Consider the following 1,153,433-nt stretch of genomic DNA (forward strand, 5'->3'; position numbering starts at 1 on the left):
GGGTTTAATAACCAGACACATTTAATTGATTAGGATGAGTCTGCATAAACATTTTTGTAATATTATTTTGAACTTAAATTAGCGGCAAATTGTATTGCATTTCTTAGACGAAAAGTCGTCACTAGCAGAAAAAAATGAGAAATATGGTACAACTGTAATTGCAACATGCAGCCAATGTATAACCTAGCAATCTGGTTGAAATATAGAAGGTACTGAGTATTGAGGATCATTGTTTTGAAAAGGCAATGTTTCTGTACTTTAGAATTGTGCTGAAATGCTTGAAAGCATGCTCGTACTGGCTTTGTTTGGATGTAATAATAAACTATGGTTTACTGTTACATCAATGTTCCTGTGCAAACCTCAGGCTCACAACTTCCCTGTTCTGCTTTGCATTGCCATGAGAAGCACTGCCAGCCTGCTGCTAGGCAGAGTAAGGGAATTATCTCAGGTGCAGATGCTAGAGGAGGTTGCAGTGGTCCTTTTCAATTCCTCCTGAGGCCTCTGTTCCTCAACAATTCTCCTCTATTGGAGATTAGAAATATGTGTGCAATATGCCTAAAATAGCCTGCTGTTCTCAGGTGCACAGAGACATACGTACAGACAGATGCTATCACATTGTATGTGTTAAAGGAAGACTTAACTGCTAGTTAGTTTCTGTACATGAAAGGGGGTGTGTGGAGCTTGTTGCTATTTGTTTTAGACAACAAGATGCCTTGGGTCAGTCCTGGAGGAAAATGGGAAGCTTTCACTTCCACTTTTTGATTAATGGCCGATTAGTGTTATGTCATAAGCTGGACAAACTGTTGATAGTTTTAACTCTGATTTGCTGAATGCAAACCTCACTTTATGAAGCTGACTTGTGTCCATACACCTTAGTTTGGATTAGCTACAGTTTAGGATTCGGATGTAAAATTAAACTGTGGTCAGTTGGAGGTGAAATCTTCCAATCTCCTCACTGTACTTGTGCAAAAGAAAAGACAGGAAGGCGGCCACTCAAACCCAAGGCTTGCACCATCTCATTTATGTTTTGAAAAATAACAGTTCGTCATTATATTTGAATGAGGCCACTGTCTGCAAAAAGTTGAGAAAATGAACAGCCTGCACTCAATGTCCTATGCTGAGAAGCAGCACTTGATGGGCCACGTTTGAATACTGAACCTGGATTATAGAAGTGGGTAAATACATTGAAATGGCTTTATGTCCCTGTTCTCTATTCCCCAAAACTACAGTAGGATGAGTTGCCTACTAGTGGTTTTTTATTGCTATATTTTAATCTATTGAAAGCTGCCTAGATTGGCTGGGGTAATCTAGTTCAATGGGTGGCATATAAATAAATTATTATTATTATTAGCAGTAGTAGTATATACGGTAAATATGGCCACCACCTAAGGATTCCTCATCTGTAAAACTGAGTCTAAGCAAATTTGTACTGCAAATCCTACTTATGGCACTCTTGATTCTATGTTTTCAAAACCACCTTTCTGCCCTGCCATAACTCATATTCCTGTGCCAACTTCCTGCCTTTCCCCCTTCTCCTTGACTCCCAAACAGCTTCTGGTTTTGCTTTCACTGCTTTCTTGGCTTGAATAAGACCCTGGCCTAAACTTCTTGAAAACTTGGGACTGCCTGCTTGCTATGAAAGCAGAATCTGCTAAGGTTGCATATAGCCTAATGCAAATTCCCTTTCCCATGGCATCCCATTTGCATTACCAACTTAATGCTTCCTGCATCCTTTCATCACTTGCTGCAACCACAAAAAAAAGTACAATTTCTGTAGGAATTCCAAATGTTGCCGTTGCATAAAAAACAAGCAAACAGCAACCTGGAGTTTCCTGGCTGCAGAAATCGAGACAGCACTGCTGAGCCTAATAAATCCTCATTTTTTTGTTTTATAGTGAAGTTTGAGGAGAAAGCTGATGAGGAGTAACTTTTAATATATTATGGATGTTGATGATTGTTGCTGCAGTATCTTTTTAAAAAAAAATTATGACTGCAATATTTTGAAATTCTAGCTGTGTATAATATGAGTCATTAGAAGAGCTTGGGAAGGCAGTTTTCTTATTTTCCTTGCTGCAGTTTATAACCCAGAACAGATCTGAAATTCTTTGCAGCCTGTCTAAAGCATCTATACCTCCAGCACCCTGCCATGTATACTGCTGGAAAATGCACATGTAGGCGTGATTACCAAGCAGGCTTGGCTATAATGTAATCCAATAAATTTTAACAGCAGACATGAGAGAAAGCGTGTGATCTTCATTTTGATCTGTATGGACGTCTTAAAATGAACCTAGAAAGGGAGCCAGGAACAAATAAATTTTGTTCTGATAAATCTAACAGAGAGCATATCATTTATGATTTCTGAAACATGACACCACCAGGGGCACACAGCGGGTGGAATTGAACATTGTGCATTGTGTAGGAACATGGCCATTCCATCTGCACAAGCACTGCACCTGGTGGAATGGAACTGTTTAAACTATGGATTAAATATGAGCATGCAGTATGCTGGTGTACACTGTTGACGTTACAGGCACTTCACTCCTTCCCCACTCGTGCTCTACTGTATATGTGCTGCCAGGAAACAGTCCATGGTCTGACTTAGTCTGAACTCAGGCTTGTAGATGGTTTTCTCCCAACAAACCATAATTGGTAAGCCAATAACAACCCTTGGTTTCAATTCATGGTTTGTTGGGAAAGCAGCAAACCCAGATTGGGATGTAGTGTCGGACCCAGACTCTGGCCTGACTCCCAGCAGCGCAACAGCAGAAGTTGCTCGTGAGAAGTGAATCGCCCACTATTTTGCATCATTCACCAGCACATAATATAAACCATAGTTTAGTTTAACTGTGGTTTAAAATGATGCGCAAACCAGGCCATTGTTGTTCCCTGTTGTCCCATTCTTCTTGCTGGTTTTATAATTACGTCTGTTTAATAATGCAAACCATATCAAATTTCAGTTGCGAGAAATCAAACAATGTGAACTATTACTCTACACTTTAAAAGGTCTGCCATCAGTATGATTTCATTCACTCTATTAAGTTCAAATTTTCATTCACTCTATTAAGTTCAAATACAATTCAATACATGGGGGCTTAGCCACTGGCTTCAAATTTAGGAAAACCACTTCTTATTCACTAACCTGTGGCACACACAAAGCCTTCACATCTAACTGTATTCCTGCAAGGTCTGTTTGTAACGCAGTCTTCAGTTTCTTTGTCAGAGTAATCACACGGGTCACCGCCAAACTGAGAAGGCCGTTCCACATGGACAAATCTGTACTGTAACAGAATAGAGATTATGAATTCCAGGTCTCCTAAATTAAAAAAGGCATGTATCCCAGATATCCCTAGATCTCTGCTAGTGGCAGCACCAAGCATCAATGGCAAATATCAGATTTCTTCCTATTCCATCTCTGTGGTTAAGAAGAAGGCATCTGATGGCAATATATATATATATATATATATATATATATATATATATATATATGCAGGTTTTGGTGTCCTCGGGTGTCTTCCCGTGTAAAAGTTGGGGTGTCTAGGCGACGTTTCGACGAGGTCTCACTCGTCATCTTCAGGCTGGTGCTTTCGGCTTCTTGTTACTGGAACAGAGCAGGATCTCAGTGTTTGAGTTCCTATAAATACTGTTGAGGGGGTGTGGTGTATAGCCTCCAATGTTCTGGGCAGAGAGGAAGTTCCCAGGCTAGTGTGCCTTTTCTTCTTTTGTTCCTTAATTACTTGAGGGATATCTTGAGTGATTTCTTGAGTGATATCCTGAGTACCACTTAGGTGGGTCATTAGGTGTGGATTAGTTGCTAAAGTCTTTGTGTCTTGACCTCTTGAACTTTGTGAAGAGTTTTTCTGAGAAGATGGCTGTACTGCACTTAGTTGTGCTCTGGCTTGGCTTCGTGTATAGGGGCGAGCTGTGGTTTTGTGGCCTGTGTCAGCCAGATCTGTGTAGGGATTGCACAGATCTGGCTGACACAGGCCACTGGCTGACACAGGCCACAAAACCACAGCTCGCCCCTATACACGAAGCCAAGCCAGAGCACAACTAAGTGCAGTACAGCCATCTTCTCAGAAAAACTCTTCACAAAGTTCAAGAGGTCAAGACACAAAGACTTTAGCAACTAATCCACACCTAATGACCCACCTAAGTGGTACTCAGGATATCACTCAAGAAATCACTCAAGATATCCCTCAAGTAATTAAGGAACAAAAGAAGAAAAGGCACACTAGCCTGGGAACTTCCTCTCTGCCCAGAACATTGGAGGCTATACACCACACCCCCTCAACAGTATTTATAGGAACTCAAACACTGAGATCCTGCTCTGTTCCAGTAACAAGAAGCCGAAAGCACCAGCCTGAAGATGACGAGTGAGACCTCGTCGAAACGTCGCCTAGACACCCCAACTTTTACACGGGAAGACACCCGAGGACACCAAAACCTGCATTCCTGTACCCGTGAAAATCTACGAAAGCATATATATATATATATATATATATATATATATAACAATTACTAAGCCAACCTTGATTAAATGATCTCAGAATCAAAGCAGAGCCCAGTTCCCGATATATACTGGTACCAACTACCAAAACAATCAATCCACAAATCAATTTACAAAAGAGAAGGTAAAAATAAAGTACTAGTGTTAAAATTTATATCACAACATAGTGCAAGCGGTTTAACACTGGCTGGCCACTGCGAGAATAGGATGCTAGGCCTGATCCAGTAGCCTCATCTTATGTCATATATACGCATTAATATCCTGTTAATGCCCAAGCAAATGTATAGAACATATATTTCCAAGTTGCTTTCAGAATGACAGTCAGGGAGGTGTGTATGTTGTGGATTTTTGTTTTTGCTGGTTTTTATTAAGGGCTATGTTCAAATTAAGGAGTTCTCAAGGCTAGATCTCCCATGATTATGTGTGTTCTATAGTGATTAGGATGGCAGAGAGATGTCACCAGGCAGAATGAAGTCTTGCACCTTCATGACAGTCTATGCGATCTCTAATATACCGGTATGTGTGGGATGTACCTCCTTTGTGGGTTGAGGGGAAGACCAAACTAGTACTGCTCTAAGTATGTAGAATGTTCTCTTTTTGTTGCCATACTGATTGGCAGATAGCTACCCATTTTGCTGTTTGAGGGAATGGTTTCCCCTGACTTCTTCATTACCCACCCCCCGGTCCTTGCACCTTCGGAGGTAGGGACAAAAAGAGTGATTTGGGACACTTTGGTGGCCTGCCTGTGAAACTCCTTCCTCAGGAAGACCTGTCTGACTGCTGTTCTGTTGTTCTTCCAAAGTTGGGGAAAACTTATTCCCTTTTTAATGAGTATTCTACGTGGGGCTACCCTTGAGACTGACCCAGAAACTCCAGCGGGTGCAGAATGCAGCGGCAAGGCTCCTTACGGGGTCCTCGCCACGGGATCACATTCACCCGGTGCTATACCAGCTGCACTGGCTCCCGGTGGAGTATAGGATCAGTTTTAAGGTGCTGGTTTTAACCTTTAAAGCACTATACAGCAGTGGCGTAGTGTGGGGGGTGCAGGGGGGGCCGGCCGCACTGGGCGCAACATCTGGGGGTTAGAGTTAGGGGGCGCAAATCCATGGGTTAGGGGGCGCAAATCCACGGGTTAGGGGGCACAAATTACTTGCCTTGCCCCGGGTGCTGACAACCCATGCTACGCCACTGCTATACGGCCTAGGACCCTCGTACCTATGGGACCGCCTCTTGGGGTATGTCCCATGGAGGACCCTACAGTCTTCAAATAAAAACATCTTGGAGATCCCCGGCCACAGGGAGGTTAGACTGGCCTCAACCAGAGCCAGAGCTTTTTCAGCCATGGCCCCGATCTGGTGGAACGCTCTGTCGCAAGAGACCAGGGCCCTGCGGGACTTGACATCTTTCCACAAGGCATGCAAGACGGAGCTGTTCCACCAGGCCTTTGGTCAAGGCACAGTCTGACCCCCTCTATCCATCTGTAATCCTAATAGAACTCTAGCCCAATGGTTGCCATTAATTTGATTCTGAATTGATTTTAGAATGTATTTTAATTGACTGTGATTTTATGTAAATTGTGCTATTTTTACTGTTGTAGCTGCTCTGAGCCCGGCTTTGGCCGGGGAGGGCGGGATATAAATAAACATTTCTTCTTCTTCTTCTTCTTCTTCTTCTTCTTCTTCTTCTTCTTCTTCTTCTTCAACACAGCATTGATTCTGAGAGGTCTAATTCTGATTAAAGCCCAGTTTTCTCCCCACTAACACAGAATAGTGGCTTGCCTACATGTTCCTTCTTGTATCAGACAAAACCATGCAGGCTGTAGGCCACTTAAGCTCTTAGCCCATAAGCAAAGCTGGCCAGGGATAGGATGTGGGCAAGAAGTTCATCACTGTTGATAGGATTTGCACAGAACTCATGTACCCTGCAGCTGGGAGCATTGCTTCGATGAGAGGATTGAGGTGGGAAGTCAAGGCTCTAATTTAATGCTTTGAAGTAGCATGCTGGCAAGTCCTGTCACTGCAGGCATCACTCCCTTGCCTTCACATCCCCCTTTGCCCCTGGACTGGCAATTGGGGAATTAGGAGAAAGTACCCCTGAAGAAGCCAGATCTGGCTAAGAGACTTCCAGGTACTGACATTTCCTCTAGGAACTGCAGCAGTTTTTGGATCAGCTGTTGTCGCTGAATTGGTCCTCTGCTCTTGGTGGATGACTCCTGCCTTTCTGCTTATCTGGCTGCTCTTCTGCCAACCATGAACTCACCTCCCATGCTCCACCAAACTGCAGATGGTTTCCTCTCCTTGGGACCACTCTACTTTTTAAAAAATGTTCCCAGCATCCTTTCCTTCTGCCATGGTCTCCAGAAGCCCTTCTTGCTAGCAAAGGTCCAATCCTGCCCAAAAATAAATACTAAGTGCCTGACAGGGTCCCAATTTTAATTACCTCTGACACCCTCCAAAATCCTCCATCCAGAAACACTGTGAGCAGGTCTGTGGAAATCTCTGGGGTTTGCTTAGTACCAGATACACGTATCTTTCGTCCTGCCTTGTCATACCATTAGGGCACATTTCAGAGATCAGATGTGCTCATGCAACTCTTTTCTATGATTTCATATTTGCTGTGGGCTTTAACCTATGCTGCCCCTGTTCATTGTTGACAGGGTGACTAGGAGGCCCATATGCAATGTATCACCAGTGCTGTCAGTTTCATTGTGATGCTGTGAAAGATGTCATGGGAGAAAGGTCTCAAACTTTTACTGGCTTTTGTGTACTTTCAGTCACATGCTATAGTGCCGATAAGCTCTATACCTCTAGATGCAACAGCCAGCATGCAATAAAACCTTCTCAGTTACAAGTTCAATATTATCTGTGCTCTCCTCGGTTTCCTATATCCACTTTTCTTAGCATCTAATACAATAGGGCTTTCAGCTGCTATTCCAATAACAAAAGTAATGATGATAAATAATCATATGTAAGCTGTGGCTTTGAGCAAGGCCAAAGAATGACTACTCAAAAAATGAGTAGCCTTAGCATAGTGACAAGATGATATTATACGGCACTTTTGAAGATAATGGGAATCTTACCACTAATGTCTGTAACAATCAAAGCCTTAGTCTGAAGACACTTTGTAGGTGGAAAATGCTCAAGGATGAAAAATGAGCGGCTGTGGGCCATAATCTCCCAGCCAAAAGCAAGTATATTGAGGGCGCTCCACACAAATGGGCTCTACATCAGGAGTGCTCTAGCATAGCTAGTAAAGTGTGGCAGCTCCCCAGTCACTTTCTGTACAAGAAAAACAATAAAATGCTTGCTCCCCCACTGCTGTGCAAAGTGCTTTGCTGACCCCATGCTCTATGGTTAGCTCTAAGGGCTAGCAAAGCACATTGTGCTGCCCTCCCAAATGCCACACAGCCAGCTGGTTGCTGGGCGTTTTTGTGAAATGCTGCACAAGGGACTGACAGGTGTCATTGACCTGACATCAGAAAATTTGAAAGGAGGGTTGTCCTGCCAACCTGTCAAAGGTGGCCTGTGGGGGTGGGGGAGAATAGGAAATTGACCCACTGGAGCAAGAGAAAACATATCCGCTCCATCTTTGCAGTGGGACTGCAAGCAGGCTGTTTAAGTGGATACAAAACTGGATTGCCAATAAATACTGAAGTTGGGATTATGATACCTCTGTTGAAAATAAGTGGAGGTAAGAGAAGACAATGGGTGGTGGACATGCTCATTTTTATATCATCACTTTCTCCAGACAGCACTTGTTTTTTGTTTTTTTTAAAATTTACCATTATGAAATGTGGACAACCAAACAGGTATGTGCAGCTGAACAGGTACAATGAGGTCTGAAAATCAGACCAGGTATTTGGGCCCCATAAATTGAACTGAACTGATTAATCTGCAGATTCACACCACCTGGGAATATTGGAAGAGGAAGTGGTGTCTATGTTGTGCTTGTGTAAGTGCAACCTCTAGTACCTGTGGGCTGAGCTGGTATGATGGCATTGGATGCTCATGAACTTTCCTACTGTTTAGGGAATAGAGCTTGTCAAAATGATTGTAATCCAACTTTTGAAGGAAGGGAAAGTTGCTGGTTTGACAAGGATTGCAGCACAGTCCCTTGGGATGAGAGTATGCTTGAGGGACAGGCTGGAGACTAGAAGTGCATGGAAGCTAAAGGCCCCAAAGGAAATGGGGGTGAATGAAGTAAAAAGAAATTTGGGGCAAGATAAATAATGGCTTGAGGGAAGGGAGCAAAGGAAATGAGGACAAACTAAGTTTATTTTCTCATCCGCATTTTTTAAAAACTTTATTTCAAAACAAAATTTTATATTGTTGCTTTTAAGGAAGGGACTCTTTGGGGGGAAAACCACATAGATCAGTATGGCTTTGTATGCTCTGTGGAATGTCTATGTATAGATATGAGAACACAAAAGGCCACCCACAAGACACAAGTGGGCATTTTCAGTGCTCTGCTCTGAAAAATGAGGACCCAAGGAAACGATGTGTAATAGAGACATGGAGTTGAAAGGGAGCCATTTTGATTTGAATTAATCAGCCACTTTGCAAGCTTCTCATTGCAACATAGGCGCCGACTCCATGGGGCCTGTGGGGGCCCGAGCCCCCTCAAAAAATCGTTTGGGGGGGCTCGGCCCCCCCAATAATTTAAGAAAATTATTACCGTAAATTTCGCTCTGTGCGTGTTATTGAGCGAATGTGTGGTCCCTGGAGCTGACTCGCCGGAGCGCAGGGGCAAAAATAGGCAAAAATCAGGCAAAAATAAGATCGGGCAGTCGGGCGGAGGGAAGGCAGAAGCTTTCCTCAGGGTCTTACTGCCCACCCTCTTCTGTTGCTGCGTTTGCTCAAACTCAACAAAGAGCAGGGAATCCCCTGCCCTCCTGGCAAGCAGAGGGTTAAGGAAAGGATCGAGTCCTTCCTTCTAATTCTTTCCTAGTCACACTGCGTGCAGGCTCCAGGTGGGAGAGAGAGAGAGAGAGGGCTGGCTTGGGGGGGGGACTTTTGCCTTCCTTTCCTCCCCCCCACCCCGTTAAACTCCTCGCCTGCATTCTTAGCCAGCTGCTTCTCCGCACACCCCTCTTGTGCTTCTTGTCCCTTCTGTGTTTTTCCTTCCCTCCCCATTTAAAACGTGGTGACAAAGCACGGATCCACATGGATCCTCAGGATTTTTGCATTGGGTCACCCCAAATTCACCATCAGATAACATAGCATGTCCATGGCTACAGCCTGCACCAAAAAAATCACGCACCCACTGTTGCCTAGGGTCACAGTGGTGCAAAAACGTGGTTACAAAGCACGGATCCACATGGATCCTCAGGATTTTTGCATTGGGCTACTCCAAACTCACTGTCAGATATTAAAAATCTTTATAAAATAGAGAATTAAATACATACAGAATGTTAAATTTTCAGTTTCGAAATATTAGTACTAGTTTAGTGCTATTACCGTGCGACAGCAATATTTTATGTTTTATTCTTTTAATGATAGTCTAGGATTTATTTAAATATCATTTCAGTCTTTTCAGAGCTATATATTCACTGCTCTGTAATAGTCTATAAGCATAATTGTTACTGTAAATTAAATTAGCTTTTTACGAAAATACCGTGCGTGTTTATGTTTTGTTTCTTTTTTCATAGCCAAAAAGTGTTTCAGGCTTGTCGAGTTTCCCGGAGTGTGGAGTTATAGAGAGTCGAGTTTTCGGGGTTCTAATGTTGATCATATGATTCTAAAATACTTTTAAAAAACTTTAAAACTCACTAATTTTCATCTAAAATTTAGAAAACTTCCCGGGGCAGGACCCTGGTATGGGCCCTCCCAATATTTTTTATAAGTTGGCGCCCCTGCATTGCAATACATTAAAATACCACACAAACAGATGACCACAAAGACACTCACCCTTTTCCTCTGGCAAGGATCGCAAGTGCTCCATGATGACCAGCTGGAAAGCGTACAATCGATGGGCTGTGGTGGGTTGCTGGGAGACCGGCGCCATCTGCCTTTGGTCACATTGGTATCAGCTCCATATAGTTGAAGAGAACTGTCTTTTTCTCCACTGCATTTTAATAGAGGGAAAGCTATTTTTTCATTAGGGCGCATGTCAATCTGCCTCCTATTTCTTAATGCCAGCACCCACCTGGGCACCAGTTTAGAGCACTTCCCATTTGCAGAAAGAGAAACGAGGTGTTCAATTAAAGTACACAACAGTTTTGCCACTCTGCCTTGTGCAAAATTCAAGTTGCACAACCAACTCAAGTATTGTAATTGCTGCACGAGCGAAATCCCACATAATTGAATTCTTGTGTGATTACTAAGGATGTGTGATGCAGAACTCTGCGTGGACCACTGCATGCCCATCAGCATACCACTGAGAGGCATTTATTGTTGAAAACAGTCAACATACAACCTCCATCCCCAGTACTAATGGGTGTATAGATAGTATCCAGAGTTGATGTTGCATCTCAGCTTGAGGTGATGCCAATTGACCAAAACTCACTGAAAATCAGTAAATGGTGATACAAAATCTAATAATCCCAGGCTGAATTTAACCTGCCACTTTGAAGTCCCTTCCTAGCTATTGGCTGAATTGCTATGATGTCACAGAAGCTTGATATTCAGAGCTTATTCACTGTATTGAATTAGTAGTCCTCCCTCCACCCTTCCTGCTCTCTCCACAAGTATATGGTTCTCACTGGATTAGGTAACTGATAGGTGGATTTGTAGCTGGTTGACTGACCAAACCCAAAGAGTGCTCATTAATGGTTCCTCATCATTCTGGAAAAAAGTGACAACAAGTAGGGTGCTACAGGGTTCTTTCTGTCCTGGGCAGGGGTGCTGACATGGAACCCAGGTTATGGATACCCAGTGGAGCCCATGATGTAACGTGCCGTCATGACGTTGTGACATCATGATGCCACGTTGTGTCGGTGGCTCAGCTGCACTTCTGAGGCCTCGCAGGGTTTCGAAGGGCCTCGCAAGACCTCTGATGTGACTTCCGGTTTCTACTGGAAGTCACATTCGGAGGCCTCTGACATTGCTTTTAAGACCTTGCAGGGCCTTGGAGGTCACATCTGAGGCCTCGCAAGTCCTTTGATGTGACTTCCGGTTTGTATTGGAAATCAGGTTCGGAGGCCTGGGAGGTCGCATCAGGTCTCTAGTAGAAACGGGAAGTCGTGTCGGAACCCCATGTTGTGAGAGCTAAGTAAAAATAAAAAATAAAAATTGTGAGTGCCCTGGAATCCAAGGCCCCTAGACCTGACATCTATGGTCCTGGCCTATAGCTGTTCAGCATCTTTATCAACAACTTGAGAGCATGTTCATCAAATTTGCAGATGACATCAAACTGGTATTCAGAAATATTAATGCTTGAGACTGTGGAAGTTGGTGGGGATCAGTGGCTAGCCTGTGACCTTCAAATGCTGCTGGCCTACAACTCCCACCACCCTCAGCCAGCATGGCCAGTGATTAGGGATGATGAGTATTATAGTTTGGCAACATCAGGAGGGCAACAGGTCAACCATGCCTGCCTTATAGCCTGGTTGCAGCTTGAACATGGATAATTTATGGGAATCTTTCATGCCTTCACTCTGACATGCATATGAGACAGAGATGAGACACAGAGGAGTCGCAAATGGCTGGGTTTCCATTCTGCCTCAGAATGGGTTTCCATTCTGCCTCTTTAACATATGGAGGGATTTTATAGGTTTTAAGTAAAGGTAAAGGTACTCCTGCCCATACGGGCCAGTCTTGTCCGACTCTAGGGTTGTGCGCTCATCTCACTTAAGAGGCCGGGAGCCAGCGCTGTCCGCAGACACTTCCGGGTCACGTGGCCAGCGTGATGAAGCTGCTCTGGCGAGCCAGCACCAGCGCAGCATACGGAAACGCCGTTTACCTTCCCGCTATAAAGCGGTACCCATTTATCTACTTGCACTTGGGGGTGCTTTCGAACTGCTAGGTGAGCAGGAGCTGGGACCGAAAGACGGGAGCTCACCCCGCCGTGGGGATTCGAACCGCCGACCATACGATCGGCAAGTCCTAGGCACTGAGGTTTTACCCACAGCGCCACCCGCGTCCCCTTTATAAGTTTTAATCTATATGTATTAGTACAAATGGAGGAAGGTAAAACAAATGTATACACACAACCAATTCACTTTCTGTAACTAATACAATACCTGATAGGAATCTATTCTTTTCCTTGTATATTATACAACCCATCAACGGTTTCCCACGAAACAGAGAGAATACTTCATATTTCAATTTGACACACTGACGATTGTTACCTCCATGTAAAACATTATGAGTCAAATGTTAAGCCCTTTTTTCTCAGACAAGGCTATTAATAAAAACCTGATAAGTCTCTCTGTGTGCATGTGGTGTAAAGCCTTTGACTGCACAAATGACATGAAATAATACTAGAAAACCTCCTGATATCGCCAGCAAAAAGAAATCTATTTAGTGATCATTTTCAGGGTTGAGTATGCCTCTTCAGATGTTCTATATCAGAAACATACGGAAACAAAACATAATAATAATAATATATAGAAAAGAAGAGGCAGTAAGGATTTGCGCACTAGCTGTGCCCCCGCCACTCAATCATCCTCCATAAGTTGATCTTCTGAACCTGGGAGACTCTGCATGAACTCCTAAGTGTCTCCTCATGCATTTTAGAATTGGAGTCCTAAAAGACTGCCCTCCAAGTTATGCTTGCTAGCACACTTATCGCTGCCCTCTTCTTCTCCTCCTCCTCCTACGTTTTCCAGAACGACATATAACGTATTTTAATGTTAGTCTGAAAACTGTGTGGTCCACCAAACCATATTCAGTCCCAAGGATTGTTAAGCCTGTTCTACTGCTGCCTTCTAGGGTTGGAAAAATGGGAGGGGGAGTGTCAACTGCTTGGCAGAAGGATGCAGCATTTGGCTTGGGGGGCCTGCAAATTGTGCAGTCCTGTTTTAATGAGCTCCCTTAGGACTAGGCAGGCAAGATGTGCCTGTTTCAAAGACACCTTCAAATAGGTCTCATTGTATTTTCCAAGGAATACAAAACATGGCGGGGAGCGGCAGTGTTTTGCCATCCTTAACACACAGATCCATGAGTCTTATTTATAAATTTTTCTGGAGCAATAAGCATGCCTTGTTGTCGCAACTATTACTTCTTACAATCAATTTTCTGAAAGTCTTTGGGAATGTAATCAAACTTTAATTACAAAAGAAATTAAAATGATAATTAATTTTTCACTGGCAGTTAATAAAAGCTTCCATCCACCTTGATTATGGTGGGTTAAACACCCAGAGCAGGGTGTAAATTCTGCTTCGAGGAGTAATTTGAAAAACAACAACAGCAAGCCAGAAATAGAGAACAAAGACAAATGCTATTTTCTAGCGAGATGAAGAGAAATAAACAATGCAGAAATAATTAAGATGGGAATGCCACTGGCTTCAGCAATTTCTTTTAGCAGAAGCAGGTTTGCAACAAGTAGATTTACATGACGTAAGTGTACATTTTCCACCGCCATGATATATTCCAATTGCTTGCCCAGTTAAGAAAATAATTGATACTTCTCTTAATTGTACTGCTTACAACTTAATAAGGCATTGAAGGGTCTGATCGAAAGTGAAACACAATATACCTACCTGACATCTGCTTAACACTTTTTGTCATATTAAAATAAATGAGTGCTATTATTATTAATATTAGGAACAAAAAGCAGCTAAGTAGCGAGAGGTGGCTGTTCCTGGCATAGAATGTAATTCTGCAGAATAAGATGACGAAAGGGGTTGATGAGAGAAGAGATTATACATAATGAAGGTCTGACGAAGTTACAACGGGGCAGCAGTGTAGGAGAGGTGGAGGGCTTTAAAAGTAAGGATGAAGTGCCTGAGGTTAACATGTAGGGAAACAGAATTACATGATCAAACAATAGGTGAAAAATGTGAATTTAGTGTGCGTGTGTTTTTTAAAAAGGGAAGATTTTGCAGAAGAGGGAGTTAGTAGGAAAGAAGTTATAGTCGTCTTCCAGATGTACTTCCTGATAGTAGATGTACAGGAAAAGGCAACTCTGGGAGATGTAGTAAAGGATGCACAGTTTGCTTGTCTGGTAGAGGAGAAGGACAGGAAGAAATCAAAGGTGGCTCTTTGGTGGCATGCCTCTGAGATGGGCAGGCGACAATACCTAAGAAACCCAGAGTGAAGATTCTTTAAGTATTACGCTAGCATTGTGGAAGAATCATGTCCATGTGTTTATCCTATGGGCATCAGTGTGATATTTAAAGGCCTACAGCCACATGGACCTTTCCCATAGAATCAGCTCTAGTGTTGCAGGCCTTTAAATGTTATATAAGAACAGTGGGATAAACAGCAGTACAGCTCCTGTAATGGAAGGTGAAGGATTAATGGTTGCAGACCTTCCAAGTGTCCCTATTTTCCAGGCGCAGTCCCGGATTTGCAGAAGCTGTCCTGGTTTCTGATTTGAACCCAGAATGTCCTGGGAGAAATGCTGTAGGGTATGGAATAGGACATCCCTATGTCATTGGATAAGTGTTGGAAGGTATGTGGTTGACAGCATGGAAACAGAAGGTATCACCCATATGAAGTGGAGTATATGAAAAAGTGGAAGTGACAAGTTGGCATATACAATATTCACTCCCTCCACCCCCATATCTTAAATTTTAGACTCGACTAGGCAAGACAGCCACAGGGAGAAAGATGTTACTGAATATCAGAGCACCATTTCACATACTTTGGAGTCTCCAAGCGATCAGGCTTGTTCAAATGCATGTCACTTTGCAACATGTTCAGTTCAATATGGTCCTCCTTTGGTAAAACTTTGCTACTAATCCAGAAATAGCTCAAGAGGCACTTTCTGTGTACCGCACAAATATCAGAACAGAAGGTTACCATTAAACGTCACTATCTATCACGTTACCATACTGATATTGGTTTGAAAAACAATATTCACTTACCTGGAGCAATGCAAATTTAAGAAGCTTATGCTTGCAGAGATCATGAAAACTCTGACCAGCCACGAACAAAAGACTATAGATGCTGCACTCATGTTTTAAAGTACTGTGGGAAATCTATAGCAGGTTTCTTTACTAATTCCGTTTGCTACTGTGTTTGAAAACAGCGGGGCCAGCAAGGTAGATTAGTAGCTGTTTCCCAGCAGGCAAACAGAAGATAAGCTACCCTCCGACAAATTTAACAAAGTTTACTGGTTGGACAGAGCCTTCTACTGGGCTGCTGGAAAACTGTTGGAGAAAGTCGGAGACATCAAGCACAGCTCAGGACCTGTTTACTGGCCTATCTTACATAAATCTAAGGCTGTAATCCTATAGCCAGTTATGGAGATTTAAAATTGGAACTCTGTGCATAGTAACCTGGGTGTAACATGCCTTATTGGACACACAGTGGGACTTACTACAGAATAAGGAGGCACAGCAGGGGACTGCAACCCCTGTTAACTTCTACCTCTAATTGGCTTCCCATTTGCGGATTAACATTACAATTCTTTGTATTTAATGGTGCTTAGTCTCAGGTAAGTATAGGATTTCACTAGTAAAGTATTTAAAATCTTAATTTAGAAAAGATTTGAATAGGAAATCATTATCGCCCTCAAAGCCCAGTTCCTACTTTTCTGTTTTCATCCTGAAATAATCAATCACAATGAGTTAAAACACAGAGACTTCCTTGATTTTGGAGGAAAACTAAACCATCTGCTAAAAGTATAGGAGATCCTGGTCAAGAGCAATAAATACTTTAGGGTCTCTCACACACACACACACACACACACACACACACACACACACACTTATTTTTAATTGTATCTTTTTATCTCATGGCAGCCACATCTTGAATAATACACTGCAGATCATATTCTGGAGCTATAACCACTCCCCATCAGAATAAAAACAAGGGTCATGAAAAGAAAAGCCAGTGTCTACAACTAGACACAACTGCTTACAGTCCGATGCTTGGTTAAAGGAATATTTTCACTACCCGTGATGTGGATCTGGCAGTCATAAGCAGGTGGGAATTCCACAGATAACAAGGACTGTACCGATTTAACTGTAGTTGAATGCTTGTGCCAGACCTCAACCACCAGCAATTGCTTCTTTTTCCTACCAATTATAAATAGAGTCATGGGCTCCTTTAAATAATGAGTTGAGCACAATCTTATCTTCGATGGCCATTAGTACATCAAATTTCTAAGGAGGCTATGTTGATTTATGTGTAAATATATTTGTAAGTTTTTACAAACTTTCAAGGCAGCTAACAATCTGATACAATACGCCATTAAAAAACCCCAGAAGAATTGATAAAACAAGCCATAAGCCAATTGAAAAAACAAAACCAGAAAACAAAAATGGGGGGATAACGTTATAGAATTCTGTTTGCAGTGCTACCACTAAAAGGGCCCTGTTTTCAGACATTCTCCTTGAGGAGACCTGGAGGGCAGCTTTTACACACTTTAACTTGCCTGGCACAAGTTATTCAGGTACAGTCATACCTCAGGCTAAAGTAGCTTTGGGTTGAGCGTTTTCGGGTTGCGCTCCATGGCAACCCGGAAGTAACGGAATGCATTACTTCTGGGTTTCGCTGCTCACGCAGATGCTCAAAATGACATCATGCGCATGTGCAGCAAATCGTGGCACGTGTAGATGCACAGACACGGGTTGCGTTCACTTCAGGATGTGAACGGGGCTCCGGAACGGATCCCATTTGCATCCAGAGGTACCACTGTATTCTAATTACTATCATGAAATCTAAAAGACATGAATTACTACAACATACATCCCTTATACATTTATAAGTCCCATTCAAACACAAAGCTAAAAAAATAGAATTGTTTTATTGCAACATCATTTCTTTACAACAAGCAACTTAGCAACAACCATTTAACAGAGAACTTGTGCCATATCAGCCGACTTATTATGGGAAGTGCTCAGGAAAGCCTGAGTTTTGCCAACTGGATTCTCAGCAGATGGCCTAACCGATAACCTTTCCCCTTCATCGGTATTCAATGAAGACTAACAATTAAGAAAGATGGTTCAGGCTGTCCAAAGGTTTTGTCAGCTTCAAGTCCCATTGGTCCCATGACTAACAAAGATGTTTCTAGCAGTGGCTTGACCTTTGATGTGATCAATTTCACTGTTAATCATTAGTGCACAGATAAAATGCCATTTACTGGAAAGTTTGTGGATCACTGTTTGCACAGAAGGCAAACAGTATCACCTGAGATTATAGATACAGAAAATGTTGTATATTTTGTAAAAAGACAATGCAGAACAGAATCTGATGACCTACAGTGAGTGTAGTTTAGAAACAACAATAGCACCCAATTACTAAATAGGGAAATATAATTTATAATCTGTTGTTTTTCCAAAATACTTTTATTTATTGTTCTGCAGTGTTAACCAGATATATGTTAGAATGAAAATTTACACAGAAAGTTAGCAATCGTATTAGATACAGTGGTACCTTGGTTTGCAACCTCTTTTTGGATTACAACCTTTTTTTTTTTTTGGATTACGAACAAATTTTTTGGGAGGCCCCATTGGCGAAAGCACACCTTGGGTTACAACTGGTTTTGGTTTACAAACGGACCTCCAGAATGGATTATGGTTGTAAACCAAGGTACCACTGTATTTTGGTTCAAAAGTATCGTAGATGAGACACCTAGCAGACATAACTGGGTACATCTTTGTACATACAAGAGTGGCAACCAGACTGTGAAGACTAATATATTAGTCTTGATTCAAATTAATGGTCAGAAAAGAAAGTCTTAATATTAACTTGCATACCAGATCACAGAACAGGTAATATCAAACTTTCAGAGATATTTGCTATAATCCAGTACAGAATTAGCAATGCTAATTTGTTAACATCCACTGTTGTCATGCTGTCCTGAGAAGGTTGGCCACGGGTGAATGTAGTCCTCGAGTCAAAAAATGGTTAGCCACTCCTACACTAGACCCCTGGTGGTTTATTCCATCAAGTAGTATGAAATATTCGAGTACAGTGGTACCTCATGTTACGTACCGCCCCCCCCCCCTTATGAATGCTGCGGGTTACGTGCTCTGCTAACCCGGAAGTGGATGCTCCCTTGTTGTGACCTTTGCCCTGGGATGCGAGCGGAAGTCACGCTCTGGAGGTGCCCTTAGCGAAAGCACACCTCATGTTACGAACGGTTTCCAGTTACAAACGGACCTCCAGAATGGATTATATACGTAACACGAGGTATCACTGTATTTGAAATTTCAGTTGCTATTAAAGTTTATGCTGGCTTCAACCACTGGCAAAATTGCTTTGTATATTTTCATACCGACCATAGTAGGTCATTATTCTTATTTCACATAAAGGAACTTAGATAAAGGACTCATTCAACACCACCTAGAGATCCAGGATTGATGCAGAACCGACACTTACCGTACTAACCGTTCACCACAGTACCACATTGTCTTAATTGTTACGAACATACTCAGTATGAACATTGTTCTTTCCGCCAACTGTTTACAGGCTTTCCCCTCCTTTTAAAACTTTTGACTGGGGTTCCCTTTTGGAAACATGAATGCACTGAAATGTTGCTGGGTCTAAGAGAGCTATGAAATCGGATTATGGAGATAGCAATTTATAAAAAGAGATATTTTGCTGCTAATAATGCCTCAAAGAGGCATGGCTTTTGAGTACATCATTTGTTTTATTAGCTTTCTGATAAAACTTTTTGAGCTTGATAGATGGGCTGCAAGGCAAACATTTCCATGGAGATAAGACTATTTGGAACTGGGAAAAGCTAATTGCTGGACAGTTGTTTCATTAATGAGCCTGATATCCCTTTCCTGCAGCAGAATAATTTCAAAAGGAGATAGGTAATGCTCCTGCAGGGAATCAGGAAATCTCAACAGGGTATCTTGTGTTATTTCTCACTGCCTCACAGATAAGAGAGAGGCCATATGATGTATATATTTCTGTTTATAACCAATTCTGTTTACAACCAGAGGGGGTAAAGTTGCATCTTCCTGAACACACATTTATTTTAAACCTACAGGCCCCATTGAGATATAATCTCAGAATTACCTAGTTACTTCTAAGCAAGAAGAGGCAAAAATTAGAAGTAAAAATATATCAAAACTTAGGCCCAATCGGATGCCTTTGTTCTTTGCATGTTGTTTTAGGCAAGCCCAATTGTTTTTAAAACTATGGCTTGCACAGATAGCCTATGCTGGAGGTAGCCAACAGGTTGGCTGGGGCTGATGGACGTTGTAGTCCAACAGCATCTGGAGGGCACCTGACTATCTCTGACCTACATTGTCTCAGGACAGTGATCATCAGCAGAATTAGAGGAACAAAGGAAGTTGTCTTATAGAAAGTCAGACCATTGGCCCATCTAGGTCAATATTGTTGACACTGACAGGTGGCTCTCTGGGGTTTCAGGCAGAATCCTATTTTATTTTTTTAAGTATATGAATGTGTCTTTACTCATTGAAAAAGGCTTGTGAACACAGTGCATTGCATATGAGTGGTTAATGATCAGTTCTGTTGGGAATGCTTAGTTATGCCTTACCTTTTGATGGGAATTTGTTATATTAAAAAGTAATAAATAAGTAAATAAGATTCAAGTGGAAGAACACAACATACTAACAGTTCACCACAACCTGCAAATGTTATCATATTTACAAAAGTACAATTTTATGGTACTGGGGCTATAGTCAGGAATGGACAAGTGGTCAACTTTATATTTTGTCTATCACATTCAGCCTGCAAAAGAATGAGAGCAAATAATGCTTATGATTTTAAATGTTTTTATTTGTAACAGTATTACATGGTGTGTTACAGAAATTAATGGAAAATTTCTAAAAATTTGTTGGTTTTTTTCCTGCTGAATGCATTACACATAAAGTTAAGGGTGAAAAAAAGATGTTCAACAAATGGTTTTCCTCTGAGGTAAAGTTAAAGTAGATCTAGAAATGTACTGCAAAAAACAGTCATTTTTATCTTTCTTTTCTTTATTAAAAAAATACGTGTCAGAATGCAGAAATCAAAATGAATAAAGGTAGAGAGTAAACATCTTTGCAACGAAGGTGCCCAGTACATTATTTGATCATAGGTTTTGTCAGACAGTTGAATGACTACGATCTATCAAAATATTTTTTTAATGACATGGTTGGAATCAAGAAACTACTGGAGACAGTACAGGATGGTGAGTGGGATTCCCTGGTTTAAAATTTAAAGTGACAAATTTAGTGCTAGTGAAGAGCAGGAAGGGGAAAGCTTGTTGACTCCCCTGAACCTATTATGTATCTATCAAATGGTACAGTGTAGGCTCCGATATTATCTCGCTTCTAGGCTGTGGCAAAAAATGAATCTTCTGATGGTGGAACAGGGTAGCTATGGAGTCTCTTGTTTCAACCCCACCCCCAAAAAACCCACAACCAAATGTTTACATGGAGCAAATTTCTTTGTGAGTTCTGATTTTGATATCCTAACTTGATTCTCTTTTATAGCTACTGTGTAGTATTGGTTACATAAACTTTTCCCATCCTGGGAAGGTTCTTCAGAGTCGTATGGTTACAGAAATCTTCAAACTATGATGTGAATGCTTTGGTCATTAACTGAAAAGCTAATGAGACCACAGCCTACTCCAAAGTTTTATGAAGAACTGAAATGTCACCTTCTTCTAATCCAATATCCCAACACAAAAATGGTAAATAGTAGGGTTGCCCTATTTATGGAAGCAAAATTCAGTATACAAAAGTTGAACTTTTTTTAGGCAATCACCCTCAATCTTGGGCATTTTACCAATTCCCCGTAATTCCCCCCCCCATGCTATTTTTACTGGGGAATTCCAGATGTTTGGCAACCCTGTAAATAGCTTTGCTAAGGAAGAATGTAGCATTTCCTATTAAAATCAATAATTGGAAGATTATCTAGTAAGAAAATGTTTTCATTCACTTGGTTGAACTGAAAATATACAATCCCACACATTTTAAATCCTACTGGGAATATATTTTTTGCATCTTTTCTTTGATGTGAGTTTGCCACAGATATCCTGACAATTAGAATAGAGAGGAGAAATGACAGGAACAGTGCATCAAATCTCACTTCTTTGATACTGAGCCTATCAACATCTAGTGTATCATTCACTCACTGGTAAAGCACACGTTCAGTATATATTTCACAGGTACTGGCTGGAATTAGGAAATTTAGTTGCCAGCACCACCAAATCACCATCCTGTTCAGCTTTCAGCTGTGTGTGTAAAATGTTTTCATTAAACCATTCAAACATATGGAAATATACAACTCCAGGCCTACACAAATCAATGGAAAATAGACAGAAACCTTGGTGTTATGATCTAAAAACAAAAATCTGCATAACCCATTAAGCAATTCCTCATTTGGGTTCATTAACTTTTTTTTTTTTAGTGCTAAACCACTAAAATTCAATATATTGTGATCTGCATAGGAACTTCAGGAAAACACATTTGACCTGTATAACAATTCTCTGTAGGCCAAAAATATATAGATTCTTTATGCAAATTATGTGCTAAGGATAGGAACCAAACACTGCACTTTTCTTACATAAATGTTTAAAAAAGAGAATTTTTAAAAAGTTGTTTCTGATTTGTGTGTAAACAGTTTTGAATTTTTATTTTCTAGCTATGAAATGGCTATGGAATGTACTTTTTTCCCTTGAAAATGTACAGTATGTAGTAATATTTGTGTCATAAAAGCAAGAAAATAAATCATGTGTTACCCATCAACTTTACTAGTTGCTGACAACCTAATTGCTGCTGGGAAATGCACTTTATTATAAGCATGTGGGGGGGGGGGAACCATACGAGATGCAAGAGCCACAGACTGGGGGTTTCCACACTTCCAAAGTACTGCCATTTGCTACCTTCTCTACAGTGTCATGGCATTATTAAAAGAATTCTCATAACATTTTATATTTACAAAAAAAAAAAAAAAACCTGGCAAATTTCTTTCAAACTCCTTAAAGCCATTTTCCCCTTAAACATTTAAAGAGTTTTATGGTAAGTTTTTTTTTCCTTTTTAATTTCAAGTTATAAAATAAAAATCCCATTTGAATTTTTCTGATGTACAAAAAGTGATAAAGATGAACAATTTGATCACAGAATCAGTTTCAAAATTCATGCCATCTTCATCTTGGTTAATAAAGTCCATCCCAATCAAATCCAGAAAGCATACTGGAAGTATTTGGCAAACAATTTTTTTTCTCTCTCTCTCTTCAAAAATGGCACACAGAGAAGAAAAACACTTGTCTGCATAGCATTACAGCAGCAAGATATCAAAGAAATAAAAAATATTCCTTTACTGATCTTTGTTTTAAGAGTCCCCTAGGAAATAACACTGTTAAGTCTTTTTCTTCTTTTTTTTCATCAAAATATTTGATGTCCTTTTCTACCCACAGCAGAAGTATTCAAAACAAAAAAGCAGCATTTCATCTCTTTGATGTACTGTAATTTCAAAAGGTCCATTTGGCAACGTTTCCCAATCAAGATGGATAATCAGCAGAATGGCAAACCATGGTTTCAAGTTAAGGATAATTTTCACAGGAGGCGTTTTGCTGCTAGAGTCTGTCACCTGTCTGTAAGAAAAGGGGATAGAATGGAACACTCAAATACTTTGTCCCCCACCTTCAAATATGCCATTATGGAGTAGTATTGGGTGGTGGAGGTGGGGAATACAGCCAGATCAGTCTAATATGGTGATAAAAAAGTCACCATATCATCAAAATGTGCAGCCACAGAGCTCAATGGCTGTAGAATTCATGATTTTTTTCCTGCGTTTTTTATATTATTAAATGATTAGCAGTCCTTTAACAGATTTGAACTGATTACTTCCATAATGTGGTGCACTGGAAAAGGCAAAAAAGTGACAAGGCGTGGTGGGAAATGCTGGATAGTTTAAAGGTTTTGCTTGGATATCAGGACTGTGGAACAAAACAAAAGTGTCATGTTCTGCCATAGAGAGTTGCCGCTGGTTGCCAAAACATTTTGCTTGTTGAACTGATGCAGTGAGGTGATTATCCTTTTATTAGATGAGATCAACTGCAAGAAAATGTGGGAGCCAAAGGCCTGTCAAGGCTGTAGTTTTCTGTTTGAGTCTTGAAGCACCACAAGCGTGGGTCAACGCTATTTCTTAGGTCTGTTGATCTGGGCATAGAGAGGCTCTCTTTCCTGGGAACAATAGAAATAAATGTGAATAGAGACAATTCTAGTCATTTGTATCTAAGCAGCAGATTTCAGGGAAGTAGGTGAGTAGAATAAAAATGCTAAAGAAATAGCATTTTTATTATTTTGAATTATGATGGTGTTTGAAAAGGCAGTAATAATATAAAAGGATTCAGCAATTCCACATTGTTTATTAAGAACCAAATTCGTTGTTTAAGTTGAAATAATTATAATGAAATAGAATTCATGTACATCTCACAGTACAGTTGAGACCAGAAGAGGCTAAGTTTGCAATTATTGTTTTTAAACACACAGAGCAAATCGGCCCATTGCCCCCACACCCTGGAAGACGATTCAAGACAGCTGACTAAATGGTAAAAATATTATATTTATTAAAATGTAGCAAAATTAGAGGGTCTACCAGTTAAGCAAATAATTAAGTGTAGGCAGGTGGAATCGATGAATGCATATGAGAGAAGCAACCCATTATCTCATGGGAATGTAAGCCATTGCATTGTGAGTCCCAGGACTGGGAGTCAAGGACTGGGAGAAAAATCTCCCTTTTTGCTGAGCAAGCCTTGGGTATGTGAAACCCAACCTGCACACCTGACTCTTCCTGCGGGGCATTCATCATGATGTGCAAACCATATCCTTAGCATTCTTTCAAGTACCAACAAACCTCAGACTATGGATGATGACTCACAAGTGCCTATTACCACCACAATGCCTCAGGGTGGCAGTGACATCTTATCTCTTCTTACCTGCCAGCACTGAATGCCAAACAGCCAAGTTAACCAAAGCACCACAAGATACCCTACAGTGCAAAGTAGATAAAAACAGGGAGTCCTAAGTCCCAACCAGGGGCTCCCTCTAAACTCCTTCTCAACACCCCCCCCCCAAAAGTGGCTAGGCAAAGCCCACTATAGAGGAGCAAGACAAAAGGAAGGAAAAGGGGGTGGCAGTGTAACTTTAAATACTGGACTGGACTGTCCCCTCCCATTACACACTCCTGCTCATATGGCTAGCTGTCCTCTCCCCCTGGGAGAAACCAGCTTGAGTCTCTATCAAGTCCAAGAAGGTGGGTGGATGAGGCAAATTCACCCCCGCTGAAAGCAAGGACATCATTCAGCTTATAAACATGCAGTTTTAGTTCAGAGAAATAATGACAATTTTTTTCCCTGTACTCCAGTTAAATATTTCACATCTTATACTATGAACCTTTCTGTTGGCGCATTCTAGCTATTAGATGCAGGAAGGCTTCACTCCAAAGTCAGTGTAGGTTTGATTAAAATACTAATGGCTAAAATAGCAAAACAATGGATGGTGGTGAAGCCCAATGCGCCATATGTCACCTTAGCATTCCATGATATACAAATTCAAAATCCAAATAAATGTTAAGTCAGCGATACCAGATATATCAGTAGAACTACCATGTAATAAACACATGGCAAGTTTGGCTATAGAGCTTCCTAAAGGATCTAAACATTTCTATAAATTGCCCTAGTAAATTGACATCAGGATCTTGCCCCTCTATGAAATCCTGGTGTGGAGCAGTGCTGTAGGACCTATGCTCCCTCCTTGTCGAGTCCAGCAATGGGCGCATGCAAGTGATAAAAATTCTGGAGAACTTGAAAGCTTGCTCACAACTTTGTGACATTTGGATTGGTCTTGACAAAAGTATACTGTGCGGGTTATTTCCAAATGGAGTGGTGGTGGTCTAAAAAAATGCAGGTTATTTTTCTTTGTACATGACTAATTTAAAATTCTGAATTATATTATGGAACTCTGTTTGCAGGGCTCATAAGTAAAAAATGAATGAGTTGGAGCATGTAACAGTAGCATATTTTGCATTCCAATCCACAAAGTATTCGCTTCTCAAGAAGAAGGGTAAAGGTAAGCATACCATATCTTGTCTTTATGGGTGATATCCAACAAGGTCAGTCCACTTGGGCAATGGATTTCTGCTCAGGCAAATTTCTACTTCCTCTCCCCCTCCCCCAAGCTCCCACCACCCCTAAATAATCTGCTGTGGAGGCTAGGGGACCCTCAACAGGGCACAAAGTTGGGGGTGGAGGGGGCCTCAGAAGGGAGTAAAGGGAAGTCCCATCACATCTACTATTGTGATGTTCCCATCACATCTACTATTGTGATGTTTGATCTTGGCCCATGAATCTGTAGCACCTATGCAGAGAATCTAAGCATTTCAAATCAGGTCTTATTGCACACATAATGAACATTATGTCCATCATATTTACCCCAGTATGCAAGAAATAATAACAATTCTATTCCAAATTTGGGGACACTTCAAAGATTATGCTTACATAGATTGCTGCTGCATAGACCACAGACAGACACAATTCTGGCTAGTTTACAATACAATAGTACTTGAAAGAAAGACAATTTGGCCTCTAGGCTTCATAAATTTTGATGGGACCTTTCACTCTGCTCTAGTGTAATCCTCACTTTATCCTTAGAATAATGGCCTTGAAGTTTCAGAAAGGATCCAGCTATCTGTTGCCAGTGCACTTTGGGTCATATCTTTAGCAGTGAATAGCAAATGCACATGGTTGAACAAAGTAAATTAAAAAGCCGTTTATCACCTTATAGTACCAGAGGTGCATGAGAAGTAAATTAGAAGGGACAGGAAGGAATATGTACCGTATTTTTTGCACCATAACACTCACTTTTTTCCTCCTAGAAAGTAAGGGGAAATGTCTGTGCGTGTTATGGAGCGAATGCCTGCGGGTGGCGGGGGGGATCTGCTGCAGTTGTGAGCAGAGGATCCATGGTTCCCCTTCCTTCCCTCCTCTGTGGTTACAAAGCATGGATCCACATGGATCCTCAGGATTTTTGCATTGGGCTACTCCAAACTCACTGTCAGATCACATGTCTGTGGCCACAGCATGAACCACAAAAATCATATATCCACTATTTCGTTTAGAATATTTTTTTCTGGTTTTCCTCCTCTAAAAACTACGTGCGTGTTATGGTCCGGTGCGTGTTATAGAGCGAAAAATACGGTAAATAATAAATAATGCCAAGATAAGAGAGAGGGCCCTTTCCTGGGTCAATTGTCATAAACTGGACACTGAAAAGCAGTACGAAGATAGCCAGCAAATTATACCACAAAGGTAAATAAATATATAAATCTCTCCACCCCACAAAATGACACTTAATATTAAATCTGTAAGACCCTTTAATGTTAACCAACTCAATGTAGCTTTGTCCTACAGACACTAGTTAACAGGGTATAGATACATTTTTTTTAATGACCTTCAAAAATTATTCCATAGAACTGGCTTTTTTATCTTCTTTATAGCCTTTGCAAAAAAACACATTTTTAACAAGATTGTTGCACCCAAATTCCCATTTCTTAGCTATCAAAATTATCCTCTAATTCAGAAAGTCACTGCTAAGGCTTCAGCTTAAAAATGATCACAAATAGCCAGGGCCGGATTTCGGCTTGATGAGGCCCTAAGCTACTGAAGGTAATATGTCCAGCTGTCCTTTGTCAACAACAAATTGTCGTGGTTTTTTCTGTTGAATATATGCTATATGGTAATTTATGGACCTAATAGGTATCTAAAGCCATTTGCACATAACAAAATATGTATTTTATCAAAGTAATTGTTGAAATGAAATACAATTAAGAAGAAGTATATTAGTAGTGAAATAATTATTAAGCTCTAACTGTATGTAGGTTTTATTTTATTTGTTTTTATCTTATATTTTGGAAATGAACATACAGGGTTTTTTCCCTTTAAATTTTTTGGGGGTCCCCCAGAGAGTGGGGCCCTAAGCTAGTTTAGCTTATATGTAAATCCAGCACTGCAAATAGCCTTTATGTAGCTTAGCTTTACAACTAATAGTACTGTTTGCTCCCATTATTATTTTTCTTAGAGAACTACCATTCTGGACCTTTTCTTCAAGCTAAAAGTATTACCAAACACCTTATATTCATTACTATTGTCCCTGTATTCTTTATTATCTTAACAGAGACCATCCCTTTTTGCTAGTGGAAGCCAACCAGACAAGGTGATGGGCAGAATTTTTCTTACTGATGTATGTAAGGCTGGCATAAAAGATGCATTATGAACTTAAACTTGCAATTCTCCCAAGGCTGCTTTGACCTCTGCGCTCCTATGTAGATTTTAAGCAGAGTGTTTTCCTTCTGGCTGGCTGAACAGAAAGTAGAATCTCAGCTGATGCATTTCAGAAAATAAGTCTTCTGCTTCCTGATCATCCAGTCAGAAGGAAAGCCCTGTGTTGAGACTCTGCTGCAGAGAAAGAAGGTCAAGGAAACCCAAAGGAGTAGCACCTCAGTCAAGACTGTAATGTATCTTTTATACTACAAGCTAGGCTTCTTTAGAGCAGTGTTTCCCAACCTTTTTTGGGCAAAGGCACACTTGTTTCATGAAAAAAATCTCGAGGCACACCACCATTAGAAAATGTTAAAAAATTTAACTCTGTGCCTATATTGACTACCATATTTTTCGCCCCATAGGACGCACCGCCCCATAAGACGCACCTAATTTTTTGGGGGGAGAATAAAGAAGAAAAAAAATTTCCCCTCCCCAGGCACGGGGCAGGCGCGGGGGAAGCCCAAGCTTCCCCCGACCCCAGCCCCCAGAACAGCCTGATATCCGCAAGCCTAGGGAGCCACACTGGTCTCCCCAGGCTTGCGGAGAGGTGCGTGAAGCCCGGGGGCGCTCTTCAGCGCGCACCAGGCTTCGGGATGCAGGCAGCTCTGCGCTACCCTCCAGAGCCCCGTGCGGCTTCGCGCTGGGATCCGGGGGGTGGCGCGGAGCTGCAAGAAGCCCTGGAGCGCAGGCAGCTCCGCACCACCCTCCGCAGCCCCGCGCGGCTTCGCGCCGGGATCCGGGGGGTGGCGCGGAGCTGCAAGAAGCCCTGGAGCGCAGGCAGCTTCGCACCACCCTCCGGAGCCCCGCGCGGCTTCGCGCCAGGATCCAGAGGGTGGTGCAGAGCTGCAGGAAGCCCTGGAGCCCAGGTAGCTCCGCGCCACCCTCCGGAGCCCCGCGCGGCTTCGCGCCGGGATCCGGGGGGTGGCGCGGAGCTGCAAGAAGCCCTGGAGCGCAGGCAGCTCCGCACCACCCTCCGCAGCCCCGCGCGGCTTCGCGCCGGGATCCGGGGGGTGGCGCGGAGCTGCAAGAAGCCCTGGAGCGCAGGCAGCTTCGCACCACCCTCCGGAGCCCCGCGCGGCTTCGCGCCAGGATCCAGAGGGTGGTGCAGAGCTGCAGGAAGCCCTGGAGCCCAGGTAGCTCCGCGCCACCCTCCGGAGCCCCGCGCGGCTTCGCGCCGGGATCCGGGGGGTGGCGCGGAGCTGCAAGAAGCCCTGGAGCCCAGGCAGCTCCGCACCACCCTCCGCAGCCCCGCGCGGCTTCGCGCCGGGATCCGGGGGGGTGGCGCGGAGCTGCAAGAAGCCCTGGAGCGCAGGCAGCTCCGTGCAACCCTCCGCAGCCTCCTCCAAAGGGCGCCCCGCGCTCCGCGCTGCAGGCTGCCGCCCGCAAGCCTTGCGCGCCGGGGGGGGAGTTCCCCCAGGCGCCCAAGGCTTGCGGACAGCTGCGCGAAGCACGGGGCGTCTTCCAAAGGGTGCCCCGCGCTCCGCGCTGCAGGCTGCCGCCCGCAAGCCTTGCGCGCGGGGGGGGAGTTCCCTCTCCCGCCTCCCTCCCGCGGCACACCAGGCAAGGTCTCACGGCACACTGGTGTGCCGCGGAACACCGGTTGGGAAACACTGCTTTAGAGAGCCAGATCCAACAGTGGAGGGGTAGGCGCAGAGCTGTTCTGCTTCCTTATGGTGAAGGGACCCTTGCCTTATGTACTCATTAATAACAGCTGCTATGTATAAAAACACTTTATGTTTCTAAAGTTCTCCTTTGCACTGGGCTTCATGTTGAAAAACAAGCCTCTAATTGTGCTTTTCTTGGTTATCCCGTCCCTATGATGAGCTCATTTACAGTACTCAGCATAGCAGGACATAGTATTATTTTTATATATAGAACCCCATAACTTGAATATCAGTAGTTATTAACTTGTATAACTAAATAACATGTATTGTTTCATGTTAACCACTTGGCAAAATGGTTATGGGGCTGAATTTAGCTGGATCAGTTTGACCTACAGTAAGTAGGTTGTCTCTGGCCACTCTTATCCTGTGAGGCAAAAGCACACTTGGCCCAGGGATTGGGGGAAATGTGCTCATTTCACATTATAATGCAGACCTATCTAATGTGCCCTCTGTGAATGAATATATAAACTGGAAAAACGAGAAAACAAAATAGACAAAAGCAGACAAATTTGACCATTCATAGTTCAGCTTAGCAGCCCAGGACTAGCTCTGAGTGTTCACAGAGAATCATAGTGCTTGTGCGTGTTGGCAACATTTCTGAAAATGGGGCCTAGGAGGATAAGCAGCACCTGAATTGGGTCCCCCCCCCCAGGTACTTTTCAAAATATAAAGATCTTTACTGTAATAGTGAAGCTAATTCATTTATGCATAATTATGTCCCATGTTATTTGAAGGTAGACCATTGACTATAGTTAATATATGCAGCTCCTCCAAGTACAGGTCCAAATGTGTTAAATGACAATAGGCTCACCTACAGGAAAGACAGGAAACTAAGCACCATTGTTCTCCTATCTCAGTCCAGTTCTCCTCAAATTGAAGGTTCTGCGCTATAGGTGGCAACCTTTAAGGCAGCAGCCAAAAGGAATGCACCAGAGGGTAAATGCTGCATGTGGCTGCTCACTGCTACAGGGGGATCAGCCCTTTATGCTGACAATCTGTTGGGTTCTGACAAGTGGGATCTTCATTAAGAATGGTCCTGGTTGCGGGCAGGCCCCCAGGCCTGTTCCTCCCTCCCCCCCCTAGCATGGGCGGAGTAATGCCGTCATGCCAGGGTGGCACCACAATAACCCCAGCTTCTTGGCCAACCACTTTTGTGGGGGGGGGGTATAAAAGTGGCATCATGACACATGTCAGGCATCTGCTTCACGCTGCTGAACACCCACCCTTTATTTTAGATGTCCTCTGGCCTTGCTTTGGCCTTTGGTTGGTCACCTGTCTTGGGATGGGGGCCAGGTAGGATTTTTTCCATTTGGCAGATTGGCAATGGTCACTTGGTTTGCGCCTACCTCTTAGCCTACCTCGTCACAACTTTGTAAGGTTTGGCGGTTAGGCACTGGCTCACTGATTTGGGGGGAGGGGTCCATTGACCAAGGGTATTCCGTTAAAGGAATGCAGGGCCTGGATCCTGTCCGATGTCCGCTTGAAGGGCTAGGGCCATGACAGGCCTCTGGAGACACCGAGGAGAGCTACAGGTAGGTTCCCCCGATGTGGCTTCCTCTTTGGGTGGTTTACCCTTACTGACTTCCTGCAAAGGAGGCAGGAGTCCGATATAGTCCTTTGCCAATACTGCTCACATTTCCGTAATCAATAAAGTTGTGGCCTAAAATTTTGCCCAATAACCAAAATTCTGTGTCAGTGTGAATTTTATTCTAACGAGGAGCTGGTTTGGGGGCCTTGCCACACAAACCGCCTTCCTGTAAAAAATCCTGCTATGCCTTGATGGATAAAAAAATAAAGATTGTAATACTTTTGAGCAAGTGCTGCCTTTTCTTCACAACACTAGCCAAGTCTTTGAAGAAATATAAATAAATGTATTATTGCTGTTTGCTGCCTTTGTCTTGTGATCCACAAATCTACATTCTCTGAATTGAAACAACGTGCTGCTGCTTAAGAATAGTGCTGCACTCTTTCTTTTTTGCAATTTCAGTGAATGTATTAAGACATCTGTCCTGGCTTTTGATTTAAAAAACCACAGCAAGGCAAACATTTTGCTTATCAGTAGATTGCAGATTTGACTACTAACAGCACGGTTGTCATTTCTTTAAAGGTTAGTTGTGAATTCCAAGTTTGAAAGCTTCAGTTTAAGATTGCAGGTAGATGCAAAGTGCAACGTAGTTCAAGATATAGGAACTGATAAGACACTTGGTTATTCAAATACAAAGACTTTAAGATACTACAGAAAAGAAGTGCTAACAACACAGAAAGCAAAATGACATTAAAAAAACCAAGTGGGAGAGTGCACTTGAACACCATATTTACTAGAATCTAATGCTCACCTTTTCTGGCCAAATTATGTTATGAAAATTAAGGTGTGCATTAGATTCGATGGCACATTAGACTTGAGTAAATATGGTTTATACAGAGGCAGCCTAAACAAGATCATTGAGTGAAGATAACATAGCTTCCAAGTGCATCATTGAGTGCAACAGAACCCTGTGTTCATGCCAAGTTCACTTCCAAATTCTAAAGCCCTCTATAAATATGAAGACCTCTCTCTCTCCCTCTTACTGGGAGAAGATGCTTAGCATTAATAAAGTAGGACTGAAGATATTGGGCCTTGTCACAGTTTTAACTATTGATCATACAGAACAAACTTGGACTATTCGCCCTCTAAATATTGTGGTAGCTTCAAGGGAAAAGAACAGGTCCATTCAATTCCTTAATGTAGCAGTAGCCAACATGGTGCCCTCTAGATAATTTAGGCCTCCAAGTTCCATTGGCCTAATGGTAGAGCGTCATTGGAGTTGTAGTCTAAATCATTTGGAGGGCACCATTTTGGCCATCCCTGTCTTAAATAATAGACTATCTGAAAAAGCATTAACTGTAGATTTCCCCTACCTGATGAAAGTGCAGGAGAGCCAAAACGGAACACCTGCTCATCCCTCCCTTTAAATTGCCATAATGCTGATATGGAGCCATACAATGTGCAAACATTAAAAAGCAAAGCACAATAGTATAGTTCAAACTGATGGGGAAAGTGGGATAAAGGAACATTTTTAAAGAGACAAAGTAGTTATTGAAGAGTCTGACACCCCCTTAGTTGTATACTGCTTAGAAATCTAAAGCCACAAATGACAAAACAAACATTTCAAATTTACCTCTTCTTTTTTTCTTTTTTTTTTAAAAAGTAACTGAGGAAGTGAGACTGCACAGACTTCAGGGATGACAGTGGTTTCAGGTGAGGGCAGAAATGGTTTTAGGCTCGTGGGAAAGGGACTATTGGGTAGCAGCTAGTACATTCAGATATCTGTGGTTGGAAGCACATTCTTAAAAGCCTGGAAACCAATGCACATTATGCACTAAAAATAAATCCACCATTTCCATTAATTTGTTTCATATGCTCCATACACAGAAAGATGAGCAATAAATCACATAGTGCTTGAACTGTTTCAAATCACAGCGCAGTGTAATAAAAGAAACATTTTTCATATGGCAGCATTGGAATACATTGAGATGAGATGGGGATGTTCAACACTCACAGGCACTGTAGCATCACAATCTTTCTGACAAAACACAGATGCCAGAATAAAAATAGCCACGGTCAACCTCATAAAACATCTATCAACACCCACAGCATGCAGCGTGCAGTTAACGATTAAAGCAATTGTGTTGCCTTAGTATTTTGTCATGGAAAATATATATTTAAAATGATAGGGTTATATGTTCTCTGTATCAATGGGTTGTTAACCCATAGACATCAACATTGTAATTTAATATTTTCATTAGACCCTTTAACTAATAGGTTTTCCAATTGACCATTATTGTGGCCACAGAGTGGGAAGGCACATCTTAATTTATTGATGGTGCTTAATTCATTCTCTTAGAAAATATGTTGCACTGCTGATGTCATTTCAGTCCTGGATGAACATTGCCTGCCACTTTGCAATTTCTATCAGAAAAAGATAAAATGCACAATATACAAATATCTTAAATGCTAATCATGAATACTAGAAACTGCAGAGCGTCAATATTCTGTAAGAAAAACAACAACTATGGACCTGTTGTTGATAATCTCTCATTTCACAGTTGCTGTAATATATATTTCCCCTAGGGTTGTATTATTTTATTATTATTATTCTGACAACACAAAAGTGCACCACCTAGAAATGGAATTATCAACCAGTGATGCATCAATGGTGTGAGAAGTAGTGAAATGAAGATATGAAATATTCCATATTGTATATGTGGAATATATTATGTTTGTGGCTAGCATCGATGTAAATGAAGGCAGGCAATGGTGAATATGAATAGCTCAAAAGTGACAGAGAGAAAAGGACAGATACCTACCCCAACCTGCGCTATCTAGCTATCGCCCTGTGGACTTACAGTATCACCAATGGGCTCACCAAATGGATCACTGTTGGATGAGGCCTGAGATCCATCAGGCTAGAATACAAGAACATAACACCTTTTTTTCTCAACAACAGAAAGGAAAACAAAGTCAGCAGTTATTTTCATGCAGTGGGTGCATTTTAACATGAATACCTATTGTGGATGAAAATAATTTAAAAGCCATAAACTACAGCTGATATTTCCTAGGACCAACTGCTGCCAGTGGGCCAGCCCTGGATAGGATAGTAAACTGATTTGAGCTCACAGAAACAGTCTTTTAGGTTAGTGCATTTTGGCCAAAGTTAACTTTACTTTCAAGACTTGGTCAAGAAGCAGCCAAATGCCTAGTGCATTGCTTCTGCTTTAAGCCTGCCTCATTAGTGGTTCTAGTTTGTGATGAGCCATTCATGTGAAGCAGTTGCCATGGCCACGTCTGACTATTTTTGCACCGCAACTCAAACCCAGCCAAATATGAGTTTTCAGCAATGTGAGAAGCAATCTGGATCTGTGTATGGTGCCCATAACTAGTTTGTGGTCATCACAAGCAAATTTGGACACCACAGATCTGAGACCAGGTTGCCATTATCAATGTGAGGTCATGCTTCTGCTGTCTCCTTGCAAGTGGGGCAGGCACAGAGTCATGCGTTAGCTATTGTATTCACCACTCGTGCTATTCAACTTAAGCCAAGCCATGTGATTGTACTGACAGCAAAACTTATCCATATTGTCACCTACCCAAGCCACTACACCTGCAAAGGGTTGTCCATTCCCAATATTAAGGTGTATACTTATATCATTTTCAGATGTCACAGATTCCCCCCTCCCCCTGGGAAATCAAGTGAGTTGTGCTATTTTTACAATGTCTGAAGAAATCTGCCAGCTCCTCCCCCTGAAAACAATCTGGTCATATAAAGCATTCCTGTTGAATGCTAGAAAATTAATAGCATGGATTCCCTCTTCCCTGCCAATCATCCTCCCTGGCTTGCCCTGGAGAAAGCAGAGGGAAGAACTCACTACTCCGTAAGATCCTTCCCAGGTTGAGTTCAGCCTGAAGGGGGCAAAAGTCGACTCAGACACTATGAGTGCCAGGGGCTGCATTTTGAACTCCCCCCCCATTGCATCACACCAAAGTCTCTGAACTCCTTTGTCTTTCTGCCCCAATATCTTTTTGTGTTTCTAAGGCAGAGTTGCCAATTTATATTGGCTACAATGGTGCCATCACATAAAGCTTTGATGGCACACTGCTTCCGGTTCTTGAAATCTAATTCACAGTTGCTCCTCCTGAATTCTGTCTCTTCGAAGAGCTGGCAGGAGGAGGTAGATACAGACTAATAAATCATGAGAGAACAATCCAGCAGAAATGTATAACAAGTAGGAACACTTAAATAGACTGCATAAGCTGACATGTAGATAAAAATGTTAAGTTAATCTGTGCAATCTTCCATTTTGACTTACACATTTTTGCTTCAGCAGTATACGTGCTAGTCTAGCACATATTGGTGCTGATGGGGAAACTGGAAGAGTGAAGTGGGAGCACTGATCAACACTCTGTCCTCTGTCATTTACATTAGTTGTGAGCAGTCAGGAAAAAATCAGAAGAGTTTGAAGGGTGGGGGGAAGAGGGCTGGGTTCATTATTTCTCCTTCCATTTGATTAAACATTGCATCAAATAGGGAGAAAAATTGAGGCAACATTTGGGTGCATATCCTAACTTTTTTGTAGGGCAACCTTCATTGCCCAAAGTCAATGTTAAGTGTCTATAATTAGACTAGGAAACTCTCCTCTATTTTCTTCTACAGTCCAATTTTCTTGATTGAATACTGCCTTTAATGTGATCTACAGCAAATGTTTTAGTACTCATGCAAAGTAGAATTTGACTAGAATTTTCAAAATTTTCAGAACTGTGAACCATGTACATAGTAACTGAGCAGTTTATGGGTTAATGATTTGCAGTTGCCCCACTTACCGCTTCCTGTTCTTCACTTTTACTTGGACTTTCAAAGCCCTCTTCAAAGAGGTCATCTGCAGCAGGGTCACTGGTATGAGATGCTGAGGATTTGGATGGAGAACTTTGTCTAGGAGCAGGAGTTGGAGCTGAATAAAGACAATAGAGATAATTTGAATTGAATGGATGACTGACTCCTAAATATCACCAGAGAACCTGCTGGCAGGTGTCTGGGTGGGCTATGAGCCTAGTGCCACTGTGTGGTTTGGCAATCTCCCCCCCCCCCAAGATTAAAAATAAATGGATCTGAGAAACTTGTCTTAATTGCTCTTAGGAAAGTGTTTGGGAACCATTGAGTTTGACAGTTTTGAAAGATTCAAAATATTTTAATTTTAGTTTGCAAAATTCAGCAACCTCTTATCATTCATATGACAACAAACAATGTCCTGGGTTTACTTTGTTTTTAATTTATGCAGCAGTACCAATGCGTTTATCTTAAAATCTTTAACAAAAATTAGATAAAAATAAATAAATAAATAAACAAATAATAGAAGCTTTCTATCACTGGAAGATGTCCATCTTTTAAAAAACTACAGATGCCTACTGTCATTTCTTCTAACTACACTGTGAAACAAATGTAGTATAAAATTAGCAGTAGTCCACTGAAATCACTTGCAATGCAATTGTTGCAGTACCATCAGAAATACACATTAAGCACACTAAAGGAATGTTGCTTCAGTGCAGTGATGATCCATCACCACACCTGCTTAAATCCAACTCCTCCATCCAATTTTATTGTGTTTAAGCACGGGAATCATCTCATCAGCAATTCTTAATTTAGGGTTGATTCACACAAAATGTTTTTGCAACAATGTAATCACAATGCTCAAGTAAGGCTGGTAATTATGAATCCAAAATCAGTAAGCCACCATTGCATCAAGCACAGCTTCCATTGGAGGAGGGAAGCAGAAACCCTCACCAAATTTCTGGATTTCCTTAGCTCATGAAGATAGCAAACAGAATCCCAGCTTTGGGAACTTCCAAAGCCAATTGTGCAAGCCAGTTTTTATGCATATTTAAGATGACACTGTCTTTCAACAACTAAATTACACTGTCTTTCAAAAATGAAATTCATTAAAAGTAATGTGTGTAATTAATTACGGACATCCATGAACTCCATGCGATTATCCTCGATTTCATGTCTTCCCAACTTCAAAGACGCCCAATTTATTTAATTTTTAATTACATTCATGGATACTTCTGACAGCTCCATCTCAGAAAAGGGAAACAATGTGTGGAAGGTTGCGGCAGAAAAACGGGGAATACTCACGTGAGTTTGTCGATGGCGTTGTAGAAGTCACAGGAGTCAAATTTAACTGAGAGATGTCAAAGTCATCACAATCATCTGCTTCCTGTGCCATCCCAACTTTGTTAAAGTAACTGGAGAAGGCCTCTGAGGTACAACTGAGGGAAGGCTGATCTGGTTTTCGTGATGGCACTGGCGGAGGCTGAGCCATCTGGAAATCTTTGAACATTTCTTTTCCTGCTTGCTGCCTAGGCCTATCTGTCTGCGGACTGGATCTGGTGGAATCGCTTGTAGGTGGAACGGTAGCAATGGGAGCAACGGTACCTTGAAACATGGCTGCTTGTAAAGGCAATACAGTTTGTGTTGGCATGAAGGCAGCAGGCTGAAACTGACCAGCTACAGATGGCCATGGTTGCTGGGTGGGAGAAAATATCCCAGGTTGTCCCCATGCAATTGACTGTCCTCCCTGCATCACCTGAGCAACTGGAGGCTGAGCACCCATGGCCAGTTGTTGTTGAACAAGAGGTTGTTGTCCCCAGAAGGAGGGCAGGACAGCTCCCATTGCAACATAACCTTCGGGGGGAAAGAGAGCGGGGACAGTTTCAGAACAGGAAGAGCAAAAAAAAGAACAGGGCAGCCAAGGAAGAAAAGTTGGTCAGATATACAAATGAGGAATCACAGGGAGTTTGGGTGACTTCTGTTGCTCCACTGAAGGTGTTGTTGGACAGAGGCATGGGGCAGATTCAGAAGCTGTTACTAGACTACATGCAAAACTAAATCTATTTTAATGAGACGGCATTTTCCAATAAATAAGAGGAAAAAGGGAGTGTTCTGAATGATGTTTTCTCTGCCCTTTCTTCTGAACGGAAATCTTCTATATTAGAGTATTTGTTTTGCTCACTCACCCAGCCTATCATGGACCAGTACTTAGTTGTACCAGTACTTTGCTTCCAGTATTTTTAGCATGACATAAGCTTCCTTTATTCTTGCATTTTCAGTAAGTAGGTTAACAAAGGGTATTGTCTTCACCTATTCCATACCATAGTTTACACCTAAACCCTTTTCTTTCCATGTTGTCCGTTGCCCATTTATTACCCACAAATTAATCAAGCTAATTGCCCAAGGTGCAATTATGTTTCTGAAATGACCAGCTGTGTAGACTTCTGATTTCCCCTCTATTTATACTGGACACTAGCTCCTTACTCACTGGATTTCAGCAGCTGCAGTTATCACACAAGAGCAGAAAAGGTATCTAGATATGGAGAATGTCAATCATATATCCGAGATTTTGAGTAACACGCAGAAGTTGGGCAAACTCACACAAACTGTATGCAGAAAGGTGAAAGTAGTATGGAAAAAACATTCGCACTCACCCTGCCCCAGTGTATTCATACAACCCCTACCCCCTGTCCTGGCATCTCTAGTCAAACAGGTATTGCAAGTCTTTGGAGCACGGCAGATAGCCTACAAGACCTATTTGATCTGACTGATTAAAATAGAGCATGCACATCATTTAGAACTATATTTCTGACCCTCTGTGAGAGTAAAGGTCAGCAGCCAAGCCCACACTACTGCTTTAGAGGAGTAGGGGACAGCTATATAAAGCAAGACTGCCTCCCCTCCTCAGTTGTGTTTTGTCCTCCACCCAGCCACCTGCCCCTTTGGTGCAATGCCAAAACATTCCAGTTGCTAAAGATTTGTGGTGTTTTTCTCAAAGATGGGCCTAGAGCTTAATGGTCTCCTCCTACCTTTGTGAATTTGGTACCAAGGGTAGGTAAATATAATGAATATCCATACACAAGTGCAATGTAGATTATATGAAGAAATGCACAAAAAGCAACAGTCTGGTGAGTGCTCTGAAGCACTTGTAGAAGATAAAATGAGTATCCTCATACATAACCATTAAAATCGCAAAACAGGTAGGATTGTTAGGGGTTCTGAATAAATGTCTCATATCCACAAGGATGGGTGTGTGCTACACAGGCAGAACTCCCTCGGCACAATGAAGCGACCATGAAGTAGGGAGGTGACTGCTCCTCAGACCATTTGGGACTGGAGGTGATGGGAGGGAGTTTTGTCACCAGCATTTTTAGAACCCATTGCAAAGACTTTAATGTTATAGTTGATAAAAGTCTTTCCCCACTAAAAACCTAATCTGGTGTTCCATCTCATTAGCGCGGGGGTCGTGGTGCTATGATAGCTCCACCATCTCTATGAAACCCACTCACCCACCCCAATTATTATCATCTGTTCCCACTCTCCATGAAGCACACATGTAATTGGCCTCATTAACCAACATTAATAGGAAAGAGCAGCCATGTGTGCTTAGCCTTCAGGTTTAGTTTTAGGTTTGGATAAGGTAGGACAGTGTTTGAATGTTCGTAGTCCAGGCTGCACTCCAAATGAAAGATGCCACTTCTTTTCTAAGAGATTTTCTTAAAATGTAGCCATAAGATCCATTAGCTTGCAAAAACATTTTGTATGAAGGCCTAGTTTCAACATTTTACATACATCACTTCTAATTCTTCTATGTTTCAGCTTCTTTTTTTGTCCATCCAGCACACCTTAACATGGGAAATTTCATTTAGCTTCTTAATTAGTAGCTCCCTCTCCTTAATCATGACCTGGCTGAGTATACTAAAGCAGCATTCAAATGTTATTCCCTTTTCTCATTTTAATGTTTACTCTACCTAGATTTTGATTATTATTATTTTTGCTATACGGAGATTAAACAAGTTTTGCTGATGAGGCATGTACAGAATAAGGTAGTCTTTATATCGCGAAAAAACCCTACACATTTATTTTGCTATGGAAAGAAGCAGTTTTCTTGCTTTATATTTCAAAGCCAGCTGTTAGCATGTCCACAGCTCTGACTAGATAAAGCCAGGCTCATTTTGAATTTTTGTATGAGAGTGTTCCAAAACTTCAACCTATTTCATTTTCTGGACAATGGGGTGTGTACGGTAACAAAATAAAAATAACACACAGAAGCGGAAAATGGGATAAGATTAAAACCACACCTGCAATTTGTTAGCAAATTGTTATACAAGTAAATGTGCAAGTATGCAGATATAGCCTAATTTAACATCAAAGGAGCTGTGGGTTGTCCAGGCACAAATGGCTGGCAGGGTGATGCTGCCCTGTATCTCTGGCCATGGTGTTGCTACTGCTTACTGGGACAGTGCAGGGCAAAGATCAGGGCTGCACAAGCATGTTCAAACTCCTACACTGTCCCAGTAAACAGCAGAAATATCACCAGTACACTGCACCAGCTACTTCTGCTAGCAATCAGGGGACAGGCTTCATAAGTCTGTATGTCTTTACACTCTTCTTCCTAGCAAAATCATGTAATATATGCATGCACATGCGTATGCACTTGCTTTGCACAATTTATTCCAATCACAAAGTTTAATTTACTTGAAAGCAGAAACTAGAAATTTAGTGCAGACCACACACAGTTCTGGCTAATTCACACCTAACATTACAGTGGATTTCCGGTATTTTAAAGAGACAAACATACATTTTCATTTGTGTTATTTCTTCCCAGTAAATAACTGCATAAGCAAAAGAGGATTTAAGCAAAAGCAACTGCTCAACAAATCAGAAGTAGTAATGGGGAACAAATGTATTGACTGTGTATTATTCCAAGCTTCAGAAATGAGGTTAAGCTATTGTTGTTTGCATTTTGGACACCAAAGAACAGTGAAAAACATGGCTACCGGAACTCCAGGAAAATCAAAAGAGAAAAGAAAGTGGCCTTGAGGAAAGAGACCTTAAGCAGTTTGAGAAAGAGATTGCCCAAATGCCTTCAGAAGAATATGGAAGGATTTAGGAGCTGTTCACTGAATGAATCACAAATGGATTGCCAAACTCTTAAGGTGTAAACTGTATCTACTGGGTTGGGGGACGTAAATAAGATGCCTGATGTGAGGTGTTCATTTTATCTGTGATTTTATATCTGTAATGGGTCATTCACTGCAGTCATTGATTAATGAGCAGGTATGCGGGAACTAGCACTAACTAAATTTACTAATTCATCAAGGGTCTAGATGTTCTGATGTACAACAGAAGAGCTCCCATTAAAAGCCACATATGCTCAGACTGGCCTTTAAGTTCTCAAGTTATATAGCATGATGTGAAAAACTCACCTGAGGGTACAGCAGCAGTGCTGTAAGGTACAGAACTAAATACATCTGCACCAGCAGGAAGTGACTGGGATGAAGATGGGATAAAGGCATCACCTGGAGTTGCGGGGGTCTGTAAAACACAGCAAGATTAGAACGTGCTGATTAAACATACATGGGTGGCATCTCAGTTGTGGCTTCTGCTGCCAAGAACTGGCTCTACACCCTTTTTCCTAATTAAAAAAAGCGACAGAGAGGAAAGCATGGGCTGGGGGGGTTATAAGAGAGGAGATGCAGAAGGGAGAGAGCAGCAGGAAAGGGAAAACAGCAGCAACTAGAAAACATAATGGGAAACTACATCAGGAAAATCTCTTATGATTTGTAATGTATTAAATAAACCCGAAAGTGTTCTTCCCCAGCTCCTAGGATATATGCAAATTCCTACAGCACCTGTTCTCTCCCACCCCCCATGAAAGGTCTAAGGCTGTGTGATATTAATAGCTTCACAGGGGATCAGTGTAAGCAATTAGTGCAGAAAAAGAAGTAGAAAGGTAATGAGCAATTTTACATAGGGAAAAATTCAAACTGGGTAAAATGATTGCAAACCTTTTTGAAATTCTTTCAGCTTCAGTATGGGGCATTGTTAGTCATGAATATCTAAATGCATTATGCTGCTACAATAAGCCTGCTGAAAGTGGCATGTGAGAAAGAGGCAGGGCATTTCTCTCCGGTACTTACAGGGGGAGAGGTTACATCAGGAGGAGTGGACATGTCCCCAAACAGCTCTAGTTGGGTAACAGCCTGCAAAGAATTGCAAAAAGAAAGAAAAAAGATTTAGGCATGTCTCATCTCTTATCCACTGAGCAACACAGAAGCCAGTTTTGTAATGGAAAGCAAGAGTAACTTCTCAAAACAATGTTTTAGTCGCAATTTTTGGGGGCAAACCTGAACAAATGTCTGTCATTCCATTAATATCTCATTGGCACTCTGGATATTAAAGGATTTAAAAAATAAATAAATCCACAGGTGGTGTGAAGAGGGAAATCTTTACACAGAACCACCTCCTGATCAGAAGACAGGATCAATTTCTCCCTCCTGCCCTTCGTAGAAATTTCCTCCTCATAGAGGAAGAAATTTATCCAAAGGTTGCAATGGCTTCAATTCTACTAACCTTGTCAATGAGTACCCAGACAATGACCTTTACAAACCTCCCACAAAAGATGCTATGTCCATAACATCCTCTCACCAAGTGAGCCATCAAATGGAACAGTTCCCACTGTCCTATAGGTATCTTCTATTGACTCCTTCTGTCACCTAAACCATTCTGTTGTAGATGCATTTCTTCCCAAGGCAGGCTGTTTAAAGGCACCAACAAGTGTGTTTTTCACTAATAATTTACATCCTTCAGACATTTAACTTGCATCAATCCCAGTCTCTGGAATGAACTCTTGGGACAAATGTGGCAGAACCTGTTTCTGAAAACCTATGAGAAATGAGTTGCATTTGGCAAGGGAGGAAACAATATATATTTTTTGCAGAGTGCCAATAAGGAAGATTGTCCCTGAGGAAGGTATTTCTTGTTCCTGAACACATTATGCAATAATAAAATATTTTGGTCATTTTGATACATTTTTCTGATTTTCTCTGCATTCGGTCTCTCCATCCCCCCCCCTTTTTTGGCAGCCTGCCTCCATCATCAAAAATGCCTGTCCCACTTCAGGCTGCCATCAGCAAATCATGGATGGGTGCACTGAATATCCATTAAAAAATCCTAGTTGCAAGATTTGGACTTTATGGGTATTGGATTTGAGCGTGGAGGTCTTCCCAAATAAGACAGCCATTTATGGATACCCAGCAACTCCAGAGGCAGAATCGGCCAGTCTTCTGAAGCCAATCTTATGATTAACCATTAAATAATGTATGCTGTACTACTCTGTTATTTCATTACTGGGACTCTCATGAACTTCACAGAGCCTTACATTCAAATCAGCATTCAGGCAGAGCTTTAGAGGTGTTCAGTGTGCAAGCTAACTATAATGCTCAAGAAATTCCAGCCTCTAACAGTATGCCTTCCAAGCTTGCAGCTCTCTGTCTACTTATGAACAAATTCTACAAAAAGGATGTTAACTACCTGAGCTTGAAGGAACTCCAATTAAAGGCCCTCAAAACTGAAAGTGAACTGGATGCTTTTAAAAAAATGGAATTTGACACCTGCGTTGTCTTAATATGAAGGAAAAGGGATTAGCTATTCCACATGTAAACGCAAGAAAGGCAGATGCTTGCTTTGAAGGCATTTGGCCCTGTAAAATTTAATCATTTAATCATTTAATAAGATGTCATTTTAAAGGTTGTGTCCCTATTGTTGCAAAAAAAGGTGTAAACTAATCCATTCCTTTAAAAGATACTTCCAGAAGGAAATTTCTTACCTAATTATCACTGGTAGATATTATTTTTTAGCTTCTGCAAGACAAAGGGGCTCTAATAAAACTGTGCTTCTTGGTAATCTTTAATTTTATGACAGCTTGGGAGCTAGAGAATTATTTTGGGGTGGACAGGTACACCCACCCACCCTACAATCAAGTAGGTTTATAAGAAAATGATGGAAGAGAAGCATTGATGGTAAACATTCCCATTGTATAATGTACATTGGAAATACTTCACAGATTTTGAATTAAGTTATTCCTGGTCATTACAAGAACGTCTACCAATAATTTTGAAAGCAAAACAGATTAGGTGAAACTCAGTTTTCTGTGTTTTTGAGTTGCATACTGTTGTCTCACAGTGTCCTAGCGTACTCAACTTTCAACTGGGCTTGCGAATAAGGCACAGCATTTGAGACTGTCACTGTAATTGCAAAGTGAATTATTGGACATTCACAGAATGATGCCAGGAAAGAAAGATATGATAAACTGATGAACAATTTGAGGAGGTGCATTAGCATGCAAACAGTGAAGCTGATCAAAATTAATTTGGCTAATATAAATAAATGATCTCTTTAGAAGCTAATAAAAAAGAGCATATTTGAATTTGATTTACTAGAACATTTTCCGTGATGGCTGCATATTGAAAAAGTGCCTCTACAACTATGGGAATTAGGACAGCTGTTTAGAGGAAGTGTTTTTAAAATAAATGCTTTTAAGTGATCCTGACCAGGCTAACAGGCCCATCTGCTTTCGGAGGCAATTGTGTGGGGGATGTTGCACATATGAACTGGTCAACAGATACCCAAAGCAGCAGGTGCAGATCTACAAACTGACCTTATGACTACATCATCCAGCCTTATCTTTCTTCTTTTATTTTCCCTTGCTCCCCCACTCTATTTTGTGTAATATCTTTTCTGATGAACAGTTCTGGAGAACTTTAAGGCTTGAAAAACCTTTGTGTCATTTTGGTTGGTTCTACTAAAGATACTGTTCAACTGTGGATATGGGAGTTAAAAATTCAAAACATTCAAGTGTTTTCTCAAGTCTAGGCTAACCATACCCATTTCCGTGGGTTTTCCCTCAGATGACTTCACCTCTGGATGTTCCACCCTCATGGTGCTGCACAAAAATCTGTTTTTTATTTGGCAACAGCTTTTTAAATTTTAGTGAGCAGAAACAAAGCAGTGCAAATAAGGTTGCAATACAGCGAAAGGAGCGTAGGAGGATAACTGATTAGCATACAGCCCCATCCCCACCGTGCAATCATTCATCACAGTGCATAATTTTAGTTTTAGCTGATTCAAGCACTATAACTCCTTCACTCACACACTCTGCAATGGAAACATACTCTGTGAGTAAAGAGCATCACAGATGCAGGGTTTTTCTACATCTGCCAGAATCCTAAGTGTATTTCTGTTGGTAATTAAATATTTAATGATATTTAATTATTAAAGCATTTGTGTCTCACCCTTCAGGTGTACATGCACCACTCAGGGCAGCTAACAACATGTAACATCATGCTGCCTGTAGAATGGAAACATTTGCATTTGCACTCTGTCACCATACCTTACATGCTGCTGCTGCTGCTACTACTGCAAACCGCTTAAGCATTTGCTTGTTAAATGTGGATCTTGCTAGATGCAATTTGTATAGGAAAATTAGCTTAGATTTCATATTTTAGAAATTTAAATATCTAATGTACAAAAGAAACTCTGAGAAAGAAAATATGGGACTAGCTAGAGGTTATTTTACCCTGTTATATATTTGCTGGGATGGAAAGGCAGCCGATGTATGACACACATATGAATGAGTTGTGCTTTTTTAAGATTTTTGTTGTCATTGCTTTGTGCAGATGGTAAGTGGCAGAAATTCTGGAGAGATCGTTCACCACTATGGAGGTGCTAGAAGGTGACTGTAATTTTACCTCATATCTCTAACTTTTGACTTGCTTTGTCTTTGGGACTATGTCTGGGGCTTGCCTTGGATGAAAGGCATTACTAGGGAAAGACCCTGTCCATTTTCTGTTTTAGAACTACAGGTTAGACTCAAACAGCTTCTTCTCAGGGTTTCTGAAATTTCAGCATGTTCAAATTTCACAAGCTGTTTGAGTAACACTGTGTGAAAGACAGATAAAGTGTTAAATATATGGACTATAATCAAATATTTGTGCTTTCTGCCAACATCTTAAAAGCTTGTAGTAAGTGGCACTAATCTCTGTTTAGTCATACTCTGCTAACTAGTTTGGTGAGTTCATCTATTTCTACTGAGAATTCTCTTACCTGAGTGACTCTACCAAGATTTTCATCTATGTCCAACAACAGGCTTCCATTCTCCAGCTGTAATGCATGATTGATGAAAATGAAAGTGAATGATTTATGAAAATGACATGTTCTGCTGAGCACAACAATGATGACTTCAACAATTATTGATTTTACTTCTGAACAAGATCTATTTTATAGTTTCCTGGTCAGATGCTTTTTCTTGCCTCAGTGATTATATACATACTATAAGTTTTCATGGTTATATTGTACAAAGAAACAGAACCCAGCATGGGGAAGTGAAAATGAAGGGTTGGGAATATCTATTTAAGAAAAACCCTTGAGTTCTCTGGGTTGTGTAAGTGGACTATAATATGGGACACTGAGGCAAGAGGGAAGAGCACAGAAGTCCCCATACATAGGGGTCCTTAGGGTGAGGATGACTTCCATCTCTACTGTGTCCTACATATATTTCCTCATATATGAAAATGGTCAACATTCACTCATAAGAGAAAAATAAAACCTTGCGGCTGAACACATTACAATGGACAGAAACACCACCCATTGCCTATAGTTATAGGGATGCCATGGGAACCACACTAACCATTGGATTTCACCATTATTTTCTCTGAGCAAAATCACTTCTCTATCAGGGAAGGAAAAATAAAGTTCCAGAATGAATCAGAAAGTCCCTTCAAAATGAACCAGGCAGCCCTTTTGTATTTTCTGAATCTGGAAAAAAAGCTCTACAACAGACTTCCACAATCTGGTGCCCTCCCAGCATTTTGAACAGCAACTTCCACCATCCCTAGTCATTGGCCAAATCCTAGAGAAGAGACTTCCTAGTTTATTTTTAAGATGTTCTGGGGTGTCCCAGGGCTTTCATGAATGTAGATTTTTCTCACAACTTTGGCTTCCCCCATAGGCTAACAATACTGAAAGACAGGGAGAGGCTCATATCTTTCAAAGCAATTACATTGATTTGTGGCTTCAGATTTTGCTTAATAACTTTCATTCTAATGGGGCTAGAGAGATTTACTTTAAAAAATAATAATTCCAGGGTCCCCTTGTTGCTTGTGGGCCCAGTACAGATAGCCCCTGAACTCCACCTCCCATCTCAATGGCCCCAGTCAGCATGTGTGCATCTATAAGCTATCAGTTGGCCCAATGCACCATTTAGGATTAATTTTCCTTTTGTTCTCCTGCCAGCAGGAGAATATGTAGTCACTACTTATGGACTCGCTTTAAGAAAGGCCTACAAAGGTTAACCAGCACATGATTTCAGAGAAGCATGAAGGCAGAGATGCAGTAATAGATTACTTTGCTACAAGTCAGGTACGTTTTCAGAATCTAAAACAAATTATCTTTTTTCTTGGGACAGGATTTATCTTGTTTCTCCTCCTCCTGAGCATCACTCCAGCTGTCCTAAAAATTCTTCACTGCTGTCACGCTGAGTCACGCTGTGCCCTCAGCTGCCTTGCTGAACCAACACTGATTGCTCTTATGAAGCTGTCTGGAGAAACAGCAACAGCGTAACACTGGAGAAACATGTGTGCGGCGTTCAACAGACCATTAGCAACAACCTGATTGCGCTATGGCAGGACCTCCCAGAAAATAGTTGCCTGCCATGTCACTGCATGTCCCAAGTGCCCAATTATCATGGAGCACTTGGGCTGTATCCTCCATCAGTTCTTGTTCTGCATCACTTGCCGCTGAGGAGATGCTTCCTAAGGGTGAGCCATTAGTGTCTATTAGACCGTGGAAAAGTCTTCAGCGGAGACTTCACAGGACTACACTGCTCTAACTGGGGGCAAATATTTGGCACCGTTTGTCTGTCTTTCCTTAGACGTTTCAATACAAAAGGTTTCTCCAATTAGAGCAAACCCTCCTGCACCCCCCTCCTGCTTCTTCCTAGCGTGCTGCAGAAACAACCGGCAGCATAGCAAGACGTTAGATTGCTTGATCTTTCTGTATAATTGCAGCCTTTGTGGATTTCTCTCTGTGTGTTAAAATGTAAAGGCTGCTTCTAATTACTTGAAAATCTGTCTCATCACAGATCAAAACATACACACACATACCCCACAGCTCAGTCAGTGAGGAACACACAAGCAAGTTGCCTGAAGGGGTAGGGGGAATAGCAAAAACCCTCCTGCCAGGAAGGTATTAAGCCTTTCAACAACTTGTATCTCCTCCTGTTGGCATACAGAAAGAGAGGTTGCAAATGTTTCAACCTGATGTTTAAATTAAAAGGCACCTGTTTGGGTTTTGTAAGCCTCTCTATTGCCACGGCATTTGTCACTTGGTGGAAGGGAAAAGACAAAATCATATTTGCTTTTTAAAATAAAAATTTGTAGGAGGGTAGTGAAACAACAGGATACAATGTAGAGTCTACCTGAGCTATGTTCATTGAGAAACGGACACACACACAGAAAGGAGTGGAGGGAGGAAGAGGTGAGGTTGTATCCCATGCTAATCCTACTCATCTAATAGACCAACTGAAGTTAATGGATACAACTAACTTAAGTTCAATGGGTCTAAGCAGGGCTAGCATTAGATAAAATCCCGGGTCTTGGATTCTTCACCTTCATATTTGACAGACAAAGCAAACAGTTTAGGCAATTGGTACATTTCAATTCCAAATAGCCATTCTCTTTTTGAATTCCTCCTGCTGCTAATCTGGCGCTTGTTTTTCCATGATATTCTATCATGTTTGTGCCTTATTTTACAATCTGCCTTTTGAGCACATCTCAGTCTAAGGGAGCTTGTATAGAATTGATTTCTAATGAATTTTCCCCAATATATTTAGGTCTGCAAACCCCCTAGGAATGTATTCTCAGGAATCATTTATTCCTGGCATTAAGTCTCCTTTGTGCACCCACTGTTAATATTAGCAAATGCTCTGTGGGAGGCCTCCAAGCCTTAGAATAGTTTATTAAGCAATTAATGAAGTTTTTAATTCTTAAAATCTTTGCAGCAGGAAACGTTTGAGCAAATCATAAAAAATATCACTGTCTTGACCTAATGGATAGAGATGCTGCTTCAAAAATCTAATAAAGTAGTTAATTGCTTTGTCTCTCATCTCCATAATGCATTATTAAAAAGCCTTCTCAAAACTGACACATCTCAAAAATGCAAGCTCTGGAAGCTGAGAACAAGGCTGTCTGGTCTCTATTGTAAATCATTCCTGAGCTGCCAGGGGACTCCCACATTGGTGTGTGTGTTTGATTTGAAGAAGTGCTCTGCTAGCTAAGGCCAGTGGCTCATTTAGTCCAGCATTGTCTTCTCACAGCTTCTTACTAGATGCCTAGGAGAAGCCCACAAGCAGGACATGAGCCCAACAGCATTCCCAGCAACTAATATCCAGAGGTATGCTCCCATCAACAATGGACGTGGAACACAGCCAGTAGCCTTATTTTCCAATAATTTGTCTAATCCTTTTTTAAGCCATTGAATTTTGGTGGCTATGCGCTGCATGAAGAAATACAGTGGTGCCTCGCAAGACGAAATTAATCCGTTCGGTGAGGCTCTTCGTATAGCGGTTTTTTCGTCTTGCGAAGCAAGCCCATTGACAGTTTAGCGGATTAGCGCTACAGCTGTCAAGCGGCTTCCAGCGATCAGCTGTTAAGCGGCTTATCAGCGGAACAGCTGATAAGCGGCTTAGCGGCTTAAGAAAAGGGTGAAAAAAGCGGAAAAAACCCACGGGGGGGATGCAAGATTTTTTTCGTCTTGCGAAGCAACCCCATAGGGGAATTCGTTTTACGAAGCGCCTCCAAAACGGAAAACCCTTTCGTCTAGCGGGTTTTTCGTCTTGCGAGGCGTTCGTCTTGTGGGGCACCACTGTACCTCCTCTTGTCTGTTCCGAATCTTCCAACATTTAGCTTCATTAGATGACCCTGGGTTCTAATATTATGACAGAAAAATTTTCTCTAGCCACTTTCTTCACACAAGGCATAATTTTCTACACCTCTATCTTGTTTCCCCCTTACCTTTTCTCTAAATAGCCCCAAATGTTGTAAGGCTTTTGAAAATACAAGTACACTGTGACTACTGGATCTCCCCTATCCATATGCTTAGTGACACTCTCAACAACAAATCCTACAAGGATAGTTAGACTTGCAGAAACCATGCTGGTTGTTCTTCAGCAAGGCTTCTTCATCGGCTTGCTTGGTAATTCTAGCATTAATAATGCTTTCCACCAGCTTTCCTGGAACAGACGTTAATCTAACCAGATTGTAATTTCCCAGAAAACCCCATCACCACCTGACCTCTTTGTAAAAATTGGTCTTACATTGGCTACTTTCTCCGGCACAGATGAGTTTAGGGACAAGTTGCACTTTTTCCCTTTTCTTCATTGAAGGTCAGCAATTTCACATTCAAGTGAAATTAGTCTTGGGTGTCCTCTGGACCCAATTTCATTATATATTGTAAATATTACTTTTTAATTTTTGTTTAGAATATTTAAGATGTTTATTATGGATTAACTTTTGCTTGTGTTAATGGCTAAACCCAAACAGTATCACTATGCTTTGCTTCAAGGCCCACAAAGTAGGAACTGAATCCATAGTTTGGAGCTGGTTTATGAATCTTGGCTTGCTTTAACCACAGTTTGTTGTTACTTCTGAACATAGGTTGGTGAGGACTGCTTAGAAAGTTCTCATTAGTGCAATGAGTGTTATGAGTGAAGCGTGTTATCTTGTTCTTAGTTTCCTTTGTATTCCTCACACAGTTTTCAAATTCATCACTTCCAGATGAATGTCTAGGTTAGGTCAGCTAGCCACTGCTAATTATTTTCAAATTGTAGCTTAATGTATTTATAAGCAAGTGTTCACATTAAAATCTTTCGACGTTGAACACAATTCATTCAAGGAACATTAAGCATTCCACCTCACTTGTTGACTAGCTTAAAAAGAAGAACTTCCTCAGATAATCAAAATGTGTATTGAGCCATTTAAGTTTATTTTACTCAACTTGATTTTTGTAGTCAAGTTAATTCAAAACTCCTCTGTGAGTTTATTTATTTATTTACTCCTTTATTTACCTTTAAATAGGTATCTCATTAAATAGTATGATTTACAACAACACAACAAACACCCAGAAATCTTTGTAATGTCTTTCCTGACTTAATTCCCTAAGGCTCTTTGACTCATCTAGGCATTTATGTGCACCTCATGAAATGCTACCTTATCATAATTTTATATAGCTTATTTGTTTTTTTAAATAAAAGTGGCTATAGGATTGTTAGGCTACAGTCCTACCATTATAAATTTTAGCAGCACTTAGGCATGGCATAACTTTTGACTTGGTTGTAGCCAATTTATCTGTATTTGGCCCGATAATGTGAGTGAATAAGGTAGCAAGCTTATTTAAATGGGCAAAATACAAATGCAGGCTAAGCTACAAGGTAAGGTGGGGATAATACTCCGAAATCAACGGAAAACATGTTAAAATGCAGGCATTTTAGAGGAAACACACTCTGGTTTTTATGAAAGATATTTGGAAATAAGCAAGAACAAACTTCCAGGCTGCAAGCCTATAGTCCCTTGGGGGATGCCCAAGGAATATAGGATTTGTCAGATCTTCCTTTCCAATGGTGGAAACACCCTCTGTTGTGGAAAGGCATCTGCAGCCAGTGCCCTTCCAATGTTGGAGGTGTGTCATGAGATGCTTCAGAATCCTCACAATCCTGTCACATCTTTAAAACAGGAAACATAGTAGCATAGCATAGGAAAAACACATCTCTTCCTTCTTCTGCCTTGCTGGAATAAGCCCAGCATGCGCACGCACGCACGCACGCACACACACACACCTTTGCCTACCCTTTATACCACCTTTAGTCAAGAGGTGGCCTGCTTAAGCACAATACTTGATTCTTGACCCCTAGTTCTATGAATCTCATTACACAGAACTTTATGCAAATATGAAAAAACTCAAATCCAAAACAAAAGAGTAATGCTTCCTGTAAATGTTCACAGTTATATGGTATTGTTAATTATCTGTTTAGAGATTTCAAGAATGGAAGCTTGTTTTTTCCTCCTCCTAGAAACAGCTCCTTGGTTAATGAGAAAGGGTAAGGTAAAGGTAAAGGTACCCCTGCCCATATGGGCCAGTCGTGTCCGACTCTAGGGTTGTGCGCCCATCTCACTCAAGAGGCCGGGGGCCAGTGCTGTTCCGAGACACTTCCGGGTCACATGGCCAGCATGACGAAGCTGCTCTGGCGAGCCAGCACCAGCGCAGCACACGGAAACGCTGTTTACCTTCCCGCTATAAAGCGGTACCTATTTATCTACTTGCACTTAGGGGTGCTTTCGAACTGCTAGGTGGGCAGGAGCTGAGACCGAAAGACGGGAGCTCACCCCGCCGCGGGGATTCAAACCGCCGACCATACGATCGGCAAGTCCTAGGCGCTGAGGTTTTACCCACAGCGCCACCCGCGTCCCTTAATGAGAAAGAGTAGTCATACTGCAAATACATAGATATAAATATGCAAGCATAGACATGCCTCTTACAAGGTTTAGCCACATGATTCATGTCCATGAGAGCAGACACAGCATGTTTGCCAGTATAATTTATATTCATCATGGACTAGTAGACCCCAGGATTTATGTTATGGAGAATGAATATGTCCTCTCACTTTACAGGTTACACCCACAGTAAAACTTGCCCTTCTTTGGTAATGCTGCTGGGAAGGATCCATTTTTGTTTTGCAAGACCTTAGAAGTTGATGAGAGAGGGAGCAGGGAACCCTTTGCCCATTTACCTAAGGTGGGATTTGATGAGAGAGGGGACCAGTGAATGTGGGTTGGGTTACTGGTGCCTGAGGTAAGGAGAAAATATTGAGGAATAAGACAATTGTGCTGCTTTCAGACACTTTACTGAGGTGAAATAATTAATTATCACCATCATTATCACCATCATTATCTTTCTCTTTTGTTTACCTTCTGCTAAATGCCCTGGAGCAGAGTCATTTCTATAGGTTAATAGAGATTCCTCCTGAGTTTCCACTATGAGGTATGGTAAATAACTCAGCTTCCTCAGGTACAGGCTGGCAGGAGCTAGACATTTTACTAATAAAAAGTAATATTTTTGCTCTACTTTGATATGACCTGAATAGCATAACTGCAGTCTTTTGCTATGCCACTACAAAAATCAACAGATCTAGGTCATTTGAGCTCCTTCCAGTGCCATATTTTTTTTCCTGAGCAATGCTAGCATGGGAACAAGTCATGCCATGGCCTCCTCCATGTGGCCAACATCTTTTGTGGCATCAAAGCTAACATCAAAAGAGGTGCTTCCAATATATTCAATAATGTAAGGGGGGGGGGGGACTTCAACTATTTTGTTTGAAAGCATTAAAATTTAAAAATGATTCCCGAAGCATTTCCTCCGGGTTCCTATAGACTGTTCATTACAGGAATCAACTTGCTTACAGTACTTATTTTCCCATTATAGTGGCATGATCCAAAATCCAACATGCAGAACCTTTCCGTCCTCATCAATGAAAGAAACAAAAAACAAAACAACCAAGTCTTTGTGCATATTGGTGATTGTGATGGTGCATGTAGATCATTTCTGTAGTCAAGGAAAATTTTCCCTGCACAAACTGAGATCTCCATGTCCATTGCATTTGCTCCATCACATCCCAAATCTGTATATGTTGTGTAGTCTGGGATAAAATTGTTGTGTAATCTATTAACACATTTTCAATGGGTAAGTTAAGCATTTTTTTTTGTTGTGGGCTTCCTCAAATATTTGAGAAGGTATAAGTAAGATAAAAGGGGACTGTAACCATTCAATGGTTACATTCAAATGGATGACCATTCAAATGGATCATCTTGTCAAACCTAGCCAAAGAGTGCAATTACATTAGAACACACTTCCAGTTACAGATAGGTAGCCGTGTTGGTCTGCCATAGTCAAAACAAAAAAAAATTCCTTCCAGTAGCACCTTAAAGACCAACTAAGTTAGTTCTTGGTATGAGCTTTCGTGTGCATCCGAGTGTATCTGAAGAAGAGTGCATGCACACGAAAGAACACACTATCTGTTAGAACACACTATCTGTCAGTGAGTCTTATGCAGAGAACCATGTGCCCTTTGGGACAGCAAATAATATGTAGGTAGGGTTCTCACCAACAACTGCTCCCATCCACCCACGTTACACAGACAGGCTTCTCTGATCTACAGCTTTCATTGGTGGCAGAAACAATAGGTGCCATTTAATAGGAAGTTCTCCAGCAAAATCCCCACTGAATAGGAATTATTCAAGACCAGAACAACACACTTACATACAAGTAAATTTGCATGGGAGAACGTCATGATAGGATGTGGCAATCATATACGTGGCAGATCCCAGTTCTAGGACATACCTATATAGGGTAACTACTATATTCATATCTGGTGATCTAAAAATTTTATTTTAAAGGCAGCTAGAATTTGTATCTGACAAATTAGCTCAAGTTCAGAAGAAGCTAACAGCTTGCAGATTATTATTTTTTTCAATTTTCAGAAAGAAAGAAAGAAAATATTCTAAAGAGCTGGAGTTAAAACAAGCAGAATACCACTTTGAGATTCAGAAATGCCATATTCAAATTGAGAGGATGTATTACATTTTTATGAAACATTGGCATAACATTTTCCTCACATTTAGGATTTTGCCAGACCTTGTTATCTTATGCTTTTTCAGGATAAAATAAAGGGGAATACTCTATTTAATTCTTTAGACTTAACTTAATAAGAATGCATTTTATCTTGCATTAAACTAACAAATGTTTCCCTAAACAGGCAGGAAAACTCTTTTTCAAAACCTGTAATAGTTTGCAACTCACTAGAACAAGAGAGGCTATTTAAGAAAGTACCATTGTTCTCTACTGAAGAGCTGAAGGTATAAAATTTCTGAGTGAACATGCTTGGTGGGATGGGAAATCATGTGAATTATAGCTAAACACATTGATTTTAAAAAAAAAGAAAAAAGGAAGAAAGAAAAGGCTCTCGGTAATGTTTTTTTTTCTAGAACCCCCTCAACAAAAGGAGACAAAAACTATTCCATCAGTGTCGGGCCAATATGTGAAGGCAGTAACAGGCTCTCCCCACTCTCTGTGATATCAGCAATGTTTCAGGCCATGTGCAGACAGTGGGAGCAATGTTTGCTTCCCTGTAATGTGGCATCTGTTAGTTTTAAAGGAGTTTATGCACACGGCAGTACATGGTTTTCCAAGTGGGAAATGCATACTTGCTCTGCTACAGATGCTCTGCATCACATCCCTACACCTCTATTTGCAACATGCTTTTGAGCTAGCTATTTGAGATGGCTAGAAAGCACCCTTCATCATTTTTCTGGTGGTATGGCAACTGGTGGAAACAAATTAGCATAAAAAACAAACTGTACATTTTCAAGGAGAATTTTGATAAAGTTACAACTTTTATTATGTTTTTGGAATATTAATAGAGGAAAGATGCTTGCTTTCAGAGACAGGTGCAGGTGCTCTATGAATTAGAGGCAGGAGCAGTAATTTGAGAATAAAATGAATTAATTTAAAGAGAATAATGTAACAGCAACAGACATAATTTTCTTAATTTAAAATGTCAGAAAAAGTCTTACTGACAAAGTGTCTTTTTTCAATTATGTTTTTTCCCCTGGTCTGGGGGCCTCTTCTTTTTGACTTCTTTGCTAGTGGTAGTGTTGCACTTCTCAACAATTGCAACATAGCTGGGATTTTGCAGTACCTTTGTTTTCTCCCTTGGTGTAAAAGCAGGCTTCCCTGGATTGTTATATGATGTTTGGACATGTGCCCTCTTCACACACCCCAAATTGGTGAGGATTAGAGGACAGGAATTCATTCATAACCAGGAGAGGAATTACTGGTGGATCATTCCAATAGGAAACATTACACTAATCAGTAATATAATTGCTCCAGGAGATGTGACTATGCATCTTGATAATTGATGTCAACATTTTTCATTTTTTAGTTTGCAGTATTGTGGCATTTGTAGCCTTGATATTCCTGCACTTTGCAAAAGTATCAAGTGAGGGAGAAGGATTTATTGTTGAAACACACCGACAGCATATTGATGTCCCAAGCAGAAAGTTAAAGAGAATTTGCACATCACAATAAACACAGGACAGCAGTGATGAGTTCTCCTGTTCTGAAACATACATTCAGATTTACCCTATGCACCAATGTATTCATGCTATATTTGTCCCTACCCCAATCTACACTATTTGTTCTTATTGGTAAGATAGAAATGTGAAGACAAAGGTAATTTTTGCTTTGAAGGAGCAAAACTTGAAAATCAAAACTTAATGTGACCTAGAAATTAAGTGAAGGAACATATTATGTAAGAAATATTAATGTTTCCAGTGCAATTTATATAGCTGAGAAGTATTTCATTCATGGGACGTGGGTGGCGCTGTGGGTAAAACCTCAGTGCCTAGGGCTTGCTGATCGCATGGTCGGCGGTTCGAATCCCCGTGGCGGGGTGCGCTCCCGTCATTCGGTCCCAGCCCTGAAAACCTAGCAGTTCGAAAGCACCTCCGGGTGCAAGTAGATAAATAGGGACCGCTTACCAGCGGGAAGGTAAACAGCATTCCGTGTGCTGCGCTGGCTCACCAGATGCAGCTTGTCACGCTGGCCACATGACCCGGAAGTGTCTGCGGACAGCGCTGGCTCCCGGCCTATAGAGTGAGATGAGCGCACAACCCTAGAGTCTGGCAAGACTGGCCCGAACGGGCAGGGGTACCTTTACCTTTTATTTCATTCATAAAGACAACTTCATCTCACAACTGCCATCTAGCAAATACTATATATGCTCAAGGAAAAAATAAATGCAACATTACTGTGATTATAAATGTCTAGATGGAATTGTGGAAATAGGTCTCCTGCCTTGCTTAAGCAAGCTGCACACATTGCTTGAGGGCAGTGCCTGCAGATGCTCCCCCGAATGCCATCTGGATACTACTTTTGAATCCAAGGTACAAGGAAAACATACCACGGTACATTTAATAATACGACAGGGCAGGAAGGCTCGTCAAATGCACACAACATACAGTGATATGTGCATTGCTAGATACAACCTAACAACATTCCATGAAAACATATAGAGCATGACACAAAGTTGATAACATAGGTTACAAAGAAGACAGCAGCAGCTGCATGTTGACTGCTTACAAACCCTTCAGCTACAATGGTGCAATTTCTGCACTGAGACAAACACTTTTCACCTTTGCTACTCAAGCTGTGCCATTAATGATCACCAGAATTCCCCTGACAAATGGTACTAATATCAAGACAAATAAATAAACTATGATTCTAGCCCTACAAGTGCATCTGTAACATGGGGTTCATTCTGTGTCTCCTGATGGGTGACACGTCTACCGCCCCCCCAAACACCATCTTTATTTTAAATAAACTAATAAAAGAAATCCTTTACAAGTAGATCACTTTCTTTTTTTGCTTGGCAAAACCAAATTCTCCTGGTCTGTTAAAACCCTCTTTAGTTTTGCACTTACAAACTACTGGCATTTTCAGTCAGTTTCTTATTTGAAAACATGGATTTAAGAGTTGAACATCCAGTGAATACAGAAATCTAGACCTGGATAAGTTTTCAGAACTATGGTTTAAACTTAAATTTCACTGGTTAAATCTACTTAAACATTTTGTAGGCCATGATCCAGCAGAAGCTTCCATTCATTAATTTCAATGGTGCTTGTGCAAGTAAGCTTCGGTTGGATTTTGACCCAAATGCTAAGAGAGTAGTTAAGGGTTAGTCTTACTTACTAAAAGCAGGTATGAGATTAAATTGATCTGCTTTGAATTATACATATAGGGGAAATCTCAAAATAGTGTGAGTAGTGCCTGCTCATGCAACAGGGTGTCTGCTTTTCCTTCTTCATCCTGCAGTCCTATGCATGCCCCCCAGTGGCGTAGCGTGGGGGGTGCAGGGGGGGCCGGCCACACTGGGCGCAACATCTGGGGGTTAGGGTTAGGGGGCGCAAATCCACGGGTTAGGGGGTGCAAATTACTTGCCTTGCCCCGGGTGCTGACAACCCACGCTACGCCACTGATGCCCCCCCCCCATCCTCCAAAAGAACTGTCCTGGAAACTCTGGATGGGGACCCACTGTTGCCCAGACGAATTTCCAATGCACAAGTGAGAAGACATCACTGGATCTAAGCGCATCTTTGTGTGTAAGCAATTCTGACTAGTCTTTTGCAACCAAGCAAACAAATGCAACATTAAAATTTGGGATGCTTAGAAGTTAAACATGAACAGATTGTTGTTATTGGTCCCGATTTAAGCTCAAAATTTGTGAAACTCATGTGTTAACCATGACCAGATTATCATTAGTGTGCTGAGCACTACTATTTCTTGCTGAGCTTCTAATAGGAGATACAAAGAGATTCACTATATTTCATTGCCAACCTTGACATTCACAAACCTTCATCTGATTATTGTGAGTCGTCGGATACTAAGGAGAATTCATGGAATTACTGACTTGCTAGCCATAGTGAGTTTTCATCCAGGATCTTTAGTATCCAAATTGGCTTTCATATTTGCATTAGTAAAAATATTTTTGTGACTTGTAGCTCAGAGTAACCACTTGTACATCTACATACATCCATGCACATATATTTGTATATTTCAACAAATGTGAATAACTACTATTACTTCTACTACTGCTATATAAGAATGCGACAGAAACACAGCTTAAGTGGAATAAATCTTTCCAAAAACCTACACCCATTCAAATCATAACTGATGTGGGTTGAGTCCTAATATCCTGATTTGCAAACAGATGACACCTACTCTGCCCAGGGATACATGACTAATCAATGGCAGGCAATGGGGGATTGTGGAAATGCGGTAGGGATACATCTTTATATAGCACTGTGATGAGTTGTTTGAAAGCCTTCATAAAATTGTAAACAGATAGTTTGGACATGTTGATGGGAAGATTAGGTTTTATTGTGACTTGAGTGACAGGCTTAGTGAAGGGTATTTACGGTTTGCCTCCTGTTGCTAAAAACACCATGACAAGCAGAACCTGACATGTGTGCATAATGGGAAGGCTTTGGGGGAAAAAATTATAAGAAAAAGAGCTCATTAAGAAGCTTGTATTTCAGCAAGCTTCATTTTCCCATGCTGAGAAAACTGCAGCATTGGGGAGCCACACAAGGCACGGAAGATCTGCAATTTGGCAAAGGCTGCTTTACTTTGACTTTGCTCACACACATTCCCAAAAGACTAAGTGGGAAGCTCTGTCCAAAAGTGGCAGGGAGGACTGGTCAACATCAATATCAAAATAGGAAGGAAGGAAGGAAGGAAAGGCATAATGTGGTCCAGCATTCATACTCAGCAGAGACACCAAATTAATTTTGCAGAATACAAATGTGTGTAGCTGTTATACACAATTTATTTTCACTCTCCAATTTCTACCCAGCAGATTAATTATGATGTCCATATGCAGCAGGAGAACAGGAAAATAGCCTTGCCAAGGCTGCTTTCCCCAAAATGAAAATGAACTGTCTTACATCAGCCGCAATGTTATAAAGTACAGTGAATTAGAAAGAGGAGAGAATAAGGAAACACTTCTCTGTTGTTAAAGTCATTTAGCCAAAGTCATTTAGACATTCATGTGAGCAAGGTTTACTATTAATAAAGTAAGTGTCCATGGATATCTAAATCAGATAGAGGCAACACTGGGTAATACAGGCACAGAAATTGAATTTTAGAGCGCTGTCTAATAGAGAAAGCAATAAATTGGAGGGGGGTGAAGGCAACTGTCTTAAAGACAAAGAGGGCTGTGTATAAAAGAGAGAACATTAAAACCAATGAGTGGTTGAATAAGATATTGGTTTTAATGTGTGCTTTATTTATTTTTAATTTGTTGAATTGCTGGATACCTGCCTACTCTTTTTTTGTGCCTCTTGTACAAGGAGAGGAGAGCAAAATCCTGTTCTTTGCACACTAATGGAGAATTACTGATCTGTTTTGCTTCTCAGCAATGCTGTAGCTAAGTCCTTGTTCCCAGGATATGGAGCCAGCCTTGGAGTAGACCTGACTGGGGGCATTCTCCCTCTGGGGTATTTTTAGGTTTGGCTCTTGGCTTTGTGATCTGTTATCGACTTCACCCCCCATTTTTCCTATGTTTAGTGTTTGTTACAATGTAGTATATAAAGTAGCAGAGGACAATGTGGAATTTTAGTGTATGGATATGTAAATTGTCTTTGTTTTCCCTAGAGTGTGATGCATTAGAAAATCTGCTATGGTAACTCTGCCACACGAGGACCTGCATTACTCTGCTCGCCAACCTCCCTGTGATTCCCCACACAGCAAACCATAGAGCTTTTTCTTCCCACCCCATGAAACTGCAAAAGCTCACTTTCCCTTGGGCCTCTTGGGTTTTTATTCATGGAAACCCAGCACTTTGATACAGCACTACAAAACCTGCAATGGAGGCTGCACAATGACAGCCTTACATTTTTATGTATATAGGAAGACAAACAAGTGAGTGTTGAAGAACTATTGAAAACTTGTTACTCCTGCTTTGAATGGCACATACTTACACTTACAGGTTGACTTTTTGGCACATCATAAACACCTTCCTTCTTTTGGCTAGTAGGAACCTGTAGTAATAAATAAAAATGTAGTTAGGATGAAGGTAAACATACAAATATTGAGAGATGTAGTTGGTAGCTTGCAGAGTGCTATGCATGATCCTACACTTGTGCAAAACTGATACTTTCTTATTGTAGTGAAAGAGACAGATCACCATAGCCAGAGACAGTCCTCAGAACCCAGGTACGCCATAATCCCCATTTCTGAGATCATGGTCATATGGGTTTCCCCAACAGGTCCAGCTCTCTGGAAAGATGCCCATTTATCAACTGGCACTCCTGCCAAACAGCCAATTGAAGTAAACAAAACCATCAAAATATATATTCCTCAGAAATGAGCTAAAACTTCTACAAGCAGTTAATTTTAATTTACAGCATAGATCTAGGCTTTGAGCATCTACTGGTTAAAATATCAGCTTCAGATCCACATTTGTAACAGTTGATCAATTTCACCTTTTAAAACAGTAATTTAGTGCTTCCCAATGCTCATGCTAATGGTCTTGTACATTTTGGAAGGTAATGAGTGATCTAGACACAACATCTCACCAAGCAACACCCTGCACCATATCAGAAGCAGCAAGGGGTAGTTTATAGTTGTTAGTCACAATACAAGTCAAAGCTTGGTTTTCAGCCAATTACTGTGCTTCTTTGAGAGGGCTGACAATGAGCTACTTTATACCACTCAAATATAGGTTTGTTAATGGGGAGAATACTTAGTTTAGAGCTGAAAAGTATGTAGTCTATATATGATAAGTTAACACCAATGTGTCCAACAGAAATCAAACTAAAACTTTTTTCTATGTTATACACAATATTCAGGGTAAAGCTTTCAAGGCAATATAAATAATATATACCAACATAAAAAAGGCTGAGGGGGATAAAAAAGAAACAAGTTATTAGAGAAATCACACCATACAAATTATATCTGTACTTGCATGAGTATGAAATGGTACACATGTCATTGGGATAAATGAAAATGCTTAAAAGGAACTTTGGTCTATGGAATGTGCTTGACTGACTGCTGGAGGCAATGAGAACACAGATGGAGCAATTCTATACCTGATAAATGTTTTCTTCTGTTTCAGGCTCACGGATTGGCTCATGTCCAGCCTCAAACACAATGTACTATTACATCAGCAGCAAAGGAGGAAAGGTCAAAGATGAATCAGAAAAGAAAAAAGGCAATTTGGAACTTCAGAAGAAATAACCATAGACAAGCAGTAAAGAAGCAGGTTCAAAGTACAGGCTGGCTTAGGAGCAATTGACTTTTGCTGAAAGGCATATCATGCAACCTTCTTTTATGGAAGAGAAATAAAGGAGAAATGGAACTTTGCTAATTGTCATTTGACAAGTTTCCTGCTGTTTTCCCAACGGAGATACAACCAAAGGCTCAATTCTGTTCCCACAGCAGCTACTGGGAATTTTTACTGTGGACTTCTGTGGGATCATAAAGAAGCCCCTGGGCTGCTGAGGGCACTTCTAATCTGTTTGAGGGAAGGAGGGAGAATTAGCAAGTGCAATGAGTTAAATTTCAGCTTCAAGTTTCCAATAGGGGGCTAATTTTTACACTATATTTGAGTACATAACATTATTATTATCACTGAATTTATATGCCATCCTATACCTGGGCGGTTCCATAGTCAACAAGATCAGTTGTGAACAAGTGTTTATTTTTGACGGTGAAATTTATTAAAGGAAATGCAATTTGCATGAAACAAAAAGTTGACTATCATTGTCGCCTTCTTAAATTAGTGGCAGGGAAATCTGGCTCAGAGCACTGGTCTCAGTGTGGCTATGCCCCGCAACCCACGGCCACCTGCCCCACACAGGTGTCGTAAGGTCACAACAGAACAATGGGAAGTTTAAAGTGAGCATCTGGGTTTTTCTTTTTGCAAGTGGGGCTCCTTGTCATGGCTTATCAGCTAAGCAGCACTGAAAAGAAGCCCCAGTAGAATCGGCTGCAGCTGAGGAGTCTTGCTTGTACCTTTTTGAAGCAGTTTGCATTCAAACCGCTTCATAAAATGCAGCTCGCCTATTTGCAAGGGCACTCCCAGCACCAGTGGCTCTGCTTCAAATGGCTTCCTAAAATGAAACTGTTTTATGAAGCAGCCTGAAAAGCAGCGCCAAAGGCATAGCCTTTTCCTATGGCCTTCTTGGCTCATTGATTTTTTCCCCTTTATTCTCCCCATGTGTATCCTATTTATTCTGATGGAAGAGAATGAAATGCACAACTTTCAGGGCTAGCATAGTTTCTCTCCCATTCCTGGGGTGTTTTTTGAGGATTGGAGGGCTTGATCCACTGCTGCTTGCAGCATGCCACCCCCAGTGCCCCAGTTCTACTGTCAGTGGGACAACTGCTACAGACCCTTCCATAGCTTCACTGAAGACACATATAAGTTTGATTGCCTTCTCCAAGAAGGCAGATCTTAAAAATCCCATGGCCTCAGAATGTCCTCCCAGGTACTAAAAGATTGCAGCATTACTATAATACATTCAGAATTTAGTATTAAGAATACTACCTATAAATCAGTGTTTTGAAGATATTTTATAATTTTTATAGCTGACTTATTAGACACCTAAATTATATTTCTTTTTTTAGCACTGTCACTCAGCTTAAAAGCTTAATCACATCCTTAACTATTTCTGAAACTCTGTTTTTTATAAAGCTTCAGAAATTACCTGGTAAACAGGATCTTCTACATCTTCCTCCAAAATTGTCTATCGCAAAGAAAGTAGAAGAGACAAAAAGGAAAGAAAATGAACAGCAGGTGTACAAGAGCCAAATATTGAGGAAAGATATTGCACATTGTTCAGTAAAGGAGGGCTAGATGTCTACTCAACCTTGCATTGCATATATGAAGGCGCACATTAAGAAGGAATACTCTGAAATTCTTCCAGTTTTAAATATCACAAATTAAATATTCATGCAACCATTTCGTATGTCTACTGTGCTCACCTTTGTTATTCTCAATCACTGCCAAATTGTATTATGGCACTACTGATAACAGCAATATTCACAGACAGCAGTGGAACCTGTAAACCTTCTATCCACTGAAACTAGTAACCAGTTACCAGTGCTCAGCAGCATAAGACCCACCCATTTAATGGTACAGGTAAGAGCATAAGTTTGCATGATTCAAACTTCCTGATTTCTGTGGCAAAGGATCAGTTTTATTCTTTGTTCCTAGGATGTCTTAGCACAACAGTCCCAAATTCTCAGTAGTTGCTTTGTCACTTCATCAGTGTACACTTCTATCAAAAAATAATTAGATACCTGATACACTGCTTGTTCACACTGTTTATCTTTTTGTGCCTTTTTTTCCAGCTCTTCCCTTTGTTTCAATTCATAAATGAGTTGAAAGAGGTCTCGTAAATCCAGAATTACAGGCTCCGCCTACATAAAACAAATTAAGAGTATTTCAATAATATGGGAAAGAAGACTAGCAAACAAAATGTGACCTTTCCTAATGAAACAGATGGTCTTAAAAACAATTTTATTTAGTAACGGTATAATGGATTCATTTAGATGCATTGATGGATTCTTATACTCTTACTTGTGAGTAAACCATTTAAATTATTACATTGAAATTAGTGTTAGTACTGAAGTATGAAATCATCTGATCCATATAATGAATTTGTATAGTTTGTAATGTTTGGCTGTAATGCACACTTGGCAACATTTCTGCTGGAAGTTCTTCTCTGGCTTCAAACATTAAGAGGTTCTGCTCTTGCTTTGTTAATGATCATTAGGCCATGTCAAGACAAGACCAGCTGATTTGTAAGCACCTGGGCAGAAGTCCTTTAACGTTAGCTCTTTATTCTCAGTGTCATTGTCATTGATCAAAGCCAGCTGCTTTGTTGATGCATGCGCATGTTATCTAATTTTAATTTCCTCACTGCTAATGAAACTATCATTGTTTCCTGGAATTACATGACCGGTCAACCCAACTGAAGTGAGGTCAATTCTCTTGATGGCTTCTTGAGAATGCGTTATGTGATTGTTGCTCCCTATCTATATCCAAATCCCTCTCTTGTTCCTATGTGCATGTATTTGGGTGCACAGAGTGAGTGAACTTCAAAGCAACTCTCTGTCATGGCTAGTGCTGTGGGAAAACTGCTGGAGGATTGGACCAAGGTGCAGTTGCTAAGTGACAGGGGAACAATATCATAATGTGCATGTAGCAACATTATGAGATGAAAGAGAGTTCTCAGGTGAGCTTTTTCCAAATGCTTGCCAACAAATCTCATACCAGCCAAACGAATTCCAAAATGAACCACAGGTTCATCTCAGGTTCCATCTCAGGGTGGAAATTGTATATTTAAGTCCATTTGTTCCTACTTAATGGCAGACACCAATTAAAGTTTTGTGGAAATGAGTTAAATCCTGGGTTAAATCTACAAGTCAAAAGTTACTGAAGATAGGCTTCCACAGCCATATTGGAACTTTCATAACAATGTCTAGCCTGTGCCTGAAGTCAATGTGACTAAATCTACACTACTCTAGCTTAACTTGGTTATTCAAATTGAGTTCTTAGGATGGCAGCCTTAGGCATTTTAAAACACTCCAAAACACACCCTTTCTCATTGAATTAAATACCTTGTTTATATTGGTCTAGGCGCAAACTTTAACTAGGCAAAGGTTCATTTCTATATAAGCTAATTATATTTGCAGATTAATGGTAATTATAATTATGAGCATAAAAGGCATTGCTTATATTTATTAGTAGTTTCTAATACAATGAAATGAGAGTAGACTATGCTAAGTAGCTATTTGTTTTCCATCGTTTTCTATCTAAATGAGTCTAGGACCCTAAGTAAACTTATTTGTATTCAGCTAGTGTTTCCAGTTTAATTAGAAAGGAAAATAATTACTAATTAGAAGGAATACATCAAGAAAAAAATTGAGAAGGGTGAATTGTATTTCGTTCTTTCCAGGACTGGTATTGCTAAACTGCCATCTCAGAACATTTATGCATGCACTTCTGACAGCATTATATACTGCATAAACAATGCTTACAGGCTGCCCTTTCAAAGCAGCACTGTTCTAGACAGAGCTATCAAACTGAGTTAAACTGCAGAAAATGACAATAATCTTGATACTTACTGCCTGGGCTGTTTTTATTGCCACAAATCTATGATTCCCTTCCTTTCCGCACACATATCCGAAGGCCCGATGGTCTGTGATATCCTTTGCGATGTATGAAATTTCATGAACTGCATGATGGTGCTGTAGTAGCTGTTCATAAACAAAAAGCAAAGAAGCACAGGGCATATTTTACCAAAGTTCACATTTTTTACTGAGGCATGTAATTTACCTCTGTGAGGATACACCTGAATGACAATGATGTTTCAATAAAAAGCAAGCTATAGATTCTTCAAAGCTATTTTTATTGATTTGATATTACACTTACAACCAGTTTCATGTTTTGTATGCATTTCATCCAGTGATTAGTGTTCAGTCAGATTACCCCCAAAGGCGCACACTTTCAGTGTCTCCCAAGACAGACAGATGCCAACAACAACAACAAACCTTCCCTGTCTGTCACCACAGGTTCCTTCACTGCTACCTCACAGTTCAGGACTTTCAATGTAGAGTGCTCACTGATGGTTACTCATCCGCTCAGGGTTCTGTCCTGGGCACATCAACAGTATAGTGTCCCAGTCAAGGGAAGTAATAGTACCACTCTATTCTGCCTTGGTCAGACCACACCTGGAGTACTGCATCCAGTTCTGGGCACCACAATCGTGATATTGACAAGCTGGAACATGTGCAGAGGAAGGTGACCAAGATAATCAAGGGTTTGGAAACTAACACTTAAGTTCAATGATTGAAGGAGCTGGGTATGTTAAGCCTGGTAAAGAAGAGACTGAGAGGAGATATGATAGCAATCTTTAAATATCTAAAGGGCTGTCAGGTGGAAGATGGAGCAAACTTGTTTTCTCCTACTCTAGAAGCTAGGACCTGAACCAATAGATTCAAGTTACCATAAAGGAAATTGAGACTAACCATCAGAAAGAACTTTCTGACAGTAAGAGCTGTGTGACAGTGGGAAAGACTTCCATGGGAGGTGGTGGACTCTGCTTCCTTGAAGGTTCTTAAGCAGAGGCTGGATGTACATGTACAATTAAGTTGAGATTCCTGCATTATAGGAGGTTGGGCTGGATGACCCTGGGGGTCTCTTCCAATTCTACAGTTCTGTGAATCTGTGGCTATTTTCTCATGTGCACTAGGACAGCTTGTGCTGTTAACAGCTCCTTTAGCAATCTTTTGTGCCTTGCAGACTGTCACAGACTGTGTGTGTGGTCAGCAGGTGGTCAGCAGCCTCCAATTACAACCTGCAAGCAAATACACTTAGCCTAGAAATGTGAACAAACATGTGTAGGTCTGCGCAGAACATGCTAGTACAATAGTAACTTGTCAACGTGTTTGTTGTACCCCAACTGAAAGGGCTTTTCACTGTTTCCAGAAACGGAAGGCCATCTATTAGTGCAAACAGTAGCAGGGTTATCACTTCCAGATAGTGGTAACTTTTCAGTTTTCGTCACCCAGCTAAGTAACAGTTCTTCTTACTTTTCAACATGTGAAAGACTTTTGTCTGGCACAGAGGAGAGTTCAGCTCTGCAATTTCACTGCTCAATATAGCCTCCTGCTTACTGCACTGACACATACATGTTTATTTGTGCCCTTTCTGCCCAGATTTGCCTTCCATAAAAAGAAGCATCACTTTATGTTTAATTAGTAATATTTAATTAGAATTGGGGGGGGGATTCCTCTCAGCATTTTTGTGTGTCTCAGATGTTGCACATTGCTTTGTATGCAAAGAGACAGCAGATGTGAACTTTAGGTGCTTGGATTTTATATTGTGAAGCTCTACAAAATGCAGTAAAAAACAAATCCAGAAAATATTCTTACAAAACCCTTCTGCATCATTGGTGCATCCTAATAAAACTGAACTGATAAAAATCTACCTCCAGTCAAAGGCAGTATCAGGGCAAGATATTTACAGATGCAAACAAACCAAATCCTCAGACATTGCTTTAAAATGATCAATATCACTGGTAATATTAATCTTCTAGTTATCTGCACTTTTTATCCAGCAATAGATTTCTATGGGCCACATGTTATGATGAACATTTGAACATCTGTATAAACTAGCTGCTGACCCATTAATCAAAGTGGGTTTACTGAGTGGTGATTTCTGTGAAGAGAGAGGGAAATCAATATTCATGTCAACTCAGGCAGACCTCTTAGTGTTCTTGTCCTTCAGTAATGGGAACCACATTGGCCAAGAAATATCTATCGCTAGATTGATATTGGCTGACATGTAAGTTTTTGCTTTTACAGAGGTCCTCTTCCTTTCTGAAAGAAAGGTAAACCATGCCTGGTAAAAAAAGCAAACCTAGAACTAGAATTTCTTACTATGGATGATTTTCAATGCAGGCAGGACAGACTTTTACTCACCCAAAGGACTTCCCCTTCCTGTCCTCCTCCCTGCAGCTCATTGTGTACCCCACAATGTATTTGCTAGGGCTGCAAGGGAGAAAATGGATGTCTGCACACATGACATGGGATTTCAGATAATTTTGGAAGGGGACAGTTCACAGATCTCTAGTACAGCCTTCCTCAGCCTAGGCCCTCCATATATTTTGAGACCTCAGTTCCCATCATCACTGACCACTGGTCCTGCTAGCTAGGGATCATGGGAGTTGTAGGCCAAAAACATCTGGAGGGCCGAGGTTGAGGAAGCCTGCTCTAGTATGTTGCTTGGACCTATCAACAGAAAATACTTGTGCTAGTCACCACAGAAAATATACCAACTGGAAGCTCCCAATCATCTAAGCAGTCTAGACTGGTTATTATTTAGGAGACCATGAGTATGTACAAACTTACATAGAAAGTGTAACAAGCAAGGCTTTCTAATTTTATTTTTTTAAAATGTATTATAGCATCATGGCTTCCATTTATTTCTGTGCCACCACATATCTTATAGCTTCTCCTTGTAGTGTTTTATTCTAGTCCTCTCACAGGCATGATATACTAAAGATTGTAATCAGTGAGTTTCTTTATTACTTTATTGTATTGTCACAGCTAATATCAGTTATGTACCTGCAGGGACAATGTTCAAAGTTGCTAGGTTTCTGCCCCCGCCCCCATTAAAAATGTCTTCCACTTCACAAAAAGATAAGAATGTACAAAAAGGTTACATGTGCATTCACTCTTAGAGTCATTCTGATTCCTAAGCAAACCATTTCATTGCAATGCATAGACAAGTAAAACAGAAAGAAAGCAGTTTCTATATTCCAATAGAAAGGGTGAAATGCAAAATTCAGTGGACAATAACTGCATACAAAAGTATGTTATTGTTCCAGGCTGTGATTTAGCCACTAAGCAGCAGGGCAGCAGTATGGATGCTATACAAGCCACTGTGAGCACAAGCAAATCACCTGTATATGAACACTTATCACTCATATATCCTACATTACTATAAAAGAACACTATGCAAAGAATACTATGTAAAGAACACTATTATCAAATATCTGAAAGGAATGGATGCACTGTTCTTATTGGAGACATGAAGGTGGTGTCCCTAAAAGTTAGCATTTATCTACTAATCATACAGACTGTAAACCAACACAAAAATATTCAGAGGAAGGATAGGAATCCTGAGGGGTGGGGAACCTGGACAACTTCCATCAGTTCTAACCACTAGCCATTCTGGCAAGGGCTGATGGGAGTTGGGAATCCAATAACTTCCAGAAGGCCCTGGCCATAGACTCTCACATGCATCCTACTAAATATATATTATGCCATATTGCCAATAACTTCAGACATAATAAGTTAATTATAGGGTGTAGTATAACCATTCTTCATGAGAATTGCATGTTCCCCAGCGTATTAATGATGCAATCTTATTTACATAATATAATTGTATTGATTTATTAGAATTTCTTTTCCTGTGCTCAATTTGCAGGCTTTCTTCTGAATCATGAAATTAAATATCTTCCCCTCCTCAATTGCATATTATGGAGAATGTTATCTCAAGCTCCTGTTCAATCAAAGTTCTTTGACACCGCTTTATTGATTGCCAAGCAATGTTTGCAGAGAAATTAAACTATGATCAGACTCCTTACTTGTGGAATTAGACATAAAGATTATTCTGCCATGGAAAAATATCACCTACAATGCTGAGATGGCAGATGGAAACATTTATTTGGGAACCCTCATTAACTATCGGAAAATCATTACATCTCTAATGGCTGATGATGCCAAAGTGTTACCTTGCAAACTGTACCAGGCTATTAAGAAGTAAGTTAAGCATGCCTACAGCAATAGCTTTGTCTGTATTTAATTTACGGAGTATTTAGAAAGATGACTGTCAAGAGATTAAAAAAAAATCTATGAAGTTTTACTTTATCTTGGCACAGGAGATATGAAATATTATACTGCAGACTCTGATATGACAAAACGCTGGTGCATGTTGATTAGAAACATCAAACTGTTAGACATCAATTAAATCAGATAAACTTTTTAATTGTACATATTTATGTGAAATGTTGACAGATAACAAATACACCTCTTTCCCCTTACAACTGTATGTTTAGTACTTTTAGTATTTTAGTTTTTTTCTGGGGAGCTGAATTGGTTCCTGTTTAACACAACACACCAGCAAACCCTATTGAAAAGACTCACCAGCAAATCCTTCTCACGACAGTAATTCAGAGTCAAATTAGCTTTACAATGAGGAAGAGACAGGAGACCCACAAGCTAAAAACATCAGTATTTATTGATGTTTCTAATGGTGTTTTTATGAATGCCTTTTGCTGGTTTTATTCTTATATGCTGTATGAGAACTTGATACAGAGGGAGGTAAGGAGGAAAGAAAACAGAAAGATGAAAAAGTGCCTTATCTGATTAATAAAGTGTTGCTTATTGCACCCATATTATAATATATGGATAACTTTGAGAAAAACAGTAATTTTAGAATATATTTTTGGAAATCCAGTTATGAAACTCTGAATGGACCTATCATTGCAAAATGGCTCATTAATTTCAGCTTTTTCATGCCCTTGCTTGCACATGGGATTTGATAGGCTACAATTAAATTGCAAAACAGATAAAATGAAAATTACTCCTTGACTTTCGTGAAATATAGTTTAAGTACTAGCCCAGGCATAGGCAAACTCGACCCCCTCCAGACGTTTTGGGACTACAACTCCCATCATCCCTAGCTAGCAGGACCAGTGGTCAGGGATGATGAGAGTTGTAGTCCCAAAGCATCTGGAGGGCTGAGTTTGCCTATGCCTGTACTAGCCTTTGCATTAACAACAACTTTATTATTTGCACCCCACCCATCTGGTACAAAACCCATTTCCTAAGCCACTCTGTGCAGTTCTAGTACATATGAAAGCATAGTAAAATGTCAGACATTTAAAACTTCCCGATACAGGGATGTCTTCTAAAAGTTGTGTAGTTCTTTATCTCCTTGACATCTGATGGAAGGATGTTCTACAGGGAGAGCACCATTAAAATGTTGAGGGTTTCTTACAAACTATCATCTCTTTTTCCTCCTCTCTTCCTCTCTCTCTCTCTCTCTCTCTCTCTCTCTCTCTCTCTCTCTCTCACACACACACACACACAGAAGCCAGCCTCATAATGTTCACATGTTGAATTTTCACAGTCTCTTTCCTAAATTTGTCCCCAAGCCCATTATCAATTTTTAAGTGAAGTACAAATTACCGTATTTTTCGCTCTATAACACACACCCGACCATAACACACACGTAGTTTTTAGAGGAGGAAAATCCGTAGGCATGCCACCCGTAGGCATTCCCTCCATAACACGCACAGACATTTCCCCTTACTTTCTAGGAGGAAAAAAGTGAGTGTTGTGGTGCAAAAAATACTGTACTTGGAGGGCTAAAGGATGAGAGAACATGGAGATAATACAGCTCTGGGAGGAGTGCTGGATTGGCTCTTCTGGAGTGTTTGTATTTCACTGACATCCACACTACCCCCTTCCACAGCCCCCTCCCCATATTGGTAAGCAACAGTGACCCATCCAGCTAGTAAATTAGCATACAGTGGTGCCTCGCAAGACGAAATTAATCCGTTCCGCGAGTCTCTTCGTCTTGCGGTTTTTTCGTCTTGCGAAGCACGGCTATTAGCAGCTTAAAGAAAAAGGAAACAAACTTGCAAGAACTCGCAAGACATTTCGTCTTGGGAAGCAAGCCCATAGGGAAATTCGTCTTGCGGAACGACTCAAAAAACGGAAAACTCTTTCGTCTTGCGCATTATTTGTCTTGCGAGGCATTCGTCTTGCGAGGTACCACTGTAGTTACTTTGCTCCACTTGGTGAGCTGCTTCTGCTAAGTAGTACTAGAAGAGATTTGTTTGTTTAATGTACTGCGCTTCATCTGTAGGTCTCAAAGCGGCTCAGAACATAAAAATGCAGGATAAAAGCAGTTATTCACTAACCACCTGTCCACAATGTTCTTCAACTGGACAGTGTTGTCATTTTTAAAAAAGGAAACCAAAAACAAAAACTAAACTAAGCAATGAAATCACTACAAATAAACACATAAAAGCCAACAGAAACCACATGAAATCCTTCTAATATAGGTTTTAAAACCCAGCACAGACACTCGAAGTTCTAAAACACCCCTAACATAGTTCAGTCTGGACTTGAGTGTTGCTGGGGCAGAGGAAGATCAAAAAAGGCCCCTCCCTCAAAAAAAAAATTAACTGATTTTGACTGGTTGTGTTTTATATTGTTAAGTCACTTAGTGATTTTTTTTTTTTGTAGAAAGCAATTAAGAAATGTAATAAAAATAAACGAATAAGCACAGTATCAAACATCACTGGCGAGGTGCCATCATTAATTTGAATACCACTTTCAAGAATGTCCTCTCCCTAGAAAGTGCCTGTCTCAGCTCATTATGCATGGAGAAAGGGCTGTTATGTAGATATGTACAGGAGAGGATGCTCCTTCAGGTAACCTGGCTAGAAGACATTTGCAGCTTCAAAGATTAATGCTAACACTTTGCACTCGGCTGGGAAATCTTCCCGGTTATCAATTAAACTTTGTTATATCTTTCCCATGCAATCTGAAATTTTGTTCCACTGCACCACTACTTTTACAGAGGTTTCTGCTCATGGATCCACTTAGCTATTAATTTTATATTCTCTGTCTCCATTTATACCTGAGTATATTGGCAAAATTGAATGGATCTAGCTACTTCAAAAATCTCTTGATTTTCCCATTTCTCTCCAGCTTCTAGAAGTCTGTCATAAAGCCATTCATCCCTTTCCTCACGCTGCCCCCTTCTTTCTTTTTCTGTGGCCTTCAAGTCATGGTGAAATCAATCAAGTTGATCAATTAAGCACTTAGAATGGCCAGGAATCACTTCCAATAAGAGAGTTAGCTTCTGTGACAAAGAAACAACAATACCACAGCTACCCTGTTTTTAATGAGGGAATTTATTTATTGAAAGACCACAGTATTAAGGTTGCAATTAATACTAAAGGAAACCAGTTAAAGCAGCCAATCTCCCAGTAAAGCTACATAAAGAAAGGTCCATGCCAAAACCAAACAGAACACAAATATCAATAAAATATGCAGGGGAAGAATTCACAGGCATTATAGGCACAGACCATTTTGCGTTAACATGCTCTCATAGCTTGCCACAGAATGTGAATAATTCAGATCTTATTTATGAATCGCTGTGGCCCATGCACATTTTCTCAATACTCTGAAAAGACTGACAGACTGCCCATCACCTTTTGTTTGAGCTGGCTGAAGCCTATTATTTGTGTCTTATAATCTATGGGTGATATATAACATTAATCAGAGAATGGCCACTGAAATCAATAAAATTCTAAGTCCATTGATTTTAATGGATCTGCTTCAAGTATGACTTAGTTGGCTATCATCCTATTTCTATTAATAGCATCTTCTATAAACATATTCTTCCTTTAGAAAGAAAGAGGGGGGGACCTTCCATAAATGCAGTTCTATGAATGAAACAACATCTACCTATCCATGCAGCATATAAGGGAAAATGGAACACTGGTTATGCAGATTGCTTAGCATGGACTGGAGAATTACAGTGGTGCCCCACAAGACGAATGCCTCGCAAAACGAAAAACGCGCAAGACGAAAGGGTTTTTCGGTTTTTGCGTTGCTTCGCTAGACGAATTTCCCTATGGGCTTGCTTCGCAAGATGAAACGTCTTGCGAGTTCTTGTGAGTTTTTTTCCTTTTTCTTAAAGCCGCTAAGCCGTTAATAGCCACTAAGCCGCTAATAGCCGCTAAGCCGCTAATAGCCGTGCTTCGCAAGATGAAAAATATTTGAAATTACCTAAGCTGCAATTATCAAAAGCTTCCTTCACATATTAATCATATGAAGAGGGTCCATGCATTGAAAGTAGGATCTTTGTCAACAACTGTTTTTTGTGTTGAATATATGGTATATGGAAATTTATGGACCTAATAGGTATCTAAACCCATTTGCACATGCAGAATGTAGGCACTCTCTATATAGAAATGAGCAAACTAGTGATATTTTAGGGAGCAGGCGGTGCCCATTACTTACATCATAGGAGCCTACACAACATAAAACACTGTTGCTATATGTAGGTTTTATTTTATTTGTTTTTTATCTTATATTTTGGAAATGCACATCCAGGTTTTCTTTTACTTTAATTTTTTGGGGGGCTCCCAAGAGAGTGGGGCCCTAAGCTATAGCTTGTTTAGCTTATACGTAAATCCAGCACTGGTAATACCGAATGCTGTCCATTCGTTTGTCTGCGGTATGGAAAAAAAATGCTGAAAGTCAAAGGCTTTGCTGAGGATATGCAATACCTTAGGCCCCTTCCAAATAACCATGCCAGTGACATTTTTATTATTGTTATTACTGCTGCCATTTTCATTACATTGCATTTTGGCCTGTTTTTGTAATTGATAATAAAACATCCTGGAACTATGAAATGAAGGTCAGGCTTTATTATTTTTAATCAATGAATTAAAAAATTGTCTTTGGCCAAGGACTAAATCCAAGATTCTATAACCATCACTAACACTGATGTTGCAGATGTGCTCCAAAGAAATGACTGTGCAGTTGCTAGTAGGATCCCATTTTTTAAAAAAAATCTAAATCCAGATTTTTAAAAATAAAATGTAATGTCAAACCAGGCCCCAGGCACAATCCAGCCATTCAGTTTCACTGTATGCCATGCATTGTCAAAAGAACTGCAGTGGTTGGAGCCTCAGAAAGAAATGCCCCGTGGCTTTTCAGAGTTATTCAAATAGCTCATATAAGACTTTCAATGCATATTGCAATATATGACAATGATCCAGTCTTGCACATGCCAGTGGCACTTTTGCACTGTTAGCTAGAGGACATGGAACTCCATCTGCCACAGTGACTGGTGGCAGCCCTCTGTAAATATGAGACTGTAAAATAAGAATGCAAGAATAGCTCTTCTGCAGAAGACGAAATGCCTACACTGAATTTAGATTGTTCAGTACCAATGTGAGGCAGATCACTATTGCTTCCATTGTTGCTTTTTTTTTACAAGGGAAACTGAGGCTTAAAAGATTTTCCTAATGCTAACCACAAAAAGTATGGCTTAACCAAAAAAGCTTAACTTTTTCTGAAGGGAAAGGGGAGGTCACATTATTATTAACTCATTCTTCTATAAGACTATCATATTTGACTCTAAGCCATTAGGCAACTGTGTGAAATCTTGGTGATAAAGTATGGGAGAAATTTTTAAAGGTGTTTCCCCCCTCCACACACACACTAGTGTTCTCTATGTATCATATAGAAACAATGTCCTAGCGCACTAAAATGGATCTGAGCGTTTGGATTTTCGGCTCAAATGAAACTCAGAAGAGGTGGAGAAGTTTGATCTGTTCTTCAGCTAGAGGTGAGACTTTGATGTAAAGAGTCATGCAGCTGTATTACATACAAAGTCACTCCCTTAATAGTGAAGATTGTGTAGTCTCCTAGATTTTCAAAGTTTAAATGGAGAAGCAGACACAGTTTGTACCATCCTGTCCTGTTTATGAAGCACAAAGAGCAACTACAGATTTCAAATCCTTAAGATTTGAAGCTACTTTATTGAAAAATGAAGAGTTTTCAACAAGTGAAGTTTACTTCAAAAGAGACAAGTGTCACCTTATCTCTGTGGACATTACAGAAATATCACACACTTTAAGTTACCTCCTAAAAGTCATTTCATGGAGACAATGTATTAGACATGGCCCCAGTAGAATGTATTGTATACTTAGGGTCATATTCAACGAGGTCCTACTCAGAGTAGACCCTTTGAAATTATTGGACCTAAGTTAGTCATGTCCATTAACTTCAACGGGTCAAAACTGAGAAACATTAGCACTGAATACCACCCAGAATATACACGAAACAATGCTCCTACTTCCATTATTACCATTTTCAATATAAATCATTTTTTCTACCCTGTTTATATTTCATTCAACTGCAAGGGGTTCAAACTGGTTTCTAATCATATAGCACTCTAAATTTGAAGCATTAATAAATAATAAGGGAAGACTCACAGCCATAAATGTTGAAACATGCACTGCCCTATATAATTTATAGAAGATTCTGGTTAGAAACTACTTCATTTTCAAAAGTCATAAAGGCTCAAGATTTTCCTGGGAGAGAATTCCATAAGTGTGATCCAATATAGTAGTTTCAGTCAATACAATAAAATACAGGAAAAGAAATGACTAGGGTTCATTATAAAGCAATAGTGGCATTTTTTTATCTCTGCATTACAAGACAGACAATGCACAGGCCATTATGAGCAGAAGAAATGCCAGATTAAGAGTTCATATTTTCCTAGTGGCACATTGATTGAATATTTAATTTCTATACTGCTCAATATATTTTAAATACTTCTAAGCAATGTACAAAAAAACTAAGGCAACAACAGACAATATTATAAAAATACAGCTACATATACAAATGTTACATTAATACAAAGTTACTTACATATATAAATGAATTTCAGTTCATTTTCCTTCGAACACACTCTTTACTCTCAACCTCAGGCTTCTCACTCAGAATCCAAACAAACCTTCAGCTCACCCACAAAAGTCTCACAACAAGAGGAGTTCATGGAAACAGCCTAGTCTCTCCCTCTAGACTTGTTAATTATGGACAGGCCCAAGGTAGCTGGTACTTCCTCAGGCTGCCTACAGCTGTGTCCTATTCAGCTACACTCACACAGGTGCAGCAGGTTTGTTGAGTGTCCCAGGAGGTGCAAAGGATGGGAAGTGACTTCCCTCCACTCACAGCCCTTTCTGTCCTGTCATCCTCCTCATCCACCAGCTGGAATCTGCTAGAAGCTTCTACACAATTTTATTAAAATGGCAACCACCATTTGTTACTAGATCCATTCCTAGATGCATCCACTACTTAAGTCCACAGCATCTGTCTCACCAACAGAAAAAGAGCCATATATTCCATATTCCATTTGGGGTGACAGCTATTATCTAGAAGTACAGAAAAATGTTAAATTCTCAAAGGCATCAATTTCCTTAAGTAAGAAGAAGCCTCTTTTTAAACCAGCCCTAAGTTCACAAAAGGATTTCACAAAAAATCCTGCCAACCTAGCAGTTCAAAAGCATGTCAAAGTGCAAGTAGGTAAATAGGTACTGCTCCGGCGGGAAGGTAAACGGCGTTTCCGTGCGCTGCTCTGGTTTGCCAGAAGCAGCTTAGTCATGCTGGCCACATGACCCCGAAGCTGTACGCCAGCTCCCTCAGCCAATAAAGCGAGATGAATGCCGCAACTCCAGAGTCGGTCACGACTGGACCATTAGGTCAGGGGTCCCCTTTACCTTTACCTTTAAGTTCACAAAATGTACTAGCTAATATGCATTTCTACTTGCCATCTTCCCTGTGCACACATCTGTTAATACTGGTGTGGTTAATAGCCTTAAAGTCTTCTCTACTAAGACTCCTGGAGGCTCTACTTACTTGCCAGAGGAGGCTGGCCAAGGCATGTAGGCTCCTCTGGGCAACTCTTTACCAAGGCTGCAAGAGAACCGAGGTACATCTCAGATCAGAGATAGCCAACACTGTCCCCTCCAGATGTTGCTGGACTACAACTTCCATCATCAAGCTGACTGGGGCTGATGGGAGTTGGGAATCTAAATCTGGAGACTACATGTTGGCTCCTTCTGCTTTACACATTTACATGGACGTAAGTCCCACTGAACTCAGTCAGGTTTACTTCTCAGTAGGCATTTGTAGGGTTGCACTGTTAAAAGAATAAACCAGGTGGCTCAATTATGCATGCTTTTTGGGTGTTACAACAGATTGTATAATGCTGATAATGCATGGAAATTATTTCAGAACAACTAAAGCTGATTAAAACACAGCAGCTAATTATATTTCAGCAGCTTTCCCTGTGTCTATGAAATAAAACAAAAGATGGTATTTATTCAGAATATTAATGGCAGCACTCTCTGGCAGGTAAGAGGCAAACCCTGCAGAAACAATGCAGCTCAACAAAGCATAATGCATGGGATATGGAACACAACCCAGGACAAATGAGTGAGCGGTACTAATCCTACATTGAATAATGCTAATTGCAGGTGAAAATCTCGTTCAGAAAACCACCTTCATGATATCCTTATACATGATCTAGGAACTTGTCTGTCTTGTCTAATGACATGCACACAGCACAACTGAGCAGTCTACACAACAAACTTTCATCAAAACAGGAGTTATGTCTACCCACATGCTGCAATACATGGTAAAGATCTGATTTGGTCAAATTTCAAATCCCAAATAGAAATGCCTTGAAAGGATTCTGGGCTCGCAGAGCTGAAATGGAACTCTGTAAGATGGCTTGTATTGAAGCAGGGACCCACCTTGGCAATCCAGCCATGAAAAGAATAAGAAGAAGCTATATCCATGTGCTGAAAGTGAAAGGTAATAGCATCTCTAAGCCTGCCATAATGTCAGGGTGGAAAGATGAGGAAAGAGAGAAGAAACATCATGGTCAGAGTGAGTAGAGGGTACAGAGGGAAATCGCTACTGTTACTTACAAGCCAAGCTTGTAATCAGATGGAATTATTGTAACTATAAATTTAACCCCTTCATATTCTGCACCCCCAATTTTTGTTAAAAGTCTGTGTGTCTGTTTTTCTGTGATATGGCATGTTTCAATAGGCAATATGGATATTTTTTGATGAATAGCTTATAGAAAGTTATTCTAATCCTAAAATTTGCAGAAAAGCCACTGCACCCATCCAGTTGAAATTTAGCAGGATACTCCAGTTCTGTTAAAAAGTATGGAATAAATTATTGCATTCTGTGTGCGCAACTGTTCAGCATTTCACTTTGGCCAACTGTAGGTCTTATCCAGGTTTAACTAAGACATCTGCCAGTTTCACCATGATAACCACCACAAATATGCAACATGTCATCCCATTCAATCTGGTATGTATATGGCAGACCAAGATTAAATGTCCATGCAGTACACAAAGAAAGCATTAGCCTTCTGACTCTGAAGAGGGAAAAGCAACTTGAAAGCAAATGACTGTATATGCTGTTGTACATTTGGTATGAACTTTCTGAATGCTACATCATCTGTGGCATGGAAAACTTTTACTAATAATTTCAGAATAATTTTGTGCAATGTTTTGCACAAACGTGGATTTTATGTATGGAAAATGTTGCCCTTGTGACACTTCATTGACATACTGTTTGTGAAGAGTTTTACAACATGCCAAGTGGAAATTATTTTATCTCACATGCGTTTATCTAATTTGCTCATTTTGACCATAGATGGGTACAAAGATAAGTAATACATAAAGGTTTTAAATTCTAACTGCTAGGTGTTGTGTTGGTTTTTTTTAATGCAGCCAGCAGAGGAAAAGATCCTGCAGTTTAAACGTGAAAGGCAAAGCTAACTTGGCGCTTTCATTCCAATGAACATAGTAGTTTATTATTTTAGGCACAGACCCTGGCCGAGACCACAATGACTCCACGGCTCGTGAGCAAATAAAAGAGGACAAATTGAATGTGATAGCATGGAGAGAGAAAGAAAAAGTGAACAAAGAGCAGGATGCCAATTTGTGGTTTGATAGAAGAACTGACTACAAAATGGGCCAGGAAGCAGGACTTCTGAGCGTGAACATGATTGAACTCTTTCCTCAGAAGGGGCTGTTTATTCTCTCGAAAATTAGCAAAACACTATGTGGCTGCAAATGAATGGTCCACCACTGAATCTGTGTGACCTGGAGCCTTTAATTCAGTTGTGTCACACAATAGGCGACAGAATTTCTCACTCCTGGAAGGCAAGTATAGAAGAGAAAGGAAGTCGTAACCTTGGAACATTCTCCAAATATGAATGGGCTTCTCTTCAGATAACCAGCCTCTTAAACATGGCTTAACTATAAATGGAAAATAAATCTGCAATCCCAGTACACCTTCCATAAGGAGTGACTCTACTGATAAACCAAGGAAATGTTTTTTGTGAGCTTCTCCACAAGGAATTTCTAGAGCGTTTTCTCCAGCCCAATAGCATACTGGAAATGGCACAGCCAGAAAACACTTTCAAATAAAATGGAATAATTATATACCATAAACAACCAGGTAGATAGATTTGACATCCTCATCATCAAAAAAACATTTTATACAGAAACGATCAAGGATCTAAATGAGTAAGGTATCTAGAAATGTGTTTACACTAAAATCATTGATATAAATTTCATATTGCAGGCATTCTTATTGTCTAGATTAAAAATCCATTCAATATGGTTAAGAATTCAGGCTGGGTTTTCACTGGTTTATTGCATGTAACTGAAAGAGTGGAGTTATGCGTTACGCATTATCAGTTAGCATTAAATTGTGCAGCCTGTAAAATACAGTCGTACCTCGGAGGTCAAACAGAATCCATTCTGGAAGTCCGTTAGACTTCCAAAACGTTCAGAAACCAAGGTGTGGCTTGTGATTGGCTACAGGAGTTTTGTGCACTCAATTGGAAGCCGTGTTGGACGTTCGGCTTCCGAAAAACATTTGCAAACCAGAACACTCACTTCTGGGTTTGTGGCGTTCAGAAGCCGAATTGTTCGACAACTAATCTGAATCCTAGGAGCTTGTCACATTGGGTTATAATAATTCTTTTTTTCAATTAAAGCAAGATGGCATATTGGAAAGCCCTGCTGGGGAAGTGTTCGCACAGGACAAAGATCCAAGGACTTCATGGGCAGGATAAAATGCAAAAGCTGATTTTGGCCCCTTCTCATTTTCATGTAGATTAGGTTTAGCATTCAACTTCCTTTTTTCCCCTCTCTCATCTGAATCTCAAAGCAGAAATTACAATTAAATACTCAGTACACCAGCTTAGTTCAAAACAGGCATAACTCCTTTGAGTTGCTTTTACTTATCCCTTTTTCTGGCTTTTTGCTGCAAAATCAGAGGATGTCTTTGAATGGGTCTCTAACACTGTGCTGCTCTCACCTTGTATTTAAATGCATGCAATGATTCTTTCATGGCTTTGAAGCAGTGTCTCTTGTTCCCTGGGTACATTTATTTATTTTAGGAAGAAATATAGTGTGTCCCCCCCCCCCCCCGCTTTAGCAACTGTGCACAGCATGATTTCAGGGTTGTTGTTTTTCTGTTCTCTTAATCAAAATTATCACTTAATTCATTTGATTGTTGAACAGTTCTCATATATTCCCCCCCCTCAAGCTTTCCAGTGCATCATTGAATATCTGTTCATTCCAAGTTCATAGGCACATATAACAAAAGTAAGGAACAAAAATATGAAAACAGCAAAATAATCATGTTTTCTATCCCACCCCCACCCCCCCACCCCTGGAATCTGAATGACTACCTACTTCAGCCAGGAAACATAAGGTTATATTTAGTCCACCAGACATCTTGGATCTACACAGTGGCAGAGCTTCATGCTCCAGCACCAGGGGGGAGAGCAGGCGGGAGTGGGGCTGGTGTGGCCCCCGGGGGTGTGTCGCACTGCCCACAGGGGCATGGTGCACATCCTGGGGGCATGGCACACTGCCTGCGGGGGTGTGGCACCCAGCACAGGTGGGGGGGAGCCGTGATGGCACCCCACCAGGATTGTGCTGCTGGGGGCAGTGAGCTCCCCCCACACTCCTCTTCCTCTGCCAGTGAATCTGCGTCACGAATCAATTTTGGTATTTGATTCCAGTATTTAAAACAGAGAAATCTTGACTGATACAGCATCAGTAATCTTGAATTACACCAAATGAAGAGCCATAATAGCTACCATATCCCAACATTATAAGATTTACAGTGGTTGGTTTTTCTTTTGTTTTTTAAATGGTTTATTTCTACTTCCAAGCACTAGTATCAGAATCTCCTGCATTTTGTGTAAAAGAATAAAATGAAAGTTCAATAAAAATAATTGAACTTGGGTTCTTTGCATCTGGCAAGCCAACACAATGCATCAACAGCACCAGTATTGCTGGGAAATGTCAGAAATGATACTAATACAACTGCTAACAGCAGAGCAAACAAAAAAACTGCACAGCAATTGGTGAGATATAGCACACTGCATCGAGAGAAAAATATCGGCTACAAGTGGGAGTAACTTTGCAGACATACAGGAGAAGAAGATATCAAAGACAAATAGACACAAGACTTTAAACAGGGACATCACTCTTTGCTGTGGCGTTTTCACCACTTGTGACAAAACATTTCAGTGGTTCTGAGATGGACTCCTTTATTATTATGTCAAGAGTTCTCTTGTCAAGCACTTTCTCTTAGGCTGGAATGTCACCCGCAAAATTCTGCTAGAAAGGGCTTTCAGCTATACATAAATTAAGGGCAGGGCTGAATGTTGGTGTGCACGTATAGGATAGTAGCTATGTATAATAAAAATCAACTGAACAAGTTAGTTCTGATTAAACTAATTCATTGGTTTCAATGGGACAATTGTGAATAATTTAGTTGCACTGAGGGCCAGGTCTTGATTACTCTGAACACTGGACATTTTAAATCATTTATATCAACATTTTATATCAGACAGAAATCAAAGTCCATCCTGAGCACCTTCTGGCTATAGCAGAAAAATTAAGTCCTTGTTAAACTTAAAATAGTCCATGTATTGCTATGTGAGCATTATTATTGATGCTATTATTGTGTGGATAATATCATGCTAGGTATACTCCTATGAATTTTGCTCACTCTAAAAGCCTGATTCGAATCTAGCGCTGGCAGCAAAAAAAAGCTCACCTTGAATTAACCGTAGAGAACAGAATAGATGCCTAGCAGTTAAGGCAAACACTTTCATGGATAGGACTTGCATGATATGGATGTACACGAGTTGAAAAATATTAACCCTAGATGAGTTTTTGGGCCTCAACAGATTGAGACACCCAAGTTAAGCCAGTTAAAAATGTCCTGCATCATGCTCCATTCATTCATGTACCTGTTTCCTGGCAATATTTTCTTCCTATAAAAACCTCTGTTTCCTGAGGGCATTTATTACATTACACTTCAGAATTTTTCATACATTGGGGGTGGGATCCTTTAATAATCATCTAGCTCTTCTTGCTCTAGATACCATCAGCAATACTTTTAGTCTGACAACCATGAAAATACAAATTATTTTCATTCCTCCCCCCCCCCCCAATTTTAATGCTGTTGACCTTCCAGTCCAAACACACTAAGAAAGGAAATGAGAGATATCTTCAGAACTTAAATAAAATGTAAGACATAACGTGAAATAACATTTAAGGATTTTTTTTTATTGTTGGCTGCTTTGAGGGTATTTTTTGGGCAGCAAAGCAGCCTGCATATTTCAACATACTGATATTTACAAAAAATTGCAAATCCGAATTCTGCAGGTGCCGACAGTTTAAGATGCTGAAGATTTTCAAAGAATCTTGGGGGAAAAAATATCCATGGGATTCCCCACCCCCCAGAACAGACACCCCCTATCTTGCGCCCATCTCTCAGTTCTTAGGGCTTTCCTCTGCAAGCTGATCCTGCAACATAGCAAGAATCACCTGAAATTTGACTTGTGCAGGTTTATATGGTGCCAAATTTGTGAGGCTGGCAGGTGCTGCATTCGGTGATTGGCACTGTCCCACTGCTCCTGAGGCAAGATGCTACCATCCTACCAAAATGTCCACCATTAAAAATGCATAGCTATATTATCTTGATATTTGCTGCCAGCTAAATTGGTGGAAAAGCTTGTGACGGTTTCAGAAGTCAATTTATCACATGAAAAACTTGCTGTAACAGAAATTAGGTCATAACAGCAACATTGGCTTCAAAACTGGGTCAGCCATTAAGAGAAACTTTATGACTGTGCACAATTGAAAGATCTAATCAATGGATTATGACTAATATACCATGTTTATTGCTCTTATTTCTATGCGCGTATTGCCTTGCCTTGCTCTTTTACACATGGCAAAATATGAAATTAAAATTAAAGGATTACAGTGGTACCTCGGGTTGAGAACTCAATTCGTTTTAGAGGTCTGTTCTTAACCTGAAACCGTTCTTAACCTGAGGTACCACTTTAGCTAATGGGGCCTCCCGCTGCCGCTGCACCGCCAGCGCGCGATTTCTGTTCCTATCCTGAAGCAGAGTTCTTAACCCAAGGTACTATTTCTGGGTTAGAGTCTGTAACCTGAAGCGTCTGTAACCTGAAGCGTCTGTAACCTAAGGTACCACTGTATAACTGGCTGCTGCAGATATGGGACTCCTGCAGTAGTAGTAGTAGTAAATTATTTGTACCCCACCCATCTGATTGGGTTCCTCCAGCAACTCTGAGCGACTTCTAGTCTTTTGCTATCTAAAACATCTGGGGGGCACCAGGTTGGGGGATGCTGTCCTAGCCAAAAAAAAAGTTATCAACACTACTTCAACCAGCAAAATGTCACCCTGAGTTCTGCTTCCTGACCATGCTTGTGTGTCACAGAATGCTTTGAACGGGCATAGATTAACTGGAGGCTGGAGGCACTATATTATGAAATCATTATTCCATGGTACCTACCTATCATTGGGGCATATTGCAGCCTCTTGAAAATCACAGAAAACTTGTGCCACCCAACAGAATTTAATCAGTCCATGAGAGATTATTCATAACAAATCTGTCAGCTTCTGAGATGTCACAGAACTATCTGTTCCTTCTTGCTGAAGCAGAGTATCATATAAAATATCAGGCAATATTTTATATTATTAACAGGATGCCCTGTTCACAAGCTTCATAGAGCACTGGCTACATGGAACTTTGGTCCAAGTTAGCATTAGGCCTCTTGGGTCCTCATGTGGGAGTTTGTTGCCAATGTTTTTTTTATACATCCATACTGGTTGTAGCGTTAATGTTTTTGATTTTTTCTTTTTACTGGAGTCCACATTTTTACTGGTATTTTTATTTATGTTCAATATATGTATTCTTAACCTCAAAATATGTCTTTATATGTATATATCAAAACATGACAAAACCATTAAATTAGGAACCAGGTTTACAGTCTTAAAATAATCCTGAAAATGTCAAAAATCTATAGGCTGTTCCCGAGTTATAAATTCTGCATATCGATCTCAGCGATATCATTTTGAGGAGACTCAAGAGGGCTAATTATACCAGCAAGTGAGCGAATAGAATAAATAGCACTTGGCATATTTGCTTGGGATATACATATTACACACTTTAAATGTCAGAATAATAAGGAAAGGAAATGTTTTTTTTAAAAAACCCTTCTATCCTGATTGGCCAAACTTTGCCCTGCTTGACATACCCTCATAAGTTAAATGTACCCACATATTTGACCTGTTCCACTTCTGGGAGATTGCTAAAAAAACAAATACTGAAGAATTTTTGGTATATTGCAAGTCCTTGTACGCATCAGAAACTAATGATTTTGGGGGGGTTTAAGACAGCTATATTTTCACTCAATAATCTTGAGGTAAGAAAGACGGTGCTGTCCTGCACAGCTGTCAAATACTGTCATACCTCAGGTTGAAGTTGCTTCAGGTTGAGCACTTTTGGGTTGCGCTATGCGGCGACCCGGAACCAATGACACCACGCGCATGCGCAGAAGCGGCAAATTGTGACCCATACATGCGCAGACACGGGTTGCGTTCGCTTCAGGATGCGAACAGGGTTCTGGAACGGATCCCATTCATATCCAGAGGTACTACTGTAGGTAGTTGGCTCTCAGGGGAGCCAGGAGCTGCTGGAAGATCAGAGGGAAGACTCCCCTGTCGCTGGGCTACTCACAGACTATTTAAGGAAGCCCCGCTCCCTGAGCCCACCATGGGACTTATCCACTCATCCACCATTTATTTCGTAAGTTCTTGGTTTTGATGTGGTTCTGCTTCACCCCCTATTCTTTTTTTTTTGTTCCATGCAGTCACTTTGCTGCAAACATCAGTCAGTTGCTCTATGATGGGGCTGGGAAGGGTATGGAGGGTATTACAAATCTAAGACGTGTGGGATGTGAAACTTATAGCAGTCAAGTACAACATTCCTACAGTGGACATGTTAGGGGATATTTTTGTACCACTCAGGATAAAACCTCCTGTATCCTCCTGAGCTGGGACAGACTTCCACTGCATGTGACTTGATGTGGGTGTGGCCTGTTGTTGGTAGAGGAGCACATGGCCTCCATATTCTGCTCTCTGTGTTCTCCATTTTTGTTTTCCTATGTGTTAGGAGAAGTGACTGCTCAGTCGCGGTCACTTCGGACTAATTCCCTTATGGGACAGTTCATGTAGATCAGACATAGGCAACCTCGGCCCTCCAGATGTTTTGGGACTACAATTCCCATCATCCCTGACCACTGGTCCTGTTAGCTAGGGATCATGGGAGTTGTAGTCCCAAAACATCTGGAGGGCTGAGGTTGCCTATGCCTGATGTAGATATATAGTTATGTAACCTAAGCCTGCCTTCAGGGATCTATCTGTGAACCTGAATGAATGTGTGAGTAGACTAGGTAAAGGTAAAGGGACCCCTGACCGTTAGGTCCAGTCGTGGCCGACTCTGGGGCTGTGGCGCTCATCTCGCTTTATTGGCCGAGGGAGCTGGCGTACACCTTCCGGGTCATGTGGCCGGCATGACTAAGCCATTTTTGGTGAACCAGAACAGCACACGGAAACGCTGTTTACCTTCCCGCCGGAGCGGTACCTATTTATCTACTTTGATGTGCTTTTGAACTGCTAGGTTGGCAGGAGCAGGGACCAAGCAACGGGAGCTCACCCCGTCTCGGGGATTCGAACCGCCAACCTTCTGATCAGCAAGTCCTAAGCTCTGTGGTTTAACCCACAGTGCCACCCGCGTCCCTCTGTGAGTAAACTACTTTTATATTAAATTTAATCAGATTCTCATGTCTATTCTTTTTAAGAGGGATTAGAATCTTAAATCGTGAGGCTTAGACGAGCTAGCAACAAGCTAACTGCTGTATAATTTAAAAAGGGGAATGTTTGGAACTGGGCTAGGATATGGAACTTGCTAGTGCAAGTTAGGAAGGGTATCATTAATTAATATATCCTCTCCTGCCTCCCTAATCATCCTCACAAGATGGAATCCAAAAATCCATGCATGCATTTTGGACACACTTCCCCCTCCTCAAAACAAAGCCCTCCTCCCACAAATAGCAAAAAGAATTACAAACAGTAAAATTAAATCATCCCACGTTAGTAAGAGGGACAGTATATTTTCTTTCTCCAGTGTTTTAGTGGATTAAAGTGTTAAGTGGAGTGAAACCTCACCAACAATTGTTCTAATTCTTAGTGACAGTATTTGCCTTGAGTGACACTTTCCATCAGAAAGTGCAAGTACATCAAGCACACCCATCAAGACTTCAAGTACAAAGACAGCTAAAATATTAATTAAAATGTATATTTTTTCATGAATATTACATTCGCAGTGCATGCAAGTACGCTATAAATGCAAAGGAAAAAGTCACAGGCAAGATTTCTGACAGTAACCCAAATACATTATTTTAAGCTCTAATTATGGAGCAGTTTCTTTAAAACCATCCATCTAAAGTCAGGCCTGCCAATGCCAATTTTTAGAGAATTTGCTGGTTTAGGGCTACACATTGATTTTTTTATTGTGATAAATTAAAATCCAATGTTAGCCAACAAGATACAAAGCGCACAAAAATCAACATTTGTCTCTTTTAAATTAGGTCAGACGTATGTGCATGAGTAACGCAGACAAATGAGAGAAATCAGACATGGGCATTTTGTGAAATAAGTAATAATTTGGCAAATGATTACATGACAATGAACTTATCCAAACTAAGGCAGTGTGGCAGCGCCGGAGGACAGGAGGATTATAGTCCACACAGGGATGCAGCAACTATCCATGATTTTCAGTTCCAGCAATGAAATTATTTGTTTGAAGATGTGAAGTACGCTAAATAGTCAGAAGCTGCTGTAAATCCATGTGTGGTTGCCCCATGTAGAGAATCAATGAACTGCAGGTGGCAACCTTCTCAGTGAACTACCTTCCTGATTGACCGCCAAGACTGATCACTGGATCCTTCTATGCAGAAAGGAGTAGGAGGAACTACCCTTTATCCAGCTGATCCTTGCTTGAGAAACAAGGTCTTCCTGAATCCTAGGTTATTATTTGGACCAGCTTCCAATTTGACCTCAAGAATTCACTTGCTCTTTGGTTTGAACTCCTGGCTTGCCCCTTGGTCCTGTTCTTGACCCCTACTCTGTCTTGTGGCTCGTAGTTCCTGACTCACCTCAGACTGCTTTCCATGGCCCAGTCTCAATGGGAATATTGCAACTGTAGTAACTGCAGCTAATTAACTACTTAATTTTCTTTACTGTGTTCTGTGGAACATCTGGCATGATGAGGAAAAGTCAGAATCAGCAGAATAAAGTGATTGTAGGAAGAAGGGCCTGTAACTGGGATTTCTCCTCATTTTATGACATTGACAGTAGCAGGTTCTCAAGTGAGAACTGGAATGAGAGCACACCAGTTGCAGGCCTATATCCTGTAGTGCATGGTGTGTGGTGCCACAACTCACAGAATCTCTGGTCAGTCACATTGTTGTTGCTTACTGGAAGATTTAACAGGGTGGGAGAGATGGTGGTGCAGTGCAAACGCACCAGCAGAACTAATCCTGCTGGTGCTTTTGCCACTTCCCCTCTACCTCCCGGTCAGCAGCAGCAGCAGTGTAACCAACTGGAAATGTCACACTGTGTCACACTATCCACTACTGGAATGACAACAGCAGACTTCACTTTCTTATAGCTTTAGAAATTATATTATCATTCTGGCCAGTGAAGCTAAAAATCTTCTTTTTCAGGTTCTAGCATCTTTGTGGATGCTTCCTCTGACTCATACTCATTTTTTTCTCATTCTAGAAGTCTGGAGAAGACAATTTCCCTATGGACACAGGAACTGCTGTAACTTGGAAATGTCCTAGTAAATCCCAGATACTGCCATAATGCCTCACAGATTTCACATCCCACTTCAGATACACTGGGAAGGATGAGCTTGGCGGACAAGTTCATGAAACATTGGCAACTCTTCCTTGGCATCACTTGTAAATTACAAGAAGCAGAATGCAACACTTGCATAAGGTTATAAGCTTAGATAATCAAACAGTGCATCATACTTTGAATATATAGTACCCAGTACTATCCCAATAACTCTTCATAATTGACACTGCATTATTTACTTGTAAGTTTAATGATCTTGGTTATCCAATAACATAATATTAATTAGGAAAGCTAATTCTATCTGCCATCAGTCTGGTTTTATTTCTAGGATCATGCTAAATAGTTAATTTATATAAAAATTTAATTGAGATCCTTTTTAAAATTCAAGAGAGGGCATAAGCCACGGTGAAGATAATTATAGTTAAGATAAAAGCTGTTTTTCAGTGTGTTCTGATTTTATTTTAATGTTTGACTTAAGCCCCTGTTAATCCAAAATAAAATTGTTTAAGTGATGAAAATATAATGACTTGACTATGAGATAAGTTCAAACCATTCTTTAGCCTCTGTGTTATGAGATTTTAATATAACAACAACAACAATAACAACAAGCAGCCACTACCCTTGTAGTACATACTTTCAGCACTTTACATATGAACACAAAACCCTCCTCTCTCCCCTCCCCCCATTAACAGAGACCAGGAGTGCCAGCTTGGTCCCGCGACCATGGGTGCCTGGGGCCCTGGCACTGAAATTTGTGGCTGACCAGCCTCTTCATGAGGAATTTTGTGGGTGCTCAGACACCCAAGGCCTCAGGGAGTTGGCACCTATGACAGAGACAGTTTAGGCTTCCTTGCAGCCACAATCTGAATAACAATAATACACATGATAATTGCATCCCCGCAATTAAGATCATGTGTAGTTTGACACAAAATACCAGTTCAAATGTTTGCCTTTCACATGGAAATGGACAGAAATGAGTCCTTAATATGTCCTACATCACCTTATGTATTCTATCACAAAAGCCCCTGGCCCTAGTTTTAACAACTTCAAGGTATGTGGATAAAATCATATCAGACAAAGAAGTAGCTTCATTGAGTTACTGTGTCAAACGAACAAACAAAACAATAACTACGCCTTAATTATTGAAGGCTGTTGCTTTGATCTACAGCAGGTGTCAGAATACTTTTTCAGCAGGGGAGCAGTCCGCTGTTCCTCAGACCTTGTGGGGGGCCGGACTATATTTTTGGGGGGGGGAAATGAATGAATTCCTATGCTCCACAAATAACTCATAGATGCATTTTAAATAAAAGGGCACATTCTACTCATGTAAAAACACCAGGCAGGCCCCACAATTAATCCAGAGATGCATTTTAAATAAAAGGGTACATTCTACTCATGTAACAACACGCTGATTCCCAGAGAGTCCGCGGGCCGGATTTAGAAGGCAATTAGGCCGGATCCGGCCCCCGGGCCTTAGTTTGCCTACCCATGATCTACAATAAGCAATTTATGAAGCATGTCATCTGTTTTGTGTGACTTTATATTGATCAAAAATTACTGCCCAGCCACAGGAAGCTTTCAAGGATACAAGTACCAAGAGATTCAATTGTGTTGTCTGGTGTCATTATTTTACTTACTCCTGTCTTCTCATCAAAGATTTTGATTCCTCCAAATGAGATAGTTAAAAATATTTTCTGCTTGTGTTCCCCTTTTGAACGAGTTGCAGCAACAATTCCCTGTTGGGAGAAAACAGAATGGTTCCGATTTAAAATAATTTGACATTTTGTCTCTGCCCATTGTCTGCAGACGTTAGTGAGCAGTGGCAGTGTGTTATTCCTTAAAGAACTGAACCCTTTCAGCTTTCCGTTGGTTTGGGGCAATATATTCTCTTTTATCGATACTTGTTATTAAGTAAGGCCCACTGAATTAATTGGTACTGACTTCTGTATAAATGTACTGAGGACTGTGTTGGACACTGGCTTCCATAGGCAGATCCACTTTACATATCAATTTTCAAAACACCCTCCTGCTATGAACTGTGTTATTCATTTTTCATCTGAAACCATGTAGTTTTGCCACAATCAAAATCTTACTGTACTGATAATTTCCCTGTACATTCTTCTTTTTTTCTGCTGCCTTGGAACACAGTAGAAATGTTTTATTTCTAGGTAGGTGAAGCTGATGAAATTTCCATTTTGGGAAGTAGGTAGAAAATTCTTAGTATCCACATTCTTTGCCTCTTTCTTTTCTGATTTGAGTTCTGCCCCCTCCCCCGCCTTTACACAAATATTATTTTTCTTTTTCTTTTTAATTTCTAGATTCATAAAGAATTATATAATCACAGAAGTCGAACAACCAGAGGACTAGTCCACTTTTCCCTCAACAAATAAGGACTGTGACTGTTCATACAAAAAGCCAAAATATGGTGTTTTATTTTTGATGCATTAATTAGAACCCCTTAGACAAACCACACCCACAGTCTTTCTCTTTGCCACATTAGGAAATGCATTTATTATTTAGAAAATAACACTGTTGCTAGAAGCAGCTGTATAAGTTCTTCTGTTCCAATTCATTATTTTTAAAGCTAGTGTAAATAGTATCATCAATACTCTTTCCAATAGCGATTTCTGGTGCTGAGTATGAACAGGATTGTAGACAAAATGGGATCTCTGAGAAACAACATGGCAGTAGCAGATGGAATCCTGAATAGAGAACAGTAACTTCTGCAAGCGTTTGTTACAGGTCTCATTTGTGGCAAAAAAACATCATCAGACTGTATAACTTTGGGCTACACATGGGGAAATAACATGCTTTAACGCATGTTAACAAAAACATATATGAAACATATATGAAAAAGGTATCCGGAAGAAATATTATAGCCCAGCTTTCTTGCAGACATGCTAGTTTCCCATACAGATGGATTTATTTTTTCTCTTGAGGACACATTCAAGCATGTGGCATCACAATCTCTAATCTTGGGCAATACAGTTTAGAAAGTATCCCCACCTAATCTGCTGTATGCATACAATCCATTAGTCTTAATGCCCTACTTCAGCATCTATCAAATTTAAAATGTTACAGATCCCCTTTTATGGTATCTAGTTATGGTGGAGCATTATGCTTAGTTGTATAACACTGTTCTTGAAACAGTCAAACTTGTGACAGCACGGATGAGCTAGTGTGGTGATAGAGTATTCATGAACACCCCTAAAAGGTAAAGGTAAAGGGATCCCTGACCATTAGGTCCAGTCGTGGCCAACTCTGGGGTTGCGGCGCTCATCTCGCTTTATTGACCGAGGGAGCCGGCGTACAGTTTCCGGGTCATGTGGCCAGCAAACCAGAGCAGCGCACGGAAATGCCGTTTACTGCTCAGCAAACAGAATGTTTGTAGTCCAGCTTCTGCAAAGGAAGTGAGAGCTGACCAACTCACTCAGATTAAATCTTGCACATGCCTTCAGAAAAGAGCAGCTGTGTGGGGCAGGGTGGCGACTGGGAAGAAGTCTCAGAAACTAGAGTATCTAAGGTGAGTGAAGGAAGGAAAAGGAAGAGGCATTCAACTGAGATAAGAATAGGTAGAAACTTGGAGAAAATAAAAGGAAAGGAACTGCAGATATCGAGTACAAAATTTACTAATACTATTACGATGATTTGCTTCCACATATAGTCATTCTATATGTCATTATTGTTTGTTTCTGTTTAATAAATTAGATTTACTACTTAGAAGTCCTTGCATGGATATTCTACAGGTGGAAGCTGTATTTTCTACATATATTGTACTTGGTGCCATGGAAACGAATATATATTTGGAGTATCTACTTTCAGTAATGCTTTGTAATGTGAAACTGACAAAAGCATGCTATTTGGATGTACACTTTTAAAAAATTCATCAATATTTCTGGTGTCTATTCACAGCAGTAATATTTTCAGACTCTGGTATGTGGTGCTTACAAATTACTAATCCCAGAACTGAAAGCAGCTCTCCAGCACACAACCCTAAATCAGGCTGTTTGCACATCCATTCAGTTGTGCTAACTACCCTGAGACATTCAATCAGTCCTGTGTTATTTTCAAGCTCAAGGCAACAAGAGTAATGTATACTCTCCGATCAGTGTTAGAGACCAAGATATGAAAGCTAGGAGCTAAATGCTGCCTTAAACCTAGGTTATGGACGCAACAACAGAATGTCTAGGCACACTTTTTTTATAACAAGAGCATAGTGCTGAAAATGAATGAACTGCAGCTAAAGTATGATGTTCATTTTTCACCCACTGAGTACAAAAATTTTGCATTCCAAATTATTGTAACATGACAATGCTAGTTTATTTTTTGTTGGGGCAGCGATTTTTGCTTTCTGGAGATTTATTGTGAGAGATCACAAATATTCCTATAATAATATGCAACCACTACTCATGTTTCTGAACTGTTCTGTACGCACAAGTTAGCATTCACTGCATCCCTAGGAATTTTAAATTTAAATCTTTATTGTGATCCAAACACCCATCAAAAATTTCAGAACAAAATACAATTAAGACAGCCAACCACAAAAGAGAGAGGAACCAGGGCGGCCATTTTGTTTTATCTCAAGCATTATGATACTTGTTTCTTTTAACTTCCAAGAGAAACTTTGCCACGGCCAGTGTAATATCATTAGAACTGTCATCCAAAAGATATTTAATATGGGAGGCTTCAGATTTTCCCAGCAGATTCGCCAGTATGTGTTTGATCAGTTGGTTCCTTGCTTGCTCGTACTGCCCACAATGCAATAAAATATGTTTCATGCAATCAACGTCCTGAGAACATAAACAAAACCTATTCTGATAAGGGATGTCTCTCAGTCTACCATTTAGCGCTTCCAATGGAAATACATTTAATCTGGTTATGGTAAATAAATGCCGTTATATTGGTACAGACAGGTTCCTAAGATATGAGGGCATCTGAAAGTCATACCCATATCAGATTCCTTCTGCTACCAGGCCACAAATTACTTGAGATCAAGATTGCAGGTCGCTATGTGAAATGTCCCAAAGCCTTTGCCTCAGGGATTCCAGGGCGGTGTCATAGCCCCGTTGATACAAGAGGGCATCCCTATCAAATGATGCAAGCTTATGGAAAGAATCTGGCACAAATGGTGACTTGTCCCAGAGTCCAAATGCAAGTGGCCAGGTTCTATGCCCTTCATGTAGGCCATTAAATAAGGCTGCCTTTAGTAGAAACAAATTAATATGCTGCAGGTAAATTTTCAGCAGAAGGACATGAATATTTAAAAAGAAATAAATAATACCATCCCAGTACATGGTAAAAACCAATAGAGCAGGAGCAAACAGCAATCTGAATTTGTGACACCACCTGTTTCTTTTGGTTCTAGTAACCTCTCAACATTACACAGGCAAGTCTCTCAATTATGCTAACAGGAATCAAACATTTTGGAGGAGAGATGGAAATTGAGACCCTCTGGGATGGAGACAAAAGGGCCAGCCTAGCCTTGTTAACAGCCAGAAGCTCCCAAACCACTTGTTGGCAGATGGAACCAAGGAATGAATGAGAAAGAAACTACAAACAGTTTAATCTTATGCATGTGCTGTGGTACATGCTGCTTAGACACAAAAAGAGCCAGCCTTTCAAATTGGGTTCATCCTTAATTACCAAGTACTTAAAATCCCTTTCCAACTTTTTCTTTTTTAAAAATTGGACAAAAATATTGTAGAAACACAAGATGTGTGTGTAGTAAATGTTGGCATATAAACTATAAATACGTACATCATATTCCACTGCATGTTTATGTGGCTTCGTTTTATGTCCCTTATCCTTACCCCATTTGCATGGACAATGTTGTTTCTCAGATCAGAGATTTTGTTGTGAATACATATAAGTTTACTGGAAACATTTGCTTCTGTACCATCTAAAACAGGGGAACCCGTGGCCCTCCAGATGTTCTGGGACTCCAACTCCTGTCAGTCCCATCCAACATGACAAACAGCCTGGGATGATGAGAACTGCAGTCCAGCAACATTAGGAAGGGTAGGGGTTTCCCATCCCTGATCTAAAATAAGAAATGACCTCCAAAAGGCATGGATCTTTGAATCCAAAGTCTCTTCATGTATTTCCCTCCCCTTTAAAATGCGCTTGGTCTTCCCCATGCCATTATCACCACAGTCAATGTGATGATGTCACTGAGGGCAAGCAAAGCGGATTTTCCTCCATTTCTTTGCATTGATACAGCCATGTGACTAAATCTGATTGGCCTTGTCATGACTTTTAATAGGAAGAAGGGCTTTACAAAATTTGACAATGAAGCAGTCTATCAGGGCTCCAAACACCAGGGAATCGGTGCAAGAACATTGTTGGAAGTGATGTTTCAGGTAGCTCTTTGACTCCTCAAATCCCCTTTTCACATAAAAATGGCTCAGTCCAAATAAGTAATACTTTGATCAATAACATATTTGGGGAGGGGGGGAGAGTTTCACAACACCTTTAATTTCATCATGGAATCTTGACATAACTTGTCGCCTCGTGCCGCAGAAACTTCGTCTATCCCAATGAGTTTTGCTTTGTATCGAACACCGTCGCCTTTAAACCTTTTTATTAAAGTGGCTTCGCTGCGATCCTGACCTGAAAAGAGAGAGGTGCAGTTTTGAAATGCATGTAATTTTATGAAAGCAGTAGAAAAGCTAAAGGTCTACAGGCCAGTTAGATGTGTTAATCTGTTTTGTTGTCTATATGTTTTACAAGTCCAAGTTTTTGAACCATTTTTATTCAGACTGCAACCGTGTGTGTGTGTGTTGGTAGTGTGCTTTTCTACTCCTTAACTGTAATGAATTGAATTTTTAAATATTGTTTTAGTGCATACCAGTCAAGTCAACTTTCAAAGCCACAATCCATGTTACAGATGTTATCTCCCAACACCGCCACCACCAAAACTGAAGTGTGACCAGCAGCAATCTGCTTAAACAACTTAGTTGATGGCTCCTACACACCAGAGGGCAGTGGAAATGAGGAGGATTGATGCAGGTCCTTCAGTACGTATCTTGATATATGTTTCAAAAAAATGTACTAGCAAATTTACAATCACCTATGTTCTTCCACACACTTTTTGGGTGGGTTTTTTAGAACAACAGCAAGTTGTATGTATAGGATATCTGCCTACATGCCCTGTCAGTATGTAACTGGCAGAATTGAATCAATAAATTAGAAGGCGGGAACAAACACAACAGCAAACAACTAATGGCATAAACCGGAAAGGTGAAAGTTGCTCCTCATATACAGATTCCAGTTAGATTATTCTGGTTTAATTCAAATGGGGAAAATGTGGATTAACAGCTGAAAAAATGCTTCAGTGTGTACAAGCTCTCAGACTATCCCCAATGGAAGTCGCCAGCAAGAGCATCATTTGCCTTCCATGTGGAATGTTGCAGCTGCTACCAAATTTTCTACTACGCAACATGTTTTGCAATCATTATTCCACATGCCTTCACAATTAGCCCTGCATGATAAGCGAGGATGAAAGAGAGAGAAGAACTGGCCCAACTCCAGCCATCCCGGAACACTCAAGTTTGGCTGAGATTTGAACTTTTGATATCCCAGGTCAAAATCTAGCAATCAATCCACCAAGTAACGTGTATGATACCTTCAACTCAAATTAACAATGCTACCAGTTCCCCACAACTTTTAACATCTGAGAACCACAACCTCCAACATTCCACTTTAAAAAAATAATCACATTTATTATTTTTAGAAGACATGTGAAGGCAACCCTGTATCAGGAAATATTTAATGTCTAATGTTTTACAATTCTTTTATATGTTGTAAGCCATCCAGAGTTTAATATTTGTTGTTGTTGTTGTTTATTGCCCTACAACCAAACGGTTCCAAGGACAGGGCACAATAACTACAATTACAGCAACAACTTCAGCAAAGTGCAGTAAATGTAAAACATTATGCATCATAAAACAATACACATCATTCTAAGAAAATTATAATATTTCCAAATTTTGTTTTTCCTCCTGTCCCATCCCCACAAATGGTTTTGAAAATAATACAATAAAATTCATTAGGACCCCTGCATGCTTTCCTCCTGGGAGATGCCAGCTTGTAAATTCTGTGGTTGATTGATTACTTTCAAACATGTAAGCAAACTGGTGAGATGCCAACAAAACCTCACAGTTTTCCACCCACATCATCTCCTTATTACACCAAGTTCTCGTCTGAATTTCCAGACAGTATTTATCAAATGGTTGTGTCCTCATGCTCTTAAACAACATTTTATAAAAGACTAATGGCACATGGATGATGAGTCAGAAACTGTAAGTAATTTTTAAATTATGCTGGAGGGAAATGCTGAGGCAGATGTTACTACTGAGTGCTAAGAGCAATAAAGTAACATTTGCGACACTAAGCTCTGAGGGGGGGAAATCACATCTGGATGCACAACAATGCTTAACATCACCATCAGGCTATTCTACATGCCGTTCATGTGTGTAAACATTCTTGTCTCAATTATTTTGTTTTGCAGTAAATAAAATCTAATTTGCAAACTCTTTTTGTCAACAATCTTCATTATATCTAACAAGTTAGGCACTGCCACTGTCCTTTCTTCTGTGTGCTTGTGTGATGTGGCACAACAGTTCTCACTCACTGTTGGAACACTTAAATTCTAGCTGGCTTCTGATTATCTAGTCACATGGTCATCACAGCACACTCCAGATGTTGTGGACTACAACTTTCATAGTCTCTTGACCACTGTCCATGAGAGCTCTAGACCACAACATCTGGAAGGCACGATGCTGTCTACCTCTGAACCAGGCAGAGCCTGGACTTCCCATACCAACAACCTGGTGATATTCAGTTCTATGAACTTACATGAATTTCCTCTACTGTTTGTGCATATTCAGCATTTATTTTAAAAACCATATAATGAGAAATAAAGTGCTTTGATACAATTGAAAGGCTGATCAGTAAACTGCGGAGGTGGCACATATTTATAAAGTAGATGAAAATAGAATAAATGAATGCTAAAACCAAACAAATGGATTAAAAAATCCTTGAAAAGAGTGAATGCAGATATAAGGGCTGCCATCTGTTTAGTTAATCATTTGCTTTGATTTTAACCCATTAGTCAACTGATTAAAATAAGCATTTCTGTGGTTCAATGTAAGTATAATTTTGATTATGCATAGTCCATGTTGTGCTTTTTATACAAGCCCTTTCCACCAGCTCTGCATGGAGATCCTTAGGAATATAAAGTGGAAGCAGGAAAGTATAAATGAAATAAAAGTAGCAGTGTCTGTAGGGGGAAAAACTTATTTGGGGGTTTCCCATTCTAAATTTAAGGTAATGTTACACGCAGTTCTGTTCAGATACTATTTTCACCTCCAAAGCTGTAAACACAATGGAGTTGGGACTTTTTTGGATTTGCACACCTCTACATCTTCACATTAAAAAAACAGATTCTGTGTTGCAGGGTCATATTCACAGGATCTCTCCTGTGAAAGGCTTTATGTCATACCTGAGACCTGTGACCATTCTTTATCGCACACAGGGATGTATGGAAATAGTAACATTTGAAGAGGCCCCTTGCCAAGGCATATTCTCATTACACATGACAGCATTTAAAGGGAACATATTGAACAAGATCCCTGGGTTTGATTTAAAGCAGCATAAATAATACATTTCTGAATTATAATATATTGTAATACTGCATGGGATGGTGAAAGAATGGAAGCATCATTAAGCTGAACAACAAATTTGGAATGCTGCATGGAAAGCCCAGAGCAGAATTAATTGACCAGCTTTCAATTCCCTAAAGATACGCCCAGCCTTATTCAGCTTTTCTGCCCTGTGATGTATATTCTTTTCTTGCTTATACATATCCCTTCTTTCCTCTTCACTGTTCTCTTACTCATATAGGTAATTTACCCTTGTGGCTGTTTACCTCCAGAGGTATTTTACCGAATGATGCATATCTTTGAAAGTTTTCAGAGGAAAGTGAAATATCTTTCAGATCTCAAATTACTACTTACCCATGTAACATATGTATGTTACCAGAACTCAATCACAGCAATGTGCTTCTTGCTGAATCCAGGTGTCTAAACTGGTACTGATGCTGCTATAAGTGACTCAGCAGATATTGCACACTGTGCTCATACAATGGCATACTTAAGCCTAGCTAATTAAAATGGGTAATTGTACAGGTGTTTGCAAAGACCTTGTATGTGAAGCATTTTAAGGGGTCTTGCCACTAACATTTAATTTGTGTAAGTGCTGTTCTCCTTTAAGACATGCATGTGCCATATGGAAACATTCCTCCTCTGTGACTAGCAGTGATGTCGCTTGCTGTCGAATTAGAACATCACACCTGGTTGTCTTTATCCTTTTCAGTCAACCGATAAATCTTCAGAGCTCTTCAATGCAATTGCAATTTTTGAATTTGCAATTCAAGCAAAGGCAGTCCTGTTACCACTGGCTGTTTTACATAGCTCAAAAAACTAGCAAAAACTTCCCACCCTCGCACACACAACAACGAAACAATTACATTTACACAAAACAATAAAAACTGAACTAAGACCATAGAACCTATTTTGGAAATTAAAGCTGGGGTTTGAATAGTTTTGAGGTTACTTATTCTCACCAACAGATCACCAGAAGTGATCATGAAAGATGTCTTATAAATCACTGATTTATATCATATCTTATGTGAAAACCTCACCTTGCATTCAGGTAATGGTCCATAACCCTTTCCAGAGCTTTTAATGTATGCTGGTATTCAACCAGACTCAGGCCTGGGAACTGTCTTCCACACCAGGGCTGAGCCATGGAATATGGAAAGGAACAATAAAAGGAAGCACATCTGAGCATTCAGAGTTTCTTTCTCACTAGGCAACCTGTATCCAACATATATTCAAGCTTAAGAAGCAGGGCATTCATAATAGATGGGCATAGCTTCCAGACAGGTAGATAACAAATTCTGTTCTGTCCCTGTATGGAGGGGGGTGGGTTGCATTTGCTATCGGAGCCAGAGTGGGCCTGTTAGGTGCATTTGGGTGAATATTGGCCAACAGGGCCATGGTATCAATGTCAGGTTCATATTCCAAAGGAGTATGCGGTGAGGGGGAAAGAGTTTTCTCAGGCCCTGCTGTGTGATCACAGCATGTGTCTGGCAGCTGGCTCAGGAGATGGGAGTTGAAACCCTGCTAACAGTACACCTCACTTCCCACACTTCATTGTTTTTTGTTAATTTGGTCGAATTATTCTGATTGCAGATCCTATAGTTGTTATAGTTTAATAAACCAGTCACCCATCTTTCTTGTCTCGAATCTTCATGGGGGCGCTGACAGATTATGAGTATTAGAGGCATGGTGTTGAACGAAAGAAGTATCAAGTAAAAAAACAAAAACCTGAGGCTGAGACCAAGTTCTGCGGACACAAGCTATGGAGAATGGGGGTTTTGTGGATCAGGGAGGCTAAGGCTTCAAACCAGGGAGAGTTCATTGCAAAACTGGTGAATTAATGTCTGTTACAGCTCTACTCATAAGGGGCTTTGAAAAGCATAACAGGCTTCTCTATTGTCCACTGTCCTTTTAGCTCAGGGTCCACTAAGAAGCCTTGGCCTGGATGAGACTCAGGGTAAATAGAATAGCTCGAAATTAAAAAAGATCAGACTTCCAATTTTGTTTCTTTTTCTTTCTTTTTTCTTTTAAAAAGGCAAAACATTTCTTAGCAGCATCCCATAACCTAGAGTAAATGATTATATTCTTTTATTTAAATCTAAATGCCCCTCAGGGCATAGTGTGAATTATCTGGTTCTTGAACTTTTAATGTATAATGATATTATCAGCAAAAACAATAGCATGCCTTAAGCAGAAGGCTCTATAGTATGACACTGCCCTGTCTTTTGCACTAATAAACTGCCCACACACTATCTGTCATACATTCATATTATAAACTAGAGGTCACATGTTTTTCAAACCTCAAAGGGATCTGATCCAGTAGCACACACAGCCACGCTGTAAACACTCTATGTTTTCGTGGAGGCAATTAGCATTTTTATAGCGCAGACATGGTGAGAATACAAAACACTGCAGTCAGGAATGACCTCTAAGGTGCTACAACACCTTAGAAAAAGATTAACCCTCAATCAGGAAAGGACTTGCATTTGATTCCCCCATCTTTTACCTAATGGGGAATACTTCGAAATCTCTCTCTTCCTCCCCACACTATGCAACAGAATTTTATTCAAATCTACCTCTTTATTATATGGTCATAGACCCAACAATTTAAAACCAAGAACCATGCATGTAAAATACATGTCCTAAATACATTAAAATAGGCTGTAATACATATGTGATATAAGATGTCAGGAAGATATAAAATATGTCTAAAATAAGCTATACAACACAATACACAATGTGGACACTAAGACTAAGTTTTGTTAAAAGGGCATAAGTAAATAACATAATCAGATTATGTGGTCAGATTAGTGGTCAGATTTTTGCAGCCAGAAATCTAGCCACAATCTCTGTTAATAATCTGTTCATAACTGTCAAAAGGTAGGCCAGATACCATTCAGAATCCCTGGAAATTTTGAGAGAATAGTAGTCACCAGTTATTCAAATCAAGAAAGTTATAGAAAACAACTCTGTCCTGGAGGCCAGAACCTGTAAATTTAGAAGCTCCCCTGCCATTGTATCTAGTCCAACCCGCTTCCCCTAAAGTCAGCCTCATACCTAAAGCACTTTTAACAAACATATATCTAGCTTTCTTTTCTTGTCAGCCTCCAAGGTCATAAATGAGGCTGCATACATAGCATAGATTTAAAAGCACTTTCAAGCACACACACCCTAAAAATAATCCAGGGAAGTATAGTTTATCCCTCACCCAGCTACAATTCCCAGCACCCTTAACAAACCACAGTTCCAAGAATTTTTTGAGGGGGGGGAGTGGAGAGGATGTGTTCTAAATGCACAGCATGCATAATTTTCTGGGATGTTCTTCATGCAGCGCAAATGCTCTACCACTGAGCTTGTGGCCCTTCCCATCGCTACCACCTCACCACCACAGATAACTACCCAAGGGTTGTTAAAAAGAATCTCTAATCACATGCTATAGTGTCAAAAAGCCATCTGCTAAAACTGAATGGGTCTGTCATTAACTTAAGTTCCGTGGACATTTTCATACATTGATTTAAGCCTTTCTGCCATCCTAGCTGGCTTCTTCAAAGGCTCCTTCCCGTGGGACCTGCCCAGGAACATAGCCTATCCACTCCTTTTAGAAGGTGCTTGACACCTGCTTCAAATTCAAGGTGAACTCACAGCAGCCCTTCCTGTCTCCAGATGTCAACAAAGATCAACCTGCTCCTCCCAGCAGACTTCTTTTAACACCTGCTTACTAAGAGAATGGTGGGAAATTTCTTCCTATTGAGATAGCAGCATGCACATGTGTTTGTGTGTGTGTTTATATTTTTGTGCAACATTTTTATTTGTTTGTTTGTTTGTTTGTTTGGAAGCGAATATTGCAACTGACACTGCTCCCATTTTTGGTTTTTAAAAAAATTGCTGCTAAACTCCCACTGGTTTCAAGAGGATGAGAATTTTGTACCCAATAGGACTATACTTATGAAGATTATTCCAGAGCTTAGGTGAATTTCCATTAGAGTTGCATTTCAAAAAATTACCCATAATTGTATGTGGAAATACAGTGATACCTTAACTACACCATCACGTTATTTAGATTATCATCTCAGCAGCGCTTTCATTTTGTTTAGCATTGTCATTCATGGTAAACTCCAGTTGAGAGCTTTTTACAGCACTTTGCATGATTAGTACTTGAATAGCATTACTATATTCAAATGCCTCTGTACATCTCAATTCCTAGCACCAAGGGTATAATAAAGGGCTATTTTCTGTGTTTATTTGCAATCTGCCATTTTATACCATCCCTCCCACAATATTAGACATGACTTTGAAATGGAAGTCAATTGTGTATATCAAGGTGTGCTGCTTTTTCATTCTTTTCATTGTTTTGTTTGGTTTTAAGGGTTTCCCTCTCCACCCAAGCCTCAGCAAACAACAGTAGATATCTGAGGTGTGCATTTCATCATTTTTGTGAGATAAACTAATGGCAGATTGAATTATTTCTTAATAGCACAAAGCGGAATTTGTGATTGAGACAAGAGGGCAAAATTACCGTGATGACCTCTATATAAATTACATTTGATTAAACTTTTAGATAAATCTCAGTGGGATTGTTTAGTGGAAGCCTACTGCAGGAGACACTGACTGAGTACATGTTTTCCAGGGTAATGGAAGCAAAGAAAGATGATCAATTTCACACTCTAGTTCTAAAGAGCTGACTGATGAATTTTAATTTTGAATTTAGGACTTTCAAGATAAAGTTATATTATTATTTCTAGAAAGACCATAACAGCCGGGAGCAATTATGTTTCAATTCTGCTCCCCCCCCCCTATAAATGTTTGTTAATATTAGTGGAGATTTCATTAGAGTGCCTGTGGTATAGAAGAGCATTTGCACTGCAAAAGTCTAGCTTTGGAGCCCACTTATGTAGAAAATCAAAGAACATGCAGCCTGCTCCTATGCAAGCTTTCTGAGTGGTAAATCCTACTGTGTTTGATGGGCTCAATCCTGCCCAATGTTTGAACTTGCTCATGAGGACAAGAGGAGTTTAAGAAGGTAGCACAAGCAAAATTTGATGAACGTCAACTGTTCATCATGGCAACGGAGAAAATGAAAAGAGGAAATCAATTTAAGTTGCTGCAGGCTGAATATGAGCTCTAAGGCCCTTACCTCTGAATATCTCATTGGTAGAGCTTGAGCAGACTGTGGGTTAATGAGTCATGAGAGAAATAAAATTCTTACATATTTAGAGACGAGCTGTTCTTTATTACTGCTTCACATTTTCAAGGACTAAGTCACATAATTAAAAAAAACAACAGGTTCAGTGCTAAGTCCTGATGGGCTTTGGCTCAAATATAGGGACAAACTAGATGTGACATACAGAATGGTATTTCGCCCCATTCTCTCTCACTGAAAAGCAGCAGCAAAAGCTGCCCTCAACAGCTGGATTGTGACTGGAGAATGTGTGCTCAAAATGGCACCCACCAAGCTGTTCACCAAGTTGATTTCCCACATGCAGGTAAAAAGCAGCATGTGGAAAACAATTACCAAACTGCAAAGGATATAGTTAAGCAGTCCCTCCCTGCCTATTCTTTTAGTTGGTGAACTTGTTGAAACTGTTTTTGGTTCAAAGGGAAAACAACATGGAACTTTGCATAATGTAGCCTAATGGTACTTACTTGGGAGTAAGCCCCATTGAATTGAATAAGAATTGCCTCTGAAAATGCTGCAGTCCGTTCTTAAACCAAATCTGTTCTTAAACTGAGGCGCGCTTTCCCTAATGAGGCCTCCCACCGCCGGTGCCCTTCCACTGTTTGGCTTCCGTTTGTAGACCAAGGTGAAGTTCGCAAACCGGAACACTACTTCCTATTCTGAGGAGTTCATAAACAGAATAGTTCATTAACAGGGCTCTTCATAAACCAAGGTACCACTGCATTTGAATATATTGCTCACCAGTTGTATATTTTTATGAAGAAGTGGTCTATACATTTTTATGTAAATAAAAATAACTTGCTTATGCATTGTTCAAAGGGAGTTTCCACCTTGATCCTGAAGTCAGGTGTCTTACTGATTTTAAATGAGACCTTGTTGTGTCTCAGTCTTTGGGGAAATCATTCAGTGACACGAAAGCAGAGGAGGCCTATACAGATGAGGGTCAGAAGGGGTCTGCCTCAGGGATTCCATGAGCCTGCCTAAGGGCACAACAAGACATTACGAAGGGAAGAGACAGGAGCTTTGGCAGTTGATGAGGCAAACACAATGTCTTTTGTGTTTTGCAAAGATTCTAGCAAGGGCAGTAGAATACTGAGAAAGAACCCCCCCCCTTTCCCCCCTCACATCCTATGCATTTCTCATTCTCCCTGTTTTAGTATTACTGGATTGCTATTGCTTGAACAAGCATGCTGAGCCTCCATACTATGGCTCTGCTAAACACACTGCAACATAACGTTGGTTGTGTTCACAGCTTGAAGCGACTTAGGTTGATCTCAACCAAGGACAGTCACTATTTGTCCCAGGCAAGCAGCAAATTGAATGGTTAGATTAAAATAAGTCAAAATAAATTGAATGTTTATACTCTGTCAGTGAATTCAGTAGTATTCTACCACCCACCCACCCACAACAAACAGTAAGATGTCAATAGTCATAATATAATAATAATAATAATAATAATAATAATAATAATAATAATAATAGTTTGCGTGATCAAAGACCGTATGGAACCAGTAGTATTTAAGAGGGGAAATGAATTCAGTTAATAAAATTGATCCTCAAGAAAGGCCTTAAAATTATGTACCAACTTTTTATTGCCAACGGGGGAGCAGAAAACTTGTCCCAGAGGCAAGCAAAATCACTGCTTTCCTTTTGCAATCCAACGTTTTTGAAGAAGAAATTATTTTCATTTGGCCTCCCACTGCCTCCTCAACATCACAGAATGTCTTTCCCTGCTAGGGAAGCAATAGGAGGCCAAGAGGAAAGTTGCATTTTCCTTGAGACTTTGGACTAAAAAAATGCTGTCAATTTCAAAATTACAACAGTGGCAAAGTGCTTCTTTCAATTGGTTCCTTTCATTTTTGCTCCCTACTGTCATTCCTATTGTCAAAGTGGCAGCAGGAGACAGTTAAACAAAACAAAGCACAAAAAATATATAAAATTACTGCCGGCGCTCACCCTTGGACAGAACATTAACAAGAAGAAAAACATCCATACATCATACAGCATTCCCAAGGCCAAAAGATGAGTGTCACGCACCCCTTTCTTAATGCAGCACTATAATTATTTTGATTTTGTTGCTTTGTTTTTAAAGTTATATCAGCAAACATTCAGGGTAGAAGGAAATCCTAAAATACATTACAAAAACTAAAAAGAAAGGTTTCCACAAGCAAACTGTAAGCCATCTTTGAGGAGAGGGCTTTAAAAGAAAACTTAGAATTATTCAATAGCAGCATTACTTGGCTGTTGTAGAGACTTGAGATACAGAAACCGAGAGCATTGGTAGATCAAGGGACCCAGGTAGATATCATGGGGATATATTTAGGAATCGAGGAATAAATAATGTATAGGGACAACTGATTATTTAAGAAGTCAACTATATATGAATGCTCATGCTAGCAAGCATAACATGCAGTGTCTCTAATTCAAAAGAATAAACATAATTTGGGACTCTGGGAATCTGCATTACCAACTGCAGCTCAGATTAGAATGTGAGGTTCTGTCTTTATTTCTGCAGTACAAAATATGGTACTAAGCACTATATAAAAATAGTCAAAGAAATCAGTTCCCTGTACAAAGTACTTACAAACAACCCAAACTAGTGTGGAAAACCAGCAGAAAATGAACCGGAGGTTGGAAGAAGGAACAAGAAACACATTAATATTAAGGTTAAGGTAAAAGTAAAGGTACCCCTGCCCGTACGGGCCAGTCGTGTCTGACTCTAGGGTTGCACGCTCATCTCGCTTAAGAGGCTGGGAGCCGGCGCCGTCCAAGGACACTTCCAGGTCACGTGGCCAGCGTGATGAGCTGCAGCTGGCGAGCCAGCACCAGCGCAGCACACGGAAACACTGTTTACCTTCCCACTATAAAGCGGTACCTATTTATCTACTTGCACTTAGGGGTGCTTTCGAACTGCTAGGTGGGCAGGAGCTGGGACCGATCGACAGGAGCTCACCCCTCCACGGGGATTTGAACCACCGACCTTACGATCAGCAAGTCCTAGGCACTGAGGTTTTACCCACAGCGCCACACGCGTCCCACATTAATATTATATGATGACAAAATCAAACTTATAACGGTAAATTATAAACCACTCAAACAGTGTAGTCCTGGGATTTGTGTTGTAGGCCTAAATCATAAGTCTGATTCACGCATCACAGTACACCATAGGCTGGATCTAGACACGTCAAAGAAGCGATTCAGTTAAACGCACTGCAAACACATACAGGGAAATCTGGTAGGGGAAGACGGGACTCCACAGCACCCTCTGGTGTCACAGTGTTATATCACATATATAACACAAATAAAACACTTTTTCTTTACCAGTCTAGCTGAGTCCATAGTCTAAAGCAAACTATAGTTTATTGTGAATGAGCAGCATTATGGGGCATTCTGCTTAAATCATGCCCACAATGCTCCTTCCTTAGCTAAACCAGGAGGAAACAAACCAAAGCATTGACTTAGTGTTATGTGTGAACCAGTGCTCGCGGTTAGTTTCCATCCAAACAAACCACAAGAGGAAGCCAAGATTAAATCTTGGGTTCCTCTCATGGTTTTTGTTAAGTTGTGGGTTGACATAGCAGACGACACAGCAATTTCTCCAAAGCAGCTCTTTATTTTGTAAGTTGGAACAGAACTAAGCTGAGGAGCTCAGTCAGCCTGCTTATATAGAGCTCCAGAACAATGTAACTGTTGCTATTTTCTAAAACTATCCAATCACTGAATGTCACTTTTCGATCCTTCATTTGCATAACTATCTACAGTATCCCCCTGCTGGCCCAGGGTGAGAACTTCAGTACATAACAGTTTTCTTTGAAGTTAACCATGAGCACTTCTCCACATGTCCTAGTTCAGCAAAGGGAGGAGCAGAGTAGATTGGATCTGAACAAGATACACCCGGTCTCTGCTAATTCACAGTAAGCCATGTTGGTTTCTGATTTTGGTTTACCATTAGGAGAATATTGTTCGAACAAGTAATGATGATTTATCAGAAGTCTAGAATTAAGGAAAGAAACTGCAAGAGATAAGAGGGATATATCATCATAAGATGTGTTCACATAGTGTCAATCCATGGTTTGGTGCTATATCTAAACTATCCTACATACATAAGTATGTTAAATATGTTACTGCAGCCATATGGAATCTAGAAAGAAGCATCTTCCAGTAGTAGTTTGATGTGTATCATAATACACATAGCAATCCTTAGAAACTGACCTAAATCTAGCCACCTTTTGGAGGATAGAAATTCAACTATACATATAAATTCAGCTCAAATCACATATCAGACAGGCACCTCCTCTACTGCCTTTTTGGTGGCTGCTTAAGTCTTTCTTTTGAGTGGCAATCTTTATCTGTACTGGATTTCGAAATGGGTTTTACGTGTGACATGGTTTTAATTGGTTTTACATATGGGATTGTTTTTAATTGTTAGTTTTCTCTATAAAATATTTTTGAGGTATTTTAGGAGAAGCAATTTATAAATGGAATCAAATAGTAAATAAATAAAATAAAAAACATGTGCATCATTTGGAAGATCAGAACAAAGAATGGGTACGCAGATGTTATGTTTGCACCACATCTTAATAGATACTTTATGCTTTGCGTTTAATCTGTTCTGAGTCTTAGCACAGGATACAATTAGACATGTCAAAGAAATACAACGAAATCAGAATAAAATAAAATACGCAAAAAGACAGTGAATGTCAGTCTCAAGGTTGCCTCCCAGCTCAACCATTATTATTCATTTAGTGCTATTGCAAGGAATTCCATACAAAATAATATCATAACCTAGACAGAATGTGATTAGTGCTTGCTTACTGAAGAAACATGCATATAAATCCTCTGAACACTTTCACTTATGACCTTTGTTTTTCATGGGGAAAATCCCAAAATAATAATGCAGGGGAATAAGACAAGAAGTAAAAACACCAGCAGAGTTTGGCTCTTTGTGCAGCTGGTCTTTTCTGGGTAGCAACAGCCTGGTAATTAGGACTCAGCTATACAGTGGCAAATATAACATTTTAAGTGTGTTTTAGGTGCAATATACAATGAGACACTAGATGGCAATGGTTAGTTATGGAAAATTCAATGTATTTTTAAAAACGCTTAAAAAAAAAACATTTTCAGCACAGTTCTTATATGTATGTTGATTCCACCTTAGAGCCCAGCTGTGGGGCCATCTGTTCTCCATAAAAGGGAGGCAAGTTTGTGACTTTGAGGTTATTAGCCAAATGCTATTACATTTGGAGGGGCTCCAGTTACACAGCTCTTACAGTAGACTATATTCCAACTATGCAAGATGGTTTCTGTAGGCACACATATCTCCAAACAGACAAGGACACAGTTCAAGGTCACATTCTAGCCAGGAAGGAACATCAAGGAGAGCACAAAGCAGGACCCGTGAAGGGCCTAACGTGGGGAGGGCAAATGACCTGGTCTACGTTCTAAGGGTCAGTCTGAGAGGTCTGTGGGCTACATCACCCTCCCACAGAATGAGGTTCCCCATTCTTGCTGTATATATTTATGGTATACAGTCAGATATTCCCCCCCCCCATGTGCTTTGATGAGAAGAAAACATCCCCTTTGGAAGATCAAAAAATATGAATTTGTTATATTAAAGAAATAATTGCCATCTCAGCTAAAACCAGGATGAAGCAAAACCAGCCTTACACCTAAGACATGAATAGAATTGTTGTGTTATTTTCTTTAAAAGACACCTGCTAACATTTTAATACAGAGTTTAGGGAATGAAGACATGTCCAGCTCAGAGATGAAGACTAGTAAAATTTGTTTATTCCTCCATGAAGTCCAGGGAGTACAAGTGATAGGTGAACCTGAGAGAAGTCTCCCAATAAGCTGTATATTATTATTATTATTATTATTATTATTATTATTATTATTATTATTCTGTATGGCTCAAGCACGGATTCAAATCTACCCCCATGTATTTTGGGGGGTTCCAAATTAAGAAAACACCCCTCAGCACTACCTGTGTATAAGATGAAATTTCAAACCTATTTTTTTTTTGTAACCCCGCCCCCCCAGTCTTATACAGTGGTACCTCAGGTTAAGTACTTAATTTGTTCCGGAGGTCCGTTCTTAACCTGAAACTATTCTTAACCTGAAGCACCACTTTAGCTAATGGGGCCTCCTGCTGCTGCTGCGCCGCCGGAGCAGAATTTCTGTTCTCATCCTGAAGCAAAGTTCTTAACCTGAAGCAATATTTCTGGGTTAGCAGAGTCTGTAACCTGAAGCATATGTAACCTGAAGCGTATGTAACCTGAGGTACCACTGTACAGGGAAAAATAATTCTAAATGGTCCATGTCCAGTACAGTACTATAAATATAACCACACTGGCACTCTGAATCCTGAAACCCTCTATTAAAAATGCAGAACAACATAAACTTGCAAAATATTAGCTTATGGAGAGGCAGAAAGAGAGTTTAGACAATTTAATGCCAAGAAATTCCCACTGCAGTTCAACATGTGCCAACTTAATACGAACAACAACGATGCTAACAATAAAAATAATATTCACAAATGAACAGCGACAATGCTAAATGTTGTCACGGTGAAATCTGGACTCAGGTTTGCAGAGTAACAGTGCTGCTTCAAGGCAGGAAACTGACCATATGCAAAGGACGACCATATTAGAAGGCATATTTGTGTCAGTGTGTATCTGCTTGTTTCTCATGGAGATTTTGCTGAGCTCCAAGAGAAAAAAGAAACTGTGTGCTTCACAGGCTATTTCACTATACCCGTGCCAATGCGCTTTTCATGTTTCCCTGTAATGAAATGTGCATTCACTACCAGCACTATTTATAGGAGCAACACTGCAGCCTTTGATATGATGACAACATGATGGCATGGTTTTCTTCCTGGGAGCCCCACCTGAGCCATCAACAGAAAGAATCTTCTTATTGCTGGCTTTTTCCACATGCCTGCCTCCCCTCATCTTTGAACAAAATTGACCGCATCTAATCTTTTGTGCGAAAACAGCCTAATAATTTAACATTTGCATGCAGATTAGTGGACTGTAAGATGGAGCATCACTATGCTAGGTTAGTGTGCTATTAACTAGGGGATTCACAGGCGTATTGCATGCTAAGTAGGTCAATTTCTAGTCAGATAATTCTGGTTATTGCCAAGTATTTATTCATGAATTTCCTAATTCAACATACAGTATTTAAAATAAGCCATATTTATGTTTTACTGTTATATTTAAATCATGGCTCCCTGTGTCCAGTTTTATCCACCTCCACATTTGCTGGTGTCACTAACCATATATTATTTTTTCCCCCTTGCCTTATTTATGTCCTCCCTAATAAAATAATCATACTCCTGTTTGCTCTTGTTTTGTAAAAGTGAGAACAGGAAAGGGAAAGAGTCTTTAGCCACCAGGAATATGATTAAGAGACATTTTGCATACTTATTTGTTTTTATTACAAGTGCCTACTCTGTAAATGTGCACCAAATTTAGGATTTGCATTTGTGTGCGTTTTATTTTTATTAGCAATAAAAGCAGCAACCACAAAACAATAAAATGTCCACAGTTGCACATCACATATACTAGGTAGGATGCTTGAGAAATTCAGCTGCCATCATTTCTGATATGAATGGATCTTATTTCCACCTCTTAGACAAAATGTACAGATTTGGACTCCATTATCCATTGGCTTCTGCATTTCCCAAACGTTCTGAATCAGTTTTTGGCTCTGAAAACATATAAATGCAGTGGGAGGGATTTGACCAATGAGTCGTGCAGGCGGAAGCCCGTGCAAACACTTTTGCTGGTGCAATTAAATTGGCCGGGTGGAAGGTCAGTAGAACCCCCAGAACAGCATGCAGAGGAGGGAACATTGTTCTGTCTGGCAAGCTGAGATGCTTATACAGATGGAACATTTGTAATAGCGCAATGTAGACTTCCGCCCATAATATGTATTGATATATGGCTATAGCTATAGCTAGAGAGATAAAATTGCTTTGGGTTTGTTTGTTTTTTTGGGGGGGGGGGATGGTGCTGATACTCACCATGAAGTTGTCACAGTAAGTGTCACACTTTAAACATGGGGGGAGGGGAGTGTCAGTACTGGGTACCCTTAAGTACCCACAGCAAAAATATTGTGTGTGTATGTGTGTATGTGTAGATAGATCTGCATATAAGTCAGGGAGAATTACTGGGGGGTTTAAAATTAAAAATGTTATTGATTAATATTCATAAATGATTACCTGTTACTGAATAGTTGAGAGGAATTCAGTCATCCATACTCAAAAATCAAGGATTTAAAACTCACACTGCATAGATGAGTGGTGAAATTTCATACAAGTAAAGCTGCGGTAGCAAAGCTATTACAGTGGTACCTCGGGTTACATATGCTTCAGGTTACATACGCTTCAGGTTACAGACTCCGCTAACCCAGAAATAGTGCTTCACGTTAAGAACTTTGCTTCAGGATGAGAACAGAAATCACGCTCCGGCGGCGCGGCGGCAGCAGCAGGAGGCCCCATTAGCTAAAGTAGTGCTTCAGGTTAAGAACAGTTTCAGGTTAAGAACAGACCTCCAGAACAAATTAAGTACTTAACCCGAGGTACCACTGTACTGGGAAGAACTAGACAAATGACTTAGTAAGGAATGGGGTGCTCTGCAGCTCTTCAAAAGCACCTAGAATCAGCCATAGTCAGATACCAGGTTGGACGAACCACTAGCCTGACCCAAAAGGAACAGGTTCCTTCACAGTTTCAGAATTTTAATGCAGACCCAGATTTACTGAAGCCATCCCCGTTTCTTATTTGATCCCAGAATGTTCCACTTTTCCTTAGGACGTCCCTATTTTCACTGGAGAAATGTTGGAGTTATGCAACACCTAAGCCAAGGAGATAAGTAACTATACAACCTTTAGGAGATATCTGAAGGCAGACCTGTATAGGGAAGTTTTCTAAACGTTTTATATGTTTTTATATATGATGGAAGCCACCCAAAGTGGCTGGGGCAACCCAGTCAGAAGAGTGGGGTATAAATAATATAATTTTATTATTATTATTATTATTATTATTATTATTATTATTATTAATTAAATAGGACATCTCTATTTTCATCAGAGAAATGTTGGAGGATATGTTAATGTATGTTGGAGCCTGCAACATACTGGACGTCAGAGTGCATGGAAACGCCGTATACCATCCCATTGCAGTAGCACCTATCTACTAGCTCTGGTGTGCTTTTGAACTGCTAGGTAGGCAGAAGCTGGAAGAGAGCAATGGGAGCTCACCCCGTTGCGGGGATTTGAACCACTGACCTTCTGATCAGCAAGCCCACAAGGTTCAGTGGTTTAGACCACAGCTCCACCCACGTCCCGCTATTAATATCATTAGAACATTAGACTATTAATATCACTGGAACGTATCTATCCAAAATGCATGAAAGGCTGTAATAATGCATGAAAGCTAAAATACATGCAACAAATAGAGGCTAGTACCAACTGGGCTAAATATGCAAGGGCTACATAATCACAGCTGCTGGGGGGAAAAGTGCAGCTGTGATCACAAAAATAACTCCCTACAGCCCTGTTTGGAGAATTCTGACAGTATGAACTGGTCCCTAGTAAATAAACAGCTAAATATAACTTTGGAGCTTGTGGAAAAACTGAGCCACAATGTATTTTGCCCTTAATATCACAGTTTGGCTCTGTTTCACATCAGCATGAATTTCTTAGGGTAAGAGGACGATATGCACCATCTCCATGTTTGTCCCAGTAGACTTGAATGCAAAATGAATGCAATACCTTGGTTTGCCAGTGACCTTTTTAATCAATGAAAAATAGAGACTGCAGTTATTTTTAAATACTTTCAATTACCAGGGTCCTAATGTGAACTTCCTAAGTGCTCTTTCTGCTATACTAATCAACTGCAATCATTATCCCTTTTTGTCTAGTTAGTCCTCCTGCTACGATTTAAATGGTATGTTTTGCCTCATTTTTAATCATTTTCCTAAGACCTTTATGCTAGTGTCTGTAGGCATTCAATGGAATCTAATTGTTGATTATACACATAGTCATTATTTAACAGCCTAATGTAATGGTTTTTTATATATATATATATATATATATATATATATATACACACACACACACACACACACACACACACACACACACACACACACACCATTCGCAGGGATGCCTAATAAAGGCAGTCTTGGAATCACTATTGAAGTAATGCTATTTTAAACTGGATGTCAATCCTTTCCTCCAACCTGTCATTTATTACACCGTTGTATAAGGATACAGTATTATTCAATATTTATATTATCATAATCTAACAGCAGTATCCAACTATTTAAATTTATTTTCTATCTTTGTGTTAAAATGAACTAATCTGAATTAAATATAATTATATCAGAATTTAAGAGTTTATGGCAAGGATAGAGAATAGTTGTGGTCAATCAATATTGGCTTTCAGGGTCATATGGTAGGCTAATGATAAATGATACAGAAACTGTCTGGTTTCCCCTTGTAGGATTCTCCAAGTGCAGAAGACCTCTATATATTCTGATATATTCTGAGGTTGTCCAAGTATGATTCTTCATATACATTTTTTCCACAGACAAAGGAGGGCCAATCACACAAGGTTAAGTTAATGTGAGATAGTCTGGTATCTGATATTTTATTTTTTAAATGGTCATATTTTGCTATTTTAATTTTGTATTTTTAATATTGTCACATAAGACCAGCTCCATAAGTGCAGATACTATTTCAGTTAGCTAATCATAATTCAACTATATGGAGGGATACCCGTGTGTTGGTAGGGATGTGGGGGCGGGATTCAGTTTTGTTGGCATTTTAATGTGAAGTTGTGATTCGAGAACCCGATCCCCGCTTGGGGGAGTAAAGACATGTGGACACAGTGTATAAGGTTAATGGGCAAGAAAAGGCCACAACTTTTTGATTACAGCATGTGAGAAGGTATTGGCTTAGGCATTGGACCACGGAAGATTTGACTCCACCCCCTTGGAGAGGGGGTGAGCCCGAAGGGGGTTTATTCACCAGAAGGTGGAGCCTGTTGATGCTAATACAACTATAAGCTCTCCCCTGATGTCACTGAGGGTCGTGCCATGGCCCCCCACCACACAGGCATCAGACAGGATCCACGACTGCCGGATTCCTTTAACGGAATACCCAAAATTGAAGGAGTAGGCGATGGCCACACCTTGCCCTTCCACACACCAACAACAGCGGAAAGGTGAGCGCAATGGGCAGAATGACTGGCGCGGCTGCATTTGAACAGCAAACCATGCCGCCGCCAAACCTCCCGGTTGGGTGTGCAACCAGGGGCGTGGCGCGCCACCCATGAGAATGGGGCAGGGGGCAGAACGTTCCCTGTGTGATGCGGGAATCGTCTCCCGCTCAGAACACCTCCCCTCCGGAAGGAGGAGAGGCCTTACCTAATTGGCAACATGCAAACTGAAGCACAGCTATCCTTCGAAATTCAAACGAGATATAAATAAAAAAATTATTATGAACAGGGTGTCCCTGTTTTCATCAGAGAAATGTTGGAGACTATGCACATACAGCATGTGAGATTTTAGTCCCAGTGTCAAATTTACTTTTACTTCCCTCAATAACTGATCAGCCACAAAACACCTCCTAACTCTAGGCATTGCTGGTTACAACCAGCACTCAGAACATCTGTGAAAATCTCAAGATATCACAGCGACTTAGCAACTGGTGGCAGAAGCTTCACAATCTCCACCACCAAAATCTATTAGAACAGTACGGTGTAGGTGTTTGCTTTTGAGACCTCTCCACCCCTTAGCTTCTGCTTCTAAAATAATGCCAACAACATCTTCTGTGTTTGTTTGTTCTTACTACGATGTATGAAGGAGGACAATACAATTTTATTTGTCAGGTGTCTGTTCATTTCCAATGTATATCAAATTTTGGGCTGTCAATTTTTCAGGAAAGAGCAGAAGTGGAAAAGAACATGGCAGAGTAATGGAGGGATCATGATTAAATATCTAATCCATAATTCAATAGCAAGGTTCTGCTGACATCATCAACACTGAGAAAGGTTTATTAAAATGCTTATGAACTCCAGAGGCAGTCTAAGTTTGTATTTCTAAATTATAGTTCACTATACCGGCATACCTGTCATTTGCTATGTGGACAAATATATCCATATGTATAAAGCAGATCACCTGGCAATCCTGAGATCAATGGATGATATAACATTTTCAACTTTAACTGTTTTTATAAACAGAAGAAATGGGTGCAAATACATAGCATTTGCAGAAGTGTTCAGAATTTAGATGCTTTGTTTGGAACTTGGGTTTTATGAAAAATGAAATATAGATTATTGGTGCGGTAATAATTTTGTGCAGTGGCAGGAAGAAAAAGGCAGGAATGTTGTTTGGTTGTAATGAAGCAATTAGAAGCCATGAAGCACAGGCAAAGAAGCATTTACAGGCGTGGGAGTTGCGTTTTGGGTCATTAAGCGCATTGGTAGAGCATACATAAGCCCAATATACCCCATTATTCTCCATTCCACCCCGCACCACCTCACCTCACCGTTCTGCTCCATGCCACCCTCCTCTACGTCCAAAAATGGCCCGTGCATGAACGGTCGTGCATTCTTAGAACACATACAAAACAGGGGTTGACCGCACAGTACTTATTTTACTTATACTCTAGTTTTCTAATACCACAACGGCCTGGATGCTGTTTTCTTTGCTTGTTAAAAAGACAAGCATACCTGAAGGAGTGTCTTCACCCCCATCGTTCAGCCCGGACACTGAGATCCAGCGCCGAGGGCCTTCTGGCGGTTCCCTCATTGTGAGAAGTGAGGTTACAGGGAACCAGACAGAGGGCCTTCTTGGGAGTGGCGCCTGCCCTGTGGAACGCCCTCCCTTCAGATGTGAAGGAAATAAGCAGCTATCCTATCTTAAAAAGACATCTGAAGGCAGCCCTGTTTAGGGAAGTTTTAAATATTTAATGCTGTGTTGTTTTTAACACTTGGTTGGAAGCCGCCCAGAGTGGTTGGGGAAACTCAGCCAGGGGGGTGGGGTATAAATAATAAATTATTATTATATTACAAGATACTTTGGGCTATGCACCACTTCAAAGTGTCTTTTTAAAAGTCTGTATCAGTTACAGGACCATAGAGCAAACCCCAAATTCTCTGCATAGAGGATTGCCAATTTTGCATACACTTAGGTGGACAAACATGTCAATTTCAGCTTCTCTCATGTTTCTGTTTTCATTTTTTCAAGATCTCTGCATCTCCCCCCCCCCCAAAAAAAAAAATTGTTAAAAGTTCTCATTAAAGCTCTTGGCTTTTAATTTTTTTTTCTCCTTTTTGTTTTTGTGGCAGACCATAACACATGGCTAGTGAGTTGTGCTCCGCTTCCTGGATCACAAACTGTGCAGACCTGAGTTAGAAGGCTGGGCTTCAGAAACCCATATCCTTCATCAGCTATGAGGTTCACTGTGTCGTCTTTGGCAAATCGCTACTTCTAAGATTGGATAACTCCATGCGTATAACCTTTAGGTCCTTATATAAAAAGGTAAATATATAAATGGTATAAATATAATGTGATCTTGAGAAAAGAACTTTTATATAGAGGGAGGGCTCAATTTCAGCACAAAATGGATTTAACAGTAAGGTTGGGAATGCTCACAAAACTGAATGGAGAACTATTATCCTTAGCCTGTTTTGTTGTTAATATACTTATGGAATGAAGTATTCTTTTTAGATATATGTGTGTCTTAAATGATAAGTTCGAAAAAGCAAGGCGATGCCGATTCTCCTAATGGGTGATTTTCATCATTTATTCAACAGTCTGCTTATTAATTATTTGCACTGATATTACATTTTCTTACAGTATCTTCCTGTATATGGCATTTCCCCCCTCCCCCTCTCAAAAGGAAATAGAAGGATGCTGAAAGGAGAGAGAAAAAGAAGCAGCAAGAATACATTTAACATAACATTTGATTTCACTTCACCAAACTAGAATTACTGACCTAGGAAAAACAAAACCATCTCTAGAAATAAATCAAAATCCTGTCTACATTAATCTAATTGCACCAGTGGCAGCTAAGTAGTCCCTTAAGCAATTTAAGCTTCCTTCTTTGGGAGGGAGGAAACCCCCATCAACACCCCTGTGGGAACACAAGTTGGAGAACAAGTCAGTTATGATCTATTTCTCTGTAATAACAGCTTTCCCCCCTTCTCATAAAAAATAGGTGTCAGTTCCCTGCAATTAAAAAGCAAAACAAAATGCCTTGCTTTGTACTAAGAGTAGATAAACCAACTGCAGCTAAATGACCTCACTAAGCTTCACCTTCCTTCATGTTTATTTTTAACAAGCCCAAGAACCAAAATTACTATACTGGCAAGATGACAGAATTCATGATACACTGTTGTTATAGTTCAAGTGAATAAATTATGCTTTCAGCCACCCCATGCCTCCTATCTGCCTAGTTGTTTTAATAAATCATTGGGCGAAATAAAAACAGAAGATGGATATCCATGATGCACAGTATCAATGAGCTCCCCTACTAAACGTGAGTAATGATCTGGTCTGCCACTGAGGGCAATTCAGTATGTTCAGGGCCATGCTTCCACAGGATAAACAAGCAACTATATTTATTATTATTATTATTATTATTATTATTATTATTATTATTATTATTATTATTATTATCATCAAGTGTACAATTTCAGCATAAATTACAATGCAAAGCAGGTATGAGAAACCTCCAGCCTGTGGGCCTACCGTATTTTTTTGCTCCATAAGGCGCACCTGACCATAAGGCTCCTCTAGTTATTAGAGGAGGAATTCAAGAAAAATAAATAATATTTAAAGGGAGCGCTGAGCAGAGCCTGTATGCATCCCAGGCTCTGCTCAGCGCTCCCTTTCATGAGCCATGTGGAGTGTGTGTGCGGCGCTTGCAAGCTTTTCCTCCCTCCTCGGGGAAAATCCTCCAAGAGCCACACACACACGCACTGCGTGCCTCTTTAAAAGGAGCACAGCTCTTGGGGGCTTTTGTGGGAGGTGGGGGAAGTGAGAAAGCCTCGCTCTGTCCCTTCCCCCACCTCCTGCAAAAGCCAGGGACAGCCGTGCGAAGGCTCCGCAGGGTAGCGGGATGAAGGCTCCCCGCTGCCCTGCGGAGGCTTCGCGGGCTACCCCAGAGCTGATCAGGAGCTTGGCGGGGCTGGTGGGGGAAGCCCGAGTCCCCCCCCAGCCCCCAAAAGCAGCTCGGGGAACAGCGGACAGGCTGCGCAGCCTTCCCGCTGCTCCCGGAGCTTGCGGGGCTGGCAGGGGAAGCCCGGGTTCCCCCCCAGCCCCAGGGGCCACACATTCGCTACATAAGATGCACAGACATTTCCCCTTAGTTTTTAAGAGGAAAAAAAGTGTGTCTTATGGAGTGAAAAATACAGTAATTAGCCCCAGTAAGGATCCTAATTTGTCCGGCAAGTGCCTTTGCCCCCAAACCATGGCCACCTGTACCACCTTTGGCACCTTTTATGATTTCAGGTATGAGGCAGCTAAAGGCATGGGTGCCATCACTTGGTTCATTTCCAAGTGCATTATATTGCTAATTAAAGTGCTACTTTGTACTTGACCTTCATTTGCAATATTTTATTCTGATGCTTTGTAATGCTCCGTTTAATGTTTTAAAGTAGGTTGTAAACCCCTTTAGAGTAGGTTTTTAAATCCATAAAGGGGTATATAAATGAGTCAAATACAGAAAAAAACAAACCATAATCCATTACTGTCACACAAAATTAGCAATGCTTATCATTTACATAGCACATCCGAAGTGTTGCATGTGCAATATCTCAAACTTGAAACAGCTTTGTAAAGTGGACCAGTCTTGTCACCCGCATATTGCAGAAGCAGGGAGGCTCAGAACAGTCTGACTGGGTCTTACTCTGCACAGCCAATGCATTGGCCTAATGCTACCCATTGCAAAGCTTCACCTTACACATGCCTGTCTATCTTCCTTCATTATTCTCTCTGTGCTCAAAAGATAGGTATCTACTCATTTATGTGACACCATGCATCTGTCAATGTGAGCTCTGGCCCACCAAAGATTAAGCTGGAATAAATTCACTATTCTTTTAAGGTGTCATAAAATTCTGTCATTTTTTGCCATACACAAGAATAACCTAGCGAGTTGATGGCTTAGGTGGAATTAGAAAAGGGGATTTCCCAGCTCATAAGTGAAGAAGCAACTACACTACAGTAGTTCTCAGAAAAGCTTCTTTTTTCCTGCTTGCTTAATTAGTGAAGTTGCTCCTTCCAAGAAACCAAAAACAGGGTATTCAAGGAATCATCACAACAACCTACATGGCCTGTTAGAAGAGAAAACTATATTGACTGATGAACAAGCAGGGTTTAGGCAGCGTAGAGGCAGTATAGATCATTTGAAGAAATTGTGCATGACCATGTAGAAACAGTAATACTGGCTCATGTATTTCTATTTTGCTATTTTTACGGAGTTTTGTGTAAAGAGTTAATCACCACTACCATTATTATCTCATCCATGGTGGTTGACGGATTATGACATGACTTTTCTCCTTGCAAACCAAGATAAGCTAATGACAGCAAAGGATGCAATTTTTAAAAAAGTGGCTGTCATTAAAAGAAGGGCCATTATGAAATTCCCTATTATAATTCATATAATTTTAAATTTAATTTGGCAATTTTATCTGCTTAGTTGCATTCATAGATGTTTGTGTTTTGCATGCAAATTGCAAATATCTATCGTAGTCATTGCAACAAAAGATCACTTGCCTGTTATTAAGCTGCCAGAAGTTTATAGCAGCACATATGAATGTTTTAGTCCAAATATGCAAGACTGAATATTTGACTATACAATGCTGTTTTATACAGACTCCTTCGATTGGTAATGGCAATCCAATGTAATAGGCACATGCCTTCTAGCCCTGATAACTGAGATCATTTGTTGTTGTTATTTTTTGATGATGATGATGATGATGATAAAAAAGAAGTTGAACCTGGAACCTTATGCATGCAAACTATGAACTCAGCAAGCATACATACAACCCATCTAACCCAAAATCCAACATTCCAGATCGATTACCATGTGTAAGATGAAGGTCATTCTGCAAAACGTAGTGCCTTAACAGAACTAAAGAATTTAATAGGGCTTGTAATATCCTGTGAATCCCTTTTCCTGAGACAATATTGTCTCTACAAATAGCCCTTGTATGGAGTAATTATTTGGGGATTAGGAAAAGCTAATAAAAACTGTATTGGAAGAGAATTTGAGATAACAAGGTTGTGATGTGCCCAAGGGAGCAGATGCATCTGATAGCAGTTTAATCAAACCTGATTAGGAGAAACATTTACCTATACTTGACCAATATATTTTGATAAAAATCTACATTAGGAAGGCTCAGCTATACATCTACCAAGTCTGGTGGTAAATATTTACTTTAACCTTCTCACTTCATTAGAACGAAAGACAATTTAAATGGCACTTGTGTCTAGAGAGTTTGTGTGAACCCCTAGTATGATGGTGGTAAAGAAAGCAGAAAATTAAACATTCAGGTTCAGAGCTGGGAGCCAGAACCAATGCCCTCTAATGCTTTACAGCACAGCGGTGGGAGGCCTTATAGTAGAGGGAAGGTCAAAAGTAAAAGCGTGTACCTCATCCCCTTCCCTTGCCTGAAATGTCCCCTGCTCTGAGAGACGTGGACAGGAGCGTTTCTCTTTTAACAGTGGGACACACTTCAGCACTGTAAGCCTCACTTGCAGAATTTAAAGAGGAACCACATTTCTACACAGGAATCCTAGGAGCCAATTCCTAGCGGCCGAGGGTTATTTGCCCCCCAATAAAACAAAGCAGAGACATCACCTTGCCAACAAAGGTCCGTATAGTTAAAGATATGGTTTTCCCAGTAGGGATGTATGGAAGTGAGAGCTGGACCATAAAGAAGGCTGATCGTTGAAGAATTGATGCTTTTGAGTTATGGTGCTGGAGGAGACTCTTGAGAGTCCCATGGACTGAAAGAAGATCAAAGCTATCCATTCTTAAGGAAATCAGCCCTGAGTGCTCACTGGAAGGACAGATCCTGAAGCTGAGGCTCCAGTACTTTGGCCACCTCATGAGAAGAGAAGACTCCCTGAAAAAGACCCTGATGTTGGGAAAGATGGAGGGCACAAGGAGAAGGGGATGACAGAGGATGAGATGGTTGGACAGTGTTGTCGAAGCTACCAGCATGCGTTTGACCAAACTGCGGGAGGCAGTGGAAGACAGGAGTGCCTGGCGTGCTCTGGTCAATGGGGTCACGAAGAGTCAGACACAACTAAATGACTAAACAACAACAACAACAAAACATTTGAGGGGATGGGCCCCCCAGAGATTGATGGGCATTGCCATTCAAATAGTGTGTGCATGCTGCATCATGTGATTGATTATGCAGGACGGGGCTTACCTGTTCCCCCAATATTTTATTCAAGCTGGCACCACTGACACTTTACACAGGAAAATAGCCAGAGCTTTGAATCATAGCTACAAATCTTTTGGATCATTGCCAATATCTGTATAATTTTTGTGTGGAGAGCTTAAGGTTATAAAAATGAGGGCATGTTTATATTAGGAGCACCCAAACCAGAAACTGCAAGTGTTTATACCAGGCGGTTTTGTCTTAAGTTATAACAAGAAATTCTGTTGATAGAAACATTCCAGAAAACACGGAAGTGAATTAAATAAACGAATTACTGTATATATACCAGTGTTTAAAGCCAATGCTGGTTTTGCCAGAAATAAATTATAAAAGATCTGCGTATTAGAAATGTATTTTGTGCATAAAACAGTGATAGTATGCTACATGCAATGACCATAAACCATAGTAAAGTGAAACAGAAAAAAATAAAGTTTTAACAGTGTATAATTATTATTGACCTAAATTCAGCTTACTTCCTTTTATCTTATTTAGGCATTCCATCAGCAAGAGCATTCCACATTAAAAGAAATGTGCAGCTTGTCTTTCTTTTCAACTCCCTCTGATAGGGAATTTGCTTTGCACTTCTCAGGAAGTTATCAGTACTGTGCAGGATCAGGAACTTCATTCTTAACAGAAAAGGAAACCTCTTTAGGGAGTTGATTCTATCCTGTTATCTTCAAAAGAATTAACTTTAAAAGTAGGTGTTTCATTTTGGTTAATATATGCTTCATTTGAAATCATGCAATTTTTTTATAATTAAATTCAGCTATGTGTAGTAGCTTAAAGCTGCAACCAAGCACAGTTCTGCATTCATAAAATTTACCTCTACACTTTGGATCCAGCATTTCCTAAATTCTTAAGGGCAGTTCAGAGTTGTGGCTGTGGTTCAGCACTTCTAGATCTGCCCATGTGCACTGAAACATAGTGAAGGGTACAGCACTTGCATAGTTTTATCTATTGTGATGTTTAATAAAGAAAGGGGAATCTCAAATGAGTATTTATGCAGAGAGGCTGAATGACTGTATAATCTGGTAATTGTAGGAAGAAAAATAAGTGCTTTGAAGGTACACCCTACAAATATCATATGCAACTAGGAGCTGCATTTTAATAGCAGAAAGCACTTTAATCAATGAAAACACAATGGATATATTAAAAACAAAACAAAACAAAACATCCCACAGAGTGATGATGCAAAGTTTAATATGTGACTTTAAAGCACATGTTTATAAAGAACATACCAGTATTTAAAATGTTTTCCATTTTATCCCCCGACATTAGAGAAATCAGCCATTTTTAGCTGTGTCACCTCCAAAGTAATTTGCTAATCTAAAGTGCTACTGTTGTGCCCAATGTAAAGCGTGTTGACACATTTTATTTGATGGTTCGTGTAGCTTAGCTGAAGCATGCTTAAAGAGTAAAACATATCAGTTTGAAGTAATAGCTACTAATAGCCTGATATGATACTGATAAAAAAGAACAAGAAGTCAAATTTTACACCTCAGTGCACTTCATTTTGTCTCCTGTTCAGTGACAGAATTCAATATGGTCTAGCTTAGAGTGACAGCATCATGCAGGAGCTGTCACCTAAGGGAGCTTATACATCTTGAAATTTTTCACAAAAGTGAAACTGAGTGACAGCAAAATAAAATGATGCTTTTAACTCAAGTTGGTAGATCAGAAAAGTCAATGAAAACATTCAGAGTTAGTTTAGGCCCTTTGGTGATGGATCTTTCCAGGAGAACAGCTGCAGTTTCTAAAGTACTGAAATGCTTGAAGCAGGCATCTCGACACATCAAACCAGAGAGCTATATCTCCATTGAGGATTAAATGGTTCGAAAGCAATACAGGCTCTGTTGGCATCATTTAATAAAGCTATATGACACTTTTTTTCTTGGAATTATGTTTCTGACTGTAACAGTGACATCGTATATCTACTCTTCCCTCACTTACACATAAATATATGGGCAGGAAGGTATATAATCAACAGAACCTACCAAGAGAGGTTCTTGTCGGTGAAAAACTCATCTAAATTGAATTATTTCTTGTCTTTTTGAGTCAGAAGGTTGTTGGGTATATAGATATATCTGTATATAGATATATATCCTTAAATCTGATTCTTATCTCCTAGTGCCACAGCCTGCAAGTTTCTACACTTTGTCATAGACCAGGAAAAATGCAAACCTCTTTCAAACAAAACATTTTAAAACCATGAAAGCACTGTGCGTTGCTCTCGTCTTATTCTCTTTTCTTCCAATGTGGCAAAAACACTTCAGCAAATTACAAATTGAGAAAGAAAAGTAATTATTCACTCTGTCCAAGATGTGTCATCACGTTTTATCAATCCCAGTTGTACCATCAACACCGAGACAATGTCCTTCTGTGCTCACTCTTTCAATAAATTTCAGATTATTAGGGTTCCCTCCCATTACTGCATGGACTCCTGACAGGGCATGAATAATACTCTCTTTTATGTATGCTTATTTTGCATATATGCAAAATATATTGGCCCTTAATTCTTCTATACCATTTTCTTCTGGACATCTTTTATCACAATCAAAGAGACTTTAACTATTACGTACTATCTTTTGGTTCCAGGAAGCTTACTCTTGTACAAATGATACTATCCCTCTTCTATATTATACCTAGAAATAGTGGTTTTTCAGTAGTTTGGACATTTTCTCGCATGATACATTAGACAAATTTTCTATAAAAGAAAAAGCTGCATTGACTCAAATGTATTTTGGATTTAGAAATGTCTTTCTTACATTTTTATTATTATTCAGCTTTAACTATCACAAGCGATGGAGAGTCTTCTTAGCATCACTTGTGAAGCCACTCATGAGCTCCTGCCATGAACAGTGTATCCCTAGGATATTTACTCAGAAGTATGTCTCACTGTGTTCAGTAACTCTTAGGGCACAATCCTATGGTCTCTACAGGCAAAGAGGGAGAGAGGTCCACACACAAAGCAGGAGGGCTGCCCTTCAAAGCTCCCTCCCAATTACTGTGGAAGGCACCACTCTCAATGCCCAACCCAACCCCACTTTCCAAGACTAGCAGGGTTTTGGATATGGACATTCTTCCACCACAGATTCTCTGCCCCCTTCCCCTCATGGGATTGCACTGCTAATAAGAAATAAGTATAATCTATAAAAATCAGTGATATTGCTATCATACTCTTCCCCCCAAATAAACACTATTAAAAAGCAGCATGAACAGTGCTCAAGTATGCCAGCTATGAGAGTGAAAACAGCAGCAAAGGTCTTTAGCCTAATGACAGTAAATACTAGAAGCTCAAGCAATTAAAAAAGAGGACCAAGAATAAACAATACAAAATAATTAACACAGCATTTAAGTCTGTGTAGGTGTAGTTACAAAATCGAAATCTTCTTAAAATAAACAAAGTTGTAAGCACTTTGTGTAACAGACCTGTCAAACCTCTTCTTTTTAGAGTTCTGTATGCATGAATGGTTCTCTCTCTCTCTCTCTCTCTCTCTCTCTCTCTCTCTCTTTTTCTGTGTGTGTGTGTGTGTGTGTGTGAGAGAGAGAGAGAGAGAGAGAGAGAGAGAGAGAGAGAGAGAGAGAGAGAGAGAGAGAGAGCTTATCCAAAGTCTGCTAGGCTGGTTCTACTGCCTTGCAGAGCTTGGAAATTTTTTAAAAATTAATTTCACTCTTGCGGTTTTTAAAAATAAGGCAAAAGTAATATTGATGCAATCACACTATTACATCAGAATACTTTCCCCCCTCAGTTTTAATTCGTGTAAAAAGAGTCATCGTCATAACACTGAATCCCTGAAACATGCAGCAAACCGTACACATGTTTCAGTCTAAACAATTTAAAAATGGGAGGATGATGGATCACTGACACGTTGCCATTGGTTCATAAACAAAATCAGGCAATGGAGAGCCCTAAAATTCCTGAAGTAATTCAGAATGGAGAATTTCAGAAACATTTTTACAATTCCTATGGAATGAGAAAAGTATTTAACCATTAATATGACAATAAGTATGGTATACAAGTAGAGATGGAGCAATCCTTCTATTTCAGTTTCTCATTTTTCCATTCCTAAGTTCAGTTTTCCACATTCCACATCTGTCTGCAATACTTTTTTTTAAAGAAAGTCATCATCAAAACTGATTTCATCAGCATTTTAGTGTGAATTTCTCTTAATCTACACATTTGTATGCTATGTTGCCTAATAAACACATTGTAGCAAAGCAGTCTCCCTAATGCATTTTGTGATGTTATTTTAATTAATATATGAGTGCTGGGTACTTCTGTATATGGAAATCAACTGGAGAGTACTCTGAAGAGTGGCTTTGGGTGTTATGGGAAGGAGATAGAACTGGATGTGTGAGTGGCCCAGATGCAAGCCAGGCACAATATTAGCATATATGTTCATATAAACATGGATCTGCTTCAATCAAGTGCTTGAACTTGTTCTGGAAAGGGAATACCTATATTACTCCAATGTGTGCACACACCAGTTCCAAGTATATTGAATATTAAGTGTAGACTGCTTAAAAACCCCCAACAAAGTGAATATTTTCAAATAATTATTCATCTTGAGAAGCATCTGGACATCCTTGAAACACATCAACTACACTTGCAAATAGTTCAGTGCATACCAGAACTTCCAAAATATGTAGTTCGGCCAATTTAAATTCAGCATGTCAACAACTGTTGCTCTTGGGAAATCAAGTGGTAAACGTGAAATGATTGCCCGGTTCTTAAAGTTCAAATGCCCGGTATCAGCCCAGGTCTCCCCTTTGCCACACACTTAAATCACATAACATTTCTAAATAGAGTCTCAATTTAGAACCTGTACATTCCCCCCCCCCCAACTGCAAGATGTGAAGAAATGTGAGAAAGCCATTTCCCGTTCCTGGAGGAGATGACGTTGCGGGCTGGGAGCAAGCCCTCCCCACGCGCATGGGGTGGTATAGCCCCTGTGCCAGTGGACGGTCCTCGACCATGTCATCCTTAGGCCATCCAATCCGGATGGTCCTGGGGCATGGCATGGGCTATTTAAACTGCCCACGGCTGAGGACCTGCCCTTGTTGTTTCCCTGCTTGGTCAGTTCTCTCACCCTCCATCCCTTAGGTTAGGCTCTTTTATTTCTTGAACTTGCTATGGACCTCGGTTGGTCACCTTGGTTGTCCAAGGGGCCTGGTAGGAATTTTTCCACTTGGCAAATTGGCACCGGCCATTTGGTTTTTCACCTACGTCGTAGCAAATCGTCACAACTTTGTAAGGTTTGGCAGTAAGGCATTGGAGTATTTGGTCGAAGGGGAGGGGAGGTGGTGGGCATCACCTACGCCTCCTAATTCAAGGGTATTCCGTTAAAGGAATCTAGGGGGCATGGTCTCCATCCGAAGCCCCAGATGGGGGGCTAGGGCCATGGCACGACCCCTAGCAGTGACCCTGGGGGAGTTCCTAGTTGATGTGCATCAGCAAGGCTCCCCCTATTGGTGGTTAACCCTTCCAAGAATTCCTGCAGACGGGCAGGAGTCAGATATAGTCATGTGGTGTCCAATGCCTAAGCCAATATCACTCACAATCAATACCACTCACAATCAATAAAGCTGTGGCCTTTTTCACCTATTAACCTACAATACTGTTTCATGTGTCTTTATTCCACTCCCTGGGAGGGTTTGGGACCTTGCCACGCAAGTTGCATTTACAAACTCACAAGAACTGCAACTAGGAATGTGAGTGCATGTGAAACTTGCCACTTCATACGTGCCTGAATGTCTTTTAAAACACCACCCCACAGTAAATGATCTGATCCAGGGCTTTTTTTTCAGCTGGAACTCACCAGAAATTAGTTAAGGCATCTTTCAGGTCGGGGCCATTCCTACTATAAGAGAACAAGGGATGTATTTGTGGTGATGCACTCCTTTTTCTAGAAAAATTGCATGGAATTCTGATCTAATTATTTTGTGCATCTGAAACCGCAAGCATGCTGCACCGGTAAACCTTGTGACTCAAAGAGAATGATGCAGAAAACCAACTGCATGTTTAGTTCTATTGCATTCACATAAGAACTGACCTCATTCGGACAAACCACCGTTAATTTATATGCAAAGGCATATAAGGTCTCTAGAACTTTACTGCATGCAGCCCTTATACTCCTATAAGCAGCAGAACAACTGTGGGCTTATTAATAATTGAGTGTGACAATTCAGAGTGTGATTTAACTACATCCAGTCTGACCTGCCATGGTTAGGATATAGCTTATACAAGAAATCTTTACCCTTCTCGCTCTAGCTGCAGAGGTCAAGAGTGAGGATGCTTGTAATTCACTTGGGCTTTACTTAGGGAGTCCCCTTTCCACTCTGCCATCTCACTAAATGTTTGCAATTTGCAGGTTACCTTTTCCACTTAACTAGCAAAACAAATGGAAGCTGTCAAGGACAACTCTCAGAACAATATGTCAATGTGTCCCTTCCCAATGACCTCTGTTATTATATTAGTAACTTTTATTCCTGGGGGTAAGCTGCAATGGTTATTCAAATTACCCACAGCCACATTCACACTGCTTTCCCGCTACTACTGATAAATCCACAGAGCTACTTTTAAGGATTACTGGAGTATTAAAGAAAGAGGCTGAACCCAATGGCACAGAAGAGGTAATACTTGATGTGGAATTGTTTAGTAGTAGGAATCACTTATAGGTAAATTCCAGGAATTCAGGAGTGCATCATGTCTGAGCCAAAAACCTCAGTCCCTAGATATGCATAGAATCTTGGTTTTTTCCTTGCTCTTCCAGGGCACAGCTACCATCATAGTCTGCCCAATTACAAAATAATCTACTCTGTAAAAAGAAAAAGAACACTATAGTACTCCATGAGGAAATGTTCAAGGTTACCAAATATTCATGGCTGAATGAGAGATTTGAATCTTGGTAGACTGGCTCCTAGTCTGGCAATGTCTTCAGTTAGGCTTTATTTATTCCTGGTTGTATTTGGTTACTTTTAATATACTGTTTATAAATTATTATGGATGAGGTATATCATTATTGTTACTTTGTGCTTTTTAAATCTTTATAAACCACCTGGTGGAAACAGTTCGTTCTTAAAGGGAGACTAAAAAGAAATGAGTTTGAATTAAGAATTCACATGCATTTCTGCATGTAAAATGTCAACACAGAGAGACTGACCCTACACTATAGTGTGCACTAATTTATACATCTGCACTTGTGTGTTTGTGTGTTATTTTTAAATGTGCATAAATTGTTCAGAGAAGCAAGGACACTCTGCAGGTTTTCCACTCATGCAGAAGTATATAGGGCATAAATGCAGAAAACTCTACAGGGGCAGAAGGACTGGTTGTACACATCCCTATCTGAGCTCTCTTTCCTCCTTCACTTCCTCAATGTTCTTCCTTCCTCTAAATTTGATTACTTGGAAATCTTATATCCAACCCCCTGTGATAATAAATTGCTAATTTCTATGTTAAATCAAATCTAGAGCACAAAAGGTTACCCGATGCTGACAGACTGGCAGCCCTGGATTCAAGATGAGACTTCCAGCACATGCAGATAAGCATATGCATACAAGCAGCACAGCACTTTCAGAATACTTCATTCCCCCCACTTCCCTTTCTCTTTCTGCTTTCACCAGCTGTAATAATCCTAGGATTATCTACATCTGTACCAGATCACATTTACACCATCATTTCACTGTAAATCAGATCAATACAGTGGTACCGCGGGTTAAGTACTTAATTCGTTACGGAGGTCTGTTCTTAACCTGAAACTGTTCTTAACCTGAAGCACCACTTTAGCTAATGGGGCCTCCTGCTGCCATTGCGCCGCCGAAGCACGATTTCTGTTCTCATCCTGAAGCAAAGTGCTTAACCTGAAGCACTATTTCTGAGTTAGCAGAGTCTGTAACCTGAAGCGTATGTAACCTGAGGCATATGTAACCCGAGGTACCACTGTATCCCAGCTTTCTTCTTTCATTATACAGCCTTTCCCCTATTTTCAGTGTGTGTGTGTGTGTGTGACCACACACCATACAGTAGATTACAAATATGTATATTTAGACAAAAATGCATACAAATGTGTATATATATCTAAGGAGAAATGTGCATGAAACCATACATTTTCTGGAGGATTTCTGTTTTTAAAATTGCAAATTGATTCAGTAATGGGGCAAACCACAGCTAAAGTTGTAAAAATGACAAACTGAGAGAAACTGAAATGGATGGATTTGCCCATCCATGTTTGGGCCTCCAAAGCCTGTCATATCCTGTATCCAAGTTGAATACGGTACAAGGAAGAGCATTTGGTTTCACCAACTTCCACAATGAGCATCCAGTGAAATAAGCAGATGTAGTCAATTCACATATTCACAGGGTTATATGCTACCACTAAAAATACAGTGAACACATGGCATGCTAATTTCTTCTCTAATGTAAAAAATGCTGCCAAAGTAGAAACCAATTTCAAAACTTGGTTGCGACATGGAAGAAAGGGTGTGCCCATGTTCCATACAGTCTGAAACTAAACATGTTGGCACAGTCTGCTTTGTAAGATAATTATAGTTCCACTTCATAAAGATAATAGAAGAGCATTCCACCTAATGATTCTGCTTAATTACAATATTACATATTCTTTTAAAAAAAAGCACGTTAAGTATATAGGTTCAGCTATCATTAAGGTTAAACAAATCTTATTATAAGCAACATGATATATATATATATATATATATATATATATATATATATATATATATATTTACTTAGGAAAGTACACAAAGGTTCCTGATACTGTAATTATAAGCATGTGAGACTGATGAACAGAGGCACATTTCAAAATTCAACTCAAATACATGCACTCCAGGGAGCTAGAAATGTCAAATGTTTTTCCTGAAGCCTTGTCACAGAAAAGACATGTATTAGATGGGCTAGTGCTTTGATTCTATCATTTATATAGGTTTCACAGAGATATGTTGCTGCTATCTAATTTTTCCCCTTATATCCAACGACATGAAAAGGGAGGGGGGAATCTCATGGGTACAGCAGCTTGATACAGTCAAACAATTATGTGAGATTTTCTCTGCTTTAATGGTGTTCTAAGGCTGAACTTTGCTGAAGCACTGTGAAAAATAAATGCTATGAAACATTTTTTCCCCATCTCAGACTAAAAAATAATAAGTATTCTACAAACCCAGTGCTTTTATTATATAATGGAAATATAATACAGCTCTTTAATGTGATGCAACATGATGAATAGTGAGGGGTGGAAAGGGACAAATCTTCCTCTCTCCCTGCATCACTGAAACTAAACAAGTAAAGAGAAGGGGAAGTGTGTTTTCAGAGTTGCGGAAGACAGAAAGGTATGTGTGGTTGGTGGGGGAATATTGACAAATTCTTGACCTTGTTGCATTGTAATTCAAGCCAGAGGCTTGTAAAGCTTGTCTCCTGTGAGCCCGCAAAGTTCTCTCTAAGCCCAGCTGACAAACTTCACTGGCATGCCTAATTCCAGCCTCAGCAGAATATTGTTACATGCCACCTCCAGTCTGCCAAGTGGAGCAAGATTCCGGGGAGGTTCCAGGCGCTCCCCCAGGGTTGTGTTTTCATTGGGAAATCAAGAAACAGCAGAGACTAGAAGAAATATGGTTTCCACAGGCACCTTTTCCTATGGTGACATCAAACCCATTGTAATCCTTGTCTGATGCTGAATGTCTCACCTTTTGTGAGGGTAAAGACTCTGCTAGTCCAACCTGCTGCAATGCAGGAATCTTAGCTAAAGCATCCATGACAGATGGCCATCCAATCTTTGCTTAAAAACCTCCACTACACTGTTGAACAGCTCTTACTATCAGAAAGTTTTTTTCTGATGTTTAGTCAGAATCTCCTTTCTTATAACTTGAAGCCACTGGTTTGGGTTTTACCCTCCAAAGCAGGAGAAAACAAGCTTGTGCCATCTTCCATATGACAGCCCTTAAGATATCTGAAGGTGACTATCATATCTCCTCTCAGTCTCCTCTTTTCCAGGCTAATCATACCCAACTCCTTCAACCTTTCCTCGTAAGGTTTGGTTTCCAGACTCTTGATAATCTCGGTTGCCCTCCTCTGCACATGTTCCAGCTTGTCAACATCCTTCTTTAACTGTGATGCCCAGAATTGGACAAAGTATTCCAGATTAACAGAAATTTGGCTTATCCAACACTGATTAAAAGATTTGTCCACATTCGTTTGACAAATTGTTTATATCAAGCCATTCAATATATTTAATTCCCTTATAAAGATGTGTGGATTTCAGATACTATTACCTTAAAAGAGTGCTACTGACAATACAGAATTCTTTATGGTCTATTCTATTGAGATCACTGCCACTTAATAGCAACTTTTTTGAAAACAGCATCTATTACATATTAAGAATGTATGACATATGTGATGGAAATTCCTAGCCTCACCTTTCAGAGAGCCTCCTTCTTACAAACCCAGATTTTTAAACCTTTCAGATTGTCAATCTTAAATAATTTTGCAGCAAAGGAGGCATTTAAAGGGTTTAGAGTTTAATGCAGGGCAATAACCTTGAATATTTTAAAGCAAGCAAGAAAGAAGCTTAACCGCATTTCTGAGTAGTCTAAAGAGGCATAATTTGAACAGTGCTTACAGCTACTGCCTCTTTATTTTCAGATTTCAGGCTTTTAGAACCTATGGTTTAAACCTAAGGGGGAATTTCCCCCCTTTGAACAAAATTACTTGAAATGGAAATTTCATTACTGACCTTGGACAATCTCCCAAAGATAAAATACTTTGAAAATTTCACCCTTTCTTTGAATATAGCTAGCCTTCTAACAGCAAAAGAGACAAAATATGTCCCACAGTAGGAATACAGCAGTTTATAAAAGATTAAAACTATTATATATTTAGTATCATCAAGGGAAAGAAAGCCAAATGGTGGACACCAGGAGCAATCTCAAAATATGTAATCCTGAGGCATCAACTTGCAGGTTTGCTTCACAGTGAGCATACTCATATGAAAATGTTAATGTAATGTTTCTGTGGTTTGCATAAGTACTTCTGGAAGCAGCATGCCAAGGAAGCTGCCCCTAATGTCTTTGCTTATTCCTTTTAAAAATAATACTAATATATATCTTCTTCTTCTTCTTCTTCTTTGGCGATCATTCGTAGCTGAGTAAGATTGTCTTCCATAAACACGGTTTTAACAATGAGTCTGTAAGTGACCGTGGAGGCCAGTTTTGGACCCACACGTCCTTCCACAGCAGGGACATTGGTTCCCGGGCAGGAGTTGATCACGGTGTGGATTTGCCAAGTGTGCCTTCCTCTTAGCACGTTTCTCTCTTGCGTCCTGAGTTCAAGTGTCTTCAAAGCCCATGACACCTTTGGTAAAGGCTGTTCTCCAACTGGAGCGTTCGCAGGCCAGTGTTTCCCAGTTGTCAGTGTTTATACATTTTTTTAGATTTGCCTTGAAACAGTCCTTAAACCTCTTTTGTTGACCACCAGCATTATGCTTTCCATTTTTAAGTTTGGAATAGAGTAGTTGCTTTGGAAGATGGTCATCAGGCATCCGCACAACATGACCAGTCCAACGGAGTATATGTTGAAGAATCATTGCTTCAACACTGGTGATCTTTGCTTCATCCAGTACACTGATATTAGTTCGCCTAATCTAGAGATAACAAGGCACCCAGTGACATTCACTCATAAACCCTTCTCAACCATTCTGAATAGGGCAATGCAAAATTCCAAGAAGAAGAGTCTGGGATGGGTTCAGACATGGGTTTTTTTTTCAGGGTTGCCATTGATCCGAAATTTCCCAGACATTGCCAGGAAACAGTGTCCAAGTGGAAATCCTTTTAAAGCCCTGGAAAATCTGTACATATGGCAAACCATGTAGGAAGTTTAGTTTTTGGCAAGTTCCATTCAAAATAGCTCAAAAACAAAACAATTTTTTTTTGGGAGGGGAGAGCTTGCAAAAAAGACATCAACAACTTTTGTGTCCAGATTTTCACTTTTTGAAATATGGCAATCCTAATTACATGAATTTGACTGTCTATGGTACTAGTGCTATCATTCCCTTTTGCATTGTAGTACCTGTTATGGTATGGAACTGTGGCTATTTGATCAATAGACTGCCATGCCATGCTAAATTTTAAACTGTGGCAAAGAATTGCATGCTGCACTAGTGTCCCAAATTTCATCATGTCGGGGGGAGGGATGGTATGCCACGAAAACTGCAGACATATTACAACACAAAGCTCCCATGATTTTCAAAGCTTATGGGGTAGAATTATTTTTTTCCCTGGAAACACAAAAGTGACTATTAATCTTCTGTTAGATTCCACCGTATTTCCAGAAGTGGCTTTATAATGTGTGAATGTCCACAGAAAACATGAAAAGAAACAGGTAAGGAAATGTTCAGAAGATGGAATAAAGTGCTATCTGAATGCAATATAGGCAGGCAAGTGTGCACTCATTATTAGATCACCAAACTCTTCCTGAAACTCTTTTGTGTGTCCCCCACCGCCGGCCCACCAAAAACAACAACAGCAAGTTTTCTTCATGTGTGCAATGTATCAGTCTAGGAGCAATGGAGCAGCAGGTGTTATCTTGAAAAATGCACAGTAGAGGCCCAAACAATGTTAAATGACTGTTATCATATCTTTTTGTGCATTTTTATTTGTTTTCTTTCTTTGCAGTCGTGGCAGAGAAGGTAATTTGGATTAGAGATGCAGCATTGAAAGAGCAAGGAACTGAACACTTTCACAGCATTCTATTCGGTCATTTAAATGCCCCTCCTGAAGCACCTAATAATTATTGGAGGGGGGGCAGGGGAAGAGACATCACCTTGCAGTAAAAAGTAGAGACATCACCTTGCCAACAAAGGTCTGTATAGCTATGGTTTTCCCAGTAGTGATGTATGGAAGTGAGAGTTGGACCATAAAGAAGGCTGATCGCCGAAGAATTGATGCTTTTGAGTTATGCTGCTGGAGGAGACTCTTGAGAGTCCCATGGACTGCAAGAAGATCAAACCTATCAAACCTTAAGGAAATCAGCCCTGAGTGCTCACTGGAAGGACAGATAGTGAAGCTGAGGCTCCAATACTTTGGCCGCCTCACGAGAAGTAAAGACTCCCTGGAAAAGACCCTGATGTTGGGAAAGATGGAGGGCACAAGGAGAAGGGGACGACAGAGGGCGAGATAGTTGGATAGTGTTCTCGAAGCTACCAGCATGAGTTTGACCAAACTGCGGGAGGCAGTGGAAGACAGGAGTGCCTGGCGTGCTCTGGTCCATGGGGTCACGAAGAGTTGGACATGAACGACTAAACAACAACAACAACAAGGGGAAGAGACAAATAGAATACAGGTATCTGTCTTTGCAGCCTTGGGGGACAATTTAAAACAATTGATCAATGCATTAGAGATCACTGAAATGTATAACAGACTCACTAGAAAAATGGAACAGAAGTCTGCACTAGATCTGGGAGCAAAAGAAACTCCTACTATACATTAAACTGGGACAATAACTGTAATCATGAAAGAAAATAAATTATTTTGGGAAATTATTTTGGGAAAATAAATTATTTTGGGAAATTTTATTGATGGTGACCAACCCTTCTTTTGGGAAATCGGAATCACTGACTCAATAGTGGAAGATAGTGAAATGTGTTGCTTCTTGTGCCGTCATAAAACTTTTGCATAGTTTCAACATCACTGATATAACATTTCAAAAGAACATATAACATGGCTCTGTGAGGTTTTTTCTGAACACAAAATACTTTGGGAATTAGTAAATATTCTGAAATCAATTTAAGTATGTTAAACATATGCTGAATTTACTTCATTAGGCAGTGGCTCAATGGCTGGAATTAGATGTGACAGGGGACACATGTCTGTGGCTGAAAACAGCAGCTCAGCATCATGTCCTTTCCTCACCACACAGTAACGTTAAGTACTATAAACATCTCCTTTTGTTCTCCATCTGTGCTCCACTTGGTTGGCTTCTGTTTGTGGAGAACATGTTTTAAAGTACTAGAGCAGGAGTATGGAACCTTCTTTCTCAGTCTGAGGGCCACATTCTATTCTGAGCAACATTCTGAGGACTACTTGTCAGTGGTAAGTGGAGCCAGAGGCAGATGTGAACAGAACAGCAAATGTCAATTTTACCACTGTACACACACGCACACACACACACACACAAACACACACCCCTCTACCCTGCATCCAAACATGCAGGAGGCATTATGAGAGTTCAGGTACATATTCTAGTCAGGCAATACTTTGTGTGTGAAGCAGGGTCAGGGAGGGGTGGGGAAACAGTTCTAAAAGGCGAGACAGAGAGGCATGGAAGGCAACATTCTGAGTCTGAGGCTCTCCAATTTTGTACAAGAGTGAGTAACTCTGGTGTGCAGCTTTCAACAGCAGCCAGTATGACACATCGTGTCCCATTGCAGCCTTAGATCACATTCTAAGCTTATTTCTTCCCAAGTTACGCTCTTTTCAATGTTGTTCCACTGTAATATCCACATTGTTTTAAGTGGTTTCCACCACTTTCAAAGTATGATGGGAAATCTGATCAACTACAGCTTCATATTTGATCAACAGGTTCCAATCACCTGTTTGTTCAGAGAGGGAACAGGGTGGTTGCTCTTACTGCACCTTTATCCTCCCCCCAAAATTATGTTGATCTTATAAGCATTACTTGTCTTTTCCAGCATGTCATCATCACTCTCTTTGTAAAGGCTTTAATATATTACAAAAATACTAAGAAATCTGCCATAGCTATATTTGAACAACTTCAATCTCTTTGGAGATTTTTAGTCACAATTGTTGGTGCAAAATATATCTGTTACATTCATAATCCCTTAGCATGTTGACAGTTGATGTACCGAATATCATATGAGGAATTATTTTATTCTGCAATAAATATATGTATTTTTTCAATGTACAATATGTGTAGGATTTGGCCTGTTCTTATTTGCTGAAGCATCCATGCTCATGAAAGCCACTTTGGGATTATTTGAGGGAGACGTAATGAAATCACCTCTTACTACTGAAGTTTCATTGTTCTCCAGATACCCTTGTGCAGAATAAAAATGACATAAATTCCATTCTTCCATTCTATAATCCAACATTATAGTGCCGCTGATGGATATTTTCAATTTGCCATAGAATTTGAAGGATACTTTCAATTTGGTGTAGAAAATTGTTTTCGTTTGGAGGCCATGTCTATGCTGTTGTCCATATAAACTATCTTCTAGGGCAGACATGCATCTAAAAGTAACTCGGCAGGAAAGAGCTGCTCAGAATAGGACAGGACCAGATCGCCCGGGATCAGCATCTGGGTGCAAGTGAAAAAAGTTTCTGAATAAGACTAGCACTCATCCTGCAGTTATCTTTAAAGGTATGCTGACTTCATCTCTCTGATAAATGGAAAGGGCAACTCAAATTTCAGTTAGTCAACAGTGTCAAAAATGTGTGTGCACAGACAGGTTCTGTGTGCCATCGTCATTGGTAGGCAAGTTATACACATTATGCTAGTGGAGCCAACCACAAGTCTTTGTTTTCTCCTCTTGCAGAAGTCTGTCTCAGGTCTTGTTTCCCTTACCAACTTCCCTCATGACAAATCTGTAATTCTTAACATTTATTTAATAGAGCGGTGTAGTTGGGACACCTTCCCACATGTTGAAGGAACATGTGACAGGTTTCATGAGCTAGCCACACCACACCCCTACTGCCAATGTGCCCACAGTCATGACCCCAGTCATGCATACCAATGCGCATGAATAGGGGTCATCCATGCAAGTCAGGATACTGTCCCAATCATAATCCCTCCTCACATGGAAGATCTCGAAGTGTATTAATTTATTTGTGCAAGATCTGCTTCTCATGCACACGGAATGCACACATATTTCAGTCATAGCCGTTGAGTGGCTTGGTTGTGGGATTGAGGATTAGCCTCACTACCTGCTCACATATATGAAGGAGAATCATCTCACTCTCCCCCCACTCCAGATTTGCAAAGACTTAAGAACTGGATTTGTCAATGACTCAAAAATATCACTTTACAATTTAAAAGTTTAAATATGCAATGGATCAGTTAGGTAACTCCAGCAATTGAAAAAAGGGCTTACTTTTGACTCTTATGTGCCTCTGTTGTTTTTAAAGACAATGGCTTCGATCACGAGTTGCCTTTCATTATTATGCTGTTTCTACCTTCCCAGCCAACAAATTCCAAATAAGCCTGATGGGATGCAAACAAGGGCAGGAACCTGCCAAACCCTCCATTCTGTCTCTATCCATTCTCACACTAGAACAATAGAATAATCTTTGTAAGGAATCTCTAACTCAAGAAGAACAGTTATCATTTTGCCGTTATTTTGGATACCTTTGCTCTACTAATGAAAGCTGAACTAGCATTAGCTCTTTTCTTTTGTAAAACTTCCCACTGGTGCCTCACATTCAGTTTTTGATGTACTATAACTATCACTCTGTAACCTCTCACTAAGTGGTGTTGCCTTCCAAGATTACTCTGTCACATTTCTTGCCAGCAAATTTTTCTTCACCTGAACTCTATTTTACCTCTTGTCCTCTGACTTTACTTTTGCAATTAATCTCTACTATGGAACCATGAAAAACTGGTACCCGGTGAAAATCAAACCACAGCCATGGTGTTTTTCTTTATCTATTTGGGCAGCAACAGCTTCAAAGAACCACAGACAACTAGTGAAGCATGAGCCTTCCCTTCTAGAACTTGAGCACTAACAACCATTTTATCACTATTTCAGGGATGTGGATAGCAACTCACCTTCATCATCAAGAGTTTAACAGGCACAACTAGGAGGCAAGATGCTTAACAAAATTCTTTCCCTCTGGATTTGGGATTTCAAATGATCTTTTTTTGTGGAACAGCACTGATGCATTAGCAAGCTGCCATTCCTAGTTTTGATTCCTGGATTTCAGCTGGGCATGTGCATTATGGCACAGTTTTCAGTCCCCCCCTGAACCACAGCTTCTGATTCTGAAGACATTTGGCAATATCTTGATGTGATCACACAAACGTGAGATTCCTTCTTGCACTGTGATTTATTCAAAGCAAATGTGCACTGTTGGAAGTTGCAGCAGGGAGGAAAAGAGGAAGCAATTTTGGTGTTGAAATGCAGCTGTGTCATTGTTCCTTTCCCCCAGCATTTTAACCAATGCACTTGTGAACATGTGCAATGATAACCTGAGAAACACAGGACTAAATTTGAAAACTTCAGCAAGCTCTGTGTTGCACCAATCATGAAATTAATGTTCAAAATTCTCCAAGTTAAACTGAAAGGCACACTGAGTGGGAAATGGAGCACAACAAATCCATCAATGAAATAATGGAATGGAACAGGTGACACACAATCATCCCTATATACACAAGTAACAAAATGCCTTTGGCAGGTGGGAAAATACCTGATGCTAGGCCAGGGTGGGAAAATTTTATCACAAAGTTTCACTGCCAGCACACCAGAAAGAAGAGTCAAGACAACCAGATGTGAATACAAAAGAATCAAACTAGGCAGATTTGACCAACATAACCAGATCAAATTAAGTCTGGGAAAGTGTTCATTAATAGATGGGGGAAATTTCTTCTCCCATCACCTGGGCAAGTTAACAGCCGCACACTGTGTGCATACAGCAAGGTATCCTAAGATTCATCCATTCTTAAAAGGTAAAGGTAAAGGTACCCCTGCCCGTACGGGCCAGTCTTGACAGACTCTGGGGTTGTGCGCCCATCTCACTTAAGAGTCCAGGGGCCAGCGCTGTCCGGAGACACTTCCGGGTCACATGGCCAGTGTGACATCGCTGCTCTGGCGAGCCAGAGCTGCACACGGAAACGCCGTTTACCTTCCCGCTGGTAAGCGGTCCCTATTTATCTACTTGCACCCGGAGGTGCTTTCGAACTGCTAGGTTGGCAGGCGCTGGGACCAAGCAGCGGGAGCGCACCCCGCAGCAAGGATTCGAACCGCCGACCTTTCGATCAGCAAGTCCTAGGCGCTGAGGCTTTAACCCACAGCGCCACCTGTGTCCCATTTATTCTTGCTGCGCTTAAAAGAGCCTGACATGCACACCATGGCCCCATTGGCCAATGTTCACCCCAATGAGTCCATCAGGCCAAAGTGCACCCCCAGCACCCCCAGGCCATGCCTAACAACAGTGACTAATGAATGTCCACAACCGAACACTGCCTCCGGTAAATCTTGTCACCTGCACGGACTACATGCCAATTAGCCAAATTGAAGGAACAGCATTCCAGCAGACAAACATCACCCAACAACGTGGAGTTGACTCAAAACAGAAGATCCAATGCCAGTTTGGGTCTCCCAAAAAAGTCCTACTCAGCACCTGGAAAACAGATGACTAATCAGGAGGTTCACACTGCAAAAGGGTGACAGGGGGGGTGCCGTATAAAGAAAAAGAGGGGGGCAGAGCAGGCTTAAATAGCTGGCCACCACCTCTCCCCATTGGGCACAATAAGCCTCAGGCCACACCTCTCCTCTTTCTCTAGGGGAGGAAGGGTTTGACAAATTCACCCCACCACCCATAAAGGGTGGGAACACCAATGTGAAACAATGTGTTGATCCTCTCTAAATGTCAGGTTTTTAATTCTGTAGCATAAATTGGCTGTATGGTAGTTTCAATGGCTTGAAGATGTTGTTGTTGTTGTTACAATGCTAACAGAGAATCCACAGCATGCCAAAGTAAAGGAAGAGTAACCTCAGGGCTATCAAATTCAACATATATGTAACTGGGCAATTATCAAGAAAGTCCAACACAGTCACATTTCACTTCAATGAAGGAAATTTATGAAAATGAGGGGACTGGTTAAAACGATGCTTAAAAAATAGCTCTAAACTGGAAAAATGAGCATTAAAATGGCAATTCCCATTCAACATAAAGAAATGTAAAGTGATGCAAAGCTTTTTATGTACAATATCACTTCATACTGCAGGTGGGGAATTGGATGTTTTAATTCTTTTGTCGGGGGAAATGCTCCCTCCACATAGAAAAAAATAGTGTGTTGGAGCATGCAAGACTAGAAACTTTTTTAAAAAACACATTCCAGCTTTCTGCAGGCAGAGAGTTTCTGATGGGAGGGTGTCTTAAGTGGTACTGTCCTGTGATATTGCACTACGTTATCTCTACTGACTGACTGTTCATCTATTTGTATTATATATTTAGTTGGGGAAAAGAACAGCCTTTACCTTTCCAAATCAGTTGTTATTTATTATTATTCTCTTTTCCATTCTAAGGCCAACCAGTGGATTTTTATTTATTTATTAAGTATTTTGCTCTCCCCTATATTATTCTGTTATTATATCAGTTTTTGTATGTCAGAAAAGCCTTGGCCTGCAATCAATACCAAAGCCTGAAATATTGTTCCTGTAGATCTCCATGGAGACAGAAGTAAATTCACTGTTGTTGCAATGTGTTAGGACTACATTTATCAATATGTAGGTCATGCACATAACCCGCAAGGAGATCACTGAAGCTATTTATTTAAAAGGTTAATGTGCTGACTGTCTCCGTATCCATAAGAACTCCAGTAAACCCTCTTAGCCCTGTGTCAATACCCTCTCGAAGTGGTAATAGCTTGACTCAAAATGTGAATTTCATTGTGACATCAAAATAAAACCCAAAGATGAGCCTTATGTCCTCAAGTGCCTCTGCATCCCATTAATCTGTAATAAAAGCTGTTGTCTTCATGTAACAGAGGGGAACTCTGAAATTCAAGGCTATGGATGTCTGCAAAAGGAGACAAGCTGCAGCACTTTACCACCACCCTTATACTTCCTCTGTGGAAGAGCTAAACATTTAGCTTTGGGCAACCTTTTATTCAAATTATCCTAGCTCCATGTTTGGCTCATGTTAGGAAGGGATTTAAGTTATTGGAAAGCAACCCAACACCTCTAGGTATGTGCACCAATGTTTAGTTATGTAGGAATTACAATTTGTTTATCAATTTTATACTGTTTCAATGCTCTACTGTATATTTATTGTGTTTTTCTTCTTTGGCGATCACTTGTAGCCAAGTAAGATTGTCTTCCATAAACACAGTTTTAACAATGAGTCCATAAGTGACTGTGGAGGCCAATTCTGGATCCACACATCCTTCCACAGTGGGGACATTGGTTCCCGGGCAGGAGTTGATCACGGTGTGGCTTTGCCAAGCCTGCCTTCCTCCTAGCACGTTTCTCCCTTGCATCCTGAGTTTGAGTGTCTTCAAAGCCCATGACACCTTTCGTAAAGGCTGTTCTCCAACTGGAGTGCTCGTAGGCCAGTGTTTCCCAGTTGTCAGTGTTTATACTACATTTTTTTTAGATTTGCCTTGAGACAGTCTTTAAAACTCTTTTGTTGACCACCAGCATTACGCTTTCCATTTTTAAGTTGCTTTGGAAGACGATCATCAGGCATCGGCACAACATGACCAGTCCAACGAAGTTGATGTTGAAGAATCATTGCATCAACACTGGTGATCTTTGCTTCTTCCAGTACCTGATATAGCTATTTTGTTATATATTTTGTAAAAAAAAAAAAAAAAAAAAAAGGAAGGAAGGAAGGAAGGAAGGAAGGAAGGAAGGAAGGAAGGAAGGAAGGAAGGAAGGGGACCCCTGAACAGTTAAGTCCAGTCAAAGGCGACTATGCGGTTGCGGCACTTATCTTGCTTTCAGGCTGAGGGAGCCGGGTCCTGTGGCCAGCATGACTAAACCACTACTGGCACAACGAACACTGTGTGATGGAAACCATAGCACATGGAAACATTGTTTATCTTCCTGCCACAGCATTATCTATTTATCTACTTGCAGTGGCATGCTTTCAAACTGCTAGGAAGGCAGGAGCTAGGACAGAGCAACAGGAGCTCATCCCATCACAGGGATGCGAACTGCTGACCTTCCAATCACCAAGCTCAAGAGGCTCAGTGGTTGAGACGACAGTGCCACCTGCGTCCCTAGATATATTATGTAACCCATTCTGGGATCACATTGTGGTTAGGGGTGGGGAACAAATGAAGTGAAGGGGGGGAATAGTACTATGTGAATCACAGAGAATTTTGATAGCCAAAATGATGTGCAAAGTGGGTATGAAATGCACAGAGGAGAGATCAATAAGTCGTACCATTCATGAATGTTTTACATTCCCTTACTGCTTCTTTAGGATTTTGTTTCCCTTTCATGCTTTCTGTGTTGGAATGAGCTTTTATTTAGGTGCAACATTTGAATTAAAAATTACGAACGAGGCTCACTGATGTTATTAGCGGAGATCAGGAACCCATGCTGGCTGGGGCTGGAGGGAACTGGGGAGCCACAGGTTTCCCCATCCCTGCTATTGTTGTTATTTAGTCGTTTAGTCGTGTTCAACTCTTTGTGAACCCATGGACCAGAGCACGCCAGGCACTCCTGTCTTCCACTGCCTCCTGCAAACTCATGCTGATAGCTCATGCTGATAGCTTCCCTGCTATTAGTGTAGAAATTTTCTACTCAACTTCTTAGCAAATACAGATTTTTCATAGCAACACTTTTCACTCAACTAAAACAGAGAGAGGAAGAGACTTGATTTATGACTTCATTGTTTGCTGAAGCAGCCAGCAGATTCTAAACAATTGTTGGTGTTGTTGTGCCTATTTATAGTGCTGTCAGGCCCATGAACTACTTGCTGATCTATTCACTCTTATTGGTTGAGCACTCTAGCTCATTGTTCAACATCTTGGGAGGGCATCCCAAGCAACCAGCATCAGCAAGTGTGCATGTGTTAGGAAAGGAGACATTTTCTCTTTCCTGTGCCATAGTTTTCTGTCTCATTCTCTGTGTGAATGCAGTTGTGCATATGTGTGTGATGTAAAAAACCCCCAAAACCCTGTGTGCATTTGTTGCTGTCATGGAAGAGAATGATTTCTATACTTACAGGTATGAGTTGGACTGATTTTCTACTCCCCTCATAGACAATTATTTGTTTCCATCTATGTGTGGTGGAGTGAAGTAGATAAACTCACTGTAGCTGATGACTACTGTGAGTTCCACAGACAAGACTGGGACATTTAGCATTTCCTGGTAATAAGCTCACAGTTCAAAAATGTGTAATTTCAAAAGCCTTAAGCCTATAAATGATTGCTTTGAGAAGCTCAGAGGGCACTGCCAAACAACACTGCCTGTTTGGCATCCATTTAGTGCCTGCATGGCCTCTGATTGGGATAGAAGCTCAATCCATCTAGTCCTCCACACAATGAATAGAATCCTAATTTTGGGGTTCTGGCCTTTTTGCTCAACTGTATTAGTCAGTGTTCCATTGGCTGCATTTGGGGTATTGTTTCTTGCCTCCTTGTTTTGTTTTGTTCTTTCATCCCAAAAGAGACATTACTCCTCCCGCTTTTAAGGTATCATTTTTGTAAACTGAGCCTAACAGCTTGGAGAAACTGTACGAATACCTTGTGGTGAGATTTATTGTGCAAAATGGTTCCAGTCATTTGCATGTAACACAAAAGAGCTTTGCGGCAGAGATGCTTCTGAGAGGGCCAAAGTGGAGGCTCCCGTTGAGGCCCAGATGGAGTGGAACTACTTAATCTATTTTTTCTTATCCTTTTATTGAGGTCAGTTGCTATTGGGGAAGGGAACACCTATAGAACCAAATCTAAGTGTGATAAGAGAAGGCCACCTACATGCGGTCGTCCTCACAGAGTGTCCTTCCCCCTATTTTTCCTGCCCTTAGAAATTAGTGGAACCATTAGTTCTGATAGAGGTGGGAACCAGCCTTCTCAAGGCACAGCCTAGGAAATGTGTTGATAATTCAAACCTTCTGAAATACACATTGTGGCGATCACGCAGGGCCCCCGGACGTTTCACGGTCTATTGACCCTGTGCCACCACTGTGGTTGCTTTCTTCGCTGCCACCACTCTGCTTCTCACGGGGACACACGGAGTCCAGACAGTTGTAAACATAAACAAATAATCAAGTTTATTTTTAAGTGCAGGAATAAGCGTATGGTTTCAGTTTATTTTCCTCTTGTCAGTTTCTTAAATCTTAGTTCCTACAACTTCAAACTGATTATTACAACTAACTATCTGACTCAAACTAACAATTCCTCTCACTTTCTCACAATACAACTCGACCAATCCACTGCCAATTCTACCCTCTTCTTTCTCCAACACCCAAGCCTCAACTCCGAACTGACAACCGAACTCCCAGACCTCAACTGTCTTTTCAGAACCTCCTACTCTATCTTTTATTCCCCCCTGGCATTCTCACTGGCCAATCACATCACACCCATTTTTAACTCTTTCCTTGACGCATCCTAGGGGAAAACGCCACACACACATACTAATTAAATGGTTGTGGGGAGGGTACTTAACCCTTCCCATTCCCATCAATTCTTCCCATCAGATCCTCCTTTCCAGGTAACACCGCACCACCAATGTAGGGTAGTATCAGGAGAGCAGAGGACAACCCTGTCAAAAATTCTCCCTGGCAAGTACCCTCCATGATCCACCTACATACTCCTGTTATCTCCCAAACATCTACTTACACCCTGTGTCAATATCTATAGAATGCAGTGAACTGCCTTCAAGCTCTGTTCCAAGCAAACAGCCCATACAATTCCAAGTCCAATACATGATCCTGGATTTAGAAATCATTGCCTTCAAACCCTTAGGCTTTCAGCTCATGCTAGTTTCACAAATTGAGCAAGAGTGTAGCACCCAGAGCCAGTAGCTGTTAGAGTTGTTGCAACAGAATTATTTATCTAGTCCTTCTGCAGAGTAGAAATTAATGCTTTCTACCACAAGAATGAGTTTCAAAACTTTACTGCGAAGTGTCTTAAACTAGTTACATAATAAACACTGGCAAAAATACAAAGTAAAACATTGCTCTTTAACAAACTAGCAATGTCGTCTCATCTCCTTTTTAGTTCAGTAACTTTCCTCTCTCTGGTCCCAAATAGAGATCCAGAGCAACTTGACTGTTCATCATCATGGAACTTAGCTTCGACCGCTGCTGCCACTGTTTGGCTGGCTAAAAACCAGTGAGTTATCAGGTTTCACCTCCCTGAGGTGAGAGATCTGCTGCTCATGTTTCCCAGGTGCATTATCAATTAGCCTAAAGACTGAAATGGAAATATCCATTTTTTCTGCCATCTCTTTCTGCCTATTGCTAACTTCTCTACTTTGCAAATGCAAACCTTTACATACGTTTTTAAACTTCACTGCATACAAACATTACATTTTATGTATATTAAACTCATTTCTGTAACAGTAGGTATTTGACAGACATACCACTCCTACAAAAGGCAGGAATGGGAAAATAAATGGCTTTCTCCATTGTGACTCAGTTGAGAAATGTTTTTGTAGCTTGTGCTACTACTCAAAACATCTCCAATTAATGCTGTCAGTAACTGTTTCACACAAGAGATTTATTTAGAAAAGCATTTGAACTCAATTAAGTTTTGCTGCACATGGATCTATGAATGAATTTTTTAAAAAACCATGTTGTTACTGTGGGAAATGCATTAAATATGCCTACTCCACATAAAAAAAACAGTTCTTTACAGTGATCTCCACCAATTTAACACTAGCAAAAATTATTATTTTGCTACATGTCAGGAAGTGTCACTCTTGAAACAGAAATGCTACAACTAAAAATTATTATTAAATGAAATGGACTGCATGAAATCTAGATTATATTTTCCCAGAAGGGCCCAACTGTTATATGGGTATAATCTCTTGAGCACCCTTCCCAACCTGTCACTCTTCAGATATTCTGGACTACCATATTTGACTATGAGTTATGCTGGCTAGGGCTGATGGGAATTGTAGTCCAGAACATCTGGAGGGCCCCAGATTGGGAAAAGCTACACTGGTGTTTAATCATCTTGAGCCATTCTTCAGATCCCTCTCTCTGAGGAAGGATCAAAGAGTGATGACAAGGAAGAGCGCCTTTTGAGTTGTGGCTCCCAAACTGTGCAATGTTCTCCCTACCAAGGTAAACCTGACACCTTCAGTAACATTTTTTTCAGTGCTGCATAAAGACTTACCTTTTCCCCCAGGCTTCTGATGGACTGAGTGGATGTTGTTTCATTGTTAAGTGTGTTGCCAAAACTTCCAATGGCTGTTGGATAAGTGGGGTGGAGGTGGGAGTGGGAATGTTTTCAATGAACTGTAGGTGTTTCATATGGATTTATTAATGTTTCACATAATTTAGTAATGACATTATCTATTTGTATTTATGTTTCTTAATGTGTTGCAAGTCACTTGGAGACCTTTGGGCAGCAAGTGGCTAACAAGTCTAACAAATCATCACCATCGATCTTGCTAACTAGCACAATAGATGGTTCTCTCTTTCGTTAGGAAACCACTCATCACTCCTAAAATTGCCCAGGCCAGATAGGTAGGCAAACCCAACCCAAATCTTCCTCCTCTTCACTGAACATCTTAGCATGCATCTGCTTAATGGAAGTGAAAACAAATGAGTGCGCAAATCAACATGCCTGCTGCAAGATGTGCCACAATGTGGTTCACTGGAGCTTGAGTCCACAAGCAGGCACCTCTCCAAGAGGTCAAAAACAAGTATTCTTCAAACCTGCAGTGCATGACAAATGTAAGATGAAAAGTAGACCACCAACCAGAAAAGAGGAGAGATGACTAACCTACAGTATATTATCAGAACACATCTTTTCCCAGTATAGTCAAAGTCTCAAAAGAACTTGGGAAATCATTTTAAATTTCAAGAGGCTGAAGTAAATCTTTAATATTTGATTCAGATTCCATAAATATTTACACAAATGGGCCTTCTCTATGTATTACAAGCACACCAGAGGTTACACATTTTTAGAAAGTATGGCTAATAAAACCTTACAATTCCCTGTCCCAAGGCTACTAACAGCCAGCTCCTTATCTACTCTCTCAGTAGACTCATCGCTGTGAATAGACAGGCAGCCAACTCATGAGTAGATTCATTAATAATTTGTCACCCTCTTGTGGTAGGATGCCTAATTTGTGGGGAAATGACCAAGAGTGTATGAGAGAGAAATTAATTAAGTCCCTGAGAACACTCCTTCAATCCCTCTCTCTGCTTCTGCTAATAATTTTAGGAAAGGGTGGTGTAGGAACAGACTTATGCCAGGTTTTAGGATTACAGGCCATTTGCTATTAGGAACATAAGAAGCTGCCTTCTACTAGACAGGCCAGTGGCCCATCTACCTCAATACTGTCTACACTGAGTGGCAGGAGATCTCAGACAAGAGACACTCCCAAGCCCTACCTGGGAGCTTATGCATGCAAAGCAGATGCTCCATCCCTGAGCTACAGCCCTTCTACATTTTAATTAGTGGTGTCAAATATCTCCAGGATGCCAGTTAGAGTTCCAGAGAAGCCTATCAAGGTGTTTGCAACTCGGGATTCACTTATAATACAGCTAATGGCTAGGATAAAGGTAGCATTAAGAAGCTTCCGGTCGGCGCCAGCGTTAATGGCGGTCCTTGCTTCAAGCTCTGAAGCAGGACTGCTCCGTAAGTTCGGGTCTGTCCCGCTACGGCGAGCGGGGGACCCCTAAAATCACAGGCGCTGAAGCCTGTGGACAAGGAGATTCGGTGGGCACCTTTGCGCCCCCCGGTATCGTGAAAGAGCCTTTTTAAAGGCTCCGGAACGGCACCGGGTGTGAGCGCGGTGCTGAGGATCGTAACCCAGCTTGCGGAGCGAAGCCGCGTCGCCATTAACGGAGAGCGCCGATTCCTTCCTGAAACGACTAATTGGCAACAACAACCCGTGAGTAAGAACGGCAAATATAAAGTTAACGGACTCAGTAAATTAAGAAGATTTGGCTGAAAACGGGAAGGCGAAAAAGTAAGGAAGTCAGCCTCCCGGAACTGCACGACTTAAGTAGCAATGAAAGGAACTAGCTATATTTAAAAGGAACCCTTATTTTGAAAACTGTTAAGCCTGACATCTGAGGTGATCTCCCCCCCTTTTTTTTGAGCGGGAGAGGGGGGGAAGAAGATTGACTGAATTTAACCTGCTAACTGAAGAGAGTTTAGAAAGGAAAACTCTCCGCTGTCGATACCCCTGGCCGGGCTGCCTGAGAGGTGAGCGCCTGGAGAGAACTGTCAAAAGAAAGCGGCGCTACAAAGTAAGATCTCTTTTGAAACAAAAGTATAGGGACTTTAGAGGGCAAAATTTGTAACTTTTCAGTAGCAACAAAGTAAGACTGTTGGATAAACTTTTTCTTTTGGGACTTTGCATGGCTTTTGGCTCCCCTGTCTCTTTGTTACAGTTATTTGGATACAACTTCTCCCTCTAGAGGACTAAAACAGAAAATCAAGGCAGGAAAGTGGGACTTTCCATTTACAACTTTCCTGTGTGAATGACCTTGAGATGAGCACTCCACTGGAAGAGATATCAACAAGAAGCAAAACAAAACAAGCTCAAAAGCAAGCTCAAAAAAGAGGCTCCTTAACAGGAGCTACAGCTGCACAGGAAAAAGGCACATCGGCATCAATGGATTCTATGACACAGGCTCTGCTTAGAATAAATCAATCCTTAGAAGCACTTACCAAGCAATCAACAGAGAACTCTAAGAAACTGACGGAGCTGACAACAAGACTTGACCTGAACACAACGGCAATATCTTCAAATACTGACTCTATTAACCGTTTAATTCAGGAAAGTACTGAGACAAGGAGAATAGCTGAGACCGCTAGGAGCACTGCCGAGGAAACCAGGGGAAAATTTGCACCTATTGCAAAGAAAGTACATGAACACGATGCTACTTTGGCACTTTTGGAATTGGAGAGAAAAAGCAAGAATCTGAAATTAAGATTGGTACCAGAGGAGGAAGAGGACAACCTTGGGGAATTTCTCACAGACAAATTCCAAGAATTCTGGACGGATGAGTTGGAAGGAGAGGAAGATGAATTTGCAATAACCACAGCCTTCCGGATTGGCAGGAAACAAGGCAAGAAACCAAGGGACTGTTTAATCACGTTGAGATCCAAAGAAGAAAGGGATAAATTATTGAACCTTCACTTCCAGAAGGCTTTGATCATCAAAAATTCCCAAATACAGATCTTCAAAGATATCCCTAAACACTTTTTGGAAGTTAGGGCCCAATTTAAAGACCTAGTGGACCTACTGAAAGCAAATAACATCCGATTCAGGTGGGAGTTCCCACAGGGGTTGTCCTTTAACTTCAAAGGGAAGAAAATTAAAATCAAAACAATCCATGAGAAAGATCAATTCCTCGAAAGAAACGCTGAGGATTTCCAAAAAGGAACCGTGACTGAGAGGGAGGTATTGGATATAACAAACTTATCATTTGGCCTGACCCCAGCACCGACAGATGAGGAGCAAGCACTTGGAGCAGTCGGTGGAAAAGAAGCCCAGTAACAAAATGTCTCTGCAACTTCTGAGTTGGAATTGTAATGGTCTGAACCAACCCCGAAAAAGAGGTCAAGTATTTCACATATTAAAGAAAGAACATCTAGATGTAATATGTCTGCAAGAAACCCACATTGCCAGGATACATAGAAAATTACTGATAAACAAGAGATTAGGATTGGAATTCATTTCGTCAGACAAAGTTAAGAAAAGAGGGGTAGCGATGTATGTTAAAGAAAGATTAGAACCAAAAATGATCTTTAAGGATGAACAAGGAAGATATCTGGCAGTGGAAATTCAAATACATGGAGAAAAGATCTTGATTGTAGGAGTTTATGCACCTAACGAGGGGAAGGCAGAGTTCTTTAAGAAGTTGCATGAGACTTTAATGGACTATATGGACTTTAAAATCATAATGATGGGCGATATGAACGGAGTCGTCTCCACAAACATGGACAAAGCGCAAAGACAAATAATTTCTAAAGATGGGAGATTACCAAAGACCTTTTTCGAGCTGACTGATACCATGGACTTGATTGATATTTGGAGAACAAGGAATCCCCTGGAAAGAGAGGGGACCTTCTTCTCTGAAGCAAAGATGACCTGGACCAGGATTGACCAAATTTGGATCTCTAGCAATCTGGCACCAAGGGTTAAAAAGACAGAAATCTGCCCAAAAACCTGCTCCGATCATAACGCAATAAGGATGGACATGAAACTGACAACAGCTGGAAACTTCAGATGGAGAATGAATGACACCCTATTTGGAGATGATGCTATTTACAAAAAGGCCCAAAAGACATTGAAAGACTACTTCGAGGTGAATTTAAGATCAGATGTGGAAAGAAGAATAGTGTGGGATGCTAGTAAGGCCGTGATGCGTGGTTTCCTAATCCAACAAAATTCTATAAAAAGGAAAAAACAGAATGAGAGAAAAGAAAAAATTTGGGAACAGATGAAAGAAGGAGAAAAGAAATTGAGATCTAAACCCAAGTCTCAAGAGATTTTAAGAGAAATAAAGTACCAACAAACCCAGTATATGGAACTGATAAATCAAGAAATAGAATGGAAAATAAAACAAATGAGGCAAAAGACTTTTGAGTCAGCAGATAAATGTGGGAAACTGCTGTCATGGCAATTGAAAAAGAGGCAAAAGCTGAACACGGTAACATCCCTCGAGGTAGAGGGGAAACTTATCAGTAAACCAAATGAGATCAGTAATTGTTTTCAAAGTTTTTTTAAGAAATTATATGCACAAGGGCCAAAGAATGAACAAGAGATAGAAGATTTTATTAAAAAATATGGACTTTCAAAGATTAGTGAAAATAATAAAAGGATTTTGAATGAGAAAATTACAGACCAAGAAATAGAGGGTGCCATTCAGGGTATGCAATTGGGGAAATCACCAGGACCAGATGGATTGACCGCGAGGTACTACAAAGCACTTAAGGAATGGCTAATACAACCGTTGAAAGAAGTGTGTAATCAAATCATGGAGGGGAAAAAGGCTCCTGAATCGTGGAAGCAAGCATTTATCTCACTCATACCGAAAACAGAAACTGAGAAGCACCAAGTTAAGAACTACCGCCCTATCTCACTATTAAATGTGGATTATAAAATCTTTGCAGACATTTTAGCAAAAAGATTGAAAAAAGTGTTATTGGATGAGATTCATAAAGACCAAACAGGCTTTCTCCCAGGGAGATATATGTCAGACAATGTGAGGAACATTATAGACATTTTGGAGCTTTTAGAGACGAACATAAACAGAAAAGCAGTTTTGATCTTTGTGGACGCGGAGAAAGCCTTTGACAACGTTAGTTGGAGTTTTATGAAGAAGAATCTGCAAGGGATGGGGGTAGGCCAAAAATTTGAAAATGGTATAGGTGCAATATACTCTGAGCAAAAGGCTAAATTAATTGTGAATGGTATGGTGATGGATGAGATCCCGATAGAAAAAGGGACACGACAGGGATGCCCAATATCCCCCCTATTGTTTATATCGGTCCTGGAGGTACTGTTAAACATGATTAGAAGAGACCAGCTGGTGGAAGGGATACAGCTCGGAGCTAAACATTATAAGTTAAGAGCATTTGCAGATGACTTAGTTTTGACCTTGCAAAAACCAGAAGCCAGTACAAAAAGGGTATTGGAACTTATTGAAAAATTTGGTCAAGTGGCAGGTTTTAAATTAAACAAACAGAAGACAAAGGTGTTGGGAAAAAATTTAACAATGGAGGAAAAAGATAGCTTCCAAAGGGAAACGGGTTTGGAAATAACAAAAAAAGTGAAATATCTGGGGGTGAATTTAACATCTAAGAATATGAATCTGTTTAAGGACAATTATGAGAAATGTTGGTTGGAAGTGAAGAAAGATCTTGACATTTGGTCTAGACTAAGACTCTCCTTGTTAGGCCGAATTGCTGTTATTAAGATGAACGTATTGCCGAGAGTGTTGTTTCTGTTCCAGACACTACAAATTTTGGACAAGATGGACTGTTTCAAGAAGTGGCAGAAAGATATATCTAAATTTGTCTGGCAGGGCAAAAAACCCAGAATAAAATTTAAGATTTTAACTGACTCAAAGGATAGAGGGGGCTTTGCTCTGCCGGACTTAAGACTTTACTATGAGGCAGCAGCATTTTGCTGGCTGAAACAATGGCTACTTCTTGAGAATACAGATGTCTTGGATTTGGAGGGATATGATAATAACTTCGGCTGGCATGCATACTTGTGGTATGACAAGGTAAAGGTTCATAGAGGCTTTAAAAACCACATTGTCAGAAAAGCATTATATAATGTATGGATTCGTTATAAGGATTTGTTGGAAAATAAAACCCCCAGGTGGTTGTCACCCATGGAAGCCAAGGCGGTAAAAAAACTTAATATGGAATCAGATTGGCCAAAATATTATGAAATTATAGAATACGATGGTGAAAAGCCTAAACTACAGAGCTTTGAGAAATTAAAATCTAAAGTTCGAGACTGGTTACATTATCATCAAATTAATGAGACATTTAAGCAAGACAGGAGACTAGGATTTCAGAAGGAGAGGTCAAAGTTAGAAACAGAGCTATTGGAATCCAATACTAAGAATTTGTCTAAAATGTATAATTTGTTGCTGAAATGGAACACTCAAGATGAAACAGTAAAGTCAGCAATGATTAAGTGGGCACAGGATATCGGACATGATATTATGTTTGCAGACTGGGAACAGTTATGGACCACAGGCATCAAATTTACGGCATGTAGTGCCTTAAAAGAGAACATAATGAAAATGATCTATAGGTGGTACATGACCCCAGTCAAGCTTGCAAAGATATATCATCTGCCCAATAACAAGTGCTGGAAGTGTAATGAATGTGAAGGAACCTTTTATCATCTTTGGTGGACCTGTCCAAGAATTAAGGCCTACTGGGAAATGATCTATAATGAAATTAAGAAGGTCCTAAAGTGGACATTTGCAAAGAAGCCGGAGGCCTTTCTCCTGGGCATGGTCGATCAAACGATTCCAAAGAAAGATAGAACTTTTTTCATGTACGCAACCACGGCAGCAAGAATTCTTCTAGCAAAGTATTGGAAGACTCAAGAGCTACCTACTCTGGAAGAATGGCAGATCAAGGTGATTGAATATATGGGACTAGCAGAGATGACCGGCAGAATCCGCGACCAGAGGAGAGAGACGGTGGAAGAGGACTGGAAAAAATTTAAAGTGTATCTTAAGAATTTTTGTAAAATTTTGGAATGAGAAGATGTCAAGGGCTATGAAATTAGAGAATTTATAGCTGTTAAAATCTAAACTTAAGAAAATTTAAAGAAAGTTGTTCTTTTAAAATTGAAAGAAGGATTGCTTAAAGCTAATTTAAAAAATAAGGGTGCAGTGATGGGAAGGTTTGGGGAAGTCATGTATGTTTGTTTGTATGTTTTTCTTTTTCTTTTTCTATTTTATTGTCTATTTTGTTTTCTATACTGTTTAAAATGAATAAAAAATTTTATAAAAAAAAAAGAAAAAAAAAAAAGGATAAAGGTAGCATTAAACTGAAGCCTCATTATTGAGTTTTCATAGCCAGCTCAAGAAACACATGCTCACCCTGGCCTTTGGGTGATAGTGATGATTTGGTTGAGCCTTCTATATTGGTATCTGCTGGGCTGATATGAATAAGTTTTAAACTCATTTTATTTATGTTTTATGGGAGGTATTTTTAATGGGGTGGTGGGTTATTGTCTTGTGAACAACCCTGTGTGTCTAATCAGATGAAAGCAGGGATCCAAAAACGAATCAAATAAAATCAAATCTCTTGGAAGAGACACTGGTTTTGCTAAAAAAAAAATTATTCCCATCCCAGACAAAATCTCTTTTGAATGTTTTTATTGGTTTGAGCATACACTGTGCCAATTCTACAGGCACAGCTCTGGTTGGTTCTGCCAAGCACTGCAGAGCTTGGGAGTAAATTACACTGCAGGATTCAAAATAAACCTGAAAGATGCCTTTGAATATTCCCTGTGTGCAGTTATAGATGAGTAGCAGCGGAAAGTTAAACTTCAGAAGGGAGAAAATAGGGCAACAGAGTATAGCACAAGCAATTGGGCCCATGTTACTTTAAAAGCTTTATATACACACATTAATAATTCACATAGTACCTCACATGTGCCACTTATTTACAGCCATAAATTTCATTAGGACATTGTAGTGGCTCTATAGGGCAAAGGAGTGAGCACTGCACTGTCTGAACAATGAAATCTCTGTCAGGTGAAAGCCCTTGATAAAGATTTAACCATATACACTCCTCTGAGAGTGGACTTTGCTCACATTTTTTAAATGCTCCTTTGCTCTTACACATCCCTGACCCTTTTTATCTTGGATCACTTTAGGCCAAGTCTTTGTTACAGTCCCTGAATGTTATTACACAGCCGAGTGAGAACAGAAAAATAAGAAATACGTTGCACTCCACTTTTCCTTCATGGCATCACGGTGTTATATTGCATATACAATGCATATAAAACACTTTTTCTTTCCCAATCTAGCTGAGTCCATGGAAGAGCAGAAAAACTGCAGGTGTAAGTAGCCACATTTTTTCCTGGTTGAGCTGGTCATGGGTTCAGAAGAGTGCAAGTGCAGTTCACAAGCTGCCAATGTGGCAGAAGGGAAAAGTCCAGTGACAGGAGGGAAGGCAAAAGCAAGAATTCTGGGAGGAAACTCCACTCAATCTTATGAACCAGCACCAGGGCTTAAGCAGTTTAAAAACATCAACACGGCAAACAAGGAAGGAAAAGGGCTCTTGTTTCCAGACTCACCTAGTCATTTCCCCCAACTCTTTCTGTTAAGTACTCAAGGCCAAACAAGACATGGTGCTAGTTATACTAACATAAATTGTGTGTAATCGGACAAGTCCAAATTAATGAACAAATAAATCAATGCAAGAAGTATTCAATATTGTTCAACAAATCACTGGGTATCAAATTACTTTAAGAAAACCCTGAAGGTATCTTTTATCCAGTATCTAACAAGAGAAATAGGGAAAAGCCAATTTACAACTACTGTGGAGCCTTTTAATTAAAACCAGACTTTGTATTGGGCAGCACTGGAAATCACCAGAACCCCCCATTATAACAGAATGGTTAAGAGATTTGTCTTACTATCTAAACTTTTAGGGTTAGCCAGAATACACAACTGACACAAGATGACAGATTTATCAAAATATATTTATTTGCCAATTATTAGAATAAGGCACAATACAAGACATAGCCATCTATTTTTTCCTCTGTTCTTTAATGGACTTTAAAAAATTAAACCATTGTTATGATTAATATATTGAAATATTTATGGGTAACAAATTAACTCAGACCACCTCCATGCTTGCCTTGTTTGTATTTCTACTCTTTTTCTGTGGTGATATATAAGTTGAAACGTTCTTATCTTATTTCAGATAGCCTTTTAAAGTAAATCGCAGGCAGAGGGTTGATCCTGAACAACACTGGGGAAGTGTGTGGATTTTGTTTTCCAGGGTACCAGATATAGGGGGAAGGCATCATATTTTCCTCACAGTAGGAATCTGAAACACAAAGGTTACTATTTCACACTGTCTACTTCTTTTAAAACACACTGAAATGGGATGTGCTACAATTCCAATCAATAAATGAGTTAAAGTTCCCAATTATGAGGAACATACATAAACTGTTACTCTCCTGCTCACGATTAATTTTGCCACGGTTATTTTGAGCTGAATAGGCTCCCTGTTCCATCTATGCAATTTGCTGGAAGAGCCGAAACCTCTTTATCTCCAAATCAAAGGCCTTATTTATTGGGAATAAAAAATTCCATTGAGTAACAAACTAGGTGATCACCAATACAACTTCAGGTGCCTTGCTTGCTAGATCCCATTGATGGCAGTTAATGAACCTGAAAAATAGACATTTTTTCAAAATGTCAATTGTGTCACACTGCACTAGGCTAGGGTTCATTTGTTGATGTATACATGATGTGACATAATCCAATGAAAAATAAATGGGGGAGGGGAAGAATCAACTTTTCTTTTCGCTTTTACTGCATAGCATGCTTTGGAATTTTATATATACCCCGGTTTTCAAAAAAAACACACACCTCCTTCTGTAGCCTATACTATCTGAATGAACACAATTCAAGACACTGATACTAGCACTTTCAGTGATGAACATGATTAATTTGGAGGCATCCTACTCCCATATATAGTGGGTGGTGTGCATTTTACAATTCTATTTTCATGATGGGAAGTGATTGATAGCAGGAGCCAAAGTTTTCCATGAATGGGTGCATGGAGTGTCACAGTACTGGGAAACTCTGAGAGAAAACTGCAGGCTAGAAAAGCATTAACGCTGAGATCTGTTTGTTCTAATAAGAATTGCACAGTATTAAGTTTTTCTGTTTATGGCACACTTCAATTTCCTGTGACATTATTTTATGAAGTTTACTGGAGTAAATATTACAAGACGTGAATGGAACATTTTACTGCCAATAGAAATAAAGTCTGAAACAGCTTCTCTCTATATGCTTCATTTTATTCTTATTTGCAATTATACACAAATAATACTCAAAAAGAGCAATTGTACACTTCTTAGCACATGTGATTTTTTTTCTTTCATGCTGTTTCATTCATGTTTGCATACCAAAGAAAACCCCAAAAGGATGACTACATATAATTTATTTTGCAAAACAACAACAACAAAAAAACCAGGTGCAAATATAAAATATAGTATGGTATGCTGTCTGATTTGGTTGTCAATCACATAGCAGAACTGGTGCTTGATCCCAGCATCTCTATGGCCACATTCCAATAAGGGCTCAGGTTGATAATGTGTGTCCAAAAACAGAAAGCATAACAATAAACGGTAAACATAATTGATATTATTTGGATGGAATAATTTCAAAAGCCTCATTTGTAAATATAATAAGGCAAAGAGTCTCTATGATTTATATCTGTTGCCCCATGCATTCACTGAATATTGATCCTGATAATATTGATACTGGCACCTGATAATCAAAGTGCATTTATTTCTTTTCAGTTGTGCGGTCAGAAGAAGCTGGACTGCAGGATGTGTTTATCTGCATGTTCTCCCACATTTTCTGGCTCTCTATTTCTTGTGTATTCAGAATTATGGACAGTGACAATTCTCACCCCCCACCCCGAAAAAAAATATCCTGTTAAATTAAGTGGCCTGTAGGCCACAGGCAGGCAGGCAAGAGCTTTCTGTTACTATATTTGAATGGAAACTTTCTGTGTACAATTCTTCCTTGTGCATGAATAGCATTGCACTAATTACTGAGCAGAATCTGGAGCATCTTGCATACACAGAGTTCCATGTGCAAACTGTAGCTCCTGAATTGCAAGCCAAGGTCCTAATGTACTATGTGCACATAATACATCGAAAACATGTTTCACAAAAACTTTACTAAACCACGTGTATGCCTCATACAAAATTAATGATATTCTTTACCTGTAATAATATGTTGTCAACCACTGCCTCACATTGAAAGGAACACTTTATTAAGTTGAAGCATCACAGAATTTTTTTTGGGGGGGGGGATTTTCTCTAATTTCCAGTTACCCAAACAAAACAGAAGAATTGCTATGAAAGCTTGTTTTCCTACAAAGCTGGCAGTCCTGCATCTTTAACTTGAAGCCACATGGCTGGGCTGGCCATGAGTCCTACATGTAGAAGTGAATTTCCAGGGTGGTAGCCAATGCTGTGCTAAGGTAAAGTCATTTAATGCTTGTTCTGCTGGCAAAATGTTTTGCACTAGCAGAATGCTGTTGCACAAGAGAATACACAAACAATTTGCCAATAACTTTGTTGCAGAACAGATTGTGCAATCACAGACCTTTTTACATGGGGAGACTGTTTACATGATTAAAGCATGAAGGAGGCTTTAGAGACACATTCATGTGAAATGCATACTAAAAATATTTGTCCTTTGCCTTGTACTATTATTTTTCCACAGTTTGAATGTTTAAATTTCAAGAAGGCCTGTAAACATATTAAAGGTGAAGCTAAAGGTAGAGTTTGAAAGAAGAGTACAGCAGAATGAGGAGCAATAGATGGAAATGTTATATATGAATTAATAGCAACATGTCAACAAGCATTCCTTAAGTGCACATAAGTAAACAAGAGAGTCTTTAATGTAATCTGAAACATATTGATTCATTCATTCAAGTAGTCTCATGAGTCTGAAATAACCACTCATATGAGTTTGCCATGATTTAAAACAATTGTTCCATGAATTTTAATTACAAACTATAACTATCATTCTATAACCATTCTGGCTTAGATCCTATGCTGCTGCTCTGCTCACTTTAAGGGAAGAGGAGATTTCCACCAACTTCACCCTCCATTTGCAGTTCCCTACATATCTCATGGGACGCAGGTGAGGCTGTGGTCTAAACCACAGAGTCTAGGGCTTGCTGATCAGAAGGTCAGCAGTTCGAATCCCTGCAATGGGGTGAGTTCCCTTTGCTCGGTCCCTGCTCCTGCCCACCTAGCAGTTCGAAAGCACGTCAAGTGCAAATAGATAAATAGGTACCGATCCAGTGGGAAGGTAAACAGTGTTTCTGTGCGCTTCTCTGGTTCACCAGAAGCAGCTTAGTCATGCTGGCCACATGACCCGGAACCTGTCTGTGGACAAACGCCGGCTCCCTCGGCCAGTAAAGCAAGATGAGCGCCACAACCCCAGAGTAGTCCGTGACTGGACTTAACGGTCAAGGGTCCCTTTACATGATATCTCATTCCATTCCCAAAGGTCTCCGACCACACACAGGCAGATTGAGGGCATAAAAGCTCCATTCTGCTCCATGAACATGAACTTTATTCTATTCATAAAAGGGGAGTTGGGATCCAATTTCTGTTTATATAATTTTATTTCAGAATTTTGAACCTTTCAGAATTCATTCTCTTATGCTAACCTAAAGATGTGGACCAAATTGCTGCTGCTTGTTTCTCAGGAACATCCCAACTGGCTTATTGCCACTGCCAAACACCCATTTCGTTTTGAGAAGTCCACTTAACAATAAAAGTTTCTATGTTGTTTTGATAAGGATTTTGTGATCAAAAGCATCTCTGGTTCTAAGTCCAGTATGCCTCTCTCTACCATCATTAGAGTCACGACTTTATTGTGGTAATTCCATCCACCAGCTCACTATCAAAACAGCACTCAGCAAGAGTGGGAGCAAGCAAGCATACATTTTCAGTAGAATAGCAGTAGCTCCGAACCTGGAGCAATGTGGTACCAGAAAGGACAGGCAAACCATAGAAGGGATTGAAACACAGCCATCTCCATTGCTACAGCCAAACACCTTGGACTCGTCACAACTTCCAGCATTCTGAGCTAGGGGAACTCTAACCTAAGTCCACAAACCACCAAGAGAAAAGAAAGCATCTCAACAAGCCAGAAAAAAAATCTCTGCTAGAGTCTGTACTGATGCTATGAAGACAAAAAGACAGAATCCCAGATCTGGAAGTCAAAACAATGAGGGGACAACAGCAACAGTCCAGCTATTACATCAATTGGACCCAATAGGTCGACCTGCGATTCTCCCTCCACTCCATTTCCTGCATTTTTCATAGATGAGGAGCTTAATGCTACCATCCCAGATATGGGTATGGCAGCCTCCTGCACTGAATTCAAAGACTGAAACTTGGGAGATGGATGAGTGCTGAAGCCTTGACAGCTAAAATAGGTGGAGGAGCCGCCAAATGAAAGAAGGTAACAATGAAGACCTAGTACAACCCACAGGAGGCTTGGCCATAATTTCTGAGCTCCCATTTTGGGGAAAGTTTAGTCAGAACACCAACACATGTACATATGAAGTATTACTTCTAAAATGACACATCTTTCCTTGTCTTCCCCTTATGCAAGAGGCATTTCTCCCATTTTATCCAGAGATTCAGTGTCTATAGATGGGAAAGCTTTTGTTGTCAGCTTCTCTGAGTGACCTTGCAGGAACAGACATGACACACTGTTCTAAGGAAGATTATTATACGTTTTATACTTTGAAGATCCAAGGTTAACACTGAAAACATAATATCTGACAAACAGAGAAGATTTTAGTTAACTGTCATTAACCTAGTTCTTTCAACAATAGTTGTGCTTTGTATAATAAAGGAGCATGCGTAAAAATACAAATTAAAGGACAAAGTATTTTCCCTGAATGCTTGCATCAGCTGTGAATAGTGTGTCCTTTCACCATTTTGTAGAGGAGGGAGATTGGAGCAAAAGTGTTTGTCATTCAGTATAAGGTTATTACTTACATGCCATCCATATATACCCAAATCTGTTTACCTACGTTGCAGTCCAACAGGAATTTCATATCAATAGCACTTAGCAGAATCAGATTGGCTACATGACACTGCAACTTCATCATGTTCATTATGTGATTCCTGATTGGCAGGGATCAGTCAGGAAAGAATAAAGCCAAGGGAAAACGTGAAAAGCTGAAAACCACGAAGGATCTAATTATAAATAGAACACAATCTTTACCAAACTGCAAAGTATGGGAAGTTCCTACCTTTCTTCTTTGAGTCTTTCTTTGTGCTGGTTTTAACAGCCACTTGAAGTTCTGTCTCAGTTGACATCCTATTATATCCTTAGTCCTCTTCACACAGATCCAGTATCTTGGCCAGGCTCATTTAGAACAACTCTCCAAGAGAATAACTCAGCTCCTCAGATACTAGAATGCAGACAGTTCATTTCATTCACCCTTTTGGAGTGCTGCAAGAAAAAGCAACATAAGGGTGGGTCATCTTCTGTAGAATCAGGTTATCCAAGAAAGATTAAACCTATGACAAACCATCTGTGGAGGTGTAGTTATTAACACTCAGCTGAAACTGCTTATCCACTTTTGTGCTAATTTCCAAGGGTGCTGAAAAGTAGCTCCTGTATTCTGTGACCTTCAGCACTCAAGAACTCCTTTGAAGTTTCAGCACTCCTTTGTCCCCATGATTCCTGCTTCTGTTCTGTGCCAGCAGCTATGGTTCACTTCACATTTTGGTTTGAAAAGTGTGAATTAGGTAGGTTTTCATTCTCCCCTATCCCTACCTTGGAATATCAAGCAATGCCTTCACTAGTATCTGTTTTCTTGCTTCTCTGACAGTCTCCATCATTCCTGCACTCTCAACCCAAACTTCTCTGGGTAAACTGACTATAGTTTGCTTGACCTCATTTTTATTTCTGTTTCTGATGGCGTCCTCAGTAAGACCCAGTATTGCTAACCAGTTGTGTGCCCCAAAGTCCTATTCCTATTAGGATTCAATACAACTTGCAACTGAATCCTGACAAGACTCCCCACAGTTCTGCTCCTGACAATGATTTAGGAAACCCAGTTCTTTACAATTTAGGAGATTAAAGCTTCTCAACACTAGAGAATGATTTGACAATTTGAATCACTTATTGAAGCTAAGTCTATAAAACCACTTGCCCTTTTCAAATCCAGGCTCTTTCAACATTTTGAAATGCTTCAATAACACTACATGGCTATGCACAATTTGAATTGATTTAATATTCCTTTAGTGTGTCAGGGTTTATGTATGGTTCTTCTTAATGAGCTCTTCAGATCTGTATGTGAATTATGCAACTTTCAAGGACAGATCTTCAAAGTGTGCTCAATTGATTTAAAAGTATAAAGTTTCTGCCTCCTCTCCCAGAAACCCAAATAAATAAATCAGACTTCCAAAATAACACATAAACAACCCAAAATCAAACCGATCAATTTCTAAAATAGTTGATGCTTCAGATGAGCTGTAAATTACCTTTCTGAATGGAAAAATTGAAATTTAATCTATGAAATGAAGAAAGGCTCTAACTGCTTATGAAAACCTTTACGAGAACAGCATTTCCAATTAGTCAAAACTATTTAGAAGCAATAAAAAAGTTTGGTCTGGATAAGATGAAGGCTTAAAATTTTGTCTATATGTATGGAGGAAAGGGTTGGGATGGGGAAGAACATTCCAATCTATGTGGATGAAGGAAGCTGAACAAAAGCAATACTAGCTCCCAGAAAACATTTGGAAGCAAATTTCTGCCAAAACATGTAAGTGGAATATTTAGGGATCATTCTTGAACTAAAGTTCTTACTCCATCACAGCTTTCGCTCCCTGACATGAGCAGCAGAACATGGAATTACTAGGCAAGAAATAACATGCTGAAAAGACAACTGTAGAAAAGCTGCAAAAATTGTATGTCAGCAAATAGCTCCCTTTCAAGGAATCAGGCCATAACCATGTTATTTATCTAAATAAATATTTTGTGCAGGAAGAGAAACCAAGGAAGATCCAATGTGCAAGCAGCACTTGATATTAGTCTTGATACTTGTTAAGGATGTCACATGAAATGATGAAACTGACATATTGTCAAACTTTTTCATGACTTTGTACAAGGTCCTGAGTTGGGACAAATCAGAAAAACATGTCTGAAGGACAGACAACCTTTTAGAATTTAGATGCAAGATTACAATAACAAAGTTGCCCAAGAAGTTGTCCTAAACTTGAAGGGTATGCCCATGATTACATATAGGGTGCCTGTAACATTAAGTCCTCAGAATCTGAGCAACAAATATTGTTTAGAAGGGAAATGAAAGCTAAAGCAAACCGCACGTGCAGATTATGCTGTGTAAATTTAAGGGTTGTTGGGTTATTTATTTTTAACAGAACAATGGAGAATTCAGCTTCAGAAAACCAAGATGAGAAAACACGGAACTCCAATAATAAATTTGGGCAAGGGGAATTTTGAGCACATTCTTAGTTTACCAGAACATATTTCTCAAATGAAATTGAGAAGGTACACCCCAGGAACGTATTATGAGAAAAAGCTGTTCACATCAGAATGGTTTAAGTCCTTTCACTGCCAAGGATTGTAGGCAACATTAGGGAACTTGCCTCAAACACTCAGCCCTAAAATGGGTATAATACTAACCAATTTTAATACTAACTCATCCAATTAATATTATGTGTGTGAAAACAATCAGGATTGCAAAAGTGTAATGAAAATTTAGAACACCTACATAAAATAGTTGTACTAGTGTATTCCTATAAAATTATAAAATTCAGACTTGTTACTGAAAGTAGCATTTTTATTACTGGTTTTCTTAAGGGAAAGTGACATTGACAATCATAGTTTATCTTGAGCTTGGGTGGAGAAGGCCTTTTTCCTTTTGATTAAGTCCTGTCTATGCTTTATTAAGCTGTACAACAAGATTGACAAGGGGAAGGATGCTTTCAACAACCTCCCAGCCTGGATCCAATGCTTTGTCTTTCAAGTTCTTTCAACAGAAGTGGAAGGAAGCTTTTCCCCTTTAATTATCATGGCATATTATTTCTTTTTAAGGAGCTGTCAGCTACACAGCATTCACTTAATGGGTCTCTCATTCAGATAATGACAATGGAACTGTTTCACAGGAGTAGCTGTTTAAACACAATATAAATAACCTCAATTTCTGGGGGCTGGGGTGCGGGGAGAAAGGTTGATTAAAACAAAAATATACTGATCAGGATTACTTTGTAGAACACGTATAGCCCTAGCCTAAAGCAAAAAGAAGTGTTGTCAAAAAGCAGGGGAGGAAAATGACAACTACTGAAACACCACTGGAGTTCAACATACTTTTAAGGGTTTATATCAAAGACAGCAATACAACTGTGATGCTCTGATATTGTTTGCCATTTAGAAAATATGCTTAAGAGATGTTATGGCAAAACATACTTCCACTGGGTTCTTTCAAATAATAAAATCTTGAAAACAAATATAGACACACTCCAAGAACTTTTGCACTATCTCCATTGAAATATGGTAAATGCTGGCAATGTGAGATCATGTGTCCTCATTTGTATCTATCTGCCATGAAGTTCAGATATATACAGAACCAAAGCTCACAATAACTTGACTCAGAATATGAACTTGTTCATCTTACAGTGCTTGACTGAATTACAAACTGATCAGCAATCCCTCTGTGCGCACACACACCCCTGCAAACAATTTTCCTCTTCAGCTCAAAATTTAAAACTTCCCATGATGTCTGGAATGGTACAGTGGGAACACCCCAGCCACCAAGAACTATGACCAATGTAGTTTTTCATGCTTCCCTCGTCCTTATTAGACACCCTGGAATCTACATTTCCAAACTATCCTTGCAAGTGAGATACTGTGATGAGCATAGGTACCAGCATCTTAGGTACAAGTAGACTGGACGTGGGATAAAGACGTGGGTGGCACTGTGGTCTAAACCACTGAGCCTCTTGAGCTTGCCAATCAGGTTTTTAGTTCGAATCCCCGCAATGGGGTGAGCTCCCGTTGCTCGGTCCCAGCTGCTGCCAACCTAGCAGTTCGAAAGCACATCAAAGTGCAAGTAAATAAATAGGTACAGCTCCAGCGGGAAGGTAAATGGCGTTTCCGTGCACTGCTTTGTTTTCGGTGTTTCGTTGCACCAGAAGCAGCTTAGTAATGCTGGCCACATGACCCAGAAAAACTGTCTGCGGACAAACGCCGGCTCCCTCGGCCTGTAAAGTGAGATGAGCGCAGCAACCACAGAGTCGTCTGAGACTGGACTTAACTGTCAGGGGTCCTTTACCTTTACCTGCAATATATTTAGCATCCAAAGCATTGTAACCAGCTGTGATCAGCAGGATGGCATTGCACACCTGGTTTTCTGACCCGAAGCCAGGACAAAATAAACTTCCAGGCATTTGAGGAATTTTAGACATGCTTCTTGGCAACCCTGATATCAGTGGATGAGAGAGCTTAACTGTAACTGTTTTTACAATTGCTTTTAAATTGTTTCATTGCGGACATGTTTGATAATGGTGGTGATGTTACTACAAACACCACCTAATTAGTAAAAAACAAAGGAGAAGAGTATGTGGGGTGTGGTCCAGGGACCAGTGTGGGTGCCATGGGTAATGTCACTATCACCAAAGCAATAAAATCTAAATTCTGAAACTGAGAATTGAAGGGGCAAACCTATTCGGAGTGGATTTAGGGTTCAAAATCAAGCCGGGGTAGCTCATCTTTCACGAACCTCAATGAAACATGCATAGAAGAACTTCCTGTGAACTGGTTTACAATTCTTATGGACATGCTCCCACACAAATTTATTTAAAAGCCAATGTCACGCCCTATTATCCTCTAAACAGTGCATATGAAAACAAGGTCTTGACATCTGTAAAGCGGGGGTCAGAATAAGGTCGTGCAACAATGCTTTTTTTCCTTCCAACTGTAGGTCTTTGCATGGGTCATGATAGAAAAACGCTTACATATTTTCCACATTTCATCTGTTTTGATATCCAAATCAGAATGGCAAGCAGGCTGCTATTCAGAGCCACAGCTTTCATTGTCTCTGCCAATCTAGGTCATTGTTTAATTTCTTTTCCAAAGGGGGGAGGAAGGAGCACATTTTATCAATGAGATGCCATTTCTGCTCTTCTGTTATTCTCACTGTAGTTTAAGAACCACAATCACATAATTAGTTTTAAAATGTTGTTTCTCCTCCATAACATTTCAGCTCTTGTGTTACACCACACTATTATTTATTACAAAAGTGTCCCCATGACTTAGATTTTCCTGCAGATTATATGCAATCTTCTTATTTTAACAAACATGAGAAGATTTCCATTCTCTTTCTGAGTGCACAAAGGAGCAATGCAAACAATTTCTGAATTAATTGGCTTTTAATTCTAAGAGAAGTACAGAGCTTATACCCTGAATGCATCTTATGATGATATAATACCTAGGAATTAATGAAGTAAACATTCGAAAACCCAATTAAATACAGTTAAAGTACTAGCAGCAGTTGTATTACTATTTGCTCTGCACAACTGATTAAAGGCTTCAAGTTTATTTTTCCACCACATTTCTAGAAATATTTTTATTTTATGAATCAGTTGGCATTTGCACTAAATAAGCATTTTACAGTTTTCATAGCTTGGGCTACAAGACGCACTTTTGATTTTATTTGAACAAAAGCAGACTAGACAGGAGAAAGTAGTTTTGTGGCCTGTAATGTTTTGAGCATTAATGAGCTAACACACAGCTATCACTTGGGTTAAGAAGAGTTAGTAAACTAGAAATACATTTATACCTCGTTGCCCAAAATGCATCAATAGTGACCCCCACCTAAACTCTCCTGGCTAGAAAATAACACAACACAAGGAAAATATTGTATGTCCTATATCACACATGTACAATAGGACTTTTCTATCAACTGGTGCCCCAGGTAGAACTGGTGCAAATATAGAAAATTCAGTTTATATGTTTTCTCTGGGAACAAGGAGAAAGAAGAAGCACACAAACAATTGAAAAGAAGCCAGTCAAGGAACAAAGTTGTGTTTGGTGAGTCAATTAAATGCTAGAGTTGAAGTGCTCAACGCTCAATGGCAAGAATCAAAACAGCTTGCTGCTTTTGACCTGGTGCATCAACAGTTCTAATTACTGTACTGCAGGAAAATTGGGGGGGACGGACCTTACAGTTCCTGCAGAAACAGTCTATTTTGGAGAGTTCCACGTACTGTACACTTAAAAGTGTGGTTAGTTTAAAGGGGGGGTAGGGCTGGTTTACACAGCACTTCACCAGCACCACACAAACATGTGAGTTCCTGGGGAATAGTTTACTGTTGCTTTGCCTCTCCCCAGTCTATTTTATTCCTGCACCATACTGAGGTGAGCAAAAATTTGATTTGGATGTTGTTCAAACTCATGCCCATGATGAAAGTCTATCCTCACACATCCCAAGCTGCACCAAATAACAAGGTGAGAGCTTAATCCAGGTTGAGCCCAGGTTGGAACAGCATGCTAAGCCAAACCCTGGCTCAGATCAGCAACACAGTGTCAGTGAAAAGGACATGGAAGGAGCAAAGCAGCCATAACCTCCTCTCTGGGAGCCCACTGTTTGCACAGTCCCATTAATGCATAGTGCAAATACATTGGTGGATACAATCTGCTGTTCCCGACCAGGGTCTTTGTATGGCATCAATCTCTCCCCTCCCCACTACCTCCTGATAAGCAGCAGCAATGTGACCCACTGGAGGTCAGGGGAGCAGTGGTGTCCCATCATTTCATCCACTACAGATGTACAGTGGTATCTCGGGTTACATACGCTTCAGGTTACATACGCTTCAGGTTACAGACTCTGCTAACCCAGAAATAGTACCTCGGGTTAAGAACTTTGCTTCAGGATGAGAACAGAAATCGTGGTCTGGCGGCGCGGCGGCAGCAGGAGGCCTCATCAGATAAAGTGGTGCTTCAGGTTAAGAACAGTTTCAGGTTAAGAATGGTCCTCTGGAACAAATTAAATACTTAACCTGAGGTAACACTGTAACTGTAGACATAGATCCCAATAAAGAGATGGCTACATTCAATGAAGTGTTGCAGTACATGACTGCTTACAAACAGATAAAAACTGCATGTACTGGCCCTAAATAAAAAATAAATACTGACTGTCATTCACAGCACAAAACAAATTTACACAGACACACTCTATGCACAGTATACAATGCAATGCACGTGCATGCTCAGATGCACACCTCCGTTTGATCTATGTGCATCAGGTGCCTCCTGGCACAGCATTTGACATCCACACAACAGAATGCAGTAGTATGTGATGATTTGAGCCCAGCTTCAATGTGTGGACCTCCCTTTCTGGACTGGGACAACAGTCAAAATTATGATGGGGCCCAGAAATAGGAGGAGAGAGGCTCTGAAAAGAAGAGCCTGGGTACAAATTCTGGGTCAATCTATTTATTTGTTTATTTGGTTTATATACCACCTTTATCAAGAGATCCCAGGGCAGTGTACAATTTTAAGAACACATTTTACAGAGCATCAGTAATAAAAACGCATTGAAAGCTCAATAGAAAGCTTAACAACAGACACTGCGATAATAAAATAATCATGATAACAGTCCATTATTGTCGTACCCTACCCCCCGCTTTAACAGGCCATAGATTATTGAAGGGCCATAGACCTTAATAAAGAAGAATGGTTTTGCTTGGTGCCTAAAGGCATGACATGATGGTGCCTAGCAAGCCTCTTTGGGGAAAGCGTTCCACTGTTGGGAAGTCACCAGAGAAATGGCCCCTTCTCTTGCTGCCACCCATCGAACCTCTTGAGGAGAGAGGACATAAAGAAGGGCCTCAGATGACAAGTACAGGGTCCAGTTTGGTTTTTATGGGGAGAGGCGGTCCTTGAGGTACTGAGACATCTTTATAGGTTAACACCAGCACTTTAACTTAGGCCTGGAAACTAATTGGCAGTCAGTGCAGTCAGGCCAGGATTGGCATTATATGCTCAGACAGTCTTGTTCTGGGGAGCAATCTGGCCATTGCTCCGTCGGAAGTTTCCAACCCATCTTCAGAGGCAGCCCCACGTATAAAGCATGACAGTAATCCAATCAGTAATCTATGTGCTTATAAGTACACAACACTGTCTCATTCCCAACACAGTGTATTAAGCAGATAAAGTATGATTATGATGCACTTATACATGTCACTGTCCTCATAAAGGTAAAGGGTAAAGGGACCCCTGACCATTAGGTCCAGTCGTGGCTGACTCTGGGGTTGCGGTGCTCATCTCGCTCTATAGCCGAGGGAGCCGGCGTTTGTCCACAGACAGCTTCCGGGTCATGTGGCCAGCATGACTAAGCCGCTCCTGGCAAACCAGAGCAGTGCGCAGAAATGCCATTTACCTTCCCGCCGGAGCGGTACCTATTTATCTACTTGCACTTTGACGTGCTTTTGAACTGCTAGGTTGGCAGGAGCAGGGACCAAGCAACGGGAGCTCACCCCGTCTCGGAGATTCAAACCGCCAACCTTCTGATCGGCAAATCCTAGGCTCTGTGGTTTAACCCACAGCGCCACCCACGTCTCTATACTGTCCTCATAATCACAGTTAAATTAAACTGAGGTCCTAGTCTTCCAGAATATGTCCTTATTCTTCCCCACCTAATTCCTCTAAAATACATCAATATTATTTCTGTGGGAAAAAATCCTTCACAGATGGACCATTTTCAGTTTTCCAATGTCACAGTAACTCTCTTAGCAATCAGCAAGCATAAGAAAAAAAATTCACTTCCCATGGCCTCTTGGGATTCTGTGTACTTCAGGCACATCTGCTATGTATTTCTTTCCTTCTACATAGAAAAAAAGTCATCTGACCTAAGCTCTGGGAATATGCATAGTTACTCATTTTTTAAAAAGAAAAACAATTAAATGAAGATGAGAGTACAGTCCACCAAGAGCATCTGACCTATTTATTGTAATTTGTAATATGTGTGATTATCTTAATTCCACACAGATTGTCAGTCATGTAACCTAGATCTGCAGACAGGCTTAACTAGCCATACTATGTGATCAGGGAGAGAAATACCATTAATAATAGCACTTTTCAGTATACATACAAAGTGCTTTCAATTCTTAATTCATTTATCATCACAGCAAGCCTGTGAACAGGTATAGATTTAATCTCTGAAGAGGTTATGTTTGGAGATATCTCACAGGCCCCCTTTCATAACCAAATACATCAAACCCTCAACTGCATTGCATTGGCCCAATGCGGAAAACAATGAAACATTTGGGAACCTGAAGTAAATCGATTTGCTCTCTAACTCTAAAATACTGCTATGTGCAAATGTAGTCATAGTTTTATACACATGAGGAAATAAACTACTTGTAATTTATAAATGGTGCTGGTGCTGGTACAATTGCTCATTTGTTTTCTTCTTCTTTGGCCAATTCTGTCTTTTAACATAGTGTGACCACAACTGACACAAGGGTTATGTTCCCAGATGGTTGCACATAAATGCAAAATTGTGCAAAGTCAGAATGACCCCCCAGAACCACTCCCATCATCTGAGATCTTGCAAGTTCTTGGACAGTCCCACAAGAGCCTCCAGAGCAAGAATATCCTGCTTTCATCTATTCATTTATTGGTGATCCACATAAAGATGTGATCACATAAGCAAAATCAGCATGTTGGGATCCTACTGTATATTTACTTACTATTGTTATATAATTGGAAATGACCAAATTACTTGGATCATTTATCTGTCATGCCTGTTGGATATTAAACATAATATCAGAGGAAGAGAACTTTCTACCATTTTCTTACACTCTATTCTTTGACAAACTGCAACGCGACAGAGCAAGATGCACCAAGTTATATTTTAGCTGAGACGTATAATTTATTTATACACACCAGAATTATTCTTCATAGATTTTTGTCATGTATTTGATGATACAATGAAGTCCAGCTGCTACTGTGATTTAAAATCCCCAAATCCTATCTATCTTTTTGAAAGGAGCTTCTTAAAAAAACACACAATTTTTACAGATTTCTACAACAGTAACATACAAAAGCAAAAACACATCAATAATAACAAAAAACAAAAAATGATTATATTATGATGAAAAACAAAAGTACACGAAGTCTTCTCTAACTTTGTAGAGTAGAAAACAACAAATCAAGTCCTCCCTAAAAGAGGGCATGTGTTGCAGTGAGACCTGGAGACTGACCCCTGTGTTGTGGGCGGGTTTTGATTGGTTAGCCACAACATCCAATTGGTAGGTGCCTTGATGTTGGGTCCAATCTGACCAATGGGGCGCAGTCCAAACAGATCGAGGGATCAATATATACCCATGCATGTGACCCAGAGCTTCCTCTTTGGCTCATGCATTCGGAACAAGCTAACAGCGTGTCCTCTGTGCAGCTGAGAGACTTACCTTTGAGGGATCGTCTGGGTGATTTCTTTCTGTTTTTTATTCCCCCTTTTTTGTTATTGCTTTTTATTCTTCCTTTTGAGTTGTCCTCTCCCCCTTTCCTTCCCTTTCCCTTCCTAACGGGACTTTGCCCCTCTGGTGCTCCAGCTCCCAGGCGCTCCCGTTGTGGGGCTTGCCGCTGCTCTCCCCTTTCATTTTGTTGATTGGTTTTTCTGGCTGCAGTAGCAGCCTTGTGCCTAATACACGACTTTGGGCAAGTGCGTTTGTCGCTCCTTTAGCCATGCCATTAAGTCCTTTGATTGGTTTCATAGCAGCGAGAGTTCCCTCTCCCTGCCTTTATTGTGCTCCCTTTCATTTTAGCTGGGTCGTGTATTTGTTAAGGGCAGGAAAAACCTCTGTTTTGTTCTGGCCGCCATTTTAGGTTACAGGGTCTGGTTCTTCCTGAAGAGTTTTGGTGGGAGCGCCATTTTGCATTGGTGGGAGTGCCATCTTTTTGAGGCGGGAGTGCCATTTTAAAGGCCTGGGTCTTTCTGTGTATTTGTAATTAGCATTCCCTACACAAGACAAAAGGACCGTGATGCCTATTAAAAGGAATCCCAGTCCTGCTCTCCCTTCTAAGAGGGTCATTAGGGGTCCCTCTCAGTCATTGCGTTCTATTCCAGCCCCTGTGGTTCATCAGCCTATGCTGGATCGCTTGAGTGCAATTATGGCCAATATTGGCTCAGACCCTGCTGCCATGACTCGCTTTAATACAGAACTTGAGTCACTGGCTCAGCAGTTTGGGAGGCAGCCTGATGCTCAGCCTGGCCCCTCCACGTCCTCTACTGTTTTTGAGGCTCACGGTCCTTCGGATGTGAGCGAAGGGAGTGAGGTTTATGATCCTTCTGAGGCTTTGCTGTCTCAATTTCAGCCTTCCAGAGTACCAGTCCCAGCTAGTCCTAGGGGTTGTCCTAGGAGCAGGGGTGCTATGGTGCAGCAGGCCTTTCGATCAGGGCTGCCTCGTTCGCAGTCGGCACCCCCAGGTTCGGGGAGTTCAGGGCTTCAGCCTGCACAGCATGTGGGAAGGGGAATTTTCTCCCAGCCAAGCTCCTCACATGTTTTTAGTTCTGTGCACGTCCGGTCTGTTTTTTAGTCACAGCTGTTGCAGCGACGTGTGTGGTGTGGTAGCCGATGCCCAGCTGCCACTGAGAGGGCCAGGAGGCGTGTGCAGAGAGCAGTGGCCAAGAAGGTTCTGGCCTTGGGTGGGACGGTGATCCATCACCCGGGCATTACGTTCCGTGATGCGTCCCTTTACAGGCTTGATGGGGTTCATCTGTCTGTGATTGGGAATGATTTGTGGCTGACCTCTGTGTCAGCAGGGTTAAGGGATTGGTTGCAGGTGTGAGTGGTTGGCGGCAAGCGCAGTGTTCGTGTGGCGGATAGGCGATAGGGATGGGGGAGCGGTCTCACCATCCCTATGTGAAGGGTATTCCATTAAAGGAATCCACAGACTCAACTGGTTTGGTCAACCCCTGAAAGGGGCTTGTGCCCATACCTGAGTCCGGGGGTGGGGGCATCTGGGTGGACAACAGAGTCTGTACCTGGCTTTTCACCTTCCCAGGTGTTCACCCTTGGCTGACCTATGCTGGTGCCCTGGGTCAGCGCTGCCTGCAAGAGTGCAGGGAACTAGTTGAACTAGAGCCTATGCAACCACTCACCTTCTGTAATCAATAAAGATGTGGCCTAAATTCTGCCAAAAACCAAAACTAAAATTTGAGTCATGTGTGAATTTATTTAGTGGGGACGTCTCTGGGTCTGAACACGCAACAACAAATGAGCTCAAAAGAGCTAATTCTGCTTTAAACATTGGATGTAACTACCTAGCCTCTTATATATTGATGATTATTTTCCAGTTCTTTAATATCTGCATGATTCTCAAAATGTAACTTAGACCTTCTTATGAAGACACAAACTATACTGGGTGAGGGTACTCTTCCAAGGAAGCTTTACAACTGAGCTTTGCTCCTGTTGCCAAATTATCTCTGCATTCCCTGTCTGTCTACCTCTTTGAGGCTGCCCAGATATCATCCTGCAAGGTTGCTTCCAATGTAGCTTGCCAGCTTCTGCTACCTGCACTTACTGTACTACTCACCCTCCAAATGCACCCAGCTAGGCAATTGTCTATATAACAATTTAAAAAGCCTTGTTCATGAGCACATCCACCACAAACCAAAACCATGCACCCTATGCGTACACTGCATTATCTACAAACCTGGTTTAGTCCTGAAGTAGCTCTGTGAACTTTAGCATGCTTTCAGTAAGATAATTATTAGAATACATAGTCTTTGAAACACTGTCTTAAAGTACAGGTATTATGCTTGGTAAATGAAAACTCCCATTTTCCAACCTCCTGTACACTGAAATAACTAACAAAGGAACAGTAAATTTGTACGTTACCAATGCTACGCTGTTGCGACTTATTGTGACAAGCTGAAGGGATTTTCTCCCCTCTTTCGAAGCTCTGGATTCTGTTTTTACAAAGCGAAATAGAGACTAAGGAATGAGAGGGGGCAAAGTACACAGCTAAGATCAGAGTATGTTGTAATTAAGTCTGTTAAATGTCTACTAAAGTGAAGCTGTGCTGGGGAGAAGTGAAACTTACCCAGTCACAAAGAGTCATTTCCAGAGAGAACCAGGGGAGGAGGAATAAATACCAAGAGGTAGTTTTTTTTACATGTATTTGAACATACTCAAAGTCAGAGCTTTCAAACCCACTGAAGACATAGATGCCAGCTTTCTAAGCTGGTACAAACATTATGTGGAGCTAGTTAGGGTTGCCACATTTCAAGAAGTAAAAATCTGGACCCCCTTCTTTTTTTTAAAGGAAAACCCCAAAGTTATTACGAGAATGCAAAAAAAGGAAAAAGGGGGGGAAGAGATTCTGGTTTACTTGCCAAAGATCCAGGACAACTCAGAGACAATGGGGGCGTCTCCACCCCCATCGTTCACAGAAGTCCAGTGCCAAAGGCCTTCTGGTGGTTCCCTCACTGCGAGAAGCAAAGTTACAGGGGACCAGGCAGAGGGCCTTCTCAGTAGTGGCACCCACCCTTTGGAACACCCTCCCACCAGATGTCAAGGAAATAAACAACTGACTTTTAGAAGATATCTGAAGGCAGCCCTGTTTGGGGAAGTTATTTAATGTTTGATGTTTTATCGTATTTTTAATATTCTGTTGGGAGCTGCCTACAGTCGCTGGGGAGGCCCGGCCAGATGGGGGGGTATAAATAATATATTTATTATTATTATTATTATTATTATTATTATTATTATTATTATTCCCAAGCCTTATAGCCTTATAAATATGCAGTGGGCCTGATTTTCCTCAGGATGCCAACAGACTATGGTTCTGATGACAATCTCCCACCCACCCCACCATATAAGCCGAAATTAAATACTGCAATGAAAGAGCACAGCCATGACTGCATGCTACACATGCAGCATAAAGTTTAGTTTGGCCTTCAGCTGCTTAAATCAGGAAGTCAAATCTTCACAAAATTAATTTCATTCCCAAAGGTTCCAAGTGATGTACAGGGTACATTTGAGTCAGCTATTAAAAAAAATGTGCTTGACTTAAAAGTTAATAAATTGAACATCTGTTGAAATTAACTCATCAAAACTTTTGTGAACAGCTTTTAGAAATTAGTATCAGATATTTTTGGATAATTATTCTGAGTAAAGTTATTTTGCAATACCTTTAGTGTGATCACAGAACTGTTATGAACAGAAAATGAAGCACTATTCACAGAGTTTTAAATAATTTTTGAGCACATGAAACATTCAAGCTGCAAATTCATTTACTAACATGACAGCCAGAATGTAGGCCTAGTGCAACCCCCCCCCCGCAAAAAACACCTTATCTTTTAAAATGGTAAAAAACAACAACAAATCAAAACTGATTAATATGGAATATGTAGTTCTAAAGTTTAGAATCTAAACCTTGGCATGCTGGAACATATATGACAATCATTATTTTTTTTCTCTATGTGTGCATGCAATAAGTTTATTGTAGGCTCTGGCCACACAACCCATGCATCCTAACAACAATCACAACTCCCCTTTCTTCCATGGAAGCCCCCTGTCCCAACACAGACAAAAAGAATAGGTGTGCAGTGGTAAATCATCAACAGAGATCACCATTGCAGTAGAGATCAAAAACTAGACAGCTCGGGTAGAATGAAGGATGGAGCAGATGGATAACATGCCACAAAAAGGCATACACATTTTCAGGTCACCCAGGTAGTTTACAGTGAGGAGCCATTCACCTTCTCCTGTCATGCTATAGTTTATTTTCTCCTGGAAAGCAATTACAGGACAAATGCCAAGCTACAGTAGGTATTTTTTTTTTCAGTAGCAGCAGCAGCATCTGGTCTCTTGGCAGACTCCATGGGCAATTTTACTGGCAGTTTAAGTATTGCCTTTGGGTCAGTCACAGTGATATTGTTCATGAGCTGTCTGGCAACAGCTTCTTCCTAGATGTCATAATCCTTTTGATTTACTTTCAAGGAATTATAATGTTTTATCTGCTTCAGAAAGTGTTGACCTTAAAGGCCTCTGGAGGACATGTAAGGAAACATGGCGGGGGGGGGGGGAATACAGGCAGCAGCAGCAGCAACAGCAGCACTCTCACTCAATAACAGTAACCAAATGCAAAACATATTGGTCTGATGTTATTCATTAATCTATTTGGTTATTTCCCATATAGCCAATGATCCACATTCAACCCCTGGACTGAACCATTATGGCTTCTGGATCAGCTCCTTGAGACATACATAATATATTCCACTGCTCCAAAAATCATAGTAGTAGCACTCACTGATTCAAGCTATTTTTCCCAAGTCCTGAACCTGAGCAGAGAAAATTGCAGAATACCAAGCTAGATTAATGGGAATGCTATATGGTTAGATTGAAAGTTAAATGACGGTAGAGAGAAAAATGCTAATGCGAGGCAGAATAGCAGGATATGCATAGTTTAGATAAGCTGTGCACACGTCTAATGCAAACATCACATCCTGGTTCACCTTTGAAGTCTGTCTCAGTTCAAAGGCAAAGTCTGACTATCTCAACTCTTGAATGTGGGACATCTCTTTTAATGAACGGACACTACGTTGCTAGTTTGTAAGAGTGAGTGAAGAAAGAAAGAAAGAAAGAAAGAAAGAAAGAAAGAAAGAAAGAAAGAAAGAAAGACCCAACCAAAAACCTTGAGTTTATTGACCCAAACACTCAGGTAGCTCTTGGCTGCATGACTAAGGCAGAACTAACAGCTTAATTTGTTCCCATTTTAAACGATATACAAAAGAAAAAAAAATCTTTTTCAAAGAATATACATTAAGTTTGAGGTAATATAAATAAGTGTCTGCGGACAGCGCTGGCCCCCGGCCTCTTAAGTGAGATGGGCGCACAACCCTAGAGTCAGACACGATTGGCCCGTACGGCCTTTACCTTTACCTTTAATATAAAGAAAAATGGCTTAATTTGTATGTCATGGTAAACCATACTTAATGGTTTATTGCGAATGCTGTTTTCTGGGCAGTCCTCTCACCAGCAAACATTGGTTACAGTTTATACTTTTCAGGGAGTGAAACAAATCACAATCCCTGCTTCAGACATAAAGCTTAAGACACAGACCACAGATTGTTTCCTCTCAGTATGAGTGGGGTGAAGTCAGGTGGTCAACACTGGTGCATTCACAGCAGTCCTCTAACTATGGTTTACTAACATGTTGTTGTTTAGTCGTGTCCGACTCTTTGTGACCCCATGGACCAGAGCACGCCAGGCACTCCTGTCTTCCACTGCCTCCCGCAGTTTGGTCAGACTCATGTTTGTAGCTTCGAGAACACTGTCCAACCAACTAACTGTGTCTTACTAACATATGCAAGCACGTATGCCTAGGAATGCCTAGAGGTTTTTGCTTTGTAACTATGACTTTTGAAAAAGATTTTATTGAAGGTGAAGGCCAACCAATTAACAAACAATATAAAAAGAAAATATGAACTAAGAATTACAGAAGCAGTACGGAGTTTATATTTCTAGCTGAATGGAATGGGTGCCATACAGAGATGCATTTGGATAATCCAATTCCATTCTGCTACTCAGATATGCCTCTTGCTTTTTCCATACTAAAATAGTAACTAATTATCCCTGGTTTGATTATCTCCCCCTAATGCTTTTGCAGAAAATCATCAGCTGTTCTGCTCTTCATCATACTTAGATATAAGAAAACTAATATGAATCACATTCATTAATTCCAAGACGATCTGCAATATTTCACCTTGTGAAACACATCTCCATTGGATTTCATCTTTTGAATCACTTCTATAAAAAATGTAGATGATATAGTTGCTTGAAGACTGCCAAATGTTCTTGATAAAGAAAGGCGCATAGCACAATAAAGTCTAATCAATAAATGAAACCCTAAATAACAGATGGCCATATAGCAGCCGAAAAGAGATCGTGCTCATCATACAAGATACATTTGATTCATTAGTGTGTGTTTTAGAGCTTTATAAAATGGACAGCTTCTAGCTTGAATGAGATTACCAGTAAACAGGGAGGCAGACCAGGGCCTTTCATAGATACCCTGTCCCTTCTTAGTGACAGGCAGAAGCAAAAATAAATTATAGAAACCAGGCAAAAAAGTGCCTATAAGCAAGATCTGTCTCCTGCTTTTAGTTTTTTGTAATGCGGCCAGATCATTACAGTGGCTCAATAAATAAATAAATAAATTTTGGCTCAGAAGTATAATGTCCTTGGCATAAAATAAAAAATCAGTTGATAATTTAAGTATCCCACACCTAATTCACAGTAATGAATAAAATGCCACTGAACTTCAAAATAATAATAATAATAATAATAATAATAATAATAATAATAATAATAATAATTGAAGCCTAGTAATACAACAAAATGAGGATTTGTCTCACACCTTGAATAATTTATTTTGAGTAAAGGAGAAATATAGCATGTCCTCATTACTACCCTTGGTATAGTTTATTGAGATCTAAGTGTAACTGTCATCAAACAGTACTTCTAATTAGAACAATGCTTTGTAAACTGGGGGCCTCAGACTTTTTTTTTTTTAAAAAAAGGGTTTCTGAAACAACACATTTCTTCTAAACCATCTAGAATTGTTGGGCACTGGGCCTGGTGGAATTTTGGGATGTTGACTGGAATGCTGACTGGAGCCATGTATTTTAAATTCCTCACATGATGGCAGAGAGTATGGACTTGGGCATAAATCTTCCTTGAGCACTGCTGCCCTCCACAAGATGGAGGAATAAATTCTGAAGCAGGGAGCCTGTCCAACACATACAGCCTCCTCTTGGAATATCAGGGTTCTAAATCAAGCAGGGACACTTCACAAGTAGAAATGATTCCCTGCTGCAGAAGTGACCCCTCCAATTTGCAGAGTCTGGGAGGGGTGGGGTGTCAGGGGACAGAGCTAGCACACTTGTGGTTGTTCTCCTTCATCGAATGAGGCTTTAGAACACTATTGATAAAGCTTCTTGGCAGTCTCAGGAGCTAAAATATACCGGTACTCTACATCAAGGCAAGGTCAGGTATGTGAATATAGAAAGCCAGGTCAGGATGGTGGGTACACAATGTTCAACTTAGCGACACTTCAGATGTTTTCAACTGTGCAGCCTTAAGTCATATCACAAGAAACTGACCATGGAGCAATGCTGACGAGGTAAAAGTGAAATTGTCAAAATGCAACAACACAAGAGTGTAGCCAAGATCATACTCCTGAGCCTAGGTAGCACTGGAATTAAATATCTATCTTATTTATTGATGCAGCAAAGCAGGATCCTGCTCAAAGTCAAGAGCATGGGTAGGCAAACTAAGGCCCGTGGGCTGGATCCAGTCCAATCGCCTTCTAAATCTGGCCCGCAGACGGTCCAGGAATCAGTGTGTTTTTACATGAGTAGAACGTGTCCTTTTATTTAAAAGCATCTCTGGGTTATTTGTGGGGCCTGCCTAGTGTTTTTACATGGGTATGATGTGTGCTTTTATTTAAAATGCATCTCTGGGTTATTTGTGGGGCATAGGAATTTGTTCATTTATTTATTTTTTCAAAATATAGTCCGACCCCCCACAAGGTCTGAAGGACATTGGACCAGCTGAAAAAGTTTGCTAACCCCTGTTCAAGAGAGTAGCACCAATAAGAACAGCACTTGGATGAAGCATGGTCGAAAGGGCTGGGACTGGGCTTGGCCGATTCAGACTCTTCCTTATCTAGAAATGCCTATTCCAGCCAACTTGGAGAAAGTATGACGTCCAATCAGTCTTTGTCTGAGATATAGATGCTCCTGTGCCTAGTCCATCAGCCTCTAATATTGCACAGGTTATGAGAAACTCCCTACTTCCCTAGCATTTACCAAGTAGGAAGGTCTAGACTTTAAGTGAGTTTATGATGATGATGATGATGAAGAACAGTTTGGATTTGATATCTCGCCTTTCACTCCCTTTAAGGAGTCTCAAAGCGGCTAACATTCTCCTTTCCCTTCCTCCCCCACAACAAACACTCTGTGAGGTGAGTGGGGCTGAGAGACTTCAGAGAAGTGTGACTGGCCCAAGGTCACCCAGCAGCTGCATGTGGAGGAGCGGAGACGCGAACCCGGTTCCCCAGATTACGAGTCTACCGCTCTTAACCACTACACCACACTGGCTCTCAATGATGGTGGCAATCCCAATTCAAGAAGTAAGATAAGGCCCCCAGAGACCCTATAAATGAACAACATGCTAAGAGTTCAGGTATTTTCTTTTGCAATGCATTTTATTATTACTGGGAGTGGGTGGAGGAGAGAGACCACATCCTCTGGATGCAAGGTTAAAAAAAAAGACATTGGGACTTAATGTTCTGCTTAGTTAAGGGATAAGTAAGCAGCAAGCACCAGTGTGCCTCTAGCTGTGCAGTCTGCAGGGACTGAACTTGCAGTTTGTGATGCTGGAGAGAACAGGATGATGAAGGGGAACCGTGTTTGGACCCAATAAAGCACTGGAAAGCATTATTATAATATAATTCACCTGAACTCCCTATTAACATTGTAAAAATCCTGGAGGAGGAAGTGGGGGAAAGAACTATGATTAAGGAAAAAATGGATTCAGGTGTTTTACAAGATGGCTCACTGATTATGCACGATTCTGATATGTAGTAAATTTGACTGCAACATATTCAGAGGTTTCAGGATACATATCAGCACCGTATTTCTAGGAAAGCTGTAGTCTTCTGCTTGTTTACGCTCCAAATCTTGCCACCACCATTCCCCCCAAATCTGTAGCCATTGCAACAGAAGGAAGTCATGTGTCACTTGTGCTGACTGAGTGACTACTTGATGCGATTGGAATGATCTTTGATAGCCAATTCATTCTTGTTTGGTCTGTGTCACAGCTGGTGTTGCTTTCCCCCACCACACCCCAATTTGGTGAAGCTTTAGATGTCAAAGTTTGAAAACCCTGTCATAAATTCTTATTTATTTCTGAAATGCTTTTTCTTTTTAAACCTCCTGACACTTAGAGTAGTCCATCTTAGGGGGTGGGATAAGAAAAGGCATTGCAGAAATCATGTGATCGGAGACAAATTACCTATAGCCTCTTCTTTGCAAATGAAGTAGCTACCTAATACTTCTCAGAATGCATGTGTTTGAGCTTAAATTAACAGACACAGATTTACTATTTTACTACCTATTGGCACCTTCTGGCAGGATGATGCAGACAATTTGCTTACAAATATTATGTCAAAGACAAAAGCCACAAAATAGCCCCAGAAGCTACCACTTGGTAAATGCTTATCTTGATCTATTCTGTCATATATTGCAATAGGCTGGGCTACACTAAGACTGGACAAAATCCAAAATCCAGTTCAACAGTTGTACTTTGTTAATTTTGACACAGGAGAGCAATAACAGAGGCAAACCCCCAAAATGGTACTGAAACAAATCTTCTGACACAGCACAACTGTGAAAGGTAGAGTTGGGTGAATCTGCCATTCTTGGTTTCTCATCCAGCTAGTCTTAAATTCATTTCTTTGCAAATTTTTTTTTTTTAAAATAAGAGTCCTCATAAAAATTCATCAGCATTTCAGTGTTACTTTCTCCTAAAATACACATTTTCTGTGCAATTTTGCTTATTGTTGACATTTTTGCAAAGCAATTTCACATAATATATTTCACAACATTATTCTGTGTTATTTTCATTAATATATAGTTCACGCCAGCAAATGCATTTTTTTACACATTGCTAACTATTGCAAAAATTTGGAGAAGTGTGCATTTTGAAGGATGACTATGTTTCAGTTCCTATATGGTTTTGGAAACTACAGATCAGGTAGTTTCACACTTAAATGTGAACTGAACTGGTTTTCTCCTCCATCCCTAGGAAGGATATATGCCCACTTGTTGAAGTTAGGGAGAATGCGCAGGACAATTATGACACCTTCAAGTTCATATGGGTTTGTGTGCCTTTTGAGGCCCTCGGAGCTGTGGAGATTGATACAGCTTGTACCACTTTCAGATTAAGAATAAGGTTCTCAAGGGAAAGCTTCATTTGGAGAGATAGAGACAGCTATATCACAGCTGAGACAGACAAAAAGCCACCCTGACCACACTGGCATAATTCACAAATTTGCTTCCACAGATCAGGATTACTGCACTGCCAAATAGTTTACAGTGGTGTCCCCATAAGCTGATGAACAATAGTGCAGAGTTACAGTACATTTCTTTGGATATTTGTGAATATATATGCATACACAAATATAACTAACCAAGAACATACTGTTATGCGTTTGGCCATCTCAATCATTGTGAATGAGCAGCTGATGAATAACAAGGCAGGAATTTGCTAATGATTTTCCAAACCTATTTTCAAGCAGAGCAGGGAGAAGAAAGGTATAAATATTCAATGAAAGAAATGACTAAAGAACGGGAATGCCTGAACAATGTTTTTAAAAAGTCTAGGAACCAACTACAACATTTTACACAGACTATTTGTAAAATAAGTTGACTTAGATTTAAAGGTCAGTTTTTTCTAGTGTAGAGTGCTTGCATCTCTGTAGTGCCCTTAAACTCACTTGCACACACTTGCAACCTTGGTGTTAGTTTATCAGTGCAATCATTAAGCTTTGGCACTTTGAGGCTGATGAGTATTACCTACGCCAGCACTCTTTGGAGCTAATCGTGTACAATTTAACATTATCAAAGCACAGACAGTCCTCATTCAAGCCAAGTGTGAAAGTTTTTAAATTAGCTTTCACAGTTTGATTCACAGACAGCAAATGTAAACTGGCACTGGATTAATTTTTTCTCCCTGACGACAATCTGGAACAGAATAGCCCAAAGGCTATTGTAGGCCATTTGCTTTAACTATTACTGAAGATTCACAATACAAGCTGAGTTCCAACTGGGACTGAAGCTCTAGGAGAAAAGGGAAGCTTAATATTATCCTCATTAAGCAAACCACTGTGTGTTTTGAAAATAAGTCCTTTAATTTTGTCACTTTCAAGTAGGTCTAGATCTCTCTTTCAGTTTTAGGTTTCTAAGGACAGGAATGGACATCATTATCAACAAACAACTTCCATAACTCAAGAACCTGCACATGGGGCAGTTACAATGATAATAAAGGTGCTCAGGTACTGGAAGCAAGAGGAAGGAGCAAAGTTAACTGGGCAGGAAGTGAGCATAAAGATCACGAACTGGGGATTTCATACCAATACAGGTAGGAATATGTGTACATCAGGATGATAGACTGGATGAAACTTAACATGAAAATGCAATATTCTCCACAGGGAGCAGATCCTAGGTAAATAAGAGTCAATAAAAAGAAATGAGGCCCAGGTAGGGGCAGACAGAAAGGCATGGGAGCAGAATACCCAGGCAAGGCAGAATGAAGAAAATGTCAACTCTATATAGGGCAGCTATAAAGTGATTTTCCATGTTTCTTCATCAAAAGGGATACATAGATCTGGGAAAGGTGCTAGTAAAGGAAAACTAACATAATGAGGGAGATGGAGCAATGTCCCTCTAAGAAAAGGTTACAGAAACAGTGGAGTTTTAGTTTAAAGGGGGAGGGGAAGCAAGCATGGAGAGACAGGACAAAGATATGTAAGATTTATGCACGGTGTGTTCAAGGATGACAGAAATAAGTTTTTCTCTCTAATTCTAGAACCCAAAGTCATCCAATGAAGCTCATGGGTTGGAGATTCAGGACAGACAAAGGGAAAGACTTCTTCAGACAGTGCATAGTTAAACTATGGAATTCACTACTACAAGATGTGGTGATGGAAGATATGGAAGATATGGCTAGCAATGGTTCATAAGGGCTCCATACTACCTCCAAACTCACAAGCAACATGCTTCTTAAATGCAGCTGCTGATGAACAATAACAGTAGGACAGTCTATTGCATTTATGCCCTGCATTTGGACTTCCCATACATATCTGGTCATCCAGTGTGGGAAAAGTATGCCTAACTGGATAGACCCTTGATGTGATCCAGCAGGGACCAGGTTAAGTTCTTACATAGGATGAGACAACATTGGCCCTAGAGTCTTCACGAGTAGGAATAAATACTTATCTATTTGGAATCGAGAAAGAAATCTGCATGTGATTGACAGGAAATGTGCCAGGGTGACTGATGTAGTGGAAGTGTGGGTGAGAATATGCACTTTATAAATGATGGTGGATAAATTGACTTTTAGATGGGTGCAGGGCTGACAGAGGAGAAGGAAACATCTGCTTCACTAATACAGAGGCACAGATGTCACTGCTGATGTTGTTGCTCTCTAGTTAGGGGGTAGAGCTACTAAGGGTCAGACGGCAACAGTCCAATTCCTGCGACACAAATATCTGAGTCCCAGTCCAATATATAATCTTAGCTCTGTGTGGAAGTCTTCATCAGTGTTTACTGATATATTATGCATGCAGTAATAATTAGGCCCAGTGAGCTGGTTCAAGTATCTTAGAGCCATCTAATTGCTAGATGGTGTTATTTATTTAGCAACAGTGTTCCAGCCACTGTTCTATGCTCACTGGCCTTCAGCAGATACTTGTTGTAATATCTCAGGCTACTTAAACTCATAGGCAAAGTATCAATAACTTGGGCAAAATACTGTTCGATATTAGATTTAAGTCTGGTTTACACATGTTGGAGAAAGGGTTAGGAATAAATTAGTAGAGTTCTGAAGAGGTGAAATAAAGTATTCCATCTGAGAATGCAGTGTTTGCCAGGCATTTCTTGCATGAGGAAGCTTTCAAACTAATACCCCACACCTGCAGTATCAGTGGTACAATGCATTATACTGCCTCAAAACTTCATTCTGCTGCTTCATTCATCATCATCATCATTACTATTATCAGCTTGACACATAAGATGTTTCAAAGCAACTGACAAAAAGCATAAAGGTTTGCATAAAATCATGGGGAAAGATGAACCAGGAGTGGAATAATAATAATAATAAATATGAGGTACATTCTTGTGCATAGTAGTCCATGCTCAACAGCAACACAAACACAAACCAGAATTGTTTATATATTGTTTATATATAATGTACGACACAATAGGCTGCACTAAGTTCCTAACAAGTTCAAAGTTATTAGGCACTGGTATTACCGTATTTTTTGCACCATAACACTCACTTTTTTCCTCCTAGAAAGTAAGGGGAAATGTCTGTGTGTGTTATGGAGCGAATGCCTGCGGGTGGTGGGGGGGATCTGCTGCAGTCGTGAGCAGAGGATCCATGGTTCCCCTTCCTTCCCTCCTCTGTAGTTACAAAGCATGGATCCACATGGATCCTCAGGATTTTTGCATTGGGCTACTCCAAACTCACTGTCAGATCACATGTCTGTGGCCACAGCATGAACCACAAAAATCATATATCCACTATTTCATTTAGATTTTTTTTTTCTTGTTTTCCTCCTCTAAAAACTACGTGCGTGTTATGGTCTGGTGCGTGTTATAGAGTGAAAAATACGGTATTTACAATGATGCTTCATAATAAACTTCAAGGCTATTGGCCTACACTTTGTCACATCAGTTTCTTTTTAAAGAAAAAATGTTTACTTAAAGACATGTAAGTTTGAAAAATATGCTATTTATTTATTTAAGCAAACAATTTATATACCCCTTAACTACCTATGACTGTGATCAAGCACAGTAGCATTACTTAAATATCACTGAAGTAAAATACAAAATACAAAATACAAATTTACTCTTCACATTTGTATTCCCTGTCCACATAGAAGGGCAGCTTGCAACAATAAAGCTAAATGCAGGACACAATATATAACAATTTTTTTTTAATGAACAGGACAGATAGAAACAGGTCAACAAACAATGACCAGGCTAGGCTATTTGAGGGCCAAATGTTACATTGTGCTTAATGTGTAGCTATGTTTTTAATTCTTGGTGTCAGGGTAATGACTAGTATCCAGATTACAGCATATAGGGATGGAAGATTTCTCTTCCACATTCAGCCATGATCAAAATGACAATATTTCCCAAGGCACAGCTACAAGAATTAGAAAAATGTTCCCACCGGCACCAGTAGGAATTCCCCCCCCCCCCCAGCATTGATACATGGGGAGATAACCAATTTTCATTCTGATTGTGGCTTTGCTTGCTGTGATCCCAATAACACTTGAGGACCCTATGCATGTAATTAAAGAAACAGCAGAGATACAGCTGCATGTCACATGTGTAGCATAGGATGTGGTTTGGCCCTCTGAAGGGCCTCAATTGAGTACATATATACTCAGACCATTTTTGATGTAATTCTCTGACACAGCGATTCTGAGTTCGTTGCATATCATTTAGAATAGCCTACTGATTCATCATGTATTGCATGCCGGAAACGCCAAATAAAGGTATATACTTTTGTTTACACTGCACAGATCACAGAGAGCTTCCACACCAGTTTGTAAACAACATGCTGCATTTTAATGAGTTGAGACCTTTTGTTACTGAAACCAAAAAAGGTGCACAAAATGCACTGGACCTAAAGTTCTAGTGTGGGGAAAAACAAAAGCACAGCTTTTGATGGAAATGAGTGGTCGGGCTATTTGTAATGAGATCCAGGACCTTTCACTCTAGGTCACCAATTACAATCCCTCTAGACTAACAGTCACTCAGAAGCTGTGACCACCTAAGAACTGTTCAATGCCTGTAAAGTGTCAGCAGTCTCATTTCCATTTATAATGTGCCAATGTCCACTTGCATCAAATTAATTCTAGGCCAAGTATCGAACTGGGAAAGGAGGCAGGAAGAGGCCTTATTCCTGGGAGAAGCAACGCGAAATGAAAAGAGCAGAGCACCACAGAGTTAAACAAGCACAGGCAAACGTGTGTGGGGGGGGGAGTTTATAGAAGACAGCTCCCTCACAGAATTAACAGCAATATGCCTTATAACAGGGACGGGGAGCCTGAGGCCTAGGGGCCCAATATTATCCTCCAGGCCTCCCTAATCTGACCCTTGTGACCATCTCCAAGCTACCTCCTCAGTTCTACTCCACACATTCCTCAAGAGCTTCTGAAGAATGATATTGCCTCTCGTTTGCTGGATGGGGGTTGGAGAGATCGTATGTAGAAACATCTTGAGTTTTGCATACTTCTATTTCTGTATTTAATCTCCACTGACAGACTGGCACGTCTCCTGAGTTGTGTGGGGGGCAGCAAAGTGGTTGAGGAACCCATAATGCAGGATTCAGGAGGCCTTAGTCACTTCATGGCTGCTGGTTGCTACTCTCAGCACCATATACTGAACAAAATCAGAAAACCATTTCCCAGAGACCAAACAGTACTGAAGGGGCCATTAGAATATTCTGTATATGATCCCAAAAAACTGTTTAAGGCATTTTCTCCTCTCTCATATGTTATCCCAAAGGGGGGAGGTTTTGAAGGTTTTTCACCAGCCAGAAGAACAAGGCTTTTTCTTGACAGTGAAAATAGGCCTATCTCAGGAATGTCTGGCTTGGGCAAGTAAAAGATAAAGAGCAAGGATGAATAGGTTGAATGGATTATTGGTTATTGTAACCCCAGAGGGAGGGACTGGACATATGTAAAACAAGGAAGTCCAAATATGGAGAAACGAAAGCTAAATTCTATACCATTTCCCATAAATCACATGTTTTCTTGTAAATCAGATGATAGACCGTCACAGGGGATATAAAAAGGGCTGGCAAGCCTAGAGAGGGCGAGCAGGCAATGAATTTTACCCTGTCTGTACCATTATTTTGTCATGATAAAATAAAAATGATTTTACTGCTGTCAAATTGACTTTTTGAAGCGAATTCTGATACTCCAAAGGGAAGGAACTAAGAAAAGGTCTTTCAGTATTACTTATATCATTTATATCACTTATATCATTACTTATAAAGAAGTTACCATTCATACGCATATTGGGATTCAACCCCAATTTATTCAGATTAGACAGGGTAAAATTTCCATGCCCATGTTCTAGTGAGGGTCTATTAGAAATCATCACATCAGTAAAACATATTTGTTTACAAATCCCCCCTCCCCCCAAAAAAGTTTAAGTATTGTTGCTCTTACCAGTAAACTAAGGTTTTGAGGAAACTGGCAGTAAAAGTAGGGCAGCTTATGGCTTAGTGACATTATAATGTGTCAAGCAAGTGATAAAATGGTAGTTTAAAAATGGGTCAGGAGAGCAAACAAAAAGATAAATGGAAAATGAAGACCACAAATCTTGCAAAGATGCTACATAGCTCATATAAAAATAGTAGACAATCTAATGAAGAAGCAAGGGCTTTGGTTAAGAGGGGAAACTCTGGGCTTTTACTCAAGACCTCTTAATGTGTATTAGTTACCCTTTAACCATCTGTTGTACTCATAATCAGGATGCTTAGACTGGATTTTCCTCTACTCTTCTAATGCATGCTTATGGATGAAGCAGGAATTCTAATCTGCTATACAGCTGATTCACATTCACATATGAGAAAGCTCCTACACGGAAAACGCTTCCTTCAGATAAATGAGCTGAAACTTGCATGTAGAGCAGCATGTGATCAATGCACTTTTCATTAACTCATGGTAGCCTTCCAGGTAGGGATTGTGTTATACATAAGGAGACCATTGAGCACTGTAATTATGGAACCAGTACATGACACATACACACCCAAAAAATGAAGATTAAATATTTGAAAGTACAAGGGCATGATCATATGAATGCTGCAATCAAAAAAAGGAAGATCTATTAAAGTGATACACAGCTTCCCATCTTAGTTTCCCAAGATATTTTTACAGATGAGTTTACACATCCATATTACATGATAACAGTGTTAGTGTGGCTTCCATGGTTAAGATAATGCCAAATGAGATAAAATTTATAATTTGTAAGAACAGAAGGCTATAATCACAGTTTTGTATGTTCCAGCTAGCAGAGCTGACTGCACACACTCTTCTTACTCAAGCAAACAATCAGCACATGAGTGTGTTGTGGCTATATTGAACAGTAAGCACTAAAAAAGAAATTTACCTTTGGCTGTATGTGCTTCTCTTTCTTCCCCACCCCCATGGGCTTGCTTCCTATAGTGCACCTACTAAAAACATGATTGCAACATGTACCCACCTCTGCTAAATATTGTGGGCTACGGCAAAGACATGCAATTTCTAGCCACTAGCTCATTCACAACCAGCTGCCTCATATATACAAGCCCAGTTGAATACAGGAAGCTCTGACTTTTCTGAAATGCAGTCCAGTCTCTTCTCATCTTTTCAAAAGAATTGCTAAACATCTTTGGGAGCAAACAAGAGAGAGAAGAAAGGGGATTGGGCTGAGTTTGACACCGCCTCAAATGTTGTTCCTGCAGCTAAATGCTTTACTCCGCTTTTATGGCTCTATTATCACTTCACAATGAACCTTTTTAGAAGACAGGAGCAGGTGAGACATGTGCTCTTTCTGCCTTTGGCAAAAGCTCTAAATTAAGTGGAATATCTCTTGCTATGTCTTCTGCAATGACAAGAAAACTCATGGTGATGGCTATCTCTATGGGGCATCTGGAGTAAGGCTAGTCAACCTAGGGTAGACAACCCAGCAAATGAATCTGTGGACCCCTTCATTTTATCCTTAAAGGCACCACATTTATGTTGTCCATACAGAAACACAAGAACATATTGATGTTAGTGACTCCATCTAGGTAAACAACCTAAATTTCTATTTTGGATTGCTACTGCCTGCATTCCAGAACAATGCTAGTATTTTCTATATAACCAATTAAAATCCCACAATAACGCAAATCAAAGAGGGAAAATTCTTACTACCTTTTAGAGCTTTTTATTATTGCAAGTTACAGCAAAGTTGCAGCAGGTATATCTGTTTCTAGGATTTCACTCAACACTCTTTAAAGTACTTTGTAGAAAGAAAATACAGCCTCAATAAAATTTGTTTTCTATAACAGCATGTTGCCCCATCTTCTTTTTTAAAAAAACTTCTGTTAATACTTTTTTTCTTATTGTATTTTAAGGCTGCCTTCCAAAAACCATAATATAAACTTTAGATGATGTTACTTCAAACCACTGTCAACTCATCGGTGCAAATTCATTTATTACAAGGCACTGTAGTACAGTACAGCTCTGATGTCTTTGAACATGCCTGTTTTTACTTTTGTTTTGATTCAGCATTTGAAAATTGTTCCTATTGATCTACCTTCTCAGCCAAAATGCATTTGCTTTTGTCACCAAGACAAATAAAAAAAACCCCAAGCAAATAAAAAAGCAACCTGTGAATGTAGTAAGGTGGTTCTCATCTCACAGTCAAAGGGTGCAAAGAAAATCTCCACGGAGATCAAAACCAATTAACCCGCAGTCCTTTCGGTTCTTATGACTCCTCTGAAAGTCAAAAGGATTGAATGTACTACATGCAGTTTGAGGAGGAATTCTTCGACAGTTTGGATTTTTGAAAGGACATCACCTTCTAGGAGTAGCTTGCACTGATTGTGATCAATGTTTTATTCTGCACTGGTAGCTGATGAGGGAAGAACAGGCCATATACTTACATTCCCCACAATGCATCATTTTTGCTGCGTCTCAAAACTGGCAGCAAGCGGGCACATCCAATAGTGTATTACTTCCTTCTCTCATTCATGATGGTGTCACACACAGGCTCTGTGATTCTGAAAAAGAAGCATTTCCCAGGTTCTGAGGACAGAGGTTTCCCAATCAATCCATCATGCTTTGTGTGCTAATGATAGATTCATGCATAAGAGACACCATAAACAGTGCAAGGCAGCAGGCATGAAAAGGAGTGAATCAACTGTCAACGGTTGCGATCTGAAGGACTGCAAGGCTGTGATTAGAATTTTCAATCACAGCTTCCACAATTCATCATGTTATTCAGGAAAGGATGAAGGGCTCTCCTCTCACCCCCCCCCCTTTTTAAAAAAAGCACACACCAGAAATCTTCCTTCATTGTTTCTCTTACCCAACCCCCAACCTCAGTATTAGCATAATAAGTTTCTAGGACACGGGATTGGGGGTGGGGTGGGGTGGAGAATACAAAACTTGCTGGTTTACATGAGCTTGAGAATGTATTGGCTACTTGTTGTTTGCAGGAATAAAAACCGCTGTAATAATCTCTTTAGGCACACTGATGAATTTTGGCAGAAATCAAGAAGCAAGAGTCTCCCACTTCTCTCCCTTGAGCTTCAGGTCATGTACCACATACATGCAAAATTCCAGCCCAATGACCCTGGGAGGGTAGCATGAGGCATAAAGAAACATATCCTCAGAATTTGCTTACAGTCCTCCCACAGATAATTTTGTTTTACGGTCTTTAAACAAAGTTACACATTATTTTTGACATCTGACCTAATTTATAAGGAGGTATTTAATTTATCAGGCATACTGCAGATAACACAGAATGAGCATATACTCTGCAGTTACAGTAACCAGGATTGTATACATTATATGATTCTGCTGCTCAGCAATGGAGATTGATTTGGGGCACATGTCACACTGCAGTGACATCCACAACCTTTGCAAATAGGGCAAGCAATAGCATACCGAAATCCTTGTGCCATCAGAGTCTAAAGAGCCAGAACCAGTTTCACGGGTGAGTGGTATTGTAGCACTAGGAAGAACTTTCTGCCAGTAAGAGCTGTTTCACAGTAGAACAGACTCTCTCCGAAGATGGGGAAGGGGAAGTGAGTTGGACTGGACAGCCTACAAGGTTCCATCCAACTCAATTATTCTACCTGCTCTTTGGGCACGAAGCCTGGAAGTTACATCCACCTACTAGTTGGCTTTTGCCTCAGTGCCTGCTCTTCCTCTTGAAGAAATAGAATCTGCCCAATCTAAGGAACCTAAATGATTTTCCTAATTTAAAAGCAATATAGAAAATACACAATTAGTGTATATATGCGAATGTACACAGACAATGACTAAGGGAAGGATGCTATCAGTTGTGTCAGCAGATCACAGTAAAGACATGACTCTTAGACAGACAAAACCTGAGGTCTCGCTCAAGGCAATATTTTTTGACAAATCCCCAGGCTGGATTTTATGACATTCCTGTGGAGTACAAAACACCATGATGCATGGCACACATGTTAAGATTTTTCAAACAACTATTCTTGAGGTAAGCTGACATTACTGTACAATTCATAAGCTGCTAAAACTTTGGAGGCATATTACAGAACATGGTTGAGAATTACTTCAACCTGCATTCTTCCTTCAAATCTCATAGCTAATCTCTGCTTTAGTGCCCAAACAAATGTAAAAATAGCCTAGAAATGGAATATCTATTTCTGTTCCCTAGAAAATATCACTTGCAGGAAAAGCATACTACAGATACACAAATCCTCTCCTTTCAAATAATCCTTCAGTCTAATCTTCCAGGGACCTATTTTGATCTTTCCCTTGGCAAGCAACATCCCTCAGCATTTGCTAACTGTTCCAGATCTTTTGAGCAAGAGGTCAGCTGTAATTCTGACAGCTAGCAAGCAAAACATGTGTGGATAACTACAAAGGGGGTTGGATATTAACATATTTTAACCCAGATTGACAGTTGAGTTGGTGAGATTATCATTTCGCTGCTCTGCCATAGGCCCTGATATTTAGTGAACCATTTCAACACTCTGCCAGGGGTGAAAAAGCCATTGTATTTGGCAGCAAACCTCTCTTGTTATTGGGAGGAAAGAGGGGGAGAGTTCTCACATAGGGCTACTGTAATCAACAGAAATAGAAAACTAATGTAAAACATGGAAGAAAAAACAGAATTAGAAATCTTAACCAGTATAAACAATTGCTAATTTAAAAAAAGGAAGGAAGGAAGGAAGTCACAAACAATTGTTCCTGTGTGGACCCTTTTCAGAGATTTGTGGAGTAGGTTGCGCTTTACTTTCATACCTGCCCAGGCACTTACTGAATATTTTTGCTCAGGCAAGTCAAAACACACTAACAAAGTCAGCTGCAGGGGACCATGTATGGACTGGCACCTACTGCTGAAAGAAGATACTAAACCCAATTTAATAATAATAATAATAATAATAATAATAATAATAATTTATTTATACCCCGCCCATCTGGCTGGGTTTCCACAGCCACTCTGGGCAGCTTCCAACAAAATATTAAAATACAATACAAAGCAAAATCTGGCAAAATTCCAAAATGTGCTCTGAGATTGAGGCAGAAAAATGGAAGCTTCTTCCAGAAGGGAAGAGAAGCATTTGAGAAATTGGATAATTTATTTCAGCACAGCAGTAATCCAGCTCTACAGTAGCCACACCAGACTCTCGGAAAAAGCACAAGGTTTCCAATCTGCTCCTCAAAGAAACCTGACAGTTATTGATTATGCATGAAAAAATAGTAACGCTGGCACTGTACACCAACTTCATGGGGCACACAGTTGGGGTTGCTCAACAAACTTCTTCTGATGGGAATAAATTTTAAAACCTCTTGGTCATCCTTACATTACATATCATCACCACATTAGAAAATATGTCTTCTGTTGGTTTTAGCAGTTATGATGAAGGTTATATCCCTACATGTTCTCACATGCAAGGCCAAACTACACATTAAAAATGTCTTTGCAATGTATGGTTTCTTAAAACATTTTACATCAGCTTTAATCATTGCAGCTAGCATAGAGGTAGAATTTAACCCTTTTCTTCCATGCTGTAGTCCTGGGGAAAATCCTTCTTCTGCAGCTGGTATTTGCTTTGAGGAAAAATCCTCTGTTGAGGCCAAAAAGCAGAACAGGAAGCTACCTTAGACCAGGCACCCCCAAACTCGGCCCTCCAGACGTTTTGGGACTACAACTCCCATCATTCCTAGCTAACAGGACCAGTGGTCAGGGATGATGGGAACTGTAGTCCCAAAACATCTGGGGGGCTGAGTTTGGGGGTGCCTGCCTTAGACTAAGTCAGATTTTGGCCCACCTAGCTCAGCATTTCCTACACTGATTGGCAGCTGCTCTCCATGGTTTCAAGAAGGAGTCTCACACAGTCCTCTTTGAATAAGTCAGTGGTTGACCCTGAGGCCATGTGAATGCAAAGCATGTGCTGGTGAGGAAGGTTCAAATTTCACTTCCGCACCAGTTGCAAACTTCATAAACTAATACCTTTTACCCTCTCAAGTAATGCTATTTTTATTTTTTAAACATTGAGGATTGCATATGAAAATTCACTTGACATCATGTCTCGTTTGGCCAACAAACTCACTGCCTGAAGCGGCTGCTTTGATTCTTCGAGGAAGGAGGGGGCATTCAATTTAGCCAGACTCTAGCAGCCCAGTTTAATCAGAAAAAAACTAGTAAAAGTAGGTTGGTAAAAATACAATTTCGAGCCAAATTACAAGTCAAATCCTATCATGTTGTGCTCCCATGAGAGCGCGATAGAGTCTGAACTCTCAGTTCCATCCCACTGTGTCATCCAAGTCCTACTACTTCCTTCCACATTTTTAAAGCATCTACTGGAAATTGTCTTGTAAGATAATTATGATTCACTAATTTATCTATTCACTGATGTTATCTACTGCAGTAGCAGTAGCTGTAGTATTTTCCCAACAAGTATGCATTTCTTAATGATACTAAGATATTAGTGATATTTTTTTTAAAAAAACCCTGAGCTTAACCTCTTCTGATCTTGCACTTGATAGAGAGAATATGTTGAAATAATGGTTACAGCAGTAACAGAAGACGGTGGGCAAGACAGGATCTTCAGAGATACAACGAATCACAAATGACCGAATGCTTTCCTAGTCCTGTCAGCTGATTCATAGGAAACAGAATATATAGATTTTGATTCACCATTTTGTTACTGAAAATGCTGTTCCAAATGCAGTTCACAAAGAGGAGAGTGTCTTAAATATATATTTGGCTAGATTGGCATGGCTTTTTGCCAGGTCTGACTAACTGGGCACATTTAATTGACTCTGGCTGATTGGCTTTGATGCATAACTCTTCAAGTTTCTGAATACAGGGTGGAATCCTATTGGTGTCCTCCACTAACAGAAGCCATCTGTCAGCAGAACAGGGAGGAAAGCATATTTTGGAAAATCCCTGCACTACCAGGTGGTGCAAAGGGATGCGGCTGGAGGAGGAGAGTATGCTACCAGTGGGATGGAACCAAAGAGACTAACACTCTGCTGCTCAAGGGTTCGCAGACATCTGCAAATGGCTTTGTAGACAAAGTGAAATAAAATATCGCAAACTATTTTTTCTCTAAGTATTAAATTTAAAACCAAACAAAATGGTATCCAATGGTAGTTATCAGTTCTTACTCAAGACTTCCAAGTAATTGACAGCTTGGATGAGGCCAGAGATAGTCGCCTGGTTCACATGCCAAAGCACACCATAGTGCAAAAGTGTAATTCTGTGGGCTCTGAGGGAGGAGATTTGGGACTCAGCTACATTAATAAAAAAAAAACCAAAAACAGCAGTCTCAATGTGTTATAAACATGCAACACCAGTTGGCGCTGTAAAGCACAAAATGTTTCTATGCGGTTTTACACAGTGGTATATATATATATATATATATATATATATATATATATATATATATATATATATATATAATTTATGACTTATTTATAGCGAGGTTTTTCCCCTCTGTGTATATCCACCCCATGTCTGCTTCACTATTCCTGCTTATTTTGCAGCTGTGGTGCACTGAGCAAAGCCATGGCTTGATAGTGTACCATACTGAGCCATGATTTGATTTAATATGAACCAGGGCTCAAGGTTTGTGTCTTCTGAACATGAGCTGCAAATCAAAAAACAAATGTACACAAAAATTGGTTACAGATTGTGCAGAGCTAAACCACAAATCCAGGAAGCCAAGTCAAGCAATGACTTAGCTCAGCACAGTGTGGTAGCAAAATGACTGGGGCAGAGCAAAACAGTCACAATCTTCTCCCCACGACCCACCCACCCTCCACACACACACATCTATGCTAAGCCATGGTTTCACTTGGCATAATGCGTGAACCAGGCTAATGTTAAGCAGTACGCACATCCCTCTCTAAACTAGGTACAAGCCTACACAAACAGATGGAAAATAGGCTAGAAAGGCAGACATATGTAAATCCCTGTTGGATTTACAAACATAGCAAAACATGACTTTTAGTAGGGGAGACAATAAGTAACTTTGTCTTTATTCTTGGTCAAAAAGGGGGTCACATCCCTGACCATGAGGTCATTTCCCCCCTTATGTGATACAGTTACCAACAACCACTGACACAACCAGGCAAGTCCTACACTGCCTGATCCAACCTATTGAAAAAAGCCAAACCCATGCTCCAAGGCAACAATAAAAATTTTGTCTTCAAAAAATTAATGTATGAATATTAAAGAGTGCTTGCTACCTTTTGTTGCATTTCTTGTGGGGAAAACCCCCATCATGAAAGTGTGGAAAGAGTTCGCCTTGCCTATGTGTCTTGGTAAACGGCTGTAAGACAGTTCATACTGCCAGTTCAATTGATTGTCTGCAGTGTGTAAAAATGGGACAATTTAGACTGTTGTTATTATGCACGATTATTGTGATGTACAGCTCTGACCTTTCTGGATAATATCTTGACTGTTCCCTGCAGCTTACCTGCAAGAAAACAGCCAAACTCATTCTCCCTCAGGTCCCTCCTTAAACAAATAAATCAGTGTGCTCACTGATTGAAATATTTCACTACCCATCAAGTTTGCTCTCTCCTTCCATTCTCTCAGACCAGCCTCCCTGACCTCAGTGTCACAGAGCAGTGATTAAATTTTAATGACATATAGCATCCAGCGGTAAGTCTAAGTGAGTAGTTATGCACAAATAATGCAGTTCTGTATAAAATTCAGCTAAATGGCTGATATGACTTTGTGTATATTTTTAGCACAGCCAGTCAAAGTACTGGCAGTCCCCCTGTCCCCAACTCCTTTAACCTTTTTCTTTTTGCAACCCTCCCAACCTAATTGCAAGGCATTAATTTTTGATGTCAGAAGACACTGGGTAGAAATTTGGATCCGACAAAGAAGAGTAAAAACCTTAAAAATCAGAAAAATGCATGTTTATCTTCCTCGTGATTTATGTAGCTAGTGCATCATAGAAGATTTTTTGTTTTTCTTTCTTCAAATTAGATCACAGAATCATAGTAGAGTTGTAAGGCAAAGGTCATCAAGTCCAACCCCCTACAATGCAGAAATCTCAGCTAAAGCATCCATGACAGAGGGCCATACAACCTGTATGCATTTCTTCAAATGAAATAAAAATGGAATGCATCAGTGTAATACAAGTCTAATGCAACAACAAGGCAGAGATATTTCAAAAGCATAAGGCTTAGATCCATAGAAAACTACATAAATGCTTCTCAAGGCATATAGTATAGAGACAGAGCAATTTTAATGTAAAGATTACAGGTAGGTTTTGTTAGCATTCTAGATTTTGCTTCAGACATACCCTAAGAGGCACAGGCTATGTGGGCTTAAGGTAAAGGTAAAGGTACCCCTGACCATTAGGTCCAGTTGTGGATGACTCTGGGGTTGTGGTGCTCATCTTGCTCTATAGGCTGAGGGAGCCAGCGTTTGTCCAAAGACAGCTTCTGGGTCATGTGGCCAGCATGACTAAGCTGCTTCTGGCGAACCAGAGCAACGCACGGAAACACTGTTTACCTTCCTGCTGGAGCGGTACCTATTTATCTACTTGTACTTTGATGTGCTTTCAAACTGCTATGTTGGCAGGAGGAGGGACCGAACAACAACAACAATGCAATGTGACATTTTTGTTTCCCTTAACAGACATCAGGTACACAAACACAAACGGGACATGTCTCTGAAACTCTCCATAATATATAAAAATCTGATAAAAACTGGTACATATTTAGCTATGGTTTGGGACATTTGCTGGAAGGATAAAATGGGATGGTGGAGATAACCACATATGCCACCTTGAACTCCTTGCAGGAAATACAGGATATAAATTTAATTATGATATATATAAAAGTAAGGAAAGAAAACACAACAATAAGTGTGTAATATATTCTTTGCTTCCAACTTTTATAAACCATTTTCTTTTTCTTTAAGAGTGTTTAGGGGGGAGAGGTGGAATTACTACATACTGATTAAATTTTGATACAGTATTGGAGTTAAATAGAACAGCAGGCCACCAGTTGGCCATTATTATTATTATTTTTCATAATAATAATAATAAAATGCAAAGCAGGAAAAATCTTTCAGAAGAGAATTAAACCACTAGTAAGCACTTTAGGAAATCCTACTGCTAGTGTTTTAAAGGGTTTATCCAGCTGAGTTAGTCGATTAGCAGACTGTTAAATCATTGTGGAGATGTGTTTGGAATTATAAACATCCTTGTGTATACTCAGGAAATCTTGGAAGAACATACATAACCTCACTTATCTGTAAGGCCTGCATAATATCAAAATGTTTAGAAAATCAGCTGTTTAATAAACAGAAATTATTTGTAAATTATACACACACATTTATACAGGGTTATACGGGCACACATTGTGGATTTAAATAGCCATGGTTTATGGATACCAGAAGTTTAATCAAAGGCTATTTCACTGCAATAAAAAACAAAACAAAACAAATATGATGATATCCTACTACACCCATGGTGAATATAATTTTACACTTGTCATTTTCCTGATACTGTAGGCTGCTTTTCTTCTTTCTAGATTTTCTGTGTTGTGCTTTTTGAAATATGCTGTGACATATAGGGAAAAAATGATAAGAAATGGAAAGACGAAATAGGCTCCATTTACTTTAAGTGGGTAATTTTCTCTTGTGCAAATTTTCCAGGATGCCAACATGAAAATATTTATTTGCAAATACCACTTATGAGGCTATGAAACCATACAGTGGTTCCTCACACAATTTCTCCAGTGACTCTACGCAAACTCCTATTTATTTATTTATTAAAATTTAAACACTATAAAACTAAATAAAATCATATTTGGGTGGAAGAGGTAGATAATATATTCCCAAAAGGTTTATTTTTACACCATTCAGCAACCGTACGTCATGATGCCAGCAAGAATGAAGCTTTGTCCCATGCTGAAATTAAACCTCCATTCAAATCTATCATCATTACAGTTAGTGATTACAATTTGCAAATCACTAGTTTAAAAGCCAGGTCCATGGGGAATTTTAATTTTGTAGCAAAGTGTGATAATACTAAGAGACCCATGTAAATCTTGAGATTCTGGGAAGATTAGCTTGCATTCATAACAACCCTTGGGCAAGAGATGGTGAAGCAGATGTATGTCTGCAATATTTTGATATTCAGCATCAATGTTTTAAGCCTTAAGATGCCCCCAAAATAGCAGGTATGAAGAGAACTCAGAACCAAAACAGCACATTGCATAGTGAAAACCATGCCACACACGCCGTCTAAACAATTAACCCACTAATCCGTACATTAACCCGATAAATATCAGAGATCACAATGAGCTAAATACCATATACAACCTGGCTTGCAACGATAGCTCAGTCAGTAGAGTGGTAGAGTGGGTCTGAGCCCCACGTTGGGCAAAAAGATTCTTGCATTGCAGGAGGTAGGACTAGATGACCCTCATGGTCCCTTACAACCCAACAATTTTACGATAGGTAGTGCTGAACGTGAGATGGAACTCTGACAAAAGTGCCCTATACAGGTTTTGAAGAACTTGTATGGAAACCGAACAACATTGAATGGACACAACCCAAATTTCTTGAGATTCAAGGTTCTTCCTCCCTCCCCGCCCCCCCCAATAAGTTTCTTAATTACATTACATTACAAAAGTGAAGAACAAGACGCAAGACTTCATAGGGCATACCTGTTCCACCGGCTTTGCCTTATTGACCTTCCTTTCCTGCCTAATACGAAACTGTAAGCCTGCAGACAAAGCCAGTGCTATTTTTCATTTCTTCACAGCAATGTTAGGTGCTTTATAAATAAACACCGTATTTATTCTGGAGTAGCCAATCCACTGCAGAGCATCTATTGAAAATGCCAGGACCTCAAGCATCAGCAGATGACAGAACCAAAGGAAAATTGTTAGCAGGCCTCCTTCAATAAAGAGGCTTTAAAGTTGTGGATGTGATAAATAGCCGCATGCTTACTTTCTCTGCTTTAAACTTGGATTACACCAGGTATCCTTTGTAACTGGCTGCTGTACCGTAAACTTACAAGACGTTGAACTTTTGAACCGTGGCACAATGGCTTGCTCTCAAATGGTTTGCTATCAAAGATTGCATTAGGGTAAAATGCTCCTTTTCTTCAAAAACTGTCAAACAAACTCACTATATATAATTGCTTCACATTCCTCATGGCATGAATAGCAGGGGTCTCACTAGACGGTAATGTTCTATCAGCATTATTATTACACAATCATTCAAACCCTGGAACTCAGCAATTAGGACTTACCATTAGGATTCAATTGGAAACATACACCAAAAAAATAAACTCTAGATTTTAGGGGACCCTACAAACACTGAAGTAAATACTACTGGAGATTTAGACAGCAATTCTCCACACAACTGCATAGGCATAGGTCTCACTTGAATTCAGGGGGGTTTACTTCTGAGAAGACTGAAAGGAGATATGATAGCCATCTTCAAATACCTAAGGGCTGTCTCATGGAAGATGAAGGAAGCTTGTTTTCTCCTGCTCCAGAGGGTAGGACTCAAACCGATGTATCCAAGTTACAAGAAAGGAGATTCCAATTAAACACAAGGAAGAACTTTCTTAAAGTCAGAGCCGTTCGACAGTGGAATGGACTCCCTTGAGAGATTGAGGACTTTACTCCCTTGGAGGTTTCAAAGCAGAGGTTGGATGGCCATCTGAAATGGATGCTTTAGTTGAGATTTCTGCATTGCAGGGGTTGGACTAGATGACCCTCAGGGTCCCTTCCAGCTCTATGATTCTATGATTCTATATACATCTATCATTGTGCACACATATTGGTAGATTTTTTGGTCCCCAACCTGCCTTCCTTTACAATCAGCTGCCATGATTGTATTGCAGTGGACTCACTCCATGCCTGGGAAAGCTTAAGGCCAATTGTGGTTTTATGGTCTTCCTAATCATCATCTTAGTTTTCCAAAAATGCAAAAGCTCCATCACCGAGGTATCTGAAGAAGTGTGCATACACACGAAAGCTCATACCAAGAACTAACTTAGTTGGTCTTTAAGGTGCTACTGGAAGGAATTTTGTTTATCCATCACTGAGGGATGCTGTGGGTAATAATAATAAAAAAGCAAAAAAAAACCCTAAACCAACAATTATGGTAGCTTCCCCAATAACACTGGAACTGCTTTAAAAACACACACACACACAAAAAAAAACAATTTAACGGACAGGTAGGATTTCCAGAGTATTGCATTTTGGAGAAACTAAGATGACTGTTGGCAGCCAGAACAGCTGCCTCAGTAGCCATTACAATGGGCAGTGGGCTGTGACCACTCTTGAAAGGCCTGTTTTACTGGTGTGGTGCTGATGATGTAGCTTGGGAAAATACAAGCTAATTTTACATCGCATCATGTCACACTGATGTAATAAGCACCCAGCTCACAACTCTCTCCACATCTACAGTTTCACCACCAACACACTCTTGGGAGCTGGAAAACAAGGAAAATAAAAAGTGAAGAAATACAGTTGTTAGTGCCAAACCCTAAGTCATTGCCTAATTTCCAGTTTAGCAGAAAGCCATGAGAGTTATTGCCAGGGGAAACTAATATTAAAAAAAATGTGCACCTGAAATAAGGATTCACATTTGGATTTTGAATACATTTGCATGAAGTTTTCTTTCACCTTAGTGTGAAATACAGTAGTACCTCGGGTTACAGATGCTTCAGGTTACAGACCCCACTAACCCAGAAATAGTACCTCGGGTTAAGAACTTTACTTCAGGATTACTACAGAAATTGCATGGTGGCGGTGCGGCGGCAGCGGGAGGCCCCATTAGCTAAAGTGGTACCTCAGGTCAAGAACAGTTTCAGATTAAGAACATAATTCCAGAATGAATTAAGTTCTTAACCTGAAGTACCACTGTACATGTTTTTCTCACTGCATGTATCAATAATTTTCATATCACAAATATGTGGTAATTTGGCACTCAAAAATATGTTTATGACATTAATGTTTCATTTACAATCATTCCAGAACTGCCTCAAACTTTATAACTTGAATGTTCTATCCTTAATAAAGCTATCATTGGAGATGTAATTTATCATTCGTGAAGACTAAGATTAATCAATGAACTGGAGGTTAACCTATCAGACAACATCAACCCAACATACTGAAATGAATATGCTACTCAAAAGGAAGCTCCTCATGTAATTCAGTTCATTTGATTTTCAGGTGATAATATATTGCTAGGAAGAAAGAGATCAGAAAAATAAGACTTTTCTGCAGCATGTTAAAATTTGTGCTTTGTAATTTACCAAAAGGAAGAAAATGAATCATGTGGAATCATTCCATACTTATTATAGAACTAGAACTAAAGAGAACATTTTCTTTCGAAACTGTCTCACCTATAAAGCAAATATCACTAAGCACATTCATCTACCTGATTTAGAGGGTTGTGCACTAACTAGCCTCGACCAAATCCTGAATCCTGAACCAAAATGGGTCAGTTTGGGTCAACCCAAGATTTCTTGACAGCTTTTTCTTTGTAGCCCCCCTTGATTTCTTGAGGCCATCCCTTTTGTACATAGACGTTCCTAGTTTTTTGAAAATGCTAACTTGGAGTCTAAGGCTATACATCTTTACGTGATTCTGACTTGAACTGTTTGCAAGCACAGGAGCGAAGCTATGCAGTACAATCCTATGCATGTCTATTCAGAAATAAGCCTCATCGACTTTAATGACACCTACTCCTACCTAAGTGTTCACTGGACTGCAGCCTCAATGCATTCGAAAGCAATTCATTTTCAACTTAAAAACCAAGGATGCAGCCTTGCAACAACAAACATGGAAAGACCAAGAGGAAAGAACACAAGGAGCTGGAAATGTGTGCAGCATTTCTATACAGGCACAAGATACATTAGGTCTCCATTTGTTTAGAATGTTTGAGATTCGAAGATATAAGAATATGTACAGTGAGGGGGGAAAGTATTTGATCCCCTGCTAAATTTGCCCATTTGCCCTCTGAGGAAGAAATGACCAGTCCATAATTTTAATGGTAGGTTTATTGTAGCTGTGAGAGACAGAATAACAACAGGAAAAAACCCCAGAAACCCAGAAGACAAAAGTCAGAGATTGATGTGCATTATAATGAGTGAAATAAATATTTGATCCCTTTGCAAAAGATGACTTAGTACTTGGTGGCAAAACCCTTGTTGGCAATTACAGAGGTCAGACGTTTCTTGTAGGTGGCCACCAGGTTTGCACACATCTCAGACAGTATTTTGTCCCACTCCTCTTTGCAGATCCTCTCCAAATCAGTAAGATTTCAAGGCTGATGTGTAGCTACTTGAACCTTCAGCTCCCTCCACAGATTTTCGATGGGATTAAGGTCTGGAGACTGGCTAGGCCACTACAGGACCTTAAAGTGCTTCTTCTTGAGCCACTCCTTCGTTGCCTTGGCCGTGTGTTTTGGGTCATTGTCATGCTGGAATACCCATCCTTGACCCATCTTCTGGGTTTCTGGGGGTTTTCCTGTTGTTATTCTGTCTCTCACAGCTACAGTAAACCTACCATTAAAATTATGGACTGGTCATTTCTTCATCAGAGGGAAAACAGGCAAATTTAGCAGGGGATCAAATACTTTTCTCCCTCACTGTATGTGCAGAAGAATCATACCATATTTCATTGACTCATTACACTCCCTATATGAGTGCAAAATATTTGTCAAAAATCAAAGACCTAACAGATGTTTAACCTATCCCATGCACTGAGATGGAGAAAGGAAATTGGTTTTGTGTGTGCTGTGTCTGTCACCACATCGGGCTGCCTTTGACTTCCTTTTTGGCATGTGGCTCTCTTGTTTTGTGGCAGGTTGTACTTTATGAAGAAAAGAAACCTTGCACTGTTGCTGTAAGTAATACAACAATCCCTTTAAAATATTACAGTATGTAATCCTCTGCAAGTTAACTACATGCCGAGTGAAGAAGAATCGCTTTTGATCGTTCCAAATTTATCTGGCACTAATTAGAGCTTAATAAAAAGGGGGGGAAATGCAGGCAGCAATTAATTCCCAGGTGCACTAACAAGGTACAGGAAAGTAGGATTCTTGCATGACATTGCCAGTGTCATTGTAAAACAGGAAATGACTAGCTGAAAATCCACCAGCAAATGAGGGTGACACTCTCACTGAAGAAAAGTCATCCATGCTACATTTTCCACAACGAAAAGGGAGGGAAATAGATTCTGGAAAGGTCCCTAATTTCATGGTTTGGCAGATGCATAGTTAGGACACAATATGAAGTCATGCCTATCAGGTGAATCTCATTTTGCAGTGAAGTATTAATCTGCTGCTAATACACTTTATACCTCATAGTTTGAAGGAGAATAATGGCATACATGGAAGATGTCAGGATTCAGCCCCAGCTGCACACTGGAGCAAGGACAGGAAGAAAGGATATAATTTAACTGCATATTTTATTTTGTAAAAGTGAACTGAAAATTGAAATATTAATAAAATATTTGCCACAATGGCTGTTGATGAACTAAACAGCAGTTCGCTTTTATGAAGACAAGGTGGCTCACATTAAAGTTTAAAAGGAAGTGTGAGTTTTTCATTAATTACCCTGATGCTAGATTGCATTAAAGGCACAGCTGAAAGCTTAAAGGGGGGAAAACACAAGGTACTAACTTGCCCCAAATAATACATTATTATTATTATTATTATTATTATTATTATTATTATTATTATTATTATTCGATTGGCTGGAAATAAAATCATTTGTCCATTACAAGTGATCTGTTTCTAATTGGTACATAAGCCAATTCCAATTACTTAATAGTAGCTCTATTAATATATGGGACTACTTGGAATCAAGAAGGCTGTGGTTTTGATTTTTACTGAAATCTGGGTAATGGCAACTGGCATGTAGATTGGTCTCCTAGGTATGTTCTTTTGACTGCCATTTATCCCAAGTAGAACTTGAAGGACATTTTGCATATGACATTGAATAGCCTTATTATCTTGCTAAGTACCATAAGTAAAGCCACAAATCATCAACTTTAAATGTGTATTAACACTTCTGCTGCTGGCTTTGCTTTCCAAGTGTGATCACATTACTCAAATAATGTTTATTTTGCCACAGACATTTCTAAAACCATAATTGACTGATGGTATATATTCATATTTAATCTTAGAAGTAAACTAGAAAGGCTTCCTACAGGTCTCTCAAAACCGTAGCTTACTGCAGAAAAGAGGAAATGTCTAGCATTGCTATTTAATTACTTGCTGAAATAACATGCAACCTCTTGCTGTTTTTAATGTGATGTACTTTTCTTCAACTGTATTTAACAATATATTGAATAACCCTTATTACCCTAAGCAAATGATTTTTTTCATACAAACCTGTACTGCAGAAAATGAAAAAAGTTTAATTGTCTATGTTCACCTTTTAAGGAAATTCCATAACTGTGTGGCAGTTTTCTACAACTTTAAAAAAAAACACGTGGTTTATCATGGTTTCAAAAATTACTAAATTTTCCTTCCAGCAGCACCTTAAAGTCCAACTAAGTTAGTTCTTGGTATGAGCTTTCGTGTGCATGCACACTTCTTCAGATACACACTTCTTCAGATACACTGTGTATCTGAAGAAGTGTGCATGCACACGAAAGCTCATACCAAGAACTAACTTAGTTGGTCTTTAAGGTGCTACTGGAAGGAAAAAATTTTTTTGTTTTGACTATGGCAGACCAACACGGCTACCTATCTGTAATCAAAAATTACTGTGTCCCTAAAGTACAGCAGGCGCTTAAAAAGAAATACCACTGGTTTCCATCGATAATGCTCATCAAATTTCAGTTTAAATGTGACACTGACATGTTGAAAACACTTATGTGGGTAGGTGTTTTACAGAATTTCTCTGTCATTTAGCTGCTATCCAACATGAGCTTCCTTGGTTTGCCAGCTTTCAACCTCCCTCCCAATGAAGCCTTTCTTTTTTTCTTCTTTCTGCTAACAGCATATATTGAGCCCATCCTGTACGAAAGACTTGTAGCAAGGCTTTATCCCATTCCTTCTGTCCACTAGTGACTTCCTAATTCCCTGCCTCTGCTAAGCCTCTATTCTTCATGTTGTGCCTCATCCACATAACCTACCCATAGTCCTGTTTCTAAGCCAATGGCATGACCTCACTTTAGCCACTCTGCCTCTGGGGTCTCCACTCTCTAGCTTTCTTACCTTGTGGGTTTTCTTCCATTCAGCCTCCAACCACTACACACTTCTGTTCCCAAACCTCATGTAAAGAGCCAAATAAATGATAATAATTTTATTATTTATATGTCTCCAATCTGACTGGGTTGCCACAGCCACTTCTACTTCCATCACAGAAAATAATCACTGTGTGGTACAACTCCACAGGACAAGCCATATGTGTGATCAGCTCCCTAGTTTTTGCCCAGTTGCAACCACAACAACGTACTTCCACATGGATTGTAGAGATCTCAGAGGCCCTGTTGTAAGTGTGCACAAAGGAAAAAAATAATTTTCTGCAGAGTTGCATTGGGTCCTGTTTCAACATGTGACTCAAATGTTGACAGGCTTTCAACATCTGGTTAGTTTTGCTTCAGTGTGGCTTGTTCTACTTGCTTATTATATATAGCATTGGAATTGCTTGCTGTTAACGAGATTGATTCATTCAAATTGTATTTTAGGACTGTATCTATGTTTACTCCATTGTGAGCCTTTCTGAGCATTACTGTAGAAGAGCAGGATGCAAATGATAAAGTCAACCCCTCTTGCAACAGTGTGCCTAAAATTTCTCCAGCTATATGAAGAGCCACTCAATAAGATAGTTTGCCACCTGCAGCTGTGCCACACAGACAAGAAGTCTTGATAGAAAACAACCTTTATGTGGAGTAGTTTGAAGCATAAGAACGACTGGCATACAAACAATTTCCAAATATGAGGTGGGTCCATACAAATAAGATTATATAGTATGAAGTGATTTTTTTTTAAAGAAAACTTCTTGCACAAACTTTCTATTTGAAGGGAAAAGAAAGCTATTATTTTCCAGTGAGACAGAGAAGGCAGGGAGCAGGACACTGTGGTTATAGAAAGGCGCCTAGGCTGGGACTGCTCTGACACTGGAGGGAACGGGGAGGGGAAAGGGAAGGCAGCCAGGTGGCGGATGCCAACTCTCCTCATCTTCTTGCCACCTCCAGCAAGCGCTGCGTTGCTCCTCAATACATGTAGAAATGATGACACACACACATTGTGATTCACAATACATTGCCAGATCAAATATTATGAAATTGCTATCGCAATGTGGCCTTTGAACCGTTTTTGGATGGTGTACCAATTCATCGCCCATCCCTACCCCATGATGCTTAACCATCTTCTACATGAAGCCACTAGTAGGTTTGGGCTGCAGTACCATCAGTGTGCTGACAACACTCAGCTCTATCTATCCTTTCCTTTCTATTCTCAGATCCCAGGGAAACTGCTGAAATCCTAAACAGGTGATTAGAAGCATTTTCGGGATGGATACTATCAAGCAAGCTGATGTTGAATCCAAGTTGTAGGTGGAGAGATTCCCAGCTCTGGAAAGACCAAGTATGCAGTCAGGAGCACAGTGGGTTCAGCACAGATGGAAGAAGAGTGCTTTCTACTAGCTTTGGCTGCTACATCAAATGAACCCCTATCTGGACAGGGCTGACCTTGCCACAGTGATCCATGCTCTGGTTCTGTCAATCCTGTAATTTGATCTATGTGAGACTGCCTTTAAAATGGTTCAGAAACTTCAGCTGGTCAAAGTCCTATTGAGGGTGAGGCAGTCACATCTGTGACACCTTTACTATTTCAACTGTGTTGGTTACTGGTGCGCTTCCAAGCCCAATTTAAAGTGCTGTTTTTTATATTTAAAGCTCTAACTGTTTTGGACCTATTTATTAGACCACCTACCCTCAAAACATTCTCTGTGTGTTTTAATATCTGCTTTGGAGGCTCACCTGGTGTGTCCACCCACTTAAGTTGGTAAGAGTTGTGGTCATAAAGGAGAGATGCTTATCTGCTGCAGCCCCATAATTATGGCATTACTTTCCTTTGGACCTGCATCAAACTTATGCATTGCATGATTTTTGAAAGGCCCTGAAGACGCCGCCTGCAAATTGGTCTTCCAGGCAATATGTTTTAATAGCTCGGTGACTAACTGATTGTTGTTGTTTTCTGACTCTGTGGCTACATTTTCTTATGTAGAGTGTTGTCAAGTTGTAGTTTTAAGTTCTGATATTTTGTATTATTGTTCTTTTCCCTTTCTATTGTTTTTATTGTGAGCCACTTTGGATGAGCATCTGGTCAGCAAAGTGGCCTAAACATATTTAAAAGTTAACAAACAAACAAATGTAATCAGAGCAGTATTATTTCTTTGAACTCTGGTTACATAATTTATTTAACTTTTTTCTATAGTAGTTTCAATTATTACTTGAAAGGGTATATGTTTTGCTATGTTGGCTGCTGGAGTATTGTTGTTTTATTATCCCCTTATAAATATATTGGAATATTTGTGCTGTAAGGGTTTATTGATTTAATGGTTATAAATTCTGTATTGCTTATTAATTGAAGTGTTTGTGGGACAGCCTTCTCATATGTTTAGTAGAAATTTATTGATAATTATTGTAGAATTTTTATTGTTAGGTATTTTTTCATGTGGTTTGACTGCTTGTGGCTGAAAAGTGTGAGAAACGTATTTGTGCTCTTCATATTCCGTAGTTCATTCGAGTAAAGCCAGCACTTTCAAATGCACATATTTAAAATCTTCATGAAAGAGTTGAAGATTCTCTTATCTTAGTTTGCTGGTAAAATCTTCGCTGCACTATATTTTTAGATTGGCATATACTGTGCAAAAATAGTCAACTATCATGAGATTTGTCTTCCTACAGAAAAAAAGATGAGAGGGCAATTCTAGAAGCACTTACAAAATTATAATCCCATTCATTTCTGAGGGACTGCAGCAGAATACAGTGAAGTGGTACTTGGATCGCTCTTGAGGTATTACTGCCAGCATTACTATATGAATGACCGTCTGAGACAAAACAAAGGAAACACAGATTTAAGCAATAAAAGATTTCTTCATACCCAGCAAATAGCAAAATTGAAAAATCAATAGCAATTTGGCAACATTTGTGCGTGTGAAGACTGATCAGGTTTAAACAATCCTGCACAGTCAGGATTACTCTTCTGTCTGTGAGAAGGGACTGCATAGGACCTTCAGAAATAAACTCAGCAAACGCCATGCCTTCCTCAGTAGATATGTGACTGCTATTTCTTGCCTCTATAATTCCCCTTCACACCACTATAAAACAAGAGAGTGATTACTCTCAAGTCATAAAGGATCTCGAGGAGACACTGCCATTCAGAGCAGACAGCATTGGGCTACATGGAACCATGATCACACCTGCACAAGTTAGTGTCATAGGTTGATGTGATTATCCACAAACCAAATTCCTTTTTGTTTATCACTTTTTCCTCTACAAAATACACATAAATAATGGAGTTCCTTTAGTCCAACATAAATTAGGCAAATGATACCATGTTAAATAAATTTATGAAACAGCAGTGAAAGTTAAAGAGTTCCTGATGTGGAATGCCTTCAATTCACCAAACTTGAACTTTTCACACAAGATCTTCCTGGAAGATCTTTCCCAAGATAGTAGACAAAGCATTTTGCTTCTCCATTCTATTGTTTTTGAGCCATCTGGCAACACAAAAACATGAAACTAGGTATTCCTGTACTCATTATTTTTATCATAATTTAAAACAAAAGGTTTTGCTCTATGAAAACTTTAATAACTTTGCCACTCCACTGCAAAAGCAAAAGCCATTCAGTCTTACACAGCCAAGCCAAAGGAAGAGCAACTTTTTATATATATTTTACCAGCAGCACACCAAGTCTGGACAGCAAAACACAGAGGCAGGGATTGTTGGTCGCTTCATTTTAAAACTCCCTATCCCTGGAGTATCCTGTTCTAGTCCAATACCCCTTCCAAAAGTACTCATATAGAACAATCCTAAACACTGCTTTTCAGACCAGCCAGCACAGAAGATGGGGTGTGAGGTGGTTTCTTCTTTTTGCTGTGCCAGTTCCAGGGCACCTGTGGACTGGATCCAAAGACAATGGTGCCAAACCATTGCCACACCCTGTTTCAAATCTTTTACGCAGGCTACTTTTACACAGTAGCTTCCTATTCCCTGGATGCAACAGGGGACTCTGACCCAGCAGCAGAGGCAAACAGAACCCAGCAGATGGTCCTTTCTATCTTACCCTATGCCCTCCAGTGGCACGGATCGGGGATTAGGATTTCCCTGCAATGCTTTGTTGTTTGGGGGTTGCCTTTAATAGGTTACACATGTATGTGGCAATGTTAAACAGAAACAGAAAAAAACATAACACTATTTTTATTTAACCTGTTATTGTCTATTTATCTTCAGCACTAGGGAAAAAAGCAATATATTTAGTTTTGTATCTGGCTTGTGTTATGTTAACATGCATAATAAAGTAACCTTTTATTTTCCAGGAACATATATGAACTTAGAAGCAGAGGTTTTAGTGAGAAACAGCCTTCATCCTAATTGGCCCTGGCTTTTTTCGCTCAGTTCTACATGCTGATAGCTATGGCTTGCAAATGCAGTCAAGGACGCTTACTGCCTCGACAAAGTCTGCTTATGTTGTGGCGCTTGCTCTTGATGCGCTACAGCTTCTATCTCAAATGATAATCTCCACTTTTGGTGTCACTTCATCATATGGGGCCACCGGTCAAAGGGCACCCACTGGATCTTTCACCAGCTGAGATAAAAAGAAAAATCAATTTCAATCATCATAAGATGAAGCCACTGGTATGTGCACTCACAGAAGACAGATCCCACTAAGAAGCATGAGAGCCAATGTCCTCCTCCCTTGCTGTCCTGAAATGGTCTTAAATCATCGCACAAGCGCACAGAAACGCAGGCCACAGATACCGCCCTTTCTCACCATTATAAGCAATCCACTCTGAGCTCAAGCAATATAGGGAAACATGCAGAAAGGCATCCACATTCATTTTCCTCCTAAGTATAAAGAACACATTGCATGTAATTAAACAAACCGGGGAGTGGGGATCATATTCAGTTTGTCTTCAAAAATCTACAGATATCCCTGTTAGCTACATTATAAAATATTAATAGAGGAAAAATATTTGTTTCCAGCGCAATTCATAGAATCATAGAGTTGCAAAGGATCCCGAGAGTCATCTAGTCCAACCGCTGCAATAATAATAATAATAATAATAATAATAATAATAATAATAATAATAATAATAATTTATTTATACCCTGCCCATCTGGCTGGGTTTCCCCAGCCACTCTGGGTGGCTTTCAACAGAATATTAAAATACAATAGTCTATTAAACATTGAAAGCTTCCCTAAACAGGGCTGCCTTCAGATGTCTTCTAAAAGTCTGGTAGTTATTTTTCATGAATCTCAAGCATGAATCTCAAGCAAAGCGTCTATGACGGAGGACCATCCAATTTCGGCTTACAAACCTCCAATGAATAAGTCCACCACCTCCCGAGGGAGTCCATTCCACTGCCCTAATGTATACACATCTACTCAGTAGTTAAGTCCCATGGAGTTCAGAGAGGCTTATTTCCAGGTAAGTATTGTAGAATTGCAGCCTCAATTTAAAGCATTTCTCCAAAACTATATATTAAAGGCAGATGTTAAAATACCATATACTGCAGGTAGAAGTCCAAGATATTGATCAAAACATTTAGCAATAACTTCCTGTTATTATTTTTCTTTAAATAAACACAGCAGCAAGGAGCAGATTGATATTGGGGGAGGGGAGTTAAAAAAAGATTTGATATATTCTCTGCAGTTTCCACAGTTCTGCATCCAGCAATAGAAACATACTGTGCAACAGCTTGAGAGATGAGCTTCATCAACAATAAGTAATTTTTATTCTGTTTGAATGGCCGAAAACAATGAAGGTGATTAAGTACTGCAGATATAGTCAGAATTTAGGAAACTGGCAAAATAATTATAGTAATAAAAATAGTTCCCTGTGAAATAAAGATTTAGTTTGGGAACTATTTTGTGTGGAAGAAACTGTTTGCTAATTTTTACTGATAGGTCAGGAAATGATAAACACTCTAACAGGCTTTTGGAGTTTGTTGTGTAGGTTTACTATTAATCTTCCTTTCTTCTCTCCCTAAAGTCTTTTCCATTCAATCAGCCACTGACATGACTAACACATGTTGTCCCTGAACACATGACCTTCATTTTTGCAAGGCACAGTCCATGAGTTTGGAGTCTACTCATGGAGGTCTCTGCACAAAAGTTACAATCAATACTTGGATATCAGAGAGAGGACTGGCAGGTGTGATCCAAATCCCTTGTCACTCACATACATTTCTGCACTTTGACACTCTGCATGGGGCTACAATGTACGCTGCAGTTATTTTCAGAAATATCCATTGCCTTCAATGGGAAGACTGCCTCAAAGAGTGATCTGTTCTTAAAACGGAAATATAATAACCTTTACAGCCCCTCTCTCTTTTATGAAGCTATATGTCAATCCGTCAAAAATACACCACTGGTTTTCAGCACCTGGGTTGGGGAAGCTCTAGCCCACAGGTTAATATTGGCCTGTTAGGGGGTCCAGTTTGGCTCACATGATCATTTCCCACAAAACAATGTCCGCCTGTCAATCAGCTGATATCCTTGGTTGGCATCAGCTGATGGGGGCGGGGTTCAGTCCTGCTGGGTGGTGTTTTGCCAAATCATTCCCTGAAGGGAACATGCTGGCAAAGCAGACCACTGCAGACCAGGACTGAACTCTCCGCCTATCAGCTGATCATGAGTACAGAAGGCTCATCATCACAGAATTGTAGAGTTGGAAGGGATCCTGGGAGTCATCTAGTGGAACCCCCTGAAATGCATGAATCTTGTAATCTTTTGCCCAGCTGGGGTTCAAACCTGTGACCCCTGAGATGAAGAGCCTCATGCTCTACTTGCTGAGAGATCAGGAAAAACGCTGGCATAGCAGACCCATCTCCTTCCCCCCACGGACTAACTTTGACAAGTGGATGCCACTACACACTTATCACTCACCTGCTGTTACGTTTTAATCACAGTGAGTTATTTTCCACGGCCACTACTGTATCAGAAATGAAGGGGGATGTTGAAATACACTCAGTTGCTTTTCCTATGGGCCATCATTCACCTCCAAGTTTTAGCCATGAGAGCAGGGTGTAAGTGGCAAAGTTAAGACTATAGGGGTGGCCCGCTTCTTTCCCAAGCACAGTTTTCTCTAATAAACTATTAAAAACTGTAGTGCGCTCTCTCTCTCTCTCTCTCTCTCTCTCTCTCTCTCTCTCTCACACACACACACACACACACACAGTGTGAGAAAGACAGTGTGGCAAGACAAACTGTGACTTTTCCCCAGTTTTTTTTATAACTAAGGTAAAATCACCAGCTCAATAGCCCCTGAAAGCATCTGTCTGAACTTCTTCAGGCTTCTTACTCAGGAGTACTTCCTTTATGTCCCAATTTTCAAAATGATTGCCTCTAGAAAACTAGGGGTGCTCATGGGATTTCTTTTTCCCCACTCCAAAATGGCCAAGTCTGCTCTTGTAGGAGAACTGCTACACTCTTCTTTCCTAAATTTAGCAGGCTTCATCACCTCACAAGTGACAAACCTGCCTGCAAGTTGCATTCAACAGTAGCAAAATATTAAACTATTTATTTATTTATTTATTTTAAAAAGTTAAGATTCTCTGCATGAAAAAGCCAGAACGTATCTACCTGTAACTTTGTAGACTTAGTACACACTGGAGGGGCTCCTCTGTCTGCAAATGTCACCCACTTATGTGAAAAGAGTTATCACCAGTTTTAGATTCCCCATTATAATCAATGGAGCAAAGCAGACTTTGGATTTAAAAGATCAGATTGGCCTCAAATAACAAATTGAACCTGATACACAGTAGATCCAAAAAGAGAGTGGGCTGCTTCCAAACTCTACAGATACAGATACAGTACTTGGAGAATCTTGTGATAGCAGAACACCTCTAACAACAACAACAAATTTCTATTTGTATCCCGCTCTCTCCAGCCCAAGCCAGGCTCAGAGTGGCTAACAACAAATACCATCATATTTACATGCAAATGCCACTACAGTGTTGAAATGTTTTTCATCAAATCATACCCGACACAATTTCCATCAACAAATTCATCTTTAGTTTAACATTATGTGAGTCTCTGGAGTTGTTTCAAAGCCTGCTGAGAAACCAGGATTCCCAGACTACATCCAGATAAGGGGCCTAGTTCCTCCACAGCCACCATTGTGAAGGGATGCCTTTTTACACATGAGAAGGTCTAAGAGTCTATCACCCACCCCCACCTTCAATCTCTTCACTTATACAGAGTCATCTAGAGGTCTGCACAGATAAACTCTCAAATACCCTCAGTATTTGTACCTTTGCAATTCATTAGATGTGTTCTGAACAAGAGAAAGTTTTAAATGGGGCAAAGCATGCTCTGCCATCTCCTCAGTAAGCTTTCTTTCCACGCAATAATTACTCTGGTAACTCGAGGATGCATACAGCATGTACATCTCTACAATGACTATGAAGCTTGTGTCCTAAAGTAGCAGACATCCTTCTCTGACTTGCTACATTGTATCTCTGGTTATAACAGTTTTTTGTGTTCCTTTCACAAGGGAGGGGGAAGAAGCTGAACTCCTAATATATCATATAAAAGAAAACCCCCGACAAACACACGAATGAGTAGTGCTTTTAAAAATATGAGACTCTAATAATACACCTTTTTTAAATGGACAGTAGAGAGCAGCACAATGATGTTCAGGAGATGCATTATGAAAATGACAGATTGCAAACCAAGATCATCCCTAAGTATATATCGGTTTAGGCTCAGAGCTGAGCACAGTTGCAAACAATAAAAGCTCTGTGTTTTCCCCCCCTGATTTGGACTTAGAATTCCTTCTGCGTACTATTGAAATCAGAAAAATTGCTTGACTATCTGATGTGCAATTACCTTATGAACAGCCCCAGGGAACTACCAAAGCATCTGCAACATTGCTGTGCATAATAGTAAACACAGAAGAAGAAACATATTTTTGTGGGCTGTCACAATAACATGACATTGTGTATAGCTATAATGGAACGATGGGAACTATTACTCAGTCACAAAACAAACTCCATTTCCATCACACATGCAGCTTTCCACCAGGAACGCTGAATCCTGGTTGCTATTATTTTTTAAGCACACAATCATATATTCTCCCCCCACCTCTCTCCTGTGCTTTTTAGTGGGGAGCAGAAGTAATTATAAGGACAAAGCTGATCTTCATAGGGGTTTATAAGCAAGAGCACAGGAAAAGGAAGCCTGTCTTATAAAAGAATGCAAACTGTCTAATAAAGAATGCATGTCAGAAAGCTGGAAGGAAGCTTTTTCACTGTTGGGTTTAAAGAGATGAGCAGCGAAACTTCCTTCTTTATGTATCAGGAGGGAGTATGGAGAACGCAAGACAAGTTGGAGATGAGTGCGGGATGAATGCCGCTGTCAATGCCTGGAGAATCTGTGCCTTGTAATGAAGTGGGAAAATAATGAGGAGCTTGAAGCATTTTTCCTCACCAGAGCAATTACAGGGGACCCTTCCCCCCCCATCATGCCTACACGGAGGAGCCAGCAGTCCAAGGAGGCAGAAATAGAGCATCCACCGCCTCCTCTCTCTCCACAACTCCCAGTTGCTACCTCCTGACAGACAAGGGGGGGGGGGGGGAGACTATTATTCCTGCACGGTTCTTTGCCAATTTGTAGGATGGGTCCCCTGCAGAAAACTTCCCTCGCCACTCCGCAGGGCTGCACGTGGGGGCCACCCGCCGCCTTGAGCAAAGCAGGAATAGGAAAGGGGAGGCAGCTTTCGCGTTGGAGAGGTGAGGAACCCACCAGCATTCAGCGAATGGAGCAAACCCAAATGCCATCCCATAGGGGGCGGGGGGGGGGGAGAAGAGGTTCCTTTGCTCTAACATTGCCTCCCCGCGCGCGCACCATGGAGCCCCCACGCGCGCACGTGTCCCACTTTGTTTTCATCCGGAAGGGTCGGAAAGAGGACGGCACCTGTTCTCGGGACGAGCGGAGCCCGGCTGGGTCGAGAACACGCGCTCCGCGGAAGCTGCGCGCGGAAGGGGGAGCGGGGCTCTCGACTTCGACGAGGCGCCCCCCGAGGCGCGCGCAAGGGAAGCCCCGGCGCCTCCGAGGGCGCTGCTCCCCGCGCCAAGGCGCACGCGCAGCCTTCGCCCCCGGCTGCCCCACCCCCTTTGGCGCCCGCCGCCTCGCACCCGACTCACCTCGCCCGGCCGAGCCCTCCCGCCCGCGCATGGTCGGAGACTGAGGCGGCTGCTGCCCGCCCGCCCGTCCGCTCGCCTCTCTCTTTCTCTCCTCGCTCTCCGTCCCCAGCTCAGCCCGCGCGCGGCTCCGCCAGCTCCTCCATCCCCCTCCGCTGCTCGCTGGGTGCATCCGCCCCCTGCCGCCTTTGCCCTCTCAGGCCCCCGACGACGCGGTTAAGCTGAGGCCAGCCGGAGAGAGCGAGAAAGCGAGGGAAGGAGGGAGGGGGAGGCCAAGGAGGAGAGGAAGGGTCGCTGGCTGCCGCCGCCGTCGCTACTGCTGCTGCTAACGCCGCCTCCTCCCCCTCGGAGAGACGCGAGGGAGACGCGGGGTGGGGGGTGGGGAGAGGATTTAGCGCCTGGATGATGGTGATGATGAGGAGGAGGATTTCTGAAGCGGCGTGAGGGTGTCCTCGGCGTGTAAGAAAAACAAGATGGGGGCGGGGAGAGAGAAAGCCACGCTGGGTTCTCCTCACGCGACTCGCAGGCTCCCTGGTCCAGGGAAGGAGGCATCCCTGGCACGGCTAGAAACGAGGCTCCCCTCGCGCGCCCCTCTTTCCGCTCCACGCCCCTCCATCTCCGCGCGCCAGCCGGGAGACTTCGCGCGCTCGGGGAGGAAAGCACCTAGCGAAGTGGAAGAGAAACTTTGCGACGACGAGGCTCGCTCGTTACCATGTTACCACCCCCCCCCCGCGCACTTTCCCATAGGAACAGGGCGCGCGGGGTGAAAGAAAGAAAGGGGGTGTCCTGAGGAAAGCCTCGAGACCCAGTTCAGACTTTTCGCCAATATGCCCGGGCATCTGCTTATAGCCAAATACTGTCACATCCCTCCTCACAAACGTTTGCACTTCTGTATCTTCTTTTTTCTTTTTTGATTGCAGGAGGAGAGCTGTTATAATTACACCGAGGGAGGGGGGGAAACCCCACTTTAATTTGCCAATTTCATTAAATGATGGTGTTCAAGAGAGATGCGGGGAAATTATATATAGTTACAGGCATTCTGCGCCTCAGAAAGAACCAGCCGTGTACTGTAAATCCAGAGTTTCCTTGCAATTAGATTATTCAAATGCACACATACACGCAGGGAGAGCGCGTGCCTGCAATTCACTGCTTCCTCTCTCGCAAAGGCTCGCTCTGACAGGGTCTGGAATAGAAACCTCCCTCAAGAAATCTGGTTGGACCCTGAAGTTCTGGCATCCCGTTTTAGGGCACTAAATCCCCAACCAAGGATGCACAGGGTTGTTGCTTTTTCACACTTCGTTCCATCCATTTCATGCCCCTGCACCTTTTGCATGCTCCTTAATAGCATGTCAGCCATTTTTCATTAATAAGTCATTGTGAGGAAGGATAAATCTCGAGTGGAATGGTGCACTGTCTAAAAGTGAGGTTTTTTGCTCCTGCTCATGTTCAGGTTGCTGGCTTCTCTCTCTCTCTCTCTCTCTCTCTCTCTCTCTCTCTCTCTCTCTCTCTCTCTCTCTTCCTTCCCTAGAAAACACCATCATCATAATAACAAATAATGTGATGGGGCGGTTGCTGGTGTGCCCCCCCCTCCTCCTCGTGGCTTCTCTCAGTCACCCATGAAAATTTAATGAGGCATTTAGGGCTGCTACCTCCAGAGTCAATGAGCTGAGCATATGTAGTCTAATGCACTTGCTGCTGAGGCAATAGGTCTACTGCAAGCAGCTCAGAAGTCATCCAGACGCTATCTTCTCGACACAAAATTCATGACCCATTAAACCTATTCTGTGATAGCAGCTTCTCTCCACAAATATCACCATGTCCATAATAGAGATGGAGGCATTCCACACAGCTTCCTGATGAAAGAGCCGGTATTAAAACCAAAGAAAGCATAGTTGTAGAAGAAGAGGCTGTTTCACAGAGAAGCTTGCCTCTGGAAATGTTATAGAAAGTTTGCTTATGTGCTGTTCTTCCTTGCAAGAGGCAGGTTAGGGTGCAGTCCAAAGTAAATTTCTGATGCACTGCACTGGGAATCTTCCCCTTGAGTGAATGCTAGCAGAGCTCCTCATTCTGCCTGCTAAACTGCGGGAAGCTGGATTTACTATACGTGGACTTCCTGGTAGTGGCAGTCTGTGAATGACCTATGATGCAGACAGTGGCTGAGTTAGCCCCACTGCCATCATCTGATGGTACCAGGCCTGATTTGAGCCCAGTCTCTATGTCAGCTCCAGGCTAGTAGGTTTCTGTCTGCCCCATCACCTGCCTTCCACCCCAGCAAGTATGAGCAACTGTGGCTCCACCATTTCTTCACATCCCAGATGCCGCTACCTGGCTGGGATACAAATTGCTCTGCCGTCTGGGAAAGAATGACATAGCCTAAGCACCAAGTGAGTTTCATGGCTCTAACCACTACCATCCCACCCTGCTCTAGCCACTGTGATCCATGTGATGGTCACCTCCAGGCTTGATTATTGTAACTCGCTCTATGCAGGGCTGCTCATGAAGCTGACCCATAAACTCCAGTGGGTGCAGAATGCTGTGGTGAGGCTACTTACAGGGTCCGCACTGCAGCACCACATCCATCCAGTGCTACACCAGCTGCGCTGGCTGCCGGTGGAGTACAGGGTCAGGTTTAAGGTGCTGGTTTTAACCTTTAAAGCCATATACGACCTCGTATATTATGGGACTTATGGGACCACCTCTCCTGCTACACCCCGCAGAGGACCTTATGGTCTGCAAACAATAACATATTGGAGTTCCTGGGCCTCAAGGAGGTTAGACTGGCCTTTTCGGCCCTGGCCCCTGTCTGGTGGAACGCTCTGTCGCAAGAGACCAGGGCCCTGCGGGACTTGACATCTTTCTGCAGGACCTGCAAGATGGAGCTGTTCCGTCAGACCTTTAGTCAGGACCCAGTCTGACCCCCCCCCCTTTACAAGACCCTGCATATAAGTGGCCTCTCTAACTCTTCTCACTGGCTCATACAAATATTCGAGCCTCGTGAGTACTTAGGGTTTCCAATTGCTATAGTTATAATTTGTGGGTAGCCATCTGATCTTAACTTTGATTTTAATCCGATTTTAAGCTGTATTTCAGTCGATTGCTGAACTTTATGTTTTAATGTATTATATATTTTGATGTTAGCCACCCTGAGCCTGGCTCTGGCCAGGAGGAGGCCACATAACAATAACAATAATAAACAATAATAATTATTAAATTATTATTCTTCATCATCACAATAGCTTTTTCTTAAGCCTATTCATTGGATTGTGTTGGGTTGTGAGCATGAACTGTAAGCTTTACGTTTTAACAAAGGCTTTGGACAGCCTTCCAAGTTTGCACCCCACGTTATGTCTTCTGCATAGGTAACAGCCTCATGCAATCGTGTGGATACACAATGAAGATTTATGAAATTTATAAAATTCAAATTTATGAAAGGGTTTTTAAAAAACCCACACAAAACTTTGAATGAGAAGTGTCAATTTGATATTCATTGCTGGAATTTATTGATTCAAGTCACACTTCTAAAATATTTTTTTAAAAGTATAAAAGAGCAAAATTGCTCGCAAGGCTTCAATATGAATGCAAATGAATATGCTGTAATTATACTGTGCAATTTTCTATTAAAAAAAATTAAAAAATTGAACAGACCTGAAAAGTAATTTGAATTGCAATTCTTCATTGTACCCTTTCATTATGCAAGAGTTACCATAAGCAATCTGTTCCAATTTAATGCAAAATATTTTTAGTTCATAACTTTACATTGAAGGTAATTGAATGAGGACATTTATATGCTCATGGATCTTTCTCAAGCAAGTAGAATCAAGCAGGCACTACTCTTGTGCAAACCCTATGAATCTGACAGCGCAAGCATATGAATGTCTATTCAGAAGCCTGTCATATTTCATCCAGATGATGTACTTTCAAGTAAACTGAACAGCCACAGTGTACCTTTGGTAGGAGAACCACATGGTGGATTGTGAGGTAAGTGATCAATATTTACCAAAGTGACAGAATCACAGAACTCTAAAGCTGGAAGGGACCCCAAGGGTCATCTAGTTCAAACCCTGCAATGCAGAAATCTCAACTAACAGCCATCCAAACTCTGCTTAAAACCTCCATGGAAGGAGAGTCCACAATCTCCTGAGGGAAACTGTTCCATGGACATTGCCGGGGGAGGGGGCAGCTGCTCCCCTAAATTGATAAAAATCAATACCCATCTGAGGTTTTACCCCACCCCCCAACAAAAGCCTGCCCACCCCCCAACAAAAACCCTGGCTACACTCATGGACTGTTCCCCTGTCAAACAGCTCTTATTGTCAGAAAGTTCTTCTTGGTGTTTAGTTGGAATCACCTTTCCTGTAACTTGAAGCCACTGGTTCGAGTCCTATTCTCCAGGCAGGAGAAAACAAGCTTGCTCCATATGACAGCCCTTAGATATTTGAAGATATCTCCTCAGTCTCCTCTTTTCCAGGCTAAACGTACCCAACTCCTTTAATTGTTGCTCATAAGGCTTGGTTTCCAGACCCTTTATCATCTTGGTTCCCCTCCTCTGCACACGTTTCAGCTTGTCAACATCCTTCTTAAATTGTGGTGCTCAGAACTGGACACAGTACTCCAGGTGCAGTCTGACCAAGGCAGATTACAGTGGGACTATTACATTCCTTGATTGGGACACTATACTTCTATTGATACAGCCTAGAATAGAATTAGCTTTTTTTGTTGCTGCATCACACTGTAGCTTGTGCTCTACTAATACCCCTAGATCCTTTTGCGTGTCAAGACCCCGAGGCCACCGCCCATTGATGAATAAGACACAGGGACACAGATATTAGGTTAATGGTTAGTGGGAAAAATTAGGCCATAACTTTATTGGTTACAGAATGTCAGCAGTATTGGCTTAGGCATTGGAATTGACCTGACTATATCTGACTCCGGCCCGCCGTGCAGTGAGTAATGTAAGGGTCAACCACCAGTAGGAGGAGCACTGTCAATGCAAATCAACTCACACTCACCCCTGGGTTCCCGATAGTGTTGTGGCATAGCCCTACCCCCTCCACAGGCTGCGGACAAGATCCACACCCCCGGATTCCTTTAACAGAATACCCTTAATATTGGAGGGGCAGGTGATGGCCACACCTCCTCTCCCCCAACATAAGTTCAACCAATGCCTAATCACAAAACCTTACAAAGTTGTGACGATTGCTACGAGGTAGGCGAAAACCAAATGGCCCAGGCTAATTTGCCAAGTGGAAAAATTCCTACCATGCCCCTTAACGGGGACAACCGAGGTCCATAGCAAGGCCAGTGTCGGTACCTGAAAATAGGGAGGTCAGGGCGGGAGATCGGCAAACCGAGCCAGAAGGGAGCTCCCTGGCTCGTGCCGAGGCTTAAATGGTCGTGGCCATGCCCTCCGACCAGCCGGATTGCCTATTGGAGCTATGACGCAGCTGGGACACCAAATGATGCTGGATGCAGTCCCACCAACCCCAGAAAGGATTGGGTGGCCGCGTAGACCGACCGCAACTTCTCCCCACCCGGAAGTACTCACATGTACTACTGGCAAGCCAGGTGTCCCCCATCTATCATATATTTGTGCATCTGGTTCTTCCTGCATAAGTGCAGAACTTTACATTTGTCCCTATTGATATTCATTTTGTTAGTTTTGGCCCAGTTCTCCATTTGGTTACGGTACGGTAATCTTGTACAGTGGTACCTCAGAAATCGAACAAAATCCATTCTGGAAGTCCATTTGACTTTCAAAACGTTTGGAAGCAGCATAAGCTGCATCAGACGTTTGGGTTCCAAAGAACGTTGGCAAACCGGAACACTCACTTCTGGATTTTCGGCATTTGGGAGCCAAAACCGACTCACAAGGCATTTGTCAACCAAGATATGACTGTATTATTATTATTATTATTATTATTATTATTATTATTATTATTATATTTCATATACTGCCCTATACCCACAGGTCTGTCTTCTGTGGCATTAGCTATCCCTCTCAGTTTGGTGTCATCAGCCACTAACATGTACACACTAAGGATTCTTCATTTCCTCTCACCCTGTGTGAACAGCAACAGAGTTATTTCACAGAGCACTCCTGCTTGCCTTAAGTACCTCACCTGCTTACCTTGATTTGCCAGTGTCACAACTTGCACACAGCAATGGGCAACGAAGGTGCATAGAGAACTTTTGCTGTTTACATCGAGAAAGAAACAGTTAAGAATCTATTCTGTCCCTTTGCCTCTGACTCTGCTTAGCAAACATCAACTGAGGTATATAAATGTGTTTGTGAGCATGGAAGGGAGAGGTTCTTAGGATCAGGTCAGGGCAGTTGGATATGCTTTGGGTGGCTGGTTTTGGTCCCTCCACGCTTAGTCTATCCCTTCCGTCTATAGAGACATTTTTATTTCAGCAAGCGGTTGATTTATTGGTCCCTTAATCTTTATATATTGTTCTTATATTGTGTTTTTATTAATGACTGTTTTGGTGGCTTTCTGACAGCATTTTATTTGATGTATTTTGATGGCTTCCAGTGCTTTAAGCCATTGTGATTTTAATCTTCAAGGAAGAATAGAACTGTATTAAATATTTAAACCAACAAAAATGCACTAGATGCACCAGGGGAAAAGTGGCGATATAGACTGGCTAAGTAAAGAGCATCCTTTGATGCTTGAAACTACTCTACTGTGTTACACACACACACACACACACACAGAGAGAGAGAGAGAGAGAGAGAGAGAGAGAGAGAGAGAGAGAGAGAGAGACTTAGAAAAGTGCAATAGAGCTATTAGCAGCTTCACGATTCCATATCTTGTCTTTCATTCCCAAACTCCCAATTTATCTCCACTCAGAAAGGAGCCTAGCATTTTTCTCAGGCTTTGTGTCAACTAGGCTCAACTGTCGCAGATTCACTGAGGTGTAAATGAAAACTCAAGATTTCCCTAGTGGTGGTGGTAGGCCAGGTAGTGCTGTGTTTTAAAGCTGCAATCCTAAACACACATCCTTCGAGATGCATTCAGGTGACATTAAGTATGCAGATCTTAACTGCAGGTGTATGGTATGCAACAGTGTGGACATTTGATGGGTGCAATAGTGTTGCACTTCCAGAATTAAAACCAAACTTTAGAATGGTGGCTAATGTGAGTCAAAGTAGATTCATTGGGATTAATGGTCATAGTAGAATCATAGAACTGTAGAATTGCAAGGGACCACAAGGGTCATCTAGTCAAACCCCCTGCAATGCAGGAACCTTTTGCCCCACATGGGTCTTGAACCACAAACCTGAGATTAAGAGTCTCATGATTTACCAACTGAGCTATTCATGACTAACATAGGTGCAGTAATTTCAATGGGTCTACTCTTGAGTGCCACTTAGTTGGCTGCAACCCTTAGAATTCATAATTGATTGATTGATTGAGCTAGCACTTAATCAGGACTTTTTTTAACATGAAGCTTTAAATATTTGAATCATCAGTGGAAATCTGGGCTGAGTGGTAACTAATCACACATTTCCTGTTCAGGGTTTACAACAATCTTGAAAACTGCCTAGAAATGTGCAAATGATTGAGTATCTCATGCCCCACTCCAGGGCACTTTGAAGCCAACTTAAATAAGTTGTTGTTGTTGTTGTTTAGTCGTTTAGTCGTGTCCGACTCATTGTGACCCCATGGACCAGAGCACGCCAGGCACTCCTGTCTTCTACTGCCTCCCGCAGTTTGGTCAAACTCATGTTGGTAGCTTCGAGAACACTCTCCAACCATCTCGTCCTCTGTCGTCCCCTTCTCCTTGTGCCCTCCATCTTTCCCAACATCAGGGTCTTTTCCAGGGAGTCTTCTCTTCTCATGAGGTGGCCAAAGTATTGGAGCCTCAGCTTCAAAATCTGAACTTAAATAAGTAATCATTTGTAAAGATTTCATTGTGGAAGCAGTTAAACTGCAAGTGTATTCCCACTTCCCATATTTAAGGTATGGAGTACTAGCAGCTGGTGGTTCAGCTTCTCATGTTGTGAGCTTACTGTGACCTTGAAAAACCCAACCATAGTCAAAGTTGATGCATTCCTAGTGACACAAAAACTTAACACTCACTCTGTTGAGTGTTGCTATTGTAAGATCACTTTGGAGAAAGTTATTTGAAGAATGAGGCTTTTTCTTTCAGTATTATATAATGCAACATTTTCCAAAGATGCCTGGCATCACAATCCTATTGGTTTTTTTACTGCATTCTATCTTAAGCCCTTATAAATAAGCAGAACAATCATTGCAGGGCTGAATTGGCAGCCTGGCTGAAGGCAGGGGTCAAGAAAAGCTTCAACATGTTTCTTTCCTGTCGACAAATTTAATATATGTTCATTTTCTTTTCATTTTCGTGCCTTTGTCTATTTAACTGTAGCTCTTTTTTGAGCTGGATCTCTCTAAGATTTAAGGTTTCTGCAGTGGGTGGCACAAGAAGCCTACTGTGAATCTGGACTGTCTGTAACACAAAGACTAAACAATCCAAAGTGCAGCGGTAGCATTTTTCAAATTATTCCAGAGCATTAACTCTGGCTTGCTTTACCTTTTACCTTACCCAAACACTATACATGGAGCATTTCATATCAAAATGGTGAGTTATAGGTAAGGTAAAGGTTCCTTGGATGTTTAAGTCCAGTTAAATTCCACTATGGGGTGCAGCACTCATTTCTGCTTTCAGGCCGAGGGAACCAGCATTTATCCACAGACTGCTTTCCAGATCATGTGGCCAGCATGACTAAACCACTTCTGGTGCACGGAATACCATGATGAGTGCCAGAGTACACAGAAACACTGTTTAGTTTCCCACATCAGCAGTACCTATTTATCTACTTGTGTTGGTATGCTTTTGAATTGCTAGATTGGCAAGAGCTGGGACAAAGCAATGGAAGCTCACCGCATCATACAGATTTGAACTGCCAACCTTACGATTGACAAGCCCAAGAGGCTCAGTGGTTTAGACCACAGAGAATATGAACAGCACTCAGCACTTCAACTGCACTTTATTGTTTGTTAGCTATTTATTTATTTATTATGAATTTAATCCTAAGTAGGCTTCTGCTAAATGGATATTTATGGATAGGACAAAGATCCAAAAGAGGATTCCACAGACTAAAGGTAGGTAACCCCCTAGAACAGATTTTTGGGGGAGGAGGGTACAAGGGGTTGTGGGAAGTAGAGGGAATAGGTGAAAATCCCCTTGTCCATTTTTGGCTGGTGAGAACTTCAAGGTAAGCTTTAATCCTGACAAGACAGTGGCACTGTGACTGAGTAGTTCCTGTGTTTGAGAAACCCACTGACCATGTTGACTGGGGCTCATTGGGAATCACAGTCATTCAACATCTGGGGGGCATTAGGTTGGGGAAGTTATGCTGTCTGATGGCCTTATTTATTTAATGGATGCCTCATCAAAGCATTTTAGGCATCTTACAAAAAAAAAAAGAAAAGTCTAAAAAAGTAGCAATAAAAGTATACTACAATGAAACTACAATAAATTTTAGGCACAACCAGTAGAACTTTTTATTAAGGAAAAGACTGCTATGGCAGGACTTGAGGCATGACATCCCTGCCATTATCCCTACTGGGATGTCAACCCTACTATGAGGTTAAAATACCACCTACTGAATAACCAAGAAAACTTCTTGAGCTTTTCAGTGCTCCTCTGAGATCTCCCATCCAATTACTGACCAGATCCAAACATGGTTAGCTTATCAGATCTGACAAGAGCAGAGCCCAGGGTAGAATGGCTACTTAAACATTTATTTGTGTCAATGACACATTTAAAACCCGCTACTCTGTCTAAATATTTTAAAGCAAAATATGAAGAGGGAAAATTGCATATGACACAAGTGGAAGGAGAAGCCAATCTATTGCTAAAGGAGAACAATTGTCAGTTTGAATGATTGTGTCTTTCATGGGCACAAAACGAGAGGACTGCTATTCTTCATAAGACTTGTGTCATTATGCACCTTGTTTTTGTTTTAGAAAGCTTTGCCCAAGGCATTTTACTTAGATCTCTCTAACTCCCAGTCCCAAAGGTTTAGGGGGAGATCCATCCATCCATACGTCTATCCATCTATCTTCACAATACATATAAGTTAATAACATTGGGTTGGATCCGGAATATGTAAATTGGTTTCCACTAAAATCAATCCAGCCCAAGCCAATTGCTAGCAGGGCCAGTTATATTTTAAGCATTGTATAAGTAAAAAAAGGATTCTGAGGTGTCACTCAGCTTACAGTACTTCTTCTGCCAGCACAATGAGGAGACAATAAATCTTTGGAGAATCCTGCTCTCCCCACCACACACAACTCCCTTACACTTCCCTAAATCTGCTCCAGAGGGGAAGGAGAACCACCAAAGATTACTTCCCTCTCTGCTTGCTAACAGATGCTTTACAGTCAGCTGAGTGACACTGTTGGAAACATACACACCCTCTTTACACATGATTGCAGAGCGCAGTTACAGTTATTTATTAAAAATATTCTGCAGCATCCCTTATAGGTTTATAATGAAAAATGCATGCATGTAAAAGAACAGCTTTCATATAAATGCATCCTGTCTTTTCAAACTGTCTGCTCTGTAAGGATGCACATAACTACAAAGATTTTTTCTTTGCAGTGTTTATGACCCTTGCATGTGACTGACACACATGCCCCTCTTCCAGAAATAAATGTCAAATGTTTCATAACCCTACTTTGTTCTTCTCTCGAGTTTGATAGGGGAAGGAAATGGACCTAGCAAGTCACTGACATTGTCTCTTCTTATTTTAATCTGGGATTATTTTTGAGAGCTTGTGTTAGTGTGTTTGCTGAGTCCTAAGATGATGATCAAACAAAGGGATGAGCATTTGATCAATATATTTCAGCTCTCAAGCATCATAATTTAATTGTATTACATATTTTACTGTTTCATACTTTGAATTATATTCTTAGGCTTAATACTGTCTTCCTGCTCACGTCAGAGAAAATATTATGATGATGGACATTAGCTGGAACATTTAATCAACTTCCTAGCTAATACTATCATAAATAGGCAAGGATCTATTGCAGAGTTTCATAACCCAGTGCCCTCCAGATATTACTGCACTACAACTTCCATCACCACTGACCCTTGGCCATGCTGACTGGGAGGTGGTGGGAGTTACAGTCTAAAACACGGAGGGGATAAAAGGCTGGGAAAGACAACATGCATCTTTTATACCTCTGCAATTTACATTCATGTGATTGAAGGCACATCTTTATTGTGCTTAACTTTGCATTTTCTTTTGAGATTTATTAACTGCCAAATTACAACTGAATGCCAAAGTAGACACGGTGTCATTGATGCATTTGGAAATTACATGAATAGCTTTTTTAAAAAAGCAAAATGCAGGCATGGGGACTCAGTTCCACATTGTTTTAGGTGACTTTAATCCTTTACCCCCCCCAACTGCTGCCCTGATCTGGATTGGGCATCCTATGCTACTACTTCCATTTTGCCAAAAGATCCAATTGCAGGTGGGGCGTGGGGCTGATCTAAGTTGGGCCCATAGTGGGAAGAGAGCAAAAAGTTAAAGTTCTCTACCTTGACAACAGGTTCCAAACCCAGAATCAACCTGGAAGCCTGCAATTTACCTTTCAAAAGCCATTTGTGAAACTGCCAATTGTGTGAATGGTACCTCATCCTAACCTAACCTAATCCACCCCCCCCACCCCAGTGACTTAACTACATTCACAATTAAATTTAGCTGGATGGCTAAATCTGCTACCATTTCATTGCAGACTTCCTGACAAGGAACAGCTCTAGGATTTTCAGAAATGAAATAAACACAAATCAGTATTTGTCAGAAGCCTATAGAGCTCTGTCACTTAAACAGAACTTTCTTTAAAAAGCAGAAATGTAAATGCAACTTGGGAGTGACTGGTGTGGGTACCAAACCATGCAGCTCGACATAAGAGTCTCGGTGTCAGGCATTTGCTTACCAAACTCTTGTTGGAATCCTATTAGCTTGTTTATCCTACCAAATTCCAGAATGGTAGCTGTCAATGCACTGTCGTAAAAATAGCAGTTCTGTGGGCCTTTTGGGGGCTACAATTTATTTTGTGAGATGGATGAAATAGTCTCTGAAATCAGTAGTCAGGTGTGTACATCTGTGTTTGTACCTACCTACCTACCTACATGTCATGAACATAGGTAAAAAAAGGGAGGAAACAACATTTACATAATGGATATTGAAGAAAAATAAAGCACAAGAATAAGCAGAGATATGTTACTATTCTACCCAGACCACAAGTTGATTTATGAAATTCCGTTTACTGGAAGGGATTTACATCCCTCGCTAACACATTTTTCTGCCACCAACACCCTTGTTCGCTTTTGCATGGATCGTGCAAACAAGTGAAGTGTGCACAATGAAGAGTTGACATGGATTCCTCAAGTGCAACTGTGTAACTTTCCCTATAGATACCACTTACTGCTTACACCTCCAGTTTAGACCTAAAGAGTAGAAATCCCGCCCTCCCATCAGAAATACAAATATTAGCACTGTACTGTACTTGATTTATAAGTCTGGCTTCTGCAAGGGTTATCAAGGCCATGTGTGTGCAATGACCTTCATGGCTAAATGTTTTGTTCTTTTGCTAAGGGACTGTTGTGGTTTTGATGCATCTGCTCCTCCTAATTTGGCTTGCTTTGGTAACAGCGCTCCCAGTGATCATCTAAACCTCATTTGGAGCACCTGTGAACAATTCGTTATATTAATATAACAGCAGGGGAGGAGTACAGCAACTAATAAATAGGTTGTTGAGCAAGTTTGCCTGCCAAGGTTGCTTTGTGTGGGTAGTGTGATGTACCTTCCACCCCCAAAATTGTACTCACTGGGGAGCTGCTCAGGGAACTGTTGTAGAGGAACCTGTCAGTGCTCACATCTGGCACGAGATAAGCACATAAATTAATTGTCCCTTCCAAGCAGTCATTTGGATTTGTGCTCAGTACATCTGAGAGACTCAAGCACGATTTGAAACAATTTGTTCTTGGTTAAAATAGAATGAATGTGTTTCTGTTAGAGATGGCTTTGAAAGGCATTTCACAACCATTTGCACCAGCTGGGCCTCTCATTATTCAAACTAGATTTGTATAAATCAGCACATGAAAATAAAGCAATTGGTCAATGCCTTTTATTGTGGTTGTACATGGTGTAAAGCAACCAGAGTTATATTGGAACGCTCCACTTTTTCTTGCTCTGCATTTCAAGAAAATATGGGTTTTGTTTGTAGAGGGTGGTGAACAATGCTGAAAGTTATTTCTGAAGCATCTTGCTTTAAAATGAATTTTAATCAGGTGCATTTTGCAAATGTCAATGGGAATCAGAGGTCAATTAGTTAAAAGTGGCACTTAGCTGATCAAAGCAGTTATGCAACAAAATTTTCTGCAAGTGTCAGTGCACCCCACATAGGAAACATGCATTCTCATGCATGAAGTATGTAGTACCTAGGATATTAGTGACATGTATTGATTTTGCCACATAATGTTCCTAAGTTCTTAAGAATCAGCTGTATCGTGCATTGCAAAAGATGGCTGAGATGCTGTGCAGAGGTTCTGCTCCTTTCAACAAAACTTCAGTGCAATAAGTAATGCAGGACTGCAATAAACATGGGGAAGTCAAATGAAACAAATGACTATATATGGTAATAGGAATATGCTACAAAAAAGTTATCATAGTATTTAAAACCATCATTCAGAGGCTTTGTCCTCCCAGTTCAGGCTGTTTCATCAAAACCACAGCAAACAATTTTTGTGCAAAAGGGATGGCATAAGTCATGTCCATTGTTTGGGCTCCCCTCTGCTAAGCGGTAAGGAGTTCCACACAGCCTTTATGTGTGTTTTAAGACACAAAGTGATGAGAATTATCATGTCCGAGAGAAGATCCAGTGCCAGCACTTGTCAATGCCAGTGGTTCTGGTGTATGAAGATCTTTCTCCCAACAAATTATCTAATCCTTTAAAAGGTATTGCGAGAAGCAGATTCTTGTAGCATAGCTCCTTCCACTGATGTACAAATAGGGAGTGACGAGGAGGCCATTGTTCTAACTCAGGCTTCCTCAACTTTGGCCCTCCAGATGTTTTGAGACTACAATTCCCATCATCCCTGACCACTGGTCCTGCTAGCTAGGGATCATGGGAGTTGTAGGCCATAAACATCTGGAGGGCCAAGGTTGAGGAAACCTGGTCTAACTACAAAGGTTCTTACGTAGCCATGCCAGCGCCAATAGTGACGGGCCTGCCCAGCCATAGAGTCATCAAGACTAGGCACCTGCTTGAGCAGCCAGCATTCTGCCAGCTGAACCTCAGTGACATTGTAAGAATCACAGGCATAACTAGGGATAGGTGAATGTGTCAAAGCTGCTTTCTCTGAGTTACTCATTTTCTGTCTTTCCCCTCTAAAATTTTATTAAAGCTTTTTCATAATACAATAAAGTAAAAATAACTAATCTAAATAGAAAGAGAAAGAGAAAGAGAAAATGCAGCATCCTCTCTTAAAGGGAGCTCTTAACCCTTGTCTCACACAGAAAGAGGTGGACCTTCCCAGCTCTCACCAGGGAGATCTTCCCTTCCCTGCCTCTCACTCACCTTTAAACAGAGTGGGAAAACTATGGCCCCCCCATATGTCGATGGACTACAGCTCCCATCACCATTTACGACTGACCATTTTGTCTGATAGTGATTGTGAAGTCGAGCCCAACGATATCTGGTAAGTCACCTTTAACATGTTTTACTTTACTTCTTGTGTGTATTATACCTACAAATTAGTCACCCAAGTTATTATTTTGTATGACACAGTTTGACAGTATTTTATGCTGCTGGAGAGATAAGACATAATTCTGTCCATGTTATAGTAGCAGCAAGCTGATAATGCACTTTAAGAGCATGCTTATTGTAATCTCAACACATGGATTCATGAAAGACACAGTAAAGACTCCATTTGCTAAAATATTAATAAAAATTATCTTGGCACAAGAGGAGGAATCATTAGGTGGTTTCATCTTTTCTGACACAGGAACAAAGTCATTTCTTTATTTTCCCTACCCCCAAAAAATATTCTAGCTTTTAGGTAGGCATTGTAGGTTATCCACAAGGAATTCACAGTTCACATGAAAGTGCAATGATGAAAAATGCAGGTGATGTGAAACATTTATAAAGCAAAAGTCCAAGGAAATATGTAGTCCAGAATCTGAAATGACATTTTGGTATAGAACAGATCTCCCACAGGGCAGTTTTGAAACCGCTAGAAATTCTTAAAATGACATCTTTCAAAATGAACAATCATCAAATATGCCCAAGTCATTACCTTAAAGTGCTTTGTTGATAAGACAGATGGAGAACATGCTAAAAATAAGTTACCTAGTTGTGAAGGTTTTCAGGTCAAATTCTGCAATCTTTATTCACACAAACATATCTTTAATTTATCTAATTAGTCATATCACCACACACAAGCCTAGTCTTATGTGTAAAGACTAACAATAATGATGCAATGGCAAAAGAAGTCACATAAAAGGTGTGCAAATTTGCATACACTAAATATCAACAGTTGTCAGATTTCTGCAAATTTATTTGCTTAATTGTGAAATTTTTAATTTGCATTTTTTTATGCCCAGATGTCAGTCTAAAACAACCTTTAGAGTCTTAACTTTAAAGTCTTAACTTTAAAGGTGGGTTTGCATGAGGGTGGGCAAAGCTAGATATACCCTGACCAAATGGTTTAGAGCTTTAGTTAGTTAGTTAGTTAGTTAGTTAGTTAGTTAGTTAGTTAGTTATCCCACCCTTCCTCCCAAAGTGGCTCAGTAGGGATGCAGACCCAACTTGTCCAAACTGCAAATTATGAACTGAATCATCAGGGAAATTTGTTCCAGATTGAGTTGAACAGAGCAAAACTCAAAGCAGTCTTTGAAAAGGGCAGACATATTACAGTATCTTCAAACTGTAAACTTCAGAAGTTACTATGTCTCCAAATTTCATTTACTTTGTGGGGGAAAACCCAAAATACTGGAGACATTTTGGTTTCACAATGCACATCAATGAGATTCCTATAGAATTGGGCCACACTGGGTCTAGATCATTCTGTGCCTACTCAGAGCCAGTCTGAATTGCCAAACTGGGCCCTGAATTGGATGTGTGTGTACACACTTAATATCCAGCTCTTTAAACTGGGTGTAGAACCTGAGAATCTAGTGGTGCTGTATCTCCATGAACCCTGCATCAATCAACTGCATGACATCAATCAACTGGTTCTGAACCAGTTGTGATTTCCAGACACTATTCAAGTCAGTCCCATACAGTGCATTACAACTGTCCAGTCTGAATGTAAGCAAGGCATGAATCACTGTGGTTAGGTCTTCCCTTTTCAGGAAAGTGCAAAGCTGGCAAGTCAGCTAATGTACTCCTGGCTACTATCACCCTCAAAGCACTAGATCTAGGAATGGAAGGTATGAGTTTTCAGAATGAATCAAGATTCCTATCCTTGAATTGGACACACACTGAATAAGGAGCACTTACACTTTGTCTGGATAAAAGCTTCAGGGGTTTTTTTAACTCTTCCCCTGACCCTCAATGGCTCCAAGCACTGGTTCATGTCTCCAGATGCCTTCTTAGGAATTTGCTTCCATGCAACAGTTCTGATTCTAAACCAGAGCTGTGCAAACTTGCAATATAATACTTGATTTGTATAGAAAAACTATCCCGGGTAGATCAAAAATAAGCACACTACTATAACAGGTCCTGGTTCACAATGAGGAAGTGAGAAGTGAAATGAGTGGCTTATTTCCCAAGCTTGAATTTCCCAAGATGTGACACATTAAAGTTCAAAGGGGACAAGAGGTTTAGATACCACAAAATGGAAACAATCCATCACTGCTACATTGTCTGTTCAATCCACTGTGACACAGTCTGAAAATGCACCCAATAATCACACACATCGTCCCTCCCATGTTCAAAACATCCTAAGTCATGTGCATCTTAGCATACCTCATTCCTAAGTAAGTCAACAAATAAGTTCAGTATTACCCTCTGCATTTGCATAATGAGATATGTAATCTTCCACTTTGCGATATATTTAATGAGATACATAATCTTTCCCCAACATCAGTAGTCATGACGAAGCAATGCACCGTAAGCATTGATGCTGCAGTGGCAGGTTATGTTCATTAATTATATTTTCGAAGTGACCTAATGCCACTGGCTTTCTTGGACCTCTTCTAGCAAAGAAATCCTCCAGAATTTCAAATATCCTCATTGCACCCATAGCCTGACTTTTGGTACAAAAGCAAATACCACATGTATAGCTATTCGGAAATATTTATTGAGATCTCACCAAAATCTCATGAGATTTCAATGAGATCTCAACAGAACCTGCTGCCGCCACCGCTGAATCATAGGTACCACTTTGCAAACCAGGTAATAGAAGCTTTGGCAGCGCAGCAGTTCAGGGCTGCATCTCAAGTGGTGAAGCGGGATGTCCTGCTCCTTCTGAGCAGTGGTGATGAATGACAGTGATAGTGACAGAGCTGCCACCACATCCACAGTCATGCTGCTCATGTTGCCAAAGTAGGAAGGCAGGGGAAGGCAAATTGCTGCATCAGCCTGGAGCTGTCTCAACAATTGAGCATGAATTAAGCCCAATGCCATTAAGGAATAGCAGTGGAGTCAACCTAGGAGCCAGAAAATCTCTGGCCAGCTCAGCATCCCCTTGCCCTCCAAATACCACATTTTGCAGCTTTCAATGGGCCACTGTTGTCAGGGACCCCACCATTGGTACTTCCATCTTCCCACATGTTTGGTGGATGAAATGGGGAGCTCAGCACTGATGGAATGACACTGGCATCACTCTATACCCTCAGGTGGCCAGAGGCAGACAGCACTGACTTGGAGGGACACCTCTGCCCAATTGACTCCCCATACAAGCCAGGCACATAGGGGCTTGGATTGCAGCTAGGAATTTCCTCAAGGAAAGGGGAAAAATGTACCTACAACACCATGAAAGCCTGATAAACCTGATGTATTTGTATCTAGGAATGGTTGTTTTCGTTTTTGTTTTTTTAAAAAAGTCCTGTGGCAGTGTTATAATATACTTTTCTACTCAGAATTAAGTCCTACTGAGTTCAATTGGGTGCAAGCAGGTATAGGATTGGAACAAACATCACATGAACACTTAATACAGGGCATTTCAGCTAGAAAAACAAACATCTCTTTGTTTCATCTCATGGACACTGGATGTCATAGAAACACATCCAAGTCTTAGAGCTGTTCTTCAATTAAAACTGAAAGATCTTTGAAATGCCCTCTCTCAGTGATGAAAAGTTGATTACTTGTTTTTCTGCTCTTCATAGAACTATAAACTCTGGGTTGTATCCAAATGTTCCTTTCACCAAACGGAAGAAATCTTCCTCCTAGGGGAAAAAAGTCTTCTTCTGACAGAAGGGTTCTTTCCACTGACAGAAGACTCCTTCTGTTGCAAGAAGCTCCTTGTATCAGGCAAAGGGACACATTTGGATCCAGACCCAAACCATCACTTTGATTAAATGCATTTCTGAAATTATCTAAGATCCTGCTACTATTAGACTGTGAATATGCTTGTTCCTGCCTGGTTACTTTTGCCTCTAGTTCCACTGCAGAAATTCTGCTTGGTGTGAGGTAAACAATGCTAGGCCATGTGGGCTAACACCTCTTCTAATTCCACTCTATTTATAGGTCAACTATTTTATTTGGGGGCACAAGAGATTTACTAGGGAAATTCATTATTGCCGCTCGCGCTCATTTTCTTTCTTAACATAATTAAGCTGTGCTAATTGTCTATCATGATTAAAATCATGCCAATAACAACCTTGTTTCCTCTTCTGGCTGGCCTCCAAACTCTTAATAGCTTGTTGTTTGAGGGAAGTCCATGCTGGATGTTATATTAAATGAAATCTCTTGTATTGTGGAAGAAGGAATTCACAAAAAAAGCAGTCCTCACAACTACAATGTGGGCACATTTTAAAACAGAATTTTGTTATTAGTTGAGACCTACACATATATTGATTCCAGGCTGTCACCTCAAAATGAAACACTTTCATCCTATAGCCTACATTGTCCTTCCCTGAATTATTGGAGGGCCCTATAGTTTTTACGTTTCTTGAAAAATATCAAGTAATTAAGATTTTACAAAGATTAAGCTGCTTACCATATCCTGGCGGTTATAAAACAAGAAAACCAGTTGAGGCACTACATTATGAGCAGGAAAAATGTAGGAGCAAAGAAGGAAGGTAGGTCAAAGGAGGTAACAAGAACACAACAGGAAGGGCTCTATATACACCCATAGCAATGTGCTATTTGATTTCTTTTTCACACACAGTGTTGTCATACAGAACAGTATTGATATACAGTGGAAAAATCTGCTTCTGCTGCTTTTTCAAGACCCTGACAGTGAACTGCTTCTCAACAGAGACCCCCTATTTAGAGCACAATCTTAACACTGGACACTGTGCAACAGGACTGAATGGAGCAGGGGGAGAACCATTGAACTTGGAGCCCAGCTGCACATGGCAGCTGGGGTGGAAAGTGAGGAGACACATTGCTGCTGTAGCCTGGAGCACTCAAGTGACAGCCGTGGCACTGGATCAGGATCCAGCAGACACTGAGCTGGCGCAGCTCCACCATGCCCCTGGAACACCCCATTAGAGGGTTTTCCACTGGCTGCCACCAGCACTTCTGCCTGCTTCCATGTTCACAGGGCAGAAGGTATGAGGCTTGCGCTGATGGAGTGATGCTTGTAGCACTGCAGCATTGACTTTTGCATTCTGTTGAGTTCAGACTGCAACACAACTCACTGAAAGATACATGTTGCCTGTGAGGAATTAACCTTTCTCCTAACCACGCTGACAAAAATGCGAAACGCATCCAGCAAAATTGCCAGGAAACAGTCAAAGTGTAGAATTGTCACAAACTCTAGAATACACTAAAGAGTTATTGTGTGAATGCATTCTGCTTGAGCATCACTTGTTTGCTTTTGACATTTTGTGTGAGGAAGTGAAGAGTGGACATTTAAGTGTTCAGTTGTGGTTCAAGGGCCCGACCCCCGGGACAACGATGAGGAATGAGGCCAGGGAAAGGCTGGCGCTGCAGCAAAAGGCTGCTGAACACGCCCCCACCACGGCACCTGGTTGGGTGGCCACCGGGGGGGGGGGCGTGAGCACCAGCCAGGTGAGCTGGAGGCAGGGGGCAACGCCCCCTGCTGGGAGGTGCTCGGGCTCCCGCCCACAACCACTCCCCTCTCTTTCAGGGAGGAGAGTCTTTCTCCAACGAGCTATAACTCCCATGGAAGTTTTTAAAAGGAAGTCTCTTCCAGTCTAAAAGTGAGAATGTTTGCTGTCTCTTTTCATGTATGTTAGAAAATGAATTGAAATCTTGTAGATTTACACACCCACCCCCACATACACACCCACCCCACTGCACTCTATGACTTACATTTCATGTTATTGTTAGAATTTCATTTCCTCCTCTTTCCTTAAAAGTATAAAGCATAAGTGAGCTGCAATGACATTTTAAGACGACAAAGAAATGTTTTCAGACAGAAACAAAGCAGATCATATTTTCAAAGAACAGTGGTGATCCCGACTCCTTCCTAACATCAGCTGACAGCAATGCCAACGTGGAACAGAATGTGCTGAAGTATAGCAATGTTTTACCTATTCTTGAAACAAAAAGGGAGATGCTTTATATGTCTTTTTTTGGAGCACAAAATAGTAGCTTCCTTTCTCTCATATCCTTCAAAGATAACTATTCCGCAAAGCTTTCAACATGAAATCTCTCGCCCACCCTTCTCTTTCCCCGTTCTTCCCTATACACGCACCCCTGCATATAGCCCATTGCAATAGATTAAATATTGATACCCATGTGGTGCAGTAATGCTTAGCATGTCTGTGTCAATAAATCTATATGGATAAGTGATACAACATGCATTCTTCCTTTCAAAGCATTGAAAGACTGGGCTATTCCTATTTCTTTCTAACTTTCCCCCACCCAGTGGCATCATTTTTATTTATTTATTTGGCTTGTGTTTTGTAAGGGAAACTGCAATTAAAGGCACATGTATAGTTTGGTTTAGTCTAGAGTTTGTTTCAGAAAGTGTGTGAAATGTATATTTGCCTTTAAAATTGAACTGAATTGTATAGCTTCCTCATCTATCCCTTCTTCATAATTGTCAGAGTCATTGCATGGATTGCTTTATGCCTTCTCAATTCTTTCTTTGTGACTCATCTGCCACACACAAACAACAAAACCATTGTTTTTCCTGTTTCAATAATTTGTGAAACATTCACCTTTCCAATTTGCTGCCTTTCCTCCTATGACATTTTTATTTGTGATAAGGATGACATTGTGCCAATCATATTCCCCCGCCCTATGGGCTATTCACATATTGCAAAGCAAGCAACAAATCTAGAATCACCAACATTCAACTGGGACTCTCTTTCCAGGTTATTAATTATTATTTTTAAAGAAAGGACCCATGTAAGCTGGCAGGGGGTGGAGGACACAGCATCATGGGTGAGGCTCTAACCAATGGCCCCATCCATGACATCACTTGCTCCACCTAGCTCTTTCCCCTCTGGCTGCATGTACAACACAAACATCTGCAAGGAGGTGGCCTTCACCCATACAGCTGTACACCCAAAAGCTTCTAGGGAATCTTTAACCCTAAATGATAAGGGACAGGCTATTCAGTGCAATTCTGTTAATTACTTCTGTGTACAGGACAGCTAATACCTGAGGGGGCCTTAAAACTCTCATTGTATATAACTAACAGTCTTGAATGCTTCCAAGGTAACGGAACAGTCAGTTGTTGTGAGATATGAGCCAAACCAATCCCTTCCTTGGTTGATGTTGGTTGACCCTGTATTTGTGCTACACAGTAGCAGAAGCAGGATATCGAGGTTGCCAACTCTAGCAGCTGGGAAAAACAGAGAGTGTATTAACTGTGTCCATTAGGGCAAAGCTCCTAGCAGGCCATTATTTTCTTTTCTTATTCTGTGGCCAAAATCAAGTGGATTTTTAATTATGGGATTCATTGGTGGAAGCCAAGACAATTACTGAAGTTTTCAGAGAGGTTACAGAACACATTCTTTATTCCTTTTGCTTTAATTGATTTATCTGTACACATATTGCCTCACGGCAGCATTTAAAATTAAAGTCAGAGCAATATATCTGAAATAAAAAGCACAGATAACCCAAAGTTCAAGTTGCAATCCAGATCCAATTTAAGTCTAGCTATTAAATTAGGGGTGTGCAACAGCACAAGATTCAGTTGGGCTCCCAGTTCAATGCTTTGTAATGCAGCCTGATTTGAATAAAACTAGTCTGAGGGATTCTCAGTTTGGCTTTGGGCTCAATCTCCACTTTATTTGCCCCATACCTTCACTATCTGAATTAATTTTGTTGTTGTTGTTACAATAACTTCTTTTTCTGTTGACTGGATGAAATTTGCACACAAAGTAGCCCTTCCAAAGTGAATAATGCCTATCAAAATACTGACTATAGACTGACTATAGTATTTTTAATTTTGGGCAGAACTGAATGAAATTTGCAGGCAATATTGTCTCTTCTGGCAGCGGGAAAATGTCAAATTTCAGAAGGATAGCTGAAGTGGCTTTCCCACAGTGGCAGCTGTTATAGTTTTGGTGTGAGTGAAAAGGGAATCAATATCCCCTAATGTTTTGTGGGCAACTGTTCTGAAAATTGCTAACATGAGAGAGGCATTCGTAAGTAAGAAAGCTCCCAGATGGCAGAAAAATAGGCCCAGGGGCTCAGCAACTTGGAAGTTGATTTTGGGGCAGGAAGAACCAAAGGATTCATTTCAACAAATCTGTTGAAACTGATTACAAGCTGGACCTGCCAGCCATGAAGAATCTGTCTTCACCACCACCCCCGGCCTTCTTTATGTTTCAAGACAAAAGTTTCACTCTTGCATAGGTGCTCTGTCTCCAAAAGCACTGGGATTGGAAAGTGATGGCAAAATATATTTTATATATATATATAAAATTAAAGATGCAAAATAACTTGATTAGAAGCTAGACCAGTCACAGTGGAACTCTTCCTTCATGTTGTTTCTCCACCCTGGTGTTTGGTTTTCCTTCTCCCATCAACCTGACCTGGTGCTCTGGCCAAGTTGTTTAGGGCAGCTCTTTCCATTGCTGCACCAAGTGGGGTAGCTCCCCAGGGTACTATGGCTCCAGTCACCATCTCCCTGTGGGTAGTTTTTAATTTTTAAAGAAAATACAATAAGATTGCTAATCACACTGTTAATGTAGCATAGACCCTCAACCTGGGACCTTCAGCATAAAATGCATATGCATAGCTACTGGTCTACAATCCCTTGCCCCCATCTCCATGCTAGGAAATAGTTTATATACCTGCCTTTCATGTAGCTGATAAAGATGCAGGGAATTATTAGAGGGGGAAATCACTGTAAGCAACACTTTTCAGTTTACAGATGGACAAAATAAGAAGGATGCTTCTAGCTGAACACAGTGGTTGCAAAAAGACATAGGAATAAGGTAACTATATGAGGACACTTCCAGATGGCTGCTTTCTCCAGTGATACTAATGCCTTTGCTCACTAACATCCTTTCAAATTTTCTTCATAATGAGGAATGCCCCAGTTTTTCCTGAGTCTCATCTGTTTCCAGAATCTCAACAGAGCAAGGAATATTATTAGCTAGGACTGTGCCAATCATGAAAGGCAATACAGTGTTTTCATGAAAAGGCCTGGCTTGTTGGTTTGCAGTAATTGTTCTTTTGGCCCTAGGTTCATTTCCCCAGATACACCCAGGGAAATCTCACTAACTCCCTCCTTTCAGGAAAAAGGAGGTTGGGCACCTTAATGAGAGAGCAAATGTGCTGCATGCAGAAGATTCCATGCCCAGTCATTAGCAATGTCATGTACAGGGTTTTTACTAGCAGGGCAGGAAAAGGCTCCTGCTTGAGAACGTGGAAAGCTGCTGCCATTTACAATGGGCTAGACGGACTGATAGACTGATTTAGTGTAAGCAGCAGCAGACAGCATGGTGTGGCTGTGCTGCTCACCTCCATCTGGTTGAGTTGCTACGACATACTAGAATGGAGAGGAAGACAGGTACAGTGGTAAGGTGCAAATGCACAGCCAGAAGTGCTGGATTGACTCTGCTCATGTGTTTGCACTGCGCTGACTTCACTGCTGCTGCACCCTTATCCCTCTCTGTCTCAGCTGGATGGAGGTCAGGTGAGCATTCCAGGTAAGTGGTACTCACCGCTGCTGAGCATCAGGCAACTCCTTATGCACTGCACTGTTTCTTGCAGCAAGGGAAAGTAAAACATATAGACTTCAGTTATGGTTGGGAATGCGCTTGCTTTCCAAGTTTACTCATACCTGTGCCCCACTACTCATGATTCTTGTATTTCTGTGCAAGTAGCTCTTCATTCAAATTATTGATTATTCAGTTCTGTTGAATGCCCTCCCAGGACATTCAGAATAATTCTAGCTGTGCTCTGCATGCTTTCCTTGGCAAAGATACCCAAAATGCAAGACACAAAAGCTCCATAGAATATATAACCTACACATCTGGAAATACAAAAGTAGCATGCATATGATTTGATAAGAAAAAAGTTGGACAGGAGTTAAATGAGCAAAATGTATGTATTTGAATGCACTCCATTCATTCAAATGTTCTTCCCAAATAAAGAGGGCAAGAGGAATTGGAGAATGATTAGGAATATGTTACTGTGTCATACGTATGAAGGAACAAATATATGTTAAGCTTCTGGTACAATGATGGAAAAAGAATCTGAATTTTATATATTCTCTTGACACTCATACCTGAGATAAACAATTTGTCAACACCAAGTCCTGAACTAGTTTTTTATCAGATGCAAGAATAGTTAACTGGCTACACTGTATGTAACCTTGGGGGGAAAATATCAGCTGTTATTTTGTCTTTTTTGTTAATACAATTGATTTTTAGCTGCCATGAATATAAGCAAATCAGCAACATACTAGAACATGGAGGCTTATTATTTATCCCCTATATCCCTTAAATTCTATATTTCCCACTCTTTGAGACACCCAACAGCATCACAGAGACTTTACATCATTGTCCTTTTGGGAACAGTGTACACAGAAGAGGGTCCTACTCCCTACTAGCCTGCATCCATAATGCCAGTATCAGATAAGATGTGTGTTGGAGTCATTAGTTAATTTACATCATGTGTGCTGGTGGACAACTATGCCCTACTATGCACACACCATTTACTATTGCCAACCATGTTAACCTGCCTGTACAAAATTCATTGCATAAATAAATATCAGTGCAAATATGTACTAGGGTTGTGAATCTACACACACACAATTCCTGGCTTGTGTTCTACTTAAGTGGCACCCAAACTCATAGAAACTAAGTGCAAGTTGAATTTGAAAGGCTTTGAATGGCCATCATTTTCCATGCAAGCACAACCAGCAGAACTAGGAAACAGTACAGAACCAACAAGCTTCACATCATTTCAATGTCCCTCTCCCAAACCACTGTGATTGGAGATCCCTGATAAAACCACTCCCTGGGATTAGAAGCTAGACCTGTCAGTTACAAAAGGCCTCTCCTCCCCATCTTGGCATTTTCTTTATTGCAAGCTTAGGGAGAAATGTTTCAATGGCTACAGACACACTGCTTGCACAGTTTTTTAAGCATCACAATTTCTGAACCACTCAGTTCTGGCATCTCACAGGTGGGTGCTCAGCTACGAGTGATCACCAAAGAAGAAGAAGAAGAAGAAGAAGAAGAAGAAGAAGAAGAAGAAGAAGAAGAAGAAGAAGAAGAATTGCCAATATAAGAGAAGAAGGAAGGCATTCATGGTGAGTTCCAGCATATCTTTTTTTCTAGAAAAATAGCACTGTGGATCACTCCAAATAGCTTCAGAGGCCTTTGATACAGTTCAGAGTGATTTGGCTGGATCCAACTTCAGTTTGGACATGCACATCCCCAACTTTCCTTATCAGCTCAATTCACCTTACTCATAGTATGTAGAAATCTGACTGAGCTACATATTGATTTGCAAAGGTAAATTATATATATTTTTTAAAGTTTAATGTCCAAATATCCACCACCCTCATACAGATGAACCACTCCCCAGTTCTTCCTAGAACATCTCCTGCTTTTTGAGCCTTGAATATCCCTTGAGAAGGGATACTGCAACCACGGAGAGTACTCTGGGACACTGGGTGGGATTGGGGAATGGATTCATCATGCACACACTTCCATTAGAGCTCTCAATACAACTCCAGGCTCAGTTTTCGTATTATCTGCAGCCACTTAATTGAAATCATCCTTAGGGCTTTTGGTTGCTCTTGTTTAAATCTCATGGCATTTTCTTATCCCGGGAGACAGTTGCTGTTCAGCATAATCTCATTTACTTGAATTGCTCAGGGGTATCCGAAAAAGTTTGGATAATGAGAATTTTAGATAAACAAGACAGTTGTTTGAGGATATATTTATTCACAGAGATATAAAGTAAAAATTAAACTTAGATAATCAAGAGATTTGGATAACTAAGTTGTGGCCCCAAAATATATGAAGGGAAGTCCACCTGAACCCGACTCCAAGGCACAACGCAACGCAAAATGTTCTGGGGCAGGGAAGCAATGGAATTAGATATGATGTATAAAAGCTATACAGTTACTCTAATGTTATCTTATTAATGTTTTAATTACAACTGTAGCACCATAATTCTGTTATTAAGATTGATAAAACTTAATTTTATTTTCTGGTGGTTTTTAAATTGGATTTTATGCCCATTTGGAAGTCATTTGAAAGGTTCTTGATAAAGCAGAGTGTGTGTGTGTGTGTATATATATATATATATATATATATATATATATATATATACACATTCTGTCAAAATATATGGGTAATGTCCACCCTGGATGCACTTTTTGCATAGAAGTTGATCTACAACATAGTCCCTTTTAGGGAAATGGTAAACAATTGTACACAAATTTCAGTCACAGCTTATTTTTCCTGATCAAAAAGTATGTCAGACAAAAAATATCCACAAACTTCCTTTTGAATTCTTCTATGCATGTATTTAATTATGATAATTTGTATACTGCTTAAAGGCAAATATAGCTTATACATTAAAATTATCAATAAAAGTCTCAAAACTCAAACTCAAAAAAGCAGTTAAGATAAAATTACAGACTAAACACATGACAGCTTTTACATATCTGGGAAGGCCTGCTTAAACAAAACATGATTTTTTAGCAGGAGCCAAAATAGTGTAAAGGCACTTGCCTGATGTATGTGGGGTATTTAGACTTTATCCCAGCTAGTGTAGAATACTGGGGTTAAACAACAACAACAACAACAACAACAACAACAACAACGCAGTAAACTGATCTAGGAAAGGAGGTGTAAATCTTCATACAGAGTTTTCATTCTGAAAACCAAAAGAGCCTTGGATCAAACATGTTCCAATGAATTCCCTTCCGATTCCTGTATTTGGAGTATTTTTTATCCCAGCTAGTGAAAAGTTTTGGGACACTGAATGCCCCATGGAGTTCTTCAAATGGCATCATATCAAAGGAAGCAAAATTAAATTTCCTTCTTCTCACACATTCACACCTACCATGTTTGGGGTCATTTTAATTTCCCAATATAAATTGGAATATCGCTGAGGGTAATAAAATGTCCAGAAAACCCATCTATGCAAGTTTCTTGTGTTCCTCTGAAGAGTGCAATTCTATGCCATCTTACTGAGAAGATAGTCTCACTGTATTCAGTTTAGTTCCCTCCTGTGTGTACAAGATTGCAGCTTTAAGAGTGCAATCTTGTACATGTCTCCTCAAGAGTAAGCCCAAGTGAGTTCAGCAATACTTACTCCTATACAAGTGAGTATTGAATTGCAGCCTACTAAAGCATAAGAGCACTCATAAGTTATGCTGCATTTTCCTCTTCGTACGCTGAAAAAATGTGTTTAGGGACATCACAAGCACACACAACCCATGTCTAAAGCAGTGGTGGGAAACTTGTGGCCACCCAGATGTTGTTGGGCTCCATCATCTCTGAACATTGATCATGCTGATGGGAGCTGAAGTCCAGCAATATTTGACAGGCTATGAGTTTCTCACCCCTGATCTGGAGCAGAAAGAGACATCAAGTCAGAAGGCAAATGCTTTTTACTTGAATCCCAACTCTAAACAGCATAACCTCACCCTCTAATAACAAACTTTAATAGTGACTGTAGACCAGACAGGATTGGAGGAGGGAAGGGGGGGTTGCTAAAAACCAAGAGGGAGGTATCTATGTTCAGAGGAAGCTGGAAGTTTGTATGTCAGGGTGGAAAACCTTCTGAGTGGAGTATTACAAGGCTGTCAGCTTTATAACACAAGTGATTTGAAAGCTAAAATGTGTAGGAGAAAGAGACATGGAAAAACATGGTGCAAATCAAAAGTGCAGCAGCAGCAAATGAAATCCTAACCCGAAGTCTAGGATAGGCTAGCAACTTCAAAAGGAGGCTGCCCATTGGGGCTCCTGGTCCCTTTAAATTGCTCAAAGTTTCCCCAGACTTCATGAAGCCTTAAGGAACAGGATCCCTTAGGAATCAAGGACATTAACTGGGCCTGTATTTTACCAGGCTGCACTATGCAGATCAGAATGGGAGCTCTGCTCAAGCTACCCAAGGAAGTGCAGATTTCCTCTGTTACGAAGTTGCACAAGTACAAAAATGTAGCAAATTTCGGCATGACACCAAGAGAGAAATAGCTTCCCCATGAGCATGAGATACATGTATATTTGTAAATCTGCTCCATTCCCTTCCAAAACTCAGAGTAATTTAATGGAATTTAGCTGAATAACAGATATAAGTTGGGGCTCATGCATTAAAAAGCATGAGAATAGTACTTTTAGATCAAGGCACAACAGAAGCAGAAACGGGCTCCCACAATATCAAGGACTGTTAAAATCTGGCCTGAAGGTGCTATTCACCAGCTGCAGGACTGTTTTGAGAGAACCAATTGGGATATTTTCGATCGTTCAGACCTGGAGGAGCACACGGCGGCAGTTCTGTGCTATATCAATCACTGCACAGACACTGTCACAGTAAATAAATCCATCCGGTTTTACCCCAATCAGAAACCCTGGATGAATAGAGAGGTCCAGTGCCTGTTGCGGGAAAGGAACAGGGCTTTCAGGTCGGGCGAGGTGCAGCTTTACAGTGTGGCAAGAGCAAACTTGAAGAGGGGTATTCGACGGGCAAAACTGGATTATAGGCAGAGGATTGAGGATAATTTAAGGAGCAACAACACAAGACAGATGTGGCAGGGGATTCAGCATATTACCAACTACAAACCTAACCTTGGTGCTGTCGACGGTGACCCTTTGCTGGCGGAGGAGCTTAACCTCTTCTTTGCTCGCTTCGAGAAGGAGCCACCTGAGACGCCGGTATTACAGCCACCAGCCCATAGGGGCCCCTCATTCACTGTAGAGGAGCACGAGGTGAGACAGGTATTGAGGATGGTGAATCCGAGGAAGGCTGCTGGACCTGATGGCATCACTGGAAAGGTGTTGAAGGGCTGTGCGGATCAGCTGGCGAGGGTCTTTACTAAGATCTTCAACAAGTCCTTACACCAGTCTATTGTCCCACCCTGCCTGAAGTCGTCAACTATTGTTCCTCTGCCTAAAAAACCCACAATCAGTAGTTTGAATGACTACAGACCAGTTGCACTGACTCCAATCATCATGAAGTGTTTTGAGAAACTGGTGCGCCGTCACATTATTTCCTGTCTTCCATCAACTTTTGACAACTACCAGTTTGCATACAGGGCAAATAGATCCACAGAAGACGCTATCACCACCACTCTCCATGCTGCTCTGTCCCATCTGGAGCAGCCGGGGAGTTATGTGAGGCTGCTGTTTGTGGATTTTAGCTCTGCTTTTAACACTATCCTCCCCCATAGACTGGTGTCCAAGCTAGAGGCGATTGGACTCTCCAACTCCACCTGTCTCTGGGTTTTGGATTTTTTGTCAGAACGTTCTCAGAGGGTTAGAGTAGGGTCACATATGTCCAAAGCCCTTAGCCGTAACACCGGCTCACCACAGGGTTGTGTGTTGAGTCCCCTGCTCTATACTCTCTATACGTATGACTGTACAGCCATCTATTCCAGCAACAAAATCATCAAGTTTGCTGATGACACTACGGTGGTGGGGCTCATTTCAGGAGGGGATGAGTCCGCCTATCGGGACGAGGTGGAGCGGCTCTGTGTTTGGTGTGGAGAGAACAATCTGGCTCTTAATACGGCTAAGACCAAGGAATTGGTGGTGGATTACAGGAAAAAAAAGGCGGACATTCAGCCCTTGTATATCAACGGGGAACGGGTGGAGAGGGTGGCGGAATTCAGGTTTTTGGGAGTGACTATCGATCAGGGCATGACTTGGAGCGCAAATACCACTGCTCTGGTGAAGAAGGCCCAGCAGAGAATTTATTTCCTCAGACTTTTAAAGAAGAACAATCTGAGTGAGAGACTGCTGGTGTCCTTCTACCGAGGCTCCATAGAGAGCATTCTCACATACTGTATTTGTGCTTGGTTCTCCAGTTGTACAGCTAGGGAGAAGAAGGTGCTCCAGAAGGTCATAACCACAGCCCAAAGGATTATTGGTCATCCTCTCCCATCTTTGGAAGAACTGTACGGTTCCCGTTGTCTTAGGAAAGCAAACAACATCCTGCAGGATTCATCTCACCCGGGATACAGTCTGTTTGCACTACTGCCTTCTGGCAGGAGATATAGAAACATCAAGTCAAGGACAAATAGACTGAAAAATAGTTTCTATCCAAGAGCTGTGGCCTTTTTGAATGCTGTAACTCGATAGTGTGACCTGGGAGTTTGATGGGTGTGGGTGTGGGTGTGGCTGGAATGTGGTTTGTTTGGTTGTTGTTGTTGTTTTGCTTTTGTTGTTTTTTAAGGGATGGCATCCAATTTCGTTGCACTTGTGCAATGTTGCACTTGTGTAATGACAATAAAGAATCTATCTATCTATCTATCTATCTAGAAGTGGCAGCTGTCCACTGTCCTCCTATCATGTTGTCTAACAGGACTGGAATGCATGCAACAAGGATCTCATGAATTATATATCCAGGAAATGCTCTGAGCACTATGCACAATAGATGGACGTGACCATTGTAGTAGCCATATGTTAAGAAACTATTTTAAAAACCAATGCTGGATTTTGTAAGTGGTACTCCCGATTTGCAATCCACCCGAGGCAGACCCAGACTTAGTTAAATATGTATTTGAAGCAAGTTTTCCTGACAAAAATTGTTGGCAACAAAACAAGTCACCAATTAAAAGAATGCCCTCAATTCTTGTCTTTGTGCTAGCTTTAGTCCTGCAATCCCCAAGGGCCTGCTCAGATGCTGTGCTTTCAAAATTGTGGAATTCTCTCTGTGTGTGCAATGGACATGGGCATTTATTTTTCCTGCGGCATGATTTCAACAATCACAGTATTCCCTAAGTTTCCCTAATTCCTCAGAAAGTAGTTGCAGAAAGCGACAACATCTCCAGAAGCAGAACTAGCACTTCTGTGGGTTGGATAGCAGAGGGTTAATGGACCTCAGAGTACAGTACTGCTATGGACTGAGGGACCCACCAGCCAGGTTGTATACTGGCAGGTGTATTCTGCAACACGTCACTGATGAAGTAAGAGTGTGTTATTGGGGGATTTGTACTGAATCGTCCCTATAGCATTCCTCACATAGCATAGCCCTATTCTGCAGGGCTTCAACAGTTCTTTATTTGTTGTTCTGCAGGGCTTTCCCGCTTGTTCCTACATGATTGGGGTCTGTGGTCCTCTTGTGCTATAGCATAAGAAAAAAAGCATGGGCTGTTGTTGTTAGCAAAAGTTGCATGTTCTCAGCAGGAAGTTCCTAGAATGAATGTCCACTCTGAAAGCAGGGTCACATATATCCACCCTAATACCATCATGACTACAAATAATCATGAAAGCACAATAAAAGTCTATCTAGAGAGGGGGCAACATTATTTTATTTTTCAAATACAACTCAAAATTGTGGTGGCAAAAAAGCACAAGGAATCTTATTTCATCCACAAGCCCTGGCAAAGTTGCCAAGTACCTCCCTTTTGTTAAGGATTGGTTGGGTAGTGGATGAAAGTATTTGTATATCACCATCTCATACAATATCAGGGCAGTATGTATGAATATATAAACAGTAAAACATGAAAAAACAGTAAAAACAGCACAAAGCAGGTTGGCTGACTGCTCTCAACAGTTGGCCTTCTGTAACCCTGCTTAGGAGTTCAGGAAGTATAACTGTATGGCTCTATAGTTGCAAGCATTACTTTTATGTATGCTCTGTAGCTGCAGTACTGAAGCTGAAGCGGGACTAGAACCATGGTAGGTTGCCTATGTAAAAGACAAGATTTCATATAAATAAATGCTTTATAGAGGAAACACTTCGGCTCCAGGGGGTAGATGAAAAGATTCATCATCCCCAGTTTCATCTTTGGCCCTGCTCTGAAATCTGTCGATTTGCAGTCACTTTAACTGCAGTCAAATCATCACCACAGCTTGGTTCTTTAGGTTTAATTGAGAGTTTTCTTAGGACTCTAAAAAAACGACAAGTGCCTTGGCGAGGGAGCATCTTTTACTGCACATATAAATACTTTACCCTTTTATTGTGCTGGTTTGTCATTCACTACGGCGCTCTCTCTCTCTCTCTCTCTCTCTCTCTCTCTCTCTCTCTCTCTCTCTCTCTCTCTCTCCTTTTCTTTTCTTCCTGTTAATGATGTGCATTAAAACACTTACATATGCAATTAAAGGCAAAAAGATGATAGGAGTAGATCCTTCAAAAAAAGCACAAAAAAAGAATATACACTCTGAAGCGTGAATAGATAAAGATAACCAAATTCAAACAAAATTGAAATTAACAGCCTATCAACCAAGTGACACTATTAATAAATGTCCACAACAAACAAGGACAGAAGGGACTTGGGAGAAAAAGAATGTAATTTAATTAAACAAAGGGGAACACAGGAAGGCACCCATAGTTGGTAGTTGCATGAAGAACTGAACAAGGATTTTGACAATAATTGAGTTTGTATTACTCATTGTATAATGTGATCCATATCAGATTTGCTTTTCTATTGATTCAGGAGGAAACAGTCTAGGTGTATGGGATGGATTTTAATTGCTATCGCTTGCAGTTAAAGGTTTTGGAAATGATGTGGTGTGCAATTTCCTCCTTAATACTGATAATTGAAGTTTTATTACCATTGGATAGAAATCATTTAAAGGGGTGGGGGGAAATTCTTTGGGAAAATTCAACCAAAGTTGACAGAATATCTTCAGGCAAACTATAAGACCACTTTAAGATTATTTATTTGGCATCCTTCCACTACATATTTTGCACAATGGTATCTTTGGACAGCTTACAATAAATAAATAAATAAATAAATAAAAATGTAAATTAGAACAAATAACAATAAAGAGACCAGATTACACAATAAAGATAATTCAATAAAACCAGCAGGCAAAATGATTAATAAATAAATAAATACAACAGATAAAATGCAAGTAACTGAGACTTCAAATGTCACTAAACTTATTAAAGGTATTTTAAACCCAAATGGACTTCACCTACAAGCTAGCAGGACACTTCTGGAAGGGGAGTTCAAAACTCTGGGCACGAGCACTGAAAGTCCCATCAGTGAAAGTCCACCAGGAACAGAAAGGATGAAAGAGAAAGGTTGAGGACCAAAGAAGCACAGGGGCACTACTTTGTTGAAACTAAGCAGGTCTGAGTTTGGTCACTGCCTGAATGCAAGAGCACCTGGGAACCGTGTATGTGCTGCCTTGGTTCCATGATGGAACAAAGATGTGATATAAATATATAAAGCTTACAGAAAACTAAGCCGAAAAGACAGGCCACAATTTAATCCAAAGCCAGGAAATCAGTAAGCTGAAGTGTGCCCAATTTTGTTCCGAATTGTGACCAGATCTTTCTGGGGTGCTTCATTAACTGCACAATCCTGTTCCCATTGATACAACCATTGATTCCCATATAGTCTGTGGCTGCAGCTAAAGTGATTTAAGAAGACCAAGGAACAGATAATATGAAGAAGACAAAGCTTATGGGAAGTGACAGAGTTGTATGAAAAAGTAGCAAAGGTAGGATAGGGTTAACAGGCAACAGAAATGCAGAAAATATTGAGTTTATAGCTGAAAAATGCCAGATCCTATGGGAACTGGATTTCCTTTATATTTCTTTCTCCTTGATATTATTTTAGTCATCTCTTCAATTCATTAACCCCCCTTGCCTATACAGATAAAATGAAATCTATTTCTGCATCTGGCCACAACTATTTTCTTTTGGTTATCAGGGCTAACATCTGTTTTCCTTTGAGTTCTATTCAGCTATGGAATAACTAGACTTTTCCACAGCTCAAATGTGCTTGTGTTCTCTACACTTTTCTTCTGGTCAGATGAGCTACACATTTGAATAAAACTTTAAGACATGGGTAGGCAAACTAAGGCCCAGGGGCCGGATCCAGCCCAATCGCCTTCTAAATCCAGCCCATGGATGGTCCGGGAATCAGAGTATTTTTACATGAGTAGAATGTGTGCTTTTATTTAAAATGCATCTCTGAGTTATTTGTGGGGCATAGGAATTCGTTCATTTCCCCCTGCAACATATAGTCCAGCCCCCAACAAGGTCTGAGAAACAGTGGACCAGCCCCTGCTGAAAAAAAATTCTGACCCCTGCTTTAAGAGTTGGAATCCTTGTTGAACTATTATGGAAAAGCAATGGGGTGGGCAATTAATGTTACATACACTTTTAGGGTGTTTCCCCTATGACACTTCCCCTACACAAAAAAATAGAAAAATTGATAGTAACACAACCACATTCCACAAAGTAATCACAATAGCAGGCATAGGCAAACTCGGCCCTCCAGATGTTTTCAGACTACAACTCTCATCATCCTTAGCTAACAGGACCAGTGGTCAGGGATGATGGGAACTGTAGTCCCAAAACATCTGGAGGGCTGAGTTTGCCTATGCCTGCACTATAGCAACAACTGCAATAGTTCCCCTGGGACAGTGGCATTGAATCACATTTTCCCAAGCAAAAACGTATTACTGGCTGTTGGAGTGGAAATGCAGTTTTTCCATGACAGATTCTTTCAGCTTAAGGTAACTAAGACATTTTGAATCATTGCAATGCTTCTCGATGCTGACTGTCTTCAGGCACCCAGATATGTAAGTGATAAACATAAGAACATAAGGAGAGCCTGCTGGATCAGGCCAATGGCTCATCTAGTCTAGCATCCTGTTTTCACAGTGGCTGAAAAGTTGCCTCAAGGAAACCAGCAAGAAGGATTTGAGCCCTTTCCTGTCCTGTGGTTTCCAGCAACTGGTATTCAGAAGTGTTGCTGCCTCTAGCTGTGGAGGAAGACCATAGCTATTGTCTCCAGTAGCATTTGGGGGAGGAATGGGTGTGAGGAGGCAGAGCCTTCAGGCATTTCGTACTGTGTGCCAGTCCCTAGATAGTCCACCCCTCAAAATGTATGTTCTATACAGTGGCACCTCAGGTTAAGTACTTAATTCGTTCCAGAGGTCCGTTCTTAACCTGAAACTGTTCTTAACCTGAAGCACCACTTTGGCTAATGGGGCCTCCTGCTGCCGTCGCACCGCCATAGCATGATTTCTGTTCTCATCCTGAAGCAAAGTTCTTAACCTGAAGCACTATTTCTGGGTTAGTGGAGTCTGTAACCTGAAGCATATGTAACCTGAAGCGTATGTAACCCGAGGTACCACTGTATATACATTCAAACTGTATGCATGGAGGCTCTATGTATACAGCTGGGAACCCTGTACAAAGTAGGATTCCTGAAAATGCAGAGGAGTCAATTGTGTCTTAGTCTGTACAAGCAACCTGATGAGATGCAAGTATAATCAAACTGAATTCTTAGAGAATTGGCAGCAATATAATAACTTTATCCTTACTATCTGTAGCCTGATCTATCACAAGGAGATAGGATGTATCCTCCTCACCCCCAATTTCCTCATTCAACTCCAGCACCTGCCATTGACTGTCATTGACGGACTAATCGTGCATTTGACTTGCGGGGGAACCTATTCAGCCACCCTGGCCCCTTTGGCTCAGAAACCAAGAGCATTCCATCAACACAATCCCCAAAGCTGGGGAACAATGTGAAGGAAGTTGGTTAAATGCCCATCTCCCATAGGCTGCCTCTGAATGCTCAGCTAGGCTAAAACCCCCCTACCAGCACATATCACATACCTGGTAAATTTGTAGCAGGAAAAGACAATTAGCAATACTGAACAAGACCATGTCCAACAGTAAAGATCCGTGTGGAGCAGGTGAAAAGAAGATGCTCCAATCATGGGATACCCCCCAAAATCCTACCTTGGCGACCCAAAAGCAGCAACAAGGTTTCACCACGCTACTCAAAGAGCAGCTGGGCAGGCTGTTGTGCTGGTCTGCCACTCTTGTGGCAGCAATGCATTAACTCCTCTGCTTGGTCAAATATTGGCCAAGTAAAATCTCAGCCACTCCCTACTTGTGGCAGGAAGTCTTACAGACTGCTTTCATGATGGGGTGGGGCAAAGTGTTGGTGAGTAGCAGTGTCCCGTGCACAGCGGAAGGATGAGGAGTACGTACTACATACTCTATATTGCTTTATTTACACTTCAAAGCTGGTATGTTACAGAAAAACATCTTGCCTCTGCCGGAGCAGAAAATGCATCCTCTCTCCTCTAAAGCACGGAGAGAATACCAAACTGAAACTGCAAAGAACAGTGAAAAAACAGGAAACCAGTGTACGTCACATCCAGTCTCCTTTCCCGTGAGAAACTCCAACAGCAATTGACTGTGGAATGTAAACACCTGTCTTGTGACAAGCCCTTTCGCTGCACAGTGAAAGAGAGCAGAAACCAACACAAAGTTGCACCTATTTTATTGGGGAACAGCCCCATCTTTCCATGCCACTACACTCATCCCCCCATCTGTGATTATCTGAGGAGGACTAAAGTTTCAATAGTTGCAGTACGTGAATGGAAGCGGGAACATATGTATCTATACATACACATACATAAATACAGAGCTTGGGTAATGCTATTTCTCTGCAACAGCTGTAACTCTGCAACTGAGGAGCAAGTTATTATCTAGCACAACAGTTTTCTGAAAATGCCCTAGGTAGCCATACAAATGATGCTTGTTTCTCTATGGTGCTAATTAATGAGAGTCTTGCACAGAAACCAATGGGCATGCTCTTTGCAGGTGCTGTTTGGACTCTTGCTGCCAAACAGGGATAAGAGCCTAGTGAAAACAGAGGAGGAAACAAATCTAATCAGGATTTCAGAGGCAGGAATAAAAACCTTAATTAAATGATGATTAAACATATGATCCATTTTGTGTAACAAATCTATAACCACAAAGGAAATGTTCCACATGTTTATCTTTCTATTATGCATGTGTCTAAGTGAGAACTGAAGAGATACTGGGAAGCATGGGCAATGGAAGCAAATGGACCACAGGGCAGCCAGAGCCACCTGCTTAAAAACAACCCAACACCTGACATTTCATCTTACATCACTAGGAGGTTAGATCAAAGGCTGTGGCAATGCATGATGCAATGACTGAAAACCAAATCATGATCCAATGACTTTAATTACATGATCCAATGACTTTAATTACATGATCCAATGGCTTTAAATCCTGATGGTGAAGGGACGGTGGTAATAATAATAATGGTGGTGGCGGTGGCGGTGGCAGCTGGAGAAGGATTGCTAACATATCTTTGTTGTTGTTGTTGTTGTTGTTTAGTCATTAGTCGTGTCCGACTCTTGTTGACCCCATGGACCAGAGCACACCAGGCACTCCTGTCTTCCACTGTCTCCCGCAGTTTGGTCAAACTCATGCTGGTAGCTTCGAGAACAACATATCTTTAGGAGCATATTTAACTTATTTGTTCATTTCAAAGTAGAAGCCACTAGCTTTCACCTATGAGAATGGAACAAGAACTCTAAAACAGAGCCTTTTTTGCTCTTCATCGTTATTGTTTCCATAAAGGCAACCTGTAAATCAGGTATTGCAAACTTCTGGCTGTCTAGGTATTGATGGATTCCCAACTCCCATCAGCCCCAGCCAGCATGGCCAAGAGCTAGGGATGCTGAGAGTTGTAGTCTGGCAACATATGGAGGGCCATAGATGTTCCATCCCTGCTCTAAATAATGTCGTTTGTACATTATTGCTCCACCAGATCAGAAATCATGGTTGGCTGATGCATATATACCAGCTACTTTTATTCTGCATCCATCCCTGTATTTGAGCTGTCTTTACGTTTCTGCTTCATTTCTACCTAAAACCTGAAAAGTGCTCTTCTGCTTACAATCCTAATCTGACTCAGTTCTAAATTAGCACGATTCCTCAGCACTGACCAAGCACTGATGTCTGGCTTGACCTCCACTTTTTTCTTCTGGGCCCCCACAGAGAAACACACTGACTTCCCTAATCTTGGCTTTCATTGCTTTCCTGCTTTGCTCACGTAATCATCTAGAAGTTCACTTGACTTGGAAAGCGTAGTATTTACTTTTGTGCTGTTTGTGATTTTAAATCTTTATCTCGTACACTGCATTGAGATTATTATTTTCTTTGCATTCTAAATAAAGAAATATTTGTCCAGCCACAGCTTGGCAAACTTCTCAGTTTAAATTAATGGTAAATCAAAGCATGCAAATGCTCATCATGGTTTTTAGATTACTGCCCACAATTAACCATTTGCTACTCTGCCCTACATACAAAACATGACCCACACCATGAAATTAATGTCACATTGCAATCCCATACATGTTTACTGAGCTCAATAGGGGTTCTCAATAAGAATGCATAGGACTGCATCACCAGAGCCCTGAAATAAGACTTGACTCAGTGAAGACTACATGTTGTGTGGAGGTCCCCAAATATTCTCTCAGTTCTTGAATGACAATCAACATCTGATCTGGCTCCTTCTTTGGCTCTATGACAGAATCTTGTCTGGCTTTCTAAATGAACATGGATCTGATGCCAAATGTTCATTTTGTTGCTCATGCTAACCCAGCACACTTTTGGCCGATGCTCAAATCACAGCTAATAAAACAATGTAAAGCTATCCTACAAACCCCAGGATTCTCTCTTTAGATAGCAATGGTTGTTATTATGACAATAGGCATCGAGAACTCATTAAGTTGGCTTCCAGTTGTACCATGTTGCAAATATTACATACTGTAGAAGAGTACGGAATGTAATTCATCTTTGTTGCATAATACACTCAAAGTGAGTACCCATTAGTGAGGCCGATTACGCTCCAGAGCACCTCATTAAATCTTTGACTCTCTGGCATTCATCTAATCAAGACAATTGTGCATCATTGTAATGCTTTTCAACTATGACACCACCAACCACACTTGGAGGAGGTCAGTTCTTGAAAACCTGAGAAAGTATTGATCTTTGCATAGCAGGGCTTTAAAAAGAGGGTAAATAATCCATATTTTAAATGTCTTTAAAGGAAGGCTGTTTTAAAAACCATGACAATTAAGGCATGCCTTATTGCCTAATTTGTGAAGGACAAAAGCACACATGGCTCTTTCAAAAACAACAGAGCCTTTGAGAAATCTGTTTGTTCCCCTTTGTATACATTTCTAAATCATTAATCTTAATGTGTTCCATGCATGCAGCAAAAGAGATCTTTTGAGAATTGAAAGTAAGAATTCTTGCAGATGAACGTACTGTTTCAAGTCTTTCTATTTAATAATGAGACATTTAATCAGGGGGGAACAACTTTTATATTTGGATATTGCAATGTTTAGTTGCACAAAGAAGGAGTCCCCTGAAGAACTGAACACCGCCAAGCAACTGTGAGGCAAACTTTTTATCTGGATTTGTAAAGAAGAGGACAACACACTGCAAACATTAATCACAACTATGCATATATGAATCTGATAACCAACTTCAAACATATATTTATGACACTTTAGTTTAAAAGGCAATATGAATATTGAAGACAAGATGAATATTAACTTTACATGTGTGAAGTATTCTAAATTTACACTCAAAATGCACAGTTGCTCCTGTTTAGAGCAGTGACGTTTATGATCAGCCTACAAAGTATAAGAAATAAATATTCTTTATTTCACTACATTAATTATCCAGACTCCCAAGATATCAAATTATCACATTTAGACTTGTTTAATCAGTTTCTGCAAATGAGTGATAGAGCACCGTTGACATCCTTTTTTCGATGAATTTATAAACATGCAAAGTCCATGCAAAAACATATTTGTAAAGAGGAGAGCTCCTTTGTTTATTTGGAATCTCATGTGCTTGTTGACACCCTTTTTTCAGTGAATTTATAAATATATAAGGTCCATGCAAAAGCCAATTAATAAATGGGAGATATTCTTTGTTTATTTGGAATCCTATGCACCTGGAACTTGTTAGGTTAATGAAAGATTTTCACTCTGTTGAAACAAGTCCTCAGAGTCAGTGGGCATTTGGTTATCTGTCTACAGTGAAGAAAAAAAGGAGTCTTGCCTTTTTATTACAACTAATTACCCATATCCTCAACTTATGAATTCTGAATATGTCAAGTACTTGTAATGCACTAAAAGGAAAGTATTATGTTGTGAGGACTGTCGATCCAGATACTGATAACATGGAGGATGGGGAAGAATGGGGGGGGGATCACACCCAGTCAGAACCCCAGAAATTCCCACCTTGCCAGAGACCCCTGCAAAAGGACAGTCTACAGAGCCAGCATGATCCAAATCTACATCACCTGATAAAGTAGTTCCATTCCAACAGACTTTGAGGATGACTCCACCTCAGAATTTTCCACAGTGAGAGAGGCATCCCACTGCTACTACTCAACAGCCAAGGGAAGCAGGAGACTCCCAAGTCCCATTGAACTGTAGGCCCGAGGTATTACTCAGGATACCTTCAAGTAACAACAGACAATGAGATCTAACAAAGTAACCTCATTTGTGCAAGACTTGTGCAACGGATTTCCCCCCTCCCATTCCTTTTCCTGCGACCCCTGCAAATCTGTTTTGAGTTCTGGAGCAGACTGGGGTGGGTGGGCATGCAGGGACAGGAGAGGGAGAGAACTTGCTCCCTCTGTTCCTACTAAAGATCAACATTGGCTGCAGACAATTGCTTTGTGCAACTCTCCTACTTTGTTGATCTGTGCTGCTTTATAATCTCCAATGTCTACTCCACAGGGAGCTGGCCAAGGTCCTGATCATTTGCAGCTGCATGGCCCTCTCACCAAGTGTTGTCATTACCCCCTGGAACCAGACACGTAAGATAGGGATACGGTGGGTTAAATGGCCAATAGACACCTTGATGCGCCATCTCACTTTAACTCTGCCTCAGAGTCCTGCCAGCTCCCTTGGTTGAGAAGTGTGAAGAAGGGCAAAAGAGCCTCACTCTCTCACCCTCAGTAAAGTCCAGCTGAGCAACAGCTTCTCCCAGGCAGGCCATGGCGTTAAGAATAACAGAGTGACTGTGAAAATAAGAGGAGTTAGGTGTATGTTTGGGGGGGGGTTCTTTTAATAATTTTAAAAGTGATGTGACCTTGTACCTCAATTCAGTCTTTTCACGTGGGTTTCTTTAATGTAGTATAACATTTTATGTATGGTAATTTTGCTGTTATTTTTATTGATTATAATTTAATAATTATTTATTGTAATTGCTGAGAGTGAATTTCTGTTTAATTGTGATTTGAGTTTTTTTCTGTACTATTCTAATGAGTTATTGAATATTACTTTGATATAAGTTCTTTATTTTAAACCATACTTTTAATGTGATTTATTTTATTTGATCAGATTGTTATGAGATGGTGATCGTGCATATTTTGTTGTTTTTTTCAGCTTGCAAACTGCCTTGTGCATTGAAAGGCGATATACAAATGAAAAATGAAATGAAAATAAACATAGCAACCAGCTATTATGCACATTTACCATTCCTTGAGGGGAATGCGCACATAATCTGGCCATAAATATGGCCAAAAAATGCTGTTGTGGTATGCACATTTCTTCGCAAGGCTTGCTGCAAAGTGTATAAAATGACCTGGAAATGTGCACAGTGGTCAGATATTGTGCATTCAGCTAACATTACCCTTCAAAAATACAGTTAATAGGTTCTAGTGTTAGCTGATGGCCTTGAAACCCATTCCTTATCCACCGACTTGTTCTATGTTCCAAGCTCTTCCTATTTCTTCCTGCCTCCCTTTCCAGGATGCCATTGGCTGTCACAGTGGCAGACAGCAGGCATAGTTACCATGGTTTCTCTAGTTGACACTGGCTTTGTTGTTCTGATGTCATATTGATATTAGGAAACAGAGAGTCAGGTAACTGGTGCTATGTGGCCCTTTGTATTTCAAGGTCCATGAGTTACTTCTGTTCATTTGCATTGCATTATTATTGCCTAGATATGATTGGCTTTTTAATAATGCTTTGTTGGTGTGAATTGGCTGAGTAGTTTCAAAGCCTTTTGATGAAAACAGAACGTTTGCTGCATGTGATTTTCTTAATTGCTGAAAACCCTCCAGTTGAAACTTGAAACAAAAAAATATCCTTACTTCAAAAGGAACCACTTCATTAAAAAGGTCAGGGGTATCATATTTTTTAACTAAGCTAACGTTCTGCAGAACATGACTATTCAATTATAGTGCATCATTGAAACAAATAGCTGTACTTTAAAAGAATATGGATGTGGGTGTGAACAACGTGATCAGTATTAATCCATATTCTGATATAGATCTCACTCTATTTTCTCCATTAAAACATACACCAGATTCAAAGTAATTGCATTTTATCCAATCATAGAGTATTATGCTGGACAATTGTGCAATGATAACTATATTGATTTCAGCCTGACCTCAGACGTACCAGTTTATATTCTTAAGCATTAAATGGGATTCTCTAAATCTAAATGATATTTTCAACAAAATGTATTTTAAGAAATAAATATCAGGCCAGCAGTTCCCAGTGTTTCTGTCACTGTTTTTTAAAAAAATACAATTTTAGAAAAAAAAGATAATGAGATAGCTTTCTGGTTCTCAATGGAGTATGCTGGCTAGCAGAGGCTTGCAATGTTCTGGGACCTCTTAGTTGTACCTGTGGCCATGAAAGAAGATGCTGCAGCTGCAGTTATACCCATGGATCCACAAATCTATTGCATAAGCCACAAGCACAGTAAACTGTATGATTCAGGCTTCTTCATTTGGAACAGTTTCTGTAGATGGAACTTGATGGCTATGCATTGATTCAAAATAAAATATTTATTTACAGCACAATCTATGAAGTTAGCTTCATTTAGTTCAATGAGAGTTGATTGCATGTAACTATGTATTGGATTTCAGCCTAGGCCTGCAAATGCAACTATACACAATTAAATACAGTGGTACCTCGGGTTACAGATGCTTCAGGTTATAGATGCTTCAGGTTACAGATTCCGCTAACCCAGAAATAGTACCTCAGGTTTAGAACTTTGCTTCAGGATGAGAACAGAAATCGTGTGGTGGCGGTGCAATGGCAGCGGGAGGCCCTATTAGCTAAAGTGGTACATCGGGTTAAGAACAGTTTCAGGTTAAGAACAGACCTCCAGAATGAATTAAGTTCTTAACCTGAGGTACCACTGTACTAAGCCCTATTGGACACAACAAAATCTGCTTCAAAATAAATATGCATAGGATCATACTGTCAATACCACACCCCTTCCCTTTCAGTTTACAATTAGGACTGTACAAAAGAGCACCATGATCATATCCATGTTCTACTGAAGTCAACAGAATTTTCTTCCGAGTACACATGTATAGATTTGCACGGTTACATAGGAGACCAGCAAACAAAACTCTGTTAAGAAGCAGAATTAAGGACTTAAGTAAGTAAAAGATACTAAAGGACCTTGAGCAGGAAGGAGTCTTCACCTGGTGCTAAATATACATACGCTGATAATTCACGGTAGTTGTACTTAGGACTTGTACATTGACTTGAATGTGACCATGTGGGGTATCACCCATAAGATTTGGTACCAGGCAAAATTTCCCCAGGATAATGTTTCATATATGAGGTGACAAGGCTGAAAAAGCCCTTTCCCTGGTAGCTGTCTTCCTAACTTATTAAGGGTCTGAAAAGCTGGACTTATTTGAGCAGGTCCGTGTGAATAGCTGGCCATTTAGACTGGGACTGAAATGATAAAGAATAAGAATAAGCTTCTCTTACAATAAAGCTAGGTTACTAGATATGAAAGTAAAATGCAACAGTGGATGTTTCTTTAAGAAATAAATGCAATAAACATAGAATAGTAAGAGAGCTCCTCAAACTCATATTCTTACATCCGTCATTAGACTGTTAAATTCATTTCATGACAGACACAACACAATGACTGTCTTGTGGATCAACTGTCTATTTTTTTAAAAAATGAATAATTTCCAGGCTAGTTTGAAAGGTGCACAGCAGGAATAGCTCAAAAGTTTCAGAAGCACAATAAACTACCATATGCTCAAAAATGAAATTAGGAGACAAATCTATATCTGAGTTTCCTCACAGAAGGGAGTTGAGTTGGTTTCATACCACATAATTAAATGCCAGTCATACCTTTTCCGAGGTGCAGAAGTTTGATCTATTTTTATATTAAAGCAGTAAGGGAAAATCTTTTAAGAGCACACGGCTGATTCATCACTCAGGCTGTAGAATGACAGCACCATTCACTCTGTGAGAAGGTATTAGCATCATCAGACAAAACAAAGATGAACCTTTGCCATCCAAATTTGATTTACCCAAACTTTTATTCACCTGTTCACTGTGTCACTTAAGCTGGCCTGTGTCAATTCCTACGTGAAAAGCAGTCTGGAGGTTTTATTATACCCATGTTTTGGTCCTTTATCAAACCATTGGATAAAATATGTTGAACAGTACAATGTAATTGGTTGTAAAGTATTTTAATAAAGTGGGACTCGGCACTCTCTGTGAAAGATGAAATAATGTCCATTCATATGGAATTTCTTAGAAAAGGGGTAAGCCTGAGAATCATTCTGAAAAGGATTTCCTCCCAGATGGTGGTGGATTTCAGATACTGAAAATATTACAAACCACAAGTTTTTTTCCAACTGCTGGTTAGTAAACCGGTAAAGACAAACTTTACAAGTGACAAGGAAGAGTAAGTGTTGGGACTTACCAGTCCTTCTGCAGCTTAACCTTTTAACCAAATGAAACCTTTGGACTGCAGACAATAAAGCTTCAATTACAAGGAGGGCGGGATTCCATTCCTTTTTTTATTTCTGAAATATCCCCACGTAGATTAGCATTCGTTCAAGAAGAGTCATTATATTACAATGTACACATTACATTCTGTTACAACATATCCATCAGCCACCTGCTATGTGCTGGTTGCTGTAGAAACCAACAGTGCCAGCTTTAGATGCTTATTTTGGGGGTATGATTATCTGACATGGTCACAGCTCATTAAACCCAAGATGTGATCGTGCGGATACATTCACAGTAGCTGCTACTCTCTCCTCACCTAGTGGTACCTGAGGTACTGTCTTCAGCTGTTGTCTTAGACCTCTTTACACATATTCTGAGTGGCTTGTTTGCTGCTGTCTGGGTGGCTTGTTTGCTGCTGTTATCCTGCAACTCCAGCACCAGCTAAAGTCTGTATCTGTGTTTCCCAAACTTGGGTCTTCAGCTGTTTTTAGACTACAACTCCCATCATCCCTAACTAGCAGGACCAGTGGTCAGGGATGATGGGAATTGTAGTCCAAAACAGCTATAGACCCAAGTTTGGGAAACACTGGTCTATATGAAATGAAGGTTCCCAGCTGCATTGTTGGTCCGTCCAGTAGCATATTTATCATACTATGCAAGCACCGGGTAGGCCACTGAAAAGTGTTAGACTTGCATTATATTCTAAACCACATATATGTTTCTACAGCAGGGATGGCAACCTTCTTCAGAATGAGGGCTGCGTTTCCTCCTGGGCAAGCTTCTAGGGGCCACATGTCAATGGCCAGCAGGGCCAGCGGCAAGACTGGGTGGAGCAATAACTATAATTTTAACCTTTCTACAGTAGGTGAATCTCTACATCCACCCCTCTCTATCCTTCATCCAGGCAAGAGCCATTAACAGAGTTGAAGGAAACATTAGGTAAAGGTAAAGGGACCCCTGACCATTAGGTCCAGTCGTGACCGACTCTGGGGTTGCGGCGCTCATCTCGCTTTAATGGCCGAGGGAGCCGGTGTACAGCTTCCAGGTCATGTGGCCAGCATGACTAAGCCGCTTCTGGCGAACCAGAGCAGCGCACGGAAACGCTGTTTACCTTCCCACCGTAGCGGTACCTATTTATCTACTTGCACTTTGACGTGCTTTCGAACTGCTAGGTTGGCAGGAAACATTACAGCCAGGCAAAACCACTGCAGGAGGATGTGAGAGGTGTAGCCTTAGAAAATAGGGTTTGACTGGGAAGCAGGTATGGCCTGGAGGGAGTTCTAAGGGAGGCCTGATGAGCTGCAATTGATCCCTAGTGCTGAGGTTTCTTACCCTTACTCCACAGGAACCACCTGGACAGAAGTCCTGGCCAGCATAGGAGCAATTGTGGGCACACCAGTATCCATGTTGCTTGGGGTGACCATATTCACAAGACAGCCAAGAGTTCTACTTGCAATATTGTGCCAAGAGAAGGAACAGTGAAATACTTCCCCCCCACACACCCTTTTTGAATATAAGCATTTATTTCCAGAGGACTTGCGGCTGCCAAACTTAATAATGGAAAATTGAAAGTCAAATAGCCCATATTAGCCTGTCAGAGGTTGATGGAATTCACATCCCATTTTCTTCTTGCAAGCGGAGTCTACTAGATCTCTGTAACAACCTTACAGCTGAGGGAAATCTCTGCAGACTCCTTGCGGGAGCCATTTAAACTGACCTATGATAATGTTGTACAGGAGCACAAATCATTTATGATCTTTGAGAGATCATGGCAGACAATTTTTATACAACAAAGAAACATTGCAGAAATGCAGCTTTGAGGGGAGTATGAGCGATACCTGCACAGATATGATCTAGATTATCTTTTCCCCTGAGACACTGAAATTCATATATAACAAAGTGCTAGCAGCATCCTTTTTTAAGAGTAGAACTGTTCATAAATGCTTCAAATGTGCCTTTCCTCTCATTCTTATCAGCCATGCCTCATAACGCCTAAATGCAAGTGATAACAGAATATTCTGAAGCCTCATGAATGAAAAAAGCAAGTTGACTTTGCGGAACAAAGCAAAAAGAAAAGAAGAAAAGGCAAAAGGCTTAAGAATATTTTCAATAATGGCATTCGTATAGCACTTCAGAGCGTTCAAAGAGCTTCACATACATTATCTTGGTAATCCTTACAGCAGCACTGTAAGGTAGGTCTGGGCTATTATTTCTGCGTTGCAGATGGAGGTTGAGATGGAAAGATACTAGCTTTTCTAAGGCCATTTGGAATGTTCATGGTAGGTGCAAGGTTTGAATCAGAAATGGTTTCGCTCCAGTTTCATAACTACGAGGCTATTCTTGTTCACAGATTTAACATGACTGTATGCTAAACAACCAGTTTGTCTCACCTGACACTTATGTTGTTGTCTTTTAGGAACACAGAAAGCTGTCCTAGACTGAATCAGGTGACTGACAGGTCTGCCCTCTGATCAGCTTACAAGATTAATTTTACTGGCAATCATTTTATTTTAAGAGTAACAGCAATGCAGCCCTAAAAGACAAGCTGAAAGATACAATATGAGTTCTCTCAAACACTGCAGAGGCCACTATATTCTAAAGCTGAATGAACGTACAAGCCATATTTTCATTTTATAAAAATAATATATTTTTATTTTTAACTTGCACTTTAATAATTTCTTGCAGGACCAAATAAAGGTTTTCCTTAGCAGTGCCTTCTTGAGATCCTCCACCAACTCATTCTGATCAGTTTCCTGCTCTCTCAGAAAGCAACTGCTGCTGTTAATCACAGTGGCTGCAGCCTGAAAAATCAGTTACTCAAGGACTGGTCACAGTGAAGTCAAGTGTAGCCCAATCAATCTAAAAGTGCTAAGGGCCAGCATAATCTCATTTATTGGCGGTGGTGGGAGGCATGAACCAATATTGGTTAAATCTGAAGCTATTTACTATTTGCTTTGACAGGAAGCTAGTGAATTCTGATAAGAATCATATATATACTAACTGCAAACTCAGTTGTCCGAGGACCAGGCCACAATAACACCATGCACACACAAAAGGCAGGTATCTATGAGTTTGGGGGAGTTCTAAGGCTTGCAGAAATACAAAAAAAAAATTATTTAGGGGAAAACCCTTAGAGGTGGGGGACCCAACACTTTGGTCATGGAATGTTGACTGTTATGGGAGGAAAGTGAAAAAGTGGCACAGAGGAAATGCATGGCATGGCTAGAAACCTGAGCAGGAACATTCCACACTGCAACATTTCATTGCAAATTCAATCTGTGAGTTACTATACAACCTAGTTTGGGGATTGCATGCAATATCTCACACTTTGCTTGGCTGAATTGGCTGGCCATCACCTTTGTTAATTGAGTAGTCATTACAGACTATCCTCTGCCAACACATTTAAGCTTAAAATAATGAAATCTTAACTCACATGGATTTAAAATGTAATATTAGCCTCAAAGCCAGGATTTCAATAATAATCCGAGCCGAAAGATTTGCTGATTCAGGCTCCTATTTATCAGGACAATGGACTTCATCCATTTTTTTTCTGGAGTAAGACTAAAATAAAGACAAGCAATTTAAAATGTATATGTAATGTGTATGTAATAGACACAATGAGATGACAGCTGATGCCTTCTTTTTGTTAAGTAAGAAGATTTCTGCTATCATGTTTGTCTGTAACAACTTTGATGGTGATTAATGATTTTAGCATGCAATGTTGTATTTGATTAAAGGTCTGAAAACTATTTTGTTCATTACTTACTATTTTTTTTTAAAAAATTAACCACCTACTAGGAAAGAAGATGGAAGAAGCTAATTGTAATACTGGGGGAGTGGGGGGGGGACCTGACATACGGAAATAATGAAGATGCAATGCTCACATAATGAATATTTTAATGATAGTTTTTGATGGCTATAGATATATGTGGGTTTTCATGGAAAGAGAATCCTTCTGGGCAGAAATGAATAGATCACATGTAGGGAGCCTCATTAACTACAGAGTGTCCTTCCACCCTGCTCTGATGACAGAACTGTTGTTTGATCTGCTGCCCAGTGAAGTCAATGGGAATCTAGCCTAAGCAGATTCTTTCTCAAAGCACTTTGCATACATGAGGGCTGTTGAATTGGCTGGGACACACTCTGGCAAAGTGCTTTTGGGATTGGGCTGAGGGTTGGCAAGACATGAAATATCAGATGCAGATTAGTGCACATCTAATTAATTATGAAAGCATTACATTTTGTTCAGCAATGATATTCACTGGGAGGGCTTCCTTTTATCCTCTTCCTGCAAAAACTGGAGGGGGACTTTTGGATGAAAATGCAGGAAATAAGAGTGGTACCAAAAATGGCTGGATTCTACATGGGTCCACAGCACCCCCCAAAAAAAACCACTGTGAGTAGCAGAGGACCCTAAACAGATGAAGAAGAGGCAGAAAGAAGAAATCAGTATGACAATCTGCATCAGGAGGCTTCACCCAGTGTATCAGATGGTCCATTCTTGGTATTGCAGTGAACCCTTGTGCCCAAAGCCCCTTCCCCTTGAACAGTGAGTGATGTGGTCTGGAGCAGACTCGCTTCAACATTGGGAACTATAAGCCATGTGAACTTATGAGTCATTGCCTAGATCAGGCATGAGGAACCTCCAGTCTGTAGGCCAAATTACACCTGGCAGGGCCCCCAATTTGGTCCACAAGGATATTCTCCCTGCTATGGCCAATTGCCCCAGATGATGTCAGATGGGGAATGCCATGTCTACAAAGAGAACTATCAGGAGTCTTAAATTGCACATCATTTCCCCTCTGCAAGCATTTGGGGACTTTTACATTTGGCATCAAATGCAAATCCCACTGGGATTGACTTCACTTGGAAGATCTTAACTGGAGCTCCTGGGTGGACTTGATTCCTGCTGCACACAGGCCTTGCATTTGGTGTTGAATTTAAGTTCAGGGTTGAATGCAAGTCCACCGGCATTGGCACCAGTTGTGAGCAACTCAGTAGAACCTATCTGTGCAAAGGAACTTTTTTTTTTCCTTTACAAACTTGGCTGAACTGAATAAAAAAGACCTGAAATCAAACCACAGAGTAAAAGGAATTTCTTTTGCAAACTGACTTGGATTAATAGTGATGCCAGGTGCCTGACAGGTGAGTGACTCTGCCCACCTATCAAAGTAGCCCATGGGGCATGTGGGACATGAGGATCTAGCCTACTAGGAGCTGCTAGAGGCTTCTGAGATTAATTGTTTGACCACTATGTTGGCCTGATGCACACAAGTAGAAGCCTTTGAACAGTTGTGTAGATAAGGGAATCTCAGTTGTACCTTGCACAACAATAAAAGGTCTAGAAATCCTGTCCTCTTTTTTCTGCTGACTATTCTGTTGTGCGCATACCAATACACCACACATAGCAGCAGCATACACAGGACAGCAGTGGCTCACCAGAAGCTGAGAAAACTACACTAGACTTCTCCAGGACCACCTCTACACCCTATAGCTGATGATACATGGCAAATGGCAGGTTGTAGTGTTTGTTTATGTCAGGGGTCAGCAACCTTTTTCAGCTGTGGGCCGGTCCACTGTCCCTCAGACCATCTGGTGGGGCGGACTATATTTTGAAGAAAAAAATATGAACGAATTCCTATGCCCCACAAATAACCCAGAGAGCACACATTCTACTCATGTAAAAACACCAGGCAGGCCCCACAAATAACCCAGAGATGTATTTTAAATAAAAGGACACATTCTACTCATGTAAAAACATGCTGATTCCCGGACCATCCACGGGCCGGATTGAGAAGGCAATTGGGCTGCATCCAGCCACCAGGCCTTAGGTTGTCTACCCCTGGTTTATGTACCGGCTCTTTGATGTGCTTTCAAACTACTAGGTTGGAGGAGCTGGGACTGAAAAACAGGAGCTCACCCCATTGCGGGGATTCGAACCATCAACCTTCAGATCAGCAAGCCCAAGACTCAGTGGTTTACACCACAATGCCTCCCACATCCATATTTACATTACTGCTATTATTTTAAAAGTTGCTTTTGTACATGTAAATTAAACTGCCAAATCTTTTTGGTGATGAACTGCTTTTTGGGGAGGGGCAAGGTGTAAGTGGCCACCCTAATTCACTTGCGGAGGAAGAGGAGTGCAGGGGGAGCACCCCACCCCTGGCAGTGCAGTCCCAGTGTGGTGCCATCGCGGCTACCCCCCGCTCCCGCCTGCACCGGGCGCCCTGCCCCCGCAGGCAGTGCGCCCTGCCCCCAGGAAGCACATCCCGCGCCTGCGGGTGGCATGTCCCGCCCCAGAATGTGACCAGCCCTGCCCCACCTGCTCTCTGCCCCCCGGTGCCAGAACATGAAGCTCCGCCACTGCCCTAACTATAACTCCCACCATCACTGACCCTTGACCTTATTGACCACAGTTGATGGAGAATGGCATCCAACAACATATGGCCAGGTTTTCCATCCCTGCAGTTAAGAGTCTCAGTTCAATTCCATTTTTAAAGAGCTTGCACAAAAGCATCTTTCAGACCTTGGTATGACAGGTTTGCTAATCATGTTCAGAAAAGTTATTTACTGATACTTATAAAATTTAACTAGTTTATTTATTTGGTCTCATACGACATTCACTCAAGAAGAACATTCTGACTTTAAATCAGTTGAAAAAGCACATGGAGTTATATTCAGAATATAAAAGGTTATACAGAAAATTATCATTGAAGATATTTGCTCATACTCAATGCGGCAGGATTTTGTCACCTCTAAGATAGCTCATTAAATGTCAAAGCTTGGTCTATTACTTTACTTTATGCCCTAGCACTGAGCCTATAAATGTGACACGGGAAGATGTGAATGGCTAGTTTGTGGTTTTAATAATAAAAAGAGATGCAATAAGCTTATATTGGATCTTTGCAAAGGAGGGAAGTTGTATTTCCTTCTGCAGTCTCAGGAGATTAACCCACACAGGGACTGAGTCACACAGTACGATTTCATGGTATGGAAATGCAAAGGGGAGATAAAAATTCCAGACACAAATTACCACAACTGCCAATATGCTGTTTATCGGCTCACATTGAGCACTTACGCTCACATGATTTCCATTGTGCCGTGAGTTGCAGTTCAGTTAATTCATTATGAATAGCAATATTTTTTGGATTATATTCAGTTTCTAAAGAGCACATAGCATTTCCACATGAATCCCGACTTTGTTAGCATGGAAATAGTCAGATTTCAGAGCTACAGCTTGGTTCACATTTATAAATTATTTTTCTTTGCAAAACCTCTAACTACTACTAGACCCCCCAAGGGATATATGCAAACTATCTTATTCCATATTATACTCTGCCCCCGCCCCTGCCCTCATTCAGCTGTCTAGTTAAGGTTTTTTTTTTGGCCTTCCATCCCTGTTTTCTCATTGTCTACACACTTTCATCATCATATTTTTAGCAGAAGCAAGAGAAACGATGGAATGGCATTACTCCTGTTGTACCTGATTTAGCTTCCAAATATCCATGGCATGAATGAGGCTATCCAAGTACATACTGAACATATGTAGGATCTCTCTTTAGGGATAAATGTGAAAGTACCTTTTAGGGCACCTCATTTTCTAGTTTAGGACATTAGGTCCAAGCAGGAGCAGAGGTGGATTTAGGGCTGTCTGAGCAGTGTGCACCCACTCAATGCTGAGCCAAGGAGGTGCCATCTCAAAGCCCAATACGGATCCTAGACCCTCATGCTGCCTTCCAAACCTGGGAAAGCACTAACTGGGATTTGGGAAGGAGGTGTGAGGCTCTGATAGGGTCCTAGAATCCTCTTTCCTCCTTCTGAAAGCCTAGTTAGTGTTTTCCTAGCACTCGAAGGCAGTATGGGGGCCTTCCAGAGCCCCTACGCTTCCTCCCCAAGGCTGGGTGCCTCCTTACCCAACTTTGGGAAGACAACAAGAGGAGGGGGTGTCAGAATCCCAGACACAACACCAGAAATGATACTTGAGGTGAGGTCACATCTCATTACTTTTGTGCCTCACAACTGTAACTACTACCAAGATAGCCGCGATTGAGGCCTTAGGTTTTGCATTTTTCTCTTTTATGCTTTCTTACACTCTTCTTTATGAGATGCAGGTGGCGCTGTGGGTTAAACCACAGAGCCTAGTACTTGCTGATCAGAAGGTCTGCGGTTCGAATCCCCGAGACGGGGTGAGCTCCCGTTGCTCCGTCCCTGCCCCTGCCAACCTAGCAGTTTGAAACCACATCAAAGTGCAAGTAGATAAATAGGTACCACTCCGGCGGGAAGGTAAACGGCGCTTCCGTGCACTGCTCTGGTTCTCCAGAAGTGGCTTAGTCCTGCTGGCCACATGACCCGGAAGCTGTACGCCGGGTCCCTCGGCCAGTAAAGCGAGATGAGCGCTGCAACCCAAGAGTCGTCCGTGACTAGACCCAATGGTCAGGGGTCCCTTTACCTTTACCTTTACACTCTTCTTTAAAACATCCCTGAATTTTTTTCTCTACACACACTGGGCAAGATGGATTTTCAGTCATGTTGAGTCTGGTAATTCTTAGATCCTTTCACCTACCCTGAATGGCTACCTATCATTTAAACTCTGAAGTGGTAAGTATTGATGATTTAGTTATGACTGCTCCAGTAATTGAAGGTCATAAGGAATTACAGCTATCAGGCAAAAAAAGAAGAAAGAAAATAAAAGAAAGGAAAAAGGATAGTCACTATATGACACAGAGGCTATCAAGGACACACTTCCAGAGACTGATAAATCAAGTTAAAGAGCACCTTAAAATGTTCAGCTAGTTGCATCACTTGAATGGCTAAATAGTTTCATACATCTCTTGAGAAAAGATATTGGCTTGCTCAATGAAACAGATAATGGGCTATTTGGTAGAAACTGCTAAGGCTTTCTGCTTGGAGCCCAATTCTTTCCATGTCTTGGTAAACTCATTTGTGTGCCTGTTTATTTTTTCATGAGTTCCCTTTTCCTTCAGGAGGCATTGCCTAAGCAAGACAAGAGTGGTTCTTCTCAGATTGGAGCCAAACTCAAAGATGAAAACAGCTTTCAGTTTTAGATGAAATAAACTCCATAAACTGCCTAATGAGGCATTATTTTGACCCAAAGATCACAGAAAAATAATCTGAACATGCATACTGAATGCATTTCAATTCTGTTCTTATGGCAGAGGTTCAATCTAAGTCAGGCATCTCCAGAGAATAATAGCTTCTCCCCTATATTGTGTAAGTAAATTCTTACATCCAAAAACTGCCAACAAGAGCTAGGAAGATAAGTCCTGCAGTTTAAAATTCGGATTTTCTGTCACTTTAAATTCACAGGTATAAAACTCCATCCTGAGATTTACCATATAGATTCACAGGGCTGTTTTGCAAATCCCTAGTCCATCAGAAATAAATGTGGGCCCTCTATTATCTCTCTCTATGTACAAGGGATGGGAGAAAGACCAATCGTCTACATTGCCTCATCACCCTTTCATTGAAGTGAGATGCCCTTAGTCTTAAAAGGCTAGATTGGAATACAACAGTTGTCTTTCTGTGTTATGGCTTTAAAAAATCAGCTGCACTTTGATTTTTTTTGGGGGGGTGGGAATCAGTGCAAAGAGACATTTAAAAAGAGGTTCGAGATTTTGGTGCTGGCAGCTTTGGAGGTGGAATTCTCCCAAACTGCTTGCTGAAAGCCTGTTTGCCTGTTACCTGCTTAACCTGAACATTTGTAATTTAATGGAGATTTTTACAAAGCCATGACTAGTCTCTACTGCTCTCAGACTCCAAAAGGTGTCTGGGTCTGATTTTCCTGCTTACGAAAGAAAGAGGGTAAATCCATGTTGTTGTTAATTCCAACAGGTTGCTTCCACCCTGATTGGAACAACATATTAATGAGCCCCTATGAAGAAAATACTCATCATATCCACTATGGACTGATCCATACAAATATTCCCCAAGATACCCTACTATTTTGAGGTCAGTCAATGGTGAAGACCCCAGTTCTAGTCTTGTGAAATATTTAATACAGATTCAGGTTGCAGGTTACTGAGGACTAGGGCAACATTCTGAACATGCCAACTAGTTAGCATAAAAATGTCACATCACAACCAGAAGATCCTCATTTGAATCCAACCTGTATATCAGCTTCCCAATAAGGATTTTGTCTTATTAGTAGATTACTAATTGGCTAAGAATTGGCTCCTTCTTTAACAGCTTTCCATCAAAGTTTCAAAAGACACCACATTTCAAGACAACCTTTCCAGTGCACAATTTGAGCATATCAGTTTATCAGCACTTCACATTTATAGCTCTTTTTAAGGCATGAGTTGCTTTTCTAACAACAGCCTGGCAAGAAGAAAACGATCATCACAGAAAAAGTGTAAATAATATATACTCACATTATTAACCAAAGTTGTTTTCATTCTGTGCCCTGCAGTCATCATTAGTAAAAATTAAACATGCATAAATCAGTCTCTCACAAAGGGCTGAATGTCATCAAAAGTCACCTTGTTTTAATGAAACATTTTGATATCCCATATTTATTTTCCCTCTGAAATCCTGTGGGTTAAATAATGAACTCATTCTCCAAATGTGGCTACTTACAGAGCCAAAATGCCATCATCCACACCCAAGAACAATTAGAGGGCTCAAGGGAACCCCTAGGTTTGTGGTACAAAAAAATCAGCCAAAATGAAAAAAAAAAAGCCCTAAGAAGGGTTTTTCTGGAAAAGGTGAGAAGCAGAAAACCAATTAGAGAGGGAATAACATGAAAAAAGGCACAGTTGGCTAGAATTTTGGACAGGAGAGCCCCACTCTGAAACATGTTGCATATTCAAAAACCTGATAAAAAGACATTATTGGATCATATTGGAAGCAACTCTGGGGACTGGTCACCCTCTGCCATAAAACAGTTTTCTGCTGCAGCTAAATCATCCTCAGCAAAGGTCACTTTGCAGATGTCCGCCTTTTCAGCAAGCTAATCACCAACCAGGTCAAATAGCCCATTGAGACAGCAGACCCTTGGATGGTATTCTAATATGCAACCTATAAAAGTTAGATTTTAGAAGTTTCGACTTGTGTGAAAACATATACTGATGTGCACTGAAAGGACCCCTTTTCTGTTAACACACAGTTACCTTAACCTGTACATACTTTCGCAGAGGGCATCTTCTGTGAACAGTCTGGGAGCTATGTTTTAATCCCTTGTCAGCAGTATTTCCCCCCTCACGGTGAGCAAAACACACACACAAAGAATAAAGAACTGACTTTCTCTTTCTGGCAAATGTTGCCTCTAGCAGTTGCAAAAGGGAACACTTTCTTTCTGCTTAAACAGCTGACCTCAAAGATTGAGGATATGGAGTTTTACTGCTCAGATAAAAAAGAAAGGAAAAAAGAGTATGCTATCACCTTATTCTTGGAGGTATTGAAAAACAAGCCCTAGGTGGGCTAAAATCTTTCTCCTAAAAAACATCACCACCATCACCCCATGTTTGCACTCAAGTGCTTTAAAGCAACTTACGCAGGGGGAAAAACAACACCCACAAAGTAACAAAGATGTTAAAAAACAGCAATAGGCAAAAACTAAAGCATGAACTTTTTAACAAGGGCAAGTTTATTGGTATCCATTTGCAAGATACAAGGTTAGATCCAGATTTGCTCCCATTGGCAGAGGGAGGATGTGACTTTTTCTTATTCTTCCCACCCCCTTCAGCCCAAGACTCATGGGAATCCTTGGGTTGAAGAATCCTCTGTAACATTATGGAACCGAGTTGTAGGGACTACAGTGAAAACTGGGACATGTGACTTTTGGGACTGTGCTCTTGCAGGAGTCAGCTGACTAGCACACCAGTGTAAAATAGGGTCAGGAAAATATAGCCTGCAGGAGGGCAGGTGACTGAGAGAGTCCTGAGCACCACATTCGACCTGCAGGTTCCCCATCTCTGGCCTACATAATTCCTTGGCAAATTCCCTGCCCCAGTATCTTACAAGCCAAATTCTGCAATTCTTGGGTTGCAGTGATATCCTTTACCTTTTATATATATATATATACTGTACAGTAAAACACACGTATCTCTAGTTATGACCCCCTAAAACAGGCAGCAGGTAATGGAGAGAGCAGATATCAGCAGTTGTTAAGGTGGGTTGCGTGCTTAACCTGACCCGAAGCAAAGGACTTGAGAAATTGACTTTGAACTGCTCAGGATTCCATCTTAAATTGTTTTATAGCAGCTTTTTAAAAGACCTTTGAGAATAAGAAGCCAGACCTCTCCCCCCACATTTCTGCAGAGCTTATTATTTTATCAGAAAGCTGGGGGTTTATTTTCAGCTCTTTGAAGCACACAAATATTCATCTCTGCCTTTTCCCTTTCAATCCTAATCACCTTGGAATGCTATTGCCCATTTGCTCACACCTTTTTTGCGTATTCCCATTTCTTTGCAGGCATTTACATATCAGAAGGAGCCTAATCAAAACCTTCTTGATTTCCACATCAGACACCTAGTGCGGATATTTGAGTAATCAGCAAGGCATACATAAAATCAAAATGTATTTGTTTCCTTACATGAACTTATACAATACAATCTTCTAAGAAGAAGAAACATGGTTTTGCATCTAAATTGACACGCACAAGCCGGGAATTGTTGGAACTGCAGTTGTGGAAGCTGCATATTCTAAGGCAGGGCACATAATCTATGTTGCCCCAATCTACATAAGGAGCAGACAGCTCATTAGGAATGAAAAACTTGGTAAAAACAAATGGGAGCAACCTTCAAGGACTTTGGTTTAAAACATGGGGATTGGGGAAGTGACTAATGTTGGGAGGAAAACAATAATAACAGCCTTTTCCATGGAGATCTGCTTTGGCTCAATTCAAGGGACATCAAATTAATTTTGCCCTTGTTTGCACCTGCCATTTTCAGTTATAATATTAGGTTTGCCTTTGCTCAGGAGATGTCTAGAAAACAGAGTTCTTTAAGGAAAGGGTCGTAGATTCGTAAGAGCTTCTGCACTGTAAGCAGGACCCAAGTTCAAACCTCAACATTTCCAGGTAGGGGTGAGAGGCAAACCTGTCTGAAATCGTGGAGAGTGTAGACAATACTTAGCTATCTATATCAGGGGTAGGCAACCTAAGGCCTGGGGGCCAGATGCAGCCCAATCACCTTTTCAATCCGGCCCACGGATGGACTGGGAATCAGCATGTTTTTACATGAGTAGAATGTGCCCTTTTATTTAAAATGCATCTCTGGGTTATTTGTGGAGCATAGGAATTTGTTCACATTTTTTTTCCAAAATATAGTCCGGCCTGATCCCCTGATCTATATGATCCGTATTTTCACAGCCAACAGTTCTAACCACCTTTTGAATGAACAATTCCTTGCGCTGCCTGCCATGATCTCTACGATCAGAGTAAATGAGCATAATTCACTGAGAATTTTTCTATGCTATCTTTATTGAGCCACCAGCATTTTGCACAGCAGTTCCTTCATTGTTTAACAGATTTTTTTTAAAAAAATCCAATACCTAGAGCAGATCGATTTGTTGCTTTGTATTCTTATAAACCAGGCTCTTTAGAATTACTTGTTGAATTTCAACATTACAAAAATGAGAAGCATTGTAAAAGCACAAAGCCAGTAAATGCTCTATAAAGGAACTCTGAAAAAGTAGACTTGGTTTAATTTGAGGATCTGGTCATTTCCGATTATTCAGCGTTACTTCATTATGGAAATGCCATGTTTTCCAAATGCAGAGGGACTGCAAAGTTTCTCAACCAGAAAAACATGTTCTCTAACAAGAACCAGGATAGTGACAATGATTTTGCCTCTGCCAAATCAACTAAAAGAATATCTACCACCTCTAACAATACAAAATGCCTGTTCAGCAGTTTGAACTTCATGCCAGTACAGTTGCATCTCTATGACAACAAATCTACTGTATTTGGCATGGTCTTTTTAGTTTTTTCCATTGCTTGTTTGAACTCAGAAGAAACAACACAACCCGGGTGGTATACAATGTGGAATATCCTATTTACATGTTTACAATTCGACACATCACAATTTGCCTCTTGATTTGGCACATATTTATTCAATGTTTGAGTAGATGTCGCAAGAATGGCTATAATCCAAGAAAATCATTTTGGACTACCAAGATTCTTTGAGGCGTGTGCTGCTGAGAGCCTATGCATGTCCATTAAAAAGTAAAACCCACTGAATTAAATTACACTTAAGGCATTGTCAAAAGAATGTCACACGTGTTCTCTCAATAAGTGAGGGCAGAGTGGGGTCATGCCCACAACTCCCATCCCACATTACTGCATGCACTGAATACCCCTCCTCTGCTCAAGGGTATTTGCACAATCAGCTGCATGCATGAAGGCCTCTTTCCTGTGGATGTTTACTTCATATGCACAGATGCCAGAGGAAAGGGTAGGAGTGATGAGGTGAGGTTACTTGGCTACAGCCCTGCTCCCCGTCGCACGGTATGAAAACATGTACATCATTCTTTACTCTCAGCAGATGTTCATACAATTGCAGACTTTAACAGCCATTTCAATTAGGCTGGAAAAAATGTTTTAAAAAGCTGATTAGGAACTGGCAAGTCGATTACTTTGCCTTTTAGGATTTTGTAGCTCACCTGTGAATGTTTATTCCTCCTGAGGAAAGTTGAGTTTCAGAACTATAGTTTTGTTGTTTCTCATATATATATATATATATGCCTGATTCAGCAGCTTTTCACTGAAAATAATGGATGAGCGAAGTCCCCAAGGGTTTCAAATGCTTGCCTTGTACAGCTCAATATACTTGGTATAAGTGAGAGGCCATTATATGCTCAGCTCACACTGGGGAACTCCATGTATGTGATTACAAGTGGAGAGAGGAAGACACAGCCAAAAAGAGACTGTCTCCATCCAGATGTGGCCTGCACTGTGGGAAAGGTTGAGCCCCACAGCTGCAGTCCGCTGTAGCTGTGATATTTCACTTTCAAATTGTGCCTTTCTAAATGCAAGGCCTCCATTTCTGAAGCCAAATTCACCTTTGCGCACAAAAGGTCAGAATGAGACTTACAAGCTGTAACATCTCAGCCCCTGAGCACTTAACAAGTTGCCCAAACTTTGACTGTTAACAATTCCATCCAATTCTGAAGTAGTTGATTCACATGGAGCTGTGACTGATATCCTTGTGGCCACTGTGACCTGCATTGTGAAGCTAATTGTACCTATTTTTAAATCTCATTTCAGTCGCTGAAATTCAGCAGCATTCCTGCTGTCTGTGCACAGCTGAGATGCTACTTGTGTGACTGTCTAGCCTTTGCATATTATGTAACAGCAAACATGAGGAGCCACAGACAATCTTGGATCTCTGGTAGGCATCCCTGTAAAATCTACACAGCTGCAAACTTGCGCTTGTTGCTTGTGTGGCCTTTCTCTTTATGCACAACACGTGAAAATCATAATATGTGAAGGGCTGTTTACATTTATGTGGTTATATAAAAGATACATAGGCTTTTAAAAATCAGGGAATATTTGAGAAGTCTAACATGAGTTTGACCAAACTGTGGGAAGCAGTGGAAGACAGGAGTGCCTGATGTGCTCTGGTCCATGGGGTCATGAAGAGTCAGATATGACTAAACGACTAAACAACAAAATAGACTTTTAGTAGAAAAAAATCCTGCATGCTGTGATACTTTCCTTTCTTCCTCTTCCTCAAAACTCAAGCTGGCAGTTTCCATGCTCAGTGCTCTGAAAAGTCCTGGCCAGCTGTTGCTGTAACCAACTGATCACCACCAGAGAGCTAGTTAACCCAATACTACCATATCCTCTTCCTCCTCCAATATGAAGGTTGACCAATGCCATTTTCCTTCCTTTTTCTATGCAAAGGCTCCCAAAGGTATGGATGGCATAATATCTATGCTGTTCATATCTGTGATTTGTGAATCACACCAGAGCTAAGCAGATTTATTTACTATTGCTTGGCTTGGAGAGTTGGAGAGTTGGGGCTGCCTCCATGTGCTACTCTGGCTAAGGGCTGAATTACCAGTAGTTCCCCAGGGGTGGGAAGGAATGAAGAATTGTTTCTGAGACACTACTGGTTTTAGACACAGATGAAGTAAATAAAAATTATTCACTTGATAATCAGAGTATGCTGTGTAATCTTTGGCAACAGGCTTGCACACTGCACAGACTATAGTATCTGAGGCAACACTCCAACTGTAGCTGCTGCTGCTTCACATTTCTAGTATCTCCAAAATGTTGCTGTGCTGCCGCTCTCCACTCCAGGATTGCTTCAGCCTGCCTACATGCCGTCCCTCATCACAAAGAAGTTATAGGGAGTAAAGAGCAAAGCAAAACAGGGCTTTTTTCAGATTTAGACAGGGCTTTTTTCAGCTGGAACTGAACTCAGTTCTGGCATCTCTTAGGTGAGCGCCATTGCCCTGATAAGAGAACAAGGGAGGTATTCATGGTGAGTTCCAGCACCTCTTTTTATAGAGAAATAGCACTGGATTTAGATATGTGCTCATACACACTTTCCAGGGTAACAGGGTGTTCTTCAGATCAGATTCTAGAATTCCACCAAACCAGGGTTTGCCAATTTTGGGGAGGCCTGCAAGCCTATTTGCAAACTAGAGATACTATCACCAGCACTTCTCCCTTCCTCAGTTGTCACCTCCATCCCAAAATAGGCTTTTTTCAAGCCTAATTTCAGCAGAGGAGGCAGGACCATGAAAGCACCAGCGAAGGTCTTTCTGGACACATGAGTGGGTACCATGTTGGCATGCCGTGCCTCCAACTGTCCCCTGAGATATACAAGATACTCTGACAGGCAGAGTAAAAAATAAATAAATCAGAAATATGCATCTTTGAACCTGATTTTCATTTGCCAGTGACATTGCTTACACAAACATAAATCACTTTTTAAATAAGTTTGTTTTAGTTCAGTTGGGGCCCTCCCCAAGGATTGTATCAATAAGCAGCTCTGCCACTAAGAATGACTTTTCTTCTAAGGATGCTTTGTAATATTCTCTGTCAATGTGAAAAGGGGCTTTAATATCCAAATAAAAATTAACCACACAAAAAGGCTCTTCCATCTGTACTGCAATGGTGTTGTAAGAAGCTCTTTACTGTAAATAATACCTGAGTCCTTGGCTAATGCAATAGTTACTGGGCATCATGGAAAAACTCAGAAAAAGTTTTCCACTTAAATATCATTTTGCTGATAGCATCATCTGGATACTCCACTACCTAGATGCATATATATAGATATAGACTGCATAGGATATTTTCTCTAAAATATACTCTTTGTTGCTTAGGAATCTCTCTCTTCCTGCTGTGTCTCCCTCACTTGAAGGTCACAATGCACAGTTTGTGAAATCACAATTATCTCCCTTTCTCAAGTAGTCATGATGTCACAAATGGAGGATTAGGACAGCTTCAAGGAAAAGAGAAGCAGCAGGAGCTCATGAACTCAGAAGCAACCTAGAGCTGCAGAGCTAGATCCAAGAAAAAGAAAACAGATATGTAAAATTACATCCAAATAGGCTATTTTATCAGGGCTTCTGTCAGGAATGCTGACTTGATTTGGCCAGATAATTAACTGCATACTTTCAACATGATCCCAGCTCCTTGTACAGCTTTCATTTAATATTACAGGAGAGTCTAGTCTCTGGTGTTAAGGATTGATTAGACATGTAAAGTGAGATGTTATTCCCCACAAGCCCTACTGAAATTAACAAGAAGGCTGCTGGGGAAGCTCTATATCTACAAAACCAAATGATCTAGCACAGCACTAGCCAATGTTCTTGATGTTCTTGGACTCAACTCATCAGCTTCAGCCAGCTCAGTAAGTGGTCAGAGATGGTGGGAGTTGTAGTCCACAAAGTTTGGAGGGCACCACATTGGCTACGCCTGATCTTGCTAGCTATTAGCTTGCTAGATAATCAAATGAACTAAGAGGCTACAGGGGGAAGTATGAAAAAATAGCATGCAATTTAATAAACAAGCTCTGCATGCTAAACCAGAATATCAATACTCAATGAATTTTGGACAAAGATAACTTGGCCACAGTATTCTGTGCTCTGGTAACTTCTAGACTGGATTATTTCAATGCACTTTATGTGGGGCTGCTCGTGAATACAACTGGTCCAAAACACAGCAGCCAAATTGCCGGCTGTGGTTCCCTTTTGAATTCATATAACCTACCTGTCAGTCATCTGATAATAAAATGAGGCCAGGTGACTGACACCAGCAAAGTTCAAAGGAGGTCACTATAGAACAAACATCTTCAAAGAGATGCTCCCAGTGTACCTCAAAGAGGTTCCCTTTAACCTGCAATCAGCTAATTGCTGGCTAGAATGAATCTCCTAAATGCTCTGCAGTGGGGAAAGTGCTCCTCAAACTGCAGCATGTTTCCCTCTGTGAAGAAAGCTGTTTTTCCTCAAAGCACTGCGGGAGCATTTTTTCTTTTCCAAAGCATGAGCAAAACCCTGCTGGATCTGGCCAAAGGTTGATCTAGTCCAACATCCTGTTCTTAAAGTGGCCAACCAGAGGCCTGTAGGAAGTCCGCAAGCAGGACAGGAGTGTCACTGTGATTCCCAACAACTGGTGCTCAGAAGTATGAGGCCTCCAACACTAGAAGCAGAACCCAGTCATCATTGCTGATAAAGATCAACAGCCTCATCCTCTACAAATTTATCTCATTTTCATTTAAAGTCACCAAAGTTGGTGACCATCACTACATCTTGTGAAAATGAGCTGTTGTGCTGTGTGCTGTGTGTTTCTTTTGTCTAATGCCATTTCAGATATACTGTACAGTACAGTATATTTCAATTGGTAATCGAATGCACATCAGCAGACTTCTTTCCTTTTCCAGAAGCACAAAATGAATCTGCTCAGATTTCCGATCAGTACTGTTGCCTGACATCATTACCTGTACAATATGGCAACAATTCAGTGTGCACTAGGCTATAGCAATCACATCCTCACCCAAGTGCTATATTTCTAAAACTGTATCACATCAGCCATAGCTTAAACTTCCTGGCTACAGACAGCAGCAGCAGCCAAGAGGAAAATGAAACAAGGAATAAAAGGGATAACAGCTGCATTGCCACAGGCACCTGGCCCTAGAAATATGCTGGGAGAGTGACAGACACACCCACCAGCCTAAGTCATTAGACACAACATATGGCAGGCTGTTGTTTGTGTTGTCGTGCTGCGACTGGATAGTTTTCACCATAGGTATAACTAAATTAAGACAGAGAGTCACTTTGTTGATGTGTCCCAGCCATCATGCAACACAGAACTGGCTACATGGAGCTTGAAAAGGCCATGAAGCCTTGATGAGAAATATTAAAAACATCCCCACCTCCTTCTTTCCCTATCATGTTTTCTGCCTGCCACTCAATAGATTCAGCATTATCAGTTCTTCATGCATAGAAAATATATACCTAGATACAGTAGATATAGTAAGATGTATGAATAGGTGGCATAATAGGATGATATAACAACAACATGTACATCTCAACGGAAAAGTTGCCATAATGGGAATATGATCATCATGAGCATCATCAATACAAGCCAAGAATGAAGTTGCAGACTTGAGTGTAAGTAAGGAAAGGGGCAAAGAGCACTTAGACCTTGTGCTAATTTCCAGCTTCATAAACCCCAGTTTATGAAACTGGGAAATAAACCATAGTTTATGAGACTGAGAAAGATTAACTGAACCTCAGCAGGGAATTCAAATAGGGGATTCAGATAAAAAAATGTTCAAATAAGCTCACTTTTAAAGAAAAAGATACTGGAAAGTTAATAAGGTAGAATCTAAATGTGGAGCAGCAGAGGGGAACCCTCTGGTTTCCACTGAAGATATGTTAACTGACAACCTCTTAATTTGTGAAAGTTTTTGGAAACAATGTGTAGAGTTGCCCTGAGCAGTGCAGGCTGGTCCATTAGGGCAAATGGGTGACTGCCCCACCAACCTCAGTCTGCCCTCAATCCCCAACTGTCTACCTCCTTACATACAACCAGCCAGGGGGTGGCTTTGCCTGTCGTTGGCTCTGGCTGCACTCACCGTTGGTCTACCAGTACCAATGGGCACCAGGCATCACTGGCCTTGACATCTACCACAAACTAAAATAGCAATAGGTAAAACCTATGATTCCATAGCCTCTCCATTATTTGTCTCACATTTTCTAGCATTCATTCCAGTCTTCGCATCGCCAGAACAAATTATCCTGTAATATAAGGACGAGAACCCAGAGCATTACCGTCGTAATGACTCGTCATTCAGTTGCCTAAGAAATGATGCCAGAGTTGGTGTCATGACTGCAAAGTTAACCTCTGCCACCTGTGTATTTAGATGACTGAATGCCTTCCTTAATGAGGTAGTATGATTTATGTAGGGCTCATTTGCGTTCATAATAAATTTATTAAGTGATTGTCTCCTCCCTTCCCTCTCTAAAGCTGCAGCTTGAATTACAGTAATTGGTGTTTAATCCTGCACTGACAAGGCATCAGATGAGTTCAAGCAATGTTAGATGCTCTTTCTCATCCTATTAAACAAAGCAGGGTTGTCAGCAATGAGGAAAAGTAGAGATTAGTAAGGTGCTGCTGAAGGCAGAGGTGATCTCTCCAAATGAAAAGACAAAACCAACACGACAATATTAAATAGTGCTAATGCAATTCAGTGTGCTGCATTGGCGCATTTGGGGCCATAAAGTATTGCCATTATGCCATGTGCCCCTGGAACATGTAAAAATATATATATAATGCAAATAGAAGATACTGAGGGGGAATGGTGACACCTATAAGTACAGTTTATGCAACTTTGAAATTGCATGGTTACAATTAGCATGTCTAGTTTTTAAAGAGCAGCCATGAAGATCAGTATCAGCATAGGAGAAGCAGTGTTCCCAATGAAAATAGTTTATTTATCCAAGATTGCAGTTCACCTTGGGACTGAGTCTGATTCTCCTTTGGCAGGTATTTGCATGCCACTTTGAGCTCCTTTGAGAAAAGGTGGGGAATAAACACATTTTAATGGTGTTTGTTGTGGGGAAAGATGCAAACAGAATGTGTTTTCTGTTACCTACAATATATTTTGGAAAATTATTTGTTCACTCTGCATTTGGACACCTCTTGAGATATTGTAACCAGATTTTGCAAGATGGTTCCCAAGAATAGGTTTACATCTGTATTCTGATACAATTGGCCATCATTCTGAATCAAGATGGTGGACTGAACCTTTCAAAACTGCACTCATTTTAACCACCGATTTCAAAACTCTGTGGATTTTGGGATTAAGTTCCTGAGTAATACTAGGCTCCTAGTTTTCTCGCAAGCCAGAAACCATGGTTAAATCACATAAAACATCCATAACTGATGTTAAGATGTCAGCACCCATTTGTTGCATTTCTGTGAGCTGACTTTTATATCTCACAAGTCATGTTACCATGCTTCTGGGCTATACAGCCTGATCACAATAGCTAGCAGAAACTCGGTATTTCCTTTCTAAGTTGCTTGGAGACAAAGCAATATAAGCAACATGTGTCAGTGCCAAGAGTCTCAACAAAGGGCTTTGTTCAAAGAAGCTTTATTCCTAACAAGCCTCTTCAAAATCAATAAACACCTTTATACCTGCTTCTTCTTCTTTTTTGTCATCTAGGTACAGCATACAAATACCACCCAGGGTGACTGTGGTGCTTTTATCTAGGTTTCCTACAGACTCATCCTTACTTGCATTTTGCAAACATGTGAAGGACTACCAGCAGGTGTTACTTTAACCGCTGGCTGTTTTATAAATGCTAAGATGATGCACATGATTCAATAGGAACTGGTGCCTGGAAAGCATAGCCCTCCACATGCTCATCACTGATATATCCACCTTTCTTCCATGTCACAATAATAAGGCAGAACAAATTGTTCGTCCTCATAAAATGACTTCTATATACATTAAAGGCTAATTGACACCAAACATGTTGCATGCAGGGAGAACCCTAGGAAATGGGGCAAAACATTTTGGATCGCCACCCACACAGACCAATGCAGCACTTTATGCTTCTCTTTTGGGTTGGGGAATAAATAATTCTCCATGATTAGGGATGGGTGAATTTATCAATATGGGTTTTTCCCAGTTTCTCATTTTCCCAGGCTTAAATTCGGTTCTCTACATTGGCACATCAGTTTGATAAAAATAAAATTAAAAATCCTCATGAAAAGCTATCTGCATTCTAATGCAGACTTCTAATATATTTTTATCCAACTTTGGTTAGTATACATTTCTTTTTGTAAAACTATTTCCCTTAATGCAATGTGCCAAGAAATGCATTTTAAAATACATTTTACTCTCCCGTATTCATTTTTGTGCACATTACTTAGCTGGAAAACTGCATGGCAAAAGTCAGAGTTGTTGTGCTTCATTTTCCATGTGGTTCAGGAAATGTGAACTGAATTGAAGAATTTCTACCAGCTGAAAATCAGGCCTTTTTTTAAGGTAAGGGCATACCCTCCTATTGCTATGTAGTGCTGCCCAAATTTGTTTTGTTTTTTTAAATAATATTTATTAAAGATTTTCAAATATAACAAAGAAAAGAAAAACATCCAAAATTAAAACCTTATTTTCATTAGCATCTTTCCAGGACTTCCCCTCCCCTCCCCCTCTTGTATTCCAATTCTTTCAAATAAATTCAACAAATTATTACCCCAAATTTTAAAATTATTATCATTGACCCAATTTAAAAAAAAATATTTTCCCATCCCCTAAAATCGACCTGATCCCTTCCACGAGTTCCCCTCTTTAATATGCAATACAGATTAAAATAGAAAAGATAGAAGAAAGAATAAAGTGTAGTTTAACACCCTTTGGATTCCAAGTTTCCCTCCCCCCTTTCCCGGTTGCGTTCCCAATGTCCATCAATGTCTACTGTCGTCCTGGAGCTCCCACATCTAAGCCATAGTTCTTTACCAGTCTGCTTTGCCGTCTTTTTAATAGTCTTTACCGTCTTTTAGTCATCTTTAATATCGAATGTCCAATCTTGGAAGGAGTCTGACTCAAAAAGGTCCATTTTTTCCATCCAGATCTTTGTATTTAAGAGTAAAAACTCCATTTTTATTTCTTTAGACCTTTCAAATCTGGATGTCCCAAATGTTCCCACTTCCAACTTTGTCCAGTTCTTGTTATTCTTGTTGTTCTTGTTGATCTCTCTCCTCCTTTTTTTCCTGCTCTCCTGCACAAATGTTCTAATTCCAAAAGCTTCTAATTCCTCTGCAGAGGCTTTGTTATTCAGGAACAAAACATTACGTCAAGTCCCTTCCATTCTTCAATAGATAAATCTATTGTCTCCTTTAGTATATAGACCTCTGTAGACAAAATAGTGTTCCACTTCTGCAGTTTCCCAGGAGATAAAAAGTCCTATTCCAATTCCATACCAGCAATACTTGTAGTGTCCCACAGCTCCTCTAGAGGGATTATAGTAACTCTGTTTCCTTCCAGATCACACCCAACAGTCAAAGTAACTTGTTATTCCTTGTTTTAAACAATTTATATCCAATTTGTAGCAAATGTAACCGGCAAAGTCCCCATAACAAAGTTCTCTTTTTGTTCTTCCGCTTTGACAGCTCCTTTGACAGCTGTCAAAACCTCTCTTTCTCCTCTCCCGGCACTCTCACGGATCGCTCCCGGGGTTCCCGGGGGGGGGGGTGCATTTTAATTCACATTCCACTTTTCTCCTCCAGCCCAGTCTTATAATTTTCCATCGCGAAATTCAATAACTTTATCAAAATAAGGTTGCACTCGATCTTAGTTGTCAAATCCTTTGCTTTAACTCCTCTACAACAGGGGGAGGCTGACTTCCTTTTTGCACCTCCCCCGCTCGCTCCGAATTTTTTAAAAAAATAAAATTCCCTTTTTAATCCGAGTTCCAATTACTCACAGGTTATTCTTTTAAGTCCAAATTTTCAATGGAAGAAGTCAGCGCTCTCCGTCGAATGGCATGCAGCTTCGCTCGGCAGGGGAAGTGGAGGACTCATAGCACCACCCCCCCGTCACCCGCTCCGCAGCCTTTAAAAAGGCTCCTTCGCGGGTCGGGGGGGCGCAAACGGTGCCCGCCGAGTCACCATGTCCATGGGTTTCAGCGCCCATGGTTTTTGAGGGTCCCCGCGTCACCGACGCGGTAGAACCCAGCCCCTGCCGAGCAGGCTCCCTGCGAAGCTCGGAGGGAGTCCGCCATTTGGCGATGGCACCAACCCGGAAGTCAGTGCTGCCCAAATTTGGCTCCTATTGGCCTTTTAGTTAGTGTAGAACCTAAAATCAATCTGTAGATTTGCTAATGTAAAAATTATCTAATTTCTCTTCTCTGACTCATAAAAAACAGATGTGTTTCTTCCTCCTATTTCTGGAGGAACTGCTACAGCGGTGCTATGGTTTTAATGTTGATGTTCTTATGGTATCTTTACTATACTGTTCATACACTGCCTTAAGTACATGGTGGAAGGCCAATAAAAAATGTAAATAATAATAACAATTCAAAATGTAGTAAGTCTATCCCCTGCTGTGTTTGATCACTGTTGAAAGGGGAAATGGACCTCTGCCCTCAAATGTCCTGGCCTGAGAGCACTTCTATACAAGCCCAGGATGTCTGCCCACCTTTGTGCCCTATATTAAGGCCCAGAAGGGCCTTTATTTCTCTTCCTTTCTCCTTTAGAAACCTAAGTAGCGGTAATGAGAATCAAAGGACTAGCATCAACACAACACAACCTTTTAAAGAGTGGCCAACCAGGAATGTAAACCCAAACATGATCATCATCTTTTTAGAGGTGGAAATTATTATTTGGTGGGGGGGCCAGGGGAAGTAAACCAGAATGTGACATCTCAAGAAAGATGCAATGTTGCCATTCGGCTTATTTTACTAGGGTATATTACTTATTTAAAACCTTCTGCTCTGGAAAGAGTTCTTAATTGCTGGCTTTAGCCCTGAGTTCTGCAAACCAACATGTCTCATTTTGAAGCCAGAAATGCCTCTGCACCCCGGTTTTTTTTTTTTTTGCCCTTGCTTTTGAGACACAATCCTGAACATGAGCCTTCACAGGTGTAAATATATCTAGAATGTATTTTTGCTGCCTCTTGTTCCAATATAACCATCTGGCCGTGACGTATCTCTGAGCAAAGGCGTAATTCCCACTCAAGAAAGTTGGAACAGCTCTTTGCCTAAAGCTATTTTCACTTATGAAAATGACACATCATCACCAATCCAACTTCTGAAATCAAAATAGTACTTTTGCAATCCAGAAATACTTAAGTCTTAAATGGCCTTGTTGACCTCAGAAAGAGATGGAAATAATTCTGTAGATCTACTCTGGGATAAACAGTCTGAGGATGGAAGAGCCTTACGGACAGTTAGGCAGAATGATGTGTGCTTGAACGATATAAAGGAGGCTTTCTTCCTTCCACTCTTCCCCCCACACCCTGGGAGATATTTTTACTGAACAAGATCAAATGCGAACATAGTTGAAGTTTCTATGAATAGATCAGGAGGATGCTGGAAAAGCCATCCCACATGATAACCAGGCCATTGCTGTGTCTTCATTACAAAGGGAAAGCCTAAAATACTTTGCTCTCTGATCAGTTTTGGATCTAGATTGCGACTGAGGGTTGAAATAATGATGCTGACATCAGTAGCTGAGTTGAACTACAGGCCACTTTATTAAACATAACTATCAAAACCTGCAGACTGAAACCATTGGTACGGAAATTGCTACCCAGTATCAGGCAGATGCCTTCAAATGTAAAAGCAGTCAGACTCTGCTTGGGGTCAAGGAGAGGCCATTTTACCTGTCCCCAACCATCCTGAACATCCTGTCTCGGAAGGCCTTCCTGTGTCACCATCCTTCTGAACAGATGAGGCAAGTTGGCCCCCAAAGAAGAAAAACGGAAAAGTCTTTAGACCAGCTCATAACTGTAAACTGACTATTTCTCCCCTTCCTCTTATAAATTTATGTTTCCTGCCAAAAATCTCCAAAAGAGTTTTCTCCCACCCATCCAGAAACATTCAGAATTTGGGTGGGCCAAACATTCAGCCCAGCCCCCCCCAAAAAAAAACCAGTTTTCTGTGATGATAGGTATAGTTCTGTCAGGTTTATCTTCAGGTAGTGTTTTACTGATGCATGTGTTTCTTACTATATTTATATCCCATCGTTCTCCCATCAAGGAGGCATAGCTGCTTAGCTTCAGTAAGGCAGCTGCCTTGGGTTATCTCAGATCATGGCCTGAGGTATTTGATCCTGTGCACTGTTAAACAGTCACACATAAAAGCTTTGTCGATATAATTGCATGTGCAATCACATCAAGATGGTTGTCCTTTGCTGTGATTTATCAATGCCCATGGGGCAGGGGAAGGAAAGACCCAAATAAAAGCTGCAGCAAACTGTGCAAGCACAGAACTCTGTATAATACTTGGAAAAAAATGTGGGGATTCCTATTCATTCCACTTCAGAAACAAGACTAGGCAATTCAGAACTCCCCCAAAATTAGGGTCAAAAATTCAGACGACTCAGATTTCAGAAGCACTTCTAGTTTTCACATGGAGGAGTTCCACTTAACATATCAAAAGCTTCATACTGCACAATTTTATGGAGGCTCACAGTTAACAATTTAAAGCTCACAGCTTCAAATTCTAGCTAGCTAGTCAACCTGAACATTTCCCTCAAAATAACCCAGGCTCACAGCCTTTATTCTTGAGAAACAAAAGGGCTTTTGATCCAGCCCTTAGCCATTGCCTTGATGACATGTGGGATCCTTTTTCAATCTGAGGACCACATTCCCTTCTGGCCAACCTTGCCATGGTCACATGTCAGTGGTAGGTGGGGCCAGCTAGAACAATGGATGTAAATTTCACCTTTTTACAATAGGCTGGTTTGTATACACACTCACATGTCCCACTCAAACCTCCAACCAGACAAACAAGAGGCGTTATCAGAGTTCAATGACACATTCCACCAAGCAGAAACACTGCTTGGGAGGGAGGGAAAGCAGGGCCAGTGATGGGTGTAGCCTGAGAAGAGTTTGAAGGGTCTGATGTTCCTCAACCCTGGCCTAAACCTTCTTCTGGCTAAAATGACCAGAACATTTTATGGATTACTACATGCAGAATTAAACAGGGATTTGTGCAGGATCTCATCATGGCAGCTCCTATAGCCACACACCCCAAGGATGTGGGGAAGCTGTGTTGATCTATCATTAGGGGAGAGTCACTGAAAAGAATCTGGCCTAATTCTCTACTTCCCTTTTATCACAAACTCAAAAGCCTCATTAGCTCCCTATTCACTTACCAGAGCAAGCAGAGCCAGTCAATTATCTTGCCATGCAAGACTCTGCATTCTGGGTGGAAGTCCCTGTAGTGCTAAGTGCAGTATGCATGCTGGGAATTTTCATGCAGAGGGGCTTCCCCCCACATTCCCACTGGATGCCCCCACATCCCCCAATCTGCTCTGGATGTTTGGGCAAACCCCCAGAATATGTTTATGGGGACATGGAGTGACTTAGGTGCATGGAAGAGGGGGGAAGGAAGCCCCTCTGCATAAGTGGACATCATTCGCCACATGTGTACCCCACGTAACAATATGTTGAATTCCACCCAGAGTTAGAAGTAGGAGCTTTGGGCAGCTTCATCAATTTTGACACTTGGATTGCTTTTCCTCTCAACGTGCAATCCAATGCAGACCTTTAAATAAAACCTGCTAGCTCCGTCCAAAAAAAAATTCACTCCCAGCAGGCAGTTCAGAATTGCTGTGTTTTATTAAAGGACCAAGTAACATTCTTAAAGCACAGCTTTCACTGGTTTGTTTTAAGGACTTAAGAGGGATGAATAGCAGCACAGCATAACCACAGGATGATAAATTTCAGTGTGCTGGAACTAATTTGTGAGACAACCCCACAAATTATCTTCATTGGGATGCCAAACAATTGAGTTTCCAGCTGTAGTTCCGCAGCCTGTGTTGAACTGAGTTCATTTTTGTGCTTAGCTCAGCACAGGATTGCTGGTAACCTGTGGATGTGATGAATCAGTTCAGATGACCACTTCACCAACAGCATGACTTAAAGGTAAAGGGACCCCTGACCATTAGGTCCAGTCATGACCGACTCTGGGGTTGCGGCACTCATCTCACTTTATTGGCCGAGTCATGTGGCCAGCTTCCGAGTCATGTGGCCAGCATGACTAAGCTGCTTCTGGCGAACCAGAGCAGTGCACAGAAACACCGTTTACCCTCCCGCCGGTGTGGTACCTACTTATCTACTTGCACTTTGACATGCTTTTGAACTGCTAGGTTGGCCGGAGATGGGACCGAGCAACGGGAGCTCACCCCGTCATGGGGATTCAAACCGCTGACCTTCTGATTGGCAAGTCCTAGGCTCTGTGGTTTCTGCTAATCATAACTATGGTTGTGCTACAGCAAGACTGATCTGTGCATTGACACCAAGATTATGCATAACATTCAGAGCATTTACAAGCTCTTGACACTCATCCCCCTCGCCCGTTGATTACCATTACAGAAAGGGGGCAGCAAGAATGAGCCTGTCACTCCCATTCCACCCCCATTTCTGCAACACTTAGTTGAATAACTGCAGTAGGGAGCCTATAGTGCTTTAATAAGTGCCCTACGTGATGTAAGGCCCTGATCTTCCAATGAGTAATTAACATTCATTTAAACTGTTCTGAAATAATTAAAACTAAAATAACAATCTCTTGAGCCATACTGGACACAATGGAGGAGATCCATGATTAGAATCTCCTGACGTTTTTCATGGGAACTTCCCAAAATGCTATCAGGAGAAACTCTCCATGCTGTTTTCCTGATTAAAATTAAAATGCACCTGTAAATTTATATTTGCTTCTTGGGGGAAAACTTTGAGGCAGCAATTATAAAAAACAGAGGTAGAGTGGGTGGAGTTGGATTAAAAGAATACTTTGAAAGGCCTCTGTTAAAATTGCCAAAGTCTGCACAATCCCTTCACAAAATTTTGAAGGTTGCAATCCAGGTGATCTCATATAACAATTGGAGGAACTTGGAGATCACTGCTTGAGGGTTTTGGATATATTGTTCTACTGTAACTGAGTGGCTATCATGCATGCTTACATATACAGTTGTACCTTGGAAGTCGAACGGAATCTATTCTGGAAGTCCATTCAACTTCCAAAACATTTGGAAACTAAATCATGGCTTCTGATTGGTTTTAGGAAGCTCCTATAGCCAATTGGAAGCCACAGAATGTTGGATGTTCGGCTTCCAAAAATAGTTCACAAACCGGAACAGTTACCTCCAGGTTTGTGACGTTCAGAATGTTTGAGAACTAAGCTGTTCAAAAAACCAAGGTACGGCTGTATTCTTATTTCACGTGTGGTCTTGGGTTTTCATAAAACATTTTAATGTGATTTTCATTGGGCTTTGGGTTCCTTCAAGCTTGTCTGTTTTGTTTTGCATAATTCTAGGCCCATCATCTACTTTCATGTTGTTTTAAGTGGTTTAAAGGGGCTGGTGGCATTAAGTGTCATGAAGAGGAGACCATCAGCAACTGGTGGCAGTTTTCCTTAACAGCAAGGGGCTTACAGGAAAAAACCAACAACTAGCAGTTCACTGGCTGCTCGCCCTATGTTTAAGTATGAAAGTCTGGCATTTCCTGGTATGGCAAGCGAGGAAGATCAACAGGTGGCTCCCAATAATCAGCTGATAGAAAGAAAATGTCACACACTTGTGTGCTCTTCCTTTCCATTTATTTTTTTCATGATCTAATCCCTATTCCAGGCCAGTTTCTAATTAGTAACTATACTTACTCCATGCTGCATCCTCTGTTCCTTGTCACCTGTGTTGCAGGACTGAAATGGGACTTTGTAGAGTGCTTTTTAGGGACGCGGGTGGCGCTGTGGGTTAAACCACAGAGCCTAGGACATGCCGATCAGAAGGTTGGCGGTTCGAATCCCCATGATGGGGTGAGCTCCCGTTGTTTGGTCCCAGCTTCTGCCAACCTAGCAGTTCGAAAGCACATCAAAGTGCAAGTAGATAAATAGGTACCGCTCCAGTGGGAAGGTAAACGGCATTTCCGTGTGCTGCTCTGGTTTTCCAGAAGCGGCTTAGTCATGCTGGCCACATGACCTGGAAGCTGTCTGCAGACAGTCACTGGCTCCCTTGGCATATAGAGCGAGATGAGCGCCGCAACCCCAGAGTTGGTCACAACGGGACCTAATGGTCAGGGGTCCCTTTACCTTTACCTTTAGAGTGCTTTTTAGGTCCTTCTCCTCGGTATTTTCATGTCACCAAATCCTTGCTTAGAACCTGTTTTAAATCTCTTCAATTCTCATTCTCTCACTTCTAAGTGTGGCTTACAACCCCACATGCGACCCCTCATCTATTGAACGCTCCAGCTGTGTTTTGCTTTTCATTCTGCTAACTCAGGCATACACATTTCATACAGAGAATCCAGAGAAATACCTGAGTATTTTGTGCACTGTGAAGATAATTTTGGCACACCTCTTACTTTACCACACATGAACAGAATATGCACACTAATTTAAGCTGAAATCATGGCTGTGATAAACCCTAATGGAAACCAATGTTAATTCCTGCATTTATGATACAAACTTAATTTCTAACTCAAGGACAGGAAGACAAACAAACCTCTGTCGTTACCTAGAAGGAGAGGCTGCCCCCAGTGGTGAAAGAAGGCTCCTCTGGCACCACAGTGCATGTGTGGCACCGATACAGATGGTGCATGTGCGCGTTGATACCGCTGGTGCCACTCAAGCGCCGTACGGATGACACTCGAGCGGCTCCCATAACAACGGCGTGCGCACACTCGGCTGCCCTACAGTGAGTGTAGACGCCTGCCATTTTGTCACCACCCCCCTCAGGGTGACACCCGGGGCAGACCACCCCACGCCCCCCTTCCTACGCCCCAGCTGCCCCAAGGATGTCATTTCAGGTGTCACTGAAGGGGAGAAAATGGTTGATTTTGCGTTTTTATAATAAATAAATAAATAAATAAATAAATAAAGTGAAATATATCAATGAAAGTCAGAGTTGAAAACAAGTTAACCTAAAAAAATTCAAAATAAAACCATATATAAATTACACACACACACACACACACACACACACATACACACACACATATAGTTATACCTTGGGTTGAAGTAGCTTCAGGTTAAGCATTCTTGGGTTGTGCTCTGCAGCGAACAAGAAGTAACGGAGTGTGTTACTTCCGGGTTTTGCCACATGCGCAGATGCTCAAAATGACGTCGTGCATGCGCAGAAGTGGGGAATCGCAATCCACTTCCGCAGGTTGCGTTTGCTTCAGGATGCGAACGGGGCTCGAGAATGGATCCTGTTTGCATCCAGAGGTACCACTGTGTGTGTGTGTGTGTGTGTGTGTGTGTACAGTGATACCTCGGATTAAGTATTTAATTCATTCTGGAGGTCCATTCTTAACTTGAAACTGTTCTTAACCTGAAGCACCACTTTAGCTAATGGGGCCTCCTGCTGCCGCTGCGCTGCTGCTGCACGATTTCTGTTCTCATCCTGAAGCAAAGTTCTTAACCCGAGGTAATATTTCTGGGTTAGCGGAGTCTGTAACCTGAAGCGTATGTAACCCGAGGTACCACTGTACACACACACACACACACACACACCTACCTCAAAGTGGAGAAGACAAATAGATTTTTCGGTCTACATTAAAACACGTATTTCAGTAGTCTTACCGAAACAAAAAAGTTTTTAGTTTTGCTATTTATTTTATTGTATTTTTTACACACAGAGAGAGGCACTTTGGGGGTTTTCTGCTGCAAGGGACAAAATAACTTGGCTAGCTATAGGTATTTTATGCACCTGGGAAGGCACCATTTGTTGGCATCCCCTACCTGGACAAAGTCTTAAAAGTGGCACAGTAATCTTTCTTCTTTCCTTTTCTCACACAACACAATGTGGTTACGGAGGCAGATGCTGTTCCGTCAACATGCAGACTGGTGTGTGTGTGCTTGCATGCTGAGACAGCTGTATGTGATTTCTACCAGCAAGTTGCAAAGTGTTACAGAAAGAGCCAGGAACCCTTCCATTATTCACATTTCTTCTTTCAATTTGATGTGATGGGTTTTATTCTGAGTACGCAAACTTTCTATCAAATCAGTAGACTTTTATAGCCAAATCTACTATGAAACAAACAGCAGGCCACAAATCTGTCTCATTTCGTTTCTACAGACCCACATTCTCAAATACTTATGCACCCCAGGCCATTCTCCTGACTCCAGTTCTCCCTTCCCAAGCAGTGCAGTTGGAAATCTCATTTTTTTTAAAAGGAATACCCATATCATCCTGAAAAATCTATTTGGCTTTTCCTGTTTTCTCCCTGCTCCCCTGCTCCATTTTCATCAACTCTTAAGCTTCCTCCTTTGGACAGAACTGCTTATTCTGCTATCTGTTAATAATAATAATGCTAATAATTTTATTGTTTATACCCCATCCATCTGGCTAGGTTTCTCCAGCCACTCTTGGGCGGCTTCCAGCAAAATACAAAAAATAATAAAATGTCAGACATTAAAAGCTTCCCTAAACAGGGCTGCCTTCAGATGTCTTCTGAAAGTCGGATAGTTGTTTATTTCCTTGACATCAAATAGGAGGGCGTTCCACAGGGCAGGCACCACTACCAAGAAGGCCCTCTGCCTGGTTCCCTGTAACCTCACTTCTCGCAGTGAGGGAACCTCCTGAAGGCCTTCGGAGGTGGATCTCAGTGTCTGGGCTGAATAATGAAGGTGGAGATGTTCCTTCAGATATACTGGGCTGAGGCCATTTAGGGCTTTAAAGGTCAGTACTAGCACTTGCTGTTTCGATACAGTGGAAGAGTATGTGGATGTAGTATGTTCATCTAATTGCATTCATTATATTACTTTCTTGTGAGCTATTTTAGGATATTTTAGAGGAAAGGCAAGCATGACATTATGGAAGAAATCAGAGCCTGCTTTTCACCACTCCTACTTCCACCACCTAGCTTTGCATTTTAAATAAAAATACTAAACACCAGTGAATTGAATGCTGGTTTAGCCTAGGGGTTATTTACTCAGTGAATATATAGTGACACTTCCATTTCCCAGTTGAGCAAGGCCTTATGTGTGGCTGCTTCATTCTCAGTGATGATCCCACCACACATACACCAGTGATCACTTGGAAGTACAAGGTAGCTTCATTGCCTCCTTTGTGCAAATAATTCCTGGGGATCCAGAGCAGTAGTTGTATGCAGTCATTGGCTTGATATAACAAAAAATACCCCAGTGGCTCCTCCTGCTGGTTTCTTCAGGACTCAATATTGGAGTGGGAGAGGTATCTCTGTATTAAAAAACTGGACCCACAACACAATAAAAGTTACAGTGGTACCTCGGGTTACATATGCTTCTGAGGCATATGATCAAGGCCTGTATTTTAAAATAGGCTTAAAGATATATTTGCAAATGTTTTTATGCCAGGCAGAAGACCAGCTGGCTAAGGATTTTGACACATGTTTATCCTCCTGGACAAGGGCCCCCCTGATTTATAGCAGGAGCCAAAATTCTCAAAGTTGTAAAAGGGAATTATAGGCTGGGAACAAAAAGGTTACACTGACCCCACATATTACAGAATACAATCAAGCTGCAAAAACACTAATTAAGAGTTAGTAAATAGTAGGATTTATTGTTTAACAGAAAATAATACTAGGTGCCTCCCATTAGACTTGAGCCATATTTTCATAAGGTTAAAGGGCAGGAGCTAATAGAAACAGCAGCTGGCTTGAAAGGAGGGGTGTAAATTTAAGGGGTTGCTTTTGGAAAGTGTTTTTACTAAGTTCCTTTTTACTTTGAAAAGGCCTTTGCTTCTAAAAATCTATATATGTTATGTACGAAATATATTGGCTTAAATGTAATTATGCAAAGGATTTAGAAAGTAAGAAATGTTAGATTCTTATGTTAGATTCTTATTTCATTGATGGTGTGTGAGAAGGTGAACCCAAGATCTCTGTTTAAGATAAAAATTTAAAACCATTAGCCATCTGTTTTGGAGTGAATAGGGCAATAGGGCAAAGATGATCTGATAATTAAGGTGCCTTGTCGAGGCAAATGTAAGATATATGGCTACTTGTCTGCCATTTATGGATAGAAGGAAATATAGCTCTTTGTCTCCCATAAAAGGTAATGGGAAATGGGTGTATCTTTTATGATTGGTTCTAGCAAACAGCCAATAGGAATTTCAACCAGGCTGATTGGACAGAGGCAGCCAAAAGAGGAGCAAGGGGGCTGGGCTGAGGAAATATAAGTGCTGGCCATCAGGGCTGGAGTGGGCAGAGCTTCGGTAACCATATACCACTGTGTCTCTCATTTATTTGTCTGACAAATAAATTATTATTTTAATTTCTCTATTGCTGCGTTGAATATTTCATTCCAGCTAAGCGTTAACCACAAGCAGGGTGCTACACTTCAGGTTACATACGCTTCAGGTTACAGACTCCGCTAACCCAGAAATAGTACCTCGGGTTAAGAACTCAGGATGAGAACGGAAATCATGCGGCAGCAGTGGGAGGCCGCATTAGCTAAAGTGGTACCTCAGGTTAAGAACAGTTTCAGGTTAAGAACGGACCTCCAGAATGAATTAAGTTCTTAACCCGAGGTACCACTGTATCTCTGTCCTAGTAGAATCCTATGTGAGCATGTCCACAGGTTTGCCCAGCATTTAGATCAGGGTGTGGCACCTGTGGCCCTCCAGATGTTTTTGGACTCCAATTTCCATCTGCCCCAGTCAGCATAGGCAATTATCACTGATGATGGGAGTTGCAGTCCAGGAACATTAGGAGTATCACAAGTGTCATCTAGATATAATATATCAATGGCACCCCCCCCTTATGTATTACACCAATTATTCTAGCATAAATGCAGTTAGAATCATCAGGCAAACTGTTCAATATTTATACATTTACAAGTTAGGTTTTTTATGGACATTCACCTAATCATAACATGCAGAAAAGAGGTCTTCAGTAAAAACTAACATAAAATAAAACATGAATAGGCAATTGATGATCATTAGCATATTTGACAGAAAAAAATACAGTACTATGGTGTAGAGGAAATGTAGAACTGTCTTGATACTTGCCACTATGGCCTCCCTCCCTTTTGATCCCAGTTCTCCGACAGGTATGCCTGAGACACTGTGTGCCAAGTAGCATATTGCAGAACACCCATGCTTCCTAGCAGCTACATCTTCTACTCAGAAGCAGTGCAAAGGAAGCCAGATGGAGTTCGCTGTGGGTGCACAGTGGGAGATCAACTAAAGAACATGTCGCACTCCCTGAACCTGGAGAGGCACACCTGTTACTTCCTTGTCTTTGATCTCTGGGAAAGCGGAACAACTCTCCAAAGGAGGTAAGGAGAAGATGAGTGCGTTATTTCCAGCAATATTCTACACTGGATCACATACAGAAGCAGGTACCAATTAAAGATTGCACAGCATGAAGCAGATCAGATGGTAGTTGCAATTGAACGGTATAATTCAACACCACAGAGTCACAATTCTTGATGGAAGTTATGACACCAGAGTAGGTTAGTTAACAATATTGCCAAATGGAAGCAACAGTTTGTGATGAATATTGCTAGTAGTAAAATGTGGCATTGTGAAAATGAATGCTTCCTACTGACTAATGTGCCATGCATCCTAGCAGTTATTTCAAAAGGGTTCTCATGAATGCATTTGCAGAAGTTCTGAAAATCCCGCTTTATTTCAGACACCGAAATCTGATGACTATGCTATAACTGCCCCTGCAACCCAGAAATATTGCCAATAATACTCTAGTGATGTTGGCATTAGATGCTCATGCACTTAAGGACTAATGACTATTCGTGGAATTTTATACTGTTCTCTCCTCCACTGCATGGTATCCAAAGGGAACAATTCAGGACTAGGAAGCAGAGCAAATAACTCAACCAAGGATTTGGTTCGCACACTTCTGCTGTGCCCCCAAGTCAAGAATCCATCACCCAATGACAGCTGAAATGAAAACATGGCTGCTTGGGTGAAACTGATGTATAATTCTGAGGAATCTGCGCCCAGGAAATGTGGTGCAAATCATCCTTAACTGCTTACCTTGCTGAATTCCATATGTATTTGCAAGTCTGGATCAAGCATTTGTATCAACAGAAACGCTTTTTAAAATTATTCTAGAAAATAGATAGATGCAAAAGGACTATATTGGTTGTCTCCAAGTGGATTTTTGAGGTTAGAAGGGAGACTACTGTACGAGATTCCTGTTAGGGTATCCACAGGAATAATTACATACAGAAACTTCCTATGGAGGCAATTCCCCCAGAAGACAGTTAAAGAGGTCAAAATGATAGTCTCTGTCTGCTCCACTGGGATGATCATAATTAACCTGAGCAAAAACTAATGGATTTGTTTCTACAATGTCTTGCAACCAGTTTGCAGGAGTGCACAGCAGAAGTAGCAAGCTCAAGATGGGCAAAATGGGGGATTTAGTTCAAGGCACATAAGCCCTAAGTCATTTCCCAAGAAACATCCATCTAACCCACTTTAACCTTTAAAGTAAACCCCAATGTTCCAATGACATTTGTTAAGTATATATGCTATTTCACCTCTCTCCGAAGGAAGTCTCCCCTTTTCTCAAAGCTTCGGCAAAAGACAGTGTTCCATTTGTTTTCTATACAACATGAGCCACAGAAGATAAATAATTTACCAACAATTCTAAATCAAGCATGGTATATTTGCTACAGACTAAAGGATAGAGGGGATTACTTTAAGCAGAATTGTGTGAGTGTATGTGCCTATCCATCCATCCATCCATCATCCAGAACAGAAAACCTAGGCACTTTTCAGATGGAGGATAAGATTAAATATGCTATATATAGGCTTACAAATGTATCCTGTCATAGGGCTGCCAAGAGCTTCACAACATTTCAGCTATTAAGGATTAAAAGCTAATTATGCATGCAAACTTCCCCTTTTCTCCTGTGAAACAGGGAAGTCACAGCATTTTTAGTTTAATATGGCTTCATTCTGGCAACTAATGTTGCATTTGCTGTGATTTACCTGATTTTATTTTATTTCCATCACAAGCCACTTTAAATTCCAAAGCTGTAGAGCAGAAAATAATAATAATAATAATAATAATAATAATAATAATAATAATAATAATAATAATAATAATAATAATAATATCATCATGGCCAGCTGCCCAGCTCCTAAAATGACTTGATGGTCTTTTACTAGAGTTTCAGCATTCAAATTCAAACAGGTCTCACTCTACTCATTTCCTAGATGGAAAGATGGAATCCTTTCTTCATATATGCTACTTCAAGCTATTTGTGAAACAGTCATATACAAATGCACATACAAAGAATGCTTCAAAAAGCCTGCAACCAGCTGCCCAGATATTGAAGCAAATCCATTCTTCTAGCTCTTTTTTACATACAATTTTATTCATTTACACAGAGATCTTCCCACCTCCATCAACTCCTTCAATCACATTATTGGCATATTAGCAATCCTTTTATTGTGCTGTGTGCATTAAATTCATTGTCATGATACATTCAGCATTATTTGTACCTGTTAGCTTTGCTGAGCTGTAATAAAAGGACATATTCCTCACATACCCTTTTCTGACACAGCATGAGAGTGCCAAATGCATTATTGTGAAGGCAGGTCAAGGCTGACAACAAAGAACTGCTACATACAAGCTGAACTTCCTTAAACCCAAGCTGAAATTCTAGGAACTGTTACCTGGGAATAAGTCCCATTGAACACAATAGGACTCATTTCTGAGCACACATCTATAGGATTAGATTAAACATCATTTCATGTCAGAAACTGCATTGTTTCTTGTGTGCACGCGCAAGATAAAATATATGATTACACACACACTGTACATACTGAGTGTGCCATCCTAAGTCCCTAAGGTGACACTCCAGGAGCTAAAGGGAGGTCCACTGTGAAGATCATCCTTTGACCGGCAGTGGAAAGCTCCACCACTGTAGCTCCTCTGAGCAGAAAGGGCAAAATAGAGTCATTTCCAACTGATGCAGCCTCATAATGCAGTCCAAGCTAGCCAGTGTGGTGGCCAGATGTGTCCAGCATGGTATGAATGCATCGTCTGCTGATTTTAATGCGTTTTGGAAGCACTGTACAAACTGCTTCACAATTCCTGTGCTCACTGCTTCCTAAGTGCCAGCTGTTTGTTGAGCAATTTGAAAGCATTGCACAAATTGGCTGTGCCTGTAAAGCCCCTTTTGACCAAGCCATGCCCTTACTTACCTCCCTCCCACTCCCCGATGTCATATATGATTTCATGTGCAAGGCAAGTAAGGGCAAGGTTTCACTCAAATGGCCTCAGGGGCCAAATAGGGAGTCATGGTAGGCCAAATTTGTCCCATGAGGCAGAGGTTCCCGGCTCCTTTTCCTGGATCTAGGGATACAGCAAATGCATTTTTACTTTGGTCTCCTCAAAACACCTGTTTCCATGTTATGGAGAACCAGCAAGTGAAGAAGCTTGAGTGAGTGATGTTCCCTCTTTGTACACTTCTATCGCAATGTGTAAAAATAAGACTTGTGATCTTGCTCATATTGACAGTTATAAGCCTCAGTAGCTTGGTGGTGTTCATCTTCTTCACTGATCTACAAGTTTCATTTCGTATGTTGCAGCAGAATAGACAGATGAAATGCAGCTCACTTACATTTCCTCTTTTTCTGCTGTTTATAGCATAGTAAATAACCAGGAACCTACAAGCCTCATTGCTCATTATACTGAAGGACTTCAGTTTACCTTGTTTATAAAAGAAACAAAAACAACAAAAAGAAAAGCCAAGCAAAATGTATATCTCTTCTTCTGGAAAGAGGTACAGAAAGCATGGACTCACTAAGAGCTAGAGCTAGGAGCTCTAAGTGAGCTCTAAGCAGAGGAAGTTGCAAAACATGTGTGCTAAGATGTTTTACGCCCACATTGTATACCTCAATAAAACACCTGTCAAATAAATGTCAGTCTTCACTTTCATAATATATTGGGGCCACCAGGTCCTATCACACACAAATACCAAAGACTAAATCTGTACACTGCACAATATCCTTGAGCACAACAGATAACTGTTTTATAATAGTTGTTTCATGTAACTAAGCGATCGTAGATTGAGAAAGATCAACCCAACAGTTCTCTGTATAAAATATTTCTTTTGTCTGAATTAAAAAGGACTTACTAATTCATGTCTATACTTGAAAACATACTTTTACTGTCTGCCAGTGCTAAATGCTAATTTAAAATGAAATACAGTCTGTCCTCCTGACCTTTGATTGTCTACTGCCCTTAGAAGTCATGTTTGATAGTTGAAACAAACATAGTTCTTTTGACCAGTAATAATAAAAAAGCATCAAATTACCTCAGTAATCTGTTTCCGGTCATGAAGCCTAGATCCACTTAGCAGTCACCATGCCTTGGCCACTGTTTAAAAGAAATAAATATCAATTAGGGAACTGGATTTACAAATACAGATAGCTCAGCCAGCAGAGCATGAGACTCTTAATTTCAGGAGAGTGGGTTCAAGTCCCATGTTGGACAGAAGATTCCTGCATTGCTGGGAGGTTGGACTAGCATCACCTTGTGGTCCCTTCCAACTCTACAATTTTATGATTCAATCTGTCATCAGTTTGGTTGACTGAGCTTTTATCAAGCAGATCCATGGAGGAATATAGAATAAAGAACATCTGGGGAAAACCAAACCAGATTAAGGGTAATTCACACGATCACTTGGGACCAGTAATTATCAAGGAATAAAATTATCATCTTTTGATAAAGTATCCTCCATCTAACATTTTGTTCACATGGTAAATAAAGGCCTATTGGTGGCAGTGACCGGTGAGCAATCAACTTGAGACAGACACAATAATCACATGACCAACATGGACATGCTTATTGCTTCTCAGTCATCCCATTATTCTTAATATTACATTTTAAGGTCACCTTTCACAGAAATGACCAAAGATGTTGCAAAAATGGTCCACAATGCTGGTTTAAGAAGGGTGGAGTAATTTAGCACTTCAGATTTGTCAAGAACCCTGCAGCTCTTCTTTGTATAACTATACAGATATGTGAGGGCCTTCGTTTTGTTTTTCCGTTGCTAACAACCCCCCCCCCCAAATGGCTTTAATCTCCACCTTTTCTTCTGCACACATAAAAGTCATACACTTGGTGTGTTCAATGAGTCTTTCGGAATAATAGAGTCAATCCTTTAAGAACCAATATACTGTGGTGGGCATTTCAAGGAGAGAAAAAGAGCAGATATATTAAAACAATTTCAGCAATTTCCTTTGGTATTGAAAGTTGTGACCCTTTGAATAGCAGCTCCAATGCATTTCTATTTAATGGCACAGATCTACATATAAAGCCCTAAGGCTTGGAATACACACAGAAGCCTCATGTATTTATTTTATGAAGAGTAACATTAACTTAGGAATACTTTGATGAATGTTGAGTAGGACTTTGCCGCTGTGTGTGTGTGTGTCAAAAGAAGTCTGCAGCATTTTGAAAGAGCATACTGTGATACACACACTGGTTTTCAAAAAAATTTCTGCAAATATAATACTAAAATAAATCCTCATGTCACATACAGCCATACCTTGGAAGTCGAACACAATCTGTTCTGGAAGTCCGTTTGACTTCCAAAATGTTTGGAAACCAAAGTGCGGCTTCTGATTGGCTGCAGGAAACACCTACAGCCAATTGGAGGCTGTGGAAGCCCCATCAGATGTTTGGCTTCCAAAAGAACATTTGAAAACCAGAACAATCACTTCCGGGTTTCGATCGTCCTGGAGCCGATTTGTTCGGGAGCCAAGGCATTTGAGATCCAAGGTACAAATGTACTACTTTCCAGTTTGACCTTGACATCTTTCCTACTAATATTTAATAGGATTTTTAACCCAAAACAAGATCCAAGAAGTTTACACCACAAAATATGTTCTGAAAGTATTCTGATTTCATCTCCCACCCCCAAAGAAACCTGTCCAAATGTGGAATGATGTTCCAGGTCTAGATTGCTGCCCTGGTGTTGCTGGAGTACATCTGTCGCTGGACAATTATCCCAGACCATTGGCAATGCTGACTGAGACTGATAAGGGATAGAGTCCAACAGCATCTGGGGAACCACAAATTTCCATCCTCTCTTTTATGGAGAAATCGGGTTCCTATATGATTCCCACAAACCATGCAGGCTTTCAGCACTTGTTTTGTTTCAAGAGTCTGTAAATTGAAATTAATTTATTAATTCATAAAAAGCTTTAATGCAAGTTTCTTGCATCTTTGTTCCCTGAATATCTGTCCCATTTCCAGTCCATAACTCCATTAGGAGCAGATGGGAAAGGAAGGAAAATTCAGGACCTTGGATAAGGACTAAAGTACAAGTTCAGGACCATGGTTAGAGATCCTGCAGCTGAGTCAGAAAACACAAGCTATCTCAGAAGTATCTTGGAACAACTGGCAGAGCCTTATATTGTGGGCTAGGTAGTCAAGATGGAACCCTACCTGCTAAGTGTCCATCTGCAGCCAGTTGCTTTTTAAGGAGTGGGTTTTCTAGCAGTGGGGACTGTTTCAGAGAAAAATCCTGGGAGTTCTCCCAATCCTCTGAGATATCTGTGGTCCAGACTTGGGTGTTTTAGAGTTGAGATGCCAGTGGACACACTGTGGAAGGGCCAGGAAGTTGAGGCATCTCCTCCTCAGGGCTGCTGCTGTAGGAGGATTCTTGGCCTGGGGCCATGACAATAGGGAAGGCTTTAAACTGCTCACTACTGTTAGGGATTTCAACGCAGCCAAGATCAATGTTCCTGCACTGCAGCATTGTCCCTGCACTTGAGTATTGCTGTGTTTTGTTTTGTTTTAAAAAAGTCTATTTGGGACATAATTTTTGCATATAATGAGTCAAATACCCACTGCATTGAGGTACATCTTAAGGAGGAAGAAAAGGCTAAGTAGTAACCCCTACACAAATCTGGAGTGGAGTCCCTAAAACAGTTGGATAGTGTCCTGTATGCCTCCTTCCAGCAATTCCTTGGCAAAGTTGGTGCCAAATATATTGCTCTCCTTTCCTTTAGATCAAATCAGAGAGACCAGCAAGGTCTTGTCATCTGGGCAGCCCAGGACCTCCATACATACTACTCAGGCTTGTGCCCCAGAGAGGTCACTTTGGTGCTGCCAACACAGCAAGAACAACATGGGAAAAAGCAGTTACAAGTTACCAGTCTCTGCAGTCACAGCAGGTGATCTGATTCTCCAGCAATTTGACTTCACCCCTGGTGGTGCACTCCATTGTCTCACAAGACAAAAACAACAACCACCACCCAAAATAATACACAACCCCCATATCTTATGCTAAATATAAGAGAGTCAAATTGTGGGCTGTACCATATTTATGGAGCATAATTTGCCTATATCTATATATCTATCTATATCTATCTATATATCATACAGCTATATACATTGTTGTATGCATCTGTTTATGTGCTCCTTACTTAGGGGATCTGGAGTGTATACTGCATGTATGCAATATATTATGCTTATAATAAATATAATAATGTGAATGAGGTGTGATAACTTCATTCTTTGCAGAACTGAGTGTTTTTGCTTCTGTTAAGGAGTGAGATAGTTTTTTTAAAAAAATCAACCCTGTGTAGATAAGCTTGACATCAAGATTTTCAGACAATTCCATTCTGAGTTTGGGGAGTGTGTGTGTGCGTGCACACGCTGTAAAAATGCTTCTTATGTCTGTATTATTTTTGCTTTGAGTACTTATTTACTGTTTATTATCTTATTGTATGGTTTTGCTTTGATTGCCTGTCTTCTATTGTCACCAGCTGTCTTCTACAAGGACACTTGCAGGTGGAATAGCAGAACAAAATAAATTTGTGTCTGCAGTGTGCAGGGAAGGAGAAAGCAAGATCTTGAAGAGGTTGGCTCTGTTCTGTGTAGCTTTGTAGATCCTGCTTCCATGCAAGAGGCTAGACAAGGACTTCAGACTATTCATCCCTTCCTCAGTGCACGCACACACACTTTATGACTTTCATGACTCCATGCAGCAGGCATAACACACTCCAGACAACCCATTTTCAGGGGATTATATGGCTCTTCTCAGGTAGTTAAAGTCACTCAACCTTTTGACCTTGTGTCCCCTAACACTCCTAGAAGCATAATCACCCAGGAATGCACCACTTGTCATGTGTGTCTTATTACTGAAATAAAAAGATCAGCCATTCAGCAACCTGAGCTGTAGCATCGGGTTCATTTGGTGTATACATTATGATGAGAAAATAACATAAACTTAATAAGCTACACTGTTAATTAGCACATTGTCTCACTAGGGAGATGAGATACATAAATAAAATTAAGAATGATTAAGTGGAGAGGAGGCAGAGAAGTCAAACTGGAATAAACAGCATTTCTCAGGTCATTGGCTTAAATACTGATATTGCATGCTAGGATAATGCTTACATAAGAAAAGTAAATCTATGAACGCTAGACATCCGCAGGCACTCAAGCTGAACGTCACAGCCAATGGGCTCCTGGTTTGCTTTTGCTGAATGAGACTATAAGAACCAGGCTAGGTCAATGGTCCATCCCCTGCCTGGCTCTTAATTGTACATTGATAACATAATTTATATGAACAAAGTGGATTTCAGGTTAGCATGGTGGGCAACCTGTGTGCTTCCAAACAATTCTCTCTGTTACCTGGGCATTCCTGTGAATAGCCCCCCCCCCAGCAGCCACAGGAACTAGAAACTTGTGTGTATGTGTCTGTGTCTGTGTATGTGTATGTGATTATTATTATTATTGCCACTCAGGTCCTGCTTTTAGGCTTCCCATAGACACCTGATATGATTATCTCAGTAAGAACAGGATGCTGGACTATATAGGCCTTTCATGGGGCTCTATTTATGTCATTATTCTCAGGAGGGGAGGAGATTCATCATCACAATTATTGTACAGAGTCATTTCTCCAAACTTTTCTAAAAGCCTTGCCCTACATTAGTATTTAGGTTGGCTGGGGGAAGCATTACTGTCCATTGCGCTGCTATAATAACTAAATAATAAGTTCATATTCATTACATGGGAAAGGCCCCTGAAAGCTGACTTACTAAAGCACCACAGAGAAAACCGTAGTACAGTTAAATGCCATAACAAAACAGTACATGACTAATCTACCCCCCCCAAAAAAAAACCTTTAGGCAGAAATCCTTTTCTCCCTAATTCCCGAGAATCCAACCCCCCACTTTTTAGAAAGAGACCTCTAGTGGCTAGCTTCTGCCTGATTTAGATGCATAGTAGTATTTTTTCAAAAAAACCACACACACCCAGATGGTCAAGATGCATGTTTACATAGCCACATAGCATCTTATAATGAATTCAAAGCCTACCCAAACAGTATTTTGTTGTTTAGTCATTTAGTCGTGTCTGACTCTTCGTGACCCAATGGACCAGAGCACTCCAGGCACTCCTGTCTTCCACTGCCTCCCACAGCTTGGTCAAACTCATGCTGGTAGCTTCGAGAACACTGTCCAACCATCTCGTCCTCTGTCGTCCCCTTCTCCTTGTGCCCTCAATCTTTCCCAACATCAGGGTCTTTTCCAGGGAGTCTTCTCTTCTCATGAGGTGGCCAAAGTATTGGAGCCTCTGCTTCAGGATCTGTCCTTCCAGTGAGCACTCAGGGCTGATTTCCTTAAGAATGGATAGGTTTGATCTTCTTGCAGTCCATGGGACTCTCAAGAGTCTCCTCCAGCAACATAATTCAAAAGCATCAATTCTTTGGTGATCAGCTGTCAGGGAACTGACATCTAAAGCGCCGGAGGCGCAAAGGCTCACTGAGGGTGAGAGAGCAGTAGCAGCGGAAGAGGGAACCAGTAGAGGGCGAGCAAGAACTCCAAGGGAAAGTGAGTCGGAGGGATGGCTCAGAGACGCTTCAAGTGAAACCAGTGGGGAGGTCTCAGGACCTCCTATAGGGACACCCACACCTCGACGGAAACTGTCACGCCGAGAGGCCAGACGACGTGTTTCCGTTAAGGAGCTTTTATGTTGGAAACGTTTCCGAAAGCAGCCACTTTCGGATTCTACTAGTGATTGACGCAGCCATGCTGGAGGGGCTCCGTCACAGGCAGAGGTTTGAAAGCCTGATCAAACTCTGAGGGACTTGCATTTTACGCACAAGCAGCTCATCGTCCCATCACAGCAATCCGAAAGTCTCCGAAAGCCAGCTTGTGCAGGGAGAAGCATCATGAGCAATCCAGCCGGAACTGGGGAAGCAGGAGCAGCTGGAGGAGGTCCAAGCCTGGAAGAAAGGTACAGGGCGTTGGAGATCCAGTTGGCGCTGCAAACGGCGAGGCTTGAGGAGAGGAGGGCTCAGGATGCAGAAAAGGGAAAGGAGAAAACCACCCCGCTCGCCAGAAAGGTGCCAGGATTGGTGCAGAAATTCGGGGGGGATCCCAGGAACTATCATGCCTTTAGAACAGAGATGCAATACGCTCTAAACTTGCAGTTTGATGACTTCCCCGATGAGGAATCGCGAGTGGCGTATGTGATTGGCCATCTCGAATCCGGGGCGAAAGATTGGGTTAGACCCCTGATGGCAGCGAATAATGAGATCTTAAAGGACACGAGGAAGTTTTTTCGTGCCATGGACCTGATGTTTTCCAGCGATATTGAGCAGGGGGTGGTGCGAAGGCAGTTAATGGCTTGCCAGCAAGGAAGCAGATCTGTCCGTGAGTACTGGACTGAATTTACCATGTTGATTCACAAATTGGGGTGGGACCTATCGGCGGAGCCCATCCAAATGCTTTTCGAAGAGGGGCTTTCTTCAACCGTCAAAGATGAGCTTTCCCGGGGCCCCAGGGCGGAGTCTATGGACCAGTTAACCAAATCTGCGCTGGCCATAGGAGCGCGCCAGGAGGCGAGGGCTATGGAAAAGCGGGAAGGGAAAGGAGACCGTTGGAGGGAGTTCCGCATTCCAGACATTCCAGAGCCACCTTTCCCGCCGGCAGAGCCGATGGAAGTTGGAACAGCGTGGGCGCGCGCAGTTTCAAATCCCAGTGAAGGGCGGAAAAAGGAGGGAAAGAGCGCCAAGAGATGTTATCTCTGCCAACAGCCAGGGCACTTTGCCAGAGTTTGCCCACAAAGAAAGGAATGGCAAGGGATGGCAGGAGCTGTTGGGGGAAAGGAAGAGGAAGGCAAGGAGCAAGTAAAAGCCAACGCCTGGCTGCCACCGTTGGGGCACAGCAGCCAGGCCAAAGAGCAATGAAAGTGCCCATGCCAGAACCCCCCAGACCCGCTTTAGTGATAGAGGTGTTACTAGAACTGCCAAACGGACATCCACTAAAGGTCAAGGCGCTTTTGGATTCAGGCAGCTCCTGTAATTTCATGAGTAAGGAGTTTGCAGCTGAGCACCAGATACAGACTATCCCTTTAAGTAACCCCTTGCAGGTGACTACGATTGACGGCAGAGAGCTGTTGGGGGGAGAAGTTAGCCAACAGACTGTCCCGATGATAATGAGAGTGGCAAGGCACACCGAACAGATAGCGTTTAATGTGGCCATCCTGGGAGGAGCGCCCATCATTTTGGGGATGAGCTGGCTGGCGCTACACGATCCGCTAGTGGGCTGGCATCAGAGGGTGGTCTCCTTTGGGTCAGCGCATTGCCTAGAACACTGCAAGGAGGGGAAGGTTTCGGGAGGAGACAGAGTCACCCTAGCGGGGATGGAAGTGATGGACAAAGGGAAGGTGCCCCCGCAATACGCAGATCTGAGCAACGTATTCAGCGAAAGGGAAGCAGACAAACTGCCACCGCATAGACCCTTTGACTGTCAAATCAACCTACTCCCAGGGGCCCAACTCCCAGTAGGCAAGCTGTACGCCATGTCAGACAGGGAGATGCAGGAGCTGAGGGAGTTCATTGACAAAAACTTGAAGCGAGGTTTCATCAGAGAGTCCCGAGCGGTGGGGGGCAGCCCAGTGTTCTTTGTGGACAAAAAGAACACAGACAAACCGAGACTGGTGTGTGACTTCAGGGCCCTCAATGCAGTGTCGGAGCCCCTGGCTTTCCCTATGCCCCGAATTGATGACATTTTGACCAGAGTAAGGAAGGGAAAGATTTTTACAAAACTGGACCTGCGGGGGGCGTACAATCTGATACGCATAAGGAAGGGAGATGAATGGAAGACCACCATGTTTACCCCGTTGGGAGCCTTTGAATACCTCGTTATGCCCTTCGGTCTACAAGGGGGCTCCGCGTGTTTTCAAGCTTTTATAAACCACGTTCTGGGACCTTTGCTCTACAAGAATTGTGTGGCCTTTTTAGACGACGTGTTGGTGTATTCGGAAAATGAGGAACAGCATGTGAGGGACGTTCGAGAAGTGTTGGGCAGGCTGCAAGCCAACCAGCTGTGGGTGAAACTGGAGAAGTGCCAGTTTCATACCAAGGAGGTGGAATTCCTGGGGTACCGCTTGTCAGACAAGGGATTGGCCATGGATCCAGGCAAGGTCCAAGCGGTACTGGAATGGAAGACACCGAAGACCAAGAAGGACGTGCAAAGATTCTTGGGATTTGGGAACTTTTATCGGAAGTTCATCAAGAACTTTGCCCACTTGACGGCGCCCATCACCGACTGTCTCAGCAGCAAGAAGAAATTTGTTTGGACGGCAGAGGCGGATCGAGCCTTTGAAGAACTGAAAAGGGCTTTCGCCTCGGAAGAACAACTTCTGCATGTGGATTTACGAAAACCCATGAGAGTGGAAACAGATGCATCCGACCGGGCGGTAGGGGCGGTCCTTCTTCAACCGGGGAGGAGTGCGTCGGAGTGGAGACCGTGTGCCTTCTTCTCGCGGAAGCTGAATAAGTCCGAGAGGAATTACACGGTGTATGACAGGGAACTACTTGCCATTCACGAAGCATTCCGGAGGTGGAGACATTTATTAATTGGGGCACAACACAAGGTGCAAGTGTGCACCGACCACAAAAATTTAGAGTATTGGAGAACAGCTCGAGTGCTCAACCAACGACAAGTGAGATGGGCACAGGAATTCTCCAAATTTAACTTTGAGATTTGTTATGTGCCAGGCCCAGAAAACGTCAGGGCGGACGCGCTCTCACGCAAACCAGAATATTGGGAAGGGGAGGGGGTGATCGAAGAGAGACATGTCATCCCGGAGGACCGCTGGGTGTGTGGGGCGGCGATGGTGGGGCAACGAGAACTGGTGGAGGAAACGGAAAATGATGAATATGCCCAGGATAAGCTCAGAGGTCTCAGGGGGGAGGGCGAGAGCCCCGGAGGTTTTGAGGAAAGAAATGGGGCATTGTATTACAAAGGGGCACTGTATATACCCGAAGGTGAATTGAGGGGGAGAGTACTCAAGCAGTTGCATGCTAGCCCCACGGCGGGACATTTTGGGCAACACAAGACCATGTGGTTGGTTACCAGGGAATTTTGGTGGCCTAAGGTGAGGGAAGATGTAAGGGAGTATGTAAGAGGGTGTGACCAATGTCAGCGAGCCAAAGGGGAAAGAAGGGCGCCGGCAGGGTTATTAGAACCTTTACCCACACCAGAACGGCCTTGGGAAGCGATATCAATAGATTTTATGACGGATCTGCCAAGGTCCAAGGGGAAAACAGCCATCATGGTAGTAGTAGACCTGTTAACTAAGATGTGCCACTTTGTAGCATGCTCACATGCAGTCACAGCGGAAGAAACGGCGAAGTTGTTTGTGGAACATATCTTTAGGTTGCACGGGGCTCCCTCGAGGGTGATCTCAGATCGAGGCAAACAATTTACTTCCAGGTTCTGGAGGAAGCTCATGAGCTTGTTACACGTGGAAGTCAATTTTTCAACTGCCCGGCACCCTGAAACCAACGGGCAGGCGGAAAGGGCAAATGGCATTCTTCAACAATATCTTAGGTGTTATGTCAATGACAGAGAGAACGATTGGGTCGAAAAGTTGGCGTTGGCAGAATTTGCCTACAATAATGCGGAGAATGTGTCCACAGGGATGAGTCCCTTTTTGGCTAATTACGGGTGTCACCCCAGGGCATTTCCAGGGGAAGGAGGGGAGAGATGGAGCGTCCCAGCGGCTGAACATTTTGTAGAAGAGATGGAAGCCATCCATCAGCAGCTCCAGCTCAACTTAGAAAGGGCTAAGGCACAATATAAGAAGCAGGCAGACAAGAACAGAAGGGAAGGTGAAACCATAAGGGTGGGGGATCAAGTGTGGTTGTCAACCCAAGGGTTGCCGTTCAAAGGGGGTTGTAAGAAACTGAGGCCCAGAAGATTGGGACCCTTTGAGGTGATTCAGCAGGTCAACCCGGTAGCTTTCAAACTCCGATTACCCAATCACATGAAATTGCACCCAGTGTTCCACAGGTCGTTACTGTCACCATACAGGGGAGGAGGTGAAGGGGAGCACGTCAGGGGACCAGCCTTGGAAGAGAGGGAACGCCGCAACCATGTAGCGGAAATCCTCGATTCCAGGTGGAAGGGAAATCAGGTGGAGTATTTAGTGGCGTGGGAAGGGGAACCGGAGTCAGAAAACACCTGGGTAAGTGCGCAGGAAGTCAATGACGAGGTTTTAACAGAAACGTTCCATCAAAGGTTCCCGAGGAAACCTCAGCCGATAGCAAGGTTTAGGAGGGAGTATTTCGGCACCACCGATGAGGAAGAGGAAATGGAAGGGTTCGCGGAGTCGGAGTTGGAAGAGGGAGTGGACTCTGATGACGAAGAGTACCTAGAGAGTAGGAACAGCAACAAGTGGAAGGAAGTGTTCGCGACGTCGGAAGATGAGGGAGGTTCTTTCAAGGGTTTTACCTCCTCACCGCCAGTAGGAGAGGAGACGGGAGGGGGTGAAGGGGGCCCTGGAGGGGAGGTGGATGTCAGGGAACTGACATCTAAAGCGCCGGAGGCGCAAAGGCTCACTGAGGGTGAGAGAGCAGTAGCAGCGGAAGAGGGAACCAGTAGAGGGCGAGCAAGAACTCCAAGGGAAAGTGAGTCGGAGGGATGGCTCAGAGACGCTTCAAGTGAAACCAGTGGGGAGGTCTCAGGACCTCCTATAGGGACACCCACACCTCGACGGAAACTGTCACGCCGAGAGGCCAGACGACATGTTTCCGTTAAGGAGCTTTTATGTTGGAAACGTTTCCGAAAGCAGCCACTTTCGGATTCTACTAGTGATTGACGCAGCCATGCTGGAGGGGCTCCGTCACAGGCAGAGGTTTGAAAGCCTGATCAAACTCTGAGGGACTTGCATTTTACGCACAAGCAGCTCATCGTCCCATCACATCAGCCTTCTTTATGGTCCAGCTCTCACTTCCATACATCACTACTGGGAAAACCATATCTTTAACTATACGGACCTTTGTCAGCAAGGTGATGTCTCTGCTTTTTAAGATGCTTCATGGATCATTGCCTTGCCATGGTGAAGGGGCCTGAATAACTCAGAGAAGCTATGACCTATGCTGTGCATGGCCACCCAAGATGGACAGGTCATAGTGGAGAGTTTTGACCAAACGTGATCCACCTGGAGTAGGAACCCTGCCAAGAAAGTACCGGCAAGCACCCCTGCCAAGAAAACTCCATGGACCCAAACAGTATATTTAACCACAAATGCCAAGGATAATAAAATAGCACTTTCTCATCTTGTCTTTGATATTATTGTTCTTTTGTAGCACAAATTAAAAAAAAAAACCAGTATGTTAGAAATGGACAGAAGCAATAATGCAGCTTCCTGTAGCGAAGTACCCTTTGGATGTTTTTGGCTACAGCTCCCGTCTTTCCTGACAACTGATCATGGGAGCTAGAACTCATTGGAATTGTAGTCCAAAACACCTGGAGAATACCTGTATGGAAAGGGCTCCAATAAAGTATAGTGGATGAAGTGTGTTCTGCTCAGTCTTTGCACATCTGCATCCCGAGTGAAGTGAAGGCACAGGGTATAGGCCTACAGCTATTTCAAAACAGTATGTGGATCTGAACACACCAAAGAAGGAGTGGCATATAAGCAGAACTTTTTGCCCAGTGACTTTGCTGACTCTACAGACTGTTTCATTAGCAAACGGATTAAGCATGTTTGCACAGATGAACATTGTATGGGGAAGGAGAAAGAATTGAAACAGTTGCTGCCCTTCCCCCATGACAATCAAAACTTGACCCATTGTGCTTTGGTCATCATCACTAATGCTGGGGTACTTGAGCAACAGAAGACTCAGAAACAATACTGCAACAGCATTTGCATGACACTCCCATCAATTTACTGGGGTGGGGCATGGGGGGAGAGTGTGCATCCTGGATTAGCATCTTAAATAGGTTTGCTCCACCACCTCCAGAATTTGACGATTTTGATTTCTTTCAATTTCACATTCCCCCACCCCCAATGTTAAGTTCAGTTCAATTCTGCATCAATTTGTTATTTTTTCTTATAGTCCTCATAAAAATCATCAGTTGTTTTAGTATACATTATTTTAGCTACTGGCCGCCCCTCTTGTTTATTATTAAATTAGCAATATTATTAGATTAGCAAAAACAAACAAAAATCTTTTCAATAGGCCGTTGGGATGGTGAGGGGAAAAGACACGTTACTTGCTTGTATGTATTATGCTTTCTGGTATAGCCCCCACCACCAACTGTGGTTTACACGCACAGTTTTAAAACCATTATTGATTTTCTAATCTTGTTTTTATTGTACTTTATGTAGTTGACTACCATTAGGGCTTTGTGAAACAACATTTGCTAAGATAGAAATCTAGAGGAAACCAGGAAATAAACATATAAATGTACTCTTTCTTTACTATGCAGTTACTCGCATTATTTTTGGCAACGTGCTTTGCAAATTACAATTAGATTTATATGCTTTTTCAGAGGTTTTTTTTTTAAAAAATCTTTAGTAAGTAGTAAGAGCAGCCATTCTGGGAAAAGAGGATTCTAATGTGGAATTACAATAGGAAGTCCTTCAGGACACACATATTGTGATTGATGAATATACCCAACAGTAATCTAAGGACTACTACAGATACTCCATCTACTGAATTTCCAGTGATCTCCCGGTAAATAAGGGCCACGAGAATTAACCCTTAGGATCACAGGAAAGTAGAATGAACAACTTTCATTAACTAACTAATGGCTCCTATTTTCAACCATCAGCAGTTTCAAAAGAGGCATTTCTGTGCCCAGTGTTAACACTTAGGAAATTGCCTTTCCCACTGTCTTTTATTGCAATGCAAAATATAAGGGAAAACTTAGTCTAGTTTCTCAATGGACCACAGAGAACTATAATGAGTGACTGAATCAAAGTCAGTTGTCTTACAGACGCAAGAGATTCATCATTAGCAGTGCTTGTTTCTATTTGTGTCCAAGGGACAGTAGACATAACACTGCTGGATTGATTTGTATCTTCCCAAGTTAGTCATGAAATGTGCCAGAATGCTTAAAAGGAAGCCAAACGTGGAAATGAAGAGTGTAGGAGCAAACAGTTGGAGCTATCCCGCTTCAGGGAAGGAAAGAATAACGAAGTTAGATATATTTTGGAAAGAATAACGTCATTTAAATGAAACAACGCATTTTCTCTCCGGAAATGGTTGAAGGATCTCAATGAACATGCTCCAGTCAGAGTTAAGTATGTTCAAGTTTCACTGGCTGCAAATGGATTGGACCAAATGTTCCACAAGCTGTTCACATTACAGATCTGTTCTGTCTCCTTTCCCTCCCGCCACCCTGGTCTCTGCCTGATGTGGGGCATTTCCCTCTTCCTTCTACAGTCTCCCCATGGCACAGCCAGTGCTGCTCATGGAGGGTCCCCAGACCTTCTGCTGAGGCCGTTTGGGGGCAGCAAGTGAGGAGAAAGGGACAGGAAAGCTCCTTCCACTTTCACAAGTTCAGCTCCAGCTGTGTGGGAAAGAGCCAGCGTGGCATAGTTGTTAGAGTGGCAGACTACGACCTGGGAGGCCAGGGTTTAAATCCCCTTTCAGCCATGAATTCACTGTGTGACCTTCACCCAGTCATTGTCCCTCAGACTAACCTACTACCTCACAGGTTTGCTGTAGGGATTAAATGAAGAGGGGGAGAACCATTTACTCCACTTTGAGCTCCTTGGAGAGAAAGGGAGGATATAAATGCAACAAACAAATATAATTTTAAAATGTGTGCTTAATCTGATAGGACCAATTCATAGCCCCTGAAACTGGACTGGATCATGATCAATATTTCTAACTTCTAATGCATTTTTAATAAATTGCTTTAAAATGAATTTATATTAATCAGAACTCAATTCCTGTACTCCATTAATACCACCTAGAATATCTTCATTGGAGAAAGCAAAATGACCATTCCAATTTGCTTTAGTTGCTGCTGTTGTTAAAAACAACTTCCTAATCCTCGTTAAGTGGAGCATTCTATAAACATAATCACACTGTTTATGCTCTGGTCCAGGGATGGGGAACTTGTGACTCTCCAGATGTTTCTGGTCTATACCTCTCATCAGCCCCCAAGAGCATCCCACATTGGGAGAATGGGAGATGTAGTTCAGCAATATGTGGAGTGTCACAGGTTGCCCATCCCAGCTCTAGCCAAGAGCTGTTGCCAAGGATATTTTACCATGTTTTTTAGAGGCTTAGATTCAGCTTTATACTAAGCATAACATTAGATTACTAACACTGTCAGCACTTTTAAAGTGAAAACTAGCCAGTTTGTTGACAACTGTATACTGACAGAAGAGCAAGGTGACATTTCACCAGCCAAGGAGTGAAATAAATATTGTAAAACACTGTATAAATGATTAATCAAAATATAATAAAACACCTTATCCGTTATTCATGTTCTAGTTTGGCACCTAAGGCACAGATATCTGAATGGAACCAGTATGATTTTTCTTTTCTTTTTTGAGAGGAAGGTAGGGAAAGCTCTTAATTGTTCTCCTTATTTAGGTACTAATGTATTGGGATAGTTGGTTGCAGGGCAAGCACAAACCATAGTTTTCTGGTTTGGGTGGAACAGCAAACTATGACTCAAACCAGAATGTGGGGGATGGAAAGAATTTCAGCACACAAAGGGAAGAGGAAGAAGGGCAGGGGGTGCAAAAGTCCAAGAGTCTTTAAAGCTTCCTTGTTTTTAGTATTACACCTGGATCAGCCCAAAAGGTATACTGGTTAGTGAGCTGCCAAAAGAACAGGACACAGAAATATTCAATTAAAGGCAGGGTGGTATATGGAAAAGGACTTCTATGGGTATATGACAGATATTTTATTCCAGCAGATCTGCCTGAAGGAAGATGCACTGTGCAGTTAGAAAGGGGTGATCCAGTACAGATCATGCACATGGACTTTTGATAAAGTCTCTTACTTAAGATTCTTGGATAAGCTTATTAGTCATGGGATAAGAGAAGAGGTATTCTTATTGAACAGTAGCAGGTTAAAGAACAGGAAGCAGAGAGATCTTACAGCTGTAAGAAGTGGGTTCCCCCCAAGAATAGTTATTGTGATCTGTGCTTTTTAAATTGTTCATAATGGCAAGCAGTGAGGTGACCAGGTTTGCTGATAACAGAGGAAATTCAAAGGGATCTCTCGAAAGAGGGTGAATGCCATTAAAATAGCAAATGCAATTTGATGTAAGCAAGAGTAAAGTGATGCATCCTGGGACAAAAAAATAATCAAATAAATCCTGACTTCACATATATGCTAATGGGGTCTAAACTGGCAGGGACTGGCCAGGAAAGACATCTTGGAGTCATGACAAATAGCTTGATGAGAACGTTGCCCCAGTGTGCAGCAGCTGTGAAAAAGGTGGATTCCATGTTGAGGATCATTAGGAAAGGGATTGAAAATAAAACTGTCAATATCATAAGGCTGTTATTGAAACTATGGTACACCTGGAATACTGTGATCAGGCATGGTTTCCACACTTGCAGACCTGGAAAACATTATGAAAAGAGCAATGGCCACCAGCTTGGATGGCTTTAAAATGGGGTTAGGTGAATTCATGGAAGAAACGGCTACCAGTAGCTACTAGCCATGATGCCTATAAATTGCCTCCAGATTTGGTGGTGGTATGCCTCTGAACACCAATTTCTGGGCAGCACAAGTAAGGAGAGGGCTGTTGTGCTCATGTCTTGCTTGCAGGCTTCTCAAAGGTTTTTGGTTGTGACAGTGAGAGCAGGATGCTGAACTAGGTAAGACTTTGATCTGATCCAGTGGGGCTCTTCTTATGTTCTTATGCCCACTTATTCAGTATATTTTACCACCTCTCTGAATTTGTATCAAACATGTTTATTTTAAAAGGTTAACTATATAAAAAATGAGATTTCAGGAGTAAATGAGCAGGGTGGGTAAATGTGGATTTTGTGAAGAAATCTACTGAAAATAATGCAATTTTTTGCAGAGTTTGAAAATACGTGTGTGCATATTTATGCCTGTGTGTGTGTGTAATCAATGCATAAATAGAATGAAACAGACTTATGAATGGAAACACACAAAAATGACAGGGCGACTGGAAATTGACCGATTTGTCCATTCCTAATCTGAGCTTCCCAATCAGCACAGCCATGGCAATAAAGAGATTTGCATTACTATTCATATGTAAAAGCATGTCACCAGTTTCCACCAACATTGAGTGTGTTGGAAGTAAAATGGCTCCTCCTTTGCTTGGGATAGATGCTCTTGGAGCTCTACAGGAAAAGAATTCCATGCATATGTTGACCATAATCATATCAGGAAAGATTTCCAGTATCTCTGCCGAAAACATACAGGTGGGGAACCTTTTTTCTTTGTGCTTCCATGATCCCCACCATTCACAAAAAAATTTTTAGAAATGGCCCCAGGTATTTCCAACCTGAAAAGGGCCAACTAAGGAATCAATATTCTCAGTAAAGAGGCCTGGCATCTATTCATTTCCCACAGATTGCTCTGTGACCTTAAGGAGGAATGTTGAGGCTTCATACTTGTTAAGTGCTCATAAACGATCCATAGAGGTTACAAAGAGGATGTTACAGAACTGCAAAGTATCCTTCCTAGTATCACTCACTGCACTGCATTCACACTCTTTCCGGTAGCAGAATGGCACACACCTTCATTTCTCAGGAAAAGCGAAGCAGCATATTGAGCTTCAAGGGTGACATGCATTAATGGTACCATTATTAGAAGATAATGTGCTTCCATTAGCACATGAAGTTCTGGAAAGGGCACTGCTTGGTATCTCCTTTGGAAGGAAAAACCCACATGCAAGGCACATTTTCTTTACTTCTCATTTGCACTCGTTGTTTCAGCAAAAGTTACTGGTGGCTCGTAAATGAGAAAAGGCTTCCGGCCCAACTGACATACAGTATGAAGGAAGCCAAACACAGAATGTATTAACATTTTCAGGTCATTCCTCTGGTCCGTTTCTCTTTGTTACATACAGACTAGCTTGAAATAATTGTTCATTTTAAAAATGGAAGGCTTTAGATTTCTCTCTCATTATTGTAAATGGGGAAGATCTTCACCAAGATCGTGATAAATGTGGCATATATTCATGTTGCCTCCAGAGCTCTTCAAGACTCATTCGGAATGGTGGTTACCTATTTTGGCCTGGCTATTTACACAAATAAATAACTCAGCCCAAATTTCTCCCAGATGGAAGATAAAGATCATTGTTCCAATCGTCAAGAAAGGGGACAGGTCTCTGCCACAAAATTACCGCCCCATCAGCCTGCTAGATCGCCCTTCAAAGTTATACATTCACCATTTACAAATGAAGTTAACTGACTGGCTACATACAAATAACATTCTGCATGGAGAACAAGCAGGGTTTAGAGAAGGATTCAGCACCATCGACCAATGTTTCTGGGTTTGTGCTTGGTAATGCTGTCAAATTCAGCTGCCACTCAGTTCTCCAACAAAGGGCGATGGAGGAAAATCAGTGTGCACTGAAACTCTACTTAGGCTAAACTAGCTAAATCCTACTATGGTGCTTTAACTCAGCCTCTGAAAAGCATGGGTGTGCAGTCCAAAACATCTGGAGGGCACCAGGTTGGCAAAGGCTGCTTTAACTGTAAACCAAGCTTTTAAAAGTTTTAATTTACCTACTGCAAATATACCCAATGTGATTTCAAATGGAAAGTCATAAAAGACTGCATTATTCTGGCTAATTATACACTTGATTCATTTCTAATTTGATTATTTTATATTGACATTTCTGCTGAGCAAATATTTTTATATTGGTTTCATCTTAACTCTGAATGACAGCAGTCACAATTATATTATAATTTAAACACAGTGGATTTGTTCAAGAAAAATCCCAGTGAATGTCATAATTGCACACTCTGTATCTGTTTCTCTGCATGCTTCCATGTATCAGCGAAGACAATACCCAACTGGATAGACCAGTGCTCTGATTTTTTATAAGGCAGATTCCTGTCTCATACATATATCTCTGTGGAGCATCTTTGAAGATGACATTCATGTGACTTGTATATGTCTTGAAGACTAAGAGTTGCACAACAGAGGCTTGCATCTGAACTCAACTTTCTGTTTAGTGGCACAGATTGGTTTTCTTGTACCGGACAATGCACCTGGAAACACCATCATCATTAGATTTTTACCCACCCTTCACCATAAGTTCCCATAAGTTGCAACAATATAAAAATACAATACTAAAATCAGCTAAAACAATTGGCAGTCAAAAGAATAGAGTGAATCTATATCAAAGGCCAGGGAAAGAGGTACATCTTGAGCAACAGTGTAAAGTTATGGAGTGAAGTTGTGGGACACATCACAAGGGATGAGCTCAGGGCTATCAGTGTGGGACAGATTTTGCTGCTTAAGTGGGCCTCTGTTTATCTACCATTGTTTAGATTCTACTTAAGGAAGGAAGGAAGGAAGGAAGGAAGGAAGGAAGGAAGGAAGGAAGAGCCTAATTCACCGGGATGCCTTAGTTATGATATTTATTTGTGCCTATCATTTGAAATTAAAATGCATTATTTTATTATTTCAATGCATATGCTATTTTTTTAAAAATGCACCACACTATTAGAGAGCTAAGTATTCTTATTAGCGTAGGCTTTGATAGTTTAAAAATTAATTCTTTCCCTGCCATTTTATTTCTGCAACATCTGTAACTGGCTTTCGATATGACTTCAAACCCCTGCTAGAAAAATAAACATCAAAATAATGAGCTTTCCTTATTGAATTCACCAAATTGGCACAATACACTAATGTTTAAACAAAAAATAAAAAATGGGGGGGGGAAATGAAAGGGGAACTTGCTGCAGTGCCAGAATGGCAGCACGATCAATTTTAATTAGCATTGCTCATTGTAGGAAATGATAAGGTATCAGTCATAGTAATTGGTGGTGTTGACAATTAGTCAAAGTCATTAACATTGCAAAATCTAGAACAAAAAAAGGGGCTTGCAAAAATTATACAGATCTAGAGAGAGAAAGGCTTAGTACAGAATAATTTGATTTTTGCATAGTGTAGTGCACATAGTTTGGATTTACCCACACTTCTCACAGCTATGATTTCTGTATAATTGAATGCATACACTGGATCCATTTTGGCTAGTTGTAACTGGACAACAATTTTATTTGGATGCTGAACCAGATAAGAAACAATGGCAATTTCAATAGTGGATTTAATAAGTGGAAAATGCTTTCACCTAATTTCTGATAGGGAATGTTTGACTTCTGGCTTGCCTGGAAGTTTCTTGACATTAAAATTTCTCCATTTCCTACCCCAGTCTCAGTGGAAGTCATTTTTTAAGTCAGGGAATGGGATTGTATCCTTCAAATATAACACAGGAGGAGAGGATGTTTGCCATTGTGGCCAATTCCAGCACCATAGAGCACATGCATTTGCTAAGGTACACACTAGGGACTGATAAAAAGGGTGAGGTTTGATTTCTAATTTTTCTAATTTTAAATTCAGTTCTCCACATTTCCACAGCAATTTGTCTTTTTTTAAAAAAAGTCATGAAAATTCAATGGTATTTTAGTATGAAAAAGAAGAAGAAGAAGAAGAGTTTGGATTTGATATCCCGCCTTTCACTCCCCTTCAGGAGTCTCAAAGCGGCTAACATTCTCCTTTCCCTTCCTCCCCCACAACAAACACTCTGTGAGGTGAGTGGGGCTGAGAGACTTCAAAGAAGTGTGACTGGCCCAAGGTCACCCAGCAGCTGCATGTGGAGGAGTGGAGACGCGAACCCGGTTCCCCAGATTATGAGACTACCGCTCTTAACCACTACACCACACTGGCTCTGTATGAGTACAGTTTTGACTGAGATACACATTTTTGCATGAAATTTCTTCTAATATAATGGATTTCTGTTTGTTGTTTTCATTAGAATATGCAAACATAGGCACACTTTGTCTTAATATGTGCATTTTTGCACACATTGTTTGGATGAAGAACTGCATCACAAAATTCAGAAGAGTACAAATTTCAAAGGACAACTGTGTTTCAATCTGAGGATTGGTTCAGAAAGTGTGAGTTAGGTAGTTGACATTAAAATGCAAACAATATCAAATTTATTTTGCATCCCTGGTGCACACATTTTTAAAAAGTTATGCTTGAACCAATCCTTAGTTTATAATCCCACATGAGAAACAAAAAACAGGAATTTTCAGTAAGTATTCAGCTTAAACATCATCTGATTATTTCCACAGCCTTCATGCTAGCCAGTGCCAGCACAAGAGAATGGGATGAAAAACACAACTACCTATGTTTTCATTGATAGCCACAATTTTGGGAAGCTTGCCTTTTGAGGGCTTCATCCAAGTGCTTGTTGTTTCGGAATCTAGGTTTATCATTCCAGCTGAGGGAGATACTGACTTTTTGGTAAAAACAAGGGAGGCCCGGAAATGGAGGAAAAACATTATCTTTATGTTTTGTGCCGTGGTAGACTCTCCAAAGAGCAGTGAGAGCCAAGAGTTGAGCAGTTCTCCACATTAAAAAAATATTCTGTGGAGAACTGTAAATTTTGACTGTAACAATGACAAGAGGACACTCCATCCATATGCATCATTCTAATATAAAATAACACATCATTATGTAGCACATGACTCAAAGAAGCTTAATTTGAGCCAGGAATGATCAGCATTTAGTTCTAAAGAACTATTTTGAATGGCATGTGAGTCTTTAAAATATTTTAGTAAAAAGGGAAGAGAAGGAGTGTTTGAGTATGTACAAAAGGTCTTTCACTTCTATTCAGCAATATAATTTGGAATTATGAGGAAAATGAATTTAATTTAAAAGACTAAGTGATGCTCTACTTCAGGCATAGGCAAACTCTGGCCCTTCAGATGTTTTGGAACTACAATGCCCATCATCCCTAGCTAACAGGACCAATGGTCAGGGATGACCTCAAACATCTCAAAACATCTGGAGGGCCAGAGTTTGCCTATGCCTGCTCTACTTTAATTGTGTGACTAGCAGTCATTTCAAGGGATGTAAACCTAGGGTGGGTGATTTCATCAGATCACCATGTGCGAGGAGAGAACGTTTGAACTTCCCACCAATGGCACTGCTTACCTCAGAGACAAAACTCCCACGGGCGACATGGGACACTACCAGCCAGCTCAGTACTGCCTACACTGACTGGTCTTATCTGGCTTTGTATCCATTAAGGCAAATTGCTGTATGTTTATACAGTGGTACCTCGGGTTACATACGCTTCAGGTTACATACGCTTCAGGTTACAGACTCCGCTAACCCAGAAATAATGCCTCGGGTTAAGATCTTTGCTTCAGGATGAGAACAGAAATTGTGCTCCGGCGGCACAGCAGAAGCAGGAGGCCCCATTAGCTAAAGTGGTGCTTCAGGTTAAGAACAGTTTCAGGTTAAGAACGGACCTCCAGAACGGATTAAGTACTTAACCCGAGGTACCACTGTACTCAGCTTCAAGCAAGCAACTCACTAAGTAACTATTACATTGTATTTCAGTGGTAGCCCTTTATTTCACCAACGCATCGAAATATCTCTTTAGTTAGGAATCTACCACCCATAAGTAGCAGAATCTCGACCACAAGCCTGCAAAGCAGGTTAAGTTCAAGACAGGGAATTTGGGAATAGCCTTAGATATTTGTCCTGCCCCTACACTTAACAGATCATTGCTTTTGTCTCCAATCCCTGTGCACTAGACTCATTTTCCTGACCAAGCCAGATCTAGTTAGGCACTTGCTGGGCTGAGTGGATCAGGAATTGCTCCCAGCTGAAAGAAATGCATTCAGTTACTGAGCTGGAACAAGTCCAAATCCAATCTGCTCCCCCACTGGAAAATAAGCTTTCATGTGCACAGACCTTGAGGTGGAAGTCATCCGTGTAACTGAATGAGCATCAGTAACTACAGCACTCAGATATGGCCTAGGCCACTTCTCATGGCTGACATTGGAAATTCCTCCATATTAATAGGAGCTCTGATGCTATTCAAAGCCAAATGATAACATTCAGGGCATAAAGATTAGACATATTTTGTTTTACGTTCCTCGCCATTATTTATCTCAGTTTATGATGACACAAACCAACTAGTTTCAGTAACAGCATTAGGTATCTAACACAGGGATTGAAAGGATAAAATAAAAGTTAGAGTAAACAACATGTTCGCACAGCAGACTTAAACACTTGTGGTTAACCTGTGGGAATATGAACCAAATATACCTCCGGTCTTTTCTCTAAGAAGCTCCAATGGTTTCTCCCACATTTTATCTTCACAACAACCCTCTAAGAAGGTGTGGGATTTGAACAAAGCTACTCAGTGAACTGTACAACTTAGTGGTGATTTGAATTATTTCATCCGGCACACTGCATCTCTGCCAACCCAAGAGGGCCACTGCTGCATTTTCCTTCATTTTTGAAGGCTTTAATGTGTTTAAAGGATTGTCTTTGTTTTACTTTCTTTTCTTCAATGCCTTGGAAGGCTACGTGAAATTCAGAAATTAGCCACATACCTACAGCAAATACCTAAAGAATGAGCTATCTGTTATTAAAATCTGGTATATGTGCTATGGGTAGCCATCTGCTGGCAAAATTCCATTGTTGGCAGCCACCAGTTGCAAAAGCAGCGGCTAAAATTCATAATGCCGTTGTGTTATATACTGCAAAAGGTTACGAGCTGTGTGAGATGGTGATTAAGGACATAAGAAAAGTCCTGTTGAATAAGGCCAATGGGCTATCTAGTTCAGCTTTCTATTCCCAGAGTTGCCAACCAGATGACTATAGGGAGCCCAAGCATAGCACACGAGTATGACAACATTCTCCACCTACTGGCATTCAGAGTCATGATACCTCTGATACTAGAAGTAAGATACAGTCATTATGACCAGTAGCCATTGATAGCTTTATCCTGCATGATTTTTCTAGTCGCCTTTCAGAGCCATCCGAGTTGGCATTCAGCACTGCATCTCATGATAGGAAACTTCATATTTCAACTATGCACTATGTGAAAAAGTAATTCCTTTTGTACTTTGAGTTTAAGGCAGAAAAAAGGAGGAAGTAAATGAGTTTTCTATCCTGCTGCAATGTTCACTTACTATAATCTATCTCATCTGTGAAGAACTTTGACCCACTAATAGGCTGCTGTGCATTAGGCTCAGCTCAGCAAGTGTCACAGCAGCTCTGAGTATGACATGTCTTTCAATTAGATTAATCAAGTTCTAATTTGCACTGGAAGGGCATGCTAAATAAAGGGAGGTTCCAGCCAACTTATCTCCATGACAAAGAAATGTGTCATTAAAACCAATTCTAAATACTAAATTTCAGAAAATTTAATTATGTTTAATTTCTATTTCTCTTGCACTTTCAGGCCTTTGAACAAGTAACCATATAAATATAGAATACAATTGTAATTTCCACATGCACACAGTTTTAGGGGGGGGGATAACAGAACACAAGTTGGTCTCTATGCCCCCTAAGCAGAATACAATACCTAGTTTTAAATATTATATTATGAAAACACTGAATAAAATTACATTTACAATTGTAGGCTTAGAGTCTGCCAATTTCTAAGGGAAATAATTCCCCAACTAAGGAACACCAACCTACCTCTCCATGTGTTATCATAATCCAGTGTTCAGTGAAGGCAGCTTTCTCATATGGTGGAACGTGAAAGAAGAGGCAGTGTCTAATCCATTTCCTTCTATTTTGCCAAGGAGAAAATGGAAAGCCAGTGCCCATGATGCAGTGCAGATGTCAGATGCTCATGGAGACCTATCATTATCAGTGTCATGATTCTTATCCCAAGGTCTTGCAGTGGATGGCAGAGGACCCTAATGAAGACCAGGTTCAGACTACTTCTTTGGCAAGTACCTTATTTGGAAGGTCTTCTAGTTGAAGGATATACTCTAGCCATGTACCTCTGCATCCTCTAATTATGAATCCAAAGACTGCAAAATAAGTATAAGGGCCCTTTAAGGTGGGGGGGGGCAGCAGCACATGTGTTACCATTCTCAGATGTTGGCAACCAGCTTTGAAAGCAAGCCAAGAAGACTGGACAGTGAATGCTGGAGGGAGGACAATGGAGATGGAAGTGTGCTTTAACCAGAGGAAGGTAAAAGTGGTGTGGGTTCACTTGTTGGGTTGTGTCCCAGAGTACACCAAGATGGAGAGAGAATAGTGGAAAGTGGGGAAAGAGAGAGCAAACCAAAGCTGAGTGAAGGTGAGAGAGCAGAAACAGAGCTGGAGAAAGTGAAAGCTGGTGCCTGTATGTGTGGAACAGAGAATGAGGATGTGAGAGGCAGGGAGGCAGCTAGCATAAGTATGTATGTCAGAAGGAATGTGTGTGGAGGGGATTGATGCAAGACTGCAGCAAAGAGGACTGGAGAACAGAAACCGCTGTAAGGGAACAGAAATAATTTACAGAAGACAAAAAATCTACAGGTGGTGGATGGGGTGAGAACATAAAGGAGCTCTCAAAAGAAAGTCTGGTCCATGAAAGGGTCGACTGGGCAATTTGGCTTCAGTGGGAACATGGAGACAGGCATAAGGGGATACTGAGGATTTCTGGACCAGCTGACACAGTGGCAGTCTGCAATGTGTTATTATTTTACTTTTAAATTGTATTTTAAATCATAGAGTAAGAAAGGCATATAAGTTAAATAAATATATAAAGGTGGGGTTCAAATCCCGTGATTAGAAGGGTCAAGCCGAACCTTATCATGGGAACGTTCCTCGCACTTTTAAGAATTATGGCCTGAGTGCAAAGCAGTTTGGTCAACTTTTACAAGCCATTACATCTTTGATCTTCCCTCCATATGCATCTATTTATTTTCTGCCTGGTCCAGTTCTTCCAGCATGTTTTGCTTGTCTTGCACAAGTAGTCACATCTCTTTCCATGTCAAACCACAAGTCCTTGAAAGAAATCCCCAGGATAACTACCTCTAACTCCAAGCAAAGGAACTCCGACTTCAATCTTTACCTCCAACCGGCGCCTCAGGCAAAATCTTGAATAAGTAAGAAAGACTCAGAGATGTTTCTCAGAGATCAACACATTTTCAAGGTCAATTTCTTAAGACTGCGCCTTTCATTGCTCATCACTTTCTGCCCGATTTCATGTGTTATCATTATGCATTGATTTATTCTTTCCTTTTTATGCCATTCTTTTGTGCTTCATTTGAAAGCGTGAGATACCGGGGGGGGGGGGGCTCCACACCATGAATTATAAGGAGAGGATCAGGCTCGGCTGGGGTTCAATTGAGTAAATTGACTGCTCAATAAGCAGAATGTCAGGAACTAAATACAACCTGGAAGCTTCTCACACCCTGTTTTCCCTCTTCCCAGTCACTTTCAGTCACTTTCACATACAGCTCAAGCTTTTTGCAGCTTATAGTTAATTAGTTTGCTTTAAACAGTTGTTTAAACAATTTCTGCTAGGGGAAAAAAACACAAAACCCAGAAGTTGCATTTGGTACTCTACTTTTCCGAGACTGGCGATTCCTCTCACACACTCATTTGTAGATCAGATTAAAGCTGACAGAGATGAAACTCGGCTGGCCCACATCCTTGAGATTGCTCCGGGGCCTCAAATATGCATTTCATCATGATGTGAGCACATGTTCCCATCATTGCTACATCCATCTGTATCACTCTGGATGTTAATTGTATGCAAACCCTATTTCCTTCAAGAATCTGTTCATTAAAGTTCACCAAACCTGACAAGAGCCCCAAATAAGCATAACATCCTCATACAGTTCATAGCTATGTGGCACCTCAGGTTTGGGAATATAAGCCTCAGGGTCTAGTACTTTAAATATGTAGATCATAATCCTACAAGGTATCTATCAGAGGTGCATCAAAAAGGCTGTTTCAACAGAGAATGCAAATGTATTAAATATGTATTCTTTAGAAATGCTGATCAGCAAGTTTGATTCCTTCAATGTGCAACTGTTCAAATGCATGCTTCAGTGAACTGACAAACTCTCTATATACTAAAAGATAAAGCAGGAGTGCTTGCTCTCCCAAACAGTTTTGCCTCTTTTAATAGTATAAGCCAAACTTTTGGGAGCCCCTGCCTTCTTGGTTCCATAAGCTCATCCCCAGTGCACTACAGAAAGCATCAAGCCCATTGTATTTATGTGGTACGGCAACCATTTATTTCATCTATGCATCAGAAGAAGGCCACCTCCAACTCATGGAAACTGGTGGAGAGACCTGGTGGATTCAGGACTCAAGTTACTACTGTGTCTGCTTTTCACATTCCTATGCAGATGCCAAGTTGCCTATTGTAATTTTCTCAATAGAATGAAGAATTATTCACTTTTGAATTGACTTGCTGTGATTTTTTTTAAAGCATTATTCAGAATAGTGGTTTGCACCATTCACTAAGGAACATAAAGGTAAAGGTAGCCCTGACTGTTAGGTCCAGTCATGGACAACTCTGGGGTTGTGCGCTCATCTCGCTCTATAGGTCGAAGGAGCCAGCGTTTGTCCACAGACAGCTTTCTGCGTCATGTGGCCAGCATGACGAAGCCACTTCTGGCAAACCAGAGCAGCACACGGAAACGCCGTTTACCTTCCCACCGGAGTGCTACCTATTTATCCACTTGCACTTGATGTGCTTTTGAACTGCTAGGTTGGCAGGAGCAGGGACTGAACAATGGGAGCTCACCCGGTCAAGGGGATTCGAACTGCCGACCTTCCAATCGGCAAGCCCTAGGCTCTGTGGTTTAGCACAATAAAATTCAAAACAGTAATTGCACTTTTATTCAAAATGTGGTTAAAACTATTTAGCTTAATTAATTCAACAAAAAAGATGTATTTGATCCAGTGATACAAGCCTTACAAAGTATGAAAGTCATTTACACCTCCAGGGCACCCCATTTCCCCTTTGCCTCTTAGAGCCCCACTAGGCAATCCCTTGCAGGGGACAGTGCCAACCACTTTGGGAACCATTGGTATAAGCTATAGTATTTAAACCATCAGATTCATGAGAAGGACGTGGAAATTGCAAGAAAATTCACATGTTATTTCCTGTATGTGTATGCATGGGGATGGGGACTGAAGGCACTTGTAAAAGTAAATGTTTCCATAAGCAGCACAGAGTAAAATTATCTCACTGGTTATTTTGGAAACACTTGTTTTTTGCTGCTTGAAAAAGCCTAAGGCGTTCAAATCAGCAGTGGGCAGATTGGTGGCACAGAATTATGGAGTCACTCTCCAATCACTGGTGAAGCTGCAGATACATGGGATGCTGCTGGGGTTGGGGCAGGATTGAGGCTGTGCAAACCCACCAGTGAGAGTGCTGAATTGGCTTTGCTGGTGCACCTGCATAGACACAACCTCACCAACACTGTGCCCCAACTCAGCCCCATTCAGATAAGCAGCAGTGACGCCGCTGTCAGAAGGGTGGCTCTGCCCTACCCCACTGGCTGCTACGGGTTCAAATATAATGGGAAATGATTTAGAATAAACATTAGGAAGAATTTCCTGACAGTAGGCATTTTTCCAACAGTGGAGTCTCCCAGGAAGTGCTGGTCACCCCTTCAGTAGCTGTTTCTAAGCTGCATGCCCAGCTAGAGAGGGTGCCGTGGCAGCAAGTTTCCTGCATTTTCAGGAGTTTGGACAAAGTGACCTTTGTTAAGCTATTTTCCAATGATCTTCCTGCACTCCCTGTTAAAAGAGTTCCTTTAGATTGTCCTCACTTGCTCCACTCTCAGGGAGCTTCCACACAGCGGTCTGTAGTGGACTCAGTGCTGCTCAAGCATGAAAGCTTTGAACGGTATCCAGGGACGCGGACTTATAAAAAATATTGGGGGGGCCCGGGAAAGCTCATGAATAATAAATAAGCTCATGAATATGTAAATAAAGTGGCGCCGCCTCCTCGTGAGCGAATAGGGGAGAGCGTGCTGCGCCTATTAATCAGCTCCAAAGGAAATTGGGTGGAGCTTTTGCTCGGGAGGGAGGGCAGGAGGCATGCAGCCCGCCCCTCCCTGTGCATTTTGGGCTGGGGGAGGGGCGGCCCAGTCAAGTATCGAACCTCAGAGGAACCTCCGAAAACGTGGGGGCTAGCCGGAGAAGAGAGGGCGAGCCCCCTCTGCTCCGGCCCTAAATAGGGAAAGCCACGCCCCCCAGCCAGCCGATTGGCTGGCTCGGAGGCGTGGCCGGTCGGGATTCCCCTGTTCTCGCGGGGGCTGAAACCACCAGGAGGAAGGAAATTCCCCCCGGCAGTGGTGCTGCGAAGCGGCGAAACAGCGAGGATTCCCTAATCTCGCGGGGGACAGCCGGGGCTCTCCGGTTAGGGCGCGCGGCTGGCTGGCTGGCTGGCGAGGGAGCAGGTGGGGAGGAGGCAGGGGACGGCGGCGGCGCTCTGCTGGAGGGGCGCCCGAGATTATTGGGGGGGCTGAGCCCCCCAAAAAAAATTATTGAGGGGGCTCGGGCCCCCTCAGGCCCCATGGAGTCGGCGCCTATGACGGTATCCACACAGCGTCCTCATCAAAATGCCATCCCATGCTATCTTCCCATTTCAGGCAAATATCTGCTAAGTAAACAAACAAACCCCACGCCCCATCCCACCTCCACTGTGCAAAAATGGTAAATTGGGATTAAATCAGGGGGAACAAAAAGGATGGCATTTTGATGAAGATGCCACCATGCGGATGCGTGCATGAGCAAGCCCTGGATCCACAACAGACCGCTGTGTAGAAGTACTCCCCTTTGTCCTTAGTGTCATCATGATGCAGGCAACACTGATTCAATGCATATTGCTGTGATGCCATCCCAATCGTTATGTGATCCCTGATTGGGAGGAATAGCTGCATGAGGAGGAGGAAGAAATGACAGCAACGATGCAGCAGCCAGGGTGAAAAATAGCACCAAGCAGGAGTGGAAAAGCTGAAAATTCGCGCAATTTCAATGAGATGAAATTGCTGTATATATAAAAAAATCTAAATATTCGAAGTGGAAAATATTTAACACAGACCTAGACATAACTGTCTTGTTTATTCACTATGACCCTTGTCAATGCTTCTGCCCACCCTAGTATGTGAGTAATCAGATAAGCAAATATGCTTTAATTTGCACACATTTCCACATACATGCGCGCACACACAAAACAGTGCTCAAATGTGTCCCTTCTCTTCCACCGCCTCAGATTCTGCATGCCCAAAATGATTAACTATATTAGGAACATGTTGTTGTTGTTGTTGTTGTTAATTCATCCACAATCTGGCACTTTCAGCACAGAGACCCCTGTTGATTGAAAATAGCATTTCTAAATAGTTTTTATAAGCCGTTGGCTGAGAAAAAGCTAGAGTGGCAAGATCATGGTTTCAAAAAGAAATGAAGGAAAACTGAGGTTCTGTCTTCTGAAACAAGGATTCCTGTTACATTCTTTAGGGTCTTTTTTTGGGGGGGGGAGGTCCATCATTTACACGAAGACATCTGGAAACCCTAATTATTGCCCAGTCAGAGTGAGTCTATGTGTAAAGTTTTCCATAGAATACGAAGACTTCAGAGAAAGCTTGACAGGGCCCAACAGAGTATTTAAGCATATTTTCTATTCGTTTAAGTTCACAAGCAGCCCCAGAGGAGAGAACAGAACTGCTCATGTGCTTAAATGTAAGTGCCTGATTAACAGACTTACTCAATCACAGCCTAAATACAGTTCCAGTTGATTTTATCACTTTGAAAGGAAGCAGCCTAATTCTTTCCAATCAATGGTTAAAACAAACATTAGTGTCTAGATTTCTAATGAACTCTATGCATTCCCACCTGCACCTCCCCCCAAATCTTCTGACTTTCTAGCTGATCTGATGATTGAAATATTGTTTAGCATCAAAACAAAAACTTATTGGTAGTGGTGGGGAGACTGTGTTGTCTTCATAGAGGATAAAATGTTTTTTGCAGATTGTCGTGGGGGGGGGACAGCAGAAAATAATATTTTGCTCATGCCAAAAATAGGAACATCCCCACACACCAGAAGCTGACACCTGTTGGAAGCTGAATTCCAATCTGAAGTCTGCTTCTGGGCTGAAAATTATGCATCAAGATAACTATAAATAGGATTTTTTTTCACAGCTGTCTACAACGGGGGGAAAAATCTGTTAAGAAGAGAAATTACAGATGTCTATTATCCTTTATTTAAATGGATTCAAGCTGGAATTACAAATTTGCTATCTTCAAAAATATCAATTTGCATGTTGGAGCTGATGGACAAATAATATAATAATGGAAGGAAGGAAAGATGCTCTGGCGGCTTGTGGTCCAGTCATGGGAGCTGATGCATGTACATCACAGCCCAGAGATTGCATTGGTATGATTATCCTGACACTAGTCTAACATTATGACCAGGCCCATGATGCTGGTGTAGTAGCAAAGCATCATATCAACACCACTTTGGTGTTTGCCTCCCCACTTTGCTCAGAAAGAAAAGTGCCCAAGGGGGGGGCACTTGAAGAGCAGCAGAGATAGGTTACATGCACATAGGATATAGATACAGAATACTGCCATTATATCATTCCCACATCCAACCCCTGCCCTATATGCTTCCTAGAAGCAACAGAAGACTGGTATCTCACCTTCAAACAGTTCTCCATGGCGTAGCCCTCTAGGTTAGGTGCTGATTTGATGGGAAAGTTCAACACACCATTGATCCCCTTCACAACACACCCAAACAGCATGGGATTGCACCACAGGGAAGTGACCCCACGTTGTGTGCGTGCATGTGTGTGTGTGTAGGTGTAGGTGTAGGGATGGAGGGAGTTCCCAGAGAATGAATTCCACCTTGCAGCCATGCCCAAATAATCATTTTTCTTTTGCTAGTTGTAGTGTGATAGCTGGTTCAGTACAAAATTGCCTTCATTGCTACAGATACTGTGGACAGTGGTACCTCGGGTTATATACACTTCAGGTTACATACGCTTCAGGTTATAGACTCCGCTAACCCAGAAATATTGCTTCAGGTTAAGAACTTTGCTTCAGGATGAGAACAGAAATTGTGCTCTGGCGGCGCGGCAGCAGCAGGAGGCCCCATTAGCTAAAGTGGTGCTTCAGGTTAAGAACAGTTTCAGGTTAAGTATGGACCTCCGGAACGAATTAAGTACTTAACCCGAGGTACCACGGTATTAATGTGATCAGGATAATGATCCTTAGTATGAGGCTATCATCTCACAGGGCATTGCTTTGTATCTGTTTGATACATTTGTTTACAATCTGTTCTCAGAAAGCAATGTGAAAGGAGGAAAAGGGCCAGTGTGTGCTTTAGTGGTTACAGTGGTTTGAGTTTGGAAATGCAGGTTCAAATCCTTGCTCAGTCATGAAGCTCATTGGGTGACCTTGAGCAAATCGTTCTCTCTCAGCTTAACCTAGGCCACAGGCATACAGTGAGAATAAAAGAGATAACTCTATGTGTGCCACAATGCACTACCTGGAAGACGAGTGGAATACAAATATACAAGATTCACATAAAACTGGGTGTGCTGATACATTTTTAACTGTAATTCATTATACTGTAGTTTATATTGTTGTGACCCACCTTGGATGATGAGAGGAGGGATACCAATCTCATAAACAAACAAGTAAGTAAACTCAATTGTCTATTAAGACTGCAAAACTATGCAAACTTATTTGAGAGGAAGGTTCATTGAACTCAGAGGAAAGTACATCCCAGCAAATATGCACAGGATTGAGATACCTTGTAAAATTGTCTGTGCTGAGCTTGCTAAATCATAGCATAAAAAAGATCATCTGCTGTGCATACTTTGCTGCTTGTTTGCATACTAATTAAAATAACTGTACTAATGAGCTGCTAAATTGCTCAGATAAACAATCTTGCAAGCAGACCCTTCAAGACCTTAAAGCTAAGCTACGTCACTCATCAAGTTTAGCAAAGTTTCTTAATTACTTCTTACTTAGCCCCTTTGTCATTGGGCTGAGTGGCAGTTGCAGCTAAAATGAATTGATGATAAACCCATTTAGGAATATGATCTGAACCGATGCCCCTTATTTTCTTGGTTTTAATATAGGGCTGTGCACAGTGCTCACTGGAAGGAAGGAAGGAAGGAAGGAAGGAAGGAAGGAAGGAAGGAAGGAAGGAAGGAAAGAAAGAAAGAAAGAAAGAAAGAAAGAAAGAAAGAAAGAAAGAAAGAAAGAAAGAAAGAAAGAAAGAACACTTTGGGGTGAAATGGGGCTTTGGGAACCAAAATCTCATTCACCTTTTTGGTATTCCCAAACTGTCTATTCTGCTATTTCAGTGCTCCCCACTCTAGCTACCTCCCTTTCCCAACTGATCAAAGCCAACCAGAAATCATAGAAATAGAATGGCTTCACAATACAACATAGCCAATAATTGCTGTGTCGGATCAAGAAGACCATACAGAGTGAGGGCAATGTTTCCTAGCTACACTCGGAACAGGTAAATGCTCAGTAAAAAGGGGAAATAAGTTCAGTCGGTAGAGCATGAGCCTCTTAACCTCAAGCCTCATGTTGGGGAAAAGATTCCTGCATTGCAGGGGTGTGGACTCCAGCTGTACAATTTTATGAGTCCATGTTTCTATGAAATGCACTGCCTACTTTCCCCCACCTCTTATTTTAGATGAAATACTGGGGACTTCCTAGACAAAATTCAACAAGGAAGCTGTCCAGCGTATGTCTATGGCCTTGCGCAGTTTCCATTCATTTCAACTGGAGAATTTGTAGCAGGAGAATTTTCCAGTGAATTGTTCCCTAGATGTGTTTTTTTTGGGGGGGGGGGATTTTCCAAATTGGCAGGAATGCCAATTTGGCCTTGGGTGAACAAACATCACAAAATGAATGCACTAGGGAAAATGATTTCCTTTGAAGAAAGAAAATGAAATCACGGTGAAAGAAGGCTTCACTCTGTAATAATATTTGCCACTTAGGAAAAGAAGAAAATCTCTCAATTAATAAGATTCAACTCTAGAAGGCATTTTCCCCTGAAAGTGTTCTCACTGCTAGCAAGACAAATCCCAAAGCTTAACTCAATGAGTCAGTACAAAAGTAGTTTATTTTACTTCAGCTTTGCCTACTGGGTCTGTATCTCACACTACTTAACGTTTGTCCTAAAATTACAGGGGATGACTACATTTGGCAAGCTCGGTCTTTGAATTTATTGTTTCCAATGCTGTTTCTGAGAAGCTGACTATCAAAGTATTTCTCAATCAGACCTTCAGAATTACAACAGCACAGGAGGAGGCATTATGGTGTACAAAAATGTGTATATTAGGAGAACTGTCCACAAATATGTGTATTTTTTGGTGGAATTAACACACACATGAACCTCAGTTGTGGTTCATATTACAAATGCAGCAAGCTGGCCATGCTCAGGTGTATTTTGCATTATGTGTTGTTCTCCAGCTTAAAATGTATCCTGCACAAGCAGAATCAAGCTCTTTATTTTCAATGAACCACTCACTGATGGCTTTGAACTGCCTGTCCATCCTTTGGGTCGATTCTCTTTATTGTTCTTCACCAGCCTTTCATGTGGTAGCTTTTTCTATCTACTCTTGTTCCTGGGCATGTTTCTTTTGGGGGCAGGAGATGCCTAAATTTCCTTTATAGCTGCTAGTAGGAACAAGCCATTCTTAGGGGGCAGCAGAATAAGGTGTATGTGCAGAAGACCACCAATATAGTAAGTTAGAAAATAATGAGGCTCTGATTCAGCTTGGGGCACTTAATAAAGCAGTTCAACTGGGGGAGCGATAAAAACCAAAAGCAGGTTCTGAACTGAACTGAGGAGGTCTACCTATCACTGGAGTACATCAGATATTTCTACTGCTTCCAGTTTTCCACTCTGCATGCATTTTACATGCTTTGGTTGTCCCTTTAACATTTTCTTTGAATTAATTCCCTGGCCTGCTGGCATGCAATCTATGCACTTGCATAGGGCACTTGGTAGGGCAGTCATGTACAGCTAGCTGGGTTCATGTTCAATGCTTACTGTGCGCTCAGTAACTCACTGTGAATCATCCTTAACTTTGATAATTGTAGAATATTAACATATTCTTCAGCAGTGAATTTGTAGATGCAAAATACTATATACAATACTTGTTCAACATCAGTATCCTACTGACTGGATTAACTATTTAGATTAGATATAAAACAACCTAAATCTCTGAATGCTATAAGGGAAAATGAGAAATTGTGCTCTATTGGGAGTTGATATTTTGATCATGAAACTCTTCTAAATTGCCAGTTTAAGATCCTTAACAAATATTACCTTTTGAGAGATTACAGAAACATCTGGAGCATCAGGAAGGACTAGCAAATGGATTACCAAATAAACAGAGCTCAAGTAGCAAAACAACAATAACATCTCCTGAGCTTTCCTCAGCTAAGAAATTTATGCAAACTGAGAAGAATGAAGTCCTTTAAGGAGACAACTTAAATATTCAATGCAAACAGAAACTAGAGTAGAATTCAGTCAGAGTTGAACGCAAGTCCTAGTGATTTCAGTAATGGAGTTCAGCATGCTGCTTCCCTCTGAAATCAATAGATGCAAAAGCCCAGGAACAATCACTAGCTTATTTGCTTTCCTCTTTGGCTCATTATAATGAGAACTTCCGAGTCCTCTTTCAATGCTAGCACTTAGTTCTGGAGTAGTAGTAGTAATGGAAGTAGTAACAGAGGTAGTAAAAAGAAGAGAGGCTGCAACAATTGGCAGACTTCCATGATTTCCAGACAGATTGAGCCTGGACAATTGTGAGAATCCTTCACCAATTAATATGGTAAACTAAGTTGAGACAGACAATTTGAAGGCAAACCAGTGGTTAGCCACAGTTTCACAAATTTGAAGGCTCTGGGCAAAACTTCACAAGCATGTGTTAAGTGTGCTTGAGGAAAGAAGATCTTCCTAAAACAGAGGAGCACTGAAATAACTTATGCCTAATCCTTCTGGGAGAAAGCATTGTCACACCTTCTTGCTGGACAGAGGCGAGTGAAACAGCAAAGATCCTTGTTACCTGCCGTTGCTTTTCTTATTTCTTTCTGTTGAGAGAAATCTGTGAAGTTTTATGGTCAGGATGTGTATGAATTTGTCAGCATCACTTCCTTTCCCTTCCTAGGAAAAGATGCTGTTATAGGGATAACTTTTGGTATATTGGGTGAGATACTAAAGAAGTGGGTGATATTAATGTTTATAATAATTTTTACTCCTATTATTGTTAAAGAATTGAGGAAAATAGGGGAGATTTTATTGCCTGAACTATTAGAAAATTGGAAAAAGTGTTTTGTATACCATCTTGTTATGTCAGGTGTCGGCAAACTAAGGTCTGCAGGTCGGATCAGGCTCAATAGCCTTCAGGATCCGGCCCACAGACTGTCCATGGATCGGCATGTGGATTCTGTTTGTTCGGGCTGCGCCATTTCCGCCCCTGTGCCATTCAATTCCCTTCCTCCCTCACAAAGGAGGTGGCACCTCCTCCCTCCGTCTTCCTGACTTCTCACCACTCTGCCTAGGGGAGGAAGGGGGCTGGGCTGAGATGGCTGAGCGCCATTTTAAGCAGCCCTTCTCCTGAGCCAGCCCTTTTGCGCCGCACATCTTCCCTCCGCCGCCGCCGCCCTGGTGCTCCTGTGGGCCAAAGAGCGGAGCTGGCAAGCTCGCTCTGCCTACCCATGAGAAGCAGCAGTGGCAGTGGCAGGGACGGTGGCGGTCGGCAGTGGCAGCCCCTGGGAAGGTAAGCGCAGCAGCTGGGGCTGGGGGTGGGGAGGATTACTTGCCCCCCTCGCCTCGTCTTCCAGCTCCCCCCCCCCCGTGCCACTTCTCAGGCCTGCCACAAGGCCTGAGGGACTAAAAATATTTGCCAACCCCTGTATTATGGGAAAAGGAGAGAAAAAATTATGGCTATTTTCAAATCCCCATTTTAGTCAACTGGAGCAAAGCTAAGCTTTAGATTTAACTATTTAAATTTGAATCCTATTTAGAATTTACTCGAGTCTAAAGGGTTAAACCACAGAGCCTAGGACTTGCTGATCAGAAGGTCGGCGGTTCGAATCCCCATGATGGGGTGAGCTCCCATTGCTCGGTCCCTGCTCTTGCCAACCTAGCAGTTCAAAAGCACATCAAGTGCAAGTAGATAAATAGGTACCACTCCAGCGGGAAGGTAAACGGCGTTTCCGTGCGCTGCTCTGGTTCACCAGAAGCAGCTTAGTCATGCTGGCCACATGACCCGGAAGCTGTATGCCGGATCCCTCGGCCAATAAAGTGAGATGAGCTCCGCAACCCCAGACTCGGTCATGACTGGACCTAATGGTCAGGGGTCCCTTTACCTTTACCTAATGCACCATCAAATCTATTGTGCACCCAATTTTTCACAGCACAAGTTGGCAAAAAAAGGGTGCACATTAGACTAAAGTAAATACGGTAATAAATTGAATTGGAACGACACAATTAGGATCCAAAACAGACTGGGCTGCTTCCAGATACTACTGATATGTAGCAAATCTTGTGGTGCCCTAAGAAGTACATATGGCTAAAGAAATAACACATTCAGAGAGAAAGACATGTGGATGAGGCCAAGAGAGAAAATGGAAGGAAATAGTGCTAATGTGAAAAGAGTTATTGACACAATTCACATGAATGCTACTGAAACAAGAACGAGTTTAAGCCTCAAGTGTGAAAATGGCCTTTTAAAGATTTTTCTCTGCCATTTGAATTTTTTATGCCTGTTGCCCTTATGAATAATGCCTTATTAATATTGTTTTATTGATTTGCTGTTAGTGTTTGTACATTGTAACATGTTGTTTTGTTTTAATGGAAGCCACTCTTGAGTGCTTTTGAGGGTAGAAGAAGGGCAGAGTTTAAGCTTTGAAATAAATAAATAATGAGCTTTAGACACTTTTTTTATTAAAAAAAATACCACCTGAAAGGTGAACTTCAAAGAGTTTAAACCACTTGAATGTCAGATTTAACAGGTTGCCAACAACTGGCTTTCAATATACTAAGGGCTGGTGATGTTTCAAGATATTCTGTAGGATAAAACATCTCGGACATCTATAAAACTCATTCTGAACAAGATGACAGAAGTAAAATCTGATGGGGCAGTGCTGCAATGAGAAGATTATGGTGAATTTCTAACCAATGGTGGGGAAGTGGTGTCCTCCTGACAGGCATGGGGCAGGTCGAAGTAGTTTGTGGAAAAGGCCTTGCATGGGCCACAGATTCCCCACCATTGCTCTGCACTTTTGTTCTCACATATCTAGGCTGAATGCCTAAAGAGGGCTAGCATCTCAAGGCCATGATAGAACACAACAGGATACACTATCAAATTGGTGATCAGATAGAACTTTGGCCAGAGCAGGAGGCAGGGCTGTTCTGTGTATGAAGGAAGCCCTATTAGGCCAACACAGAAAGAGGAGAACAGAAAGCACAAGGAATGGTTTAGGAAGGATGCTGAAAGGTATTGGGGAGATTATTGGGAGGGCAGAGCTGCCTCAGCTCAAGAGAGAAGCTGAGGCTCTCAGACAATCCCATAGCCCAGGGATGGAGTAGCTATGGACCTTCAGACATTGTTGAACTATAACTTCCATCAGCCCCAGCCAGCATTGTCAATGGCCAGGGATGATGGTAGTTTGCAACATCTGGATGGCCACAGGTTGCCCAGCCTTGGCACAGCAAGATGGAGAAAAGGAGTGTGTGGTTCTGCTCTAACCTCAGCAAATGGTCTTGGTCCACAGTAAAGGATACCTCAAACCCTACTTGATAAATAACTGGTTTGTAGAGCTCCAATAGAGTTCATATAGTGATAGGCAGATTGGTTCCTAGACACGCAGAATAAGTAGTATAATCCCCAGAGACCTAACGGGATTCAAGTAATCATCTCCTATCCCAGATCTACCCTTGTCATTAGAGACCTAAGTAACCTCTGTGGCGTGAAGCATTCACTACCAATTTTTGTTGGTCTGCCAGCTATGCCCACTCCTGGCCAGGGATACCCTATGCACTGGTAACTTCATACTTAGATTACTGCAATGTGTTGTATGTGGGACTGCCATTGTGGTTTGCTCAGATGCAGCGACTAATGCAGAATGCTACAGCTAGAGTAGCGAATGATACATCTCATGTGCACATTATACCAACATTTAAGGACCTGCACCGGCTGCCTATATGCTATTCATATAAACAATTTGGGATTAGAATCCCTAGCAGACTGCTTTCCCTGCTACAAGTCAAATCAGCTTTTTCAATCTGCAGGGCAAGCCCTACCAACCATACCGAGAGACAGTAAATTGTCATCTGGAAATCTCAAGGAAACAGACCTTCTTAGCTGTATCACCAGCCCTCTGCAATGCCCTCTCAAATGAGATTCAGGCAGCCTCATCAATTGGATGTTTTAAATGCCTGTTAAAAGCCCATCTGTTTGTTCAAGCCTATTCTGATTTTTAGAAGGGTTATCCTGTTCAGTTGTTGATTCCGTTTTTTTTTAAAAAAACAATTGGGTTGTATAATGTACCGTATTTCTTGTATTTAGATTTTTGTACGTAATATTGTGATATGCTGTAAACCACTGAGTGATACTGGGTTGTATGCAACATAACAGTAAGCAAACCATTCCTTCAACACAAAGATTTCTTCTTGTGCAATGGAATTTTCTCCTTGCTCCTCCTCTAAATCTGTTCCAGGGATTCCCTCAACCTTGCAGAGCTGATCTGAGGGTGGCCTGGGGTGCATGCAGGAGGAGGAGAGGGGGAAATCCTGTTGCACTAATGCTAATCCTTGTACCAGCACAACTATTTAGCTGAATAACTCCCTTAGTTTTAAAATAATGTTAAGCCATACATAAATTCCCTAAGTAATAAATGCAGTGCACCTGAAACTTACACAAATTCAACCTTACACAGCCCATTCATAGCAGGTTTTTGTGTTACAGAAGAAGCTTCTTAAGCCCTCCACCTCGCTTACCATGCTCTGGGAAGATTATGAGAGGGCCTGGGACACTCCCAAAGCCCTCGTGCCTTCTTCCCAGAGACTGGAACGGAAGGTGCCACCTCTCCCAGCACCTGGTATGCAGCTCTTCACCTTGCATGTGGACCCCCAGAACCAAACCCTCATGTAAGTGGTGGGCACACTGTAAATCATAGTCTCATAGAATTGCAGAGTTGGAAGGGATCCCAAGGCTCATTTAGTCCAACCCCATGCAATGCAGAAATCTCAACTAAATCAGGCATGGCAGATGGCAGTCTAACCTCTGTGTAAAAAAACCTCCAAGGAAGGAGAGTCCACCACCTCTCACAGGAGTCCATTCCATTGTCGAAGAGCTCCTATTGTCAGAAAATTATTCCCAATGTTTTGTCGGAATCTCCTTTCTTGTAACTTGAAGCCATTGGATCAGGACTTAGCCTCTGGAGCAGCAGAAAACAAGCTTGCTTCAGTTTCCATGTGACAGCCCTTTAGATATTTGAAGATGGCTATTATATCTCCTTTCGGTCTCCTCTTTACCAGGCTAAACATAAGTAAACCCTGACTCTCCTGAATCATCTGGCAACAGATTAATTTCCTTCCCATAGGAGTCTGTTCCAAAGTTTCAAAACGAACAAACTAACCTAGTGATGGCCAAACTTGGCCCTCCAGCTGTTTTGGGACTACAGTTCTCATCATCCCTGACCACAGGTCCTGTTAGCTAGGGATGATGGGAGTTGTAGTCCCAAAACAGATGGAGGGCCAAGTTTGGTCATCACTGGTACTAACCCATGCTTGGACCAAATATTCTGCAATATCTGAATGCAAGGCTGTGAAACAGTTTTGAGTGAACAAGGGGGGGCAGGAGGAACATATCTTTTAAAAGCAGCCATAAGTAAAGCTCTGCCTCCTGCTTTTCCTTGCCTGTGTTATGATCAGTGGGTACTTGCATTATTTCTTTGTAAAGTTATTCACTCAGGAGGGCCCAAGCACTGGCTTCTCACACTGATAACAAACTCTAGCGAAGACCACAGCTGAATGTCGGCCCTTTCATGAAAGGTCATACGGTATCTATTGAGAGATGCTAACAAGATGTTGCCCAAACAAATCAAAAGCACAGCTTACAGGAGGAAAGGGAGATCACAGTGGAAGGGCATGCATTGTATGCAATCTCTGTGGCAGCTTTACCCCAGCTCCCAAGGGCCTTTCCAACATATAAATGAGCCCTTCAGAATATTTAAGTACAATTGGATCTTCATGCCTAAGATTCACATTTCAAAAAACAGTGCCATGACTGACACAATCAATGGTCTCCATTCCAAAATAACACCTGCATGACTAGCATCCTTGTCTCTAAAGCTTAAGGGAGGGGCCCTGGGACCTAGGCTGCCAGCATCACCACCACTCTGTATCAATCACGGGTCTTGCAAATGATCCCTGTGCTCCAAGGGAAACACCTAAATTGTAGCAACAGCCCCGTCTGAGTACTTCATCAGTTGATCTTCAAGACCCAGGCTCTGACCACCAGGTCCCATAAAGTCCTGGAACTTGATCATCAGAGAGCACTTTGCCAGACTAGGCTTCTGTATCTTTCTCCTGAACTGCTACTCATTTCACAACTCAACACTATGCCCGTTTGTGTTGGTTGGACTGCACAACCTGCCTCAGGCCCTTGAATCTTCAATTGCAACTTGACACCTCTTGTCTGCCTCTGGGTAAAGGGATTCAATTCATTTCTCATTTAAAAGGGCAGAGCACCAAATGGGAAGAAGAATAAGGTAGACATCTCATGGATGTGAAGTTCCATATGTTTATTAGCCCCACATAACACCTCAAAAATAAACCAAAGACTTTTGTACATCAGATATTAATATCTAATAATGAAATGATTATTATTATGTTTGCCCCTGTCATTGTTTATGAGAGTCATAACAATATGTTATGGTAGCCCCACCACTAACAAAATAAGGCTGTTTTGCAATGCTCAGGTGAATAGGCTACCAACAGAGTGTTGTTATTGGAAGATGTCCAATAACCAGCCTGGACTTAGGCTATTCACATCATCATCATCATCATCATCATCATCATTTTATTCTTATGCTGCCTTTCCATAGTTGAAACTATGCTCAGGGCGGCTTACAACATGACAAGATTTACATAATTACAAACATAACAGAAGTCATAAACACATCAAAAAGTACACAACCAAATGGAAACAATTTCCACATAAATCTAAAACTAAAGATACAAAAATAATCTCAATAACAGCAACAGCTCTCTCAACACCCCATAAACAATACTCCAGCCCAATAATCTGTTCAACAGCTTCAGCTTTTGTAGCTGGAGTCAGTCAGCACTCTACTCTCCCAGGCCAGATGGGAAAGGGCCAGCAAGGAGGGTTCAGGTCTTCCTGGGCTCACGGCCAATATGGTCTCATTTAAAACAACACAGATAAAAATTAAAACAATTTAAAAGCAGCTGCAGTCCTTGTAAAGCCAGGTGGAAAGAGGCAAGGGCAGGGTCCTTCAGGCCCTCAGCAGGCAGTCCTCCTGGGCAGCAACAGCAGCAGCAGCCCTTAAGAGCCTGTCAGGCCGCTCAAACTGCACTTAGAAACTAACTAGGAGCTGATGAAGTTTCTAGGGCACAGATGAAGACTGTTCATTGCCTAACTACCGTATTTTTCGCCCTATAGGACACACCGGCCCATAGGACGCACCTAGTGTTTTTTTGGGGGGGGGATAATGGGGGGGAATTATTTTTTCCCCCACGCTCCGGGCAGCAGGCTGCAATCCGCAGCCTAGGGAGCCCTGCAGGAACTCCCGCACACCGACCCTTCTCACTCTCCAAGCTTCAGCGAAAGCCTGCATTCGCCCCATAGGACGCACACAGATGTCCCCTTTATTTTTGGAGGGGGAAAAGTGCGTCCTATAGGGTGAAAAATACGATAGTTCCAGTCTAAAACCTGGACTCAGAATTTTGCTCTGCTTGTATGCTGCCTCTGTGCCTACTCCATTATTAAGATGATGGAACTTTAATGAATAAATAAATTATATTTATACAAATTATTGACTCTTGATCCATCCCTAATTTGGGCCCATCCTATGTTATTAATATGCAAGAAAATATATTTTATAATGAAATATATGAATATATGAAATGAGAACGGGCCCTGTTCTTCATTGTATAAGTGGCCCACTTGAAGTGATGGTTCCCATTAGCCTTAGGAATCTGGAAGCTATTCCTCAGCTAGGATTGGCTTCTGACAAGGGCAGTTCCATCCAGTAAGCAGTCCACATCAGCTGAGTGTGTGACTATGATTGCTGAGACACAGTCTTGGCCAGTGAGGCCAATGGAGCACTGCCTGGTCCAGAAAAACCGTCATTCTATCCCATTCAGAATCTTGGGGTTCTTTCTAAACAATAGTATGCTGAAAGCAGTATTAGGATGAATGTATTTGTTCAGTGATCCCGTATTATTATTATTATTATTATTATTATTATTATTATTATTATTATTATTTATACCCGGCTCCCCAGCCAAAACCAGGCTCAGAGCAGCTAGCATCAATTATATAACACATCAAGATAAAATCAAGCAATCAATTAAAATACACCCTAGAATCAAATCAGAATCAGACTACGATATTTAAAGACGAACCATGATTAATCAACTCCTTCAGACATTCAAGCCTTATTGTGTAAGCAAGGTAGTGCATATCCAACCTCAAGCCTTTAAGGGAAGTGAGCAGCAATGATCCTGATAAATTGTATTCTGTCCACATCACTAGGGTGCCAATAACGTTTCAAAATGCTTGGAGGATCAAGAGAAGTACTTTCATGACTCTCTATAGAAAAAAAACCTCATTGTGATTCTCTGGAGACATTCACTCTCTAATGGAGTGAGCTTGCAGGGAATTGATTTAATTTATGCATTTAACTCTTGATCTCCTCTACTTCAGACTTTTTCTGTGCTAACTGAAAGCCATTGATGCCATTAAGAAATAAGACTAAGAAGCAGTGAGTCTAAGAACATGTTTGCTGTAATTCTAAAGGCCTTGCTTGGAAGTAAATAAAACTGAAATTAATAGGACCTGACTCAGAGTAAACATGGTTAGGATCAGGCTGTTAGCTGGAAAATAATCACCAATGAATAGCAAAAAACCAACATGTTTTTTATTAAGTTGCTAAGAGTGGTCACTTCATCCCCACATATAACGCATCTCTTGTGGTTCTGTGTATATATTATCTCAATAGAGAAAGCTACAGAATCAGCATCATCATTATTATTATCTGAATTTCTATCCCACACCTCAGCTATGTCATTATCCTATGAAACAAACAAACAAACAAACAAATATGACTTACAATGCAAAATACAGCAATAATATACTAAAAAGAAAGCAGCTTCTCACCAACCAGTCTGCAGTTCACAGATCAGGACAAAAAAAAATTGTCCATTTTTTGTCCAGCACTGAGGGGCACCATTAAGAAGGCTCTACCAACTGAGCTTTACCTATTGGCAGGAGTGCAAGAAGAATCTCTCAGGCTGATTTAATTCATGGGAACATTGGGATGGGTACAGGCCCTCCTTCAAATGAACTTATTTTGGGGAGGGGAAATAGTTTCATTCACTTTAAGGTAGATATAAGCTGGGGGGGGGGCTTGCCCATCTCTACAGATAACAAATAGGCTATTTACTCCTTCTATATTAGATAAAGGTAAAGGTACCCCTGCCCGTACGGGCCAGTCTTGACAGACTCTGGGGTTGTGCGCCCATCTCACTTAAGAGGCCAGGGGCCAGCGCTGTCCGGAGACACTTCCGGGTCACATGGCCAGCGTGACATCGCTGCTCTGGCGAGCCAGAGCTGCACACGGAAATGCCGTTTACCTTCCCGCTGGTAAGCGGTCCCTATTTATCTACTTGCACCCGGAGGTGCTTTCGAACTGCTAGGTTGGCAGGCGCTGGGACCGAGCAGCGGGAGCGCACCCCGCCGCAGGGATTCGAACCGCCGACCTTTCGATCGGCAAGTCCTAGGCGCTGAGGCTTTAACCCACAGCGCCACCTGTGTCCCTTCTATATTACACATTATTTATTTTTAAAAGATTCATTTTCTGCCATTCTACTCATCAGGGCAATCAGGATTTGTTTTTACATGAGCCCCACAATCCCAAATGCTCGCCAGAACAGAAATGTTTTAAGTCCTATAACTGTTGAAAGTGTAGGCTTAGCTGTGCCTCCTAGGGAGGAAGGAACAACTAGACCTCAATAGTCAACAGGCTTGCCTTTGAAGGCAAAGGTATCTGGATGGCACAAGGCCTCCTTTTAGGAAGACAGCGCTGCAAAATGGTGGCAATTCACATGTGAGGAGACATTTTCTGTGGTACCAATTTTGGTTTTAAAAGCCATAAACAGCATCTCAATGGTGTTCAGAAACTCATGGGCAGCCTGTGACACACACTGAAGAGTGGAATAATGTCCTTTCAGCCACTAAGTCCACTGAATAGCCTCATCACAATATCATGGTCCATTTTAATAGTAGAATAAGTCTTGATACAGTTTTTAAAAATCTGTTTCCCATACACACGCAAACAGCAAATGTGCACACGCACAAGGAAGACACACAAAGGAGGGTGGAAGGGTATGACAGGCGCATGCGAGTAAGTTACAAATAGTCTGCTAGCTTGAAACTTTGAAAAATGTCAGTTATCAAGGAGCATATGTTAGCACTGCCCTTGGGCAGTCACAGAACACTACATTTACAAACAGAGAAAAACCAATTTAAATCACTCAGTACATTTGCATGCATTGTCTGAAAAGAAGGGTCTTAAAATCAAGATTAATATGCACATTTTTACCTCAGAGCCTCAGTGACAGGCAGAGGGAGGGCAGACTGCATTCAATGAGCTGTGCAGAAGAGACGCACAAAACAAGAAGCACTGGAGCTTCATGCCTCATGCAGGAAAGATAAGGATGTAGGATGTATTCTCCATTCTTAAATGGGAAGGAGTAAAGTTCAGTAGGAAGAAACCTAAGGGGAACAGGATATGTCTCTCCTGAACACATAGAGATCACTTTAGTAACCCGCTGTGGGATGTACATTCCTATTAAGCTATTCTGTAGTGTACTCTAAAATTGCCTGCACCTATATTAGCCTCTCCCAAGCAGATACCTTCCACTTGTTGCTGAGTCCTATTATCCCTGACCACAGGCCATTCTGGCTGGGGCTAATGGGAGCCCTAGTCTAAAGTATCTGGAAGTCATTGGAAAGAGGATCAGTGAACTAAATTCTTCTTTACAAAAACATGAATACAACTACAGTATTAGGCAAATAAATACATAGGTGACGATGCGGCCTTCCTCTCAGGGTCTGAGCTGGACTAACCTAATAAAATACAGAAAGTTTAATATAGCTGTCATTTTCTTCCCCCAAGAATGTCACTGGAAGATGCTATTTAGCTGCTCTGGTAACCAGGAAAAGCAATACATGAAGAGTTGGTGCCATTCCCATTGCACTTGGTGAGTTGGAGGGTGACTCACTCATGCAGAGACCTGCTTCTACTCATTTGGGCTTCTCAAACAATGCTGAACTCAAATTTTTTAGGGTTCTACATTGTGTGGGAAGCTTCCATAAGCCCTGGAAGTTCCCTGATTCAGGCACTCATCCTCTAACTTGGATGGCTTCAAAAAGAGCATCAGTCAAACTGATGGAGGATAATGCTATCCATGGCTACTAGCCATGATGAATATGTTCTACCTCCACTGTCAGAGGCAGCATGCCTCTGAATACCAGTTGCTGAGAATCACAAGTGAGCAGATCGCTCTTGTGCTCAGGTACTGCTTTTGGGATTCCCAAAGGCATCTGGCTGGCCATGCCTTATTCTTACAAGGTGTGTTCCGATTCCAAGCTGGCTCTTAAGAGCTAAAAAAATGATGCTGATTTCTATGCACTTTAGACTTGTCATTTTTCTAGCAAATGTGCTGACAGTTTTCTCTGACCTCACTGCTTTCTCCATCATTCAAATCAGTTTAAAACACTCAGTGCCAAACTAGTATTGCTTCATAGGACTGTCCTCAATGTTATTATATAGACAGAGCTATTACAAATAGTCACTTCCAAAATGTCACTTTGTAAACACTAAAAGTGTCCTAAAATAATAGAATTGCCATTGATCTTTTGGTGTCCTTAATTCAATAAAACACTCAAGTGGAATAGGCTTTCTGATTAAAGAGTAATTTAAATGCAATTAATTTTATAAAGGTCATTCTTATTTTACTATCTTGATTCTAATATAAGGAACTTTAGGGTCTCATGTTTCTCTGGTTTTTCATATTCTTGATTTTGCAGCTTAGAGATGACCTTTTGTCAACATATAATCTTGCATGTCATTGTATTATTATGTAACATAAGCCTGTAGTTTTGTTGTGACCTCACAGTTGGTTTGTTTGAGAAATATGAAAGTCCTGTGCATATGCTTTAGCACCCTTCTCCTTTTTTTCTATCTAGAATGGCTCCCAAATTTATCTCCAATCCAAAAACATGAAGAAACCCTAAGTACTGGCTAAGGTGAAGGCCTTTTTGGAATTGGAACAGGATCCCCCCTCACACCCACAGACAAAGTCCAAAAATGCTTGCACATATGTAATGTAACAAGTGGGAACTAATTTTAACCACCTTCTGGCTAAAATGAGAAGCAAAATTGCCTTCTAGAGCATCCTCAGACATTTCCAGGAAACTCTAAGAGACTTTGTCAATTTTTGGATTTCCACAGAAGGGAACATGGTGGATTGAACGTCTTTTGTCGGCAGTCTGCCAACAGTAGATTGTTGGTGGAAGGACTCTGAGTGAGAGACAGAGAACTGAATATCTCCCAGGGTGAGAGACTGGGAGAAGAAAAGTAAGTTCCCAGATGAGAGCTGGGAGGGTCTGCCACTTTTTGTGTGAGACAAGGATTAAGAGCTATCTTTGAGAGAGAGGAGTCTATGTTTTCTTTTTCTCTTTCTGTTTTTATTTTGATTTAGATTAGTTTTTTATTGTATTATGAAAAGTCTTTAATAAAATCTTATGAAAAAAGAAAGAGACTGTGTCCATTTTTATGAGTTTTGGTCTTTGCAGTGAAATCTGTATGTATTTCACCTAAGCACCATTATGGCATAGAAATCAAAATTGTTGGGCTAAGATCTGGAGCTTGTGAGATATCTTAGTGTACACCAAGATGTTGCCTTACATATCCCAATTGTACCTGGCACAGTCAGGAAAAATGCCACCTGTTCACTATGCCAGAACTTTAAAGCATGCAAGGCACCTTTACTTTGTCTGGGACTAAACAGGGGATGTGCAAGGAAGCCAGCAGTGCATTTTTGTGCTGCATGTCCGGAATGAGTTGTGATAGCTATTCTGCTTCCTACACGTCAATCCATCATTTCTGTAGAGAAGAACTGATGCATCCCACCAAAACATTACAGAGTGGAAACACTGATTATCCCTAATGTTTTTGGCTTTCAGAAAATGTGTTAATACAGCCAGAAGCTGCTGTGACATGTAGACACAGTCATTGTATTTTGTGAACTCAGATGGTGAGTCAGAGGCAGAGTGTGTGAAAGGCAAAGAGTATCTTTCGAATATCTTATATTTGTAAAATGGCGATATGGTCATATCACAGGGCAAAGAAATTGAGATCCCTGCCCTTTTCTACAGAGTGAACTTTCGAACTTCTGAAATCTACCCATTAATCCAAAAAAGAAGCAGCAATAATATTTTGGGTAGACATGGCTCTTAAGACACCAAACCTTTGTGGCACAGACCTTAAATGAAAGTACACACTCTGTAAACGTTAAGAAAAATAGGACACTGGGCAAAATATATCCCAGCAGTCCAGGAAAGGCCAAATGTTCCTTTGGAGGTTATAACAATTTCAGTGTATTTGTGCTGATAGTAGTCTTGAGTCATCTTGACAAAAGTACAGACTTTGGTTGAAATGTCAGGTCTCCCAGAGCCAAAGGTTAAGCTTTCAGAATGAGATAATCTTTGCTCTGCAATGTGTACAGAACCATTTGCACTTGGCACTTCCTTTATCATCCTATTCATTTAGTGTTTCTGGCAGGCAGGGCTCTGCTGGGAAACCTGTGGATTGAACCTCTCCAGTTCCTCCTCCCCTGGTTCACAGCTGGGAACAAATCAACGGATGATGATTACATTGTCAATGTACATGGTGTCATGCAGAGTAACATGAACAAAACAGACAGGTCTCTGCCTTGAGGAGCATTCAATTTCAACTCTTCAGTTGGGAAAATGGCAAAGGAGAAGTGAGTGAGGAAAGCTATAATAAAGAAGCAGATTTCCAGAATATAAGAATCATCTTAAGCATGTACTCTTCCCTCTTCCGTGAGAGACTTTTGAAATCCTCTGTTGAATTTCCTCATTATTTTAGGGCTGTGTATCATAATTACTGTAATCCGGGCTGAATAATCTTTCTGCTTGCCCTCCTTCTCAGACCCACCCATCACCCATTTACCTCCTCCTCTACCCTGCCTAGATCATGGTTCTGCCAGAAAAAGTGGCAAGTAGATTCCTTCCATTCTTGACATATAGCTCACTGCTATGGAAGCAACTCAGGTGCCAAGGACCTTGGAAAGAGTAGGTTTCCTAGGGAATTTGACACTGAATAGGTGTACAATGGAGATTATATCTCACACGGTTGCTGAAAAGTCAGTTGCTTCTATAGCAGCAAGTGTGGGTAGGAAAAGATGGAGGTCACGTTAGATTAGACAAGACCCTGGAGGCACTTGGAGGGTGAAGAGCAGTTCCCAACCTACCCTTACTGCAGGCTGAGTTACAGGGATTTTGAAAGGGAGCTGCCCATGGGTGGACCTACCCCACTGAATGCTAGCCAGAGGGGATGAAGTAGAGTATGGGGCTCAGTTGGCACTGAATCCAATTATCACCTCAGCTCCAGAACTGAGAAGACTTCTTCACATGTAACACTGAACACAACCTCTGCACGTGTACAAATGTTTGTGTGAAAAAATATACACTTGTTATCTGGTACAGCTCAACTATTGCATACTCAAACTTTACACACATTGAACATTGTATGTGATGAACTGTACATGTGTGTACTTCAACTGCTTGTGTACATAGGTACACAGACACACACTCATTGCAAACAACATGTGAATACCCCTAGGGTGGTTGTCTATTGAGTGGATGCCCGGAAGGATCTGTGAATTGGGGCAGAGTTCTTGTTTCCTATGAATACCAGAAACTCTCTCTAATTGTGTCTGTGCAGCATTTAAGCAGTACACTGTACAGTTGAATACTTTGTTTAAATGGTTTGTGTCCCCATTGGATAATCTCTTATGTGAGCTCCTTTATATCAATAACAGTAAGAAATTATTGATTTTTTTCTAAAGCCATTAAGTTCAATTAGCTTTACAATTCAAATGGAAAAAGATGGCAAATTACCTTCACTGGATGGTTTAAAAAGTACAGAAAATAAAAAACAACCCTAATTTGTGAAGGATGAGATTAAAGTGGTAAAGGTAAAACAAATAAATGCATATTAACATAATGGTTCTAATCAGCATCATCTGGCATTTAAAACTACCATCATTATGCTTACTGGACTGTGGAGCAATAAGAAATTCTGAAGCTGTTTACCCATTTAATGCTAAGAGTATATTAAAGTAGGATAAATAATAAGCAATGGGAATAAACAGGAGGAAGAGAGAGAAACTATGCTGCCAAGGCATGAAGTACCGTATATTGTAGATTTAGATAAAATGAAGTATTTGACAGAGAGACCTAGTGTGGTGGTATTAAATCCCACCACCACCCACACTTAATACATTCTCCCCGCCCCCCTCTCATGTGTGTGTGTGTATCAAATCTTTAACTAAATATAATTTATTTATTTATTAGTTGGTAAATCAATACCCCATCTTTCCCCCAAGGGTACTGTACATATTTTCCTCATTGCTTTATTCACAACAATCCTGTGAAAGTAGATTAGGCTAAGAGTTTGGGGGCGGGGTAGGCTGAGGTCACCCAGCAAGTTTCAGAAATAGTTATAGTTAACATGCAAGGCTGATCCAAGCATTTTTATACAGAGCACAGCCTCTCTTCTGAAGTTGTGGGGACTTAACTCAATTGTCAATACAAGTGCAGGACTAGAAAGTTTGGTAAGTACGCAGTCAAGGATAGTTCAACAAGGGATGTGTGAAAATAGGGCATTTATACAACTGTTCCTCAGGCAGGGGGACCCACAACATGCCTTGTTCCAGGGTCTTTCATTCTATACAAGAAACAGGAATTTGATACATATATAGCTCAAAGCATGCTAATTGTTCGGAAAGCCTAGAAGGTTTAGCATTTGTTCATGTTTCGTGAAACATACGCCAGTGTAATCAAGGTACATTTCACGCATAACTTCCCAGGGGTCTTTGATATTTATGTACCAAACTTCAACATATGAGAAAAAGTCAGGAAATGGGACATACCTTTGACTGTCAGAAAACCCAATGCCTGTAATTTCTATTTCTCCCCTTTGTGGTAAGAAGCAATTGTATGGATTGTCTGCGTTGGGGTTGCAATGTGAGGGAGGTGCAAGAGTTAAATCCCTCCCCTAGTGCTGCAGCTGAACAGAAATGCATTTCATTGTGTCTGTTTCAATGAATGAAAAAGAAGTTTGAAGAGCCAGCCATGGATTTCCTGTATTGTGATGTGTTTGGGCTTGGCTTTCAAAACTAGGCCTTAGATGAAATGTCTTGCAAAGGATTTCCCTTGCCTTTTTATGAAGCAATCTTTTTAGCTAATGTTCAACACCATATAAAATCTTAAATTAGAGAGACGAAAAACGGCGTCCTGTAAATAACAGCAAATATGTTGTACAAAACCGCAGTCCCCTTCTCAATTAGATTTGTCACTGTGTTCACAAATCTGCATTTTTTAAAGATTACTGGAAATCATGCGGAGTTCTTAACGTTTATTTTCAATTACTATTCCCATGGGAAAATAAAGCTACAGCTTTTAATTCATCTTCCAATAACATACAAAAAAAAGAGCAAGAGCAAGAGAGCAGAATTTATGCTTTTTTATTTCCCCCCAACAGATTTGGAGAAACCTCTGCAATGAAATCTCCCTCTCAAAGTTAGATTTCATCACAAGCCACTTACCTTCATACAAGTTTCACAGGCAGCACTCATTGCCTGGCTAATTGGGCTTATCTGTCTTATATTAAGACATTCAAAAAGAAATGGCATATGCCACACCTTGGAAGGTCCTTCATGATGCCCCTAAATGTGATATATACAGTATTGCCATAAACTGTTCGGTTTTGTGCAGGATTGTGAGAAGTGAATTCCTTGCTTTCAAGAAAGTGCATCTATTCGGAAGGCCTTGCTATCCTGTCATTTCAGTTCCCAATTGAATTCATGCTATTGATTTCCTCTGAGGCAGTGATCAGACACAATGAGTGAACAAAGCAACCATCCAGCCAGACCCAAACCTACAATCAAGTAGAATTGGAACTCCTGTGTTAATTTAATTTCTAGTGATCCAGCGGCTAGGTTGGTTTCTATTAGAAGTGAATCTATCTTCTCTAATCCATTGTGCACGAATCACTGATATGAATGTTTCATGTATGAGGGAACCCCAGTCACTGAAGCTTTCACCCCAGATGCTTCAGCAATGGGATATCAGCTTTCATCAGGGGTTCCCTGGCAACACATACATGCCTAAAAGGAGCTGGAAAGTATCATTTCCCCTATAAAATGGGAGCTCCACCGAATGGGTAGATGTTTTTCTTGGAGAGCCAAACAAGCTACAAGGCAGGAGAAAGGTTGCACTTGTTTATGGCACAGAAACAAGTCCTTGGTATTTTATTTTTTAAAAAGCTCTAAAAAAACAGCCTTGAAAATTATGGGTGATATTTGGGAATACAAATTTCTAGAAATTGGTTTAACTATGATTTGTGTGACAAAATTGTGCATACCTATGGCAGCCATGGAATGACTGGGGAGTTGGCCTGTTTCTGTACAGATCCATGATCAAATTTGTACCAAGCTTCTGCCAAAATTGTAGTGTCTCCTTCTGAACAATGCGTAATCCAGAACTTGGGAAGACTAAAGTCCTCTTCAGATGTTCCTTTCTCCACCTGATTAACATAGAATTGATGGGACTTTCCACAATGGAGTGTCTGTTCTACTTGTGCTGCAGTCAGCCTCCCCCAACCTGATGCTAGCTGGGACTCATGGGAGCTGTAATCCAAAACATCTAGAGGGCACCAGATATGGAGCGGGGGCTGCTCTAACTCATGGAGGGTAATGGGGATAGTTATTCCCACTTCTTCATCTAGGAGTTAATCACATAGATAAAGGGACAACCAAGGAAGACTTAATAATTCTGAGGCCATAGCAAATAAGATTCTAATTATATAACACAGAGATGAAAGCACTCTTCCAGACCACTCCTAAAGATATTTGCTGAAAGTAAAATGACCTGAGTTTAATGGGGCTTACTCCAAAGTAAAAGTACATAGGACTGAGATATATAATTTGGCATTTATATTTGGCTTTTTTGATTGTATTGTAATTTGGAATGTTTTGACGTTTTTATTGGATTATTAAAATGGAAAACTCAATAACTATTTTTTTTAAAAAAGACTACATAGGATGGCAGCCTTTGTCAGGCTGACACATAATGGTTGTTATTTCACACAGTCCCGTGTACAGTATTCTGTTTTGGTGGGGCTGGGAGGAGAAAGTAGTGATTACCAGACAATAAGGCAAAATCAGGACCCTGGTCAGCTCCCATTGGGCCCTGTAGACTGATATAAAGGCTTTGTCTCAGCAGATGGCTAGAGCAGTGTTTCCCAACCTTGGGCCTCCAGCTGTTTTTGAACTACAATTCCCATCATCCCTAGCTAGCAAGACCAGTGGTCAGGGATGATGGGAGTTGTAGGCCAAAAACATCTGGAGGCCCAAGGTTGGGAAACACTGGGCTAGAGTTATCTGAAGGCTTCCAGGAGACTGGAATGAGTTTCCCCTCCATTGGTTCTACCTCCTTGGGAAAGCTGTATGCAATTTAAAGGGTCTGTGGTGCATACTCCTATGTGCAGTGGATCAGGATTAGCTGCAGGGGAGTCAGACTTTGAGGAAGCCAGGAGAGCTACATGCTTAGGCCATTCAGTATTGAAGGGAGTGTTGAGGGTGCCTCCTCAAGTTGGGAAACTGGTGCATCATCATCTCAGTCCAAGTCCTCCTCAGACCTGCTCTAGGAATCTGATATAGAGGACACAAAAGTGGCTGTTCTATATGCGATGGCCAGTTAACCATGTGGTTCACTGAATGGCTTACTTCCGCCCCATAATATGTGCCATGTGGAGTACTTTCAATTTAGAGTTGCCCTGTTGTGGCAGCCATAAATTTGTAGATAGGCATTTTAGCTATGCTCTTTCTTGATGGTTCATTCTGGTAAGTAAAACAAAACAAAAACTCCCAAGTATGAATTTGATACATGGCAAATTTCCTCACCACAGTTCCATCCAATGCAAAGGAAACTATCTACAGAGTGTGGGGAAAATTGCCTTTCCTTTACAAATGCTTTTCCAGTTAGCTGTTCCTCCAAGGAGCTCATTATCACCTCCTTTCCTCCTCACACCAAACGTATGAGGTAGATTAGGCTATCAAATAGTGACTGGTCCAATATTGCCTGGTAAGTTTCATGGCTAAGTAGGGATTCAAACCCACGTCTTCCTAGTTTAAGTACTGCATTGTGCTGTACATGTTGCACAGTCTCAGAGTGCTGCACAAGTTCGCATAACTCATTATCTACAGAGGTTTGGTTACGTCCTCTCTTTTATGCTTCAGGTGAGCAGACAGAAGACCTTTTTATTTCACCAAGGTTTTTCTGCAGGTCAGGGTTTTGTCTACCTATTTTTACACCAAATTGATTTATCCTGCTCTTTGGCTTTAATGTATGAAATTGATTCTAGTAATTCAGACTATTTTTATTGCAGCCTGGGCTGTTTTTATTGTGGTTGTTTGGCTTATGCATAGAGGGGGGAGAGACTTCCATTTTATAAAGAATTGTGGGGTGTACTTTTATATATATAGAAGCACATGCCCCCTCCCATAAATGGGACTCCTCTTTTTAATGTGTATACTATAAATACATGTTAAACTAGGACACTCTTGTATCTGGGCTTTTTGTCACTGTTGTTTGTTTCATCATTTTATTTCACTTCCCTATGTTGGTCACATTGATTTTTTCCCTTCCTTTCTTCCTTAGCCGAAATCATTCATAATGGGTGGGTAACAAGCATCCATCCCAGATTTCAAACCCACAATGAGATATCATCTAGAGGTTCAGTATTGATTTAATTTCCAAGAAACATAGCCAATTTTAATGGGGTAAACTGTTGCTTCCATAGGTGTCAGAGGAGCACTTCCAATCTAATACTTTGAGAGAAATTGTGTGTAAGAATTGATTTCCAGATGTTAAGTTGCTCTCAGTGCCAATGCAAAATCTATTTCTGAAGGCAGCAAGTGTGAAATTCAAATGTGCAGTGGAAAATACCTGAGTTAGAGGTTATCCCCCTCCCTTTCCAGATTCAGCTTCTCTAACTTTTGCACATTTTTTCAAACATTAAATCCATGGATATGAGTGATTCATTCCAGTATATATTTATTACACTTTCAGGTATGTGTTTTGTAGTAGTAGTAGTTTTTAAAAAAGAAAAATACCCCCCATCCTTTCATTGCAGACTTTGCCAGCAATGGATGACATTCTTATTAGTACACATCTTGGACACTAGTCAAAACCAAAGAAGGCTACACACACACTTACACTTTTGCAGGATCATAAATCCCCTGAAAAAGGGAGGTAGTATTCAGCAACTTTCAAGAGAAGGGTGAATTTAAATAAATATTAGGCATTATGTTTAAATTGCTCACTTGTTCATTTGTTACAGTTAGATACTACTCATCCAACCAGGTTCTCTAGACAGGTCACACAGCCAATGAAATACAAAATGCAATTCACAATAAAATCCCTTCACAATACCCACCCCCCTTGCAAAGTCACAAAGCAGAAAACAATGTGATTGGGTTTTTCTCTCTCATTATCATTTAACAAAAGGAACAAGAGTAGCCATCTTTACACACACAGTCCCCCAACATGTTTCTGGGAATGGCACTACATCATGAGGTAGGGCATTCTACTCAGGGAACAAGGTGATGCTGCTGAGAGCTGGCATGCTAACCCTCTAAAGGTAGCAGCAAGATTGTTGTAAATGTTTTGTTCAAAGAAAAGGGGAGTGGAACCTTGGCCACCTTGTATTTAAGACAATACAAAAATTTTGTGACCAACAGAATTGATCCAAGGAATGGAGAACACCTCCTATCACCAAAAATATTGCCCTAGAACCACCCAATTTGAGTCATCACTGAACACCATTCACAATTGTCTAGCAAGTTCAAGGACTAGAAACATGGGGTTGATAAAGTAAATGGAACCTAGAATTCCAATGCCCTGGTCAAACAATTGCATGTGTGGGTCGGTTCAGAAGAACAGGCCAGCTCACCTCCCATAGGCAATACCCAGGATTCTTAACATTGATTGGGAAGGGCTGTAGCTCAGTAGGGCATCTGCTTTGTATGCAGAAGGTTCCCGGTTAAATTCTTGGCATCTCTAAGTAGGCCTGGGAATGGTCTTCTATCAGAAACCCTAAGGAACAACAGTTAGTCAGAGCAAACAATAATATGTAGCTAGATGGACCAATGGTTTGACTCAGTAAAGGGCAGCTATATGTGTCTGGGTGTGTGTGTGTGTGTGTAAGAGAGAGAGAGAGAGAGAGAGAGAGAGAGAGAGAGAGAGAGAGAGAGAGAGCGCACATGGGGCAGAACCAGACATAGGAAATCTGGTCAATTGGTAGTCTCTTTCCAAGCAATTCAACTTCCTCTTCATCTTTAAGCCTTTTCATGGTAACAAGGGCTACAATTACAGTACAAAATGGTTTAATGGAAATATACCTTCAACCTAGCAGGAAAAAATTATATCCCTATAATACAACACTGCAAATAGGACAGTTCTGCAGTGTTCATACAAGCCCTTATACCTACATACTCACTAAGTACACTGATGGCTCCCAGCAGGTATAGATTTACTGCCTAGTGTTCATTCCCCCTTAGTAATAATATCAATTTGGCTGTTAGTTTTTGTTTTGACTTGGTCTTTAGGAACCAGCAGGGCAGTAAAGCTATTTAAATGGAAATCCCATTCAAATGTACAGTTCTCTGACTGGACAATGAGCAGCTCCTGATCCTTAACGTTTCTTATATAATAGTTGGCTCCTTTGTCCAGATTAAATGTTGAGATGTGATTAACATTTAGCACTCATATGCCATACTTGCAACATTTAAGAATAGAAAATAAAAATGAAGTTTTGTTAAATGTGATAGTTTTTTACAGTGAAAAGAACAAAGTATTGCTGCAATTTTGAGTTGCAGTCCTTTCTTGCTGCCTTAGTAATATTCTGTCTGCCAAGAGAAAACCATAACCATTAAATAAAATTTATGGGCATGAATGTGAAAAGCATAGGATGGGATCTATGCACTAAGAACGAAGCAGGGTGGACTTTTTGAAAACAGTTGGGTTAAGGTAATTCATGACTACTTAAATCCACTGATTTCCATGCAAGCGTATTGTCAGGGAACTGCCATCGGAGCTAGAAGCGGAGGCAAGGCTCCAAAGCGATGCTGGAGAAGGGCCCAGCAGGGAGAGAGGCAGCTCATCGGCTGGGGAAGGAAATCAGCGTAACACCAGGGATAAAGGGAGGCAGATGGGGGAATCGGCGAGGGGGCTCCAGGACTCCTCGCCAGAGACCAGCGGGGAGAGCACGGGTCCTCCGCTGCCCACACCCACCCTGCGCAGAAGACTTCTGCGCAGGGAGAGTAGGCGGAGACTTGGCGTCAAAGAACTTCTTTGCTGGAAGAGGTTCAAGAAATGCGCACTGATGGATTCTGCTAGCGACTGAAACAGCCACGAAGTCCAGCCACGAAGTCCAGACAGAAAAGGTTTAACCAGGCAACCTAGCCAGGAGTGGCGGCAACTTACGCACGAGCAACCCCTATAACCATTATACGTATCATAATTGGGTATCACCAATCACATTTCACTAGCTTCATAAACTGTGGGCAGAGCTATTGGTTTCACAGGGGGCTACCACCAAAACGGTATCCAATCTCATGCATAGATTTTATGTTGAGTGTGCTCCCCACTCTGTAACATGTCAATGATCACCACAGCATGATGTTGCAAGATAGCCCCTTCCTGTGGTGACACAGCACTCCAAACAAATATGCTGTTTACAGGGGATTCTCAATATTGCATGGTTCCATATTGAAAGATTCTATTGGGAACAAAATGGTGTGATATTTTGCATTCTTTTTTTTTAAAGAAAAAATGCAAGTACTACAAAATATTTAATATGATATTGGTGCTGTAATAATGAAAATATTAATGAAAGCAAGTTGGAATGATGGTAAATGACCTGTGGACATGGGATGTTGCTGGAGTGGGGTGTTGCTGTACATACAGGGGCTGATAGAAAAAAGTCATTGGGTTGTATTCAACATAGCCCTAATGTAAACATACTGTCAGACAAGAATTTTTCCTTGTGAGAAAGAATTTTCTCGTCTACCCCACCCCCGCTACATGCCCCCTAAATCTATTCCAGTGGTTCTTTCAACTCTCCATAGCAGTTTTGGGGACAGCTCAGTGTGCACATGGGGGGAAGAGAGGAGGGAAATACACTTGTGCCAGTGCCAATCCTTGTTGTTGTTGTTTAGTTGTTTAGTCATGTCTGACTTCGTAACCCCATGGACCAGAGCACGCCAGGCACTCCTGTCTTCCACTGCCTCCCGCAGTTTGGTCAAAAATGCCAATCCTTACCCTAGCACAAAAAAGTTTGTTAATACCACCATGTATGCATCAGATACCTTCGTACTGAAAAGCAGCCATATTTTTGTCCAAATGTGTTATGTTTATACTTTATCAGCTTATGCTTCTGAGATCTAGAGCAGCTCATCAACCAAAAAAGGTGTCATTTAGCATTACATACAAATGAGTGGCTTCAGTTTAATTCTCTCAAAAAATATGATCACAGTGACTAGGATCTTGAGCTTCTCTCCAACGATGAGAGCATATGGTGAACAGAATTCTACTGATGGAATGTTCCTACTGTCAGTGTGTGTGTGTGTGTGTGTGTGTGTGTGTGTGTGTGTAATTACTTTTAACTGCTCCCCTCTCTGTCCTGGCTCCCATTCCAAACCAACAACAGGTGCACTTACCGGAAGGGAAAGCAGCAAACTTATAGCAGTCTATTGGTACAAACTCGGCAGTTAGGCAAGAGCAAATTCTAGTTTCAGCCATTCTTACAAGGCAAAGGAGTAGCAACAATAAGTCTGGTCTGAGAGCAAGAGCCAACGTTCAGGAGCCCGGATTAGTAGCAAAGGTTCCAAAAGTTCCAAGACTGCATTGAAGCTGCAACATTGTTCCAATGAGCTTCCCTGCCTACCCACCGAGCTTTTTAAACACAGTTTCCCACCAGGATGTTTCACTGGATTGCAAGCCCTTCCTTTCACTGAAGGGTGATCAGGATCCAAGCCAACATATTTTTCATGTTGGAATGCCCCAAGTGTCAAGTCTCCTCAAAGATTGCAATCAGCAGTAGCAGCAGCAGTTGCAAATGACCAGACATTCCCAGCAGTACCAGGACTGGAAGTAGGCAGTCTGGACACTAGTCAAGTTCCCAAGGCACCATTCCTGAGGCACATGAATGTGCTAAATAAATGTATAAATAAAACATACAAATGTCATAAGACTACATTGTGATGACTATACAGGATGCCCTTTCTACAGTAAGAACTACAGTAAAAAGAACAGATGGTTCTATGTAATACAGTGAGAAAAAATTATTGACTGTTGTGGGATCAATCTGCAAGTGGCCAGTGTGAATCAGGGCCACTGGGTCTGGATCCCTGACTGCTTTGTAAATGTTATGTTCAGCCACATTTGTAGTGATCGACATTTTAGCAATAACAGAGATGGATCCATTTTTCAGACTTTGCTTCCCAATTAAGTGGCACAGCAAAGCAATGCCACCGGGAACTGGTGAGTGATGTAGCTAACAAATTGTCTGAAGCAGGTTCCTCATGAAAATACGGCATCTTAGAGCTAACGCTTCTGCTCACTTTGTGACTCTAGGTGCAAACTGGTACCCACAAAGCTAAGGATTTAACTCTCCTTAGCCTCTTTGGATTGGGTCCCACAAAGCAGCACTCACATTAATTGCTGAAGCTGCTTGGAAATAAGGGTGGCCCCGCAGTCTAATAAGTGGTTTTTGTGAGCCCTTTGAAGAAGCAGCCTCACTAGAAGGCTCTTCAAAATCAATAGGCTCTCATAGTAATTTTCTGTAGCAATAGGACATCACATGATAAATGATTCCCTTCAGTGGAACAGATGACTCTCTTACAGCTACGTCCAATTTATCATTTGATATTTCCTAGAGGACTGATCAGAAAACAACACATCAATGTTGGAGAGCTGCTTGGCTGTACTAACCCTTCTATGCACTTTCCCTCTTAGGGCGGGCAAAAGTTAAAGGTTTATCTTCATGGGTGTTTCCCGTTTTCTCATTTGGGACCCCTGGAGGTGGCAGCAGCTGGAGAAACTACAACAGCATCTGGAATTATTACTTCTGGCCACAGGTTTTAGAAATCCCTTTGTGAAACGACTTAGGCAGCCAAATCATATTTCAAGCTGAAGCCCCCATTTAGCTACCATTTTAGTTATTCTGAAGTTTTCTTTTAAGGATTTTTCAACACAAATGACAGCAGTGCTGGAGAAGCTCTGTGAACCTGCTTCAAAAGCCCATGTATGATGACTTCACATAAGGGAGATAGTGGGGATGAGCCTATTGGCTCCACCCCTCAATTGCATCCCCGCAGCTTGCTTCCCTCCATCTCCCATGTGCCAGGAAGGTGAAGCTCTTCTTGTGGAGCCTTGCTGCATGAATTAGAACCCTGTTGCTTTAGCATTACTCAGAGTAGAGCAGGCTCCCTGCTGTACCTCAGTTCTCCAGCTTGCAAAGGGCAACAGGACCAGTCACAGAGGAGTAGAGCTAACATGACCACCTAAGTATTATTCTAGCTTAGGGGTAGGCAACCTAAGGCCCAGGGGCCAGATCCGGCCCAATTGCCTTCTAAATCCAGCCTGCGGACAGTCCGGGAATCAGCGTGTTTTTACATGAGTAGAATGTGTACTTTTATTTAAAATGCATCTCTGGGTTATTTGTGGGGCATAGGAATTCGTTCATCCCCCCCCCAAAAAATAGTCCAGCCCACCACACAGTCTGAGGGACAGTAGACCGGTCCACGGTTGAAAAATGTTGCTGACCCCTGTTCTAGCTGGAAGGAGTGAGGGCAGCGTAAGTAGTATATCATTTCCTGAACCCTGCACCAACACTATTCCAGGGATGGGGAACCTATGTTGTTGTTGGACTTCAACTCCCATCATCTCTGAGCAATTGCCATGCTGGCTGGGAATGATGGGAGTTGCAGTCTAACATCACTGGGTGGGGACCTCACAAGTACTCCATTCCTGATCTATACATATGAATGTATGTATATGTATGAACGTGGTATGGATTCATTCACACGAACAGCAAAGCAAGTGGTAAATTTAGCCTCCAGTTCCCACTGTTTGGCAGTTGTGGAGTATCTGCAAAACTCACTAAAAATGTATGAACTCCACGTTCGTTATAAGTAGCATACAATTCACTTTATGTATCCTAGAATCCAAAATAATTAAATGTCTCACACTGCAATCCTATGCATGCCTACTTAGAAGTAGGTTCCATTGTATTCAGCAGGTGTTCTCCCCAAGTGAGTGAGTTTAGGGTTGCAGCCACATTTTCCTTCAAGACCCTTCTTGTTTCTTTCTTCATGGGTAGAATACAAGCTACTAAAATATTCACAAATAGGGAAAATAGAAATTCCCCACCCTGCTTCCACTCTGAGATGATGATACAAATAAAGACATTTTTCAGGGTTGTGGGTTTTTTTAGGTGTACTTCTTGAAAGCTGAAGTCAAGAGACTTGTTTCTGAGCTGTTTTCACACTTTACATTTTTAGTGAGTTTTGCAGATACTCCACAACTGCCAAACAGTGGGAACTGGAGGCTAAATTTACCACTTGCTTTGCTGTTCATGTGAATGAATCCATAGCCAAAGCAAGTCATTTCAAATGCCATTTTCTTTCTGAGATATAAATAAGTAGAGAAAATAACGGACTTTCACTATATGTGTACCTTTCCCAGGAAAGTTTCGAGTTCAATTCTTGTTTGTTTGTTCCATTTCTATCCTACCCATCCTCTCAAAGGAGTCCAGGCAGCCAACATCAAAGTGGAAAAACAATACAACTACATACTACACAATTTCTGAAAACCCCAAACTGGGGTGTTCATCTTCCACGATGGGCTCCTGAGCAAGTCACGTGACTCATGCCTTGCTTTTGCCAGGAAACACACTTTTTTGAAGCGAGAACTTGCATGGACCCTAAACAGGAATTGGGGGGGGGGGCACCGCGCAACAATGAGGCCCCACAAAAAGCACTTTTTCCAGAGTGAGAGTGTGCGAGATTGCGGTACCCAAAATGGCCACTGCGATCTTGGGGGGGGGAAGGATGCCCCTTTTTCCAGGGCACTTGACGGGTATGCAATCAAAAAGAAAGAAGAACATACTTAAAACATTTCAAAACAGTTAAAAGCATCCAAAAAACAAGCAAAATAGTCACAGACTCTCATGACTAATAACTTCAAGGTTGCCAGGAACAGTGTATTTGGGTCATCAAATGCACAAATGTTTTAAAGTCCTCCTAGGAAGTTCATTAAGTGGAAGACAGATGCACTTCACCAGGAAGGCCATTCCCTAAACTGGGAAACCACCACATCAAGGCCCAATCACATGCCTTTGACAACTGGTTATATCCAGCAGCAGCGGCAACACCAACACTACCAATAAGGCTTCCCGTTATTAAACCCTCCCTACATGGGCAGACCTTGGTTGCCATCCTGGGCGATTCCACTTATTATTCCACTTATTATATGGGGAAACGTGATCAGAAGGTGCATTTGCCAAACATACAGTACATGTTGGGATTTTGCTACGTGCTTTGATCCAGCTTTTTCACAGAACAATTAGTGAGTTGGCCGAAGTCCAGGAAGATTGAGCAGAGGGAGTTTTCTGCCTGGTGAAATGGGAACCTTGGATACAGGTCTGCTATTGGCGGAGGTCACCCATATAGACATAATGACACATGACCTCTCTGTTGGTTGGTCTGTTTGTAGGAAAGTCTTGGAGTTAGCTGAAGTTTGTTCAGAGAGAGACTTAAGATCCGTGTCTGTATCTTGTGTGTGTGTGTGTGTATATATATATATATATATATATATATATATATATATATATATATATAGTAACTTGTGAGTCTGCTGTAAATAAGAAACCTCTAAGTAACCAGGTTACTAATGAGTAGCATTTTGTTCCTGTTCATCCAGTCTGCTTGCAACCAAATACTTCCAGAAAGTCTGTATATTCAACAGCACATACCTCAAGTCACAATAAGAATTAGTAGTTTACTAAGTTTAAGAAATTAAGGTCAGTGGAGGGCTCCAAAGGGCACTAGCTTTATCAATGCCATGTTATCTGTGATTCCGCCTGAGCTCAACAAGGATGAAACATGGTAGGACTATGGTTCTGATGTAGCATCTGCTTTGGGAGTCCATAGATCCACTGAATTACATACAGTGGGAGTTTTCTGGCAGTGATGAGGTGATAGCAATGATGTGACTCTTGCAATCGAAACATTTGATTTACGTGTAAGACGACACAACTTTGGGGAGGCGGGGAGAATGAGACGCTCCCTAAATATTGGTTTGTTAAACAGGCTTTACTGGAATAGTTTGCTACTATGATGACATGACAATAAAATTTATTATCCACTCTTCATCAGCAGGTCCCAGGGTGGGCTACAACAACTGAAAATTAAGAATTAAAAGCAGTTAAAACAGATTATAATCACAGATTTATGGTGGGTCCTGAAAACACACTTCTCAAGTATTAAAGGTCATGGGGGGAGTGTATCTTTAGCATTTGCTGAAAACTTCATCACACAGATGGCACTGTGGGAAGGGAATTCCACAGCCTAGGGGCTGCCATGGAGACTGACCTCTCCTGGGCCTCCCCACCCCACATCTTTTGAGGAATGTGGAACTACCAAGAGGGCCCCCTCTGCTGAGGGTGTGTAGGGAAGGAGGCGGTCTCTCAGATAGCTAGGACCTAATTCATTTAGAGCTTCAAACAATCACACAAATAACTTGAACTAGGCCAAGAAACAAGCTGGCAGCCAATGTAACTGTTTTATAACAATAGTTATATGTGTTCCAAGGGCAACTCCAGTCAGTAATCTGATAGCTGCAGTTTGGAAGAGTTGGAGTTTCTGAGTGATCTTCGTTCCATACTGTGGATGAATCATCTCAGTCCAACAGGCGCTCCTAGACACTGAGGTCAACCGGGCCTCAAGTGTCAGTGTAAGCATTAGTGCAATCCTTACACTAAGAAAAGTGTAAGGATTTTTTAAAAATATCATTGAAGATTTGATTCTCTTTGTTTTTCTCCAAACTGCCAGTCAGAATCCAAGTAGTAAACTAACTACTGCTAGGACTGTACCATATACCGTACTTTACCAAAAAAAACCACACACACACACACATTAAATCAAGATTTATTACATGAATCTCTTTATTTTAGTTCCTGCTGAGACACCTGATCAGGTACATGGAATTTAAAAGGGAAATAAATGTTGCAGAGAAAATCAATTCTCCAGTATCTAAAATTTCTGCATGTCAGATTCTCCTTGGTGACAGTCAATCATTCACAAGAAGATATATTACTCTGACTGGGAGAAAGGATAGGGGCCAAGAAATGTTTGAAGGGTTTTAGCCAATTATTCTAAGAAAATGTAACTATGATCTTTTTCTTCCTACCTCTAGCAAAACTGTAACAGAAAATGCGCAAGCTGAATTTATTAAATGTATAGATCACCTCTCTGCCCCAAAGCACTCAAGATTGCTATTATATTTTAACCCAAACAACACAATTAAAACAACATTAAAACCCTTAAAGCAATATCTTATTGGGGAAACGTTGTAACGCAGACTATAGCTCCGAAGCAAAACATATTTTTTGCACATAGAAAGTCCCAAGTCCTGGCAAGATTCCTAACTGGAAATCTGTTCCTTGTTAGTAAAGACAGTTTTGAACTACATGGCCTGTCTAGTAGAAGCACAATATGTCCTTACCTTTTTATTAAAATGCCTACACAACATTCTCAAATGAGCCTTTTTAAGCAGAGTTAGGTTGACAGCCCAAAGAGCTTGTTAAATAATTGAGCAAACTATGCAAGCATTGGTTTATTATTTCTATATAGGCCTGGCCTAGGCAGAGTGAGGTTGGTGCTCCAGGCAGCAATTATTTAATTATTTAATTTTTATTTATTTAAATATTTTTACTGCCAGGGAGGCACCTGTGGGATTTTCCATCTCAGACTTTTTGCATCTTTACATGGGGGACTGAAACACTGTTTGCTGCTTCACCTCGGGCAAAAAAGAAAATGTCTTGCCTTCTGTAAGAATTGTGAAAGTTCCATCATAGGGACAGTTTACTTTGCCTCCTCCCCACGCAGCACAGTCAAGTGCGAGTGGATGATTAGTCAGACCATATTTGAACTAGAAAATATTTCAGATGCCATCTGGATCTGTCCTGTGGGCTGAAGCAGATGTCAAGCTTACATGGTTACATACTAGATTTACCCATAAAGTTTGATTAAGTGCAGATCAGGTGCTCTCTATGAGTTGATGCCTTAAGACAACATTTTATAGGATTGGGGACTGGGGCAATACTCTTCAAATGGTAGGAGGGGCATTCATCATTCATGCCAGAAAAATGGACCAAACCTTCTCCTTCCTTTGGTTCCTTGGTTCCTGAATGCCCCACATATGCTGCATTGATCTTTGCCTGCGCTGTGAGGACAACCCTACAAAAATACAGCTTGTTCCTCAGCCAAGCAGTCAGAGGCAACCCTGAGGAATCTGATCTGCATGAAAAGTATGTTTAGAAATGTCTGTTTTGAGCATAAAAATAGGTTTAGAAATGTGCATCAAAGTGAGAATATGCTTTCAAAAAATGTTGTTTAAAAATGAATTTAAAAATCTATTTTTATTTAAAAATCCAGATTATACAGAAGTGGGACAACACATATTAATGAATGGGCACAAACAAAAGTGATACAGACCCCAAATACACCAATGCATCCATCCCTGGCAGAGATATGAACATTTACTGCTGCTCTCTAGCAATAATAGTAAGAAATGGTGTTTATTATTATTATGGCAAACAGCCAGCATAGGTAAAAAATGGTAAATAAAGCAAAAGGATGCAGCCAAGTACTAGTATTTCTGCTGCGACAGCTTCTGTGCAATCAAGTTATATTCACTTAGAAAACAGTCCACAACTAGAAGATCTTACAGAGAAACAGTCTGAGGACTGTACCATTTCATACAGATCAAAGCGTTTTTCTATGTAAAACAAATCCCCCCCCCCAAACCCAACACACAGTTGTCAAGAGAAATAGGGTGTTGCAGTGAGACAGGGAACGCAAGACAATTCAGTGGGGCAGTCTTGCAGAACTGCCTTTCCATTCAGGTGAGACATATCTAGATACAAGCCTGTAACTGTGGTCACCAGTTGCTGTTAGCAACTACTGTGTTATTTTCCTAGTCGTCTTTTCCCAGAAATCCTTTCTGATGCTAAAAGGTGCTGCCAGCTGTTAAGGAGTGGGATACTACAACATGCAGCTGTAGTAATACCCTAAAAAATAGCAAGCTTTGCCTTGATGAAAAACTTCGTTTTACAAAGAGCAGGAAGGGCACTCTTGAGATTATTCCTTGCAGATTGTGACAGCATTTATCCCATCATTAAAGAGATATATTGAATCTTCATTTTCCTTTCAGCTGGATAATCTTTATAACAAATTATACACTTTTTATTACCACTAAACACAAGAAGACTTTTAAAAGCTGAGCTATCCGCTATGACTGCACTAATTCTCTACACCTGGCATTTGGAAATTAAAATACTTCATAGGCCTGCAAGTGTATCTGTGGTGTGATGAAGGTGGAATTAACTCTAGATTAAATAGGCTTCTTTCCAGAATGCTATATAAATATATTCAAACCCGATTAGTCTTATTAAGACAGGGCAGGGATTAAAGGATCCCCTTTCTGTGCATAAGTTGATTCAGAAACTACTATATAGATTCACAGGAAAACTAAGGCTAACAAATATGCAAAACCACTATGTTCACATCCCTCTGTTAAGTGTGTTAATCTGAAGGTGATCTGCAGGAACCAGTAGTCTATGTGTCCTTCCCTGCCCTAGACTAAACAAACTGATCTATAATTATGTTGAATCATCTATGGGGGGAGAGAGAGAAGTAGCTTGCAGGCATTGTATCTCATACAGTATTTGTAACATGCTTAACAGTCCTTCGAAATCTGCTCTTATAATAACCCTTTGAGGTGGCTTGCTAATATTCACATACATGCAGCATTTTCAGATATTTATTTTATTAAGATATGTCCCTTACAAAAATGCCTGGTACTCCATTTTCTGCAGATAGCTTTGATGTTAAAACCAAATTATCCACATTGATGAAGGCCTTGCAAAGCTAAATACATTTTTAATTTAAAAAGGAAACAAAGAATTGAACTGTATGACTACTAGATTTTACATTTTCAATAATGGGGAAACATCTATTTTTTATTGTTGTTGTTGTTTTACCATGGAGTAGCTTTAATGCCTTAGGAACCAGCTGACCAGAACAACCATTAGGTCATCACTGAAAGGAAACAAAGGAGCCATCTTACCACCTACCTTAAGAGTCACTCGTTTGCCTGAAACACCACCCACAAAATCAGAACCCCCAATTTCAAGATTCCAGCCTAGAATATGACCTGTTTAATAAAAGACTCCATTCCTTATCAAGGGAACAGAGCTTATGGTAGTCACCAGGATCTGTGCCACCATATAAAACTATCTACCTCTATCTGTCTTGCCTCACTAGCTGGACATCCATGTCCTCTAGCGCAAACCTTTGGCTGCAAAACACTGAGCTGCCTCTGAGTACTTCCACCTGAGCAGGTTCCTGAGGGTTCCACCTTGCTCTGCAGGATTTGCCCAAGACAGGACATTTTCTGAAGCTGTATAATGATGCCTTCACTGCCAAGCTGTTAAATCAAATGAGCACAAAGCAGGCGCCATACCTTGTCTTCTCCAACACTATTTGAAGACAGGACCTACTCTAAAATGGGGCAAATTCATTTTAACAAATGAAACCAGTATGGAGTTCCACAGGGAGGGTGTGCATATTAACAGTGAGAAACTGGCTGCTCTATCTTCACCTCCTCTAATTCTGTATTATGAGAATAATAAAACTGTTTGTATTGCAAATGCAGCTTCCTAGTCTTTTGTGCAAGGCCAGGGTGATTTAGTCTGATTCATATTTGATTCTCATCGCTGTGCATTGCATTTAATGGATTGTTTGCTTTAATGTTTTGTTAAAAAATTGTGCTGGGTGAAAGTTCTCATCTACCAGCTACCATCCCCATTAGTCCTTCTCGCTGTTAGAAGCAGACAATCAGGGAAGCTATTTTCCAAGAACTTTAATTTTTCCCCTTTTGTGTCCACGAGCTTATCTTATATTAACAAAAATTCTATGGCTTTCTTATCTGGACTCTGTCGATCCAGTGTATTCATAGGAGTAGTGCATTTCTCATCTGCTCAAACCTATCACAACTCAGTTCTACATCATTAGCTTGCTGCGTTGCGACACAACACAATTTTTATTCTTTAATATTCATACATAAGGTTGTAAAGCCATTGTTCTCCAATTTCTAAGCATTAATAGTCACAGATCTACAGTTGTATTTTCTTCAGAAGATGATTTATTTTTATAAGTAATTAACTTGAATTATAGCTTTCAGCAATACGGTATAGTTTCACATTCATTTACTAGTGTTACTTTGACTCTTTAAGCCTAACTTTCCTTGATTAGGAAAACTTCAGGGCCCATATTGTGGCTACTTTTAGTCGCAAAAGTCAGTGGCATGTTTGCTCTTGGTCAAATTCATATACTCACTACTTGAGAAAATGTCAAAATATGCATAGGTACTGGTAGTGCAGGCAGAATGGGTTTGCTACATGCATGCCCAGACAGGGACAGGAAGGTCCTGCTAAACCTAGAGTCAGGCCTACACCCATGTCTGTTTCACCATCTAGCCTGCTTCCTAGCTCAGCATATCCATGGCTGACCCAAGGTCGGTCAGTGAGCTTCATGGCTGACTGGGGATTTCAACCCAGCACCCACTGCAATATTATAATCACCATACCACACCACACTGGTTCTCATCCCACTGTACAATTTGCCTCCCCTCCTCTCCCCATGTAGACACTTCTGTTGACTCTATCCAGAGACAATAGTCACCTCATCTGAGTTCAACACCCCATCAGAAGGATGGAAAAGAAGTAGGAATGAGAGAAGCTCAAAAGCATGAGAGAAAGAAAAATCAATAAGAGGGGCTGTCAGAAATAAAACGAGAACCACAAAATGCTATTAAGTGGTACTTCTTCATTTATTGGGGTGTCTTTCCTATTGTTAAATATCCATATTTGGGATGCTGTTTCTGGAGGAGTAGGTCAGGAAACATTTGGTCCTGAATTCAAAATTAGCAAGGGAGGGTATGTAGTAGTTTCTAATAAACTGTCATATGTTTTCTGCTCTAATTATCCAGATACTAGTCCATGTCCCATATTATCCTGGTGGTATGGTTACATCAAGGAACCCCAACTGTATAGTAATATTCAATTCTCAACAGGATTATAGGGGGAAGAAAATGAAAATTGCTCACACAAACACACAAAATCATTGTTTAAATCAGCCGAAAGTGAGCACCACTCAACATAGGCTATTAACTTCACAGAAAGGTGCCCATGCAATTTGGGTTGTCAGCTGCAATCACAGCAACAGGATAACATGCCAGGCAGTTCTGAGTTCTTAATATGGGGTGCAGTTTATTGCTAGAGAATCAGCAAAAAGCAGAATCTGCACTGGAACCCCAAGGGCTAACATAGAAAGCAGATGCTATAAAACTTGTCTCAGCCACAGGGTCAACAATGATGAATACTAGTTTTTGGCAGAACATAAAAACAAATTGTATTGCCATCTTCTTTGTTGATAAAGGAAACCAATGTTATATCTGATGATGAATATTTACCTTTATAATAAGGCTTTCATATTGCATTGTTATAAGTTCAAAGCCACATTTACTGACTTTCTGGGTTCACTTTCAGGACTGCCTAAAAGCATTACAGAATTTTATGGGGGTTTTTATTGTGAATATAGTCCCAAATGTCTCTAGGTTACCTGAGGTCATGAAAGGCAGGTAAAGATCCCTTTCAGGAAACAAGTTCCATCTTCAGTGCAACTCAGCCTCTTAGAAGGTTACTACCAAAAATAAGGGCTCCCAATCTTCATGCTCAAAGGCATAAATTAAATGGATCACCAGCTAAGGTCAGAAGAAATATTTCTCGCTGGTTTAGTTTTATGCTTCAATCTGAACGATGAATTCTTAAAGCAAATGTTAGCCCTGATGTTTCTTTTTCTGTTTATAAAGCTTATTAATTTTACAAGTGGATACCTAACAGACACACAGTGCAAAACTATTATTGTCCATGGACTGTTTTATGACAATGAGTGGTCCCATGAAAACATCCGGCCATTTTGTTTCAGAAGCCAATAATGAGTTGCCTTTTGAAACAAAAAAAGGAATCCCTTGGGCTTCCAATGCAGCTCCAGATATTAATGTCATTTCAGAATTTGGCCTCACTCACCCCTGTGATAAAGCTGTGATAAAGCTGTGTGCACCCCACAGGTTCTGTGTTGAAGTGCTCTTGCAGCCCACTTGGCATGAAAAGTTGTGCCAGAGCATACTTCAAATGGGAAAGTGTTCCACAACTAGGGCACAAGTGAGAAGGCAGTGGACAATTTGAAGGCAACTTTCAGCAGCTTGTTATGAACAAAAGTCACAATTCCGCATGACAAAGGTCAACTCAAGGGCCAAATAGGGCTGCCCTAGAATATCTGAGCACAGAGGGGGTTCATTTATTGCAGGGGGTTGTTCTTGATTACTTTTGAATTCACTTAGTGTTAGCATTTGCCCAGTTTCTATTTTAAATTGCATGATCCATAAGGTCAACAGTTGATTGTATTTTTGTCCTTCAATACTTCTTAACAAGTTGGAAGAGTTTAATAGAAATTAAATAATTCATATCCCGTGTATGCATGGCTCTTCTGATAATGCTATTTCCAGGGTTATATATAACACAACCTAACCCACAATAGCAGAGGCCCATTTGTATCCTTTGCACATGAATGTGCTTACATGTGAGCCACACTGACCTCACCTGCCTTCCTAATGTAAATTTAGGATTTGTCTTCTATGGAGTGTACATCGGGCACATATATTTTAACTGACTTGTTGACTGATGGACATGTGGACATTTCATGATTCCTGCTATTTGCTGATTATATGGCAGGCAAATGGGACCTGCAACAAAATGTTATAGAGTGGAGAGCTCCTGTTCAGAGTACCAGTCAGTCAGCCATGTCCTTTTCTGGGATACTCCAGTTGCATCCTGACTCCACCTCAGTCACCATTCTGTGGCCATCAAGCACTCTCAGTCTTCATTTAGCTGCTTTTGATTCTGCCTCCCTCCTGATTTTTTTTTTCTCATGAAGATTTTTTGTACATCTGCGAACTTTTGGGCTTTCAGAACCTGCTGATACTTCTCTCTTGTGCCTGGATGGTGTTGTTTTGGCTACATAAAAATCCACATTTGGATAATGGGTTTGCTATTAGGCAGGGATAGCCAACATGGTGCCCTCCATCATCCCTGGCTGTTGGTCATGCTGACTGAAGCTTAAGTATGTTATAGTCCAACAACATCTGGAAGGCAACATATTGGCTACCTCCGGTATAGTGTAATCAGTTTCCATTTCAGATACCAGTATATTACTTTAGGGACAGTTTTGACCATATAAAAGTACTCCCACTCTCTGCTTTCTGCTACTTAACCTATTCCTGATCCACAAGAGGACCTCTCCTTTTATTCCATGACTGCTAAGCTTACTCGGGAGTCTATTCAAGGTACCTTGTCAAATGCTCTTTGTAAGTCCAGGCACACTATGTCAACAGGATCATTTCTATTTTTATTGCTTGTTGACACTCTCAAAGAACTCTGCATCAGCAAGGCTTGTTCTTCTTGATGCATGGTTATTTTATCCTGAACATTTCCCACCAGTTTTCCAGGGACAGATGTTAAGCTAGCCAGCCTGTAGTTTCCAGGACCCTCCCAGATCACTGTTTTAAAAATTGTGTTACAGTGGCTATTTTCCAATAATGCATCTCCATAGAGCTTAAATAACACATAAACAGAGCAACCCCCCCCCCCTTGGCAGCTTTCCAGCAGTAATGAAGCCCAGAGATTATTCACCACTCTAGTAAAGGAAGACACACAAAGCAAATTATAGAAAAAGAAGTGCCCCACCATCACATAATTTATGTGGTATATAGAGACGGTGTCTGTAACCCACACACACAAAAAGACTCCCAGGCAATTAGAGATGTTTGCATAATTAGATGTCAATGTGTGTAGGCCATTCCCTCTTCCGGCCCTTTCTTTATCTTGCTGCTTGGCTGCAGGGGCCATCCAGCCTGACAGTGCTGATATTTAATGTCAGGTCAATTCATAATAAGATCCCACTTATCCATGATTTGATCATGGACAAGGTAGCCAACCTGGTTTGTATTAATTACCAAGACTTAAGTGGGTAAGCTGGGTGGACTGAATTTGACCCAGCTGTGCCTGAGAGGGCCTTATCTATTTAAGGATGGTGCAACAGTGTGCAATCCTTAGTGGTGGAGCTTCAGGGGCTTATGTTGTTTCTTTTTGCCCTCTTTATAACCATGTTTTGCATTTCTTCAAATATGGCAGCACTACTTCTGCATATTTATATTCTGTTAATCATGACATCATGAGTGGAAACAGGGCAAGCCAAACAGTGCTGAAGGGCAACAAAATCAATCCAAGCTTCTCATTAAAAGGTAAAAGCGTCAATAATCTTTGTCAGGCCTTTTTATCTTGTGGTTTAGCACACTGTGATCCCTTAGGCAACAACTGTTATTGAGATTTTAAAATGATCTTGATTTCACATCTCCACCAGATTAACTCTTTGGCTACCTGATGAACATTAACATTGCCACTTCCAGCACCTAAGGGCAGCCATGCAATAAAGCAGCAGCTTCCTGAAATCTGAGATCAGAAATGATCTGTGGCAGGTATCTAATACCAGTTGCAGTACAGTGAGAGTCAGCAAACACAAACTATGGCTCCTACCATCCCTCACCATTGCCCATGCTTGTGAGTTTCAGTCCAGCAACATCTGCAAGGGCCAAAGGTTCTCAACCCCTGCTGTAATGAAACAATTTACGTTTTGGAAAATAATTATTTTAGGTAATCCCTTCATTTTCACTTATTTTTCCTATTAATCACAAAGTTTTAAACTTGTTTCCCAGCTCTTTCCAAGGCTTACCCTTTTATGTAAATTTCTATTCTTTCCATCCATTTGTATCCTTAAAGGATGTACAGCCTGGTTCAACCACACAACCTTTTGCAGACAATTATCATGCTCAATATCCTCTTTCTAAATTAAAAACAGCAACCCTGTGATTTATTTCCCTGTTCTTTCCAAGTTCTGGGAGTGTGCCAAGCCACTGCAGTGGGTAAAAGAGGGGAAAAGATACTCAGGTGTACTGCAGGGGAGCCAGATGTCACGATTGAAAACCTCGCTTCTTGCACCTTTCTAAATCCCAATTGATGTCCTGCATGAATGGGACCATCCAAACACATTTAGAATTTTGTACTAGGTGAAATTCAGTGGCAACTATTCTATGATTGAGTGAGTTGCAGGACTGCTAGCCAGTGATGTCTGTCAAGCCCGGATACTGCACATCTGACCCCAAATATAGCAGAGTAATACTACTGCTAGGTAGCATTTTGCAATTACGGAATAGCTGGCTTAAACTCTACAGTCTGACTCTCTCATACACAGAAGACAATGAAATGGATGACTGTTTTCCACTGCCATGTCAGATTCTTTATTTCATTCACAGAAGCAAAACTTCAGGAATTGCAGTAGTGAAAATGATTCTAAATTGTCACATTTTTCAATACTGCATTACACTGAAACCTGTGTTTTTATCAGCCTTCCACAGACACACTTTATTTTAGCTGTGATGTGACTCCCTCCTGTATAGGATTAAAAATAAATACAGTTTCCTAAAAGTAGAACCTAGCCTCCTCATCTAAAAGTGAAGAAATTGTGTTGAGAAAAAGAGAGAAACAAACAGCAACAGAATACAGTTTATAGGAAATCTTATAAAAACTAGCATTCATTTATTAGACAACTCCCCTCTTGCAGGAAAACAGCATCTATCTACCAATGCACAGGCACTTAACTTAATCAACAGCCTTCTTCTAGCAGTAGAGTATGAATGCAGAATTGCAGAATAAACATTCTGATTTATTACACTTGCTACAACTGGATAACATTTTATGATAATTATATACACTGTACTTATATCATTGAAAGGGTTTTTGAAAATTCCCCTCTCCCCCTTAAATGTTGATATTGGGTCACAAAAGCCTATATATAGAAAATAATTTGTATTTGAAAACATTTAATTTGAGAAATTAATTATAAAACACTTCCTATACTTGTGCTTTTTCATTCATCCTTACCAGGACCTTGTGAGGTCACTGTGGTTTATTTATAGAAGAAAAACTGAGACAGATGATTAGATCAGCCAGTGAAGTTATGGCTGAGATGCATTTGGAGCTAAAGTTTACACAAAAGCCATGTATTTTGCATAGTCCAGTCAGGTGTTCACTGAACAACCAAAAAAGTAGGCTGTGCTCCAGGGAAATGGAATATGTTTTCTAGGGTAGGATGGGGGGTGCTAGCTTATCCAATTAGGAAACCAAGCCATTTGAATTGCATAGCCAAGACTTGTCCCTGTCCACCACATAGCCAGCAGTAGGGATTATTGTAGGTTGAAGGCTCCTGCAGTTCTAGACCATGAGGAATGGTGCCTCCAAACCCCAGAGTGGGAGCTAAATTTGGTGCCAACAAAGATGGTAGTAGCAAAATATTCCATGGGAAATGCTTCTGAATACCAGTTGCTGGAAACCACAGGAGAAGAGAGTGCTCTTGTGCTCAGGTCTTGTTTATGGGGTTCCAACAGGCGTTTCACTGACCACCATGAGAAGAGAACACTGAACTGGATGGGACATTGGTCTGATCCAGCAAGCTCTTGTGTTCTTATGCTCTTACATTTAAAAAGCCCCTGTCATTGGACTGTGCCACCTGACAATCTGGTCACCACTATTGATATATATTTGGAGGAAGTATCTGGTTCTCCAGAAACTCTATAGACACTTCTGACTTTTGTGCAGCTGGAGTTTAGCCTGCTAAACAGCACTGCACCCACTTTGCCTCTGGTCCAGTACTACCATGTGGTCTTCAGACAGTTGTCTGGGAGGTAATGTGGCTCTAGGGCTGAAAAGAGTTTCCCACCCCTTTTCTACCACATTCCACATTGATGGGACCCACTGGGAGTTCCTTGCCCTCCAAAGCCTAGAGGTGGCATTGCAGCCCATACCAGCTCCCAAACAAAGTCAGTCTGCAAATACAGCAGCTAATGCCTGCATAAAAGGGCATGGCAATAAGCTCTAAGATTTTCCTAATAGCAGGTATTGCATTCAAGATAATACAGAAAAAGGGCAAAACATATATATATATATATATATATATATATATATATATATATATATATATGAAGAATTATAGCCTATGCAAATGAACAAAAGAGGCTTCCAGTCTTGTTTCAGCCACCCCAATGCTGCCTTTTTTTGCCAGCACTATGCAACCCTCTTATGGAAAGGGTCACACTGCTTTTCTTGATGTGGTCGGCTGGTGCATTACAAACATTCATTTCAGGACTAAAAGGCTAATGAAAGCATATAAATTTGTATCTATTAGTCTTTAGTCAGCATTCTGTCTCTGTCGAGGCTAAGCAAATGAATATTTTAACTGTGGCATTTAGATTAATTTTATGCTGTAAATTGCCTATATTCACATATGAGATTTCTGGAGCTGTTCTTTAACAAAAATTAACTCAAATAGAAGGCCACAGATATCTAGCAGACTTCGCTGAGATTTTTTTAAAAAAAATTGCCACTGAGCCTATTTATGTAAATAAAACAGAACAGCTGAGCGACCAAATGCACAGCAGCATTAGTCTTCAAATGTGGCATTTGAATAGACATCTGTAAAAAAACATCTATGGATGCAACTCTGAGGGACTTGCATCAAAACTGTATCCAGAAAACAGGTAATGTGAGATTTTTGAAAACATTTTATTATGGGCATGATGAATAGTTCAGGACTAGATTCATATTACTGATTTGTCTCACGTCAAAATGCATGACCCTGTATTCACTCCTACACACAAATGTGCACACCTACAAATGTGCACAATAATTTCCATCACTTTATCTCTCCAAGGCTCACATGTTTCCATGTACATCTAGTTTGTTTCTGATACATACCCTTTCCTTTTGGTACACAGGAGCAATTTCCCATCAAGTGGTAACAGTGGAATAGTGCAAAGAGAGAACCCTCTGATATTTTTCCATATTCAATTAAAAATAAAGATGTGGAGAAAGAAGTCTGCTTTGTACCCCATCTCTTCTCCTGCTTTCAGCAATCATGGCTTCCAGCGTGGAACAAGATCCTCAGAAAAGAGCTCAGCATCTATTGAAACTGTTTTGGTGGGCAGGACCAGTTCAGGAAATTTTTCTGGCCAAGGCAAAGCCCACATCCAGGTCATACAAGGAGTGGACCTGACCAGCATCTGACTCTAGTTTCAACACTCATGATGCTGCAATGTCCTCCAGAGGACCTGAGCATAGGTGACTGGCTTTGGAGGTGCATGGCAAGACAAGTGGCATCAACAGCTCTGTCCTCCAAACCGCTTTGCTGCTTCCAAGCATCAGTCACCTGGGATGGCCATTTCATCCTGCCTAATGATAGTGTTGGCCTTGCTGATAGGATTGCTTTCAATATCTAGACCAATCTGTGCTAATTAAAGGACATTTCTCTCTTTGAGATAGGCTTTCCTGACCCAATGCCCTCAATGGTCAGTCATCACTGATCATTGTCCATGGTGGCTGGGATAATTGAAGTTGTAGTTCTGGAACAGCTGGAAGCACTTGATATACCTTTATCTTCAGCCAAGCCTTTGGCCTGATCTCCTGTTTCCCTAGCCTCCTACAGCCTGATTTCCTATCATTCCTGACTGTCCCTATCCCTCTATCTAAGAGTGACTATGAATGCCCTGTGCAAAATGCAGACTGTGCCACTTCTACATTCTGCAGAAGGCAGATATTAAACAGAAGAAGCAATGGCATATATTTTTCTGTTTTTTAAAAAAGCTAGCCTACCATAAATAATCTTTGTAATACCTTCTGAAATGCTGATGTTGATAAAAGTGTGAAGAGCTTACATCCCTCTTTTTCACTGATAACCATAAACAGTTACATTTTCCTAGCCTGTGTGTTTCAGTTGTACACCAAGCAATATTTTCTTGGGTGACTCGTGTGCAATGTAGAAACTAGTCAGAAGGCTTGAGAATGATGTTCATTTGCTTCCTTGCCTTTGGCAAGCAGGGAGAAGTCAAGACTAACTGGAGAGATACCGTTCTACTATTACAAATTTATTTTCCATAACAAGAAGCTGTCATTGTCCTGAGGATCCTGTATTTCTAAGATAAAGATGAAAAGATGCTCTTATCATCATGACAACCATATTTACTTCCAGCTTCCACAGCCATGTACAATATGTAGAACCATGTATTGTCACCGTACATTGAAAAACAGAGTAATGTGTTTATACATTAGAGAGAGAGAGAGAGAGAGAGAGAGAGAAACAGAAAATAAAAGGCACCACTGGGAAAATAACGTAGCATAATCATTTGAGTACCCCAGGAAAGTATTTGACCCATATAGGCTGACTCCAATATCTGATGGATGCATTTGCAACACTACTGCTTTTGAGGACCCATCTTTGACTGACTAGACATTTGGTGTGAAAAAGAGATCATTTGCAATTCATCGTATGTCAGGCTTCAACTTTGCTTCATGTGTTAAGTGCAACGAATGTCTAATGCCCTATGAAAAGGCAGGCAACTGCTCAAACTTGTGTGCATGAGTATTCTATATGGGTGACGACTTGCATAAAAAGCATTTTCATTGATCAGGACTGGGTCTATCATGTACAGCAAGTGAACGTTGCTCGGAAAAAACTTGAATGTTCAGATCCTAGCAGCTAATCTGGAGTTTTGTCAGAACAGGCAAATAATTCAGGATAACCTCCTCTAGTAAACAGCTTAATCACATTTGTTATAAAACACAGAAAAGCTGGGTTGGAGGCAATTTCCTTCACTTTTATATCATTATATATATGTCACATAACATTATGTTTAATGGCTTAACTTCCCCTTGTTTGAAGCTTCACTGGGGTGCTCTCCGTACCTTATTTTTAAAAATATATTTCAAAGTGTCGGTGTCACTGCTTCAAACTATGGAGTAACGGCATCAGCCAAAAGGATAGCTGACATTTTTGTTGCCATAGAAACTACTCATGATGTTCCTTGGGCTTGCCTGGCTCCCTGTTTACCATACATCTTAGCCAGCTATTGAGCACACTCCCCTTTTGTTTCGCGAGGAATTACATTAAAATATAATTCCATCTTAGTGTAGTCCCCTTTTGTTGCAAAGAGGATTACAGAATGTTAAGATACATACCAAGGAAAGTGCAAAGTGTTGATAATATTGCTGTATGGTTTTTGTGCATTGTTTTTGGATTTTTTTTGAAAAAGGAGAGGAAGAAGCAGATAACATTACTTATATTTTCTCTAAAAGATTTCAAGTTATTTGTCAATAAAGCACTCCTCAACTTCAACAGAGCAGTCAAAGAAGAGGCACTTGTGTGAATAACTAAAACCAAAAAGGAAAAAAAGAAAGGGCTCCATAGTTTTGTAATTCATCACCAGGATTTAACAAGGTGATATGGAAACTCCTTAGCACTGCTATCAAGTATCTTCATACAGAGAGGTCCCACTGACCGTGGAGAAATTTTCTCAGAGTTAAGATGAGAAGTCTCACAAGACAGATGTGTATTGTAACACAAGTTGTCTTATATTCCAATCCAAAGAGCTGACACATTGACATAGACTCTTGCAATAGATCCCAAGCACTGACACAATGGAATACTTCATCCCCTTGCTCCATTACGGATGCCTGGCCTTCTGTTAGCGCAGCAGCCAACTACTGTGCCACCACTTTCCTGAGACTGCTGCATGTTACTGCTACTGACCAGTGGGCCACGGACAGGCTACATGTTACTTACAGTACAGCAGCCATGTTGATATCTTTGAGCAAGTGCCAGCCAACAGGAAAGTGTGATACTTGTGTGGAGAGATACAGGAACTCTGTGTGGTGAACTTTTCTATGTTGCATCCCCTTTTTTGTAGTGGCTGCCATTTGGTCTATATAAAATTTCACCTTCCACCTCTATGATTAGAAGACTTGGGAGAATAGACAGAATCCCCTGCTGCCAGCTCTGAGAATCCTGAGGGGAACCTCGCCAGGGCTGCCTCTTGAAGAAACTCTTTTATGAGCCCTCAGGCTGAGCTCCAGGCAGCAGATTGGTCAGGGATAGGTCAAGTCACCTTACAGTCCTCAGGTGTGCAGGCATCTAAAGATTCAAACCTTGGCTGCAGGCCTACAACAAGGTGCATGCCTGAAGAACTCAAAGTCATTGTAATGGAGGTGTAAAGAGCTGCTTGAGAGAATGGGTACATTTCAAGAAGAAGGGCTATCAGAACACATCAGTGGCAGATAGGATTAGGGATCCCCCTGGGAGGCCTTTGAGCAGGCATAGGCAAACTCGGCCCTCCAGATGTTTTGGAACTACAACTCCCATCATCCCTGACCACTGGTCCTGTTACCTAGGGATGATGGGAGTTGTAGTCCCCAAACATCTGGAGGGCCAAGTTTGCCTATGGCTGCCTTTGAGCTTCTGAGTTGCTGGAACAGCACGTGTACTCTGTACAACTTAGCTGCTTGTTTTGGCTTTCTAGCCTGCCTGATCTTGTGCTATTGGCCCCTGGATCCCTGATGATGGAACGCTGCCTACTTTTGGACTGTCTATGTTGTCTTTGTTGTATGACTCTGCTATTGGACCATGCCTGCTCTTGGACGGCCTCACTGTACTTAATATCGGCTTTGCAAGACAATGCATTTCTTAGTTGCCCCGATATCTGACTGCTACCAGAACAAGGCAGGGCATTCACATACCAGCCAAATCGTGGGGATGTGGCTGTGAGGCACACTGTGCTAGCCCATGTGGTGATCATCTGAACCACTCGTGTAATGAGACCATACATATGACAGTATATTGATATAGAGTAGTCATGAGCTATGTTGATTCATACAAAAATTGTGTGTGTGTGTGTGTTTTATATTCATAAGAATATTATACAATACTACTTTTTAAGAAACACACCATTTAAAAATAAATAAAATAATGAATATATATTGAAATGTTCTGCAAAATGCTCAGTGTGAATAGCCTCCCTGCTCCTCTGGGCTGGACGAAGCTCTGCCTGGGCTGGACGAAAATGGAACTGAGTTTCTCAAAGCAGTTACTCGCTACCACAGCTAGTGGAACCAGAGAAATTTGAATGCCACACCATGCAGAGAGCGTAGTAAATTGTTTTCCAAACAAAACCAGGCGACACAAAGAGGCACGTTTTCAAACAATGCAAGTTTCAGCAAAAGCTGCATGTTGGTCTGAATTTCCTGGGTTTGACTAGCAGGTTAATTTAGCATGCTCTGTTGCATCAGTTTGTTGAGTTATGCTATGTAGCAAGCTGTCACACTGTAGAAAGCATGACGTATCATCCCAGTGAGGCATGAAATTAGAAAGATGTGCCTTGCTGGGTGAACCCTGGATCAACCAAACTTGATTTTCACTCAAACCACGGTTTTCGTATTCTTCAAGTTTTACGAAGCAAAAACAAATACTGTAGAGAAACGCCCCTAGCTCAGCAGTGCCAAGACCCTGGCTCCACACTGGCATGTTCCCCATCAAGTATATACTGGTACATCTATTTGGATACCAGGAACTACAGAGGAAGCAGTAGGGAAAAGAAGGGCCTGAGTTGTTGCATAAGCTCTACCAAATAACCCTCATCTGGCTCAGAAACTGACAATTCCTATTGTTTGCTTTGGGAATCCATGGCTGTTAAACAGATTTCAATACAGTACACGTTATTATTTTTATCATGTGGACTATTTGTTTTATTATATGAAATTTTATATAGACCAATCCCCAATCAACCCACTTAATGGGGGGGGGGATACAAATGAAGTAAACAATCACAATACCAGTTTGGATCCAAAGATGCCCTTTTATGAATAGAAGAGCTGCTTCTATGTGCAGGAGAATGGGCAGTCCTTTGGAGGCAGCCATAGACCAAAAAGTGGAGTAGCAATTTCCCCCAGCAGTTTTATGTGCTATTTCCAGTGCTGTTTCAGAGGTTCTCCAACATGTTCAGGGGGCTCAGGAGAAAGGGACAAAAGGCAAAAATCTCAGACAAGCATCCATCTGCGAATGGAATGCTTGATCATGGGATCTCTGGATCCAACCATGTGCAGAGACATGCCTCAGGTTTATATGCAACTCTGGCCTGCTTAGTTTTGTATTCCTATGTCACCCCATGCTTCTTATAATTTGAACTGAGTATATAATTGCTGGCACAGTATTTTAAAGGCAGGGGGACAAATTTCCCTTTCAGCCTATTTGACTACTAATTAAAGCAAGATATATATAGGCTGCAGGTGAGAACTGCAAATGTTTTTTTCTAAAAAAATGACACAGGTCTCCAAATGTGAGAAATTCCCAACACAGAAAATTGGGGGGTGGCGGCTTTTGATTCACTGTGTTGGACAAGTACAGGGAGAAATTGGTTTAGTATGCCTGACATGGGAACTCAGAAGGCAGACCTGCTGAGTTCAATGGTGCCAGGTACATGGGCCTAGTCCTGCAACCTAATTGTAGAAATGCAACAAAGGAAAAGATATTTTGCTTTATCCATCTCTGACAATTGAGAGAAATGGATGAATGTATCCAAGAATAATCCAAATCAATAAAACATGTGGGAACTCATTAATATCCATTATTCAAATTATGAATCAGAAACATATGCATTGTTAAAAAATATTTTAAAGTGTTTAAATTTCAATAAAACACAGAAGCACCATTTAATATAATGCACTATCTGCAATATTATTACGTGAATCTTTGTCTTCCACAAAATTCCTTCATAATGTAGCATTTCTCATTTTAATAATTTTTTTAAAGATAAAAAATAAACCATCATACTGAATATGCGCTTTAAGCAAACCTAATAAAACTGTATTTCAAACAACCTTTGCTGAGCCTGTCACTGATAGAAATGTTGTCCTTCAGTTGGTATTGCATCCCTCATTTCCTTTCATTTATAAAGTTGAGCTGACATTAAGTTTGGTTAATTTCATATATGTGCCTCTAGTTTCTTCAGTCTGGCTTTACAGTTTCCATGCACATTTGAGGATTTAGAGTGAATTACTGGGCAGAGCTTGACTTCTGACTAGGAATCTTATTAAAGCATTGCCTCAGGGAAGGGTTTTTAATGCAGCATAAATTATCGTGTCAGTTTTCAGCGACAGCATGGTATTTGCCTTCTTTTTTTGTCTTCTTTCCTCTGTTAACTTTTGAATAACACAGTGTGCAAGCTGTCAGATGAGTAGGGAAGAGATGGGGGGGTTCTGTAAAGCAAAGAGGTTGATATGTGCAAATGCACACACGAACACACATAGCTGAATGAAGAATGCATTGCCAATTTACTTAGAATGGACCTGCCAAAAATGGGCATTATACTTACCTTCCTGGTCTTTAAAATTATTTGGCTGAGGTACATAAGAAGAACTCTCTACAGATTATAAACCTAAAAATGTTTTTCTTCAAGGCCTATGCATGTGCATTTAGGATACAACTTTATAGATCAAATACACACTGGTTTATTTTTTTGTGGGGGGGGGAATAAAAATCTAGAATTAGGCATTACCTGTATGAGGTCCAATTAAAATACCACACAGTACTAAGCAAGCTTTTCAGTTGTCTAGAACTTTTAATCAGACTGGATTCAACTAAAACAAACTAGGACAATAGAGAAAGCTGGCTGAATGCTGAAGCCAGAAAGTCCATGGAACTTTGTGGGACTCACTCCAGCTAAAATCAGGTTGCATTAGGAGGAACATACTCTGTATATAAAGGTGTCAAGACATATCCAAAGTGCAGTAACTGGACTATCTCTTATTGGGAGGATTCTCACATAATGCTAAAGTACGATATAGCATTAAGAGTTCCTTATTGAACCTAAGTCTACTGCTCTCCCCCTCCCATCTTCTCCTCCGAGATGGTCAAAAGCAGGGCTTTTTTTTCAGCCGAAGTTACCAGTGCCTCTCAGGTTAGTGCCACTGCTGTTATAAGAAAACAAGGGAGGTGGTTCATTTTCAAATCTTCACGGATTGAAGTCCCCACTTCTTAATATTGTAGAAGACCCTTAGGTGTGTTCTAAGTTGAATGGTCAGTTTACATGGCTGGCTGGCTAGGCCTACTGGGCTTTTACATTACCTTGTATGAACACTGCTGCAGCTGTATATTGCAGAGGAAGATTAGGAGCAAGTCATATTTCAGAAAAACCTGACTGCCATTTTTGATCCTTCTATTGAGGAACCCCTAGTGAACTTCCAAAGAAGCCCAGGGTTCATTCCTGGAACAAGAATGTTTGAAAAATTTGTATGTATTGAGTTGACATGGATACTGTTTTGAATGACAATTAAGGCACTGACTGAGCACTTTGAGGTTTAGGATAACCATTAGTCCCCAGCATAGTGTGTAGGAGGAGGGGTAATGCACAAGGGCTGTAAACCCAAACACAAAACCCATGGGGTCTTCAAAAGGCCCCCATGCTATTTTTCATAATGGAGTGCTAATTAGAACTGAGTGACTAATTCACAGAGAAAATAATGTATTAAATGTGTTCTCAGCCCATTTTGCCATTTGTAAATTGTCTGCCAGTAGCTCGTGGGCATTATTCTTTCTTACTTACTGACTTAACTTTGTGAGTAAATCATGGCCTGTTGAATCAACTGAAGTAGTTAATCATGAATCCAAGTAGTCAAGCTGTGTCAGCTAAATAGATCATATATTTTATTTTTGTTCACTGATTATAAAAGCATAACTCAATGAATCAAGTTCTCATTGCTCTCGCTGCATAATTCACTTTGTGCAAACATTTTCTCTTGTTTGCATAACCTTTCCCTTTATGACGCATATAAAATATAAATAAAGAAAAAAATAGGGTTTCCCGGATTTGAAGAATATTTTGCTTTTGGTTTATCTGAGAAGTGGCATAGCCAAATTCTTAGAGCAGGGGCCTCCGATATCACTGGGAATTGAGGCCTTCCACTCTTAACATTATTATTATTAGTGGTGGTGGTAGTACAGTAATAACAATCATAACAATAACTTGTACAGGGCTATTTGCATATGTGGTGCTTTATAAAGAACAATTTCACAGGTTACTTTCCCAAGGGGGCTTGCCATTTAATATAGACACAGGAGAACAAGAGCAGAGGTAATCAAAACAGGTCTAAGCATGAGAAATAACAGAGTGTTATTTTAAACTACACAATTTTGGCTGTGATACACTTGGATTTTGGAGTGGGGGGCGTTATTCATGTTACATAATCACAACTTATAGAACTACCACCAGGATACAATTTTCATGACAGACGTTTGGTGTAGAACAGGGGTGGGGAACTTCAGGGCCAAGGGCCGAATGTGGTCCCCAGGCCTCTCAGTCTGATCCTTGGGACTCTCTCCAAACCACACCCCTTCTCCAGACACACTCACTCACTATAGACCAAACCTGTCACCAGCCCTACTTATCCCCTTCTTGAATGCATTTGCCTGGCTGGAATGTACTCCTGAGCTCTGATAATGCCTCTTACTTGCCTGGACGGAGGACAGAGAGCGGTATGCATAGAAACTAGCCCATTGTACAGAAGTACCATTTGTATTCATTGCCCCACCACCCATTTCTGCGTATGCCCCTGCCCAGTGGTGGAGAAACCCTCTCCGGCACCTGGGGCGGGATGCCAAGGGATGGGGCGAACCGCCCAGTGACGCACATGTGGCAGTCCGTACGATTGCCGTGCGAGAGGCAGCCTGAATGGACACCCATACAGCCTTATTCCAGTATACCTGAAGGAGCATCTCCACCCCCATCATTCAGCCCAGACACTGAGGTCTAGCACTGAGGGCCTTCTGGCAGTTCCCTCACTGAGAGAAGCCAAGTTACAGGGAACCAGGCAGAGGGCCTTCTCGGTAGTGGCATCCGCCCTGTGGAACGCCCTCCCACCAGATGTCAAAGAGAAAAACAATTACCAGACTTTTAGAAGACATCTGAAGGCAGCCCTGTTTAGGGAAGCTTTTAATGCTTAACAGACCCCTGTATTTTAATACTCTGTTGGAAGCCGCCCAGAGTGGCTGGGGAAATTCTATTCTATTCTATGGACAGTAAATGAGACTGTGCGCGCCCTTGGCTGCTCTACAGGTGGGGGAGGCAGGGGCCACCTCCCCCTCCAGAGTGGCACCCAGGTCAGACCACCCCCTCCACCCTCCACTTTGTACGCCCCTGCCCCTGCCTACTACCAACATGTGTCCCCCAGAAGGGTGCCCAGAAGAAACTGCGACCCTTGGGCTGAGAAAGGTTCCCTAGTCCTGCAGCAGAAATAAAAAAGAAGTACTATTTTCATACAGTGTGCAGAATATGCAAGTTACAAGAATTTTAGCAAGCAAAGGAAGTGGTGTTTAAAAACATTCCAAAAGAAAGTAATAGAAAATTACAATTTAAATGCAGGGTTCAAGCATGGGCCTTTTCTCAGTTTCCTTATTTTGTCATCAGACCAATTAGGATCATTTAAACATATCAGATATAGAATCAATTATAACCCAGCCAGCCATTATGGAAAGTTTTCAGAAGGGCAGCTTCACCCTGCTCCCATATGATGATAATCATGGCCACAAACACTATACAATAATAACAATTTTTGAGGCTATTTGTTTCTTCTTGGATATTTGCATCAAATGTAAGAAGATGCTACAGTGTTTTTTGTACCACATGAAGCTTCTTGCAATACCAAAATAGCACAAATCCAAATTATGATCTTATGTGTTATAATGTATTTCATTGAAGCTCAACACAAAGCAGTAAAGAAATCTATTCAGCACAGTAATAAACCAAAATTGAAAGAGATTCCCATTCTGTATAATTGTTGTCTTTAAAACAAAACCTCTGCTCATTAGTTTGTCTCATTTTTAACTCTTTTCAATAAAGTGTGCTGCATTTATGGCTGGTAGTGTTACAGACTGCAATTATCCACATACAATGTATAATATGATGTTCTTTACCCAAGCAGCTTTCAATGAGTTGCAACCCTGACTATACAGAACTGGTTTAAATAAACAATGTGGTAAATGTTGACTACAAGGTCTTGTTTGTCCAGCATTTCCTGGGAGACTTAGATCTGCTACTTCAATACACTCGGTCCTGGAAAAGCTCAAAGTCTATGGCACACACAGACCATTGTGTTCGCCTGGCAATCTGTTTGGCAGTCTGGGACACCCTTTGTTAGTGTAGATGGTACCATCCACATAGAGAAAAGGAACACAACCCCATGTGCAGGGTGGTACATGTACCACATTTGCATTTTTATGGTAACATGTCAAACCAAGAAAAAAGAAAGCTCCTTGCAGGCAGTTAAGAAGACATGGCTTCCTTCTGCTTTTGTGGGTGCTAAGAGGTTCAATAAAAGCTAATAAGGCAGCAAAGACCAATGACCTCTTGATCAGCAGAGAGACGAGTTCTGGAATAGGGATTCAACCTTATTTGAACTAGGATCATACTCTTCTTGGAGAATGAGGTTTGTCGTTTGGAGGTGGCTCCTGGTTTCAACTTTATCTCTGGATGCCCTGGTGGCCAGGAATGCCTTTACCCAGCTTAGGCTGGTGGACCAACTGCACCTCTTCCAATGGTAGAACGTCTTAGTTGGATTACTGTGATGTGCTCTACATTTTGAATTCTACCTTTGAAGAGACTTTGGAAGCTTAAGTTGGTATAGAATGTGGCAGTAAAGGCAGCTATATTATGGTGGGCTGCAATTATGTATGTAATACAGAAGAAATGGCCTGCCAGGCAGCCAATGGTGGCTGGTGCCCCTTTGGATTGGTAAAGGCAGAAGGCAAAGAGAACTTCATAGGTTTCATAGGAAACCACAGTGATAACAGAAAAGAGCTTATCACCCTAGTGTGTTGAGCATCCGCAGGGCTGTATCTGATATAAAGGACCAGATGTCTGGATTAATAAGATACTAGTACTGCAGCAAATAAACACAAGAAGAAGCACTTCAGAGGAACAGACATTTTTAGCATGCTTTAGAAAAATTGAATACTTTTCTCAATTTGTACTCTACTTGCTCAGAATGTATTCCCTAAGCAATGTACAATTACATGTAAAACGTGACTTTGGCATTGTGGTAACTGAAAGTGGCAGGGTGTTGGGGCAGAAAACCAGGGCCCCACTCAGTAGCATGAGCAAGAAGGCCCTGGAAGACACCAGGGCTGTAACATTTGGAAGAAATACACATTGCCATCTAACAATTGGGGGTGGGGATCAGCCCATTAAATCCAGAATCAAAAAATTAAGTAATTGGGTCTATACAACATAGAATGTGTGTGCAACCAAACTGCTCAGTCCTCCGAGTGCTTCAGATTCTGAAGCATGACTTCCCAATGAGAGTCAGACAGGAAGTATAATAATAAAAGCTGCAGTGTGCACTGATATGCACCTGGGGCGCACAGAAAGAGTGTGCCATGTGGTCATCAGGTCCTCACATGGCTATATGCTTAGATGCCAGGTTTTTAATTAGCAGGTTTGTCATCTGATGTTCACTAGTCTTGTAGTTAATTATTTGATAAAAGCAGTTTATTATTCTCGATATATTATAAATTTATTATGGCTCATTGCTTTAAAATATTTAATCCTTTGCAGGTCCTTAAACACAAATATGGCAGCTATTAGCAACCTCTTCAGTGAGCCGTAAAATTGTACCCAAAGGCCTCATAAACAAGGAATGCTTGGGAAAGATTAAATCAGTGTATACAGCTGTAGAGGAGACCATTAGGAAATGCATTATCATTATGCTTTAGTGTTGTTTTGTTTGCCACTCCACTCCTGTCAGATCTGTCAGCTACCTATATTCTCACTCTCTCTACCCGCCAATAAATAAGAGATGTTACACCACCTGATTAGGTGGAAATCATTTATCAGGACATACTTCAGCTAAGGCAGGATTAGCTCCATCAATCTCCTGGGCCATCCCTATCTCCAGGCCATCTAAACCCTAAAGATGATGTCACCCAAAGGATATGCAAAAAAAGGGACCACAAGCAAGTGAGGCTCCTTCTGCAATGTTCATCATAGGGGTTAGCAGAGCCCAAGAGAAAAGCCACACCATTCCTTTAGATTACAATGAAAAATTTCCTCAGCTACAAGATGCATGTTCTACCCAAGCAGGTCTTTCATAACTTCCAGAAGATTTTCCAGCTTTGATTGGACATAATAAACCTTTAATTCTAGATGTAAAGAGACTTTTCACAACAGAAGTTTCATATATTAAAGGAAAGATCAAAAATCTAGTATTGGTTTTCCAGAGAGAGTTTAGTAGGGTGCATGCACGCATGCGCGCGCACACACACACACACGCGCACACACACACACACGCACACACACACACACACACACACACACACACACATATCTATATATATGCCAGTAAAGGTTTCTTGGCACACTTACATTTTTTAATGCTGTGTGCAATTCACCTCGGCTTCCCCCCCCCCTCCTTCCCCAACAAACTTTAGAAAATAATTCTAGCCTCAGCAGTTTGGAGGAACAATAAACACCAACTTCAGTATTTGTTATGCTCCAGTGAATTTCTATGGATTTTCCCTAGCAATCCGATCTACCAGATTATTCCTACATAAAACTATAATCCCTCAGAAAATCATCAGGTAAGCCACTTTTCCATTTTATTCCTTATTCAAAACTACAGCAAACTCCCTACAGAGTTAAAGCTGATTGACAGAAACATCCACTGTGGTGCCTGGCAAATAAAGAAATTAGCTTGCATTAGAAGAAGGCAGTGCAAGATATTATACCACAATGAACATGTGCCCTTTTTTGTGATAATCTCCTAAAAGGACTCAGTAAATTGTACAACTTGTTCACTTTTGCTTAGCTGACATAGCACGGGCGGGCATCCCAAAATACACCCCTTTGCCTCCCTTGGCATCACTCCCCAACAAACTTTCTGGACCCTCTCCCACCCCAACCAGAGAATGCAACTGCTGATGGGGAGAAGATGGCCTCCAGGCAAGGATTACTGGACATGAGTGGGACAGGTACAGAATACGAGAGATTAGTAGTCTACGCTTTCATCTCTTGCCAACAATCCCATCAAACCAGTCTAGTTGATAAGAATGCTGGTTTTGACAACAAAGTGAAAAACTTGTAACTACGCCATTCAATACAATTTCCTTAAAAGCATGTCTAACTTTTTGGGCGTTTGCAAGAACACCGACTTCTAAAAATTCTGAAAATCAACATTTTTATTAATTTTTTAACAACTGACTGTATTAATCACTAGAAAAACACATAATTATAATTATTCTGCATTTCATGGGAACATTGTGCTGGCTGGGGGCTTGTTGGTCAAGTCAAATAACTTGGATTTCATACATTTTTTAAAAAAAGATTTTTTAAAAAAGTCTATAATTGGATGACTAATATCTGAAAATCAAGTACCTAAAACCAACTGCAGATAATTTGTAGTAGGTTTTACCAGGTAAATTACACCTAAGAGCAAATTAAGCTTCAATTAGCAAGTATTTAAGACAGACTTTCAAAGACAGACAATGGCATTTCCGTTTGTTTGAAGGTGAAAACCATGGAGAAGCTCCTCTGAGAACAAAAGACAGACACAAATGGAACAACACACCTCAGCACTTAAGGACACATGATAACAATCATTGTGAACAGGTACATAATTGCAATAGCATAGCGGAAGAAAGGCAAGGGGTGAATCATCAAATCCTATCCCAACTAGTGCTCCAACAAACAATTAAGTGAAGGGAAAAGAATGTTCTACTAACAGATGGAAGGAGAATTACAGCTGCAGAGTTGAGATGGATAAATTACCTTCTTTTAAGGCAAGAAGCAGTATCATTTCTTTCTGGCCAGACCAAGATAAGTTGAGAGCCACATTATTTGCTACTGCAGATGGCCTGCTTAGAAAGATAACAGCTACAGCTATTACTAGGTTTGTCTAGGAGTGGTAGTAGATGTGGGTATGTAGTACTGCAATATGCAGTATTGCACAGTGCCAGTCTGGATACTGGATACTGCAGTAAGTTTGATGCTTTCAGCATTTATGTCCTGGCTTCACCCCTTGGACACAGTACTCAGACTCTCAGCTCAAGGAAACCTAGCAGCTTTGTTTAAGAAACCAATACAATCTCAGCATTTGCTTGAAATACAGGATATACTTGACATACCCCTCCCGCTCTGCTTTTAAGGAGCAGGGTGGAACCAGGCAGTTGTACAGTTCTCATTACAAGCAGGGCAGCTGAGCATGGGGTAGCCTTGGTCTCTTCACTTGTGCAGATGGTGTTACATCCTTGGCAACAGGACCTAAGTCAGTCCTTTTTGCTTCTGGTTCACCTGGCCCTGCTAATTGGCCACCTACCTCTTTTACTAACATGGACACCTGACTCTCTGAAGAAAGGGTGGACCCCAGCCCACATGGTTCTCCATTCCCTTCTGTGACATCCTGAAATATTGGGGCAGAGACCTCTCACAACTTGCTACATAGGCTCCTGGAAGACAGGGGTGCCTGGTGTGCTCTGGTCCATGGGGTCACGAAGAGTCGGACATGGCTAAACAAAGAAACAACAACATGTAATAGATGGGCTTAGATTGGGGAGGTCCAAGTTCAAACTGACTTATAAAGCTCATATGGTAAACCTGGCTAAAATACTATCTCTCAGATAAGCCTATCTGAGAGAGTTGTTGTAGGTATTAAGTAAGATAACTCAGTATATTGCACAAACTTTAATTGAAGGAAAGGTGATATCCAAACACAAGTGGTTTGTTAGTACACTGCACTATTAAATACTTCCTCTATTCCTCTATCAATAATTCTTGGGCAGACCTAATAAAACAGCATCTAAAACTTCAGCAGCAAAAGTATATATAATCAATAAGCAGCAAAGCCATCATACTCCATCAAATTCTTGGAAAGAGAGATACGGTTTTACCTGGCACCAGTGGTGTAGCGTGGGTTGTCAGCACCCGGGGCAAGGCAAGTAATTTGCGCCCCCTAACCCAGTAGGGGCAGAGAGCTGCGAGTGCGCCCCCCCCCATGTTGCGCCCGGTGCAGCCGGCCCCCCTTGCACCCCCCACGCTACGCCACTGCCTGGCACCAAAACAATGTTAACAATGCTGCCAGGCAGACCTCACTGAGGAGAACACTAAAAGGAAGCTACAATTAAAAACCTCTGAAACTCCCTCAGTGGATAAAGCCTAGAAAAGTGTCACAGATCAAAACTTAAAGGTCCAGAAAAGACAATAGTATGTGAATGGACTCCACAAGTAGAACCTTAAGGAAGTCTCACCTCTTGGTGCTTTGCTCTCATGTCACATTTTAATCTGGACCCAAGCCTTGATGTCCACACTCAATGAGTGCACGTTAAGAGGAGAGGCCAGCCTAGTGCTTGACATCAGAGAGGAAGCCAGAAATCACAGGAGTCATGATCTCACTTCCTTTTAACCATGTGAAGCGTCTTCATGCAATACAGAAAACTATTCTTTCATAATTAATATTAATGCATTTTCATGATCAATATTAATACACGAAGAAGGCTTATGTCAACTATATTGCCATCTTTTTAAAATTTCTGTAATATTAAGGGCTTACTCTCCTTTCGGGAGGAGTGCAGTGTTTTCAAGCAGTTATCTGCCAAGACTGATGTTGACAACTTAAAATACCAGGAGACAACAACAACAACATCAGTTTGGAACTCCTGGACTCTCTGATGTTTTAGAAATAAATCTTTAAAGAGAAAGCTCATAATTACACAAATAAATTCTGAATCAAAAGGAGATTCATCATCATTGCATTAACTTGATATTTTTCTTTCGAAGCCTGCGCATCAAATGCTAAAATTCCCATAAGACTGTATTTTGATACTATGAGCCATAAAATCTGAACTATATAAAAAGAAATGGGAAAATACTAAGCTCTTTTAATTAGTTTGGTTGGATGCACCCATGATTTAGAGTTGGATTAATATTACTGAAAAGTAAGGGCACAACTATTCAAGAGCTTCTCCAAAAGTCCATGGCAAACAGGAATACTGAATTGTAAATGCAATCTCTGACATCCAGTGTGCTGGCAACTATAAACCTGTCATTCTTCTGGACTTCCAAAACAAACAGTCTGTATGCCAAGAGAAAAAGGACACATTCCATCTGGTAGCTCAATCTATCACTGCTTTCATCAAACAGAAGAAATAGCAGCTCTTGAAAAGGCTGTTACACTCCACTTCACTGACAGGGTGGGCTTTGTTCTTTGACTCTGATAAGCTGTGTCCAGAAAGCAGCTTTCCCCCATGTCAGATTTAGCACTGCAACAGAAATGGGGAGAAGGGCAACCTAAAGAGGTGACAAGCTGTATAGAGATTTGGTGCCACAGCTGTTATTTTGAGCTGTGCCACCCATGGTGATCCGGTGTGTACACACACACACACACACACACACACACACAGCCCACTGTTCTGATCTAGCTCAGGTTTTCCTACATCAATCAGGGGTGTAGGCTAAATGGCAAGACTCTAACCCTATGATTCAAAGGATCTCAAGGTCTGGTGCTTGATCAAGCTCCCTGTTTTTGTGCACACTAAATTAAGAGGTGTAATACCCCTCTAGTTTGCTGTATATGACCTGCAGGCGAAGAATTAAGCTAGCCCTCCATAAACTAGAAATTCTAAATTTTGGAGCCAAAAGCCTGTAAACCATTTATAAATTCTTCAGGGTCTTCTGCAAAGCACATCACTCTTGCCAGAATCTCAACAGTAGACCTGTCTTTGCTTTTATTGTCCCCACAAAGAAAAACTGCTCTAAAATAAATTTTGACTTGTATTTTATCTTGGAAGCTCTTATTTCTGGAAAGAAGTTCACCACTGCCAATCCTCTGTAATATTCTCTCCCCCCCCCCCCCCCCGGTCTCATCTTCTCTGCTTCCATTCTCCAAGCCTTTTCTCCTCCTCCTTTTGGTTAATGTGTGTGTTGATAAGGTGATAGGAAGTGCCTCAGTAGGCACTTTTCTTTCTGCTAGTGAGGGCTGGGGTGGCACTTTCTTATATACAAGGAGAAATTTCTCTAGCTTTTAGGAAAGTATTTGAAATAACTATCCTGGTCTAATCCTGAGACTGACCAACTTGAAAGGGTTGAAGATGCCAACATTTATGTGGAGAGGTAACAGGAAGATGCTAAGTGGGGTTTTGCTGCTGATCTATAGAGAGGACCAGGGGTAGACTTTGGTAATCTTATGTAACATGGACCCTATGTGAGGCCAAAAGGTGGTGCCCCCAAATGGATCTTCTTAGTTACGGATCTTCTCAATTTTGCACCCCCTCAGCTCAGCACCTTGTGCAGGGAAACCACCCACTTCCCTAAATCTGGTACTCCACAAGGCATTGGTTCACAGAATGTGTGTGTGTGTGTGTGTGTGTGTGTGTATGGAAGTGATATATGAAATGCCAGTCAAATATATGCAGAACTAGACTTGTATTACTGCAATGCTATAAATAAATGCCACAGTGGAGGTATAATACTACAGATTTGACCTTCCGTATCCCAGATGTTTCGTTTAAAGCAGCTATAAATCAAATCAGAACTGATTAGATAAAGCACATTTGTTCCACCCATGCCTCTGACCCCAGAACTAACAACTGACTTTGCATTATATGTATTTGGAAAATTAAAACATACATAGCTGGAAACGAGGTTACGTTTTAAACTGACACACACACACACACACACACACACATATATATATATATGTGTGTGTGTGTGTGTGTGTGTGTGTGTCAGTTTAAAACGTTTAGAAAACAAGAGAGGAAAGAGGGCCACTGCATAATCTTACCAGCATTAGACTCCACTTAACTCTCCCCACCCTTTTCCTTTGTGCAATTGGGCTGAGCTTTTCTTGTTCATATTTTTTTTTACCATCCGCAGAAGAAAACGGAGAAAGTTCTTATTTCCTCGCCTGCAGAGTAAAGCCACTTACTTGAGAGAAATCAAATTGAAGCGCTTTATTTCCCAGAGCACACAGCTGGGGCCATTTCACAACTCAGTTCTTAAGAGAAGGCTAATGAAAGAATTACCACTTATGTTCTGAAAGACAGAATTTACCTACTGTAATTGCCAGAGACCATATCCTTGCTGAGGACAATGCAGCATACGTAGTGCTCCCATGAAGTGAGATGAATTGAACTCTCTGTTGGTAACAGACCCATAAGGAGAGTCATTAATCACCTGAACAGTCTCAAGCGCATCCACTGCCAGTAATGGACTTCATACTGGAAAAAAACTGACTTGTAGTGCCACAAGGCTAAAGGAGGGGATATTCTTTATGAATATGTTATCTGCCCCTCAGGAATTACCTGCTGCCTCAGAAACACACTTCTTAACTGAAAGGTTTTTTTAAAAAACAAAAAACAAAACACTTCCCTCTTTCTTTTCTTTTCTTTTCTTTTCTTTACCTAGACACTAAAGGAAGACCACACAAAACTGCTGTAAACTAATGAAAGCTGTTTGTGTTTCATACCACTTAGTTAGACCTTATATACAATGGTAATATCAGTATAACTTCTCATTTTCAAAACCTACTGTGAAGACTTAAGTGCCACAAAATTACACAGTTATGCTTCATTTGAGCATGGAAACCTGATAGTTGGTATTAGGATTTTAATGACCTACTTACTGAAAATAATCTTGAAGGGTGGGGGTGGGGAGGAGTTGCTTTTGAAGTAAAATAGGTTAGTTGTTAATCAGAGTGTTTAAACTCTTGGCAATGCCTCGTTAAGCCACTTTGCTCACTTTATCATATTTGAATATAGCAAGACTTGGGATTCTCTTTCTTGTCCTGAAATCTACAATTAGCTAGGTCCATTTCACCTTGCTCACTCATCCTGTGCTCTGAAACACAGTGACTTGTAATAAATTGCCAATGTGGTTTTCTTCAGAAGTGACAAATTGTTTACTTAATTCAATATAAAAATTGTCACTCTTGTGGAATGTATAACCATAGAGAACACAGATGGGAGCAAGTGTTATGTACAAAGGGAACAAGATCCGAAGCAAAATAACCGTGTTCCATCAGATGACTTTACTTTTGTGTATTAGGTTTTCTCATCTTTGTTCATGTCCATGTGAGAACTACTGAGATTCTGTGTTCTGGACTTAAGTGCAAAGCAGGAAGTGTAGGAAATAATGCTGGGGGCGACGGGGACCATGTACAATCTGACATAGAAGCTATACGTTTTGTCCTATGTGTTGACTGTGCCATTTGTGCATGGCCTGAACTTCTTATTGTCTACCTTTAGGGCAAACTAGGCTATGCACGAGTGTTCTGTGGCTTCTTCCAAATAAGCACATTCAAGACATGAAAAAGCTCCCAGGTGGGCAGCGGCAGAGCATATGCCCATGCTGCCCAGGGCAGTGCACTCCCAAGGGGTGTGGCATGGAGGGTGCCCTCCCAGGCATGGAATAGCTGTTTGGGCGCCTGGAGCAGCACGTGCGCCCTGCATCCGGGGGCGGAGCAAGCCGCTCATGGGGGCAGAGCAAGCTGCCCATGACAGACATTTAGTGCACTGTCCACCCACAACTCCCAAGCCTCCCCCAAGCTGTCCAAACAAAGGGGGAAGGAGGGGGATGTTGCTGGCAAAGCTGCACAGCTCCTCCCTTACCCCAACAGCTTGGGAGTCATGGGTGGGTAGCACACTGAATGTCACCACCCTCAGTGAGGGCACCCGGGGCAGTTTGCCCCCCCCTTCCTATGTCCCTGAATGTGGGTGAGTCTTTTAGGATATGACTTCTTTAACTCCACTGTGAATTAGTAATTTTAATAGTAGTTTGAAAAGCATGTCTTAATACAGTGGTGGGGCATCTCCAGCCCACAAGCCTAAATTAGGCCCACCACCTTTCCCATACTGGTGGCATTAGGCACAGGAAAGGTCAAACTCATAGCTGTCAACATTTCTCTTTTTTTAAGGGAAATTCCCTTATTCCGAATAGGATTCCTCGCAAGAAAAGGGAAAAGTTGACAGCTATGGTCAAACTGCAGTTGCAAAGGAAGAATTGGAAGTGCACTCTGTTGGCCAACATGGGTACACACACATACAAAAAAAAGTTACAAATATTTTAGGGTCAAATTCAAGTCACAGTACTTCCAATATTTCCAAATTATTCTTTATATTAGCTTTTTAGCCCAAATTATCTTCAAACAGGTATGAAAAGAAAAATGGCTAAAAGCATCCCTATGGAGGTGGAGTGCACATACTGTTAAGTTTTTTACGTTTGTTGAAAACATTCTTTTCTCAAATAATAATATTATATTTACTACTCACCCTTACTTTTGGCACGAAAATTCGGAAGCAATTTTGGAATTTCGAGGGCCACTCTATTGAACATTGTTCAGCATTCAAGTATTTGGGTATCACTTTTCAGCATGGGCTTAGCTGGTCAGCTCACCTAAATATGACCATCCTGGCTGCCCGTAGAACCATCAAAGCCTTGGAGAAATTCTTCTATGCAAAAGGCGGCCAGTTGGTTCCACCAATCAGAAAAGCATTTATCAGCAAAGTCCTCCCGATGTTACTGTATGGGGTTGAAATCTGGGGGTGGAATTTAAAAACACTACAACGGCTCGAGATTCTACAAAACACTTTTGCACGGAAGTTACTGGGTCTCCCCAAGGGCTCGGTTGCTGCACAGTTAAGAACAGAACTGGGCCTCCCCTCCATTGTTGCGAGAGCCCACATTAGAATTATCAGTTTTTATTGTAAATTAATCAAAGCCCCAGATTCCCTACTAGCCAGGCAAGCCTTTTTAATTTGTTCTCATACCAACAAATGGTCCAAGGCCATGGAGACTATCACTGCACGCTACTCCCTCCCAGATCTTGACACGCTGTCATCTTGGGACCAACATAAAATCCGGGCCTGGATTCTTACAAGAGACGAGGCCATGGACCAGGCACAGTCCACCACAGCTCGCCTCTCCATGTGGCTCCCTAAAGTGAAAGTGGTAAGATCACTTGCCAACTACTTGATAGACCTGACGGAGCCCAATTTGAGAAGAGCGTTTACCATGGCCCGTTTCCATTCTATACCCACGGCCTTCTTGCAGGGGATTTATTCTAAGACCCCTATTACTCAGCGTTTATGTCCATGCACAATGAATGAAGTAGAGGACTTCATACATTTCTTTTTCTACTGCCCTATTTATGAGCTAATAAGAACTAAGCTCCTCCTCTTGATCCCGTCCACCATCACATCTAAGGAAGACTGTTTGAAATCGCTTCTTGTGGACGCAAATCCCCAAATTTCACGTGGGGTGGCAATCTTTATAGTGCAGGCTTTGAAACTCAGGGCTACCCTGGCTGGGTAGTGTGTCCTAGACCTGGACCTGTTTTAATCCTTTTTATTGCCTTTTTTTAACTTAATGTGCCGAGCCTATTCTGGGGCCACTGTATGCTTTGTATATGTCCGCATTTTGGACTCCCGGCGCCGGCAACTGAATCTTTCCATTGTTGTCTTGGGGTAGTTTGAATGTCATGACGCCAGTGTTGTCGCTTTGAGTCTTGTTTGGTTGCTTGTCTCTAGCACTTTTTTTTTTTATTTTGTCTTATCCTGCTATGGCTTTTGCTGATGCAATAAAGTTTTGATTGATACTACTCACCCTTCACCAGGAGGACCCAGTGCAGGTTATAGTAACATACACCATCAAAAACAGTTTTAAATAAATTATAATCATAAGAAAATTAGTCTGTTATCTCTGCAGAAGTGCAATTTTACCATCCTCTCTGACTATTTAAAAGAACCCAGTTTCCCGCCCCCCCCCCCGACCAGCCTTCTGTAACCAAATAACACCGTCAGCCACCAACAGATACTTGGTATTTCAAATGCAACCCTTCACATGATCCCCACATAGACATACATTGTATCTAAACCAAACCTTGTACTAGTGGAGGCACTTTAAAAGGTGGGCTCTCCACACCCTGCTAGGGGAAATGAATGTGTACAACCTGTCTACATACGTAATGGCGCAAAACAGTAGCTCAGGGACAGGATTGTCGTAGGTGCTGGGGAAAGGATTGAACTTTATGATCCTAACTTGAATTGGAAGCCCTGTGGCTGTTACCACTAAAATGTAAAGCAACACAAGATCTGATGAGGAATATTAGTTTGTCTAGTTGGCCCCTATATTTCAAGTGAAGGTGAGTGATGTACAGCAATTCCTTCTGCCACTAGTACCTGTTAGAAGAAAAAGATGTTGTGAAATGGCCAAGATACTTCTCTTTTCTTCTCAGTCTGGGCTGAAAGCATTTCTTTTCCCCTGGGAATGTGGAATGTATGCAACTGCCCAATATATTTTCCCAGTCATTTATTACATTTCCAGATTTCTGTTTTTAAGGGAAGAGCAAAGGAGCTGTATGTATGAGCATAAGTTTCACACCTATCTCAGCTTATTAAGTCAAGGTATCATTGCCTACACTGGACCACACTGGGAATTCAGAATGTACTGCATTGATCTTCATATATTTTAGATATGAGACCCAGCATTCAAAACAGCTTCTCTAGTAATTGGAAACTCTAAATCAAATTTAGCTCTGCAGAGGACACACAATTTCACTTGTCTAGGATAACACTTTTGGAGTGATAAACCTTCCCACGAGATCTGTGTGAGAGATTCACACTGCTTTTCTATAGAACATTTAAGGAAAGTTACACCAAACATTATAGTGTGTTTTGGATCCTATGATGGTCTGAATTTAAATTCCATTAATTTAATCTGAACCACCACAGAGCAGCATCATTTGTTAAAATCAAAAGTACCAGAGCGGGGGGTGGGGGTGGGGAGGTCACTCAACTGACAAGATAGCAGTCTGAAATATTTATTGTCTACTTATGTATAATGCTGAATTTTAAAAGCTTTATGTGGTTCCTTCTATCTTGCAAATATCAGTCCTTATATTTTGCCAATAACCTGAAAAAAAATATCAGGCAAGTTTCCAACTCTGATTACTCTGATAAATGCATTTCTACTCTGTGATCCTTAAACTGTTTATTTTATAATGGTGTGCCTTTTTAATCACAAGAAAGCATCTACCCATCTTAAAATCTTCTCACCCCCATATTATTGTGCTACTTACAGCTACCTACACTGGAGTTAAGAAGATGCAGAAGCCAAGACAAGCTTATAATAGATGAGAAGCGACTGTGAAAAGGTGGAAGGGAAATGGAGAGAGATATGAGTGCCACAATGAATATGGAATTTGTGCATGTCAGGGAGGGTGGGTGGGGGGAAGACAAACAAAAGATTAAGGGGAAGCGGAGCCCATTACAAAAGCCATGAAGGAAACCAAAGTTTAAAACAATACCAAGATGAGAAAGGGGGAAAGTGCAAAATTTCTGCTGTGTCAGGAAAAAACAGAAATAGAATACGTAATAGAGTGTGAATAGTAAGCTGTGCTGTAGCTTGACTTGCCCATTCTCTTCTCACAGCCTGATGCCAGAACAAGGCATTTTCATAATAGGAAATGGAAACCCTGAAAAATCAAGAACGGAATAGGATGCCGGTCTGCCAAATCTAAAAGAGTTAAGGGTTGGTTTGAAAAGCTGTTTAGAATTTAGAAGAAAGCAAAATTTCATTAGAAATAGGAGAGTGAAGTATAATGAGAAATGCATTCCATTAAATCTTTCTGGAAGCATCAGCATATTCCTGTGCTCTTCCCACTCCCTGTCTAACTCATGATGTTTACAAATTTATTGTACCTAAGGTGTTGCCTTAAACAAGTTCAGGATAGTTATTCAGCTGTCTTAGCGGAATCAACCATCATAACAGTTCTGTAAGTCTTAAGCAAAGATTTAGTTTATTTAAAACATTTTAAGGCTGCTCTTCATTGCAAAGAATTTCAGGGCGGGTTACTGAAATTGTGCAACATGTACACAAAATAACTCAACATATTAAAAGGTGATACATTATAAGCACAGCAAAAGCATAACAAACCAGTCTGGCATACTCCAACAACAGCTGGTGCAAAATCTTTCCATTTGCCATTAAGCATCCCATGTGCTCTAGAGTGCTATAGAAATATGATACAGAATCCTCATCTCTGTAACACACATTCTGACCCAAAAGTAGTTGCATATCCTAAATGTGTGGTGTCACCCAGTTGATGAAACTCCCCTTCCTCTGCCCTGAACTTCCTTGTAAAGAGACAGAAATGGAAGACAGAATAACAAAACTCTTCAAGCTGTGAATCAGCTAGTAGATTTGGTTTCCCTTTGTTCTAGAAATGTGTGACCTGAAGTTAAGTGTTCACTTCTACCTAAGTAAACCACTGAGTACTGTACATTTTGTTGGTTTTTGTTTTTGACTTAAAGAAAAAGAAAAAGTTATGGTATATATCAAAAGGAGAATTCCCTGGATGCCAAGTGCCAGGTTTGAGGCAAATACTCTTTGTGAGAGAACCCCAGCAGAGATTTAATATCACAAAATATTCACCAAGAATATTTATATAGTAATTTATATATTTATATACAAGATTTATATATTTATATACAAGTATATAATAAGTATAATTTATATATTTATATACAAGTAATTTATATATTTATATAATTTATATATTTATATACAAGAATATTAATATAGGCTGTTAGACCTTAAAATACCCACTTCTAAGTTGCTTTCAAAGTTTCCCTCCTCACTTAACATAAAAGAGACCATACTTTGGCTAAGCTAAAAATGGTTTACTTACCAGTTCTTCAAAGGTCAGATTCATGTGCTTTTCCGGTAAAAAAAACATAGACAGTAAAACTTAGGTTCCAAAGTGGTAAATGTTTCTAAATTATTTCTACAGAAACACAAATGCAGCTTGCTTAAGCCACACAGCCTGGGCTTGGAGCAAGCAACCCAGACCTCCTTTCTAGTAAGATTCAAATGGTGGAATGGGGGCGCTTGATACCACTCCCTTCCAAGGTGAGAGCAGGAAGGGACAGCTTACTCTATAGTCTTAACCCCTTCAGGCATTAATTAGCATATTGGTTATATGAGGCTGCTTATCCAACAAATTTTAGTGCTGCTTAATGTGTGATGTTTAGCTGGGGATAATCATACCTTTCTATCCTTAGAACTGTGACTGACTTATCACTGCTCGCATGTTATGAAAGCCAAAACACGTATTGATGTTGATTCCCAAATCATTTTCAGATAAATAGATAGAGATAGATAGATGATAGATAGATAGATGATAGATAGATGATAGATAGATGATAGATAGATAGATAGATAGATAGATAGATGATATAGATGATAGATAGATATAGACAGACAGATAGTGTATGTATGTGAAACACATATATTGATGGGGAAAATGAATTGTAGACAGAGGACTTACCAATAAGTTACAATTAATTACATATGCATACTAATTGCATCCGTTTAGTTTGGGCACACAATTAGGCAAGTAATTATAGTGCATCTGCAACTGCATACCTAAATGAATGCACTTGCCTCCAGGTCCACCCAATTGTTTCTGCCTTTTGATTTAGATGCACCTGAGTTTCTTTGCTATTAAGCACCACCTGTTGGAAATTTGAGAGCCACTGCAATTGCATGCCTAATTAACTGCATAATTGCCATCATTTTGTAGAAACTTTTCTTTTTTGCTTTGCTTTGAAAATTTTGCTTTCATAAAGCTTTGTTTGCAGAAGAAGGAGAGGAGTAATTTGATTTAGTAAAGCAAAGACTTTGCATCAGAATGTTGCTTCTCAGCACAGTTATCTGTATGTTTGAGCTTATTTGTGCCATAGCTATGACAACTGGACAGAATCCAGGTCAGCCAATATCTATAGATATCTAGGAAGCTTTTAAAGCTCAACATTTTTGAATAGGTGCTCTTTCATCATAGTTCATTACTGACAAGTTTGTAAAAGGTTATCATTATTCTAAAAATGTACTTTACAAACCAAGAATACAACATAATATACTCATGAAGCTTGCTACATGTGTCAGGAATTATTAGCAGGCATTCAAGTGTTCCATGTTGCCTCAGGCTCTTTTAAATGGACCTGGCCAGGGATAGAGAACCTTTGCCCTTCCAGGTGTTGTTGGACTAAATTCCCATCATCCATAATGCTGATGCTGGCCTAGACTGGCTTAGACTGAGGATCAGTGAGGCCCATCACTAAACTGGGCCATCAACTGATGGGGTGGAAAAGCAGAAGAGCTTCTCATTTGACACTGAGAAACCTCTATAAACAGCTAACACTTCAGGTGCAATATGAGTTCCAAGTCACATGGCTGAATGTGTCCACATGTGTGTGTGTGTGTGTGTGTGTGTGTGTGTGTACACGCGCGCGTGTGTGTAGCCATACAGGTGGATGCTCTGTTGCTATGGGACAGGGCTACCTGGCACACCTCTACTTCTGTGTTGAGTAACATAGGAGTGTAATGCTCAAAGAGGTGTCATAAATTTCATCTTCCATTCACATGAACAAATGTAAACAGTTCTTTATGTAAATTTTATGCATTGGTGGGATTACTTTTATCCAGAGGCAGATGATGTGTATGTACAGAATGTGCCCAATAGCTTAGTTCCCCTTTAAGAATAAGGGTCAGAGAGAGGATGTGAGGTGTGGTTGCACATATTTGTAGAGGAAGATCAACAAAACTGGAAAACACAGTGAGCCTTCCTGAGGTAATTTTGCTGACAGGCGATAGCTGGTGGCACTCTATTAATTAGACACTGAATTACTGGAACAGTATGATGCTAAAAATGTTGTAAGGGGATGTTTAATTTGAATTTAAATAGCAAGAGTGATTGTGTGTGCATGTGTGTGAAGGGATATAATTTGTGGAGATTGTGTACTGTCATATATTTCATCATTCTGTCGCAGGGTATCAAATCTTGAGATTTTTAAGGAATCATAATCTTTGGGATTTTGCAAGTGCCTACAGTTTCATTGCTTCAAATGGAACACTTATCACAATCAAATATATTGATGGATAAGGCCTGGGGTGGGAGGTAGGAAAGCAGCTTGTAAAGCCCATTAGACATAGCGAAAGCCCTTTGATTGTGACAGCAGCATATGGTAGGACAAAAGGATAGACTAAACTGCTAAAGGTCTTTCAGCACAATCCATCCTCTACACATTTACCTGGAAGGACATATTCATTGGGCTTACTCCCTGTTTAGGACTGCATCCCTATCTATCTAAATACAGATGAATGTGATAGCAAAACTGTCCATAAAGCCCAACATAACTCAAATTACAATTATAGAATAATTGTACACTGCATATTCAAGACAGCTGCTTAACTTAAGCGGTTTCTTTAGTACCAAGATATGCTCAGTGCAAGTGATATAAGGGGGGGGGGGCTTTCAAGCATTCCACAAACAAATATATTGTCTTGGCTGTGTCTTTTCAGTTTACATACATAATAAAAAAATTATATTTACCACAGAAAGTGTTTGGTTTGCTCCCTGGCTAGTTAGAGCTTTTGTGCTACTTTTTCAGGCATTATTGGGTGGTGGGGGGAGGAACAGAGTTTATCAAACCATTACCCTGTCTGTTCCTTTCAGGGTTTTCCAGAAATGTGTGATTACAAGTCTGAGTGCCATCAACCTGAATTCAACCAGCTCCTTAATTTTAAGATTTTTCATACAGTACATCTCAGGCATTTATCAAAGCTATGGTGAGAATAGACAAAATGAGTTGTTTGGTAATTGTGTTAATTTTTTTTTAATGCTTTTAATCAAGGTGGGCATTCCCACTAAAGATGGCAATATGTTCCCTGATGTACTCTGCAGAGCCAGCAAATTGGAGGAAGGAGATTGATGTTAACTGTTCACTAGCTCAAACGCAAATTTCCTGCTGGAGGTCTTGTCCCCAAATTTCCTTCAGAGCCTGCAAGTTTCCAGTATCATTTCCCAACAACAGTTTATACAACCTGGAAATTGATCCCTTCGATCTCACTTTTTGTGTCAATACTAACTATCTGAATGTTACAAGCACCCTAGTGCTTATTTTTTATAGTAGTGCATTAATACTTTACAGTGCATTATTTCTTATCTTGGAATAAAGGAACAAACTTGCTTGACATAGAGCCAAGGTATGTTCAAACCTTGTATATATTTTTAATAATGCAAAGACCCCCATTGGATGACCATGGTAAAAAGGCCTTTCCCTTCCCATCCCACATAATACCTAGCTTTATATTCACTTGAGAACTGTGGATAAGGTAACAAAGGAGTGTGGGAGAGCCCCAAAAGGGCTAGCACTTTTATTCAGGTCTTCCAAACCAAAAATGTCTCCTTCAAAGATAGATTCCCTCCCAGGTATGATGCTTGAGATAAACCCAGACAAAGGAGGTAATTATTCAATGATGTCATATATATGGGAGCTGGGCCTGTTTAGCCTGGAGAAGAGGAGGTTAAGGGGTGATATGATAGCCATGTTCAAATATATAAAAGGATGTCACATAGAGGAGGGAGAAAGGTTGTTTTCTGCTGCTCCAGAGAAGCGGACACGGAGCAATGGATCCAAACTACAAGAAAGAAGATTCCACCTAAACATTAGGAAGAACTTCCTGACAGTAAGAGCTGTTCGACAGTGGAATTTGCTGCCAAGGAGTGTGGTGGAGTCTCCTTCTTTGGAGGTCTTTAAGCAGAGGCTTGACAACCATATGTCAGGAGTGCTCTGATGGTGTTTCCTGCTTGGCAGGGGGTTGGAGTCGATGGCCCTTGTGGTCTCTTCCAACTCTATGATTCTATGATTAAAGAGGTTTCCTCTAGAGTCACCCATACTTAACTGAGTCTGGCATTAGGAGCAATTTTGGTTGCCTTAGTTAATTTACCTAATATTATAAGCATGGATTTGGGACTCTTCAAAACCTAATCTGGTTTTCTCAGAACAGATTTTCTGCTTGATTCTGGTGGTGGTGGGGTTTGGGGGGGTTGCATTGAAAACAAACTCTCATGCATCAAATAGTACTTATTGAAGGTTTGGAGGTGGAATTGCGAATTGGTAACGTGTGGAATAGGGACGCGGGTGGCGCTGTGGTATAAACCACTGAGCCTAGGGCTTGCCAATCAGAAGGTTGGCGGTTTGAATCCCTGTGACGGGGTGAGATCCCGTTGCTTGTTCCCAGCTCCTGCCAACCTAAAAGTTCAAAAGCACATCAAAGTGCAAGTAGATAAATAAGTACCGCTCTGGCGGGAAGGTAAACGGCATTTCCGTGAGCTGCTCTGGTTTGCCAGAAGCCCAGAAGCAGCTTAGTCATGCTGGCCACATGACCTGGAAAGCTGTCTGTGGACAAAACGCCGGCTTCCTCGGCCAGTAAAGCAAGATGAGCCCTGCAAACCCAGAGTCGTCCACGACTGGACATAACAGTCAGGGGTCCCTTTACCTTTACCTAACATGTGAAATAAATAATTTACTTTGGGTGTACTTGACAGTTTCATGGTCACTACTTGTCTAATTATTATCAATGCTATTTTTTCCATTTTCAAAATTTGTTTATTGCAAAAGTTAATGTAAAATAGGCATATATTGTAGTAAAATGAGACTTCTAATATTTTTTGTACCTGGTCCTGAATTTTAGGTCCAAGAATTATTAAACCTCCTAATTTATTAGGTTCTTAAAAATAAATAGTGAATGTTATTCCTCACTGTTCAGGGGAGCAGAGGAAAGTATATGTCCCATATTTACTCATTCCATCATTTCATAGATTATATATGTCAAAGACCACCCTAGCACTGCTTTTTGACAGTGAAAATACTTTTAGATTCCACAGTGTACACTGCAAGTAGACTAGCTTCAAACCTTTTAACAGTATTGAGAGCTTAAAGCTAACTCTGTAACAGCTCTGATTAATCCATTGCATATAGCAATAGTCAGAATTGTTCAGATACCCATATTCAGAGCTTTGAAGGTTCTAAGAATATTATTTGTGATAAAGCAGCTTTTAGAACGAAACTGACATCTGGGACTGAGATATAAAAACAATAATCATCATCACCATTCTTTGGCAGACAGGCTTGCTTTCTATTTATTTAGCAAAACTCTGGTGTCAGTGGACTCCACGTTTTACTCTTAGGATGCAATTTAATGAACAATTACCCAGGAGTCAGCCCTATTGAACAAAGCAAGAATTACTCCAGAATGCATGTAGATAAGAATGGAGCTGTTAAACCAGGCATAGGCAAACTCGGCCCTCCAGATGTTTTGAGACTACCTCCCATCATAACTAGCTAACAGGACCAGTGGTCAGAGATGATGGGAGTTGTAGTCCCAAAACATCTGGAGGGCTGAGTTTGCCTATGCCTATGTTAAACTCTAGAAAGAGGTTGAGGGAAAAACAGTACTGCCTAGGAGGTCAAATGCTTCTTCAGAACAGAGAGTTAAGGGAGGTTCTATGTGCAAAACACCTCAGCTTTTTAAAAAGTGTCTATATAGGGCTCTATATAGGATCTATATAGTGTACATAAAGTATAGACGATGATCTATAGCACAGGTGGGCAACCTGCGGCCTCCAACCTCATTTTACGTAGCCCTCAACACCTGCTAAAGCAACCTCATTCTTTTATCCCATTATATTTCCTTACTCTGTCCTGGCATTTCATGACAGCTGTTCTTATTTTAAGTTTTTGGATACTGATGGTGTTATATTTCTTTGTTTCAGTGTATTGTATATCTATATTTTTCTATAGATACCTTTTACATGATTTATTTTTATTCTTATTTATAAACTAAAAAATACTTCCTGTTCATTTGTCCCCCCCCCCACTTTGTAAAAGTATCCCCCTCCCTTTTCTATGTAGATTTAGAACAACTGGAAGAGGCAATATTTTATTTGATACAAATACATTGACCTATGGGGAGACAATTCACTACCACCCCAGCTGCCTGTGAACAAACTGAGAGGCTTCTGTGATAAATGTATGTGTTTGTATAGCATACTAAAGTAAAAAAAGAATTACATCCACATACATTACAAAACAAAAACTGTATTGGTATGTTGTACTGTTGTACCAGAAGCAGTTTAGTCATGCTGGCCACATGACCTGGAAAGCTGTCTGTGGACAAACGCCAGCTCCGTTGGCCTGAAAGCGAGATGAGCGCTGCAACCCCATAGTCGTCTTTGACTGGACTTAACTGCCCAGGGGTTCTTTACCTTTACCTTTACTACTTTTTAATACATATGTATGTCTATTTGCGAGTAACCCCATCAAGCCCAGTGGGTTTTACTTTTTACCTGTATATGACTGGTAATTTTAATCTGAAAAAGCCCTAGTGAAACTTGAAGCAGGGAAGTCTTTATTCCAAAATCCAAAACAATTGTATCTGTAGCCCTGTTCCTCGTCAGTTCTGACTACATGAATCAGTGACAGATAATTCTCTCTCCTGCTTGTGGTTTTTATTTTTATGTTTCCAGTACACATCACAGGGGTGGGGTGCAGGCAGCGGATACTGTTATAAGATGGGGGTTAGTTGCCCATCCTTGCCTTAGAAACAAATTGGAATGAAAGGGGAGGCTTTCTTGAGAATTTCTCAAAGCAGCAGGGAAGATTTTTCAGGTCAGTTTCAGGGGATGCTACTAGACATCAGTTCCTGAAAAGCTCTAGCTGATCGGGGTGACAGTGCTATACCGAACAATGCTTATGATCAGGAAGTAGGCAACAGTTTGAATTTGCATCTATGTACATCTAGTTTAGCTGGACACAGTCAAGAAATATGCTTTCCTTTCAGCAGATGTACCCTTATTTGCAATCTCCATTTGTCATGACAGCCCAGCAATGGTTCTGTCCTCAGTGTCATTTGGTATATGTGCATTGTCTTTATTGGGGTTAGCTGAAATCCAAGCCATACAGGATCAGATAAGTAAACTGTTCAGTATAACAGGCAAAGGATATGGACAGAAGATCAGAGAATAATAGGAATGTTGGGAAAGAGAAAGGAGAAACAAGAACATGGACATTCAGAGAACTCTATAAAAAATTCAGTGTAGTTCGCTAGGGCAACAATAATAAAACAAACCAGGCAGAGCCTTGGATTTTTAATTTTTTTTAATGCACCTTAAAACCGATCACATACTGCAATTATTAAGTCCACAGAGAGGTGCCCAAACCCAAGTTGGTGGCATAGCAAGAAATAATGTAATTCAATTATCTGAATGCATTGAGATGGCTTTAGTTCTTATGTTGCTGTTCAGCTATCAAAAGCATATATATCTGTTAGATGGGGGGGGGGAAATTGGATTTTAGATGGGGACCGTTTATAAAGCCAAAACATATTATTTTCATAAAAGGAGACTCCAAACTAGCCGCAGCATGAATTTCCATAAATACAATTCAGCAAGCCTTTAAGTGGCAAAGATGTGCAAAATTTTCATGTGATTGTAATCCTTTAATCCTTACATCTGCTGATGCAGAGAACAACAGTGAACCACCCCCATCCCAAATGCTGATAGCGGCCATTTGCTTTATGCAGGGAATATGGCAAAAAAAGTTCTCTCTTCCTCAGGTCCTAATATGGTAGGTGCCAGATTTGTACCCAAACTATTTGCTCCCAAATGAAAAGAACACATATCCAAGAGCTATCTAATATTTTAGTTTCTTCCTAAGTGATGATCATCCAATTGATTGACTGGTTTTTATTTCAAACCAGCAGTACATAAGTGTCCTCTAGGTAGCTCACAACAACAACAACAACAATTACCAGTACCATTCACATTTTAAAAATCACAAAACAATAGAAACAGGATAAAAGCAGCAGATAAAATTCAGTTAGTATAACAAAGCAGAAAAAGCACAGCTCCAAGTTTGTTGAAGAATGCTTGCAGGAGAAAAGAAAGGTATTTGCCCTACATCACAATGGTCCTTAAATCTTTGCTATGAACTTGCAAGGTGAAGCCCCCAAACAGTCCCTTACTCCAGAGTTTGCCTAGGTTGTTCCTGATGCTCCAGGGAGATAGTTGTTGTCATGCGCCACCAGAATGAAGTCATACCACCAGAGAATCACAGCACCTGCTGTGGCTGCAGAGACCAATAACTTGTAACTGCTGTCTCCCACACTGTTTCTGCTGAATTAGCAGTATAGAAGTGACCTCTCCAGAGCACAAGACTGGGCAGTGTGGATGGTCCTGGGCTTCCCAGAAGACAAGATCCCAACAAGGCCTGTTGAAGATTAAGTATATTGACTAGGAAGTGTAAACAATTTTCACTTCGTGGAAGGATTACGTACACATTCTCTATGGGCCCTGGAGAGTGTGCACAATGGCTGGTTTTTGTGTACATTAACCACTCAACATTCCTCATAACATATATTCACACACCATGTGAAGTGCCAAGATGTCATCTCTAGCTCTGTGTGTGGTTCTTCCTCAAGTTCACTCACTCCTCCTTTTGACTGTAAATTTGCACATGTTTCATTATTGTCTCTTTTATTGAGAGAAAAGCAGGCATTTCATGGTTAACGCTGATTCAAAATGTTTTTCTCCACCAGGGCTTACATGAATTTCTTTTGTACATTAGGATGGGGAAAGTTTATGGTGGGTGACTGGCTCTAAGGCTGATTTAACATTTTCATCAGATAGAGAAGTACATTCACATATACAATGAGACTAGTAAATTATTCCTTATTTTCTATTCCCAAGTCTTCTGTCTGTAGGAAAACTATTTGCATTGCCATCAGACTGATATACAAAGTAGTAGTAAACAGACCATGATTCCTTACATTGAATTTCCCAAAGTACCTTCCATATGGGAAGTCATTAATATTGGTGTTGGGGGTGCAGATTTATCAAAAGAGACATTTTACTACAAGCTTTAGTTTTTGCTGTTGGGCCTACAAATTCTCCTCCAGCAAAAAAAAGCTTTCCGAACACCTACAGTACTGGAAGGACTTCTTGACTAACCAGCAGGATATTATGTCTCCTATGGTGACAACATGGTCCATAAAGCAAATAAAATATGAGTGGCAACATGGTCCATGAAGCAAGTTACACTCCCATGCACAGGGTAATAGTGAGCGGAATTCAACATTGTGCTCTCTCAACTGGTCCATCTGTGTAATAGGGCTGGGTGATATCTGATTTTCAACACCACAATATATCACCAGCTAAATATCACGATATCTTGATATATCACAATATGTATCTGCAGTGGCAGGGGACCTTTCTGGGTCTCCCCACGAGGGCACAGTCCCACCATACCTCCCTGCAGCAGCAGAGAGCGTGCCACACTTCCCCACAGCAGCAGATGCCCTTGTCAGGCCTGCATGCGGTGGGGGACAATCTATAATTCAGTCCTACATTTAACTTTGTCTTCTTAAGGTTTGCCACCATTTTTACCCTCTTCATTTATTTCACAAAGATCACAGGCTTCTTTGGAACTTCAGAGACAGTTTACTAATACAATTCAATGTGAAATTCAGGAAACCAAACATGGTTATTCTAAAAACAAAACATAAAACCTTTCCACTTGTTCAAATATGATAGGGCTTCTTTCACTATCATATCATCCCATTTCCACTGGTTCCGTTGAACACTGAGCTGCTAAAAATTTAAACACAAAGAATATTTCTTCAAATCTTTGCTTTTAGCAGCTCACTTATAGAACGCTCTGTCCAGCCTCCCCAGGCAATGCAGTTCAATTTCAAACGAAGTTTGGAAAGCAGGTCAGAAAATTGAGATGGAAGGAGAAGCACACTCTACTAACCAAGAGTTGGCAAATACAGGAAAGTGCATGAAAGAACAAATGAATGACATACCAGGCAGAACATTGCAGGGCAGCAGCTATGCTAACTGCAGATTAGAGCCACAATAGCCCATTTGGGGGGGGTGTCCTAGCTGGAGCAGATATTTCTTACTGGTACACAAAAGTATGGGAATCAGTCTGTTTGGTTCCTCAGCCTCAGTAGAATAATAATAATATTAATAATAATAATCCTAAGAATTGTTGTTGGTATGTTTATATTTATGTTTTTACCCCGCCCATCAGGCTGGGTTCCACCAGCCACTCTGGGCAACTTACAGCATATCTAAAAACATCAAGTGTTAAAAACCTCCCGATACAGGGTTGCATTCAGATGTCTTCTAAAAGTTGTATAATTCTTTGTCTCCTTGACATCTGAAGGGAGGGCGTTCCACAGGGATGGCGCCACCACCAAGAAGGCCCTCTGCCTGGTTCCCTGTAACTTCACTTCCCGCAGTGAGGGAACCAGCAGAAACCTTCAGAGGAGGACCTCAGTGTTTGAGATGAGCGATGGGGATGGAGACACTCCTTCAGGTAGTCTGGGCCAAGGCTGTCTAGGGTAAAAGGTCAGCACCAACACTGAATTCTAATCAGAAATGTAGTGAGAGCCAGAGAAGATCCTTTAGGACTGGTGTTATATGGCCCTGGTGGCCATTCCCAGTCACCGGTCTAGCTGCTTCATTCTGGATTAGTTATAGTTTCCAAGCCACCTTCAAAGGTAGCCCCAAGTAGAGAGCATTGCAGTAGTCCAAGCAGGAGATAACCAGGGCATCACTCTGGTGAGACAGTCTGTGGGCAGATAGGGTCTCAGCCTGCATACCAGTTGACCTGTGCCTCCATAGGCAGCCCTGAGTCCAAAATGACTTCCAGACTGCACACCTGGTCTTTCAGGGGCATGGTTACCCCATTCAGGACTAGGGAGTCCCCCACACCTGCCTGCCCCCTGTCCCCCAAGAACACTACTTCTGTCTTGTCAGGTTTCAAATTCAATCTGTTAGCTGCCCTCCCTCCCTTCATCCAGAATACCCATGAGGTTCCTGGCTCTTGCCTGACAGGCCCCGGTAGTATGGGAGGTTATTCTGGGTGCTTCTGTCTGTCACAGCCTCAAGAACATTGGTCTCTTGATCTCCACCGGCAGCAAGCTAAGAGCCCTAAACTTCATTGGCTCCTTGTCCAACTTCTTAGCTGGAGACTATGCCTTCCCTTGCTGTTCCATACATGCCGAGAATCCCATCTGTTGAAGCTGTTCAGGGTGCTGTAGGGGAGAAATTTACCAGAGTCCAACTGACCACATGTGCCTCTGACTCTTGTCTCTAGGGTCACAAAATTCTTTATCACATACTGAATATTAATGAATATTTCAGTAATGATAACAAATATGTTAGGCTACTTCAAGTTTTGCATTTCTCATCTAATTGCCAGTCTTGTTCTTCCATAGTTCTGTCCTGATTGCTTTTGAAACAGTCAACGAGTAAGCTTAAAGCAGCCTTAAAAGTCTCACTGTGGGAACATGTTGTAATGTGTTAAAAACTAGCAGCCACACATTCTTCACCAGAAGTAAAAAGGATCATATAAACTTTTAATTCTTGTGTTATATCAGTGGAAAGATTACCCCAAAGCAATTGCCTTCTGCTTTCCTGTTTCTCTTCATTTCAATATCTGAATATATGCCATCAGTACGGTTACATTATGGGATTTTGGGCCATATACCTATGGCTGTGCAAAACAAGAAGCCCTGAGGACATTATATAGAGATGCATCTTTTTCAAGCATCCAGCAAAGCAAACTCTAGTCTACAAAAGCTTATTCCACCAACCTGTAATATTTCATGTACCTCAGGTAAGTATGTTACCTGTTTCCACAGCGCCACCCGCTGCATTACAGGCTTGTTCATAACAACAGCATTTGTGGAGACAAATGCAAACTGATCTAGATGATACTTTAATAGGAGGACTAAGCAACTCCCATAAACAAATATGATCACATGTGGGAGTTTTTAAAGATAATGTTCACCATGGGAGCCAGCTCCTAGGGGCCAAGGTCCCTTTGGCACCACCCCATAAAATATTTGAGGGGCTCCCAAAGTTGATGGGCATTGCCATTCAAATGGTGTGCGCATGCCATGTCCTGTTATTGATTATGTGGGGCAGGGCTTACCTGCCCCACACCACCAATATTTTTATTTAGTCTGGCAGCTCTGATGTTCACTTACCAATTATTATGAAAAAAGTATTTTGCCATGGTTGAACAACTTAGAAATGGAAATTTCAGCTCTTTCTGGTTGGTCTGATTTACTAATAATTATTTTATTTTGAATACTATTCCCTTCACATTCACTACAAGAATAGAGCAGTAAACAAGCTGAGATTGGAAATCACAAAGCAAGACTCCATTTCTGAAGCATAAAAAATACATTTGAGGTGCAAATACCACTGGCTCTTTTCACTGGTCAATATGAGCAAAGCTGCTAGCTAGAAAGGGGAATGAAGAAGCTAGACCAGACAACTATTAGGCACAGCTACTAGATTATGCCATTGGGGATCTCTTTTATGGAGCCTATCAGATTTCCTGGAATGATCATTCTCAGAACTAAATCACAAGACCCAAGGAGTCTATTTAAACACTGCCTGAAAGCCACTATTAACCAAAGATTTTACAGTATGGCATTAGGGACGACATTGTGTTTTTAACACACACAAAATAAACCTGAATGGCATATGGCACAACAATCTGACACATTCAAAAGTTTTACATTGTATTTGGTCAAAAGTTAATCTCTAGCTTTGCCCCTCAAAAGCGATAATTCTAACTGCTTTATTTTTACATTATGTTTATGTTTATTTTTTACATACCATTTCATTTGTTTTGAGATATACCATTCCAGAGCAACATGGGGGAATCATAGCTCAGTGAGAGAGCCCTTGTTTTGCTTGCAGAAAGTCCTGGGTTAAATCCATAGCATTTGGGGAAATGGTTGGGAAAGACTCCTGCCTGAAACCCTGAAGAACTATTACCAATCAGCAAGGGCCACAGTGCCTTCAGCTGGTTGACTGGGACCCACTACCAGGTAATGGCCTGATTCAAGGTGGGCTACAGCAGCACTACCACCATACAAATATATGGCTTAAAACAAATACAGTAAATAGGAAATGGGTCCCCAGATGCATGTTTGGGTTAAAGGCGGGTCCCAGATCTGAAAAAGGAAGGAAGGAAGGAAGGAAGGAAGGAAGGAAGGAAGGAAGGAAGGGGAAGACTACTGGTGCAGACAAAAGTGCTTTGAGGTTTTTCCTACAATCAAGCAGTACATACCCTTCAACATTTCTCCAATGAAAATAGGAACATCCCATTCCATAATGATAATTTTACTCTTTATACCCCACACAGGAGTGCCTGGTGTGTCTGGTGTACTCTGGTCCATGGGGTCACAAAGAGTTGGACACGACTAGACAACTAAACAACAACATACACCACACATTTTATTGGGTTGCCCCAGTCACTCTGGGCAGCTCCCAACATATATAAAAACATTATAAAATATTAAACATTTTAAAAAACCCTTCCCTGTACAGGATTGCCTTCAGACGACTCAGGGGTTGGGTAACTCCACACCCTCCAACATTTCTCCGGTGAAAATAGGACACCCTAAGGAAAAGCAGAATATTCTGGGGTCAAATCAGAAACTGGGACAGCTTCTCTAAATCAGGGACGTCCCTAGAAAATAGGGACACTTGGAGCATCTGGCAGTATATAAATTTTATGAAATAAAAAATGCTGAGCTAGATGACCAGTGGCCTGACTCAACAGAGGTTCCTGTGTTCCTAAATCAAGTAATTCTTTCCTGATGGGACAAACATCATTATTTCTTATTTTACCTTCTACAGAAAGCACCAGGAGAATAAGACAAGGGTACAGCCCTGGAAACAGCTGTACTCTGCTTAGCTCTATGCCTTTGCATTTTCATAGGAGGGGGGGGGAATAGCATTGATTTTCCCACCACCACCTCTTTGATCAATTGATTCCACAAAATCTTCAGTTTAGCAGTATAAAGTGTATCCAATTACATAAGGATTGTGGCTCCGTTGTCTGGGGGAACCTACGATTTCCTATCACACATAAGCAAATCAAAATGTAAATCTACATGTAAACCAGCCGCTGAAGAACTTGGGCTTGTCAGTTTGATGCTGGTTTGAACAGACGAGGGCATCCAGTGGCAGCTGCCTTTCAACCTACATGTGGAATGTAATTGGCCGAAAGGCAAATAGAATAGACAATGTGGTTCAAAGCACCCAGGGCCTGCCGACCTTTATGAAGAAGAGATACTAGCATATATTGATGCTGCCAGAAACACAGGATGCAGGCATTGCCACAATAGATGAGAGCAGCAGTCTGTCTTGTACAGCAACATGCCTCTGACAGCAGCCAGTACAAGATGCTTCGTTGGAAGAGCACAGCTATGGAATGACGTGATCAGAACGGAAGTTTCTCTCCATCATTTAGGGCTCATTTTATGGAATGCCGCATACGAGTTTTCTCTTTTTCTAAGCCAGTGAAAACTTTTCATTGCCTACATTGGTAGCTTTTAAAATTTGTTTCCATTTACAGATATAAGAAGCAAACAATTGCATACAGTCAGTTCTATATTTTAAGAAAGTGGCCATTCTATTGATAGACATGACACATGTACAAGATGAGCATGCCAAAATCCTGTGGAAACCAGTGCTACTTTATCCTACAATTGTATAAATGCAGCAGAAATAAGTGGCAAAATGGACTGTGTCATCAGGTTGCAGGTTGCTGTTTGGTAATGCTCCTCTATTTTAAAACAACTCTCTGTGTCTAAAAACAAACAAACCAACAAACCTACAAGCGCAGCGAAGAGAAATGTTCTAGTTCAGCCTACGCACCATTCATTTTCTGCAGTGTGATTTTCATGTAGGAGTACTGAAAGATGAGTTCTGTTTATCCTACAATTTGAAGGGGTAGTATTAGCTATTGCCAGGTTCTAAGCTTAAGGTCCAGTGTTGCGCCAGCAGATATGATGGGACTTCCCCTTCCTCCCCTCTCCCTGTAGCTTTCATGTTCACCACTTCTACCGCCAGTGCTCCAGGGAGTGTCCCAGAACTCCAGAAAAGTTTTAGGAGGCCTGGAGAAGAGGAGGTTAAGGGGTGATATGATAGCCATGTTCAAATATATAAAAGGATGTCACATAGAGGAGGGAGAAAGGTTGTTTTCTGCTGCTCCAGAGAAGCGGACACAGAGCAATGGATCCAAACTACAAGAAAGAAGATTCCACCTAAACATTAGGAGGAACTTCCTGACAGTAAGAGCTGTTCGACAGTGGAATTTGCTGCCAAGGAGTGTGGTGGAGTCTCCTTCTTTGGAGGTCTTTAAGCAGAGGCTTGACAACCATATGTCAGGAGTGCTCTGATGGTGTTTCCTGCTTGGCAGGGGGTTGGACTCGATGGCCCTTGTGGTCTCTTCCAACTCTATGATTCTATGATTCTATGAGGCATGTTGGGGACTGCAGTGGGAAAGGAGTGGAAGGAAAACTCAAGACATCTGCTGTGCATGCAGGCCGCTACAGCTGGATGTCACTTTAAGACTATATTTTTTGCAACTGTAGACCAGTCTTATAATGGCATTCCTAGCACCAGCCCATAGGTGACAAAACCTCTTATCCCATGCTTGCTAAATTTTCCAAAGTTCCTGACTTTGTCAACACTATTGGTTGGTGACTTTGAGTATCTATTGTGCACCAAATGACCAGTGTTTTTTCTCGGGGGTACTCAAGGGTACACAGTACAGGGACTTTTTTTGTTATTGTTGTTGTTGCTGCTGCTAAAATGTGTGACACTGTCATTACTTCATGGTGAGTAAAGGTAATAAACCCCTGACCATTAGGTCCAATTGCGGATGACTCTGGGGTTTATTGGCCGAGGGAGCCAGCGTACAGCTTCCGAGTCATGTGGCAAGCATGACTAAGCCGCTTCTGGCAAACCAGAGCAGTGCACGGAAATGGCATTTACCTTCCTGCCAGAGCGGTACCTATTTATCTACTTGCACTTTGATGTGCTTTCGAACTGCTAGGTTGGCAGGAGCAGGGACTGAACAAAGGGAGCTCACCCCGTCGCAGGTATTCGAACCGCTGACCTTCTGATCGGCAAGCCCTAGGCTCAGTGGTTTAACCCACAGCGCCACCTGCCATGGTGAGTACTGGCACCTATTTTTCTAGGAAAAAAGCACTGCAAATGACACCCACCAGCATCACTTGGTGTTGATATCCATACTGAACTACTGATTCATATTTGCTACGGATACTGACAGTGAGAAGTGTCTGGCACTTCATTGGAGCAGTAGTTGTAAAAAAATGCATCGATTCCAAGATAAAGTATGCAAAGATGTTAGCATATTGGACTCCTCTCATAATCCAGTTTCACTTAGATCTCAAAGTGACAAGATTATATTTGTAAACTAAGCTAAAGGGATATAACAGGAGAGTTAAAATACAGAGAGAGTGAGATGTGTGGCACTGAGGCCTTTAATTGGTCACTCCATGGGGTCCTTCAGAAGGCCCACCAGCTACTTCTAGCAAGCCTATATTCTAATGTTTAGTACTTGAAATGGTGGGATTTAAAGACATCTGCATGACTGTGCATACATCTGGAAATGAATAATTTTATGGAATGTTGAATGTATTCTCTGCTATGATTCTTTGAGACTTCATGAACTGTGCAACTTAGCCTAATGCAACCCTACCCAAAGGTGATAGGGGGATTACAACAAAATCTGGTCTGATCTCATCTCCCTTGCCTAGGACCCATGGCATAAAAACAGTTCAGAATCTTACCTACCCACCCATTTCATCAACACACATTGGCAGGGGATCTTCTCTTTTAAAGTCATATTCTCCTTCAATCTTTCACCAGCACAGCTAAAGCACAAGTTTTCTCTTTCCTCTCAAAACGCCTTGTCTTGTTATCCCAAGACTTTGTAGACACTTCAGAGCCCTTTCATGAAAGGGGCTGTGAAAAAGCAAAGCATCTGAAGTGTTTGCCATTGTTTCTCAGCTCAGTGAAATCGGTGTGTTCATTAGCACGAGACCCTAGAATTGTGTTCTCTTGCTCTCACCATCTGTGACTGGGGGGCGAAAATTCTTTGGCCCTTTGATGTTCAGCCTGCACACAAAATCATTCTGAACAAATCTTTCATTTTTTATCTTTATCCTTCTCTTCCCAAGATAAAAAAGATTTTCTTTGTCAAACTTTTCCCAGCATAAGCCAATCTTAATGAGGCGCCTGTTTCACAAAACCTGTACAGTCCATGATTTATTTCAAAAGAAGAAAAACAACTGTTCCATTGTTTTTTAAATCTCTATCCGTACACATTTTGAAGTGGTTTTTGCCATTTCTGCCTCGCTAGTCCCACATCTTTCAGATGCTACAATACAATGCTTGTCAATCCCAACAGTTGTATGGATAAAGTTGACAGTAAACATTCAACTGAGGGAGTGGGGAATCTACAGTGGGGGAAAATACATGTTTTTCTTACTCCTCTGCCTTTATGTGTGCCTCTGCCTGTCTGTCTGTCTATTCTCTCTCTCTCTCTCTCTCTCTCTCTCTCTCTCTCTCTCTCTCTCTCTCTCTCTCTACCTCCCCCCGCCCCCACTTTCTCCCTATGTTTGTCTGTCTCTAAAATGAATTACTGATCTGTATAATTTAGGGTTGTTGTTGTCTAGCTTACTTTGTCCTTTACAGAAGTGCTTTTAGGAACCAAAGGTTGCATTCCCTCACAAGCAACACCATGCAGCCTGTGTGCTTGGGCAGAGCTAGTCTCAACTGCTGTGAATCTTGCATTCCAGACATTTTTATACACATTGCCCTTCACCCAGACAAACAAGGGGCATTATAACAGCTCTAGAATGGAAAGACACTCAAGGAGTCAGCCAAGCAGGGCCACTGCTCTGGAGGGATGATGCAAGGCTTGGCCAAACAAAGGCCAAGCAGACAGGTCTGAGACGCTCTGTGGTCTTGGGTGCTCTGGGAAAGCTGCCATACATATGCCTTTAAAAACAAAACCAAGGTGACTGGTGGAAAATGCCCTGGACAGGTGAGCAGAGGAAGATTTAGGGCAGCGCAATTGGTTCCGCCATCTGGGATGCTGAGCCTGGGGAGTGCTGCAGGGCACTGCAACTATGGCATAGCAAACTGAGCAGAAAGGAAAGGTGAGAGGTGGGGGGCACTGAGCTTTTGACTCACACACATCACCGCTGAAATTTGTAGGATCAAAGTCCACCCCTGAGTTGGGAACCTCTTTCAATTGGATGAACCAGGCTAGGTTTAAATATAATGAACTATTTTCCCAGGATGCTGGGGAGGGAATGTTAAAGTCAAGTAAAACATTTGTTTCTCATGTGGTCTGTCATTCTCCTCTGAATTTTGGCTGAGAGGAAGGGTTTTTTTAAGAGCAGTGGACTTAAGACTTCCTTCCTAATTGTGTTTTGTCTCCTAACAATTAAAAAGCATCAAGAACTTCAATCAATTTGTTTTCATTCCATCGTTTTCCCTTCCCTTTCCCCCCACCTCCAGTTTTCACTTGCATCTTATTTTTCAAACTTTTAGGAGAACTCACTTTCCCTATCCTTTGGTTCAGTTGTAGGGCTTTGGAGGCTATTTAAGCATGCTTTACATTATAATCTCTTTCTGCTTTCAAAACAAGCATCACCTACATTTTGTTTATGTTATATTGTTTTTCCTTAAGTTTCTTAAAACTTCTCAGAGTTCTCATCCTGCTTCTGCTGCACATGTGTCTTTGTTCATTGCTTTTATTCTTTTCCATTTTTCTCTGCCAGTTTATGCTTGCTTGTTCAAAGTGTCATCCTCTTCTTTTGAGTTGTAGGGTACCTTGAATTCATTACATTGAATTCTTGCTGCTCAATATTAATAATATTTTCTTAACATTTCCCCCCTCAGATAAAGCTGCTTGTCCTTTAGGTAAGCTCTCAGCTGTGTTGCTCATTGCCACCCTATTATTATCTACTTACCTAGAGCCTTCTTTCTCACATCACCAGTTTTCATACTGATTTCCCACAAAACAAAAGGTGGTATCTATTTTGCCCACCCCAAAGTGGTAATGCTTCCCTTAAGTACAACTGCTGCACCTATCCTTCAGAAAGTTGTCTCACAAATTGCATCAAATCGTGACAGATAATAAAAAATAGATCATGTTCTTGTTTTTAAAATTAAGTTCAATGTACAAAAAAACTGGATAATCTACTGTGGGTGGGCTCCTTTGTCTGCAAATTCCATCCACTTCTATGAAAAGCTAAGTTAGAGCCGCTTTTAGATTCCCTGTTATATTCAACAGAGCATAGATTTACGAGTCAGATTTTGACCTGAATAATGAATTGAATTGACTCAGAAGAGCCAGAAGAGATTGGGCTGTTTCCCAAATCTTGTGAACAGTCTACATGCATGTTTAAACCTAAAGATGACCATAGTATGTTAAAACACTGTTTTTTAAAAAAATATTATTAAGTTGCCTTTCCCCCTAAAATTGAAAGAGCTTCACTTCCAATCTAGAAACTTCACCAAGCATAATTGCCTGATCTACACTACTTTCTCATAAGCACTGTGACATTTCTCCACCTTGCTTTCATATGCCCCCTATCCTTATACTATCTTCTTTCATCTCCCACCTTTTCATTTCTGTAAACCCAGTGGAGTTGTGACTCCCAATTTATGATGCCCTAAATCTTGTCTGTTTATGTAGCTGCTTTTTTTTTTAACCAATAAAGCAAGCAATATTGTTTGTGACTCCCAGTTCGAAACCATATCCTATTCTTCATGAATGTATTTCCTTCTTTAAAAACTACCTCAGTAAAATAGTGTTAACAAAACGCACCATCTATTTATGTTAATGACATTTCCTCTGCATATAGATTCTCTCCGAGTTCCTTCTTGTTCTGTTTTCCTCTGATGGAATCTAATTTTGAAAGTGATTCTCGGTGTCCTTAGTTCTCTTTCTCTAACATTAATGGCTTTTGCTGTCTGTCCTTATCTTTCCCCTGTGAGCTTTACCTGACTGTCTATTCTTGTCTCACTGCCTTCCCTATCTGTTTCTTAACCCCAGGCCTTTGAACAGTTTCTGCTTAAAACCACATTGGCTGCTTTTTTTCTGCCTTGAACGCTTCCTTGCATTGTACCTCACTAAATTCCTTATTGCCCCCAAATAGGACTTCCTAAACACTAGTATTGCTACATTCTGTGATCCCGTCCCCCGCTATGCTGCATTCATGGAGCTTTTATCTCTGGTTTTCATTTCCCTCTTTTCTTCGTGGTTGAGCAAGCCACGTCCTGTACAATTTCCCCAGTTGTATCTACAAAGGCACTGAACTTGATACAGATACGGTACATTCTGCTGTAGTTATCAATCCATTATCCAGTAAGTGGCTCTTCTATTGCTCGCTTCAGGATTCTATCTCAACACTCCACTGAGCCTTCACCTCCCTCCCCCCCTCAACCCACATACCCCATCCCTACTTAGACTAACAAATTAGTTAAAAGGTACAATACATTCAAGAAGCATTCTTTATACAAGACTGGGCAAGCCTAGAGCCCAGTGCCTACCAGTTAAATGAACTCAGAGTGGGCTCATACAAACCCAAAGGAGCAGAAGACAAATATGTCAAAACTGAGGCTAAGAAGTGAAGCTTGGCAACAGTAGCATTTATATGAGATAGCAATAAAGCATATGATTCATGTACTGGGAGGTCTCTTGGCCACTGTCCCCAATAATGATAAACGTGACAGTTAAAAGCGTGTTTTAACCCATCATTCCCCAATTGCCATTTCCAAAAGGGAACTACCAACATTTCTTGTTTTCTTTTAAAGGTTTTTGTAGGATTCAGGTCTGTGTAACACGTTCCTTTGAATTGACAGAACTGCACTTCCAGGAGAAATTCACATCCTGAAGATGCATGCTGAACTCAGGGACAGAACCAAAAGCAGCTATAGGGATTGAGAATGCTTGCAGCATATCTGCCCTCTTCATTCTACCTACCTAGGCACTATCACTATGATCAAGCTCCCCTATTAAGGACACAACTATACTAACCTTCTTGGTAAGGTGAAGATCTGTAGAGGGGTCCTTCTTGGTAGTTCTGCCAACCTCAAAAGTGTGGTGAATGGCAGCCCAGGAGAGAGCTTTCTCTGTGGCAGCTCCCTAAATTGTGGGATTTCCTCTGCATCAATGTGCATCTAACATCTTCATCATACAGCTTTCACTGAAGACTGCTTCTAAACCTGGCCATGGACAGTTAAGCTGTTTTGTTTTGAAGGACCCACCTCTTTTGCAAAATTTATACTGTTCTACTCCATTTGGAACCATTTTATTTGTGCTATAATTGGAATGGTATTATTTGCTTTTATAGGATCATTGTAACCTGCCCAGGGACCCTCCAGTGAAGGCCTGGCCAGAAATGTTATAAATAAAGCAAAATAAATGGGAATACCAGCATGTTAAACCCTGCACACCAATCAGGAGCTCTGCTGAGCTGATTGGTTGGTGTTGATTGGTGCTTACCCTGATGAGCGGTAATAGCTTCATCACCCTGAAGAAGTTACTGCGTCCTTCCCTCCCACTTGCTTCTGATTCAGTGCTACCAACTCTGCTAGAAATGGCATCTGAAGGTGTGTGCCATTCTGCAAAATTTCGAAGCGCAAAATTTCACACTGAATGTGCAAATGTTGGGAGAGGGGTAAGTATACATGGGGACATTGGAGTGGATCTGTACACATACAGACTCTCCCGCACCATGCTCCCTTTATAGCTTGAATCCTCAAGCATTATTTTGAATAGGGCCTACATTACTTAAATAATAATAATCAAGCATTTGTTCCTGTTATTTCTAGGATTATTTCAGTGCATGCACTACCCTCTGTTTGAACAAAGCCTGATTTTCCAGTCCCAGTTCTGTGACTCCCATAGATACCCTCATCTCGTCAAAGACAGTTGGGGAACATCCCTTTGATAATGGCTTCACTCTCTGTCTTAGGTTCATATGATGTGACAACATAACCTTAACCCTTCCCTTTCTCTGTATATAATAAATATGTAAGATCATCACTGCACAGCTCCTGTTGGAAGATTTGTAATGCTGCATCACAATCCAGGATCTGCATGAAGTCAGAGTGGGATAGGGGAGCAAAAGTAAAGGAAGGTTCCACAACAGCAGTGCCCATAGCATTGGAGTGAGAAGGGAGGAACACTAAGAGGGGGAAATTGTGGTTTTAAACAATGGGACAAGTTTGAATACAACAAGAAGGAAGGGTGCTGAAAGAGGGGGGAGTGGCTGTTTTAAACAATGGCAGATGTTTGAGTAGAGTGAGCAGGGAATAACACCGGAGAGGGGAAGTAGCAGTTTTCAGCTTATGAGGGGCATTCATTAAAGATTTCCCCTGACATACTTCCTGTGGACTGAGACAAATGAAACTGGGCACAGTTATTAGTCCTTCTCTACATAGCTGCCAGCAAGAGCAGTTGTGGATACCTCATCTGCAGAAGTCAGCTGGTTGTGACAGAAGCCATGACTTGACCTCAGAAATCAGCATTTCATCATCTGGAAAAAACTTGCCCTTCAAAAATAACTTCATGGTTGGAAAGAGGTGGAAGTCCAATGGTGTGAGGTCAGCAGGATAAGAGGGGTGAGGAAGGATTTCATAGCCACAGGGCTGTGCTTCCATCTGAGCAACATGTGAGTTGTGAACCGGGCGTTATCCTGCAGGAGGCGGACACCTTTGGTCGGCATACCACGCCTCTCGATTTTGATGGCCTTCCGCAATTTCTGCAGCAGTGAAGCATAGTATGTCCCAGGAATGGTGGTACCCTTTGCCAGGAAATCCACCATCACTACTCTGCGCTGGTCCCAAAAGATTGTGAGCATGACCTTGCCCACTGACAGTTGGACATGTGCCTACTTTGGAGGTGGTATGACAGAGTACAGTACTTCCATTGTTTGGACTGGGATTTAGTCTCTGAGTCATAATGATGGACCCATGTTTTGTCCTGAGTACAGTGGTACCTCGGGTTAAGTACTTAATTCATTCCGGAGGTCCGTACTTAACCTGAAACTGTTCTTAACCTGAAACACCACTTTACCTAATGGGGCCTCCTGCTGCTGCCACCCCGCCGGAGCACGATTTCTGTTCTCATCCTGAAGCAAAGTTCTTAACCTGAAGCACTATTTCTGGGTTAGCGAAGTTTGTAACCTGAAGCATATGTAACCTGAAGCGTATGTAACCCGAGGTACCACTGTAATTAGTCTGGCAAAGAAGTCATCATGGTTTTCATGACACGTGGCCAAAAGAGCCTGTGAGAATGTGATTCATTCCTGCTTCTGGAAAGGCATCAGCAGCCGGGGAACCCATGGTGTGGACACTTTTCCCATGTGCAAATGGCCATGGATGTTTTTTTCTACAGAGCCCACACTGATCTTGACATCTGCAACTAGTTGGTGAACAGTTATGTGCTGATCCTCCAAAATGGTAGCCTCCACTTGCCAGATGATGTCTTCATCAATGGTGGACTGTGGTCACCCAGGAATGGGAGCTATTCCACTGAAGTCCGACCACACTTGAACTGATAATGCCAGTGCTTGACTATGTCGTACTATGGGGCATCCTCCCCATAAGCCCCTTTTATCTCATCGTACGTCTCCCGTTCAACCCTTTCAAGGGTGTGCTGTTTCAAGTACAGGAACCTGATAACTGCTCTGCATTCAACTGGTTCCATTATCAGAGGTTACTCCACATTAGCACCCACTAAGAGTTCAGAGCTACAAATTAACATGTTACCTATGGAGAGATGTATCATTATACATGTGCAATTTTATCCTTCTACGAGAACCGGAAGTGGGTCAGGGGAAATCTTTAATGATCGACCCTGGTAGCAGTTGCAATGTGTGGGAGGAGGAAGATGCAGGTGGTTACCACTGGTTTGTGGGCATGTGGGGATGCACAAAAGGAGTGGCAGGGGAGACATGGACATGTGGGTGAAGTGAAAATGGGCACAAAGCAGAACTACAAAATAGAGAAGAGTTGTGGCTTCAGAAATGGTGTTGGGAAGGTGGAAAGTGACCTAAACAGCTGCATGGAGTGAGAGGGAAAAGCTCTAGTGCAGCATTTGGAACCTTGCGTCCTCAGATGTTGTTGGACTACAACTCCCATTACCCACTTGTCCTACTAGCTAGGGATGATGGGAGTTGTAGTCCAACAATATCTGGGGCTCTAAGGTTGAGAAATGCTGTGACAAGAAGTTAGGGTTCCAGGTGGAGAAATCGAAGTTGGAAACAGAATTATTAGAACCTAAGACTAAGGTACTTTCAAGAATGTATAACTTGCTGCTGAAATGGAATACACAAGACGAAATGGTTAAGTCGGCTATGATAAAATGGGCACAGGACATTGGGCATAACATTATGTTTGAGGACTGGGAAAGGTTGTGGACCACTGGGCTGAGCTTTACTGCATGTAATGCTTTGAAAGAAAATGTAATGAAAATGATATACAGATGGTACATGACCCCAGTTAAACTTGCCAAAATATACCATTTGTCTGATAATAAATGTTGGAAATGTAAAGAAAATGAAGGAACATTCTTTCACGTCTGGTGGACCTGCCCTAAAGTGAAGGCCTTCTGGGAAATGATATATAATGAGCTGAAAAAGGTACTTAAGTATACCTTCACCAAGAAACCAGAGGCCTTTCTTCTGGGCATTGTCGACCAGAAGGTGTTAAAGAAAGATAGAACATTTTTCATGTATGCAACAACAGCAGCAAGGATACTACTCGCTAAGAACTGGAAAACTCAAGATCTACCCACACTGGAAGAATGGCAGATGCAACTGATGGACTATATGCAATTGGCGGAGATGACTGGCAGAATCCGAGACCTGGGAGAAGAAAGGATTGAAGAAGATTGGAAGAAATTCAAGATTTATCTACAAAAACATTGTGATTTAGTGGAATGTTAAGAAGGATGCTTGGTTACAAATAATTGGCCATCACTAAAATAGATCAGAATTTGATGATAAGAGAGATTAAGAGAAACAAAATTTGTAGGAGAATCTTTTTATTGTATTTAAATAAGTGGGTATAAATTTGGAAATAAGATGATAATTTGCTTGACAAAAATTTATTAATGATGCAAGTGGGAGCGGGAGATGTGAGGAAGTCTAAGGATGTTATGAAATTTTGTAAAAACAAAGCAACACTGTTTACTTTTATTGTATTGTATTTCTTTTCTAAAAAATCCAATAAATATCTATAAAAAAAAAATAAGGTTGAGAAATGCTGCTCTAGGGGATTAATCTGAGTGGGGTAGCAGGGAAGGGTGAGCAGCATGGGCATGAGTGCAGTCCCTAGCCTTACACAGTTATATTAATATAGCCTGTATTTTATAATGGTCACTAGAGCATATGATAGGAGCCTTTTAGTTAACTTGATCTGCATTGCATACGTCACAAAAAAATCCAGTACAGAAAGTTTAACCGTTATAGATTTATTTCCTAAAGATGGCAGGAGTCCTGACCGGTACTGGTCTACCCTCCAGCAATTACTGACACTAATTATCATTGACAGAGCAAGAGATTGTAACAATATAATCAATTGGCATTCCCTCTATCAAGCTCTTGGCTTAGTGGGAGTCATTTCTTATCAGAGAATTTGCCTTCCAGACCAGTCACAGACAATTATTTTACATTAAACACTCTTAACAACTATGGTCCATGTTGGCTGAAAGCAGGACTACTATTATGTCAGCTGGTCCCAGGTCCCCAGTTTGCAATGAATCTGAATGGCCACTTTACAGAAAACATTTGTCTTACATCCCCTGCTCCAATACTTATATGCTGAACTGGGCAAAAATAAATTAAAACACAATCTTTCATTTCATATCAGCATGGAGTGTGTGTGTGTAAATCTCTCAGAAGATTTATATTCCACCCTTACAATGCATTGTCTCTGCTCAGAGTGGCTTAACAACAATTAAAATAAAACCCCATAACAAATCATTGTAAAGTAGTTAGCATTATGTTACCTACTAGGTAAGCAGCTCTTCCAGCCATAGCATCCACTGGTATATACATTATGAATATTCCAGGTATAATATCACTCCTAATAGTAAACTCTCGCATTGAGTGCCAACAGGATTGCAGCCAAAATAAGGTTGTTGAGAAACATGCTCAGGGAAACCCGAAGGTTTGCAGAAATATAAACACATTTAAACAAAACAAAATTAAACACCCTGAAGAGAACTAGGCAAGTTGAGTAGCCATGGTTTGTAGTAGCATTTGGAAAAAGGAACACAGGTGGGGTTCCCATGAAAAGGATCACTGCTGCCAAGACATCTCTCCCCAATATTCCACATTGTTTCATGCTGCTATAGCATATATTCATTTATCCTTCAGTGGCCAGCCCTCCACTGACTGAAGAGCAAAGACTGCTTTTTCTTGTTCTATGGGCTGCATACACACAGCATTTTATTCTAGAATCAACAGAGACCAATTCCTTGTGTTTTTCTCTCTATACATAAGCCAAAGACATTCTTGGTGTTTTGCATATTTTTTGCCCCCTTAAAAGTATTTCTTTAGAAACTGGTTTCATTCCAAAAAGGAAAGCTCATTGCAGGTTGATTCTGCACAATATGTCCAAAGTTGTACCATAGTTTCAGTTATGGGGGTGTAGCCACACCTGCACCCAATGACATTATGGGGGTGGGGACATATACCAAGATCGCAATCATAACTTCCTTCTTCACTCACCTGGGGCATCTACAGGGAAGAAAAGGCATGGATAACCCAATCAAGCCAAGGGCTTCTCAAATGTGTATCAAGCTACCACAACCTTCCTTGAGGACAGCAGTGTCTAAAATTTATCCAGATTGAAAGCAGCATGTTGAGGACAAACATGAACAATTGCAGATGGGAGCTGGGGAGCCTACGTTTTTATGCTACAAATGGATTAGTGTATATACAGCTTCAATTAAAGATATATTAGACAGAACATCATTGCCTGACAATGTGTTATCAATGGCTCAAAATACATCACGGCAGCTGTCATGTGTGAAATGGCAGGCTGCACACTGCACGGTGCCTTAGAACATGAATTGACCAAAGACAGTATGTGTCTGTTTCTAGTCCACACAAAGATAGAACTTCCAGAGACCCAGCAGGGTGGGAAGCTCAATCCAGGCTACTTTAGGAACTAACACTATTGAAGCTGAGACCCTGAGAAATCTATCAGATTTGTTGGGGGAAAGTTCAGATTGTTAAGTAGGAAGAGTTGAAGCTTGTACAGTGGTACCTCGGGTTAAGTACTTAATTCGTTCCGAAGGTCCATTCTTAACCTGAAACTGTTCTTAACCTCAAGCACCACTTTAGCTAATGGGGCCTCCCGCTGCCGCTGCGCTGCCGGAGCACGATCCTGTTCTCATCCTGAAGCAAAGTTCTTAACCTGAAGCACTATTTCTGGGTTAGCGAAGTCTGTAACCTGAAGCGTCTGTAACCCGAGGTACCACTGTACAAATGTACACTACATCCTAATTTGATTAATCCTGTCCAACAGAAGACCGGGTTCATTCTTTGGTGAATATATTGGAGTAGAGAATGCTAGAACAGAAGAGCAGTCACACACAAAATGCCTCTTAGGGTCATATGTTTCCCAGTGGTGTAGTTGCTACTGAGAAGCCAAATCATGATGATACCCAGCTGCATATTTAGGTGTTTTGTACAATGAGCTGCCCAAGTGCTTCAGGCAGACAGTAACCACCACACCAGGAGAAGCCTTCATTAAGTAAGTTAAAAAATAGACTATCTTGATCTTAACTAAAGCTCTGCAACTGTGAAGCTATAGTAGAGTGTCTGTTTAGTGATTATTCAGCTGTCGGTTGTTGCAGCTATACTGGGGAGCTTCATTCAATACCAATAGTCCCTCTGAGCTTTTTGGCTTTATCCTTTTCTGCCCCTAATAGTCCCCAGGATATTTTAAAAAGAATAGGAAGTGGAATCAACCATTCGTCCTTTCATTTAGGGGTGTTGCAACTCAGCCTCTAGTCCTCCTGAGACTCAAAAGGGCAGAACACAGGTAAGTCTCAGCAAACAACACATCACACAAATCCTCTCTTTCGTTTCTTCCTGTCATTTGCAGAAAACTCATCCCTTTTGGTATACCATATCACTACCTCTCTGCAACTGGACTAGCAGTTTGCAGCCACTCAAACCATTTCAGGTTCCCTAAAAGCCTCTATAAGGTTCATGGAAAGTTGCTTTTTATTAGGTCAGGTTATTTGTCCATCTTGCCCAGATTGCCAGCGCTGACTGGCAACTGCGCTTCGACATCTCAAGGAGAGATGTTTCTCATTGCTTACTGCTTTGATCCCTTTAGGTGCAGATGTCAGGCACTGCACCTGGGACACTCTGCACGCAAAGCATGGCTCTGTCAGTGTGCTGCAGTCCCTACCCAGGCAAGGGGGAAATGAGTGTAACTTCTTATGCCATAAAGCTGCATGCAGGTCATTTGCTGAATTCCTCCCTGGAATGTTGTGCTTTAAAAGCATGTGAACATGCATCTATGCCAGGACAGCGAAGCTTCTCTGAGTAGCAGGAAACTTGAGATTAACTATGCATCCTGCGCAATGACATCACGATGAAAGGCTGAGAAGTTAGAAGACAAGAGCTGCAGTTTTGTTACAACTGCAGAGGCTACAGGTATAAAAGCCCAAAGCAGTAGAGGCTCACAGATGGCCTGGTACTGCAGCAGGAACTTTTTCAAGCTGTTAGAAAAAAACAAGTAAAGACTTTGGCTTGACAGATGTGCCATAAGCAGTTTCTACGTTCCCTGAAGGACTTCAACAAAGCAAGAATCCCAAGTCCTTTCCAGGTAATGCAGTGTACTTGTAAGGAGGCCCAGTCTTCTTAGACAACCAAGTTCTCACAAAGGGAAGACTTTTCTGGTCTATTTCACCAGCTTTATACTGAATGCTACAGCTGAGTTATCTATTTTCAGCACCTCCTGGCTATCTCCTAGAAAAAAAGATGGATCACAGCCAGCCTAATGGACACAGGATAATTATATAACATGGGGCGGGGGGAATCTGAATAAATTTAGAAGACCTTCTAGGAGACAAAATAAGGAACATTATATATATATATATATTTCCTCTAATTGTGTGACCCTCGTACATGCCTGAATATAGCATATTCTGAAAACAGGCAAGATAAAAAAAAACTATTGAAGTCAGTGGGTTAACAGCCGAGATAAAAGTCATGAAGAGCAATTGTCATTTCCTCTTGCAGTTATGTCTCAGCTAATAAATTCTACAGCATTATTTAAAATATTGCAGAAACACATACACACACACACACAATGTACAGCTTTACTATCTTGACTATCTAGATTTTTCACCAGCACACATACACACACCCCATTAGCCCATGCCCATTATCTCAAACACAAATGTTAATTAAAACTCTATTTTGACCATATGACTAGTTTGCATGATGTCCTGAATGTCTAAGATTAAATGGCATGAATTAGCTACAATCAGTCCTCAGGGTGCCAGCTCAGGCCACTGTCGTGATTTATGCTAAAGCAACAGGAATCCAGATAGACTGGTGGAAAAATAAGGTGGGGTAGACATTTAAAAAACCCAAATGAATCACATAAATAGATGAGCAGCATGAGACTTTAATCAGTGTGTTTAGTCTCTTCATCTCTTCCTTCTTAATCCCCCAGTCTCCTGGCTTTTAACTATCATACCAAACCCTTCAGAAAATTAACTTTGATTTCTATACTTGAATTCATATGGGGAACCAGCAGTTCAGAGATAACACACCTGACCACTTACTCAACTACTCCAAGATGTGCACTTTATTCAGAAACCAAGTATAACTATAGTTTATGAGTGCTGCACATTTAATGCTAAAATATCAGGGGTTGTTGAAAGGTCAAGACAGAGATCTTGCATGCAGGTCAAAAAGCATCTCCTGCATTTTAATTGCAGACCTGTCAATCATTCTCATGCACTATGGTGTAGCCTTAGGGTCATTTTTCTGTGGATAGTAGCATAAGAAATACCAACAAACTCCATTGAGGGTTGAACTTTGTTCTACATGCCATTGAACACATGCCCTCCTTTTCAGTTGCCCAAACAGCATTTTAAACACATCTGCTGCTAGGCTTAAAGCCCAAGTGAAACTAGCTTTACAAAAACAAAAAAACCCTCTGTTTATCCAACTGCACTAATCTCCTTATTAACTGTGTGACAAAGCAGGTTAGATTGAAAGCTAAGGCTACCCCTGGGCTTATATGCAAAATAAAGTCAATAATGATTGCAAATGCCCTAGTCATTTTCAAATATCAAATCGCTTTTAACAAGAGAGCAAAAAGAAAGTGGCATACTTTAAAATCATCACTTTAAAAGTCCAGAAAAGTTACAGGTGCTAACTTAGTAACTATTACTTTACAAGTATGAACACTTTGTAAGTTACATATATTCATTTTCAAGCAAAAGCTCAGATAAGATTATAGGGTCCAAAACTATATACTTCATATGACAAACAGTCCACATTTTTTCCTGTGCATATTCATCTAGATTCTCAACATTTATTTAGTATAATCCACATAGGAAGAAGCACGCATGTCATGAACTGTGCAATGCATATTCTTACTGCAAATGACTGGTACTGTATATGTAAATAATTCACATTTTTTTATTATGTGAGTAGCACTAAGCAGTGTGATAATTTCATTTCTCTTTTAGCTAAAAATAGTTCAGTAAATGACAAAATGCTTACACACAGGCAGCTGAAGCAAACTGATAGTAACCCTTTGCTTTCTTCATATGTCTGTCACAGATGCATGTCATAGCAGCAACAATAAAATTATCTGAGCAATGGATTTTCATTCCTTTCACCACTCCCAAGACAGCATCAGATTTGGGAGACAATGAATGCAAGTAGATAGGAAAAAATGCACACAAAGTAGGTTAGATTTTCTTTTCCATAGACATTGTTGCACTCAACAAAAATGGCAACTTTCACTGTGAAATTCAGCGTAACACTAAAATAACAGAATGTGGAAACAAAGCAGCAATATTATATATATATAAAATCACAATACCTCATGTTACATAATTGCCTACCTGCTGCAATTCCGTGTGATGCTGGCTACCACAGTTGATGTTACCAAACATTCAGAGCTCTTCCAAATTCTAGAAGTATAGCCCAAAGTCAACCGAAAGAACATCAGTTATGAAGCGATGACCAAAATCCTATGATGTCTGCAACCAGAGTGTCTTCAAACATATGGATATTCTGCAAAGAAAAGGGAAGTGGGCAGTGGAGGGGAGAAAATGAAGAAAAAGGACATGTTCACATATTTTGTCTGGAACCAAAAAGAGCAGGTTTAAACTTAGTAGACAAATAGCTCTATTCTGACATTTGATCTGTGTAGAACGCACATATGAGTTTTGCCTTGCAATGGCAGGCTCCAGCTCATGCACATCTTATATGCATGGGGCTCTCTCTCAATATTGTCAGGAATCTTTGAAGATCAGGCTGGGTGATTATGTGGAGAGTCAGGTAGGTGTGCTTGTGTATTCAAATGAGTGTGCATAGGCTAAGGCACAGCCTGGCACTGTGATGGTGATTCACCCTCATGAATACTCATTCTATAGAGCAAAGCTGTCTATGCTAAGGCAGCCATGCCCCCCAGATGTTTTATTGTCAGGGAAGATGAGATTTATCATCCAAAACATCTGGAGGGCCACAGGTGGGGAAGGCTGGTCTGGAGCACCCATGAAAGACCTTGTTCCTGGACCAGATATTGGGAACTTGTGCTACTCCCAATGTCATTGGGCTACAGCTTCCATAATCCCTGACCAGTGACCATACCAGCTGAGCTTGATTCTAACAACACCTGGAAGGCACAGTTTCCCCACCCCTGACCTTCATTTGCACACTGTCCCTGGGTTCATTAGGAATGTACAGTCTGACTTTATGAATGAAACATTTCCAATTCCAGCACTAGGAATGCTTAAGAAATTGCTTTTCATATGGCCCAATGAGTGCTATTTCAATTGCCACCCACCAGACAAATGGTTGTTGGTAACAAATAAATCACCCCAGGGCAGAAGGAAATAGATACCAATTGAGCTAACAGGCATAAGTTGAATAATTAAGTATTAACAATTCATATTCATATTTAATATGGCTTCATTCTTGGGCACAGGCTCTTATCATGCTTAAGCACTAGTTAATAACTCAGTAAATTAAATTCTGGGCTACTTCAGGCCTGGAGTGTGTGTATTCAAATAACTGCTTTTAAAACAACAACACGATGACCACAAAAGAGGATAGAAAATATTGTTTTCCAGCCCACCTCAATTTCCTTGTATCATTGATCTGAAACATTTAGCTGTTGTTTTGAATGTTCTGTGTTTCAGAAGGTTCATTCAATACATCACAAGATAGTATCTATTTTATTATACAATGCCTTAAAAGCTGTCTAGAAAAAGGCCAGTGGGGGGAGAGTTTAGTCACTAGCTGGCTATTGGAATTACATTCTTTATTAGATCAAAGCACAAATGAGGGCTTTCAACTTTCTCCACTTTATCATCAAAAGAGAGGTTTTAAACAGCTAGCAAATGCCAAAATTCCAATCTTTCTTGATTATAGGTCAGTGTTGAGGCAGACATATCCTACAAAGATGCTGCTGATAAATTTGTCTTTAGCGTTTTACATGTCGGGCGGCAAAACTAATGAAATGGTTCCTACCCTGAATGTTGGCAAGACATGACCTAAGAATACGGAGGAATTTAACTTACAGAGCCTCTCTTGAAGGCGTTTTGTTGTGCAATGTTACTTAAATGCACACATAGATTAAAACTGTTATCATACACTGGAGGGGGGCAGCTTGAATGTAGGTTAGTCCACTGACAATTTAAAACAAATGCTCACATATTCCAAGCCACCTGCTGCAAAGACAGTGTTTGAGAATCTACTGCCAATTGTCAAATCAGCACTATGTTCCTAGTGTTGAGATGCTGGTTTTTCCCCTGAATACACCGTGTTGACATTTGCTCCTTGTGGCAGGTGAAAACAATCCAGGCTATTCCCATTAGACTAAAAAACAGAAATACCATGTAGTGTCGCAGCCATACACTTAGCCAAGTCAAACAACCAACATAAAAGCCTGCAGTTTTACAAGGTCTGACATTCCAGTGTGTACAGTTCATCATTGTTATAGACCACAGGGTAGTGCAGTGGAAGTCGGGACTTAAGAACACTGTAAATGACCCATCTGAAGAAATAAGTTTGCAAAATAACTTCAAAATATCAAATCCCATTTCTTCATCCTTATAACTGGATATAAAACGTATGAAATACTTGAATGTGAACATGGCCCCTTGGGGTGCTTAATTAGTTATGCATTAATACCAATTTTTGGCACATAAACCTTCAGTGTTAATTCTTTGTACAGGTCAATTTTTTATACACACTGGTACAGGTAAAGGTAAAGGACCCCTGGACGATTAAGTCCAGTCAAAGATGACTATGGGGCTGTGGTGCTCATCTTGCTTTCAGGCAAAGGGAGCCGGTGTTTGTCCACAGACAGCTTTCCGAGTCATATGGCCAGCATGACTAAACTGCTTCTGGCGCAACAGAACACCGTGACGGAAACCAGAACGCACGGAAATGCCATTTACCTTCCCACCGCATTTATCTACTTGCCTGTTTATCTACTTGCACTGGCATGCTTTCGAACTGCTAGGTTGGCAGGAGCTGGGACAGAGCAACGGGAGCTCACCCTGTTGCAGGGATTTGAACTGCTGACCTTCTGATTGGCAAGCCCAAGAGGCTCAGTGGTTTAGACCACAGTGCCACCCTCAATCGCCATTCTCAGTCCTCACATAGCCACCGATGCAAACTGCAGCATGACATTAGAACACAAATAAATCTTCCAGGACAGAAAGAGAAAGAATCACAAAGCAGGCCATAGATTTGCGATAAAGCAGATGGAAGCAGATGTGCCAAGCACAAGTGCCTTTTTCCTTTGTAGCGCACACAATGCAGGCTACATTTTTTCCTCTGGAATCTAGTCAATAGTATGCATTAAACATGGTGCCTAAATATATCAATAGGTTCTTCAGCCCAAAGAAATTGTGCTTTTTTGCAAATCAAAATTGCAGTGTTATCTAGCTTCCTGCAGGAGGCATTCAGAAATCACAACAGGATTTTTCCATGAGAACTAACAGCACTCTGGTACTCTTAGAACCCAAATTTCATGTTCATCTCACATAAAGTGTGGGGGATGAAGGTGAAACATATTAGATTAGATGCAAGTTTGGAATATGAAATATATAAATATATAGCTTTGTTTCTCTCTCTGTGGGGGGTATATGGGTGTGTGGGTGTGTAATTTTTACATTCATTTTATACTTTAATTAATTTTGTTTTCCATGTTATGGAATTGAATTTATGCATTAGTTCATTTGTCCTTTAGGTTCTTTCTCAATAGCGCATCCAGCCAATCTCCTGCAGCTTGTAACTTCTGTATTATTTATGCAAACTGCAATATCAGCTACTTTACTACCAAACCAAAAGTTACCAAACCTTCCAAATTTCATACATGTTAGACAAAGGATCTTCATTTTATAGGCAAAAATAATGAATGGATTTTTATTTGTTATTTGTTCAGATTTTCATTCATCATTTTCTGTAACAAGAAATGAATGAATGAGGCTCATTCATTCATTTTTAAAATGAATGCACACCTCTAATAAGAATGCCCACCCACAGAATAGAAAGAAGCAAAGGGCGGTCAAAACCCAAAGTATTTATTATCTAATTTTTGATAATATTAATGAATATATTAACTGTAAGGAATTTGCAACATCCAGACTGATTATTTCACAACAATGGTAAACTACAGCTGCCTTGAACCTAGAGTTCTAGTATTAAAAATTATGCTCTGCGACCACTGTGGAAAAGTTCCCCCAGCAAATTCATTTATCAATAGGGCAATCAAAAGTAGATTCTTTTTCTTTCAGTGTCTTTATTCTTTAGACAAATAAAAAAGATTCTGCACACACTACCCACATCACAGTATTATTTACATATTTGGAATAATGACTAATAAAGACAGAACAGGAACAAGTATTTTTAACTAGAAACAAAATAAACTCTCACCAAGTAAACGTTCACAAAAATACTGTAAAGAAAATGATGGCTGTTAGCTTTATGCCAATATCTTCAGGGTTTCTGCAGTACATGCGTACAAAAATATTTGTTTTTCAGTGCCATTGTTTTTGCTATTCAGTTTTTTTAAAAAAAACCCAAAAAACCCCAAAACCAAAGCCAATCCCACAGACAGAGCAGAATGTTGTTCCCAGGAACTGAAGGCTTTGAACTATGAGCTCTCAGAGCCCCACTGCAGGCCACCTGGATTGCCTAAGGAGTTCGGTCTACTAATAAGGAGCAGCTTTTTCCAGAGTAGTCCCTTACTCCCAAGGGCACTCTGGCAACTGACTGGACTGGCACCTTTATGCTCCACATTTCCCAGGCTCACAATTGACATCTGATTCTGTACAAGGGCCCTTTGTGTCTTGCAGAGGTGGCTGTGAGCGCTGAAGGCTCCAACTCCCCTTGCCCTGTCACACAGTCCACTGAAGCAGCCTTATCCTCTGTAACATCTACTTTGAGGAGTGACAAGTCATCCTCTGAGGAAGATTCCTCTGGTGGGGGCATGACTGTTACAATATCTTAAAAGGTGTCCAGTTCAGAAATACTAAAGTTGGCCATCTTGATTCAAAATAGACTCCCGTTGTAGGCAAACATAGGTCATAACCTGCTCCTTGATCTTGGGAACCACCATGCCAAATTTTGTGATGGTTTATTAACAGGTCCAAATCACTGCAGCTTTTAAGGCACGGTGCGCCATCCTGATTCAAAATGGTATCCAGTGCTACATACCCTCCAACATTTCTCCAGTGGAAATAGGGACGTCCCATTCCATAATGTTAATTTTACTATTTATACCCCCCCACATCTTACTGGGTTGCCCCAGCCACTCTGGGCAGCTTCCAACATACATAAAAACATAATAATATAATTAAACATTTTTTAAAAAAAACAAAAAACTTTCCTATGCATGATTGCCTTCTGAGGTCTTGGGGGTCAGATAACTCCATATCCTCCAACATTTCTCCAATCAAAATAGGAGCATCCCAGGGACATTCTGGGATCAAATCAGAAACCGGGATGGCTTCTCTAAATGAGGGATGTCCCTGGAAAATAGGGACACATAGAGGGTCTGGTGGTATCAAAACATAGGCAGAAACTTGCTCGGCAGTCTCAGGAACCATTGTGCCCAATTTCATGACTATATCTTAAGAGGTGTCCAAACATATAGAGCACTGATGGATAAACTACCTTCCAAAATGAACAGCAGATGTAACCTGGGAATAGTAGCTATAAGGATCACACATGAAGATAGAGACTGGACATCCATCAGTTGGTTAGAAGATGCGGAAAACTTGAGACAGTATCTGTAGGCAAGTACTTTCCTGTTATATGGTCAGGTTTTTCCTGTGTATGCAGCTCCTACATCAGAAAAAAGTGAAGCTCAGTGAGCATAACAGAGGGCAGAGGCTTTGCCACAAGTGTAATGCGCTGCTACAGTTCAGCTAGATTGGGGTCATTTTATCAAAGAATGATTGGTTTCATTCTATCAAGGAATCAGTCTGTCAAGGGTTTAGTGAATGGCAGTTTTAAGAGTAGCAGATAAAACATAGGAATAGTAGTGGGTGGAATGGGAGTCTGGAATAACAACAACATTTGATAAATGATTGTATCTGTGATTTATTATAAGAACATAATGTTCAAAGTATAAAAGACAGGAATGGGCTTTCAGCTTACACCTGTCCGTGGTTTCAGCCCAAGCTCATCACACCCCTCTCCCCGTTAGTATCACCACCAGCAACTGTTGGGCCAGTTATACATAGTCTCTGATTGGTCCAATGCATACAGGCAGTATCTCTGCTTTGTCTCTTTTCCAATGCCATGGAGATGCACAAAAGGAAAATCTTTAGCACACTGAAGCTTTTGAAATTTAAATATAGTAGCAAATGAAAGCAGATTTTGAAAGCTTTTCATGCAACAATAAAAGAGGCTTGTGCTGCTATAATTTGCATTAAATGTAAACACACACACACAAAACATCTTCCTGTTGATTCTGACACAATCTTCTGAAAATAGCACATGTTTTCACACCAAATGCATTTCTCCGAGACCACAAATTCCCAGCCCTATAAGCAGGCAAAATTGGGCAAAATGTGTAGCTGTCACCTGGCGCCCTGATATCCAGATGCATTGTGACACAGTGCTTCTATGCTGTTTGTTGTGTGGTCATTCAAGCAGGAGAACTTTCTATTATTTATTGGGCAAGGCTGGTTAAACCCAACAATGTAGCTGGCTAAATGGGGGATATGGGGATAACCAGGTCAGATGGAAAAGTGTGAACAAAGCCAAGTGGGATGGGGAGAGGGAAGGATGCCAGATTTATGCTAATAATAAACACAGATTTTGCTTCTATTTTTGATTAATAACTGGTGAGAAAGAAATGGTCCACTTCTTTCATATGTAAGCATAATTACAGGAAATGTAATCCCATATAAGGTTTCCCTCCCTACTTTCAGTATATCCAGTGCTGAGCCAAAATTTTCAGCTCAGATGTTGTCTACCAGTCTTGGGGCATGGGATGAAAAAAGCGGCCCCAAAACTGAAGGAGCTGGGATATATTTTCCCCAAATCCTTGGGCTAATGGTGTGAGAAGACTGTTTCTTCTTGCTTCTTTAGCAAGAAGGGGCTGTGCCAAAATGCATCTTGGCACCATGCTACATGAGAATGTCACACAGTCTCATTCAAAGCACTCACTCTGTTGCTTTAAGAAGAGGCAGTTCACATAGGCCAAAAACTGGTCCAACACTCTTTCAAAGTACTCTGCTATTCCAGCTTGGGTGAGGGAGCGGCTGTCTCTTGCCACCTGAGCTAGGAGAGTGCTTTGAAAGGTCCCATCGTGGAGACTGGCAGGTGGGGCAATGAATGCCCCCCCCAAAGTACTGTGTAAGCTGCTTACCAAGTTACTGTGTCACGAGTGTCTCAGAATTTTAAAGCACAAATCTCGATCCTAATGCAGGCAGCAGCACTCTATGTAGGAACAGAATATGGAAGCCCTTAAAACAGACTCCCATGTAGCATAACCTTCCTGTATCTTTGTGACTATACATGGTGTTGCATCGCCTCAGCTTTTCTTCCCTAATCCTAGTACAACTGATGTTGAAAGACCTGAAGCAGCAAATGACTCCTCAAAGCACTATACACCACTTTCAGGAGCATGGCTGAAGAAAATGAAGAAATAAATACACAGGGCTGGATTCAACTAATGAGTCCTATTCATGGAAGCCAGTGCAAGTAGTTCCCCTAGACAAATTGGGCTTTCCCCCCTTGCGTCCCCCTGTATGCCTTCCAAACTGGCTTAGGCGAGGGGGTCAGGAGACCACTTCCCAGAACAGCACATGGTAGGAGGACCATTTTGTTTAGAAAGCTGCATTCCCCTCATTGCCGGAGTGATTGCCAGAGTGCTATGTTGAAATCCTTCCAATTCATTGACTCGGAGGCATCAGCTCAGAGAAGCCGACTTCCAAGAAAACATGCAAGGGATTCTGCTGTAAGTATCATAAGATGCCACTCATTTATTCACAAAAGAACTGAATATAAGACAATTTGTGTTGAAATTGTAGTATAGGTTTAAGTATATCAGCAGGTGAAATATTTTATGCAACATCTGACAGAAGGAGGAATGTTCAGCTTGACCTAGTTGGACATTTCCATGTTTAATTCCACTAATTTTTTACACTGAGCAGGCTGCTTAAATAATTTAGTTCCTGTTGGCCTGCAGGTTACCAAGGATCTGATATTACAGATTCCATTTTGATCTCGTTCAAGGCACCAGATGTAACATCTTTAGCATGCTCTCCCCACCTTCTGCCCGCCTCCATCCTCCCTTCTTTTTCACCCTCCTTTCACATTCCATTGCTGTTTGCTCCTCACTTAACTAATGAGACAGCCGTTCTATTTATAGCGTACCCTTCTTGGGTTACAAGTCAGTTTACAGTGTCTACAACTAGATTCGAATCAATAACCTGACAGATATTTCACTTCCTCTGAATTGCAAGAGCTCATTTTGTCTGGTGCTTCACTTTGGCTTTTAGAAAGAGAAATGGTTAGAAATTAGCCTCCCCATCATCCTTGAGACAGGTGAGATAATATTAATTTCTTTTGAAATTATTTTTTGTGTGTTTTTTGTTTGCTTGTTTGTTTGTGCTCCATTTTTCTGTGCACATGGGTCTGCTAAGGTAAAAGCAAAGACAATTTGAAATGCCAAATGAGCTACTTTCCAGCACTTCTCTCATCTCATAGCCTTATCCTTTCAGGCTGATTCCTTCCACAGGAGAGTCAATAGCCTTGCAAACTGGTTAGGGAAATACGCAGCACATAACTTTTGTGCTTTAATTAGTCCCATGTTTTAAAAGCACCAAAAAAATTCAAAGTCAGCAACAACTGCAACAGAAAGAATCACATGCCACCACCTTCTCTGAGTAATCTTCGTTATTTCATGGTACAGTCTGTGTCATAGAGAAGGAGAGACTAATCCCTGGCCCAGAGGCTTGATCACGCCCCTAAGCCATTTTTTTTCTGTCCCTCTAGGACTCCACTGATTTTGGCAGCAGCAGCAAAAATTAAATTAATTAAATTAAAGCAGATGCAATACGGGGAGTGGGAAACCCTGATGAGGCTGCAACATGCGTCATCCCTGGTCATTATATTAATCATCTGACAAGTGGGGAGGGGGCAGTAACCCCTTTCCTCAGCTGATATGACAATGGTTTAGTGTTACGCCCTAATTCAGCCATTATCTCCATTGTACAAAATTGCACTCAGTATGACTGTGCCTGGTAAAAGTGGTTTGTAATAGATTGTTTTATAAAAATGGAGAATCACACATTACATGGATTCCAAATAGCTGAGAAGAAAGGATGCATCTGGTGTGCAGTGGTAAATTAAAAACTAAAGTATTGTATGCTGTGAAAAGCCAAAGAACAAACCATAGTTTTCCACATGTCTCTGTTTGCTGCATCCCAAGTCTCTGTTTAGATATGGCCAAGCCCCACCAGACAATGGAGAGCTTGGCCTCAATGAAATAATTTTAAAATCACCAGTGGGTGCTGTCTTTGAGCTGAGTTATTAGTAGTCAGGCCACTATTGCAGACAGTCTTTGCACTATCTTGAAAGTGAATATGACCCTAGATAAACGGACAGCTAACAAAAAACCAGCCATTTCCCCCCAATCATAGCAGCATTATCAGCACCCGAGAGTGATTCTGCTTTCCTTGCATTCAACATTTTACAAAACATATTGTTAACAGAGAGGGGAAGTAATTCCTGGACAAATAGGAGGTTTATTGGTAAAGTATGAAAAGCATTTGAATGAAGCCAGGCCACAGAAATCTGCAACTCTTGCCTTTCTCTGTTGTTATTCATGTTGCTTGCACTCTTCCCCTGCTCTAAGTAAGATGGCCATCCCAGAATTCCCTGCAGCATTTTCCTGATGTAATGTATTCTTATTCATCCCTACATGCATTACGTTATCAGACAGTTGCAGCCTCCTGTGTCATTCCAGAGTGTCCTGAGCTAGCAACTCTACGCTGACATGATGTAGTCTATGAATATAAAACATTGGTAGAGAATTAAGCTATATCTGAAAGGGAGCTCTAGCATACCAATTATGAGGGCAAACGATTTCTTTCCTTCTCAAAGAGGGTACTTGCTTGATAGTCCCTGGACTATATTGGAGACTGGCCATTCTCACGCAGCAGCTTGTACTCTTAAGCTGAGTTCTGCACCACTGCTTCTAATTGTACATTTTGCTCTTGCTGTATTTGGGTTTCTCCCTTGTCACTTCCCATTCTTTGTTCCTCTGCTGCCCTGTGAATGTTTGCAAGGCACATGCAGAAAGTTCAGCACAGGAGTATTTAAGGTTCAAGAAGCCCAAGGCCCAAAGGTCAGGAATGGAATGGGGTAGATTTCTCACACATAGATTTCTTTGTAGGCATTGGGGATTGGCAAATCTGTTCATTTCAGTTCCTATCAGGGGGTTTTTTATTTTTCCAATCATAAGTTCAGTTTTCTACATTTCAACATCTGTTTTCACATGAAATTTCCCATAATAATAAATGCATTTCTGCAAGCTATTTTCCCCAATATAATGCATTTTGTATATTATTTTCACCAATATATGCCTTTGTACACATACTTTCCCTTAGTATATACATTTTTGTATGCATTATGGCTGTGTTTCAGTTTACATATTGTTTTGTAAAGTGCAAAATAGGTATATTCACATTTAAAAGTGAACTAAGGGCTTGTTCAGACTTTTGTCCTGCACTCTCCTGGCACAGGTCCAAGTTATCTTTTTTTCCTCCCTGGAGATTTCCCCGTGAAAATCTGCTCTTTAAAGCTAAAGCACAACAAATAGAAATTGGGGTTTTCGGCCGATTGCCATTTGCTCTGTTTCAGGGGCGAAGAATGGGTTTTCATGGCAAAAGCTCCAGATCAAAAGAGAGAAAGAAAAGCATTGTTTGGACTTGCAGCTTTAAAACGTGGACAGTGCCTGGAAAGCACAGAGGAAAGGTAAGTGTGAATAAGCCCTGAATGAACTTCTCCTTCATGCATAGTTGCCATTCCAGTTTGCCTTTTCAATAAGCAAACTGAAGGAGGGCATTTTTCTCATTTGCATCTCATCTTTCTTCCATCCTTGAACTCCCCAATGTGTGCATAGTCTATTCAGCAGCCGAACAATCTAAGACCCACTTAGCTTCGGCAAGGTTCACATGCCTTTATGAAATCTGTTCAGGCTTTGCAAGTGACAAGGTGGGAAACTTAGTCTGCCTTAAATATGACACTGCCTTTCCCCATAATGCACCTCAAAGTAGAACCACTTTCTGATAATAGATAATGGTAAGCACAAAGAGCTTTAGGAGAAAGTTTGGATGTGTAAGTACTGAGTAACTCTGTGCATGATAATGGTTAATGAGACTCAATCAATGTGAAGTGAAGTAATAGTGTTTCCTCTCTATTCCAGGTGGTAGGGAACTGTTTTCAGTCCAAGGACTGAATTCCCTCCTGTGGAAATGCCATGGAGGGTAGGACCAGAGGCAAAAGTGTGTAGATCAATGAATGTGACTCTTACATCTTAATGTACTGCATGGTATGTTGCAGCCATGCAAAAGCCTTAGGTTTCTATACCCTTTCCCCAACATCACACACACACACACACACACTTCCACAACCTCCTTCCAGGCAAGCAAGAGACATTATCACAGTTCAATGGCATATTTCAACCAAGTAAAAGAGATAGAGGAGGACATGAAGGAGTGTTGATGAGGGTTACAGCCTAGGGAGAGGAGAGACCTAGGGAAAGTCTGAAACACTAGAGATGGCCACATTCAGCTCCTGGTCCTGAGCTCCCTTCGTCCTGCTCTATACAAAATACATCAGCATCCCCAAGTGATGTATGCAATGACTTTCTGCAGGTAGTCAGCTAGGTGGGCCACAAAACCTACTCTGATTCTGTGCTAAACATAACCCTATTTGGCTGAACATGGTTAAATGTCCCATTGGGGATATTGAAATGGGGAATGAGGCTTGCACCCGTCACGTTCACTTTCAGCAGCTGAAAAGCGCTATAGTCAGCCATGTGAGCAACCAACATAGGCTGTAGAAGTGTGCCCATGAGTAGTTGCATCAGATACACCAAAATAAGGCATTTCCTCCGTTTGAATCAGCTGGACATGTCCTCAGATTACAGGATGCTATCAACTGCACCAGCTACTAAACCAATCTAATCAATAGTCCCTTGCCATTCTCTAATTTCCATATTCATGTCCCTCAAGGAAACTTTCCATGCATAACTGAGAGGTACACCATTTACTCCCCCTAACAAGGGCAACATTCCTTTACTAATGCAATCAAAACATGTTAACAGAGAAGAAATTGTAGATCCTATCATATTAGTGTAACACTACACTAGTAGTGTTTTCAGCTGTGACTTCTATATCCACTAATGTGACAAGGAATGTGCTAGAAAGCTCTCCTCTTTTGTATGTGTGTTTAGTAATTTCAATGAATATGGAACAAAGCTAGAAGCTTTGTTTATTATCACAATATAATGTGATAATAGCCTGAACCAAGTACAATTAAGAACAGTATCGGGTTTTTCAGTTCAGCTTGTGCAAATGAGGAGATTCAGACATTAAGAAATGAAGGTATACTGTGGTGATAATATTTTTGAGCATCTCAGAAGCTGAACGTTTCGATTTTCGAACACCGAAAACCCGGAAGTAATTGCTTCTGTTTTTGAACGCGCCTCAGAAGTCAAACGCCTTCCACTGCATGTACGTGTTATTTTTTTCAGTTTTCTGCAGACTGTCCTATGTGCCTCAGTTTTCGAACGTTTCGGAAGTCGAACAGTCTTCCGGAACGGATTACGTTCGAAAACCAAGGTACCACCGTAATTCATGTTCATACCACAGATTCCTTAGGTGTGTAGTGGAAGGAGATTCATCCAGAACACACTTTCATCATGTGAAACCAGTCACTGATACCAAATAATTCAAATGAGAATTTGGAATCTATTAAATCAGGAGTAGTGGCATTTTGAGATATGGACAGAACATGCTTGGGAAGATTGTATAAGATAACAGACATCTCACTTTTTCAGAAAATATGGAGCACTGAAGGAGTAGAGAAAGAGGAAGGCAACATCCTAGTATAATGGTACAGCTATATAGTACTAAATATATCCAATAAAGGCCTCACATGTCACGTTAAGCCACAGTTATGCTTAACTATGGTTTAAAGGTGAACACTCATTGTGGTTGTGCAAAGAGTGACAACTGAAGCCGCTTTGTTCCTGCCCTGTTCTACTGCCCTGCTGAGAGCTAAGCCATGGGTTTGGATGATCTATTCCCCAAACAAACCATGAGTGGTAACCCATAAAGAACCTTGCTTATAAGTCATGGTTGGTTTGGACTGACAAACCATGGATACAGTGCTCAGGCAAACCATAGCTTCACTTTTGGTAGCACAGCACAAGCAGGGGTGGAGCAAAGTGGCCACAATTTTCTTCCCACTGTGCATTTATCTTTGAACATTAATCTTAACTCTGGTTTAAAGGGATACATGAACTTGGCCACTGACTCTTCTTTGTAGTGGAATTTAATCTTTGGATTGCGTACTCACAGTATTAAGTACTGCTTCCAATATTGTCTCCCTGTCTCCAGCAAGATGGCTATTTTTATATATTAGCTCTAAAGATATAAACATTTTTCCTTTGGGAATATGTTGTGCAACACTTTATGAAGCAGGGAGTGCTGGCTTCCTTCTTCTCTGTACTACGTTGGTTGGTATCTTGAATTATGTGCCTCTGGTGGGGCATTGCAGGGGCCAAAGAGCATTCGAATTTAGAAGGCAAAATATTGTATCACAGGAGGCTAGAGAAAGAAGCCTATTGAGTGACTCTTTGGGTCGACACGATAGAAGGAATGCTGGTGTAAATGTAATTACATCCCTGTAGCATTAGATTGTCTTTAAAACCAGGGTGTAAAGAGTGAGGGTGACTATCATGGGGCAAACAAGAGAACAGGAAAAAATGAAGTTAAAATAAAATAAGGGCAGCACACATCCCCTCATCTCTCTCCTCTCCATATTTAAGCTAGTTGATTATTAACATACATGGATAGATATAGATATAGATATAGATATAGATATAGATATAGATATAGATATAGAACTATTTTGGTAAAAGCCATTTGAGCAATAGTGAAATGATGGTTCTGCCACAGGATAACATATTGGAAATATCATGTGTTTTCCTCATTTCTGATCTGCATTGCTTTTCTCTTACTAATACCCATATCTACCCATACTGGTGAAGCAATTCTCACAGTAATAACAGTGCTTGCACCAGGGGGACCTCTGTGCTGAACATTATCATTCTTCACAACTGTGGGAGGCATGTCATCATTTCTGTCATTTTCTTACAGATGCTGGCATGGAGCCCCAAAACAGTATCTCCTATAAGACCACTCAATGTTCAAGGCAGAAATACTCTTCAACATGTTGGGGGGGGGTGGAGCGGCTCTCACCTCCCTGTTGACTTCCACTGCACCCGTTCTCTGGAGAGTGAGAGATACGAGCATAATTTCATGGATGACACTTTCCAATTTTCAATGCCATAGGCACCCACCCACCCAGCTTATTCTGTATCCTATTTATTTCACAGAGCCATGTTCAACCTTTGTACGAGAAAATCCCACACCAGGAACACGAGAACTAGCTGGAGATGCTTTTGTTACACCAAACAGAAATAAGAATGAACGGAAAGTTTAAAAGGGGGGTGGAAAGGAAAGTAGTTTTGTGGATTCTGGGCAAACCTTAAGCTTGCATCTTGAAGAAATGTTAACACTTCAATTTACACTGCCTGATAATTCTTTAAAGATAGGATACTTGGGCTGTCATGAGAAAAATGAGTTGGAATTCTGCATGTTTCATATTGGTGTCTACCTCTCCAGAGAGAGATTGGGACCACAATACACTGCAATATTTCTTCTTGAAGCACCTCCCAAATTTCTCTTCAAGATAAATTAGAGGGGCATGTACAGGGAGTGCCTCCCTCTTTGCCTCCTCTGCCCCTGCCTCTGGCATATAAAAGGAAAACCTAATCTATAAAACACACCAGGAGACTGATAAGAGGAGAAATTTATTACACATGTCCACAGTCTTAGAGCAACTATATGTTTGTGCATAATTTATTGGATACTGCCACCAAGTTTGTTGTTATATGCTGAATGTCTATTTAATGGTTACAGATATGCTCAGAGTTTTCTCTTCTGCTTCATTTTTCCAAAGAGGAAAATAACATAAAAAGAAATAAGTTCCTGAGGAGCAGAATAAAAGACATTGCCTAATGGTAGGGGCATCTCTCGCTCTATGCTTCCTATAGCCAGACTGCAGAAGATCAGAGGGTAAAGGTAAAGGACCCCTGGATAGTTAAGTCCAGTCAAAGGCAACTATGGGGTGCGGCACTCATCACACTTCAGGCTGAGGGAGCCAGCATTTGTCTGCAGACAGCTTTCCGGGTCATGTGGCCAGCATGCATAAACTGCTTCTGGCACAACAGGACACTGTGACAAGTGCCAGAGCGCACAGAAATGCCATTTACCTTCCCACCACAGCAGTACCTATTTATCTACTTGCACTGATATGCTTTTGAAATGCTAGGTTGGCAGGAGCTGGGAGAGAGCAATGGGAGCTCACCCCGTCTCGCAGATTCGAACCGCCAACCTTCTGATCAGCAAGCCCAAGAGGCTCAGTGGTTTAGACGGCAGCGCCACCCACTCCCTTTAGTTCGGAGGAACCCCTGCTAAGAGGTATATAGACAACAATACCTAAGACAATATGTCAGGTTCCCAATACTAAGGATAGCTGGCCTTGATTGATTGATTGATTGATTGATTGATTGATTCAAAAGCTTTCGTTTTCTTTGCCTGCCAACTGATTCTGTCAACTGATTTTGGAATTCTGTGCTGGGGAACAATTGCCCTCCAATCATCTGGAGCTTAAAAGAAGCAGTAAGCTTCTTCTACCCACCCCCAGCCTGGGACGTGGGTGGCGCTGTGGGTAAAACCTCAGTGCCTAGAACTTGCCGATCGTATGGTCGGCAGTTCGAATCCCCGCAGCGGGGTGAGCTCCTGTCGTTCGGTCCCAGCTCTTGCCCACCTAGCAGTTCGAAAGCACTCTTAAGTGCAAGTAGATAAATAGGGACCGCCTTCTAGTGGGAAAGTAAACGGCATTTCCATGTGCTGTGCTGGTGCTGGCTCGCCAACTGCAGCTTTGTCACGCTGGCCACATGACCCGGAAGTGTCTTCGGACAGCGCCGGCTCACGGCCTCTAGAGCGAGATGAGCGTGCAACCCTAGAGTCGGACACGACTGGCCCGTACGGGCAGGGGTACCTTTACCTTTTTTTACCCACCCCCAGCACTATGCATACCTGTAGTAGCTAAAAGATGAAGGTTTGGAATAGGCATTTGAAAGGGATTGCCACCCGCACTCATATAGAAACATGCATATGCTTGGAAGTGGATTAATATAAAATGGGAGCAGTGGCCTCATAATGGTACAATGCAATATTGTAAGTGTACACACATATGCATGTATGTACATGGAAATGGCTTGACTTAATTCACTGCTTTTGTCATTTGGAAGGCAGGGGTATGCCTGAATAGTTTCTTTAAAAAAAGAAGTATTGAAGACAATAGAAACACAGAAACATCTTTCATTGTCAGATTCCCTGCACTCTAGAAATGTTTTAGCATAGAGTTTGACCATAGGGATGTTACTGCTTTCCAAAACACCTTCCCCTTCCTGACTATGTGAGTGTGTTAGAGATTCTTGTTCCCTGTATTTGAAATCTGACCGAAACATCAGATAGGGAGCAACCCGAAAATCACACATAATGATGAACACACGTCACTAAATTAGTGGGACGTGTAAAGGCTCTTTAAGGCTTCCTTCCTTTTCTTTTCTTCCTTCCTTCCTTCCTTCCTTCCTTCCTTCCTTCCTTCCTTCCTTCCTTCCTTCCTTCCTTCCTTCCTTTCTCTCTCTTTCTCTCTCTCTTTCTTTCTTTCTGATTTTACCTTCCACTTCTACATCAAACTTAAGGTTTTCCCTGTGTCTTAAAATAAGCAACAAGGTATGGCCATGACAGGGGAAACAGTTGAGGAAGAGTTGGCAATTAGATTATTTTTTTTTAATGCATAAAATGACTCAAGGAAAAGGTCGGGGGAGAGAATTATCTGTGTTGTAGGAAGGGACAGTTAATATTAGTGGTTGTGTGCTCTCTCTCTCTTAAAAAAAATGAAGTTGGGTGAACATTTAATATATATTCATTAAATATTAAAGCTGAATGTTTCTGCTTATTCTACCAGTACTTAGAAAAAGGAGTGCATGATGGCACACAGCATGGCACATGTGCAGTGCAATCCTACCAGTGAGTTACAGCTATTGAACAGGATTAGATCACTCAGCCTTCCTGCTGGACAAACCCTTACATGATGAAGCACTACTGGGCTAGTTAGTGCAAGGTCCAAAAGTGGATGGAGCAGGGAAGTTGTGAGGGAGGAGAAGAATTTAGGATACAGTGTTCATTTAAGACTCATTGTCTGACACCCACCTGTGACATGGTAACATTACACCTATGAAAGAAGTGGTACAATAAATTTAAATCATCCCACTGAAGTCAATGACTTTGGGGACTAAGCCCCATTTTATACTTCTTTAGTGTCACAGTGGATAACAGGATTCCCACAAGCCTGCAGCCAATCATGGCAAATCAACATGGGGCTATGTAAGATCCTGCCAGGAAAGAGCATGCTTGGTGACATCACTCTGTCCTCATGTCTACAGAACCTAAACCATACAAGTGGGAATTGGGTGATGGGTACTTCATGGAATGGATTTACTGCATTACAAAAAAACTAAGGTGGTTACAACAAAGTATTCAAAGAATCATAGAAGCATAGAGTTGGAACAGACCCATGGATCATCTCGTCCAGCCCCCTGCAATGCAGGAATATGCACCCATATTGTCAACACTTATTGCTGCCACTCGTATGCTCGCAATCTTTACAGGGACCCAGCCTCAGAACTCCACTGCTGCATCTAGGGTGCAGGTGTTGGGATGCAGCCAAGGGATTGGGGCAATTGGCAGGCCCCCAGCTGGCCCCAGCCCACCGGCCAGTGTGCCGAGCGATCTCCAGTCCTTGGATCAGCATGAAACTGCAACCCGAGCTTCAGAAGCCTTCAGAAGCTGGGCATGCACACTCAGCAGAGTAAAATGCACAACAGAAGTGGCAGGAGAGGCATGTATGAGCATATTTACAAGCAGTTTATTCAGCATAGATCAGGACAAAAGGAAAAACATGTCCTCTCCCCTTCATGTCCAAAGCAAGGCAGCAAAAGCAAAAGCTATACACAAACAGAAGTTCCCAGCAAGATGGGCTGGGGTGTAAACAGGCATGTGACACACAACAGTCACACCTGTACTTAAGGTGGAATGGAATATCCTAACATCGGGGACAAGACACCCACACAGGCCAGGCAGGAAGTGAGATCCCATATTTCAAAGTGGCACTCCTAAATCTCACATCCTGAGGTTTTTTGGGGGGTTTTTTTTTGGGGGGGGGGTTGGAAACCACTTTGAGGTCTTTTTTTAAAAAAACAAACCATAAAGCAGTATTTAAATTTCATGAAATAAATCAATAAAATAACACCAGGATGTGGAGAATACCATGACCACAGCTCTTTCCCTGCCCCACTATCCATCATTTGTAGCATTTGCCAGGTTGGGGGGTGTGTGCACTGTATCCTTCTCTTAATGCCAAATAATGCAGGACTAGGGAACGTTTGGCCCTCCATATGTTGTTGGACTTCAGTTACCATCATCCTCTGCCAGAGTGGCCAATGATCGAAGACAATGACAGCTGTAGTCCAGTAACACCTGGAATGCCAAGGGTTCCCATCCCTGCATAATGATTCTCTCCAACTACCCATTTCACAGTCACACATTTGGCCATCCATCTAGCCTGGCAGTAGCCCTATAGGGTTTCAGACTGGAGTCTCTCCAAGGAGATCTGGCATCCTAGAGATGCCAGAGATTGAATCTGGGACCTTCTCCATTCAAGGTAGATGCTCACTGAGCTATGACCCTTTCCCACTTTACTCCACATAGATATATTGTATATGAACAATGCATTATTATTTTTCCAGGAGGATCATAAACTGTATCATAAAACATTAAGTGGAGCCAAAAGATACCTGGATTTTAGAGCTCCTTTTTTAAAAAAGTTGCATTATGTTGTATTTCCCATCCTCTTCCAAGGAGAGATACAACTTGTGGAAAAACCGTATCTGCTGTTTGCTTCACACGCTCTACCACAAATTTAGGGGGGAAAGCATAGTTAGGTATTTAATTCCTGTTAGCATTCATGGGTGCTATGAGACCAATAACAAATATGTCTGAGTTAAGGATATGTCCCAGTTGTCCCACCACCTGTTGTTTTATGGCTACAGATAACGATCTTAACTACGTTTGAGTAATGATTTCTTTCCTAGTGTGCATCCTGTTGGATATAAAAACTTAACAAACTCCAGGCGTAGTCACAGAATTATTAGGATAAAATGGATAAAATAGGAAGTCAGAGACAGCAGCCCCACCACCCTGATACATGGAAGGATTTACAGGGGTTGTGAGACCCCTTCTCATGTATTTTTGTGTTGTGAGAACAGTTGCAATAGTCTTCCTTTCCTTACCATTAGCATAGCATGAGATGTCTCATGCCATGTGGGAGAGGTCCATGCTTTAGCTCATCTCAGAAGTGAAATAGGTTTGTGTGGCTTTCTGTGTGGCTTTATATACCCACTTATTTTAAAACGAAAGGTGGTAAGAACCTACCATTTAACTAGGAGTTTCAGTTTTTAACTTTTTATCCATGGCATTTTAACAAAGAAGAAAAAAAAAGAATTTAGAACATTTGTTGTCAAGTTTATTCCAAAAATTAATTTAATGGGAAAAAATATACACACATACTGTATACACTTAAATAGGCTTTAGAATGTCTCAAGTTTCTGTTGCCTGTCTCCTTGAATTACCTCTTGACTTAGATCAGAAGTGACTAACTCACAGCCCATTGGGTTTTTTGTGAGGTGTCAAGACCCTCCCCACAATTTCTTTAAATTGTCATGTTGATCCAATTTTTTCTGGGGCCCCAAGGCTCCCCCCAAATTTTCCAACTTTAGTTTAAAATATATGGACTATTCCTATAGGTCAAATGCTGCAACACTGCAATGGAAGAAAGTTTCTTTGTGGTCCTCCAAGCACACCCTCTCCCCATTTGTCCATTTAAATAAATAAATAAATAAACTTGCTATCTTAATTTTTTTACTGATTGCTTCCATAAGGTGCCTCACAGTAATGCAAAACTTTGCCCTTTGAAAGTTAAATATTAAAATTAGACACACCTATGGTCTAATTGACCAAGGGTCATGTGGCTGCTAGGCAGAAAAAGGATGACCTAAGTCCTTAATACTGAATTATGGCCCACAAACAACCATATCTTGACAAAATAATCTCATATAATCTGTGAGGCCCACCTTCTTCCTGAGATACAATTCCACCACTGGTTCATCCCCACACCAGGATTCGCCTCCTTAAAAGCGGAAGAAAGATCCCCAACTATATTCACCACTGTACCATCAAAGCAATGTAAGAAGGAGCTCCAGCATCCACTATGTACCACTTTCCATGCTTAATCACATGCACAGATAACAGAAGGCAGCAAGAGCGGGTGTTCCTGCTTTCAATTTTCTTTGCTTATCTCATTTAAAACTATGTTCAGTGGACAGTGGATGTAGTATTGTTTGGAGAAAACAATAGGACAGGCAAAGCATGTAAAAAAACCAAAACCTTCAGTGTAAGCATATGCCAGCTTTTTTTTTTTTTTTAAATAATTTTTATTAAGGTTTTCCAAATTAAAACAAATAAAATCCAATTCATAAACTTTTTCCAATATCCAGGACTTCCCCTCCCCACCCCCTCTTGTGTTCCAAATCTTCCAAAAAAGCAATAATATTCAACAAATTCTTATTCCCAAAATACACTCATCATCAATAACTCAATTTATCCAAATTTCCATCCCCTAAGGTCGACCTCTTCCCTTCCACGAGTTCCCCCCTTTCAAATATAGTACAGATGAAAATAGAATAAAAACAAACAATAATTTTACAACCTTTGGATTCCAAATTTCCCTCCCCTCTTTCCCTGTTGCGTTCCTCCTATCCCTCCACTTCTAATGTCTTCCTGATGAACCCACATTTCACTAAACCCACATCCCTCTGGTTCTTTACCGGTCTTTTTTTTTTTTAAATTACAGATGTCCAATCATAGAAGGAGTCTATCAAAGGGGGCCCATTTCTTCTATCCAGATTTTTATATCCAGGAGTATAAACTCCAATTTTATATCCATAAGCTTGTCAAATCTGGATATCCCAAATGTTCCCACTCCAGCTCTGTCCAGTTCTTGTTGTTTCCTTGTTCTTGTCAATCACTCTCCTCCTTTTTACTTCCCTGTTCCCTCACAGAAATGTTCTTTTTCCAAAGGCTTCTAGTGTCTCTACAGAGGCTTGTTATTCAGGAGCAAAACATAATCCATTGTTTCCAGTGAAGTGTAGGCCTCTGTAGACAAAATAATGTTCCATTTCTGCAGTTTCCCAGGAGATTAAAAGTTCTATCCAACTGTTCAAGTTTCCCGTCGAAAACACATGCAATGTCCCTCAGCTCCTCTAGGTGGATTACAATAACAAAGTTCCCTTCCAGATCACATCCGCCAGTCCAAATAACTTATAAATCCTTATTTGAAACAATTTATCTCCAATTTATAACAAATGTAACCGGCAAAGCCCTCATAACAAAGTCTCAATTTCATTCTTCCGTTTTGACAGCTCTTTGACAGCTGTCAAAACCTCCGTTATTCTTCTCCAGGCATTTTCACGAATCGCTCCAGGGATTCCGGGGGGGTTGCTTTTTAATACGAATTCCACTTTTCTCCTCCAGCTCAATCTTATAAATTTCCCTCGCGAAGTTGCTAGTTCGGCAAGATAAGGTTCCTCTCGATCTTAGTTATCCAGTCCTTTGTTTTGGCTCTTCTACAATTTGGGGGGGGGCTGACTTCCTTTTTTCCACCTCCCCCGTTCGCTCCAAATTCTAAAAATTTATCCCTCTTTTTAGTCCATATTCCAATTACTCACGGGTTCTTCTTTTGGGTCCAAATTTTCAATAGAAGAAGTCAGCGCTCTCCGCCGGATGGCATGCGGCTGCGCTCGGCAGGGATAGCAGAGGACTCAAAGCACCACGCTCCTCCCCGGCACCCGATCCGTAGCCTTTAAAAAGGCTCCTTCACGAATCGAGAGGGCGCTGACGGTGCCAGCCGAGTCTCCATGTCCACGGCCTCCGTGGCCGTGGTTTTTAAGGGTCCCCGCATCGCCGGTGCGGTAGGACCCAGCCCCTGCCGAGCAGGCTCCCTCCGGAGCTCGGAGGGAGCCCGCCATTCGGCGATGGCGCCGACCCGGAAGTCCAGCTTTTAAGTTTAACAAACAGAAAATTGTGTAGAAATTCACATATAAAGAGAGCAAACTTGAATAACAGATGCATGTAGCTGATAAGGGGTGTGATGTTATGTGGCCAGAGAAATACAATAATCACTAAGTAAGTTGAATGTCAGAGGCATTGCCACTCCTAATTTAAACACTCACACCACTTTCCTTCATCTCCAATTTGATAGGCTTTGCAGGTTTTAAGGAGTTCAAAACCTGCCAAGAAAAGTGGGGCTGGTATGCGCACTGTCATCAAGGATGCCATTATCAAAACTTAAAATGCTTCAAAATAGTGAATAGGAAGAGTCCTTGAAAGGGACAAATGTCCAGAAGACACTGTGTTCATGGTGTTTTTCCAACCCAATTAAATCCAGAACATCCAGGAATCCAAAACCAATTTAATTACATCTTCTTGAAAGGTGCCTCAGCAGGAAAATGTTGGATGATCTTGTTATAGACTGTGGCCATCGGACGCCCACAATTGTAAGTCTTTTGGGGGACACGTATACATCTTTTGATTATGTTAGTCTGAAAAATATCATGTACCTTGATGACATAATGGTAGTAGGAAATGGCAAGGTACTGAAAAATATATAAGATATAATGATGGGCTGGAATAACTTTGGCACATCTAAAATTGCCTTACAGCAATTCAGACGATGGGTCTACTTAGTTCAGTGCTGTTTGCAGTGGCTCAGCATAGCAAAATGCGGTTATGAACATTTAGCAACTTTCTATGAATGTATCATTAGATCAGTCTGGCTGACCGTGGGTGATATTCTTAAGGGAAAATGTCGCAAGATTCCACTGCCAAGGCAAAAGAGGAATGCATTTTCTATCATGTTGTTTTTATCCATAAAAAGGAATCATCAACATGTTTGCAAGCAAATCTACATGCAAGTGTTAGAAATGTGATAATGGAGAAGTCTGAAGGGGAAAATAATTGGGGTGGGCTAATTTTAAAACTATATATGGTGGCTGGGGGTCATGCAGAATGTGAACGGCTGAGCAATGAGTGACCTTTATTAAAAACTTTGTTAGCACATCTGCTTTGGATGAATGCCGCATCTTTTGCAATTCAATAATGAAAGATGTGAAGGATTAATCAGTCTCTCAAAATCTTCCAAGCAGAGCAGGCAAAAAGACCTTCTGATATTCATTCAAATCAAACTGTGGCATCTCTTTGATGGTATTTGCTGCCCTTCAGGTTTGCCTTTTTAATAATACTGCAGCAGCAGGTTTCTGTCCCCCCCCCCCACAGATCTTTAGGGGTTACGAAAGCCCCTCAGACTCTAAGCGTAAAATTGTATACAAGATGGAATTCAGACCACTGATACCTGCAACCAAATCATGTTTTTGTTTTTTCTAAACACACACACACATAAACACAGGAACTTTGGAGTGTTCAAGATTGAAGCTTCAGACTCTATCAGATAATGACATTTTATTTTTAATGCCAGTGGCAGACAGACATTACCAAAAAAAAGGGGGAAAGAAACCCTAAAGTGAAAAATCAAATATATTTCCCCATGTCGTTTCTAAATAACACTGTTACATCTTTCTTTACAGGTTTGTGTATTCGTTAGGGTGGCCAAGCACACTGCCATCCCTCCAGTTTTGTCTCAAAACACATTTCCCCTCCCCTTTGCCCCATGGATCTCTTCCTCTATCCTTGATCATTATGATCTATTAGCCCAAGAATTAGAATTGTGACTTTAAAAGTAGGGGTGTTTTTTTTCAGCTAGAACATATGATGTCACAACAAATACCTTAGATTGATAGCTCTAGTTTCCTAGTGACTACAGAGAATTTTATAAATGAGAAGAAACTTGCCTACAACTCCCCTTGAATAAATTTGCATCAGGGATATAATTTGTAAAAATTTATATCTGTTTATGGATTATTCACAGTGCAGAACGGTTCTGGGGTACAGTAGGTTTTTCAAATCGCAACAGGGAGCTGGGAATGGAAGCCTAATTCATTATCAATGGGATTCGGTGCTCCTCAATCTCATAGGTGCTTTTGGAAGATCTCCCTAGAACCATAAAATGGTATTTATTTTTAATAGCTCTGCTCCTGAAGTTAAGGGAAGGATATACTAGCTACATGTACAGTTGTGCTATGGGCTTTTACATCCATTTCTTTTTTTGTGGTTTCTGAATCTGGTGGTTCTTTAAAATTCCAGCTCCACAATTTGTTCTGATTTGTGTATAGGGAGTCCTGGTTTCATGCATTATTTAGAATGTCTGAGCTTTTTTCCAATAGACTTCAGTACAAACTCCTAAATATGTTATATCTATTATTCACCTGACGCCAGCCCTACCCTGTGGCTACCACCACAGGCAGCAGTTGCTAGGGGGCAATAGTGGTAGCTGCCCCATCTGCTCTTCCTGAGCCCCCTACTACACAGCCTGTCCCTCATCTGCACAACTACCCTGAAGCCTCTGATGCAGTGGAAGACACAATCCCTTGCTGGCTTTGACACAAGATTCATCTGCCATACCACTTGGCTTGTGTACATAGAATGAGGTGTGACAATACCTTGTCTTTTGCTTTGAACAGCAAAATGTCTTGGGGTGGCCCTATGCACACCACTCGAAATGAAAAGGAAAGAGTGCATTATATACATCACAACTGCAAACATGTTGATTCATGTGCAAAAAAACACAGTGACACAATCCATTGTCTCCTCATCATGAGAGAGAGAAAGCGAGAGACCCCACAAGCCTAGGAATGTCAACTCATAAGTAAGACCCACTAAATTCAACAGGACTTACCCCCAGGCAAGTCAGGGGAAAACAGGACTGCAACCTTAGTTTGTTGAGTTTGGTGGACATGCTATACTTTTGTGTTGAATTGTGGGCGTTAAGTGCTCTGCATACAACAAGCAAGTCTCAATTTTGTTTACATGGTTCCTTCAAGGCGCAAAGGATGCCATTTGCTTTTTGCTAGCTAATCCACTTTGACGGGAAGATCACATATCTTTGACTTTCAAAAGAATAACTACCCTTCCGTGAGGAAGAGAGATTGCTATGGCTGTCATTGCTGCTCTAAGTGTATGTACCTTAAATTCACAATTTCCCCCAAATTCGAAGTTTCAGTAGTGACACAACACACCACCTGAAAGAGTGAAATGGTACAACTGACTATTTGCTTATTAGTTTCCTTTCAGTCCTATTGAAAAGAAGCATTGAAAGGAAGCAGCAAGTGGATAAAAGAGCAAAATAAAGAAGGTACACTTTGTGTGCACTAATAATACACATTTCATCGTATTTGCCATGGCAACTAACAACAGAGAAGGCTCCCTACTGCAAATTGTAAAAATTACCCAGAAACACAAACAAAATGGCTGCACAAGCATGTGATGTGCCTACTATATTATGAACACCATAAGATCATAGATGCCTTCTGGAAGCCATGCAAGCACATGTATTCAAATATGCTTTTGGTGGCATATCCTGCTTTTGCTCTTCTTCCAGCCCCACCTTACTTCAGTACACCTGGGTGTAATTCCCAACAGTGAGTGCAGGTGGGAAGAAAAGCAGCTCCTCCAGTGTCATCATACAGTCATGGAAAGCTAAAACAAGAGGCATTGTGTATGAAATGTCAAGGATGGCTCTGGGTTGGGCAAAGTGCCCTCTGCTCAACCTCTCCTGAACAGATTGATTCTGATGGGCTTCTTCATCAGCAGTGGGGAACAGTCAGCAGGGGATGACTGGCTCCAGACAACACTAGAATTTCCCACCCTGTAACATCACTCTGGGCCACTGGGGGAGATTCAACCCCATTGTTTCTTAGAGCACACTGCAGCTTAGAGCTGCACACTGCTGTTCACAACTGACCAGTAAACTACCTAGCACTGCTCAGGATGCTGGTCTAGCAAAAAAGAATCACAGGGAAACCGAGGTGTCACAAGTAGTACCAGCCAGGAACCCAGACTCCCACCAGTCTTGTTTTGTTGTGAGGCTATCATCCTATTTTCTGTGGTTATGGGTATGTTTAATAAACATTAGCATTTCCATTTGGTTTTCATCCATGTTGCACGGTACAGAAAGAATTAATACTGCAGCTCTGCAGCATCTACTAAAAAATGTAAGTAATTGGATGAATACAATTGTAAGGTCATTTATTTCAGCTCTGATATACACGCAGTGTTCGAGCATGAAAGCAGGGTTTGCTTCCAATGCTACATTAGTCAGACAAATTCATTATGAAGATAGCTACTAGCAGCCAGCCGTACATTGGTAAACGAGAGGACAGCGTTTTCTGCTTCTTTGCATTCAGAGTGGGCCTATGTGGTAGTCTGAATAGCCATAGAAAATGCTGATCTCTTCAGAATTTTACTTTGTAAAAAGCAGCATTAAACAATGCTTTTGGAAGACCATGTGGCTTATCAGCCAGAAATGTGTACTGTCTAGGACCATCTGTGTGATCCTGAGCTACTGAGTAAAGATTTCAGAGATAAGCTTTAGACCCTCCAACATTCCTCAGATGAAAACAGGGTCATTTCTCACTGCCCTCCAACTGACCCTCCTCAACCCCCATTTTGTGTCATCCCCCCCCCACAGAGTATTTATTATCAGAAGAAGATTGAGTGCCACCAAAACTACACCAACAGGGCACAGCATACACAACCTTTACCACACTGAGAAAACCCCTTAATCCCTATTTAATTATTTTCTTTGGAAGATTTACAGAAAAAGAAAAAAGAAAAAAACACACCAATAAATAAATTTTAGAAAGGGCCAAGAAAGAGCCCATTTCTTTCCGCTCAGGGTGGCTCTGCCCACTGCCTACACCTCAGAGCATGTACATGGGGCTGGGCCTAGGGGGAGGGATCTTCTCTTCCTCCTCACCTACTCTCCAGAAGCCACTACAAGCTGCCCAAGGGAGGAGGCTGGCAGCAGCAGCCACGCAGAGGCCATGGAGAAGCAATGGAAAGCTCCCTTGCAGCTGCCACGGCTGCTACCGTGCTTGCTCAGGAGAAGGGCTGGCTCATCCTGCTCCCCAAGCTCAGTACTGGTGGCACCAGTGAGGAAAATAGGGGCATTCTGGGGTCAAATCAAAAGTTGGATTGGCTTTCATCGTTCTGGAAAATCAGGACACTTGGAGGGTATGTAAGCTGAAGGAGGGCTGGCCTTCTTACATGGCAACCCTAAATGAGAGGTGGGAAATCTGTGGCCCTTCAAATGTTGTTGGACTCCAGCCCCTTTCACCCATAGTCAAGGTTGATGGGCAATGTAGGCAAACAACCCTGGAGGGCCAAATATCCCTCACCCCTGTCCTAGACAGAGACACTCAGGCAATGCTTGTAAGAGGTGGAAGCTTCAGCAGATCCAATATTCTCTTCCCTGATACAACTTGATCCCTTGCTGGTGCAGCATAGGAGAAGCAGGGGGAAATAATTGAAAGGCATAATGCTATAGGCAACAAGGAAAACTGAGAAACAGATCACAATGGGGAAACAGGCAACATCAATGGGATGGTGAGTGATAGATCTAATGGGGGTCAAAACTGCAGCAGCTAGTGGCCAGGCCTCAATGAGAAGAGAAGGCAGGCTAGCAAAGTACTAATTTCTCATGGGCTGGTAGTTAAGATATCCAAAAGAGAAAGGGCATAAAGGGTGCTGTGGAGGGAGAGTATTGCAGGATGTGGATGCACACTGAGAAATAAGGAATCTTGCCAGTATTTAACATCTGGCTTAGAAAAGAAAAGTTGTTGATGGAGTAGGTTCAATCCAATGCACATTTTCCACAATCCACACACAGAAGAACAAACCTATATACATGATAATACACTAAGCAAAACAACAACCCAGTAGAATAAATAGTGAGTCTCAGTGGGCAATTCTTAGATGAATGGAGGGATGCAGAGATACTGGCCATGTTCAGACAATCAAATCCTGACCTAACAAGTACAGATGCACATGAGCTCCACCCATCTGCACACAGCCGCTTTGCAGAAGCAAGGAAACAAGTTAGGAGATCACAATTAACCATAGCTTCCCATTATGAGCAAACAGTCAAAGCAGGGTAAATGGCTTCCAAACAAGCCACAGTATGAAGTCATGATTCAAAGTTGGCTCATGAGCACTGAATTATTTGGATGTCATTACCAATAGCTTCCTGGTTTCCAAGTAACATGAAACTATGGTTAGCTTCAGTTTCCTGGCTAATTACCCTATTTGTGTGAATGGAAGAGTGAAGCAGGAGGCACACATAGATGCAAGGAGCTTGTGCATATCCTGGATTATTAAACCAGGATTTGATCATGTGAATCAAGTCACTGAAACCCATCAGACATTTTAGTAATCTTGTTTAAAGAAACAAATATGTTATATAGAAATGTTTTCAGAATTGAAAAGGTGTACTTTGTGATGATGTTATTCCCCCCCCCCAGGTTCTTTCCAGATCCATTGCAATGTTTTCCAACCGCCTCCCCCCTGTTTAGCTTCACTGTTGCTTTCAAAATCACACTAGTGGGATATTAATCATAAACAATAGAAGCACAGGAATGTTGCACATCCCAGTGTGTCCTGGAAGTGCTTTCACTGTATTCTTACTATGAGAGAGAAAGAAAGTGGCTCTCTGAGAAACAAATCATGCGATTCAACATCAAAGCAGCATGGGTAGCAAGAATAACTTGGTAACAGCAGCAAGCCCTTCAGTACACATAAAGGCACAATACCACTGAAAAGGACAGCTGTTTACAGGAGCTAGAAACACATGCTGCATGCAGCTATAAAGGTCACACATATGTGCTTCTGCTTCAGCCACCTCGAGATCAAAATTCCTCATTAAAAATTGAAGTTCTTTAGGCAGCCAGACTGTTTATAATTCAGTAATTACTGATCCAGAAATGCAATCTTAAGAGACCTGCTTTATCATGTGCTTGTGATGACTAGGAGAAGGGGGGAAAACACAAAGCAAGAGTAGGAGGCAATCAAAGGCTGCCTAGATTTTGGGGCTTGCTCCCAGACTTCTGTCAATGTAGCACTTGTTTTGGATAAATAGCTAACAACTTAGTACCTGCACAGGGAAGGAGATGAATTCACAAAAAGTGGGGTGCCTAGTGTCACTGTCAAAATGAGAAAGCTCATGCTCCATCAACTATATGACGTTTTCAAATATCTCCCTGTTTCATCTTCTTGCCCAGAAAGTCAAGGCAAAGTGTTATCCACCAATAACATTCAACTCAGCCCTGACCCAAACGCTGCTCCATTCCTTCTCCCTTCCTATCAGGGTGCATACAAGAGCACCAGTAACAGTACTATACAGTGGTACCTCGGGTTACAGACGCTTCAGGTTACAGATGCTTCAGGTTACAGACTCCGCTAACCCAGAAATACTACCTCCAGTTAAGAACTTTGCTTCAGGATGAGAACAAAAATTGTGTGGTGGGGGTGGGAGGCCCCATTAGCTAAAGTGGTACCTCAGGTTAAGAACAGTTTCAGGTTAAGAACTGACCTCCAGAACGAATTAAGTTCTTAACCTGAGGTACCACTGTAGTGCAATTCTACAGCTGCTTACACATGAACCCATTTGCAGCACAAGAATAGTGGGTGCTTGTCTTCAACATACAGCTTTCAATCTAAATTGAGGCAAGGGTAGGTCTGGTTACTTGATACATGTTTGAAAACCTTCCCCATGGTTAGGCTATCCATGTTTTTTCTTCCATGCACATGTCCCAGGTGAATGAAGAAGCGAGTGGCCATTGCAATCTTGGTACACAACAACAACATTGGGCAGGTGTGGATATACCCTGCCCCCCATTGCTGGGACTACCTACAAGTGCTTTCAAATGGACAACAAAGGCTGGGTAATGCAGTACCAATCTGTGATGAGTTTCTGTTTTTGGAATGAAACCAGTTTCTCAAGAAGCAGTTTTTAGGGGCAAAAAAATAATGCAACAGATCAAGATTGTGTTTGGACTACGTGGGAAAAAGCGCAGGTAGTCTGTTAATTCTAGGATAAAAGGACATTGTACACAGCCAACGTTAACATGTCTTTCACTCCTTTTCTCTAGAATTATTTGATGCTGCTATTCATTGTTTCTTTCTTTTTGGTAAAGAATGAGGTGAAAGAAGTGCCATGAGTCCCAGCATAAAATTGGTGCCATGACCCCCCCAAAAAATAAGTGCTGGTGCTACATACTGGTGATTATTGTCACACAAATTTTCTCTAATGACAGTTTCCTCCTTGTGTGCATGCCTCCTCTTCAGAAGCAACTACATACTCCTAGTTGAGGGAGAATTGTGACAGCAAATCGTCCTAAGACATTAACAAGGGCCAAATTTAGATTCCCCCCCCCCCCTTTGTACTGCTGATCAGAGCAGGAATTATGAGAGCCCAAAGCGGCACACTCCCGAGCTCAAGGAAACAGATGAGTGGAGGTGTGTTTTGAAGACCTCATTTCCCAAAGAGAAAAAGGGAAGAGGAGGAGACGAGAGGAGAGAAAACAAAGCAGAAGGAGAAATGAAGTGGACTTTGATGGTGGAGCTGAGTTGAGAGGCTCACGAGACTGGGACTCGAGGGAGACAACCCTGATTGATACACCGAGGGGGTTAAGAAGAACAAGTCTTTAAGGCTTAAGCAGGAAAAATAACAAGCACAGTTGTAGGGAAGGATGTCATGAGTTCTCTCCTCAAACAAAAAAAAATGGGGGGAGGGAATCACTGAGCACCAACTTTTGAATTGTCTGCAATAGTATCATTGCCAGACATCATCAGTGGCATGTTAGTGCAGAACTTTGCTTTTGTGTCTATCAAGACAGCTGCAGCTTGGCTTTCAACTCAAGCGGGTTCCTAGAGGAATGTCATAATGCCCTTGGTACACAGCTGAGCTGAAAGCCATCTTGTCAGTTTTCCTACCCATTGTGGGCCCCATACATTTGAGGCATATTTAAAACACTTTAAACTTCTGCCGGGAACTGCAGTTCATTAAGGGCAAATTTCAATTACCTATTTTTTCAGACATTTGGGAGCAGAATAGGTTTTTCCAGTGGTAGCTGCCACTCACAGAAAGGAGGAGACAATCCTTTCTCCGTGGAGCTTTCTGTACCATGCCCAACACTTTTCTAACCCTCCAGAACAGATTTCTAGGAGGGAGAGAGCAGAGGGGGGGAAATCAGCTCCATTTCCTTTCATGACTTTGTTTTTTTGACTGATTTCAGCTGCAGTGATTTATTGTTTTATTGATGTATTAATTTTATATACTGCCCTATACTTGGAGGTCTCAGAGTGGTTCGCAGAATAAAATCACAATATAAAACAACAAAATATGCAATCAAAACAAAAACAACCCAATAACACCCCCCCCCAAAAAGGGCATAGGATGTCAATCAAATCAACCAAAGGTTAAAAAGGAATGTTTTTGCCTGGTGCCTAAAGGTGTATAATGAAGGCGCCAGGTGAACTTCCCAGGGGAGAGTGTTCCACAGATGGGGAGCTACTGTAGAGAAGGCCTGTTTTTGTGTTGCCACACTCTGGACCTCTTGAGGAGGAGACACACGAAGAAAGGCCTCAGAAGGTGATCTCAGGGTCCAGGTAGGTTCATATGGAAAGAGGCGGTTCTTGAGGTATCACCATCAGCAGCATCTGAAGTTGCTCCATGCATATACTGATGTACATATGTAGAGCACTTTCACACACTCATTAAACACATGAGCTGCAAGGAAATGTGGCTGGTGTGCACATCAGTGGGGTGGAGTTAGCCTGCACAGCCATACAACACCCTCCTGCCCTGCTTTCAACACATGACTCCTCCACTATATAGATTTCAATGTGTCCTCTGATATAAACAACATGGGGTACCTGAGAATGTGAATTTTCCCATTCATCTCAGTGCAGCCCTTAGGAAGCAGCCTCCTCTAGTGAAGTATTCAAGGAATCACCTGCAGGTGACTCCTCCAATCACATCACATCACTGGGTAGACATGTTGATAAGCGGCAGTAGCACCACCCTGGAAGCCATAAATGCATAGATGCCTTAATAGATAAGGAAAGCATTGACAGATAAGGTGTAGGCATGTCTATGAGTGGGTTATAAATCATGACAGCAATGGGGGTGGTGCAAATGGGACACTGCTGCACCAACGTCAGCCTGCCCTTAACCAACCTTAACTTGTCTGCCTTCTTACTTGCAACTAGTCCAGGAGGTGGCACTGCCTGATAGGTTCCTCCTCCTGAGTCTCAGCGTTGTTCCTGAAGAATTTACCAAGGAGGATGGGGAGAGACAGTGGCGTAGCGTGGGGGGTGCAGGGGGGGCCAGCCGCACCGGGTGCAACATCTGGGGGTTAGGGTTAGGGGGCGCAAATCCACGGGTTGGAGGCGCAAATCCACGGGTTAGGGGGTGCAAATTACTTGCCTTGCCCCGGGTGCTGACAACCCACGCTACGCCACTGGGGAGAGAAATCTAAGATTGATTCCGCCTGTCATTTTCTCTGACTCCACCTACTGGTGGCTTCCTTGCTTTCTGTCCTACCAGTTCATGGGCATCAATGGAAAACAGATTCCTTACAACTGGGGTTTTTTTGTACAGATACATATGTGAAAGACTGTTAAACAAATAGAAAAGGATCATTGGCATGAACTGAACAATCACACTGCTCCCTTTTGCAGTGGGGAAGCAAAAAAAAATGACAACTTTCACTAATATCCTTTTGGAAATGCACATAATTTGGGGTTAATCCTGCACATTTAGGTTTAACCCTATTTTCTTTTTAGCACAGTAGCACTAACATTTGAATCTTTCAGCAATCTGTTCCAACCCCAGGCCCATGCATAGGCAGTTAGGAGAGACCATCTCCTTCATCTGAATGGAAAGCTTCCCTCAGGCACAAACACAACTTCAGATTGATTTGATTTAATATTTCAGGCTGCTCTATGCAGCTCAGCTTCCGTCTGCCATCTGCTTTAGCGGTCTGCGGTGACATAGAGCACAGTATTATTGTGTTTGCTGAAGCAAGGCCATTGGTTAAAATATTAATTTTCAGAGTTTTATGAGATTTGTATGAATAGCATATTTATCAGGGCAATCAAAATTAACCATTTACTATGTTCAGAACAGTGCTGCAATGCCATTTACATACACGTTACAGAGCTGAAGTGAGGGTTCACTCTAATGTTCTTTGCTGCAACAGCTGCCCAAGAAACAAAATGCGCTTTAAACTAAATAATTGCTTGTCCCTTTGGGGGTGCCAATGCTGTTAGGAAAGTGTCTAAGTTTGCCAACGTCCTTTTCTCATGTAGACCCATTGTGGTATGCTGGATAGTGTGACATTACAACAGGTTGCCTCTCTTTAAAACAAATTGTGCTTTAGGCTTTACTAGCACAGTAGACAAATTCTACATACTGTATTTGATGTTCTGATAATGCTGGACCAGTCAGCTTTACGGGTTTTATTTTTGGTTAAACTTCTACAGCTTAAGATAAACTTTGCTAGGGACTGGTTCTCAAACTGAAAAAGTTTAGACTTTAGAAACAAATATATTATTTGACGTGCCACTGACTCCGCTACCTTGCAAGGCATCCCAATACATGGCAATTCAGAGGAAGGCCATATTGAGTTCAATAGGACTTAGTCCTAGGTAAGTAGGTACAGGATTGCAGCCTAAAGCAACAATCCTGCACACATTTACCTGGGGGTCCTATTGAGCACAGCAAGCCATACTTCACAGCAGACATATATATGATTGTGCTGTCAGCTTTTCAGCTGAAACATCCCTTCCCCAATGAGATTCCTGGTAAACAAATTCCATCCGATTAGAGACTAGAGACCTGTCAGTCACAGAATAGCTCTCCTTCTCCCTTTTCCCTACCCTGGCATTTTCCCTACCCTGGCATGTTTCAGTTTTGCAGACGTGCTGTCTGCAGCATTCATTTAACCATCCAGATCTCTGAAGCATTTGATTGAGAGTGCTTTGGATGCTAGAATAATAGAATAATAGAATTGTGGAGTTGCAAGGGAGCCTGAGGGTCATCTAGTCTAACCCTCTGCAATCCAGGAATCTCAACATGCATGATCTCTGACAAGTCCCACATCTGTCTGAAGAGGCTCCGCTTTGGTTCTTGAGTTGGGATTTCTCCCCCACCATCCCTATTACTATCCTGAGCATTGGGAGATATATGATTCTTCCCCTTTCTGCCATTGAAACAGCAGAATCAGTAAGGTAAGTGGCCAGGTAGATGGATGGGGGGGGGCTGCAAGCAAATGGACAAGTGGAAAGATCACTGGGTTTGCAGTAGGTCAGTTGGGAAAGAGTGCAGTTCTTCCCCAGATTGGACTAAAATCTAAACTGGAAAACCTCCCTCTCCCTCCCTCATCCCCTCTCTCATGCTGTACATTTGTGTGTGTGTGTGTGTGTGTGTGTGTGTGTGTAATGTATACCTGACACTTGAGGCAAACATGATAAATCACAAAGTTTATATTCCAAGCCCAGGAATTACAGAGCCTGGCAACAACTCTAAGTGGTACAGAGAGCAATGTAAATCCACATCTAATCCTGCCAAATGAGACAAGGCCAGATGTCCTACCCTAAGCAGGCACAATATTGTACAGACCTCAGTAATTCCAATAGGCCACAATGGCTGGACGAATAAGACATAAAAGGATGGTGCCATCCCCCTCCATCTTGTTCATTTGACTTAATAAGCTTTTACAGAGTTACCACATTTTTCAACTCAAAGGTAGTAGTGTTCCTTTGGGGAGTGAAGCTATTGTATAAATATAGCAGTTTGCAGAGTGCTTCAGGATTCTCATGGGTAATAAGCCCTATTTAATCCTTTCATTAGTATCTTAAAATCCCTGACAACTTGAGTTAGATTTGAGTGTTCTCTTATTATTACTAATTATTTAAAGCACCAACAGTGTCTGTATGCACATGCAAGACACGGGTGAGTTTCTAGGACAAGTTTGGAAACAGGACAAAAAAAGAAAAAACACTCTGGAGGAAAATCCAAAGACATAATTTTATATTTTTATAGTCTGAGTAGGAGGACAGATGAGGGATTTCACTCTTACTAAATGGCCTAGTTCCGTATAAATAACAAGAGGCCTGCACATGATCTGTGTCCAATTCCGCAAGGCAACTCACCCATGGACCAAAAGGAAAAGATGGTAGTATTGGTCAACTTTTCAATGTGCCCCAATTTTAGGTGTTATACTATTTTAAATTTGTATATAATATCTTCTGGAACAGCTTCACAAAACAGGATTGGACTTCCCATTGTACAGAAGTTCTAGTCCACTAAGGTCCATCTTATCTCCAAGGCTGTTTAACACTTGCATCAGGGTTGGAGAAGCCCACGAGTCTCCAGATTTTACTGGACTACAACTCTTACCATTCTTGGTCATTAGGCTTGTTTGTTGAGACTGATGGGAGTAGGATCCAGGTTTCTTGTGGGGAGGGGGGCTTTACACAAGACACATGGGTCACCTCCCTCAGTCAGTCTAGCTCCTCACTACAGAAGCTCCAGCAGGGGGCTCTCAGCAATGCAGCCCTGCTGGAGTTGAGGTTTTTCATAGATTCTGGTCACAGCCACCCATGACACTGGCCTAGTATCCCTCTATCATTAGCAGTGGTGAGTTGAAAGTTCAAACAAGAACTTTTGGCTTGGAGTTGGGGTAAAAATGAGAGTAAGAGCACTCTCCTTTCTTTTTGCTGCTGCTACTACACAAGCTTTGTAGCACCGAGAGTGGTATAAAAAGCTCCTCTTAGCATCCCCCCGCCACAGAAGTAATCTAGAAATAACACGTAGTATTGCTCTAAAGAGACTTCCAGAGGGGAATTGGCAGGTGCCAGGAACAGTTCTTATTGCCTCCATTATCAGTTAGTTCCTTCCTCCATTTACTTCACTATTTCATCCACAAATTGGACAATGAAACATGAGGTCCGTTTCGACTCTGCAGGTCCAATGGTTTGCGTGTGCATATCTCTACAATCCTCTGAACCCTGGGAGAGTGCTCCAGAGGACATAGGAAGCTTTGGATCTCCTCCTCCAAGAGCAGAGAGAGAGCATAAGTCCCTTCCTTTTCACCACAGAAACCCCATGTAGCCTTTGTTAGTTTCTGTTTGCCACTGAGCAGTGCTTTGGAGTCACAAGACTCTGTTTACATTCCAGAGACATTCCATACTGTTGGAAGTCTCACGGGAGACGGATGTGACGTACTGGTTTCCTGTTCCTTTGTTCCTCACTTGCTCTCTGCTCTCACAGAGAGGGGATGAGTTTTTTGTCTGCGTAGTTAGCAATAGTTGGCCATGTAGCCATAAATCTCATCACTTCCGTGTGTTGCTTTGATTATCTGCTGAATGGGGTGTGTGCCCAGAGCCTTATCAGAGGCTCAGGTTGTCAATCACGTCGAGGTCTTGGCCGGAAGATGAGCTTTATCAGCTCGGTCGAACGGAGATCCCAACAGCCCTTGCCATATTGGGTGCCTTCAGCACTGTGAACCGACGGGGGGGGGCATGCCTGGGGCAGATCACTCCCCAGCCCCTGCTTCCAAAATGGTGGGAATGTAAGGCAGCCCTGGCTCTGCTGTATATATATTTTTTTCTCCCTTTGGAAACAACAAGTGAAATCCAGCATTAGTCACACTCAAAGATGAGCCATGAAAATCAATGGCCTCTGAGTATGACTAATGTTGGCTACCACCCAATGGCAGGGAAATTGTGTCCCCTGAAAAACCTCAGAAAGGAGAAAAGAAAACCAGCAATCCACCTTTGGTTTTGCCCTTCTGACAGAGCACTAAAAAGGGCAAATCCAGCTTTTATTCTCCCACCCTGCTCAGTAAATGTATTTTATGAAAATGAGAAAGCACCTCCCTCTTTTCTTTCTGAAATTGCTGGCAATCCTTGTCAGTTGCACAAAGCCCCCACCTTATGGACAAGGACCCTGTTTTGTGTCATTTCAGTTTAAATCTTTGACTAAAACAACAATGATGAGGTATTGTCAAGGAGACCACTCCAAAGGACTGTCCAAGGGGGAGAAATCCCAGAGATGCCTTAAAAACAGATTCCTACTGTCAGGTTTTCCCTGGGCTCCAGAGCTGATGTGACACAGATGTTGTGAATGGTGTCAGACAGCATTCAAAGTGATGTGCCTGGAAGGATGATTTTTAATATATGTTTAAATTGCCTATCAGGCTACAAGAGACTGGAATGATGCAGCCGGGATTTTTCTTTGGTAGAGAATGGCAAAGAAAATCCAGAGAATAAAAGGGCTCACTCTACATAAACTGATGGGAAGAAGAAAGCAAGGTTTTCATTCTCGCTCCCCAAGCCCCTAAAAAAGAAGAATCAGATTTCCAAAAGAAAGGCAAAGAACTTGTAGTGATCAGCAATCAAAAGGGCTTTATAATCAAAAAAGTGATTTCTGCATTCTATGTCTCCATTGGCCTTGCTTATAAATCGCTGTGAAAATCATGCTCAGCTTTGGCAAACAGACAGCAAATCTGTTACATACATCTGTAGCATATATACCAGCATGATTAAGTGCCAACAATTTCCCCTAAACAGCACTCTTTGGGGGGCCCACCCCCTCTAGAGTTTTTTTCTAGAGATTTATTTATGCTCCTGGAAACCTCAGGTCCTCTCAAGCCTGCTGATATTTTCCTCTTGTACATGAATAGCAGCATTTGGGAGACTAGAGATCTACACGTAGATAATGACTTCATCCATTTACATATATAGGGGTGGAGAGACCAGATCCAGCCAGTGTGCAAGAATTTCTCACACCACCACCCCAGACCAACCTTGGCAGGTGTGTGGGGCAGTTTGCCTGTAAAAGTTGGGAGTAGTTCATTATAATCACTAATCAGAGATTACAGAGAGTCACATGAATTAAGCTCCTGAATGTTTGTTTGTAGCCATGTCTTTACCTGCACCTCACCTGAAATCACTTAGGGGTGTTAGATGGATGTGGTTGATGAAAATGGTCTCACGGGTCAAACTGAGAATCTGTGTTGGGCCTAATTAGGTTTGCATGCCAGAGGTTTCCCATCCCTAGTATATATCAAGATGCTATTTAGATTTCTGACTTTTCGCTGTGCTGAGATTGAGGATACGGAGGGAGGAGCCTTTCTTCCTCTGTAATGCATTTGGGCATGGAAGCATCTGGTTCTGTACAAGTTGACAATGTGTTTCCATGATGATAACAACTGCTGGTAAAGTGGATACATGTTCCATGTAAATTGGCAGGCCCCGTTTGTCATGGAAGATACAACTGGAGTATTTAAACCAGAATCTTCCACACACAAAAATAATTAAACTCCATTAGCTAATAGGGAGGACAGCAGCAGCTGCCAGAGTGGTTAATAAAACTAAATCCTTTCAACTAGTCTCTTTGAAGACAGCAAGTGTTTGAAGTGAAAGTCACAGGTAAGACGGGCTGATATTGTTGCATGCAGATTTAATGTTTGATTGGGGATAAGAAGGAGGGAGGGACAAAATGCTAGCAATTTGTGCCACATGAAATGTTGTCTCTCTTTCAGTGCTGGTAATGTCTGTGCTGTGGGCGGGGGGGCGGAAGGGTAAGGAGGAATAGCTGCAGAGCAGTCTTAAGCATTTTTCAGCTGTGCACCCCGTTAAAATAAATAGATGCAGGATGAAACTACCGGTAACTGCTGGATTTCTTTGTGTTAAAGAAACAAGATACCACTTTGGAGAGGGGGAGATGGCAAATTGTTTCCTTGGCAAGTAGGTTGTCTGAGTCATGCAACCTTTTCTGCCTGCGGGATGGTTTTGGGAACTGTTTTATTGCAGCTGCAATAAGAGGAGCTGGCGGCATAGAGTGGCACTGTGGACCTAGTCTGGCAGTGGCATCATCACTGTGTACTAGGTCCCGGAAGGGGTGGGATGCTGGCAGCATCTCAATGACTCAGGTGCATGGGTGGGAGTGCCAGTTTGGCTCTGCCAGTGTGCCCAGACTGCCCTGACCACCCCCTCACTGTTAATCACTTGGTAGTGATGCAGCTGCCAAAATATAAAATATTTCTTAACTGCCCTTCATCTTTTTTTTTTTAAAAAAAAAACAACCCTCCAAGGTGGTGTACAAAATTATGATTCATGTTTTCTCCCCTTGTTTCTGAAATCTAACAGATTTTGCTCTTACTTTTTTTTGTATTTAGTCACAAAGACTAGACGCTCATGGCGGGGGGGGGGGGAGCCAGCTCAGGCCCATTCTTTCTTCCAGGACTGTCCTGAGGTCTGAATTAAATTGTTGTCTCTTCTCTCAGGCCTAAAAATGAGATGTGTAATTTGAGACCCATTTGTGGGCCAATCCAGACATCTACAGATGCTCCACCTACAGAGCCCAATTCAGGTGTGAATACCAGAAGAACCCTCTTGAAGCATGGACATTTGGGATTAATTTAATAGGTAAAATGGGCGGGATTGCCAGAATGAGCATATTCTGCCCACCCCACTTGTTCTTATAGCCCACCAATTTTTTGGAGGAAAAGTGTGGAGCTTTCTGTGACATGTTTAATAACTCTGATTTCCCAGGGTTCTAAAACCTGCAGGGAACCTTCATGAATTCAGAAGGCTCACTGCTTCAGACAGTCATCCTCCACAAGATGTCCATCACATATTTTATAAGCCCTGAATTTGCACACCTGAGGAGGGATAAAGTTAGCCAGTTATCATGCATACATACACGATAGTTTCATGTTGTCTTTTTTAACATGCTCCTTCCTATCCTCTCATCCCTGTCCTGTCATAACCTGGATAAAACCTGAAGCCCTTTGACATCATAAGTAATTGGCATACTCAGGTCCTTCTGATTTCAAATTAAGCACATATCACTTACTTCTTTTTTGCATTCCCTTGTCAGAATCTAAAAGTTCCTGCACAACAACTGCAGAAGTTAAATGAGAAAAAATGAAGTGAGAGATGCAATGTGACATCTTTGGTGTCACGGGACAGGTATTTGTCAGACTTTGGAACAGAATATTTTACATCCTACCGCCCAGCCTGCTCTCTGGGCCATGCTGCCTGACATCTGTTACATTAAAAAAAATACCTTACCCATTATTTGGCTGCAGAATACCACGGGGGAAGCATTTCGACTCAGAACTACAGACCTCTGCAGAAATGTGCACACATTAGTTTGCATACAGAAGAAATTAATTTGTGCTGAAACATTACGCATGCATTTTATAGATAGGTGGTATGCAAAGTTTTTGAGGCATCACAAATGGCCTAGACAAGATAATGTGTGTTCCGCAAAGTATTCAGACTCAACATAAAGATGTGTGCAATATAAAAACCTGACAGCCATGCATTTACTATTATTAATATTTCATTCAGAACAGATTGCTTCAGTTGTGTATTCAGTACCCAGCGGCCTCGAGTGCTAATGGTTTTTCTTATTGTTCTGGAAGGGTCAGTAAAGTATTCCACTCATGTCTGAATATGCAACCCCTTTCTGGGGCAAAGTGTGTGAATAACACCCCCAGATCCATATGGTGATTCTTCTGTGATAGGCAAACCTACCTCGTCTCTGCATTTCAATTTGCAACAGACTAGACACAAAGGAATTGTTTTCCCCTTCCCACTCCAAAAAATACTCAGAAAATAAATGGTATTGTTTCTGAGCTCATTCAAAAGTCCATCTTCCCAGTGCCTTATCAAGCACTTCACTGCCACTGCCCACCCCACATTCAGCACCTTTCCACCTCCCCCATCCCTTTTCAGGAAATTGACCTGCTTGTGGCAACAGCAGCAAGGAGGATTCAGAGTCCAAAGGTGCATTCCAGGAGTCCTAGTGCTTGTAATGCTGCTGTAACATAAGCCCCCTTCACTCATTACTTGTGTTTACAGCAATAGCATGCCCTGCTATTGACTTGGGTTTCGGGTCATTATTTTCAAGCCCTTCATGTTGCCTTCTTTCAACACCTGTGTGTTGGAAAACCCTGCTTGTGAGCTGCAGCTCACATGAAGATGCTCTACACGCCTGGGGCACCTGCATGACCCGGTGTCACAATCACACAAATCTCCTATACATGAGCTCATGTGCTCAAATTTCCTTCCAGACAACCATGGCACAATTCTTCATGGAAGCTTATGCACCATGGGAGGAGGGCCCACCCCCAAGGCAGCGCAACATTGCATGAATTGCACTAGAGTATTCAGACTCCATTGCTGCTGTTACGACTCAGTATATTTTAGTGGCAAAGGGAAAGGGGTGTGTGCTGTGGTAAGAGGTGGCTTTCCCTCCACAAGAGAGCTTAATATGAGTTGGGCCTAAACTTTGAAGGAGCTTTCGGCCAAGCTCATTGTCATTTCGTCATCACTGAAGTAGTTCACCTCTGTCATACCTGTCTGACGTTCACCAGTAGATTGTAACAAGAAGCATTGAGTTGGATTCTTCTCTTTCTCCACTTAAACTTTCCTTCATTCTTTTTGTTCTATGGTTCTCTTTGTGCCACTAAATATATTTCTGGTGAGATGGGGAGTCAAATTGCACCCACAACACCATTGCATAGTTCTGATATCCAAAGTTTGCTGCTTTATCATGGAGATGAAAGGAGGACCAAACTTACTGCTGGTTAGCTTAGCACCATTTTATTAATTTATTTGCCCACAAGGTTCCAGAGAGGAGGCAAAGAGCACTGACCTCGGGCTGAGGGCTCCAGGCAGCTAGACACATCTTTGCCCCATTAAGACAGGCTTCCCCAACCTCATCATTCCCAGCCTGTGTTGGTGAAGGCTTAAAGGGTTCACATAAATATACAATATCACCGTGTAAATATTTCAGATGCTCAACATTCTAACATTGGTTGTGTGTAGCATTATCTTAGGTAAAGGTAAAGGTACCCCTGCCCGTACGGGCCAGTCTTGACAGACTCTGGGGTTGTGTGCCCATCTCACTTAAGAGGCCAGGGGCCAGCGCTGTCCGGAGACACTTCCGGGTCATGTGGCCAGCATGACATCGCTGCTCTGGCGAGCCAGAGCTGCACACGGAAACGCCGTTTACCTTCCCGCTGTTAAGCGGTCCCTATTTATCTACTTGCACCCGGAGGTGCTTTCGAACTGCTAGGTTGGCAGGCGCTGGGACCGAGCAGCGGGAGCGCACCCCGCCGCAGGGATTCGAACCGCCGACCTTTCGATCGGCGAGTCCTAGGCGCTGAGGCTTTAACCCATAGCGCCACCTGCGTCCCTTGATAGCATTATCTTACATGGCCTATTTATTACTTTCCTTCAACAATCTTTGCTTGTGTTTTATCAGGTATAGATTCCTTATGCAAATCCTGACTGCTATTTTACTTATTTCCCAAATCATATTGTGCTCACACATTTAATAGTATGAGAGCAAAAGAAAACCCAGAGGTGGAAAGCCCAGGGGGCAGGGAGGGGGGAGCAGTGGGAGGGTGGGTGTTGCAAAGGGATTGCCAAGAAACAGAAGAATGCAGTTCCTCCATCCATCGAAATGATACAGTTAAGGGAAGAAAAGCTGAAGCAGTACTTTTCAATGCCAGCAAAAGATTCCCCAGTACAAATGACTCAGCCATTAAAGAAAGGAAGTAAATGTGTTACCATTACATTTTTAGTAACTGTTGAGACCTTCTAGAACTGTAGCTTCTAAAACAGGATATCAAATGGAGGGGGGTGGAGAGAGAGAGCTTTTCCTTCTCTAAATTCTCCTTGCAAATAAAGAAAAGGCCTGTTTGTTCTCCTCATAATCACTTCAAAGCAATCCCCAACCTTGCAATAAAGTAAATTCAAAGCAATTAGAGAGCAGTTCTGAGCAGAAAGACCAAACTGTGTTTAGAGCTCCTTCCCCCCACCCCAAACCTCTGTAAATTGGTTCCGCATACATTTTCCTTGAAAGGATGTTATTCCTCTTCTTTAAAAAAAGAAAGGAAGAAATGGAGGCAGGAAGCAGGATGTGTGTGTCCCCCCCCCCTCCCCGTTTTCTTTAAAAGGAGTAAATTTGCAACGACAAATAGAGATATGTTGTGTCTCTGGAGTGAGATATTATATTGCTGTTTGCAGGCAAACCAATTCAGCATTGCCCTGGTAAACTCTTATAAATTGTAGCAAACAATAACAGCGAGTTTGGTGGGGGGCGGGAGCGGAGAGAAACAGAGTAATCTGCAGTGCGCTATGATAATAATAAGAGCCATACTACAATATTCTGTTACTTTGCCATCTTTACAATTCTTGCTCCCTAGAGGTCTTGGGGGAGTTTTCCTTTGTTTTTTCCTCCCCCTAGCTTGCCAGACGACATTTCCATGAAATGTAAAACTGATGCTTGCCATGCCCCCACAATGCTTGTAGCTATGAGAGCAACAGAGCCCCACCAAACCGAGATGTGGTTTAATTTCATTGTGATACAAATAAATGTAACAATTAAGAATATAATTTCAGGAGATGTCAGCGGCATAATTACTTGTATGGCTTGCGGCCAATTAAGCGGTAGGTGAACCAGCTCACGTAATTGAAGCACAGAGGTTTGAAGCAAGGTGTTCGTGCTCTGGATTCTGTCAACGTTTTGCTGAACTCTGCACTTCTCATTCTGACCACCCCAGATGTTGTTTGCAAAACAAATTTGGTCCCCAGCATAGGTAACCGTAATCTAAACAGTAGCATGCTGCAAGTGGCAGTGGTGGTAGGGACCCACAGTGGGAGACCTACCAACAGATGGACTTGCATTAAAAATTCTGTACAAGGAAGACAAATTTGTTGCTGATTCAGGATTCCAACCCCCCCCCCTCCCCAAACTCTCATGGCTAAAGATGCCATTTTTTCACAGAACAGCGTGGATCGTTCAAAAAGTTTATGACATTAAGCTTTACTTCTAGCTAATGTGCTTCCCACATTGCTAATTTGCTTCAAAGGGAAATTCCATGGAAGAAGAAAAAGGTGGACACTTGTGCAACATTGCCAGGGCAAATATATCACTGCATGCTCATCAACACTGGGAAGCTGTAATTAGTGATGACGATTGTGTGCACGTGCTCGGTAGATACAGCATGAGACACTTAATCTCAGGGTCACGGGGTTCAAATCCCACGTCGTGCAAAAGATTCCTGCACTGTAAGGGGTTGGACTAGATGGCCCTAGTGGTTCCTTCCGACTCTACAGTTCTGTGATTCTATGTACACATACAATTGTTTCATGTGACAGTCTACATCCATATTGTACTCTACTCCGTACACTAGATGGTGTGGCGTAGTGGGGACAATGTTACACCCAAACCAAAGAGACCTTAAGTCATGACTCTCATGGAGGCCCTTAAGTGAGGCACTACAGAAGGGTTCACTCAAACGCCTTCATGTGCCGAAAGAATGTATCAAGGGGGTGCACTGAGTAGTGCTGCCCCCCTGTAAATGCTATATAGTATGTTAGAAGAAGCTCTTTGTACATAGGGTTCCTTCATGTGAGGGATGGTCCTACTTAGCTCAGGATTCCCCCATCACTTGGTGAAGCTCAACACACACAAATCGGTATGCATGTATGACTACTTCTCTTAGGTGCCCAGTTTGCGGCTGTCAGTGGCAGAGTGTGTGGCAAACCCACATGTATTTTAACACTTACGTAGGTGTGTCTCACCCTCATCCATACTCTCTGTCAACTTCACCTACTTCTGTGGCAATCCTGAACACAGTTACTGGAAAATAATTTCATTGAACTCTGAGACGATTGTGCTGCACAAGGGTAGCCTGCTTCGTTGCTCTCCATTCTTATGGTTCTTTATCTTTAAACTGGGTGTTGGCTGGACAGCCCTTCATACAGGAGACTCCTTCAAAATAGAGGGCCATCCTTCTACAGCCTGCAAAGCAGAGAACTCCTGGAAACAGAGGAGTGACAATCCTAAATTCATCATTAGCCTAATCTACCAGGAGATAAGTGCCATAAGCATCATTTTCAATGCACCTTTCTTCCACATGTGATTTTCTAATTGTGAAGATGCCCAGTCCTAAGCATGCTTTATATAAATCTATTCATTTCATTCTTTGAGGAGAGAGTAAATATAGGAGAACTGAAAGCATGCAGAATCTGGGAGAGTCAAGGCTCTGTCCTCTACAACTTCAGTTCCCTGTGGGTAAACTGGGAGTAAAAGCAAGCAACCACATAGTCTGGTCACATGCACTTATTGAGGAAAAGTACTGTCCCCTAAAATAGCATGCAAGTAAAGCAAAGCACAAGTTGTAAAATGCTTTGAATATTAAATTTCTTATGTATGAATAATATGATAATAACCCTTCAATTCAGAAACATCTTGTATGTTTTAATAGTCATTTTATTCCACCCACCCCAGAACGCCATCCGATAATGAGTATAGTTTTTCCTTTCAATTACATAGCAAGTGTGGATTCCACAATTTGGATGGCTTTAATTGCTTTAAGTTTCTGCAATTAATAATCTATTTCTGTCATTAGGTGAAAATGAAAAAGATTATCACGTGTGTGTGTGTGTGTGTGTTTAACAATAGGCTGTGATTGCTCTCAGTCGAAAGTGATGAAAGTGCCGTGCTTGTGGTGCTCAAGTGGAACTGCAAGCATCCCTTTGTAGATGCTGCTGAACCAGATAATCTCAGCCATTAGCACCTGATCACAGGAAAACATTTACTCTGGATTAAGAGGAGAATTGTGGGCATGCTTAGAGGAAAGAGATGATGGCTTGGTGGGCTGCCGTCTATGCAGGCAAAGTCCCAAGATATGCCCTACATTTCAGAGATAAAAATAAATAAATAGGCATGCTTGTGAAACACAACATTTGAGCCTCACTCTGCTCATAGTTATGTACTGTAGAAGACTCTTCACCACCTGGCTTTCTCTTATGTTCACTTGCCCCTGCAACAGCCTGGCTTGCACTGACCTAAAAGCCCAGAGAGTAGTGATTATTTTGCCAATCACAATTGGCCTACAAACCATAATTCAAAATATACTTCAGCAGCAGCTGTAGTTGTGTAAAATGTTGGCATGTGCACTGCGTGGTATGCCTCGGTATTCATTTTGGTTGGGACATGAACCACTGGTGAGTTATTGTACTTATTTCCACACAGTCTCTTTTCATAATCAATTAGTTGCAGCCCTGTTTGAATACCACAGAACCAAAAGTAGGTTACTGGAGTTTCATTGCTATGAACACTCACCTGAAAATAAGTCCCATTGAACTGTATTTGGCTTACTCATCTATAGAATTGCACTGCATATCTCTCATTTGGCATGTGGCCTTAAGATGATGTCTCAGAGATGGTTCCCCTGGTTCCACCCGTTCTCTCCACAGGACATAACGGTCTCTGGCAGGACACTTAGGAGGCTACAGAGATTCCAGTTGTGATGGCAGCAATAATAGCTCCTATGGTCAGTCCAGCTCTGGAATTTTATAGTACGGGTTATGTCCTATTGAATTCATATTTTAAGGGCCATGAGAGACTCTTAGATATAATTATAATTTATTTAAATGGGCTTGGTATTATTGCTGCATGTAGTGAACATGATGTATTTTATATTATTAACACAGAGCATTAACATTGGATAGTTGTGGTCTTTTCCATTTTCCAGATACTTTACAACAATAAATGCCATTTTCTGATAGAGTACCCCTTCTTTCTATTTTGCTCTTTTTATTTCCATGAAGCAGTAGCAGGGCGGGAAAGTGGATGAGCTCAAACCAATTTTGCTTCTGATTTTCTTTTTCTTCTTGGTTTGCAGGAAGCATGTTTATAATTTTTCACAGTGATAGAGACCTACTTTGACAAATTTACCTCAGGGTCCTATGTGAAGAGAGCTCTGTGGGTAGGAGGACTCTTTAAAAACTGCTTCACTGAGGCAGTTTTCTATAGGTTTCTCACTGTCCCTAATGCCTCTATACTAGCTCTGGGCTGAAATTATTAGATGTTGCTGTGAGGGTGTATGCAAGCTTTCAAAATGTCTCAGCAGTTTGTGAAATAGGTATGGAGATGTAAAAACACAATTTCTTCCTTCTCGGCCAGGAATTCATTCCAGCAGCAACATTTCTAGCCCACTTTTAAAACCCTCATTGGATGGTACTCATCCAAGGAAAAGTGCTATTCAGAATGCTGTCAATGCTGCAGTCATACTTAAACGTTACAGTGAAATGCCCAAAATGCAGAAATTACCAACAACCATGAAAAATGCTGAGAGTCATATACAATCTGATGAATGTCCTAAATGATAAAGTTATGTTAATGAATGCTGATGCTGACAACAACCATTAGTTGATTTTCCACATTCATTTATCCTTCTTTCTGCATTATTTTTTTTTACATTCAGTAGATGTGTATGGATAGTGATATATATTGCTGTCTATCGTGTATGACAGTCACCTGCATATAAGTCCTGTTCTCACCTTCTACCCCTTCCCCCACATGCTACCAACACTATTGACTACCTTTCAGATTTACACAACAACTTCACATACCCATCTTGCCTTATGCTTTTTAGTCACAGAATTGGAAGGGACCACAAGGGTTATCTAGGCCAGCCCCCTGCAGTGCAAGAATCTTTTGCTTAATGTGGGGCTTCAACCCATGACCCTGAGACCCTCTACCGAATGAGCAATTTGAGACAAAGAGTCTTGCGTGCTATGAAAAATCATTGAGATTCCCTCAAAAAACAACCTGTGGTGTTTTGATTCATATATTTTAACGGCAAATCCCTTTATGAAACAAAAACTAACCTGCTATATAGTACAACTGTGACATGTGGAAGAAGCCAGAGGTTCCTTGGCAGCAACATCATATTTTGAGGAGGTGGCAAAGTAGGGCCATTTTAAGGCTCTGAAATCCTCAAAAGGAAGGAAAGACAGGTCACAGGACTATTTGTTGGCCTGTGAGTATTCTCCTCTTTTGCCAGATATTCAGCTACGAAGGTCTGTTGTATGGGTGTGACACCGTAGAATGCAATTGCCCTTCAAGATATAATGTCAAGCAGCACTAAAGAAGCAGCATTTTAAATTACTTCTAAAAGGGACTGTCTTAGCTGCCAGCATAAGAGAAGTGATTCAAAGAAAACAAAGGGGCTACTGTTTGGAGCCATAGACTGGCTGTGATCATCTCTGTTGCTTTTGGTCTCAGAAGTCCATATGCTATGACTACAAGAAAGCATGGCTGATGATTTGTGTGCTAGGCAGAGACAACAAGCAACCATTGCAAAAAGGTGCCTTGGACTGGTGAGATCCTCCATGAGTGGAGGGTTCCCTTCTATTCACAGAAAGTCGAGTTAAGCTCTAAGCCAAGAATAACAACACTCAGAGAAGGTCGCCCCTAGGCCTGAGGTTACCCACCTCTGGTGTGGAGAGCTTCAGTCATCACCACTATGCTACACCAATGCTCCAAATGCACAGGGCTGTTTCTGCTGCAAGCAGCCTCTATGGTGATAGCCTGGAGAAGCAGGGAACAAGGTGGCTCAGGAAACCTTTTGTTTGATGTGTTTAAAATAACAAACCAAAGGCAGTGTTATTCATGGCTTCAAAAACTAATGCTTTTAGAAACAACATGCCAACTTATTGTAGTGAATGCATGATTTAGTCCAGTTAATATGCTTTTTTTTAAAAAAGCCTATTTTACTGGGGGAAAGATCACTACCTATGGAAATTCTATCCAACGTTTTTCTCTTCCAGTTGAGATGAAGGCACAACCGTCGTTAGTTGTACATGGCCCTTGAGGTAAGAGCACATGAATGCTTTATTCTGTTCTATTTAAGTGTCCAAAGATTAGCATATTTCTCCACCTTTATAAATAATACAGTTTTCCAGCTTCTCTTTCACTCAACCAAAACATATATTGCCTTTGATTCCCAGCAAAATGAATGGCTGACTGAATCCCAAGGTATATCAAGAACATGGTGTAATATACTGTCCAGAAGAACAGATTGCGTAGCTGAGACCTTAAGTTGAGACCTGAACTGGCATCACTATCTCCTACATATAATTCAATTTACTGCCCTGGGTAAAAAAATCCACAATAATATAGCGATAATACATTGCACTAGCCTAGTCCTCCGGGAAGTGAATCTACTCCAGTCTCCCCTAACTGGTTGATAACATATTTAAATGCCAGTCACTAATCCACTGCTGCTTCATCCTTTGAGAGCTGCTTTATTGAACACTGTAATTGCCTAGATGTTGTTTTTCATTTCTGTAGCTGTTGCTGTTAATTAAATATTCCACGAAAAGCTCCCCGTGACATTTCTTTCTGCTTTCTTGAAATCTGATACGATAGACAGTCTGTACATTTCTTCCTGCTGCTTTCTGCTGATATTCTTGTCCCACAATTCAAATTCTCAGGAAAACATGCAAGAAACTCTATGCACTCAATTGGGAAAATAGGTTTGCTGCTGCTGCAGGGTGTTAAGGGGAGTCTGGTGAAACGAGACACCTTTTCCGATCCTGATTTTCACCCGTACTACCACAGCTGAGCCTGTTTATAGGAAAGCTTCCTGTCACTTAGGCATCCAATACTGGGGATCATGAAAGGACAGCACATAGCTAGATATTTTATCTTTACTTTCAGAGAAGGGAAAAGGTGTTTGAAGATTGTATTATTTCACATGCAAAAATATCTGGCAGGCCTTTGTTACAAGGCACCATGACTGATGGAAGTGGAGAAAAGGCACCATTTTCTGCCCCGCTTCAGACTGCAAAATGTCTGTCCTTGGCCTTCCCTCTTATGAAGCAAAACTCTACATGTGTATGATCTATATGCTGAACCTGAGTTTCTGACTGCAACTGCAGGTCTGGTGCATGCACTGAGCCTGTTATGATAACCAGCCTAATATATGGAGATGGAGACAAATCAGCCAGCTTAATCCTGCTTCTTCTCCATGTTGACTGAACAGGTAGAACTGAGATCAAGTCTTAGCTCCAGAGATGAGTTTTAGCATTCAAAAGTGGCCTTTGTAATCAGACTTTGTTTATCTGGGGAAAGGGGAGGTATCCAGAACAGGTCTATAGATAACAGTTTTATGTCTAACGTCAAATATTTCCTGCTAAGCTCAGAGGCAGTTTTAGAGTGCCACAACTGGTGGGGCTGTACTCACTGCAGGGGGCGCCACAACAATGCTGTAGAACCGAGTGAGAGAGGCGGGGATACGCCAGCTTTTAGCGTCACACAGGGTATGACTAAAATTTGAGAGCCAAAAGCCCACCACTGCTAAGCTGCCCATATATGGCATATCTCACGAACAAATGGGGAAATAAATGTTTGGGATGTAAACTCAAATCTGCAGTTGATTTCCGAAGAGCCATTGCATGCTCTCCCCCTGCTTCACCTTTCCTACCAATCTGCTTTCACCCCATAATGCCAAGTGGGGGGGAACAAAAGCTTGTTTGTTTTCTTGTAAGAGCCATTAAACGGGTTATAAAGCACAAGAATGGATGCTGAAATGGTTGTGTATATATCTATGATTGCATTGCATTAATATAGCTTTTAACAATACTTTGAGCCATGAAGCTTTAAAAATTCTGTCCTACCTCAAAGATACTCACTAAAGATATCATTGTTTGCTTGCTTGCTTGCTTGCTTGTTTTACCCCAAGGTACCACAGTGGGTTGCAACATTAAAGTACAATATTAAAGACAGTTCAAAACAACTTAAAATCACAAAAATAAGGCAGATCCTAAAAATATACATGTAGAAGCAGTCTCTCCCGAGTTGATAAAGCTTGCCAAATTACAGAACATAGGTCTTTGAGCTTTTGTTCTAATCCCCTTTCTTATTTATTTTTAAAGAATTTTCTAAAACTTTTGTTTTTATGTTGGGCTCCTATGTAAGAAACCTGTCTATTTCAGAAGGGTCGATGAAGGAGCTTTTGTGCTAGCCACCTTTAAAATGGCTTATGGACGGCAGAATTTAAAGTGATTCATTTCACACACACCCAGTACTTTTGTGGGCAACAATCTTATTATGGAATGGTCTTGCATTATAGAAGTTATCTTAGGGATGGTGTGTCCCGTTTTGCCACCTGAGGCAAAATGGGAAGGTGCTGCCCCGCTGCCCAAACCTCACATACCTGGTCACATGGTGCTGCCTGTGAAGTGACAACAGCAGCAGCTTCAGGGGAGATCTGGTGAGATTATGTTGAGATCTCACTGGAACCTGCCTCTGCTGCTGCTTCTCCAGAGGCAGTGGTGGTGGGATTCTGCTTCCTGAGGCGGCTGCCTCAGTCCACTTCATAGGCAGGCTGGCCTGCCTTATGAAAGTAATCTGATAAGGATGTGGGCAGGGGGGTAGAAAGTTAAGATGAATGAAAATGGATTGAGGTTGAATCCTGACAAGACAGAAGTACTGTTCTTGGCAGTGGCGTAGCGTGGGGGTGCAGGGGGGCCGGCCGCATCGGGCGCAACATCTGGGTGGGGGGGCGCGCTCGCACTCGCAGCTCTCTGCCCCTACCTGGCTCACTCACTCTCTCTCACTGCAGTGCTGGCTGTGCAAATCCGATCCAAGCCGCCGGGTCGCCACCCACTGTGGAGGGAGGGTGCCAGGCATGCGGTGCGGAGAGAGAGCGAGGGTTAGGGGGTGCAAATTACCTGCCTTGCCCCGGGTGCTGACAACCCACGCTACGCCACTGGTTCTTGGGGGACAGGGAGTGGGCTGGTGTGGAGGACTCCCTAGTCCTGAATGGGGTAACTGTGCCCATGAAGGACCAGGTGTGAAGCATGGGAGTCATTCTGGAGGCACAGGTCAATTCTGTGTCCAGGGCAGCTGTTTACCAGCTTCATCTGGTACACAGGCTGAGACCCTACCTGCCCACGGACTGTCTCGCCAGAGTGGTGCATGCTCTAGTTATCTCCCGCTTGGACTACTGCAATGTGCTCTATGTGGGGCTACCTTTGAAGGTGACTCGGAAACTACAATTAATCCAGAATGCAGCAGCTAGACTGGTGACTGGGGGCGGCCGCCAAGACCACATAACACCGGTCTTGAAAGACCTACATTGGCTCCCGGTGCGTTTCCGAGCACAATTCAAAGTGCTGGTGTTGACCTTTAAAGCCCTAAATGGCCTCGGCCCAGTATACCTGAAGGAGCATCTCCACACCCTTCACTCTGCCTGGAAACTGAAGTCCAGCACGGAGGGCCTTCTGGCAGTTCCCTCATTGCGAGAAGCAAAGCTATAGGGAACCAGGCAGAGGGCCTTCTCAGTAATGGTGCCCGCCCTGTGGAACCCCCTCCCATCAGATGTCAAAGAGATAAACAACTACCTGACATTCAGAAGACATCTGAAGGCAGCCCTGTTCAGGGAAGTTTTTAATGTGTGACATTTTAGTGTATTTTTGGTCTTTGTTGGAAGCCGCCCAGAGTGGCTGGGGAAACCCAGCCAGATGGGCAGGGTACAAATAATAAATTATTATTATTATCAATGTCCAATGTGCCCCCAAATTGTTTTGGAATACCTTGCTTCATTTTAGGATGCTTCAGAAATATCCTGCTTCAACTCTGAGAAGCTCTGCATTTGCCCAAAGGGACCTGCTTCTCTGGAGGATTTGTCATCCCGCCCTTCAGGAAAGAAAAACGGGGACTGTCGAAATTGCATTGTGAGCCCCACTCACATGGTAGGCTTTCTTCAAAGTGTGACTGGGAGAACTGCCATGCCTCAGTGACTCCCATGACACAGCTGGCAATATAGGAACCAGATCAAACTGAATACATTATCTTAAATGAGTCATATTTTCCCAGTATCAGTGCACCAGATACAAAATAATGGGGACGTTCAGAAGAAGCTAGAAGAAAGCTATGTGGACAGGCATGCAAAAGGTGTCTTTCTTATGAATTATAAACTGATTGTATGGACAAGGCCCCATGCCTGAAGAGATGAAAAAGGGAAGGAGCTATCTCACACCTTCTCTCCTTCTTGCCTCAATGCTACAAATTAAATGTGGAGCACTCTTAACCTCGGGGAGCTCTTCAAACTTCTACTCTGTCAGCATTTTTCTTTCCTGGGGAAAAGTCAAATGAGATATAAGTCTTAATTTAGATCATATCGGTGACTGCGAAGTAGAGAAAAGAACATTTTTATTTATACCCATTTCTTAATAATTGAATGCCTCATTTTATTCTGCTTTTTTTGGGGGGGATTTGCTAGCTTTTTCCTGTGATGTGCTTACTTGGGTCGTGGTTTTTTCTAATCTATCTGAAGAAAATCCAATGTTTTGAATTTGTAAACTACAAATATTACAAACAGAAAGCTTATTCCTCTGCATTATAGATGAAAGAGTCCAACTATAAGGCAATACATCCCAGTGATGTTATTGTGCGAGAGGAGTCTTTCTTCTTGTTGCTCAAACTGGAGTGCCACAGGCAACTCACTGTGTTTCATTCTGTAATGTGAGAAAGAGTCCTCACAGTTGTCACAAATTGCAGATACCTGGAAAAAAAGACTCAGATCCATAGCTTGAAAGCAAGTTGCCTCAATGGCTAGAGGGTTGGTCTAGACTCAGGAACAACGAGCATTTGAGTTCCAGTTTCGTCAGAAGCTCGCAGGGTGGCCTTTTGGGGCAATGGACTCTCTTTCAGATTTGTATCTTCATATGGAGAATGGAAATAATAAAGACAGAACCACACATGGATGATAGAAAAGTAGGTGAGTGTAATCCAGTTCTATTAAAATCACCAGGAGCTTTTGCTCTGATTTCAATGGAATGAATGTATTTAAAGTGCTATGAAAATAATAAGTCTTAAAAAAAAAAAGTTTTAACTGCAAGGTTGCAGACTGATAATGAATTACAATGCAATCCAATGCACGCCTACTCAGAAATAAGAGTCACTGAGTTCAATAGGTCTTATTCCAATATAAGTGTTTATAGTCTTTGCTAGGACTCCACAGGTTTATTTTGACTCTTTTTGCTAGAATATATACAATATATAAGGGCCACTGAAAAATGAATTTTGCAAAGGCAGAGATGTTCTACCAACTACCAACATCATTGGCCATTTATTGGATAGGTGAGTAAGGAGTGGTGGCCTGCTGCCTTGGAAGAAAGAGTACGGTAAGTGGGTCAAATCCGTCCGTGGCACACTGTCTTCTGCCAGAGATGTGACTAATTTAAAGGAAGGAATTAATTTCCAGAAAGATGATTCATTCGTCTGATCTAATGGAAACTGCTGGGCCAGCAAGGGCATGTGTTTCACTCTCTTGCCCTTTTCTCATCAAAAATAATGCAAAAGCTGGGCACCAAAATGCATATATCACACAAACTTTAGGAGTCATAGGATGCTGCCTTATATTAAGTAAGAACATTGCCCAGAATTGTTTAAGCTGACTGGTTCTCCGGGGTTTTAGACAGGGGTCTTACAAGGCCCTGGATTTGAGATGCCAAGAGCCAAACTGAGCACCTTCCACGCAGACCTATCCATGCAATTGAAAAAACCTTTAGAGGACACGGTTCTCTGAGATGTATGGTATCTAAATCTAACTCAGCAGAACATAGCACAACCAGTGTGTTGTTGTGGGGCATGCCAAACAGGTATAAAGCATAGAAGGAAAGTGTCACTCCATAGGAGGAGTTTTTGAATCCTCTACATGTTTCTGCCCAGGTAGCCCCAAACCACTTCTCTCAGCTGTTCTCCCTTCCAGTGGGACTAAGTTCCAATTCTGATGCCCTGTTTGGACACGAGTTTCACCTTTTCACTCTTTTACTCTTTCCCCTTCAAAATGTTTCCCACCACTCCACCCACCACTTCATACCTCATAGGTGGGGATTCAGATATCTAAACCAGGAGTCTAAAACCACCATGTCACTGGAGCCTGTAACATGGGCAACATGAGACAGCTACATGCTTCCATTTACTCTGCTACCACAGCTAACATTTGAAACAACCAAAAAAAAAAAAAATTAGGCACTTACACGACACCCCTCTTGAGGCAGTGCATGAAGCGTTTTCCACAGATGTACAGATTTAGTAATTATAGCTGTTCTCTCTTTTTCTCCTTGTTTAGTACTTTAATCTCTGTAATTAAAGCATCTAGCTGCCACAGTGATACGCACCACAGAAATATGCACTGTATAATCTAACTAGTTATTAACACTCCAAATAATGAGTGAGGAACTAGACACAAGACCTTTGCTATACTAGAAAGGAGAGCAAAATACCCCTCAAGCACCGGGTGAAGTCCAGAAGCCAAAAACTATGTGTTGAATGTCTAAAAGTCTCCCCCACCCTCCATCCACTAGGATACAAGGGTTGGTTACCAAACCAGATGGTATCTTTCATGGGAAGTTTCTAGATGATGGCTCAACGTGGGTCAGTCTGCATAGCTTTGAAAGAAAGCCAAGTTGCAGCTCAGTCAGAATGGGAAACTGCTTGAACCAGGGATGCTGGAGGAATGGTATTTCTATGAATTCTGAGGGAAGCTCACATGATCCACACTTCCCAGGCCAATGTTCATATTGGAACATTATTCTCTATTGGATTTTGCTCTTTCTGAATTTTGTGATGCTGTCCTCAGCTAAAAAAAAAAAAGAAGCTTTAAATGCTTCTGAAATGATAAAATTCAGTTTAGAAATGTGTTCCCTGATATGAAGTATGGAATTAAATTCATATTGTGTTATAAAGTATGCATTTCAATGTAGATTTTCATGAATTGTTTGTTTTTTTAAGTACACCCCAGATTAATGGATAAATAGGACAGAATGGATTTAAGGGAAACTGACATGGACTGGATATAGACTGTTCCATCCATCCATCTCTACCCTGTAAGGAATCTACGATAAAAATGCTAACACCTTGCAATTATAAAACACTATCTAGTGTTAAGTAGTGTTACATTCCAGATATGATACACTAGTGATGCTCAGACTATTTTCTGGGGAATCCTGAATTCTTTAAAAGTGTGTCGGAGATTCCTCAATAAGAAGTGTTCACAGATAATTTGTCCATCACTTAATGCCTTTCCTCTTCAATGTCCAGTCACAGGTAGTGTTGGGTATGTTCTGGGTCAAACTTGGCAAATATGATGCTGAGACCTGTTGGGATTTCATTCCTCCCATTGCAGGATGTGTGATTGTTTTCATCACATGTCTGTGCTGACATTCCATACTGCTGGAGTCATGAGAATGGAAGTTCAGTTACACTGTTCCGCTATGTTGTACTATTGCTTTTTCCTGTTCTCTCTCAGAGAAGAAGAGAGGAGCCATGTTCTGTTGTTCTGTCGCTTAAATTCCCCACCTCAAATGCCTAGCTTCTGTTTGGACTCTGCTATCGTATTGTGTGCATATATCTTTGGACATATGTCACAGAAGTGCATCGGGAAAGAAGAGTGATGAATCATCCCAAGGGTCGCTAGTGGGGGAGAACACAGCTGCCAGGCATTTTCCAAGTTGGTTCAGAAACCCAGTGAGGTTTGATATGTACTAACAGGACCCAAAACTAGAATCTATTATGGTCCCTCAAGAAGAAATGGGACTCTGTGGAAGATGCACAGGTGCCATTGGAAGATGCCATTGCGAAACGTTTTCCTTGAAGGTAGAAAGTTTGAAAAATTACTGTGATATCCTATTGCATATCACTGTTCACTACAGACAAAATCTAATTCTGCTGCTTGTTGAAATATCAACTGCCATGTCAAACACTAAAATCTAATATTACTGGGGGTCAAAGATGGAAATAGGATAAGACTGTAGCTAGGTAATATTTGTTATCCAAAATGAGCAAAGGATGGTTTGTTTGGGAGGCAAATTCATGTCAGCTGTAGTTTATTTATTTGATAAAATTTATACGCCACTGGATTGTGACGTTTGAAAAATGCTGACAGAGAAAGGATGATCAGCAAATATGGAGCAGTTCAAGGAAGAAGCTTCAAAGAGGCTGCAGATTTACCTAGGTGATAGAGGGGGAGGGAATACAATGCATAAAGACAGCACATCCAATGTACTGTATCTTTATTTCCTTCAATGGTCCATATGACACATTCCAGCCAATTCCTAATGCACATACTAATCTGGCAGACTTGATTTGGTTTGCTCGTTTATGGGGAATGGAAAGGATGCTGAAGTGAGAAATACATATGAAAAAAAAGCATATCTGTTAAATCTGTATTATTTGGTAAGGCCTCAGGAAATAGGTAACCTGGATAGACTCTCAAGTGCTCTGAATATCAGATTGATATATTTTGGGAAATAGCTCCTCTTCCCTGTAAGCACAACTTTTCATTATTTCAATGATATTCAGGCTTCTTTCACATAAAGGTAGCTCCTTTGTTTATCCCAGGATATTCTAGCCTCCCCCACCCCTTGTGCCTTTCTCAGGAAGGCGAGAGAAGGTTCGTAGGCATTTTTCCCAATTAAAACACGACTGTGTCAGATTCCAGAGCTATGGGGGAGGGGAATAAAGGCAGATTAGAAAGAAAATCTATTACATGTAAGAGATTTTAGCAGAGTCCCTCGGGCCCTAGGAGCAGGGCTTAAGACAGCAATGTCTGAAATTTATTCTAAATATATAGGCTTGCTAATTAGAAATCATTTGGATATTACAGAGTCTTCAGAAGCAAAGGAAGAGGAGACAATCCTTGCTTATTATTAAATCCCTTTGAGGAGCATATATATATATATGCTTTTTTGACTGCATGTTTTCCCCTTTGCAGGTACATATAGGGCATACATGGCATTATAGGGTCACAGTCTATTTAATTTATGTTTAGCTTTTTATTTAGTTTATGTTTGCTTTTAATAAAATGCCTGCTCCGTACCTAAATAAAAAAGTACCCTACCTATTTTATATGTTGGTGCTTTGCTTTTTCTTCTGGTTTATGGTTCCCACATAGGCATACTCAATGACCAAATTATTTCAGTAATACCATTTTTTTTCAGACATGGGGAGAGCTAGCCTGGTGATTAGATGCCAAGGGCATAGCTAGCAGTCCAGCCCCATGCCATACCAGTGAATAATACATGAATAGCACCAATTCCATATCCAATCTGAGCAATTTCAAAGCTTTTTTGCTATTGTTGTTTATGTTGGCATGGGGTGACTTGCCACATGGAGATATTATCAGATTATTGTGTTTCAATAAATTACCAAAGAGCAATTTGGCCATATGAATCAAGCCTGACTTCTAAGTAAACAAAGCTAGGACCTAGCGCTTGACAGAAAAAAACCAAACTCATCACATAGTTTTCTGTTTCTGCTTCAAATGCAAAATAATGTAACTAACAATAAAGGACCCCCAATTTATCAGCTCTAAATTTTTTCACTAGGATATCATACCTGCTTAGCTAGTTGTAGACTAAATTCATTCAGTTAAGGCTGAAAGTGCTCTATATTAAATTATATTATATTGAAGACTCCGACAGATATGCAATATAATAAAGATCTTCATACAGAGCAATCCTATCTATACATGTTTACTCAGAAGTAAGTTCCACAGTGTTCAATGGACCTTACTTCCTCCTGTGTGTTTAGGATTGCAATCCTAATCAAGTTGCTATCCCCACTATGATAGAATGTGATAAAGATGTGCAATGCAACCCTATGTATACCTGCTCAGAATTTAATGTAATGGAAATTTCCAGGTAAATTGGCATAGAGTTATAGTGTTGGACTGCAAGTACATGCAATTGACTTCCAACAACATTCTTTCATCTGTCTTGGAAAACTTGGAATGCAATGGCAACAATCTTTGCAGAAATAAATCCCACTTTTGGAAAGAAAAGCAAAAAGTTGCTAACAATAATCTACTGCTGATTATCCAAGGATCACAGAGCTCTTGGCATATATGCAGGAAACCCTGTGAGATGCTAAGTCTATCCAATTTCATGGCATGTGAACTTAAAAGAGGATTAAGGCTCAACAGTTTGAAATTTGGGCAACTAAATATTTTTAAGGAAGACATCAGAACGTGACAACGGACTCTTGTCTGTGGTCACTTGCAGATGACCTGTTTATTGAGCATTCATCCTGCTTCATTGGCACAAAGTTTGCAAGGAGGTTAGACTACATTTGGCTATTTAATGCTGATTGATTCTTATTTGTTTCCGGGAAGGCTGTATGGTAGTATGCTAAGCCATTGTTATCCCACACTCTCTAGTGCGTTTCCTTGTTGCATCCTTTATTACAAAAAAAGGGGAAAGGTGGGTGGTGAGCTTGAGCTTGTAGCACAAGAGTGCCAGGTTGATTTTAATTGCACAACTTGAATTTGCCAGTATCTAATTGAATACCTCCCAGAAACAGTGGCAGTCTGGAAGTGTTCTGTGTAGGCTACAAGCATGTACATTCACTTTTTTTTTTTTTTTTTTGAGAGAGAGAGAGAGAGAGAGAGAGAGAGAGAGAGAGAGAGAGAGAGAGAGAGAGAAGGACTGTGTTGAAACTATAAAAGGATTAAGTTGTCAATTTTAGTTCTCCCCAGTTTCTCATTTTTTCCAGTTGCAAGTTTAGTTTTCCATATTTTTATAAAAGCTTGCATTTAAAAATAAAAATAAAGTCTTGATAAAGATTAATCGGCATTTCAGGGAGAAATTCTCTTAATGCACACATTTTTGTGTTGTAGTCTTGCACATTTTTGTAAAGCAAGCTTCTCTTAAACAATTCATTTTCATGCAATTTTAAGTAATATATACATGCATATACACCTTTTACACAGTATATCTACATAAATGAAATAGGTTCACCATTAAACGTGTACTTAAATCAAATCCCCCCCCCCCCAGCCCTAGTTGCTATCCTAGAACAAGAGAGCTGGATTACACATTCCAACTTTCTTTGAATGGCAAACACATTGGGAAGATCCAGGGTTTGTACAGCATTATCCATCTCTCTAGAAGGCCAAAATGTAACTAAGTGACATTGATGCCCAGGATAGATATGTGTTCTATAACCTCCAAAAATTCCAAAGAAGTGACAAAAGCAAAAACCGTATCAGCGCTACAGATTACCTCAGCCACCTCTCGCACACAAGGATGCAGTTTAGGTCTTTATGCACAGAAAATAAAAGTGATAATAGACATTGGCTCCCAGCTCTATTTTGAGTTAAGGTAATTAATACATGTGAGATACTGGAACTGGTGCTAACTGAGAAGCAGGACCCAAGTCCATTGCATTACAATGGAGGTTTAGGAGCTTACAGCAGAAAGCTAAGCAATTTTACTTCATTCAGTAGGACTTACTCCCCTTACACTGAGTATAAATGTACACAGTATTGTTGCCTTAATAGCCTAGAAGCACTTTTAGAAATGGATGGAGCATAAATATCCCGTTAAGAGAGCACTGTTGTTTTAGTTGATGAACTAAAAAGTTAAGTGGGACATTAGAAATGCATTTTAATTGTAGATAACTGCTATTCGGTCTTCATACTCAAGTCATCAATGCTTTTCAGAACACTTCCAACATTCATGCCTTTTGTCTTCTTTGCTATAAGTCGACTCTTGAACTATTTGTGTTGTGAACATAAGAACTGCCTTACTAGGAGATAAGGTCCTGTCTGATGCCTTCAGAAGTGCATAAGCAGGGTCAAAGTTGCAGCTAGGTAATTTTAGACTGCTCACTCTGCTGAACTTCTATTCAAGTTCTGACCTGATAGCATTACTGAGCAGACGCTGAAGGTCATGGCCATTCTCTCTTGGATGTAGTACTCAAATGCATTCCGCCTCAGGCATCAGTGATATTGTCTGAAGAGGGAATACTGCTAGGGTGGAAGTGCAAGGATGGGCCCATAGTCCTACCCAAGGAGCAGTGTGACTCCTCTGAATCTGCACAGGTTTACAGTGGGCCATTACTTGTATATTCATGGAGACTAGACATATGAGTGGGAATGCTAAGTATGCCTAACAGACATTGCAAAATGTATCCATCATGAACTTCAGTTATCCTTTTTAAATCATCCCACCATATAACAGAAAAATGCAAAACTGAAAATCTTGTGCATAGGTAATCAGAAGTAAATCCCACTGAGTTCAGTGCAAGTTACTCTTAGATAAAGGTGTATAAAAGATGGGCAGCTTTTTTGGACTGAGGGCTGCATTACAAGAGTGGGCAGAGCCAGATTCAGAAATAACACAACATTATCTTGTTTGTTTGTTTGTTTGTTTGTTTGTTTGCTTGCTTGCTTGCTTGCTTGCTTCCTTGTTTGCTTGTTTTTAACTCCACTCAACTTCCATCTTCAATTTTCTTCTTTGACTTTTCTTTTTTATGGAAGATGAGGTCCTTTTAATTGCCTTGACTGTGCAAAGAGTCAAAAACCCAATAATCTCAGCAAAAGAATGCAAATTACATTGATGCACAACAGAACTAAAAGCCCTATCCTACAAAATATGGTAACTGCAAGATGCATGGATGATTTGTGTATTTGCAGGGAGCACAAGTCTACCACTCTGCTGATACATTTTCTTCTCTGCTTTGATCTTTCTGCAGAGGGACAGCAGTTGCACACTTTCCACAAACATCAGAGCTCTTCTCCTTCTCAGTGCCTCCCTATTGAACGCTTGATGGGTGCAAGGTGACCCATGCTGGCTGGAACTGACAGGAATTGGAGTTCAACAACATTTGGACAGCACTATGTTTGCTATCTCTCTTCTGGCCAATGCAGGGATCAGTTTGCAAAGGACTGGATGCAATTAAGACAACATAGTACAATATATTCATATCTCTATATGATGTCATGTCTTATTGATGATAGGTTCATCCTAAGCAGCCAAGGCACAGAGCACTCCCAGCCTGTGGGTCATTGCCATTCTAAAGTCACAGGAAGTAGAAGGAGCAGGTCTAAAGAAGGATCCAAAATCTGTCTCCTTGGGATCATCAAAAGTCGGCAGCAATGAAAAGGAAAACCTCAAAACTCACTGAGTCTTGCTGTGTGAGCAATAACAATTTTCCAGCCTAGTAAATGTTGAAATAATCTTCTTTCTAGTGTGTATAGATTTTTAAAAGATGACAGCTGGAACAATGTTACAACCATGGGTAGTTGACAGAACAGTTTGCTGAACACAGTGCCATGAAAGTATTTTCATTTTCTGGCTGCAGATATTTGCTTCCCTCGTATATTCATGAACAACATGCATTCGTTTATTTCACTTTGCATTTAATGTTTTATGCATATTTGATTATTTTTACCTTCAGAAAAGAATCAATAATGCAGAATAGCTACCCAATTTCAGCGGAGAACAGTTAAATAGATGCTGCAATGCAATTAGCTCCACACTGCCAGGGCTGCTTTACCTACATGCACCATTCATCTGAGTGGCAAAATGGAAAATTACTACAAGGGTAAGATCTATAAGGAAAGCTATCACACGGATGATAAGTGGTGAGGATTTATGAAAAACCGTTTACAGCGCTGCAGTGCACAGATCCATAAACTTGAAACTTTGCAGTTTAGAGGCAGTATTTATACTCTCTAATTCCCTTATCAGCAACAACTATGGCATCTGTGTTGCTTAAGTATCCTTAGGGCGGGTGGAGGGAAATGTTTCCAAGCAGCATGACCGTAATCAGTCTCCATAAAGTGACCACACACATTCCTATAAGTCTCTTAGAAATATATAAAAGCACACGTTTATTTTGTACAGTCAGATGTAATGCTCCAACAGTCTCTCTCTCAACCTGGTGCCCTCCTGATGTTTTGCACTCCAACCAGCACAGCCGAACTGACTGAGGCTAATGGGAATTATATTCCAAAACATCAGGAGGGCACCAGGTTGGGGAAGGCTGAGCTAACAAATTTTGACTCATGAGAGGCAAGAAAATAAAATCTGAGACAAAAATAAACCCACTAATAAAATGTCTGGGGTGGTTTGTTTTTTTAACTAAAAGCCTTAGGGCTAAAGTAGATCGTGGATTCAGATAGCTCTGTTGATTAGAGCATGGTGTTGATAACGCCAAGGTAGAAGGTTTGATCCCTGTATGAGACAGCTGCACATTCCTGCATTGTAGGGAGTTGGACAAGATGATCCTATAGTCCTCTCCAACTCTACATTTCTATGATTCTATATATTAAATAAGTGATTATATTTGTGTATCTTCAGTGCTATTTTCCTAGAAAGAGAGGTGCCAGAACTCACCATGAATGCCTCCCTTGTTTTATTATAATGGCAATGGTGCCCACCTGAGAGGTGATAGAACTGAGTTCTGGCTGAAAAAAAGCCCTGTGCCTCGATCAATTGATTGATTGATTGATTGATTGATCAATCTATCACAAGGAGGCATGTGATTCCTAATTTGGATTTGGGCAGCACTGTGGAGAAAGAAGGGAAGGATGGGTTTAAAACCTCTTCCCAATGAAAATCTACTCAGAAGATATAATTTACTTGATTGCTAGATACCTTGATATCCCACCTCTTCTCCAAAGAGACTGATTGTGGTCATGCTATCTGTCAAAATGGCCTCAAGGCCCACTGGCCAGATCCAGTTCCCGACCCCTGGTATATAGGAAACAAGTGGCTAAGTAGAATGTGGGCATGGAATCTCTTGTTTTTTAATTAATTTCTCTTATCAAAACTAGCAGGAGCCCATATTTGAAAAGACATGTAGTAAAAGAACTGCAGCGACCGTAATTTGCCACAGAGATGTTTGACGGATATGAAAAGCAGTTCTACCAATATTTTTGAAGCACTATATGCTTAATGAGTGAGAGGCCTTAAACCCAGAGGCACTGTGTTAATTACAAAGGGATGTTTAATGAAGAAGGTCGTAATTATCTAACCTTGTCATCTATAGAATTAACAAGCCATGATAATGAAGGGAACTCACAAAGCAAAGAAGGGACTTCCAAGTCAAATGTGCACGTGCGGCTTCAAAACATAAAATATACCTAACTGTGTGTGTGTGCATACACATTATAAATGCTGTTTAATTTTGTGTACGTGTAAGTAGAGCAGCAAACATAAGCTAGGGGCTGAGTTTAAGAACATCTAAAATGCCAGCTGTTCACACATTTTGATTATTACTGTTAATGCAATAATTAATGGGAGGTGAGATGGAAAGTTAATCAATTTAATCCGGGGAAACTAAGCAGAGAGCTTACAAAAAATGGAAAGACACAGATGAGAAAGACATCATATCATTTGAACATCTCTGCCTATGCACTAAATCCCATATGGCAAATGCTTCATATGCCAGTGTTAACAGTTTCAAACTAAGGTGCTCCTATCCCAATGTACGCCTTAGCACAGCAGCTGCAGAGATAGATATATACTGTATATCAACTTTACTGACTTTCCTTCATGTTATAGTTTTCCTAGCCTTTGTTAAAACATCTTAGTTGGCAACAAAGTACTAGAGATACTTTAAATTCAGCACAGCATCAAAATATATAAGGCGCCATTTCAGCAGCTCATCTTCTTGAAAATATATGCAAATGTGTATGTATAACAAAGCAATTTACATGTACCCAAAGTCTCAAAGAGAGAGTATCTGCTTTGATCAAAACTTATAATGGGGGTTTATCTGTAGGACATAAAAACAATGTCTGCCTTCGAGAAAACAGCAGTGGCTTTAGATTGCTTTATCTATAGTTGCATTAGTTTTTGCAAAGTAGCGAGGGCTGTGTAAACACTTCCATAACAATCCTTTATTTTTTCCTAGGGTTGTACACTCACTGGTAAGAAATATGTCTGTAGATTATAAAATAGCATGCAAGACCTATGAGAGAACATAAATTTCACTACTAGAATACTGTCTTCAAGATATATACCGTATTTTCTGTGTATAAGATGCCCCCATGTATAAGGTGCCCCTATTTTTGGGGACTCCAAATTAAGAAAACACCCCTTTTATAAGACAAGACCCAATTTTAAACCAATTTTTTGGTTAAAAAAACCCCTAGTCTTATACACAGAAAAAATACGGTATATATATATATATTTTAAAGAAAACATTTATTTTAAATTTATGCAGTATATATTTAGAAACTAAAATAAAGGGAAATGAAATTTCCAGAGGCAGTCATTTTGTGCTGGTATCCATGCTAATGTTATCAATATATGAATGTTGGCACTTTATTTGTTAAAAAAAGAAGAAATCTATAGAGTAAGATTCCAAGAGTAGGGATAACTGACTCATTGTAAAATCACATATTTTACAAACAGATAACATTCCTGTTATAAAACTTCCATTTGTGAACCTTATCAGCTTTGTTAACAATTAAAATCAGTAATGCAGCAAATGACAGCTTTTTAAAATAAATTCAAATATCCTGTATATGTGGACAATGTAGGAAACATTTGAAATCAAGCTGGGAGCTGGGAGACAAGTCACAAGGTGAAGTTAATTCCTTATTCAAAGAAACAAAAGCAGGCCATGCCTAATATGCACAGCAACTCTCTTGCCAGGACGTCTTGCCCCAATGGGGCAGCTGTGAGCACTGAAGTTCCCTGCCTTCCCACAGTTCCCTAACTCACCTTCCTCCCCTGGGTCCTTCCCAAGCAACCTGAGACTTCTTCGCCTTGTCTGTCTTTGCTTCACTCTCTTCATGCCTCTGCAGGTTCTGGGCAACCAGAGAGGAGGGGAGCTGGTTGCAGCAGGAGGGGGAGACACCCTGGCATCTTCAGCAGCCTGCCTGATCTCTGCCTCTTGGCCCACCTCCAATTCTGCCTCTGATTCTGGACTGCTCTCTTCCCCAGTATCTTCCTGCTTACCAAATCCTGTTACCTCCAGCTTCTGACACCTCCTCCTCCCAGTCTGTTCCCTCTTCTCCCTCTGACCACTCATTGTCATCCCACCACCAATCCCCTGGCTCTGAGCCATCTCCCTTAGGGGTTCCCCAGCTGGTGCTTCCCACCACACCTCTGCATCTAGCCAGCCCATGACATGTGAGGAGACAGATGAGGGCTACACTAAAAGAAGTCCCACACAATCCTATGTACGCTTTCTCAGAAACCAATCCCTCTGTACTCAGTGGGTTTTATTCCCTAGTATAAGCGTGCTTAGAATTGCAGCCTTAAGAACCTCTGGACATGTGTTTCAGATAGGCTTAGCATCTAAATTTTATCAAAATGAAGATGGGACTGTGCCACTCGCCTGACCTCCCTCCAACTAAATGACTGCTGCATGTCAGAGGGGGAAGGTAGCCGTAAGGTCAGTGCAGTGTGAATGCACAAGCAGGGAATTTTATATACTTAAGAAAATATATACTGTCTTTCATAACAGGGTGCTCCCATTGGTTCAACTGAATTCAGATTGGCTCTCTATATATGCAAATTTGGTGGTAGGGGAACTACTCTTCCATTTTAGACATTGGGGTATGGAAAACATGAGGGCAGCTTCTCTGATGTTACTGTAACCTACATGAATTCTCTTCTTACCTCTGGGTGGTAGAACTATGAGACAGTGCAAGCAGCATTTTTAACAATAACTGGTATATCAACCTTTTTCTGGTGTCATTTAAATCTATATATCTATTTCACATGTGTGCCAGAAGAGAGCATCAGAGACAGGAGCTAATAATTGCATATGCATAACTACCTTGCCACACAGTTAATTGCAGTATGATAAAATAGAGGTAATGAATAGAAATAACTTTCATTTTAATAATGTATGCGACCGAAGCATACTACTCAATATGTATGTGTGCACATTATATCAGCTGTGCACAGCTCTCAGCTATATACTACCCGTGCAAGCCATTAAATGAAAGTAAAATCAAGACTTAGAAGTCCTTTTGACTTATCAGATCACTTCACCTATTGTCATTGCAGCTGCACTCATCCTGGAATTTTACTAGCAATAAGGACAGAGATGTTGGCATATTATTTGCCGTCTTCAAGGATACACAGCAGTGCTGTCATTCTGCCCTCAATAAGGCACTCCAGAAATTCAGCTATAGCCTACTTATGGATGAATCTTCTGACAGCTTTGACACTTCCATTTTCACTTCCTCAAGTTTTGATGCTCCTTATCATTAACACGGCTCCACTCTATAATTTGTATTAAATGACTACCATTGATGAAGCTGAAGGAAATGGCTCCCAAACTTTTATTTTGACCTTATAAAGTAATCTAATTGGTACAGAGTCTACAGACACGTTTAGTTTTCTACTGGAATGGAAGCTATCATCTGAATTACAAGGCAGTGCTAAGGGATATTTTATATTCTTCATGCAAATGGTTCATATGCCCACTGTGACTTACCACAAGATACAGTGTTAAAAAAAAAGACTTTGCACATTCATGAGTATTAAAGCTTTGGAACACAGCTGTTAGGCTGTGATGCCATTGTGATGCTGAATACATTTAAGGAGGTCCCCAAAATTGAATTCACTGGTGGAAACACATGAATGGCAAATGCATAGAAAAGACAGAGAAACAGCTAAGGGAGAGCATCCAGTTTCGAGGCATATATCCTACCTTAGTGAATTGTAAATCCAACAGGTCCTGTCTGAATTCAGATCCCAAGCACACAGCTCAAAATCCATGCTGGCCTATAAGTCATTACTATTAGCTATCCTTAACATTGCCATGCTCAATGATCCTGCCTACATGTGAGGGTCAGGCAGTGCTGGTGTAGGAGGAGGAGGATGCCTAGTGGATGGGGAGTAGTCCATACCAGATTTGGGGTTGTGGCTGTTACCAGGGAAGTTCTTAGAATCAGGCCCCATGGCAGGAGCTGAAAGGAGACAGAGGTGAGTAAGTGGAATGGCCAGACCCAAGTGGCATCCTGAGACATGGCCGTTATTCTGATTGCTGGAACCAGACAGCCATCTTGGAAGTCTCAAGCAGTTACTTGCTACCATGTTTCAGTTTTCAAAAGCTTTGAAGGACTACCTGTTCCAGGTGGCCTTTAGCTGAAAATGAGGATGGAGGAGGAATATGATTTATACAGGGAATTTGGTAGTTCTGATCCAATTTAGCACTGCCAGCATCACGCTGCCCCTTGCATTTAGTATCCACTTAAGTCTGATCTGCTTTAAAAACAACAACACCTATATGCAAAATGTATATTATATATACAATATGTATGAAAGAACCAAGCCTCATGCTTTACTATATTTCTCTGCTGTGCTCAGGACCTGCTAGCTCAGGTCCCACAAGCATCAAGTTGGCCACAGGATGCTGGACTAGATGGACCACTGGCCTGATCCAGCAAAGCTTGTCTTATGTTCTGCAGAATAATTTTATAAGCTTTAGTATGCAAGTATTTCTGGAGAGTTATGTGCATTGTTGTATGTTATCTGTTTATGTGCTGGTTGCTTTAGGAAGCCTGGAGTGTATATGTGCATAATATTACAGTATAGTAATGCATATAATACTGCACATAATAATGACTATAATAATGCAGTGAAAACTTTGAGAACTGTTCATATTTTTAGCAGAACCAGGGGGGTGGAAATAACTTGTTGAGATCAGTGAGTATAGCAAGAGCTGGGGGTGGGGCAGACTGTGTTCTACAATGAGATTACCAGGAAATTCTACTCATACTTTGGCAACATGGGGTTCTGAGGGAGAGGTGTCTTTTGTTCTCTCTTAACTGTTGGTCTTATGGAAACTATGCTTGTATTATGGAATAAGTGTTTTGTTACTGCTAATTTTTTAATTGCAGGTGGGGTTGGAAGTGTTCTATTCTGAGACCTGGTATTTCTTATTAACCAAGCCACCTTGAAAAATCTATTCAGAAAGCTGGCCTAGAAATACTTTATAATAAATAGCAATCTTCTCTACCACCTTCTCGGCCCATAGGATCTAGTTGCCTAACAGACATGGATCCCCCTTAATGAACTTGTAGGGCTGCTGGAATTCAGCTGTGAGGGCCTACACTATATGCTGCAACTGCACATAATGGATTCATGAGGACAGGTAGGGAATGGGACCAGTAGTTGCCTGGATAGTCAGTGGGGCTTGCCTTGTTCTGCTGTGTCTATAACCTTACAAACTGGTGATACAGCGTATCAGGGATTCTCAACAACACACTGTTCCCAGGAGTTGAATTCCACAGTGCCTGTGTCCACATCTTGATGTGCTTATTTGTGCATAACTCCTTGCCCTTTGTTCTGCATACCAATAGGATTGGTACTAACCCCAGAGCTAGCACATACAAGATGTGATTCTAAGGAGGGGGAAAGGCTAGCCACCAGACATGGCTTCTGTGTCTTAAAAAACACTGTTTACTTTCTAACCCTTTTGGACACGTATGTTCTAACAAAGTCAATTACATGCCTTTAAAATAAGAGTAAAAATAGCAATAAAAGCATGCCTATTTGCTGCAGGGAAAATAATTCCACACCAGCCTTCTGGTGATAACACAGACCCTGAGAGTGTAATGGTTTCAAATAAGAGTTTTGCCTGCATTATATAATATAGCCTTAAATTTGGTTTCAAAGAGGATTAAGAATGAAAAAAACAAGGCCAAGTAGCAACTTGAAAATGAAAGAGAACTTGGTTTGCTCAACAGCTTTAAAATGATGGGAGGGGGGATAAACATATAAAAATAGAGCACCATAGGCAAACTCAGCCCTCCAGGTGTTTTGGGACTACAACTCCCATCATCCCTGAGCACGTGTCCTATTAGCTGGGAATGATGGGAGTTGTAGTCCCAAAACATCTGGTGGGGTGAGATTGCCTATGCCTGAAATAAAGGGTTGTCTCCAAAGCAGTGTCAGTGGAGTTTGGCTGGTGCAGTGGCAGTTCCTTCTATGTGCCCCTCCAATCTTCTCCAGAAGGCCCCCCACCCCAGAGGTGAAGGTGTGCAGGGGGCTTCAGGGAAGAGGAGGGGAAAGTTCTGTTCCACTAGCTCACAGCCCTTGCACTAGCAGAATGGGAGCGCTGGATTCCACCGATTATCTGTAGAAATTGCTGGTTTCATATTTTCTATAGTAATGCTTACTGTTTCTATAGGACTTGCAAATATCCAAAGCACTTCATATACATTATTTAGTTGCAATTGTTAAATCAATCCTCCAAGGTTGTTGTAAGCATCATTACAGGCTTGCATAATGCCACCTTGTGAATTAATGTCAGAAACAAAACTTGAACCAGAAATGTCCAGATCCTTAGCACAGCTTTTTATTCTGTTGTGAATGCTGTGGTGGTAGTACTAAGAGCAGAAGATGAGCCTGCTGTATCAGGCCAATGGCTAGAGTCCTGCATCCTGTTCTCACAGTGGCCTGTGAGAAGGCCAAAGGCAGGATCTGAGGACAACAGCAGTCTCCTTGCTTGTGGTTCCCAGCAGCTGGTATTCAGAAGCATCATACAAAGCCTCTGGCACTGATTGCATTAAAATCAAAGGGGTAGAGAAATCCCCAGCTACCATTGTATTGGCTACTCAGATAATACAGAGGAGGCAGGATGGGTCTAGGGAAGGAAAACAGAAACATTGGACAGAAGTGAGCTGGGACCTGAAAGCACCCAGGCAGAAAAGAGCCAGGAGCCTAAGAGAAGCAATAAATCTCAGGTGGGAGACTGATGAGGGTTATGGTGATGATGCTTTTGTTTGTGTAAAATATTTTGATTTTTAGTATGCAGTGGTGCTGTTCGATATTCATCTCATACTGACATAATGATTTCCTTCTTGTTATTTCAACTTCTACTGCGGGGAAATGAGACCACGTCATAGTGACTTGAGCAATGTCACCTCTCCTAATGACTTAGCTGAGCTTTCAGCTGCAGCCCTCTGGTCCCAAATTTAATGCTCCGTATTCTGGAACAGAACAGCTGTGTGCCAAGAAAGCTTCCCATTGACTTCAGCGCAGCTGTAGACTCATCCCCGTGTGTCGACTTCCAAGTATAAATTCAGCTACGCCTTAAACTCATTTATGATACCACTTCATCATCCAGTAAGCTTTTCCATGTTCCAATAACTCTCTTTCCTTGGCTCCTAACATTTTCAGAGTAATCAAAGAGACAATTCATTCAAGGCATTAATATTTGCTCACTACAAAGAGGAACTTGCAGGATCATAATTCACCTGGCTTCCACGTGGCTGAGTGTGTTCAGTATGATACTGTTGGTTACTCATGCATGGACTTGGGTGTAATAATACAAAACCGACTGTGCTTGGGTAAGCAAAACTTCATCAAAATAAGATTTCTTCCTGACTGCTACTGGTTTTCAGACATTTACAAATGAGAGGGCATACCTGGATTTGTTTCCTATAGAAGAAGCTCAACTGTGTTTGCATTCTCTGCTTTATTAAAGAAAAGAAAAATCTCTAGTGCAACAATATAGCTTGTCTCTCAGTATAAATTACTGGCTAATGTGTATCTTCAGCTGAAGATGCACAAGCAGACAGCGTGTCACATCAACATGCACAAACTGTTGCTTTCATAAATCGGCCTGTATTTTTGCCCACCAAACCTCTTGAGCACTGCAGAATTTTGGAATGGTAACTAGTCCTACGAATCACTGGCATTTTCAATACACAACCAAGCTGAGAGCTATGGCTATTTTAAGGCAGAATGAATAGGGCAGCCTTGTGACTAAGAGGTCTAGGAGAGTGAGAAATTGCCTTTGTGAAGCCTATGCCTTTCATTCTAAAAACTAAAGGCATAGGCTAGGATAAGAAATTTGATTCTAGTAGAGGCAGCATTAATGAAGCAGAATTAAGGGTCTTGCCAGCAACGGGAGTGCTACTCTCTCTGATACCCTCTTCCTCCTCCTGCTTGTTGTCCTTATCAAAAACTGATTTGGGAGATTGGGGAATCCTGTGGAGAAGCATCGTGGGATACAGGGTTTATCAATGAAAATTTCATCCCCCACCTTCCACTGGTAAATTGTTCTCCTGGATCTCAGTCCCATCAGCAGCCAGGAGGCTCCCTTCCATTCATGAAACTCTAGTTATGATCCAAGCCATAGTCTCCAAGCTTGAACTTGGCAACTCTGTTCCTCTAAAACAACTAAATCATAAATTAATGCCTCTATTCTTTTTGCAAAACATTCAGAAACACCAATACTTAACCATTCTGATGATCCTTATCTATTTGGTGAGGATGCTTTAGTCATGTGACATCTTACACTACACTACATGAATGTGAAGTGAAACATTGTGTATCACATGACTGTATAACAAAAATGGCTGTTGATTGAATCATCAGTGGTTAAGAAGAAAACTGACCCTGAAAGCCTGTCTAGTACAGTGGTACCTCAGGTTACATACGCTTCAGGTTACACACTCCGCTAACCCAGAAATAGTGCTTCAGGTTAAGAACTTTGCTTCAGGATAAGAACAGAAATTGGGATCTGGCGGTGCGGCAGTAGCAGGAGGCCCCATTAGCTAAAGTGGTGCTTCAGGTTAAGAACAGTTTCAGGTTAAGAACGGACCTCCTGAACGAATTAAGTTCTTAACCCGAGGTACCATTGTACATTCAAATGAATTATTTGTATAAAAGAGGAAACCAAAAATTTAAACAAAAACAAATAAGTGATGCGACATGGCTTTTACACATTCATTTTAGTTCTACTTATGTTAAAATGGCAGCGGACTCTTCATGTCCAGTTTTCTAGAGTAGGCAGATTTGCTAACTGCCTTATTTCACAGTTCTGCAGTAGGGTCTTCATGCAAGCCCTTGAGCGTTCACTTCTGCAAGAGAGAGAAAAGCAGTGACTTCCTAGCTGTGAAGAGGCCTATGGTGCAGCTCTCCAACCTCCAGGGATGCAAAAAATACTACATTCCCTAGTGTTTTTCTTTCTGCATCACTGAGAAATGTGCAGTCCGCAATAATTTAAGAGTGAATTTTCAATTAGATACATTATTTATGGGGTACCTAGGAAACATATAATTTCTTGCTACCTTGTGGGAGAACTCCATTTGAAACACATGCGCTATGGGGCTGCAGGGCCCAATCTTGTCGCAAAGCCAGTGATAAATAATCAGCTGCACATAGAAAATGAATGCACAGCTACTGAAGTATTAATATTCATTAGAGTTTCGTGGAAAAGCCCTTGTGAATATTAGGGAGATGGTTAGCTAGCAATGCTGTTTAGGATGCAGGTTCAATAATCTGATGTCTGAAATAGAGTATGGCAGACCACAGGAATGGGTTAGAGGCAAAGACCTGACTTTCCCATTATTTCACTCCCCAAGCAGCAGCGATGTCAAAGCTAATCTAAAGGTTACTTTCCTGCCAAAAGGAATGTGAAAATGACAACCTCAGTTCTATAAAAAAAACGGGCAGTTCTGAGCCATCTCTGGAAGAAGCTATCCAACTGTTAGACAAACACCTGAGATTAGCTTTCATGGTAGCTCACCTAGTTTCATTCTCAAAGTAACATTGGTTTCTATAGTAGGACATCTGGTCCCACAGTGGGAAAGTGATGGATTCTAACCATGGGACGGCAGTAGTTTGAGGAAAATTGCCAGCACGGAGTCCTGTTTCACTTTCCATTGTTGTTATTTTGAAGGGACTTGTAGGAAATTAAGTGCCGGGCATTTTGCCATCCAGAACCGTATTTGACGTGAAAAATTGTTCCTTGTCACCTATCGCTCTGTGCAATTAATCATCACTAGGAAAAGATAGGGCACTAGTTCCTTTCAAAGTGACACAAATGCATAACTATTTAAAGACCACTGGACAAATTGGTGCCCTGGTCTAATATGGTCTTCTCTTCCAATTCATACCCAGGAACAAAATCAACACATAGTGAACAGCTAATCTGTCATCCATGAAGAAGTCACATGGGGCTTAGCAGTGAGTAAAGTGATACACAATGACGATACCTTCACCAAATTGTTGTTATTGTTGTTGTTGTTACCTGTTAGTCTCTTGTTACACAACAAGTTTTCCATGCAACTGACAACATATTTAAATGTAAAAGCAAAAAATGCATGAACACATGATAATAAAAAACAAATGTACATGTAACACATTTACACGAAAACAACATCATTGTAGTCTATCAAAAGCTTGGCGAGAAGGAGTTAAATTATTACCTAGCACCAAAAAGATTTAAGCACCAGACAGAGCTCACTAGGAGACTAGTTCTATTAAGAGAGCTATTCTTGGCCAGGACTAACATCAGTTATAAATGAAACACCCTTTAAAAAAAAAACCTAGAAAAACCCAACTAGTGTGCTGAAAATATTTAGATTATTTAATTATATTTTTATCCCATTTTGTTAGAGAGCAAAAGAGCAACATTCTAAATGTCATGGCAGTATTAAAAAGAAACATGAAAAAGTGAAAGTTATTTTCAATAAGCTTAGAAAACAGAAGTGGAGTTGAATCTGTACAGTTCTTATTTCTTGATTTCTTCTGGCTTCCATGCTGTCTAACTGAACAGAGGACACAATCAAGGTTTGAGAAGACCTTTTGCACAAGGTGCTCTTGTGGGCCTCTTCCCCCTGTCCCTACTTCTGCTTCTTAGCTCTAGTGAGCTTACCTGGTGGTTAGATCATTGGGTCCATCTAGCTTAGCATTTTCTCTGGGGTTTTAGACTGGAATCTTTCCCAATGCTACCTGGAGATGGAAGGCATTGAACCTGGGGTCTTCCGCATCCAAAGCATTGGGCTGTCACTGAGTGACATAGCTCCTCTTTTGTGTAATGTGGAACTGCTCTGGGGCATTATGGGAATGTCTTTTTTTTAAAAAAAAGCAGGAGCTGCCATGTTAATTTCCCCAAATGCCCTAGAATTATAGTACTTCAGAGCATTTTAGGAAATTTGAATAGCAGATCTAAGCCACCCTTTGCTGATTTCCTTAAGGGAGACATTTTCTCCCTCTCTTCTTATTATTGGAACTCAGGGACATCCAGTCAATCCAAATGCTGAAAGATTTAGGGCAAACAAGAGGACATATTTCTCCACACAGTATTAATTAAACTCTGGAATTTGTTCCTACAAGATGTAATGATAGCCACCAACTTGGACACCGATAAATGGACATGCCCACAGCATACAAGAGTCAGCATCAGTGAATATAGTACTATTCTCTCAGTATGCAAGGATTTTTATTCACGGAACTGTTCTCTCATGCACTACAGTTAGCAATGCTCCTTATGTATTAGCAGTAGGTTATAACTGCTGCTAATAATTATTGCATTCCCTGGGGCAAATCATGTGCATGTTCTGCACAGGAATTAACAGCACCAGTATTATACCACTAGCACCCCAAGTATTGACAAAAAGTGTCCATATGTGTAAGGTCTTTGAGACACTGTTCCGCTGGTCCACATCAATCATCAGTTTGGCACCAAGTTCTCTGTAAATGCTCCAGTGCACTTTGCCAGCCTGAAGGATACATAAAAGAAACAGCAAAGTTTCTGGAAAGAAGCCGCTAAAGCTGTTAGCTAAAATTGATTATGTTTGATGTAAGAGGGGGAAGGCTGCAAAATGTGTTTCGTTTGTTTATACAGCAAAAATTCTCGCCATCCTGTGATCAGTACTCAGTTTATAAAAACACAAATCCTCTAATCTGTTATAAATGGGAGACAAAGGCCCTCACTAATCCAGGTGTTAAAACAGATTGCATTGCTGCCAATTAGATTGGACTCTATGACACAAGGTATATAAGAAGATGGGAGCTGTACCTCGGGTAATAAACCTCCACCCAGCTGTCAACACTAGAAGCAAACAAAAAAACCCCTTCTGCGATCTGTTGGAAAGTGCTAAGAAGCTTGCCATGGTATTAGTGGATGAATTTGCAACCAGTGGATTGGAATAACAGCTTAAATGGTTTCCAAAATAAAGAATACAGTGGCTTAATAGTGTTCTAGGTTATTGGTTTTTTTAATTTTAAAAATGCACATTTCTTTTTGATAATATATTCATAGCACACCGATTTAAGGTTTGATTATTTAAAAGCATTAATAAACCACAGTAAAAACAGGATTATAAATACCAAAAGAAACAGTGGGGAGACAATGTCTATTTGGGAAATGAGAGTAGCACTTTTCAATCAACGAACACAAACATGGTGGGGAGAAGCAACATTGCAGTGCTAGGCTCTACTTAAGTCCAGACATGTTAAATCCACTCTATAGGAATCAAACCCTATAGAGGTACAAATGGGGTATGTGGGGTTTTAGGGGAGGGGTAGTACTTCTGGTGCAGGACACAACGTGATCCTTCTGGGGTAGTTTGTCCACCTTTGGCCCCCACCCTGCACTCAGCTCTCACCTGTGGCTCCTAGAAGTTGTCAGCATGTGACAGCAGCCACACCCTGGGACATGACTTTAACTGGCTGGCTAAACCAGGTGAGGGTAGCCGAGGGGACACAAACCCTTGGTGACTTAAGGACTTCCCCTGCATGTAAAATAGGCTCTGGTTGATTGAGCAGACAAGACCAACTGTGGGCTCAACAGTCAAGAAGGCAGTTTCTGCATGCCCCATAGAGGGAAGTGAGGGGCAGATGGGGCTCATCAACCTGAGAAAGAAGGTCATCTAGGACTTCACCCCTGGAGGTGCACTCCATTGTCTCTCAGGACAGATGGATGCCAACAACAGGTACAAAATGCAAAGGCACGGAGTTGTCCCTGCAACTGTAAACTCTTATTTTGGGAAGGGTTTGTGACTGTATGTGTACAGAGCCTACACACATACAGTTGATATATGCCAATGCTCCATTCCCACAGTAGGCTGAATACACAAGTTGGTGAAGGGTCAGGCCTGCAAACCTGCTCTGACTTCCCACCACCACCACCTCTATCCTACTTGTTCAGTTATCTGAAGAGCCCTTTAATAACCTCTCAACAATAGATCACTTTCAACCATGAATGTGTACACATTCATAGGAATAGCCATATATCAGATATAATGCAGTCAGGTTAAGCACCTTTTTTTTTTTTTGCATAACTGAGCTTAGTTGTTGAGAGGCTGCAATCAAAATCACCATGCTGGGGGGGAGTGATCCTGGCAACAGTCTTCCAGCACGGAGTTCTGTGTTCCACCTGCTGAACATGAGAGTGGGCAGAAGTACCACTGGTGATTCCCACTGGTGATAAGCTATGGGAATCCAGAAAATGGAGCGTTCAGGGGAGAGGCTCAGCCATCCTGGGATCCACTGACGCCAACATCAAACAGCAAAATTTATTTAGTAAGTAAAAAGTACTATGGGTGACTTTCTATGAAAAACTGAAAGCACTCTTCCTGGTGGCTTTTTCTTTGCCAACGTCCTTGGCAAATTAAATCTTTCATTTTGTGTTTATCACACTTCTTTTATCTTTATTTATGGAGACTTCTGGAAAGGGAAGGAGCCAAAACTTCACTTTGGTGAGAACAGAGATCATGAAATTTTAGAAGAGTCAGTTCAGGAGAGGAGTGGGGGGAGGAATGCTTTCAGCTTCTACTGTAAATTCTAGGCTATAAATTACTTCAAACTCTTTTTCAGTAATCTGTCTGTGCTATATTAAAGGTTTATATTTTAAAACCAGACAAAATGGAAGAAATGTCAAGATCCCCACATAAACAAACAAGCCCAAGAAACTACCCTAGAAATTTAATGAAAAAGTCTAAAGGACTCTGTCTTTATTTATGTATCCTGGCACTGCGGAGACACCAAGAATTACTACATAGCAGCATTGGGAAGAGATCAAGAAATTGGATACTGAAGGTATTAAGTTTATCCTCCTTCATGCACATTCTGTGATACCTTGTGTCACAATGACCACAATTCAGCAGAGAACTTCAGCATACAGTGGTACCTCTGGTTACAAACTTAATTCGTTCCGGAGGTCCGTTCTTAACCTGAAACCGATTTTAACCTGAGGTACCACTTTAGCTAATGGAGCCTCCCGCTGCCGCCACACCGCTGCCATGCAATTTCTGTTCCCATCCTGAGGTAAAGTTCTTAACTCGAGGTACTACTTCTGGATTAGTGGAGTCTGTAACCTGAAGTGTTTGTAACCAGAGGTGTTTGTTACCCGAGGTACCACTGTACATGAAACCTGAAGGCCTTATTAATACTCAGGAATCACATGATGTGGGTGCTAATGAATGGACAACAAAAGTTGTACTGCGAGCCCTTAAGGTTGCAAGAAGACTTATACTTCAAGGCTTGAAAGATAAGCACCCACCATCTGCTACTCAGTGGTCTTTAAGATCTCAGTGTCCTTTCTATGTTTAAACATATACCTTATAATCATCAATCTCTTTCACATACTTATTTGGGTATACAGATTGCTTGTATTAGTATATGTGTGTAAGTCGGGATTGATGAATTAAAATAAAAAGTATAGATACAAGGCAAATCTTGGGACCTGTGCACACCTCTACTGTGCATATGAGACTTAATAGGTTCTAGGCACATAAAAAGCTCTGTGTGCAGGCTATGGTCACGTGGCATCTCCTCACATTTTATCTAGGAAACTGGCTGCTCAAAATGGACCTCTGCACATTGAATTTATGCATAGGCCCTATTCAAATGTTACATCCTCAAGTGAAGGGCAGATACAAAGATGTAAGACAGTCTTCCTTTCCCTCCTCATTCCTGTTATCCATTCTCTTCTAGAGATTTGTTTGGGGAAGTTCTACACAACCCCTCATTGTCCAAGTTTTCTATGCAGCTTGGTTATTTAACAATCTAGGCATCATAATCCATCCCAAAGAAGTATAACACAGGAGGATACATAAATCTGCACTGGCTGTGCTGATACACTCTGCATAAAATACAGAAACAATAAGTAGATCTTTGCCATGAGACAACACTGTGTCAAGCCTCCTCATGGTAGAAAAAGGTCATCGACCCTAAGCTTTTTTTCTTTAAAAAAAAAGTAATAATGAAATGAATCAGTTCAGTTTGCTAATCCTATCCATTGCTTTCTGTTTCCACTGTCAGAATGGCTTCCATCAAAGCTATTCTTTCTTTTAAAATAAATCAATTGATTTTAACCGGAGTTCACCAGTTCAAACTGTTTTCATATTCATTGGTGAATTAGCTCAATAGGTTTTGAGCATGACATTTGCAGACTCTTCACATTTTTATTGGCAACATTTCTGCAGCTAAAAGAAGAGGTATGAGGAAGATTCCATGGAGATAATGCATCTCTTTCCAGAGTAAAACAGAGACTGACAAATGGCAAGTTCAATTAAGTGAGCCTGACAACAACCATGGTATTACCAAATCTCAACTCTTTTCCTTTTCTTCCCTCCACCCAATATCTCTCATGCAGAGGAGTGAAAAGTGAAAAGAAATGAGAACTGTTCCAAATGTCATATTTTGTACTCATTGATTGACCTTTTAAAGGGATTATATGAGCATCTACGCATGGGAATGGTTTATGGGTATTGTTCTTCCATGTAGTTTCTCTAGGGATGAATCTCCTGAACAGGAGACAAATCTATGATCCAGGTCACAGCTGTGTTCAGGAAATGTAGTAGCCTTTCATAATGTTTCTACATATAAAACACCTTATACAGACTGCTACCTGCTGTCCTCATGTTCACATGCACATATGTGACATTTCCATGTGTGTAAAACCTGCACACAAGAACGGAACTATGTGCAATCTAGGACAATCACAGTCCCATTCATTGTATAGCTTCATAGGGAATAAAAGAGATATCCATTCAGTTTGCATTTTAATGTGAACCTATCAAATTTGCACTTCCTGAATCATTGTATGAGTCAAAATGCAGCTATTCTTCAAAATCCACTCTTCTCTAAATTTTGCACTGCAATTCTCCAGGCTAAAATGTATATAAAAATGTACATTAGAGGAAAGTGCACACAAATGTGAAGTGGTGAAAATAATGAACAATAATGCAATGTATTGGGGAAAATTGCTTGCACAAATTTAAGTACCAATTGTGTGTGTACACACATTTTAATGGACTTGCTTTAAAAACAAAAAAAGGCAAGCTGACGCAGAAATGAGGTGAACTGGAAAATGAGAACATGTGAGGAACTGAAATGGACAGAAACTTTCATCCCTAGTATACAGGCCTAGGTGTGGACATGCATATGCCAGTTCCAGAGAAACATACATGTGACAAGACAGAGTTGGGCCATGTGTGTTGCAGTATTGATGCTATGACCTCTGGAAGGAAATGGTGATTGAAAATCTCATTGGCTTGGCCTTGAGTATAGGTACACCAGTTATCCTGTGTCTTTTCCTATTAACATAAGAGCTCCTTACTTCTGAGAAGAAGAAACTTCAGGTGGTATAGAAAATATTTACCAGATCTCTAACCTCATACCAGAGTGCTCATTTCAAAATGCTTCAACATAGTTATGGTCACATACAAAGATGAGTCCTCATGTTCAAGGAAATCACAGTGGATCTGAATCTATGGAGTGCTAGGACATGTCTCTATATAATGCTTACTCTTATCCTCTAGTTTCACCCAGGACTGCCATGTTTTTCAAAGCTCTGTCCATAAGAATACAGATATCTCTCTCTCTCTCTCTCTCTCTCTCTCTCTCTCTCTCTCTCTGTGTGTGTGTGTGTGTGCCTGCCTGCCTGCCTGCCTGCCTACCTGCCTGCCTGCCTGCCTGTCTCTTCTTACCTCTTATTTCTTCAATGTTCTTAAGAATTCTGGCTGTGAAATCAAATTATTTGGCTAGGCAGTTATTGCTATGTCTCAGAGTTCCTTAACTGCAAAATGGAACCAAAGTCCTCCACCTGGTATACATGCAGTATGCTTGTCTGATATGTATTTTGGCTTCCCATGTAGTGTAGGATATGCCTCAGTGCCTTTGCATATGGACCCATCTGCTTACATGTAGATTTAGTTTTGCTTTATCCTTGAGGCACAGTGTACTGATCTACCTTTGTCTACCAGGCCATAATGCTGGGCCCACTTGCTGGTTTCTGTCCCTAGTGCCTCATTCTGATGCGCAGAAACATCCCCATTTTCATCTGTGAAATATCAAAGGGCATGGCATTTGCGTATGTGAGCCAGCTCTTACTGTAGATAGCCTTGAGTTAAGCAACTTGTTTGAGATTATTTTTCTATCTCTACCAAGTGCCAGTTCACTTCCCACTCTAAAAAAACAGAGAGGACACAAGCCTGGGGTCAGAATATTTCTTCCTTCTCATTTCTGTTGACCGCTGAAACCTATAGTATGGTCTTCCTAATTAGTTTCAAAACTTAAAATAAAAATAAAAATAGCGGGGAGACAGAGGGAAATGCATTATGCTGCTCAGAATCCCCTGCTTCAGTTTCTAGGAAACATCAAGAAGTTTTGCAAAAAGGTTTCTGTAGGACAAAGCTGCCCCAGGGCAGCTGTGACACATTATCAGGCTGTTTATTCAGTTGTTCTAGCACACTTGAGATGCTACACAGCATGAGGTGACATGTCTGCTACCTATGAAAAACAAAGAACCTTCTCTATTCTAGCTGTCACCTATCTCTTGATGAGGGGGAAAAATAGCACCTTGTAGCATTACAGTTCTTCTCAAAAGGCAGAGGTTTCAAGTAAGTGTTTGCAGGCACACCAGCTCTATTTAAACATTCATCTTGGTGGCATGGTGTCTATATATTTCCTTGCTTCTTATTTTGTCTTTTACTGTACAAGTATGGTAGATCTGTGACATAGCTGACCTTGCTAAAACAACTAAAATCTCCACCGCCTCACATGAACAGAAACAGCCTGTATTTTATTAATCTGAAAAAATGGGCAGAACATTAGTCGATATTTACTCTCTGTGTGGGTGAGAACTGTGGCAGTAATGACCATGATAGACCCAAAATGCTAGTAAAAGATAAATATAGATGAATTGCTAACTGATGGACAAGTGGGAACTGCTAGATTGTTGTGCTTGGAATGAGACTGGGTGGGATGCATCATTTGATGGAGGAATGGAGCACATCCAGTCAGGGGTGCCTGTGAGAAAACAGCAGGATTGATAGGGTTTTGAAAGCCCCTCCCTAACTAGGACCAGCACATCAAGCATATGCTGTTCTCCTGAGGTCTGGTCCCACCTATGCAACTATAGGTCATGATGTCCATTATGACCAAGCCATGCCTCTACAGAAGGTGCCACAAGCTAAAAGTGCTTGATGTACTGCTGGTTTGGGGAGGGAAAGGGTGGGAGGCAAAAGACACAGCCCAAACATTTAAGCAATCTTACACCAGCAAGCAAGGACCAATCTTTTGTTAGGACAATCAACTACTTTCAAGTCTTGTCATATGTTTTCTGATGTTTGGCCATGGAAAGCAGGCATGCTTGTTGTAAGGAAACACATTAGATTTTCAGTTTGGTGCACAAGCCAAATGAGCAACAAATTCTGCCTGTCTCTCTTTCTCCACAACTTAGAAAGCTTGTTTGCATATTGCCAGGTGTTTTTATCCTATTCCTTAAACTGCTAACATTTTCAAAATTCAGTATGAACTATCAAAGTTGTAAGATTAAAGTTATCTTGGTACGCAGACAGTTTTGGGCCAGTGGAATATATACAGCTGGCAGCAAAGCTCGAGTCTGATGATATCACCTGCCCCCCGCCCCCCAAGGCTGGCTCTGGAAAGAACATACAGGTATGTATTTGCACTTAGGGTGGGAGTGTCACCCAGTGACATCTTTTGGGGAGATGGGAGTTCCTTAGACTATGGCCACCCTGCCCATGAGCCAAACTGAGGTGACTGTATTAAGTTGTGGGATCCAACAGGAATGGCAAGGTTGTGGTGTCAAGGCTGTGGTGCCACGTGCTCTTACAGAGTAGGGGGAGACCATCACCAAGGCCTGCTTTTTGCCAAGAGGCTGCTGTGTGGTGATGTCATACAGGACCTTCACCACCTTCACTGGTTCTGTTTTAAACAAGAGGTAGAGCTGATGAGTACTCAGCCAAGACCTCCTAATGATCTTTCCCAGCGGTTTCATATAGATGTTAAAATACTTGGGGGAGAGAACAGAGCCCTGAGGCTTTCCACAAGTGAGTACCCAGGGCTCCGAATACTTATCCCCTGACACCACTTTCTGGACGTAGCCCAGGAGAAAGGAGCAGAATCACTGCATAACACTGTTCCCAACTCACAGCCCCACATATGTTCCAGAAGTAGACCACGGTCGATGGTATCAAAAGCTGCTGGGAGATGCAGCAGAACCAGGAAACTGCTTTCACCTCTGCCCATAGCCTGCCACAGATCATTGACCAGTGCAACCAGGGAAATTTCAATCCCATAGTCAAATCTGGTCCATAGCTATTTCTGAAAAATGAACTCAAAATATAAGGTGTATTAGAGGCCAAACAAGTCATTTTCAATTACCTGGCATATATTAATGATGATAACAATGTTCAAACACCTCCTGTGAAATATGTTATTAGAAATGCTTAGAAACTTAATAAATAGGGTTGCCATACATCCAGAATTTGTGGTTCGAGGACCCGACCCCCGCAATGTGAAATGAATACACAAGGACACGTGATATAAGGTGAATGGGCAAGGAAAGGCCACAACTTTATTGATTACAGCAGTGAAAAGGTATTGGCTTAGGCATTGGATCTCTAAAACAAGTGGGTTTATTCACCAGTAGGTAGAGCCTGTTGATGCTAATCCAACTATAGGCTCTCCCCTGATGTCACCGAGGGTCGTGCCATGGCCTCCTGCCAAGCAGGCATCGGACAGAATACACGAACACCAGATTCCTTTAACGGAATACCCAAAAATTGAAGGCATAGGCGATGGCCACACCTAGCCCTTTGACACACCACAACACATTATTCCAATGCCTAACCTACCCACCAATACCACAAAAGTTGTGACGATTGCTACGAGGTAGGTGAAAAAACCAAAAAGCCTAATGCCAAATGGAAAAACTCCTACCAGGCCCCCTGGACAACCAGGGCAACCAACCTAAGGTCCATAGCAAGGCCAATGGCCTAAGCCCTAACTTAAAGGGAGTGGAGGGTGTGTGACTCGTGGCGAGACAACGACGAAGAATGAGGCCGGGGAGAGGCTGGCGCCACAGCAAAAGGCTGCTGAACACGCCCCCTCGGAGGCACCTGGTTGGATGCCTGCCGAGGGGCGTGGGCACCAGCCAGGTGAGGCGGAGGCTCCCGCCCACAACCACTCCCCTCTCTTCCAGGGAGGAGAGTCTTTCCTGGACATATCCAGAATAAAATCTGGATGCAGTATAGTTTTTGCCTTGGCCAAAAAACTCAACAACTTTTCTGTCTGGATTTTCACTGTTTGAAATATGGCAACCCTGTTATAAGACCTTGAAGAGACCATTCTAATATTAATAAATAAATCTAATCTGTAAAAAGATGTTTTTATATTCCCAACACTAGCAGTTATTTTTTTCAAGAGATGATGAACAAAACAATTCAAATTTGTTTGTGCATATGCAAGTTGAACATTAATTGTAATTCAGTTGACAATTGTGAGAAAATTGGTGAAGTACCCATTGTGTTACTGTAGTTAGAGTTTATGCAATGCAGCAAGAGAAGTCCCACTGCTAACAATTGGCCTACTGATTAATTACACAGTAAAAAGCAAAATCTTGTTACCAGGAAGAAATAGGCAAGATCAATGCAAATAAGTTCAGTGAATACTGAGATGCTATTAAGTGATATAAAACCAGGTGGGGGTGGGGTGGGAATAACCTTAGCAGGTTTTCATATGAGATTACAGAAGTGACCAGAATATCCTTAATCAAACACACACACCCCCAAAAAAAGTTAGCTTTCAATGCCATCTTGCATTAAGCAGTTTTATCATGTGCATTATTGCGTATTTTTAACAGTAAATCTTATTGGAAACTCTCATTAGACAGATGCTTGGATTGAAAATAGACTTATTTGATTCAGCGATTCCTTGTTTCCAAAAATCATGCTTGCAATGGAAAACATTATATTAAAGCCTCTAAGGAGGCCATTTAGTTTCTAAACATTTAGATGCCATTTGGTGCTTTAAGGTCACTTATGCAATTCCCGTTAGAACAGTTATTTTGGATGGCATCTGGAACCAAACATTAAAAAACATCTGAGGATGTTCCTGCATCAAAGATCCTCTTGATATCAATAAATCAAATAACAGTCAGATCCTATGCTGAATTGTTTTCCCAAACAGATTTGCTGAAGGTTAAAAGTGTATGGTATACAGTTAAATCACCAGCTAAAGTGTTGGTAAGAGCAGTGAGCAATTGTCTTCCAGTGCACTGTTGCTGTTGTTGTTTTTATTCATCAGGTTATTAATTTGTTTCTATTGCTCTGAAGTGCTGCATTTAAAAAAAAGCATATTGTCCTGAAACTGACTGCGATGAAGGGCAGTTCTTTTCTTTTTTTACTTCATTCAATATATACCACCTAGAAGTTGCTAAAGCCTACACTGAGCTGTGCTCTCCCTCTTTCTCCTCCCCACACATAATATTTGGGCGTTACAGACATAGAACTGGTCAAGCAAATGAACTAACAAGATTGTAGGTATTGTGCATGCAAAAGGTGATCAGTATGTTGGTCTCTGGACAAGACTGGAGCTCACATATCCTAAAACATGAATCAGGCATACCCTCCAACATTTCTCAGATGAAAATAAGGGTGTCCTATTCTATAATAATACTAAGAATAATATTCCGCTTTATACCCCCACCAATCTTACTGGGTTGCTCCAGACTCTGGGCATCTTCCAACAAATAATAATAATAAACATTAAACATCTTCCCTATACATGGCTGCCTTCAGATGGCTTGGGGGGTCATATAACTCAGCACTCTCCAACATTTCTCCAGTGAAAATAGGAACATCCTAAGGGAATGTGGGACATTCTGGGATCAAATCAGAAACTGGGGCTTCTTTACAGAAACTTCTGAAAATCCAGGAATGACCCTGGAGGGTCTGATCAGGTTATGCCACATATTGTTCTCTCTGATATGAACCTGAGCGTCAGGCATTTGCCCACATGGTTTCAGGTCAAACCAAGCTGGCAAAAGAGAGTCATTGTGGACATCAGCTGAGAGGGACCAATGGTCTGATTCAGAAAAAGCCATCTTTGTATGTTCCTATTTATAATAATTAATAATAGTTTTATTATTGTTCACAGATCATCTGAGGGGTTGCCCCCAGCCACGCTGGGTGGCTTATTTAATAAACCAATTTCTTCTATAGGACTTTGCTGTCATCTGAGGTTCAGCAAAAGGCTACAGTGGGAAAAGGCCTACTTGGTGGAGGCACCCCAACTGGATGCTGTTTCCATGGAGGCTCACCTGACTGATATTATATCAGATCCAATAAAATACCTCCCTGTTCCCTACCCCCAGGTATTTTAACCTTCTGTGAGTTGCTTTTATATTGTTTGGGGTTTGTTAGTTTGTTTGCTTTTCATCCCGTTGACTGTTTTTATACTGCAGTATTTTAATGTGCTTTTGTTTTGTTTTAAAGACAAGTAATTTAATGTCTTACAAAGACAGTGATTTAGTGTCTTTGTTTTAAATTACTTACAGTAAGTTTAACTTTCTGTAAGCTGCACAAGGGACCTGTGGAAGCTTGGAGTACATAGCAGACAAGCTTCACCCCCTCCCCTGGAGACAAATGTAGATCCTTACTCAATGTATAGTTGAAGCTCCTCTTAGTCCTTTGCAACAAATGGGAAACTGCCTTGGTACAACCACTTTATATTGGATAATGGCCAAGCACTGCAGCTAGTGAGTCCTCAGAGTCCTTCCCAAAAGAGGGCCTGAAAAGATATTATTTTCAAGGACTGTGTTTTTCAGTGTATCCAGCCTAGGAGCTTATCATTAAAATGAAGAAGTATGGCCAAATATGACCAGCTCCGACATTGCTGGCATCTCCTGGGACTGTTTACTGTGAATGGTGGACTCAGCAGTACTCCTCATAGAAACTCTCATTAAGCGCAAAGCAGCCTTAGGGAAGGGCTGTAGCTCAGTGGCAGAGCATCTGCTTCCATGCAGAGCATCCCTGGTCAAATTCTTGGCATCTCTAGCCACGGCTGGGAATGTCCCTTCCCTGGAAGCTGGGAGAGCCATTGGTCTATAGTCAGTGCAGTCAGTACTAAGCTATGCAGACCAATGGTCTGACTTGCTAAAAGGCAGAGAGTTTAGAAACTAAGGTAGCCAGGTATCCCGCTTTACAGAGCACAGCCCTCTGTCTTAATGGCTGTTCAGTCCTAGTCCCATTTTAAGATTAAGACAAATAAGAAGAAAGAGCCTTGAAGTTGCCTATCCATTTATCACCCCGACAGCAGGTGGAGCTGGCGTAGTAACCTGGTGACAGTCCTTCCCACTGTGGTGAGATTCCCCCCACCTCATTTAAATTATAGTAATTATATCTCAATATATGTGTGTAAGCATATGCAAATCTTCTTTTGTCCTTTTTGGAGGCAATGCGTAAGTGGCCACTCTATTAGGGACAGCGTCTTTGCATCTAATGTGCAGGTTTTTAAGCATAAAAATAGTATCAGCCAGGGTCCGCTGAGGATGAATGGAATCACAGCAGGTGCTGCTGAGAGAAGAAGTGGAATATCTCCTCCAGATGCAAATACTTGCTTCAAAAAAACTGATTTTTCTTCAGGGCAGGAGCAAGGCAGGAAAGGCATATTTAAAGCATATTTAAGGCATATGCCTTCCCCCAAAGAATCTTGGGAACTTTAGTTTACCACTCAGAGCTACTGTTCCCAGCACATTTAACAAACTACAGTTCCCATAATTCTTTGGGGAAGCCATGTGTTTTAAATATATGGTGTAAATGTGTAAAACTAAGCAAATTAGGCTTCCATTCAATACCGTTCAATGAGTTTTATTGAACTCATCTAGGCTTGCTTCTGAGCAGACATGTATAGGATTGTGCTGTTAGTTAATTGAGACTATTGTCATATGAAGTGGTATAATTATACAGCAGGAAGATGAAAGGGAAAGGAAAGCTGTCAAGATTTGCTAAGTGACACTGAAAAGTGCTTGATACCGGTAGACAGAAGTGCATATATGAGAGTATCTAAGCATTCAGCCACTGGATAAGTCCTCTATTTTGGGAAACTTTAAAAATACATTTCTATCCTTCCTTTCTGTCCTTAAACAAACAAAAAGCCTCCAAGGTGGCTGATAATTCTCAGTTAAAAACATTTCTCTATAATGAAATACATCAAGAGCTGTCAGACATCTAGTATAAAATGTACAGCAATTTTTTTGCTCCATGTTTTCTAGGGAAAGGTCTGGGGTTTTGAGGTCCTTCTCTGAGCAGTTCTCTTTTTTGTCCCAGTGCTTTCCCTGGAAAACCTTGTGTTTTACTGCTTAATTGGAGCAACCAGCAATCGGGTATTCTGTGGATTACCATTTGCTCTGATTCAGTGGTAAAAAGCTGGTTTTCTGGAGAAAGCACTGGGAGGAGGGGGAAAAACTGCTCGAACACAGACCAGGAAAGTCCAGACCTCTGCCTGGAAAGCATGGTGTAAAGGTACACGAGCCCTAAATTACAAACACAAACCAAGTGGGTGGCCCAAAGAATCCTAAAGACTCTAGAGGTCCAAAATTCATATAAATGGAAATTCTGTTTGTGCAGGTTCACAATAGTCATGTGAAGAACAAATGGTGCATAGCCAGAAATACCCTTGGACAACTCCCACTGAAATGAATGGAAGTTGTGCAGGGGACTGCAGAGTGAGTTCTCATGATAAGGAGGTTTGGATAATTTTGCAAGTCCTGTTAGCTATGTAAGAGATGAGACAAACACCAAATTTTATTTACTGGAGAGTCAATTCTTGCCATAGATCATATAGTTAATTAGTATCGTTTGCATGTCCATGTTCCTGTGTGTAGCAGGATAAACAGTGGGGAGAAGAATCAATGCTGAACCAATGGGCACTACATCATGTCCTTAGTACTGACAGTACAGATTAAGAGCTGTGTATAAGCAGCAATTTACAATGGACAGTAACAGGTGTATTGCGCAAAATCAAGAAAGGAGCAGGAGGAGAGGAGAGCAGTAACTAAAAATCCACACAGCTCCAAAGAAGTATGGCAAAAGTATGACCAGCTTTCATCCATGAGTGTTAGATGACCCTAAGCAGCATGAGTAACAATTACCACATTGACATGAAATCCAGTCCCCTTGCTACATTTCAGGTTATAATTTGTGTTGCACACCTCATTGCCATGAAGTGTTTGTTATCAAAGTGCTGATATACAAGTGGAAAGCATTCTGCCTAATGAGGATGTGTATATTTGCTAGGATCCCCAGGAGGTTCCCCTAAATGAGGTGCTCACTTCAATGAAACTATTATGGTAATTAATACAAGCACTAAATAGAGCCTGCTACCGAAAGAAAAATAAACAGAACTCAGGGAGACGCAGACATGATGGGAGAATTTCCCCCCTGCAAATAATGGAGGAATGCAAAGTACGTTCAGGGGCAGATGCATCAAAACAAAACAGGAGGGAAATGGGTGAGAGAAACAAATAAATGGTGCACTTTTCAGTTCAGACAAATCAAAGCAGAGCAAACGTTGGAAGCATCTCTCTCTCTCTTGTGTTTGCGTGTGTGAGAGAGAGAGTAAACATGAGGCACGTTTTCAGCTGTCTTTTGCAAAAAAAAGTATGTAGGAATTATATGATGCTGCCTTTGACAATGAATATTCCTAGTCCTACCAGGGGACCTTGCAGAGCTTAGCAGGACCTACACTGGATTGCTCTTCATCTCTCTCTCTCTCTCTCTCTCTCTCTCTCTCTCTCTCACACACACACACACACACACACACACACACACACACACACACCTGGCTGTACTACTCCAGAAAAAAATGGAAGGAAGGAGACCACCAGAAGCAAGAGCAGGGCAAAAAGTGAAGGGGAAGGAAGAGAAAACAGGAACAAAGCAAAAAGGAAAGGGCAAGCAGAAGGAAAAGAAATGGATTGAGATGGGGGAGAGGGGGTAAAGAGGTAAACAAGCAGAAAGAAATGGAAAGGGGGGGAAATAAAGTCGTCCCCCCCCCCGGCTGAAAAAAATGGAAAGGGGAGGCAAACAAAACAAAGGTTTTCTATTACTGCACTTAGAGGGTGCAAGAGTGTAACAAGTGGAATACTGCTGGCCAAGGAAAAGTACCCTACAGACTCCTCTGTTGTTGGCCAACGACTGCTTGGCAGGGGAAGATGGGAAAGACTGTTGTCACCATACCCACAATGTGTCACCTGACCAAACTGGCTTACTTTGCCTGCTCGTGGTACCAGCCATCTTTGTCCTTAAACTGAGGGAAATTGTTGGATTGGTGCAAGTTACGGAACCCAAGTCTCATAAGAAATCTACACACACATTTGCAAGGTGCAACAAACCAAAACAGCACAAGCCTTTCTTTTGTTTAATGCCCATGTTAGCCTGTTTAAAAACCTCAAAAACTGACTCAGTGCTTATTATAGCTTACCCTGCTGTGAAATAAGGTTCTCTTCCCATTAATTTTATTAGCCATTCTTGGACTTTGTCAAACAGTAGCTTTTTATTACAGCTTTGTCAATAAATTGGAGTTTCAAAATTATATACAGCATTATTATACCTTCTTTTCCCTGGCATTATTTTAAAATAATGACCCAACAGCAACTATTGAAAAAAACAATTCAGTATTACTAAGGTACTTCACTTTATCACAGCATGAACAATCCTTTTTAAAGAGATGAACTGCCCCCTCCCTTTTACAATGTAGTAAAGAAAATGCACTCGTTATCCAAGGTGATAATGCACTAGAGTTGTGATATTCTACCCCTTCTAATGCCGGAGCAAGGGGCTCTAATCCGCATGTTATCCAAATTCCTTGTTATTTATGGAAATCACTTAGTAGGTTGTAAAAAAAGGTAATGTTCTCCATTTCCCATTCCAAATAATTCCCTTCAGACTTTCTTTTTAGCAAGGAATTGGAGATTAGATTTTCTTAGACACTTCTGCATTTGATGTGCATTTGAACTATCAAAGGCTAAAATAAATTGAGAAAATTATATATTAGAAGTATTCTAAGCCTGCAATTCTTTGCATACTTTCCAAAGAGTAAACCCTATTGAACACAGTGGGCTCACTTCTGATTAAACAGGTATAAGATTCTACTCTTAATCTAAAAGTAACCCTTAACTGACTTGGAAAAGTTGCAATATTCATAATCACCTGTCCTTTCCTTTCACTTTTTTCAAATTAACCACAGGTTTTTTTTATGAATGATAGCAAAATGCACCTATTTTATGATTGAGTACCCTAGTTTACATATATTACCATGTTACTTGAAGAGTTGAAACAACAAATGGCACACTGCTTAGGAATTTTGAAATCTTGGGAGCAATTTACCAACCAATTTACCAACCTATAGACAATTCTCTCAGAGGCTAATTGGGACCTGCATCAGAGGCACCACATCCGTATGTAAAACATTTACTAAGAGAGAAGTCGAATTTACTTGCAGAAGAGGCAATATGTTCAGAAAACTATGGAAACTGTTTATACAGAATGTGTGAGGGGACAGCAGCTTTGTGTGACATGTGGCGTATGTCTCTGTGAAAAGGGAAAAAAGTGACATACTCAGGCTCTCCAGCCAAAGCATGGCAGATTGGAATATTGCTTTCAGCTGAACACCAGACAAGGTGCCACAGATTGTTCAACCAAATGAGCCTATGGAATATTACTATTATCTGACATAGATTGGGTGAACACGGCAAAGCCAACAATTTATGCTGCAAACTTTGTTTTCAAATGGCTGCAGACTTCCTTTTCAAATATTCTGGTACCCTTTCAGACCAGAAATTGACTGCCTGGTAAGAAATTAGGGGGTTAATTTGGCACTCCATGCCAAAGATAAAGACTACTCATTCTAAATTAGCTGAATGGGAAATACTAAAAAAAAGGGGGGGGAATCAGGAACAGACAGTTCTACAACAGAAGCTAAAGTTTTAAAAGTTGTCAATTCTTCCTACAGATTGTACCAAACTAAAAACAGCACAAGGTCACCTCCTGAGTTCTTCACTATTCAAGATAGACATAACAACATCATGCATCAGGAAGATGGCATCACATGACAGGACAGAGTTTCAAATAAATATGTGCTTTCCCAAACCCACATTGCCAGCATGTCCACACTCCTATCTCAGCGACGCATTTGCCAGCTTGGTCATGTGCACAGAATGGAACTCTGATTTGCAAAGATGTCTGCAAATGTGACATGAAGCCTGGCAATATCAACCCCGCCCTGTGGGAATCTCTTGCAGATGACCACAGTGACTGGAGACAGGCAGTCAGGTCATGCACCCACAACAGTGACCAGAGGAAGAATGACTGCTAGGAGGAGCAGAGAGAGAAGAAGCGCCAGGGTGCAGCAGCAACAGCACAACAACTAGATGCCTCCATCTGCCCTAGCTGCAACAAAACATGTCTCTCCTTTATCCCTATAACTCTCCAACGGTTTGACTTCACCCCCAAAGGTGCACTCCTCCATTGTCTACCGAGACAAGACGGATACCAACAACTGTATTCTGCAACAGGTCATTGACACAATAGTGAATTAATGGTAGATTCATATTGGCACATCAGTCTGCTTTTTTATTAGTTGTGTTGCAATATTTCCCCAATTGCCATCATGTGATTATAGAGCAGCAAAACAGGGATATTAGCCCCCCTCCCAACATTTCTGGTGTAAAAATTTACAGGATTTCAGCAGGACGTTACTGGATACACATCAACTGGGAATGAAGTAGACTGTCTGTCTTGAAAACTTTGCAGGTGCAAACAGTACTGAAATCCGGATCACTTAGAACTGCCCTGATCCCATCATGAGCACAAATCATCGTGGTTAGGCAATCCAATGAATCTCTGGGGAGTTCTATGAACTTGCCTCCTTACATGCAGCACATCATTCCTGAACAAATGCCGGTGGCTCTTCCCCCATATCCATTATCCATTTTTTGTCCATTTACATATAGTGATATGAGTTAGTGTAGGGTTGCTTACAAGTACTAAAAATAATGGAGTGAGGAAGAAGCATGTATTTAATTCTTTTACAAGTGATAGCATATGCCTCTGAAAGGAGCGAGGGACATAGGGGAATAGGGAGAGAGCACATATGAGACTCACAGGCGGACGTGGCTCTGAGCTACATTCTTTATGGCAGGAGAGAAACAATGAGGGATTCAAATCTCACTTGCACTGCCCATGTTTCTTTTCATCAGCTTTGGTTTCCTTTTTCAATTCATTATTGTCTCTCAGAATCATCAACATGCTATCGTTCTTTCAGGCTGCCTGACAAGTGTCAGAAGGAACAGTCCATCCAGCTTGTTAGCAGTCTGAAGTGGGTATTCATTAGGCGGCTTATGATAGCTTTGCTTGCAGCCTTTCATCCCCCCTCAGCACCTTTAACCATCCTATGGACCTAACTTAAATTGGCCCTGCTTGCTGAGCTACAGAGCGAATGAACAGTGGAGAGGAAGAAGGGGCAGTGTCATCTGCATAAAGGGACAACAAGAAAGGTGTCATTAAGTAAATGGGAAGCAGAAGCAGCCTGTGAGAGAATGGTTTTGATATGCATTATTGTATCTGCCATTTTTTTAAAAAAAACAAAAACATTTCTTGCAACCTTGTTAACAATTTTTTGCTTCCCTTTTCAATTTCCACTGGCAAAAACTGCACCACTGCCATGCCCGTTTCTGTAACTCTCTCCTCAGAGGGACCCATGAAAGCCCAACATTAGTATTCTGGAAGCCATTTCTATTTAAACAACACTTTGGAGAATTTTAGTGGCTGTTTCTGTGTTTTATTGTACCAGTTTAATTGTTCTGGTGAGTTTAAATTAGATTGTATGTTATTTTTATCCTGTTAGCCATCTTGGTGGGGGATTTTCATTCTTCATTTGTAAAACAAATATAAATAGTAGAAATAAACACACACAATAAAAGGTCATTTCTCTCACCCCACTTCCCTTAAACATTCTCTTTTCTCAATTTAACTGGATAATGGCTATAGTTTAGTATAGCTGATTGCCTAAATATTCCTATTCACGTGAGTAGCAAAGACTCATGAAGCCATTTTCTAAATCAAACTTATCCAGTCTTTGACTTTATTCTCTTTTCCAATCCAATATAAATAGTTTCACTCTGGACCCAGTGCATAACTGGAAATGTACAAACAGGAGCCGGATGAGAAAGCATACCTCCTGTATATCAGCAAACTAAAAGAACAAACACACTTGGCATTTTTACCACAGCATGGGATGGGCCTGAAAGCGCAGCATGAAATCAGAGCATGGGGAGTGAAAATCTCAAAATGCCTACATTTTGGGTCACTGAAAGTCCATATATCTGTGGGGAAAATAATCTACACACAACATGAAAAGCCTTTGGAAAACCTTTATGCACTCTCTCTAGACAGATTGGAAAAAGCTGTCACCACACAGCATATTTTTCAAAGCTTTTCCTTTCCATGAAGCACTGAGGTGAGTCTTTATCTAATGTGTCTATTTACAGTAGCAAGAGATTCTGTCCGTTAGAAGCTAAATAAAGGATGAACTTGAAACACAGGGGAGAAATTCCCCCGTCAAATGCAGTTTGCTGGGCAGTAGATTTCTGGTAAGTAGGTCACAAAAGTAGAATCTAGTGAGACCTTTGTTTTCAGAACCAACAAGATGAATTAAAAGTTGGGTAGATGTCTCTCTTTGTATTAGGAAATCCCCAGTTAAAAACACAACAGCTTCTTCAGGGGCAGGCTGTGTCACTGAAACTTGCTCCTTATCAGAATTTTGTTTTGCTGTGTTTCTCCCTCAGGATGAATTGCTGACAATTTCTCGTGCTTCTCTGCTTACATCATGTCCAGGCACTCCTTCTAGGTTATTACAAATGCAACACTCTTGGTAGTGTGAAGATACTGACTTTGGCTTAGAGCTGCTTCAGTTATGTGGCCCAGCAATCCCTCTCAGCACCAATTTTTACCTCAGGGCATGCTTATATTAATGTTGGATTCTGATGTCTTACCCCCATGTGATTGTTCAAAATGAGATGCAGGAAGTGTTCAGCCTAGTGCCTTACCTGGTAGTACCCTCGGACATAATACACTGGCTTTCCTCAGGTTCTTTCATTCTTCTTCCTATATTCCAGAAGCAACATTGTGCATGGACTGGGAAGCAACAAAAGGACCTCTTACTATTTCTATTTCAAATATGGGTGGCCTACCAAGACATATGTTGATGCAACAAGCTTGAAGCATGTAACCTCTGTGGACCCTGCCTTGTGTTTCCTGTCTATCCACACCTGCTTTTATGACCTACTAACTGTAGCTTCGTGGGTGGCGCTGTGGGTAAAATCTCAGTGCCTAGGACTTGCCGATCAAAAGGTTGGCGGTTCGAATCCCCGCAGCGGGGTGCGCTCCCGTTGCTCGGTCCCAGCGCCTGCCAACCTAGCAGTTCGAAAGCACCCCCGGGTGCAAGTAGATAAATAGGGACCGCTTACTGGTGGGAAGGTAAACAGCGTTTCCGTGTGCTGCGCTGGCTCGCCAGATGCAGCTTTGTCATGCTGGCCACGTGACCCGGAAGTGTCTCCGGACAGCAGTGGCCCCCGGCCTCTTAAGTGAGATGGGCGCACAACCCTAGAGTCGGACACGACTGGCCCGAAACAGGCAGGGGTACCTTTAACTGTAGCTTAATTCAAAATTCTTCAGATTTGATTTGGCTACTGCAAAGTGCCTTGGAATGTGATGTTTGGTTTTTCTTTTAACTAATGTTGAGTTGAGTGTTTAATAGTACTAGTACTATACTCAAGAACTGCATATTTAAAATGAAAGCTAAGTATGACTGGGGAATGCGGGGAGCACAATAATATCCAAAAATGTTCTGGCACAACTTTGCAGACTCGGGAATATGTCATGCCCAACAGAGGTTGTCCATCTTACTCACCCCATGGTCACATTTACAACAAAAACGGTTGTATACAACACCCCCCCATACACACAACTAAGCATATTGCAACCTGTTATGTTGGCTACAACAAAATGCTTATTTCACACTCAATTTCAGCATGGGATGGTGAGATCCTGTGGATGCCACAGAAGGCCTCTGCAGGCATATGTGCACCCATGGTCCCACAGTGGCAACCCCTATATAGCTTGAAGAGCTTTCCATTCTAACTCAGTTTCCATTCGTTATACGAGACGCAGAATCCATTTATAGCTGGTGGTTAGATTGCTTTCTCAAAGAACTTATCAGTTTTCAGAAGCTCTTTCCTGAGCCATAACATTACAAATGAGTGATGACGCAAGCACCTTATTGCATTAGCCCCTTGGAATTGTAATTTCCAACACTGTCCACTTGGAAGGAAATTCAACCACTGCAAAACCAAGCACATGAGAGCAAGAGAGTGTTTTAGATCTGGATAGGGAGCAGGAACTGTGTGCTGTAAAGCATTTGCAAAGAAACAACCAAGAGAAATGAGCAGTGTGCACAAACAAAAGGCAACGTACATAGTTGGGTGGTTTGGTCATGTAGTTCACAGCAAACAACTACGCTAAAACTGAATATTAAATAACCTTCTTGTTCTACAACGCATCTGTCCTTGTATATTTCATATAGTTTCACAGTAGTCAACAACATTTTCAGTGAAACTAAGGATTTCAACATTAACAACAACAAAAATGTGTCTACGCCTACAAAGCAGCTGGTCTTCGGTGCCTGGCCTGCTGAATGCTGACAGTGTATGCATACAGCATTTCACAAAATAATGTTTTAGTATCCAAGCCAGAGAAGAAACTTTGGGGAGAAATGCAGCTCATTCCATGACACAGTCCAAGATAATGAGTAAGAAAAACTTGGTATTTCAAACCAATTTATTAAAGAATTCAGCAATATCACTTGCTTCAATGACCCACCTGCCACCCCACTCACCAGCAAGTATCAGCAGTTATTCTAGGGGTGTTAATCTTTGTGCTATGCCACCATGTTATTTTCAGTATAAGAGTAATACAAAAAAACATTTAATCTGTTTATCTTTTCTGGCACAAATGTGACTTTCAGAAATACATTTTGAAATGCACTGCCCTAGAAAGGAGTTTTGTTATATGAGTGTATGTCAATTATAACACATCAGGGTATGGAAGAAGTGAAAGCTATGGGGAAGGGCCATAGCTCAGTGTTAAGAGTGCATGGTTTCTGTGGAAAATGTCTCACATTCAACCCCTAAGATTTCCAGGTAGAGTGGTGGGAGACTCCTATATGAATCCTACAAACTAAAGCTACTACCAGTCAGCTAGATGGGCCAATGGCATCTCCCTATGTCCTCTACAGGAGAAACAGTACTGTACTTGCACCATCAGACATTCCGATTTCCCTTCTTGTCTAACTGATCCTTTGGTTGAACATCTAACCACCTACACAGAAAGGAAGTGGTATATTATAACTGGTTTTTATTACATAATATAAGCACTTAACATAAACTAGGTTCAGTTAATGGGCATTGTACCCTAAGTGAAGTGTCACTAAATACAGAATAGACAGTTAGGGATTTCCTGTCATTTGTCTACTAGTTAATTCAATTTATTTAAATGCAGAAAAGTTAGGAACAGAGGAAGCTGCCTTATACCTGATCAGACTATTCGTCATCCAGCCTAGTACAGTACTGTCTACTGAGAGATGACTGGCAGCAACAGTCTAGGGTTTCAGGCAGAGGTTCTTCACATTGTCTGCTACATGACCCATTAAGCCTGAGGTACCAAGGAGTCAACCAGGGACAGTATGCATGCAAAACATAGGCTCTGCCAATGAGCCGTGGCCCCTCTTTGTAGTTCATCACATTTGGTGCCTACAGATGGAAGTTAGGCTGTTGGACCATGAGAAATATATTCAGAACAAACGCCAGTGCCATCAAAAATAGTACAAGAAGACTAACCCTTTGTTGTTTTTACTACCTATATAATATTAAAAGTGCAGATAGATGCATATACTCTCCTCTAAGCCTTAGAAAGACAGAAGTGAAATTGCTGCCCATTTAATTCTTCAAATGTGGTGTTTATTATTCAGATGGATCGAGCTGGGACCCAAAACTGAATGTTGCAGACTGTTTTGACTTATGTCTGTAGCTAGGGTGGCCATGTATTCTACTTTACAGAGAAGAGTCTTTCAGCCCTGCACAGTCTTTCATGGGGGTGGGGTGGAGAGAACTCCCTCCGTAGAAGCATGAGTACAGCATGCTTTGCACAGTGTTCAGGTGCTACATTAAAAATAAAGTGCCACATTTTGGAAGGCTAATTTTGACAGGTAGGCGGTTTTGCAAATTTCAGGGTCTCTACAGGAATGAAGAAACCTCTTCCTTTGGGTTTTTATGCTCCCATTTTGCTTTTTAAACTGATTGGCATAGAAGCACCAAATTTACAATTAGCAGGAATGATGTGAAGTATCTATGGAACATTTAGTCTGTACTGCTGACAGCATGTCAGTTTCTAGCTGCACTTTCTTGAAATAATGGAGAAGAATTGCAGAAGAACTAATTTGGCAAGATCAGAAGTATTTAAATAGATGATTTAGAGAGTCAGGATTTAACAACAAACTCAGATTTGACATAGTACTGGATTCTTCTTTTCACTAAGCTGGCTACCTAAATATTTGCCTTTTCTTTGTAGCGAAGACCCAGCAGTAGGCCATACCTGCTGATCCACTCCTAATGTACCCACAGAGCACTCTCAATAGCTTGGATCATTGTCAGATTTTAAGTGACTACATGGCAGTGAGCAAAGCGGTTTCTATGGCTTTGTATCTCATCTACAGTACTGTGAAAGATACCATAGTATATTTTGTGGAGGGAAATAAGTTTTTTTTTTGTTTTTATTTAAGTGTTCCATTTGCTAGAAGATCCATGTAAATGCCAAAAATACATTGAGGCACCTCTAGCTTTGTACTATTTCTATAGCATACTCCCTTGAAGGACTGAATTTAATCCATTATCTAATGGGTTAGCTATGGTTTCTGCTCCCTGCTTCAGTTTTAAATATTTGTTGGACAGAAAGCAGAGTGCCAAGAAAAGGCATCATTCTCATTGTTGCTACCACCACGCTTGATTAGGTCGATCTGTGCAGAAAATGTGTGACACAGGGACAAATGTAAGAAAGGCATATGGTATTCAGAACTTACGATATCTGAATAATGTAGCCACACATGAATTTGGAGGGTTTAGCAAGCCACATATTTAAAATCATTCTGTAAGAACTACTAAAACAGAATGAACAGCTATTCAGTCACAAAGCATCAGCTTTAATCAGCCTGCAATGGAAATACATGGGTGGCATATTATTAAGTGGGCAGCCCGGCTCTGAAGAGTCTATTATTAATGCTCCCTGATATATCTCTACTGAGGCCTGTGAAGGCAGCCACTGTCACTCTACAAACTCAGTATCAGTGCTTCAGAAAAGGGAGTGGGCTGGAAAAGCAGCACAGAAGAGACCAGTTTGTTTCCCATGTACCATCTTGTTTCCAGAAAGCTAGAGCAATCTGTCTGTAAAGCCAACAGAAACTTAAAGTCATTTAAGTCCTTGGGGTCTCGGTATGATGCAATGTGTGGCTATTTGAGACTGCTTTTCCCCCTGTAATCAGATGAGCTCCTGACTGAAGCCCTCTTAATGTGTACACTAAACACATGGAGTTGAGTGCCAGACTGTGCCTGCTGGGCCCACTACATGTGTACAGTTGTACCTGCATACGTACCCTGTTGTCCAACTACTTTCCTTTTGTCTCCATGCTTCCATATTGTCCATTTATTGCTGCTAGCAGATAAGGCTGACAGGGCTTGATTGTGGGTCAGGATCAGCTTCTACCACCCTCCATGGAAATGGAAAAGAGAGTGTCCCTGAAAGTCTCAGGCTAAAGAACACAAAACCAATGTCCTCCCTGCATGCTACGGTAATCAATACAACACTCCCCATCCCTTCCCTTTGGGGATAGCCTTCAGTAACTCAGTATTCTTCAACTATGGTAATTTTGCTTCTTATTATAGTTTAATACACTTCTTATCTGGATTAAGTCCCCCAGTGTTGACTCTGATTTTCCTTTAAGCAACTCTGTCCGGACAATCCACTATCTAGACTAGCTACCGATCCTGTAAACTTGGAAGATGTGCTAGTTTCTGAGCCAGCTCTACCAGTAGGCAGCAGATCCTGTCCTGCCCTTCCATACATTTAATATATGAAGAAGGTTGGCATGGACACTTGAATCCTGTCAGCTCTATGTCAGGAAGATATAGGCACCAGTGTTCTCGGCATTCAGAACTGAGATTAAAGGGGAACTATTTTGCCCCAGTTCCACTTTCCTTAACTTCATGTTTCCGCCAGCTTGTTTCCTCACTATGTGTTTATGTGTTGTATTAGGCACTAAAATATAAAGGAAAGTCTTTATCAATGGCATACGCTAGGAGCACTTACAACATAAAAGGAGGTACAAAACAATATTCCATAGCACAGAGGAGTCTCTTATGCAGACAGAGTTCAAGAACAATTTATCTTTTTTTTTTTTTGCCGATTCACTGACTTGAAAAGCTGCCAAAAATGAATGAGACCTTAGATTGTCTTGTGTATAAGTTAGAGACGCACAAGATAATGCAGACCTTTAGCTCTTGACACTTTGACTTTAAACATCACTCCACTGAAAGAAAGGGAAAATGCTCCAGGGTTTATCTATAATCCCATGCAACTGATCCTTCCTTTGTGTGTTCAGCCTTTCACATATAAAGTGAATCCTGCAATGCATCACCAGCAGGGTCTTTGCACCTTTCAGCACTGCAAATGCTAAAGAGAAAAAAAATAGCTGGGTTTTCTGAATTATCTATTTCAAAGGCTCCAATGTCTATATTATCAAAGAACTAAAAGCATCTGTTTCTTTTCTTCTAGAGCACAGATGGGGAATATGTCTGTCCCCCCCCCCATGAAAGGACCACCCTCCCCAACACCCCTCCTAACCCCACCATTCTATCCTGGTCCAAAAAGTGGAAGAGCATAATCTGAGGACCAGGAGAAGTTAGCAGATGATGGCTCCTTGGAAGATGTATAGGCCATACTGTGCCCCATGCCTATATTTCCCCCTCAAATTGCAGGAGATGCTTATAGTGTTATTACACTGCTAACATCTCTCTGTCTGAAATTAAGACCAATGATTTCACCCTTCATGGAAAATGACGTTGGATCTTGGGAGTTTTTCCCCAGCCTCCATTTTCTGAGATTGAAGGAGATGCTCACAGCATAGTTATGCTGCTGTAGTTTATGGTAGGGGGGGATGCAGCAAGGAAAAGGCCCACTGGACCCCTCTGACTGTCACCTCCTACCCTGTTCTGACCCCCAAGCTAAGCTTTCCCCCACTGACTGGATCAAGGGAAAGGGAAGTTATCTGATCCCTTTGAACATTTGGTTGAATAACAGTTCTGAAGTCACAAGTGGTTTCAACACTCAAGCGGGCTGCTTGATTCATTTTCAGGATGAACAGTTTTTTCCTCACTCATCCTTAGGAAAGAGCCCAACGCACTCTCAAATTCTAGGTCGAAGGTATCAGAAATTAATCACGTTACCTGTTGCCTTAAAAGAAAACTTTATTCTTACTTTTCCTTCTCTCACAGATGTAAGGAATCACAAAATCACCGGAAGGGTGGATTATTGCATTCAATGTATAGTCAAGGTTCACTCGCCTTAACGGTGCCAGCTGCACTTCTGAATAGAGAGGTTTAGCTCACTTATCTGGAAAGAGCTGGACGGATGGACAGATACTATATGGCAAAAGGAAAGGACGAAAGAATTTAACTTCCAGCTGCTCAGTACAGAAGCATTTCCTTTTCATCGAACTCTTACAGCTATTAGTGTTCCGCCTGGGTAAGCAAGAAATAAAATTGAATAAACTTGAAGAGACTTAAGGCATCCCTGCTTGATTTTAAAGATACTTCATTTTAAAATACTAGGAGGACAAAACTCTACTTTCTCTGTAGCTAGTTATGTTGCATTGCCATTCTTTTGTCCTGTTCTCACATTCCCTTCTAATTTATTTTTAAACTTCTTCAAAAAACAATGATTTTCACCTTTGTCTCAATGATCATCTTATTATTTAGGAAAGAACAATTTGAGGATGTGTGTTTTGATATTATAGAAAGGGTCTGTGCTGCCATGGAAACAAGAAAGCAAAAACTAAGCCTTAAAAAAAATATGGTGGGAAATATCCACATTCCGTTTAAAAACATTAGCAGCCGTATGCCATGTGTACTATATTTTTCTCCTATTTCAACAAGGAAAAGCATAATCCATACATTTTAAATGAATTTATAATAGACCCTAAGTCATTCAGGTTTTTTTTTGTTTTATTTTAAGCCAAAGAGGTGTGAAAATTTCAGTTTTTAAATCAGGACAATTTACATATTGTAGAGACATGAAGTGGGACTTTCCACCATGAGGACACTCTACAGCAGGGGTAGCTACCCTGTGGCCCTCCAGGTGTTGTTGGACTACAGGAATATTCAGCTCCAATCAGCATGGCCAGTGGTCAGGGTTAAAGGGAACTGGGGTCCAACAACCTCTAGAAAGCCACAGAATCTCTGTCTCTGATCTATCAGGAGCTGTAACCATTCACATTCCCTTTCCCACTCCCCCTATTTAACAATGTTACCTTTTACCAGAATTGTCTTGAATTGTGGTGCCTGGAAGTCTAGTGCAGTGCCACACAGAATGTCATACTGTTATCCCTTATCTATCTATCATCTATCATCTATCCATCCATCCATCCACATACATACATACCCAGTCTTTCAGCCCTGACAAAGGTCCACAAGGCACGAGTACACAAAAAAGTAAGCATTAAAACCAATTTTTAACAATAAGCAAGATATAAAAACAACAGCAATAACCTAGGTTACAAACAGAGCAGGAAATATCCTCAAACTAGGGAGAGCAGAATCAAACCGTCACACATTGGAAGCAATTAAAAAGCTGTGCTTTTCTGAAAGTGAGCAGTGATGGAGCCAGTCTAACAGAGTTAGAACAGCAATACTGTATTTGGACTTCAAATTAGCAGCCCTCGGTTTCTGGAAAGTGTAATATAAAGCCCACGAAAGACATGTCAGCTCTAAACATCACAACAGTCGGGCACTGAAGCCTGAGTATCCTATATGGCAGCTGAGAAATAAAGAAGATTCAAAACTGACTGCTACAGTCAGGTGTGAAAAAGCACACTGCCTTCGCAGTCAGCTCCTATTGAGAGTCTTCTGATAATTTAGAGAAAAGATGCCTCTGGCACACACTCAGACTTGTTTTGTTTTGCATGTTTTCGGTTATTCTGTCATATTGCCTTTCCAGGACGCCACTCTACTGCTGCTGCTGCCCTTCTGTTGCCTTCTGTAGTTGCCTGGAAATATACTCCATATTTCCATTAGAACAAATCCACAGCATTCCATTTTGTTACTTTGCAGACAATGATGGATCTGACTTTTGCATTTATTTTTGGCCAACGACATAATGGGCAGCAGGAGGATCTTAGGGTCAAGATCACTGAAAGTACGGGAGGATTTGTTCAATAAGTCCTTCCTAATTAAACAGGCCTCATTTTCCTAAAAGTTGGCCATCTTCCACCTCTTGTCAAGAACTCTACCGCTTCACTATCCCAAGCACAAACATGAGTGCACACGCAGATAGTTTAAGCAAAATGGAAGTCTAAAAGTCATGACCTCAACAGCTGTTGCAAGAAACTTAGCATTCATGAATCATAATTAGGCACCAAAGGTGTCCAGCAAGAGAGAACCTGCAAAGCCTCCACAGCTGGTATCCATAAGACTCATGTTCCACAACTCTTCAGTAGATCACACAATTAGCATGTGAAAGGTCTTCAAGTTCAATCCATGGAATCTCTAGGTAGAGCTAGAAAAGACTTCTCTCTGAAAGCCTTGCTATGAGGTGATGCTGATTCATATGAACCAATGGTCTGATTCAGCACAGCTTCCTCTGTTCATTCCTAGAGAGCCTATCATAATTTGTTGTTGTTGTTTAGTCGTGTCCGACTCTTCGTGACCCCCTGGACCAGAGCACGCCAGGCACTCCTGTCTTCCACTACCTCCCGCAGTTTGGTCAAACTCATGCTGGTAGCTTCGAGAACACTATCCAACCATCTCGTCCTCTGTCGTCCCCTTCTCCTTGTGCCCTCTATCTTTCCCAACATCAGGCTGGCCTAAACCAACCATACTGCTCCTCTACCTTAAACAGTAGAATTCCAGGCTGCATCCGGATGGGTGGCTCCTAGTGCTAATAATCATTGCTTTTTCACAGTGTAGGCTACAAGTGGAATTGCAATTAACACTGTACACTATTTGGGATACTGCACTCTCTTTCTGCATGTTCATCTTGCTATTTTCCATCCCAACGGACGTAACATAACCGCTATGCATGACAAAGTTTGAATTCACCTGAAAAGCCTTTTGACCACCTGAAAGCCATTAGACTGGAAAACAGGTTTTAAAATATTTCTTACGAAAAGAATGCTAATGTTATGCCCGCTGAAAGCTATAGTGGTTATGTGCTGGGCAGGTTCACCTTTTAAAATATTCGCCTTTTAAAATGCTGTGCAAGTAGTGCTTAGTGCATCTATACCAGTCGAGATTGTGCTGTGTTGTTGTGTTTTGGGAGATATCAGGCTTTCTTGCAATTTGAGAAAAAATACAGAAGAATCACAGGGAAAATTCAGGCTGACAATGACCACATATAAATATAATGTGGATGCCCGTAAAGTGTGTGTGAATGAAGCATGGCAATTCCATGCTAAATGCCTAGTGTGGAAGCAGTTGTACAAGGAAAATGGCACAATCTAATTAATGCACAATATCTATGCATTCAAGGTACTTTACAATCCGTGCTCATTTGTTCCATACTTGTGTAGCCCATCTTTGTCCCTTCAAAGATGGATGTCAAATAGAGTTTGCTACTGCTCCAATGCTTTTTGTGTACTTGAGCTGCCAGATGAACCACATCTTTTCCTAATCTTGTTCTTATGCTCCCTGAAATCAAGTAGTCAGTTTTACCCTTCTTGATCACCTGCATGTGGGAAGTTTCAATAGGCCAGAAAAAGCTCAAGTGCCCAGTTCACCCAGCATATAAAAAAGTGGCATCAGATCTTATTTCTTCTGTCCACTTTCAAAGAGCAGTGTAGTAGACAACTCATCATTCCTTGGGTGTGGCTAAGAATCACTTACTTAGAGACCCTCAGAGAGAAGGACATGGACAGTCTCAGTCTCTCTCTCTCTCTCTCTCTCTCTCTCTCTCTCTGTGTGTGTGTGTGTGTGTGTGTGTGTGTGTGTGTGTGGCCACTGCAATGAGGTTGTGAATTTGCAAGGACCAGCTAGCTATGTAGAAAAGCTATTCATATAGCAACAGCAATGATCTTCCCTCATTTTTTACTCACAATACTGGTATTAACAGTAAATCTGGATACTTTTTTTGGACAATATGGAAGCTCCTCTATTTTTAGATTGAAATTCAAAATCCACTAACTTTGCTTTGAACTTTTAAATAAGTGGTGCCATGCAGGGGCTTAGCTAGCTGCTCCGGCACCTGGAGCAGTGGGGGCAAGGCGAGCCGCCCACAGGGGTGCTGCATGGGGGTGCTGCGGCAATCCGCTGATGGGGGCGCTGCAGGGATCCATGCACAGGGCACCGCCAAGGATGCCATGGCAATCCATGCATAGGGGTGCAGCACAGGGACGCTGCGGCAATCCACCCAAGGGGCACCGCAGCAAGCTGCCCACATAGTCCGCCTGGTAGCTGGAAGCCCCACACTGCCATTTTGGGCAGCACGGGGCCCCGAGCCACTGTGTCATTCCCAGGAGAGACACGTGGCTTGGGCACGCTTTAGGCCAGGCAAGTGCCGACCCTCGTGGTCTGCCATTTTGTCACACCCCCCATCAAGGATGACACCCGGGGAGAGTCGTGCCCCCCTACAACCCTTCCTACGCCCCTGGTACCATGGGCTGGGAAAATCCTGGTGGTTATTTTCTCCAACCCATTATACAAAAGCAACACCTTTTTTTTACTGTTTCGATTCCCCTTCAAATGAGCAAAAAATAATTATAATCCTGTGCCGCAACTAAGAGAAACAGCACCAAATATGTATATTACCATTTGGCTTCCTAACTTTCTGCTTAATGTTGCAAGAGCCTTTTCCTTCTAATACGAAATTCAACTTGTACTTTTTGAAAGGCTTCATATATGCAATCATTCACCATAGAAGCCAAAGGTTTTATTATTATTATTATTAAAAGTATCATGGGATAAAACTCAATTACCATCTATGACAGTGTCTTACATTCTCACTGCACCACTCAAACTAGTCAATTACCCCCAAAGAGTTGGAAGTGATTTCAGGCACTGCCTCTGAGTCTCTGTGCTAATTAATGTCATTTTGCAGAATCTTATGAAAGAAAGAAAAAGAGGAAGAACCATTTCCCTTTTCTCTTGTTGCTCTGCGATAGAACCATACTGACAGTAAGAGAAACTGAGAGACAACACAGGGATATAGACTCAAGAATAATAATATAGCCATTAGATCCACACAGCAAAATGTGTTTAAAAGGTATAATTAGTACAGTGGTACCTCTGATTAAGAACTTAATTCATTCTGGAGGTCCGTTCTTACCCTGAAACTGTTCTTAACCTGAGGTACCACTTTAGCTAATGGGGCCTCCTGCTGCTGCTGCACCGCCGTCGTGCGATTTCTGTTCTCATCCTGAAGCAAAGTTCTTAGCCTGAGGTACTATTTCTGGGTTAGCGGAGTCTGTAACCTGAAGCATCTGTAACCCGAAGCATCTGTAACCCGAGGTACCACTGTACCTTTAGATTGATAGTGTTGCACAGAAGCCAAACTCTAGCCCTGTGTAGGTGTTAGGTCAACTCACAATTCAAAGAGGGGAAGTGGAAATGTGCACTACTCTGCCCCACTCCCTTCACACCTAGATTTTGTGCATTTAGTGTGATGGTCTGAACACACTTACAATCCTTCCCACAACTGGGAAACTTGATTGTGCACATTCAGTTGAATACAATCAGAATTTCCCTTCGGACCTTTGCACTGAAAATGTGAAGGTCAGGAGTACAGAAGACAGGGATGTTGGGGCAGGGCTGGTACATACAGGACCACGTCCCTCCCTCCACAATTTCTTTGAGAGTGAATAAATCTAGCACCTGAATAGGATGCACTATCTTCCATAGAAGCTGTATTCCAAAATACTGGTAGGCACCAGGTTGGGAAAAGCTGAGCAAAACATACTATAGCAAGAAATGAGCACCTCTTCAGACAGTGCTGCCCACCATAAGCCGTGTGTGCTTTTGTCTTCTTCCTTATATCTGAGATCTAGGGGCTACCGTGACTTCATTTATTTGCTATGGTTTTCTTTTTAAAAAGCTATTCTTCATTTCTACAGAATAATAACCTGTGCACCAGAAAACAAGGGCCACATTACCTATAAATGTCCAGCTAAAGCACTAATACATCCTTTTCTGTCAGAGACATATTTCTCCACGTTTAGCTCATTTTCTCCTTAAACCCTGCAAATAAAACACTTTGAAAGCCAAAGTGGGGAAAAAATGCTCCAGAATGAGAACAATGGTGGGAAATAACCAGCATAATATATTTCATGAGCCAATGCAAGAATTACTAAAGGGACAGAACAGTGATATATGTACTACATGTTCTGAATTCAGGACTAAAGGAGGCTGTATGTAGCCAAACATAAAAATACACACTGTTTTAAGCATATTTTTTCCCCTATTGGGAACCTCAGACAATGGTTTCAAAAGAGTAAATATTTTTGCTCAAACTTTAAAAGAGATTGAAGAGAGATGAGATGGAATATGAAATAAATTGTAAGACATCACCATTATGGAATCTGTGACAGACAGTGCTGACAAACTAGTCAGAGCACAAGGAACCCCTGTCAGCACTGCTTTAGAGCTTTTGACCAAGTTTCATAGAGCTGATTTAAACATTATTAAACACCTAATGATAGGTGTGAATAATGGTGTGTCAGGAGGGTCTACTCACATGAGCAGTGCAGTGTCAGAGAAGGTGTTCACGTGCAGTAGATTGAAGCAGATATTGATGTTACTGGGGATCTCATTGCATTGCAGGATTAGACCAAAGGTCCATTTAGTGCAGCTTCCTTCCTTCCATAGTGGTCCAAAATCAGTGTCCAGGAAACCCAAAAGCAGGGAATGGAGGTGACAGGCCTTTCTGTGCTTGAATTTTGTTTGCTCGTGAATGGGGCATACTGTCTCTGAACACTGAGATTCCACAAGTGGGGCTTGCAGCAAAATGTTGCTGTGTGGGCTACTGCTGTTCAGGACTCCACTCATTTCATTCCAGCTACCACTGCCCCATTTTCCATCCTTCCTGTCCGTCAGTATTCTGTGCCCACAGAGCACACTATATGGGGGTCTCTCCCCTGCCCCCTCCCAATAGTTTGCTTTATATTTGTGGGGAAATTAATATTTAATACCCTTGATGGCCATTCAACAAATGATGTGCATGCAAGCAATCATGAATGGTTCTGATTGGATCCATACATGCACATTTGTTGTCTTACTTCACAGGAATACATCATGCAAATTGGGCATTAAATGGGCTATAAATGAAATATTAAAAAGCCCAAGATATTCAAAAGTTGAACAAATGCAAGGGATATGCCTGCTCACTCTAGGTGCTGTTTTTAATGGAAGTGGCATTATCTGCTCTTTCACTGCATTGACTTTTATACTATTCTAATGTGTAATTGTGGTTTCAAGGGTGCTTATGGTATTTATGAAGGTTTATTTATTTATAAGAGCATTACTGTCGTATCATAAAATATGTTTAAACATAAGACACAATTAAAAAATTAAAAACCAAGATAATTATAAAGCAATTAGCTAATCAAAAATAAAAAAAAGATTGCAAAGTCCTGTGTAGACATAAAAGAAATCTTGAAGAGACATCTGAAAGGCAAAAGCAAGGGTGTCTGATGGATTTCTGCTGGAAAAGCACTCCACAGCATGGGACCAATGACATTAGATGCTTGGTGACATTAAATACTGTACCTAACTTCCAGTTGAGGCCAGTTGGGCCTATGTAACAACGAACATCCCTTCTCTAGATGTCATCAGTGATCCAGCTGAGATATAAGGGTCTTAAGGTTTCATGGTCCCAAGTTGTTCAGGGCTTCATAAAGCGACACATGATGTCCCCCATGACGTGGCCTGCAGGTGTTTTAGATGCACTTTTATTTAGAAGAGCAATTATTAAACCCATGAGGTTGGTTCAGCTCCAGAATTCTGTAGTTACTGTCCTCTGGATACTAGTATAGCTGTCTTAGATGCGCTTCATATCTGCAAAGTGTACATTTAACACAGCAGCAGCACAGAGAAAATGGTGGTGTGGTTCTAAACAGTGTGGTTCGGGGGAGAGGAACTGTAGGTGCAGCATTAAGAGTGGTAAAAAGATAAAGGTAAAGGACCCCTGACAGTTAAGTCCAGTTGCAGACTACTCTGGGGTTGCGGCGCTCATCTCGCTTTACTGGCCGAGGGAGCCGACGTTTGTCCACAGATAGTTTTTCTGGGTCATGTGGCCAGCATGACTAACCCGCTTCTGGTGAAACCAGAGCAGCACACAGAAACACCGTTTACCTTCCCGCTGGAGCGGTACCTATTTATCTACTTGCACGTTGACGTGCTTTCGAACTGCTAGGTTGGCAGGAGCTGGGACCAAGCAGCGGGAGCTCACCCCATCGCGGAGATTCAAACTGCTGACTTTCCGATCAGCAAACCCTAGGCTCTGTGGTTTAGACCACAGTGCCACTCACATCCCTATTAAGAGTGGTATATATAGCCAAATCTCATACCAAAACATTTAAACAATAGGACCCAAATCATAGCATGAATATGTAAATTAATTTGTAAAAAAGATTATACATTGAGGTTAGGCATTGGACTGGATTATCTTTGATTGCATTTCAAAGCAGAATTCCCTCATTTTGACCTCCAGGTCCTCGTTCATATATTTTAATGTACGTTTTCACATGAAATCATTTAGTTATCCTGGAAGAAGCAGCCAACTTTGATCATGAATATGATTTGCTGTTCTGCCATAACAATGTGATTATACATTTCAGGGGCTGCTTTCCCCCTAATCGCTGGAAGCAGACAGTTCCCCTGGCTGAAGAAATTACTGGAGTAGCCTTCAATAGTCAGCCTGGGTGGTATAGCATAGAGAGCTTACACAGATCAAGAAAACAAACAACACAGGGAAATATTGAAAGATGTCGATGTGTGTGCAGGAGACAAGGAGAAAGAATGGAAGGAGTTAGACTAAATCGCTATTTACCACAAATCTCTTCTCTTTTTTGCCAGGCTTTGACTGATAAATATCAGCTTAATCCTAACACCGGAAGCTTCAATTACAGGATTAACGTCAGCCAATATAGAGCATAGGAAAAAGGGAAACGGCTGTCCTTGTGGAGGTGCTATATCAGCTCCTTGCTGCCAGTTTATAGTAGCATCAAGACAAATTAACTGCCTCCCTTCAGGAAAACAGAAGAATCTGCTTTTGCTGTTAAAGGGAAAATAACTTCCCAAGCAATAAACACACAAAATTAAATGGTGTGCAGTGTTTTGAAAAGAGCAAGAATGCAAGTTTACTGTGAACTATTTCAATGTGTGCCAGTTTGGTTGCTAGCAGAAAGGCACCTCTGTCTGGCAAGAACTGACGGCATTTATTTGGGTGCTTATCATGCAACCTGGCTAACCCTTTTGGGAAGCCAGTTAAGGGCGTATAGCTATGGATGGAGAAGAAATCCAGTTTGGTCCATATTTTAATACAAAGCACAGCTGTTCTTCAAAATCCACACTTGTCTGAATTTTGTGGTGCACTTCTCCATCCAAATCATGTGTGCAAAAAAATGGCATCTATTAAGTAAAATAATTCACAAGACCCTTTATCCCCTTTATCCCTTGCTTCCAATCCTATGTGCTTTTTAAAAAAAGGAAAAAAAGACCTTTTGGAACTCTGTTAGAAATTTGATTTATTGTCTCTTGCAGATACTATGAAATGAAAACTTTAGGGAAATTTTCTTTCAAATCCTGAGGTTAGAAAGTTGTCACTTATTTTGAAAATGATTTTGTTTTACATCTCAGTTCTTACAGCCAAAGTGCCTGTGATCTCACTAAAACTCAGCCTGATTGATAAGATTATAATTTTGTTTATATTGTGCTAAAAGGCACCACATTGAGTACCACACAAAGGAAATGGTAACTGATGGTGTGACACATAAGGCAGATTTAAACTTGAGGTTTCCTTTCTATCTCATTTGCACTTCTAATATTTCTGTTTTGGCTCCTCCTGAATGCCAAAGCTCAATGCAGTGTATCATTTCACTTAGTTGTGTTGCAGCAAAACTTCAAATGGTCTATCCGGCATCGATACAAATATGCAATGGTGGAAAATAACATTCTTTTAAAATCAATACTAGGAACATAAAGTACCTTCTATATGCAGCAAAACAAAGTCAGGGATTAAAGTTCTCTTCTGCTTAGAAAGCATTTCTACCTGAAGATCCATAATAAATCCACAGAATTTATGGAGGAGAGAGAGAGAGAGAGAGAGAGAGAGAGAGAGAGAGAGAGAGAGAGAGAGAGAGAGAGAGAGAGAGAGAGACTTGTCAGGCAATAAAGGAGAGGAAGCCATTGTGGTGTTCTCCAAGTTTTTTTGGAGTCCAACTCCCATCAATTTCAGCCAGCATGGCCAGTGTTGGGAACCATAGTCCACACATTGGTTACACCACTAACAGAGTGTAGAATGGGCATATCATTCTCTCTAGAGTACTGAAAGGATCTGAGGGGGTCAGGTTAGTAACAACAAACAGGGACAGAAATCACAAAATGGGACAAATAACACATATGCAGGATTTCATTTTAAAAATTCACCTATTTGGAGAAGAGGTGACTTCTTGTGACAGATAAGTGCATAATTATGCTTGCATACAGATTCACCAGCTTCTTTAGCTGATGGGGGGGGGAGCAATATGACATCGCGAGGAGCCAGGGAGCAGGTCCGAAAGCCCTCTGAAAATTAAGGGGGCCTGGCCCCCTCAAAAAATACATCAGGCCCCTAGCAGTTGGCACCTGTGCTTGCATACCATGTAAACTATTTTGCTCGCGAAATTTAAAATCTGGAAACAAAGCAAGAATGCTGCTGTTGAACCAGCCCAACAGATACATGTGGAATATACCATTGATGTGTCCATGTGGAAGGGAGCATGTTCAGCCGCATAAAGTGGATTAAAGCCTCTTTTATCTATAACAATATAGACCTAAAAGGATAATTGCAGATCATTGCTTTCAATGGCTATGTGCCACTGCTGAGGTTTTACAGTCCGGAAGGTTGCACAAGCATTGACCACCTGCCTTTCAAGCTAGTACTTCACTCAAAGATTTTCAAAACAGATAAAAGCTGTATGCTGCTTGTGGTGGGTTTTAATCCACAGCTGCCACAGCTTTCTCTCTCTCCTGCTGGTGGATGTTAATTCTAAACAAGAAGAAAAATAACCATAGAAATATGAACTTCATGGTCCATTTCCAAAGTGCTATATGTGGCATAAATGCACAGATTCCATTACGCTAGCTAGCCTGAAACCACTGTGTGCAGCCACCCACACCAACCCACTTTTGTGTGAGCTAACTGAAGTCTGAACTGGCCAGCATGACAGAAAAAGTCCATTTTGCTGGGTGACATGACAAATTATGAAATTTAAAAAGCCACAGACAGGGACTGGTCTCAGTGTAATGGGAAAAAAGCACACACTCTACCAGTGGGTTGTGGGGAGGGGAGCTCTATTTTTAGAGCATTATATATTTCATTCCCTACTTCCTTGCAGCCATACATCAATTTGCTAAGTGGGAGGAAAAAGCATCACAATTTAGGCTCAGGAAGCCTCAATTCATGCAGTAGTGACCCAGAAGATAGCTGCTGCTGTGAATGGACTCCTTAAGCACAGCCAGAGGCTGAAGCTACAGAGCCTGTGACCATCAAAGAAATAATACAAGCAAGACACACTGCTCTTTTACATTTCTAGATATAAAACAGAGATATGAATGGGGAAGAAATTCAGTTGCCTTTGCATTTTAATGAGGAACTACCTAATTTGCACTTCTCAAACCAAGACATGAACTGAAACACAGCTATCCTTTGAAATTTGCACTTCTCTGAATGATGCAGCTCTCCAAGTATATAAAATGCATTATATTAAGGAAAATATGCATAGAAATGCATATATCAGAGAAAATAACAAGACAAAACTACATTATATTAGGGGGAACTGTTTGCAAAAATGGATTTATTAGGGGAATTTTTCATGAGAATGTTTTAAAAAAAATTAAAATGTGCAAATTGTAGTGGAAATGTGGAGAACTGAGCTTATGACTGGAAAACTATGAAACCAAAATTGATAGATTCATCCATCCCCAATCAAAGACAACTTTTGTTATTCAGGAAAGTTAGCTACTCAACATGACATTGGTGTTTTTATAGTTGGAAATGGTATAAAGGACTAGGAACTGCACATGGTAGTATTATTTGCTCATTTAAAGCTTCAGAGACAGATGCTGCCTTTCTTTAAAGGTCACTGCTTTAGGAATATATCTGTGATGCTCATTTAAGAGTACATTTGCAATTTACTAGAGATAGGTTTCATTTAATTCCATTGGTTAAAGAATCAAGCCAGGCAATACTGCAAGAGGGAAATTCTTATGCTTTTATTCTCCCATTTAAGCATTCCTCACAGTTGCTCAAATAAGACATGCCAGAATAAAACCTGTCTGCAGACACTGACTGGTTCCATATCATACTAAAAAGAAGGAGACAGATTTAAAGATTCCCAGCAGCAATCTGTGCAGCAGCAAAATGAATATTATATTTAAATATTTCCAGGTCCATTTTGGAAAGCAAGCCAGGAAGATATTGGAATCAGCAATTTTCTGTATGTCAGCAAAGAATGCCACAGCCTCGTGGCTGGAAATGTAGCCGTTCATAATCCTCGCTTGCTTCTGCATTGAAAAATAATAATGGCATATAATAATGGCACTCTTAGTCTCTGAGTTGGACTACTTTGCTTTCTATCACACACTAGCCTGAATGTGTGGCATTTTTAGCATAGGCCAAACATTAAGTGATGATGATGATTTGCATTTCAGGCTGTTAGTAGCCTATAAGAAACTTCATTCCCAAACCCTCTCATTATGTCTTCCAGGTTGCACATCATCAACAAGGTGGACAAGTCTGCCAAATAAAAAGGCACCAACGTCAAGCAAAGCAGATATTTGCCCTCTGGGAGTCAAGGAAGCATGGGACAAGGAAAGAGACTGAGAATGCAATTCTATGCAAGCCATCTCAGATCTAAGCCCTATTGTGTAAGCCCATTTGACTTCTGTGGGGATTACTTTTGAGGAGGCAGGTGCAGGAGTGCACTGTAAAAACAAATAAATTGTTTTTTTCACTAGAATGATATACTTTTGAACTGGGCTTGACAAAATAAGTAAACCAATTCACATTCAGCATACCAGCAGTGTAGAACCTTCAGCCTGAAAGCTAAATGTGGTTCTTTGGACCTCTGTACCTAACCCCCAGGACTCTCCCTGGCTGCGATCCATATCTCCAGACCATGTTTCTCCTTAGCCCTGCCCTTGGCTAACTTTACCCAGCTGGGATGTGCCCTTGATCTGTGACAATGCCTCCAGCTTGCTGGTATGAGTGGGTGGGAGGACTTTTGCATGGCAAAAGCACAACCAAGAGTCGCATCCATTACTCCATTGACTGTTGGTTCTAGGCCTGCACACATTTATTTGCCTTTCATCCCACCAATCATGGAAAGTATGTTGGTCAAGACTGCTATATTAGAGGTAAATGAGTGGTAGAAAGCATAAGAATAACTGGGATTGAGGCTGATACGAAAAATCCTGCTATCTGACCCCTGATGCAAAATTCCTTCTAAGGTCTAAATCTTTGAAATATCAGTCAGTAGCGCATGAGACTCTTAATCTCAGGGTTGTGGGTTTGAGCCCCACATTAGGCAAAAGATTCCTGCCTTGCAGGAGATTGGACTAGTCTCATGCTCTACCAACTGATCTATCCCATAAACATAAAGAACAGGGGCCTTGAAGTCACCCACCAACTGTTAGTCTCTGGATAGCAGACTGAGCAGACACACAGGACATGTGGTCACAGTCTTCCCAACTATAGTAAGATGTACTGTATTTCCATTTAAATAACAATAGTAATTATTTCCACATTTATATCTAGGCACAAATTACCGAAAGCAAATTTCGTGCGAATCTGTGCACTCTCTTTGGTGGGGCATTACATAAGAGGCACTCTGTGCCCACTGTCAATCCTACTGCTATGTTCACAAAAGAGAAATCCTTCAGATCACCCCAAGACCATGCCAGGACAAAAAGTGGCAAGTGATAACAAGACATCTGTTTCACTTGCTCTTCAAAATGGTAAATTGAATTTCCTAGAGGGTGAGAAAGAGGAGGAAGCATTGTAGAGCTGCGATAACATGCTAAGGTGGATAAATAAGGACTGCTGGCATCAGACCAGGCAGATGTGCCATCAGTATAGTTGGCCTTACAAATTCAGTGACACTTGCTAGAAGGTTCATTACAAACGACAAGAAAAGCAAAGTAATATTTGACTAGTGTGAAACTATCTCGGTCTTTTTTTTCTTTTTTCAAATAACATCAGTGCAATTAGGCTTGGCTCAATTAAGTCTGTTGGGAAGCAGTAGGATAGATAGCTCAGTTGGAGAGAGTCTGTTGCTGATAAAGCCAAGGTTGCAGGTTTGATCCCTGTATGGGACAGCTGCATATTCCTGCATTGCAGGGAGCTGCTCCAACTCTATGTTTTTTAGGTCTTCCTGGAGAGAAGTAAGATGGCATCCCACCCTACTCTAAGTTTTTAGCTCAGTCTCCATGTTTGGTGATGGGCAATTTTTAAGCATGCTTTATGAAAATGACCCTAATATATGGTTGGTTTTTACACACACGCATACACACCTGCTATCTGATTACAAGTCAGCAAAATTCAGTTCTTGAAGATAAAGCACATCCCATGGAAAACGCAAGCTCACTATCCAGTAATCATGCCACAGACCTAATACAATGTAAAAAGCTACAGAAATAACACATGTCTGACTGGCTGGCTGCACTTGTTGCCCAAGATGCGCAACACATTTAATCAAGCTAATCACTACTAGCCAGGCCAATAGATTTTGGAGAATTAGAGGGCAAACTATCTGAAAGGTAATTGCACACAAATATGCACAGAAGGACCCTGCTATTTGTTGGCACAGTCAAATAGAGGCATGTGAATGCAAAGCAGCGACAAAAAGGAGTAGTCACAGTAGTTGTGGCCATTTCCATGTACCACATGGCACGGCAGGAACAATCGGCAGATGGCTTGCCACAAAAACAGACAATTTCCCCAGTGAAAAATCCCCATGCAAGCCCATTCTTCTCCTGAATGGGGCAGATACTCACAAAGCGATGTCCTAGAAGCCAGTTGGCATTCCCATTTGGATGCAAATGTCACCAGGAACTTTGGACACGCAGAACTGTGATTGCATCTGGGGTGTGTTTGGCAGGAGGAGGAAGTGGAAGTAGATGGGGAGAACTTACATAGGGCTTCATGAAAAATAAAAATAAAAAGAGGTAGGGAAGAAAGGAAGGGGTGGTTTTGGGGAAAGAAAACAGCACCATAAGAAGGCATGGAATGTTCAGTGTACCAACAGGCAAGATATGGGGGTTTAAATAGCAGAAAACAACATAGACCAGATAATGTCATTGTAGAGGTCAGACATGCATTAGTTTGTAAATGACATTTGAAAAGGCCAAATGTCATTTTCCAAATAAGAACAGAACAGCTTTTATGAAAGCCCAGGTGTCAACCTGCAGAATATGCTGCAATGAATCCCCTGGTGGGCCAATGACAAAGTGAAAAACTATGCACAGACCAAACTTTGTGGAGGCCCCTGTGAATTCAGTAATGGAATGTCCTCAGGGCCTTTCCTGGCATAGCATGGTGCCACTATAGGGCAGCAGAGACAGACTCCCAGAATTGCTGGGTTGGCTCTGCCAGTGCAGCAATGTCTTCTCAACCTCATTTCTACCCCTGCCCCACCTTATCTGGTAAACAGTAGTGATGCTGCTACCAGGGAAGCCAAATCTGGAGTGGTGCCCTCCCCAACTGGCCACTCCTGAATGTCCTCAATCAGGAAAGAAGTTAAAACAAGCAAATTCTCATATATATTTTTGCAAAATATTGTGCTAAAATGAAAGGCAACACATTGTTCCTAACAGATTCCCCCACCCCCAGAAATTGCTATTCTGAGCAAGGTTGGCAATGCTCTTTTACATGTTCTGGTTAAAGGAACATGAGGGCATTACAAGTGCAGTTTCTCCACAATTTTCACTTAACCAATACGGAAGGAGTCAAAACTGCTTGAAACCTTTGAGATTTTGGAGTGTGCTATGTTGGAATGGGTGGAGCTGAAGCACTATGGGAACCAAAATGCTTCCCATGTGCTCTAGGCACTACCCTTGGCATTAACCAATGGGGCAGAGTTGTTGAACCACTGGAAACACAGGAAAACCTAAGTGGGAAGATGTCTGGCAATCTTTCTCATACACATTAAAATGTGAACTGAATTTCTTATTCACCCCAGTACCAAGTGCTACAATAATGGGCAGAGAAATAATATTAATCACAAATGGAACAAAGAATAGATATCTATTTTTCCCCTCTTACTCCTTCCACATCCAGTTCCTACTCAGCTTCTGCCTAGTATAGCAATGAATCTAGAAATTGCTATCAGAAGAGACGAGCTCATTTTAAGAACTGTGCTTGTTAATCAGTTCAGATGTTCCTTTGACAGACCATCACAGCAGTCAGGTGCAATGGAATTTTCCCATAATCCAATTTGATGCTCATTCTGACTGGTTAGGCAGCCATCATGCCCCATAAAGTCACCATGTATAGCTGATAGGTATTGGGGCGAATGTTTCAGAAGATATTGCAAAGACCATACTCCCTCACAGCAGGAGATATTTTGTGCATTGACATTTAGAGGCAAGTCAAAGCTGTCCTTTGTAGTTATGAGTAAGTTGTTTACTAAAAACCATATGCCTTGGTTTTCCTGCCATGCCATCCAAATTTACTGTTGTTGCTTTATTTACCGATCAAATTCTGGGTGAATATAATTTAGAGAAGACTTGGGAACTTTTGTGAACAAAAAAATAAAGCCTTGTTGAAATATGTAGCTTTGTGTACTGATAATTTATTTTATGTTTGTGTGTGGGTTTTAGAGGAAGAAAGAGAGGAAGGAAAGGGCAATGATTTAAAAGCCAGCGGTTTTATCTAGAAGGTTGAAATTTGTAATCTGAAAAGAAATGAGATGCAGTACTTAAACACACACAGACACACACACACACACAGTTTGGCCTACAGTAGTAGATCATCCCTAGAAGGAAGCTTGGTAACCAATGTGTGCCCTTCTGAACCATAGCACTATGGAACAGGGTGAAATATGCACACAAAAATGGGAGACCTTCTTGGTGAAACGTAAGGGGATGCTCTGAAAGCCTTTTCAGAACTGCTGTGAGTCTCTCCAGATTTCTCATATTTAGATCATGGCATGCCAAGATAGAGAACTGAGATTGTGGCCACAAAACTGGAAACAAAGGAGAGGGACAGGGGGCCATTGTCTCGGTGCTCCTCTGCCTCCATTCATGTAACTAATCTGTGCACTGGTACAGTTTGTGAATCAGCCCTCAGTGCCTGTGGTTCACTTAGAAGCAATTCAATGTGTTTTTACAGTGGCTAAGCCCTCTAGGCCATATCAATTTAATGCAGGGATGGTTAATCTCTTCTTCTTCTTCTTTGGCCAAAGGGTCACATTTACCCCCTCTGCCACCGCACATTCTCGCACACAACCACTCCTTATTGACCAACTGGACACCTAGCCTTCATGGTGAAATGTGATCCTGAATACATAGACAATGCCTTGTATGGTATGACAGGGAAGGTGAAGACAGAACTAGGACCAAAGGACACTTATAAGATCTGCATAAGTGAGCTTGTTATGACTGTTGTATCGTCACTTTTAGGCAGATTGTGAATCACTCAGTCTCTGGCATTCATTAAGCAACCTACCTTCCGGTGGCCAGAAGGGCCAGAAAAATGTAGGGTTAATCACCCCTCATTTTAAACAAGAGACTTTTAAAGTATTGCCTACATGTGCAAAGCAAAACCTAGGAGAGGCATTCATGAGGAATGCATTTCTTTCTTTGGACTAATCCCACTCTCTGCCTAAGAATCTGCAGGAAACCAAAGAGAAAAATGGAGAAATAGTTGTTTCTAAAAGGCTAAAAAAAAAGACATACAAAAGTCAAACTTCTTAATAAATCTGTGATATGTCAATTTAATCCAACCTACATTTAGTATTTCCCCCCGCCCCGCCCCCCACTGGTCTTATCTGCAAGAACATTGTTCAGTTATGCTTCTTTAGATAATGTGCTGTCCAAAACTAGTAAAAAACAGTTGTTATGTTTTCTTTGTCCCTTATTGCTAAGTGCTAAAAGAGGCGAAGCATTCTTGCAATAGTATTCACACAATTATTTTCAATGCCATCGAGCGCAACTGTCTGTGCTTGGGAGCTTGGGCCAGTTATCTTCCCTCCCACCCCAAAAAGGGAGGGCACGTACCAACATAAAGGCAAATATCAAGATGAAACACCAAACATAAATGCTGCTGGTCTATGAGAAAATATTCAACTGTGTATGGATAATAAATTCTAAGCAGTGTAAATCATGGCTCCAAACCTTGATTATTTTAGTAACTACTGTGCAGTTCTTGAAGTTTTCTTTACAGCAGGTATTAATTTAAGTTATGAGGTAACAGCAGGAGCCGGGATAAAATTAATGGCAAACTTGAAGCAAATAGTATTTTTAATAGAATTCTAATAAATCTACATTTTAAAATAGACCTCACTCAACATCAAGTCGGGGACACTGAAAAAATGAATATTTAGGTCAGGAATTGACTCCAATGCTTCATCTGCATCATAGTACCATGGTAACCATAGATAACAGCAAAAGAAAGAGACCCATTGAGAATCATGTGGTGAAGTGTGTGTTTTTTGAAACAAAGACTTACTACAGTGTAATTAAAAGTATCACTTGCTTTAAACCTAGTATCAGATTGAGCGGCAGGCAGCTGTCTGAGTGGAGTCAGGAGCTATGCCAAAAGAATTAGCACCATGGGGAAAAGCCCAGAGTCTGGACAAACCATACCCAGTAGGGTTCAGAGGAATGTCCCATCCCAAATAGACGCAGCAACTGGGAAGGGTCCAGTGGCTGGCCTGGGTAGGTGAGGCCAGGCCAGAACCTCATATGTTCCTTCCCAGGAAGACATTCTGGTATGGAGTGCCGGTGCTCACCAGCATGTAGCTGGCACACAGAGCTCTAGCTAGCCCAAGTGCCTTCTGCCACCTAGTGATAATCATAGTTCACAAATGTAGAAATATGCCTGCTGCAGTGTCTTCATTATCCCCCCCCCTCTCTTCAGACTCTCACACTTCAGGGAAATACGTTTTTCATTGTATAGAATGTCACCTGAAACGGCTGAGTAACAAGGCAGCTAAAACTGGAGTGAGAAGATGAGGTAGCATGCCACCATTTTGCCCACAAAGGTGATGCAATTTAAGCTTAGTAAAGATCTGAGCTATAACAGAACTGTATTGTTTGTATTATATAAGTGGTAGGCCTAAAATGTGGGCAAGCGGTGGCAAAAAGGGAATTGAGAACATAAGAGGAAGCTGCTAGGTCAGGCCAAAAGTCCATCTAGTGAGAGCATCCCGTAGACAACCAGAGGCCCGTGGGAATCCCACAACAGAACCTGAGCACAACAGCACCCTCCCCACCTGCAACGGATAGCAACTGGTATTCAGAGGCATACTACTAACAGAAGTAGGGAAGAAGGTCTAGGAAGAAATGCAAAACCATTGTTGTGACAGTCGGCATACTGATTTTACACCGTATCTAACTGCCTTTACATTGTAATGCAGCATGTAATGAAGTAGTCAAGGAAAGGCAGCTATGATTAGGGGAAGGGAGAGTTTTTCATACAGCAAATATGTACTAAAGATAGGTTAACAAGATTAGAGAGATAGAGAGGTGATATGTCTGTGTATATGTATGCATATTTTTGGCCATCCAATCCAACTGGGTGATCAGCTACTGGAACCCTACATTCCACTTGGGAATGCCTCTCCTTACTTACATTGTAAATGCCATCTCTTGACTGAACCACGAACAGGCACCAGTTCCAAGGTGAAAACTTTACATACTGCTGCTGGCATGTTTCTTGCTTCAGACCACCCTCCCCCACCCTTTGATTGTCCAGAAAAAAAGCCATTGCATATTGGCTATCTGCAACATTGGCCATGCCTGTCATCATGCCATTGATTTGTGGTCCACAGCATGCAGCACCATATCACTTGTCTCATTTTCTTGGTCACAGTCTGCCTGACATGCCTACCGGCTGTTGAGTACAGACTTGTGATTATGGCTCTTAAGAAGTCAAACTGCATATCTATTGTGCAGTGTTGGTTGTTTGTTTGCTTGTTTTGAGAAAAAGGAGTGGGGAAGGAGTGCTGCATTAACAATAACATATAAAAAGAAAGCATTAGCATCACTGAAAACAAGAGGGAACGCATACTTTGCTAATGTGCTATTGTCTCAATATTGATTCCAATGTCATTTCTTAATAGAAAGTAATAGCAGCTAAAAAATATATTAATGCACTATATATAGCAAAAGAGAAAGAGGATATCAAGGGATGGAGAGAGAGAGAGAGAGAGAGAGAGAGAGAGAGAGAGAGAGAGAGAGAGAGAGAGAGAGAGAGAGAGAGAGAGAGACTGACTCATCTTCAGTATCATCATTCCATTTAAAAGAAAATTTTACTTCCAGGCTTTTGCACCGGGCTTGAACATAATTCAAGAGAGCTATTCACATCTCAGATGGCAGATAACCATATTTGAAGAGACCGAGTCCATTGCTAAAACCGAGTGTTTAAACACTTCTGAGCAAAAGGGTGCTCTATGGCATTCAAATTCTGTTTCATGTTGTCCCTGCAAGGCTGGAATAGACAGGGAATTTAAGTGACATTTAATTCACACCTTCAAGCCATTTAATCAGACCTAGCAGCCGGACCAAGTGCTGTCAGAAGCAATGGAAGATGGGAATGAAAGGAACAGTAGCAGCTGGGAATGCTCTGCTTAAGGAAAGGGGATGGGCTGCCCAGATGTTGTTCGCTGAAGAGCAGCAGAAGTGACATGATGAGAGAAGGCCTTTAACAGAATCTAGCTTGCAGATGATGCAAGCAGAGTAGGCTGGAAAACAGAGGACATAAAGGGGATAAGGAAGTGGGTCTTCTAAGCCCACTGTGCATTTCACTTCCAAGCAAGAAAAGCATGAAACCTGCACTCAGATTGGGCATGTAAGTGTGGGGGGGGGGTGTCACTGAAAATCATGTCCTCCATCAGGGAGAGCACATGTTGCAGTGAGATCACCTAAACTGCCTCCATGTTGTTGGGGCGGGACCGTTTGGATAGCCACAACCCCTCATTGGTTGCCCCTTGGTTGCCGGGGCAGAATTTTGGCCCTTTTGCTTGGCTACTGGCTACTGAGGGGCTATTTAAGCTGCTGCACGTTGCAAGGAGCTTTCTCTTTCTCGCGATGTGCATCGGATCTCCCTCCCTCCCTCCCTCCCTATATTTAGGGCTGCTCTCCTGGCCTTGCTATGCCTGTCTTGGGGTCGTCTGTTTTGGAGCAGGGGCCCGGTAGGAATTTTGCCATTTGGCTTGGCTGATTGGCTGTTGCCATTTGGTTTTTGCCTACCGTGTAGCAAATCATCACAACTTTGTAAGGTTGGCGGTTAGGCATTGGTTCAATGTTTTGTGGAGGGGAAGTGGTTGGCTGTGCCTGCCCCTCCATTGCTGCTGCTAGGGAATTCAGTTAAAGCAGGGGTGGCCAACTCCCAAGAGTCTACTCACAGAGTTAAAAGCTGGCAGTGATCTACCCCTGTTTTCGGGGGGAGGGGGGTTTCAGGTCAAGTTGTTGAGCTTTTTTTTTAGGAAGATGGCCCATCTTTTAGGGGTGCAGGCAAAGATGTTAAGCTTCTTTGAGGGGAGCCTGTGATCTACCAGTGATCTGTTGGACATGCATGCGTTAAAGAAATCCAGAGGCTCGCCTTGCTTTTGTCTGAACCCCATCAAGGGGCTAGGGCCACGCCAGAGTCCCTGGGAGCATCTGGGGTGAGCTGGGAGGCTGAATGTAGCTTCATGCTCCCCCCAGTTTTCCCTTACTGGCCTCTGGTGGAGCCCAGTTCTCAGTCCTGTTTCTGCCACAGTGCAGTTTCAGGTAGCCGGGAACCAATGCCTAGGCAACCACTCGCATGCTGTAATCAATAAAGTTGTGGCCAAATTATTACCAAAAAACCTTAAACAAAATTCCGTGTCTATTGTGTCTTTATTTTGGGGAGTGGTTTTGGGGGTCTTCACACACAAATATATCTTGCACTGTGCACTTACACAGAGAAGCTGATTGGTCCTAATTTCCAAGCATTATGTATATTCCATGCATTTAGCAGGAAAATACATATACCACACATGAAAGAACTATACGCATCCTACCATTTTCCCTACATCAAAGTAGGAAGAAGCATTAGCATATGAAATAGCCTGAAGAAGTTAGCCTTAAAGGAGTGTGTGCTTCTGTACAAATAGGAAGAATCTGAGTATTCTACCCAGCTAGCAGCAGGAATCTTTTTCACGGTGCTCTGCAAGAGAGGACCTCCTGCAGGTACCATCTCATCAGGAGGTCTGTTCTACACAATGCAGGAAACAAGCCATTGGTACTCCGGGCCATTACATAGCCAGTGCCATCTAGATTGTCTTTTCTTCATCACCTTCTGAAGACCTTCCTTTTTTAAAACAATCCTTTTAAGTGGGGAACTTTATCCCAGTCTGTATGGGATTTGAATATATATACACTTTTTTTAAAGCAATAAAATTTAAAAAAGCAAAATTTGGTTTCTCACCTTGGCTATAGTGAACAGAAACTGCAGAACCAAATAGTTGGACTGATACTGATTTTCACACTTGCCTCATTTCCTTAATGAGAAGCGGCACTGCTATTTTACATCAGGGGTGTGGAACCTGCAGAACTGTAGAAGTTGGACTTCCAACTCACAGCCAGCATGGAGATGCAGTCCAACAATATTGGGAAGGCCAAAGGTTTGCCATTGCCGTTTTACATCAAGAGAAAACAACTCTCTAGAGTGGGCTAGCATGCTTGTAACATGAGGAAGTATTAAAATTATAAAGTTTACATATGCAAATATTGCCATTTTCAATTTCATTTTTTGCTAGCAAAGTTGCTTTTATTCTATCCATTCATGCAGCCTTTCAGAAAGCATGGCTCCTAAGGCAGTTTACAATTAAAGGAAACCGCAAAATTAAAAATCATTCACAATTAAACTAATCCCAACCTTAAAAAAAATGTTTAAAAGCTTAACCTAATAGTAGCAATAGCGGGAAGATCAATACAGAGTCAAAATGACCTTCCCTCCCACACACACTATGGATGAGAGAATCTGTCAATTTCAGCTTCTCTCAACTTCTCATTTTTCCAAAGTTTAGCTCTCCACATTTCTACATCAGCTTGCATTTTTTTAAAAAAAAAGTCACAATGAAAATTCATCAGCATTTTGGTGCACATGCTTTATGTATAGGTTTTTTTTAATTTCCCTTGATATAATGCATTTTTGTATGTTAGGCTACCAATACTTTCATTTTAATACACACTTTACCCTAGTGTGTGCATTTTTTGTACACATTACTTGACTGGAGAACTGCTTTGCACAATTCAAATAAATGTGAATTTCAACAGATTGCTATGTTTCAGCTCTCATAATTTCAGAAAGTGTGAATTAGGGAGAATTCACCTTTAAATGTGAACTGAATCAATTTCCCCATCTCTATCCCCGACCCAAACTCAGCAAGAATAGTTTTCTTAATCTAACTGGTGGAGGCACAGCAGCAAAAGGTAAATTTTCATTCTGAAAATGAGAGGAAAGAGAATTGGGGGTATTTAAGTCATACTCAGAGCAGACTCAATGAAATCAATGGGCCAACAGTTTGACTCCACCCGCAAAGGCATACTCCTCCACTGTCTCCCGAGACAGACAGATGCCAATAAGTCCATTGATTTCAACAGCTTTATCCTAAGTATGGCATTGTAGTTGCAAATCACCCTGTGTCTCTTCCCCTCTTGTTATAACGCATTGTAAAGAAGAAGAAATGGTATTTTACCAGCTTAATACAGTGGCACCTCGGGTTACAAACACCTTGGGTTACAAACACTTCGGGTTACAGACTCCGCTAACCCGGAAGTAGTACGTCGGGTTAATAACTTTACCTCAGGTTGAGAACAGAAATTGCACGGCGGCGGTGCAGCAGCAGCAGGAGGCTCCGTTAGCTAAAGTGGTACCTCAGATTAAGAACAGTTTCAGGTTGAGAACGGACCTCTGGAACGAATTAAGTACGTAACCAGAGGTACCACTGTAGATACATTTGAGATACTTTGAATTGTTGCCAATACAAAAAAGGACCTATCTCAGCACACTGAGCTGGTTTACCTAACATGGTAAGCCAAAATATGGCTTGCAGAGATTGCGCAAACATGTGGACTCCCAGAGAGGAGCTCACAACTGCATTACTCCTCCCCGTTCCAAACTAAACCAAGGTTTGACTTCATGTGCCTTCCAAGTGGAGACTTGTGGTTACACTGTCTCCTCACGAACCATGAACTGCAACCGAAGTTTGTTCCAAAAGATCCGTCTTTGAAACAACGTGGAACCTTGGGTCAAAATAGACCCCTTTAAAAAGAACAGACCTCTCAACAATACTGATATTCAGGCAACACCGTGAAGAGAGATATTCAACCTATCACAGGGATTGTGAGATTCCAGCATTGCAGAGGGTTGGACTAAATGTCCCTTGGGATCCCTACAATTCTGTGAGTCTATGATTCAATCCTCTTGAAGAGCTGATTACATACAATTGAGCATCTCTCCTAGTAGAACTTCTTATATTTTCAGATTGTGTTGTTATTTTAACATTAATAAGAGCTAATAAAAATGCAGTGTCATTTATTTCTATTGTGTCCTCCCAAAGCATCCCAGGGCAGAAATTGAAGTGTCCACATGAAGTTGCTTATCCATATGGATGGATACGTATACTGATTTCACTGAGACCATTTCTTTCTCTGGTGCTCTTGAGCTGTGCAGTAAAATAATCAAAATGAGTGGCAGCACAAAAGCAGTTTGCTGGGTGGGAAGGATAGCCAGTCACCACACAGTTTGGGTTTTGCAGCTCCTTCTTTCTTTGTGAATGGAATCTGACTTGAGGCATCAAAGGGTGCTCCAAAGGCTATAATTCCATCAAGTCAGAAAGGCTTCAAAATCAAGAGTTGGAAAACAAATCCCCATGGGTAGCTTTCACATTACACAATGTGGGAGTTAACAGTAATAATTTAGAGCACTTAGTACATTCTATATGTTTTCAACATGTTGCATAAACATTAATCTTCTCACCACCCTTGTAAAGTAAGATTATTATCCCAATCTTGAAACATGGGAATGAAGTACTTAAGCATGGTAAATACGTTCTTAACATTTCCTATATAATTTCTGTTTTGCACGATGCCATCATGGAAGTAATCATGTGCTTAGGGAGACACACTTCCAGATGTCTGCAAAACAAACAAAAAAAGGCAAATAGGTTTTAAAGAGTATTTCTATTTGTTTCTCTTTATTTCTAGCACAGGCTTATTTCAGATGCTGTGACAGTTTTAGCGCTAATCGGGATTCTTGTCTCCAGAGAGACCGCAGAGGATCTCTCTGCAGCATTTGTAAATTAAACTCGGGTTAGTAATAGCTATACTTCCTCAGTGCTTTGCAAGGAGGTTTGAAATTATAGACCTTTTCTACAGAACTACATGAATATGTAGTTTGGGACTCATAAGGACATAAGAAGAGCCTTCTGGATCAGACCAATGGCCCATCGAGCCCAGGATCCCTTTCCCACAGTGGCCAACCAGATGCCTGTGGCAAACCAGCAAGCGGGATTCGAGCAGAAGATCCTTCTCCCCTCCTGTGGTTTCCAGCAACTGGTATTCAGAAGCATTGCTGCCTCCAGCTGTGAAGGCAGAGCACAGCCATCATGGCTAGTAGCCACTGCAAGCCCTCTCCTCCATGAATGATCTAATCCTCCTCATCCAAGTTGGTGGCCATCACTTCTTCCTGTGGGGACAAGTCTAACATATGCTGCATGAAGAACTTTCTTTTATCTGACTTGAATCCTTTAACATTCGGTTTCATTGGGTATCCATGAGTTCTAGGATTGTGACAGAGGGGGAGAAAAACTATCCTGTATCCACTGTCTCCATGCCATGCATAATATTATTAACTTCTATCATGTCATTTTACTCATTTTTTCTCTAAACAAAAAAGTACCAGATGCTGCAACCTTTCTTCATAGGGGAGTCACTTGATCATTTGGCTTCCTTCTTCTGAACCTTTTCCAACTCTACAATATCCTTTTGCTGGTGAGGTGGCCAGAACTGTATACAGTATTCCAAATGCAGTCACACACCAAATTTGTATAACAGCATTATGATACTGGAAATTTTATTTTCAGTTCCTCTCCTAATGATCCCTAGCATTGAATTTGCACTTTGCATGGCTGCTGCACACTGGGTCAAAATCTTCATTGAGCTATCTATTAAGACCCTGAGGTCTTGTTCCTGGTCCATCACCTCTAGTTCAGACCCCATGAGGGTATAAGTGAAATTAATATTTTTTCTGCCCCAACATGCATCAGTTTAAACTTGTTTTCATTGAATTTCAGTAGACATTTTATTACACATTCAATCAGTTTGGAAAGGTCCTTTTGGAGCTCATACGATCCCTTTTGGTTTTAACGACCCTGAACAATTTAGTATCATCAGCAAACCTGGCCATCTCACAGAGCACTCCTAACTCTAGGTTGTTTATGAACAAGTTAAAAAGCACAAGTCCTGATACTGATCCTTGGGAGACTCCACTTTCTACTTCTCTCCATTCAGAGAACAGTCCATTTATTCAGATACAGGGCAGTAATTTAGTGGCACTCAGCAGGGTCCCATCTGCACCTTACATTTAAAGTAGCCTCATAACACTTTCAAAGGACCTTGGGTGCTGTAGTTTTAAAGGGTGCTGAAAGTTGGTAGGAAACCCCAATTCCCCTTACAGAGTTGTAATTCTCACAGTGGTTTAACAGCCAATCCCACACTGAATGTTGGCCTCTGCTCCACAGCAATGAATGCTGTCCAAAGGGGGCAATGTACACATGCACAAACAGGAACACACTTTAAAAATATGATACGAGGGCGGGGTTGGTGCCATTATGATTTTGCACATTCCACAATATTATTCCAACATTATTGTTGAGTTTTATTGTAAGCGACTTTGGACACAGCGCACTGTGCAAAAGCATCATGTAAATAAACTAATGTATACTTTAGTTATGCTTTCAAGTTTCTTCTTAGCAACAACAAAAACCCGGAGCACCATTAACTTAAAAACAACCATAGGGAAAAGAGAGAACTGCAACCTTCCCAATGGCATGCAAAGGCTTCAAGAACAGTCACTTTGTCCGCAATGAAATAGAAAACCTATCTTCATTGAACCAGGCTCCTTCTCCCCCACCCCTTAAGCACAGTCTGTTCTCTGCACAGTTGGGTGGCCAGATGGAGAGGGGGGGGAGTTAAGAGGACAGGGCTTGCCATACATGCTACCCCCCTCTCTTCTGCAGTACAGTACTATTAAAAGGTGCAGGATTTCTGCCCTCTCTTTTTAATCCAGCCATTGCACTGCCCTACCTCCCTGCCCAGGCATTTCTATGAGCTTTTAGCTGGTGTGACACAATTGGTGGGGGTCTTACATTCTGGCAGAGGCCTTAGTGCCGCAGAGGGAGATTAGTATCAAGGATGCTTTGTTTATAGCTGATACAACAGCATGTCTCTTCAAGGAGAAAATAATTTATCTCATCTGTAGCTTTTCAGATGCCCAGATTCAGTGTTCTGGGCTTCTAAGGCCTTTTGTTTGTTTTTCTTAAGGGTTTTTAACTGTTTCCAAAGAAGCTGCTCTATAAACATAGTTTTTGAGGTCAGGGTAGATCCTCTCTTTCTTGGTAGTGGAAACACTACAGCGAAGCCTACTGCAGCATCTTCCCATTATGCAAGTACAGAACTTGCCCTAAGATATGTGTTAATAGTGTACATCTGTTTGCTCCACTAAACAGATAAAGAGCACCCATTTAGTTTGCAATGCTCTTTTCCTTTGTTTATTCATCACTCTGTTTCTTTGCTCAGTCTTTGTGAATTACTTAGATCAGGTGCTCCACCAAAGCTGAAACGCTCATCAAGTCACTTGCAAAATGGTATGTTAATGCCATAGAGAGTTTATACACGAAACATCTAATCTAAGAATAGCAGAGTTAAAAGTTATTACGAATGCAGAGGTTTGCAATTTCATCACTTATCCTGAAGGAACACTCTGCCTTTCACAGTTGTAGTTATGGCATGGATTTTGACACAGCCTTTCCTTGATTCAAGGTCATCCAATAATAGGTACTATCTTCTTTTCTAACAGTGAACTCAGGTAGAAAGTACTGACGGCTATGTCACCAAGATGGGTTGCACAGAGGACCCAGTGGAAGGTATCTGCATGCTTCAAAGAATGCATACATACACACACACAGGGGAGGGGAATACCAAAACAACACTACACATGCTCAGTGGAAAACCCTGAGCAAGAACATTCCTGCTAGGAGAGATGATCCAAGTGTAACATTTTACTGCAGGTCCCATTTGTCACATCTAATCTATTTGCCATCTCTCATTCACCAGAAGGACACCTAGGCTGGTATCCTACATTAAGATGCCTCATTATGTTAGCCTGTGCCAAGAAAAATGAGCTTCATTTCACACTGATAATTTGTGTACGAAAGCATTATACATGTATGGAACTGGTGGAAGTAATTCTAACCACAAGTAATCTCAGTGGCCCGGTGGAGAAAGAAAAGGAGGACTTTTCAAAAGCACTGCAGAGGATGGAATTTGAATAGTAGTAGCTTGTATGACAAGCAACACCAGATGAAACTCCCTCTGTTTTGTTTTTCATCTGCCTATCCAACAAGTTACAGCCACTGAAAAGTGATGTCAGATTCTCAAGCTGTACAATTTCACTTGCAACATATTCTGTTTTATTTCATAGACATTGTTATATACTGTTTGCATCTAAAATACCACCAAGTGATTTCCACATTGCAAAAAGTAGCAACAAAACAATGCACAAATCAAACAACCATAACAACCAAGCTCTCCATGACAGTGTATGCAAACATTGCCCTCTTCCCTGACATTCAGATTATCTCTGTGTGGGAAATGTCATTTGCAATGCAGCCTTTGGTAGGGGAAGTATTTGCACCTGAAAGGCAAATGCATGGGTAGGCAAACTAAGGCCCGGGGGCCAGATCCAGCCCAATCACTTTCTAAATCCAGCCCATGGATGGTCCGGGAATCAGCATGTTTTTACATGAGTAGAATGTGTGCTTTTATTTAAAATGCATCTCTGGGTTATTTGTGGGGCCTGCCTGGTGTTTTTACATGAGTAGAATGTGTGCTTTTATTTAAAATGCATCTCTGGGTTATTTGTGGGGCATAGGAATTCGTTCATTTTCTCCCCCCCCCAAAAAAAAAATATATAGTCTGGCCACCCACAAGGTCTGAGGGACAGTGGACCGGCCCCCTGCTGAAAAAGTTTGCTGACCCCTAGGCAAATGCAACCTACCATATAGTGTTCAACAGTATTTGCAATGGTGATTGCGGCTTGGAACAAGAATAGCATAACAGATCTTTATCGCCACTTTGAAGCAACAGTAATGGATTCAGTTTTTGTTCCAAGCAAAGATAAGATGCAACCCGTGCTACAAATATGATTATGCAAGCTTCATAAACAAAATAGTATGTGCCCCATGCATTCTTTTTAACAATGGAAAACTGAGCAAGATTTATTGATTATTGTAGCCCTATTTGCACACCCTGTGTTCAACATGGTTGCTTCTAGCTTCTCCAGATTGTTGTTTATAAAAACTAAACACAACCCAACATAAGAACCAACAACCCTTCCCGTTTGTTCTGTCCAAGCCTGTTAAGTTGATGAGACCGCATCAGAAACTTTGTGAGGGTTTTTTTGGGGGGGGGGGAATTACCTCAGTTCATGAAATTTGGAGAAAAATGCCCAGTGTTGTGAGGGTTTTTTTGGAGCGGGGTGGGAGTGGGGGGTAGTCTATATGCCTGAGTCCCTTCTAATCCCTGGATCCAGCAAGCATTCAACTGCTGGAACAGCTATGCCAGGTTCTTGGTAATGGCCCTAAGTATAGATCCTTAAGGTAACAAAGGAAGTGACTCTGTGCCTGAGGACAAATGAGTACCCCCTCTCCCTTAACTAGCTAGTAGTTAGAAGGACAAAAGCAGGAGGTGAGGTGTGTGAGAGCTGGGCTAGAAGCAGGAGGCAGGCAGAAGCCTGAGAGGCAGAGACATGCTTGATTTCTGCTTGAATCCAAGGCTGAGGCTATGGGAAAGACCTTATGAGGTGTTAATGCTGTGAGTCCTCCATTGTAGGTTCAGGTTGTATATGTTCATAAAGTCACCACTATCTCCGCTGTCCCTCATTCTGAGAAAACAAAACCCCAGGTAAGTGCCTGGAAGCTCACACTGCTCATAGATTGGGGCAACGTGCAACATCCAGAAACACTTTAAATGTATGGTGATACTTGGGCTACTTAGCCAGTTTTCTATCATCTCCACTGAATTGTTGCATTTGAGCTTCTCTTTATAAGCTCAGATTCAATGCACATCAATCATAATTTTGAAATTTGCATAATTTAAATAATTATATGCCAAGGAGTCATGCTTACCTTTACTCCACTTTAGAATTTAGACTCCATGGGATGCCTCTGACTTCCAGGCCATACATAACATAAGTCAGGCTCTTCCCCAACCTGGTGCCCTCCAGATGTGTCAGACTGCACCTCCTAAGCCTTTCTTGCAGTCCAAAACATCTGGAGGGCACCAGGTTGGGGAAGAGCCTGACTTCTCCTAAATGAGCAGAAGTAGTCCTCACTATTTAAAACACAATCCCGCAATTTCTACCTAGATGAGAATACAATCTATTGCAAGCAAAGGAAGCCACCAGGTACTGAATATCTTGCAGTCCATGAATTATGAGACTCCAGCATTTCCTCCTTCCAGTTTCTGACACCTGGAAGTTTCTGCTTGGTTCAGAATAATTCAATGCATCACATACGGTAATTCTTCACCACGTCTGTGACCTACTGCACTCTCTGGTTTACGGAAAGCAACGCAGAATCAAGTATAATGGGTTCTTAGGGGCAGGGGAAGCCCACTCCTTTCTAGGGAGAAAAATATTAATTAGCCACAAAGCTAGCAATTTGTATTCCAGTCTTTTAGCCACCATAATATAAACCAAGTATAATAGAAACTCCAAGAGCTTTAACTATAGCCATGGCACCACTGGGTAACTCTTTAATAAGTTTTTAATCTGCTGGAGAAAAGCTGCATCTCATTTCTAAGTAAGCTGTTTTAATTTGAAAGGGGAGGTGGGAAATCATGCAGAACTTCATCTGTTGTTTTTAAAAAGCTTCAAACAGCTAAAGACACATTTTATTCAAAGTCACAAATAAGAGTATATAAGACTAGGTATGAGACACTTTAGACTAATTTCATTTGCCATAAATCAGATTTGGAAGCACATCTGGGTGATATTAAGAGCTGTTTTCTCTCCTTTGCCTATATAAGAAACAGGACAAACTTAATAAAAACAGAGCTTTAATCTCAATTGCTTCTAATTTCACGTTGCTTAAGGTATATTCCAGTAGAGGATATCTTTGGAAAATAAGGTTTTTAAAAGTAAAAACGTGGGCAATAGATACTGCACCAGCAGTCCAATTTTAGGATGGAGTCAATAAAACATCTAGGGCATAATCCCATGTAGAATTAGTTGTTGTTTTCACTAGACCTCAGGGAGGATTACAACAATTTTAGATTCAATATTAAAATGAGTTAGAACAAATTACAGCCACAAGAATAGGGTGGGTCATGAAAACGCATATCTCAGGTGTCAAAAAGCTAGAAAGAGGTGCATCTTCAGCATATACAGTGGTACCTCGGGTTACATATGCTTAAGTTTACATACGCTTCAGGTTACAGACTCCGCTAACCCAGAAAGATTACCTCAGGTTAAGAACTTTGCTTCAGGATAAGATTAGAAATCGTGCTCCGCAGCGGCGGCGCAGCAACAGCGGGAGGCCCCATTAGCTAAAGTGGTGCTTCAGGTTAAGAACAGTTTCAGGTTAAGAACAGACCTCTGGAACTAATTAAGTACGTAACCTGGGGTTCCACTGTATTATAAACTATGTAATGAAGGTGCCAGACACACCTCTGTGAGGAGGGAAATGCCACAGAGAATACCAGAGAGTGGTACCTCCAGGTCCACCACTACCCCAAATTTCTAAGCACAGTAGAATTACCAAGAGAGCCTTCTCTGCTCATCTTAACACCCAAGAAGGTCTATGGGAAAAGAGGCAGTCTTTCAGGTATTTAGGGCCTAAGGCCTTTAGGGGTTGAAACATTAAGGTAAGAACCTTGAATTGGGTCTGGAAATAAACTGTCAACCCATGCAAATTTAAAAATTTTTACTCTAATTCAAACAAAGATATAATACATCTCATCATAGTGGGGAAGACTGTGACCAGGTGAGATGTGTTCCTGCTCAGTCGAATAACCAGGTAGTACCTGTTGTTGGGCAACTTCAAAGCCCCTGCTCTCTCTTTTTATGGTTCTTTATCATTAAATCAAGGTCAAACTAGGCAGCCCTCGTTTTTGCTGCAATCTAATGCTCTTCAGGTGTGAAGCCCCAAACAGGCACACCTTTAGTCAAGACCACTGGTCTATCAACCTGTAGCTGCCATTGGATTCTTCTTCAGTATGTGACTAAAGAGAAAACAGTACCCCAAAGTGGCACATCACAGAGAGAAATGCATGCTTGATCACTTGCAATAATCAGGACACCAAACCTTGGAAATCTCAAACTTAAGTAGCTCCGGGGAAATTTAAGATGCGCATTGCTCCATGGTGGTTCACCTCCTAAAGAACTCCCCAGGAGCACCATCTAGGGTTTTTGAAACTAATCTATGGCAGACTTTCCTGAAGCAGTTCTCAATGCAAAATCCTTTGCTGTGGAGTCAGGGCATCCCTAGGGGAAGAGTCAATCATGGTAGACAGATGATGTTAACTTACTATGTGTGATCAGCAGATATACTGCTCAGTGTTTGCAAACAGATCTGCAAAAGCATCACTGGAAATACAAAATGTTTCCAAGTCCTTCAAGTGTCATGATTGTTTCAGAAGATAAACTATTCTGAATGAGAACATGGAGGCAGTTTTGATTTGTGACATCTTATAATTGATAGTTCTACCTGCAAGATTCACCTTTAAAAAATAAATAAATCTTGAGCACTGCAGTAGCACTACCATTTCCAAAACATAAAGGAACTGCAGATAAACTCCCTCACCACCAGGCCATGAATATGAGAATAAATGCATCTTGGTAGTTAATAATAATATCAAAATGCAATTAAAGCTTGATTATTTAAATAGCAAAAGTGGGAGGGGGGATAATGGTTTTCAACAGCCAACAACCTGAGAACAAACATAAGAACTGTTAAGCTGAAAGAAAAACTTGACTTGAGGGTCGGAGTTGTTTCAAAGAGCTTTCAGCATGGATCGTGTTGCCAAGGAAACGACATCATACCCATTGCTAGGGAAACAGTGACGTTTGTGTTTAGAGCAGGGGTCTCACTTGGACTTGGTTCTGAGAAAAGTTTGGCATAGGAAGGCAGGTTAAGCATGGAGAATGGCAACTAACTTGGACTTCTTCATGTCTAACTTGGCATAAGACTGAACTTTCAGCATCCTGGCATGCAAATGAAGCTACATAAAATTTATTTTACCAGCCCTCGAAATATATGCACACGAAGTTGTGCACACAAAGCTTAAGAGTTTCACATCTATTTCTTCATGCTAAGTATGGTGTTAAGAAATTGTTCTCATGCTACTACAATCCTCCTTCCATTGTTTGATGCTTCTTAAACTTGGGATGTATACATTACAATATTGAAGCAAAGGTCGGTCTTTCTTTTTCTCAATTCAGCTCAAAGCTGGATTGGGGACAAACACATCAAAATGCAGTATTTCTTAAGAAACAATGGACTGTGATACAAACTGTGGCTAACATTGTGTGTACACTGCTTCCCAAACCATTGTTGGGAGTGTACTGGTTGCAGAGTAAACAGGAGTGTGTACACAGCCCTTATCAAAGCACTGCTTTCCTTTTGGGAGAAAACAGAGGGAAAGTACTCCCTGGAAAGGAACCTGATGTTGGGAAAGATGGAGGGCACAAGGAGAAGGGGACAACAGAGAACGAGGTGGTTGGATAGTGTTCTCGAAACTACCAGCATGAGTTTGACCCAACTGCGGGAGGCAGTGGAAGACAGGAGTACCTGGTGTACTCTGGTCCATGGGGTCACGAAGAGTCGGACACAACTAAATAACAACAACAACAAGGAAAAGTGGAACATTCTGAGATCTAATCAGAAACTGGGACGCCTTCTCTAAGTCAAGGACACCGCTGGAAAATAGGGACACTTGGAGGGTCTGGATCTTCGAGCACTGATAAGAGGAACCCCATTTGGGGATTTCATACAACACACACAGTCCCTCAATTTACCGTACTTGTGCTTTGTTCTGCTTTGTTCCAAAGGAATAACATTGACAAATGAATACATGCCACTCAGCTATTTCCCCCGCAAAGATCTTGAATATCCTTAAAAGAGGGGGAGGAATATCCGTCACCAGAAAATAGCTCTTAAAAGGAATGTGTTTCCTAAATGATCCTTGAATAGCAGATTGGCAAACACACACTGCACCCTTCTTCTGAGTTTTCCATTATGTTGTGAAGCATCATGTCAGGCTGGATCAGCTACGGCTGACTGTTTTATCTGACAATAAATGTAAATAGTTTTAAATGTGGGTTTTCTACCCACCCACAAAGCAATGGCAGAAATACAGAATAGTCAAGCCATCTACATTTCTCAGACTAGCAACAGGGTCTTTGAAGAGATTAACTGCAGACTAATCCTAAATAAAATTCACCCTCCGTTCCCTATGATCACTCATCAATTTGAAATATCATACTCACTCAATACACTGCTTTTCCAACATATGCCAAAATGAAGGTTCCAAAATATGGAACACTGCAAGCATATGATACTACTGCAGGCACACATCCATGTAAAATGAGGAAGAACTGACTTACTGCTGCAAGGTTGAAAACCTGCCTGGATACTCAGGGCAGCACCAGACCAGATTGGTGTGGTGGGAGAAGAGATGTGGATGTTGGCGTAATCCATCCATCCATCAGGAACCCAGAGATGGGAGTGGACTGCAACCCCACCTATGCCCCTATCTCCTATGATGACCTGTCCTGCTGCCTAAACCAAAGCCATTACAAAAGCCACGTCCCCTAACACTGTTTCACCCAGACACATCCTGACACAACCATACCACTGACACGTACACGTACTGTACCCCACTGACCCTATTCCTGCATTGTAGGGATTGGACTAAATGACCCTTGGGGTCCCTTCCAACTCTACAATTCTATGATTCCCAAATTTTGCACCCCCAGTCACACTAATACAGACTACCTAGCACCCGTTATTCACTGTCAGATTTACAACTCTCAGCTAAACAAAAGTTGCAAAGACATTAGGAATAGCAGTTAACTCAGAAGAACAACAAGAAGATCAGCCATGCTACCTCACCTAGCATAAGCACATTTGTTTCTTGTCTTTCACCCAGTAAGGCAGGTTCCATTAACAGATGCTCAGCCTAGGGCAGAAACCACTTCCTCTCTCCCACTGCAGCCAACCGGTCAGTGAACAAAATACTAATTAACCCCAGATTATAATAACCAAAGCCTGGAGGAAATGCTACAAACTTGACACAAAAGCCCACTTCAGTCTCATCATATGCACCAGGATAGTCTGATACACTAAAACAACGCAAAGACTCGTGGCACCTTAAATACTAACAAATTTAGTATGGCATAAGGTTTTGTGGCTCCTGCCAACCTAGCAGTTCAAAAGCATGTCAAAGTGCAAGTAGATAAATAGGTACTGCTCCAGCAGAAAGGTAAACAGCATTTCCTTGTGCTGCTCTGGTTCGCCAGAAGTGGCTTAGTCATGCTGGCCACATGACCCAGAAGCTGTATGCCGGCTCCCTCAGCCAATAAAGCAAGATGAGCGCTGCAACCCCAGAGTCATCCATGACTGGACCTAATTGTCAGGGATCCCTTTACCTCTACCTAAGGTTTTGTGGACCATGCTTCTTCATCAGATGCACCAAAGATGCTTCTCAGATCCTTCAGAAGTTCTTCAAATCTAAAAGCTAAAACTACCGGTACTTTATAATCCCTTCACTATTACAACTTTCATTCCGTACAGCAGATTTAATAGTAGCCCTACATTTGGTCTTATTTACTGTGGATCTCTACACTGCACACAAAGACTATTTTATATTTACAGTTCACAAAAGAGCCAATTATACCATTTACCGTGGTAAAATAAGTGTGCACAAAATAATTTTTATCAGTGCATGAACATTAGCTTTTTGAAGAAGAGGGAAAGGTATGAATCAATGTCTGTCACTCAGAAAGATATGTTCAGCTTGTCCTTCTAAGAAAATGTCAGCCACTCATGTTGCAACACTATTCCTAAGGGATGGTATCTGGAAGGGGGGTGGAAATAAAAGCCTTGGAGATCAGCCAGTTACTTAGTATGGAGAGAGAAAATCTTTCCGTAAATTTCAGCATTGCCTTTTGAAGGGGTGGTAGACAGAATGGTCTAAGAGGCAAAAGCTGCACTGTCAGTTGATCTGTGCTACTTTTTATTTATACAGCGTGTCTGCACTTTTTGCTAAATAAAAAGGGGGCTAGGGGAAAGAAATACATTTAGTATTCCAATTACTATTTTTACATGCCTCCTTTGCATCTGTAATACATATGAGGAATAAGCATTGGAATTTAGGGGCAATTCTTTTCTGCTATTATGCTGTAGGTGGCGTCTAGAACACTTCACGTTTTAATCATTAATAGAAAAATAACACTAGGCAGACCATGTAAACTGCTGCTGAGTCAAATATTTCCCTGAGTGCAAAGGCTCCGCATTTCTCTGATATTAATTGCAAAGTTCCTAAATGTGTTTATTTATAATGCAGAACCCTGAACCCCAGTCCCTAAATTCAGGACATGGTAACATTTAAACCTACAGAGAGATTTATGACATATGCCAATATTCTAAACCCTTGAAAGCTTAACCTTGGCTACCAAAAGGCAGTCTGAACAAAATTAATTAACTATTTTTATTATTGAAGGCTGCAATCCTATATACTCACCTGGGAATAAAACTAAAAGGGGCTTACTTCTGAAGATATGTGTAGGGTTGCACTGTAACAATATTGGGGTTTTTTTAAAAAGGAAAATGCTTAAATTTAGTCTCATGTAAGTGCAGCGCAAACTTTGCACACACAACAGTGTTATGCCAGAAAGGAAATGAGTTATAACCCATTTATGGTTTTGTTTGTTTTTGAATGCTTTGGATATGACTGTTTCTTTTATGGTTTTGTTGTGATTTTCATTGCTTATTTATCACTCTTGTACTGCCATTTTTCTATGCTGTGATCCAACTTAGCTACCAATTCAGATAAGAAGGCAGAATCCAAGTTCTAAAAATAAATAGTCAAGAGGGAATTCTGCGCTGATCTGAGAGGCTTTGCTGGGCCACAGGCAAGGAAGGAGCATCAAAGGCATTTACTAAACTAAATTACCACCTGAGGGAATCTTCATCAGTTGCTGCCTCTCAATATCCACAAAAATGGGAGCAGCCAGAGAGCCAAGTGGAGAAAAGGTCCTCAATCATCTGCCGTGGAGAAAGTATTCAGGGAGAGGGTTGACCTCCGAGGAGAAAGGAAGAGGCTGTCATGTATTACCTGAAGGTCTTACAAGGTATCAGACCAAGCTTAGGATTCATGAGACTTTCTCTGAGATTAGGGTCAGGGCACATAAATGCCAGCTTCTGTCTACCTCCAATGTTGCTGGTTGTGCCAGCTCTGGAAGAACAGTGGCCATCCCATATGAGGGAATAGGATGCAACACCCTGAACTCTAGCTACTGCTCTTTACAACGGCTGGGGAATATTTATGTTAACCCAGATTGGTCTGGCATGTTGCTTCACTTTCCTTTTGAAATGGTCATTGGGTTATTTGCATGCTTTGTTACTTTCCAGCACAGCTTTTGCAAATGGACCAGTATGGGTGTGGGAAACACCAGCAGCATTATGGAAAGGGCTGCTTCTGTTCCGGAACTGCAGGATATGACTGTTGGGTCCTGCAGGACATGCACAAGGCTGATAAGACACTGAGTGGAAAGGCTCTTTGTGGTAGTACATCTATGATACAACCAGTAGGAGCTCCAGTTACCTCAGATGGGATACCTCAGGTGGGAATCAGGTGGTCACATCTGGGAGGCATGGAGTTAAAAGGAAAGCAGTATAGTCAGTCAGGGTGCAGCTGGCGGATGGGCTGGGGGACATTATATAAAAGGCCCTGATAACCACTAAACAAAAGGATTAGGCTTAGGAAGAAATGGGTGCATTCTATACTAGATTTGAGATTGTGCATGAGCTGTGAATGCCACACTCTTTCTACCAAGTGGAAACTGCCATCACACACCTACACACAGCACCCCTCAATCAAGAATGGGGAAACTGTGGCTCTCCAGGTGTGGTTTGACTCCAACTCCCATTAGCCCACTCAACATCTGGAGGGCACAGATTCACTGTCCCTGATCTAGAATGATGCTGTCAATACAATGACGTAACAAAACTCCCTTTGGGCCCTTAGCAGGTGGGAGCTGGCTGCTAGGAAGAAGCTGCCTACCTCAACCTGGGAAGCTGGAAGAGAGAAAGAAAAAGACTACTACCAGCATTGCTACCTGGTAAGCCCCTGCTCCTGTGAATTATGTAGAATTTTACATTTACACACACCCCATTTGCAAGAGGGGTTCAAGACCCCCTTTGCCCACTTCCAACCCCACCATTCACATCACAGTGTGTTTTGGATTGGCATTCATTATAAGAAACAGCTCCAGCTGCCACAGTCACTGCTTTGTATTACAGATGATTCTACAGTCTGATGGGCGCCTTTGGCGTCTTGATGCAAGGCTGGAAGCACACTGACTGAGCAGCAATGGAGCAACAACTTTCTTGGGCTTCGAATGAAGCCAGCTGTTTCCATTCCTGCAAAAGATGCTGCTTATCATATGCCTGTGAGGCTACAGAAGGAACAGGAGGGTTTTCAAGACCGCAAAGGCAATTAGAGGATGGGAAAAAGAAGACGCCAGACTGATGGGCTCTGTTGAGATCTTAATTTACCAGAGGGGTTGTCCTCCTTTCCCTAGTAAACTAACAGAAAGCATTATGACCAATGACTGCAGTTTCCAAATATATGCCTTAGACCTGAGACAATGTAGTGCACACAGTGCAGAAAATGTGAACACATATCACATATATGGATAGTTTGGGGAGAACTATTATTCTATTCTCCAAAGTGAATTCTAGAGCAGGATAAAGCTGCTGTGCTTTGTGCAAGCCTTGCTGAAATCCAGACTATCTATCTAATATGGAAGCACCTTAAAATTTACAGAGGGTGGATACTTGCAGTTCATTGCTCCTCAACATCAAGCACCCTAAAAATCTTTAAGGTGATCTTCTGATCTGGACAGCATTTTATTAATTTCCTCTGATAATGGTATAAAATGCTTATGTTAATGTATGTGAATGTATTTTAATGTAATTTTAATGCAAGCGACTAACAAGTGTAATTAATAACAATGATGATGATGATGATGATGATGATTCATATATATATCCCACAGCCTTTTAGGTACACATCTAATAAAATACAACATCAGTGCAGCAATCATCCAATTAAAACAGCATTACATGCCTTTAAAATTGAACACTAGCAGCTAAAATGGCAGCAATTAGTAAAAACAACAGCATTTAATCCAAAGCTGAACCAAAGATGTTTTAAGTTGCTTGTTAAAAGTTTTGAAAGATGGGGTCACTTAAATTTCCACAAGTATGGGGTCTTGTTTCTAATCTACTTTTGGAGGAAGTACCAGAAGCTCCTGACATATTTTAACTACAATTGTTTCTTTTCTTAAAACAAGCTGTCATTCTTTAAATGCAAGCTCACATCATCATGACACAAATTAAAAAGCCAATCTTAAACCCAGACACACCCCTAGTTGGGATGGTGGACCCACTGGCCCCATCCTGGCTACAGGGCTGTGGGGCTACCATTGAAAAGGCTCTGCCCCTGCATTTTTGTCGAAAGTCGCTGTTTACAAATGTTGGTAAGAGTCTGATGGATTAAGAGTGTTTTTAATCAGATAGTAGCTTCCCTGCAGGATTGCTCAGTCAGTAGAACATTAGACTCTTAATCTCAGGGTTGTGGGTTTGAGTCCCAGGTTGGACAAAAAGATTCCTGCATTCCTGTGTTGGCCCCCTATCCACTATGTAGCAGCCAGAGGTCAAGGTGAAGTCATATGGAAAGTAGACACTAGAACTTCTTACTACAGAGACTTGCAAGTGATATAAAGCAGGTCCTGCATCAACACCTGGAACCTCAGGCAGCTTCCAGGGGCCAAGATACATTTGCAAGAATGAGATCATGAGTTCTATATCCTGGAGAAAACATCAGGGGGTCTGAAGGGCTTCTGGAGAGTTCCAAAGATTCATTGGCATTGCCTGCCTCTATTGTCAGTCCAAAACACACCAAATTTACACCCCAATATTTGTATGTCATGAAGTTGCAACACTAGAGCAATCCTTTTATGTGCTGATATTCCAAGCCAATAATTTATTGAATATGAAAACTATACAAATGATTGGAACAGGATTGCTGGTTTTCTGCATCTCAGCTGTACTCCTAGTGTCATTAAACCACTAGAATTATTACAAGATCAGAAGCAAGTTTGGGGAATCAAACCTTCACTTGCAGTGCAAACTCAGGAAATAACCTGACCATCAAATATTCAGATTAGAGACACTTACCTTGGAAATGGCTTCATGGGCTCCAAAGATTGATTGTGATGAATGTCAGGTTCTATTTAAATGCTTTTTCTGTTCTGCAAACTGCCAGACGTTTATTCCTTGCTAGCTCTAGTCAGAAGAAAATATCTCAGCAACTGGTTTTGCAGTGTGAATGAATCCTAAAGAAATCCCCTTTATTTGTCAGTGTGAAGCGGAGCACACAAGATCAGATAAGGGATATTAAATAGCCGTCTGAGTCAGACAGAAAAGCACAACTCTAATAGAAGTCCCAGATGCTGCCATTGGTAATATACTATACTTATAGAACACTAACATCAAGACACCAGGACGGTGCCATGACCTATATTTCTCACAAACCAATTTTCTTCTTTGTGGGCTATGTGGAGAGTCCAACTGCTTTTCAAGTTCCATTTCTGTCAGCTAGAGCTTCTCCTTATCACACATGTACCTTTTGCTTTTCCTTCCCTCCAATCTCGCCTTGAATGATCTTCAGTTTGTGCCTTTTGGTTTAAGCCCCATGATCTATGGAAGCCACAATGAATTGCAGTTGCCATCTACCAGGACCATCCTCGTGTCTTTCACGTCTTTGATGTTAAGAAAAATATTACCTGAGATTAGAGGCAAGAGACATTCTGTGTTTTGAGGGATTGCAACTGATCCAACACTGATGGTGAATCAGATTGTTTAATGCCACCTTGCAGCTGGAGCCAGCCTGTCCTGTGTTTGTGGCACTGTTATGATCATAGCAAAAGGTGAGGAATAACCAACTGGTCAGTCAATCACCAAATGATTCATGGTGCTATGGGTAACCCATAATGTGATCAGTTGCAATCTTCAAGTGGCTTGCTCAGAAGAGCAAATGAGATGAAAAAGTAGGATCAGAAAGTGGGACTGACAGAAAAGACAAATGACTGAGCACTAGAGAAGGCTGGTTGTGGACTGGACAGAAATATGTTTTCCTGCGTAACATTTTTAAGCACAGTAAAGCTGTGTCCCAGGAATTTTGGTGAGTGAACTGATAAAATTACAAATATGTCATAGCTTTGAAGAACTGGTTGGAAGGGATGTTATCTACGCTATTTGAACCAGAATGGGATATCCAGACATTACTGAATTACAACTCCCATCACTCCTGACCATTGACCATGCTGGCTGGGGCTAATGGAAAACCAACGGCACCTGGGAGTGAGCACTGATACATATCACAGATTTAAACTATGACTTATACTTGCACTTACTGGATCACTGGCAATTCCTGGCTGACATGCAGCACAATCCTAGACACGTTTACAACTGGACTCATAGAATCATAGAATTATAGAGTTGGAAGGGACCACGAGGGTCATCTAGTCCAACTCCTACAATGCAGGAATCTTTTGCCCAACATGAGGCTCAAACCCATGATCCTAAGATTAAGAGTTCCGTGCTCTACTGACTGAGCTATCCCATCTTTAGTAAGTGCATTTTGGAGGCCAAGATTTCAATAGTCCCTCCCCTCTCCATTGTTTTCTATCCTTTGTGCTAAGGCTCATGTCTGGAGCAATATGACCCACTGTGGTTTTGCCCCCATGTCTTCAGAGGGCTGAACAAGAGCCAAGGCTAACAAAGGAAACCATTTTGCAGAGGGGCAAAATGTAAAGTGTGCTTGAACACCACTTTAACATAGTTTCCCACAAAGTATCCTGGAAATTGTAGTTTGCTAAGGGTGCTGGGTTTTCCCAGGAGGAAGCAGTGGGGCAAGTGGAAGTGTGGACAAGCCCAATGTTAGAAACTGAGATATGAAAGCTAGGAGCTAAATGGCACCTTAAACCTAGGTTAAGGGCACAACAACGGAATGTCTAGGCATGCTTTTTAAATAACAAGAATACAAAGCTGAAAATGAATGAACTGCAGTTAAAATATTATGTTCGTTTTTCACATGGTCTAGTCCTTTCCCTGCCCACCCCCCTAATATTCTTAAGAGGATCTATTTTTCAGTCTTCAGAGAGTAGCTGGAAGTGGGGAGGCAGAAAAAGTTCTTCCTTTCCTTCCACTCTGCAGTTTTAACCTGAAATCTTAGGCACAGTACTGCGCCCAGAGCTCAGAGACTGCTTGCACTAAAGAAATTCCCTGTCTCAGAATGTGCCTAGAACAATGGGAGTTTCAAACACTGGACATTCCCTTTGTAACTTCGTGGAATATTTGGCATTTTGTAGACACTTGTCAGCAAACCAGGCATGGGTGAAGTGGTGTGTATTGTATGTTATTCAGCAACTCTGTTGCATCAAAAGCAACAAAAAGTCTTGTGCAGTAGGTTAATGGTGAATTTCGAAGTACAGGCACTCATTATGACAGCCCGCTTAGCTATATCACCAAGAAGAAGAATCCATAGGTATGCCTTGAAAAAGAGTCTGTTCCATACACACAGTAGTAGCACGTAACATAGTGCCCATTTTATTAAGATCTGCCTGACTGTAATTGTATGCAGGTTTCTTAAAGTATTTACAATTGCTTAATTCTGATTGCATGTGTTCAGCTTGTAAAGCACATTGAGCAAAAGATCTTTAGGCACCTAAAATGCAATGGGGCCCGCCTCTCTGTGTGGCGGGCCCCATTGCATTTTAGGTGCCTAAAGATCTTTTGCTCAATGTGCAAACCTAGGAGGGGGAATAAAATGTGGTATCATGGAAGGGGGCATCCAGCTGGTTTTGTTGCAGATTTCACTTGCAGAAACCGATGGTCAAAATATTCCTGAAGAACAGTGAGTTTGGCTGCATCCATTATATGCATTAAAAGAAAAAACAGGGGTGTTTGGGTTCAATAATTTCTGTTCAACCCTGCTTGGTGTTACATGGGTTTGAAATTTCCCTGTTGGCAGCTGATCAATTGAACCAAAGAAATTAAAATGGTAAAACATGATACTGGCATTCTCTAGTGCCCTATAACTCAGGAAATGGTTTGCCTTAACCAAGTTGCTCAGGCCTTGAATGATAGCAATGCAGCTATTGCATTGTTCTGCCAGTTTAAATCTATCCCAGAGTAACCATGACTGAAAGCTGTATCACCTGTGAAATGAATTTGGCTTTCATAATTCCTAAGTGGAAGCCTGCATGATACTCACTGGAACAAACTACTTTGGTTACACATGAAGAGGCAAGGCATGGGAAGAATACTCCAAATACTTCAGAAAGTAATAACATAAAGGAGAGGTCAATAGGGCTGAGCCGAAATGGGTATGGGTGTTTCATAAGGATTTTCTCTCCAGGCAGCAAAAGGCAATTAACTTGTTTCATGGATACCTGCTTTCACAAAGTGCTGAACATTTTGAGCCAACACATATTTAAGAGGCTTGCAAAACACACATGCATACAAACATACATACATATAAGCACACCAGACATTCAGGTGCGCTCACTTCACTGCAATCTTCTCTGTCGTCCCAGTTCCAGCAGCAATTTTTGTTTTAAAAAATGACCTGCTTCATAATGCCAGTTCTAGGTCTTACTGACAAATTTTGTCAGTAAGCAATGTGAAATTTTTGAACTTATAAGACAAAATATATAACTTGTCCCCAAGACCAGACCATTGCGGAAGACTGGAAAATGTTCAGTCTAACACCAATTATACAAAAGGGATCCATTCGGACCCTGGAAACTACAGGCCAGTTTTGTTCTGGGAAAACTCATGAAATGCATTGTTAAAGATAGAATTATCCAGCATATAGAAGAACAACGCTTGCTGAAGCAGAACCAGCATGGCTCCCGCAAGAGCAAGTCCTGTCTTTTAGGGTTCTTTGAGAATGTAGACACGCACATAGATAGAAGTGATTAAGTTGGCATTGTGTACGATGTATATTGTTATTATTATTATGCACTCATCACTTATTAAAATGTTTCGAAGTTACTTACAACATATTTAAAATACCAACCAATTCACCAACCATTTAAAAACGAGATACATAGAATAAGCATATAGTTTAAAAATAAAAATAATAAATCTAAACATCTGTTTAGGTCTACTTCTGATAAATGTTTACTTAGCTTTTGATAATATATTTCATCAAAGGCTCCTAAGTAAGATTAAAAGTCATAAACTAAGAGGGTAGATCCTCTTATGGATCAGTAACCAGTTAAGGAAGCAGATAGTTCATATTCTGCAGTGGAAGGACATAGAAAGTAGAGTCCCCCTAGGACTGGTACTAGGAATTGTGCTTTTTAATTTGTTCATAAAAGTTCGAGACTTAGGGTTGAGGCAGTGAGGTAGCCAAGTTTGCTCGTGATACCAAACTGTTTGTGGTGTTTAAAACAAAAATAGATTCTGAAGAGCTCCAATGGTCAGGAAAATGGCAAATGCCATTCAGTGTGATGCACACTACAACGACGACAACGAAAGCTAATTCTACATACACATTCATGGGTCTGAACAGGCAGCAACTAGCCAGAAATAAGGGCTTTGGGATTGTAGTGGATAGCTGAATCAGAATGTTGACCCTGTGTGTAGCAGCTATGGAAAAGGTGGGTTCCATGTTAGGATCATTGGAAGAGGGAGTGAAAATAAAACTGCCAATATCACAATGCCATTAAACAAATCTATGGTATATGACTGCACTGGGACTGCACTTGGCTCATCTACTCCAGCATCTTGTTCTCACAGTGGTCATGCAGCAGGACTCTTCTTGGGTATTTTAATTGTAACTGATGCTCACAGTTGTGATAATTAAATGCCAAGAAGGTTTAATACTGCTGTTTATTGGTGTTTTAGTATGGTGGTACTATTTCAATTCACTGGCTTCTTTGAACTTTTGTTTTGTTGTATGCATTGTTCTTGTAAGCTCTGTTGATTTTCCTTAAATTGAAAATAGGGACATAAATAATAAAGTAGCTAGGTTTTTAGAAGCTTCCCCCAGAGCCGCTTTTGTGTGCTGAAAAGATGTTATCTTTGGAAAACATTCAGCTCTGTCCTAAAATGAGGATATTTCAGAATTCAGTACTAACACAGAGTAAAGTCAGGTCCACCGTCTTAAGCATATAGGACATGAAGGAACCTGAAAGAGTTTTAACAATATGCAGGATGATCCCAACTGTTGTAATCAGGGGTGGGCAGGGCTGAGATCAGCTGGGAGATAGCTAAGTGATCTGACTCCCAATTGATACAACAATAAAATGCTGCTTGTTGAATTGAAGAATGCTAACCAGTGGTTGGTTTTTATGTGAAAGGTCTGTGAACACAGTTGTTTTGCTATTGAAAAATAATCCCTGGTTAAGAATCTGCTAATGGGGACCCTGCTATTTTAATTGGGGGGGTTTTTGTACTTGGGGTTCTAATAAGTAATAAAGCAGATCCAACAAGCCTCAAGTCTACACCTGGATTAGTCCATATGTCCAGGTTTGGGCTGTGCTAGAAGGTGAGGTCATGAAGTACCCAAACATGCTGCACCAAAAGGTTGCTCGGAAATAAATCCCAGTGTTCAATAAGGCTTACTCCCAGGTTGGTGTGTATAGGATTGCAGTCTTAATATATTTAGCAAAATTAATGATTCTAGAAAGCCATGCCACACAAGAGAAGAGAAAACAAATAATACCCACAGGATCAATGTGATAAGTGGGAAAGTTCACTCTGGCACATGATAAAGCCATTAATTTTGATATGAGCCTCACTTCTCCTGGATATTGAAGTCACAATAAAAAAAAAAGTCACAGCATTTAAGATTACCATGGAACAACCTATAAATGCCTCTGAAAATCCCCTTGGCCTCAAGAAAAAAAAGCTTTTCCCCTCCACCATACTTCTTATTGTACAAGTGGGAAATTAATTCCAGGGCAAAGAGACATTTTAGTTTGTCCTATGATAGTCTGGACCAGGTCTTTCCATGCAGGTTCAGGTGGAATATGCTGCTCATTGAAGTCATACCAGTACAAACACTAAAAAGCCTTTCTGTTTCTCTAGGTTTTCCCAGAAGTCCAAGTTTACTTCATAGAATCATAGAGTTGGAAGGGACCCCACGGGTCATCTAGTCCAACCCCCTGAAATGCAGGATTTTGTGAGCAGCTCTGGGTTTATTTTATTTTTTTAGAATTGTGCTATTTGTTTTATTTGTGTTTATTCTTACTGTATGGTATTATTTTAATGTTTCAGTGGTTAATAAATCCCTCGCATGATAAATAAATCTGTCCCTCCCCATTGAAATAGTTATATTTCGCTTGTGAGTGAGAATGGGGAGGAAAGTACAGAAGAGTCTTACAGTGGTACCTTGGTTTAAGTACTTAATTCGTTCCGGAGGTCCGTTCTTAACCTGAAACTGTTCTTAACCTGAAGCACCACTTTATCTAATGGGGCCTCCTGCTGCCGCCACGCCGCCGGAACACAATTTCTGTTCTCATCCTGAAGCAAAGTTCTTAACCCGAGGTACTATTTCTGGGTTAGCAGAGTCTGTAACCTGAAGCGTATGTAACCTGAAGCGTATGTAACCTCAGGTACCACTGTATTTGCACAGACACACACACACACACACACAAATGAACATCAATTTCACCTCAAACAAAATGCCTGTTGATACAGCTTTGATTCCAACAGCCTTTAAAACATGGACTCTCAAAAGTTATAAATTATCAAGCATCAGTCACTACTACATGCTATCTGTCGATATATTGTTCCTCAGTCATCAGAGGAGCTTCTAACTCTCCTCATCTGAGTTGTTAATGTTTTGATGTAATTCTGCTTCTCTTTAACTTGCTTTTTTTGCCTTTTCTTTTCACAAATTGTTTTCATGGGGCCAAAAGTTTGTATAAAACATTTTAATAAATAAAGGTTGAGTGTCTGAGATTGTTCTGCTGTTCTCACAACACAATAAGGTCATTTGAAGTTCCATCTTGCTGCAGAATGAGCTTCCCTTGTGCCTGGAGCAAGCTATTCAGTTTTCATGTGAGTGGGAAGGAAGCCAAGTCAGCAAAGAAATCACTGAGCCAAGCATAGCAAAAGGAGATAGCAGTTCACACAGCACACATAAACTATGGCCACCAATTTAGATGGTTTAACAGGGCATTAGTCAAATTCATAGAAAATAAGGCTACTAGCAATATACTACCCCCAGGGTCAGAATGTTAGCCTCTGGGTCACAACAGCAGGAGAGGGCTTTTGCTTATGAGTTCCTCATAAGCAACTGCTTGGCTCTGATGAAGATGAAGAAGAAACCAAAACCTACTTCTCTGAAGGGCTCACTCCTGTCCAATGGAAGAGTGTACCAATGCTTTAACGAGGATGCTGATGGTTGACTTCTGGAAGCCTTCATTGTATAATATACCGTATTATTCCGTATATAAGACTAGGTTTTTTCCCTAAAAAATCATGTCTAAAATTTGGGGGCATCTTATACATGGGGGCCATCTCCCCCCATCTTCTTAAATCGGAGTCCCCAAAAATAGGGGTCGTCTTATACATGGGGGCATCTTATAGATGGGGAAATATGGTACTTTTAAAAGCCTTGCCTGCTAATGAGCTCTTTAGCCTAAGTTTCTGATCTAACCTCCATAATTAAAATTAGGATAAGCTGAGTAGCTATAATTAGATTAACAAGTTGTTGTGTGCCTTGGTTTAAACAAAAAACAACAACCCAGGGTTAGTCACAATATCTTTCTTTGGTTAATACCAAGAAAATGTTATATTTCCAAAGTGAACAGAGGTTGTGTCTCCCCTACGCACACACTTTCCTCACACTGTTCAGCAGTGAGAATCCAAATGCAGCTCTCTCCCACTCTCTACTGCTTTTTCAGCATTCCTCAAACATAATCTGCTTCAGCAGCTGGCAAAAAAACACTTTAAAAATATTTATTTGTAACAAAATTCACTCTGTTTTTTGCTGACTTCACCATCCTCTTGCAAACACTCTCACTGAGGCAGTAAATTTGCATTCTGAATATCCCAAATAAGTATTCCCTCGAAAAGACGTATTACTCAAAGTGAAACATACAAGTGCACAAACTAAAAAGCATTAGGACACAGCCGTCACTTAAGAATCAGAATGATTGGCATGAAGTATCCAGAATAGCTTGAATAGGTTCCTAACCTTTTCACTTTCCCTTCTCTTGTCCCTTTTCTGTTTGTTCTGATTAGCTTTGCCTTGGGTGTCTAGTAGAGATAGCACCAAGAAAATTGCATCATTACTAAATGTTCTCCTGCCATGGAGTGGTGCCAGAAGACTCACCTCCTTCAAAATGAGAACAAGGTCACTGTATTCTATTCATCAGCCAACAAAGGCTATTTGAAGCTTTAAAGCCTGTACATAAAGGGCAACCATAACCCTAAGCCAGACCAATAAAATAATGAACACACGTCTCCAATGTATGGCATTTAGTTCTAGAGCACTGGAAAAGGCCGAAACCTCATGGAAATTTAAACAGTTGTACCAGACTAATTGGTTTAATTAGACACTTGAAGGATTGGCTGACCAGCTGGGAAAACAGGTGGAGAAGGCTTGAAACAGAATATAACCCCTATTTCCTAACCAATGACACCAGTCATCATCAGTTTCTTTGCCATTTTCTTTGGTGCCACTTCATCACTCTCTCTATACTTCCTCTCTCCCTCCATATCTTTTTCTATTCACTCCACCATCACAATCACCTTGCAATTTTCCAGTCATTAACAGAGGCAGAACTGACTGCTCACACCATGTGTCCTGATCCCACAACCAGCAGTGATGAAGACATTAAGTCAGAGGCTGCAAAGTCACTGGCTAAGGAGCCAGACTCTGAACCAAATGCAGGTGACAAGGCGGCACTAAACCCAAGTCTGGCAGGCAGGAGCCCCATGGATAAGATCCCACAGTGCTAGGGTCCATAGCAGCAGCAGGGTGAAGCTCGTGGCCCCCTTTCCTTAGACCTGAGTGCTGGTCTACCTACATCACTGGCTGAATGGTGTGAGGAGGGTATCAGACAGGAAGCAAGAGAACGTAGATGTCCTCATTCATTCTCAGAGTGGAGAATGGAGACAGATGTGATCCGAGGTGAGTTAACAAGTGACTGGCCCTATGTCACCCAATGAGATTCCTGGTCTCCCAGGCCCTAGCCTAATCATTACACCACAAAAGTAATATATGTGCATGACTACTGATATCAAACAGATGTCTGCAGCAACTCTAAAATGTTGGGCTCCACAGTAAAATTTCTCAGTGCATGCTTATTTTCTCCTTTACCAACAATTATGAATGCAGTTACACACCTAGTCCATTTGATATCTTTTCCTTTTGCTCTTTTTTAGTTATTGCAATAACTGAATATAAGAAAATGTTACATTTCCACTCACTACAGCATTAAAGCTTCATCTGCCTACAAATGCATTAGCACTAAATTATTGCTTTATTGCATCCAACTGAAGTCGAACTACAAACCAAGTTGCCTGGTATATGGTTAGCTTTCAAGATAAATACAGTGGAACAAGACACACAAACTAAACTCTGAGATCACTTGCTTTAACATTTTGAAAAAATAATGGAATGCTATATTCACCCACATTCTGGACATCTGTTAGTAGATCCTAATTTATTTACTGCCCCACCCTGTGCTACTAACAAGATACTCTTAAGTGACCAAAAAAGGAATTGAATAAATACACTCATGATTTCCTATTGGAGTGCAATCTATTATCTGAAGCATACTGTAGCTACTTGGTTCCACTGAAATCAATAGAAAATTCCAAGGAAATGTGGTCAGGATTAGGATGTTCACTATTCTCTGCATACGAGACTTATTTGGAAACTCTGGATTTAACTGCTTTCTTATGGATCCTCAATCCCATTGACTTTTTTATAGCTGCACATAAAATCTGCTTTCTAATGAGGATATGAGATCACATATGCAGATAGATAAACAGCCCATGGTAAGCACAACTCTTTACTGAGATCAAGCAATTCTTTCCCGGCAACAAGGAAAATGTTAACACTGGTCATCAAACAAGCAGCAGGGGGAGGATTTGTGTCATGTAAAATGATGCACAGATCATCTCTCATTCTTAAACACAGCATCTTCTCCCAGTTTGAAACAAGTTTTTCTTGTCAAGATATCCCCGCATTACACAAATGTAAGTCAGTCAATGCACAAATATCAAAGACAGTTAACCCAGAACCACTGTTATTATACACTTGAAATTATATATTACCCATGTCCATAAATTGTGTGCATGCCAAAACCTCATCTAGACTCCCCTTTATGCCATAGTGTTAAAGTAATTATCTGTTTATATATGTATATCAGTGCAGCTTATCCTGGTGTAAAAACTAAAAGACATGGCATGTGAGAGCAATTGTCCTCTCCCATTGTTGTGCCCCAGTGACTGGTATTCAAAGGTAGGGATGTTATAGAATTCCAACAAAATAAAAAATGGGAAAGGAAATTGCCAATGTTTACTTATTTATCCCATGATGGTGCTGGAGGAGACTCTTGAGAGTCCCATGGACTGCAAGAAGATCAAACCTATCCATTCTTAAGGAAATCAGCCCTGGGTGCTCACTGGAAGGACAGATCCTGAAGCTGAGGCTCCAATACTTTGGCCACCTCATGAGAAGAGAAGACTCCCTGGAAAAGACCCTGATGTTGGGAAAGATTGAGGGCACAAGGAGAAGAGGACGACAGAGGACGAGATGGTTGGACAGTGTTCTCGAAGCTACGAACATGAGTTTGACCAAACTGTGGGAGGCAGTGAAAGACAGGAGTGCCTGGCGTGCTCTGGTCCATGGGGTCACGAAGAGTCAGACAACAACAATCCAGTGAATACAATCTGTATTTGCTGTAGTTGTTTCTTTCAGCCTGCAATATGCAATTGATTACATTCCACCACCACAACCCAATTTCCATTGTGTTTCCTTTGCATCAAAATTAATTGGGTGGAATAATAAAATTACAACATAATTTAGGCATTTTTTTTGCAAGTTATGAACGCCACATAAGTTATGTAATTTTGTTACAGTGGGCAGAGGGACAAATAACATAGTTTTTTGTGGAAGTTGAGCTGCAGTGTAATGGAAACAGCACTGCATTGTGAAGAATACAGGGTGGAACAGAAAATTATGCCTTCTTACATCCCAAAACATAATGCTACTGCTAGATGTGGCTATCCTCCACAATTGATTCCTGTCTAGCTAGTAGCCACACAGGACACCAGGACTATCCCAGTAACCACAGTCAGTATACATAAGTTACTTGCAGGCAAGTTGGGGAGGGTTTTCCAGTTTCAAGTTGTGAGGAACCACCACTATGAAATCACATCCCCAGCCTCCGTTGGGTGCCATGTTAGAAATAAAATGGGAGCTTTCACACATGAGGCATATATTGATTTGATGTCCTCTCACTCCATATGCCAGCAATGAGGAACTTGTGGCATTCCAGGCATTGTTTTGATAATTTATTAATCTCCTTCTATACAATTTGTCAAGGTGCTATACTATAATAAACAGCAAAAAAAAACCACACCCACAAAACCCCCAGCCAATACATTCTGAATTAAAATAAAGCAATGCAGAATAGAATTATTTGAATTATTTGAAAGCTTTAATTATTCGACTCTAACTCCCATACTTCCTGGCCATCAGCTATGCTTGCTGGGGCTGATGGGAGTTAGAGTCCACCAACATGTGGAGGTCTGCAGGCTGCCTATTCCTTTTATCTGTTATTGTCTGGTTGTTGTACATGTGGAAGAAAAAGTGGAGGAGTGGCATTGGCAATAGAAATAAATATATAGCCAGTGAACAGTTCACATTTGCTGTACAAACCCAATTGATGCTGAAGCCACTCTAAGCCTCATGTGTGAATTTCCAACTCCATAGCAGCAAAAGCCAACCTTAGGAGCTGCTCACAGGACCACATCAGCAAATTGTGGCCATGGGCAGAAGTCCTGCATATATTGCTGTAAAACGTGCATCCCAAAAGATGGCTATGGCTTTGGATACACTGCCATAAATGCTCCAATGCAGTAATTTTAAAAAATAACAACTCAGTCTTCTACATAGCCATGAAACAAAAAAGGAATGAAATATAAAATATGTAAAGCAATGTGAGTGGTTGGATTCCCTTTCAGATAAGTAGGGCAGGATGTGGAAAGCCCTGAGCACACACTGAAGCATGCCATGTATGTGTCAAGAGAGCCACAGACCCTTAGGGTGAAATGCACACTGATCAAAGTAATCTACTCTGAAGGAAAGCAAAGCACTCATTTAATCCTTAATTCAATCTCTCACATAAAATGCTAAACCCATTTCTGACTATTAGTTCCCCATGCTAATCTTCCAACAATTTTTTCCCTTGAAGACGTAAAAAAAAAAAAACCAACCCAAAAAACCCTTAGCTAAAAATATTAATCAATATTTAACCCAGCCAGGGCACCAACTTGGATTATTCCATTATTTTCCCCACAATTCCTTTCGGCAACAATTGAATTACGTTCACTTCATTTTCTTTCATAACAAAAGAATTTAGCTCTTGTGATACGACTTTGGATTTAGCTATTCTACCATGGTGAAGATTTGTTAGGATAAGCATTCCTTATGATAAGCTTCCCCCATATTCACAATTCCCACAGCCTGTCCCTTACAAACAAAGGTACTAATATGATTGCCCCATAAGTTATCAAAGGAATCCTCGCCTTTTAAACAGCTTAGAAACCATTATTCAACTTTAAAAGGAGGACACCAAGCCTGTCTAATCACATATGCAACACAAAAGTAGACAGTCTGCACCACACATGTCCCATGTCTAAATTGGGGACTTTGTCCTATTGCATAGTGGAATTATTCAGGGCCACACTCAATGAGCTGTTTAGGTTGGCCAGTGTTGGTTTTTTGTTTACAAAATTGCTATGCAGGATGGGGGGGGTGACCCAGATTTAGAGCGCAGCATAGGGAAGAAGAGTTAATCCTTTGCTATTTGGGGCTGCTAATCCAGGACAAAACCTCCCCTTGGTGCACGTGCAACTTCTCCTGTGACCAATTGGGTTTGTATGTATAGAATCTGGATCAGAATCATAGCAGAGGCAAAGAGTTAAATCTCTTCTCTCTCCTCACTCCCCCTATTGTGGTCTTCATCTGGACCAGGTGCTCCTGCAGCTACTAATTCATAAACAAAGCTAAGCATGCAAGGGCCAAAGCGTCATGGCTAGTTTGCTCCTCAAAATATATCCTATATCAATGAAGTTACAGTACATGGACATATACTTTAGATCACCTAGATGGACCAATGGTCTCAGTAGAAGGCTGTGTCCTTTGTTCCTATATCCTTTCCTACATTTCCTCTCAAATTCTGTTCTATCCGGTTAGCACTGTGCATCTCTCACCCTGACGCCCACTTCAGATGTTATCTAAGTGGCCCAGTTGTCCTTGGCGCAAGGAGATGTATTGGTACCATTCCACATTTCAACCGCACCACTTAATCCTCCCTTTTTCTCGGTCTATTTTCTAAGCCTGATCAATGGCAAAATGCAATATCCAAAATGGTTCCTGCTGCACATTTTGAGCATGAATGGTAGCCATTATGTGTACTTTGTACATGGGTGGGACCTACAGAAAGCCTGGCTGACACTTTCAGTATTTCTTCATCATTTGAAAACTATGGTAGACAAGACACATGGCCTGCTTTAGCTGTCAACAGGAATTCATGTTGTATGTGGTCAAAACTCTGGAGCTTGACTGGTGCCCTTCTTCAAATTGGCAGGTGGGGGGGGGAGATGTCTGCTCCACAGGAGTTAGCAACACAAGATACTTCCTCCTATCTGGTTACACTGTCCCTTCAATACAGTATTTGTTTAGTTATTGATTTTTTAAAAATATTTCAGAGCCAAGAGGAGCAAAGCAGATGCAATTTGTCCATGCACAGTAAACCAATCTGCCAAGCAAACCTTTTTAGTATCGTAGTTAGTGCTAAACCTAGATTTGAAACTATGGGCAGCTTAGAAACAGTACTTTTTAGCCAGCTATACCTAGCAACTAGAATGGTGACTGGGAGCGGCTGCCGAGACCACATAACACTGGTCTTGAAAGATCTATATTGGCTCCCAGTACGTTTCCAAGCACAAGTCAAAGTGTTGGTGCTGACCTTTAAAGCCCTAAACGGCCTCGGTCCAGTATACCTGAAGGAGTGTCTACACCCTCCAGCATTCTGCCCGGACACTGAGGTCCAGCACCAAGGGCCTTCTGGCAGTTCCCTCACTGCGAGAAGCCAAGTTACAGGGAACCAGGCAGAGGGCCTTCTCGGTAGTGGCACCCGCCCTGTGGAACGCCCTCCCACCAGATCTCAAAGAGAAGAACAACTTCCAGACTTTTAGAAGACATCTGAAGACAGCCCTGTTTAGGGAAGCTTTTAATGGTTAACAGACCACTGTATTTTAATACTTTGTTGGAAGCTACCCAGCGTGGCTGGGAAAACCATTACTATAGATCCCCAGACACAAAAACAAAAACCCACACACAATTCAAAATTGTCCTAATAACGCCAATATAACTCTGCCTGATTACCAGGTCAAAGGTAGTGTTACACTGGGTCATTCGCTTGCCGGTTCCTTTCTGTCCAGAATTTTGAACTCTGCTTGGCAGAAGCTCTCCACAGTGTCCAGCACAGGTCATCTTTCCCATCATTGTCTGACATTTTTTAAGCAGAGATACTTCAACTTGGGACCTTCTGCACCCAAGGCATGTTTCACACAATTGAACTTCGACAGGTCTTAGATCACCTTTTCCAGTGATATTAATTCTTTGCAAAAGGTATATCCAAAGGGTTGGTGTGGACTTATCTTTGCAATCAACACTGTGCCCAAAATTTCCATGTCAAGTGTAATGCAGAATTAGCCCTGCTTCCTGGTATCTGCAAGATGGATATCATCTCCAACCTTCTGAAATCATGACATGCATCTGTTTTTGAATAATCCATTTGAAAAACACTGTAACAGTATTTTATTTTTTTTGAAAGACTGAAGACTAGAATTCAGAACTGCAAAACAAGTCACTTCATCTGTGCTAGTCATCAATAGGAATCGCCTGGTATATATAGTTAAAGGTCTGGAGCTCAAAGACTAGCCTTAAGCATCAAACCATCAAAGGGTTAAGGGGTTGACATGTGAATAGAGAAGAGCTTTGCATTTGGAATCTGTTCCTTTGCCTCTCAAGAATGAAATTGTGGATTTGGTGTCAGACAACTGTCATATATATTGCTGCATCTTCACTGACTGAATTGAATTTGATGTCTCAATGCAATCATGTACAATTTAAAAATAAGAGGATATTTCAGAACAAGCCTTAATATCTTAGAAATTGCCAGCTCAGTAATCCTTCAGGAATATCTTCTTCCTTTCATCCCGACTTTCCCTTTGTACTTATTGTTATTTAGTCCTTTTTCATATATTCAGGGGAGATATGGTAGCGAACTGTTCAGCTAAGAGTAATGTTCAGCATGCACCCTCTCTCCTCATCAAAGGACTACAGAAACGAGACCTCCACTCAAATAAATAAACACAAATCAAGGAGGATACTATCCTAAGGATTCATTTGAAAAACCAGATGACCTGTTGCCAAAATTATGTATAGGTATTTGAAGTATGCTAGACAGGTTACATTTACGTTTGCCCCTGGTAAATGTAAGAAACTTTAAAGAAACAAAAACCATCAATTTAGCCTAGATTGTTTAAATCCATTGCTATTGTTTTCTAGAAAATTACTTAAGTCTACTGAAGATGAGGCATGAGGGGGCTATTTGCTCCAAGGACCTTTTTAATATGGCTGTATTGTAATGCTGCAGTGCCAGAACCTCTGTAGCAATAAAGAGGAATTCCTCTCTGAACACAACTTAGGAACCACCATTCTATGTGTCCTCTTTTAATAATGCATTTATTTAACAATATTGGTAAAAATAATGGTTCTCATCAGATGTAACACTTTAGCCTCATCTCCTTTGGTGCTGCAGGATTTTAAACACACACACAAGCACACATACACCCATAAAGCAACCACACACACAAAATTACAAACAAAATATATAAATGAGTAAGATACTTGGTGACCAATAGTCCCATTGGCCTCTTTCCCTATTTTTTGCTTCAGAAAGTACTGGTAAAATATGTTTTACTGCTGCTATTGAAGATGTGAAACCCTTGGGGTATATCTATAGTTGATGCACTTTGATGCTTGTTAGAAAAGCCACTGAACAGAATATATGTACTAAGGCAGAGCTTTAATATCTGGGTGTATACTGTACTACATTGCCAGTCAAATCCCCACACGCCCATACCTAATTATTTTCTTACAAGGTTATGCCTAATTGGCCACTAGCCTAATTGATTAATCATCTGCATTTTGGAGAGACATCGAGAAGCAGTGTGAAGGGCAGGAAAATATTTATTCAGGTACAAATGTTAAAACCAATCAGAGATGCCTAGTAACACACACACACACACACACACACGAGAGAGAGAGAGAGAGAGAGAGAGAGAGAGAGAGAGAGAGAGAGAGAGAAGCTTGACTGGGGAAGGGGGACCTAACAGTGTAAAATCAGGAAGTCAATAACTCCATGCATTTATCCGTACCATTTTCAGAAAGGTGACCAGAATGTTAAGTAAGTTGCTTTGGGTCAGACATGCAGGAGTTAAAGGATCCCGAGCTTGTATGGGGGAAAGATCCCACCAGACACACTCTGGATTCCCATCTCCACATTTGCATAATAAAATGTACCTTTCCTTGTGATTTAGCCCTTGTGGCAAAGGCAAAGGATAAATGCCATGCTGTCAGACTCCAGCCCCTTCCCTGGAATCTCTGCCTTTGCGTAGAACTTACTCCAGTCACATACAGCTAGGCTGACAGGTTTTGGACAGTCTTGAGAGTGAAAAGGCAAAAAACATGAACTTCAACTGAAATTAAGGGCTATCTATGCAATCCCACAACACCCTTCCAGCCCCACCTCTGCAAAAAAAGGAGAAAAGTTAATAGGAATCCTCGACCAATTCTCAATGCCACTTGTACCCCGCAGGATACTGCATGCCTGGTACATATTGCAAAGCCTCTTTGAGGCATTTCTGCATTTTTTCATCCCATCACCAGCAGTGTAGATGAGCCCCGATCATTTCCAAATTGCTAATCATAACCATCCTAAAGGGATTGTATCAAGAAAAGGCAGAAGAGGCTAATTTAAAAAGAGGGTTGTACAGGTACATGAAGCAAGGATGCCAAACAGCAACATGACATTTAATCAAAACCACAAACTCGACAAAAATCATCTTTCCCCCTCAGCCCTTTACTTATTTCATCTTCAAAGCAATCAGAGGAATATAACTTCTCTCCTACCTTCAGACAGGCTTGCTTCCTCATCTGCCCCCCTACACATCCTCTTGTTGCAGGGGGAAAATGCTCCCCCCGGTCTTCTGTTCCTAAAACAATATGGACAGTTCTTTATTTTCTTCTGGGAGATAACCCCTGTGTGTATGTATATGTATCAGCCAGTCTTCATGCAGTAGAATCCGTAGATCCTGAAAGCAGAAGCACTCAGAAACGGGTATCCTAGTGAGAAAATCCTCAGCAGTTTCAGTTCAGTGAGAGCATCTCCTTCTCAGCAGCAGAAGCAACAGCAGCAAAGGCAGTGCTTCTGGTACTCTGCAGGCCACATCGTTCATACCTTATACATCACTACCACATTCCTTCTAATAGGAGAGCACAATACAGCTTCTCATCACCGGCTGCCCCTGAGCTTTCGCTGTGCAGTTGCATTTCTGCATCTGAACTGTTCTTAATCATTCCTGCAGTCTACAGCTCATCAGCAGGCTATTTGTGTCTCAGCAGGAGTAGCAAAACAAGCATGTCATCACCTGGAGGTTAGGCTCACCCTGCTCATTAGGTCTGCCTCTAAAAAAGAGAGAGAAAGAAATCTTTGTGCATGGGAAAAGAGCAAACAGGCTCAGTGAAATCCATTCTCCACACCGGGGCAAATTCTGCACACACATTATTCCCACAGTGCCGGTTGATAAAGGAATGTCAGAAGAAGGGCTTAAAAGATCTGCTTTGAAAAACTCCAGATCTTTGTGGCAGGCTTCTCATATGGGGGGCGGGGGGAGGCAGAAGAGCTCTCTAGATGCACACACAAAAATGTTTATTGGTGCACAGAAATCTGTTTATTGAAACCAATGTATTGCAACATCTACTGTGCGACACTCTGTGGTCTAGATGTACTTCTTGTCATGTAGTTGATTTAGGAAAATAAAAAAAACTGGCTTGCAGGGATATGAGTTGAATTAACCCCAGGGAGGCTTCAAACCTTCAATGTTCCTGATCAGAAACACACAATAACACACACACACACACATACACACACACACACAATGCCTGTGATTTCTAGCAAGAGGAAATCTCCATTTAGCACGAGTGGGCACTTTCCTCCCATCCTGAATTGCAGGTGTGAAGGACCCTGGATTGGGACTGTGATGGGATCAACAGGTTAGCCCACAAACAGGCTACAGTCCAAATCTAGCTTGAACCCGACACCCACAGCTGCCAGCTATTTGTCAAAAACAACAACAACGGGGGGGGGGGGGACTACATGAAGCATGTAATGCACAGCCAAGTTTCAGGCTTTGAGGCCAAAGATGAAGGAACCAGAAACATCACACAATCAGAACTGTGCAAGGGGAAAGGGTGTGTGGGTGTGTTTCTAGCTGCCTTTGCCCTTTCTTTGGAGGACGAAGGTCTGTAGTGAGGAAATTGCTATACTAATCATATGGGGTTCTAAATCGCAAAAGAAACCAACAGCAGACTGCACACTGCAGACCACCTTGTCCAACATAAAGAGCTTGGTGGAACCAGGCGGCCAGAATGCAAAGGAGGAGACATGACAGAGGGGATAAGCACACCTCCACTTTCACCCTTACTGCACAAGGACAAGAAAGACTGAATAAGGCTTAAGAAGGAAATACAGTGGTAACTTGCGTTAAGTACTTAATTCGTTCCGGAGATCCGTTCTTAACCTGAAACTGTTCTTAACCTGAAGCACCACTTTAGCTAATGGGGCCTCCTGCTGCCGCCGCACCGCCGGAACAAGATTTCTGTTCTCATCCTGAAGCAAAGTTCTTAACCTGAGGTACTATTTCTGGGTTAGTGGAGTCTGTAACCTGAAGCGTATGTAACCTGAAGCGTATGTAACCCGAGGTACCACTGTATTCAAAACACTCCTGAAGGAGTTATTTGAAATATATTTGAGTCAATACACTCATTTCTGCACACTTGGAAGTTTAACCTCCCCCCCCCCCCCCATTCCTGGATTTTGTGACATTTTCCCCTCTCCCCTGCCCTCCCCCTCCCCATCGCTGCTGCTCTTCCCCCTCCACCTCTGTCCATCTGTTTACCAACTCTATTGTGTATAGCAGATATAAGGGAACCTGTGACTCTCCATATGTTGCTGGACTTCCATCAGCCCCAGCCAGCATGGCCCGTGGTCAGGGATATATGAGAGCTGTAGTTCTGCAATATCCTGAGGGCCTCAGGTTCCCCACCTCTGGTGTTATATATCTCAGTAAAAATATGCTTTTAGCAGTCAGAGCCAAGCAGAAGTGAGGCCCGGTCACTGAATTTCATTCTGGGATATTTGATTCCTGTCACCTCTTGCCACTTCCCTTTGTGCCTAAGTAGCATATCTGACTGAAAAACCAGAGAGAGAAATGAGTCACTTTGAATCGCATGGTCTCTCCATTACAATCATATAACGATAATGCCTTATTTAGCTAGAGCTCAACACTGCTGTTAACTGAGAGAACCTAGTGGGGTGGGGAAGAGGTGCTAACTTGAATAAAATATGGGGGGGCAGGTAAGCCCCGCCCCACATAATCGATAACAAGATGCAGCACACACATAAACACAGTTTGAATGGCAGTGCCCAACAACTGGCATGTTTGTCGCAGGGGACCTCAGCCCTTAGGGCTCCTGTGGTGGTGGGGAGGGGAGGGGAGGGGAACAGAACAAGCAAGGCTGACCCAATGCGTTTGAGGGTCTGAGGCAGAAGAAGAAACATGTGTCCCCTCCCACCCCCACCCAGTCAAGTTACATAGTATCAGGCTAGTAAAGTTGCTTTAGCAACTGAGCCAGAAAATCTCACAACTTCCTCTCTGCTGTTTGGCAATAACAATACAATAATAAACACAATGACTGATCTTTTTTTTGCCCTTTCATGACACCCAAAATGAACTGCCAGCCTCAGGCCTCTACCTCATAGGAAACAAGAAACAGAATAACAGCAAAATGGAAGGAAGTGTTTCCCTCAGTGCTTCCTTCTTCAGACAGGACATTGCTGTAGGAAAAGGAAATGCCTTTTGAGCCCATACAAACAAACTTTCTGCCACACATTCTACCCAGTCCTGAGAGGAACTCCTTTCCATTGCGCCTTAGCATTTGCTCTCTCTTATTTATGTTGTATTAAAACGACTGGAAAACTTACAGCTTCTCTTAGCCATTCTCCTCTCCGCAGACCCTGTTGTTTTACCCTTTACTCATTTGAGTAGCCAACAACTGAGCACAATGGATATATATACCATAAATCAAAGTGTCATACTGGAATGTTCCTGTTATGTATGCGGGCATTGTAGGCCGAAGCCAGGCTGTATGCATGACACTGCAGACCTAGGCCTTGATGCCTCCTGGAGCTCAGGAGCTTTATCTGCATAACAAAAGACAGAGAGGATTCTCAAACCTCTAATGACATTTGCTGGTAGCTGGCAGGCAGCCATTCCCTGCTGCAATAAGGCCAGTGTTATGATTCGCTAGTCATGGCATAAAGTGACCTATCACATGCAGGGAGGCATATTACCCTGGGCTGGCTTAAGGTGTATATATATACTGGGCTGAGTTCCCCTGTTTGCCGTTCTTGTTCCTAATATTCCAATAACTCATTTTTGAGCTAAATCTTGGTCTTGAGTCGTGCCTGAACCCACCCACATTTCAGTTCCATCACATGAGACTTTTAGCATGTGCAGAAGTGGTGTAGGGGTTTCTCAACTGACTCTCAATCCCAAACTCCCAAACCTTGGATCCCAAACACAAACTATCACCTGACTACCTGGACACATTGCATTGTTGGAAAAATGACACCCACTATGTTCCACCCTTCCCTCTAGCTAGATGCATAGCACAGAAGTCAATTTGTGTGACTTTTAATAGCAAGGACACATGAAACCTGACCTCTCCTACTCCCCACCCACATGCACACACACTGTCGTGGGACCTCTTCAGTTTATCAGTTTGCCTCCAGAACAAAGGTCTTACACTACTGCATTGCCATTAGTGCAGGTGGTGATAATGGAGGAAAGGGTGCCTTTAGTGAATATTCTCTCCTCCATTGATGTACATAATAGATTTTTACAAACATGTACTGTGGGGCTGAGGAAGATGTTGGGCCAGCTACAGGCTTGAGGGAACCTTAACAGAGTGCCTTCTAAGAAGCACTTATAGAAATGCAGTTATCAATCTATAGCTGATAGCAAGCTTTATGGGAAATTAAAATGGCATCTCCTAGAAACTATTATGAGCGTATATAGATAAATAGCCCATAAGATAAGTCTGTTTTTCATCAATAGAGTGAGATATTTGGCTATACTACTTACACTTTTGAAGGGAAAAAATACTAGGCCATAGGCAGCAGAGCACACAGAGGTATGAAATATGAGACTCCAGCAAGATTGGATCTCGTATTGAGGTGGACCTCTGGGGTAGAACTCACGAGAGACAAAGCAGAACTGAGAAAGAAAGGGCATATAAACCTAGCATAGGAAAGTCAGTTTGGAGGTAGAATTCATTGTAGGCTGGGCTTTCAGTGAAATCTATCCAGAGAAGGCAGCAGCAGGATATAGGACAAAATTAAGTAGAATGCCATGAACTGGCAGGACGATAGGGAGGCAGAAGTGAATCCCTGTGAGGGGTGTAGCCAGGATTGGGATACACTGAGGCAAGCTGGGGATAGGGAAGGAGAGAATGGTGTAGGAAGTACTCACGACTTGATGGAGGAGGATGAGGGGATGGGGCAAGTCAGTGCACAGGAACTAAAGAAGCAGGACCCATCACCAGAGCCAGACGGGCCCCTGTCTCCATAAACACAGCAAGCTCTGAGGTGTAGGGAGCAGCAGGAGGGACATTCTAGGAGGCTGAGGCTGGCAAGGGACTACAGCCCAACCCACTAGCTGAGCCAGGTGGGGCTCGTTAGCTCTGGGAAGAGAGGTATGATTCCTCAGCTGGAGCAGGCTCAGAACAGGTGAGGGTCATATGCCTCATCAAGCCCAGCATCAGCAGAACTGAGGTGCTGCGTTTGCTCAACTCCCCATGTTGGTTGGACCATGCCTTGAATATTCCAGGGTGCTATTCCAGTATTTTTAGCCAGGCCAATAGATTATTGAATAGGAGAAGGGGACCAGGGTGGACTTCTCCTTTCTCTGCTCTGTAGCTTTGATTATTCAACACAATAGGCACCAATGTGCCAACTGGATAACTTCAGTTCAAGTAGCATATTACATGCCCCAGGGCAGACTAACTGTAATAGCCATAGCTGACCAAGAAACTATGGAATATCTGTGCTATGCTTTTGGGCCTGCAATCCATTTCGTGGTAGTTTTCATGTAGAAAATGCCGATCAGATCTCTGTGCAATCTCATATTTGCCATGGCCTTCAAATTGTGCTGTTAAAATGGAGAAACTCTGATAAAAGAATAATACAGTGTGTGGAATGTTTGATTAAAAAGAGGCAATGGAACATTTTTCAATGTGTATTCAGTGTGATGAAGAACAGAAGGCGTAGAAGTTGAATTCTGTAAATAAATTTAACACAGTAAATAAAAATTATCTTGCAAATACAATTTGCTATTGTTTTTCTTTTCTGTTTAACTTGCAAAGACCCATGTTAGTGTGGTATGGAAGAGAACTTAAGGCTTGGGTCAAAACAAAATAAAAAAATTCCTTCCGGTAGCACCTTATAGACCAACTACGTTTTTTATTGGTACATATGAGCTTTTGTGTGCATGCACACTTCTTCAGAGGCTTGGGTGTCACTACTCTTAAGAATTCTAGAAAGGATGGTGCTGACATCTCAGACAATGGGGCTGCCAATTGTTGCAGGTCAAATGGTCCTTTAGGAGCCAGTTCATAAGCTGGCAAACATAACCAATCCTTATGGAAATATTTGTACATATTGACTATGTGATCATGGCAATGGGTTGGATGCTGATTAAGGCTGCAGTCCTAATGCCTCTTACCTGGGAGTAAGTCCAATAGAATTCAGTAGGAGTTTTCTCTGAGAAGACATGGCTAGGATTGCTCAGTAATTAAGCTGAAATCAATAGGACTTAAGTGAAGTTGTGATAAATTTGTCTCAATGGTTTTAGTAGGATCTAAGGTCAACTAACTCAGTCTAGATCCAACTTATATTTCCATGCGCTATGTGTGTGTGCGTGTGCACACATGTGCAGAGCATTGTTAAGGGAGGTATTCTACATATAACAGTAAACACAGAATAAGTTGTTATATTTTTTCTACGTTATTAATAAAGAAATACAGTCTAATCAATGGTGTAGATAGATACAGTATGATCTCTGGTGTTATGCTGGTATTGTTAAGACAGCTCAGAAGGTAGATAAACTTAGAGCAGATTCCCACACACCTTGTACGTTCAATAGAAGCTTGAGCAATAGTGGCACATAAGGAAATGCAGAGTGATAGCAGAAGCATCCTAGAGCTCACCAGAACGAGGGTGGGCAGGGGCCCCAGTCCCCAACCCAGAGCTCCCTGACCTCATACCACCCACCCCATCTGTCATGGACTGGCTGGATACAGAGGTGGCAGGCACCAGCTGGGGAATCCCCAGGGGAAGAAGCTCAGAGCCGGGGGACTAGTGTTGGGGTGAGGATGAGTAATCAGAGGGAAAAGAGGTGGCATTCTGAACCCTGCAACATGAAGCCCCTGGAACCCCTCGAGTCTTAAACTGTTCAGAAATTTGAGGGATGTGCAACATTATGTAACTTAATATTGTAGGCTCCATTGAGCATGGTTTTAACCAGGCATAGGCAAACCCGGCCCTCCAGGTGTTCTGGGAATACAATTCCCATCATTCCAGACCGCTGGTCCTGTTAGCTAGGGATCATGGGAGTTGTAGGCCAAAAACATGTGGAGGACCGAGTTTGCCTATGCCTGGTTTTAACTATGGAAAGGTAGGAAACAAAAAAAGATGCATGTATGTAAATGTTTAAAATAAATACAGTAAAGCCCCAATGAACCTAAAAGCTTGTTCTTACTAACCAATGACTATGCATTCTGTCACACTAATTAGAATTAGAACATTAACTTTATCTAAGCATAGACTAGAGTTATTTTAGTTATTCTTTTAAGCTCCACCTGGTTGTGGAGGCCAGAAAGTAGAAGAGACATACCTTTCAACTAGTGCAATGTTGCTTTAGATGTTTTTTTGCAGTGTGACCTGTGTTATCTGACACTGGATTCCTGCTCTTAAGGAACAAAGGATAAATAAAGCTGTCAAGTGCCTTATTGATTACATGTGATTAAGGTATACTTTGCTGCCCTTCTTGTCTTTTGTCTTTTCCATTCGGTTTCTTTTTGGTGCTTTGGGTTCAAATAGGGCAGTGGCAACTTTGCCCATGAGATACCATATTATGCTATCACATTTTTGGAAGATTTCTGTAAGTCTATGGAACTATTGCTAGAGTCAGGTGGACTTCCAATCCGTCGCTTCCTCCTTCTTTTTTTAGAAAGAAAATAAACCATCAGTATATACATATGGAAGTAACATGTTTCCTCCATTATCTCCAATCTGTGTCTTAAACCTGTTGAGCTACCCAAGACCAAATCAGTCTACCTACCCAGCACTAAAGAATTTGCTGTAAGTTACAAGATCATACAGTAAAGTTTACTAAAGTGTGTGTACACATACACACTGACATTCTGTTGGTTCATACAGAAGAGTGAACATCTATTTAATTGTTAGATCAGCACCTGCCATTTTAAAAAGATACCAAGAGAAGTGAAGAATGGTGATGATCAAAGTGTGACTCCTGAATCAGATTTAGTTTCCTGTAAATTTTAAGCACTGACGAACTGGGTGTGTACATGAGAGAGAGAGAGAGAGAGAGAGAGAGAGAGAGAGAGAGAGAGAGAGAGAGAGAGAGAGAGAGATACCTCACTATGCCTAGTTCTCTTGCTGTTTGCTCCACCCAGTCCTCGCTGTGTGAAATGTGAGGGCATGAGATAGTTTATATTGCAGGCCTGAAGACCACACACGAGGGAGCTCAAAGCAACCTCCTAATCTTGCTGTACCTCTGTAACCTCTAACAGTGCCTCTCTGAGCCTGTTGGGAGCTGCCCAGTGTCACAAACAGCTGGGCAGACAAAGGGGAGAAGCCTCAAGAGGAGATGCTGCAGCAGTAGCAGAGCTGCAGTGCATGGCTGCGGTGATGAACTGATTACACTCCTCGCAAAGCAGGCCAACTCTGAAATGGAAATAAGCGAGAGGCGTCTTGTCTCATCCAGCAGCTAGGGTCAGCATCACTTCTAGAGAAGGAAATGTGAGAGATGCATACTGGCTGTTATCTGCAAGTATTATACTGCTCTCCTCTAAAGCCCATTTCATTGCTTCTGCAAAAAGGTGGTGGCTGTTCAGAGAACATTCAAGCATTTTGTATATAAACTTCACACATCCTTTTCCTTCCCCATCTCAGGTGCCCATCTGCAAAGGTGCTTTCATGCCTATGTTTTCAAATGTCAGTAGCTTATGCTGAAGTTCAGCAGTAAAATGCTTCACATCTCCACTTTCCTCACTGCCACTTCTACAGTAAACAAATCTGGTCTTCCTTGATTTGTCTCCCGGCAAAGAATGAAAGTGCTTGATCACTGTTCCATATTCGCTTGCTTAGATTAAAGCAGTGTGGCTGACACCATTTTCGATAAGGACACACTACCCAGTTACTTCTGACAAGGGGGCATAAGTAGTTACATTCTACTTCCAAGTCATTCACAATGATTTTCCAGCCAGCCTAAGGGACATAGCAGTAAACAAACTGCTGGATCTTACAGCAGAAAGTGAACTCTCAATTACCCCTGGTCAAGGGTAAACCTATAGCATTGAGAGCGCATTTAGTATTTGTACACAGCCCTGGGAACTTTGGATGAAGGTTGGTATATAAATTGAATAAAAAATAATACCAACATTTATTAATATAGTTATTGTCATTATATTTAAAGCTGAACTTCCTCCCACTCAGACCATGACAAAGACATTTACTTGAGAGTAAGGAAGATTTTTTTTGTTGACAGAGAGAATACTTACAGGCTCAGCAACAGCTAATGACTCACAAAAGCATCTCTATTGGGGCTAGGTGACAGGAAAGGCAAGGCTAGTCAGGTTGGGAGCTGCAGCCCAAGTTTAAAAAGTCCAAGATCAGTGCAAGAACTCCATGGAAGCAATGGAGATGTTGCAATAGGTTGGCATGCCCACTTACCAAGCTTTTTAAGTTAGAGGAAGGTGCGCTTATTCACAAGAGTGTTGTGCCTGGAGAGATTTCCAAACCTGCAGACATGCACTGCATCAGGGAAGATGGTGTCTATTCCCACTGCCAGGAATGCTGCCAGGTCCTCAGTGACCAGGCTTTCTCCTCCTCTTCTGACTGCAGTTCTTCCAACCCTAGTGGTGGGCTGAGGCCCTCCCTCAATTCCATGGCTGCACTCCTCTTCCCAAGAGGGAAGAAAGGAAAGAGGAGACATGCATCCTCAGCTGGGGCAGACATCTCCTGGAAGGGGAAAGCCTCTGTTCCCCAGCCTCAGCCCCCTGGCATCTCATTCTCCTCCTGCTCCTCTTCCTCCATCTCAACCAGCCACTCTACTGCTGAGCCCAGTGGTGCTTTGGGACTCATAACAATAGTCCCTTCATGATCACTAGTCAAAAATAAAGAATTATCAGTACTGTATATACTTGTAGACTGCCATGTTAAGTGGTAAAAACATATGCAAAACAAAACAGCATCAAAAGTCAGAGAAACCTCCAAGGGAGGTGAGCTTCAATGCCAGACATAGAGTAAACAAATGGAATTATTTACAGTATAATATTATCATGTGAAATGATATTTTATTCATTATTTAATCACACACTGAGCCTGCCCCATTGATTGTACTAGGAGGTGTAGCCATTTTGTTTTGCTTTTAATCTGCAGTGTACATATGCAAATACTTTGGGTTTATTTAAAATTATTTGTATAGAGCCAGAATGTTAGCTGTCTCCACAGGACATTTTACCCAACACACCTTTACACTTTACAGAAGGGCAAGGATTTATAGGTTGCAAATATCATTTTGTAATGAAATGATCTAGCAGGCATGGGTGCATTCCATCTGAATGTCCTCTTAATAGCAGGCAGGCCTCCCTCCCACTTCCTTAGCTATACTGTACACAAATAAATCCATTTAAATAAGCTCAGTCCGTTCAGTGGCACGGCATACATTAATTCCTGCACAAACATTTACTGACCAGATCCGAGCTCAATGAGAAATGGAACAAAAAGCAAAAAGCAAATTTACCAGCAAGGGTACTATAAAAACTTGCCACAAAAATAACCACAAAGAACCATTTAAATATCCAACCACTTTTTATAACCATTCTGCTTATGTTGCAAGTTTTGTAAACAATAGCAAGATAGGCAGTGAGAAGGAAGACTTTGGCCAGCAGGAAACATTTTTGCATGTGGAAGAACTCATATTGCCATGCCAAAAAAATGCATGGATAGAGCAATGTCAGAAAGGCATTGCAGTTCAACGTTCTGATCCTGACAACTTCACACATCAGCTTGCCAGCATGTGTGTCTTCCTTTCTATATCCTTATTTTTGTACAGGAGATGTTGCCAGAAAACAATAATAAAGTAAGAACTTCCATCAGTGCCAGACCTATTGTTTGGATTTGATATCCCGCTTTATCACTACCCGAAGGAGTCTCAAAGCGGCTAACATTCTCCTTTCCCTTCCTCCCCCACAACAAACACTCTGTGAGGTGAGTGGGGCTGAGAGACTTCAAAGAAGTGTGACTAGCCCAAGGTCACCCAGCAGCTGCATGTGGAGGAGCGGGGAATAGAACCCGGTTCACCAGATTACGAGTCTACCGCTCTTAACCACTAAACCACAGGCATCCAAAGCCCTGACTAGGAACAGTGGGATGGAATGGAGTCACCACTGCATCTGAAGCCCTACTGCATGTGCCAGCCAGGAAGGAAGAGTTGGTGGTCATTTGATTCCCTTTCTGGCTGCATCAGCTGCATGCTGATGTAGTAGATGGCCTCAAATTAGGTCCAACACCAGTAAATGGACCAATCTTGGATCCGTATGATCCAATGGCAGCCTTCCTCCACCCCCATCCTTCCCCTGTAGTGCCCCATTTACAGTCCTGATGATGGCTATTGCCTGTGGGAGCACCATCAGTGGTAGTGTGTGTTCCACCACACTTTCAGCACTACAGCAAGGGCCGTCACCAGTGTTTAGTCCCACTGCAGAGGAGCCCAGAGGGGCTCAGAGGAGGGACATCTCTGCTTCATCCTATCCTCCCCAAAACAGTGCAGATAAGGGTTTAGGATTGCTCTGCACCAGTGAATGGTAAGTGGGTATGGGTAGTCCATACTGAAGTCTTTGCTCAGTCAGGATGTCAATTTAGGCTAATTGGATTGCTTTGGAATATTTTGTTTGTTTATAGCCTAATCGTGCAAGCATAATTCAGGAAAAGCTACTCCTGGCTGTGTCCCATTGAAATCAATGGAATGCTAAATCAAACATGACTGCATGTTTATGTGTGATGGACTAGTCTGACTGAGCTGCACCTCTTGACTTGGGAGTTTTGACAGGACTTGCTTCCATGTGGTTGCTTGTCACTCAAACTGAATGGCACTGATAAGACTCAAACCCTAAGACAAATATGGTCTATGAAATGTCATTGGAGGTCTATCACAAATCTGGAATGCTAAATCAGGCTTTGCCACCTGGTAATTCCAAACCTACTGTTACTCTTTTCCCATGTTAAGAGAGTAGGATTGTCACAAAGATTTACCTTTCTTGGAAGTGGCAAAGATGAAGGATGTTTCAGCCTAATTAATTAAGGTGGGGGTGGGGGGGGAGAGTCCTAAAGAAATTGTAGTGCATTGAAATCCTTGGAAGTTAAGGACTAGTGAGACCTTGCAGAACTTCATAACAGGTGCTCAGAAAACATACAGCATTTCTAAGTCCTAGGCTAGTTGACCACACAGTCATTTTCTCCAACTGGTGGTGAGGCCTTTGGGGTAAAGGAACACTTCTAAGGAAATATATGGGGTATGGTGTTTCCTGTGCTATTCTTCGGCACATTTCCATCTGTAGAGAGGCATGCCAGGTGAAGCAGTTTTGTTGCTGATTCCTATCTCTATTTCTGCTGATGGCATATTTTGCTGTAACATCCCCACTGGAACAATTACATGCATGATCTCCTTCCCACTCTACTCTATTGCCCTCCTCTAATAAAAATGTTTGTAAATATTAATTGTCTCAGAATGAACAAAGATTTTCAGTTGGCACTTGTGAAGAGTAAGCTTTGTTGTCCCCCACCCCCATTTTGTTTTCCGTTGGAAGAATGAGCAGATCATCTTAAATACCTGTAAGTCTACAAGTTATACTCAAATAGCCATATTTTTGCACATTATGGGAAAGTAAATCCTCAGCAGATAATATTCTAACCCTCTTTGATCCCATGTCGCCATCTTTGCCTGCAGGAAAATGAAAACAATATTAGCTTCATTTACTGTAGATGCTTCTTCCCGTGACCATTTAGATTTGCCTAATTACTCGCTCCTCCCTTCCATCTTCCTGGGCAGGTGGAGCAACATCTGTGAACATAAGATGGATGCTGTCAGTAACAAATGACTCCTTGTGATCAGTTCACGTTTTCCTTAGTGCTCCTTGCACAGATCAGAACTGAATACAAAGTAAGAGAAACATTAATTAGTGCCCATCCAACAGCAACTTGACAGGGCTATGATTTAGCTATAAATACGTCTGTTGAATTGCAATTCAATATTTGAGTTCCTTACTTTTCTTTCATTGTACCAAATTGATTGGGGAGAATAATAAAGTCTCGTCGAAGGATGCGGAGAGCAGGGGGAATAATGAAGCCTCTTTTCCTGTCACTCCTACATTTTAAAAAAAGAAAAGAAATCTCTTGACTGTGGCTGTCATGACATCATCTACTGACATACAAATTGCTTAGTGATTTGAAAAGAAAGACATATTTGTAAACAAGCCACCTACTTGATACTTCGATTCATAAAGATAAGACATAGGGAAAATGTTTATTTAGATTTTTTCAAGGAAAATGAATAGCCTATGTCAGCTCTCCTGTAATGTTAGAATATTAGAACAATCCTTATACAGTATATATGCATGAATGCGGGTATATACTACCATGAAGACACATGGCACTTTGCACAGGTTTAATAGCAAGAAAAAAACAAAACCCCAAAACCCAACCACAATAAAAATGAACAATTTCCTACTCGAGGAACTTGGGAAACTTGTCTGCTGTTGAAAACCCTATAGCTTGGCTAAGCCTTTAGCAACAGATTCACCCTAGTTTCACCCTAGTAAACAACAAATAAGTGTTGTGCAAAGAAGAAGAGAGGGAGAGTGGTTTCCATCTTCCATACTAGGGCTGACCAGCTGATGAGATGAGGTAAGGCAGTTTGCCACAGGTGGCAGACCCAGCCTCCTCCATGCCTGCCCATGGCCTCCTCATCTACGCTTGCCTGACACCTTAGCCTCCTCCAAACCGCCCATTACCACCATGTCTTCAGTGTTGGGGGAGGCTATGGGGGCAGAGGCAGGGATGGGCTGTGGAAGAACAGGAGTTGACAGCCAGCGGTGGAGGAAGCCGCTCGGGCACCTGGGGTGGTGTGCCCAGGGGTGGGGCGAGCAGCCCATAGGGGTGGGGCGCACTGTAGGGCCTCCAGAGTCTGCCCGGCTGCCTCCCACTCAGTCTCCCTACAGCTTGGGGAGAAGCAGCAGGAGGGCAGCACAGAGTCTACATGCGCCCAAGCCACCATGTCTCTCCCAGGAGAGACGCGTGGCTCAGGTGCGCTGCAGGCCCTGTGGTGAGTGCCACCCGGCATTTTGTCACCCCCCTCAGTGGTGACACCCAGGGCGGACCACACACACCACACACCCCGTCCTCCGTCCCTGTCAACAGCATAGGGGGCAACATTTTCTGTTTTGCCTGAAGTGGCTAAACATCCTGGGCTGGCCCTGTTCTGCACTATTGAAAGCAAGGACACAAACAAACATAACATTTAAGTGTAGTAGAAGTGCTTTCAAACATACATCCATAAGATGCTAATGCATTCATTTTCAGAGCAGAGAATGTCACTTCGTTTTTTAAAATGTATAGACCGTTTTTCAAACAAAATGCTTCCCACAGCATTTTACAGAAATAGACACCAAGAAATAAAGCATAATAAACTTTTAAAACCAATAGAAGCCTCCTGATGCTGCTGGCATGGAGCAGACACTGTCACCATCTTTAAGTCTCTTTTACTTAAGGGCCAGAATGACGGACAACCTTGATTCGAAACATTCCTTAGCATGGCTACATCTTTATGAAATATACATTAAATTGAGCTCCTACTGTTCATTCAAGCACATAAGTTCATCTCTAACTTCACTGCTGATTATGCCCACTGCTTAAGTGTCATGCTGAATGTTTTCTGCCCGCTTTGAAGCCATGTAGAACCCCATTTTGCACCACTTTGGGCTTCCAGGCTGAAAGTAGGCAACTAGAGTGAGAACACTTGTACAGCAGCAAAGCTCATTAAGTTTTTGTCAGTTTTGTCACTTGAGAAAAAGTGCTTTAGACCTTTGGTTTGCTTGAAACCTCCTAGATCTCAGATTACTTTTTTCTGCTTAGAAGAGATGGCGGGGCTGCACAAGATAGCTTCCTATTCTAACTGCAGTAAAGGAATTTCCCTCTGTTTGACAGGCAAGATGTTGTTTTACACTTGGAAAGAAACACAACACAGTAACATGAGAAGCTCTGTATTTCCCCTGTTTCTTGTGCACATGCAACCTTATCTGTAAGTTAAAACTTTGTTAACTCTCTTGGCTAACAACACAAGATGCTAATTACGTCACTTGCTATGTTTTGTTTTCTTTTCAGTTACAGCCATGACCACAACAATGTTCACAGTGCATCAGAAGGGGAGGTTACACACAAACACACACAGAAGTTGAGATCAAGGTTAAACCTTATTTTCCCAATGAACATTGCCCCTTATGCTTGTAATTAAGGTGGAGGAGCACAATACCACATTTGCAAGTGATACCATTAATATAATGTGTAGCTAGACCTATGGAATAAAACATGTTGAAATGGCAATTGTAAATGCATTCAATTAGAACGAATTATGGATAATGGGCTTGATATGAAGAATAATGGGCACATCTCATCCTGAGTGGAACAGGACATTTTAGATGTTGCTGCACACAGATTTTACACTGTTGCACCTTAAAATGATTTTCCAGTACCTCACACCCTGTATGGTGAATATTGTCAAGCTGAAAGAAAGTTCACCGGGATAAACATGTGTTCACAACAGATAATGTTTTATTAGAAGCAACCAAAAAGCAACTCAGGGAGTTGTCCTTGTGTCTAGCTGTTTACAGGCATACAATGTAAATTCTTAAACTGCCTTTTGGAATATGCCACCTTTAAACTTCAAACACGTTTATTAATATTTTAAAGCCCAATGAAGCTTAACTTTGAAATTCTGTGAGATCAAAATGGCTGGTGGTGAAGGAGTACTTTGCTCTATATTTATATAACTTTTCTTTTATCTTTTGGAGTTTATGGTAGCCACCGATTTTCCCTGCATCTTTTATCTAAATTAAAAATGGTTTGACAAAGATAATCATTCACTTTTTCAGTGAAAGCTTGCCTGAATATATGCAAAATACCTGGGATTGGATAATAAATGTTTGCCCTATTCTAACAATGGCCCATTGCATGATCAAAAGACACTACTAGAATCTCCATGTTGGATATTCTTATCTAGCGTCCATGCTTTCAATGCAACAATCTTTGTCAATAGAGATGGTAACAGATATCTCCATCTGGGGGTCCCAATACATTTTCAGGAGAGTTACACTTTAGAAGGCAAAACCAACCTGGTGTCTTATTTTTAGGGTCCCTAGCTTTGTTTTTCAGTTATATGACAATGAGAAAAGATAACAATAGCAGAATATCTTCATTGTGATGCTCTTCACAGTGCCATTTAGAATTCTTAGAGTGGATGGGAGTGATCCAACAGACATTGTGTGCTTGGACTGGAAAAGAACAAAAAGCAGAAAGTAGAAATAAATCAACAGTTCTCAAGGCTGAGGCACGTAAGAAGTGGGATGTGTACAAGGACTGGGGCTTTTAAACTTGTTCATAAATAATCTAGAGTTAGAGATAAACAGTGAGATGATCAAGTTTGCTGAAGACCCCCCAAATTGTTCAGCATGGTAAAAACCAAGAAGAATCACAAGGAGCTCCAAAAGGTTCTTTCCAAAGTGATGGAATGGCAATTATTCTTTGAAAATTATTTAGTGACTGCAGTTAGTGCAGAACAGTTTCCAGAATAATGTAAACCAGATAATGGGACCATAGACCACCTATTCTGGCCCAGGGGCACTGGTTGCTCATATAGTTACAGGCCCAATTCAAAAATTTGGTCTTAACTTATAAAGCCTTACACTGAGCCTCTTGGGCTTGCTGATCAGGAGGTTGGCAGTTCGAATCTGCGTGACAGGGTGAGCTCCCGTTGCTCTGTCCCAGCTTCTGCCAACCTAGCAGTTCAAAAACACACCAGAGCAAGTAGATAAACAGGTACCCTTGTGGTGGGAAGGTAAACGGCATTTCCGTGTGCTCTGGTTCCATCACTGTGTTGGAATAGAAGAAGTTTAGCCTGAAATAGAAGAAGTTTAGTCACATAACCCAGAAAGCTGTCTGTGAATGAATGGCAGCTCCCTCAGCCTGAAGTGAGATGAGCGCCTCACCCCATAGCCACCTGTGACTGGACTTAACCATCCAGGCATCATTTACCTTTTACCTTTACCTACCTGACAGAACGTCTCTCCCACCTTCAACCTCCTCAATTGTGTTTCAATTTTTTGTGTACTTCATATTTTCTGTAAGTCGCCTCGGGCCTTTATTGAAAAAGGCGCCTAAGAAATTTAATAAGGAATGATATATGTTCACACACAAAACCTGCTGACTCCTACTGGAAGCATTAAAAGGAAACACACACAGTGTCTGAAACTTTCAGTGAAAATTCATTTCTTTGTGCCAAGCAAGCAGCAACGAGAATTCTCTTGGGGGAGCTAAACCAATCCGACTGCAAGCACTTTGTTTCTGGCTCCATCACGCCTAATGTCCATAAAAGATCAAGGTTTGCCTTCAGAAGAAAAGCACGTTCGGATTCTGTCCTTGTTACTATGGCAGCTTCACAAAACCAGTTGCACATGGAACATTGTGCTGAATTGTTCTCTTTACTCAAATCGTATTTGGAATAAGGTTAAGAATCAACAGTTATAGGGGCAATTAAGCTGTCAATTAGTGGAGTTTCTTTTCTTTTGCAGAGCATTAAGGGGAGGGGGAGAGAAGAGAACTGTTTAAGTTTCCTCCGAGTCTCAACTGTGTGAACACTAAATTATGTGCAGTCTATAAAGACCTTTTAGAACAAAGACTCGAAGCGGCCCTTATAAATAATTTAAATGATTTAGATAATTAGATTAGAATGCAATATACTTGTTATCTTTTTTCAATAATTTCAGACATGACTGCATGCTGTAATGCTGCAGTTAATGTCATTTCTTTTTTTAAGCTGGAATGGAGCTGTAGTCTAAGCATTGCTAGCACTGAGGTGATGAAAGCCTGTAGTAACAAAGTTATCTGAATTTCTCTGTTGTCCAAATATAGCATTCAGATCTCCTTGCCCAGCCTTCCCACTGTGAGCCACCATGGCAACAGCATGGGGTAGGGGCTTCGAACACCACCACCCAGACATTGAAGGAATGTGTGAGGGATGTCTTAGGGGTATTCAGGCTAACCCTATTTCCTCCATATCCAGCAGGCACACCCCACCTCACTGCATCAACACATTCAGAATACAAAGTAAGAGGCTCTATTGTACTCCCAAAGTATGCATGCAGCGTTCATAAGAAGACCCCTGCTAGATAACACCAAATGCCTATTTTTTTCAACATCCATTTCCCCCAGTTACCAACCAGGTGGCTATGAGAACCCCACAACCAGAAAATGTGAGGGCAATCCCTCTCTTCTGTTTTTCCCTAGCAGCAAGTATTATTCAGGGGCATACTGAGGACTAGATGAGGTATATTGGGAAGGTTCTGCTTTGGGGTGATTAAGTTGTTTTCCCATACCTGTTGCTATGCAATTCTCCTAGCTTCGCATAGGGTCAACTGCCTTCCATCACCTAGTCTATCATCAATTCCTTTCAACACCAAGACTTCCAACCATGACAGCGTGCTAAGATGTGTGGCTCTTTTGTACTGCTAGCATCCATCCACGAATTACCCAGATCATTTTATTTGTGACCCTAAGCCAGAGTGAAGCTTACATTTCCAGAGATGAAGGATGATAGAGGCAATCTGCTGCACCACATAGTCATTTTCTGAGGGAGAAAAATGCACAAAAACCATTTGAAAAGTCACCACATGTAAAGTGATTTAGACACATTCCTGAGTCGGAACAGGAATCCTTTGTGCGCAATAGTTGGCTGGGTGCTCCCTTCTCGAAAACCTCCAGAGAAGCTTGCAGTAATACAGCTGGGATGTTGCAAATACATGGATAAGCCATCCAACATCCATTTGCGAGAGGTGCTAATGCAGCGTTACACTGTTCTGAGGTAATCAAATGTCAGCCTGGCAAAAGCTCTGATGTGATCATTAAAAGATGGGCAATGTTCCACAAGTACTCCCAGGATCTCTATCCCTTGGAACTGGGAATAAGTGCATATTGGTTGGAAAGAAAAGACCAAATAAACTTGCATTTTTAAATCTCTCTGGTCCCCATGGTCTTTAGGAAGGAAGAGTTGGATTCAGCCTTGTTTATACACACCTCATAACAGTTTTGATCAGAAGGTTTGTACATTCAAGGTCACTTCGCAAATGAGTTCCTAGGCATTGTTTTAAATTGCTTATGCTGTTTCAGTGGTTTACTTAGATGGTTGGGCTGGTATAGGAAGCATTAAGAAGCATTTCAGCTCTAAAAACATTAGATATTGGCTTTATTTTGGTGTGGGTTTTGTGTGTCTGTGATAATGATTGTAAGCAGCCTCGAGAAAACTTATGTTTTGAAAGGTGACATTTAGAAATAAATAAAATGCTGTTATAAGAAACACAAAAGATAATGTCAACCATAAATGGCCTGCTTCTGATCCCTACAAATTCTGTATTGATACTTTTTTGTAATTGATTCATGAGCTGGATAATGTCATGATTTTAATTGGTGGGTTTACGCTGTATTTTAATGTGTTTTTATATACCACCCTGAGAACTTTTGTTGAAGGACAGTCTGAAAATATTAATGATGAAGATAATAACAATAATTAAACAAGTTATCATAAATTGTTGCACACATAGGCAAAATAAGCACTTGCCCAGACATAACTTTGAATATATTAGTCTAGCGAAAGTATACATGTGAATGATTTCTGATAATATTGGTTGCATAGAGGCAAAACAGATAAATGAAAAAACATCAGTGTAGTAACTTACATAATAACTACCTAAAATGGAACCATCAGTTTCAATGGGACCATCCATGGGTTCATTCATTTCAGCAGAGGGATAACCAGGAACTGCCTCTACTTATGTGGTATAGACTTAACATTTTCAGTTGCTTATTTTTAAATATATATATTTGTAAACCAAGATTTTCTTGGTTTACAAAAGTACAGGCATTGTCTCTTTTCTCAGGTTGTAAAGTCTTTTCTATATATCAGTTACATATGATGTGAGACATTAGTGTTGTATACAGAAGAAGGTCAGGGAAGGAGAAGAGGGAAGGCAAGAAGGGGGAGAAGTGGTAAACATATTATTAGTGTGTATGTGGGGTTTTTATATTATCGTCATTTGGGTATGTTCTCTTTCTGTTTGTCTATTATATTCCCTTGGTAGTGAGAGAGGTTGAGTGGGAACCCCCAGAGTGGGCTGGTTGTTTTTAGTTGGTTGCCGTGAGATTGAGTGGTGTTTTTTTTTTGGGGGGGGGGGAGTTCCAGTTCCTTATGTGACAAGGAAACAGTTGATTATTTGTCCAAAGATGGAAATGACTAATGGAGCTCTTTATTCCATCAGCATCTTCCACGAGGCAAAATGACTTTTACTCTGCTATATCCAGAATAAGAGACACGCACTATCATGAGCCATTTCTCATAGCTTACATTAATGCTTTCATATAGCTCAGCATTTGCACTTAATCAGCTGTGTAGCAGGACTAGATACTAAGAGCTCCCTTATACTAAGCACATAGGTGCAAATTGATTTCCCGTTAGTCATTGCCACCCGTGGAAAATTGTTACCAATTTTTGTTCATAATCAACACATATAACATAGGAGAAATCCCTTCTCCTTTGAAAAATTTGAAGAACAATGACAATTCCCTGCCAATTAGTGCAAGGTAAGAAGAAAGACCTCAGGAAAGCAAGAGACAGGTGCTATTATGGTAGATACACTTCCAGTTAATATTTGTCAGGTATTGGACAATCTGTTCTGCAACTCGACTTTACCAGCGAGCATCGCTCAGCTACAGTAGCTCAAATGGGAATGGGAATGGTAATAAGTGCTAAATGAAACCTGACACCACATCATCAGACAATAGCACTTCCCTTAGCATGTTTCCATTATGTTTCAAACCCTGATGACCTATTCTGCAAGAAGGTCAGAGCCTAGACAAAAGATGGCAAGGCAGAGCCTCAGGAACTATTATTTTCCAGTAAGGCTTCTTTGAAAATTATTGAGAGTTGCTGATGGAGTGACAGAAGGTGCTGGCTGGACCAAAGGTGGCCACATAGCCAGCAAATCTCACTTGAGCAATAGCATCAACAAGGGCACAGGAGCACGAAAAGTGAAAATTAGAGAGAAAGCAAGAAAGAGAGCATCTAAATCAACAATGCCTTGCAAAAGAGAGTTCAACAATAAATAGATTGAGGCGAAGAGAAGACACCTAACACAACAACAGACATTTTCCCCTTCCCTCATAAATCCAGGCGCTAAAATCTAAAAGAGCCCATGGTATGAACCACTTCTTGGTGACTCAGGAAGGAAAAACTGATATATAGAAGCTTTGCAGCTCCCAAGAAGATGGTAGAAGATACAGGTAGACCTTTTGAAAAATGGTGAGATGGCTGGTTTTATGACTGATATAAGCTCCAAATTGTAAGTGTCAAGGAACAGTGACACCCAGTAGAGTGACACCCAGTAACCTGTCATCAATTTTCAGGAGTCATATTTCTAAATTTCTGCAAGGTGCTCTTCTCTTGCTCAGACTGACTTAAGCAAGGCTTGCAGCTGCTGGGATCTGTTATTCCCTGCTGTAAACAAAGAGAAAAGGAATTAGCAGTTCACTGCAGCGTCCAACAATCTGTTCCAAGGAAAGATCTGTTGAAACTCAACTAATGCCTCCCACTGCTCCACTGAGATGACCCACCATAGCAGTTAAAGGCTTAAATCCACATCTAAAAACTGTGTGAATAAGGGAAGACTGCATACTGCAGAGTTTTCCACAGCTTCCAGCCTATAATCTTGCCTTCAAAAATATTATCCATAGAGCAACAGAAGACTCAGAAATACAACACATTGAAGCAGGTCTATAAACCCCCCCAGATGGCAAGCAATAGTTAACAGCCACAAGAAAGAAAAAACTTACCTTAGGGAAAAGGTAAAGCTTACGTAGCCATAGTTAAACCCACAAAATGAAATAGAAGTGACTAGCTAGCCATACATATGAAACTGGAACAATATGGAGCAAATCCCAGGTTGGTATTTTGGCATGTACCGTATTTTTCCGTGTATAAGACTAGGGGTTTTTTACCAAAAAATTAGATTTAAAATTGGGGCTCGTCTTATACACAGGTAGTGCTGAGGCATATTTTCTCAATTTGGAGTCCCCAAAAATAGGGGGCATCTTATACATGGGGGTGTCTTATAGACGGAAAAATATGGTACATTCACAGAAATAAGGTGTGTGTTTTTCTACAATGAAAGCAACAACATTATCTACACCCAAGTAGTCACAACCATCCTTGAGCATGCAGTCACATAGACTTAATAGTTTATACTTGTATGTTTAGCATTCACGAATAAACATCTCTGTGCCAGATTTTCAACAATAAGCATCTTTATGTCTCATTTACACGACCTTTTCCCAATCACAGACCAGGGATCCTGCAAAGTACCAGAAAACAGTCACAAACACACAGTCTGCACACTTAAGAACTTGGTTAATTATATATTTAAATTGTTCCCTTTTATCATTACCACCAATGGCCAGGTTTGCTCATTTGTAGAGCAAGGTGTCTTTTCAGACTTTTTAGAGAATTGATTCAATGGTCATTTATTCTCTGTCTTCTGGGTTGATACTTTTATGATGTTTCAGTGATTGCATTATATACCACCATTATATATATTTTTAATAATATACCACCATTATATATATATTTAATAATAAACATCTTGTATGGTATATCCAAAGTACAAACAAATAGCATGGCTTCCTTTCAAAAGGAAAAACTAGATTCAGAATTATTAGATGCTTTGGGAGACAGGCTTTCAGGCATTAATGTGTGTGTGCCTATGTGCTAATTCATGCTGCGTAGTCCAGCTACAAACAAGACACAGACACACACAAACAAATTGTTCAATTAAGGTCAAAAAGGAAAGAGCCTGAAATGGCTCCATGGCAAAGCGCCCAAAAAATCTGGCACACACATCATTTTGTAGGATGCCTTTTTTATTATCAGACATTTTGGTGCCTGAAGTAGAAAATCCAAATCGCAGTCCCATGGTGCTAAATTTGATAGATAGCTGCATTCCTTAACACTCTGGCACAAGCAGGAATGCCTCATAACTGAAAACAGTTGCCTATTTTATTGGTTTCAAGTTGTAATGCAAATAAAACCACACTTACAGCCATAGACCCGCTTCTGTTATGTGCCAGAAGGTTTGTCAAGAGTCAATGTGGCCCTCAGGCCATGCACCCATAGTTTGTACCCTCCTTCTAGCTGCTCATAAGAATATTCCCTCTCCCTTCCCATAATCCTCCACACACCCCACTCTCTTTTAGAGGATGGAGAGCAGGGATTGTGGGGAAATTGTCCCCTTTCATTCCACCTTCAGATCTTTTCCATCAGCAGAGCAACACCAACTGGATTCCACCCTATACTTTGTATTCTTTTTCACCTTCCTCACGACTGAGGAATTACCTCTTCTCTTTCTACTGTATTTCCTTCATCTGGTTTTGTAAACAGCTGAATTCCTTAACACTCTGTAATGAGTAGGAATATCTCGTAGCTGAAAACAGTAATTTATTTTATTGATTTCATGCGGTAATGCAGTGTTTGTAAAATTGTTCTTTGCTTATACACAGCACTACAGGCTATTTTTGAGGGAACAAAGGCAGAGCCCTTCCAGTGAGTCAGAGTGTCTTGATTAAATTATAAGGAGTTTCCTCTCAGGTTCCAGTAATAGAAGAACTAACTTCTCACAAGAGGGCACTCCTGCTAAAAAGAATTGTTCTTCTTCTGCTTCACTGGGCAAATTGAAGTGGCTACCTGAGGCAGCAGAGGCAGCAATAAGATGTTGGAGGACAGAGACATGGGGCTTGGCCTGCATCTCATACGGTCACATCTACACAATACATTTAAAACAGTTTTATGCCACTTTAACAGGAATGGCTCCTCCCCCCCCCAAATAATAATAATAATCTTGGAACTGTAATTTATTAAGGGTGCTGGGAGAGCTACAAAGCGGTAGAAGACTACTTTAACTGTATGGTGTGGATGTGAGCTGCTCATAGGTTTGGTATAAGGCACTGGGTTGTATCCAAAGTAGTGCTAAGCGACTCATTCCACCAACAAAAGGATTTCTGCTTGTGCAGTGGAACTTTCCTCCCTCTCCACCTCTGTGTCTCCTCTAAATCTATTCTTAGGGGTTCCCCCAATTCTCTGTAGCAGACTTCATGAGGATGCAGGGTAAACAGGGAGAGGAGAAAGGATGGGAAGTACCATTGTGCAAGTGTAAATTCATGAAATAAGGGAATAAATGCATGGGGTACATTCCATTGTCCCCTCACCACCACTGAAGCAGCATTCCAGTCTGGCCAGCACCTTTACATGGAATGGGAGAGGCTGCCATTTTTTCTAACACTTCAGGCAGCAATCTGTCTTGAGCTGGCTTTATATAGCAGAGCCACTCTGTGCTCCTTCCCCCATACAGCAAGATAACAAGCTATTATTTGAAGGTGGAGAAATGTGCAGTCATGGGAGTGATGCAAAAGCGATTCTATAAATATTTGGAAATTTTTATTCTCCACAACTGTTATTTTTTGCCATCCCTGAATTCTTTTTAACGTAAGAAATGAACCTGTGTTGGCATTGTTCCGGTATATGTAGGAGGGAGTAAATAAATACAAGAAAAACATAAAACGGAGTGGGGCCTGAAACACACACTACTATTCTGAGTATTATAAACAGGGACATGTTTCTATGAATGTGGAGAACAGGGAGAAATCATATTTAATATCTATGTGGACTGCCTGCCATCCATCTGCTTTGGCAGGTGCATTATTTCTAGTTCCAGGGCTCATCGTGATGAATTCTGGTTCTTGTTTTCCTTTTGTTGTTGCTCCTGGGAGACACACACACCCTGCAAAAGAAATTTGCTGTACCCAACCAACTAGCATTCCTAATGCAAAAAAGGCTCGAGTTGGAACGCTCCATCCTGAATTCAAACCTTTTACTTTCCATTCAACTCAGTTGGAAAACACAACAACAAACAAGTCTTCAAGGTATTTTAGAACAGATTTCTTAAACAATGTTGACTTCTCCAATGTGGTAAAGGAAATCCAATTTGTATTTAGATTGCTAAAAGCATGGCTCATAACTGAAAAAAAGTATTTAATGTCTGTAGTAGCCATATACCTGGGGTCCTCAACATAGCGCCCATGGGCACCATAGCACCTCCAGAAAACCCTCTTGGCATCTGCAAAAGCCTCCTGCCACTCCTAATTTCTTCTGGGAGACTGCCTTCTTTTGTTATTTCACCAGTTTCTTTTCTGAAGCAGGTCTATTATGGTGCCCATGACAGCTTCTTGGATTTCCAGATCTGCCCCAGCACCAAAACCATTGGGAACCCTACTGTAAACAATACCTTTCAGTGCAAATCTGTGGGGCTGCACATGTTTCTAATCACCACCAGCAATCCCCAAAAATGGGCTGTGTGTGCATTTATAGGGCTGTAAACTGGCTGAATAATTTCTAGATCTATAGCCCTGTTAGCTGCCTACCAAGTAGGTCCCCCCCAAAAAAAACTAACTTTAGTGATTGGCCATGGAATAAATCATCACTTGAGCAGCAGCAACATAATTGGATTGGAATAAAAAGGATGTACAAGAGGAACATATGGGTTGTAAACATCAATTTACTATTGATGTTGTAATCTTGAATAAAGCACAAGTGACAGAAGTCCCACTGAGTTCAATGGGACTTAGTCCCAGGTAAGTGTGCATAGGAGGATTGCAGTATAACTTCCTGCTGTGAAAGATATATTGTGCCTAATATGTGTTCCAAATGTTAATTCCTTGCCATGTTTTCGAGAGCTTGGTATATTAAAAGGATAGAGCCTTGCTACATCCTATTCCTCAAAACAGATTACACTTCCATACACCCTTCCTGTTAAAATCATTGCAAATCAGTTTTTCAGCAAGTGATACAGTGCATCATTTTAGTGCCGGTGGGCTGACCCACATGTCCTATAACAGATCTGAAGTGGTTTTCAGGCACGGAATGATCTTTGATCATTCTTCCGCTTATCTTAAATTGGCTGCAAGACACCAATTTAACAAAGGAGAAATAATATAGCAGAAAACTGAGAGCAGCATGAAACATCAACCACAACCATCTGCTTTTCAACTTTCTTCAGAATGCTTTTAATTCTATTTGCTATTAGATGAGTATATGTGGCAGGGGGACAGGGAACCTGCAGCTCAACGGATGTTGCTGGGCTACATCTTCCATCATTCCTGACCACTAGCCATGCTGGCTGCAGCTGATGGAAATATTAGTCAGGTCACTGAATGCCACCCTTTCCCCATTATTCTAAATATACAGCTCAGTGCACAGATATAAAATGCTAGAAATTAATTTTCAAAAGGTTATTCTGATGTACACTTTTGATACTTTCTTTGTTTAACTTAATTTTGAATCCTTACAAACCAATCAACAGAACAGTAAGCAGAATACACAACCAATCTGAGGTCCTAAGCAACTTCCTTGTGTTTATAGACATTGAATAATAAACAGCAAATACATAAACAAATTTTCCACTGTCTATTATACAGCGTTTTCTAGTGGTTTTCCTGAATGGGCAGCCCTTACAGTTTGGGAGGGGTTAAAACAAGATTCACTTCTTCTCCCCAACTGTTTTGTGGACAATTGCATGAAGACACATGAGAAAGGTGTTCCTAGCCAAATTACAGATAAATAGCTCTGAAATCAAAGGTCCCTGTTTCAGTTTGGAGTGCTTCACAGAGTCTGCTTGGCTTGGATATGCCTGGAGTCTGTCTGGAGCAGCCTGGATCAGGCTTCCATAAAATTTGAGGGACCGTTGCTTTCCAGAGAAAATGTATTCTGTTATACATGTTGGGAGCTGGGGAAGTGCAGACAGAGACCTCTGTCATGACCTCAGAAGCTGGACATTCATACTCCCCAAAGCAACAAAATGAGGAGGAAACTTAGGTTGGTCCACTCAGGGGAGACTATACTCTTGACCTCCTGCAAGGTTCTCCCAGCCTGAGAACAAAGCTGTCCCACCTTCCTCAGTGTGATGGCCTGGGATTCGGATTCAGATGCTGAACCTGAGGAATCCCAGCCTGCACAGGATCCCCCCGCCTCCAGAACCAGCTGAGCCGGGGTTGGGGCATGAGCCTGACGGGTCCTCACCTGTGCTGGATCCTCAGGTGCAGGCACCAGCTGAGTCTGCTCTGACTCCTGAGGCGATGGAGGACCAATTGCTTGCAGGTGCTCCACTCTCAGCCCCGTCAGAGGAAGCTGGGGTTGCATCTGGGTCCAGTAACCCTCCTGCCTCTCCTGAGCTGCAGAGGCTCAGGGCAGAGAGGCGGAGGGAACTAAGTTCCCGCAGGAGGAGTGCTTGCCTCCAGGCCAGGAGAAGTGAGTCACCTGAGGATCGGGGCCGCCCTATGCCTTGGGGCAGATAAAAGCCAGCCAGCCCCAGTCCCAAGTTGTGGGGGCAACATTGGTGGCTGTCAGTTCCTGCCTGAACCCTGCCCTGCACCCAGCTTTGACTTTTATGGACTGCCTTCATATTGCTTTATCGACCACGGACTGGACTTGGACCTTGCCTCTTTTTTAACCCCTGGGACCAGCACACTCAGGCTCAGAGGACAAGTCCTGAAATAACTTCCCCATCCTTTTCCCAGCATAGAAGTTTACACTGGCAGATTCAAAGGGCCCTTTAAATAAACTTGGCCATTTCTGCAAACAGGTGGGGCCAATTGCTGGATAGACCATGCAAACTCTACATAAGGCCTCAGGTGTCCCTAGCTCTCGGCAGTGACATTAAGAAGAATTTAATGTAGCTTTGTCAGCACACACTTGCCTGATAGAATAATATCTCCTAAAGCTCAGCCAGCAGGGACAGCTAGGAGCTGCCCAAGGTCTTGACCTGCTTAGAGAGACTGTACTTTGATTGGACTTGACCTGTTCATTGCTTCAACATTCCCTGCAAGTCCCGAGCCCCAGCAGAACAGCATAGCCTCTTTGAGCTCACCACAGAAAGATGACAAATCGTGATAACATCCCATATCCTACAGCCATAACAACACCTCGTTTTCCCATTCTGATTAAAATGTATGCTTAGACCAAGTTGTGGATTTCAACAGGCTCTCACATATATTAAGACTGCTAGTGAGCAAACAAGGTAGGACTTAACATGGTGAAGAAAATTCGAAGCTTAATCTGTTCTGTGTGGGTGTATATAGTGTAATGGTGCCCACTAATGCTGCTGTCAGTTTATTTCTCTGCTCTAACTGCCCACACTTCTAAAGAAGCTAGATTTATTTATATTTTGGGATGCATCTTGGCCTACCTCCAAAAGCACATTTTGCAGATGAAATCCCATCAAATCTGTTCACACTCCTGTTAGTCAGTGACAAAGATGAATGCTTATTTTGGGGCTGCGTTGGATGCTCTTTTCTTCACTTTTACACAGGAAATTTGTTTAGTCATCCACCATCGTGTCAGGGCTCCAGTCACTGTATATTAAAAATATACACAGATCAATTCAGCTTCCTTTAAAAAAAAACATATTTATTTTCTTTAGTACTAAATCCTTCTCATCTCAGCTAAAAAAATATGGCCAACTTCCAATGGTGTCTGCTTGCTTGTGCAACAGGGCTTTCAATTTCTCTTCTTCCCCATCCAAGTCCCTCACCCCAAAATCTCCTCCAAAGGGCTCCTCAACCCCCTGGATCAGATTTGGGGGGGGGTAAGCAGGGGGCTGTAAGAAGGGGGAGAAATAGAAATCTTGTTGTATAATCAGCTGCTTGTTCATGCTACATTGGATCTTATCCTATAAACTGTATAAAATGGGCAAAAAAGGAGAGGCTTAGTTCTCTGGAGGGGCTGCTATAGGTCTGTCCACAAGAGCCCACCTCCTCCTTCTGTAGGTTAGTGTTAGAATATGAGAAAGCTGACAATTGTGTATCTCAGCCTCATTTCATTCATTCATAGCCTGCTTTTCTACCACCAGGTAATCAAAAACAAAAACCACCACCCACTCATAAGGTGAAAATTGGCCTCCTATATGCAGCCTTCTAGTATAAATCACCATTTGGAATCTGTAAAATGGAGTATGCAAACATCTCATGTGTCAGATTGGTGGTCACAGGAGGACAAAACCCTCCCAAGAGTAGACAAAGGCAATTTCTCTTTGGGGGCAATTTGGACACAGTTTCTATTACATATTCTATTAATGTTACAAACATTAGTAAATTCCATTAGAAAGCATCAGTAAATCCCTCGGCAGCAGCCTTCCACTGATGCAAAAATAAAAATAAAAATTACTCCTGAAAGAAGCAAAATGCTCATCAGAGCATGAGATAGCTATCTCTTACAGCAGCTTCCTCCATTGCTATGTTTTCTATCAGAGGACAGACATCCTTCATGTGAAGTGACAGTACGGTCATCATAACTCAGCAACTGGAATTGCTCCAGCTTCTAGTCACTCTCCCACTTCCCACCCAATTGTCAATCAACAATGCAAACCACAGCGTGGGTAATCTGTGCTGTCAATCATGGCCAAGAGAATCCGGAAGCAAGAGGCAGTCCCTTCTGAGTTGGGACTGCTGCACAGCATATATCTTTAGCTGACACAGGGAGAGCTAGATTTGGGCAATGGAAAAATTCTTCAGGGCTGAATTTAAATATTAGGAAAGTAAAGACTTTGACACATTAGATGTTTCATGGATAAAGTATTGCAGAATATGTACTCTGTCCTTTTCAAAGACAGGGTGTTGATGGCAGTGGGTGGGGTGCGAAGATAGATGTCCCACAATAGTGGAGGCTTTTCATAAATTATCAAATGCATAATGCTTTAGTTACCTTATATTGGGGGGGAACTGAGCTGTCATCTATGCCATTGCAAAATTAGTTTATTGGTATTATTAGAATTTATAACATGTTTATTTTTTAATTTTTTGCAGCACGCAAGCATTTAAATTATTTAGAAAAATAATAATCTCCTTTCCTTAAAATTCACTTTTGATATACAGTTAGTATTTTGAATACATTTTGTATTGTGTGTTTTAAACAAGAAACAAATTCACAGTAACTCTTGCTCTGCAGAAATGCAAACAATCCTTTGACTGCAGTGATTTGAACTCAAAATGTTTTGGCAGAAATTCAGCTTTTCCATGAACTTGTAAAATAACCCACACTCGCTTTCACAAAAGAGTAGAAAAATTAAGCCAGCTTTAATGATGCTACTTATAAACCGTAACAGGGATATTGTGAGGCTTAACGTCTGTAAAGTACTTTGCCATCTTCATCCAGAAGGTACTATAAAGTCTGAAACTCTATGAATAATAATAGAACAATGGCATTTGAAACATGAAGCAACCAACCAAATATCATGAACGTCCTACAGAGAATGTAAAATTCATTGTGGCATCTATACTGAAACTGGGTGTGAAAAAGACAGCCATCGATCACAGTGACACCTGAAGGAGCTAAAGAAACTTTTTACTATGTCTCTATAATGAAATACCTTGATGGTTCAAGATCCTGTCTGAAGAAGTATAAAAACAGTCTTGGAAGAGGTACAGGCAGTGTCAAATAGCATTGAAAAGAAGTGGAATAAGTGACTAACAACCCTCTTGCTAAGATTTCTACATCCTCAACTCTCCTCTGTTATGGGGTGGGTATCCTAGATCCAAGAGCAGAGATCAGGAGTGGCTGCAAGCCCTGTCCTCTGGCAGAAGAGCAGGCAGGAGACACTGAATTTGGGGGGTGCAAAAAGTCAAAAGTGCAAAATCATGCACTTGGAAACCGAAGAAGCTTTTAAATGCTTGGTGTTCTGTTATGTTTTTTGTATATTCTATTGAAAGCTGCCCAGAGTGGGTAGTCAGATGGGTGTGGTACAAAGAAAAGATTATGATGGTGATGGTGGTGATGATGATGATGATGATGAAGAAGAAGAAAATGTTGTCAGATGATAATTTGTTGCCTGGAATCAACAAAGAAGAGCAGTAGATCTTGTGGTCTTGGTCCATCACTTGGTGTCTATAACTTGGTGTCTATAACGTACACATTATCAAGTGCTCACCCCGGACTCCATTCCAATTTTTGGAACACCTGGTTACACCAGAGTCCCAGTGATGCATACGTCTATGTGTAAGTAGCTACTAACATGTTGGCTTCTTTACTGCAGTGGCGTGGATGTCCAGAGGTGGTGCTAGCAGCATGCCCAAAGTATGTCCCTACTTCCGAGCAATTGTGTAATGGGGGTAATTATAATTACACAATGATGAGGGCTAAGGCTGGGTCATTTTGCAGAATCAGGCTTTTTCTGCAAATGTTAATATGCAACTGATTTAAAATGCTTTGTTATGCTAATTCATTCATGCAGACATGTTACATTGTTTCAGTATTCTATTTTATTGAGTTCCCTTAAAAAGAGAGAACATATCCTCAATTAACAGCATTTTTTAAAATAAAAAGGTTTGCCTGATTCTGATTTTTCTTTTGTCCTTTGTTTCCTTAAACTTGCATTCCAGGCAGCAAATCTTATCAAGGCTCACACAGTGCTCAGATTAAAGAATCATTTATGACATAGATCATGTAGTGACCTAGATTTCAAGTCTGCACACCTGCAATGTGCTCGGGGAAATGTTACAGCTACTACACAGATTTCACATTGGGTGGGTGGAGATTATGTGATACTGCTGGACGTAGCATGAACATTGTAAAGGTGTTGTAAAATACTGCATGCAAAATATCTTTCCAGGATTTAGTCTCTAGAAATAAGGTGCAAATGACTTAAGTTTATATCACAGTAGGGAAGACAGAGAGCTGCCTTAAACTAACTCAGACAATTTTGCCCAGTAGTGTTTGCTCTTGGGGGCAGGGGGTGTTTCCTAAATCCCAGGAAGAGGGTATTCCTTGTTCTCCTACCTGAGAAAGGGGCAATCAAAATTATCAATGGGTGGAAGAAGCGTCTTTATGAGGGAAAGTTACAATGTTTCAGTATGGGGGCTTGGTTTTTCAAAAAGGCAAGAGATGGGAAACATGATAGAGGTGGATTAAATGATGGGTGGTTTAGAGACCTCTTGTATTCTGAGAGGTAGAAAAACTCCACCTAGCTCACCTTTGGTTGACACTGGATTAGTGCATCACTCTGTTGGTGCCAATTTCCCCCTTGCAGCCACTAAATTTGTGGGTGGGCAAAAATGCAAATCCCCAAACATGTTGTGTTCCAGTTCAGAAGAGGCTGAACTGGCCAGGTGACAGCACTGGGCTTGATCCAGGCCCAGTTACTGCACCAGCTCCAGGTTGCCCTTTTCTACATGCATATTCCATTCGGCCCTGCCAGACAGTGGCCAGAGGATTGTACACTAAAACCTCAGTGTTGTATTTTGTAGACAAGCAGCAATGCAGGTGTTCCCCCAGTTTCTCATGGATTTTTAAAATGGTTGGACCTTAAAAATGCAGCTAAATGTGTTCCACACCAGAGGGAATTGTAAGCAAGCAAACACATTTTTATATATTGTACAAAATAAAAATGCACAGAAACAATATAGTAGCCTGGGAACTAATAGAAAAACAAAAAATTCCAATACCATAGTAAGAAGTTGTTTGGGTAGAAATCAGAATGAATTTATTGAAATGGAGTAGTGTTTTCCCAAGATGTTTCTGATAAACCCAAATCTGAGCAATGTGTGTTGCCTATTATTATATGGGATTTGCAAGAACAAAAGATCTAGTCACTAAAAAAGGTTAGTTTCAGTGCAGATTGTCAGAGACAGAGATTTATGAGGGCAAGATGGGGAAAAGACTGAAAGGTTTAGTAGAAATATTTCATAAGAAAGAGGAGTTTTTGTTCTTATTCATTGACTCAATTATAGAAATGAATTCTCAGTGGAAACTTTGTCAAGCCTCAACCAGTGTGGCAGCACTATATTAAAATGTATTATTGGCATTCCAGTTGAGAGGCAAGTGAAGCATATATATATATATATATATATATATATATATATATATATATATGCAGGTTTTGGTGTCCTCGGGTGTCTTCCCGTGTAAAAGTTGGGGTGTCTAGGCGACGTTTCGACGAGGTCTCACTCGTCATCTTCAGGCTGGTGCTTTCGGCTTCTTGTTACTGGAACAGAGCAGGATCTCAGTGTTTGAGTTCCTATAAATACTGTTGAGGGGGTGTGGTGTATAGCCTCCAATGTTCTGGGCAGAGAGGAAGTTCCCAGGCTAGTCTGCCCAGAACATTGGAGGCTATACACCACACCCCCTCAACAGTATTTATAGGAACTCAAACACTGAGATCCTGCTCTGTTCCAGTAACAAGAAGCCGAAAGCACCAGCCTGAAGATGACGAGTGAGACCTCGTCGAAACGTCGCCTAGACACCCCAACTTTTACACGGGAAGACACCCGAGGACACCAAAACCTGCATTCCTGTACCCGTGAAAATCTACGAAAGCATATATATATATATATACACACACACAGAGAGAGAGAGAGAGAGAGAGAGAGAGAGAGAGAGAGAGAGAGAGAGAGAGAAAGAGTGTCATACCTCAGGTTACAGAGACTTCAGGTTGCGTTTTTTCAGGTTATGGACCACAGAAACCTGGGAGTACCTGGATGGGTTACTTCCGGGTTTCGGCAGTCGTGCATAATAATAATAATAATAATAATAATTTATTATTTATACCCCGCCCATCTGGCTGGGCCTCCCCAGCCACTCTGGGCGGCTTCCATAGAAACCAAAAATACAGTAAAATCACACGTTAAAAACTTCCCTGAACAGGGCTGCCTTAAGATGTCTTCTGAATGTCAGGTAGTTTTTTATTGCTTTGACATCTGCTGGAAAGGCGTTCCACAGGGTGGGCGCTACTACCGAGAAGGCCTTCTGCCTGGTTCCCTGTAGCTTTGCTTCTCGCAATGAGGGAACCGCCAAAAGGCCCTCGGCGCTGGACCTCAGCGTCCAGGCAGAATGATGGGGGTGGAGACGCTCCTTCAGGTATACTGGACCGAGGCCGTTTAGGGCTTTAAAGGTCAGCACCAACACTTTGAATTGTGCTCGGAAACATACTGGGAGCCAATGTAGGTCTTTCAAGACCGGTGTTATATGGTCTCGGCGGCCGCTCCCAGTCACCAGTCTAGCTGCCGCATTCTGGAATTAGTTGTAGTTTCCGAGTCACCTTCAAAGGTAGCCCCACGTAGAGTGCATTGCAGTAGTCCAAGCGGGAGATAACCAGAGCATGCAGCACTCTGGCGAGACAGTCCGCAGGCAGATAGGGTCTCAGCCTACGTACCAGATGGAGCTGGTAAACAGCTGCCCTGGACACAGATTTGACCTGTGCCTCCATGGACAGCTGTGAGTCCAAAATGACTCCCAGGCTGTGCACCTGGTCCTTCAGGGGCACAGTTACCCCATTCAGGACCAGGGAATCCTCCACACCTGCCCGCCTCCTGTCCCCCAGAAACAGTACTTCTGTCTTGTCAGGATTCAACCTCAATCTGTTAGCCACCATCCATCCTCCAACCGCCTCCAGACACTCACACAGGACCTTCACTGCCCTCACTGGTTCTGATTTAAAAGAGAGGTAGAGCTGGGTATCATCTGCATACTGATGAACACCCAGCCCAAACCTCCTGATGATCTCTCCCAGTGGCTGCATGTAGATGTTGAAAAGCATGGGGGAGAGGACAGAACCCTGAGGCACTCCACAAGTGAGAGCCCAGGGGTCTGAACACTCATCCCCCACCACCACTTTCTGAACACGGCCCAGGAGGAAGGAGCGGAAGCACTAAATTGTGCTTTGTGCATGTGCAGAAGCACCGAATCACAACCTGCGCGTGCACAGATGCGCCGCTGTGGGTTGCGGACACTGCGGGTTGCGAACGTGCATCCCACACGGATCGCATTCGCAACCCGTGCATCCACTGTATAGGCAAAAAGAAGGGTTTAAAACACACACATGACACACACTCACAACTGCATCACTTTGGCTCTCAAGGTAAATATGCACTGAGCATATGAGTTCCATACCTGAGGTGCATAGGCTAGAGGGCTCTGAATTGTGCTCATAGATTAGCTATTCACTACATGCACAGTCGCGGGGACACGGGTGGCGCTGTGGGTTAAAGCCTCAGCGCCTAGGGCTTGCCGATCAAAAGGTCGGCAGTTCGAATCCCCGCGGCGGGGTGTGCTCCCGCTGCTCGGTCCCAGCGCCTGCCAACCTAGCAGTTCGAAAGCACCCTCGGGTGCAAGTAGATAAATAGGGACCGCTTTCTAGCGGGAAGGTAAACGGCGTTTCCGTGTGCAGCTCTGACTCGACAGAGCAGCGATGTCACGCTGGCCACGTGACCCGGAAGTGTCTTCGGACAGCGCTGGCCCCTGGCCTCTTGAGTGAGATGGGCGCACAACCCCAGAGTCTGGCAAGACTGGCCCGTACGGGCAGGGGTACCTTTACCTTTACCTTTACATGCACAGTCAAATGCAGCCCGAGAGAGAAAGTGGAGTGCTTGGCTATGTCCTTCATCCAGCGAGAACACCATCTGTCCATGTACCTCCACAAACACATTATATCAAGAAACCAGGTGATTTGTGATGAACTGTGCACATAATCTCCCCCTTCTCTCTTGCCCATAAGTTTTTGAGCTATTTCATTTCAAGGTCATCTGATCTTATGCCTCAATTTGTAAAATAACTAAATAGGAGTGAATTCAAATGCTTTGAAAAAGCACTTGCTCTTTTCCATGTACTGAATGAAGTCCCAATTTAGCTCTTACCTTCAGGTGGTGTTTTTCTCCTCCAAAAGCATATCCCACCCCACCCTGAATCACTAGCCAGAGGAAGGAGGAGGACGTAGGGGAAGGGAGTTTGCCTCATCACTTTCCCTTCTCAGGTGGTGACAACGTCTAATATGAACAAGCCCTTGGAGAAATTCACAAATGTATTCTTTAGTGTTCAAGGTAATTGCTTGGTTTTGTTGCTGGAGAGCTGTTATACGTTAACGTGCTCTGCTGGCTGGGGTTCTCATCCCACAAATTAAAACACCCATTTACAACCAAGCAGCATTTGTAACGGAATAAGATTGGAATGTTCCTCAAGTGCAATAGAGTTAAGCAGACTAAGGGATTCCTGAGACAGGATTTTGATTATGCAAGGAAGAAAGAAATTCGATGCTTTCTTGATTTCTTATTGCCCTTTCTAATTTCTCCCCGTAAAATGCATTGTCTGTTAAATGCTACGGTAATGTCTGTATCTCTAGCATAAGAAAAGAAGGTTCCAAGGGAGCTGGTTTTACTGTGAGTAGTTTTGAATTGGGAGACTCCTTGCTATTTAATGATAATGAAAGGTAATTATTTCACACATGGCAGTGAAAGAAATTCTTCAGTTGCTTTATAAGACAGCGATGACGTATGGCTGTATTCACACTAACGCAACTAGGACACAACTTCATGTTCACTTAGGCTGCATATACACCACACTTCCAATGCACACCGAAAGCACATTGTTTTCCCTCAAATAATCCTGAGAACTGTTGTTTACAAAGCTACAATTCCCAGCATCCTTACCAAACTACAGTTCTCAGGATGCTTTGGAGGAAAATAATGTGCTTAAAATGTATGGTGTATACATCAGCTCTGTTGTCCTCAACCTTTTCTCAGACATACTTGTACAGCAAGATGGTATAGCACCCTGCCCATCTGCATCGAAAATTGGTGTTGCTATACTACCTGCCCTGCATTAACCTATCCATATTTTGGTGCTCGTAAAAGGATGTCATATATTGATCCTCATTACTTGCACATATCATGGTCTTATTTCTGAGAACAGATAAATGGCATGTGTCAGTCAGTGGTGCTCAGGCAGTTTCTCCTTCCTGCCCTTGTGGAAAAGCTTAGCATGCCACACCCAACTCCACATGTTGCACCAGCTAGCAAGTGCAGAGGTGTTCCTTTGTAGATGCAGCTGCTGCTGCTGTCACTACTTAGAGTATATCTCAGGTGCCCATGGCCTGCCAACCTCACCGACACCAGAAAAAGACATTGATATCATAATGAGAGGGTACAGTAATTGGCACATCTGCAGGAGGAGAAAGAGGAAGCAGGACAGGCTTATACAACATCAGCTGCACCGTCCTCAGATCCAAGATGGTAGATGAAGAGGGGGAAAGAGCAGGCAGTGTTGAGCTTACCCTTATTTTGTACTACAGGCTGATCCAGCAATCATTATTGACATAGTGGAGAAATTCCGCAGAGCTTTCCAGGCTCAGTTCCTTCTATCAGGAACTGTACATGCTGAGATCAAAACAGTGATGTAGTGGTGACTGCATCACAGTGGTGAAGGCAACGTCAGAGATAAATGAGCTATAATCAAGGGACACCTGGTACTAAAGACAAACCCCATAGGTCTACCCAAGAGAAACATATTGAGAGCTATTGTTCTAGCGGTTTTCAGGCAAGTACACCCAGCTCCACCTTTTCCTATTTTAGGCAACTACAGACAGATCCTCAATTTCCTGTTCATAAGGTAAGCTACCAGATACACTTAGTGCCACCTTTACATCCTGACAAAGCCTATACTTCTGAGTATAGTTATGATCCTGGAGCCTCCTTACAGTCAAATAAGCACTCCACCACTCATTCTGTATCTCCCACCAGATCCAGCTTTGTCTTAGCTCCTGGGGCCAGAGGTGAAATTGACATGCCTATATTTATGGTACAATATATGAGCTTCTGCTGGGTGACTGGGTAAGTCAGCATGCTTGATGAGTTCTTCAGGTGTGCTAGGGCTTTTTTTCAGGTTCCCAAGCCCTGTCCTCAAGTGAGATTCCTGGGGAGTTTAAATCAGACTTGTTCCTAACAAGAACATTCTGGAAATGTGTTGCATCCATAAGTCACTGTCATGGCTGTCAGGTAACTCGGCCCATAACTGCAAAGGTCTCCCTCCATAGGCAGAAGCTGTCCAGCTCTAGGCAGCCTCCTTGTCTGAGAAGGGACTGGATGTGGGGGCTGCCAGTAGACCCAGTCAGTGCCTTCAAAGTCCTGCATTCTCAAAGATATCTGAGATCCACTGAAAGTGCAGATCATGTCAGCCAGCCAGATGCACACTTTTAAAGCCCCTCCTCTTCAGGTAGAAGGCTGCCCAGAACAGAAAAACATTCCATTATCTAACTTCCTTATTTTCCTCATTCAAATGAGCTTAGAGGCCAAGAGGTTGCTACCTGAGAACTCTAGGGTCAGTTCCTTCTCATTGCATGCCTGGGCCCTAAACTTCTCACTCATTACCTTTCCCCCTACTCAGCATGGAATAGGTTGGTAGAAGGATAAACTTTCACAACAGAGTGAGGGGCTTGGGAATCAATACGTAACCTTCATGGTCACATTCTCTCCTCCATCCACTTGGCACATAGTCCTGCCTTGATTCCATATATTACATTCTCTCCTAGGATGGCCATGTGTCCTACTGCACATGAAAAAGTCCTCTACTGGAAGGTCTCTTTGGTCCAAGTCTGGTTCAAAGAAACACAAGAAGGGAGGGGAGGGGCCTTGAAGTTGCCAGTCAACAGTTAGCACCTGGCAATCAAGCATACACAGGAGGTCACCTGTTAAGATGTATTGTCTTTCCATTTAAGTTAAGGCAATCTTTTCTACATTTACATCTATACTTATAAATCAACACAAGCAGATGGGATGCAAATCTGTGCTCTCCATTTTACTCTCTTTTGGCAACATCACCCTGATCTTTCCCTTTCCCTAACACAATCCTTAACAGAGCACAGGAAACACAAGAAAGAAATGCTATCTTCTCTAGATCCAGAGCCATTTTGTCTGCACCAGGCATCAAAAATTATAACTCCCGGAGGTGCATTTGTTAGGACAGACATTGGAAGTGTCTTCGGCATACAAACACGGACAAGACTGGAATGTGGCTGGTGTGCAAAAATAGCAAAGGGTATAATTAGCAAGACTTGAGCTGAATTAGATTTTCGCTACACTTCTGCTTTCAGCTGATTGAATTAATGGAGATAATGTTTCACAAAGTTTGCATAGAAAGAAGTGCCACTGTGGAGAAAATCAAGTGGGGGCTCTGGGGATGGGAAAAAGCACAGGAAAGTCAGTTTTCCAGGGTTTCTAGTTATCACATTTACACATACATCCCACACACCGTATGAAGTTTATGTAATTCTATGTTAGTAGTATCCAGCCATCTACCCTTTGCCAAGATGGCTTTAAATATCCATCCACGGCTAGACACTGCTATGGTCTAAGGACTAATGTAATAAAAGTTGTTCACACAGCTAGGCTGAAGTCAGTCATTCAGTGCAAGAGCATAGAAAAATACAATGTTAAGACTTCAGTAATCTAGTCAATGAATTATGGTACTGCAGGAGACTCTTGAGGGTCCCATGGACTGCAAGAAGATCAGACCTATCCATTCTTAAGAAAATCAGCCCTGAGTGCTCACTGGAAGGACAGATCCTGAAGCTGGGGCTCCAATACTTGGGCTACCTCATGAGAAGAGAAGACTCCCTGGAAAAGAACCTGATGTTGGGAAAGATGGAGGGCACAAGGAGAAGGGGACGACAGAGGATGAGATGGTTGGATAGTGTTCTCCAAGCTACCAGCATGAGTTTGACCAAACTGTGGGAGGCAGTGGAAGACAGGAGTGCCTGGCGTGTTCTGGTCCATGGGGTCACGAAGAGTCGGATATGACTAAACGACTAAACAACAACAACAACAAATCTAGTCAAGTCCTTAACCCACAGTATCAAACAGACACTTGATCCAAAAGGTATATATGTACTTGATCAATAGGTACCATATTAAGTTTTCTATTTGTCTCTCATTGTTTCACCAACTCCTACAATCGTTCTTCCTGCATCGTATTTACAGAAGATTTTCTTGGCCCTGAGATTTTAGGGTAACAAATGTTGTGATGGTCCAGGAGAAACAGCTGGACAAATGCCAGGGTGAAAGGTAGGCCAGGATGTTTGTTTTGATGAACACCAAAATTAAAACAAGAGAGAGTCTTGTGGCATCTTAGAAACTAAAACATTTCTCATGGCATAAGCTTTTGGCTTGTTTTTCTTGCAATACACTAACATGGAAACCTCTCTGGAAATCAGGGCAGTTCAGTACTACTCAGAGACAAGCCCCAAAGTGCTCAATGGGGCTTGCTCCCATAGTTTCAGACTATGTTCAGTTATGTTCCCGGGGCATCTATAGGTCTTGTTATTGTGAGATATCTAAACACATACATACAAATGATCCAACAATATGCAACTCTTTTCTTTTTACAGCTTGTGACTCATCAGGAGTAAGTCCCATTGTGTTCAACGAAGCTGATACCACTGGAGTATATCCAAGGGTGGCTTTTTAATATCCTGACTTTGCCATACCAAAAATCTCCTTTCTTTCCCTTAATGAACCCTGAAATGGCATTTCTGCATAGAACACAAAACAAGCCCCAGGGCAGACTATCACTCATGTTTTAAAGGCATCATTCAACCACGCATGACTACATAGGTATTTTGCTCAATATTAATTACCTGGAAGGGACGGGGGGGGGGGGAGACCAAAACTGTACACAACCCCAAAGCTTTATGCAAGTCTATCAGATTTTGTCCAGTGCAGGCTCCTTAGAATTTAAAGAGCAGAATCCTTACAATTACAATTTCTCTAACAGCATCTTCCTCACCTCAGTTTATGTGACCAGCATCAAATGAAACCTTTGTGTTAAGTATTTAATTGAAGCCGAACTAGGACCAGTAAATCCAGCAGCTCACTCACCCATTCGACTTATACCCTTGCTTTCTTTTTTAAAAAAAATTGAAATGAAAAAGGAATTGAGATGCTGCAAACATCCTGCACTAGAAGAATCTCCTTTTGTGAGATGTCAGCAGGAGACAATATATTCCGCTTGATAATTATGTACTTCTGCACAATCACGTAGCATTATATACAAAATCATCACACTGCAGAGATGAAAACAGCCTGAAATGCTAATTAGTTCCAAAATTAACAGTGATTTGATTTAATGTTGAATAAAGGTTTGCAGCGTTAATTTAGCTCAAAATGGTCACATGCTGGCGTTTTAAATAACTCAGCATGTCTTGTTCTGGATGCACAGAACTTCCATCTATTTTAAAAAAGTAACAGAACATGCTCTGTTTGACTGAGCACCCAAACTCAATGGCTAAATCATCCAGCAACACATACCCAGTGCCCCTTTAGAAGTATGGCTGGGAAACGTTGCAACGCCCCAGTCACCCTTAGGAAATATAGGCCATACTGGCGTTATGCAAAGTGGCAGAGGGAATAAACAATGAGGTAAGTCTGGTTATTAATTCAAGGCAGAGAAGCTGCCAGTTTGCAGATGTGGCACTATGAAGAGCACATTTCCAAGCTTTAGCCATAGTGGGCCCAGCAGATACACAGCCCCAACTGGAACACTGGTTCAGTCCTACTTAAGTGCATGTGTGTGTTTATATATTTACACATATACATATAAACACACACACACACACACACACACACACACACATTTTAATATGCAATGTGATTCCACTAAAGAATAAAACGTTGGTTCCAGAATAGAAGTTTCAATGAATCAGCTTCTGATTCTAAAAATAACAATTCATTTCAATTTATACATTTCTGATGCTAACAGTTCATAGACACGAATATATACATAAGCACTTAGGTGGCGATAGGCATATAGAATTTCCTGTTAGCCTTCAGGAAATTACTCATTTCCTGTTCGTCTGAAACCTCAGCTAGAAACATGGCAGTCTCCCCGTAGGGATGCAGGGAAAAAATGTTAAGTGAATCAAACCAATTCACATCTCCTGGATTAATACATGTATCAGAATGCAATTATCATTTGGATTTTGCACTTCCTTGAATTTTGCAACACAGTTCTCAGATCAAAAAAGTGCCAAAATATATAAAATGCATATATTAGGGGGGAAATGCATTTATAAATATGTATAAGTTTTTTATATGATATGCAATTTCTGTGCAGATTTCTGTAATGCAGCAACAAGATGATAGGACTTATTAATGAACAGATGCAGAATTGACATGGACCGGGCATTGACTGAACTGTACATCCCTTGTCTTACCTGGTGGAGAAGATGGGCTTTGGGGAAGTCAACTATACTAGGGGGAAAGATATACTGATTTGAAAAACCATATTCAGCCCTATATAAGCTACAGAGTCGGAGAAACATTTTTTCTCTGTGTCATTCTGGGATATAGGCAGTAGAACTATATGAGTATCTCCCATGTGTGGTCTTATACACAAAATATAATCTGTTCATAGTCATGAATATGGCCTAATGAACAATTCCTGGAAATCCCAGCCAGGTATTCCAGTTAAACAAATCCAATAACCTTTTTTTTTTTTTTTTTGCTTTTAAACAGAATACTAAAAATGTGTTGCACTTGTTTTTAACTCTTCTGTAGGACAGAACTCTATTCTTTCTGCAGTTTCTAACAGCGCAATCCTATACATACCTACTCAAAAGTAAGTCGCATTGAGTTCAATGGGGCTTCCTCCCAATCAAGCGAGTACAGTATATGATTGCAACCTTAGGTAAGTACATTCAGACAGCTAACCAGTCCCTTGTTAAAAATGTCATCTTGAACATTGGATTAATGTCACAGCTGCAGAAATTCAAAAACTGAAATATTGTAAATAATATTTCCAGACATTGGTATAAAAACAAAAACACCATGTCAAGATATAATGGTTGGTGTTTTAATGGCAATGTATTTATTTTTAAAAAAACTAGCTACAAAAAATATGTCTTTTCCCCTCTATTTATGTTAATTTGACATTTATTAATGTGCACAGAAATAAACCTATATTTGGCTCAATGCAGCAAATGTTGAAATTATGACAACAGAATTTAATGATAAATTGATATTTGCTGAGGTGAAAAACGAAATGCAAAACCGGTCTGCCATTTCCACTAGTCATCGTTGAGATTAAACATTCCCGCAGTTTTCTGGTTCAGTGAGTGTGGAGAAGGTGATATATATATATATATATATATATATATATATATATATATATGACAAGAAGCAGCCTGTGTCTGGCAAGCTCACACCACTCCATTTCCTGCAGCTTCAGCATTCCAAGAGCACTTGGACTGTGCTACACTTATTTTATTGTATAGTTCAGATGCACTTGGTCCAACCTCATCTGCATTTGCTTGGCTCGGTGAACCATTCAGTTCAATTATAGCATATTACGCATGAGGTAATTGTTTAACTTTATGAATTAACGTACAGGAGGATACTAGGGGGAATGAGACACAGAGCAGAAAATTATCACTGGGGAAACTTCAGGTGACACTTTTGGGAGCAGCCAGCAGCCAATTCAGGTCATCAAGTGCAGGAGTATTTGTAACCCGGCAGAAGAAAAAAGTTCGGAAACAGTTGGAACATGTCCACTTAACAACACCCCTCTTAACATCTCTAGAAAAACAGGAGGTGTGTGAATGGGTAACATCTTCTTGTACCCTCAACCCCAGCGAGAGAGGCAACGTATTGGAACACAAGACCTAATTGCAGTCATCTCCTCTATTTCTGTTATGGATAAATGGGACAGACAAATGGCAAGCAAGTTTCCTACATTCACTGCGTATGTGGGTAGCACCTGAAGCACCTGAATTACATCTAACACAATAAGAGTTTACTTAATTTTCTTAGACACCTGATCTCCTCAGGCCTATGCCTGTCTTTGGGACAGGCTTTTACTGCAACAAGATATCTGTAGGATATAGTATATATCATTTCTGTCTCTTTAAGGCCAGCTGTACTGGATCAACAGGTGAGGGCTACGTTGTCAGGGTTGGGCCAGATGGCAAGCAGATTCTTCCGCCAGCAGGATTAGACAAGCTATCTCATTTAGAAATATTGGCTGGCACCCAAACAACAAGTTAGACTTGGCCACGGTTGGCAGCTTTAAGATCTTATTGGTTCTTTGTGTCACATGATCTTTGCTGCCTTTGATTTGATCCCTGGCATCTAAAAAAGCAGGGTCTCAGGTAGCACCTGAGATGAAAGTCCTCTACCTGAGACACTGGAAAGCTGTTAGAAGAGACAAGAAAAGACAACATGAAGCCCTCCAGATATCAATGGACTGTAACCTTCATAATCTTTGACCACTGCTCAAGTTGTCTGGGGGTGATGAGAATTTGGAGTCCAATAACATCTGAAGTATGCTAGATTGACTACCCCTGAGGCAGCCAGTCTGATAAGGCAGCCTCCTGTGGTCCTATTCACATCAAACAATTGATTAGAACTTTTGGTCCTCCAGATGTTGCTGAACTACAGCTCCCATCATCCCTGGTCACTGACCGTGCTTGCTGGGTCTGATGGGACTTGTCATTCAACAACCACTGGCCAAAGGTTCTCCACACCTGCTTAGATTATCACCTTGGTTCTACTCTGTAACCACCATGGCTTGCTTTATTTATTTATTTATTTATTTATTTATTTTTAATTTGTTTATTGAATTTATATACTGCCCTATACCCGGAGGTGTCAGGATGGTTCACAAAACTTAAACCATGGTTCTACCATGATAGGATAGCTAAATAATAACTAATCTGTATCCAATGATCTTGTACATGTGTCATCTCTTTGTTCCTTCATGGCAAACCCTGTTGTTTCCCTTTGCCTTTATCCTGTCTGTGTAATATGAATTTCAAGTCTCTTCTGAGACTGTAGCGCTTTGGGGTCCTGCACAGCACCTGGCACACATCTGACACCCAACCTGCACAGGTAAGAAGCATAGATGACCCATTATCACAAACAGGGATGTATTGTTGCGACCTACAATTTTCCATAGGTTGGATGTGATTGTGTGCTGTACAGAATTATAGATGCCTCCCAACTAATAAGAATAAATCACTGCTTCTCTTCTCAGTAAATGCTCGGAAGAAATCACTCTTCCTCAGACATATGCCATGAGGTGCCAGTTATCATAGGCAGGCAAGTGAGGAGAAGAAGATCTGACATCTTAATGGGTTTGCCCTTCAGACCCTTGTAGGGAAGAAGGAGAGAGAAAAGTGGAAGGAAAGCCGTTTATCCTCCAGAGAAAGACCCCTGATTTGGATTTAGCTTGTGAGCCCGGGGTAAGTGGAATACATTAAGCAATTTTATTTGAATTATGGGTGGGTGGCAATCTGTGTTAGTGCACTCTGCTTAAGAGAAGCAACACTGAACAAGGAAGGAGCTTTCAATTCCCATGGAAGAGACCATACTCAAGTCCGATGAGGGGTTCAATTATGGGACGACGAACAAGAAAGAGATTGTCTTGACTGAGGCTGCCACCTTCTGAGAATACTAGAACTTTAAGTTTTGCTGGTTCCAGAAGTTAGAAAATGCTGGGTGACTAAGCACACACACTCAGTTATGTCTACAGCAGAGGTGGCTAAGGTGGTGTTCTTCAGATGTTGTAGGGTGCCAGCTTCCATCAGCCCCAGAAAGGATAGCTAATGGTCTGAGATTATGGGAGTTGTAGCTGATAACATCTGGATGGCATATTGGCTACCCCTAGAAATGGGCCCTGACCAAAGCTCTGCTTGTACATAACAACTAGAAGACCCAAAAAGGGGTGCACACCCTTATTCACATCAAAATATGCATTCAGCAAGTATAGCTATGCCAACTTATGGTGGCAATGCATAGGTTTCAGCTGCAGCTGCTACATGAAGATATTCCTTGCCAGAGATTCTAACCACCTCATTCCAGATGGGATTTATTATATGCAACATAGTCTTTAGGGCGAAAGAGAAAGAATAAAATTCTTTTATTCAACTGTGAAATTAAATGTGGATTAGATCTGAACTGATCTGTCAGCGGATTCGAGGCGTCATGTGAATTGCTCTTATTGCTTAAGCTATCTGACGCTTGCATATACGAAATCTGTCCTAAGAGTAAAAAGAAGGGCACTTTTTAAAGCGGGTTAAAAAATCATAATGCCAGATTATTTCTGTGTCTCCCAGGTAGCTGTGGAATTCAGGGGGAAAACAACAGAACACGTATTGCCAGAGACAGTTATTTCCCTCCCCCCCCATGACTCACCGAGTATAATCCATTGCAGAGTTTAGGAGTACATTGGGGCCCCTTTAGAAAGGATGATTATGACAATGATTGCCAAGAGGTCCCTGAGAAGTGTAAAAAAAATCATGCTGATTAGCTTCCAGCAGTGCCATCCAGCCTTTGCAAAAGAGCCTGAAGTGAAATGAGAGGGATTGTCCATTGCTGTGTGTTAAGGGGAAGAATTCAAATTGAGCATCACGCTGGGCAAGCACATCGAAAACAAATACCTGTGACAAAGGCTCCCTGCAGAGTGGTTGCATACATCAGATGCAGTGCTTCCCTGTACACAAACTCTGAGATGGAGTTAAGGTCCATTTTGAAACTGGTTTTAATTGTGAGTATCAATGTGTTTGTTTTGCAACAATGGCAGCAGACTCCGCTGGTGGAGCAGCTGCAGAGAGCAAAATGCCAAAGGAAATAACAATTTAGCCTGTGATCCTTTAGGTTGGAGCCCTTGTGCCGAGACAGATGCAGGATTTTTTTCTGTTTGAAGAGCAAGCAAAAACATACTGCTGTGGTCTTATTAATTAAACTCAGAAATATCAGCAAAGCCAGTTTGGTCACGTGACCTTCAGCTGTTCCCATAAGTTTCTGATATTGAGGCAACTGAGAGAGACAACCCTCTTCTCAGTCAGTTGGAGGAGTTGATTTCTTCCCTCTGAATCCTGGCATTGCACCGAGGAGCTCAGGAAGGTGCTTTGTGCAAGACACAGAAGCCCTGTACAGGCATTATTGCTCCTGTGTTCATCCGGACAGGAACAGGAAGTCATCTAGTTGCCCTGGCCTCTAGTCTTCACATGGAGCATTACCATTTGTTATGGTGGAGCCTTCAAGCACACAACTGTACGCATGAAGTCTCTATAGCGACAGTCATGCTGTTCACATGAAGACAAAAAGGTGGCACTGCCTGCACATCCGCACTCCCATGCTGATGAGCATAGGAGCACAAATGCATGGTTTGGGCTAGTGGCAGACCTGAATTTGTTACCAAGTGTACACTCAACATGGAGCTTTAGCCAGTTATAATCACAAAAAGTGTTTACTTTGCAAATGTGCCTTTGTGGCGTCTGTACTTTACAGCTTTAGTGTACACTTCAAACATCCTTTGTAAGCAAGAATTGTCCTGAAAGGCAGTTAAAACTGAACAGATTGGTATGAAAAGAAGTAGTGGCATGTGAACTGCACCCATTCAGAATACAGAGAAGTGATATTTGAAATCACTGCAACTGAAACAGCAAAATATCAGGGACAGGGATGAATACCATGTGTTACGGTAATTGTCTACCAGCAGGGAACACAAGTTGTAGTAGTTTATACAACTGATTACAGCCCCACTCCCAATTTGCCTTGAAATGACTGGGGTGGAATAGCATGACTATGTGATTTGCATAATTAGTTACATAAATGACACAAGTTTCATAATTTTACCACAGCAGACAGTGAGACAAATAATGTAGGTTTTGGTGGAAGACAAACTGCAGCAGAAGGTAAACAGTGCCGCACGATGCCTTCGTACATCCCTAGTTCCAAACATACGCTTAAAAATCTATACACTATTTCTGATCTCGCCGCTGTTTTTCCAAAGGAATACCAGAAATGTACCAAGACACCTAGTATTAAGTTTTCATAAACAGAAAAGTGTGTAAACAGGTAATCAGAAAAAGGAAAGACGAAAGACAAATGTACTATATGAAATTCTAAGCACAGTGATGACTGACAGCAGGCTGTACTCTGGGTACCACATTGTACTACATTTTTTGTTTCATTATATGTTGGATAGCTCAATGAAAACATCAGTGTGGTGTGCAGCCAGCAGTAAGTCTATGTTAGGGATTATAAAGTAGAAGGCTAAAAATAAAAGTAGCCTGAAGGGTAAAATGCCTTTCTATAAATCTATGGTGCAGTTATATTTGGAATGCTATGTACAGTTCTGGTCACCCCATCTATAAAAGGGCATCTTAAGAGGCGGAAAAGACAGAAAAAGGCAACCAGATCATCAAGGTCTTGTGGCACATTCCTTAAGAGACAGGAATGGCTTACCCCCAGGATGTGGACCTGATTCTACACACACACACACACACACACACACACACACACACATTTCTGGTTTCCATAACCTACCAGTTTTGCTAGCAGCATCAGCAAAACTAAAAATATAGTATAACAGGCATGCATACCTCTCCACTCACCCCTGCCCCATGATACAGATGGGTTGATCATTTGCTTAAGGGGGAGTGATAATCCCCTTCCTCATCTGATCATTCTGATCTGTAGGATGAGACTGTGTGCTTGTTTTTTGGGCCGGGGGGGGGGGGGGTATGTAAGAGTGTGCAATAGTTTCAGGTGGCCACACACGGAACTAGCATTGGTTGGCCAAGGGTGTCTACAACTTTCAGGCAAAAAACAAACAAACACGGTTAGCCACCCCTAGTGGGGTGTATGTGTTTTAAACATGCTTTCAATGCATGGTGTGTACATAGTTTATGAGAGAAGCCAACCACATATTCTCAAGTGTGATAAAACTGGAATAACTTAGCCCTGAAAACAAACGGTACTGCTCAGCCTTGAAAACAAATGCTTCCAAATCCAGAAAAATGTGCCTTGATGCCCTTTCAGCCGCACCTTAAAACAGCCTTCCAATTTCCGCCAGTGCCCTCCTGATGAGTTTTCACTACAATTTCTATCAATCAACACATCCAGCACTTAGAAATTTTGGGAGTTATAGTCCAAAATGTTGGGAAGACACAAGGTTGGGGAAACCTGCCTTAAATTGCCTAAGGTTCTAATTGCCTAAGGTTCTTCCTAATTGCCTAAGGTTCTTCCAATAAAAGTAAACTATCAGAGGGAAATGGCATCCACGTCTACGGGTGATAGGCTGAGTTGAAAAACTGTGATGCTGTTGGTTTGTCAAGCTTCCTAGAACAGCTCTGAGGTGCTTTACAAAATTGCATGGCTGAAGTTAATCTGAATGTTCTGTGTAGGAAGACCCTATAAATACGAATGAATGTACCTTCCTTTTTCAAGCAGGCTGATAACCTCCATGTGCCTCGGATATTAACTGGTCCTCTTACACACCCTTCCAAGGACAGAAAGCTACGCCATATAGGCTATGCATGTATGTGAGCTTGTTGCCCCCTAGTGGCTCTGCTACAGAAGTTGCAAACAGAACTACTCTCGGTGGTTCCTGAAGTCTGGGGCCAAAAAGAGTCTCTTTCATTTTGAGGGCTTTTCCACACCAAGGAGGCTAATTGTAACCATCTTGGTCATCAATCCCACCTGGAAGCCATTTTCCATTGTGAAAACAACCATCATTGTGCAGCTTTCCAGTATTTCTTATGGTTATTTTTCTTTTTTAAAAAGGTGAATATTTGCCACTATATGGCTTCCTCAAGACTGTTCAGCTATCCATAGCCTTTCATTCCTTAACTGGAAGAATATCATTGGTTTACAGTGGCAAGTAGAAAATAATGCTTCTCATCGTTAGTTAGATAATTATACCTTTCTTTCTTCTACTTTGGAACTCAAGATGGCCTACATGGGATTCCAAGGTAGGCTTCCATCAAGTCAGTTCCCAGGTCTGTTTAGTTTTAGCAAAGTAGCTGTGTGCCCTTAGACCATGGTCTGGGGCTGAGCTGGGACTCTCTCAAGAGTCTCTGTGCCATAATGACCAAAGGCACAAGTCATTCTTATAGTATAACAATGTGGAGGCTAGCAATTTAGATCTTAAGTGTGTTAGATCAGTGGTTCCCAATTACTGAGGACCCCCTATTTTTCAAAAGCCAAGCCATGGACCCCCTACTTTTGAAAATTTTGATAACTCTATGGTAGTTACCTCTGCAAACCAATTTTTTGAATTGGCTTTGAATAAGCAAATGATTTTAGGTATACTAAAAGACCAGGCCATAAAATATGTGATTTTACCATGCAAAAATGACAAAAAAATAGTTGGGGGAAGGCAAGGGATGGGGCCACGGACCCCCTGGGTGCATTCTGTGGACTCCCGGCGGACCCCGGACCCCTAATTGGGAACCACTGTGTTAGGTGTTTTCATTGTTCTCAGACACGGGCAAATGTTTTAATGCTCTGAGTAGCTGTGCAGGGCAGTAGAGAATACTTGTACTATGAGCTCTAAAGAGTGTAGTGCAAGCAATGATGCAGTATTAACAGTGCCAGTCTCTGAGCAGGTAAATCGGGATTAAAATCCTTGCTGACCTGGGCTCAGTAACACTCTCTCATTTATAGGCTTGCTGCGAGTATAAATTTAGAGCAACCTCTCTAAATGCTGCCCTGAGAGCTTTGCAGCATACAAAGGGGGAAAATATTTCTCTTGCTTAAAATATTTTTCCATTGTAAAGTGGAAAATGAAAATTTGTTCCATTAGAAATGTATATTTCTCCCTCCAAACCATGTCAGGTTTACATGGTCACCTACTGATTATTTACAGGACTGTCTTTTTATGCACGCACCTCCTGCTATATCTTTTTTTCATTACTCTGGTCCACACTGATAACTAATTTCATTCATTTGTACATTTCTGATGCCTGTTTGTTATATACATTCCTTGCCTACAGCAAAGCTTGCTCATGAATTCATCTGCAACTTCATACACTTCTGTGCTAATCAGAGAAAGTGTTCGTTTCCTAGGCTAGGAAAAGGGATCTCAAATTACATATTTAAAGATGCGTCTCAGCTCAGGGAGAATTAAAATCCCTCATTACCTTTAAAGGAGGCCAACACAACAACTAATAGCTACAACTAAATTCATTCACATCGTTAGTATTCAAGACTGTCCTTTGAACTCCCGTCCTTTTGCTTACCAGGCTCACAGCTTGACCTTCCCAAGTCATTGGAATGGATGGATTTTATGGCTTTAGAAACAGCTTTTCATTCTTCTGTGTTCCTGTTGATAACAACCAAGTACAAGATTGGATTTCTCAACCCACAGGTGAAATATTGAAAAGAAATAATCATTTTAACCACCACTGTTTACGGGTGTTAAATAGACAATATTGTTTCTCCATAAGTCAGGGCCCAATGCAGACCTTTAGATGTATTGGCTTAAACAAAAAAAACTTTTATCAGATTTAACTATAAGAATGATAATTGCATACATCTACTTCTAATTATTATTTAGGGAAATCAATGATCAAGCAATTGCAATCTGGTAAAAATCTACATCTTTGCTCACAAAATCTTTCAGAAGAAAATAAATATTTACAGCATCCTCTAATATTCAAATCTCAGCATTTCAGATCTGTTGTTTTCATTAAGTGCTTCATCGTTTCACAGTTCAATAACATCTTTTGCAGCTTTATCCAGGCAATCAATGCTAACTGACTGTTTTTGCAGTATTCAAGTCCAAAAAATTTGGATCAGCTACAATCCTCAGGCTACAATGCAAACTCTCTTTGCACCAGACTGGGCAGGTGGAGGGAGCTGGGTTGGGTGGATGTATCCCTTCACTGGCTGCCACTGGTGATGAGCTCCCCTTCCACCCACCAAGAGGTCCAGAAGAAGTACTGCTTGACAGGATACCTGCTAACAGTAGCCCACAGACGAATCTAAAACAGGGAATTCTGGGGGCTTAAGGGAGAAGGAGTAAGCCAGAAGGCAAGGGGCCTTATCAGGAGTTGCACTCACCCTATGGAACGCCCTCCCATCAGATGACAAGGAAATAAACAACTATCTGACTTTTAGAAGACATCTGAAGGCAGCCCTGTACTGGGAAGTTTTTAGTGTTTGATATTTTGCTATGCTTGAATGCAATGCAGCTGCTGGTCAGGCAGTGGCTTAGCTGCTCTGTCACCCTCTGCCAGCAGCTGGCCAGAGTTTGGACATTAGAAAGCAGTAGGACTCTTGCATTTACCAATAAAATGTTGCACACAACAATCTATTTTGTGAATATCCAGGCTTGCCTTCTCTTCCTTGAAGGATCTCTCTTTGACAGCAGTTTTAACATCCTGGTACAACCGCCTGCAATGCAGGAATCTCGGCTAGCTAAAGCATCCATGGCAGATGACCACCTGACCTCCACTTTAAAAGCTCCAAGGAAGGAGAGTCCACAGCCTCCCAAGGGGAACCGTTCCACTGTTGAACAGTTCTTACTGTCAGAAAGTTCTTCCTGATGTTTAGTTGGACTCTCCTTTCTTGTAACTGAATTCCATTGGTTTGGATCCTACCCTGCAGAGCAGGAGAAAACAAGCTTGCTCCATGTGCCATGTGCCAGCCCTTGCGGTATTTGTAAATGGCTTTCATATCTCCTCTCAGTCTCCTCTTTTCCAGGCTAAACATACTAAACATCGTTTAATAGCTCTGCAATACAACAGCACACAACCAAAAAGTATCACACTGGCTGTTCATGTTATGTCAGACTGCTAAATCAAATATCCAAATTCATGGATATTTGGATTCATGAGTGAGCTCACAGATGCCAACATTGAGTTTTGGGTGAAGAACATTAGAAGGCAGGAAGGTTTGGTCACTGGGGTAAGAGAATCAGCTGATAACTCCAAGGCAACAACAGCATTTTATTGGTGGCTTCTGCACAGTTAAATGTGCAAAAAGCACTGGTCTATGGCATATGAAAGAATAAAATGTTTAATGAGTTCTCACTATGCCAAATTACTTTAGTCTTGTCCTGTCCAGTTCATCCGGTTGCACCTAAGTGGATCTGATTTCCAATCAGAAAGCAAATGAGCACTTGACCTATATATTTCCTTTCATATTTATCCACACCCCGACTTCTGTTTTCAGTGACTGCACAAGAACAATTCCTGTGGGGGTCTCCATTCATTTCAAAGAAACATAACTAGCAACAAACTCAGTGTAACATGGAATGGAGAGTTCTGCTCTTCCGTTGTAAAGGATGGAGAAATAATACACACGTGAGCTTCAGGGTTCAGAAATATTGGTTTGGAAAAGTATTTTAAATAATAGGTTTACCTGGAGAAAGTAAATTGATGTAATTGCCATGTTAGCTTCCCCTCATGCAATATTCTGAGAATCTATAAATATACCAGCATAAATTCTGATCTGACACAGACCAGAGTAACACTACTCATATCAGTGGAGGTCTCCTGGATTTACACCACTTTCAGAAAGTAGCTTTTCTGTATTTAGCTTTAATTTAAAAATAAATGAATTTTCCACAACACTGACAGTATTGACCTTGCATATTATCCAAATAGAAATTTTTAATGAAACAAGAATAACACAAGAGTACATTTATAATAGATATGCAAATATTGGTCTTTTCTTAAAGGTCTCCCCATCTACACTCATGGGGCTTGCTTGCCTTACGTGGGAGGTGAACCCAGTGTGCATTTATTAAAGTGACAGCAAAAAAAAGGAGTTCATAGCTACAGTCAGAACATCAATTAGATTTTTTTTTATAAAAAGGAAACAAAACATTACAGAAGAATTCTGCTTCTGGAGCTATCTGTCTAAGAGATATCATATATTAATTTGTCTCCTTCCTCCTCAGCCCAGTTTTAACTGCTGTCTTTCCAAAGCAAATCCCTACCTTGGATGGACAGATTAAAAAACAACAACATATAGCTCTTCTACATTCTATGAGAATCATTCTACAGTGGTACTTCGGGGTACAAACTTAATTCATTCCAGAGGTCCATTCTTAACCTGAAACTTTTCTTAACTTGAGGTACTACTTTAGCTAATGGGGCCTCCTGCTGCTGCCGAGCTGCCACCGCATGATTTCCGTTCTCACCTTGTGGCAAAGGTCATAACCCAAGGTACTACTTCCGGGTTAGCGGACTTTGTAACCTGAAGCGTCTGTAACCCGAGGTGTTTGTATCCCAAGGTACCACTGTATGTGTCTTGATCTTCTTTTGTCAAGCATAATTAACATTCTATGTGCATGAGTAGGCTGGATCATAAAGAAGGCTGATCACCGATGCTTTTGAATTGATGCTTTTGAATTATGTTGCTGGAGGAGACTCTTGAGAGTCCCATGGACTGCAAGAAGATCAAACGTATCCATTCTTAAGAAAATCAGCCCTGAGTGCTCACTGGAAGGACAGATCATGAAGCTGAGGCTTCAATACTTTGGCCACCTCATGAGAAGAGAAGACTCCTTGGAAAAGACCCTGATGTTGGGAAAGATTGAGGGCACAAGGAGAAGGGGACGACAGAGGACGAGATGGCTGGACAGTGTTCTCAAAGCTACCAGCAGGAGTTTGACCAGACTGCGGAAGGCAGTGGAAGACAGGAGTGCCTGGCGTGCTCTGGTCCATGGGGTCACGAAGAGTCGGGCACGGCTAAATGACTAAACAATAAGAACAGGCTGGTTTACCAGGGATTCACGGGTGGGGGGGGGGTGGCAGTGCAAGCATAAATAAATAAATATTCTAACTTCCCATGTAAGCTTTGTGGTAGCAAATTAGGATGAATGTTCAATAAACAGGTCCTCTGGAGGAGCCTTTTCTATTTAAAAGTGAATTTGTTGTGCTAGGGCAGCAAGCAAAGCCCTTTAAGCTACTTTCCTTGCACAGATCTAAATTATCAACATGCTTTTGACTCCCTCCTGCAAAATACTTTGTTTCTGGGGGCACCCTTGGGAGAAATGCTAGGGTACAATTAGCAACAGTTCTCTCCAAATGTTCAAATGCAAGGGATGTATTTGCTTCTGACTTGTTTTCCAACACCTACATTCCACCCCCCCCCCAAGAAGTAACCATCAGGGTCATCAGGGGTTAGCATTGTGAGGTATCTCCAGAGGCCCACACCCTAGCCCTACCCACTGCTGATCACTACTATCTCAACCTTGATGGCAACCGTCAGGCCCAGACAAACAGGGGAAAGGACATGGTGCTTTTTAAATTGCAGGCGTGTGCCTAGAAACACGACACAAAAGGTAATCCAGATGTGCCCTAAATTACTCATGATGACCACATATTTTCTTAGGGGAGGGGATGCAGCTCAATGTCAGAGCACCTGCCTTGAATGCAGAAAGTGCCAGGTTCAATCTCTAACACCTCCACATGAGACTGGAAGCGTCCCCAGTCTGTGACCTCAGAGAGCTTCTGCCAATCAGTGTAAACAATACTGAGCTCCATGGACCAATGATATAAAGGCAGCTCCCCATGTTCCTTAGCCCCACCAGCTTTCCTGACTGGTTGCCTTTGGTGACTAATTCCATTCTTTCTTTTCTCTTATACCTCTGCTTTGCTGTGTCTGTGTGCGTACACACTTAGATGTGCTCAAGCGATTAGCCTTGGGAAAATTATGGTTTATATATTGAGTGGACATAATTGATTTGTTCTCAGATTATTTAATGGCAGCAGGTGGCAGCTCCCTAGCAAAGAACGGTACGCCAGCGACAAATTACTTTCTCATATGTTATGCTTGTTTCCTTCATTATGGAATGTACTTAAATGCAGCAAGGCAAAGTCAGATGAGGAAGCCGCAATTGATTTCATATACATTTGCCATGACCCTGTGGCAGATTTTGTGAGCTGGTCTAGAGAATGGCCCATGACCAGCAAGGATGATTGTTGTAGTCTAAGAATACCAGGAGGGCCTCATTTCTCCAACCTGAATTTAGGATGTTGATTCGACACCCTCACCACACAGACACATCTTCTTACCTGCCTGACATTAGTAAGGCTCTGTGCTGGCTGAAGCTGACGGGAACTGGAGTCTAACAATATTTGGAGGTCTACAGGTTCCCCATCCGTGCTGTAGATTATGTGTATTAGCATACCCCTTGACTGTCCTGGGGAAAAGGGGCATCCTGTTTTTCCCTGCAAGAGCATGATGGCCATTTTGGACACCATGCTCCCACACAGTTTGGAGACATGATATTGCCCTGAAAAATAGCTTTTTGGGAAGCCATCATCTTGTGTGCCACCTCCAAATGCACATTTTGGGGCTGCCATGCTTGGGGGAAAAAACATTTTTCTCCAGGGCCACAATCTCGCACAGGTCAAGTGATTCACATGGAAGTGCAGCCCCAGAAGATGGTTTTTCCATTCATCGCATTGGAGGGTATGTATCAGGTATTATCTGCAAATATTAGAAGAAGTTAGTGTACCATGCCAATGGGTTAGGTATGGGGAAAGCACAAGTAGATTCAGAAAGAGGGGTCAGTATCCTGCACCCACTAATCACTAATCCAAACAGTAGCTAGAAAAGAGTTAAATTCATTCTCAAGTCTTCCTTCCTCTGAGCTCTCTCTGGCATTTCCAAATCTGCTTCAGGCAGTTGGGGAGGTAGGGATTGCTGTAAAACAATTGCAGCAAACAGCATCGAAAAAAGGAGAGCATTTGCACATTTAAGGAGCTTGGGGAAATACCGTTCCTTGCTCCTGTGAAAATACAACATTTGATCCAAACATCGAAATGAGTGAATGTTCTGTACATCTCTGAATGTTGCCGCTTGTATTTCATAATCATTCTTCTGTGGTTCTCCTAGTTTAAGTCGTGAAACCAATATGAAGACATTTTCACACAGACAGGTGCAGTCTCAGCCTCAATCAATCATTCTGTAATTAGGAGCCTGTCAAGAAGGGCTAAATATATGTTCTGGGATTTCAGCACTGCTGCAAGCTTTGTGGATGCAAAAGTTTGCCAGGGAGGAAACTATGGAACAGCAGCATCTATAGACATCAGAGACAGAAATGCTAATTTGGCTTCTGCCTATTGTTGCATAGTAATTAAGTGCCAATCCTCACAACTTTCTGGGATGGCAGAAAATGGGCTGAAAATGATACTGACCATTGTTTAGCTAATGTCCTCACTCAATACGCTTTTGGGAAATATGCATAGATGTACCAACTCATGACCTGCACTTGTGGTTAGGTGCACAAACTATTGCTTCACCACAAGGCAACCAATATGCTGGTTTGCTTCAAATCAACTTTCTGAGAATATTCATCAGGCTACCACACACTCCTTTCAGCAGATTCCATACCTCCACCCCTTCCTTCTGAGTGGTCAAACAACAGTTTGAGGGAAGAACAGCTGAGGGTGGGAGAGAGCAGCGACTGTAAAGCAAGAAGTTGTGAGCTTGGCCCATCACGCAGAGATCCAGAACTGGTGGTGCTGATGCTCATTGGCACCAGTAGGGCAGAAGACAGTGAGGCCAACAGTAGATGGGAGCCGGAGCCAATGACAAGCAGAGTGAATGGCAGTTTTGCCTCATCCTCCATCCTACTGAGTTCTATGATGGCAACATTCAGGAAGAGGAAGCTGGCAGCCAATATCAACCCCCTGGGCTGGATGTAAGCATGATGGTAGGCAGGTGGGAGTTGTGCGAGGCAGACGGAGGCTGGTGGGACATTGCACCATTTGCCCTAATGCCTGGGATCCACAAGTGAAACAGTTCACTGGAGAAATCAGATGAGATGACACCCAGAGCCCTAATACAGAATAGGAAGTGCCACATAAGAAAGTACAGGGCTCAGGGGAAAGAAACAGGTGCCTTGAGAGAATCAGTCATCCAAGCCAGGAATAGCAAACATTTGGCCATCCAGACATTCTTGTGCCCAGTAATCCCCAGCCAGAATGGACAGTGGCCAAGGATGATGGGAGTTTTAGTCCAGCAACACCTGCACTACATTGGGAGGGCCACAGCTTTTAACCCAGGCTTCCCACACAACCCTCCAGATTTTCAAGGGGCACATGGAACCGTGTAGGATAAATTGGTTAAAATCACTCCCCTCTCCACTTCCAACAGTGGAGAAATCCCATGAGCAGAGTTCCACTTGTGGAATCTCTGGATCCAAGCCACTGGCTTTGAATGGATTTGTGAATGTTAACCATCCATTGTACATGGCTTTCCTTTGTTGTGTCTAAGTGAGCAGCAAAATAAACTTCTCTTTCTGTAAGAAAACTTACAATAGATCTGTGGCGGTGATTGGATTCTAGCAAAAGGGTCTCCCTTCAGTAATCAGCACCTCTTTTGTTGAATGCACAGGATGAAAGTTGGTTAAGGCTATAGCCAGAAAAGGAAATGTAAAGAATACAATTGAATTAAGAGTGCTATTAAATACAGGGGAAAGTTATCTAACATCTGCTTAATTGTAACTCCTCTTAGCAGGTAATATCAATGATCCATCAATCAGAGAAAGCGGGGCTTGGAGGAAAGCATGGGAGAGGGGATAAGAAAATCAATATGCAGTAGATGCGGTGGACTAATAGAAAATCAGTATCTGTGGTGCTGCTGCTCACTCACTTGAGATGCCAACACTTTCTAACAAGAGTTTCTGCAAGTGAGTGCCAGGCTGCTCCTGTGCTGGGGCAGACAGCAATAAATGGCCACCGTTCCTGACCAGTAATGGAGAAGAAGTTCAGGTAAGGAACAGTCCAGCTCTCTGATTCTATGGCCATGGTGCTCAACACACTTCCCCAAGAGGCATTATATTCCACCATGCAATATTTTGGAAATATGAAAACAGGAGAAGTGTGGCATGATAAGGAAAAGAACAGGAGACTTTGTTTTCTTAATGCAAGAAAGCTGTTATACTTGCACACAAACAAGAGGTGCAATGGTTACAGGGCCTGATGAAATGCAGCTTATGCCTTCAGCAGCCCTAGGGTAAATGGCTGTTTTTCGGAAAGACATGGTTCAGTGGCAGAGCACATGCTCTGCATGCCAAACATGGTGGCTTCATTCCCTGGTATCTTCAGACAGACTGGGAAAGAAGGCAGTTCTCTGAAGGTGGAGAGCCATTTCCAGTCAGTATGAAGCTAGATGGACTAATGGCATGACTTGATTTGAAGGCAACTTCCTGCATTTCCAGTTATATACACTCTTAAGACAAAGTCACGTGTCACCTATAGTTGAGCACAATTAGGCTCAAGCAACGCTACAGTAATAAACTGCTTGTGTGGGAAATGGCTTTGCCAATGATAGAAGATGTGATAGGTTATTATAAGGTGGCCTTCCCCAGTAAGGTGCACTCCAGACCCTGACTGCATGGTCAATGGTCAGGGCTTGTGAGAGCAGTGCTGCTCAACATCTAGAGGGCACAAGTTCAGGAAGGCTGTTCTATAGCAGGCTGTTGGCCTTTTAGCACCCGTGATTCTCTATACTTGTTGAAATCCTTCCAACAATCTACCGGCTCCTAATAATGGTTTATAAGTAACACCTTTATAGGAAATATGTCCTTCATACACTGAAAATAATGAATATGCATTTTCCTTTCTTTTCCCAGCTCCCATCTGCAGGGAACATATGCCACGCACAGCCATTCCAAAAGATCAGAAGAAGGTCTAAAGTACACAAGCTATAAAATATGCAGACTACGTCCTCACACAGAAAAATCACATTCCTAAATGGGAGGGGAGAGGGGGTGAGGAGCCACTTTGCTGTTAATGAGGGTTTAATTAATTGTCAGCTTGGCTCAGTCATTGAGGGCTTTCACCTCTGTCCCAGAATGTCATGGTTGCCAGGCCTACATTGGGGTCTGAATTCATTGCCAGTGCTGACACTGCAGTCTTACATTAGAGGTCCCAACCTTCCTATAAAGTGCTTCAGCTGTAAGGGTCTTCTGGTCTCCAATGGCAACTCCAGCTGGTAGGTGAAATGATGCTGGCTGGCACTTTTCAGACAGAGTACAGATGGAGCCACTTCCTCTCCCTCCCTCTCTCAACACAAAAACCCTGTCCAGTGTGAATAAACTAGGTTCTAAAAGGAGCCACAGCTGTGTGCTAGCACATCATAATAGGGTGCATGAGTGAGGTGGGGCAATGGACAGGGAATTGTGTTTGATCAAAGAAGGTTCAACTCCCCACTGCTCAGCCATGGGTGGCCCTGAAGCAACTCAATGTCTGTCCAACGGTGCTTCATATGTTACCAATCAGCTCCAAGTTGCATGAAGGCATCGGCTTGTGAGAGTCACCACAAGAATGAAAATCAGTGGAAACTGTGGTGTCTTTAGGATATATATACAACCTTTGCACAAAAAGCCTGAACACAGGATAGAAGGGCTTGCAGCATTAACACTCCAATATATCTTGCCTATCCAAGCCACAGCCCAGAGCAAGACAAGCCTTTGTGTTTCCAGCTTCCAGTAGCAACCAAAACTCTCTCTTTTACACAAACACACAGACCACCTCCTACCTGTTCTCCACCCTAGGATGATATGTCAAGCCAGGTGAGGGGGCAATGCATACCACATTAAGACCAATACCTTACAAACAGACTGCTTTGACTTTTAAAACAGATTCTTCTACTAGATTCTGTAACTTCACTAGATACAGAATCACAGGCCAGGAAATCATGCAGAGTGACACACACCCCCAATAACATATACAGTGGTACCTCGGGTTACTAACTTAATTCGTTCCAGAGGTCCGTTATTAACCTGAAATTGTTCTTAACCTGAGGTATCATTTTAGCTAATGGGGTCTCCCACTGCCGCCACGCCGCCGCCGCGTGATTTCTGTTCTCATCCTGAGGTAAAGTCCTTAACCCAAGGTACTACTTTCAGGTGAACAGAGTCTGTAACCTGAATTGTTTGTAACCCAAGGTACCACTGTAGCAGTATTATTTCCATAGTTCCATCATGCCCCATTGCTGCATTTTCCATGTGTATGCTTCTCTGCTATGATGAGGCACCAACAAAAAAAAAAGGCTTCCTATTCAATATCCCCTAATTTAGTATCCTAGTTCAGTATCTCCTAGTTAAGATTCTCCCTGCCCCCATGGCTTTGATAAGAGGAAGTATGACTGACACACTTGCACAAGACTGACATCATGTCTTATTTTACTTGTGAGAGCAACTTTTAACTTCAGCCTCTAAAAATGAATTACAATCTTATTCCAAGATCATTTTTTTCGACAATATTGGTTGCTAGCAAGGTCTTGCTGCTTCTTTTGCATTGGCTTCCCTTTCACCAGCCTAGTTTAGAGCCAGTTCATACATCTATTTAAAACTGTTGTATCCAGCAAACAGATGCATGATGGGTGAGCTACCAAATAGCAGCAGCCATTCCATCAGCCCATAGTAGGCAGGGTGCACAAGGTCTACTGGGCCACTTCACCTGCTCAGCTAAGAGGCCAGCAACTTTTAGCTCCTCCTCTCATTGAACTCTTTCCAATTCAGCTGGTTGTTACAAGAAGTCTTAACTAAGAGCTAGTAGTTGAGTTTGCCCCCCCACTTCCTCCTTCTCAATTCCTTTTCCTTTGTTGTCATGTCTTTCAGAGAGCCAGTGTGGTGTAGTGGTTAAAAGCGGTAGTCTCGTAATCTGGGGAACTGGGTTTGATTCCCCGCTCCTCCACATGCAGCTGTTGGGTGACCTTGGGCCAGTCACACCTCCTTGAAGTCTCTCAGCCCCGCTCACCTCACAGAGTGTTTGTTGTGGGGGAGGAAGGGAAAGGAGAATGTTAGCCGCTTTGAGACTCCTTTGGGTAGTGATAAAGCAAGATATCAAATCCAAACTCTTCTATAAGGCTGAGGGTTGTGGCTACCTTTTCCCTGATTCCTGCAAATTGAGCTGCAAACTTTTTGTGGGATGAAGAGCAGGGCAAAAATATTGAAATAAATAAGTAAGTAACCAGAGACAGAACATATGCACAATACTTTTTCACTGATATTTTTCACACATTTGACTGAGAGTTGTCAAGTACTGAATAATCAAGTTATTGGAGATCGAGAAATTTGTGAACCTGGGGAACTGAGTGTGTTGTTGTATGCTGTTTACATAGAAATTCAGTACAAGGGGAGTTAATGGCAGAATTAAACTTCATTCCTGGGACTCAGCTACATTAATAAAGAAACAACGATTTGAATGCACTAGAAACATACACCAGCAGATTGCACCAGAAAGCAGGATTTTTTTATACACAGTTTCCCATAGGGGTTTCCCTCCCTTTTGTTATAACGATCTAATTTCTGACTTATTTATAGCATTTTTTCTTATGTGTAGATCCACCTTGGATGAGGTCTCGGAGCTTACATATCAGTAATAACTTCTCCAGACAAGTCACACCACCAAGGTGACCTCCTGGGTTATAGTTGTTTCTCTTAAAGGATATTTAGTTGATAATGTATACATTGCATTGAGCATCATCCCTGGAGAAGTGAGCATCATACTGATAGCGGGGGGGGGGGTCACACAGTTCACTCTCTTTCGTACGGATTTTTAGGGGCCCAGGACAAGCTAAAGCCAATCCCAAAACCACCTGACCCACAAAGGGAAGTAGTGGACATATTTATCTGCTGGTAGATTTATGCCCAAAATGTCATGGTTTGTTGTTTTAAAGTTCACTCTGATACAAATGAATGATGGTCTATCATGCTGATTTGTAGAGCAAGGTAGTCCTAACATCACTACATTCAACATTAGCTTCCTACACTTAGTGAAGCTTAGCAGGGGAAAGAGCTGTATAAAATGGATGGCTACATAACATTTAGTACAGAAGATGCTTCTGGATGACAGCTTTAAGAGTATAGTACCACAGGAGGGAGGAAAAAGCTCTTTGTTTGGTCTCCTGTTAATATTGGTGTAAATAAAATGCCTTGCATTCCTCTATATAAATTTAATTAGATTTATTTCTGAGATATTGTGTTCCCTTTTTATTTAGTGTGCTGGACTTAGTGCTCTGCTACCATAAAGATATTGAAAAGATGCCATCCAGATTATGAAATAACACGTAAGAAATTTAAGAAAGCTAGCTTCACTGAGGTAGATTTTTATTTTTCAATAAATCACCACAAATCTTTAGATAACAATTTTTACAGGCTAAAAGGGCTGGAGAGATAAATTTAAGTCACTGTGAAATGTCTCCCCATTTCCCTGACAGCACAACTTTTTAACAGGAAAAAGTAGGCATACCTCCACCAAAGGTACACAGTGCTCAGCTCTTGACTGCACTGTAATAAGATATGGAGGTTTTACAGTGCACCTAAGGTACGAGCTATTATTTCCTGAATCTGCAGTCCAAAAGAATTTTTTCAGTGACTTTCTCTCACCTCCTGCTCTGTAAGGGATACTTAACCTCACCCATTATGTTTTTTCAGGGGGGGTGCCTAACATTTTAAAGGTACAAATTGTAACTAAGACAAATGTGTGTCAAAACATGTGGTGCCTGCAAGTCTACCAAATCACAGACTGAGGGAGGCCACACTTACCTTTCCTCTGTGCTTTCAGTCGGAGAAAATGGAGAAAACTGAAAGTGCCGTTTGCTTCGACCTGCAGGGTAAACTACAGAGCAGAATAAGTGGGTGCACTCGAACACAGAGCTTTATAGTATGGACCTGTGGGGCTGGAAAGAGTGGGGCAAAAGGTGAGGATAAGCCCTGAACACCCGTGAAGCTGAATTAGAGCACTGGTCCATCTAGGTCACAATTGTCTACCACCAGGGATGGGGAAACCTGTGATCCTCCAGTTGTTGTTGGACTACAGCTCTCATCACCCTCCACCTGCAAGGCCAGTTGTTAGGGATCATGCAAGTTGCAGTCCAACAACATCTTGGAGGCCACATGTTTCCCATCCCTGGCCTACACTGACTGGCAGTGGCTCCTGGAGGCATCACTCTCGAGGCTTTCTCAACTCTGCCTAGCAATCATTGGGGACTAAACCAACAGCTTGACATGACTTGCTCTGTGGAGAGATGGAGGCAAGGAGTGTTACCATTGCATACAAGGAGGGAAAGGGACATTAGGGTTCCGGCAGGCTGCAATGGAAGCCTAAGTGCAATGAAGTACTCACCTGTTTCAAAGTGGGCAAGATCTCAGATATTTGCAGTGACTCGAGAGCCTAAGGTTCAGGGTGGGCTGCAGACCAAGTTTCTTCAAAGGTTCTTCAAATTTTCTGCATTGTCAGATGCCCTCAGATTTCTAGAGGATAAGAATGCCTCTTGTCAACAACCAGGAGAAATGTGATGATGGCGGGATCATAAAATGCTGCCTCATACTGAGTCAGATCATTGGTCCATCTAGCTGCATATTGTTTATACTGACTGGCTGCAGCTCTCAGGACTTCAGACAGGAGACGTTTCCAGTTCTTTTGAAATGCTGAGGATGGAACCTGAGTCCTTCTGTATGCAGCTCAGATGCTCTACCACTGAACTACAGCCCTCCCCCTATACGTTCAGAGAATAAGCAGATCTGTCTGGGTAGTTAGTATGCAAGGTAGTTACATACAAAATGAATGTAGCTATGAAGGATGCGTTCCCTTGCAATGAGGGAGAAGTTTGGATGTTTGTCAGTACAGCCTTTTAGATAGGAGGTTAACTTTCATGGACTGTTCAGATTCCACTGAGGACAAGGAAGCCTAGAAATGCCCTTAAATCATGTCTTGAATTAAGATGCTTTCTTGACCCAGAGGCTGGTTTTTAGTGTTTGTAACATGGCATCTGCTTAGTATGAAACATGCAACACCTGTTTAATGAGACGAGTATGGAGTTGCATTGCCTCATGAATTCTAACTGTTTTCAACTTGCAATTATGCAAGGGAAATTTCCATAGCAACTTAGTTTCTTGACCTCCTGGACTGAATTCATAGGAGTGCGATCAACAGTAGCTTTGTCAGAAAATAGATTGGGAGACCATCTGTTGAAGCAACTGACTACCCCATCTGGCCAGCGGCTGCCTTACTACCCTTTCAATTCCCTCAGGCTAGAGACCTGGAAAAGGAAGGATGTATACATTTGGCTCCTTTGAACCACCTGATGACAGCAAAAACTAGAGTGGACATTTAACGGCTCTGGAGGATGAAGTGAGCATGTTCTCCCTCAGGCTTGCATTAATGAGATAAGGCAGGGAGTGAAATTAGAAAATATAATCATGCATTGCCTCATAGTTTGCAATTACAGCTACAAGATTCAGCAGCGTAACATATTCAAATGATAAATAAAAATTCTGGAGGGTGTAAAGATGCTGTGTGTACACAGAACCATATATTCCTTAGTGGGTCAGTTAGCAGGACTGGGGTGATGGTCATTACCTTGCTTCTGTTATTATGATGAAGAAGCTGTCCAGCAATGCTATATCTTGTTATGAGGTGCACAAGCCAGAACTCCTTGGATTTCCAAAAGCTTTTATACCCTTTACTGTAACCATCAATCCTCTCTATTCTCAGAATTAGATGGCTTTGTTGGATATATCCAAGTTATAAGCTCAACCACGGCCATACAATAGCCCCTTTACAGGCAACCACTTCAAAAGATGAAGAAGGATTGTCAGATCGACATCCCCAGATATAAGGGCCACTGCAAAGTATAACCCTGGAGCTTCAGCCTCTGCTTGATGTAGTGCTGAGGAGTTGGTTTGTTCAATAATAAAGGCTATCCATTACTTCTATGGAGCCGTAATGTTTAGGAAAGGGGGGCATTCCTTTAAAACAAAGGGTTGTCTGGTAATAGGCAGTAAAAGTAATGTCCAGGCTTATACTGCAGAAAATAAAAAGCTATACGAAAGAAAAGAATGGCATTTAAATGCATCCAAGAGCTATTGTGTTTTTGCTTGTGTGTTGCTGTGCTCCCCGCCCCATAGCCATCTGTCTTAACTTTCTGTATATTTTCACCTGCTCATCATTAAGCCTGAGACCTTAGAGTGTTTTCTGTAGTGAAAGGCAACACCCACACCACACCACCTTGTTTCCCAGTCGCTATCAGAAATAATTAAGGGAATTAATATCAAATCAGGGAAGCCATCTTATGTAGCTGAAGAAATAATCCAGCCCCTAAATTAGGTCTGGTGTGGATCAGCCTCCGGACTCGCTTTTTTCCATTCCCAAAGTTACCTGAATAAAACATGAGTGAGGGAAAGGTGGTAGGAGGTTCCACAGTGAAACCTTTGTTAGGTTCTAAATGTCAATATGATGCAATGTACCATATCTATTTTCTGTGGTTGGCTGACTGCTTTTGGGACTGAAGTGGTTTGCTGTGAAGTACCCAGCACATTGGTGGATTGAATAGAAGTTTGAACTGGGTGACTACAAAGTTTGCAAGCAGCAATTTTCTAATTTTTTCTTTGGATTCAGAAATTTGCATTGTTCATACATAAAAACCAAGTACTTATGCATTTTGTTCTTTGTGGGCAATTGCTGTGCTGCTTTACATTAAGTATAGTTCAAGAAAATTTGTTCATTTTAACTATTTGCAGGTTGTTACTATTATTTATTTAACTTATTAGTCACTTTGCATTAGCTTCTCAAGGCAACTTATAAATAAACTATAACGTGCAAAAAACAAAATAATTCAAAGCAAAGCACAATATGAGACAATTAAACTATAAAATGTCTTCACCTAGCACTGAAAAAATATCCCTGGAGAGAGCCTTCCGTAGAGGAAATGGTTTAGAACTCAAACATACCAATAAAAACATGAGGTGGAGATGAGTGCTGCAGAAAAGCATCTCATAGAATCATAGAATTGCAGAGCTGGAAGGGAGCCCAACCTACAATGCAGGATTCTCAACTAAGGCATCCAAGACAGATAGCCATACAACCTGTGCTTTAAATCCTCCAACGAAGGAGAGTTCACTGCCTTCCAAGGAAGTCTGTTCCACTGTTGAACAGCTCTTATTGTCAGAAAGTTCTTCCTGATGTTTAGTTTTATTATGTGTTTATATTCTGCTGGAAGCCGCCCAGAGCTGCTGGGGAAACCCATCCAGATAGGCAGGGTATAAAACAACAACAACACTTATGAATATCCTTTCTTGTAACATAATTCTCTTAGTTTGGGTCCTATCCTGTAAAGGTAAAAGTAAAGGGACCCCTGACTGTTAAGTCCAGTTGTGGATGACTCTGGGGTTGCAGTGCTCATCTCGCTTTACAGGCCGAGGGAGCTGGCATTTGTCCACAGACAGCTTCCAGTTCATGTGGCCAGCATGACTAAGCCACTTCTGGCGAACCAGAGCAGCGCACGGAGCAGGAAAAAACAAGCTTCCTCCATCTGCCATGTGGCAGCTTTTTAGATATTTAGAGGTGGCTATCATATCTCCTCTCTGTCTCCTCTTTTCCTGGCTACACTTAGCCAACATCCTTAACCGTTCCTCATCAGACTTGTTTTCCAAATCATGTTGGTTGCCTTTCTCTGCACACATTCTAGCTTGTCAATATCCTTCTTAAATAGTAGTGCCCAGAACTAGACATAGTACTCCAGGTGTGGTCTGACCAAGGCAGAATAGAGTGAGACTATTACTTCCCTTGATCAGGACACTATACTTCTGTTGATGCAGCCTAGCATTAGGGGTTTTTTCCTGCTGCGTCACAATGGTAAGCTTGTGGTCTATGAAGACCCTTAAATCCTTTTCTGGCAAGCCCAACTTATATTTGGACAGCTGGTTCTTCCTCCCTAAGTATAGAACCTTACATATGTAACAGCTACAGTTTAAGACCATTTAATGAGAGGAAGCCAACTGAAATGCTCAGCACTCTGTTAAGGCACTCAGAAGTAGAGGAGGAGGAGCAGTGTTCTCATGACAACATTCTCAAAATGAGCAGATTGCTGTTCCCATGCACTCCAGTCTGACTTCCAGATTGCAGTGTTCCCAGCCTCAACAAGGTGCAAAGAAGGTCCTTTTCTCAGATGGCTCCCATAGTGCATACCAACAAGGCACTGAAATTGCCAAAGCTATCAAGATTTCTTTACGGTAGCCAGTTATTGTACAGAAAGTTTGCTAAGATGCATTTCCACTAGAACAGCAAAGAAAATGTTTTCCGCTCAGAATTGCTTTGCACATTTCTGTTCCTGACAAGTATTAATAGAACCGCATGTGAATGTCTGTTTTGTTTTAGAATTAAATGTGCCAGAAAGTCAGTATTAGCTTCCCAGCAAGTCTCCACCCCCTCATCTATATAATAAAGTTTATTATAAATTAAAATTTAACCAAGCTGATAAAATATATGTAAATTTATATAAAGCTATATCGTAATTCATTGATCCTATATCTAAAACAAGTCAATAAAATAGTACAGTAAGTGAAGTGAGGTGTAAATATACAATCATACCACAGAAAACTCTTAGACATGAAAATATCCATACCTCACTTTCATAAAATAAATAAATGGTAAGCTTGAAAAAAAAATCTCACTTTTCATCTACCACCCCTCTATCACAGGTGTGGAAACTGTAGTTTGGAACAGATACTGTAGATTGGAAAAGATACTAAGAGTTTTCTATTAGGAATTCTATTCCAATTCTCTCCCCAGCAAAGACTCTTGCACCATATATAAGTGAGCTACCATTAAGCCAGTTAAAGCTTAGAGCCAAAAACAAAGAAGTGTCGCGGCCATGGATGGGTGGGTGACACAGGGATAGGCTGTTGTGCTCCATGACCAATGTTGTTCAGACAGACTAAAAGGAAAGCAGTAGATCTGCTGAATTTATTGCAGACAGGAGTGGCTGCCTGGTATCACCTGACTGCCAGGTCCAGAAGATACTGGGAACTGTCTATATCCTCTCCTGAACTGTCTGCTACAGTTCTTTCCTCTGAGCAGCAGTCACATTGGTACAGGAAATAAGAAATCAGTCCCTAATGCCACCATGCTTGGCAATACTAGCACTATTCATTTGGCAGTCTACTGCATCTTGGCAGTGCTATGGCTGCTGCTTATATTTCTATGCATCAATAAATGCCAAGACGTTCAGGATATGACAACTGCAGTGCTGCAGTTGCTTTGTCCTAGATGTCTTGGCATAATTTCATTTATGGTAGTGTAGGAAATGAACAATATAAGCAGCAGACATAGTCAAATACATGTGCACAGCATGGTCAGTGCTTTTAATTTGAAATAATCAGCTGCCCGTTATAACCACACACAAGATGCTACTTAATGCTATACTATGTACTATTTAAAAAACAGCAGCTCAACATGACCTAGAGTCCCCTGGAACTCTTAAGTGCTTACCACCCCATCACAAACAAAGCCATACTGTCTGCCATTGCTTTTATTACTGCATAAACCCATTAGTTCCAAATATGTGGCTCCAGTAATGACAGGATACCGCCATGGATGCTGCAATACAATTGGGTTAAAATATTCATTACAATAAGTATTAAGCAACCTAAATTTAGTGCATCAAATAAGATTGGCAATTAGGGCTAATTTGAATGAAATACTTAATATACTGTGATTAATGTGTTCTCTGCATTTTTATTCAGTTAAAGTTAATGGAAATTACTTATGCTGATAAATAATTCCATCGAAGTGCTCTTAAACGTGGAGCATAACAGGTGTCGTCCATGTTCTTGCCACTGCTGTTGTCCTGGGGATGTGCTGTTAATTTGCCATTAGTAATTTATGCTGCATCTTCTTATCTTTGTATTATTCATTTTCTGCTTAAACATCAGGCAAGCAGTCCCTGCAGGGAAGAGATTAAAGACAGATACAAGTGAGGAAATATTTTTTTCTTGCCCCACCTTGCAGAACTCAACAAGAGAGCATGAAAGGGCACTTAATGCTGATTGACAGCAGCAAAGAGGGACTTCAGCCACTTCCTAAACATACTGTGCATTCATTAGCAGAGCCTAATTCAGAGCTGCTTCTCTGAATGGTTTTACCTCATATGATACAGACTTGTGCGCTTAAGTTCCTAGGTGGTCACAAAAGTCAGCAATTTTGAGCCACTCCAAAAGTTGCCATTTTTTGTGCCAGTGGGCACATCTGGGATTTTAAACAACTGCGCTGGCTGCCAGTCACAAAATGGCGGCCATGTGGGTGGGCCACATGCCATAATACAACATGGCTGCTGTGGGGAGTGCCATGACACAAAATGGCTGCCACTAGCAAAAGAGCCCAAAAAAGAGATAAGGTTCCAAAATAGTCCAGACATGCCCCCTCCCCCACCATCAGCTACCCCATCAAGGGTGGGGAGAGGTAACTACACCACTACACTCATCCACAGCTGAGAGGGTGGGGTCCAATGCTTGCATCCAACAATATAAGAAAATGTTTAAGGGGTTTGTTTAGGGTAAGGGTAGCTGAGCCAGTGCAAATAGGAACTGGGCAGGAAAAGATAAGAGTCTCTCTCATGCATTGTGGATTTTTGAGGGAATATTTACCTGTCATAGTCAATGCATGTTGTGGAGGGTGGGGTGCTTTTTTAAAAAAAAAAAAATCAATCCTCCTGTCAGACTGGGAATATCCCCTCCCTCACCCAGTTTAGGATATTCCACCATTCTTCAGCAGAGTTTCTTTTCTTTCAGCAAAGTAAGCCCATGTCAAACAAAGCTTTAATAATACAAATTTTAACACAGTATCATACTGTCTGAGAGAAACTAAAACAACATCATGAGGCAAGAATGACAGTTGGCCTCTCTAACTGAATGCTCGAAGGGAGGGGCTGATTCCAGAGCACAACACAAAAGCCCCGCCCACCAGATGCCAGACGTTTTACTATTCAAATAAGGCCCTAGTGTTTTTCTTACAATGCAGGAGGTACTACTGGCAGAGGTGGATTTAGGGCAGCACAACTGTTTCTGCTGCACTCGGTGCCATGCTTAGGGGGCTGCATGGTATCACAACTATGCCATTGTGAATTGAGCAGAATGGAGGGTGGGGGGTGCCAAACTTTGGGCTTACATAGGATGCTGCTGAAATTTGAAAGACCGAAATCTGCCCCTTCTACTGGGCACACTGGCACCCACAGAAGCTATTGCCGTGACACCTGAATTACAATAAGAGTAACCAATTTTCTATGTAAAACAGTTTCATATGTCTGCAGAGAAATTGAGTGATCATGATAAAATTTGAGGAAGAAATGGCTAAAGATCTTTAGACCATCAGGGAAAAAACAGTTTAGACATAAATGTAAGATGCCTGTCTTACCCAAGATTCTTCTGACTCTGCAGATTTCAGACATATTGTACTCAAGATGAGCCCTTCTAGCCACATATAGTTGGCCGATTTCTTGCTTCCAAAATGAAATACGAACAGGGAACTCTGAGATAAGCACACAGACACAAAGTCAAGACAGCCAAGTGAATGCAATTTTTTAAATGACTGCTTGAGGTAAAAGCAGAACTTCTAGGTTTAAAAATAGTTAACACATCACAGTTGCCATAAATATGATGCTGGGTGGGAACAGAGAAGCCATTAGCCTGATAGTGTCCTTCAAGGCTAGGCAGCAGATGGTTGGAAGAATCCTCTGGATTATCAAGTCTAGCTTTAGGGCTTTCTTTTCTCCTGAGATTCATTTAAGCCTTTTAAAAATATATTCACAGGATGTTTGACAGTCGATGACAGAATATGCTTTAATGTGGACAAATATCTAGGTTAAGAGACAGGTCTTCTTGTTACATAAAACAGCTGGGCAGATATTTTATACACACACACATACTGAGAACAATATTAACACCATGACACTCATGTAAATCCCGCAAATATGAAAAGAGGTTGTCTACCAAATTATTTTTGACTTATCAGTTTGTAGTCTGAAGGGAGCCCTTTTTATAACCTTTGCTATGAGACAGTGATGCAACACCCAATAGTCTTTGCTTTCCGCAGGGCAAAGACCAATTAACCATTACCAAGTATGAGGTGGCCATTTTGCGAACAACCAAGCTAAAAAAAAAGTGATTTTTTTAAAAAGCCAATGTGCAAGAATTCTCAAGGAAAATGTACAAGAACAATCCAAACATTTTAAAAAATGCATTTTCTTCTGAGAAGCAGGATGTAAATTAACTACCATTGCCTGGTAGACCGTTAGGAGTCATTTTTTTCTCCCAAAGTCAGCAGTTTTCAATGTACTAGCCATGCAAAGGTTTTCAGTGGAGCTAAGCATGCTGGGACTGCAGGGAACCTTTTAAAAATATAATCTGACTCCACATGACCATTTTGAAGAATAACCAGAAAACATGCCTTAGACGCTGACAGACCAAATGAACAGAGCAGCGCACACTCAAGGTGCACAGTAGGGGAAATGCTTCTCACGCACTCCTACGTAAGTCACATAAAACAAATCCCATAATTTTGGGGAAATCACGAAAATGATTAAAATAAAAATGATTTTCAAATACAACTAAATTATGTCAATCTTAAATTTGTTCATTGATTTCCCTGGCCCCCTAGGTAGAAGGTGAATATATCCAAGTTGTTTATTTATCAAATGTTTGTTAAAACAAGCCAGCAAAAAGTCTACCTGCTACAGATCTTTACACTCCAAGTTTTTGCTGGCAAGTCAGTGCACTATAGTGAAACCTGCAGAACAATGGCCGCATCTGCACTATAAATTTAAGCAGACCCGGCCCACCCATGAGGCAAGCTGAAGCAGCTGCCTCGGGCACTGAAAGCCTCCGAGGCGATGCCCCCACGGGCGCCACCTCTGCCATTGGTGGAGGAGTGGCACTGGCACAAGCACTGACTTCAAGTGAAATCTCACTGAAATCTCACAAGGTCTCATGGAGTGTGTGAGAGATCTCAAGAGAAATCAGTACCGATGACTGTGTCACTTCTCTGCTGGTAGCACAGGCAGCGGAGCAGGCAGCAAAATGCAGGGTGGCAGTGGCAAGGCAGAGCAGGGCAGTACTTCCCATTTTGCCTCAAGTAGCAAAATGGGATGAGCTAGCCCTACATTTAAAGCAGTATCATATCACTTTAAACAGACATAGGCTCACCCCAAGGAATCTGGCAACTGTGGTTTGTCAAGGGTGCTGAGAGTTTTTAAGAGACCTCCTATTCCCCTCAAAATGGCTTAACTATCAATCCCTTTTCTTCCGATGGAACTCTGTGAGCTGTAGCTCTATGAGGGGAATAGCAGTATCCTAACAACTCACAGCATCCTTAACTAATTATAGTTCATGAGGTTCTTTGGGAGAAGCCACAACTGTTACATTACCTACCTATCTGTTTCCAGGCCCAATCTAAGGTGCTGATGTTATTAACCTTTAAAGCCATAAACCATAATTTAACATTACAAGGATGAGCTACTGTAAGTCACAGGCTTCACTATTTCTCCCCTCCTCCTCTGGCACTACATGTTCGCTTATGTTTTAGATTAATCACAGCTTGTTGTAAAGTTTGCACCTTGATAAACTTAACTATAGTTTTTTTTAAAACCAACTAACTGCAAACCATGGGTTATGAAGCTGACTTGCTTCAAGAAAACATAGGCAAAACTAACCACAGTTTAGGGTTTAGATATAACACTGAACTGAGGCTAATGTAAGGCAGAAGCAGATGCTTCCAATGCCTTGTGAAGGAAGGAGCATGGAAGCCCAAGGCTTGCTGCAGGTAAACCACAAAATGCTAAGCCATGGTTGAGAGATATGGACAGTGCCCTGTCATTTTGGCCCAGAATTCTGTTAAATAATATTCCATTTCATGCCACTGTGTGTGGAGGGGGTGGGGAGAAGACATATGGAAGGAATCTGGAAAATCCAGGTGTAAACTCCCCCCCCCCCCCATTGTTGATGGGTCATGTCATTTCACAGACAATAGCAATAATAGTGATGATGTTCTAGCTTCCTATCTGGGACCTTTTGTATTTTCCCAGCATGTTCTACCAGGGGCATGAGCCTGCTGGGTGACCTTCCTCAGAAGAAATTGACAAGGACAGATCCCACAATTATTAACCTTTCCACTTGTTTCCATAGTTTATTGTGACAAGACAATGCAATAAGCTTGAAGGTAATCAAAAAGCAATTTTGTAGTAGTGAGCTCAAAATGACAAACCTTCCCTTTTCTAAATAAATCACCATTATTCCCACATGGCTCATGCTTGACAAGTTTGTTTCCTTAGTAACAGAGTACTTAAACAGGGGCTAGGTACATCTGCATTATCTCTTTAACCGTAGATGTGGAAAAGGAGGCAATTGGTCAATCTCTCTCCCTCCCTCCCTTTCTCTTTTCTTGGAACTGTAACGAATGAATCTGTCAGCCTTGCAAGACAATGGGATGGTTTTTAGCAAGACAAGTGCAACAGTCCCCAGATAGCCACTTGAGTGTTGAACAGTATTCATGTACTCCAAGGGCTTCTGCAAGAACACTGGCTAAACGGAGTTTAATACTCTCCAGTGTTTGCTCAATAGCTTGGCTGATGCTAAGGTCAGCTGCCTTATAAATTATGGAACAGATTAAGGCGGTTGGGGCTTACAGGAGGAAACTATGAGGCTATGCAGTAGGCAAAATGAAACACGGGGCATGTCTTGTTCAGATTCAGTGGGGAAAGGTAGGTATGTGTCTGCGGTGCTGATTTTGAACCTTCAACTACATCACTGAAAGCGTGGATTTACTTTCACTGTCATAGCACAGAGCATCGCCTCTTGTCGATACTACATGATCATTTTGGATGGTACTTGAAACATGGTGCTTGACCATATCAATAGCTCGTATGCTATAGCATACCCTCAAAGTGGTCAAACAACATTATAAAACAAAAGCTTTTGCAGATGGTATTGTCTTAACCATGGAACAACCTTTAGAAGGTATACTAGAAATATTAAAGGAAATAAATGAATTTGGAAAATTGGCAGGTTTTAAAATAAATAAAGATAAAACCAAATTGTTAGTTAAAAACATAGATAACCAACTTAAAATGAAATCAGGGGACATTACTGGCTGGAAAATAGAGAAAAGAGTGATTTAGGAGTGTGGGTATCAACAAACAATCATAACATCTATAAATATAACTATGTGAAAATGTGGGGGGGAATAAAGATATTTAGATATATAATAATAATAATAATAATAATAATCTTATAATAATTTATTATTTATACCCCACCCATCTAGCTGGAGTCCCCACTCTTCCATGGGGCTTTTTTTGGGGGGGTGCCTAGCCCTTGCACTCACCCCCAAAGCCCTGGCAGCCTGGACCATGTCATCTTTTAATCAGACGACATGGAGCATGCCTTCATTCCCTTCGCAGCAGACCGGAACTGCCAGAAGGCCCTTGGCGCTGGACCTCAGTGTCCAGGCAGAACGATGGGGGTGGACACGCTCCTTCAGGTATACTGAACCAAGGCCATTTAGGGCTTTAAAGGTCAGCACCAACACTCTGAATTGTGCTTGGAAACGTACTGGAAGCCAGTGTAGGTCTTTCAAGACTGGTGTTATGTGGTCTCGACGGCTGCTCCCAGTCACCAGTCTAGCTGCCACATTCTGAATTAGTTGTAGTTCCGGGTCACCTTCAAAGGTAGGCCCACATAGAGCGCATTGCAGTAGTCCAAGCGAGAGATAGCCAGAGCATGCACCACTTTGGCGAGACAGTCTGCGGGCAGGTAGGGTCTCAGCCTGCGTACCAGATGGATCCAGCTGCCCTGGACACAGAATTGACCTGTGCCTCCATGGACAGCTGTGAGTCCAGAATGACTCCCAGGCTGCACACCTGGTCCTTCAGGGGCACAGTTACCCCATTCAGGACCAGGGAGTCCTCCACACCTGCCCACATCCTGTCACCCAAAAACAGTACTTCTGTCTTGTCAGGATGGGGCAGAATGCAATTATCATTAATGGGGAGAATCTCAGTAATAAAAATTAATATTCTCCCAAAAATGCTATTTTTATTCCAAACAATCCCAATCCTTAATGATACACAATGTCTAAAAGAGAAAAGACCTGTCTAAGTTTATCTGGAGGGGAAAGAAACCTAAGATAAAACATAGGATTCTTATTGATATAAAAGACAGAGGAGGTTTTGCACTCCCAGATTTGGAATTGTACTGTATTTTGAAGCTGCCTGCCTGTGTTGGATAAAAGACTGGATATTACTAGAAAACACACAGTTGCTTGATTTGGAGGGTCTTGATGCCAAACACAGCTGGCATGCCTATATTTGGTATGGTAAAGTGGGAATACATAAAAGCTTCTGCAACCATGTTATTAGAAAAAACTTAATTAGGGTGTGGGAAAATACAAAAATTTATTAGAAAACAAAACACGATGATGGTTATCCCCAAGAGAAGCTGAGACAAGGAAAAATAGTAATATGAGTGATAACTGGGGTACCTATAATTATTTGTTAGACTTTTCAGAAGGAGAACCAGAAATGGGGGTCTGGGGGAATGAAGAGATTAAAGAACATGGCTAAACTATCATCAAATCAATTCAAAATTTAAGGTAGATAAGAAATTGGGATTTGCAGAAAAACCATCATAATTCAAAAAAGAAATATTAAGATCTGGAGTTAAAAATTTATCTAAAATGTATAGGATTGGGAAACTAAAGAACTCATTAAATCATCTATGATCAAATGGGCACAAGATGTAGGTCATAATATTGATCTGAACCTGTGGGGATATTTGTGGAAAATAAATTTAAAATTTGCTGTTAGTTATGCGTTAAAAGAGAACCATTTAAAAATGATCCACAGGTGGTACTTGATGCCAAGTAAACTAGCTAAAATGTTTAGAACTAAAAATGACCCTTGCTGGAAATGTAAAGAAACAATTGGTACATTTGATCACTCATGGTGGTCTTGCAGAATAATAAAAGTATTCTGGGAGAAGGTCTATAACCAACTTAAGAAAATGTTTAAAAGAACATTTCCTAAAAACGAAGAAGCTTTCCTTATGGGAATAACAACAAATTGGTTCCACTTCCGAGTGGAACCGGGTTGCACTCAGACCACCAGGTCCCACCCCCACCTCAGTGTGATGCAGGATAGCATCACTGTAAAAACAATATCAAACAGTATAGCCCTTGCCTTTTCAGAAAGGAATGGTGAGTTCTGTAAAGTGTAAAGTGCAAACCAACAAAATAAATGCTGGACATGGATTTGCATGGAAATGCATAGGGCACAGTTGGCCTTTGTTGCAACTTTGTGGGTTATATGTAAAAAGACAAGTTATGGTATGTTTGCTTAAGAAAATATCGTGCTTCTTTCATACCTAGGGATGCTCTCAGTTATTCCATTTCAGGCATGTCCTGTCTTCTCCCACTGACTAGATCTTGTGCCTAGATATGAGAGTCAGTGCTTGCCGAATGGTCAGTTCCGAACAAGTGCTTCCCCCTGTCTCCCTGCAGTCTCCAGTGTCTCCTGAAAAAGCTGCTCTAGAGGATTGGGGTAACCTCCTGCAGAACATGGAAGGCAGCACTGCTGCCTGTAGGAGGATCAGATCAACTCTCCTCTCCTCTCCTGCCAGTGGGAGTCCAGATAAACTTTTACAATGTTATGATGCTATTGCAAATAACTGGATGAAAAGATTAACAAAATGCTGCTTTCAGAACAAAAGATAGAGGTTTCTGGCAGGAAAAGTGCTGACTCAGTAAACCATGCATGTCTGCCAGAGTCTGACTCAACCTGGTATTATTGTTTTTTATGGGCTAAAAATTCCTGTTGGAGACCCGCAGAGGGTCTAAGCCAGAACTCATTGACCTGGGGAGCAATTTCTACACTTCCAACAACCCTGGACAGTTGCTTGCAAGTCTGGATGAAAGTGTAAAGTGCTTGGTTCCAAACATCCCTTGAGATGTCTGCAAAACTAGTTTAGCAAAGCACGCTCTGATTTTTCAACAGCAGCTAAGGAGGGGTTGCAGAGATGAGAAGAAGGTGGCTTAAATTCAAAGAAGACATCTGGGCTACAGCTTGTGGTCATTGCTTTGCCATGAGGCTCTGGTTCGGACAATACACTAAGGGTCAGAATCGTAGAACTGTAGAGCTGGAAGAGTCAGCTAGTCCAATGCATGAATCACAGCTATCCAGCTAAGCTCTACTCAGACAAGATCTATTGAAATTAATAATGCTAAATTAGTTATGCTTATTAACCCCAATGAGTCTACTCTGAGCACTGGATACAACCCATAGTCAGACCTTGGCTTAGGGCAATGTGACAGTAAAAAGGACCATTGAGGATCCAAGTTACTATACAGCATACATAGTTTGACTTACCATATCATGTGAACCAGCCCACTTACAGCACAGTGGCAACTGCGGTGTCGCCCCCATTCCCCTGCCACTGTGGATCATACCCCCTACATCTTAGGTGTGCCTTACACAGCCTGAAAGAAGGCAGGCATATTATACTGTCTCTTTGACCCAGTGGGAAGCTCCCCTCCTCTTGGAGGACGGGAGCAGGATATCTATAGTCAGAGGAAACAAAAATTTAAAAAATCCTTCCAGTAGCACCTAAAAGACCAACTAAGTTTGTTATTGGTATGAGCTTTCGTGTTCATGCACACTTCTTCAGATACAGTGGTACCTCGGATTAAGTACTTAATTCGTTCCGGAGGTCCGTACTTAACCTGAAACTGGTCTTAACCTGAAGCACCACTTTAGCTAATGGGGCCTCCTGCTGCTGCCGCACCACCAGAGCACAATTTCTGTTCTCATCCTGAAGCAAAGTTCTTAACCTGAAGCACTATTTCTGGGTTAGCAGAGTCTGTAACCTGAAGCGTATGTAACCCGAGGTACCACTGTACACTGAAACAGAAGTCACCAGACCCTTATATATAGTGAGAGGGTGGGGAGGGGTATAACTCAGAAGGGTGGTGGGAATGGGTGATTGGCTGATAGGTGTGGTAAACCTGTTGACGACTGTTAACGACTGCAATTGGTCTTACAGGAAATAGCAAGGGGTGAGGTGGCTAAAAATAGCTTTAACATGTATAATGAGATAAGAATCCAATGTCTCTATTCAGACCAGGTCTCTCCATGGTTTTAAGTTTGGTAACAAGTTGCAATTGCTCACATTGGATCTGGTGACTTCTGTTTCAGTGTATCTGAAGAAGTGTGCATGCACACAAAAGCTCATATCAATAACAAACTTAGTTGGTCTCTGAGGTGCTACTGGAGGGATTTTTTTATTTTGTTTCGACGATGGCAGACCAACACAGCTACCTACCTATAACTAGAGTCAGAGGGCTAGGGAATAAGCAAGTAGGACCCAGGTTGGGGTAGCTAGCTGTGCATACTTGCTTCAATATCCCTACTTGGGGATTTTAACTTTTTCTAATGCTCTACGAAATACCTTTGAGTGTTGTGAGACAGTTGGTCATCACCATTGACTGAACGCTGAGTATAAAGAGGTCAAATCAGCTTGAGGAATCTGAGTCTGAATTAGAAATAAAGCTTATACACATGTCCTAATCCCATGCCCTCTTCGTTTATCCTCTATCAATGCCATCTGATTAACTTGCATTGTTCATATTCATCCATGGCCATAATATGACCCTAGTTAGTGTTCACATCTGACTGTTTTATTATTTTGATCCATAATTTCTTTTTCACATCATGCAATAATACTCTCCAGGCAGCTCATTTGAAAGTGATTACTGTACTCTGTGGGCTATAAAACCCACCTGGCCTTATTACACAACCGAAGGTATGCTGGGTTAGCAATTGCCCATAAATGCAATGCCTATTGTGTCTAAACGCTTAATTATATTTTCCGTTTTAATTCTGCAGCTCAGGTAGCATGGGCAAACCATTCTCCCCAGGAACATACTTTGGATTTTCTCTCTCCCCCTCCCACCTTTTTTATGGCAAGTGCTTCTTTCTAGTTTGTCAGCCAACTTGTCCATTGGCTTGTCTGAAGATAGGAAAATGCTGGATGCCACATGATCCAGAGTAGGACTGGTTAGTATGGTCTTGTATTGGTGGGAGGAATTTTTGTCAATGTGCTAGTTCTTTTTAAAATGTTTATACCCAGTGCTTTTTTCTGGGGGGGGGTGCAGGGGTACACATACCCCTAAACATTTTGTGAATCTAAGTTTGACCTCATTGAGGGGCAGTATTTCAATATGAGTAGGAAAGTGAGAGTACCCCTAAACATTTTTTTAGAAAAAAAGCACCTTTATACCAGCTAATTGCTAGCATTGGATTTTAATGTACACTGGTACTTCAGGTTAAGAACTTAATTCGTTCTGGAGATCCATTCTTAACCTGAAACTGTTTTTAACCTGAGGTAACACTTTAGCTAATGGGGCCTCCTGCTCCCACTGCACCGCCGCTGCGCGATTTCTGTTCTCATCCTAAAGCAAAGTTCTTAACGTGAGGTACTATTTCTGGGTTAGCGGAGTCTGTAACCTGAAGCGTATGTAACCTGAAGCATCTGTAACCCAAGGTACCACTGTATCTTTACTCCGTAGCACATGAAAATTAGCAATGCAGGCAAGATGACCGCCCTGGAACACATCTGGAAGTAAAGTTGCAAACTCTTATTTCCAAAGACCCTCTTTTATTTTCTCCTTCCACATCATGAAGCCCCTCCCTTTCACATACACTCCTGTGAAATTCAAGATCCTATTTAAGATCATTTTTTTCCATGGGTTCAGAAGCATATTTGGTTCCAATGACTTCTCATAGTCCTTAACTCCACCACTCTCAAGGACACTGGGTATTGGGGTTCGTAAGATCTGATTTAGAAGGAGAGAGCTTACTGTTTTCAGGCATAGAAACCTCAAGCCCGCTTTTGGTGTCTAGATCTAAATCCAACTGTCCAACCATAGACTGTTCTATAGGGAGCTGGGACTTTATAATATTCTCTTAGAAGCTACCCAGAGTAGCTGGGGTACAAGTAAGAAATGATTATTCTGTTACATTCTCTATTTTATAGAGATATCATATTGTAATGCTATGCTCACCCGCTTTATTTCCTCTCTCAGACTAGGTTCATATCTTAAGGTATGGATGTATTAAGTTAAAGGTGCCCATGATTCCTACCAATGCCCATATGCTGTTCTGCATTAACTATTGGAATAATTAGTCAATATAAGCTTTCATTCTCATAATAAACTTTTGGAGCAAGTCTGTATGAGAATGGTTCTTGTATAAGATAAGGGACACAGTGAGAACAGTATCTCCAAGGGAAATATCTCACTGCTCAGGGTAGTGTGTTCAAGGTATAAATATGCAATAATTGATTGTGACCCATTGGTTACAATGTCCCACTGATTTAATTGGAATTCAGCTTGGCATTCTCTGGAGTGCAATAATAGAGTTGGTTTAGCAAACAACCGGCCAGAATGAAAGCACTATCCTCCTACCTGGCCCTTTCCAAGGTACTGCTAGTGGACAGAGGGGAGAATGAAGGGTTAACAAATCTATACTTTGTTTGCTTTGGTCCATTTGTGTCCATTTGTCATCCCAGTGTCAGCTTATACTCGGGTGTCTGTTTTCGAGCAAATGTAATTACAAAAGGAAAATAGGCTTGCCCATGTGAAGAATGACACAACAAAGAAACGAATTAAGTTCCAGTAATTGTACTACATGATGATTTCAATGTGTTCATTCAGAGGCTAAATACCATAACCATAAAGATTTTTCCCTCTCTTCCCATGGCCATCAAGGATGATTTCTTCTTTAATACCACTGTTGTCTCTCTACCAAACAGTTCCTTGGCACATGGACATTGCTTATTTATCTATACATCACCTTGCACCTCGTCAACACACCATCAATATTCATCAGACTGATCCCAGGCTGCTCTGCTTCTCTTTGTTTGCAGATCTTCCTTGGGACAGAGATCCTATAATCTATATCTCCTCCGGTAGCTTTCCCACCATTGCCTGCATAATTGAAAAGTCAATAACATACAATTTAGAAACCCATTTCGCTTAATCTACTAGAGGTTTGTGCTGGCAGATTGTGAATGTCACACTAATGGTGAGAAAAGGATTTTGCATAATTGTGAGCTCCAAAGCAAACAACATATTCCAAGCTTCCAAGACCTCATATGTGGCTTTTTATGGTGCTTAAAACATCTCTAGTATAACCTCTGTTGCTAATTTCTTTCCAGACTCCTTATACAATTGAGCATCACCTTAACTGTTAGTAGTAACTAAGCTATAGCTTTTCTGCTACATAGGAGAGTGGTACTATGATGAATGATACTAACACACCCTTGGTGTTAAGAAAAGAGTACCTCTTTAAACTCAGCCAAAAAAGACTTAAATTTCCTCTGGTGATACATTGCCTCACCAGATCCATTCAGATGAATCTTAAGACTTTCTTGTTTGGACAGGCCTTTGCAACATTAATTTCCCTTCTAATCTGGTCAGAATTTATTGTGTCTTTTAGGGAAGCCTTTGTTGGTTTTGATTTTATATGCTGTATTCAGCCTTGTTATTTATTTATTTTATGACAGTGTGGCTTCTAAAACCATTTAAAAATAATAATAAAATGGAAGAATTGTTATTTCCATTTTTACCATTTTGTGAAAGCAAAAATTCAATACCTTGCAAGCGTTTTCACAGCCAACCATTTTTACTGTTCATGCCTCTTCCACACCAAAGATGGGTCTGTTGCACACAACATCTGGAGGACTTTCCTTAAGACAGTTCATGGCCTGACCCTGCTATAGTCAATGAAATGTCCTCCAGTGATTTTCTCCACTTCTCCAACTGCTAAAGCTACAAAGATTATCTTGTGTGAATGGAGTGGACTCTGCCGTTCATTTGTAACAGGGCTCCTGCGATCCTGGTGGATCACATCGTATGAGTGAAATCCATTATGACTGTGTCAATTCCAGAGTTGTCCCATGGAAATAGCATGCCCTTTGCCTTTATGTGCCTTCTTCTCCTTAACAAGAGAAAATAACTTCATTCCCCTCCCCCCCCCAGTGGAGTGCTTCTTTTCATATGCATTATTTAATGTGTATTTGGCCAATTCATAATGCCCTGGTCATATCTCAGGTCAGCACTAAGAGAAGCATTAATGTTCACGCAGTAGCTGCTTCTCTATCCCCAAAAGCTCTGGGTACTTACATTTTATAGCCCAATTAATTATTTTAGTTTAGAACAACTCCAATATTGTCTACGATGCTCCCCCCAGAAGAAAAAGACAAATAAAATTCCCAATTACCCAGGATAGTGTAGCACCTCTGACTATATATCATTATGAAGCCTTTAATACAAATGCTAGATTTTCATTAGCTAAAAGCCTATTTGTCCTTAATGAGCTGTTAAAGACCAAGGGCAACTTTCTCTTTTGACTTGCACCAGCATCGTCTCATTATCCAAGGGCCTGCAAGATTAGAGGAGAGCAAGAAATGAGAGCAGCCCCAGCCCTCAAAGTTAGCACTTGTGAAGCAGTAGGATTTCCAGGTCCAGACCTTATGGCCCTGTGCTCCTGGAAAACATAAATGCTCTTGAGGGATGCGCATCTGAGCAGCATAGAAAATGATGAACATGGCATTACAGTATAGCATCATTGTTAGTACATGTATCGGCTTACACACCTTGTGGGGATTAGTACCAGTGACATCATAGTACTGCCGCTCATCATTAAGTTAAACCATTTTCTTGTGAACACAAGGGACTGTCTTATACTTGATCAGGCAGGTCATTTATCCGTCAAGATCCCAGTTTCATTTAACCATTTCTACTTTTCTTTAACCATTCTGCATCAATTAATGCAGAAATAAATTGCATTGAAAATCATCAAAGGGGATAGAAAAAAATCAGTAGGGCATGCTTTATTGTAAATTTACTTTTACAGTTGCCAAGTGTTGTTTGAAAGTGCCCTTTCTATTATTCTACTGCTGGATAGCTCAGTTGGTTAGAGTGTGGTGTTGGTAGCGCCAAGGTCGCAGGTTCAATCCTCATACGGGACAGCTGCTTATTCCTGCATTGCAGGGGGTTGAAATAGATGATCCTCAGGATCCCTTCCATCTCTATGATTCTACAGTGATACCTTGGGTTACATACGCTTCAGGTTACATACGCTTCAGGTTACAGACTCTGCTAACCCAGAAATAGTGCTTCAGGTTAAGAAATTTGCTTCAGCATAAGAACAGAAATCGGGCTCCGGTGGTGCAGCAGCAGCAGGAGGCCCCATTAGCTAAAGTGGTGCTTCAGGTTAAGAACAGTTTCAGGTTAAGAACGGACCTCCGGAACAAATTAAGTACTTAACCCGAGTTACCACTGTATATCTCTAGCGGTCTGCACTCTGCAGCCTTTCCAGGTGCTCAGATCTCTCTCTCTCTCTCTCTCTCTCTCTGTGTGTGTGTGTGTGTTAGTTTTAAATAAACAAATAGAGAAGTGTTTTATTGAATGGTAAAATGAAGTATTACCCTTAAAAGCAAAACCAATGACTGCACTGATCTTGGGTGCTGAGTAGCTACCCTCCTTGGCTTTCCACACTTCATTTAAAACCATCCTGAGGTAACTCGTTCCATGGGTTCCCTGCCCCCCACAACTCAGAAGTACAGCCAGCTGAGGAGGCTGTCAAGCATCAAGGAAATGTTAAATGGGAAGAAGAACACACACATACCATACTGAGTCACACAATGGGTTCATCTAGCTCGGTTTTATCTACACTGATGCAGATGGCACTGTGGTCTAAACCACTGAGCCTCTTGGGCTTGCTGTTGACAATTCAAATCCCTGCAATGGAGTGAGCTCCCATTACACTGTCCCAGCTCCTGGCAACCTAGCAGTTCGAAAGCACGCCAGTGCAAGTAGATAAATAGGTACCGCTGCAGCGGGAAGGTGAACGGCATTGCCATGCGCTCTGGTTTCCGTCACGGTGTTCCGTTGCGTCAGAAGTGGTTTAGTCATGCTGGCTACTTGACACAGAAAGCTGTCTGTGGACAAACGCCGGCTCCCTCAGCCTGATAGCAAGATGAGCACTGCACCCCATAGTCGCCTTTGGCTGGACTTAACCATCCAGGGGTCCTTTATCTTTTTGCCTTTGCACTGATTGGCAGCACTTTTCTAGTTTTCAGACAGGGGCATTCCCAGCCCTACCTAGAGATGGCAGGGATTGTACCTGGGACCTGCTGCATACAAGGAAGATGCTTTAACATTGAGCTGTAGCTATGCATGAGCAGCTGCTCAGGTGATGCCTGCCAGGTGTGGAATTTGTCTTCCATTGGCCCCAACCAGCATAAGAAAGAACTGCGGGATTTGTAGGCTACAGCATGTGGAGTGTTCCAGGTGTGCTACCTCTGGTTTGTAGATATATATATTTTCCTGGTTTATCATTCCAAAAGCAATGCAGTAATATTAATCATACAGGAGGCCCTTTGTAGAAGAAGAAAGATGCAGATGGGAAATTAAGAAAGAGTGCCTGTGCCCTATCTTTATTCACGTCTCCCACATCACTTACAACAGCCAATCTAGGTGACATCTGCTTTCCCTATTATCATTCCTGTTTGCCATCCTGACATGAAAAATAACAGAGAACGATACAAGTACATGCAAGGTCAGACACACAAGTTATATTTTAGAAAATGTACCAGTAACCTTCTCTGCACAGTAATTAGCTTTTTGTAACCTTTAATATAAGACAAAAATGCACATGGCTGAAAGGAAGGCTAATCAAAGGCGCAGGATTGAAAGCAAAGAGAATGAAGGCAGGCAGGTGAGTTTGTCTTACCACTCTTCAATCCTGACTCACACAGCAACAATTAATAATGATAATAAAACGTGCCCACGCAGGGCTTGTCAAATAATTCCACCAGGGACTTAAGCTATCAGATCTTGTTAAAAGCAGCATTAAACACTCACCTTTTCCAACACTGACTTAGCCATGGAAGCCACGCAATATGTATGGAACATGCAAGGCAATACAAATAAACCAAGATACTTGCAAGCAGACAAATATGAATAAATGGAGAGAGGAACAAGTTTAGCAGTGGATTAGAAAGCAGTTCAAGGGATATCTATCAATATATCTAGGATCAAAAGGTTTCACTTTAAGAAAAGAGTTAAGGCGCTTAAAAATTCACTCATGCTCCAAAAAGCACGTAAATTGATTTTGAAAAACTAAGCAAAAAGGCATGCACTGGCTGAACACATGAAACACATTTACTTCTCACTAGGTATTAGGGAGCAATTCTACGCAGTTTTCATTTTAAGGCAAACCTATGTAATTCGTACGTTCTGAAACAATGCATAAACTAAAATGCAGCCGTTCTTCAAGATTCACACTTCTCTAAATCTTCCACTGCAGTTTATCAGGCAAATAATATGTATAAAAATCCACATACTAAATTCTGCAAAAATGCATATATTAATGAAAACAACATACAAAAAAATAGCACCCTTGTGCTACTACGGGCCATGTGGCAACCAACATGTGGTTTCAGCACAACAGAAGACTTGTCACCCTTGGAAAATGAGAGAAGGCATAAAGATGGACCCATGTGTACAGTGTTACCATAATAGCAGCATTAATAATAATAATAATAATAATAATAATAATAATAATAATATTTATATATAAACCTATACCCACAGATGTCAGGCCGGTTATAGCTGCCCAGAAGGTATTAACTATTGGGCATGCCTTCCAGAGGAGACAGCAGGTTCCTAGAGCCCCACAAAAAACCCCAATGTTTTTAATTCAAATAGTGCAGATTGCTTTAGGAACACAATAACACAACGCTCCTAGGTTTACAGAGATATGATTTGAAAGCCATGGAACTAGCCCAGCATTTGGGAGGGGGTTCACCAGTCTCACATCCATATTTTGATATAGCTCACTTTGAAAAAATGCAGACAGGATGGCAGGGAACTATAATTTCTTTGTGAAAGCTCCTAAATCTTCATGGCTTGCTGTTACAGGGCTGACATTTACTGTTTTGGAAGTGCTTGCTGTTTCCATGGCATTATAGATGCTGCAGGGCACTGCAAGAGCTATGTATCCCACATACATATACAAGGAAGCTGGAGGCAATCCTTTGTTGAAATCTGGGCATTTTCTGGGACCCAGCAGAGTAAAACTCAGGCTTTCTCTGTCAACTGCATCCCAAGGTCTGTTTTACCTTGCTTGTTTCTCCTTTGATTCCCCTTGCCACACTGGGCAATTTTAATCAATGCCAAACATTGCACAGAAGGCTGCTAAGTGAATATTGTCTCCCTGCTCCCCCTCCACAACCAGCATGCGTTGACTACAAGCAGTTTGGTGTGCCTTAGTAATCTGCCGTGAACCCATAAATAAGTCTTTTAAGTATTCTGTAACCAATTAATCCAAATCGACTGTACCAGGCTTTGCTATCAAGGTACACAAAAGGAAGGTTTACCTACTTCAGTTTGTTATAATATAACACATTCTGTTCCCAAGATTCAGGTTTCGAATTTATTGGTGTTATTCTTGCTGTCCGAGAAATGGAGTATCAGAGGAGAACATACAAACCGGTGGCAAGATCAAAAAGCACAAAACAAGAGCCACAAGAATGAGGGAGCTGCGTCTGACAAGCCTGGATTTACAGAAGCCATCCTGGTTTCTGATTTGAACCTGGAATGTCCCACTTTTCCTTAGGATGTCCCTATTTTCATCAGAGAAATGTTGGAGGGTGTTGAGTTATGCAACCCTTGGGCCAAAAAGGTAAGTAACTATACAGCCTTTAGAAGACAGCTGGAGGCACCCCTATATGTTTTTTTAATGTTTCATTATGTTTTTATATACGTTGGAAGCCATCCAGAGCGCTGGAACAATCCAGTCAGATGGGTGGGGGGGGGTTTGTTTATTATTATTATTATTATTATTATTATTATTAAATAGGACATCCTTATTTTCATCAGAGAAATGTTGGGGAGCATGTTTTCAATAGGATCCCATGACACTCCATCACTGCATTCCTCATGCCCATCACTATAGCAATGAAACTTGTAACCAGAAGACAGCTCCGTGTTGTTCCTCCAAGCACAAAAATACCGCACATGTTACTCTGGGGGAAAACGATCTTTTTGAAAATGAAGTGCAACCTGGGTGGACTCAGAACAAAAACTGTGCATTTAATGCATTAGAAACTGATCATTCAGAAAGCCCCCCCCCCCAATTTTCCGCGAAGCAGCACACAGCAGCAGCCCCAGCCAACAAGCTCTCCCAAGAACGCAGCGCTTTCGATTTTCCATTATGACTTGTGACATCGCTAAATTTTCAGGACAGTCAGATGGTGCCTCTCCTGAGAAGATGTCACTGCATCAAAAGGAAATGAGACTATTTAAATGCAAGGCTGTACACACACTGGTAAAATGTGAAAATGAAACTAAGTCAATGCATCTTCACAGAGAACACGGCATGACGTGCAAGAAGAATAAAAACAGTGTGACTGCATGTTACACTGGACTTAAACAGCCCACCGTGTCGGCAATGTGTGAGAGGCATAACATACACCTTGAAGGTAATTCATTTCTTCCAGCTAGATAGCTATTAGCTAAAATTAGCATGCAAAAAAGTATGCCAATGGATCATTTAGGATTTGAGAAGTGCAGAGATATTCAGCGTTAATGCAGGTAGAATGCTACGGATATTAATTTATGGATTATATGGATTCCATTATTTGAGGTAGAGACCCTGTAACCCTCTCTCTTGGCCTCCAACTTGATGCTTGAAATTGGCACCATCCAGTGTTCAGGACATCCTATGCACGTCTGAGAAACTGCATACATATAATTATAAGAAGGAGCAATAGGGTGGTGGAGGAGGAGGCTCCTTTGCCTCGGAAACACATTTCCGCTGTCACTGAAAGATGTGGAGGAGTGGACTGGGAATTCGGGCAAGAGCAAAAGTAGAGCTATTAATGAGCCAAAAGGGTTGACATGAGGGAAGATAACAAGTGGTATTGGAGTGCATGATAACCACCTCTCATGCGTTTGAGGGGCACCAGGGAAGAGCTGGTTTGTTTAAGAAGAATCTAATTAGGAGCAGTAAGATGGAAATGGAGGGGTATAATTAGCCATTTTGTTAAAGAGAGAGAGAGAACAAGAACAGCTTTGTATTTATCAAATCGTGATATGATTGCCAAGCAGAGGGTATACTCTTTGTTGAGTTGCTTCAAGCTAAGTGAATAAAACCCTCCATAGATGTCACATGTTAGGTTAATGGGATGTTTACAGTGGATCATGCTGCTTGGTCATTGACATAGGAGCTCAGAAAAATACAGAAGTGTTGGAAGTTTGGGTTCCTGCTTTTGGAAAAATACTGTTTATTAAGGGAACTGTATCACTAATCATGCAAGTATTGTGCAAAGGTATCCTTAAAACCAGCACCTGTAAGCAGACCATCTTAGCATTTGCAAAACACAACCAATTGACCTGCACCAAGTTCCAAATGGTTGAGATAACATCCCTGGGTGTCTCATGTGACAGAAAACAATTAACTGAATCCTGGGGCCCAATGGAGACATTGCTATTCCAATATGTGCAGTGCAATAGATCATTGCACTGACGGGCTGCAGGGACTCCAAAAGGAGCATTCACAGCATTAGGGATGTCTTAAGGTGTATTGATAAAACTGAGCAACTATCAATATATGCTTAAAGAGCTTTCAGTCTGCAATAAGCAGCCTAAATGGAAAATCCCCAGTAATTTCTGTTTGGAAGTCCAGTGGCTTCTTGCTGAGCAAACACACTTCAGTAAGCAGAGCTGGTTAGTTCTCCCCCATGCAGAAAGAGAAAGAGAAAGAGAAAGCAAAACTGGGAGAAGCAAGAGAAGTGGCTTAAGGTGCAACTCAGAGCATATTATGCTGCGATGTCAAAAACGAGCATTTCAGTCAAGGGGTGATGGTTCAAGTAGGGTAATAGTCAGAGACAGATCCTGAAGCTGAGGCTCCAATACTTTGGCCACCTGATGAGAAGAGAAGACTCCCTGGAAAAGACCCTGATGCTGGGAAAGATTGAGGGCACAAGGAGAAGGGGACGACAGAGGATGAGATGGTTGGACAGTGTTCTCAAAGCTACCAGCATGAGTTTGACCAAAATGCGGGAGGCAGTGGAAGACAGGAGTGCCTGGCGTGCTCTCATCCATAGGGTCATGAAGAGTCGGACACGACTACAACTAAACAACAACAAATATCAGTCGGCCACATGGCAGAATGGGAAAATAACAAGAAAAGTGCAGACTACTGTATTTAAACAACTCATGTCAGGTTATACTGACATTTCCAGTGTTTACATATTTATTTGATGGGGGGAATGCTTTCCTATTCCTATAGTCTATTAAGCAGAGGCACATCAGATGAAAGAAAGACAAATGACTGAGGAAGTTAAGACTACACTATTCCATCTTAGAAAAGCAATAATGAAACCATATTGTTAAAATATAATGTATTAGAAGCATTTGCCTCCAAAAATCACCGCTGAATTACTGAATATTGACTACTACCGTATAATACACTATATGTAGGGCTCACCCTTGAATACAGTTTGGAAATTTCAGCTTGCCCAGAATGCGGCTTTTATTTGAAGCTAGTTGTTCACTATATATAGCAGCAATTCCTTTACTATCGCACAGTCTATATCTGAGTTAAATTCAAGTTTCTGGATTAGACCTTTTCTGCCAAGTCTTCTGTAACCTTTACAGGGGTGCCAACATGAATAAAATACTGGGGGGGCAGGTAAGCCCCACCCCACAAGATGCGACACACATGCACAATTTGAATGGCGCTATCTGTCCATCAAATTTGGGGAAGTCTGGCTCCATCAAATATTTTTTGGGGGGTGATGGTACATTGGCCTCTAGGAATTGGGTCCTATGAACATTTAAGTTTGTCAGCTTTAATGCACTGCTCGTATTAATGTTTAATAATGGTATTTGATTCCTTTCTTATATGGCACAATGTTATTGTTTTATTCTGTAAATCACTTTGAGGGACTTACGGAGACCTGAATGGCTAAATCTATATAAATAAGAACGAACATCTGCGTAAATAAAATTCCAGCCCAAGTCAAAATCAACTTTTATCAATGGGCATCCAGTAATCATAGAATTGTAGAGAGTTGGAAGGGAGCCAAAGGGTCATCTAGTTCAAAACCTTACAATGAAGGAGCAGATCAGGTATGTGCATTTTCTTCCACATGATGTATCCCAACTACCTCCAGGGACACAGTCACAAGGTGAACCAGTATATTTCATGACCCCCATCATAGATACAGCCACAGCCTCTCAGAAGCAAGTTACATTCCAGCTTCTGTGATTACACGCCATTTCAATCATTCTGGAGGCCAAACCTGTTCCTACTGAAACGTTGGTATTGAATTAGGTTTTTCCCGGAAACAGCCAAGATGCATTATGCAGAGCAAATTTTAAACGACAGAATAGGTTGCAAAACTGAAATTAAATCAAGCTTATCCAACCCCATTTTTGGCCCGACTCCTGCAGGATTTCAGGCTTCGCATTTTCTATTCTCATGCACAAGATTTTCCTAGTCATTCTATTTCCAAGCCATCAAAGGATAAGAAGCTCTGGGAAGATTCTGATCTCTGGATACCTGACAGTAATAAATGATATGCGTAGCTTCTATGACAGCCTGCTCACTTGGTAACTGATGAGCTGGGGTCGCAGAGAGCTGAGCCCATGTATTTAGCAAATGACAAACCAGCTATGGTGATCGAATCTGTACGGATAGAAAGAAAAGCAAATATAGGTTTTTACACTAAACATGTATGATGGATAGATTCATCTTACTGTGCGCTACTCAGAGTCAAACATGTATTCATCCAGAATACATATGTAATTTGAGTTTTCCTCAGAGATTGTTCCTTAAAACACTCGCTCAGATCTCATCTTCAAGAATGCCAGCAAACAGTGAAGGATTATACCCAAAGCCAGGAAAATATTTTAGTTCACATCCCAAATTAAATCCATAGTACAAAGTTTGGTTACTGTCATAAATAAGAGGAAGACTTCTACTCAGCCAAGCAGTGGTGTAAATCAAAATGGCAGGGGAGGCGGGAGAGACAACAGCCACAACCAGACTGCATTTATGAAAGGAACAGTAACTGCCACAACTGTTCTACAGAAGGTTTTGTTCTGTGGGTTTTTTATTTTTAAAAAAATAAAGTATAAGGGAGTACTTTCTTAAGGGTAGTTCATTTAAAGGACCATCAGTCCTTTGAGGCCGCAAGTTATAAATTTCCACCTGTGTCTTGGTGCCTTCCCTTCCACATTTGTCACTGGAATTATCATCACATTGAAAATATAGGGGGAAAGCTACAGGCATGAAAGAAACCATCCCAGCAGTATTTCAGTGTATTTCTTGAATTACTCCTTTTGTTTGCTTTTTTCCTTCATCAAGAACCCGTGTCAAAATTGTGTCTTCTATATTCTGCGCTTGCCAAGTTAGCTAAGGAAGCTAAGGTTTTTAAAGTGTACTGCTGCTTGTACAGTTTTCAGTGTCAGATGTTTTGGTGGGTTTTTTTGTCATTGCTTTAATATTGCATTGGAATTTGATTTTTAAGAACAGGGCACTAGAATCCATTCTGGATGAAGGAACAGTTTAGAAATTTTCAAAATACTTAAATAAATAGGCTAATAATCTCTCTATAAAACACACACACATATGGTGGACAAGAAAAACCTAATACCTGTCTGCTGAACTACTGTCATTTCCAAATGATGGGATTTCTGAACCTTTAAGTTTCAAGAGGCATTTGGTAGAGTAAATCACTCTGAGTGAATAAATAGCATAGGCAGGTTCCCTGTGCCTGGCTTTTATAACACTTTAGTTTCCCTTCAAGGTCTCTCCTTCTTTTGTTCTGAAGCAAGCAGCTAACACTAGAACGTGTCTTGAGTGCCATTTCTTTTTTAACCAAAGTAGTAACAGTTAAACAAACAAAAAGCACCCATGACACGTCCTAGTCTGAGCCACTTGTTTGAGAGCATTTTTGATCTCATGGTCAGGATAGGAATAATGCTAGCCCTAACCCAATGACAGCAGCTTGATACAGCATCCCAATGTATTAGATGACCTTGGAAGACTTGCTACAAAATGGTTGCACTCAACTTCCTCACTTTATTGGGTGGGAGAGGAGAACAGGGGAGTTGACGAAAAGAGCCTAGTTCCTATGCTGGAAAGGGGAGTATTTTCTTTAGAGAAAATAAGACCAGCATCCAACACAATCCTACGGAAACAAGACCCACTGAGTTTCATTCAGAGTAGACCCACTGAAAATAATGGGCATAAGTTTGCCATGCCCATTAATATGAATGGGCCTACTCTGAGTAAGTCCAACACGGGCTAAAATCCACTGTATACCATGGTGCTTACTCTCATTTATGCTTGTTTTAATATATTATCTTTTAACTACAATGCCCTGGAATACTTAAAAAAGATACTTATAATAACCCTACTGTTATTAGCACATCTCTTGAGATATGTGAATCCAAGGCAGTTATTCTATGTTCCTAATCTTCTATTAAATGGCAGATGTAATTCTGCACAAACAGATCACCTACAGACATTTCACAGTTGATGAAGCAAGAGCGGATCTGAAAAGTTCCCGGAAATATACAGGCCATCAGAAATATACTATGTCCCATACAATGCATTCCCCAAGAACACGGCAGCCTTAATACTGAAGGCCAAGTCTCACTTTTCAAACCATTTAAAAGCCCCAAAGGAAGATGCTCAGGATCCTCTGCCAAAGCCAGACTAAAATCTGAGGCTGCTTCGATGCATCAATTACAAAAGTCTAGCCGAGGCAGTCAAACTGCCATCTTGTGGTTAACAAATCTTGCTGCTATGACTCCAGTACATTAGTCCTTCCTCATTTATTCCATGCACGTAGGGAATAAATCTGAGGGCAACATATTCCAGGCAGGAATAAAGAGCTTTGATTCTCTGGAGTCTAAATATCCAATATAGATCAATGTTGCTAGAGGGAAAAAGAGAGAAATTTAATTACCTCAAGCTTTAAACCAAATGCAGAAGACAGTGGGGGAGGAAGTGTTTGAGGAGGGCAGAGGCCACCTAAGTGCTACATTGTTCGCAGCAACTACCCGATAATGGGGTAAACAGGCTACAACATGAGTAGGAAAGAGTGATTTGGAGGAATCGCAGGAGGATCACACTGGCAGGCAGAGAGCTGAATGGAATCTGACAGAGATGTCCTAGAAATTAAGCCGTCAAAGGCACAGAAATATTCATTGTGACCAACTTTCGTTTGATATTTGGGATAGAAATCACGGCTTTCTGCGGGCTTTCTGGAGCTGCCTCTTGCTGCTTCAGAAACAGAAGTCAAAAACGTACTGGACCTCTCAAAATGGATGCAAGGATGCTGGGATCTTGCTGGGTGTATCTCAGGCTTGTCAGGCACTCAGCACATTTAACAACTGTCAGTTGCTCTTGCTGCTACCATATGGCGCTCGAATCCTCCCTTCTCATTAACCTGATGGTGCTGTAACATCACATTGCTTGTCCTTACCTTCTAGAAAACGGGTGTTTCTCATGAGACTGTAGAGGGAAATGGAGATACATGGGTGGGGGCAGAATATGGATAAAATCCTCACTCTGTGCTATTTAGATTCCAGGCTTTATCTATACCCAAGCCTTTCCTCATCTTACCTGAGCTCCCACTCTCCTATTATTTTGTCCTCTACACATTCAACTGCCCCAATGTCTTGTGGTAACTTGTGTTAAATTTGGTGATTTAATACAGGTTCACATTTCCAGATTAGCAACCCAGTGGTTCAGGGAGTAAAGTATAACCAGTGATTAAAGAGCACAGACTCAAGGCTGTAACTGAAACAAATCCATTGGTGTAATGCTGTACACATGTTATTACCTTCCCATGGAAGATATTATGACCTTTGAAGCAAAACAGGCACATAAAGAGGTATAAGATAGCTATATGGTACATAGAAAATCATATAAGAATAGTGTTATAGTAAGAACAGCATTATAACTGCATTGACAAATCAACTGGAGTCATTTGAATAAATATATTTGGCTTTCTGTTTGCCACACTGAGTGAAGAGTTGGTCTCTTCTTCTAGCCTGCCTAGTTATGAAACAGAATTTCTAAGTTTCCTAGAATACCTGCATATTGGAATAAAATTCATAATCATCCAGCCAGATCTAGGGATGGAGGGAGCACATGAAGAAGAGTTGAAAAGGCAGTAACAAGGAAAGAAACAAGGGGGAATGATTTTCTGTAGACATTTTCTATTGATCAGGAACTAGCACAGAATTTTCCACCTTTTCATAGAATCATAGAATTGTAAAGTTGGAAGAGACCATGAGAGTTATCTAGTCCAACCCTCTGCAATGCAGGAATCTTGAAATACATTAAAATTGAATAAAATAAACATTAAGAACAACAACCACACAGGAATTGTTTATCAGGAATTGGTAGCAACCATCAGGAGACAACTGGCTGAGCAGAAAAGCTCTCATCATCAGAGCTCACCCATTTAATCTCAACATGGTGGGCACTACAATGGAAGATTTCATTTCATGCATAATTTCATTCAACTAATTTCATTTAATTAGGTAATTCATTTATCATATTTAATTCAGGTAACTTCGTTGCATAAACAGGCAAAACCCCCACAAAATGCAGACTACAGGTGTGTCCAAAATTTAACTGGGACCCCTGATTTTCTGACATGTTCAAAAGTCATGGTCATGTTGCCATATTCCAATATTTTTCTTCAAAACAAAACAGTATTGATAATTCCACATCCATTATAATGCCCTTGTTGTTATCTTTGGCATTTTTTTTAGGTATAATGTTTTCTTTAACCTTGCCATTGAGTTCTTATCAACCATCGAGTTCTTATCAATCATGTCTCACGTGATTCCGTCATTCATTCAAGGTTCCAAGCAGTTTGCCAAAAGGAGCACAGAGTTGCCATCTTCCATTCTTGTCATCCATTTCCCACCACGGCTGTTCTGTTGCTTGTTGAAATTCATGATGGCTCGTATATACCAGGCTCAGAATGCCTTGGTTCAGATCTCATTGTCTAATTCTGAGATGGAAAACATTTGGCCCTCCAGAATGAGCCATGGTCAAGAATGATGGGAGTTGTAGTCCAGCTTGTCCCTCCACTTGCCCCTCTACTCTTCTTCTAAAGTTTTTAGGAACACCGGACAATGAGTGAACAATGCAAGTTTTACAGACAGTTCTCTAATACAATGAGTTTTTATTTTAAAGAAAGCCAATAATAGGCTTTGGTAATCTCCTTATTGTGGGCCATTCATTAGCAAGTGGCAATGGTACTGCTTTATTGCAGGGCTATTTTTATATGGGGAGGCCACTATTGTGCTATTAGACCTCTTGTGGTATTGCTAAACTTCCTATAGCCCCTGGTAAAATGATTCTTACATTGTTATACAACAAATAAAACAAATTTCTAAAACTCAGCACTGCACAGAAAAGCCAGCGAAGGAGGAAAACCTCACCAATGCACTCTGCCAGCACATCTAAGAAAATTGTTTAAAAGAGTAGGTATTGAAATTGAAGTGGGCTGACTGGCCACCAAGCAGTGATGGCCAAGGATGTAAAAGGAGTTCAAAATCTTCATTATTTTTCACTGCACTTAAGCTGGGTTTTGTAAAGTGGTGCGTTATTTTACAAGGTATTCTGTTGCACAACAATTTCCTTCTTCCTTTTTGGATGCACAGAAAATCCTTTATCCCTTCCACCTGCAACTGAATACAAAAAGGTCACATAACCAAGTACTACTAAGATCTTATACAGGAACAAAGAGAAAGTAATTCAGCAAGGCTTCAAATTTAATGGCTACTTTACACTTTCTGGTCTATCGTTGTTGTTGTTGTTTAGTCATTTAGTCGTGTCCAACTCTTCGTGACCTCATGGACCAGAGTGCACCAGGCACTCCTGCCTTCCACTGCCTCCCACAGTTTGGTCAAACTCATGTTAGTAGCTTCAAGAACACTGTCCAACCATCTCATCCTCTGTTGTCACCTTCTCCTTGTGCCCTCAATCTTTCCCAACATCAGGGTCTTTACCAGGGAGTCTTCTCTTCTCAAAACTTTCTGGTTATGTTGGTTAATCTTGCAAGCAACTGTGGGTGTCCTGTGTAGACCAAATATTGTAAGATACAGGATTCTTGGGGATGCACACACACACACCACTCCCCTAGTGTGTGATTGATCCCTATAACACCTTGGATACTCCTATTGAATTTGCAGTCTTCATGTCGGAAGTGAGCCTAAACATCGAGCCTTTTTATTATTATTTTCTTGCTTTTTATTTTTCCTCATTCATTCCACTTCCTAATATTTCACCTGATGAATTCCAGAGAACTAAAGAGCTTTGCTACTATTTTTGTGGCACTTTAGTGGATCCTATGCAAAGTAACGGAGGGTTTTGTTTTGTTTTCTTATGGGCCAACATGGCAACTCTTGCTTTTATTGTGCCTTGGAGATGCATTGCAATAAATCAAGGTGATTGTCCCTTAGCGGGGATTTTAGAAGTGATTCCATTAAGGGTCAAAATGATAGTTTCTAGCTTTTGCTAAAGGCTTTTTCATGCTTTCGGAACATAACAAGGCTCTTAAATTATTTTGGCAAGAAGACAGAAGTAGCAAAGGTACTTAAGGAAAGTTGATTTTACAGGTCAAATGGCCTCGAAAACATCGTCACCAAAGCCCGGTGGGGACAAGCCCTAGGGAAAGTGTAGGGGAAGGTCAAAGATTGAGATTGGGGACCAGGAAAGGGGTTAACTTTGTCATTTGTTTCATTTTCTCAACAAGCACTGCCTGACACAAATACCTTTGGGACAAAAAGAGCAATTTCTGGTGGGAAAGCAGCATAGCCACTTCTGCTGCCTCCACATGTTCTTTGACCCATTAGCGGGGGCGGGGGCGGGGGCAGACCCTGGGCAAGAGGGTCCTGCATTGCAGGGGGCTGCACTAGATGATCCTACAATTATTCCAGTCTGCTCCCAGCAAACAAATACTCAAAGGCTGCACAGGATATGCAGGCAACTGTGAAATGCTAAACCTTGTAATAAGGCTATGGTCAACTTGCCTATTGCTTCTTTCTTTGTAGGGTGATTTCCTTCTTCTAAGCCAGGGGTAGGCAACCTATGGCCCATGGGCCACAAGCGGCCCACGGGGGTTTTTTAACCGGCCCCCGAACCAAACTGCCCACTCAACGAGTCCCTCCGCGCTGTGCTAAACTGGCTCAGCGCAATGCAGTGCGGGGACTCGCTTCCACATTGCCGGAAATCACATCTGTGCATGCTCAGATGCTGGAAATCATGGCCGTGCATGCTCACGCACGCACACGATCCAGCCTACGGAGGGATCTCCACTGGAGTGAACCGGCCCAGGCGAGGTAAACCTTGCCAACCCCTGTTCTAAGCTGAAACAGTAATGGCTCATTCACACGAGTTACAATTCAATCCTACCACAGAGGGCAGAAAAGACTGGAATTACTCTGAGGACACAGAGTAACACATATTGCAGAAATGCAAAGTCCTTTTTTAAATAAAATATATACCTGGAAGCCTGCCTAGAGGCACTAAAAGCCTTTGAAAATGGGAAGAGCACACATAAGAACACACATTATTTAGAAGTTTAATGTTATGTATAGGCACTTCAACCTCCCTCATCCATTTAAGATGGTACCTTCACACAGCTCTCACCACCAGCCATGTCTTTCCCTGGAAAGGCCAGACCTAGCCAGTTATTCATGCTTAACTAACTTCCTCACTAGACTCCTGTAGCAGAGTTTACCTGGGGAAGCCCACAAAAATGCCCAGAAACCTCAATTGGACCAAAATGCAGCTATCCAATTGTTGGAAAAGACTGAGCACATTATTTTGGCACTGTCCAGTCTGCATTATGTGAGGCGTTTTCCATGCTCCCTTTTAGGAGGTGCTGGGTGTCACCTTTACAACTGTAAACAGCTTGGAGCCTAGGCACTTTAAACACTAGCCTCCTCAGTATGTAGCTGACAACACAATAAATTTCAAGAACTGACTTTCGCACGTGCCATACTAGGAACAAGGCATTCTTGGTAGTGCCACCAGCTTTCTGGGATGCTGAGTGACTTTAAAAACCAAGTAAAAACTCTGCACATTCGCAAAGGCCTTTGCAATTAGTTGCCTTATGTGCTCTACAGCAATTCACCTGCAACATGTTCCTCAGTGAGATAAGAAGTTGTACAAATCTGGGGGTGAGGAGAACTATCGTAGTGTGTTTTTTTCTGTTTACTTTATGTGACAGTGGCCAAATTTCCGAGCTTTTCTGTTTAAAAAACAAACATCTCCTGTCACTACAAATGAAAAGAATGAAGTGGCATGAGATGTTCAAGGTGAGCTTTTACCTGTTGCCGGCATCTTGCATACTGATCTATACATGGCTTAGGAGCAGTATGCACTAAATCAAGACACAAAGAATCAGGTCTGGCAATCAGAGGCAGAGCCAACCTTGAAAATACCTCCTACAAATAAAGATAAATTAGGTAGGTGTTGGCACTGCTCAGAGAGCTGGTGTTCTTCAGCTGAAGTCAGTAAACAAACTACAACTTACGAGCTTGTTAGTTCACACTTGTCCAGTCGATACAGGATGCTTTCTTTTAGTGAAATCAAAACAAAGAGGCAATTTAAAAGCAAAAATATGGTGTTGTGCTGTCTCACAAGACAAGGCAGCTCTGCCCTTAACAAGGGGACTGCTTCGGATTCCATCTCTATGTCTAATAAAACACTGCAGTCTTATTGGTTCTGCGACTGAAGGTTCATGTTGATCGTTTCAGGGTTTTTTCTCTCTGAAGCAGTATATGAAAGATCCAAAGCTGCCAATTCTGAATTTCATGGAAGTCTTCGCAATAATTAAAAGCAACTTTTCATCTCCTTCAGTTTGTTCCACAAGTATGGGAGAAACCCAACCAAGTCAGACTCAGAGAAGACCCACTGAAATTAGTGGGCACGACTATGGCTGCAATCTAATGGTAGATGGCAGAGAGACTGACCTCCTGAAGGCTTGTTGGGTAGCAGAAGGGGTGAGAGGGGGCAACCCCTAGCTTTCTTAAGTAATGGAAGATAGTCTTCCTCCCTTAAAAGTTGAGATCGATCTGAAGCCTCATCTGGCCCTCTTCACTATGCTATTAGGATCTGAGCTGGCATCTATGGGATCTGAGCTGGCATCTATTTGCAGATTTTGTGACTATAAGAGTTGTGGCACTGCGGTGCTCTACAATTAGTGGGGACATGGAACCAGGGACCCCTATTTGAGGAACTATTGTGCAAAAATATTGTGTATGTGGCATTTTTCATGTTTTTACATTTTCATTGTGTTGGGGGGGGGGGAATAAAGCTTCCGTCATCCCACATTCCCCCAGGTTTTCATATAAGAACATATAAATAATTTTTAAATGTTATGGGACCATGCTGTTAACCAAAGGTGGAAAGCCATGGGCCTTTCTCTGATGTACTGTGTCAAGTAATTCTTATTTAATATTTGTTCTACAGTATGAAGCGGAGGAATTTCAGTTTTCCAGAGTAAGCAAACGTGGGGGGGGGTGTATATTTCCCAATAGTTTGCAGTCCATAGAAAGGATAGAACTCAGAGAACTGTTTCAGTGTTGGATAGCAGCAAAATGCAGTCTAGCAACCATGGCTGAAGCTTTAATGCAGGCATATGCAGGAGAACAGGAACATGTGGTGAAAATGAGGAACTCTGCAAGGACAACAAGGAGCAAAGGAGTATTATGGTCCAGTAAGAGACATCAGTGAAGTTATGCCTCAAAACATTTACCCAAGGAAACGCGGGGGGGGGGGGGGGATCACCGAGTCTGGACTATGTGGCTTTAGTGGTATGCCTTGCTGCTTTATAAATCACTAGCAGGCACTTCACAGCACATCATCCAACTCCAGGGAGTTTCCTTGAGCATCAATCACTGGGTTTTCAAGCACTGATCTGACCAGGACAAAGTCTACTGTAACTAATTTAACCTTTCCAAGTGGTATTCTGTTTACTTAAATGACACCGACAAATAATCTACCGCACTCCTTAGTGCAGTATGTCAGATTTTATCCAATAAAATTTTGTCTTGTGCCTTACAAACATGTTTACATTGTAAGGTTAACTCCACAGTCCTTTGGGATTGCTTCAAAGTGAAATGTTGACTCAATCTGTCTTTTAGAGAGTACAAAAGAGAGGGAATTCCCAACAGCAGGTCAACCAATTAGGTGATATTCGAACCAGACCACTGGTCAGTTTATTGCATCTTGATCCTTGTAAAAGGCAGCGAATTCTTACCAATATTTTATAAATATCATTGGACAAAACTAACTGAGCTTGCAACAAAGTCAAAAGGATTTACACAGGTAAGGGATACTATTTCATTATTTGCGACAAAGGGACAGATTTGTATCCAACTTGAGCCTGGGGATACAACTTAAAACTGCATTGCAAGAACTGCCCTTGGATAGACATTTTAGACAGATGCAATGTTTCCATTTTTCCAATATGCAGCCCTCCCTGCCCTCCCCACCACACTCAGCTGGACATCCCTTTGAGACATCCATTGGGAAACGGGGGTGAGGGGATGGAGAAGATTATAACATGATTGGGAAAAGACATAGTTCTGACAGTCAGGCTAACATTTCGGTGTACAAGAGGATTTGCTGTTGCAGCCTGGTTATACATGCAGTATGTATACGAGTGCCATATGGGGCACTGCTGAATACCCCCACCCCACTCCCATGCAGACAAAGGTTTCCTGTTCTCTTCCATCATGGAAACTGCTCCTCATGTTCCTTGTGCATATGAAACATTCTTCTGCAAATCCATTCAAGAGCCGAGTTCCAGAGGCACATCACTGTCAAAAATTGTGGCCATAAATTAATAGCACTGCCTGTCAGTCTGGCCATTTCAAATTTCTGAAGCAGTTTCCTGAAAAGCACAGTACTTGCCTTGAGAATTTGGATAACGTTAATCCAGGAAGCATTTCTGCCTTCACCTGCAGAGTTATTTCCCAGCTACTATGTCCACGTGTGTCTTCTCCTTTGTTCTGTAAAGGGCATCGTGAGTGAAGTTTGAGCCTCCCTCGTTTTTAGACGACTGCAGAATTTGTTGCTTGGCCAGTTTGAAAGCAAAGCGTGGATCCTGTCCAGGCAAAGCTGGGCAATTGCAGTGCTCCCTGATTTTAATTACCTGCAGTAGCAACAACAAAAAGACCAAAGAAAGAAAGTTACCACGCGGGAGAACAAACTCCAGGTTTTTTAAAATGGAAATGACCAGCTTCTTCCCAGGATTGCTGCAATGCAAAGACTAATGACATATAGAGCAATTTAATGAGTGGTCAGGGTTTGGGCACTTGGGAGATCACTGGAACCTTTTGGCTGCATAAAGTTTAATACTGGTTGCTTAAACATACTGCCTCAGTCTGATTTTGAAGACTGCCTCCCTTCCTGCCCAGGCTACCTTCCAATTCAGCAGGACTCCCAACCCTTAGGGGAGACTTTGTGGAGAGCTAGGGATGGCGGGGTGGGGAGGAAGAAGGGGCAGGGAAGTCAGCTTTCTTTGGCTCCCTAATGCCCCATTTTCTCTGGATCCAATCCACTGTGTCCACTGAAACAGAGGCCTCCGAGGGAAACAATGTCATTAATATGTAATCACATCATGGACCAAAAAATACTTCTCTGACCCAGAAGAAACCCACTGGTTTGATGCCAGTGTTAAATTACAAAACTTTATTTGAATAGCTTTAATAATTTATAATCAGCTAATTAAAATATAAAAATACAGGCATACATATATAGCAGACGACTCTATAGCAGTGGTTTTTAACATTTTTTGGAGGCGGTCACAGACCCCCTTTGAGAATCTGATGAAAGCTGATGGAAACCCTTGCCAGGAAAATGCATCCACGCACGCACACAATTTTGCATGATTTTATTGCATTGGGGAAATCATTTTTTGTGCCCAGTCCTCCCACACCATCCATGGAACCCCTGGGGGGCACAGCAGGTTTGTTGAGTTTCCCATGGGGTTGGAAGGATGGGAAAAGTCCACCCTCCACTCACAGCTCTTTCTTCACCCTCTGTCCTCTCCTTGTCCTCCAGCTGAGTTCAAGCAATTCCTTTTTTGGCTTCGCATGAAAGCATGCTGAATGTTTTAAGAGTAAAAAAAAGAGAGAAATGCTTCCAATAAGTTGGTTCCTTAAAAGTCAAGCTGGTCATGAAATTCTTATCACGATATCCCATATTGTTCTAAATGGCACTGACATGATGGGCAAACTGGAATTGTCCAGACTGGCATGCTGTTGGCACAGTGTATCTGTGCAGAGTTAAAAATAAGGATCTGAATGTTTCATCATCTGCTCAAGCATCAAACCGTATTTGCATCACTGCAACATTACTCAAAGTTGATTCAGCTATGGTGCTGCAAAAGTGGCTTAAATACATGCTGTGCAATCAAGCTTTTTTTTAAAAAAATATAAACCCATTCAAAACATTTCTTACCCAACTTCACTGCACAGCGACTTCAGAAGGGTTACTTACTAAAAGAGTTTCAAATTCACAACACAGTTATTAAAAGCCAGGCAGGTAAGTCACAACCAGTCAACCAAAAATAATTCATATCGGTGCCAGATATTACTGAAAGCCAAGACACATAACCAAGTCTTTAGGTGGTGGCTTTTTTTAAAAAAAAAATGTTAAATTTCTTACTGCCCTTCATCCAAGGATCACATTTTACAATATAAAAACACAAAATACTTAACATAGCAACAAACCAAAACAATTAAAAAAAACCTACACACAGTTTAAAAGGCAATAGATGGGAATGTTTTTGCCTATCACTTCAATATATGTAATATATGTAATGAAGGCACCAGGTGAGCCTCCCTGGGGAGAGCATTCCACAAGCGGGGAGCCACTGCAGAAAAGGGTAGGTGCCAGCCATATTACAGAGCAGTGAGAGTTGCAAAAGTGGAGCGCCTTTATCAAGCAAATGCTATAAAGACCCACTCGCCCCACCTTCACAATAGATTCATGGTCAAGCTTAGGTAGCTTCTGCTGGCATTTTGCAGAAACCCTCACTGTAGTTTAGACATCACCTGTTTACACAAACCAATCATGCTCTCAATGCCACAGCCTACCCCTCATGTAATACACATCACTGGAACACAAAGAGACCATCTCCTGTTGCCATAGTTAAGTACACAGACAATTCTGGCTGGTATGAGGAAGCAATTTTTATTTTAAGTTTAAATTCTAGAATCATTTTGTGTCTGTGTGACTAGATACAGAGGAATAAAAAGCTTCCCTCACACAGCTGGCTATTGAAGCCATATTTCTCCTCACAAAAAAAATGCCTTTTTTTTAGTATGTAAATAAATGCTATTTTCTAAAACTAGCCAAGAAACAAACACCAGCTTTTGAAAACAAGTTCCAGCCAAACAACTTTTAATTTATTTATTTGCACAATCCAAAGGTGGAAAAAGAATAGTTGACTCATCACCAAAACCACTCTGAGCTGAGGGTCTCACATACCCCTCTGACATCGTTTATTTATTTTTACTATGCTCCCATCTCCTCCCTCCCCTGCTGCGAGGACATTTTTCTTCTAAAAAATGTAACTTTGTTTTCCAGATGGCCCTCCAAATATCGCCCATAGAAATTCACAAGATGTATATCAAGCCGTTTCCACTTCAGCAACCAATCAATTCCTTAACAGATATTCGCAATGGCAGAGTTTCCTCTTGTTCTTCTTGCTGAACAGAAGCCACTGCAAGACTGCATTAATGTCAAACAGCATTATTCAAGCCAAGTAGAAATCTAAAGATTTAGGTTGTATCTTGAAAAGGGCAATGTGATCCGCTTTTAAACTAATTTAGCATTTTTAAATCTCTACGCTTCTCCCCCTCCTCTCTCTTTTAACTATATAGTGTCTATCTCCCCTTTCTCTGCTTTAAGTTATCTAAAACACTGGTGCATGTAGAAGGAAAACCATCAAGAGCCACAAGACGGTTCAGAGAAAACATTTGTACCCCGTGGAGGTGGATTCCCCTCCTTTTGCTTTCTTATTCCACATCAAGCAGTTAGAGGGGGCGAAAGGTGGCTGATTAAACACCCGCCACACTGATTCATACTCCATTAAATACAAGATGAAGACTACAGGCACGGCTGAGGGAGGGGTGAGCTCAGCACGGCCCCTCCTGCAGCCACACTCCAGACAGAGTGATATTTGCAGCAATTTCCAACCACTATGGGAAAAGTTAAGTCTCATTAAGGGAGTGCCCTTCCTTGGCTACTGGTGTTTTGCTTAAGGCCAGCAGTGCGCAGGCATTACTGGCAACATATGCCACTGCTTTGCAACTGGTGGGGTCAGGACCTGCTAATAGGTAGCAGCATGACCTAAGGTGTGCCGCAACAGCAGAGATCCCCTCATATGAATATATGGCAGAAATAACAATAGCAATTCAATCCCATGCATGTTTACTTGGTTCTGTTTAGTTCAATGGGGGTTACTCACTAAGTGTAGCCTAAGGCCATACCCTGGGGGAAAATGTGCTTTAGATAGCGTGAAAACACATTAATTTATTGTATGTTTAAGTATACTAAAGTAGTGACCTATAAGTCAATATTTTTCAGTTTAATTCTTTAGCCACGGGAGCTCATGGCAGAATATTCTTTATGTAGCTTGTTCCTATTATGTGATGGTGAACTTCTCTTTCTCACTCATGTAAAATATCCACATCTTTCCCCCTGAGGCAAAGACTGGATATTATTTAGAAAACACAGCCAAATGACTTGTGCATGGCAATATACTTAGAATGCACCACGGAAGATCATCTGGGCGTTTGCTCTATCATGTCTCACTCATAGCAAGAAAGCACTAGAACTCGTGGGGAAAGTGTGCATTCTGTCCTCAAAGTAATCTACTTTATCAGATTTTTTTAAACAAAAACAAGAAAATACTATGGAAAGGCAAGCTGCTTTAAAATTATGCAGCTTTGAGAGGGTTTGCCAGGTAATTTAGAACAAGAATGCTTTAGAAGTAGAAATAAAAGTGGCCACATTCTCTTCTAACAGGTTTCCTGAGAAAATACATATTCTCACAAATGCAATCTTTAGTTGACAGCCTGTTCGTTACTGTACAGCAGGTACACATCGTATAATCCAAGAAAAGGGGTGTTTTTTTCTTCCAATTCTGAAAATGTTAGGTTTTCTAGCCCCGTGCAGTTTCAAGGCCAATTCAATTATACCAGCTAGTAAAATATTTACCTTTGAGTTTGTCTGTGTCACAAGCAACGTGAAATCTGGACTGAGAATGAGTGATGTTTGTACAGAGCAAGCAGCTTCTCCATAAATTATCTAAAACCTGGAGCATACTTTATAGCCAATACTTGTGCTTCAGAACATTGGACAATTATACTGTGTTGTTTTGTTTTACGATTACTTTTATGTCCTACTCCTGTCAAACAGGGACAGTCTATTTACACCACTGGCCCCTAAATAAAGAAGTGCCTTTGAGTTTAACATGCAGGTTTTTTAACAGGCAGATAGCATTTGGGTATGTGTGATTATTTTAGGGATCACACCAATACAGAGGGGGTATTTAACACTTCCCTCTCCTTTTGTGGTCTTGAGGAAAATCTCTCCTCTAAAGGTACAATCTGCATTTCTTTTATTCTTCCATGTTGTCCAAAATTATTCACATGTTTCCTACCAAGAAATCAGACACTGACTTGCAGCATATTCTAAACAAGTCATATTCAAACCAGGGTGTGTGAAGCTGCCTTAACTGATAGCTCTTTATTTAAAACTAAAATCCCTAGTTTGCACATAATGCTAAACTGAGAGTAGTTTTAAATTCTAAAGTTTTAAACTGTGTCATAACACAGGCAATCTCATTAAAGCACATATTAATTCAGCCAAGTAGAAGCTATGCACCTTTCATCCCAACCAAGTGCTCCTGGAACCAGACCCCAACATCCTACTCAAGGTTAACACCAGTTTCCATAGACATCAAGACATAGTCCTGCCCAACGTCTGCATGGTCAGGGCCTCAGAGCCAAAGCTAAGACCTCACACTTGCAGATCCCTGCCAACTCAGTTGGGGGGGTGGCAACCACAGCTGCATTCCACAAGAGCACCCCCTGGAAAAAATCTACAGGGCAGCCACTTGAGCTCATATCTCCACATCCAAGGGGGATACGTAGGCCTCAGCAGCGATGGCCTTTAGCAAGTGGGTAGGCGCTCCATAAAGTTATCCTTGCTACCCTAGGATGGAATGACCACTGCTTTGGAACAAGCCCTGACTGTATGCTGTAACCATTACGCTAAATGCCAGATAAGCTGCTGAGCAGGATTTTGTCACGTTTGTTGAATACCTATGGAAGAGGTTTGGAAAACCAGATTGCCCACCAGGGGCTGCTGTCGCTGGGAGCCCTTGCAATGAAAGCAGCCAGACAAAAGGTAAAGAGGCCTGCTAGGAAAAGCTGCTCTGGATGAATTTCTGCCTGTACTGGTATGTTCAAGGAGGCATGCCAGAAAAAAGAGAGTCAGTCCTCGAAGGGCACAATTCAAAACAGAGCAAGTGGTCCCTGGTCACAAGACAGAGAGGCCTCAGCTGTGTTTCCAGTGGCAAAATGATTTTATCAACATGTAACTTGAAAACATGATCAGGCTGTACTGCTTGATCAAGAACACAGTATTGCTTGTGTTGCAGAGGATTTAAGGGGAAAGACATGACTGGGCTCAGGCTCTGTGCGTCTTTATCCCTGCCTCTGTAACAAAGCCCTAATATGGTTCAGCACAGCGCCTTCATGACCTTTAATCTGGATGGGCATGCAAAGGGACACAGCAATGTGATTTGCCTGAAATGCCTAGAACTATCCTGAGATAAGGGTTAGCAAATACCAGGTAGAGCAGCATTTTTGTTAGGGACCAGGCAACGATTTCTTTCCCACTGGTAAGTCCCCAATCACATGCATACACAATCTGAGCTTCTCAGCAGAAAGAGCTGTGGCATTTGAGAGAACTTCTAAAATGACAGATGCAAGTCCTACCATGTAAATCATGCCTATGGAAAGTTCAACTGTCTAGTATCTCGTGGCAGCAGCCCCACAGAATCAGTATATTGTGTTCTGTGACATATTCTTATGACCCCCAATGCAGATGCCACTATTGCATTAATTATGGATGTAGGGGGAAAGTCACCACAACTACTTAGGGATTTGGTAGCCAGGAAGTACAATTACCTTTTAAAAGGCCGGCATGTGAATGAAACCCAAGGGACAGCTTTTCCCAGGCAACGACAAAGCGCGACATAGCCATATTCAATGAGATGTAAATGCCACTTTTTGCTTTTGAAAATCTTTCCCCAAACACTGAACACTTAGTTTAGAATGGAATTCACAAAGTGATATCAAATGAAAGAGAACAGTAAATAAAAATATGCTTTGTTTGTGTTTTAAAGCTCACAACAGAATATTTCCTAGACTTCAGTATCAACTATAGCTGCTTCAACATTCCACTCATCATAATTTAAGTAGCTATAATCCACAGTTTGGAAAATCTTCATCTTACCACTGAGAGATACAAAACTGAAATATATCTCTGCTATTCCCTCTGTCTATCTCTCTCATGCACACACGTGTAGCAGCACAGACAGTTATGCATGCATTCCTCTGGATTTTCAATTAATTTCTTTTTAAATGGCACATTTTGCATTATCAACTCTAAGGAGGAAATGGTCATGCACCCAACACACATATGTTTCCTTGAAAGCTGCAGTGAAATTATGTGATATATACTATTTGGACAAATCTGAAATTAATGCAATGAGCATTCAATGAACGTCTTCATAGGAACCCCTCCCTAACACCATTAATGCAGCTGCTTAACCAGGGGGCTTTTTACTCATGGGTCCGACAGCAACCTAAAGTCATCCCAAAAAGAGCATTTAAAATTATTGGTTCTCTGCATTTTCTACCTTTGACTATCCATGTGTTAAATTTCCCATCTGACTTCCTTCTCATCCTAAATCTCTGAAACCTAACTTTACATTTTAAAATATCTCCCCAACCACCCTGAAAACCAATGTTCCTCCCTTCCCATGCCCAATTTAAAGCCCCTTTCCACTTCCTGCTGCACAGCTCAAGGTAAGCCAGGAATGGCTTTTCTTTACATAAATGTGTCAGCGCTTTGAAAACAGTCAGCCTTGCAGGAAGAATGGATCACACAGCTTTTCAATAAGAGTCAGCACTTGCTTTTAATCCTGGAAGGCTCCAATACCACAGGCTTGAAAACAGCTGGGATTTCCCCCTCTCATATATGGGGGGTTGGGGGGGAGAAATCTTTAGGTCATCTCTAGGAAATTCTGTATTTCCTCTTCTCACGCTATATAGTTTGATCAGTAGATTTGTAGAAAGAAGGCACAGTACTTAAGATGATGAAGGTATCACATGCCTTGTGGTTCAAGTATAAAAGTAAGCAGAGGGCTATGGTCTGCTGCTCCCACTTGCTAGAGAGAAAGAATGAAGCGAAAACAATTGGCACACTCTCAGCAAGCCATTAACCATGGTTTACTGGGATGTGCATATGCAGCAACTGTGGCCCTACTAAATCTCTCTCTCTCTCTCTCTCTCTCTCTCTCTGTTTTCCCCCAGACTCACTCCACCCCCAGCATTAAAAAACAAATCAACAAAAATACAAAACAGCATCAAGAGAGAAAACTTAACAGCCACTTAAGAACCAAGAAAAGCTGGCAAAATAAAAAGGTCCTGACTGCCTGCTTAAAAGCCATCAAAGGCAAGACCAACTGAACTACAAAGAGAGAGTCCCACAACCAGGGTACTGTCACGGAAAAAGCCCTGGTTACGTGTCATTGACAAGTGTACTCCCTTGGCAACAGAACACAAGGGCAGGCCTTTTGGTGACAATCACAACTTCTTCTTCTTATGTGACAAAAGTTGCATACCACTTGATTGTAGCAAAACCTCTAAGCAGTTTACTGTTAAAAACAAATAATTAAAAACTAGGGTAGACTTGCCTAAACAAAAATGTTTTAAGCTCATGCTAAAAAATAAGGCATCTGCCTAATATCAATGGCAACTGTTGGGCCAGTTCTTGTGGGAGGTGTTGGTACTTCAGGAAGAGGTGCAGCTTGTGCACCAGCTGAAGCTGGGCAAAGGCATTCCCAGCCGCAACAGCCACTTGGATATCAAGGAGCTATGCCAGCTCCTGAACCCACTGGGACTTCGGATGGAGTACAAAGCAATCCATAGCAGGCTGCATTTCTATTCCAGTCAGCTTCTCTACTGATCATCTCAACTTCTTCATCGACCGCCTCCTTAGAATCAAATGCCTGACCCTTAGCATACTATACCAGACATGTTATGAACCACCTGAGAACCAGTCTTGGATGAACGCTAGTATACACACCATCATCATCATCAAAAATTGCCTAATCATAATTTCTGACATCCTAAAGAGTTTGTAAGAATTGTAAGCTATACTGAGCGGTTTCGCGCAAACACTAAGCCGTAGTTTGTTTGGCCTACGTATGGTTTGAACATTCAATCCAGCCCAAAGGCTAATGAGAGTTGCCAACAAAACATGAAGTGAAGCTGTGGTTTGTTGTTGATACAGAACCATGGTTTGTTTTAACTATGTTTTGGCATTATGTCCAAATCCATAAAATTTGCTTAACCATGGTTTGATCAGCCACCCCACCCCAGACATTCATTAAGCTTGAAAACAAAGCAAGCTGAGGGAGGGGGTGGGGAGTCATGGTGTGTTTTCTCATCTGTGAGACAGCTTATGATTTGTGGAACAAAGACTGGTTAAAGCAAATCTATATGTAAACACGCAACATTATGGAATAAAACAAAAACGAAGTATGTCTCCAAATAAAGCAGAGCAACCTTCAGTTTAACTAACTGTCAGCGAACAAAACACACAATATACAAGCCATTTCTAAAGGAGAACAACATGCAAACCACAACTCTCTTCCTAAATCCAAGGACAACAAAAACGGTTAATGAACTTTCCAGATACTGCTAGCTAGGAGAGTGAGCAGAGCGAGAAGATCCTTCATGTCACACTTCTAGTGATCCACTTACTATTCCTGTCACAGAAATATTTGACTGAAGAGGAGACTGGAAGATAACCAATATAAATTATCTTCTTGCCCTCTAAGATTATGTCTGTACTGGCCAATTTGTATATAAATTTGTTTCATTATATATCACCATTATTTTGCAGACTCTGCATCTAATATGTGTATTTGCAATTTGCACTCTATTTTCAGATTTGGTAGTTGTTCTCATTAAAAAAAAAGAAGAAAACACTAAGCATGTCAACTGATGCCTTTCAAAACAGCATATTTAGAAACATATAAAAAGGAGTACATAACTTGCTCTGTATAAATTGGTTTTCATCTCATCCCTAAACAGTAAACCAATTTATGATGAGAAAAGTTGCTATTACAGAACAAACAAGACATAGCATACAAGGTTCAGGAAATGTTTGCTGCAAAAGACTGGGGACCACAGCACTAATAAGTATTATACTGCACCAGGGATTCACTGGTATGGACTCAAGCCAAGAGTACCATGAAATCAGAAACAGAATGTGAAGAGAAAACATTACTCCTAAAATATTTTAACCTATAGTTTAACCTATAGTTTAATGCAAACAGGTGTTTGCTTTGCTCTTTCCCAACTCCTGCTTTATTGACGCTCCTTTAGTACAGCGCACATTCAGATGAAGATATGACATTTTTCGTAATTTGGGTATATCAAGGTCCTGTAGAACGAGCAAAGAAAATTCTTATGCAGAAAGAAACTAGATTTATTTTCCTACCTGATTCTTTGCATCCCTCAGGTTTGAATACTGAAACTGATTATAGTTGCTTTCTATGAGTCATTACTAATGCTTGTATGTATAACACCTGTGTATGGATAAAGTTTGTTTTACATTTGTTATTTTAAAGGGGTCACTTTAAGAAGAAAACCTTACAGCTGCAGGTTGCTGTCTCCTGTAACTAAAATCAATGCTGCGCCTGTCTATATAATCTTACATTGTAACAGTTGTTCACTGTAGAAACCACTATGTTATAAGTTCTATTATCTTGATACTTCATATATGGTATGTACTTCTCTAGCACAATTGTTTATATAATTTTAATTTGTTAAAATATGTTGAATCATGACATTATATTCATTTATATTACTTAGAATATGTACCACTGATGAAGCCCATGAGAGCGAAACAAGGCATTATTCCGGAAATACTTGTCAACACTGTGGAACTGTAGTAGGCTCCAATTTGGACTTTATGAACAAATGTGGAACAGAAACCAGCAGATATTTGGTCTTTATGAATGAACTGCTTTATTGGGACTTTTGTCTATGTTATTGCACTTTATGTGTTGTTTATGTGCAAGATAAACATTTGATATTGTGATAAGAATATATAGAAGAGTATTGTTTATGTGAATGCACAGCCGGTTACGTCTTGTGTGTTTGTCGAATGTATTTCATGTAACGCAAGGTTTGATGTTGTTTTGCAAGTTGTTACATGGCGGTGCAACAGCAGCAGGAATGGAGGAGGGGTGAAGTTTGCACTTTATTAGCTGCATGTGTCATGATGCTCTGCATTAACCAGTAAAGGTAAAGGGACCCCTGAACATTAGGTCCAGTCGTTGTCAACTCTGGGGTTATGGCGCTCATCTCGCTTTAGTGGCCAAGCGAGCTGGCATACAGCTTCTGGGTCATGTGGTCAGCATGACTAAGCCGCTTCTGGCGAACCAGAGCAGCGCACGGAAACGCCGTTTACCTTCCTGCCAGAGTGGTACCTATTTATCTACTTGCACTTTGATGTGCTTTTGAACTGCTAGGTTGGCAGGAGCAGGGACCGAGCAACGGGAGCTCACCCCGTCGCGGGGATTCGAACCACCGACCTTCTGATCTTGCAAGTCCTAGACTCTGTGGTTTAACCCACAGCGCCACCCGCGTCCCTTCTACATTAGTTTCTGTTTAAATATGGTTTAACATTGCATGCAAGCCAGTTATTAGTTAGTGCCTGTGAGTTAGGGCCCAAGAGACAAGCAGTTGCACTTGAGCTCAAATCCTATGAAATGGCAGATTTGACAGAAGCTTAGGAACAGCTTGTTCATAATTGCCTGGACTGGCGTCCACTGCTAAAAATCCAAAAGCATTGAGATTGAAGCACTCCAGTAAGATTACTTACAGACAAACTTGTGCTCCAATACTAGGTAACATTTAGCCTGGACTAAGAGGTCTGGTTTCAAATTTCACCTTTGCCATAGGATTATTGTATGGCCCTAGACATGACTGAAATATGAACAATGACAGGATCATTTGAGGGCAAAGATTACAAAGCAGTTTGCAAATGTATAAATGATACATAGGAAATGGGAACAGGATAAGAGTTGCTGAAGAGAGAGGCACATTTGTTCCTGCGAGAAAGCTGAAGGTCTGCAGCTTGGGGGGACCAAGATAGATTTCAGTAAATCTAAGCAATATACAGCAAGTATTTCGACAGTATCTTTGTCTTAGAAAATTGCCAGCTAAGAAAGCAACCCGTAATGACCATTAGATTTGGAGTGTGTGAGTGTGCAAAATCCATCCTATATATACATTGCCCTTGGCAACTCAAAGAAGGATGGGACAGACACGTGAAAAATGATACTCAGTTTAAACACACCAAAAATCCCAAACCACCTCACCTCTGGAATAAGTCTGTCCAAGTGCTCAGCTCGATTCTCATGGGAGGGGTGTGTAGAAAACCATTCTGGCACTCTTGGTTGCCCTGTAAGAGTCTCAGCTAGCTCCATTTTCTGCCAGAATACAGAACTTGCTCTTACATCCATACAAGCCTAGAAAGAAAGAGAAGGTGATATTTCAGAAAGATACTGAACTGCAATCTTAAGATGCTTGTAAACATCAGTGGCCGTTTCCTTCACATCAAAAGCAGAGAAAAAGCACAGTTAGATAAGTAGGTTTCTCTACGTCTTCAGTGCTCTGAAACTCTTGGGAGCAACAGGCATAGCCTTAACAAAATAAAATCAAGTTGTTAATTTCTGGGCCGAGCAAAAAAGTGCTTCGCAGGTGAGCTGTTTCAAATGCAACTCTAAACAATGTGTGAAACCTGAGATGATAATAGTCAGAGCTGGCAGCAGAAAAATACATTTTCTAGAAGAGAAATGTAAGTGGCAAAGTATCATAAATGTTATGATATCAATGATCAAGGGAAACTGTTTTACATCCATGGTTAAAGAAGAAAACCATGGGAAAGAGAAAAAAGTAAAATAAATGAGCATTTATATCAAATGAAAGGCTGGAGCTTGCCAATGGTATTAAAATTAAAATTACGGAACTACTGGGTTCCGTAGCATATGCTAAATGCTAAAGGAAAAGTAAAAGGAAGAACTGCTTAACATTAACAAACTAACACTGGGAAATTGTTTTTTTAAACAACAACAACCTATACTGATTTTTTATTTTTTAACAAATAAAGGTATTGAAGACTGGAACTCGAGTCATGGGGAAACTGCACAGTGCCTGCAAATGCAAACAACTCTTGAAACGGAACAGGTGGCATTTCTGCACATATGCCAATGCAAGAGGAGGAGATACCAATTATGCTAATAGAAGCAAAACCATCTGGGTTAAGTTCTTGACCTTTACAGGCAAAGAAGGAGCTGCTGTAGCAAAATGGATGAAATGGAAACAGACTTATAAAGTGCTCGAGACAAATAAACACGCCACGGAAGAAAAGAAGGGAAGAGCTTATTTTTAAATAAATAAATCTGTATTTGGCTTGAAACCCAATACTTCTCTGAATTAATGCACACACACAGAGAGAAACAAAGAAAGAGAGAGAGAGAGAGTTGTTTTTAAAGACTTTGGTTAACAATCAAAGCATTTGTAGCAGCAGTGATTCCACAGATCTGAGTCTCTCCAGCAACCAAAACATTTACATGGTCCCTGTATGGCTCACTGTGACATGTGAACCAGGCTGTCCTCTGTTTCAATTGGTGTTGTTACAAGTTCAAGTTGATAACTGCAACACAGGTCTCCAGTGCTTTCATTCTTTCTCCCTTTTCAAACAAGTAGTTCTGTATTACAACTACAAAGCGTCTCTTTCTCATAGACTGAAATTTCTCATCTTACATTTCTTTTCAAATATTTTTCTCAGCGACTACACTTTTGCAATAAAGATCTGATTAACCCTTTCCCTTGTTTTGGCTTAGTACTCAGATAGCTTCCTAGGCTGAGATGGTCTGGCACCCACAACTCTCCAGGGCAAATTAGAGGTCTCCATAGCTGTGGACGCAGAACTGAGAGATACACACACACACCAGGTTAAAGATGCTCCAGGCATTTGGATAATAAATATTACTGTGTGCTGGGGTGATGTGGGCCCTTATCAGAGGCACCAGCTTCTCCAGGTGATTGAGGAGATGTTGTGCAACATCCTGACATCGTGCATGCAGCCCTCTAAACATCGAGGGCTCCTGGTCCACTCCAAAAACACAAAGCACATGGGGGGGGGGAGGAAGTGTCTCAGCCCTCAGAAGCCAACGCCTATGGCTAATAAAGCAGCTGCACTGTGGTATCTATTATAAGGGAGTAATTTGTTATTTATGTTTTATATTTCATTGAAGAGGGTAGTTTAAACAATTTGTTATATGAAGCTGCCCTTTGTTGCAGAATGGAGGAAAGTGAGGTGAAAAAGCAAACAAGCAAATAAATATGATAAAGGCCGTTTTCCCTCATCCAGACACCCTTTAAGTACATGCTGAAGCATCATTCTCTCCTTTGGGCGTAAATGCTTCCTACTTTTCTGTATCCTCAAAGGCCAAATATAAATAATTGTAACAAACCAATAAGCATTGGCAATATTGTCAACCCTAGAAAGAAGCTTGATGGATTTTCACCCAGAGGAATAAAAGTTATTGTGAACAGCACTGTTTGCAAAAATGCCTGTGAAAATAAGTGGTCCACTAACTTTGTTCCTCTCCCAGCAGTCAAGCTAACTAGTTTGTGTGTGTTCTAATAATAAATTCTAATAATAATACTAACACTAGGTGGCGGTGGTGGTGCAGTTATCCCATTCCTGTACATATGAAATGGTAAGGATTTTTTGTATTTTGATGAGCCTCATACTGAAATCCCAGATTATTATTCATAATATCATTTTTCTTAATCACATTCCAAGCAACCATCTCATGGCGGTTTACACACAAGAAAATCAAAAACATTTAAAAACACAAAATCAGCAAATACATTTAAAAGACTAAAACCCTAATACAGCAGACGGCAAGGGAAAGACCCATTTATTTAAGGTGTTATAACTATACACAGAAAACCATTTGTGAAAAACACTGTCTGCTTAAAATGAAGCAAAGGAACTTTTTCTATCCTGTTGTCAAAAACTATTATTACCTTAGCAGCAAACCAAAGCCCGATTTTGTCAGCTTCCGCTTCCAATGTCCTGCTATATGGCCTATTGAACAGCAACTAGAAGGGAAAAGAAAGAGACATCAGAACTTTGTTCTTGCCTGTTTCTGAAACCAAAGTAAGCATTTTCCTAACTTACATGCAACAGACAAGTTTCAGAAGAAGTGTTCCTCCTCTTACTCTTTCTGCAAAGGGCTTAGAGAAGAGGCTGTAGTACATTTTTCCTGTGGAATTTAGGAAGCAGCTAAATCAGCAGTTGCATTAGCAGCCTGGCTGAGGACCTGCTGCATTCTAGAGTTTGGTTCCAATAAAAGCCATGCATGCCAGTGGTGCTTCTTCACTTTTCTCTCTCTCTCTGGTCTACAGTAGACAGAATGATAGGATGTGCTCCAGCATTTTATAGATTGAAGTAGTGGATGCCGCTAAGTGGGGAGTATTTGCATGGCCTGGCAAATAATGACAAGAGGCCAGAGCTAGCCACAGGTGAAAAATAAAACTAAAATGCATGCAGCCAGATGGGTTTTGATAATAAAAGCAGTGAAGTATTCTGCAGACACATCAGATACAGATAAAGAGACATCTATGTGCTTTATTGCATTTAGACCATTTAGTTGTCATTGGTCCCATTTTACAGGTGGTTACAAAAAACACTGAGGCACCGCAATATGTGTGTTCACCTTTAAATCCATGGCGGAGGTCTTAAGGAAAAAAGCACCTCGGAGCATATGCAGAGTGCTTTCTCCCTCATATTAAAGCTTTTCAATGCAAAATGTAATGCAAATATCAATGAATTATAATAAAGTATAAACCAATGACTGGCGGTGACAGCAGAGCACAGAGATCGAAGTCAGAGAGAGCAGTGATGAGGGCGGATGGTAACAACTTAGGATGACTGTAGAAGAGGCACTGTCTCGCCCCAAGGAAAGCCCTGCCCAGCTCCAATCTACCTGCCGCCCAGTTCCCAAAATGTCATGGGAAATTACCCACATATTGTAAGGCCTCACACTGCAATTATGACAGCAAAAAAACTTGGATAGCAGGTTTTCTGTGTAGTAGCCAAGCTGAAAGTAAATTGTGGATATGAAAGATGGACATGCCTTATTACAGCCTCAAGACTCTCCTCAGCTGTAATAGAGTTTATTCAGTTTCCATGTTTGTTCCCTTTAAAAACAAACAAACAAAAAACCTGATATTTTCCGCCTGATATTTGACAATACTGCCAAATTTCGTTTCATTTTAACCCTACAGGCATGGGGTGCACATGGGGCCTACAGATGTGGATAGACTCCAACTCCCATCCGCCCCAGTCTGCATGCCCAGTGGTCAGGAACCACCTGCAGGGCCACAGTGGCCCTTGCCCTAGTTCTGTAATGGACCAAAGTCCATTTGAATTGATACCATATTTCCAGCTGCATTTGAAATACCTCATATTTTGCACGGACCACAGGTTTCATAAACTTACTCCCCTTCCAGAGTGTCTCAGTGACACTGACAATGGTAGAATTGGGACCTTTTTAATTTGGTGCTCTGAGGATGCAGTTTTTCAAACAAATCATGTATTAATCTTGCAGTAACACATTTTCACCAGTTGGTAAAAAAAACTACCTGGCCACACGGTTATTCCAAGGCACCAACTATGTTATATTGTTACTTTACCGTAGAGGTTTTATTTTGTAAACCGCCTTATTTTTCACAACGAAAGGTGGTTTATGAACACTACCAAATGAAATAAAAAATTTTAATTTGAGAAGCCAATCTTTTCAAAGAGGTACCACAAAATGCTCTTGCTCAGTGCCTTGTGGGTCACCAGAGATCACATTTAATTGTGTGACTTATTGACTTCCGGTTGTCAGAGTGATAATACAAAGTTACAACATTGACTTGAGAGGATAATATGGAATATTGCTAGAGGGAGCAGCACCGTACTCAGCCCAGACAGCTGTGGAAACCAAGAAACAGCAAGAATAAAATCACGTTTCTGCAACCTCAGAAGTTTTCCTGGCACCTCCCTTTTTAAAAAGAAAAGAGCTACCACAGGCATTTTACACTTCTGGAACGTGAAGGGAAAGAAACTGCCAAATGTGACAGAGAGCGAAGAACTGGGTTTGGCAACTTGTGTACTATAAAGCAAGCCTGGTGCTGAAGTATCATTGATCATCCTGACAGTTCTCTCAGCCATTTTAGGTTAGGTTACTGAACTGCCTTTTCCTACATCTCTGATTTTATTCCTGACTGGCAGGAAGTTCAAGTGTAATAAGAAACTTTGCAGGGAGAGCAGGACCATTTATTCTCTTCTCAGTTCCTGGTTAATGAGCCTTGTAGCATGGAGCAAAAGAAAAAGAAAGAAAGAAAGAAAGAAAGAAAGAAAGAAAGAAAGAAAGAAAGAAAGAAAGAAAGAAAGAAAGCCAAGTGGAAGGATCTCAGGGCATCCGAGGTTCTCGGATCACTTGGGGAGATCTGTGGATTTCACCCAAGGATATTAAAATAGCACAATATTAGCTCAACAGATGTACAAAGAACAATATTGCATTTTAAATCGTTTTCCGGGTGATCAAGCTAACCTTTAAAAATGCAAAGGTATAAAAGGAGAAGGAAGTTCTATTGCAAAATGCATGCCATCCTCCAGAGATTGAACATTGTGGGTGATGAATGCTACAGTAGAATTTAAATTATTGATTCTAGGTAAGTATGCCCCACTCAGTAGTATGTCCAGGGCCAGCAGAACGAGTTTATAAGAAAAATGTTTACTGGCTCAGAGCAGCGGCCAGGGAAATAACAAAGTACTTCCATTTCCTAGCGTTCATTCCCGGCTCACAACAGTCTGAAGTTTACAAACTAGAAGGCAATATATGTGTCTTTCGTGAATCAATCCAATGGTGTTTTTTAAAAACAAACAAACAAACCACACCTATGACAGTGTGCATAATACACCCACAAAATGACCTACCTTTGTTGCAACTCCGTCTTATTTTTAAAACAGTGAGATCAAGACCTGCTTCCCATGGCGAAAAGGCAAGCCCGGGCTTGTAATCAGCTACTCACCCAGGCTGAACTGCAGTTTCTTTCCCCTTCTTAGAGCCAACACGCAAGCTGACTTAAGACCATAAGTTTACTGCTAGATCAGATCCATAGTCTATTAAATGAAGCATTGTGTCCTGTAATACAGAGACCTCCCCCCACAAAGAACACCCCCGATGCAGGAGCTAGACGAATGCTCTGTAGAAAGGTGATCATCTTACCTCTTGAAACCAAGCTTGGAGCCAGTGGCCTACGATTGCTAAGCTGTCTACAGGGCAAACAGCCCAAATCATTATGAGAAGAATGAGGAGCACGAAATCCACAAAATGCATCAGGCTCGCCTTCTCTGCCTTAAAACAAGGAAAACAGTATTTAAAAACCACCTATTTATGTCCTAATCTTGCGCATGGATATTTAAGGTTTTCTGAATTCAAAACGATGCGCTGTCTACCGACCCCTTTTACAAAACGTGAAGACGCAGAAGTTGCTGTTACTTCTCCAACTTGGTTCGCCAGCTGTTGCTGGACTACAACTCCCATCACATCCTGCTAGCTAAAGATTATGGGAGTTGTAGTCCAACTGGAGATCCAATTGGAGAAACACTGTATGAAGCCACAATGCTGGCAGAAGAAGCACTGGATGCTGGAAAGCACCAACGCTGGGTAAGGAAGGCCTATAAAGAGCTATTCAGTTGTACGACACACCCCTAACTTCTGACTATGTCAGTTCAATTAACATCACAGATGCAGAGTTTGGAGCAAAGCTTACTAGCCCTAAGAGGCAGGCTGTGAGCATTGCTGGATAATTCCAGTCAAATATGGTGGTCTCCACATTGGTCACTTATGGCTACAAGCATGTGTTTCGTTTCAGAGGGCTTTGGCAACATCACTATTTAAAACAGGATACATACCCCGTGTCCCAGAACAGCATGAGCAAGTTCATGTCCCAGAATGAAAGACAGCTCATTGATATCTGACACAGCAGATAGCATACCAGTGAAAACAAACAGTTGTCCATTCTGCAGGCAAAGAGAGGAAAAATAATACTGCAAACAAATTGTTTCACAGAGCAATCCAAAGTGGGGGTGGGGGTGAACCCAGAGCTCAGCCAGGCCAGCACCAGCAGAGCAGAAAAATTGGGAGAGGGGGTGAGAGACAGAAAGGAGGAAAAAAGAGAAGTTGTGTTTCTTCTTTATTCCTCCTTTTCGTCAGCACACTTCTTTGGGGGGGGGGCGAGGTGAGGAAGGGAGAATTTCCTGCACGTTGGTCAGAAAAGGAGGGAAAATCAGCACGCAAACTTCAGGACATGTTTTCTCTCAACCCATGTATGTGGATTGGGGGAGGCTGGATCCCAGAAGCTCCTCTTCTCCCCAACACCTTTTTGCCCTCTCTACTGTGAAAGCAATAAGGGCAGAGAAAGGACAGCGGTACCAAGTCTGCACTGACTGGCAGAGGCTCCCCAGGGATTCAGATTTGGTGAAATTCCCAGCCCCGCCTGCAGAAGCCAGGGACTGAATCTGGAAGAGCAAGGGAGATGCTCTGCCTCTGAGCTAAGACCCCCCCACCCCCACCCTCACTGCCAAGAGGGAGATGCACAAAATCCTTCAGCCTCTAGGACGTCCTGCCAAGGACAACAGGAATGCGCTGTTAGTAGCTTTTTTCCAAATTATTACATCTCACCTTTGGTGTTTGATTTTTACTTACTGGAAGCACAACAGCATTAATGTCTGGCCCCTCCACCACATGGATAGTCCACTTGAACTCAGAGAATCCTGGAAATTCCTTGTTGCTGTCAACCAAATGCAAAAAGACTTTTTTGACCTCCTGGTAACGGGGGTCTGTTTCAGGCAACATTCTGCTTTTAAACTCTTCAACCCACTGGAAGAAAAAGAAGATGCAGCATACTGACCGATTCAAGGCAAGTAAAATTGCAATTAAGAGATACAATATGCATGAATATCCATGGAAGAGAGGTCAGTATAAATAAAAAAACATATGACGCAATCTAATTCAGAGCAGGGAGGAGACATCCACCATACTATTAGAGCATGATGAATTTTTCAACTCCCCAATTCCCCAAATTAAGGGTGCTAAAAAGTTATAGAATGACTTGGGAATTCAAAAGATATTTTGGTTACATTAATCTAATTTTGTTTGGTAAATAAAATGTGTGTAATATTGCATAGAAATAATTTTAAAATGATTGCCAAGCACTTATATTTTAATATTATTCTTGTTTACTTATATTATGTATATTTATGATTTTACCTGACACTTTCAGAAGGCAAAATTAAAATTCTTTGGCTTTCCAAAAGCAGTTTATTTGCTTCTTAAGCAAACGTAGTCTTAGCAAGCTAAATGTTGTCCAATCGCAAATATAATAGCAGATTTGAATCCCTCGCACCCAAAAATGTATTTTTAAGACCCCCTCATGGAAGAATTTTGCAAAAATTAAATTTCACCGCCTAAAATGACATGCCCTGCTGTATGATATCCATTTAGGGAATAAAATTGAAAGATGTGCTTGAGCAAAATATTTAACTCAGGAAAGGTGACCTAATGACATGGAATACATCAGCAATTATATATACATATATTATTTACTAACAAGCAATATTCATCTTCCTCGTGTAACAAGCAGTAAAACAGATATTCTCAATCCTTGCACTGCCAATACTCCTTAAATGGAAGAAAAATTCCCTCAGCTATATGGGAAGGCCAGAAAACAGGATATATGCTTCATATAAGTTCCCATCTTCAATCACCAGCATTGTGCATTAATAAGGGTCTCAAGTAATTGTTTGCTTTTTTGAACAGCTACCCACCATGGCATACTCCATCTGGGACAATTCAGCAAAATGGTCTTTCCGAAACACCAGAAGTCGAGAACGTCCAGTGATTGGTGTCTCTTCCAAGTGAGTAAAATAAAACAGGATAAATACAAGTCCTAAAGTGCTCAGGCCCAGGGCTATCTTCCATTTATTTCTTCTTGCAGCTTCTTTAAACAGCTCCTTCTTGTTTGGAGGAAGTGCCCGCCACCATTTTCTTATGCTCCTGTAAGACACAAGTATAGCAAAGTTCGAGGAAGCCAGAGCGAATCGCAAGTGTCCCCGACTGCTGCACCCTCATCAGTGCTACCAGCATGTGTTATAAATGTCAAAACTTAACAGACAAGCTTCTCTGCTTAATGCAAACAAAGAGTGTGCTAGTGCATGATGCTCCAAAGTTCTTTCGCCTGCTGTGCCACCAGGAAACAAACCATGGTCTGGCTTGTTTTGAGTGCCCAACCTGAGGCTCATGGTGTGTCAACCACAAGTGGCATGCCAAGAACAAACCTTGATTGCCACATGGTTTATTTGGAAAGAAAGAAACCATAGGCCTGGGTCTGGACGTAACAACAAGCCAGGCTCTCTTTCCTGTAAGTTTAGCAGCAGCAGAAACAGAAAAAGAGCAGAACAAAACCTTTTCAGTGGCATATACTAACATGCGGAGTGCTCACATTAAACCACAGTTAACATCGTTAGTAGTCTTTAGCTATGGTTTAATGTGACACAGCTACAACAAGCTATGAGGCTGCAGCAATGTTCACTTTGATACCTCACTCTACAAGAGTAAAACGGATATGCTGCACATTCTTGTACACATGAGAGAAATGGAGAATTAGGGAGGTTTTCTGGTTAACCTGGTGTCAGGCTCCGAGGACTTGGCTTCCTCCCCCCCTTTGGCCGTAGATAAACAGGACAAAGTGAAGAGTCCCTTACCATTTAAAGAGTCTTTAATCATCACAGCAAAAGAACAAAGCATTCATTATTAGAATTGAAGGTGTTCCCAATTAAGGCTTCCCCCCACTTCCCCCCAATCACTTCCATCTCGCAACCACCATGCTTTTTGTGTAGCCATCTTATCTGCTCTACGTGACCTTGGACTGATATGCTGAATACTTTCCAGCAAAAAAGAGTCTGTTAGCTCTCTCTCTTCCTGTTCTTCTTCGCTTTGCTGTTCACCCTCCAGTTCTTCCCAATGTTCCTCGTCAGAACTATGCCCCTCTGCAAACCACTGTTCCAAATCTTTACTGCTCCAGGGCAGCTTCAGGATCCTGATCAGGAGCAGGGGGAGGGTCCCACCACTCCTCATCAGAGCAGTACTCCTCAGCTTGGTCTCTGACACCTAGAGAGTGTGGGGCCTCCCAAACTAAGGAGATTGGTTAACTGTGCGTTATGAGGAGTCTGAGAGATGAGGAAAGGCAGCTGAGGGCATAAGCACAACAAGAAGGGGTGGGGGAGAGAGCTGGTGCAGAGAAGGAGGAAAGCTGAATGAGAAGTAAACAGGAGGAAGATATGGCAAACAGTGAGTGTGGAACCACCATCACTCTCATCAAATAAATGGGCAGCATCGTATTTGGGATTAAAAGGTTATGTGCACATATCTACAGCTGGACAGGAACCCAGGACCCATTTCTGCATACAGCTGCCCACAAAGCTAGGGATCTACACAAAGTCTTGCTTCTGTACATAGGTGGATCAGGCAGCTTTTAAGCTGTCCAGGTTAAGGCGAGTCATAGGCTGAGAAGGTGAGTTTAAAAAGAAGATGGATTTCAAGAACAAATAAATAAATAGGGAGAGATGGCGCAGTACCTACGTAGCATGCACATGTTTGTACAGAAAGAACTTCCATTTCAAATGAAGAGGAAGCAAAAGTGAGGTAATATAATGCCAGGCAAGTGGCAAGATATTACAGTCGTACCTCCAGTTACTAGCTTAATTTGTCCCAGAGGTCCGTTCTTAACCAGAAACTGTTCTTAACCTGAGGTGCGCTTTCGCTAATGGGGCCTCCCTCTTGCGCCATGCTGCCACCACGCGACTTCCATTCGCATCCCGGGGCAAAGTTCGCTACCAGGAGACCTACTTCCGGGTTAGTGGAGCTCATTACCTGAAGTGTTCGTAAGCAGGACGGTACATAACCTGAGGTTGCACTGTATACAAAAAAAAAGTGGGAGATTGCTCAATTGAAATTTGAGGAACCAAACAGCAGTTTAAATAATCTAATGCTATTCTCCTTCTAAACTTTTTTTTTTTTTAAAGTTAATTTCTACAGATCTAAAATCTGGCTACAATGAAGCCTTTGAGAATGGAAAAGGGAAGCCAAAACAAAAATCTAATGAATATTTAAAGGCTGAGAAAACATTAACTATTATATTCTATTTTAAAAAAACAACATTCTGCTCTGGAGAATAATAAGAAAAAGAACCAAGTTTCAAAACACTGAGACACCTTATTTACAGTAAGAAAAATGTGTTCATTTAATAACAAAGAAAAGGTTTAATAAGGGGTGGGATTTACCACATATACCACGATGGTTTTCCACAGGGTCCAACTTGTATATACAATTTAAATTTAATAGATGGTTCCTTGAGCAGCAACAGAACATCCATATTGCAAAAGCACAAGTGGAGCATCATTTGCTGCTTTGGCCTGCATAGTGAATATGTAAAGTTTATGGCCAGAATCCAGAGCACTGTAAAAGCAGCTCCAAGGGAGATTTTATACTTGTTTTCCTCAAACAGAAGTCCTCCCTCTATGCCACAAGGCAAACCTGAGGACTTCCAAAACTGAGGATGATTTTCAAAAGTGATTTGTTATGTGGCATGGGGAAGTAAAGGAGTCAGCTCTTCAAAGTCAAAATTTCTACTGCACTAATATATATATATATATAAACACACACACACACACACACACACAGTGGTACCTCGGGTTACAAACTCTTCAGGTTACAGCCTCCGCTAACCCGGAAGTAGTACCTCAGGTTAAGAACTTTGCCCCAGGATGAGAATAGAAATCGCGCATTGGCAGCGCGGCAGCAGCGGGAGGCCCCATTAGCTAAAGTGGTACCTCAGGTTAAGAACCAATTAAGTCCGTAACTAGAGGTACCACTGTACTAGAAAACTAGATGCATGCTTTGTGATTGACCTATTCTTAAGCCCAAATTACTCAACCTCCAATCCAGAAAAACAGCTTACAAGGTGAAGCATCAGACACATGCCCTTACCACCGCTCATAAATCCAAGGGCGATGCAGGCCTATATATGCAGTGCCCCAGATTCTGAGAACCTTCCACTCCTTTCCCAGGAAGTTTGCAAAGGTGTGGCTTCCTCAGCAGGATAGTACATGCATGGAGACAGTGCTGCAGCAGCCCTCTGATGTGCACATGATATCTAGATTGGAGATTAGTAGCCAAATTACCTTTTAAAAGGTGACTAGAGATGAGGATGTGCTCCTAATATTAGAAGTGCATTACCAAGATCCAAATTTCGTTAACTGATTGGTCTGCAAGCTAGGAACGAAACTCACTGCGCTGAGTCACTGTTAAAAACTTGAGAGACGCAACTACTTCCTCGGTGGAAATTACACAACAAGGTGTGTCTTGGCAACACAGTTAAAAACATTCTAAATTTTATTTTATTATAAAGAGGAAATGTTTTTAAAGGATAATAAAGTGGCTAACTGCTGGTGGCATTTAAGAGAAAAAGGCACTGCTCAGACAGTATAGAACTAAAAGCACAGGAAGAACACTCTGCTCCTAAGCCACCAAGTTTATGCCATTTCAAACTAAGCATATTTAAAGCATGTTTATTTCTTCTGCTTCTTTCCCACCTTCCCACCAAAGTGATGAAAAGAGTTGCATACTCCACTTCAGAGGTGTTTGAGAGCTTCACAGATTTCAAATCAAGGAAGCAGTTGGCCTTTCAAGTAATTAAAACTTGACTAAGGTAAATGAAAATCAATAAAAACAAAACATATCCCCAAAGCAGGGGCTGCTTTCATGGGAAAGCACAGAAACAGAGGTGCGATCTATCATGGTTCCAGGCCAAGACTGGACAATGCTCACTCTCTCCTTCCTACAGCCCCTGCCCCATCCTCTTTACAAGAATCAAAAGTGGTACCGTACTATCAACCTAGTGCCTAGAGCCAGGAGGCATTATCCCTCAGTACTGGGAGGGAGGGCAAGGGACCAGAAAGTACCTCAGTGCTATTCTAGCATCATTTGCTGAAGGATAGAGGTAGAATATTCACATAGTTTGGGGGACAGTTTGGGAAACAGCATAGGAATGTACTTTACCCTTTTTTTCCAAGTTACACATGTTCTTCCAAGCTACCTCACCAGGCTTTAAAGCAGGTGAGAGGACGAGGTGAGCAGAGACACAAAATCAGCAGTCATTCTCGCAAAAAGTGAGCTTTCACCATCTACAATGGTACCTCAGGTTACATACGCTTCAGGTTAAAGACTCCGCTAACCCAGAAATAGTGCTTCAGGTTAAGAACTTTGCTTCAGGATAAAAACAGAAATTGGGCTCCGGCAGGAGGCCCCATTAGCTAAAGTGGTGCTTCAGGTTAAGAACAGCTTCAGGTTAAGTACGGACCTCCGGAACGAATTAAGTACTTAACCTGAGGTACCATTGTATTTGCAAGGCTCCTCTGCAACATTATGAGCATGCCAGACAGTCTCATGTGAAGTTTGCAAAGTATCCTATTAACCTTGCATCTAAATTTACATTGCAACAATGTAGTATACTCTATACTGCTATAGCGTGTAGCAGAGCAATATTAATGTTTACCTCCCAAGGATGACAGCAAATAGTTTCTGAACAGGCTTCAATAGAATCCACAAGATTGGAACAGGAGCCGCCTTCAGTGCTGAAGATCTGTGAAAAGGCCTGTGAATCTGGACATTGTGAGAAGCAGTCAAGTGTCGAGATTTTTGAAAAGAAAGTCCTCTTGCCCTTTGCTCAGAGAGAATACAAGGCCTCCTAGAACAGCTGTGTGCAACGTTGAAAATTCCTGCATTCTTAGGGTTCAAAAGCCGCACTTGACTTTTATTAATGAGGTTACTGTAGGTGTTGGAACTTTCAGTCATTAAGTAGCACCTTCTGTTTTTACTTTTGTTCCATGATTGGCACTTAGTCACTTGATGCTGGTGTCTGTTCAATGCTTCACTGGAAAACTTGTAAGGATTAATGCACTTTCCCCAACAGGCCAAAGATGTAAATCTAGTTAAAAGACAGTTTCTTGAGCCACTAAGAGCAGCCATCTCTCTCTCTCACATGTTACACCTAGAAATGTAAATCAAGAGTATATATTTTTAAATGATGCAATAGCAAATGATAACGCTGTAAGACACTATGCTCTTTAAGGGTGTGTATTCACTAGAACTCAGTACTGGGTACTGGGAAAACCTCAGCATGGTTCTCCCAAAGTGCTGGGAGCTGTTGCTGGGTACAATGGCCTAGTTCAGATAATTGTTCCAGGTTTCAAAAACTATGGTTTATTAAATTAGGAGCAGGAGCCAGGGTCAAATACCTACACCCTTTCCACTGTTCTGCTTCATTTCTGATTTACAAAAAGCCAGAGTTGTGGGTCCAAAACTGTGTGAATCTGTCAGTTAGCAACCAGGATAATATCTGACAATAAGCCAAAATTCTCCAGATATAATAGGGAACTCAAGCTTAGTAAAAGTCAGAAATGAAGTGCTGAATAGACACACTATTAAACATAAAAAAATTCCACACTGAAGAGGAAAAGAGGGTCAAAATGAATACAGTTCCCCCTATCCCATTGCTATTACCCAAGTTCACAAACTATTAAGATAGACTTCCCCCACTTTGGGCCGAACCACAGTTTCGGAAGCCCAGAAAAATAGTCCAAATGAAGCCAATGGGTCACACAGAATCTTTACATCCATGAGCTACATCACACATAGTTCAGGTAACCAGTTAGTACACGGCAATGTGTGGGAGTGAGCCTTGCACTCTTTTCTCCCAACAGGACACACCTGTATGAGTAGGACTTATATAATACATCCACCCCATTTTTTAAACTTGCATGAATTGTATGCAAACCCCATTTACACATAGAGTGGGAGAGAATATGTGGTCCCTATAAGAACATCAAGGGTTGGAACCAATGTAAGAATCCTGACCACAGCCACTGGCATTTATTTTCCATATGTGACACCTTGGTTTCCAACCAAAATTTGGGATACAATGAAGTGATTGCAGAGTTGAAAAAGTTGATTTGGGTGTAATATCCCACTGCAGTAAATGCAGGTCCCACTTCTGATCTTTAGCTGACCATTTCTCTGGCTGATTACTTCAAATCACTGGGTTGCTGTCAACTACTGTTTACTCAGAGTAATTAACTTGTACTCACTTAAATTACTGGACCTAAGTTAATTGCAGCCATTAATTTAAAGATGCCTACTCTGAATAAAAGATAGTTGAATACAACCCACCACATGAAATTCAGCACACACACAACTTCCTTGGCACCCATAGCCCATGGCCCTCTGTCCACCCTTTTTACCTTGTTCTCTGTTCAGTGTCAGCAGCAAACTCCTTCCCTCAGGCCAACAGTCAGCCCCTTCCCTTAACTCTCTGATTTGGCTTCCCTTTCAAAGTTTCCAAATATCACCTCCATCACTAAATCACTAGGTGTCTTTATGCAAGCCACAATCTCTCATCTTCACCCCCTATTCTCCATCTGCAAGATGGAGATAGTAATATTGATCTACCTGGCAGAGTTGTTGTAAGGATTATTGAGAGATTCCAAGTAAAATGCTTGGAGCTCTCTGAAGCGCTATATAAGCACGAAGTAGTATACTAGCAGCTACCCCCCTGCTTTGTTTACCAACTAGCCCAGCCTCCCCCAACCTGGTGCCCTCCATAAGTTCTGGGCTACAATTCCCATCTGCAACACTGCCAGCACAGCTGTGGTAGCTGGGACTGATGGGAGTTACAGTCCAAATCTACAGGGCACCAGGTTAATCTAGCCTGAGAAGTCAAACGTCTGGCACTATCCAGTCCAGGACAGATCCATTAACAATGCACTTGTGCCCCATGGAAAACACCCTCATGAAAGTTCATGTACTGACTGTACTACCTTCAATACCAGGAGCCAACTCCCTGTGAGGGAATATCTGGCCGTCATATTCAAACCCAGAGACAATTGCATGGAGAGAATGACACAACGAAATAGGTGAGGCTTTAACTAAGGCTGACTATCCAAATGTCAAAAAGGGGGCACGCAAAATGAGGAGCAGGCAGGTGTTTTTCCCCGGAAGTAGAGCCATTCTTCTTTCCCTCATAGAATAGATATTTCTCACTTAAATTTCAAGTCAAATTTCCATTGCTAATTAAAACCAGCAATGAACGGCTGGATTAGGTGGGAATCCTAAACCATATTATCTGCTATATGAGTACATATCAGAGGAAATGCGGGTTCGCCTTGTGACTTGGGTGGCTTTGTCCCACAGAAGCAGTCACAATGTGGAGGCCTGAGGGACCAGAGAGACGATGCAACGTATTGCTTGGCTAAATAAATTTCGCACGCTTTTAACTTCCAAGATCTTTCCAGCTACAGGCCCCTGTGGCTCCAGAAGCACCCATCGCAACTGGTGCCCCAGGGTCTCCTTCAGCTCCTAGGCTCGAGGGCGAGGAAGGACACGCACACCCTCTCTCCTGCGCCTCAAGCCATGCGAGAGAACCCAGGTTTCCCTTGGCGCAGAAGAGCCGCGGGGGGGGGGGGACTGACCCGCCGCCTCCCTGCGCCACCTGAGCCTCTTTGGCCAACGTCAACAGGAGACGCTGCGAGGGCAGGAAGGCGAAACGCCTTCCGAAGAAGACACAGCAGCAGGGAAACCGGAGCCAATAGAGAGCAAGCGGGACGCCTCCTTATAACTGCCTTTCCCCCGCCATCGCCACTCCCGTCACCTACCAGCCGCAACAGAACAAACTGGTTCCAGGAGGAGGAGGAGAGGTTGCCAAAAGCTCAAGTCGGAGACGAGGCGCGGAGGGGGGGGGGGGAGAGGAGCAAGATCCCCTGCTCCGGCGATCCCTCCAGCAAGTAAAGACGTAATGGGGGGGGGGGCTTGAGATACCAGCGCTTTACCCTTACTAGCCGTCCGCCCAGCCCTGGAGAGAAGAAGGGGCGCTGCGCGTAAAGACGCAATGGCGACCTCTGGGACCCTTTGGCCGCGGAGAGGCGCGCCCTCCCGTGCACCAGGCCTCTTCCCCCTGCGCTCTACGGCTGGGGCGGCCGCTTGCCTTTCCTTCCGGGCTGGGGAGGGAGCCAATCGGTGGCAGAGTTTCCCTGTTTCGCGACCGCGAGAAGGCCGCCTCCAGCCGCTGTGTTTACTGTCAGCGAGTTGAGCGTGGAGGAGATTCTGAGCTGTGATTCTGCACCTATCTACCGGCAGTCCGGAGTGATGGAATGCAGTCATAGAATTGTAACGAAGGGATCCCGAGCGTCATCCAGTCGAACCCCCTGCAATGCAGAAATGTGCCATATTCGGTGGCATGTGTAGAACCAGGTTTTTAAATGTGCTTGTCCGCATGGGCGTAGCCAAGGGGGTGCAGCTATGCCGCCCAGATCAAATAAAGCAATAGAAATACTTAACTAACTGACCAATCTCGTCGGTATTGCGCCCCCTTCCCCAGCAAAAGCCCTGGCTACGCCCATGCTTGCCAGATGCGGATCTGCCGATATTTCCATTAGTACACCAGCGATGGGTGGTTCAGAAGTGTGTTGGGGCACTTACACTACCCTCAAATGGGCACACACATATTGCAAGTGCATTTACATGCAACTAAGTAAGACTGGGAAATAAATGTCCACGTGTGGTGGCTTTCCCATAGCCCAGGGGTACTGGAGAAATCAAATGGAAGAAACCTTTAAATGGTGGCTCATCAACAGCCTTTCCTGTTGCAAGGGAAGACAGAGATTTTTCTCCTCCTGGACATCTGGATTTCAAAATTAGGGGAAGACAGACAAGTGGTTGGCCAAATTATGCCATAATGGACCATTGTGTGAAGAGGGTACTTTTCAGTGGCTGCAGGGTCCAGAGCATACTCTAATTAGAGATGCACTAGGCTCACTCAGCTCAGGGGTGGGAAACCTCTGACCTGCAGGACTAATTTGGCTCAGCATGGGTTCCAGTTTGGGACAAAAAGTCATTTCCCCCAAACCATGCCCACCTGCCCCACAGCTGCAACATGAGGAGTGGGGCTGGTAGAAACACAGCTGCCTTTGCACAATCAGGAGCCTTAAAGTGCCCCGGCAAGGGAGGCTTCTTGTCAGTGGCAATGAGAGTGATCCTGTCGGGTTCAGCTGTGCTACTAAGTTCCCCATGGAGAACTTGGCAGTGCAGCCAACCCCTGCCCAAAGCGGCTCATGAAAGCAGATCACTCTGCTTTCCACAGTCCCCCACCAACCTGGGAGCAAACTCAAAATGCCACCTTGTGATCTTTCATTGGAAAGTATGGTTTATAAATATGTAAACAAAATAAATGATGCAAGCACTAAATTCCCTTTTGCAGCCGTATTACACCCTCTTCTGTAACTTCACAACAGGCATTATGACGTAGGTTAGGCTGAGAGTTGGTGAATAGCCTAAGGTAGGAAGTGAGCAAAAACAAGGACAGGTTAAGTGAGTTTAAAATGTGAAACTACACATGCTCATGGTGTTTTCTTTTTGTTTATCAGGGTTGGGGAAATGCTTTTCATTTGTGGTTTGCTGATGATTGTGCAGCTGAACAGACTCACAAGTACTTTTTCTAGCCCATGAAAGCTTTTGTGATAATAAACCACAAGACTTATTTTGTGAGACTTTATTCCATTTGTTCCTTTTGGGAGGAAGGGGGGGGGCTTTTTTGGGAACTGAACTAGGGCCCTGAAATCACCTTAAAAGGACTGTGGTGGGTTTAATTCTCCTGTGCCTTATTCAGAAATATGAAGCCGTGATAGTTATTCTAGGGAATCTTGGAAACAGCAAACAACACTATCTCCATTGTCAAGTCATGTTTGCATCCTGTCAGCCCTTCAGCCAGACGGATGGCATAACCTTACAAGTCATTAGCTCCTCTATTTTCAAAAAAATGCTTATCTTTCATTAAGTATTCATAAAATAATAAGAATGTTAAACCACTGTGAAATATTTATAGAGCAGTAAGGAACAGGTTTACTCTACAGATTTGGAACTGAGATTTTGAATATTTAGAGATATATTTATGCATTGCTTTTGAAGATGACATTTGCAAACAAGAAAGGAGATATTGCCCATGAACCTGAAATAAGTAGCTCTGGGAGCTGAGTTTCTTAAAAAATAATTGTGGCATAAAATTATGAGGCTTGCAATAAAATATTAGCTGCAGCTGTCAAGCTGCCAGTCCTGACACTAAAACTCCCTGGTTCATTTAGCACCTGCTACTCAGGCTGAATCTTATACGCTCCTTTCTGGGGAAAAGTTCCACTGAACTCAATGGGGCATACTCCAGGGCAAACAAGTATAGGCTCGCATCCACACCATATATTAAAGCCTATTGCTTCTCCCAAAGAATCCTGGGAACTCTTGTTTGTTCAGGGTGCTGGGAAATTGTAGCTGCAGGGGTTAAATGACAGTTCCCAGGTTTCTTTAGGGGAAGCCATTTTTTAAAATGTGCTTTCAAATGCACCTAGGATTACAGTCCACACCTTCACACTTGCAGACTGGCCTGGTTCAGATACCAGAGTTCTCACCAGAGACAACTGAAAATTACTGAGACCCACTGTTTTGGCTCCCACTCCTAGACACAGTACTTGAACTTTCAACTTTATTGCCAAAGGCTTTATTCCAAAATTCTGTGCAGGGTCTAAAAATAGGTCTGGTTACAGGTACACAGGTCAGGAGTTCAAAGGCGCTCTAAGACGAATGGCTAAGATGTCTCAACACTTGACACACATGCTTGACCCACCTTTTGAAGAGCAGGGCAGGTGCGGTAATTTGTGTTTGTTCTCTTACCAAAGACTGGGCAGGCAAGCAGGTGCTCCTGCAAGTAGACTGGCTCTGCTGGTGCTGACATGGCCAATGGAATGTCCTTAGAGATGGAGCAGTGCATCCATCTCATGGTCCGACCTAGGCTCAGAAACCTTCCTTGAGGTGGGAAAAGCTTCACGGCAGGGTGGAGACTGGATCAGATGGCTCTCTCACAGCTGGAACATCCAATGCCACTGGGGTGGTGCTTTCTCCCAACAGACCACTTGGCCCATCCCCGATGCCAGGCACTCTTCCCATTCGTCATCCCCCTTGGACCAGCCCTGCCAAGATGTCTCCACAGGGCGTATGACACCCACCCTGAGAGACTTCTTGTTCTCATGTCTTCCTTTAAGGCTTTCCCATAGCTGGCCAGTGTGAGAACAGGAAGCTGGACTAGATGAGCCATTGACCTGATCAACCAGGCTCTTCCTGTGTTCTTAAAATAGGGCAGAGCCAGATTCAAAATGGCAGCAAGGACAGTTTGGCATAATCACCTGGCAATTGCCGATATTGATACCGAATCCTTCTTTGGAAATTGCTAAACCAGAACGAGCCACAGTGAGCCTCAGGCTTGCCCCTCTTCCAGCCTGGCTATGAGGAATTCACATCCATTTGGCCTTAGCTCCAGCTTCTCATATTGTGAGAAACAACAAACAACTGTGTTTGCTGTTAATAATGGTTTGTTTGAAACAAGGCACCTTAAAACCATGGGCTATGAAGTTGACTTGTTTAAACAACCACAGTTAAAATGAACAACAATTTGGTTTAGGGAAACACACTAAACTGTGGTTAATGGAAGAGTGAAAGGTTCTGACATGCCATTTCAAACATGCCAGAGGCTCAGCTTGCTGTGACTCATTCTTGTCACACTAAACTATGGTTTAGCTTGCCATCCGAATGTGGCTGCTGCACAGATACTCTGTCAATTGTGGGTGTATGAAGCTTATGTTATGGTACTAAATTCACATTATGCACCCTGCTTTTCTAAAACACCCCTGACTGGCAATCCTACATAATAATATTCTGAAGTCGTCACCAAATGTAGCATGAGTAATTACAGGATAGCTTCATTGAAATCCAACAGTGAATACCTCTTAATATAAAAATGTAACATGTATAGTCATACAATTAGAAATGTGTAAGTGCTGGTTTTCTTTAAATAGGCAGCTAGATCTACAGACATAAGTAGTTATTAAAGCTGTGGCTGTTCGTGAATTTTAATGAAGACATAGCACCTTTTATTTTGAGGAAAGGATCAAAAAGAGCTTTTTAAAATAAAGTTCCCAAGAGACTCTGGCCTTAGGTCAACCTTTGGACAATTGAACTAACATTATTTTCTATACAAAAAACCCGACACCTTATATTGTACATAGACCTTGGCTGCTACGGGTTTTACCAAGGGCAAGCTCTGAGGTATATCCAGGAATATAGCAGCCCTTTAAAATATGCTTTGAGCATTTCGCTACTGAGATAAAGAGAAAAGAAAATAGAAAAACACCATCTGCATTTCATTAACAGGAGGCCTGCTTTGCCTATCAAACACCGTGTCTAGAAAAGGCAGAAAAAAGCAGGAGGAGCTGAAATTGTATTTTGCTGAAATGCGTAGGAATTCCAAATTTAAAATTTCATAGGATTATGGATGTCAAAATGCGGATTTGGAGAGTATGTGTGAAAAACCCTGAAATGGCTGAATAAAATGTTGCTAAAACAACTGCAGTCCCTTTGTATGACAGATACATGGCTTTTGTAAATGCAAGCCCAAATGGAATTTACCTTACCTCCAAGGAGTGCTGTTTATACAATACACCTAAAATGCAAAGTTTTCCTGGCTGCCAGGTCCCTCAGTGTGATAGCTTACTAAAAGATTACAGGTGAAAACTTATTGTTTTTTTCTCTACCTTTTTATGCTTGCAGATATTGTTCAATAGTCCCCAGAAAGAATTAACAGATTTTAACATTCTTGTACAAAGAAACTGTACTGTATCTGTGTAAATATTCAGGGAATGACAGAGGTTAGAGAGAGAATTAGAACTAGGATTCCCCTCCCCCCACCCTTTGTGCACTGGAGACCCCATTCAAATAGGCCATTTACTAGAAAGATCCAATTATTATACTGTTGTTCAGCATATTTCCTCCGGTGAGAAAAAAGACATTTTTTTTTTTACACACACACATACAAGTCTAGTGGGGACAGACGTTTATTCCAAATAAAAATTGCCTGAGAAATAATGGGAGCAAATGTCACCGGTTCTTTTGGGGTCCATCTCTAAAACCTCAGAGGAGGATTACAAATCCATTCTCATTCTGCCTCTCATTTAGATAACAACCATGTGTCTCCCCATAATTGTTTCCTAGGTAGTGAAGTGTACTGGAGTAGGATTCTAAGTGTATTGTCCCTCAGGGAGCAAAGACCTTCATGAAAATAAAATGAGGATCTTGTCAGCTTATTCAGCGTGTGCAAAATTTTAACGAGGCAAAACTGTGGCATAAGGAATAGTGCTCTGGCTGCCAAACAATATATATAAATATATATAAAACCTGGGAAAGTCAAGTCTTCCTGCTCTGATAGGCAATTGTAACATCTCAAGATTAATTTTAGCATTAAAATGAAGTAATTGCGGCACTTAGAAATTTATCAAAACCCTGAAACAGATCAATGGGAAGGCTTTGAAAAGGGTAATTGTACCTGCATGGGAAAGATTATTGCTGTAATAGTATTAACCATCCCAATTAAGGAATAGGGAATTGAGGGGGCAATTTGTTAATATTACAACCCATTCTCTGAAGAAGTGGTTAAAACCCTAAGATATAAATTATGTAGTGTTTATCAGTATTTTATCACGATTATTTAATTACTTAAACTGTTCCAACTGTCATGTACCTAGCTTTTTTGTAAAGCACTTGTGATTAGATATATCTATATATTTCCTAAGCATGTCAAAGGACAAGAAAACCATTTCCAGTGTGGTGAGATCACTTTACATTATATACAGTATGATTGCACTGGTAACAACAGTGTTTTCTTACACCTCAACAACTATTACATTTATTGTCACCCAAACTTCTGTGTGCCAGATTCCAATTCATCAGAAAGCATGAATATGTTTATTAAATTTCCACAAATTTCACATGTAATTCCAATACATAATAATTTTTTTCTTTTGTTTTATCAACTTACCCTTTTTTTATTTCGGCCCCTTGCTGCACCCTATCTTCTGTCTCTTATATTCACAATGCAATAATTTCTAATTATTCCTTTTGCTCATAGTTCAAATCCTGCTCATGGGCTCTTAATATTATAATGTTTCTTTAAATAATAAAAAAGAGGCTTTCATTCTTCAATAAAACAATCATCACTATTTTTTCTTATTACTGAAACTGGGTGCAAAACCTATTACTATGTGCTGATTAAAGTGAAATATTTTTTGTTGGCTGGTTTCAGCTCTAGCGACAACTAGATCATGTTTAATGAGGCAACCATTTTGACTGTCCACATTCATAGAGCAAGTGAATGTTGCCCACTGGGTAAGCATGGACAAAGCAGCTTTTGGGTGACATAGATCAGAGAAGTAGAACATGACCCACTGGATGTATAGTAGCCACAGGAAAAGCATTTGAGAACCCTCTGCACTGCATCCTGGCCTGTGATCAGCCAATTGTGTGAACCCATGGCCTAGCATCAAGTTCAGTTTTTGACACCCACAGCCAATGTTCAAAAGGCAGGTGGTACACCAAAAGCTGAATCGTGTGTGTGTTCTGGTAAATCTCCCCAACTGAATGACAGGCTAGAAACTGTCACGCCCAGGAGTTCCATTGATGGTGTCTAGTGCTTATTGGAACTGGTGGGATATAAAGTTGGGAGCCAACAGAAGGCTCAGTCATAGTCAACTAATTCTACTTTTGTCCCCCTTCTCCTCCTTCCTGCTGAGTTCTACAGGGGCAAAGCTGAGGCTAAAGAAGAGGCAGCTAACAGCTCCGGTCACCCCCTGGACTGTAGGGATGCAGGCAGTGGCGTAGTGTGGGGGGTGCAGGGGGGCCGGCCACACTGGGCGAAACATCTGGGGGGGCGCTCGCACTCACAGCTCTCTGCCCCCTGCTAAAATCCATGGGTTAGGGGGCGCAAATTACTTGCCTTGCCCCGGGTGCTGACAACCACGCTACGCCACTGGATGCAGGTGAAGAGGGCTGGCTGAGGGCAGTGCCCCATGCCCCCTAGTCAACCAACCTCCAATGATGTCCTGGTAAGAGCTGTTTCCACTCACACAAATGACTACACCAGATTACAGTAGAAGCAGAACAGAGAGGCTTTAACCATGAATTCAGTGGAAAAAAATAAACAATTTCAAGGAGTGTGAACTGTGGCCGGCTATTAAAGCAAGAGTTGCTAGTACACAAAAGTTGTTAAGGCTAAAGACCGAGGAGAGAGCTTCTAGGATTCTCCTGTAGGGTTATTTTCAGTTTTTGGGTCTAATAACATACAATAAAAGTGGTTTTCCCCAAACCCACCTCTAGCCAGCCCTTTCAGCTATCCATCAGCATGCCTGCCTCAGTAAATTGTTTGGCTTTTCCAATGCCTATTATGGATTAATTTATCATAGAGCAAGTTGCGGGTTGATTTCATTGCACACTGGAATGGGTCTGTGCTAAGACCTCTAATGACCTTGATCTGGGTGTGTGGGTGATGTAATTGGATAGCTTCTTCGTCCTATGAGTACTCACTCAAGTATGGATTGAAGTCGGTCTACAACTCAGCATATTGAAAGGGTAAGTTGAATTTTCTCACAGTCTAAGGTTCCCTTTCATGCACTTCCCATGAAATTAAAAGATCTCTGTGAACATTATTGGTAAAACACTGGTAGTCATCACAAGGTCCCAGTTAAAAATGAATGTGATAATAACAGCCACAGGTAGGTAAAGGAGGAAAAGTAGGAGTGGTGAGAAGGTTGAAATTGCAAGAAAGGAATGCAACCTGACTCAGAAAGGACGTGGAGTTTGTCAAAGTCAGTTTCTTCCTGCGTCTTTATGCCAGCTAGAATGGCATATGGCCAGAGATGTTCTCTGCATGTCTTGCTGCAATTAATCTTTCTGTTCTTTTGATTAATTGCTGGCATATACTGTATCCCTCCCCATTTATGACCTCTGAGCTTTCTCTATCCCTTAGCAGCATATACAACTGAGTCTTGACGGCATACACAGAAATACCAAAGCCCATCCACTTTTAGATGGGGTTAATTAATTATAGAAACTTTGATACATCTGTAGCTATGCATGGCCTAGTCTACTCTCTCACACAGAAACAAAAGTCTTCTCCTAACCCATCAAATCTCAATTATTTTTTCTGCTTTTTTGAAACAATTATGAATACTTGCACTTGTTTTCTTACTCATTAGTTTTCTTACTCATTGGATACATTGGCTACATTTACAATTCATAGTAAGTCACATGGCCAATAGTTTACCATGAACATTGATTACTTTAGTCCTCCCTGCTAGCAGCAGAAGCAACAAACCACAATCCTTTTTTAACGTTATGTCCAATCCAGGGATTGTGGTTTGTTTCGTGTATCAGGTGTGTTATTTGATCTTATCCGGAGATGCATACAAAGAATATATTTTAAAACAAACATAAAATTCTGAACAAAATTCTGAACAAAATAAAATTCTGAACAAAACTTATAAACCGCAATTGGTGAGTAAATAGCAAACCTTCGCTTCAAATCATGGTCATGGTTTGTTTGGAACAAAACAAACCACAATCCCTGGTTTGGACATAACACTAAACCAAGGTTTGTTGCTCCCACTTGCTTGTTGGGGGAGTGAAATAGGAGCATTCTGTATGTTCGCAACATTGCCACCCACATTATGAAAACCGTGGGCCCGAGGCATTGTTAGCTTATTTGATAACTGTGTCCCTGGTCAAAATAGCCTTGATATCTGTTGTCAGAAAAAATAAAAAATTAAGAGCAGGACCAAGTACAGATGTTCTCAACTATTCTGCAACCTTTCTGCAGAACATCTTAAAGAAGCTCTAAGATCACTTGGGTACCTCTTACTTGACAGCCTCTACAACGAAGGAACATTGTGCTTACAGCTATATGTGACTCACAGCTATATGGAGGAGTGCTTGTTCATTCAGCAGCAGTGGTTACAGATTATGGTGCAAAGATTGTGGTGGCCTGTAACGACTACCATAGTTTGTAATGACAATTTTAATAGCTTGTAGTGACTTACTGCTTTGGGGGAGAGGCTTTGTGGCTAAGATGACCTATCTATAGTGTCACAATAGCATGAAAGATCCTATTTTGCATGGACAAGATAGTTAACAAGAGGAGTACACTCTATAGCATATGCAACTATGTTGTACTGAGTCATTTTAGGTCTATTAAAACAGTAGAGAGGTTTTCGGGGGTTTCTTGCCAGCTAGACTGTGATGGCAAAGATTAGATAGCAAGCAGTGCACTTATTACCAGCAGCTGCTGTCACCAGATGAAAACGGGTGATACTTTCCAAGAAATGGCAATGGCTGGCAATGGTTTGATTATATTACACCACCCAGTACATGACTGGCAAGTAGTTTTCCCAGAGCTGGAATTCAGCAAGGACAGAAAAAGCTTACCCCTACAGTAAAACACCAGGAGATAGTTAAGGACCACAGGCAGCCTGATCTATGCTGGGAGGAAAAATCCTTTAGAATCACAGCATGAAACTTAGCAACAGTTTAAAGTTAAGAAAATTTATTTCAATGAAGATTACATTATAAACACACACACAAACACACAGACACACATCAGTTCCATGGTAAACGCTGACATTTGTTCACAGAAGGTATTACTATTTTACAAAAGAAATATTTTAGATCAGAGACAAAAAACAATCAGGTTTAAATGGAAGAAGGGAACCTTTCCAACACTTTTAATAATAGAAAGTCTGTCTCAAATGCACAGACAGAACACACACACCTTAGCAGCATGGGCCAAAGAGAACAGGGCGGGGGATTGGGGGATAGCTACACATAAACACACCCCAAAAAGATGTAGAAATGCAGTTAAAATAAATTAAACTAACCGTGTAGCTACAGAACATTGTTTTCTTAAAAAAACTACAGATCTGGAAAAGTTCAGGAGCGGGTACAGTACAGGGATTTTGTCCCTAACACATTGCTATTCATCTCAAATTATTATTTTTATCACATAGTACACTATAGTTAAAGGGAAATGCTAACTATAGCCCAATATTTTCCAACCTGGAATTGTAGACGTTTTACAAAGCTGTTTCTTTTATCTTTGATTAAACATTAATTTAAAAAAGAAAACCAAGTGCCCTCCCCACCTTCAAAAGACATGGTAGCAATCTTGTCATCTTCTTTCCATTCCGCCCATGTCATCTTAGTTCTACAGTCAAATTAAGGCACTTAGGCATGTTGTCCTTTTCGCATTTCTCCCATCTCTTTAATCTCAACCTTCTCATACTTGCCCGTCTTCCGCCTCCTGGTAACCACGAGCACAGTTATCCCAATAACAATGGCCAGGACTACCACCACCACAACTGCAATGATGCCCGCTGTCAGGCGCTGCATAGAGAACTCTGGTGGTTTGTCATCAACGTAGTATACTAGGATTTCTTCAATATCTAGAGGTTCGTCATTGACATAGAGACCAAACATATTATCGGGTGGGAAAATGGGTTTACCCTGGATGTCTTTTTCAAAGTAGTAAGCTACATCTGCAATGTCTACATCTTTGTAAGACTTGTCCGAAATGTTCTGCTTTAGGTCGATATGGATTAATGGCTCCTTGTACTCAACAGCTGTGATGAACTTCGGATGGAGCATATAGCGGTTTTCAATGAGCTGCCGGAAGCTGGTTGCCACTTCTGATTCAGACAAGGGAGTTTTTCGCTCTTTGTGCTTCATCTCAATGTAGATCCAGCTTGTTCTGACCAGCTCGTTGCACCTCATGTTGAGATCCCCCTTGTCCGTCCTCCTTACCCCAGCGCTGTTCACACACCAACAAGTATCTGTTTGGTTGCACTGCCTGGCTTTGAAGAAGCCCATGGCATCACATTCTGGGTTATAAAGTCCATCGTTGTCCACAAACCCATGTTCGGGCCTGGTAAAACTTCTGCCTCTTTTGGTTTTTATTTCCGCCTTCATCAGCAGACATTTTGGAGTCAGCGTTGAACAGTCCAGCCTCTGGTTCGAAACGCGTGCCGTACAGATGCAGCTGCCGGACTCCGAACTGCAAGACGCCAGGTTATTCGTTGGGCAAAAGCAGTCGTTCTGGGCAGCCGACGTGGCCACAAGCATCAACACCAGGGCAGCCCCAAAAGCAGACTCCATGGAGGATGAGCAAAAGAGGTCTTTAGGGAGAGACAGGGCAACACAGCAGCCTGAAGACAAGACACATCCACAACAAGAGCCTCCCGGTTTCTGAGTGATAGGGCGGGACAGCTGCCTCTCTTTCTACCATCGGACCTGCCCAACCAGTCTGGCTGGTGACGCTCAAACAAAGCAGGTGTGTGGTGACACAGAAAACCCACAGACCAAGAGAGCTGCGCCTTCTTCAGTAGGGAGTGGCAGCAACTCTCTGCCTTCTCATACTTCCCTACCCTCAGCCTCGCCTCCTGGTAATCACAAGTGAGGTAATTCCAGAAATAATGGCCAAGACTTCCACCACCTGCTTTTCTTTCCTCCCACTGAAGGAGGAAGCACATCATGCCAGAAACACAGAAACCAATACTACATTAAGTTCTTGCAAATAGAAACGTGCCTACCCCATGGGCCAAACTCTGCATAAGTGCTGGGTTAAAGGCTACTGTGAGGCCAAGCCCAGTCAGCCTCCGTTCTGTTCAGCCCAGGAGACCTACTAAACAGGGAAGACAAACAGTAGCTCCAGTGGTCAGTACTCATAGTAGACAGGATGTAAAGTGGAAAAGATCACAGCCTCCAGAAAACCCTCTTTTCTTTTCTTTTCTTTTCTTTTCTTTTCTTTTCTTTTCTCTGTCTTTTTTTTTTTTTTTAGAATCCTCATTATGTGTCAAGTGATTCAAGATGTAAGGCTGAGCCATTTCCATGGATATTCCACCAGACTATGGTAAGAAAGTCAGAGGGGGTGAGCAGACAATAGGACAGTTCTGGAAGCAGTGTTATACCTAAAATTTTTGGAATGCCCAAAGCAGCCAATCCCAACCTGGTCCTCTGTAGATTTTTTTGGGATGACAACTCCCATCACCAGCCACGGTAACTGCCTTCCTCTAATGTGGGTTTCACTGCCTTCTATCACTTTTTAAAAGTGTATACCTAATAAAATTCAACCGTACAGTACACCAAAAGTGTGGATTGGGGTAGCTATGACTGGCCATAGCTCCCTATTTTAAGTGTGCCCTGCGAGTGTCATATTGGGCTTTCCCTGTGTGTAATGTGTGAAGTGGCCCTCATTTCACAATCATCTCTTAGGAAATGCTGTTCTCCATACCATGGATCTCTGTTGCCTTGACCCTCATGGAGAGGCCCTGTCCAGTCCTGAAATTACATCAGGGGAGCGGGATTCAGATTGAAAACAACAGCACAAATAACCCTATGATATCAGTGAGGGGCATTCAGCCTTTGTTGACCAGGGTGCTCTCCAAGTGTTTTGGCCTACAACTCCCATCATCTCTGGGCAGCATGGCTGTACTCACTGGGGCTAATGGGAGTTGTAGTTTCAACGGCTGGAGGGCACCATATTGGCACAAGCTGTTTTAACACAATAACACCAATTACAGTTTCTTTTTCTATTAGGTTTCAGGATTCTTTACCATTGTCCTCTGCTATGACCATCCAAACCTGCCCTCTGTACACAGAAAACACATTACTCCAGGGGTCCATAGGTCCATTATTGTGTCAAACCACGAGGGCATACGGCTTAAGCTAGTCTTTCCTGTAGGGTTCTTGTTATCCAATACGATCTTCAAAATTGGTGTTATTGCACATCCTTGATGGGTTGGCTATTTATCTCATTTTAAAACAAAACATGTTTCTGCTCCTTGTGGATGGTCACTACATAACCTGCTCCATTTGAAATGTTCCAAGCTTAGACAATAAAAGACACAGCAACTTTCACTTGAGCTTTGCAAAGTTAAAAATACAATGATTAATATCATCAGGGAAGTTTCAGGAGGCATTTTGCAATCAAAACTCTGAGTAATTACTTCATAGGTGGCATTCTAGCAGACCGAGAGGCTAAGATCCAAGCAGCAGGCATGTCTGGTTAAATAGTCATCCTCCCCCCAAAGGAACCATGGAGACAGCAGCTTGGGTGGGGGCTACAGATCTCAAAGTGGTCAAAAAAACACAATGAAAACTGCCACCCTTTGACTGCTGGGATCTCAGATGTGGGGCATGATTCAAAGAGCTGCATATGGACCTCCATACATGCACCTTGGTTTTAAGCAGTTCCCTCCCATTCAGTTCTTCAGGGTCCTCCAAACTGCTCCACACAAAGTTGGAGAAGCTCCTGCCTTTGGATTGGTCCCTACTGAACTTCCAATAGGGCCGGCCAGTCAAAGTTCCCACTTGCTCATATGTTAGGGATCAGCTGACAGGCACTTATCTTCCTTGCTCCCTGCGGGCCAAATTTGACATGGCGAGATGACAAGGTGATAACTATAGGCTGCATACACACTAAGCCGTTTATGGCGGAAAAATGCAGGTTTTTCTCAATCCAGAATTATTCACACTTATCCTCAACATGCTGTTTTCCACTTAGTTTAAGTCCAAATTATTCTAGATCTTACCTCCCACAAGGATGGGCATGGTTACTTGATAAGCATCTCAAACCCTCCCCTTGGTTGGGTTATTCATGCCTTTTCCTCCATGCACATGCCCCAGATGAAGAAGGAAGTGGTGATTGGCATCCTGGCATACGCCCACCCACAATGTCATTGGGCAGGTGTAGACGTGGGCGCACACACCCCATTGCCAGGACTGCTGATGTCTGTTTTCACCTCTTTTCAAATGGACAAACTGCAGAACCAACCTGGAATGAGCTTTTATTTTTTTGAAAGAAACCAGTTTCTCAGGAAGCCCCTTTCTAGGGGACAGAAATATGCAGTAGATCTGGACTGTGTGTGGACTGCATAGGGGAAAAAGTACTCAGGCTCCATTGATTCTAGAATAAAATAGTGCATGTACACAGGATTAAACACACACATGCACTCTTTAAGGCTGCAATGCCACTTATTTGGGAATGAACCCCCACTGAACTCAATGGGATTCTGATTTCTAAGGGGTTTTTGCACTGTAAGAAAACCGCTTACCACTGTCACAAGTCACCCAAGACCAAGTTTACACAACCTCTGCAGAGGTGGTGGATGTGTGCTAAAGGTTGCTCTAACATGTTTTCTGTTGTGCACTGAGAAATCGCTAACAAAAGACTCTTCTTTTTTAAAGGCTCAGGGTAAAGTACATATCCAGTTAATTCATAGAACTGACTCTGGCATATATTGGTTTGGGACGAAATATATCCAAAACCAGCTCTTGAATATCCTTCCATTTATCTTCCCCAACTGTGTGCTCTCCAGAAATTTGGACCACAATTCTCATCAACCCCAGTGAATATACCCTCCAAAATGTACGGAGGGCACCACCTGCCCTACTCATAGTTGCTGGAGCCATGGAAATCTTTCCACAGGAGACGACTCTTTCTATGATCCGTCTGGGTGTGTTTTTACATCACAGATACCAACATTCTCTGGAGAGTAGGTAGAAAATAGGGGTGGGGCCAGGAAATGCTAGGGGAATACCAGGCAAAGTTATTAGGGTTCTTCTGCTGATGAAAGGTGTCTAGGGAGTGACAGTAAAAAAAGAGGAGTAACCGGAAACAGCAGCCAGAGAGCTGAGAAGCAGGACAACAGGATCATCTCATACTTCATCAGAGATTTATTGCCATCAAAATGAGCCCCTGGACACAGGCCTGGTGTACTCACATAGCAGGATAAAGTGACAAACTGCTAAAGTGGCAGAACTGACTGCACCACTGCAAGCAAAAGGTCCTCTGTCTTCTTTAAAATAAAATAAAAAGCCCTCCCTGCAAACAGAAACCTAGCACGTCATGGAGGAAAATTCGACCACGGTACTGGTTTTCTATTTTGCACGGCGCCCCCATCCACCAAGCATCTGTCCCACCAGATATATAGGAGGAATATGAGAAGGTACTTGTCTATTCTGCCAGTTTGGCACTATAGCATGGTAATTAAATGACTGACTGCCATCAGGAAGTCCCCGGTTTGAGGAAGTCAATAGGTGGCCTTTAGCAGGCCACTCACTCAGTCATCAGCAGTTCCCTCACCTGTAGTATGGGGAAATAATTATGATGACTTACTTTTCAAGTTTGTTTCACCGATTGCAGGTTCATAATGCTTATGAAGTACCTTGAAAGCATTATGCAAATGTTGAGTATTATTATTTCTGAAGTACATATGGAGGCAAACAAGCCAAAGTCTAGAAATATACCAACAGTACATCGCCAGCAGAAGAAAACAGATGGAAAGGGGTGGAGAGATCAGTCTTATTTCTTCCACAAATTTACCATGCAAAACACCAAGTGCTCTCAATGTCCAGGGCCTGTTAACATCTACTCCGGGGAGTTTTAGACCCTTCAGAAGCCCGCTGTGATCTGTTTATAAGGTACTCAGGGTAAAGTTACTCGCCTTCATAGCAATCCTGATGCCACATTTACATCTTCAGTGAGATGTCCAGTGCAAGGTCTGCAGAACCATCGTGGGACCAGTTTCAGCTGCTGGGGGTCAGATGACATGATGACGGAGCAAACAATGTGTTTCCTTGATTCTTGCCCCTCTTGGTTTATCAAATCTTCCCAAGGGGGGTGGCCAGGGGGATCTAGGGGGTGGTCAATGCAACTTTGCAGGAGATAGTAGCCCTGGTCATCTTGAAACCCAGGTACTCCTGAAAAAGCACTGCCTGGACCTCTCGGTTTCTGAGAAGAACTACCTGATCTTAAATACCGACACTGGAGGAAAGCTGATTGAGAGAGCTATGGTGCAACAATGGCAAATGATGTTTCATCTAAGAGTAGATTGGCCTACTCCAATTTGGGTTCAGGCCTGACTGTGGAACTGAATCAGCCCTGGCCAGATGGTTGGCCTTTATTGGAAGAAAGTGAGGGTGAGTGTCACACTGTTATTCTTACTCACTATCTTAGTGATATTTGATGCCATTGCTCCTGGTATCCTTATGAGCCAGCTAAGGGCTACTCCACACTTCTACTTGTCCTGTTCCTAGAAAGCACAGGTCCAAGCTGTTTTATGTTTGACTTGCACTTTCTAGGCACAAATCCAAGTGGTTTTGTCTTTGCCCCACCACTTCCCCCTGGGAAACTCACTCTTTAGTGCTAAATTGGAACAAACAGCAATCCACAGAAAACCTGATTGCTGTTTATTCCGATTCTGCGCTAAAGATCGGGTTCGCCCAGGGAAAAGCAATGGGGCAAACAGAGGTGTGGATAAGCCCTAGTGAGATGAGTATAGGAGGCAGTTTTACAGTGGTTCTGATCCTATCACCAGGATCAGAGAATAGCATTGGCTGTCTGTCTTTTGGCACCATCTTTACAGCGCCTGCTGGAGATCTTCTTTCAACAAACCTTTAAGTGGAAATATGTATGCCAGCTTGCATCTGCATTCAAACTATTTTTAAGCACTTTATATATGAAATTAAATGTTTGGGTTGCTAGTCCCACTCAGAGTAGGCCTATTGAAATTCATGAATCTAAGGCAGCCACGTTCATTAACTTCAATGAGTCTCCAAAGACCAGCATTGGAAACAAACCTTCCTTCCTTTTTATATGTGGAACTATTTTTAATAGCTTTTACACTTTTCTTGTGGTGTTTTGTTTTATAATGGTGTATTTTATTGTTGTAACCCTTCCTGGGCCTTTATGGTGCAGAGTGGATAAGAATTCATATAAATAAGTAAAGTATTTGCAACAAGATCACGCTGTTCTTTCTATGGGGTTTCCCCAGGGTGTGCTCTTAACTGAATCCACACATGGCAAGGCTCACTGTAAACGCCTTCCAAATTGTTTTAACCATGCAGCTTGTCAGTATGTGTGCAATTTATCTTATTCTGGCTTAACAAGTCCAGATCCATATATCTACTTTTACAAGAGTGGGTGAAGTCGAGAAGTGAATGAGATGGCTTGGTCTCCATTCTGCTTCCTTTTTACAAGTCATTCAGCAACTAGTGAGAACCATAATTAATTGGAAGATGCAATTGGCTTGGTAAATACATCTCATTCTACATGAATCCTGGATAATACTATACTTTGGACTCAATCCAATCCTGAACTATGATTAGGCAAGCCTAATTCGTTTTTACAAACTCCCCTTCTGTTCCCATGAAAGAATAATCCATGGAAGACACTACCATTTAAGAGCCCATTATAATACAGGGGGCTTGCAGATGGGTGTTTACTGCAGGCTTGGCACATCCATACATCATCTGAATCAAAATGCCAACTCATATTTTCTCAAATATTAAGCTTCTGTCTGGAAACAACCACAGTGGTCAAGAACATGCGGCTCAGTGGTGCAAATCTCACCTAGGACACACTAAGGGTGGAGTTTAATCAGACACATAGAATTCAATGAACAGCTTAAGTTAGGTTCATTAATTCTAAGCAACACTTCAGTGAAAGATCACCCTAAGTATTAAAAAACTTGGCACACCTGGGTCTTGCTTTAGCCCTTAGAAAGAACTGGTAGAATTTTGCCCTACAGACAACACCATTTTATCTCCAGAAAGCTCCTTTTCAAAATAAATTTCTGCTAAAAAACATAGAGACTTTTCTCAATTACATTATCTGATGGAGAACACATCAGGAATATTTCTAATAGCTGAATCCCATCCATCAGAAGGCTTTGCCACTGAGTTCTGTGGGATTTCCTCCCAGGTAACTGTGCACTGGCTTGCAGCCTAAATAACTCTGAAGCATTGGTCCAGCACAGGCACCCCCAACCTGCAGCCCTCCAGATGTTTTGGCCTACAACTCCCATGATCCCTAGCTAACAGGACCAGTGGTCAGGGATGATGGGAATTGTAGTCCAAAACGTCTGGAGGGCCAAAGGTTGGGAATGTCTGGTCCAGTAGCTGGCTACAAACTGCTAATCACCCTTAAACTCTGTATCCTTGACTTTTCCACCTTTCTTTAATGCTATTTTGAAACCCAAGACAGTTCCTGTCCCAAACAAGCTCTGGATGCATGTGTGAGTGGCATACCATGCCACACACTAGCATCAAGCTGCTGGAAAATGCAAGGGGAAGCACCTTCACACAGAAGGTCTCTTGGCCTTTTTGTGCTGCCATGTTAAGTGCAGGATGAAGCTGCAGTGCTGTGGCTTCCAGCCTGGCAGAGGAACAGAAGAACCCATCTCACTAGTCACCACCACCCCACAAACACACCTATTTAGATTTAATGCAACCAGTTACCACTCCTCATTAAGCCTACTACCCAGGATTTGAGTAAATGTTACTACACATCTGATCATTTGCTTGTTGTTACTGCACTTCTGATCTAATATTCAGCTGCATGTCCAAAAAGCGACAGCCACTGAACCACTTTTCTTGCCTCCCATCTTCCTGCGTCTCACCTCCATTAGGTCAGAGGCTTATAAAATGAGTCATGACGGTTTGGATGACTTCCTGCTTATTACACGCCTTATCTTTTCCGGCCTCTTTATCTTTTGACACACTGATGCCAAGCTTATGTAAGCCTTTTATTACTGAGTTAAGAGACTAGTGCTGTGAATTTTGACCAGCTTAATTACTGTGAGTGAGCAAGCCTATTACTGGGCAACAGAGTGGACGAAAAACAAAAACACCTATGTCCCCTGATGGCTGGGAATCTCTCCCCAGTCTTTGGATGGCGACCTCCTTCTAAGGGGAGGGTCAGCGAAACAGTTTGAAGCTCATTTTTCATCCTGAATTTTAGTTAGAACCTAACAGAACTCAGGTGCGGCCTTGAATTTGCTTAGGTCCAAATTCTCTGGTTTGGAGATACAGCTGTGGAACGCCCTCCCATCAGATGTCAAACAGATAAACAACTGCAGTGGTACCTCAGGTTACAGACGCTTCAGGTTACAGACTCTGCTAACCTAGAAATAGTACCTCGGGTTAAGAACTTTACTTCAGGATGAGAACAGAAATCGCACGCCAGTGGCGGCACGGCGGCAGCGGGAGGCTCCATTAGCGAAAGTGGTGCTTCAGGTTAAGAACAGTTTCAGGTTAAGAACAGACCTCTAGAACAAATTAAGTTCTTAACCCGAGGTACCACTGTATTTGACTTTTAGAAGACATCTAAAGGCAGTCCTATTCAGGGAACTGTTTAATGGTTGATTTTTTTTGTGTGTTTTTAATATTTTGCTGGGTGACACCGAGTCAGATGGGTGGTTGTTGTTTTTTTATTATTATTATTATTAGCAGAAATCAGAGGGTTAGAATCAAGTAGCTGCAATCACTGGTAAAATGCTAACTACTTCAGCACTTTACTGCTGTGGTTCTAGAAAGAGCATTTCTGTCCACAGCCTCCACAGTGGGTGAAAGGTTCCTGAATTGCAAGAGTTTGGACTATATACCACCTTCCAACTATGATTCTATGTAGGTACTAGTAATTGCAAAGACAAAAGTATTTCAATGTGTTTGAGATAACTAGGACATTACTATAAATTAAGGAGTCACTCCTTTAAATCAGTTGTCACATAGCTCCCTCTGCTGGCTTCATTCAGGTTTCAACCACAGCTAAAATTTAACCCCCCCCCCCCGGAAGAAGAAATTAGTAGGAAAATAAAAATAGCCTGAACTTGCTCACTGGTGCCAGAATGTATGGTTCTAAGAAGTGATAATTCTCATCTTCAGATGTTGTAAAATAAAGATGTCATATGGTTTATTTTGCTTTGCAAAATAAAGCCCTCGCAAAGAGATACTGCAAACAGCCTGCTCATAATTGTTTAGAAACTGATTCTTTTCCTATGTCAGAGAGGGCTAAATGCTGTAACGTCGGAATATTTACTAGGGGTGTGCAAACAATTCAGGTAACTCCCAAATGAAGAACCAAAGTGGGGCTGCTTCAGGAAGATTCTGGGCTTGTCTGAACCAAAGGGGCATCTCTTCAGTGTATCCTGAACAGAGGACTGATGAAACATGTCAGAGATTGAGATGCATTGTGTCTCCAGAAATTGAAGCATTTTCTCCAAGGGTTGACATAACACCAGGATGTGGAGAGCTCTTTTGTGAGACACGCCTAACTTGAAATCAGAGGGAATTATTATACCAAGGCTCTCCAAGTACTGTACAGTGCTTTGGTGAAGGGATGTCAAATTTATCTCCTTGCTCCTTTCTGTCCTGTGCTCTTTGCTTGAAATTTTTCAGGTTACTTTCCATGGGGCACTTTTTTGATGTGTGCTGGTTCCATTAAAAACCATTGCACACCAAACCAAGTGGCTGCAATGTATAGTTCTCCACAAAAATCAACTTTACCGCAAAGTCCCCTGGCACTATTTGTCTGCGACTGGGCAGGTTTCTTACCTGAGGGGCACCTTTCCCAAACTGTAAAATGGTTTCCCCTTTCAGAAAAACCACTGGAGTGATCCTTATGCAATTTAGCAGCATACATTGCTTCAGAAGAGTCTCTCATACCTGTAGATTTCATCCAATTCTCCCCCCCCAAAAAAAACTATAGATGTTTCTCTTTTTTAAAGAATATATCAAATTGTAAAGGTGCCCAGCACAATAAATTCCTGACCAATTTGTCTGATTTGGCAGGCTATATGCACTCTGGAGGGGCTACTTTGCCTAAAGTTATTATCTAATTCTGTCAAAAGAAAAGGAGAAAAAAATCCTCAGTCACTTTTGATTAACGATAGGGGGACTTAGCTTCATTTTTCTAAAGCAACTTTGGACCCAGAACTGACTCAGACAAACTATGAAACAGTCCAATTTCCAAATAAATGCCAAATCAGGATGAAAACCAAATCTTGTGGCCGGTGCAAAACCTTAATATTTACACACAATGAACAAGCAACAAAGTCTGCCTGGCTTTTTGACCCAAAGTTTGAAATATGTGCAATTAGAAATTGAAATTGATCTTGTACTGTTTAGCTGAACCCCAGGACATTTAGCACTTAATGGTTTGATACAAAAGGATGCTCCTAAATGCAAATCTATGAGAGAAAAACAAATAAATCTGCAATGTTTGTGGGATTTTTTTCAATTTTTTTATGTACAGAAATACTAATTTGAAGCCAAACAACATTGAAATCATCTTCACACAATTTATTGAAGGGGCAATGTGAGCAAGAAGAGTTCTTTGCATTGTTTTAATGATAAAATCCTTCTCAATTCCTGATAAAGACATCACGGGCAAATATACCTGTATTGTGCTTTTATATGAGGGTCAAATAGTCCAGTAATTCTCTTCTGTACAAATATACAATATTTACATTGCTGTCATATGGCAATATGCAGATTTACAATAAGGATGTAAACAATAAAATTTAGAAGCTGCAATATGATTATCACATAACTCTGTAAAACATAAACTATGGTTTTGGATATTCCAATCCAGAGGAATTCCCAGATATTATTTAGCAATAATGCTAGAATTTCAATGGGGAAGATGAGGCATTGGATCACATGCAACTTGGAAGTCGTAATGGTCTAAGGAGTCAAGTAACAGGTAATATTTCAAAAGCAATGCGAATACACCTAGTGCACTATGATACAGGGTCCCTTGCATGCAGATGATTACTGAGTCAAATATATTCTAATACTGAACTAAAGGGGCTAAAGTGGAACATGTTGCACATCCATCCATAACTTTCACAGGGTAAAAATAATAAAAAAGTCCACCTGGGATTCAAGAATAAAGTTATATAATCCTTCAGAAAATGTATTACTCCTTTGTACGTCTTTCATATTTAGTACACAGTCTGAGTTGTGATACCCAAGGGTCAAGGGAATGTTTTAAGCACAATTCTTGATTCTATTTGGAAAGTCTCAGCCTTCTTTCCCTAGTTCTTGAGAAATGAACAAGGCCACCCAAACTCTGCAAAGCTATACAATTAATCTGGATAGAAGAATTTGATATGAAGGATTTATTAGTCCAATATTGTTTTGCTACTGCAGACTTCTGTTGCAAGCAGTAAGCCTCTTGAATGGGCTGGGCACGCATCAAGTGAGAAACTCAAGGCTGAGATGCTCAATGAGAAATCATATCCTTGTTGTCTTGTGGTTTTCCATCCATTCCCGATTTCAGCAATATGCAATACAACTCAGTTTATCCACTGGACAAAATGTGCTTGCAGATACATTAGACATTGAAATGTATAACACAGGGGTGTTCCCTAAAATGGCACAAGGTAGGCAATATAACTAATTTATGTTAACATCAAATTTCTAATAGCTCTTGGTCCAAGCAGAACACTATCACTTCAGCTATTTGGGGCAACAAATGGCGCAACTGTTTTATCCAAGTGGTGGACTGCCAAGTAGTTCATTCATCTCTTTGAAACAACCATAATTTCAGAAGATTAGAAGTTATGTCAGAGATCAGATAGTTTGTCATGATTGTTTCACACTGTCTTTCAGTAACAGTCATTTTCTTGACCCACAGTGGATGCTGTCACGTTCAAGAATGGACACATAATAAAGTGAGCATTTATTCTTTTCAGCACTATCATATTGGCAGGTCATTTGGACACATGCTATTTTCTTCAGCAGTATCATTCCATTTCTCACTATTGTATGTTGAAAGGAATAAGTTTTCTAGCTGTGCCAGGAATTCTTCAGCGATGAAACTATTTGCCACATTGCCTAGAGTCTTCCTCATACACTCCAACAACTAGTTTCAGATCAAAGAAAAAACAAACAAACCAGCATTGAAGCAACATTTAGGAAGAAAAGCCATCACAAATCTATTGGTATTCCTTAATCCGAATACCCTGAGGACTTGCTTTATATATGTTAGCACTAATTGAACTGTATCTGACCATTTACACAGATCTTTCATTCATTCAACAGCTGGCTTCTGTTCAAAGAACTGTCAAAGCAGTGAATAATCCTACAGTGTGTTAACACATTTGAATTTTAAAACTTACTAACATGTACTATTATATGTGCAACTTGTCACGAACGTTCATAACTCTCTAAGTATCTGTAATGGTTCTAGGGGTTGCTCGTGTGTAAGTTGTCGCCACTCCTGGCTAGGTTACCTGGGTGAACCCTTTCTGTCTGGACAGCCTTTCACCCGTGGCTGTCTCAATCACTGGCAGAATCCGTCAGTGGGCGTTTCTTGAACTTCTTCCAGCAAAGAAGTTCTTTGACGCCTAGTCTCCTCCTACTCTCCCTGCGCGGAAGTCTTCTGCGCAGGGAGGGTGTGGGCAGTGGAGGACCTGTGCTCTCCCCGCTGGTCTCCGGTGAGGAGTCCTGTAGCCCCCTCGCCAATTCCCCCATCTGCCCCCCTTCTCCACTGGTGCTCCGCTGATTTCCTTCCCCAGCAGAAGGGCTGCCTGTCTTCCTACTGGGACCCTCTCCGGCATCCCTCTGGAGCCTTCCCTCTGCCTCTGGCTCCGATGGCAGCTCCCTGACAGTATCCTTTACCAAAATCCATGCAAAAGTGACCAAAGCAAAAGAACCCCTCTAATATGTGGATATCTCTATCTAACAGTCCAAGAAAAACAATTCCGCACAGCACCATCTAAAATTTGTTTTTCACTGCCTATGTAAGACACCTGTCAGGGAACTGCCATCAGAGCAAGAAACGGAGGAAGGGCTCCTGAGCGATGCCGGAGAGGGGACTAGCAGGGGGGAAGGATTTCAGCGTAACACCCATAGAGAAGAGAGGGAGATGGAGGAATTGGTGACAGGGCTCCAAGACCCTTCACCCGAAACTAGTGGAGAGAGCGCTGGGACGCCCCTGCCTTCCCCTTACTTGCGCAGACACGTTCCACGCAGAGAACATAGGAGGAGACTCGGGGTCAAACAGCTTTTATGCTGGAAGAGGTTCAAGAGACGCCCACTCTCGGATTCTGCAAGTGACTAACAGGTCACGGAGGGCGAGCTCTGACCCTAAGCATGGTTGGGCAAGCAAACTAACTAAACTGAAGGCAATTTACGCACAAGTAACCCCTCACAACCATTACAACACCCATTCCACTATTAAGAGACAGGCACCTAAAATGATGCCCATGACAGGAAAACATCCTACTTTGTAGCCCATCCTCAAATGTAACAATTAAATCAAAAGACATTTTTATGAAAACATTTTGAAATCCATTTGCAAAAACCAAAACAAGCTACCCTGAAGGAAAACACAAAACATTAGTAGCCAACAAACATTAGTTACATTTGGGTATAGCTTTTGCATATGCCTGTTGCTTCCAACCCAGTTCCACGAATATTTAAGATTTCTATTATAACTAGACAAGATTAGACTTCTTTAGGTATTTATAGGCAAGAAGCAAATGTATTTACAATTATTACCTTCTGCAGACAGGTCAAATCTGAATCTCTATGGAATATTTTATCCATGGGCACCCAGCTGTTGGAAAAATATGACAACACTGTATCAGTCAATATATAAAAACATTCTCTATTGAAATGCAAATACAGTAATTTGGAACTGGCTTACTACAAGATTCTGAAATGCAAGCAGCCACACACCTATGAGACATCCTGTATTTTCCAATTATCCATCGTGTTTTTTCCAGTACTAATTCCCATTTAGGTTCTTCCAACATCTGTGCCACTTCAAACTTGTATGGCAGGCCTGCAAGCCATTAAAACATATTATGCATGGAATATTACACTTCCTACTTTTTGACATGCGTATCTTACATCCCTGGGAGGAGCAAAAATATATGCACATAAAACAGCAATGTACCATCAAGAGTGAGCCCATTTAGCCTAGTTGTAGCCTGAAGTAGCTTCAATCCCAGAATTAGGTTTAACAGCAATATTTTGTAAAGTAGAAATATTTGTTTGAATGCAAAGTAAGACTCTGATCTGAAGCACGGGCCAACTCCTGTTCATTCAAAGTGCTCTGGACTTCTATTTCTGGTCCTGTATCACACGACAAATGTCTGTTTAAGCCAGGCTCCCCCAACTGGGTGCCCTTCATATGTTTTGTACTATAAATTCCATTACCCCAGGGCTGATAGGAGTTGTAGTTCAACGTATCTGGAGAGCACTAGGCTGTTTCTCTCTCTCTCTTATATGCACAACATTCTGCACATGTAAACCTTTAATGGCTTAAATTCACAATACTTCCCCCCCCCATCCCTCTTTCCACTGCAAGATAAATCTGCATTTTCATTTATTCAAACTGCAATTGTCCTCATGCTCAGGATATCTGCTAAGGAAAGTATTAATGATAATATCAAAAGAGGGATTTCAAGACCGGCTTTGTCACCAAGAGATTAAAGACTAACTTCAGCACTTTTAGATTTTCACCCTATTCCATATGATCAGATTTCTATTTTTAAAAGATTTTTTCCTCACATTTATCAAAATTGCTTTGTAAATAATATTATTTTCTAAGATTCAGGTTTAACTAGATTATTCAAATTCAGAAAAAAGTGCTTCCTATACTTACAGACCCTCAGACATTTCATGGATACTGATGAGGTTCCCCCCCTCCCCACTTATAGGATAAGCAATAATTTGCAGCATAGAGGGAAGTTGTATACAAGTAGAAATGAGGAGCACAAGGTTAAACAGTTGGGCCAGATTAATTGTAACAGGACCTAGTGTTCAGGGAATAGTCTCAAATCTACGTGCTGCCTCCACCCCCGCCCCATGTGCATGAATTTCCTTCCCTACCTGACCCTTCTATCTACAGGTTATCATTATTAACTCTAGTTAAAACAAACTCAGAAGTGTTCTTAATTTACCTTTCAGCATCTGGGTAGACGGGGGTTGGGGAATTTGCATGCATGAGGTGGGTGCGAGGAATTTGTGCTATCTGAACCCCTAAATCCTGACTCCATGGTTCCATCCCAACCAGGCCATGGACTGCTACACACAGAAGGCAATATCCATCTACTGCAGAGTAGATTCACTGCAGTCAGTCAACATAAATTACTTAGATTCACTAATCTCAACAATTTCATTCTAACTAATGTTGGGTATCGCCCAAAAACATTTCTCTTCTTAACAGAGTGATTCAAATGAATCCTTGATTTCTGATCATCTTGTGCTATTGCTATTTTCATTTATTAAAAGACACCCTTACCACAACCCCCTAAAACATGCAGTGATTGCTCTCCGTGAGGATTAACCTTATGGTCTCCGTTCCAGTAAAACACCCCCATATTATTTACAGTGCAAATCTTATATTCCAAAAGTTTCTAATCCTAACCATGTATGCACAGAAGGAAGCCCTACTGGATCCAATGGGACTTACTTGGAAGTAACCAGGGTTAGGGCTGCAGCCTATTGTATTATATTTATTCTTTCTTTAAAATTATATATATTATTTCCCTTGTCTTACCAGTCACCGAATTTTTTCTCTTTCAAAATGTAACTTAAATGATGAGGATAGGAAGCAGATAGGCATTAGGAAATTTTTTTTAAAAGCACTTACGATAGGATCCATCAGGACTGGTCTCATCACTGATTACCAGACAAGTAATCTGGGAATGCGGAAGAGGGTTATTTCGATTATAAGGACTTATGATCACACCAACAAACATTGACCCACCTCTGGAGAAATAGCTCTGTATGGAAAAATATAAAAGGGCAATAATTTTATTTTTTTAAAGTTTGTGTTTATGAAAATAATCAAGAATGCAATGCAAACTTGCTTTCTGAAAAAAACCCCGTCTTACAATTAGAAGCAGTCACTTTAAAGGGTCGATAAATTATTTGGATAGTACTTTGAAATATTACCATTTACATAATTTCTAGTTTTCCTTTTCTCAACATTATTAAATTAAACATCAACAAAGCAGTCCCCTTGTATACACACACACACCAGGGGGTAGTGGTTGTTACCTGGTATTTTGCCTGCGTATCAATATCTCGTATTGAAGGATTAGGGTCAAAGGCAGGGTGAGAATGATACCACCCAATAATACTGTAACCTCTAGCAGCAAGTGTCTCCGATGCCTGTGTTTGAGATACTGGGTCCATCTCACACTGCAATCCTGTACTGAGGCTATTGCACGGTTCTGCTGCGCAAATCTGTAATGAACCAATCAGATTGGAGGCCTTACAATTCAGTGGTGGTGTAGTGTTTGATTCTAGAGGACAATACACATGGGGAGCAATCTGATAGAGCAAGATCTGCTTGGATGAACAGGGCTAGGATCCAGCGTAACGTCTCAGGGTAGTCAAGGGTACCCTCATCCACAACTCCTCATCCTTGTGGTCCAGCAAGAGATAGGCTGGCATCTTCCCCCCAGAGCCTGGCTGAACTTAAACTGGCATGGCAAGAGATTACAGTTAAGAGAGCAAAAAGGGTGATATAACTCAAACACTATCTTAAAGGCTTGTTTCCCCTCTGCTACACTTAAGCCAAGTCAGCCATATGTAGCCCTGCTCCTGAAGAGAGTTTAAATCTGGTATACTTTTCACCAGCTTCACTCACACCTTGCTTCGAACCAGCTTCTTGGGTGTAGGATTGCTCCATTGTTCAAAAAACTAGCAGCTTCCTGGATTCCATACTGACTACAGGAAAGGTATTACAAGGATATAGTAAGATGCTTAAAGGATGCTTATATATGGATGCTGCAAAAGCCTCTGGGGTTAATCCAGTCTACTCAAAGATGCTCCCATAAATCATAAGAAAATCCTGTTTCCCTCTAATCCCTCTGGGAGATTAGGTACGTGAGCAGGTACTAAGATCTGTTCCTCGTAATAGGCTGGTTTAATGCCTATTGCACTAGACTAGATTAAGGCTGTTTTGTGTTTATGTTTATTACTGCAGGTTACAAACATATTAAACCATAAATATTATAATAATGTCCCAAAGGAGCAGATAAAACCAGATAATAATAATAATAAAGTTTTTAAAAATACTGTAGTTTCAAAAAATATATATCCATAAAACTTTGGAAAAGTAGATTGGTCTTAGCTAGTGCTGAAAGGGCAATACAGTGAGCACCAGCCATTCCTCGGAGGTGAAGGGCATTCCACATTCTGGGAGCCATGTTACTGAATTTTAAACATGCATGATACTTACTTCAACTATTCCATCAGTTTCAGAGTATCTTCCACCTAGCAGTCCTATTACTTCTGCCATTGAAACATGGGCATGCTAAAGACATAAGAAAAAATCATTTGGATATCTTAAAGAGTTCGGTAGTGAAACCATGTATGATAACCCCACCCACCCACACCCTGAAAGCTCTTCATACCTCTGCTTTATCACCATTAATTACACAGATGCTGCACTTAGATCCAACCCTAAACTGTGGTTTAGTGCTATGTGAATGAGCTTTATGTACTCCCTCCCTTTTCCTGGGGCTAAACCAGGTCATTACCTGGGCATTTTTGCCAGTGCTGATAAAAATCAAGCCAGTTGCTCCCATAAGGGACTTTGAAGATCAAAAATTACACAGCCATCTTTACTTAGTTAGTAGGATAAACACTAAATAGTGCCCTTGAGGCTCCAACAGTTACTTATGGATCAACAACAGATGAAAAAAGCAAAAGTACAAATATTCCCCCATTTCAGCAAGAAAGGTATTAAAAGATAGAATTTACTTTTCCCTTGCAGGTGATTATATTAACATTCTGAGTTTCTCTTCTGGCATGACTAATCACCCATGCTCATAAGAAGCATTATACTGTTGTGCAGCAGCATCACATTTATGACATCACATTTATTCCCATACCTAGTTACGAGATTTTCTCAGGGTTATCATCTTCTACAGAAACAAGAAATTATGGGCTGTTACTGCCATCACCCATGCCTTAGGTAAGCCAGGGGGGGAAAAAGCTTGGCCAGTTAAAGGGTGCAGATGGTATAGCAGTAGTCTCAACAGCAGGAATATGGAGGGTAATTGTGGTTTTGGTATAGATCAAGCCTTCCCTTTGTGCTTTGAAGTGAACCAAACAAATCGGGAAAATGGGTATAAAGTATAGTTCTTACCAAATCCATGATGAGAAGTGCCTCTGCAGCTACCGTTACTTGGAATGGCTCCTGAAAAGATAAAAATGATAAGGAAAGCCTGCTTAAGTAAACAAAGGTGTGCTCTTGCTTATTTATTAACTCATACTTACTGGTTTTTCTTCTGTGAAGGAACAGCAAGGGATCAGCTGAAAGGGATCAAATGAACTATAAAATGAAAGAAAATTGCTCTGAAAATATAGAATTAATAAAGGGGAAAACTCATTTTTTAAAAATCACATTTATTCTATTGTAGTTTTAATTACTATACACAAAAGTAGCAAATTGTTTGAACTTGTAGACTTATGTGGTAGTTTTTAAGAGTCACAGGAGTATCTCTGTGCTTTAGGCTCAGTGAAGTAGTACAATGTAAGTGTGCTGCTAAGCAGAAATTATACTGAAAGTAACATAAGCTACCTTTGCTAAAATATATTGTAGGCATATACAAAAATGTAAACCTTTTGGGCTGCCTTTGTCCTTTAGATGCTTTCGGTGGTTTCAGCTTCTCCTCTTCTCTCCTCTTAGCTAGATCCTCAGCAGAAAGGTGCTAAAAACAAAACATCTTGATTAGTTAAAACAGCCTGAAGCTCCATCAGTGGGCTTAAGCACACTGAACCTCAGTTGTCCTGAATTTAGTAGGTGCCCACAGCTGCTGTCACTGTTAAGATGGGCCTCAGGGAACCAAGACCAAAAGTAGCTCTTTTGTTTGTTTTTATAGAAAGCTGGAAGAACTTCCTTCACTTTCCCATTTACTGTTCCAAGTTCAAGCAAACTATGAAACAGCATACGATTTTGTCACTCCACCTCTAGGCAAGGGCCTTCCTTCCTACCTGCTACATGGTGCTTCTGTTAAGACCATTGTATAGCTATAGTATGTCAAACTGAAAGGTTCACCTACTTCAGCACTCAGAGTAGCCAACTAGATGTTCTAGGGAAGCTCATGAAACAGGAAAGATGGCTTCTCAGTGATATTTGATGTTAAGAAGTATGCTGGTTCAAAACACAGAAGTCCCAAACCCAAGTATTTTATCTCCTATTTACATGAAGACCTTTCATTCACGAACCTTAGATCTATTTACTTATGCTACTGCTGCAACAGTTTACTCCACACATTACATGAAGCACATCATGCTTCTGTCTGTTTTAAACCTACAGCATATAAATTTCATGGATGACCTCTGGTTCTGAACTTTAGGTCAATGGCTCTTGAATCATGTTTTAGGACACAATAACAAAATGATCAAGGAGCTGGAGCAACTTCCCTAAGAGGAAAGGCTACAAAATGTGGAACTTTTTAGTTTTATTTTGCAATACTTTAGTATTTTTACTTAAGTTTAAATTTTTCTAAGTCGCCCTGAAACCTCAAAGGGTGGGTTACAGTCACAGCTCACATAATTAAATAAAAGCGCTTCACTGCAGGAACAACTTGACTTTCGCGAGGAGTTGAAAAATATCAGAAAAATTTAAAAGTGATGTTACCTCAAAAGTCTGTCCTTCCAAATCTTTGGCATCACACCAGTTTCCCCAGGGGTCTCTGACGCGCCGTCTCCTTGTCCGCTGTGGCAAACAGAAACACATGTGCAGGTCTGTTCAAGGGCATAAACTCAGCAGTATTTGTATAAGCAATTCACATATTGTTGTGGAGTAGCAGAATGTGGATGGGCATGCTCACAATAAGCTTCTGAATACAGATCACTGGTCTACTTGGACTGGTCTGAACCTACTTTTTGAACTTGTGTCAAGGTTAAGCCATCAGCCACCTGGGCCCATAGTGAACATTGCATTACTATACACCAAAATGATGTGGGTCAATTCCAAGTTGGCAATAGATAGTGTAGAAACGTGCTTTATAAAAATTAAAGAACCAGCACTACCATTTATTCACTCCATAAAGCACAGCATCCAATACTTCTGCTTCTATGCACCAATCATTTGTAAGGTTTCTACTTATGGTAGAGATACTCAGTACACATAAACACACACCTTGCATATACATTTCTTTCCTATTCACTTGATTTCTTAAAAGACGGTTTATTTGGTTTCAGTCAATGAAGTGAAATGCACTGGATCCAAAGAGCCACTTTTTATGTATTTGACAAACATTCTTTCCTGAAAGCAATGTATAATTTAAAAAGCCCCATACAAAAATAGTAGTATGAGCAGAACTTCAATACATAATTTATTTAGCCCAGAAAGATCTAAGCAATGTTTGTGAGAAAAGGTACTCTATTTGGCTTCCCAATCAGCAATACTATAGTCACACACTGCAGGAATGTGATCAAAAGGCAGTAAAAGAAGAAATGTGGCACATAAATTACATTTCCATCGTACCATAGACTGTAGACGCTGCACAAGCTGATATGCTTCTATAGTGTCTTTGCCTTCTCTGGGTCGAATTTTGTCAACTTGCTGTGGTCTATTATATATCGCCTGCTCTGTAGAAATGAGCAAGAGAACTAATTCAGATGCGTAAGAAGTGAGGTACCTGGTTGTCACAACCAAATGATGGCTTTACTCTTGAATGTCTTTAGATTCTAACCACCAAGAGTTAAAGATAAATCATTTAAATTGTTCTTCACAAAATGAAAGTCATGACATGGCTAAGTAAGTGTCTCACAAACAAAACAATAATGCCACCTAATGTTTAGCCACCTGAGCCAACCAAGCCAAGGGGGCTACACAGACAACACTAGAAGGAAAATTAAGAGAAAAAAACATGAATGATATCAGGTGGTAGTGGCATTTAGGCCATATTGAACAGTACACTATTTCAGCAGGTGTCTCTTAGCTTCTATTCACTGAATATATAGTACCGGTCCAATTATTTCTCAAAGCTTTAAAAGAAAAGAAAGAAAAGAAAGGACAAAGAGTTGTCCTTTTTTAATGTGAAAAAATATTGAATGGCTTTATACAAAAATGAAGCTAGGCCCAAATGGTGCAGATCCCCCTTAGGGACGTTTAGTAAGTCTTTTACTGCTTGTTCAAAGTATTCAAACCAGTTTGTTTAGAAGCATTACTTAATGTGACAAGCAAACTGGGTCACATAATGGCAGAGCTTCCCCTTGCCATTCAACTATGTTCCATTCAGCTATGTTCAGTTCTTAGCTGACCCAGTACAACTTCTTTCTGTGGTTCTTGGGGGGATCCATTTGACCATGACTGGAGGATAGGTTTGAGCTTAAAGCTTTGCTTTTTGTTCTAGCTTTCCCACAGACAAGGAACTTGAGTAAGAAAAGAGGGAAAGGAAGGGTTTCTGAAGCCTATCAGAGAGGAATGGACGCAAAAACAAAGCTACATGTAGATTCTGAGCATCTATGCAGGCAGTCAAAGGAGGTTAGCTGGCCACAGTCTGCAGCCATGGCAACAGATCTAACACTTAGGAGGACTAATCATCACCTGTCCAAGAAAGTCACGTTTCTAGACACCACTACAGCCATGGTAACCATAAGAGACTCAAAAGAACAGGAATATTAAACAGTATTCCTCCCCCCCTTCTTTTTTTACATAAGCACATTTTTTAAATCTGGTGTATAGGCTACAACGTAGAAGGACAATATTTGGGGTAAAGTGAAGTGAAGGATTGCCACAGGGCACCTTCTGGACTAACTTCTGCCTCAACCAATAACCACACTGGTCATGTTTTCCATCTCTTTCTGTTCAGAATTTTAAAATATATGTTTCTAAATGTACCCCCATATGCTTCCCATGGCCCATTTATTTTCTGATTTTAGTTTCTATATAGTAAATGTGTTACAATAGAACTGATGAACATTACAAGCAATTTTGGAGACTCTTGTGAAAAAGCAAAATAAAAATATAAAACTAAATGAACAGACTGAAGTTTTCTTCCTACCACAACCAAAGTTAATTGCTCCTATTAGCTCCAGGTATGTGTGTATCCGTCCTATACAGTTAACATCCCCACAGTTCTTCAGCCCTGGGCGTACTGAAGTCTTGTTCAGATATTTTGGTTTGATTCTTTCCCTATAATAAAAGACCACCACAAATGATAAAATAAAGCATTACCTGGGCAATTAAGTTAGCAGCATTTGATATTTCTTGATGTATCCCATTAGTGGGAGTAGAAGGAGTCCATTAAACATGAACCATTCCACTCATGCAGAGATTTGCCCACCTGGGTCAGAAGTAGTCTATCATGGGCTAGGCCAGAGCCTTATCTCCCAACCCCCCATGGGCCAAGTATTAACAAGTGGGCACAGCTGCCCACCTATCCATCACCTCATGTCACATGTCCCATTTTTGACCACATGCTTTGAAATCAAACAATGAAGGTAAAGGCAATGCATTATGTGAGCCCCGACAATCAGCTACTTTCCTTGTCTTGCTGTGTGCAGGACTCCGTTTTGGTTGAATCACATTTTTTTCATGCCTCATAAAGGTAAAGGTACCCCTGCCCGTACGGGCCAGTCTTGACAGACTCTGGGGTTGTGCGCCCATCTCACTCAAGAGGCCAGGGGCCAGCGCTGTCCGGAGACACTTCCGGGTCACGTGGCCAGCGTGACATTGCTGCTCTGGCGAGCCAGAGCCGCACACGAAAACGCCGTTTACCTTCCCGCTGGTAAGCGGTCCCTATTTATCTACTTGCACCCGGAGGTGCTTTCGAACTGCTAGGTTGGCAGGCGCTGGGACCGAGCAGCGGGAGCGCACCCCGCCGCAGGGATTCGAACCGCCGACCTTTCGATCGGCAAGTCCTAGGCGCTGAGGCTTTAACCCACAGCGCCACCTGCGTCCCTTTCATGCCTCATACATGACATCATATATGACATCAGGTGTAGGACATGTGGATGTGGCTTGGCCAACACAGCCTTATGGGCTAAATGACAAGGGTCTGGCAGGTTCCCTACTTTGGGGGCTAAGCAACCAACACACATGTGTAATTTTGAGCTAACCAATGACCCACCCTGGTCAAGCTCCAAAGGAGGAAGATACAATCAACCAGCTGCAATCAGTAAAGGAACTGGCTATCACTTGTCTGGAAAATGGATTGCGTAAAGGAAGGATATTAAATATCCACACTGTTGCTTTGCATACATTCCCCTTACTGTATAATTTTCCAACAGGCTTATATTGCTTACCACTGATCCAAAATATAGTTTCTAATTTTCAGGTAGCGCTCAGGTGTTTTGGCTTGTCGTCCCACAAAAAATTCTGGTATTGCCTGCTTTTCTTCTTCTAGTACTGTTTGTCTATCTATTTCTACTTCTTGATCTGGTGGCTTGAGCTCCTCTGCATCTATCTGATTCTCCTCTTCCAGTTGGTTGGAAGGATGGAAAAGAAGACTGTTTTCAGTGAAGTCTGTCTGTTCTCTGCAATTCTCTGGATTAGGAAACCAATCGGTATCATCAGAAATTCCTTTCCCATCACATTTCTGATTTTCTGAAACCATGGTTCCATGACCACTGTTCTCAGAGCATGACATTGCAGTCTCTAGACTCTCAACTGTGCTCTGCTCTGGCTTTGGAATTAATCTTGATGTTAACAGAACTGAAGGCATGTGTCCAGCAGAATCCAAGATAGGCTCTGTCCAGCTGTTCTCTCCTGATGGACTTTTTGGAATATCTAATAAATCAGACTTTCCAGCTTCTTGTTGTGGTACATTGCAAAGTAGCTCATCCACCTCATCTGTAATATCTACTTCCTCATCATCTGATAATTTTTCAATTTTCACTGCATTTAGATTAGGGTCTGCCCGACCTCTTAAGAGTGCCCATGACACCTCCTTCCCTTCATCATCCTGATTGACGCTGGGAAGAGGAACATTGACATACTGCTGCAGTTCCACTTTTTCTGAGCCATCCGTTTTTGCCTTAACAGAAAAGTACATTAAAACGAGTTAAGGATGACAAAGTAAGAAAGTCTAGATGAATAACAGTGGTTAAAAAGAGACATTTATTAATTTTAAGTCATGTTTGTTTGTTGTTTCCTTAAATTTCTTAATAAAAACTGGGCCCTCTTGCAAAAGACCTTTAATTTTGCCAATTTTGGTGAATGGCATTCACCAGATAACGACATTCACAAGGGAAACACACAGCTTATCAAACCAAATAATAATATGAATTTCTATCACAGCTCAGCATTTGCCAGCTAAAAACTTATCCAGCTGTTTTTGACTGTGGAAAAGAAAAATATGTGCTTCTTGCTTCAGACTTTTAGAAGCCTCTATTTAGTAAATTTAGCAGTACAGTGTGGTGATGTAGAGTAAGAGTCCTCCTCTTATGGACCTCAGCTGCTCATGTCTGAGCAAGGTTGATAGGGGATAACCCTGTTGATCTTTGTCGACAGTGGACAAAGAACGGTAGAGTTATCCCTTAACGTTTAATCAAATTTAAAAGCCCTTTTTGAAAAAATGCAGGCGGTCAATATTACAGGAAATTAAAAATGAATGCAAAAATCATTTGCTGTGGGAGACTAACGAAGAAAGCTTCAAACGAAGTAATCCTTTTTTAGTAATCTGTTGGCAAGGTTTGCTACCAAGTCATTCTGTCAACTGAAAGTTGTTATATCAAGTTTACCTTGTTCTTAAAGTACTGCCTGGCAAAGCTCTTTACTTGGAGAACATTGCGACTTCCAATCATCATGGCAATTTTTGTCCATCTTCTGCCAAATTTAGCCTAATGGAAAATAAACATGACTTCAGCTCTTAAGTCAAAACAAATCAATTTAATATAGCATCTGAAGCTTCCACTGCTTTGTTTTTACCCCATCTAAGTTACTTGTTCACTAAAAACCTCTTTCTCTCCCACTCTGGGGCAGCTTTTTACCAAGAGAAGTGTGTTAAGATAGCAGGTAAGAGTTTTGAGAAAGTGAAGGAAAAGGAAAAGTACTTGAGCCCATGGCTTAAAAAATCCCATTAAATAGCTAGGCACATATATCATACATAAGTAATCCACTTCATCTAAAAATTCATGTTGGCTGCATAGGAATCTCATCCAGCATGAAACTATTTTAGTATTAAAATTCTTCACTAAAGGTACACTGTATAACACTTTGTTACATTTTAAAACAAATAACATGCCATGCTGTACAAATGTACCTTAAACACTTTTAATTACCTGAAGAACATTGAGATTTCCACTTCTAATGGCATTTACTACTAAAAACATTAACCACAGGAAATATTTACCAGTCCTTGTTCAAATAGTTCTTTTTCTTTCACTGTCCACTTTAGCGATCCACTAGCTGATTTTGTAGGTGAGCGTATCCTTACATAAAAATAAAGCAAAATGCCTTTGTGTAAAACAAAAAGATGCCAGGAAACGGTATCTAAACATACATTTTTAAATAGAATTTAATCACTAGAAATAACATGTACATAAATATACTTCGAAACTGGGTGTAGGCATTTTAGTCAACTGCCTAAATAGAAAACTAGATTTTTTAAAAGAAGCAGGAGGTAGCGTCAGGGTATGCAACAAAGAAACCAGCGTAAAAAATGCAATTTTTGCAGGGTTTTTTTTTTTTAAAAAAAGCATCAACATGAGTCCTAAAGGTATTCAGATATTCAGTACAATCACTTAATACTTAGCCGTGACATTAGAAGTACATACGTTGCTTTTGCTTCTTTCTTGTGGCTGTAAAGTGCAAAACAAGACAAAGGCAAGTTTGTAAAGATGGCGAGTCTTTTTAACACAAATTCCCCCCTCTTTGAAATATTACACACCACATTACCTTTTTGTGCACTTTTTATCACTTTCCTTCAGTTCATGCCAAATTTTTTCTGGAAGGGATTTGCTAGATAGATAATATCTGGAATTCATTAAGGATTTTCTAAAGTACTGTTAATGAAGTTCTTTGCATGCTACTGTTTTCATAATTAATAATTTATCATACCAAAAAATCTGTAACTGCAGTCCAATGGATTGTAAATTGTAGTACATGGATTAGCTATAAACTAACAGCAAACACCAGTAGAACAGTATTTAATGCAGAGAAATACAAAGGTCAGAAGTCAAACTACGTCCAATGAGTCTTACTCCCTATTAAGCATGTCTACGATTACAGTTTAAAGCCAGAAAATTGATCCCAACTGTGCAACTTTCAGTAACAGGTTGGAGGAAGAACAAAGAGAGAGAAATAGCAAGCACTCACCACAGTAACCTTGAAAATGATCTTTCAAAAGTTACAAGCCCAATAATAACATGAGAATTTAAAAGCTGTTTCTTGAAATAAGTCACTGTTCTTAAATTAATATAAGCTAAGCTCAGCTGTTTTGGCATTACAAAATTACAAACAAACAAAAGAAAAACCAAAAGAAAAACCAAAAGGGGCAAATTTCCTGAAACTTATTTTAGACATTTGTCTTGGGATAACTTCAAAGAAATAAACACATGAAAAGGTTTTTTTGGGCTTCCGCGCTCTGCCTTAATGAAGGCAGCCCCCATGACATCAGGATATTGTTGGCAAAGGAAAAACAAGGATGATTACGGGTAATCATCCTTGCAAATTCTGCCCAGGGATGAGGGGAATGGGCTTCACTTGCAGTTCGTCTCGGTACCTGGCTCTCGCTCTGGCATGGAATGCGGGGGGCAGGGAGGCGGTGAGAACAAAAGCACTTTGCCTGCAGAAAACCCTCTAATGTCTTTATTATTTACAAAGTGAACTGAATAACGCTATGAGGGCTTGGAATTTAATTGGACGTATAGTTGCTCATATATCTTCAGTTGAAAGGAAGGGTGAAAGGAGTCTGCAAACTGCCAAGGAACTGATAAGGTTCTTTATTGAGTCATCTGCAGATCGACAGACCACTCTTCTTCCCAGGCTCAGAGGAAAAATGGTGACAACAGTCTTTACTGGGACAGAGCAACTTTTGCAGCAGTTGTTAAAGCTCTTCGTGCAAAACAAAGAAGCACGGGATGGAGGGATGCAGACATTTATGGAACAACACTGGGATATCAGCTCCACCCAAGGCATGATGGATAACAGCAACAATTGGGGAAAAGAAAGACATAATATCTTACAAGGACAGGAAGAAGAACCATGGACAGAATAACTGCCATACACAGGAAGAACAAGGATATAGTTTTGAGTTCCTCACTTGCAGTTTTATAAATCATTTAATGTGTCAACACAAATAGAAGTTATTAATATTGCAGTTGCTGTATAAGGGATTATTATTACGACTGGAATGTTGCTTAAACTAATAAGATTTTGGATTGCAGAAATAAAGAAAATCATCAAATTTAGCATGCGGAGGGCCACTTTATCTAAATTATATAATTTGGTATTTGAATGATTGGTATTAATAACTGTATTATAAATTGGTATTGTTATAATGAGGCTATTATTGGACTGTAATTGAAAACGAATAAAAAACAAAGGACTACTCAAAGGGCACAAAAACCTGCTGACTGAGCCATGTTAATTCACCAGACCTTAATTATTAATCAGACACAAGTAGAAGGATAGAAACAGCAAGGCTCTCTTGTTAAAGAAGCCAGAGATGTCTGGCACCTTGGTGATTAATGAGAGTTTCCATCAGGTAGTCAGGGAGCAATTTCTAATCACAAAGTGTAGCCTATTGATTATAATCCTGCACTACAGCTTAATTTCTTACTTGGGTGAGGATTCTATTTTGTCATGCTGATTAATAAGTAAAGGATACTCTTCTTCCAACAACATCTTCTCAATGGCAGTCCTGTTTTCTTCACTAATTGTGCTATCAAGACTCCATGGCTAGGAGAAAAACATAAGTTATGGAACACTTGTTTTATATATTAATTCCAACCCCAACCCCAGAAAAGAGGCTAATACTTCTCACTTTCAGATGCAGAGCTGAACTGAAGAAGTAAATTTTCAAAATCTCCCAGGGAATTTGTGACAATTAATGAATTTAAAAGATTAACAGAAATCTCAAGTGCACCAAAAATCCAATACCTTTCTTAAAAACTGTGATAAAAGAACACGGAAAAGAATTTCAATAAGCACATTGTAAAGAACACAGGAATGACACCTCTTTATATTTCATGGCTGAAATCTGGAGGTCCCTTGTCATGTACAGATCAGCAATACCCCTTGTGCAAGCACTTGAAGATCTGTGTATAGAAAATCCAGGTTCCAATCAGCTGTTTTACACAGCTAGCTGGGAACACAGATCGTTCAAAGACTTCAGTATGTTTCCATGGAACAGCACAAGTTGTATTTTTATTATGCCCTTCAAATCCCAACTTATTTTTTGAAGTGATTATGATAGAAAGACCTCTTAAGATGTCTTCAAAAAGTTGGTCATTCTCTCAGTTAACAGCCCATTTCATAGGACACTTACAAGACCCATATCAGTTCGCCAAGTTGAATCAAGGTAATGATCTTGGAGTAAGCTGGATGAAGGATTTTCATAGCTTCTGAAATGAAATAAAAAAGCCATATACAGTACTTTAAAAACTGATCCTCTCAGAAGCTGAAATTATACAGCATTTTAATGCTTGGTAAATGTCACATGTTGCAATGCTTCAAAGCTTTGCACCCAATCCTATACTCCCCTTTTGCTAGTACAAGAAATATTAAATTTGAGGTGTAAAGCATTTAAGCAGAGACAATTTTTACGCTATTATATGATGTATCCATATGATGCTTTACCTCACAATTCTCACAAGTAGGAAACCAAATCCTGAGACTCAGGAAGTGTTTATTTTTTATTTATTTTTTAAGTCCTCCCTTTGTCAAATATATGGGAGGGGAAGTAGAGGAACTAATGTAGAAAGTTCATACTTATTCTTGTGGCACCTGCGCTACAGACAGAACCATCTACAGTAAACTGAAAGGAAGGATACTGATTTAAACATTTTTGACAGTGCTGTGACTATGCATTGGTGTGTGTCAAAATTAGGAAGGAATTAATCTAAGTCAGCAGTGGCTAACCCACGACTGTGCTTACACACACTGAAACCCTAACTGACATTGCATTTCATATTCCTCTGATCTTGCTGCTTTAGAAGGCCCCCTCCCATGAAGTATGAATGCAAGCAACTGATGGCACTCAACGCATCTAATGAAGTGAGACTGAAGTCCGTAAGAACTTCTGCTATAATAAATCCATTAAATGTCTTCAAGGTGTCAGAACTCTTGTTTCATTTCTCCTCCAGAAGATTTCCAGGAGAGAAAACCACCCACCAGCTGTTAGGTAGGTCAGGTCAGAAATTACTCCTGTGGAGCTCATACATGTCATTCTCCTGGACCACCTGCATCACAGACCCTACAAGTGTCCCTATTTTCCAGGGACAGTCCTGGAATTACAGAAACCATCCCGGTTTCTGATTTGATCCCAGAATGTCTCGCTTTTCCTTAGGACATCCTTGTTTTAACGGGAGAAATGTTGGAGGACCTGGAATAGGATGTCCCTGTTTTAATCGGAGAAATGTCGGGAGGGTATGACACTTCCTCGCGTGAGGGTGCCAAGCAGACCACTCTCTGTCTTGGCTCCAGAAGAACGGGGAGGCATGCCTTGCTCACACGAGGAAGACACTCGGGTGTAGGATACACGTTCTCTTCCTCCTTTAGGCTGACTTAAGGGCCGCGGCTGTGAGGCCAGAGCGAGATCTGAGCACTTCCATAAAGATGCGGGAGGAAAAAGAAACCTCCCTCCCACCGCGAAAGGCCCCTGCCAGAGGCCCAGCCCAGGCGCTGAGGCGACAGAAGCCCCCGGTCAGAGCCATGGCCCGCCTGAGGCAGCCGCCGCCAACGAAGGGGCTGCCGTTGGGAGCCTGGCATGAAGCGCGCGGGGCCCGGGCTGAAGGCCGAAGCCTGTCTCTCCCCGCACTCACCCCGCCTCCGCTTCCCCGGCGCCCCCCGCCGTTGCGTCCCCCTCGACGTCCACGTCGAGCTCCTCCACGGCCTCCATGCCGACACCCGCCCGCCGACGCCGCAGCCGCCGACACCGGAAGTCGCGGGAACAAAACAGGAAACGGGGAGTCCAAGGCCGGCCCAGGGAATGCGGTTCAACCATAGAGAGTTGTGAGCATGCGCCGCACGAAGATGCGAAGCTGCGGGCGCCCTTCCTTTTGCCCTCAAGCTCTAACGGGGAATCGGCGGGCTTGGCGGTGGGGGGGGGGGTGCGCGCGGTGGGAATAGGAAGAGAGCTTGATAGGAAGCGGACCGCGATGGGAAGAGAGAAGAAGCAGGGTAGGAAGAATAGAATAGGGTATGTTCTTGTCTCCACACACACACACACACACAGCTGGATGACAAGGGGAAGCTTCCAAAATGGAAACGTAAAAGCGCGACGTAACCATACAAAAAGCAGAATTTTGCAGGGAAAGTGGGAGTCCTCAGGGAGAAATTAAAACGGGATAAAATGACCTCTTCTGGTTGCAAGCCATGGATGGTGATCAAAAGCAAAGGATAGAAGTTGAAGGAGAGCTCTCACTCGGGAGAAAAGTAACATTCCGGTCCTACTTAGAATTCAGTTAAAAATACCTTCCTTCAACGCCAGTAGCCACTGCCTATGTTAGATTACAATGGCATCTCGGGTTAAATACGCTTCAGGTTAAATACGCTTCAGGTTACAGACTCCACTTACCCAGAAATATTACCTCGGGTTAAGAACTTTGCTTCAGGATGAGAACAGAAATCGCGCGGCAGCAACAGGAGGCCCCATTAGCTAAAGTGGTACCTCAGGCTAAGAATGGTTTCAGGTTAAGAACAGACCTCCGGAACGAATTACTACTGTAAGTTCTTAACCCGAGGTACCACTGTATTGCCCTATTGCTCAGGTATAGGAGATTTGTAAAATGGACGCATTTCGCAGATCCTTAACGAGAATTTTCACATTTACGACTAAACAGAGGACTGAAATCATAAATGTGGGAGTATTTTTTCAGATTATTAAGTATAAAGTTGTTGAGGCACCAAGAATTGTGTGAGAGCAGACAGCACGTCAACTGCCTTAAATGGTGTCAGCATGACTCAGCTTTATCCTGATGTAAGCTAATCTTCTGAGCTTGTTGAAGGAATAATGGGAACCAAAATCTATAAATAAACAATATAGCAGGAAGAACAGGTACAGGGACGCGGACTTATAAAAAATATTGGGGGGGCCCGGGAAAGCTCATGAATAATAAATAAGCTCATGAATATGCAAATAAAGTGGCGCCGCCTCCTCGTGAGCGAATAGGGGAGAGCGTGCTGCACCTATTAATCAGCTCCAAAGGAAATTGGGTGGAGCTTTTGCTCGGGAGGGAGGGCAGGAGGCATGCAGCCCGCCCCTCCCTGTGCATTTTGGGCTGGGGGAGGGGCGGCTCAGTCAAGTATCGAACCTCAGAGGAACCTCCGAAAACGTGGGGGCTAGCCGGAGAAGAGAGGGCGAGCCCCCTCTGCTCCGGCCCTAAATAGGGAAAGCCACGCCCCCCAGCCAGCCGATTGGCTGGCTCGGAGGCGTGGCCGGTCGGGATTCCCCTGTTCTTGCGGGGGCTGAAACCACCAGGAGGAAGGAAATTCCCCCGGCAGTGGTGCTGCGAAACAGCGAGGATTCCCTAATCTCGCGGGGGACAGCCGGGGCTCTCCGGTTAGGGCGCGCGGCTGGCTGGCTGGCTGGCGAGGGAGCAGGTGGGGAGGAGGCAGGGGACGGCGGCGGCGCTCTGCTGGAGGGGCGCCCGAGATTATTGGGGGGGCTGAGCCCCCCAAAAAAAATTATTGAGGGGGCTCGGGCCCCCTCAGGCCCCATGGAGTCGGCGCCTATGAACAGGTACAACCATCAAGTACAAATTTGGTTTTATCTTTTTTTTGTAAATTGTTTTGAAGGTTTTTGTTTTTACAATCAAGCAGTGTACTGTAGAAATTTTATGAAATAAGTAATACTCTCGGTGTTTCTACATCCTTGCTTTGTTCAAACTTCTGCCATTGCTTAAAACAGTCACTTTCCCCCTTTCAGAGCCCCCACTTCTTCACTTACTTTCATTCTTCTACTCCTCAGCTACCCTATATGAGACAGATAATGGATGTGGATCCCACAAATTTTTCATAGTATGTTCCCATAGAGTGTTTCACTCTTGCCATGTATTGCCTTCGACATGAAGTTCCAGATTCAATGCAGTAATTCAGATATTTTATTATCAAGCAAACACCCATATATAAACAACAACAATAAACTTAAGCTTCTCTAACTGAACAAGCTAACTGACATAACTTCTCTTAAAATTTTATTTTTTTAAAAGATAAAGTAAAGGGACCCCTGACCGTTAGGTCGTCGTGGATGACTTTGGGGTTGCGGTGCTCATCTTGCTTTTCTGGCCGAGGGAGCCTGCATTTGTCTGTAGACAGCTTTCCGGGTCATGCGGCCAGCATGACTAAGCCACTTCTGGTGAACCAGAGCAGCACATGGGAATGCCATTTACCTTCCCGCTGGAGTGGTACCTGTTTATCTACTTGCACTTTGATGTGCTTTCAAACTGCTAGGTTGGCAGGAGCAGGGACTGAGCAACGGGAGCTCACCATCGACCTTCTGATCAACAAGCCCTAGGCTCTGTGGGTTAGACTACAGCGCCACCCGTGCCCCAGGTTTTAAAGATACAATAACACATATAACATATAATCACAAGGGTATGTGTGCAAATGGGACTACAGAATAGGAGAGGAAAGGAGACATGGAGCAGGGGCTGTGTGAATGGGGGTGCCAAAATGGAGGGGGAAGCATGGACATAGGGGGAAACGGGTGAAAAGTTGGGCTGCAGAACAGAACAGAGTAGCTGCTTCAGAAATATAGTTGGGAAAGTGAAATGGAGGTTTAGCAATTGCATGAGGTGAAAAAGGAAAGAAAAAGGGGTTAATGTGGGGGCATTGGGGGTTGCCAAATGGAATGAGCAGGGGGGGCTGAACCATGGGCGTAGCCAAGAGGAGGCAGCTCCCCCCTTCCCCCTTCCCCCGATCAAGTAAAACAATATAAATACTTAACTAACTGACCAATCACGTCAGTTCTGCCCCTCCAACAATGTCCTATCCTCCCTAACAAAAATCCTGGCTACACCCATGGGCAGAACCCTCCTAGTACAGTAATATCTGTAATCCCAACCACACCCCGACAAGCTTATGTCCAAAGCAGCTAATATCAATTGTAATAAAACAGCACACAACAATAAAACATCAAAACAAATCAGGAACAATAAGAGATAGGCAGGCAATCTAAAACTAAAATTTAATGCTAAGCGGTAATCCAACCAAATAATTTTGAAGAGCAAACCAAAACAACACTGGCAAGAAGGGAGATAGCTTAGTCCCTCCATGGAATGGCATTCCGTGTGCTGGGTGCCATTACAGGAAAAGGTTAACCTTTCCATGACTGTATTTAAGGACTAGCCTAGTACTTGTAGGCAGCATGGAATTGCATGCAGGCAAGTGAGTAGGCTTGAGGAGAAGGAGGGATGAGGGCCCCATTCCTCCTCTGTGCTCAGAATAGAAACCAAGTGCGCTGGCAGGTGAGGGAAGCCCTGCCTCTGTAGGAATGCAGAGAGGCTTGCTTCGGGAGGAATGAAACACTTCTGCCAACCTCCTCCAGTGGACGGACTAGTTGTTTTCTTAAGGCTAAGGCCTTTTGTGGGCTTGTTTATAGGAACCCTCCCTCCTTTAAGATTTTGATTTAAAATAATAATGAAGAGTTCCAACCACTGATTTCCTGCATTGACCCTGAAATAGGGCAGCCCAGACACAGGTGAGAACAAGGCACTAGACACCAATAAGAAACAACTTGTGCTTCTTAAGTAGTTTCTTCTTAGCACATTTATCTTATCAATAACATTTTCTTTTTCAAAAGAGTAACAATTTGAGCCTGGCTTTCAGTTGGGCTGGATTCTGCTACTTGAAGTGGAGTCTTCTTCAGGCTATTTGTGGCTTGTAGATTTGCTTTACCCCCCTCAGACCAGCTGACCAGTGCGCTCACACAGTAGAAATGACCGGCTCTGCAAGCACAATGCAATGGTGTGTCCTTATTGTTGTCCAGAGCATTAATGGCTGAACCGTTGCTCAAGAAGAAATGTATTAGGTTGCTGTGTCCGTGTTCTGCTGCAAGATGTAGTGGTGTCTTCCTCCAAATATTTTTGTCATCGATATTTTTATTCTTGCCAGCAGCCAGAAGGGCCTGTAGTATCTCCACATTCCCATTGATGGTGGCATAGTGCATAGATGTGCATCCGTCCATGTCTTTGGCACCAAACCTGGACTTCTTCGCTAACAGTGCTTTCACTGCGTTAAGATGACCTCCCATGGCTGCAAGATGAAGCGGGGTCTTTTTCTCCTTGTCTGTTGCATTGGAGTCAGCATTGTAGTTCAGCAGCAGTTCTACCATAGCAGGGTTTCCTGCTTCAGCAGCAAGATGCAGAGCTGTCTTTGCCTGCTTATCCTTAACGTTGACATTAGCCTTTCGCCGCAGCAGCTTTTGCGCAACTTCCACATGACCCTTATAACTTGCAATGTGCAAGGGAGTGAGCAGTTCTTTAGTGACCGAATCAGTTTTTGCACCTCCGTCAATTAATAAGTCAACTAGCCCTCCCTTATTGTGCAATGCGGCCACGTGGAGGGGGGTCTGATCTCCCTGCCCGGCAATGTTGGCATCCAATCCTTTGCTCAGGAGCATCTTTGCAATGGAGGAAGCTCCAGCTTGAACTGCCAGGTGTAAAGCACTGCTTGAGTTTGGGGTCTTGTCCGTCAGGCTCGCTCCCTTTTCAATGAGAACTTTTGCTGACTCGGTCTTGCCCATCTCGCACGCCACAAGCAGTGGTGTGTACTGCGCTTCGTCGAGGGCGTTTTTGTCGGTACCTTTGTCAATTAAAGCTGCTACGATTCCATGCAGGTCCTTTTGAACGGCTTTAAAGAGAGCTGACACCATCGTAGCCGGCGACATGCCTTTGGAATAGTCCAGCAATAACTTGAAGAGAGATTGACTGTTGCTGTTAAAGGCTACATCGATGATGCTGGAATCAGTGTTGGCTCCAGCTTCTAGGAGAACCCGGACAGTCTTCTCAAACCCTCGAGACACGGCATAGCCCAAAGCGGTCTGTCCTCTCTCATCCTTGGCATCCTTCAAAGCGCCATTCTTTAGGATGGCTTGCACCAGCTCACTGTCATCTCTGAGAGCAGCCATGTGCAGGAAGTTGTGTTGGTTCTTGTGTCGCCTCGCCTCTTCTTTCAGGATGCTATTCAGAACATGGGTGTGGTGGTTCTGATGGGCCAAATGAAGGGGGCTCTTGCCTTCCTGATCCAAGGTGTACATGTTGGCACCCGATTGGAGCAGCATTTTCACAGCTTCGCCGTGACCTCTCTCAGCAGCTCTGTGTAGCGGGGTTCTTCCTTTCTTATCCTTAACTTCCAGCTTAGCCCCTCTGTCGATTAAATAGTCAATTATTTCTGTATGCCCGTGAGCTGCTGCAATGTGTAGGAGGGTTTCATCTTCAGAGTTTACTGCGTTAATATCATTCTCTTTTAAGATCTTTTCTAAATAGGAAAGATTACCTTTAGCCACAGAATCAAAGACGGAAAGAGAATTGAAAGAATTGTCTTGGGATTTCACAGCAGCTGAATCCTGTTTTACTTTACGTTTGATCTGAGTCAGCTTTTCTGGCTTAGCTAAAACATGTCTGGGGCTATCCTTCTTTTCTTGGTGAGGATCTTTACCCTTTTGAACCCACCCTTTATCTTTCTCCAGTAGATACCCTATCAGTTGCCTTCTGGCATCACCAATTCTTTCATTCACATTGCTGACATAACTCCTCATGTTGTTATATAGCTGTGGCTCAATCTGTTTCAGACATGGATAAAAAAAGAGCCTGCAAGCTCGCTCACCTTGAGAAACTAATATATCCAGGACCCGGGAGTTCTTTGCAGTTCTTGTTCTGTAGTAGGATAAGACCATTTTTTTCTCGGGTGTAAAAATGCCATGTTCTATCAGCCAGTTCAGAAGCTGATCAGGGTTCCTTATGCCATCTACAAGTTCGTTCTTTTTAGTTCTCAATACTTCTGTGGCATAGGGATTTGTGAACATGCCAGCTGAATACATGATGTGTTTAGATTATGCACCCGCGATACATTAAACATGCCTTTGAAGTTCGGCATTTAGCATGAGAAAGTGCAGATTGTTACATAAGTTTGCTCCAGTTTCTGCCAACAAATATTCTGATGATCCAACTGGAAATCTCAGCGACAACCACACACATGGGGGGGGGGGAAAGGGAGAGCATAAACTTTTCACCTTTCGTTGTGCAACGCTGTTGCCTTCCAATTCTCTTTTCTTTTCCTTAACAACAGACTGGAGTTGACGAATTGAAACAAAACAAAACTCAGTAAAAATATTCCAGTAAAAATGGTTACATTGCAAGAACTTGCAATATAAAATCGAGAGGAAGTTTTCAAAGTTGGTAGCTAAGCTGTTGATGGATAGAAACTTTAAAAAAAAATGTATTTGGCATGTGTGACCCATCTGTCAAACATGTCAGAAGAAAAGCAGCAGGCTAGTAACTGTTGCTATGTAATTAGCCTTTGTGTAACATTAAGATAAAATTGTATACCCGTCAGTTAGTTACACAGCGGCATATCACACAGTGATCAAAAGCTGCAGGGCAAGTAGCTAAGAATGAGTTTAATGTTTCAAAAAAAGTAGATCCCACATTTATTTTATTTATTTAGAAAAATGCATTAGCCACTTTTTTTAAAAAAAGACTATCCTAAGCAATGTACATACAACAATAAAACTTTTCAGACAGCAACATAATGGCATGCTATGAAAGGGCCATATAGGTGAAACATGAAAGAAAATCAAGAAAGAAGACATTTATTTTGCCTTTCGCAACATGTAATAATTTAATCAGTGCTGTGAGCTCATGGTGTTTCGATAAAGGCAAATTCTCATTGAAAACACATCTGTCCTCGAGGTGGAATATTTTAACAACTGAGGAATTTTCATTAAAGCGATATGGGCAAATTATAATGACGGCTTCTAATAAACAGAAGATTAGCAGAACAATCTTACATAGCAATTGCACCAGGAGTAAAGTTGCATCACTTCTATTTTATATTTATGGACATATTCATAGTCTGCCCTCTCACAAAATATCAGGGCAGTGCACAGCAATATAACAAAAAAAAATTTAAAAGCAGTATGGAATAATCATTAAAATAACTGGCTACTAAATAAATAAATAAATGCATAGGTCTGTCAGCAGCATTCTGCTAAGCAGGTAGGATGGCTATACATGCTCAGCCCAGGAGTAGAAGAGAAAACACACAAAACAGAAAATTCAATAATAGCATAAAAGCAGAAGATAGGCCCCTGCATCCGTGAACACATAGCCAAAATCCACCATACACAGAGGAAGCCAGTGAACTCACAGTGAAAAGGACATGCTTTTGGGCACTGTGCCATTCTTTTGCATGCTGCGCAGGGGTATATTCTGATACACCCCCACACAACGTATGAAAGAATGCCACTGCACCCAAAACTAAGGTAACCAGACATCCCCATTTCCTAGGGACAGTCCTCAGATTTACAAATCAGTCCCCATACAAAATCCATTGAAGTTTAAAAGTGTCCCCGGATTCATTGGAAAAACATCTGGTAACCTTACCCAAAACCATCAGGCAGCAACAACTTTCCTCCTTCTACCAGCATCCCTCCAGGCAGGGGCTCCATTTTTCTTATGCTGCTCACAAGCAGTGCTGGGGTGGGGGTGGGAACGCCACAGAATGGGATGGCACAACACAGAGTGTCAAGCTTGGAAAGTCCTCCCCTTACAGATAAGAATTAACAAGCAGTTGATAGATTTATAGTCTTTTTATTACAGCTTCATGTTGCGGTCACAAAATAGGCAGCTCTCCGCAAGGAGGGCAGTTCCTCATTTGTGGAGGAAGTTCCTCAAAAAAAGTGGGATATATATTTTAAAAGAAATGTTCACATAGAACAAATGGGTCACAATTGTCACACTTTGCAGCCAGTGTTTCCCACTTCCTTTACTTGCCTGTGTGCGATGTGGTTGTTGGATCGGAGTGGGGGTTATTGTCGGGTGTGGGGGTTCCCCCCTAGAAGTGAGGTACTCAAGTTCCCCTATATGTTCTGGAAGCCGGTTCTCTGTGGACGCTTCCAGACTGCCATCACTTTTGGCTCTCTCACCCATTTGAATAGATGCCAATTATGCTCCTTCGTGAAATAACATGGCCCTTCTTCTTAACCCACCTCCAAGAAGATGGGTACATCGTGGTAAACAGCAACAGCACTACAGGCTTCTCACGCTTAAAAAGTAGGCTTTTTGCAGTAAGAAATGTGATGGGGGGGAAGCAGTAGAAAGTGTGGGATAATTCCCACTTGATGGCAGTGTTGTATAACCTCTGCAGAAATGCCGTACAAACCAATGAGACCAAATGCCCAACAAACAGGTCTCTGGAAACCACTCCTGTGTCTGCAAATCCCCCCACCTCTTTCCCGGTTTCCCCATCTGGCCTTTGGGAGCTCTAGGAATGGGGCAAGTGGGGACGTGCCTTCAGCTGCAGTCTCCCTATGTAGGATTTATTTACCTGGTGTGCTGCGATTGGGTGATATCCTATGCCTGGCCCAGCGAAGTGAGCAGGATGGTCATTGACACAAGGAGGTTTTCTTTTCCCCTTTTATCTTTTTTAAGAAGTTTCTCTCCCACTGGCGTCAGCAGGAGGAAACTCTTTGCATCTTTGACTGTTTATGACATGGTCACTGGAGCCTAGAGGAGTATAGCATATCATGTAACTCTGCGCTTCTCTGGGCCACCCCATCCTGACTCCCATCCCATCCCATCCACAGGCAGATCTTCACTGGCAGAAAACCTACACAAGCCCCACTATTCTACTGATGTCAGATTTCATCAGCATATCTGTCATGGCTGCACCATCCCTGGCATTCTGCTTATGGTGCTGAGTTTCTGTCAAATCCTCACCCAGCAGGGCTGTGTCCTGAATATAGTTTTTCCTAGAACAATCATAGGCAGATAGTAGAAAATTGGTGGGGTTTTTTGAAAAATGGATTGAATAACTAAAAGAGAGTAAGTGGCTAACTGGGATCCAGAACAATCTTAGAGCATTTTTGTATTTCTTCCTATAGAGCCAGTGTAGCATAGTGGTTAGAGCATTGGGCTATGACCTGGAAGACCAGGGTTTGAACTCCCACAGGGATGAATAAAGATAGGCTATAAATGGAATAATAAATACATACAAATAAATAAAAATGTCTTTTGGTCTGGAATGTTCGGTTTGTGTTAAAGTAGGATTGAAACCGGAACGAATGCTTTGATAATTTCTAGCCAAAGAAAGTTTTGCATATTAATTAAGAGAGTTGGGAAATGCAAAGCAAAATAAAACAGAACAGTGCAAATGCTGTTGGGATCAGGTAGGATCTGTATTCCTGGAATCTTAGGGATTTGCAGTAAGCAGCACCTTTAAGGGAAAAGTGTGTGTGTGCGCGTGTGTGTGTGTGTGTGATTTTTGGCTGGGAAAGTGCTTGGAGAGGAAAGTAGTAACATCTCTGTCAATGGGCCCAAATGGCTGTTGTAGTTTTTGAAAAGGAAATGCCCAGTTTTGTCCACACTATAGAAGAATGCATACATAACGTAATGTGTCGTTTGAGCTGAAGATGTGGTGGCCCATCTATAGGTGGTGAATTGAACAAGTTAAATGTGGTAGATAAAGCAGAGAGGTCCAGTGGGGTAGATTTTCATGCTCAGAGAAGGAGCATTTGCTTTGTATGCAGAAGGTCCCAGTTTCAATACCTAGCATCTCCAGGAGGGCTGGGAATGTCTCCTGTCTGAACCTCTGGGGAACCACTGGCAGTCATTGTAGAGCTATATTGTATTGAGCTATATTGACCAATGATGTGATTCAGGGTAAGTCTAATTCCTGTACTCCTAATCTTCTGGCTTTAGTGGTCATTGCAATGATGGAATCAAGGCACTTTGCATAATCTGCCCCAACCATGTTATAAGTTTTATGGCTTCCCTGTGAACCACTAGCATAAGGGAGCATGGGGGGGGGAGTCAGAGCTTTGGTGATGCTCACATTAACATTTAACATTTGAATGCACTCTCTATTTCGTCCTTTGTATTGGAGTGAAATGTAACCACCAAACCATGCCAAGGCATTTTGTTTGTATAATCTAGCAATTCTGGTCCAATAACTGGGCCAGTAAGTCAAGTTAATCTTCACTTGAAAGAGGGAGATGAGTGTTTTTCAACTAATTGTTTAGTCTTTATATCTGGCTTTGAAGCTCTGCATGCTTTGAAGCTGTATGGTTTCCTGGCTTTCCCAAGATGAAGATGTTTCTTAATTAATAAAAGAGTCAGTTTTCAAAAACAACATCCTTTGTCAACATGAAATGTGTTTGACATCCTTTATTTACATTTTTCTCCCATAGAGGAGAGCAAATAAAACTCTCCTCTTAGATTAATATTATATCAGACGCTTGCCAAATACAATTTTGACTTCTTTACAAAATCCAGAAGAGGTCACTGTTTCTCTTTTGAGTGTTTTCAGCAGCCGCAGTTGGCAGAAGGTCCTCTTTAAACTAATTAAGAGACCTGGAACCTGTTAAAACGGGTTGAATGTAACTGAATGGTTTCCAATGCCTTCTTTACATTCTCTAGGGTGTTTGGCCTGACATAACAGCTGGAATAAATGAACATAAATATATCAGTAGTGAGTGAAGTTGTGTTATTAATGTTTCCCAGCATGCATTTTAATTTCAGATTCAGCCATTGAAGCACAGCGCTTATCTATAATGCAACCAAGCTCTTTATTGAAAACATTCAATAACTTTATTTTTCCTCTTCTTTTTTACAAGCTAGGCAGTGGCTTGTTCTGGAACGACGATGTCAAATGTTTTCATTTTACTTGGTGGCATTATGAACAAGTGCTTTGCCTCAACATAGTGACCCAAACTATTGCAGAAAATGACATTAAGAGTTTTATGAAGGAGTTTAACAAAGACTATCAGGGTGGCGCTATGGTCTAAACCACTGTGCCTCTTGGGCTTGCCAATTGGAAGGTCGGCCATTTGAATCCGCCCAATGGGGTGAGCTCCTGTTGCTCTGTCCCAACGTCTGCCAACCTAGCAGTTTGAAAGCATGCCAGTGCAAGTAGATAAATATGTACCACAGTGACGGGAAGGTAAACGGCATTTCTGTGTGCTCTGGTTTCCATCACAGTGTCCCGTTGCACCAGAAGTGGTTTAGTCATGCTGGCCACATGACCCGGAAAGCACCAGCTCCCTTGGCTGGAAAGGGAGATGAGCGCCACACCCCTTAGTAGAATTTGTCTGGAATTAACCGTCTAGGAGGGACGCAGGTGGCGCTGTGGGTTGTGCAGGTCAGCGGTTCGAATCCAGGGGTGAGCAACCGTTGCTCGGTCCCTGTTCCTGCCAACCTAGCAGTTCGAAAGCATGCCAGTGCAAGTAGATAAATAGGTACCACTCCGGTGGGAAGGTAAACGGCATTTCCGTGTGCTGCTCTGGTTCGCCAGAAGCGGCTTAGTCATGCTGGCCACATGACCTGGAAGCTGTATGCCAACTCCCTCGGCCAATAAAGCGAGATGAGTGCCGCAACCCCAGAGTCGGTCACAACTGGACCTAATAGTCAGGGGTCCCTTTACCTTTAACCATCTAGGGGTTCTTTACGTTTACCTTGATCAGGGTTTGGTCAGCTAAAGAAAAGTCAGTCTACAACCTTTTCAAAGTTAGAAAAGAGGGGGCAGCTATGAAAATGTGTGTTGCGGGCTTGCCCAAGACATGATTTTGAAAATCCCACATGCTCCTCTGCCCCTTCCTGGCAGGAAAAAAAATACAACCACCAAATTACTAAGAGCTGTCTGCTGTCTCATGACACCCAGAAATAGCTGCCTAAGGAGGCCATCTCATTCTGTCTAATGGTAGAGCCAGCCCAAAACAGTGTCTATGTGTCTTCTATTCGAAGGGCTAGCTAATCCAAACACATTTTAAAAAGAACGAATCCTAAGAAGGAAGAGCAGTAGGAGTATTGAATTGCTTGTATACAATTAGTACATGGGCAGCAGATTGAGCAGGCCTACAGGTCACTTGGCTAGTTTTTTGTACCCTGGTGAAATGTGTTGGGCAGGATTCACTTCCTGAGCCCTGCTTAAGAACTTCCACGCGTGCAATGGGGCTTCCTTCTGCACGCCCCCTGAAATTGACTGGGGTGGGTTGGGGGAACCCCCAGAAGAGTGCACAGGGGGAAGCAGCTGAAATTCCTGTGCAGGTGGAACATTCACAATAGTGGGATGTTGAATCCCACCCATTGCATTTCTATCTAAAGGATAGTGATTGTTTCTAACTAGCAGCTTTGTATCCAGTATTTCCTCAGGAGTGCTAAGAAACCAAAAGTTCAGTGCAGTTTTGAAAGGTTTGGTCTGCCATCTTGATTCCAAATGGTGTCCAGCTGTGTCCAAACATACAATGAAAACCTGCTCTTTATTCTTGGGAACCATCATGCAAAATGCGTTCATGATAACTTAAGAGACATCCAAATTCTGAGCAAACAAAAACTTTCCAAGATATATAGTAGTTTGTGAATGTATACATATAAATTCGTACATGCACATTTTATCACAGAATCTTAGAGTTGGAAGGCATCCCAGGGGGCAATCTAGTCCACCCGCTGCAATGCAGGAATCTCAGCTAAAGTGTCCATGACAGATGGCCATCCAACCTCTGCTTAAAGACCTCCAAGGAAGGAGAGTTCACCACTTCCCGAGGGAGACTGTTCCACTTTCAAACAAGTGTGTCTTTTGGTGATGCATTTCCTGTTTGGTCTCCCCCCCCCCCCCGGCAATGCATAAGTGGCCTCCCTATGTGTATTTATAGAATTGGGCCATCCATGCTAATCAGCTTTATACAGAAGTACACTTTGCAAATTCTAGTGGAATCCACTTCCAACTACGGCAGCAGTCCTACCAACTTATACCTTTGATTAAGCCCTGTTGCATTATATAGTGTAACCGATCTCAGAAAACCGGCATAGAGTTTACTGTATTTAGGGTGACAACTTTCCATAGGACTCCATGAGCAGAAAGCTGCTCTTCCTTAGAGTTGCCCTGAATGTTTACAGATTGCTTTGACCATAACGGTTTGCCAGAACAAATCGCAAGGCAATGCTGGGGTCTCAAATACTTACTACATTTTAAATTGTAAAACGTCATTGCATAAATGTATTCATAATTGAATCCTCATGTGGATTTTGCTACTTAAGGCCATAATCCTAACTTTGCCTGTTTGGAGGTTAACCCCATTGAAATCAACAGGACTTCTGATTAAACATGGTGAATATTGAGTTGCCAGCAAGTCTTTGTTATTTATCACTTTCCTTCCTATGCAACTCTATGTCAAAGTAACCCAGTGTAAATATAGCTCTCGCAGCTGATTATCCAAATGTTTTATATGTCCCTTGCAGTGTTACTGTAACCTTCACCTCGCTCTTAGTGTTTACTTATTTGGAAGAAAGCTGCTTAAAACCAACAGGACTTATTTCCACATAAATGTGTTTTAAGAGTGAATGTTAAGATTTAAAACATATTTATGTGGAAAAATGTCCTGTACTTTAGAAGACCTTTCTTCAAAGTGTACTAGGACTGCGGTCTAAAGTTGTGCTGCATGGAAAAAATGGTATATTTATATTACTTCAAGTTGAACTTAATTAAAGCAACCTAGAAGCCCTCCTGCCCCAACAAGGACACATTATGGGGCAAGTGATCCAGATAACACCAAGGGAGGTAGGCTTAGAGGTCACTGCGATCAGGAGATGCCTTGCCACCAGCTCTCTGTCCAACTAACCACTGAACTGTTGAAACGAATTGTACAAGGAGTTCGTCTTTACTTCTACAGATGGTGATTCTGATCTGCATGACCAGCGTTTTACTATTAGGGTGAGGAAGTGGGGGCAGGGTTTAACATGAGAAAAACTATAACACCAGTGCCATTCAACAAATGGTGCACATGTGAGCTATTGTAACCCATGGAATCCAAATCCATATTGTCCTATGCCACAGGGGTAAATCATGCATGCAGATTTTGCATCAAAATCATTATCTTATTTGACGTCATAATGATTCAGATGAGTGACACCAGTCAAAGAGCTTGTTGCACATTTGGGAAGCACTGCACTTTTATTTTGTTTTGTTTCTACAATCCCTGTACGCAGCACTTCCCAAGCACAGGGATTGCATAGCCCTTTTGGCAGCACTTCCAAAAGGCCAACGATCAGCTAGTTATCTGCTGCTTGGGAAGTACTGCACAAAGTGCTTTGCAGGCACCCCCAATTGACAGTGCCTGCAAAGCCCCCTTTGGCCCTTCCCTACCCCATGTCAGACTTCATCAACAACATCAGATATAAAGCAAGTGGTTGTGGCTTGCCTGAAACAGATACATGACGTGGGCCAAATGGGGAGCCCAGGAGGGCCAAATTTAGCCAGCAGGCCAGACTCCACTTGTTTTAAGTCTGAATTCTGTGGGGGGCCTCTCTAGACACTTGTGTGCCTGCAGCTGCCGTGTTGGTATATGGTATATGGTTAGGAGTTTTTGCTCCAATATATATACTTGCTTACATTGAACAGCATTCACCATTTGAATGCCCATTCGCCCAGCCTGGAGAGATCCTTTTGGAGCTCCTCACAACCCCTTGTTGTTCTTACCAACCTGAACAATTGAGCGTAATCAGTTCACTCCAAGTCATTTATGAACAAGTTAAAAAGGAGCAGTCCCAAGAGTGACCACTGGGGGACTTCAGTGCCACCAAAAGGCAAGAGTGGTGTGTCCTGTCCACCCCTTGAGGCTTCATCCTGCTTAATGGCTGGCTTGGCCCTGTATTTAGGAATATAGGAAGCTGCTTTATACCGAGTCGGACCTTTGGTCCATCTTCCTCAGCATTATTTACACTGACTGGCAGCAGCTCTCCAAGGCTTCAGGCAGAAGCATCTCCCAACACTACCTGAAGATGCTGGGGATTGAACTTGAGACATCCTGGCTCTACCACTGAGCTGACCTGTTGTCCTTCCTTGATGCCTTCTGACCATAGAAGGTGATATGGTAAAACCGGGATGGGGAGCCTGTTGGATCCCAACTCCTCTCAACCCCAGCCAGCATGGCCAATGGCCAGGAGTGATGGGAACTGGAGTCCAAAAACATCTAGAAGTCCCTCACCCTTGTGTCAAAGCTGTGGCAAAATGGCACCAAGGGAGTGGAGCAAAGCCAATGGGCTATTGAGGGCTGGGGAAGACATGAGACAAGTACTGATGTCCTGGAACAGCTGTCTGGAAATCAAGTGGCCGGCCCTAGAAGCCAAGAGCATAGGCACCTTGCAGAACATAAAGGGGTTGGGAAGCAGAGGCACAAGCAGAAGGGAGCTGGAGTGGGCAATGGAAAAGTTTCAATCTGTGTGGTGGATATTCCTGTGGTCTCCTGGTGCCCAGAGTTGAGGTGCTACTGGGGGCTGGTGAAGGACTGGGTTGCAGCCAATCATCTTTCCTCTTTTCTCAGGTTAGAGTGATGAGCAACCACTTCCTCCAGGAAGCTCGGTGGCTTGGCCCCCCGTAGGAGCTTTCACACAGCCACTTTCTCGGCAGCGCATCCTGTGAAATCTCGAAGAGCAACAGAGCGCCATAGGCAGCCAGTGGGTTTTGGCAGCCTCCCTCTGGCTGCCGTCTCCACGCCGCTGCCACTGCAGGGGAGCAGCTTGGATTTGAGGAGAACTGGGCTTGTTCACAAATAACAGTTGCCATCTGTCTTCTTAAAATAATAATAATAATAATACATGACAACTTGTACTTTCCTGTGGGCAAGGCTTAATGTAAAGCAGTTGCACAAAAGCCTTTCATTAGCATAATGTTTAAGCGATGCCGAGATATTAGGTTACCAAATGCTGAGGCAGCTTCAAGAATCAGCAAAATGAGACAGCTCCTCAAGTTCCTTGCAAAATGGCCATTTTCAACACAAATGGCCTCCTGTGGTTTTCAGTCAGGATGAGGCACTGTCAGTAAATTTTTGCAGAAAGTAAGATGTTTCCTGCTTTAACCTCTTAAAGGAAGGTTCTTCCTGCTGTTTATAGATTTATTAATTTTCTAGGCTGACACTTTCACTGATGTTGATTGGTGCTAGGGGAGGACACAACGAAACTTTCCAATTTGTCTTGGGGTTATTCTGCGGTGAGTTTAAATAGCCTGCAGTGCTAGTCTGGGCAGCCTTCCTGTGAGGCAGAGTGAAGGAGCCGCCTCAGGTAGATGATTTGGGGTGCTATAAAAGGACAGCAAATTGTTAATTATTTAATTCATTGTTGTGTTTTTACTGACTGGGAGCAGGAGAGTCATTTGGGTGATTTATCTGCTTCAGGTGCCAAAACAACTTGACTGACCTAGGGTACTATGGCTAATCACCTTGAAACAAGGGTAGGGCAGGCATTTGCTGTTCCATATCTCAAGCATATCTTGAGCCAGCTCTCTTAACATCTGGAATTTGTCATCGTAGCCTCCTGTGACATCCAGATGTTGCTGGACTACAATTCCCATGACCCACAACCACTGGTCATTCCGGCTGGGCTTGATGGGGAATGTAGTCCAAAGCAGTTGGATGGCATCAGGTTGGGAAAGTCTGATCTAAAGGAACTTTCTTGGTGGATACTGTCCTGTGCCATACACAGTCCCAAGCAGGTGTTCCTGCAAGTGATGGTTGAAGGATGGGTGGCTGCATTCTTTCCAGGTGTAACTTGCCTATGAAGCCAGCCGCTGACTTGGTTTAAAGCTTGTTGAATATACAATATGAATGGAAGCCAATATTTGGTTGTGCTCAACACGGCCTGAGCTATTGTTTATTGGGTTTTATATCCCCAAATGTCCAAGTAATATATAGCTAAAATAAATTTACATACAAAAAATAAAACAGCAGCAGACATGACAAATAAAAGCTATTGGATAAGTCAGACAACAACAACAACAACACTTCATTTTCAATTTATTTACATGACCTTTTTTCTCAGCAAGGTGAAAGAAATTCCTTACCTCATTATCATGTACATTTTATGAGTAGAAAGTAGATCTGAGGTTGAAAGATGCATTTTTAACATCTGCACTACCCTACTGTCCTACAACACCCTAGGCACCATGTTTCCCTAACTCACAAGCCTGCACACCACAGCAGCACTCAAGGAAGTTAAGCCCTTCTAGCTGGTGTGTCACATTAATCCATTTCGATTGCAACCCTATGCCAGCTTCACTGGGACCACACCTTCTGAAAACCACTGGCCTTTTTTCTGAGTAGACACGTATACATATGATTGCACTGTTAATGGTCTCAGCATACAAGCTTATGCACCTTTACCTGGGACTAAGCGCCAGTGAATCCAATGCAGCTTGCTTCAGAATAAGCGGAACATAGGATTGCACTGTGAAGGAGTAACTGGAATGGTTACTAACTGCCGTTTTACATTAATTATATAAAAAAGGAGTTTGCTGTGAAATCAAGGGTGGTCCCCCCCCCCTTTTTCCTTGTAGCATCTGTCACTTTTCTCTGCTCCAGGTTCTGCTACATTTTAGATAGCTCCAACCAGAGAATGTAATTGCAGCTTAATGATAATGTACCCTTTTGCTTTTACCTATCTATCAATCTGCCCTCCTCAATGCTGGCAGATTACTTGGACAACACTGATATTTAGTTAATTTATTACTCATGCCCAGTACATTTTCAAGTGTACCTGCCTGGTGTAATAAAAGAAAAAGAGGAGGTTACATGATTTGTTCTAGTTCACAGCACTTCTGAACTTGCACAAGCCTTCTGCTTATAGCCGTGCTATCTTATATCTCTTAGCCTTTATTTTTTAAAAGGCCAAGCACCCATAAAAAATACAGAACAGCGTTTGCAAGTCATGCTCACCTTCCATACTGTCTCATAAGAACACAAGAGGCTGCAAAAAGAAGAAGAAGATTTTGAGCAATTTTAAACAGAAATTGCCCCAAACGACACGGCCAACATGGGTTGCCACACATCCGGATTTTCCCAGACTTTTTGTTGTTGTTTGCAATTTTCGCCCAGACACTGCTTCAAACTGCAGTATTCCAGATATGTCTGGGAAATTCCGGACACATGGCAAGCCTAGGACTGGCAGGTGAAACTTACTTCAGCACTGGTAATGGGACAGAGCCTCCACCACACCTGAGGCCAGCAGGCAAGCTTAAGAGGCACAGGGCAAGCTGTTTAATTCACACAGTATCTGTTCTCTATCCATCCGCATCTGCCACCTAAGGAGGCTGCTTTCTCTGCCTAATAGCAGGGCTGGCCGAGCTTACACTAAGTCAATTGAGTGGTTCGGCCAATATTCAGCATTGTCTCTACATTGACTGTTGGGGTTTCTCTCCAGAGTTTCATATGGGATTCTTCCCTAGCTCTCCCTGCAAACAATGGTAACATTTGTGTCGAAAGCATATGCACTGAGCTACAAACCTCCTCCCACTGACAAGGATAGGAACTGGGTTGCCAGCAAAGCAACACCAAAAGTGAGGCACAAACTGTAGAGATGTAATGAGCACAAAATGGAGTGCAGAGTGGACTTGGGGGGCTGGGGGGGGGGTTGGTTGATCGTAAGAACCATGGGAATTGTCCAGTGGCATCCTATGTGGTTTCATCTTTTCCACCATGCTATTTAACATTTACAGTGGTACCTCAGGTTAAGTACTTAATTTGTTCCGGAGGTCCGTTCTTAACCTGAAACTGTTCTTAACCTGAAGCACCACTTTAGCTAATGGGGCCTCCTGCTGCTGCCACGCCACCAGAGCATGATTTCTGTTCTCATCCTGAAGCAAAGTTCTTAACCCAAGGTAATATTTCTGGGTTAGCGGAGTCTGTAACCTGAAGCATCTGTAACCCGAGGTACCACTGTATCTGGAACTGCTGAGTGCTGTCAGCAGGGAATTTGGAATGAAGTGTCACCATCTCTCTCCCCCCACCCCCATCTCTCCTCTGAATCAGGAGAGGCACATCAGGTGCCAGACCAGCTTGGAGGCTGCAGTGGGCTGGATGTGGGCCAATGCAGTGAAGGACAGGTAAGAAATTTGATACACAAACTTCCAGAAGGTACTTTAACTTCAGCAAAGCACCCAGCAGCCACAGGTGTCTTTCAGATCCTCCATCACTTACATGCTTTGAAAGTCTCAATTAGAAAGGAAAGGACTTTCTCCTAATCTATGCGATAGGGGCAAACTGGGTGGTGGCAGTCTCTTGGGAACATCATCACAACCAGCCAAGCATGTATACCGAATCAGAATATTGATGCAACTAGACGGGGAACTGTGGAGCCTCCCTATCTAGCTTATACTGTTCACCTCCTTCCCTTCCTTTGCTGAGAATTAGGCTCGAGGGGAAAATTGTTGGAGCTAATAGGAAGCTTTTGTTCAGTGCCATATTTCTTTTTGGGGGGGAGGTAGGCTTGCAGTGGGAAAGTGAAGGAGTCCCTTGCATAACATCAGGCATGGACAAGCAGTTTCCCTAGGATTTCATATAGCCCTTAGCTTAATTTCAAATGATTTGCCCCTTCCTTGGCAGCCTGCTGAGTGGAGAAAAAGAAAGAAAGAAGCGGTGTTAGCATAATGCAGAAAAGGGAAGAAAAGAGTATGGCCTCCAGCAGAAGATGTTTACTAACCCATTTCACCCCATTCCTTTGGCCTACTAACTTGAGGTTTGCTTTTTGTGTGTGTTTTTGTATGTGGCTTTGTAACATGGGCATAGCCAGCACTTTTGTTAGAGGGGAGCAGGATTGGTCAGTTAGTTAAGTATTTCTATTGTTTTACTTGATCTGGGGGGGGGCAGCTGTCCCTTCTGCCCCCTCTTGGCTACGCTTATGCTTGGTAAGAAGTATATGCCTATGATGCTGCTTATATTATTGATGCCAATGTGATTTTTTTCAAGCGCAGCCTGGCATTCTATCCAAGAAAAGCTTTCATAAATCGGGGAGGAAGAGGCCTTTCTGTACACACTTCCTGTGCTTCCGATCCAAACATGAACAGTTGTATAAAGAAGGCGAAGGAGAAAACTGGCACAAATGAGCCACTTAGGCAGTTGTCCTACTTATTTGATGCTGTGAAAACTAAATTAAGTAGATCGGAAACCAGAATCCCATTTTTACGCGAGATATAGCCAGCACGGCCACGTGTCCTACTTTCCAGAGCGCTGCCCTCTGTTTGGAGGCATTCTCCACTTGAATGGCTGTCTGGTAGACGGATAAAGAACAATAAGATTGGAGAGCAAGGACCTTGAAGTTGCTTAACCAACCAGGGAATCTCAGGTTTGTGGCTCGTGGATTTTGTAGGAATGGCACATGATGCTCAAGAGTGTTGGGTGAAAACAAGTCCAGCTTTATTGATTATATGGCAGGTCAGTGGGGCTGGCATGGCACGAGGGCAAAGGGAAATTCTTCATTCCAGCCAGCCCTTGCTATTGGAGTGGCATTTTGTTTGATGGTTGGGAAGCACTCAACCAGCCCATCAGACCCTGCTGTGGGGCAAGCCAAGCACCCGGGATCCCACTGGGCATCTGGGGGAGAGGTCCACTCTCAGCCAGGCAGGGCCCCATCCGAGCTAGGACCATGCCCTGAACCGATCATCCCCTCCAGGCCCTTTATGGGACATCCTTGCTAGTCTGATCCTGCCCAATGCTGTTTGTGCACAAAGTAGTGGCAGAAGATTGAGAACGCCTAGCATGATGAAGTGCTCACTAAGGGAAAGCGGTGGGAAACCCAGAGCCAACTGAGGTTGGGGGGGGGGGGGAATCATTTCTGGACCTGTTAGCCAGTGACCCAAAGAGCACAGACAGGCCCTAACAAGGCCTCATTAAACGAGTGGGAAAGCTAGCAGGGCAAAATGGCCCCAACCTCTTTGTGGCTGAGGCTTTTAAGCACTTGACCAGGGGTCAGCAAACTTATCGCGCCTCGGGCCGGTGTCTCCAGCGCCACTCGCGTGGAGGGCAGGGGAGCACGTGCCCATCCGCGTGCGCACACGCTATTTCCGGCACACTTCCAGGTCGGAGGAGCACCGGAAATAGCTTGTGTGCATGTGCACGGGCCTCCTCCAACCCGGATGTGCACCGGAAATAACACATGCGCATGCGCACAAGCTATTTCCGATGGTCCTCCAACCCAGAAGTGGGCAGCCGCGCAGCGCCGGTAAAAGCGGCCAGTGGCACTGGGCGGCGGGGGTTGCTGCAGGCTGGGTAAACGAGTCCCTCGGGCCTTATCCAGCCCACGGGCCTTAGTTTGGGGACCCCTGCACTTGACCCTCTACTACCCCCATTGCATGGGATGCTACACTTTCCCACAGGATCTCATGAGGCTGCTGCAGGACTGGCTGAAGCCCTGCCTCTCCCCACTGCCTCGGGCTGCCTCCCCACGGGCCAAAAGTGCCCCATTCACTTTGCATGCAGAGCAGAACTTTCCAAAAATTCGAAATGTCAGTGGGTCACAGCCTATGGAAGAGCTTGAGTTTAGAAGTCATTTGCTTCCCTGTGTATAAATCAGCATGTCAACCTGCATGGGAGTGAAGCTAGACAGAGGTCCTTCTTGGAAGGCAACCACCTTCAGAAATCAAGTGGCTGGCAGTAAGAGAGCAGAAGGCTTTGTGGAGGGGGGGGAGTTGTGCTGCTCTATTTATATAATCCCCCCCCGCCCCCCGGGAAGTTTGTATGGTGTGTGTTCTGTTGTCTTTTAAGCATCTGGTTAAGAATGTAAGAAGAGCCTGCTGGATCAGGTCTCTATGGCCCATCTGGTCCAGCATCCTGTTTTTACAGCGGCCAATCAGATGTCTATGAGAAGCCTGCAAGAAGGACCAGAATGCAACATCACTCTTCTCACTTCCCAGCACCTGGCATTCAGAGGTATCCTGCCTCCAAGAACGGAGGTACAATGTAAACATCACAGCTAGTTGATTTTTAAAGTGAAATGCTTTTTTAAATGTTCTGATGGGAAAGGAAACTTATACATTAAATGCTGTAACCGAGTCAACGAAGTTGGTTTTGAAGGCATAATTAATTTGGGAAGTGCCTTTAATTGTTTGGGGAGGGCATCAACAGCATTTTTATTGTGTAATTGTATGATGTTAAAAAAATATTACTGTGAATTGCCTAGGATATATTTGCAAGGAGGGCATTAAATAAAAAAATAAAATGACAGTCCTCAGTATTCAAAACATAAGGCAATCCTCTCTGCATCCAACTCATTACAATTGAGGTACATTCTGGATTTTATATTATTTTTAGACTAAGTGTCATCTTTGTTAATTAAGGCGTTTTGGTGCATCATGCGTGAGAACAAGACTGGGAAAATAATTCTAAATTTCATTAATAAACAATAAAAACCTAGACACAGGGATTTTTCAGGTTTCTGGCCATTCACAAAAGAGTCTAGGTAGCTCAGTTAGTTAGAGCGTGGTGCTGATAATGTCAAGGTTGCAGGTTCTATCCCTGTATGGGACAGTTGCATAGTCCTGCATTGCAGGGGGTTGGACTAGATGATTCTGTGGGTCCCTTCCAACTCTGCAATTCTATGATTGGTGCAAGAGGTGCATGTGAAGTGATATGCTTGTGATATAGCCACATGCTAAGACGGTTGCATGCACAGAGTTCCGTGCAGATCAGTTTAACCTTTCAACATGCCGCTGCTGCCGCCACCACCAACAAAATAGGCTTTGTGCTGGTGTGCTAAACATCCCAGGTGCACACTGAGCATTTTCTAGACACAGCCACAAAGAGTGGGGATTGTGCGAGAGGGCTCTGATCTTCTATCCGCATGCTGAAGCACTGTTGGCAAAACCAACTGTGCAAGCCTGTACATGCTTTCTTAGAAGCCCTACCAGGTTTGGTGGGGTTTATTCCCCAGTAATGGGAGTTTAGGATTGCAGGCTTGGGTTGCGTCTGCGTGTAATGGCTGAAGGTGCCTTGTGATTTGGCTCTGGTAGTGCGGCACATGGCTCTCAAGCATCTAACATTTCTGTGACATTGCTGTTTGCACAAGCCGTGACAGAAAGCGTTCGGGAGAGGTTGTTTCCTTTTGATGTCTCACAGCAAGTCGTCCTTTCGTACTGGTGGCCGGAATCAAAAGCCCTGTGGCTCAATAAAGTGACCCTTTTGACACCCGCCTTTTGTGTGCTTCCACCCGCACCGCACCCCTCCCCAAGAGTTTGTATTTCATCAACCGTTTCCAAGGATTGTGAGTGCGCCCCACACATCTTCACTGCTGCTGGTGTGTTCAGAGCCAACAAACAAAACACAACACACCATTATTTGATTTGAATGGCTGCTGGGCTATATAATGGGGAACAGAGGAAACGGGGAGAATAAGGCCTTGCTATTCAGACAAGAAAAATCCCCAGCACCGTGTCAAAAGACTATGAAAGCGCTTTCTGGCTTTTTGCCATGGTGGCCTTTAACATGATAAGAACAGGGCAACACAACCTGCCAGTCATGAACTTGCATGTAAAGAGGAGGAAATTAAAGGTGGGCTCAGCATTTTAATCCAGCGTACAATGTCATTTCGGTGGCAATTAAAAAAAAAGATGCAATTTTAATTTCTCTTCAGAAAGAAAGGAGAATGTCTGGATAGGGATGTAGATAGCTTTTAACTTTTCACCAGTTTCAGATTCTCTTTATCATTCCCAGCCTCAGTGCCCCTGCTCCAGTTTTCACCTCTTGTTATTGCCAGGTTGAAACTTGCCAGGTTAAAAAAGCATGGCAGATCAGCTTCTTCTGGTTAAAATATTTGGAGGTGATCCAGGCACCTGATGTCATTCTTAAAAAACCTCATTGACAAAATGTAGCTTGGCCCAATTCAGAGGTGGGAAGCCTTCTACAGCCTGGGGGACGCAGGCCACCTTGGCTTTCGCTTCATGAAGACCCAAGTGAGCCTGAGCTTCCACAGCCATTGCCCACCATGAACCACCATGAGCAGGATTGGTTGCAACAACAGCAGATATGCTTGAGATAATATTTTATTCTCTTGTTAATTATTTGTATTTTATATTTCCTTTAGTCATGTTTTATTTTGAAATGTTTAAGGAATTTTTCTTTTCATTTTTGGTAACTTTGCTGTGTTAAATGCGCATTCCGTGGTTGTAATTCTCCTTTGTCATTTTCTTTATTTGGAAATCTTTCCTGCTAATTTTGTTGCTTTGAATGTATACTTTACGTTTGACTTTCTTCAGTAATGTTTTATTCTGGATTGTTTCATTCGGATTTTATGTTTTAATGTATTATATACTGTACTTTGATGTTAGCCTCCCTGAGCCCAGTTTGGCCGGGGAGGGTGGGATATAAATATAATAATAATAATAATAATAATAATAATAATAATAATAATAACAACAACAACAACAACAACAATAATAAAATATTTTAATTTATTGTGAGATTATTATTATTTCCTTAAAAAATATAAAGTGTTATAGAAATGAAATGAAAAGTTATAAAAATAAAAATATATATATTTCCCTTCTCCACAAGCTTCTGGGGACCACATGCAGCTGGTGGGCATGGCCAGAGGAAAAAGAAGGTGGAACAATGACTAAATTTGTTTCTGCAAGCATTCTCACACCCCACGCCATCCTCTGTGATAGCTCAGTTGGTAGAGTATGAGACTCTCAGTCTCAGGATTGTGGGTTCAAGCCCCACATTGGGCAAAATATTCCTTCATTTCGGGGGGTTGGATGATCCTTATGGTCCCTTCCAAGTCTACAATTCTATGATTCTATTATTCTTATCCAGGGAAGCAAGAGGGATTGTCAGAGTTGAAGGACATGTTCCAGCCAGGCAAAAGCACTGGAGGATGGTGTGTAGCAGGGCCAGTAAAGCGTGTGGCTGGGGCCAGATAGAGAGGTGTGCAGGGCCACATTTAGCCACCCAGGCCTGAGGTCCCCCACCCCAAGTTCTTCAGGTGCTCCTGAATGTCAGCATCTTTGGTGCATTTGTACATGTGGCATTTCTGGGTGCAATTGGGACTTCCTCCAATTCAGCCTGCCCAAACTGGCCTCTCCACCAGTTGCATTTGTATTGTTGAGGCTTCCTTATCTCAGCCTCCATCATCAACTACAGGTGGTTGCATTCAGCTTAGTGACCTGGGCTAATATTTAACCATTTAAAACAACAACAACAGGTTTCGGCTTGTTTTCCTGTTGTAGCATTCCATCTAGTGAACCGGGACACTTCTTCCTTTGGGACTGCTAGTTCGGCTTTTGAAACCCATACCTGCATTAGCAGAAGATCAGGAGCAGAAGATGGTGTTCTGCAAACAGTGCTCTGTGGAATTCTTAATCTCCACCTGGACAGCCACCAGAACAGAGATCAGTTCAATATCTCATCTGAAGGTCATCACCTTTAACAGTTGCTGCTCTCCCGTGTCCATTCCTTCACTATTGCACTATGTCAATTTGTTTCTTGCTGTGGCCTTAAAGGCATCTTCCTTCGCATTGAAATCTACTGATTTCTGGTATGTCTTGGATACTCAAGAAGAGGCCCCGAGACCCCAATATACTCCTAAGATACAGTGCACTGGCAGACTATTTGTCCATCCAGCTTAGTGTTGCTCACTACAGGCCTTTACGGTGCTTTCCAGATAATGTGGGACTCTTCATTCCCATTATCCCTCACCAATGACTAATACATGTTGAGACTGATGGGGTCCACAACAGTTAGAGGAAACTACATTGGTGCATTTGGACTGCCAGCAGTTCTCCTAGTATCTTCAGAATGCAAAGCATATGCTCTTGTCACTGAACCAGGGGTGCCAACTTAAATAAAATATTGAGGAGGCCCAGGTAAGCCCAATGTCACATAACTGATCACAAGATGCAGCACACATGCACACTATTTGAATGGCAAAGCCCATCTATTGGGGGGGCTCAGTCCTCTCAAATATTTTATTGGAGGGGGGCGAAGGGACCTCAGCCCCTAGGAGTTGGCTCCTATGCACTGAGCTAAGGTTTTCCCCACCCTATTCATGGCTACCAGGACCAGCTCAAGGCACAGGCATAGCCAGGGGGCAGCTGTGCCCCCCATCAAGTAAAACAATAGAAATACTTAATTAACTGACCAATCATGTGGGTTCTGCCCCCCCCCCAAGTCCTGCCCTCCCTAACAAAAATCCTGGCTACATCCATGGCTCAAGGCCTCTTCTTTCTCAGGGAAGCTTTGTGCTATCGCAATCATTGATCAATGACTACAGTACCAAATTATTACTTTGCTCACCCCCAGATTTAACACCGCAGGTAGAATGTTTGTTTCACCAGTTTTCAATGGTGAAACAAACCATTTCACCATACAGGACTGCCACTCGCATATTCAAATGTTGAATGAATCCATCAAACGTCGCATGTATATGTGTGAACCAACCTTCAGTTATCAAACTGGGGTATATCTCAACGTGCCTGTGAGAACACAGGATGAGGTGTGCATCAGGTGAACAACCGGCTCCCATTCTCCCATACTGCAGCACTCTTCACCCTACTGTCGTTCCTTGACCAGCCTAGAGGTTGAGACTCTACGTTGAACGGTGTGAAACTTCTGCTTGCCTGGGGACTATTTCTCACACCCCTCACTAAAGAAGCTGCCCCTCACTAAAGAAGGTTCCTGCTTGGTGATGGTTTGATGCTTTATTGATCAGCTTATTATTCAACAAAAAGCCCTTGCTAATAAGTAAAGCACAAAATCCTGTCCATTGGGCTCGTTGAAAAATGTGGAGGAACCGACCAGGGCAAGTGAATATTTTTAGATGTTACTATTTCAGGTCAGAGCTTCTGCTTTGGAGGAGAAGCATAACTTGAGAGGGCTGATTTCAACACATTGGAAAACATTGCTTGGGAGGGTCACTTGGACATGACAGGAAAACATCTGCACAATTTGGGGGAGGGTGCAAAGGGCAGTCCTCCTTGATGCAGCTGTGTTTCTGAGTGAAGAGCAACTTAGGAGCCACCTTGCTATGAGATACCCTTTGGTGGCATATTTGAGACACTGTTAAAGGGGAGCAGATAATTGTTTAGTGTGTGTGTGTGTGTGTGTGTGTGTGTGTGTGTGAGAGAGAGAGAGAGAGAGAGAGAGAGAGAGAGAGAGAGAGAGAGAGATGGGGGGGGGGATATTTTGATTTTCCAGTCACAAGTGACAAAACCTTTGGTTTTCCTGATTTTGCAACTGATGGGAAGTGATCCCTGAGTGGCCAGCTCCTTACCTCTCACCCTTCCTCTTAAGCAGCATTTCTCAAAGTGGGTGATACCACCTCCTGGGGGGACACTGGAATGATTCACGGTGGCAGTAGTAACCTCCACTGCAACTGGAGGGACATTGAATAAAAATAAGAGGGGTGGAAGCATAAATAAAGAAAGAAGAGAAGACAAATAAACAACTCAAATTTGTCTGCAGCTTTCTGTTTGTTTGCTTAAAGAAGGTAGATCTCCAGGGGGTGCTGAGTATTCCCCCCCAAAAAGGGGGCCAGTAGGCCAAATAAGTTTGAGAATCTCTGTAAGCATACCCTTCCCCTAGTATAATTCTCAGTGCTTTTAGCAGTTTACTGCAAAATGCTCAAGAATCGCTACATGAAAGGAGAAGGCATTGCATCCATTTCAAATGCCTGAAGCCACTTGCTCACCTGTTGGTGGCCCTAAGCAGCAACTTGAAATAACATCAACAGCCCTGTTTTCCAGTGACTCCTTGGTATCCATTCTTAATAGGAAATTAAACTTATTTTGCTTTGGAGAATGTAACGACAAGATCTTAAGGCCATATCTCAGAACAGGTCAAAAGTGAGAGCGATACGGCAGTACTTTAACACTGGAATTTGAGCACAACTGCTTTGTACATAGAGCTACCTCTTATCATACTTTTCTGTCTGGGTAAAGAGATTCTCTCTCTCTCTCTCTCTCTCTCTCTCTCTCACACACACACACACACACACACACACACACATCAAAAAAAGAGAAATCATTTTGGAGGAAACCTCTGCTTTGGCAGATAGCTGCAGCGCAACTTAGTTATCAGCATGTTGGGTTGAGCTAAGCTGATTTTTTTTGGCTCCCAGTTGTCAGTGAGTTCAGTGCTGATGCTTGGAAATCAATCAAAAGGACAAACTGGATCCGGTTGCTTTTCTCCACTCCCACCCCCACCAAAAGGATGTCAGACCTGTTATTTCAGTTTAGTTAAAGACAGAACACAGAATCAACATCCTCCAGAGAAGATGCATTGAAATCAGTTGGCTTGTTATCTTCTCTTACTCTCCCAGGAGCACGGACATGTCTCCTAGGCATCTTGGATTCTTAGCCTAGAGCAGTTAGGACTTGCTCTCAAGATGAGAACCATTCATAGCAGTCTGCAAAAATGCTGACCCACACTGACTTCTCCATGTGGCATTGGCCTGCACACAGCTGCCCTCAGCATGTGGTGTTTGTGGCTGGAAGGGTGTTCAAATAAGTCCCTGGTTAGAACCTTCCTGTTGCTTTATTTAAGCTTCAGAATGCTATTGTGTAGAGGTTAAAAAAAGGGAAGGCACTGTAGTAGTTCTGTGGTGATGGGAGGAAACCCTGAAGCATTTGCTCTAAAAAAAAATACCAGACGTACGGTTGATTGAGTAAACATACCAGGAAGAAAAGTGGACAGCTTGACCGAAGCAGGAGGGTCAAGAGGCAACCAGGAGTCAATCTGCAAGCTGTGTGCATGTCTTTTCAAGAGCAAAGGTGGAAGGGTAAAACCAGAGTCACCCTGCTCCCCATCTCCTCCTGTTCATGGGTATGTGTTATGGGTTGCTCCAGACTATTTTGTGGTAGGGATCCAAGTGCACACCTGGAGCAGTTAAAGCCAATTAAATTATTATTATTTTTTAGAAGACATCTGAAGGCAGTCCTGTTTAGGGAAGCTTTTAATAGCTGATGAATTCGTGTATTTTAATGTTTTGTTGGAAGCCGCCCAGAGTGGCTGGGGAAACCCAGCCAGATGGGCGGGGTATAAATAATAAATTATTATTATTAAATTAGTATTATAAAGGGCTCTGTCAACCTCATGCAACAAATCCATGTTGAAGAAGAATCAGACTTTTTGCAGTTTGAAGTGCACTGGGGAAATGCATCAAAAAGTGTGACATGAACAAATGGCTAACAGGAAGCCATTTGGTATCTGAAGAAGTGTGCATGCACACGAAAGCTCATACCAAGAACTAACTTAGTTGGTCTTTAAGGTGCTACTGGAAGGAATTTTTTTGTTTTGACTATGGCAGACCAACACGGCTACCTATCTGTAACAGGAAGATGTATGAATGCCCCACAAGTGAATGCAGGACAAATGTTTGTTGTTGTATAACTGCCCTGCAAGCAAACTCAGCTACACATAAGTGTTGTGCAAACCAGTTAGGAAGGATGCTCAATAAACATGTCATCTGGAGGAGCCCCCTGCCTTTATCCCATTCCTTCTTTAAAGAGTAGGGGGAAGATGTACCTTTGGTATTCAGCCATTTAAAAATTCACATAGTAAATACATACCATGTACATTTCAGTGTCACAATGGGTAGAGCAGAGGTTCCTTGCATGAGCCAAGGGAGTGGCTTGACTTTGAGAGCTCTGCATTTCTGCACGTAGGAACGAATTGGCCCTAGACAAAAAGTGCCAGAGAGCTCTTGAAAGCAATTAAGGGTGTGCTAGGCATACTTTGAAAAGATATTTAACAGGCATTCATGCCAAACACCAGGGCTATTTTTATAGGTAGCAGGCTTTGTTTGTGTGTGTGGTTTTTTTTTTTACAGGTAACTTTGAAATGAAGGTGTGCCTCAAGTCAACCGCAACCTAAGTGAGGCCTCATTGCAGTGGCTGAGCTGTCTTCGAAAACAATGCCACCCTTTAAGGTGTTGTGAACTTGGAGCTCGTCAAATTCTTCTGGTGAGGACAGAGAAAGGTAATGAGTGTTTCCCAAAGGCAGAAAAGATTACGCATACAACTTGGAGACTATAGGAGAATGAATCTATGGGGCTTGAGGAGAACTAAAAGCAACTGCAAAAGATATCCTTAGGCCTATTGAGTGGCAGGGTACATTAACCTAGGACCTTGGTTGGGTTTATGAATATACATAAGACTGTCTTCTAAAGAGACAAACCAAGCTTTCCTAGCTTAATGAAAAGGTCTCTGACTTCATGTTGTCTTGTTTTGAAACCCATTTTCAGTTGTTTCTGTACTGTTTTTAAAAACTATTTTAGCTGGGTTTTTATTAGCTTCTTTCAAGGGGTTTAAGCCAACCAGAAGTGCCCAGGAGCAAACCTGAGTGTCTATATGCAAGGTATGTGCACTACCACCTACCCATACCCTCCAACATTTTCCCAGTGAAAATAGGGATGTCCTGTTCCATAATAATAATTTTACTATTTATACCCTGCCCATCTGACTGGGTTGTCCCAGTCACTCTGGGTGGCTTCCAACATATATAACAAACATAATAAAACATTAAACAACTTCCCTATACAGGGCTGTCTTCAGACGACTCAGGAGTTGGATAACTCCATACCCTCCAACATTTCTTCTTTAAAAAAAGGGATGTCCTAAGCTAAGGAAAAGCGAGACATTCTAGGATGAAATTAGAAACCAGGATAGCTTCTGTAAATCAGTGACTGTCCCTGGAAAACAGGGACACTTGGAGGGTCTGCATCCCTTGAAGCCTCATTGTGCCGATTCCCACTAGCACAAGTATTTAGTTGAATCCAGCCCTCTGTGTGAACTCGTTGTGAAAAAGTTTAGAACTGTGGCATCAGTAATATGTCCTCCCCCCCCCCCAATTAATAAATATATAACCAGTGGCGTAGCGTGGGGGGTGCAGGGGGGGCCGGCCGCACCGGGCACAACATCTGGGGGTTAGGGGGCGCAAATCCACGGGTTAGGGGGCACAAATTACTTGCCTTGCCCCGGGTGCTGACAACCCACGCTACGCCACTGTATATAACTTATTGATTTGCCAACTCTCTTATTCCATACAATAGTGCTCTGTTAATAAAACTTTCCATCACTTTGAGAAATTCTGTTTCTGGTGTAAAAAACCTTTCCTAGTTTGTATGTCTTAAAACCTTTCCTCGTTTGTATTAAAACAATTATGGGTGGAAAACATGTATGGCAGCAAAGAAAACAAAACAAAAAACACCCTCCACACACACACGCCCAACCACACCACATTTAGAAATATCTGAACTTTTTATAGGCTTCTGAAGGCAATTCTCAAAACAAAGAGGAAACAGGCAAGGGCACATTCTGCCTTGGGGCTCTCTTCCCTACCCCCTTATTGGCAGTGCAGAGGACTCTGTGCTGATATCTTCCCAGACACTCATTCCTTGATCAGATTGACCTGAAGTGATAGGGACCCAGCTTCCTATTTCAGGCTCCAGGTACCAACAGTGTGCATGTAATACATCACAACACACTGTTTTGTTGTTGTACATTTGGTTTATTTTGTATATTTGGTTGATTTCTCAGAAAGCAAAGGCCACAATTCAGCACAGTGTACTGTGGGCTTTCAAGTGAGAGATGTTGTTCATTCCTAGGCACACTTTCTTATAAATACATCCCACTATGTTCAGTGGAGCTTGTTCTCAGGAAAGTATGGTTAGGATTGCAGCCTTGGGCTTAAACTACATACATGTGTATGTGTGTTAGGATCAGGATTTTGCCTTTCCACCCAGGAGCTCAAAGCAGCATCCTCATAACAACCTTGTTAGTTAGTTAGTTAGTTAGTTAGGTAGGTAAGTACTTACCTTAATTAAAGAAGAAAAACACACACAGCTGCACTAAAGGACTGGTGGAAATCTCGCCTCTTTCATTCACACAGTGGGCATAGGTTTAGGCCAGAGATAGGGAACCTGTGGCTGTCCAGATGTTGTTGGAATCCACCTCTCATCAACCCCAGCCAGCATCGGATGAGGGGAACTGGATTCCAATAACATCTGGAGGACCACAGTTTCATTACCCCTGCCTGAGACAAAGGCTCTCTTTGCTTGAGAATCTCATCTCTAGTGTGAGAATAGTAATGGTCACATAAATGAACACATACTGAATCCTACCCACTTTGATCCAAGGTCTGAGGGATGGATTTTTCCGCTCCTAGCTTTGCCGATTGCCTTTTAACTGAAAATGCCGTGTAGGGATCCTTCAATCTTCTTGCCTTCAAAGCATATTTACTGCCACTGAACTACAGGACCTCCCCTCAATTTTTTGTTACTGAGTTTTCATTAGTTTTACTACAATAATTTATGTAGACCACTTGGAACACTCTATTAATGAAAAGGTAGAAAGGTCTGATAATATAGTTTATTTTCCATTTTAATTGATTTGTTGTATTTTAGATTGTGGTGATCTGCTCTGAGATCGCTTCTGATGAGGGTCGGACATCGGTCTCTAGATAGATAAATAATGATGATGATGATACAAGTAATGACAAGTAATTATCATTACTGTATTAATGTGAAGAGATTATATTCTTAGCATTATTCAGGTGGTCGCTGCATGAGTTTTTGCCAAAACTTGCTTGGAATTTATCTTGCAGTGTGGGTGATGGGAGAATATTGCTGCTTTAATCACAAGGCAGTTGTTTGGCAGTAAGCAGCTGTTTAACAGCAAATCACTCTGGCAGCCAAACAGCTGATCAACAGTGACAGCAGCACCAGCACCATTTATTCCTCAAGCTGAAGGAAAGTTCAGACCTAAGACTGGAGCAATGTTTGTGCAGTAAGGGACCATAGGCAGGCATCTGGATTCAAAGCAGCTGCTCTGCTCCTGCTTAAATATGTTATTGGTTCCAATACTCTGAGTAATATTAGGTTTCATTTTTAAAGTTTCCTACCTGGACGCAGGTGGCGCTGTGAGTTAAACCACAGAGCCCAGGGCTTGCCGATCAGAAGGTCAGCAGTTCGAATCCCTGTGACGGGGTGAGCTCCCATTGCTCGGTCCCTGCTCCTGCCAACCTAGCAGTTCGAAAGCACGTCAGAGTGCAAGTAGATAAATAGGTACCGCTCTGACGGGAAGGTAAACGGCGTTTCCGTGCGCTGCTCTGGTTCACCAGAAGTAGCTTAGTCATGCTGGCCACATGACCCGGAAGCTGTATGCCGGCTCCTTCGGCCAATAAAGCAAGATGAGTGCTGCAACCCCAGAGTCGGCCACGACTGGACCTAATGGTCAGGGGTCCCTTTATCTTTTACCTGGATGTAGAGCCTGTTGTGTCCATACTCCTGTTTTCTTCCAATTTCAGTTCCTGAATCTAATGACAACACTCAGGTTCCAACAAAATACATAGTCACCATGTGCTTATTTGCAAAATGGTCCCTAGCTGCCAGCTAGAACAGTGACTCCTTAAAAAAAAAAGTTCAATTCCAGACATTCGGAAATGGATGTATAAAATGCATATGCTTTACTTAAATGTGTGGCTTCTGTTCATTATCAGTTCTGACTGATTGTTGACTGTCATTGCAGACATCTGATTGTTTCATGAAATGATGGTTAGTTAATGAATGTAAAAATAAGCATCAAATATGGGTGACAGAGAACAAAACAGCAAGGATGGGAAGAAGCACAAAAAATCCTGCCTGGGCAGCCCTGCCCTCATTGTGGAGATATGCAGTGTCACTTTAAACGTTCAACATCAGGCAGAAGCTGAATCCAGACACGCCAGAGAGGCAGTGTGGTGTAGTGGTTAGAGTGTTGGATTAAGACCTGGGAGACCAGGGCTTAGCCATGAGGTTCACTGGGTGACCTTAGGCCAGCCATTGGCTCTCAGCCTAACCTACCTCACAGGGTTGTTGTGGGGATAAAATGCAGAGGTGGAGAACTATACATGCCACCTCGAGCTCCATAGAGGAAAGGTGGGATAAAAATGCAATAAATAAATAAATGTCACTGCTGCCACAACTTTCGAGGTGGGGGTAATGGTTAAGTGCAACATAGTATATCTAGCAGATTTATCCATTTCTTCAAATATATACCTTTAAAGGAACCTTTCTCACTCTGTTGGTTTCAATTCTGGCTGTTAAATCTCTACGTTACTTCATTCCACAAGCGAGGGGCTACAACCGAAAAGGCCATCCTGGTGGTGCCATATCCTGAAGAATTCCCTCTGGTGGTAACCAGGGTGTCATGAACTGGGAGGAGAAGGAAAATCCCAGCAAGGGGTGTCACTGGGATTGGGAATGGGGAAGCTGAGGTTGGTGTAGGAAGTACTCACTGGGTGATGGAGAATGGTGAGGGGCTGGAGGTCAATGCACAGGAACCAGATCAGCAGGACCCATTACCAGAGCCAGAAGGGCCCCTGTCTCCACAAACAAGGCAGACTGAAGCGTAGGGAGCAGCAGAAGAGACTCTCTAGGTAGGAGGCTGGGGCAGGCAATAACCCACAGCCCAGCTCCCTAGCTGGCCAGGCTCACTATGTGATTCCTCAGCTGGAGCAGGCTCAGAACAGGTGAGGATCACATGCCTCGTTAAGCCCAGATGCTGCAATCAGCATGTAGAATACAAAGATGGAAGCAGAGCTGAGGTGCTGTGTCTGCTCAACTGTCCATGTTGAGGGACTTGGGTGCTTCAGAGCCTCTATGGGATTGTGCTTCGGGTTTGGCCTGTATCCTCACTCCTGGACTTCAGATTTGGCGACTTGGACTGACCCTGAACTTCAGTTTCTGACCTTTGGACTCTGCGCTTCATGTGTGTGGATTGGCCCTCGGACTTTCAACTTTGGACACGGCACACTGACTTGCTGCCAGGTAGGCCAGGGTTTCAGGACACAGGCAGGGCCTTTTCTAGTTTGTGGAACAATTTCTGGAGCATTGAAATGAGTTCACCCAGGCCTATTCTGGTCACTGATACCAATGCCATTTTGAATTGTCTGGTTACTGTGGATGTTGCTGTTTCAACTGCATTTCTTAGGTTTTAATGGACTGGTTTTATTGTCAAATGTTAACAACGCACTCTGGGGTTTTTAAAAGGGTGGTATAAAAATGTTTCAAATAAATAAGGTAAACGCCAGTGCCCGGTTATGGTGGCCTCTGATAAAAATCACGTCTTGAGTGGCTGATGGAACAGAGCCATCATGTGGAAATTTCCACTGATATGCTGCAAGTGTAAACAGAACAGCCCATGTGCTTCAGTGCTGGCTTTCACATCATGTCCAGATGGCAGCTGCCTACATTCCTGGTTAAAGCGAAAATTACAAAACAAAATAAGGAGTTGCCTTGTGCTAGCTTAGCCAGCCTGGTGCTTTCTGGTTGTTTTGGACTACAACTCCCATCAGCAGCAGTGCATTCTGGGACTGGTGGGAGCCCTAGACCAGGCACCCCCCAAACAACCCTCCAGATGTTTTGAGACTACAATTCCCAATATCCCTGACCACTGGCTCAGTTAGCTAGGGATGATGGGAGTTGTAGTCCCAAAACAGCTGGAGGGCCGAGTTTGCCTATGCCTGCCCTTAAGAGCACCAGGTTGGCCAAGACTTTCTTGTACTGGGACTAACCCATAGTCCCCCTAGCCTACTATCATCCATTCTAATGACAATGGTTCTCCCTAACCCAGAACCAATATTGAGATGTGGCATTGAACTAGAGTCAGGGGGACATCGTTTCAGATCCCCACTCAGCACTGGAGCTTTCTGGATGACTTTGGATGTGCTATTCTTTGCTAGCGTAATCTACACTGCAGGGCTGCTGTTTAGAATAAAGCAAGGTGTGCCCATACAAATTCTTCCAGGTGGAGTTTATCAAGGATCGGGCATTAGGGACTTTGAAAATATTCATTGCACCATTAAGCTGTGACCACTGTCCCGCTTGGAAACACAAGGGTTGTCTTCTGGAAGAACAGGTGCTTTTCTTTCTAAAACCTGACCACTTTCAGTATGTGAAGGCAACACTATGGACTGCACAGCAAACTAGAAGTCATGTAGCATAATGGGCCAAGGAGAAGTCAGTTTCCTGGAATCTTAGGTAGAAACTCCCTGTAGGATATGAAGGATTTCTCTAGAAAGCACCCCTGGGTGCAGGAGTTGGCTAAAGAAACTCCCTTCGGCAAATACAGTAGGTCTCAAAATATGGAACCACGGAGGGGGGGGGGCGGAGAATAGTCTTTTACTGGAGAAGGTAGAAACCTGCCCCTGATCCTTTCATATATCAGTCTTTGTGCATGGATTGGGTTGGAAGCAAAAGCCTACTTCCCAGCCTAGCGTTCCAAATTTATAGATGTGTATGGGATAAACATTTGGAGCAGTTTTCTGCTTTGGGTTATATAATAGCAATACAGGCATCTAAGTATTGTGGACTTTGAGAGCTAGATTGAAAAGCAATTCAGATGTGTGATAACTAAATACAAAATACTTTCTGACTGATAGGGACTGTACAGTTGACATTAAGCCAGAATGGTGTACAACTATCACGGGATCCCAGTGGCATTTTTCTCAATGCCTGCTTACAGTTCCACTTGTCTGATGTGCTACTTAACATTTTATTTATAAAACGAGGATTACCTGTCTTCTTCGGATGATTATTAGACACGTTGCTGTGTTGACTGACTGGCTGTGTTGGGTTCACACGAGACACCTACATTTTAGGGGGCTCTTGCCACATGGCTACCCCATGTAAAGTACTTAATTTCATGTGCATTCATTAGTTCTGTGCTGTTTCCATGTTAACAATGTTGTTTCAGGCCACTCAAATTCCTATACAATGATGCTAAAGGTGGGATTTTTAAATGTCTGGTCTAATCTCACCTATCCCACTGGCTTTAAAATGGAATCGGACAAATTTCATTGAGGATAAAGCTATCCATGACTAATACTTTTTGGCTTAGCCCCGGCCTGGTGGAACGCTATCTCACAAGGGACCAGGGGCCTGCAGGATTTGACATCCTTCCACAGGGCCTGCAAGACAGAGCTGTTCTGTCAGGCATTTGGTCGGGGTTCAGTCTGATTCTTCTTTCTGTACAAGAACAAGCATTAAAGAGGCCTCCTAGCCTGCTCACAGGTCCTTTATAAGACCAGTGGTAACAGTTGGCCTTAGAGAATATTTTGAGATGTATTTTAATTGATTGCCTGTTCTTATGTTCTTTGTATACTGTGTTAGTTTTTCTGTAAGACCAATTGTAGTTGTTAACAGTCAACAGGTTTTCCACACCTATCATCCAATCACCCATTCTTACCACCCTTCTGAGTAGTACCCCTCCCCATCCTCTCACTATATAGAAGGGTCTGGTGACTTCTGTTCCAGTGTATCTGAAGAGGTGTGCGTGCACATGAAAGCTCATACCAATAACTAACTTAGTTAGTCTCTAAGGTGCTACTGGAAGGATTTTTTTTATTTTGTTTCGACTACGGCAGACCAACATGGCTACCTACCCGTAATTAGTTTTATGATGTTAGCCGCCCTGAGCCTGACTCCAGCTGGGGAGGATGGAGTACAAATAAAAATTATTATTACTAACCACTCTTTATTTAAGCTATACTAACCATTGGGATGCGGGTGGCGCTGTGGGTTAAACCACAGAGCCTAGGACTTGCCGATCACAAGGTCGGCGATTCGAATCCCTGCGACAGGGTGAGCTCCTGTTGCTTGGTCCCTGCTCCTGCCAACCTAGCAGTTTGAAAGCATGTCAAAGTGCAAGTAGATAAATAGGTACTGCTCCAGTGGGAAGGTACCATATTTTTCGTCCCATAGGACGCACCGGCCCATAAGGCGCACCTAGTTTTTTGGGGGGGAAATAAAGGGGGGGAAATTATTTTGCCCCCAGAACAGGCAGCTCTCCGCAAGCCGTGGGAGCCCAGCACCAGGCTCCCACGGCTTGCGGAGAGCTGCGCAAAGCCTGGAGAGTGAGAGGGGTCAGTGCGCACCGACCCCTCTCGCTCTCCAGGCTTCAGTGAAAGCCTGCATTTGCCCCATAGGACACACACACATTTCCCCTTCATTTTTGGAGGGGGAAAAATGCGTCCTATAGGGCGAAAAATACAGTAAATGGCATTTCCGTGCTCTGCTCTGGTTCGCCAGAAGCGGCTTAGTCATGCTGGCCACACGACCTGGAAGCTGTACGCCGGCTCCCTCGGCCAGTAAAGTGAGATGAGCACCGCAACCCCAGAGTCGGCCACGACTGGACCTAATGGTCAGGGGTCCCTTTACCTTTACTTTAACCATTGCTGGCAGGGTAACTGTGACACAAACAGCTGCAAGGCAGGCAGAAATTCAACCCATAAAGATTTGCAATCACTGCCGGGACTTTATCTACTGGATTTCTGTTCTGTCATACAGTCAAAGTCTTGCTAGAAATAAAGCCCTTCCCTGCCAAACGGGTCTCTCTTGTTCCTGGACTTCAAGACCACTAAGTGGGCTGGCACATTATTAGTTGCTACATTTGGAGACACTCTAGCAATGTTTTTTTTTTTTTTGGCGGGGGTGGTTAGAGAAGATTGTGGTACGTTTAGGAATTCCTTCTTTATATTTGTGTGGAGATTGTTTTTTTCACATGGGTAAGGCTGTTAAAAACCGACTGCAGCAACACTAAGAGTCCAAAAGCCTGCAAAATGGGGGTGTTATGGCAAGAAGATGCTCAACTTCTGGGTGTGCCAAATGTATACAGAGCGGTTCCAGAGCAGCATGAAAGCTTTAGAACGCTCTTTCACAATAGATCTCTGCGGTGAGACTTGCACCTTTTACCTCCCCAGGTAGCTGGACTTATTTTGCTAGCTGGCTCTTGCTAAGTAGCTGCAAAGCCACACCCAGCCATGCTGTGCAACTCCCCTGCTGCCTGCTTCCACATATGGTCAAAATCATCTACCTTCCGGGTTGCCTATGTCAGCAGTATGTACACTCAGCAAAACAGTCTGTGATCCTCCCAGTAACTCTTTGTTTGGTAACTATTGATACAAACGTATACATCTACTTAGCAGTAAGCAAATAATACGCCCCAACATTATACCTGCCAGTATGTACGAGTTGGAAACAGAAAGGCAAAGTCTCTATCCACTATTAATATATTCTATTTCATGCAAGGATGGCAGAATATAGAATCTGAACAAGATCAAACCCACCCACCCCAAAACATTATTGTTTCATTATGCCACTTAGGGGCACTGGGCTCCTAAGAGTAGGAGGAAAATTGCTTCGAACTCTTCAGAACTTTGACAGCAAGCTTCTTTTCTAGCTGTTGCACAACAGGCAGAAATCCATCGGGCGAAGCCTATATGATATAACAAAGTTGATTTGCTCTCCCCCCTCATCCCAATGCTGAAGGCATTGCAGAATTATAGTGGGGATAAAGGTAAAGGGACCCCTGACTGTTAGGTCCAGTTGCGGATGACCCTGGGGTTGTGGCGCTCATCTCGCTTTACTGGCCGAGGGAGCCGGCGTTTGTCCGCAGATAGCTTTCTGGGTCGTGCGACCAGCATGACTAAGCAGCTTCTGGCTAACCAGAGCAGCGCATGGAAACGCCGTTTACCTTCCCGCCGGAGTGGTACCTATTGATCTACTTGCACTTCGACATGCTTTTGAACTGCTAGGTTGGCAGGAGCAGGGACCGAGCAACGGGAGCTCACCCCTTCATGGGGATTTGAACCGCCAACCCTCTGATCAGCAAGCCCGACTCTGTGTTTTAGACCACAGCGCCACCTGTATCCTTATAGTGGGGTTAGAGAGCTGAAAATAATGTGAATAGATTTTACATCTGGCAACCAATGCACTCCTTGGGTTTCGGATAGTACATGGGTAGAGTCTAAAAAGCCCGGGACACAAGTTTTCATGGCCTTCTAGTGACTATGATGGCTCATTTACCAGAAGTAATGTCTTTAGCATTAACTCTGGAAGTGTAAACTCGATCCTGACCAAACTAAGCCTCCTGGTGTATGTTTTGCTCTAAGAGGCTTAGTTTGGTCAGAATTGAATATATACATCCAGAGTTAACGCTATATACATTACTTCTGGTAAATGAGCCATCATAGCCACTATAAGGCCATGAAAACCTGCGTCCCGGGCTTCTTAGACTTGTCCACCGATGTACTATCTGAAACCAAAGAGGCGCATTCGTTGCCAGGTGTTGTTGTTTTTTTCCAGCTCTCCTATCCCACTAGTAGGTTTGAGGTAAACATCATTTATTTCTAAGTGAACCCCTTGTGAGTTACAGATAGCTGTGTTGGTCTGCCATAGTCAAAACAAAAAAAATTCCTTCCAGTAGCACCTTAAAGACCAACTAAGTTAGTTCTTGGTATGAGCTTTCGTGTGCATGCACACTTCTTCAGATACACAACCCTTGTGAGTTGTGATTCATTGAGGAAACTTTTTAAAGAAGATAATTTCGATTTTTGTAGGCCATATTGTTTCAGCTAGAGCTGTCCCCTTTTGTTCTTAAGGACCTTCTATACATTGAACAGCTGACGGACAGGCAAGGATATATTTCTACTTTCAAGGAAGAGTTACACCCATTGAACTTCTGTTTGTCAGGAAGTAAAATCAAACAAATCTTGTCCCCACCTTCTAAAAAACAAAAAAAAGGTTGCAACTCTAATACAGGCCTGGTTGGTTCCATTCATCAGACAGACATAACCTGCTTCTTTTCTTCAGTAGTCAAGAATCGGTTAACTCCCAAGACTCAGTCTCTGGCATTGCTGGAATTATGTTTTAATGGACCAATACCTCTTACCTGCTAATGTCTTGAGTTTTAAAGAGGGGCGGGGGGGTTAATAAGATCAAAAGTAATTGAATTCAAAAAAGCTTTAGAATTTTGAAAGTGTAAGTTACACAGATCAGTATTGAGGAAAGTTAGGAATATAGGAAACTGCCTTTCAGACAAGAGATCTTGTTCACTAGGCTTATGCTGAGATTTAATACAGGACCTATGGCATGCAAGGGATGTTCTCCTCAGCCGAGGTAAAGGTTCTCTTGCAAATCTGAAGAACCTAAGAAAACATTTTGCCTTTTGAGTTTTCTAAGTCCCAAAAAATGCAGTAACACTTGGTCTCAGCTAAATATTTTTGACAGCCCAATCTTATGTTTACTTGGAGAGGTCCTATCACATTTAATGGTACTATTAAGTAATTGTGCATAAAGGTGCATTTTAAGATTACAATCCCATGCTTACTACATAGGATGCCCCATTGTATTAAATGGGACTGCCTTCCAAATAAATGTCTTTAGAATTACACTGAACCTGTGCATTACTCAAATGTCTTGTTAAACAGACTTCATGTACCTAAACATGTTTACTTAGAAACAAGCTCCAAGTTTGAAAACCCTTGCTCTCTAGCAAGTTTCCATAGGACTGCAACTTGGGTGGGACTTGCTTCCAAATAAACCTAGCTAGAGGACACTGTTCTTTGTATTCCCCGGAGAAACAACTGGGACGTGCAGCCTGACCTAAATGTGTTCACTCAGAAGTAAATCCCACTAAGTTAAAACGCAGTTCGATCATAGGATAGCAACCTTAAGATACATTCTTAGGCATATATGTTCAAAAGTAAGTCTCATTCATTTCAGCAGACTGAGGATCACATTAGTCCTCTTTTTGCTGCATATGAAGATCTTCTATTGAAAAACAAAAGAGCAATAATCTTAATGTCTTTCTGCCCAAAATGCAAGTGCATTTTATGGCTCAAAGTTTCAAAACACACCAACCAGTTTAAGTTGCATCCCCACCCCCCACCCCTTTCTGGTGAAACAAAGTCATAAGCGGGAAAAGGAATTCAAATCTGTTGAAAGAGTAATAGAATGACTTTATTGGACAACAGGCATAGCAATAAATACTCATGAACAGAGACTCTTTTAGATAACAAAAACAGGAAGGTGACAAATTGCCAGATGAACGTTCCCTTTTTGAAAACTTTTTCTTGTCTTCAGGCAAAGAATATTTGCTTAACTTGGACACATAAATTGGGAATGACCAGTTACATTTGATAACTCACGGTGCAGAGCAGTGGATGCAACAGACCTCTACTCTTGCCCATCCCATTTTACTTCAGTTAGTTTTTAAAACTATGTCACTAGTTCCTTGTAGACCATACAGACTGCAAGTTCAATTGATCAGACAGGCAGGTTCTATGTTTCTTTCCAACACAGGGGGTCATTTATGTGCCCTCCAGTTAATAGAGGATAGAAGAAAGTCTTATGGCACCTTAAAATCAGGAATGCCAAAAGACATTTTTGTTGTTGCTAAAGCTGCAATCCTGTTATGGATGTAGCTCTGAGAACAAGTCCCACTGGACTCAATGGGACTTACTTCTGAGTAGGCATGGGCAGGTTTGCACTGTTACAGAAGTGTTGGGCTTCCCCCTCCCCCCTTTACAGCACTAGTTAACAATAGTTTAACATCTAACCACAAGTTCATTCTGTATATGCCTGTCTTAATGGTACTAATCAAAGAAAGTGGGTGACTTATTATTGTTTTTTTTAAGAAAACATACCAACCCTTTATGCATTTCTTGTTCAGAACAAAAAAAAAACATTAAAAAAATTATATACTTTATTACAAATGGAAAAAACTCAAAGGTTGCTAAAAAAAAATCTCTTATTTACAAACAATACTGGGCAGAACCCAAATGAACATAAAAATAACTTACAAAGTCATGAAGTAGTTTTATTGACATTAATCAGCTGTCATAAAATAAAAAATATATATGTACATACACAACTCGACTTGAAGGCAGGCAGTATAGTTCAGCTTCTGTTGTTAGCCTCCCACAAACTCCCTCCCCATTTTTATTTGTATTTAAGGAGTACTAGAGAAAGCAAATCTACAGTGTCTACTGCAGTTTAACCTTTAATACTGAATGATCGTTGAATGTTAGGTCCATGCAGGTCTTGGTCAATGTTAAAAGAAAAAGGTAACACAAGGCTTCTTCATGCCTCGTCTGAATAGAACAGCCCTCTTGCGGAGCTGGACTGTCAACTGGTTTGCCACCACCTCAAACCAAAAGGCACACCAGTCTCTCTCCACGCATGCTTTGGGGGAAGAGGGGGGCACTCTCCGGAATCAATGCCTTTCAGCCTTTTCTTCCCGCCCGCCCCCCAAGTGAAGCTTTCCACCTCCCAACTTCCTTCTTTTTTTGCTTAGTTTTGCCCCATCACACAAGTTACTTTCCAGTCTCTTCAAAAAGTTTGCAACTGCTGTGTGAGCATTAGCTGGCACCCACTGTTGACGTGATTCATGACCTTCTGCTTCAGCTGTGCAACCTGCTCTCGCAGCATATTGGCAGTGGATGCCAGCTCCGAGTTCTGGGCTTTCAAAGTTTTGACTTTTTCCTCCAACCTGGCAATGCGCTCCAACTTCCTTTTCCGGCACTTGGAGGCCGCAATTCGGTTTCTCATGCGCTTCCTCTCAGCCTTGATCCTCTCCTGGGATTCCATGTCGATGGGCGACAGGGGAGGAGTCTCCCCGGGCATTTCTGGGACAGTCTGAGGCTCTTCTTTCAGAGCCTGAAGCCGAGGATGCTGCACAGGCATCTGGGGGTTCAGGTGATGTTGCGGAGGGTAGCTCAAGCTGCTAGCATTGTAGCTCGGCGCCGTGTTGAGTGCGTTGGGGTTGAAGTTGCTGAGGTTGGCGTAGACCGGAGGCTCACTGTGCAAGTTGGCACTGAAGCTGTTGTTTCCAGCCATGGAAGAGACGGGGGTCATGCCGGTGTTTGAAGGCTGGGCAGCGGAGGTGACGCTGGGGGGCATGGTGTTCTGGTTGTGCAGCTCCGCCAGCGCCCTGACAAACCCTTCGGCAAACCCTTCTTGCTCGTCGGTGACATTTTTTGGGCAGAGGAACTGGGTTGGGGTCGGCGTGGTGGTGATCAGCCCGTTGCCAGACTGGATGATCAGCCTTTCCAGTTCAGGAGAGGCCAGCTTGAGAAGGCCCACATCTGGGGAAGTCAGGATATCAGCATTCTTGTTCCTCAGGTGGGGCTTCAGGTTACTGGAAGGGTCAGCCAGGTTGAGAGTCATGTTCTGCTTCAGCACCTTGGGGTTATTATATCCATAAGTACCACTCTCTGGCTGCACAAACGTCGTATTGATGGCATCATCGTAGAATGTAGGTTCCATCTTTGCAGTCATAGAATACAGTCCACAAGTTGGTCCTACTTAGGACAAACAAACAAACAAACAAACAAGGAGAGGAAGCTGTGCCACAGCGTACACCACCCTTTCCCCCCTCTAAAAAAAAACTTTTCAAACAGCTTTTCCGAGAGGAGAAGAACCCAGAGAGGTGATGAATTAAAGTCTGGCTTTTTTACCACAAGTCATTGGCTCGCTTGTCCCCGTTTTCCGCCCCCAAACTCCAAAAAGGAGGTCTGGATTTGACAAGCGGAGGCTTCCTCAGCTAAGAACAAGGTTCAGCGCAGTCATCAACAGTGCGGAGCTCCAGAAAAACAACTCGCCCAAATAGAGAGGAATAAAGTTCTTTATCGAAGTGCGGAATTCCCACTCCCGGCCAAGGAATCCCAGGAGTTAAAACGTGGCTTCTTATCGCTCCGAATTGGAGGGGGGGGGATGAAGGTTCGCGAGTCCCACAACTTTGGAAAAGTCCTCCTTTCCCCCCCGCGACTCCTCGATGGCTCCCTCCTCCTCGTGGGAGGGTCCTATGCTGCGCCGGAGTGTTCGCGAGTTTTCAAACACACTTGTTTCGCGTCCTCTCCGCTTTTCCAGTCTCTCTTCCCCACCAACACCGGAGTGGTTCTCAGTCACTGACTCGCCCCGAACGAAGAGTTTTCTTTTTCAGTGGGGGGGGGGGGAAGTTGCTGCAACTTCGGTCGCTCCTCACTTCGGGCTCCGATCCACAAGTTGCGGCGAGAAGTTGCGTCCCCGGACTCCGCGCGACCGGCTCTCCTCCGGGGACCCAGGCTCCGGAAACCTGTCGCTCCGCTGGCGGCGGCGGCGGCGGCCGATCAAACACGTCCGGGCAAGATCCCAGCCAGGCGATCCCAGCCGCGCAGCCCAAGCGAGGCTCTGTCCGCTCGCCCTTCCCTTGGGGAGCAACGGGAGGGTCTCTCGAGCGCTCCGCGTCGCCAACCGGCCCGGTCTCTGCTGGCGCTGCCGCTTTCGCGGGTGTCTTTCCCGGTGCCGCTTTGCTGGGCGCGCTGCCGCTTTAAGCCGCCACCTCCTCCTCCTCCTCCTCTGCCGCGCACTCAGCCCCACTCTGAGCTCTTTCCCAGCGTGGAGCCCAACACTTATCAGCGAGCAGTAACCCACTAAAAATAGCCCATGATGTCACCCCGGGGCCTTCCCATTGGCTGCAGCCGCCTCTCACGCGGGGAGGGGGAGGGAGGGCGGCCGGGCCCAGCCTGTTGCAGAGCAGCCCATCTCCATGGCCACCCCACCCCCTTCAGAAGCTTCCCAGCCCTCTTTCTTTTTTTTCTCTCCTTCTTTGGTTCGCGGGGCATTGTGGGATGAGGTAATGCCTGGGCTCCGGTGCAGGGCATTGTGGGCTGACGTATTGTTTTTGAATATCTGGTTACCCGCTTAAGAGCTCTGGCCGGGTTGGAAGAACCGGGCAGGGATAGATACGCGCGCACGGGGGGGGGGGGGGGAGACGCGGCTGGAGATACCAAGTGGGAAATGTGAGAGGAGGGGGCGCTGGTGATACCAAGTAGGAAGTAGAAGGGGGGACAACGACACGCGCAAAGTTCGAAAGGGGCAACTTTAGGCAAAAGGTAATGGGGTAGAAATAATAATAATCCATCGTTTTCATCATCAAGCGCAGAATTCCAAAGGGGTAACTTTACGCAGAGTGCTGCGGAGGCAATTTCATAAAATATTAATTTATTTATTAATTGATTATCTCTTTCCGTAGGAAATAGGGGCAGTTTGTCCCAGGCTTGATGCCACCTGATTTCAGTGGATTTGGCTGAATAGGATTTCAGTCCTGTCCTAAGTAGCTTTCTGAGAAATCCCTCCCGCCTCTGCCATGCCCGGCAATCGCGTTCTTTAAGGAGGACTCCGGGGCTGCTGCTGTTTCACGGCACATGGATCCGGGGGAGGAGGTGCGATGGGCTGATTCTCACGTGATTTTCCTTCCTCCGCCTCGCCGGGCTCTCCCCCCCCCCTCCGGCGTCCTTCCCCAGCAGCCTAAGAGCTTCCAGGCAGGGGACAAGAGGGAGGCGGCGAGAGAGAAAGAGAGAGGCTGCCTACTTATTTGGAAGTGCATCCCGCTGGCACCGGCTTCCTTCCGAGGAAGCTTGCGCCGGGATCGGGATGTCCTGCGCTCACCGGCTGGAGAGAGGGGCAGTCCCGTGGAACTCGCTGCCTCTTGCTTCTGAGCCCGCACATTAGGCTGGAGGAGATCGGGGTCAGGGGGCTCAAAACCTCGCTTCCTTAACACACCTACCGCCGCTGCCCCGAAGGATCTTTCTCTTTAGCAAACTTCCCGGGATGGGGTGTGGGCACTTTGGGCAGAGCCGGGCCGTCTGCTTTGCCGCTTTACGATCCTCTTGGAGCGCGATGGTCTCCTTCGAGGTGGGGAGGCGGTCCGGTGTGTGTGCTTGTTTTTGAATCAGTGACATTATTTTTTAAAAGGAAAACTCGCGTGCAGCCGAAAAGGCTTCCTTCGTAGCCCACTGGTGCGATAGACCTTTCCGAGAGATCTTAAAAATCTCCGGCTTGTTTGCAATTCCGCCCCGCTCCCTTTACGTTCAAAAATCGTCATGTTTTGGCCAGCTCCCGCCAATAACTTGTTAACACTTTGTCTGCGCGATCCCTGCTAGTTTTCCCTTCACTCCTTTATTTTTCTCCCTCTTTGGTTCAGATCGGTGTGCTTAGTTTCAAATGCTGGGGACAGCGGGAAGAGAAGCGTCGGCTTCAACCCAGTCGTGACGGCGCATGAAAGGTGACTTCACCTGGCCAGTTTTGGCTACCGAGCCACATAGCTTAACCCTTTCTATCCCAGGGTCAGAAGCTGCCTTAAATCTCAGAATACTCTGCAAGCAGACGAAGAATGACGGGGATGTTAACAAAGCAAAAGCAAAACCCACAATAAGCTCCAGAGGCAACTGCAGACACACTTACTTGGGTGCAAGTCCTGTGGAATAGCTTTCCCCATTTCCCTGCCTTTAAATCGTGAATTTTTGACTCCGATGAACTTTAGATTGCTTTTATAGGTTAATTGGCTCTGATTATTTCTCTGTGGGGTTTGACTCAAATGCAGAATTTTTAATGCTGGGGTTTGTTTATTGGTTTTATTGTGTAGTGCTGTAATTTCTTGTTGTACTTTAGTGTTTGATTTATGAACAACCCACAGAACACTGTTGTTGGGTGGCATTTGAACAATATTAATAAAGGCAGTGACACTTACTTCAGAGGAAATGTACATAGGATTGTACTCACAGTCCAACAGATGCTTAATTTATGCATAAGCTACATCAGCATCAAAGGAACTTTTAGGCAAAGGTGCATAGGATTTGGATTCCTGAGGCTTCTTTATTTCATAGCTGATGTTTTAGAAAGCTTAAGTGGCACATTATTGGTAAGAAACTTCTCTGCAACCATGAGAAATGAAAATGTTTTCATTTTAGCTTGGAAGAGATCCTACTAGTCAGGATCTGCAACTAGTGCCCATTTCTGAAACAGAGTCTACCTTCAGCTTGGATGGAGCTGTTAATAACAACACAGCACAATCCTATCCATCTTTACTTGCAAACAAGTTACACTGCTCAGTGGGGTTTACTCTCCTAGAAGTGTGCATAGGTGCGCAAAGTGCCATAGCTCTGTTGTAGAGCAACTGCATTGTAAGCAGAAGGGCCCAGATTCAATCCTGAAACCCAAAATGGTTTTTGACCTTCTAGTGGGACGGTGGACATGATTTTCACTGCTTGACAGCTTCAAGAAAAATGCAGAGACCAAAATCAACCCCTGTATATGGTGTTTATTGACCTGACTAAGGCCTTCAACACTGTAAATCGTACGTAATGCCCTGTGGAATTGGCTCTAAGAATTGGCTGCCCAGATACATTTGTGAACATCCTTTGGCTCCTCCACGATAACATGACAGCAACAATGGCAGATAACAGCGGCTCTCAAAGCAAACCATTTACAGTGGGATACATTTATAAATCACAGTTTCATACAAAAAATAACAAGGTGGTATACAACAACAACCCCAGTCTTATGATAAAAGCATCAGGACACATAATTTGGTTGGCAGAAAATCTCAGGTTTGAAAGACTAGTTTGCATTTGAAGGCATCTACTCCCAAGCACACAAGCATTTCTTTGGGAAGCTTATGTTCTGTGGGATACATTTGCTTGAATGCCCAAGGGTCCCAAGCCTGTAAAACTGGAGGAAAGGGTAAAGGAAGAGTCAAAAGTTCAACTTTGCAAACCTTTCAAAATGGTATGGTTAGCCTGGGCCCATGGGTATAGCAAGGGGGGGCAGCTGCTCCTATCTCCTAAATCAAGCAAGTAAATAAAAATACCTGTGACATAATTGGTCAGTTTGTTAACTTGGTTCTGCCCCCTCCCCTTGAATCCTGGTTATGCCCATGCTTGGGCCTAGCAGTGATGTGAGGTGCAAGTACAGCATTCTGACTGCTGTCCTCAGCAGGCAACCCACACAGCCATGCTTACAAGGAAGAGAGCTGTTCTTTCTCAGCCGCTGCCTTGGAGGCTTGGTGGATGGGAAACAGAACAGGACTAAAGCGACCTGGACTTTTTCAGGATGTCTACCTGGGTGAAGGCCTGGATAGGATCTTTCTCAGTCAATTGCCCAATTGTTCTAGCAATTAGTTCACTTTCTAGCTCCATCTGCAAGTTCTGTTACGTCAACTTTATGAATTTGTTGTTTTTTCCATCCCCCAGCTTCGTCATTAACATGAAGATTCAAACATCTAGTTTGCTATGTAGAAATGGTTACTGATCCTTCAGTTTCTAACTGTACAATGCTGCCATCAATGAAATGGTATCTGTTGGGCTTGTTAGACCTCAGGAGTAAGCTATCCATTTATTCACCACCCACTGCTTTCCTTTTGTAAGCACTTAATGTAACAGAGACAGATTTCCTCTCTCATATACAAATGTGACGTTTAAGGGTTGACTGTGTGACCAAAGCAGGTCATTCCAAGTCTTCTGAGGACAAGATGTAGGCCTGTACCTTTGGCAGATGATATTTCAAAGCATTAATTGTGCTCTTAATTATTTGGAAGCTATGTGGTCAGTTGAAAGTACTGGTCTCTTGCATGCTACTGTGGCAATCTATAGGAGGCAAAAGGTAACACGGCCAAGTAATTCATGTCCAATTAAGGTGTAATACTATCAATCATCATATGGGTGCAGACCTGTTAATCAGTAGTATCCTGTTTGAGACATGTAGGTTTGGGCCAACATGGCTTCTTCTGCAGTGGCTCTTAAGGAGGGCATATAGGAGTCCTGCCCTTAGGCCTATTCCAGCATGCCCCTTCTGTACCCACATATCTCCTAACTGTGGCTTTTGCACATCATCACCCCTTCAATATCTAGCTGAAGAAAGGCATTCACTGAAACAGTGTTGACCCGATACCAGGACCACAGAGCACCATGAGGCAATTGGCTCTGTTGCAACTCCACACCTGATATTATTGTGCTATTGTTTCGGCATATCAAAGGGTGTTATTTCCATGCAAAAGTTGAAAAATGGGACGTGGGGCATGAATGGGATCATGTGCTAATATGGCATGCAGCCATGTACAAGGTTATCGTGTTCTGAAATATCAGGTAGTGTTGGCTTTGGAAAGTCTTGGAAATCTCAGCTTTCCACTCAGCAGATCCCCTCTGTTCCCTTTGCTATAACGCAGGCATAGGTGAACTTGGCCCTCCAGATGTTTTGGGACTACAACTCCCATCATCCCTAGCTAACAGGACCAGTGGTCAGGGATGGTGGGAATTGTAGTCTCAAAACATCTGGAGGGCTGAGTTTGCCTATGCCTGCTATAATACAAAAGTAGTTCGAGGAAAGTAAAATTTAAAGACATAAATATCAAGAAATTGTGGCCTGCTGCCATGCAACTCAGTTTTTTAAAAGCACCATAAAAATCTACATGATTAATCTATTCCTTTAGGTATGTTTTTGCCAATTGCTAAAGAAAATATTCTTTTTATTGAAATGGAGCATAAACTCAGTCTTTTGCAGACGGCCTCCAATTGCATGTCTGAGTAAGCCTGTGAGTGGGCAGCTGTGCATCCTTCTGTAGAGAACACAACCACCATCACCTGTTTATTTGTAACAACAAGAAATATAACCATCCTAAAAATGTATTATAAATCATAATATCAATAAGTATTAAAAAAATCAATATAACATTGTCTATGACAATACTAATAAGCTACCCTGATTTAACAGCTTAAAGCTAAACAGAGATAATAATGCTGAGCACAGAAATAAAAAACTACATATATTCCTTCATAATATACAAATATACCATTTTTCGTATACGAAGTGAAATAAGTGTGCTTCTGCCATCTCTCAGCCAAACCTACCTTACAGGGTTGTAGTGAGGATAAAATGCAGAGAGGGAGATGTGTGTGCTCCACCTGGAGCTCTTTGGAGGAAAGGCAGGATATAAGGATAATAATGCATTAATAATTCTGTATAAGCAGAAGATAATTTATGTGTAGCAAGTGTTTTGTTTTCTGTTGTCTTTTTTTGCTTTTCTTTCTGTTTCTGTTGCAGCAAACTAAAGAATTTCTATGCTACTTAGGATGGAAAGTAAAAGTTAAATAATAATAATAATAATCTTATAAATATTATTATTATTTTCCAAGTATGTGAAGACCATAGTGTTCCCAATGTGACTTACATTAATAGCAAACATATTAAAAGCATTAAAGTATACCATTAAAATTGCAGTAAGACTGTTGTTTAAGTAAACCAGACACAGTAAAATTCAATAATCATCAACAAAAAAATGGCACCAGGCAAAAACATTCCTATTTACCCCGGTCTTTAGCCATTAAATCATATAAGGCTTGTTAAAGTGGGGGGGGCTGTTATTTTATCATTATGCTGTCTTATTATTGTGATTTTTATTTTGTATTTATTAGTGTGCTCCCTAATGGAGAATCAGCTTTATCTATTGCAAAGTTTTAAGTTTATCTGGTTTACCAACAGATAAAGTTCAATAGTGAAAGATCCTGTCAGTTTTCAGATTAGTTAGCCAGCGGCCCAAAAAGATTCCCGAATGCTTAAATTCTTTTTTTTTTCAACAGAATTTGGCATCCTGTCCAGATTGACACCTCATACTGTTGCAGCAGCTGTCAGAGCAATAGGACTCTTGACAACCAGGAAGGAAGCACTGTGCCTAGCCAAAAACAGGGAAGGAAGTAAATCTCTGTGAGATCAGAGGATGCAGTTGTAGATTGCAGCCTGAGGGATTCCTAAGCAAAACTGTCTGTCATTGTTGTGAACCTTTTGACTTCACTGAACAAAGGAAGTTAACCTTGCTCCCAGTCATCTAGTTCAGCTGGGTCTATAGAGGGTTTCCCTAGCTCTTTCTGGAAAAACCAGCAGTGACTGAACTTGCCACCTCCTCCACACATAGATGAAGCTTGACACCTGAGCTTCAGGTTCAAATGTGGGCTCATATAATTGTTTAAAAGCCATTGTTCACTTGGAAATGTGGTGGGGCCTCTGCAGAGTGGGTTTCTCCACCTACTTGCACTTGGCTGGCTCTTCAGGAAACCTATAATCATGTGCTGCACTTGGCTGATCTCTTGATTATACCTTCATTACCTGATGCTGACACAAGGACACTGAAAAGCACGCACGTTCTCAAGGTGGGCACTCAGGATTACCTCACATGGATTATAGTTACCTGCCAAAACAGTTTCAGTAGCCTGCCCTACACCTGGCGACAAAAGATTGTGAAAATGGCAGATAACATTTCTTCCTACCCTTTGGGTATAGTGTAATTTCACTAACCAGGAATATTCAACAGGTCCGGGTGTGGTCTAAAGTAGGGGTGGCAAAACCTGAGGGCTGCACAACCTTCTGAGGGCAACATGACAGTGTTGGGCAGGGGCAGAGGCAAATGTGAGTGGAGTAATGAATGTAAACTGTTAAGTTGTGGGTGAACATATCAGACGACACAGCGATTCTTCAAACGGCTCTTGTTTATTCACAGGCCAGAACAGAACTGAACTATATCAGCCAGCCTGCTTATATAGAGCTCCACTACAACGCAACAGTAACCACTTTCTGTAACTATCCAGACACTGAATGTCACTTTCAATTCCTTATTTGCATATGTGGACCTGAGTGAAAACTATCTACAGTATCCCCCTGCTGGCCCAGGGTGAGAACTTCAGTACATAACATATACTTTACCTGCGCACAGCACTCAACACTCACTCACACAGCCCTCCTGTCTTCCATTCAAGCAAGTAAGAGTCACCATCAGAGTTCAAGCATTCCATCTAGGAAAAACAGTGGGATGTACATAAGGAGCCCTTTTTGCAGTGCTATTTTTCTCACCATGAATGCCTCCCTCTTTATAGCAATGACACCCAACTGAGAGGTTCTGGAACTGCGTTCTGTTGAGTTTCCCCTGAAAAAAGCCCTGATGCTGACCTAAAGACGACATTGTGGCAGCTTTGCTCCTGCTCTGGTCCTGCTGCTGGTGTCAGTGAAACCATGGTTTGACTTAGCTCAACCTGGGCTCAAGGTTTGTCTTCTTCCTTTGCTCCACCTGCAGCAAAGTTTTGTTCTTGAGTTTACAACTTGATGGAGGAGACAAGCTAAGCCAAACCATGGCTTAGAAGCAGAAGACTCTGGGGAGGAGTGCAGGAACCTCCATCTTTTCCAGGAGCCCTCACACTTAATGTAAACACATTAAGTCATGGTTTGGCATTGTGTTATGTGCAAGCCAGCTTATAGGAAAAAGCATAATACTCTTGATAATGTGGGAAGTCGATTGCCATTTCACTTGCCTTTCCGCACCTGGATACAGCCTAAATCTCTGCCTGTATTTAAGGTGGAACCAGTGGCGTAGCGTGAGTTGTCAGCACCCGGGGCAAGGCAAGTAATTTGCGCCCCCTAACCAGTGGATTTGCGCCCCCTAACCCGTGGATTTGCCCCCCTAACCCCCAGATGTTGCGCCCGGTGCGGCCGGGCCCCCCTGCACCCCCCACGCTATGCCACTGGGTGGAACTAAGCAGTACAAGAAGAGACACCTAAAAATGGTCTGTCTAATTTTTAAGGACAGTGACTTGGAGACAACATTCTGAAAAAGGAACAAAGTACAACAGATATCTGGGCATCATTTGTAAGGTGCCACTCTTCATTGGTTCTTTAATTCAGCTTTAGGCTAGCCTAAGCTAGCTAAACCAAAGAGAAGGGTAAATGTCTGTGGGGAAAATAATAGAAGGGCTCATCTTTCTCCCATTTTAAGACATGTTCGGTTTTTGTTTTCTCTTTTCCTAATCCCTTACATTAAGCATGGAGTGTGAGGTGATGTTTGGCCAGCCAATCCAGCATAAATGTCCAGGGCACAGGTGTTCAGTTTATTGCCAGTTGTTTTCAGGTAGACATCATCAAGGAAGTCACAAGGCCAGTTCCATGGTTGAAGCCTGCAGGCAATGCCGGATTTACATATAAACTAAACAAGCTATAGCTTAGGGTCCCACTCTCTTGGGGGTGGGGCAAAAAAACAAACAAAAAAAAAACACCACTGGATGTACATTTTCAAAGTATAAGATAAAAAACAAATAAAATAAAACCTACATACAGCAACAGTGTTTTGTGTTGTGTAGGCTCCTATTTATGTACAAATGGCTTTAGATACCTATTAGGTCCATAAATCACCATATAGCATATATTCAACACAAAAAACAGCAACAATTTGTTGTTGACAAAGGACAGCTGGACATATAAAGGGCCCTATTACCTTCAGTATCTTAGGGCCTCATCAAACCTAAATCCAGTCCTGCCTGCAGGAAATAAACCTGTGGACCTCCAAATGCTGGATTCCAACTCCTATTAGACCCTGCCAGCATGGTCAATGGTCAGGGATGATGGGAACTGTCATTGAAGAACATAGGGAGGGCCAATGTTTTCCCATCCTGAATGCAGTCAGTAACACAAACTTCTTGAACGGCTTGAGCAAATGGGATTACCAATTGAGAACCTGCATGGTCAAGGTTAGGATAATGGGAGTAACATGAAAGGCAAAGAAAATGGTGTGCAAAAGAGAGTCCACAGGACTTTTTTGTTCCCTGCAGTGCACACCTTTTAAACTTGGTAGTCAATGATGCCTGTTAAGTGTTGTCTGGAAGCAAATGGTCTCTTCAGTTTGGTTCAACAGATCTATAATTATTTCTTTGCACTGGCCACGTGTCAGACTTAGGCATAACTGTTAAGCCATTAAATGAAACAAGTTGGGAGAGTCACATTCATGCTTTGAAACCACTGAGCTATCATCTTGGAAGTATATATGATGCTTTAATAGAGATGCTTGATGACACAAGCCTAAACGGTTTATCTGGAAATACTTCCTGAACTGAAGCTAAGGCCCTTGCTGATGCAGATTATAAGTTCAAATTTGTGGTATCCCTTGTTGCATGGTACAACATCCTTCTTGAAGTCAATCTTACAACTGAGCTTCTATAAAACAAGGAAGCTGGTTTAAATTAAGCTACAAGCCAATTGCAAGTAACCAAGAATTGCCTTGTGGGCTGCAGGTGTGATGATGGGTGCTACTGAGCAAGTTTTGGTAGATGCTCCTGTTCAAACCTCCAGTCAATCATGAAGCTTACTAGGTGACCTTTGTCCTGTTACTGTCAGATAGGCCTACCTTGCAGGGTCGCAGTGAGGATAAAATGAAGAGGGAAAGAAGCATGTGTATCTCATTGCTCATAAGATTTTGATAGTCTTATTAAAAATAATAAACAATGTTAACCTTGTATGTTGGCTTAGATTGGCAGCCACTGAGCTCTAGGGCTGGAAATGGTGATTTGTAGGTTATTAATCAATGAAGAGACTGAGCCCCATATTTGCTATTTACTGTTGCCTCACAGAGCTGTATACAGATTTCAGCCCTCTCCTCTAGCCTTCGGGGAGAAACACACACACACACACACACACAATTTCTGGGAACCAGATGTTGTCAGGGCCTGCTTTTGTGCTCCTTGTTGTAATGTTGTTGTGTCTGGGAGCAGAAGTGTCGACAGGTTCATGCTGGAAACTGAATTGTTGCTATGCTCCATTATTTGGCTAGAGGCTGTTGTGTCTCTAGACAAACCAGTTTTGCAGGGTTTTTAGGCTGGATGCCGGAGAATCTAAAATTGCCCCCATAAACACGGCTGGCGCTGCAGTTTTGGTTGGAGTGACAGTAGCAGACACTTATTGGAATAATGCCCATGACCAGTAAAGCAAGAGCAAGGTTTGCAGCACCTTACAAGCACCTTTACTATGACATAAACTTTCATGGTCTAGTGCCCACTTTGTCTGAATGAGGCAGGAAATGTAATCCTCGGTTGTTGGTGTATATAGACCATGGTGTGTGTGCGTGGGTGTGGAAGCAGTGCAATCAAGGGAAAATGAAATGTAAAAAAGTACGGATGGTGACAATTCAATTAGGACCAGAATGCATGTAAAATAAGCATCGCAACCCTTTCCTAAATAAGCGAAAGGTGATAAAAACACTCAACTTATTAATGCGGTGGAACACTGTATGCTTTCTTTGCATACATTCCTTCTATACATTGGGATTGTCACATTTCATTTTCCTCTGACCTCGTTGCTCGGTACTTGCAGCTGAGGGTGTCACTCCATGCCTCTGATGAAGCGAGCAACAAATTCGTTGTTACTGTTTCCCCTGCAACACAGGCGACTCTTCTGTAAAACATGACCAGAGAATAAGAAGAGCCCAGCTGGATGAAGCCAAAGACCCATCTAGCCAAAGACCCATCTAGCCAAAGACCCTAAGGTCCTGTTTGCACATCGGCCAGTCACATGCCTATGAGAAAGATGCAAGCAGAACCTCAGTGCAACAGACATGATCAGAAAACGATATTTGGAGGCTTACTGCCTCCTGTAGCCATAGTGGCTAGTATCTCCTCACAGTCTTATCCTCCATGAATTTGTCTTTTAAAGCCATCCAAGTTCGTAGCCATCACTACCTCTACTTCGTGAGGACCGACAATAACCCATTCCCCCTGCAATGTCCAGAGGAATTCATAGGAGCCAACTCCAAGGGGGCAAGGGGTCATCAGTCCCCCATAAACTATTTGAAGGGGCATTGCCATTCAACTGGTGTGCATGCACTGTGTCATGTGATCGATTATGGGGGGGGGGCTTACCTGCTCCCCCAATATTTTATTCAAGTTGGCACCCCTGTATCGGATACATTTTTAAATAAATAAATATTCACCCAGGTATTCATTTTTAAAAGAAAAGAGAGTAGGAAACCATTCAAACCGCCCCTTGGATGTGAAATTGATCAAGAAGGAGTTGCTTGCTAGTTACCCCAGGCCAGTAGTGCCTGTTATTGGGAGGGGGAGAGGGAGAGGGAATCCAGAGGAGCCAGAGTCCTTCTCACACATCAGCAGTTCTCTCCTCTGCATCCCCTATGATGTTTGAATAACTTGCATCCTGCCAGTGCCACTACAGCACTCTGGGTGACAGTCTCTTCCATTCCCCCACAGAAATAACTGTCTGCAATACAATCCCCGAGGTCCTAGCTTCCTGGGCCGCCACCCATTCCCTACCGAATTGCTGCGGCATCACCGGGCTTGTGATCATCTTCATCCCTCCTGCCTACCACCTGTTCTGCCCTTTCATTGTTTATTCAGCATCTTGGCTAGCAGCAGCAGCATTCTGTCAATGTGTTAGCTAAACAAAAGCCCTTCTCAAGACTTTGGTGCTGTGTCAATAAATCGGGTGTTGCATTCAGAGGTGCCACAGATTGACGTTTAGAAGAGAAGAGGCTCCCTCCAAAGACGAGGGCGTGTGAGTAAGCGTGCCGGGCTTAACAGCTTTTCCTTCTCCCCAGTGGCGATTGCAACAGGATTGCAACAGCCCAGCCTAGCTGAGCCACTGCACGTAGTACGGATGTGTCTGCAGTGCTAACTTCGAGAGAAGACACGAGGCAGGGATTCTCACAATGGTTTCCTGAGCTCTGATAGCAGCCTGGTTTTCACTGGAAGAATTCCTTCCCCTGCTCATTGTACTCTTAAGGCTTTGTGGAGTTTGCTCAAGTTCGAGAAAGAGGACAACCTACCTGAGTGGTTTATCACAAGCAGCCCTGGCTTGAAGGTGTGCTTGTCCCTTCCTTATTTAGTTTGCATTTCCTGCCTCTGCCATGCATGGTAAAATTCAACATAATAATTTTAAAGTATTTCTCCCAATATTGGTTCCACAATAATAACACAAGACTGTTGCTGAGTCACAAGAGTGATTCAAAGGCACCTGAATCCCAATGTATGTCCGCTCAGAAATAAATCCCATGCTGTTCAGTGAGGCTTACTCCCAGGTAAGTGTGTATAAGGCATCAAATACACTCAGTTGCCTGAGACATCTTTCCGAGCCCCAGTAGCTAAGGGCCATGACAGAAAGCAATCTCCAACAAAGTATTGTTTACTGGATGGAACTTGGTTATTGGCATCTCTCCCCCCCCCCCCAATTACAGTGGTACCTCAGGTTACATATGCTTAAGGTTACATACGCTTCAAGTTGGACTCCACTAACCCAGAAATAGTGCTTCAGGTTAAGAACTTTGCTTCAGGATGAGAACAGAAATCTGACTCCGGTGGCACGGCGGCAGCAGGAGGCCCCATTAGCTAAAGTGGTGCTTCAGGTTAAGAACAGTTTCAGGTTAAGAACGGACCTCCGGAACAAATTAAGTACTTAACCTGAGGTACCACTGTAGTTGTTCAACTTCCCTTTTCTGATAGCTACTTGGTAAATTTTATCTTAGTTACAGAGGTTGGAAGCTGCCTTATACTGAATTGCTGGGGCAGCCCTAGACATTTTGCTGCCTGAAGCAAAATGTCCTCCTAAACTTCCTCCTAAAAACCTCCTAAAACTTCCTCCTAAAGTCAATAATGACAGAGACAGACACAACTCGCCAGGGAGGGCATGCCACAAATGGGGAACCACCACTGAAAAGGCACTGTCAAGAGTCAATGACAACCAAAAATAGAAGCCACCTATTTTTGACAACACAGGAAGTGTTACAGGCAGCAGTTGTGGGGAAGTGAAATTGAAGATGCTGGGGTGTCAGGGTTTCTAGAAGGATGCTCTGAGTGCAATGAGCTTCCCAATATAATTGCTGCAAATTCATTTTAATGTGACTATATATTCATGAGTAAAACTCTAATGTGATGGCATCATAACTGGCATGTCTACATTCACTCATCTTTTTGGATTGATCTCATTTCCTTGCTGCTTACCGGAAGCAGAAGCACAACTCGGACCTACTGTCTTTTTTCAGCCTAACCCACCTCAAGGACCATGTTTGGTATGAGTGAACAGTGTCCTCTGGGTAGACAGCTTGTGGCAATGGCCCAGTTAATATGTCCCAAGTGGAGCAGTCACATACCACCCCGCCCCCTGCCTCTGGCCCTGTGTGGAGCAGTTCCATAGTCACAGAGCATATCAGCCAATAGAACCATGCCACAAGTTAATATCCACATCATAAGGAATACCCTAATGTTAGAAGAAGAAAGGAGGAAGGCATTGGTGAAACTCAGCATGAGTTCCATCATGATACTCATTTGCATTAAGTCAATAGGTGAGGGACACGTTCTGGGTCACCGCCTCAAAGGGTGTGCACTTAAGATAACACAGTCGGATTCCAAGATATCTACATGGTCTATTGGTTGCGTAGCATGAAGATAAGATGCACATTTGTGCTACATATATGGTAGTGCTTTCCGTTTGAGAAATGGTTTTGTGTATGGACCTTTGACCACCATTACCAGTGTGTCATGCCTTCAGCTCTGTTTGCTTTTGAAAACTTCATTTATACTGCCCTGACCTATTTTAAATAAATGGGCTCTTGGAAAGGCTTAAAAGAAATAGCAAGGCAAAGTTCCATGCCTTTTACCAGAATGTAGAGCATGACCTCTCCCCACCACTGTAATCCAGAACAAAACTCCTGAGGTTGCACAAGGTCAACCAAAACCCAGCAAAAGGAAATGCTTATTAGACAAATGCATGGTTTCATCTGTGGAACTGCCCTAGGATGTATTCTGCCCACCTAACATATATGGTTATAATCCATGACTGCCAAAAATGCAGTCTTCATTTCCAGAGATAGGCTATCTTTGACTGCTGCTTCCTAGAATTCCTCCATCTCATCCTCATTGTTGATAGAAAGCTAACATTGAGCAAGAACCGGTCTGACTCAACACAGCAGTCCTTGTCTTTTTGAACAGCTTCCTTCCTCCTATAGGGTCATAATGACAGTTTGAGGATCCACACTGAAGTTCATTCTTACAATCCAGCCAATTAAATGAGGTGGTTGTCCTAACGAAAGGCATAGTTTGAACTAATGAATTTTTCCACTACATTATTTTATCATCCCAATCTACATACACAGGACACACACACACTCCAAAGCCTTAGTTTTCTCTAAGGCTAGAATCCCAAAGTTGGCTCAAAAACCTTTCCAAGCGAGTGAGAGGAAGCTGGGGGGCGGGAATGAGGCTGTTTGTGAAATGGCAGATTCTCTGTCACTTCCAGGTATGAAACAGCAGCAGACAAATCTGGCAAGACAGAAATCAGTCACCCACAGATTGGATTTCTCCCAAGAGCTGCCTGTTGCTTCCTGCTGGTTGTATGAGGAGGAAACGAATGAATATTGTGTTGGAGATGTTATTGTAGTGCCAAGAGATGCTTAGGAAATCTTGGTATGAAGCAGAAAATGTCAGTATTATTGGCAGAGGCCAACAAAACGTTTCTTTGCATGTTCTTCCTTTACATGGTACCATCATAGTGGAATGTAACACCTCAAAGGTGCAAGCTTTCCTAGGAGTGAAGTTAGTTAAAAATGTAAGGCAGTCAAGATTATAGTTTTTTATTCTCCTTTCACACCTTGGAGTGGGGGGGGGGACTGATTGGACTCAACATGTAGCATCTGTTCCAAATCAGTTAGTAAAGATTCAGTTTCAGCTTACCTTTTTGTCTTTTTTATTTTTTAATTAAACCTGGTGAGAATTGGAGGTGACAATTTAGTTTTAGCAAATTAAAAATGCTGACCACAATCGGCAACTGCTGATGCCAACTGCTCAAGGGACATGATCAGGTGCATTGTCTCTCTCACGCCTCACAATTATATCCTGAACAGTAGTGAGGGCTACTTGGCAGGCTAGGCAAACACACAAAGCAATATATCCACTGGAATTTTGCACACTGCTTCCAGTGAAAGAGCAATGACAAGGTGGCACTAGAGGTCTCCATTCTGGGAGCACCGCCTGACCCCACCATCACACATGCTAGCATATCTCCATAATCATTGGGACTCCATGTTTCTGAAACGTCTTCTCAGCCCCACTCACCTCACAGAGTGTTTGTTGTGGGGGAGGAAGGGAAAGGAGAATGTTAGCCGCTTTGAGACTCCTTAAAGGGAGTGAAAGGCGGGATATCAAATCCAAACTCCTCCTCCTCCTCCTCCTCCTCCTCTTCTTCTTCTTCTTCTTCTTCTTCTTCTTCTTCTTCTTCTTCTTCTTCTTCTTCTTCTCCTCCTCCTCCTCCTCCTCCTCCTCCTCCTCCTCCTCCTCCTCCTCCTCCTCCTCTAGTATTATGCTATAATACACAGGCCTCTGGATTGCTGTCAACCATCACTACACTTTCGGCAGGTGAGGGACTATCTTTTGCAATCTCACAAATTAAGTTTTTAAACAACAGATCAGTGCTGCTCGTTGCAATTCGACATTTCACAAATCAAAAGAGATGCAGGCAACATTCTGGAGAAAACAATAAATGACACAGACAATATAATAAGCCATTATATGCTCTGCTCAGACCACAATCCAAACAATATCTGATTATTATTTACAGAACTGTGTTAAAAATCTGGTCTCTTTGGGATAATAGATGACTTGGGTCACTGCAATGTATAAAATAGTTTGCAATATTCAGCATTTATAATTTGTTTCCTTTCCATTCTTTATTTCTGGAAGTCAAAAGGAAATTGGTCAGATAGCTAACTGATATTAAGAACAGTTTGTCTCTTTGCTGCTTCAGATTCTTAAATCTGCAGCCTCTAAGGTTTTTTGTTTGTTTGTTATCACTGTAATCATTGTAATCTAAAATACTAAGAGGTGTTGTTTCATTTCTTCACTTCAGGATTAGTATGCACACAGAGGGACTAACCTGTTGTGCGTTTTCTAAACTAGAACCACTTTTGCATTTAGAGAACAATAAATTAACTATACAATAGCCTGCTCCCAGAATCACTGAAGGGCTCTCTCGTCCAATCTAAGCCTGCCCAGTCACACTGATTTTTGCTCCATGTTTTCCTGACCACACAGGAAACAGCCTTCTCAGAATTTGGAATTCTTTCCCCTGGGAAGCCTGTTTGTCGTCTTCCTGCTGTTCTGATGTAAAGGATGTTTGAAAATCATTCTTCCAAATGACACTTGGAAGCATAGTACTGGCTGCCACTGTATTTGCAGTGTCTGCTGCTCCTCGTTGCTTTAAATAATTTTACTGCTTTTTATGCTTTTTAGGTTTGTGTTAGCATTTGTTTTGGCTTTGTACCAGGTGGAATAGAAATGCTAATTATTAACAGCAACTACTACAATACAAAACTGAAAAATATGGATGACTGTGTGGTAATGAACTCTGATCCATAATACCAAGGTAGAGTTGTGGCCTGCTTCTCCAAGGCTTGGTTCCAAATCAAAAAGAAGTAACCTTGATTAGTACGTTTTGCTTGGTTTCTTGTAGCTGTGATATTGAAGTTAATCTCTGTTAGTGGGTAGCATACCCTCCAGTTGGGTCCCAAAACTGGGGTGCATGTCTTCCTGTCTGAGCTCCCACACGAGTCATGTGACCCACACAAGACCTCAGAGCCCCAAATACATGCTTTTTAGGGCAGTGCTCTCACAGCACCCCAAAACACACATTTTTGGGGCCGTGTGTGAGATTGCGCCCCCCAAAGTGTTTTTTCTGGGGTGAGATCTTGGCACAAAATTGCACAAGATCATGGTGCCCAAAATGGCTGCCATGCTCTCACAGGAAATAATGGGATGTGCCATGGTTTTCCGGGACACTTGTGGGGTTTGGGGTAATAGGCAGGCTGTTTATGTATCAGGCCTGTCTTCCCACAGGCAGAATTGGCGTAGAAAGCTAGAAACAATGGTAGCCCATGGTGCTAAGAGCTGGAGTCAGGATCCATTTGGAACTTGAGGAACAGGTGAGGCAGTAGGGGAGTCTGGGCTGAGAAAAATAGTTTAAGCAGCAGAGCCATCCCGACTTGCTTGCCTACATCACCAAAAGTATATATTTTTAAAATGCGCAGTACTGGAACATAGGAAACTGCCTTATATTGAGTTGGATCATCTTTTCCTGCTTCTAGTTCACTACTGCCTGCACTGATTAGCAGTAGCTCTCCAGGGTTTCAAACAGAAGTATTTTCCAGCCCTATCTAGAGATGCCAGAGATTGAATCAGGGACCTTTTGCCTACAAAGCTCGTGTTGAACCGCTACAAAGCTGTGGCCCTTCCCTGACTGGAATTTGATCTATCCTACACAGGGCTATACACGGCTGCCAGCCAATCAGGAGTCAAAAAGGAACTGAGTCATAAGGACGACCCAGATAAATTTGCGTAGAACTTTGAACACTTGAAATAAGCCATACGAATGCCGAGTATGATGATCTTCCTACTTGCTAGGCTTTCTACAGTAGCTGTTAGTAAGGCCTTCAAGTCTAGGAAATTCCAGATGAAAGTCCCACAGGGGCCTATAATCTGGACCGAGGCTATCACAGGCCTGAAGTCTCACCAACTCGTTGTTGAGAAGTGGAAGTCCCGCTCCAAGAGAACAGAAGGGGATGTCCCACAGTGCACAACACACAGCTACAGTTACCTTGCTGAAGCCCTTTCCACTGACCCTACACCGCCAACAACCTGGCGATTTGACCACAAGGCTCCCATGAGCCGGCTGTGAGTCTTGACCCACCATTTGGGGATCGCTGACACATGCAACGTTCAGAAACGAGAGAGTTTCACTGAAAGCTGTACCCTGGAAATGAACTCCACTAATCAACTGTTCATGATTCCAACAGATGTTTCTGTTTATCAGACAATTGGATCCTCATGTTCAACCCCTGTGTTCTCTCCCCCCCTTCCTCTTTTAAGACAAGAAGCAAATGCCACTACACATCTGAAGCTTCAGGAACTTGCCATATGATACGAGGAACAAATTGCTAAGCCAGTCAGTAATGCTAAGGTTTGAAGTGGTGGTCCATCAAAGCTGCAGCAGGGGAAAAAAGGAGTGCTTGGGATGGAGGGTGTGTGTGTGTGTGTGCTGTACTACATCTCTGCGGTTTTGTTCATAGTGTGTCTGGAATTTTGAAACATCAAATGGACTCTGAGTAAACTTTCTTTTTTCTTTTTCAGAAGTATTGTTTTAGGATGCAGAGATAATGTTCTGTGATTATTATTATTATTCTAAAAAACGGAAATGAGTCTTGGTTTGGTCAAAACCACAACTACAAAAGGAGGTTATTGTTTCTCATGATCCTCTACAATCTCACATCTCATGAGAAAGTACTCACTTGGGTGACCAGAACACCAAGAAATATTGAAGCAAAACTTTTGCTTTGTTTGTTTGCAGAGACCTCGTAAAAATTGGGGCTTTCTTGTAAGCTTCTCTTCTATTTAGGAATGACTAATCAGTGTGCAGGATCAACTTCTGTCACATCACTCCGAAGAGGAGCGAAATGTCTGATGGCTCAAAAGGATGTGGTTTAACCGCATGCCACCAAAACCAAAGATGAAGAGCGAAGACTAAACACCTGTTGGGCCCAACACAACAAAGTGATTCAGTTCTGCAGGCACTGGAGACAGAATTTCCTTGGAAATATAATCCTTGGAAATAAGTTAGCTCTTGCACAAACAGCTTTCAGTGACTAATGCCAAAGGTACTCCACTCTCTGCCCCCGCTTTCACTTCTGATCCGTCATCAATTGTTTCCTGAGTTTATCTTGGCGGAGTAGCTCAGTTCAGGAACGTATTACTATTCACAGTGCACAACTGAACAACTTAAAGGTAGGGTTCCCCACCCCTAGCACTGAGTTGGAATAACTGGCAGCACCTTCAGACCATCGGGGCCTGTCCTAATAGGTTTTTGATGCCTAAGGCAGAAAATCTGAATAGAGACCTCAGGCCGTGATTTATTTATTTATCCCAATTTATATGCTGCTTGATTAAAAAGCATGCCACAAGCTCCAAGCAGTTTACATAAAATAATATAAAAATAGTCATCAGAAAAGACCGATAAAACCTTATTGAGAAAAGAAGACATAATAAAATTATCAAAATATAGATACGATCAACAAATATATATATAACAAATATATATATTTCATATCTGGGTAGGCTTGCCTAAACAGAAAGGTTTTTAGCAGTCAATAGACATAGTACAAAAAAAGGTACCTGCCTGGTTTTAATAGGCAGTGATGCATACCTTCTCTTGTGTGACAAAAGACAGTATTAAAGTCATTTGTTTAATTGCAAGCTCACTTTTTAGAAGACCTGAGTACAGGAACGGAAGTGAGAGCTGGACCATAAAGAAGGCTGATGGCCGAAGAATTGATGCTTTTGAATTATGGTGCTGGAGGAGACTCTTGAGAGTCCCATGGACTGCAAGAAGATCAAACCTAACCATTCTTAAGGAAATCAGCCCTGAGTGCTCACTGGAAGGACAGATCGTGAAGCTGAGGCTCCAGTACTTTGGCCACCTCATGAGAAGAGAAGACTCCCTGGAAAAGACCCTGATGTTGGGAAAGATTGAGGGCACAAGGAGAAGGGGACGACAGAGGACGAGATGGTTGGACAGTGCTCTCGAAGCTACAAACATGAGTTTGACCAAACTGCGGGAGGCAGTGGAAGACAGGGGTGCCTGGTATGCTCTGGTCCACGGGGTCACGAAGAGTCGGACACAACTAAACGACTAAACAACAACAAAGTACAAGAACAAAAAAAACCAACATGTTTTGTCAAGTGAAAAGCAAAAGAAAACACATATAAATTTTTAAGTGTTGCTTGCCTGGGGTGGCACTTGCCCCCTACCCATCCCTGGCATCGCCATGACTACCCAAAGGCATGTCAACTCTCCAGCAGAGAAGCAGAATACCTGAAGGTCAGCCAGTGACATTGGAAATGCATAGCTCCAAGCCAAGGATTTCTTGCTAGCACTCAGATGAGGGACAGGGTTCAGGCTCTGAACAGGCCTGCTTTTTTGTTTCTTTTTTTTTTCTTTTGCTTCTTCAGGCACATCAAAGCTCAGGCCAGAGTCAAAGCAGCACCTGTCTTCCTTGGGAGTTATCCTAGGTCCTGAAGGACCTGCCCTTGGTTTCTGGAGCCTGTACTAGCTAATTGTTGTTGTGTGACTTCCAGCTCAGTCCCCTGTGGGATGGCAGCCTGGTTGAAACAGGATACATGGTGCATGTGAATTCTCCCTTGGTAGGCCAGCCACACTAATATAATAGCTTTGCTCCTGATATGCTAAGAGGCTCCTGAATCCTTGTGACAAGGCAAGGCTACGCTCTTTTAGCTGATTTCTCTTTTTTGGGATAAGATATACTACAGGATATTCTAAAGAAACAGTCAAATCAAATGGTTCTTTAAAACCAACAACCGTAGCATTTCCCTAAAGGATAAAAGAGAGGGGGCCATCCAGAAGCAAGGCTCATTGTGTTCAGTGGGATCTAGTTCCATGGAAGTGTGCATGATTCTAGCTAAGGTCCCGTACCCCATGAAAAACATTTTCATTTACCCAGTCATTTTTTTTTTTACTGAATGATATTCCCAACAACCTGAAATTATTAGCTGTGGGGCAGATGTGATCGTTTTTAGATGTTCTTAATTGTTCTTAAATGTTTTAAATAAGTTTTTATTTTATCTTCAGTTGTATTGTTTTACTACTCTGACGCCTTGCCTGGGCTCCTAGGGAGAAAAGGCGGGAGAGACACTTAATTGAAGAAATAAAATAAACGAAAGTTGAAACAATTCACTTTCTTTCTTTTTTTAATTTTAAATTTTTATTGGAATTTTATTTACAACATAACACAACTCCCCTACCCTCCAATACACATTAAATATGAACATAACATAACATACAGTGAACATAACATACAACAATACAAACAACCAAATAAAAGACTTCCTTTATCCTGTATCTGGCCTCCTTATTTACTTCCTATAAACTGTGTCCTTTATGAATAATAATTAAGATTTTTAAAATTATAACTTAAATATCCACAAAGTCTCCTGCAGTCATTAATCGAAACAAGTCCGGGTATGTATTTTAGGGCACTGTTTTGTGAAGCATTCTCTGCATTTCCCCCATGCTTTTTGTAACTCTTGTCTAGTGTGATCTCTAATTGCCTCTGTTAATCTAGCCAGTTCAATATACTCTTAACATTTTATCTTGCCATTCCTTTTTGAAACAATTCGCTTTCTACTGTCTCTCCGACTGCTGTTTGAAATATTTGGGATGGGAAGTGCTGCTCTTGTTCCTCTACTAGAAAAAGCCCCAAGAGCCGGGTGACTTATACTTGGTGCTGTGGAGATCGAAGGCATCTTTTGTGACTCATGCTGAACTGCCAAGATCATCCAGCAGCAGCCTCTGTTTAGTGGGCCAGGCGTCCACTCACTGCTGAACGTGTGCCAGCAGTTGGCATGAGGACTGGGAGCCCTGAGAGGCTGTTTCATTGCTCAGGCCACTGGCACTTCCTCTTGGTGGATGCCTTCCTGCCGGAAGGCTTGGTTCTTCGGCTGTGTTTTACTTTTTCTTTTGCACATTTGGATCCTGAAAGTTTGATTCAGACTTTTCTGTTTCCTGTTCAATTTATGGCTCTGTTTTTGCTGATGATTAGGCCCCAGAACCAGCTGTTCTGCTGATGAAGATGTCCTCAATTAATTCTAGCCTGTCTGGTTTTCCAGGAAGTCCGTTTGTCTCCCCCAGCCCCCTTCTCTTGTCATCCCTGACTGAAATTTATCAGAGCCGCAGCAGGCAGGAAATTTGCTTCTTTTACAAAAACATACTCCTCTGCTTCTTATTTTTATTGTTTTAATATTTTCCAGTGGTGGGGCTGGGAGACAAAACCTGCTTCCTCTTTAGAAAGCTCGGTTAACCTCTGAAGTGCTTGTTTCATTCATCACGGGTTGCTGCAGCTCCTGGTCACTTGCAATGGAATTTGTTTCCAGAGTAATCTGAAATTTGTGTTAGTGTTCAAACACACACACACAATGTGATCCTTCAAAGGCTTCCGCTGCCTCCAACTTCACGAAGTTCCCTTTGTTTCGTAGTCAGATTACTGTACACATCCTTCCAGACTGATGGGCCTAAAACCCAATCTTTCAGTGTTCAGGGAATAAAGTTAGGTTTATCAGTTCCAGATATGTGTCCTGGGAGATAGGCAGGGGCAATTAAAACTGGAATAATACAGTGGTACCTCGGGTTAAGAACTTAATTCGTTCTGGAGGTCCGTTCTTAACCTGAAACTGTTCTTAACCTGAGGTACCACTTTAGCTAATGGGGCCTCCTGCTGTCACCACGCCACTGCTGTGCAATTTCTGTTCTCATCCTGAAGTACTATTTCTGGGTTAGTGGAGTCTGTAACCTAAAGCGTCTGTAACCCGAGGTACCACTGTACTTCTGTGACAGACAGAAAATTGAAATTTGCTACAGATGTGCTCTAAGTGGGGAAAAGGCTGTCACTCAGCATATAGAGCATCTGCTTTGCATGCAGAAGGTCCTGGTTTCACTCCCTGGCATTTCTAGGGAGGGCTGGGAGAGAACTCTGCCTGAAACCCTGGATACCTCCTTTGTATCATTCCCATTTCAGTATATATGCTGTCAAAGCGAGCATGATACCTCCTGCCTGTCAGTATAATACAACTCCCCTCCCATGTTCCTAAGGTACACTGAATGTCAGAAAGTCAGATATTATTTTTGTTGGCATCTTTCTGTCTCGAGAGACAATGGAGTGCGCTTCTAGGGGTGAAGTCAAACCACTGTGTTAGCAGTACGGAAGTGACCTGCCTGGGGCACAAGCCTCCTCATGGTCTCACTGATGTGGTCTAAAGGAGAGCAGAACAATACATTTGGCATTTGCTTGGCTGCAGGAATTGCTGGAAGGAGGCATACAAGGCATCATCGAGCCATCTTAGGGAGTCCATATTTGTGTAGGGTTTACTCCTTCGCCTTTTCTCCTCCCAAAGATATCCCACAAGGCAGCAGAGGTTTAGGATCAGAGTTTTCCTTCTCCTAGATAGGCTACCTTCCCAGGTTGATGAGCCCCATCTGCCCCTCACTTCCCTATAAAGCACATGCAGAAACCACCTTCTTGACCATTAGACCCAGTATTGGTCTCATCCAGTCAATCCACTGGAAGCTGGATGCAGGGGAAGTCCCAAACTTACTGAGGACTTGAGATCCATCAGCTACCCTCACCTGGTTCAGCCAGCCAATCAAAGCTGTTCCTGGGGTGTGGCTGCTGTGTGGACAGCTTCTAGGAGCCACAGATTAGAGCTGAGTGTAGGGTGGGGACCAGTTGGGGGCGGGGACCTCATCCATTTGTCCTCTGGCACACAGCCACTTCCTTCGTTACCCTAAGGATCCATACTTAGGAGGCCATTACCAAGAAGCTGTCCTGGGTATTCCAGCAATTGAATCCTTGCTGAATGCAGGAATTACAAAGGACTCAAACCACACACAAACCCGCAAACTCACAACAATATAGAGGGCAAGGTTGGCATCAACATTAGAGGAATGGACATTTAAGGATCACTTATATGCAAATAGATTTTGTTAGGTGACCGGCCATGACAATGGTGTACAGGAGCCACTTTTGCTGAGATTTAATCCCATATGACTGGAGCTTATCTGTGTATGACATAGCCATATGTAGGGGCTGACTTTGGTAATATAGTGCCTTGAGTGAGGACAAAACTGCCCCCCCCAATCTTATTTTCACAATAATTCCTTTTGGTACAGTTGCTTTTTATGCACTTTCTCAATAGGTACCTCTATAAATACTGGTGTTATTGTTGTTTTGCACGCCTTGGCTTGGTGCCCTGTGCAGGGTAACTGCCCATGCCCCACTAAATCTGGCACTGCCATACAGACAGGGCAGATTGGAAGGTTCTTTCTACTCAAACCATTGGTGCCAAGGAGAAAGAAAACCATGTAGGAGCGCAAAACAGAAAAGCAGTTCCCATGTGGCTATAACAAAAATGGCACAGTCCTTTCCCTCTTGAACACATCCATAACGCCCACATGTGCCCTAAGTCTGTGGATCTGAATCTAGAACGTTTCCCCGGGTGGCTATTTCTCCTGCAAGACATAATGCAAAGCAAAGTGGAAAGTAGAAGCAAATTTCAGTCTTTTCTGCTTCTTTTAAACTGCCTGAACTGAAGCCTGTATTATTTATGATATTTTGTGGCCAACCGTATCCCTTAGTAATAGCAATGGGGAGGTTTGGCTTGCACAATGGAGTCCCCCCCCCCCATATCTGAGGCTGAAGGGAATGGTTTAATGGCTTCCTTCTATTGTCTTATCTCTTGCTATCTTCTCCGCCACTAATGGTCTTTGTTAGAAATTTTATCGACAGTGTGTTTTTTGTTCCCGGAGAACAATAAAGTGAATACTGCTTAGCCAATCAGTTTGGAAAGTACATATGGAAATCTTTAGGATTGCAAAACAGCTCCAAAGGATATTAGTGTGCTGGTTGCTCCCAGCATAGCAAATATTTGGTTTGCGATAGAAACCAAATATACAGGATTAGGCCAAATAAGATTCCATCTGGGTGGAAATTCACATAGATTTATGCTGGCCTCATCGGATATCAGCCAGATAAGAGAATACTTCTCAAACATAGTCCTGTCCTGATCTGTCCTTTAAAGGAGGAAAAAGTTGCTATTTTCAGCACATAATACAAGGCCTATGTCCACATTATAGATTTAAAGAGTCATGGCTTTCCCCCCAAATAAATCCAGGGAATCGTTGTTTGTTTAGGACGCTGAGAGTTATTAGGAGCCGCCTATTCTTCTCACAGTTACAATTTCCAAGGTTCCCTGGAGACGGGGATTGATGGCTAAACCACACTGGGAACTATAGCTCTGTGAGTGGAACTGGGATCTCCGAACAGCTCTCAGCAGCCTTAGCAAGCTATGGTTATCCCATGATTCTTGGGAGGAAGCTGTGATTGTTTAAAGTGGTGTGATGCAGCTTTCAATGTACGATGGCCTAAGGCTCAAGCTATACTTTATGTTGACAGCCATATATAAAAGTGGATGGGGCGATTTTAGAGCATAAGGAGTGAATTGGTGGGGGTTGCTAAACCTTCCTCTCCCACCTTCCACAACTTAAGGCCTAGGACCCTTGTACCTATGGGACCGTCTCTCCTGGTATGTCCCACGGAGGACCTTACAGTCTGCAAATAACACCCTGAAGATTCCAGGCCCCAGGGAGATTAGACTGGCCTTTACCAGAGCCAGGGCCTTTTCGGCTATGGCCCCGGCCTGGTGGAATGCTCTCTCAAAAGAGACCAAGGCCCTGCGAGATTTGACATCCTTCCGCAGGGCCTGCAAGACGGAACTGTTCTGCCAGGCCTTTGGTCAGGGTTCAATCTGACTCATTTTCTCTTTGTATAAAAACAAGCATGAAGGAGGTTTCCCAGCTCGCTCACAGGACCTTATAATATCAGTGGAAACAGTTGGTCCTGGCGACTATTAACCGCTTTCAATTTTAACCTGAGGATTCTCATTTGTCCAGTTTTAACTTTAATTTTAATTCATTTGAATTACTTTTGGGATGCATTTTAATCGATTGATTGCTTATTTTTATGCATATTATATTATTTATATGATGTTAGCTGCTCTTCTGGCCGGGGAGGGTGAGGTACAAATAAATTATATCCTCCTCCTCATCATCATCATTCAATTTCCTGAAATTTCCCTTCTAGTGGATTCTGAGCGTAGAAAAGGTCCAGGCATGGAGAAAAGACCTCCCAACACTTAGTCACTGCTGCTTACTGAGGAGGATAGGGAAGGGCAAGGTGGTGGTGGGAGATCAGTGCAGTGCAAGTGCATCAGCAGGACTGGACTGGCACTGTTGGCGCATTTGCACCGCATTGTCTTCCCTGACGCCTTGCCCCCCTCCCAGTAAACAGCAGCGACTCAGCTGTGAGGAGGTCAGCTGAGTGCTGTCGCCACACCACTCCATCCACTACTGGGTTAACCTCCTTCATCCCCTAGTGCTGTGATTCTGATATGAATTCCCTCCTCCCCATCCCCAAGTCTGCTATTAAAACTAGTTTGGCTCTCATTGCATCATAAGCTCACTTCCACTTAATGTAAGCAATTAGATTTCAAGTGGCATTATTAATGAGGTGCAGACATTGATTTGCACCTACCCCCTATGTGAGTGAGATAAACCACAGGCATTAACAGAAACCAGCTGGTAGCCACATTACTTTTCTATGACTTAATGTGCTTCTGTAATGATATTTTCCTTCTCCATCAACATTTTCCTGTGCCTTCATCTGTATATGTTTATGGGAAAGCAAGAAAAGTGTTGACATAGGATGAAAAGGCAGTTTGGGATCTGCTGTACATGGAAAAATAATAAATATTGTTTCTTAACACTCTCTTTTAAAAATGGTGACAGTTTAGTTTTTTAAATACAACTTACGGCATTCATCCAAGATTGTTGGTAGGGGGGGAAATACCAGAAATCAGAAAATTATCACATTCATTTAATTCAGATTCTGACCAGTATAAGCAACCTGTGGCTTAGTAGAAGCTTATACATTTTCATTACGATTTGGAGCAGGAGGGGAAATTTTATCTAGGGGTGATTTTAACATGCAAGTCCCAAGTCATGTTAGTCACCAGTGAACTTCAGGGGTCTTGGCAGGAAGATAAGGACCCCTTTTCATTGGTATTCTCCCCCCCCCCCAAGCAAATTCACATATGAAAAGAGGCTTTGTAGGTTTCCAAGGTCCTGACTTCACATTGTTTTCAGGTGGGGAGTGCTCCCCCAACCTTTGAATGACACAGTCCTTTTTTCAATTGGTGTTTCCAACTCATAGGGATACCCTCAGATGAAAAAGAAAACCAACAAGTTAAAGAGAAGGGGGTTTGGAATTCCTTAATTACACTATGCCACAACTGTTAACAACTACAGTAGTACCTCTGGTTACATACTTAATTCGTTCTGGAGGTCCGTTCTTAACCTGAAACTGTTCTTAACCTGAAGTACCACTTTAGCTAATGGGGCCTCCTGCTGCCGCTGCGCCACCGGAGCACGATTTTTGTTCTCATCCTGAAGCAAGTTCTTAACCCGAGGTAATATTTCTGGGTTAGCAGAGTCTGTAACCTGAAGTGTATGTAACCCGAGGTACCACTGTATTTTGTTGCTGTGCTTTGCTCAAGCATCATGAACACGCTTTGGAATGTTCTCTCACCTTAAGGACTTCTGGGAGGAAAAACACAGTGTAGGAATGTAAAAGTGGCTTGTTTTCAACCACTCATAGCTGTCTGCTTCTCTTCTTCACTGTGCTTCAGGGCAGACATTGGCTTTGTAGTACAAAGTGTGCCAGCCAGGACTACTGAAAGGACACGCGGTTCCCAGAAACACACATGAATGTCATCTGTCCTCTCAGTTTGGCTGCTGACTACCAGAGTTGCTAGCATCTTGTCTGACACAGACCTGCACCTAGCACCTGCCCCTTCAGTTTGCCAGCCACTGACTTGCACACTTCATTTCTGGTCATCTTCTAGGGGTGGAGGAGAAATTCAGTACACATTTAAAGTCGAATCTATAAAATTTGCACTTTCCAAAACAATATACTCACTCAAAACACAGCTAATCTTTGATAGTCGCACTTAATTTTGCACTGTGGCTCTCCAACCAACATTTACAAAAATGCATATATTTTGGGAAGTGTGCAAATAATAATAATAATAATAATAATAATAATAATAATAATAATAATAATAATAATAGAGACAATAGTGAATATGACATACAAACGTGCATTATGGTAAGGAAAATTGCTTGCCAAAATTTACCCTCTCAGATGAAAAAGAAAAAGACTAATAGTCAAAACTGCATCTAAAATTGTGTTTATTAGAACTTCACACTAAAATTCTGATTAATTTCCACAATGATTTGTTAAAAATTAAGAGCAAAGAAGGTGTTTTATTTTCTTATTCAAGATAAGCAAATGTTATGAATTGCTCAATATATTGTTCCATAGTTCTGTGCCCAGGTTGCATTTTATATCCATATGCACTAGAGCCCCAATGCATCCACCACCCCCCAGTCTGAGATTAGGGATAAAAAGGGGGGGGGGATAGCAACCATTTCTGGTAAATAGGAGGCATGAAATTGCACGTGGGATTGATACATAGGGGAATGTCCCTGTCTTTCACTCATTTTTTAAAAGAAAAGCCAAGTCCAGAGTGTCTTCAGTTGGCCAGCTGCTTGCAGGCTGGGGAACGGCTTGTTGTTGTCAGGCACGTTTCCATAGATCTTCAGTTTTATTGCTCTGCTGGGGCTACCTGGATGTGGGAAATTGGAATAAATACTCAAAGAGGATGTCTTTAGCTGGTATTTTCAGCCAAATTGATATGAGTCCAAGATTTAATACTTCCTCGCTTTCCACTAACCACATGTTATTACGAATAACATGTTTTCAGGAAATTGGAAACCACTACAAATGCCGTACACTTTGAACTGGAACATCACCTCTTAATGTGGGAATCAAAAGGCACCTGAAGCCTCATTATGTCCCGTTTTCATCACAAGAGTGAGCTCCATTTATCAAACAGGAAAACTGAAGTGCGGAAAGGATACATTGTTCTGTGTTAATACTGTTGGTTGTGGAGTGCTGTCACAAGACTCCCACCCAGTGCCTTGGCTACAGCCTAGCTGCAAGGGCTCCTTTATTCCTTTAGAATTTACTACTTGATCATATATATATATATATATTCTTAATTTGAAAGCACATTCTTATTGGAAAGCCACATCCTTAACTTCAAACATGTAATAATTGTTAGAGAATGACTTAATAGGAAGTACAACCACTGATGTGCTATGAGAAGAAATCTTGAATAGTTGGAGCCCTGGGGTGCAGTTGGTGGGAGCTGCAGGGCATCTATGCTTAAAGGCTGTGGTTTTTAGTGGGCTTTGTAGAAGGTGAAAGACTCTGAGGTTCATTATCAAGGCTTGAAAAAGGCTCGCATATTTATAAATGAGAGCAAAATCCTATGCATGTCTAATCTTATTAATAACAATTAACATTCACAAATAAGTCCCATTATGTTCAAAGCACTTCCTTCCAGGTAAGTGAGTCCAGGGTGGAAGTTTTAGTGCTCTAAGCAAATGGCTTTCGCCCAGTAAATCAGATCATCTACCACCAACCACCCTGAATAGATCAGAGGATCATCAGTGTACACTGTACAAAACAACTCCCAAGTATTTACTCAACAGACCATGGGTATTTATTGACATTATTCATCTTACATAATTATTCCCTGCTTTTTCAGGCAAGCCTTCACAAAGCAGCATACAATAGCATAACAAAAACCAAGCAACCAAAACCAACCAACCAATAATAGCAGCATTCTAATATGTCACAAATAAATACATACATATTATTTAAGAACATAAGAAGAGCCTGCAGGATCAAGGCAACGGACCAGCACTTTAGTCACACAGTTGCCTTTTGGAAGGCCAGAGGCAGGATCTGAGAACAACAGCTGTACTCTCCCCACCTGTGAATTCAGCCACTGGTATTGAGAGTCATTCTGCCTCTGATTGTGGGTGTATCATGTGGCACAGCAAGAAAGCCTCGGAGCACATGAGAATCTATTGTCATCTTCTGAGTATTTATGGTGCCCTATAACAATGCCTAAACATGCCTGCCATATTTTGAAATTTATTTTACATGCCAATCCCCAGTAGCTTTGCTTGCAACCTCTGTTGTGAACCAAGCACCAATTTATGTAACACCTGCAGGCATTTTAAACAGCTTTACTGTACATATAGTGAGCTGTTCATTCTCCCCCCCCTTAAACAAATTTTGTTTTTGAAGAAGGACCTATAACGTCTCTGAACATAAAAGTATGCTCATAACCTAAGAGTAAGCTTCGATTAGCTTGTTCCAGATGTGGGGAGAGGGAAAAAGCTGTTAGAAATCTCCAGATCTTAATATTTAATAAGTATGCTCAGTGGCTAAAGAAAGGAGAATAGAGAGTCATGGCAAGAGTAACTGAAATTAAAGTTGCAGCCATATGCACACTTATGCATACCATATTCAAAAGCCTTGGACGAGGCAAGAATGTGAGACAGATTACCTCACTTTGGAGGTATTTGGACTGCTTCTGAAGCAACTTGGGTCTGAAGTAGTCTGAGGTGATTGGATCTCTCTGGAAGCAGCAGCAGCAGCGATGCTCAAGGCTCCCAAAGAAATGGCTTTGAAGCCACCACTGCTTGGGACATGGTGTCCCACTGCTCAGTGGGTGGCTAACAGGATTCATCCACCCGCAAGGGGCTACTAATGCCTGCAAATTTCAGCCAGTTCTGCCAAACAATTAAAAAGATGCAGGTGTTTGTTGATGTCTCATCTTAGTGGGAATAACAAATGAGAATTCAGAAAACAATATGAGACTCCATTTCATTTCTAAGGTGAAGCATGAAGTCAGCCCTACTGTTCTAGCCTCCCAGGCAACCCACTAACGGAGCCAATGAGACAAGTTCTGAAGTGAACAGACAGATGTTGCAAAGCACTGGGTAGTTCTGATGAACTAATTAAGTAGAGCTTTATTTCTGCCATGGCTCTGTTCCAGCATCTCTTTTCTGTGCTCAGCCTTAACCTTGGAACCTATGAAACAGATACAGCTATATGTGTTCGACATTTTCTTCACTACAAGTCTCCGCACAACACAAAGGTCTAGCAGATGATGAGTCTTGAGCCCTGGCATATATTTCTTCTAGAAATTAAAAACTACTTCTAAGTTAGAATGCTTCAAGCGCCCTTCTTTAGAATTCACTGCAATCTCAGAACCAGCAGGAGACGTTTGTTATGTTCTACTTTTACACTATGTTCTTAAGCCTTCTAGGAGCGAATCCTGATGATGGATTAAACCTTTTGCAAAGCAAATACATCTGAGGCCAAGCAAGCTGAGCTATCGCTCTCTTGCCAATACTCTCAGATCTCATAGGTAAGGTCTAATTACAGTTTACCTGTCTGGAAGCTGTACAGCAGCAGCAACGCAATCCAAGACATATTTATTACTATTAAGTCCCATGGTCTCCAATAGGGCTTACTCCCTTGTAAGTGACACTACTCCTATAGTGTTCAACAAGAGGGGGGCTGGAAAGCCAACCCAATGCATTAAGAGACCTGGATATAATCTCTAAACAGAAAACATGCTCTATAGTGAAATCTACCATACCACTGGGGAGGTCGGGAAAGATGGAGATATTTATACTGTGATCATATTGGAACATAAGATTAAGTCCATCTGGATAAACCATGTCAAAGGCGCTGTCATATGCCAGAGATGAATTTCAAAGCCTGCCACTCTTGGGGCTGTATGCAGTTTAAGAACTTGGAGCTGGTATTTAGAACCAGATGTTTGGGTCGCTTTAAGTCTGACCTTGAAAAATTCTTTTCTAAATCCCCTGTTCAAAAATATACTTCCCAAGAGTCCCTCATGTCCCAAACTTTCCCCTTCACCTTGTCCATTGTCATTTGATACCATAATGGCAGTACCTCCTTTGACATACGTTCTTGACCAAGATCTTGGTGATGGCAATAACCATAATTAGGCTGGGGCTTGTCTTATGCACACTTGCACTTCTCATAGTCCCTATCTCTTGTAACTTATAGATGCAATCAAATTCATGGTAACTTTGCATATGGTGTGCATAAGTGTTACCTGGTAAAGAGTTACAGTGGCACCTTCAATCATCTTATTCATTCATGTGGGAGCGAGGAGAATAAAGACGGGCTGCCGATAGTATATTTCTAAAATTGTAACCTAGGCAGCGTGACTCATGATCCACACCTTGTGTCATTCAATAAACAGTGTCTTTTGAAAATCTTCCCACCATGAATGGGCTGTGAGTGCTCAAAGGAACAAGAAAAATTGTGGTTCTGCCTACAGAGTGAGTGGAAATAGATGGAAAACCCGTCCTCTTTCACCTTCTTGCCCTTGCAGAGAATTGGATCAAATAATCTGAGGACTGTGAGATTGCTACATCCCTTCTTCAACGATTCAAGGGCCTGATGCAAGGAAAGGTGTGTACTTTGAGAGGGTATCTCTTGTTTTCTTGCTGCTTACAGCTGCTATTCACAAGTAGTGTTTCATAGGTTGATTTGTTGTCCTCAGATTAAGTTCTTAAAGGAAGCCTACCTACCAAAGGCCTTTAGCATTCACTGAAGTCAAATTACATTCTGCTTTTGTTCCTTGAAACTTCACTCCCTATTGTGTGGAGGGGTGGGTAGGAAGTGCAAACACACATATACATGCATGCATTTTGTAGTTGCAAAGGAGTAAAACAAAAATGGAACAAACAACCTGTCTCCTAGCAAAGAGTTCTACATAGATTAGAAGAGAATAATAACCTTTTGTTTTATCGTTTTTTTTAAAAAATCCAACAATGCGCTTTTGTTTTGCTTAAGAAAGGAATATTTTTAATAGTGTTGGAGTGGAGAAGTAATCATTTAAGTAAAGGGATGGACTAAGTAGAGACAGAAGAATATTTTGGAATTTAGCCATCAGACCAAATACCATGCCTGGTAATGACTGGTTGATGAGCTACATTTAGGGAAGGGTGGGGGGACCCACATGAACTGCAAGTAAACAGGGCTTCTAGTTGTCAAGACCTGCAAATTGTGTTTATGCAAGAATAATTGTGCCAAGCCAGCTTGTGATTGCGGGAGGGGGCACGGCAGTCTACACAAATCATGAAATCTACCGTATTTTTTGCTCTATAGGACGCACCCGACCATAGGATGCACTTTGTTTTAGAGGGGGAAAACAAGAAAAAAAAATCCCCCCCTCTCTGCGCAGCGCCCCTTCAGTGAAGCGGCAGGAGAAACGGAACCCCTTCCATTTCTACTCCCGCTTAGCTGAAGGGGTGCTGCGTAGCTCTCCCTCTCCCACATTGCCTTCGCCTTCAGTGAAGGCAACCCGAAGCCTCCGGAGCTCAGCGGGAGTTCCTGCTGCGCTCCGGAGGCTTCAGGCGGCTATCCCTGAAGCCAGGAGAGTCTTGCTCTCCAGGCTTCAGTGAAAGCAACACGAAGCCTCTGGAGCGCATTGGGATCGCTCCCACTGCGCTTCAGAGGCTTCACATTGCTATCGCTGAAGCCAAGGAGCCTGCATTCGCTCCATAAGATGCACACACATTTCCCCTTAATTTTTGGAGGGGAAAATGTGTGTCTTATAGAGCAAAAAATACGGTATGTAGACGCAGGGAGGCAAAATACATTGATCTGACTCAGGCCTACGATATCTGGTTCCTAATAAACAAAAGGTATGATGCTCAAAGGTCCAAAGGAACAGGAGTCAGGATGGATAAGCATAGAATAAGTCCTGTGAGGAAAGGCCCCTCCAGACTGGTGTTTTTTTCTGGGGGTCAATTGTGCAGTAATGCTCAATAGCACATCAGCCAACATTTCTCTGATGAAAATAGGGTTCAAGCATTGAATTCTAGGCTAACTGGGTGCCATCTCTTCAGTGTTTTTTTCCATTCTGGTTTGTTTGGCAGCAGTTGGAGCAGCTGATTGGAAAACAAGCTGCTTCTCCTGACTTTGCAGCGTCACTTAGTACTGGAGCTGCTGTATATTTAGAGTGAAACTGAAAGGTGCTGGGCTGGATCCATTTGACAAACAACCTGTCTGCCCGCTCAAGGGTGTGGTGGCTATTTACAGTGTCTGCATAACAATTTGCTAATGCAAGTGGGTCAGGTAACTCAAACCACCCTTGGAGAAGACTAGTAAAAGTCTAGCCCTTAAGTAAACACTTCCCTTCCCTGCAGAGCGAGCATCCTTTGTCATGTGGTGTCTCAGTCGCTTCCTGGTATTGCTGTTCCAGTCAAACACTTCTCTTTATCTCCCTCCGATTATCACACTGGCCACTTCAGCACCAAGGCTGTTGTTGCTGTAATCTGGAAGGTCAGTAGGTTCTGCTGAACTGGAAACTTACCCTTCTGAAGAAGGAAAAAACACTAGTGGTGTTCTTGAAACACTGACCAGTATCACATTTTAACCGGGATTTAGCAAGGCTCGGGATTTATTCTCAATGCCAAAGCCTAGCCCTGGAACAAATAGAGAACCGATAATCCTCCAGCCTGTTCTAACAGCAAACCTATTCTCTTTCGGCAGCCAAAGCTGACACCACCTGCACAAAAGACGGAGGTGTCAGTAGGCTTGGAGAAACTCTGTTTGCAGAAATAGAAAATCTTATGGCAAGCCTCAAAATGACCCAATGAGGACTGAGCATGCTCAGTGCTGGCACTGGAATGCTGACTGAATATTGAGAGGATATTGATGGAATAATGGTTAGAGTGTTGGACTAGGCCCTGAGAAACCAGGGTTCAAATCCCCACTCAGCTATGAAGCTCACTCGGTGACCTTGGGCCAGTCACCATTTCTCAGCCTTATCTACGCCACAGGGTTGTCATGAGGATGAAATGGCAGGGGGCGGGAGAGAACCAGGGACAGCACTTTGAGGTCTTTGGAAGAAAAGGTGGCATATTAATGTAATAAATAAATATCCTGAAAAGGTGCATGGTTTGCTGGCTGGAAGCCTGAACAAGAGTGCTTCATACTACAGTGGTACCTCAGGTTAAGTACTTAATTCGTTCCGGAGGTCCATACTTAACCTGAAACTGTTCTTAACCCGAAGCACCACTTTAGCTAATGCGGTCTCCAGCTGCTGCCATGCCACCAGAGCCCAATTTCTGTTCTCATCCTGAAGCAAAGTTCTTAAGCTGAAGCACTATTTCTGGGTTAGCGGAGTCTGTAACCTGAAGTGTATGTAACCTGAAGAGTATGTAACCTGAGGTACCACTGTACAACTTTTTGTGGAAGGTCCCAGTTGTTATTCTGTGTAATACGCAAAGCTCACCCAACAACTCTAGAATTGATGAACAAAGCTGTGCTCTGGTATACAAGAACATTTCACAGCAACATAGGAAGTTGCCTCATACTGAGTCACATCCTTGGTCCATCAAGCTCAGTAGTGTTGACAGTGACTACCAGCAGGGTTTCAGGCAGGAGATATTCCCAGTTCTACATGGAGAAGTCAGGGATTGAACCAGGGACCTTTTTCACACAGAACATGCCCACTACCACTGAGCTTTCCCAAGTCTCCGTTCTTTGAATGGGAAAATACTCCACATGTACAATGAAGAAACCAGTTGAGGAGACAATGGCTGTGTACACACCATGCATTTAAAGCACACACCCCAAGAATCCTGGGAAGTGTGGCTTGTTGAAGGTGTACTCTGTGAGGGGTAAACTACAGTTCCCAGCATTCTTTGTGAAGGAGGGATGTGCTTTAAGTGTATGATTTGTGAACAGCCAGTGAGGCAGCTCTGACAGACACTTTGCATGGTACATTTTCCTGGACTGAATCTCACATCTGCAAAAAAAAAGAGAGGAAAACATTTGAACTGATCCCATGTGAATGTGAGTTGATGACAGGCATGGCACAGAATGTACTCTTTGACCATGGACAGACATCAATTAGCTAGCACTGGCCCTCCAGGAACTGGAAGATTAGAAGATTAGAGATAACAAGATTCCTGGAGAACTGCTATCCTGAGGTGACCATAAACCAAACCCTCACAGAACAATGGGCATCGGCTGCAGGCAACAGCTTTTGACTGCCTGGCTTTCTTAGCAGAAATTCAGACCACTGAGATGACTTAGCTGAAAGATTCTGCTTGCTTCTACTTGGATAAGTGATTCCTCCTGAACTCAGTTCTCTGAGGAAGGTTGTATAGCTGACTCAGAGCAGGTTGGGAGTGTAGATGCACTGAGATTTCACCACACAAAGCATGTGCATCTGTAGGCAGACCAAGAGTGATGTTTTTCTGCCTTGAAAGCAGATATTTCGGAATACAGCAAAACTTTGTCCAGACCACTTCCAATTCACTTCAGCACATTAGTTTTCACCCTGCAAATTCTCTCTCTTTTCCACCAGAGATCTCTCAAGTGCACAGAGGGGACTAATCTGTTATCTTTTGGGAATGTTTCCAGCTGCTCCGTTCTGCCCACACCGGCTCTGTTTTGTGTTACCTCAGAAACTGAAACTAACGTGACACCAGTATTGAGAAACCAAAACAGGAAGTTAACACAGATTGCCATATATGGGCCACACAGGGTGTGGAGTAACATGTTCAGACTAAAAATACAGCGATATGTAGCTGCCTTCTATTTTCAGTTTGGCTCAATTCCTACTTTCTACACTTCGATGGCATTAAATATAATCTCTCATTCTTGGCATTCAGCAAGGAAGCATTTTGTTTCCTCTCATTGAAAACTTGCATAACTGTGGCTACAACGTTAGTAAAATAATGCATTTTACTTCAGTTTAGATTGGTGCAACCTTTAGACAGGCACAGTGGAAAGGCAACACAAGAAATAAAAACCTGTCTCATTCCTAATCCCCTTATTCCTGAAATTTTGCTATCTCTGGCTTGATGCAGGGTTTTGTGAAACCTGAAAGCTTGCATGCAAGTAATCCAGGACTGTGGAACCTGTGGGCCTTGCTGATGGGAGTCCAGCAACATCTTTCATGCTTAACAGAATATAGTATTTTGATACATTTCTTTTTTTCAAAACCAAAACCAAAAAACCAAATCCAGTTATAAAAACCCTGCCAGGGTTAACTGGGAGTTAACTGGCTATCTCATATTGGCTCAAGCTCTGAAAGTCTGGGGATTGTAAACTAAGGCTGGTGCCTTAATAGACATGCACCATGCTGAGCAATGATGCTGTGCAATGTCACAGATTGTGCTTGCTTACAACTTACTCTACAAGCACCCCCACTTTCCCTTGGCCTTTCAGGCCCAAATCCAGATGGGGATTGTCAGGTTGTGGGTGAACATATCAGATGACACAGTGATTCTTCAAACAGCTCTTGTTTATTCACAGGCCAGAACTGAACTGAACTGAACTGAAGGGTTTAGCCAGCCTGCTTAGATAGAGCTCCACTACAAGGCAACAGTAACAATCTTTCTGTAACTATCCAATCACTGAACGTCACTTTCAATTCTTTATTTGCATATGTGGACCTGAGTGAAAACTATCTACAGTATCCCCCTGTTGGCCCAGGGTGAGAACTTCAGTACATAACAGGGATGATGCCTGAGACCAGCAAAAATGCCCCATTTTGCCCTGGTCCTGTATTGTCTCACAAACCTTAAGGATCATCTGCTTCTCCTGGAACTGTAGTTTGTTATGGGAATTGTGGGTCTGTGAGAAGGGAAACTACAATTCCCAGAAATCTTTGCGGGAGGAAACAATATGCTTTAAACGTGCACTGAATGTGCTTTAAATACATGGTGTTGATTGTGGGTCAACAGAGCTGGGGGAAACCAGTCCACTGTTGTCCCTGATTATACTTTTTCTTCTTCTCATCAACAGAGAGGCTCCTATATTATAGACTGAGGGGCTACACCCAACCTGACAACAAAGGCAGAATGCCATTAAATCATCTTGTACTAACAGCCACTGCTGGCTTGTTTTTCCTTTTCTAACTCCAGCAGTTGTGTCATTAAAAAAAATAAAAATAAAAGGCTGGCCTCTCAGCTTTCACACAAAGGTATGCCATTTTTGCAGAGAGAGTTGCACTATTATGACCTTGCTTCATGTAGGCAGCTTCACACGCCCACAAATTTTATGTCGCCTTAGCGCATGCCCTAGAAGCTTTGCCCAGTGCCTGTGGTCCTTGCAGAACTACAGTCGCTGCCAGGCAGCAGCTGAGCTTCTAGGTGAGGGGCAATGATAGAACTTGCTCATACAAGTGCTGCTGACACTTTCCTCCCATTTAGTGAGCGGTGTTGCATTTCAGAAAGGAGATAGGTGGGGCTGAGAAGGCTCATTTGTCCAAAAAGCACTTGGCAAAACTGGAGTAGCATATCAACAAACTCTGGGTTTTCCTTCCGCCCCTGTCTTGGGAGGTTTTCTGTGTTTGCAGGACCTGGAGTTGTGGGTCTGTGGTCATTAACTAGAATTGCATGAAGAGAATGGAAGGAGAGGGGGATTAGCAGTTGCCTATTCTAGTATTTTTGGAGGTGAGAGGAAGGGTACGGGTAGCTTTCAATGCACTGCCTCCTTCTGCTGTTAATCTTGTCCCCATCTCTTCTCTCTGATCCCTCAAGGCTGTTAACCTGGTTGTGAAAGAGATACGCCACTCATGCTTAGAGCAACTATATTTCTGCAACTGAGCCATAGGATTCCAAACAAGTTTTAAGCCCAATTGAGCCTTGGCATAAATTTAACCCTGTTTAGTGAAGTGAAATCATTGATGCTAGAGAAAAGACCTGGTAACTTTAACAGAAAAATCAGATGGGATTCTAAGCACTAAGTTACATGGGATGCTCAATGTGTCAGTCAAGCTGCAGGAATCTTTATAAAAAGCTCTAAATAGGAGTCATATGGGGGAGTAATTGGGATGGTGACACACCGAAAATAGCGATAAATCTGCTATCAGGATTTACCCATTTTGGTGTTCAGTGTAGCTATTTACCACGCAACTATCCTTTTCTACTCTGTGTTCAAGAACTCTGAAGCAGGATACTTCCATTCAGAGGGTGATCATAGATGGATTGCACCTCCCTCCCTCCTCAAATCCTGGTAAAATGCAAGCTCTTTCTTTTGTCCCATTCCACCCATTATAATGACAAGCATTGTTAAAAATTCATTTTGTTGTTACTGAAGGGCATAAAGAGCTAGGATAATGTGGCATTTTTTCACACATTAAATGAAAAGCATTTGTGCTGTTGTGAATGATATTAATAGAAGATAGAAAGCTGCATTTATTTATTTATGTTCAGCTGGATTAAAATTGTATGAGAACTCGTGTCTTTGGTTTGTAAATATAATTTTAATTTCTCAGTAGCTAATACACACATACACACTTTCCTAGGGTGTAACATATGAATTAGATGGGATTGTATCCAATACAGCATTTGTGCAAGAATAAAAGAGACGTTTTAAGTCGAATGTACATTCTTAGCCATTTTAAGACTTGTGCTCCAAACCAATTCAAGCAAAAACCCAATATTGAGCATTTATGTGTCAAACCGTTCTAAAAGGTCACCAAGGGCGAAATGAGGAGTGTGTGTGTGTGTGTGTGTGTGTGTGTGTGTGTGTAGAAATAAAACAAACTGAAAGGGGAGGGGGTGATATGTTTGGGGAACCCTTGAAGATACTAATTGGTCTTCTGAGAACGATCTGTGTTGCTGTTTAAGCTAGGTAGGCTAAGAGAACCATCAGGCAGGAATCAATCACAGAATTGTAAGTCAGAAGGGATCTCGAGGGTCATCTAGTCCAACAGGAGGCATGTGAAAACATGTGAAAACAGATTCCATCCAAGCTGCTAAGTGTGGGAAAAAAAGGAAAATTGTTGACAAAGGGCGTGGGGCATGCTGGCCAGCTAAGCTGTTTTTCTGAATTTCAGAGGAAGACAGCAATGCAGATGTTGATGTTAACATCAGGCTCTCCCTTTTGCTTGGGGAAAAAGAGAGAGAGGGAGAGGGAGCTGCGGTCGATGTCCAAGAAAGATACTGCTATCATTATGCCTTTCCAGTTCTATTTAAAGTCAGCGTAGGAGCCAAGAGGAGAAGCTCAGCATAAACACCACCAGATCAGGGTAGTACCAGGTGTCAGCTAGCCCTGCAAAGTCACTGAAATGTCAAGGATTGTTTTTCCTCTCCTCCCTTGCTTTCGTCTGACTGGGAACTGCCAGTGTTTATTTAAAAGATATCCTTCGCATTTGGCAAGGATGCCAGTGGGGCAGACGTTAATGGATTATTATTTGGAGCTGGCAGGCTGCCAAGGAGACAAGGATAGCTTGGGCTTGCTACCCAAAGCCCCTGCCATTAAGCATGAGAAAAAGAGTCCAAGTATTGGAACTGCCGGGCCTTGCGGTTTTCAGAGTTAGGTTGAACACGGCTTTCCAATAAATGCTCTTTGCTCTTATATTAGATCTGACCTACTAAAATTCCATAGGGGAGAATGGAAAGAGGTTGGGGGGGCATTCAGCTACAGCTTCAAGGTCCCAAAGCAATAATGCCCTAGTTTGGCTGGTTAGTCCGTTGGGTTTTCGTCAGCTGCAGCGTCATGCCGGTTAACAGTGCAAGGAATGTCTTTTTCCACAGACAGAGAGGACCTGATCAGATAGCAGCTAAATGAAGTGGAGGTTTCCATGCTCGTTTCCGATGGGTCTTTGATGCAACAAGTCTGTAATGCTGCAACCATCTGCTCTGGCTTGTGGAACTTGTCATTCACATGGACATTTTGCATCAGGCAAAGCTAGCAGTTTCACTCATCTTGTGACAACCTTGACATACAGATCCACAGGCCAGGAAAAATCCTTAGGAAATGAGTTTCCATGGACAATTGTTGAAATGTTTTTGAGATGCTTTCTGGGCACATCTTAAGCCATCTGCCAGAACAGGACGACATGTGCAAACCACACAAAGTCAGCTGGTGTTTTGACCTCAGCAGTTAAATATCTGTACTTGAATTCAGCCTGGGACTACTGGATCTGGCCACTTGACTCAATGGCACAGGCAGATAATCAAAACATTGGGAAAACTAGAAATTGAGGCATATATATATATCATATGTTTACATGAAACTACAAACAGTTAATTGTATGAGTTAAACCATCACAAGGCTGCCTCTGCCAACATATTTTTGAACTACAGCTCCCTGTGGCTGATGGAAGTTGTACTCCAAAATATCTGCTGTCCTCAAAGGCCATAATTCCAAGCCATAATGTCCTGGAGGAGAAAGAACAAGTTTCTGTTCTGGCAGAATCAGTCACTGGGGTCCTCCAAACAGGTTTGGGTTATATAATACCCTATGTCCCATGATTGCTGCTATTTCAACAATGCCTAGTTAGGAAGTGCAGGTCTGTGGCACTCCATTCTTCACAGACAAGTAGCAATGGCCTCAAGGCTTCTTGTTGAGAGGCAGGTGGATCATTCAGCTTCCCAGCATGTTTAGGATTTGCTGGAGCTTCCCTGCCTAAGCTGGTGCAAGGTGAGGAGTTGTCATCAGCTCACAGTGGTCATAGATTGCCCTGTATATGATTTGGTATAAGTCGTTTGGAAACTAAGTTATTCCATAAAAATCATTCCAGGAACAGCCTGTGATTTTGTAGGCCAAATAGACACACTGGCGCATATTTTGATTACCAAACAACAACAACAACTTAAAAAAAAAACAATTTTGAGGGGCCTTTTAAAAAAATACATAAATCTGGGTCTCTCAAGCTTGCTTTTAAATAAAAAATACCCCTCTTTCTGTTCTTTATATTGGGACTGCTTATTATTTCTTCCGTGGAGCAGGGGGAGCCATCTGTACATGTCCTGAAGCTATATATTTACACAGACCTCTGTTCTGATGACCCTGAAAACAGGTTGCACATTAGCACACGAAACCCATTGCAGCTTCAAAGAAATTCTGTCACATTCCACCAATGCTCTTAGGCAAAGGAATCCTACTAGCAACTCCAGGAGTTAATTTGCTAATGTCAAAAATGATGGGGCAAATATAAAGTAGTGTCTTGTGTCCTGGATATTTTTAGACCAATATTGTTTACTATTTTGCTTCTGTTCTACAAAGTCCTCTCTTTCATACACACACACACACACACACACACACACACACAGCGCAAAAGAAAAAAAAACAAAACCCTGCATTCCGCAGTTGCAACATCTATGTTCTTTGAGAGTCAACCTTCCTTCTAGTCCATCAGGATGTGTACGCTATAATTAAGGTGCTGAGAAAGACCATTTAGCAAAAGCCAGTAGCTGCAACACAGTAACATTTACTGCTGTGATTGAAAGCATCGGAAGGTTGGGTGGAATTTTACTATGTAGTAGTTTTATCGGCTCAGCACTGGCAAAGGAGAAGAAGAGAAACGAAACCTTAGACAGAGATTTGTCACTAATGAAACAGATAAACAAACAGTTTTACATTTGTTTTCAAGCTGCAGACAAATAACTATTAGCCCTGGCAGATGAGATATTTTGTGCTGGAAGGTTATTAAGGATTCATTTATTTTACCTGAAGTTCAATTATTTCATTTTCATTCTTCAATATTATTGGACCTATAGAATACTACCGTGCCTGGCTGTGGCTTAGTGGGCTCTTCCTCTCTAAGAGATGTGTTTATTTGTTGATTTATTATACTTATATTCCACCTTGTAGCATTGAGAGGCTCTTGAAGTGGCTTATGCAACATTATGAAAAGTAAGAAACACCGTGACTCACTTCTAGTAAAGGCACAGCAATTGCACAGCATGCATATGGAACCAGGATCATTCAGGCAGCATTTTCAGCAAAAGGTTGTGACGGAGCAGTTGGCACTTGGCTTTGCTCATGATGGAGTCAAGTCTTTCTTGCTAGTAGCTGCCAGACAACAGCTCCCTCTGAGGCAAGGAACTGGGACTGAGCAGCTGGATCTTGATGGAAGCAGTCTCCTCTTGCAAATGTGAAACATCAGCTCCCACTGAAGTCAAATTTAACCATGGTCGCCAAATGGCAGCCCAGCTAGGGCTCAGTCCAAAAGCCTATCTATTTTGCCAGAGGTCTCGGAAGGTGTGAAATAAAATGGTCATGTGCAGAGTGCCTATTCCGCTCCGCTGAGTTATTAGCCAGCTCCCATACACCCCAAATTAGGGGTTCCTTCAAAAGTCACTTGTCAATGGGCTCAGTCAGGCAGTACTGAGCTTACTTCCAGTTTCCAACCCCATGACTTAAGTTTCTTCGGCTAGCTGTCCTTGAGAACTGCAACATTTCTTTAAAAATCAGCCACTCCCCTTGGCCATTCAGAATGTAACTGACGGCCACATCCCTCAGCAACACGTCTGTTGTTGCAAGACACGTTGTAACCTTGCAGGACACGTTGCTCTCCATAACTTACTCTCATGCTTTTAGTGGGTGTACCAAGCTTGCTCCCTATAGCCCCAATGGAACCAGTGCTTACTTTTTCATTGCCCTTAACAGCCACTCTTCATTAAGTTTTCTAACAGGCTATTCCCTTCCTCCTTTCTCCAAAGGTTTGTTGCTGCCCAACTGGATAGCCTCCCACTCTCAACAGCTGTGCCCTTGCCACAAATGCCAGATTCCTGGGGTTGCTGTCCTTTTGATATAATGAGAGAGAGAGAGAGAGAGAGAGAGAGAGAGAGAGAGAGAGAGAGAGAGAGATACACCCACAATAATGAAGGGCATGTGTTTCTTTTTATGCTGTTGGTGCAGGAGCCAAGAAGCAATTGCTGCTCACCAGATCTTTGGAATAGTCCTCTTTAAGCTGTCATGGAGTTTTGTTCTTGATTTGGCATTTTGCTCCTTTCCAAGATTTCATAGGCACATGGAGGGGGAAGGGACTTTGTAGGCCCTCAAGCCCAACCGCCTGTTGTCGGTAGGCATTTCAGAACAAGGGCATCCCCAAGAAATGGCTGCCCAACTTCTGCTTGAGGATCACCAGTGAGTTTCATCATCAAATTGATATTATTATTATTATTATTATTATTATTATTATTATTATTATTATTAATTATTATTATTATGCCCTATACCCATTGATCTCAGGGCAGTTCACAACATAAAATCACAATATAAACACCACAAAATACATAATTAAAACAAAAACAAAGACAACCCAATAATCCTTCCCACTTCCACAACACATTTTAAAAGGGCATCGGATGTCAATCAGCCAAAGGCCTGGTTAACAACCAATGTTTTCGCCTGGCACCTAAAGGTATGTAATGAAGGTGTCAGCTGAACCTCCCTGGGGACAGTATTCCATAAATGGGGAACCAGCACAGAAAAGGCCCATTCTCATGTTGCCACCCTCCAGACCTCTCGTTGAGGAGGCACACAAAGAAGGGCCTCAGATGATACCCAAAGGGTCAGGGTAGGTTCATATGGAGAGAGGCGATCCTTACCATTAGAAAGTTTCTTCTGATGCTCAGCTGAAATTTACCCCCTTCTAACTTAAGCCCATTAGAGCTGTTTTTTCACCCTGTAGCAGCAGAGAACAAGGTCACATCTACACCACACACGTAAAACGCACAGCTTCCCTCAAAGAATTCTGGGAACTGTAGTTTGTTAAGGGTGCTGGGAATTGTAGCTCTGTAAAGGGTGAACTACAGGTTCCAGAATTCTTTGTGGGAAGCTTTAAAAATGGTTTAAATGTATGGTGTGGGTATCAGTTTTAGGAAATAAATAAAAATAAATAAAATGATGTCTTTTGTTCACCTGATGATTTTCTTCTTCAATGAAAAGTCTGATTACCAAATCCAAGAAATGAGGCGGGAGGAGCTAGTTAATGAATTATGAAGATGACTGGCAAGTCTTGGCTACATAGCAAGCTGCCTTCAGCTCCATCCAAAGTCCCCCACCCCCTGCAGCTGCAGAAATAGCAGAGCACATGAAAGGTAATATTTTTTGCTATTAGCGAAGAAAGGGAAAAATGTGATCTTTGCTGCAGCCTTGGGAATTATTTTCCAAAGCTACATAGAAAAAGCCAAAGTGAATAGTGCTTTTCTTGGCACTGGCCTGACTGCTTAGCTCACATCAATAATTTTAATGCTTTATTTGTGGTTTGGGTTGTAGCAATTGGTGAAAACCTATGGAGAAAAAAAAGTGACAAAATCTACTAAATATCTCCAAAGTTCATGAGTTGCATTTTTTTTTTTGGGGGGGAATACTCCATGTTTTTGATAAGCCTTAGAAACTATACAGGCTCATAAAGTGAGGCCATAAAAGCAGTTTTACTTTACATTTTCAAACATTGCTGAAAAACATTTTATGAGGTTTTAATTAGAGCTTTATGGTTTGAGGAGTTACAATGACAGATTGTCCAATGTTTTTGGAGATGTCTAAATATTGCACAATAGCTCCGCCACCGGCTAAGCACAAAATACAGCAATTTTATTTCTGGAGCGCACATGTGCTGTATTATTTTCTCTCCATTACTAAAGATTGCCCTGGTACAATATGTGCAGCTGATTTTTGTGGTCAGCAGATAAGATTATCTCTCTCCAAAAAACCTTGGAGCACCATTAAACTAATGCTTCAGCTGGCACTTGCAAGTACAAACGGTTATCAAAATATAGTGCAAATGCAGCATTTTAATCTAGATGTTGGCAGAGGTTTGGGCACTGATGCAGAAACTGTGGACGGGAGACAGTGAATGTGAATAGCTACAGTGTAGATTTATGAAAGGAACTTCCTAGCAGTAAGAACACCTGGCCAACGGAACAAGTTGCCTATGGAAGTTGTGGAATCTCTTTCACTGGCACTTTTAAAGGGGAGTCTGGAGAAACAACTGCCAGGAGTGGATTAGTTTAGCAGAGTGGTTTTCAACCATGGGGCCCTGCATCAGTCACTGGAATTCCTCCTGCCACTCCAAGGCCAGAGACCTGGCTCAGTTTCCTCCTAGTTCTCAAGAAATGGCTCTCTCCCTCTGCAGTGTATGTATCATAACACCCGGCAAAGGCAGGTCTCTCTTCACTTGCTATAAGGGACTCTGCAAGGAGTTACAGCTCAAAAAATGCATGCTTTCTCCGAAGAAGAAGAAGAAGAAGAAGAAGAGTTGGATTTGATATCTCGCCTTTCACTCCCTTTAAGGAGTCTCAAAGCGGCTAACATTCTCCTTTCCTTTCCTCCCCCACAACAAACACTCTGTGAGGTGAGTGGGGCTGAGAGACTTCAAAGAAGTGTGACTGGCCCAAGGTCACCCAGCAACTGCATGTGGAGGAGTGGAGACGCGAACCCGGTTCCCCAGATTACGAGACTACTGCTCTTAACCACTACATCACACTGGCTCCGAAATGATTCAGTGGGGCTTACTCCCAAGGAATAGGACAGTGGACTTAATAATGGCTGTCAGGGTTGTCTTTTTCTGCTGTTGAAGCAATAATTTTGAGAAGGTTACACACTCCTAACTGAACATCATCATCATCGTCATTATCACTATCATTATCATTTAATAGCCTTTCGCACACCTGTCTCAAAACAATGTCCAAAATACAATAAAAACAGCAGTTTAAACAGTTTAAAACAACACAGAAAACAACAGCAGATAAATTTAAAAACAGAAGTAGAGACCCATTCACCCAACTGGGAAAGCTTGTTAGAACAGAAATGTCTTCAGTTGTTTCCAGAAAATGCAGGTAGTGGGTGCCTGTCATATTTTTAGCAGGAATGCTGTGCCACAAAAAAAGTCCAGCTCCTATTATTATTGGTACTAATACTACTAGTAGTTTTAGTAGTATTCTGCTCTTCCTTCACAGGGCATAGGGCAGTGCCTCTGCAACAGTGAGAAGCTAGCTGGTGGGTAGGATATTAAAAGCAGACAACCAGGTTTTTCTTATGTATCTGAGATTAATTGTTGCAACTGAGATGGAAGAACTATGTGCAAATCTATCCATCTCTGCTAAGAGCATAAGCAGCTGGGAGAGACACTATGTTGGTGATTCATGCATAGCCAATATGATGTCCTCCAGATATTATTGGACTCACATTCCCATCAGACCCAGCCAGCATGGCCAAGAGTCAGGGATGAAAGTAGCTGCAAGTCAACAACATTTGGTGTGTACCACACTGTCTACCCCTGGTTTATTTCATAATTTCTTCATACTGACTACTGCTAATTGCACTCGACTGCAGAGGATATTAGAGGGAGATCCAACACATGAAAGTAAACATACAGCCCCAAATATAACCCAGTTCAAAAGAAAACATAAAAACCATTCATATTAAAGAACTTGATGAACCACCAAAAGCACAAGCTAACTGAAAAGACTTTACCCGATGGCTGAAAGATAGCAAAGATGATATCCGAACAACATTATTTGTGGTGAGAAGGTTCCACAATAGGGCACAACCTCAGAAAATGCTATTTTCTCCAGTAGCCACTCGTTTAACTTTAAAAACAAGACCATTCAGATAAAGGCCTCTAAACCAGTGTTTCTCAAACTTGGGTCTCCAGCTGTTTTTGAACTACAATTTCCATCATCTATGAGCGCTGGCTTTTCTAGCTAGGGATCATGGGAGTTGTAGTCCAACAGAAGAAGACCCAAGTTTGGGAAACACTGCTCTAAATGAAGGTCTCAGCTCAGTGGCAAGTTCCTCTGTGCGGTCCTTAAAATTCTTTGGTGCCAGAGGATGTAGGGTTTTATTGGGGGAAACCAACCCTTCAGACTGTCTGGAAATAAAGTGGATGTCAAGGAAGTTATTTACAGTCAGGTGAAACATGCTCATTAAAGCAGAACCAAGTGCACAATCTGGCTGCAAAGTGCTAGAAAGAGTTGGAGTTTCTGAAGACTTTTTGGAGGCAGACCCTTTTATAACACATTACAGTGACCAAGCTGACCTGTTACTAAGGCATGGCTAACTGTAGTGATATCATAATGGCTAGGATCATGTGGGTAATAAAACATAGTTTTATTGGGGCCCAGGATCCAGTTCAGCATCAAAATGAAGAGAAATGCTTCGGCATCCTTTTCCCATTTAAGGAGAGTGCAGCTAAGGTGGCCTGGAGGAGAAGGGACAGATCAGAGGATGCAATTTCAATTTTGACAAAAGCAGCACCTGTTATAGGTTCCAGCCTCCCACCCAGGACTATAAATTTAGACAGATGGGGAGCCTCAGGTAAAAAATACCTGGCAGCGTACAGCAACCCCTCCCTGATGGTATAATAAAGAGACTGATCAGGTTATCACAGTAAGATTAAAAATAACCTTTGGCCATGACTTTTGAGATGAAAAGAAAACATTGGAAGGCAGCCAGATTGATCACATGGCACCTGAAGTGAAATGGTTTGAGAAACTGCCAGTGCGGAGCAAATCAGCTATGGGGAAAATATGAACTATACAAACATGTTTTATTCTTTACTTTGGGCATTCCAAGAGGTTCGTTCACATTGCCTTGTCAGTTTGGGAAATAGCCGCAGAACAAATAGATTCCCTAGCAATAACAAAGAGTTCTGTAGGGAGGGAGCTCTCCATTTTTAAGCCATGGCATGAGCAGACAACAGCCCCACAAAGCTTCCATTCAATGAACAGGAGTGATCTGATTGACAGCAGTGCTTTCCAAAATATTCTTGTCTGGAATTTTGGTGGAAGGTGTTACATAGTTCCAAATATTTGTTGCTCTGTTTCTGTGGTAACAAGCCACAGTGGGGCGGCTTAATGCTGAGGCTACATGAATACGCAGGGTTTGGAACATTTTGCTGAGGTTTTGAGCTTTTTTAACTTCTCCATTGGGCTCCTCTTCTACCTCTCTTTTTAGTCCTCCTTTCCAATCAAGCTGTAGGTATCTTTTAATATTAAAAGGAAAATGTACCACCCATTACAAATGAAAGTTAGTAAGTAGTAGAATGTCTACGGGAGCATTCCAATGCCTGACTCTTTGACTAGGACTTCATTCATGAGAGTAAACTGTAGTCTTCTCCTGCTCCTCATCATTGTGGAGGTAGCTTCACCACAAATGATAGATTTTCAAACAAGTTATCCCCTGCACCATACAAAGGAACCATAAGAACATACATGTTCGGAATTACTTCCAAGATGGCACCATTCCTATCTCCTGCACACAAGTTTGCTAGAGTGATTATTCTTCAGTGGCACCATCTTGCACAAGGTAAGACCACTCTAAAGCAACTGAACCAAATGCACAGATACAGCACTGTCTCGGAATTACATTCTTGCACCAGCTAGAAGAACAAGTGCAGAGAAAATAGTTGGCCAGGTGCTTTTTGGTTGAGTTGCCTAGACTAGATTTGGAAAGCCTGTAAAGCTGTTCTGCATGAGGAGCTGCAGGTTGGAAGTGACCACCCCTCCAAGGTGCTGGAGTGACTCCATCCATCCAAGCTGGCCAGTGGCTATAAAGGCTTTCTGCTTAGGCTGGAGTTTTACCTGCAATAATAGTATTTCCTTGCTTTCTACATGTTTCCTGGTTCTGACTGCCTGTCTCTGGCACTGAGGAGAAGCAGTGAGCTGGGCATTTAATCATTGATAACACAAAGGTTAGACAACAGAGCCTAGGACTTGCCGATCAGAAGGTTGGCGGTTCGAATCCCTGCAATGGGGTGAGCTCCCGTTGCTCGGTCCCAGCTCCTGCCCACCTAGCAGTTTTAAAGCACGTCAAAGTGCAAGTAGATAAATAGGTACTGCTCCGGTGGGAAGGTAAACGGTATTTCCGTGCGCTGCTCTGGTTCACCAGAAGCGGCTTAGTCATGGGCCACATGACCCGGAAGCTGTACGCCGGCTCCCTCGGCCAATAAAGCGAGATGAGCGCCGCAACCCCAGAGTCAGTCACGACTGGACCTAATGGTCAGGGGTCCCTTTACCTTTTTAACACAAAATTCAGCATCAGTTTTCGTATACACTAGTATTTTCATTTCTTTCTCTTTTGGCTATGCTCTAATGGTGTGCATATGGTGACATACGGTTTTCCTCACTGTCCTGTAGGCTCTCTTGTGTGCACCCATACACATAGGTAGCTGCCTCTACCAAATATCTGTGTTGTGAACCATTGCTGTGAGCAGCTCCCCTTGGTGATTTTAACCATATCAGCACAACCACTGAATACTCAAGTATCTGGAGATATGCCCTCCCATTTTCAACTCCTCTGTGACTCTCAATAATGCTAATATACTGAAGTGAACTTCTTCTGCCTATTCCATCATTATTTCACAAGTGACCTCACACTTATTCCTGAGTTTCATCTCTCTCCTTCCCCTTCCAGCTTGAGACTGGCCTTTATTTATCATCATCCTGTTGTTCCCAAGCTACTCCCATGTTGCTCACAAACAGGCTCAAAATGTCTTGCAAACTACAAAATCCAATAACAAGAATATATGGAAGGGCTTATTTATTTATGCATTTATTGTTCCATTTTTACCCCACGCTTCATTTTTAAAAATACAGAGCGGTTCAGAAACAAAAGCATTAAAATACACCACACACACACAGCTGAAATAACAGCATCCAACAGACGACACCGCCTATTATATCAGCTGTCTTGAAGGCCTCCTGCCACACCATCACAAAGCTCTCAAGACTTTGAAAGGTTTATCTTAAGCAGGATGTAAGACTGAAATGATGGAGGTTCCTGATGCACCAGCATAGGCAAGGAGTTCCATACAGAGGGTGCCCAAGGGTGGGACCACAAGGAGGACCCCCTCCACAGATCTCAAAAGCTGGTGCATGCCAGGAGAGGCATGTCATAAAGTACTTGGGCCCTGAGCTATTTATATCAATAAACCTGGGCCCAAAGCCAATATCAATATCTTTAAGTAGGCTTGGAACTGAACAGGCAGCCAGTGCAGGTCACAGGGAATTGGTGCCGCATGATTTTGACTTAATACACCACAGAGTTGCTGAGGTGCCCACAGCCTCTGAACCATCTTCAGATGCAGGCTTCCGTAGAGTACTTTGCAGTAAGAATGCCAGCACATGGATCACTGTGGCAGATCTATCCTAGTTCAGAATGTCTGCAGCTGGCAACCCAGCCATGGTGGGAGCAAGTCCCCTTGAGCTTCGTGGGCAGGACTCTGAGAAGACACTGCCCTGCTTGTCAGGTGGTGTGGAGCCTGTTTATTTCAAGCAAAGGAGGTGTTAAGGCAAAGGGAGCCAGACGACTAAACTTTGAATTCCCAGACAAAAGGTGTATTTAGTAGACCTCTCATTTAATTATGAAGGGTCAAACAACTTTCTAATTTACGACTTGGTTCATGCTTAAACAAACACCAAAAATGGAACACTGAAACTAAACAAATTGAGCGATTTGGTGAAACATGTGAAGGGTTTTGAGCATGTGCCAGGAGTAACGAAGTGGAAAATGTTCACACCACAGGCTACATTACAATACACCTGTACAAATAAAATGAAAGCCAGGTCCCTCTGATAATCACCTACTGCCTCTATAATGGCTTCTATAGCATCATATACTGCGGCTGATTAGGCTAAAGAAAATGGCAACCCTTGAAATTTAGAGGGTGCACTCACCTCTTCCAGTTGAAGTACACACTCAGTAGACTATTTTCAGCACCTAATATATTACCCACAGATTTCTCTGTGTGTGTGTGTGGGGGGGGGATGTTTCTGCTAGAAATAATTGCAAAGCTCAAACTCACCTGGCATCACTTACAAACAAGTTTATAACATGCAAGTGGGACTTCTGTGCATGGTGGCAAATGGTGGTCATTGCTGTGCATAATGCTATACGATTTAACTACAAGACTGAATTATTATTATTATTATTATTATTATTATTATTATTATTATTATTATTTGCAGCCAGTTAGCTATTTTTATGTCATGTGTTTCCTGCAACTTTTGATTCTGAGTGAAGATTCACCACAGCTAAGTCACATAACTTTAATTTCCAGCATTCAGATTTGAAGGACTGGAGAGAATTGTAAAGGAACCTACCTTTGAACGGAGTAATGTTCCTGCATCAATGAGTAGGTATAGTCTGCCTTCACACACAAGGAATGCAAAAGCAAGGCAGAGAATGTGGCTTTCAAGGAAATCCAATTGCCCACACATCTCATTTTATGAATTTATTACTACCGATGTTGCAGATTTGGGTCTTGACCCAAGTTGCTTAATTTGATTTGTTTCTCAAAAAACAAACTTGTTCTTTTATTTTTTAAGATTTCAAATAAGAAAGCAAAACAAGAATGCATCACAATAAGGATAGAAAATATTGCGGGTAAAAAAGGGGGGGAGGATGAAAATGAAATAACGAGAGAAGATAGATCCTTAAATTAACAGATCAAAATGTTCTTTGTTAATCTTTTTTTAAAAAAATAATAATAAATCAACTATTTCAAATCAACCCTCTTTAAATGAAATATGTTGTTTTAAGCAGTTAGCTGCTTTGTTTATGTACATAAATGTATCGTTCAGGCAACTGCTTCTTTTTTCCTTGGCTTGGTTTTCTACATGGGGAGTAACAACCAGGGTTAAAGAAATGGTTGTCCAGGTCAGGGGTAGAAAATTCTAGTGTCAAGTCTTAGGGTGATATGACTTGACCCTCATTTTTGGCCTTTGAATTAATTTACAATCCCTTTCTTCCTACTACTCAGCGGCCCTCATTCATCTATGTACCTTTATCGTAGAAGGAGTAATGGCAATGTGTTTCTTGTTGCCCTGGATTCCACTGGCAGGCCAAAGATCAATTGTGGGTCTTCTACTCATTGAGCCTCTCAAGGACTGAGAAGTCTGAAAACCTGTGAAACTCAACAGGAACCCATTAAAAGCAACCCCAGCCTGCATTTTCACAATGATCACTGCCTATGAGGAGGGAAAGCACAGTTAGAAATATCTGACTGAAACATTTTGTGTTGCTGGTAGACCTGTGAATGCTTGCAGACTCGATCATGACGTCAGAGTCTATCCATCAACGTTCAGAGTCAGAAGCTGCAAAGTCTCCTGCTTAATCATCAGACCAAGTTTGGGGCTCGGAGTCTGCCTATGGAGATTTAGGGGTCACTAGATCTGGAGCAGATAGATGGGGGCCCACTGAGCAACTTCCCAGATCACCAAGGTCTGCAGGACCATAGCCAGGACCCTCATGGAAATCTTCTGTTGAGGAAGCTAATGCTTCTTACAGCTCCTCACCAGTCCAGCGACACAGGGAGTGCACCTAGAGGCAGACAATGGAACAGAGGGGGAGAAGCGTCCTCAAGCCAGAAGTTTGGCCCTTTAAGATCCTAAAGTTGTCTGCAATAGGGCTGACCCTGGAAGAGTCAGTTGGAGGGCAAGGGCTTTAAAAAGCTCCTCTGTTCTCAACCTTTGTCTGAGGAAGTTGTTCATTTGGAGCTATCCATGGTCCTGCAACTCACTCTCTCTCTCTCTCTCTCTCTCTCTCTCTCTCTCTCTCTCTCTCACACACACACACACACACACACACACACACACAATACGACATCACACCTAAACATGACATGTTTGGAGGTAACTAGAGCAGGCATATCCAAGGCCCATTCCTGTCATTTCACATAGTTTCTGGCCACTGCCACTACCAGTCCATCTCCAGGCAGCAAGAAGTCCAAGAATAGTCCTAGGAGTGGTCATGCTGAGGTAGTATAGAAACATTTTAATTTATCTTTCCATGGATTTTTGTAATACTAAAGTATTGTTTAAATCAGGTTTTTCCTTTGACGCTGAGTCACTAATTTGGGCTAAAAAGAGAATAAATTAAAATGACTGCAGTTAAAGCATTTCTAGCAATGCTTTGAACGTTTTTTAAATCTTCAATGGCAAGGTCACAGGTTTAGTTTGCGCAAACATAAATGGGCATGACAAATACCATGACTGGTGTTTTATGCATAACTCCCCCACATATATTTTTGTGTGCGTGCCTTTATCACTGTGACAGCAGTGCTTAGCAATTCTTGTTTTGTGCTGCTCATATCTGAATCACATGTATCAGCTTGGGTAAGAAAGAACATTCAAGAACAGATGGCGCATAGCTCTTTCAAGCCGTATCCTTGTATGAAGAGCTACCAACCACTTCAGATGTGGCTTTCAGCTCAGTTTTCGGCAAGTTCACTCAGAAGCAAGTACCTGCTGTCAGGTAAACATGCATGAGATCTGTCATCGTTAAAGCATTCAGACATGGTAGTACAAAACAGGGAATGACGTGTTGTCCATAACTATTTCACTGAACAAGCGGAAGCTACGGTAACTTGTAAATGATAACTGGGCTGCCAAAAGGAATGCGTAAAGGCTTGAGCAGTCAAAATGTGAAATGTCTGGCAATATCGGGCCTCAACCCCTCTCACTGAACCTGTTACAGTTAAGCATAATACAATGGGAAGCTACAAATGGCTGACCCCTTTTATGTACTCAAAGTAGATGCCAGGGGGCACAGACTAGTCCCCACACTGTGGGCATGCTAAGCCCTCTTCCCACCCACTTCTTAGGCATAGAAGGTGCTCTATTCACTTACTGAAGTACACAAAGAGAGGATCCTCTTTGCACTGAGGAGCTCTGCATGCATACACAGGTACTTGTGGGCAAGGCCAGGAGCTAGCACACACAGACCTCCTCAAGTGTTTTCTGACTGCCTTGGGGGCAGGGTCACCTGAACCTCCCCTATGTTGCATGTTCCTCAGTACTGTTTCTTTGCAATATTAACTTCATTTACAAATATACAAGCAAAGCATAACAGAGGTAAGAATACTCTCCTTCAGGAGATACTTTAGTACCAGAAGTAACTTGTGCAGCAACCCCAATTCTAGCTGGAAATTCTCTGCTCCCTCTTTCTTCCTTTCCAACGCCAAACTTTACTCTCCATCATACTAGTCTGATGCCATCCCAGCAGGTTTCTGCTCAGCAGAACAGCCACATTCATGAAGAAATATTCACATTATTTTCTGAATGCCCTCACTACTGAGACACAGCGATGAAACCTGTCAAACCCACAATAGCAGGCCCTGACCCCACCAGAAAAGGCTTGGGTTCCATTCTGAGAGAGTTAAATGCCTCACGTCAGGAAGATTCCTGAGGGAAAAGACTAACAGACCAGGCCATAGCAGTTCAACTTGGACTCTCACACACACCTCACCCTCTGTGTCTGCAACTTGATAGGCAGTCAGAGGCCAGGAAACATGGGTAGCCTCACATTTCTAGAAGTAAGGATTCAGGCAGTTTGATTCCTCACTTACTTTCCCCCTTAATCCTGCAAAGTAACATCTTACCTGAGATTTTCAACAGTGCTGAGCTGAACCCTGTCCTCCAATTTTCAAAAGTCTTTTTTCCTCTGAAGGAAGCTTCTATTTTTCTGCTTTTTAGAATTTCATTGGGTGTGGGCTTTTGAGGTTTCCCTACCATTGCAATGTGGCTGAGGGTAGCGGTGTGTTTTTCCTTCCAGTAAACATTTATCCAGCTCTCTGCAACCTCCCCAGCTACCCACACTTCCTGATCTGAAAAATCTCCCAGGGAGGAGTTACCTCCTGAGGCCTTCAACTAGGCTTTAATTGAAATGTGGGCATCCAGAAAGGCTGCACAATGCTGACCATGAGAGATGATTTGTAGGATTGAAAGAGGAAATACAAACACCCCATGACCACCTCAAAAGTAAGGTAAGCACAACAGTAACACTGCACCCTGACCTTAAGAATTCCACCAACATTTTCTCAGCCCTTTGCAAATCCTCAAATGCAAATTCTTTTCTCATTAATTGATGGAGATTGGTCAAAAAATGGGAAGGGAGGGGGGAAGATTTCGGGCATCTGATGATCAATTCCCTCTTCAGTTCAAAGATGAAAAGAGGGCTGGTTGTGACTTACGAGTTTTTGTGTGAAAGACAAAATGTTAAAATAATTCCATGAAGCGTACTTCCGAACAATGAGGATTTTCTGAAACGGAGTATACCGAATCTGCCATGGTGTCTTTCTCAGAACTAATAAAACTGCTTTTTGTTCGGGGTCGGATGGGGGTTTAAAGTGAATGAGCAACTAATTCTCCTCATTTAAAAAGTAATGAGTGCTACAAGAATGAGTGCTATGAAAATAAGCACGTGGGAGTTCTGCACAAAAGCAACAATGTGCCATTTGTTGTGTGATTGATGTGCTGCAAAGAGAGTAATAGCATGACTTTGCCGTTCGGTTTATGCAGGTGCTTAAACCTTACCAAAAAACTTTCAAGCTGCGAGGATTTCTTGGGCAGGATCAAAGTGTGACTCATGTAGAACTGGTGTCAGTAAGAATTGGGTGCAGTGAGAATGAATGACAGCAGTCCAGGTAAAAAAATGAACACCAGCTATCAGAGCTGAATAGGCTTGACCAAGGGCATGATTTACTCATGTGAATAATACTCTGCACTCCTAAACAACAGCTGATGATGGATGAGCCAGAACAAGGATCTGCAGAGCAAATTAATGAAACTAAATGTTACGTGTTCTCTCTCTCACTCTCTGTTTCTTTGGTTCCCAAACTATTGTTGAAGAGGACCCATCAAAGGAATTCTCTCTGAAGCATAGCTATTGAAACATCCTCCCTTTGAAACATCATGCCACCTAATCGAGACATTGTTCACCCTCGGATCCTTTCATGTTGTTATGCCTACAGCACAAAACTGGCATCCTGTGGACTCATCTCAATGGGACCCACAGATCCCTCTGAACTCAGCACTATGATATTGCTTGTTTTAGCTTATAATGTACAAAGAGCAGACATATTCTATAATATAGTGGTATTTCACACAATGGCACTTTTGACACAACATTCTGAGTTTGTCCATGGGATGGCCTTAGGGGTAATTCTTCTTCTTCTTCTTTTATAATTTTCCCCTCAGGATTCCAACTGGCTTATGAAATTAAAGTGCTAACATAAAAAATAGAGGGCAGAAAAGAAAAACCATTCCACTACATCTACTTATGATCAACTACGTACTAGCCACATTCTTATTATCCAAACCATCACTTGTTTAAAATTAAAGTAAAAAAAAAAAGGTATTGAAAAAGGAATGTCATGCCGTGTTTTCCAAAAGCAGGCAGAGACAAGTTCAGCCAGGCCACTGACAGAACGTAAGGAATGTTTTATATCTTAGACTGCTGCAGCTGAATACAATCTCTCTTATTTCAATACACGCGTTCCAGAGAAGTCTTCATTATTAAAATGGTGGTCTGGTAAATCTCACCACTGGAAAATTTATGTAATGCTTTAATTGTCGGTTTAGAAACTTGGATTATTGGGTAGCACCACTGAGGACTGTATCCAATGTAAGGCATACTCAGTATAGACCCACTGAAATTAATTGATGTAACTGAGGCCTATTAATTGCAATGGATCCTCTCTGAGTAGAACTTAGTTAAAATATTAGAATCATATAATTGTAGGGTCATCTAGTCCAACCCCCTGCAATGCAGGAATCCATGACAGATGGCCATCCAACCTCTGCTTAAAAACCTCCAATGAGGGGAACTCCACATCCTCCCAAAGAAGTCTGTTCCACTGTCGAACAGGTAGGTAGGTATATAAATAAATAAATACAACTGAACATTAATAATAATAATAATAATAATAATAATAATAATAATAATAATAATTTATACCCCGCTCATCTGGCTGGGTCCTCCCAGCCACTCTGGGCGGCTTCCAACAAAACACTAAAATACAATAACCTATTAAACATTAAAAGCTTCCCTAAACAGGGCTGCCTTTACATGTCTTCTAAAAGTTTGGTAGTTATTTTTCTCTTTGGCATCTGGTGGGAGGGCATTCCACAGGGCGGGCACCAGTACGGATAAATACAGATAATAAAGCCCTATAATAAAATAGTAAAGAAACACTATGAAAGTTCAATCTTTCCCCCTCGAGGCAAGATGGTCCTTAAGTGGCCCTGTGGTGGCAGCTGGGAGAAAGCAGGGTCACCTCAGCTGGAACACTAGAAGCTGGAGCAAAGGTGGGGTAACCTCCAGGCTGTGGGCCTCCCCGATAGGCTCATGAGGCCATTTTTGCCAAGCCACGCCCACATGCCCTGCATCTCATGCCATATATCTAAATGGAAGGGAGGGCAGCTGAGCAGGCTCTTTTGCCTCCTCTCTCTCTTCCCCTCAAGGCAAGATGGCATTTGACTGGTCCTGTGGGAGCCATCAAGGAAGGAAATTTTTGTTGTGGCTCCGTCTATATCCCAATGTCACAAAGACAATCGGTAGAAGAAATCCCACCTGCCCCATCCTATGCGATAAAGGCTACTGTGCAGAATAACATTAAATACTTTTTGATTGGATGCTGTGAGGCATACATGGCAGAGGTCAGTGTAACAAGACCTAAATCAATTTAGAGTAGTTCAAAGGTAAGGGAAACTGTGAATCCGTGTACGTCGTAAAATTAAATACAATAGCAGAGATGGTTATTTCGCATGGGGAGGCTCTGTGTCCTGAAACACAGGACATCCTTTTGCAAGAAGGGGCCACCTTAAAGGGGAAAGGGCACCCATCAAATCATATTTCAACTTCTGATGGGTAAACATTCCTGAATTAATGTGTGATATTTTAAGTAAACAGAGAGGATGGAAGCCTTTAAGAAAGGAGCATAACTGCTTTTTTTGAACATATATGCAACAAAACTGGAAGGTAGCCAATTTTGTAATAAGATTTTATTAAAAGGCCTCTGAAACTGGAGGCTGCTTGCTTGTTGCTGCAGTTGGGCTCCAGCTGAGGCTCTAAGAGGGAGTTGCAAGCTTATGTTAAGAGCTGACAAACCTAACATGTCTGAGCATTTTTACTCCCAGCTGTTGAGTTTTTAATTGTCCTGCCTGAGAACTTAAGTAGGTATTTATGGGCTTTGTTTCCAAGCTCTTGGTAGTCTTTCTGTTAATTTTTGGGAAAGTCTCCTGTGTCTTCAGATAAACACTAGAGTTTGTAAAAGGGACACCAGCAATCAAATAACAACTCCTTGGAGAAAAAAACCACACACACCAAAACAAGCAAGACATATGGAGTGTGGAGGAGGAAGGACTCCTACATTCCTAATCTCAATGCTAATATGCAGCATCTGTGCAGGATCAGGAATGACAGTGATAAAAATGTGTGAAACTATTAGCAAAACTGAGATCTGGCACTTAGATAATGGGGTGAGAGAGAGAGATTTCAGAAGACTGCAGCTTTTAATGGGATCTGAGGGCTGAAGTGTGGGGGGGGAGGGGGAACAGTTGGGCTAATTCAGAGACCTTGTATTAGGATCCAAAGCCCTGTCTTAGCCTGGCGCCTGAACAGAAGAAGAAAATGTTCTTCATAAGACTCTGGGGGCAAAGTCCTGGGGCAAGCATAACCAGGAGCATTGGTTACAGATAGGTAGCTGTGTTGGTCTGCCATAGTCAAAACAAAAAAAATTCCTTCCAGTAGCACCTTAAAGACCAACTAAGTTAGTTCTTGGTATGAGCTTTCGTGTGCATGCACACTTCTTCAGATACCTGAAGAAGTGTATCTGAAGAAGTGTGCATGCACACGAAAGCTCATACCAAGAACTAACTTAGTTGGTCTTTAAGGTGCTACTGGAAGGAATTTTTTTGTTTTGACAGGAGCATTGGGGAGGGCTGAAGTTCTATGGGAAACACCTGGGGGGCTGCTGTCACCCATTTGCAGATACTTACCTGGGATCTGCTTGCACAAAGGCATGAACCAAAGGCCTCTCCTGTAGATAATCACTGAGCTGGGCAATTTCTTCTGCCAACCATGCCATAACACCTACACCTGCAGCCAAAATGATCCTCCTTATCACTCAACTCAGAATTTGGCAAGGGGTGGTGTTCATGCATCCAGTTCAGCCCATGGACAGCATTGGTGAAAGTCAGCAAAAGTAAAATAATAATAATAAAGTTTCTATTGCAACTGATATCTAATAAGGTGTTTAGCCAAAGGGTGTGTAATATTAGTCCTACTAGGATTTGTCCTGTTTTCAGTTTGTTGTTCTTGGAGCATTATTGCTCTTATAAGAGAGAAATGTTTGGTTTGGATTTGATTGACTGAAATACTCCCTGCAAAATTTTGAGGCTCACATTTGTTGGTGGCTGTGCTTGACCTCCTGTGCTTCGTCTCCCTAGGTGAGAGTTGGGAAGAGGGGGAGAGATGAGAAGGGACTGGTTGATTTTTTGGCTTTCCACCTGTTGGATTTATACATGGTTATAGGTTGTTAAATTTTTGAGTCCTTTGCTGAAGTAAGAATTGAGTGGATGGAGTGATGTGATGGGTTCAATGAGTTGAATGAGTGGGCATGACTATATGGTTTTTTAATTATTCCATGTGATGATGCTTTTTCTGTAATAGTCATGTGATTTTCTATAGATATATAGCTTAATTCCACTGCTATATTTTTGTTTTGTGTATATTTCACTTTTTGTTTAGATACAGTGGTACCTCGGGTTACAGATGCTTCAGGTTACAGACGCTTCAAGTTACAGACTCTGCTAACCCTCATGTTAAGAACTTTGCTTCAGGATGAGAACAGAAATTGCGCGGTGGTGGTGGTGGGAGGCCCCATTAGTTAAAGTGGTCCCTCGGGTTAAGAACAGTTTCAGGTTAAGAACGGACCTCCGGAACAAATTAAGTTCTTAACCCGAGGTACCACTGTATTTACTGCTTAATCATGTTGCTTTAAAGCCGCCACCAATGTACTAATATTCCATCAGTGACACGTTGCAGAATTCACCTGCAAAAAACCCCACCAGTCTGGAGGGGTCCTAACGATCTGATACACAGTATCCAACAAGAACTTGTGATGTGCTTCCTCAACCCAGTATCACAATAGCAATGAACGAACCATTTGGAAAAGGACTGCATTTTGTTAGAAACAATGGGTTGCAGCATCCGGGGGCCGGGGCGGGTGCAGGGAATGAAACATTTCTCTGTTCTATGCTACACTTTGAAGGAAGTGGTGTGAATTGTGACCAATAAATGGAAAAGAAAATTTACAAAATATGTGGTAAGGGTGCATTATCTGCATGCTGAAGGGTCCCAGATTCCAGCTCTGGTGTTTCCAGTTAAAGGGTGATCTGATGGCCGGTGATTGCGAAAGACCTCTGCCTGAAACCCTCCTACCAGGCAAATACTGGGCCAAGTGGACATACAGTCTGCTAATATAAGGCAGCATACAGTGCTGAAAGGCTCTCTTGTGGCTCTGTTCTAACATATAAAAGATTGTGGACTTGCTTATGATTTTCCCAATTCATATGTTTCCTCTTAGAACATGAGTTGCACATTAGCATTTAGATATTTATTATTACTGACCTTTGTACATCTGAAAGGCCCCACATAAACACAAACTGCAGATGTTATTTATTACCAATAAGCAGAAATGGATCTCATTATCTCCAAAAGCGTTTGAATTTAGAGATTAATTTGGGCTGACAGCCTAGAGTGCTTTGAGTTTCATGTGTATGTGAAATCTATGGATTTATTAGCATCAGCTCTGGCTCTGTCCTTATCGATGCACAGATAAGCAGTTGAAGATAGCAATGGGGATATAAGAAGAGAAGCAGAAGAGTGACAAAACTTAGCACCAAAGCACACCCTTCGTATGGATGAGCTTCAGGGTTCAGTCTGTGGCCTATCAAGTTTGAAAAGGACCTCAGCCAGCTGCACATGGAATGACATCTGTCTAAAATCCTAGAGGACTTCTGCCAATCACTGTTAATGGAATGAAGCTATATATCCTCACTTAGTACTACACAGCTCTGTATACTGATTGACTGATTTTCATTATTGCGGTCTGCAGACCAGACTTAACAATGTTCCCAAGGCAGGTTGGAGGCAACAATGCTTCTGGAAACCTGTTGCTGGAAACCACAGGAAGGGAGAACGCTCTTGGGCTCGGGTCCTGATTGTAGGTTTCCCCACCAGCATCTGGTTGGCCTCTGTGAGAACATGAAGCTGGACTAGATGTGCCACTGTCCTGACCCAGCAAGCTCTTCTTATGTCCAGATACAACAGCTCTTTAAAAAGCAGGATGCAATGCAGTACAACTTAATCACCTTGGACAACACATAGTAACTCCCTGTATCTCAGAAATGTAGGAAGCAGGGACAAGGCAATATTCCGTGCTTTCAGAATATACTTAATGGGCTCACATTCTCAGGGAATGCTCAACCCATAGCATAGAAAAATACCACATGTTTGGGAAGTTAATCATTGTTTACTTACAAACTCTCCAAAGGTCAGATTCATGTGCTTTTCCATACAGCATTCAGAAATAATAATAATGATTATCATCACCATCCCTCTGACTGCATTGCCCCAGCCACTCTGGGTGGCTTCCACAAAGTATTTAAGCACAATAAAACATAGACCATTAAATACTTCCATGAACAGGGCTGCAAGCAGTAAAACTTGGCTTAGTTACAGTGGTGAAAGTTCCTAAATTATTGTTATAGGCACACAATAATGGCTTGTAAAAGCCATGCGGTGTGAGCTTCAGCAACTAACTCAAGCCCTCTTCACCCATTGAGCTGCTCTGGGAGACTTCCAGCCAAGATGAGAGGGAATGACCTAGCTAAACCTGGCAGGGCAGCTCAATCTCTGGCAGTAACCCCTTCATGCATCAATTGGACTTAAGTATGTTGTTTATCCCATACCCTGTCCCTCCTCAAATGCAAGGGCCAGGGCTATCTACTCAACTGCTCTCCATTTGGTTACTGAATTAGCAGCTTTGCAGCAGGGAAACACTCTCAGCCAGAGAAAGATGTCAGTTTGATGGAAGCCAGCATCTGATCTTCCATGCTGTTGGTGCAAGTTAAGGATTTACGTCTGTTCAGTGCTATTCTAGCCCCGTCTGAAACACAATAAGAGGGTAAGGAGGAAGCTGTGATTTCCGAATTCTGCTTTTTTCTTTCTTTCCATCTCTGTTTTCTCTGAGCGATTGAATTACAGCTCCTTGGGGCAGCACATATGGCAGACTGGTGCCTGCTGACCCACTTGCTGGAACAGGGAGTCTTTCTCATGCCCTTGGCTGTTGTGTTTTTCCATGTGTAGCCCGAAGCTTTCATAAACCTTGCATACAGTCCATGCTAATATGCATTCTGGTCCAGCAGTGGATCATCTGGTCTTTTGTTTCGAGAACACAGCATGCACCCAGACTTGCTCATAAAATATCCATAGCAAAATCATGCGATGCCTGTCCCACTTATGCATTTTTAAGGGCTGTGCCCTAAATCCATTAAAAGATTGTGAGGCATGAATAGAGAAGAATAATCCCAGCTAACATATGGGTAGATAACAAAGGAGTCCAGCTCAAATGGCAGCACGTGCAAAAAAAGAGACCAGAGTGAACTATTTTATTCCCCGCTCTTTCCAGCATCTGTTGGAGAAATATAGAGCCTTTGTGGGTGATATGTCTTAGGATATATTATCTATATTTTCAGCAGAATCACTGTAATGGTGGTAGAATTTTAGATTGGGGTGGGGGGAGCGAGAAACAAAGCAATCAAGCATAACTCCAACTGGAAGGTATAAATGGTATAAGAGGTCTTTTCCTGAAATTTTTGCATAAGAGGTCTTTTCCTGAAATATTGGGAGGTCTTGTGCAACAAACCTGCTTCCCCCAAAAGATCAGACTTTTTGAGATACAGGAAATGGTGGGGGAGAAGTGTGGGATAGCACTTGCTTTGACCCTACATTGTCTGACCTCCCTGCAAACAAATCAGAATGATTTAAATAGCCAGTGTTCGCTAACCTCTCTGCTAGCAGATCAAGATGAATGCTCAATAAACAGGTCATCTGGAAGCCTCTACTGAAAGAAACAGAATGGGACTTAGTCATAATGACTAACTTAAATGGCCCATGAATTTCAATGGAAGGTAGTTATGGTTAACATTTGCTGGATTGTGTCCAGAATAGAATATAAAAACCCAGGGTGCTTCCAGATAGGGACTTAATTTGCAAACAGGTCATCAAACTACCACAAATAGATCATCTGCAACATGGTTTGTTTGTTTTTTCAACTTATCTGATTTCCCCTAAGGCAGGGTATGTCAAGATAAAATTGGAGGGGTGAGAGATAAATTGACATCTTGATGCCAACAACATTGTGTAGATGCTACAAAAAACCTGCATGCATGAGAAGCACAATAAACTCCTTCCCAGCACTTCTGAAGAGTTCCACCAGCATGTCTTTCATACCTCAATTCCCACTGATACAGTTAGTCTTCCTCTGAACCTGAGTAGAGACTGTGCCTCAAACTTATGCTGCAATTTAAAAAATAATAATCAAAACCAACTGTTTCTTTTTCACTTTCAGTTTTAAGTTTCTCTTATAGGTTAGATAGCGCCTCTTCAGTAGATAGGGTTATGTTTATGTTACAAAGATAATTGGACTTGACATGATGGATTGAGCAGATGCCAAATTATATATAAACATACTTGGGCCATATAAAACAATCTATACCTTATTGCTCACACATAGTTCTTTTACAAGGATGCCTCTGTAATTAGTTTCAAACATAAAAGGAAACAAAACTCGGGGAAGAAGCAGCAGAGTCCACACAATAGGATTGTGCTTTTGTTTTCATAAGCTGATGTCCTGATCCAGCAATCAGATTCTGATGGTACTAAATTCCTTACATTTGGTCTAGGGTTCAGTCTGCAGATTTAGCAATGAAATTTAGTACTTAAGGAATGCAGACCTGTCAACTCCAGTTACAGCACAGCCATGCGATTTCACCTGTGTCTTGCCCAGTTTGATTATTACAGTTTCACCTTTTGGCTTTAATTCTAAAAAGGATTGCTCACCCCATTTGTAAAAGCGATTCCTGGAGACTAAAAGGTATAACGAGACTGAATTCCAAAAACAATTGGCTGAGTAGACCTATTTGCCCTTGGATTCATGCTCTTGCAGCGTCCTGTTTTAGCCTGTCAACAATTTGTGCTGTATCCCTTGGGTCTTTTTTGAGGACCTGCTGCTCTGTGGGGCTATGTGTGAAGGTATGCTTAGCATTACTGAGGTGGAAAAAACAGAGATGCAACAGACTTATTTTATAGAACCAGTGTGGCTCCTGATGATGCTGTACTGACAATGGGTACAGAATTCTCACTAATATGCCTCAAAACGGCATGTTAAATGCTCCCAAGACAGAGCATATTCTTTATTTGCACATGCCTGCATTTCAATATCAGGCGATCATTTGTTTGTGCATAAGCCATCCCACATTAAATGCTCCAGACAGAAATAGAACAGATGACTTTCCCTCAGAATCAGATAGTGGCCACCTCTCATTTAGTGCCTATTATAGTAGGGTGTCTCAAAACAGTACAGTTCCAAAACCTGTGATTTGTTGTTTTAGTAGATTGCCCTTGGGCACAATCAGCCAAGCCCTCCTACCCCATAATCCTCATTAAATACGAGCAGGAAGCCCTTGGTGGCTTGCACCCTCTGTGAATAATTGTGGCACAACATGGACTTAACTTCATTGTGCCTTCTTCATTGGAGTTTTGTCCCCATTACAGTACAAAGCTTCTGTCTCAGTGGGGCTGCCAATCAAAAGGTAAGCTTTCACTTGGATCAGGTTTGTTTGCAACAATCATGAACTTGTTGACCTGTATCCCTATTAACAATTGATTTAATGATGCATTATTTAGCCTTCATTCAGCAGACAGGGACATTATTACCAGACAGGCATTTGGCAGATGGGTTGACTGATAACATCCTTAAAAATGTCTCGTGTTCCACTTGGGCAGTACATAGGAGGAAAGCTCGAAGGAAATGGAAAAGGCTAGCCTTGAGAACAGACGATCAAGTGCAGACAAGTTAACATTTTCACATACTTTACAGCCTTCTATTAACAATTAAAAAGTTCCCCCTTTCCATTGTTACAGAGGAATAGGAAAGAGGCCAACAAAACCAACTTGAATAAAGTATACTTACCTTAAATATTAGGGAAACACTGTACAACTGAGAAATGGTCACAGTTTCCTACTGCACAAGTGGAAAATGTACTGAATTCTCTATCTTCCCATTCAGTTTCTGGATTCTGAGTGGTGGATTGCATAGGCCTAGTCTGTAATACTCACCACTGTTCTAAATTTTTAATTAACGCAAAACTGAAGAAGGCTTGGTGTGCAAAGGTTGAAATAATGCAGGAATAGCCTCCAGAATATGTGGTGCTTGTTTGTGCATATTTCTTAAGTGGGTTATGCCAAAGCAGAGCATATTTTGAATGGTTGCTGGAATTTTTTTAAATCCAGAGATGGCAGGATACCATTGCTTGAACCGAATTCTGGCGGTTTTATTTTTCCACGTATTCTAATAGCAGGGCTAATTCCTGAAAGAAAAATTCATCCATGGGAAGTTTCTAATTTCCAGACTCCATGCTACAGGAAGAATTGTATGTGCTGCTAAACCACATCTGAACTGCCCACACCTATATACCCACGCCTCCCTGGCAATGTTTATTATATAAAAAGTGATGTGGCATAATTGTGTTAGCATTTCCACATCCTCCCCTCCTCCTGTGCTTGCGTACACACACACACACACACACAAACACAAACACACACACACACACACACACACACACAGACGCACGTGACTTATAATGTAGTGGAGAAGGGGCAATAAAATGTAAGCATAGTGACATCCTATCACACATTTTTTTTCAGCTGTGTGTTAACAGGGAGATGCTTATGGAATCATAAGCATGTCAACAGTGTCTGCTTTGATCTGAGCAGAAACTGCATAGATGTGGACAGGGACTTTGGGCAGTCCCTCTCTCCCAAGGATTTATATTATTCATGGATAATCCCTTTTAAAAAATACCAAATAATTACATTTTGGTTTGGTTTTGGTTTTGCAACTCTATGCTATTTAGCAACAACTGATTTTTATCTCCATGCCTAGTAAATGGTGTGTCCTGTGTTTCAAGGCTTAGAAGAATGCAGATGTGTGATAGCCATCTCACAGAAAACCATGCCTCTGACGTAAAGCCCCCAGTGCAGTCGTTTTGTCTAAGGTTCCACAGCAAGACAAATTAAAGTGAAGTGGCTATAATTGAAGCCATGCACACAAAAGCATATATAATACTTCATAATTGGAAAATGGCTATTTAGCCAATAGCCCAAGACAAAGAAAAGGATGCCATGAGCTATGCACACAGTGTAGAATAATATATATAAGCTATTATATATAGGCTTATTAATAAATCCAGGATAATAACTCTGTTTGTGACATTTTATAACTGCTCTCAACATACCTTTTCACAAGGGTGGACAGCATTCATTAAGCTGCATGACTTGGGTGGAAGAATCTATATGGCTCCATCCTTCTGTTAAGATAGTTTTGATGGGGCTCTTTGACTGTGGGAAGAGTGTGTCTTTTGCATTTAGAAGACTTAAATTGATAGCAACCTGCAGTCTGAGGCGCTACTGCCTTCTGTGCATTAGTTCGGTCAGAGGGATGGAGTGTGTGCATGTTTAAGACTTTGCTCATTTGCTAGTCCTCCTCTAGGCTAGCTCAAGCCTGTGGTATTTCTGACAGAGCCTCGAGATGTTTAGAGATCATGAGCAGGGCCTTCAACACAAAGCTAGGATTCAAAACACAGAGATCATGGTTGTTAACACACTGCAAAAGTCTGTGCAACGTGTGTAAGAAGTTAGTAGCATGCAAAGCAAGAGGTATAGGGAGAGAGAGAGGAGCGCCAAAGAGACTTCACTGCCGCGCTATATTCCCTCTTCCCATCAAGGCAAAAAAGATGCAGTAGAATAAAGTCAGCTTTGACTGGAAGGAACTGAGTGAGATCCAAGGACAAACACAGGGTTTCCCTAGCAGCTAGAGATGTCAATTCATAACCAAAGCTGGCGGTGTGGACTTTCCCATTGCTTTGCCAAGTTAAAAAAACATGACTTTGACTCACCTAGCAGATGAGGCCAGGAAGCACCTTTAATGGCACCGAGATGCACAAACCAATCAGCACATGCCAGGCCACTTAACACCCTTGAGGCCAAGCCAGTTCAGTCTCAGCAACTTATTTCTTTGCTCTCAGCCTGTTGCCTGTCTCTGGCGCTTGTTTTTCCCATCTGCCTCCTCTGGAATTGACCCTCAGCCTGACTTTGATCAGGCCTTCAGCATCTGGCTGTTCCATCCTTGCTGCTTTCCCTCCTCAATTGTAGCCTGCCCCAGAGCAGAGTCAGACCTAGAATACGGCAAGATTCTTCAGAAGTATATAATATTACAGATTCCTTGGCAATACGGTTAGAAGGAACTGACGTATAGCAGGATCTGACAAAGAATGCCAGTCACTTGCACTCTCTACTGTACATCAACTTAAAATTAATTTTGGCAAGTAATATTAGGTTAGGAGAAGTTCAAGTAAAAAAAAATGACCCCACAATGTCCTGAAGAAACTTCAGATGACCCAAAGGGTTGTAATTCCCTTTGGTTGGCAAAGAATCACTGTGCTGGTATTTTCCACAACTGCAATTACTGTGCATGGGGCACGCCGTAATTATTATGCAAATCTGTGATATGCCTCATTCTATCTAGTTGCAATTGCATGAGAAGTGGGTGGTGTTTGAAAGGTCTTATGTTTCCTGGGTTTTTTTTTACTCCGTTCAGCCTAAGCTTTTGTAGCTGGAGGCAGTCAGGGCCCCATCCTACCAGGACAGGTGGGAAATGGCAGGGAGCAGGTCTTCCAGGATTCACAACCAAGATGGTCTTAAGACTGCCTCTATGCTGCTAGTAAGCCAATGGGTGAGGAGAAAGCAGTTCCTGGATGGTCACAAATTTCCACTAGCATAATGAATTATGGTGAAAGGTGACACACAAAAGTCAGGCATTGGTTTCTGACGCCATAAATGTGATTTCTTCATTCAACTAAGATTGCCATATCTACAGTTGGATACTAAAATACAAACCAGTACAAACAATGCATGATTTATTTATTTTTTAAGGTGGGGAGATGAAGGAATATATAGATACTGCTGAGCTGACAAAAACAGCTGATCTCACAGCTCAAATCCACTTTTACTGGGTATTAATTACCAATAAAAATATAATCCAATTCACTCTCCTTCATACCGGGGGAAGAATCCAGCATGGATGTGATGCCAATAGAATCCTTTCTGCACCTGGCTTCTGAAGTGTAAGCAACAATCTCACCATGTCAGCCCTGCAGCTCCAAGTGCAGGAAGGCTTGCCAAAAGATTTCAGGCGCAGATTCATTTATCACACCCACAAGGTCCAAGACGTTCTCTCAGGATTATCAAAAGCCAGCTTCTTGGTGAAAGTCTGTTCAGAATGCGTGAAAACCATTAGAAAGCCTGAAGATTAAAGACGCTCTAAAGTGCCCTCCCTCCCTCTCTCATTTCTAATGCTTCAGTAGATTTTCCAGTGTGGGCTCTGGGTGTGCTTTCCAGCAAAGGAGTCCTTGGCTTGAAATGGGACGTATCTTTTGAGTTACAACCAGTTGCTTTAATAGTGGGAGATGCATGCCCACTGTTGGCCAAAATTTTTGACATGGGCTCTTGTTTTCTAAAGTTGACTTGTACCTAAAAAAGAAGCTGCCTTCTACCGTTAGCCCATCTAGCTTACTACTGTCTACACTGATTGGAAGCAGCTCTCCAGGAAATCATACAGACCCCTTTTCTCTGAAGATGTCAGGGACTGAACCTGAGACCCTCGGCAAGCATGTGCTCTACCACTGAGCTATAGCCCTACACTGATCATGTTGAGAATGGCAAATGGAATGTCAAGCCTAACTACGCTCTTTTTCTCAACTTCTTATTTCAAAGTTGTCTCTTAGGATCCGGTGGGGGGGTGTCTATTGCTCTGTTTTCAGCCCATCAGCAATACTCATGTAATGGCAGCTCGGAAAATAGCCATTGTGAATACATGAATCAGGGTGGACATGTGGGTTGCCATCATATGGAAGTGGATCTACCGGTTGTTGTTTTTTTATTAAACCAGAAGCATTTTTATTTGGTATTATAAGTGAGGATATTAATAGACAGGATGTTAAATTGTTTTTATACGTAACAACAGCAGCAAGAATATTGTTGGCCCAGAAATGGAAGCAAGAAGAAATACCGATGAAAGAAGAATGGCAGACAAAATTAATGGACTACGCAGAATTGGATAAAATGACAGGAAGGACCAGAGAATTATAGAAGTTTGGAAGAAATATACGAACTATTTGAAGAGCAACTGTAATCAACAAATTACGCTAGTAGGACTACAAGAAGTTTTGTAAGGAGAAATATATGAAACATTGCAAAGAAGAGAAAGTAGAGAGACATTAGTTATAATATTTAAGTGTAATAGTGAAAGTAAGAAAGGTAAATTAAGTAATAAGATTGGAAATTTTCAGATGTGATGATGGAAGTAAAAAAAAAAGTGGGTAAGATATAAAAGTATGTCTAAAAATTGTTGAAAATGTTACATATATATATATATATATATGCTTTCGTAGATTTTCACGGGTACAGGAATGCAGGTTTTGGTGTCCTCGGGTGTCTTCCCGTGTAAAAGTTGGGGTGTCTAGGCGACGTTTCGACGAGGTCTCACTCGTCATCTTCAGGCTGGTGCTTTCGGCTTCTTGTTACTGGAACAGAGCAGGATCTCAGTGTTTGAGTTCCTATAAATACTGTTGAGGGGGTGTGGTGTATAGCCTCCAATGTTCTGGGCAGAGAGGAAGTTCCCAGGCTAGTGTGCCTTTTCTTCTTTTGTTCCTTAATTACTTGAGGGATATCTTGAGTGATTTCTTGAGTGATATCCTGAGTACCACTTAGGTGGGTCATTAGGTGTGGATTAGTTGCTAAAGTCTTTGTGTCTTGACCTCTTGAACTTTGTGAAGAGTTTTTCTGAGAAGATGGCTGTACTGCACTTAGTTGTGCTCTGGCTTGGCTTCGTGTATAGGGGCGAGCTGTGGTTTTGTGGCCTGTGTCAGCCAGATCTGTGTAGGGATTGCAGGGGGGTGCAGCATCCGGAGGTGCCACCATGGTTTGGCTACTGGATGGTGTCTGTAATTTATCTGTGGAGAGGGTCTGGGTTTGGGTCAAGATATCCCTCAAGTAATTAAGGAACAAAAGAAGAAAAGGCACACTAGCCTGGGAACTTCCTCTCTGCCCAGAACATTGGAGGCTATACACCACACCCCCTCAACAGAATTTATAGGAACTCAAACACTGAGATCCTGCTCTGTTCCAGTAACAAGAAGCCGAAAGCACCAGCCTGAAGATGACGAGTGAGACCTCGTCGAAACGTCGCCTAGACACCCCAACTTTTACACGGGAAGACACCCGAGGACACCAAAACCTGCATATATATATATATATATATATGCTTTCGTAGATTTTCACGGGTACAGGAATGCAGGTTTTGGTGTCCTCGGGTGTCTATATATATATGCTCACTGGAAGGACAGATCGTGAAGCTGAGGCTCCAGTACTTTGGCCACCTCATGAGAAGAGAAGTCTCCCTGGAAAAGACCCTGATGTTGGGAAAGATGGAGCGCACAAGGAGAAGGGGGCGACAGAGGACGAGATGGTTGGATAGTGTTTTCGAGGTTGCCAGCATGAGTTTGACCAAACTGCGGGAGGCAGTGGAGGACAGAAGTGCCTGGCGTTCTCTGGTCCATGGGGTCACGAAGAGTCAGACACGACTAAACGACTAAACAACAACAACATATATATATATGGAGTGGATCTACAGGAGTGCTTCTGGACTGGGATTCTGGGTTTGCTCCCACTGGTGAGATCATCCTCAAGGTGGAGTTCTACTCACCTGATGCTCCAGCCACCAGAACAGGGGAAGGCCATTGTTGCTGATTCTCCTCCGTCCCCGCCCCGCAACCCATTGTGGCCCCTGAAAATCTGCCTTGAGGGGTTTGGGGGGACCTTCCAGAGCATCATGAGATGTGACTGAAGACTGCAAGGGGAAGTGCATCTGGCTGTTAACCAGAAGGTTGGTGGTCCAAGCCCACCCAGGGATTCCTGCATTGCAAAGGGCCCTCGGAGTCCTTTCCAACTCTTCAATTCTATGATTGCCCACTAATCTACCCGGGTGCTGATGGAAAAACCATGAGCCTAGCTAATTTGTTACCTTTTTGACATGGGATCCTGCCAGCCTGCCTCGGATATGTCTGGATGCTGCTTACTCCTCCTGACGCATTTTTAGCTCGCAGTGATTCAGGTTTGTCGTTGAACTAACTGTAAGAAAAATATTTGTGATAAGATTAATGACCTGATAATGGTGAGGCATTTGCTTCATTCATAACAAAACCAGCTGATGTGCAGAAATTAAAAGGGCTCATTTAGTCCTTTATATTTCAGTCAAACAATTTAATGGCCTGATTATGATAGCCAAGAGTGTTGTTGATGAGGAATGGGTTATCTCCTAATCCATTGGGAATAAGGAGGTTTATTGAACTGGAGAGGAGTGGAAAGCAGTGATTATTTTTTTTAAAAAAGTAAATGTTACTTTCCAAGCATCACTACACAGAGGAGAGCAAAAGAGGTTTTCCTCTCTCTATTGACATGGCTCCATTTGGTTGTCTCCAGGAGAGGAGGAATGTTATCCTCTATATCACTCTGGCTCTGGCTGAGGGCAAAGTCTGCCTTTCATCTTGCTGTTGTCCTCCTTAGAGCAAAATTTTCAAGCATTGTCTTGTGGAGTGGTTGGCCTTGATTTATTGCTTTCTAGAGAATTTCATATTACTTAAATCAAACAATGGTTATTCAAGAGAGTTCCTGAAGGTTTCATTCCAAAGCACACTGGGCCTGAGAAACCCTTGTCAGTGTACAGTATCTCCAGAGCTGTGTAACTTCTTAAGCAAGAGTGTCTTGTGCTTAAGGCTTACCAACAAGACTAGAGGTCAGGGGGTTCGTTTACTTTCTAGCCTGGCTTCAGATTTCCTGTATGACTGAGCAAGGCCATCCACTTCCACCTTTTCATTTCTGAATCTGTAAGATAATGATGACAACATATCCCTGAGCATGAGGAAATATGCAAATGTCTGTATTTCAATATTTCACAAGTATTCATGCACTAGATGATTACATAATAGAAGTAGGCAGATCAACGTCATAGGTTACGCTGCACTGTTCCTAAGTATCGAAAGTATGTCATGCAATCATGTCATTAATTAGGATCAGCCAGTTAAAGTACTATCCCCATTTTGCAGAGCAGGTGAGGGGGCGGGTTTTGAACCTTAGATAAGAATGACCTGCCCAAAGGTCAATGGCTAGGAAAGGCAGTAAGTTGCTCATTAACTGAACGTGGGGTTTTCCTGCTCGTAGTCTTGCAGCCCTATCCTGTGTAGGTGATCATGGTTTAGTGGGGCTGACTTCCTAGTAAGTGTGCTTGGGGTTTTTAACCCTAATCATTGAGCTTCTGTTTCCAAGGCTTTTACCACAAGAAGGACCCAGTTCCTCTTGCATACCAAATGCCTCAATGTGCACTTTGAATAATATAGTAAATACCAGGACCCCCTTCTTTACAGAAGGGGTAGCTAACATGGTGCCTCCAGGAGTTTGTTGGACTACAACTCCCATCAGTCCCAACCAGTGTAGCTAATGATCAGAGACGTAGTAGTTGTAGTACAGCAATATCTGAAGGGCACCATGTTGGCTAACCCTGAAGCATGTAATAACTGTAATCAGCTAGCAATAGGAAGCACAGTTTTTAGCCTAAGTCTTTATTTGTCACCTACTAGATAATGGGATGGACTAAGACTGAAATCTCATTTACCTTGGAGCAAGTCCCACTGAATTCAATAGGCCATGTGAGCAAAATCTATTTGTGTCAGAAGGAAAACAAATTGATATTGATTCATAAAGGTAAAGGGTAAAGGGACCCCTGACTGTTAGGTCCAGTCGTGGCCGACTCTGGGGTTGCGGCGCTCATCTCGATTCTTGGCCGAAGGAGCTGGTGTACAGCTTCCGGGTCATGTGGCCAGCATGACTAAGCCATTTCTGGCGAACAAGAGCAGTGCACGGAAACGCCGTTTACCTTCCTGCCGGAGCGGTACCTATTTATCTACTTGCACTTTGACGTGCTTTCGAACTGCTAGGTTGGCAGGAGCAGGGACCGAGCAACAGGAGCTCACCCCGTCGCGAGGATTCAAACCGCTGACCTTTTGATCGGCAAGCCCTAGGCTCTGTGGTTTAACCCACAACGTCACCTGGATCCTTGATATTGATTCAAACAAAATATTACAAAAATTCATAGCTACATATAAAAATGTAACATTAATGCATATCCATGATATTGATTCATATATATGCATTAATGTTACATTTTTATATGTAACTATGAATTTTTGTAATATTTGGTTTTGTCTGTTGTTGCCTCAGTTTTTTGTGTATGGCTTAGATATATTTTTAAATATATTAAGCGGTATAGAAATTAAATAATCAAATAATGGTTACAGTCTCAGGATCAAAATTCAACCTAGATTAGGCCAATAACCCCTCTGACTGGTATCGTTTGCCAAGTGTTCAACAGCCAAGTATGAAGATGCCAATTATGGTATCTCTGTATGTTTGCCATTCTATCCTCTTTCCTCTGTTGTCCACCAATTTACTGCCATATGAACATGTAGCTACCGCTTGCAATAAAACCAGCACTGGCTGAGCTCCATTTTGGGAAATACTATGACTGGCTGAAGCTCTGAGAAATTATTATATAAATGGCATACAGTCAAATTGGTACTTTGACATAAAGAAATTTGGTCCCTCCCCAGACAATGATTTCATTAACATCATCCAGAGTACACCATGTACATTTTAATTGTGAAATCACTAGGGAGGGCACAATTTAGCTACAAACCCTGCTTGGTAACATGATGCCAGTGGGGATCATGAGACTTTGGAGCAGGCAGCTATCCATTAATATGGTTTGCTTTCCACCTGCCCATTATGGCAATTAACCTTGTGTTATGCAGGTGAGGGAACACAGCTGAACGTTCACACTTCTGCTTAAAAGGTTGGCTGGCATTTGATCATATTTGGAAATTACTTGAGACAAACATGATGGAAATGCAATTTTTCTCAGCCTAGAATCTGACCTAAATATTAATGTCTTACAAACACTATTGCAAATATGTTCACCCCAAAATGCAACTGAAAGCTGAAATGCAGGCTTTTATGTTTAGATAATACTAGTCCATTCATCAGAAGAAACTATGTCACTACTAAGAAATAATGAATATTAAAATAGACCAAGGGTGATACAGGTGATAAACTTGATTTTGATACATGTTGGCCTATCTGTTCAAGTTGCCCAGTTCAAATATATTGCAGCATATATGGATGTACAGTACTGAAGGATTATGCCTTCTTCAGATAAGAAAGCACTGGAGACTTGTGTTGTCCTTATAATACAAGCAGGCTCCTAAAAACAGAGGACAGAACTACTGATTCTGCATGAACCTTGGTTTTTAAAGGATTTTTTAAAAAATCATTGACAAATCATGAAACATTAATAGCTTGATACAAAGACTTTCATTGCATGTTTCACTGCATTGTACAATTTTTTGGGGGGAAAGTATTGTAGTCTCTTATAGTATTGCCTACTTATCCTTGTTCCAAAATGTCTGTCCATAGCTTGCAGTGAGTGCCTGGTGACTACAATTGTCTGTTGTTTTTATTTCTGTATACTATAAAGCATTGCAGTTGTCAGTGCTAGTTTGTCCATTTGCCAGTCTTACCTGATTGGCTAGTTTTCATGCAAGAGCTATACTCCATACAATACTACTGATTCCAGTGTCTGTCAGAGTCTTCCAGTTTGGTCTATGACTTATTGCACTACCTGCCACCATAAAAAATAATAATATAAAATTTCTGTATGGGGCAGTGTTTTGTACCACTCCAGTTTTGGCTAGCTTTAGCCAAGCTTTCAGTTCTCCGCCTGCCTCTCCCTAAATTCCGATTGCAAAACTAGCTCCACTCTTCTCTCTGCCCTCCTTATAGCTGGCGAGTGTCACTTTCCAAAAGCCAAAGGGTGATTTGAGGCACTCTGGAAGGGAACACTGGGGAACACTGAGGTTCTTTTTTCAAACCGCTGCCCACTCAAGTTGCCCATTCAAAGCAATCAAGACAACTGACTTCACAGCAATGTTTTTAGCTTTATTTACAGATCTGTGCATCTGGCATGCAGGTTTATTAATTATGCAGGTTTATTAATTATTACATAATAACCACTTAATAGGCATCTGGCTACCTTCTTGATCAGCACTACAATGTCTTCAGACTACCAAAGTGATCATCTGAGCAGAACGATAGTGGTGATTAGGAATCTGGTGGCCTCGTACCAAAACCTTGAGGCTTGTTGGCTCATCAGCGAGCTGGCAGAAGACAGCAAACATCAGGTCTGAGCTAGTGCAACAAAAACAAACTAACAGGGTGGGACTCTCAGGAGTAGGTCCCGAGTTGCTGGCATATATACAATATCAAGGCCCTCCCAATAGTCTAGTGGTGCCAGTCTGTGCTGAAAAATGGCCTTACCCAACGTTTATCTTGAATGAAGAGCTAGGATGAAAGCCCAGTGTTGTGGGTGAAGCCAGGGGTGTTATTCAGAGTTGCTAAGTTGGCTTGCTTTTTTCTGAGTTTTTGGCTGGTCACCATATGCTTTTAATCCCCCCTTCACTCTTTCTATGCTATGTTTCTTTAATTGGTTTGTTGATTTTTGTTTTCCACATGCATGCTTCCATGCACTGGTCATACAAGTTTGCTATGCACGCATCTAGAGGTGGGACTCACATGCTTGCGTTCTTTCACTTCTTGCCTTGTGCACACAACATAGCTAGAGTATGAGTTGTCTAAGAATGATATGTACTACAGTCTACTATCATGTATAGGCACATTGCTTGGTTTCACAGAACTTTCAACCATGTGGGATAGCTATAGACTTCAGGGCTGTGGTGGCAGGGGGAGGAGAGGAAGGGGAAACCCCATTTGTGGGAAAGGAAATCCATTGTGCAAGCATGCAAACACAATTTGATACCAACCAATGGCTGAATGTGCCTCCAAGCACTTGATGTGGATAAAAGGTTCACTGGTGGAATAAAAAAATAAGGTTAGCGCTTGAGTTTCAGTTATAGAAGAAGGAGACCTGACCCAACCACTTAAAAAAACAGGTTCAGAAACTGCACACACATTTTTTTTTGCCATGTTCTCAGCCTTTCATAATGATAAGGCCAAATGTGGAGAGAAGAGACATAACAGAAGTTGCATCAGCTGAAGGGAAGATGACTGTGGTAAGGGGTATATGGCCACAAGAGGTTCCTAAAGAAGGCTCCTGAAATGGAAGTGAAATGGCCAAGGTGAAGGCATTAAGCAATGGCACGTGTTTTCAATGCCAGTGGAGTTTACATTTGCCAAAGTGCGTGCCAATCTGTGGGTGTTGCAGAAGTGAATTTTGCCACTACCGCCCCAGCAGAAAATAGCATGATTGAGAAGGAGTGGGAGGGAGAGCAGAGAGAGAGAGATTGTCATGCTACTTGAGGAGCCAAATGATATATTATTTGTCCTTAATTTCTAGAAATAAAAAAAAATGCTGCAGGGTACAGACAGTCTAAAAGCATTTGATAATAAATCTATGCAAGTTCACGGGTGTTTAATACAAATTCTGCTTCAAGTGCTTTTTTAAAATGCATTATCACCTTTAAGTAAATACTGTGGAAGGCTGCCAAATTCTTGGTTGTCGTTTGCTGTAAATTGATGCATTTATATCATTAACGCAATAAAATGTTTAAGCTTTCATTGGATTTTGCTAACTGATTTTGCAGTTTGAATGATAATAATTTTTATGCATTTATCAATTATCTTTTAAGTGGTTGCTATAATATTTCTGTTTAGGCAGGCAAAGTACATTCCCCATAACAGTTTTCATCTAAATTACATTTGGCTTGAGGCACACTAGTGATTACCAAAAGAGATATTTTCAATGCAATCCAATACATGTCAACTCAGCATCAAGTCCCACTGAATTCAATGGGGCTTAATCCAGAGTAAGTGGGTATAGGATTGCTGCTATAGTCACTTAGATTCCCATGTGGTTTTCTGACCTTTTGGCTATAATCAAGAGCAACAGCAAATGTACATATAGAGGAGAGAGAGAAACACACTGATAACTCAGAGGAAGAGCTGCGCTTTGTAATATCACCCCCAGTCCTTCTTTGTATGTCAGTATAAGCCATTATATGGGATGCGGGTGGCGCTGTGGGTTAAACCACAGAGCCTAGGACTTGCCGATCAGAAGGTCGGCAGTTTGAATCCCCGCGACTGGGTGAGCTCCCGTTGCTCGGTCCCTGCTCCTGCCAACCTAGCAGTTTGAAAGCACGTCAAGTGCAAGTAGATAAATAGGTACCACTCTGGTGGGAAGGTAAACGGCATTTCCATCTGCTGCTCTGGTTCACCAGAAGTGGCTTAGTCATGCAGGCCACAAGACCCAGAAGCTGTACGCCGGCTCCCTCGGCCAATAAAGTGAGATGAGCGCCGCAACCACAGAGTTCGCCACCACTAGACCTAATGGTCAGGGGTCCCTTTACCTTTATTATGAGGGAAAGTCCAAATTTGTGATGGATGAATGCCGAAAAAATGTATCATAATTTATGTTTTCCTTGTGGCCCCAATCATTTCAGGGACCCGTTTTCAGATGACATATTTTCATCTACTCTCTCTTTGCTCATTTGACTTTAGAAGCAAAGGAAAGCAAAGGCATATATAAGAGTACACCTCTCTTAATAACAATACTGCTCTTTGAACTTGGGTTGCTTTCCTACCACTCAAAATAAATCCAAGTTAGCAACACATTTCAGTGCCAAATTTTGATTAAGTCCATCAGTCCTGCTACTGTCTGAGATCTAACTTATGCCATGGAAAACTGGTTTTTGGAATAGATCTATGCCAAAATTTGCTTACTTAAAATTTGTTTCACGTTTCCCAACTTAGACCAAAAGTGTGACATTAAGAACCCCATTGTGTTGAATTCTATAACATGTATCTAGAGTGGCGAAATTTCCCAATCTTGGAAGCCATACACCAAACGAAGATGAACCCAGTTAAGACACAAAAGTTGATGCCTAGTGGGTCTTGAGACTTGGGAACACAGGCTAAGTCAATGACTGGTTTCCATTTTCTCTGAAGAGCTATGTTTGCACTGAGCCTTCTCCTGGATCTCACTGACCTGGCTGAATCACTGGTGGTGATAATTGTCATAGGTATTGTGGAGAAATCACTTTTTAAAATGAGTCTACTTGGGCAGCTCATTTTATATACACAGTACAAGAGTTTACTATGTATGGTGGGTTACGTGAAGGGTTACGTTTGAAATACTACGTAGCCAAAAAAAAAGACTGTACAAAAAGGAAGGTATTCAGCTGTAGCTGAAGACACTTGCAGTATAAAGTGTTTTGTTAATCAGCTGTGTTAATGAAGTGCCAATCATTAACACTTGGTGCACGTTGACTTCAAAATAATGGGCAATCGTTAATTTTTCACTACACAATCTATGGAAATGTTTCTTTCTGCATTGCGAAAGCGTACTAATTGAAGAACAGGCCAACTTCTCAGCCTGAAGGCTACATCTGATATGCAAATTGTATGGCAAAGGGCCCAACCTCTGCACTGGGAAAAAACCATATACCAGCTGGCTGGGGTGGTTTCCAGCCTGGATTGACTTCCAGCGCAGACCAAGGGGCAGTCACCTGGCTGTGATTGATTCTGTATTGGCAGCATCTATTTCTGTTGCAGAGACAACAATGATAGTGTCAGCTTGGTGCAAAAACTAGGTGTCTTAGAAGACTTCCTGGGCTAGCTTTAAAAGGTGATGGGAATGAAGCTGAAGAGGAAACAACATGGGTCCTTTATCCACTGAAAAGATGGCCAGGAGCAAACTAGGTGAATTAGGAGCCAGGTGGTGTAAAGCTCCCACAAGCTGGAATATAGCTTGGTGGGCTGTCATTTTCCCACCTTTGGATGATTAAGAAAATCAAGATCTTGACTTTGTAGGTTTGCTGGGTGTAGAGATGATGCTGTGAAGAAAAACTGTAAGACTGCTAATGTCAAATAGAAGAACTCCAAAGGGAGATGAGGCATGAGTCAAGAGAAAACAAAAAGTCATGATTGTTGAAAGAACAGTTTGTAATAATTACATCTATACTTGATTGATAGTGAATAAATATGCTGTGGGCAACGAGTCTGTATCTTGGAAATGGTTGGAACAGATGGTCAATGCCATCAGGATGTGGAAAGCAAGAACTGGGGTAACAAGTGGGACTTCACCAAAACTAGCAAAAGCGGGCACAGGAAGTAAGGAAGATCTTTCAGAAACCAGTATGAAGCCATTGTGGTTTTTTGTGCTATACGTGTTTGTTAGTGGACTCCCTCCCCCCACCCCCTCCAAATGTCAGGCATACTATCTGCAATATTTGCAAAAGAAAAATTCACACCCAGTGTGCTGGAATTCTGTCGGGTTATGAGAGTAGTGGCCAAGGTAAAAATGGCAGTAAATGGACATTACCTTAAAATGTTTTTATTTTACAGTTCTGTACAATTTAACTTCTAATTTTGAGTTGAAAGCAGAAGTGGCTGTCTACTGTGCACATCTTCAAAAGCAATGGATGAAGAAAAATCTACCACAACTTTTAATAATTCCTCCATCTCACTGTCTGCTACAAATTGTGGTGGTCTATTGGATGAAAGAAACTGGTTCCAGGCTGCTTAGAAGATATTTTTATTTTATGCTTAAGAAGTGGGTGTTGGTTTCATTTTCAGGATTATTTAACCACTCCCCAGTCTGAAGCAGGAATTTTCTCTCAGGCCAAACTGGATATATTTGTCCCCACCTTTTTTCTCCTTTATTATTGCTCTGTCAAATGCCACACACTTTGCCTGAGAGTTACCTGAATTTGTTTTACCCCACAGTATCTCTGGGATGGCAGGTGCTCCTTGCTTGCCCTGTAAAATGTTGTAAGGCAGAGGTGCACCTTGCATGCTTCTCAAGTTACAGGAGAACACTAAGGTCTGGGGCTGAGATTCAACAATATTTCATGCTTGTCAGTGAAACCATAACAGACACATGTGTATCACTCCCTAACACGCATCTCCTGTGGAACTTTCCATGGCTGCAGTCCTGTAAGCACTTACTTGGGAGTAAGTCTTGTGGAGCTAGTTGGGTTTTCATATTTGAAAGCATGCATAGAATCTGGCTATTGTGTAAAAATATTCGTTCTTTTGTATACATTGCTAAACTTTTCCCCAAATTTTGGGCCAAATATTTTTATATTGAAAGGCCTATTGGCATTTCTCTTCCTCCCTCTCAACCAGAACAGGTCAAGCAGATGCCAAATCAGTGTGTACGCACAGCGGCATCAGTTCCTGATGGTTAGAATGTTACATATCACTGCTTTTCATGCACATATAATCAATTCCAGTGGCTAGAGATGTGTTTTGGTTTATACCGCCAAGCTTGGCAATTGACTTTTCTTTCCTTTTCAGGCCACTTGGATTTTGGAATGAACAGCAGAGCCCTCCCTTGGACTCCAATTTGATTCATTTGGCCTGGAGCTTGTGTTTCCTTGTGCGCATAGGAATAACTAATATGGAGCAAGGATGGAATAGGAAACCGGTATGAAAGTCAGCAGTGCAAATACGTTGTGCACCTTGAAACATAAAAACCTGGCCCCAGTGATCTTTTCCTTCATTAAATGTTGACTGGGCTAATATTCCAATGTTCAAAACCTCTGTTTGGTTGACTATGATTAGTTGGATCATTGTGAGCAAATGTCTGTAGCTTAGTCTCTGCTTGGCATGAATCAAGTTCTCTGAGGCAACTTGGAACTGTCCACCACAATTTCTCTGGGGAACAACTGTCCTCATATGGCTTGTCCCTCCATTAAGACCAGAGGACCTTCTCTAGTGCCATTTCCAGAAGTGAAGAAGGTAGTGTACTGTTTAGTGGTGATGCCCTGGAAGAAAGCTCTCCCAAAGAATAATTACCGGTATCTGGCACTGACACTACTATTATTTTGGTGCCAGGTAAAAGCATTATTTTCTTCTGAGCTTTTAATTTCATTTCTTTCGTTTCCTTTTTTGCTGCTGTTGGTTTTGTTGTTTTTGAATTGTGCTCTTCTGCCTCTAGTCTTCTTGATTCCTGTTTACATTGTCATTTGATCGCTGCATTGCTGTTTTTGCTGCTGCTGTATTTGTGTCTTACTGTTATCTCCTATCTGATGTCCATCCAATCTGTTTTGAACAGTTTCGTGTTTTGTGAGTCACCTAGTAAGTCTCTGGCTAAAAGGTGGACTAAATGAACATTGAAATCAAGGATGGAGAACCTATTTGGCCCAAGGTCTGGATTCATTGTTGGCCAACCCTCTAAGGACCGCATGTCAGTGTTGGGCAAACACACACACACACACACACACACAGCAACACACACAGAGACACTTGACAACTCCTCTCTCCCCACTGCTGTACCTGGACAGAAAGGGGCACAAGTCACCTTTTTGTCTCCTCCCTTTTGATAGATTCTCACTGCCCTACTCCCTCACCCTCTTCACAGAGTCTTCTGTTCCCCCTTGGGTGCTGATTGTGAATAAGTCAGAGGGCTCCAGAGGAAGGAAGGAGTGTTCCAATCAGCTCCAAAGTTGATGGTCCAGGAAACAATAGGGCAGATCAGAGTGCTCCTTCCCATTTTGACTACTCTGACCTGCATGCAGGGACACAGTGCACAAGGGGGAACAGATGCCAATTTTTCCACTGCCACTGATTTCAACACCACTGTTGATTAATTGTGACTGTAGGTTGGCAGGCCATCAAGAACAGTTTGGCAGGCACCATGGACCCTTGGTTCAGCATCCTTGCTTTAAATAAATAAATAGTCTCATTGTAACTTTTTTTGGAGATTCATCTTTGTCTCCCACAATTATTATTATTATTGGACTGATGGCTGTTACATAGATCATCTGTAATTTTAAATTGCTTTCATTTACTGGAATGAATTGCTAGTCATAATTGAAATCGCTTCTATTTAATTTTGATTGCTACTTTGTTTTTTGTAAACCACCTGAGAAACGGCAACTGAGGGTTCTGAAGGGCAATTTGAATTCAGATCTCAGTTCAGCAGTGACCACACCAGTTCTGCTTTACCAGTCACTCTTTGCTTTGTTGCCTATTACATTTTGTATATTACAGTGGTACCTCGGGTTACAGACACTTCAGGTTACAGACGCTTCAGGTTACAGACTCTGCTAACCCAGAAATAGAACCTCAGGTTAAGAACTTTGCTTCAGGATGAGAACAGAAATCGTGTGGCAGCGGTGCAGCGGCAGAGGAAGGCCCCATTAGCTAAAGTGGTACCTCAGGTTAAGAAGAGTTTCAGGTTAAGAACGCACCTCCAGAACGAGGTCCCACTGTAATAGGTTAAATTGGTTAACCTCCTTGGGCTATGTTGGTATACAAAGGCTAGGACTAGAGGACCTTTTCAGTACATCCCTGATTTTTATGCATTTCTGCAACACTGTGCTTTCAGGAGATTGAAGCCGTGTTGCGTTGAGATTCTGCTTAGGAAAAATCTGGGACCTGGGGAAACCAGGCAGAGTCTAATCCCATTAGTTACACAAAACCTATATTTATTGCCTTGTAGTTTTCTGCTTGAATCAAACACCATCCAAGGTCTTATTATGATCCTGGCTAGAAAGACTGCTTGATCCAGAAATATTATGCATACATGTGCATTCCCCAGACACGTGCAGCCCAAATTGGCATCCCACATGCCACAGTTCCAGCTCAGATCGTTGGCTCCGGTTCCTGTTGTGGTCACACTGAATAGAGTACAGTGTGTTCTGAAAAGCAGAGTTTGCTGCTGAAGCTTTGGGTGTAGGCATGTTTTTTATTTCCTGAAAAGTGTTGCCGTTGTTGTGTCAGCCCAGGAAAACGGGAGGCACAGAGTGGGCAACATGGTGCCGTTTGTTGGGCTCATGTGTCATTCAAGAGGTTTGTAAGTTGCCTTGGGCAGAAGTGTGTGTTTTCCTCCTCTCATCTTTGAAAGTAGATTCTCAAACCTGGAGTTGAGGCTGTGTCCTGGGCAGCCTTTGGTTTCGTGTACATGTGTGTGCTTGCTAGAGTACATTATGATGTTTATACGGTGGTTTTTATGACCTTTTTTCGTTTTTCTTGATTTGTTAGCTGCCTTGGATTCCTGCTGGAAATGAGTCTTAGTATACATTTCTAAACCCACTGGGACTACTAGGACAAAAATGGGGGCGGGGAGGGAGACAAGGAGCCAGTGACAAGCAGAGGCAACTAATTCTTTTTGCTGTTGCTGTTGCTGCTGCTGCCCTTCTTCCTTCTGAGATCTACAAGGTCAACACTGAGACTAAAGGAGAAAGCAGGCAATGGGAGACACCCCCTGGACAGGCTGTAAATAAAAAGGCAAGTAGGCTTGGAGGACTCAAGGCTAAGCATGGTGGGGCTCACTAGCCTTGGCAGGTCTACCTCCCCCACATCTTCCTTTTTCCCTTGCCCATCTCTGGGGCCTGTTATTTTCTTTCTTGGTGATGATGCAAATTCTGGGGTGAGGAAGTGGACCTATACCCCATTCTCCATGCATTTAACATAACATTGTTGACTCATGCAGAAGCCCTCCACCCCCATAACCCTGTTTTGTCAGCTATCTCCACCTCGTTTCTTTTGAGGGGAAAGAATTGCATAAATCAGACTTTAGTATGCACCTAAAGTGGCAAGCCTTTTATGTTGAGTGACTGCCTTACATGCATGTTGGATTGTTGCCTGAAAAGTGCATGAATTGGGATCTAACTCTTTCTCTGCCATCATCATCATCATCATAACCACCACCTGCATTTGTTTAAAAAGAAATCTCAAAGCTACTTAACAGCAAGGCAAAAATAATTAATTAAAGACAACATAGAATATAAAATTCCGAAAATGCTCACCCAACAGTGCAATAAGAAGAGCAAGTCCTACTGTAGAGCCTAACGTATCCACCTGGGGAAACAAAAATGTCTTCACCTGGCACCTAAAAACTGGTGGTGATGGTGCCAGGCACATTTCCCTGGGGAGAGCACTCCCTTTCCATTTCTCTGCTTTTTAATTGGCTTGCCACTTGAAGTTAAGATGACAACAGACCAAAACATGATGAATGTTATTAAAACAGCAGCACCATAAAATCATATAATGATTTCTACACTAAGAAATGTTTGAAATGTTTGGGGAAATAAAAAGGTTTGCGGCTGACATGATATACAATTCTCAGGACTGGTCCAAGACATTATATTGCTTTAGGTGAAGTGAAGATGGCATCCCCTCTCTGCCCCCGTTCCATATCGAGAGGTCAGCTGGCTTGGCAATTGTATCTTCCTTCAATATTGGCTTTGGACTAGCATTCTCCTCTGCACCTGAGGAAAGCCAGATAGTTTAGGTGGTGCAAGACATGGCACACATACCTCTGACCTCCAACAGAAGAGAATGGTTGGGAGCTTCCATCACCGTCCCCTGGCATCTGCTCCCTGAGGTGGTTGCCTCATTTTGCTTAATGGGAGCTCTAAACTGTGCCAGACAATTTTGTCCATGGAGAGTATTCTGTTTGCCGACTGAGAAGCCTTTCCTCCAGTTGTCTTCCGCATGGTATATGAATAAGGGGGTGACCAGAGAAGGTCCTTAGCCAGCCTTAGCATCCTGCATTCATATGGGGCAGGTGGTCCTTTAGACACGTGTGGTTCTGCTTGCAATTGCACAGGATGAAATGTGGAAATGTTGCCAGTGGAGTCTTCCTCTTGCAAGTTGGTCAGCGCAGGAAAAATCCTTGCTGTCACTGGCCACCAACCAGCAAGTTCTTGAGGGAGTCTCTTTGCAGTGGCGTAGCGTGGGGGGTGCAGGGGGGGCCGGCCGCACCGGGCGCAACATCTGGGGGTTAGGGTTAGGGGGCGCAAATCCACGGGTTAGGGGGCGCAAATCCACGGGTTAGGGGGCACAAATTACTTGCCTTGCCCCGGGTGCTGACAATCCACGCTACGCCACTGTCTCTTTGTGTGCTGTCTAGAAAGAGAAGGAACTTTGAGACATCCTGTATTGCACTTGAATGATTTTGGTATTGCATACATTATGTAAAAGCTATATTTAAAGAAACAGACGCTTGATGGAATATAAATGTCTTATTTTTATTCTTTGTCTTTGGGATGGTCTATAAAAATTGCAGACAGAGTTGTGCTCTCCAGGAAGAGAAGTTCAACATCGGTGGGAGCATGTCTAGCCCCCTCTTTCCTAGAGCACAAGACCTAAATTATTACTGGAAATCAAAGTTTCTTCAAATCCCATCTTTGTTCTTCAATAGCTAGAGGAGCCCTGTGCTGTCCAAAGGGAACAGCCTAGCCTACCTGAGTGCCATTCATGCTACCCTGTACCAGGAGAAGGAGTCAAGTCAGGTAGAAATCATGAGTAAAGCACACAGTGACCACCCTCCTATCAAAGGTGGCTGAATCATTCCCAGTATTTCCCACTTAGCAATTTTTCTGAGACCCAGCGCTTTTTTCCCATGGGGGTTACTCAAGGGTATGCAGTACTGGCACCTTTTTTCCCTAGAAGAAAAGCACTGGTTAAAAATGTGGCTCTTGTTGTAATAAGTTCATGGTGAGTACCAGCACCTCTATTTCTAGAAGAAAAGCACTGCTAATACCTTCTGTTCTCTAAATGCTAAACATCTAGATATTTGGCTTCTGGAAGACCATGTACCATTTATTTATTTATTTATTTATTTATTTATTTATTTATTTACCAACCACCCTATACCTGGAGGTCTCAGGGCAGTTCACAGAATAAAATCAAAATATAAAACCACAAAATACATAATCAAAATAAAAACAACAACCCAATAACCCCCCCAAGTGTAACCCCATGAAGAGCAGGCAATCTCCCTCCCATCCAATCTAGGGAACCACCCACTAACAGTGCCTCAGTCTTATCTGGATCGAGTTTCAGTTTGTTGGCTTTTATCCAGTCCATTACCGAGGCAAGACACTTCCACTGTCTCCCCAGCAGATGTAACGGAGAAATAGAGCTGAGTTTCATCAGTATACTGCTGGCAATGTACTCCAAACCTCCGGATAACCCCACCCAGCGTTATCATGTAGATGTTAAACAACATAGGGGATAGGATTGAGCCCTGTGGAACCCCACAATGAAGGTTCCACAGGGCTGAAAAGCATTCTCCAAACAACATCTTCTGGGAACGGCCATCCAAGTAGGACTGGAACCACCACATAGCGGTTCCACGCACCCCTAGTTTGGACAGTCGCTCCAGAACGATACCATGGTCGATGGTATTGAAATCCGCTGAGAGGTTGAGAAGAATTAACAGGGACATGTTTCCCTTCTCTCTCTCTCTCTCTCTCTCTCTCTCTCTCTCTCTCTCTCTCTCTCTCTCTCTCTCCAGAGGTCATCGTACAGGGCGACCAGAGCAGTTTCTGTGCCATAACCAGGCCTAAACCTTGATTTGAATGGTTTCTGAAGGAAATGGAACTAAGAATAGGTTAAAGAAGAAATGAATGAGGAGCTTAAAATAACCCTTTGGAAGGGAGAGTCTTGGTAAACAGTCAAGAAGTGCTGTGCTGAATGGAAAATTCACAGTGAGCTCACTCCACCAGGAGGGACGGCATTCTGGGCAGGGATTCTTTCTTTCTTTCTGGGGTGTGGAAGGGAATTGCTGACAGAGGGTGGGGAGAAAAAGGAATCACCACACCTCTAGAAAAAACAAAAGAAGAGAGGAGAGGCATGGCACTCAAGGGTGTTTGAAATGTGGGCTGCTTTTATTATTTACAGCCAGGGAGAAAGAGAGAGGTGACAGAGGAATGTTAAGGATTTTTGCTTAACCCAGGTCTCTCCCAGAACCTTCTTTATGCATCTTCAGTAGGAACACATCAATCTGTGACTAAATGGCAGGCCGGGCCTTTGGAGTAGACTAAGCACCCACTTGTTCTTTAGAAATCTGAAGGACCTGGTCTTCTGACTGCCATTTCACCACACTTTGTATATTTAAGGCAAAAGTGAATCTAGACTCAGAATATAAAATGATTATAGTAATATGTAATGCTTATTTGGCAAATGCCTAATTTGGAAAATCATAGCTTGATAAGCCACAGGTAGTCAACATGATGCTCTCCAGACGTTGTGGACTACAACCGCTGTAGGTTGGTAGTTCAAATCCGTGTGACTAGGTGAGCTCCCGTTGCTTTGTCCCAGCTCCTGCCAACCCAGTAGTTTGAAAGCATACCAGCATGAGTAGATAAATAGGTACCACTCTAGTGGGAAGGTGTCCCATTGCACAAGAAGCGGTTTAGTCATGCCGGCCATATGATCTGGAAAATCTGTCTGCAGACAAACACTGGCTCTCTCGGCCTGAAAGTGGAGATGAGCCCCACACCCCATGGTCAAATTCAACTGGACTTAACTGTCCAGGGGTCCCTTCTCTTCCCTTTATCTGTGGTCTACAAATCTTATCATCCCTACCCATTGACCAGGCTGGTTGGAGCTCATGGAATTTGTAGTCCACAACATCTGGAGAGTACCATATTGGCTACCACTCTAATAGGCCAAGATAGGAACTAGCCTTTAAGATACATAAAGGCTCCCTTCTTTGTTTGTTTAGAGTCGCTGGGGATTAATCTACAGAATGCTCAGAATTCTTTGGGTGTAAACATGTGTTTTGCATGTGTTTCAAAGGTATAGTGTGTATGTATAGTGTGTAAGCTCAAGACTGCAGTTTGGGTGTGAGATTGCTGCATCAACATGCACTGAAGAAAAGAGAATTGCTGCTCTTTGGTACATAGTGTACAAGTGTCAAATCTTCTTGAAAATGATTTTTTTAATATTAAAAAAATGCTGCTGTTGATACTTCTGGGCAAGGAAATCTGGGGGAACTTATTGTTTCTTTATTTTGGTTCAATGTGCCAACCAGAGTCAGGTTTTTCTCAGCTTAATCCCATGTCTGGTGGCAAACTGATGAAAAAATTATCAGTTATTCTATTCCACCCAAAACCCTGTAAATATATGTTGTTTGTTTCTTAACCATGGTCTGGCCTAGGTTTTGAGTTGCTGGGGCTGGCTAGTTACAAAGATTCCTGAGGGCAACCTCAGCAACATATTTTGTGAAGATCTTTCTATGAACAGAGAAAAGTAGTCATGTAAAGGTCCTTGACTGAACGTGGTCAATAAGTCAGGGCACCTACTGCTGTGGAGATGTAGGTTGCAGATGCATCTGGGGTCAACAATTTTGCCTCCCACCCCCTGAAAAACCTCTAGATATGGATGGCAACCATAGGTATGATAAGAAAATAAAAATTTCTGGGTCACAAGGAAGTTCTAACTATAAAGAAAGAAGAAAGAAAGAAAGAAAGAAAGAAAGAAAGAAAGAAAGAAAGAAAGAGGTTTGTAAAGGTGTTTTGCAACACTGTGAAGTACGATTGGCTCCATAATAGCAAATCTAGTGATTTTATGAAGTAATGAAGCTCAAAGTGGGTTGTGAAATCCATTCCAAGTTCCATAATCTACCATGGAGTCTTGGCAGAGCCGATTCGTTCCAAGATCTGTTTCATCCATGCATTGGAAGCCCTGGGAGACAAGCCCTGCAAGACAAGCACAGCTTAGTCCAGGGACATGAGATGCCATATACTGTACCCATCTTTTCCACTCTTCTTGGAATGGGTGACAACAACACCTGCTTGTCATAACCGAGGTCTCCATGAATTTGTGGCACAGGTCAAGTCTTTCCCAGAACATCCGCCTCTTAGATTATTCCCAGAAGTTGCATGAAACTTTCCACCTGGGGGGAGAGGGGCTTGTTGGTTTGTGGGGTTGTTGTTGTTCTTGTTTTTATCATGTATTTTGTGCTTTTGCATTGTATCTTTATGCAATAATACTTCTGCTCAGTTAGGACCCAGGGACACCTTGATTAATGCCATTTTCTATCCTCAACCCAGAAGCTTTTTTTTTTTTGCCTATCCTGCAGACTAAACTAATTTTGCATATTCTCATTGTCTGAGCAAAGCCAGTTCTCTTTTTCAAAGGGAACACAGGAAACTGTGATTCAGACCCATTGGACCATCCTGATCAGTATTGTCTACACTGACAGACAGCAGCTCTCCAGGGTTTCAGAAAGGGAATATTCCCAGCCTTAGCCAGTGTAGTGTAGTGGTTAAGAGCGGTGGACTTGTAATCTGGGGAACCGGGTTCGCTTCCCCGCTCCTCCACATGCAGCTGCTGGGTGACTTTGAGCCAGTCACAGTTCTCTGAAGTCTCTCAGCCCCACTCACCTCACAGAGTGTTTGTTGTGGGGGAGGAAGGGAAAGGAGAATGCTAGTCGCTTTGAGACTCCTTCGGGTAGTGATAAAGCGGGATATCAAATCCAAAACTCTTCTTCTTATCTGGAGATGGTGAGGACTGAACCTTGAGCCCACTGCTTGCAACCCAAATGCTCCACCACTGAGCTACATATCTCCCTCCTTCCTTCAAGGAAATGACTGGGGAAGGGGGAGAGAAGGGGAGATGACATGGCTGAAGAATGCATCTATTGGATAGCTAAACTATGACATCAGTAGAACCAAGCAACAAACTTACTTTCACCTTTTTAAAGCTTTGAAACTTTTTTAAAGGGTGTTTTGTAAAGTAAAGTGAAGGATGAACACATGTGCACATGGTTTGTGGTTCTTAAAAAGATAAGAGATGGAAACAAGCCAAGTTTGTTTGGTTTCCTGCATACCAATGACCCACCATTTTTAAAAGTTTTCTTATTTGGTTATTTTCGAAAATATTTCCAATGAAGAGATTGCAGTTTCACCTTTCCAGAACTAGAATTAACATTGACTGCCATGTAAAATTTTTGCAAGTAAGCAAATAGGCCCTGTTCCATGTACTCATCTCTCCTTGCATCCAAACTACAACAACCAAACTCTCTCTCTCTCTCTCTCTCTCTCACACACACACACACACACACACACTTTCCCACTCTCCCATTCTCTCTCATTATGTTTGCCTGGTTATGCAGCTGTTGGAGGAAGACTGTGGCTAAATCCCCCAAAGCAGTAGGGGGTAAAACATTCGGAAAATGTATCTGTTTGCAGCCTAAATGACCTATTGAAAACTATTTTGGGGGTTTGGGGTGGGGAGGTGATCTCCTTAGTTATTTTGAAAGGAAGTGAAAAGTGTACCTAACTTTTATTTGCTCTGCTTGACAGCTTACGGTTCACAATCACAGCAATATTATTGTTTACCGTTGTAGTGAGTGCCAGCTTTGCTCTTTTCAGACCTAGCAATTAGTTAGCTACCCTTGGTGAAAACTTTTGTTGTTGTTGTTGTTGCTTTGTGCCAACCACATACCTTTCAAACTTCAGACAGACCTGGCTGGATACTGGAGGGGAATGTCCAGAGGTATGTATGGACAACAGGTTTGGCTGAAAGCTGGAAACTTGTTTGAACACTGTTTGCTATCTACTTCCCAGGGGAAGCCAAGCCTTTCATTTTACACCATCTCAAGTTCAAAACATGCACCTTGGCTCATGGATGGAATAGAAGTACGTTCAGAATGCAACTTTCATACATTATAGACTCTAGTAAAGCTTTCAAGTGCTGTATTCTTGAGGCAACATCCTGGATGGGTATTCAGCTCTGCTGTCTACTGGTTCCCCACTTCTCTCTTCCCTTCCCTCCCCTCCCTCCCTCTCTCCTTCTTTCTGTGGTGGTAAAGGTGTGGTTGCCCACTTTTGTGCATGCCCACCTCCCTGGTCTCACCCGTTTGCCTGCCTGAGCCACTACTGTTCCTGCAGCTCTTGCAAAGTAGGTATGTAACTAGAAAGCTTAACATGTGGAATGGAACTATACGATGTACATGACTGAAATCCAGTTATTTGAAATGCATTTTGGAGAAGAATTCGGAAAGCTTGTGCTATGGTTTGATGTTATACAAAGCAGAATGAAGCTTATAGGCTACTTGGGGCTACTAAGTTGTGCTAGTATAGCAACAGTGTGCTAGTATAGCAACGAAAAACCTATTACTGCTTCCTTCTGTAGCACCAAATATTCTTGTTCTCCCTCTCTCTTTCTCTTTGTTTTCTGAAACTTACCGGTAATCAAACAGTGTCTCAAGATTTTCTGCCTTGCCATGTGGACTGAATAGTTGCTGCTTCTAAAATGAAAGCTGTGTCCTAGCATGGTGTCACTTGCTGTGGTGTTTTGGATGGGCTCACTCCTTGCCAGGATTCTGGGAGGCTCTGATTGCAAGATATGGCATCCCAGGCCTTCTGTTGTGCTAACAGGGTAAGGAGAATCCCGCGAAGAGGTACTGGGGAATGCTTTTGCAGTATGTAAGCACAGGCTCTCATGCTTTGGCACGTGCCCTTTCTGATTATTCCAGTGCATGGAGACAAAAGCCAGTGACCAGGTTTCCTAGTGGGAGGCAATTCCCCTGATTCCCACTACAGCTGTGGCTGTGTGGGTTTTCCTAGCTTGACACAATTCTTAATTTAGTTGCTTCCCAAGCCTGATTAATTTAATGTACCCAAGAAAACCTGTCTTGAGAGTCTACAGCGGTAGTAGTAGTAGTAATAGAGGCTAGCAGTAGAATCACAGGCTCTAAGCCGGCTCAGCTTTCTTGGCTTTGTCGACTGGGGAGGAGCAGCCTTTTGTGACAAGCGCTGCAACTTCCTGTCAAGTTTGAATGTGCTGTCCTGGAAGAATTCCCTTGGGATGGCTGGGGTGGTTTATCTGTTGCAGATTGCCCAGATGATGGATTGGAAAGCTAATAGCCCACTGTGCAAAAAGTGTACTAAAAATAAAAAAATCCAAACCAGATGTGCAGGGGGGAAGGAAAAAAAAGAGGGAGAGCAGCATATGTTACTAAGTGTTGTGAAACAGCCCAAGGGAGGCAAATAAGCAAAAACAGCCTTGTTGCTTAGCAACGTGCACAACAAAACAAGCAGCAGCTTGGTTGGCATCTGACAGGGCAGGTTTCATTCTCTGCAATGGAAGAGGAAGTTGCTGATCGGATTTTTTCAATGGCCAAGAAGCCACTTTCTTCCCATGGTGCAAGTTTCTCTGCTGCCGGAACATTCTGTTTTACGTTTATGGATAAGGGTTGCTCTTGTTCCAGATGGGCTTCCATAACAAAGGCTCCTTCTTCCAAACTGGCAGGGTTGGTTTGGTTTTGCTCAGTCCTCTACAAAACACCCACAAGCAAAAACTGTACATATTTCAAGAGATGCTAGAAACTATTCCTGAAGTTGGTCTGCACAAAAGTCTCATGCTGACCTCCTTCCTGACTGCTGTCATTCCTTTTATGCTCACTGAAACCTTTTCCTGTTAAAAAAAGATTTATTATTATTCCTGTTGTTGTTGTTGTTACCAATTTCATTTATGAATCACCTCCCACAAGGCATCCCAGAGTAATTTACAATATAATAGTTAATATGTCAAGGCTGTCATGTGTGGTATGAATACTTCAGCAGACCAGTGGTGCTAAGAATGACAGCTATATATGCTCCAACATATGGTCTTGTAAGCTGCTAGAGAGGGTCTCTCTGAAGCAGGAACTTCAGAGGGCCCACTATGCTCCTACAAAGAGAGTTACAGACAGTCAACTCAGAACTAAGTGGTACTGAAGTCAATGGGACTAACTCTCAGGTAAGTGTGAAATAGGGTCACATCTTAAGGAAGAACTTCTTGACAGTAAGAGCTGTTCGACAGTGGAATTTGCTGTCAAGGAGCGTGGTGGAGTCTCCTTCTTTGGAGGTCTTTAAGCAGAGGCTTGACAACCATATGTCAGGAGTGCTCTGATGGTGTTTCCTGTTTGGCAGGGGGTTGGACTCGATGATCTTCCTTGTGGTCCTTGTGGTCTCTTCCAACTCGTCCTTGTGGTCTCTTCCAACTCTATGATTCTATGATTCTTAAGATCAGTAATATAGCACTCTGCAAAACTAGAGTGGTTATTTTGTTCTCTCAGAATGTTTCCATGGTGCAATGATTATAAAAACAAATCACCATTACTAATGATTTGTTTAAAACTACAATAAGAATATAAAAAATAGTACCAGATTAGGGGGGAAATATTGACATCCTCTGGCCCTTACTCGCAATAGGAAAGCACATTCAGTTGGTTATTCACATGAGTGTAATGTGAATTCAGGAAGCATTGCCCTCACTCTCAGTTGACTTTATCGCTTTGTCATGCAGCTAGATAATCATGAATTATCATTGTCCTGGCTTTCCTCTTTGGACTTAGACATGTACTCAATACCACATCTAGAAGTTGTGAAAGCTTTAAATCTCTGGGACCAGAGATTTACAGAAGATTGGAAGAAGTATATGAATTATTTGAAGAGCAACTGTAATCAACAAATTACGCTAGTAGGATTACAAGAAGTTTTGTAAGGAGAAATATACGAAGTGTTACAAAGTATAAAAAGATATATATACAAAGTATAAAAAGTATAAAATGAGTTTGAAATGTAATAGGGAGGATAAGAAATGCACACTGAGAGATTAGATTGGAAAATTTTCAGACAGGATTGATGGAAGTCAAAAATTTGAATAAGATGTAAAAGTATGCTTAATTACTGTTGAAAATGATATGTTAAAAAAACTAATAAAAAATTATATTATAAAAAAAGAAGTTTTGAAAGATTTGATTGAGCAAATCGCTACAGCAGGCTTCCTTAAACTCAGCCCTCTAGATGTTTTTGGCCTACAACTCCCGTGATCCCTAGTTAGCAGGACCAGTGGTCAGGGATGGTGGGAATTGTAGTCTCAAAACATCTGGAGGGCCAAGTTTGAGGAATTCTAGCCCGTCTCAGAGGTATGTGCCTATCTGTTCAGGCACCGGCTGAATTCCTTAGACCTCCCTCCGGCGACTCCCGGCAGGAATAAACATACGCGAGGTCCGTTCCGGCGATTTTCCTCAGGCTGTGAGGAAAACACACCAACTGCTTCTCCTCCCCTTTGGTGTCCCCAGGGAGGGGAAAGAAGCAGACAGAAATCTATTTACATCTTTTATTTCTGTCTTTTACTTCAGTACAGAGAAAACATGTCTGCACTCATCAGCAGTTAGAATAAACTCCAACTCCACCCATGTACATCCTGTACAGGTCATATGACAAACCCACTGAGCTAACATCCGGTGCTCAGTACAGAATGGACTGCCCCTTTGTTCCCATGACAACAGTCACAAACTTCCTGTTTGGCTTTCCAGCCACAAGCAGCAGTCTGGGCTGCTATAGCCTTTGCTTGCTGTAGCATTGGTGCTTTAGAATAACATACTCCCCCTAAAGTATCAATGCGTGCTGCGAGCAAAGCGTCATCCAGAGAAGAAAACAAACAGTTGTTATACTTATAACATTCCCCTGTTGTTTCAGTTCCACCCTTGGAACTACCCGCCACTGGTTTTACCAATGTACCTCTCTGGTTGTGTGACTTCCAAGGAATGAGTGCTTCTGCATTACCTTGGTTAGCAACTCTCTGTTGTGCCTTTGTCTCTGACTCAGACACAGCTTCAATTTGACCTTGGTCGTTTACAACAGCAACACATAAGTTAGCAAACTCTTGTGAATACCTCTTGGGTGGTACACCCTTCGTTGCTCTCTCAGACCTACATAAGAGGTGCTGCTCTTCTTTGCTTTCTGGTTCAGCCTTTGGACTCTCTGGAGAACCAGTACTAAGCTTAATCAGTGGTTCATCCTCCTCTTCTGAGGGTCTAGTCATTATGTGAGATTTCCTCTCAATGACTGTGACAACTGAGCTGTCTGAGCTATCGCTGTCATCATCAGTACCACTGAACTCAATAAGATCAAAATCATCATCAACTCCTGTGGGAAATGTGTGAACAGTCACTCTCTCCTGTTCAGGAGCACTCTCTAGAAATTTTGTGAGAATCACCTGACCAGATTCAGACAAAATTACTCTGTAGAGACCCTTTTCATAACCCACAAAAATGCCTCTGGCATTCTTTACTCCACCTGGAGCTTCTGTCCTCACATGAGACCCAAAAACCTTGAAATGGGCAACAGAAGGTTTTCTGTGGAACAGTTTCTCAAAAGGAGAACTTCCCAACTCTTTTGAAAACTTTCTCAACCACGTGTAACAGAATGACATTAGCGACTCAGCCCAGTACTCATGTGGCAGATGTGAACTTAGCAATTGTGCATGCATTCCCTTTTGCAATTCTTTGTTCACCCTAACACAAACACATTTGTTCCAAGCTTCTTCAGAACTAGCAATTTTGTGTCTTATCCCTTTCTTCTTCAGGAACCTCTGGAACTCCTGTAAAAGAAAAATTGGCTTCTCATCTGTGCAAAGACAGTCTATGTCAGCATCATGCATGTTTTTAACCTTGTCACAAAACTCTTTAAACCTTTCTAAGGCTTCTTTCGGTCTCTCCAAAAGATAAATCCAGACAAAACCTGTAAAAGAATCAACACATATTAGGTAATACTTTGCATTGCCTCTAGAAGGTGCTAGAGGACCAATCACATCAGCATACACCCGCTGAAATGCCTTGTTGACCCTCGAGGTCACCTGCTTGGCGTTTTTCTTGGCTACACCTGTAAAAGAGACCATGTTAGAATCACAAGAATTACATTCCATGTAATCACTTTGATCAAAAGTCAACAAATACAGTCCATCTTTCTCTTTGGCAGAAAGATACAACTCTCCATCTTTGTAGATCTCGCAGTTCTGATCATCATAGGACAGTTTTAGTCCCTTCTTGGCAATCTGCGAAACACTGAGCAGATTATACTTCAACTCTGGAATCAAATAAACATTGTCTATAGTCAAGTTCAGACTTTTAAGATACACAGTTCCAATCCCGGTCGCTTCCAGCTTTTGACCGTTGGCTAGTTGCACAGCGAAGCTTTGCTTCTTAAACGTAGAAAATAGTCCTCTGTGTCCTGTCATGTGAACCGTCGCGCCCGTGTCTAGGACAAAGAAGTTTCCCACCTCTGGTGTGGCTTTTAGCGACATCAAAGCTTTTGCAGTCTTTGCCTTTGGCTTGGTGTGACCTTTGTCTGACGCCTCAGACTTTGTGGAGCTTCCCTTGGCTCCTCTGCTCTGACGTGGCTTCCTGCAGTACCGCTGAAGATGCCCAGTCTGGTCACAATTGTAGCATCGGACAAGGTTCAAAGCTACGGCGTCTCCTCCAGTAGCTTCAGCAGTGGGGGTGTTAGAACTCCGTTCTTGGCTCCCCCTGTTTTTCACTTCCAGGGCGGCAAGTCTGTCATGTTCACAAAGAACCACGGCAAAGACCCTCTCTGAAGTCAAATCCGCTGCTGGGAGAGACCCCAGCTGACTGGCAACTGTTTTGTAAGTCCGATTCAGGCTGTTGATCACCATGAAGCAAAACACTTCCTCCTGCAGACGGAAATTGCGTTCCACCATCTGTTGACGCAGAAATTTCATTTCCGTCAGGTGCGCTTGAACATCTCCATCAGGCGCAAGCCTCAGGTTGGTCAGCTTCTCAAAATACAGCAACGCTGAAGAACCTGCATCTCTCTGATGTGTCCTTCTCAGCGTTTCCCAAACATCTTTCGCGTGGTCTAAATCTTGTATGTGGATCAACTGCGAATCTGACACGCACAGAATTATGGCAGTTCTGGCCTTCACATCCTGTGACTCCCAAGCACGCGTTGGTGCTGCTGGAATGGGGTTCTCAATCACCTCAAACAGTCTCTGATTCTGCAGCAGGGCCTTCATCTTAATAGACCAAGATGCATAATTGTCACTGGTCAAAAGGGGCGGAGAAGGCAAAGCTCCCTTCTTTGCATCCATCTTGAGTCCTTGCATTGACTCTCAAACACAAGCCTCTAAAATCCAATAGCTGGCTTGTTTACACTCTGTGCACCTGGCAGCTCTCAACGCTGGCTGCGTTGGAATTTTTCCAAGAGCTTTTCAGACTCTGAAGACAAAACATTCCATTTTAACTTTCACTTCTCCTCTCTGAGGCATGGCCTTCACTGCTAAGCAACAGCATTCCTTCCCTTGAACAGGATTAACCACAGGAATGTTTGGAATGCGGTTTCTCTTTTGACTGGAGCTGTTTTACCCAAACGCTGCTCCCCGTGAAGCAGAGAATAACTCAATCTGCTTTCACTCTTCTAAGCCCGAAAATCTCATACCTGGGCTCCGTTGCTTTGGCTGTCTTTCCTTCTGGTCAGCTTCTGGCTGCAGAGGATCAGCTTGCTCACCTCAGGCTTCCATGGAGGCCACTTCTTGATGCAGAGGTCGATGAAAACAGCAACCGGCGTCTGCTACCACTGTTGGAATTCTAGCCCGTCTCAGAGGTATGTGCCTATCTGTTCAGGCACCGGCTGAATTCCTTAGACCTCCCTCCGGCGACTCCCGGCAGGAATAAACATACGCGAGGTCCGTTCCGGCGATTTTCCTCAGGCTGTGAGGAAAACACACCAACTGCTTCTCCTCCCCTTTGGTGTCCCCAGGGAGGGGAAAGAAGCAGACAGAAATCTATTTACATCTTTTATTTCTGTCTTTTACTTCAGTACAGAGAAAACATGTCTGCACTCATCAGCAGTTAGAATAAACTCCAACTCCACCCATGTACATCCTGTACAGGTCATATGACAAACCCACTGAGCTAACATCCGGTGCTCAGTACAGAATGGACTGCCCCTTTGTTCCCATGACAACAGTCACAAACTTCCTGTTTGGCTTTCCAGCCACAAGCAGCAGTCTGGGCTGCTATAGCCTTTGCTTGCTGTAGCATTGGTGCTTTAGAATAACAGCCTGCACTACAACATCCTAACATGAGTCTACCGGTTACAAACAGGTGAAGCATGGCAGAGTAAAACGGGACATGGCCAGGCATATCTCAGACATCAGTCCAACACTTGACATGCCCTCTGCACTCTCCTTTTAAAGAGCAGAGGGAAGATTTCTATCCATGTGGTTTATACCTTGAGTGTCAGTACTGGGTAAACAAGGAGCTACTTGTAGAGGCTGGCTCTGTGAAATTTATGGTGAAGCCACTGTGTCCCTGGATATGGGGTGGAGTTGGAGCCAGCTTGGAGCCAGGTATTTCTCAAGAGGCTTCCCTAGAAGGGAAAGGCACATCATTAGCAGGGAGGCACTGGAGGTGGGCGGTGAACCTTCTGTATGCACCTTCTGTATGCAAATAATGTGCTCTATCACTAAGCTACACATGCTCACCAAGTAGACAGGAAGCCAAGCCAAGTTCAGTTTCCTTCAAATAGGTCTTCCTGATCAGCCTGGTGGGAAGGAGTGGATGACAGAACTCTTGGGCAGAAGAAGGTCTTACAAAGCTAGGAAAGGAGGTAGTGTCTTCTACCCTTGGAGCTGTCCATGGTTTGCGAGGTCATGGGTCTGGTTTTAGACACCGTGTCTGTTACCTGTTCTCATCCTGAAAATCTGCTTCCCAGCAATTTTCTACTGGCATGAAAGGACAGTGACCAGTTGTGCCAGGGAACAGTAGAGAAAGGCAGAGGATTTCTGAGGTTTTGAGCCTGGGAAATCTATGGTTTTCATGGAAGAGAAAGTGGTCCTGAACTCAAAAAGCCATGTAAGCTTGTTGTATATCTATGTGTGTTCTAATATCTGGTCTAAATTGCTCTACTGATTTTGGGAATTCCATGGAGAAGATGACACACAGAACTAGGAGAGAAATATGCTGTGTGAAGGTATGATGGAACATTTGAGGGCTGTGTCCTTTATCCCTCTCAAACGAGGCAGCTAAGTTATGGAAAATATTTAAGCAAGGATTTCAATTTTTCTTGTTGCCTCTGATTGTTGATGTTTTTGCTCCAAGCAATGCACAGACCCCTTTTATGTTTTACTAGAAATGTCTGGTAGTGTCTGGAATTGCCAATGCTTTTAGGCAAGCAGTTGAGACAGATTGGGAGTTTAAAGCTCTCAACTTAATCTTGACAATAATTCTGAAAATCACCTTTTTTCTGTAGAGCCCATCAAAATTTGGTTACTTTGCGGTCAGCCTCAGAGGTATTCAGTGACTGCAGTCATTGATCTTTAGTTCTTACTTTCATTCTCTTAATCTTTTGGATGGGTTTTGCGAAGTTACCAATTCCTGTGCAATACTTGTAAGTGAAAACTAAGCACATGAAAGAAAATAGTTGTTACTGCAATATGATTATGAAAGCAGATTCATACAAAATCTGCAAATAATAAATTGAGCCATCTCCACTTCACTGCCAGATTGAATATAAAGCTCCTCTCATTTAAATGCTTTCTAAATCTTACACAAAAACTTAGAGATGTTATTTTTGAGAGTGAAATAAACAATACTGGAAAGAATTGTCCTTGAAAAATCCATGTTTGTCTTTGTGGTAGAAGAATTTACAGACTTTGGCTATTGGAGGGGGGGATTGCACATAAACTGCATGTTTTTTGGGGGGTGGATGGAGGATCCAATATGCTTTTATATCATTTTAGGTTTATTTCCCATGCTTCATTCAGCATTCACCATCCACACCAGCTTGGGAAATATGGGTGCGAGCACTGGATTTTTTTATACTCTGACTGCTATACCTTACTTTCTGTTCTATATTATTTTGTATTTTTGGCTGATGTAGCTGGGAATAGTATTTTTTTTTAATCTGTGACAGTAATAACGAGATAAGTGTCTTAAACCCGTAGAGTATCAGTTGCTTTCGCTCTCCACCCCATTAAAAAGTTTGTGGCAGCTTCATAAATAATTAAAATGACTATATTCTGTTTAAACTGGTGAAGCTTAAAAAAATAAGCTGGGGTTTTTTTCACCAGAAAGATACATTAGCTGCTAATTAAGTGGTGATTAGCTTGGATAGTAGCCGTCACTCGTGTTCCCAAGATCCTGGTTTGTACATTATAATTGGCAACTGTGGAACTCTGCATTATCTGTGGTGCCATATCTGAGGCAAGAAATTGAAGAAGGGGGTTTCTGGGGCAATTTATCCAGGAGTTCTATAGCAGATCAAGAGCAAGGTGAATCATTCATAGAGAATGAGTAATGGGATGAAATTGCATTCCTAAAAAAATAACTAATTATGGCATCCTCTGAAACAGAAATTCTCAAAGAATTGTTCATTCAGGCAGCTCTCATTACTCATAATATTCCAGTGCTTAAAGTCACATAGTATTATTTTTGTTACCTGTGCTTTATAATTAGAAGAACTCCAAGAGAGTTCTTGCTGAAGACCATGTTGTGTTCCTACAAGTGAGAAAGCGTTTTTGGCAAAAGCTACAGAAGGCAATGGACAGCATCTTCTTTCTGCCTTCCTTCTGAACATGGCAAAGCAACACTGAATCTAGTTTTGGAAGAACGTCCATTCTTTTAAAATGAGTGTCTTGCCCTTTAAAGGGGAAGAGAGTGGCCTGGCTGGCTTTTTCTTTCTTTTTTTTTAACTCTTCATCATCACAACTGTTGTGATATTGCTGTAACTTAAGATTGTTTCCACAAGCAACACTAAACAGCCTTTTGCACTTCTCACATCTTAATTTGAGCCACATACGAATGTTGCTTATTCAGTTCAAAGTTGTTCTCCCACTCTCGATTTTACCTTGCGAGGGAGGTTAGGTTGAGAGATAGTGACTAGGCCAAGGTCGCCTAGGGAGTTTCATGTCTGAATCAGGATTTGAACTATGATCTCCCAAGCCCTAACCACTACCCCACATTGTGAATGTGGTACAGAGCAAAGAACAGAAATCTAATGTTCTTTACATTAGGTTTACGTTATTAAATCCCAGGTTTAAGCCCAGTGCAGGCCTGGCCCCATTACCCAAGCAACTGAAGCGTTCAGTTGAGGCAGCACGAGTCACTTATTTCCGCACTTCAGTTCTAAAAGGATTCTAGAGTCAATTACAGCTAAATCTCAACAATATTATGAGGAGTGCCAGGGAAGTGGTGTGAGACTTGGAAGATTGCCCCCAGAATCACCTAAGAAATGTAAAGACACAATCCAAGAGACGAGCCCAGCATCCTGGGACACTGTAAGAATACTCTGGCCTGGTCTCTGATTGCTCTTTCAGGTAGCAATGTCTTGCGCTAGTCCTGCACTTGTGAAAATGGTTTTTAAAATTTTGCAAAATACAGTCAGGTCCCACTATCCAAACACAATATGTTCTATGGAAACTGTCTGTTCAGTGAGTGTTTGTGCAATGAGTTGACAATTTCCATTGAGACCTATGGGAAAATTTCCGATGTGTTGCTGACCATTGAATGTTGACCCCAAAATGACAAAAAAGAAGTTAAAACCCTCTGGAACCTTGCAAGATGCAAATCAGGAAGGAAGAGAATTCCTCCCTTCTTTGGCCAGTCTCTCCCCTCCCTCTCACCCACCATGGTTTTGGCAAAATGGTTGCTGCAGACCAACAGAACAAAAAACAAACAAACCTAAGGCTTTTGTTAAAGGCTGCTTATTTGTTTACAGCACTACACACAGGTCCAGCAGTTAGGATGCCTGAATTTGTGGTGTGTATAGATGGGTTTGGGTACTGATTCCTCATGTTTGGATAAGTGAATGTTTTGTATAACAAACTTTTGGATAGCAGGGCCTGTATATATTCTTGAAACAATTCATGGAGGAGGAATTCTTTTGGGCTGCATCTGATGAAGAGTAGTCCACAAAATCTTGGTATCCTCCTGACTTTTCTGGGCTATTGAGTACCCTGACCATCAGCCATGCTGGCTAGGGCTGATGGGAGTTGGAGTCCAACGATATCAGAGGGCCATAGATTCCCCATCTCAGGATTATGCCAGGTGCACCTCTGTGAAAACACAGTTCCACTACTTATGGTCTGCCATAAAGAATGCCCTATGGCAGTCTGATAAGGGCCATAAATCAGTGGCAGAGATTTTGTATTCACAAGGTCCTAGACCCCTGCCATTTCCAGTTAAAAAGATCAAGTACAGTGGTACCTCAGGTTAAGTATTTAATTCGCTCTGGAGGTCTGTTCTTAACCTGAAACTGTTCTTAACCTGAGGTACTACTTTAGCTAATGGGGCCTCCTTCTGCCACTGCACCGCTACTGCACAATTTCTGTTCTCATCCTGAAGCAAAGTTCTTAACCCGAGGTAATATTTCAGGGTTGGCAGAGTCTGTAACCTGAAGCATATGTAACCTGAAGCGTATGTAACCCGAGGTATCACTGTAACTGATAAAGCCCCTCTCTGAGACAGTGGCAGCTGATGCCTATTGAGACCAGTAGGGCAGAAGGCAGGAAGACCAACAGTATGTGAATCCAGAACCAATGATAGAGACAACAAATTCTAATATTGTCCCCATCCTCCCAACTAAGTTGTACCAGTGCAACACAGAGACGAAGGAGGTGGATGCTGATTGGTGGTGCCATTCCCCTGGACTGGTTATATAACTAGGCAGGCAGGCAGTCAGAGGCTGGTGGGGCAGCACCCCATTTGCCCTAATGGACCAGTCCCCAACGGTCTGAGGCCTTCAAGAGCAGCTGCCTGTCAAATACAGCTTCATACATTCCTAGTTGTTTGTGCTTCTACTGTGCAATTCAGATGACCCATTTTATGCCAGCTGGACACTGCCACGAGAAACATTCTCCACCCTCTTCCCTTGAACCTTCCCTTGTCATTGCGGTTCAGAACATCGTGGGGAAAACACAATCAAAGAGGGAAACACCAAATGATTTTCCTAAACATAGACAGCAGATCTGTGTGTTTTGGCAGTAAGGTATGATAGCTGGGGCCTGCCAGAGCCAGATGCTCCACATTCGCTGTGTGGCCTTACTGTTTCGAGTACAAACTTTGTGAGGAGTAGACAGATGTGCAGGCTATTTCGCCACACCACACCCCAAAAGGAGAATGTGTTGCTGCCAAGGAAACCGTCAAAATAACAGGCTTCATCTGAGTTCAGATTCAAAAGGCAAACTGTCCATGGCATAATGAAAACCTTTCACCACCCCCTATGGACTTTGAAGGTGATAAGTGGCAACAGAGCAATGTCAAACCCTTTGCAGACGCCTCAAAACACTGAGGATGTTTCTTGGCCTTGCTGAGGGTTACATGGGGTGCACGTGGAGAATGAAACTTGAGGAGATCTGTGTAGAATTTAGAGCTGTGAGGAAATCTGTTTTTCAGTTTCTTGAAAGTTCCCCCCGCACTCTGTGAAAGAGGCTTCCATTTTTCTGCCTCATTCTTGGAGCACGTTAGAATGTCTTTAGAATTTCTCAAAGTGCAAGGTTTTGAGCTTACAATATCACTGTGAGGTGGCCATGGGTGGTCTGTGTCTGCTTTTTTTTAAAGTGAGCATTTCCCCAGCACCCCACAACCTCCCTGGCTGCTTCCCCATCTGGAAAAGCCCCACGGGAGGAGTTTACCTTACAATATAATCCACTGGGTTCTGACTCAAGTGTGGGCACCCAGGAAGGCTGAAGAATGCAAACCACCAGTAAGATGATGTGCATAATGACAGGCTGAATATCCCTTGGCCACCCCATAAGTAAAATAGGTACCTCAACAACCCATTATATTTTCACAGAAATGTTCTTTCCCCTTTGATAAATTCCAAAATCAGTTTCTTTTCTCATGGCTTCTTGAATAATGGTAGGGAGAAATGTCACAGAAATTCAGCACTCATCAGGGCTAACACATACAAATAGTGAAACGTTTTCACAACAGAATGCAGACTTCATGGGGGTTCAGGTGAAACATTTCATGCATTAAAAACACAAGTGATGGGGGCACAGGGACTAGCCCTCCATGCTTTTCTGATGCAGTCACTACCATTCTAGGTTAAAAAGCCAAAGACAAATTCTAATGTTTTGGGGAAATTACTAACAGTGCAATCATACACATATCTATTCAGAAGTACTTTCAGCTGAATTCAAGGGGGCCAAGTACTTGGGTATGGATCACAACCTTAAAAATAAACAAAAAGAGGTAAGCTATATATGAAACAAATCTGGAGGTCTCATTTCAGATTCACGATCAATTATGATTTCTCATGGGGGGTGGGGGACATTGTCCTTTGCCCTTTGTTTAAAACTCAGCTCCTGGGCTGGAAGTTGTGATCCAGGTTCACTCTTTTCATGTCTTCTCAAGCTCCGTGATGATTTGCCCAACTATAACTTCTGAAGGTTCCATGTTTTCCTGGGCCTGGAGGAAGAGATCTTTGGCTCTATTTGGAGAAGACAGACCTTGAGTCAGCTATACATACACTAGTGTCATCCAGGCTGGACGTGGATCTCCACATTGAGCTGCTTCTAAAGACAATTTGGAAACAACACCTGCTGCAAAATGCAGCCATCTGGGTGCTTCCTGGAACATGTGTCACCTGTATTATCCAGTTGCCTTTGTGGACCGTACATTTCTGGGTCCTGCTGAGCTTTAAACATCTAAATGGTTTTGAACCTGGATACCGGGAGGACCACCTTCAGCCATATCTGCCTGCTTTGAGATCTGCTTCCAAGGCCCTACTTGGAAGTGTCTGATTCTGAGAATAATTAGGCAGAAGAGAGACAGATTTTTGTGGCACTGACTCCATATGTGTGGAACTCCACATTTGATTTGACAGGCTCCACCATCCTAACCCTTTAAGCTTACCTGTTCCCTGCCTCTTTCCCATAATTTAAGAATTAATCAGTTTTGGTACTGTTTTATCTTTGACTGTGGTTTTATGGTTTTTACTATATTGTATGTTACTTTTTATTAATTAAATTGTAGTTTTATAGTTTTAAAGGATAATGCTTTATATATTGTTCTAAATTTGCTTAATGTATCTATTCTCATGACTGCTTTGTTGGAAAGTTTTTTTCTTTCCCGAAAGGCATAAAAGGTGGCTAACATCAATAGATATAAAAACATCAATCCTATTAAAACAGAAAAATCAAAGCATCAGACAAGAACATCAACAAACTAAGAACCAACGGAGAGACAAAATGAATTTTTAAAGCCTGAAAGAAAAATGCAGAAGGTTGATCGGACCAAAAATAAAAAAGGTTCCATTGAGTTTCAATTTGTGCAGTTATTTTTGACATAGAAAAGGTCACTATACAGTTCCTTCCCACATGATATTTTGCAGGTTTAAGTGATCTTGTAAATATTTCTATTCCACAAGACCACTATCTTATGCTAGAAGAGTTCTTATATAAAATTAGTATTTTCCAGACCTTGGTAAACAGCAACCATTCAGTATAACAAGACAGCTTGATCAAGCAAAATCTATAAAGAAAAAGCCCACTTTTCTGTATTAATATCTATATTTGAAAGAATGACATCTGGGATGCTGATACCCACTTACTATTTTCAGGCCTCCCACAAACCTGAAGGCAAGCCTGGAATAAGCCAATGGAAATGGGAGTGGGGATTTAATCAAGAATGGGAACCTGCCTGTTCACTCAGTTAAAGCCAGTATGGATTCTGGACATGAGGAATTTCTTCATGTCTAGCCAAGCTTGCTGTACACTGGCTGTTTCAGCTCTGCTATTCAACACTAGCAATTACATGAACTCTGGAGGCTTCCAGATGAGATGCCTTCAGCCTGAGTTCCAGGAATGGGAAACAGAACAGTTCCTGGGCCAGAGAGTATATCTATGAATGGCTATTTTACCCCCTATATGGTCTTTTGTAACTCAATGAATATTGGTCCTCATTGATGGAAACAGAGTATTTCTTTAAAAGGGGCCTAAAAGAGCTGTTTGTTACTCATTTTGCAGCTTCATAGTGTAACAAGCTGACCAATGCCAACATAACGAAACAAAAACAGAGCAGTGCAAGAAGGACGGCTGAACAGCACTTCTCCTTTCAGATCAGCTGTGCTGAAATATTCTACTCCATAAAAAGTTGGCTTCGATAATGTTGATCAAACTGGAGAACCATATTAATAAAGTTGCGACAGTTGAACAAGAATGCAGCTGCAAGGGCAATGATGGGTGGGTGTATGCCCACGGGACCATAATTCACCTATCCTGCACCATCTGCACTGGCTGCCAATTTTGTTCTGGCAGAATCTAAAGTGTTTGTGATTTATCTTTAAAGCCCAGGATACCCGGCGGATTGCCTCCTCCCACACGATTTTGTCTGCTTCCCACTGCACAGTTAATAGCAACAATAGGCCTTTTTCAGTGGCTGGGCCAATATTGTGGAACACCTTGTCCCATGGGAGATGGATGGCCCTCTTCTCTGGATGTCTGTTGCTAGTTAGTAACTATATTATTGTTTTGCTGCTAAGTTTCTGCAGCAAAGGTCACATGTTATGTGTGGTCTCTGCCCTTGTATTTTAATGACATAGTGATTTAAAATTGTTGCAAGCCCAGGGTGTCAGAGAAATGACTTGAGGAAATAAATAAATAATTTCCAGCGATCTAGCACGTTTCCCAGATGCTCACCGGTAAATGATCTTCACTTACACTCCAGCTGTATGTGATAAAAGCAAAGGCCACAATCCAAACACAGAGTAAGGCTGCAACCATCTCCCCATTGATTTCAGCAGAATTGACTCTGTTTTTGGATTGTGGCCAAACATATGTCAAATATAAATCAATCACATTCCCAAAAGCAGCTCTGGATCCATGATCTACTCAGGTCAGAGGAGGATTTGGCATAGCTGGCAGAATGTCCAGCCAGCAGCCAAACGAAGCTTCAGGCGGTGGTTCCCATAGCACAGCAACCCAGCAAAGGGGATGCAGCAAGGGAAACTACCATCACCTCTCCGCTGGGAAGCGCTGAGCAAAGGCGAATCCCCGGGCAACGTGGCCGATTTGATCAGCACAAGACATGCAAGCTCCACCCCCCAGTTGTTCTTAGACTCCTTATTGGGCGAGCAACGCAGCCAAGCAACACAGTTGGAGCCTCCCTCCTCCCTGACCGGCAGGGAGGGAGGGAGAGGAGCTGCTTCCTTTGAAACCCGGGAAATTTAAGGGACATCATCAATAAGGGACAGCAGTGGGACACAGAGCTGGGATAAGGGACTTTCCAGCCAAATAAGGAATGGTTGACCGCTATGGGATGTGGACCTCTACAAAGGGGACCCTACAGAGGAACAGGTGGGGTCAGGTAGCAGTAAGGCAAAACCAGGACTACCAGGCCTTATGACGCCACATCTACCATTGCCCAATACAGAGAGCCCTGACTCATAGGTAGAGATGGAAGCTGAGCCACCAACTGAGCTATCTCATCACTAGCAATGATGTAACAGTTACAAATCAATTGGATTACTGTCACACCCTTGGCCATCTAGCTCAGCACTGTCTACACCGATTGACCATGACTCTCCATGGTTTTAGGTGGGAGTCTCTCCCACCCTCATCTAGAGATGCCAGGGATTGAATTTAGGGCCTCTGGATGCAAAGCAGATGCTCCAACATTGAGTTACAGCCCTTCCCCCTAAGCTAGCTTGTTGCCCTCAAGTGCCGTGGAGGAAGCCACCCCATTGCCCATGCTGAATAAAGATTCCATAGCCAGTCCAGCCAGACCCATTGATGTGAAGTAGATGCACCACCCTCTCCTTTAGCAAGCAAATGTCTTGGGCCACACCCAGCACTCAGAATTGTCCCAGAAACAAACTGGATGCCAATTCAAGTACTCCAAGATAGGTGCAATATCCTAGAAAAGCAAACCTTGTCGCCACATTCTGCTTTAAAGGAGATGCAACTGGCCGGTCCATGGGAGAGAGTCTTCTTGATGGCCACAACTAAGTTATGGAACTCCCTAACTAGAAAGATTGGTGTGATCCACTGTCTTCTTGCCTTCTGCCGCTTGGCCAAGACATTTTTCTTTTAGCATGCTTTTATCCTGCTGGGATTCTTCTCCTCTTTTTTAAATTGAGCTGACCTGTCCCTGGTTTTATGGCTGGTTTTTATTATCTATTCTGTTGATTGTTTCAACATGATGTAAGCCACTCTCACCATTGTTTTTACAGCAGAAGAATATGCACACTTTTATCAAGACAAAAACCACATTTTCCCAGGTGCAAAGTATAGGGTGCTCAATGCAGGGAAGACGCAATTTCCCTACAATAGATGTACAACCCTGAGAGAAGATCCTAAACAATTGTATTTAAAACTGGCCAATGGGAAATGTCCTCAGTGTTCTTACTGATGTGTAGTATTTTAAACCACATTAGCTTTCAGCTGTCTTGGCTTTCTTCCTTGGTAGTACAGTATGCCAAAACAAACTCCTTGTGTATCTCTTGCTATTAAAAGGACACACCCAATTTTAGGAGGCTGCAGCAGTCTTAAAGAACCCAAAAACAACCTGCACTTTTAGTAAAGCTGACATCTAATCTTTGCATTTTCCTTCATGCTTAGCAGGTGGAATGCCCAAAAGGGGGGGGTCTCCTATTGAAAAAGAAGAATTAAATCAGTGATAGCCAAAATTGGCCCTCCAGCTGTTTTGGGACTACAATTCCCACCATCCCTGACCACTGGTCCTGTTAGCTTGGGATGAAGGGTGTTGCAGTCCCAAAACAGCTGGAGGGCCAAGTTTGGCCATCACTGAATTAGATGGACTGTAGACACCTCTTTAAAAGAGGAGTAATGCAACATCTGCTGAATGCATTTATGTAGACCATATTCATTTTATTGCTGTCCTGACCCAAAGGAGTCCAGGGTGGCAAGAGTGGGACATGCAGTTCTCCTTCCCAGAATGCCTCTGTTCAACAAACACCAAGACAATGACTGTTTCCAGGGGGTAGCAGTGTTGGTCTGCCGTAGTTGAAACAAAATTTTAAAAATCCTTCCTTAGAGACCAACTAAGTTTGTTACTGGTATGAGCTCTTGTGTGCATGCACACTTCTTCAGGGGGACATGCAAAGCCTGTTCAGAAGTCTGGGCTATATCCCCAGATGACTTCACAAAATGCAATATTCTGTTGTGCATCTGGTGGTGGGGCAATCAGCATTGAACATGCTCAGAAATATGTGTCAGTTTACAAATCAGGCATGGCCCACAGACTAAGAAAGTGAAGTGTCCCCAAACCTCTATGCTGGATTAATATATTTAGTCCAGCCTCAGAAAATAACAATCATGAGGCAATTACCGTATTTTTTCCCTCCTAAAAAGTAAGGGGAAATGTGTGTGCGTCTTATGGAGCGAATGCAGGCTGTGCAACTATCCCAGAAGCCAGAAGAGCAAGAGGGATTGCTGCTTTCACTGCTTAGCAATCCCTCTTGCTGTTCTGGCTTCTGAGATTCAGAATATTTTTTTTCTTGTTTTCCTCCTCCAAAAACTAGGTGCGTCTTGTGGTCTGGTGCATCTTAAGAGTGAAAAATATGGGTAGCCATCTCTTTCTCCAGATTTAGAAATGTTGCCCTGCTATAAGGAATTCCCAGGCTCATCAGAACTGCAGATAGAGACAAAGAGTTAAAGTCCTGGGGTCGCAATCCGTCTTCTTCCTCTCCTGCCCCACCCCTTCTGGGCAACTATTTATTTTTCAAACAGCACAGGTGCTTGTTGCATGAACAACATCGCACCACTTTTGTCCCTTAGTTTCAAGGGGTGGTGGTGGCAGTTTCATAACTATTTTGTGTGCTTTTCAGATTATCCTCCATAGCTAATGAAGTGAACAGCAGAGCAGTGTGTAGGACTGTTCTGACAAGCTGAGTGTTTCCACATTCCTTCTGTTTTCAAAAGGTTATTTTTCTTTCCTCCCACAGATTTGGAAGTAGTGGCTGTTTTGAGACATGGTGCAGGATACTATTTGTTCTTTTTAAGAGGCATGATGACTTGTGACATAGAGTTATTAAGATTAGCTTTACAATTAATGGCAGTGCAAAATGTTCATGCTTTTTTATGGAAAAGGTTGGTTTGTTTATTTTCAGCATTGCTTTATGGGGGATAGGCTTTATTTGCTCATGACTCTTATCTTGGTTTTTCTTCCCCAGAATTTTTTAGACACCTATTGTTCGTATTCTATTTATAGGACACCTTGATGGTACCTGTTGAAAGTTCGCTGCCAAAACCAAGTGTTGCCTCCCAACAGATAAACAAATAGTGCTGTCTAAACATTCAAGTTATAAGCTGGAGTCTTCAGGACTAAGTCTCTTGAGCTATCTTTTCTTTCTTTTCCATTTCAGCGTGAAACGTTTCTTAATCCCTCCTAAACAAACCTTCCTTGCAAATAAAATGATTTCCTTAGACGTACATGCTATAATTTTATCCACTGGAGTAGAACTACAAACAGAAGCTTTTCCAAAAGGCACTCATTTAGGGGGCTGGTTAGGGTCTTTCAGGTATCCTAAACCCCACAGTTCAGATATGTGCAGTGGCTCAGACTGCACTTGCTATTGCAAGTTCATAAATAGATAGGCTATAATACCCTAAGGACTGTTTGAAAGTGTATTTAACACAGCATTTAGCACAAAATACCTTCTTCTGTCCAAGGAAAGGTTAGAAAATGCAGCGCTGCAGCTAGGGGAAAATTTAGTGGTCTCCCCTAGTCAGCTGATACTCCAAAAAAGTTAGAGACAGCATCTATTGGCTGGTGTTGGTGGTTCATCAACCACTGGAACAATTTTCTAACTATTTTTGAAATATCTAGCCAATTCTGAAACAGCAAATCAGTCAAATGCAGAAGGCAGAATGATACACCTTTTGAGTTCACTATTTACATACATCTAGTACTTGCTTGTGGTCGTGGTCTGAGAAGACACCGCTTTGAGAATTGCTCAAAACCAGCCAAACCTATTTTGATTGGTTGGTCAACCCAGAAAAACAAAATTGGCTGAATTCTGACCTTGTCAGATGCTCACAACTAATGTGGTCTTAGCTATTTACTATTCATGCTTCTTTGGGTTTCAGGATTAGCCCATAATATATATATGATGTTGTGAGCAAGTATTAGACAGTAGACAATGCTGAATACAACACAACATTCTGGTTACCACATGGTCACTACCATCTGTCTTATTTGCACATGTCAGGAATTTTTCTTTCTTCCACATGTTCTCATGTGTGGCGAATTTCAAGCTTTTAATCAACTGATAAGATGTTCCCCTAGTTTCTGTGTGGTTCAATGGTCATATCTGGTCAAATCTGGGAAAGGAATTTCCCCCAAGCTATAGTTTTTATGGCTAGAGTTGCCTGTTTAAGAATGGATAAAGGACAAAAGGAAATCAGACCAAAGGCCCATCGAGTCCAACATCCCATTCTCACAATGCCCAGCCAGATGCCTATGGAAAGCTCACAATCAGGACCTAAATACGTCAGCACTCAACCCACTTCTGATTCCCAATGATTCTTTGTGAGGTATAATAGTGCTTTAAAAGTATGATGCAAATGCGATTAGCAAGTAGTTAGATGTCATTTTTCGATGGTGGTCTAGCAAAACAGATGGCAGCAGGCCCTCAAAACATGGCTGAGCAACGGTGACTATTGACATGTTCAAGTGGTGAGAAGCATATGGGGAGCTTCAGATTTTGTTGGAGCTTCCATGGACATCAGTGTAGGATGCTCTGTCCGCCAAGCAATCTGAAACAAGAGATGTTTTTTGTTTTTAATTTTTATCAGGAATTTAAGCAAAACATATTATCTGAAAACATATCCTTAATTTCCCCCCATTTTTCTCCCTCTCCCCACCCTCCCATGACCCCCCCATCCCACCCCCCTGACTCCCCTCAGTTCCAATCTCTGGTTTCTCTGTAAATGCTATTCTCTGCATGTTATAAAATTGTGTAAATCCTTAAATTGTCTAACTGATTATTGTCAATAAAACGTTTGTGAGTGTTTATTCAAAACCTGCCAAGAAGTCCAATTGACTTTTTTGCCTCCTTTCTCCTTTTTGAAGTCACAGTTGTCCTTGTCCTTTTTGAAGTCACAGTTGTCCTTGTCCTGTAGCTTATTGTCAATTTTGCCAGTTCAGCATAGTCCATCCGTTTCCCTTGCCATGATTCCTTAGTTGGGATTTCCTCAGTCTTCCATCCTTGTGCTATCAAGACTCTCGCGGACAAGAGGCGGGATGTTGTCCAGAGGAACTGCAGGAGGCCATTGGAAAGGATGCTCTTTGGTTAAAAATACAGTTGGATAAAAGCAAGTTTATTATTTGCTATATTTGTGATACATGGGGAGGGGGCATCACTAATTTGTGCTACCAGAATTAAAGCACATTTTGTTCTGGGATAGCTCTGTAGAGCATGAGCCTCTTAATCTCAGGGTCATGGGTTTGAGTTCCATGTTGGGCAAAAGATTCCTGCATTGCAGGGGGTTGGGCTAGATGCTCCTCGCGGTCCCTTCTAACTCTACATTTCTATGATTCTATGATTCTTGTTCCAGAAATGGTGACTACTGTTCCTGCATTCAGAGACTACACATCACGCTAAATCCAGCAATAAAGGAACCACGCTGCTTCCTTTATTGCACGTTGAAGCTGGCTTGCCTGTGCTGCTTCTAACATTGCAGTTCCAAAGTAGACAGAGGCAGGGCTCATGTGGCTTGTCTGGGCGATCAGAGCGTAATGCAAGGCAGCATTTCAAAGGCTGGTGCTGTCTCGAGAGTGATTTATGGGGCACAAGAGGGATTCTGATGTGTCATTCTGCCGGGGGGGGGGCAGTGGCTGGAGGGGGTGGGTGGAAGCAGAAAAGAAAGCAACACAAGGGTCATGAACAAAAAGGAATTTGCTTATCCCATTTCCGTCTAGTTCTAAATTTCATTGGAGCTCACGGTTGTCAGGTTGTGTTTATGTCTAGGCTTTACCAATGCCTCCTTAACTGTGGAAGGTCAAAAACAATTATTGTTTTCCCTCTAGGGATTTTCCTTCTCCTTGAGAGCATTCAGCAGTGGGTATTTTTAAAACTTCTCTCTCTCTCTCGTTGGTTAAGAGGGTTTCTATTTACTTTCTGGTTTAATAATTAATATACAGTTAATATTTACTAGAGCCCTCCCCCACTTTTCCTGATACATTTATCAGTAGCTTTAATAATGAAAGGCCCCCTCTTTCAGAAATCTGGACATCCCTTGCCTTTCAAGGACTTCCCTCCTTCTGAAGTTCAAAGCTTTCACTCATTGCATTTTTCAGCAGGAATGGAAATCCCCTAATTTTCCCAGGCAAGGATTTTTTGGCATGTCTTAAATTCTCCAGTACCTCGTGGCTTTTTAATACAAATGCATATTCCAGAGCAATTGAAATGTCTATTGTACTTATATGCTTGCTTTTTTTCAGATTTGCATTTAGGGAATGGTCTAAGAAGGTGTGCTTTCTTCCACTATTCTCCTCCTTCAGAATAACCCTGGCTGAGTTGGACTCTGTTGCTGCTATTAGAGTGCAGTAATGATAGCAGGCTAAACTCTGTTCTTCATTTGGTTTTGGGGTAATGAGCTCGTATGTAGTTGATGTATTGACAGCATCGCATGCCAAGTCACCATATCATGTCACTCGGCAGTTTCAGATAAATATTGAAACGTACAAGGAACCCTGGTTGACTGATCCCATAGAATTCCTTAGAAGAATAGTTGGTATAAAATAAAACAATTAAATCATAAAATTATGACAATAATATTCTACTGCTCTGCATACGCCATACATTTAAAGTATACACCACATAAATCCTGGGAGCTGTAGTTTAAGGGTGCTGGGAATTGTAGTTCTGTGATAGGTAAACTGCTGTTCCCAAGATTATTTTCTTGGAGGGTAATGTGCTTTAGCTGTATGGTGAGTATGCAGCCCCAGTCTCTAAACATGAGTGTGCGCACACACTTTACAACATTCAACCTATTCGTACGCTTCTTTTCCACAAAGACTCTGCTGCCCTTGTTCACTATAAATACAGGAATCTTCTCTAGCTTGTGACAGACAGCTAGGATTTCCAGCAAGAAAAAATTGGGGAGAGGAGCTTGAGACCTCACTAATTAGGCATGGAATATGACACTAGGCTTGAACCAGTGGTTCTGGTGACAGGTCATCAGCAGAGGAAATGTCAACCCTGATCCTTACTGCACCTTGGTGCCATTTACTTGTTAAGACTGTTTTCCAGGAATGTCCACTACTGCTAACCATACACAGATGAGAGGTCACCAGAAATCAGAGCAGGGTCTGAATCAGAGGTCTGGAACAGCTGTTCAGGAGGGGCTGACTGGTAAGAGCTAGGGAGCTGTTAGAGGGCCTTGCCTAGCAGAATCCAGAGCTGGGTCAGCAAAACTAAGGCAGCCAATGTGGTGGGGAGAGGCAGAGTGGCATAGTGGTTAGAGTGTTGGAACCAATCAGAGCATGAGATCGGCTCCCCTGCCTTGATTGGACCGGTGCTTTGCAGCAGCCTTCAGCAACCTGGCGGACCCAAGCACTGGCTTGAGCAGATAGGAGATGTATTCCAAAACATTTGGAGGGCACCAGGTTGAAGAAGGCTGTGGCCCTTTATAAAAAGGCTGCATAGTCAGCAGAGGCAGTCCTCAGAGCCATCTGAGGAGGATGCCTCCAGCACAGAGTACCAACCCTCAGGTGGGGAGCGAGTGTGCTTGGTGCTTCCATCCTCCTGCCATGTCTTTAATAGATAGGGAGGGGAGAATACAGCACAGAAGCTGCTGAGAAACGGGTCTATATTTGTGGAGTTCTTCCTCCTCCAGAAAACATAAAACAATATTTACCTCTATCTGTACAACCTGGAGCGTTCATGCTGCCAAATCGATGGTGCTGTGGCTTTTCTTCTTTAAAAGATCCCTAACCAGAAATGATTTCCTTTTAATACGAACAGAGAAAGTGGCTTTTTCTTTGATGAGGTGTCTCTTTCCTGTATCCCATGCTGCTCTAGCAGAGACTGAATCAGCATGCCGCCATGTGACCACAAAAGGATCCCGATTTCAGCAGCTGAGTCACATGAATAACTGGAATAGTTTTTGAGAGCAGAGTTAATTCCCAGAACCCCCTCAGGCATATACCAGCAGGCACATGCTTTACATCCAGAGTGAATTTACAGCTTGACAATGCAGTCAGAGGGACACGACTGATAAGTTTTAATGATGATCTGCCAGCTTACCTGCTGTTACAGTATTAAAGCTTTCAGGTTTATTGTTGCCTCTTTCCTGCTTCCAGGAAGATTTAAGAGTGAGCTTGAGCATGGCAGGGTGGCTGGGATTAAATACAAGTCAGCTATGACATGAGTCAAGGATTTTAAACAAAACAAAAGGAATATTGCCTTTTATTTAATTAACCATAGTGGAATTGGTTTTGCTTACCACTGCTTATGGTTTCCAACTCCCTCCTCTTTCCTTCTTCCTCAATGGGAGTTAAACTTTAAGGGTAAAATGATATGCATAAATTCAACAGGCAAAGTTTTCCTGTTACTGCATCTCTAGGCTTAAAGCAGCTGTGATGTTTTTTCTGCTTGCAATGCAGCTGTTGAAAAGGTGAAGCCCTGTTTCCCCCATGTCCCTTCTCTACTCTCCTTACTCTATACTGTAGCTCCACAGTGTCAACAATGTTTGCAAGACATAGATGTTGACACAATCCCTACTCATGGAAGCGTATATAAGTCATGGGCCAACTGCTTTTGAACTATTTTGGTTTCCCATGGTATATTATGTTCAGCAACTTCAATTAAGTTACAAGCATTCAACAGTGCAACTCTATACAGTGGTACCTCGGGTTACATATGCTTCAGGTTACAGACTCTGCTAACCCAGAAATAATACCTCGGGTTAAGAACTTTGCTTCAGGATGAGAACAGAAATTGTGCAGCAGCAGTGCAGTGGCAGTGGGAGGTCCCATTAACTAAAGTGGTGCTTCAGGTTAAGAACAGTTTCAGGTTAAGAACGGACCTCCGGAACGAATTAAGTTCTTAACCCGAGGTACCATTGTATATGTCTACTCTGAAGTCAATCCAATTGAATAGGTGTAGGACTGCAGCTCAAGTCCCATTTAAATCACCAAGACTGGCTAACTCTCTATGTTGGGTTGTGGTCCCCCCCCCACCCCCTTGTTGACCTTGAGACTTAATTATCTTTTTAGAAATGGGTCTCAAAATGCTGCAGTCCCTCCCTTTATTAGCTTTCTCCTGGGATCCAAGTGTTTGCATACTGACACGAGGGTGTGGTGAACTCCCTTTCTGCAACAGATGTCAGCAGAGCAGAAGCCAAAATGTAGGAGATGGTTTCTCAAAGGCTGCCTCTGAGCAGTTGGCCAACCTGCTGTCAGAAATTACTCAATCCACTGTGTGGTGACACAACAGCAAACAAGATAGCATGGGTTGAGGTTTTAAACACATGGAATTTATTAAGTTTTAACTTCCCGTAGTTCCTTGGGAAAAAAAACCAAAACTCGGGCATAAGAAATCACACCAAACCCCAGGAGGGGAATTAATGATGCATTGGGAGCTGCTCAGAATTTTGAAAGCAGAGGCAGTGTAGGGGTTAAATGCATGCGCTATTACCCAGCTCTTCTGCCAAAGTTGATGATGCTGGTGGGGTGACACAATGACCACTCCACCAATGAAGTTGGAGGAGCTGCTACTGGCATTTCCAGCAGTGGCAGGCATCAGAAAGCCCCCCCAGCTGTGCATTTTAGAGTCAGGGAACATCTGAGCAGTTGGAGTGTGATGTGGTCTCACTGCTGTTACATGACTGTATCAGGCCCTTCTGAGTCTGATCACATTGTTCTGCCCCTCCCACCTTCTGCTCTGACCACTGTGAGCCCTTTTGGTCAGTGGCCAGAGTTTGGATTGTCTCCTTATTGGTTTACAAATTGGATCCCTGGGGATTACACACGTATTCTCAAGAAACGTGTGCTCTGACAATCCAGTGACAAAACATTTATTTATTTTTTCGTCAAAAATGGCAACAGAGACATCAGGTACACAATTATTAATACTCCTCCCTCTTGCACGTGCCAACTCTCCACTCATCTCTGTCAGCCTCTTCACATCTGCGTGTCTCTGCCTCGTTTTGTCCCTTAAATTTTCTCTGTGTTATTAGACCAAGCTCTTCTTTTTCATTCCAACTGCTCTTCAGTTATATCTTGACTATCCTTCCATTTCTCAGAATGTGTCCTATTATCCTTAATAGCATCTTCCTCGCACTTTACACCAGCCCTTATCCCTTTCCTATTCAATCCAGTTTTTCTTTTTTTCTTTTCCTTTTTATCCAACTACCTCCACGCATTCTTCTCAAATACCACATTTCAAATGCCTCTCATTTCCATTCTTCCATATTATCTATATCCCATGCTTCACATCCATACAGAACTGTACTCCATATGTTTTTAAAATAAATTTCTTTTTCAGAGGTATACTTACTCCTCCTGCTAACAGGTGTTTCTTTTTATAAAATGTTTGTTTCACCATAGCTATTCTGCTTCTAATTTTTGCTCTAGATCATCCTCTCTACTACATATGCACATATTCTCTCTCTCAATCTCTCTCCAGCAATTCTTGTCACGAATATCTTTGTAGGCTGTAGGCTTAAAAACTAGTTTAATTGTAATTCTGCTTTCTAGTTCCATCTCAGTTTGGACTTAGGCCTGGTCTTGGGACTGAAACTGCCTTGATTGCCCTGAGGAATTACTTCTGTGGAGAGAAAGATGTGGGAGAGTGACCGTATCAATTCTCTGTTTTGTTGAAATTTTAAAGCCTGCTTGTGCCTGAGTTTACTGATTTATGTTCATATTTTTATTGTTTAGATCATATGCCACAACAAAACCAAAGTTCTCTGGATATCACACATAAACGTTGTTATTCTGGAACACTCCACTCCCTCACAGTGGACATATGGTAAGCCTTGTTGGTTTCAGCGGAATTGGCAGGTGTGTGTGCAAATGGAAGCTCATAATACCAGCACTACAAGGTCTTATCTGGCTTCCTGTTGTCTCCTGGGCACAGCTGAAGATACTGACTATGGTAGCTGAAGATACCCACTAGGCTCCAGCAACTTGAGCACCCAAGGAGTTGCTTCTTCCCCTTATGCCCATTACAGTGTCTAAAAATGGCCAAACAACATCATCTTTGATATTGCATCAATGTAACATGATGTTAGATTGTCAGGTGTTCTTGGCAGTCTTCTAGGATACTTCATCAAGCTCAGAGCACTACATGAATTCCCTTTTGGGGTTGGTGTTTAGTGGCCAGAATTAAATTGGAATGAGCATCTGTTATGTGAGACTAAGTGTTAGGCTTTATCTTCCTCTTTATATGTTTTCCTGTTGCACTTGTGATACATTGTCGTTATTTTGCACTGCTTGTCCATATTGTCACCTTTAGTCTGCCCGTAGGACATCAGGAATTCAGTGAGGATCTGGAAGCACTGGGGCTTTGCTCCTGTCAGCAGGAAAGACCCACTTGCACCCTCCAATTGTCTAGGCTAGCCCCCTCCCAAAGTGTACACTGAAGCGAATGCATTATGGTCACTAGATTCCTAGGCTATAACATGTCCAGAACCTTTTGTTTGGGGCACAGGCAGCTAACCTGTGCCCCGGCCCCCTAGATATTGTTGAACTCCACTCCATTGGCACCAGGCAGTATGGCAAATAGTGATGGGAGTTGCAGTCAACCAGAATGCGGAAGCCACAGGTCCCCTACTGCTACTTTTGGGGTATGGTACACGGGTGTCGCTGTGGGTTAAACCACAAAGCCTAGGGCTTGCCGATCAGAAGGTCGGTGGTTCAAATCCCCGCAATGGGGTGAGCTCCCATTGCTCAGTCCCTGCTCCTGCCAACCTAGCAGTTCGAAGGCACGTCAAAGTGCAAGTAGATAAATAGGTACCACTCTGGCGGGAAGGTAAACGGCATTTCCGTGCGCTGCTCTGGTTCGCCAGAAGTGGCTTAGTCATGCTGGCCACATGACCCAGAAGCTGTACGCCAGCTCCCTCGGCCAATAAAGCGAGATGAGTGCTGCAACCCCAGAGTCGGCCAATACTGGACCTAATGGTCAGGGGTCCCTTTACCTTTACTTACAAAATAAATGCAGCTTAATCAATATGCTGGATGATTCCAACAGACCTGATACTGCAACTAGTTTTCTATATACACCTTGCAATCTGTCCTTTAAAGGGATGAATCACTCTAGGAAGACATAAGTGCATAGTAAGTGTGCAACTGCACTTTAGCATGATATAGTCTGTTGACTGTCCACCTTGCATTCCATATAAGACTGATCCTTCCCCATTGCTTTTAAGGAAGCTCTCCCACTTCCTTAACCCTGTTTCCCCACCCACCCCATCATTGAACTAAGCATATTTCTTCCAAATGAGATGTTGCAGATCTAATAAAGGAAGCCTGCAATTTCATGTGACAACATGTAGCGTGCGTCTTCAGTCTTGTTTTGACGAGACTATTATTTCTTATTGCTTTCACGCAAGCAAAAGAACTGGGGAACGTCCTGTTCTCTTGACCAATATTTAACAAGCAACAACTTTGTGTGAGATACCAATCTTTGCAGAAAAGTTGCTGGATACTTTTAGACTGAAAAGATGCCATTCAAGTGTGCATGTGCTAAAACTACGAGAACAAATCAGCATTCTGTTCAGTGGAACAGATATTCCACAATGGCCTGAACAAAAAGGCAGGCTTAGGTTGCACTTGCAGACAAAAGGTTAATAACATAGAAGGGGAGAGAAAAGAATGATTTGGCCTATTGACTTGGCTTCCTGACATCAGCAACATTCTTAGTAGGCAGGTGTCCCGTATTACACAATTATTAGAATGCCTGGCCTGGCATTAATTCCCTAATTCCTTTGTTTGCACCCTAAGCATGATAGCCAGAAGAAAAAATCAGCAGAGTAATAAAAGCACCACCACCCCATATCCCATAACTTTAATTATCTAGGAGAGGCAGTTTAAGGGGAAAGTTTTGGGAGAAATCAGTGTTGTTTTCATCCAGGCTGCCTCTGATCTCTGGGGAAGCAGAAGACTTTGTCCTCTAGTGCTGCCAATCTGTCTCCATTTGCCAGAATTAAACTCACAATTAGGAATAAAGCAACAGGAAAAAACTATGTGCGGTTTCCATGGCCACTTGGTTGTTTACTGTCTTTTTGGATCAATATGACAATATTAAAGACTTGCCAATTTGCCATCCAAACAAGCAGCAGATGTCTCATTTGACATAATAAACTGTTCTGTGTGAGTGTTCATTTCTGACATGGCATGATAAAAGACACAGCCTGTGAGCCTAGTCAAGGGACACAGGAGTTTGAAACTGTGCTCCTCATTTTATACGGGGAGTTATTTTTATTGGAGAAAATAAATTTATTATGGCATAATCTTTCATGGACCAGAGTCCACTTGGAGTTTACTTGTATTACTTCTGTGTTGCTTTGTTTTGGGTCCAATGACTGCTGAAAGCATGTTTAGTAATACTTCAGGAGTTTCTTTAGCAACTGAATGCGAAAAAATTGACTTATATGTCCTTAAATACATGCTTTTGGGAGGATAATAATACTATGTGTCAATAATAAGAAGGCATGTAACAATTTTTGAATGTTCAGTGCTTCGTTCTTTGTGTGAATTATTTTAGTAACTGTCACAACAGCCCTGTAAGGAGCAAAATATCCAGACTTGGACACTGGCAAATCCTCATGAGTAACAGAGAGGTGGGAAGCTGTGAATAACATTGATTTGGTTGAATTTGGCACATAGGTAGTATATTTAAGAGACCGTTGCCAGCCAGGGTTTGTAGTGGGAGTCAGCCTTTTGAGTATATAGGTCTTGAATTCTATGGCATGAACAGCAGATCTCACTATATATGACCGCAGACATCGCTACAATTTACTAGGAGCTACAGTCTTCCTAGACATCAATAAAAAGGTCATACAAGAGTATCCTGTTACTTAGAAGTGGAATACTGTGTTTAAAATTAAGGCATATACACAACCCATCAGTAAACCTCTAGTAGTAAGTTCAACCCTTGAAATTTTCCCTCAGAATATTCGTTCTAATACAAACAAGGCCAGTATAATTACTTGCCACGGGAACCATCATCATCAATTCATTATTTTGATTTCTTACCTATGCTTCACCATAAGGTCGCAGGCACGTTACAGCAATTTCAAAATACAATATTTAAAAAGACACAAGAATAGGGTGGGTCCTAAAATAAAGAGAAGTCTGGTGTCAAAGGCCAGGGTAAAGAGGCGTGTCTTCAGCATAGGATGGAAACTACCAAATGAAGGTGTCAGATGCACCTCTCTGGGGAAGGATTCTAATGTTTTAGGGGCTGCCCTTTTCCAAGTTGCCACGTTCCAAACTTACAGTTGCCACACAACTACCATGTGGGCTCCCACCACTGATCTGAACACCCAAGAGGAATGGGGGAAAAAATCAGATATTTGGGGCCTAAGTTGTTTAGGTCTTTAAACATTAATGTGAACACCTTAAATTGTGCCTGGAAGTGAACTGGCCTGGAAGTGGAGCTGGTTAAGCAGGGGTCCTGCACATTCTAAATGGAAGCCAAGGCAGTAACCTGGTTGCTGCAATTTGGACCAGTTGAAGTTCCCAAGTCATCTTCACCTTTCTCTGTTCTCTTGATAGCTGTAAGTGGGAACATGGGAGACCCATGACATGAAGGTGGCAATCCCAGGTAAGTAATTTCACATTTTATAGCCGTAAAGGTAAAGGGACCCCTGACCATTAGGTCCAGTCGTGACCGACTCTGGGGTTGCAGCACTCATCTTGCTTTATTGGCCGAGGGAGCCGGCATACAGCTTCCGGGTCATGTGGCCAGCATGACTAAGTCACTTCTGGCAAACCAGATCAGCACATGGAAACGCCGTTTACCTTCCCGCCAGAGCGGTACCTATTTATCTACTTGCACTTTAACGTGCTTTCGAACTGCTAGGTGGGCAGGAGCAAGGACCGAGCAATGGGAGCTCACCCCGTCGCGGGGATTCGAACTGCTGACCTTCTGATCGGCAAGTCCTAGGTTCTGTGGTTTAACCCACAGCGCCACTCGCATCCCTTTAAAGGAAGTTAAATTGCAAATGGAAGACTATTTTTGAACTTCCCTGTGTTAAATGTAGGATGTGCTCCAATCTGGAGCCTCCACCTTAGGAAAAGGTGGTGAAGAGCTTTGCAGATGATTCTTCCTCAGGGCTAAGAGGGAATTCTTCACAGCCTATTGCAGAAGCTAGCACTCACTGCGGTGGTGCTGCAGTATCCTTCAAGCTCTGTTTTGGCTGAGGTCACAGCCAGGTGCCTGTTTCAGGGCTTCCAGTCATCACTGTCTGGAAGCCAGGATGATTCAGCAATGGTTGGTTGACAGAGGCTAGCACAAGATGTACCACCTGCATGGCTGGATTCCAACTGTGTATGTGTGTGTGTCTTATGTATCCTGGAGGGAAAGCCACCCACCTTACCCCAATGTACTTTCCATCTTCTCAGTTTCATGGGGTGCTGATGTCTGGATGTGGCTTTAGCCTGAGACTGTCTTGTGGAGGAAAAGTTTGTGCTGCCAAGAGTTCCTTGGTATTTGTACCCACTCAAAAGGTCACTAGTAGGCAGGTAAATGATGCCCGATCCCTCCATAATCAGTTAAGGAGCAGCTGAAAGTGAGGGACTGAGGAGGCTGAGGCCTTGCTGGTTTGACAGCAGAGGGCAAAAAGCAAAGTTGCCATAGGAAGTGGGAAAGGATGGCATGGGAGTTTGAACGATGCAAAGGTCTCGCTTTCGAAAGAGCATTTGGAAGCTGCCCATTAGAATATCCACGCTTGCATTTGACAGAACCTCATAGAAATTAACTGTAATAATGCACTCAGAAGTGCTCAGCCATTTGATCTGTGCCTAACTGCCAGGAACCAAATGTTGCTTGTGACTAATGCTGCTCATTTGATGTGGCACTAACTACGAGCTGCTACAAGGAAAACACATTTCTCGTATTTTCTTATGCCACCTCTTTGATCACGCCTCCATATTGTGCATATATTGAACGTTTTGTTGCAAATTGTCACAATTTCAGATCAAGAGAATATGTTGGGAGGGGGAATCTATTATGAGTAATGACAGATACTTTATACAAATAATGATGACTATGAGACAGCTTCCATGAATAAAAATCAATCAACATGCATTAGGGAGAAAAAGTGACATTCATGATACCATGCAGGTGCAGGTGCTAATCCATATACCCTTTTAGAAACAGAAACGGGTATGGTTGGAGGGGGCCTCTGGGCCTTCCAAGTATTGGCTGGACTACAAATCCCATCATTCCTGATAAGAGCGGCAGTCAGACACTAGCTGGTGGACCACAGGTTCCTCACCCCTTCTTTAGAGGACTTTACGGCTGAACACTTGCCTTAGAAGATTCTTGCAATGGTTCTCCAAAATATAAGTGGGCATCAATGGGTTAGCAAAAAAGAAAATGGTTGTGGCATTTTTTCATATCTATAAACCAGAAAAGAACCAGTTTATTTTGAAGCGCAACACATTTTGAAGCAGACACATCTGCCGACTCTATGACGACTCTACCCATGAAAAAGAGGGTGTGTCCTAGAAAAAGGTTACCCTACAGGACGACGACATACTTGCTTACCAAAATTTCTCCCCACGAATTCCACAATGGAGCTTGCTCCCAAATACACTTTATAAACTGTGCCTGTTCCGTGGAAGCTGAAACAAATGACAGGACTATGCAGAAAGATAATGGATATTATGATGAAGATGTTAACTTTAAAAGTTGCCCTGGCTGAGTGACAAAACTGGCTTGGAATCCAGTTTGGGCTCCAAAAATGTACAAGCAATTGTTACAGAATTAATATGGAGGGATTTCCTTTCCCACTTTACAGCTCCATTCCCAGCTTTGTCCCTGTTTCTCTGTCCATTGTTTACTGCTTCTCATAACCCTCTATCAATTTTCTTCTGTTTTATCTTTCCTTCCCACCAGCAGATAAAAATTTATGGTGGATAGTTTTAGGGTTCCTAGCCCACAGAGTTTCCACTTCTTCAAAACAAAATTTATTTTAATCCATTTTACCATTTGGTAGTTCAAACTCATTCAGTGCTCAGTGAACTCCCACATTAGCAGGGTCCTGAAACTTTAATGCTTTCAGTCCCTTTGGATTTCAGTCATAAAAACACAAAATTTCTACAGGAAAAAGCTCTTCTGTGTAATCATTGGCATGAAGCCTGCATATAAAACCATGCCATCTAACAAATACGCAACATTATTTTTATGACGACAAGCACACCGTGGGAAGCCATGACTAAACGATCCAATATATGCAGATTTCACATGGAAGACTTTAGTGGGAAGAAAACCTTATCTTAGAAAAGCACAATGGGACAAAATTGGATTGATTTAGGACAGGAGTTCTTGCTTAGGATCCAAGTCTTAGTGGAATTTAAAGCAACAGGGGATAGAAGACATTAGCAGGCCCAGCCCTACCATTAGGTAGAATGAGAAGGCAGCCTCAGGTGGCAGATGCTTGAGGGAAGGGAGCGGTGAAAAAGTGATGTGTGTACTATGTAGTCTGTCCTGCACTCTTAAAGCTAGGTGTTTGCCCTGACATGCAGTGCAGGATTGGTGTCCCATCCATCACCAGTACTGCAGTTAAGCTTCAACTATCAGTCCTCCTCAGCTTCTATATATGGAATTGGTGTGTGTGTGCAGCCAATGGAGGGTTATCATCTTGTACCTTGCCCCAGTCATTGGCATGCCTTGCACCTAACTGTATAGAAGATGTATGACTGTGTGATGATGACAGGGTACAATAACAGACAGGGTTTAAATGGGTTACCGCCACCACTAACCCTGGAATGAAATATCGGAAGGACAGCAGTTTCTGAGTGAAAAAAGTAACCACATGGTGAATTAGTCTTCCTCCTCAAACATATTGTGGAGTAAAGCTTATTAATGGCCACTAGCCAAGAAGGTTGTATACTGCCTCTGATATCAGTTGCTGAATACTGAATACCAGTTGCTGAATACCAGGAGCATAAGTAGGAAGAGTGCTGCTGAAATAAAAATTGTCCAGACCAAAAATATAGTTTCTAAGCTTTACTAACAGAACTTTCTTCAAAACAAACTTAAAACAGTAATGATGCATCCAAATAGTTACATAAAATCATGTACTTGTCCAATCACAGGTTCTGCATCTTACAAATATAAAATTACTCCAAAAGGGAACTGAAATCAAAACCCACACAGACTCTATTACAACCTAGAGCTGTTTTCTTTCCAGGAGGGACATCATTTGTACACCTTTGTCTTTGGTGGCTTGAGAACAATGACAACTCTCTTAAAATGGAGATTTGCAACTGAACACCTCCCCTCATGTGATCTAAGTAAGTTAAACACTATGTCAGAGAGCAGAGCAGAGGTACACTAACAGCTAACTTGGTAGGCACTTACAGAGCTCTGGCTTACCTCAATGTAATTTTCCAATGTTAAACTATTAGCAATACACATACAGAGTCTTTTTCCATGTCATTGTACATTTAAACAATTATACTTAACTTGGTTGGCATACCCGTCAACTGCTTTGAGCAGGACATCCCAGAACTACAGAAGCCACCCCGGCTTCTGATTGCATCACAGGATGTCCTGTTTTGGCTCCTGCAAGAGTGTGACCTCATTTTGAGGGCCATGCTCTGACACGAGTCACTGGCTGCCGCAAGAGCAGTGCCCTGAAAGACACCCTTTGGGGGGGCAGGTTCTTGCACGAGTCCTCTGGCAAGAGCATGGCTCTAAAAGGCATGCGTCCCAATTTTCCTCTGCTGGATGTTGGAGGGTATGGGTTGGTCATTGTGAGAAAACATTGCTAGACTTGATTGGCCTGTGGTTTGATCTAACAAGGCTCTTCCTAAGTTCTCATCATGCCCTCTTCCAAGCAAAGGAAAAAATGTCCGGAGATCTGATCATGGATCTTGCCCGCTATACCACCTAGGTTTCGCCCAAAGGGATTGTACACATATAGAGTTATTTTAAATTCTTACTGAGACTCATAGTTAAGCAGCAACACAGAATGTGACTGGCTCCATGTGACTAAAGCAAGTGGGAGGTTTATGATGAAGAATGTATAGTCTTGAGGGTGAGAACTCTCAGCCCTGTGGCACACTCTATATTTCAATGAGTTGGTTTTTTTAATAAACATTCAAGTGTTCCATTATATTTAACATAAAAGTGTTCTTAAAAGTTTAAACTTGGCCTGAGTCTGTGTGATGTTAATACAAATCCATTCTATTTTCCACTTTCTTCCATCGTCCTGCAGCCGCTGAAGGAGGGATGTGAATGAATGAACCCTATTTAGAAAAAACACAAAACACGGTTGACATTTTCCATATGGCACGACATGCTTTCCCCCATGTGAACTGCTAAAGAGCACACTAAACAACAATGGGGGTGTAGTTTAAAGAAAACAGAAAGTAATAATTAAAAAACCCACCCTATTGGTGCCATATCAAGTTCAAATCAAATACTGAAATTTTCGCATCTGGACACCAAGTCGGATCAACCATTAATTACAAAGAATGGAAAGATTTGTTTATATTCCCTTCAACTCCAAATGCTCTCTAAGGTGGGAAGGACAATTTGGCAGCTGACCAGTTTTTTTTCTTTTCTTTTATAAAGTCAGTGTGGAATATTTAAGGCAGCTGTTTCTCTTCCCTTTCTCCCATGGCTGGGGGTTCATTTTTCTTTGTATCCCTTTTCTAAGAACCTGCCATGTATGATACTCTTAATAATGTTTTAACTCAGAGATTGTATCATATGTCTTCCATCAGAGAAGCGGATCTTTGTACAGTTTTAATGGGTGTGAAGAGTTTGCACTCACAGGCTCTTTTAGGCCCATTCCTTGAATGTTATCAATAGTGTGGAAATGTTATAGTGCAGCCACTACACAATTAGCTGGGATTTTACAGAGCCTTTATAGTTAGGGCTTAAATACTTTCATCCAATTTTTTTCAACTGGAGCTCAGTTCTAGGGTCTTGTATAACAATATGGAGAGTGACTTTGACCATATTCAGAGCGGCTTTCCTTCACCACTGGTAGCCATAGGTAGCCACTAAACATAGGAAATGTTGGGGTGTTTTGGGTGGAGGAACGCATTACAAAAAATAATGTTTTCGGGTTAATAGGCAACATCAGTGGCCACACAAGTTTCAGTATGATGCCAGCCTTACATCTGTGTGTGTATGTGCACACACAAACAAGCGAAGAGGATTACACTTCATGCATCTGCTGAAGTCCATGAACACTATAATAAAATGAGTTAGTCTTTAAGGTACACCAGACTCCTTGTTGCTATGATTTTGTGGAAAGCAAAAGAGGGTAAACCTGAATGGTGTCAATGTAGTGGAGCCCAGAAGAGAACTTCAATTCCACTAAGGATAAAGGATAGACTTTTTCCCAGGCCTAAATATCTCTCAAGGTCTTGCATTACTTAAAAACGAAACAAAAACAAAGGCAAATTCAAGGCTATTGGCACATATGCTATGAGATAGATGCATTCATGCAGCAACAATGCCTTGCTTACTTCGTGCTAATACTTTGCTTTGAAATAGACTTTGAGAAACAGTCAAGATCCTCAGATAACAGATACAAAGGTTGCATTATTTCAATAGAGTTGCTTTGGATTGCTACAGTTCTTAATCTTTCCATTCATGCATTATGTTAAGAGTTCCTGAAGTGAAAGTATTAAATACCAATGGTTTTGTTGTTGTTTTTCTCCCTCTGAACCCAGCATCTATATTTGATCAGCGTTTGCTTAGTGATGAATGAATCTGTCAATGGTCTGTTTCTCATTTTTCTACTTTTCGGTTGTCCACATTTCCACATCAGTTTGTGATTTTTTTATTTTAAAAAATCTTCTTGAAAATTCACCCACTGGCGGAGGAAGAGGCGTTGGGGGGGAGCGCACTGCCCCTGGCAGTGCGATCCTGGCTGACCCCCACCCGCGCTGGGCACCACGCCCCTATGGGCGGTGCACCATGCCCTCAGGATGCGCGCCAGCCCCGTCCCCACCTGCTCTCCGCCCCCCAGTGCCAGAGCATGAAGCTCCGCCACTGAATTTGCCAGCATTTTAGAGCAATTTTCTCCTCTTATACACATTTTTGTATGCAATTTTGCCTAATATAGACTTTTTTTGTAATTTCCCCTGATATAATGCATGTTTGTATGTCTGCCAATATATGCACGCTTTATTCCAGTAAATGCATCTTAATACATATGACATAGCAGGAGAAGTGCATGGCAAAATCTGGAGAAATGCATAGTGTGCCTGTTTCGATTCACATATTATTTTGGAAAATGTACAGTAGGGAGATTCACCATAAACACAAACCAAACCAAATCCTCCCTTAATCACAGGTGTCTGATGGGAATGGCAGAATTGCTACAGCTGTGATTTTTCAAGGCCTACCCCTGTCTCTCGGTCTGCTGTTGACCTTCTTATACATTGCCAGTCCTTGTTGGAATATATGTGAGTTTTTGTATCATGGGGGTTACCAGGGAGTTTGAATATGTGGTAGAGGGAAAATGTCTTCATTAACCATCCATGCCTTTTGGATCATTGCTAGTTGCTTTTTCTGGTATGTGTGTTTGTTATGTTCTAAGCTGCTTTTGCTGCCCTGCATATGCTAGTGAGTTAAAGATACATATCCATTTTATATATTTAATATGAAAAGACTTATCTTTCACTAGTATGCAGAGGTGGACCCAGCTGTATTTGATTTTATTAGATGTCTCTTATTTTATTTTGCCAGTTGCATGGAGTACATTTTAAGGGGAGTGGGACATAATCAGAGGAATTTAGATATTTTTCAGCACTTTCAACAAGAGCATTAGCAGCTTATAGGCAACCCACCCCCAATGCATTAAGAACAGGAGAAGAGAACAAAATACACAGCTGTACTTATGTCAAACTCATAACTGACAGCAAGGGATGTAGACTCCATGGCCAACCCATCGTCTCCTTTGGACAAAGGAGACAGTTTTGAAACAGTTTGGGAGGGTGTGGTAAGCACCCAGCTCCTAAGATCAGCGGCAGAGAAAGCTGATAGAGCTCCTGGGGTGGTGCGCGTGCCCTGCGCCCAGGGGCAGGGCCAGGCACCCACGGGGGTGGGGCAAGCCGGGGCAGGATGCTCTGTGGAGCCTCCGAGTAGTCTACCTGCCTACTCCCACTTAGCTGCCCTACAGCTGAGGGGGAGGCGGCGGGCGGACCGGCATTTTGTCACCCCCCTCAATGGTGACACCCAGGGTGGCCCACTCCCACTGCACCCCCTTTCCTCTGCCACTGCCTAAGATCTTGCAACAGCCACCAATCTTGAGAAACCGAGACCTGCATTTGCTTAGCAGTTGCAATATACTATTGTACCTCCCTCTTTTTTTAGTATTATATGAAAATGACTGGGTCAATGGTGGCGCATGTAGGAATATAAGAGAAACTGGACTCAGTGTTTCTGGGGAAGCTGTAGGTGAAAAGTGCTTTATGTTAAGTTGTGGGTGAACATATCAGATGACACAGCGATTCCTCAAACAGCTCTTGTTTATTCATAGGCCAGAACTGAACTGAACTGAACTGGAGGGTTCAGCCAGCCTGCTTATATAGAGCTCCAGTACCACGCAACTGTAATAACTTTCTGTAACTATCCAATCACTGAATGTCACTTTCAATCCCTTATTTGCATATGTGGACCTGAGTGAAAACTATCTACAGTATCCCCCTGTTGGCCCAGGGTGAGAACTTCAGTACATAACTCTTTAGGTAAAAGCAAAAAAGATGAACAGGGGTCTGTGCTGTAGATTAATAATGGAGAGCAAATAGGCAAGGATATGAAATATAAGATGTGGAAGTGAAGTGAGGAGTGCACAGAATCAGGGCAATACCCAAATGCCATAATATTTAGGGCTGGTTCATTGCAAGGGAAAATACTGAAGTATTGCTTAAGAATTGTCACACAAGGATTGGCATCTGTATTGATGTCTTTAATTGCACTATAAATTTGAACATTAAAGAGAAAAGCAAATGTTATTAGGAACCAGGACATGGCAATGATGTGAGCCCTTAATGAGATCCCAGTGCTAACTCAAGAGTACAGCAATTTCCCAGAGGACTACCAAGGAGATGGGCAATGAATTGTAAGGCCTGCTTTATAGGCATCTATCCTTGGTCAAATGCACCTGCTAGCAGCCACGCAAAAGACAGTGCGTAAATGTCTGGAATATTACATAAAAGTTGTCTGGGAGACCAGGCAGAGCAATTAAATCCATCCTGCTTAAATGAACCCCCAGTGCAGGTCAAACAAATCTAATTTTTATTGTTCCTTAAGGAGATGGTGTCTGTATGGGAGACAAAGAAAAGATGTAGCAGTGAACTTGAAAGGAAAACCAAGATGCCCTTTAAGGGGGAAAAATTAAATGTTCACAAAAATGCCACAGCAGGCTAGATAAATGATATATTATTATAGCAGGAGTTTAAAACTAATTGATGACTAATGTTTTAATGTCCTGGAAGCTACGCTGATCTATGATACATCTCAGCCAAGCCAAAGGGGCATTTCAAGGAGAGAAATAATGTTAACTGTTAACCTGATGGAACCAGGAGAAAAAGCAGTTACCCCAATGAATAAATGACAAGGTTGCTTCCACCTAATGTCTGGCAGCGTCCTGCAATGCAAAAATCAAATTATGACAAAAACTGAATGAGGAAATAAACCGTGTAGCAGAGCCCACAGTTTATTCTGTGATAAATTTGTTGAAGCTGTGTTGCCTATGTATAAAATGAAACTGTTTGCCTAAGCAGACTTTTAGATTTGCACATCTATAAAAGCCCACGAGATATAATAAGGGCCCAACTGAAAGCATGTATGGTACAATCAAGGTCAGTTAATGTACATTAGAGCCAATGTCCACACAGCCAAATTGGTATGGAGAATTTGGTGGGACAAGTTTGACCTCTGGTGAAACTGTCATATGATTACTTCTCCACATGCCCACCTCACAGCTCATTTTCACCATGCCACTATCAGTCTGGGTTTGAAAGCTTTATTCCAGAATTACCATACTAATGATAATCAGTGTAATGAGCCATCCCATGCCCTTTCATCACAATCAAACACTCTATTGAATGATAAAATCTATACATCTTTAGATTCACTTAAGCACACAATAGTCAAATTTAGGCACTAGTTTAGCGACTCTTATCTAGGCCTTTGTTTGGCACAGAGATAAAGATCATAGAGTTGGAATGGACCCTGAGGATCATCTAGTCCAGCCTGAATATGCAGCTGTCCCATTTGGGGATTGAACCCGCAACATTGACGTTATCAGCACCACACTCTAACTGACTGACCTAGGAGTTGGGGAGCATGTGCCTGTTCCAGTGTGGCTGGACCCCAGCTCCCATCAGCTCCAGTCAGCGTAGGGCAGAGGCAGAGCTAGCTGCTCTGGCACCCAGAGCGGCGCGTATGCTGTGCACCCGGGGCAGGGCAAGCATCCCAGGGGGTGGGGATGTCACCCCCCCTCAGGGATGACACCTGAGGCAGACTGCACCCCCTGCACCCCCTTCCTCTGCCAGTGATGATGAGAGAGGTCACCCTACAATATCTGGGAGGGCCATAGGTTCCCAAAGGTTCCCCACCAGCCTTATGGTCTCCAGTCTAAGCCTTGCCAGAGATTCAGCAATGCTGTGAACATCTTATCTGGTTTCTCAACGGTCCCCAGCTGAATTTAAATTTTACAATAAAATTATAGAGCAGGCTTTGCAATGCTACTTACTGTATATTTTCTAATTAGTGAGCACAATAAAAAATTACTGTTCATTGTGATTGATGAATATTTCTCAGTTAACCATCTAATGACTAAGAAAAAAAGAGGAACGAATCCTAATTTAAAAAGTAAACAGATATTACTGAAATCTTGTTATCGACACTATTCACTGGTATGTGATAGAAGAAGAAAAAGAAGCTTTTCTTATGTAAAGTTCTTTGAGCAGCAAGGCTGGATGAATGTTTCGTGATAAGTAAAGCATCAGAAACAGAGGCAAGCAACTGGCTATCTGTACAAGAAAAACAAGCAGATAAACTAGGCTTTGTTAGAACAGAACTTCTAAAGGAGACACACTTTCTGGCTTGCTTTCATAAAGTGCCTGAAGGATTTATGCTACATATTATATCTAGAAGATCAGTTAATGCCAAGATCTCAGAAACTACTGACTGCCCTGGGAAGGCAAGAGTGGCTAGTTCTTTTTTCTGTGCAAGATTAACAGATACAATGAGGAAAATTTCCATTTCCTTTAGGGATGTCCTTAATGGAGTATGAAGGATCAAAGACTTATCTGAAATATTTAGCAGGATAATATGATAAGTCATGTTGCTACAGTGCACAGATGTCCAGGAGTGCTCGCCAAGGTTAACAATGTTGTACAAACAAGCCACATCAGATTGTAATGTTAGAATACCTTGCCAGATAAGACCAAAAAACCCTAGGACATCTAGTTCAGTCATCTGTTTCCAACAGAGCTCAGTTAGATTCTTCTGGGAACAAGCAAGGCATATAATTGATGACACTCCTCCATTGCTTGTACAGCTACCCATGCATATTGGAATGGTACTATAAATATTTCAGGAAAGTTGGGGTGGCTTAATGAAATCCACAAGCCTCCCTGATACATTGCCCAGTTTTAGCCAAATTGTCATTTCCTGGGCCCCTTTGGATCCCCTGAACAACAATTCAAAGGTATACTTTCTCTGTAACCAATAGCTTTTGGTAGACCCATCCTCTATAAATGCGTCACAGTCTCATTTCACAGAATCATAGACTTTTAAAGTTGTAAGGGACTTTGGAGATCCTGTAGCCCATCTCCTACAGTGTGGTGATCCTGCAACTACATTATCCCTGTCAGATGGCCCTCTGCCTCAGCACAAAACAGCCCACCAACTCCCAAGGCAGTTTGTTTCAGTGTCAAACAGCTTGTACAATTAGGACGTTCCTTAAGGAGGGGATTTCAGCTGGAGATGTCTTGGGGCACCATGGAGGATGCCTTAGAGCTACTTCCTCTCCCTCTGATGTCCTCAGCAGTGGCTGCTGGTAGCTAGAGGAAAGTAGGCTCTCACCTAGTGCTATATTCAGGCATAGTGGAGGGTTAATTATAGCAATTATTTCTACATGTGTATCTATTTTAGCACATGCTAACTTTGTGCAAAACTGCCCACTTTTGGGGAGCTGTGTTAAATGGCCATCCTATCAGCTCCCATCCCATTCAGGCAACAGATAAACTGGCTGTTATGGCTGCAACTCTAAACCTACTTACTAGGGAGTAAGTCCACTGTGTTAACACATGGGACCTACTTCAGAAAAAGGATGCACAGAATCGCACTGCGTGACCCGTTCTGCTCTGCTTCACTACCCGTGGTTTCTGAAGCAAAGAGAAGTGTAGATATCCTCAATGCTATCTCAGAATCATGACATAGAGTTCCTAGGACAGCTGCAAAGAAGAATAAAAAAAGTATGCACACGTCTTTTTTAAAATTGGCACCATGTTCTGAAATGCAGATAATATCAAAGGAGATCAATTCCGACAGCAAAGCAGATACACTTCCCACAATGGGAAGATAACTCCCAATAAATACACAGCTCCAAAGCCTTCAATGTGACTGGAGCCCTGTGCTGCAGTAGTTAATAGAACCATCACCTTTATGAACTCTCTCTCTTATTTCCCATCATGTATGGACTTTAGCCTTCAAAGGCTACTGCTGCTGGTGAAGTAATATGATTAAGTGAGCCTTTTAAGACAGATTTATGCAAATAGTTTCTCCTCCAGCAAGTGTCACATCAGGTCTAGCTCTGTAAGGAAGAATATTTCAAAGATGCCACCTCTTATTTAGAACCACTAAATTATCTGACATTAGTGGTCAAATCGGCAGCAGGCCAAAATGGAGCAACTTTGATTTATACCACTGCTGATGTTGGCTTTCTTTCCACTTATAAAGCAGGAAAACAAAGAACTTTCATTCATCAGGCAAAACTTGGGTGATGAAGGGAAAGAGAAAAGGGCGAGTGGGAGGAGGTTTTTGTCTCTCTACTAGAAAAGCATTCAGATCTTCCTAGGATGGCTTCTTCTTACAACTAAAAGAACACCAAATTGAATTCACAGTCTGTAATCTGCATCACCATAAGCTTGCTGCATGTCTCTGGCACCCAGCATGGAATCTGCCATTATTCTGAAACTCTGTGCTCTCAGAGCCAATGTACATGTTTAGCAAAATCACACAGTAGAGGACTTCTGAGAGTATACTATATCATACTGTAGGGACTGTGTCCACCACAGGAATACTCTTTGAGTTTTAACACTTTCCAAACAGTACACAGAAAACTAGTGCATCAGAGACAGGCAAGGCTATCCAAGTCATTTTACTGCCTGAGGCAAAGGATAAGATGGCACCCCTTTCTGGGCTATGTGCAAAATCCAACCAGATAGGTTTGAAACTTAGGGCTCATTCTTCCTGTTGTTTAATGTGGATATTAAGCTTTCTGTACCACAATTAACGGTGTTGTCCATATGATATTTTCCTCCAAATCTCTGCCTTCCCACACTTCCCCTCCCCCAACTAGATTATTTCATGCCCTCTCCTTTTGAGAGCATGCCTGGTATGGAGAAATTGCTTTAAAATGAGTTGTGGAAAGATTATGGGTACACCTCTTACCGAAAATGAATGGAATTCTGCCATTTCAAGTCCAACATGTAATGCCATGTGTAAAAATCTTAGATCCATGGAAAAGTAAACCAGAGTATCTCCTCAATTGAAGGAAGAATGGCAGTGCTTTCATGACTTTTGGAAAGATGAGTAGAATATTTAAGTTGCATCTGTTTTATTATTGTTAAATGTGGTCAGTTGGATGGGAGGATATTGCGTATCATGCTTCTTATGAGTAGTTTGGAGCTGACAAAAGCAGAATTGTAAAAATGAGATTATATTCCTTTATATTTATGATATCTGCATATATGTACATAAATGTACATGTTTCCTGTTTGATTGGATTGAATATTTAAGTACATTGTTAAACAGAAATCTTTGTTTTTATTTATTTTTAATCTGGAACAACTGTGTAGCTTAAACATACTTCAAATTTACAAAATTTGTTTACAGAAGGAGACTGTGTATTTAGTTAGCATTGTTATTATAACTATTTATTAAATTTATATACTGCCCTTCATCATAAAAATACAAATACTTAACAACAACAACAAAATAACCCCCTTCCCGCAAACACATTTAAAAGGCCATAGATTTTTAAATTAGCCAAAGGCCTGGTTATAGAGGAATGTTTTCGCCTCACACAATCTAATCACATATTATAGTTGCACAGGGAACTATGATTTGTTGCTGCTTCCTAATGCATGTATACAGATTCTACTTGAAATGAAAAACATGGTCTGTGGAGCTGTTATGTGTCACAATCACCTATGGATTACATGTATTCTCTCTCTCTCTCTCTCTCTCTCTCTCTCTCTCTCTCTCTTTGTGTGTGTGTGTGTCTCTGTGTGTGTATTTTTTATTTTGCATGGGTCACTTTCTTCTGTAGGAATTTGATGTATGAAGAAGCTCTCTCTGCTTGTTTTTAGATGCTTGTACAAACTTCTTCACTGCGGTCAGCTTTTGGACTTCGAGTATGATCTGTGCTTCTTTTGATGCATTGATGCTGGCTTTTAGTTTCAGCTGCTGTCACTTTTTAACATTTAAGACTTCAATCCTATGTCCTTTCCTGGGTGTAATTCCTACTGACCTACCTCTACTGCTTCCAATCCATTAGAAGCCTTAAGGCAAAACACATGAAAAAGTAATAAAACTTGTACAGACCCTCAGGTGGTGCAACTGGTCAAAGCATTCGGCTGTTAACCTGAAGGTTGGTGGTTCAAGCCCACCCAGGGAAAACTGTGGGCAGGATTCCTGCATTGCAGCGGGTTGGGCTAGATTATTCTGTGGAACCCTTCCAGTTTACAATTCTGTGACTTTAGTACACTATAAACAGCAGCGAAAAGTATAAAACACAAGACAATAAGCCATTAACGCCACTCCATCACAGTCACCACCATCACTGAAATTAGTCAGTTGGATAAATACCAACAGCACTGTATCATATTTTTTTATATAATATTCAAAATTTGTGAGAAAATACATTTGCCTGGTAATGAAAAGATGCTAAAGTGAGTGTCAGGAGAACATCTTTGGGTGAGAATTCCGAAACAAAGGGACGCCACCCAAAAGCCTATCTTGTCACCACCTATGTACATCGGTTCTTTGCTCCGAAGATGACCTGAGGGCCAGAGTTGGCTCAATATGGGAAAAGGTGTTAGGAAGCAAAGTGGTGCCTTAAACCAATTTAGACCCTCCATCTAGTCAAGTATTGTCTGCACTGACTGGCAGAGGCTCTCCAGGGTTTCTGGCAGAGGATATCTCCGTTCCTAAGGGCTGATGCCAAGATTGAAGACATGCCCTACTACACCTGTGACAACCCTTCCATTGAGGATTGGACTCCCAAATCATGCAAGCCTTCCAGATGCTTAGCCTTTTCCTGCAAGGTGGCGCCAGCCTTATAAACACACCTGGGAGCAAGTCCCTTTGGAGTCAGTGGGGGCTTACACCTGTGAGTAGACACCCACAGACTTCAAGCCTCTTTCCACCCCGCTCCTTGGTTCTCCCTGAGGCGGATTTTGGAGAGGGATGCTGTTAAAGCCAGAGTGCAGATCCTTATAAACTCTCTTACAGTATCTTATTGCTTGTTTCTTGCGGCAGAGAGAGGGGGAAAGAGAGTCTAGGACTAGGACTAGCTGCTTGAAGAAAAAGTTTCTATTCAAATGCAATTTTGGTTTTAAACGCAGTGTAAGGCCAATAAGGGACGCGGGTGGCGCTGTGGGTTAAACCACAGAGCCTAGGACTTGCCAATCAGAAGGTTGGCAGTTTAAATCCCTCCCCCCGTTGCTCGGTCCCTGCTCCTGCCAACCTAGCAGTTCGAAAGCACGTCAAAGTGCAAGTAGATAAATAGGTACCGCTCTGGTGGGAAGGTAAACCTTTAAGGTCAATAAAGCGAGATGAATGCCACAACCTCAGAGTCGGCCACAACTGGACCTAATGGTCAGGGGTCCCTTTACCTTTTTAAGGTAGTCCCTACGGGAGTATTATTGCAGGCTTGCAGACATCTGAACGTCTGATGCAGATTTTCAATTTCGTTGTTCTGTATAGGACAATGACAATAAAGATTATCGTATCGTCTCTGCTGGCAAATAAGCCATAAATAGGCTTTCACATTTTATCCCCGAGGCGGGCATCGCTAGTACAGTTCCACAGATGGGTTTTTACAAGCAGTGAGAATGGGGGAGAGACACAGACAAAAAGCAGGACGGGGTGAGCAGCTCCTTTTATTTACTGCCCGTTTAAGTGCCTTCCAGGCTCCACCGCCAAATCCCGCCTCGCGGGCCAGCCGGCCAATCGGGATCAGCGGGACCAAGGCGCCGCTGCCAAGAGAGGAGCAAAGGAGCGAGGCCTCCTTCTTTCCCCCTTCCTTTCCCCCCTCGCGGCAACGGCTCTTGCTCCCGTGCAAGAAGCCCGGAAATTGCCTTGTCAGGAACTCTGAGGTTTTCCTCTCTCTCTGCTGCAAAGCGTGTGCTGCGAGCGGCTTGTCCACTGCTAGCTCAGGTCATATTTCACTGCTGGGCAAGTAAGTGGCTTCTGCTCTCCAACCCAAATACGTAAGAATCGCCTTCTATAGCAGAGCGTTCCGTTTCAGGAAATCCTCGCGCAGATGTTTCTTTCCTTTGCGTTTCAGAGGGGAAAGAAAACACCTCGGGCTTTGTTCTGTATCCCTTGCCCAAGGGGTCGTGTCCCTTTCCCCCTCCCTCTTCGGGTGTACTTTGGTTGCCTTCTGGCTTACCTTGGTTGACTCTGGGGGAGAGAGATTGAGGTTTTGATCCTGAACACCAGGTTTGCCAAAAGTGGAGGCATGTGTTTACTTTTCTGCTTTGCAGGTTTGTTGCCCTGTTTATGGGGCCCAGTGTGCAGTGGGACCTAAGAAGCGAAAATGGGAGGTTTCCTGCCCAACGCACCCCCCTTGCAAAATGGCAGCCAAATACTGCCACATCCCTGAGACGATGCCTTATCCTAGTGTACCTGGTTACTCTTCTTGGGAAGAGTGAAGGGTGAGAAGAGAGTCTCAAGAAGCCAAGGGTCATGGACACTCTTTCACCAGCATTTGCAGTTGATGTGAGTTGCAGAAATGTTTCTGTGGGTCACCAGATGTTGTATTTCAGCTCCCATCAGCGCCAGCTGGAGTGGCCCAGTGGTTGGGGATGATGGGGATTGTAGTCCAACAACATCTGGGGACCCAAGGCTGGGAAATACTGTCCTAGGGTTACTGAAGAGCTAAGACAGACGCACTGGGTGCTTTTGCTTGACCTGTTTGTTGGACGTTCATTTTTGTTGGCTTTTCAAGGAGTATTCATTTGTTTGCAGGGAGGTTGACAGATGACATTGCATCAAAGCATTATTGCACACTTTCCAATTAGTTTCCCTGCTGCAAAAAGTGCAGGGTTATTTTTTTTTGGGGGGGGGGGAGCGGTTTTGTTGTCCTCATCAACTACAATTGTGCAACCTGAATTTGCTGGTATGTGGTTAAATCCCACCTGAAAGCAGCCCCAATCTGGGCCTTCTTTAAAGAGAGACACCTTCTCAGTGTATTATTTAGAACACGGTGCAAAGTACAGGGTCTGTTTAAACATTACTGAATTCCTTCATGGAAATGATTTCTTTGTGGAAATTAGCCTGCAGTCCACATGTCGATTGTTATTTGTGACAATATCAGAGGTAGGTGTGTGTTGCTGTATGTATTACAAGTGATGGGAAGCTGTGATTTCTGTTTCCTAGTGTGTGTACACTGAGCAAAATACATACTTATGCAGCTTTCACCATGCAAGTATCATAAATATGTGAAGCACCAAACATAACAGCCCGCACACTGTAATGTATTACCGCTGTAGCTGTCCACCCTCTTGCCATATATGAGTATTGTGCTTTCCCCAAACATTATTGTTCCAGTACTGCCCTCCTACAGACAAGAAGTACCCACTGCTTCCAAAGCGTAAGAGGAAATGCGGTTGGGTAGGACAAGAAGACAAGGTCTGCTGGGACTAGAGGGCTGGATTGGCCACATGGGCTGTCAGCAGGAGGAGTGGGCCAAAAGGACTGGCTGCATCAAGCAGGAACCAGACTATTGTCCTGTGTGGCTTAAGCAAGTGTTGGTGTGTTGGCATCATGGGCACCAGTTGCACCTCCTGTGTTGCCAACACTCAAAAGGCCATCTACTACGTTATCTGCTACACTTTGTATAGCAGGGGCACTGGACAAGCGTCTCCAAAGATCTTGAGATCAAGCAGATAGGTTGGAGGATGTGATCCTTCAAATCCTCTTTAAAGCTTAATGTCAGCCATCTTAATTGGACCTGGAAACAGTCCTGATCACAAAACGTATAATATGATCATATGGTTGAGCCCCAGTTAACCGTCTTGCTGCCCTGTTTTGAGCTAACTAAAGTTTCTAGGCTGTTTTCAAAGTCAAGCCTATACAGTATATATAATGCATTGAAGTAATCAGAGCAGGTATCTCTGTACCGGTAGGGTTGCAGCTGGTATTATCAGCTGAAGCCAATAAACGGTGCTGTGAGCCTCTGTGGCTGCTCATGCCTCTTTGCTAACAACTAGATTCAAGACTGTCCCTGAACTGCAAACCTGATCCTTTAGGGAGAAAACCAGAACAGGTTGAACTTCAATCAGCCAAATAGATGAACAACCTGCTAACAATACCACTATCTTGTCTGGATTTAATCTCAGTTTATTGGCTCTTACCCAGTCTGTTAATGTGCTCAGCCACTGATTCAGAGCACCTATTGGTTCATCTTGATTTGATGAAAAGGAGATAATAGAGCTCTGCGTTATCTAGTGTTGGTGACACCTCAGTCTGTATCTCCAGATGACCTCTTCTGGTGGCTTCATGTAGATCTTAAACAGTGTGGGCGATGACATGCAGCCTGATGGAACTCTGCAGCATTGCTACTGACCTGTAGTCATCCCAACATTGCTCTTGTCCCAGGAGGGCATCCCATGTGTTCTTCGCAGGCGTCTCGTGAGCACCATGTTGTATGTCTTTGCCGTGCTCCACTCTGCTAAGAAAAGGATGGTTTTTGAGGAGCATAAGGAGATTCAAACCCCTATAGGGACTCCTAGGGGGACTTGCAGTAGTGTGGTTGTTGCTGGCTGTGCTATGGACTGAGTGTGCTGTGTTGTTGACTTTTGGGGATGTAGTGGGGTGCATGCCCTAACTGGTGAGTTAATTGGCTATCTCCATGTGTGAATATTGGTGTTGGTACTGTCTCTAATTAGTGGGCTGTGGAAGAGTTTCCAGAGTGTCTGGTTGTGTATGTGTGTGTAATCTTGCCCAGGCCACTTCTCCACCCCCATCATTTGGCCCAGACACTGAGGTCCAGCGCCGAGGGCCTTCTGGAGGTTCCCTCACTGTGAGAAGCAAAGTTACAGGGAACCAGGCAGAGGGCCTTCTCGGTAGTGGCGCCCGCCCTGTGAAATGCCCTTCCATCAGATGTCCAAAGGAATAAACAACTATCTGACATTTAAAAGACATCTGAAGGCAGCCCTGTTTAGGGAAGTTTTTTTTAGTGACTGATGTTTTAATGTATTTTTAATCTCCTGTTGGAAGCTGCCCAGAGTGGCTGGGGAGACCCAGCCAGATGGGCGGGGTGTAAGTAATAAATTATTGTTATTATAATGTGGGTAAAACAACTGTTCCTTTGCTAAGTAGTGTTGTACCTCCAATCCTGGTGTAGTGTTCAGTTATGTTGCAAACCTATACATATTTACCAGGGTGTAAGTCCCACTGAGCTCAGTAGGGCTTCTGAGTAGACATGTGTAGGACTGTGCAGTTAAAAATAAAAAGACTGGTCTGGCGTGAGAGCCCCTGGTTACTTTTAAATAGATGTGACAGGAACTCTCAGAAGCAGTGTGTTAGAATTGCAGATGTACCAACCATCTAAATAAATGTTTTAAGTTTAGGATGACAAATTACTCAGGGCTGTCCTCCTTTACAATTACGATTCAAGGGTGAACAAGTCCCCTTGAATGCATTAAATTTTGGAAACTAGTTACTGAAACATTCTCGCCGCTGGGTGAAAAATGTCTGCAAAAGCATGTTTTGTAGCATGTATTAAATTTTTTGATTTAATTGTTGAATTTACTGTTGGCCTAGGCTTTCCAGTATCTGTCGCAAATAATTAGACACTTGGTTTAGGTGTTGGTTTGATAGGATGGCTTTGCTGGGAAGCACACTGGACTGCAGCCAATATGCAAATGTTGATGTTCTGTCACTTTGTAGACTCCTTTACAAAGCGTAAATCATTTTGTGGGATGACTTGCTAATACAACTGAGCACAAGGGACCAAATTAATTCCTGAAGTGCCTGAAATGTCTTTAGGGAGTTTGCCCCCTGAACATCCTTAATCCAAGTTGAATTCTGTTTCACACTTCGATCAGCAGTAGGGTAATAAACAAGAAAAGATGAAGGCTATGTTCTGTTTCAAGACCAAAAGTGATGGAAATGACACAATTTACCAGGCTCCTGTTGCCATTACACCCTCTCCTATTTCATCAGCTGACTTAGGTTGTATTTCTATATACAGTGGTACCTCAGGTTACATACGCTTCAGGTTATATATGCTTCAGGTTACAGACTCTGCAAACCCAGAAATAGTACCTCGGGTTAAGAACTTTGCTTCAGGATGAGAACAGAAATTGTGCAGTAGCGGTGCAGTGGCAGAAGGAGGCCCCATTAGCTAAAGTAGTACCTCAGGTTAAGAACAGTTTCAGGTTAAGAACAGACCTCCAGAGCGAATTAAATACTTAACCTGAGGTACCACTGTACTTGATCTTTTTAACTGGAAATGGCAGGGGTCTTTTCTCAGAAGAGTCAGGCAAAATGGTGTTGCCTATCTCATGGAAATGGGGGTCATTATTGAAGACAGCAACAAAATGGTGGCCTTCCTGTGCAATCCAATACATTCCTGCTCGGAAGTGAGTCCCTCTTAGTTGTTCATAAACTAAGCTGTTCTTAAACCAAGGTATCACTGTATACATGGCCGTGCATGAGTAGTACATGCATAAGTGGGGGTAGCTTCAGGACAGAGAACTGGAAGACTTTTTTATTTCTTTTAATTTCTTTTTTACCCTTTCCCCTTCTGTTCCCTTATGTTCCTTTTTAGATTAGATCGTAAAAGCATTTTTTTTATTCTGGTGTATTATAAAAAAGATACTTTGTATTGGGTATGAACTTTTGTATACCTTTGGACAAGTTTCAATAAAAATAAATATTTAAAAAATAGAAATTAAAAAGCAAACAAAAGCGATCAATATGGGGCTGATACTATGTATAAACTATTTGAAACTCTTTTAAATGGGAACAAGAAACTCCACTATTCCACTTTTGCTGTCACTATTTGGTGTTATTCACAAGTCAACATGTATCTTCACTGAACTGTTCACTTACCGTTTTTTTAATATGAGAATAAGAAGCCCTTGATCTTTCCAGGGATTTTAAATTCTCTTTCAACTTATTTCAGCTTCTCATTCACTCCCTTAAACCTCTGAGTTGTTGATTTTTGTTCCAGTGAATTCCCGGAGTTACTCTGTGACAACTGAACATGTAAACAAGCCTTTTTACATTTCAAGTTCTGTTCCTGCAGTCTGACAAACTGATTAACTTACTGAGAAATTTGTGCATTATTTATTGAGTGCTTGAATTAGCCAGTGCAAACTTGAGAGCACAGCTTTAGAGAGAAGCCCAAATGTTAATCGTCCATTATTTATTGATTTCATTAATCTCGAATTATCAGCTGAAACAACTTTATAGTTTGTTGGACGGATTTTGATTTTTGCTGACATCTGTCAGGGCAACATTTTGTTGCTCGGGTGAGATTTTTGTTTATCCAGAGCTCAAAAACAAGGTACACCCCCACCCCCTTCCCTTTCAAGAACATTGGAGACAGGAAAAAGCCAATGTGGTATAATGGGACAGAGTTGGACTTTAGAACAGAAATCTGTCCAGACCAGAAACTGTGGTTAATCTACCCTTAGGTTAAACAAGTTATCTTCAGTAGCTATAGTTGATCCAAGCAACTTGACAAATTGCAGTTTTCCAAATTCCTGGCCGCTTTGGAGATGGGGAGGGGGGGAGTAGTGTGAAAGCTCAAGGCTTATTGTGGGCTTATCCAGACTTGCCCTTGCCTCACCCGATTACCGCCCCCCCCACCTGATCTTCTGAATCGGAGCAAACACCAATTGGGTTTCCTCTGGATTTATATTTTTTTCTGATTTATGGCTAAGGAATGGGTTTTCTGGGGAGAAATGGCAGGCACTGGCAAGACTGCATAGACTCATGCCTAGAAATTGTGGGACAAGTGAAAAATCACTTAGACAAGTGCAAGTATGGATGAGCCCTGTGTCTTGTTTATGCTTCTTCACATAATGCTTCAATTGTGGTTTAGCATGGCATCCAATGCAGTGGCGTAGCGTGGGGGGTGCAGGGGGGGCCGGCCGCACCGGGCGCAACATCTGGGGGCGCGCGCCCGCACTCGCAGCTCTCTAGTGGAAGAGACTCGAGTGCTAAAATCCATGGGTTAGGGGGCGCAAATTACTTGCCTTGTCCCGGGTGCTGACAACCAACGCTACGCCACTGATCCAATGCAATCAGTCTGCCTTTGTAATTTTTCTTATTCCCCATTACTCCAAAATGTATTTTTCCTAGTTAAAACTTGTTGACTATGCCTTATAGGAGATCTCTGCTGATTTTAGGATATTTACTGTAGTCACTGTTGACCCTCAATAAAAGAGATGCACTGGAGAATTCAGTGCTTTGGTGTGTAGATCCAGATGTCATGTAGGTGATATCTCAAATGTATTATACTCTGTAGTACTCTTAGCATCAAACAATGTTTTTGCATTGGATTGAGTTACAGGAATGTTGCACATTGAAGTGATGCAGAATGATAAATGAACGCATAATATTTTTAAACACAGTTCCTCTAGAGACAAAGCTTATATCAACAATTGTTGGAGGCATCTATAAACTGAATGATTTTTTTGGTCAACGGCAAGTTAGACTGTGAGATGAAGAACAAAACAATGCAGTGCATCCTAGCTGTTGGATTACAGACACGCTTGAGCTTCCAAAGCCAATTATTATGGCCCAATGTTGGGCAAAGGTGTGTCTGCATGTGTATGTCTGTATAGTTAAAATATATTTATTTCTTTGGAAAGGATGGGGTGCCTGCTAGGAGTTCATCCATGGACATATACCATGGCAGCCCAGTTTTATCATTGTTCATAAAGTTACTGGTTATATACAGGAAAACCCTATTTTGCATGGGGGTTATGTTCTGGGTCATCACGTGTGTTGGCAGTGCACTTGTAAGCCTGCCCTGCCGCACTCCCATTATACCCCGTAACGCCCCTTTTTCCTGCCACTTCTGGGTTCGCAGTGATGCATGCATGCACCGAGAATGCATTCAAAATGGGAGTTGCCTATACTGACGGGTCATAAAGGCCCACCCACTTTGTGCACAAAACCCATGTCACTCTGTCCACTTTGGGCATGAAAAACTGTCACTCTACAGTGTGATTGGCATAAGACTGGCTGCAGTGCATAGCATTTGTAGTCTTTGGACTGCTCAACTGGCAGCTGTTTTTTTTACTGCTGCTGATACTCATTGGTAATGCTTTTCTTTCTATTGCTTTGTTTAGAGGCAGTTGATGAATAGTAAGAACCAAAGTGTTGCACACTACATATAGCAATGCAATAAAATTGTTTTAACAGTGCAATATTAGGCTTGTCCTGTAGGATTTGTTCCCCGGTAAGTGTACGTAGGCTTGCAACCTATATAAAACATGGGTTGAACCAGCATGTACATTCCTTCATGATGAATGTGGGTTCCTTTGGCTTGTGCATTGTGGTTCACGTGTGATTTCTTATTCATTTTATTTATTCATAATTTATTTATTCATATTATTCCAGAAACTATTAACTCATTTTTCCTCTGACTTTCCACCTGATGGGACCACATGGTGTCTTCCAGTAAAACCATGGCATCCCCAAATGATCAACATGAAAACTATAGCAGCAGACTAAGAAAACAGTTTAAATCGCTTTGCAATTGTAAAGTCACAGCAAAGGAAACAATGTTATAAAATTATCTTCTAGATGTCTGTTGAGGAGCCATGACCTATGATAAATCATCATCATCAACATCATCTTATTATTGGCAAACTGTGGACTGATCCTGCAGGCTTCATCTGGCAAACTTTTTATAACCATGGTGCCACTACCAAAAAAACAGGTCCTCTTCACTGGAAGCAAACGTTAGAAGAGGACTCCAAGTATCTTGATGTCTGAGAACTTGAAATGGCATTAGGCACTCTTTAAAATGATGTGTACTGTGTAGGGAAATGGTCTAAAATATAGGAACCTTGTTGTTAGTGTGAGGGAGAATACCTGTAATATTTATACTTCCTGGAATGAGATTGAGAAATTGTCTTTCTTACATGTGACTGGAAGTTGGTAAAAACAATGACAAGAACACAACAGGAACTTTTAAAATAAAACCCTGCACAATTTGTTGATTTCACTTCTGTTAAGGAGCAGTAACTTCCTGAATGTGGGATTAGGAAACCAAAACGTGTTATTGCAATGAGAATGCGTTATGATACTTTTATGGTGGAAAGCTTATTGGAGAGAAAAGTCATCCAACCAGAGTCTAAATAATTCACTATAGATAGGCTTATCAGCTTACAAACTATTTCCAAATGAGTTGGCCTGCAGTGCTTCTGATGGTCTGTGCCTGACAAAGGTTGGGAAGGGTGTGTGTGTGTGTGTGTGTGTGTGTGTGCGCGCGCGCTTCAAACCAAGGGTTGTACTGGTGAGGCGGCTACCTTATTGTCCCTTGGCTTGGCATTTGTAAAATGTAGCAAAACTCATTGGATCCCAAACTGTAGAATTTGTTGGTATGCAGTGTCCATTGCAAAGATGAGCAGTGATAGGAGAGAATGAAGTTTTATCCAAGTGAAGCATATTTTAAAAAGTCCCTTTTTGTTTCCCTGTCACCCAGAGGTCTGCTCAAAATGCAAAGTGAGAACCTGGAACCGGTAAATTACTACATTGGAATTGACGTTGGCACAGCAAGCGTCCGTGCGGCTTTGGTAGACCAGTTTGGGACGTTGGTGGCTTACGCAGAGCAGCCAATTCAAATTTGGGCACCACAACCAGACCACTATGAGCAATCCTCTGATGACATCTGGGCTGCGTGTTGTACAGTCACAAAGGTACAAACATGAATGCTCACTATGAATTTTATGCTACACACTGTGAGGCAGCTTTTCTAATGAGGTGAGGCAGACTCTACTGCCTTTGTCACATCGAACCATTTTCACGCACACAAGGGATACAAGATTCTAGGAGGGCTGATATAACTAGTGACATTTTCTGGCTAATCTCTGCCTACCTTTAATTTTGGAAAAATTGGGGCTTCCTGTTCCAGATTTGACTATATAATGGCCGTGTTATTAAGTTCCAAGATTAACAGTAGCTTCTGATATATACACCTTTATACTAACCAGAACTACATCTCTCTGATTTCTCTATCTGCTGCCTTTGTATATATACCTCTATTGCTAGCACACACAAAAAACACCTTTGTATTCCTTCTAGTATATCTGGCCACATTCTATTAAATGGTACTGAAGCTGCCCTGTTTCAGTTAATCCCTCTCTTTATTTTTTGTGAGGGGTGGGGGGATGTATACTGATAAGTGGCTCTTGGAAAAACTGCGGGAAGAGTTTTTAGGTTTAACATTCAGGATTGGAAGAAGAAGGGTTGTGGTTTTTTGGGTGGGAGAAAATTATAACTTTGAGGTAGAAGTTTTTCGCTTATGGTAGAAACCAGAAAGAAAACATCAATTACCTGTTTTTTGAAAAAACAAACTCCAAAAAGTGAATGAGCTTAATCAGCTGTACACTACTCTGTTTTTTGCTTCAGGTATTCTCTCTCTCTTCCTTTCTATAAACAGCCTTGAAAATTAGTCCATATGAGCTGCTAGCCTACAAAGTTTTGGCTACTAGCTTGCAGTTTCATGTTGACTGCAGGGGAAAAGAAGACTCCAGTTTTGTGGCCAGCCTGGAAATATAGGCTACTAGCTTCTTAACACATTCATAAAAAATATCATTCTAGCCAGTGGAATGGCCAAGGAGGGGCAGAGTGATCTACAGTGGTACCTCGGGTTACATACACTTCAGGTTACATACGCTTCAGGTTACGGACTCCGCTAACCCAGAAATAGTGCTTCGGGTTAAGAACTTTGCTTCAGGTTGAGAACAGAAATCGTGCTCCGGCGGCGGGCAGCAGCAGGAGGCCCCATTAGTTAAATTGGTGCTTCAGGTTAAGAACAGTTTCAAGTTAAGTACGGACCTCCGGAACGAATAAAGTACTTAACCCGAGGTACCACTGTATTCTTTTCTGCCTGCATACTTGAACATGGAGGAAGATGTTTTCCTTCCTCTGAAGCTAGCACAAAAACCAATTGGGCTGTTGGAGGGAGGAATAGAGAGATCCTCCATTCTCTGCTAGCTCACTCATGTGCCATTTGGACTTCCTGGTTGCCTAAGGGCATCTGGACAGTTTTTCCAATACAAGCCTGTTTTGCAAGGGACATATTGGAAAGCAAATGGTATTGTGTCCTAACACAAATCATATGGAGGAAAATGTCTGTGTGCGAAATCAAGAGGAAATTAACAGCATACCACACTGGGGGTGGGACAAAGATTTTTAATGTGTATTATGTGTACGTATGTGAAAGCAAAGGAGATGATATCTCAGGATAGTGACAAAATGTGGATTTAATTTTTTTTTAAAGCAGCCCAGCACATTTGGGGTTGTAATTGTTGTTAAAGGCCTCAAGGGTCAGAATGAAAAACAGCCTGAAGATATCTCCAGTTATCTTAACATTTTAGGTTGTTTTTAATTCTGGCCCCTGAGAAAGGCCTTTAACATCAACAGGCCGAAATGCGCTGGGCTGTTGTTGTTTTAAACCAAATCCTAATTTTGTCAGCGTCTTGAGATAACTTCACCTTTGTTTTTGGGGATCATTTTGTATGCTTACTGTTTTTTGCATTTTGGGGAGAAGAATTATAAGTTTTTTCTCATTTGATCTGTTAGGAGTATTTGCAGTTTTTTGTGTTGCAAAAACAGTACAAAAGAAACAAAATAGAGGTTTTAAAACAATGCGAAATGAACACCTAAGGTAGAGAGACCTTTTCATTCACTTGAAAAGCTTTCCTTCACCATCAGAGACTCGGGTTAGTGTCACAAATATAGTGCAAGATTCCTGTGATGGATACCTGGTGCTAGTCTTATAGCATCTACTTATGGGGTAGAAAGAAATGGAGCTGGCTCAAAATGGAACTGCAGGTAAAGCCAACATCTCAGTTAGCAAGCACCCTTCCCTCTACAGCAGACATTTGTACTGAAGTATGGTATGGGTAGGCTTGCCATAAGTCAGGAAAAGTCCTGACATGTCCTGGTTTGGGGGCTTCCTAAAAAAGCTCAGCAACTTTGCGGGTGTCAGGATTTTTACTTTTTGAAATATGGAAACCCTAGGTAGGGGAAATGTAAAACATCAGGATGTTGCTCCATCTCCTGAATTTCTTTAGCTGTTCTTTGCATCTCTTTGTGGGTATTATGACCTCCTTTGGCAGCCAGCATTGTCAGGGTGGTCTTGGGGTGGGGAAGGGGGACCTTCAGTCCTCTACAAAAAAAGTCCTGGGTTCGGACTGCTTGGCGTTCTTAGGCTGGCTCTTCAAATATGCATGAGATGCCTGGTAATTCATAGTTGGACAGTTCACCGTTCGCTTGTTATTGATCAGGATTTTCAAATATTAATGAGCCATTCTCTGCAGTGAGTGCCCTAAAGGAGATGGAGGAAGATGGGGGTGTGCCTGAGGATAATGAAACAGCATGCATTTCTTCATTTACTCTTATTCACTCTATTGAACGTTTATCGACATTAATTCCAGCAGGCTTTTAAAATGAATTCTGATTTTCATAGTTAGCTCTATTTTTGTTTCATCGTATTGAGTCTCCTGCACACCACTTAGGAATGGCTGTAATTAAGCGGCATTAAAATTGTTTAAATAATAGGTGTGCTGAAAACAAATAACAAAGTATACTAAGAATCCCATGCCCATCAAGAGCACTTGAACCTTCAGGTAGTACTGACTGCATATTATAGTGATCTGTTTATATATAAGACAAACATTGGCTAAGTTTGGGGTGGCAGGAAAAGAGTTATTTGCCATAGTGGTCTTACAGTACCTCATAGTCTGCATCTGTCCCCAGTGCCAAATACCTCTTCACCAAGCTAAGAAAAGTTGAGTTGTATTAGCTATGTCTATGCATTTGTACATGCCATGTGTTTATTGATTGATTTGTGTGAGCCTCTTTGAGGGTCACCGAAAGATAAGTGGATTAAAAAAAAGAAGTAATAAAGTAGGAGCATCTATGACCTTAGTTTGCCAAAGTACACTCATTGCCATCCTCTTAATAGAGGGCAATGAGTTGCCTTACTCTTCTTCTTCTTCTTCTTCTTCTTCTTCTTCTTCTTCTTCTTCTTCTTCTTCTTCTTCTTCGACCTCACTCACACCCTAAAGTATATTCATTACAGCTCAATACAGCAAAGAGCCAAAGGACAAGTTGTTGAAAGATGGTACTAAACTGAAAACAATGGGACTTACATCTCCATAGACATTACAGCATTTGAAGTAATTCTTTGAAACATCCGCCTTAAATTGTAACTATTTATAATAACATTTTCAAGTTGTCATATTTCTATCTGTCTGTCTATCATCTATCTATCTATATCTATCTATCTATCTATCTATCTATCTATCTATCTATCTATCTATCTATCATCTATCATCTATCTATCATCTATCTATCATCTATCTATCATCTATCTATCTATCTATCTATCTATCTATCTATCTATCTATCTATCTATCTATCTATCTATCATCTATCTATCTATCTATCTAGCTAGCTATCATCTATCATCTATCTATCTATCTATCATCTATCTATCTATCATCTATCTATCTAGCTAGCTATCTATCTATCTCTATCTCGTACCCCGCCCAGAGACTGTTTTGTTAATGGGTAGTATAAAAATGCTGCAATTAAATAGAATGGGTCAAATGTTTAGCACTTTTTGGATGCTCAGTACAATAAACCCATCACACACACACAAATGAAAAAGGGGTAAATGTAGTGTGGGGGGGGGGGAGAGACTTAGAACCCAGTGTGTTTTGACTATAAACTGTTTTGGCTTTAAGTGTGATCCCCAGAACATAACCTGCACATAATTTGTGGCCCTACTGGGTTCCTTTTGCAGTTGTGAAGCTAAGAATCCGTAATAATGACTATTCCTCATAAGTATAAACTTAGCTGAGATGGGGTTTGGAATTTGGAGACTACTTGATTCACATATCAAAATCTTAACTAGTTTTTCAGCATATACAGGGTTTTAGAAAATCATGTGTGATCCTGAAGTAGGAGAAAACCAGTCTCTGCAGCTTTGGGGGCCTGTCACATAAGCAGTCTTAAGTCTGTGCGGAAGAGCATGCCCTCCCTGGGCTTTTGAACATGCTCTCCAGGGATGATGGTAATGTGAAAGAGCAATTGGGTTTCCAATCCCGCTTCCACACATACATTTTGTATTTAATCTTTCAGGAACCTAAACCCTTTCAGCAATGACCCTATTTTAGATATTCATATTTGTGTTTGTGTTTTTCCTATATGCAATTCTGAAAATATATAACTGACTTGTTCTTCACAGAAAGTTGTCCGTGGGAGAGATGTTTCTCAGATTCGAGGATTGGGCTTTGATGCTACCTGTTCCCTTGTTGTTTTGGACGCTCATTTCAAGCCCTTGGCGGTCAACTCTGAAGGTAAGACTTTCAAATGAACCCCGAGATTTCCAGCATTAAAGTGAAATACAAGGTTAAAAAAGAGAGAAAGAAATCTATTTAACAACAATTCAGCAGGTAGCTATGAAATTAAAATAGGAAAGACTTGTACCACAAGTTCTCTGAGATATCTCCTGCATGGCTTTATTTGAAATGCTTGTGTCCAAGGCCACAGTCATTGCTTTATCTAGCAAGAATTAAACAAGAGTTGTTGAAAGATTTTGCTTAAAGTTACATATTAGCTGAATTTGGAGAAGTCAAGTGAAACAGTTCTAGGAACAGAAAGGGAGGGATGAGAAACTTGTGACCTTCCAGTGGTTGTTTGACTAGAGTCTTCTTTGCCTGTGTTGGCTAAGGCTGATGGGAGTTGCAGTCCAATAACACACAGAGGGCCACAGACTTCCCATCTGTGCTATAGGATTAGAGGACTATGGTCTCAGGGCTGTGGTCTAAAGGCCAGGGGCACATGCAGCAACCATTGTACTAAAAATGAGCAGGTCTGGGTCTCGTCAGGGTCTGGATGGGAGACCACCTAGGAGACCTCCCCAGGCATGTTGGCCTTGAGGAAAGTCAGGATATAAATTCATTAAATAATTTTGGGGCTAGGTGGGTCACCCATATCTAAATTAGAAATAACTCTAAGATTGGCCTTGTTTTATAAGGAGAACACAACAGAAACATCATTCTGTGGATGGACCATCGTGCAGCTGACCAAGTAGCACGCATCAACGGGACACGGCACAGAGTCTTGTGCTTTGTTGGTGGCGCAATGTCCGCCGAGATGCAGCCACCTAAGTTGCTGTGGATGAAAGAAGTGAGTATGTCTAAAAAGGCAACAGAATTTTGGTTATGTGCCAAGAAGCTTTGGTTCTCCTAAACTCAAACCTACATTCAATTGTAATGAAACATGGTGTGTGTGTTTAAAAAAAAAACCTTTGGAGTCTTCTCATTAAGTCAAGAGAGAGTTCTAACTATTGACAAAAACAAAGGTTTCGATGGTGAGTCCTTGGGAGAAGTCTTCTGCGGCTTTCTGTTTTTATGCCAGCTTTCCCTGTTCATTTTTGTGCAAGCCTTTGTTCTCAGCTGGAGAGCCTGGCATCTTGTGTATTTGGCTTTAGGAATGTGAGATCAAGCCTGTATGATTTGCTAACGAAAGAAAATGTTACATCCAAGCACAAATGTGGCCGTAGGGCATAGTGTTGTTAATGTTCACCAGCTTTTGTAGCCTAGTACGTTGGAGAGCGGTGCAACCAGGGCCCAATCCAGCTGTGTTTATCCACTTCAGAGTTTGCAACTAGGATTCCTAGCAATTGATTCTACTGGTGCTTTGCTGACTGAAGGGATGTGTAGCAGGAAAGAGCTCTTGTGGGAAATCTGCTTCCATACCTTTTTTCCTAGTGCAGCTGCCATCTTTTCTCTCTCATTTGCTGTGGCCTGAACATGCAACGTCTTTACAGTAATATAGATGGAAGAGCAAGAAACTGTCACACTGTAGTTTGTCACCCAGGCTGCGGATAACAAAGGGGAACCAGTTGACTCCAGAACTCTTCTTCCATTGCACATTCTTAAGGGCACCAAAGTGTTTCTAGAGATTGTCATAAACTGATAGGGCACTCTCATTTTAGGGTTCACCCCAACTCTGGAAGAGCATCCTCCGTATAAGGGAAGCAAAATAATGTAGGATTTCATAGTCTTTTCAGAAGACTGAGTTGTTCCCTCGGGCTTTAATTGGCTGTTAATGGTTGGGTCTGACATAGATATTGCTGTATCTGTCTTGTTAATTGTATGTTATATTTAATAGTTTTATTAAGTCAATGCTTTCAAAGGTGAAAAGTATTTTAAATAAATGTGGGATGAGGGAGAGAAGGGGAACAGTGTCTATATGAAGTTTGGGGGACTGTTAAAACACCATGGCTTGAATTTACCCAGTTAAAATGATTTAGTCAATCGGACAAACATAAGGAAATGTTTCTTTACCTAATATTTGCAGGATTCATCCCCTTCAGTTGTGATGAACTGGAGGTCAGTCATTGACCTTTGGTGTGATAGATTAGAATGGAACTTTCAGCTTGAAAGTGTCTACTTACCAAATGCTGGGGACAATAGAGGAAAGTTGTTTTCGAACGTAATCCATTCCAGAAGACCGTTTTGAGTTCCAAAACATTTGAAAACCGAGGCACAAAGGGCAGCCTGCAAATTCAGTAGAGAAATTTGTAAAAAAAACTCAGCAGAAGCTGTTTGACTTCCAAGGCACGTTCAAAAATGGAAGTATTTACTTCTTTTTTTTGGCATTCGAAAACTGAAATGTTCGACTTCCAAGACGTTTGACAACCGAGGTACCACTGTACATTGTGCCTTAATTGTGATGGCCTCAGGTTCATCTTTACTTCTCTGTGCATTGAACACTAGATTAGACAGGCCTTGGGTTGACTTGTGAGAGCAATTCATTGCATGCAGCAACTGTATTTGTGGGTAGGTGAGCTAGAAGTAGGCAGCAGTTGTTTGATTAAGGACATGGTTGCTTCTCAGCGAACAGATGGACCTCTTAGTGTTCTCTCATTTTAAGAAAAGTTGGAGGTTCTCTGGAAAGCAGGTTCTACAGCTATTTGGTTTGAGTTTGGATGGAGGCAAGAAGATTGAATGAAGGAACCCTTGAGGTATATATCTTCACCTTCAGTGAAGCTGAGAGTGCATGATTGCAAATAATTGGCAGGGACGATCTTATGTGTGTATTCTTTGGTTTATAAAAATAATATCATACTTTCCCCCTCCTAAAGCCTGAAGAATCCCTGTTAATCTTAGCGAACCCCACCAGTCTTGTGCTTTCTGTGACTTTCATCATACCTCCAAAATTGCCACCTGAGCTGTCTTGCTTCATATGCATGAAATAGCCGTGGAGCAGACAGAAGGCGCTGTCTTCATAGTCTAATTCTTATGCCCTCTCTTTAGTTTAAATTTTATGTGTCTGAGGTTGATATATAGTTTCTTAATACCAACTGTCAGATGAAAGGGAAAAATGTGTGCCACTTGAATTTTTTATAACCTCCACCAGTCTGTCTTGTACATTTGGTCTCAATGATGCTTTTTGTCTCTTAATGAAGGCCAAATGTAAATTGCCCCCTGTCAGCGTACAACAGCTGGAGTCTCTTTTCCTGACTCTCATCGTAGAGTAACAAGGTGGAGGCTAGAGAAGGTCAAGGAAGTTAACTGGCAGAAGCTGATAGTGACAGATTCAAGTTAATAGGGGTTAATTAGCATTGCTTGTGGACCTTGTCATGAAATATGAATATTCACTTAAACTCCCATTCCATACGTCAGTGGTCTTCTAATTATTTATAATAGTTTTAGGAAAAGGTTGGGTTTCATACTCAGTCTTTTAAATGGGAGTCAGAAATATCAACAAATGGAGGTTGCCAACAAAAATGTTTAGTCTGGTAGCCCCAAGCAGACGAATGTGGCCACGTAGGGAAATAAGTGCGTGTGAAAATGTAAGATCTCTGTGGCTTGCCAGGATTGATGTTGTGGATGTGGAGTAGTTAATGGGAAGTTCTGTGACAATAGTCTGCCTCCCAGTGCTCGGGGAATAGGATTTGTCACTTCTGGCTATCAGTGCAAAACAACCTATATCTAGAAAAATGGATGGGCTAGTGTAGTTTCTTCTCCCCTAGTACTGTATTTTTCTGTGTATAAGACACACCCATGTATAAGACAACCCCCCCCTTTTTAAACCCCAAATTAAGAAATCTGTCCAGAAGCCGAATGCAAACCCCTCTGCATTCACCATCCATGTATAAGATGACCCCCAATTTTTGACTATTTTATTAAAGCAAAAAAGTCTTATACACAGAATAATACGGTAATTTAAAATAGGTCTACAATTTGACATGTGTGTTTGCGTGGGTGTTCTCTGGTTATGATACTTCTGTATTCTATGGGTTAGCTTGAGCCTTTGGTCTAATGAAGATTTTCATTCAACATTTTTATATTTGTCCTTTTGGTATGTAAAGCGTCTTGGATGCTTATTTTTGCAACAGCACCGTGTGGTAGGGTGAGATCACCCAAAGTAGGGCCCTTGGTGGTTGGTAAGAGTTCTCCAAGGAAGAAGCAAGGGGTAAATAACCAGAGAGAGGGGAAGGCCACTGTGTTTACAGAGTATCCAAATCTTGAAGGGTCATGATTTTGGTTTCATTTTTAAAAATTGCTTGGAAACAGTGGAAATTGATTAGATGTTGATTAGGGTGCATATATTAGTATTAGTTATTGCTTCTGTATTTGTCATGAAAGGTAGATTTTCTCCACTATTTTGAGTAGATATATATAAATGGAGGGACTTGTTTCTTTTTTCCTGTCTTTTAAATAACTATGATACACATATGTAAGGGTTCCTAATTATTCTACAGCAGGCATAGGCAAACTCGGCCCTCCAGATGTTTTGGGACTACAATTCCCATCATCCCTGACCACTGATCCTGCTAGCTAGGGATAATGGGAGTTGTTGTCCCAAAACATCTGGAGGGCCGAGTTTGCCTATGTCTGTTCTACAGTAACAATTCTAGAATTAAAGGATATGTTATGTTTTGATGCTTTAGCTGATCAACTTGTTTGGTCATTTATAATAATGGAAATAAAAGAATGATGGGAAACTGAAATGGGGACAGGGAGGTGTTGTCCAGGGATACATAATAAATCCATTTATGAGCTGGGAATTTAATTTTATCTTCTGTTTGTGATCCTTGTTTTGCATCCGATGCCAAACCATGGGTTGGGGTTGCTGCTGAACCATGTCAATGGGTTGCCATAAAATATTTGGTCTATCTCCTAAAAACAGTGGCTCCAGACTTACATGATATGGTTTTGATCATGTCAAATGCAAATGTGAATTGAGAAATTATTGAATATCCAGTTGCAGAGTCTTGTTCTGCTTTTTTTTTCTTTCCAGGAACTAATGTACCAGCAATATATGCCATTAGGCCTTGGTGTCTTCCTGGGGATGAAATTAAAGTATGTTTTTGTTACACTAATAAGCATAGTTCTGTGTGAAGAAATTAAGTTGTAGCTTTGTTTCAAAACAACCAACCAGAATGTAGCATCTCATTGTAATAATGTATTACATAGCACAATGTTGAAAGTGACAATGCTGAAGGTAAGGGGAAGCAAAACAAGCACATCAAATAAACACTTAAGCCTACTTGAAGTAAAGGGTTTGTAAAGTACTTTTTGAGCAAATGGGAATCAGAGAGAGAATTGTGACTTTCTTGGGAAATGACCTACTCAGGTCACCTTTCAGAGAGCATACAAAATAAATCTTCTGAAGTCCATTTCTCTTCCTTCTTTGTGAGAGGAGAGCACTTTTGGACGAACCATATATTAAGAGCAAGATGTGTTTGGCAGGCCTGTGCAAAGAAGTTTACACAGTGTCTGTCTGCATGGTGTCTGGCTGTGATTTCCTCTCTAAGCCTCCAGTTTTCAAGGGGATAAAATGTCACCCAGCTCACTATTGAAAACATTTCCTTTAAGAATTAAAAACATTTCTCTTAAGAACTGAGCAAGTAGAGTGTTTCTCTCTTTTTTTCTGCCTTCCCTTGTGGATTTTTGTTTCTTCTTTTTTTTACTCTCCAGTGTCTAATCCCCTCTTCCTGCTGCAAAGCATTAAATGATATTCCCATTTGCTTCCGTGAGTACGTCCTTTTTGTCTTGTGACATTTGAAGTGTGACAAAACTATTGCTGCCCCCTTTTCATTTTCTGGTCTTTTTCTTCTATCATTTACAGACCCTCCCAGCCCCCACACCTGTGTATATGCCTAATAACACTTTAAAAATGCATCTGCCAAGTGAGGCACACAGTTCATCTATCCGTTGAAGTGGAATCTAGTCCATGGAAACTGGTGCCACAAACCAGTTACTACTCTTCAAGCTGCACAACGAGTCTTGAAAGCTGCTTTCTGTCCAGTGAGAAGCCTCTCAGCAGAGGTCCAATAGACACCTGTATGTCTAGATGTTTGCAATATTTTGTTTAGCCATCTTAAAGCATGCTTGTTTCCTTTCACCATCCCAGTTACTTCTTATGATTGAGAGTAGATTTATATGACTGCCCTTTTCCACCCTGCAGTGGTTTTCTTGCAGCTGTCCTGTATTAAAATTGAAGACTCATATCCGGCACTTGAAGTGTCTACCTCACCTCAGTGCCTGCTGTTGGCAGCACAAACACTCTGCCAGGTCTTGCTCAGCATCTTTCCACCCTGAGTTGCTGAGGAAAATCTGCTTACCTCATCCTTTGTTACTAGAAAAGCCATCTAGGGTTGTATCAGTTTTCTTGTGGTTGCTGTACAGCACCGTTGCAGGGGGAAAGGGAGCGTTGGCATCGTCTGCTGAGTCAGTTCTTGGCCTAGGACAAGGTAGTTTTAAGAAGAGCTTCTGTGCTTCAAAATCTACAGGGAGAAGCCTTCAGATTGTAGGGTTTCCATTGGTTTCCATTAGTGATGCTGTGCCACCCTTTGACATCAGCGGTATAGCTCTGGAGCCTAAGGGATCCCATGCCTCCCCCCCCCGCCTCATGCCAAAAGCTTATTCCAACCACTTAATCGTGAGAAAAATAAGTGTGTATTCCGAGTGCATTTTATTGTTGTTGTTGTTTAGTCGTTTAGTTGTGTCCGACTCTTCGAGAACACTGTCCAACCATCTCGTCCTCTGCCGTCCCCTTCTCCTTGTGCCCTCAATCTTTCCCAGCATCAGGGTCTTTTCCAGGGAGTCTTCTCTTCTCATGAGGTGGCCAAAGTATTGGAGCCTCAGCTTCAGGATCTGTCCTTCCAGTGAGCACTCAACGCTAATTTCCTTAAGAATTGATAGGTTTGATCTTCTTGCAGTCCATGGGACTCTCAAGAGTCTCCTCCAGCACCATAATTCTGTAATTGTTTTGTGTCCAGGCACATGACTCGGTCGTAATAGCATTCTTGTTACGAAAAGTTGGCAGTATTGTATTCAGTGTGCCATGCCATGAAATGGGCCATTCTGGCTGTAGAATAAAATGCCTATGAGTTAGGGATACATAACAACATTGAGAAATGCCTCCCTCCCGTATTCAAGAGAAATAATGTACCATTTTGGTCTGAACATAGGCTGCACCCCACTCCCCATCCCCCCAAAACTGTCTTTTATAAAACCTGAGTATGACCTATAACTCATATAGGCAGAGAAGCTGTAATTTTAAAAAATCTCATTTCTAGGGTGTGGTCTGTAGTTGGGGACAGCTTATGCATGCACCAGGCCAGTTCAGTAAGTGGAAAATCTTCGAATCTCCGTCTCTTGAGCAGTTGAGTGATAACAAGTTATGTTTCAAATACATCTTAGCTCTCACACCTTACATTTCTTGGCAGTGAGGAAGCAGATCAAGGAGAATGTGATATGATGACCTAACTGTAGTTTTCCACTTTTTCCTTCTATGACTCAGATATGGAAAGGATTAAGATGACTCCTTTCACTCTAGGGAACAGGATGGGTGCATCGTATGATGCCTTTTGTTTTATGATGAATTTTATATTATAGTGGATCACCCTAAGGTTTATTCTCTGGTTTTCCAAATCTGCACACATGCTTCCTACCATTCCAGATTAGACACTTCCTCTGATACTTTTCTTTAATTTGATTTGCACACTTTTGCATGATGCAGCATCTTTCTTCATTCTTCCTGCTCTTTGCATTGCCTGTCTCCAGACAAATATGGAAGTAAACCAAGAGAAAAACCCAGCTGAACTCACCACTGTGAATGATTTTGCAGTCAGGGGTTTGGTTTTTTTGGACGGGGCTGTTTTTATCAATCACAGCTCAGCAATACCTTTATTGGGACCAATCAGAATGTCACAAACGTGTGACAACCATTTGAGTTCTCTAGAATGCTTTAATCAGACAAGATACTATAGGAGTGAGGAAGGCAAGGATGAAAAAATATATATAAAAATTAGGCTGATGTTTGTATCCGTGTGGTCAGCTTGTAGGCTCAGTTCCAAGATGGAGATTGCAGACTGCACAGGTCCCTTATAGGTGTTACAGAGATATCAAGTTATACACCTAGAATTCTTGGATAAAGAAACAATGGCTGCTCCCCATTTGTGAGCAATTAAATCTGGCTTGTAACCAGATCTGTCCTTTAAACGAAGCGTTTAGGCTCCTGGTGCAACAGAGAAGTAAAACAAAAAACCCAAACATGCCAGTCTTTCATTTAGCAAAGCAAGTAATGGATTTTGGATGGTGTACTTGATACCAAATTTCATATTTAAAATATAATTTCAGTTTGGTATGAGTTTAATGTGTGTAACGTTTGACTAATATATGGGTAAATGGTAAAGGACAGAGACAGCAGTGATATATAGAATGGAGACATACAGCAACTTTTCGAACAGACTGGGAAATGCTTCAAATGTGGTGACTTTCTATGCATCTGATTATTACTTCTGTGTAGCAGAAAAGTCTTAACTATGTAGACCGATACATACTATTCTTTTGTGTGTGTGTTATGTGTTGTGAAGCCACAATCTGTTTTTGGTATGTGTGCAATTTATAGTATATATGCTGTAGCCTAGTTAGAATTGTTTGCTGTGTCAGGTATTTGAAATGGCCCTTGTGATTCTTAGGATTCTTGATACAGTGCCATATTTTAGCTTATACTTGCAGAATATGTGCGTAAAATGCACTTGGATCTGGCCACATTTTCCTGTAACCTTCTGTGGCTTAGAATGTTGGACCATGACTTCACCACCTGGTCATGAAGTCCACTGGGGAATCTCCACCTTGCATCCCACTGGGTCAATCACAGCCCAATCCCTTTCATAGTTTATCCCCTGCAGATTCTCCTCCTACTCCAAAAAAGAAAGCAAGTAAAACATCATAGGTCTTGACTTGTAGAAAGGAAGGTGCCATGCTGAGTCATTCTATTGGGCTATTCATCTTAGTATTCTCTACGACGACTGGCAGTGATTCTCCAAGGTTTCAAATTGGAGCCTTATCCAGCCCTACCTGGAGATGCCAGGAATTGAAACTGCTACCTCCTGCATGCACAACAGGTGCTCTGCTGCTGAGTTGCAGCCCTTTCCTTTATGTAGTTCTTTCTTTCACTCACCCACCACCCACTTCTTCAGACTCTGGGATAATGCTCTCATGGGAAGGAATTGCTTTATGAATGGTTCTCCGTTGACCCAGGGCTTCTGATGGTTATCTCCTTCCACCATGAAACAGCACTCCAGAGACTTCTGGGCCACGAAGATAATGTTGGGTGTTGTCCCATATGATGTGCCTTCAGTACCCTTTTCCTGCCTGCCATATCATCTATGAAAAGCTTGCTGTGTTTTAAAAAAATTAATCACTGCTCGTTACTCATTACTGTGTTTTTATATCCCAGTTGGAGAGCCATATTGTGCCAAAAGGCATCTGTTATGCTTTCCTTCTGTAACGATCATGGTGTCCAGCAGTTATATCCAAAAGATAGAATCATAGAATTGGAAGGGTCCCTGAGGACCATCGAGTCCAACCCCCTGCAATGCAGAAAACTTTTGCCCAATGTGGGGCTCAAACTCACGACCCTGAGATTGAGTCTCAGCACCTGTTGTGCTCCAACACTTACACTCCAACACTTACACCAGAGATACATTGTGGGCAGGAGTTAGTTTGCGGAGAGGTGTTCTTGAGTTGTGGCGTGTGCATCGGGAATTTGATTAGTTCCCCCATTGATCTAGCATGCTTCATTCACACTTCATTTATTAGAGGAGAGGAATGGGATATTCCCTTCCACATGCTTTATTTCACAGGGCAGAAGGCCAGAGCATAATATCTTGGCAATTAATAACCAAATGGCAACTACTTTGTAATCACTCCAGTTCTCTTTCTCTCCCTTCCTTGTTTGAAGGAGTCTGGCATATTTATGATGTTCACTTCTTCATTTACAAGCAGCTTTTTTCATGCTTCTTTTATTCCCTCTTGTCACCTTTGACCCACAACGACTAGCAAAACATAGATGCTAGAAATTCCTTCTATCAAAAACATTCTTTGGATAGTTTTGAGGATGAGGAAGGAGGAACGAGTGGTTCTCTTTGCCCCCATCCTCTGAGGCATCGGAAATAGTCTCAACATGAAACAATCACCAGGTATTGTAGATGGGTGCTGAAATCTCTATAACTTCCCCCCTCTTGGCTTCCAGTGAAATGAGTTTTCACTAATGTCGAAGGGGAAGAAAGGGAAAAGCAAGATCAGTTCCTTGCCTGTGACATTCTTATACTTGCCAGTTCACCACTGTTTTAAGCAAACACAGCAAATATTAGATTCATTGAAATAACCAAGGCCTACTTCCTTTAAGATTAGAGGGGCTAGAAAAATATTTCAGATGCTAGCCCTAGAAGATACCTTTGGTATAAAATGTTTAGGAGAGATAGGAACCTGGCGATTGTTTTAGTTATTACTCTTTTTCTTGGAGGTTATAAAAGGAAAGATAAGCATGTTGCAGTCTTGGCCTAAGTACATTAAATCTTCCCTAACTTCAGAAAGCTGAATCAAGAAAGGAAGAAACATAGGGAAAGGGAAAGGCCAGAAATCAAAGAAAATACTGATCATCTGCTCAGTTCAAAAAGAGGTTTAAGTAATCAATTGGTGTCTCACATGTCTTTAAAGGAACACAAAAGCAGTTAAGAAAATGTCCAGAAGAATATTTCCAGACAATAGTATCTTGAGTACACAAATCACTAAAAAGAGAGAGCACTGAATCCAAACATTTGAGAATAAACATTCTGCAATATAGAACAACTGCACCTTTTCCACCCACCCTTGGTGATGACCCTCAAATATGCCTGACATCTGGTAAATGGATTGCTCATTCATGCCTCCATGTGCTGGCTAGATTAAAAGTTGAAAATGCTGTCAGGCCAAGGTCCGAACGAACAATGGCAGTTCTAAAATAACTCCTGTATCATATAGTCCATGAAGCCCCCCCCCCCATGCTGTCGAGGAATCAGTCAGAGGCTGGAAATGGTCGTGGACTTGAACTGACTTGTTATGGATGTGGAACCTCAGGTCTTTTACACATCTCATTTGTAATCAGTTGAAAACTTCCCTAAGGTCTCTTTGGCTGCAGGTGTGCTTCCAAGCTCGTTTCCATAGCATGGTGAGGAAGAGATCTTTTCTATGGAAGTACACCCAGAAACTGCCAAGAGATTTCCTGAGCTGGTAGATTTCCTGCCAAATCCTTTCCCAAGAAGCCATTAATACAGTGGTACCTCAGGTTACAGATGATTCAGGTTACAGACGCTTCAGGTTACAGACTTCACTAACCCAGAAATAGTACCTTGGGTTATGAACTTTTCTTCAGGATGAGAACAGAAATCGCATGGCGTCAGTGCGGCGTCAGCGGGAGGCCCCATTAGCTAAAGTGGTACCTCAGGTTAAGAACAGTTTCAGGTTAAGAACAGACCTCCAGAACGAATTAAGTTCTTAACCCAAGGTACCACTGTACTGAGAAAGGGATACAGATACAAAACTTCTCTGAATTCCTATGCTCTCCTGCGGAAAGAGTGCAACCTTTTCTTCTGTTCTGTTTCTGCAGTGGGCAGACTCTTGCTCTTGCATCACCAGTGCCTTGAGATCAGAGATGGGGGAATTTGTGGCCTCCCAGATGTTGCTGGCCTACAGCTCCCATTTCTCCTCACCAGTGGCTGTGCTGGCTGGGGCTGATGGAGTTGTAGTTCAACAACATCTGGGAAGTCACAGGTTCCCCCTCCCTGTTTAGGGCTTCTGTATATTATGTATGACATCTAGTGGTAACCAGGATCTTGGTCCCAACATGGATATAAAGTGTGTAAATCAGTATGGCTGACCATGCTGCAACCAGGATGGCAGGTGTACGTGAAGGGACAGAGTTTTAGTGATAACTGTTCTACTGCGATTCATCATTGCTATTCATATGCACATGTGTTGAGAGCCAGGCTTACCCATGTGTGGGTTTCCTTTTGACCCATGATCCAACTTGTAAATTAGCCATGTGGCCTCCAGATGAGCAATAACACCTTACCCCTAAGATGGAGGCTGCAAAGGTTCCTGATGGGTAGTTTTCAGAATACTTGATATGTCCCAATAACTTCTAGCAATTGTGGTCTGTTAAGGGACCTGAGAATCGTTGTTGTTGTTGTTGTTGTTTAGTCGTTTAGTCGTGTCCGACTCTTCATGACCCCCTGGACCAGAGCATGCCAGGCACTTCTGTCTTCCACTGCCTCCCGCAGTTTGGTCAGACTCATGTTTGTAGCTTTGAGAACACTGTCCAACCATCTTGTCCTCTGTCGTTCCCTTCTTCTTGTGCCCTCAATCTTTCCCAACATCAGGGTCTTTTCCAGGGAGTCTTCTCTTCTTATGAGGTGGCCAAAGTACTGGAGCCTCAGCTTCATGATCTGTCCTTCCAGTGAGAACTCAGGGCTGATTTCCTTAAGAATGGATACGTTTGATCTTCTTGCAGTCCATGCGACTCTCCTCCAGCACCATAGTTCAAAAGCATTAATTCTTCGGCGATCAGCCTTCATTAGGAGACCCCTATTCCCCTCACAGAGCTACAATTCCCAGAGTTTCCTGGGGAGAGGGATTGGCTATTAAACAGCCGAGCAGAGAGTAATTTATGGTGCTCTGCTGTGGTAGTATTTCCAGCTGTTTAACGGCATTGGGGTTGACCACTGCTTTAGCAAGAGAGGTGAAGTGGGTGGAATCTGGCAAAGTGACCGAGGACAAAGAGTTGCATCCTGGGGGTGGGAGGCAGGGTAGCTAAACAGAATTTCTTTGCCTGCGGCTCTGAAGGGTGAGTGGCATGATATGAATTGGAGCATTAAACACTTTTTTTTTTTTAAAAAAAGAGGCCTTCCCACGGGATTTTGGTATACTTGTTAACTGTGTGGGTGTAGCACAAATGGAAGAGTGAATTATAATTAGCACTGAATGCATGGAGACCATTGTCCTAGTGTGGAAGCATATTGCAGAGCCTGATGTACTTTGTCTGCGCTAGTCAGTGATGACAAATCACTTTCATGACAACAATGAATCATTTAGATGCTCTTTAAGGGTCATATTTTTGTGGCTTTTGGAGATGCACAGTAGTGAAATTAATATCCCGTGACTTCTTATTTTTCTCTCTACTGAATAGCTGGGTTTGTTTAGGGTTACATGATTAATATTCACCAAAAGTCTGTTCCTTTTGACACTAAATCACAAGAGAATTGCTCCTCAGTCCTGCCCCACTTGCTGTCATTAGGCACAGCCTTGAGTGATATGGCTGCTCTGGTCTACTTGGCCTTCGTTAGAGGAAGCTAGGATAAGCTGCCCAAAAATGTTCAAAAGCTCTTACCTTCATTTTATCTCATCTCTGTCCAAGTAGACTTCCCTTACTGCCATTTCTACTCCTGAAAGACTTATAGTTACATATAGGAATGCACTTGGACTGGAATTGTTTTAAAGATGTTTTTATTGTTTTGTTGCTTATTGATATGAATTCAATATTTCATACTACTACTACATTATGGCTTCTGTTACACTGGGAATGCATGATGATTTTTGCAAAATAAAACAGAATGGCTTTTTTAAGAGTAAAAGCTTCCATTTTAGAGACAATAAAAATACATAGGGTGGAAATATCAAAGGTCAAGTATTACTGTGTGTACAGCTAAAGTCAAAGAACTGTGGCATTGCACTTTCATAGTGAAAACACTACTGCTTTCGGAAAAAGTGGGGGACGGGGACCCTCGGCCATCCTCTTTTTTAAAATAATATTTTTTGTTTGCGCTTTTTACATACAGTTCCAAAAGAATAAGTAAAAGTTAAAAGGGAAAATGGAAAACGAAACCACAACCAAACAGGGACACAACACAAGACATCAAAGGACTTTCCGTCCTCTCCTTCTCCGGTGTCCTTCCTTTTCCTTCTCTTCCACGTATTCTAAGTTGCCAAGTTCTGCTCTTCTTAATAATTTTCTCTTACTTCCTCTTACGCTGCTGAAATTATTCAAGTCCTGCCAATTGGCTCACCTGTTTATACTGATTTTTAAAATACTCTACGGAAGTTTTCCAATCCTTTTTATATTCTTGATCGTCTTATTCTCTTATCTTCCCTCGGCCATCCTCCTTATCCAGTAGATGACTAGGTGTTTCAGTTCAGTTGATGATAATTCCGTGGTTGGTTGTCCGCTGGGACTTTTCCTTCTGCATAAAAGCTCCCAAATGAAACCTCAACCAAACCAAGTTTTCTCCTGTGATATCAGGATGAGTAAAGGCAACTTGAAAGCCCCTAGGCACCTCTTAAGTCCATATCTTTGGGCAAGTATGGCTGTTCTGAGTGCCATTCCTGAGGTGGTTATCACAGAGTGCATGGGAATGATACACACACACACACAGACACACACAGACACACACACGTATACAAGGAATAAAGGCAAACAGTAGTACTGTACAGGCTTTATATTTATCCTGTGGTGGTTGCAAATAGGATTTGTGAAAACATCATTGGGGAAGGCAATTGTTGATTCTTGTTAGCACCACATGTTGGAAAAGAAGGCATGAACAAGGGCCAGATATGAGCTGCCCAAATTCTTTCAGTATATGTGTGTCTCAAGCACATGCTGATTACTTTGTGTAGGGATGGGTGAGGTCTTATTCATGTCTTGGTTATTTGTTTATAATTTACATTTGTTATGAAGTTACAATAGACTAAAACTGCATTTTTATATTTGTCCCTTTTAAAAAATATATGCTAGAATTTGCGAGAGTCGTGCTGGGAAAAAGCAGGATACTTCTTTGATCTTCCGGATTTCTTATCGTGGAAAGCAACAGGTGCCACTACAAGGTATGTGAAATACTACTGCATGCTTGGTGGTTTTTTTTTTACCATATCTTTTCATGTGTTAGTTTTTCGCCTTAATTCATTTTGACTATATGTAATGTATGTACATCTGTATATGATTTAGGCTACTTGGGAACATCTTGAACCTATCTTCTGTTGCTATGGTGCATTCCTGAACAAAATGGTTCTTGTAAGCACTTTTAATTCTTAGTATGTTGTCATTACTATTGGTCTCGCACTCCATTTCTGGAACCTGAGCCAAGCCAATGCCAGTTTTGTTCTTTGAAAGTACTGCCAGGGTTTTATAGTTTCCGTAGAGACAAAAGCATCTTAACATTCCAGTTTAGGTGCAAAAAAGGCGAGAGAGGGAGCCCTCGGAATCCAAAGACTGACTTCAGATGGAGTAGAATATCTGCTTTCTGAAACCTCCCAGCACTGGATATAAGTAAAAATAATTCTTTTCTTTCCAGGTAGTAGTACATGCATAATATCGCCAAAATGCTGTTGTGCCCTAAAATCTATACTCTATCAAGCCTCCCCAAAGCAGAATTTATCAAGAAACTGGTTTGTAGGTTTGTTTCCATTTAAGTGTGTGAGAGTACATTACAACAACCATTCCAGAACTGGAATTATCTAGATTACCAGTTTCTCAAATAGCTTTCTATCAAACTGCAAAGGAGAAATGGGTATGCATCTATGAAAGCTGTTGCCCAAATGCTACTTAGCTCTGCATTGCATGGTGTTTTGTATTCAATTCACCTACAAAAATGTTTGAGATCTAAGTGGTTGAGGGAATCATAGAAGGTGAGTCTTGATGCTAGCAGCCTTACACCTTATGTTTCATATAAACTGGGCTGTCTGAGCTACAAAATCCCTGACCATTTTAAAGGTAAGAGAATCTGGATTTCTAGTTCTAAGCTTTGAGTGCTAATAGAGTGTGCCCTGAGGCAGAGACAAGGGTATATGCTTTCTTTTGTCATGGAAGAATTAAACGGGGAAGACTTAAATTTTCCGGCACTGAAAACTTGCCTCAAGTATACAGTGTCGTCTTTTATGGAAAGGGTACCTAGTTTTAAACTTCGTTTTCAGCATTCTAGTGCAGGCATAGGCAAACTCCGGGCCTCCAGATGTTTGGGACTACAATTCCCATCATCCCTGACCACTGGTCCTGTTAGCTAGGGATGATGGGAACTGTAGTCCCAAACATCTGGAGGGCTGGAGTTTGCCTATGCCTGTTCTAGTGGTTATTGGACCAAGATTATAGCAATTATACTACTGATAGGGACAGAGGCAGGATGTCCTGGAAGGGGTGCTGTCGTCAGGGGCAAAGATTCACAATGTGACAGAGAAGTTGCCAAGTCTTATAAAACCCAGCAGATGGTAAGAACTGTTTGACAGTGGCATGGATTCCCATGGAAGGTGGTGGATTCTCCTTCTCTGGAGGTTTTAAAGCAAAGGTTGAATGGCCATCTGTTACATACGATTTAGTTGAGATTGCTGGGGGTTGGACTGACTCTACAATTCTTTGATTCTGTGATAGAATCCGTTGGCTGCTAGTTATGGTAGAAGGAAGGAGAAATCTTAAGCACAGTCAACTACCATAAACCTTGTTGGGTCAAGAAGTCACACACATAGCCTCTGTTCAATTGACAGTGAAAGAGAAGCTCATAATATTTTAGTAGATCCTACACCTCCTAGATCCTTAGACCTAGGCTAAACCTCCATAGTAAAGGTTCTGTGTTGTCCTCTCTTTCTTATTGAGGTTCCATACTTAGAACAGCTGTGTTTAAAAAACCAAGCACATACTAGCACTAGAAAACAGTCAAAGCATTTAAAAATAGAATGAAAATGAAAATGCATATTCCATTAAAATAATAATGCTTTTGTTCTAAGGCCATTCATGATGGAAACTGATAAATAGACCTAGCCAGAGAGCTCCCTCAAGCATTCCTAGCCCCTCACAATACTGGAAAACATACAAAATAACAAACCTCTGTTTTGGAAATCATTGTCCATTGTGCTTAGTATTAGGTGGTTATTGCTTTGTTTGTTTTAAATCTTTTGCTGCTGTTAGGGGTTTTGTACACCGACGCTTCAGTCCTAAACACATTTACTGAGAAGTAGGTGTTATTGATTTTTTTATTATTATAAAAAAACACAACCCAATTGATTCAGTGTGCTTGGAGTTCAGTGTTTCGGATTGTTTTTCCTGCATTGCCTAATGTACCACAAATGGCTTGTGACTCTGTTGGGCAACTTGTACTTCTGCCACCAGCAGAATTGAACACACGTATTTGAAACCGTTTTCTCTTGTGTTGATTTGTGGATGTTGATTTTACCCTTTCAGAAAGCAGAAGCTTTCCTTTTTGCACATTCCACAAATGTGGGGAATAAAACCTAGCACAAGTCATACTTACACACACGGGTTTATCGTTAAGTGAAGTCATGCACAAACTCTGCCCGTTATTGTTTCCTAGCCATTATTAAAACGGAGTCATAAACTAAATAATATTATCAATTCTGGGTGGCAATCTGAAGGGTAACTTGAGATGGGCATATTGAAAAATCTTTAATCTTGGCGGAGCATAAGATCTAATAGTAGCAGTAGGTTTAAGTTTCACATCCCTCTGGAGACCACCTTCCACAGTCAAAACTGGCAGTATCTCTGTGTGCAAAAGAGAGTCCAACTTTGAAATGCTCCCCACCGGGGGGGGGGGGGCGCTTTCCTCTTTGAACAGATTCTACCCTCCCTGTCTGGAACATCCAGACCTGGGCACCAGTTGCATGTACTGTAATTTAATCTTATCCTGTCCCCAGCAGGATACTTGCTAACGAGAGAAGGAGACTCAAAACGGGTGAAGACTGATTTCTTAAACCACAGAGCATCTGCGTTTTGATGCTGTTTGTTGTAGCCTCTATGTGTGAGTGTTGCTGAGAGGGCAAGGAGGGAGAATAAAGCAGACGTTGTAAGCAGAAGTTGTCATGCCCACTTTTTGTCTCCCCCAGCCTTCTTCTCAGGGAATGCAGTCACTGACTGACCGACTTAATCTTTTAAATCTGCTGGGAAATAAGCAATTGGATTAAACTGCAAGAATTTACGCAGTGTTTACACAGCCCTCCCACTTCTAATACTCAAGGGGATTTTAAGTGTTGTTTCTGCTTTGGTGAAGAAGAAAGACGGATTAAAAAACCAGCATAACTTGGTGCAGTTGCAGGGAAACATCCTTAAAACTCCCTTTACAGTGATGGAGAAATAGTTGTGGTTTATTGCTCTAAACATAAAATACAGCAGCTTCCGCTGTCTGTCCATTGCATCTACCTGTTGGGGACTCTTTGTTTCAGAAATGCTCTGCGTTAAGATGATGTTCAGCATCACAGTAGGCCTCCCATCCCATAAATGAAGTCTTCACATCTTCCTAATGAATCAGATCGATATATGTGTGAATTGAGCACATTCAAATAAGTGTAGTAATACTGAATGTGTAATGCATACTATAATAGTTATTGTAACTGTAGATCACCAACAATCTGACAGATACAATGGCAATTTTTTGTTGTTGAATGTTCAAGTAAGTCTGAGGAAGCCAGAATTTTCACCTTAAACTAGTCCTTTTGGAATTACTTGTGAAGTCGAGCAGTGCAATTAAGTCTGTGTGATTCTAATAAATGAAGAATTCAAAAAATCCATATCAGGCCAGCTGAAATGCTGCAAAATAGTGTGCAAGCTTTTGAGCTCCAGAAAACGCTTTGTCCTCTTCGGAGTGCTTTCTCTTCTGTTCCACTTTCTGGGGGCCACATGCCACTAGGGTGTCCCATATTTGGCTACCAAGCCATGAAAGTAGACAGGATGACAAAGGAGCCAAGCATACTTGTATGCCTTGTGTCCAGCCATTGTGGCACTCCAGGAGGTTGAACATGCCAGCTGCTTTTTCTCATGTCCTATTAGATATGGTGGTGGGCAGGGGCAGGCCAGGCCAAATGGCTTTATATCCTTGTTTAGCAGGAGCCCTTAATTCATAGTTTTCCAGTTGGATTTCATGGGAAAGCCTAGCTTAAGAAACCATAATGTCTTCGCCAAAGCAGGGCACACAAGGGGGAAAGTAAGGACGGAGACCTAAGGGCAGAAAAGGTATAATACTGAAAAGCAGATTTAGCCAAGCTTAGGGTCCTGCCTAATACCAAATCAGATTGATTGGCCTTTTTTGCACATCACAGCAAACCATTGGTAATGGTGTGCAATGAATGCACTGAGCTTGGCAACTTTGAGTAGGGAGGAAGCACACCACATTCAAACCAGAGATTTGTTACACTCCCAGGAACCCACAATCTCTACCCAGGATTTATTCTTGGCTTGCTTAGCATGATTCGTTGGAGCAAAAGAAACCACATTCCCTTCTTGGGACATTTTGCTAAGCCCAGGGATAGTGGCTTCTTTCCTGGCAGGGAGGAGACAAATGATTAAGCGGCTTACTATGATGTGTGAACTGCCCTCGACTGGCCCAGGTTCTCCAGGCTTTGAGGTGGGAGGGAGTCTTTTCCAGTTGTACCTGGAAATGCGAGAGACTAAGCCTGGGAACTTCATTAATCCAAGGCCTATGTGCTGTTACTGAACTGTGTCCCTTTTCTCGTCACCTAGCTTAAAGGTGTGTCAGTCCCCTCTTCTTTTATTCCTTTCAAACTTGGTGTTCTCTTATTCAGATATTATTCATTTCAGCTATTTACGTTTTGTGTTTCAGAAAATAAACCTACCAAGTCAGCTTGCAGCGTTCAAGTACATATTTTAAAAGCACAATAAACAATAGGTAAAGGTAAACGGACCCCTGACCATTAGGTCCAGTTGTGACCGACTCTGGGGTTGCGCGCTCATCTCGCTCTAAAGGCCGAGGGAGCCGGCGTTTGTACGCAGACAGCTTACAGGTCATGTGGCCAGCATGACTAAGCCGCTTCTGGCAAACCAGAGCAGCACATGGAAATGCCGTTTACCTTCCCGCAGGAGCGGTCCCTATTTATCTACTTGCACTTTTACATGCCTTCGAACTGCTAGGTTGGCAGGAGCAGGGACCAAGCAAAGGGAGCTCACCCCGTTGCGGGGATTTGAACCACCGACCTTCTGATCCTAATTATGTGGTTTAACCCACAGCGCCACCCTAAACAATAATAACATGTTAAAAAGATGCCAGGATCTTTCTCGCATGGCAGTTGATGATAGTTCGCCTTGGGGATGAAGGGGATCTATCCCTCAGCATATTTAGCCTTGGGAAGCTAGGGGGCAGTCCAGCTGGGGCAGGTTCTGAGGTCACCTTTGCCTGCCTTTCCCCGGAACTGAAATTTAGTTGACATTTATCTTCAGTTTCCAGAGCCTTAACTACTAGGTACATAGCTACAGTGGCGCTCTCTCTCTCTCTCTCTCTCTCTCTTTACGAGTTGTCTTGATCTCCAGCTATTTGGAAACTCTCAAGAGCCATTACAAATTTGACACATATATACTGTTTTCTGATAGTGCTAATCTGGACCAAAGAACAGTTAATGTGCTGTTCTCATAATTACAAGTATCCCAGCTGCAAATACTGTGACTATCTGATCTTGGAGTTCTTTCTCTCTCTCTCTCTCCATATATATATATACCAAAGAATTTGATTAAAATGTATTTGCATCGTGATACTTGTTTAGACTTTGGTTAAGCAAAATTTGGAAGATGAAGGGAATAGGGAGCTGTTTTTCTCGAATGTGTTAGTAATCTTCTTCAAAGTTCAGCATTTGTATTCAGCAAGTGCATGACTCACCACCCTTCTCCACCCACCAACTATAAACTCCAATAAATTTTACTTTATATGGTGCTCTGGTTAAAGCTATTAGTAGTAATAATAATACTCTGTTTAAATGGGTAACTGATTCAGCTAGGGATGAGTGCATTAAAAATGCAAAACCCACAATGAGCTTCTGAAATCAAAGTGAGGAGGTTTTTTAAAATAAATGGGCAGAAGCTTCTGTCCCACAATCCAGATTTGGGAGATACTCAGATGAAAGTTTCTTCAACAGAGCAATATTTAGTCACAGATTATATTAATTATTGAAATAGTAACTAGAGGGAAACACCCAGATTTTAAGTTATAAAATGCAATAGTAAAATTGAATAATAGACAAAAATGGTATCAAATGAACAATTGAGGGAATTAGTTTTCTATAAACTACATGGGCTGAATTAAAAGCTACTAAATCAAAGTCAAGCAATGAGTTGTCCTAGTAGAACTGCTTTTGTCCCGAGTTATCTCTGAGAACTGCTTCTGTCCTCATTACAAAACATAAAGAGTTGTACAATTCACAGTGAAACGTCATTCTCATTTTCTAACAGATTTGAAACATCTGATCGGGATGCTGCTTTATAAGGTCTAGCCAACCTTAAAGTATTTTTTGTGGTTTTATTTGTTTCTTTTAACAGGTGCTTCGGGCCTCTGTTTTTAGCGATGGTTGTTCACTCTTTCAGTTTGTATGATGCACTTTTGCTTTCAGGAAAGAAAAAAATGAACTAGTTTGTTATTAAAAAGGCGAGGGAATGGGGGAGGGAGTCAGAATTGTAGTGGGTGTATGGCTGGCTGGCTGCCATTGAGATACTGAACTCTGAGCCAACCATGAAGTCATGCTGAACTTAAGGAGTCTCACTAATCCAAAGCACTGTGTCTTAATTTGACAAAGTAAAGACTTCTTGATAAGCAGGCCTATTAAAAATGTTGTTAAATGATGCGGGGAAGGGGGCACTGCTTGTAAGTTTTGATTGAGAATGAGAAATGTAGTGATATGAGAGAATCATCTCTTTCTTCTCCTCCTCCTGTTACTTACTCCCCCAAGCTGAAGAACAGCTTTGGCACTCTGCTCTTCCCTGCAGTTCTTGGGCTATGCAATGGCTTGATATGAAATTTGAGAAATGTATGTAGTTTTCTATTTCAGGAAAATGAGCTCAGGGATTGTGTGTGTGTGTGTGTGTGTGTGTGTGGTGTTGGCTCTGAGGCTCTCTTTGCTCTTGCCCAATGTGGCTTGTTTTTTTTAATAAAAAAAAAGTGGGTAAGAAGTGCCAAAGTCCCCCCCCCCAGAATTTAGGCATTCTCTTTCCTTCCCTGCTTTAAAAATTGGATTTCTTAATCTTTTTTTTACATCTCTTCTTCCTTGAATGCATTACACTTAGTAAAGGAAAATTAGAAAGCTACTGCATTGTAGAAATATATTCTGCCTTTTCTCTCCTTTTCTGTTTTAGTTCATTGTCTACCCAAACATTTTTGGGTACCAAAATTTAGCTGTAGCGTCAGGAGTCTGTATTGAAGGGAAATGATGGTTTGGTGCAAGCAGGTCAACGAAGAATGAGAGGTTGGGCTAGGGTGGGGGTGGGGGAAGGCTGAAATCCGCACTCAGCCATGAAGCTCTCATGGGAACCTTCAGCCAATCAGAGCCGCTCAACTAATCTAGCTCACATTGTTGGGAGGATAAAATTGGAGGAGGAAGAACCTTGTACGTCACCTTGAGGTGCTTGGAGGAAAGGTGGGATATAAATGTAATAATAAATTAATAAAAATATTAAGCGACTCAGAGGGGAATCAGGGCAGAGCCTGTCAGTTTGTGCCCGATGAGTCCTCCTGTTCCACGTGAAGAAATTGGGGCAAGATCTTCCTTTCTCTTTTGGTCTTCAAAGAAGATCTGAATGGGCATGCATCTTGCTTAGTTGCTTCTGGTTTTTTTTCAGTCACAAGGGGATTTGGTGCAATGCACGACAACAAACAAAACAGAAGCTTGGTTTAACAGTTCAGAGTTTCTTCCCAGTTTATAGTCATGTTTTGGAGTTGAATGTTAGGTTAGCAATTTAGTGAAGGAAATTATGTGGCCACTATCAATTCAGCTTTGAGGATTGCTGGGGATTCTACTTCCCAAAGCAACTGAGGGACATTGACCTGATCTTGGTATATGCAGATACTCTGGCCCTTTTCCTCTGCATAATACTTATATGTTCTTTAAATGCATTGCAGTGACAGCAGTAGCCACAAATATTGTGTGGTATTTAAGAATTCCAACATTGTCTTTTGAATATTCTAAGTGCTATCACGCTGTGGTGCTTTTGGAGTTTAGCTTGAATTGTCATCTTACTTACCTGCTTGTTTATTAAAGTATTTACATGCCACACTGTTATGCTGGCATTTCAGGACGAGGTATGGTAGTGTTGTGAAATGAAGTACAAAAACAAACAAATATAATTAAAAACAAGTGCAATCAAGCAGTCAGTTAAAAATATACTTAAAATACTACAGTGGGCAGCATCAGCAGCCAGCAAAGGCCATGCTTAACAACAACAACAACAAATGGTATTTAGAGTAGAGTTTGGTAACACTGTGTGTGTGTATTTCTATGTGTGTGAATGCCATTTATGTTTGCATTCCCTTTATGCCCAGAGCAGCCTTTTAACTGGGAAAAGATAAGTGTCCTAGCAGCTCATACTTCAGAAGTAGCTCATTTTTGTGCACAAGAGGGATATCAGTTTTGTCCAGCTCCATAACCCTTAAAATAACACACTGTTATGCTTGATCTGTCAAAAAAAGCCCATAAAATCTTTGTATACTAAAGGCACAGGACTTTCAATAATACATTTTTAAAGCACTGACATATCTTGTGTGTGTTTTCATTGCTGAGTTGTAGTAGACCATCTGCCACCTTACGACTAAGTAAAGGATAGTTATTGATTTTTTCATAAGCCTCTGAATATGGCTTCTGTTTTCATTAGGATACTGTACCCTTTAACTGTCAGTTGTAAATGGATGTTCCCACATATTGAGAGCTGGTCTTTCTAAATATATAATATGTGGAGGAGTGTGTAGAATTCTTTCTGTCCTTCACTAATATGCCTTTCTGTTAAGCTGTTCCTTATATGAAAGGTTATAACTCACAGTTCAACCAACAGAAATTATATACAGTCAAAGACATTCCACAAGTGTTTATTTTTTATTACATGCAGCATGCAATTACATTTTAATTAGAAGACCCTTAGGGTATGGCTTTAGAGCAGCATGGAACAGTAAAAGTAGTGCAGAAAACTTCTAAGATGAAATGTTGCATTCATTACTGTGACAACATTCAGGCTTCTGATGTATGCAGATGTTATGGTTGATCATATAAGCATGATTATAGCTTTCATTTTTAAAACCAAGGATAGTAAAACTTACAGCTACAAGTAGACAATATCTGATCTAGGAACAGAAAAGGTGCCCATGAATATTTCAGCTGGATCTCCCTGGAAATGTATATAAATGTATATAAACTGCAATCCTCTTAGTACTTACTCAGAAGTAAGTTCCATGGGTTTGCTGCGCCAAGTAAGCGTGCATAGGAATGCAGCCTCAATCCATTCTGTCTCCCCCCAAAAAGAAAAAAAAATAGCCAGTAAAAAAGGAGGCTGATATAATTATTTATTATATCTGCTTCTCCACTTCTGAGAATAATTCAGCTAAATCTACAGCTGGAAATATTAATTCATCTTACAAGTGTTGAGAAACAGCATATGTTGTTAGGGATTCACTTGAACGTGAAGTTGGGCCAAGACTCTGAATTTTTGCTGTCCTGTTCAACTTTAGAACTTGGAATCACATGGGAATACGTAACTGTGGGCCAGGGAATGGATTTTTGGGAGCAGCTTTTGTTTTTGTTTTTATTTATACTTTCAATCCCTCAACAGAATGGTTGAGCCGGAAGGTACTCTGAGGATCATCTAGTCCAACCCCTAGCAAAGCAGGAATTTCAAAATGTGACAAAGGGAAGAAACAGCCATTGAGCCTCTCTGTTGGTTCCTTCACTGGTCCCTTCATCCTTCCCTACCTGCTGCAGGATGAAAGGCTAGAATCCCTCTTGCTATGGCATGCAAAGGAGGAAGGAAGGCAAAGAGGCCAGCATAGATCTGTGCACTTTTAAAGGGATAATTAGAAGTGGAAATGCTGCCTAAAACACCCTTCAGGATGTATCCCAAGTAAATGATCACTACTGCCTTTGTGTGTTGGCTTGGATCAGTTAGTTAATTGCACAGAAGTATAACTCATTACAAAAATGGTTGTTAGAATTCTTGCCAGGAAATAAGGACAGTTCCCTCCTGATCGGTTGGCCATGTGAACTTGACCTTGAAGCCACAACAAAGCTCTGACTCACTCACTCTACTAAAACTGCTGACTGATGCAAGAGCTTTTGACAACATCAACTTTCCACTAGCCATTCTAAACATTTTAAAGTTTATAAACCTGAGTAAATGAGGGCATATGTATATTGAGCCAGATCACTGGTTCCGAAAGTTCAATTTCTTGTGTCTGTCCACGTTGAGATGAAGTGTGACATTGTTCCTTATAAGTTAAGCAAATTAGCCTGTGCATGAGCTGTGCCACTGGTATATGGAGGCTGAGCTCTCTCAGCTAATTCTGGGGTGCCAGACATTGAATTTTAAAATATAAGACCTGTTAAAAAATAAGCCAGGCTGGCTTCCTGATGAAATAATTGCCTGGAGTGATGGACCATTAAGAAGAGTATAAAAGACAGGGTAAATGGACCATCAAGGAAGCCATCAACAAAAAGTCTCTCTGCCAATGCAGAGGGAGAAGTCCTGCTCTGGGCTCGGGGTTGTTGGCAAAATACAATGCAAAGTTAGCTGGGGAAGTTTCAGAATTGCAGTGGGCTGATGTAAGCAAGAGGACAAATAGTTTCCTTTTTGGTAGCAGATGACAAGCTGGAGAAAAGGGGGTCACAGCACAATATGGGCTGACAGTCTGAATCCAATGTGGCAGCAATGGGAGAGACAGGAACATCAAGAGTATAAATCTGGAAGTCCCATTATCTTAGGCTCAGGTTGTATATTTGTGGAAATAAACCGAATATCATAAAGACACCACAGTCTCCACTGTGCCTCATTGTCCAGAAGGAAACACAGACCCTAGTAAGCGTTCCTGGTATCCCTGGAATCTCTAGCCTCTCGGGGATTGGGGTGGAGTGTAACACTATCTTTTCTTATGAAAGTTGTCCCTTTGATCAAACTATGTAAAGACTTGAGGAGCAAAGCACATGACTCTTTCCTTCTAGTGGCATCTTATCTCTCTCTCTCTCGCTCTCTCTCTCTCTCCCCCTCCTCTCCCAATTTAAAGTTTTTTCTTCGTAGTGAAAGCAAAATTTCTACAAGGTATGCCAGGTTACTCCTTTCAATGTTGGTTGCACACAGGGTTTGTCTTAGAATTATCTTAATAGGAGGGAACTGTAGGTGCAAGTAGTTCGCCCAAAGTAACTTATGAATATTGTATCTTTAATGCTGAAAGCAAATCTGCAAGCATTATATTCAGACTTTTTTTTAACATCTCAGTTATTAAAGCAAAGAAAAAAAACCCCTCTGGTTTTTATACATGATAAAAGGCAGGTAGAACAATTTAATTTCATTAAATATCGTTTAACACACACACACCCCCTTGGAAAAATGTTACTTAAGGAAACTGCTTTGAGCCAGCCTTTTTAAATATCTGACTGGCTGAAATAACTTTAATATGCTGGAGCCTAACACCATTCATCTTGCTGTACCTGAAAATTTACAGTCAGATCAAATGCATTTTTAAAAAATCTGTGAAATGCAAGTCTGATGTTTTATTTTCATAAAGTCTGAATGCTGCAACTTAAAAAAAGAAGAAGAAAAAGAGAGGAGAGAGAACTGTTTATCCTCATTCCAGACGTGAACCTTGGAAAGGTGGCAGAAAAAACAAACAAAGCCGCTGTGTTTTGGGGGTAGTCTGCATTCCTTTAAATTTTCTGACTTCAGCTTATGCCTCGATTTTTCAAGTTATTTGCCCTAAGACTTAACCACTTTGACTCCTGCTTCGAAGTGAGTTATTCTGCCATTCACCTTCTTAGGAAAACTGTTCCAACAATTCCAGAGCTTCGAATATACGATGTGTTCTGAGGGCTTTTATTTTTTCGTTAAATATTATTTTCTTCCTTACTATCAGCTTTCCCCGCTATGTTTTTACCAATTCTGTGTTATATGATAGGCCGTGCTATTTTTGCAGACTGCTTGCTTTTGTTTTGTTTGGAAAAGCAGCTCTTTATTGCAGTGTTGCTAGTCCATACATGCACCTGCTTTAACACGTCCTAGATGGAAAAACAGTTGGTGTGCATGGGTATTGACTGGTGTGTGCAATAAACACATTAAACACAATGGAAATCACTTGGCAGGCGTACAGAGCGGGGCACTTTACCTGTTGTTTATGCTAAAATTGCAACCTGTTGCTTAAAGATACGCACACAGTTCATAAAGACTGCTAAACATCAACCATGTTGGCTAATGCTAGCACTGCAAGGGGTGTATATAGTGTGTGAACATGGTTGTACATCAGTGGTTCCCAGTGTGGAAATCCCTGCAGGGGATTTCCTTGTGGGTGCAAAGAGGCAAGGACTCTCTATCACAGGGGTAGGCAACCTAAGGCCCATGGGTCACAAGCGGCCCACGGGAGTCATTTAACCGGCCCACGAGCTGCCCACAAATCGAGCTGCCTGCCCGGCGAGTCCCTGTGCGCTGCACTAAACCTGCGCAGTGTGGCATGGGAACTCGCTTTCGCAGTGCCGGAAAGCGTGTCTGCGCATGCTCAGACGCCGAAAATCACATCTGTGCAGACATCAACACCGGAAATCCCGTCTGTGCAGACACAGACGCCGGAAATTGTGGCTGTGTGTGTGCGATCCAACCCATGGAGGGATCTCCACTGGAGTAAACCGGCCCAGGCAAGGTAAACCTTGCCGACCCCTGCTCTATCAAATGAGGAATCGATCAAATTTGACTTGAAACTGGGCTCAGTGTAAACCTTGTTTCCCCCTGCCCCAATGAAAATAGTTCACTTGTCAAGCCTAATTTTGAACTGAATGGGGACATTTGGTACTAATGAAGGATCTTCAGGAGAATTATGAGAATGAGATCAGGACCCCTCTCTTTCCAAGCAGTGCTACTGAGAGGAAGAAAGAACTCCTTTCCTCTCACCACCAGCCAGTTGAGTGAGATGGGAAGATGGGAAGGCTCCCGGGTGGGAAGGACAGGGGCCATAGTGTTAGTCTCTTGTGTGTGCTTTAATTCAGATCCTGAGCAAGGAATATAAACATCAGCAAGGCTAAGGCTGGATTTTTGAGAGGCTCCCAAAATGCATTGGCATGTTTCTCCCTTATTCCGAAGAATCAAATTGACCTTTGGCCTATGACATTTCTTCACTGCTGCACTCCTTCTGCACTTGCTTTCAATTATTGTTTTATATTAAGAGGAATGGAATGGTCTGAATTAAAACTGCTGCATAAGAGAGTTCTCCAGAGGTTGTAGTAGTGGTGAACTCCACCCTTTTGGTTCACCCACGTCTGACAGCATTCAGTGTGAAACAAGTTCAGGCATTACTTAACTCACCTGGGAGGTTTAGGACTGCATATGTAGTCATGCCCTCAGGTCACAGTTTGTTGTTTAAAAACAAACAAGCATACCACATTATTGAGGGCCAATTTGAATTTTACCTTTATAGTAGGAGATAGAGGGGTTTTTTGGGGGGGGGGTGTTATCTGCCTCTTTTTTATGCTAATAACACTGCAGTAGATTTTATTGTTGTTTGAGTTTGTCTTTTTAAAAAGTAAGAAACAGATTGCTTATTGAGACATACTTAGGCTGCAATCCTAAACCCACATGCCTGGGAGTGAACCACATTGAACTCAGTAGGATTTACCTCTGAGGAGGTGGGCTCATCCACTTTTCTGTTCAGTCTGTGACTTCTAGGCAAGAGGTTTTTATTTTGTCCTGCTGCTTACCCCAGGAAAATCTGCTGTGTACTGCTGAATTGGAGCAAACATCAATTGGATTTGCTGCCGATTGATGTTCGTTCTGATTCAGTGGTAAACAGTGGGTTTCCCCAGGAAAAGCAGCAAGACATAAGAAAAACCTCTTGGACCCATGCCTAGTAGTCACAGTTGAAATGAAAGAAATCACAGGACAAAGGGAAGTGTGGATGGACCCATTGTTAGGATCATAGTGTTGGAATTTATTTGTTCCTCTTGTTCAGTGGCTAAGGAACGGACATCTTTACATTGGCTTGATTCTCTGAGACTGTTTGGATTGAGTGAACAAGACTAATAGTGGATCCAACAGCCAAGAAGGTGGTTTCTGCAAGTGCTGTAGAAGGAAGTGAGGGGCAGATAGGGCTCATCAACATTGGAAGGTAGCCCGTCTAGGAGAAGGAAAACTGATCTTAAACTTCTGGTTGCCTTGTGGGACATCTTCGGAAGAAGAAAATGCTGAGGAGTAAACCCTACACAAATCTGGAATGACGTTCCTAATACAGTTGGATAGCACCTTGCACACCTCCTTCCACCATCTCCTGCAGCCAAGCTGGTGTGAAATGTATTGCTCTGCTTTCTTTTGGACCACACTAGCAATGCAAGGGGGACGGGTCTTGTCCCTTTGGCAGCCCTAGACCTATATACACATACTCCCCAGGCTTATGCCCGGAGGAGATCACTTCAGTACTACTAACACCCCCGGAGGCACACTCCATTGTCTCTCAAAACAGACTGATGCAACAACAACCTGTTTTTAATGGGTCATCAAGAGTTTTAGCGTTTTAGCTTCTAGTCAAGCAGTATATAAATCTTCTTACCCAGTTATTTGAGTATTGTTGTCAGTACATGGGCATCGGAATTATGAAAATGATTTGAGGTGCTCAAGATTGATCTGCCCTTTGGTAGAGAAACATTTTCCATTAGCAGCTGCTATGGTTGTCAAAAGAAATTTCTCTCGTTAGTTTAAAGATAACATTTTTTTTTATTCTCATATGTGTAGTTTGACACTTGCCCTCAGTGATAAATGCACAAATAAAGAAAAGGAAGATGAATTTTGACAGCTTTCGACTAGCAAGAGTCATCTTCATTATGAATAATTTATTTCCTCTTGTATCAGACATCTGTCAAATATCAAAGATGGTGGCCAGCACTGTTTGGTTCTGTACTTTCAGTCTTTGAATAAAGCTACACAACATTTTTAGAACAGCCAGGCTGCTCTAGAAGTACCCTTCCTGTATATTTTGTTCAATCATATGTATTGACTGCAGTGTTTGGTTGTAAATAACACAGTTTTTAGAAACTAGCTATGCATAGCACTGGTGTGTAACTGGTCTTCATAATGTCACCAAGAAACCATCTGACCTGCTCCGTGTTTTCTTTTTTAAAGTACCATAGATAAATGTGTGAATGTTCATGTGGTGCTTTAAAGAAAAATAATAATTGTAATAATTGGGCTAAATGTTTAAACTGTGAACAAAGAAGATCCAAGTTCAAATATTGACTCTGCCGTAAAATTTGCAAGGTAGCAAAACAACCTCCCAGCCTTATCCCCGCTTACAGGATTGCCCTAAATATTCTTAAGTAACATACATAAAACTGGGAGCACCCCAAAGGTTAGTCAGCCTGTCTGCAGTTAAGGTAGATCTGCAGTTACATCCATCCTGTGCAGTGGTAACGCTGGGAGGCTGTTTGCTGCTTTGCACATTTTAGGGCAGAGTCAAGATTTGAACTGGGGTCTTCCTGGTTCACAGTTTAGGCATTCGGACCAATTATTACAATAGTTCTGTTATGCCATGCAAAGCGATTTATGTTTAGCAAATGGATCCTCGTATACATTTTTGGTGACGTAATGCAATCAAACTCGTGGACTGTAGCCCATGAACAGCTCAGCACACATAACAGCTGCAATGTAAAGCGTTTTCCACATGTAGCTGAAATATATAGGCTGGTTATGAGAGGACACAGTTCAGGAGGCCTGCAATTTGAATCCATCATAGGATGGATTTTGGGCTCTCGCAAATACGCAAGTTTCTGGAATTTTAAGATGTGGCTGTATGGATAAATAGAAGTCCATATTTTTTCAAAAAACAAAACAAGTACTGTTTGTATGCTTTTGATTAGGTGAGCGTGTCCGTGGTTGCAATGGTGGTCTGTTTTCACCCAAATTGCACTCTGGATAACGTTGTTTGCTTAAAGATGTTAATTGAAGGTCACTTCCAAATTTGGGTGAAAGAAAGACTGCGAGAGAATTCCCAAAGATCAAAGGGTTCTGTTTATCTTGTTACATTGTCTTTGAAAACAATCTGGTTGTGTACAGTATCCGTTTCTGAAACTATGTCCAGTGTTAAATATAACATGGACTCTTGCCAGGGAGTGGCTGAAATTAGAGAAGATTAATTGCACATGTGGGCGTAGAAAATTGCAAGGGTGTTCTCCTACCCTGACAGGAAAACCTTTGACTTTGTGAAACAGCATGTCTGCTTGAAGAATACTCATAAAGTAGTGGGATGGTATTTTTCAAAAGTAGTGTATGGAATATTTTGTTTTAGGACGAAGAAGAATGCTAGGTTACCATGCAGATGTCTGAAAAATTCTAACCTTTATGGTCCTGTGGAATTCAAGGATTTCCTGGAATTTTTTCTAGTAGACACAGGGAGTTTGTACCCAGTAATATTTTTACAAGGCAGGGCACCTGATGTTCACCAGTTCCTTATAGTCAGTACAGCTCCCTGCTTCACCAAGGTTCTCTTGAAGGTTGGGTGACTCTCTGTGGAACACTATGGGATATTTCATGGAGGGCTGCAATTGACAAGGGGGCATTTGTGGAAATCGGGTGCCCCTCCTTCAGCTAGCGGAAAGCCACTATTGGGTATGGCCCGGAGATCTCTGTAGAGGCAGACTAGACTGGCTTCATTACATTTTGTATAGGCTGTCATTAACCTTTGACACATGACTCTTGATATTTGCTTGGGAGTTGAGGTGCACCCAGGTGGCTGAAGATTCCTTCATTATTCAGGCCTCAGGCACTTTTCTTTTTCTGGTGATCCAGGTACGAGTCAGGTTTGGATCCTGAGCTGTTTAGGACTTCGTATGTTGGAGAATACACCTTAATTGTTCACTAACTGAGGTCACTATTGGCAGCACTGATTACAGCAGAATACCCTCTAGGGCATAAAATGTTGCACTTGGTAGATGGAGCAATGCTCACCACGTTAAAACAGTGTCATAGCTTCCTGATTTCGGGGAATATTTTTCATTAAGTGTTGTCTTCTTAGATATCCTCCTGCGTAGTTATTGGGCAGTGATATCCCACCTCATCTGCTGTGAATTTCATCTTCTGAAAATTCTCTTTTAAAGAGAATCCATGAAGGTTTGGTCTTTCAATGGCTAACAATCACAGTAGCCGAATAAAGCCTTCATTGCTAAGAGTCTCTGTGCCCCTGAATATCAGTAGATAGAGGTAATTTCGTGGGGTGGTTGGGTTGCCTTTGTGTTCTACTTATTAGCTTCATAGATGCACTTGGCTGGCCAATGGGGGAATTGGAACACTAGACAAGATGAAATCCTAGCACAATACACTAGGTGTTCTTTTTGTGTTCTCTTCATTTTTATTTTATTTTTCAAAACTTGAGAAAGGTCCGAGTTTGCCTTTAGTCATTCAAAAAATAAATACAAAAAGTTGAGGAGCTGGCACTGTGATTTGGAGCTGTTTGATTTATTGATGTTAATTATGATCGTTTCTAGGCTGCCATAAAACAGAGCCAAGATATCCTTGGTACACATGGACTTCCTTGGTGAACCTGGAGTGCAGCAGCTGGATTACATCTGTTTCGGTATTTCCTAGGGTGCCTGCTTCCCCTTTTTTTGCATAGGTTTCTTCTGACAAGTAGAAGAAACCCTGTTTCCTGTTAAGGATATACAGCACAGATGCAAACATTGATTGCATGCTGTGAAATATATTTTTGAGTGCTATTAAGTGAGAATTTTAGTAAAACCATGCCATACTGATACCATATGCCATATTTTAACTTATACGAAAGCATCATATAGACCGGTGGTTCTCAATTAGCTAAGAACTGCAGACCCCCTGTTTTTCAGAAGCCAAGCCACTTTTGAAAATTCAATTTCCCATGGTTTTTGTTATGTGAATGGTGCCACAGCCTGCCTGGATGAGTTACACAGACCCCCCCAATTGGGAACCACTGAAATAGACAACAGACTGAACCAGTAAGGTTGTTTTCCATATGGAAACAACTTTCCCATACCCAGATCACCATTTGGTTCCGAAAGCAAAAGGGGAAGGTGGGAATCGACATTTATAATCTGAAATCTGTTCCACAAAACACCAGCAAAAAGTATCAACTGTTACGAATTGTCAACATCTCAGCTATATGGTTCTGACTTCATCCATTTACTCAAATATTATGCAAGTTTTTCAAAGGAAGGCCTTGGAGGGAACAGCACCAAAGAAGGTCTATCCCTGTCTAAAATCTAATGTCCCGAATCCTAAATACATGTGCTTGAAATCTGAGAATTGCTTCAAGGTACAAATACTTAGATTTCGGTTTATGGTTTAACAAATGGGAAGTGACTTTTAAAAATGGGGGGGGGGGAGTATAGAAACCGGATCTGTTCCTGCTTAGTCCTGTCACTTATGTGCTGTTTCCTATTTATTTACATGATCCAGATTTCATTCATTCATTCACAGATTTTTCATTCATTTTAAATCTGCTCTTCAACTGAGAAAGGCTCCTGGATTGGCATATGAATATCAAGAATCGGACAGCCTCTGAAGTTTACAATCTGAAATACATGGCACAGAGGTTAAAGGGATTGGGAGGAGCAAGGAAAAAAGAGCAAACTTGATCCAGTGATCTTCCTTACAAAATTCTTATAATGACCAACTGGAATGGCAACAGTTCCAGGAAGGAAGGAATGGAAATTTGCTGTCCCTCAACAGAGCTGATAGCTGCTTCCCTTCTCACCCTCGTCTTAACCAGCTTGCCTCCCCTCTCCCCTTCCTTACTGGCTAAGGGTACAGTCCAACATCTTTGTGCACTGGCCAGAGGTGTCTCCCCACCCAACCCTGTCAGCCACCGTTTCTTGAGTCATACCAGATGAAGATGCAGGCACCCCTCCCCATGGTGGCAGCCAGTGGAAAGCTCCAAAGTGGGGTACTCCAGGGGCAGGGAGGGGCTGAGCCAGCCGTGCTACTGTCATGTGATAACAGACACACCAGTCAGCATGTGTGGCAGGGCTAAGGATGTGTTCGTGGTCTAGCTGCTCCATTAATTCCTGCTGAGCAGCAGAGTTTAGGGTTTGGATTGGCCCTAAACTCCTAATTGCCTTGGGCGTCTGTGGTTTTCCTAGCTAAACCTTACTTCGAAAGCTTGGACCAATGTATTATTTGTTTCCCTTTTCCTAGAGCCTGCCTTTACCATTCTGTACTAGCTCTCATACCCAGGTGTGTGTGTGTGTGTGTGTGTGTATGTGAAATTGATGCTCCACAATGAGTAAAAAGCTGAAGGCAATAATGGACGGACCAGTGCCATTGGAGTTTTATGTAATGATACTTAACTGATGTTAAGTATCAGCTGATACCTGGAAGCTTTATGTCTCTCATTTATAAATCTGCTTGTGAAGGATGGCTCTGTGTATCCAAGTGTTCTTTGTAATGCAGCTGGTGATGTTGACTGGCCTGCAGCAAACTTATCCCCTCTTCTTTTCTCCTCCAGCCAATCCCCTGGTGCCTCCATTAGACACAAATGACATCTATCCATGCCTTGTATCTGTAACTGTAATGCCGGCTCTTCCTGAAATGAATATGCTTGTCATTAACTGTAGTGCTGTAGGGAATAGTTGCTGCTTTTTACATTCTTCCACGTGATGACCTGTGGCTCTTTCAAGGCTTCCACAGCACCAACGCCCAGTTCTATTTAAAACAAAGGCTTGCCAGAGGGTTTAAATGTGCTGAATGTTCTGTCTGGGACGACATTGGGTGGGGTAGAGGGAATACTGGTACTTCTATAGGTCTGTGCTGAAGCAGCTCTGGGCTTCTTTTGTTATATAGCCATCCTGTGTGTTGAAAGCCCTGTCTCCTGCCAAAGGTTCCTTTTGTTCCTAAAACTTTTACCACATACTGCCCATATTTTTATCCATACCCGCAGGGATTTCCTCTTACTTTTTTAAAAGCATGTTTTTGTGCTTACGATGATTTTTATTCTCGTGCTTCTATTATGACTGACTGGAACAGCAAAGGTCTGCACCCTTCCTTGGAAAGGTACTTGCTACCTTCGTCCCTCTGCCTTTTGAGGCAACTCCCAAGCTCCTACAGAGGTTAAACCTGTGACTCAATGATCTGCATGTTGCTGCTTATAGTCTTCTGCTTGCAGTTTTCTGAAATAATAGGGGTTTCTCTCTTGCAAGGAGATTAAACACAGCATTCTGAGGTAGCACATGCAGTTTCCTAGCTTGGGAAAACGGCCACATTCAGACAAGAAAACCGTAGACATGGTTTTCCTAAGAGCGGCAAAACACAGTGCGTAGTCAAACTTAATGCATCTTGGAAATACAAATTCCAGTGCCTTGTAAAATATGCTGTATGAAGGCTGATGTTCTTAGAGACCTCAATTTAAGGCGTTGTTTGCACAGCCCTGCCTTTGGTTGTCTTCATTTTTGGTGTGTCCATGAGTCAAGTGACTCCACTGCTGTAAAAGATGTATTTCCTGTAGAAATGTATCTAAAGAATTATATATCTATATATAATTCATAAAGCACATTACAAAATAGGTTTCATGTGGGCTGTATCTTTCCCATATTACATGGTGGCTGCAATTGCAGGAAGAGATAGTGTCAGCTTTAGATTTTGGGCCTGTGGTAAATCTAGCCTGACCGTGTCCCTTTGGTTGTGAGTAGTTGCTGCAATGTTGGAATGTCAAACTTGCCAACTCTCTAAGCAGTGACTGTTTGTTTTTAAAAGGTTAGTGATCTCAGGGATGGTGATCAAGATTCTTTACCCAAACCCTTTGTTCTCATGACTGAAGAAAAAACTTGAAAAGGTGGGATCAGATCTGAAAAGTGAAACATTAAGAATCTCTTTTTATGGCTTTCTGTATTAATTTATGTTCTTGCTCTCCTGTTTTGCATAGAAAACTTGTAAGTGGCTATATATTGACTGCTGGAATCCCATCAATATACTGGGAATCGTCAAGTTAAAGACAGACTTCTCAAACAGCTGAAAGTGTTTAAGAGGGGATCCAGTATTTATAGTTGTTTTTGTTTGTATAATTGAAGAATGCTTAATTCTTCCTTAGAGTTTTGATCTAAACTGCTACTGAATGTTAAAGGAGTGTTGATGTTTTTGGGTCCTGTAAGAGTTTTGCCTGAGTAGATAGGGAGGTAGAGTTGATAATGAAATGTAACGTGAGTTTCTTTTCCTCCACAGATCTCTGTGCACTTTGGTATGTAAATGGACATACTCTTCGGAGAAAGGCTGGGATGATAGTTTTTGGAAGCTGGTTGGACTGGAAGATTTGGTGGCAAATAACTATGCAAAAATAGGTAAACGTATATTACCTACTTTTTAACATTTTTTTAAAAAAGACTTCATCTAATTAGGTAATAGCCCAGTTTAGACACAGTGGGAAACAGTGGTTTCCTGTTAGGAGAGCATGCTGTGGTAAGCCGTGCATTTGTGCAGTTCTCCCTCTGTTGCACGAGGAAAGGACTTTGAAATTTAACCAAACCTTCATCTTGGTTTGTTTTAACAAGCCACAGTTCCCTTAGGCCTGAAATAACAAGAACTGTGACTACTTAAAAACAGAACTTTCAATGTATGTAAAGCAAGGGAAGGGGAAGCACTTGAGCCTCATTCTCACTGCTCTGTGTTTGCATGCATGGTTTCCCATTATATGTTTTGGCAATACTATATATATCAGAGGACTGCTTTAAAAGTGAGCAATTTTGGGTGCACCATGACAATTTGTCCTTAATTATGGACAACACTAATTTCCAAAAGTAGGTGGTTTAGGTTTCCCTGGGGAAATGTGGGCAGATGTTGGGTGAGAGAGACTTCCTGGCACTTCTTGATTGCCATCAAAATGCCCCTCTCCTAATCTAGCAACAGGTGAAAGGGGGAGCATTCTGGCATTCTGATGTTTTCCTTAGGAGGGCTGCTCCAGAACCAAGACTCTTTCACTCTTGGGCTTCTGCATAGTTAGTTTTCTCTTAATAGCGAGGGGGGGGGGAGCCAGCCTTCATATCATTTACATTAAACTCCCCATAGTACTGCTTCTACTGGCAACATTCATTTATCATATATCCATTTGTGTCTGTGTATAGGTTTGTGTGTGTGTATCTTTGCTGCCTAAGCACACTTGATTGGATACAAGGCAGATCTTTAGACCACCAGCAGGGAATATACAAACACCATTATTTTGCTTTAGTTTGTTATACCCCTGCATGTGCAATGTTGCTAATCAACAGAATCAGCAAGCTTGAAACAATGTGCTAAACTCAACTCTTGGCTTGTCCCACACTCCTTTCACCAGCTTGTTACATTATATTTAAGTTGCTTTGAACTTTCCTGAAGCCTATGTATAATTAGAATTTTAGACTTGCTAATTGCAAGATTCTTATAGCAGATTTCCATTAAAAGACCGTAATGTTCATTTGCTAGAAATTTTCCAGGATAGCATTATTCAAGTTTCCTTGTTCACTTAATGGACTTTTAATGGCTGTCCTAAGCAGGCATGCCATTAATGAGAACATTAGTGTAAAAAAGAACCCCAAACCCCTCATCCCTCAAAGTTAATTACCTGATTCTCCCCCCCCCACACACACTGCCACTTAGAGAACAAGTTTCTATAACAGTTTAATGCAGCAGCACTAAATGGAAATAATTTGATATCAGTAATGAAATCCATAAAGTTTCAAAAGAGATGCATTAGGTGTCGAAAAATTACTTTTTACAGCTGCAGGTAAAAAAGGCCCTCCTCTATGATTGTCAGGGACTGGCTGGTCAATGAGGAGTGGTGGGAGATTCCAGCTTTCCAGCTGGAGAACCCTATAGGGAAGCCTCAGAAGAGGAAGGCTCTGAGCTGGGGGAGTGGTGGTGGGACAAGGAAGACAGATCAGAGGAGGAATGGGGTGGGGATGCTGGACAAGCAACAAGGGAGAGAGAGAGAGAGAGAGAGAGAGAGAGAGAGAGAGAGAGAGAGAGAGAACACTGCAGATGTAGAACAGACAGCTGAGAAGGAGGTGGTGGCATAGGCTGTGACAGATTCACAGGAGCCCGCAAGTGCTACTGTCTTTAGCTCTTCTTCACCCTTGTCTCTGAGAACCCGGAGGGTTCTGCATGTTACAAAGCAGAGAGCTCAGAGGGCCCCTCCCTGGCGTAGCTTAAGAGTGCTAGGAAGATAACTGGATTTAGAAGAGGCTGAGGAGGAAGTGGGAGACTCAGATTGTCTTTACTGGGGCCAGTCGTACCCTAGGTTTCTCTGTGTGTATTCTGTTTCCTTGATTAAAGAATTACATTTTCTATTCGTCTCTGACACTCTGTAGTCCAATATCCTCTGGCAGCATGTGTCACTCTTCTGTATGTGATGTGTCCCTAAGAGACCAGTTTAGCTTCTACTGCATTCTTTGTGGGATGTGCAGAACAAACCTTGATGGCTCAGCCTTGCTTGCTTTCAAAAGTGACAGGAAGTCATCCTTGGCTGTAGATAGCAGTTGCGGGGCAGGACTTAGGATGGACCCATCGGCGGAGGAAGGGGGGTGCGGTGGGTGCGGGTTGCCCCAAGTGCCACCACTGAGGGGGGTGGCAAAACGCTGGGTGACACCAACTGCGGGCCTGCAGTGCCCCTGAGCCACACTTCTCTCCTGGGAGAGACATGGTGACTTGGGTGCGCGCAGGCTCCATGCTGCCCAAGCGGTCTGCCTGCTCCCCCCCCCAGCTGTAGGGCGCCTGAGTGGGAGGAGGCAGGCAGACTCCGGAGGTCCCATGGTGTGCCCTGCCCCGCCCCTGGCTCCCAAGTGGCTTCCTCCGTTGCTGGATGGATCTCATAGACCCATTGGTAGTCTGCTCCCCCAATGCTATAAAACAAGTCCTGTGCTTCTTGTTTTTCCCACCCAGCTCTGGCCTGAAGTGGCAGGTGGTGGCAATGACTTCTCCTGCTTCTATACAGGTGGTGGGCAGAGCCTAGAGCAGGAATGAGGGGGCGAGGATTCCTTTCTGACAACCTTGCAAGCTCTGAACCTAATCCATTGTTTTTCCTGTAGCAGAGTATACGCAGAGTCTCCTAAACCTTTAGAGTTTTTGAGATTTTCTTTTTGCTTTAATGCAGCCTTGGTAGCTATTACCAGATGCACCTTTTAGAATCCCCTCCCCCACCTCCCACCCCCACACTAAAAGAGTATAAGCAGTAAATAAATGTTTTAACAGAAATTTGAGCACCCTAATGGCTGACGAGCCCCACGAAGAGAAATTTTTAACATAAATTATTTACGAAGTGCAAGCTAAGGATTGAATACAATATTTATATAGTGCGTTTCAAGGACAGGGAAAAGCTCCCCCCCCCATTCCCCCCCCAGACAACTAAATGTGCATGTTGCCAACGAGAGCAAATTCTCTTTAAAAACCTGACAGTTCAATACAGGGAAATTAGGATGAGAAAAATGAAAAACCAGCAATAATAGGACGCCAGTTTGAAAACCACCCTTTTATACATTCGGGGGGGGGGGTCATTTCTTGCTGCTGCTTAAATTGCAAACACACACACACACACACACACACACACATACACGTACATAAATTCCAGGACGCTTTGTTCAGTTCTTGTTTTGTTTTTGGATTTGTGTTGTCAACCATAACTCGCCTCACAACGTATATATATATTTAGCAGATTAAATGTAATAAGTTACATCCAGTCTGGCATCCTGTTCTCACAGTGGCCAACCAGGCACCCTCAGGAATCCTGCAAACTGAACCCGAGTGCAATGGCACCCTCCCCACCTCTGATTCCCAGAAACTGGTAGTCGAGGTAGAACATAACCATCGTGGCAAGTAGCCATTGATAGCCTTATTCTCTGTGATTTTGTCTAATCTCCTTTTAAAGCTGTATGTTAAGAGTATAAAATTAAGTTTTGAATTGCTATGAACTTTATAGATTAAATCCATGTGTTTTCGTAGTAGAAAAAGGTGGGTCATAAAAGGGGAAATTCTTCACAAAAAAGCGGACACTAGCATTCATGTTTTCTGATCATGAAGCCTGTACTGTTATGGCATTATATAACCTATATTAATATTAACTTCCACACGAGATGTGCTTTGCTGTGCTTTTGCATCATTACCTGAAAAGGAAAGGTTGACACTAATTAAATTATGTCATTGTGTGAGCAGAACAACTTCCATTCCCCAAAACAGAATTTCACCCTCTTTCTCTCCACACCCCTAAATTTGCTCCAGAGGGTGGGGTTGGGGAACTCCCAGAACAGATTTGATATGGTGCACGGGAAGCAAAAGGGAGGCAAAGTTTTGATGCACAAGCAGAAATCCATCTGCTTACACAATTACTTCTCTGGGTACAATAAGTCAGTAAAGTCTTGTCTACCACCTCCCTACAGGAACAGGAACTGACAGTGAGACAATTAAAAAAAACTTACTCATTGGTAATCCACCAGCTATGATAAACAGAAAGCAATAAAATGGGCAGGACTGTTTACTTTTATTTAAAAGTACAGGAGCCCCCCAAAGCATCAAGTGTACTTTGCATTGCTACACTGGTCAGGCTGATGCTGTGATAGCATAGCACTGTACAATGGAGTCATATCATATGCGGATTTAACTTAGGCAAATTCAACTATGCATGGTCGACCAAAAAAACCCAAAAAGTGCTCCACAGCAGGACACCTGTCCCTGTAGCACAGCGGTTCTCAACCTGTGGGTCCCCAGATGTTGTTGGACTACAACTCCCATCACCCCGAGCTCTGGCCTTGCTAGCTAGGGGTGATGGGAGTTGTAGTTCAACAACATCTGGGGACACACAAGTTGAGAAAGGCTGCTGTAGCACATGGAAAGGCAGCGAGGAACTCCTTTGTTTGCCTTGTTCCCCCTTTCCTCTACCAGGACCCCATCCAGTTTAAGGATCCATTCCAACCTTTTCCTTCTGCCTCAGTGACTAGGACCTGCCTGCCTCCATCTCTCTCTACCTCCCTCCTTAATCCTCCCTTAAAAAAAATAAATAATTCCTGGATTTCTCCCCCTTGAAGAGAGCTCTTCCCACCTGCCCTCCAGGTTTGCCGTGGAGGAGAAGAAGGGAAGCATCAGAGAGAAGGGGAAGGTCTCCCCGCTTGTCAGTCAGTGCCTACCACAGCTCCATCAGTGGGAAGAGAAGGTGGGAAAGCCTCTCTCCCACTTCCACTGATTCATCCAGTTCCTGCTCACTGGCTTTCGGGAGGCACAGGGACCAAGGGTGGACTAGGCAGAGGCGCAGGCAAACAAGCAGTGGCATCTCACAGCAGACAGGGGAGGGAGAGTAATTTGGAAGGAGAATGTATGTTATGGATGATTAAAGGTAATGCTAACTGTACAGTACATGATTTTCCCCTTAAGCTCTGACTTTGGAACACAATCCGCACAAGATTTGCTGCAAATCAAGGTGGGGGGACAGATAAGGACGCTACAGAAAACATAGACTGCAACAATTTTACATTGTTGTTGTCTGGATTCTTCATAAAGAGTAAGCAGACAAGATTGCCAATTCCAGAGAAAATGGCTAGTGGGGAAGCAACATCTGTTAAATTTTCATGAACTATAGATCTTTGAGGTGCTGAAGGCTGCAATCTGTTTTTTAAATGGCCTGATAAATTTTCGTCCTCATTCTCATACTTAAGGGGCTACTTAAGGGACCAAATAATGATTTTTCACTGAATAGCAAGGCTTTATGCATTGCCTGTTCCTTTCCCCACCACTCCCAAGGCAATGCGCATTTTCCCCAAAGTAGAAAATGTTGTAGATATGATATAGCTATTTCTGGGGTTGTCAGTACCTTATATTTTAAAAGGTAACACAAAGGCTCCTTTATGAATATATTCCCACTAAATCTGTGATGAAACTATATACTTTCAGGCTTCACTTGGAATTCGAAACAAATCTCCGCAAGTCTCAAAAACAAACATTTTTTTTGGGGGGGGGGGGAAATACCTCTTCTAAATAATCCCTGGGCCTTGTCACCTATTGCTGAGGGAGAAATCTAATCTGAGTCTTGTATTCTCTCATGCTCCTTTCTCCTTCCACCCAAAAGAGAAAAAATAAGAAGTGAAGGGTTTATACGATATTGGCTCATTTGAACGTAGTCCCTCCCTAACCAGCTGTGCTTTGAAAGAATAGTGGAGAGAGAAGTTTGGTTTCCTGTTTGTGATCCTGTATTTCTGCATGGTGGACTCCCGCTCCTGGCTATATTTTAATGGAAACAACAGATTTGGATGTGAAAGAGTCCTTAGCAGTCGGAGGGGGGATTCATAAAACAAAGTGCCTTTATGAAAAAAATTGTGGCTCTCAAGTGAGTGTTCCTTTCAAGTATGTTTTATTTGGGCTCTTATAGGATGAACATTGCAAGCAATGCTCTAAAAATGCTGGCGTTGGTTTGGCTTCCTGTAATTTTGCCCCCATGTGAATTTCATGATGGCACAATAGTGCCATTGCCATCTTTCTAAGACGCATCCTATGGTATCTCCCATCTGTGTAGGTTGTTGCTCAACTACTGTTTCAGAACACATTTATTATTATATTTTCCCCTTGCAAGCATGGTTATGATCTTATGATCTGCTCCGTAGGATTGTAACAATGAGTGGTGTTCTGAAGCTAAAATTATGCCTATTTAAACTTTCCCTTCCTGTTTAGAATGAAGTGCAAGGGCACTTTTTCAAAATACATACCAGTTCTCATTTTTAGTAACTGTCAAAGATGAATTGTTTCAGTGTACATGCTGCCTCTAAGCATTATGCACAATCCATTGTATATTATGTCCCACAAATACTTTTGCAGGATTTAGCTAAATGTCTTTTAAGTGTAGCAGGAATAATCATTCTGCAGTAGAAGCGTTACACCAGTTTCTTATTACCTTTCCTGGGCATTGAGGTGAGCTGAATTTAAGTAACATATAACAGCATCTTCCTATTTACTTTCTTAAACCCTAGAATGCACTAAAGCTACTTGTGGCTGGGATGCACATTCCCTTAAGACACTTAGAAGGCCACTTGTAACATGAATGTTATTGGTACACAATTATTTTAGAGCATGCTCAATTAACAGTAAAGATTATGTCCATCAGGCATGCACATATATAAAAGTATAGAGTTCAATTCAAAGCAGCATTCAGAAAAACATGGTAAAGTCTTGGCTTGTTTCCTTGTTTTTTTTTGCAGGTACGGGGTGCGTTACTTCACAACGTCCCCTCGCTCCGCCGACAAGTTCCTCAGGCTTATAACTTGTTTCGAACCCTCTTCACAAGGTTCTATAGTGAAACTGCATTTAACCCATTTTGGGATATTTGCATATATAATAGTATGCACACATACTGCCTGCATCCCATGTGGCTGCTCATGTTTAAGGAGGGTGGAATGTACACACCCTTTTAACCCTCCGTTTGCATAGACTCTTTGGCCTGAAAGTGTGTGCATTGTCCCTAACTTTCCAATTACAGGATTCCCTGGGTATTCAAAATCTTCCCTTAGCTTTAGCCTGAGAGTTTACTGGGTTGACAAATAGTCCTAACTTAGTAGGAACCTAGCACAAAAATACGACTTTGGCATAGTATGCAACATACATTTCCAGTCAGTTTAGTTGCCAAAATTCAATGGTGGTTACACTAGAATGCATTTAATTCTTTAAAGCCCCCCGCACACATGTCACATTAGTTAAGAAAGAGGAGTCCTTTCCTCTTCATCCCCTTTTTGTATTTTCCACCTCCTCTCCATCTTTGAAATGTGGCAAATTGCAGTTTCACATAAAACACAACTGGTTCTGCATGACAGGTTAAAAGCAGCTTTTGAATGACTGAATGTGTCATAGCTGAGTCAGCTGTACTGCCTTGCTCGGTTTTCCCTTTGTTATTTTTTTTTTAAGGGCCAACGAGCACTAAAACTTCCAGTTCCATTCAATATTAGTATGACTTTGGACCTTGCGATTAAGTTACTCAGGTTGACTAAAGATGTATTGTTAACTGCCTCGTGTTACGTCTGGTAAATAGCCGGTTGCCGTGACAACTGCCTGGAAAGGTGGTGGGTCATTGGTACCACATAACTTTCTTTAAACCAAATATTAGCAAATTCCGGAACTAGTCTTTAGGATAAAAAGGAAGGAAAAGTTTCAGACAGCTTTTTCCTTTGGTAAACTTGTTTCTCGCTCAGGGGGGCAGAGGGGGCATGGAGTTCTCTTCTAAAAATCCCAACCAGACGCCTGTGGGAAATGAGGATTAGAGGACAAGAGCACTCTTCGCTCCTGTTCCTAGCAAATGGTGTTGCTGTTGTGAGAGTGGAGCAGACTTCTCTTTCTTCTCCTCCCCACCCTTAAGTAGCAGCAGTTTCCAGGACATTGTCCCATTCATTTCTGTGTAGTTCCTTCCTTATTTCTGATACCGTTATATATCAATATATCATGATGTTTAGCTGGTGATATATCGCGATGTTGAAAACCAGTTATTGCTCAGTCCTGCCAGAGACACATTGCTTCATATACCGGACATAATGCATAGCTATATCGTGACTAGTAGCCATCCAGGTTGGTGGCCGTCACAATGAGACTAGTGAATTTTATTTTGTTTTTCTCCTTTTATTTCCTTAGGAAATGAAGTTCTCTCTCCAGGAGCTCCAGTTGGAAATGGTCTGACGTCAGAGGCTGCTGAAGCCCTTGGCCTTGCTAAGGGGACTGCAGTAGGCGCGTCTCTCATTGATGCACATGCTGGAGGAATAGGTATTCTCTAAAAGGGTAGCTGTTTTTTCTCTGTTCCACTTCCATATTAAAAGCAGAGACTTGTGCTGCAAAGGCTACATTCCATATGCATTTTCAGTATTGGTTGCTAGGTAGGTATAATCAAGTAAGGAAGTCTTATAGCACGGGAGCCTTTAAAGGGAGCTATTATGAGGAATATGACAGTATGTATAAAACTGTTCTGGTATGTTACCCTGGACAACGCGGCTAATCTGTTCGGGATGTGGGGGAATAGAGAATCCTGGCTGCATGTAGGAGACTGGATTAAATAGTTTTTGAGAGCAATTGCTGTCCTACAAGTCTCTGATCGTGTGATCTTGCTGGGTGCATCCCAACAATTTCCATCTTCTGTTAGCTTGAAATACATTGGCAGCCTTTAGATTTGGGAAAAGGCAAGGCTGCAAACCTCCTGGTTATGATCTTGAAGGCTGAACGAAATAGCGGAATTTAAAACAAGATAAAAATCCTTATATGTTGACTTGTCCTTTGCTTTGTCAGCCTTTGCTCTTTGACATGCTTTATGTGTCAAGTGTGGAAACACAGCTCCTTTTACCAGTTTGCCACCTACTAGTTTAACCTAATGTCTGCACAACTTACAGGCCTTGCTTCATGAGTGGTAGCATGGAAGTTTATACGTGGAAGGTGAGGAGAGTTAGACATTGGGTACGCTAAGCATTACAGAGGATTCTGTTATGTTCTGTGGTTTGGAGCAGACCTTCCCATTTTGCACACCTGCCCGACCTACAGGTGTGGCTCACAATGTAGATCACTCCAGTGTGTGGAAGGGAGGGAAGGCAACTTGTACAACACACACTTTTCCAGCTGAATATGTGTGTGTGTGGGGGGGGAGATATTTCCTTCAGAAATTCAGAATGGAGCTGCCCCTCTCTTCAAGAAGTATAAGAAATTCCCAAGTAAAAACCAGTTTCACATTTTGATAGCTGGGACGTAACCACAAGAGAACAACTGTACCAAAGCTCTCCCAAACATACATTCCAAAAACAGAGTGTACTACTTTTAACAAACTAATATCAGTTAGAAGGATTAATAAGAGGCTGTGTTCTTGGCAACCCCAGCCAAGCATGGCCTCAGCAAAGGGCAGGGTATTTGTTTTGCACTACTGCAAGTTTATGTGAAGTTGATCTGAATGCAAACTCAGGGATATACAGAGAAACCACAGTGGAAGAGGCCGGAGCATATGAGGCCACTTGATTTTAAATGCCAGATATGAACTTAGGTTTTGAATGCTAAGCCCCATGGGATGAAAATATTTGCCCACAGTAGACTCAAGAGATTTGATACTCTCTCCATAATAGACACATTAAATATTTTAATGTGCATTTCATTAGTAATCCGATGTGATTCCCTTTTCAAACTCTGCCTGTTTTGGTATGGAAGGCATGTGTGTGTACGTGTGTTTATTTTAGAGACGGAAGATGCCATGCCAGAGTTTAGGGCTACTAAAAATCTTCCCAGCTGTTTTCCTTTTCACGTGTTAATTTTGACATTTGGTTAACCCTCAGAGAGGCCACTGCCTGTCAAGGTGGACAGTTCTGAGCCAGATGGACTAATGCTCTGACCTACTCTTAAAGCTGCTTCCTAGGTTCCTGCACCTGCAAAATGCAGGGGAAATGGCATGAGGACCAAACTTGACATGACATGGGACATGTAAATAGCAGTGAAATTAGTGTTTGATTTTTTGGGGGGAGGGGGAAACAAGAATAGGGGTGGGATGGGGTGACTATTGTCACCACAACAGTACATGAAGAGGGAAGGCTTCATTCTTTCCTTCCATCATGCCTCCCCACCAAAAAATATTGTATCTCCCTACTTTGAACCCTTGAAGGGAAGCTTACACTGTTGCCAATGTGAGCATCTCTTCCAGGATACACGTTTGTGTGTGTGTGTGGCAGGAACAGAAAGGGTTAAACCTTCCCTCCCACCATGCTGCACTCCTAACAAAATTAGGGAACCAAAAAAGGAGAGGAAAGGCATTGAATAGAGAGGAACATAGGAAGGAAGTTGCCTTATACTAAGTCAGACCATTGATCCATCCAGTTCATTACTGTCTATAAGGTAAGGTAAAGGTAAAGGACCCCTGGACGGTTAAGTCTAGTCAAAGGAGACTATGGGGTTGCGGTGCTCACCTCACTTTTCAGGCTGATGGAGCCGGTGTTTGTCCGTAGAGAGCTTTCCAGGTTGTGACGGAAGCCAGAACGGTACCTATTTATCTACTTGTGCTGGTGTGCTTTCAAACTGCTATGTTGGCAGGACCTGGGACAGAGCAGCAGAAGCTCACTCTGTTGCATGGATTCGAACCGACAACCTTCCAATAGGCAAGCCCAAGAGGCTGATGTTTAGACCACAGCGCCACACATGTCTATAGTGACTGTCTGTCTATAGTGACTGTCAATAGCACTCCAGGGTTTCAGACAGCAGTCTGTCCCAGCCCTACCTGGAGATGAATAAAAAAAAAACCTTTATTATTTTTACTCCTGCCCATCTAGCTGGGACTAAAGCAGATACTCTCCCTCTGAGCAATGGCCTTTTCCCAAAGGAATAAACCCAAGAGGAAAAGTTCTCAGAGTGCCCAACATATTTTATTGCTGTTCAAAAAAGGTTTCAAAAAATCCGGACAAGCAGTATAAGGTAGGCAGATGATTAGAAATGCAGAGCAGGAAGGAATATAGAGCTGAAGCAATCCTTTGCCAGCCTACTGCCAGCTTCTTCCATTTTTAGAATGGCTGGGAAGCTGGAACCAAATGAGACAGGATGCAGCTGGGTCTCGTTGGCATGTTTCTCACAAGCCCAGGTGTAAGGCAGTCTTGAGCTGAATTCTGTACATGCTTAGTTGTGGGTAAACCCCACCTGGAAAACGAGTTTAATTTTCCTTGCTGTCGTTTTGCCTTTGGACAATCCATCCCACAATTTCTTTTGAAAGGAAACCAAAACTGAGTAAGAAGGCATTCTACCAGTCCAGTCTGGTGCAGCATGTGGAGGACTGAGGAACTTGCATCTGGAATCTGTGAAAATTCTGTTTGCCCTCATAAATGTTAGGTTTTCATTCACTTCTCAACGTGTGTGGATTTGTGATGAGCCAGGTATACAAAATTTGGTGGTTAAAAACAGTTTAAACAAATTACAGTCACAGGAATAAGGGGGGCCCCTAAAAACATCTATCTCAGGTGTCAAAGATCTGGCGAAAGAGGTGGGTTTTCTCAGGATTTCAGCTCTGTGGCAAACACCAGAGTGTACAAATGCTGCTACAAACTTATGAAGACTTCTTGACTAAAGTTCAAGGACTATGAAGGCAGCATTCATTCTACTCAATGCACATTTTCTATGCGGTTACTATATATTTTGCCATGTGACTCATTAATAACAATGTGATGAATACACATTTCTTCAAGTTGAGATTAACCTTGCTTAACGTGACATACACATTTTGAAATACATAAAGGGTTTTAAACATCCTTGTACACTTCTAAATATAGCACATATTTGTACAGGAAATTCCTTGTAGATATTCTCTATGCAATACCCTTAACACAACGTGGAATATTTGCTTGGGCTCACGGTAAAATAAAGAAAGCTGAACCATTAGCAGGAAGTTCTAATTGTTTCTGTTCTTCACAAAGGAATAAATCTCATGTGCATATGATACATCCCTTGCATGATCCTCCAGTTATGAAGAGGGTATCTTTCACCATACCTACTGGGAGTGATTCACGTTGATGCACAGACATCAACGAGACAGTAGTGGTGATCAAAATATTTTGGAGGCCCCTGTACTCACAATAAATAATTTGTTTAATTTCTTAAGAGAGATTGCAATGTAAAATACGATGTTATAAAGGATAATTCAAATTTTGGATTATGTGGCCACTTTTGCTCTAGACCAGAGCTTTCCAAACTTTTCATGTTGATGGCACACTTTTTATACTTACATCATTTTGCAACACAGTAATTCAGTTTTACTAGCAAACCAGAGGGTAAACTAACCCCTTTCCAGCCCTGGAAGGACCATGGGGAACATTCATGCAACACACCTACACACTGCAGCCGACGCACTATTGTGTCGTGACACACAGCTTGGAAGGCTCTGCTCTAGGCATTAGTGTTTTGATATGCCCCTTTGCCCCCCATGTCTACAATTTTATCTGTAAAATCAGATAACAACAAGAGCTGTTGTACAGAGTGCAAGCGGGCACTTAATCAAAGAGAGAACTTTCAGTTTAAGATTGTATGTCCACATATCACAACAGACCATTGTGTTTTGCCACCTTTATCAAACATGGCCTGGCATAATTTCTGATTTTGTTAAGAACATTTACATGACTAAAACAGTCTGGCTATTGTAGTCCATGATAACAGACATAGGGAAGACTATTCTCCATAATGTTGCTTATGGGAGGATAATATGCAGATTTGTTCTTCTTTAATGACGTATTCTACTATAGAAATTCATTGTTTAAGAAAGGGTTATAATAAGGGATACCAGAGTTGCATTATTATTATTTATTTATTTATTTATTTATTTATTTATTTATTTTGTTAACAGGGCAGGGGGAGACAATGACGGTTGGCATTCACATGAATGTTGGAAATCCCAGATGAACCTTTTGAATGTCAGTGCTCACTACAGTATGTCCTTGTTTGCGAGACAAACACTGGTGAATGCTGAAAGACTCATTTCAGTTACTGTCAGTCATTCATTCATCGACGTTCACCATATTTCAGAGACAGAATTTAATTGTGACAGATATAGTGTTTGGTGTTGTCTGTAATAAGGGGAATAGTGCAAAGCAAGGAAAATGAACTGGATTGTAACCTCCTTGTGTGGCTTTGACCAATTCACCTGCAGAAAAGCCAATGGGTATGGGCAGAATGCAGAGTGACAATAGCTCTGTGCCTTCAGATTGTATTGAATGGCTGTGAAATGGAGGTGAGGGGTGGCAATTTTGAGCAGATATCAGCAGGCAGGAGAAAAGTGCCAGTCTCTTCCTCTGTCCTTGGCGATTGCTCCCAACCTGGTGTCGTTCCCCACATCTACTTGCTTTTTTAGGTGGGATGTAAGACTATAAATGGGATGCGGGTGGCGCTGTGGGTTAAACCACAGAGCCTAGGACTTGTTTTTCAGAAGGTTGGCTGTTCGAATCCCCGCGACGGGGTGAGCTCCCGTTGCTCGGTCCCTGCTCCTGCCAACCTAGCAGTTCGAAAGCACGTCAAAGTGCAAGTAGATAAAGGTAGATAAAGGTAAACGGCGTTTCTGTGCGCTACTCTGGTTCACCAGAAAGTGGCTTAGTCATGCTGGCCACATGACCCGGAAGCTGTACGCCGCTCCCTTGGCCAGTAAAGTGAGATTTGCGCCGCAACCCCAGAGTCGTCCGCGACTGGACCTAATGGTCAGGGGTCCCTTTACTTTAAGACCCTAAATAAGCACAGCTAGTATAAAAATGGATCATGTGGGGGAGTAAGAATCGGAAGGAAGAAGACTGCAGGCAAACAAAGTGTTTAGCACCCCCATTTTGCCCCCAGCCATTTTGTTTAAAACTCAGGGGACCCCTGTGTGGGTGCCCAAACACCCTCTGTAGCTGCATCTGAAGTTGTGGATCTGTGACTGTCACTCCAGCTGTGAATCCTGATTGATGATGATTGTTCTCTCTTCCATTAGATTGATCAATACTTTTATGGGGGGGGGGGCGGCGGCGATGTATTAGCCAAGTAGAAGTAGAGAAATCGGCTTCTCTGACAACACTGTTTGACAGCCTTCTCAGATTTATGTCTTTAAAAATGGGGTTTCTTATATATTTTTTGTCTCTCCGTACCAGGTATGATCGGGGCCAGAGTGCAAGGACATAACTTGCCCTGTGAAAACCAGCCAATTACATCCCGAGCCGTTGTGATCTGTGGAACATCTTCATGCCACATGGCGGTAAGTTGGGAGCAGAATCATTATGCCCGTCACATAAAACCGGCTGATGAGAAACTGCCCTTTAAACACCTCTTTTAATTTATTTGCCCTTGTGTATCCTGTATATTATGAAGTACTTTGAGAGACTTCTTATAGATCACCATACATCTGCTACTGAGAAACATCTTTAATAGTAGTAGAAATCAATATGAAGGGAAAGGCACAAAATGTAAAAGCAAAGTCAGAAATTATTCTACTGCGATTTCAACTGGACAGTGTGAAATTGGAGCCGGAGACTCTCGCTTAGAGTAACCCATGATGAGCGTGTCACTAATGTATAACTGAGTACTCAGTGTCTTTAGAAAATCCCCTTTAGCCTTCATCTCTCTCACCTCCTCTCTCAATCAATATAAATCCATCTTCTGCTGAGCACTCTAATGATCTATAGAATTATGAGTTGCATTGCGGCTCCAAAAGAGCCCAGATAAGCAATTTTTGCTTCAATATTTTTTCTCACTGAATTAGTGGAAAAGCTTTTTCCTGGGATTGCAATTAAAGTTTACTGTCTCTCTCTCTCTCTCTCTCTCTCTCTCTTCAGGCATGCGCATATATATATATATATATATATATATATATATATATATATATATATATATATATTTATGCATGCCTGAAAGCATTCTGTTTTCTTGTCTATCTTATTCAGTCATCCTATTCAGTCATTTTCATTTCATTTAAAACTTGTTAACTTGCTTAACAACTGAATCATTAGATAGGATTTCACTAAATTATATGCAGCAAAATAAATAATATGTGCATTATTCACAAATGACAGTGTACACATTTTTGGATTTGTGTGTGTTTTTGTGTTTATACAGACACACACAAACAAACATATGAATTTAGGGGCGGGAAATTATAAAGTGTGGTGTTAGAGGCAAAGGAAGTAAAGTATAGATTCAGGATGACACTTCATGCAGCTGGTATACTTCCTCCGACACTGGAGCCATCATGTTAATATTCGTTACTCTCCACGCATGTTTCCAGTCCCCTTTTAAAGCCATCCAAGTTGACTGCCATTACTATGTCTAATAGCTAATTCCATAGTTTATCTGTGCTCTGTCTGAAGAAGTTCCAGGGTTCCTTGGTTCCTGCTGGCAGATCCCAAGCAAGGCAGGGGTAGCCAGTAGAATGTAGAAGCTGACTGGCAGCAGAATGGAGAGACAGGCAGGATGATAATTAAATGGGCAGATCCAGGAAGGCATAGCAGGAGCTAATACAGCTGATAGAATTTTCAAGGACCAGGAGATGGTTGACTAAAGCAGTAAAGTTTCTGATCACCAGATCCCAGAGAATTGTCTCTGAGGGAGAACTGTCACCAGAAGCATTTCCAGGAGTTGGCAAAACTGCTTCCCACCCCCACCAGGGGCACAGGCCCCCGAAAAACCCACCCCAGAAATCTGTCTCCAGTTATCTGTTCATGAGAAATGGCAAGGCGGTCTGAAGGTAGACTTCTGGAGGGCATAACCTATATGTGTGTGGCAAAGTACCTCCGCTGTCACAGCAAGATCGAGAAGCTTCCCGTTCCTCTGGCAAAAAAGGTGTGCATTTTTTTCCTCCTCACCTGGCCCTCACTCCAGATACTTAATGTACTTGGGTCGTGTAAAATATAGTAATTTCTAATGTGGGTATTGTAGTAAAGTGTTTTGCCGCCCCCGCCCCCGGAGGGGCGGCACCGATACTGCTCCTTGCCAAGGGCACAAGGGACCATAAGTATACCTCTGATGGCCACCTATTTGTAATTCATGTTGTAAAGCCCTGACTGGCTACAAATGCAGATCATGTGGACAGAAATGGGGAGGAAAAGGCATCAACCAATCCTCCAATTTTTCAAAACAGATAAGAGATGCGGCAGAAAGAAGAGTCTTGTGCATGGGGAGGCAAACTAAGGCCTGGGGGCCGGATCCAGCCCAATCGTCTTCTAAATCCGACCCGTGGACGGTCCAGGAATCAGCATGTTTATACATGAGTAGAACGTGTCCTTTTATTTAAAATGCATCTCTGGGTTATTTGTGGGGCATAAGAATTCGTTCATTTTTTTTAAAAAAAAACCACACATATAGTCCGGCCCCCCACAAGGTCTGAGGGACAGTGGACCAGCCCCCTGCTGAAAAAGTTTGCTGACCCCTGTCTTGTGCCCTTATGCCCCTGGCCTTATGCCCCTTTCAGCTCTCTCTCCCATCTATGATAAGGGTTACAAGTTTGTTGTGAGGATTACAAAATAAGTGAGGTACTTGGTACACCCTATAGAATGCCTCGTTTGTTTGTGCAGCGGGGCTCAGTAACAGGGCAGTATGATCAAGGCTAAAGTGGCACATTTGGGACAAATAATAGTGATACAATGGTGCCTCGCAAGACGAAAATAATTCGTTCCGCGAGTCTCTTCGTCTAGCGGTTTTTCGTCTTGCGAAGCACGGCCATTAGCGGCTTAGCGGATTAGCGCTATTAGCGGCTCTTAGCGGCATAGAAAAAGGGGGGGGGAGGAAAAAAATTCGCAAGAACTCGCAAGACGAAAACGTCTTGCGAAGCAAGCCCATAGGGAAATTCGTCTTGCGAAGCAACTCAAAAACAGAAAACTCTTACATCTAGTGAGTTTTTCATCTTGCGAGGCATACGTCTTGCGGGGCACCACTGTAATGTAAATTGTGCTAATGTTAGACTCCCACTTTAAAGTTGGTGTTCACTATCAATAGATAACTGATGCTACAGTCCTATGCAGAGTTAGTTAGCTGTAAGCCCTCTGAGCATACGTGCAAGAAAGCAAACATAGGAATGCGCTGCAAAATCTGTTTCAGTTTCAAAATACCAAAAATACTATTCCCCCCCCTGCCCCCGCCCCCGCCTTTTCACCATATTGCATTGTCAAAGGCAATATGATTTCCCATCAATGAACAACTAACAAATCCAAAGCTGCTGTGGAATGAATATATGAAAACTCTTTGGTTGAAGCAGTCTTTTATCTGTACCTGTTTATATACTGCGCCGACGACATAGGGCAGTTGTGTGTGCCTTTTTAATGATATGTATTTGCAGCTGCAGTTGGTTGAAATTAACTGTACCTTTTTTTAATTAGAGCCATAAAATCTAAGTTTATTATCCTCTATGTTTTTGTTAGAAATCTCTCTCTCCATATATATATATATATATATATATATATATATATATATATATATATATATATATATATATATATTTCTCCTTCTCTTTGTACCAAGGGACCCCAAGGGCAATAGAGATGAATCATCAGGTTTAATTTAATGCAGTGGGAGAGAGACCTGTGTGGTCAGGCTGGCATAAAAAAGTGCCTTTGATCTGCTTCAGGTGCACTGAGCCCCAGCGAGCCAGCAACAATAATATCTTTGTGAGATGATCAGAGTAGAGAGCGAAACAGAGAGACCAAGGGGAGGGGGGAATGGCCTGTATGGAAACTCAAGGCTTTCCTTTGTTGTGGTTCTGGCAAAGGAAAAAGTCAACTGTCAGGAGAAATTCAGCGAACATAAAGCAGGGTGAAAGTGCAATGGTCGAGTAGTGGGTTTCTTTCAAAGGATCTTAAGAACAAAGCACTCAAAAATAATTTGCTGGGTTACTTTATTTTCTGGGGAAGTGGGGGCGGGAGAGAGGGTTGTGGAAGAGGAGGGGTTGCAATGAGTGACTCAACGTGCAGTGAATCAGACGAGTAGGAGGACTTCAGTATGGGCCTGTAAAATTATGAAGGATGCCCCATTACATCCCCTGCTTTTTAAAAAAAAGTCTTAAGAAATTAAAGGAAATACTTTTATTGGTCATGCCTCTGGTATTTTGAGTGGTATAGAAGTCAATCTGTAATGTACCATTAGGCTCTTCTGTTGGGAATGTGGAGGAGATCACTTAGAGTACGAAATGACAACTGGGGTGGTGGCAGCAGGAGATTTAACAGTTGACAGTTGGACATGAGCAGACGTAATCAGCATGGGAATCCACTGTGACACAGCATTCCTACCGTTAAAATACTATTTTAAATATTTTCTTCTCTCGTTTGTATCCAGCCCTTCTACAAGGCATGCTTGATTCTATGGTGTTCAGAGTTTATTCTTCCAACAATTTTTGCAAACAGCTTTCTCCTTCTCCCAAGTTCCATATCTTTATCTTTTAACCCCCCCCGTCATGTCCCCCCTCCCCAAATGTGTGTTTTTAAGATCTGCACACTTTAACAAGCTGAAATTGGCAATGATTAGATCATGCAATTTTTGCATGCACCACGCCCAGCTTCTGCCATCGATCTGTGTTTTCAGTTTGGAGTTGTTGACACTTGGCCCGAATAACCTGCTGCAGTTAAATTTATCTGTTGTGCGATTCTATCTTTCCTGGGTTTTCTAATGGTCATTTTAAGATCAACAGGATACAAGAATTAAGGGATTGCTTGGATGAATCTGTACGCTATAAATATTGTAAAAGGTTCTCAGTTGAGTTCAAAGGCATGTTCTTTGCCTGTTTTTGTTTCTTTGTTGGCTTAAAGAGCAACTTCAGGCAAAATGTGCTTACTCTGAATTGGTTCATCTGCTCCTCTTAGCAACTAGCGTATATAAAACAGCGCTGTTCTTGCTCCACAATATCCACCCAAGCTGCCAGCTTTGTTTACACAAATAGAGTCTGGAGCACGTTTCCAGCCTGAGAGCTTGCACAGTACGTGTCCTTTGCAGAACATCCTGGGGTGGAGACCGCAGAGGCACGCTGGCTCAAAGTGTTCCTACAGACTGATCTCTGTAATCTCAGTGGGAGCCAGACCAGCAAGTGGTTTCAGTATATGTTGGCTGAGATTCGAGAGCAGAACATGCCACATAGTTAAAGCATCAGACTCCTTGAATGTTTATTGCTAAGGAGTCCTTTGCCGTGCCGGTAAATGTCTGCACAGAGGCAAAACGCAGCACACCACGCTATTGGGCTCATGTGCTACATCGCCTTTCGTGTTTTATGTAGCGGCACTTGGCAAAGTGCTTTCAGGGAGAACATCCAAAAGCTGCTTTCTGGATTTTCACCTTGTATTCTTCAGGCACCGCTGGCCCTTCCACTCTGTTCAAGTTAGGGAGTTGAAACGTGCTGTCTCCAAGGGGATGTAGCCGAATGCCCAGGGCAATGGATCTCTCCGCCAGCTGGCTGCAGCCCAGCAGTTTGCAAAGGCAGCAATTTGTCCTCCTCCAGATCAGTAGAGAGGGGTGGGGTGAGGGGTGTTGCAGGCAAATGAAAACAAAAGCAAAACTACTGCAAACAAGACACCGTGAAAGGACTTCAGAAGAACAATGGGAATGTAAAACTCTTCAGCCACACCATCTTCTGTCTCCCTGCTTTTTGGTTCACAAGTGGCAGAATGCATTTTCAAATGTAGCCTTTTAAAAGTCGGACTGCGGCCTAGTTATTTAATTTAACTGATATGGTGGGCATGAATCTCTCTGTGATTGCAGAGAAATGCAGTTTTACAGTGGCATAATAGCGGGTGGCGCTGTGGGTTAAACCATAGAGCCTAGGACTTGCCGATCAGAAGGTCAGCAGTTCGAATCCCCATGATGGGGTGAGCTCCCGTTGCTCGGTCCCTGCTCCTGCCAACCTAGCAGTTCGAAAGCACGTCAAAGTGCAAGTAGATAAATAGGTACCGCTCCAGCGGGAAGGTAAACGGTGTTTCCATGTGCTGCTCTGGTTCACCAGAAGCGGCTTAGTCATGCTGGCCACATGACCCAGAAGCTGTACGCTGGCTCCCTCGGCCAATAAAGCGAGATGAACGCCGCAACCCCAGAGTTGGCCACAACTGGACCTAATGGTCAGGGTCCCTTTACCTTTAATAGTGGAACTGCGCAGGAACTGCCCAAGGCCTTATACTGCCTGAAGCAGAACATCAGATCCCTCATAAGTAAACATGCATAGTGCCCAAGGTTGACCAAGTGGAAAGTCTCCTGGGCATATCTGCTTGGGGATGAAAAAATGAAACATATAATCTAAAAATTATCATTCATTGTCCTATGGTAGGTCTGGTCCCGGTAGTAATTAAAGCACATGGATACTTTTCTAAGCACACAGCCTCTCTCCTGCTAAAGGTGGTGGGGAGAAATCTTGAATAGCTAACAATTAAATATACATAGTGCAGATTTTTGGACAGCAATTCCACCTTCTCACACAAAGACACCTGTAGAACTGCTTCAAACTGTTACATTTTCTTAGTCGCCCTGTGGGAATACATGTGCCTTTGGTGCCAGATAAAAGGTGGCAGAATTCTATCTTGCAGAATAAGAACTGTCTGGCACCATAGAAGCAAATACAACCATTCTGTCCTTTCAGCACTTTCTTGCCCACATGGAGAAACATATAAGCAGTCCTCAAGATCAGCAGAATTTGTGAACAATTCAGCACAAAGCCAGTCCCTTAACTGAACTACTACCCCCCCCCTTTTACCACAGTGAGTGACCAGGCTGCAGATGTGGCAATAGCTCTGGTGATGGCAGCTGGAGATTTTCAGTCTTGGTAAAAAGGAAGGAAGGAAGGAAGGAAGGAAGGAAGGAAGGAAGGAAGGAAGGAAGGAAGGAAGGAAGGAAGGAAGGAAGGAAAGAAAGAAAGAAAGAAAGAAAGAAAGAAAGAAAGAAAGAAGAAAGAAAAGTGGAAGATGAAGTACCATAGGACAACTGGCCCCATAATCATGGAAAAACACATGAGATGTGAATTGGTCTGGGTTTGCTAGTAAGGTTTTACAAATACTTCAAACTGTTGAGGACCACAGCAACTCCATTGGCTTAGGAGAGTTTCATAGACAGTTATGCAGTGTAATTGACAGAGAGAACACTGAAATCACATTAAACTGAAATCTGGAAAGAACACCATTGGAACCTACTAGCATGAGAGAGGAAAGATAAGCCATGAGTTGTGGATCAGATATTGAACTGACCTCATTTTTCAGGCACTTTAATTCACCAATTTTACAACCTACATTTAAACTGATTCAAATGGTCTCTCCATTTCCTGGCTTCTGAAACTTTCTACATTTTCCCTTAAGAAACTATAAATTTCAGGCACATTTGCACCATACATTTAAAGCAACATCATGCCACTTTAAACAGTCATGAGAAGAGCCTTCTGGATGAGACCAATGACCTGTCTAGTCCAGTATCCCATTCTCACAGCCAGATCCCTGTGGGGAATCCCACAAACATGGCCTGAGCACAAGAGCACTCTCCAGCAGTTTCTAGCAACTAATATTTTCCCTGGGTGAGGCTCATCCATTAGACTCTGCGTGTACTGATCCTTGCGTTGTCCCCAAATACTGGAAACTTAACTGCATAATTTGTGGTCATGGCTTCACTAAAGAAAGCTGGGAACTGCAGTTTTTTAAGGGTGCTGAGTGTAGTTAGGATCAGCAGCAAAGCTAGCTGTTCGGATGCCAGGTGTGGTGCGCACGTCCTGCAGCCGGGGGTGAGGCACGCTGCATGGAGCTTCTCCGCCACCTCCCCCTCAGCTGTAGGGAGTCGGAGGGAGAGGCAGTGGGCAGATGCAAGTCCAATGCTGCCATTTTAGGCAGCGCGGAGCCTACAGGCACCTAAGCCACCACGTCACTCCCAGGAGAGACGTGTGGCTTGGGCACACTGCTGTAAGTGCCGGCCCCCACAGTGTGGCGCCCAGTGCCAGCCACATTTTGTGACATCTGTGGATGGAACTAAAAAGTTTTTTAAAACCCCTCATACTTTTGTCATTTTGTAACCCCCCTCAGTGATGACACCCGGGGCGACCCGCACCCTCTTCCCCCGCCACTGGCTAGGATATGTCTTTTGCCCTCACAGGACTAAAATTCCCAGAGATCCCCAGAAAGAGAGACTGGTTGTTAAACCACTCTGAGAATTGTAGCTCTGTGGGGAAATTGGGGTCTCTTAACAACTTGGGATGCAGGTGGCGTTGTGGGTTAAACCACAGAGCCTAGGACTTGCCGATCAGAAGGTCGGCTCCCGTTGCTCGGTCCCTGCTCCTGCTAACCTAGCAGTTCAAAAGCATGTCAAAGTGCAAGTAGATAAATAGGTACTGCTCCGGCGGGAAGGTAAATGGCATTTCTGTGCGCTGCTCTGGTTTGCCAGAAGTGGCTTAGTCATGCTGGCCACATGACCCGGAAGCTGTCTGCGGACAAACACCGGTTCCCTTGGCCGCAACCCCAGAGCCGGTCATGACTGGACCTAATGGTCAGGGGTCCCTTTACCTTTACTTAACAACTTTTAGCACTTTTAACAAACAACAGTTACCAGGATTCTTTGGGGGAGTTCTCAGAGTGGTGTGGTAACTACTTTAAATGTACAGTGCAGGTATAGCTTCTTAAAAGGTATCTACCTGCACGCATATTATCCTCCACTTTCTGAACAAAAGTAGAATGGAATCATAGAACCATAGAATCTTAGCGTTGGAAGGGACCCGAGTGTCATCTAGTCCAACCCCCTGCAACACAGAAATCACAGCTAGAGCATCCATGACAGATGGCCATCCAACCTCTGCTTAAAAACCTACAAGGAAGGAGAGTCCACAACCTCCCGAGGGAGACTGTTCCACTGTCAAACAGCTCTTACTGTCAAAGCTCTTGCTATTTGTAAATTTACGTCTTCTTATGGTCACAGAACATGAGATTATTTTTGCAGCTCTAAGTACGAAACCTAGAGACAAACCTTTTTGCCAGAGTGGGACCTATTTGATTGAGCAAAATGCATTGTTAATGTCTTATTTCTTTTCTTTCTCTCTGTGTGTATTGTGCTTTGAATTGCAGTTTGCTCCGAGGTAATTGTCTATAAGGACAGAAAATAACGGAGGTCCTTCACTCACTATTCACCTACTCTCTGAGACTTGGTTCAAACCAGTGCTCCCCATCTTGGCATCCAGCACACTGTTGCTGTTTGCTTTGCCCAACTTGCCATGGCTGTCACACCAGAGCCTGTGGGGCTGAGTTGCTCTAACATGATTCTGTTTCTGCCCAAGTATAGAAATTCTGCATAGAAACCCCCCTGCCAATCTGCCAGGTGTTAAAATGAGTGCAGGGAACAAAATGTTCTTGTCTGAGGGGCATTCAGGCTTATCGGCTGCTGGTGTGGCCTTGTACCACCTTCAGTTGGTCACAACCAAAACAAAAATAATATGTTGCTGTTTATCTCCTTCCTAAAAAGTGTGCAGTTCTGGGTTCTAGCCAGCAGTTCCCTCTAAGCAGAACATTCTTCTTGTCCTCTCCTCAGGTGCCTTTTTTTCACCTGTCACTCCCATGGCCACTAAACAGGTTCAGTCCTCATTAGCCTGTTTTTTTGAGGAGGCGGGTTCCCCTGATATAGTTTTTCATGGTTTTTTTTTAGTGCTACAAACCATACTTTTCCCTTTGAGCATAGCATTTGGGTACAGTCCTGTTGGCCGTCACCAGCTGAGTTTGTTATAGGAGTTTTCCCAATAGGGACTAGAGTAAGTTGAAGAACCGTGGATCCATAGAACTACACTATCACTTGAGTCAATTTACTTTGCCACATTTTCCCAGTAATGATTGCTTTGTCATGTGATGGTCGAGTCTTCCATCAGGTGACAGCAGTCCACATTCCGAGAATTGCATGCACAAACTAAGCTTTTATTACACATTAAATAGCAAACCAATGGCATATCTCAGTGTATCCTGATTTAAGGTCAAAACAAAACAAAATCCTTCCAGTAGCACCTTAAAGACCAACTAAGTTAGTTCTTGGTATGAGCTTTCGTGTGCATGCACACTTCTTCAGATACCTTCAGGTATCTGAAGAAGTGTGCATGCACACGAAAGCTCATACCAAGAACTAACTTAGTTGGTCTTTAAGGTGCTACTGGAAGGAATTTTTTTTGTTTTGACTATGGCAGACCAACACGGCTACCTATCTGTAACTGATTTAAGGTATTTAGGTTATGTATCGATCCATTTTTTTGTCTTTGCCATTTATTGCAAAGAGTTAGCCGTTTTCTTCTTTAGCCAGTATAAAATGTTATTGTAAACATGCATATGCTTATGATGTGTACATGCAGTATTTTCGCTGTAATCTGAATCTTTAAAAAAAAATAACCCACCCACCCCCCGCACATACTACTAGACCACATTAAATGTTTATAGAGTAGTCATAAAATTATACTGAGGATTTGTATAGATTTTGAATACCCAAACTTTATCAAATATTTAAAATCAGTTAAGATCCTCGTGCTTTGCAATTTGGAAGTAAAGATAAAGTAATTGATAATATCTTATTTGATTTCCCAAATTGGATGTTTTGAAGTTTGATCTTTCAGCAGCAGGCCAAGTTTGTATTTTCAGTTGTAGAAATTGTGGAATTATATTTGGAGTGTTTGTAAATCTGGATAGCATCTGTTGCGGTGAATGAAGAGAATGAATGTGAATGAAATAATATACCCAATAGTGGATATCTAGATGAAAAATACAGGAGATAATTTGGGCATTGAAGCTGTACCTTCTGCTTTATGAAGTTGGTTTGGAATTGGGATATTTGAAAGTAATCATCATCATCAGGGTATTTAGTGCTGTTCTGTCCTGAAAATAGGAGTGTGTGTGTTGTTTTTTTTTAAGGTACCTTAATATAACAGACATCTGAAAATCCTACTAATAGGCATATAGGGTTGCTGCTCTGTATAGGGTTTCTAGTATGTGCAGCAGTGTCTGCTGTAAGTGGTATATTACTTTAGAAGGGTACAAAAAGGCATTTCAGTGCACAAGACAACACTGCCTGTGGAAGTGTACCCAGACAACCTTTGCGTCCATTTATCAAAGCACTCTGCTTCCATTTCATGGCAGGTGGCACAGTAAATAGTAGAGGGGTGAAGGTTATTTTGTACTCAGACAATTTCATTAAATGAAATGATTTTAAAGAACAACAACAGCGAAGAAGTGTGCACTCTAAAGTGCAGGGCAAAAAAATCTTAGTCTCAATTAGGAAGTACTAAACTTTAAAAGATAATAATCACAAAACCTAGAGATTTCATATTATATTTGTCCTATGAAATATGAAACATGAAGAGCTGAAAATCTTTTTAAATATAATCTTGCACTTGGTAAATGCCTGCCCACATACAGATTAAAGTTGAGTTTTAAATCCTTTAAAAACTCAATTTAAGTTAAGATTTGAAAGTTGCTTGGAAACTTCATTTAGTACAAATGTTCAAAGCATAAAAAGAAATTAAAGTAGATAACAATCAATAAGATGGAACCATTTAATAGGATGGATAAATTTGGAGGACCAACAATGTCTTAATCTGGACAGCTAACATTTTGTTGTTGATGGCTTAAGAGACCTTGAGAGTCTGTAATAGTTTTGCACAACTAATTTGTCAGTAACAATTATCTGTTCTATAGACCCAGAAATGCAAAGACATGCGTACGTAGTACCTCTTTGGATTTATAGTAATTAGAGACAATAAAATGGATCTCATCAGCACATACAGTTTTAAGGAAGTGAGAAATTAAGAGAACTTACATCTTTCATCTACCACATTTGCTGGCAGTATAGACTTACATAAATTCCTACTCTGATCCTATTTTGAGAACTTGGCTATCACCTGGAAAGTAAATCTAAGTATTAATAGGGTGCAGAACTGTAAGTGTACCTTTCTCAATTTTCATTGCACTCTCCCAACCAAAGAGCCTCCAAGATGATTATGCTATGAAGCCAAGAATCCACTCACATTTACACCAGTCTTTTGACCATGTCACATCACTCAGTCAAAACCATTGTTGCTTTGTAACACTACAGAGGTGCTTTCAAGATGACTGAACACTAATTGGTAACACATGAACACATTTAATAATCCCCCACCTATTCTGTGTAGCTTCAATTTGGATGTTTCTGAGAAGGTATGGCAATAACCAAAAACACACATCCTTGTATCTGTGTTCCATAGAACCTTGAGAACACTTGGAAATTCTGATCGCTTGGAAACACTGACCTTTTTTTTTTTACCACCTTTGCTAATGATGTCCAGACATCAGATGCTGGGGTTGCTGTTGTGGGAAATGACATTTGGATGCTATGATCACCTGTTAGCAAGGCTACATGGAACAAGACTATGGAGGAGGAAGAATGTCACTTGCCTTGTCCATGTATTATTTCTCTCCCTCCAAATAGTAGACATTGCCAGAGTGTTGTCGAAGCAGATCATGAAGTGGTTCACACACCACTGCAGTAATGTCTGGATCGGATCAAAGAATGGTAACATGTGAGGACTTAATATGTTCTTCCAAAGGTAGCTTTAAAAGAGCCTCTACTGGTGAGTGTAAGAACATCCAGTCGTGGCTTTGAGAAACCTGCAGCTTAAATAATCTGTACTGAAATGTATTTATTCTTAATTAATATATTTCAATAAGGATTAATTAACTTGCAGTTACTGGTAATTCTATTGTAGCATTCTCATAAATAGAAAAAGGTAAAGGTAAAGGACCCCTGACCATTAGGTCCAGTCGTGACCGACTCTGGGGTTGCGGCGCTCATCTTGCTTTATTGGCCGAGGGAACTGGCTTACAGCTTCCGGGTCATGTGGCCAGCATGACTAAGCCGCTTCTGGCGAACCAGAGCAGCGCACGGAAACGCCGTTTACCTTCCTGCCAGAGTGGTACCTATTTATCTACTTGCACTTTGACGTGCTTTCGAACTGCTAGGTTGGCAGGAGCAGGGACCGAACAACAGGAGCTCACCCCATCGCGGGGATTTGAACCGCCGACCTTCTGACCGGCAAGTCCTAGGCTTTGTGGTTTAACCCACAGCGCCACCCGTGTCCCTCTCATAAATATACATGGGTGAAAATGAACTCTCTAATAAGGTTGCCTTAGAGGGCAATCCAAACTCCGACCACCAGGGTTAAGGCTCAGTAGCCACATCCATACCTCTACTGTTGCAGAAACCAGGATGGAAGGTAGGGAGGAAGGAAAAATGGCCCATTGCTGTACCAGCTCCTTGACTCACCAGCCAAGGTAGTGAAGAGACCTGGATCAGGCCCATTGCCAGCAAATACTGTGCCCACAAACAGCGTGTTTTGAGGGTTTCTACTGGCAATAGCTTTCACCTGTCTGCCATTTAGCTGGGTGCATTTGGTTTCCTTCACCAACACAGCCAGAGCAGAGGGACACCGTATCCCATTTGCTTTATTGCCAGGTTCATCAGATGCAGAGAAATCTTGAAGTCAGCTACCAGGTTAGTTATAAAAACTCCACGTTTGGGACTTTTTATTACTGGCAATTCATGGACACTGAACAACTTGTAAATATAGAACACACTTTTGACAAATCCATGGCATTCTCTAAATTTAATTCCCTATTAATTAAACCATTTCCCCTGCAAACAAATGCCATCTGTGGAAGGGGCATTTGAGTTCTCCCATGCCAAATATGCTGCTGAGGGAAAAGGCTTTGAATCTCTCTTAACAACAAATTTTCTGCACTTTCCCCCAAATGTTCCCAAGATTGAGACAAATCAAGAAGGAGCAAGGATCAAGTAGATTAAAATAGTGCAGGAGGGGCAGAGGTTCATGAGACCACAGAATGCTTTTAAGGTGCCAGTACAAAAAGCTTCTGGAGAAAATATGGTATTCCATTGATCCCAGGCACTGATCCCTGACTCCAATCAAGACAGATACACACACACATATTTAAGCTTCTGCTTTCAAATGTCTGTGTCTCCATTGAAACATCCCTCCCTCCTGCCTTCCTTCCTTGCTTTTGAAAATCCATAAACCAGAACATTGCTTTTATCTTGGTGGGAAGGTGACGGGTTCATTTTGTTGTCTGCACCAGGAGATGGCATTTAAAACCACATACGAGTTTAGTTTCGAGCTTTCTTCCTCCTGTAAATGTGCACAGTTGTGATTCTGTTAAACTAAAATAAACAAGACAACTCATCATTTCATTTTGTAGTTGTTTCTACATAGAATTACATTTTTCTAGCTTTCTAGAGTTTTGCAGGTCCCAGTTATCTGATGTACTTTTGATCCTCAAGAGTTTAACACTGATTTTCAGTAGGGCACACCGAGGTTGAACCGAGGACTGTACCTCACCCAGATGATTTACTCATAACAAACCTTGCCTTCTGGCACTTGTATCACAGCTGAATACTGTTAAACTGGATTCATCATTTCATTTGTTTCTGACTGCTCTATAATGTTTACATATCTTGCATATTAGTTTAAATCTTGCAGGGAGTACTGACTGAGGTTAAATCCTCCCACACAGAGTTCTTTTTCATTTCTTCATCTTGCTAGAAAGCGTTGAACTTTTATAAGAGTTTAAATACTCTGAACCAAAAAGAGAGAGAAATCCTTGGGATAATTCAGTGGTTGAAAAGGGTTTGCATACAACCTCAGTGGCAACAATGCTTTTCTCCATTTAACGGATAGAAATCTTCCTGCTAAAACAGTTGATGCTAATTGGTGATCAGATAATCCAAGGGTGCCTATGAGTGACTCATTATGAAACAATATTGTACTGTTCTTGTGGTTGTAATTGCAATGGCTGTGATTCAGCAATTCTTAATATGTGTGTGTGTTCTTCCAAGGTGGCAGTAGAGGACCTTTGACCATTTGGCCCATTTCAGCCAAGTCATGCCCAGCTGACCTGCACCTGATGTCATATTATGTCAAGTACAGAGCCGATCAAGCCGTGACTCAGGCAAAAGGGGATTTGTAAATGCCAGTGATTAGCTGATTGCCTGGATTTTGTGGGTTGTACCTTTGCTCTCACAGCTTGATTTTAAACTGTTCAGACAAAACTGGTGTCATTGTGACACAATGGGTCACCTAACATCAAATTTGGCTGCTGGGGGTAATGATCTGGCCTACTGGTGAAATCCAGTTCCCCAGAGTTTCTCAGCTATCTTCAAACATAAGATGACTGGTAGATACATATACTTGGCCTGGAATCTTTCACTTCATAAAAGATAGTGGATCACGCCAAATGTCTTTAACACTTTCTTGTTGAAGCAATGGTTGCTATTTCTTATTACCAAGATCCAGCATAGAACTTGGTTTTGCCTTAAGACCTTATGAGTTTCTCTACCACTGACCAACAGAGACGAAATGGCAGCACAAGGAACTAGCTGTAGGGTTTCTCAATCATCATGCTCTTTCTTGTGAACCAGTGATAACTAGGATTATGCTAGTGGTGTGGGAGTACAGTCCTGCATGGGAGAGAATCTTGTTGTTGGAAATAACGTAGTCCCTGCGAGAAGTGCATTAGCCATAATCTTGCCACCACCAATCTCTGCCACTGCATTGTGGAATAGTAGTAAAAGGTTAACTCTTTACTCATTAATGGGTGGGGGAAGGGAAAAGAAAAATAGAAATGGTAAAGTTTGTGTTTTTCTGCCCTCCCCAGTTTCCGCCTTCCTCATCTGGGGATTGCAAGTTTGGTCATATGTAATGTTAACTTAAAAGCATGTAAGACATATTAATTATCTGACTCTTGAGTCAGAAGTTACTACTGACCCACTCCTACTAGCACAATAATCAGATAATGATCCAGTGCTGTTTCATAAAAGTGTCCTCTGTTTGAGCCTGTTAACATGCTTCCTTGTCAGTGGAATTGAAGCAACTCCTAGGCTGCTACTTCACGTATTTACTATTTAATTCCCTAACTTGCACAAATGGTTAACCTCAGATTAGACAGACATTGGCTCTTTATAATAGACAACCAGACTGCAGCTGGTACATGGCTGGGGTTGAATATTTATTGAATCACTTTTCATGTTTGTTTAAAATAGTGGCAAGAAAGAAACCAGGAGCCAATTACTCAGACTTCATATCACCACCTGTTAAAGACCTTATCCCTTGTTTTTTAATTGAAGAGGTGGATGAGGGAAATCTTGCTATCTGCCCCCCACCCAATCCCAAAATACACTCTTTCCTAGAGATTGTCAAATCTCTTGGAACCATTGGTAGTCTTAATTTTACTGGTAGAGAGATTTAAATTTGAATTACTTCTACTTGGATATTTATGTGCTTTTTACTTGCTAAGCTACAAATACCCCGAAATGCCCTCAAAGTACACTCTAGATGTCAGGAGCAGGCAGAGGTAAGGCTGATTGAGTTTGTTAGGCTGAGTAGCAAATTGCATTTTTGTCTTACTGTAAAATATTAGCAATTTAAAGACCTAGATCTAATGTAATTTCAGCCTTTATTCTGCTGCTTTCTGGGATTCTCCTTCTCAGGTAACGGTGAACATGAATAAAGTGTGCAAATACAGTGGTACCTCAGGTTACATACGCTTCAGGTTACATATGCTTCAAGTTATAGACTCCGCTAACCCAAAAATAGTGTTTCAGGTTAAGAACTTTGCTTCAGGATGAGAACAGAAATTGTGCTCTGGCAGCGCGGCAGCAGCAGGAGGCCCCATTAGCTAAAGTGGTGCTTCAGATTAAGAACAGTTTCAGGTTAAGTACGGACCTCCAGAACGAATTAAGTACTTAACCTGAGGTAGGCCACAAAATATTGTACAAATAATATTGTAATATCAGTTATTCTTTAAGGACATGCATTTATCTCTTTCTGACTGGGCAGATCTTCAGTGAAAGTGATCACATATTGTGGGAAAGGGAAATCTGGGATGAGTGGGTGTATCTGAAACTCTGGAGAGATTTATTGGAAAGAGCAAATGGCCCTCAGCCAGATCCCAGAACCTCCTTTTATCCCTGTAGATGTTCTGGGAGAAGGACAAAATGATCCCTAGTGAAGAATAAAATGTCCACACCCATTGTCTGTGCCCAAAGATGTATTGATGTGCAAATCTTAATTGCGCCACACATTTGTTGATAGTTTTTTGGAATGCATACAAATGGTATTTCAGTTGTAAGATGATATGAACATCTAAGTGTGTAACTAGAGCCAAGCTAGGGAGACGGAAATATCCTGTCCTGGCAAATTCTTGTGGGTATCCTCTAAAATACCAAGCCTGGCTGGAGATATTCAAAACCTGATGGTTTCCCAGAAGTACCAGTTAGTCTTTTAATTGGACTTTCCCTTTGAGTGCTGGCAGAGGCACAAGGTAGCTTTGGGAACAGTGCAATAATAATTTATGGAATGTGGTTAAATAATGGAGTAGGACACATAATATTTAGACCTTCCTGAAACTGCTCAGAAAACACATTTTAGATTCATATTTACAGCCACTGTCCCTAAGCATAACTGGAAGGAGGGTTTCATTTTTTTTTAATAATAATTTAAAAATCCAGTTTCAGGAAAGGTATTACCTTTTGAAATAATTGCAGGAACTCTTTCTGTTCCGTTTTCAAAGTTAAGTAAGTAGAAAGTCAATGTTTCATAGACAGCTTCTGACATTGGTGCCAATTTTAACAAAATATGGGGGGAACTGGGCTAGCTTTAGTAGTGAGTCAGTATCTTTACCCCTCTAACTTCATGCCCAGTTTATTATTTATTTGCTGCTGCCACAGAAGTTGTCCAGTTAAGTTTATTTCCTCAGATGCTTTTTTCCACATGTTTTGCCATCATGTTTTCTTCCCTGTTCATGTTGATCATGCTGCTTCATGGTAACTGCCACCACGAGGAGCCAATTACATAGGTAGATAGTGTTTAACACAGGCATAGGCAAACTCGGCCCTCCAGATGTTTTGGGACTACAGCTCCCATGATCCCTAGCTAACAGGATCAGTGGCCAGGGATGGTGGGAATTGCAGTCCCAAAAGGAGGGCTTTTGCCTATGCCTGGTTTAACATGAACATGATGTGTGTGAAACTTTTAAGTATCTGGATTTTAATTTCCCTCTTCAGATAAGCAAGTCCCCTGTGTTTGTCCCTGGAGTTTGGGGGCCCTATGACTCAGCTATGGTGCCGGGATTCTGGCTAAACGAGGGAGGCCAGAGTGCTACAGGAAAGCTGGTGAGTTTGGCTTTCTCTTCACAGTAAAGAGTCTGAGTTAAAAAAGAATCGCCGCTAAGCTCCAAATGTGTTGGGAGCTAGTGGGATCATATGAACTGCAATGGGAATCCCAGTAATTCTGATAAAGCTACAAGCTAGCTGGAGCTAGTTGTGATAAGGGAACATGTCCGTTCAAGTCTTATAATCATCCAATCACCTAGAACTGATGCATAACTGGTAATTATAGAAGTTATAATGTTGGTTCCTCATAAGCCATGGGAAGCTTTGTCCATGTTATCATGGTATGTCCTTCTGATTCTCAACAGAAGAAAGATTGAGGCAAAATAGCCTCTTCTCCCTACATCAGGAGATAAAGGAGCCAGAACAAATATTTCTATAGTTATTAACTTTTTTAAAACCTGAGACATAAACTATTTAAAATAAAAGCATGAAAGTGCCCATGGTCCACAGTTCCACCCATCCTATTCTAATCATTTTTTTGCTCGGACTGTTCTGTTGGTAATGAATGTGCGCTAGGCTTTCTTACCAGGAGAGTTGCTGAGGTCAAAGGGTATGCATTAAAAATGGGTCATTTTAGATGGGGATGGGGGGCAGTTATATGTTAGTTTAATTACCTGGCTGCTTACCTTGTGCTTAGTGGAACTGAGTGGGGCAGAATTTCCAGCACTTTTAATTTGGAGAGCTGTGGTGGTTGTTGTTGCTTTTGTGTGTGTGTGTCAATTGGCACACACATTTATGTTTGATAGTAAGGGAGTGTGTCCTGGAATGCGAAGCAAAGCTAGCCCGTTCTCAGGCATAGCGTCTCATTTCTCCAGCAGTAGGTGTGCAAGTCCCTGCTTGCGCTGTATATGCTGCTGTAGCTTGAACTGGCGCATGGGATGAAGCAAGCCAGAAGTTAATTTCTGTGCACATCTTTTGAATGCATAGTTGCGTGAAAACCATGAAACACGTCTCTGTGATCCATGTAACTGGCTGCTAGCATTGTAACTGCACACAACTCGGCAATACACACAGTATTTAGTTTTCCTTTAAGTTCACTAGAAAACCGGATTAAATACAGTTAAATTAGATTTATTTTATTTTTTTAAAAAGTCAAGACACATGAAACTCTTACCATATATCATGGACTGATATGAACACTCATCTCTGACTTACTTTTCTTTTCCCCCCAAAGATAGAGCATGTCGTCCAAGGACACGCTGCGTTCCCAGAGCTACAGACAAAATCTGCAGCCAGGTCACCATCCTTATTTCTTCATCATTTTACAGTCTGTCTTAGAAACAGCAGTTTGGCAGCCTTCCAGAAACTAGTTCAGCTGGAATGTTCCAGCTTAGCTGGGATGTGGGTTGGGCTGCTTCTCACCATATTAAGTTGTTTCCCTTTCCAAGCTGGCTTTTCAACCTTCCCATTCTGGAATACAATTGTTCTTGTTTTGAACACCTGAGGACTTATTCACGTGGGCATTTCTGACGTGCTGACGTCACCAGAACTTGACTTTTTCCAGCCATTTTGTCCTTGTGAAATACCCTTACGAATGTTTGGGCAGTCTAGGTTTCGAGTGTTTCTCTGGAGCTGTTTACCTGGACACGAATTTTGCCTTTGCAAAATGGCTTCACTTATCAAATTGCCACCGTAGAAATCATTTCTATAGTCAGCTTTCCATCTGAGCTTTTACAAACGTAATAATAGAGGTAATGTAAGAATAAATGGTTGAAACTCTGGTCCTCTGAACATTCACCTTTAGGCTACAGTTCTTTTGTCCTAATGCCAAATAGTCTGCCTGGCCTTTTTGCTTTGCACATCAAAGACTTCTCTAAGTCAAGATCGGGTTTCCATGTAGGACAGCATATGCACCAAACCTTAGGCAGCCTCAGGCTAGCAGAATTTCACGTTTCAAATGTGAAGGTGTTAAATTCTAGGGGTGAGGTATAACTTGAGCTACCTTGCTATTGGCATTTTGCTCTAGACATGAGTAGATGTCTAGAAAAAAAGAAAGAAACAAAGGCATTACATATGTTCATCCTGTGAGGTTGTTAAGTGTAAGAGAAGAAAAAGCGACAGTGCAGCCATCTTAATACTGCCAGCCTATTACACTGTGGTTTACATGCTGGAAATGATTGTGGTTCTCATCCTTCTATTAATCAGTGGCCAGTCAATCATTTTGCCACGTGTCTAATTCATTTATTACTTAGAATTATATCCTTCCCTTCATCGCTTTCATGAGCCCAGAGCAGGCAACAACCATTTTAAAGCTGTAATATAATTAAACAACTTTACAATAAAACATTATATGGCTCTCTTCAGAACCATGTAACGTAATGGTGTGTAGGGTTCAGTCATATAAAGGCTGTGAATAGTCAGGCCAAGTCATAGACCTTGTTCCCTGCCCAGTTATTTCTGTGGACAGCCATGCCCAGAGATAAATTCAGGGGTTGGAATTCTTGCCTTGTGTTTCAAATGTAAGATCCTCTCAAGACATGTATTCCAAGACAGGAAATATGAATCTCCGTGATATCTCTATTTCTTAGCATAGTGAAAATACGACATCGAGAAGAAGTTCTTGCACTGCCAGCAAATGCATTTGAGATGCTGCACTTAGTTCTGTCCAAAGATGCTGGACAGAAGTTTGTTGGTAAAGAGACTTATAGCACTTACTGTCACAGGCATGTGCCCAATTGCAGTTCTATAATGCTTTCCAGATGACTATTCTTTAAGGAAGTGAGTTTAAAGTTGCAAACGTAGCAAACAAGTCACATAAAATTACCATCCTTTCTCTCTCTATATTACTTTGAACATCAAGTAGCTGTGTTGAATGGAAAGAAGCCATGAGTCATGGGTCCTGAGTAGCTAAGTTTGAACATTACATCTACGGTAGATCATGTTATACCCACCTGTTAAGGCACCTATGACCACTTTTGCAAAGTTGAGTCAGACATCTTTGCTGGGGTGCACAGAGGAAATTTTAGTCAGGCTTGGAATTTCCTAATTTATCCGAGTCAGAAAGTGAAAAGCAATGGAGAATCATACTCTAGTAAATGATGGGGAAAGTGGCATTGTTTTGTTGCTGTTGCTGTTGCTGTTGTTGTTCTTATTGCAATGGTGCCTTCAATGATGGTCAGGGGTGCTGCGGGCAACACTGGCCTCTGTCCCCCTTTCCTTCCCTCCCTCCTCTGATTCCTTCTCAAGTCTCTGCCTCCCAAAGGCTTGCATAGCTGTTTGTTGCAGCATCTCTGGTTACAAGCTGCCCAGGCGAATGGTGCCTCTGGGGCTGGCCAAGGAGTGCTTCACAGGTCCCTGTGGGGCAGTGTGAGGAGACACTTCTTTTGGGGGCAGAGGGGGCAGCTCAGAGACCAGGGGCGACAGCCGTGGCTGCCCAGAGGACTCCCAAGGAGAGGGGAAAAGAGAGGAGGCTGAGGGAACACTCCACAAGGGAGGGTGTTCAAAAAGGGGTGAGGGGCTGCCGGCTCTGCAGGCAAGGGATCACATAACTGGGCTCCTGAGCCCCACAGGGGTACCGCGGAAAGAATGTAGTTGGTTAAGGGAGCCGTGGACCCAAAAAGATTGAAAACCTCTGTCCTAGTGCATAAAGGAGTTAATGTGTTAAGAATTTGAGCAGTCTGTAGTTCAAAACTTGCTGCTGTTATGAACTAAGACAGGAGATGATCACCCACCAACAACTCCCATTCTACAATATAAGCATAGAAATGATGTGCATATATCATAGCTGCAATAACAGAAGATTTGAGGTTCATGCTCTAGCATCTGCAGAGTGTATTTGTTTTTGAAAGGGTATTCAATAGCTTTGAGATGCTGAAGAGGATTTGCCATTTGGATTAGAGAGTAATAGTCTGCATCAGCTGGGTGCCCTCCAGATGTTTTGGACTACAGTTAGCTCAATCTGCAACATGCTCACTGTGGCTGATGTGATTGTAGTTCAATACCACCAGGTTGGGGAAGGCTGGTCAGCATGGCTTAGTGTAAGGTCATTTTATATTTTCATACCTATGTGAAGCTTTTCAAAGTAAACAGCCTACAGTGCTATATAAATCTTACATAGCTGTTGTGGTTTGGGGAAGTGGCCTCCTACAAACTGAAGTTTTGTTTTTCCTTATATTTCCTAAACAATTTAAACTCAAAACTATCTAGTGACTTAAGATTAAGGCTATGATATTGCCTTGAGACAAGATATTCCCACCAGGTTTCCCCTATTCCTCCATCTCAATGGAAGCGCGCTGTTTCTCAGCTGAGTCTTCTATCCTTTGCACACTTACTCTGGGGAAAGTCCTCTTCTCCCTTCTGTTTGCCATCTTCCTTGTTGAAGGGCTAATGGGCATAAAGATACAAATGGAAACAAAATAAGGCTACTAAGGAATTGTAGTAACTTACAAAACTATTGCTGTGTTTTCCTCCACAAGTCACATAAAACAACCTTTAAAGTATGTGAATAATGATATGAATTACTTATTTTAATGCTTTCCAAGTGCACTTCATTTTGAATGATATCCTCAGATAGCAAACACATGGTAAGCCCTAATTGAAACAATGTGCAGCTGAATGCTTAAATGCAGAATATAAATATACAGCTGCAAGGAGGTCATAAGTCAGAGTAGTAAACACATGCCAAATTCCCTCAGGGAGCTCATTAGTGCATGACTGAATATACATGCAGAGGCTAAATGAATATCACTATTTGGACCTCCAAAACTGAGACAATGACTAATCAATTGTAATTAGAGGAAGATGCTCTCCTGTTGACCATTCTTTCTGAAAATGAAGTCTTCTCTGTACTCCCTGGAAGGCAAAACTAACAGTAGAATTTTAAAAATCCATCCCTGATGTTTGTAAAAGCCTATTCCCAAGGTTTTTTCCTAGAGCTTTATAAAGTGTGGTAATAGTAGCATAGTTTTACTGGCATGTCAGTGCATGCAATCGAAGGCTAGATTGCAATTCCCATGGATTTCAGTAGGATTTGGCTTGCTTTCACTTTCTTTGGATTTCACCCTCTGGGTACATTCCAGAGAAAACTAAGCACACTTTTAAGTTCCACTGATATGAATGGAAATTAAACAGGATTCTCTGAGGATTCTCTGGATTGTACCCAAGGCTTCCGTTGCTGAGCATGCTGTGTTTGCACTGTGCTTGCAAAATTCCATTAATATTCATGAGAAATTCCCATGATTTATTTCACGTGCAAACGTTCTGTGTTTAAATCCCATGCATGCAGCTAGCTCTCTGGTGATTTCACGAGATGTGGCAATTCTCAAGCTTGCCATGTAGGTGTAGCCGGAGAAGGGCTTAACCTCTTCTTAAGTGTTGCTATGATGAGATCCCAGTTCCACTTTTGATTCTTACCCATGCTGCTCAACAGTGCATACCTGAAAAGTAATATATTGATATCATCTTGTCCTTCTCTTCACCTCCCTCTCCATATTTTAATTTGGCTTTGTAGGCCTTTTGATAATTTGTGTGTATATCTGTTTTAGGAGTACAGATCATGCAATATGTTCGAGGAATAACCTCTCTCCCACACCCCTTTTTCTTTTCTACTTGTTTTTCTTGCAGTGCTCAAAGTATATATACATACTTGAATGGTCACCTGGATCTGATTAAGAAATCTTTGCCTGTGGGTTTCCTCACTGTTGATTTACATGTTTGGCCAGATTTCCATGGCAACAGATCTCCCCTTGCAGATATTACACTAAAGGGCATGGTAAGAAACAGCCTGCCTTTGAAAACGGGTCAGAACAGAACAATGGGATAAAATGAGAGCTTGAAATGAGCATTTGTATTTTGAACATTACCATCCTTCTTTAATAGAAATCCCACTGAGTTTAGGGATTTTCCTTTCATTTGTTGCTGTTGAAATTGGAACTTTTTTGAGGATGCAAAAGTTCAGGATACTTCCCATATCATATGACTGAAACGTAAGGAGGTATGTTTTGACACATTTTAAATTTCTAATCACATTAGTTTTGAGCTTTGCACAGCTTCATACGTTTCTGTAGGACTGGCCAAGCAGCTGAAGTATAGAAAAGCAGCAAATTTCAGATGAGAAGGCACATTAACTGTTAGCAGAGAAAACAAAAAGAGTGCTATCCCATCTGAAAGGCTACTTTCCCATACTGTCCACTTCCTGCATCCTTATTTTGACCCATGAGCCATTAGGCCTGCACAAGTAATACCTTCTCTGCCAAAGCAGTTTGCTTTCTTCCAGAGAAAGCAATTAAATGTTAAATCCACATTTAACATTAACAAGTGTAAACTCTTGTGCATTGTTTTTTTTTTGGGGGGGGGGGTTCTTTCCCCAGTAGCCAATTTCGGGACGCCCAGGGAAGGAAGGAAGAAAACCCCATTGCACAAGTAATAATATAATAATTTATTATAATAATTTGTTATTTATACCCTGCCCATCTGGCTGGGTTTCCTCAGCCACTCTGGGCGGCTCCCAACAGAATATTACAAACACAATAAAACATCAGTCATTAAAAACTTCCCTAAACAGGGCTGCCTTCAGGTGTCTTCTAAAAGTCAGATAGTTGTTTACTTCTTTGTCATCTGATGGGCGGGCGTTCCACAGTGTGGGTGCCACTACCGAGAAGGCCCTCAGCCTGGTTCCCTGTAATCTCACTTCTCACAGTGAGGGAACAGCCAGAAGGCCCTCGAAGCTGGACCTCAGTGTCCGGGCTGAACAATGGGGGTGGAGATGATCCTTCATGTATACTGGGCTGAGTCCATTTAGGGCTTTAAAGGTCAGCACCAACACTTTGAATTTGCTCGGAAACGTACTGGGAGCCAATGTAGGTCTTTCAGGACTGGTGTTATATGGTCTTGGCGGCCACTCCCAGTCACCAGCCTAGCTGCCGCATTCTGGATTCCACTTGCTGGTGTTCCTTAGGTGAATCCCACCTATAAAAGTATAATGTGACAATTAGAAGTAGCAGAATAAGGCAGGCTTGCACAACTCCCATCAGTCTCGGTCCGGGGCTGTTGAGTATTATAGTCCCAAACATCTGGAGAGGCACCAAGATGGAGTCACAGTAAAATGAACAGCTCTCTGTTTGTGAACCTATATACTGATTTCATTGGAAAGTATGTTGGATGGAGGGGATGGGGATGAGAATAATGTTTAAAAATGCAATTGACCAGGAAAATATCACCAGATTGATTTGTGTTATTGCTCATTAAACTGGCGACTATCTAAGTATGCAGTAGCCCATCTCAGGAGAGGGGGGGAAAGTGCTATCCTATGACTGTTTGGGTGCAACTTGCAGCAACAAGCCTAGGACTCACTTTAGAACTTTGTTTAGCGAGAGAATTGGGAAGTACTGAATTCTCACATCAGGAAGTTTTTCTCCTCATTTTCTCTGCAGGTGGTTGGACTGACATTATCTCAAGGCCTGGATGATCTTGCTCTTATCTACTTGGCCACAATTCAGGCTATTGCAGTAAGTCACTGAAAACTGGCACTTTTACAATGCTTCCCTTCGTTATTCTCTTTAAAGAACTTAAACCAATGTTACTTCATCCCGTTTTCAACTGCAAAACTGGTTTGGAATTATGAATTATGAATTTATTTACCAAGCAGACCCGCCCGATAAAAAAAGTAAATTTCCCAAGAAATTTCCTCTCAAAGTAAGTTCCCCCAGGATTTTGGAAATTTCATTCTTTTGTTCATATTAAAGATTGCTCGCCCAAAAAATAAAAAAATTAATCCTTATTTCCCTAAGTTTGCAAAGTTGTCTCTCCTCTGAAGTTGTTGCAAGAAAGAGTTCAACCAGGAAATTTCTGTTTACTGAGAAATGTTGAGAAAAATATCAGTTTAGTTATGCTGGAGACCAAAGTAATTAATTAATTAATTAATTAATTTTTTGTACCTTTCCTTCATCTGTAGATCTCAAGGTGGTTCACAACATAAAAATACAAGATAAAAAACACAAAGTACATAATAAAACACACACACACACACAAAAATAACTCCTCTGCCTCATGACTGGTCTACATGGGCTATTGGTTTTACTTTTTTTTTTAGTTACATTCTTTAGGGGCAACCTCCAGAAGGCAGACTACTTCATCTCAGGACAATAATGTAAAATATAAGAAACTGAATTTCACTCACTTTTGAGGCGCGAGATACTGTTACTTCAGTCCCTAAAGGTAAAAGGTAAAGGTACCCCCGCCCGTCAGGGCCAGTCGTGACCGACTCTAGGGTTGCGCGCTCATCTCGCTCAAGAGGCCGGGGGCCAGCGCTGTCCGGAGACACTTCCGGGTCACGTGGCCAGCGTGACGAAGCTGCATCTGGCGAGCCAGCACCAGCGCCGCACACGGAAACGCCGTTTACCTTCCCGCTAGAAAGCGGTCCCTATTTATCTACTTGCACTTTAACGTGCTTTCGAACTGCTAGGTGGGCAGGAGCTGGGACCGAACGACGGGAGCTCACCCTGCCGCGGGGATTCGAACCGCCAACCTTTTGATCAGCAAGTCCTAGGCTCTGTGGTTTAACCCACCGCGCCACTTCAGTCCCTACTGACAGCAATAATTAAGAGGCCACCACACTTTCCCATTCAACAAACATGGGAAGAGATAAGAAGCACACTCTTAATTATTAGGAATTAATTAGACTTTCATCTTACTTTTCCACAAGGGATGGAATGACAGCTAGTAGGTCTTCCTGACAGCTGAGCCTTGTTGGCTTCCGATGGGTTGCTAGTCTTTGTTGCTATGTTTAATTTCTAGTATATTTTTGAGAATTAAAATAGCATTCTTTTCTGCCCTTCTTAAATACTGACGGTGTAAGTGGAGTACATTTGTCCACCTCTCTGTTTCTGTCTGAACTGTTCCCTGTGAACTATTAGTACTATTATGTTGTTTGTCGTCAACTGTATAACTGAATTCTGTTCAATTGAAATGCAAATCTTCAGCCATTACAAATGCGAGATAAGGCATGCTATGGAACGGAAATTCTTTAGCTTCCTGCTGTCCAAGTCAGCCATGTTTTTGTGTCACCTTGGACGATACCAGTTGTTGTTGTTGTTCGCTGATGGGGGAGGGGCACACAGAAAGGTGTACAGGCAATACAGATTAGTTTTCGCTTTTCCTCACATCATGGCACTCCATGAAGCCCAGCAGTGAGGGCAGATTCTGTGAATTCCACTTGTTTTAACAGTTCTCTTGACAAAAACAGGATTACTCCGACTGAACCTGGAATACATTACTGTTCGCCCTATTATTGCTCCTCTTTGGTGAGCGTAATGGCAGTGCACTTGGTACTTTACCATCTCTTTTAAATTTAAATAAGAAATGCAAGTGCTTTCTTGGAAAATGAGAACTACTGATAATGTCTCATGAAAGAGGTTGCAGGCAACAACTTTCCAATGCCAAACAAGCACCGTGGCATTATTCTATGCTAATGAGGTGGAAGCTTTCTCAGTTGGATATCCTGGGAAAACCATCTATTATTCTCCAAGTGCTTCATTGCACATGGCTGCACTGTGCTTTGAAATTAAGCCTCTACTGGTCCCCTTTTCCTGTATCCCACTTTAGTGATTATTAAAATATATAATATATAAAATTAAAGGTGATGTCTTCTTAGATTTTTCTTCACAGATGGTTCTTTTCTCTGTGTACAGTGGTACCTCGGGTTACATACGCTTCAGGTTACATACGCTTCAGGTTACAGACTCCGCTAACCCAGAAATAGTACCTCAGGTTAAGAACTTTGCTTCAGGATGAGAACAGAAATCGTGCAGCGGTGACGCAGCGGCAGCAGGAGGCCCCATTAGCTAAAGTGGTGCTTCAGGTTAAGAACAGTTTCAGGTTAAGAACAGACCTCCAGAACGAATTAAGTTCTTAACCCAAGGTACCACTGTATTAGCAGTGTAAATTAAGGCAACAGAAAACCCAACTAATGAGAGGCTGTAATTTTCTCTAATTCTCAGAACGTGCAAATTTCCACGTATTTTTTTATTTTTTAAAAAACGTGTGTTTTTTTAGTAGATAGTTCTATCGGCACTAAATACAGACACATTGAATTACATCAATTTACGGTTGGTATTTGTGTTAGTCAAAGCTGCATGTTGCTTGCTACGCTTAAACATGAGTTTAACTTTAAAATCTAGCAAAAAAAATTGTAACTTTTGCCACTTATTGCTGACCTTCTGTTTTCTTTCAGTGAGAGACATTGCAAAAAAAGGAGAAATTTGCATTTGATGTCTCACAGTTTGCATATTCCTATGCCTATGTCAAATAAACTTAGTTCAGCATTGAAATGGCTTCATTTCTAAGGGAAACCATTTCTCCCCCAGATAATTGTAAGAATAGTTTTTAGAGCGTCTTCTTGTAGAACATTAAATTGTTTTAAATTGTTTTTAATGTTACATTTTAAATTGTTCAAGCTCCATACAGTACAGAAATACAGTCCCCAGGGGGAGAAAAAAGTCAATGAGCTTTCAATCAAAGTTCAGTTCTACCCATAAGATTGCCTACAATTTGCAATTCATGGCTACAGCATAATTAGCACCTCCTGTGCAAACACCTGATTTACAATCCACATGGTGCGCTGAACTCTCAGTTCTGTTTTTACAAACCCAGAAACCATAATCCCTGCCCTTGCTGACCTGAAGTTTTTATACATTGGCACTGGAGAACGTTTGGCCTGCAGGCCTAATTAGGCCTGGGATGGGCCCACGAGACCGTTCCCCACAAACCAAAGCCACCTGTGCCACACTTGATGCCCTATGTGATATCTGGCGAGCGGCAAGTACTGGCACAGCTACAAACAAAGGACACATACAAACCATATGGAGTATAATTCCAATTGTTCATTTGGAAGTGGGGTTCCCTGTCAGTTCCGCTCAGGGAGTCCCAATGGTGCAGGGAGCTGGCTTTCAAGGAGACTCCCTATAAAACAGTGGATCAGCTGATTGGCTGTTACAGCAAACTGGATTGATGGCAAATTGGATTGGTGCTGGGCACTTGCCTTCACAGGGGCTCGCTGTACTGTCAGTCAGCTGATCCAAGGTTACAGGGATCCCCTTTTAACTTTTTCTGCCCACTTCTCAAAAGTTGACCTGCGGAGAGGAGGGGAATTACAGATCTGGCCTACTGGCCAAATCCAGTTTCCATCCCTGCCTTATTTTGTTTTGAGGCAGACTTGCCAGACCCATAGTGGTAGTTTTGACTTCTTGCTTCCCAAACTTTCCATTTCCCAGCTCAGCCCATAAGCTAACAAATGTTTCTGTCAGCAGTAGAGACACAAATGATATGGCCCACAAATGTCTTTTGACACAGCCCCCTCCTTGCCTGAGAAGGAATCACAGGTTACCCAATCCATAGCACCATTCAGCTGTGGTCAAATGCCATGGACACAGAAGAAGGGCAAAAATCTGGTCGGATGAGAAGGTTGTACTGCTTATAGTTCTCTGGATACAGGAGAGATTTGCACATCAGTTTTGGAAAGATGCCATTTTCATTTGGCTCTCTGAGGTGATTGCCAGTGGGGCTGCCACCTCAGTGCCACCCAATGGAGGGGGGAAATGGATGCTCTGAAGTTTTTCAAGGTAGTCATCATTAAACATGACATGATTTGTTTGATCTTCAGTGGAACAATTCATAGTTTGTAGTTTGCTAAACAAACACTGGCTGAGCCCAGAAGTAGGGAATCATGCAGGCTTGAGGATCATTTTGATCTGGTGTGCCAGATCCAAAAGTGGTCATCCCATCATGGACCTGCCTACCTGTCAACCACCTGAAAGCTAGGAAAACAGAGGGGCTTGCAGTTGGTGCCGAATTTAAACAATGCTCTGTGCAATACCTGTTCTAAGAGACGAAGCAGGAGTGTGTGCTAAGCCATGTCCAGTGGTACCTCGGGTTACAGACGCGTCAGGTTACAGATTCCGCCAACCCAGAAATAGTACCTCGGGTTAAGAACTTTGCTTCAGGATGAGAACAGAAATCGCGTTGGCGGCGTGGCAGGCCCCATTAGCTAAAGTGGTGCTTCAGGTTAAGAACAGTTTCAGGTTAAGAATGCACCTCCGGAAAGAATTCAGTTCTTAACCCGAGGTACCACTGTAGTTCGAATGGTCCTTTGGCAGCAGGGATTGCATTTGGTGCTGTTTAAATTTGCTTTGAATGTAAGCCTTGCTGGCATTGGCTGCACTGGGGGGTTCCAATCCCAAGCTCATAATTGGAATCAATTCTAGTAGGGTTTGTATTCAGTGCTAAATTTAAAATCATTGCTGGAGACAAGCTCCACTGGTTTTGGCAGGGAATGGCCCCATTTGGGAACTCCTGTCGGCTCCCAAGTGGTCTGGCCTGGACTTAAAGCAGCACAGCTTGCATTTGGTGCCAAATTTAAACTGTGCCAATTGGAAACCATGTTTGCAAAGAGATGATTGAAGAACAGTCACAATGCTTTCAGTTGCTGCTTCGTACCTACGGCTTTACCTGACATCAGGTGCCTGGGAGGTAGATGCCGCTGGTGAAAAATGTCTTTGCAAGTCAAAGGAGGAACATGGCATGGCAGGCATGGCTTTGGTGTGACATGTATATGTGGTCATTTTTGTCTATGTTGACATTCAGGGGTATACTCTAGACGTTAATAAATGTGGGTTGTGGAGATAGGAAAAGGATATTATTGAGGTGATCATGAGAAACTTTCTGTTAAGGGCAATTATACTTGTATTCTCAAGGCAAGATTAAAAAAATATATTAAAAAGCTTATTCTTTCCATAATCGAAATTGTGGCCCTCTGGCTTAAAGCACTCATCTTAAGTGTCAGTAAAGATGTTATGGATTTCATTAGCTGAGCTTATAGTTGCTACAGTTTGCCAAAACTACCTATCTTAAACCAAAATACCCTTGAAACACAATCCTGCCATAATAAACAGCTGAAGCTTAACTTGCTTTCCCCTTCTTAAATAACCAGTCTGGGTCTGAAGAAACATTTTATGCCGATTGTAAAGCTTCCCGTAAACTTTGGCCACGCTTCAAAAGAGGTTCGGCATAAAAGCTGAGGGAATTCCTTACTGTTTGGGTCTGGCAAGGGGTAGATTTAGCAGAAGTTTTGCTTTTGACGCTTTGGCTTTCTTCAATCCTAAATGTTGAGTTGAAACTCAGAAATTAAAGTAGCAGAGTAACACCAGTGTTCATGCAACAACTGTGTTTGTCAAATAACACCGATAGTTGACATGAGAAACTCATGCATTCCTGGTTCATTTATACAGCAGTGGATGTCTCCGGACAACTGACCAAATATTAAGTGTTGCTACCAATGAAGTTGTGCCGTACATGCAAAGACTTGCCCTTGTGCAACAGAACTTCCCTCCCTCTCCTCTTTCTCCACCCTCCCATATGCTCTGGACGGTTGAGGGGAACCCCCAGAACAGATTTGTGGTATCTACGTGAAAGGGACAATTTTCTTGGATACAGTACTATTTTATTTTATTTTGTTCTATTCTTAAATGAATTCTGGAAGAAGAAAAAACAGAATTTGGTTGGCATCGCCACTATATCTTGAAATGTAATTTCCCTGATTTTTACACGTGGGATGTCACAGTAACACTTTTTATTCGCTTAGTTGACCCCTCCATGGCTTAATTTGCCTTATATCTAGATCCATAGACTCCTGTTATGAAAAAGAAGGCAGCATGGGCTTTTGTTGAATACTTGCGTATTTTCAGTACTGTTTGTCTGATCTTGAATTTTGTGAGCCTTAGATGTATATTAAATGTCACAAAAACGATGGTGAGCAAGTGCCAAGGTGATTCTCTGCAGTTCTATTTCTGTGAACAGCAAGTGGATGTTCTTTGTTAAAAGAGTAGAAAAATACCAAAGCCAGTGACATATGATCTATCAGTAGAGCGGGCTTCCAAGCAGAGATTGCCCCAGCAACTCACAGTTCCATGTGTGGTTATGGCTCTGATCAAAAGGTTCCTAAAAGGCAGAAGACTGTTTGCCTGCTATTGTGCTTCTGGTGCTTTCAGTAGTTCCCTGCTTGGATGGGGGCACTCAGTGAAATCAATCTTCCCTGTACTATCAATTATTTCTTCAATGGGTAACTTGCATGTCTCTGGATCAGACTGAAAATCACCTGTCTACCCCCCCCCCAAAAAAAAAACCACTGCCCAACTTCTATCTTGAATGGTACACATATATAAAGTCCCAGGAAACTCATGAACAAGGCATATAAGTAATGGACATACCCTTCTTGTTTGTCCCCAGCACCTAGTTTTCAGTGGCATTTTGGCTTTGAATATGGAGGTTCTGTTTAGCTATCAGGAATAAGAGAAGTGGGTAGAAACCTCCCTGAATTTCCTTTTTGAAATACAGTGGTATCTTGCGTTACAGATGCTTCAGGTTACAGACTTCGGTAACGCAGAAATAGTACCTCGGGTTAAGAACTTTGCTTCAGGATGAGAACAGAAATCGCACGGCGGCAGTGGGAGGCCCCATTAGCTAAAGTGGTACCTCAGGTTAAGAACAGTTTCAGGTTAAGAACGCACCTCCGGAAAGAATTCAGTTCTTAACCCGAGGTACCACTGTAGCTGTTTCTACGTGTGCCATCACCATCACGAGCTATGGGGATCAATAATTGTTTGCCACATAAAGAATCTCGTGTATGTGTTTGTCCCAAGCCTGATGCCAGTCATGGGAGAAGTACTGCATGTGGTTGTTCCATTGTGAATTTCACCATGAAAGATTAGGGCATATGACGTTTAATCTGAAAAAACCAGGAAGCTCACTAATACAGAGTCACTGGAACTCTGTTCTCATTGGCTGCTTTCAGAACATGATAAAGCATTTACCATGATGTGCACAAGTCTATGTGAACCTCTGGTCTGAATGCTGCACTCTCCCAACACCATAATAAGGTGGAGTTCAGAGGTGTTCATTTCCATTATTGATTAACCACAGTTTATTGTATCAGTCAGCAGGAAAAAAATGGGGTTATGAAGCTAGCTTGCTTCAGTAAACAATAGATAAAATGTAACCATGGTTTAGGTTTGCGCTGTAGCACTAAACTGTGCTTAATTGAAATCAGATGCAAAAGCATTTGATCACATCCCGGCATGTGAACCAGAGGAGGAAAGGGAAGAGTGTGAGTCAAAGGCTCACCTGAGCTCATTCTTGTCACAATAAAGTATGGTTAATCACAACATCTGACTGTAGCCATTATCTTTTCTAGGTGTTTTCCATGTTTTTCTACCCTTCTTCAATGCTAATAGCCAACAACCCAACTCTTTAAGTAGCTTTTTTCTTGTAACCTCTTTTCTTAATTGTTTCTTTATTTTCTCTTCACACTCAAGCTGGGAACAAGGCATATTGTGGAAACAATGCAAGCTGCAGGGCACAATGTCAACACTCTGTTCATGTGTGGTGGGCTGAGCAAGAACCCTCTCTTTGTGCAGATGCATGCAGACATCACTGGTAAGTTTTGAGGATATGGTTAAGGAACAGGATCTACTACCTTGTCGTTGTTAAGGGGGAAGAGAACACACAGGCCCACAGCACGGGTGGGGAACTCTGTTCTGTACAAAGGCTGCATTCTCCTCAGGGCAGCCTTCCCGGGGCCACATGCCACTGGTAGGCAGGGCCAGAGCTAAAGTGGGTGGAGCAATGAAAGCAAATTTTATCTGTCTACAGCACCTTAGTTTATATACAGACGCCCACAGCCATCTCTGTCCAGACAAGCAAGAGACACTGTCAGAGTTTCTGGACACCTTCCAGCTAGGCAAAAACATTTGGGGGGCAAGGAGGGCCAATGGTGGGTATGGTCTTTGCAGGGTGGATGCGGCCTGAAAATTAAAACGAGCAGAAAAAGAAGGTTAGATGACTGTAACACATTATATGTGGGGCAGCCTCATGGTTCAGAAACTTCAGCAGGTGCAGAATTTAGCAGCCAGGATGCCCACCAGTACAAGATGGTTTGAACACATCACGCCAATCCTGGCCCAACTGCACTGGCTGCCAGTTAGTTTCCTGGCCTGATTCAAAGTGCTGGTTTTGATCTATAAAGCCTTAAACGGCTCAGGAACGCAATACCTCAAGGGCTGCCTCTCTCCATATGAACCGACCCGGACCATGAGATGATTTTCTGAGGTCCTTCTTTGTGTGCCTCTTCTATGAGAAGTCTGGAGGGTGGTAACGCAAGAACGGGCCTTTTCTACTGTGGTTCCCAGTTTGTGGAAAAGTCTCCCCAGGGAGGCTTGCCTGGTGGCTTTGTTAAATATCTTTAGGGCGGCACTGGGCAAAAACATTCCTTTTCTCCCAGGCCTTTGACTAATTAAGCAATCTCTAGCTTTTTAAACTTGGGGGTGTATTGTTTTTTATTATGGTGTGTATTTTTGTGTTTTTCTATTGTAAACCGCTCTGTAATCTTCGCATGAAGGGCAGAATAGAAATTAATAACAACAACAACAACAACAACAACAATAATAATAATAATAATAGAGCTTGGTGAGCCACATTTGGCCACCTGACCTGATGTTCTTCAGTCCCGGCTTTTAGTATGATCAGCTGTGAAGGTTTTATAAATAAAATGCTGTAGTCCTATTAATAACTTTATAAACCATTGTCCATCTGTGCCTCATTAGAATAATTTACACAGAAAATATTTAGTCAGTATGAAAATATTTAGTCCAACCCGTCAGAATGTTCTCCAACATAACCCCACATTGATATGAATAGGTGTTGCCAAGGAGCAGTGGTTGTGTGTAAGAGATGTTTCTGGAGGTTCTGAAAAGGAGAACCAGAATTATCAAGGGCTTGAGCAACTGCTCTATGAAGGAAGGTTGCAACATTTAGAACCTTTTAGTTTAAAGAAAAGGTGAGTGAGGGGGAACATTCAGAAAGTGGGTCATGAAAAGTACTTCACAGAGCACATTGATAAACTCACTCCCACAGGAATCAGTGATGACCATCAACCTAGCTAATTAGAGCAGGCTTCCTCAACCTCGGCCCTCCAGATGTTTTGGGACTACAACTCCCATGATCCCTAGCTAGCAGGACCAGTGGTCAGGGATGATGGGAATTGTAGTCTCAAAACATCTGGTGGGCCGAGGTTGAGGAAGCCTGGATTAGACCAATTCATGGAGAATAAGGTTTATGGACAGTTACTAGCCATGATGGCTATGCTGTGACTTCACAATTGAAGGCAGTAATGCTTCTGAATACCAGTTGCTGGAAACCACGGGAGGGGAGACTGCTCTTGTGTTCTTGTCCTGCTTGCAGGTTTCTCACAAGCCTCTGGTTGGCCACTGTAAGAAGAGGATGCTGGATCTGATGGGCCATTGGCATGATCCAGCAAGCTCATATATATAGGTTGAAAATAAATCTGTTAAGTTTCATCAATTGTCAGTTAACACCATTGGTTTGAGTGCGTCTAATCTGCGGCAGTAGGTTTGTAAGGGGGTGCCTTTATTTTACGGCAATGTTAATTGATTTGCAAGTTTTCGGCACTTTTTGAGACTCAAACTTTGCACATTTCAACCAGCAGAAACTGCTTAATAAAATGCAATGTGCCCTACTTTAGGGGATGTATTTTATTGGGCCTGCATGACAAAAAAAACTTATAGGAAGTTAAGTGTTTGTAAGAAGAACATGTCCCAAATTAGGATAAACCCAGCCTTTATCCAGGGCTATCTTTTAAACATCCATTATGCTGTTATCATATGTTTTTAACCTGTGGGAAACATCTTTCCTTTGTTCTACAGCTTTGAGAGAAAAAACAAAACGATGAACCATACAGATTCTTCCCCCCCCCTCTCCTCCCCCATTGCCCCCTTCTTAAGAAGAGCCAATGTGGTTTAGATCAAGTTTAAATCTTGGATTCTAGCTATTTAGCAGGGAGATTTGCATCACTTGAACATCAAACCAGACTTCCTACCTTGATGCAGGAAGAAAGATGGAAATCAGCATTATGTAATTACATTTCACAAAAGCAGAAAAGGTGAACCAAATGACACAAGGTCTTGACCTAGGCTGGATGTACGCAACAGACTATTGCCACAGTGGTGCTTTCTATTAGTCAAACAAGATTTTATCAAGTCCACACCTTTCCTTATCTAATTCAAATAGCCTTGGAATTGAGAGCTGCTTTCTGATGTCTAAAATTAAAGCTCTATTAATAGATAATTCTGATTAAATTTTAAACCAAGGTTCTTTGACTGTATCTAATGGCCATGTACAATGGAGGACAAAGAGGCCTTTCTGCGGCCTTGGAATTTTTCCTGTTTGTAGGAACTGTGACTGACGGGGGATGTCAGAGTTCATCTGACTAGAATGCTCCGGGTTCTCTTGCCCTCATTAAAATCTATCCGATAAAATAGTTAACATTCCTGTATCAATCCCCTATTCTTCCAGGAAAATTCTGAATATATTACTGTTAAATGTAAGCTCCCATTAGCCAATTATGCAGGCTACCAATAGATAATTTCATAGACCACTTAAAAGCCTCAGATTCATATTGTTCAGATGGTAAGATGAATGCATTCATTGTGAAGGCACTTGCAGAGTAGCAACACAAGCAGCCAAGTTTCAAAGTACATTTCAAACGTGCCAGCTGTAAACTCAATTCTTAATTTAGCTCTCTGATAAGTTTAAACAAGTTTCTGTGTCAAAACATTTTTGCCACCGAGAACCTCCATATTTCATCCTCCCATTTTTCTACACACTGGCATGGTGCATAGTTAAAACCCGAAAGGACACTTATGTCTCTACAACCACAGAAAATGCCCCCAAGTACCTTATAAAGGTAAAGGACCCCTGACCATTAGGTCCAGTCGTGGCTGACTCTGGGTTGCGGTGCTCATCTCTCTTTATTTGCCAAGGGAGCCGGCGTACAGCTTCCGGGTCATGTGGCCAGCATGACTAAGCCGCTTCTGGCAAAAAAGAGCAGCGCATGGAAACGCTGCTTTACCTTCCCGCCGGAGTGGTGCCTATTTATCTACTTGCACTTTGATGTGCTTTCGAACTGCTAGGTTGGCAGGAGCAGGGTCCCAGCAACGGGAGCTCACCCTGTCGCAGGGATTCAAACTGCCGACCTTCTGATCGGCAAGTCCTAGGCTCTGTGGTTTAGACCACAGTGCCACCCGCGTCCCAAGTACCTTATAGATCTACCCAAGTCCCAGTGCAATCACACAGGCGACCGTGTCAACAGATGGTATACAGATAATAATCCTCCAGCTGGTTTTTTTTTGCTTTTAATCGTCTTCACGCCGCCCCCACTTTGAGCATTCTAACAGATGTGTGTTGTTTTTGTCTAGGCATGACTGTTGTCCTGGCCCACGAGGTGGAGTCTGTTTTGACGGGCGCTGCTATTCTCGGAGCCTGTGCTTCTAAAGATTTTGCTTCTCTGCAGGTATGTAATCAGAGGAAGTCTGGATGTGAAAGCTTAAACTCTGCACTTTTCTGCTTGGCCTTGCCTACATTATAATTTAGACTGGGTGGGGAGGAATTGTAGGCTCTGTTCCTCACAAAGCCCAACGCTTTCATCCATAGGTCTATTAACCAGCTTGGCCTGGTTAGGTTAAATAAGGAGATGGGTCTCAAACAATTACATTAGTTTACTACAACTGGGACCTGCAGCAAACTGTCACGGTCTGGAATGCTCCTGTTCAGGACACCAGCCAGCCTATCATGCCCTTTCCATTTCTACTCGATTCCACTCGTCCTCCTCCAAAGGGAAACAGCATAACAGGATGGTAATGGGTGAATTAAGATGGAATTGGCCCTTTTTGCTGTAAAATTGGTGAGTCTGGCCCCAGGGTATTTGCCCACCCACTCGCTTGAATTTCACACTGCTCTAAAAAAAATGGTTACAGTAAAGTATGCTATCTAATTAGGCAGATTTCTATATGTGGATATAAAACCCAGGCTTTAACTAGAACATTAAAACTCCACCGTTGGGTAATTTTGCCGAGGAAGAACTACCTTGGACATCTGGTCTCCATATGGCTGCTTTTCAAAGACTTTGGGAAACCTTCTTTTTCTTATCTCTTGCCACCATATCTGTGCCACAAGCAATGTTGTAGCAAAGGGGAATGAAAACGATGTGTCTCTTCACTGATGCACACCCACACGTGCAAAACGCCCGGGGAGGGTGGGGGGATCAAAATCTCTCCTTCCTTAATCTCCAGATTATCTCTTAGTTTCCGGAGAAGAGAAGAAAATCCTTCCTGAGCAAATGTTTGGCCGTATATTATTCTTTTCATTTCTCCAAGCCTTCCCTTCATGGTAATGCCTTCTCATTCATTTTCTAGAAATGCAATAAAACAGACAGATTGTGACCTGCATAGCACAAAGCAGGTGTCTTGTTGCTCAATAGAAATACTTGACACACCCTGGAAGCTGAACACTTTATTCCACGCAGCATGTCAAGGATTGGCAGTTATGTTTTATATAATACTTGGTGAAGAAAGCGCTTTGCAGCCACATTCCCAAAAACCTTTTCCCAGTTGGTTCTTAAATAAGAGTAGCCTATCCAGTGTTTCGATGACAATAGCTCATATTTTCAGGTGGAGAACGTGGGCTGAGAGTGAGCTGGAATATGAGCAAAAAAATCCCATTTCTCTACAACTGATGACTGATAATGGGCATTAAATGGCCTGAATTGGTGATCATTCCTCTGTGGCTTCTTTTACCCGACAGCTGGATGATTGTATACATTTCAGTGGACTCTTCAGAATGGAATTGCATGCTTCAGCTCCACTATGTTTCTTCAAGACTTATCTGTTGCTGCTGCTTGGCTAAGCAGCTCTGGAGGTCTACAATTTCCTTTCTCTTAACTCTTTCCTTGTCCATCATTTTCTTCCTTCAGCTCCTCCCCGCAAGCAGTTGCTTTCCTCCAGCTCAGGTCCCAGGTCCATGTCCATGATAGAAACAGACCTGGATCCCTTGCTGGAGGTGGGCAGCAGGGAGAGAGTGTTTGTTGGAGGAGGAAAGCAGTGGGTGAGGCTAAAGATTCAAGCACCATTCTTGTGCCCTTTGCTTATCCACAGGCAGCAGGGGTCTGTGGATGTGCTTCCAAGGTTCACTGGAAGTGTGGAAATGAACCTGTAGCTCCACCCTCAGTTTAGCTGCCAAAGAGCCAGCTCCGGCTTTTGCAAAGCAATCCAGTCCTACAATTCTAATATACAGTATACAAGTGACAATGTCGGGGGAAAGAACAAGACCCTGTCTTATTTGGCAATAGCCCAGTTTTATTCTTCACTGTAACTAACTTTTTTGGACAGAGTTGATATATTTGGGGTTAGGATTATTATTGTTTTATAAAAAAACAAACCATGCTGTTTATTTTTCTACTGTGCATTAAATCACTTCAGTTGCGTTTATGCAACCTAATGGCCAGCTTTCTTTTCATCTTGATTTCCTAAAGCGGCCTTTGCTTACTTAGAATTTAGAGAGCTGTGTACAGGGAAGAAGAGTACTGATAGTAATTTACTGGAATCCTTGAACTTGTTGAGACAGAAAATTAGAGGAAGAGAGCATGGAGTTTGAGCAAGCTGATTGCAGATTGGTAGCGTTCCTTCTAAAGGCTGGTGGAAGTACCGGTCCTGCAGTGATAGACCTTCCCTTCCCCCCTCGCTGTGAACTTTTGGCACGCCTCTTAACAACAACTTATCTATTAAGTCATTAACTGCAGTTCAAAAGAGTTAATTTTAATAATAGCTTTCCCCTCTGGAAAGATGTTTAATGACAATGGCAATTTGGCTAGGCTATAAAGAGGTTTGGATGCTCAGGCAAACAAGTAGATATTGCGCCTTTGTGCTTCAGTATCAGGCAGTTCTATTCGCACAACAGGTTGTGCATATGGAACGTCCCCTGACAGCTGAGTGAGTGGAAGGACCCCTCTCACGGTGGGTGGCTTTCTGCACTGAATTTTCAGCTTCACCAAGCAAGCTGCTGTTTGTTGAAACGCTTCCAAAACTGAGACTTTCCTGTAAATTTAACAGCCTTGTTATCATGAGGATACATGAACCCAAGGCTGCCATTACTTTTCCAGAGTGCCAAGCAGTTCTCCTGATCTGTAGCCACCTCTACTCTTTTCTTTTGTTTGACTGTATACCTTTAAAGAGGAGGAAGAGGTAGGCACCATGTTTTAATAGCTTAGTAGACCACATTGGAAGAACCATAGACTTGGGTCTATTGAATCAGTCCAAGACTTCTCTCATAAAAAACAACAACTAAAAAACTCTTATATAAACCAGGATAAATTCCTAATTAGTTGCTGTAATCATCTTGTGTAAACATAATGAAAAAGAAAAGTTAATTAATCATTTTGTTGGCTTGCTGTTAATGCATCTCTTACTGAAAGTCTCCCAGAGTGTCAAGGCATATCTTAATTTCTATTTCTTTAATCATGGGGCTGTTGTTGGGCAAAGACGAGAGAGATCAGGTTCTGAAAAGTCGTGTTGGCAGGCAGAAGTAGGTTAAGATGCCCTAATCACCTTGTTTCATTATTTGCCAAGAACTGGGCTAAGTTCACACTTGCATTGTCAGGCTATAATTTAAAACAGAGTTAACTAAGAACATTTTGGATAAGAACAAGTGCTTTCTTTTTACCTTAATGCTCTGGATAGATACTCTGGGTTTCTTTTTACTAATTTGGTCAATACCCTTCCCCACAGAAGCAGAAGCCATTCTTTTTACCTACGGACCAAATGGGGAAAGTGAATGCGCACATCACAAAAAAGGAGCCTCAGTATGGATATAGGGACCATTTTCATAACTTAGCGCAAAACTCAGGATTTCCTAAGTGAGGCCAGCTGACGTTGTAATGGCACAAGGTAGAGCTAGTGCATCCTTTGCAGGTAGCTATTTTGATGCACCTGTTGGTTTCCATATCAAGTTCTTTGTTTTCTGGTTTGTCTGGCAACAGATTTGCCAGGGAGAACTCTTTTCTAATAATAAAGATGAGAAACATTTCTGACAATGATACTAGTTTGTTTCCTGTATTCTACCTAGTCCCTATTGTAAAATGGTTTATTCTTCTGGTAGCTCGCATCTTGACATGATATCAAAGGAACCTCTGCTTCTCTAACTGCTCATCAAGAATCAAAATCTCAAAAGTGCTTGGATTCACCGCTAGCAGACTCTTCTTAAATTCCTCAAAAACTATTGCCTTGACAGGGAACTTTAAAGAAGGCAAGGAAGTGGTATTATCCGTCCTCTTCCCTAGGGGTATCTTAATATAGCTGTTATTTCTTTCAGGGTGTTTCTTCAAGAAAATAGAAACTCATAACATGACCAGAGCTCTAAAAGTGACCTCTCTGCAATATGGTTGTAATACTTGTGTTGGTGCATCCATTGCAGATTCATCTGATTCAATATTTTTTTTAGCACACGTGTGCATTCGTACACACATGAAAAAGTGTGCTTTGGTTCTGTAAGTGTAATAGTGATACGTGCACCAAGCGGATGGGATTTATCTGCAGCTCCCCCACGTGTGTATGCAAATGGACATTTCCTTTCATATAACATTGCAGTTTTAGTCATATATATTTCAGCTCTCACATCAGTGTTAATGGGGCTCTGTAGAAGGGGTTGTGGGGTTTTTTAGGTATATGGTTTTCCTTTGTGCTGGTATTGGATGAGCAATTCCTTGTCTGCTGGAGCAACTGACCTGGAGGCATGATGGGAGGTCCCTACAATTTACAGATTCAGCATGGCTTTAGGATAGCGTGATGTTCTCACAAGCAGGTTCAGATCATTAGCCTCATGTGCCATTGCTGTTTACCTGACATACGATACGGGTTGACATCTGTTGCCCATCTCTCTTGCTGAGCACTTGCTTTGCTTTACTTACGGCTGTGCTCTGGTAGCACCACCAGAGAAGAAAGAAAGATATTTTATCCCTGTTCTTCTTGAGCAAAAGCAGTTTGCAGGTCACCCCTAATTTGTTAGGCTCGGCAACATTCTGTCATGCTGGTTTCTCCCCTAAGCAAATGAATCAGGGGCGAAATTTAAAGAAACCTGCCGACACATCTCCTAGCTTGAAAGCGTTTCCATCAAAATGTTATGTCATCTATGTTAGGTGCTGTCATGCACTTGATGTATTACCAGATTGGTACGTGCTGTACAGTAGTGTTTTGTTAGTTGTTGCACTGCATGATTTGTAGCCATTTTATACCCATAGCAATTAATAGATAAAAACTTGTCTAAGCAATAGCTGCAGGCTGTAACAGTGGGTCACAGTTGTCCCGGACTATAAAGTGCAGCGCAACAGTAATCAGTGCCTATAAAGAAGAATTAATTGCATTCACTTCAGCTTGGGCCTTCCCTCCCCCCCTCTACACATAATTGCCACGGGGATAGTTGGAGAGGGGCTAACCCTGCTTTCCCTGCATGCTGTGAAATGTACATGGCAATTAGTCCCATTTATGTGAAAGGGACCTTTTCTCTAAGCTTAATTATTGTATGTGTGTGGTCAGTTTTCAGGAGATGGAAACCAGGGAGGGAAGGACTAACCCTACACTGCCATTCTTGCATGCTGCAAACCTGCACATAACCCCCACATGGCACATTCACAGCCAGATTTCTACCTTTTCCTATAGCCCGATTCAGCTGTAATAGTAAGCTATGGTTTAGTGGTACCTGCACAAGCTTTGGGGTCATGTGCTCCTCACTGCTCTGACTCAGTTATGTGGCAAACAGAAGCATCTGCTTCCATTGTAAAATAGGGCTGTATCCAAAGCACCAGCCCAGTCTGCAAAGAATAAACTGAAGACAGGGTGTTTCCTCCTGAATTATGTAGCCCTGGTTCACTTTGCCGTTTCAGGTTAGGCAGAGGCCCTTAAGGTTAAGGAGCGATTTGAGGTTCCCATTTCTGTCTTTTGTTGCCAAGAAGGAGAGGGGAGAAGCCCCGCATTTACTCACCAGGCACTCTGGAGTTAATGTGAAGAACACAGCCAAGAAATGAAGGGAGTCATTAGGTTTGGATTTCATACATTGTAATATATAAACGAATAGCCAATGGAAGGACCAACTTCATTTTACTCTGTTTTAAAGTTAAGTTTATCATTACATTTTATGGTACTACACACGAACACAAATAAACACACATATACAAAACTTAATGCTGCCATTTCAGAGGGCAGTGGTGGTGGGCTCTGACAGACTGCTTCTGCTTCAGTTTAAGGCACCAATTTAAGCATTAGAAGGGACACATGAGGAAAGGTGAAGGAGTACAGCCCACTGTCCTCAGAGGCGCTGGCATTAAAAAGTAGTTGTAGTTTTTTAAAGGAAAACACAAACCTCTAGTGCCAATTGGCAAAGAGTAGGCTGGGTTCCCACCAGCCAAAATGGCCACTCCCTGTTTTGTTTTTGTTTGTTTTTTTGCAGTGAAGGGACAACTTCAAGTTTCAAAGGTAAACTTAGAATTTTTTTACCAGCTCTACTTCTATGCTAATCAAAGTTTATCATCACACTCAAACTCTGAAGAACTTGGGTTAGTTTGAATTGTGGTTAGTGAGCAAGTCGGGATCACAACCTGTGGTTTGAACCTGGCTTTATTAAACTAAGTTTAAACAGAGTTTCCCTGAGTTTGTACATGGTGAGTTTAAATGTGCAAGTGGAAGCTTCCAGTTTCCATTTCGTCACTGTGCCCGAGGTGAGAGGGGAGCACTCGTGCCTTGAGAGTTGCTGCTTGTAAACACTGTACAAAGCCATTGACTAGCATTATGCCTGAAAAGCAACTGTGTGATATTTGGTGCTGCCTACTCACATGGGGCAAGCCAAAGTCTCGGGAATATGGTAAAGCAAACCAGTGGAGACTATTGAAAGTCTTCAAAGTAGATGGTAAAATGTGCAACTCTCATAAAAAATGTATCATTGAAATTACGTTTTTGGTATTGGCAGTTGGAGGTCAGTCTGACATATCTGCTTGTTATTTCTGGGGTGTTTGGGTTTGTTTGTTTTTAACGCAGGCAGATTTTTGAATTTATTACTTACCATTTAATAGTTAAGGATTTAAAAAAAAACGCACACACACAATTTATTACTTACCATTTATAGTTATGGACTGAGCAGGCTATAAAATCATTGGAAAATGCTACAGATATCCATTTACTGCATTTTTTTTAACATGTAAGGGTTCAGTAGGGGTTGGAGGTCATCCTGCCATTATTGTTATTTAACAATGACAGCCCTGTGCCAGCTGTTTGCTCAGTATTCTGCAAGGCGTAATGGAGGCACATCAGTTCCAAGTATATTTTGTTTTATTTGAGCTTAGCTTAGAGTTTTTTAAAAAAATGTATTTTAATCTTTCCTGGTTTTGAGACAAGGCCCTCTTGGACTTGGACTCATATGTAACAACAAGATGCTGACCAACCAAGTAGCAAAAAAACACATTGCAATCCTAAGCACCTTTACTTAAAAGTACAGTGGTACCTCAGGTTAAGAACTTAATTCGTTCTGGAGGTCCGTTCTTAACCTGAAACTGTTCTTAACCTGAATCATGCCACTGCATGATTTCTGTTCTCATCCTGAAGCAAAGTTCTTAACCCGAGATACTATTTCTGGGTTAGCGGAGTCTGTAACCTGAAGTGTCTGTAACCTGAAGCGTCTGTAACCCAAGGTACCATTGTAATGCTCACTGTTGCTACAAAACGTCTTTATAAGCACAGACACTTTAGGTTTTCAGCCTTACTGCTGGTTTTATGATGAGTAGGGCACTTGGTTCAGCCTGAATTATAGGTATGTGGTCCACCATTGTTATAAAAGCATTCCTAGAGAATTCTCATGCACTTGCAAAGTCCACCTGTCAGACAAAGCCAAGCACCTTTTCCCAAATGTGGTAGCTCTACATATGGAGCAACATTTCAAAGAAAGAATGAGGACTGAATGCATCCATGTCCAGTGCCTGCATTTGTTCTTCCTCTTCTTGACCCTAATTCTTTATTCCTTCACTATTCATCCTGCCTGTGTGGTGTTGTTGAACCCCATGAAAAGTAACTAACACCCCAATCAGAAACACGGTGCCCTTTGAAATCACATTATATGTTTGTTGCAGGGAACACAGGTGTAACAGCAGTGTTTCCTGCAGAAATCACACCCACAAGCCCATGTCTGATAACAGTGACTAGACTAGGGGACATGAGATTTTTAAAGATAAGTGACTACAAGCCTGTATGACAACCACAGCCAATGGTTTGCTGCATAAGGAAACACTGTTGTAACACTGGCATTTTCCTTTTTTAAAAAATAATTTTTATTTGATTTTACAAATATAAAATTATAACAATACAACCACACATCAACAGTTGAAGATTCCTCCGAGTCTCTGGACTTCCCACCTTCCCCTCCATGGGTCCTATTGTTAAATCTTTTCTACTGCATCTTTTTCAATAGTTCAATAGTCCATGTTTTATATTACTCCATTATCTCCATAATACTATCTACATTACAAGTGTTATTGCAATCCGGCTAATGTTTTCATCTGCCTACAGTGGTCTCCAAGATAAATTTAAAAAATTTCCCCATTCTTTGTTGAAGTTTTGGTTCTTCTTGGTTCTTGAGCTTTCCGGTCTACAGTGGTACCTCAGGTTACATATGCTTCAGGTTACATATGCTTCAGGTTACGGACTCCGCTAACCCAGGAATAGTACCTCGGATTAAGAAATTTGCTTCAGGTGGAGAACAGAAATCGTGCAGCGGCGGCGCAGTGGCAGCAGGAGGCCCCATTAGCTAAAGTGGTGCTTCAGGTTACGAACAGTTTCAGGTTAAGAACAGACCTCCAGAACAAATTAAGTACTTAACCAGAGGTACCACTGTATTTTGCCATTTTGGCATAGTCCAACAGTTTAATTTGTCATTCTTCTCTGGTAGGGACTTTATCTTCTTTCCATCTTTAACACTGGCATTTTCCATAGCAGTAGGCAGAGCCACTGATTCCACAAAGCCCATTTAGAAAGGGGTGTTGGGATAAAATAGTTCAAGCATCCTGTTTATGACAGAGGTATGCCTATAAATCTCCCCCTAAAGGAGAGAGTGGAGTTACTGTTAAGACAAAGTACTGTATATAAATCAGTGAAGACCATTGCTCCAGAACATACCAGTTTCCATAATTAGATTAAAATATAATGTGTATTCCAATAATATGCTATCAGAATATTAAAACAATTGCATGTTTAAAGTATTGTGGGATTAATTGAAGTTATCCAAAATTTGTAAAGTATTGGGATTTATTCTGTATAGAGGCATAATTCCTCCTGAAATACCTTACAGTGAGAACCATTTTTTCAACTACCGAGAAAATAGTGCAATTGCAAAAGTGAAGGTAGGGCAGGATAGCTGATGTTGTTGTCGTTTCATAGCCTGTCTCTTTTTCAGAGAGTGCCTTCCTTAATTATGTGTGCTGTATTACAGGCAAATTGAATAGTCTGGCCGCCCTCCCCTCTAGCTAAGCTGAAGGGAAACTTCAAGACGTATGCTAGGGAGTTGGAAACTCAATCCACCACATTAATTCCCCATCTGGGATTTGAACTCTTGCAATGCCAGTGCAGGAGATCAGAGTGTTCTGTAAGGAAACACAGGCATGTAGAGTCACTGTGCTAGCTGTCTGAAATGCCTGGGTGTGTTTTTTTTTTTTAATGAATTTTTTTCAAAGGACACGGTGATTACTTCGTCTGGGGATTTGACACCAGCAATCCGAACCACCAGGACATACTTCGGCAAGCCTTCCTCATAAGGATGTTTGCTACCCTGCACGTACAGTTTCTGCTCTTTATCTTAGAAGGTGGCGGTGACAGTCAGGCTGCAGCTCTAAGCATCCATACACAGAAACATGCCCTACTGAAATCACTGAAGCTTCCTTTGGCAGAAATGTGAATGGCTTAGGAGCACATGATTCTGTAGCATGTTGAAGCTGAGCAGGCATGGGTCAGGCCAGGAGGCCACTGAGAGTTCTGCAAATTTCCAATAAAAAGAGGCAGAAAATCTGGCACACTCATACTCAGCTGATTAAAAATTCATGCACATTGCTCTGTAGTGCACTACTGGGTTACTAGTAGCGCAAAACATGAACTTCCTCCATTAATATGTATTGGACGTGAGGTGGTTTAGACTCTTGTCATCATTTGATGCCATAACCATCTAATGATGACCGCACATGTGTGGACTTGCCTTTGGCTGATATTTTAAGCGTTGTCTCCTCCCAGGCATAGAAATCAGCTTCATAACCCTTGCTCTATACCGCCGCCACACACCTAAAATCAGATAAATGGTCACACAAGACAGGGCCTTTTGAGTTTGGCACCTAGTCTTTGAAATTCCTCTGAAGTCTGCTTAGCCCCCTCAGCGCTTATTTCTTCCCCTACTAATTTTCTGAGGCTATTTTTCACTGGCTCTTATTTCAGTGTGGTTTTTTCATTTAAATAATAGCTAGTTATTATTTCTTGGGACGCGGGTGGCGCTGTGGGTAAAAGCCTCAGCACCTAGGGCTTGCCGATCGAAAGGTCGGCGGTTCGAATCCCCGCGGCGGGGTGCGCTCCCGTCTTTCGGTCCCAGCGCCTGCCAACCTAGCAGTTCGAAAGCACCCTCGGGTGCAAGTAGATAAATAGGGACCGCTTTCTAGCGGGAAGGTAAACGGCGTTTCCGTGTGCAGCTCTGGCTCGCCAGAGCAGCGATGTCACGCTGGCCACGTGACCCGGAAGTGTCTTCGGACAGCGCTGGCCCCTGGCCTCTTGAGTGAGATGGGCGCACAACCCCAGAGTCTGGCAAGACTGGCCCGTACGGGCAGGGGTACCTTTACCTTTACCTTTAGTTATTGTTTCTGCTTATGTGAAGTCTGTCTTATTCTCAGTCAAGAGAGATGTGGTTTCTTCTGCTAGTCAGCAGACCAGATGAGGGATCTGTATATGGTAGTAGATCACCTACTTGGTGAGACACACATATCTATGGGATTGTTTTGGGTATAGATGACTTTTGTTTTGTTATTAGTTTGTTTTACACAATTAATACAAAACAAAGCATATGTATCAAAATATTACAAGAGAGAGAAGAAATATCCCACAAAATTTATAATGCATTAGTTATTACAAAGATAATTATATACAATATACACAACTGCATAATAAAAAGTGGGCAATACAAATGGTATCTAGCTTATTAGTCTTCCTACTACAAACTTACCATAATCATTTAAACTTAAGGTATTGATTAGAATAGATAGATTTACTCAAAACTGACAATTTAAGAAGGTTATTGACAAGCTGCAATGTGTTCAGAGGAGGGCAACCAATATGAAAAAGGGAACAGTTGATAGAGTTGGGTACATTTAGCTCAGAAAAGAGGAAACTGAGAGGAGATATGATAGCCATTTTCAAACATCTAATGGGTTGTCACATGGAAGATGGAGCAAGCTTGTTTTCTCCCACTCCAGAGACTAGTATCCAAACCAATGGAATTAAGTTACAAGAGAGGAGATTCTGACTAAACATCAGGAAGAACTTTCTGATAGTAAGGGTTGTTCAACAGTAGGACAGACTGATTCGGGAGATGGTGGAGTTTTTTAAGCAGAAGTTGGAAGGTCACCTGGCACATAGAATTTAGTTAAAATTCCTGCATCGCAAGGTGTTGGAGTAGATAAGCCTCAGTGCACCTTCCAACTCTACAATACTATGATTCTATGTACTTAGGATTTACATCCATTTGAGTATACTTAAGAGTTGAACCCATTTTATATACAGCTCATTCCTTTGGTATTATAGCTCTGCTCTGACCTCTCAAAAAAACAACTTTGCTGGTATTTTACTGAGGACAATATTGCTTGGTTGGTTGGGTTTTTTCCACTGTACAAATGGCTTTTATTTATTGGCACAACATAGCTTATTATCTGTCTTTTAACTTCACATAGATTAGGTTACAAGGGGAGGGTGGAGGGAGGAGACGAGAGCTGAGCATTGATGGTAAATGAGATGTGTTAGCCTCTGTGATGGGAGATGTCACTTAGCTTAGGGGAACAGGATGATTAATTGCTCTAAAGAGGCGACATATTCTTGAAGCTCTTGGAAATAATAAAGAACTTGCTATTCATCTTATTTTCAAAACTTGATGCACCGATTTCTCTGTATTTTCGGGAAATGGGGGCTGAGCAATCTATTAATTTCGCAGGAGCTCCACCTGTGGAACAATAATTGAAGTGCAACGCAAAGTTTTAGCAGCAGCTTTTCCAGTTAGCTTTTAAATTGCCGGTATTTGAAAAAGAGGGGGGACATCTGTGCAGAAGCAAGCAGTAAAGCAAGACAGCAGTCACAACATTTACACAGGAGGTGTAACTTAGGCAGGCTCCATCCACGATATACATTTAAAGCTGTATCATACCACATTAAGCAGTCATGGCTTCCCCCAAAGACTCCTGAGAACAGTAGCTTGTTAAAAGTGCTGATAGTTGTCTCCTCGCAGAGATACAGTTTCCAGAGTGGTTTAACAATCAGTCCATCTTTCCTGGAAACTCTGGATTGATTTTAGGGGAGGAAACTAAGCTATGTGTAGCAACTGTATTTGATAGGCTTTGGGGCCCTTATGCAAACATGTTTCTGTGGGGAAGGAGGAAGCCAATTTATAATAGGGATGTCCCACTTCCCAGGCATATAAATCAGTATTTCTGTTTCTCTTCATTTTTGTGCCATGTCTGGTCCTAAATTTTATTCTGGAACCACATGGTGCTTGTGTTTCAGGAGGTGCTCATTCTGTCTTCTACCATATTGCTAGCAGGCAGGCACAGCCTGTAGTAACACTAGTCCTTAGTGAATAAGGTGGTTGTGGCTTCAGACCCTTTCAGAAACGGGCTCTTTGACACACTCTGCATCTGAATTCTACCCCGCACAAAAGGTGATTGATTTTAGATCATTTGAGAGTCACATAAAGGCATTTTTAGGGCCTTTGGAGAATTTTTTTTTCCCAAGTGAATTTTTATTGTTTTCCTTGCATATTCTTTTCCAACAAATTGTAATAACACCATACATTCCCTTTGACTCTGCCGAGTCACGACCCCCCTCCCTCCCCAATACTGGTATATTTATCCTCTTTCCATCACACACATCATTCTCAAATTAGTACTATTATACATTGGAGGTATTATGTCAATCCTGCTAGTTTCTTGACCTCTTTACAATTCTTCTTTAAGTATTCAATAAATTTACTCCAGTTATTTTGGTATCTTTGATCTCCCTGGCCTTTGGAGAAATTTGAATGCAAGTTTCAGAGGACTACTTCTATACAGGTAAAACATTCCTTTCTCTCTCATCACTTCCATGGTGCTCACAGTCCTTCCCTTGCCCCGTTGGATCCTTGGCTCATTGTAATGAGCATTAGGAACTCTTTTTAGATAAGCTTTTTACAAGAAAAAAAAAGCCCCCAGTTTTTGATTCTTTCATTTCATTCATATCTCGCTACAGTGGCATAGCTACAGGCTCGGCACTTGGTCCCATTGTTTAGTAGCATGTGCCAAAAGCAGCCATTGCAGCTGGAGGTGCATTGCAAGTATTGGACAGTGCGCATTTTGCCAGCGCAGAGTAGTAAGAAGTAAGCATGAAAGAAAGAGGTAAACATTGTATTAAAGCCAAGACAGGAAGTTATTTTATTCCTCCCAAAAGCTGAGTGTGCACAAAAGTTCCCACGCTTTATGAAAGGGTTTGCCTCCTAGGTCCTATTGCCAAGAGTAATTCCTTCTCTTTCATTACGCATTGTGGCTCTTCGTGGTGGTTAAACATGTGGTCCATGGTTCACATGTGCGCTTCATGTGCCTGCTCTGAAGCATTTCATCTTCACGTCGTCGTTCCCCCTCCCCCCCAATGACTGTGAGTCTTGGATTGCAGCTTTGTCCTTTTGAAAACTGTGATAAAAAATAAAAGGTTAATGTTCAGGTCCATTTATTTGTTGTGCAGGGCTGAAATATGATACAGTACAAGATTCCTGTTCCACACAAATGTATCTACTCATGCTTAAAGCTGTAGCCATCTTTTTCAAAACTCTTTAGAAATATTTCTGCAGGCTCTGTTTTAAGATATGCTTTCACTGGGAAATGTTGTATTAGAAGCCAACTTTAAATGCTGCTGTGCATTACCATCAAATCAAATCAAATCAAATCATCGAGAGACCTTGAAAAGCATCTCCAAGGTTCTGAGGTCTTGGAAGGCCTCGGACAGCATCTCCGAAGTCTTGTGAGTCCTTGGACATGGCTTCCAGTGCTTCCCAAGGCAGCAGAAGTTGCATTGGGGGCCCTGTAAATGAACCAAGGCTTTGGTTCATTTATCGGAGGCAAACCTAGAAACACTGAGCCCTCCTGTTTGAACCAGAGAATGCTTAACCAGAGCCCAGCAAGTAAATGAAAGAAATATACAGCATGCCCCTAGATAACAGTTCGAGAGTGACATTATTTTGTAAAGCCTGGCAGTTTTCATTTTAAAATTAGGGTTCTCCTCAGGTAAAATGAAATGCCAGGCAGTTTTGGGGTTCACATATCTCCAAAGTTAGTTGTATTATGTGATTTAAGTTCCTTGTTTTTGGCATACAGGCAAAAACATATACACACTGTTGTTTCATTAGAAGGGTTCACAGATGGTCTCTCAAGATTCTCAAGTCTGGGCTCACCATTTTCAATGGCTGTACCATGTTTTTTGTTATTGCCCCAGCTAGTAGCAGCATCCTCCATGCAAGGTGGACTTTGGTAATATGGTGCCCTGAGTGAGGACGAAATTTGGTAGGCCTCCACCGGAATATTTCTTATTTTCACAATAATTACTTTTGTATTTTTTATTTCATGCCTCTTTGACTCAGAGCCCTCTTCAGGGGAACAGCCCTCACCACCCTAAATCTAGACGCTGTTCTACAAGACCCCTAATGTCATTCCTGGGCATTGGAGTGGGGCCAATACAAGAAATATGGTAGGGATTGTTTGGCTATAATCCTGACAGTGGCCATTTTCTAAGGGGTGAGGAAAAGGAAAATGTCTTCTGAGAAATTTCAGCTGAGCTCTAATCTGTTTCAAGACACCTGTCATTAACAGAACTAAACTTTAAGACAAATTTACTCAAATAGCCTCAAGTAAAAAGAAAATACCTTGAAAATGGTACAGGGAAGACAATGAGAACTTGTTTTTTCTTGGATAAATGATCTCTCCTCTCTGTGTGGCTTCAGTTTATTTTCTCAGAAAATACCTTTGAACTAGGGATTAGTTGTGTTTCGGATTCATTCCATTAAGCCATTTTCACAGTCTGAAATTGCTGCTAATGGGAAGAAATGTGTGGTTTGAAATGTGCAGTGTTGGATCAGCTAACTAGTTTTTGCAAAAGAACAGCTAATAAATTTTAAAAAAGAGTAGATGAGAGCTGTGGAGAGAGGTGAAACACCTGTAGAGATAAGAGCTTAAGTAAGAAATATTCGTGCAGTTTTGGCACCTGTTGCCCTGGCACAGTGTGCTTGAATAATCACTGAACAGGTCCAGATTTTAGCTGAGTTCTATATAAATTCAAAGCCAATTCTGTACACACTTACCTGGGAGGAAGTCCTAGTAAACACCTGTCTAGGCAGAGGTTCTGTTCAAGTCCTTCTGAGACACTGTCCTGTCAGCTGTAGGATTTGGGGCAACAGTCTTCTGCTTTTTCTTTTTTCTTTTTGCTCTGGAGGAACCTGAGGGGAAAACTATTCTTAGGCTCTCTTCTCTGGAGGTGTAAGGTTTCCTAATCCCCAGAGCATCTCTAGTCCTGTGCTGTATGAGAACTAGTCAGAGCTCAACACTGGAGGTCTGTGCAAGGGCATTTCTTTCACCCATGCTGCCCCTGCTACAATTCCAGGGCCCACAGATTACCACCCCTTCTGGGTCAGTGGTATCTCACATAGCTGGCTGTTTGTGTCCACCATGGCCTGACTGCAGAGCCGGTCAGCAAGTGCTCCTCATCAGCAGTTATGAGTGGTTGGATCTTTGATAAGCAAGCAATTTCAAATGTTGTAAATGACAATCAAGCAGATCTGATACTTCCCCTATTCAGCAGGCAGGCCCCACAGCCTTTTCATGTTGAGTGAGAAGGTCTGAAGGATTGTAAGCATATTTAGCCAAGTGTGCTTCAGTCCCCTCATGGCTGGGAAGCCTACATAATCATGGGAATCACTCTGAGCATCCCATCAGATCTTTCTACAAGATGTTGGAAGAGTGGGGCATGGCCCCTCCACCAGTAGAATTTAAGAACGCCTCATTAGGGCTACTGTGTCAAAAATATTTCAAGACTCTTTCGGAAATGAAGCCTAGGCTACAAGGGTTTGGGTTTTAGCTATTTGGGTTTTAGCTCTTTTCGATCTCAGAAGATTGTGAAATCTGATTATTCAGTTTTATTTACACAATGTGGAATTGAAAGCTATTGGAATACTGAAAAGCACAGTAAAATGTAAACAGATACCCATGCAGGCAAAGCTTACAAAAACAGAAGAGGTGAATTTTCTGCTAATACATCCTCTCCAACGTGGGCCATGATTTATTGTCTCACGGATGACAGATTGGGGGAAGGTCACATCTTGGAAAAACAATTGTCCATGAGGAGGTGCATAAATTTTATTTTCTCAAATGGTTGAGTTCAGCTCTATAATCTTTGGAATGTTCAAAATGCATTCCCGTTCCCACAGCAGCACCTGCAGAAAGCTTTGTGTTGTCTTTATGGATAAGCTTAATATAGGCACGTTTTATGGCTGCCTATATTAGCAGTGTGGAATGCATGTGATAAACAGTCATGGTAAGCTCACTAGAATTGGACTGATGAAATGGAGATAAATAACAAACTCAGCATTCATTTCATATATCTGTAAGGAAAATCTCCAGAAAACGTAACTAGAGAGAATATAGATTAAAGGATTTTTCATCCTCAAATTATGCAAATATTTGACAAGTAAGAACAAAAAGCCTGGTAGGCCTTAAAAGTAGTAGTAGTAGTTGTTCGTTTGATTTTGTTAATCACCTTAGGCACCCTAGTAGGAAAGTGGCATCAAAATATATAAAATAAACTATCATTCTTACCTTTCCTTCCTTGGAGGTTTTTAAGCAGAGGTTGGATGGCCATTTGTCATGGATACTTTAGCTGAGATCCCTGGATTGCAGGGGGTGGACTAGATGACCCTTGGGGTTCCTTCCAGCTCTATAATTCTATGATTCTATACCTTCTTACCTTCCTTAATTACTTTCCAGAGTTATATTATCAATTGACCTTTTGACAAGAGGTCATGCCAGAGGGTGCTGTTTCATATCTCTTTTTCACGGTTGACCACATCCTTGAGTCTGATTTCAACCACCATCTAGTGTCTGTTGAATCCGTCTTTTGCTTCACTGATTTGTCCTCTGCAACCTCATCATCCTACCTGAATTTGAAAAGGGCTTGCCAGAAATACAGTACTATTTTCAAAAATGGATGGTGGATCTTCTCCTGTGCTTGTTGTTCCATCCTAGGTTTAGGACCACATTGAAGAAAGCAATGATTTACTGGGTGGGGTGGGGAGAATATACACTACTCTTTAAATAGATAGTATGTAGCCTCTCCTTCTTCCTCAGTTGACTTTATTTCTCCCATAAACATCTTCCAAAGGCATAGCTTACCATTTCCTTCCTCTACAGGACTTACAAAAATGGTACTGGTGAGGCATGATTGCTCTCGGTGGAGGAGATTACTGTGTTAGCAACATAGGAAGGTGCCTTCTACCAATGGTCCATCTAGCTCACTATTGTTTACACAAGGGATGGATAACTTGTGGACTCCAGTTTCCATGAGCAACAGCCCCAAATGGCCAATGGTCAAACATTATGGAAACTAGTCGAACAGCATCTGTTGGCCGCTGGTTGGCCACTCCTTGCCTACATTGCCGGGCAGCAGATCTCCAGGGTTTCAGACAGAAGCTTTTCCAAGTCCTACCTGGAAATGCCAGGGATTGAACCCAGGACCTCCTGCATGCAAAGCACATGCTCTGTCACTGAGTTACGGCTCTTCCTCTTTGATTTGTTATTCATTGTCTTTATCAGCATGAATCTTAGAGTCTCTGGATGCTTGTGAAAGATCAGAATTCTCTCCTGTTCAGCCCCATTCCACCTCCCACCAGATAAATTTGGCAGCATATGCCATCAGCCAGCTTAACTCTAATTTGTTTTTGGTCATGTCATATCTAAAGCAAATTTGAAAAGTTCTTCGGGCTGCTTTCCTAATTTTCATGTAAGCTCCTCTTACTGCTTTTTAATCTTTCATATGTGCTTGTTTACAGTAAAAAAAAATTAAAAATCAGAAAAAGTCCATGCTTTTTTCAGAGGCTGTTCCCTTGAGGTCTTCCCTTGATTTCCCACAAAGCCACTGAACCCATCCCCCAACCCAATTCATTGTCCCTCGCTCTCTCCATGAGCTGGTAAGTGTGATTACTTTTTTATGACTTGAAAAGTTCAAAAAGCTGAAAAACGAAGTAGGAAAGAGCTTTTCAATACTCAGATGAATTCTTCTGGATCCAACTTTTACCTATATCCCTTGGAAAGGCAAAGTGTGTTTTGTGTGTTTTCCTTCAGCCTCTTGGGCTGATCCAGGAAGGAGGAAGTGAAGTTACCTGAGGCAGTGACGCCCATGTCATTCTCTCAAAAATCATAATATGCCCATGGAACTAAAAAGATTGGCTCCTTCTGCATTTACAATCAAGTTTCTGGTTCAAGTTATGAAATACAGTACAAATCATTCATGATGCAGATGTTAGCCCTTTGTACAATCGAACAGGCTCTTTGGCATCACTCAGGCTACTGCAGCTGGAAGCGAACATGAATAACAATTCAGCAACAGGGATTTCAAACCCTTAGCTTGAGGAAGGCACTAAATGTTGGGGAAGAGACTATGAGGGGTAGATTTTACCGTCACTGAGCTAGTACTGGAAAGATGGAAATGAATGATTAAACCATCCTGTTGGGCAGAAAGCGAGGAAACACAACTGCATGGCTGTGTATTTTTATGGCAGTAACAATGAGGCATGGTGGCCTCCGAAACAGTTCTCATGATAAAATCCCAGCTGGATGTTCAGAACTGTGTTGTGGTCTGTGCTTGGGGATTTGACAAAGCAGCTTATATGCATGTGAACTGGCTAGATCCAAAACATTTTTATGAGAGGGTAAATGAACATATGGAAAGAATCGAGAAAACCCCATCCAGCTTTTAATATGTAAACAGTGCTCTAGCTGTAGGTCATAAAGTAAATACAGATTTTTAAAAACACCCGATCGCCAGATGGTGAAGAAAAGGCGATGAAAGCAAAATGTATGCTATGAACGTGACGAGAAATTGACGGGATACGTTTTCGGAGTGTACCTTCGCTCAAGTGGCTTTCCACAAAAGTCAAAGTGTAGCATTTTTCAGGTGTGAGCATCTTAAGTCTTCAGAAGTACCCTCTCTTCACTTTTCCCCTACTTCAGATCCTGAACCCATCTATCTCTGGTCTTCACAGTGGGGAACAATGTTCCCAAGTGAATTGCAAAACAATTGCAGATCATCTGTAAACAGAACCTTCCCACAATCCTGGGATTGCCTGTAAGAAGCTTTTAGAATTTGTTGGCATCTGTTCCACAATCCCCCCCCCCCAACTCCGCCTGAGTTTCTTGTAGACATGATATTCTTCTGGATTTCCTACTCCGCTGTCATAAACATGCTGTTGATCTCCTGCTTCATTTGGCCCCAGAGGAGGTTGCAAAACTAGTGAGGAGAAGCATTTCTTCCTGCTTTTATAGTCATGCTGAAAAGCAGCTTCTCTGAAACCCTTTTAAAATAAACTTCTTTCTTTTTTTAAGAAAGACACCCTATCAACTTTCTAACATCTGCAAAGCACACAGTGAAGTGATAATGCACGTAGAAGTTCATGGGTACTGATTTTTCCTGGAACATTATTACATATTATTGTGATTATTATTTTTACATGGTGCTGTGGAACCTCAGGCCTGGGAGCTGAATGTGTTCCTCTGTGTCTGGACCTCTGGGCTCTCCTCAGCCACAACCTCTCCCTCAGACCATCTCCCCTCTCCGTGCTTTTGCGTGGCTGGAATGTGTTCTTGAACATCTGCTTTCCTGGAAGGAGAATGTCATACACAGACCCAGTGCTTTTTTTCTAGAAAAAGAGGTGCAGGTAGTCACCATGAAGTTGTTACAGTAAGTGTCACACCTTTTAACAACAACGAAAAGAGTTGCTGGTACTGTGTACCCTTGAATACCCCCTGAAGAAGAAAAACAGCACTGCACAGACCTATAAACATTGGGGAAGGAGGAATACCCCCTGAAGTTCACAGGAATTGAATTTAACCTACTATACAAAGGTAAGAGTACATACAATGTATCCTTTTGCATCTGGTCCCAACCACCATTTGTTGAAAGTTTCCCTTGAGGAATTAAGGCGTTCAGGCTGGAAAACGTTCCCCACCCCAATTCTCCAAGCACTCTAGGTATATTGAAAAATAAGGCAGTCCCTGCCCACAGGCTCACAATTTAATAAGGGAAAACAGGAAGCAAGCATTGAAACAGCTTTGGTTATTTATTTATAGCACTCCCTTCATCCCATAGAACCCCAGGGTGACTTAGGGCAGGCAGCACAGTGACTCAGGCCAGCCCTGTTCACCGGGTCAAACCACAGGGCTAAATGTGTCGCTTGTCACTGCATTTTCTCTTGTAAAAAGTATAGCCAGTAGTTTCTATGGGCCCTGGTCAGAGTTAACCCTTTCTTCTTTGTGCTGCAGCCCCAAAGGACTGTCCCCCACCAGCTGCTATTGGAGGCAAGCTTCCATTGGCAGCAGGCTACTGCTACCCCCCCCCATAGCTGCTATGGGGGCTTTCCTGTCAGGTCTAATATTTTCATGGAGATGATTTTAATCAGGACCACAGCAGGGGGAAAGAGTTGTGTTTCTTCATTTGCTTGTATGTTGTATACCATGGACCTGATCTTGTCACCAACGTGCTGATGAAATAGTTGTATTTATTATTTTGGAAAGAGTCATACAACTACAAGTCAGAAACTGCATGAGTTTGGGGTCCCTGTTCTTTAACTTAGAGATGTTGCTGATCTGGGAGAGTGGCGTTTGCACAACCATGGGCTGGTCCCGGGGATGTCCGCCATCTTCCTGCATGGCTGGGTGAGGGGATGGTCGCTTGACAGCGCCCCCCTCTGGCAGCTACAGACCACATCTGAGCAGGCCCGGCCCCACAGGCCAATCAGAAGCAGGGGTGAGGGGCTGGGCCAGGCTCTCCCTTCAGTATTTACTATGGCAACTGCATGTAGGCCGCCCTCTTTGCTAACTGGCAGGGGCCAGCTTGGGTGGTAGATAAGCCATTAGGCTGCCTTCGCAGTTGAGTGGGTACCCCATTAGAGGGGTCCAGGAGGAGAGATTTTTGTCCAGTTGCCCACATGGGGGTCAATGGGCCAAAACACCTCTCACAACAGTGGTCTGTACAGGTTCATTGCACCCGATCAATGTTGGGAGCGACTCCCAGCACCGGGTTGACCTCATTAGGATCCTGTCAGCCAAACCTACTCGCATCTGTAATCAATCAAGTTGTAGCCTAATTCAACCCAATACGAATCTCCTGTTTTCCTTTCTTTGGTCTACCCCTCACCAGACTCTGGACATCATGTGCCTGTGCTAGCAATTTGAGTTCAACAGCATTTGGAGAGCCGCAGGTTACTCACCACTAGTATATTTGATACGGCAGTTTTTGAACAGCCTCCTTTAATGTGAAGGAAATGTGATAACCTTCCCAAGTGGGCTGGGAATTGTGGATGAGGCAGAGAGTGTGGGCGTTTTGCACTGCTTCTTCTTCACAGGTTAAAGAGGCAGTGTTTATTCCGGGGCTTCCCACCTCGGCGTACTGGCCTTTGCCACAGACAGTTGACCCCGTCCCGATCCTGAGTCACCAGGCCCATTCAAGAGCACCTGTTCCCTCCCAGCGTGCAAACCCCAGCGCTGCTGAGTCAGAGACCAGAGCACATTAAATCATTGTGCCTGCTTGCCAGCAAAAGTTGGGAGCTGAAAGCAGAGTTAAGCTGCTTGGGCTCCTTCCACTGCCCATGTAAGCTGAGCCTCCCACTGCTGGGCAGCCAGGCTGGCACCTGACCCACTTGAGTCTGAGCAGAGTGGCCAGCTGCCTGTTATTAAATACAATTGCTTAATTATTTGTTAGTTGCAGGGTGTTGAGGGGGAGGCACTGGAACAGAAACATGCCTAATATTAACAGCAGAGTTACCACAAAGCAGGCTTTCCGACTGAAGGATGGTGGGTTGACAACCGGCGCGGCTCATTCTGCTTCTAAATTTGGCTTTCTGGAGAAGTGACTAACGTCATGACTGGCACGGCAGAAAAATGCCGCCTTCAGTTGTGCTGACCCTTCTCTCCTTTTGATTCTACCCAGCCTAACTAAGGCTCTGTTTACACGGGGACTGCCCCTGGAGTGTCTTTTGATACATTAGGAAAGTTTCATGCTCTGCTTTGTCCTGCAGTGATCCCTAATAATTCTCTCCTGCCCTCGGCCCATTTCCTCACTGTCCCTTTCAGTGAAAAGAGCTTGTGGTGATGTGCTTAAACCCCCTCTTTTCTTTTTCTGTAGAAAGCCTGGGAGGACATGAGGGGGCGATCAGAAGGCATTTTATTATTCCCAAAGTGTTGTTCTGATTCTGTGAATCACAAAACCCTGAGGGCACGTGGGACAATATGTTTTATTTAGGCATGGTAGTGTTTCAAATACAAGGTGAGGGATTCGTCAGGCTAACTGTTCAAGGGAGAAGTGTCATGCCCTCTGCTTATCCAATGTCTTGTAGACTTCTTTTTGATTATTTCTATTTATTATTTGTTTTCTAAAAGGGTATCGTGCATAAGCATTTTTTTGATTGATTCTATTTCTATACCACTTTTTATTCAAATAAATCCCAAAGCGGCTTACAAACAAAAGATAAAAATAACATAATGGAACATCACGAATACAGCATAAATTGTTTAAAATACTTAACAAATCGTCAGTAAAGCAATCACAAACAAAACATTTGCCATGTATGTAACAATAAGCATGGCTCTGCAGAGGAATAAGGAAGACTACTAGCTTGATTTTCAAAAGTAATGCTAGAAGCATTATCAGTTTTATTAGCATGAATTTATACCAGGAAGACAACGTAGCATCCAGCAACCATAGGGAAACTATTCTGATGCATCAAAGCCACAAGGCAGCTAAAACAAATTTAAAGCCTCACCAGCCAAAGTCCTGCTGGAAAAGCTTTTAATAACATTCTTCTGAGATGGAAAACAGAGCTGGTTTGACTGGCCTCCCTGAGAAGTTCCACAGTAAAGGTGCCACTGTAAAAAAGGCCTTGTGCTTTGTCAACTTGAATCTAATTTCCACTGATTCTGGCGCTTGGAGCAGTGCCCAGACATTATCTTACTTGTACGTGTATGTCTATGTAAGTGAGAGAGACGTAGGTAAATATGGAACAAGGCTGCTGTTTAGGGCTTTAAATAACTGCACTTTGAATTGTGCCCAGAAATTAATTGGGAGCCAGTGGACAGAAGAAGCTGGTGAAGACTTTTAATTAGTCTAAAGCTATGACACACTGGCATGGCTTCAAATCATTTAGTCAGACCAAAGTGCAGCAGATAAATGGTCCCAGAAAAAAGAAAAGGGCAGACAAAGGAAAGACAGAATGCTATATTAATCTTAGAAAGATATCTACAAATGGATATCCTTGAAGTGAGGTTGCTACTGGTGGCAGCTTCTGGAAGGGCACCATTTCCTGCTTGCCTGTTTCATTTTTAAAAATTAAACAGGGAGAGATGCCATTTTGAAAGTTCACTTCGGGAATATAAATGTCTATGGCACTGTGCCTTTTTTTTTGGCAAAACAAAGCTTTAAATTTGTCACTGGCTTCTTAGCCTCCATGTGGATTGGGCAGGTGTGTGTGTGTGTGTGTGTGTGTGTGTGTGTAGCTCTATTAGGGTGGGTGTGAGGAACCTTTTTGGCTCTCGGCCCTCATTCCCTTATTGCCAACCCTTCAAGGGCCACTTGCCACTGGTAGGTGGGCCACACTCTTCATGCGCCCCTCAGCCAAATCCTTAGCAACTCTCCACTCTTATCCATTTGCCAAGATTTCAGGGGAGAGGAGACCAAAAGTTTCAGACAACTTTAGATTGGTGAGGAGGGATGAATTCCCCCTGCTCTCAATTCAGATTGGCTCAGCAGGTATAAACTTTCTCAACAAGCACTTTGTGGGGAAAGCATCTGTTTTCCAGAGAATTCTCTTCTGGCTCATAATATTGGCGCTTTTATTGATTGTACATCATCCTGTACCTTATCATGTTGGACCCTAGTCATAGAGAACTTCTGGGAAGGCCAACCATCACCAGCCCTCCCAAAAAACCGCTAGGGGAATAATAGATAATTTTACATCTGGGTGGAACGCAGCGACTGTCTGGCAAGAAATGAGAAACGAAATTGATGATCCAAAAAAAAAATACTCACTAGACAAAAAGATACATATAAGAGTAATCTGGTCATGTAGTTTCTAGAGAATAAGAATTCCATTAAGAATATGCAGAGATCTTTAAAGAACTTTTGTATATGCACCTAAAAAGCAACTGGCTTTGTTGTTTATGTAGTTTCATAGCCATCAATGAGAGTTTAATTGAGAAATGCATAAAGCAGCTGGAAGAATTCAACTTTGTCTTCTAATTGTACATGTGTAGAATCTTATTTAACATTTGAGCAAGAGAAGCATGTGTGTGTGTGTGTGTTAAACGCATGTATATACACACATAGACACATACATGTATGGCATATGGTTTAGGTAGAAATCCCATTGTTAGACATGTTGTATTACAGTCGTACCTTGGATCCCGAATGCCTTGGTACTCGGACATTTTGACTCTCCAACACTGCAAACCTAGAAGTGAGTGTTCCGGTTTGCAAACGTTCTCTGGAACCTGAATGTCCAATGGGGCTTCCGCAGCTCCCGAGCTTCCTGCAGCCAATCAAAGACCGTGCTTTGGTTTCCAAACGTTTTGGAAGTCAAATGGACTTTGGGAATGGATTCCGTTTGACTTCCAGGGTACGACTGTATTCTGGTCACTGAACATTAGTACTGCTTCTGACTCTTGTTAGCAAAATACTATGTGTTTCTGTTGTCTTATGCTGAAATCCTACGCACACCTTTCTGGGAGTAAGTCCCTACTGAACTCAAGGGGTTATTTTAAGTAGGCATGTATAGGATTGCACTACTAATTCTTTCGCAACTCACATCTGTTAAACCCAGTTTTTCCCTGTGTATGACGTTAAGTGGCCATTGCAGTTCTGATCATCTTTCATCGCTAGCTAGATTGTTTACTGGCCTGTCTCTGTCTCATACTCAGTTCTGACACTGTAACAAAAGCTAGAAACTATGAATTCATCCATTTATTTATACTCCACAGTGGCTCTATTTTTGTCAGCAAAGAAAACCCTTCACTTGCATTTTGCCTAGCCTTTAAAAATTATGATCAAATTATGATTAAACATGGACATTTGTGTCTTTATTTTTAGCACAGTATTTACAGGAAATGAAAAATGAAATGATAAAAAAGTAACTTTAGCAAAAAAAAATTTTTTTTTAAAGAATTCATTGTACTTTCTTGATTTTATTCAAGCCTGCTTCAAACAAGAAACAAGGCTAAATGGGCCTGTCTGTATACATCCCAAGTGACAAACTACACACGAGAATGACTTCCATATTTTGTGGGAGCCCCTTCTTACTGTGCTGCCTAAAAAGAAGTTGCTACGTTCTTTAAATTAAGGCTGCAATTCTATACAGTGGTACCTCGGGTTAAGTACTTAATTCGTTCCAGAGGTCCGTTCTTAACCTGAAACTCTTCTTAACCTGAAGCACCACTTTAGCTAATGGGGCCTCCTGCTGCCGCTGCGCCATAGGAGCACGATTTCTGTTCTCATCCTGAAGCAAAGTTCTTAACCCGAGGTACTATTTCTGGGTTAGCGGAGTCTGTAACCTGAAGCGTGTGTAACCTGAAGCGTATGTATCCCGAGGTACCACTGTACACATCTATTGAACTCAGTGGGGCCTACTTCTTACACATGTATAGGAGAGTACTATCAGTTTGGTAGCTGGAAATACTGATCTGAACATGAAGCCCTTATCCCTAAAGAACATATTTATCATTATGCTATACTTGGAGATAAGCACCCAAATTCAATAGACTGCTGATCTGATCACTTTTGGCATTTCCCATGACCCTGATTGACAGTGACTTTTTAAACACGGGGCATATTTTGAGTTGAGCAAGAACTGAAGAGACTGCAATCTTGGCTCTGCTATTGGCTGACTCCCATGTGACCTTGACACACTATTGCACTTGACATGGAAGCTTTCCAAAACTCTAGAATTTCATACTATTGTTGTTCTTTGGTATGTGTGTGTGTGTGTTTATTTATATGCCACCTTTGAAGGCATAGCCTTCACAAGTCATTCCCAATACCCTTTCCCTTTCCATGTAGTTATAAACACTAATTGGGGGATTAATGAAATAATGGCGGTGAGGAAAGTCCTTTTCACCTCTCATAGTCTCTTTTAAAATTAGAAGTGGGCCATGGAGGGCGTCCCTTGAGCCGCATGCCTGCTGGAGAGCGTAGAGGTTATATCGGCCAACATTTATGCAGAGACAGTGATTGAATAAATAGCAAAAATAGATCTAAAATGGTGCTTCATGACAAGGCACTAAGTATGGCATTGTCTCTCCCCCTCCTCTGAAAGAAGCCATTTCATCTTTTTATGGCTTGTGTGGGTGGGTGTTTTCTTCTTCCCAGAAGTCTGGAGGGGGGAAAGCTTTGAGGCTAAGTGAATAACTGCTTTTAAATAAAACGTGTGCAAGTATATATTTATCTGAAAGGCTGGATCATCTCCAAAAGAATAATGAGTGCCTGAGCCAAGCAGAGAATGTTCTCTCTACAATACCTGTGACCCAGAGAGGAAAGACTAGATTGCTCGAGGGAGTTGCCAGCTGTCCTTCTCTTTTCAGACTAGATTCCTTCCTCTCCAGGATACGTAAAGCCTCCCACATAATCAGCATGCATCTCAGCAAGTGCACATTTACCGTCCCTTTGCTTTGTGGGCATCAGAAATCTTCTCTCAAGGAAGTGCTCTTGTTGGGACGGGATTCCATATTCCCGGCACTCAAGAGCACAATATAATATAAAATTATAATTGCTGGGGAATGTGATGCTTTCTCCCAGCTAGCATAGAGCTGCTGGAAATTATAGTGCTGCCTGGAATATGGTTTTCATGAAACTATTGGATAGTTCCTGTGACATTACCGATAACTGAGGGAGAAAAATCAACTCTCATGTGCCCATTGTATGCTGCAGTGCAAATAGTGATATTCAGCCTGCAGGGAGGGCACTGGAATGGAAGCTGCAGTTGAGTAAGGCAAAATGTGAAAAAAATGCATGTCAAGTTGCAACCAGGCAGCCAGTCTTCAGACTTTGCCTTGAGTCTAGTTAGTTTCTTTTGCAAGTCCCCTTTTTGCACATCAGAGGGTTCTCCAAAACAGCACAGCCGTCCCATTCTGCAGTACGACTGCCACCTGCCTTCCATTATATGTCAACTAGATCTCAGGCCTTTGACTCTAGACTTACAATTGCTAAAAGTTGGTAGACTTTGAATCCAGAGTTGCTAAAGGTTGCGTCAGTAAGGGCATACTTTAAAAAAGCCAATATTTGGCATTCAAGGATTCTGCACTCTGCCAAATCTAAAAAGGAAAAAACGGATTTCAAACGTTTTTCAGTACTTCCCGTTGCCATAGGACACTAAAAACTTGGGCGCCTGATTAATTAATAGCAGGTATGTGCTTGGATCTTGTGGCTTCCTCTGACCCACCCATTTGGAAGATCAGGGACAATCTGCTTTGCTGGGCACAAATTTTGAATAGCCATCCCTTGCAAATCCAGAATTCTGCACTTCCCTTTGCTGACAATTATTTAGTTACCCATCTTTCATCAACAATGCCTTTCCGGTAATAAGCTTCAGCATTTTGTTCTAAAGGTTTTATAACCATTTCAGCCAGTATTAGGTTCAAGTGTGACTGCTGTTCTTGTAGTCAAAACAGCACCAAGGTTTGTATCAGCAGGTTTGGTGGAACTCTGAGGTTTGCAGAAATACCAAAAAAGAAAAGAAAAAATCATTGGGGGGGGGGCTGCAGTGCCAGCTTGGCCTGCTCAGTAGTGATGGGCTGCTGGCTGCCTGTTGAGGGGGAGAATGGAATGGAGAAGAATGAGAGAGAGCATGGCTGTCAGTGAGCAGGAATACTCTGCTGTGCAATGTTTTCCTGTTGTTGGTCCCACTTATATTTTATATATAATGTTGGGCACAATCCACTGGAGTGCTGAGCATGCTTAAATCAATGTCTTAAGCAGACTTTGCATTGAATTGTAGCCGGTTTCTTTAGTGCACAGAATGTACTACGGCTGCAAATCTTGTAAGACCTTTGTCGCAGATTTTTCTAGCGTGTTGTTCATTTGGTCCTGAATCTTATTTGAGTGTGTCTGACTGTTCATTTGGGAGTATGGCTGTACAGTCAGACCAATCTCATCTGAGTACATTCTGCCAGTGCACAGAACGGAACTATGTTCTAGCCGTGGAAGTCGGAATGACTGAGAATGTTCACAAGCGCACAATACAGCTAAAGTTAAACTATAACTGCAACAGAGGGCTTGTCCCCTTGCCCTGCTCCTTTCCTGGGGAAAACCTGCTCTGAACTGGAACAAACAGCAATCCAGAGAGAACCCGAATTGCTGTTCATTCCTATTGAGCGCTAAAGAGCAGTTTTCCCTGGGGCGGAAGCAGTGGGACAAAAGAAAGTGTGGATAAGCCCTCAGTGTAAGCAAGGGATCAAAGGGATATTACGCAGCTGGAAATGATTTAGAAAATCCTGCCGGTGGTCATGGAGCTAGAGCAAACTCCGCCATGAGATGTTACAAAATTTTAGTTTAGAGAAAAGGGCCAGGTGGAACATGACAGGGGTACACAAAATGTGTGCATGGGGTGGTGAAAGCAGATAGGAGTTGTTTCTCCCTCTATTGTGATACTAGAACCCAGGACCATCCAATGTGACTGAGCGTTGGAAGTTTCAGTACAAAAAGGAAGCACTTTTTGCACAGCACATAGTTAAATTATGGAATTCACTCTCCCCAAATGTAGTAACGGCCACCTCCTTTGATGGCTTTGAAAGGGGGTCAGATAAATTCATGGAGGATGGAGTTATCAGTGACCACTAGCCATGCTACCTAGGCACTATGCCCAGTTTTGGAGGCAGCTGCTGGGAAGCAGGTTGGGCTTGGAGGCTTCCCATAGGCAACTGGCTGGCCACTGTAGAACATAGCCTAGATGGGCTTTGGTCTGGTCCAGGAAATCTCGCCTTATATTTCTAACTAAGGCCTCTTTCATCCATTTGTTGATTCATTCCACATGCATGGAGGGAAGGGAGGGACTTTGCCTCATGGTCCTGTCCCAGATGTTCCTGCACCCTGGCTGCAACATCCACACATTCCTCAGGATTTTTGCAAACATGTTGCTATGTATGTGCAGTTGTTGGGAGTGGGGGGAGTACTGCCAGGGAGACATCAAGCCACTCATTTATCCTACATGTGGCAGATGCAAGTTAATGGGACCTGAGTTCAAGTCAAATCCCATTGCTTTCATTGAGCCTCAGCCATGGCTGGCTAGTTTGATATATTTTCCAGTTCATCCTCTTTATTGTGAATACAGTGGTGGATTTGTCCAGCATGTCTTCACCAAAACATCAGCAAACCACCACTTGTAAGTACTTTTTGGGTGATAGTGATCAGATTATTTCGCTCTTCTCCAGAGCTCCCTGCAAGGGTGTCTGACTTATTGAGCAGTCTGCATTGCTGCAATCCCATTGCTGTCTGATAATGGGATAGGCCATATTTCAAGCGCTCTGGTGTGTTAACCCAGAACAACACTATTCAGTGGCGTTCCCTTTGATTCCTGAAACATCTTGTTCCTTTACTAAGAATGTTAAACTGAAACAGGCCACTGCAGCTACTGTCTCTCTTTCAACAGGATGCAATGGAGAAAATGGGGAGAGTTGGGAGAGTTGTGCTGCCAAACCACAAGGATAAAAGGTAATGGAGTCTTGTTATTCTCTTCTTCAGCTTATCGGCATAAAAGAGCTACACTGTCTACAGTTAAAGCTGTCTACTCTTGACTTTTTGTGTGGCGGTGGACAGAGCTTAACATATTTTCCTTCTTTCTTCGCCTCTCCAATGGGAAAGACACAGGACTTATCAAAACACGGTCATACAAACTTAAGGAACTACATCAGTTAGATGTACAAATAACTGCCATCTGTACGCTTCAAAGTACAGAAAGGTCTGTTGAGGTGAAACCAAGATATATACAGGCATTCCCCCCAATTTAGGCGTCACACACGACTGTGTATTTGTGTGGTACTGGGAAACAAATAAGTAATTTAATTCAAACCTGGAAATGGCAGGATAGAGCTGGAGAGTCCCCGTGGCTCGCAAGGAGACCCTCCCTGGAGCCCAAAGAGAACTTCAATGTGAGTGGAGGAAGCCCTGAAGGAGACTAGAGGCACAGAAGGCTTTGTTTAGGCTGCTCAGCCTCCCCGCCTAGCAGCTGACATGCGTGGTAGCACAGCAGCAGCATCCATTTTCAGCACGTCCTCAAGCCTCCAGCTAGCCCAAGCTTCCATTCTAGTTGAAGAGAAAGGTTTTGTAGGGGGTGCTCCCCACTTATTTGATTTTCACTTATGCACATGAAGGCCCAGAATGTAACGCTCACATAAGTGCGGGTGGGGGGGAGAATACCTGTATTTCAGCCGAACATAGGGCAGCCAACACAGTGCTTGAAGACCCTAGGTGTGCTTCTTTGCTGTAAAGGTGATAATTTGCAGGGCAGAAAGGGTGAGCAGGAGCTGCTTAACCTCTTCCCTACCCAGTGCTTTTCTTCTTCTGCCCTTCACATTTAGTCACCTGCGCCCCTGCTGTCACCCCACTTGTTGTATACCCTGATACATATTTACTGCGTCACTTGAGCCACTGGAAGGGGAAGGGACTACATGGAGTAAAGCAGGAAGTAGGGTAACGATTAAGCAAGCAACCTTCCTGAGTAAAGCCAGGGTGTGCAGATATGTGTTGACCACCATGTGGTAGGTTAAACCACTGAAAGTATAGCAACCTCTACATATGGTGAAAACTCTACCCCAAGTACTTGGGGATGTTGAGACAAAGAAAGAAGCTGCAGATACTGCAGAAATCTATGTGGCTGTTCAGGAGCTGGCGTTTCCCTAGTGTGGTGCTTCAGTTGCCAGCTAGGAGGTAAATGAGAGTGGGGGGGGGGGTTCGGGGGGGCATGCAATTAGGAATGGGATATGAGGAGGCAGCAAACTAGCAAACAGTTCACAGAGCAAATAAGTGCAGAAAGATGTATTCATGGGCCCAAAAGAAGACTAAAAGTTGAGTTAGGGAGGTCAAAGGAGGAGAAAAGTCCCTGAATGAAGGAGATGCTATAGCAAGAACCAAAATCTATCACTGCAAAGAACCAAGGTTAAATAATATTGGAAAAACAAAAGATAGCAACTGGGATGTTTGGGATAAAAGACTGTTGTGAGTAGGTTATTAAAATGCTCATCTGCAGGGCTATTTCAGGGTTACTCATGCACGTACTTTTGTAACCCAAGAAAACCTTTAATATATTTTTTTATTTCGAAGCTGTACGATAGCCTTCATTTTTTCTTAATGCAGCTTTGCTACATTACTGTGCTATGCCATATTGTGTGCCCCAATCAGATATGAATTACAGCACATGTTGCTTCATAATATAAAGCGGGGGGGGGGGGGGGAGAACTTATTCAAGAAGTGCTACAGCACCATCTACAGGCTTAGTGGAAGGTCTACAGATGTCCTAATTGATTCTTCCATTTTTTATTTTGCATTTGCAATGAAGACTTTAATCTGGTTGTAAGTTTTTAGTATAAGAAAACGTAAACTTTAAAATGGGGCCGGGGAAGATGGATCCAGTTTTTAATAATAATAATTAATTAATTAATTAATTAATTAATTAAAGATGTGTTGGAAGTGTTCACAATTTAATCCCCCCTGACTCCCGCAAGCTGGGGGGGGGGGGAGCTTGTATTACTATTGTGTATTCAGCACAGCCATTGCTTTAGCAGTCTGATACATTGTCACTTGCCATGGGGGAAATACAAGGGCAGGAAGGGCAGCTTCCTAGTTTAGAATATTTTGAACTATGCCTTTGAAACCTTGGTCCTTATTAACATGTCAGCCCAGACACATGCAATATATATACAGATTAGGAGGAATGCCACTGCTGATGAAGACAATTTCACACACATTCTTTTGCTTCCCGTCCCCCTCCCTTCCCCAGAAATTACCAGATTCCCTCTACCTCACTTTTACAGCCTTTGAATGGGGAGCCTGCAAGAGTGAGAGAGGGCATTTCTTCTTTTAAACAAATCAACCTGCATCTTAAGTGTCAAACTGGGGCTAAAGCTTATGGCCATAGTCAGGCATTTTCTGGGTAAGTTCTCTCAAAGGACACAGGAGCAGCACAAAGAAAATTGTGTGCCCTTGCACAAGTCCTCTTCACTTCTGTGAGTGTGACCTGCACAAAAGGGGTCCTTGTAGATTCTTATTTTCTTTATTTATTATTACAAGTACTTTCCTAGAGTTTCCATTGCTTCAATTTGTGCTTTCCCCACAGATTTTATGACAAGAAGTACCAGGTGTTTCTGAAACTCGTGGAACATCAGCGGGAATATAAAACCATCATGCAGAGTTTGTAGACACCATGAAGGAGAATTACGCTTGACGCTGGAAGAGTGGTGGTGTTTCCCGCCCCCCCCCCCACATTCTATTTCTTTATTCCTTTATCTAAATCAATGCTGCTCCATAATGTACTTACATTTCTAATTTTATAAAAATATGTTGAATACTTTATTGCCTGTTGAGCAGGTTCTCTAAGCTACTGCCAAATACCAAATCAAAGAAGGAGCTTTTGCCTCCAGTGAAAGCTAATGGCAAATTGCTATGGGATATGACAGATGAAGTCTTACAGTATACAAGAGGCCCCCCGGAACATCTGCACTCTGTATCCATGGGGCCTCTTTTAAAGGACTCACCCTGTATTTTTCCTTCCTACCATCTTAGACTGGGATCAGCTTTCTGCTATAACCCGCCACCATCAACATTTATAGCAAAATTAATCTAGAACTTCCATAAAATTCCTCTCCTTAAATATTTCATGCATTTATTTTGGCTGATCACTAAGAGTTAAACACATGTCCATTTACACCCTGTGGGTCTAGTTCACATCAAAAGTCAGGATATATACCCTGAGTCCCTAAATAAATTGCCCTCCGTTTTCCTGGGCTCATTCTCCTACTCTATGTCTAACTTTCACCTCTGGGCTTTTCCTTGCACCCCCCCCCCCCGGTTCTCCCCCAGGTTGCTATTCCCTAGCAACATAAAGAAAGGGTAAGGATTTCAGATAATGAGGTTGCAAAGTAGCCGGTTAATCTTATGGGTAGCCAGAAATAGCACAAATGTCTGGTTCAATTAACTAGATCTCCTTTAAACACTGTTGTCCCAGGCAGCATTTCAACATTCGTGTTCTATAGCACCACCTTGCGGTAGAATGAGGCACAGTTGGATCACCTGCTTCCTCCCCCAGGATATGAAGTCTCTCAAGCAACAAGAAGCAAGAAGCAATTGTTACTGTAGGTGACCGGAAATATCCTGCCCAGAACAACCAGTCTATGAGACTCTGTACTCCTGCTGCAAACCTTGTATCTGTAAACACATATTGCATTTGTTCTTTCTTGCCCTGCACTTGCTAACCCATGGATTGTAGCAATTGTATCACCAGGGACTTCATAAACAAATAAATATTAGGATGTGTGCACATGCTAGAAGAAGAAATGCACGACAAGTTTCAGAACACCGTGAACAACAAATATTTATATGCATTCATTCTTACGCACAGCTAACACATAAAAACCCGAATTCCTTTCCACCATGCAAACACGTAACAGGCTACATATAAACTGGATTCATAGTGTTTTCAATGGTTATTTATTTATTAGTTTTCTATAGCCGCCCACCAATAAATATTCCCCAAGTGGCTTGCAACAATATATTCAAAACACAATATATAATCATAATTTAAAAAGCAAACATAGACAATAAAAGACAGCAAAACAAAAAACAAAATGTCCTTGTACAGTCGGGATTTAAAACCTAGTTTTAAAGCCTTGATGTACAACTTCTTTATTCACTCAGGTTTAACTGTACTAACTGCACTGGAGGAGGGAAGGTGCCAGGTAAGCCTCTGTGAGGAGGCAATTCCATAGCTGAAGTGTCAGTACCAAAAAAGTCCCTCTCCTTGGTTGTCACCTGCCTGTCTTCACTGGGAGGCACTCGGGGCAGGAAGCTTGAAGGGGATTCTAAGGTTTCCGTAGAGATCTCCAAGAGGAGGTGAACTTCCTGGTCATTTTTACTTCCTTTGTATTTATATAGCCCCATGCTGCTCAAGATGTCAGTGCTTATATCAGATAGCATGGATTTCCATTTGGTTTTGTCCTAAGTTACTATAAGGATGTGTATGAAGCCTGCTTACAGTACACAAAGCCACCTTGAAACCAAAGCACAACTGGGAGCCTCAGCATAAGGAAGTGACTTTCAAAGAGCATGCTTATTTCCAAAAGACTCAGATAACGGTGCTCCAAGGTGCCTTTTCTGATCCATTCTAATACCCTTGTGCCAGTTTTTGGGAGCATTTATTGATGGGTGGCAATATGAGGACTGTTGCAACTATTGGCAAGCATATCCAAACCATAATCCCTGTACATGTATCTGTAATACTGCACATGGCAAAGGATTATCTTAGATCAGTAAGCTGCTGAATCTGGAGGTCTGTACTGGACCTTCTAGCGGACAACGTTTTCCCCCTGTGTGCGCCAAGCACACACAAGTCTGCCTGTTCCTCTTTGTCTCTCTATAGTCTTTTAATGGTGTGCAAAAAATCATTTGTCGTTTTGAGGGCTCCACATTAATCAGAGTTGCGGTACAGTATTTTCATGTTTATATGTACTTCATGTTTTCTAGCCACATCTGAGCAGATGAGCTGTGGAACAGTTGGATCAGATCTTGGGCAATGTGCCTTCTAGGAGTCAGTCTTAAGTACCACAAATGTGAAATTGTCATTTTAGAATGGCAGCAGTGCACTTCTAGAGGCTTGTGGACATTGTTAGGTGTTGATCCATGATTAACATTACAGCCTCCACCCAACTGTTGCTCTTCCATAAACTCCAGCGCTGCACACCAACCCTTAGCATTCTTCAAAGCTAAGGCCATTCTGTGTCACTTCCAGAGACTAGGAAAATCCACCGTTGTCTGGTTGGTTTCCCCATTATGAATAGCCGGCGCTTCAGCCCGTTATGATTCCAACAAAATGTTTTGCGTTGTAGAGCTCGTCATGTTCGCCCCTTCTGATTCCATCTGAGAGCAAATGTTTATCATACAGATTAAAAGTAGGAAAACAACAACAAGGTCATCAAACACACCCAGAATTCCACAAAGAGGTTCTGGCATCATATCCAACGAAGAAGTCAAGCACATGAAGGTTCCAAAACAACAGATGACAACTCTGAGGAAGAAGATCCACACCAAACCGCCCAGCGTGAAGATCCCTCGTACGGCCAGGTTGATGAGAAGTGGCATGTCATAAAGATAATCTGTGAACTGGACATAAAATTTGGGTAAGGTTATGAAACTCTTTATTTTTCTCATGCTGCTGTTTTGGATTTGTTAAGTAAGAAGGCGAGAATTACAGGGATGACTAAAAATCTGCCAGCAACAATCCTTCTTCCTCCTTTTTTCCTAATCCAATAGTGATTCTTTTCTTACTGCCCCATTAAAAATACATGTTTTGCATTGTGCAAATTTGGCTAATGAGAATACTGGGTGCCACTTTTAAGAAGTTGGTTCATTTTATGTGGAGCGCACACTCAAACAGGAAACCCACGCTGTGTACACACTCCCATTTATTCTGTGTTCAGTCCACTCCTATTGCTGGTTTGGGAAGCTCAGTGTATGCTCAGTGTTTGGCACAATCCATAGCTATTCTGTATCTACCTTGTTGTCTCTTGTGAAATACTGTGTTGTAGAGTGCATTTCCCCAAACCAGCTTCTATCAGAATTTAGAAAGACAACGACCTTAGCTGCGTTTTAAGCCAGGAATGTCTAAAAGTTGCTACTTACAGGCCGAGGCTGCCCTGAGAAGCGTTTGTTGTAATCTCTGATGTCATACACAATTTGTTTGCTCGGCTTGTCGGGCTGATTTTCACAAGGCATGTTGTACAAAAGAATGACCTTCAGGTAAAAAAGAAAAAAAGCATGAAGCGTCTCTTTAGATTAGAACTAAAAGACAAATCAGTGCTGTTTTATGCTTTTAATAAGCCTTTTGTTATTATGTCTTTGACCCCTGACTCATAGGCTTTGTCCTCCAGTGGGTAAATTTCCTCCCCGGTAGGCTGCCTTCCTTATTCTGCTACCTTTGCGCATTGTGCCAAGGCAGGCAGCTAGCGGCCAAGATCAGAGGAGTATAAGGAGTTCATCTTGGGTGAGCTGAACGCAATGCATGAAGCCAGCCAGCTGTAATAAAAAGCCTGCTGTAAGCGCATTGTTTAATATTTGATAGGTGTTCCCTGATTTGACAGGCATCAAATGAGAGATGCAGATGTTTTGTAGTAGCCTGCAAATTTATAAGGATTATTCCTGGTACATATTTCCACCTCCTCTTGTGACTGCCGAAGAGCAGATGATCACAAGAGAAAACTCTTACTTTCTGTCTGCAGAGTGGGCAGCTGATTGCTTCTAGCCAAGGTCCATGTTTCCAGTATTCAATCAGACAGGAACCTAAAAAAAGAAAAGAAAGAAAAAGTAGTATTGCAAGAACTGAAAACCTGCATAGCACAAAGATTCCTTCATCATCTGTTAATCCCTTCGTCACCATGATCCAGTTCCCACACTGAGATTCCATTTCTACCTGGAAACTATTGGAAAGGGGAAAAAACCCCCAGGCTACTCAGTGTTTAGGGACACTGCTGGGGACAGCGACAGAAACAGATGCTGTCAGAGTTATTTGCCACCCAGGTGTGACCTACTTTCAGTAAAATGTGCATGAAAATATTGCGTGTACAGTGGTACCTTGGGTCACGTACGTTTCAGGTTACAGACGCTTCATGTTACAGACTCCGCTAACCCAGAAATAGTACCTCGAGTTAAGAACTTTGCTTCAGGATGAGAACAGAAATCGTGCTCCAACGGTGTGGCAGCAGCAGGAGGCCCCATTAGCTAACGTGGTGCTTCAGGTTAAGAACAGTTTCAGGTGAAGAACGGACCTCCGGAACGAATTAAGTACTTAACCCGAGGTACCACTGTAGTTGATTGCATAAAAGTAGCAACATTTAAAACCTTGATCCTACAGGATGTTGTTGTGTGTTTTTTTTCAAAGCCTTCACCAACTCCTTCCCTGAAATTATTCAGATACCTCATATGATAGAGCATAAGACTCTTAATCCCAGGGTTGTGGGGTTGAGCCCCACATTTGGCAAAAAGATTCCTGCATTGAAGGGATTGCACTAGATCACCCTCGTGGTCCCTTCCCACTCTATGATTCTTTGATTTGACAACTGTTCTGATATGGGCAGAAAAAGTCAGATAAAAATTGTTATGTACTGAGTTGAATAGGATTCAGAATGCAGCAGTCTGATTGGTCCACAGGAGCCACCCAGTCCAGGTGGAAGTGAATCCGCAACCTGATTGGCCTACAGGAGAATCCTGGATTTAGCCAATCACGAGGGGCCCATTGTGTAAATAATGTATATAAAGCAGACGTTGTGGGGGAACTTCCATTCCTCCTCCCCACTATGAGCTGAATAAAGAGCATGAAATCCACTTTCGACTCAGAGTATATTTCAAAAATTAATAAAGCTGCATACAGCGTGGGATATTCCCAATATCAGGGACATGGGTAGGGGTGATCCCAGGGGCCCTGGATCTCCTACCCCTTTCTCCCTTCCTAGCCATTTTTTTGTTTACAGGGTGGCTGGGCACAATGTGGAGAACAGTGCCAGCAAGACCCCAGGCACACACCCACCCACACACCCGCCTCTGCTTCATTGCAGCGGTGCCCAGAGTCTTATAAGCACCTACCAGCAGCCCTGTTCAATAGATTGAAGCTTTGATGAATAATGCTAGAGATCCATATGGGTCAACTATACCGCTTGCAACCATATTATAGGCACATATGCAGATCTCAAAACAGAATCATACCAGCTTTTCAAAGTACATAAAAAATCATGTTTTGTAAATCATTTTCCTCTGTTGACTCAATTGCAGTGACAAAGCAGGGAGGAAGGATATATATTTTTGTATGTATATATATATCCACATTTTCAGAACTGACCTCAAATCTACTTTTAATCCAGGAAGCTGCAGAGTTTTGTGTGCCCCCCCCCCAAGAAACACTCTGTTGGCTATTAGCAATTAGAGAAAAATAATATTGGCCCAGGATCAACTTTCTACCCCATTTCCTGGACATATGGTTCGAGATAGAGGTGAAATTTGAAACATCTTGGAAGAAATATAGGAATTCCTGACGATAATACAGACTAACAATAATACATTCCCCCCTATAAGTCATAGCCGATCATCATTTAAAGCCATCAAATAACAATATGAGTTTTAGATATGACACTTGCCCACCTTTGCTCTTCTTAGTGCCAAATTGAATTAAAAATATAGGTTTCAAATAAAATGTTTTGAGACATAGGAAAACATAGCCTATCCAAAACATGTCTATGTCTATATATTTCATTTTAATTATTTACTTAAAGTGTTCAGCACTGGGTTGGGCAGGGGGACGAATGCTTCCTTCCTTCCTTATTTATTTATTTGTTTATTTGTGAGAGCATTCCTATACTGCTTTTCAGCCCTGAATAAAGGCCTCTGACACATTTTACAATCCGCTAAAGCAATACAACCATTAAATAATTCAAATTATTATAAGCACCATTTTAGCAAATATTAAAAGGGGTGTGGAGTGCCTTCCATCAGCTTCAGCCGGTGGCCCAGCTATGCCCCTACCTGGACAAGGGATAACCTAACCTCTGTTGTCTTCTCTAGTAACCTCTAGGCTAGATTACGGCAATGCGTTATGTGCTGCCTCTGAAGATGGTTCGGAAACTTCAGCTGGTGCAGAATTCGGCAGCCAGGTTGCTCACCAGGGCAAGATGGTTTGAACATATTACACTGATCCTGGCTGGATTTCACATCTTGCCAATTCTATTTTAACCTATAGGCAGGTTAATATGAGAGAAGGCAGTTCTTCAGATAACCTGGTCCTAAATAACTTAGGGCTTTATAGGTAAGAACCAACACCTTGAAATGAGCACATGAATGAACCTAAAGCCAGAACAATTGATTTAAGACTGGCGTATTATGATCTGCAAAGTGCAGACGATAGTATTCTGCCTGCTGCATTTTGCACCAGCTACAGTTTCCAAGCCCTCTTCAAAGGCAGACCTACAGAAAGCATGTTGCAGTAATCTAACCTAGACTTAACCAATGTACGTGTCACTGTGGCCACTCTGAAAAAAGAAGTCAAGGAAACCCTTGAGATTATTTATTAATCCTATCTCTTTTTGGTACCATGTATATAGACTCGTTTGCTAGAACGATCTGGACTTGCTATAGCAAATTAGTCTTTGGGGTGGGAGTTTCCACTATTGGACACTTAACTCATTTCTGCTTTTTACTTGTGGCATACTAACATCAGAACGAAGAATGTAAGGGAAGAGGAAGTGGTTCTTGTGCGCGTGTGATTAAATACATGAAGGATCTTGTTTTACAGCAAAGAGTTTAATCAGATTATATCGGAACCCTTTTTTAGCTTTGTGAGGCAGATATACTGCATGCAGATGGGTTGCAATATGATTCAGATAGGCATAGTGGCAAATGCTGTATAAATGTGGGGCAGTGAGAGTAATATACTTTTTAAAAAACCCATTTTGTAGAGCTGTGTATTGGAGATTGGCTGGTGTCTCAGATTCAGTCATCATTAAGATCCGCCTGATCTGAAAATCATTAATTTTTGTTCTATGGCTAGAGTTATAGATGGTGCCGTGGCTTAAGAATGAAGGACAATTGTGACAAAGAACTTTTCCAAATTGTTGTTGTCTCATGTAATTAAATGCTCATTTGTTGCTATAGGTCCCAAGTCTGTCATTTGTTGTGGATATCTGACTTTTCCTAGACCTGCTATATTTTATATCTAGTAAAAAGCTGTGTTTTCCTCCCAACTAGAAATCCCAGCTAAATTAAGACACCTTTGTGAGAATCACATGATATAGAAGAAAAGCAGACCAGTGCATTGAACCTCTGAAATCTATAATACAGTTGACTGTATTTGTACAGAACAAGCATTTCATTATCCCTCCCTGGAAGAAGTCTGATTTTAATGTGATGCTATTGTTAATCTTTCCATTAAGTCCTTAATCTTTTTTCATTCTCTTTTCTTTTTTTTTAAGAAGGGCTTCAGTAACCACAGTGAAAAGCACTGGAGCAAGCATCTTTTATCTGCAGGAATAAGTGTTTTCCTTAAAACTCCAATGACTACAGCTTCAATCCAGCTGTGAGGAAAGCATGAGGCTGGAGATTATGGCTTTAAGAGTAGCCTCACACATTGTGGGAGTAAACAGGGCCTCCTAACCTTGACCTGTCTCGCCCATGGCAGTTCCAGCTATGTCACAGACTTACGGCTCTCCCACTTTAGCTGCTAAAACAACAGGGAGAGGCTTATGCCACAGTTGTAAAGTGCAACAGAGATGGGCAGTTCTCTTCCACTTCACATTCCTTTTCTTTCTTTCTTAAATTGATACACCAAAAAAGGGAAAAAACACAAAAATACAAATAAAAACAGTGATAAAGACAATATTAATTAGAAATCAATAAAGCAAAAAGTGGTCCTTAGACTATAGACCTGACCTTCCGTCCATTCCTTACTTCAATTATATATTATTTGTTGCCAACACACACTTTTATCTTAAATTAACTAATTATTGGTTTATCTTAAGTTTCAAATCTTTCTTAAAGCTACTACTAAAAATTTTCCCAGTAGTGATGTATGGAAGTGAGAGCTGGACCATAAAGAAGGCTGATCGCCGAAGAATTGATGCTTTTGAATTATGGTGCTGGAGGAGACTCTTGAGAGTCCCATGGACTGCAAGAAGATCAAACCTATCCATTCTGAAGGAAATCAGAGTGCTCACTGGAAGGACAGATCGTGAAGTTGAGGCTCCAATACTTTGGCCACCTCATGAGAAAAGACTCCCTGGAAAAGACCCTGATGTTGGGAAAGATGGAGGGCACAAGGAGAAGGGGACAACAGAGGACAAGATGGTTGGACAGTGTTCTTGAAGCTACAAACATGAGCCTGACCAAACTGCGGGAGGCGGTGGAAGACAGGAGTGCCTGGCGTGCTCTGGTCCATGGGGTCACAAAGAGTCGGACACGACTAAACGACTAAACAACAACAACACTACTAAAATTATTCAAATGCTGCTGTAATTGTTTTTCAAATAAACTTTGAAGTTTTCCCATTTTGAGATAAATTCCTGTTTCAGTTTGTTCTTTATTTTTTCTGATAAGCTGTCTAACTCCGCATAATCTTTTAGCTTTTGTATCCATTCATGAATTGAGGGGATTTCATCGTTCTTCCATTTTGTAGCGATAAGAACTCTTGCTGCCTCTTTCACTTCACATTCCAAAAGGCTGGAGTTCCTACTGTTACCTTACAGTACTTTACTGGTACTACACTGCTGTGGTCCTAGAGGGATGGGACTTGTCTGAGAACCCTTAGGACATGGTGCAAGGCGCCAGAAATAGCTGTGGTCTAAAATGCTAGTAGCATGGTGCAGTGGTGCTTTAAAACTGGACCTTACCATCCTGTTAGTTGTCAAAATATTGAAAACTTTATTTTGTATTTCCTACTGTCTCGACTACATTTTTTTCTTTAATTAAAGCCTGTCTGCACAAAAGATATGTAGAATCAGGCAAATAAACAAGATTGAAATAGATCTAGGATAAATTAGTTGAATTTGGCTCCCGCTGAAATCAGTTGTATTTAAGTTATTATTTCAGTTGGAACTAAGTTCAAGTAACATGCAGTGCAATCCTGTGGCTCCTTACTCAGAAACAAGTCTTGCTGAGTTCAAAGGGTCTCTCGCTCAGTGGTAAGTGTGGATAAGATTGCAACCTGAGTCTGGAGCCAATCCATTGTCTTTTTATGCCCTTCTTCTTTTATAGTTACGTGCAATGTGAAGACAGCTATATGTTTATGAAATGAATATATGTGGGGGGGAAATAATGATTCTATTTACTTACCACAAAATAAATGTCCACAGTTGGTTTCTACGGGGCAAGTAGTAGCCTGGAGGCAGATTGGGCAGCTTACCTCACTGCGGTAACATCGCTGCCACTCTCTAAGAGATTCCTATGGAAAGAGAGAGAGAGATGTTTTTTTAAAGAGAATACTTTACTCAGTGTGGATATGTTTTTAGAGAGATAAGAGACAGAGATGTAAACTCCAGTTGATTCATAAATTGTTTTTTAAAAAAAACACCCTCTGGAGAACTAAAATTGCCTTGCACAAACAATCACTATCTTGTTCTTTATTTACAACTTTTGTGCAACTCAGCAACTCAGGCCAGGAATGGGGAACCAGTGGGTCTTCCAGCTGCCAGCTCCCATCAGCCCCAGATAGCATGGCTAATGGTCTGGGATGAATGGAGTTGTATTCTAGCAACAAATGGAGGGCCACAGGTTCCCCATCCCTGTAGGTTTCCTCTGTAAACCTCTTACCTAAAATAAGATGTCCACATGTTAACAAAAAAAGTCTCCAATGTGCATAAAATTCGCAGGTGCCAATTTTTATGTGAGGATGCAAACCTAGAACTGCTTTAATTTAAATAGAAATACAGTGGTACCTCAGTTTACATACGCTTCAGGTTACAGACTCCGCTAACCCAGAAATAGTACCTCAGGTTAAGAACTCTGCTTCAGGATAAGAACAGAAATCGTGCTCCGGTGGCGTGGCAGCAGCAGTAGGCCCCATTAGCTAAAGTGGTGCTTCAGGTTAAGAACAGTTTCAGGTTAAGAACGGACCTCCGGTACGAATTAAGTACATAACCCGAGGTACCACTGTACAATACATCTCGTTTTAAGGGGGGAAGACTGTGACCGGGTGACCTATGTGCCTGCTGAGTTTTCTGTCCATGTGTTAAAAACAGTTGGTGAGCGACTTCCTGGCCCTACTCTCCCTCCATATGGCTCTTTCTCTTTGAAGCAGGCTTGGACTAGACCGGGCTTCCTCAACCTCGCCTCTCCAGATGTTTTTGATCCCTAGCTAGCAGGACCAGTGGTCGGGGATGATGGGAATTGTAGTCTCAAAACACCTGGAGGGCCAAGGTTGAGGATGCCTGTACTAAACAGCCCTTCAAACAGAGGAATCCTGCATGCCTGGATAGCTCAGTTGGTTAAAGTGTGGTGCTGATAACACAAAGGTTGCAGGTTTGATCACCATATGGGACAGCTGCATATCCGTGCATTGCAGGGGGTTGAACTAGATGATCTTCAGGGTCCCTTCCAACTCCATGATTCCTCTCTAAAGTAGGACACATGGCTACCCTATATCAGAATACCAAAAAACAAAAAAGTTTTTGTTGTGTGGCAAGTCCATATGTTGTCAAGACAGGAAAACCTGATTAATGAAGTCATTCTGTTCCTATAAATTCAGCATATCATGTGTCAAGCCTCTGTTTTGAAAAGTAATCCCCCTTTTTGTTTTCTAAGTTTCATATCTTACAAAAGTAGGAAATGGAGTATGTTTCTAATTAGCTTGCGAAGAACCTGGACCAAGAAAATCCAGCTGTTGCAGAGAGTAGGGGAAGTCTGAAAAGCTTTACTGACACCCGTGACCCTGGCACATATCAAACTTCTTTTGTGTTTTTCATACTGTATTTTAAAGAGTTGCAGATCTGTAAACTTACTAAGTGGTTTCTCGTGGACAAATGGGGGAAACTCTTCTCCAGCAGACTCATCTCTTGACTTAAATGAAGAAATCTGTAAAAAGATATATTTTTTTTTAAAAAAAATGTTTATAAAACTTTAGATGGGGTAATATTCCGTAGAGAGAAACTGAGTAAAAATACATAGAACAAGTAAACATATCAATTTTCTATGGCAGCCTGCCAGTCCATGCCGCCCCAAAAGAGGGTATTCCTCAGTTTTAATAGTGTGATGCTTTCTCCTCTTCCTTTCTTACCCCCAAATTATTTGTCCTTTAGATTTAAACTGTACAAACATTGCTTCAGGTAATACGTTTATCTGGTCCCATATGCCTTCAGCCTAGGTGTTTTAAAAAGGTAAAGGGAACCCTGACCATTAGGTACAGACGTGACCGACTCTGGGGTTGTGGCTTTTTTGGCCGACGGAGCGGGCGTACAGCTTCCGCGTCTTGTGGCCAGCATGACTAAGCCGCTTCTGGCGAACCAGAGCAGTGCACGGAAACACTGTTTACCTTCCCTCTGGAGCGGTACCTATGTATCTACTTGCACTTTGACGTGCTTTCGAACTGCTAGGTTGGCAGGAGCAGGGACCAAGCAACGGGAGCTCACCCCGTCGCAGGGATTCGAACCACCAACCTTCTGATCGGCAAGTCCTAGGCTCTGTGGTTTAACCCACAGCGCTACCCATGTCAGCAGCTAATTAAGTCACCCTCAGTAAATATGTAATGCAGACAAGCCCGCAAGCGTCATAAAAGGTATCACATTGTGCCTTACATGATCGTTAACACTGTTACATTGTTGCCTTAAATCATATTAAACTGGTGCTGATAAATCCAGTGATCTTGTAAAACCCGAGGCTCCAGTAAGCATACAGAGCTTTCCTATTGGGGAGCATTTCCCCATTCATTCCAATGGCAAGGGGCAGGCATCCCACATGCACAGTCTTCCAGCGCACATGGGGCTGTCCCATCCACTGAAGTGAATGGGGAAGCTCACAGTTGCCTGGAGCTCTATGAATGCATATTATTGTCAAGTTCTTGTTTAGGTACCGACAATGCAAAATAAACATTTAAGTGGGCAGTTTTGAAAGTAATAACAATCCCCCGTTTTCTCCGGAATCCGTAAAACATGTATTTCAGCATAGTTTCCGCTAAATTGCAGCCATTAAGTTTTGCTTAAGCTAGGCACAAGCTGTCTGGGTGTCTAAAAATTAGAAAACACCTCAAGGGTTTTTCTCTTTTTTTTGTTTTTTAGCATTTATTCCCTTGCCATGGTTAACCAGAATTTTTTGTCTCGATCAAAGTGAAGGTCATCAACTAAAACATCTCTTCAATTTGGAATGAAGCAATGTCCAGACTGAATCCCAGCAGAGCCTGCAGCCCTGAACATATTTCAAAATTGCAAGAGTCTGTGGATATTCGGAGCCCCCAGTCAGCACACACAGAGCAGGTCAAAAGAAGCTGCTTCCTTATCTTTGACCTGAGACCCCATTTGTAGTTTAAGTGACTGTTGGTTTTTTAAAAAAGCAACAAAGCTGCCCACTGTTTATCTTGAACTAAGTCCATCATCTCAAAAAGGTTATAAAAAGAAATGAGCATCGCACAAGAGATAGAGTTTCATTTACGCATGTGTATGCTTTTTGAATTCTTATATTTAAACCTCCCTGCAGCTGCATGCAGAGCTCTAATATTAAAACCTAACGCTAATATCTCCCCACCGCCAGTTAGTTGCTTTTATCTGGATATCGCAGTAACACATGTGTTTAATTAATTCGGCTTGTTCATTTAAATTCTAGCTAATGGTTTCTGTTAATAATAAAACAGAAAAGAGTTTTAGGGAGGAAAGTGGATTATGTTTTGCCTAAATGGTGTATTTGCCATTTGATCAAACTGGCAGGCAAATGTTTGTTTAAAACAAGATTCCACAGCCTTTTGAGCATAAAAATGTACTAAAAAAAAATAAAATACAAAATACAGTATCACAAACTATTCCTACAGTTAAAACCACTAAAGAAGGGTCAGTATCAGTACACCCTTTAACTATTAAAATACCGCTACATGTTGGGGAAAGGAATCTCATGTTAACCTTGCAGTGAATGCACTGTCACTTGGCAATTTGTTCTGCGAGGTAAGTTCCTCTGTAGCCAGTGCTGCCCGCCTCTCTTCAAAAGGTAAGGGCCCTCAGAACAAGACCTCAAGGTTTTAAGAAGTCAACCCTCACATTTGGACTTGAGGCATATTGGAAATTCCACCTCTGATGATTTTTTTCTTGGCAGTGAGAAAACTTTGGCTTTTTCATCAAGAGACTGAGCCCCCCAAGGTCTCCTCCATGTCACTTGGACAGTTCCTTTTGGAAAATAGGTCAGAGATAAATTACTATTCTTTAGTAGAAGAAGGTGGCTCCTCCATGGCGGCACAGTTGCTGCCAGCCTCCCCCATTGGTTGTTGCCCACAGCCTCACCCATTGGCTGCAACCCTCTGTGTGCCCTGGAAAGGTACTTAGGGTTGAGGGACACCCCACTCGCCAGGACAGTATGGGCTATGATGCAAAAGACTACAATAGATAGGGGCAAATCTGCAAAAATCACGTGCTCTACCTTCTCTGAATGGAAGTGCCATCTGCTAGCACAAAACCACCGTTGGATACCACCTATACCGGTAGCTGCCAACTTTCAGATTTGAAAATAAGGGATCAGCAGCCTCACCTGTCCCGGGGACAGTCTACGGGATATCTAACAATCTGGGATAGCAGCAGGAAACGGCGCTGGAATAAGGGAATTTCCCGCCAAAAAAAGGGAAGGTTGACAGCTATGATGCCACCCTTTGTATAGTAGTTTAGTTTTAGCAAAATGATTACATCATTATGCTGCTTTGTACAATGCTCTTTTGCTTTAGTTTGACAAATGAAGAGAATTCTGTTGATATTGTTTTGTTTTAATGCATCAGTTCATGCACTAGTAATTAATGACTATAATAACTAATATAAGGCTAACATGGAAACAGTGAAAAAGCATTCTGGTGAGTCAAAAGAGGTGGAAATATTATTATTATTTCCAGTTTAAATCTACTGCCGTGTTTTTAATGTGACTTATTTATGATCCTACAAAAATCACATTCCAGCCCATCCATCAGAGTATCTTACCTGATCTCAGAAGATTTGTACAGTGAACCATGCACCATCCTCACTTCATCCGAAGCCTCTTTAAAAGCCTGTGGCTTCCTCTCTGCGCTTGGCTGACAGCAGTGTGTTGTGAAGCAGAGTCTCAGCCCACACTCCATTAAAGCAGGCCATTCATTCCAGTTAATTATTAATTGGCTTCACTAATGTCAAGGTTTTGCCAGGGTTTCTAAATACTAGTGGAGGGAACCATCTCTTTCCAGATTTGCTAAGAGAGGGATTTTACAGAAAGAAGAGCCTTTTCCTTAATGCCGTGTCTCTAGCAAAATGACAAGATCTCAAGAAATAACTATTTTCAGCTATGAGGCTTCTTAAGGACACATTCCACATATTTGATGGTGAAGCGATTGAAGCACAGATAAGAAATTAGTAAAAGTAAAGCAGTAAAATGAGTCAGCCAAGAAAGCTGAAATGCACTTTAATAAAGCTATAAAGGCTAGTTAGGAGTGAGGAGGGACATAGTATTCATACAAAAGTTTTATCAGGCAGTACTGTATTAATATGCAAGGCTAAGTGGGGATAGGAAGATGTGGATTATAAAGTACTAGATATCATCAGCATGAATTCCTTTGATCTTTGCTTGCTAATAGTTAGACACACAAAAAATCATGTTTTAACACAGCAGGAAATTTTAACCCTAAGCAATCCAGCTAATAGTAGTATCACTGAGCTCAGTTCTTATAATATACAGTCTAAAGTTGGCCCATGGACTAATCCTGGCACCAGATGCTCCAGATTATGTGAGCTTAGATTTATGTGCAGTAGACCAGGGAAACAATGGCTGCTAGCTGACATGGAAAAGTGCAAAAGAATAGAAGGTGGGGGTTTTCCATAGACCATACTTTCCTCCCCCAATTTTCTCATGAATTGGACACTATATGAACTTCTGTAACTGACTTTTGTCATCAGTTATACAGAGTTATGTTCCAATATGCTTCAAAATGATTAGATCTAATATTCTGTGCTAAATATCATGTAAGAAAAAGTTGGGTGCAACAACAAGTTGAGCAAGGCATAAAAGTGAGTACATGACCGAGGTCTCATCAACATCTCCTCTTGCCCTGCTGCTTGTCCCTGGAGAAAACTGCTCTTTAGCACTCAATTGGAGCAAATGGCAGTTCGGGTTTTCTCTGCATTGACATTTGCTCTGATTTGACACGAAATAGTGGGTTTTCCCTGGGAAAGAACAGAGCAAGGGGGAAACCCGCTCAGACCTGAGTGTTCTAGTCATGGGACAAACAGAAGTGCAGACGAGCCCAAAGATATATTATTCTAGATCGTGTTGTTGTTCTGTTTCCTACTGCAAACAAGTGTAATAATTGAGCGTGGTCCTGCTGTTTTAGTAAAGGGTAAAATTGAAGAATTTCCATAATAAAGCTTTAAAGGAATTCTGGGTTTGTATTGAGAAGATGCTTCCCCCTAGGCACATGATCTTGTTCCATTGTGAGAAGTGTAAATGGAGAATGTTGACTATTTGCATGCATGGGCAGGCCTAATAGTTTGCAAGAGTGTTTGCAAGAGTGTGAAAGCTTGGCTTTTAGAACAACTATTAACCTATTTCTTATGCAGGAGCAAACCATGACACCAGCTGTCAATGAAAGGGCAAGAATGAAACATACCAAACCAGTTAACTTTGACTTGGGAGAGAAGAAACTATTCCTGACTCCAAATTTAGCAAACAAACTCCATTCAAGAACTTACGTATGCCTTTCCTGGACATCAGTGCTATGAGTAGACTTCTTGCAGTTGCCTTCAAAAAATAGAGGCAGTGTGGCACAGAAATATGAAATGCTAATGTAATTCCAACACTGTGCTGATGGGATTGCTTTACGTGCCATATTCTGGAATATTTGAGTGGCAGACTACCAAGTTTCACTTGGAGCAGGTCTACTGGTAGGAATTCAACATACCGCTAAGCAGATCCCTCCATAAGCACAAGCATTCCTACTTGTCTGATGAAACAATCAGCTCTTTACTCACCCTGCATGTTCTTCTGGGGGTTCTGCAAACTCCCATGAGCCTGTTGTGTGTGTGCGCGCGCGTTGGCGCGCGAGCGCAGGGGACAGAGAGTGAGGGAAAGCTCCATTGGGCTAGCAGAAGCCTTTGTGCAGGTTCCCACTGGTGGGGCTCATTCAATGAATCTCCTCCCCCCAAAATTAATCAACATGATTCAGTTAGGTCCCTTAATTTATTAGGTCTGCTCTTAGTCGAATACCACCCATTAGATTCAACTCTCACTAGGAAACAAAATACGATGGAGAGGCAACAGAGCAGAGTTGGTGCAAAGCTGACATTCCACCACTTTACACCAAACTATCCAAGCATAGGGACTAGGGTGGTGCTATGGGTTAAACCACAGAGCCTAGGACTTGCCGGTCAGAAGGTCAGATGTTCGAATCCCCGTGACAGGGTGAGCTCCCGTTGCCCGGTCCCTGCTCTTGCCAACCTAGGAGTTCGAAAGCACGTCAAAGTGCAAGTAGATAAATAGGTACCACTCCAGCGGGAAGGTAAACGGTGTTTCCGTGTGCTGCTCTGGTACACCAGAAGCGGCTTATTATGCCAGCTCCCTCGGCCAGTAAAGCGAGATAAGCGCCGCAACCCCAGAGTCAGTCACAACTGGACCTAATAGTCTGGGGTCCCCTTTACCCCTTTATCCAAGCAGAAGAGCCCCTGGCATTTCCTTTTGAGGCCCCTATACAGTTTCTTTAATGGTGTATCATCACAGTGATAAAGCAGATCTGACGCAAAGATAAAGCTTCAGTGCAAAGGAAGGATTTGAAATACCGAGAGTTGCATGGGAATTTGGAGAAGTCAGCGGAAGTAAGCTACAGATGGTGTTTAATCGGCCAAACTCAATTTTGCTCTGACCTTGGTCTGGTCCTTTAAAAAAAGCTTCCAAGTACCAAAATAGAAATGCATATATAAATAGAAAGTGTAAACACACAAAAACTGCCTTAAAATAGAAAATCATAGATAGCGGGTGCACGAGAAAAAGAGCATGATTAAATTGTGTGTACACATGCCAAGGCACAGTTCCAGCAGAAACAGAGCACTTTGCATTTGACCATTTTACACACACACACCCCTAACCTATGTAGATGATTTTCTTTAGAAGTTAATCATTTGTACTACTGCTAGATCTTGACAGGTCAAAATGTGCTAACTTGAAAACCAGCTGACACCATTGGTACAATTATTATTTGCTTGGGAGCAATCAAACTCAAAGCACCATGTATATACAAAGCTCTGAGGACAAGAGAAGCTACCCAAAAGGCAATGTATGCACCATGGGATGTATACCTACAGTTTCTCCGCTCAGTTGGAGTGTTGCATCTGGGGGGGAATGAATTTAGATTAGGAAAGCATGCCATTTCCTTTGGTGGGTAAACAGAGCATCAATCAGAATTTTATATGCTTTTATTGTACAATTTGACAATAAAAGCATATAAAAAGCATATTGTTGTAAATGGATCTTGATTTTTTTTTATGAATAGTGATACCTCAGTTTTAGAACGCCTCCGTAGTCAAACATTGTGTAACTCGAACACTGAAAACCCGGAAGTAAGTTCCTCAGTTTTTGAACGTGGATTGGAAGTTGAACAGGAAACGCGGCTTTTGTTTTGAGGCTTCCACTTTTAGTTTTCCAACGTTTCAGAACTCATAACGGATTTCTGGAACTGATTATGTTTGAAAACCAAGGTACCACTATATTTTTATAAGTAAATAATCCGGAAAGCTTTTGAAGATTTTTTAAGTAAATATACAACATTATATGCATAAATGAACTATGCATGTCTGCATTTTTTAAGTGCTACACACAGTAATACACACACACACACAGAGAGAGAGACACAGTGGTACCTCGGGTTACAAACACTTTGGGTTACAGACTCCGCTAACCCGCAAGTCATATCTCGGGTTAAGAACTTTACCTCAGGATGAGAACAGAAATCATGTGCCTGCGGCAGCGGGAGGCCCCATTAGCTAAAGTGGTACATCAGGTAAAGAATATACCTCCGGAATGAATTAAGTTTGTAACTCTCTCTCTCTCTGTATGTGTGTGTGTGTATGTGTGTGTGTATATAGATAGATAGATAGATAGATAGATAGATAGATAGATAGATTCTTTATTGTCATTACACAAGTGCAACATTGCACAAGTGCAACGAAATTGGATGCCATCCCTTAAAAAACAACAAAAGCAAAACAACAACAACAACCAAACAAACCACATTCCAGCCACACCCACACCCACACCCATCAAACTCCCAGGTCACACTATCGAGTTACAGCATTCAAAAAGGCCACAGCTCTTGGATAGAAACTATTTTTCAGTCTATTTGTCCTTGACTTGAATATATATATATATTCCTGAGAGTCCCCCAACCTTCTGGATCAGTTTTGCAGGGTTGGGGCCACAGTGGAGAGGGAATTGGTTTATTCCACAGTCCACAGTTTCCATTCTGCTAGTGGGTATCATTCAGTATCATCCAATAAGTGCTTAAATATATGTTGCAAGAAACAATACTAGATACATTCAAAATGTCTTGTAGGGTGCAATGAATATGCATGCAATTATACATTTAAAAGCAATGATTAAAATAAAAACATTTCTGTGTCTTCGTTTGTACTTTTAAAATGTGGAGATGTAACCAAACATAGGAGCGAAATAAACACAGCAACATTTTCTGGCAGGTTCCCATTTCATATTTGAACAGAAATAGTAAATAAGGAATTATTCAGTTGTTATTTTAAAGGGGCTTAAAGAGGCCATTTTGCTCTAGGTGGTTTGGGAGGACTGCTTTCTTGACCCGGGAGCATAAAATCAGGACTGAGAATTTCTTTTAAAAAGAAAAATCCATACTGGGCGTTCTAAAGATTACTGGAAAGGAGAGTGAAGTGTGGAATATCCTGTCCTGCACAGCAGGACTTATATACTCTGTGATAGGCTTCCACACTTACATTTTAGGACCATTTTCTTTTTGGAAACTGGCTCACATCTGGGCTCTGTGAGACAGCATCTCTCATATTGCTTGCAAACATTTAAAAAAGATGCAACTTTTTAGTCTTTTATTCTTTCTTGTTCCTAAACTAGAAAGTTTTATATATAGCTTTAGTTTATTTACATTGTATATTTATATCATTGATTCAGCTGCCATCAGAAAGTAATGAAAACTTTCCAGGTAAGACAAGCCAATCAGATCTAGATTCAGGATTAACAAAGTAGGCTGGTTTACTAAAACTGTTAATGAAACCTTGTTTGTTCCAGATTAATTATTCTTAAATGATTTCCATCCTGCCGGGATTTGCGTTCACAACCATTGATGCAGCTTAAAATGACTACTTAAACATGGCTGAATGAGTAGAAAACAACCAGCTTTTACAAAAGCACAGCTGACAGTTTTTAATGGGTACTTATCCTACTCTGAGGAATCCTAAACACACACGGAAAAGCCTGCAGATTATTTGCTTCTTCTATATTCATTGCACAAGCAAATCTGTCAGTGGTGCTGGCTAGAATGTCCCCAACAGCAGGTCAGTAGGCTTCCTTAAAGACGCAGGGAAGTGACTAACAAAACACTCCATTTCTGCCAGAAAGTAAATTTTAAAATCTGTAGAAGATGAGAGAGGAAAGCATTCATATAAGTGGCAGCCAGGCATCTTGTGATTAAATGCCAGAGGCTGCCAAAAGTACAAACTTGTCCTTCCCTTGATTGGAACATTAATGTAGGTCAAGGTATTTCTAATCTAGATTGGCACACAAACTTAAATCTGCTGGTTGGCTATCACATGCATTGCATCACATGTGAAGAGCTTCTACTAATGTCCATGGCCAAGAAAACCTGCTGTCTTTTATATAAGTGGTTCCAGTTCTTTTCTCTCCCACTGACTCTCACTGAGTCTTTGATGAACCAAATCCAGAGAGCATTACAGTGTCTTGGCTGCACTGCCCCCATGTGTAACAGAAGTAAGGGGATAAAGCTCAGCCTCGCAGTCTGCCAAGTCACGAGGAACCATGGTGAGTCAGCAGTTTTATTCAGCCAAGCCTGCATGTGGAACTCACATGTATTTTATTGACATCACAAGGCAGCTATTATCTCTTCCAGCCAATTCACCACATTTGTTCAGATATTTATATCTAACTAGAAATACTTAAAATCATGACATTGTCACCTTTTAGGATTCTAGGGAAGGCTTTATAAATCATTATCCTCAAAAATCTTCAACAAATCATGGACAGGTCGGTACTCAACCCTGGGAATCAACTGTTAATTTGTTGAGTTTTACCAAAAATAATAGTGGGTTAAAGCTTCTGTAGACCTTGGTTTAAAATTACAGTTCTGAATCTATTAAACTGCCGGTTCTGAAGAACTGATATAACCACTTTTCAGCTTTCAGATTTCAGAACCACCCTAAACAGGAGGAAGGGCAAGGTGGAAGTAGAATAAATAAATGAGGGATATGTCACCGTTTGCACCCTTTTCTACATGGGAAGCATTTGTAGATGGTCATATATTATAATCTACATGTCTGGTAAATTTCCATATGAGTGTATCTTACTAGTAGGAAGTTTGGCACAATATGATACGTGAAGTCTCACTTAGCCAAGCTGTACAACCAGCAGCCACATGTCATGTAACACTTAAATTTCAGACAGCAAGTGGGAGAGCAAAAGTACAGACAAAAGTTGTCTGTCTGGTGATAAGGTTCTGGCCTTGCTCCCTGGCATGTTATAGGCAGGCATTGTCATACATTCAGTCCCCTCACCTGAAGATCTATCCCATTCATTTTAAATCTAAGCTAGCATAAATATGCCTCAGCTCTTTCTCAAAATTTCACAAGTTTGTGTCCATTGGAAGTATTGCTTGAATTTAGTGTCAGTGCAAGAAATGCTGTTGTACCCAACCAGAATTAGGTGCAAACTCTGCACACAGAAAGCCATAGGTAATGTAACGTGTGGGTGCACAGAACATGTTCTTGTTTATTGTCTGCCAGGGAATGTTGATTCTCTTGGTTCCAGACATGTTGATCCCAGACATGCTCTAAGAGGTGGGTCTCTTCTGGTTTAAGGTGTGGGCTGGTCTTCAGAATTTTGTACTGTACTTAGATTGGAGATACATGGTTTAAATCTCTGCTCAGCCAAGAAGCTCACTGAGTAACCATGAACCATTCCCCACCCCCAGGCTCTCTCACACGACAGCTTTGCAGAAAAAATGCAATAATTGCATACAATGCACTGTCTTGACACTAGATTCAGAGAACTGTTGTACAAACTTGTGAATACCTGTGGTTTTGTGCATTCACAAGTCAAGCTGTAAGCGATATGCGAGTTAAACTATGCATTTGTGCAGGATTAAAACATTGCTACTAAAATCTCCATATCTGGCACCAGCTGAGAGACCTCCTCAAGGCGTTTACCTAATTCAAGACAAACGCTAATGTTATAACCAGTCGGAGATAACTTTCCTCTTTGAAAAGCAATTATCAGAATAATTAAGAAATAAGGCTAACACAAAACTACTGCAATGGAGCAGAAGTTAAATAGTCAAATCTCTGGAATGGAAACCAGCACCACCCACCCTGTTATTTGGTTCATTTATAACATTTACAGGCTACCCTTCCTCCACAAAGCCCAGGGAAGTAAACATGGTCCACCTCCCCTTTGTTACCCTCACAACAACCCTGCAAAGAAAGACTGTGAAATAGTAACTGGCCCACGTTCACCCAGTGATTTGAACCCTGGTTTCCCCAGCCTTTGTCTGCAGACTGCTGCACTTGTCTCTTTCATTTTAAGTTTTCCAGGGAAGGAAACCTAAAAAAGGAATCTGATGTTAGTAGTGAAATAGAAGAGAAATATGATTTTTGTCTTCCATGTTGTTTTGATAGTAAACAAGCTGTAATTATACAGCTACCTGTGGTGACTAGGCTGTTTTGCCAGATATTACCATGTGGAGAGGTGAGGCGAGTTCAGCGGCAGCAGTTCAGCTCATCTGCTCACCGAGCTCTCCTGTCACAGAATATTCTCACTTGCTGGAAGCGGAAGAAAGAGGGAACAGATTGTGCCACCCCTTGGGGCCCAACAAACTGACACTCTTTTGGAACAGAATTGATGGCAGCCTGTAAGGAAGGTATATAATCTATCCTGTTTACAATCTGAAGAGCAAAAGAAAGAAAAAAGAAAAGGGAGGGTTAGGGATGATTTGGGGGGAATAAAAGCGTGCTTACAGGCTTGCTAAAAACAAATTACAGGAAGAGCTTGACATTTCTAAATGGAGGGAAGGGAATGCTGTACGTTCTGTTCTCTAGAATGCATACCTTTTGCAAGTCCCGTCTACTGTTGGCATGCAAAATACATTTTTTGTTTTTGTTTTCTTGGTACTGTACTTGAACGCCCATATTCCAGATGACCACTCTAAGGTCAGCAGAAACAAGGTGTTCAGTGTTGCAGCACCTGCCTGATGAGACTCCCTCTCTACTGATACTAGAGAAGCACCAACAGTATTGATTAAAGCCATTCACTTAATCCTAAATGTTTTATATTCATTTTTTAATGTCTTATTCTTTTGTTATATGCCTCTCTGATTTTCTTTAATGCTAAGCATTATATGCATTTAATAATTTTCAAGTGAAGATCATTATCAAATTTGGATTTGAAATAGTTTTTCTGTGTGGGAATTGTTTTTATCAAGGTTTTTTTCTTTTACTGTGAAATCATTTTCTTTTTAAAAATATATTTTTAATAATTTTTTAAACATATCATTTTCAACAGTCATTTAACACAATTTCTTATCTTCTACAATATTTTGGACTTCCGTCGTCTACCTCTGAAGATTTTCCATTCTTAATCACTTAATCTGCATTTCTTAATTTTTCTATTGCTTTTAATTATCTTTAATAAGTCTCTTCATAATCCTCCTTCAATATTTTGCATAATCCTCCTTACAAAACACTGTGAAATCATTTCCAATATATTTTGTGGTAAGCAATTCATAAATGGAAGCAAATAAATGAAGTGGGATAAAACTGTAAGACTGCAGTTCTCCTTTTGCTTTCTACATAATCAGCAAGTCAGAGATCCTGCCTGCTGCCCAAAAACCTTGATCCTAATAGAGATCTTTTTATATGCCTGTTGTCTTTGTCCATGGAGTTTTCTTGGCAGGGATACTGAAGTGGCTTGCCGGTTCCTGCTCCAGGTGGATCACGTTTGGTTAAAACTCTCCACTATGACCTGTCCATCTAGGGTGCCCTACTTGGCATAGTTCATAGCTTCTCTGAGTTATTCAAGCCCCTTCACCACAGCAAGGCAGTGATCCATGAAGGAGAGGCAGTGATCCATGAAGGGATCTTCATGGATCTTCTTGAGAAGAGAAGACTCTCTGGAAAAGACCCTGATGTTGGGAAAGATGGAGGGCACAAGGAGAAGGAGACGACAGAGGACAAGATGGTTGGATAGTGTTCTTGAAGCTACCAGCATGAGTTTGACCAAAATGTGGGAGGCAATGGAAGACAGGAGTGCCTGGCATGCTCTGGTCCATGGGGTCATGAAGAGTCGGACATGACTAAACGACTAAACAACAACAACAGAGATCTTGGTCAGGAAAGCTTAGCCCATTTGAAGTTATTTCAGTCAATAAGATCTTTATTGCTGTGTTTCAAGTCACTTTTTCACGTTGCTGAACATACCAGCGAGCGGATGGGGATGTCTTCACCTGATGCACATTACCTGATTTGTTTCTCTGTGCCTATTCAAGGACACTGTCACCTGCACATGTGCAATTCAGCTTTGCAACTCAGCTTAACGACGCCTTATGTTTTCATATTGGACAGAAGCTGGGTTGCGGGGGGGGGGGGGGTGGATGCATCAAACAGCAGAATTCCTCAAGAAACTACAGAATGCATATGGATACGGGATTTATGTGGCTAATGTCATGGGTACTCAGCTTCTTTTTTCCATATTTTATTTTCAATTTTCAATAATTTTACAGTTTAACATCCAACTTACTTACTTATTCATCCCTTCTAGACTTCCCCCTACCCCACCCCTGGTTTCCAATTTCTCCCCTTTATTACCTTACACATCTTTAGTTTTCCGTTCAGTTACAAGTCCATTGATAACCCTAATTCACATTACTTCATAGATGCTATGTCAATTCTGCTAATGGTTTTTAAGTCTTTACAGTGGACCTTAAGATAGTCTATAAATTTAGTCTAGTCTTGTATAAACTTTTTTTTTCATCTTGGTCCCGGATTTTCACGGTCATCTTGTGTACCCAGTGGTGGGATAACACTGGGGCCAGGGTAAATGGAAATGTTTACAGCAGGCATAAGCAACCTTTTTCAGCTGTGGGCCGGTCCACCGTCCCTCAGACCATGTGGTGGGCCGGACTATATTTTGGGGGGAAAAATATGAATGAATTCCTATGCCCCACAAATAACCCAGAGATGCATTTTAAATAAAAGGACACATTATAGTCATGTAAAAACACGCTGATTCCCGGACCGTCCACGGACCGGATTGAGAAGGTGATTGGGCTGCATCTGGCCCCTGGGCCTTAGGTTGCCTACCCCTGGTGTACAGCTTAGAGTAACAAATATCTTCACTCCACTAGGGAAGAAAATGGTTCTCCAGCTTGATCTGCGTTCCTGGCCACAGATGCATTCCTGCACTCCTCGTTGTGCTCAGTTGAAACAGGCTCATACTTTCCCTGACCCATTAAGAGTGGCTGCAGAGGAAGCACAAATGTCTCCACTACCGCTTGTTGGCCAACGTGCTACAAGAGATGCAAGTATATGCTGCAGCTCTAGCCAACACGCAAAACCTGCACAGTGATGTACCTTTGGGTTTCCTACAAGAAGAGTGCACTACCAGACTCAACCACAGGGTGGCTTTTGTTTTTCTCTACAGCTTTACTCGCTTCAGTGTAATCATGGCCAGTGGAACTGACTAATGAAGAAATGTAAGAATGTAAAAAAACAACAACTAGAACAGGCTCCACTAGTCCACCATCCTGTTCTCACAGTGGCCAACCAGGTCCCTATGGGAAGCCTGAAAGCAGGACCTGGGTGTACAAGTAGACTTACACAGAGTTGCATCAGTATTATTCATGACTAGGATCCACCATTTGCATCATTCTAAGTGTGGTGATATTAGCCCAGGGGTCAGCAAACGTTTTCCGGAGGGGGCCGGCCTACTGTCTCTCAGACCTTGGGGGGGGGGGCGGACTATATTTTGAAAAAAAAACACCCCACCGACTCTCCCCTCCCTTCTCCACAGCACTGGGCAAGCCCCGGCGACTGCTTACCTGTGCCTTGCAAGCAGCAGGGGCTGGCGGTGGTGGCGGCAGCACAATGAGCAGCGCAAAAGGGCTGCCTACGGAGAGGGGCTGCTTAAAATGGCGCTCAACAAAGCCCAGCCCCCTTCCTCCTCTAGGCAGGGCAGGGAGAAGCCAGGAGGAGGGAGGGAGGAGGCACCGCCGCGGTGTGTGTGTGTGTGGGGGGATGGCACAGCCCTAACAATCAGAATCAGATCCACGCCAATCCATGCGGCGATTCCCAGACCATCCGCGGGCCGGATCCAGAAGGCAATTGGTCCAGATCCGGCCTCGGTCCTTAGTTTGCTGACCCATGTATTAGCCAATAAAAATAGCCTGACCAGCCTATGTTAAAACTAAATGAAACGAAACCCAAGCGCAATTCTGAGAGCGACAAGAGTGTTGAATCACCTGGGGCAGAATCTGGGCCCATGGTACACATATTCCATGTATAGGGTATATGCAAAGGAAATCTCAGGGTAATAGGAATGCCACAATAGTTCACATCATTTCCTAATGCCTCTCATATTCTAGTATTTTCTTGGTGCTATTTCTTGTCCTTGTCCGGTTTTAAGATTTTGTATTTTGAATTATCCTATTGGCTTAAGCTGTACTTGATTTTTTTCAGTTAATTTTCTCACATCCCTAAGCCCCAGTGAAACACTGCCATTCACATCTTTCACTGTAATCACCGTGACCACTTCGGTTGCCTAGTTCCAGCAACTGTATGACCTACTTTTTCGAGACTAGACTGTGTACGGCGGCTCATAATGAAATCAATTGAAGTTGTCAGTCGGTACACAACTGAAAATCATACCCAGGCTGTCCCAGATCAGCCACCCCAAATGAGTGTGATTGAAGAAGATCACTAGCTGAATAGGATAAGACAGTGAGGTCCCTGTGATGCTGTAGGGCAATTAACTGAGGTGAACTTTTCTTCAGCGGCTGGGAGAGCTGTGAATGTACTGTAGTCAAAAGTAAAGCTTACAGGACAGCTGTTGAGAGCTGCAGAAATGCAATCTTTCCTGCTCAGAAACAAGATGCTGATCCATACAGGGGGGTGATGTTGTGAACAGATCCTGGGCTGCCATTATCAAATATGTGTTTTGCCTTAAAGGTTAGTTTGTAGTCTGAGAAATCTGGGCTTAATACCCGAATTCCACATGTAGCAAGCTGCAATTCTTCTCTATAATTTCTCCATTATTTTGTATGAGAATACTCGTAAATTTATCTGAATCAAGGAACCATGGGCGTAGCCAGGTGCAGGGGGGTAGCTGCCCCCCCATCCAAGTAAATAAATAAAAATACTTAACTAACCTACCAATTGTGTTGAAGAAAACTCAGTTCTGCCCCGCCCCCAAACATAAAGCCTGCCCCCCAAAGATAAATCCTGGCTATGCCCATAGAAGGAATTAGAAGTCTTAATATAGTTCAAGGAAAGGGGTACTAAGGAGCAATGAAATGAAAAAGATAACCATACCTTTGTTCTTCTGGCACTAAAACTAAAAATGCTTTCCATTTTTTATGCTTACAGGATACTGGATTTGTATATCAGACTGTAGTGGTACTTTGCTTTTTATGCACATTTAAAACCAGGGGTGAGGTGTGTGTGTGGGGGGGGGGAGAGACTCCTGTATGATTAACAGGTGCATAATAAACATGCTTTTGAGTTCCTAAAAATTCAGAATAGATACTAAAATTTAAGAAGAATTTAAGATTTAAGTTTTGTTTTGTTTTGACACTGTGCAAGGGTGAAAAGCAAGACGGTCTTTGGCGGCAATTTTTTTTTTCTTTCATAGCATCATAAAGTTGCAGAATTGTGGAGTTGGAAGGGACCCTGCGGATCGTCTACTCTAGTCCACCTCCTGCAATGCAAGAATCTCAGCTAAAGCATCCACCACAAGCCTCCCTTTTTCATTTCGGCTTTGCTTAGCATCGAGCCAAATGGATGAGTTTGGAAGAACCCCCGTTTCTTTGCTTGGGCGTTAAGGTACTTATGAAGGCAGTAACTGTAATGCTCTAGTCCTCAGCTGCCCGCGAAGGACCCAGGCAGCGGCGGGAGCGACTACTAAACAGTTCGAGGCAGGAACAGGAAACGTTTCCAAAGTTTTGGAAGGCGGTGCTAGGCTGCCGTGTGAACGCGGGTGTTTCATAGAATCGGAGAGCTGGAAGGGACCCTGACGGTCATCTAGTCGAACCCCCTGCAATGCAGAAATGTGCAGCTGTCCCCTGCGGGGATCGAACCTGCAACCTTGGCGTTATTAGCACCTGAACAGCTGAGCTGGTTGGTGGGGAATCCCGGGGAGAAAATTTCCTCCAAAGGACGGCGGTGAAAAAGTGAAACGGTGCAAGAGCATAGAAAGGAAGAGGAGAGACGTCCCACTAAGCTATGACAGCAGTGGGTGGAGCGCGGTGGATACGCGCATGGATGCAATAATACGCCCCCCCCCCCTCCCTGCGCGCCAGCCACAGCATAACTGGGTCAGAGAGGAATCCTCCTCGGCGCATTTTCCACCCGCCTCCTGCAGGTGGCGCCATAGCAACGCCCGGCTGCGGCTGCTTACCAACCTTCGGCGGCCGCCACTTTGATTGGGCCAGAACGCCTCGCTTACGCGGTCCCGGGGGAAAAAAATAACCCACAACGCAGCGCCGGCTTGGTTCACACCCCCCGCACGCCCCGCTCAGGATTGGCCAGCCGGCGCGTCAAACAGCCAAGAGGAGGGCCCTGGCCGAGAGGGCGGGGTACGAGGCCGAGGCAGATGGAGAGGCGGGTGTCAGGGTTCAGGTGACACAAGCGGCGGCCGCCGGGCACGTAACTTGCGCATTGTTCCGGGCGTAAGTGAGGTTGGTGCATTGTGCGTTCCGCAGAAGAGCGCGGCGGCGGCGGCGCTGCTGCTGCTGCTGAGGGGAGAAGAAAACCGCCGCCGTCGCCATGGAAGGGAAGCCGGGCGAGCAGCCGCTGTGCGACAGCCTCATTCTCTGGGCAAGTGAGGGGAGGCCGGGCTCGGAGAGGGGGAGGGCGGGTCGTCGGTTGGGGGTCGGTCGCCTCGCCTGTCACCATCCCACCTCGCCCTCCGCCTGCCCCTTCCTCTCACCTGCAGCCCCGTCGCCTCAGGTGATGGCGGCGCTTCTCTGGGGCCGAAGGGAGCGCGAGTCCAGGCGGGAGTTCCGGCTGCGAAGCCATTCGCGGCTGCTGCTTCACACCAGCCTGAAGAAGCAGCCAGGAGACTTTTGCTCCGCGGGGCTCGGAGCCTGACTCCTCACCCGCTGCAACCTGTGGAGCCCTCCTCCTCTGCTCGCTTTCCTTATGCCCCATTCCTGTAATGCAGGCCCCCTTACGTAACAGCGCTCCGATTCTTTTAGCAACCTTTTAGCACGTGCCATGTTGGTACAAGCGTTGTACGAGGTTTGTACTGTTGAGTGTAGGTGAGTGTGCACGGTCACTTATCCATAGAGCAGCTAAGGATGGGGTCCTTTCCCCACTCTACCTAAGGTCAGGGCCTGCCCACGCAGGAGGCAAGGTGGGACGACTGGCCTCAGGTGGCAGGATCCACAGGGACAGCAGATCCGGATGTCAAGCTTTCTCCCGCCCTTGTTCCTGATGTGGGTCTTCCTAGGAGTAGGGTGCCATTTCAGCACCCGCTGCAGGTGCCAAAATGTCTTGGGCCGGCCCTGTCATAATGTACAATCAGTCAGTATGTTCAGTTCAGTCACATAAACGAATCTGATGTGTGGCCTAGATTACACCTTATTTACCCAAACGTATGCTTCATTCAGTGCAGTTTCCTCCCCAATACTGCCACCATGCACCTTATCTCTGTGCATGTTTTTTCAATGTGTTTCTCATTGAGTTCAAGTAAATATGCCAGGAGCAGTTTATATAATTGTGCATGTTGCTAAGGAGCCAGCTTACAAGAGGATTTTTGCTTCTATCTCATATATGATGAGGAAGTTGGCAGTCCTGCTTTATCAAAACCAAAGGTCATTTCAAGAATCTCTTATGCCATGCATCATGAAGACCGAGGAGTGCTCGGTGATCAAAGGTTGATAGTGACAATGTATTCTTATATGGGTTAAACTGAACTTAGCTGTAACCTAGAGTTCTAACTTTATTAAATTGCCACTGGAAAAACAATCAATTGAAAAAAATGCATTGAATCTTATAAGCTGCCATAACAAACAAAGCTATTTTAAAGGTAATAGTTAGTATATTTATCAAGGTCATGGAGTAAGAAACAAATCTAGACTGGAAATCTGGAAACCTTCGCAGTTTCCTGTGTTAAAACACACATTTTGGAGTTTTATTATTAGAAATTGTAAGTGGGGATGAGAGAAAAAGAAGTAGTCCCCATGCTCGCCACTTTTTTCATATAGGTGGCTTTTGGATAGATTGATGGGAATATAAAGTAATGGACAAAACATAAAGCTACTACTCCTGTTAGTATATTATCTTTCATTTCAACCAGAACCAATATACTGTCAGATATATAAAAAAGTGTGCCCATTACTTGCAGTGCCACTGATTAAATGTGCACAAGTTCATTGCCTACAAGGAACTGTGTTGTAGAGGGTGAGATAAAAAAATGGAGTGAGGGGCCGTGATGATCATCCATGTCCAACCAATAACAGTGCATGGAGGTGGGTACATAGCCCCCTCCCTCCACTATTTTAGGGGTCTAGGTCAGAGGAGGGTTTTTTAAAAAATCAAAAATCTGAAGGCCACATTTTCTCATGGATCTGCATAGCAGCTAGCAGCTTTTCAAAGGCTTTGGATTTGACTCTTTTCTACAGTAGGTTATAGCCCAGGATTACAAAAGTCAGGGGTTTACACACCCACCACATCTCCCTAACTTACGTACAGGGAAGAAGAAGGCAGCATCACACTTAAGGGATACTTCCAGTCAGGGCTGGTGAGGAGTGTGGCCTGGGGAAATTCCTGGAGATTTAAGGTTCCCCATCCCTTCCCTTGACTAAAGGGAAGCAAGCCATTAGGACTCTAGTATCAGCCTGATGGCTACATGGCAGCACAACTGTAGCTCTTGATCTTCCCGTCTTCATCCCTTAAACACCAATTTATGTTTGTAAGCCTGGAATACTCCCCAGGCATACAAAAACAGCCCTTCTTTCTGGAAGACCCCATTTCCCTGACTGGTGCAGTCACCTGGCTTCCATAATATCAAAGGGAATGGTCATCCTTTACTGCTTTGTGTTGGCTGTTCAACAATTTTCTTCCCCACTGTATTAGTTTCTGAAGCTTAACATTATTTACAGCCATATGTTGCTCCAGTCTGTGCAGCTTTAATTCTCCTTAATGATTTACTCTTGATGAAGAAAGCAAGAGATTTTTATTTGAAGGAATTCTTATTAGATAACTGAAACCTAAAGCTGTGTGTTTAGCAGAAAGAGTTCAAGTGCCTGCCCATATTAATTGCTACAGTCGTGGTATATACTCTTTGAGGCATCTTTTCTGTACGTACCAGACTGAGAGTTACCACTTTGAACAGGGAAAAAACTCTCTGTTTCACCTTAGCTTCCTTGTGAAACTTAAACCAGACACCTGAACTTCCATTTTCCTCTTGATTTCTCAGGGTCAGGTTTGCACCCCATCTGTTTGCAGCTGCACAGATTTAGCCACATTTCCTTCTAGGTGTAAATTAAACCATTAGGCTACTGAAATGTGCTGTATATGGTGCTACCCTTGTACCTGGTTCAGAAGCTGCAGCTGGTGCAAAACCCACCTGCTAGGGTGTTTAATGGGTAACCCTAATTTTTGGCATATTCCACTGGTGTCAGAATATCTGCACTGGCTTACTTTTAAGCTACAAGGAAGTTCAAAATTTGGTTGCTGACATTTAAAGTCCTGAACATCTTGGGACCAGCATATCTTGCAGACCACCTCCTCCAGTCCAGGTGAACTTTAAGATCACCTGAGGATACTTTACTGATCATACCACAACCAACATATTGTCATTTTAGTTGAATTAAGGAACTATTTCCCGATATTGCATATTTCTCCCAAATTGCATTGTGTATGATGCAGTACAAAGGATCTCCTTTAATAAACAGGAGGGGAGAGACTTAGAATAGAACTGCAGTTTAAATTATTTATGGAAAAATGACTGGCAGTCATATATTTTTGTTTGCTTATCTATATCATTTGCACAGCTGTCCTAAGGAATACAATATTTAAAATTTAATAATATGGTTGCATGCCATCCCAATCTCTGAGCGGTACAAGATTCTAGGGATTCCAGGCATTTTCCCAGAGCTCTGTATAATTGGAATGAGTGACAGCAGAGATTCTGGTGTCTTTAGGATACAGTATATGGTTTATTTACACATATTTACAACCTGAGCCTAATCCTTACAAAAAACTGGCAACAGTGTTTCTTACCTAAGTATTTCCCCTCTCTTTCCTTATTTTTAACAAAATATTATTACTACGTAAGCTTTAGTTATTTTGAAAACACCAGTATACTGATAATTCCTATTGAAACAAAGTATTTTGAAATATTATTGTGCTGATTTGAATCATGGTATATAATTCCAGGCTCTTTTATTGTGCATATTGTATTGTTGATCAGTACCTCCCATCATTTATACTGCATTATTAAGAAATACTACTGAACTATATACCACAAATCAAATACTGCATTCGTCACAAAAACAGAATAGCTTGTTTTTATGTTCTTTCAGAGTTCCTAGAATAGCAAAACCATGAACAAGTTTTCTGTAAGATATGTTTATGTGGTTGACACCTAGTGGATAAAAGATGGAAGTGCTTCTTTAGAAAAGTTTGAGTTGAGCATGCTCTAGGCCTGTGCTTTTAGGAGTGGTTCCAAGATGGATCCCAGACCCAGAAACCATGACATGAAGCCAGCTGTTGTTTCGTCTTTATTAGTGTAGCCTACATACATTGTATTTTCCTTGCATAAATATTTCTGGGTACAGTTGGAAGTTGTTTTACCAAGTGAAACTTGTAGCCAATGAATATCATAAAGAATAAAGTTGTGATCAGTGTTGACTGTCCAGCTTTAAGAACCTAGCTGCTGCATTTTTGTAAAAATTTTGTTGAAAAGTCAGCATTTAAAGATAAATCCTTACAGTGCACTAGTCTAGTTAAAAAGTTCAAGATTACTGAATCAGTATTCAGAAGCAAAAAGAAAAAGTATGGCTGTCAAAGACTTGATTCATGCTTCACTTAATGCCGCATAAAGCATAGTTGTGGTATGCAGGAACACCCTTCTTAAATTACATAACCTTAATAAATATGTTCAGGAATGCAACCTAGGACTGTCGTCTCCAACTTGTTCATGACAGAACTCTCACACTGAAGCCCTTACTTTCAAGTTAGCAATAGTTTTCTAGATGGTATCCAACAAAATCATACTAAACTGTTTTTTTATATTTTTGTAAATTACTTAGAAGGTGGTGGTGGGTTTGTTTTTACAACCAGGTGGTGTATGAATTTAGTTAAATCAATACTTTGAATAGACTCATTGAAATCAGTTAAATTACTCATATTTATTTCAGTTTATTTATTTATTAAGTATGACTTAGTTGGTTTGGACCCTTTATGTACAAATGTATTTGTTTTAATGATTCCCTTTGCCTAAGAAAAAATCCTGCTCTCTTAATAATACTGTACTAGATTATATGAATTTGAGATTGTTCATTTTGCTTCACTTAAGTTATCTAAGTAGCCTTCCAACAGCTGTGCAAGGTAGGCTAGCATTAACCTTTCTTGCAAACAGGGAAGTGATTTGTAACTCCCTGTATCACATAGAGAGACCTTTTTGGGGTGTCTAACCTAAGCAGCAGTCTGGTTGTAGATTTCTGAAAATAAAAGGAAGAATTCGCTGGCAAACCTTCTATCAGCACAGGCACTTAAGCTTTCCAGACACAACAATTCCCCCTTTTTTCCCTGCATGCTCTTCTGGGGGTTCTCCTGATCCCTCCATGCCAATTTCAGGGGCGTGGGGAAGACACGGAGGGGGAGTCTGTTGTGTGTTTGAAGTCCTTGCTCAGGTATCAGGTCACATCCCCACCATACATTTGAAGCTCATTCCCCACCTATGAAGAATTCTGGGAACTATGGTTTATTAAGCTATGTAAACTACAGTTCCCTAGATTCTTTGGGAGAAACTGTGCTTTAAATGTATTGTGCGGCTGTTTCACTGGGCTTACTCTTAGTGTGTGATTTGCACATGAGGGGTTTGCTGTGAGTACCATTCATCTGGATATCAATATATAGTGAATCTTGCTTAGGTTGAATAAAAAGTGTTTCCAGGCAAACTGCTTGCTATGCTCAGCATTCAGACTGCCTTGTGACACACGCATACAGGCAGGTGATCGGGCTACTATCTTATTTATACACATACTTAATGTGATAGGATTATTTTGGATTATTGTACTGTGCTCTATGTAGGCCTGCCCTTAAAGACAGCCCAGAAACTTCAGTTAGTGCAGAATGTGGCCTTCCATATGTTGAGCAGAGCAGCCAGCAGGGACCACATTACACAGATCTTAAAATATTTTTGGTGATTGCTTATTTGTTTCTGGGCTGAATTTAAGGTGCTGGTGTTGACTTGGGGGCCAGGTATCTGAAGGAGTGCCTTTCTTTCTCTCTGTCAGCCTGCCTGGTTCCTTTTCATTGTTCCCCAACCAGGGGCGATACATCAGATGGTAACGAGGACTAGGATCTTCTCCACAGTGGAACTGCAATTAAGGAATGCCCTCCTTCAGATGTATGGCAGGTGCTAGCACCTTTGCATTTGGGTGCCTGGCTAAGACCTGTGTTTTGTCCAGGCATCTGTTAGATATTTTAATTGGTAATTTGAACTCTGTTTTTTTTTACCTGCTATTTTTAATAAATGTGGATGTTTAACATTTGGTGTTTTAACATTTTGTAACCTTACCTGAGAACTGGAATGTGGGTGGGCTAAAAATGTTCTGAAATGTATGTATTTTCTTTTGTTTCAAATTAGATAGAAATAGTTATATTTATTTATTTATTCTTTCTTCCCTGTAGTTACAAACATTTAATACTGCTGAATCCTGTAAAGATGTTCAGGACTTAACTAATGGTGTTGCCATGGCACAAGTACTTCATGAAATGTAAGTTACTTTAAAGTATGTGTGTTGGATTATTTTGGTTTTCTTCTATATATGTTGTTTGTTTTTCTCTTTCTTTTACACAGCAGTGTTTCATTGCAGATCCCATTTGCAAAATATATTAGCACAATAAATCATATTCTTTTGTAACTGATCATCTGAGCTTTCTTCATAATCACTCTACCCTTCTTCCTTTATAAGGTACCTGACTTGTGTTATCTTGCAATTCAAATGTTTAAATATGATGGGAGGCAAAAGATGTGTTTGTGTGTTAAACTTACCGGTACATGGGAACAGTAATTGTGTAAACTTTTATTTGTGAAACTCTACTTTGCCTTACCAGCAGTCTTTTCCTACATACTTTTATAATAAAAATAGGACTGGAATTCAGTCATGAACTACAAACACTTTTGTGATATTTAATAAAAATGGATTGATTTTATTTTAGTGATGCTGCTTGGTTTGACAAAGTTTGGCTAAGCCGTATTAAAGAAGATGTTGGTGACAACTGGAGAATAAAGGTAATTGAAAATGTTTATGTGTGTCTACAAAAGATAACATTTCAAAGTTAAAACTATACCAAAAAAAATGAATACATCTTATTTTTTTTAACTCCACTTGGTCTAGCAAGTTAAATTCCGAATCAAAGGCTAGTTTTTGCTCTGTGCCCTTCTGTGTAAAACAATGTGTACACTTGAGGGATGCCCCAGATTGCTTTTCTAGATTATCACCTTCTATCAACTATATTTTATTTGCTTAATTTTGATGTCATGGTATTCTCTCATTGAAGTGCTAACATTGACCACTCTTCATAGGCAACAATGGAAAAATTGTGAACTTCTATTGTTGCAGTGATTCCGCAGCAGTGTACAACATAGTATTGCAGTTCCTTCAAGCTGAATTCATATGTACGAAAAATACAGTTTTTAAATGTTTTTGTAAATTCAGTTGGCAGGTGGGGGGAGGGAGAAATGTAACTTTTCAGTATTCTCCCCCCCCCCCATATTGCAGATGGAGGAGAGGAGGGGAGAGAGATTTGAGACTGGAGACTCATAGTATTACTGCAGTGTAATTTAACCCGCTGTTAATGTTGTCATACTGCAGATGTGAGCAGGGTTACAGCTTACAGTCATATGATCTGAACATTTGAGACTGTGCCTGAGGTGTGTAGTAACTTGCCACAACTGCCTTAAATAAAATATTTAAGAACTGTCACTTAGCAATCCTACAGCCAGCATTTAGCAGTCTGAGGGGTTGCTGGAAGGAGCGTTAGTACTGATCCACTATAGAGGAGGCATGTTGGTGACCAGGAAACTCATTGAAAACAGAGAGCATGGAAATCCCACTTTAGACTTCTGCATTGGAAAAGTTGCATGGCATTGTTGTCCCCATCTCTCAGATACCCACAGCTTACACTGATCTCTTACAGGAACCCAAATGTTCTTCGAAGGACTTGTAATTGTTTTTTTGCTTTCACCTGAGGCTGTTCTGGTTTTATGGTAATAATAGTAATATTAAGTAATACACTGCAGTGTCAGCCTGAGCCAATCATCTTCATATATGTAAAAATTTGTTCAGTAAAGGCTGTCATTGATACATTTAATGCCAAATGTGAAATACAGGAAAATCTTTGGAAAGCGAATTCACAGTCATAACCAATGTTTTCTTTTAAACCTTCTTAGGCCAGCAATTTGAAGAAGGTTCTTCAAGGAATTACAGATTATTATCATGAGGTATAGAAAAAAACAGCAGCTGTTAAAGTAATACTTGGTTCACTATAGTCTAAATCTCAATTTGTTTGGTAGTGTTTTTGTTAAATCTTATCACGGGTATTGCTTCATATGTAAAATAGATACAGTACATGCAAAATGGATCTGGGTGGGGTTTTCTGCATTTTTCTAACTTGAACACACCCTGCACTCTGTCACCTGAAAATGGAATCACTTTCTAAAAGTGCTTATTCATGCATTATTTTGCAGGATGTTGCAACATTTAGAAGCTAGTACAGATATATAAAAATATTTAGTGAAATGAGCAAGATCCTAAGCCAAGCTTTACAGGCTAAGTCAATGCTGCTTTGCCTCCCTTCTTTAGCAGCCCCTTGTTCCAAATCTCTGCTACCACCACTCCTCTTCCTACACTCACTGCAGAGTTTGCAGCATCAAGCCTGACTTGGTGGTACTGGTTCAGGGACATGCTAGTTGCTGGAAACTCTTGAGGGCAGGCCGCACAATTGTTTTCTCACTTCCTACTCACCCTTAATCATCAAGTAATGACAGACGCGGATCATCAGCCAGATTTTTTTTTCAAGTGTGTGGGGGGGGGTTTCCCTCTAGTTTTTTCCTGACTGGACTTGTTCTAATGTACTTGCATACTTTAATAAATTCCAGCAGACCCTGCAAAATGTACTTGGTGCATGCATGATCAAAAAGAAAGTGTCCTTTACCACAAAAAAGCTAGAGGGTTTTAACTTCTGCCTGCCTTCCAAATAATCTGACAAATTTTGCCTTCATGGGCTAATTTCCTCCTCATGTCATTATGAAATTATAATGACAGATTTCCTCTGCAGTTTTTAGGTCAGCAGATTTCAGAAGATCTCCTTCCTGATTTAAGCCAGATATCTGAACATTCTGATCCAGTAGAGCTGGGCAGGTTACTGCAGCTTATTTTAGGCTGTGCGGTCAACTGTGAAAAGAAACAAGGTAAATGTGTTTCCTGTGAATCAGCCACCTTCTGCTGAGTTTTAAGGATCATACTAGCTTGCATGGAGAAGTTGTGAAATAGCTTGCGGAGACGAAACTGAAAGGGCACACAGCCTCTATTCTGTATGATTTGTGAAGTGAAGTGAAACTTAGGTTAGTTGGGATACCACCCTTTTAAACCATCTCATCAGTGCAAGGATTTATGCATGGGCTATGGAACTTTCCCCCCTCTTACCTGCAGTGCATGCCCAACACCCTCCCATAGCTAAAAAAAATATTTTTTTAAAGCTTAAACTCTGCATGTGAGTTCTCAACATGTTTTAAAACTTTTGGTTAACAGAATGGATGCTATTTTAATAAATAATAATTTTAAAAATAAAATCAGACGTGAGACTCAGAATTCCAGTGTGCTCTAATTTTTGTTTTCAATCTTCTGACCAACCCAAAACTGCAATCCAAAATGCATTTTCTTGGAGTTAAATTCTTGACGAACATCTAAGAAAATGTGTTTAGAACCAAGGGTGTAAATTACCTTGACAGCTTGTTAATCTGTACCCTCAAATAGAATGACAGAGAATTCTGATGATGGAGTAACTCTGAATGTCATATAACTGAACCCATCCCACAGCCACATGTTTGGTGATGAGTATTTCTGCATTTTAGAGGGTATTAACTACAGCTATAGTTAAAGGAATTGCAGTCTGGCTAAAATGTTAATAATGACTTTAACCTGCTACAGTATTTTCCATAATGAGTACTACAGAAATGTTAATACTTGGTTAGAAGCAAGGTTTTGGGGCGGGGTTGAGGGGTAGAACAAATATGAAAGGGGTAATTTCTGTCTCCAGGTTTTTTAGGATATTTCTTCTTACAGAAAACAAACTTTTGCTAATTTTATCTTGTAGAGCATATACAAGTTATAATGACACTAGAGGAGTCTGTCCAACATGTTGTTATGGCTGCTATTCAAGAGGTAAGAAGTAGTTATAATACACACCAAAAATGAAATCATTTTCTTTTCTAAAAAAAATTCATAGGGTAGGGGATCTCCAGGGCTGCAATAGTAACAAAACAATTGATCCTGGTTATCTCAGAATCTCTCGTTACCCTACTGTCTTCTACATAGTTTAAAATAAGTTGTTTGACCAAAGTCTGGTTTCTTTGCAGGCACTATTTTGAGGGATTTGGTGTAAAGAGGGCACACATATGCATAAATGTATCTAGCTTTAGTGAGAATTGCACTTTTTAAACTTCACATAGGAAGTGCCATATTATATTTATCTAAATTTGGATGTGTGTGTTTTATGTTTTGATATTTTTAGAAAATCTCCAATGAAGTGTTATTAAAGGGGGAAATGCAATTCGATCTATGAACTGGACTGATTCAGATTGTTTGTGCCAGTTTGGCATCTCGAAGACAAAACATGACAAGACAAATGGAAAATTTTGATGGCTTTTAGCTAACACATGTCTTGTGGGTCAGCATAAAGTATACCTCATATAATCAATAGCAAAAAGGCTATTTTTATTTGAGAAGATTTAAGAACACAACTGGAACTGCCTCTAACCCAGAAACCCATAAAGAAGTTATGTGTGTTTTTGATGGGCACTGTTAGTTGGGCTCAAGGTTTTAGACAATTAGTTTAAAACTTAGAGAAATATGTTGTACATCACTTCTTCTTTTTTAAATATTGCAGTTGATGAGCAAAGAAATAGTGGGCTTTGTAAGTGAGTTGCCTGGCGATCTGGAGCAACAGGTAATTTTTATATGTAATGTTTCCAGCAATGTTTAAACCCTTATTTTATTTTTACCATAAGTTTCCACCTAGTGGATTTATCATTGTGTTCACCCAGTCATTTCTCTCTGTCCTAAGAGCCACACAGTGGTCACTGAATGAAATGATCTTTGAGTTCTGCAGTGGGAATTGCCCAGGACCATGACCGCAAGGTGTGGCTGGTTTTCAGATTTCTCACAGCCTGAAGGCCTGGATGTCTCGGTTCTAGAATAACTAAAAGCACCATAATCTGAGGATAGGTGAAATTCAGGCTAATGCCTTCAAAGGAAGCAGATTTGAACCAAATATCGCAGGGGAGGGGAGGGGTCACACTTCCTAAGACTTAGTTTCCATTTACCCAGCGTTCTGTGTTATTTGGTGCCTGTCTATCATCTTCACAGTAGGGGGGGATGCTGGGTATGTATGGTCATTAAATATATGTTGCTAAATCACTGAAAACAAAAACTCTCCAACATTTTGAAGCTGAAAAGAACATTGGAAGAACTCAATGAAGTACTAGCAGAAAAAGAAGAGCTGAAACAAAGATGCCAAGAACTAGACCTACAGGTAAGCTCATATTTTGTTCCCCAGTGCTTTTCTATAAGCAGATTAATCTTATAAATTTGATAGTTTTTCAAAATCACATTTCTGCCAGTTTCCCCTTTATAGCATTCACATAGTTGATTCTTCTGTTCTACAGTTTTTTGTGAGTTGTGCTGTTCATCGTGCAATGCCTCATCTCTGCTTATAGCGAAGAAGGTTGTACATCAGGTTCTTCTTGCATTCCTGAGGCCAGAGTTTCATTTTGGAAAGTTGGATAATATGTATTATCACTTTATTCCATGTAGCTGCGGTGCTGTTTTCTGGCTGGGGTTTGGGCAGCAGCATAAGGCCACCATCTGTGACTTTATGCCAGCAGAAGAATTATTCACTGATACTTTAAAGTGCTTGTGCAATGGTTCAAAAGGCTGTAGCAGTTTCAGTAGTGCTCTGTAATGCTCTGTTCAGAGATCCATTGTTTTCAGGGAACGGGAAGAGCCATTAGTTTTCTAATAGCATCTGCTAACCAGACATGTCCATCTGTGCTCCTCACTGCCATTGTTGGATGTACCTTATTTACTGTGTAATATTGTCCTTTGTGGCAGCCATTTGATTGTGTCTTGCATTGCGGTTACTAGTTTGTGCAATTGAGTTTTTAATTAGGAATTTATAGATCAAATGCACTAAATACCTTTTCTGCCTGAATTCTGACTACCAAGGCTAGTTGACCCAACATTGCAAAAGGGACACATTTCCTGTTATTTAAACTGGCAGAGGGAAGAAATGATAGTGATTGCAATTCTGTGCACACTTAATTGGAAATTGGCACTGTTGAATTTAGTAAAACATTTTTTGTGCAAACACACATAGAATTGGACTGTAAGTTTCTTCCTTTCTTATATAGGAGAAGTAAAAGAATAGGCTGAGTATTTAAAGGGAGGGACAGTATGTCTGTGTAATCCACCTTAAGTTTTTTGGGAAATGTAGATTTTTTTAAATAATAATAATAATAGTGCTGAATGTCTATCCTGACCCCGACCTTGCTTGTCTCTAGTCTAAAAAATGTAAAATATATTTTGGCTAGCCTGACACAATTAACGAATGCCTCTGTGATATACTGAATATATGTTTATTTGAAAATCAAGAAAAAAATTGCTTCTTGCTTAAACTAATTGTTAATAAATTCACTTATAAGGTCTCAGTCTCCCATGATACTTTACAAGAATTTATGAAAGGTAGGTTTCTTTTTGTTTCAGGGAAAAGTAACCCAAAGAGCACAATGCATTCTAAGTACCAATGAACTAACATGTGACTTGCTCTGATGTTTGATATTTTAAAATTAACACAATGGCTTTTACTAGAAAAGGCTTAAGAGCTCTGTTCTTTTAATCTGCGGCTCCTTTATGACTGTTAATATACTTACTGTTGTGTTCCCATTTCTTAGCTAGCAGCGTTTTCAGAAATTGCAAAATGCATGTTCTTGTATATGATGCTGTCTTATGGCTCCAGGAGTTCATTTTTGCCATAGCCATTCACTGCTGAGTATTAGTACCATGTAGCTTTTATATCTTCAGTTTACCAACCTGGGAATATTTTTCTCCCTAAGACTTCTTCATGCCATTTTATTTCTACTTAGGCTGTACCCTGGAAACCTTATCTGAATGGACTCTGGCCTGATCTAGCATGGCAGTTCTTGCATCCTTATGCAGAGTGAATGGAAATTGCCTGGAAACTGGATCAGACTAGAGTCCTTCTGGTTTTTCATTTAAAAGCAAAGCATGGTGGTGAAGTCTGCCCCTTGTTGATTATCCCAGCATCTAATATGCAGAAGTGTCTCTTTCCATGCAGGTAATGTTTTGCTATTGTGGCTGATAGGACTTGCAGTGTAATCAGAGTTAAAGTATCTCCGGCCAAGATCTGAATTGCTGCAAGTGGAGAGAAAATAGTAATAATCTACACAGTTCTGTGTGTAGATTTGCAAAGAGCAACGCAAGAATTTGAGCCACACGAGGCAGTAGAACTGCCGCTCATAAGCACATTGAAGCCTGAGTGATTAGGCTTTTTGTCTCATGAAAGGTTTTACTACAACTGTCTGGGGTAAGAGCGCAGTGGCAGTAGCTGCCTTATGAACTGAAGATCTACTTTGGAACTTAGCCTAAGCCCAATGCCCTAAAGACACAAATCCACTGAAATAAAATCAAGACTTGCTTCTACAAAATTTGATTATGTACATAAAAACAAGCATGCTATAATTTAATACAAGATAACAAAACTTTAGCAAAGGCAACCACTTAAAAATCTTTTCTGCTGCTAAGCTGCACTTTGTCTGTGAAACACATTATTTCACGGGGGTCAGTTACCTGTACATTTTTGTCAGCTGTTTTAATGGATGAACCATAATCCTGAAGTGGGTTCTACCTCTTTAGGTGGCTGCCCTTCAAGAAGAAAAGAGCAGTTTGATGTCTGAAAATGAGATTATGAATGACAGATTGGACCAGCTGGATGGTTCTCTTGATGATACAAATACTGCAGTTGCAAAGAAGTATTTCAATGCACAAATGCAACTAGAGCAACTACAGGAAGAAAATTTCAGGTATGGATTGTTGTCATTTGATAGCCCTATCACTTCCAGTAAACTCTTAAATGGACTCCTTTAATGCACTCCGCGGTGTTGTTATTGAAAACAGTTCAGAAACTACAACTCATAGAGAAACTGCAGCCTGATTGTTCTTAGTAGAAGTAAGCCGGTCATATCATGTTACTCTAATTTTTGTGTAGCTGCAGTGGCTTTACTTATAAAGCCAGAACAGCCTGGGCCAAGTGTGCTTGTGGAATACCTTCTCTCATATTTACTTGCTCTTTCGTGAATATCTCTTGAAGAGGCCTTGCTTAGGGTTCTGCCGCTAAGGGCAGTTCATAGTTTAGGAATTAATGATACCACCTGTTCAGTGGTTCCACCTAAGCTGTGGAATGCAATCTGTAGAAAAGCTAGAAAGACTACTTGGTCGTCGTCTTCGTCGTCTTCTTCCTCCTCCTCCTCCTCCTCCTCCTCCTCCTCTTCTTCTTTTGCCTTGTGTAAAAAATATATACATTTTCCACCAGGCTGTTGGCAAAGGAAATATCCTTCCCCCTCCTATTGTGGCCCTATCTACCATAATTATGCTGCTTTTAATTATTGTAATCTGTTGCTTTTGTTTTATTTCTTAATAGCTTTAGTTTATCCATCATCTTAATCTAATTTATGAGTAGACTAGAAACAGACTAGATGCAAAACCTACATTTTAAAAATGTTGTTATTTAGACAGGACAGCCAATCTATATAAACTTGCCCTATGTATTCATGCTCATAAGGAATTTTGTAAATGCCCTTTGCACGGTTAAATATTCTTGTTCCACCACTGCAATAAATGTGCAGTAAGGTAAAAGAATACACATGACTTGTGTTTAAAGGAGGGACTAATGGGAAATATTTTCAGTAATCCTATTTTGTTTATGTAAAGGCTTGAAACTGCAAAAGATGATTATCGTGTTCATTGTGAAGAACTTGAGAAACAACTGGTTGAGCTTCAGCATCGGAATGATGAACTGACCTCTCTGGCAGAAGAATCAAGGGCTCTAAAAGATGAGATTGATGTTCTTAGGTATGCTAAAAATGAAATTTCACTCCTGCTGAAGGCTGTGTCAGTTCTACAGTTTGAAAAAGCTTGGAATTTCTTATAAACTGCAGTACTCTGTTTTGCAATAATCAATCCTGCATAAATGAGCAAATTTAAAGAGATCAATAGAGAACATTACATTGTAATATAGTACATGTTAATTAAGGGTTTGTAGCACTGAAGCTGCCAAAACTATTCTAAGTAATATTTGATGTCCTAGTCCTGAAAATGAAAAGTATCCCAAGAACTAACAGATGTTATCATGGATTTTTTATTTATATGTCTTCATGCATGTAACTGATAACTTTAAAAAATAGGATACCTTATATGCCATGAAAAGTAATATCCCACAACCACCATATCCTATTTCCCACAACCGTGTGGGAGTCAAAGCAAAGGTAAATTGTTTAGTGTTATACCATAGATTAAACTTTATTAGGGTAATTAATTTACTGATTCCATTTCCATGTTGCACCAAAATATTGGCTACCTGGGTTTCTTATATCCTGATTCAGTAACAGTAAGTGGAGACCCCATGAAGTGTGTGTGAGGGAGAGGGAGACGGAGACGGAGCGAGCTCTATTGGCATGTTGCACTAAAAAAAACTGTATACTTTGTTGAAGGTAACCCTATCCAACCCAGTGGGGACTTGCTTCAGAGTCTACCTGTATAGGATTGAGAATGCTAATCTGAGGGTCCATAGTGACAATTGAAGCAGGGCCGTCTTTATTCTAGATCTGTTAATCCAGAACTCTTTTGTCTCCAGCTCCACCCATCATCAGCTCTAGCTCTGTCCACTGCCAGCAGGCATACGCCTGAGAGAATGTAGGGGGCGAAAATTGCCTGCCCTTGTATTTGTTGTTGTACAACAGCTGTTTTGTGTAATAACCCGCTTTGAGAATAGAGGCCTAACCTTTCTCTTGAGGCCCATATGCATATTTCATTTACATCATGAATTCTGCTTGAGGATTCATCGCCATCAAATAGTGTTATGTAATTGAAAAGTCCTAATATCTCAACTGGGAGCTTTCTCTGCCTGAGCCCCATTGCTTGTATCATTCTATGAAAAACAAAATTCTAAAGAATGAATGTTCGCCACATTAGTTCACATTCTACTCTTGGGTATCTGCTGGCACTAGAAGCAGTTAGAGATGTTTTTTTAAAGAACTCAACTTTTGTAGTGCCCATATTTCTGAGAAAGACACATACAAGACACTTTGCTCCTACAGGACGCTTGCTGACAAGACAAACAAGCTGGAGTCAACTGTTGAGGTTTACCGCAAAAAACTGGAGGACCTGAATGACTTTCGCAGACAGGTGAAATCCCTTCAGGAAACAAATATGATGTATATGCACAATACCGTTAGCCTAGAGGAAGAGCTGAAGAAAGCCAACGCAGCCCGTGCACAGCTAGAAACTTACAAAAGGCAGGTAAGAGATAAGCTTTGCTTCACATCCTCTTTGTACTTCTGTTTTTCCTTATTATTTCAGTTCTTAAAAAGTTGTGGTGTTTGGATCAGAATTGATTCAAATGTAAATTTAAGCCTCGCCACCATGCTAACCCCAAATTTGCAGCAGCTTCCATTCCTGCCACATATTTATATGGTATGTTATTACTCCCCAATGGAACACTTGCCAGTGCACAGTGGCGCCAATACTTACCCTCGTATCTTTAAAGAGGCAGCACAGGGGCAGCAGTTTGCATGTATTAAATCCAAATATATTGTTGTGAGGCCTTTTTCTATTTTCCTTTTGCATCCTAGAAGTGTACTCCACTGCAGAGGTGGACTCTGTGTTTATGGAAGAACACACAGAGAACTGCCCCATCACGAAAATGAATGACGCAACCCCTATAAGTGTGCTGAGCATGCCCACTAAAGTTTGCATGCCTACAGCCAGCAGCTGGATCAGGGTACTTAGCTCCAAAGAAATTAAAAGGATATTTCTTTGTAGAATATTCCACTAAAGAATTCAAATGATACGGGCTGAATCTGGTGACTTGGAAGTTGAAGATAGTATGGTATTTGTCTGCTTGCTAAAGAGAGAGTGGTCAGGGGTACATCTGAAATGTTTTAAATGAACAGCTAAATGTTGGACACAAAGTCATTATTAGATTAAAACAGGATGTTTGTAATGTTGCTGAAAGGGAGTGCAAACCTGGTTATTAGAACTCATGAAGGCATTCGTGTTAAATGACACTTACATTCTGGTGGTTGTATTCTTTCTTCCCCACTCCCACCCTTAGAACAATTTTTAAATAAACCAGTTTAGAAGCCCTTTAAGACAACATGTGTTTGCCTTTTCAAACAAGGTCCAAGAACTTCATAACAAACTTTCTGAAGAATCCAAAAGAGCTGATACACTAGCATTTGAACAGAAGCGACTGGAAGAGAAGCATGAAGCGTTAATTAAAGAGAAAGAGGTACAGCTTCTAAAAGTGTAATAGAAATGTATTCTTATGTTTTTCTCCAAATACCTGGGATGCAAGATAGGTAGGCGGATGTCATATTGATGGGGACCATTTTCTCTTCTTGCCAAGTAATGTAACCCTCTGAATCTCAAGGGATTTAACTGCAGAGATTGAGAGGCAGAAGGTAGCAATGCTGTAATTAAAATTGTTATTAAATAGTATAAAAACGAGATTTGCTGAACACAGCAAATATACTGCTTGAAGCCAGGGCTGACAGGATCTGCCAGTTTCAAATCACTCAGTTTCTCATTTTTCCAGTTTTCAGTTCTCCATATTTCTACAGCAATTTGCAATTATAAAAAAAAGCTCATGAAAATTCATTAGCGTTATAGTGTGCATTTCTCCTAACACATTTTTGTATGCAGTTTTTACTAGTGTCAAAACTTTTTTTTTGCACCAATTTATCCTAATATAATGTATTATTGCATGTTATTTTCACTAGCATATTCACTTTTATGTACTTTCCCCTAATACATGTCAAAAACATTTTGGTTGGAGAACTACATTGCAAAGTTTTGAAGGGTGGCTGTGCTTCGGTTCTCATATTGTTTCTGAATTTGCAAATTTGATAGATTTGCCTTTAAGTGTGAACTAAACTTAAATTCGCTCCCATTTTTAGTTGAAGCAGATTGTATGTTGGTTTATGAGCTCTTAAACATTGAATAGTTGTTTAAACAATGGTTTAACCAGAAAAAGCCAAGGTTTATATTTAGGTCAAGTTAGTTAAAGTGTTTGTAAACATTTCTGCCAGCTTTCTACCAGCTATAGGCACCAACCTATTTGAGGTGAGACAAAATGGAATGAAATGTCTGTAAGATTTCAGGTTTTCAGGTCTCCTTATCCATTACAGTCCCTCAAACACCTGAATGTTGTGAGTTTCTCTAGAGTGGTACTCATTATAGTGCAGGGAAGCTTCAGCAGAAAGAAGCTAACAAAAAAATAAAAAGAAACTACCCTGGGATCCATTGTCCATTTTTGGCAACTTGTCTGGAGTACTGTAATGCACTATCTATGGTGCTGCCCTTGAAGACAGGAGGCTGCTGCTAGTGTAGAATGCTGCAGCCAGGCTGATAAGTGGAGCAGCTAAGTGAAGCTATGTATCACCAGTCCTGAAAGCACTGCGCTGCCTCCCAGCGAGCTGCCCGGTCTAATTCAAGGTACTAATACTAGCATAGGTAAAGGGACTCCTGACCATTAGGTCCAGTCATGGCCGACTCTGGGGTTGCGGCGCTCATCTTGCTTTATTGGCCGAGGGAGCCAGCGTACAGCTTCCGGGTCATGTGGCCAGCATGACAATACTAGCATATAAAGCCCAAAATTACTTGGGACCCAAAGTACTTAAAATGTCAACCATCTTGTACTCTACGATCACCAGGTGAGACCTTGGGGGTGGTGCCAGTACTGGGAGCTGCCCAATTCACAGTGACTCATTGCAGGAATTTTTCCGGGGCGGTTCATTCATGCAAGCAGTGGGGCATGCAGACGTGTCATGCCTTATGCCAGCACACCTTGCGGCATGCTCACGAGGCCACCATGGAACTTGGGGGGGGGGGGGAGAAGCCATTTCAGAATTTTGCAGGAGCCCCACCTGGCACCCCTGGGTGGAAAACAGACAGTACATGGACAAAGAAAAAAAAAGTTTCACATTTACCACTCCTAAACTTTGCTTTATTTTCAGAGATTGATAGTTCAGCGTGATGCACTGAAAGAGACAAATGAAGAGCTCAGGTGTTCACAGATGCAGCAGGATCACCTGAACCAAACAGGTATATTTGTTTCCTTCCTGTGGAATCATGTTCTTTAAGCTATAGATAGCTTTATTACTTTACTTTACTTTATTTTATCTTTTCAGATGCATCTGCTGTGAAAAGTTACGAAAATCTTGCTGCTGAAATTCTGCCTGTGGAATATAGGTGAGAAAGGTGCCTAGAATGTTTGCAGAATGAGAGCTTGAATGCAGTCATGTGACTGAATAATTGAAAAGACATACTCCCATAAATGGAAAAAGTGAATGTTTTAAACTTGCATATCTCATATTGCATTTGCTGTAAAAACTTATCCTTTAATGAAAATAGAAAGTCCCACTGGATTCTTATGGACATTTATTTTGCAGTGTGAATCTTTACTTCTAGGGCCCCAATCCAGAAGGCAATATCATTTTAAACTTCCTTCCTGGATATCCAGCCAAACTTCTTTGATTTCACCCCTTCCAACTTAAAAAAAAAAAAAAAAGTTTGAACACTAATATTATTAGTAGCTGCTTTAAAGCAGGAAGTGAGTGTTAAAAAGCTCTACAGTACTTGTACAGTTCTATCACTACCACTTAGTGCAATTTGGTGCATGCTTACTCAGAAGTAAGGGCCATTGAATTCAGTGAGCCTTATTCCTAGGTAAAAGTACAGTCATACCTTGTGCTGCTTCTGCTTCATGTTGCGTCTTTTCGTGTTACGTCCCATGGCAACCCGGAAGTACTGGAACGTGTTACTTCTGGGTTTTGCCGCTTGCGCATGCGCAGAAGTGCTAGATCGCGCTTCGCGCATGTGCAGAAGTGCCAAATCGTGCTGTGTGCCTGCGCAGACACAGCACTTCGAGTTGTGGGCATTTCACGTTATGGATGGGCCTCCAGGGTGGATCCCATCTGTAACACAAGGTACCACTGTATAGTATTAACAACCTTGAATTTCTGATTCAAGGCTTTTTTATTGGAGTGAAATTGAAATAATATCATATGACCTGTTCTACAACCATACTTGGTACTTGTACATTGTAATGTTGAATGCCTCGTTATATATATTTGGGGGGGGAAATGCCACTGATGAAAGTTAAACTTCTTGTAAAACACCTTTGTTTATAATTTTGTGTTTGAACTTCAGAGAAATGTTCATCCGGCTGCAGCATGAAAACAAGATGCTCCACTTGCAACAAGAGGGATCAGAAAATGAACAAATTGTGGAGCTTCAAGAGAAGCTAGAACAAAAGCATCGAACAATAAATGAATTAGAGACTGAAAACAGGTGATCCTCCCCCCACACACACACTTAAAAGGGCAGGATTCAACTAATGAACCCCGTCTGCTGGAGCCCTGCACCAGGACTTCCCCTTGCATGACTGGTCTTTCCCCTCTCTGCTCCCCACTGTAAGCCCCCTGAAATTGGCTCAGGGCATGGGGGTCTGGGAGAACTCCCAAAACAGCATGTGGGAACAGGGGGGTCATTCCGCCTAGCAAGCTGCAGTGCTTGCACAGGCAGAACATTCTTCTAGCATGACACTGACTTCCACCCAAAGTTTGTTGACTGATTTTTTGGTGAAATCTACCATAGAATGGTACAGCAGGTGGCGCTGTGGGTTAAACAACAGAGCCTAGGACTTGCTGAACAGAAGGTCGGCAGTTTGAATCCCCGCGACGGGGTGAGCTGCCGTTGCTTGGTCCCTGCTCCTGCCAACCTAGCAGTTTGATAGCACTCAAAGTGCAAGTAGATAAATAGGTACCGCTCCGGCAGGAAGGTAAATGGCGTTTCCATGCGCTGTTCTGGTTCGCCAGAAGCGGCTTAGTCATGCTGGCTGCATGACCTGGAAGCTGTACACCGGCTCCCTCGGCCAATAAAGTGAGATGAGCACCGCAACCCCAGGGTCGGCCACGACTGGACCTAATGGTCAGGGTCCCTTTACCTTTACCATAGAATGGGTGCAGGACTCATAACCAAACATACAGCATACAAGCAGTGGATGATAAATACCGAATAAGTGCAAAAACACAAAATAAAAAGGAGAAAGCAGCTGTCAAATCTGCCAGAAAGTTGACTTCTTTTATTTCTTATACTTGAATTCTGATGATTAGCAATTGGATTGTTAGATGTACATATAACATTTGTGTTCTTTTAAAAATGCTTCTCCATAGGCTGAGCAAGGAGCGGGTTGGAGAGCTGCAGCAGCAGATTGAGGACCTCCAGAAGACCTTGCAGGAACAAGAATCCAAGACTGAAGGGGAAGGGGTAGGTATTAGAGGATGGGGATAGTTTTCATAATACAGCTTCCTCCTGTTTGTTATCCTGGCACCGTGGTTTTGTTGCTGAAGGCTCTGTTTACAATGAAAACATATGTAAAAACATGTAAAAACAAACTGAAAAGCAATCATTCTGAAATTATTAGAAAAAGCTTTTGAAAAAGGAGGTGGGGAACTTGAATCTGAGTTTCACATGCAAAACAATCTCTTTAGTCCTCCTGAGTGATGGTGAGAATAAGTGATAAAGAAAATTAAAAAACACCTTTTGCTTAAGTCATCTTTGGAGAGAGGCCTCCCAACATTACATTGTTGGAAGCAATCATTAAGCACTAAACTAGCACCTGTGTGTGTCATCTGCAGCTACTAGAACCGGTTACTGTTGGGAATAAATTACTGTCCTGTATATGACTGATAAGACCTAATAAATGTTACTTGTTTTTATAGTCCAGCAAGCTGAAGCAGAAGATAGCAGCACATATGTAAGTTACAAGATTAGCATATACTTTATTTTAGTGTGCTGTATGTGTGTAAACATAAAGCATGAGAGATTCTTTTTGACTATATGCAAGTTGATTCATGTCTTCTGTCCCTTCCCTGCTGTGGAAGGAGAGGGAGTGATGCTGTCATGGGCATTCAAGAAGTTATTCCAACCCGTATCAGCCCTCCCAGCAATACTCTACATTCTTGATGCAAGCAGACAGCTTCATAACCCTGTTGGAGGAGCCAGTAGGGTGGTGCTATGGAACTGGCCTGCCAGCAGTTGTGTCACTTCCACTTACCATGATTGTGTGGGGGCAGGGCAGTATGAGATTGGGGTGGGGCGGGAGCACCAGGTTGGCTCTGCTGGTATGCCAGCACTGCCCTGCCCCCACTCTCTCAGTCAGTAGCTATGATCCTGTTTCCAGGACGCCAGCGAATGCTCCTGCCTGATTGATGATCTCATTCATTCACATGTCTTCCCCTGCATCACTCCATATCCAGCATGGTATTTGTAATGTTCTGTAGTCACTCAGAACTGCAGCAATTAAATGGCATATTGTCCCAAAGCAGTTTTGAATATACCAACAACTTTTTCTAAAACCTTCACTACTTTATTAAAAAAGCTTTCCAGTTCTTTGTGTAGACAAGACCTACAATATTTGTCATAGAAAACCATTGAGTATCTTCTGTTTCCTAAGTGTCTGCTCTGAAAATTTGATTTGGGATAGTTTGCCTTACAGCTAATTTGTTAGTGTTTCTTGCTTCCAGCTCGTTTTTGAAAATATAGTAATACAGCCAAACCTTGACTCCCAAACGCCAAAAACCTGGAAGTAAATGTTCCGGGTTTTAAACATTTTTCGGAAGCCAAACGTCCAACGTGGCTTCTGCTTGAGTGCAGGAGGCTCTTGCATCCAATTGGACGCTGCACCTCAGTTGTGCAACATTTCGGAAACTAAACGGGCTTCCGGAACGGATTACGTTCGACATCTGAGGTTTGACTGTATCTGGTATAGAGCAGTTTATCTGGCTATTTTGGGCTCGTGAGAATATGAAATGCTGATGTGGCCTGATCTCTGATTTTGAATCTTACAGGGAAAAATTGAGTGAAGTCCATGATGAATTGCAGAAGAAGGAGGCGCTTCTTGCAGACCTGCAGCCAGATCTAAATCAAAATGGTGAGTGATTTGATGTGAATGTTAATTTTTATCACCAATATTGTTTCATTACAGTTTCTCCTCATGCCTGGGCTAGGCTACGTGCTTGGTATCTTATTCCATTAGTCTGTAAAATACTGCAGAACGGTACCTGGTACATGGGAAGATGCTGTCCTTTTCCTCTTGCTCTGATAACTAAATCTTAAATGATTGAGTTGCTGTCCATGAGATGGTGTCATACTGTGCTTCTCGAAGGACAATGATGAAGCTCCATGTGAAAGTAGAGAGAAAAGCCTCCACAAGCCAGACTTCCTTGGCTATCGTTCGATGGTACTTGCCTGGAACTCCTAGTTGTTCCTATTATGGATAGAAATAATTAAATGGTTGTGAACCCTTCTGGAGCCTGCTGTATCCCAACTCAAGTTCATCAATTATTTGAGGCTTCGATAAGACACAGTCTCCATTAATAATGACATTTGGTTTTCTGATAAACAGCACAAAAAATTGAAGAACTGGAAGCAGCTCTGCATAAGAAAGATGAAGATATGAAATCGATGGAGGAGAGGTATAAAATGTACCTGGAAAAAGCAAGAAGTGTGAGTATTTTCTAAAATGTCAGGTTTTTCCCCCTACAAATCTGGAACTAGAAGCCCCTCTCTCGTGCTAACTACAGTTGTACCTCGGAAGTCGAACGGAATCCATTCCGGAAGTCCATTCGACTTCCAAAAGGTTCAGAAACCAAGGTTCGGCTTCTGATTGGCTGCCGGAAGCTCCTGCAGCCAGTTGGAAGCCGTGGAACCCACGTCAGACATTCAGGTTCCAAAGAACGTTTGCAAATCGGAACACTCACTTCCGGGTTTGCGGCGTTCGGGAGCCAAAACATCGGAATACCAAGGCGTTCGGGATCCAAGGTACCATCATGTTTAAAGGTGGATTCATTCTATATTTTGTGTTCAGCTTTTCTAGTTCTGTTGTTTCGGCTTTCATTCAGCAACATCACCCAAAATGCTTACACATGCTTTTATATGGTTGACATTTTTAACCAGTGTTAGAGCAGACCTATTGGAACCAATTGGCATGACTAACTTAGGTCCATTAATTTTAGTGGGTCTCCTCTGTTACTTAACTTAGTTGGTTACAATGCATTGTGCTGGTTCTTTTGCTTTTTTAATGAAGCATTGCACATCTTACTGCTGAATTATTTTGATTGGCTAGGAGGTAGGTTTGCCAAATTCATTTATGTTCATCTTTATGCAGGTGATAAAAACGTTGGACCCCAAATTAAATCCTGCATCTGCTGAAATCATGTTGCTGAGGAAACAGCTGACAGAGAAAGATAAAAGAATTGAAGCACTTGAGGTAAGAACAATTTTAGCATCTCCTCTGGATGTTGTTTCCAATTTAATTACAGGAACTGCTATACAGAAGAGCCAGGAGAACAGTTATTTAAAAAACCAAAAACCATTGTTTATAACCATACATAGTAGGAAAGTATATAGAGAACAGAGCATTCAGTACAAGCTCTAGTATTCATTGAGATTTATGAAGCATCTTACAAAATTATGTAAACATGGATCACTTGGTTAACTTTGAATGTTGGGGCCAATATAATTTCCTTTGCCTATATCTTAACAATTTGTAAATTCTTTGTAGGGAGAATGTAAACTGGCCAGGCTACATGACCATGAAGAAAAGTTAATTGTGTCTGCATGGTACAACAAGGTGAGCTAAAGCGGGTCTTGTTTGTGTGAGAGAGTGAATATGTGAAAATAAATATTAATACTTCTCAGAAGCCAAAATAGTCAGAAACCAATTACTGAATTTTGAAATTTAAGAAATGCCCATTTATTGAAATGAGGGATTGTTTTTTATGTTGAGAAATGAAGATGGTCCATATCTCTAGTGGTACTGTAACCACCATGTATTTAACATCAGCAGTGTGCTAAACACTATATAACAACTTTCCCCCATCCCACTTTTCTGACATATTTGCAAGCTGTCCTGTGGCATGGGCGGGGGGGGGGGGCTTGGTAGATTGTACCACTGCAACCAGTCAGACTTCTGAGAAGATGGTGGGTTGAATCCAGCACTGCATGCACAGAGTTCTGCTCACACAATGGGATTTTCCTTCCTCTCTTCCTTTGGAGATTTTTAAGGGGGCAGGCAGCGAGGGCTGCAGGGGAAGTTTCATTATGCAAGCAGAAATCTGTCATGCAAGTAGAACAGCAGCATCAGATACAACCCCGTGGTCATACATAATGTTTCCTTTTAGATTTATAATCTGCATTTAAAATTTGGTTTATAATCTGCATTTAAAATACGAAATTACGTACTTTCAATGTCCTACTCTGTGGTCTAACCTACAGAGCCTAGGGCTTGCCGATCGGAAGGTCGGCAATTCGAATCCCCATGACAGGGTGAGCTCCCGTTGCTCGGTCCCTGCTCCTGCCAACCTAGCAGTTCGAAAGCTCGTCAAAGTGCAAGTAGATAAATAGGTACCACTCCGGCGGGAAGGTAAACTGCGTTTCCGTGTGCTTCTCTGGTTAGCCAGAAGCAGCTTAGTAATGCTGGCCACATGACCCAGAAGCTGTCTGTGGACAAACGCCGGTTCCCTCGGCCTATAGGTCAGGCGTACCTTTACCTTTAATGTCCTACTTTGTATGATTTCTTTCAGAAAATGGTATATGTATGAATAATAATTTTGAGTAATAGTGGCTATAATAGCTGCCAGAATCTCTTAACTCTTTTCAGAAAGGAATGCAGGGAATCATGTTTAATCTTGCTTCATTCCAGAGCTTAGCGTTTCATAAACTGGGCATGGAATCTAGACTCCTAAGTGGGAATGCTGCCTACAAAGACGCTGGTCCCTGCACACCCGGGCGCTCTTTCCTTGCACAGCAACGGCACGTGACCAATACCCGAAGGAATCTTTCTGTTAAAGTACCACCTGCAACATCAGATTAAACCACAGAGGATATTCGTGCACTAAAGTGTCCTTAACTTATTTTGTAACTTTTGTTTTTAACTACCTGACGAAGAGCGTGATTGTGATGCTGGGCATCAGCTATTTTACATCTGAGACCCATAGGGCTGGTAAATTTGATTTGGCCAGCGATGACTATAAAAAGCAACATATGTCAAATTACTTTTCTTGATTTTAAACGGATCTGAGGTATGTGTCGATAAGCACAGCTCAAAAGGAGTTTTATTTGTCTTCATAATGTATATAGAAATACCAAAATTGGCATCCTATTTAAAATTCTATTTAATGTTTTAGTCTAGGATGTGTACTGATTTTAGTGGGAGTACATTTTTATGACTCATCTGCACAAAGAAAAGTAATCCCCCCCCCCCCGGGGCCTTCTGCTACTTTACAAAAATAAGAAGGACCAAATTAGAAAATCCGTCATTATTTTTCAGCATTCATGGCATGAGGGATTTTTGACTGCAAGCATATTGTAACCAAAATGATTTACTAATTTCAGGACTGTCCACCTAATGCTGCAGTTCTGCCATTCAAGTCCATTCAAGCTTTATTGGACTCCCAATCAGTTTGTAATAACTATTGGGGCTGCAGTCCAAACACCCCTGGGGGGGGGGGTTGGAGGAGGGAGCTAGGAGTGTCGTCAGTGGGGTCACTGGGTGGGAGAAAACCCTGAAAAAGAGTGTTGTGGGGAAGAGCTGAGCTAGCTGGCCTGGAAGGAACTGGAATCCAAGCCAGCCACACTGCCTTGATGTGACATCATTAGGCCTGGTGAGGACCTAATCACTTCACCAGCCCCAAGCTGAGACAGCTCTTTGCCTGCTGGGCTATAGATAACAATGGGACTGCTACTCCATTAGGTTCTGCTGCCCCCTGGCCAGGGTTTGGACTGCAGCCTTAAATTGCCATTTTATGTAATGAAAAGGATTCAGGAAAGACAAAATGTCTATGTATTTGCACTCAACTAGTGATGTCTTTATTTTAAAAAATGTAAAATTACAGCCTTTTTAAAGGTTGCAAAATTAACCTTGACTGAAGTCTCCTTAGTAGGTTTTGAGCCCAGACTACTGAGTGGTGTGTGCTTTTGCCTCTGCTGTGTAATGTCCTGCTCATGCAGGGATGCAGTGTGTTCAGCTGTGGTGCAGTGACAGGAAAGCTCTGATCCTATGCTGCTCCTGAGGATTGGCTGCAGATGCCCCAGACACTTGTGTGTCTAGCCCTCCATTGTGGTACAGCTAGGTACTGGGTTGAGCGCCAAGGGAGTAACTTGATGGCATTAGGTAGACAACATTTGTTGCTGCATCTTTTGCAGAATAAGAGCTTGAAGTCTATTCCAGAGAACGGCGAGTTGCTGGAATAAGTTACCTAGTAAGAAGCTGCTAGGGTTGCTTTTAAAGCCTTCCAAAATGCTATTAACATTTAAAAACTATCATTATCAGGTCAGAGAACAAAAGCAGTAGGGAAGATTCTTACAGTTGTTTGTGTGTGCTGTTTACTTTGTGCATCTGATGAAGTAGACCATTGTACTTTGTGCTGCAATTAGCCATTTTGGAATTTTAAAAATTGAGGCACATTATTATTTAGGCCGATAGCAGTAATTCCAGACACAAAGATCAGACTTAAGTGCATGTTCACAGGGTGGAATGCATGGTTATTTTTAAAGGTGGCCTCTGTGTTTAAAAAGTTACTTGCACATGGGCCAGAATTATGTTTATAAAATGTAATGCAGCCTTGAACATTACTGCAAATAAAATGAAGTCTGAAATCTGAGTTGCAGGGGTTTTTTGGTGGGGTGAGGACTAACATAATCAATAACTGCAGCTTAGACTTCAAAATTTTTAGCATTTTATTAAAACTGGTCTAAAATATCTGATGATGTGACTACAGTATTACATGCTTTTATGTAGAAACTGATACTACAAATGTCTAACAATTCTGTCTTTTAATGACGTGCTATACTTAATACCAGCACTGTAAAGTTATAGTGTGCTACTGTCTGAGCCTTCAATCTTTCAAGCTGTTTTTCAAGATTTCATGTCTGTTGACTACCTCCTTGGTATTAAGCTCTTACTGTTCTGTTCAACCTGCTGACTTGTGTTTTTGGTAGCTTTTTCCCTGGTATGAATTTGTAGGGAGAAATGGTGAATACAAATTTTGTAGCATGTTGCTTAATGTTTTGATACTATATTATATTCTTGTAATCAAATATGGTCACAGTGAGTAGTCTCCACAGATAACAATTCACAAACATACGATGCTTTTCTTCAGTGGCTTTAATTTATAGTGTGTTCTGTATGACAACTACTGCTAGTACAGGAAAGTCATCACCAAGGCCCCAATCCATCTCAAGTTAGTAACAACTAAAGCTGCAGTCCAAGTGCCATTCCAAGTGGGCATAGTTTAGATTGTGCTGTACATTCTGTTGTAAGCAATGATTTAAAAATAAATAAATAGCCAGGACTGACTAATTTCTATGGGACTTGGTGTCAGCTAACTTGAGCGGCTGAGTTGGATGCTAGCTGATGTAACTCTGCTGCATATGTGTCTTGGTACTGTCTACCTCCATGTCAAAGAGCCAGGAAAATATGGCTGTACTTTATCTTAAATTACTTTTCTGTGGTAGTTTGGCATTGCTCTATTACAGTGATGGCCAAACTTGGCCCTCCAGCTGTTTTGGGACTACAACTCCTATCATCCCTAGCTAACAGAACCAGTGATCAGGGATGGTGGGAATTGTAGTCCCAAAACAGCTGGAGGGCCACGTTTGGCCATCACTGCTCTATTAGATGGAAGAGAATGATGGTGGTAACATTATTTTTAATTACAAATTCCATGGGTTGAAGCCAGTCATGTCCTCTGGCTGATGGAAGGGCCTTTGATCTTGTGAAAGCTCCTATGAGTACATGGGAACAGAAGTTTATTTCCACATATTCCTCCTTCAGTCCCCTATGCCACTTTCAAGTACTAGTCCAAAGGACCTCCCAATCCTCTGGAGGGATTGCAGAAGGAAGAGGGGAATCTTAAATCTCATCCGCCCTCACTTTCTGCCCACAATCTACTGGATTAAAAAGTGTTCTGTCAGCAGAGGGCCACATCCCCTGTAATCTTAGAAAAGTTTGAGCTCTTTAACAAACTAAGAGACAAAGTAGCTATTGTCAGTGAATTCAATTAGACATCTATGGAAGAACTCGATGGGGAGTTTTTTTGGCAGAGAAGCATATTTACTACTATGTGTTCTATTTAGTCCAAAGTTGTTTAAGAAAATGTCACCACTTACCATTTTGCAGCCATCTTTCAGGATGCTGAACTTCACAAGGATTAATCTAAAAGGAGAGAGAGGGAGAGATTTTTCAGCTATCCTGGTAGAATTGTTGCTAACTTGTGCCCATTGCCACCTATGTGACCTGGCCATTCACAGGCTATATACCCAGCTCCTAGGCTTGGCAGTTTGGCCAGAGGAAATGTGTGGGCAACCCCTTTATGTGCATCTTTTCATGCTGCTGGATTGCACTGAGTGTCCATGGAGACATAGCAGCTCAATCATTGCACAGGTAAACTTGTGAATCTGCAGCCATAGCAATTTTATGTAGTAATTGTGTGCAACTGAATTTGTGGTGGACTACTTGGTGTTTAGTTTCTAAACTTAAACTACCTCCTTTGAGTAATAAAATTCAGATATTTGATCACCAGCAATTGAATTCAGAATTTTGATTCTCCTGATTTTATTTAACTATGAGTTGAGTTAGTATCTCTTGTGTTTTGCTTACAGGGCAATACTATACATGTCTACTCAGAAGTAAGCCCCACTGAGTTCAATGGTACTTACTCTCATGTAAGTATGTATAGGATTGCAGCCTTAGTGTGAAATATTTCTTTGATTTGAACATAATGCAAAGGAGTTACTTATCTATGTTAAGTCCTTAAAATGTGCTGTGCTTAGATGGGATGAAAATGTTGATGCATACACACTATGACTGAAAAAGCAGTCTCTCTAATAAACTAATATTAATTGATGTCAGATGCAGACTTACTTGAGCTGATGGAGACTTGCAATCACCCTTCATCTGTAACTCTTCATTAATTAAAAATGTAGCATAGAAACTGGTTCACCAAGTGTTGGTCCCGCAAAACCTTGCAGTTATATTTTAATCAGGTTTGGGCTGCAATTACTGCTTAGTAAGTTGTACAGTGTTTGGCAATCATTGACAAAACCTATCACTACTCCCACACATCTCCATTCCTTTCAGTGGGGATTGTGTAAAAACCTCAAGTGGTGCTTAAACACTTTGTTCCCTGTATTGATTGCATGTTTATTTTCATTAGAGTAAAAGCACTTTGTTTGTATAACAATTTATGAATTGACACTATGGCTAATTATGGGATATGTGATTTCACCAACTTTTAAAAATCATGCATACATTTAGACAAGTTTCTGTAAGAACGCGACCAGACTAAAACATGCAGTAGAATTAATGAAAAGTTTTAGTTCAATACTGCTTTTACTTTATATTAATAAAAAGTGTTCTTTTCTACAATAACCATTTGCTTGGATTCACATAATGTAAGCAATACCAATGTTTTTTCTTCAGTAAGGATAAATAGCCTGACTTTGAGTTTTCTGTTAGACTTGCCGGGGTCTAATCTATTTGACGTGTACAAGTCTGATCCTGTGCAAAGCAAATGGGCTGTATAGAAATAGAGGAAGAAATTGCACTAATTTGTAAACATGGTTTTACTCTTGATTCAAGAAATATTCTTTTATATTCACATTAAAACCTTTTGACATTAATTTTGTGGTCTCTGGTTACTTTATCAGCAGTGTCACCCTTTGCGTTGCAGTCTTGTCAAACCCACTGCATACTCCTACCAGCTGCAGCCTAATGTTTACTCCCAAAACTACAAAACACACTAATTTGTGAGAGCTGCAGAAAATAAGTATTATTAAGCGCCTCAGAAGCACAGTACACCAGTAACTGTAAACTTTGTCATGTGCCTCCTTTGTATTGAATCCATGTATCCTACAGGAGCTTTACACAGCAACTAAGCAGATCATAACACACGTTTTCTTGTTTTCATCAAACAAGATGGAGCCATCAGAGCATTGCCATTGGATGAATGCTTGTGCCATGTTATCTTGGGTCACTGAACCTCTGTTTATGCATGCACTCACCTCTGTCAGTGCTTTGTGGCCTAGGTTTCTACAAGTGTGATGCAGTCCCTCCACACTTGCTCTCCCACCTAAAATGTGGGTGGTTAAGCAACATCTGGAAGAAGTAATGTAGCCAGCTACTTGTTTGTAGCTGCTAAGCCTCTTTATAATGTCACCATGACTCATAATCTGCTTGCAATAAAATGTCTTAATTCTTGAAACTGCTAGCTTTCTACAGAACAAGTAAGCAAGCACAGACAAAAATCTTGGCTTGAATACAGAGAACACTGGAGCTATTCACCACCTTGTGGCGGGGAGGGTGGGGATCTGCTGTTACAAAGGCTGTGGTGCTGTTACCCCTGAGCAGAATTTCCTGCTCCCCGGTCAGTGATACAGGAGGCATGTAGTAGCTTGCAAACGAACAAAGTAATGGGTGCGTAGAAACCTCTGTTACTTTTGCACAGTAGGCTGCATTCCAGCTCTGCAAAAGTCAGACACATTGCTTCATCCTGCGGGCAAGCAAAAGGCACTACAGTATATCTCAATTAAAGTCCACATTCTAACCAAGCAAAAGCTCTCCAGTTTGAACAGCACAGCCAGTGAGCAATGTCGCCTGGAGAGGGGCATAGCCCAAGGGTGGCACCGAACAAGCAGGAGAGCCACAGCCAGCCCAGGGGTCTGAGGCTGCCAGCCCTGGACTTCCCTGCAGACTGGAACAACAGATTGGGAACAGAATCTGGTGCCTTCTGCATGCAATCCAGATGCACCAGCACTGAGCTATGGCCATACAGTTTCCATATAGGAGGACACACACACTTGTCTTTAGTAGCACTAGCATTTGAGCTCTGCAGTCCTGTCCTACAACAGTGTTCTCATTAAAGTAGGGCACACTGTTTCCATGTTACATGTTAATGCACTAATTTGAATGCATGCTGAAGTATACGTGAGTTTCTACAAGGTGAGACGTAGTGATTACAGCAAGAGACTATTGAGCAAACAGAACAGAGCAACAGGGGCAAAGCAACTAATAATGTACATATTTCTAAAGGCCTGGGCCACTCAGACTCTCAACATGATTGGCTGTCTAAACCCCCAAGCTGCGAATCATGACTCAGAGCTTAAGAGCCAATGCCAGTAACCCAAACCCTGACAATGCTATTTGATTGGATATCATGTATCGAATCAGAACAGGGGCACAGAATCCTAGTCCAGACTACTGAGTACATAACATAAACTTTCTGTAAACTGCTTGGTTTTTTTATGATTAAGCAGTATATAAAAAGGTAAAGGTAAAGGTACCCCTGCCCGTATGGGCCAGTCTTGACAGACTCTGGGGTTGTGCGCCCATCTCACTTAAGAGGCCAGGGGCCAGCGCTGTCTGGAGACACTTCCGGGTCACATGGCCAGTGTGACATCGCTGCTCTGGCGAGCCAGAGCTGCACACGGAAACGCCGTTTACCTTCCCGCTGGTAAGCGGTCCCTATTTATCTACTTGCACCCGGAGGTGCTTTCGAACTGCTAGGTTGGCAGGCGCTGGGACCGAGCAGCGGGAGCGCACCCCGCAGCAGGGATTCGAACCGCCGACCTTTCGATCAGCAAGTCCTAGGCGCTGAGGCTTTAACCCACAGCGCCACCTGTGTCCCAAGCAGTATATAAATCCTGTTTAATACATAAAATCAGAGAAAACAACTCAGTACTTGCTGAAAAGGAGAACTTCTAGCAGCTCTACAGGGGTCCAATACACTTTGTAAATTGTACAGTGGTACCTCGGGTTACATACGTTTCAGGTTACAGACTCCGCTAACCCAGAAATAGTACCTCAGGTTAAGAACTTTGCTTCGGGATGAGAACAGAAATCGTGCTCCAGCAGCGCGGCAGCAGTGGGAGGCCCCATTAGCTAAAGTGATGCTTCAGGTTAAGAACAGTTTCAGGTTAAGAACAGACCTCCAGAACGAATTAAGTTCTTAACCCGAGGTACCACTGTATACAAATTTGAGCATGCTCCACTGGACAGTTTGTTCCAAGCGAGTTAGATAAATTGCTCTGAATGTTGAGAATGCTTATTTTAAACGGCGCAAGAGTTTGCGCCGAACAAATTGTATAATAAATATGTCAGCACTGATAAATTACAGTGTTTGTGTGTATTTTGCTTAGCATGTAGCGCTTGCCTCCCATCCCCTTGGATCATCCTCAATGCACTACAAGTTTGATTCCTGCATTGCAGGGGGCTGGACCCGTGGGAGCCCTTCCAACACTCCAATTCCATGATTCTAAATACTGGATATATAAACATCTAGCATGGCTAAGTAAAGAGTCTTTTACTTCCACAATTTGCTGCTTCAGAGAAGAGCAGCTTTAAAGTCTTAATGGACTAAGCAGCACCCTAAGCCTACTTACCTGGGACTTTTGGGTAGACATGCTTAAGCTAGCACGGCATGTCTGTTTCTAACTAACCACGGTCACTTTCAACTGACTACTGTTATCATGAAAAGACATTGGTAATTGGAACCAATGGGCAATAAGAACAAAAACTGAGGAGGTAATCCTGCTAAACCTACTTAAAATAAAACAGCATAAAATATGTTTCCCCACCTTAGCGACAGAATGCACACACCTTTTACGGCAGCGGGGACAACGTAACTCCCAGCCTAAAGCGAAGGCTTAACGTCGCATCCTTTGGAGCCTGGAGAGCAAACTTCTGAATCAGGACAGCAAAGAAAAGGAAAAACTCAGTCCTCACCAACTGCTCTCCAGGGCAGGCTTGCTTTCCTAGCGGAGAGGGAGAATAGACTGTGTTAGTGGAGAGCTACAGTGAATCTCATTTTGCCAGTCAGGCAAATGGGAACACTGAACAGCTTTGATAATGTTTCTAGGATTTTGGAATAGACACATTTCAGGTACATAGATTTCTATTGTGTGTACGGATGGAGGGAAATTCAATTTTGCTTACATTTAAATGGGAATCTACCTAATTCGTACTCTTCAAACCAGATTGAAGAAATACAAATACAAATGAAGGAAAGATCTCATCAGCCTTGAAAATTTAAACTTGAGCAATTTTAATCATTTAAATAATTGCCATATTAAAAAACCCCTCACCCAATTACCTAAATATTTCTTTGGCAACTGGGGCTTTTGGACGATCTGTAAAGTTTTCGCCCTGATGGACAAAAGCCTCTTTCATCAGATGGAATCCATTCACAACTACAATCCACATGCTTCCAATCTGAAGGCTGAAGACATTACCATATTTTTCAGTAAGCTGGATGGAGAGTGAGGAAGAATAATTTCTATTTAAAAAAAATAAAATATGATGATAATTCCTAATTAAGACCTGAAGTCTGGGATTGAGTTTATGGGAAGGGCTAGGGTCTCCCCTCACCCACACTGCATCTTCTAAGCTCCTTCATATTGTGCTGTCCTCTTGTGCCTAAGGGGAAAGCAAACTGCCTCTGGACTGAGGAGCTAGGAGAGATCTAGCTGGTTGCTGCTTGTCCAAGCAGATACCGGTAATTGGCTTGTAGCTCTGGACCTTTTCCAGGACAGAGTTAGAGGATAAAGTAAGGTTACCAGATTTTTTTCAATGACTCCAGGGACACTTTAAACAAACAAACAAACAAACAAACAAACAAACAATAATTTTTGTGTGTGTGTGTGTATAAAGTTATTTTAAAAAATTAAGCAGTAATATCTTCTGTGGTCTCCTCTGTTGTGCAGTCTTCCTCTGGGTCCTGGCCTGCTTTCTTGGAGTGCTAGCCGTGCTTCCACTCCCTCACTCTCCCTCCTTGCACTGTGATCCCCTACAGGCTTACTCAGGAGTAAGCGTTAGCAAAAACCCCTTCCTCCTGCTGCTGCCCTGCCGCCTGTGGGCGTCTCCTGTGCAGGCATCAGGGGAGTTTGAGAATATGACTGTGGGATGATCACAGAATCATAGATTTGGAAAGGACCTCTGAGGGGCATCTAGGTCAACCCCCTGCAATGGAGGTACCTCAACAAGAGCAGCCACAACTTAAAAGAACATAAGACTTCCCTGCTCCATTTACACCTATTGTAAAGGTACCCCTCTAGGCCCCATCCCACCAATCTCTCCCTTTTTATCAAGGCAAGCAAGCAGACGTAGCCTACTTTTTTTTTTAAGGTTCATTTTATTTTTTAAAGGTTCATTTCTTAATAAGAAGGGAACAGGAAAGCTGTTTGGGGGGAACCAACATAAACACCCCCAAAACCAACATAAAACATTCCTCCCCTTTTATTTTTTGCTAGTGAGGGTGAGTGCAAGGGAAGAAAAATGAAGCAGCAGCACATAATGATGTATAGGGTTGGGGAACCAAATATGTGAAAAGACCAAGGGAGAATTGGGAAGAGTTTATGGGTAAGGAGGAAAAAAATGAGGAGACAGACAATAACACAGAGAGAAGGGAGGGAGGGAAGGCAGTCCAATGTAGCTCACAAACATGCAGAATGGAGCAAAAGAGGCAAGACAATTTCCCCCACCAGCCTTAACTTTGAAGCAACAGCCTCTGTCTGGGAGAGTGAAGGGAAGGCTCAAGGCAGCATCCTGCTTTCTGCCGGCTTGGTAGCTCAGCTCACAAGCCGGCAGAATGCAGCAAAGGGGGCTTTAAAGCATGAAAAGGTGTTCCTTCCTCATGAGCAAGCAGGAGAGACAGGGTAGACTGCAGAGATGTCATGCAGGGAGGCTTCTTCCCTGCAACTCAGCTCTGCCAGTCCAAAGAGCAGCCTAGCCTCTCTGGCTCAAGCAAGCAAGCAGGAGGAACAGGGCTGTTTGCAGAGCTGACAGAGTGGATGATTGCTTCAGGCTCTGGGGAGGGTCTGGAAGTCCCCAGGCATATGATTAATCCGGGGACATTACATGAAATCTGGAGACATTCCGTGGATGGATTTTGTCTGGGGACAGATTGGTAAATCTGGGGGCTGTCCCCGAGAACCAGGAACGTCTGGTAACCAAAGGATAAAGGCAAAAGTGGCATGAAAAACCTACTAATGAAACATGCAAAGAACCATCCAACCTTTAAAGGCAATTGTGGGTACAGAATTGTTATAAATAACTGTTGGGTAAAATAGATCCTGTGTTCAGAGGCAATACATATCTGGATACCAGATGCTGGGAACAAAAGACAGTAGAGGCATCTGTCTTTGTGCCCTGTTTGTGGTCTTCTCAGAGACATCTGGCTTACCAGTCTAAGGATGCTAGATTTTTTTTTGGGGGGGGAGCATCTTAGCCTTAACCTCCAGTGAAGCTCTTACACTCCTATACAGTGCAATGTCGGGCTAAACTCATGTCATGATTCCTCATCCTTACCTTTGCATAGTTTCAAATGGGGCTTCTTATCTATATATAGCATATTACCCAGAAAAGAAAGAGGCCTGGGCCCTGGGGGGAAATTCCTTGGGTGAATCTGTTTCTTGCAATCAGTAAGAACTAGAAATGTAGCCAGAAACACCAAAATGACCTGCAGGGACAAGGCCTCCCAGAGGACAGAGAGCAGCTGGAGCAGCATCTTCAAACCCTTCTAGCTTTCCTTTGTCAGAATGGATTGCTATCTGTCAAAGGAATCCAAAATCTCATGCAGGTAGAGAAGCCACAGCTGCCCTCTTGGCTAATGTTCCTGTAAGAACTGAGGGCAAAGTTTCCACACATCATTATACATTAGGGTTACCAGACATCCTCGGTTCCCGGGGCTGTCCCCGGATTTGCAAATCTTTCACCGGACAAATTCTGTCCCCGGAATGTCCCCAGATTTGCAAATCTGTCCCCGGAAAATGTGGCAGCAGCAGCCTCAGCAGCCCGGAGCCAGTCTGGTAGCACAGTTGGTTCTGGCTGGCTTCAAGAGCTGCTCGCTGCCATGGCGCCCGACATTTTTCCTCACCGGAAGTCCCCGTATGATGTGTCTTGTGCACATATGATGTGCCTTGTGCAATCTCCTGTCCCCTTCCCCCTTTGTTTTGACTGATCAGGGGAGGCTCGGGAGTCGCAGCCGGCCAGCCATTGCCCAGTTTTTTTAAAACTCTGTGCATTTATGTTTCACAGGGTGTGAAAGAAGAGCTTTGCACCTTTATACAATATGCATGTATGCTTGGGCACAGGGTCTTTTGCCTCACCATCCCCACTACTGACTCCCTCTTGTTACTCAGCTTCAAAAAAAAAAAAGTGTCCCCGGATTCATTGAAAAAAAACTGGTAACCATATTATACATCATGCCCACAAAGAGGCAGAAGGGAGATGACTTAATGAGTAACTCTTCCTAGGGGGAAGCGAAGCTTTCTCAGTCAGAATATTTCCTTCTTGTTTTCACAATTCTGTGAAAGAAAACTACGGTAAGTATCCTTCCTGACATTTCTAGAATTCTCTTCAAAGTCTGTGCCCTGTGCATAAATAATTAACTTCTGCCGTGGAGTATGATCCTGTTCCTGAGACCTTTGGACTGATATCTTGATAAGGAGTCAGAGGAGTCAATTCAATGGCCTTCTGTTCTATACTGCATAGGTTCAATTTTGCCTTGGCAGGCCTGGCTCAAGACATCTTGTTGTCTGAGGCAAATGAGAAAATGGCACTGCCGGTAGTCAGAGGTAGACTGGGCCCTGAAACCAGGAACTCCATTTCTTCCCCTCCAAGCTCAGTCAGTGAGGCTTGCTAGGTGAGATGGCACCGCAGCATGCACACCTGCAGGAGTTGAACTCATCCAGGTGCCAACGATGCCTGCCTGTCTGCCTACTTGCCTCCACCCCTCTCACTGCCAGCCAATATGCCTCAGAGAGCTTTGTGCGCTTGCCCAGGCCCCAGGCCTTGCCTGCCCAGACACCTGACTTGCCACAGTGGCCAGACACCCATCCCTGAGTCCCTCTCAGCGTGGCCAAGCAGCAGCTGCATGTAAGCATCCAGACAGAGTGGAGCAACAAGTGGAAGAGAAGGAAATGCTTTCTTCTTCGGGTTGGCAGAAGAGCATGCCTTGAAGTTTCCTTGTCATGGGAGTAGGGGCCTGCTGTTCGCTAAAGTCTTCCTACTATCAGGACCTCCTGCCAGTATATATCACCTCACACAGCCCAATGGTAGAACTGGTCCTGTGCCTCAGTCACAAACTGACTAGATCAAGGATGGAGAACTTGAAAGAAGTTAAAAACTTTTACTATCTTGCCATGCCCCTGTCCATCTGTATGTTCAAATGTTGGCTGGCATCCATCTGTCTCAGAAGACAATGGAGGATTGCGCTTTGGGGGTGAGGTCAAGCTATTGGAAGGTGACAGTGGCTGCTGTGGCTGTAGAGATTGATGTGGGAGAGACATGTCTTGTTGCAGCTGGGGCAGATGAAGGCGTCCAGTTCTGTTGCTTCAGATGCACCATGGCACTTCTTTTCTCTGCACTCCCTCCCAGGGGTCATTTTTCCTCCACTCCCTACCATGGATACACGACTTGGAATAGAGGGAAACCTGAGGAGATTTCACCCCTCCCATACCCAAGAATCTCCTGATCATCTCCTGAGGTCTCTGCTGACTCTACAGAGAGGAGGAGCAATGTACTGCTCTCTACTTAATTAGTCAAGTGAGTGAGTCTCTGTGTGTGTGAGAGAGAGTGTCAGTCAGTGTGTCGGAGAGTGAGTGCAAAAGATAGTATTTGGAGATAAGATTGCTGCTAAGAGCAGCTGCAGGCACTCAGAGTAGCATTGATGTATGCTCAGAATATTTAGCTCTGTATATAGTTTGTATTATAGCTGTAGTTATAGAATAAAAGAAGAAACTTTACAGAGCTGCTCTCCGAGTGGTTTATACTCTGCAAGACTCTGCAAAACGCTGCTGCGCAACGACTGCATTATTGAGACAGTGAATCCGGTGCTCTCAGCTCCAAGCTGTGAGTCCACAGCACTGTGACCAGTTCCTGTGGGAAAGGAGGTCTCTGGCAGTGCTACCCAGCTCGCCTAGCCCCGTCGGGGCTGTAGTGCATGAGTCCAGTTGGTACACTGGCTCAAGGGTGATGCTGACAAATCCTGTTGCAGAGTAGCGATATTTAGCAGCTCAGAAGCTAAATCATATGTAAGACTGACTCCCCTTTAGGAATTAAAGCATTGACCAGACCCTCATTAAATATACTAAAGCTTTATTTGCAGAACAGATGATAAAAAGAAAAATATACGCAGAATATTTACAAGACACATGCTTATCCAAGCATGGGCGTAGCTTCACTTAGCTGCAGAGTACTACAGCTGTTTGCTTAAAGAGACTCAGTCGAACTGTGCCTCTCCCTCTTCCAGCTTTGCACTCAACCTGTACTTTACCTAGGCTGCACAGCTCTTTGAAGAGATGGCTTTCAAGTTCCAGCAGTCTTCAGCTCAGCTGCCTTCGGAGAGCTCTCATTAACTGATGCATTGTGCGCTCTCTCTCTCTCTCTCTCTCCCTCCTTCGTAGAAAGAAGCGTTCCCTGCTGTGCTTCCAGCAGCGTCTAGAGAGGATTTCTGACACTGTCTCCTGCAGGGTTCCTAACGGATTACTCACCCATCTTCCAATGCTGTGTCATCACAGTGAACTCACACAAAACGGAGCCTGTGACTTAGCACTTCTTATGTGACCAAAATTAACCAACCCCATGAGAGCTACTAGGGAACTTACTAGAATTAAATATTTAACCACTCAAAACTCAAAGTGCTTTCCTGCAAACACACAGCAGTACACATTTATACATTCCCATTTCAGCAAATTAAACCACTATACCCCAAAAAAGCAAATGGCTGCAATTTGATTTTTTCCCCAATTGCCCCATTGCGCAATAACTAGTTTATGAAAAACATTCTCTAGCAAAATGCTATATGCCAGAATTTAAGATGTCAGTAAATCAGATCCTTCCAAGCTTTCGTTATTGTCCACCCAGTCACAAGAAAAAGGTGAATGATAAGTTCTTCATTCTTTAAAACCTTATTTGGATCTTTGAACAGATTCAATAGTACCAAACTTGGGGTAAAGGACTGCATCCTGTTGCATGATTGTAGACATTTCTAGAAACAACTTCTCCCCAAAGCATTCGACCCTAAACCAATCCCACCATGTGTATCAATACATGCCCACCTGGTGACAAATACACAGGGGAAGAAACTGATGCACTGTGGGCCAAATGCTTGGGTGTTAAATTTCAGCTGTGTAGTAAAGGTAATTCCCTCACAGAAACAAAGACTGGTTTATGAGGTGACTTTCCTCACAACCCTTCCCCATCTCTGTCATCTAGGGCAGTGTTTCCCAACCTTTTTTGGGCAAAGGCACACTTGTTTCATGAAAAAAATCTCGAGGCACACCACCATGCCAGATGGGGAAAGGTCACTTTTTACTTATGTAAAAAAAAATAAAAAAAATAGTAACAGCATAGAAGGTAATGGTTAGGCTAGCATCCCTCTTCCAAATATGCTAGGTTTTTATTTGCAGGGACTGTTCTACATGGGAAAGCATTCAGTTGCTCCGAAGTTTGGGGGGCCGCGGGGGTGGGCGCGCGTCCCAGGAGGCGGAGGCCAGCCCGGGCTGGGAGCCGCGCCGCAGCCCGGGGGCGGTAGGCGGACCGCGGCTCCTAGGATGTGGAAAGGGGACGGCGGCGCAGGGGGAGGAGACCCGCACGGCTAGGGCAGCGCGCAGGGGGAGGGGAGCGGGCCGGAGGCGGGCGAGGGGGGCCGCGATCCCGCGCGCCGCGAACATGGCCCCCTTCCCCGCGGGCCCCGCCGAGCCCCCCGGCTGCCCCCAACAGACAACCAGGCCTGCAAGCTTCCTCTTCTGACATCGCCCAGGCCCCCACGCAGCCCCCCACCAGCAAAACGCCCAGGAGTTTGAAGGGACCCGAGGGCCACGCAGCCAAGGGGTCTAACTCTGCAGGGAAAAGCTTCCTGTCTTTCCTCTGCCCCCTCCCCACTGGAAAGGGATGGTGGCTGCAGGCTCTGCCCCCCCCCTTAACATCTGCAAAATGATTAAGGCTGATACATTGTGTTACAGGATTTTATCTAGGTAACTTCCCTGAGCTGTCAAGTTGAAAGGGTACATTCAGGCATAATATTTGCAACATTTAACAACTTTAAATATGTGCCCCCCCTGTAATTTCCATAACAGTTGGAAGGTCAAAAATATAACCTCCTATGACAACTCCTGCAACCCATGAGCTTTCAGACAAAGATCATGCATGGACAAATGTAAAGATCTTTGGAAAGTATTGATCGAAACCACAGTAACAAACGAATCAATGTATCTTCAAGGGAAAGAATAAGTAGATCCATTTGCATATATAGCTCTGTAGGCTTAATTATATTCCATTGCTATTTTGTTATTGCTCGTTTACTCTGCTTCTATTTATTTTTAGTGCGTGTAACCTTTTTATTCCCCCTCCCCCCCCCGCCAATTTAACTCCTTGTAATACTCTCAATAAAATATAAGGAAACAAGAAAGGAGATTCCCACAAAACATTAGGAAGGCCTTTCTGGTGGTGAGAGCAGTCAGACAGGGGAAGGGGCTTTTAGGGAGAGGTCGGGGGGGGGGCATCTGCCAGGGATGCTTTAGCTGTGAGTCCTGAATTGCTGGGGGTTGGACTGGATGACCTTTGGGTTCCTTCCACCTCTATGATTCCATGACCTTTAAGTGAAGTCACCTCCATCTTCCTCTCAGAGCAGATGCCCACAAGCCCTGGGCGGGAAGAGCCAGAGAGAGAGAGAGAGAGAGAGAGAGAGAGAGAGAGAGGAGGATATTCCTAAGAACCGGCAGCTCAGCTCTCGCCTCCCTCCAGGAACCAGAAAAGCCAGTTTAGGGCTCAGATCTTTCCCACAGGCCTTTCTGAGTTCTTCTCCGGGGACACCCCAGGATGGCCAGAGCGTCACAAGAACCGCACCAGACATTCACCAGACCCCAAATCTTTCCCCCTTCCTGGCCTGAGAGGCTGCAAATTCTACCTGCCTTCCCCCCTCCAGTTGATCAACACACAGAGATGCAGGTGGCCAGGGACCCACCTGTGCACACCTGAGCCTGCAAGGGGCAGCCAAGCCCCCTTCACCGCCTGCCCCCCCCCCGCCAGCCCCCTCTCCCCTCCTCCCTAGGCGGCAGCTCCGCCATGACCACAAACGGCGGCGGCAGCAGCAGCCGCGCGCGGCCCAGGCTCCCCTCGCCGCCCGCGGGAGCCAAGGCGCGCGACGAGGGAGCCAAGGCGCGCGATAATTTTCTTAAATTATGTCAGCGGCGCCCGGCAGAGCAGCCCTCTCGGCCACGGCAGCCCGGCTCTCCCAGCCCCCGGGGGCCGCCCTCCTCCCTCGCGCACCCGCAGCGTTCCCGCCCGGGGAGGCGGCGCCCCCAGGAGAGGCGGCGGCGGCGGCAGCTGCTGCGCGCGGCCCGGGCTCCCCTCGCCGGCCGCGGGAGCCAAGGCGCGCGACGAGGGAGCCAAGGCGCGCGATAATTTTTTTAATTATTGGGGGGCAGAGCCCCCCCAATAAAATTTTTGAGGGGGCTCAGGCCCCCTCAGGCCCCATGGTGTCGGCGCCTATGCGCCCGCCCCGTCGCCGCAGGCTCCTCCCGGCCGAGAGCCAGAGGACGGCGGCGGAGCAGGAGGAGGAGGATCGGGTTTGGCGACAGCTGCTGCGTCCTCTCCAAGCGCGGGGCTGGCCTCCGCCGCGCCCGATCCTCCGCAGTCGCCGCGCTTCTCGGCGGAGCAGGTCTCGTGCGTGTGCGAGGCGCTGCTGCAGGCGGGCGACCCCGGCCGGCTGGGCCGCTTCCTGGGCTCGCTGCCGCCTGATGCCGAGGCGCCGTGCCTGGAGGCGCAGGCAGGCGAGAGCCTGGCCAAGGCGCGCGCGCTGCTGGCCTTCCAGCGTGGCGACTTCGCCGAGCTCTACCGCCTGGTGCAGAGCCGGCGATGGGATGTGGGAGGGAGCTCGCTCGCCGCCCCGCGTGTGCCGCCCGACTCGCCCGCCTCCCTCCCACGGCACACCAGGCAACCTCTCGCGGCACACTAGTGTGCCGCGGAACACCGGTTGGGAAACACTGATCTAGGGAAAACTGCAGAGCTTGTCCCCCAGCACATCCACCTACAGTGGTACCCAATATAATTTTATAAAGAGCTGAGAGTCAACCTTTATCCACACCATCATTATTCAATAATATTTGTTCAAAAGGCTTAAGAGACTATGTTCCTTCTTCCAAAAAACACTACAGCAGAGGTTGGCTCAGGACAAATATGCATCTAGCCCAAGACTCTCCAAGAAGTGCAGGCACAACAGCCCCACTATTCAACTTTTTCAACAGGACTTTGTAAAGCTGCACTCAGTAGTACTGATAGAAAGAGGGCATGTCTTCAGAGTGACATTGCTGCTTGCCCTGTGAATGACAGCAATGCATGCTAAAGTAGCCTCAAATGTTGCTGGATTACAGCTCCAATCATCCTTGCTCATTGATTAAGCCAGGTGTGGATGATGGGAGTTGTAGTACAGCAACATACAGAGACCCATGATTGAAGACCTCTGCACTAAAATGAAAAGTCAGGTCAAGAAAGAAAGGT

General features: G+C 41.8%; 10 protein-coding genes and 3 long non-coding RNA genes across 27 annotated transcripts in view; 5 read left to right on the forward strand and 8 right to left on the reverse strand.

Annotated features, from left to right (window-relative positions):
• C8B (complement C8 beta chain) overlaps nucleotides 1-15,674 on the reverse strand; it is a 32,882-nt gene extending 17,208 nt beyond the window's left edge. The window contains exons 1-3 of the mRNA XM_081915797.1: nucleotides 15,477-15,674; nucleotides 10,414-10,570; nucleotides 3,140-3,278 (exon numbers count right to left, since the gene is read on the reverse strand). Of these exons, the coding sequence (XP_081771923.1) occupies nucleotides 3,140-3,278; nucleotides 10,414-10,570; nucleotides 15,477-15,568 (388 nt within the window). The 5' untranslated portion in view covers nucleotides 15,569-15,674. The remainder of the gene's footprint in view (nucleotides 1-3,139; nucleotides 3,279-10,413; nucleotides 10,571-15,476) is intronic.
• A 4,621-nt stretch (nucleotides 15,675-20,295) lies between these two features.
• Nucleotides 20,296-662,721, reverse strand: DAB1 (DAB adaptor protein 1). Of its 7 annotated transcripts, XM_081915801.1 has the most exons (31): nucleotides 662,444-662,721; nucleotides 662,065-662,244; nucleotides 656,646-656,773; nucleotides 656,066-656,138; nucleotides 643,788-643,870; nucleotides 642,247-642,396; nucleotides 621,198-621,363; nucleotides 609,549-609,641; nucleotides 608,979-609,137; nucleotides 605,858-605,956; nucleotides 603,911-605,741; nucleotides 602,263-603,698; nucleotides 593,079-593,633; nucleotides 433,463-433,634; nucleotides 301,639-301,700; nucleotides 190,953-191,069; nucleotides 161,729-161,931; nucleotides 95,479-95,618; nucleotides 90,647-90,745; nucleotides 65,676-65,807; nucleotides 63,846-63,965; nucleotides 63,251-63,289; nucleotides 61,631-61,696; nucleotides 60,521-60,580; nucleotides 45,981-46,037; nucleotides 42,017-42,079; nucleotides 41,303-41,411; nucleotides 37,179-37,727; nucleotides 35,870-35,997; nucleotides 33,859-33,957; nucleotides 20,296-23,711 (listed from the first exon to the last, which is right to left on the reverse strand). In XM_081915801.1, the coding sequence occupies exons 17-30, from the start codon at nucleotides 161,793-161,795 to the stop codon at nucleotides 33,874-33,876; spliced, it is 1,713 nt and encodes a 570-aa protein (XP_081771927.1). In that variant the 5' UTR covers nucleotides 161,796-161,931; nucleotides 190,953-191,069; nucleotides 301,639-301,700; nucleotides 433,463-433,634; nucleotides 593,079-593,633; nucleotides 602,263-603,698; nucleotides 603,911-605,741; nucleotides 605,858-605,956; nucleotides 608,979-609,137; nucleotides 609,549-609,641; nucleotides 621,198-621,363; nucleotides 642,247-642,396; nucleotides 643,788-643,870; nucleotides 656,066-656,138; nucleotides 656,646-656,773; nucleotides 662,065-662,244; nucleotides 662,444-662,721; the 3' UTR covers nucleotides 20,296-23,711; nucleotides 33,859-33,873. The 7 variants fall into 7 exon arrangements, with proteins under 7 accessions (XP_081771927.1, XP_081771928.1, XP_081771929.1 ...); XM_081915802.1 differs by lacking the exons at nucleotides 593,079-593,633; nucleotides 602,263-603,698; nucleotides 603,911-605,741; ... (8 more) ...; nucleotides 662,065-662,244; nucleotides 662,444-662,721 and adding an exon at nucleotides 476,189-476,208; XM_081915803.1 differs by lacking the exons at nucleotides 301,639-301,700; nucleotides 433,463-433,634; nucleotides 593,079-593,633; ... (10 more) ...; nucleotides 662,065-662,244; nucleotides 662,444-662,721 and adding an exon at nucleotides 216,899-217,437.
• LOC309372385 lies at nucleotides 659,590-662,241 on the forward strand. The gene is made up of 2 exons (XR_014169487.1): nucleotides 659,590-659,637; nucleotides 659,809-662,241. It is a non-coding gene; the product is annotated as an uncharacterized lncRNA (long non-coding RNA).
• A 1,036-nt stretch (nucleotides 662,722-663,757) lies between the features above and the next one.
• Nucleotides 663,758-679,931, forward strand: LOC309372377. 2 transcript variants are annotated; one of them, XR_014169477.1, is made up of 3 exons: nucleotides 663,758-663,862; nucleotides 678,049-678,123; nucleotides 679,828-679,931. It is a non-coding gene; the product is annotated as an uncharacterized lncRNA (long non-coding RNA). The 2 variants fall into 2 exon arrangements; XR_014169478.1 differs by having other exon boundaries at nucleotides 679,834-679,927.
• A 13,718-nt stretch (nucleotides 679,932-693,649) lies between these two features.
• OMA1 (OMA1 zinc metallopeptidase) lies at nucleotides 693,650-723,824 on the reverse strand. Of its 3 annotated transcripts, XM_081915838.1 has the most exons (10): nucleotides 722,686-723,824; nucleotides 719,532-720,026; nucleotides 714,745-714,973; nucleotides 713,624-713,797; nucleotides 712,831-712,938; nucleotides 712,142-712,270; nucleotides 708,888-708,962; nucleotides 706,166-706,315; nucleotides 704,094-704,220; nucleotides 694,502-694,615 (listed from the first exon to the last, which is right to left on the reverse strand). In XM_081915838.1, the coding sequence occupies exons 2-9, from the start codon at nucleotides 720,002-720,004 to the stop codon at nucleotides 704,101-704,103; spliced, it is 1,458 nt and encodes a 485-aa protein (XP_081771964.1). In that variant the 5' UTR covers nucleotides 720,005-720,026; nucleotides 722,686-723,824; the 3' UTR covers nucleotides 694,502-694,615; nucleotides 704,094-704,100. The 3 variants fall into 3 exon arrangements, with proteins under 3 accessions (XP_081771963.1, XP_081771962.1, XP_081771964.1); XM_081915837.1 differs by lacking the exon at nucleotides 704,094-704,220 and having other exon boundaries at nucleotides 693,650-694,615; nucleotides 723,161-723,824; XM_081915836.1 differs by lacking the exon at nucleotides 704,094-704,220 and having other exon boundaries at nucleotides 693,650-694,615.
• Nucleotides 723,825-732,477: 8,653 nt separating this feature from the next.
• On the reverse strand, nucleotides 732,478-734,211 carry TACSTD2 (tumor associated calcium signal transducer 2). Its single transcript, XM_081915323.1, has one exon. It carries the CDS (start codon nucleotides 734,096-734,098, stop codon nucleotides 733,172-733,174), a length of 927 nt encoding a protein of 308 aa, XP_081771449.1. The 5' UTR covers nucleotides 734,099-734,211; the 3' UTR covers nucleotides 732,478-733,171.
• Nucleotides 734,212-744,067: 9,856 nt separating this feature from the next.
• MYSM1 (Myb like, SWIRM and MPN domains 1) lies at nucleotides 744,068-763,830 on the reverse strand. Of its 3 annotated transcripts, none has more exons than XM_081915765.1 (20): nucleotides 763,697-763,830; nucleotides 762,202-762,277; nucleotides 761,542-761,612; nucleotides 759,609-759,686; nucleotides 759,488-759,511; nucleotides 759,064-759,142; nucleotides 758,453-758,551; nucleotides 757,016-757,746; nucleotides 755,773-755,903; nucleotides 754,251-754,354; nucleotides 753,399-753,476; nucleotides 752,378-752,466; nucleotides 752,033-752,087; nucleotides 751,902-751,952; nucleotides 750,990-751,064; nucleotides 749,801-749,989; nucleotides 749,508-749,523; nucleotides 747,470-747,575; nucleotides 747,290-747,347; nucleotides 744,068-745,649 (listed from the first exon to the last, which is right to left on the reverse strand). In XM_081915765.1, the coding sequence occupies exons 1-20, from the start codon at nucleotides 763,771-763,773 to the stop codon at nucleotides 745,485-745,487; spliced, it is 2,352 nt and encodes a 783-aa protein (XP_081771891.1). In that variant the 5' UTR covers nucleotides 763,774-763,830; the 3' UTR covers nucleotides 744,068-745,484. The 3 variants fall into 3 exon arrangements, with proteins under 3 accessions (XP_081771891.1, XP_081771889.1, XP_081771890.1); XM_081915763.1 differs by having other exon boundaries at nucleotides 749,391-749,523; nucleotides 763,697-763,829; XM_081915764.1 differs by lacking the exon at nucleotides 759,488-759,511 and having other exon boundaries at nucleotides 749,391-749,523; nucleotides 763,697-763,829.
• Nucleotides 763,831-763,992: 162 nt separating this feature from the next.
• On the forward strand, nucleotides 763,993-848,070 carry LOC309372369. The gene is made up of 4 exons (XR_014169465.1): nucleotides 763,993-764,073; nucleotides 782,887-782,960; nucleotides 789,075-789,240; nucleotides 846,694-848,070. It is a non-coding gene; the product is annotated as an uncharacterized lncRNA (long non-coding RNA).
• LOC309372745 (CARD- and ANK-domain containing inflammasome adapter protein-like) lies at nucleotides 766,093-770,281 on the reverse strand. Its single transcript, XM_081916564.1, has one exon. The coding sequence runs from the start codon at nucleotides 769,912-769,914 to the stop codon at nucleotides 767,644-767,646; it is 2,271 nt and encodes a 756-aa protein (XP_081772690.1). The 5' UTR covers nucleotides 769,915-770,281; the 3' UTR covers nucleotides 766,093-767,643.
• On the reverse strand, nucleotides 805,600-809,029 carry JUN (Jun proto-oncogene, AP-1 transcription factor subunit). Its single transcript, XM_081915876.1, has one exon. The coding sequence runs from the start codon at nucleotides 807,938-807,940 to the stop codon at nucleotides 806,993-806,995; it is 948 nt and encodes a 315-aa protein (XP_081772002.1). The 5' UTR covers nucleotides 807,941-809,029; the 3' UTR covers nucleotides 805,600-806,992.
• Nucleotides 848,071-947,144: 99,074 nt separating the features above from the next.
• On the forward strand, nucleotides 947,145-1,081,213 carry FGGY (FGGY carbohydrate kinase domain containing). The gene is made up of 16 exons (XM_081915827.1): nucleotides 947,145-947,276; nucleotides 955,773-955,986; nucleotides 960,549-960,660; nucleotides 961,341-961,492; nucleotides 975,440-975,528; nucleotides 996,824-996,939; nucleotides 1,005,221-1,005,349; nucleotides 1,011,199-1,011,302; nucleotides 1,029,110-1,029,217; nucleotides 1,030,392-1,030,453; nucleotides 1,034,780-1,034,927; nucleotides 1,036,588-1,036,662; nucleotides 1,044,520-1,044,640; nucleotides 1,048,477-1,048,571; nucleotides 1,078,298-1,078,359; nucleotides 1,080,980-1,081,213. The coding sequence occupies exons 2-16, from the start codon at nucleotides 955,786-955,788 to the stop codon at nucleotides 1,081,059-1,081,061; spliced, it is 1,656 nt and encodes a 551-aa protein (XP_081771953.1). The 5' UTR covers nucleotides 947,145-947,276; nucleotides 955,773-955,785; the 3' UTR covers nucleotides 1,081,062-1,081,213.
• Nucleotides 1,081,214-1,082,326: 1,113 nt separating this feature from the next.
• LOC309372341 (E3 ubiquitin-protein ligase RNF170-like) lies at nucleotides 1,082,327-1,110,209 on the reverse strand (the record flags this gene model as incomplete). Of its 3 annotated transcripts, none has more annotated exons than XM_081915883.1 (6): nucleotides 1,082,327-1,084,017; nucleotides 1,084,537-1,084,647; nucleotides 1,085,120-1,085,193; nucleotides 1,090,723-1,090,831; nucleotides 1,092,387-1,092,459; nucleotides 1,109,989-1,110,209. In XM_081915883.1, 6 exons carry the CDS (start codon nucleotides 1,110,207-1,110,209, stop codon nucleotides 1,083,712-1,083,714), a joined length of 894 nt encoding a protein of 297 aa, XP_081772009.1. In that variant the 3' UTR covers nucleotides 1,082,327-1,083,711. The 3 variants fall into 3 exon arrangements, with proteins under 3 accessions (XP_081772009.1, XP_081772011.1, XP_081772010.1); XM_081915885.1 differs by lacking the exon at nucleotides 1,109,989-1,110,209 and adding an exon at nucleotides 1,099,082-1,099,627; XM_081915884.1 differs by lacking the exon at nucleotides 1,109,989-1,110,209 and adding an exon at nucleotides 1,095,546-1,097,985.
• On the forward strand, nucleotides 1,109,667-1,140,559 carry HOOK1 (hook microtubule tethering protein 1). Of its 2 annotated transcripts, none has more exons than XM_081915781.1 (22): nucleotides 1,109,667-1,109,876; nucleotides 1,115,925-1,116,010; nucleotides 1,116,456-1,116,528; nucleotides 1,117,690-1,117,740; nucleotides 1,118,577-1,118,709; nucleotides 1,119,615-1,119,682; nucleotides 1,120,407-1,120,466; nucleotides 1,120,968-1,121,051; nucleotides 1,123,451-1,123,617; nucleotides 1,124,525-1,124,665; nucleotides 1,125,910-1,126,111; nucleotides 1,126,992-1,127,102; nucleotides 1,128,829-1,128,916; nucleotides 1,129,003-1,129,063; nucleotides 1,130,024-1,130,164; nucleotides 1,131,049-1,131,142; nucleotides 1,131,598-1,131,632; nucleotides 1,132,726-1,132,808; nucleotides 1,133,283-1,133,383; nucleotides 1,134,045-1,134,146; nucleotides 1,134,441-1,134,509; nucleotides 1,135,581-1,140,559. In XM_081915781.1, exons 1-22 carry the CDS (start codon nucleotides 1,109,826-1,109,828, stop codon nucleotides 1,135,749-1,135,751), a joined length of 2,172 nt encoding a protein of 723 aa, XP_081771907.1. In that variant the 5' UTR covers nucleotides 1,109,667-1,109,825; the 3' UTR covers nucleotides 1,135,752-1,140,559. The 2 variants fall into 2 exon arrangements, with proteins under 2 accessions (XP_081771907.1, XP_081771908.1); XM_081915782.1 differs by lacking the exon at nucleotides 1,109,667-1,109,876 and adding an exon at nucleotides 1,110,187-1,110,299.
• The last annotated feature ends 12,874 nt before the right edge of the window (nucleotides 1,140,560-1,153,433 follow it).

The sequence above is a fragment of the Podarcis melisellensis genome (assembly GCF_964234715.1).
Source record: "Podarcis melisellensis genome assembly, chromosome: 6".
Lineage (NCBI taxonomy): Eukaryota > Metazoa > Chordata > Lepidosauria > Squamata > Lacertidae > Podarcis > Podarcis melisellensis.

Bases quoted from the DNA above. Each gene is read 5' to 3' on its own strand.
- DAB1 (XM_081915801.1), bottom strand. From the start codon at position 161,795: ATGTCAACTGAGACAGAACTTCAAGTGGCTGTTAAAACCAGCACAAAG. The intron at 90,746-95,478 runs GTGTTGTGAAAC...TTCTCCCAACAG, and splicing joins ATTCCATGATGAAATTAAAG to GGAATTGTTGCTGCAACTCG. The intron at 63,290-63,845 runs GTATCTAATTAT...TCTTTGCGATAG, and splicing joins GTGAACAAGCAGTGTATCAG to ACAATTTTGGAGGAAGATGT.
- OMA1 (XM_081915837.1), bottom strand. From the start codon at position 720,004: ATGGCTGCTCTTAGTGGCTCAAGAAACTGTCTTTTAACTAGATTTACA. The intron at 712,939-713,623 runs GTAAGTAAAAAT...CTTTGCCTGCAG, and splicing joins TTAATGCTGTTGTGCTTCCA to AATGGACAACTGTTTGTTTT. The intron at 712,271-712,830 runs GTATGTATCCTG...CCTTGTTTTAAG, and splicing joins ATGCTGTTCTGGGACACGGG to GCAGAGAAGGCGAGCCTGAT.
- TACSTD2 (XM_081915323.1), bottom strand. From the start codon at position 734,098: ATGGAGTCTGCTTTTGGGGCTGCCCTGGTGTTGATGCTTGTGGCCACG.
- MYSM1 (XM_081915763.1), bottom strand. From the start codon at position 763,773: ATGGAGGCCGTGGAGGAGCTCGACGTGGACGTCGAGGGGGACGCAACG. The intron at 749,990-750,989 runs GTAAGTATCATG...GGTTCATTACAG, and splicing joins AAACTGATGGAATAGTTGAA to ATTTGCGCAGCAGAACCGTG. The intron at 745,650-747,289 runs GTAATAATTGTA...ATCTGAAACTAG, and splicing joins ATTTGACCTGTCTGCAGAAG to TTGTTGGAGTGTATGAGGAA.
- LOC309372745 (XM_081916564.1), bottom strand. From the start codon at position 769,914: ATGTATTCAGCTGGCATGTTCACAAATCCCTATGCCACAGAAGTATTG.
- JUN (XM_081915876.1), bottom strand. From the start codon at position 807,940: ATGACTGCAAAGATGGAACCTACATTCTACGATGATGCCATCAATACG.
- FGGY (XM_081915827.1), top strand. From the start codon at position 955,786: ATGCAAAGTGAGAACCTGGAACCGGTAAATTACTACATTGGAATTGAC. The intron at 1,034,928-1,036,587 runs GTAAGAAACAGC...TTTTCTCTGCAG, and splicing joins ATATTACACTAAAGGGCATG to GTGGTTGGACTGACATTATC. The intron at 1,048,572-1,078,297 runs GTATGTAATCAG...CTCTTTCAACAG, and splicing joins AAGATTTTGCTTCTCTGCAG to GATGCAATGGAGAAAATGGG.
- HOOK1 (XM_081915781.1), top strand. From the start codon at position 1,109,826: ATGGAAGGGAAGCCGGGCGAGCAGCCGCTGTGCGACAGCCTCATTCTC. The intron at 1,128,917-1,129,002 runs GTATATTTGTTT...TTATCTTTTCAG, and splicing joins GGATCACCTGAACCAAACAG to ATGCATCTGCTGTGAAAAGT. The intron at 1,132,809-1,133,282 runs GTGAGTGATTTG...TCTGATAAACAG, and splicing joins GCCAGATCTAAATCAAAATG to CACAAAAAATTGAAGAACTG.